We start from the raw sequence: 1094155 nt of genomic DNA on the forward strand, positions 1-1094155 counted from the left end.
TATTTAGGACTTCCGGTTGCGGCTATGCGGAGCTAAGCCGCATGATCCGGCAGCTCCCGCTATCACAGACGTTCGGGCTCTTTAGAGGAGCCCCAACGGAAATATTGTTGAAGACAACCCGTGGGGAAAGGAAGAGAGAGGTCCCCCTTCAACATTTATGGACCGGACCAGAAGTGAAACGGCCAAAAAAGCGGCATTGGAGCAGCGGGAGAAGCGAGGGAAGAAAAGCAAAATGGTGGCGGCCGGAGACAAAGCGGAGTGCGGGCCGGACCTGCAGGAGTTCATCAAGCGCTGCTTCGAGGAGCTGCGCAAGGAGATGCTGGCGCCTATGTTGTCGGCAATTGAAGGACTAGGGATGACCCAGAAGGCCCACGAGGTAAAGATCCAGGAGGTACAGAAAAGAGTCAGTGAGAATGAGGACGAGCTCTTGGGCCTGGCGGTGAGAGTGGAGCAGCACGAGGCACTGCACAAGAGGTGGGCGGGAAGACTCGAAGACCCGGAGAACAGGTCGAGGAGAAACAACCTGCGGATCCTGGGACTCCCTGAAGGAATGGAGGGGGCCGATGCCGGGGCATACGCGAGCACAATGCTCGGGGCGATGATGGGCGCGGAGGCCCTTTCGAGGCCGCTGGAGCTGGATGGGGCACACGGGGTGCTGGCAAGGAGGCCCAAGGCAAACGAGCCGCCAAGGGCGATGGTGGTGAGATTTCACCAGTTCACGGACAGAGAGAGGGTCCTGAAATGGGCCAAGAAGGAGCGGAGCAGCAAGTGGGACAATGCAGAGATCCGAATATACCCCGACTGGAGCACGGAGGTTGCAAAGAGGAGAGCGGGTTTCAACCAGGCCAAGGCGGTGTTGCACCGGAAAGGAGTGAGATTCGGAATGCTGCAGCCAGCACGACTGTGGGTCACACACAAGGATCAACACTATTATTTTGAAACGCCTGAAGAGGCGTGGACCTTCATACAAACCGAAAAGTTGGACTCAAACTGAGGGTTTGTGAGGGTGGGGGGGATGTTTGATGTGTGATGGTTGTTGTACATAGGGGGTCAATCACGCGCAGGGAATGTAATATGGGCTGGGGGAGAGAGACAAGGCCGCGACAGGAGCTGCGCCAGAGGGGGCGGGTAGGCTTTGGAAAGCGCGGGGTTTTTCCCGCGCTAGGGAAGAAACATGGGAAGGGGAATGGAGGAACGCGCACTGATTGGGACACTCCCACACGGGGAGGTCAATGGGACGGCGGGGGAAGCCTGGGTCAGCAGGTGTCAGCTGACTTACGGGAGTGATATGGGGGAGCAATAAAGCTAGACAGGGGTCTAGCGGGGGGGAGGGGAGGGGGGGGGGGGAGAGAGAGAGAGAGAGAAAGCCCCTCCAATCCGGCTGATAACGTGGAACGTGAGGGGCCTGAACGGGCCGGTGAAGAGTACCCGAGTGTTCGCGCACTTAAAGGGACTGAAGGCAGACGTGGTCGTGCTCCAAGAGACACATCTGAAGGTGGCGGACCAGGTCAGGTTAAGAAAGGGATGGGTAGGACAGGTATTCCATTCGGGGCTGGACACGAAGAACAGAGGGGTGGCAATATTGGTGGGGAAGCGTGTGTCATTTGAGGCCAAGACTATCGTAGTGGATAACGGAGGGCGACATGTGATGGTGAGCGGTAAGTTGCAGGGGACGTGGGTGGTGTTGGTAAATGTATACGCCCCAAACTGGGATGATGCTGGATTCATGAAGCGCATGTTGGGGCACATTCTGGACCTGGAGGTAGGAGGCCTGATAATGGGTGGGAGACTTCAATACGGTGTTGGACCCAGCACTGGACCGCTCCAGATCAAGGACTGGAAAGAGGCCGGCGGCGGCCAGGGTGCTTAGGGGGTTTATGGATCAGATGAGGGGAGTGGACCCATGGAGGTTTGCTAGCCGCAGGCCAGGGAATTTTCTTTTTTCTCCCACGTGCACAAAGCCGACTCCCGAATAGATTTCTTTGTCCTGGGCAGGGCGCTCATCCCGAGGGTGGAGGGAACGGAGTATTCGGCCATAGCCGTTTCGGAACACGCCCCGCACTGGGTGGAACTGGAGCTGGGAGAGGAGAGGGACCAACGCCCGCTGTGCCATCTGGATGTGGGACTGCTGGCAGAGGAGGTGGTGTGTGGGAAGGTGAGGGGGTGCATCGATAGGTACTTGGAGGCCAACGACAACGGGGAGGTGCTGGTGGGGGTGGTATGGGAGGTGTTGAAGGCGGTGATCAGGGGAGAGCTAATCTCCATCAGGGCTCATAGGGAGAAGACAGAGGGCATGGAAAGGGAGAAGTTAGTGGGGGACATTTTGAGAGTGGACAGGAGATACGCAGAGGCCCCTGAGGAGAGATAACTTGGGGAAAGACGGCGTCTCCAGGCGGAGTTTGATCTGTTGACCACAGGGAAGGCAGAGGCACAGTGGAGGAAGGCGCAGGGGGCGACCGACGAGTATGGGGAAAAGGCGAGTCGGATGCTGGCACACCAGCTCCGTAAGAGGATGGCAGCGAGGGAAATAGGGGGAGTCAAGGGTGGAAGGGGAGCCACGGTGCGGAGTGCGCCGAAAATAAACGAGGTATTCAAGGCCTTCTATGAGGAGCTGTACAGATCCCAGCCCCCAGCGGGGGAAAAGGGGATGAGACGATTCCTAGACCAACTGAGATTCCCGAGGGTGGAGGAACAAGAGGTGGCTGGTTTGGGGGCACCAATTGGGTTGGAGGAGCTGAGCAAGGGTTTGGGGAGCATGCAGGCGGGGAAGGCCCTGGGACCGGACGGGTTCCCGGTGGAGTTCTACAGGAAGTACGTAGACCTGTTGGCCCCGCTACTAGTGAGGACCTTTAATGAGGCAAGAGAGGAGGGGACCCTGCCCCCGACAATGTCGGAGGCGACGATTTCTTTGATCCTAAAGTGGGACAAGGACCCACTGCAATGTGGATCGTACAGACCCATCTCGCTCTTCAACGTGGATGCTAAGTTGCTGGCAAAAGTGCTGGCTACGAGGATCGAGGACTGTGTCCCGGGGGTGATCCACGAGGACCAGACGGGATTTGTAAAGGGCAGGCAACTAAACACCAATGTATCTGTTAAACGTGATAATGATGCCATCAGAGGAGGGAGAGACGGAGATAGTGGGCAGCTATGGACGCGGAGAAGGCCTTTGACCGAGTACAGTGGGAGTACCTCTGGGAAGTGCTGCGTAGGTTTGGGTTCGGGGGAGGGTTTATTAGTTGGGTTAAGCTCCTTTGCAGAGCCCCGGTGGCGAGTGTAGTGACGAACCGGCGGAGGTCGGAGTACTTTCGGCTGTACCGAGGTATGAGGCAGGGGTGCCCCCTTGTTTGCATTGGCGATCAAACCCTTGGCCATGTCATTGAAGGAGTCTAGGAAATGGAGGGGGGTGGTCCGAGGGTGAGAAGAGCATCGGGTGTCGCTTTATGCGGATGACCTGTTGCTGTATGTGGCGGATCCAATGGAGGGGATGGTGGAGGTCATGCAGACTCTAAGGGAGTTTGGGGAGTTTTCGGGCTATAAGCTCAATGTAGGGAACAGTGAGCTTTTTGTAGTACAGGCAGGGGACCAAGAAAGGGGGATAGGGGATCTACCGCTGAGGAGGGCGGAGGGGAGCTTTCGGTACCTGGGGATCCAGATAGCCAGGAGTTGGGGGGCCCTACACAAACGGAATCTGACGAGGTTGGTGGAGCAAATGGAGGAGGACTTCAAAAGATGGGACATGTTACCGCTCTCGCTAGCGGGTAGAGTGCAGTCGGTCAAAATGGTGGTCCTTCCGAGGTTTCTTTTTGTGTTTCAGTGCCTTCCCATCGTGATCACCAAGGCCTTTTTTAAGAGAGTAGGTAGGAGTATTATGGGGTTTGTGTGGGCGAATAGGACCCCGAGGGTAAGGAGAGGGTTTCTGGAACGCAGTAGGGACCAAGGAGGGTTGGCGATGCCAAACCTAGGGAGCTACTACTGGGCAGCAAATGTGGCGATGAATTGCAAGTGGGTGATGGAGGGAGAGGGGGCGGCATGGAAGAGGGTGGAGATGGCGTCCTGTAAAGGAACGAGCCTGGGGGCGTTGGTGACGGCACCGCTGCCGCTCTCGCCGTCAAAGTATACCACGAGCCCGGTGGTGGCAGCAATGCTAAGGATTTGGGGCCAGTGGAGACGGCACAGGGGTGCAATGGGGGCCTCGGTGTGGTCCCCGATCAGGGGTAACCACCGGTTTGTCCCGGTGAGGATGGACGGGGGGTTTCAGAGCTGGCATCGGGCGGGGATTAGAAGAACGGGGGACCTGTTCATTGACGGGACGTTTGCGAGCCTAGGGTCACTGGAGGAGAAGTTTGAGATACCCCCGGGAAATGCTCTTAGATATGTGCAGGTGAGGGCGTTTGTGAGGCGACAGGTGAGGGAATTCCCGTTGCTCCCGGCACAAGAAATTCAAGACATGGTGATCTCGGGTGTATGGGTCGGGGAGGGCAAGGTGTCGGCAATATACCAGGAGATGAAAGAAGAGGGGGAAGCGCTGGTAGAAGAGCTGAAGGGTAAATGGGAGGAGGAGCTGGGGGAGGAGATTGAGGAAGGTCTGTGGGCTGACGCCCTGGGTAGGGTTAATTCCTCCTCCTCGTGTGCCAGGCTCAGCCTGATACAATTTAAGGTGGTTCACAGAGCGCACTTGACGGGGGCGAGGTTGAGTAGGTTCTTTGGGGTAGAGGACAGATGTGGAAGGTGCTCACGGAGCCCGGCGAACCATGTCCATATATTTTGGTCATGCCCGGCACTGGAGGGGTTCTGGAGAGGAGTGGCGGGAGCAATATCTCAGGTGGTGAAAGCCCGGGTCAAGCCAAGCTGGGGGCTAGCAATATTTGGAGTAGTGGACGAACCGGGAGCGTAGGAGGTGAAAGAGGCCGGCATTCTGGCCTTTGCGTCCCTAGTAGCCCGGCGAAGGATCTTGCTAATGTGGAAGGAGGCGAAGCCCCCCAGCGTGGAGGCCTGGATAAACGACATGGCTGGGTTCATAAAGCTGGAGAGGGTTAAGTTTGCCTTGAGAGGGTCTGCGCAGGGGTTCTACAGGCGGTGGCAACCGTTCCTAGACTATCTCGCGGAGCGTTAGAGGAAGGTCGGTCAGCAGCAGCAGCAACCCAGCGGGGTGGGGGGGACGTCCCGTGGAGGTGGGGGGGGAATGGGGGATTGCCTGGGGGGGGGTGGATGAGCAAGAGATAACATGAAGGATCTGGGAAACTGGCACATGCGGGAGAGAGCCTGTGTACAAAGCTGTGTAATATCATTTTACCAGGTATATATCTTGCTTTGTGCGATTTCTTGTTATTTTGTTACGAGGCGGGGGGTTATTGTTTGTAAGGGTGAAAGATTGTGTTAAAAACTTTAATAAATATATTAAAAAAAAAAAGATATTTAAGCCTCAGAGAAGTTCTGTGGCGGCGATTTGTGGTGTTGGATTGTAAATATGTAAGTAGTTCTGTGTGAAATAATGGGCTGTGTGGATGGTTAAAGGTTGCTTTGTCTTGCAGAGACCTTGTTTGAGGGAGGGGTGGGCTTTGAATTTAGTTCTACTTTTCGGGTGACTATTTTTCTAAAGTGTTTGTTTCTTCAGTTTTTTTTCCTGTTGTTTGTTTACTTGGAAATGTGATGCTGTTAAAATGTTTATTCATGTGGGGGGAGAGAGGAGTGAACAATAGGGAGACAGACTGCTTGGTGCCAGGGGTGGGAGCTATCGAGTCAGCATGGGTCAGCTGACTCTCGGAAGCGCAGTGGGGGTGGACAGGTGTTAAGCTGGAGCTTGACTTGGGGTATTGGGCTTTTTGTGTTGTTGCTGGGGGGGGGGGGGGGCGGGGGGGGGGGGGGGGAAGAAGGGGGGTGGAAGCTGCTTTGCTGACAGGGGAGAAACTGTTATTAGGGGACAAATTGGAGGTCGGGAACGGCGACAGCCCGAGGGGGGACTTGAGGAAGCGGGAGGCGCTAGTTCAAGGCTGGCCTTAAAAGGGTGATGGCTAGTCGGCAGGGGGGACCCCCCCCCCCCCGGTCCAGGCTGATCACATGGAACGTGAGAGGACTGAATGGGCCGGTCAAGAGGATTCGCATGTTCACGCATTTGAGGGAACTGAAAGCGGACGCGGCAATGCTACAAGAGACACATCTAAAGGTTACAGACCAGACGAGAATGAGGAAGGCGTGGGTTAGCCAAGTGTTCCACTCTGGACTGGACTCAAAGACCAGGGAGGTAGCGATTTTGATCAGCAAACAGGTGGCATTCGAGGCTGGGAGAATCGTGTTAGACAAGGGGGGTAGGTACATAATGGTGAGTGGGGAGCTGGAGGGAGTGCGAGTGGTACTTGTGAACATATATGCTCCAAATTAGGACGACGTGGAATTTATGAGGTAGGTGTTAGGTAAGATCCCAGATGTAGAGTCACATAACCTGATCATGGGAGGGGACTTCAACAGTCATTGATCCGGAATTGGACAGGTCAATATCCAGGACAGGGAGGAGGCGGGCTGTGGCAAAGGAATTGAAGGGTTTTATTGAACAGATGGGGGTGTAGACCCATGGAGGTTTGCATGGCCGAGGACGAAGGAGTTTTCCTTTTTTTCTCATGTCCACAAGGTGTACTCTCGCATCAACTTTTTTGTTCTGAGCAGGGCGCTAATACCGAAGGTGGTGGATACTGAGTATTCGGCTTTTGCAGTGTCGGATCACGCCTCGCACTGGGTGGATCTACAGGTTAGTGTGGAGCGAGGGCAACGCCCGCTATGGAGACTGGATGTGGGGTTGCTCGCGGACAAGGCGGTTTGTGGGCGGGTTAACAAGTCCATCCAGAACTACCTGGAAACAAACGATATGGGGGAGGTCTCTGCAGCGACGGTCTGGGAAGCTTTGATGGCAGTAGTCAGAGGGGAATTCATCTTGATACGGGCCCACAGAGAAAAGATGGAAAGGGCTGAGAGGGATAGGTTAATGGAGGAGATACTCCAAGTGGACAGGAGATACTCGGAGACCCCGGATGCGGGGCTCCTGAGGGAGCGGCGGAGGTTACAGGTAGAGTTTGGACTGTTGACCACAGGGAAAGCAGTGGAACAGTTGAGGAAAGCAAGTGGGGCGATCTAGGAGTACGGGGAAAAGGCAAGCAGAATGTTGGCGCACCAGCTCAGGAAAAGAGAGGCGGCCAGGGAGATAGGTAGAGTAAAGAGTAGAGATGGTAATACGGTCCTGGACCCAGCGGGGGTGAATGAGGTGTTTAAGGATTTTTATAATAAATTGCATGAGTCAGAACCCCCGGCTGGAGTGGAGGGGATGAGGCAATTTCTGGATCAGTTGAGGTTCCCGAGGGTGGAGGAGGACCTGGTGGAGGGGCTGGGGGCCTCAATTGAGATTGAAGAAATAATCAAGGGGCTGGAGGGCATGCAGTCGGGCAAGGCCCCAGGGCCTGACGGCTATCCGATGGAATTCTAGAAGAAGTTTTCAGAGATTTTGAGTCCACTGCTGGTGAGGACATTTACTGAAGCAAGAGAGAAGGGAGTCCTCCCCCAACAATGTCGCAACCCTCGATTTCATTGATCCTAAAACGGGAGAAAGATCCGGAGCAATGCGGGTCACACAGGCAGATTTCTCTACTGAATATGGATGCTAAACTGCTGGCTAAGATACTGGCCACAAGGATAGAGGACTGTGTCCCAGGGTTGATAGGGGAAGACCAGACGGGATTTGTTAAGGGCAGGCAACTAAAGGCCAATGTTCAAAGGCTTCTAAATGTTTTTACGATGCCCTCAGAAGGAGGGGAGGCGGAGGTGGTGGTAGCGATGGATGCGGAGAAGGCTTTTGGGAAGTGGGCAGAGGGGGAGGGGTCGGCATGGGAGTGGTCGGCATGGGAGCGGATGGAGGCGGCGTCATGTAAAGACACCAGTCTGGGAGCATTGGTAACGGCACCTCTGCCGTTCTCCCCGGCCCGATACTCCACAAGTCCGGTGGTAGTGGCGGCTCTGAGGATCGGGGGCAATGGAGGAGATACAAGAGAGTGGAGGGAGCGTCGATTTGGACCCTGATTTATAACAACCACAGGTTTTTACCGGGTAGGCTAGATGGCGGGTTCCGGAGGTGGCAGGGGGCAGGAATCAGAAGGATGGGGGATCTATTTATAGATGGGAGCTTTCCCAGCTTGAAAGCTTTGGAGGATAAATTTAAATTGCCACCAGGGAATGGTTTTAGGTATTTGCAGGTGCGAGACTTCCTGAGAAGGCAGATGCCGGCCTTTCTGCTGCCGCCACGGGGGATACAGGATAGAGTAGTTTCCAGTACCTGGGTGGGGGTGGGGAAGGTATCGGATATTTACCAGGAGCTTTCGGAGGCGGAGGAAACTCCGGTGGAGGAGCTTAAGGGCAAGTGGGAGGACGAGCTAGGAGGAGAGATGGAGGCGGGTCTATGGGCGGATGCCCTCAGCAGGGTTAATACCTCCTCATCGTGCGCCAGGCTTAGCCTGATACAATTTAAGCTAGTCCACCGGGCACACATGACAGTGGCTAGGATGAGCATGTTTTTCGGGGTAGAGGATAGGTGTGCGAGGTGCGCGGGAAGCTCAGCAAATCATGTCCACATGTTTTGGGCATTCCTGAAGCTTCGAGGGTTTTGCTAAGGCAATGTCCACAGTACTAAAAACACAGGTGGTGCTGAGTCCGGAGGTAGCGATCTTTGGAGTGTTGGAAGATCCGGGAGTTGAGGGTGCGAAAGAGGCCGACGTTCTGGCCTTTGCCTCCCTGGTAGCCCGGAGACGGATCTTATTAATGTGGAGGGACTCAAAACCCCCAAGTGTAGAGACCTGGGTTAGTGACATGGCTGGGTTTCTCAGTCTCGAGAAAATAAAGTTTGCCTTAAGAGGGTTAATGTTAGGGTTCTCCTGGAGGTGGCAGCCGTTCGTCGACTTTCTCGTGAAAAATTAAAATGTCAGCAGATGCAGTATTCCAAGGAGGGGGGCAGGCGGATTGTTGTTGTTTGGTTGAGGTGTGTAAAGATTGGGCGGGGGTGGTGGGGGGAAATGTTCATTTTGCCATGTGGATGTTATTGTTTTTGTTAATGTTATAAACATTTTCAAATACCTCAATAAAAATATTGTTACAAATTTCTTTTATAGGTTTAAGTTAAAGCTATTTTGTGGTCTTTGTGAACACTACACCAACCATCCTGAAATAAGTAACACAAAGAATACCACATCAACCAGAGGCTCCGAGCTCTTAACACTACTGCTCTGTCCTGCTCTGGAATCTCCTGTGCAGCTCGCTCCAGTAGATTCTGTTGCGAGATCCTCTCCAATAGGTAAACTGCCTATTTGAGTCATTGGCCATCTCATACGTCTAAAAAAAATTGATCTTCACTGTTCACTTGCCTTGCATGCCAGCAGCTGCAAAATTGAAGCAACTCTGCTCCCTGCTTTGGCGCCAAAAGCAGGCCCCTGGACGGTGTTTCACATCAATTCTACGTGACCTATTACTCTCTGCTGCTGCATCTGGCTGGAAAACTCCACACAGTGTAATCTGTAACTCCATTTAAAGGCGATTCTCCTTGTAAAAGCCCGTAGCGGCCGTTCAGTGCTTCTCCCGCAATCGGGATCACCGCGAGAACGGCAAGACCGATTGTAGTGATCTGTACATCTGTACATACATCTGCACATACATCTGTGCTGCAGTCCCTGGTGTAACAGTCACAGCACCACTAGAGGGCAGCATCAGAGACGGGTATAAAGGGTCGAGCCCAAGGTAGGATCCGCCTCTTTGAGAAGCACAGAGCTAGGGAGCAGCAGCACACAGAGACAGCTCAGCATAGGCAGTTTACCTCAGTTTCACTGGTCATACCTCTTAACTGTTTTACATCTAGTTGAGCTCCGGAAGCAGAACAAACCCTTTGAATAAAGAGCTTGTGATAACTGTAAGTCTTCAGTCTTCAATCAGACTTAGAGAATAACATATCGTACCAGGTGTGATTTCAGCAAGCTAGCTAGACAACAGCAAGAGAAGAGGACTTAAACCAGACATTCGACCATGGAAGGCCTCGCAGCATTCGGACCCTTCAGATACCAATCGGCACGATGGACCCAATCCAACCTCCACGCCTGCTCCAGACCACTGGTAATATGCATTCCAATTGGAAATTTTTTATACAACAGTTCAAAATATATCTAGAAGCTAAGGATCTAACCTCAGCGTCTGATGCCAGGAAGATAGCCTTGCTCTTATCCCTGGCTGGGCCGCAGGCACTAGAAATATATAATTCCTTTACCTACCTGGCAGGGGAGGACAAGGGCAAGCTGGAAATAATAATCAAAAAATTTGAAACTCACTGTCAATCTGAAGTCAATGAGATATTTGAAAGATTCAAGTCCACCAGGCGTTTGCAAAAACCGGGAGAATCTTTCAGCAGGTTTGTAACTGATTTAAAATTACTAGCTCAACCCTGCAACTTTGAAAACCTCCGTGACTCCCTCATCAGAGACCAGATAGTCAATGGTATATCTGATGAGGGACTTAGAAAATCCTTACTTAAATGGAAAGACCTAACCCTAGAAACAGCCATGCAAAGATGCTCTACTTGATGAAAAATGTAAAGAAGAATACGAGGAGTTTACTTATCGGGACCAAGGCCTTCACCACGAGGTCGAACCCGTCAAAATGGTGGCCCAAGCGTCCAGAAGGCGCTCCTCTAACGGCAATCCCGCGCGCGCGAACCTGGATGCAGGCCACACGCATGCGCAGTTCTCCCGAAGATTTGACGCAGAAGAAAGGCCTACTGCACATGCGCGAGCGTGGAGGGACAGCGTCCCCTCTGTGGACACGCCCAATGGCAATGTCCAGCTTCTGAAAAACAATGTTTAAAGTGTGGCAAATACAATCACTTTGCCTCACAGTGCAGAGCTGCACTGCTAATGAAGACAACTGGACAGAAACACATGAACTTCAATGTAAAAAGCATAGATTCAACGGAGCACAAAAAACCCAATGATGAGTATTCCTCAGGAGAGGTCAACCTCGCCTGCGACAACTCGCTTGTTGTGGACACAATCGAGGAACATGACGCAACAATCGCCACGCCTCACCCGGTCAACAGCATTGATTCCAGCAGTGAGTGGACTGCGACTGTGCAAGTCAATGACTTTCCATTAGTCTTCAAGCTTGACACTGGGGCCTCAGCTAATCTCCTCACTAGCAAGGATCTCCATTCGATTCCAGGAGACCATTAAATAATACCCGCTGCATGTCGGCTGAAGGGCAACGGCAATCAGATCGCCTCAAAGGGATTGTGCCATCTCCAGGTGGACAGCAAGACGATACGCAAGCAACTACGCTTCGAGATTGTAGATGACAACAAATCATCACTGTTAGGCGTTCAGGCCTGCAAAGACCTGCGGCTGGTGCAATGCATTTACATGCACACCCAGGATCCATCAAGCCTGGAAGCTAAAATCCACAGCATGCTACAAGAATACCCCGACATATTCAAAGGCATGGGCACCTTACCCTGCCAATACAAAATCATGCTGAAGACAGATGCCAAACCCGTCATTCAGCCGCCCAGGAGGGTTCCAACTCCACTGCGGGAGAAGTTGAAAGCGGAACTCAACAGACGGCAGTCATAAGGCGTCATATCGCGAGTCACACAGCCGACTGACTGGGTTAGCTCCATTGTCTGTGTTAAGAAACCTTCTGGAGATCTTCGCATATGCATAGCCCCGAAGGACCTGAACCAGAACATTCGCCGGGAACACTACCCCATCCCCAAGCGTGAAGAGATCACGTCTGAGATGGCGAATGCTTGTATCTTCACCAAGCTCGATGCCTCGCAGGGGTTTTGGCAGATACAACTCAATGATTCGAGCAGATTACTGTGCATGTTCAACACGTCATTTTGACGTTTCTGCTTCAATCGCATGCCCTTTGGCATTATCTCTGCGGCAGAGATTTTCCACAGGATAATGGAGCAAATGACCGAGGGCATCGAGGGTGTCAGAGTCTATGTGAATGACATCATCGTATGGTCCACCACTGAAGAAGAACACTTCTGTCGTCTAAAGAAGGTGTTTCAGAGGATTCATAAATATGGTTTGAAACTGAATCAGGCAAAATGCACATTTGCGAAGGAGTCTCTAACCATTTTGGGTGATACCATATCATCTCGGGGTGTCAGCCTTGATGAGACGAAAATTGCTGCAATCGGGACCATGAAGAAGCCATATGACAAGAAGGCGGTGCTACAATTTCTGGGCTTCGTAAACTTCCTCGGCAGGTTCATCCCAAACCTGTCCGCACGGACGGCAGCTTTACGCAATCTCCTACGAAAGACCACTGCGTTTGAGTGGACACAACGTCACCAAAATGAATGGGTGGATCTCAAACAGCAACTAACGAGGGCACTTGACCCTTGCTTTCTTTGACGCAACCAGACACACCAAGATCTCCACTGACACCAGCCAGGACGGGATTGGCGCCGTTCTCCGCCAACAGGACGACCAGTCTGACTGGGTCCCAGTGGCATACGCGTCCAGGGCCATGGCCCCAACTGAGTGCAGATATGCACAGATCGAAAAAGAATGTCTCGGACTCCTCACTGGGATTCTGAAGTTCCATGACTATGTGTACCCGCCTGCCTACGTTCATAGTGGAAACCGACCACAGACCGTTGGTCCATATCATAGACAAGGATCTAAATGACATGACATCTCGTCTGCAGCGCATCATGATGAAGCTGCGAAGATATGATTTTGTCCTAATATACACCCCGGGACGAGACCTTGCCATTGCCAATGCACTGCCCCGATCCATTGGCACTGACAACGCACCGTCAGCCCCTATCAGAGAAATCGAGGCTCAAACACAGTTATGCATGGAGAATTTGCCTGCTTCGGATGAGAAGCTTTGCCTAATCCGACAGGAGACGCAGAAAGACGCAATCTCACGGAGGGTGCTGTACCTACTCCAGCACGGTTGGACAAGGGGACAATGTCCACAATTTCAGAATGTCAAGTCAGAACTGATTGAAGTTGAAGGCCTGCTGCTACGCAATGCGCAGGTTGTGATTCCGGCCACACTCCGCGCCGAGATGCTACGCAAGATTCATGAAGGCCACCTAGGCATTGAGAAATGCAAAAGGCGAATACGACAGGCTGTGTACTGGCCCGGCATGAATCAAGACATAACAGACATGGTCATGACATGTGACACCTGTCAAAGATACCACTCAATCAACCTGCACAGTGTGAAGAACCACTGCAGCAATACAAACTCACAATGGCGCCGTGGACAAAAGTGGGCATTGACCTATTTCATGCCACAGTGTGTGATTACGTCTTGATCATGGACTATTACTCAAACTATCCGGAGGTAATGAAACTCCATGATCTCATGTCGTCATGTCATCAAGGCATGACATGCCAGGAGACATTCGCGCGACATGGAATCCCGCGTGAGGTAATGTCAGATAATGGTCCCTGCTTCGCGAGCTGGGAGTGGAAAGAGTTCTCAGACTGATACACATTTCGGCATGTAACGTCCAGTCCCCGCTACCCACAGTCAAATGGGAAAGTGGAAAAGGGTGTCCACATTGTTAAACGGCTTATTAGCAAGGCAACAGATTTACGCTCTGACATCAACCTAGCACAGTTATCCTACCGAGCAACCCCATTGAGCTCAGGACTGTCGCCAGCGCAGATGCTCTTTGGCAGGAACATCCGGACAACCCTACCAGTGATTCAATTCCGAGACCCCGATAACGCTCTGGTACTTGACAAAATGCGGGTACTACGGTCCAAACAAAAACAATACTACAATCAACATGCGATCCCACTCAAGCCACTGAACATGGGCGACATTGTCAGGATCAGGGACCCAGAAGGCGGATGGTCTGAAACAGCCTCGGTCATCAGGCAGGAGGCACTCCTACATTGTCAAGTCGTCGGTAGGAGTACTCTTCACCGCAACCGCCGGGATCTGTTAATGCTTCGGCCTACGACGCCGGTGTTTCCCACACTGGACTTGACCAAGTCCATTAGTCCACAGGACGTTCCTCGCCACACAACGCCAGACAGTACATGACATCAAACCGCCATCCCCACCTCCACAGTTACGACGCTCCAGCAGAACAAAGAACAAAGAAATGCACAGCACAGGAACAGGCCCTTCGGCCCTCCAAGCCCGTGCCGACCATGCTGCCCGACTAAACTACAATCTTCTACACTTCCTGGGTCCGTATCCCTCTATTCCCATCCTATTCATGTATTTGTCAAGATGCCCCTTAAATGTCACTATCGTCCCTGCTTCCACCACCTCCTCCGGTAGCGAGTTCCAGGCACCCACTACCCTCTGCGTAAAAAACTTGCCTCGTACATCTACTCCAAACCTTGCCCCTCTCACCTTAAACCTATGCCCCCTAGTAATTGACCCCTCTACCCTGGGGGGCACCCGACCGGCTGCATTTGTAACAACACTTCAACACACCCACAAGACAAATATGAACATTTCGAATGATGGACTCATAATACTGTTAATTGTTTCTGTATTACTTTTTCATTTTCACAATGTGCAGATTTGCTTATTCTCACCACTTGTTCTGTACAGTTTTCTTGCGGTCAGTTTAGGAAACATATCAGCTCAAAAGGGGGGTGGATGTAGTGATCTGTACATCTGTACATACATCTGCACATACACCAGGGACTGCAGCACAGATGTGACAGCCACAGCATCACTAGAGGGAGCATCAGAGACGGGTATAAAGGGTCGAGCCCAAGGCAAGATCCGCCTCTTTGAGAAGCACAGAGCTAGGGAGCAGCAGCACAGAGACAGCTCAGCAGAGGCAGTTTACCTCAGTTTCACTGGTCATACCTCTGGACTGTTTTACATCTAGTTGAGCTCTGGAAGCAGAACAAACCCTTTGAATAAAGAGTTTGTGATAACTAAGTCTTCAGTCTTCAATCAGACTTAGAGAATAACATACCGATCACTCCGCGACACCCGCTCGCAGGTCACTACCCTGACTTTGAAAAATCCTGATCTATATGAAACAGAAAATGCTGGAAATATGCGGTTTTCACAACCACACCTCCTGCCTTCGCAACTGTCTCCAGCTCAGACTTATTCGCCTGAGGATGGAGGGGGGGGATAGAGGTGGCTGGTAAGACGCCGCCCTGGGGGGGGGGGGGGCGGTTGGAGAAGGCGCCGCCCCGGTCCCCGGGCAGTGGGCTGAATGGCAGGAAGCGGAGACGCTGCAAAGACTCCCCTGCGCCGCCGCGCGGACTGAGTCATCCGTGCACGGGATGATTTTGACGTCGCGGTTACGCAGTGGAATATGGCGGTTCCGTTGAGCGGTTGGTGATGCGGAGATCAGTGCTCCTCACTGCGGGTGAGTGAGGGCTGGGAATAATCAGTTGAGCTGTCGCTAGGTCCGTCGAGACCACCCCTTAATCATCTTTCCCTGGTCCTGGGCGAGCCGTGTCCCCCCCCCCCCCCCCTCCCCCCCCATGTCACACGGGGAGCCCAACCGCCGCCGCTCGCGCCAGGCTGGGAGGAGGAGGTTGCAGCGCAGCTCGAGCCCCAGAGACCGAGCTCGAGCCCCCGGACCTGCGCCCTGGGGGGGGGGGGAAACAATCAGCCTCGCGCCCCCGGCCGGCTCACCTGTCGCCTCCTTGACTCCAGCGGACCTTCAGCCAACAGCAACTGGATGGTGGGATTCCAGGGGCTCTCCTGACGGGAGTGTGGGGTGGTGGGGGTGGTAGTATTTATGTAAATTGTTTTTCACTCGCTGATTTGTAATGATTTTGCTCGAATAATTCATATTCCGAGCAATGAAATTGTTTTTTTTGACCTGAACCCTTCACCTGTTGACAGACATTTGCAGAGTATCCATTGCTCCATAGATTCGGATTCTGAGATAATGAATGTGATTGAGTACATTTCAAAAAAAAAATAGAAATTTAAATGGATATGCAAGTATCCCTTGTATCTTCTGCACAGCAAGTGATATTTACTTTGTACATCTTCGTTATTTTTTCGAGTAAACCATGTAAATAATTTGAGTGGAAATTATTTGACCTATTTTCCAAATCCACACTCCAAACCTCAGCGCTCTTAATCCATTGAAGTTGTGGATTGAATTAATATACTTTCTAACCTTCGTTTATGCAGTGCCCAGCTTTATTTTGGTCTCTTGTAGATGTGTCATGAAATTAACACCTCAGGGATACATATGGTTAGAATTTTAGATTGGATACTGATTGTCATATTTTAGAATAATTAAAGAAAATGACCTCATAGCAGTTTTACAGGGAAGACCGTCACGGTGGTGCAGTGGTTAGCATTGCTGCCTCACAGTGTCAGGGACCCAGGTTCAATTCTGGCCTCCTTTGACTGTGTGGAGTTTGCAATTTCTTCCCATGTTAGTGTGGGTTTCCTCTGGGTTCCCTGGTTTCCTCCCACAGTCCAAAGATGTGCAGGTTAGGTGGATTGGCCATGATAAATAGCCCTTTAGTTCCAAAGGTTAGGTGGAGTTACAGGGATAAAGTGAGGGATTGAGCCTAGGTAGGGTGCTCTTTTGAAGGGTTGGTGCAGACTTGATGGGCCCAATGGCCTCCTGCACGGTCGGAATTCTATGACTTGATATCCTTTGATTAGCTGTCAAGTGGACTCAAAGGTATATTAGGACATCACGACTCTTCAATGTGGACTGATTAAGATTGGTTCTTTTCTTTTAGTAACTAATTTTCTCCCCATCATTTGTATTTTTTTGTTGTTGCATAGACATCATACAAACTACAATTTAATTCAGAATTACAGATGACGTGCTTATAAATTATTCTACTCTTATTCCCAGCCATCGTAATGGCCTACTTCTATTTCTGTATTCATCTCACTTGATCTGACCAATAGACATCTTTGGCCTGAAAAAATAAATGCTCAAAATACTTAGGTCAGGGTCATGTATGGGGAGAGAAACAAGAGTTACTGTTTCAGGGTCAAGGGCTTTCAGATAGATCTTTGACAGTGTCTCATGTGATTTGTTCCATTGCATAAGAAATAGGAGCCAAGTGTAGGCCATTAGACCCCTCGAGCCTGCTCTGCCATTCAATAGGATGATAACTCAGCACGGTAGCATTGTGGATAGCACAACTGCTTCACAGCTCCAGGGTCCCAGGTTCGATTCCGGCTTGGGTCACTGTCTGTGCGGATTCTGCACATCCTCCCCGCGTGGGTTTCCTCCGGGTGCTCCAGTTTCCTCCCACTGTCCAAAGATGTGCAGGTTAGGTGGATTGGCCATGATAAATTGCCCTTAGTGTCCAAAATCGCCCTTAGTGTTGGGTGGGGTTACGGGGATAGGGTGGAGGTGTTGACCTTGGGTAGGGTGCTCTTTCCAAGAGCCGGTGCAGACTCGATGGGCCGAATGGCCTCCTGTACTGTAAATTCTATGATAACTCCAATTTCTTGCCTGCTCCCCACACTTGACGTACTTGTAGATCAAAAATCTAAACTTAGCCTTGAATATATTCAATGACCCAGTTTCCTCTGCTTTCTGTGGAAGAGAATTCCAAACCAACTGAGAGAAGAAATTCCTCCTCAGCTCCATTTTAAATGGGAGACCACCTTATTTTGAAACTGTGCCCCACAGTACTAGATTTCCCATGAGAGGAAATATCCTCCGAACATCTACCCTGTCAAGTCCCCTCAGAATCTTATGTTTTGATAAGATTAGCTCTCATTCTTCTAAACATCAGTAAATGCAGACCCAACCTGTTTAACCTTTCCTCGTAAGCCAACCCTTTCATCCCAGGAATCATAAGAACATAAGAACTAGGAACAGGAGTAGGCCATCTGACCCCTCGAGCCTGCTCCGCCATTTAATGAGATCATGGCTGATCTTTGTGGACTCAGCTCCACTCTCCGGCCCGTACACCATATCCCCGAATCCCTTTATTCTTTAGAAAGGTATCTATCTTTTTCTTAAAAACGTTTAAAGAAGGAGCCTCAACTGCTTCACTGGGCAAGGAATTCCAGAGATTCACAACCCTTTGGGTGAAGAAGTTCCTCCTACTCTCCGTCCTAAATCTACTTCCCCTTATTTTGAGGCTATGTCCCCTAGTTCTGCTCTCCCCGACCAGTGGAAACAACCTGCCCACATCTATCCTATCTATTCCCTTCATAATTTTATATGTTTCAATAAGATCCCCCCGCATCCTTCTAAACTCCAATGAGTACAGTCCCAGTCTACTCAACCTCTCGTCATAATCTAATCCCCTCAACTCTGGGATCAACCTAGTGAATCTCCTCTGGACTCCCTCCAGTGCCAATATGTCCTTTCTCAGGTAAGGAGACCAAAACTGAACACAATACTCCAGATGCGGCCTCACCAACACCCTATACAATTGCAGCATAACCTCCCTAGTCTTGAACTCCATCCCTCTAGCAACGAAAGACAAAACTCGATTAGCCTACTTAATCACCTGTTGCTCCTGCACACCAACTTTTTGCGACTCGTGCACCAGCACACCAAGGTCCCTCTGCACAGCAGCATGTTTTAACATCTTACCGTTTAAATAATAATCCATTCTGCTGTTATTCCTCCTAAAATGGGTAGCCTCACACTTGGCAACATTGAATTCCATCTGCCAGACCCTAGCCCATTCACCTAACCTATCCAAATCCTTCTGCAGACTTCCGGTATCCTCTGCACTTTTTGCTTTACCACTCATCTTCGTGTCGTCTGCAAACTTTGACACATTGCACTTGGTCCCCAACTCCAAATCGTCTATGTAAATTGTGAACAATTGTGGGTTCAACACTGATCCTTGAGGGACCCCACTAGTTACAGGTTGCCAACCAGAGAAACACCCATTTATCCTCACTCTCTGCTTTCTGTTAGTTAACCAATCCTCTACCCATGCTACCACTTTACCCTCAATGCCACGCATCTTTAGTTTATGCAGCAACCTTTTGTGTGGCACCTTGTCAAAAGCTTTCTGGAAATCCAGATATACCACATCCATTGGCTCCCCGTTATCTACTGCACTGGTAACGTCCTCAAAAAATTCTACCAAATTAGTCAGACACGACCTACCCTTTGTGAACCCATGCTGCGTCTGCCCAATGGGACAATTTCCCTCCAGGTTCCCCGCTATTTCCTCCTTAATGATAGATTCCAGCATTTTTCCTACAACCGAAGTTAAGCTTACCGGCCTATAATTACCCGCTTTCTGCCGACCTCCTTTTTTAAACAGTGGTGTCACGTTTGCTACTTTCCAATCCTCTGAGACCACCCCAGAGTCTAGTGAATTTTGATAAATTATCACTAGTGCGTTTACAATTTCCCTAACCATCTCTTTTAACACTCTGGGATGCATCCCATCAGGGCCAGGAGACTTGTCTACCTTTAGCCCCATTAGCTTGCCCAATACTGCCTCCTTATTGGTTACAATCATCTCCAGGTTCTCACCTATCATATCTTTATTTCCATCAGTCACTGGTATGTTATTTGTGTCCTCCACTGTGAAGACTGACCCAAAAAACCTGTTCAGCTCCTCAGCCATTTCCCCGTCTCCTATTATTAAATCTCCCTTCTCATCTTCTAAAGGACCAATATTTACCTTAGCCACTCTTTTTTGTCTTATATATTTGTAGAATCAGCCGAGTAAACCTTCTCTGAGCTACTTCCAATGCAAGTATATTCATCCTTGAGTAAGGAGACCAAAACTGTGCACAGTGTGGTCTCACCAATGCCCTGTACAGCTATAATAAGATGTTCATACTTTTATACTGCTGCACCTGCTAACTGTTTATGATTCATGGACAAGGACACCCAGAGACCTCTACCACAGCATTCTGCAGTCTCTGTTTAAATTATATTCTGCTTTTCCATGCTTCCTGCCAAAGTGGACAACCTCACATTTTCCCACATTCCACACCATCAGCCATTTATTTGCCCACATATGAAACTTATCTATATCGCTTTGCGGACTCTATATCTTCCTCATAACTTGCTTTCCTGCCTATCTTTGCGTCACCAGCAATTTTGGTCCCTTCACACAGGTCATTAATATGTCATAAGTAGTTGAGGCCCAACATTGACCCTTGTCGTACGCCACTAGTGACGGTTTTCCAACCTGAAAGTGTCCCATCTATGTCAACTCTCTTCACTATTAGTTAACCATGCTATTGTATCACCCCCAAAACCATGAGCTCTTATCGTGTGTAATAACCTTTTAAAATAATCTTTATTGTTGTCACAAGTAGGCTGACATTAACACTGCAATGAAGTTAAGTCGCCACATTCCGGCGCCTGTTCGGGTACACTGAGTGAAAATTCAGAATGTCCAAATTACCTAACAACACGTCTTTTGGGATTTATGTGGCGCTCTATCGAAAGCCTTTTGGAAATCCAAAATCAATTGATGCTCCTGTTTGTTACATCGTCAAAGAACTCTAATAAATTTGTTAAAGATGATTTCCCTTTCACAAAATCAGTGTTTATGTTACCTGAAAGTATTCTGATTTTTTAAATGTCCTGCTACTATCTCCTGAATACCCATTAAAACAATCCAGAGTTTTAGATGGAAGTAGAAACTTCAACAAAAACGTAACATACAGAATGCTGAAATTGCGCTGCAGTTGGAAAGAAAAATGCTTATCTGTCAGTAATTGTGTGACAAAGCCACAATTATTAGTTCATGTGGTATATGGTATGACAAAGAGGAACAGCTGAAAGATGGGATTGGAGGGAATCAGTGGTGAAGCCTGAGCAGACCCATGCTGCAAATGCATTTGGAAAAATATTACTCCGTTTCAATGTCTTGGTTAGAAAATAAAATCTAGCCATTTTGAAATAAAAATTAAGCCATTAGTAGTGTTCACTCATTTTTGTACCCCACCCTGCCTTAAATACTGCAGTTTGAAAATCTAAATATGTGCTAGTTGGGCAAATTCCAACAACGTACACGTGACCGTTGAATGCATTACTTATTGTTTAAAAAAAATATTTTTATTAAGGCATTTTGTACATACATTAAACATAGAGTAAGAACAAACCGAAAACCTCATAACAAATAAATAACTACCCAGCTGCCCCAACCTCCCTGCCGTTCCCCTCCTCCCATCCTGCCTTCCCCATTTTAACCCCTTTAACCCCCCCACCCCGACACCTTAATTTACCTTGAAGAAATCAAAAAACGGTTTCCATCTCCAGGCAAACCCATCCACTGTGACCCTCCTAAGGTGAACTTAATTTTTTCCAGCCTAAGGAACTCCGCCAGGTCGCGCGCTTGCAGCCCCAGCTTCGGCGGCTCCGAGTCCCTCCACTCCAACAAAATCCTTCTCCGTCACACCAAATATCGCCACTTCTGGATTCGGGGCCAACTTCAGCACCTCTGACATTGCGCCTTCGAACCCCTTCAGCTTTGGACAGCCCAAAACATGTGGACATGGTTCGGGGGCCTCCCTGCGCACCACCTACACCTATCCTCCAGCCCCTCAAAGAACCGGCTCGTCCTAGCCCCTGTCATATGCGCCCGATGCACTACCTTGAATTGAATAAGGCTAAGCCTAGCACACAACAACGATACATTCACCCTCCTCAAAACCTCTCGCAGAACCCAGCCTCCATTCTCTCTCTCTCTCTCTCTCTCTCTCTCTCTCCCCCCCCCCCCCCCCCCCCCCCCCCCCCCCCCCCAAACTCTTCCTCCCACTTCCGTTTTTGACTTCTCCTTTTGCGGCTCCCTCCCAGTCCATTAACTCCTTGTAGATCTCGGATACCTTACTCTCACCCACTCCTGCTTTTGATACCACTTTATCCTGTAGCCCCGGGTGCAGCAGATTGGGAAAGGATGGCACCTGCTTCCTCACATAATCCTGCACCTGTAAGTACCCGAACCCATTCCTGCTGGGCAGCTCATCCTCTTCCTGCTCCAGTTCCTCTAAACTCGGAAAGTTGCCCCCCACAAACAGGTCTCCAAACCGCTCGATCCCTGCCCGTCGCCACCACCGAAACCTTGCGTCCAGCCCCCCCCAGATGCAAATCTATGATTCCTGCAAATAGGTGCTCAGATGGAGGCACTTTCCTGCCTCCGGAGCTGCTGCCACTTTATAATAATAATCTTAATTATTGTCGCAAGTAGGCTCACATTAATACTGCAATGGAGTTACTGCGAAAAGTTACTGTTCCCATACCCGCAGGGCTGCCGCTGTCACCGGGCCTGTGGAGTTCTTGGCCGGCGAGAACGGCAAAGGTGCCGTCAACAATGCCCATAAGCTCGTGTCCTTGCAAGAGGCTGCCTCCATCTGCTCCCAAGCCGACTCCTCCCCCACCACCCACTTCCTAACCATAGCTATATTCGTTGTCCAATAATAATTCATTATATTTGGCAAGGCCAGCCCCCTTCCCCTCCCCCACCCCACGTGTTCCAACAGCACCACCGATATCCTTTTCCCAACCTACACAAATCCTAAAATCAGAGCATTAGTTTTCTTGAAAAAAGATTTTGGATCTGGAAACAGACAAGAGTCTCTGGAGCACCGTCATTTTCACTCTCTGCACCCGCCCCGCCAGTGAATACTGGAGCACGTCCCACCTCTTAAAATCCCCCCTCATCTGTTGCACCAACCATGCCATATTCAATTTATGTAGTTGTCCCCAACCCTGCACCACTGGATGCCCAAATACCTAAAGCTCGCCCTCACCAACTTAAACAGCAGCTTGTCCAACCTCCTTTCCTGCCCCCTTGTCTCGATTGGGAACACCGCACTCTTCCCCATGTTTAATTTTTATACCCGGAAAACAGGTTAAACTCCTCTAAAATGTTCATAATTCCTCCAACATCTCTCAGTGGATCTGATATATAAAGCAGCAGATGGTCCACATATAACGAGAGCTTGTGCTCCAACATTCCCCCCGCCCCACACACACACACATACACTATCCTTCTCCAGCTCCTTGACGCTCTAAGCGCCATTGCCAGTTGCTCTGTTGCCAAGGCAAAGAGCAACGGGTCGAGTGAGCACCCCTGCCTTGTCCACGGTGTAGTCCTTGGTACTAATTTGTCCGTATGCTAACTCCCAGCGCCCAAAACAACAACCGGGACCAATCCACAAGCTCCTGCCTGAAAGGTCCCAGCACTTCCCACAGGTACTCCCACTCCACCCGATCAAACGCCTTCTCTGCATCCATAGCGACCGCCACCTCCACATCCTGCCCTTCCAGAAGCATCATTATCATGTTTAATAATCGCCTAACTAGTTGTGGCAAAGACATTGGCCGAGGTGAGAGAGCAGGGTGAGAAGTTGAAGGACGTGGAGGAGGCGGTGTTGCAGCTCAGCGACCAGTTCACCCGATGGGGGACGAGCTGCGGAGGGTGGTGGACGTCAACAGAGGACTCCGAGCAAAGCCCGAGGACTTGGAGAACCGCTTGAGGCGGCACAATCTGAGAATTGTGGGCTTGCCCGAAGGGACAGAGGGCTCAAGGCCAACAGAATACCAGCAAAAAGTGCTTCTGGAATGGCTGGAGGACCTGGACAACAGATCTCGCCGGCAGAACGTGAGAATCGTGCGCCTCCTGGAGGGGGCAGAGGGGCTGGACGCTGCCGCGTATGTGGAAGGTATGTTTCCGAAGTTGCTGCGGAACGAGGTGTTCCCGCGCCCGCCGGTGGTGGACGGGGTACACAGTGCAGGTGAGGCAGCCGCGGCGAGGGGGTCCCCCACGAGCGATGGTGGTACGCTTTCACAGGTACCTGGACAAGGAATGGGTGCTGCAATGGGCAAAGAGCACACAAAGCTGTACTTGGGACAATACCACCCTGCGTGTTGACCAAAATTTGAGCGCTGAGGTGGCCAGGAGGAGTGGAGACGACAGGCAGGTGAAGGAGATACTGTGTAAAAACAAGGTGAAAGTCGGGCTGCATTTTCCGGCGCGACTGTGGGTTACGTATGAGGGTCAGCACCACTATTTCGAGGAACCCGAAGAGGCGATGGACTTCGTTAAGAAGCAAGGGCTGGCCCTGAGCTGAGGGCGTTTGGACTCCTGCCAGAACTTTTAAGTTTCTGTGGTGTCTCTCCCGTTTTGACAAGTGCCTGCATGTTTGGGTCCGTTTCTGTCGTTTCTTTTTTCAACCTTTTTAGGGTGTTGGAAGGTGGTAAGAATGTGTTTTTTTTGCGCGCTTTTTGCATGGTTTTCCTGAATGTTTCCTTTTTGGGCTCTTTGTTTAGTTGGAGTTTGGCTGGGGGGAAAATAATAAAGAAATCAGTTAAAAGGGTTGGGTTAAGATGGATGCTTCAGGGGAACTTTGCGCAATCTTTTTCTGTGTGTATGGGAAGGACTGAGAGTGCCTGTTATTTCTTATCTCTTTTTTTTCTTGTTTAACTTGAATTGTGCTATTGTGGCGGTTGTTTATGACTTGCATAGAGTGTTTGCTTAAGTAGGGCTGATCTGGGGAAGTGGTATGGATGGGTCGGGGGAGGGGTGACTGGGAACAATGGGTGGGAGACGCGCTGGCGCCGAGGCTGGGCACCCCAGGCTAGCTGAGTGGGGCTAGTCAACGGAAGCCGAGGTGGGGGTGTGTGCATCTAGTTAGATTAGAACAGGGGTTAGGTGATAGGATGGTGTTGCTAGGGTGGGTGGGGAAGGGGAGTTGTTCTGCTGACGGGGATGGAAACTGGGCATGGCAACAGTGGAGGTCATGGGTGGAGCCGGCCAACAGAGTACTTAGCTAAGAAGTTAGCGGAGTTGATGGGGGAGGGTGAGAACCCCTCCCAGAACGAGGCTGAAGTCCAAAGTGAATGAGCCGCCAAGAGCAGTAATTATCTGCTTCCATAAGTACTGGATGAAGGAGAAGGTGTTGGGCTGGGCGAAGCAGAAGCGCGAGGTGCAGTGGGATGGTGCTGGAGCTCGGATCTACCAGGATTTGACGGTGGAGTTGGCAAAAAGACGAGCGGCGTTCGGGCGAGTGAAGGCGGCACTGTAAAAAAAGGGGGTGCGATTTGGTATGGTATACCCGGCGAAACTGAGGGTGACATATGATGCCAAAGATTTTTATTTCGAGACAGCGGTGGCGGCTGAGGCGTTCGTGAGGGCAGAAGGCTTGGGACAAACGTGAGGAGTGGAGCTGGAAGAGAGACTGTGGACTGTGATTGGGGAGCTGGAAAATGTATAAATGCTATAACTTTCTTTTTCCTGATGTGCATTGTAATTGACTTCTCTTCACATTGTTACAGTCCAAGTTATTGGTTGGGTTGATTGGCATTTTATGTTGCGACAGTTATATCTTCTTTTCGTGAATTGTATGGATTGGATTGTTGTTTTTGTTTTTTCTTTCTCTGGGACTGGGTGGGAGGAAATTATATATGGGACTTTTGGGGGACCAAGAGTTCTATGACAAAATTGAAAAGGTAATTGAGGAATATGTAGGTTTCAACTGTACGGGTGAGGTGTCGAAGGCAGTTGTCTGGGAGGCTCTAAAGGCAGTGGTGAGGGGTGAGGTGATTTTGTTTCAGGCCAGGGTGGACAAAGAGGAGAGGTTGGAGCGGCAGAGGGTAATAGATGAGACGTTGGAGGTAGATAGGAGTTATGCAGAAGATGGGGACGCAGCGAAGCTGGAAAAGAGGAAGGAACTACAGGCGAGCTTTACCGACTATCTACCAGGAAGGTGGTGCGCCAACTGAGATGAGCAAGGGGTGCAGTTTACGAACATGGAGATAAGGCATGGAGTATGTTAGCAGGTCAGCTCCAGAGGGAGGCAGTGGTAAGGGAAATTGTTCAGGCGAGGGATAGGGCAGGGAAGTTGGTGGTGGCTCCGGACCTGATTAACAAGGTTTTTGAGGAATTTTATGAGAAGTTATTCAGGTCAGAGCCACCTGGGGAGATCGGGTGATGCAGGAATTTCTAGATGGGTTGGAGTACCCGAGGTTAGGGGAAGGGGACAGGGCTACATTAGAAGGAGCGATAGTAGAGCAGGAGATAAATGATGCGATTGGGAGGATGCTGTCGGGGAAGGTGGCAGGGCCGGATACGTTTCCGGTGGAATATTATAAAAAATTCAAGGATAAGCTGGCACCCCTGATGGTGGGGATGTTTGACGAGGCAATAAGGAAAGGGGTGTTGCCACAAACTTTGGGGGCAGGCATCAATTTCCCTGTTGCTAAAAAAAGATAAGGATCCCACGGAGTGTGGGCCGTATAGGCCCATCTTACTTCTGAATGCGGACGCAAAAGTATTGGCGAAGGTACTGGCGGGTAGGCTGGAGGAGTGCCTCGCGAAGGTGATAGGTGAAGATCAGACCCTCAGACTGGGTTTGTGAGAGGGAGGCAGCTCTTTTCAAATGTTAGAAGGGTATTGAACGTCGTTATGGCACCGCCAGAGGGGAAGGAAACAGATTTGGTTGTGACATTGGACGCTGAGAAGGCGTTTGACCGGGTAGAATGGGGGTACTTGATGGCAGTTTTGGAGCGGTTTGGGATTGAACCAAGATTTGTGAACTGGGCAAAGCTACTATATAAGGAGCCGAGGGCGAGTGTCCGCACAAACAACATCAGTTCGAGATACTTTTCTCTCCATTGTGGGACTAGGCAAGGATGTCCTATGTCCCCTCCTGCTGTTTGCACTCGCGATTGAACCGTTGGCCATCGCATTAAGAGGTTTGGGGGCATGGAAAGGAATAGTGCAGGGGGAGTTAGAACATGGGGTGTCCATATATGCCGATGACTTGCTGTTATATGTGTCAGAACCGAGTGTGTCGATATGGGGAATATTGGAGCTGCTTCGAGTGTTTGGGTCTTCCTCTGGGTACAAACTAAATCGAGACGAGTGAGTATTTTGTGGTGTCTCGGCCAGGGGTGGGGGCAGGGGTGGGGGGGGGGGCTGCCATTCCGTAGGGCAGGGACTCACTTTAGGTACCTGGGGGTGCAGGTTGCCGGGAGTGGGGGGGGCTCCGCAGGTACAACATTTCTAGTTTGGTGGGCATTGTGAAAGCTGATCTGACAAAGTGGGATTGTCTCCCTCTGTCACTGGCAGGTTGGGTACGGGCGGTTAAAATGAACTTGTTGCCGCGATTTCTGTTTATTTTTCAATGGCTGCCAATTTTCCTGCCAAAGGCTTTTTGAGAGAGATTGAGGGAAGGATTACTTTGTTCATATGGGGAGGGAAGGTGGTCAGAGTTAGAAAGGTGCTGCGACAGAGGGGAAGGCAGGCAGGGGGTTTGGGTCTTTCGAACCTTATGTATTACTACTGGGTGGCGAATGTGGAGAAGGTGCGGAGCTGGGTCAGAATGGAGGAGAGTTTGTGCAGGGGGTCGGGATTGAAAGCACGAGCAACAGCACCGCTCCCGATAGCCCCAGGGAAATACTCAGGGAGTCCGGTAATAATAGCTTAATTGAGAATTTGGAGGCAGTTTCAGCAACACTCCGGGTTGGGGGCAGGGTCAAGGGAAATGCCGATTCGGGGGAACCACAGATTTGAGCCAGGGAGGTGGGATGGAAATTTCCGGAAATGGGAGGAGAAGGGGATTAAGACACTAAAAGATTTGTTTCTTAGGGGTCGGTTTGCAGGATTGAAGGAGCTGGAAGCGAAGTATGGGATGTAGCAGGGGGAAATGTTTCGATACAAGCAGGTTCGAAATTTTGCCTGAAAGGAGATACAGAGTTTCCTGGTGGAGCCGGCCTCCACATTGCTGGAGAAGGTGCTGACAACGGGGGGACTGGAGAAGGTGGTAGTGTCAGCGGTTTACGGAGCTATTTTGGAACAGGAGAAGGCACCACTGGAAGGGATCAACGCAAAGTGTGAGGGAGAGTTGGGAGAGGATATGGAGGAGGGGTTCTGGTGTGAGGTGGTCCGGAGAGTGAATGCCTCCACCTCGTGCGCAAGATTGGGGCTGATAGAGCTGAAGGTGGTATACAGAGCACACCTCATGAGGGCGAAGATGAGCCGATTCTTTGAGGGAGTAGAAGATTATCATAGAATTTACAGTGCAGAAGATGTGTGTGAACATTGCGGGGGAGGGCCCCGCTAATCACGTTCATATGTTTTGGTCCTGTCCAAAGCTAGAGGATTACTGAAAGGAGGTTTTTAGGGTAATTTCTAAAGTGGTGCACGTGAAATTGGACCCCTGTCCCCAGGAGCCCATATTCGGGGTGTCGGACCAGCCAGGGTTGGAAACGGGTGCGGAGGCAGATGTTGTAGCCTTCGCCTCGTTGATCGCCGAAGGCGGATTCTGATAGGTTGGAGAGCAACCTCTCCACCCTGTGCCCTGGCATGGCGGGGAGACCTGTTGGAATTCTTGACTCTTGGGAAGGTTAAGTTTGAACTGAGGGGGACTCCCGGTGCTGGCTGAGGGAGTAGGTCGCACATTTGGTGACTCCCGTTTCGGTCGGACTTTTGGACCTTTTTCCCTGACTTTTTTGTGCTTTTGAGCGCGGAACTGGAAAGCAATAGTACTCAGGCACAGGACCCATACAGAATTGTATGGACCTAAGAAGCCGGAGGGACCGTAAACAGCAGAAGAAGTGGTTGAGTACGGGCACAGTGGAGGCTGTGAGAAGGACCAGCATGGCTGGTGTTCAGAGCAAGTTGCTGACAGCCCAGCCCACAATGGAAAAGCTGCTGCAGACTATGCAGGAGGGCTTTTTGCCTCTGAAGCGTGACAACTTGGAGCCGCTACAGAAGTCGATTGACCGGATGGAAAAAAGGCTGGATGATCAGGCTGAGGAGCTCCAGCGGTTGGAGAAGTCAGTGGAGGAGCAGGCTGACTTTCAAAAGGTGGTGGATGTGGAGATTCGGAGGTTGAGGGACCAGCAAAAAGTGCTTCTGGAAAGGCTGATGACCTGGACAACAGATCTCGCCGGCAGAACGTGAGAATCGTGGGCCTCCCGGAGGGGGCAGAGGGGCTGGACGCTGCCGCGTATGTGGAGGGAATGTTTCAGAAGTTGCTGGGGAACGAGGTGTTCCCACGCCCGCCGGTGGTGGACAGGGCACACAGAGTGCAGGTGAGGCAGCCGCGGCGAGGGGGTCCCCCACGAGCGATGGTGGTACGCTTTCACAGGTACCTGGACAAGGAATGGGTGCTGCAATGGGCAAAGAGCACACAAAGCTGTACTTGGGACAATACTACCCTGCGTGTTTACCAAAATTTGAGCGCTGAGGTGGCCAGGAGGAGTGGAGGCTACAGGCAGGTGAAGGAGATACTGTATAAAAACAAGGTGAAATTTGGGTTGCTTTTTCCGGCGCGACTGTGGGTTACGTATGAGGGTCAGCACCACTATTTTGAGGAACCCGAAGAGGCGATGGACTTCATTAAGAAGCAAGGGCTGGCCCTGAGCTGAGGACGTTTGGACTCATGTTAGAACTTTTAAGTTTCTGTGGTGTCTCTCCCGTTTTGAAAATTGCCTGTATGTTTGGGTCTGTTTTTGGGGGTTGGAAGGTGGTAGGGATGTGTTTTTTTGCGTGCTTTTTGCATGGTTTCCTGAATATTTACTTTTTGGGCTCTTTGATTAGTTGGAGTTTGGCTGGGGGGAAAATAATAAAGAAAACAGTTAAAAGGGTTGGGTTAAGATGGGTGCTTCAGGGGAACTTTGTGTCTGTATGGGAAGGACTGAGAGTGCCTGTTAATTCTTATCTCTTTTTTTCTTGTTTAACTTGAATTGTGCTATTGTGGCGGTTGTTTATGACTTGCATAGAGTGTTTGCTTAAGTAGGGCTGATCTGGGGAAGTGGTATGGATGGGTCGGGGGGCGGGGGGGGGAGCTGGCGCCGAGGCTGGGAGCCCTAGACTAGCTGAGTGGGGCTAGTCAACGGAAGCCGAGGTGGGGGTGTGTGCATATAGTTAGATTAGAGCAGGGGTTAGATGATAGGATGGTGATGCTAGAGGGAGGGGGAGAATTGTTCTGCTGACGGGGATGGAAACTGGGCATGGCAACAGTGAGGAGGTCATGGGTGGAGCCGGTCAGGAGGCGGGCCAGAGGGACACATGGCTGGGGGGCTGGCCAAGGGAAGGGGATGGCTGATCGGCCGGGGGGGGGGGGGGGGGGGGGCGGAGTGCCCCCCCAACCAGGCTGTTTATCTGGAATGTTATTAAATGGGCCAGTGAAGAGGGCACGTGTGTTTGCACATCTGCGTGTTCTGAAGGCGGACATAGTCATGCTGCAGGAGACGCACCTGAAAGTGGCAGACCAGGTTAGGTTAAGGAAGGGCTGGGTCAGTCAGGTCCTTCATTCGGGGTTTGATTCTAAGACGAGGGGGGTTGCGATCCTGATTAATAAAAGGATTCAATTTGAGGCGGAGGGCACAGTCGTGGATGTGGGTGGCAGGTTCGTTATGGTGAGGGGTAAGCTCAAAGGGGTGAGAGTAGTCTTGGTTAGTGTGTATGCCCCTAATTGGGACAATGTGGATTTTATTAGGAGGATGCTGGGGAAGATCCCCGACTTGGACTCGCGTAAGCTGATCATGGGCGGGGACTTTAAAACAGTCCTGGACCCGAGCCTGGACCGGTCATGCTCAAGAACAGGCAGGTTGCCAGCGATGGCAAAGGAACTGAGAGGGTTCATGGAGCAAACTGGGGGAGCAGATCCGTGGAGATTTAGCCGGCCGACGGCGAGGGTGTTCTCGTACTACTCCCACGTCCACAAGGTGTATTCCCGAATTGACTACTTTGTTGTGAGTAGGGACCTGCTGGCCGGAATGGTGGGGGCAGAATATTCGGCAATTGCCATATTGGACCATGCTCCGCACTGGGTAGACCTGCAGTTTTGTAAGGACAGCTTTCAGCGCCCACCATGGAGGCTGGAAGTTGGATTACTCGCGGACAAGGCGGTGTGCGAGAGGCTGAGGAAATGCATGCAGAATTATCTGCAGGTAAATGATACCGGAGAAGTCTCGGCAGCGGTGCTCTGGGAGGCACTGAAGGCAGTGGTGAGAGGGGAGCTGATTTCAATCCGGGTGTACAGGGACAGGACAGACAGGGCAGAGACGGACCGACTGATTAAGGAAATTCTACGGACGGACAGGAGTTATGCGGAATCCCCGAGGCCAGTGTTACTCGGGAAACGACAGAGGCTGCAGGCCGAATTTGGGGTGCTGACTACAGGCAAGGCTGTAGAGCAGCTTAGAAAGGTAAAAGGTGCGATTTATGAGCATGGGGAGAAGGCCAGTAGAATGCTCGCACAACAGCTAAGGAAGAGGGAAGCGGCAAGGGAAATAGGGAGGGTAGTGGATGGGGAGGATAATCCAGTGGGTGACCCGGCAGGGCGGAACAAGGTCTTTAGGGACTTTTATAGGAAGCTGTACACTTCGGAACCCTCCTTTGGGGGGGGGGGGTGAGGCGATTCCTGGACGGACTGACCTTCCCAAGAGTGGTGAGGGGGTTGGTGGATGGACTGGGGGCCCTGGATCGAAGAGGTATTGGGGGGCCTGAAGGTCATGCAGTCAGGTAAAGCCTCGGGGCAGGATGGGTATCCGGTGGAGTTTTACAAAAAATTTGCCGGGATCGTGGGGCCGGTGCTGGTCAGGGTCTTTAACGAGGCAAGAGACAGAGGGAGTTTACCCCCAACGATGTCGCAGGCCACCATCTCGCTTATTCTGAAACGGGATAAGGACCCGGAGGCTTGTGGGTCATACAGGCCGATCTCTTTGATCAACGTAGACGCCAAGTTACTGGCCAGGATCTTGGCGACCAGAATTGAGGACTGTGTACCTGATGTAATTGTGGAGGACCAAACCGGGTTTGTAAAGGGGAGGAAGCTGGTGGCCAACCTCACAAGGCTGCTTAACGTGATTATGATGCCCTCGGAGAGTAGGGAGGTAGAGATAGTGGTAGCCATGGATGCTGAAAAGGCTTCGACCGGGTCGAGTGGGATTATCTGTGGGAGGTGCTAGGACGGTTCGGGTTCGGGGCGGGGTTCATCGACTGGGTTAGGCTATTATATCAGGCCCTGGAGGCGCGTGTAAGGACGAACAGGACGACATCGGACTACTTTAGACTGCACCATGGGTCAAGACAGGGCTGCCCTCTCTCCCCACTGCTGTTTGCGCTGGCCATAGAGCCGCTGGCAATTGCACTGAGAGCTTCTAGGGGCTGAAAAGGGCTGGTCCGGGGGGGAGGGGGGGGGGTAGTGGAATATAGAGTCTCGTTATACGCAGACAATCTGTTGTTATATGTATCGGACCCAATGGTGGGGATGGACGGTATTATGGCAACCCTGAGGGAATTTGACCGGTTCTCCGGATACAAACTGAACATGGCTAAGAGCGAGTTGTTTGTAATTCAGGCGAGGGGACAGGAGGGTAGGCTGAAGGGGTTGCCGTTCAGGCTAGTGGGGGAGAGTTTCCGATATTTGGGGATTCAGGTGGCACGGGACTGGGGCAAGTTGCATAAGCTCAACCTGTCCCGACTGGTGGAACGAGTGAGGGAGGAGGTCTGGAGGTGGGATGTGCTCCCGCTGTCTTTGGCGGGGAGGGTGCAGACTGTTAAGATGACGATTCTCCCGCGGTTCTTGTTTGTTTTTCAGTGTCTCCCGATCTTTATCCCGCGGTCCTTCTTTAAGTGGCTGAATAACATTCTGGGATTCGTATGGGCAGGGAAGTCCCTGCGGGTGAAGAGGGTGATGCTTGAAAGGAACAGAGGAGAAGTGGGGCTGGCGTTGCCGAACTTCAACTATTACTGGGTGGCCAACATCGCGATGATAAGGAAATGGATGGTGGGTGCGGGGTGGGTTGGGAGCGGGTGGAGGCTGCTTCGTGCAGGGGCACTAGCTTAGCAGCCATGGTCACGGCGCCTCTGCCGCTTCCGCTGGCACGGTACTCCACCAGCCCGATAGTGGTGGCGGCTCTTCGGATCTGGGGCCAGTGGAGGGGAGATGGAGGACGGTATCTGGGCAGAAGCCCTGAGCAGAGTAAACACGACCGCAACATCCACCAGGCTCAGCCTGATCCAGTTTAAGGTCGTGCACCGGACCCACATGACGGTGGCCCGGATGAGGAAATTCTTCGGGCTGGAGGATAAGTGTGCTAGATGCGCCGGAGGGCCGGCTAACCATGTACACATGTTCTGGTTGTGCCCTAAACTCAGGGGGTACTGGCAGGGATTCGCAGATGTCATGTTCCGGGTATTGAAAACTGGGGTGGTAATGAGCCCTGAGGTGGCGATCTTTGGGGTTTCGGAGGACCTGGGAGTCCAGGAAGAGAGAGAGGCCGACGTTCTGGCCTTTGCTTTCTTGGTAGCCCGGCGACGAATACTGTTAGCATGGAGGGACTCAAAGCCCCCGAGGGCTGAGGTACGGCTGTCGGACATGGCGAGCTTTCTTGGCCTAGAGAAAGTTAAGTTCGCTTTGAGAGGTTCGCTATTATGGTTCGCCCGAAGGTAGCAGCCATTTATTGACTTCTTCGCAGAGGAGTAAGCGTCGGGGGTGGGGGGGGGACTAGGGTAGAGTAGAGTAGGGGGATATTGAGGCAGGTCCTTGCGTGAACAGAGTCGTGGTTTGCACTATGTTTAATTTGTGTCTTGACTTTTTTTTGTACTTTTGTCACTTTTTTTTGTCACTACAATGTCACTTTTTCTATATGCCTAAAATTCCTCAATAAAATTGTTTGTTTAAAAAAAAAAGTTTGAATTGAGGGGAAGGATGGAGGGGTTCTACAATTCATGGGCATTATTCATTATGCACTTTCAAGAACTGGATAACATCGAACATGAGTTGGGGCATGTGGGTGGGAGGGTTGGGGGGAGGGGTCTGTGTGTGTTAATGGCGACTATGGGTGATCCCTAATTCCTTTTTGTCAATTGTTTGTGTGAACATGCGGGCTAATGTTTGGGGGGAGGATGGGATCGTTGTTATTCATATGGGGACTGACATATTTGTTTTTGATTATTGTTTATTGTTGATGGGTGTAAATTTGGGAGAAAATGTGAAAAAGGAGGAGAAAAAAAAATATGAAAAAAAAATAAAATCACCTAACATTCGCTGTCAGATGCCTCCCCTTTACAAACCCCGTCTGGTCTTCTGCTATAACTCCCGGCACACACTCCTCAGTCCACGAGGCCAAAACCTTTGCCAACAGCTTGGCTCCACATTTAGCAGCGATATCGGGCAGTAAGTCCCACACTCCTCTGGGTCCTTATCCGTCTTCAGTATTAAGGATATCGAAGCCTGTGATAATGAAGGGGAAGTTCCCCCTTATCCCTCGCATCGTATGCCCTTGCCAGCAGGTTCCCCAGAAAACATGTGACAAAATTCTACAGGAAACCCATTTGGGCCCGGGGCCTTCATTGCCTGCATCGTCCCCATACTCTCAATCACCTCCACCAATCCAATGGGGGCCCTCAGCCCCTCCACCAGGTCCTCCTCCACCTTGGGGAACTCCAACCCATCGAGGATCTAATCCTCACAAACCTCATTCACCCCCACCGGGCCCAGTACCACTCTCACCTTCTGTCCTTCACCCTTCTGATCTCCATAACCACCTCCTGCTGCCTACGTTGGTGAGCCAGCATCTTGTTCACCTTCTCCCCGTACTGATATACTGCCCCTCTGGCCATCCGCAACTATCCCACTGCCTTCCCTGTGGACACTAACCCAAACTCCATCTGGAGCTTTTGCTGCTCCTTCAGCAACCCTGCCTCCAGGGCCTCCGAGAACCTCCTGTCCATCTGCAGAATCTCGTCCACCAGCCGTACCATCTCTGCTCGTTCCACCTTGTCACTATGCGCCCAGGTTCATATAAACTCCCCCCTTAAGCACCTCCCACAGCTTGGCGGCCAAGACCTTCGCCCGTACCGTTCAGCTCCAAATATCCCCAGATGATGGCCCTCACCCGCTAGCAACCCCACATCCGGTCATAATCAGCTGGTGCGAGTCCAGGTCCAGGAACGTCCCCAGCTCCTGCCTCATGAATTCAACATCGTCCCAATTTTGTGTATGAACACTGACCAAGACCACTGGCACCCCCTCCAGCTTCCCGTCACCATCACAAAACTTCCTCCCGAATCTTCCTTCCTCACCTCAAATGCTACCCCCTTGTTTATCAGCACCGCCAACCCCCACGTCTTCTTATCTAATCCTGAATGAAAGACTTGCCCTACCCATCTCTTTCTTTCGCCTAATCTAGTCCCCGATCTTCAAATGCGTTTCTTGCAGAAAGGCCACGCCCGCCTTCAAGCTCCTCCAATGCGCAAACACGTGCGACCGTTTGACTGGCTCATTCAGCCCTCTCACATTTCATGTGACCAACCTGGTCGGGGGGGGGCGCTCCGTCCAGCTCCCCTGCCGATCAACTATCTTCCTTCTTGGGCCAGCCCCTGGCCTGTGTCACGTGACTCCCCCAGGCCCACCCTGAGATGTCCACCGTCACCACCTCCTTTCTTACTGCGCCACAGCAACCTCACCTTTGTCAGCAGCCGCCCACTCCCTTAAACAAAGCAATACTCTCACCCCCCCCCTCTTGGCCAGTTCCGCTCCCAGGTCTGAGTACACCCGGAGCTCATTACCTTCCCAGGTGCACCTCCTCATCTGTCTGGCCCGCAAAACCTTCTCGTTGCCAAGGAATCTATGGAGCCTCACCTCCATCGCCCTCGGCGACTCTTTCGCCTGCGGCTTCCTCATCAGTGCCCTATGCTCCTGGTCAACCTCCAGGGGCCGGTGAAAGACCCCCTCCCCCATTAGCTGCTCCAGCATTTTGGCTACGTATGAGCCAGCCTCCGCTCCCTCAATGCACCAGCATCCCAACAATTCTTACATTTTGTCTCTGCATTCTCCAAATCCTCCACCTTCTCCTTTCACCGCTTCTGGGTCTCTCGGATTATCCCGATCATGGCCACCAACGGGGTAAGCTGCTCCTTGTGCTCCACCTCCACTTTCTGGATTGCCTGGCTCTGGGTCACCAGCATCTGCTTCATCCGATCGATCACTGCTTTTAGCGGTTCTACTACCGTAGCCTCCTGAGCTTCCTATCTCTGCTGGCGAAACTTCTCATTCATAAAGTCTACCAGCTGCTCCGTGGACCATTGGACTGGTAGGGGCTGACTGTATACCATCCGCCATCTTCACCTACCGCCATCTTCACCTATAATGCACGAAGGATCTTGCTCCAACAGCGCCTTCCTTCTCGCCCCACTTCTGGTCCGCTGATCCACCCACTGACACCACCAGTGGAGCTTTACTTTCCTCCACCACTTCTACATCTTTTTCCACCAAAGCATCTGCCCAGCAAATGGGGAAAAGGACTGAAAAAACTGCCTCGAGCGGGAGCTGCCAAATGTGCGACCACTTACTTCACGGCCGCCACTGGAAGTCGCATTATTTATTCTAAATAGTAATCTCAGATGATGAACATTCAACAGGAAACAATTCCAAATACCTAAATTTTAGTCAGTGATAAAAGGGTGGACATATTTATGAATTTATTTTTGGCTGTCAAGGATCATCATCTATACTCTTAATAGTGGTTTGAACATGTTGCCACAACTGGTTATGACTGAAATGTGAGTTGCATTTGGTTGTTCAAGGGACCTGGTGATTCTTCAGTCCTTGAAGTAGACATGAGTTCAAATAGATCTTTTTTTGGGGGGGGGGGATTCTCAAGAACAGTTGCATTTCAGCTTTCGCTAAAATATTTAGCCATTTAAAATACTTGTGTTTCAATTCAAATACTAATATTTTCATTTGGTGATAAAACTATTGAGATTATGTTGCTTTATAGTGTTTCCCCCAGTTGCGATTTTGGAAAACACCTGTATTGAATCGTCATAATGTGTGGTTTGCAAAATTTCAATTTCTCTTTCTGATCCTTTCTGTGTACTTGATATTACTGTTAAATTTATCCGATGCTTGCTTTTATCTGACCTTCTTTCCCTCATACACATCTATTTATTCAACCTCCATTGGTGCTTATTTAAGTCACATAATCCCTGAAGGCCCTGCCATGAAACTTTACAAATCATACCTTCTACCGTGAGAGTAGAAATGCACCTAGTTTTTAAAAAACTAAAACTTCTTGCATTTATATCGCAGCAGTAATGCAGTAAAACATCTTGAGTGCTTTAGAGCTACAAAATCAGGCAAAAATTGAGATTGAACCAAAGGAGATATTAGGAGAAGCATGGTTTTATGAAGAGTTTATGTTTGACTAATTTGCTAGTGTTCTTCGAAGATGTAGCAAGCCAAGTGGATAATAGTGAGTCTATAGATGTAGAATATCTGGACTTCTGGAAGGTGTTTCATAAGGTGCCAGACAAGGTTAGATCACGTGGGGTTAGGGGTAGGGCTTCATGGCGGCAGGGACCGGGTTCGATTCCCGGTTTGGGTCACTGTCTGTGCGGAGTCTGCACGTTCTCCCCGTCTCTACCCGGGTTTCCTCCAGGTGCTCTGGTTTCCTCCCACAAGTCCCGAAAGATGTACTTGTTAGGTAAATTGGACATTCTGAATTCTCCCTCCGTGTACCCAAACAGGTGCTGTAGTGTGGCTTCTAGGGGATTTTTAAACTAACTTTATTGTGGTGTTAATGTAAGCTTACTTGTGACACTAATAAATATTGTTGATAGAAGATTGGCTGACAGATAGAAGACAGCCGGGATAAATGGGTCTTTTTCTGGATGGCAAGATTTATCTAGCGGGGTCACAGGGTTCGGTCCTTGGGGCCCCAACTATTTACAATCTATATTAACGACTTGGATACAGGGATAGAAGGCTTTGCAGCCAAATTTGCAGATGATAAGAAAATAGCTAGGACAGTAAGTTTTAATTAGGAAATAAGAACTGTACAAATGGATATGGATAGGTTAGGTGAGTGAGCCAAAATGTGGCAGATGGAATTTAACGTGGATAAGTCTAAGGCCATCCATTTTGGTTGGCAAAATGGAAAGGCAACTTATTATCTAAATGGGGAGAGATTTCTGGGTGCTGTGGTGCAGAGGGATCTGGGTGTCCTCGTGAATGAGTCGCAGAAAACTAGCATACAGGTACAGCAGGTAATAAAGAAAGCGAATGGAATGTTGGCATTTATGGCTAAAGGAGTATAAAGGTAAGGAAGTGTTGTTGCAACTGGACAAGGCATTGGTGAGACCGCACCTGGAGTATTGTGCAGAGTTTGGTCCTCTTATTTGAGGAAAGATGTAGCGGCATTGGAGGCAGTTAGGAGGAGGCTCACTAGATTGATTCCAAAGATATGGGGTTTGTTTTATGAAGAGAGTTTAAGCAGTTTAGGCCTATACTCTGGAATTTAGAAGAATGAGGGGGAAGTCAAATTGAGGTATGCAAGATGATAAAAGGTATGGATAAAGTAGTCGTGGAGCAGATACTTCCTCTTGTGGGGCATTCTAGAATGAGAGGTCATAGTCTCAGGATAAAGGGTAGCAAATTTGAACACAAATGAGGACCCTCAAAGGGTCGTGAATTTGTGGAATTTGTTACCCCAGAGAGCGGGCAGTGAGTAATTTTACGGAGGAGTTAGACATTTGTAAATAGTAATGGGTTGAAGGTTATGGAGAACGGGCAGGTGGGTGGAGTTGAGATCAGCAATCATATTGAATGGTGGAGCAGGCTCGAGAGTCTAAATTGCCTTCTCTTGCTCCTAGTTCTTGTGTTATATTCAAAGAAAGAACTATTCTGTCTAATTCCACCTTCCAGCTCTTGGTCTGTAGCCCTGAAGGTAACAGCACCTCGAGCACAAACCTAGTGTTCTTGAGTAATAAGGGGGTCAGCGATATGGGAAGAAGGCAGGAGAAAGGGGATGAGGAACATATCAGCTGTGATCAAATGGCAGAACAGACTCCATGGACTGAATGTCCTAAATCTGCTATATCTTATGGTCTAAGGTCAAGAAGGTACGTTGTGGAGCATGTCTTGATAAAGATAAAGGAAAGGCGGATTTAGGGAGGAAATTCTGAACTCGTGGCCTAGGTGGCTGAAGGCACTGCAACTATTGGTCGGGCAACGAAAATGGAGGCTACAAGAAATCAGGAAGACTAGACCAAGTCCTCGTGAGGTTTGCAGTGATAGAGAAGTTTACAGAGATAGGGAAGGGAAAGACCGTGGAAGACCAGGAACCTGGTGGGAGGTTAAAAGACAATAACTTCTTTCTTCCCAAGATTTATTTGAATGGAATTGTGGCTCATCCAGGACAATGTTGGGTAGGTATTTTGACATGTTGGAGCAGTGGAGTTAACATGAGAGGTAGCGGTGAGGTTGAGGTGAGTGTCATCGGCATTCATGTGGAATCCGATGTTATGTTTTTGATGGATGTCTCAGAGGGGCAGCATTAAGGTGAGATCTAGGAGGGAGCCGGGGATAGGGCCTTGAGGAAAGTCCAGAGGTAAGTCTGGTGACCAGCAGATAAATCATTGCAGGATATGTGGCTACGACTGGATAGGGAAGAGTGGATTCACCTGTGGACAATGGAAAAGTGGAGTGTAATTTAAAGTCTGTAAATAAATTGAGGATGATGCGGCAAAATGCCTCATAGTCACAGTCATCTAAAACGAAAAAAAAACCTTATAACCTTTTCAGAAGATAGATAAACAAGTAGCATCAAAAGAAAGTCTCAATGATTCTTTTACAGTGTCAGATTCACACAGTTTATGAATCTGACAAAGCACCATGTGACATATATGTGCTAGTTCCAGTAGTCTCATGCACCCATTTCCTTTTGGATATCAGCAGTAATTACTTCTGCAGATAAAGTAGCAAGTTCAGTGTTGATGTTATTTTGGAGAATTAGGTTGTGATCTACTGAGGAAACAAAATAGGGCATTCAGTCCCATGAGCCTGTTCAACAGTTGCTTAGATCATGTATTGACTGTACTTCAGCTCTGCTCACCTGCCATTGCTCCATTTCACTAGCTACCCTTACCCAACAAAAATCTATTGGTCTCAGAGAAAATCTTTTGATTATTCTAGGATTGTAAGCTTTAGAGGCTATGTTATGTACAAAATTTAACAGCTGTTTTTTCAGATAAATATAAACAATTGTTTTGTAAATTCAGTAAAAAACTGATTGAGACTCTGCAGAGAATGTAACAAACCAGTGTCCATTTCAGAGCAGATGTTACATTGCCCTACTTTTTCTTAAAAATACTGCCTTCTAAATAGAATCCTTACACCATGCATTGTAGTGAGATAAAACACCACAATAAAGAGAAAATTAGAAAATTCTTTAGCCGTTGCAGTGCTCATGTAAATAACTTGGTTTGCCTGCCCCCTTGAGCAGGTAATGTTAATGATGGGGTACTTAACAGGAATCATATAAATTTTCTTTATCATAACAATGTGAGATTTTGAGTGCTGCAGCTGCAGTTGAAAATAGAATAGGGTATTATAAGGTTATTCTATCAGGAATGTGAGGTTAAATAAATCCTCTTGTGAAGATATTCTGACTTTAAACCAGTGTTTTGACAAGATTAACCTGTTTACTGGATGAAGATTTTGCTGTTTCAGAAAATGAATGCCACTCTTCAATAAAACCAGGAATATGGTAATTGATGCCAGAGGAAGATATACTGTAATAATTTACCACTTTGCAGAGTAATTGATCTATGAGGCTCTACATTTACAGTTTCATTAAGATTCCTGAAAAAAAAAAATTTATGTCGTAAATTGTGTAAAATATGTTTTGCAATTAAGTTCCAGGTTAAAAGATGACACTATTTACTGTCAGAAGGAGATTTTTCAGAGTTTTTAGTCTTCTCACTTTTTGCATCAACTTTTTTTGAACTCTCAGTTGACCTCCAACTATCTCAAGAGTTACTTTATCACTTTTGAATTGACTGGAAAGGTAGTTTTTAAAGGTTGTTTTCAGCCAATTAAAACAATTATTTCCAACCTAAAATTGATGGGACAGGACGAGTTAGATTAAATGGGATAGAAATAAAATCAAAGTTTTGATTTTGATTTGATTTATTGTCAAGTACCGAAGTACAGTGAAAAGTATTTTTCTGTGGCCGAGGGAATGTACACAGTACGTACATAGTAGACAAAAAGAATAATTAACAGAGTACATTGACAAATGGTACATCAACAAACAATGATTGGTTACAGTGCGGAACAAGGGGCCAAACAAAGCAAATACATGAGCACGAGCAACATAGGGCATTTTGACTAGTGTTCTTACACGGAACAGATCAGTCCGAGGGGGAGTCGTTGAGGAGTCTTGTAGCTGTGGGGAAGAAACTGTTTCTATGTCTGGATGTGCGGGTCTTCAGACTTCTGTACATTCTGCCTGATGGAAGGGTCGGGAAGAAGGCAATGACTGGATGGGAGGGGTCTCTGATATTGCTGGCTGCCTTCCTGAGGCAGCGGGAGGTGTATACAGAATCAATGTGAGGGTGGCAAGCTTGTGTCCTGCGTAGGGCTGAGTTCACCACACTCTGCTGTTTCTTGTGATCTAGGACTGAGCCGTTGCCATACCAAGCTGTGATACAGCCAGATAGGATGCTCTCTATGGCAAACTTCTGTAGAAGTTTGTGAGAGTCGATGCAGACATGCTGAATTTCTTTAGCCTCCATAGGAAGTAGAGACGTTGTTGGGCTTTCTTGACTGTTGCATCAACGTGAGTGGACCAGGACGGACTGTTGGTGATGGTGACCCTCAGGAACTTAAAGGTATCGACCATCTCCACTTCGGAGCCATTGATGCAGGCGGGGGAGTGTGTCGTGCTACGCTTCCTGAAGTCGATGATCAGTTCCTTGGTCTTTCCGACAGTTAGAGGTTGTTTTCGGTACACCATGCAACCAAATGATTTATCTCCCTTCTGTAGTCTGATTCATTGTTGTTTGAGATAGGGCCCACCACAGTCATATCATCCATAAACTTATAGATTGAGTTGGAGTTAAATCTTGCCACACAGTCATGTGTGTATGGGGAGTACAGTAGAAGACTGAGCACACATCCTTGCGGGGCCCGGTGTTGAGGACTATTGTGAAGGAGGTGCTGTTGCCTATCCTGACAGATTGCGGTCTGTTGGTGAGGAAGTCAAAGATCTAGCTGCAAAGGGAGGGGTCAAGTCCAAGATTGCAGAGTTTGGTTATTAGTCTTGTCGGGATAATGGTGTTGAAGGCGGAGCTGTAGTCTATGAACAGCAGTCTTACGTAGATGTCCTTGTTGTCGAGGTGTTCGAGTGTTGATTGTAGAGCCAGGGAGATAGCATCTGCTGTGGCCCGGTTGCGGTGATAGGCAAACTGCAGTGGATCGAGACCGTCTGGGAGGCTGGCATTGATCCGTCTCATGACTGGCCGTTCGTTGGAGGGTGGTACTAAAAGAAAGATAATGCGACAATTGAAGTATTGACTTTTGTTTATTTTGTAGTTTTGTTCTACTAATAATGCAATTCCTGGCTTTGATTGAAGCATGTTATTTTCAACATTGCTGGAGTATGCTGGAATCCCAATGATTTACTCAGTGAGATGGGAATTTTCCCAAACCTGCCGACGATCTAACCGTTAATTCATTATATAGATGATGTTTCTGGTAAATTGGAGGAGTGACCAAACAAAACAGTAGAGATGACAATTGATGCTCTTTTATTTTTTCATGGAATGTGGGCATCTCTGGCTAGGCCAGCGTTTGTTACCCATCGCTAATTGACCCTGAGAAGGTGGTAGGCAATGTGCTGTCGTTATCCATGTGCTGTTAGGAAGGGAGTTCCATGTTTTAGATCCAGCGACTGAAGAAATGGCAGTATAGTTGTCGGTCAGGCTGCTGTATGGCTTGGAAGAGAACTTGCAGGTGGTGGTGTTTCAATGCATCTGCTGCCATGTCCTTCTAGGTGTTTAAGGTCATTGGTCTTGAAGCTGCTGTCAAAGGAGGCTTGATGAGTTTCTGCAATGCATCTTGTATGTGATGTACACTGCTGTAATTTTCGGTGGTGAAGGGAGTGAATGTTTAAAATGGTGGATGGGGATGCTGATCAAGTGGTCTGCACTTGAAAGGAGTGTATAGAATAAATCAAGCCATTTTAAAAGTGCAAGATCATAGTTATCAACTCTTGTCAGTTAGTGGGCTAGGTACAAATTGTGTTTTCAGAAGAATGGATTTGGATCATTTCTATAACTGGGAACTTCCCAATTAAATTGTTAAAAACTGAAATAAATGTTAGTTATCATGAAATTTGCAATATTTGATTTAGCATTTAAGCATAGATCCCCCCTCTCCTGTTTCATAGCCACATTCTATTAAAGTTGTATTATTGTTTAGCTGCTAAATATCTGATGTTTAAAATCATAAGATAGAAATGGATAATCTTAAGAGTGCTGTTAGAGCAAATGTTGTTTCTGTACTTAATCGTGCAGGAAACTAAAAATGGAGAATATGCGTGTTAGCGTTTAGATCAATAAAACTGTTGTAGTCATGCCCATCAAACCTCTTGATGCTTAAACTTGGTTCAGAAAGAAATTAAGTTCCTCTGTATATTTGAAAAGGTTAAGTACAAGATGATGGGGAAAAAAATGTTTGATACCTAGCTATAAAATATTTTTAAAATTGGGTGTTTGAACCTCAATTTTCTTGTTTATTTTGTTGCGATTTCCCATTAAAATTGATTTGTATCTCAATATTTGAATGGTGAGAGGAAATCGAAAAGCCAAATAATGTTCTGTATCTATAAAATCAAATTTAAATCCTAATGAATGTGTTTTGTCAGCACAGTACATGCATAATGTGGAGAGCACCTGTCCATTGTACAATCGCTACTTGTGGTTTTTATTCCTAATGTCTGCGGATAGAAAGCAAACCTTCCAGCTGTACTTTTTCAAATACTGGATACTTTGGCTTCTGCCAGTTGCTTGTACAAATTTTGTGATGCTACATTAACCAAGTCATATGATCAAGAAATGATGGCCAGTGCAAACTGCCATCCTACTGAAATAAGTGGGAAGTTGTGAACCACATGGAAGATGTCAACACTGATGGGGCTGCTTTTGTGTAAGCAGATGTAAAAAATGTTCAGGCTGCTGATTATATGCTGTGGTATCTTGGCCGAAATACAGAACCCCATCAGATGCCTAAATTTGAGAGAATGCAAAGAACTGTATTTATCAAAATTTTACGTTTTTATAAAGTATTCCCAAAGTTATAGAACAAAAAGTACTGGACAGGAATCTGGAGGCAAATTTCCTGTTCTCTGCTGAAATAGAAGTTTCATGTGCCTCAATATGTAGAGACTTTGTTTTATAAGTACACACATCCTTATTTCCCAGTAGCAAGAGTCTCTGATGTTGGCTGTGCCACAGTGAAGGATTTTGTACTTGTCAAAAAGGTACAGTGGAAATAGGGGACAAGACTTTCTCTAATGTTCCAGTAGAAGTAATGAGAAGATTGCCTCCAGTGACGTTGCCTTTGTGACATGGGAACTATGCAATGACATGAAACCTAAAGTGAATATAATGGCAAAGAAAGGAAAACAAACTGTTAATGGCCTAGATTTTGCAGGCAGCAGCGAAGCAGGATTCTTGCAATTGACCTCAAAAGAAAGTTGCTCAGAAAGATCCAACGATCTCTGTGGCAGGAATTTCCCTTTCCCTATGAAAATTTAGATCTGGCACCAAATCAAGGACATGCCTTGGCGTGCAACTGCAGTGATGCAGGTAGATAACCAATTAAATGGAAGTGTCCACACACAGCAAATCAGAAAGTTGAAAGTACTTAAAATTGCTTTGACAAAGAATAGGTTCTGCAAATAGAATAGTGAATTTGGATAAATGTTGCATTTTATAATAAATTTTGATAATGTTTATATAGAAAGTACTTTTGAACTATATGTAGTATTTTGAAAGAGTACATATATAGTAAAACATTATAGATGAGGTAATGATGTTGGATAGCCAAATTTCCATGCTTTAGATGTATGCTTGGAATATCTTGCTATCAGCTTCTTCCTCTTGTGTTTGGTGAGAGTCCAGTTAATAATGAACAAAAGTAGTGAAATTGCAAATGAATAGATTCTGCATTTCCTACTGGAGTAGGCTCTCTGCCCTTCTGGTTTCCCTTGGAAATCCTGTGTTAGGCTAATGCTGCAGGGTCATGGATTCAATTTGACTGAAACATCATTGGTGAAGGATCATGAGGCTCTAGTGGCTAGAGGATGGACAAGTATTAATAGAAGGGTTATGATCAGATACCTATTAAATATTAACTTGACTATCTTTATGGTTTAGTGAATGATAAAAATTAAATATGTTGTGTTTTCACTGGTTACGTTTAACACATTGAGACATTCCCCATGTCAAATTATCTACATGTGCTTCACAGTCAATCCAAACTCAGTAAGTAGAAGCCCCTAGATGGATGCCACTGTATTTTCTGGCAGTAATGAAAATTCAGATGATATCATAGATTTAATGTGACTCTTTGGGGGCTAGTCAGAGAAATTTAAGTTTGTCGACCAGCATTTACAAAATTCTGGTTCCATGCCTCTTTCCATCCCACATGCCCATTTTTCCCTCCTCAAACATGCTGGAGCATGCTGTTATTATTATTATTGATACAATGTGAAAACTGTTGAATGGTGTTGGACTTGGAGGAATATCCAGTTCCTTTGGGTGAAGGATTATGTAAATTCACTTTTCTCCATTTAGTACAAATCATAAAGACTATGTCCATCTTGCACAGGAAACCCAGCTTTTGTCCAAGCTGCAGGATCTCCAGGTAACGTGATAATTTTGGCATGTATGGCATCTGGATACTGGATATTCCTCATTGTTTCATGTTACGTTTAATGCAATTTGGAATTATCTTGTCTCTCTGGAACAGGATTAGTAAATGAAGCTTATCTCTCTTCTGAGATAATGGGATTTTGTACTTGAGAACTAATTCCATAATTGGTTATTACAAACATTATTTCTTGCAGATGGGACGTCATTGTGACTAGCTTATGACAACTATGAAGAATGTTCATTTGGTTTGTTGGAACTCGTGGAATAATGGACATTGTACAATACCTGTCTGCAGCAAGTTACCGTTTAATATCCATGACGATGATGTGATTTGGGATCATAGTTGTCAGAGAAATTTGTCTTCATGAAGATTCCTGACATTGGTGATGTGATGAATAAATTTGAAGTCCTTGGAATTGTAGGTGAAGGTAAGATCAAGAGTCTTGACTGATGTCAACAAATGCATATTGACATAACATGCTCCAGGTGAACACATTTTCCTTAAAAAAATATAAACAAATTGGCTGAAAACATAATAGCAAATGTCCACATTGTTATTCATATTAAAATTAAAGTCTTTTGTATCACGGAAGAGATAAAATTAGTTGCAAATCGCCACAAATTGATGCATGATTTGCACTGCCGTATAAAATCTGGAGTTTGTCGTCCACCTCTCCATGAGCTTCACGATGTTGTTGCATTTGCATTTTTAAAACAAATTAAACTCATTGAAGAAAACTAGGGTGTGTATTTAAGGATGAGATTTATACTCCTGCGTTGACACTCAACCTCATCGGCTCAAAGAGGGAACAATGGAAAATATAATCTCATTACTGCAGGTAGCAAATTGTTCTGAGAGTTTTTCAAATTTTGCTTAAATTCTTTTCTTAACTTTTTTGTTTGTCTTTTTCCCCCTCATCCAATTTGACCTCAGCTGGAGTATTGTGTCTGGTTCTGAATGCTGCACTTTAGGAAGGATGTGTAGAAAATATTCACAAGAATAGTTCCAGGGATGAGATACTTAAGTTAGGAAGATAAATTGGGACAGTTTTCCTTGAAGAAGAGAAGGCTGAGAGAAGATTCATGAAGTATTCAAAATCATGAGGATTCTGGATAGAGTAGAAAGGGAGAAACTTTTCCCACTCGTGAAAAGAACAAAAATGACAAGGCACAGATTTAAAGTAATTTGCAAAAGAAACAAGCAATGTGTGATAAAGCTTCATGCAGTGAGTGGAATGCACTGTCTAAGAGTGTGGCGAAGGCAGGTTCAATCAAGGCATTCCAAAGGCAATTAGACTATAATTTAAAAAGAATGTGTAGGATTATGGAGAGAAAGTGAGAGGATGGCACTTTAGTGAATTGCTCATTCTGAAAGTTTGTGCAACCACAGTTGGCCGAATGGCCTCCTTCAGCACTGTAAAAATTCTGTGATTCTCTGCTTTTTTTCCCCTCGACCCTTAAATTTCAATGGTTGAGCAGATAGACTGCTGGTCCCATCATCCATTTAAGGTTCCAGATACCTCTTTGGCCTTGTTATGACATTACAAATTGCTAGAATAATGCAAGGTTTTTCCAAGGTGAAGGATGAGGGAAGAACTGTAACAAATAGAACACGCAGTGAGATGCTCTAGCCTAACAAATGCAGAGTCATTGTGTGTTCAGAATCTGTATTCGCATTTGAAATTGTTTCTATTTGTTTGATGACAAATTGATGTGATTTTGTTTTTGGAAATCTTTTTATTGGAATTTCTCCTATTTATAAACAGTTGTGTATATACATTTACATTTTTCTTGCCCACGCTAGTGATTGTTTTTTTTAATAAATGTTTTTTATTGGCTTTTTGTACAAAGTATATTTACAGTTATATACACAATAAAATATCCAACAGCAACTCTGTACAATTGGCAATATTTTTAACACATAAGTAGGCACCTGTTTGTGGGGGGGAAACTGGGGCGGTACATATACATTTGGATGCCGGAGAAACAGTTACATTGGGTATATACAATATAGAGAGGGCAATACGTGAATGGATCTGGTGTTGGTGATTGTTTTTTAACCAAAGTGATTGGGTGGCACAGTGGTTAGCACTGCTGGCTCAGCGCCAGGGACCCTGGTCCGATTCTGACCTTGGATGATTCGCTGTGTGGAGGTTGCACATTCTTGCTGTGTTCCGTGGGTTTCCTCCGGGTGCTCTGTTTTCCTCCCATAGACCAAAGATGGGCAGGTTCGGTGGATTGACCATGCTAAATTGCCCTTTAGTGTCTGTAGGAGCGTTTTCAAGGACTGAGTATTGAGCTGGCTTTTACGTGGGGTTTCTCCCTCTTAGTCAACTGAACACAAAGACCTGCATACACATCAACCAATAAGATGGTTTTATTTCCAAACTTGGTCAACGTATGAGGAAGAGTGATTTGGATTAATGCCAAAACCACTCTACTCACTCTACAGTGGTGCAGATGAGCCAATTATACAATTTTCCAAAAATCAATAGCCCACCCCAGTTGGACTTGATCCAAGCCTTGGAGCTGTCAATTTTATATTGACCAATGAAGTTTACTTTAAGCAACATGATGACTGTGATCAGCTCATGATTGAACCTCATCTTGCCACCTGTTGTTTACCAGGACACTTTATCCGTTTTGTTTTGCTGCTATTGCAATGTTACTTATATCAGCCAGTTCTTGCCCACCTCATTGTTCGTCTGGGTGCAGGATGTTGAAGTTGGTTCCTTTTACACCATGGATTGTCCTTGACAGGATGTTGGGGCCACTGATAACTGCTGACTGAGCTGACTGTGTTACTGCTGATCACACTATTTCTGCCCAATCTTGTTTGTCTAAAAAACGGGCAAATTAGCTAGCTTAAATCCCATCATGCATTGTGACCACTGCTTTTAGCAGGAGTTTAAATGCTTGCTACTGCTATGTCCTAAAAATACATGTTTAACGATTACTGGATATACTTTTTATAATTAGTCTCAATCCTCAATAAACTAACTTATGTAGAACTATTCTAGTGTTATCCTAGCTATCCGGTTTTAAGGCGTCTCATCTCAGGACGCCCCCCTTCAGTGCTAAAAGGTTAGGTGGGGTTACGGGGATAGGGTGCGGGTGTGGGTCTAGGTAGGGTGCTCTTTCAGAGGGTTGGTATAAGACCCGATGGGCTGAATGGCTTCTTTCTGCACTGTTATAGAATCATAACAGTGGTCAATATGGTCAATAATTGGTCAATATGATTCTTCTATGCTTATTCCAAATTGTTACTTAAAAAGAAATACTGGGCGCGATTTAATGGCCGCGACGCACCTGACTAGAATTTGTGCGAACCGGTTCAATCTCAGGAGCGGCCTAAATCATAAACCTTGCCAGGCGACAAAACGATCAAACCGGCTCATTCACAGCAGATTCCGGGACTCTCCGATAAGAGAACCCCCAGGGCAATACTAGCCGAGGGCCCCCCCTGGGCTGGGAGGGGAGCTCAGTGGCCGTGGGTCCCATGGTCTCTTCCCCCCCCCCCCCCCCCCTCTCCCCGCCCCCCTCTGTAAAGGTGCACACCCTGAACAGGGGCAACTATGGCTGCTGCTGCGGAATGTCCCCAGCAGGGAAGTGGGGTCCAGGGTTGGCGGGGGGCGGATATGCAGAATGGGGTCTCCCAGCACAACTGGCACGGTGGATGGCATCCAGTGCAGTTGCGGGATGCATAAATTGGGCGACACGGGGGGGGGGGGGGCGCGGTCGGCATGATTGGGGAATGTGGCACCATGTGGAGGAGCTGGACATATGTTCCCGGTGGCGGTTAAGTTCACTGCAGTCCCGAACATTTCTGCTTCGGGTCCATCCCATGAACTGAGCGGGGACTTCTGTGGCATCTCCCAAGCCACAGCCCACGGGTGCATTCATGAAGTCACGGATGCCGTATTTGACCTGGCTGCCGGCTACATAAACTTTGACCTGGACCAAGCTCAGCAAGATGCCCGGGCAGCAGGATTCTCCACCAACGCCGGGATGCCCCAGGTCCACGGGGCAATAGATGGCAAGTATGTTGTTTTGCGCGCACCGGGGCAACAGAGACAGCTAACTGGAAGGGGTTCCACTCCCTCAATGTCCAATTTGTGTGTGCCCACCACCTCTGGATCGTGCACTTCCCTGGGAGTGTGCATGACAACTACATTCAGGGTCAGTTGGAGATCCCCGGCATCTTTGAGGCCACTTCAGGATGACTGGTCGCCTCTTGGGGACAAGGGGTACCCGCTGAGGCCCTGGCTAATGACGTCAGTACGGAGACCAATGCAGAGACCCGGTATAACGAGGCCCGTGCTGCTACCTGGGCTCTCATTGAGCAGTGCATCAGACTTTTCAAAATGCGGTTCCGATGTCTGGATCCCTCTGGCGGTGCACTGCAGTACACCCCCGAAGGGTTTCCTGCTTTGTGATGGTCTGCTGTGCCCTTCACAACCAGGCACAACAGCGGGCGACGTGCGACTTAGTCTGAGGAGGATGAGCTGGAGCAGGAAGGAATGGCTGACGAGACAGCGCAGGAGCTGGGAGAGGGAGGAGAGATGGCGATGATGGTGGCGAGGGTCTGGCATGCATGGAGGGACAGGGAGACCCTCATCCTCGCACGCTTCTCAAAGTACGGGGATATGTCTGGCATCGCACCTCTTCACCCCAGCCCCAGACCAGCCTAAACCAGCCCCCCCCCCCTCGCCACATCCCCACCCTGTTCCATCTGCCAGCGTATGTGCAACATCAGTCCAGGGCAACGGGCCTCGGTCAAGGCAGGAGAACAGGTTAAGGCAGGAGAGTGATAACTCGCAGTGAGATGGGCTCTGGTGTTCCAAGGTCTGACTCCTGTCTGTCCGTTGCCGGCGCATTCACACCCATCCTCTGCGCTGGGTCCGCATTGGCGGCTTCTCAACGTGGTCCACTGCACAAGAGGCAGGGGCTTTGGGGTGGTGATGGGTAGAAAGTGGGGATGAGGTCGGCCTGCCAGAAGAAATTACAGAGGCATTGTATGTATAGTGTGTAACAAGTTTTTATTGTGAACACCGCCACCCTCATTGTCTCTAACCATCGATGGTGCCCCCCCTCCCCTTCCAGTGCCCACTCAATGATCCTTAACTCTCTTCTCCTTGCATGCCCTATTGCTCTATCTAGGTGTGACCCTAGGATGCACATCGTAAGTGGAGGCAGCCTGCTGCATTCTGCACCCTGAGGCCGTAGATGCCCTGGCGGAAGTCCCCTGGGTGTCCTGGTGCCAGAGTGCCCCTGCCGCATTGCCGGTGGCACTGACATCGCGTTGCCACCTTTATAAAAATAAAAAAAAATTTAAGTACCCAATTATTTTTTTTCCAATTAAGGGGCAATTTAGCATGGCCAATCCACCTACCTGCACATCTTTGCGTTGTTGGGTGAGACCCATGCAGACACTTGGAGAATGTGCAAACTCCACATGGACAGTGGCCTGGGGCTGGGATCGAACCCAGGTCCTCGGTGCCGTGTGGCAGCAATGCTAACCACTGCGTCACCGTGTCGTGCCACCCTGTTCTGCCCGCTGACCTTGATATGCACTGCTGGCAGGAGAGGGGGATTTGGGTGAGATGGAGATTGCCATCGTCTCCCCGGCGGAGGCTACTGGGCCAGCCTCCAGCACTGTCTCCGATACCTGTGGGACCCTGGGGATCGTCATGGGACTGATGGGTGGCTGGAGTGAGCTTCATGGCCTCTGCATCATCATGCCCGGTCAGCTTTGGTGCCTCCCTGTTGTCTGCGCCATGGTGTCGACACCCTCGGCGATGCTCCTTAGGCGACATGCTCTGTAGTGCCTGAGCAATATCCACCTGTGTCTGGGACATGGTGTGCATGGTCTGGGCGATGTCCACCTGCGACTGGGGCATGCTGTCGAGGCCCTCAGCCATGGCTGTCACTGACTGCGCCATTCCTTGGACGCCAGCACTCATGGCCCTGAAGTCATGCTGCAGGCCTTCCATTGCGGGCACCATCCTATCAGTGTTGGCCTCGGTGCCACACATTGCTAGCGGCATCTCCTGCACCCATAGCCTTTGGGACTCTTCCAATCGGCTACGCACTTGCCGGTGTGTTGCCGAAATTCTCTCCTGAATCTCACGGCCTTGTCATTGCATCTGTATCAGCCTTGGAATAACCTGGTCCTAAGGCTCAGCATCTGACTGGATTCTGCAGCGTCCTGCGGTCCAGCTGACCTCCGACTGCTGACTCCCTTGGATGCCCCTGCTTCTAACCAACATGCATCAGCAACTGAGCTGCTCATAGATCGTGCCCCAGAAGCCTGTCCACTAATGTTGCCTCCCGAGATGTGTGTCTGCGCTGTGGAGGGTGCTGATGACAGCCGTGACCCATCGATGGTGGTGACCTTGGAGCTCTACTCCAAGGTGGTTTCTTGGTGGTGGGGGGATGGACAGCCCCGGATGGCCCGGTTCCATTGGGTGGAGATCCTGCGGGAGGAAGGACATGTGGTCAGTGAGAGGGAAGGATCATTTTGTCAGATGTACGCAACTCACCTGAGACAGGGCATCTGGGTGGGTGGGGGGGAAGATGGGTGACCAAGTGGGTCCTAGATGTAGGGTGGTGTCACGGGGGACTGGTGCCAGGAGGCCAGAGTCAGCTTACCCATGTGGCCCATTGGAGGTCGTTGGTCTTTTCCCGGCACTGTACTGCGGTCCTCCTGGTCAGGATGCCCACACTGACTGCCACTGCCTCTGAAACGGCATTGACGGCCCTGTGACTGACCCTCTGCCTCCCTCGTGGTAACAGGATGTCCCGTCCCGCATCCAGCATCCTGGTCAGGTCAGCATCCCTGAAGCGCGGTGCAGTTCTCTGCGGTGGCATGGCAGCGTGCTGTCCAGAATGTGTTTGGAGCTGCGGTAATGTATGGCTCTCCCTCGTTACCGGGGGCTGCTGAGCGAGGGCCCAGGTGAATCAGCGAGCGAATAGGCCATTTCCGCTGAGAAGCTCATGGGGGACCATTTGCTGCAATAAGAGCCGTTTGATAGTAATCAGGAGCTCACCATGGCGGCCGTTGAGGAACTTGCGGGAAACCTCGCTTGCTACGGCACTGAGAACTTGTCCCGTTCAATTGCGCCCACTGTCTGCTCCCAAATCTAGTTTGTTGGGGAAGGTTTAATGATATTTAAGCTTGTATTTCATGAAAAGCTGACAAATGTATATATGTAATTGTTACTTCAGGTCATAAATTCCATATGTTATCAGGAATTCTACTCTAATTTTGTTCTCTTGATCCTTCCCAGGGGTTCCCTTGGGCTATTTCTTCAATTGTTGTTTGGTGGTCTGCTTGATTATGTCAGTGCAATTCAGGAATAGACTGAGTTCAAGGAAACAATGCAAGTTGTGATGTCTAATTCATTTATTTTTCCTTACTTCGGAAAGGTAAAGTTACGTTCAGTAACTGATTATGAATTTTTATTCTGTAATTTGGCAAGAATTGAAAAAGCAATGAAGAAACTGGTATATTTGACCCAGTTGAAGGTTTCTTTTAATATATTGATATTCCTCCCTGTTATAACCTGCCTACTGACGATTGGCTGGGGACTAATGACTATCCCACAATCCTATGGGAGTATGAACTTCCCCAATGAGGGGGGCGGAGAAACTCCTACTATAAATAAGCTGGCCAGTCCAGGAACCAGGAGGAAGGAGAAGGTAGCAAGGGAAGTTACTGCTACTGTTATGTATATATTGTTATAGTAAATAAACGTTATTATTTTGTATCCTTAAAACTCGTGCTGGATTCTTCGGGGCCCTTACAAAACTGGCGACGAAGGTAAAAGTGAATAGCTGTCTACACTGCTGAAGCCACCTCCCTGGATTTTTGTTGGATACAGGTTGGAAGTTGTTTTCTATTATACCATGCCTCTGTACGGACGTTTGGATGTTTTTGATGCTGCGCTGGAAAGCTGGAACCAGTACATACAACGGATGCATTACTATTTCCGGGCAAACAATATCACTGAAAACGAGCGCCAGGTGGTCATATTGCTCACCGCCTGCGGGCCGCATACGTTTGGGGTGATTAGGAGCCTTACGTACCCAGCTGCGCCGGACACCAAAACGTTTGACGAACTTGTGAATATAGTGGGGCAACACTTTAACCCAACCCCGTCCACGATAGTCCAGCGTTACCGGTTTAATACCGCTGAGAGGACCCCTGGAGAATCCCTTGCCGATTTTTTTATATCCAGGCTACGCGGGATTGCGGAATACTGTGACTATGGTGAGACCTTGTCAGAAATGTTACGCGACCGTTTGGTTTGCGGTATTAACAATGCTGCCACCCAGAGAAAGTTGTTAGCGGAGCCAACATTGACTTTTCAACAGGCAATACAAATAGTCTTGTCCCGAGAGAGCGCAGAGCGAGGAGTACAGGAGCTACAGGGAATGGAAGTGTATGCCTTGGAGCGCAACCCTTTCCGCCCAAAAACGTCCCCCCGCACTCCTGCGGTACCTTGGGCGAGGCAACGACCAGACCGACGCCAGTGGCCATCGGACATTCCTCCCCGAAGGGAGCCTTCTCCAGAGCCAATGGATGAGGAGCCATGTCCGTGTCAGACTTGTAGGCGCCGACCCCGTCGCGGACGGCGGTCCTGGGGACGCCAGAGGCGCCGTTGTTCCGACCGAAACTGGGACCAGCCCAGGGGCCGTAACTGGGACCAGCCCAGAGGCCGTACCTTCCATGTGGATGAACCTGCGGCGACCACTCCTGAGGACGTGGAGACGGAGGACGACTGCCTGCAGCTGCATTGTGTGGCAGCTCCCCGTGTGGCTCCCATTAAGGTGACAGTACGGGTCAATGGCCACCCGCTGGAGATGGAGTTGGATACTGGCGCAGCGGTCTCCGTGATCGCCCAGAGGACATTCGACCGCATCAAGCAGGGTATACAGACCCTTACATTAACTGACTCACAGGCCAGGTTGGCCACCTACACGGGGGAACCACTGGACATTGCAGGAACTACAATGACCCCTGTTGTCTATGGACGCCAGGAGGGGCGTTTCCCACTTATCGTAGTGCGTGGCCATGGGCCCAGCCTGCTGGGTCGGGACTGGTTGCGCCATTTGCGGTTGCAATGGCAGCACATCCTCCAAACAGTTTCTGGAGGGTTGACTGAGGTGCTAGGACGATACCCAGAGGTATTCCAGCCTGGTTTGGGGAAAATAAAAGGGGCCGTAGCCCGTATCCAAGTTGAACCAGGAGCCACGCCGCGCTATTTCCGGGCGCGCCCAGTGCCTTACGCTTTGCTCGAGAAGGTAGAAGGGGAGCTCACTCGTTTGGAGAGTTTGGGTATTATCAGGCCCGTCCGTTTTGCTGACTGGGCAGCACCAATTGTACCAGTAATGAAGCCAGATGCCACAGTTCGCTTGTGTGGCGACTATAAACTTACAGTGAATACAGTTTCCCGACTCGACCGATACCCAATGCCTCGCATAGAGGATCTCTACGCGAAACTTGCAGGCGGACTCTCATTCACAAAATTAGATATGAGTCACGCCTACCTGCAGTTGGAGCTGGACCCTGCCTCCCGACCATATGTAACAATTAACACACACCGGGGCCTGTATGAATATACACGGTTGCCCTTTGGAGTATCCTCTGCATGCGCAATTTTTCAACGTGTTATGGAGGGCATTTTGAGAGGTTTACCACGTGTGGCTGTCTACCTAGATGACGTGTTGATTACAGGGACGTCGGAGCAAGAGCATTTGGAAAATCTGGAGGCTGTCCTTAGACGCCTTTCGGAGGCTGGAGTCCGTTTACGTCACACAAAGTACGTATTTCAGGCAAAAGAAGTAGTCTACCTAGGTTATCGGGTGGACCGCGAGGGTCTGCACCCCGTCGCAGAGAATGTGCGCGCAATTCAACATGCCCCCGCCCCGACTGACACTTTGCATCTTCGCTCTTTTCTCGGTCTCGTAAACTATTACGGGAAGTTCCTCCCCAATCTGGCAACTACGCTGGCCCCCTTGCACCTGCTGCTAAAGAAAAATCACACCTGGGTTTGGGGTCAGCCGCAAGAAACCGCTTTCCGGCGGGTAAAGCAACAATTGTCGTCGTCTGGGTTACTAACCCACTATGATCCGGGAAAGCCTTTGCTCGTCACATGTGATGCATCCCCGTATGGTATTGGGGCTGTCCTGTCCCACAAGATGGAGAACGGGGCCGAGCGACCGATAGCTTTCGCCTCCCGCACATTGACTGCAGCGGAGAAAAAGTACGCGCAGATCGAGAAGGAGGGCCTGGCAGTGATTTTCGCGGTGAAACGCTTCCACCAGTATGTGTACGGCCGCCATTTCACTATCGTGACTGATCATAAGCCTCTGCTGGGACTCTTCAGAGAGGATAAGCCAATACCGCCCATTGCTTCGGCACGGATCCAGCGCTGGGCTTTGTTGCTTGCTGCATATGAGTATTCTCTGGAGCACAAACCAGGTACGCAGATAGCAAATGCCGACGCACTGAGCCGATTGCCTTTATCGACCGGCCCCATGTCGACCCCCACGACCGGTGAGGTGGTCGCAACCCTAAATTTTATGGACACCTTGCCTGTCACGGCATCACAGATCCGTGAGTGGACCCAGACGGAGCCAGTCTTGTCAAAGGTTCGGCACATAGTCCTGTATGGTGGGCAACATAGACAGCTCCCAGGCGAGTTGCGGGCATTTTCCTCCAAGCTGTCAGAGTTCAGCGTGGAAGACGGCATCCTCTTGTGGGGGACGCGTGTGATTGTCCCGGAAAAAGGCCAGGAGCTGATATTATCAGACTTGCACAATGGGCATCCGGCCGTGACCAAGATGAAAATGTTGGCCCGGAGTTATGTCTGGTGGCCAGGCCTCGACACCAACATTGAGAAGGTGGCCCAAAACTGCTCCATTTACCAGGAGCATCAGAAGCTTCCGCCGGCTGCGCCCCTACATCACTGGGAATGGCCAGGGCGGCCTTGGGCACGCTTACATGCAGATTTCGCAGGCCCTTTTCAGGGATCCATGTTCCTTCTGCTAATTGACGCCCAGTCCAAATGGCTGGAGGTGCATAAGATGCAGGGGACAACGTCCTGCGCAACAATTGAAAAAATGCGTTTATCATTTAGTACGCATGGCCTCCCCATAGGTGCTGGTCACGGATAATGGCACTCCATTCACGAGTGAGGAGTTTGCCAGGTTTACAAAGATGAACGGCATCCGCCATATCCGCACTGCCCCTTACCACCCGGCTTCAAATGGGTTGGCAGAGCGTGCAGTGCAAACATTCAAAAGAGGCCTAAAGAAGCAGTCTTCCGGATCAATGGACACGAGATTAGCTCGGTTTTTGTTTACGTACAGGACCACCCCCCATACAGTGACTGGGGTAGCTCCCGCAGAACTCCTAATGGGCTGGAGACTTCGCACCCGCCTTAGTATGGTCTTCCCGGACATTGGCGCAAAAGTACGCCGCACACAAGAACGGCAGGGACCGGGATTGTCTCGGCATCGTCTGATTCGGCAGTTTGCGCCCGGTGACCCAGTATTCGTGCGGAATTTTGCTGGTGGTGCCCAATGGGTTCCTGGTGTAATCTTTCGCCAAACGGGCCCTATATCGTACCAAGTGCAAGCCCAGGGTCGTCTCCAGCGAAAACATGTGGACCACGTCCGGTCCAGAAGATCATCCCCGCAAAAGATTCCCCGCCCCCGGAGCTCAGTTCAACAGCGGCAAAGACCAGAAACAAGGGAAAGTAGTCCTCCAAATCTTCCACTGGTGCCTCACTCGAAGCCTGCGCAGGTCGAAACGGGACCGAATGGGGATAGAGACGCTGACATGACGGAGGCAGCAGACTCTGACTCCGAGATGGAGACACAGGATGAATCAGAGGGGGAATCCTCGGGTCCACAGGCCGTGGATGTACAACCGCGCCGTTCATCACGGAAGCGCCGGTCTCCGTCTCGTTATACGTCGCCAGATCCAGCGCCGCGTGCAAATGGCGTCCGGCCTGCGGCCAAACGAGTTCGACGCCTTCCTTCGCCAGGGCCTACGGTGGATTCCTTGGACTTTGGGGGGGAGGGATGTTATAACCTGCCTACTGACGATTGGCTGGGGACTAATGACTCTCCCACAATCCTATGGGAGTATGAACTTCCCCAACGAGGGGGGCGGAGAAACTCCTACTATAAATAAGCTGGCCAGTCCAGGAACCAGGAGGAAGGAGAAGGTAACAAGGGAAGTTACTGCTGTGTGTGTGTGTGTGTGTGTGTGTGTGTGTGTGTGTGTGTGTGTGTGTGTGTGTGTGTGTGTGTGTGTGTGGAGGGTTTGGGTGAATATCAGATGAGAAGAAGATTGGGCTTGCTTCTGATGCTGCCTGAGATTGTATGACTCTATGTTAATCGGCTGTATGTATAATGTCATGTGAGCAATATACTGGAACATGGTCAGTGTCCATGGATTTGGAACCTGCCAATGAATCAATGCCTCTGGAGTAAAGAAACAAAAAGGGGGGAAAATAGACGCTTAAGATGTTTTATTTCAATAACCTAAGGCATATATTTTTTTTCTTTTACAGGAGCCTATGGGGTGGTACTAAAATGCAGGCACAAGGTTAGTAATTTATTTGGGAAAAAAAACTTATCATTAAAATGTAAAATTCACATTTCAATTGCTCTATTGATACAATCCATCCAGTAATGTAATTATGTTATATAATTATGCTTAATGTACAGAATGAGCTAGTTCTGATTAACGTTAAAGTTTATCATAGGATTCAAATTTCAGATTATCAACAACGAAATAGCATAGCAGCTACGTCGAAATGTAGGAAGTCGGAACCGATTTTCCCAGAATAACAATGTTATAAATGGGGGATTGGTTCCAGAACCTTAATTTTGCTGTAAAGTAATGTTCCCTTTCCATCAACCTGTCACCACGGAACCATGAACAGAGATATAGTCACCTCTTATTTGATGTTTTGTAGGTTTGAAGAGAAAACCAGTTATGATAAATGTTTAAAAAAAACTCGAACGTTTTGTAAACCGACATCCGACTTTCCAATTTCTACTGAATCAGTTAGTTTTAAACTGGGGATTTTGTCATGTGAAAGTTTGCAAAACCGTCTATATCTGAGAAGCAATTTATCTTTCATGAAGCTGCGAAAGGCGGAAGGTTAAGGAACATAACAGCTGGTAAAGACCAACTGTTCGCTGTTGTGGCATTATAAAGTCAAAACTGGTGTTGTAAAGCTGAAACCGGGTGTAAATTATAAATGTTGTCGGTGCTGTTTGTTGTAACTTGGACGTCATCAAGTCAAGGACTGCCTGTATTGTATTTAATTTCAGGAAAGTGAAAGTAAATATCTGTCTAATTTCCTTTTTTGGGTAGTACTGGAAATGAAGAACTTTCGTTTATAGAGGGAAGAAAATAAATTAAGAACTGAACTGCAGGACCAAGAAATCACAAATTGAAAACCTTTGCTTTGTGTTTATCTGTTAGTTTCAATACAACTTACTGCATTGACTAAATAGTTCCTGGGAAAAACACCATGGGGGTCATCTTCAACTTCAGTGGGGTCAGGTTGCCGGGGCGGAAAAATTATTTTAGCTGTTTGGTTGCTTCTATATTTATTATTCCTTTACATTGAAGTAAAATAAAATGAATAATTTCAGAAGTCAAAATTGGGGAGAGGATGTGACATTTTTTTGTGAGGTTTATCTCCGCAATGTCTCAATGAAAGATGGGTCCAAACCTGTCATAACAATAATATATTTGAGAATCGCATAGTATGACTTGCCCTCTTAATTTTAAGTCACATTTACCTGTGGCCCAGATCCTGAAACTGTGCCTACTCAAACTGTGCACTGTTCCAGGCCAACTTTGAAAATGTAGACCTGCTGTTTCATACACTCTAATGTGCAACAGCATTGACAGGATAGGGTGGGGGTCAACATGGGAATTTTATGCTGAGCCATCCTTGCTGTCACTGTACTAATGCTATGACCGTGCTTTGCATCCTGATGCAATCACATTGAACTCGCTCAATGCATATGGAAAATTATGGTATTAGATCACGAGACGCATGACAGAGAGGCTATATGCTGCTAGTGGCTGTAAAATGTTTGAATTGTTTATGATCATGAGTGTCATTGCTAGTTATGAATTATCCAACCTGCAATCAGTATTATTCTGGTAAAGTAGAGGTTTTTACTTCTGGCTTACTTGGCTCTCACTTAGTACCTACCCTTCTTCAGCAGAGCTGCAGAGATTGCCAGTTCAGTAGAGTGATGGCCATGGGCACAAAGCCAAGTCCCTCATCTTTCTATATTTTGTAGGTTTCTATGCAAAACAATATATAGTTGAAAGCATTTTCTGTTCCTCATTTTTAAGAGTCTTGACTTTGCAGTATTATAAAATTGTAGATGCTGTAAATCTGAAACACCAAGAAACAATGTTAGAAGCATTTGCGCTCGGCAGCAACCGTGGAGAACAGAACAAAGGAATTAATATTTCAGGTGCGGACCTGAGGTGGGAGATTTTGCAGATGAACATATTTATTTTGTTACTTTTTAAATAAAGTGAAGAAGCATGCATGAAAGACCGAATTAAATGTCTTCCAAATTGCTTCAGTAGAAAACAGAAATGGTTAGGTGGCAGAAATAATAGCACAAGATAACAGGAGAGAAATCAAAATAAAGTTGAGACATTTATGCGAAACAGAATTTCTGAATAGTTGAGTAGGGAGGACACTAAAGACCTTTAGAAATGGAAGCAAGAAAAACAATAGAAATAAATGTGTTGGCAGCCTGAGGTGTAGACTGCCCCACCATTGTGATCTGATGGAGCTCACCACCCTAAACACCAATCTGTGCTGCCCCACTTTCTTGTTTCCACCACCCCACTGCAAAAATGAAGAGCAAGAAGGAGCTAAACCAGGAAATGACAGAGGAGTTAAAACTAGAGAAGAAGTACTCAGAAAGCTAATGGGGCTGAAGGCTGATACATCCCCTGGGCCTGATAGGTTGAATCCTAGAATATTAAAGAAAGCAGGTACAGAGATGGTGGATACACTGGTAGCAATCTTCCAAGAACCCTTAAAGAATTCTGCAAGAGGATTAGGAAACTGCCAATGTAACACTTATTCAAGAAGAGAGGGAGACAAAAAAACAGGTAACTGTAGGCCAGTTAGCTTAACATCTGTCATTGGGAAAATGTTAAATTTCATTCTGAAGGATGTAATAACAGCATTTAGAAAAGCATAATATAATCTAGCAGAGTCAGAATGGCTTGTGAAGGTGAAATCATGCCTGGGCAATTTATTAGAATTCTTTGAGGTGGGAACACACAGGATAGATTAAGGGAGACCAATAAATATAATATACTTGGATATCCAGAAAGCATTTCATAAAGGTACCAAACAAAAGGCTACTTAATAAGATAAGAGTTCATGGTGTTGGGGGTAATATATTAACATAGATAGAGGATTGGCTAACTAATATAAGACAGAGAATTGGGGTAAGAGAGGCATCTTCAGGATGGTAACCTATAACTAGTGGAGTGCCAAAGGACTCAGTGCTGGGGCCAAAATTGTTTAAAATATATATTAATGACTTGCACAAGGGAAGTGAATGTACTATTGCCAAATTTGCAGATAACAAAGATAGCTAGGAATGCAAGTGGTGAGGATGGCACAAAATCTACAGAGGAATATAGACAGGTTAAGTGAGTGGGCACAAACTTGGCAGATGGAATATAATGTAGGAAAATATGAAGTTATGTACTTTGGTAGAAAGGAGTTGAATATTATTCAAATGGAGAAAGACCACAATCCGTAAGGATAAACAACACCACCTCCACGATAGTCCTCAATACAGGGACCCCGCAAGGCTGTGTACTTCGCCTGCTACTATACTCCCTATACACACATGTATATGTGACAGAATTTGGCTCCAACTCCATCTACGTGTTTGCTGATGACACGACCGTAGTGGGTCGGATCTCGAACAACAATGAGTCAGAGTAGAGGAGGGAGATCGAGAACCGAGTGGAGTAGTGTAATGACAACACTCTCTCCCTCAATGTCAGCAAAACCAAAGAGCTGGTCATTGACTTCAGGAAGCAAAGTATCGTACACACCTCTGTCTGCATCAATGGTGCCGAGGTGGAGATGGTTGACAGCTTCAAATTCCTAGATGTGCACATCACCAACAATCTGTCTTGTCCACCCACATCGGCGCTGCGACCAATAAAGCACAACAGGGCCTATCCTTCCTCAGGAAACAAAGGAAATTCTGCATGTCCACATTGACTCTTACCAATTTTTACAGATGCACCATAGAAAGCCTCCTATCTGGCTGCATCGCAGCCTGGTATGGCAACTGCTCGACCCAAGACCGCAAGAAACTACAGAGAGTCGTGAACACAGCCCAATCCATCACGCGGTCCCGCCTCCCATCAATTGACTTGTCCACACCTCCTGCTGCCTTGGGAAAGCGGGCAGCATAATCAAAGACCCCACCCACCCAGGTTCTAATTTCTTCCATCGAGCAGGAGATACAAAAGTCTGAGAGCACGAACTAATACGTTCAAAAATAGCTTCTTCTCCACCGTTAGACTCCTGAATGACCCTCATATGGACTGATCTGATCCTTTCAAACGTCTTCTCTCCTGAATAGTACTGTATTCCTGTATGCTTCACCCGATGCCTGTTTATAGATTTCATAGAATTTATAGTGCAGAAGGAGACCATTCGGCCCATCGAGTCTGCACCAGCTCTTTGAAAGAGCACCCTACCCAATCCCACACCTCCACCCTGTCCCCATAACCCAGTAACCCGACCCAACATGAAGGGCAATTTTGGACACTAAGGGCAATTTTAGCATGACCAATCCACCTAACCTGCACATCTTTGGACTGTGGGAGGAAACCGGAGCACCCGGAGGAAACCCACGCACACACGGGGAGAACGTGCAGACTCCGCATAGACAGTGAACCAAGCCGGGAATCGAACCTGGGACCCTGGAGCTGTGAAGCAATTGTGCTAACCACCATGCTATCGTGCTGCTTATGTATTTGCATTGTGTATTTATGTAGGTCCTATGTTTTTTTCATGCTTGGATTGATCTGTCTGGACAGTACGCAGAACATATTTTTCACTCTACCTCGGTACACGTGAGAATAAAACATCCAAATCCATCTTGTTATTGGTAAATACTGCTGCTACTGTGCGTCAATGGTGGAGGGAGTGAATGTTTGTGAAAGGGTTGCCAAGCAGCGGGTTGCCTTTTGACAACCTAGATGGCGTTGAGGTTCTTGAGTGTTGCTGGATCTGCACTCATCCAGGCAAATGGAAAGCATTATATCATATTCTTGACTTCTGCCTTGTCCATTGTGGGTTGTCTTTGGGGAGCCATGACATGAATCAGCCCCCACAGAATACTCAGCCTGTGACCTACTTCATGGCCAGAACATGTATGTAGCTGGGCTAGCTAAGCTTCTGGTTAATGGTGGGGATTCGACATTGAATGTCATAGGGAGGTAGTTAGACTCTTTCCTGTTGACTGTATGTTCTATAGTTTGTAAACATCTAATATAGAACAAAAGCTCAATTCAGAGCCTTTATTTTGGTGTTGCATTTATAATGATATGATGGGTTATTAAATTATGCATAAATATTAAAATGTTGTTAAATTTCAAGTGGTTTACTTGACAAGCATTCAAATATTTTAAATGATCAGATGAAAGAGGGATGATGTAGATGCCAGTGTAATAAAAAGGAAATACACTCATCCAGGTATTTTTGGGTATTACCTAAAATATTCAAACTATCTAGCAGAAGGAGACTTTTACTTAGTTGCAGGAGACTGATTGAATCAAAGGTCGAACTGAGGAAGTCGGCTGGGAGCTTCCATTGTTTTGCAACTATTTTGCTGCTAGCAATGTGATGCATCGTGATTAGTGTGTATTCATGGAGAAGAGGAACACTAAATAGATGCTTACATGAATAGCTTATATTTATATCATGTCTTTTTAACCTACTGAAATATTCAGGCGCTTCACAAATAGGAAAAAGGAATGAATGGTGAGCCCATAAATAAAATCTTAGAAGATATGATCAAAATGGTTTTGAAACTTTTTAAAGTTCGAGCGAGTTTTTTAGGTTTGAAATGAGGGAGTGAAGGCTCTGCTGCCAGTGGTTGGTGAAGTATAGAAATGTACAAGAGTTTGGAGTCAGTGACGGAGTGTTCAGATGGGGAAATTATGCAAGAGATCACAAAGACAAGGTGGGATGAGATTGTGGAGGGAATTTTGCTGACTTTTGTCCAAGGAGATGACTGAGGGAGTCATTTTTTTAGTTGCAAGATTGAGGGAGGAGAAAAGGAGCTTGAGTTGGTATATTGAAACTAAGCAGGATGATAGAGGGAGCTGATAGAAGACGGTACATATGTCTGGAGTGGAGCCCAATGGCACACACATGTCTAAAAATGTCCTCTTTCCTGCAGCAAAGCCTGTGCCAAATATAGTGCTTTGTATCTCTCTGGACTCCTGATTCACCTGTGGCCCTATAAATAAATGTAGACTTAAACTGTGATTGTGGGTTGGGAGGTTGTAGAAGCATGTTTATAATGTGTACCTCTGTGAGTAACTCTTTATAAAAGTGTATGAGGATTGCTGATAATTAGTTGTGTTCAGCTAAAAGCAGATCCTCCTTTGCTTTATCGGTATCATAAAGGAAAACTTGCATCTGTACAGACTGTATAGTTGATTGCTGGGAAGTATGCTTCCCGGGGTGTTTATTTGCTGTAACCTGTTTTGATACATGTAATAAAATACATTTTATTTAAAAAAAAGGATAACTTTCAGGCATCTTCATGATGCATGTTGATGACTTCTTATAGCACTTTGGAATTTGAGAAATGTGTTATTAGTAAGATTAGAGTAGAATTTAAAATTGGGTATCAGGCTTGAGGTTGTTTAATATATTAGTTTAAATATTAAGCAGAGTAAGTTTGGAATGTCATTAAATCAACAATTTTATTTGGAGGGCGTTTTTCCCATCTCAGTTAATAGTGAAGGATTCTCACAGAAAGTTGATGTTATATCTGAAGAAGAGGCAGACAAATTGTGAAACTTGACATTTTGGTACTCAGACTAGGCCAGGTGCTCGCTTTGAGATGTTGTTGTAACATATTATGATGAAGTAATCTGAAGTCAAGAATGTTTTAAGAGCAAGTAAACACTTAGAGGGTTAGGTGTCGTCGGCAGGTTTCCGTGTAAAATAAGTTTGAGTAGTCCTTATTCAGTGTTGGTAATGATGCACGGTATGAAACTGGCTGCAGTTTATCAAAAATTGACTTTGTAGTAATCCTACCACAAGAATTCTTGGAACTAAGAAGTTGAGATGTTCACATTGGTGCAGTAAGAGATGATCTGAGTTTTATTTTTGGTCAACTGGGTGTTCATAAGGGTACAGAAACCCCTGCTTTCATTTTTAAACTCCGATAACTGATCACAAAAGTAATATTGCTTGCTTCATTAAGTATACATTCTTTTCTCATATGGACCCACCCAGTCTGAGAGATTGGCATGACTCAAATCTTGGGGACACTGCAATGCATGTTTCAGACTACTGCTGGAGTATTACTGAAATAAAAGTGACATGCTGTTGAAGTTTTTCATCTTGCATTCATCTGGACAGGTGTTCGAATGCCAAATTTCATAGGGAGCATCAATTTATACTACATGAGACATAGAATCATAGAAAATAGGAGCAGGCATTCGGCTCTTTATGCCTGCTCCGCTATTGATTATGATCATGGTTGATCACCCAACTCAATAACCTGTTCCCACTTTCCCCCAATATCGTTTGACCCCTTTAGCCCCAAGAGCGATATCTAACTCCTTTTTGAAAACAGTGTTTAAAATTTTTTTATTTTTTTTTAAAGAGTACCCAATTCTTTTTATTTCCAATTAAAGGGCAATTTAACGTGGCCAATTCACCTACCCTGCACATATTTGGGTTGTGGGGGTGAGATCCACGCAGACACTGGGAGACTGTGAAAACTCCACACGGACAGTGACCCGGGGCCGGGATCGAGCCCCTCGAAAACAGTGTTTTGGCCTCAACTGCTTTTCTGTGGTAGAGAATCCCATGGGTTCATCACTCTGGGTGAAGCAAATTCTCCTCATCTCAGTCCTAAAAGGTTTACCCCGTATCCACAGACTGCGACCCCTGATTCTGAACTCCCCAGCCATCTTTTCTACCTGTCTAGTGTTGTTAGAATTTTATAGGTATCTATGAGTTCCCCACTCATTCTAAACTCAAAACGAATATAATCCTCACCGACTATCTCTCCTCCTATGTCAGTCCTGCCATCCCAGGAATCAGTCTGGTAAACCTTCGCTGCACTCTATCCATAGCAAGGATGTCCTTCATCAGATAAGGAGACCAAAACTGCACACAATATTCCAGGTGTGGCCTTACCAAGGCCTTGTATATCTTCAGCAAACCTGCTTCGGTACTGAAATCCTCTCTATGAAGGCTAACATACCATTTGCCTTTTTCACCGCCAGCATCACCTGCATGCTTAAGGGCACTGATTGGTTGACAAGTCAAGTCTGTTTCATCAAACCATTGCCATGGAGAATGCGCCAGGGTTCCTACTGCCTTCCCCAAATCTATCCTGCTCCATGTTGAATACCACTTGGAGGATACACTGAGAGTAGCAAAGGAACAGGGAATGTTATCTCAGTGGGGGGACTTCAGCATCCATCGCTAAAAATGGTGTGGCATTGACACTACTAACTGAGATATCTGAGACCTGAAGTTCATAGCTGCCAGAATAAGTTTTGGGAAGGTGCTGAGAAAAATGGTGATCAATAAAGTAATAGATAGAGAATGCTTTATGAGTATCTCTGTCCTCATTAATGGTGGAACTCGGGATACAAGCATAAAAGGCAAAGCTGAAGAATTCACAATCCACTTTCGCCAGCAATGCTGAGTGCAAGATCCTTCTCGGCCTTCTGTTGCGTAAAATGCTTCAGAGCTTAATGTGGCGACTAGGAGCTTTTCACATTGCAGTGTTTATGTAAGCTGACTTGTGACAATAAAGATTATTATTATTATAACCGTGGCCCTAGCCAAGCTGTTCTTGTATGGCTGTAACATTGGCATCTATCCAGCAATGTGGAAAAATGCCCAGGGATGTCCAGTCCATAAAATCAGGATAAATTCAATCCTGCCAACTGTTTCTCTAGATCTCCACTTGATCATAGCCAAAGTGATGGATGATGTCTTCAACAATACTATCAAGTGGCGCTTGGACAACAATAACCTGCCCAGCAATAGTTTGTTTGAATTCCATCAGGGCATTTTGGATCCCGCCTCCGTTTGAATTCCTTCGTGGATAAAAGGAGCTGACTACCCTTGACATCACAGGAGCATTTGACCGAATGTGGCATCAAGGAGCCTGAGCACAATTAAGTCCGTGGAAAACGGAGGCAAACTCTCCACTGGTTGGAATTGTACTTATTAAGATGATTATGGTTGTTGGATGCCCATCATCTCAATCCCAAGACGTCACTGTCGAAGTTCTTAAGGATGTGTCCTGGAAGCAACTGTTAGCTGCATCATCAATAACCTACTCTCCAACATAAGGTCGGAGGGAGATTGTGAGAGTGTGTGTGAGAGAGTGTGAGTGGGTCATTCACTGATGATTGTTCAGTGTTCAGTTTCTTTCGCAACACGTCCGATACTGAAGCGGTTGTGTTGTTACAGGGAAGATACAATTCCCAATTTTTATTTTTCTGGCCGGATTTAAAAAAAAAACTGGAACCCTCCTGAAGACAATGGAAACTGCCTAGACTGCTACAATAGACAGTGTGCATTCCACCAAGTTGCATGGAAAAAAGACACTCAACCCCATGGTGTGTGTGAAAGACCTATCTTCCTGTTAGCTTTACATTATCCTGAGACTTTTCAAATGTTTCTGTCATGAGACATCAAAATGTAATTATCTGTTCTGAAACAAGAACTCAGCAGACATGGACTAATAAAATCTCTCTCTGTCTGTCTCTCTCTCTGTCTCCCTCTCTCTCTCCCCTTCTGTCTCTCTCTCTCTCTCTCTCTCTGACTGTCTCTCTGTCAATCTCTCTCGCTCTCTGTCTCTCTCTCTGTTTCGGTCTTTCTGTGTCTCTTTGTGTTTCTGTCTCTCTCTCGGAAGTATTGTGCACAGATTTGAAAAGTAACCATCCTGAGAAGAGAAATTTACTGCAAACCAAGATGTTTTGGGAATAAAACATGGAACTCTGCTCCATACAACTACACCCAGGAAAATAACTCAACAAAATGGCTGCAAACATTGGATTTATTTATTGTCATGTGTACTGAAGCACAGTGAAAAGTATTGTTCTGTGTGCAGCTTAAACAGACCATTCCATACATGAAAAGAAAATACATAATAGGGCAAACATAAAATACACAGTGTAAATGCATAGACACAGGCATCGGGTGAAGCATACAGGAGTGTAGTACTACTCTGTAGAGAAGATGTGTGAAGAAATCAGATCAGTCCATAAGTCCACTAGTCCATAAGAGGGTCATTTAGGAGTCTGGTAACAGCAGAGAGAAGCTATTTGAGAACCTGTTAGTGCATGCTCTCTGACTTTTGTATCTCCTGCCCGATGGAAGAAGTTGGAAGAGTGAATAAGCCAGGTGGGAGGGGACTTTGATTATGCTGCTCGCTTTCCCAAGGCAGCGGGAGGTGTAGACAGAGTCAAAGGATGGGAGGTGGGTTTGTGTGATGGACTGGGCGGTGATCACGACACTCTGTAGTTTCTTGCGGTCTTGGGCCGAGCAGTTGCCATACCAGGCTGTGATGCAGCCAGATAGAATGCTTTCTACGGTGCACCTGTAAAAGTTGATAAGAGTCAATGTGGACATGCCGAATTTCCTTAGTTTCCTGAGGAAATGTAGGCACTGTTGTGCTTTCTTGGTCGTAGCGTCGACTTGGGTGGACCAGGACAGATTTTTGGTGATGTGTAGACCTAGGAATTTGAAGCTGTCAACCATCTCAACTTCGGCCCTGTTAATGCAGACAGGGTGTGTACAATGCTTTACTTTGTGAAGTCAATGACCAGCTCTTTAGTTTTGCTAATGTTGGGGGCGAGATTGTTGTTGTTACACCACTCTACTAGGTTCTCTATCTCCCTCCTCCTGTATTCTGACTCACCGTTATTCGAGATCTGACACTATGTGTTTTAATTTATGATGTCTCTTACGAAACAAAAAATTCCCTCCTCAAGGAAGATCTGGTGTTCGTACAATGGTGACCAGACCAAGCCCCACGAAGACAAAGGATGCAGTTGACAACAACAATCAAAAAAAAAGTGGGCAGCACGGTAGCATTGACGATAGCACAATTGCTTCACAGCTCCAGGGTCCCAGGTTCGATTCCGGCTTGGGTCACTGTCTGTGCGGAGTCTGCACATCCTCCCCGTGTGTGCGTGGGTTTCCTCCCACAGTCCAAAGATGTGCAGGTTAGGTGGATTGGCCATGATAAATTGCCCTTAGTGTCCAAAATTGCCCTTAGTGTTCGGTGGGGTTACTGGGTTGTGGGGATGGGGTGGAGGTGTTGACCTTGGGTGGGGTGCTCTTTCCAAGAGCCGGTGCAGACTCGATGGGCCGAATGGCCTCCTTCTGCACTGTAAATTCTATGATAATCTGACCCACTACGGTTGTGTCGTCAGCAAACTTGTAGGTGAAGTTGGAGCCATATTCTGCTACGCAGTTGTGTGTGTTTAAGGAGTCTAGTAGGGGGCCAAGTATGGAGCCTTGTGGGGCCCCAGTATTGAGGACTATCATGGAGGAGGCGTTGCTGTTTATTCTTACTGATTGTGGTCTATGGGTCAAGAAGTGGAGGATCCAGTTGCAGAGTGAGGAGTCAAGTCCTAGGTTTTGGAGTCTTGATATGAGCTTGGCTGGGATTATGGTGTTGAAGGCACAGCTGTAGGTCAATAAATATAAATCTGATGTAGGAGTCCTTGTTGTCGAGATGCTCCAAGGATGAGTGGAGGGCCAGGGAGATGGCGTCTGCTGTGGACCGCTTGTGGCGGTACGCGAATTGCAGTACATTTAGGCATTCTGGGAGTATGGAGTTGATGTCTCTCATGACCAATGTCTCAAAGTACTTCATTACGATCGATGTTACAGCACCGGCTGATAATCATTGAGGCAAGTTGCCTGGTTCTTCTTTGGCCCCGGTATGATGGTGGTCTTCTTGAGGCAGGTCGGGACCTCGGAACGGAGAACGGAGAGGGTGAAGATATCCACGAACACATCTGTCAGCTGGTCCGCGCAGGATCTGAGTGCATGACCAGCGACTCCGACCGGGCCCTTCGCCTTCGCTGTCAAAAAGGCTGATCTGACTACGGAGACTGTGACGGTGGCTTCTGGGGCAGTCGACAATGGTTTGATGGTTTCCTACTTGAACCTAGCATAGAATGCATTGAGTTCATCAGGGAGGGGTGCGCTGCTGCCGGAGATTCTGCTCTGCTTCGCTTCGTAGCCCTTTGTGTTGTTTTAGCCTTGCCACAACTGACGAAAGTCTGTAACGCTAGTCTGTGACTCTAGCTTGGTCTGATATTGCCTCTTGGCATCCCTTATGACTTTGTGGAGGTTGATACCTCGATTTTGTGTATAGGTCAGGGTCGCAATTACTGCATCGCGTCCAACCAAGGAACAACTAACTCTGTTTGTTTTATTCCCCCAAACTGTTGTTTGTGTATATGTATGTAACGATTTACTTTGTCTTGTTTTCTTGCACCAAATAGTTTAAGTACGCTTAAAAACCTGTCTCACTGATTCTTCACATTCTGAAAGTGTAAACTTATACATATTTGGTCAAGCACATCGCCTCTAATTTCACTAAAATAATCTGTTACGGTCAAACCTGAAATTGGAGAATCAGGGAGTAATTTCTCCCCTCCTCACGTGGCTGCAACAGTGTCCATATACAGGATGACCTAGATAACATTCTGACTTGGGTTGATAAATGGCAAGTAACATTCACACACACAAGTGCCAGACAATGACCATCTCCTTCGATATTGAATGACATTGTCATTGCTCTCCCACTATTAACATCCTGGGGATTACCATTGACCAGGAACTGAACGAGCTAAATCAATACTGTGGCTGCAAGAGCAGTTCAGAAAATTCTGAGGTGAGTAACTCACTTCCTGACTTCTGAAAGCCTTTCCACCTTTCAAAAGGCACAGGGCAGTAATGTGATGGAATACTCTCCACTTGCCTGGATGTGTGCAACTCCAAAGTCACTGAAGAAGCTTAATACAAACCATAGCGAAGCAACCTGCTTGATTGACACTCCATCCACCACCCTAAACATTCACTCTCTTCACACTGATGAATAATGGGAACAGTGTCCACAAAATACACTGCAGCAATTGACCAAAGCTCCTTTGACGGTGCCTTCCAAACCTGTGACCTTTACCATCTAGAATGACAAGGGCAGCAGGTGCATGGGAACACCACTGCCTGCAAGGTCCGTCTCCAAGCCATACACCAAACATACCCGACTTGGAACTATTTTGCTGTTCCTTTATTATCACTGGATCAAGATCTTGGAATTCCCGTCCTAATTGCAGGTGTACTTACGCCAGGTGGACTGCAGTGGTTCCAGCAGGCAATTAGGGATGAACAACAAATGCTGGCATTTCCAGAAATGCTCACATTCTACAAAATATTTTTTTAAAATCTGTATGATCTGGTAATACCCTAGCATTGATGACCTTCACTCCAGAAGTAGCTGCTCCCCAAACCCAAGTTGTTGCAGTGCAGTTACAACATTCACATCTATCTGACAAGGAAAATTAATTACAAAATATGACCACAAAAAGCAGTGCAAATCCACTCATCCAATTATCACTCCAGCTGTGATCAATAGTATTTTCCAGCAGCACATTTGGGGTTGGTCAGAATGCAGGAACATGAACTGAAATCTGAAGGCAAGGTGGGAATAATTCCCCTTGACAAAGGCAGTATCTCACGGTGTGTAGTATCCAGTCAGTAGTGAATGGAAAAACTCTCCAGTGACTAGTGTTTAACCTGGCACGATGGCAGATTGTTGTGGTTGTTGGAAGCCATTTTTTCTAGACCAAGTATATTGCTGTAGGAGTAACTCTGAAGAGTTTCCTAGGCTCAGCTACCTTCAGCTGCTTCACCAATGATTTTCTCTCCATCATAAGATGAGAAATGGGGATGTTTGCTGATGGGTTGCATAGTGTTCAGCTCTCTTTGCAATTCTTCAAATAACAAAGCAGTCCATGCCTGCAAGAGATCAGACTGGAATTAATTTTGAGGCTTGCGCTGGTAAGTGGCAAATAACATGCCTCAAATGCTGTACAAGATCGTCTCCAACAAGGGAGAGATTAACCACTTCTCCATGTCATTTAATGAGATTACTCTAGCTGAGCCAGCTACCTCCAAAATCCAGGACATTCCATTGATCAGATACTCTGAATAAGCCAAATAAATGTTCTCTCTTGGAGCTGGCGAGAGATTAGGCATTTTTCCATGAGTGGTTCACTTGACTTCCTAAAGCCCCTCATCAGCAATATGAGTCGAGTGTGGAATCGACCATTCTTCACTTGCTTGGATGGATGCAGCAGCACTCAATGAGCTTAATATCATCCAGGGTTGATTAACACTTCATCCATCAGGCTGAATATCTATGGAAGGTTAATTCCAATATGTGATACTGAACCATACAAACCACAAAATTCCGTGTTTGACCCTTGGTTTGTTCTTGTTAGATTTTATTTGGTGCATCTGTGGGAATAGTGCACATGGTCTTAGTATCATACAGGTTAATAAGAGGAAATCTAGGATCTGCCAGAGCAACATGGATCTCATATGCTCAGAAGTCATGTTGTATTATTTTCAGATAATAGTGTGGCAGTGCCAAATACCACAAGCTTGTTCACTGCACACTTAACTCTGTCAGCATTTTTCAGAGTCTGAAAATAAATGTTCTAGGTAAAACAAAAAGGAAAAACAGTTAATGTTGGACTTTACAAATAAGAAAATATTTGAATGACATAGCAGACCTGTCAGCATTTGTAGAGAGGAAAAACAGATTGGGGGCGTTTCAGCACCAATCCTTCACAAGTCATGTAATAATGGTGTGAGCAACAGTCAGATTTTTTTTAATGAATATTTTTATTAAAGTTTTCATTTGATGAAACACAAAACAAACAGATGCAAAAATCAAAATACCACTTACAAACCCCAAGCCTTGAAATAAAAAACACCCAAAACGCAACAAACCCTACTTACCCCCTCTGCCCCGAACCATTGACTGTGACCAATCCCTAAAGATAAAAGACAAAGGTCACCACCTCCGGTCGGCCCAGGTCCAGGCCCACCCAAGTTAGCCACCCACTCTATCCCTAATGCGAGGCAAAGAAAAGCCCTTAATCCCTGTCTTATCCCTGTATTCCCCATACTGTTACCTGACCCTTACCACACCCCCGACAAGCGAAGCCCAGTCCCACACATATAACAGATAACACATACAACGCATCACAAACTAACCTTTCCCAACCCTTCCCAGTCAAATCTATTTAATCAAATCCAAGTCTATGCTCCTTGACAAAAGCCTCCGCCACCTCTGATGTATTGAAAAAATATTCTTTTTCCGAAAAGTCACTCTGCCTCATCAGGTACGCAACTTTAAACCTGACTCCACTCCTGGATGGCGCGGACGTGGCCTTCTTAAAAGCCGCACGGCGCTTCGCCAACTCTGCTCCAACATTCTGGTATATCCGGATGATGTTCCTTCTCACCTTGAGTCCTGATTCACTTTGGCCCATTGTAGAACCTGCTCCTTCTCCTAGAAGCTGTGCAATCCAATAATCATTGCCCGGGGTGGCTCATTCACCTGAGGTTTCTACTGGAATACTCAATAGGCCTGATCCAACTCTGGAGGCCACCCCTCCCTCCCTCCTCTCTCTCTCTCTCTTCCCCCCCCCCCCCCCCCCCCCCCCCCCCCCCCAAAGCTTGGTGAGCACCTGAAAGTGTCAGTTGGCTTGGGGCCCTATATCCCTTCCAGCAGCCCCACGATTCTGAGGTTTTGTCTCCTGGGCCTGTTCTCCAAGTCATCCACCCTTGCCCTAAAAGTTTTGCTCCTCTCCTCCACCAGCAGCATCTCCGCTTTTAACGAGGTGATTTGATCACCATGCCGTGACAAGGCCGCCTCCACATCCTTCACTTCTCAATGCTCCTTCATGGCCTCCGGTATTTTCAGCTTCTCCCGAATCAGTCCAAGCACCCCCTCCAATTGGCTGCTTCAGTTGAAGGGTCTTCAACATCCTACCCTGCTCATCAAAATGCTTTGCAAACTGTTTTTGAAACTCCTGCGCCATCACCACAGTCACTGTTTCCACTGTGATATGAGCAGCCGCTCCCAAGGCCGGGTCCGCCACCTTCCCTCCTGCTGAACTTTAAGGGCTTTCTGGCTCCATTGAAGGATTACCCCCGTGTAATCCTATTGCCACCAACCTTCATCATAGATTTAGACATATTTTTGCTAATAAATTCCTTATCCCATACGATGGGCCGGTTCTGATAACCAAAGTCCCTGGGAACCCGGTTTTTAAAAAGTCCAAAAACAAAGACCATGTTGGGAGCTACCTTGTGTGCGACCTTCTCCCTGTTGCCACCGGAAGTCTCGCAACTGTCAAAGATGACACCATACATTAACTAGCTGAGGCTTGATTGACACATAAAACGGGCGGGAATGGAGGGATACAAATCGTTAGGACAATAAGTAGTAGGTCTAAATAAGGAATCTGGTTCGGCGCAGACCTGGTGGGCAGAAGGGCCTCATTCTGTGCTGTTCTTTGTTCCATTTGTTCTTTATGACTGAAAAAGTTGATGGAATTGTCAACTTAAAGCTTCATGCTCCTTGTTGGTAGCTTGGTTTGTGCGTCATTTAGAAATAACTGTACGTAGTGTAACTTATGATCAATCACTGGAAATGCAACATACAACATGTCTACAGTAATTGCTGGTGCAGTGCGCCATGATGTGAGAAATTCAGATTCAGAATAATAGATTGATCAAAATTGTATTGTAAAAATACACTATGAAAACTTTCAATTGAAAATATTAAACATTCTCTTCTGTTAAATGAGATGTTTAAAGTATTCAAACAATTTTGTTTGGATGCAAAGTTGTTACTTTTCCTCAAAAGGGTTACATTGCTGAGCACTTGTAATATTGCTCATCCCTCAGTTTAGATGACCTTGCTTTGCTGCACCCTTAATTGATTTTGGTGGAGAGGAATGCACTCTCGCATAGGGCTTTGGAATGCAGCAATACTTGATCTTCGAGAATCCAACTGAAACGTTATTGTGATTATTGTTCCAAGTTCACGTTTGTACTTGTGGTAGACTTTAGAAGCAAGATACACAATAACAAATATTCTGGTAAAATTGATTATTACCTTAAAACCTGATATAATATATTTTATCCTGTTTTCTTCATCCTAAGGATATTTTATTTAAAAAATTTCAAGTGCCCAATATTTTTGTTTCCAATTGAGGGGTAATTTTGTGTGGCCAATGCACCTACCCTGCACATGTGGCCAATTCACCTACCCTGCACCTCTTTGGGTTGGTGGGGTGAGACCCACGCAGGCACAGGGAGAATGTGTAAACTCCACACGGTACCGAGATCGAATCCGACTCCTCGGTGCTGTGAGGCCACCGTGCCGCCCTATCCTAAAGATATTTTCAGAAATATTTTGATGTAGTTACTGAGCCATGCAGTGTTTATACCATTATTAGTTTGTCTCCTGGTGTGTTTATCGTACACTGGCTTTGAAATGAAATCAGACAGAAACTAGATTGACAGATATAGCTTTAGTTCTGTTTAAGCAACCATATTTGGCATCAGACCACACTGTTATGTTTTACAGATAAAAACTTATTAAAAATAGTAAAATTAAAGATGCCTTAAAATAAACTCTTAATTGTGTGTATTTGGTGGAAAAATTCTAACAAATCTTGTGCACAACATAGTGCTCCTTCAAGCATCATCTGCCTTCAAGTTTGATTGCTCAAAATCCATTTGCTAAGCTGGATAGGAAATGTGTCGACCTGCTGTTTCAATCATTCCTTTTAATTCACATTGCTTTGGTTTCGAACTTTAATGAACTGCATTACTCGTGTTGGTTTGTCACTAATCAAATTTCGGAGCATTTTGCTGTCGGAGAACTTGACAAATTACTCTGGGCGGGACTCTCCATTGGCCGACATCGAAATTGGGAAAGGCGATGAGGCAGAGAATAGCTTCTGCCGCCAAAATCACGGCATGTGCCGGTTTGACGCCGAATCATGATTCCGTCAACCTGAAAATGGTGTAAATGGACAGTGCAGAGTTTAAACATCATTTGCATCTCGTTAGTGGTCCCAAATGCGATTCTCTGCCTCCGATGGGCCAAGTTCCCGACAGCGCAGTCCACGTGTGCTCTCAAAAATTGTGAACCTGGTATAGTGGCTGCTGAAAGAGAGTGAGCGAGGAGGTAGGACACAGAGAGGAGTGACCGCGGGCTGCCGGCCCAGACACTGGCCGTGCTGGCTGGAGTGGAGGGGGAGCCATGCCAGGGCCTGGGGAGGGGGAGGAGGGATGGAACTGGCTGGGGTGACCCCCTCGCGGGACTGGGGTGGTGCCCAGGCACCGACCCCATTACGGTGGCCATCTTGCTGCGCACCCACTGACTGCCCACCTTGGCCCCTGGTCCTGCATAGTGACACCGGCCGCCCCCGCACCCCACACCGCTCCAAACTCCCTGCCCAACCGGCCGCCACCCACTGGCGGACCACCCATGGCAACACCCACTGCAGCCCCCAGCGAGGGCAGTGCCAGCCAACGGTACCCTTGGCATCAGGAATGGTCGTCCGGGCCGGAGGCCCTCACAGTGCTGGCCACCGATGGGGCAGGAGTGTCTAAGGGGGGGTGGTGGTGTTGGTCGGGGGAGGGACATGTGTTGCCGGAGCCCACAGTGCCAACCGGGGCCACCGTGTTTCTCGTCAAACCTGGTTGGGCACGGGAGTACGCACCATGCTAACATGATGGCCTTTCACCCCCCTGCAGACAATGGATTTTGGAGTTTGACCAGCAATGGTGGCTGCCCTAGTGGTCGCCGCAAAGATGAGATGTCCTGCGGCCATATGAGTGGGAACCACTCGTAGAGGAGGTGGAAGCTGCAGCGACAGAGCATTCCGCAGAGGGACAAGTGGCAGCTGCCCAGGCTGGAGGGCCAGCCGCCCAACAGGCCAAGGAGGAGGAGGTGCCGCAAGAGGCCTCGTGTGTACCGGCACCACCTGACATTCGAGGACCTGCCGGACCGGGCATTGCGTTGAAGACTGGCTGAACAGAGAGACAGTGCAACATATCTGCCAGATGATGGCACACCTGGCACCTCTGGGGAATAAGGGAGGGCAGTCGCTCCCGGTGTTGCTCAAGGTGACAGTCGCCCTGAACGCCTTTGTGACAGGGTCCTTCCAGGCGCTAAGTGGGGACCTGCCCGGGGTCTCACAGACCTCCGTGCACAGATGCCATCACGAAGGCCCTATGTCCCCAGGCGGATCAATACATCCATTTCGATGTGGACTGAGCCCACCAGGATGCCCGGGCAACAGGGTTCGCTACCATCGTTGGGATGCCCAAAGTCCAGAGAGCGATCAATGGGATGCATGTCGCCCTACGTGCAGCTGTGGGGAACAGGCTGCCCTACACAAATCGAAAGGGATACCCCCACCCCCCCTTCCCGGCTGAGGGGTTGGCACCTGGGTGATGGGGGTTACCCACTGCGGCAATGGCTGATGATACCTATCTGGAGGTCACAGAGCGACATGGAGACCCACTGCAACGATGCTCATGCAATGAACAGGAGTGTGCTTCGGCCTCCTGAAGATGCGGTTCAGTTGCCTTGACTGTTCTGGAGGGGCCCTCCAGTATGATGCTAAGAGGGCCGCCCGCATCCTTCACAACATCGCACAGCAGAGGGGCGACATGCTGGAGGAGGAGGACGAAGGGCAGACCTCACCCGACGAGGAGGATGGGCAGGTCCTGGGGCTCAGGCAGACACGGGAGGCCGCACAATGTGTGTGCCAGGGCCAAAGCGCACAGGGCGCTCTGATTGCCTCCAGATTCACCAACTTGGGTGGGGGGGGGCAGAGGCACAGACACCACATCACAACCCCGCACCCCCTCCATGATACATACCTGCAGCATTGCGGGGTGGGGGCCCTGGATTGGCAGTAACAGCAGGTTGGGCCATGGGATGGAGGGTGATGCCAACCACTCTGCGATGAGCCCTGGTGCTCTGCATCGTATGACAACGTCTGACACATGCCCATGGTTGCAACGTCCACCTAGGTGATCCCTGCATGTGGGCTGGCTATTCCATCACACGGTCCCACCGAATCCCTGGGGTGGCGGTGGTGGGGGGCCGGAGAGGGGGGGTGGGGGGAGCAGGGGCCATCTATCGGGCCTGTTAACAGGTGTTTATTGTGAACAAATATTTACACATCTGTGCCCTAGCCCCTATGACTAAACTGAGGCCGTGGAATGCCCTACCTGCTACAGTAGTGAACTCGCCAACATTGAGGGCATTTAAAAGTTTATTGGATAAACATATGGATGATAATGGCATAGTGTAGGTTAGATGGCTTTTGTTTCGGTGCAACATCGTGGGCCGAAGGGCCTGTACTGCGCTGTATTGTTCTATGTTCTATGTTCTATGTACCCTGCACCCGTGACAACCTAACTGGTGTCTAACTTTCTGGCCTGACGGGCCCTAATGCTACGTTTAGGTGGTTCCCCGGACGGTACAGCAGGAGTGGAGGCGGCCTGCTGTGACTCCCGACCTGCAACGAGGATCCCCATTGGCACCTGTCTTCTGAGGCAACCGGGCTTGGATGGTACTGGCTGCTGCTCAGGTGTCCCAGGTGGCGTGGTGCCACCCTGTTCTGCCTGCTGCCACCAGACGCACCAGGTATAATGGGGGGGGGGGTGTGTGGAGGAGGGGGGAGAGAGAGAGACAGGAGCTGCTGCGGTGTTCTAGCCCCTCCCCTGTGGGAGTCACCAGCACAGGCCCCATCACCACCTCCTCCCTCGAGGTGCCCGATGGCCCCACGGCTACTCCATGGAACAGGGGTGCGAGAGGAGCCATCCCCTGAGGCACGCCGCCAACTGGCGCATCTAGTCCTGGAGGCCCGCTCTGGTCTCGACCAGGGTCTGCAAGCTCATGGCTATGGAGCACAGGGAGTGGACCATCTTCATCTGGGGCTGTGCCACATCATGCTGCGACTGCGCCACCACCTCTTGGGTCTGTGTCACATCAGCCAGTGACTGCACCATCTCCCTCTGGGACTGGGCCACCTCGCTCAGTGTCTGTGCCATGCTGGCTAGCCCCTGGGCAATGCCACCGATGTTTCCAGCCATGGCCTACTGTGACTGGGCCAGGCTGAGGAGCGCTGCTGCAATATCTGGTGGCTCTGGGACATGGCTGCAACCGGATCATCTGTGGTGCACACCAGATAGTGTCCCTGAAACCTGTTGCCCATGGCGCTGACTGCCTCTGCCACCTGCGCCCAGGCACGATGGACAGCAACACCTGGCAGCCTCCTTTCCGGCCTGAGGTACATGGTCATCCGCCGCTTCTCCACCGCGTCCAGAGGTTCTCCAGTTCTGTGTCCGTGAACTGTGGCGCCGCTCTCCTTACAGCCATCTTGTTGGCTGGGATGGAGTGTGTGGGAGGAGAATGATTTAGGTGCGCGCCTGCGGCTTGTCAGCCTCCCGAGTGTCAATCACGGACCCGGCGAATCCCGCACCATTTTTCATTAGAATTGATTATGTTCCACTTGGCGCCCGTGCTGACCCATTAGTGGTGGTGGAATCGATGCAGGTGTGGCGCAGATTTTTCTGTCGTGAAAGTCCACGGATTCTCCGTTGGCATCAACACTTAGTCTCAGGGATGGAGGATCCCGCCCTCGGTCTTTAGAGAACTGACAGAGGCACAGTGAGCTGAAGGCCTGTTGTGCTGCTCTGTGAACTTTTAGTTCATGGAATGTAATAGATGTAAAATATATAATGAGTCAAAATTAGTCAAGAAATAACAGCGGCCATTATTAATACACGAAATTGGCCAGGAACTTGTGGCACCGAATAAATGTCCTGTGAAATGTGCATCAGTACATAGATACATACAAGATAGGAGCAGCAAGAGGAGGCCTTTTGGCCCTTCGAGCCTGCTCCGCCATTTATCACGATCATGGCTGATCATCCAATTCAATAGCCTAATCCTGCTCTCTCCCCATAACCTTTGATCCCATTCACCCCAAGTGCAAAATATAGCCACCTCTTGAACATATTCAATATTTTAGCATCAACTACTTCCTGTGGTAATGAATTCCACAGGTATAACACTCGTTGGATGAAGAAATGTCTCCTCATCTCTGTCGAAATGGTTTATCTTGAATCCTCAGACTGTAACCCCTGGTTTTGGACACACCCACCATCGGGAACATCTTCCCTGTATCTACCCTGTCTAGTCCTGTTAACATTTTGTAAGTCTCTATGAGATCCCCCCCCCATATTCTTCTGAACTCCAGCGAGAAAACAATCCGAACCTAATCAATCTCTCCTCATGTGACAGTCCCACCATCCCTGAAATTAGTCTGGTAAACCTTTGCTGCACTCCCTAGTGAGCAAGAACTTCCTTCCTCAGAATAGGAGACCAAAACTGCACAGACTATTGCGGGTGTGGCCTCGACAAGGCCCTGTATAATTGCAGCAACACATCCCTGCTTCTATAATCGAACCTGTCGCAATGAAGGCCAACATACCATTTGCCTTCTTTACCGCCTCCTGCACCTGCATGCTTACTTTAAGTGACTGGTGCACAAGGACACCAAGGTCCAGCTGCACACTCCCCTCTCCCAATTTACAACCGTTCAGGTAGTAATCTGCCTTCCTGTTTTTGTTTCCAAAGTGAATAACCTCACACTTATCCAAATTATACTGCATCAGCCATTGATGTGCCCACTCGCCCAACCTGTCCAGATCATGCTCCAGAAGTTGCTCGACTATTTGTGCCATTCCACCTTTAACTTCTCGAAAACAAGGTTTTCTTATCCCTTATGATACTGTGATTTTCATGAAGTTGCTGCATTTATGTAATTCTCCCTCCTGTGTACCCGAACAGGCGCCGTAGTGTGGCGACTCGGGGATTTTCATAGTAACTTCATTGCAGTGTTAATGTAAGCCTACTTGTGAAAATAAAGTAGGCTTTATAAAGCAGCGCTCCGAAAGCTAGCGACATCGAAACAAACCTGTTGTACTTTAACCTGGTGTTGTAAGACTTCTTACTGTGAAAATAAAGATTATTATATTACCTGTGCATTAAACTTGCAACTTCAATCTAGTAATTAATGTTGTAAATACTTTTTAAATGATGTGGTAATTGTTAATGATTGCCAATCAACCCCCAGTCCAGAAAGTGAACAATTACATGTGTGGAATCTAATTTTGTGATGTACTGAATCGTTCGAGATTTCAAAATGCTAAATTTTCAATTTTCTTAATTTTCCTTTTTCTCTTGTTTTTCTCTCAAGCCAATCTTTTTCGCCCTACTCTTCATCTTTCTGTACCTGATTTGACATTGAATTCATCTGTTCTAATTCACACTTTCATTGCTCTGCTGATTTCTCAGTCCCGTTATCTCATTGGGTTAAGGCATTACACCTTTGATCCCATCTTTCACCAAGGTCCCAGAGCCCTGTTACCCTCACTGTGCTGTTAATAGCTTGCGTCGTTAACCTCTTGCACTGCAGGCAACTTGCTGGGTAAATAAAATTATCTCTGGTCTAATTGCTTTTAAAGCAGCTAAATATTTCAAGAAGCATTTCTAAAGTATGGGAAATGGGTCAACGCATTAATTTTAGATGCATTACTTCCAAGTGCAACCATATCTGACTGTGACGAAACATATACTTAGGGTGGTGTTGGTCACTTTTTTGTTACAGGAAAATTTTGTTTGGTTTCAAAATTTATATGGGGAAGTATTTTAAACAACCTGAATGATTTTTTAAAAAAAATGATTAATGGCTTGGTTACAGAGATTGATTCAGTTGTTATGACTTGAGCAATTTGTCATTGTGGCTTGGGCAATTCATTGTTTAAATTTTGTGTGATGAAGTGCTTCAGAACATATACACCTTCACCAATATAAGTATTAATTTAAATTATTTTGAGAGGAGTGTCATGTGAGAGTACCTTTAAGACGTGGATGTGTAAGCAATATACCTTTAAGAAAACAGTGATGTCAGTGAGTGGGTGGGGCTGAGGTCAGGTCAGCCATTTTGCAATTTAGTTTTGCAGTTTTGAGGAAAAGAGTTGGGTGCGTGTCTGTGTTTTGCAGTGAGCTGGATCTCTGCCATGAAAGACTACCTCTGGGTCTTTTGGGTGAATTGAACTTATAATAGTGAAGCCTTTAACCTGATGTGATTTTGTTTAAAGGTGTTAAGTCTCTTGGAAGTTTGAAGGAACATTTTCAGGAATTATTTACTGTTGCAATATTTTCTGAGTTATCTTTGAAGTAAAGGGTGTTAAGAGATCCAATGTTTATTTAAGATGTTAAGTTGAGTTCATGGAATAAACAGTGTTTTGTGTTTAAAAACCCACGTCTCCATAATTGTAATCCCACACCTCGGGAAAAAGCCGTGTGCTCGGAAAAGCAACAAATCCATTAAAGGGAGAGATTGGTTGAACTCCATAATACATTTTGGGGTTCTGAAAACGCCTCGCCCATAACAGGAGGTATATTTGATACCTTTAAGATGTTGATTTGTCCCCCAATCAATCACATGGTTTCCAATGCCAACTGTGCCTGGTACAGAGGAGTGATGGGATGAAGGCAGAGATGTGTCCTTTGATTCAAATTGCAATTGGAGAAGGTTTCATAAGATTTACTTACGAAGAATAATACAGCACAGGAACAGGACCTTCGCCCCTCCAAGCCTGTACATGATACCACCCTTGGCCAAAACCCTCAGCACTCCTAGTGCCGTATCCCTCTATACCCATCCTATCCATGTATTTGTCAAGATGCCTTTGAACACTGTTAATGTATCTGCTTCCACAACCTCCCTTGGCAGCACATTCCAGGCACTCACCACCCATTGTGTAAAAAAAACAAAACTGCCTTGCACATCTTCTCCAAATTTTGCCCCATGGACCTTAAACCTATGCCCCCCAGTGACTGCCCCTCCCACCCTGGGAAAGAGTGCCTGCTATCCACTCTATTCATGCCTCTCAAAGTCTTGTTGACATCTATCAGGTCATCCCTCCCTCAATCTGCGTTGTTCTAATGAAAACAGCCTGAGTCTATTCAGCCTCTCCACATAGTTTAAAAAAAAAAAATTTAGAGTACCCAATTCATTTTTTCTAATTAAGGGGCAATTTAGCGTGCCAATCCACCTACCCTGCACATCTTTAGGTTGTGGGGGCAAAACCCACGCAAACACTGGGAGAATGTGCAAACTCCACATGGACAGTGACCCAGAGCTGGGATCGAACCTGGGACCTCGGCGCGATGAAGCAGCAATGCTAACCACTGCACCACCGTGCTACCCTGCCTCTCCACGTAGCTAACACCCTCCAGACCAGGCAACATCCTGGTAAACCTCCTCTACACCCTCTCCACATCCAAAGCCTCCACATCCTTCTTGTAGTGTGCTGACCAGAAGTGTGCGCAATATTCCAAGTGCGGCCGTACCAAGGTTCTATACAACTGTAGCATAACTTGCCAGTTTTTATTCTTGACGACCTTGTGCACTTGTGTTGTCACTTTCAAAGATCTGTAGTCCTGTACGCCCAGATCTCTCTGACTTTCTATCTTGTTATGGGCCAGGGTTTAAAAACTCCGAAGTGTATTATGGAGTACACCTGACCTATACCTTTTTGATGAATTTGGCTAGGATGAGCACAAGAGCCTTCACTTGAGGTGTGATTCAACAATCTCCCTAGGCACTTTAATCAAAAACAAGCTTTATTCTAAGAATTTAGTTAACATTTATAGAAACACACACAGAAAGAATTTTTATCAATTACAAACATATACATAGATTACTGTAGCTGTGAAATATCTTTAACACTTAATGAATTCCCCTTTAACTGTTTCAATTCATAAACAAAATCCCATGAACCAAAGATGCCTTTTTAAGGGCGTGGCCCAGCCCTCTGCATTCTCACTTACATAAGACTGGCTTTTCCTGAGATTCTGACCCCGTCTCATCAGCAGATTTAAACCCTTCTGGAAAGCAAACTACATCTTTTAAGTTACTAAAACAGGTAACTATAATCAATGTTTTTTTTATTGGAACAGATATTTAAAATGAAAGTAGAGAGGGGCAGGTCAAAACACTTCTGTTCTCTGTCCGAGTCCACAGCCAAATGTGAAAGCAAAACCAAAAACAGCTCACAGAGCCACAAACCAGCTCCACCCACACAATGACATCACTGAGAAATGTGATAAGACAAAAACCTTTCTTAAAGGGACACTCCCATGACAATATAAGAGTTTTGCCATTTACTGTATATTTCCCCTCTGTTAGACCTACCAAAATGCATTACTTCACATTTTTCTGGATTAATCTCCACTTGCCATTTTTCTGCTCAGGTCTCCAACCTATCTATGTCCTGCTGCATCCTCTGACAATCCTCAACATTATCTGCCACTCCAACCTTGGTGCCACCCGCGAACTTAGTAATAAGACCAGCTACATTTTCCTCAATCGTTTATGTATACTACAAACAACAGAGGTGCCTGCACAGATCCCTCTGGAACACCACTGGTCAAATCCTTCCATTCAGAAAAACACCCTTCTACTGCTGCGACCTTCTGTGACTGAGCCAGTTCTGTATCCATCTTACCACCTCACCTCTGATCCCTTGTGACTTCACCTCTTATACCAGTCTGCCATGAGGCACCTTGTCAAAGGCTTTACTGAAGTCCATATAGACAACATCCACCGCCATCCCCTCATCAATCATCTTTGTCACCTCCTCAAAAAACTCGATCAAGTTAGTGAGGCACGACCTCCCCTTCACAAAACCTTTCAACCAAAGTTCTTTACTCAACAGAGGCAAAGAAATACCCCAATAAGTGCTTTATTTTCTCTCATTAGCTTAATGCAGTTAATTTCCTGTTTTATATACAGCAGTCCCTTGGTTGCTGTTCACTCATGACCCAACAATGTTTGTGCACTTGCACTACAAGTTTCAAAAAGTTTCTGCGACTGTTATTAGGCGGCAGTTGTTTACAAATTGTAAGCTCATCAAATGGATAATGAAAGGTTTAAGATACAAGAAAGTACAAAGTTTTAAAAACCTATTTTGGCAAACCTGATTAACACGCAATATCACTCCAAGGAGGTTACAGGCCAATCAGTGGCAGCTTGCCCCTCCTTTTTGGCTTACCTGTGCTTAAAATGGAAAGCACTCGTCTCACCCGACCTTCCTGACTCAGGCTGGGTGAACTGAAGAAGTGAGGTAGCAGAGGTAGCCCTTCTGGACAATTGCCCGGTAAACCCTTGCATGGGAACTTCCAAGAAGGATCCCCAGCACATTGTTTGGGTAGACCCCATGTCCGATAATGGGGAGCCAGGACCTTATGGCCCATAGTTATTATGGTGCTTTTTTGGGTGTTTATAGTTGGAATACAATATTGTGTGACGAATGGAGGATTTTAGGAATATTGGCTTCTAAATATTGGGACTATATAAGTGGTCATATTGACTACAATGGTCATGTTTTTAAAAAGGATTTTGTTTTGCAAAGGCGTGGGAGAAAGTAAAATTGACCAAAGGCATGGTTTTTAGTCTGAGGTAATGCCCTGGTTTAACTGGGGAAAGTCCCTGGGAGTTGAGGCTTTTTCAGTCTGCAGAATTAGTTTGTTTTTTTAGCTTGGGGGAGATGATGTCATTGCTGGGTGGAACCAAGGAATGTCGAGAGTCAGTTTTGGAGGAGGCTTTGGAGAGAGAGGAGGTGGAGTCTGATCTGTATGACCTAAGGGCACGATTCTCCGGAATAATTTTTAAGTGTGATAGCGAGCGGGATTTGCCATGAGCTTCCTGGCGCTCGGCCCAGCGAGACTTGCAACGCAATTCAACGTTAATTGGTCCACTTAACGATGCCTCACGGGCCTCTCGCCGCAAGTGATGGCTCGACAGCTGATTCGCCGGGACCATGCTCACCAGCACCCCGCTAACAAGGTCCAGCAGCACTTAAACTGCACTTGCTCAGCCAACCCCAGTCAGCTCGCAACAATGGCGCTGAGGAGACCAGCCCCAAGATTCGGGGATGCTGAACTGTGGAGGCTCCTGGACACTGTGCAGGCCAGGAGGGATGTCCTGTTCCCCACTTGTCCCGGAGGGTGATCTACAAGATAGCCAGTGCTGCCTGGGACGAGGTGGTGGCAGCAGTCGGCTCGTGGGAGTGTGACCATGAGGACTGTCCTCCAGTGCCGGAAGGTCTGAATAGGAGTGAATAGACACCAACACACCCCTTCTCCCAAGGGAGCATCACCCTTCCTCCATCCCCCTCCCCCTCAACCCTCCCTCCACCCACCCGTTCAACCCCCCCCCCCCAATCCTCCCTTTACACACACTTTCTTACCCCCCCCCCGCAACACAACTGTGAACCACATGTGTGGCTAACGATGCCTTCTCTGTGTCTCCTCAGGAAAAGCTCTCCCATAATCGACGGGAGAGTGCCCAGATTGGCGGTGGGATGCCAGACTTGAGGATCCTCACCTCCTTTGAGTAGCGGGCCCTGGAGATGACCAGGATGCCGAGGACAGGGTGGCCATCATGCAGAGGCTGGCGGACGCCGCAGAGGTGAGGAACCACCGGGCTCTACTCGAAGGACCTGTCAATCCGGAGTACTGATTGCTTTATTGACTGACTGACCCATCCGTCGCACTGACCACATGTACATTCTCCTGCAGGTACTCCAGCCGATGGCGCCGGCCCATCCTGGGTGGCACCCTCTTCTCACTCCGAGGAGAACACCTTGGAGGAGAGCTCAGAGGACGCAACCATTGTCGGCATGTCACAGCAGTCATCCCCATCCTCCACCAGCGCAGATACACACACCTCCGTGGGAAATGTTGGTGGACAGGCTTCTGGGGCACAATCTGGTGAGCATCACATTGCTGCTGATGCACATCTGGTGGAGGCAGGAACCCCCAAACAAGACAGCTGTCAGAGGGCTGCTGGATCCCAGGATCCAGCTGGGAACCAGCTTGATGCTGAGCCTCTTTAACAGAGTTACCCAGACCTGATGGAGACGATAGGGAGCGGCCGGGACATTCAGAGGGAGATGTCAGCGTCACTCAGCAGATCCGAAGCCGATTGGAGGAGTCCCACAGGTTATAGTGCAGGAAATGTTGCCGGCAACGAGTGGCATCGAAGCCAACACTGCTGGGGTAGGGACTGAGTGGAGAGCCTGGTTCACGACGTCACCACCATTAGTGAAGGTGTACAAGGCGTCGCTCAGTCGGTGACGGCCATGGCCGAGAGTCTCAAAGGAATGTCTGCCTCACTTGGGGATGTCACCCAGTACCAGGCTGACCTTGATGAGGTTCTGCGGGACATGTCCCACTCTCAGATGGGAATGGTGGCGGAGCTTGACCCAACCGCAGGTGGGCATTGCCAAGGCGCTGCAGAGCATATTCCAGTTACTGAGGAGCAACGCCGCTGACAACGACATCATGGTGCAGACAGTGGGGAACCGCCATGGCTGGCCGGGCTCGAACCAGATGCTCCTCTGTCCCAAGGTGGACCCCAGGGCTCTATGGGCACCAATCAGGAGGAGGGAGTGCTCGGTGCCGAACCGGACCCGTCCCATGGCGGAAACGGTGGCCACTAGCTTCCCCGAGTTGCACCCCTCTGATGAGGCCGCATCCCGGGGTCAGCACACTGGACAGGGTGGCACGGCTGTGCCTATGCCGTCGACAAGTGAGCCAGGGCCCTCTGCTCCATAGGACGCCCGCCAGGGGCATCGAAGGCCATGGGATGAGAAAAGCAGCTGGCTGCCTTCACCTCAGATGTGCATCCTGGGGAGACACCGAGGCATAGTGGTAAAACTAGGAGGGCAAAGCACATTGAGGATCACTGAGGCACCGGGGGAGGGGGGAAGGAGGTAGGTAGGGAGTGTACGGGTTGGAGGATGGGGGAAGGAGGAACCATGAGGAGAGTGGGACCCGTGAACAATAAACACCCTTGTGCACAACCAGTAGGATAGCTCTGTCACTTTCTTCCGCAATGCATCAACCCATGCAGGTCATGGGTGTAAGCGAGCACTCGGTAGACAGCCAGGTGTCAGACTATGGCATAGATTGAGGAGCACCAGCGCTCAATTCTCTGTGAGTTATCATCACTTCCTTGCCCTCGACAGTGACTCGCTAACACTGCTGACACCGTCCCAGCACCCTGGTGTGATGTGACACATATCCTGAGAGGGTGGGAAATGGGGGTGGTGGGTGGGTAAGGTAGCGATGACAGACCAGACCACGTACTAAGTGAAGCGGGCGAGTATGAGGGCCTCCCTGGCCCTCCAGGCTTGCCGGACCCTCCCTGCTGCTGCCTGTCCTGCATTCTCTGGCTAGACCTTGGGTTCCTCCCCGGCCTCGTCCTCCAGCCCCTGGTGGTCCGCCGCCACGTCATCCTCGTCCGTTCCCCCCCCGCCTCGGAGGTGGCCACATGTTCCTCATCGCCCCGCTGCTGTGTGAGGTTGTGGAGGACAGAGCAGACCTCTTCAAAGCGGGTGACCCTCCGGGCGGTGTACTGGAGTGCACCACCAGAGCGGTCTCGGCATCGGAACTGCATCTTGAGGAGTCCGATGCACCGCTCAATGACAGCCCGGGTGGCTGCATGGGCCTCGTTGTACCAGGCCTCAGGCCTCCGTACTGGCGTCATTAGCCAGGTCCTCAACGGTTACCCCTTATCTCCCAAGAGCCAGCCGCCCATCCTGGGGTGTTCCTCAAAGACTGCAGTGATGACCGACTGCCCCAGGATGTAGCTGTCGTTCACACTCCCCGGAATGCGTGCACACACGCAATATCTTGTGGTGGTCGCACACAAACTATGTTGAGGGAGTGGAACCCCTTTCTGTTAACATGGGGCACCCCCAGATGGCCCGGTGAGCACAGGGTGACATGTGTGGCATCTATTATCCCCTGGCCCTGGGCCATCCTGGCGATGGCGGAGAAACTTGCGGCCCGGGCGTCTTGCTGAGCCTGGTCCATTTCAAAGATGATGTAATCTTCCACCCTGGCATACAGGGCATTCGTGACCTGCCAGATGCACCTGGGGACTGTGGCCTGTGAGATACCACACAGGTCTCCGCTCGAGCCCTGGAATGATCCTGTCGCTTAAAGGTTCAGGGCTGCGGATATCCTCCTCCTCCATGTAGTGCCATGTCTGTGAGAACATGGCACAAGTGTCGCACTTTTTCTTGTTGCGGCGAAGCCTCCTGTGGCATGCACTGTCCGTCATTTGATCGAATGTCCAACGTCGCCTGTACACCCTGGGCCACCGTGGGACTCCTCCCCTGCGTTCCTCCTAGGTCTGATGCACGGCCAGGTCCTCTGGGTGCGGGGCGAGGTCCGGCACGTGGGCCGCTGCCATGAGCATCTACAGATGCTGCTGCTGCCGCCTTCTCAGTGGTCTGGCTGCATCGCATAGAAGAGCACTAGGGCAACCTCTGCGTCCAACATCCCTGCCATAGCGTTCAATATCTGTAAGGCATTGGGAGAGGGTGTTAGACTGGCGAACAGCGGTGGATTCCATCCCGGACCCTCCATTCCTCCACTGACCCCCCCTCCCCAACCCAGAAGGCCCTGCCCAAGCACATCTGGCCACAGCGGGCCCACCTCACTGGACCCCAGACCCTAAACCCAGGACACCCGCTCACAACGTCAACCAGACCAGGCGCTGGTCCCCTCCCCGTGGCACTCACCCAGACTCCGACCATGGCCATGTTCCCGGAGCTGTGTCCCATCCCCTGGGTGTTCGGATGTTGGCTGCTGCGTGTGTGGTGTTGCCTCCCGCAGTGTTCAGGCACATTGTCTAGGCATCGCGGTCTGATTGGAATGCTGGGCAATGACTCCCGTCATGCTACATGGCCCACCCACCATGGGAATCCGCTTGGGTCGTGTGAAGTGCTCACTTAACCACAATTGCCAATTCCCTAAGAATTATAGCCTTCAGCTCACTGCCAGAGGCCTCGACAGTCGGAGGGGGTTTTGGGTGGTCGTTGGAGCAGATAGGCAGGGACAAGGGTTGCCCCTGGAATGGGTACATCCGATCCAGGGGTTAGCATGCTGGTGCCGTGGTTGCCACCTCCCTCAGTGCCTCCCATCACCCTCCCATGGCAGCTCTCCCACAGCGGCCTACCCCTGCCAAGAGGACCCCACCGCCTGCCGAGCACAGAGCACAGAGACACCTGGGCTCTTTACCTGAGAGCAAATTGGCTACTCACTTCCCCACAGAAGCACTTCCACCAGGTTCACGTTTTTAAAAAGGAATACTTTTTAAAAAATATATATTTTATTCAAGTTTTTTGGCCAAACATAACAATGCGTATTGTTTCTTTTACACAACAATAAAGCATTATAAATAACCGTGGCCAGTTTTAAACAAATAAATAAGTAATATAAACAAAAACAAAAAACAAAACTAAATGGCAACTGCCTTGTCCAAAATAAATACTCTCCAAAAATACAATCCAACAATCCGATATACGATTACATATACCAAATACATATACATATACAATAACATCCCTGAGTGTCCGTCCGATTCCTCCTCCTCCTCTCCCCCCCCCCCCCCCCCCCCCCCCCCCCCCCCCCCCCCGGGTTGCTGCTGTTATCTACTTCTTTTCCATTCCCTCTATCTTTCTGTGAAGTAGTCGACGAACGGTTGCCACCGCCTGGTGAACCCCTGAGCCGAACCACTTAACAAGAACTTAATCCGTTCTAACTTTATGAACCCTGCCATATCGTTTATCCAGGTCTCCACACCCGGGGGCTTGGCTTCCTTCCACATTAACAATATCCTGCGCCGGGCTACAAGGGATGCAAAGGCCAACACGTCAGCCTCTCATGCCTCCTGCACTCCCGGCTCTTCTGCAACCCCAAATATAGCCAACCCCCAGCTTGGTTCGACCCAGACCCCCCACCACCTTCGAAAGCACCTTTGCCACCCCCACCCAAAACCCCTGTAGTGCCGGGCATGACCAGAACATGTGGGTGTGATTCGTTGGGCCTCTCGAGCATCTCGCACACCTATCCTTTACCCCCCAAAATTTACTAAGCCGTGCTCCAGTCATATGCGCCCTGTGTAGCACCTTAAATTGTATCAGGCTTAGCCTGGCACACGAGGACGATGAGTTTACCCTACGTAGGGCGTCGGCCCACAGCCCCTCCTCAATCTCCTCCCCCAGTTCTTCTTCCCATTTCTCTTTCAGCTCATCTACCATGATCTCCCCCTCGTCCCTCATCTCCCTGAATATGTCCGCCACCTTACCGTCCCCCACCCATGTCTCTGAGATCACTCTATCCTGCACTTCCTGCGTCGGGAGCTGCGGGAATTCCCTCACCTGTTGCCTCGCAAAAGCCCTCAATTGCATATGCCGAAATGCATTCCCTTGGGGCAACCCATATTTCTCCGTCAGCGCTCCCAGACTCGCAAACGTCCCATCTACAAATAGATCTCTTAATTGTACTACCCCAGCTCTTTGCCATGCTCCAAATCCCCCATCCATTCTCCCCGGAACGAACCTATGATTGTTTCTTATCGGGGACCGCACCGAAGCTCCCGTCCCTCCCCTATGCCGTCTCCACTGCCCCCAAATTTTCAATGTAGCCACCACCACCGGGCTTATGGTGTATTTCTTTGGTGAGAACGGCAACGCCGCCGTCACCATTGCTTGCAGGATAGTCCCCCTGCAGGACGCCCTCTCCAATCTCTTCCACGCCGCTCCCTCCCCTTCTCCCATCCACTTACACACCATTGAAACATTGGCGGACCAGTAGTACTCACTTAGGCTCGGTAGTGCCAGCCCCCCCCCCTATCCCTACTACGCTGCAAGAATCCCCGCCTCACTCTCGGGGTCTTCCCAGCCCACACAAAACTCATAAGGCTCTTCTCAATTCTTTTGAAAAAAGCCTTCGTGATCACCACCGGGAGGCACTGGAACACAAAAAGGAATCTCGGGAGGACCACCATTTTAACTGCCTGCACCCTACCTGCCAATGACAGGGACACCATGTCCCATCTCTTGAAATCCTCCTCCATCTGTTCCACCAACCGTGTTAAATTAAGCCTATGTAATGTACCCCAATTCTTGGCTATCTGGATCCCCAGGTACCGGAATTCCCTTGTTACCTTCCTCAACGGTAAATCCTCTATCTCTCTGCTCTGTTCCCCCGGATGCACCACAAATAGCTCACTTTTCCCCATGTTTAGTTTATACCCTGAAAAATCCCCAAACTCCCCAAGTATCCGCATTATCTCTGGCTTCCCCTCCGCTGGGTCCGCCACATATAGCAACAAATCATCCGCATACAGAGATACCCGGTGTTCTTCTCCCCCCCACTAAGTACTCCCCTCCACTTCCTGGAACCCCTCAGTGCCATGGCCAGGGGTTCAATCGCCAATGCAAACAATAACGGGGACAGAGGACATCCCTGTCTCGTCCCTCTATGGAGCCGAAAATAGTCAGACCCCCGTCCATTCGTGACCACGCTCTCCATCGGGGCCCTCTACAGCAACTGTACCCACCTGATATACCCGTCCCCAAAGCCAAATCTCCTCAACACCTCCCACAAATAATCCCACTCCACTCTACCAAATGCTTTCTCGGCATCCATCGCCACCACTATCTCCGCTTCCCCCTCTGGCGGGGGCATCATCATTACCCCTAGCAGCCTCCGTATATTTGTATTTAGCTGTCTCCCCTTCACAAACCCAGTTTGGTCCTCATGGACCACCCCCGGGACACAATCCTCTATCCTCATTGCCATTACCTTGGCCAGAATCTTAGCATCCACATTCAGGAGGGAAATGGGCCTGTATGACCCGCATTGCAGCGGGTCTTTTTCCTTCTTTCGGAGGAGCGATATCGTTGCCTCTGACATAGTCGGGGGCAGCTGCCCCCTTTCCCTCGCCTCATTAAAGGTTCTCATCAGTAGCGGGGCCAGCAAGTCCAAATATTTCTTATAGAATTCAACTGGGAATCCGTCTGGTCCCGGGGCCTTCCCCGCCTGCATGCTTCCAATCCCTTTCACTACTTCCTCCGTCTCAATCTGTGCTCCCAGCCCCACTCTCTCCTGTTCCTCCACCTTAGGAAATTCCAGCTGATCCAGAAAGCACATCATTCTCTCCTTCCCGTCCGGGGGCTGCGCTTCATATAATCTTTCATAAAATGCCTTGAACACTCCATTCACTCTCTCCACTCCCCGCTCCATCTCTCCCTCCTCATCTCTCACCCCCCCCCCCCTATCTCCCTTGCTGCTCCCCTTTTCCTCAGTTGGTGGGCCAACAACCTACTCGCCTTCTCCCCATATTCGTTCTGTACACCCTGTGCCTTCCTCCATTGTGCCTCTGCCTTACCCGTAGTCAACAAGTCAAATTCTACATGTAGCCTTTGCCTTTCCCTGTATAGTCCCTCCTCCGGTGCCTCCGCGTATTGTCTGTCCACCCTCAGCAGTTCTTTCAACAACCGCTCCCTTTCCCTACCCTCCTGCTTTCCTTTGTGTGCCCTAATAGATATCAGCTCCCCTCTAACCACTGCCTTCAGTGCCTCCCAGACCACTCCCACCTGTACCTCCCCATTATCATTAATTTCCAAGTACCTTTCAATACACCCCCTCACCCTTAAACACACCCCCTCATCTGCCAATAATCCCATGTCCATTCTCCAGGGTGGAAGCTGTTGTTTTTCTTCCCCTTTCTCCAGGTCCACCCAGTGTGGAGCATGATCCGAGATGGCTATAGCCGTGTACTCCGTCCCCGTCACCTTTGGGATCAGTGCCCTTCCCACAACAAAAAAATCTATTCGTAAAAATACTTTATGTACATAGGAGAAAAACGAAAACTCCTTACTCCTAGGTCTACTAGATCTCCAGGGATCTACTCCTCCCATCTGCACCATAAAATCCTTAAGCACCCTAGCTGCAGCCGGCCTCCTTCCGGTCCTGGACCTCGATCTGTCCAGCCCTGGGTCCAGCACCGTATTGAAGTCTCCACCCATTACCAACTTCCCCACTTCTAGGTCCGGGATTCGTCCTAACATACGCCTCATAAAATTGGCATCATCCCAGTTCGGGGCATACACATATACTAATACCACCGCCTCCCCTTGCAGTTTGCCACTCACCATCACGTATCTGCCCCCACTATCCGCCACTATAGTCTTTGCCTCAAACATTACCCGCTTCCCCACTAGTATGGCCACCCCCCTATTTTTTGCATCTAGCCCCGAATGAAACACCTGCCCCACCCATCCTTTGCAAAGTCTAACCTGGTCTGTCAGCTTCAGATGCGTCTCCTGAAGCATAACCACATCTGCCTTAAGTTTCTTTAGGTGTGCGAGTACCCGTGCCCTCTTAATCGGCCCGTTCAGCCCTCACATTCCACGTGATCAACCGGGTTGGGGGGCTCTTTACCCCCCCCCCGCTTGATGACTAGCCATTTCCTTTTTCAATCCAGCTCCTCACCCGGTTCCCACGTAGCTGTATCCCCCCCCAGGCGGTGCCCCCCCGCCCCGACCCCCCCCCCTCCCATACCAGCTCCCCCTTCTCCCCAGCAGCAGCAACACAGTTACCCCCCCCCCCCCCGCTAGATCCCAAACTAACGTAATTGCACCCCCCATGTTGCTCCCAGAAGTCAGCAAACTCTGGCCGACCTCGGCTTCCCCCCCGTGACCTCGGCTCACACTGCGCGAGGCCCCCTCCTTCCTGCTTCCCTGTTCCCGCCATGATTACCATAGCGCGGGAACAAAGCCCACGCTTCCCCTTTTGGGCCCGCCCCCAATGGCCGGCGCCCACAGCTCCTCATCCTCCCTCACCCCCTCCCCCTCGACATGGGGAAGAGAGAGAAGTTACAGGGTCGCAGGTTTAACAATCTGGGAAGTCCTCTCTTCCCCCTTTTCCCCCCTTCAACCCACAAATTCACCCCCCCACTTTTGTCCCAAACGTTCTTTTTCTGGCCCGCTCACTCCAGCTTCTCCTCGACAATAAATGTCCACGCCTCGTCTGCCGTTTCGAAATAGTGGTGTTTCCCTAGATGTGTGACCCACAGTCTTACCGGTTGCAACATTCCGAATTTGACCTTCCTTTTATGCAACACTGCCTTGGCCCGATTAAAGCTTGTCCTCCTTCTCGCCACCTCTGCACTCCAATCTTGATACACGCGGACCACCGCATTCTCCCACCTACTGTTCCGAGTTTTCTTGGCCCATCTGACGACCATCTCTCTGTCCTTGTATCGGAGAAATCTCACAACTATTGCTCGAGGAATTTCTCCAGCCCTCGGTCTTCGCGCCATAACCCGATATGCTCCCTCCACCTCCAGCGGACCCGTCGGGGCCCCCGATCCCATTAACGAATGCAGCATCATGCTCACATATGCCCCGACGTCCGCCCCTTCTGCTCCTTCGGGAAGACCAAGAATCCTTAAGTTCTTCCTCCTCGCATTGTTCTCCAGCACCTCCAGCCTTTCCACACATCTTTTGTGTTGTGCCTCGTGGATCTCGTGGTCGGCCAGAGTTTGCTGACTTCTGGGAGCAACCTAAAGTGAACTGTATTGCTTGCATCACCATTAAAGGTACTATCGCTAATTAAACTGTTCGGGACAATTCAGATATTCTTTGGCTCAACAGCATAACATTTATTCACTGAATCAGGTGAAGTGCACACATGTCCACAATGCAGCTCATTTTCAAAACTTAGAATGTTGAAGTTGGACAGCTTAAAAGATTGTAGCTCAATTTTGTAAAACTACAGGTGGGATTTTCACGCAACACACTCCAAAGGGCGGCCCGCCATTAGCCCGTGGCGTGAACGGCAGGAAAATTACCTTCACTATTATCTTTCGCTTTATCCTCTGAGATAAAGGCCGGAATCTTCTCACTGCCCGCCAACGGTGCACTGCTGTGAATTTCAATGGGAAACTCCATTGACAACGGCGAGGCCAGGAGATCCCACTGCTGGCCAATGGCGGGCCGCATCAACTGCCGCAAAACACACGGTGGATTGCACAGAAAATCCTGCCCGGTGGCACCCTTTTTCTCTTTTGGAGAAATTTCTGCAGTAGGAGCTTTTTGTGTGTTTGCTCATATTAAACAATCAAGTTTTAACTTGTTATTTGGCTATGGTTTTTTCAGAAAGCATGTGGAATATTTATGCAGAGGTACTGGCTGTCACCATCAATATGCAGGGCCTCACAAAGATCAGCTTATTTTCTGTCAGAGGTTCTTCTATTGGGTGTTACTTGATACCACTGCTACCCTACTCTGTTATTCCCTGTGGCATCAATGAGATGATTATTAATGATCAGATGTCAATGGTGTCCTGTAACAATAGTTTTGTTGGCACTGAAAATGACTCTTTTATGGATTAGAATAATTGAGAATGGTTCTGCTGAGGTTTGTAAGTTTTAGTGTACAAAAATAGTGATCAAAACATATTATTTATTTTTTCCAGTTAACATGGTTACATTGAAAGGCTAAAAAACAAATCATGCAAGCATTTTGTTGCTTGTCCCCGTAAGAATTTCATCAAATCACGTGGTTCTCTATCTTTCTCCATGTACAGACTCCTTGTGGTTATGCCAGTTGTCTCTTATAATTGGTTTTACTTGCTTTGCATTCCGAAGTTCAGTACAAAAATGTATGCAGTAATCTTATTGAATAGTTCAAAGTGTTGACTGGCCTTCTGCTGCTCGTATGTTGCTATTTTCCTTGCAGCTTACATTCCCTCCTACATTTATATGTTGATTTGAACCAAGTTCAGAAGCATGGATGCAAGACCACCATCAAAGTTCTCTCCAGTCAGAATATATTCTCAATTCATTTGCATAAACTTTATAGACAATTACAAGGTAGCTTGCGATTGTATTGTAATTTTTTTGGTCTTTCAAATCACGTACTGTATGTTGGCTGAAAACTGTCTACTTACCACATAAATAAAATTAATTGTAGTGTTCTATCTTCAACTGCTCAAATTGTTTTATTGCTGAATTTCTATTGTATCTTTTATATTTCTGATAACAAAGGCAGAGTGCTTGATGCAGTAATTACCAAACTTCATTAATCTTCCAAACAGCAGTGTTTAATCTTTCTTCATTGATATTATGTCATGTGATTCTTTTTCTTGTAGTTCAGACTTGTTTGTCACTTGAAATTACTCCAGAAAAGAAAAAACGTATTTATTCTTACACTTCCAAAACAAATCCATAAAGCAATACTGTAGTTGAGAATATATTTGATGAACTCATTAATAATCTCCAAAAAGCTGTTGTGCTGAAATGCATAATAAAAAAAATGAGAATGGGTTCTTTAAGGTTTATTTTGCCTCTGAGTCATTTACTGTCACTGAGGAGTTGAATCAACCATATGATTAGTTAATTGTAGTGGTTTGATTTGCATAGAGAATTCTTGCATAAGGCTTTTTAGTAAAGGTCAACGGATTTTTTTTCTGATTAAATTATTTACTTATGTAGGTATTCTCTGTTAATGAGACACTAATTTGGGTGTACGTGTTTTATCTGCAGTGGACCATAGGTCAGCAGCTGAAGCCTGCCAGTTGTAGAAGTTAGCGTTTTTTGATACTCAAATTGCCTAATCCGAGCAGTTTTTAATCAGTCCTCATTTAAACTACATTGAATTTAGTTAGTGTGACCATTTCCCCACATGAAGGAATAATTTTAACTGACTGTAATTCAGTAGAATTTAGCAACATGAACTGGAAACTGAAACTGGAAATGGGCACCTAGATGGAAAAAATAATTATTATTTTGGCATGACCTGTTGCTAACTTTTGGTTGGCTCTTAATTCGTAATTTGCTCTGTTTGTTTAACCTTTGCTCTAGAGTCGCCAGGTATCTTTATGATACCGCCACGAGGTTCAAGTTCAAGTACTGATCAATAACTCAACACACCAATTAGTAAGATTCAAATCAAAACACATTTATTATATACAGTAAGTCACTACTCATGCATAAACTCTACTTTCTAGGCTATTTCTCTATCACTAAAAGGCCTATACTTAGCTTCGGAATTGGCCCACCAGGTCAGGGAAACAAATGGCCTTTCGTTCAGGTCCTGAGTCTGCAGGATTCAAAAGCTGGTATGGACTTGTAGCTGCTATAAATGTTCCACATGCAAACCATAGAACTATTCATAAGCCAAAGTAGAACTCTTTATAGCACTTTTTTTTTACACAGTCTGATAATGTCCAGTACTTTTGAATTGAAAGTCTTTCCGAGATCTTTCACAGTCTCGTGTGTGAGCAGTGCTGTTCTTAAATTCATTTTGAAACGCAAGCATGACCCATATTGCATCATGTAACAGTGATTATATTTATCTCTTACTGGCTACAGATTAGTGTATGATATATCAAGAGAAGACTACCCATTTACTAACAGTCTTATACTTAATTACCGTAGTTGCTGAGTAATGGCAGTGACATCAACAAAAAGGCTGCCAATTCTCTGATGGTGTGTGATTCTGGTTGCATACCTGAAAAAGGAACACCTTTCAAGATACAGCTAGCTGGATTCATTTTGAATTTGCACTTAGTCTGTCCATCAAGTCCAATCACACATATGACACAAATTCCCCCTCCCCACTTGCCACAATGGTATCTTCCCTGTTGCTCCGCCTATGTGTCTATTCCAGTGCTTAAATCTTGTTACTAGCCAATCTTTATGCCAGAAACAATTTGGGTAATATGGAAAAATGTATTGAAGGTCATTTTAGAATCAGTTATGGGACTCCACTTTTTCTTTGTCCCTGTACACCCTTTTATACTTACCTCAAAATCCTGAGACCATAAGCTGCAGAAGTGGAGCACTGTGGTTGTGAAATGCACAATTTAGTAATTAACTATCTTGTCTTTACTAGCATAGATAGATAAATTGTGCTTCCACCTCCATTTCCCACAGGTTTCTGCTTAAAATAGATTCACAGTTACAATTGGGAGAGATCAGTATCCTATCATTTCTGCCCGGCACAAATCTAATGAAGTGTAAGATTAATTGTATACACATACACACACAGGTGTCAAAAGAACAAGGAGGAGTGTTTGGGAATCCAGCCAGCTGTTCGTTCCTGCTTGTCTCTTTAACCATTCTGTGTTAATAATATGGTAAAATGCCTTGTGTTAAAAGGAAATTGAACAGCAGCATTATTCTCAAATTTAACAAAAATGTTGCGTGAGCACAGTTGCGTGCCAGCAACCTTGAAAGAGCAGAGTATATTAATGAAGCCTTATTTAATGCTTGCTGGTAGATTCACTTTTGCTGTTTGATTTCTGTTAGCTGCTGGTTCCCACTGATTGAAGATGTCACTTATTAACAACCTCAATAGTACAGTATTAATGAAATTTAAGGCCACAAATTTAAATTGTTGTGAATCGGCACAACATAGGAACAGGAGTAGGCCTTTTTGCCTGTCGAGCTTGCTCTGCCATTAATAGATCATGGCTGATCATTTATGTTGATGCCATTTTCCTGCACTATCTCCATATCCTTTGGTGTCCAGAAATCTATTGGTTTCTTTCACAGCCTTCTGGGGTAGAGAAATCCAAAGATTCTCCGCCATGAGTCAATTTAAGCTACATTGTGTTTTGGAAGAAGTTTATTTGGATGATCAGGTGTTTGTACATCCCTGCCTCTTTCAGAAAATAGAAAAAAATGACTTGTATTCTCCTAGTCTTTTTTAAAAAGCAAGACACAGACATTTGTTTGTATGTAGATCATATGTGTAGATGATAAGGCGTCATAGGATAATTGAATTCTGCAAAAGTTAATTAGACAGTTTCTGATCAATGGTTTCTTCTGAATTTAAATTATTTAGGACTTCCAAACATTTCAACTTGCAGGGTAAATAAAGATTGTGCTGTGGTGATAGACCAATGTTTTACTTCTTCTGACATGCAGGTGGATGGACCAGTAATCTTAATATGAAATTAATACCTAAAATTGTATGTTGCTCTTATTTTGATAGCCACATCTTGTGGATGGGATTGCTGGTGAGGGGGTGTGTATCAGTAAACAGCATCTGTCCTGAAATAGATTGTGACATATATATACAGTTTATTATGCTTTTAATTGGTAAGGAACCAGAGGAAAGGATAGAACTGCTTTTGACAATTTCAGCACCTACTGTGCCAGTGGCCAAAGATATTGTTGGTCATATAAACATTTTGTTTTTTGCAGGAAATGATTGGGAGGGAGGGAAAGCCAGCTGTGCAAAAAAGCTGCAGGAAGAGAGCAAAGATCGGAGAAAGGGAGCAATGACAATTTAATGAATCAAGCAAAATTTTAACTCTTTCTGTCGTGAATTATTTAGGTTTTTTGACAATGAAATTTACTTGGTGACCTGTCATCTAGAGTTGTAAGCATATGCTCAACAGGATTTTGGAAAAATAAGAGGGATTTTGTTGAAACATAAGATTCTGAGGGAGCTTGACATGGTGGATGCTGAGAGGATGTTTCCCCTTGTCAGGGAATCTAGAACAAGGAGGCACAGTTTAAAAATAAGGGAGTCTCCGATTTAAGACAATGAAGAGGAATAATTTCTTACAGAGAGCAGTGGAGACTCATTGAATATATTCACGGCTGAGTTAGGTAGGTTTTATTTATTTTTAAAAAAATATATTTTATTCAGATTTTTTTGGCCAAACAAAACAATACAAAGGTTTTCCTTTTTACAACAGTAAATCAGTATAAATAACAGTGGCCTTTTTTAACAAATAAATAAATAATATATAAACTAAATGGCAACTGCCCTATCAAAAATAATAACTCTCCAAAGTAAAATCAAACAGTCCAATATACATAGCCTAGTACAAATATTTATACAAAAACACCCCTGTGGACCCACCCGGGCCCTCTTCTTTCCCCCCCCCCCCCCCGGGTTGCTGCTGTCACCTTCCCATTTCTTTTATCGTTCTGCGAGGTAGTCAATGAACGGTTGCCACCGCCTGGTGAACCCTTGAGCCGAACCCCTTAGTGCAAACTTTATCCGTTCTAGTTTTATAAACCCTGCCATGTCATTTATCCAGGTCTCCACGCCTGGGGGTTTGGCTTCCTTCCACATAAGCAATATCCTTCGCCGGGCTACTAGGAGCCTCTTTCGCCTCCTGCACTCCCGGCTCTTCTGCAACCTCGAATATAGCCAACCCCCAGCTTGGCTCGACCCAGACCCCCACCACCTTCGAAAGCACCTTTGCCACCCCCACTCAGAACCCCTGTAGTGCCGGACATGACCAAAACATGTGTGTGTGGTTTGCTGGGCTTCTCGAGCATCTCCCACACCTATCTACCCCGAAAAATTTACTGAGCCGTGCTCCGGTCATATGCGCCCTGTGTAAAACCTTGAAATGTATCAGGCTTAGCCTGGCGCACGAGGACGACGGGTTTACCCTACGTAGGGCATCAGCCCACAGCCCCTCCTCAATCTCTTCCCCCAGCTCTTCTTCCCATTTCCCCTTCAACTCACCCACCATGATCTCCCCTTCGTCCCTCATTTCCCTGTATATGTCCGACACCCTACCATCGCCCACCCATGTCCCCGAGATCACTCTATCCTGGACCTCCTGCGTCGGGAGCTGCGGGAATTCCCTCACCTGTTGCCTCGCGAAAGCCCTCGCTTGCATGTACCGAAATGCATTCCCTTGAGGCAACCCATATTTTTCCGTCAGCGCTCCCAGACTCGCAAACGTCCCGTCTACGAACAGATCTGTCAGTTGCACAACCCCAGCTCTTTGCCACGCTCCAAATCCCCCATCCATTCTCCCCGGGACAAACCTATGGTTATTTCTTATCGGGGACCGCACCGAGGCTTCCGTCCTTCCCCTATGTCGTCTCCACTGCCCCCAAATTTTTAATGTTGCCACCACCGCTGGACTTGTGGTGTATTTCTTCGGGGAGAACAGCAACGGCGCCGTCACCATTGCTTGTAGGCTGGTTCCCTTGCAGGACACCATCTCCAATCTCTTCCACGCCGCTCCCTCCCCTTCTCCCATCCACTTACACACCATTGAGATATTGGCGGCCCAGTAGTATTCACTTAGGCTCGGTAGTGCCAGCCCCCCCCTATCCCTGCTACGCTGCAAGAACCCCCTCCTCACTCTCGGGGTCTTCCCGGCCCACACAAAACTCATGACACTTTTCTCAATCCTTTTGAAAAAAGCCTTCGTGATCACCACCGGGAGGCACTGAAACACAAAGAGGAATCTCGGGAGGACTACCATTTTAACCGCCTGCACCCTACCCACCAGTGACAGGGGCACCATGTCCCATCTCTTAAAATCCTCCTCCATCTGTTCCACCAATCTTGTTAGATTAAGCCGGTGTAAGGTTCCCCAACTCCTGGCTATCTGAATCCCTAAGTACCGGAAATCTCTTGTCACCTTCCTCAGCGGTAAGTCATCTATTCCCCTGCTCTGCTCCCCCGGATGCACCACAAACAGCTCACTCTTACCCATATTCAATTTGTACCCCGAAAATTCGCCAAGCTCCCTGAGTGTCTGCATTATCTCAGGCATCCCCTCCACTGGGTCCGCAACATACAGCAATAAATCATCTGCATACAGGGATACCCGGTGTTCTTCTCCTTCCCTGAGCACTCCCCTCCACTTCCTGGAGCCCCTCAGTGCTATGGCCAGGGGCTCAATCACCAATGCAAACAGTAACGGAGACAGGGGACACCCCTGCCTCGTCCTTCTATGAAGACGGAAGTAATCAGACCTCTGTCTGTTCGTGACCACGCTCGCCACCGGGGCCCTATACAGCAGCTGTACCCATCCAATAAACCCTTCTCCAAAACCAAATCTCCTCAGCACCTCCCACAGATAATCCCACTCCACTCTGTCGAATGCTTTCTCGGCGTCCATCGCCACCACTATCTCCGCCTCCCCCTCTGGTCGGGGCATCATCATTACCCCTAGCAACCTCCGTCTGTTCGTGTTCAGCTGTCTCCCCTTAACGAACCCAGTTTGATCCTCGTGGACTACCCCGGGGACTCAGTCCTCTATCCTCGTCGCCATCACCTTGGCCAAGAGCTGAGCATCTACATTTAAAAGGGAAATGGGCCTGTAGGACCCACACTGCAGCGGGTCTTTTTCCTTCTTCAAAAGGAGCGATATCGTTGCCTCCGACATAGTCGGGGGCAGCTGCCCCTTTCCCTAGCCTCATTAAAGGTTCTCGTCAGAAGCGGGGCCAGTAAGTCCATATACTTCCTATAAAATTCCACCGGGAATCCGTCCGGTCCCGGGGCCTTCCCCGCCTGCATGCTCCCAATCCCTTTTACCACCTCCTCCATCTCAATCTGTGCTCCCAGTCCCACCCTCTCCTGCTCCTCCACCTTCGGGAATTCCAGCTGATCCAAGAAACACATCATTCCCTCCTTCCCTTCCGGGGGCTGAGCCTTATATAGCCTCTCATAAAATGCCTTGAACACCCCGTTCACTCTCTCCGCTCCCCGTTCCATCTCTCCCTCCTCATCTCTCACCCCACCTATCTCCCTCGCTGCTCCCCTCTTCCTCAATTGGTGGGTCAGTAGCCGACTCGCCTTCTCTCCATACTCATATTGTACACCCTGTGCCCTCCTCCACTGTGCCTCCGCCTTACCCGTGGTCAGCAGGTCAAACTCCACATGTAGCCTTTGTCTTTCCCTGTAAAGTCCCTCCTCCGGTGCCTCCGCATATTGCCTGTCCACCCTCAAAAGTTCTTTCAGCAATCGCTCCCTTTCTTTATCCTCTTGTTTCCCTTTATGTGCCCTTATGGATATCAGTTCCCCTCTAACCACCGCCTTCAACGCCTCCCAGACCACTCCCACCTGAACCTCTCCATTGTCATTAAGCTCCATGTACCTTTCGTGGCACCCCCTCACCCTTAAACATACCCCCTCATCCGCCACTAAGCCCATATCCATTCTCCAGAGTGGGTGCTGTTCTTTTTCCTCTCCTACCACGTGGAGCGTGGTCTGAAATAGCTATGGCTGTATATTCCGTCCCTGTCACCTTCGGAATCAGTGCCCTTCCCAAGACAAAAAAGTCTATCCGTGAATATACTTTGTGGACATGGGAGAAAAATGAGAACTCCTTACTCCTAGGCCTACTAAATCTCCAGGGGTCTACCCCTCCCATCTGCTCCATGAAGTCCTTGAGCACCCTGGCCGCTGCCGGCCTCCTCCCGGTCCTGGACCTCGATCGGTCCAGCCCTGGATCAAGCACCGTATTGAAATCTCCCCCCATTACCAACTTTCCCGCCTCCAGGTCTGGGATCCGTCCCAACATATGCCTCATAAAATTTGCATAATCCCAGTTCGGGGCATATACGTTCACCAGAACCACTGCCTCCCCTTGCAATCTGCCACTCACCATCACATATCTACCCCCACTATCCGCCACTATGGTCTTTGCCTCAAACAGTCCCCGTTTCCCCACCAAGATAGCCACCCCCCTGTTCTTCGCATCCAAACCCGAATGAAACACCTGCCCCACCCATCCTTTACGTAGTCTGACCTGGTCTATCAGTTTCAGATGCGTCTCCTGCAAGATAACCACATCTGCCCTTAATTTCTTTAGGTGTGCGAGTACCCGTGCCCTTTTAATCGGCCCGTTCAGCCCTCTCACGTTCTACGTGATCAGCCGGGTTGGGGGGCTCTTTACCCCCCCCCCCCCCCTTGTCGACTAGCCATCCCCTTTTTTAACCCAGCTCCTCACCCGGTTCCCACGTACCCGTGTATCCCCCCGACGGCGCCCTCCCGCCTCGACCACCCCATCCCATAACAGCTCCCCCTTCTCCTTAGCAGCAGCAACCCAGTTAACCCCCCCTCCCCCCCCCTCCGCTAGATCCCCCTCTAGCGTAATTGCACCCCCCATGTTGCTCCCAGAAGTCAGCGAACTCTGGCTGACCTCGGCTTCCCCCCTTGTCCTCGGCCCCCACTGTGCGAGGCCCCCTCCTTCCTGCGTCCCTGTTCCCGCCATAATTACCATAGCGCGGGAACAAAGCCCGCGTTTCTCACTTGGCCCCGCCCCTAATGACCGGCGCCCACAGTTCCTCATATTCCCCCCCCCGCCCCCCCCAATCATGGGGAAGAGAGAAAAGTTACAGGATCGCAAGATTAACAAACTGAAAAATCATCCCCCCCGCCCCCTTTTTCCTCGCCCCACATAATCACCCCACCACTTTGTCCCAAAAGTTCTTTCTCTCGCCAGACTATTCCAGCTTCTCGTCCACAATGAATGTCCACGCCTCTTCTGCCGTCTCAAAGTAGTGGTGCTTCCCTTGGTGTGTGACCCACAATCTCGCCGGCTGTAACATTCCAAACTGGATCTTCTTTTTGTGAAGCACCGCCTTAGCCCGATTAAAACTTGCCCTCCTTCTCGCCACCTCCGCACTCCAATCCTGGTATACGTGGATCACCGCGTTCTCCCACCTGCAGCTCCGAGTTTTCTTCGCCCATCTTAGGACCATCTCTGTCATTATAGCGGTGAAACCTCACCACTATGGCTCGAGGTATTTCTCCTGCCCTTGGTCTTCGCGCCATAACTCGATAAGCTCCCCCCACCTCCAAAGGGCCCGTCGGGGCCTCCGATCCCATTAGCGAGTGAAGCATTGTGCTCACATATGTCCCGACGTCCGCCCCTTCTACGCCTTCGGGAAGACCCAGAACCCTTAAATTCTTCCTCCTCGAATTATTCTCCAGTACTTCCAGCCTTTCCACACACCTTTTGTGCTGCGCCTCATGCGTCTCTGTCTTCACCACCAGGCCCTGTATTTCATCTTCGTTTTCAGCAGCCTTTGCCTTCACGACCCGAAGCTCCTGCTCTTGAGTCTTCTGCTCCTCCTTTAGCCCTTCAATCGCCTGTAATATCGGGGCCAACAACTCCTTCTTCAATTCCTTTTTCAGCTCTTCCACACAGCGCCGCAGGAACTCTTGTTGGTCTGGGCCCCATAACAAACGGCCACCTTCCGACGCCATCTTGCTTTGAGCTTGCCTTCCTTGCCGCTGCTCCAGAGGATCTTCCGCAATCCGGCTGCTATCCTCTCCTTTATCCATGCGTGTCCAGGGGGATTCCCTTCTGGTTTACCGCACAGTGTTTTTGGCCGTTTAAATTGCCGTTGGGGCTCCTATTAAGAGCCCAAAAGTCCGTTCCACCGGGAGCTGCCGAAACATGCGACTTAGCTGGCCATCGCCGCACCCGGAAGCGATCTTAGGTAGGTTTTATATTGACAAGGGAGTTCAAAGTTACTGGGGGCAGACAGGGAAATGGAGTTAAGGCCATTATTAGATCAGCCATGATCTTGATGAATGCCAGAGCAGGCTCAATGGGCTAAATGGCCTATTCGTCCTCTTTCTTACGATCTTAATAAATGCTCTAAGCAATTTCATGAGTTGATTTATGTGGGTGTGATTATTCATTGATAGTAATTTGTTCACTAGATTGATTCCAGGGACGAAGGACTTGTCTTATGAAGAGAGCAGTTTTGGCCTATACTTGCTGGAGTGTAGAAGGTTGAGCAGAAGTCTAGTTCATCTAGTTGACCACTCCCAGCCCCCTGCACACAGGAGCCTAGTGAGAGTGGCCACAGTATGGACATGGAACCAGTTCAGGCGCCATTTCAAGCTCACCGACATGTCCTTGGAGGCCCCCATCTGAAACAACCACAGGTTCACGCTGGCAAGGATTAATGCCACATTTGGGACGTGGAGGGATGACAGAGGGATGAAGGACATGTACGTGGATGATAGACTGGCAACCCCGGGGGGGAGACAACTCTTGGGGAGGCTCCAACGCCCGAAAAGGAACGAGCTCAGGTACCTGCAGCTGCACAACTTTCTCCACAAGGAGACAAATAGGTTCCCCAGAGACATCTGGACACAATGGTAGGGCTGGACTGGTTAGGGGGCAACAAATGTGGTGACATATATGGACAACTCGTAGAAAAAGCCATGACCCCATTGGGACGAGACCAGATTGAAATGGGAAGAGGAGCTGGGCATGGAGATAGGAGGAGGACTCTGGATCAAGGCTCCGCACAGGATCAACTCCACCCCTCTCGTGCCGGTCTAAGCCTGATGCAGCTCAAGGTGGTGCACAGAGTGTACCTTACCAACACACAAGCTGATTAATCCTGGAGGTGGAGGGTATGTGCCATGGGGGCCCGGCCAACCACACCCACATGTTCTGGTCCTGCCCCACACACGGGAGGTTCTTGATGATCTTTTTTTGAGGCCATGCCCAGGGTTATGGGGCCAAGATGGAGCCCGTGTTTCGTCTTTTCTGATAGTCATCCGTACAGGTCCCCACAATTCCCCCACTACACTCTTCTCTTGCCCCCCCCCCTTAAGGTTACCCACATCATGAAGTTCCTCTAACATGGGGTCCATGGGTATGTTGTTGTCTCCTTGCGGAGGAAGTTCTTAACCTGTGGGCGTCAGAGTCCGTTTCTATTGGGTAGCTGTAATCTGTCAGCTTCTCTAAGGTAGCAAGCCTGTCCTCTGTGTAGAAGTCCCTAATGGTCAGTGTCCCCCCTGTCCTGTCTCCACCTCCTAAAGGTGGTGTCTAGTATGGCTGGCGCGAATGTGTGGTTGTGGTTGCTGCAGATGGGGGCCATAGTGGATATTTTGGTTAAACCGAAGTGCTGTCTCATTGGTTCCATGTTAAGAATGTGGCTTCCACCACTGGGCTTGTTGAATATTTGGCTGGCGGGGCTGGGAGTGCTGCACGTTCATCTTGACCGTCTGTCCTTCCTGCTAGACAGAGCGGGAGTGTGTCCCATCTCTGTAGATCCTGCTTTTACTACTTTTACTACTACAGCCAGACTGGTCAGATTCTTCTTGTGGATCTGTGTCCAATTATGGGCAATCTGGATATCCAAAGCGAAATTTGCTTTTGGGCTAGTTTGAATGGCCGTCCCTCCAGCTCTACACTTCCCCTATTTGGGTTCACGGGGAAGACTTCACTCTTGCCCAGGTTGAGTTTGCTGCCCAAGAAGGCTCCAAACTCTCTCAGGAGCTTCATGATCCCTACCATGCCGTTTTGTGGGTCCGGGGTGTCGAGGAGCAGGTTATCTGCATAGAGTGAAACTCTTGTGCTCTGTGTCTCCTCTTTGGATTCTCTTCCAGCTACTTGCTGCTCTGAGGGTGATCGCCAATGACTCGATTGCCAGGGCGAATAGGAGTGGGGCGGACATGCCTGCCTTGTGCCTATGCGCAGCTGGAAGTATTCAGAGCGGTGGTGTTGGTCCGTATAGTCGCCTTGGGGGCGTTGTAAAGGAATTTCACCCATGAAGTGAACCCTGTCCCCAGCCTAAACTGCTCTAGTATCTCTTGAGGTACTTCCACTTTATCTGTCGAAGGTCTTCTCTGCATCCAGGGAGATGATCAACTCTGGTGTTCTAGAATCATAGAATCATAGAAGTTTACAGCATGGAAACAGGCCCTTCGGCCCAACCAGTCCATGCCGCCCAGTTTTTTACCATTAAGCTAGTCCCAGTTGCCCGCACTTGGCCCATAACCCTCTATACCCATCTTACCCATGTAACCATCTAAATGCTTTTTGAAAGACACAATTGTACCCGCTTCTACTACTACCTCTGGCAGCCCATTCCAGACACTCACTACCCTCTGAGTGAAGAAATTGCCCCTCTGGGCCCTTCTGAATCTCTCCCCTCTCACCTTAAACCTATCCCCGGATGGGGTCATTATCATGTTTAGCAGTCGTCTGATGTTCGCTATTAGCTGTCTACCCTTAACAAAGCCCGTCTGCTCCTCTGCGACCATCTCTGGCACGCAGTGCTCCAGCTGCTTGGGCATGATTTTTGCGAGTTTTTTTGCATCCACATTGAGCAGTGAAATGGATCTGTATGATCCAAATTCTATTGGGTCTTTGTCTTTCTTTGGTATCAGCGATATAGTGGTTTATGTTAACATTAGAGGCAGGGTGCCCCTTGCTAGTAAGCCTGGAAACATCTCGTGCAAGTGCGCAGCCAGTCCTGTCACATACTTTTTCATAGAAGTCCGCCGGGAACCCATCTGACCCCGGTGCCTTTTCCTCTTGCACGGAACTGATGCTCTCCATGACCTCTCCCAGTTATAATGATGCTTCCATCCCCCCTTCTTATCATCCCCAACAACTAGCATGTCCAGTCCATTGAGGAACAGTTTCATTCCCGAGTCCCCGTTGGGGGAGGCTCAGAGGTCTACAGCCCCCGGAAGAAGGCCTTGAAGTCTCGTTGACCTTTTTTAGTTCGGCTACCAGTTCACATCTCCTATCTTTCATCTGCGCTTTTTCCCTCTTGGCTGCCTGCTTTTCAGCTGGTGAGCCAGCAGGCGGCTAGCCTTGTCTTCGTTCGTAGAAGCTTCCCCGTGTCTGCCAGAGTTGGTGCACTTCTTTCCTGGTGGATAGCAGGTTAAAGTCCATTTGAACCTTTTTCCTTTCCACCAGAAACTCTACGGTCGGAGCCTCGGAGTATTGCCTGTCTGTCTCCAGAATAGTGTTGATCAGTTAGAACATAGAACATTACAGTACATTACGGCCCTCGATGTTGCGTCAACCTGTGAAACCACTCTAAAGCCCATCTACACTATTCCCTTATCGTCCATATGTCTATCCAATGACCATTTGAATGCCCTTGGTGTTGGCGAATCCACTACTGTTGCAGACAGGGCATTCCACGCCCTTACTACTCTGAGTAAAGAACCTACCTCTGACATCTGTCTTATATCTATCTCCCCTCAATTTAAAGCTATGTCCCCTCGTGCTAGACATCACCATCTGAGGAAGAAGGCTCTCACTGTCCACCCTATCCAATCCTCTGATCATCTTGTGTGCCTCAATTAAGTCACCTCTTAACCACCTTCTCTCTAACGAAAACAGCCTCAAGTCCCTCGGCCTTTCCTCATAAGATCTTCCCTCCATACCAGGCAACATTCTGGTAAATCTCTGCACCCTTTCCAATGCTTCCACATCCTTCCTATAATGCGGCGACCAGAATTGCACGCAATACTCCAAATGTGGCTGCACCAGAGTTTTGTACAGCTGCAACATGACCTCCTGGCTCCGAAACTCAATCCCTCTACCAATAAAAGCTAACACACCGTACGCCTTCTTAACAACCCTCTCAACCTGGGTGGCAACTTTCAGGGATCTATGTACATGGACACCGAGATCTCTCTGCTCATCCACACTGCCAAGAATCTTACCATTAGCCCAGTACTCTGTCTTCCTGTTGTTCCTTCCAAAATGAATCACCTCACACTTTTCTGCATTAAACTCCATTTGCCACCTCTCAGCCCAGCGCTGCAGCTTATCTATGTCCCTCTGTAACTTGTAACATCCTTCCACACTGTCCACAACTCCACCGACTTTAGTGTCATCTGCAAATTTACTCACCCATCCTTCTACCCCCTCCTCCAGGTCACTTATAAAAATGACAAGCAGCAGTGGCTCCAAAACAGATCCTTGTGGTATACCACTAGTAACTGGACTCCAGTCTGAACATTTCCCATGAACCACCACCCTTTGTCTTCTTCCAGCAAGCCAATTTCTGAGCCAAACTGCTAAATCACCCTCAATCCCCAGCCTCCGTAATTTCTGCAGTAGCCTACCGTGGGGAACCTTATCAAACGCTTTACTGAAATCCATATACACCACATCAACTGCTTTACCCTCATCCACCTGTTTGGTCAACTTCTCAAAGAACTCAATAAGGTTTGTGAGGCACGACCTACCCTTCACAAAACCGTGTTGACTATGTCTAATCAAATTATTCCTTTCCAGATGATTATACATCCTATCTCTTATAAACCTTTCCAAGATTTTGCCCACAACAGAAGTAAGGCTCACTGGTCTATAGTTACCGGGATTGTCTCTACTCCCCTTCTTGAACAAGGGGACAACATTTGCTATCCTCCAGTCTTCTGGCACTATTCTTGTAGACAAAGATGACTTAAAGATCAAAGCCAAAGGCTCAGCAATCTCCTCGCTAGCTTCCCAGAGAATCCTAGGATAAATCCCATCCGGCCCAGGGGGCTTGTCTATTTTCACACTTTCCAGAACTGCTAACACCTCCTCCTTATGAACCTCAAGCCCTTCTAGTCTAGTAGCCTGAATCTCAGTATTCTCCTCGACAACATTGTCTTTTTCCTGTGTGAATACTGCCAAAAAATATTCATTTAGCACCTCTCCTATCTCCCCGGACTCCAAGCACAACTTCCCACTACTGTCCTTGACTGGCCCTACTCTTACCCTAGTCATTTTTTTATTCCTGACATATCTATAGAAAGCTTTAGGGTTATCCTTGATCCTACCTGCCAAAGACTTCTCAGGTCCCTTCCTGGCTCTTCTTAGCTCTCTCTTTAGGTCCTTCCTAGCTAACTTGTAACTCTCGAGCACCCTAACTGAACCTTCATGTCTCATCTTTACATAAGCCTCCTTCTTCCTCTTGACAAGTGTTTCGACTGCTTTAGTAAACCACGCTTCCCTTGCTTGACCTCTTCCTCCCTGCCTGAGAGATACATACTTATCAAGGACACGCAGTAGCTGTTCCTTGAACAATCTCCACATTTCCATTGTGCCCATCCCCTGCAGTTTTCCTCTCCATCCGATGCATCCTAAGTCTTGCCTCATCGCATCATAATTGCCTTTCCCCCAGATATAACTCTTGCCCTGCGGTATATACCTATCCCTTTCCATCACTAAAGTAAACATAATCGAATTGTGGTCACTATCACCAAAGTGCTCACCTACCTCCAAATCCACCACCTGTCCTGGTTCATTACCCAGTACCAAATCCAATATGGCCTCTCCTCTCGTTGGCCTATCTACATACTATGTCAGGAAACCCTCTGCACACATTGGACAAAGACGGACCCATCTAAAGTACTTGAACTATCGCGTTTCCAGTCAATATTTGGAAAGTTAAAGTCCCCCATAACAACTACCCTGTTGCTTTCGCTCCTATCCAGAATCATCTTTGCAATCCTTTCCTCTACATCCTCTACATCTCTGGAAGTTGTTGCCTAGCCGCCCTCTCTTCCTTGTCCCTGCATGCCTTGTAGGCGATAATTTCTCCTCTGATCACAGCCTTCAGCGTCTCCCAGAACGAGGAGTGTGAGACCTTCCCGTTCCAGTTGTTGGTAATGTACTCACCTATAGCCTGTGATATTTTCTGGCAATAGACCTTGTCGGCCAGGAGGACCGTGTCCAACCTCCATGTAGGGCGTTGGGCATGACGTGTCTCCAATTTCATCCATGTAGTGTGGAGCGTGGTCGGCTGCTGCGATCGCAGAGGTTCCCCCCATTGTTCCCCCCTCTCCTGTTTGCCCCTCTGCTTCCACCTCCCCTTTAATGTTGTGCCCCACCCCCCTTTGCCAGGCACTACTTGGTGGGAGATGTGCCATGGCCCCTCCCTCACTCATACCTCCTGGCGCTAGCTTTCCTGCTAGTGTGGTGGCCCCCCTCCTGGGGTCGGTCTGACCCCCCCCCCCTACGCCCGCTATGTTGGTTTCCCCTCTGTCTCCTCCTCACCCTCTCCTGTGCTTTGTTGCACTCGTCCCCTCCTTTTACGAACTGGTTCCCCTGTTCATAACAAGGCGATATAATCCCGTGCAAATTGTCCATTGGTTTTTTTCTGCTTTCTTTGTGTCCACCTTATTGCTATCTCCCTTGTTGGCTGAAAAGTCCGTTTTTTTGGACGAATCCGTCCACCTCTGCAGGAGCAGTGAAATTATGTTCCCTGCCCTGGCATGTTACCCATAGCTTGGCTGGGTAGAACATACCAAATTTGATATTGTACCTATACGGGGCCAACTTCGCCCTGTTAAATTCCACCTGGCGTTTTGCCAGGTCAATCCCAATGTCTTGATATTGTGTCCTCCCAGCTGCAAGCCTTCATTTGCCCGGCCCAGCGAGTGATCCTTTCCCGGTCGTGGTATCTGTGCAGCTTGGCAATGACAGCTTTCGGCTGCTCCCCCACCTTGGATTTTGGCTGGAGCGACCTGTAGGCACTGTCGCCGTCAGGTGGCTTGGGAAGCTGTCTCTCCCCACTAGGTTACCCAGCATTTGGGCCACGTAGGTGGTCGGGTCACTGCCCTCGATTCCTTCTGGCTGGCCCACTATTCTAAAATTTTGGCATCTTGGCAGATTTTCCTGGTCTTCCACCTTCCTTTTCACGTTCCTCTGGGCCACCCGAACCTCTTCATTTCGGCCTCCAGGGTGACTATTTGGTCCATCTGCTTCGTCGAGACTTTCTCCAGCTCTTTTATTGTGCTCCGCGGGCTTCCAATCTCTTTCCCATTCTGTCGAGGGCGACTTGCACGGTGCCCAGCACCACCGCCACCTTGACCACTGCCTTTATTTTGCCTTTAATTTCTTCCCCCATCTTCAGTTGCCCAATGAGGAACACCTTCCATCCATTTCCTGCCCCCCGTTCCAAGGAGGGGGGGGGGGGGGAGTGGACTCATGGGTCTGCTGACCCGCTTGCTTGCTGCTCCTGTCCCTTGCCGCCGTTTGTGGTGTTTCTGCAGCCTCTTGAACTGCTGCTTCCTGCCATCCTTTACATACTTAGCATTGTTGAGGGTGAGGGGATGTTTTGGTCCAATTTTTGTGGACTAAATTCAGTCAAAAGTGCCTATTATCCTGTCTTTCGGAGGAGAGCCATCTGATGTGTGACTGCTCAGCACATCCCCGTCACCGGAAGTCTCCAGCTTAATTTTTTTAAACCCAAGTGCCAGTCTGTATCTTGTTCTGATATTTTTGCTCTCAGAAAATGCAGTCCTTTATACTGCTATTAACACATTCTATTATTTTGCTTTCATACCACATTGACCATTATTCTGTTATTAGCACCTACTCTGGACTAATGCTTTGTGTCTTTAATACTACCATTACCACAGTCTTTGCCATTTATTCTATGACATCTTTGTCATTTAATATCCCCTTCCCACTATCCTATCCTTGATCTTTCCTTTTGCTCCACCTGGCCCTCCCCTCTTTTCAACAGTATCAACCTTCCTACCTTTCCAGTTCCATAGAAGTGTCACATTGGACGAGAAACATTAACTCTTTTTTTCTGCACATTTGCTGCCAGCATTGCTGAGGTTTACCAGCACTTGCTGTTTATAAAACACTGCCTTTATGTTTGTTATATCTGATCCTTCTGATCCAGCTTGACAGTCAGAAAGAAAGACTTACATGGAGCTTTTCATGACTGTATGACATCCCAAAGTGCTTTCTGACAGATTAAGTAATTTTGTATTGTTATTTATGCTATTCCTTCTTGGGATGTGAACGCTTCTGGCATTTATCCCCCAGCCCTTCAGCGGTTGGTGGGTAGCTGCCTTCTTGAACCACTGTGGTCCATGTAGGCAAACTGACAGTGCTGTTTGGAAGGAATTCCAGGATTTTGACACATTGTTGACGAAGGAATGATAGTATAGCTTCAAGTCAGGACGGTGTGTGACTTTGAAGGGAACTTGCAGGTGGTGATGTTCCTGTGCATCTGCTGCCCTTGTCCTTCTATGTGAAAAAAATGAACTGAAATTAAAATTGCTTATTGTCACAAGTAGGCTTCAAATGAAGTTACTGCGAAAAGCCCCTAGTCGCCACATTCCGGCACCTGTTCGGGGAGGCTGGTACGGGAATTGAACCATGCTGCTGGCCTGCCTTGGTCTGCTTTCAAAGCCAGCGATTTAGCCCTGTGCTAAACCAGCCTTTTTCTGAGTTCATGGGTTTAGAAGATGCTGTTGAAGGAGCCTTGCTGAGTTGCAGCATGGCATCTAGAATCATGCAATCATACAGAACAGAAGCGGCCCTTCAGTCCATCAAGCCTGCACCGACAAAGAAACTATGCTAATCTACATTAATCCCACTTCCCAATACTTGGCCCATAGCCTTGAATGTTATAACATTTCAAGTGCTCATCCAAGTACTTTTTAAAGATTGTGGCTTCCTGCCTCAGCTACCCTCCTCGCCAGTGCATTCCAGATTCCCAACACCCTCTGGGTGAATTTTGTTCCCCTCAAATCCCCTCTAAACCTCCTTAAAATTATTCTTAAAATTCACCTTAAAATTATTGACCCTTTAACTCAGGGGAACTGCTGCTTTCTATCCATCCCGACGTACCCCTCATAATCTTATACACCTCAATCAGGCCCTCTCTCAGCCTTCTCTGCTCCAAAGAAAATAACCCTAGCTTATCCAGCCTAGATGGTACGCTAAGGGTGGGCAAATGTTTTGGCCAGAGGACCACATCTGGATTTTGTTAGGTTCCTGGACAAGATTCTGACTATTTACAATTTGTAAAACCGAGGAAAGATTCCTGCACCCCAAGAGTGATGACACTGACCAAAAGGTATCTTTTATGTTAAAACAAACTTGAGTTTAAACACAGAATTAACCACATTAACAGAGAAATAGCTTCACAGTTAACAATTACAACAGTTCTTAAGTGAAAGAAGAAAACTTCAACTTATTTCCTTAACCTGCCACTATATTCCAATTAAGCAAACCAATATAATTAAAATACCACTCTTGAAAAGATTTAAATGAAGCCAGAAAAATAACACTGAAGGGTACAGTCAAGCAGGTGACAGTCAAGACAGCATTTGACCTAATCAAATATTTGAATCTACATCTAATCTGAAAGATCGCTTCTCTAAAAGTGCAGCATTTCCTCAGTTCTGCCTTGGAGAATTGGCCTTGATTTTTGTACTCATCCTTGATTGGTTCTTCACGCTGGAACCATCTGACTCAGAGGCAAGAGTGCCACCAACTGAGCTGCAGCTCACAGGATTTCTCTTTTTCTATCCATTCTTAACAATGCACACTAGTGTTTAAAATGCGCATTTTGCCAGGGCCCATCCACAGAGGTGGGAGGTCTTGTGAAAGGATTACTGAGATTGCTTGTGAAGACCTTCAGTCTTACACGCCTTAGGACTTGTTGCAGTTATCGTAGCTTCCATGCTTCTGTATTTCAAACCCTTATCTACCGCAGAATTATAAACCAGGTTTTTTTCTGGCCGTACAAATCTGTTATCCTATGTTTCTTTTGCCAACTCTCTTAAATCTGTGTTTTCTGGTTGCGGACCCTCTGCTGCCAGAAACCTTTTCTCCTTATTTACCTGATCGATAGGCTTCATGATGTTTAGAACCTCAATTAAATCTACCCTAAATTGTCTTTGTTCTAAGGAGAGCAACCCAGCTTTTCTCATATTCCCACTTTAATGACGGTCTTCATCTCTGGTACTACTAAATGTGGCTATAAAAATTCATAATGTAAAAAGTAGACAGCATGTACACACAGATGTAAGATTTTAAAATGGATTATAGATATAGAAACATTCGAGTGGGTAAAGATACATTTCAGTGTATCACTCAGTCAATGCAAACCTGAAGGTCCCAGGTTCAAATCCTCTATTTCCAGCACCAGAACTCAGTGAGAAACAACACTTCAGTGAGGGAATGAGAACATGGGGAAACAAGACGATAAAAGAGTACTAATAGCTAAATGAAAACTAATTTGAAGGTTTGAACTTACAGTGCTTGTTTTTTAAAAAAATATATAGGTAGCAGGAGTACAGCTATTAGATAATCTTGAATGCACACAGCAGGAGTACAGCTATTAGATAATCTTGAATGCACACATTTGTGCTGCTGTCACCGCTGCTCCATTAGTGCTTGCCTCCTCTAATATTGGAGGTGCACTTCCCAAGAAGAGCCAGCCTTTGGCCACCAATCATTAGTCAATTGCAGCTTACTTTGAAATACCTCTGACGGCTTTGCAGAATTTCTTTTGGATTTCTTCGTACAGCCATGACTGGATCCAAAGCTCCTTTTGACTAGATTTGGACTGTCGGGCATAGTTTGGCCAGGTCTGTGATACACACTGCTGCCACTGTACTGGTGGTGTTATTGTCCCTGGACCAGTAATCCAGAGACCCTGGCTAATGCTCTGGTGACCTGGGTTCGAATCCCATTGACTTGAATTTTATTAGGACTCCTTGATGTCATGGGCGGTCTTGCCCCTTCACCTCTGCAATTCAGCTCCTTTGTTAATGTTTGTCCTAAGGTAATGAGGTCTGGACTGAATGACTCTGGTGGAACCCAAACCAAATATTGGTGGAAAAACTGTTGCTGGCAAGTGTTTGTACTGTATATGACACTTCCCATCACAATGCTGATGGCTGAGAGTAGACTGATAGGATGACAATTGGCCAGATTAGATTTCTCCTTTTTGTGGACAGGGCACACAATGTCGGATAGATGCCAGTGTTATAGCTGTACTGAGGCAGCTTGGCTGGGGATATGGCTTCTTCTAGAGTACAAATCTTTGGTATTATAGCTGGGATGTTACCAGAACCCATAACCAGTGCCTTCAACCACTTTTTGCTATGACATGGAGTGAATGGAATTGTCTGAAGACTGTCATCTGTGACGAGCTGGGATCTGCCATTACTGAGGATGGGGATGTTTGTGAAGCCTACTTCTTTGCAGACGGACCGCTTTGCAGAAACTATTATATTTGCCCAATATGGTCTCTTCCACATTGGAGAGACTAAGCACAAACTTGGTCTGTCTGCAAGCAGGACCCAGACCTTCCTGTCACTTGCCCTTTCAACTCACCGTCCTGCTCTCATGTCTGTCCTTGGCCTGCCCAGTGAATCCCAGTGCAAACCGGAGGAACTGCACCTCCTCTTCCGATTAGGCATGTTACAGCCTTCCGGACTTAACATGGAGTTCAACAACTTCAGACTGTGAACTTTCTCCTCCACCTCACTCAATTTTTATTTCTATCAATTTAATTTCATATCTTCCATTGATCAGTTTTTTTCTCACCATTGTTCCCCCCCCCCCACCCCACCCTACTTGGGCCACCTGTTCCCTTTGCCTAGCTACCCTTTGCCACACTGCTTACCTGTGTTCTGCTATTAACACATTCTAATCTCTTAATGTGCCGCTATCAGCTGCCTTCTTAGCCTTGATCACCCCCATTTACATTCCCTTTGTCTTTCTGTCCACGACATCTTTGACAACTTCCATCTATCGCTGACCCTTTATCCAGCCCCCCACACAACAGTATGAATCTGACCCTATTTTCAGTTCGTTCCAGTTTTGACCAGACTTGAAACATTATCTTCTTTTCTCTCCATAGATGGTATCAGACCTGCTGAGATTGTCCAGTATTTTCTGTTTTTGTTACTCCTCCAGTTGGTTGTTTAATTGTCAACCACTGCCCATGGGCTGCAGAGTTTTAATCTGATCCATTGTTTGTGGATTAACTCTAGTCTATAGCATGCAGCTTCTGCTGCTATGCATGCATGTAGCCCTATGTTGGAGCATCACCAGGTTGCCACCTCATTTTTTGATATGCTTTGCTACTCCTGACATGGTTTCCTATATTCTTCATTCAACCAGGTTCATCCCTGGCTTGATGGTAATGGTAGAGTGAGGGATATGTTGGGCCATGAAGTCACAAATTGTGTTTAAATCCAATTTAGTCACTCCTACTTATAATATCATGGACAGATGCATCAGCGACATGTAGATTGATGGGGGCAAGGTCAAGTAGGTTCTTGCCTCTTGTGGCAGGTGATGAGAGAACTAACAAGCCCAGCCAGGTAGATATCCCCTTTAGGGCTTGACTAGTCGTGTTAGATACATGGGAACAGGAAAAGGCCATTCAGCCCGCAGAGCCTGCTGCATCTGTTGAGTCACTTTTAGGGTGGGATTTTCTCGACCTGCCCACTGCCAAGATCTTCTGGCTCCACTGAAAGTCAATGGACTTTTGGCTGGGCCGTTGTATCCTCTGCAGCGGGTCCTGCCATGGCAAGGGCGGAAAACTGTTGACTTAATGATGGACATTGATGATTCCCAGCCAGTGTCCTTGCTACTCCACAGTACTACTGCCAAATAGTGTTCAACATGGAGGAATACCGATTCATCATTTGAGGGAGATTGAGGTGGCAATCAGCAGTAGGTTTTCTTTTCCATGTTTGACCTGATACAATGAGATGTCATGAGGTCTGGATAATGCAGGAATTGTGGCAGCTAATCTGCATGCAACAAGATTTTGGAAATGACCAGTTATCTGTTTTTGGGATGTTGATTGAGGGATAACTGATGCTGCTCTTCAAAATGTTGTCAGATCCACCTAAGAGAGCAAACAGGATATTGGTTTAACATCTCATCTGATAGTGCAGCAATCCCCAAGTGTCTACCTGGAGTGTGTGCTTAAGTCAGTGGAGTAAGGGATCTCCTAGAGACTTATAAAATTCTAACAGGACTAGATAGGGTAGATGCAGGGAAGATGTTACCAATGATGGGTGTGACCAGAACCAGGAGTCACAGTCTGAGGATTCAGGTTGAACCATTTCGGACAGATATGAGGAGACATTTCTTTACCCAAAGAGTGGTGAGCCGGTGGAATTCATTACCACAGGAAATAGTTGATGCTGAAACATTGAATATATTAAAAAGGTGGCTGGATGTAGCACTTGGGGAGAATGGGGTCAAGGTTTATGGGGAGTTGGATGATCAGCCATGATTATGATAAATGGCGGAGCAGGCTCAAAGGGCCAAAAGGCCTCCTCCTCCTATTTTCTATGTATCTATGTAACTCAACCTTCTGTGGATCTGGAGTCACATTTAGGACAAACCAGGTAAGGATGGCAGATTTCTTAAAAATGAATGACATCCGGGAACCAGATGGGTTTTTAACGATCATTTCATGGCCCCATCACTGAGACTAGCTTTCAATTCCAGATTTTTCATTGATTGGATTTGGTGAGGTTTGAACATATGTCTCCAGAACATTAGCTTGAGCCTCTAGATTACTCGTCCAGTGATAAAACCACTGTCTGCTCCCAAATGCGTAAATGGCGATCGTGGGATTTTCTTGGCTAATTTTGATTTTCATTTGTTGTAGGAAACTAATGAAATTGTGGCTATCAAGAAGTTCAAGGACAGTGAAGGTATGTACAAACTATAAGAATATTCACAAAGATCAAATTTTCATACTGTTGAGTGGTCATGTGCAGTTCTGCAGCTGGTGATTACTACAAAATAAGTTGTTTATCTTCCTTTGTAATGTGAGCAATTTTTTAGTCTTTCCTGACATACTATACCTAAACCTTTACACATACAACTTCATATTAATGATCATGTGGCAATGAAAGTCACTTCAGTAGCAATAACACTCGTTTTATGGTAACACTGCTTTATTCCCCACTACTGTGTGACTTCCCTTTTTTAACATTTCTCCCATATTCGCAAGAAGAGCCCCGGCTGAATTGGACATTCAATATGCGTTGTAATCGCTGTCCCATTTAAGGAGCATGTTTTCTCTCTGGTGGCAGCGACAGAGATGTAGAAGCAGCAAGCCTGGTCGGAATTTCAAAACAAGTGAGAATTTTAAATTTGAAGCCAATGTAGGTCTGCAGGCATGAGGGTGATGGGTGTACAGGACTTAAGAAAATGAGAAATTAAGAAATAGGAGCAGGGGTTAGACATTCGGTTCCTTAAACCTGCTCTGATTCAGTACGATCGTGGTTGGTCTTCTCAATTGCTTCTTCCCGCATGCTTCGTATGTTGCAAGTTTCCCTTAGTATCCAAAAATCTGATTGAACATATTCAAAGACTTTGAGTTAGGAGTTAGTGCAAGTTAGGATATGAGCAGTCAACTTCCGGTGATGGGGGAGTGCTGAGCAGTCACACATCAGCTGGTTCTCCTCTGAAAAACAGAATAATTGACACATTTAGCTGAATTTAGCCGGCGCAGTCGGACTAAAATATCCTCTCACCCTTAACAACAAGAAATACAGCAAGGGTGCCAGGAAGCAGCAGTTCAAGAGGCCGCAGAGATACCCAAAAAATGTGGCAAGGGACAGGAGCGGCAAGCAAGCGGATCAGCAGACCCACGAGGCATGAGATTCCTGGCCATTCCTGAGAGAGGGAGACTGGCGACCCGAGAAATGACCTCTCGCCACCGCCAGGTGATAGATGGAAGACGTTCCTCACCAGCGAACTGAAGGAGACGAGAGACGATATTAAGGACAAAATAAAGGTGGCAGTAGTGGAGGCGCTGGCCACCGTGCAGGTGGCCTTGACAGCATGAGGAGGAGACTGGAGGTCCAGGAGAGCACGATAAAAGAGCTGAAGAAAACCTCGACGGACCAGAGCGACCGAATCGTCACCTTGGAGGTCGAAATTGAGAGGTTGGTCGTGACCCAGGGGAACCTGAAAGGGAAGGTGAAGAACCAAGAAAATCGGTCGAGGCGACAGAACATTAGAATAATGGGCCTGCCAGAAGGAATCGAGGGCAGGGACCCGACTGACTACGTGGCCCAAATGCGAAGTAACCTAATGTGGAGGGACAGCTTCCCCAATCTGCTGGAGTTCGGCAGGGCTCACGGGCCATTGCAGCTGAAATGTAAGGCGGGGGAGCAGCCGATAGCGGTCTTTGCCAAGCTGCACAAATACCAGTACTGGGAAAGGATCCTTCGCTTGGCCAGATAGATGAAGACTTGCAGCTGGGAGGGACACAAAATCTTAGGCTCTATCAGGACATTGGGGCAGACCAGGCAAAGCGCAGGGCAGAATTTAATCCGGCAAAATCGACCCTGTACAAAAACAATATTAAATCCGGGATGATGCACCCTGCCAGGCTCTGGGCAACATACCAGGGCAAGGAACATTACATCACTGCCACTGAAGAAGCGGATGGGTTCGTCCAAAAGGAGAGACAGCGATCAAGAAGGCACAGAGGAGGGAGAGAAGAACCCATGGACAATTTTGCGCGGGACTGCTTTGCCTCATTATGAACAGGGGAACCAGTTTGTAGAAAGGAGGGGGCGAGTGCAGCGGAACGCAGGACATGGTGAGGAGGAGACAGAGGAGGCCATACAAAGTGGGCATAGGAGAGGGTCAGACCGACCCCACGAGGGGGGCGCACTACACTAGCGGGAAAGCTAGCGGCAGGAGATATGAGTGGGGTGGGGGCATGACGCATCTAGCAGCGAGAGAACATCTGGTTGGGGGGGGGGCACAACACCAAGGGGGGAAAGCAGAGGGGTAAACAGAAGGGGAGTACAGGGGCGGGGAATGGGGGGGCAGCGAGAGGGGAGGAACAAATCCGCAGGGGGAACAAAACGATGGGAGGGGGGGGGGGGGGAGGCAGCGGGGAGGGAGAGGGCTCCATACTGGCTTCAGCAAGTCACTCTCGGAAATGTGGAACAAGGTGACACTGCAAGTAGCCACTTTGGAGGGCCCCTAAACAAAAGGAAACCTTGGAGTGCAGGGGCTCTCCCACATGGTGTGCACACAGTTGGCGGCCATGTTGGGTGGCCCCTGGACAAAGGGAACCGGCCTCATGGTGAGTATCGTGACCGTGGCCATTTAAAAAAACCCCGGAGTGCAGGATCGCATCCGCAAGGTAAGTATGGTTGATCCCGCAGGAGGTGGGGTTCAAAATCCCCCCCCCCAGGATAGTCACCCGGAATATCAGGGGACTTAGTGGCCCAGTGAAATGATCCATAGTCTTTGTCCACCTGAAAAATATGCAAGCTGACATAGTATTCCTCCAAGACACACACCTGAGGGAGAAGGACAGACTGTGGTTAAGAAAGGGACGGGTGGGACAGGTGTACCACTCATGTTACTGGGCGAGAGTTAGGGGGATAGCCATACTGATAAGTAAGCGGACAATGTTCACTGCGACAAAGATAATTACAGACCAAGGGGGATAGTACGTCATGGTCAGGGGTGTCCTAGATGAGGCACTGGTGGTCCTAGTCAACATGTACGCTCTCAACTGGGACACGGAATTTCTTTAGAAGACCATAGCGGAAATACCGGACATAGATATGCACTAACTGATCTGGGGGGAACTGTCAACATTTATGGAACAGATGGGGGCTGTGGACCCATGGAGGTTCATGCACCCAGGTGAGAAGGAGGTTGGACACGTCCCTCTTGTCCGACAAGGTCTACCTCCAGAAAACATCACAGGCCATTGACGAGTATATTACTAACACCAGGAACGGGAAGTTCTCACCCTCATCGTTCAGGGAGGCGCTGAAGGCTGTGATTCGAAGATAAATTATTGCCTATAAGACACTAGAAGGAAGAGAGGGCGACGAGGGAGCAACTGATCGACTTCATTCTGGATGTCGACAGAAGATACTCTGAGGCTCCGACCATGGGGCTTTTGGCGGAGAGCAAAAAGCTACAAATGGACTTTAACTTGCTATCCACCAGGAAGGCAATGAACCAACTCCGCCAGACACGGGCGACCTTCTACCAACAAAGAGAAAAAGCCACTTGCCTGCTGGCTCACCAGCTGAGAAAGCAGGCAGCCAAAAGGGAGGTAGTGCAGGTGCAAGATAGCCGAGGCAGACTGGTAGCCGAACTGAAAAGGTCAACAAAGCATTTGAGGGCTTCTACCGGGGGCTGTACACCTCTGAGCCCCCTGACAGCGAATCTGGGATGAAACAGTTGGTTGATGGACGACATGCCAAGGGATAGGAGGAGGCTGCTGGAAGCACCATTAGGACTGAGAGAGGTCATGGAGAGCAATAGCTACATACAGGCGGGGATGGCGGACTTGTACAAAAAACTCACTACACCACTGGCCCCACACATGTGGGAGATGTTTGCAGACTTGATTGCGACGGCCACCATATTGCTGATGCCCAAGAAAGACCAAGACCCAACGGAATGTGGATCATACAGACCCATTTCGCTGCTCAATGTAGATAAGAAAATACTGCAAAAATCCTGGCTAAGTGGCTGGGGAGAGAACACCAGAGGTGACTGTCTCCTTGGACGCAGCGAAGAGTCGAGTGGAAGTACCTAATAGACGTACAAGAGCAGTTTGGGCTGGGGACAGGGTTAACCTCATAGAATCATAGAATCTGTACAGTGCAGAAGGAGACCATTTGGCCCATCGAGTCTGCACCTGCCCTTGAAAAGAGCACCCTAACTAGGCTCACGCCCCCACTCTTTACCCATAGCCCGGTCACTCATGGGAGAAAAACCTGTACAATGGCCCCAAGGTGAGCGTACAAAACAACAACATCAGCTCTGAATACTTCCAGCTGCACACAGGCACAAGGCACGGATGCTTGCTGGCCCCGCTGTTGTTCTCCCTGGCATTGGAGCCATTGACGATCGCCCTCAGAGCGCCGAGAAGCTGGATGGGAATCCAAAGAGGAGACAGAGAGCACAGAGCCTCACTCTATGCGGATGACCTGCTCCTCTACATCACAGACCCGCAAAGTGGCATGGAAGGATCATGAAGCTCTTGAGAGAGTTTGGAGCCTTCTTGGGATACAAACCCAACCTGGGCAAGAGTGAAGTCTTCCCTGTGAACCCAAGAGGGGGAGGAGCAAAGCTGGGGGGTCTACCATTCAAACTAGCCCAAACTAAATTTTGCTTCCTGGGGATCCAGGTTGCCCATGACTGGACATAGATCCCCAAAAGAGTCCTACGGGAACAACCCTCCAGGCCTCCCCACGGCAGCACTCCCATCCCCGCCAGCCAAACACAATCCCAGTGGTGGTAGCCACACTCCGAACCTGAAATCAAATAGGCAGCACCTCAGCTTCACCAGAATGGCCCCCTTTGCGGCAACCACAAGTTTGCACCAGCCAGGCTAGAATGCATTTTTAAGAGGTGGAGATACGATTGGGAGGACACTGGCTGTGAGGACTTTCACACAGAGGACAGGTTAGCGACCTTAAGAGGAACTGACAGCTACCTAAAGGGAACAAACTCTGCCACCTGGAGGTTAAGAATTTTTTCCTCAAGGAGTTGACAGCATACCCACAGACCTCGAGACACACAATGCTTGAGGAACTACTGGGCGTGGAAGGGGGAAAACTGCGGGAACTTGTACGGACGACTATTAGAAAGGGCACGCTCCCCACTGGATGAAACATGAAAAAAGGGATAAAGAACTAGGGATGAAAATAGTGTGGGGACTCTGGAGCGAAGCACTGAACCGAGCCAACTCCACCTCCACATGCGCGAGGCTAAGCCGCATGCAATTGAAAGTGGTGCACACCTTACAGTGGACAAGAACCCGAATGAGCAAGTTCTTCCTGGCAGCAGAGGACAAATGGAGAAGGGTGCCAGGGGAGGCCTGGCCAGCCGCACCCATATGTTCTGACTATGTCACAGATTAGTCGGGTTCTGGACAGCCTGCTTCAAGGCAATGTCCAAGGTTGTGGGGGTGAGGGTGGAGCCGTGCCCAAGAGTGGCAGTCTTCGGAATAGCCAGAACTATTCATGGGAAGGGGGCCAACACACTTGCCTGTCGAAGAATCCTGTTCGGCTGGTGATCAGCAGCACCACCCACAACTGCAAACTGGCTGGCAGAACTGTCAGAATTTCTCCACCTGGAGAAGATCAAATTCGCAATCCGAGGGTCAGAGGAGGCTTCCGCAAAATGTGGCCATTCACCAACTTGCTCCAGGACTCGTTTGAAACCAACAGCCAATAGAGCGACCAAGGGAGGGGGCACATGGAAATGAACAGGGCAGCAGGGAACAGTTAGGGTGGGGAGGAGGGCACGTAGAGAGGAGGGGGGGGGAGGTTGGAGAAGAGCCTAAATGGATAATAATGGGCCTAGACTATGGGTGTGGGGCAGGGCTAGGGAGGGGGGGCGCGAGGTTCAATGAATATTTCTTGTATATTGCACCTGATGCACATACCCTTGCATACTGTACAGTGTATAAAATGAAAAACTGCAATAAAAATATTTTTAAAAGGAGAAAAAAAGGATATGAGCAGTCAAGCTTTGTGTGAGCTTATGTTTTTGGAGGGTTGAAGATGGGTGGCTAATCAGATGAGCATTGGAATCATGAAAGCTCGAGGTTACAGTTTGAAAGCAACATGCTTCAATCAAAAACAGGTATCTTTAAGCCAATTACATTGATTTTGGGGGAAGAACTAGTTATGATTGGTTGGGCATGGTTAGGAGCATTGCCATGCTAAATTGTCCCTTAGTATCCAAAACGTTCGGTGGGGTTACGGGGATAGGGTGGAGGCGTAGACTTAAGTAGGGTGCTCTTTCCAAGAGTTGGTGCAGACTCGATGCGCTGAATGGCCTTCTGTGCTGTAAATTCTATGATAAATAGACTAAAAGGCATGGCAGTAAATAAATGGGAAACATTTGAAGAAATCATTCAAAACGTTCAACAAAAGGGCAGCACGGTGACGCAATGGTTAGCCTTGCAGCCTCACGGCGTCGAGGTCCCAGGTTCGATCCCAGCTCTGGGTTACTGTCCGTGTGGAGTTTGCACATTTTCCCCCGTGCCTGAGTGGGTCTCAGAGCTCTTCACAGGGAGAGCGGCGAACACACTTGTCTCCCTGATTGCCCGGCGGAGACTTCTGCTTGGGTGGAAGTTGGCGGCGCCACTCAGGGCCTCAGACCGGCTCTCTGACCTGCCTGAATTCTTAAAGCTGGAACAAATAAAATTCATACAAGGGGATCTGAGGAGAGATTCTACTTCATGTGGGAAAAGTTTACCAGCCTCTTCAAACAGAACCAGAGACTAGGAAGTGAGGGGGGTGGGCGGGTTAGATAGCAAGGGGGGAGGGGGGCGAGAAAAGGAACTGCCTAGGGGTGAGGGGAGGGGATGCACACAATACCGAGGAGAAAATGGAAAATAGGTCCTACACTCAGAGGGGTACGGACCCCTCCCACACATTAAAAATCGGAGAAGCGGATCAGCTTTCTCATCTTAGTAATCGTTTCGATATGACTCTCCGTTACAGTAAATAACATGTTTATTTTCCTCAGCATGCATGAGAAACTCTAATGTAAATCATAAAATGATATTACCTGGACTACTGTCACAGAAGTGGTGGCAACATCAGGCTATTTGTAAAAGCCTCAGCCTCTTACAATCCATATTCATGATTTAGATGAAGGTACCGCATGCAAGTTATCCAATTTTGCTGTCGATACCAAGCTAGGTGTGAACGGTCTGCAGATAGGTGGCACTGTGCACCAGAGACCCTGGTTCGATTCCAGCCTTGGGTGACTGACTGTGTGAAATTTGCAAGTTCTCCCCTTGTCTACGTGGGTTTCCTCCGGGTGTTCCGGTTTCTTCCTACAGTCCAAAGATGTTCAGATTGGGTCGATTAGTCATGCTAAATTGCCCCCCAAGTGCCCAAAGGGTTTACAGCGATAGGGCGGGGGACTGGACTGAGGTAGGGTGGTCTTTCTAAGGGTTGGTGTAGACTCGATGGGCCGAATGGCCCCCTTCAGCGCTGTGGGGATTCTGTGATCTATGACTTGTTTCTAAATTGCTCAGCAAATTTTGATATATGTTAAATTTCCGATAATATTTTTTTTTTAAAAAAGAAACCGTCAAGAGTGGTGAGTTGGACTCCTCGGTACGCCCTGGCGAGATTTTAAGATACGTTGGTCTTTTGCAGTCTGGTACGGTCTCTGGCCCGGATGGCTTTCCGATCGAGTTTTATAATAAATGTTTGGAACAACTCACACTTTTGCCATTAGATATGTTCAGTGACTCCCAATCCCGCAGTTCATTGCCTCCAACCCTTACTCAAGCCTCATGTCTCCTTGCTCCATAAGAAGGCAAGGACCTGACTGAGTGCGGTTTATACTGACCCATCTTGCTCTCAAATGCAGATGTTAAACTGCTTGATAAGGTTCTGGTGCTCCGGTTGGAACCTTGCCTTCCAAGCATAATTTCAGAGGACCAAACTGGCTTTGTAAAGGGCAGTCAGTTATCAGCTAATATACATCGCCTTTTGAATGTGATACTTTCTCCCTCTCCTGCACCCAAGCCAGAGGTGATAGTATCTCTAGACACAGATAAAGCATTTGACAGGGTAGAAGGGCCTATTTTGTTTGAGATTCTTGGAAGATTTGGATTCTGCCAAAAATCTGTTTTGTGGATCCGTTTGCTACACAGTGCCCCTATTGCCAGAGTTACACACAAATACTTTATATTCAGACTACTTCCCCTTGATTAGGAGCATTAGGCAGGGCTGCCCACTCTCCACTTTGATTCACCCTGGCAATAGAGCTTCTCTCTATAGCCTTGAGAGCTTCCAACCAATGGAGTGGTATTAACCGCGATGTGGAATATCAGGTATTTCTTTATGCATATGACCTACTTTTTATACATTACAGACCCAATTTCCTCCATCAGTGGAATGATGAAGACACTTAACACTTTCGGCTCCTTCTCTGGCAATAAATTAAATCTGGCTGAGAGAGAATGTTTACCGGTCAACCCCCCGGTAGACAGGCCCATTTAGGCACGTTGCCGTTTGTCTCTCCAGTACAAGTTTTAGTTACTTGGGGGTCAGGGTACCGCACAATTGGGCCGCACTCCTCAAATTGAATTATTCCAGCCTCATCAACAGTGTTAGAACGGACCTACAGAAATAGAACAATCTTCCTCTATCTTTGGCTGGCAGGATTTAAACAATAAAATGATGAACACTCCCTACATTTTTCTTTTTCTTTCAATGTCTCCCCATTTTCCTGGCCAAATTCTTTTTTTATCAAGGTGAATAAAATTGATATCCATTTTTATCTGGGCGGGTAAGAGTCCCAGAATCCGGCGTTCTACTCCAGAGGGAAAGACCAGCTCAATTTGGGGCCAAATGGAGGCTCACTTTTGCACCACACCCACTCTCCTAGACATAGTTATTGCACTATTGCCCTTACCTCCCACTAGATTTTCCTTGAACCCCGGTGGTGGTGTCCCTTCTTCTAATCTGGAAAACGTTCTGACAACTCCTGACCTATCTTTTGTTATCTTCTGGGCTGGACTCAACCTTTAACTTGCAGAAATTGAAGGGGCTCGAGCACTTTGGTAACCTGTTCATGGAGGCGAGGTTTGCCAGTTTTGGAGAAGTGGTGGACAAATTTCACTTTTTCGCGACTTTCAAGTTTGTGATTTCACCTGTACGGCTTTCCCTTCCTTTCCTCTGGCTCCACTTCCACCTTATTGGAGAGGATTCTATCCTCGGCTCAGCCAGGCATGGGATCCATGTGGTCACATTATTTCATCCGATCCCTCCCACTGCCTGCTTGATGGTGCAGTGGGAGAGTGAACTGTGGCCTACGCTCACAAGCTAGGTTTGGAGAGAGGCCTTATTCATGGTCAACTACACGTTTGGCTGAGCCTAATACAGTTCAAAGTGCTACATAGGACACACTTGACCAAAGTAAGGATGAGTAGGTTTCCCCCCGAATATTGAACAGATGTGTCTGCTGTTCGCTAGCCTCCACAGATCACATGCACATTATTTTATTTAGTTCATGGGATGTGGGCGTCGCTGGCGGAGCCATCATTTATTGCCCATCCCTGAGGGCAATTAGGAATCAAGCACATTGCTGTGGGCCTGGAGTCACATATAGGCCAGACTAGGTAAGGATGACCGATTTCCTTCCTGAATGGACATTAGTGAACCAGATGGGTTTTTACGACAATCGACAATGGTTTCATGGTCATCATTAGACTTTAATTCCAGATTTTTGTTGAATTCAAATTCCACCATCTGCCCTAGTGGGATTCGAACCCGGGTACCCAGAACATTAGCCTGGGTCTCAGGATTATGATGTCCTTTTGCATTTGGAGAAAATTAAATTTACCATCAGGTGTTCTATTGAGAGATTCTACCTCCGATGGCAACCGTTTGTCTCCTTTTTCAAAAATCTAGACAGTCAACTGTTAGGGATTTTGAATGTAGAATTTAAGCTATTTGCTTTTTCTAATATTTACATTAATTCTTCTGTTCTGTACCTGTTTTGCATTGCTTATTGCTTCCTTTGTTTTGTTATTTGTAAAACATTAAAAAATCTAATAAAATATATTTTAAAATGTTACTGTTGGTGCCTGCCAACTCATTACCCTTCAATAGGTAAATAAGGATCAACTCCATTTACTACGTCACTTTGTAAATTAACTATGTACAAATGTTCATAGAGAGATCCCATGAATACTCTGTATTAATACTTTTTCTTTCATCACACCATCTGGAACACAAATTCTACCATCAGTCACTCAGTGACGGAACTGCCCTGCCCCAGTGACTTTCAAACTTTTAATTGGTTTGCCTAGCTTTTTAAGAGGAGTAAGTGTATACTTCTCCCTTAGAGACAAAACCTCATAACCTCCAGTAACCTGACTCACTTCATCAGTATTAGGGAAGAATTCCCTAGCCTATCCCCATTCTAATAGGTTCTGAGGGAGCACTTTGCAACAATACCATTGCTCCTGTGTTAACACCCGTTTCCTCTGTTGATACTATGTTATCCGAATTTCTTTTTATTTTTCAAGTTCGAGTGTTTGTTTTTCTCTTTCTATCTCAAGCTGCTTCATCTGCAACTGAATTTTAGCCAACTAAAGCTGTGTTCAACCTAGGTCAGGTTTTGCTTCTTCCAATCCCAGATGTTGTACTATTGCTTTAATTACGCCTGCTTTTTCAGCCCCTGCTTCTAATCTAACTCCAATTTTACTGCGAATGCTATTGACCTAACCTTGGTTAATTGTTGCAAATCCCTCTGGTATGAATCTTTGCTCTTCAAAAGAGACAGCAACTGACAAAAACATCAGTGTATTTCAATAAGTATAGTCAAATTTACTGAGATCTTATCTTGTTAACCTGATCCATCTGTGGATTTGAAATTCTTTAAAGGACTCTGAACTTATGATCCAGGATGAAACACCCAAGATTTTCTTTTAGTTTTTCTTCCACAAACGTGGGCTTTGTTGGTATTTGTTGTCCATCTCTCATCACACTTATACTGAGTGGCTTGGTAGGACATTTCAGGGGGCATTTACGAGTCATTGTTGGTCTGGAGTCACATAGAGGATGGCAGGTTTCCTTCCCTGAAGAATATGAATGAACTAGATGGGCTTTTACACCAATCGATCATAGTTTCATGGTCTACTTTCTATGATTATTTTTCAGTTGCAGTTTTTGATAATTAAATTCTAATTCCAACTTGTGGGAATGTGTCCCAAGAACATTAGCCTGGCTTCTAAATTACTAGTTCAATGAAATTACCACAATGCCATTGTCTTTCCACAAATTGTTACGTTCCTAGACCAGACCCCAAATTTAGTTATGATCTGGTTAGGAAGCAGAAACCTTCTTTATTTAAAATGTAGACTATAACTATCTCTGGGTGAACGGATGTTCCCGCACTTATATCTGAGTGCCTTGTCACATGATCACTGTCACAAAACCGCATGGTGGGTCTGTACCACCACCTGCTGGTTGGAGGTCGCACCACCCGCCATCTACAATATTGCTTACTGGCATATCATCACTCAATGGATTCTCTTCACTAGAAATAACGATGTTGACACTCTCTGGTCATGATGATCCATGCGTTGGGTCATCATGGTCTTGTTCAAGAATATGTGATTGATCCATTGAACTGCATAGCGAGATTGTCATCAGCTCCTCCTCGTTCACTCTCGGAGTCGACAATCTCTTCAACTTCAGAGTTGTTATCATCGTATTCATCATCCATGTCCTCACACTCATTCTCAATATCCTCGAGGCTCAGGGAGTTGACCACCGGAATCATTTCAGAGGCCTGAAACGATTCACCAAGGACCTCTGGAGCAAGCTTCTCTAAGATTGGGACGATGTTGTCTGTTTCTAGCTAGTTCATTGGCTGGTCCTCAGTGGTATCAGCAACTTCGATCTCAGTTTTTATTTTGTTCGTTGGCTGGTCCTCCGTGGTATCAGCAACTTCGATCTCAATTTTTATTTTGGAGTGCGCCATCTCAGAGCTCCCGCTCTCCTCCATGTCCAGCACGGTCTGGGCGGCCCCTGTGACCACCTCGTCATTCCTTCCAAATCATCAGAGTAGTGCTTTTTGGGGCTTCAAATTAAGCCCGTCCTTGCTTCTGCGAAAAAGATCTACAAGCAGTTCAAAATGGTCATCATCTGTCTCACCTTCCACGCCATTACTTTCCGCATCCTGTTCGAAGACTTCAAACATATATTCGCTATACTCCTCATCGGATTCATCATAGTCTGCAATGATTTATCCTGTAAAATGCGACATTGCACACGGAATTATGTGTTCATGCAGGAGGCCGGCAATTTCAAAGTTAGCATTGAATTTGGCTGCCGAACTTCTGCTTAACATTCCACGCTGTGAAACTTCAGGAGGACTGACGAAATTGAAGAACGATTCATTTGGTACAGTTTTCATAACTGTTCTGCAAGTGCTTCAACCTTCGTTCTTCGGTTTAGTTTGAACTGTTCTGAACGTGACATTTTTGCCCTCCCTTCAGTCGATTTTACAGCCTGTGCACCCCATGATTTCTGGTTCATCAAAGAATAATTCAAGCGGCTTTGAATCCATCTGATATACTCTTGTGATCACGTCGTTTGTGAAATACTCATTGGGTTCGAACTTAAACTCCAGAGTGAAGTTCCATGGCTTCTCATGCTCTGACCGTTAAGCATTCAAATCTTGTAGATGCTTTAATACGGACTCGTCATGATCCCGTATCATGCCAATGAGCACATGCACGTTCTTTTTTTTTTATATAAATGTTTTATTGAAAATTTTTTCCCAAACAACAATTTTTCCCCTCTTACAAAGCAAACGCAACAATAACAATACAGAAATTTTAAACAATACACAAGTAACAAAACCCCTTTATTTTTGACCTAAACTAAAACCCCCCCCCCTCCCCCTGGGTTACTGCTGCTGGTCATCTGTCTTCCCTCTAATGTTCCCCTAGGTAGTCGAGAAATGGCTGCCACCGCCTGGTGAACCCTTGAGCCGATCCTCTCAGGGCAAACTTTATCTGCTCCAGTTTAATGAACCCCGCCATATCATTTACCCAGGCCTCCAGTCCGGGGGGTTTCGCCTCCTTCCACATGAGTAGGATCCTGCGCCGGGCTACTAGGGACGCAAAGGCCACAAAGTCGGCCTCTTTCGCCTCCTGCACTCCCGGCTCTTCCGCAACTCCAAATAGAGCTAACCCCCAGCCTGGTTTGACCCGGGCCTTCACCACCCGCGAAATCACTCCCGTCACTCCCTTCCAATACCCTTCCAGTGCCGGGCACGCCCAAAACATATGTGCGTGGTTTGCCGGGCTCCCGCCACACCTCCCACATTTGTCCTCCACTCCAAAGAACCTGCTCAATCTTGCTCCCGTTATGTGTGCTCTATGTAGCACCTTAAATTGAATCAGGCTAAGCCTGGCGCATGAGGAAGAGGAATTTACCCTGCTTAGGGCATCAGCCCACTTACCCTCCTCTATCTCCTCCCCTAGTTCTTCTTCCCACTTTCCTTTTAGTTCGCCCACCGACTCCTCCCCCTCTTCCCTCATCTCTCGGTAAATCTCTGACACCTTGCCCTCTCCGACCCACACCCCTGAAAGCACCCTGTCCTGTATCCCCTGTGTCGGGAGCAACGGAAATTCCCTCACCTGTTGTCTAGTAAATGCCCTCACCTGCATATATCTCAAGAAATTTCCCCGGGGCAACTTATACTTTTCCTCCAATGCTCCCAAGCTCGCAAAAGTCCCATCTATAAATAAATCTCCCACCCTCCTAATTCCCAACTGGAACCAGCTCTGAAAACCTCCATCCATTCTTCCTGGGGCGAACCTATGGTTGTTCCTGATTGGGGACCCCACCAGGGCTCCCCGCACCCCTCTCTGTCGCCTCCACTGTCCGCACATGCATGTTCTTGAAGACTGTTAACCAGAATTGCGGAATGCTCACTGGCTCTTCCGTCTCTTTGTCTGATTTGCCGTCCTCTGCCTGGATCTTTTCTGAATCCTCATCAAACATGCACAATCTGATATCTTGTAAGGATCTGTCGTATTCAGCTGGTCATCATCTTCTGGGACACACAGTCGCTCAACTAAGTTCAGGGATTCACATGAACCTGCTCCTATGATGGGCTCAATGTCCATGTCTACAATATAAAACAGTAACATGTCATCCACGGAGAGCTCAAGTTCGCATGCACCGAAAATCTCCATCGTTTTCGTTCCGTAATACATCGGGAGAGCCGGCCGATCAGCGACTTTCAGCTGCGCATTCAGCTTGTGTAAAGCAGACCAACTGAGGAGGTTGGCTCTCATTTTAATGTCAAAGTCGCATTGTAATAAAGTTATTCAGGAACACCATCGATTTCCATCTGGTTTCCGGAGAGTTCTTCCCAGCTTTGTTGTTTTTTGAAATTGTGTCTTCACCTTTTTTGTTTGGACTCTTCTGGTCCTTGGTTGCAATTAGATCGATGAAGAACTGTTTGTCGCTATTTATCTCATCAACCACATTTACTGATCTTATGGTCCGTTGTAGGACACGCAAAACACTGTTTTGCAAAATGCCCAACGCGTCCGCACCTGGAACAGGCTTTTCCAAAGGCCGGACGTTGCTGTGGGCCATGTCGAGTGGCACACTTTTGGCACATGGTGGCTCCTGGCGGCTGCTTAAAATGGCCGCCCGCACTGAGACCATGTTTCTTAATGATGTGCGTCACAGCACTAATGGTGCTGGCGTCTTCCTCTGAGTTGGCGCCAACATTTTTCGAACAGTGTGCTGATTTGCTGTGCAGCTACCTTGCTCGTCTGGCAAATTCCCGCAGCAACCTCTCACGTAGCTTAACATTTGACACACCAAAAAACAGTTTGGTCGCGGATCAGAGAAGATTTTAGGCTACTGAAGTTGCATGACTAGGCCTTCAGCCTCAAGTCAGTGACAAAACTGTTGAGACGATTCACCAGGTTACTGGGTATGCGTACGGAACATGTATCTCTCAAATGTTTCATTCTTTTTGGGAGAGCAATGTCGAATCAAAGTACCCAATGACTTCATTGTATCTCTTGCTATCCTCCTCATTGTCAAACGCAAATGTGTTGCCCAGTTCAATTGCTTGTGGACTTGCTACCATTAGCAGCAATGCTATTAATCTTTCATCAGGCTGTGCCTGTAGGTCTAGGGCCGAAACATAGAGTTTGAACTGCTGCCTGATGAGCCGCCAGTTTTCGTCTACATTTTCGGATATCTGAAGCTGTGGGGGGCTTTCAGTCCGTCCATCCCGAGCTTCAGCATTTTCTAGAGCATTGAGTCGCCACAGACTGAAATTTACCAGGTCGATCTTTCCGCCGAATTCTTAACTTTATCACTGCCGTTGTTACCTCCAAATCTTCAACACTCTGGTACCATGTTGTGTTTGGTGTTTGATGTCTAGCAAGGAATCTATCAAACGACTTGTGACTTTTCCAAACCAGGATCTTTATTAAATCACACCTTGTAATCTGTTACAGAGCAAGTTATCATGAGTTTCTTTGTACTCCCCTAGAACTACCCTAGGCACGACTGTCCTCATGTACGTCTTATAGCCATCTCTGGGTCACCGGATATGCCCGCACTTATATCTGAGTGCCTTGTCACGTGACCACTGTCTCGCGACCGCATGATGGGCCGTTACCGCCATCTGCTGGTTGGAGGTCGCACAACCAACCATCTACAATATTGCTTACTGGCATATCACCATAACGGGGTCAGTCCTGTCTATCTTATTCTCTTAACATACAGAGTTATGAGGTAACCATGAATTAACAGGCAAATTGTGGTCAAAAACACCACAAAGTGCACTTTACATGGCAGACACAAATATTTTAACAATCCACTTAGATGTCAGCAATCACTGTGAGTCACACATCCTTTAAACCCTGTCATCCGCACGTGGAACCTCAGCTCCTCTCTTTCAAGGTTATACTTTCTGATTTCTCTCAACAGCCACTTCAAATCTGCCTGCCTCAACAAGCGTTCGCTTCCCACTTGCTCAGTTTCTTCTCCTGAGACCATCACTCACTAGATTCTCAAGGCTGCAACCCAGAATCTGGTTACCAACACAATTCCAGCTCTCTAGTTAGTCTGATCAGAACACTGCTCCCAAGATTTCCCTTGCACCAATAGTCATTTTCATTTAGCTAATAGTGTCCTCTTTGTCTGAGCTTTCCTTTCCCCAGTTATGCTGAGCAAATACTCCTCCTGGGCTTCACTGAACCCCAGTCTGAGCTGCATCGAGCTAATACTGCTCCTGGGATTCCCTACACCTCAGCAGCACGGAGCTAGTGGTAGCATTTCGGCTCCAGGGAGAGACCTTCCTCTCTGTCTGCTCCTGACTGATCTTGTCTCAGACCATCTTTGCATTGTGTCCTAGCCTTGTGATGGTTTTGTATCACTCCATCATGTAGGCACTCTGCTCGATCCCTGCAGCTGCAGAGGAATGTCGGACCTTTCAAGCACAACCTGTCTCCCTGCTGCGCTCTGTGCTTGTGCTGGAACACCTGGGCATGCAGGGACTTGTGGACCTCAGCCTTTGCCTGGAATTTCTATGATAACAACCCAAGAATATAAATTCCCTCACAATGGGATGCGACTGTCTTTGGCCAGGCAGCATTTGTTATCTATTTCTAATATCCCTAGAGAAAGTAGTGATGAATTAAAGTGGGTTCAGATTGGAAATTAATTTGCAAAGTACTGCCATAATATAGTCCTTTGCTTCATATGTATATAATCCAGCACGGTCAAGTTCTGTTATTAAGATGGACTTTGTCCTGTTTTATCTGTACTAACTGCACTGAATGCTGATATGGTGAGGCTACAAATGCATTGGCCCACAGACTTGTGGCAACAACAAAGGGAAAACAAATGTAATTCCACTTTGGAAGTATTTGTATTCCACTATTGATCATAAAAAGTGCTATGATAATATGATTTCTTGTCACAAAATTTCAGACCTTTGTCTTCCACTAATTTTCAGACCATTTTATCTCTGGTCACTCACCATTGAAACTTGTAAATGTTGCTATTCAGAGAGACTTGAGTATAGTCATACAAGAAAGACAAAAAAGTAGCATTCAGGTACAACAAGCAATTAAGAAGGCAAATGGTCATTATTGCAAGAGGGTTACTACTGAGGCCCACTCCCCTATCCCTGTAACCTAACATGCATATCTTTGGGCTGTGGAAGGAAACTGGAGCACCCGGAGGAAACCTACGCCGACAGGGGGAGAACATGCAAACTCCACACAGTCCCCCAAGGCTGGAATCAAACCCAGGTCCTTGGTGCTGTGAGGCAGCAGTGCCAGCCACCCTGACAGATAGTTTATTAAGAATCCCTAAAGTGCAGAAGGAGGCCATTTGGCCCATTGAGTGTACACCAATCCTCTGAACGAGCACCCCATCTAGACCCTACTCATTGACACCTCCAGAAAAGTCCTGGTCAAATCTCCTTCAGTAAGTTCAATTTCATTTTAGACAGTGACAAAATTCTAGACCTACTGGACTCATTTCTTTTGTTACAGCTGTTGTATATTTGAGAATTTTGCACACCAAAGATCCCCAGAACTTTGATGCTTGGGGCAGGACAGGGATGCTCTACAAATAAGTAACTGATGAACATTATTCAATATGTAGTACAGATTTAGTTTTTAGGATACCTTTTGTCCAAATCAGACCAACACTTTATTTCCTTGAATTCTCAAAGTGTATATTCATCAATATGTTGCAACAAAATGTTAAAAATGTCAAAGGAATTCAATTGAGTGAACACAGGTGAATGATTTATTTTGTAGGAGAATACAGAACCAGGGGGTGTACTTAATCTTAAAATTAGGGCTAGACCATTTGAGATTGAAATCACGAAGTACCTATTTACACAAAAACTAGTGGAAATCCAGAACTCACTTTTCCAAAAGGCTACCCTGGCTGGGTCAATTGAAATTTTCAAGTTTGTGGTTGATTTCTGTTAGGCAAGAGTATCAGGAAATATGGAACTAAGATGAACAGAGTTGATGTACGGATGAGCCATGATATAACTGAATTACAGAATGGGCTCAAGGGGCTGAATGTCTTACTCTTGTTCTTTTGAGTACATTGATTCACCGAGATTGCTGGGTATGATTTTAATTTCACTAAGAACATTGTAAACGATAAAACAAGGGCAGATTGTTTGCCTTGATTTTGGGATTTGGTTATTCTTGCATGTGTCCCAACAGGTTGATGTGATGCATCTAATGTGTAGGGGAGTTAGCATGCTTTCTGCTTGTATATGCTGGTTTGCTCTTCATTTTCAGCCGACACTGCTGGCTAGCAGTAATGCAAAAAAAAAGGAGCCAAATGTGTAAGGCTCTCCCTGTCAGTGCACAGCCTCATCATTGTCAAGTCCTCAGCTGTGCTTTCTTCTGGCAACACATGGAAAATATAAATATGTCTCTCATGGCCCCATACTAAATCTTTGTGGGGGGGGGGACAGCAGCCCAGATCCCCATAAATTTTGCCTGGGCTTTTATCATTGAACGGAGAGCCCAGTTTTCCATTCAGAGCATTAACACAGCTTGAGAGACAGCAGTTACCAGTGATTAATCCAACGTGATTGTTATAGAAAACTGGTGCTCGATCTGATGGTGGGAGGGACCATCATGTCACACTGGTCAGCCATCACCTACGTAAGTCAAGCAACCCCCGAATAGTAAGGGATGATTCGCCAGATCCACTTGCTTCAATTAGTGCTTTGAACTAAGAGTTTCTGTTCAACAAATGGATGGAATCCACCACACCAGGCAAACAAACTAAACGCAAAGGAAAATTAACCATTTGCCAACTCTTTGATTGACAAGCAAGACCATGTGCATGGGATTGATAGACAACTTCGAGCTGGTCAGTGGTGTGGAACTTAATAGACTAAGCATTGACATAACTTCCTGACGAGAGACCACTGAGAACAGATCACTGAAAGTAAGATGTTAACATTCATCTGGAAGGGGAATAATTCAGAGGCTACGTGTGAGCTAGCTGTAGGCTTTGCTATAAGGAACTCGCTACTCTTCTGTAAAAAGTTGTCTGACTGATAAATCTGCATTCTTTGGGGACATATTGCTGCACACTTTAGTTTAAGTGATCCAGTAAGGTAAACAAACATTGGAGAAACTTATCTTGCTAGTCGTGCCTGATGATCACACATTTAAATTCAATTCACCGTATCACCATTAATCAAGAATCCAGCAACTTTGGCAACCTGAGGTTTCGTGTTTCTTGACTTGTGGATAAAGAAAGCATGCAAGAAAACATGTATTTGGCCCGTGTCAATCTTGTAACTCATATCATACTGACCGTACAAGAGCAAATTAAGCTTCTCCATAAAGAAGCTGAACAATTTTTTAAGGGAAGGAAGAAATTAAGAAACAAAATTTACTTTGGTTTACCTTTTTTTCAGGCAAACTCCTTTCAAACTAGAGTTATAGAGAGTCTTGGAGTTTTACGGCACAGAAAGAGGTCCTTTAGCCATTGCGCCCACACCGACCATCAAGCACCTAACTTCAAATCCCATTTTCTAGCAATAGAGTCAGAGTTTTGCATATTAATGCATTTTAATTTGCAGCTTTTAATGAAACCTTAACTTTGTTTCCTCTTCAAATATTGATGTAACATATTGCATCTAATATTTAGTTTTTTCTTTTCCAGAAAATGAAGAAGTTAAGGAGACAACATTGAGAGAGCTTAAAATGCTCCGTACTCTAAAGCAAGAAAATATCGTTGAACTTAAGGAGGCTTTTCGAAGAAGAGGAAAACTTTATTTAGTATTTGAATATGTAGAGAAGGTGAGGAATAACAGAACCGCTTGTAAGTTGGATATTTTTCTGTCTGATGTCAGTGGTGGATTCTCCTTCAATAGCAACAAGTGGGAGGTTTCTCCACTTGATTAGTGTGCAAATGCATCACATGACTTGGTACTCAGTGGTGCAGATCAGAAGGATACCACTTTCCATCTTTGATCTGCTAGGTGTAATAAATGTAGGAATTTCAGCTGTATTGTATTATAAATATTTGGAAAAGTAAGAGTTAAAATCTTGGGTTTGTGTGTTTTACTACTGAATTCATGTTTTAAAAGAAGCTTGGTTTGAAAGGCAACATAGCTTTTAGGAGTCAGGTGCAATTCAAAATACTCATGCAAATGCAATTTTGTTCTGATTAAGGGGATTCCCTGGGGAGTTAAGTAGTTTTCAATTTGGTGAGATGATGTCATTGCTTTGTGGAGCTAAGGCATCAGGCTTTTTGAGCAAGAATTTTCAATTGAGTTCTGTTCTGGATGAAGCTGGGACCGCAAGTCAAGTTTTGCACTCTGTAGTTAGTTAAAAAGTGATTAACAGTCTTTAAAGCAGTGCAGACTTGAGGACAAGGGGGAAGCTGAAACAAACCAGGTGAAACAACTTCTGAGAACTGTTATGGGCCAGGTTTTAGAGAACCCCAAAGTGTATCATGGAGTTCACCTGACCCACAACCTTTAATAGAGTGTGGTATGGGGAGCACATGGACCACTCTACAGGTGTGGTGCAGCAGAAATTGAAAAGTATTTTTTAAAACAAAACAATGTTTAATCTATGAACTCAAGTTAACTTTTTGAAACATAGTGAGCATTTTAGCAACCATCAATTCAAATACAACCCCCAAAGAATACAACACTAAGTAATCCTTAATAACTTCCCAAACAACATCCAGAAGACAGAAGAAACACCTTACAACAGAAGCACATTAGGTTTACATTCACTACTGAGAACATTTATAATTCTGAATTCACCAAATGATCAAGAGATAGTCTTTTGATGGCAGAGAGAACAGCAGTACATCTGCTTGGTCTGGCTTTAGCTCCAACACTGAAAACGAAACTAAAACACACCCTGCAGCAAACAGCCTAAAACGAAAGTAAAAAGCTGACAGACAGCCCAGCTCCACCCACACTCTGACATCACTGATAAACACCCATTTCTTAAAGGTACCTTTCTTAAACACCTATTTCTTAAAGGTACTCTCACATGACACCTCCCCCCCGCCCCCCCCAAAAAAAATAATAAACCATCAACTTCAAGATGGTTTCATTTTTTACCTTTTCACTATCCTTTAAGAAATGCACACAGACCTAAGAAAGACAAAGACCCAATGGAATGTGGGTCACACAGACCCATCTCACTTCTGAATGCAGACGCCTAAATACTGGTCAATATCCTAGCCAAAAGGCGAGAAGACTATGTACCTGAGGTGGTCGCAGAGGACCAGACGGGCTTTGTCAAAGGTAGACCGCTTACCTCGTACATCAGGCGCCTGCTGAACGTGATAATGACCCCCTCCAGGGAGAGAACACCAGAGGTGACCGTCTCCCTGGATTCAGAAAAGGCCTACGACTGAGTCGAATGGAAATACCTCATAGAGGTACTGGAGCGGTTTGGGCTTGGAACAGGATTCACCTCCTGGGTAAAGCACCTATACAATGCTCCCATGGCGAGCGTACGGACCAACCATACCAATTCCCAATACTTCCAGCTGCACAGGGGCACCAGGCAAGGATGCCCACTGTCCCCTCTGCTGTTCGCTCTAGCGATCGAACCACTAGCAATCGCGCTCAGAGCAGCAAAAAGCTGGAGGGGGATCCGAAGGGGCGACAGAGAGCACAGAGTCTCATTCTATGCAGATGACCCGCACCTCTACATTGCGGATCCACAGAGCAGCATGGACGGAATCATCGCGCTCCTGAAAGAGTTTGGCACCTTCTCGGGCTACAAACTCAACATGAGCAAAAGCGAGATCTTCCCGGTATACCCACAAGTAGGTGGAGCAAAATGTCGGACAAAGCTCCCATCTGCAACAACCATAGGTTCACACCAGCGCTGACTGACGCCACCTTCAAAGGGTGGGGGCAGGACGGAGAGACACTGACAGTCAAGGATCTAGACACGGACGGCAGCATCGCAACACTGGACGAACTGACAGAGAAATTCCAGCTAGCCAGGGGGAAAGAGCTAAGATATCTACAGCTCAAGAACTTCCTACAAAAGGAGACAAGGACGTACCCACAACCGCCACGACAGACACTACTGGAAGAACTACTGGACGCAAGCATACTAGACAAAGGAAACTGCAGTGACATGTATGACCGACTGGTAGAAAGGGCCGACACCGTACTGGACGCAACAAGAAAGAAATGGGAGGAGGATCTGAGGATTGAAATAGGGTGGGGACTCTGGAGCGAAGCACTGCATAGGGTCAACTCCACCTCCACGTGCGCAAGGCTCAGCCTGACACAGCTAAAAGTGGTACAGAGAGCCCACTTAACAAGAACCTGTATGAGTAGGTTCTTCCCGGAGGTGGAGGATAGATGTGAATGGTGCCAAGGAGGCCCGGCCAACCACGCCCACATGTTCTGGTCTTGCCCCAGACTTGCAGGGTACTGGACAGCCTTCTTCGAGGCAATGTCCAAAGTGGTGGGGGTGAGGGTGGAGCCATGCCCGAAAGTGGCGGTCTTCGGGGTGTCGGACCAGCCAGATCTATTCCTGGGGAGGAGGGCGGACGCCCTTGCCTTTGCCTCCCTGATCGGCCGCTGTAGAATCCTGTTAGGCTGGCGGTCAGCAGCACCACCCAAAGCTGCAGACTGACTGTCCGACCTCTCGGAATCCCTCCAAATGGAGAAAATCAAATTCGCGATCCGAGGGTCAGACGACAGTTTCCACAGAACGTGGGAGCCATTCATGCAATTGTTCCGGGACCTGTTTGTGGCCAACGAACAAGAGTAAGAATAGCCAGGTAGCCAAGAATCAGGGGAAAGTAGCCAAAGCATGAAAGGGAGAGATAGACCGGTAGGGGGAGGGCGGGGGGGTGGGGGTGGCGGGGACGACGACAGCTAAACCTATGAGGAAAGAAAGACGAACCACGGGAGGAGGTGAGGGAGAGGGAAGAGACCGGGAACAAGAGAGGAGAACCAGGGAGGTGGGGGGGGGGGGGGGGGGCGGGAGGAGGAAAATGAGAGCCGGAAGGAAGGCACGATATACAATAACGAACATGGCATCTCCAGGAGTAGGGAACGAGGAGAATGAAGACGAAAGACTGGAGGAACGGCAGAAGTGGCGGTGAGCGCGAGACGGCAGTGAGATCCGTCCGGGAGAAGCCAGCGACAACAACACCAAACCCATTTGAGTATTGCCCACTGTAATTGTCTCTCCGGCACCCGAATGTATATTTACCTCCCCGGCCTCCACCCCCTCCCCCCTGCAAACAATCGCCTACTTATGTGTTGTAAATAATTTTGCCAGTTGTACAGAGTTGCTGCTGTTGAGCTGGTGCACAATACCCGACCAGTTATCCTATTTTATTTTTTATTGTATTTTTTTAAAAACTATTTACTATTTTCTTTTCTTTGGTATGTTTGGGTGTGCCCTTCTCTTCTATATATGTGTTAATATGTTTCTTATCCTGTGTACGTAACGGTAAATATACTTTGTTCAAAAACCCAATGAAAAACATTTCTAAAAAAAAAAAAGAAATGCACTCAGTAAATATACTTTTTCGTTTAAAAAAACAACACACTCAAACAGGTATAATAATATAGGCCATTTTTTTTTTGTTCTTCTTCCTCCAACTGAAATCCATCTCGATTGACAGTCTCTTTGAACAAGAAGGTCGCTGCACGATCCATCCATTTCTCTATGTCTCGGCATTTCTCTTTAAAGTCAGATACTTTACAGAACGTGGGAGCCATTCACCCAATTGTTCCGAGGCCTGTTTGTGGCCAACAAACAAGCAGAAGAATAGCCAGGTAGCCAAGAAACAGGGGAGCCTAGCCAAAGCATGAGAGGGAGAGATAGACCAGGAGAGGGGGGGGGGGGGGGCACAGCTAAATCTAAGAGGAAGGAAAGCCGAGCCATTGGGGGGGGGGGGGTAGAGGGAAGAGAGAGGGAACAATAGAGGAGAGCCGGGGAGGGGGGAGGCAGGGAAACGTTAACAAACATAACGTCCACAGGAACAGAGAAAACGTGGAAGACAGGAGAACCGCAGAAGCGGAACAAGACGACAACGGCAGCGAACTCCGTCTGGGAGAAGCAACGGACGACAACACCACGAACAGATGCTTACTTATGTTGTAAATAATTTTGCCAAGTGTACAGAGCTGCTGCTGTTGAATGGGGGCATAATACCGTCCGATGGCTTCTCGGGGAAAATTAAACCGACCCATAGGGGAGTGGAGGTGAGTGCTCCGTTGGGAGGGTGTGGGAAGACTGAGGTGCGTGGGGTCACGTCTAGTCAATTGCTATTGTATATTCTCTTTTTGCACTATGTTAATGTTCACTCTATTTTGCTGTGTTAGGATTATTATTTTTTATTATGAAAAACGTTGCAAATTTTTTCTTTAATAAGTCAGATACTTTAATTCAGCTGATCACAGAGTCCCTTGTAATTCTCCAACATATGAGCATTAGTTATCACAGCTTTCAGGCCGTCAAATGCCTGTTGAAAGTCCGCTGTCCACTGAAATTTTCAACGTTTCTTCAGCAAGTCCATCAGTGGAGCAACCACGCTACAAAACTTTTGCACAAATGTTTGATCAAATCCACTCACGCCAAGAAATCGCATTATTTCCCTTTGTCTTGAGGGTATCGAAAACTCCTCGAGGAAAGTGACTTGGGCTTTTCCAAATTCACTTTTGGCTAGGTTTATCACCAAACACGCCTCCTGAAGTCTATATAATAACTCCATCAAATGTTTTAAATGTTCTTTCCATGTCTGGCTGAAAATTACCAGATCATCGATGTATACCGCACAATTGGGTAATCCTGAAATGACTTTGTTAGTTAACCGTTCAAATGTGGCTGGGGCATTTCTCATACCAAATGGCATAACTTTGAATTGGTATATACCATCTGGAGTCACAAAAGCTGAAATCTCCTTCGCCCTTTCGGATAAAGGTACCTGCCAGTAACCTTTAAGTAAATTCAGTTTGGAAATAAAAGCTGATTGTCCCACTTTCTCAATGCAATCCTCCAAACGTGGGATAGGATAAGAGTCCATTCTTGTAACTGCATTAACCTTTCTATAGTCCACACACAACCGTTGGGTACCGTCTGGTTTTGGTACCATCACTATGGGTGAGCTCCATTGGCTGCAGCCCACTTCAATTATACCATTTTTAAGCATACTCTCAATCTCTTTGTTAACCTGTACCAATTTTAAATGGTTAAGTCTGTATGGATGTTGTTTGATTGGAACAGCATTTCCCACATCTACATCATATATAGCCATTTTAGCACTTCCCAATTTATCTCTACAAACTTGCCCATGTGATACCAATAACTCTTTCAGGTCAGTTCATTTTTCCTCTGGAAGGTAACTCAACAATTTTCCCAATTTTTAAGAACATCCTCGTTTTCCAATTTAACTTGAGGTGTGTCAAATTCACAAGTCATCTGGATTTGGTTCGTCACTTTGAGTTAGAATCATTAAAACCTCCTTTTTCTTTCCTTCCCTTTCAAAGTACCTTGTAAGCATATTCACATGACACACTCGGTGAGTCTTCCTTCTATCTGGTGTTTTTATCACGTAATTCACCTCACTTAATTTCCTTTCAATCTGATAAGGTCCACAAAACATAGCTTTTAAAGGTTCACCTGACACTGGTAACAACACTAAAACTTGGTAAAACTACAAACTTTGGATTTCTTGTCCGCTACCCGTTTCATCACATTTTGTGCAACTTTTAAATGTTGTCTAGCCAATTCACCTGCTCTATTTAATCGTTCCCTAAAATTTGACACTTAATCCAATAATATAATTTCCGATTTCTCACTCACCAATTTTTCCTTAATCAATTTACGTGGTCCTCTTACCTCATGACCAAAAATTATTTCAAAAGGTCTGAATTTGGTTGACTCATTAGGTGCATCCCTAATTGTAAACAGTACGAATGGAATTCCTTTGTCCCAATCCTCTGGATAATCGTGACAATAAACCCTCAACATTGTCTTTAATGTCTGATGCCACCTTTCTAATGCTCCCTGTGATTCTGGATGGTACGCAGTTAATTTAAATTGTTTTATTCCTAAGCTATCCATAACTTTGAATAACCTTGAGGTAAAATTTGATCCTTGATCCGATTGTATTTCTGTGGGTAGTCCATATCTAGTAAAAAATTTAAGTCATTTCTCCATAATCTTTTTAGCTGTAATATTACATACTGGAATGGCCTCTGGAAACCTAGTAGACACACCCATTATCGTCAAAAGATATTGATTCCCACTTTTTGTTTTAGGAAGCGGTCCTATGCAATCAATTTAGGACCGTTGTAAAAGGTCCTCAAATGCTGGAATGGGCATTAAGGGCGCTGGTTTTATCACTGCTTGAGGTTTCCCTATCACTTGACATGTGTGACATGATTGACAAAATTTAACTACATCTTTATGTAGTCTAGGCCAATAAAAATGTTTCTGTGTTTTAGCTTGAGTTTTCCTTATTCCCAAATGACCTCCCACTGGTACCTCATGTGCAACTCGCAACACCTCCTTTCTATACCCTACCGGCAATACAACTTGATGAATTTCTGCCCACTTTTCATCCGCCTGCATATGTAAAGGTCTCCATTTTCTCATCAAGCCATCACTTTTACGGTAATAACACTCTGGTATACACTCAGATTCCTCTTCCGTATATGCTTTCTGATACACCTGTTTTATTTCTATATCTTTCTGTTGTAACTCTGCCAATTTTACTGAAGTAAAAATATCCTCCTCATCCTCCACCTGTTCTTGTTCTTTTTCAACCATCTGATCAAAAATCGATAATTGCACTTCAACGTCATCTTCACTCTTTGATTTCTCCTCTTGTCTTAACCTGTGACTTTGCGACCTTGTTACTACACAATCCGGTAAAATCCCAGGATATTCGTCCTTCAACACTTCAGTTATCTGATTTTCCACTGTTTTATCAACCACAGTAGGCATCACTCCCACCTGCGATCCAGCTATATCATTACCCAAGATAAACTGTATTCCTGGACAAGATAGTTTCTCTACTACTCCTACTACCACTTCACCACTCTTCACTGGACTTTCCAACCTTACCTTATATAATGGAACACTACTCCTCTCACCCTGAATTCCACATATTACCCACCCTTTTCTGGCAACATTCTTCCCAAACTACATAACTCCTCATCTCTTACCATTAAAGATTGACTAGCTCCCATATCTCTTAAAATTGTGACTTCTTTACCTGTTCCTCCTGATACACATGAGTAAACTTTACCCACACAAGCAAATTCTTTAAAGAGATCTGGCACCTTCTTATCAATCACCTCTTGATCAGGCTGTACAATCTTTTGCACCTCCTTCACTTCACTTGGACTTTCCTTTACCACTCTAACAAACCCCACCGTCTTATCCTGACATCACTGATAAACACCCATTTCTTAAAGGTACATTTCTTAAACACCCATTTCTTAAAGGTACTCACACATGACAGAACATACAGCTGGAATTTCTGACAGATATCAGATCTTTTTTGGAAAACAATGTCAAGAGATCTATTTTTCAGAGAATAACTCTAAAGCAAGACTTCCTCTGCACCATTGGTATTTAAGGTGGATTGAGAGCTGAGATGGTTGTTTTATTATTGTTTAAGTGGGAATAAAGATAGTAATTAAGGTATTGTATTCACTTTATTGTGTGGTAATGTTTTGGGGGTAATGTAAGCTATTTTCTGGTGTGATGTTAAAGATTTTAATCCTGTGTTAGTAATAGTTTGTTTTAATATACCATATGCTTATTTCTACTGCAATCACCCATGGAGTGAAATATCCTTTCCTCACAGTCTTACAAAATTAAAATCAAATATTTGGGTTTCTGTCCAGTATCCTAGCCACTGTTGGGTCTGGTCTGGGATTGTAATATAGGCTAGGAGGTGTCAGCACTGCTGCCTCACAGTGTCGGGGACTTGGGTTCGTTTCCGACCTGAAGTGACTGTCTTCCCCCCCCTGTGTCTGCAATGGGCTTCCTCCTCCCACAACTCCACAACTCTTCTTCTACCCCCCCCCTCTCCCCGAGTCTGCAATGGGCTTCCTCCCACAGTCCGAAGATGTGCAAGTTAGGTGAATTGGTCATGCTAAATTGCGCCCTAGTGTCCTAAGGTTAGGTGGGATTACGGGGATAAGGCAGGAGCCTCGGTAGGGTGCTCTTTCGGAGGGTCAGTGCAGATTCAATAGGCCAAATGGTGGCCTCCAGCACTGTCGGGATTCTGTGCTTCTATTCAGCCAAAGAACTGACTGAAATTGCAAGGTGGCCTCCTTTGCCTGGGCATAGGGCAAGAAAATGAACTCCGGGTTCCTGCCCTTAGTCACTACCCAGTGACCACTGCTGCAATTTGCAAAATGTGCGCAGATGAGAAGATTGGCCAGACCTTGCAAACATTCCATGGTGCTTCACAGGAGCATTATTAAACAAAGTGTGACACCAGGCCACACAAAATGTTTGGGTGGATGACCAGATGTTTGATCAAACAGAACCATCATAAAATAAGAGAGAGGTTTAGGATGCGAATTCCAGAGCTTCAGGCCTAGATAGCCGAAGGCCTACCTGCCTGCCAATGATTGAATGATTAAAATCAGGGATGCACAAGAGATCAGAATGCCACTCGGTCAATGTTTATAAACTTTTCTGTTGAGGGTAATGTGAAAAATAGCCTTTTAGCCAAACTATTGTAGAACCCCAAGCATAATCATACCTCAGCTTGACGTGCTCCCTTCAAAAAAGGAGTTGAAAAAAGTAGCTCTGATAGTGAAGGGCAAGAAATTGCACTAAATCTGAGATACTGGTTTTGAGACTTGTTGGTGTGCTTTCTAAAATAATTTTGCTTAATTTGTTCCTGGTAAAAATATGAATAACAAAGTCATTTAACTTTCCCATTAAAAAAATCATTGTGATATTATGCTCACAAATTCTTCTTAAAATCCAAGTACAGTATTTTTAAATTTAAGATTTGCTTTTCTATTTCGCTGCTGCATGTAGTAACACTTTTTATGACAGTATGGAAAGAATATGTTTGTTTTGTTTTCAGAATATGCTTGAATTACTTGAAGAGATGCCAAATGGTGTACAACCTGAAAAAGTGCGAAACTATATCTACCAACTAATCAAAGCAATTCACTGGTGCCACAAGAATGATATTGTCCATCGAGGTAACTATTATAAAAGTAATAACTTTGGAATCCTTCATTTCAGCAATGACACGTGTATCTTTATTTTCTACCTTTCTTCATCCTCATTCAATCAAATACTTAAATTTGTGGGCACAATGATTCTTCTAAACAATATTATTTCACTCCGTATTTTGCTGCACTTGTGATGGCCACATGGAAAAGTCAAATATGTTACTGTAACTGATTTTGCCAATTGCTTAGTCACTTATTTTTGTGTGTAAAAAGATTTATTTTACATGGCACACATGTTGAGGACTAGGTGTTTGGTCTAGATAGGACACATGATCGGCGAAGGCTGAGAGGGCCGAAGGGCCTTGTCCTGTGCTGTATTGTTTTTAGTTCTTTGTCCAATACACCGATAATTAGAGTGCAAGTTATTCTCATTATAACAATAATAGGATATTCCTCTTTTACTTGACGTGTGTTCAGACATGGAGTGGAATCTTGTTCTGGTCCCAGAAATGGAAAGCAAGGTGGACCGGGGAACTTAATTACGCGAGGGACCAGAAACTCGGGTATGGAGGCAGGGAGTCCCGGGCAGGAAGGGAAGGCGAGGGTGGACATGCGAAGGAAATGGCCTTGCGTCCTGGGTGTGGGAGTCATGTGAATGGGTCGGGGAGGGTTTTCCAGGCAGCAATGCTGGGAAAGAGATGATCTTAAAGTTGGGCTCGGTGCTGTCTACAGTGGTGGACTGGGGGTTGAACTGAGGTTACTGGGCAGTGGAGTAAACAGTGACCATGAGAAAAAAGGACTGAATGTGGTATGATGGCATGTCCAGGGTAATGTTTGAATAGCAGATAGTCTCATGGAGTTCATGGAAACAGAGAAAACAATTCATGTGGATAACAGGAGAGGTCAGGGGGATCATGGGAAGGGCAATGGATGTCGGTTCAGAGAAGAGAGAAGGCATGTGGAGGGTAATGTGGAGAGACGCGAGGGTAACAGACAAGAGAGAAATGATGATAGTGGGTTGGTCCAACTATAGAATCCATATAGTGCAGAAGAAGTCCATTTGGCCCATCAAGCCTGCACCATTCCTCCGAAAGAGCACCCTACCCAGGTCCACTCCCCTGCCCTATCTCGTAACTCCACTTAACCTGCACCTCTTTGGACCATGCGAGGAAAGCCTTGCAGGTATTAGGAAAATGTGCAAACTCCACACACTCGTGCAAGGCCTGAATCAAACCCGAGTTCCTTTGGGGGGGGGGGGTCGTCGGTGGAGAGATGATGGGGATGCTGTTTTAAAAAGTCTCAACTGGGAAAATGTTGTGACTGTGAAATCAGTCCCTTGAAGTGGGAGAAGGGGCTTTATGGGTTGGTGGAGGTAAGGGTGAGTCCAATTAGCCAACTGAAGGAACACTCAAATTATCGTGAGTCAACTGAAAAAAAATCATGCACAGATGTATTCTCCACCCTGTGGTTCCAAACATAGTAGCATTGATTCCTGACCATTGGGTCTCCCTTCAGCGAGTCCAGGAGCAGGAAGGGAGAATTGAGTATGAGTTTCTTCTGACCGAGGCATGGAGGAACGGAGGGAGTGTGCAGCACTTAAGGGCACTTGGGAACAGGAGGGGAGGTTTCTCAATTATGCAGAAAATCTTGTTGTCAGAAGTCTGGAGGTGCAGAATGACTGTGGAAAGAGCGAGGGACATATCATGAATGGTATTCCCAAGGTACTGAGACTCTTTGTATGGGCCAATTTGAAATGAAACGCATCCAACTTGTGCAACGTATGCTACTCAGGCAACATTGCGGCGTCAGTGCCATCTGGAGTGCAAAATTACCGGCATACTACTGCATATTCCTGTGGCTTCTGGCACCGGGAAGGAAAAGTGCTGCAGACCCTTGGCATAAGCAAGTCCATATGCATGCTACATTTAGAAGCCACATGCACTGTTAATTTAGCAGGGATACACTCGTGTCTCACCAATACCGTCTCCAAATGGTGGGAGCAATACCTTGTAGTGTCACGTGGATACAAGTTAGAAATTGAATTATTTGGATTCAGACACTGTTAAGTCAGTAGCCTCAGAGGGATTTGTAAATCGAGTGAACACAACTTGACACGTTGTAAAGGTGCGTTCCAAGGCCACAACTATAAATGATAAACAACAAACTTTACAAGGTTCAATCCTGCAAATGTAGATGTATCTACTGATAATGTGATACAATAAATAATTTATCCAAAGGCCCATATCATCTGACACTGATCTGAAACGATGGGTAATGTTTTTAAATGCATGCGATCATTGCAACAACTAACAGCATATGATCAGCTCATGATTTAGCCCCATCCTGCCACCTGTTGTTTACTAGAATCCTGTGTCCATTATAAAGTTGTTTTTGTCCATTCCCATCCTACGTGTCGCAGTCAGTTCCTGTCCACCTCATTGTTCATCCAGGGGCAGGGTGGCAAAGTTGGTTTCCTCTTTACACCATGGATTGTCTAAGACAGGATATTGGGTCACTGAAAGAACTGTTTACTGAGCTGACCGTGTTATTGCTGACCACACAATCCTGTTTGTCTCAAAAACATGGGCAAGTTAGCTCGCTTAAATCTTATCATGCATTGTGGCCACTGCTTGTAGCATGAGTTTGAATGCTTATTACTGCTATGTCTTAATAATGATTACTGGATATACTTTCTATGATTAATCTCAATCCTTAATAAACTAACCTATGCAGAACTATTCTAATATTGTTCTAGCTGTTCAGTTTTAATGGGTCTCGTCTCTGGACACCCCCTTCAGCCCCGATCTGTACTAATTATCTCTTTGTGCCTGCAGGCTTAGAATCGGCGTTTAAGACTTGGAAGGGAAAGGGTCTGGAGAGGTTTGGGAACTTGTGCAGGGGGAGAAGATTTACCAGTTTTGAGGAGCTGTTGGAAAAATTTCAACTCCCTGGGACCAATTTGTACAGATACTTCCAGATTCGTGATTTTTTGTGAAAGGCTTTTCCTTCTTTTTCCTTGGCACACCATCCTTCCTGCTGGAGAGGATTTTATCTTTGGCCGGTTCCAGTGGGAGGAGTATTTCGGATATTTTTGGCCAGATCCTGTTGGCGGAGTTGACCCCGTTGAATGAGTTGAAGATATAATGGGAGGGAGAATTGGGTATTATTTTGGGATGAGGAGATGTGGAATGAGGTTCTTTGCATGGTCAACCCCATGTCCTCCTGTGCTCTGCTTGGTTTGATCCAGTTCAAGGTGGTGCACAGGGCTTATCTGACCAAGGCAAAGATGAGTGGTATTTTTGGGGGGTATGGACGACAGGTGTGAGCTCTGTTCTCTGGGACCGGCTAATCATATTCATATGTTCTGGTTGTGTCCCAAGTTGTTAAGCTTTTGGGTCTCCTTTAACACCATGCCAAAGATCCTTAATGTCGAACTGGAGCCTTTTCCGCTGGTAGCCATTTTCAGGGTTTAAAACTCACCAGTGTTGCAGAGTGGGGTGAAGGCAGATGTCTTTGCCTCTTTAATACCCCGGAGGCGAGTTCTGCATGGGTGGCGGTCCCCTACTCCGCCCAGTGCCTCGGCTTAGTTGGGTGACCTCATGGAGTTTCTACATTTGGAGACGGTCAAGTACACCGCTAGCGGGTCGGCAGAAAGGTTCTACCTCAGGTGTTTTAAAGAGTTACCGTCAATTGTTCAGCATTTCTTTTTAAGTTTAAGGTCGGGGGGTTAGAATTCGGTAAATTCTTGATTGTTGATTGTATTTTTACATTGTAAATTGAAGCACTGTTTTATTTTATATCACTATTTTGTTCAAATGAAGAAGTTTTTAATAAAAATATTGTTCAAAAATTTAGGAGAAATTGATTTGCACCTCTTGCAAAGTTATTATATTACTGCTTCAACACACAAGCATTATGTTGGTTCTTCTTCAAAATGTAGCTTTTTTTACTGATTAATATCAAGTGTCTGGAAACCTCGACAAATACGATAAATTGTAATTGACTCTAGAAGTAAAGCCTATGCTCGTTAGTTATTCATTGTGAATTCCATTTTGTATAATGTTCCTTTCTGGAAACAAGTTAATTCTAGAAAGTTCAACCCAGTTTCGTGAGGAAGATTAATTCTTCACATCTGTCGGTCAATGAGATCCTATTTCAAGTCCTGGTTAGCTAACTGTGGTAATATGTTCTTTTTTTAGACATCAAGCCAGAAAATCTTTTAATCAGCCACAATGATATGTTAAAGTTATGCGATTTTGGTAAGTCATTCTTGAATTCTTCTTCAGACATTTTCCATATTCAATGAACATATTGGTTCTCTGATCAAAGTAGATATTCTGGATGCTAGATCCAACTAAGTAATGGTCTATTAGATGCAACTGTAAATTTTATCAAATGCTTTTGTAGACTGCAGATGGAGAGTGCGCAACTCAATTAGAATCATAGTGTAGTATGGCACGGTATTTGGCTCATCAAGTTTGAGCTACGTCTTGCAAAGACCAGTCTACTTAGTCCCTCTCCTGTTAAGTTCCAATAATTAAATGCTGAGCAAGCATGAATCCAAAGCTAGCTTGTACCTTAAACAGGTTTATTTCAAGACAGCCAACTCATTGTCTCTCAATTCTTCCTCACCTAAGGGTTCAGCTGTCCCCATTTATACTATTTTGGGGTTAAACCAATTAAACTAAATTAAGCAATCTGAAGACAATATCCATTTATAGGTGGACTAATGCCCCTCACCTATTTAACAATGTAATTGTCATTTAACCAAGTGATTGCCATTCAACTTTAACAATATGATTAATAAGACATTGACATCCTATCCACTTTCAATATTAACCTGCAATTTCCTCTCTTTCCATTATTTTTCTAATTCCTTTCTGAAGGCTACTATTGAATTTATCCACCACCTTTTTGGCATTGCTTTCTATATCTTAAGTATTTGTTTGCCAAACAAAGTTTTTTTTTCTTATGTCATCTCTGGCTCTTTTGCTCATCACCTTAATCTGTGCTATCTGCTTTTCAATCCTTCAGCTAGTGGAAACAGTTTTTCCTTTATTTACTCTGTCTAAAGCCTTTCTGATTATAAACACCACTTAAATATTTTAGCCATCTCTCTTTTGAGGAGGACAGCCTATCTGTAACTAATACCTTAATCCATGGAACTATTCTAGTAAATTTCTTCTTTACGTTGACATCCCTCCTGATGTGTGGTGCCCAGATACTCCAATTGGGCACAATACTCCATCTGGGGCTGAACTAGTATTTTAAAAATGTTTTGCATAACTTACTGGCCTTTGTATTTTATACCTCTGCTTATATGTTGCATTGACCAATTTCCTTAGACATGACTCATTACAAGGTTGGCTGAAGGAGTTGACGTGTTTTTAAATAAAAGAAAATTATCAAGGCCTTGATACATCAATGGGTCGGGAGGTGCCTTTTGCATACGGTAGCAATCCTTTCTGTGAATCACTGGTGGCAGAATTCTTTGTGTGGACACAACTTATCAAGTCTGCCTTTGAAACCACTCCAATATTTAGCAACCATAATAAGGGATTTCAATCACAGGACTTTTGGTTAGTTATGACCTTGTGCATATCTTGAAGCATGCTTGTCAAAGGAGTTCAAGATTCAGCAAGTAGGGTTGGTTGATTTTGGATGTCGAGTTATATTTATATATGACTTAAAGATATCTTTCTGCTTGAAAATGATTATCAACTTGCAAAAGCATGAAGCTGCTTCAAGGTAGTTTTCTTTAAAGGTTTGTAGCCAAGATTTTCACGTATGCACACATTTTTGTGGCAACATTAAGTAATAATTTTTTTAACTCTGAAAAACACACACTATGCTTTATTCATATAGCTCATAACTTGTTGGAAAAATGAGGGCTCATTAAGGGTACATGTTATTAGTGTATCAAAAAAAATTCAGCTACATGTGAGGAGAAAGCGACACTGCATGAGATTTGCATTGCCACAAATTACCTACATTTTGTGCTGCTCCACCGTTAGCTTCCAAACAACTCGAGCTTGCTATCAACCTCCCCATAAGTATCAAGAAATTTATTAATTTAAGCTGTTAAAACGAATAAAGCGTGCTGAAGAAAGTTAGGTCTACTATTTAATGGCTTGTTATTGAGGAATATTCTGTTTCAACAGCTGTTCACTTTAAACTAGTACGAAGTCTTACAACACCAGGTTAAAGTCCAACAGGTTTGTTTCGATGTCACTAGCTTTTGGAGCGCTGCTCCTTCACCTGAGGAAGGAGCAGCGCTCCGAAAGCTAGTGACATCGAAACAAACCTGTTGGACTTTAACCTGGTGTTGTAAGACTTCGTACTGTGCTCACCCCAGTCCAATGCCGGCATCTCCACATCATCACTTTAAACTAGTTAGCAAGGATATAATTTCTCTGCACCAGATTACAGATTAAAATATTTGGTTGAATTGTTAAATTGATTCTGGATGGGAGTCAAATTCATATCAGGTTGTTGGAATTTACAGTTCCCCAACTCCCTTTTCCCCTCAAAAATTATGAGTTAATTCATAGGTGATTAACAATTGCTGTCCTAATTTCACAAATAACACAAAAAAGCTATTTCAATCAGGATCTTTGGCAAAATGTTGCTTTTTTGATATGTGTTGTGCAAAGGCAAATTGACTTAGAGTTGCATATTCCCATGCAAATACTTTCCTGCATGTACTTTAATGATGAACTTTATTTAAATAATCCGATGTTCATTTGACATTGACATTGCTGTGCCATTACAACTTGTACTGATCGCAATTTGAGGCACACAATTAATTAGAGTTGAAAGGTGAGGACAACAAATTCCTCCTTTGAGTGCTGAATTCAAGATATTTCAGCAATTTATGGGCCATGGTTCGTTTATAGGTAGTGTGTAACTACATTTACACAAATTCTTCAAGTGTGGATATATAACAAGGTCACAACTATTCAGAGCTCAAATTTTATCTTGCAGTGTTTAATTTAGGCTCTGTTGGTGTACTGTTTCAAAACCTATAATCAACAAAAATTGTGATCCTTGAACGAAGGATATGATGAAAAGGAAAGTTAAACACTAGAGGGTCACACATTTGTATTCAAGCATAACTTCCCCAGGTTGACGAGGCACTCACCTATTCTTTGGTTGAGTAAATGATGGAACATGACACGGTATTAATCATTGCCTAGAAAGAGAAAATGTCACTGAAAACCATTAATGGCTGTGGAGAAGTGCAGAACAGACTATAGTATCCTTGGGCCTTTCAAAAGGAGTAAAGAAAACCCATTTACATGAACTGATAGGGAAACAAAGATAGTTTTAAAGGAGCTATATTTGTATTGGTAAACAGTAGAAATACGGTATAGTTTAACTGGTTTAATTTAATGTTTCTGTGAAGGAACCTGTAGTTAGATTCATGCCGGACAAAGGTGTTTTTCAAGGAGGTCACAAAGATGATTGATGCAGGCAGGGCAGTGGATGTTGCCTATATGGGCTTCAGTAAGGTCTTTGACAAGGTCCCTTATGGCAGACTGGTACAAAAGGTGAAGTCACAAAGGATCAGAGGTGAGCTGGCAAGATGGATACAGAACTGGTTAGGTCACAGAAGGCAGAGATTAGCAATGGAAGGGTGCTTTTCTGATTGGAGGGCTGTAACTAGTGGTGTTCCGCAGGGATCAGTGCTGGGACCTGGGATAGCGATGAGGACTGTCAGAGGATACAGCAGGATTTAGATCGTTTGGAGACTTGGGCGGAGAGGTGGCAGATGGAGTTTAATCCGGACAAATATGAGGTAATGCATTTTGGAAAGTTTAATACAGGTGGGGAATATCAGTGAATGGTAGAACCCTCAAGAATATTGACAGTCAGAGAGATCTAGGTGTACAGGTCCACAGGTCACTGAAAGGGGCAACACAGGTGGAGAAGGTAGTCAAGAAGGCATATGGCATGCTTGCCTTCATTGGCCGGGGCATTGAGTATAAAAATTGGAAGTCGTGTTGCAGCTGTATAGAACCTTAGTTAGGCCACACCTGGAGTATAGTGTTCAATTCTGGTCGCCACATTGCCAGAAGGATGGAAGCTTTAGAGAGGGTGCAGAAGAGATTTACCAGGATGTTGCCTGGTATGGAGGGCATTAGCTATAATAAGAGGTTGAATAAACTTGGTTTGTTTTCGCTGGAATGACGGAGGTTGAGGGGTGAACTGATAGAGGTCTAGAAAATTATGAGGGGCATAGACAGAGTGAATAGTCAGAGACTTTTTCCCAGGGTAGAGTGGTCAATTACTAGGGGGCATAGGTTTAAGGTGCGAGGGGCAAGGTTTAGAGGAGATGTACGAAGCAGGTTTTTTACACAGAAGGTAGTGGGTGCCTGGAACTCGCTGCCGGAGGAGGTGATGAAAGCAGGGGCAATAGTGACATTTAAGGGGCATCTTGACAAATACATGAATAGGATGGGAATAGAGGGATACGGACCGTGGAAGTGTAGAAGATTTTAGTTTAGATGGGCAGCATGGTCGGCACAGGCTTGGAGGGCTGAAGGGCCTGTTCCTGTGCTGTACTTTTCTTTGTTCTTTGTTTGTATAGGGGTTGGTTTCAATTCCAAATGGGATTTTTCTGTGAAAAGTCAATAGGCTAGCAGAAGCATGCAGGCATTCCTTAGCAACTAGAGGCTCAGGTTAAGGTAAAACAAAAAACTTTCCGTTGTTTTTAATTTTTTCTTAACTAAAAGCCATAGCAGAAAGAGAGCCAGAGAGGAAACATCTCTCAGCTCAGCTTGAGGCAATGGGATAATGTGCATGAAAGCAAGCTTCAGAGAAACTAAAGGATGGTTGATTCTGGAAACCTGGAAATAGACAGGATACTGTTCATGAGCACCACAGACAAAGCGAAGAAGGAATCAACTGGTGAGAAGATGGGTTTATAAAGTAATCCTCAAGTTTTCAAAAGTAATCCTAAAGGGTGGAATGTCTACGAAAGAATTTTTAAAGTAATTGGGAACACTGTATTGACTGGATATCAGAGTTTGTGTAACAATGGAAGTCAGCCAAGACCAAGGAATCCTGAAGGGTTGGTTTAAAATCCTGGAGTGGATTCACAGGTGAAAATAGAGCCAAAGCTCTGTTCACAAGAGTTTTTGGAAAACATGAACTTGATTTCGGAATGCAAACCGCTAAGGAAAAGCATGATTTTGAGACAACATTGTAAAATGTATTTTGGGGATTAGAGTTTAGAAACTCTTATATGACAATTATATTGGGGGATTCTGAGGAGGCATGCACAGACCTTCACTTTGGATCTTAGAAAGGAATGTGTATTTGACCACAGTCATCTTGGGTGCGTCAAAGGGACTTTGTGTGTCAATGAGACAATTGTAACTTCAAATGTATTTTATCATCCATGTTGATCTTAAAACCTGTGTGCATTTGTTGACATAAAGGGTGGAGTAAAGGAGTAAATGTTTAATAAATGTCTTTTTAGTTCAAATAAATTAGTGGCCCTGTGACTAAGTTCCTCCATGTTTTGATGAAAAAGGTAAAAGTTATGTTTTTTTTGAGCCAAGGTTCCGTTCTGGCATATTCCCATCCCAGTTATAATATCAACTGGGATCATAGCAAACATTTTTCATATCTTTCTGATCCTGAAAGTGCTTTATAACCAATATATTATTTTTTAAATGCAACATAAAAGCAGGTTCCACAAACAGAAAAGAGCATGCCATCCAGCCTTTCGTGCCTGTTCCACCTGTGATAAATAGAGGAATTTCAGATATATTCTATTATATGTATTTGGTGCAGTAAGGGTTATAAGCCTGGGTTAGTATGTGTATGACTGCTGCAGAAGTAGTTTAAAAAACCTGATTTGCAAGACAGACAGATGTTGTGGCTACAAGAGGTCCAATTAAAACATAGTAAAAGTTGGGCTAGTAGAATTTTGTTTAAATGAAGATGGTTCCCCGAGAAGTAGATAATTCAAAACATTGTGTTGAGCTTAGTAAAATGACGTAGTTAATTGGATGAACCAGGAGCTTAAGCAATCGGGTGTTGAGTTTGTTTGGGAGTTCAGTTTAGATCTGCTTGGGAGTTCAGTTTAGATCTGCATGTGAATAGACTAGCAGTTTCTGGAGTTCCAGTTCAGTTAAAGACTTGACTGTGGACAGACCAGCAGTTTCTCTCAAAACAGTTTAATTAAAAAGAGTTTTACCTATGAACAGAACAGCATTTTCTGAAAAGGCTGGCAGGTTAAATAGCAGTCTGACACAGACAAGAGCCTGCAAGCTGTTCCCTGAAGGATCTCTCTCAGTCTTTATCCAAGGCATCTATTAATTGCAAGTTTTCCTGGGTTGGCTAACTGCATTTAAAAGTGGATTTTGACCTGAGATGGGTTTTACTCGAATGGACGAAAGACCGCAATTAGGATTTAGTGTTTCATTGTCATAGTTGAGCGTTGTTTAACTGGTAATTGTAAGTTTGGTAACTTGAGGAAGTCAGCATGAAGAAAACAGAGCTTTATTTGACTATATACAATGTTCTGCTCAAGGCAGTAACTCGCTCCCAGTATAGTCCTTGCTGGGAGAACTAACCACACCAGGCCATGCTTTGGGCAGGTTTTAATGTTTGTTTGTAATGAATTCCAACTGGGTGGTCTCCGCTCCCTATCTGGAAGCTCGTACTCCACGGTCCTACAGGGCGATCATCAACAATTTCTCCATGGCCCTCATAGGGGTTATAACATTCCTCCGCGCACCCCTCTCCCACCAAAAGTTTGAAAGTCGCCCTTCAGCTGCCAATGGTGGGGGCCTTCTGTGCCACGTTGCCTGTGGCTGTGCTTCCGCCTGCGGAGGTCCTTGGTCGGGCGGAGTGTATTGGTTGGTCGACCGCAGCTTCCTGGCTGATCTTGGAAGAGTTATTGCCGGGACCTCAGTTCTGGACACGTTGTCACCCACTGGTATGGACACATCGGTGTCCATCTCTGACTCATACTCCCCCTGCTGGAGTGGACGCTGTGATCCAGACAGCTGGGTCCCCTAGCCGAGGGGTGGTGCCTGGGACGGAGGATGTGCCAATACTGCTGGTCGGACGCCCTAAAGCGCAAGTTCACGCTTCTTCAGGTGGTACAAGTGCTTTTGCTGAACTCTCCCCTAAACCTGGAGTTTGTACAAGACCAGACCCGTTGTCTCCAGCATGACACCTGGAAGCCAAAGTGTTCTGTCACCACAATTGCTGGCATGGTTTGCATCCCCTGAGTGAAATTTCCGCCCTCACGTCCTCAAGTTGTGATGCCTTATCTGTGTCTCCTGCTGGACCTCCGCTTTCCTGCCGAAACTCGGAAACGTGAGACTCAACTGGATTCTAAGTCATTGGCCCATCAACAGGTGTTGTAGGGTAATTAAAAAGGAACTGCACCAGCCTTGTGCCCATGGAACACGTGGATTTTTTATGCCCATTTTGAAGGTCTGGACCACTCTTTCCGCCAATCCGTTGGAGGGGGGAATGATATTAGGTCGGTTTGAATATGCTGAATGCTGTTTCACTTTGTAAACACGCCAAATTCTTCACTTGTGAATGGCGTCCCATTATCTGTTAGGGACCTGAGGGATCCCATAGGTACTAAATGCTGTTAAGGCCATTGTGTACATCTCTAGCCACCTCCAGTGGGCATCTACAGTAAAGTGGAACATGGACCCATGAATGGACCTGTGAAATCCACATGTAGACGCACCCACGACCGTCCTGGCCATTCCCAGAGGTGAAGGGTGGTTGCAGACTGGAGCTTCTGATGCTCCTGGCATGGCGGGCAGTTGCTCACAACCTTCTAGATATCCCCATTGATGCCGGACCACCAGTCCTAACTACCAGCCAACATCTTCATCTTAGAGGTGCCTGGGTGACCACCCTGAAGGTCCTGCAACAGGGTTTCCTGACCCTGTGGTGGGATGACCATGCGAGCTCCCCACAATACGATGCCATCTTCTATGCTACGTTTCGAGAACTCCTGGGCAAAAGGCTGGAGAGCTGTAAGGAAGGACCCACTTTTCACTGCCGCTCAACAGCATGAGTCAAAGTTTTGCCAGTCCCGGATCCCATTACATCGATGCGTGCACCTGAATAGCTGTTACCGACAATGTATCCATTACTTTGAGAGTTGCAACCATCTCATCCGCCACTGGTAGGGACGGGGCATTCACGGGCACCAGTAGACGGCTGAGGGTGTCGACATTGGCAATCTGCGTACCCAGTTGTGTCGAAACAAATATTCATAGGCGACAAGCAGAAGCAGCCACCGCTGAATTCTAGCTGATGCGATACGTGGGATTTCCTTATCTTCCCGAAGGAGGCCGAGCAAAGGCTTGTGGTCTGTCACTGGAGAAATGCTGTCCATAAACATGCTGGTAGAAGTTCTTGATGCCAAAAATGACCTCAAAGCCATCCTACTCGATTTGAGCATTAAACGCGCTCTCTGTCCACCAGTACCCTTGAAGCAAATGCAATGGGGTTTCCGTGCCATCATCCCATCCGTGGGCAAGCATCACCCCAATGTCGTAGGGGGAGGCATTGTATGTCAAGATTAGAGACCAAGCCGAATCATAGTGCGTGAGGAGCTGGTGGATGACAGACAACTTTTCGTCAGGCAAATGTTATATCCTGTGAAGCACCCCAGAACTACTCCTGGTCCTTCCTCAATAATATGTGGAACGGAGCCGGGCGGCACGGTACCACAGTGGTTAGCACTGTTGCACCACAGCTCCAGGGTCCCAGGTTCGATTGCCAGCTTGAGTCACTGTCTGTGTGGAGTCTGCATGTTCTACCTGTGTCTGCGTGGGTTTCCTCCGGGTGCTCTGCTTTCCTCCTATAAGCCCTGAAAGACGTGCTGTTAGGTAATTTGGACATTCTGAATTCTCCTTCTGTGTACTCGAACAGGCGCCGGAATGTGGCGACTAGGGTCTTTTCACAGTAACTTCATTGCGGTATTAATGTAAGCCTACTTGTGACAATAAAGATAATTATATTATAAAGTGGCCAGATTTGCAATGAACTTCCTATCGTAGTTAATGAGGCCTAGGAATGACCGGAGCTCCGTGGCATTCTTTGGGATCGAGGACCCTTTTATTGCCCAAACCTTATCTTCCACCGGGTGGATACGATCCCTGTCCACCCTGTAACCTAATAGATCACCGCTCTGGCTTGGAACACACACTTGCTCCTCTTTAGCAGGCCGCCTACTTGGGAAAATCACCTGAGCACTTCATGCAAGTTGTCCATGTGCTCCTTCTCTGTGATGCGCGTGATGAGCACATCATCCAGATAGACGGCCACCTTCAGCAGTCCCTGCAAGATATTCTCCATTACACTTTGGAAAATCGCCAGGGCCGATGAAACCCCAAATGGGAGATGGCTGTATTCAGATCACCCCAAATGAGCGTTTGTGGTTGCAAACTTCCTGGACTCCAGGTCTAGCTCCACCTGTAAATAAACGTGGCTCATGTCAAGCTTCCTCCAACCAGTTTTGTGTAAAATACTCCACCCTCTGCATCGGGTACCAGTCTAGTCGAAAAGTTCTGTTCACTGTGAGCTTGAAATCTCCACAGAGTCAAACAGAATTGTTTGGCTTCATTACAGGCACCACAGGTACGGCCCATTCCGCAAACTGCACCGGGCGTATGACCCCCAGATCTTGCAGGCACCGAATCTCCACGTTAACCTTGGCAAGTAATGCATAAGGAACAGCCCTCGCCCTACAATATCAGGGCTGAACATTCAGGAGGATCCACATAGATATGGGCCTTGGCACCCTTTCTCGTGCCCAGACCCTCCTGGATCATTTTGGGGTGTTTGCACAGTACATCGTATAGATTCCTGGTACCCATCTGAAAAACCTGTTGCCACTTGTAACAGAGAACTCGTAACCAGTCTCGTCCCAACAAATTTGGCCCCGATCCCTACACCACAACCAAGGGAAGATGGATCGACTGCTGCCCATGCATTACTGGAGTCACGGTGGTCCCCACGATATTCTTTATTTTGTTTTTAAAAAAAATAAATTTAAGAGTACCCAAATACCTTTTTTCCAATTAAGGGGCAATTTAGCGTGGCCAATCTACCTAACCTGCACATCTTTGCGTTGTGGGGGTGAAACCCATGCAGACACTGGGAGAGTGTGCAAACTCCACAGGGACAGTGACCCAAGGCCGGGATTTGAACCCAGGTCCTCAGCGCCATAGTCCCAGTGCTAACCACTGTGCTGTGTGCCGTCCCCACGATATTCTAAGGCTCACTGGTATAGGTTGCTAACCTCCCTTTGGTGTTGCGCAATGTCAACGGCATGATCCATGTGCGAAGTCGGCAAAATGTGTGATGGTCCACGATGGAGACAACAGCGCCAACATCCATTTCCATTATCACGGGGTAACCATTGACTTGTAACGTGACCCGGATCAGTGCTACCTTCGAGGCTGTGATGCAGTTCAGCTGCATTAAACAGTACTCCTCATCCGGGGGACTCACATGCAAGGCCGTTGTTCATGGTGATCTTGGCTGCTGTGGATGCTGTTCTCTGCACCGAAACTGGTGGCTCTGACCATCATGAGTTCTCCGACCACACATTTGACAATGTGGACAGCTCTCGCCTTCATCCTCGGGGGAGGTATACCCCTCCCCCAACTCCTCACTGTCAGCGGCAGCTCTTGCGGTCCTGGCCCAGCTGCGGAGTTGCCTCTGGGGCTGTCCTTTTGGAGGAGGTCTGGTCAGACCGGCACTGCCCTTGATGCAGAGGAGTTCGAAATGAAGGGCGAGCTAAACTATGGACCCCTGCAGTTTCTGCACTCCTTTCTCCACGTGCTCTCGGCACAGCGAAAGCTCGATGGCCTATTTCAAATCCAAGGTGGGCTCTGCCAACAACTTGCTCTGAGTAGTTGTGTTGTTTATACCGCACACTAGCCTATCCCTCAACATTTCTGGGAGGGACGGCCCAAACTCTCTCTGTTCAGCTAGATGTCTTAGGCGGGTCAAGAGGTTAGTGACTGATTCACCTGGAGACCACAACGTTATATTAAAATGATACCACTGCATAATGACGGAAGGCTTGGGGTCATTCAGAAACCAAAGTGACCAGCTCATCAAAGAATTTGGAGACCCGTGCAGACCGATAAGTCAGACTTTTTATGGTCCCAAAAGTCAGGTCCCCGCGGGCGAGCAGGAGGATGACTTTCTGAGTATCTTCCCCCAAAATCCTATTCGGCTGGAAGAAACGCCTCATCCGCTCCACATACTGGTTCTAGTCTAACAGGCTTGCATCAAAGGCTTCAAATTTGCCGAATAGCGGCATGTTGAACTATTATGACTCTACACTCTATGAAAGCAAATTAACAGGCGGTTCCACAAGCGAGTCCGGAGTTTCCTTTTTCCCTCGTCGCCAGCTTAGTAACTTGAGGAAGCCAGCGGTAAGAGAAGTGAGGTTTATCTAACTATATACAATATTCTGCTTAAGGCAGCAACTCACTTCCAGTACAGTCCTTGTTGGGAGAACTAACCACTCCAGGCCCTGCTTTGGGCCGTCTTTTATGGTCATTTGTGTCGAGCTGTGTGGCCTACACAGGAAACTCGTGTTCCAGAAGTCCAGCAGGGAGATTAATGATTTCCACGTGGTCCTCGTGGGGTTATGACAGTAAGCTATTTTCTTTATGATAAAGTTAGTAATACTGCGTTAGTAATAAAGTTTGTTTTAATACACCGTATCCCGATTTGTGTGTGGTATCACTCTGGAGCGAAGTATCCTTTCCTTACAAATTAAGTAAACATTCAGGTTTCTGTCGGGTATCCTTGCAACTGTTGGGGTCTGGTCCAGGATTGTAATACATCATTCAGTGGTATAATAGCTGTTCTGTGTCTCAGCTCCATTTAGAAGTATTGGGTCCATGTTCCCTTGTATCTTAACTGAGCAAATGATTTCAATCTTGTAATTGACATAACATCCACAGCTTTTTGGAGGCGATAGGTCCGTACAAGATCCTTGTTTGAACAATTCTCCCTGATTTCACTCCCAAATTGGCCTAGCTCTAATTTTAAGGTTATGTCTTTTTGTTCTGGATTCCCCTCGGAGGAAATATCTTTTAGACTCTACCCCATCAAATCCCTCTATCATTTGATGCAAGTCAAGTTTATGTATGTTGTATTTATAATTTAATCTTTAAGCCCAGGCATCATTCGGGGAAATCTGTGCAGTGCCTCCTCCAAGGTCAATGTAGTATTTTTTTCTCTGAGGCACTCTGATGGGGTCTGAACAAGGCTTTGTAAAAGTGAAGCATTACTTCCTCACCATTGTATTGCAATCTCCTTGAAATCAAGGCCAATGTTCCATTGGTTAATTGCTTTACAAAAAATTATGCTCTAGATTCGAAAGAATTGAATCCAAATACTTTTGTTCCTGCACAGTTCCTACTCTTTTACTATTCAGAAATTATTCTGATTTATCTTCCTTGGGCTCAAAAATAAAAATGACCTCGCGGTTCCTGTTGTGGAATTCAATCTGACAAAGTTCTGGCATCTTGTTTAATCTATGCATCCCATTGTAACATTTTTGCTCCCATCTAAATTTCTTACTCCTAATTTAGTGCTATCTCAAACTTCTTTACACATCTCTCCATTCTTTAATCCATGGCATTAATATGTATTGTGGAAAACTAAGGTCCCTATACAGATCAATGGAATAATGCCATGCTTGTAATGTGTAATTGTGTAAATAAATATAAAAGTATGTGAAGGTTATCTCCAATTCTATTCTTCAACTGGTTTTCTGGATTAGAGCATTGTTGCAGAAAGTTATTGCTTATACAAAGAACAAAGAAAAGTACAGCACAGGAACAGGCCCTTCAGCCCTCCAAGCCTGCGCCGACCATGCTGCCCGTCCAAACTAAAATCTTCTACACTTCCAGGGTCTGTATCCCTCTATTTCCATCCTATTCATGTAAACATCACTATCGTCCCTGCTTTCACCACCTCCTCCGGCAGCATGTTTCAGGCACCCACTACCTTCTGTGTAAAAAAAAAACAAAAAAAAACTTGCCTTGTACATCTCTAAACCTTGCCCCTCGCACTTTTAACCTATGTCCCCCAGTAAATGACCCTTCTACCCTGGGAAAAGTCTCTGACTATCCACTCTGTCTATGCCCCTCATAATTTTGTAGACCTCTATCAGCTCGCCCCTCAACCTCCATCGTTCCAGTCAGAACAAACCGAGTTTATCAACCTATCCTCATAGCTAATGCCCTCCATACCAGGCAACATCCTGGTAAATCTCTTCTGCACCCTCTCTAAAGCCTCCACATCCTTCTGGTAGTGTGGCGATCAGAATTGAACACTATACTCCAAGTGTGGCCTAACTAAGGTTCTATACAGCTGCAACATGACTTGCCAATTCTTATACTCAATGCCCCGGCCAATGAAGGCAAGCATGCCGTATGCCTTCTTGACTACCTTCTCCACCTGTGTTGCCCCTTTCAATGACCTGTGGACCTGTACACCTAGATCTCTCTGACTGTCAATACTCTTGAGGATTCTACCATTCACTGTATATTCTCTACCTGTATTAGACCTTCCAAAATGCATTACCTCATATTTGTCCGGATTAAACTCCATCTCCCATCTCTCCGCCCAAGTCTCCAAACAATCTAAATCCTGCTGTATCTCTGACAGTCCTCATCACTATCCGCAATTCCACCAACCTTTGTGTCGTCCGCAAACTTACTAATCAGACCAGTTACATTTTCCTCCAAATCATTTATATATACTACGAACAGCAAAGGTCCCAGCACTGATCCCTGCGGAACACCACTAGTCACAGCCCTCCAATCAGAAAAGCACCCTTCCATTGCTACTCTCTGCCTTCTATGACCTAGCCAGTTCTGTATCCATCTTGCCAGCTCACCTCTGATCCCGTGTGACTTCACCTTTTGTACCAGTCTGCCCTGAGGGACCTTGTCAAAGGCTTTACTGAAGTCCATATAGACAACATCCACTGCCCTACCTGCATCAACCATCTTTGTGACCTCCTCAAGTTAGTGAGACACGACCTCCCCTTCACAAAACTGTGCTGCCTCTCGCTAATACATCCACTTGCTTCCAAATGGGAGTAAATCCTGTCTCGAAGAATTCTCTCCAGTAATTTCCCTACCACTTATGTAAGGCTCACCGGCCTGTAGTTCCCTGGATTATCCTTGCTACCCTTCTTAAACAAAGGAACAACATTGGCTATTCTCCAGTCCTCCGGGATATTACCTGAAGACGGTGAGGATCCAAAGATTTCTGTCAAGGCCTCAGCAATTTCCTCTCTTGCCTCCTTCAGTATTCTGGGGTAGATCCCATCAGGCCCTGGGGACTTATCCACCTTAATATTTTTTTAAGACGCCCAACACCTCGTCTTTTTGGATCTCTACACACCCTTCTCCCGACTCAACATCCACCAATTCCTTCTCTTTGATGAATACTGATGCAAAGTATTCATTTAGTACCTCGCCCATTTCCTCTGGCTCCACACATAGATTCCCACCCCTGTCCTTCAGTGGGCCAACCCTTTTCCTGGCTACCCTCTTGCTTTTTATGTACGTGTTAAAAAGCCTTGGGATTTTCCTTAACCCTATTTGCCAATGACTTTTCGTGACCCTTTTTAGCCCTCCTGACTCCTTGCTTAAGTTCCTCCCTACTTTCCTTATATTTCACACAGGCTTTGTCTGTTCCCAGCCTTCTAGCCCTGACAAATGCCTCCTTTTTCTTTTTGACAAGACCTACAATATCTCTCGTTATCCAAGGTTCCCGAAATTTGCCATATTTATCCTACAGGAACATGCCGGTCCTGAGTGCCGATAGATGAATGAAATATAAACATTTTTTTTTATACAGCTGCACAATACAAGCACACACCTCCCATCCCAACAACCACCGTTTTAGTCTGTTTCTATTTATAGGGATTCAATTGAATCACCAGTTAATGCCCACCACCTGCATACAGTAACAAAACACTTGTCATATCCTGTCAATCAGAGAACATTCTCTTTAATCATATCCCCAATAGAGCATTGTGCTGCTTCTGCTCTGTACTTATTTGTTAACTGTACAGCAGTTGTTTATTTCTTTATTTTGACTGCAAACTGATTCACCATTAATACTTAATTTTGGTAAGGGGCAGCACAGTGGCGTAGTGGTTAGCACTGCTGCCTCATGGTGTCGAGGACCCGGGTTCGATCTCGGCCCGGGTCACTGTCCGTGTGGAGTTTGCACGTTCTCCCTGTGTCTACGTGGGTCTCACCCCCACAACCCAAAAATATGTGCCGGGTAGGTGAATTGGCCACGTTAAATTACCCCTTAATTGTAAAAAAAAGAATTGGATACTGTATAAATGTATTTTTTAAAATACTTAATTATGGGTATGATGGATTTAATTTGATTTCTTTCAGTTAATATTGTTTAGTTCATGGAGCCTTTTGTTAATGCCAGTATTCATTTATTTAGTTTTAAATTACTTTGTAGAGGTTTTCTGCCTTGCCTCTTATTTATTAATTCTTCCTCTAGTCTTCGCTATTCCTGGCTCAATTTGTCACTAATCCGTTCTGCTCTCCTCTCAGCACAAACTGAAAACTATGAATTATCAGGTAATCTGTTTTTAGTAAATTTAGCAGAGGGCTGAATGTTGGCTGGGTTATCTCTGGAGCTCCTTCCTCTTACTCAAATAGTACCATTGGATTGTTTATACCACCTGAGTAAAAGGACAAAACTTTAGTCTAATGTCCTGTCTAAAAAATGATACATGAGTTTATAAGATATATAGGAGAAGAATTAGGCAATTTGACCCATCGAGTCTGCTCCGCTATTCGATCATAGCTGATATGTTCCTCATCCCCATTCTCCTGCCTTATCCCCATAACCCCAGACGTTCAAGAAATCCCCTTATTGATCATGAACACCATATTTGTGCTTGTGGTGCCGTTACCTACAGTGCTACAGACCATGAGCTGGATGGTGAAATCAGCCAGAGTAGAACTTGAGGAACACATGAACTAGGAGCAGGAGTAGGTAATTCAACCTCTCAGGCCCACTCTACCATTCAATACAATCACGGTTGATCTCATCCTAGCCTTAACTCCACCGTACTGTCCATTTTCCATCACCCCTCAACTCATCACTCATTAAAAATCTGTCTAACTGCTCCTTAAAATACCTCTCACAAAGTAACAATCCCATAGTATGCAGTGGTGAAGAAGATATTTATTGCTTGTGTAGCAGGGAGAAAGATCAAGTACTTAGTTTCTTTAGTTTTTCAAAGGAACTTGGTTCTAAGCTTCACTGTTACATGTGTTCAAATTAAGCCAGTTGTATAATTACAAGAGAGTTTTGTTGTGTCTTTTAGAAGTTATGCTTTTTGTAAACTGTTAATGAAAAGTAATTTTCTGTTTGTTTAGATTCTAAAAGAGGGTGGTTATATGTGCATGAAACAGATGGTTTCAATTCTAGTCTTGTCCTTGGGTGTTTCAAGCCTCCTACTCTTTTGTAAGAGATGCTGGGTGGCAGAATATTTTTACATTGTGACATGTTGTTGCTTCATAAAAAATACTTAATTGAATGCTGAAATGACAGACCTTTATGAATTTTTATGTGTGTGTCTATTTCCCCAACCTTTCATCTTTGCATTGATTCATAATGCCAATAGGTACAACTGAGAGGGTGTGCAGAAAGTTAGATATGTAGGGAATAGATTCTATGCAGTGTTTTTAAGGCAGCAGCCAGTCAGATATTTGGTATGATTTCAACATCCTGACTATTCGATATCCATATAACTAAAGGAAGGGAGAAAAGAGGCACGATAAATGGTCATTAAATTTATTGAAAAAAATTCACAGCTACACCAGACATCACCGGAAATTCATGCAGTGCTGGAACAGAGCAGCGACCAAAGTTAATTTAGCAAGTTTCCATTTAAAACATAATTTTTCCCTGAGTACTTTCCAAAACAAATTGAATGGGGAATTCTTACTACAGCAGTTTCACTCTGATATTCTAGTCATTGTCATCAATTTTCTCTCTTCCATTCTCTTGATGGAATTTACATTTTGTCAGGTATGATTGCATGGGTACCAGGCATCCAATGCAACCACACCCAAGTGACCAGGAGTTGAACCTGAAACCTTACTGGTCTGTTTGACAGGTATTTACTTTGCTGAGACATTAGGGAAGCCCACTCCAGGTTTAAATCAAAGTGTCCTGAGCAGAGATCGATAATCATTATAATTAACTAGTTTAATATTTATGTTTACATTGGATGGATATGGAAAAGCAAATAATTTACTTTTATCTTTTCCACTTGCAATGCTATATGTTTGTTTCTATCCTGCATTCTTCTGTTGCCTGATCAATCTATGGCTCTGTGCTGTCTTTGGTATGAAGCAGTTTTTGTCACTGTTTTGTAGACTTATCCATGGCCATCATTGTTATCTGTCAAAGAGAACAATGATATGAGAACACCTTTCTTCATGTTTCTCCTACATGTGCCTTTTAATTTCCATCCAACTTGAATTTCATTGTTATGCCTTTGTGATTATATCCGTGCCTTTGATGACCCATCTGGTCTTTTAGGGAAGGAAATCTGTCATCCTACCTGGTCTGGCCTACATGTGACTCCAGACCCACAGCAATGTGGTTGACTCTTAAATGCCCACGGAAATGGCCTAGCAAGCCACTCAGTTGTATTCAATCGCTGCAAAACCACAAAAAAGGAATCAAACCGGACGCAACACCTGGCATCGAACCAAGCACTGGAAAACGGCAATGGCAAACACAACCCTGCCGACTTTGCAAAGTCCTCTAACATCTTGGGGCTTGTGCCAAAGTTGGGAGAGCTGTCTCACAGGCTAGTTAAGCAATAGCCTGACATAGTCATACTCACAAAATCATACCTTACAGACAATGTCCCAGACACCGCTATACTATTCCTGGGTATGTCCTGTCTCACTGGCAGGACAGCCCCAGCAGAGGTGGGAGTTGCCATGGGAGACCTCAACATCAACTCTGGACCCCATGAATTCTCATGGCTTCAGGTTAAACATGGGCAAGGAAATCTCCTGCTGATTGCCATGTACCAGCCACCAATCGCTGATGAATCAGTACTCCTTCATGTTGAACACCACTTGGAGGAAGCACTGAGGGCGGCAAGGGCACAGAATATGCTGAGGGTGGGGGACTTCAATGTCCATCACCAAGAGTGGCTTGGTAGTGCCACCACAGACAGAGCTGTCCGGGTCCTCAAGGACATCACTACTAGACTGGACTGCAGCAGGTGGTGAGGGATCCAACAACAGGACAAAACATACTTGACCTCCTCACCAATCTGTCTGCTGCAGATGCATCTGTCCATGACAGTATTGGTAGAAGTGACCACCGCACAGTCCTTGTGGAGATGAAGCCCCATCTTCACAATGAGTATAACCTCCATCTAGCACCGTGCTTAATAGGATAGACTTCCAACAGATCTAGCAACTCCATGAGGTGCTGTGGGCCATCTGCAGCAACAGAATTGTATTCAACCACAATCTGCATCTTCACGGTCAGGCATATCCCCCACTCTACCGTTACCACCAAACCAGGGGATCAATCCCGGTTCAATGAAGAATGCAGGAGAGCATGCCAGGAGCAACATCAGGCATACCGAAAAATGAAGTGTCAACCTGGTGAAGCGACAACACAGGGTTACTTGTGTGCCAAACAGCATAAGCAGCAAGTAGTAGACAGAGCTTAGCGAATCCACAATGAACGCATCAGCTCTAAGCTCTGGTGCTGCCACATCCAGCCGTGAATGGTGGTGGACAAGTAAAGAACTCACTGGAGGAGGAGGTTCCACGAATATCCCCATCTTCAAAGGTGGAGGAGCCCAGCACAGGTGCAAAAGACAAAACTGAGGCATTTGTAACAATCAGCCAGAAGTGGATGATCCATCTCGGTCTGCTCCAGAGGTCCCCAGTATCGCAGATGTCCGTCTTCAGCCAATACGATTCACTCCAAGTGATATCAAGAAATGGCTGAAGCATAGAATCCCTTGCCATGCAGAAGGAGGCCATTTGGCCCATCGAATCTGCACTGACCCTCTGAAAGAGCACCCCAATCCCCCACCCTATCCCTGTAACCCCATCTAAGGACAATTTAGCATATGCAATCCACCTAACTTGCACATCTTTGGACTGTGGGAGGAAACCGGAGCACCCGGAGGCAACCCACGCAGACTCGGGAAGAATGTGAAAACTTAACACAGTTGCCCGAGGTTGGAATCAAACCCGGGTCCCTGGTGCTGTGAGTCAGCAGTGCTAACCACTGTGCCGCCTCTGGATACTACAAAGGCACTGGATATTACAACGGCTAGAGGCCTTGATAATATCCTGGCAATAGTACTTCAGACTTGAGCTCCAGAACTTGACGCACCCGTTGCCAAGCTGTTCCAGTACAGTTACAACACTGGCATGTACCCTGCAATGTGGAAAGTTGCCCAAGTGTGTCCTGCACACACAAAACAGGACATGCCAGTCTACTCTCCATCATTAGCAAAGTGATGGAATCATCAACAGTGCTTTCAAGCGGCACTTACTCAGCAATAACCTGCTCACGGATGGACAGTTTGGGTTCCGCCAGGGTCACTCAGCTCCTGACCTCATTACAGCCTTGGTTCAAGCATTGACAAAAGAGCTGAACTCCAGAGTTGATGTGAGGGTGACTGCCCTTGACATCAAGGCAGAATTTGACCGAGTATGGCATCAAGGAGCCCTAGCTAAACCGGAGTCAATGGGAATCAGCGGGAAAACGCCACTGGTTGGACTCATACTTGGAACAAAGGAAGATTGTTGTGGTGGTTGGAGGTCAATCATCTCAGCTCCAAGACATCACTGCAGGTGTTCCTCAGGGTAGTGTCCTCGGCCCAACCATCTTTAACTGCTTCATCAATGACCTCTCTGACATCATAAGGTCAGAAGTGGGATTGTCTGCAGATGACTGCACAATGTTCAGCGCTATTCACAACAGGAGCTCTACGGTCTGGGCCTCGGGGAGTATCGCCGGTCTACCTCCAGTATGGAGTCGACTCGCTGTTGCCTAGCCGCCCTCTCTTCCCTGCCCCTTTGTGCTTTAAAGACAATTTCTCCCCTGATCACAGCATTCAGCACCTCCCACAAAGTGGAGGGTGAGACCTCCCCATTCTGATTGTTAGTAGTATACACGTCTATGGCCTGTGATATTTTAACACTAAAAGCCTTGTCGGCCAGGAGGGCCATGTCCACTCTCTCTCTCGCCCTCACTGGCGGGGATGTCCACCATGGTCTTTTTTTACCCCCGTGTCGTCCCGGTTGGGAGCGAACACGTTAACGAGGGCGTCTCTTGGAGGAAGACTGTCTGCTTTCATGTTTTGCATCTCTTGGAGGAAGACTATGTCGGCTTTCGTGTTTCTCAGGTGGGTGAAGATTCTGGATCTTTACACTGGGTCATTGAGTCCCCCGACATTCCAGGTGATAATCCTGGTGGGGGGTTTCTGTCACCCCCTTCCTGCGGGATCAACCATACTTACCTGATGTGCTTTCCCTTCCTTAGGGGCCGTCCAAAATGGCCGTGGTCACTGTTCTCCCCATGAGGTCGGGCCCCTGGGTTTCGTGGTTTCCCTTTGTCCACGGGGTACTTGGCCAGGTCAGCCCCAATGTCCTGATAAATCTGGATCTTGTGACCTCCCCAGCTGCAGTTTTTGAACTGCCTGGTCCAGCGCAGGATTCTTTGCTGGTCCTGGTAGCTGTGCGTTTTTGCACTTAGCCCCCTCGGCTATTCCCTGGTTTTGGGGTTTCGTCGGAGCGAATGATGCGCTCTGTCGATTTCTGGTGGGTTGTGGAAGCTGTCCCTCCCTACCAGGTTACCCAGCATTTGAATGACATATTCTGTGGGGTTCCTATCATCGATCCCCTCCGATCCGTAGATTCAGCCACCCCGACTGGTTCTCCTGGTCCTCAACCTTTCCTCTCAGGTTGCCCTGTGTCACTACCCGCCTTGCCAGCTCTTTTTCCAGGGTGATGATCCAGTCGTTCTGGTCCGTTGCAGCCCTTTCCAGGTCCTTAATCGATGCCTCTTGGGCCTCCTGTCGCCTTTCGGCTTTGCCCAGGGCCATCTGCATGTTTGCCAGCGCTTCGGCCACCGCAGCTTGTATGTCTGCTTTCGTCTCATCTCAGTGTTCCCTCAACTCTCTTGAGAAAGATGTCTTCCACCCATCCCCTGGTGAGGTGCTTCTCGTGCAGCGGGTTAGTTCCTCTCGCTCTGACAAAGTCTGCGTTTTGCCGCCTCATGTGCCGGTCTGCTCGGTCGATTGCTGTTTTTCCAGGCTCTTTATAATAATCTTTATTGTCACAAGTAGGCTTACATTAACACCGCAATGAAGTTACTGTGAAAAGCCCCTAGTCGCCACATTCCGGCACCTGCTCAGGTACACAGAGAAAATTCAGAATGTCCTAATTACCTAACAGCACATTTTTCGGGATTTGTGGGAAGAAACCGGAGCACCCGGAGAAAACACACGCAGACACGGGAAGAACATGCAGACTTCGCACAGACAGTGACCCAAGCTGGGAATCGAACCTGGCACCCTGGAGCTGTGAAGCCACAGTGCTAACTACTGTGCTATCATGCCTCCCTAACTCATCCCACTCCTGGTCTTCACTCGTCCTCTGGGTGGCCATTATTTGACATCTTCCCTTCTGACATCTTCACGGTGTGGGGATGGTTTGCCTCGTTTGCAGGCGTTTTTCGGGCAAAAAATGCCAAATCTTCAGGTTCGCGGGAGGAGAGCCACCTGATGTGCGACTTCTCAGAACATCCCCGTCATTGGATGTCAGAGGATGAGTGGGTTCTCAATGGGAGTGGAGGACAAGTGTGAGCGGTGCTTTCATGGACCCGCTAACCATATGCTCTGGTCGTGTCCAAGGATGATAAGCTTTTGGATCTCCTTCTTTAACGCCATGTCAGCGATTCTTAACACTGACCTGGAGCCTTGTTGTAGGTGCCCATTTTCAGGGTGTCAGGTTCACCAGGGCTGCAAATCAGGGTGAAGGTGGATGTTCTTGCCTTTGCCTCATTGATAGACCGCAGGTGAGTTCTGCTGGGGTGGAGATCTTCTCTGCCCAGTGCCTCGGCCTGATTGAATGACCTCATGGAATTATATATCTGGAAAAGATCAAGTACACCATTAGGGGATCAGTGGAGGGGTTCTACCTGAGGTGGCAGCCATTCATTTCCTACTTCAGAAAAATAATCACTATCAGACATTAAGGCGGTGTAGTTATTATTATTGGGGGTGGGTTATTTTAGTCCTTCTTTGGGTGGGATTTATAAGTTCGGTTGAGTGCTTTTTTTCATTTTTGTTTACTTTTGTACGATATTGCACTATTTGATATTCGTTTTCTGGGCTGTTTATAATGTGTTTATTATAAATAAAAGAAAATTTCATTAAAAATCTTTTTTTAACAAGTGAAAGTATGAAATGTTACTTACATGCAAAATGAGACTCCCAAAACACAAGAAAGCAAGACCATCTCAATGAAACTCCTCAGCTTTCCTTTCTTATACTGCTGCGTCTCCGATTTACTATCTTCCCAAAAAGGTCATTTTTTGACAAAAATGTCTAATATTCAGTGAGAGTAAATGTATAATTTTTTAAAAGAAAGCTGGCTTTTGAGAATGAACATGACTACAAATTCTCTTCAGAAAAGTTGTTGGAAATAGTTTTGTGTTTGTCAACTGTAATTATATTTTTCTGAAATCCTCATGACAACCCTAAATAGATCTTTTATATGAAGCCTTGGAATTTTTAGACATTAAATATTTCATCTTTAGCATTTGCAGACTTTGTTCATACATAACATGCTCACATTTTTGCCTTATAACAGGATTTGCTCGCAACTTGTCAGAGGGCAGCAATGCAAATTACACAGAATATGTGGCCACTAGGTGGTATCGATCACCTGAGCTACTGCTTGGGTAAGTCGTTGAGCTGCTCCACAGTTGTCAATTGAAAGATTATTGTAAATATCAAATTTCTTCAGGGGACTTGTTAAAAATGAAATGAGGACAAACTGAAATTATGTAACGTATAGGGAAATCCAGTGAGTTATCCTTAGACTCGTGACAAAGTGAATCTTTTGAGGGCTGTGGTAGACTAGGAAGCCAGTTGTTGTCGCCAGTTAATGTCAGAACTGATGTTCTTGACAAATCCAGCATTGGGAAGTGGCTAATTTGGAGGACATATTCTGTTTTGTTCCAGCAGTGCCAAACTTCTTTAAAAAACAGGAAAAAGGATGAAATAATGGGAACATTAAACATGTCTTAAAAATATATGTATCTTTTCCAATGAAACATTTCTGTAATTATGTGATGGATAACAAGTGCTATATTGTATTTCTAGCTCATTTAGCTGGAAGGCTGAGAACAGTAAACACATCAGAATTGAGATTGAAATTATATTAAGACTTAATTGATTGCACACTGCAAAGCTCATCCTCTTGGGAGAACACCACTTCACTGAACTCTAATTCTAATTCGGGATTTGCTTTGCATGTGATGGGTACATGTGAGAGAGGAAGGTCACTGATTAAGCCAATGCAGTTATACAGATTCAAGCAATGAAAATCGTCGGCTGATAACAAGAAAATAAAGGTTCAACATCAAAATAGTGTAGCTGCACCATTGTGAACAAGTGCTCAACTTCTCTGTGTGCACCAAAATTTCCACTTTATGGTGAGCTGCACCTGGCCTTCCTGTACTCCAACCAGATGGACCATACATCGGGCTCTTTGGGTAAACCTTTTATGTGTCTACAACCAATTTTGACAATAAACGGACAGTAGGGTTGCTGAGAAATTGTAGATTTGTTGGCGTCTTGCCCCTCGCCTGAGGTGTGGTGATCCTCCGGTTACATCACCACCAATCAGCTCTCCCCCTCAAAGGGGAAAACAGCCTGTGGTCATCTGGGACTACGGCAACTTTACTTTTACCTCGTGCAGTAGACGGGCAAGTTCACTTTTATGTGGGACTTAGTGGCATGTTTAGGTTACTGATTCCTGATATGTGAATGTGTGAGAGGTAGGGGGAAGGGACTAACGCAACTAAAGTCATTTCCAACATTTTCCAAACCGACGAAAACACAGTAAAAATATCATCCATCAAGTTGAATTTGAGTTGCCGTCAGCTGTGAGAGACAGAAATCTCATTAATCAGTGCCGTATCATAACACTGAACCCAATATAAAAGAAGGGGGAAGAGAACCACTGATGACCAAGCCATTTATTAACTATTTACTAACTGGGGGACATGTCCCAGACGCAGGTGGACATTGCCGAGGCAGTCCACAGCATGTCCCAGACACAGGTGGACATCATTGGGGCACTCAAGGGCGTGGCTCAGTCACTGAGGAGCATCACCAATGGCGACAACACCATGGTGCAGACAACGGGGATGCGTCAGGGCCAGCAGGGCCGGATGACGCAGAGACCTCTGGAGCTCACTCCAGCAGCCTCTCCGCCCATGGAGTCCGCAGGGCCCTACGGGCAATGTGTGGGAGGAGGGAGCACTGGAGCCCAACCTAGTGCCTTCCACAGGGACAAGGTGGCGGTTTTCATCTTGCCCGAATCCCCGCCTCCTGACACCGGCATGTCTCAAGGTCAGTGGGCAGAACAGGGTGGCACGGTGGTGCCAGTCACACCGGTAAGTTGGCTGGGGCCCTCTGGCTCCAGGGGCATTAAAGGCCACAGGGCGTGAGAAGTAGCAGGCGATCCCAACTCTGATGTACATCCTGGGGACACACCTAGTGGCAGAACACGGAAGCTGGAGAAGATAGAGGGTCACTGAGCGGGCACTGGGAGTGGGGTACCATCTGTCGCTAGGGACAGTGAGAGTTTTCAATGTTCACAAGTAAAACATGTTACACCTGTTATGGGCCAGGGCTTAGAAACTCCAAAATGTATTATGAAGCTCAACTGATCTATAACTTTTATGTAGAATTTGGCTAGGATGAGCACAAGAGCCTTCACTTCAGGTGTGATTCATCAGACTTCCAAGGCACTTTTATCAAAACAAAGTTTAATATAAGAATGTAGTTAACATATATCAAACACTTAGCAAGAATTTGTTATCAATTACAAACATGAAAAAAGCATGACAGCTACAGTGATCTATGTATATAACTCTTATTATATCCCCCTTAGCTGTTCCAATTCAATACAAAATCCAATAAAACCAAAACCCCTTTCAAGGGCATGGCCGAGCACACCCTAATCTCACTTGAATAGGGCTGGTCCTTTCCTTGAGATTCTGGTCCAGTTTTCAACCAGCAGATTCAAAACTCCTTATGGAAAGCAACTCTAGCTTTAAGGTTACCAAGGCAGTTTGCCACACCTACTGTGCTTTCAGTTCACTAGAACAGCTTTAAAATAAAACTGAGAAAACAGGGAAACTTCCTGCAGTACAAATGAACAAACCGAAAATAAAACCAAAAACTAAGCCCCCTCTCAGCTGACAGCCACAGCCCAGCTCCACCCACAAATGACATCACTGAAGCCATGCTGCAAGCCATGTGGTAAAACAAAACCTTTCTTAAAGGGTCACTCACATGACACATCTGATACATGCAAAGCCTCTGTCATGTTATTCCTCACAGCGGGCCGGCTTGCGCCCCCAGAGCTTGCCTCATAGCGGGTTATCATCACTTACCTGCCTTATATAATGGCCCACTGACAGTGCCGACACAGGCCCATCATCCTGGGGTGACGTTGCACAGATCCTGGAAGGGTGGAACAGGGTAGTGGGGGAGGGAGGTGGGGTGTGTGAGAGGGTTGGGAAGGGAAGGTAGAAATCGGTGGTGGAGGTGGTTAATGGGGGAGGGGGTGATTGGGGAGAGTTTGGGGGGGGAGGTGGGGAAGGATGATGGGGGGGGAATTGGTGGAGAGGGGTGAGCTGACAGATAAAGTCTCTTCCTATGAGAAGCAGGAAAGGATGAGGGCCCCTCATCCTCCTCTGCTGTCGCCCTCCCCCTGCTGTGCCAGGTTGTGTTGGGCAAGGCAGACCATCACAAAGCGGGAGACCCTCTGAGGGGGTGGAGGAGGGGGTTATGTACTGGAGAGCACCGCCAGAGCTGTCCAGGCATCGGAACCGCATTTTGTGCAGTCCAATGTACCGCTCAATGATAGCACAGGTGGCAGCAGGGGACTCGTTAAATTGGGGATCTGTAACGCTATCTGGCCTCCGCACTTTAGTTATCAGCCAGGACCTTGGTGGGTACCCCTTATACCACAAAAGCCAACCTGTCATCCTGGGGTGGCCCTCGAAGATGTCAAGAATCTCCCAGGATGTAGCTGTTGTGCACGCTCCCTGGGATGCATGCAAACGTGCATGATCCGGAAGTGGTGGTCGCACACGTGTTGAACATTCAGGGAGTGAAACCCCTTCCTGCTAATGAAGGGCACTCCCTGATGCACTGGTGGGTGCAAGGTGACATGTATGCCATCAATGACCCCTTGGACCTGGGGCATCCCAGCAATGGTGGAGAATCCTGTTGCCCGGGCATCTTGATGGGCTTCATCCAGCTCAAAGTTTATTTAGTCAGTTGATGGGTATACAGGGCACCCGTGACTTCATAGATGTACTTGTGGGCTTTCGCTTGTGAAATGCTGCACAAGTCCCCGCTCGAGACCTGGAATGAATCCGTTGCGTAAATGTTCAGGGCTCTGGTGGCCATCACGGTCACCGGCAGCACATGCTGTCCGTCATCTAATCGAACGGACAGCGATGCCTGTACACCTTAGGCCCCTCCCCGGCCTGATGGGGAGCCAGGTCTGCAGGGTGTGCGGCAGCCCCCTGCACATGTGGTGCTGCCTGGAGTCTGCATCATCGCTGCTGATGCTTTCTCCAGCATCTGGCTGCCTGGGCTGCCACCAGCACCACGAGGGCTGTTGCTGCGGAGTCAACAACACCATCCATATAGTATCTGTAAGGAATTGGAGCATGAGACCCTGGCAATCAGTTAGGGCTTCCACCCGGGACCTCAAATCTTTCAAGCCTGCCTCACCCATACCATATCCCACCTTCTCTGAGTGCCTTCCACTGAGCCAGTTATGCTGGGGACTGCATTCATACCTCTGCCAGGAACACCCCCGGGACCGTGCTACAGTGTTCTCCCCGATCCACTGGTTGCGGGGATATCTCCACTGCTGAAGCCCAGGTCCAGAGTATTGATTGTTGGCTGCCATCTCTGTGGTGTTGACACCTCCAAGGTTCAAGCAAAATGTCCAGGCCTCACAGTGTGATTGGAACCCTCGGCTGAGGCATGACACACAAACCCACGAGAATGCCTTGGGAGCTGGGAAGTGCTCACAAAACTAACAATGCTCATTCCTTATTGGATTTTTATAGGCTGACCTGATTAATACTACACTCCTGTATGCTTCATCCGATGCCGGTGTCTATGTATTTACATTGCGTACCTTGTGTTGCCTTATTATGTATTTTATTTTATTTTCATGTACCAAATGATCTGTTTGAGCTGCTCGCAGAAAAATACTTTTCACTGTACCTCGGTACACGTGACAATAAACAAATCCAATCCAATCCAATAGCCAATGGCTGCTCACAGTCAGAGGGAGTTAAAGTGACCGTCAGCATACAACCACAAACAGGGCTCTGTCCTGGAAGTGTTTGATGGGTCAGACAGCTGTAGTTGCCCCTGTTATGAGTATACATAAGTTGGGGATGGTCTGTCGGACCTGGAGGCGACCCCTGACCAATGGCGCCCCCCCCCCCCCCAACACTGGGGCAGCAGCACCAGTGCCTCTGGGCTGCATGCCCGAAAATTACAGTGGCTACTCACCTCCTCTGATCTCCTCAGTCGCCATTGCGTGAGGTTCCCATTTTTAAATTGGAGCCCCAAAACTGCGTCTGCGTGACTTCTCGCTGGGGAGCCAGTTAGTTCTCAGGAGGTGGTTAGATTGGGGTTTCATCTCATTAATGAGCAGGAGATTGGTCTTAATTGGTGCCTTGCCACGTCGAGGTGGGTTCCGGAACTCGCCAGCAGGAGCGGAGGCTGGTTAGATCGCAAACTGATTAGCGCCCGGCATGTTCTCTTTGGCGATTTAACTGTTGCACACGAATATCCGCCGGGCATAAGCCAAGGCCGTTAAATAGCACCCCAAATGTCAAGGGGTCAACTTCTATACAGTTAATGTTTTTGAGGTGTTTATATACATGCTTGATTTAGGTCCAAATGAAATCCAACAAAGACCATTGCAATGGAAAAAAGTAGAAACCAACAGCATTAAAAAAAAAAAAAATTTTTTTAAATATTTTAATTCAATTTTAGCAAATTTTCAACAAACCCCCCCTGTTACAGAAGAAAGAAAAGGATAAAACACATAGATCAACATAGTACACTTATATTGCGAATTCCCCCAATGTACAAACTCCCCATGAAGCAATAATAAACACATACCCAAAATCCCTCTTTCTCTTCCCCCCCCCCCCCCCTCCTAACGTTCCGCTAGAAAGTCTAGGAACAGTTGCCACCGCCTGAGGAACCCTGGCACAGATCCCCGCAGGGCAAACTTTACCCTCTCCAATTTAATGAACCCTGCCATGTCGCTGATCCAGGCTTCTACGCTTGGGGGCTTCGCATCCTTCCACTGTAGCAGAACCCTCCGCCGGGCTACCAGGGACGCAAAGGCCAGAATACCGGCCTCTTTCGCCTCCTGCACCCCCGGCTCGACTGATACCCCAAATAATGCTAACCCCCCAGCTCGGCTTGACCCGGGTGTTCACCACCTTAGACACAGTCCTCGCAAAGCCCCTCCAAAACCCATCCAGTGCCAGACACGCCCAGAACATATGTGCGTGGTTTGCTGCACTCCCCGAGCACCTCACACACTTGTCCTCTACCCCATAAACCCTACTCAACCTCGCCCCTGTCATATGCGCTCTGTGGAAATCTTAAATTGTATCAGACTAAGCCTGGCGCAAGAGAAGGAAGAATTAACCCTACCCAGGCCCACAGATCCTCATCTATCTCCTCCCCAAGCTCCTCCTCCCATTTACCCTTTAGCTCCTCCACCGAGGTCCCCTCCTCTTCCTGCATCTCCTGATAGACCGCCGAGACCTTGCCTTCTCCAGCCCACACCCCCAAGAGCACCCTATCTTGAATCTTACATGCTGAAAGCAACGGAAATTCCCTCACCTGCCGTCTCACAAACGCCCTACCTTGCATGTACCTGAAGGCGTTTCCAGGGGGCAGCCCAAATTTCTCCTCCAGCGCCCCAAGGCTCGCAAACGTCCCATCTATAAACAGGTTCCCCCATTCTTTTAATTCCTGCCCGATGCCAGCTCGGAAATCCCCCATCCATTCTCCCCGGGACGAACCGATGGTTCTCTCGGATCGGGGACCAAACCGAGGCCTCTACCTCACCCCTGTGGCCTCCACTGCCCACAAATTTTCAGAGTCGCCGCCACCTCCGGACCCGTGGTGTACCTTGTCGGCGGGAGCAGCAGCTGTGCCGTCACCAGCGCTCTCAGACTCGTGCCCACACAGGACGCCATCTCCAGCCTCTTCCACGCCGCCCCCACGCCCTCCATTACCCACTTAACGGTTCATCGCCACATTGGCAGCCCAGTAGTACCCACATAGATTGGGCAACGTTAACCCTCTGTCCCTGCTATGCTCGAGAAACACCCTTTTTACCCTCGGGGTCTTATTCGCCCATACAAATCCCATGATGCTCCTACTGACCCATTTAAAAAAAGCCTTGGGGATCAGGATGGGAAGGCACTGGAACACAAAGAGGAACCGCGGAAGGACCGTCATTTTCACCGACTGCACCCTACCCGCCAACGACAGTGGCAGCATATCCCACCTTTTAAATTCCTCCTCCATCTGCTCCACCAGCCGCATCAAATTGAGCTTGTGCAGGGCCACCCAACTCCTAGCCACCTGTATCCCCAGGTACCGAAAGCTCCTTTCCGCCCTCTTCAGCGGAAGCTCGTCTATCTCCCTTCCCTGGTCCCCTGGGTGTATCACAAAGAGCTCACTCTTCCCTACGTTAAGCTTACATCCGGAAAAGTCCCCGAACTCCCTGAGGATCCGCATAACCTCCGGCATCCCCTCCACTGGGTCCGCCACATACAATAGCAGATCAGCGGCATACAGCGACACCCGGTGTTCCTCCATTTCCTGGACTCCCTCAGTGCCATGGCCAAAGGCTCAATTGCCAATGCGAACAGCAAGGGGGATAGGGACACGCCTGCATCGTCCCCCGGTATAGCCAAAAGTATTCCGACCTCCGCCGGTTCGTGGCCACACTCGCCACCGAGGCTTCGTAAAGTAGCCTAACCCAACTGATGAACCCGTCCCCGAACCCAAACCTCCTCAGCACTTCCCAAAGATACTCCTACTCCACCCTACCGAAGGCCTTCTCCGCATCCATAGCCGCCACTACCTCCGCCTCCCCCTCCACTGCAGGCATCATAATTACATTGAGGAGCCTCCGCACATTGGTGTTCAACTGCCTACCCTTCACAAATCCCTTCTGGTCCTCGTGAATCACCCCCGGGACACAGTCCTCAATTCAGGTAGCCAGCACCTTCGCCAACAACTTTGCGTCGACGTTGAGGAGCGGGATCGGCCTGTACGACCCACACTGTAATGGGTCCTTGTACCGCTTCAGGATCAGCGAGATCAGCGCCCTGTACATTGTCAGGGGCAGGGGCCCCCCTCCCTCGCCTCATTGAAAGTCCTCACTAGTAGTGGGCCCAACAGGTCCATGTACTTCCGGTAGAATTCCACCGAGAACCCATCCGGCCCCGGGGCCTTCTCTGCCTGCATGCTCCCCAACCCCTTAACCAGCTCCTCCAGCTCAATCGGTGCCCCTAGCCCAACCACCTGCTCCTCCTCCACCCTTGGGAACCTCAGCCGATCCAAAAATCGGCACATCCCCCCCCCCTCCCCGTCGGGGGCTCAGACCTATACAGCTCCTCATAAAAGTCCTCGAATACCCCACTTATTCCCACCGCACTCCGCACCGTGTTCCCCCCTCTATCCTTAACTCCCCCAATCTTCCTTGTTGCCTCCTGTTTCCGAAGCTGACATGCCAACATCCGGCTCGCCTTCTCCCCATTTTCGTACACCGCCCCTTGCCCTTTCCTCCACTGCACCTCTGCCTTCCTGGTAGTCAACAGGTCAGTTCGGCCTGGAGGCTTCATCGCTCCTTGAGTAATCCCTCCTCGGGGACCTCTGCATACCTCCTATCCATCCTTAATATCTTCCCCACCAATCTCTCCCTCTCTCTCCTCTCCTTCCTCTCCTTATGGGCCATAGTGGAGATTAGCTCTCCCTTGACCACCGCCTTCAGCGCCTCCCAGACCACCCCCACCTGCACCTCCCCATTGTCGTTAGCCACTAAATATCTTTCAATGCACCCCCGGATCCGCTCGCTCACCTCCTCATCCGCCAACAGTCCCACATCGAGACGCCACAGCGGGCGCTGGTCCCTCTCCTCCCCCAACTCCAGCTCCACCCAATGCGGGGCATGGTCTGAGATAGCTATGGCCGAATATACCGTGCCCTCCACTCTCGGGATTAGTGCCCTACTCATAATGAAGAAATCTATCCGGGAGTAGGCTTTATGGACGTGGGAAAAAAAGGAAAATTCCCTGGCCCTCGGCCTGGCAAACCTCCATGGGTCCACTTCCCCCCCCCCCCCAATCTGGTCCATAAACCCCCCTAAGCACCTTGGCCGCCGCCGGCCTTTACCCGTCCTGGATCTGGAGCGGTCCAATGCTGGGTCCAACACCGTGTTGAAGTACCCCCCCATTATCAAGCTCCCTGTCTCCAGGTCCGGAATCCGACCCAACATGCGCCTCATGAATCCGGCATCGTCCCAATTCGGGGCGTATACATTCGCTAGTACCACCCGCACCCCCTGCAGCTTACCACTCACCATCACGTACCAACTCCATTATCTGCCATGATGTTCAGTGCCTCAAACGACACCCGCTTTCCCACCAAGATCGCCACCCCTTGATTCTTTGCGTCCAAGCCCGAGTGGAAAACCTGCCCTACCCACCCCTTTCTCAGCCTAACCTAATCTGTCACCTTCAAATGCGGCTCCTGGAGCATAACCACATCTGCCTTCAGTTCCTTCTGGTGTGGAAACACAAGGGCCCTCTTGACCGGCCCATTCAGGCCTCTCACATTCCAAGTTTCTCCCCTGCCCCCCCCCCCAGCTAGCCATCTCCCTTTCTAGGCCAGCCACACCCCCGCACCCTCCATTCCCCCAGATGGCGGACCCCCGCCCCGACTCTCTCTCCGAACTCCAGCTCCCTTTCGCCAGTGCAGCAGCAACCCAGTTCCCCCCCCCCACCCCACAGCTAGGTCCCCCCTAGCTGTATTGCCCCCCCCCCCCCCAATGGCACTCCCGTAAGTCTGCTGACCCCGGCCTCTCCTGCCACTCCGTCGACCCTCCAGTGTGAGAATCTCCTCACCCTCGTGGCAGTCAGCGTGCGCTCCTCTCCAACACCGCCCTTCCCTAGCGCGGGAAAAAGCCCGCGCTTTCCACCAAGCCGGCCCCGCCCTCTCTGGCGCAGCACCCTTTTGCGGCCTTATCTCAGCTGCCCCACCTCGGGCCTCTGCTTCCCCTTACCCCCCCGGCGGGGCCCCGTCCTTCCAACCACCGACACCCACACTCTCACATAACCCCCACTTCGAACCATTTACTCAACCCCACCCAGCACCAAAGAAAACAAAACAGTACATCTCCCAAAACACAATAATCACAATAACCCCCCTTCAACACCCCCTCCCAACAAATACTCAGTCCGTGTCCAACTTTTCCGCCTGGATAAAGGTCCACGCCTCCTCCGGCGTCTCAAAGTAATGGTGTCGGTCCTTAAACGTGACCCACAATCGCGCCGGCTGCAGCATCCCGAATTTCACCCCCTTCCGATGCAGAACCGCCTTAGCCCGGTTGTACCCGGCCCTTTTCTTGGCCACCTCCGCGCTCCAGTCCTGATATATACAAATCTCCGCGTTCTCCCACCTGCTGCTCTGCTCCTTTTTAGCCCATCTCAGGGCACACTCCCTGTCCACAAAGTGGTGGAACCGCATCATTACCGCCCGCAGCGGCTCATTGGCATTGGGCCTCCTCGCCAGGACTCGGTGAGCCCCATCCAGCTCCAGGGGCCTCAGGAAAGCTCCCGCGCCCAGCAGCGTGTTCAGCATTGTGACCACGGATGCTCTAGCATCCGACCCCTCCACTCCCTCCGGGGGACCCAGAATCCAAAGGTTCTTCCTCCTAGACCGATTCTCCATGTCTTCAAACTTTTCTTGCCACTTCTTGTGCAGCGCCTCCACCTTCACCGCCAGGCCTCGTTCTCCAAGGCCTTTTGCCACACCTCCCGGATCGCCGCCCCTTGGGCCTTCTGGGTCTCGACCAGCTTATCGATCGATGCCTGCATCGGCTCCAGCAGCTCTGCCTTCAGGTCCGCAAAACAGCACTTGAGGAACTCCTGCTGCTCTTGCGACCATTGCGCCCACGCTGCCTGGTCTCCACCCGCCGCCATCTTGGTTCTCCTCCCTCGCACTTTTCGCTGCACCAAAATCACTTTTTTCACCGCTCCACTCCTGGTCCAATCCATACAGTGCCGGGGGAATCGTACTGTCGCCTTCCCACACTGGGAACCGTCGAACAAATGCCGCTGGGGCCCCTAAAAAAAGCCCAAAAGTCCGTTTCTGACGGGAGCTGCCGAACGTGCGACTTAGCTCAGCATAGCCGCAACCGGAAATCACATTTACTTATTTTTATAACATTACAGCCGTATGCATTTCATCCATATGTATTATTGAACATTATTTATTTCACAACATTAGAAACAACATGTGTTTCATCTAATGCAATTAGCCAACACAGCGTTGAAGTCCCTTGAAATCACTGATTTGAATCTGAATCACCGAACAATTCAGACGAGTAGCCTCGTTGTATAACAACATTATATGGATCTTCGTGATCTTTAGCGTCATCCTAGTACCAGTAACTTCAGAATCATCATTCCACAAATAATTGTTCTTGGTAACATTGAGCACATTGGACATGCCACATTTTAGATACTTTTTGACAATGTTGCCATTCAGTTCATTCTAGCGTCTACAGACCATTTACTTGCCTCACTAGCGAGGATGTACTCATAATTCAGCCCTTTAGTGAGTGTTTTTTCACCTTCCAACATCCAATTGTTCCGCATCTTTTGAATGCTGCCCTTGAGAGGTTTATTTATACACACATCCAAGGGTTGAACAACACATTTAAGATCACTGGGAGCAACTGCCATGTCAGTGTTGGTCGATCTCTCATCAGTGACTAGATTGTCAACAAGGTGGGATTTAAACATGTCCCAGGTGTACAAGCCTCTATCTTTGTGTAGTCCTCTTGGTCTACAATTTCACACATGTTTGATCTATTTCTTGCAATCATCTTGATCCGTTCAGCCTTCCTCATGAGCATGGACAAACCGTCTTTCTGAAATTTCTCTTGGGGGGAGTGTTGCGCTGAAATATACCATTGGCTTTAATTTTGTGCCAAGTACCATAGGCGATGGAACTATTCTAAACTGTGTCTTCTTGAGACGAGTTGGCTTCCTAAGGACATTCTTTTCGCCCGTCTTAATAACAGTGTTGTTTGCTGGTGAAGGACTCGGACTTTAGGTTTCCTCCATTTTGGACTGGCCAGAACAGAACAGACTGAGGATCTGTTAATTTAGCAGGACTCCATCTTGGACCATACATGAATACCAGACATAACCTAAGGAGATTTGCCTCTTATCTGCGATGCTCACTCCCAGGAATAACTCATGGCATCTGACGTTAATTCATGCTTGTTAACATTTATTCAATTTGCCTCCCGAAATAACTCCTGTCCTTTTGACAGAAACTTAATTAATTTCTGCTTCAATAGTAAGAGCGAGGTGTTCGCGATCCAGGCATGGGGGCAGGAGAGGAGACTGAGGGAATTACCGTTCAAAGTGATGGGTAGGAGTTTTAGGTACCTGGGGATTCAGGTGGCTAGGGACTGGGATCAGCTCCATAAGTTAAATCTGGGTGGGCAGCATGATGGCGCAGTGGGTTAGCCCTGCTGCCTCACGGCGCCGAGGTCCCAGGTTCGATCCCGGCTCTGGGTCACTGTCTGTGTGGAGTTTGCACATTCTCCCCGTGTTTGCGTGGGTTTCGACAAAACCACAACCCAAAAGATGTGCAGGTTAGGTGGATTGAACATGCTAAATTGCCCCTTAATTGGAAAAAAAATAATTGGATACTCTAAATTTTATTTTATTTTTTAAAGTTAAATCTGGGCAGTGCGGTTGAGCATATCAATAAAGACTTCCGCAGGTGGGACATACTCCTGCTGTCAATGGCGGGGAGGGTGCAGACTGTGAAGATGACAGTCCTCCCGAGGTTGCTGTTCGTTTTTCATTGTATTCCAATTTTTATCCCCAAGTTTTTTTTCAGGAATATGAACACCGCAATCTCGGGATTTGTATGGGCTGGTAAGACCCCAAGGGTGAAGAAGGTACTTTTGGAACGGGGGCGCGGGGAGGGGGGCTTAGCCCTTCCGAATTTTATGAACTATTACTGGGCGGCCAACATATCGATGGTTTGGAAGTGGGTAGTGGGGGAGGGGTCGGTGTGGGAGCGAGTAGAGGCAGCACCGTGTAAGGGTACGAGTTTGGAGGCTTTGCTAACGGCGCCCCTGCCGTTCTCGCTGGCTCGGTACTCCACAAACCCAGCGGTAGTGGCAGCCCTGAGGGTGTGGAGACAATGGAGACAGACATGAGATTGGAGGGGGCGTCAGTGTGGTCACCGATCTGTGATAGTCACCGGTTTGTTCCGTGGGGGGCTGGATGGGGGCTTTAGGAGGTGGCAGTGGGCAGGGATTGAGAGATTTGGGGACCTCTTCATTGAGGAGGGCTTTCCGAGCCTGGAGGCATTAGAGGAGGAGTTTGAGTTGCCGGGTCGGAACGGGTTTCGGTACCGACATGTACGGGACTTTGTCCGGAGGCAGGTTCCAAGCTTTACTCGTCTCCCCCTGAGGAGACTACAGGATAAGGTACTGTCTAAAACGGGAGCTGGGGAGGGGAGGGTCTCGGAGATGTACAAGAAATTGATGGAGTGGGAAGGGGTCCCAATCGGGGAAGTGAAGAGGAAGTGAGAGGAAGAGTTAGGAGGGGAGCTGTATGTCGGACTATGGGAAAAGGCCTTGAAGAGAGTCAATTCATCCTCGTCGTGTGCCAGGCTTGGCCTGATCCAGTACAAGGTGATTCATAGGGCCCACATGACGGTAGCCCGGATGAGTAGGTTTTGCGAGGAAGTGGAGGACAGGTGCGGGGGAAGCCTGGCGAATCATGTGCATATGTTGTGGCCGTGTCCGAAGTTGTAGGGATTCTGGCAGGGATTTGCGGACGTCATGTCAGAGGTCCTGGAAGGGAGGGTGACTCCGAGTCCAGAAATGGCAATATTTGGGGTATCGGAAGATCCGGGGACCTGGGGGGGGAAGGGAAGCCGATGTCCTGGCCTTCTCCCTGGTGGCCCGGAGACGGATTTTGCTGGGATGGAGGGACTCGGAGCCTCCAAAATCAGGAGTGTGGGTTAGCGACATGGCAGTGTTTCTCAGGCTGGAAAAGGTGAAGTTCGCCTTGAGAGGTTCAACTCAGGAGTTTGCTCGGAGGTGGCAGCCGTTCATCGACTTCTTTAAGAAAAACTGAATGTCAGCAGAAAGGGGTGGTAGGGGAAAAGGGGGTGGGGAGAAAATGGGAGGCACAGCAGTATAAAATAAGGACAGGGAATCTAATATACGGGTAGTTAGGCGCTAGGGTGGGAAGGTAGTTGGGTATGTTATTGTGATGTGGTTGCGTGTGTCGGGCCGCTAGATTGTTTAGAATGTTAAATTTGTTAAACTGTGAAAATTACAAATGCTTCAATAAAATATTTTGTAAACAAAACTTCTGCTTCATTAGCATTTGTCCTGTTGGCCAGTGAATATAACTCGGATGGAACGGACAGGGGCCTCTGCCTGGAATAAAAGAAACTACAGGATTTGCAGGATACATGGTATCCAAATGACTTAGCTGAATTAGGCTTCCTTTAAACCAAAATGCTGGTTGTGATAATCATTGATTTAAGGCCTGAGACCAGGCTAACAAAGTACAAACAATCATCACGAGAGTGTCAATCGCCAAGGCAACTGGACCGATCCGCATTTGTTATCAGCAGGACGAGCAATTAACAGAAGACTGTGGTGCCAGGGAGGAGGAAGCATAAACACAGATGTTCAATATAATGGTCTATCTTATAAGTGTTATGAAGAAGTAATTACTTTTAACTTTGTATTAGACTAAGCGTTGTAACAGTATGTGATTAATTTGAAATAGTACTATTCTTTAAATTATTATTATTCACCACTATTAACTAAAGGTATATGGAGATTGGTGTGAAATGTCACGTTATAAACTATAGGATGAAGGAGTCTCGTGCTAGCAAATATCTAGGAATGTGACGTTGTTAATTCTAACAGTCACAGGAGACTCCTCGAACATTTGGGATAATAACGTCACCATGTAAATATTTGAGGGCCTTGAATAAACATTACTTGTTTGTAAAAGGCAAGCATACAGAATAGTGGGAGGAGTAAAGAGGAGTGATAAAGAAGGTCTGAAATGTATAATAATAATCTTTATTGTCACAAGTAGGCTTACATTGACATGACAATGAAGTAACTGTGAAAAGCCCCTAGTCGCCACATTCCGGCGCTTGTTCGGGTACACGGAGGCAGAATTCAGAATGTCCAAATTGTCTGCACGTTTTCCCTGTGGCTGCGTGGGTTTCCTCCGGGTACCCCAGTTTCCTCCCACAAATCCCAAAAGATGTCATCTCTGCTCTCGTGCTTGTAAGCGAGATGAGTTTTGACTGACTCCTTGAGCGAAGGATAGGCAGTATCTCTTCTCCTGGTCAAAAAGATCTTCAATAAAGTTTATGAATAGAACCTGCCATGCTTGATCCTAGTCTACTTTTTCAAATCTAACACTGGCATGTTCATCGGTGTTTCATCCATATTTTCAATGCCACTGTGCCTCCTGCCAATGCAAGATGGTGGTCTGCATGCACACTGGTCTGCGCATGTGCTGGGCTGCTCCCAGCTTGCCAGTATCACTCTGTGCACACGCAGATAATGTCATCACATTTCCCAGGGAGTGTGACAATATGCACAGGGCATCCTTGGAGAGTGTTGGGCAGTATCTCCACTTCTCCTCATCCCCTTTCCCCTTCAAGTATCATACTGTAAAGGGAAAGAACAAAAGGTTTTTCTGCAGACAAGGACCAAGAAGCTGATAAATAAACTGTAAATCGAGATGGGATTCCCAGGGAGTGTCTGCAGTTCAATTGTTTCCTAGGCTATGGTTTGAGACTTAAATAAACAGAGACACAGTGGGATACATAACATAGTCATATTGTTAAGTTTAGGCATGCTCTCTGTGTTATGCATTTAGAACTGCTGCGCCACCTATCACTATTAGGACAATTCTGCTCCCAGCACACGTTAACAGGATGCTTCTGCCCAGCTGTGATGATTTGAGCAATACCATCTCTGGTCCTGACCATTGCACTCTATAACATAAACTGAGTAAAGCAGTTCGAACTGTGTGTGCACAGCGTTGCCAGCAACCGCAGCCTTCTAATGCAGACCATTCTATGCACATTTTTCTGTTGGTCTTGGATGGTGGAATTTGTTGATTTTATCATCGAGTTTAGGTGGCAGTCGCTATGAATTTTCATTTTTCACAGAGTACTAAATCATGCATTTTCATAAATCTTGTACAGCATCGACTTGAATTCTGTAATACCATTTTTGTTCACTACTCTGAAAGTGTAGCATTGGATGGCATCACAGGTGGTTATTTGATCATTTTGTCAATGGTCATTAACCTAATCTGCCACTTTTTTCCAGGTGAAGCCATTTGCTTGGTCTTCCTCTGTTGCCATATTTTGAGGCATCTTTTGTAGGTTACTGACTCTCTTCTTTCCATTCTCTAAAACTATCTTGCTGCAGCATAATTATTCGTCTTCTTGGTGAATGTTACGGCTTTCATTTTAAATTGAGTTGCATACTTGTCATGCTTTTTCAAAGACGTCTTGGTGGAGCATACGTAACTTGTCAATGGTTAGGAGATTGCCACTAGAATTGACGGAGGGAAAATCTAAAGGTTTACCAGTGTGCCATTAAATTAATGAACTGTAGTAATTACTGGTAAGTAATTAACAATCACAACATGGTTTGATCCCTGAAAAAGTAAGGTATATGAAAAATTACTTTTAACCTAAAAGTTATGGGATCAAAGTTTACATGAGTATATATGATATATGGAAACATGAAAATAATGTAAGATTTTATTTCCGTTTATTTCAAATGATGGCAGGACAGGATGTCATGGGTTTGCAAGATTTAATTCCCACCTCGCATTCTTTTTATTAGATATAAGATTATTTTAATATACGGCACATAAACTTTACTCATTACATGATCGGGACCCATTTAAACACAGCCACAATGAAGTATTCATTTAAATTTGACTACCGGACAGCTGAGGTATTCATTTAAATTTGACTACCGGACAAATTAACTATTTTTCCACTAGCTTCCTGCCTGCCCCACCACCATATCACTTATCGTAAAATAGGACGAGGCTTTGCAGTGCCAGAAACTTGTTCATCATATATGGGTGAGTTGAAGCTGATGACTTGACTAATTTGAGATTTACTAATTAGTAGAAATCATTATACAGTATGGCTTAGCTGTTGTACATTTTCCTAGACTCTTAAACAGATGCATTTTAACTACATATAACTTGGGGGCTGGTAGGTGGGAGGAGTGTGGATGGTGTTCTCGAGTTACATCCCACTGTTGCATTACCACTTCACATTACTGTCAGACATGGTAATTGCCCATTATTATGTATTGACCACAGCAGATGTTAATTGCTAAGCAAACCAAACCAGTGGGATAGTTGGCTTTTTGTGTTTTGAAAATAAAAAGGGAAACATACTGATCTCAGCAGAAATATGTCCAGTGACACTTTTGAGATTTTAGAACTAAAAGTGAAGAGTTTATTAATAATAAGCACACAAGATTACAGTTACATAGTTAAAATTAGTCTTACAAAACATTTCCCCAAAAGACTCCCTACTTGGTCAGATCCAGAAGTAAACACCTCCCAAACAACACTCCCTTAACGATAAAAATCCAGTAATATTATCCAAGGCAACGTTGCTGTCACTTTAATAAGGCATACCACGCAAACCTCAGGTGGCACTGTGCCGCAGTGGTTAGCACTGCTGCTTCACAGCGCTGAGGAGCCGCGTTCCATCCCAGTTCCAGGTCACTGTCCGTGTGGAGTTTTCACATTCTCCTCGTGTCTGCGTGGGTCTCATCCCCACAACCCAAAGATGTGCAGGGTAGGAGGATTGGCCATGCTAAATTGCCCCTTAATTAGAAAAAAAAAGTCTTGGCCCCTTTAAATTTAAAAAAAATAATAAAAATACCCCACAACCCCTCAAACTCTCTTCCACTTTGCTATGGCAATCCAAGAATCATTCAGAAAGAAGACTGCTATTTGCAGCCCAAGAATTTGCTGACTTGATTGGGTGGCTGATTCAAACTGCACTTTCTCCCAGTCAAGAGTTGTTTCTAGGCGATCTTCTTCACACAACCAACCCCTAATTAATTCAACATCTCTCCTTCAATCACTTTTTTGCCTTTCATTTACAATTACATTGTCTTCAGCACTTTTTTGAACTCAACTTTTCCAAATTTTAAATATCTTTCATGTTTTCCAATGCACCACCTATGGATCTAATAAAATTTAAGAACCTTGCCTTTTTTACTTGTGAAACCGTTGCAAGTTGTAAAAGTTCTTTACTCCCCTTTGAAATTTAACCACTGAAAAAAAACATATCCCTAATACAAGCTGCTAACCTTTATGTATTTACTTATAAATAATTTGACCAAGAAAATCTCATTCAAAATCACCCATCAAAAATCTTTACTCCTTTCCCCCAACTCTTCCAGACAAATAGCTTGCATTAAACTTTCCCCAGTCTAATTTAATCACAGAAACTCAGCCTTCTTTGTATAATAATACAATATTCCCCACAAATATCTTTTAAAATAATCCATTCTCACAACTAATATAACTTAAAATGGCGTAGAAATGATTTTTCAAAAAAAGTGTGAAATATAGAAGTAAAAATAGCAATTAGTTATAAATTAAAATATTTACATGCTGAATGTACTAGCTTTCAGAATTTTAAATTTCAGCTATTTTTTGCCATGTTTACTGTATTGACACCACTCCACCCAGCCCCGCCCACCCACCCAACCTGCAAAGAGCGGGGAAAGCTCTTAATTGTAATATGATACAAAATGCATCATTCTATTTGTATTTTGTTTTCCTTCTCTCTTGCAGAGCTCCATATGGAAAGGCTGTTGACATGTGGTCTGTGGGCTGCATTCTTGGAGAACTAAGTGATGGACAACCACTTTTTCCAGGAGAGAGTGAAATAGATCAGCTTTATACAATTCAGAGAGTATTGGGACCACTTCCACCTGAGCAGATGAAGCTCTTTTATAGTAATCCTCGCTTTCACGGCCTGCGGGTATGGTGTTTAAAAATGTTGAAGTCAAATTAATAATTAGTATGCACCAGGGTTCTCTGATGCAAAGGTTGCCATAAGTATATATATATATACATATTAAGACTATAAGCTGAATTGTTCTAATCAAATACTTCAAATTCAAGAGAAAAGTTTACAAACTGCAAATTGGAGGGAGTTGGATTACGTCATTAAGCTAGTTATTTGAGTTTTGGTTTTATTTATATAATTCATTGGGTGGGATTCTCCGCCGGCCGGATGCTCCGTTTTGCTGCCACCCGGGGGGTTCCCGACTGCGTGGGGCTGCCCCACAATGGGAAACCCCATTGACCAGTTGGCATAACGGAGCTTCCCTCCGGCGTGGTGAGGCAGAAATGTGGCGCGACAGGGTGGAGCATCCCGCCCAGTGTCTACTAATGTGCTTTTTTTTAAAAATAATTCTTGAATGTGATATGGCTGTCACTGGCTGGGTCAGTATTTACTATCCATCCCTAATTGCCCTTTGAACGGAGTGGCTTGCCAGGCCATTTCAAAGTCCAATCACATTGCTGTGGATCTGGATTCCTATGTAGGCCAGACCTAATAAGGATGACCGATTTCTTTCCCCAAAGGACATCAGTGAATCACCATTGACAGTGGTTTAATTCCAGTTTTTAAAAAGTCTATTCAAATTTCACCATATAATAATAAACTTTGATTGTCGTAAAAACGCATCTGGTTCAACTAATATATAATAATCTTTATTGTCACAAGTAGGCTTACATTAACATGGCAATAAAGTTACTGTGAAAATCCCCTAGTTGCCACACTCCAGCGCCTGTTCAGGTACACGGAGGGAGAATTCAGAATGTCCAAATTACCTAACAGCACGTCTTTCGGGACTTGTGGGAGGAAATCGGAGCACCCGAACGGAATCCACGCAGACAAGGGGAGAACGTGCAGACTTCACACAGACACTTACCCAAGCTAGAATCGAATCTGGGACCCTGGCGCTGTGAAGCAACAGTGCTAACCACTGTGCTACCGTACTGTGCCATGGTGGGATTCGAATCCGGGTCCCCAGCGCATTACCCTGGGTCTCTTACCTTAGTCCACTGACAATACCATTACACTATCAAAGACCCCTTACAAAGACCAAAACAATACAATTACAGCTGTGCCTCATTTAGCACCACTCATGCGTTCCTAAAAGACTGTATGGTGAACAAAAATCACTTTCCTCTAAGAAAGCATTTAATAATGCAGGTACAGGAGGCAGTAAAGAAGGCAAATGGTATGTTGACCTTCATAGTGAGAGGATTTCAGTATAGGAATAGGCATATTTTACTGCAATTGTATAGGGCATTGGTGAGGCCACACCTGGAGTATTGTGTGCAGTTTTGGTGTCCTTATCTGAGGAAGGATGTTCTTGCTATGGAGAGAGTGCAGCGAAGGCTGATTCCTGGGATGGCGGGACTGTTATATGAGGAGAGACGAAGTCGGTTAGGATTTTATTCATTGGCGTTTAGAAGAGTGAGAGGGGATCTCATAGAAACTTACAAAATTCTAACAGGGTTAGACAGGGTAGATTCAGAAAGAATGTCCTCGATGGTGGGGTAGTCCAGAACTAGGGGTCAAAGTTTAAGGATAAGGGGTAAACCCTTTAGGATGGAAGTGAGGAGAAATTTCTTCACCCAGAGAGGGGTGAATCTGTGGAATTCACTATCATAGAAAGTAGCTGAGGCCAAAACGTTTAATTTCGAGAAGGAATTAGAGATAGCTCTTGGGGCTAAAGGGATATGGGGGGAAGGCAAGATCAGAGTATTAAACTTGATGATCAGCCATGATCATAATGAATGGCGAAGCAGGCTCGAAGGGCCGAATGGCCTCCTCCTTCTATCTTCTACGTATTTTTCTATGTAATAAGACTGAGTTACATTCCTGACCTGTAATTTTTACATTAAAAACCTATTGACTGCCATGAATATAACTGACCCAAAAATCCTCATTCTACTTACTATCTTACAACTCTTAATAAATTACTTCCCACATGTTGCTGCCTACCACCTACTCGCCGCCCCTCTTGCTTCCTTCCCCTCACCTCTTTCCTCTATTGACTCCTTCACTCCCTTATATTCGCCAGCCCTCTCACTGCCTCATTCGTTCCCCCCTCTACTACTTGGTGACGCTATTCCAAGCCCCTTGAGATGGCAAGCAGGGAAAAAAGAAAGTAGTGATGGAGTCGAGAAGGAAATGACGAGTGGAAATCAGGGAGGATGTTGAGAGAGGGAAGTGACAAGGGGGTTAAAGGTTCAGGAGAGGGAAGCATTGAGTGCGCAGAGGGCACGGGGATCGGGTGAGGGCAGTGGTGAAAGTAGGGAGCAACAGGGTTGGGAGAGGGAAGCGGGGAACGGGATGTCACAAGTGGTTAGGGAGATACAGTGAGCGGAGTTTTTTTTAAAAGCTGACTGAACAGGCCGTTCTTGGTGATGCATGCGCAGTAACTGTGCTAAACTGAAAATGGCGGCAACCTATTCAGCGAAGTTCCATTTCTCACAAACTGCACAAAAAGACTTTCAGAATGCACTTTAAGTCTGTACTGCGTCTTAAAGAATGTTGTTGCCAGTGCTCTCGCAGCTCTGCTCTATTCTGTTGAGGTTCGTAGGGCAGAGTAATTCATTCTGGCAAATACTTTCATCCTAAAATAACCATGTTTTAAATATTTTCATATTAACCTACCATTATCTGGTTCTGGAATGGACCATACTACACCTCTGGCCAAAAGTCTGGTTGGCAAATGTCTTTGTTCTTTCCGTTGTCTTTGTTACATTTGCAATGATTGAAATAGAGATGCCATTTTTTTCTGTAGCTTCCAGCCCCATGTTACGCAACTAATGAATTATGAGGCAAGTCCTATTATTTGCAGATACCATCTGACATCTCAATTACAGGTTACAAATTGTTGTTTGATAATATGTGTTGATAAATGAGAGAAAATGTGGAATTGTTTAAGGCAAATTGTGTCTATAACAAATCAAATTGAGTTCTCCATTGAAATAACAAAAAGGGTTGACAACGGTAGCCAAGTTGACGATAGTGGACTTCCGGTGACGGCTATGAAGGAGTAAGTGGCACATTTGGTGGCTCCAGCTCTGGTCGGACATTCGGACCTTTCCCCCGGATTGTTTTCCGGTTTTAAACGGTGAATTCGAAGGCTGAGGAAATTGGGCACCATTTCCACGTATCGGTGTAAGAGAAAAGAACCAGAAGTGCAAGAAAAGGCAGAAATAGGAAGATAGGCAAGAGCTGTGCTGAAGCTGCAGCAGGAGACAGCATGGCCGAGGACCGGACCCCTGGGGCGTCGGCGCAGCGATCAACGGAGCAGTTGATGCAGGTCATCCAGGACGGCTTTGCCAAGCAGAAACGGGACTGCCTGGACCCGATTAAAGAGTCGATTGATCGGCTGGAGCACAGATTGGACGCCCAGGATCGGGCGATCCAGAAGGTTGAGAAGGCGCTGGTTGAGCAGGAGGAGCATCAAACAGCGGGGGAGCTGGAGGTGGGGATGCTGCGGGACCAGCAGAAAAGGCTTCTGGAGAAGGTGGAGGACCTAGAGAATAGGTCCCGCCGGCAGAACTTAAGAATTGCCGGGCTCCCGGAGGGGGCTGAGGGAGCGGATGCTGGGGCATAAGTTGCGGTTATGTTTGAAAAGCTGCTGGGGGAGAGGGCATTCTCCCGACCCTTGGAGGAGGACAGGGCGGATAGAACGCTTGCGAGGAGGCCGCGAGCGAGGGACCCTCCGAGGGCAATGGTGGTGAGATTCCACAGGTTCCTGGACAAGGAATGTATTCTTCAGTGAACCAAGCGAATGCGGAGCTGTAAGTGGGACAACAGTATCCTGCGGGTGTACCAGGAGATGAGTGTGGAGGTGGCTAGGAAAAGGGCAGGCTACAACCAAGTTAAGTCGATCTTCTTCAAGAAACAGGTGAAGTTTGGACTGCTGTATCCGGCTCATCTTTCGGTCACATATGAGGACCAGCATCATTATTTTGAGTCGCCCGAAGATGCGCTGGACTTTGCTAAAAGAAAAGGACTGGTGGGGGGCTGAGAACTCTCGAACTTTGAGGCAACTTGTTGGCCTATATTGGGGTCCCTTTCTTTTTTAAATTTGTTTTTTCTCTTCTGTTTTTGAGTTCTGTTTAAGAAGTGGGGGGAGAAACTTTTTTCGTTTTCGGGTTTTCTTTTCGGTGGATGTTGGCAATGTCTTTTTCGTGGATGTGCACTTTTGTGGGGTGGAGACGTGCTTGTTTCGATGGGTGGTGTTTTTCTTTGCAGCTGGGTGATTGTGTGGGGATTGTTAGATGAGGGAATTTGTTTGTACGAGCGTGGGCGGGAGGGTAGAGGGGGAACAATAGGTGGGAGACTTTTTGGGGGCGGGGCCACCAAGCTAGCTGGGTGAGCTAGCTCACGGAAGTGCAATGGGGGGTGTGCATATGTTTAGTTTACTATATGGGTTAGGTTTTAGAGTAGTGTTGTTGGGGGGGAGGGGGAGTGGTTCTGCTGAAGAGGGAGGGACTTCAGTGGAGGGACAGTGAGGAGGTCGGTAGCGGGGGCCGCCGGGGGTGGGCTGGAGGAGGCGCAGCGCAGGGGCTGGAGGCGGGCCCAAGAAAGGGGATGGCTGATCGGCGGAGGGGGGGCACATTGCCCCCCAACTAGGCTGATCACCTGGAATGTTTGAGGGTTAAATGGGCCGGTTAAGAGGGCACGTGAGTTCGTGCATCTTAGGGGACTGAAGGCGGACGTGGTAATGTTGCAGGAGACGCACCTTAGAGTCGTGGACCAGGTTAGATTGAGGAAAGGCTGGGTCAGTCAGGTTTTCTGCTCGGGGCTGGGTGCAAAGACAGAGGGGTTGCGATCTTGATTAATAAGCGGGTGATATTTGAGGTGGGTAGAATAGTTTCGGATGTGGGGGGTCGATATATTATGGTTAGTGGTAAGCTGGAGGGGGTGAAGGTAGTGCTGGTTAATGTATATGCGCCAAATTGGGATGATGTGGAATTTATAAAGAGGATGTTAGGGAAGATACCGGACCTGGACTCGCCCAAACTGATCATGGGAGGGGACTTTAATACAGTTATTGATCCCGGCCTGGCTCGGTCATGCTCGAAAACAGGCAGGGTGCCAGCAATGGCAAAGGAACTGAAAGGGTTTATGGAGCAGATGGGGGGGTGGATCCATGGATATTTAGGCAGCCGAGGATGAAGGCGCTTTCCTTCTAATGCCACGTACTTAAGGTATACTCTCGGATCGATTTCTTTCTTTTGGGTAGGGCCTTGCTGGCAGGGGTTGTGGACACAGGGTATTCCGCGATTACGATCTCGGACCATGCTCCACACTGGGTTGACCTGCAGTTTAGTACAGATAGCAATCAGCAGCAGTAATGGTGATTGGATGTAGGGCTATTGGCGGATGAAGTGGTATGCGAGAGGCTGAGGAAATGCATGCTGAATTACCTGCAGGTAAATGATATGGGGGAGCGGTGGTCTGGGAAGCGCTGAAGGCAGTGGTGAGAGGAGAGCTGATCTCGATCCGGGCTCACGGGGACAGGACGGACAGGGCAGAGACGGACCGACTGGTGGTAGAGATTCTACAAGTCGACAGGAGGTACGCGGAGACTCCAGAGATATGATTTTTAAGGGAATGGCGGAGGCTCCAGGCGGAGTTTGGCTTGTTAACCAAGGGAGGGCAGTGGAACAGCTCAGAAAGGCGAGGGGGGCGATATACGAGCATGGTGAGAAAGCCAGCAGGATGCTTGCACAGCAGCTCAGAAAGAGGGAGGCAGCTAGAAAAATAGGGAAAGTTATCAACGGGGATGGGAACTTAGTTGGGGACTCGGCAGGGGTGAGTTAGGCGTTTCGGGATTTTTACAGCAGGTTGTACAGGTCGGAACCCCCTGCGGGGCCGGAGGGGATGAGGCACTTCCTGGAGGGGCTGACTTTCCCGAAGGTGGATGGGGAGCTGGTAGAAGGGCTGGGGGCCCCAGTCGGGTTGGAAGAGATAGTGGTGGGCTTGAAGGCCATGCAGTCTGGTAAGGCCCCGGGACCGGACGGGTACCCAGCCGAATTCTATAAAATGTTCTCCAGGGTATTGGGACCAGTGCTGATGATGGTGTTTAACGAGGCAAGGGAAAGGGGGTTCTGCCCTAGACGATGTCACAGGCCATGATTTCGCTTATCCTGAAGCAGGAAAAGAACCCGGAGCTATGTGGGTCTTACAGGCCGATTTCTTTGTTGAACGTAAATGCCAAACCGCTGGCCAATATTTTGTCCTCCAGGATTGAGGATTGTGTGCCGAACGTCATTGTGGAGGATCAGACGGGGTTCGTTAACGGAAGGCAGCTGGTGGCCAATGTAAGAAGGCTGTTAAACGTGATCATGATGCCCCCTGAGAGTAGGGAGGTGGAGGTAGTGGTCGCGATGGATGCGGAGAAAGCTTATGAACGGGTTGAGTGGGATTGTTTATGGGAGGTTCTGGAGTGGTTCGGATTTGAGCGGGACTTTATTGACTGGGTCAGGTTGCTGTACCAGGCTCCTGTGGCAAGTGTACGGGCGAACAGGACGATTTTGGACTATTTTAGACTGCACCAGGGGACGAGACAGGGATGCCCCCACTCCCCACTGCTGTTTGCGCTGGCGAAAGAGCCGCTGGCAATTGCTCTGAGGGCTTCAAGGGACTGGAAGGGGCTGGTCTGGGGGGGTAGTGGAGCACAGAGTCTCGCTGTATGTGGACGACCTGCTTTTGTATGTTTCGGATCCAATTGAGGGGATGGAAGAAATTATGGGAATTTTAGGGGAATTCGGCAGGTTTTCAGGGTATAAGCTTAAAATGGGGAAGAGCGAGATGTTTGTCAGGAGAGGCGACTGGGGGAACTGCCGTTCAGAGTGGTAGGGGACAGTTTCAGGTACCTGGGTATCCAAGTGGTGAGGGATTGGGACCGGCTACATGAACTGAACTTGGCCCGGCTGGTGGATCAGATGAAGGAGGATTTCTGGAGAGGGGATGCGCTCCCGTTGTCTCTGGCGGACAGAGTTCAAACGGTAAAAATTACGGTCCTCCCGAGATTCCTGTTTGTCTTTCAATGTCTCCCCATCTTCATCCCGCAGTCCTTTGTTAAGCGTGTCAATAAAGTTATAGCGGGCTTTGTATGGGGGGGGCAAGTCCCCGCGAGTGAGGAGGGTAATGCTTGAGCGGTGTCGGGGGGAGGGCGGGCTGGCACTGCCGAACTTTAGCAATTATTACTGGGCGGCTAATATAGCCATGGTTAGGAAGTGGCTGGTGGAGAGGGGGGTCGGCATGGGTGCGTATGGAGACCTCTTCTTGCAGGAGCACAAGTCTGGGGGCGCTGGTAACTGCGCCTCTGCCGTTCCCGCCAGCGCGGTACCGCAACCCCGTGGCGGTGGCGGCCTTGAGAGTCTGGGGGCAGTGGAGGAGACATGTGGGAGCAGTGGGAACATCGGTCTGGTCCCCAATCTGCGATAATCACTGGTTTGCCCCGGGGAGGATGGAGGATGGACGGGGGGTTTCGAATTTGGCGGAGAGCGGGGATTGAGAGGATGGGGGACTTGTTCATAGAGGGGAGCTTTCCGAGCATGAGGGCATTGGTGGGGGGAACGAATTTTGATATCTGCAGGTGCGGGACTTTCTGCGTAGACAGGTACCAACCTTCCCACTCCTGCCGCTAAGGGGGATTCAGCATAGGGTGGTTTCTAGAGACTGGATAGGAAAGGGGAGCGTTTCTGGCATTTATAAGGCGCTTATGGGATCAGAGGAGACGCAAACCAAGGAGCTGATGCGAAAGTGGTAGGAGGAGCTGGGGGGAGAGATTGAGGAGGGCCTTTGGGCGGACGCGTTGAGTAGAGTCAACGCAATCGCGACGTGTGCCAGGCTCAGCCTGATTCAATTCAAGGTCATGCACCAGGCTCACATGACAGTGGCCCGGATGAGCAGATTCTTTGGGGTGGAGGACAGGTGCTCAAAATGTGCGGGAGGACTGGCGAACCATGTCCACATGTTTTGGACATGTCCAAAGCTTAGGGGATTTTGGCAGGTGTTTGCGGACGTCATGTCCAAGGTATTAAATACAAGGGTGGTATTGAGTCCAGAGGTGGCGATTTTCGGGGTGTCGAAGAATCTGGGAATCCAGGAGGAGAAAGAGGCAGACGTTCTGGCCTTTGCTTCCCTGGTAGCCCGGAGGTGGATATTACTAGCATGGAGGGACTCAAAGCCCCCGAAGTCAGAGACCTGGCTTTCGGACATGGCTGGCTTTCTCTGCCTGGAGAAAATTAAGTTCGCCATGAGAGGGTCACTGTTAGGGTTCGCCCAGAGGTGGCAACCATTCATCAACTTCTTCACAGAGAATTAATCGTCAGCAGAAGGGGGGTGGTGGAGGGGGGTAGGTTAGTGTAGAGTAGAGGGTTAAGTAATGGTGGGACCTGTGGGGGAGGGAGGCGGTATTTGGACTATGTTTATATTTTTATGTACATTGTTTATATGTTACAATGCAAAAAAAAAACTCAATAAAATGTTTATTAAAAATAAAGTTGACGCTAATTACAGGAATGAGCAACAAATGCTGGTCTAGCCAGTAAAGCCCACATCCCCGAAATGAATTTTTAAAACGTGTACTTTCACAAGGCATTTATTTGATCAAGTGCCACGTAATAGACATATTAACAAAATTGAAGCTCATGCGATTAAAAGACCGTGGCAGTATGGAAACGAAGTTGGGTATGAGGCCGTAAGTAGAGAGTAGTGGACACATGGCAGATGGAATATAGTGCAGAATAGTGTGATGGGATACATTTTGGAAAGAAGAATGTGGAAAATCAGTATATGTATACATTGAAGATGGCAGAATAAGTTGCCGTGACTGTTAAAAAGCCCACAGGTTCCTGGGTTTAATAAGCACGAACGAAGAGGACAAAAACAAGGAAGTTGCATTAAACCTTTATAAATTACTGATTATCCCAGAGCTTGACTATTATGATCAATTCAAAGAATCACACTTTCGGAACAATGCCAAGATTTTGGAGAAGGTCCAGAGACAATTTAATGGAATGGTATCATAGATGAGGGACTTACATTATGTGGAGAGGCGCGTAAAATTGTGATTGTTCTTCTGAGACCAAAAAAAGATAAAGATGCGAAATTTGCTGATAACACAAAATAGACAAGGTAGTAAGATGTGAATGAGCTAAGGCCAGGCAAATGGAATACAATGTGGGAAATTGTGCAATTTGGCAGGAACAAATAAAAAACATATTATTTAGATGGTGAGAGATTGCAAAGCTCTGCTCTGCAGAGGGATCTGGGTGTCTTAGTGCATGAATCAGAAAAGGCGAGTATGCAGGTACAAGTAATTAGGAAAGCTAATAGAATTATATCATTTATTCATAGAATCATAGAGTTTACAGTGCAGAAGGAAGCTATTCAGCCCATTGAGTCCGCAACGGCCCTTGAATTGGACTTTCTGAATTCTCCCTCAGTGTACCCGAACAGGCGCCGGAATGTGGCGACTAACAGATTTTCACAGTAACTTCATTGCAGTGTTATGTAAGCCTACTTATGACAATAATAGAGATTATTATCATTATTATTGGAAAGAGCACCCTATTTAAACCCACGCCTTCACCTGCAAAGGGAATTGAATTCAAAAGTAGGGAGGTTGTGCTTCAGTTATGCGGGGCATTGGGGAGACCACAGGCAGGATTCTCCTTTCGTGGGACTAAGTTCCCACGCCGGGGGGGAAACCGGCGTCAACAGCCCCCAAAAGTGCGGAATTCTCCGCACTTTTGGGGGCTAGGTGGACGGTGGAGGAGTTGACGCCACGCCAGTCGGCGGCGAAGGGACTGTTTGAGTCCGCGCATGCGCTAAAGGGCCGGCGTGATCCCGCGCATGCGCTGAACCGCCGGTGTGGTTCCACGCATGCGCAGACTGGCCGGCGTATTCTGGTGCATGCGCAGGGGGTTGTCTTCTCCGCGCCGGCCATGGCGGAGCCCTACAGCGACCTGCGCGGAAGGAAGGTGTGCCTCCATGGCACAGGCCCGCCCGCAGATCGGTGGGCCCCGATCTCGGGCCAGGCCACCGTGCCCCCCCCCCCCGCCCGGGGTCGAATCCCCCCTGAGGACCGCCCCCGCCCACTTACCTGCCAGACCCCGCCATGTGGGACCATGTCTAACCCACAGCGGTGGGACTGGCCAAAAACGGACGGCCGCTTGGCCCATCGGGACCCGGAGAATTGCCGGGGGGCCGCTGCCAACGGCCCCTGACCGGCATGGCGTGAACCCCACCGAAAAACCGGCGCCGAAGAATACGGCAGCCGGCGGCGGGGCGGGATTCGCTCCGCCCCCCCCCCCCCCCCCCCCCCCCCCCCCCGGGGATTCTACGACCCGACGGGGGGTCGGAGAATCCCGCTGTACACCTAGAGTACTGTGTACAGTATTGGTCTTATTTAAGGAAGGATGTAAATACATTGGAAGCAGTTCAAAGGAGGTTTATTAACCAATAGTTGGATTGGATGGGTTGGCTGATGAGGAAAAGCTGGGCTGGTTAGGATTGTATCTTTCGGAGTTTAGAAGACTAAAAGACAAGTAATTGAAACATAAGATCCTGAGGGGCATCAACAGGGTCGATGTGGAGAGGATGTTTCCTCTTGTGGGAGAATCTCGTATTGGGGCCACTGTTTAAAAATAAGGGATTACCCATTTAGGACAGAGATGAGGAGAATTTTTTAGTTTTGATTCTTTGGAATTCTCTTCCTCAAAAGGCTGTGTCAGCAGTCTTTGAATATTTTTAAGGGCGAGGTAGATAGATTCTTGATAAGCGAGAAGGTGAAACGTTATCGGGGTAGTTGGGAATGTGGAATTGAGGTTACAATCCGATCAGTCATGACCTATTGAAGGGCAGGTTGGCCTACTCCTCCCCATTGGTATGTTCGTATTAAGGGGAGCTTTAATAGAGGTGTTTGAAATTGAGATATTTTAATTGAGTAGGTAGGGAAAACAGTTTTCACTATCCAAAGTGATATGAGGGAAAACAAATTTACATAGCGAGTTGCTATGATCTGGAATGCACAATATGAAAGGCTAACATGGTACACAGTGGGTGGCACTGCTGCTTCACAGCTCCAGGGTCCCAGGTTCGATTCCCGGCTTGGGTCACTGTCTGTGCGGAGTCTGCATGTTCTCCCTGTGTCTGCGTGGGTTTCCTCCGGGTGCTCTGGTTTCCTCCCATAAGTCCCAAAAGACGTGCTGTTAGGTGAATTGGACGTTCTGAATTCTCCCTGTGCACCCGAACAGGCACCGGAATGTGGTGACTAGGGGCTTTTTACGGTATCTTCATTGCAGTGTTAATGTAAGCCTACTTGTGACAATAATAAAGATTATTATTAACATAAACAGATCCACGAGTAATTTTAAGGATGGATATGTACTTGAAAAGAAACAATTTGCAGGGCTATGGGGAAAGAGCTGGGAAGTTGAATTAAATGGGGTGGTAGCAGCCTCCATCTACTTCAGCCTCATTCTTCCCATCACTGGTGTCACTGTTAACTTGGGAGAATATTGCGTGATGGAAGGTGCTTGCAGCTGACATATTCAGTATATATTTTAATACCCTAATCAATATATGATGTATTGTTGGAACACTTCTATCTTTGTCAGAATATGTGCCTGATGTGGCCCTGATTATGTTTCATCGGAAATAAACAGTTGTGCAAGTTGTTTGTGAAAAGTGATTCTGAGCATGAACTGGCATTCAAAAGTTGGATCATGTAACCCAGCTTGAGCAGCATAATCATGTCTCCCAAAAAACAAAGCAGTTTGCCAGTTTCATTAGTATGAGTTTAAAATTTACTCTCTCCATAAATTCTGCATTAATGCGTGTTTAAAAAAAAATCTTCAAAAAAATGTTAACTGATCAATTGACAGCCCTATTAGCTGTAAGATAATATGCTTTCAATAGTTGTATAATCCATTTAAGGGCATTCTCTAGTTTTTAAACAAAAAAATTAAAATGTGTGAAGAAATTTAGGTTAAATTTAAAATATATATAGATATATGATATATATTTGATTGTGTTTTATGTATTCTTTTCATATACATGATTAGTTAATGCTTCTGCTTATAGTTCCCTGCAGTAAACCACCCTCAGACTCTGGAGAGAAGATACTTGGGTGTTATTAGTGGAGTTATGCTCGACCTGATGAAGGTATGAAACTTTGATGTAGCATTTGGTTAAATATTTTGCAGTGGACATGGTTTTCGCTAATCCTGTAGCAGAAATATTCTATGGAGTGTGAAGTTTATTTTCCATTTTCTTTCCATTAATGAATACTGAGTAAGATCATCTGTTCCTACGGTCTCTTCTAAGTGGCATGTATGTTTCAATTAAAATTAAACATGGATGGCACAGTGGTTAGTACTGTTGCCTCACAGTGCCAGGTTCCTGGGTTTGATTCTGATCTTGGATGACTGTCTGTGTGGAGTTTGCATGTTCTCCCCCGTCTGTGTGGGTCTTTGCCATGTGCTCTGGTTTTGTCCCACAGTCTAACGATGTGCATACATCCACAGGTTAGAATTTACACTGCAGAAGGAGGCCATTCGGCCCATTGGGTCTGCACCGGCCCTTGGAAAGAGCACCCCACTTAAGCCCACACTTACAACCTATCCCAGTAACCCCACCCCAACCTTTTTTGGACACTAAGGGCAATTTTGCATGGCCAATCCACCTAATCTGCACATCTTTGGACTTTGGGAGGAAACCAGAGCACCCGGAGGAAACCCACGCAGACACAGGAAGAAGGTGCAGACTCCGCACAGACAGTGACCCAAGCCGGGAATCGAACCTGGGACCCTGGAGCTGTGAAGCAACTATGCTACCGTGCTGGGGTTACGGGGAAAGTGCAGGGGGATCGATGCAGACTTGATGGGTCAAATGGCCTCCTGCATTGTAGGGATTCTATGAAATGCTACTAAAACAAGTTATCTCTGCCCAATGGATAAATTTGTGTTATCTATTTTGTTTTTTTCTCTTTGAAGAACTTGCTGAAACTGAATCCATCTGAAAGATACTTCACAGAACAGTGCTTGAACCATGCTGTATTCCAGACTCAGAGACTGTTGGATAGGTCTAGCGGCACTTCCCCAACACGATTAGCTAAAAGAAAACCTCACCACATAGAAAACAGGTAAAAATAAGATATGAGTATGGAAATTCTATTGTGCCTCTGTTTAGCTACACATTACCAATGCTTTATGGACCATGTCAAATGTGATCAGACCTCTCGTCAAAACTGGCCATTACTCTACAATTACTTTGGAGAGCAAAGATAATTTTTCTCCACTATCATCTTCTGAAATCCCTTTTCCCTGTCTACTCCACCCACACCTCCAACAAGTGTGAGGAGTTCGTGGATTTCTTTGTCACAGTATTGAGATCATCTGTTCAGCTAACTCTGCTATTTATTTCCCATTCCCTTTGCGAAAAAGACTCTCCCCTGCCTTGGCTTGAACCATGGCCTTATTTATGACCTTTCCTCCAAATGACATCTCCAACTTGTCCAGAAACCCCACCTCCTGCTCTTTGACCCATTCCCACTCAAAATGTTCACACCTTAACTTCACCCTTTGGCCAGCTGATGTTGTAGTTAAGGACAAAATAAATTGGAGAAGAAGTAGACCATACGGCCCCTTAAGCCTGCTCCCTCATTCAGTATGATCACAGCTAATTTTCTGCCACAATTCTATTTTTCCACCCACTCCCCATACCCCTGAATTCTCTGAGCAACCAAAATCTGTCTTTCTCTGCCTTAAATAAATTGGATTACAAGTATCAGCAACCCTTGGATAGAGAATTCCAACGGATTTCCAATCCCCTGCAGTGAAGAAATGTCCCCTCACCTCAGTCCTAAAAGTCCCTTATCTTGCAACTGCTTCTTCCCAGTCCTTGGGGAAATAGCCTCTGTTTCAACCCTTTCATAATTTTCTAAATTCCAATGAGATCACCTCTCATTCATCTCCGCTCCAGAGGGTATAGACCCAATTTATTCAATCTCATTTTTTGGGGGTGACACAGTAGCGCAGTGGTTAGCACTGCTGCCGCACAGTGTCAGGGACCCGGGTTCAATTCCCACCTTGGGTCACTGTGTGGATGTGTGGAGTTTGTATGTTCTCCCAGTATCTGCATGGGTTTCCTCCGGGTGCTCCAGTTCCCTCCCACAGTCCAAAGATGTGCAGGTTAGGTGTGTTGGCCATGATAAATTACCACTTTGTGAAAAGGTAGGTAGGATTTTTGGGTTACTGGGATAGGGTGGATTGTGGGCGTACATAGGATGTTCTTTCAGAGAGTATCATTGCAGACTCAATGGGCCGAATGGCGTCCTTCTGCACTGTAGTGATTCTATGATCATCCTAGCCAAACCCTCTCGTCCTAGTAACCCTTCGCTGTACTGCCTTCAATGCAAGTATATTCTTCCTTCGATATGGAGATCAAAGCTACACGGAATATTCCATGTGTAGTATCACGAGAACTGTGTGCAATTGTAGCAAAACTTGTATATTCTTGTATTCCAATCCCCTTGCAATAAAGGCAATCATGCCATTTACCTTCCTGATTTCTTGCTGTATTTGCATGCTAGCTTTGTGTTCTAAGGGATGGCATGGAGGCGCAGTGGTTAGCCCTGCTGCCTACAGCACTGAGGACCTGGGTTCGATCCCAGTCCCGGGTCACTGTCGGGGTGGAGTTTGCACATTCTCCCCGTGTCTGTGTGGGTTTCATCCCCACAACCCAAAGATGTATAGGGTAGGTGGATTGGCCACACTAATTGCTCCTTAATTGGAAAAAAATAATTGGGTACTCTAAATTTTTTTATTAAAGTTTGTAAACAAGTTTGAACATAACATTTATAAGTTGTATGCCTTTTAAAAGATATTCTGCTTTTCTAATCTTCCTACCAAAGTGAATATCCTCATACCCTCCCCTCATTGTATTCCATTTGCCACCTTGATGCCAACTCGTTTAATCTGTCTTTATCCTTTTGCAGCCTCTTATTGTCCACCTCACGGTTTACTTTTCCACCACCTTTATGTTACCAGCAACCTCAGATATATTACTCTTGGTTTCGTGATCTAAGTCATTAATATAGATGATAAATAGCTGAGGCCCCAGCACTGATCCTTGTGTTATTCCACTAGTTACAGCCTGCCAACCTGATAATATCCCATTTATCCTTAATCTTTGATTATTTGAATGTTGAATGTAATCTGAAAATCTGACCACACTCAAGCAGCTTGTGCTTGCAAAACACAAAACAAAATGTCTATTATTAGATGTGATTCCCGAAAGGACATCAATTTCTGAACAATTCTGAGTGAGCAAATAGCTATACCAACGACCAATTTGAGATAGTCACTCAAGCTGGTGACATGGTTCATTTATGCTTGCTAGAAGCGGCATACATTCATATGCAGAGGCCTGTTCTCTGGAAACAAAAGGAATTTTATTCCAGCCTGGCACCATTTTGAATCACCTGGGAGCCTATAATTCCCTGTTGCTGTCTCTGAGACAATGTCTCAACCAATCAGAGTCAACTTCCAAATTAGCACCCTTTTCTCCTGTAGTACAAATTGTTGTGATCGTTTGACATTTGGCAAACTTGCATTTAGCCAGATACATGCAAGCTGAAAAACTTTGGCAGCATATCTATCTTTTCAGCAATAATCTGGATTTAAAAATCCAACCTTACTGTGGTGAACAAGTATAAATAGTTATATTGCACCTGTTTGTTTCTGTGTTGCCACAAAATGCAGGACAGGTTTTAGCAGCACAAGGTTCACAAGCAACCAATACCCATCATTTGGTTCACCAGACACATAGTCACGTTTTTAAATTCCTGTATAGCAAATTGATTTCTTGTGCATTAAACTGAATAACGAACGTGGTAAAATTTATATTTAAATCCTATGTTGAAAGCCTTTAACTACTTTTTATGAAAATATTGTCCTCCTGTTTACATATCTGGTGCTGTTTAAGATTACTTGCATTAGTATTTAATAAAGTCATAGTGAACATCTTAAGCACAATACTGTGGATGCTGGAAATTGAATACAGAAAATGTAGAAACACTCGGGTCAGGCAGCATCTCTGGAGAGGGAAACAGAGTTAATGGCCCGGACTTTGCACCTAATGCAAAGAAGCAGCATTAGCCATTCCCACACACTTGTTGCAGGCTTTTTTTTTTTTTTTTAAATTTTATTAAGGTTTTCACAGAATATCAATAACAAAATGAAAAAGGAACTCAACAGGGTTAAATACAAAACACAGTTTAAAAAAAAAAAACCTCCATCCCCCCTCCCCCCTGTACATAAATAATAAATTAACACCCCGACTTAACACAAAGCAAACATAGCAAATATATACACCCCCTCAGATCCCCCAGTGTAAATAAACAAAAATAAAAGTAACCACCCCCCCCCAGAGTTGCTGCTGCCATTGACCAATGTCTACCGTTCTGCCAGGAAGTCTAAGAACGGTTGCCACCGCCTAAAGAACCCTTGTACCAACCCTCTCAAGGCGAATTTCACCCTCTCCAACTTAATAAACCCCGCCATATCGTTAATCCAGGAGTCCACGCTTGGGGGCCTCGCATCCTTCCACTGAAGAAGAATCCTCCGCAGGGCTACCAGGGACGCAAAGGCCAGAATACCGGTCTCTTTCGCCTCCTGCAATCCCGGCTCCTCTGCCACCCCACATATTGCGAGCCCCCAGCCCGGCTTGACCCTGGAACCTACCACCCTCGATACTGTCCTCGTTACACCCCTCCAAAATTCCTCCAGCGCTGGGCATGCCCAGAACATATGGGTGTGATTCGCTGGGCTCCCCAAGCACCTAACACACCTGTCCTCACCCCCAAAGAACCTGCTCATCCTTGTCCCGATCATGTGTGCCCTGTGCAGCACCTTAAACAGTGTGAGGCTGAGCCTCGCGCACGAAGAGGAAGAGTTCACCCTCCCTAGGACATCTGCCCACGTCCCTTCATCGATCTCCTCTCCCAACTCCTCCTCCCACTTACCTTTCACCTCCACCACCGAGGCCTCCTCCTCCTCCTGCATCACCTGGTAAGTTTCCGAGATCTTCCCCACTCCCACCCCCCCCACCCCCCCGAGAGCATGCTGTCTTGTACTGTGCGTGGCAGCAGCCGCGGGAATTCAACCACCTGCCGCCTGGCAAACACCCTTACCTGTAAGTACATGAAGGTGTTCCCCGGGAGGAGCCCATACTTCTCCTCCAGCTCACCCAGGCTCGCGAACCTCCCGTCCACAAACAGGTCTCCCAACCTTTGTATCCCTGCCCTGTGCCACCCCGAAAACCCTCCATCGGTTCTCCCTGGGACGAACCGGTAGTTCCCCCGTATTGGGGTCCACACCAAGGCCCCAACTTCCCCCCCCCCCCCCCCCCCCGTGCCACCTCCACTGCCCCCAGATTTTGAGGGCAGCCGCCACTACCGGGCTCGTGTTATACCTCCTTGGAGGGAGCGGCAGTGGTGCCGTTGCCAGCGCCCCCAGACTCGTACCCACACAAGACGCCATCTCCAGCCTCTTCCATGCAGCCCCCTCCCCTCCATCACCCACTTGCGCACCATCGTCGCATTGGCGGGTCAGTAGTACCCACAGAGGTTGGGCAGCGCCAGCCTCCCCCCTATCTCTACTCCGCTCCAGGAATACCCTTCTCACCCTCGGAGTCCCTCGCGCCCACACAAACCCCATTATGCTCCCTGTTGACCCGCCTAAAAAAGGCCTTCGGGATAAACACGGGGAGGCACTGGAACAGGAACAAAAACCTTGGGAGCACCGTCATTTTGACTGACTGCACCCTACCCGCCAAAGACAGCGGCAACGCGTCCCACCTCTTGAACTCCTCCTCCATTTGCTCCACCGGCCTTGTCAAATTCAGCCTATGCAGGGCCCCCCAACTCCTGGCCACCTGGACCCCCAAATACCTGAAGCTCCTCTCCGCCCTTTTTAGTGGGAGCTCGCCAATCCCCCTCTCCTGGTCCACTGGGTGAACCACGAACAGCTCGCTCTTCCCCATGTTGAGCTTGTACCCCGAGAACCCCCCGAATTCCCTGAGGATCCTCATTACCTCCAGCATTCCCCCCACCGGGTCCACCACATATAGCAGCAAGTCGTCCGCATAGAGCGACACCCTAAGCTCCTCCCCACCCCGCACCAACCCCCTCCAGTTCCTCGACTCCATCATTGCAATAGCCAGTGGTTCAATCGCCAGTGCGAAGAGCAGGGGGGACAGGGGACACCGCTGCCTCGTCCCTCAGTGCAGCCGAAAGTACTCAGACCTCCCTGTTCGTGGCCACACTCGCCATCGGGACTTCACACAACAGCCTAACCCACCTGACAAACCCCTCCCCAAACCCAAACCTCTTTAGCACCTCCCACAGGTACCCCCACTCTACCCTATCGAAGGCTTTCTCAGCGTCCATCGCCACCACTATCTCCGCCTCCCCCTCCCTCGCCGGCATCATGATAACGTTCAGAAGCCTCCGCACATTCGTGTTCAACTGCCTCCCCTTCACGAACCCCGTCTGGTCTTCGTGGATGACCTGCGGCACACAATCCTCAATCCTCGTGGCTAAGACCTTCGCCAGCACCTTGCCATCTACGTTTAGCAACAAAATCGGCCTGTAAGACCCACACTGCAGGGGATCCTAGTCCCGCTTCAGGATCAAGGAGATCAGTTCCCGGGACATCGTCGGGGGCAAAGCCCGCTTGCCTCATTGAAGGTCCTAACTAGCAAAGGGCCCAACAGGTCCATATATTTTTTATATAATTCGACCGGGAAACCGTCCGGCCCCGGTGCCTTCCCCGCCTGCATGCTCCCTATCCCTTTGGTCAGCTCCTCCAGCCCAATCGGGGCCCCCAATCCCGCCACCAGTCCCTCCTCCACCTTCGGCAACCTCAATTGGTCCAGGAGGCAGCCCATCCCTCCCTCCTCCAGTGGGGGGCTCGGACCAATACAATTCCTCATAAAAGTCCCTGAAGACCCCATTGATGCCCACCCCACTCCGCACCACACTCCCTCCCCTGACTTGACTCCCCCGATCTCCCTAGCTGCGTCCCGCTTCCGCAGCTGATGCGCCAGCATCCGGCTTGCCTTTTCCCCGTACTCATAATTTGCCCCCTGGGCCTTCCTCCACTGCACCTCCGCGTTCCTGGTGGTCACCAGGACGAATTCGGCCTGGAGGCTGTGCCTCTTCCTCAACAATCCTTCCTCAGGCACCTCCGCATACCTCCTGTCTACCCTCACCATCTCCCCCACCAGCCTCTCCCTTTCACTCTGCTCCTCCTCTCCTTGTGGGCCCTAATGGAGATCAGCTCTCCCCTAACCACCACCTTCAGCGCCTCCAATACCATCTCCACTCGGACCTCCTCGTTATCGTTGGTCTCCAGGTACCTCGCTGTGCTTCCTCGGACCCGCTCACTCACCTCCTCGTCCGCCAACAGCCCCACCTCCAAGCGCCACAGCGGGCGCTGGTCCCTCTCCTCCCCCAGTTCTAAGTCCACCCAATGCGGAGTGTGATCCAAAATGGCTATCGCCGAGTACTCGGTATCCTCTACTCTCGCTATCAGCGCCCTGCTCAAAATAAAAAAGTTGATCCGGGAATAAGCCTTATGGACATGTGAGAAGAATGAAAATTCCCTAGCCCCCGGCCTTGCAAATCTCCAAGGGTCCACCCCTCCCATCTGGTCCATAAACCCCCCCTCAGCGCCTTAGCCGCCGCTGGCTTCCTACCCGTCCTAGACCTGGAGCGATCCAGTGCCGGATCCAACACCGTGTTAAAGTCTCCCCCCATTATCAGGCCCCCCACTTCCAAATCTGGGATCCGACCCAACATGCGCCGCATAAAACCCGCATCGTCCTAGTTCGGGACATACACATTGACCAGTACCACCTTATCTCCCTGCAGCTTACCACTTACCATTATGTACCTACCGCCATTGTCTGCCACAATGCTCGATGCCTCGAACGACACTTTCTTTCCCACCAAGATCGCCACCCCTCGATTTTTTGACATCCAGCCCCGAATGAAACACCTGACCTGCGCACCCTTTCCTCAATCTTACCTGGTCTGCCACCTTCAGGTGTGTCTCCTGGAGCATGACCACATCCGCCTTCAGCCCCTTCAGGTGCGGGAACACCCGGGCCCGCTTAACCGGCCCATTCAGTCCCCTTACATTCCAGGTTATCAGCCGGATCAGTGAGCTACCTGCCCCCCTCCCCCGCCGACTAGCCATAACTCCTCCTCGGCCAGCCACGCGCCCGCACCCCACGCCCGGCCCGTTCCCCACGGCGGCAGACCCCCGTCTCGACCCCCCCTACTCGCTCCAGCTCCCCCTTGACCATAGCAGCAGCAACTCGATTCCCCCCCCCCCCCCCCCCCCCCCCGGATAGGACCCCTCCTAGCTGCTTTACTCCCCCCATTGCACTTCCGCAAGTCGGCTGACTCCTGCTGACCCCGGCCACTCCCGCCTCTCCTTCAACTCCTCCCATTGTGTGACACACCCTCCTCTTCCATTCCCCATCCGCAGGCTCTCCACCTCCCCCTTCCATCCCAAGCGTGCGAAACAACCCTCGCTTCCTCGCCCCGGTCCCGCCCCCTCCAGTCTTCAGCGCGGGAAAAAGCCCGCGCTTTCCACCTCCCCGGCCCTGCCACCTCTGACGCAGCTCCTTTTACAGGCCCAGTCCCCTCACCCCCGACTCGGGCCTCCCCCGCGGGGTCCCATCCCACTGCCGGCCATCCACCCCTGTTTCATTTGCTTACCCCCCTCCAAGAGCCCCCCGACCAACCCAACCAAAACAGTGCCCAACCCGCCCTAACCACCCTCACCGAACCAGAAAGAAAAAAACAAGAGCAAAGGACCCCCCCCCCCCTCAAAATGTAACATATCAACCGCAATCCCCAAACGCCCATCCCGACCCTCAATTTGTGTCCAACCTCTCGGCCCGAACAAAGGCCCACACCTCCTCCGGAGACTCAAAATAATGGTGCCGGTCCTTGTAGGTGACCCACAGTTGCGCCGACTGCAACATGCCAAACTTCACCCCCTTCCTGTGCAGCACCACCTTCGCGCGATTGTACCTGGCCCCCCTCTTCGCCACCTCCGCACTCCAGTCCTGGTATATTCGAACCTCCGCATTCTCCCACCTGCTGCTCCTCTCCTTCTTGGCCCACCTGAGCACGCACTCCCGATCAGCGAACCGATGAAACCGCACCAGCACCGCCCGCGGAGGCTCGTTAGCCTTGGGTCTCCTTGCCAGCACTCTATGTGCCCCTTCCAACTCCACGCACTCCCATCAGCAAGTTCAACATGGTGACCACATAGGCCCCCACGTCCAGCCCCTCCGGGAGGCCCAGAATCCGCAAGTTCTTCCGCCTCGACCGATTCTCCATCTCCTCGAACCGCTCCTGCCATTTCTTGTGGAGCGCCCTGTGCGCCTCCACCTTTACTGCCAGGCCTAAGATCTCGTCCTCGTTGTAGGAGATCTTTTGTCAGGCCTCGCGGATCGCCACCCCCTGGGCCGTCTGTGTCTCCAGCAGCTTATCGATAGAAGCCTTCATCGGCTCAAGCAGGTCCGCTTTAATCTCCCTGAAGCAGCGCTGGATAACCTCCTGTTGCTCCTGCGCCCACTGCATCCACGCTGCCTGGTCCCCGCCCGCCGCCATTTTGCTCTTCTTCCCTCGCACCTTCTTCGGGTCCTTCACCACTTTTTTAGTCACCCCGCTCCTGGTAAAAGTCATATACTGTCCGGGGACTATTGTACTCTCCTTCCCACAGCAGGAAACGTTGTAAAAGTGCCGTTGGGGCCCCTGAAAAAAGCCCAAAAGTCAGTTTTTTGCGGGAGCTGCCGAATGTGCGACTTAGCTCCGCATAGCCACAACCGGAAGTCCCACTTGTTGCAGGCTTTGCCCAACAACTTGCTGCCATGGGACTTCTGATCCAGCACAGTGCCTTCAACAAGGGATCTGTGATGTTTATGAGCAGGCTGGTTGAAGAGTCGACCCTGAGACAAAACCAGGAAGTATGGATCTGAATATTTAATTCATTGTAAAAACAAATGCAAATAAACTGGGGGGGTGGGGGGGTGCTGGATGGAAGAGGGAGAAATGAGACAAAAAATATTTGTTGTTTTTAATATTGTTTAAAATTTAGAGTACCCAATTCATTTTTTCCAATTAAGGGGCAATTTAGCGTGGCCAATCCACCTACCCTTCACCTCTTTGGGTTGTGGGGGTGAAGCCCACGCAAACATGGGGAGAACGTGCAAACTGCACACGGACAGTGACCCAGAGACGGGATTGAACCTGAGACCTCGGCACCGTGAGGCAACAGTGCTAACCACTGTGCCACCATGCTGCCCTGACAAAAAATATTTTAAATGATTTTCAAAGTTCTAGCAGCAATTAAATTCTGAAGGAATGAGACTCCACATATGTTAAATTACACTTTCAGTGCCAAAGAGGTTGTTTGGCAGTAATTAAGATGTAGCACACCATTAAAAATCATTTGCACCTGCCTGAACTTTTTTAGTTTGGTAAGTGAATATGTGCAGCAATTTCATGCCCTTCAATGGATTTCAAAGGTTAGTCTTTTGTCACGATACCTATGTAGCACAGGTTGTGGAGGAGCAGGGCCTTCCAGATTTCTGCATTTAACTATGTAAATTGTCCAGAAATTGAAAGCTGGAAGTTGTAGCTCTGCAATTTATGCAAAACGGTATAGATGATTAAGTACTGAGACTATGACTTACTGCAAAAACAAATTCTTCATAAATTAAAGTTATTGTTTTTGTTGTTTTGCAGAAATCATGGCAGCAAAAGTACATCTCTTTCAACTCGATCAGAAAGCCGAGATCAGCAGAATCTCAGTGTCAATTTTAAGCGAGGAGATGACAATATTCCGCATGATGGTTCTTGTAATGAAAGTTCAGCTCCACTGAGCCCAAACCTCATTCCCTTGCCAGACTACCAACAGACTAAACAGAGTCTCTCTGGTGGCAAGGATTTAATCAACAGTAATTTACCACTTCTTCCCAGCCCGCGACTAACCTCCAAGGAAGTACACTCTAAAACTAAAACTGATTTTCAGGCTGATCAAAAGGTTGCAGAAGGTCCAGGTGCTAAATACTTAAAGCCCAACACAAAGTCTCAGCAGAATCGACACTCATTTGTAGAAATGCCACAAAATAAAACTGGAACTCTGCCAAGCGAAAAGCCTAACCGTCACAGTTATATAGAACCAATACAAGGTTCTGTTTCTCAGCAGTCAAAGAATACACCAGTTTTGACACCATCCAAAACGTACAGGACATTGAGTGATTCAAGGTCAGTTGGAAACCTTAGTGACATGAAAGTGCATGGGGAGGATCAGACATCCAGATATTTCCCTTCAAGCTGCTTGGAACTCAATGCTTCAAACAATATTGTGCCAACTGGACCCAATGAAATCAGGCCAGTGCAAAATCCACCTGCTGCAGTCACCTCCTTAAATAAAGGCCTGGAAACTCGCAAACCAGCCACAAGACACTCAACAAATGAAGAAGAACTAAAAGTTCCTGCTAGCCTTGAAGGGGTTCATTCACATTCAATATCTGCTCCACATGAGTCTTTTCCTTATGACTTAAATTATCCCAGTCCTTATGCCTCCAAACCACGTTCGCAGAGACACTCTATGTATATCCCAAGGAAACAAGTATCGGAAATTAACTCTGGAGGTGTGGGACAGGGAATGCCTACTAGGACAAATAGCTTGCAGATGCTATCTCCACAAATGCAACATGCTCGGACGTCTCTAACGAGAGGTTCCGTGGGCTCCTCTCGTGAGGACTGTACAGATACCCCTGGGGTCAGTGTTAACTTTGCTAGGCAACTTTTGAATTGAATAGCAATTATTTTATCTTTTTTAATTGTAAATAGTTGCATTGGAATAGCAATTGTTTTTATCTGTTTTAAGTAGAAGAACTGAAAATAATTTGGAGTAGCACACATTTTTATTTGAATTCAGCATACTGAAGCAGTTGATAACAAAATACGTGTTGCCAAGTTTTATTGGTGACGTAAAGAGTTTTATTTTAAGTGCGAACTGAATTGATATCATTGCTGCTATTCTTGGACTTGCCTTGATCACCTGTTGTGAACAGTTGAAAGAATCGGTCCCCTCCAATTCATATTTACAAAATCTTTGCCTGATTTAATAGAATGATGGGATTTGCTCATGGAATAAATACGTTGTGAAAATATTTAAATTGCAAAATAATATAGTTACGGACAGCACAATATTTTTTAGACTGAAGGAGATTGCTTGATAGCAAGTCTCCCTTCATGACAGAATAAAAGCAAAGAAACTAATTCTTGGCACCATGGTGAACTGACACTTTCGGAGCTCCACTGTGCTATGAGTCAGGAAAATGCAGCTCTGATCTTTCACTTTGCTCAATCCCTAACCTGAGCTGAGATGTGCTGAATGGGGAAATCCTGAGAACATGTTAGGGAGACCGACTGCTGAAGAGCTAATTAAGAGTGGGTAGACTAACTTTGATTTGGTAACGTTTTGGCATTTGGTCACAGGAAGCAAGAACAGGGCGGTGGGACTCGACTTCTTGGCATCAAATCCAGACAGACTATCGAAGTGGGATGTTAATCCAACTAATCAATTAAGATAAAATAAATTAATTTTTTAGAGAGAATTTTATTCGTTAAACACATTTTCAAATAAAAAATTGTACATCTTAGAAATTGTGAAAACTGAGCAGTACAGTTTATTGTGGAACTTACATTTTAGGCCATTCCGGGTACTCCTGTTTTATATTAAATGAGCAATAGGAAGGTTAGTGGGGGGGTTAGTCTTAAATGATGATGGCCATTAATTCTTAAATTATATTTTTCTGATCATGAAATTATACTGCAGTTGTAATAAGAAAAGTCAAATTTATTTATATTGTTATAATAGCATGGTTTTGATTTATACTCAGTTCAGCATGCAAATAAACCAAAGAGTTGACCTACATTTCAATACATTTTTTTCACATTTTGAAATAAATCTCAACCTTGGCACTTGAATCCTTTTTGTAATGGCCTTCTGAGAACAAAATGTCAGTGCATCTATTGCATAAATGTGCATATGTTTTAGGCCTCTGGTAATCCTCTAAAATGGCAGATCATAGTGAACTAAGTACCTAATCTGTGAATATTAATCCATAACAATTTATATAAAATTTCTAGGCAGTCAGTTGGCTGGCCAGCTGGTTCGTGGTGCAGAGTGACTCCAACAGCATGGGTTCAATTCCCCTACCCACTGAGGTTCACAAAGGGCCTGGCTTCGCAACCTTGCCCCTTGCTCGAGCTGTAGTGACCCTCAGGTTAAATCACAATCAGTCAGCTCTCAAAGAGAAGAGCAGCCTATGGTCCTCTGGGACTGTGTTGACATTTACATTTTAGATTAAATTTCCACAATGGAACTCAAAAAAAAGTAATTTATTCACTTGAAGCAGTTTTCATCAACATTTGTTTTCACTGGACGTTGATGCTATAATATCCACTATGCACAAGGCCAGCAGCAGTTTCTTTGACTTAGTGTTTATGGCTGAGCATGCTGCTTCTTCTCCGATGAGGTCAACTTCTTGGGAGTTCTACAAAGCTTTTCCAGGTCATTGGCTTTCGCTTCCTTTTTCCTTTTGGCTGCTCATTTTAGTTCTTTCTAACTATTTTGCAGTCTTAAATTCTGAACAAGTTACCTCGTGAGTTGATGGTAATTGTGTTTCCAAGTTGATTACTGGTAGGTGCCTTGTTCTTTCCTCACCTGTCTTGCTTACCTTGAATGCCCTTCACGACATTTGTTTTTGGAACCCTCAACTTCCTTCTCTGTAGTCTTTGTCATTGGCCAAGTTTAGCAGTACACAATAAAGTGGATGTGTTTTATTTGAGACATGCAGGCTACGATTTTCTGAGCCTTTTCGCTGCAGGCGCAAACCCCTTATGGCTGCTAATGCTCACAAGAGGGCCAGAACGGGTTTTGCGGCAGCAAGATCTCAGTTTGAGATCTTCCCTGCCCCCACCAGCGACGTAATGAGGTTCACACCCAGCGAGGGCATGAACTAATCACCATGAATTTTAATTCATTTTAATATACATGAGTGGCTTAACGCCGTTAAGATGCTGCAGAGAATGCACAATCAGGTGAAGTTTGGAAATGGAAAATGTCGTCAGATGCCCCATTCCCGGCTGGCATGACACAACGCAGGCGGGAAGCACACAGGTTTTCTTTTTTTTAAATAACTCTAGAGTACTCAAGTTTTTTTTCAAATTAAGGGGCAATTTAGTGTGGCCAATCCACCTAATCTGCACATCTTTGGGTTGTGGGGATGAAACCCATGCAGACACAGGGAGAATGTGCAACTCCACACAGACAGTGACCCGGGACTGGGATCGAACCTGGGTCCTCAGTGCCGTAGCCAGCAGTGCTAACCACTGGACCACCGTGCCGCCCCCGCGTGCAGGTTTTCAATCAGAACCTGACTGCCATTTTTTGGGAAAATTCTGCCTGCAATATTTTTGCAAATGTTATGCAGCCTTTAGAAGCATTGATAGCTCAAGTTGTCGAAGCCAATAGCTCTTCCAATATTAAAGTAGTTTCATATTGCACTTTGAAGAAAGGGCAAGTAACCTATTTAATATCTTCTCTGAACTTGTAAACTTTGGTAGCCTCTATTCCAACTACATAACCATCCTCATTCTTGCTACATATCATCTTCTGCTTGCTTATTTGCACTATTTTGGCAACTATGAGGCCAAATAATAGGTAACCTGTGGACACTGATTTTGTTTTCAAACTAATTTCCATTTAAATTCCAATTTCTTGCAATATTCCATTACATCACAAGTTCCTTGATGTTTCATTTCTGGTTATAACCATAAAATTTGTCACAATATAAACCTAACCAGGTTATCACATCTTCCCAAATTATCGAGTTGATAAAACTTGTTTCTTCATACTTTGCATTATCAAGTTAAGAGTTGTTTGCACTGCTGCCTCAAGCGCCAGGGACCCGGGTTTGATTCCAGCCTTGGGTGACTGGTGTTTGCACATTCTCCCAGTGTTTGCGTGGGTTTCCGCCAGGTGCTTTGGTTTCCTCTCACAATCCAAAGATGTGCAGGTTAGGTAGATTGGCCACGCTAAATTGTCCCTTAGTGTCAGAAAATGTGCAGGTTAGGTGGGGTTACAGGGATAGGCCGGGGAGTGGGCCGAGGTTGGCTTCTCTTTCAGAGGGTCGGTGGTACTCGAAGTGCCGAATGGCCTCCTTCTGCACTTAGGGAGTCTGTGCAGTACAAAGATTTGATATGTGCATGATTTTCCATTTCCAAACTTCACCTGATTGTGCATTCTCTGCAGCATTGTTCGATCACTTGTTTGATAGTGACAAAAATTCACCTATTTAAATTTTTGTCAGGATCTAGCCATTCTTAGCTTTTTCCCTTCTCTTTGGTACCTATACTAAATTTGATAAATGTATCATCACTTTTGATATGTTTTTGCTATTATTGATTATTTTTGGGGGGCTTTTCAGCTCCGGGTACCTTGTAGCTTTAAGTCCTTCATGGCTTCTTTGACTTGGCCCTTCTGTTGTTATTTCGTTTGGAATCTTCCTTTTTCATGGTCCAGGTTTGTTCAGACCATCTTGAATTTCCGTTTACTGTTTAATTTTTTTGGAGTGATTCCTGCCGCTGATGGAATTTTCAATTCCTTCATTAAAAGCCAGCCCTTTTAATTTACTGGAATCCCTAATAATAATATTTATTATTGTCACAAGTAGGCTTACATTAACACTGCAATGAAGTTACTGTGAGAATCCCCTAGTCGCCACACTCTGGCACCTATTCGGGTACACTGAGGGAGAATTCAGAATGCCCAATTCACCTAACAGGCACGTCTTTAGGGATTTGTGGGAGGAAACTGGAGCACCGGGAGGAAACCCATGCAGACACGGGGAGAATGTGCAGACTCCGCACAGACAGTGACCCAAGCCGGGAATCGAACCTGGGACCCTGGAGCTGTGAAGCAACAGTGCTAACCGCTGTGCTACCGTGCCGCCCTACCTGTCCGAAGATGTATTTTGATCTGGTGCATGTATATACAGTTGCAGAGTCTATTGTCTCACCCAGTTCCATCTGTTACCTCTTTGACTTTGCTTTGTTTCCAGTAGTTCATGTAAGTTCCTGAACTTTCTTTGTCGTCTTATTTTTGTTTTCTTAAATTTTATTTCATCCTTTTTGGATAAAAACTCTGCGATTCTATGATACCTTTCAGTTTCATTTCTCTAGCCTTCGTTCTATAGCTTCGATGCCTGTCAGTGATCGACCTTTTTTCTTGCACTGTTTTGAAACTGCTTTATCTGCATAACTGCCGTTTTTCTTGTTTTCAGTATTTTCAAGTTCAGCCAATCTTCAAAAACTATGATTCCACATCCATTCGCCTATCTCCAGAAAATTATTTCTTGTTCTGTTGTTTCTTTTTGTATATACTAAGTTTTACTTTGACTGATTTCTTCTTGAGAGATTGACTAGATTAGGATTGTTCTCGCTGGAGTTCAGAAGAATGAGGGGGGGATCTAATAGAGACTTATAAAATTCTAGCAGGACTAGACAGCGTAGATGCAGGGAAGATATTTCAAATGGTGGGTGCGTCCAGAACTAAGGGTCAGGGTAAACCATTTTGGACAGAGATGAGGAGACATTTCTTCACCCAAAGAGTGGTGAACCTGTGGAATTCATTACCATAGGATGTAGTTAATGCTAAAACATTGAATGTATTCAAGAGGCGGCTAGATATAGCACTTGGGGCAAATGGGATCAAAGATTATGGGGAGAAAGCAGGATTAGGTTATTGAGTTGGATGATCAGCCATGATCACGATAAATGGCGGAGCAGGCTCGAAGGGCCAAAAAACCTCCTCCTGCTCCTATCTTCTATGTATCAGTTTCTATAACTGCACCTTCACCACTGATCATGCTTGTTTATTAACCACCTGTTAACTAAATTGTATTTTCTTTCAATAGTTGATTGGATTGGATTAGATTGGATTTGTTTATTGTCACGTGTACCGAGGTACAGTGAAAAGTATTTTTCTGCGAGCAGCTCAACAGATCATTAAGTACATGAGAAGAAAAGGGAATAAAAGAAAATACATAATAGGGCAACACAACATATACAATGTAACTACATAAGCACTGGCATCGGATGAAGCATACAGGGTGTACTGTTAATGAGGTCAGTCCATAAGAGGGTCATTTAGGAGTCTGGTGACAGTGGGGAAGAAGCTCTTTTTGAGTCTGTTCGTGCGAGTTCTCAGACCTCTGTATCTCCTGCCCGATGGAAGAAGTTGGAAGAGTGAGTAAGCCGGGTGGGAGGGATCTTTGATTATGCTGCCCGCTTTCTCCAGGCAGCGGGAGGTGTAGATGGAGTCAATGGATGGGAGGCAGGTTCGTGTGATGGACTGGGCAGTGTTCACGACTCTCTGAAGTTTCTTGCGGTCCTGGGCCGAACAGCTGCCATACCAGGCTGTGATGCAGCCCGATAGGATGCTTTCTATGGTGCATCTGTAAAAGTTGGTAAGGGTTAATGTGGACATGCCAAATTTCCTTTGTTTCCTGAGGAAGTATAGGTGCTGTTGTGCTTTCTTGGTGGTAGCGTCGACGTGGGTGGACCAGGACAGATTTTTGTAGATGTGCACCCCTAGGAATTTGAAACTGCTAACCATCTCCACCTCGGCCCCGTTGATGCTGACAGGGGTGTGTACAGTACTTTACTTCCTGAAGTCAATTACCAGCTCTTTAGTTTTGCTGGCATTCGCCTTTTATAAAAGACACATACATTTCAACCTGTGACTCAAGATTTTCTTTGCTGCCGGCAGCATGTGATGCAGTGGTTAGCACTGCTGCCTTATGGCGCCGAGGTCCCAGGTTCGATCCTGGCCCTGGATCACTGTCCATGTGGAGTTTGCACATTCTCCTCTTGTTTGCATGGGGTTCACCCCCACAACCCAAAGATGTGCAGGGTAGGTGAATTGTCCGCACTAACTTGCCTCTTAATTGGAAAAACATGAATTGGGTACTCAAAATTGTTTTTGTTTTTTTAAGATTTTCTTTCCTGTCATGAAGTCCCTTGAACCAAGTATTATAATATGGCTTCATCTATTTGCTGTGTTCCAATGTCACATCATAAGGTCTATGTTCTTCACGTTTTATTAAACTGTAGCTGTTTTTCATAGATTAATTACTATCATTTTGATATCATTGATGATAATGCTGCTTGGATGGCTATTTTATAAATCGCAGGTGTGCCAACAAGTCTGGTCACTGTTGAGCACCCTTCCCTCTATCGATGGTAAAAATGGTATCCTATGACATTGGGGCATTCAGTTAGTTCAAGGCGCAGGATAATTGTTCTTTACAAGACTTCAATGATCTGTGCAACCAATTTTTATACCACTTTTTTCCCATAGACACTTTGTGTCTAAATGCACAAAGCATTTGGAACAAAATTAATGAGTTAATGGCGCAAGTAGTGACAAACGGGTAAGATTTGGTGGCAATTACTGAGATATGGTTACAAGAAAACCAGGTCTGGGAATTGAATAAGGGTGCTCCGTATTTCAGAAAGATAGACTGCAAGAAGGAGGTGGTGTAGACCTGCTGGTGAGGAAGGGGATCAGTGCTGTAAAGAGAAATTACAAAAGCACTGGAGATCAAGATGTGGAATCAATCCGGGTAGAAATAGGAAATAAAAAAGGGAAGAAGACCTCGATAGGAATAATCCAAAGGTCCCTAAACAGTAGTTCATTAGTGGGGCACAGTATAAACCAGGAAGTACTGGGGGCTTGTGAGAAAGTTAGGGCAATAACATGGTGATTTTAATATATACGTAGACTGGATTAATTAAATTGGCAAGGATAGCCTCGTGGGAGAGTTCATTGAATGCATTAGAGATTGTCTCTTGGAACAATATGTTGTGGAACCAACCAGGGAGCAGGCTACTCTGGATTTTGTATTGTGTAATGAGGAGGGATTAATTTATGGCCTCATTGTTAAGGTTCCTTTAGCGAATAGTGACAATAGTATGATAGAATTCAAAATTCAGTTTGGGGGTTGGGGATGAGAAAGTGGAGCCCCGCATCAGCTTTCTGCAGTTAAACAAAGGTAATTAAATGGGCATGAGTGCAGATTTGGCCCAAGTAGATTGGGCAGAAATGCTAAAAGGCAGGACAGCTGATGAGCAGTAGCAGTTGTTTAAGGAGATGCTCAATTCCTCACAACTAAAATATATTCCAGAGAGGAAGAAAGACTGTAAGAGGGGTTAAACAATAACATCCATGACTAAACAAGGAGGTTAAGGACAATATAAAGACAAAACTAAGGTATACCATGTTGCAAAGGCCAGTGGCAGGCTGGAAGATTGGGAAACTTTCAAACATAAAGGGTTACTAAAAAAGTAATAAAAAGAGCCAAGGTAAATTAGGAAAGCAAGCTACCACAAAATATCAAAAAGGATAGCAAAAGCTTCTAAAAGTACATAAAAGGGAAGAGTGTCACTAAAGTGAATGCTGGTCCCTTGGAAGGTGAAACCGGAAAGTTAATAGTGGGGAACACCGAAATGGCGGAGATGCTAAATCAATATTTTGCCTCTGTTTTCATGGTGGACGACACTAGTACCATCCATGTAGGAACGGGAAATTCAGAGGTAATAGAAAGGGTGGAACTTAGAACAATCAGCATCAATAGAGAAAGAGCACTCAACAAACTATTGGGATTGAAGGCAGACACGTTCCCACGGCCTAATGGCCTACATCCTAGGAAGTGGTAGCGGAGATAGTGGATCCAATGGTTATAATATTCCAAAATTCCCTGGACACGGGAAAGGTTCCAGTAGATTGGAAAAATGCTAATGTAATGCCCTTTTCAACAAGCGAGGGAGACAGAATATAGGAAATTACAGACCTGTTAGTTTAACATCTGTTGTTGGAAAATTGCTAGGATTCATTATTAAGGAAGTAATATCAGGACATATATAAAGTCAAAACTCAATCCATCAGAGTCAGCATTGTTTTATGAAGGGTAAATCATGTTTGATGAATTTGCTAGAGTGATCGAAGATGTAACAAGCCAAGTGGATAATGGGAGTCCTGTAGATGTAGTTAGTATATCTGGACTTCCGGAAGGCATTTGATAAGGTGCCGCACAGAAGATTAATACACAAGGTTACATCACATGGGGTATGGGGTAATTTATTAGCTTAGAAAGACAAACAGAAGACAAAGTGGGGATAGATGGGTCTTTCGGTGGATGGCACGATGTAACTGGTGGGGTGCCGTAGATTCCAGTCCTTGGACCCAACTATTTACAACCTATGTTAACGACTTGGATACAGGGATGATAGTTTGATAGCCAAATTTGCAGATGACACTAAAATGAGTTGGACAGTAAGTTGCAATGAGGATATAACCTTACAAATGGACAAAGACAGGTTAGGTGAGTGGGCCAAAATGTGGCAGATAGAGTTTAACATGGATAAGTGTGAGGTCATCCATTTTGGTCGGAAAAATGAAAAGGCAACTTATTATCTGAATGGGGAGAGACTTTGGGGTGCTCCGTTGTAGAGGATTCTGGGTGTCCTCATGCACGAGTTGCAGAAAACTAGCATGCAGGTACAGCAGGTAAAGAAAGCGTTGGCATTTATAACTAAAGGAATAGAATATGAAGGTAAGGAAGTGTTGTTGCAACTGTACAAGGCATTGGTGAGACCGCACCAGGAGTATTGTGCACAGTTTTAGTCCCCTCGTGTGAGCAAAGATGTAGTAGCACTGGAGGCAGTTCAGAGGAGGTTCACTGGATTGATTCCAGAGATGAGGAGTTGTCTTATGAAGAAAGATTCTGCAGTTTAGGCTGATACTCGCTAGAGTTTAGAAGAATGAGGGAGATCAAATTTTGGTATACAAAGTGATAAAAGGTATGGATAAAGTAGCCATGGAGTGGATGCTTCCTCTTGTGGGGCATTCGAGAATGAGAGGACATAGTCTCAGGATAAGGGGTAGCAAATTTAACACAGATGAGGGGAAACTACGTCTACTGAAGGGTCGTGAATCTGCGGAATTTGCTACCCCAGAGTCCGGTGGATGCAGGTACAGTGAGTAAATTTAATGTGGAGTTAGACAGATTTTTAAATAGTAATGGGTTGAATGGTTACGGAGAACGTGCAGGACATGAGTTGAAGCCATGATTATATTGAACGGTGGAACAGCCTCGAGAAGCTAAATTGCCTACTCTTGCTCTTAGTTCTTATATTCTTACATTCTAAGAAAGAATTATTCAGTCTAATTTCATCTTCCAGCTCTTGGTCTGTAGCTCTGTAGGTAACAGCACTTCTAGCACAAATCTGATGTTCTTGATTTTAATGGGGATTTCTTGATCAATAAGGGAATCGCGTTATGGGGAGAAGGCAGGATAATGGGGATGAGGAATATATCCGCCATGGTCAAATGTTGGAGCAGGCTCGATGGGCCGAATGGCCTAATTCTACACTTTTATCTTCTGGTCGTAGTGTTGCATTTGAAAAATGTACATATTTTCATGAAAGCCCTTTCAGGTTTTGTGACATTTTACATTGCATACAAAATTAAATATTGTCAGTGTTAGTATTGCAGACATTTCCCATTAGGTAATCGTTTAATGGATTATTAGGTTGCTAGGTGGATAGATATTGAAGAATAATTGCTCAACAATTAAGATCCCAAAAGATGGATTGTATTGGATGTATTAAAGGTGAATAATGAGAATAATATATTATTTTTGTGTTGGTGGCCACTTAATTTATTTTCGGCTTTCTACTTGTCCTCAAGTCCATGATCTAGTGGAAAATGGTTCTAAACACATCAGAAGCCCTTTGGTACATTACCCACGTTCTCTACCTTAAACCATGCACAGCATGATCGATTATCGTGCCCCCACAATCATCACAGAATGACAGAATTGATATGGAGCAAAAAGAGGCCATTTGGCCCATTTTGCCTTCACCGGCTCTCCAAACAAGCATTGTGACACAGTGCCATTCCCTTGTACCTTTGCACATTGTTTTTGAGTAATCATCTAATGCCTGATTGAATGCTTGATTGAACCTGCTTCTATCACACTTACAAGCAGTGTATTCCAGACCCAAACCACTCGTGTGAAAACAATTTTTTACTCGCATCTCATTTGTCTCTTTTGCAAATCACTCTAAATCTGTGCCCTCTTGTTCTTTATTCATTTACAAATGGAAACGGTTTCTCCCTATCTACTCTGACGAATCCCCTCATGATTTTGAGCACCTCTATCAAATCTCCTCTTCGCCTTCTCTCTGAGCAGAACAGTCCCAATCTCTCCAAACTGTCCTCATAACTGAAGTTTCTCATCCTTAGAACCATTCTTGTTAACCTCTTCTGCACTCTCTCGAATGCATTCACATCCTTCCTATGGTGTGACACTCAGAACTGTACACACTGTTCCAGCTGAGATCTAAGTAGTGCCATGCATGGGTTCAGCATATCTTCCTTATTCTTATATGCTATACCCCCATTAAGAAAGCCCAGAACACTATACGTGTTATTAACTGCTCTCTCCACCTTTAGTCATCTATGCATATTTAACCAAGGTCCCTGTGCTCCTCTGTCCCTTTAAGAATTCTACCCCTTGTTTATATTGTCCCTCCTTGTGTTTTCTATCAAAATTCATTACATTGAACTTCACTCCACCAACTTGTCTATGTTCTTTTGAAGTTCTACACTGTCGTCTTCATAGTTTGCAGTACTTCCAAATTTTATATCATCAGAAACTTTGAGATTGTCCCCTGCACACCAGGCTCTAGATCATTAATATATATCAGGAAAAGCAGGAGTCTCAATACTGACCCCTGGGGAACACCACTATAAACCTTCCTCCAGCCCAATAAATATCCATTGACCAGTACATTCTGCTTCCTGTTATTCAGCCAATTTTGAATCCATGTTGCTCCTGTCCCTTTTATTCCATGAGCTATAACTTTTCTCTCAAGTCTGTTGTGTAGCATTGTATCAAATGCCTTCAGAAAATCCTTGAACACCACATCAGCATTACCCTCACTGACCCTGCCTGTTCCCTCCCCAAAAAACTTCAGCAATTAGTTAAACATGGGTTCCCTTTTAGCAATCTATGCTGACTTCCTCATGAACCCATATTTTTCCACGTGACTACTAATTCTATCGCAAATAATTGCTTCTGAAAGCTTGTCCACCACTGATGTTAAATTGACTGGCCTGTAATTGCAAGGGCTATCCTTACAAGCTTTTTTTGAAGAATGGATGATGCTTTAAATATTTTGTTCCACATCCTTTCTCACATTTGTGCCTAAACTGATACAGTGTGAAACTTTTGTGAGAAGCCAGTGAGCCTTTATTAATAAGAAAAATACTTCAATCCCAGTGTTTGGATAAAATCTAATTTTTGACTTTAAGAGGACACTTGCCAACTAACTGAGGTATAGCCCCAGTTTTCCCACTATCCTTCTGCTCCTGTGGCTTTTTAAAGCTTGGTTATCTTCAGATTACTTGAAGCAAGATAGTATTTGATGACTTTCCAGGAAATGTGCAATTGAATAAATACGGGAATGTAGCGTATATGAAGACAGTAAGATATATCACAGGAATCTATTGGAAAGTATCAGACAAACATAAGTGGAAATATAGTTGCATCGAAAGAAAGTTGGTCTCGTGAGTTAGGACAGCTGGGTGGTGCTTAGATTGGAAGAGGATTGCATGCAGTATACCCAAGGAGTGAGTATTTGGTATTAGTTGATTTGAACTTGTTATGAAGAGCATAATATTAAAATTTGCTGATGGCATAAAAGTGAGGATATATAGCATACTCCATTGTCCTACAAATATTTTAAATGCTGGTAGGTGGAATATATAATAATCTTTTAGTGTCACAAGTAGGCTTACATTAATATTGCAATTAAGTTACTGTGAAAGTCCCCTAGTCGCTGCACTCCCTCCAGCACCTGGTCGGGTACACTGAGGGAGAATTCAGAATGTCCAATTCCCCTAATAAGCACGTCTTTCGGGACTTGTGAGAGATTAAATAATTTAAAAATGAATCTCAGCTGCACTGAGACCCCAGCTGATCTTGCATGAAATGTACTTTATGTGTCTAACACATTTGTTATTGACCCATAATTGTCTGGGCCCTATGTATATCGATAAATTCTTATTGGAATCCATTCTCAGCAGAAGAGATTGGGAAGAGTTGAGTAACATCATAATCTGCCACACTTTATAATTATTCTTGTTATATATTGCATTACCGTGCATCTTGAACCCCAGTAAAGTGACTTAATTTTTGGAACTCAAGATGGTTTTCAGAGTTTATTTTAAATCCATGCAGATGTGCAGTCTTTGCATATACCACAACAGAAGATTGACTGTATTAATTTTGATTCAAGTTTTACTTTTTAGATAATTTCTGTGTTGTGTTTGCAGATGGAGCCGTCCTTATCTGATGCAAAGCATAGCAGACCACCAATCAAAGATTCTACCAGGGATAATGCAATGTCATTCCACAGCCACCAACATCAGATTGAGGTTAGAGTTCATCTTTATTTAAATTTCCTTTACACGCAAGTTTACAGACATGCTTTTTATTGATGAACTTCAATTGTTCGCTGCCTGAGGCTTGAAAATGTTAAATTGAACCATGTTTTTTCTAGCTTTCTCAACAGCACCAGAAGAACATGTGTTCCATAGTGAAATAGTATGTCCTCAAAAAAAAAAGTATAATATCCTCTACCTTATGTGAACGATGCTGTAGGACAGCAGTTCCCAAACTGGGTTCAGCGGAATCCCAGGGTTCCGCGGGACTTCAGCGATTCCATAGTCGGTGCAGCCCTTTATAAATTTTTAAAATACCTTCCTTCCAGCTTGACTAATCAAAGGCAATTGTTTCATTTCATTGGCTACTGTTGGGCGCATTAATCAGGTGCGTTCCAGGGGGAGGACCAGGGGCCATTCTGCTCTATTCCTGACCACCCAGGGGCCTGCAGTGGCCTACGAGATCCCCCAGGTGCCGTTCTGCCTGATCCACGTTTGTGAACAGTCCGCAGCCGCCACGCCGGCTTCACGAAAACTGAGAGCACATGTGTCCCGCGCCATCGGGGAGGGCCTTCAGGTAACATGGCGTGCGGCGTACTCCTCGATGATGCCATTTTGGAGGGGGCGGAGCATCCAAAAACAGGTGTCGCCCCCGATTCGGTCGTGTGTGGGAGAGAATGTGTGTGTGTGAGAGAGAATGTGTGTGTGTGAGAGAGAATGTGTGTGTGTGAGAGAGAATGTGTGTGTGTGAGAGAGAATGTGTGTGTGTGAGAGAGAATGTGTGTGTGTGAGAGAGAATGTGTGTGTGTGAGAGAGAATGTGTGTGTGTGAGAGAGAATGTGTGTGTGTGAGAGAGAATGTGTGTGTGAGAGAGAATGTGTGTGTGTGAGAGAGAATGTGTGTGTGTGAGAGAGAATGTGTGTGTGTGAGAGAGAATGTGTGTGTGTGTAAGTGTGTGTGAGAGAATGTGTGTGTGTGTGAAAGAGAATGTGGTGTGTGAGAGAACGTGTGTGAGAGAGAGATTGCCTGTGTGTGAGAGAGATTGCGTGTGTGAGAGAGATTGCGTGTGTGAGAGAGAGAATGTATGTGTGAGAGAGAGAGAATGTGTGTGTGTGAGAGAGAATGTGTGTCTGTGGGAGCGAATGTGTGAGAGAATGTGTGTGTGTGAGAGAGAGATTGCCTGTGTGTGAGACAGATTGCGTGTGTGAGAGAGAGAGAGAATGTGTGTGTGTGAGAGAGAGATTGCCTGTGTGTGAGACAGAGATTGCGTGTGTGAGAGAGAGAGAGAATGTGTGTGTGTGAGAGAGAGATTGCCTGTGTGAGAGATTGCGTGAGTGAGAGAGAGAATGTGTGAGAGAGAGATTGCGTCTGTGTGAGAGAGAGAGATTGTGTGTGTGTGTGAGAGAGAGAGATTGTGAGCGGGATGCTCCTTTTCTGCTTCAAAGGGACAGATAGTCAAGGTGCCTGGCCGTCCCCAATTTATTGTTTTATTACCGGGCAGCTATTATTCAAAAGATATTATTGAGGATTAGTGATCCCGCTTATATTTGTGGACAAATGGAAGCTCATTCCTGCATTGCATCTACTCGTCTCGCCATAATCACTGCACCGTTGCCCTGTCCCCTGCTAGATGTTCCTCAAACCCAGTGGTGGCCTCCCTCAGGTTTGGACAGCACTTCAGGCTCATTTCCCTGTCATCATTAACTCCTTTTTGCAATAATCACCTTTTCCTACCTTCCGGTTTGGACCCAACATTTAAATCTTGGAAAGTGAAGGCTCTTGAGCTATTTGGTGACCTATTTCTGGAGGGGAGGGAATTCATGATTTTCACGTAAGGCTTCCTTTCCTTTGGTGTCAACCTCTTCCAGTGGGGGGGGGGCTAGCAGCCGTGCCACACAGCTTTACCTGCAGATACGGATGGAAAATGGCCAGGTCCGTGGCTGTGCATGCACATGGCGCTGCAGCGGCCGCGCACGGACCAGGCTTGCCAATAATGCCCCCCTGTAACCCCCCTCGCAATCCCCGGACCACCCCCCACCAGTCCCCCAGCCCCCGCCAAAGCCACCCCCCCGGCCAGCGGCATGGCCTCCTCCCGACAGTGGCATGGCCCCCCGACCGTGGCAACGCTGGACACAGTCCGCAGCCGCCACACGAGGTCCCAAAAATTGAGAGGACCAACATCGTCGGGAAGTCGCCCATTGGGGGAAGGCCTCCGGTGGCATCCTGAGGCCATCCCAATGATGTGTGGTGTACTCACCGATTATGATGTTTTGTAGGGGGAGCATCCAAAAACCGGCGCCACCCCTGATTTCGGCGTAAAAATTGATTCTCCGGCTAATAGCCAAACATAATTTTGGCGTCGGCAAGCAGAGAATCCAGCCCAATGTCTCTGGCGAGGGGGTCTATTTCGGACCTATATGGTCATATCCTTTCATCGGATTCTCCTCTGTTGAGCAGTGTGAGGGCGAAATGCGAACGTGAACTGGGCGTCATTCTTACTGGTGAGGTGTGGGGTGAGGCCCTTCACAGGGTCAACTCCACGTCTTCATGTGCTCAGCTGAGCTTCATTCAGTTTCAAGTGTTACGAGGGAGAGGATGAGTGGGTTCTTCACGAATGCTGAGGATAGGTGTCATCGCTGTTCTCTTGGATCAGCTAACCATGTTCTGGACCTGTCCCAAACTTACAGGCCTCTGAGCTTTACCTTTAATACCATGTCAGAGATATTCCATTACTCCCTGTTGTCATGTGAGAGTACATTTAAGAAATGAGTGTTTATAAATGGGATGTATATAAGTATCTGTAGTGAGAGTAACTTTGAGAAATGGGTGTTTATCAGTGATGTCGGAGTGGGTGGAGCTGGGCTGTCTGTCAGCTTTTTTACTTTTGTTTTAGGTTGTTTGCTGCAGGGTGTGTCTTAGTTTCGTTTTCAGTGTTGGAGCTGAAGCCAGACCAAGCAGGTGTACTGCTGGTCTCTCTGCCATCAAAAGTTTATCTCTTGATCATTTAGTGAATTCAGAATCATAAGTGTTTTCAGTAGTGACTTTAATCTGATGTGCTTCTGGTAAAAGGTGTTTTAAGTCGTATGGATGTTAAAATGGAAAGCTGAAGGGTTTACTTAGTGCTGTAGTCTTTGGGGGTTGTATTTGAATTTATGGTTGCTAAGATGTTCACTATGTTTTTAAAAGTTAACTTGAGTTCATAGAATAAACATTGTTTTGCTTTAAAAGATACTTTTCCATTTCTGCTGTACCACACCTGAAGAGTGTGAGATGTGCTCCCCATTCCACAATCTATTAAACGTTATGGGTCAGTGTCGTGTTAGGTACACTGGTCTAACACTGGCTGCAACTGGATGCAGTTGAAATCAGAAAGATACTCCAGACCTTGAAGTTAGTTCAATCAGATTTATTGAACTAATAGCACAGTTCTCTGTGAGTTCGACTCTCTGCTAACTTAAGTGTGGTTACTCTGCTGACTGAACCAGACTAGTTCTTAGCCACGTGGTGGGGGTGTGAGATTGTAACAACACCCTTGACTGACTCTCGAGATGTTCATCAGTGGAAAGAGGCGGAGTGTGAGTGCCTTGTGTCTTTTATAGTCAGATCCCACCCCTGACTGTCCTGCCTGCTTATTGGTCATGTCCTGTTCTCGGTGTCCATTAGCTGCTTGGCTGTATGTCATTATGTGTGTGTCCGCATATCATGACATCGCCCCTTTTTTTAAATGTTTGGATGACATATGTGAACGTATTTACAAGAGTAGGCTAATATTAACATATGTACATGCAGTGGATGTGAACATATGTACATGTGAAAACAGCTGCCTAATGCAAGAACACAGAACATAGCAAACGGAACAAATGTTCATAAGTCAAGTCTCTGTGGCTTGCGTCTGATCCTGGCCGATCGCCGGAGAGGTGGTGGGGGACGATTCTGCCTTGTTGGGCGGGATTGAAGCCTGACTGGTGGCCTCGTGAGTCGAGGTATCAGGAGGTGGCAAAACAACAGAAGGAAACGGAGAAGAATGTGGTTGCGGGCAGGCAACTTTGCGCAGTGCCCATCTGTATTGTCGCACAACAGAACCATCAGCCTGACACACAACATACGAGTGGGAGGCAGCCTGTCGAACAACGACGGCTGGAGCTGACCAGCCTCCATCAGGGATCTTGACCCGAACAGTGTCTGACGGGGATAACCCGGGCAAATCGGTGGCATGAACATCATAGCCCTGGTTTTGCCGGTCTCGGAGTTGCTGCACCTTCTGCAGCACCGGGAGGTGATCCAGGTTGGGCACTTGTATTGCTGGAAGTGTCGTTCGCAGGTCCCTGTTCATCAGGAGTTGAGCCGGCAACATGCCAGTGGACAGTGGGGTCACCCTGTACGCAAGCAGCGCAAGATGAATATCAGACGCAGAATCCGCGGCCTTGCAGATGAGCTGCTTCATGATGTGCATCCCTTTCTCAACTTTTCCGTTTGACTGCAGATAGTGTGGGCTGGAAGTGACGCGTTTGAATTGATACGACTGGGCAAACATAGACCACTCGTGGCTGCTGAAGCACGGGCCATTGTCACTCATGACAGTGAGTCGGATACCATGCCTGGAGAACATCTCCTTACAGGCCTTGATGACAGTCCGAAGTGTGAGGTCTGAGAGCTTCACGACCTCCGGGTAATTGGAAAAGTAATCAATGATTAACACGTAATCACGACCATTTGCATGAAAGAGGTCGATGCCAACCTTGGACCACGGAGAGGTTTCGTTTTCATGCTGCTGAAATGTCTCCTTACTCTGCGCTGGCTGGAAGCGGTGACAGGTCGCACAGTTAAGGACCATGTTCGCGATGTCCTGGCTGATCCCGGGCCAGTAGACAGCCTGCCTGGCTCTGCGTCTGCACTTTTCCACACCCAGGTGGCCCTCATGGATTTGACGGAGCACCAAGCTCTGGAGACTGTGTGGGATTTCAATCCGGTCCAGTTTGAGGAGGATACCATCGACCACCGTCAGGTCGTCCTTTACATTGAAAAATTGAGGGCACTGCCCTTTTTGACAGCCATTGGCTAGATGTTGCATAACACGCTGCAAGAGGGGGTCTTTGGCAGTCTCCTCACGGATACGAATCTCCTTCTCATCAGATGCCGGGAGGGTGCTAGCACACAGCAGCACCTGTGACTCAACCTGTAACTCAATTTGCCGGATGACGTTCAGTGATTCACTAGGCACGGTGATGGAGCGGGACAGTGTATCGGCAATGATGAGCTCCTTGCCAGGCGTGTAGACCAGGTCAAAGTCGTACCTTCGGAGTTTGAGGAAGATGCACTGCAACCGAGGCATCACGTCATTAAGGTCCTCGTGGATAATGTGGACCAGGGGCCTGTGATCCGTCTCAACTGTTAATGTCGGCAGGCCGTAGACATAGTCGTGAAACTTGAGAATGCCAGTGAGAAGGCCCAGGCATTCCTTCTCGATTTGTGCACACCTTTGTTCGGTGGGCGTCATAGCCCTTGATGCGTAGGCAACCGGTGCTCAGGATGAAGTGTCATCGCGTTGCAGCAGGACCGCACCGATGCCATCCTGGCTCGCATCTGTCGAGATTTTCGTTTCCCTGTCTGGTTCGAAAAATGCCAATACGGATGCAGTGGTGAGCTTGGCTTTCAGCTCCCAACCACTCTGCCTGATGGGCCGCCTTCCACGCGAAGACAGTGGACTTCTTCACTAGGTTCCGTAGGGCCGTGGTGTGTGAGGCCATGTTTGGGATGAACTTGCCCAGAAAATTGACCATGCCCAGGAAGCGCAATACTGCCTTCTTGTCTTCCGGGACCTTCATGGCTGCGATGGCTTTGACCTTGTCTGTGTTGGGGCACACGTCCTGCTGAGAGATCTGGTCTCCTAGGAACTTGAGTGTCGACATGCCAAAGCAACATTTGGCCCTGTTCAGCTTCAGGCCATTGGTGTGGACATGGCGGAATACCTGCTGGAGACGGGAAACATGCTCCTCAGGGGTCGTGGACCTTTTGATGACATCGTCCACGTACACACGAACCCCTTCGATACCCTCCATCATCTGCTCCATGATGCGATGAAATATCTCTGATGCCGAACGACATACGGTTATAGTAGTACCTGCCAAACAGTGTGTTGAAGGTGCAGAGCCTTTTGCTGGACTCATCCAGCTGGATTTGCCAGAATCCATGTGACGCATCTAACTTTGTGAAAAACTGTGCATGTGCCATCTCACTGGTGAGTTCCTCCCGCTTCGGGATGGGGTAGTGTTCACGCATTATATTCTGGTTGAGATCCTTGGGATCAATGCAGATGTGCAGGTCTCCAGAGGGTTTTTTAACCACCACCATCGAGCTGACTGAGCCAGTCGGTTTGGTTACCCTGGAAATGATCCCCTGCTGCTGCAGCTCCTTGAGCTGTTCCTTCAGGCCCTCCTTCAGCAGAGCCGGGGAGGCAAGTTTCTCATTTTCAGCCGATTTGTATTGGGAATACCGATTTTTTGCGTGCTCATGCACTGTACATGTTTCAATCGCGACTGGCAGGGTCATATGCTTGATTTTTAAGAGCTGCTCTCTCGGAGGATCAGAGTGAACTCCAAACACGATTTGGTCTCTGATCATGGAGTCAGCAATATCACCAAAGTTGCAGGACAGCGCTAGCAGGCGGAGGCTAGTTAAGAAGGCATTGAAAGATTCATCTTTCCCTTGAAGATGTTGTTTGAACATGTAGCGCTCGAAGATTTCATTGGTGTCCACTTCACAGTGACTATCGAACTTATGCAGGATGGTCTGAAACTTTGTCTTGCCCTGGCCTTCAGTGAAGTTAAACGAGTTGAAAAGTTCGATGGCTTGATCACCCGCTGTCGAGAGGAGAAACACGATCTTTCTTGCATCAGACGCACCCTCGCGGTCTGAGGCTGCGATGTACAGCAGAAACTTTTGCTTGAATGTCCGCCAGTTGGCACTGAGATTGCCGGAGGTCCTGAGCTGGTGAGGAGCCTGAATCTTCTCCATGGTGCCGGGATACATTTGCTAGTCGTCACGGAACGGACTGAGATAAGCCACCTTAAATTAGTAGTCTCCTGGTCTAACACTGGCTGCAACTGGATGCAGTTTAGATCAGAAAGATATTCCAGACCTTGAAGTTAGTTCAATCAGGTTTATTGAACTAATAGCACAGTTCGCACAGTTCTCTGTGAGTTTGACTCTCTGCTAACTTAAGTGTGGTTACTCTGTCTGACTGAACCAGACTAGCTCTTATCACGTGGTGGAGGTGTGAGATTGTAACAACACCCATGACTGACTCTCTAGATGTTCATCAGTGGAAAGAGGTGGAGTGTGAGTGCCTCATGTTTTTTATAGTCAGATCCCACCCCTGAATGTCCTGCCTGCTTATTGGTCATGTCCTGTTCTCTGTGTCCATTAGCTGCTTGTCTGTATATCATTATGTGTGCGTCCACATATCATGACAGTCAGGTTAACTCCATGATACACTTTGGGGTTCTCTAAACCCTGGCCCATAACACTATGGAGTTAGACCCATGTCCGCTGGTGGCCATATTTGGAGTGTTGGATTCACCGATGATTCAATCTAAGGTGGAGGCAGACATTGTTGCCCTTACCTCGTTGATAGCCCGGAGGCGAATGTTGCTTGCTTACATGACTTCCACTCCACCTAGTGCTTCTGCGTGGTTGGGTGACCTAATGTCATTTGCATTTGGAGTAAGTCAAGTTCGCCATCGGGGTCAGTGGAGAGGTTCTGTCTAAGATGGCAACCATTCAGTTTCTTTTTTTTTAAAAATTTTCAGAAACATTCTGCTGAGGTATTTCTTTGGCATTGTAACAGAAACAAAATCAACAATGTACATAACAAGGAAAATATTAACCTAGTGCAAATACCGCCTCCCTCTCCCACAGGTCCCATCATTACTTACCCCCCTAATCAACGCTAGCCTAACCCCCCCCCCCTTCTGCTGACGATTAATTCTCTGTGAAGAAGTTGACGAACGGTTGCCACCTCCGGGTGAACCCTAACAGAGACCCTCTCATGGCGAACCTAATTTTCTCCAGGCAGAGGAAGCCAGCCATGTCCGATAGCCAGGTCTCGGATTTCGGGGCTTCGAGTCCCTTCATGCTAGTAATATCCGCCTCCGGGCTACCAGGGTGGCAAAGGCCAGAACATCTGCCTCTTTCTCCTCCTGGATTCCCGGATCCTGCGACACCCCGAAAATCGCCACCTCTGGACTCAGTGCCACCCTTGTCTTTAATACCTTGGACATGATGTCGGCTTTGGACATGTCCAGAACATGTGGACGTGGTTCGCTGCCCCCCCGCACACTTCGCACACCCGTCCTCCACCCCAAAGAATCTGCTCATCCGGGCCACTATCATGTGAGCCCGGTGAACAACCTTATATTGGATCAGGCTGAGCCTGGCACATGTTGCGGTCGTGTTGACCCTACCCAACGCATCCGCCCAAAGGCCCTCCTCTATCTCCCCCCGGCCCAGCTCCTCCTCCCACTTTTGCTTCAGCTCCTCGGTCTGCGTCTCCTCCGAACCCATAAGTTCTTTATATATGTCCGCGATGCTTCCCTCTCCTATCCATCCTCTAGAGACCACCCTATCCTGAATCCCCCTAAGCAGCAGGAGTGGGAAGGTTGGTACCTGCCTCCGCAGAAAGTCCCGCACCTGCAGATATCGAAATTCATTTCCCCCCGCCAATGCAAACTTTTCCTCCAGCGTCCTCATACTCTGGAAGCTTCCTTCTATAAACAAGTCCCCCATCCTCTCAATCCCCACTCTCTGCCAAATTCGGAACCCCCCGTCCATCCACCCCGGGGCAAACCGGTGATTATCGCAGATTGAGGACCATACCGATGCCCCCTCTGCTCCCACATGTCTTCTCCACTGCCCCCAGACTCTCAGGGCCGTCACCACCACTGGACTGGTGGAGTATCGCGCCGGCAGAGGCGCTGTTACCAGCGCCCCCAGACTTGTGCCCTGACCAGAAGCCACCTCCATACACACCCATGCCGAGACCCCCCACCAGCCGCCACCTCATCATGGCTATATTAGCCGCCCAGTAATAATTGCTGAAATTCGGCAGCACCATCCCCCCGACACTGCTCGAGCATTGCCCTCTTCACTCGCGGGGACTTGCCCCCCCCCACACAAAGCCCATAATAATTTTTTTGATCCGCTTGAAAGACCGCGGGATGAAGATGGGAGGCATTGGAAAACAAATAGGAATCTCGGGAGGGCCGTCATTTTTACCGATTGAACTCTGCCCGCCAGAGACAACGGAAGCACATCCCATCTCCGGAAATCCTCCTTCATCTGCTCCACCAACCGGGCCAAGTTCAATTTATGTAGCCGGTCCCAATCCCACGCCACTTGGATACCTAGGTACCTGAAACTGCCCCCTACCACTCTGAATGGCAGTTCCCCCAGTCGCCTCTCCTGACCTCTTGCCTGGACCACAAACATCTTGCTCTTCCCCATATTGAGCTTATACCCCGAAAACCAGCCAAATTCCCCTAAAATTCCCATAATTTCTTCCATCCCCTCCATTGTGTCTGAGACATACAACAGTGGGTCGTCCCCATACAGCGAGACTCTGTGCCCCCCCCCCCCCCAACCAGCCCCTTGAGGCCCTCAGAGCAATTGCCAGCGGCTCTTTCACCAGCGCAAATAGCAGTGGGGAGAAGGGGCATCTCTGTCTCGTCCCCCAGTGCAGTCTGAAATCGTCCGATGTCGTCCTGTTTGTCCATACACTTGCAACTGGAGCCCGGTACAGCAACCTAACTCAGTCAATAAAACACCCTCCCAAAACCGAACCGCTCCAGCACATCCCATAAATAATCCCACTCAACCCGGTCAAAGGCTTTCTCCGCATTCATCGCGACCGCTACCTCAACCTCCCTACCTTCCGGGGGCATCATGATCACGTTTAACAGCCTTCTTACATTGGCCACCAGCTGCCTACCCCTAACGAACCCCGTCTGATCCTCCACAATAACGTCCAGTACACAGTCCTCAATCCTGGAGGACAACACTTTGGCCAGAAGTTTGGCATCTACATTCAACAAGGAAATCGGCCTGTAAGACCCACAAAGCTCCGGACCCTTGTCCCGTTTCAGGATGAGCGAGATCATGGCCTGTGACATCGTCTGGGGCAGAACCTCTCTTTCCTTAGCCTCGTTAAAGACCTTCATCAGCACCAGCCCCAATATTCTGGAGAACCTTTTATAGAACTCGACTGGGTACCCGTTCGGTCCCGGGGCCTTACTCGACTGCATGGCCTTAAAACCCTCCACTATCTCCTCCAGCCCGACCGGGGCCCCCTGCCCTTCTACCAGCTCCCCAACCACCTTTGGGAAAGTCAGCCCCTCCAAGAAGTGCCTCATCCCCTCCAGCCCCGCAGGGGGTTCCGACCTATACAACCTGCTATAAAAGTCCCGAAAGGCCTTGCTCACCACTGCCGAATCCCCAACTAAGTTCCCATCCCCGCCAATAACTTTCCCTATTTCTCTAGCTGCCTCCCTCTTTCTGAGCTGCTGTGCGAGCATCCTGCTGGCCTTCTCACCGTGCTCGTAAACCGCACCTTTTGCCTTTCTGAGCTGTTCCACTGCCCTCCCTGTGGTTAACAAATCAAATTCCGCCCGTAGCCTCTGGCGTTCCCTTAAAAGCCCTGCCTCTGGAGCCTCCGCATACCTCCTATCAACTCGTAGAATCTCTTTTACCAGTCGGTCTATTTCTGCCCTATCCGTCCTGTCCCTGTGAGCCCGGATCGAGATCAGCTCTCCTCTCACCACTGCCTTCAGCGCTTCCCAGACCACCGCTGCTGAGTTCAGTTTCTTTTTTAAGGGGTTAGTCTACGTCATTTGTTGTTCGGCGGTTTAGTTTAAGACTTTATTGGTTATTAGGTGTGTGTTTTTCCTTTTCTTTACATCTATGTTTGATTGTGATGTTTTGCATTTTTCTCTTTTTGTCCTGGTTGGTATTGATTGTTATGAAAAAAACTTAATAAACATTTGGCCTGTGGTTTCAACATCAGGTTGGATATTATTCTGCTCCAAAGAGGAACATTGTCTGATATAACACTGCAAACATTATAGAACATTGGTCATTTTACTTGTGAGCAGTACCATAAGAGATTCAATACACGCACATATATAATTCACACCAGGCTTTCATGCCATTTTGTTCTAATTCCCAGATACAGATACTGGATAGGTGCTCTTTTGCAGCAATATGTTTTAAGTTCTGGGACATGAGTGTCTCTGGCAAGCCCATTCCTAATTGCCCTTAAGAAGGTGATGGTGAGCTGCCTTCTTGAAATGCTGCTGTCCATATGGCATAGGTATGCCAAAAGTGCTGTCAGGAGGGGAGTTTCAGGTTTTTCACCCAGCACCGGTGGAAGTGCAGTGATCTGATTCCAAAATGGGTGAGTGGCTTGGAAAGGAACTCGCAGGTGGATTTTATTCCATGCAACTCCTGTCCTTGTCCTTCTAGGTGTTAGAGATTGTGCGTTTGGAAGGTGCTGTTGAAAAAGACTTGGTGAGTTTCTGCAGTGCATTGTCAGTTTAAGAGTGTTGCAAACTGTCTGATGTATTCGGGAAGAAACTAGCTTCTACATATTTCTTTCAAGCATTTAACAGTATACAGTATCAATGCATACCCAATAAGAGCAAAAGTTCCAGAACACGTGATACAGTTATAGAAACAGGGTCATGACACGTATATTGATTATTTTTGTCTATTTTCACAGTAGAGCGTAGTGTTAAAATACCTGTGTTAGAAACAAAGCTGAAAATCAAGACAAAGAACCTAGTGAGTTCCATTTTGGCTTAAAAACGGTAACAGATAAATATTGGGACATTGGATAGATACATCTTCAAGTCGTATTCATTTCCAATACATGGTGTTTGATAAAAAAAAGAGAGAAAAATGCAGAAGAGTTGGATTTAATTTTTCAAAAGTTTCATGATTTGGGAATTTTTCACTCCATTATTTAAGGTGGGAGAGAGAATTCTGGTAAGTACAGGTCTGTAGGTCTAACATCATTGGGGAAAACAACTATTATCTGTCTTTGAGGATAGACTGACTGAGCATGTGCAGTCCCGGCTTGTCAACCTTATTCTATGATCCAGAAACTTGAGGACTTTCAAAACCTGCTGCACATCTCCTAACACGCACCAAGTTATGTTCACCCTTTTGCTCACTGACCTACATTGGCCCTTAGTTGAGCAATTTCCCCGATTTTGAAATTCTCATCTTTGTTTTCAAACCCCTCCATGACCTCATTTCCCTATCTCTAGTTACCCCAACCCTCCAAATATTGGGCAGCACGGTAGCACAGTGGTTAGCAGCACGGTAGCACAGTGGTTAGCAGCACGGTAGCACAGTGGTTAGCACAGTTGCCTCACACCTCCAAGGTCCCAGGTTCGATTCCCGGCTTGGGTCACTGTCTGTGCGGAATTTGCATGTTCTCCCCGTGTCTGCGTGGGTTCCCTCCGGGTGCTCTGGTTTCCTCCCACAGTCCAAAGATGTGCAGGTCAGGTGGATTGGCCATGATAAATTGCCCTTAGAGCCCCAAAAGGTTAGTTGGGGTTACTGTGTTATGGGGATAGGTTGGAAGTGTGGGCTTAAATGGGGTGCTCTTTCCAAGAGCTGGTGCAGACTCAATGGGCCAAATGGCCCCCTTCTGCGCTGTAAATTCTATGATATCTACATTCCTCTAATTCTACCTTCTTGAGCATCCCCAATTTTAGTTGTTCCACTTTTCCTTGACACACAGGAGACTTGAGGGGTGGGGAGGTACATGATGGAGATGTATAAAATTATGAGGGACATAGATAGAGTAGACAAGAACAAACTTTTCCCTTGGTGGATGGGTCAATGACGAGGGCCTTATATTTAAGGTAAGGGGCAGGAGGTTTAGAGGGACTGTGAGGAAAAACCTTTTTACCCAGAGAATGGTAGGAGCTTAGAACCCGCTGCCTGAAAACGCGGTGGAGGCAGAGACCCTCCACAACAAATAAGAAGTATTTAGATGTTCACTTGCAATCCCAGGGCATTCAAGGCTATGGGCCAAGTGCTGGAAAATGGGATTAGAATGGTTAGGTGGTGATTTTCGACTGGCGCAAATGTGATGGGCCGAAGGGCCTTTTCTGTGCTATATGATTCTATGCTGTATGACTGTTGAAATCTACCATAGCTCTAAGCTCTGGAATTTCATCCGTTTTTGCCACTTTTTCTCTGGGCAGGATTCTCCGTGATCGGCACGATGGCCTGACGCCGGTGTCAAAAACGGCGCGATTCACTTCGGCGTCGGGCCGACCGGAAGTAGCGGAATTCTCCGCACTTCCGGGGGCTAGGCCGGCACCGGAGGGTTTGGCGTCACGCCAGACGGCGCCGAAGGGACTGCGCGAGTTAGCGCATGCGCAGAACTGCCAGCATGGTTCCACGCATGCGCAGACTGGCCGGCGTTTTCTGCCGCATGCGCAGGGGGTGTCTTCTCCGTGCCGGTAAGGAAGAAGTGTCCCCATGCTACAGCCCCGCCCACACATCGGTGGGCCCCAATCGTAGGCAGGGCCACCATGGGGGCCCCCCCATGGTTGGATCCCCCCGCGCCCGCCCCCCCCCCCCCCCCCCCCCCCCGAGGACTGTACCAGCCAACTTACCTGCCAAGTCCAATGGGACCATGTCCAATCCACGCCGGCAGGACTGGCCAAAACGGGTGGCCATTTGGCCCATCAGGGCCCGAAGAATTGCCGGGGGGGAGGGGGGGGGGGCGCTGCCAACAGCCCCCGACCGGCGTGGTGTGAATCCCGACCCCGCCCGAAAACCGGCGCCGGAGAATCCGGCGGCTGGGCGGGATTCACGCCACCCCCCTGGGGATTCTCCGACCCTGTGGGGGGTCGGAGAATCCCGCCCATCATTTTTGACCTTGAGATTACTACTTACTATCCTTTGTGTGAACCTTTAATAAAATATCTCAAAAGGCTTCACAGAAGGGTGATCCAAAAGAACTTGACACCAAACCCATATAAAGACTTAGTGAACGTACAGGATTCTCCGTGATCGGCACAATGGCCTGACGCCGGTGTCAAAAACGGCACGAATCACTTCAGCGTCGGGCCGACCGGAAGTAGCAGAATTCTCCACACATGCACTGAACCATGCCGGCGGTCCTGCACATGCGCTAACTCGCGCAGTTCCTTCGGCGCCGTCTGGCGTGGCGCCAACCCCTCCGGTGCCGGCCTAGCCCCCGGAATTCCGCTACTGAAGAGCTGTGAAGAAGGCCTATGGTGTGCTCGCGTTCATTAACAGAGGGATTGAATTTAAGAGCCGTGAGGTGATGATGCAACTGTACTAAACTTTGGTAAGGCCACATTTGGAGTACTGTGTACAGTTCTGGTCGCCTCATTTTAGGAAGGATGTGGAAGCTTTGGAAAAGGTGCAAAGAAGATTTACCAGGATGTAGCCTGGAATGGAGAGTAGGTCTTACGAGGAAAGGTTGAGGGTGCTAGGCCTTTTCTCATTAGAACGGAGAAGGATGAGGGGCGACTTGATAGAGGATTGTAAGATGATCAGGGGAATAGATGGAGTAGACAGTCTGAGACTTTTTCCCCGGGTGGAACAAACCATTACAAGGGGACATAAATTTAAGGTGAAAGGTGGAAGATATAGGAGGGATATCAGAGGTAGGTTCTTTACCCAGAGAGTAGTGGGGGCATGGAATGCACTGCCTGTGGAAGTAGTTGAGTCGGAAACATTAGGGACCTTCAAGCAGCTATTGGATAGGTACATGGATTACGGTTAAATGATATAGTGTAGATTTATTTGTTCTCAAGGGCAGTACGGTAGCATTGTGGATAGCACAATTGCTTCACAGCTCCAGGGTCCCAGGTTCGATTCCGGCTTGGGTCACTGTCTGTGCGGAGTCTGCACGTCCTCCCCGTGTCTGCGTGGGTTTCCTCCGGGTGCTCCGGTTTCCTCCCACAGTCCAAAGATGTGCAGGTTAGGTGAATTGGCCAATGATAAATTGCCCTTAATGTCCAAAATTGCCCTTGGTGTTGGGTGGAAGTGTTGAGTTTGGGTGGGGTGCTCTTTCCGGGGGCCGGTGCAGACTCAGGGGGCCGAATGGCCTCCTTCTGCACTGTAAATTCAATGATAATCTATGATTAATCTAGGACAAAGGTTCGGCACAACATCGTGGGCCGAAGGGCCTGTTCTGTGCTGTATTTTCTATGTTCTATGTTCTATGTAAGGTTATCAAAGACATGGAACTAAGGTTGGTAAATGCACTTGAAATATAGATCTCAGCCACAATCTAATTGAATGATGTAGCAAGCTCAAGCGGCTCCATGGCATTCTGTTCTTGTACTATCCAATTTGCCATCAGCAAAAGAACTGTACTTTGTTTACATTATCTTTACTGGAAGATGATTTTGTTTAATACCAATTTACCAACACCATTGATTTATGATTAGTAGTTAAATTCTATTTATAAAATTGGGTTCTGTGATTGTTTACTGGTGTTTTGAGAATCAGATACCACAATTTTGTTTCGTCTCAACTGCACATCATTTGTCATAAGTGCCTTCTTTTATGTGCATAATATGTTTATGTCAACCATGTTTTAAGTCCAGCTTATGCAGCAAAGATGGTAAGCAATTATGGAGTGACTACTGCCATATTTCACAGCACAGCCAGAACCTAGAATCCACCCCCCACAAAACTCTCAAAGGCCCATGGCTGTTTGGTAGCCTGGGCAGTGATTTGGAGGTAAAGAACTGTTGCAGAGTTGAAAATTAGCATTTGGTAGCATTTGTTGGAATGTTAGGTTTGACCTTTTGGTTTATTCCGGAGTCTGGCAATAGTGGGGGATGGGATTGATTCAAAGGGCTGGCAAAAGTAGAGTTTCTGGCTTTGGGGGAAGAAGTCTAACAGACTGGGTATTGATGGAATCTAGAGCACTGAGGTCTGCTGGGATTGTGAGGGGAATTTTTGGATATGGTAGGACTGTGAGAGGGAGGATACTAGTATCTGGGAGTTTTTGTGGACAGGAGGGGTTTTCATTTAAACAACCCAGATTTCTCTTCTCACCACCCAGCCGTAAACAAAAGGCATTCTCAATTAGCTTTCCTCTTTTTATGAGCAGTGGCCGATTTCCCGACTGCTCAGTTTCGGTGTGATCCAGTTTCTATTAATAATCCCACAACAAACTCTTGATAGGATGAACTCTGAGTTAGTTTATTTGCACACACTTAAATGCTTGAGGAGGGTAGCAATGTTGCCTGCTTTTCACACACAGTAAAAAATATGGGGATAGAGAAAGAAACATTTACATGGCAAAGACCACAGAGAAAATAATTATTGTTTTATGTGTGTCCAGAGCCCGGAGTCAAAGTCCAATGGTGTATTCACTTCAGCGTCGAGCCGACCGGAAGTAGTGGAATTCTCCGTAGGTGTATTCATCACAAGAGGTCAGCAGGTTGAGCTGATGCTGGATAATTCACTTTTCCGGTCGGGAGTTGACGTCAACGGTGAGATCGGCATGCTGAAATCAATTAGTCTTGCAGAGTATGCTACAGGAGTTGTTTGCAGTAGAGACAGTGTAGATGGGACCAGACAATTAAACCTGGACAGAGCCCCTTTTCTGTGCTGCACCTTGGTAGATAGAAAGATGGCAGACTGAGCTTTGCAACTCCACAAGGCAAACTCACCAGTTCCACCAGCTTCCGGGGCTTTGGTGGAACTGCCTTGAACTACTGCAGTCCAAGTGGTGTAATTGCATCCTCAATGCTGTTAGGGCGGTTGTTCCAGGCTTGGAGGGGACCTTCCAGGTCATGGTGTTGCCATGTATCTGCCCTTGTCCTAATAGATGGTAGCAGTGGTGAATTTGGCAGGGGCTGTCTGAGAACCGTGGTGCATTCCTGCAATTCATCTTCTCAAAGGTATACACTGCTGCCACTGTGGGCCGGTGGTAGAGGTAGTGAATGTTTGTGGATGGAGTGCCAATCAAGAAGGCTGCTTTGTTCTGAATGGTGTCGCTTCTGGGGTGTTGTTGGAGCTGGACTCCTCCAAGCAAATGGAGAGTATTCCATCACACTCCTGACTTGTACTTTGTAGATAGTGGACGGGCTTTGAGAAGTCAGGAGGTGAGTTACCTATCGCAGGATTCTGAGTCTCTGACGTGCTCTTGTAGCCATTGTATTTCAATGGTTAGTCCAGTTAAATTTCTGGTCAGTGATAACTCCCAGAATGTAGGTTCTCTCTTTTTGGAGATGGTCATGCCTCGTGCTTGTGTGGAATGAATGTTACTTGCCACTTGTCAGCCCAAGCCTGGATATTGTCCATGTCTTGCTGCATTTGGACATGCACTGCTTCACTATTTGAGGAGTCGAGAATGGTGCTGAGTGTTGTGCAATCATCAGCGAATATCCCTACATCCGACCTTAGGATGGACGAAAGATAATTATGGTAGAAATTAGCCATAATATATATCTTTATTTCATAAAAATATAGTGTGAGTTCTTAGCCCTGATGAAGTGTGTGCCTAAACTGGGAAGGAGATCCATTTTGCAGTTGATATATCCTCAAAGAAAATGCAGCTTTATAATAGGAAAGACTTCTGCTGACTCATATCCTCGAGAATTTGTTGGAGAACTTTTGGTAGATTCCAAAATAATAAAATTCCATGCTAGGGGCTTTTTGGAGAAAGTGTTTTGTGAAGACCACATAATTTTATCTGCTGATTGGATTTGTTTTATTGTCACGTGTATCGCGGTACAGCAAAAAGTATTGTTCTGCATACCACCCAGACAGATTATATCCATACATGGAAAAAAAGGACATACATGAATACACAATGTAGATACATAAACACAGGCATTGGGTGAAGCATACAGGAGTGCAGTGCTACTCAGTAGAGAAGATGTTTGAAGAGATCAGATCAGTCCATTAGAGAGTCTTTCAGAAGTCTGGTAACAGCGGGGAAGAAGCTGTTTTTGAACCTGTTCTCAGACTTTTGTATCTACTGTCCGATGGAAGAAGTTGGAAGAGTGAATAACCCAGGTGGGAGGGTCTTTGATTTTGCTACATGCTTTCCCAAGGCAGCAGGAGATGTAGACAGAGTCAGTGGATAGGAGGCGGGTTCGCGAGATGTATTGGGCTGTGTTCACAACTCTCTGTAGTTTCTTACAGTCTTGGGCCGAACAGTTGCCATACCAGGCTGTGATGCAGCTAAATGGGATACTTTCTATGGTGCATCTGTAAAAATTGGTAAGAGTCAATGGGGACATGCCGACTTCCCTTAGTTTCCTGAGGAAGTATAGGCACTTTTGTGCTTTCTTGGACGTGGCGTTGACGTGGGTGGACCCAGGACAGATTGTTGGTGATATGCACACCTAGGAATTTGAAGCTGTCAACCATCTCCACCTCGGCACCATTGATGCAGACAGGGGTGTGTATGATACTTCGCTTCCTGAAGTCAATGACCAGCTCTTTAATTTTGCTGACATTGAGGGAGAGATTGTTACACCACTCCACTAGGTTCTCTATCTCCCTCCTGTAGATTGTTGTTCGAGATCTGACCCACTACGATCGTGTCATCAGCAAACTTGTCGATGGAGTGGGAGCCAAATGTTGCCACACAGTTGTGTGTGTATAGGGAATATAGTAGTGGGCAAAGTACACAGCCTTGCGGGGCCCCGGTATTGAGGACTATTGTGGAGGAGGTGTTATTAATCCTTAGTGATTGTGGTCTATGGACCAGGAAGTTGAGGATCCAGTTGAAGAGGGAGGAGTCAAGTCCTAGTTATTGGAGCTTTGATATGAGCTTTGCTGGGATTATGGTGTTGAAGGCGGAGTTGTGGTCCATGAGTAGGAGTCTGACGAAGGAGTCCTTGTCGAGATGCTCCAAGGATGGGTGTAGGGCCAGGGAGATGGCGTCTGCTGTGGTCTGGTTGTGGCAGCAGGCGAATTGCAATGGATCAAGGCCTTCTGGGAGTATGGAGTTGATGTGTCTCATGATCAACCTCTCGAAGCACCCTTCATAATGATAGATGTCAAGGCCACCGGATGGTAGTCTTAGAGGCACGTTGCCTGGTTCTTCTTTGGTACCGGTATGATGGTGGTCTTCTTGAAGCAGGTGGGAACCTCGGAACGGAGTAGTGAGAGGTGGAAGATCTCCCCAAATTCATCTGCCAGTTGGTCCGTGCAGGATCTGAGTGCACGACCAGGGACCCCGTCGCTTTTCGATAGTTCACTTTCAAGAAGGCCATCTGACTTCAGAAGCTGTGACAGTTGTTATGGGTGTGTCCATGGCTGCTGGGACAGTTGACAACAGTTTGATGGATTCCTGCTTGAACCAAGCATAGAATGCATTGAGTTCATCGAGGAAGGGTGCGCTGCTGCCGGAGATTCTACTTGGCTTTGCTTTGTAGCCTGTTATGGTGTTCAAGCCTTGCCACAACCGACGAGAGTCAGTGACGTTAGTCTGTGACTCTAGCTTAGTCTGGCATTGGCTCTTGGCATCCCTGATGACTGCGGAGGTCGTACCTGGATTTTTTGTACTGTTCAGGTTCGTCGGTCTTGAATGCCTCAGACCTGACCTTCTGTAGGGAGTGAATTTCCCGTTTAAACCATGGTTTCAGGTTGGGGAACATATGTTCTACCTTCTTTGCCACACAGTCTTCTACACACTTGCTGATGAAGTCTGTGACCGTGGTGGTATACTCTTTTAGGTTGGTTACTGAGTTCTTGAATATGGACCAGTCCACTGGCTCCAAGCAGTCATGTAGGAGCTCTTCTGTTTCCTCGGACCAGCATTGCACGACCTTCTTAACCAAATTTTCCTGCTTGTATGCCAGGAGATGGAGCACCGTCTTATGGTCCGATTTTCCGAAGTGCAGTCGAGGTATGGATCGATAGGCGCCCTTGATGTTTCTATAGCAGTGGTCAAGAATGTTGGCCCCCCTAGTGGGACAGCAGATGAGATGCTGGAATTTTGGTTGGCCTAGTTGAAGTCACCAGCCATGATGAACAAGGCCTCCCGGTATTCTGTTTCACTGTTATTTATAGCGGTGTACAATTCATCAAGTGCCTTCTTTACTTCTGCCTGGGATGGGATGTAGATCGCTGTGATAATGGCAGAAGTGAACTCCCATACGGGTAGCACTTCACAGTCAGATATTCCAGGTCCGGGGAACAGTAGTTCGCCGACGTCGCCACGTATGAGCACCAGGAGGAATTGATGAGGAAGCAAACCCCTCCACTCTTCGCTTTACCCAATGACGCCGTGCGGTCCATCCAATGTATTGAGAACTGTCAGGTTGTATGGCACAGTCCAGTGAGGCAGGGTTGAGCCATGTCTCCTTGAAACAGAGCACACAGCAGCCTCTTACTTCCCTCTGAGTGGTAAGTTTAGCGTTAAGCTCGTCCAGCTTGTTTTCGATCGCTTGGATGTTTGCCAGGAGTATACTGGGAGAGGAGACTTGAAACAGAGTTGTTTTAGTCTCACATGCAGACCGCCGCTTTTCCCTCGTTACCTCAGTCAACTTCTGGATGGTCCTGGGATCTGATGGGAGAAGTCTGACCTTGTGGATGGTAAATGGTTGCGTTGTTTGGAGTCCGAGACACAGGTTTCGATTTCGGAGTCGCGCCTGGCAGGGTCCCGGGCGCCGGTTGCAATTTTGGGGTTGCCCGGGGGGGGGGGGGGGGGTGCCGGGCATGTTCGCGATCCAGTCGGGCCCCAGGGTTCCACGAGTACGGTCTATCTTTCGGCTCCTCGCACGGGGTCTCCGTCATTTTGCTTGTCTTTAGTCTGGGTTTGGTTGCAGGCAGAGCCTCCCTCCATCTGCCCGTAAGTCTGATTGGGTCTCTCCGGGTCGGGTCTCGCGGTCGGGCGTTCCAGCGGCTAGATCAGGTGGTCTGCGGGCTTGCATCACTTCCCAGGCCTTGTAGGGTGCTCAGAGGGCCAGGTCGGGGTCGGACTTCCGGCTCGGGCCTCAGCCACTTTCAGGTCGAGGCCAGGGTCGGTTCGTTGGAGGAGTCCATTCGGGCCGGGTCATCTGGGCCGGCCCACAGGCATCGGAGGATCTTCAGACCTGCAAGGGAACAAAAAGAGAAAGGTTAGAGATAGTATTAATGTTAGAATTAAATTTTAAAAGGTTAGTACGGTTATAAGAGATCTCTGAAGAGGATCTCTGTGAGAGAGCTTGCCACACTCCGGCGGCATCTTGGCTGCTGCAGATAGATCTTGACCTAATATTGTATGTATAACAGTATTACTGGTGCTGTGGAGTATACTGACTAGTTCTGATGCTTCATTGTTGAATTTATAAAACAAACATAGACATTTTGGTCTGTACAAGTTTGGTGTTCCAAGTGATATTTCTGCATTAAAATTACTGAGTGAATGTGGTATCAATATTATGTAAATTCCATTTTCATAATTTTTTTTTAGATTAGAGTATTTAATTTTTGTTTATTATTTGATGGAATGTGGGTATCGGTGGCTTGCCCACCATTTATTGCCCATCCCTAATTGCCCTTGAACTGCCGAGCTTGCTAGGCCATTTCAGAGGGCAGTTAAGGGTCAACCACATCTGACGTCACAAGGAGAATGGCATATTTTCTTCCCTGAAGAACATTTGTGAACCAGATGGGTTTTTACAACACTCACTGATAGTTGGTCACGGTCACCATTACTGAAACTAGCTTCCAGATTTATTAACTTAGTTTAAATTCCATCAGCTTAGAGCCCATGTCCCCAGAGCATTAGCCTGGGCCTCTGGATTACTAGTTCAGTGACATTACCACGAGACGTCCATCTCCCCCAGTGTATCCCTTGGTTTATTAATCCAGGCTACTCAGTCTAAGTGAGTAATTCCTGAAGTCTGATACAAATCTTGAATGAGAATTTGTGTTTAATAAGCCTGAAATGTAAAATTAAATGTTACATTACTTATTGTTTTCCTATTGTATTTTCAAGAGATTGCTCCATGCTGCTTGAAATTCTACTGGGCAACACAAATAGAGTCTGATCTAATACATTATCTATCAAACAGGGTATGTAAGAAGTAACGTTATTCTAATATGTTTACATTTTAGCCTGGAGGATATCATGACATACACTTAGAAGATGGCATATCCACAAAAGAAAATAAATATGTATTTTCTGATACAGTGCCCAGGGATAGACGAATACGAAGCTATTATGAAGGTAAGTGGGAGCTCGTTGATCAGTGAACATTGATTGAGTGCAATGTGGTGGTACGGGATATTTAATAATGTTATTGTTTGTACAGACTATTCTTCATTGGAAGGAACATTCAGTGAGAGAGGCCCAATTAATATGTCAATGACAAGTAACACTAAGTCAAAGCACTCCAAAAGACAAACAGCTTTTGATCTTTGGTAAGTAAGCAGTTATCTATCACTTTGTTTCTGTGTTGGCTAAAAGAATAAATGTGAAAGAAGCTTACACACTAGCAAAAATAAATGTGATATTACTCTGGAGCAGATTTGCGCAGACAATCAGAAGAAAGATTTTTATAAGTAGTCTTTAATTTAATTATGTGCTATTGTGCACTTTCATTTGTGGAATTAACATCAGGAATTAAACATTTTCCTGCACCCAACCAAGTGCTTTTTAAATGCACCATGGGATAAAGGGCTTATATTAAAATTTAATCTTGACTTTCATCTTTAAGTGCAAGTCAAAAAAGATTTTGCACAGTGAAAAATAAAATGGGCAGCTCTAATCTATTGAAAATTATGTTTGCTTTTCATTTTTTTTAAAGTTCAGTTTTGTTATAACCTGCCTAAATCCTATTGGCTGGGGACTATTGGTTATCCCATGACTCTTGTGGAGTATGAGCTCCCCTATGAGGGGGGCAGGGAAATTATTAGCATTTGCACCTATATAAATAGAGCTGACCAGTGTGGTACTGGCTAAGTGAAGGAAGCAGTGATGAACTACCACTGTGTACATTTTGCTGTAAATAAAGTTACTTTCTGTTTAACTCTACAAACTCGTGCTGGATTCTTCATGGCCCTCACAAAAAGCTTGTATTCTGAGATCACTGATGTCCATCAGTACTGTACTTGGTGATGGTAATTTGTAACATTGTTCTAATAAATTACATTTGCAACTTTTGACATGCATTCAATATTACACCAATGCGGTGTTCCTTTCGATTGATGTGTGAAGGTGTCAACTGTTCAATGAAAGGTTGATTTTATAAAATTTCTTTCCACTAACAAATTTAGAAGTACGTTTGTGAATTACTCAAAATACTGGTTTTAAAATAAAAACAATTCCACTCACTGTCGCTTTGTGCATTATATGCAAATATGATATCGATAAAGCTCCCATTCTATTATGTATTATGCAATGAAATTCTTAATGGAGTACAATTGTATAATTATTTAAGGGCAGCACGGTAGCACAAGTGGATAGCACTGTGGCTTCACAGCGCCAGGATCCCAGGTTCGATTCCCCGCTAGGTCACTGTCTGAGCGGAGTCTGCACGTTCTCCCCGTGTCTGTGTGGGTTTCCTCCGGGTGCTCCGGTTTCCTCCCACAGACCAAAGACGTGCAGGTTAGGTGGATTGGCCATGCTAAATTCACCTTAATGGTCAAAACGGTTAGGAGAAGTTATTGGGTTACGGGGATTGGGTGGAAATGAGGGCTTTAGTGGGTCGGTGCAGACTCGATGGGCCGAATGCCTCCTTCGGCACTGTTTGTTCTATGTTCTTATATTTAAAGTTTCATGAGCTATTTTATTATCTGACAGTTTTCATGTTATTTGCTTACATCTTTTAATTCTTTTTGTTATGTAACATTTTACAGCCAAGGGCATGTCCGGTGCACTCGATCCAACTCAGGAGGGAATGCAAATCCACCCTCCCCCACCATCTTCCCAAACCTCTTAGAAAGGTATTCAGTGAGAATGGACCTGCCATTCCCTCTCGCAACCCCACAATTCTGAAATTCTGCCATGATTCTCCAAATCATCCACTTTGGCCCTCAGTGCGTTATTAATGCTGGCCAACTGAAGCATCTCAGCTTCCAGAGAGGCAATCTGGTTGCTATGCCTCAAAAGTGCGGCCTCTACTCCCTTTATTGCAGCGCCATGTGCTTTTACCAATTCATTGGTATTCTCCAGTGCTGACCGGATGGGAGCCAGGGCCACTTCTATCAACTGCCTCTGCTTCTCGAATTCAGCCGCCAAGGTGCCAGTAGGCTTCATGGCCGTTAGTAGAGTGGACGGACTCGCAGCAGCAGCCTCTGCCATTTTCTCCATCAAAGAGCTCCGAGAAGCCTCCGAATCCATCAATGAATTTCTTTCTTCAATCTTCTTTGCCCTGGTATTTTTGGGCATCTTCTACCAACCAGCCAATCTTCGCAACCGACGCCAGTTATCCTTCGCGACCCACGTTCGCCAACCTTCGCGACACACCATTATTGCTTACCTTTAATACGACAGATGCGCCTGCTTGGTCCTCACAATCTCACTTGCTTTATCATTCACTGTTATATTTCTGCTAAGGTTTTCAGCTGACTATTTAGGTTCTCGCATCCTTTGAAAAAAATCAAGAGCTTTACCATCGAACTTGTGATGCTTAGTCTTCAAATGCCTTTAACGTTGTGAAACTATAATTTGCCAATACTTGCCTGCATATAACCCACATCGGCTTTGCATCCTGATTTGCATTGGCACAATTAAAGCCATACCTCAAGAAATCACCTTTATACTGCTTTGTTCCCAATTTCATTTTCTTAATAGGTTGTTCAACAGAGGCCCTGAAGCTCTGTTTCATGCTCACACCAGCACTGCTTTGTCCTGCTGAAGCTGAGAAGTGCCTCCAGCAGATTCAGTAGTGAGATCCTGGCTGGTTTGTGTCTCTGGCCCTCTCTTCCTTATTACAAAATAATCTGTGAGGGCCACGAATAATCCAGCACGAGTTTGTAGAGTTGCAAGAAATAACTTTATTTACAATTACATATATACAACAGCTTCAGTACTTCACCACTGCTCTCTCCTCTAGCTGGTTCCACACTGGCCAGCTCTATTTATGCAGGGGACTCTGCTAATGATTTCTCCGCCCTCCTCTTTGGGGGAGCTCATACTAAGGCTTGTGGGATAGGCAATAGTCCCCAGCCAGTAATAATGAACAAAAGAACATAGATCATTACAGCGCAGTACAGGCCCTTCGGCCCTCGATGTTGCGCCGACCTGTGAAACCAATCTAAAACCCATCTGCACTATTCCATTATCATCCATATGTTTATCCAATGACCATTAAAATGCCCTTAATGTTGGCGAGTCCACTACTGTTGCAGGCAGGGCATTCCATGCCCTTACTACTCTGAGTAAAGAACCTACCTCTGACATCTGTCCTATATCTATCTCCCCTCAATTTAAAGCTTTGGCCCTTTGTGCTAGCTATCACCATCCAAGGAAAAAGGCTCTCACTGTCCACCCTATCTAATCCTCTGATCATCTTGTATGCCTCAATTAAGTCACCTCCTCACCTTCTTCTCTCCAATGAAAACAGCCTCATGTCCCTCAGCCTTTCCTCATAAAATTGTCATAATTGTCAGGATATTCTGCATTACTCTGCCTGTAAAATGAGAACCTTGGTCTGATTCAATCAGGCAGGCTATAACATAGTCCATCTTCAGTTCTTCACGCAATCCTGGTGCTTGCTTGCTGGCAGCTACAAAATGGAAGAATCCTCTGTAGTTTCCCGCCCAAAGCACAGATGTATAGGGCGTGTGACATCAGCATGTGTGCTGGCCGTGTGACCTCTCTCTGCTGCCTCTTCTGGCAGGAAGACTGTCGTTTGTATATTAAAGGCTGGTCATGACCCGCATTCTCAACTTAAAAGCCGGTTGCGGCCGGCATTTTATTTTTGACGTTGAAATTTTATTTCCAATACCTGATTTTTCCAAGTTTCTGACTATTTACTACTGAAAATTGAAGCAATTCCAGTTGAACATACACATCCATACATTTACACACAAACTTTAACTTTGTTTAAATAATTCCCATTTCTTTAGAAATTTAAACAAGTGTAGAAAAAAGTAACTTAAACTATGAATTTAGACGAGATGAAGTAACTTGTTAAACACACACAATGTTACAATATTTCTTACTGGTTCCACCATTGCACTATCCAAACATCCAAGTCATGTCCTCCTCCAATCTCACTAAAACCACTTGCTTCCTGGTTTCTAGAGAGTAGTGACACAACGTGTTCCCTGTGGTTTCTTCCGATGTTGACATGTGTCAACCGTATTGACTGGCCTCATTTGATCGGTATTCCTCGCTGACAAACCTGACCTGGCTTTCCTCTCACTGTCCAATAGCTGTTACTGTCGAGCCGAGCAGCATGTAGCGGGCGAGTACCAGAGCGGAGCTCCAAGCAGGGGCCACCACTGTTAGCATCGCGCACCCACCTGGCCGCCCATCAGGCTCTGCCCCACTCCCCCCGCGTGCGGTGACCAGCACACAGCCCAGCCTCATGGGCCCCACCCCCTCAAATGCCGCAGCTAATCGGACTGCCTGCGGCTGGCACTCTTAAAAGCCGGCCGTAGCCATTGGACGCATCTTACCGCAGTCAATAGCTCCGCGATCCCCCCCCGACACCCACCCGCGGGTCACGACCCCGTATTTGAAAAACTCTGCCTTATACCATCGATCAGGTGGGATTTTAAGCAAAAGTACACCCAGGAGCTGGATGAAAAGGGTTAAAAAATACATTACCCTGGCAGGAGTCACCTTGTGTGTGTCCACCCTCTACATACCGCCACCGGAGGTCCAGACAGATTTTTGATCTCCAAGGAAGTCATAGGTTATGGGGCTTGCAGGGAATTTGTGTACGGTCACAATAAGATCAGCCATGATCTTATGGAATGGTGGAGCAGGCTCATGGGGTAGAAAGCTTCTATTTCCTTTTTGCCAGTATGATAGTACAGTCAAATATTGGGCAAATGAGCGATGAAATCAGTTGCTTGTGACATAGATACCAAACACAATTCTTTTTTTGAAATTAGTTAATTTTATTTTAGTTGTGCAGAGGCAGCAGTTTAGACAGTGTTGATATAGGCATCTTGAGCAGATGCTGGTCCAATTTCTGTCATTCTATGCATTTGCCAGTCTTAGCCACAGTTAGTAGATTTTGCAGCATGTTCCTGAAACGGGGGGAAATAGGTTGGATGACATATTCTTGATTGAATGATATCTGGCAATCCAAGGATGAATTGTTGGAGGTTTGTTAACAGGCTCTCTGTTTACTTTGGAATGTAGGTAACAGTTCAGGCAGGCTGCAAATAATATATAGGGGATGCTTTTTGAGGAAATGAGAAGCTCAGTTATTTTTTTAAACGTAGCCTCAAATTATTTGTTGAACTATGTCATATGTGCATCTCCCACATTGACAGTGAAGCATAACATTTGTACTGAGTATTTTCCTTTCCTTTAATGTTTTGTTCAAGATAATATTTGGAGAAATTAATAGTGCTTGCATGTCATTAATCTCAATATCAAGAAAAATGTAAGTAAAGGAGGCTCCTCGCACACGTGCACTAAACTGAGACGATAAGTTACAAAATATAATTATTTCAATTCATAGACGTTTACAGTGCTGAAGGAGGCCATTCGGCCCATTAAGTCCACACCAGACACCAAAGATCTGACTACACTAATCCCATTTTCCAGCACTTGACCCATAGCTCTGGAGGTTATGCCAGTGCAAATGAATACCTAAATACTTAAATGTTATGAGAGCTTCTGACTCAAATACCCTTTCAGGCAGTGAATTCCAGAACACCCCCCAACCCCCTGGATGAAAAGGCTTCTTCTCAACTCCCCTCTTAGCCTTCTAGCTCTTACCTTCAATGTATGCCCCCTTTATTGACCCCTCTATTCATGGGAAAAGTGCCTTCCTATCCACCCTATCTATGCTCCTCATAATCTTATACACCTCTATGAGATACTCTCTCAACCTTCACTGCTCAAAGCAAAACAGCCCTGGCCTATTCATTCATTCCTCATAGCTCAGACCCTCCAGCCCAGGCAGCATCCTGGTAAATCTCCTCTGCACCCTCTCCAATGCAATCATATCCTTCCTGTAATGTGGTGACCAGAACTCCGTGCAGTGCTCCAGCTGTGGCCTAACCAGCATTTTATGCAGGTCCAGCATGACCTTCCTACTCTTACCTTTTTAAGCCGAGGCATAGAATACAATTATCTTATATGCCTTCTTATCCACCTTATCTACCTGCCTTCAGGGATCTGTGAATATGTACTCCAGGGTCCCTCAGATCTTCAGTACTGTACAAGGTCCTACCATTCCTAGTGTAACCCTTTGCCAAGTTAGAGTTCTTCTAGTGCATTACCCCACACTTTTCCAGGTTGTATTCCATTTGCCGCTGCTCTGCCCACCTGACCAGTCTATTGATATCCTCCTACAGTTTACAGCTATCCTCCTCAATGTTTACCACCCTACCAATGTTTGTGTCATTCCCGAACATCTTGACCATACCTCTACATTTAAGTCCAAATCATTAGAATGGTCTCCAGCATTGAGCCCTGTGGAACTCCACTGGAAACAGACTTCCAATCACGGTAAAGGGATGTTTCAATCACCCTCTGCTTCCTACCTCGGTCAATTTTGGACCTAATGTGCCACTTTGCCTTTGATCCCATGGACCTTACTTTCTTGACTTGGCTGCCATGAGGGGCCTTGCTAAAGTCCAGATAGATCACATTAAATGCATTATCTTCACATCTTGGTTATCTCCTCAAAAAATGTGATTAAATTTGTCAAACACAACCTTCCCTTAGCAAAGAGAAAATGCTGGAAAATCTCAGCAGGTCTGGCAGCATCTGTAGGGAGAGAAAAGAATTAACGTTTCGAGTCCGATGACTCTTTGTCAAAGCTGTTGCCACATGAAGACACTCAACATCTCTCTCCAGCAGCACCATCTTACTCTCTCTCAAAGCTGTCCCTGTCCCCAGTTTAATTTCATCCTTTGCATCATTCTTGCCACCTCACTTCCCTTAGCAAATCCATGCTGACTATCAACTATCCCTGATTAATTTGTGTCTATCCAAATACAGATACGTTCTGTCTCTCAATTCTTTTGCAAAACTTGCCCACTACCACTACTCACCAATGCCTTGTACAGTTGCAACAACACTTCCTTACCTTGATGCTCTATTCCTTTCGCTATAAATGCCTGCATGCTTGTTTTCTGAGACTCGTGCACGAGGACACCCAGAACCGACTGCACCAGAACACCCCGAAGTCTCCCCCTATTTCAATAATAAGTTGCCTTTTCATTTTTCTGACTAAAATGGACCTCACACTTATATATGTTAAACTCCATCTGCCACATGTTGGCCCACTCACCTAACATATCTTTATCCATTTGTACAGTTCTTATTTCCTCATTGAAATTTACTGTCCACCTGTTTTAGTGTCATTTGCAAATTTGGCTATAAATCCTTCTATCCCTGCAGTATCCAAGTCGTTAATATAGATTGTAAATAGTCGGGGCCAAAGGAACAAAATCCCTGTGGCACCCCACTAGTTACACCCTGCCATCCCAAAAAAGGCCCATTTATCCTGATTTTGTCTTCTATCTGTCAGCCAGTCTTCTTTTCAAGCTAATAAATTACCCTTGACCTCGTGTGATCTAACATTGAGCATTAATCTTCTGTGCGGCACCTTATCAAATGTCTTCCAGAAGTCTAGATATACTACACCTACAGGATCCCCATTATCCACTTGGCTTGTTACAACTTCGAAGAACTCTACCAAATTAGTCCAACATGATTTACCTTTCATAGAGCTATGCTGACTCTGATGGATTGTATTTTGATGCAAGCAAAATTAGCCCTTCCCAGTTAAGAACTTTTATTCCCAGCCCATCCTTAACCTTTTCCTTAACTATGGCAAATCTAACTGAATTATGATCACTATCTCCAAAATATTCACCTACAGATACTTCTTCCAACTGCCCAGGTTCATTTCTAAATATTAGGTCTGGAATTACCCTTCCCTTCTTGGGCTTTCCAAGTCATGGCTAAAGTATTTCTCCAAGATGCAATTTAAGAACTTTGATCCCTTCCTCCCTCCGTCAGCCTCAAACTATCCCAATTAATATTTGTGTGGTTAAAATTCCCGATTACTGCCTTATTATTCCTACATGTTTCTAAAATTTCATTCTATATCTAATCCTCTATCTTTCCCTGACTGTTTGGAACCTCAGACCTCAGCTCGTCTGTCTTACCCCTCAGGCTGGCCCCTTGCATTGAAATATATTCCATTTAACCTTGCTCAATTCACTTCCTTATCTAACCTATGTTTCCTCTGCCTTTCAGACTCACTGGCGTTTTAACTTCTAATACCATCTCAGCTTCTCTTCCCCCTGAACTACTTGTCAGGATCCCATCCTTCTGCCAGTTTAGTTTAAATCCGCCCCAAAGGCATGAGTAATCCTCCCCGTGAGGAGGTTGGCACCGTTCCTTTTTTTAAAATAAATTTAGAGTATTCAATTCTTTTTTTTTCCCCAATTAAGGGGCAATTTAGCATGGCCAATTCACCTACCCTACACATCTTTTTGAGTTCTGGGGGTGAGACCCACGCAGACACGGGGAGAATGTTCAAACTCCACACAGACAGTGACCTGGGGCCGGGATCGAACCAGGGTTCTCAGTGGCGTGAGGCAGTGGTGCTACAATGCTAACCACTGTGCCACCATGCTGCCCTATTTGGCCCCGTTCCTGTCCAGATGTATGTAACTTGTTCAACTTGTACAGGTCCCACCTCCCCAGAAATGATCCCAAAGCCCCAGGAAACTAAAGCCCTTCCTCCTGCACACATCTCCAGCCACTGATTCATCTGCTCTATCCTTCTGTTCCTGTACTCACTATCCTTCTGTTCCTGTGCTCGCTATTGCATGGCATCAGGTGTAATCCAGAGATTACTACCTTTGAAGTCCTGTTTTCAGTTTGCTACCTAACTCCCTAAAATCTGTTTTCAGCATCTCATTTCCCTATTCATCCTATGTCATTGGTTCCAACATGGGCCATAACCTCTGGCTGTTCACCTCCCCCCTTTCCAATTGCCCTGCAGCAGTTTCATGACATCCTTGACCCTGCAGCACACCATCCTGGAGGTCACATCTTTGGCCACAGATGCACCTGTCTACTCCCCTCAATGAATCCCTTACCACTATTGTCCTTCCACACCACCTTCTCTCCTCTCTCTCTCTCTCTCTCTCTCTCGCCTCCCCCCCAAGCATCTGGACCACCCACAGTGAGTCTAGCTGGCCTCTTCCGAGGATTCGTCACACTCTCCGTTTCCCAGGGCTGAAAAATGGTTTGCAAGTGCAATGCACTTGGGTGATTCCATCACAACCCCTGGTCCATTTCCTCTGTCTGATGCTCACCCATTCTCTCTCTGCCTGAACTTCCTTAAGCTGCAGGGTGTCCATGTCCTGAAACATGCTATCCATGAACCCCTCAGCCTTTGAGTGCACCATTGTGCCCCAGTTGCTACACAAGTGCCTGAACCAAGCACTGAAGTTGCTCCAGTCAGAAGCACCTCCCCCTGCACAAGATCGTCCAGACCACTAGGTGTGCCTAGGATTTCCCACAAAGTGCAGGATTTGAAAATGGCAGGATTGAGTTCCCCAGACATAACCAAATAGAATATATAGACGAGAAGAATCGTAGTCTTCTTTATATCAGACAATCAGAACCTCTTAACACTATCAAGTGAAGAAATATAGTTTTGACGTTTTAAAATATTAACTACCTAATGTTTTTAGGCTGTACTTACAGTCTAAGCGAATATCAAAATCCAGTTATTTATTAATTCTTGTGTTTCTTTCTTAAATGTACATAGTCCCTTCATTTTTCTAATTCTTCGCTCCTTGATAACCCTCCCTCCGAGCAGTTTCTCACCAACCAATAAACTTGTGTTTTTCCTGTGATGTTTAACACTAGGTGTTGCTGACTGTCTAACCCAGTGTCGTCCTGTTGCACTCTCCTTGCGTCTAGCATCTGTTATGGGTGAGGCGTTTTCAGAACCCCAAAATGTATCATGGAGTTCAACCAACCTCTTCCTTTAATGGATTTGTTGCTTTTCCGAGCACACGGCTTTTTCCCTAGGTGTGGGATTACAATTATGGACACGTGGATTTTTAAACACAAAACACTGTTTATTCCATGAACTCAACTTAACATCTTAAATAAACATTGGATCTCTTAACACCCCTTACTTCAAAGATAACTCAGAAAATATTGCAACAGTAAATAATTCCTTAAAATGTTCCTTCAAACTTCCAAGAGACTTAACACCTTTAAATAAAGTCACATCAGGTTAAAGGCTTCACTGTTATGAGTTTAAATCGCCCAAAAGACCCAGAGATAGTCTTTCATGGCAGAGATCCAGCTCACTGCAAAACACAGACACACACCCAGCTCTTTTCCTCCAAACTGCAAAACAAAACTGCAAAATGGCTGATCTGACCTCAGCTCCACCCACTCTCTGACATCAGCTCCACCCACTCTCTGACATCACTGTTTTCTTATAGGTACATTGCTTAAACATCCATGTCTTAAAGGTACCCTCACATGACACCTCCCTCCAAGAAAAAAAAATAAACCATCAACTTCAAGATGGTTTCATTTTTCACTTTTGCACCATCCACTAAGAAATGTACACAGTAAATATACATTTTCATTTAAAGAAAATAATACACTCAAAACAGGTATAATAATATAGTCCATTTTTCTTTGTTCTTCTTCCTCCAACCAAAATCCTTCTCAATTGATCACATTCGTGACAAAGCATCGGCTATCACATTTTCCCGTCCTGCCACATGTACTATTTTTAAATGAAATGGCTGTAACAATAAACTCCAGCGAAACAGCTTTGCATTGTTATTCCGGAATCGCTCCAAAAACGTCAAAGGATTATGATCAGTATATATATAATGGTGTCAGATGGATTGCTGGTCACATAAATGTGAAAATGTTGCAAAGCCAGCACCAAACGCAAAGTCTCCTTCTCAATCGCGAATACTTTTTCTGGTAAGAATTCAATTTCTTTGAAAAATAACCAACAGGCCGCTCTAGTCCTTTGTCGTCGTCTTGTAGAAGCACCGCACCTACGCCCCCATCGCTCGCATCAACAGCCACTTTGAAGGGTTTGGTATAATCTGGGATGACTAACACAGGAGCAGTGGTTAACAGGCCGTCAAATGCCTGTTGACACTCCGCTGTCCACTGGAATTTGATACGCTTCTTGAGCAAGTCCGTCAGTGGAGCGACCACACTGCTAAAATTTGGTACATATTTCCGGTAAAATCCACTCATACCAAGAAATCGCATTATTTCCCGTCGTGTCGAGGGTATCAGAAACTCCCCAATAACTTTTGTTTTCACATCCCGTGGGACCAGTCGACCCTGTCCGATTGTATGGCCAAGGAAAGTGACTTGGGCTCTTCCAAATTCACTTTTGGCTAGGTTTATCACCAAACCCGCCTCCTGAAGTCGATCAAATAACTCCCTCAGATGTTTTAAACGTTCTTTCCATGCCTGGCTGAAAACTACCAGATCGTCGATGTATACCGCACAATTGCGTAATCCTGAAACGACTGTATTAGTTAACCGTTGAAATGTTGCTGGGGCGTTTTTCATGCCAAATGGCATAACTTTGAACTGGTATATACCATCTGGAGTCCAAAAGCTGAAATCTCCTTCGTCCTTTCAGATAAAGGTACTTGCCAATAACCTTTCAGTAAATCCAATTTGGAAATAAAAGCAGATTGTCCCACTTTCTCCATGCAATCCTCCAAACGTGCGATAGGATAAGAGTCCGCTCTTGTAACACAACCATTGGGTACTGTCTGGTTTAGGTACCATCACTATGGTTGAGCTCCATTGGCTGCAACCCACTTCAATTATGCCATTGTTCAGCATTCTCTCAATCTCTCTTTTTTTTTTTAAAGCTTTTTTTTTAATTAAATATTTTATTGAAAATTTTTGGTCAACCAACACAGTACATTGTGCATCCTTTACACAATATTATAACAACACAAATAACAATGACCTATTTTATAAACAAAAAATGAATAAATAATAAATAACAAAAATGAAAACTAGCCCTAATTGGCAACTGCCTTGTCACAAGTAACACTCTCCAAAAATATAATTTAACAGTCCAATATATAATTATCTGTAGCAACGACCTATACATACTATACAGTATATATTAAGAACCCTGAGAGTCCTTCTGGTTCCTCCCTCCCCCCCCCCCCCCCCCCCCGATCCTGGGCTGCTGCTGCTGCCTTCTTCTTCCCATTCCGTCTATCTTTCTACGAGGTATTCGACGAACGGTTGCCACCGCCTGGTGAACCCTTGAGCCGACCCCCTTAGGACGAACTTAATCTGCTCTAGCTTTATAAACCCTGCCATGTCATTTATCCAGGTCTCCACCCCCGGGGGCTTGGCTTCTTTCCACATTAGCAATATCCTGCGCCGGGCTACTAGGGACGCAAAGGCCAAAACATCGGCCTCTCTCGCCTCCTGCACTCCCGGCTCTTGTGCAACCCCAAATATAGCCAACCCCCAGCTTGGTTCGACCCGGACTCCTACTACTTTTGAAAGCACCTTTGTCACCCCCATCCAAAACCCCTGTAGTGCCGGGCATGACCAAAACATATGGGTATGATTCGCTGGGCTTCTCGAGCACCTCGCACACCTATCCTCCACCCCAAAAAATTTACTGAGCCGTGCTCCAGTCATATGTGCCCTGTGTAATACCTTAAACTGAATCAGGCTTAGCCTGGCACACGCGGACGACGAGTTTACCCTGCTTAGGGCATCTGCCCACAGCCCCTCCTCGATCTCCTCCCCCAGCTCTTCTTCCCATTTCCCTTTTAGTTCATCTACCATGATCTCCCCCTCGTCCCTCATTTCCCTGTATATGTCCGACACCCTACCACCCCCCACCCATGTCCCTGAGATCACTCTATCTTGAATCTCCTGCGTCGGGAGCTGCGGGAATTCCCTCACCTGTTGCCTCGCAAAAGCCCTCAGTTGCATATACCGAAATGCATTCCCTTGAGGCAACCCATATTTTTCCGTCAGCGCTCCCAGACTCGCAAACGTCCCGTCTACGAACAGATCTCTCAGTTGCACAACCCCAGCTCTCTGCCATGCTCCAAATCCCCCATCTATTCTCCCCGGGATAAACCTATGATTATTTCTTATCGGGGACCGCACCGAGGCTCCCGTCCTTCCCCTATGTCGTCTCCACTGCCCCCAAATTTTTAGCGTTGCCACCACCACTGGACTTGTGGTGTATTTCTTCGGGGAGAACGGCAACGGCGCCGTCACCAGTGCTTGTAGGCTGGTTCCTTTGCAGGACGCCATCTCCAATCTCTTCCACGCCGCTCCCTCCCCTTCTCCCATCCACTTACACACCGTTGAGATATTGGCGGCCCAGTAGTATTCACTTAGGCTCGGTAGTGCCAGCCCCCCCCCCCCCCCCCCCACCCCCCTATCCCTGCTACGCTGCAAGAACCCCCTCCTCACTCTCGGGGTCTTCCCAGCCCACACAAAACTCATGACACTTTTCTCAATTTTCTTGAAAAAAGCCTTCGTGACCATCACCGGAAGGCACTGAAACACAAAAAGGAATCTCGGGAGGACTACCATTTTGACCGCCTGCACCCTACCCACCAATGACAGGGGCACCATGTCCCATCTCTTAAAATCCTCCTCCATCTGTTCCACCAATCTTGTTAAATTAAGCCTATGTAAGGTTCCCCAACTCGTGGCTATCTGAATCCCTAAGTACCAGAAATCTCTTGTTACCTTCCTCAGCGGTAAATTATCTATTCCCCTGCTCTGCTCCCCCGGATGCACCACAAACAACTCACTCCTCCCCATATTCAATTTGTACCCGGAAAATTCCCCAAACTCCCTGAGTGTCTGCATTATCTCCGGCATCCCCTCCACTGGGTCCACAACATACAGCAATAAATCATCTGCATACAAAGATACCCGGTGTTCTTTTCCTCCCCTGAGTACTCCCCTCCACTTCCTGGAGCCCCTCAGTGCTATGGCCAGGGGCTCAATCGCCAATGCAAACAGTAACGGAGACGGGGGCACCCCTGCCTCGTCCCTCTATAAAGACGGAAGTAGTCAGACCTCTGCCTGTTCGTGACCACACTTGCCACCGGGGCCCTATACAGCAGCTGTACCCATCCAATAAACCCTTCTCCAAAACCAAATCTCCTCAGCACCTCCCACAGATAGTCCCACTCCACTCTGTCGAATGCTTTCTCGGCGTCCATCGCCACCACTATCTCCGCCTCCCCCTCTGGTGGGGGCATTATCATCACCCCGAGCAGCCTCCGTATGTTCGTGTTCAACTGTCTCCCCTTATCGAACCCAGTTTGATCCTCGTGGACCACCCCCGGGACACAGTCCTCTATCCTCGTCGCCATCACCTTGGCCAGGAGCTTAGCATCTACATTTAAAAGGGAAATGGGCCTGTAGGACCCACACTGCAGCGGGTCTTATTCCTTCTTCAAAAGGAGCGATATCGTCGCCTCCGACATAGTCGGGGGCAACTGCCCCCTTTCCCTGGCCTCATTAAAGGTTCTCGTCAAAAGCGGGGCCAGTAGGTCCATATATTTCCTATAAAATTCCACCGGGAATCCGTCCGGCCCCGGGGCCTTCCCCGCCTGCATGCTCCCAATCCCTTTTACCACCTCCTCCATCTCAATCTGTGCTCCCAGCCCCGCCCTCTCCTGCTCCTCCACCTTCGGGAATTCCAGCTGATCCAGGAAACACATCATTCCCTCCTTCCCTTCCGGGGGCTGAGCCTTTTCTAACCTCTCATAGAATGCCTTGAACACCCCGTTCACTCTCTCCGCTCCCCGTTCCATCTCTCCCTCCTCATCTCTCACCCCACCTATCTCCCTCGCTGCTCCCCTCTTCCTCAATTGGTAGGCCAGTAGCAGACTCGCCTTCTCTCCATACTCATACTGTACACCCTGTGCCCTCCTCCACTGTGCCTCTGCCTTACCCGTGGTCAGCAGGTCAAATTCCATATTCAACCTTTGCCTTTCCCTGTACAGTCCCTCCTCCGGTGCCTCCGCATATTGCCTGTCCACCCTCAAAAGTTCTTTCAACAATTGCTCCCTTTCTTTACCCTCTTGCTTCCCTTTATGTGCCCTTATGGATATCAGTTCCCCTCTGACTACCGCTTTCAATGCCTCCCAGACTACTCCCACCTGAACCTCTCCATTTCATTAAGCTCCAAGTACCTTTCAATACACCCCCTCACCCTTAAACATACCCCCTCATCCGCCAATAAGCCAATATCCATTCTCCAGAGAGGGTGCTGTTCTTTTTCCTCTCCTACCTCCAGGTCCACCCAATGTGGAGCGTGGTCCGAAATGGCTATGGCCGTATATTCCGTCCCTGTCACCTTCGGAATCAGTGCCCTTCCCAAGACAAAAAAGTCTATCCGTGAGTATACTTTGTGAACTTTGGAGAAAAATGAGAACTCCTTACTCCTAGGCCTACTAAATCTCCAGGGGTCTACCCCTCCCATCTGCTCCATGAGGTCCTTGAGCACCCTGGCCGCTGCCGGCCTCCTCCCCATCCTGGACCTCGACCGGTCCAGCCCTGGATCAAGCACCATATTGAAGTCTTCCCCCCATTACCAACTTTCCTGCCTCCAGGTCCGGGATGTCCCAACATACGCCTCATAAAATTTGCATCATCCCAGTTCGGGGCGTATACGTTCACCAGAACCACCGCCTCCCCTTGCAAACTGCCACTCACCATCACATATCTACCCCCACTATCCGCCACTATGGTCTTTGCCTCAAACTGTACCCGTTTCCCCACTAAGATAGCCACCCCCCTATTCTTCGCATCTAAACCAGAATGAAACACATGCCCCACCCATCCTTTACGTAGTCTGACCTGGTCTATCAGTTTCAAATGCGTCTCCTGCAACATAACCACATCTGCCTTTAATTTCTTTAGGTGTGCGAGTACCCGTGCCCTTTTAATCGGCCCGTTCAGCCCTCTCACGTTCCACGTGATCAGCCGGGTTGGGGGGCTCTTTACCCCCCCCCCCCCCCCCCCGTCGACTAGCCATCCCCTTTTTTAAACCCAGCTCCTCACCCGGTTCCCACGTACCCGTATATCCCCCCGACGGTGCCCTCCCGCCTCGACCACCCCATCCCATAACAGCTCCCCCTTCTCCTTAGCAGCAGCAACCCAGTTAACCCCCCCCCCCTCCGCTAGATGCCCCTCTAGCGTAGCTGCACCCCCCATGTTGCTCCCAGAAGTCAGCGAACTCTGGCTGACCTCGGCTTCCCCCCTTGTCCTCGGCCCCCACTGTGCGAGGCCCCCTCCTTCCTGCGTCCCTGTTCCCGCCATAATTACCGTAGCGCGGGAACAAAGCCCACGTTTCCCACTCGGCTCCGCCCTAATGGCCGGCGCCCACAGTTCCTCATACTCTTTCTCCCCCCCCCCCCACCCAACATGGGGAAGAGAGAAAAGTTACAGGATCACAAAATTAACAAATTGAAAAACCATCCCCCCCCCCTTCCCCTTCCTCGCCCCACATGATCACCCCACCACTTTGTCCCAAAAGCTCTTTTTCTCGCCAGACTATTCCAGCTTCTCGTCCACAATGAATGTCCACGCTTCTTCTGCCGTCTCAAAGTAGTGGTGCTTCCCTTGGTGTGTGACCCACAATCTCGCCGGTTGCAACATTCCAAACTGGACCTTCTTTTTGTGAAGCACCGCCTTAGCCCGATTGAAACTTGCCCTCCTTCTCGCCACCTCCACACTCCAATCCTGGTATACGCGGATCACCGCGTTCTCCCACCTACAGCTCCGAGTTTTCTTCGCCCATCTGAGGACCGTCTCTCTGTCATTGTAGCGGAGAAACCTCACCACTATAGCTTGAGGTATTTCTCCAGCCTTTGGTCTTCGCGCCAGAACTCGATAAGCTCCCTCCACCTCCAAAGGGCCCGTCGGGGCCTCCGATCCCATTAGCGAGTGAAGCATCGTGCTCACATATGTCCCGACGTCCGCCCCTTCTGCGCCTTCGGGAAGACCCAGGACTCTTAAATTCTTCCTCCTCGAATTATTCTCCAGTGCTTCCAACCTCTCCACACACCTTTTATGCTGTGCCTCGTGCGTTTCTGCCTTCACCACCAGGCCCTGTATTTCATCTTTGTTTTCTGCAGTCTTTGCCTTCACGACCCGAAGCTCCAGCTCTTGGGTCCTCTGCTCCTCCTTTAGCCCTTCAATCGCCTGTAATATCGGGGCCAACAGCTCCTTCTTCAACTCCTTCTTCAACTCTTCCACACAGCGCCGCAGGAACTCTTGTTGCTCCGGGCCCCATAACAAACGGCCACCTTCCGACGCCATCTTGCTTTGAGCTTCCCTTCCTTGCCGCTGCTCCAGAGGATCCTCCGCAATCCGGCCGCTATCCTCTCCCTTTTCCATGCGTGTCCGGGGGGATTCCCTTCTGGTTTACCGCACAGTGTTTTTGGCCGTTTAAATTGCCGTTGGGGCTCCTATTAAGAGCCCAAAAGTCCGTTCCAACGGGAGCTGCCGAAACGTGCGACCTAGCTGGTCGTCGCCGCACCCGGAAGTCAACATTGGATCTCTTAACACCCCTTACTTCAACGATAACTCAGAAAATATTGCAACAGTAAATAATTCCTTAAAATGTTCCTTCAAACTTCCAAGAGACTTAACACCTTTAAACAAAGTCACATCAGGTTAAAGGCTTCACTATTATAAGTTTAAATCACCCAAAAGACCCAGAGATAGTCTTTCATGGCAGAGATCCAGCTCACTGCAAAACACAGACACACACCCAACTCTTTTCCTCAAAACTGCAAAATGGCTGATCTGACCTCCGCTCCACCCACTCTCTGACATCACTGTTTTCTTAAAGGTACATTGCTTAAACATCCATGTCTTAAAGGTACCCTCACATGACAGATCTCATGGTTAACTACTAACAAAATATAAAAATATCACAATTTTATTATTTAAGAAAAAGAAAGTTTTTTGAGGTGAAATTTATCTATATCGCATCACAAAATATTTAATAGCGAATCAGCAGGCAAGTTCTTTACATCACACCAGTTTTTATTTTCCATGAACTTGGAAAATATTGCTGAGATTTTAAATTTCATGTAAAAGAAGCCTTGATATCAGAAAACAAGTGTCCAAAAAGAACTTTAACTATTGTTCAGAGAAAAGAGTTTGCGTGCAATGCAAAATCAGCTGCTGATTTGTTTCAAGTCTGTTTTGCACTGTTGGCGAAGACCAACTTATCCCGTCGTCCATCTGTCATCTCCTAAAGTAACATTATCCAGAGATTTATCCAATTCACATGAGCATCATTATATTTCTTGTAAGTGTGAACATGAAGATAAATATATTATTACTAATTTCAGGAAAAGCACAGAGAATCTTAACATAAACCCTCCTGAACAAACTAAGGAAAAGGGAAAAGGTTTCTTCAGAGCAATAAAAAAGAAAAAGAAGAAGTCGCAAACTGTAAGTTTTTATTGCTTTCAAATTGTAATTATAATGGATTGTGAAGTCGGGGGTGGAGGGGCCATCTATATTCCACTTCACAATACTTTTCTATTGTTTATCTTGTATGCAATAAGCTCCTGATCTGATTGCTGACTGGTAGCTCACCAAAAGAGAAATGGATAACACAAACGGCCTTCATCCAGGGCCCGCAGCGGAATTGTCTGCCTTATGAATTTCCTTGGAGCTGTTTAACATAATAGTCGAGCACATCAAATTGTAGTGTATAGTCAAAGGTATTTGATTTGTTTGAAAAAACAAATCCAAATGTATGATGGAACTTTTGTGCCAATAGTGCTAGGTGTGGGGCTATTATATTGAATTGTTTTCAGGGGTTCCTATTTTAAAAATTATATGCAGTTCTTAAAGTTAATGCCTCCAACCATACAACATTTAAAAAAGGATAAGTTGGAGAATTGGGGAGAAGAGGATAAGGCCATGTAAACATGGCAATATGATGCACACCTTTACATCCAGTAAATTCATAACTTAAGAAAAACCTTGTAGGAGCATGTCAGACATAGCAGAACCTATAAATTTGAGCTGGGGGTTCCATACTTTCCAGAATGCATCCGATTTAGAACAGAGTATGCAAGTTAAGAAGTCCATAAGGATACATTCCACAATAATTTCATGCCAATTTTAAATTGAAGGTTCTTATCTGTAATCCAGAGCAAGGATGTTCTTCTGTGCCGCAAAGTTTCGGATATTATACAAGCTTTTGCTTAAGAGCAGATATAGGTTCCATCAGTATCACTGCATCCCTAGAGTGGTTTGATTCTATAAATTGGTATTAAAATCCTTAAATGCTTTGTTGATATCCTCCGTTTTGATCAGTCTATTACCCTTGGAATCTAGCACAGAGTGAATAACCCTAGAGTCAGCTTTCTTCCTAGTCAGAAAGGTCAAGTATCTGCTCAGTTTGTTCCCAAATTCATATAACTTCAATTTAGCAGACTTTGAACTTCTCTCAGCCTGGTTAGTCAGCAAGGAGGCTGTTGCAGGGGACGACACGATGCTGCAATGGTTAGCACTGCTGCCTTACGGCGCCAAGAACCCGCATTTGATCCCGGCCCCGGGTTACTGTCCGTGTGGAGTTTGCACATTCTCCCCATGTCTGTGGGTCTCAACCCCACAACCCAAAAATGTGCAGGGTAGGCGGATTGGTCACACTAAATTGTCCTTTAATTGGAAAATTTTAAAAAAGGAGTCCCAAGTGCAGCACAAGTTGCACAAATTTCTTTCAATAACAAGCGGTTAGGTCTCCTCCAGGTGGCATGGTAGCACAGTGGTTAACACTGTTGCTTCACAGCGTCAGTGTCCCAGGTTCGATTCCCGCTTGGGTCACTGTCTGTTCGGAGTCTGCACGTCCTCCAGGTGCTCCGGTTTCCTCTCACAATTCCCGAAAGACATGTTGTCAGGTGAATTGGACGTTCTGAATTCTCCCTCAGTGTACCCGAACAGGTGCCAGAGTGTAACGACTGGGGGATTTTCACAGTAACTTCATTGCAGTGTTAATGTAAGCCTACTTGTGACACAAATAAAGACTTATTATAATTATCATACTCCCTGTCTGCTTCGGCCAATTTTGCATCTAACCGGTGCTGCTGCTCCAACATTTTACGCCTTTTGTTGGCCATGCATGAAATGATTAGCCCCTGAGCCTTACAAGTTTCCCACAGGATAGAGGGACTTGCATCAGAGAGTGAATTGACTTGAGTAGAAGAAGTCAAATTCCATCTTAAAATTGTGCTAAAAGAATTATTTCTGATCAGAGATGCATCATATTTCCATGACGTATGTCGGGATGGGACGGGGGCATCCCTCAAACAAAAATTCTAGAAACACAGGAGCATGATCGGAATTCACCAAACTGCCTATGGAGCAGGAGGCCACCAAATGCAGGATTGCTTTTTGCACAAAGAAATAGTCGGTTCTAGTATGACATTGGTGAGGAATAGAAAAACGTGAATTCCTTACCCCAGGATGAAGGGTTCTCCACACATCTAAATACCCCAGCTCCTCACAAACCGACTCTCGTTCCCTTGTTTATTGGGTGGGGGGCTTTATGATTACAGGGAGTTTGTCCATCAAGGGGTTACGGTGACAATTAAAGTCGCCACCTAAAATGGAATTAGCCGACGCCAGGACAGCAAAGTCCATGAAGCCTTCAATAACAGGATCAAGGAGGTACTTTGGAGGACCGTACACATTAATTACTGAGACAAATTCCACATATAAAAGGTCCTTGACAATCACATATCTAACTCTCCCTTGTCTATCACACCATTTTCAATTTTGAAAGGCATATTTCTGTTGAGTAACACTGCTACACCCCAACTATTTGTTGAGAAGGAAGTGAAGAAAACCTGCCAACCAGTCCATCCTCAACATTAAGTCTTCCTTGTCATCTGAATGAGTTTTGTGCAACAAAGCTATGTCAACTTTCTCCTTTTTAAGGAATGACAAAATCTTTTTTTTCTCTTAATATCATGATGTTTTCTCTGATCATTCCAGGAGTTACCATCATTGTTCAATCAGCTCAAGAAAATGTAGGATAAGATTTTCATGGCATGTTTGATCGTGCACCAAAACATACTTCCCCTATTTCTAATCATGCCAACTGCACCATTGATACTACATTACATCTTTTTCTCAGATAAGCGGCGTGCCTGTACTGTTGCAGAATCCAGTTGACAATTCTTTAATCCCAAAACAAAATAAAATACAAAACATTTGAAATTACACTAATTCTGAAGGAACATTCCTCAATGCATGTGAGGGCTTGTAGGGATATCCCTACAACCATTCCTTCATTATACTCAGGAGACCTACTCCTCAAAAAGAAGAATAAAGATGAACTGGAATGAGTACCAAATGCTCCGCCCACTTTTTGACTCCATTCATAAAGACCTAAACCACTCTCCCGCTTCCCAGAAGTAGCGCTACACAAGTATGATTAAATTAAATTAAGCATGATTAAATTAAGGAAACCGTAAAGCATAAGTTACCATCTTAAAGTATGGATAAGAAGAAAAGACAGATATCTATCACGCACCCCCGCTACCATACCACTTGCACAGCGCACCCCTTAGCTAGAAGGAGCAAGCCGAGGGGCATGTTCCATTCAAAATAAATGGAAGTCCCTGAGATTCTTGAGGATAAAATATTCAATCTAGTGCTCAACTAGTAACATATCCCTGCTAACATGGTGAATAACAATATGAGAGGGTGTTTGCAGATGACCTGCCGCTGTTGGTGTCAGACCAGTTGGAGAGTATGAGGAGAATTATGGGCTTATTAGCGAGGTTCGGGACCTTCTTGGGCTAGAAGTTGAATGTGGGAAAAAGCGAGGTGTTTCCGGTAAACGAGGCAGGCCGGGGAGCTAATTTAGGGGTGTTGCCATTTAGGGTAGCCAGGAATAGGTCCAGGTATCTGCGGATTCGGGTAACAGAGGAGTGGGCGACATTGCACAAATGGAACTGAACAAAATTGGTGGAGGAGGTAAAGGAGCACTTTAGGAGATGGGCTAAGTTACACCTGGCGTGAGAGTCCAAGTGATGAAAATGAATGTCCTGCCAAGGTCCCTATTCGTATTCCAGACCCTCCCGATCTTAATTCCGAAGGACTTTTTCCGGTAGCTGGACGCAGAGTTATGGGCAGGGAAGGTACTGAGAGTAAAGGTGGCCCTGCTACAGAGGCAGAAAGGGGTTTGGCATTACCAAATCTGTTACGCTATTATTGGGCGGTGAATGTGGAGAAAGTGAAGTGGTGGTGGGAAGGAGAGAGGTTAGAATGGGTTAGGATGGAGGAGTCGCCCTGTAGTTCCAGTGCCCACAGAACCGCTGCTCCCCCTCTTTTTTTTTGACCAGGGCATGAATAGCTGTATAAAGCTGATGTGGCTTCTCTGATAAAATACCCTTGATTTAGAACTTTTCAAGTTTTAGGATTAGTATATTGATGCAGTCTTTCTCATCAAAATCATTCTATCAGGGCAGCACGGTGGCGCAGTGGGTGCGCACTGCAGTCTCACGGCACCGAGGACCCAGGTTCGATCCCTGTTCTGGGTCACTGTCCGTGTGGAGTTTGCACATTCTCCCCGTGTTTGCGTGGGTTTCACCCCCACAACCCAAAGATGTGCAGGGTAGGTGGATTAGCCACGCTAAATTGCCCCTTAATTGGAAAAAATGAATTGGAGACTCTAAATATATAACAAAAAATAAATAAATAAATCATTCTATCAGAATGAAAATGCAACTTATGAACGGTAACTACAGTCAACAGCAAAGAGGTGTAGATCCTTTGCCAAACCAACCTTAATTAAAAATAGCGTAATGTTTGTAGCTCGGAAGGCAGAATCCTAGTCTTAAATAAAACATATCAAGTATAACTATTGGATTATATCTGAAATTCGAATGTGCGTCCCCCACTCCTGAGAACTCATTAAGTTTGATTCTGTGAGTGGTGTGGAAGGGGCCCAACTAACCATGTACATATGTTCTGACTGTGGCTTTCTGGGTCTCCTCCTTTGGCACCATGTCAGTGTTCCGACAAATTGAATTGAGCCTTGACCCCCTCGGGGCCATGTTCACAATATTGGAGCTGCAGACTTGGGCCGCGGCTGATGTTCTGGCCTTCGCCTCACTGATTGCTTGAAGGTGGGTGCAGATGGGTTGGAGGTCAGCTTCTCCACCCACCCATTCTCGGTATGGCGGGGAATCTTAAGGAGTTTATATCTGGAAAAAGTTAAGTACACCATGAGGGGTGCAAAATGAAAGGTGTTTATTTTGTATTTTAAAGAGCTGGTTGGGGTTGGTGCGGTAGGGGGAACTAGGGGGATTTTTGTTTGGTTTCAGTCTCTCAAAAACTCACAATCTCACCGAGTCAATTCACTCTATCCTGTCTGCCGTACTGAAGCTTTACAGTCACTGTATTTTATGCAGTTCTATTAGCTCAGGCTGCTTGCAAGCAGTTCTGTAGCCTCCATTGTTCGGATGGATTCAACTGCATTGGCATTCTTCCAAACAAGTTAGTATCTTTAGCCGCCAGCTATTATTTTTTTTAAATTCCATTATCAGAGTCACAAAGCCAGAGCTCAGAGTGTGGACAGGAACAAATCCCTAATCCAGCCCCTTGCCTGCTCCAAAAACCATTTCAAATTGAATCCAATTCATGATCCCACAAGAGAGACATACCAGACCCAGGCATTACACCTGACCTCACACTCATCTTAGCCAAAAGGCAGAGAAGCGATAGCCGGCACCTATTGCTAGTTGTTACTGTCTAATCTGAATTGGTCTCAACTTGTTAATTCTTGAGATCTGTTCCCTCATTTCACACATGCTTCCCCTCTGAACATAATTTGTTTCAATTTGATAGCACCATCTGGGAAAACAAAATTACTACAGAATTGTATAGTTCAGCAAGTTTTAACAGAAACCACGGTTTTCCCCAATGAATTTTCCTCAGTTTCTCAAAGGCATGATGGTAATTTGGTCAAGATAATTTGAGTAATAATTTGCTACTGAAAACTGGACTTTCTTACTAATGCCTCAGCGAGAAACGCAATGCATTTGTAGCATGAAGTTCCTTTGCTGTGCAGTCGAGTAGTTTAAGTGGTTCTGTGTTTCTGTGCTCAGTAAAAATCCTCTCCCTGATATAAACTGAGATTTTGAATGTGCATAAGTTTTATTCCTGAATGCACGCTTAAGTGAAGTAAACAGAAGATCATTTTTTCATACAGTAATTTGTAAGATTGACATTTTCCTGTCGCTTTAAGTTGATAGAAACCTAATTTCTTTGCTCGAGTTACTGGACTTTCACACACAAACCTCTGATTTCTAAGTGGAGACAGTGAAGGTGGGCTCAGATGTTATTTTCATTAGAAATTTGCATTTATAGGCTGTGATTCTGGTCTGGTGATTTTCCACATTCTTGTCTACACAAGTTCTCACCGTTCTTAACCATATGCTGCTACTGATTCATTACACTTTTGTGTATTTTTGTTGCAGTGGTTACAGAATTAGATCTCCTCTTGCTTTTAGAAAAGATTATGTAAAACTTCATATTTGCTTATTCATATGTATCACAAGTTGCAGAGAGCATTCAACAAGATATAACTGGAGCTTGAGTCAAAGGCAATGTAATAATTGTGGAGGACTTTAATCTTCATTAAAACTGGGACAATTAAATTGGCACGGGTGATCTGGAAGATTAGTTTGTAAATTGCTTTCATGACAGTTTCCTGAAGCAATATATTGTGAAACTGACTAAGGATTAAGTTATCTTCGATCTATTATAATGTAGTGAGTTAGGGTTAATTGATAATGTCATAGCAAAAGGTCCACTGGGAAATAATGATCATAATGCCTTTGAAATCCACGTTAAGTTAGGTATTTAGTTGGTTTGATTATTTGCAGCTCTCTTGGCTTGTTTTGTTTTATGGTTGTGTTTGATGTGTAAATATATAAATGCCTCAATAAAATATATTTTTAAAAACCCACGCAGACACAGGGAGAACGTGCAGACTCCGCATAGACAGTGACCCAAGCTGGGAATTGAACCCGGGCCCCTGGTGCTGTGAAGCAACAAGTGCCACCGACTGCTACCATGCCGCCCTTAAGGTGTGGCCCCACAGCAGAACACGACTACTCCAAAAAATTATCTTTGCCAAAGTGGCTCACAGTACTCTTATTTCCTTTTAGCTGACTGATTTGCAGGAAGGATTTTATTGCCCTTGATGGGTTACAAAAACTGGCAGCAAAATGATTCCAGATATCAGAAGGTGCAGAGGAAAACTGACTTGCAAAACGATTAGCAAATAACATACGGGGCTTTTATAAAGAGTAAAATGATGATCAAATTCAGGGTCAGACTGATTAAGGACAAAAAAATGAAATCTTTGTGGGAAGCAGGGAACATGACTAAAATACCACATGAGTACTTTGCATCTGTTTTATTGTGATTCCCAAAGCAAAGCTTGCTCTTAGGAAATTGACATGTCAATAAGACAGTGGTTAGACTCTGTCATTTTTGCTTTAAATTGGATCTGACTTAGCATTTGGCTTAGGAATTCTCCACAATTTTTCTTTTCATTTTCATGTTTAGGCTTTCCATATAGATGGAATGGTTGTTTTTTACTTGAACAAAACTTAAAAGCTGAATGAGGGTCAATAATTTGACAAAAAAATAACTTGTTTTATTCTCTCAGAAGAGTGGAACCATCAGGGTTATGTCAGTGCCTTTTCTCTTCTGGTCATGCCCACATCTTGATCAATGTGCAGAGCTATATATATATATATATATATATTAGAACAACTACTTCAGTTTGCTTGCTTTTGCAAAGCAAAGGATGTTTCAGTGCTCCAAGCAAGCTTGAATATGCATCTCTTGAGAGTTCTAGTGATGTTTCTTGCACAGTCTAGCATATTCTGATTGGTCAATGAATAACGAGAAATATATTGTCTAGCTTGGATGGGGCGTTTCTCATTGAGAAAATTCAAAATTTCTGTCCAACTTTTCAAAAATACAGATCCACTTTAGTTTGTGCCAGGTCACTTATGCTTAAGGTTTCAGTATTATTATAGCCAGTCAAAAAAAGATGTGCGGTTTTAGGTAAGTTACTTCACTCATTGGATTGAGGACAGTCATCTGGTCAAATTGATGTCACAAAAAGACAGTGTCCTTATTAGATTTAGAATAGATATATCTATGATTGGTAATTTAGCATTGTCACTGCAAATGTTTTTGAATGTTTCCTTTTCGGTGATTATTTTAAAAGAATCAAAACTGTACACTCAAAATGAAAGCATAGGAATATAGTTGTAGCATTGCAATACCTATGCACTTGGTATACTTGTATCTTATATTACAGACTGAAAACAGCGATGGAGCCAATCCGAGTATCAGAAAATCCCTCTTTCCTCTTTTTAGTACAAAGAATCATTTAAAACATATCTCTCCCTCAAAGGAACTGCCTGTAGTCAATCTTCCCATGGTATTCATTTTAAAATACTGTATTCCTAACACACAACTATAATGCTTCCATATTAGAGCATGCACATACTAAGTATAAATTTCTTGAAAATGGGTTTCAGCTTGGCTCTTCGTTTCTATCCTCAACTAATGTTGGGAATGCGTTCAGGATCTTAACTTTGATCATAACTATATATTCTCAATTTTGTGTCTGGGCAAAAAGGAGGTCTCTTTTTCTTACTGCTATTGAACTAACAGCATGTTCAAAAATCAGGAAGTTCCAAATTTGGAAAGCAGCAAAAAGGCACAGCGGCATGCAATCGGGAAATGCTGAGTTATGCACATAATCAAGCTATGGTGCTTTTTAGAGGAGAAAAAACATTTAAAGCATATAGTTTAAGGCCATTTTGGAGGTACCTCTAAAATTGTTAGCTGGACCACATAGACAGAGCACTGTCCTGATAAAATAGAACATCAGGCTATAGATAGAAAACAACTTGCTCTCTATGGTTAGTCAAGAGTTTGAGGTGGAATTCAAGCACATGGATGTGAAGGCATCAGAGAGAATGCAGAAATAATTTCGGGGAATGGTCCCAGGGTTGAGGAACTTCAATTATATGAATAGATTGTAGAAGGTGCAGCTGTTCTCAGAGAAGAGGAGGTTGAAAGGAAATTTGCTGAAGGTGATCAAACTGATTAGGGGTCTGGACAGAGTAGATAAGGAAAAGCTGTTTCCATTTGTCGAAGGATCAAGAATCAGAGGGCACTGATTTTCTATGATTGGTAAAAGAAACAATGGTGCCATGAGAACGTTTTTAGGTAACTAGTGGTTAGGATCTGGAATGCACTGGCTGAGAGTGCGGGAGAGGAAGACTAGAGGGACCACATAGATACGACCGGCCGAATGGCCTCGTGTGCTGAAATCATTCGGTTTCCATTGCTGCAGACTTGCGCTGCTGATGATCTTTTCCTCATGTAAGAGTTCATTTATAGCAATACCACAGAGTTTCTTGAAAGGTTTTATTTATTTCTTGCAGTAGCGTAGTTTTTGTGCAGTTACAGTTAATGCTATATTGTGATTGAGCAATTATGGCAGATAAATCTACAGTGTTGACTAGATTTGTATTTCTGATCTGGATCTAATAGAATTGGAACAGAAATTATGCATTATTTGTGTCAAAAGTACAGGGTGATCACCGAGTGGTTTAATTGGCTCCTGAACACCTGCAGCAAAATGAGACAAAACTGCCTTATTTTCTAATCACTTATCCTTAGCAACAACTTACATTTCGGCCCCTTGCAAGAATAGAGGCATACCTTTATAGCATGTAATTCCTTAGAATGTGTGATTATTGCAAGCAGCTTTTCCCCAAAATGTTGTTAGTATTATTTTGCATAAATGTTTCTGACAACTGTTCAGATTTTAAATGTGTACCTCCTCCTCTGATGGGCACCATATAGATGACGGCAATTTTTAGGGCAAAGCTACGTAATCTGTTATTTTGGCATATTATCTTGCCTACCATCTATGTATATCTGTTATATTACCCAGACTTCCACTGTCTGCGGTTGTGATCAAGCTAAATACTAAAGAATGCATGTCTTTTCTGAAACTGAAATCGGAGGGCACTGTATTATTTTGTTTCAGTTTACTTTGCTAAGTACATCTTTTGATTTTAGATGCCTAGTAGTGATGGCCATGATCGCCTGGCATTACAAAAGGCCATACAATCCAGCCAAAACAGAGGGAGAGACTGGCCTCTGGACAAGATGGCAGATGTTCAGCCTCAGGTATTTTATTTACATGATGTACCTTGTAATTCTGGGATCTGAAAAACTTTGCAATCATTCATTTCAATTAAAGTATATTCAGTTGAAAGTTCTAAAGTTTGGACGTTTTTTCTACCTAGTACCATTTTTAATTTTTTCACCTTTAGTAACTTATCTACGCACGCACCTAAAATTTGTCTATCTTTTCAGGTTGCTTACACTCCTCCTCATTCCCTTTTATATATCAATCCATCAGATCATTTTATGTGTGTAATTGTATATGTATATCATTATTTACATTATATGTAATATGTGTGTGGGTTTCAAGGGAACAATGAATCGCATCCTTCCGGTTTGTAGCCACTGCTTTGTTACCTATCCTTCAGCTAACTTCCTATCCATACTGCCACATTCTTTAATGCTGTCTCACGTGTGACACATGTATCAGTTGTCTTTTGAAAATCTTGATGCACAGCATGCTCTGCAATTTTCCGTCAATAGTCTGTTATTTTTTTAAAAGAACTCTGTTACGTTTGTTAGATATGACCTACCTTTTACAATTCCTGCTGGCAGAGTGTCTGCTTCTTCTTTGACTTCCTTCAGCATTTTGGGATGACTACCATCAGGATCGTGTGGCTCTTCCAGTTTTAATATCTACCAAGATTTTCAATTCTACTTAACTGATTTTTTTCAGCCCCTTCATTTGCACACTTTCAGTTCCACTCCTGTGACAGCTGAGGTTTGGGGTGGAATGTTCTCATTTTCTGACAGTCAGCTAAAGCGGACAAAGCGGAGGGAGACCTGCTGGCTCCACTGCCGGCTTTTCCCACCATTTGTTTGCACATCATGCTATCGGGGGAGACGTTCTTATGTGCAGGGGGATGGAGAGAGAAGAATGTTACAGCAGAGAGGCCCACTTATTAGATTCCAAATGTATTATGGTGGGGTTCTGTCATTGCATGGCAGAACCCAGTTACATCCCTGGCAGGGGTGGGGACAATCGAATGGGTAAATCCTGCCGGTGTGAAAACCATTTTGGGACTCTTCTCTCTTCTCTCCCCCCCTCAATTCTCTGTGCTCCTCCCCATTCCCACGCACCGGAAACAGGGGCAGAAAATTCCCTTCCCGGAGGGTGGGATTTTCTGGCCCATCGACCCACCTCCATGATCATCCAGTCGATGAACCTTTGACTGGCCACTGGATCTCCATGGCGGGTTCAGCTATGACGGGCCTGGAAAATCCCTGCAGTCGTGTTGATTCAACATCTGTCCTGTGTACATCTTCTGTGAGATTACCTTTTCTTTCTCTAAATCAATCTTTCTTACTACTCATTCTCTTTTAAGTGTTTAGAAAATCTGTTCCTTTCCTTTTAAGTTTGTCTTCGTCTCCCCTAGCCTTTCTAAACTTTCATTTTCTTCATCCTTCTATACTTTGATTTTTTTTTGAAATATTTTATCCTTTGTAGTACAGACATTCATGTAAATATTTGCTCCATTCTTCAAATGTGGCTGTGTAAATTGTGTTTTTTCTATTATGCAGAAGAATTTCAAACCAAAGAAAAAACTTTGTTAACTGGCTTTACTAATCTTTGAAAGAAGTTATTTTTATGTTCTGCAGAAACACCCTTTGAAATCGCTGCGAAAGTTTCTGCAGCTCCCGACTTCATTCAGTCACTCTACTTCCTCAGACGTGCGATTTCAACATTTGCCAAACCAACCAGTCAAATCTTCTCATGGTGAGGGTCAGACTCATAACAGCAATGTACGGCAAGAATCCCAGGCAAAACTCAGATCAAATTTTCAACTACCTGGGCAAATGGAGCCTATCTGGCATGTGCTACCAAGTGGCAGGACTGGAATTGACGGAACTATGATTTCTGACCAGATGATTTCCAAATCAAGTCAAAATGGTCATTCTCTGCATTTAACTAGAACAGCACGTTCCAGAATGCCAAATCTAAACGATTTAAAGGAAACAGCACTGTAGTTGTGTTTCAAACCATCATTCTATAAAATGAAGAAGCTCCAATTTCATATTAATAGCCAGGTCCCTTTAATAAGCATTACCAATGTAATGTGAGCAATTAAACTAATCTTAACAATTATGCCAGTGTTGCAATATGCAGAATTATTTTAAATTGTTTGAAAGGTTTTGCCAAACAGCACCAAGTAGCTGTGTAACAAGGCAAACATCTTAAATAATTTCTCAAAAAGCTCACAATTCACATAGTGTTGGGATTATTCTGTAGTAGTTAACCAGTTTGTAGTTATAACAAATAATATATTTGTATATTGCTGAGGAGAGCTGGAGTTTGTCCTGAGATCCATGTTTTCATAGAGCACAATGTTACAATGTACTTTATGCACAGTGTACTCACAAGCTGCTGATGCTTTTTAGCATTTCGTAAACTTTCTTCCTCATAGCTATTGTAACTTGCATTATATTTAGGCATATGAATAGTGGTATTTAAGCGAATATACCTGTACTGGTAATTATATTTGGTGTGGTCAGTAGCTTGTCAGAGTTTGATAAAAGGATTTTATTTTTGGTATGTAATATAGAATCTGTACAAAGTACTTTCTGAAAATGATATGTAAGAATAACACAAATTACAAATTGTTACAGGATTGTGACCTGTCATTAGCTGAAAATGTAAACCTCAAGTGGTTCATCAATACAAGATGTAGTGTTGGAACGCGATTGGGTCTGTTATTTTGCAGTGTATGCAACTGAGATTATATAATTTTCCTTCCTTTGGATAATGGTGGAAACTAGGCTTCAATCAAATCATATGGCTTGAATCAGGTGAATTGAACTGTATGGATATTGAATTTTAGTTTACCATGTGTTATGGTCAGTAGTGAACTGCATATATATTGTATAGAGAATAAAGATTCTAATGCACTTGAGACTCAAATTATATAAATGGCAAAAGTACAGATGGAATCAATTTTGCATCATCCAGATCTTCTAGCAGATAATTATTTTTTGTAATATCATTGCACTTTGAAAGAAGTTGATTTCTGTCTTTATTTCTGTTTTGTATCATTCATTCTGGCCTCTTGAGTTCTTCTATTTCACTGTACTAGATATGCTTTATCACCGCCCTCCCTTCAATAATTTTATGCTTGATTATATAGTGATGCATTTGTATATATTTTGTTTCCTCAGGAGGATATATTGATACTGTAGTTGTACATATTGGTATACGATTACTGCTTGAGTATCCAGGTGCTTCACTGATGGTGACAGTGGGCAATGTTGGCTGACTATGTACCAGCAAGCAAACTAGGATTGCCATTAGTTTGGTCATTTTTGCTGTGATATCTGGAGTCTAAAATGTGAAATTTCCATCTTCCCTCTGGATCAGTCTGTTCCTGCTTCATTAGGAGTTTTCTATGAAATTAGCGAGCAGGGGATCTTGCATAGGTTTCTCAAAAGGGTTCTAGACTGGCAGTTTTTCAAGTTTGTGAGGATGCTGAATATCACATGCTCCCACCATTGTGTCCTTCAAATGACCGATGTGTGTGACTGGTATAAATGCAACACTTCATCAAAGCAGGAGAATGCCATCTGCTTGAAGTTGGTGGCACATATAATTATCAAGCCCAGCAGGCAGAAGAAATGAGTCACCACCCTCAGAATTTGCCTTATGTGGCAGGAAAATTATATCACATCAAAACTGTGCTTTGGCTGGATTATTCATTGTGCTTATATTTACCTTGTAGGTTGTGTCCCCCATGTGTTAGAACATATCAGTTATTTTCTTGTAATTTTGCATTTCCAGCATCTAACACCTAGATCTTTTGCCCATGCTTTATCTTGTGCCTGTTATTTTTCATTGTTGATCTCTTGTGCAGTGATCCCATAATCAAAAATATATATATGTTTAAGAGAAAACAATGGGCAAAAGAGAAATTACAGGTTTGTGCAACGTTTTGGTTTAGCTCTGATCTTGCAAATGGAAAAGAGAACACCACTGAGCACCTTATGCAGATCGGTAACTCCTCCTATATCATGCAAACATTCTAGCAGAAATGACCAAAGTCATGGTTTGTGATTTTCATAAGGGAGTTAAGTCCAGATGCTAAGCAGAATCTAAGGATTTGCTTTTCACTTTAAATTGTCCATTTTGGAATACCCTGTTGCCTTGTTTAATTGCCAACATAGGAACAACCAACACAGCTGTACATGTCATGTTTTTTTCTTTTTGGCATCTATTTTTCCCTTGTATGTTCAATTTAGTTGAATGGCAGGAACGATGTGTGATAAATTACACTTATTCATCGAATGTTCAAATGGCATTTGCAGTAGTACAGTAAGCAATCATTTGTGAGCTTATGACTATGTTTGATTCTCATTTTGCAGGTATAGTCCTTTTTATATATCTTCATCGCAACTGCCATCGTCTATAAAATATGCCAAACATTTTGGTTTTCCAATAATGCATGAAGCCAGCTATTTAAAAAAAGTCATTGTGATTTTGATGACACCCATCTCGGAAATTTTATGATGCTGTTTTCTTATAATATATATATATTTGTATATTAACCTAATCAAAATCAAGTTTTCATCTTTATAGAAGAAGCAAGAATGCAGCATTTGTTCTTGGTATGTCATGAAGGTTTCTATTACACTAAAAGTAATGGTGACAATGTTGTGGAGAGGATCATGAATCCGAGCTTGCTGCCCTCCTGTTAGGAACAGGTTCTATTGTTTTGTAATAAGCTCTTCAAGATTATACTGAAGATTATATACTTTCTGTACTTTTCCATTGGTAAGAAGTGATGCATCAGCAACAACTAAAATTATATATCAGATTTCAAGCAAATATTATGAAAATATGGACTCTGTTTATAAATAGGTATCATCAGAACCATATGAAATGAAATGAAAATCGCTTATTGTCACAAGTAGGCTTCAAATGAAGTTACTGTGAAAAGCCCCTAGTCGCCACATTCCGGCGCCTGTGTATCTGTTAAAGAAATAGTAAAAGATGATGTTCCAGCTGAATAACAAATGGGCTTTGTATTTGAGATTTGACCTGTAATTTCATCCTGATCCTTACCATTTCACATTAATTATTTCATAACATCAAACTCATTTAAGAACCTGATCTTCAAGTTGTAATCTCAAAATAAAGACAATGGTAGAATTTTAAGCAAGCTTTAAGTGAGTTCAGTTTTTAAAGGTTTGTGTATAGGTTCCAAATGTTCCATTAGCACAAGACACTAAATGTGTGGCATGCAGAGACTTCCTGCAAAAAGCATGTTTAACCAATGACTTTCACAATATTTTTCCATGAAAATAGTGCCTTGTTCGTTTGCCGTTAAATTTGCACTATATAGCGAGATTTCTTTCAATGGTACCTTGCCTGATTTCTTTTGAGAGATTTCCGCAACTTCTGTATCAACCCTTTTTCCAGGCACGACTGTTTTGTGAATCTGGTTTGTGATTGCCGTTGAAGAAGTTGAAGTTTTTTCGTCTGGTGTACCAATACTTCACAATTTTGCTACATATTTATGTTCCTTCCTGCTACTGTCTCATATTGTTCTTCCAAGATTATTAAATGATCTGGCTAGTTACACTGCCTAGATTTCCCATTGAATTTACTTTTCACATAGTGTTCTGTATTATGTGTTCAAAATGATGCAGACTTATGTAATCATTTAAGGAACATAAATATTAAAGCAATTGATGAACATGATCTCTTTAAAGAGTTGGGATATTCAGTCCAGAGGAACGTTTTAATATTATCTTCAATAAACAGGTTACTTCTGCCATTGCCATTGATGGGAAGTTTCTATTCCTTCTGAACAAGCATTCACTCAAATTCCGATTTTGAAATGTGCTTACTCGTGTTATGAAAAGTATCAGTTATTTGATTTGTAATATTGGTGTTTTTCAAATGTCATTGCACACAACGCTCAGATGGTCAGTTTCAGTATTAGAGATCAGTTATCAATTTCAGTAGCTCCAACAGCTAAAATGTAAAACTGGCATTAATTTTGAAACCGGCTGCTCTTATATTCTGCAAAATTTTTAAGTTTCAAATTTTACTGTTGCTGTTACCTTCAGTATTACATTTTTTTTTACATCTGCACACTTTCTCATATTAAATTTTATGGAAAGGTCAGCTTTTGGAGTTAAAACTTACAGAAAAAGAGTTGTTGCACAAAACGACTAAAACGCTATGATTTTTATGCCACATTTTTAAAACAGCTTTTATACAATGGTAACTGATGGAGTGTGAACCCAGGGTCAAAATAATTCAGCAGAATATAAACCAGCAGGTGTAATTAGTGCTTATGTATATATTTGTCTAAAAGGTTGTATTTCATGCATGCAGATCGAAATACCTCACAGGTTTGTATGAGTGTAAAACAGATGTATTCTCTATTAGTTCTTAATACATATCTATTGGGGTTAGAAATTGCTATTAGGGAGCTTATAATATTAATAGGGGAAACCTAATAAACATAAATTGCTATTGAATATAGTTCTGTTAGGATAATATCCCAGATGTACAAAAACATGGAAACAAAAGTTGACTTGAGAGTATATATGTAATTCTCAGAAGTGTTTTATGCCTATAATCACAATTCAAATTAAATTTCAGGCTTTTTTTAAAAAAGAAGTGTACACCTGTTTTCAAGTATTTCTCGTTTTCCGGAATTTTTTGGCAGCGTTTGTCTTTTGTCACATAGTTGTATTTATGGTTTGTTTTCTTTAAACTATTGCAGTTTCCCCTTTTTTAATAATTGCAAGGTATAAAACATTTGTAAATTGTTTATATAACATTTATATGTTTGTATATTCAACTTTTATGGTGTGTTTTCCATCTGTATGTACAGCTATTTTGTAAATTTTAATCATACTGTTTGAGTTGTCACTGAATATTGGCATGAAATTGGTTAATTTTTACTAAGCACAATGTATTTTTGAATGGATCTTGTAAACACGTCTTTATAAAAATGCAATTTTTTTGCACTAAAATGTCGAGCATTTGTGATTTTGTTAGTATTTAGATTTAATCATGCATTGGGTGGAAGAATCTAATCACACTCGGTTGTGGGATACGTAAACAGGTTCTAGTTTATGGACAAAATAATCTCCAAGGGCATATATATGATTGATATAGATCCAACTTGTTTTTTTTCTTTAAAGTATTAAATCTTACTATCTAACTGGTTGAGGTTAAAACTGGAAAATATTGTATTGCATCTTAGCAAATATTGAACAAGTATAGACTTGTTGAATGAAATTTAATTATTAGTTCTGTTTGACATGAAGCTTCTGTTTCTAAGGCTGGAACAATGTAAATCAGAACAAAGCAGGGATTCTGCTGCATTGTCTGTAATTCTTCATCTCCACAATAGAGACAACAAGCAGGTTTGAGGACAGATGGGAGTCCGTTACAATAAAAAAAATTAAAACGCTGGAAATACTCAGCAGGTCAGGCAGCATCTGAAGATGATAAAAGGTCATCTCAACCTGCTGAGTCGGCACCTGAAAATTTAACTCATCTGCACTCTCCACAAATTATGCCTGATTCAGTATTTGCAGTTTTTTGACATCAGTGAAATGTGTCTGGGTAATTAGTGGAATAGTTGGCATAGTGGCCCTTAACTTGAACCCAGGTTGTACAGGTAAAGCTCAGATAGAGGATTAATCAGCTTTTAGTGGGCATGAATGGGGATTTCAGGGAAGGCAATTGCATAGTGGTTGTGTTATGGGACTAGTCACCCTCAGAGCCAGGATAATGCTCTGGGGACACAGGTTCGAATCCCACCATGGCACATGGTGAAATTTGAATTCTGTAAAAATCTGGAATTAAAAGTCGAATGGTGGGCAGCACGGTGGCGCTGTGGTTAGCACTGCTGCCTCACTCTACTCAGGACCCGGATTCAATCCCAGCCCTGGGTCACTGTCCATGTGGAGTTTGCACATTCTCCTCGTGCCTGCGTGGGTCTCACCCCCACAACCCAAAGATGTGCAGGGCAGGTGGTTTGGCCAGGCTAAATTGCCCCTTCATTGGGAAAAAAAGAATTTGGTACTTTAAATTTTTTTTAAAGTCTAATGGTGACTATGAATCGATTGTTGTAAAAACCTATCTGGTTCACTAAAGCCATTTAGGGAAGGAAATCTGTCATCCTTACCAGATCTGGCATATTTGTGATTCCAGATCTGGCGCAATGTGGTTGACTCTTAACTGCCCTCAGGGTTGGGCCAGATAACATACATGAATTAATATTTTTTAAATTTCAGGTGCCAGGTGGTAAAATAGTTAGGAAAGATGAGCAGGGTGGCGTAGTGGTCCCAGGTTCGATCCCGGCTCTGGGTCACTGTTGTTGTGGAGTTTGCACATTCTCCCCGTGTTTGCGTGGGTTTCGCCCCCACAACCTAAAGATGTACAGGGTAGGTGGATTGGCCATGCTAAATTGCCCCTTAATTGGAAAAAATGAATTGGGTACTCTAAACTTTAAAAAAAAGGAAAGATGAGCACAGGTGCAAGATGAAAAGATAACCCTGGGTTAACTTTGAGAGCCATAAAGATAGAATGGTGGGGACTGGGTCCCAAAAACGTGGAGCTGAAGCTTCTGTCACTAGTGAAAGAGACCAGGGGAAAATGTAAGAGAGTAACATGAAGCTTGCTCTTGAATTGAAGAAGATTTCAGGACATTACCTTCTAATGACAACAATCCTGCCCAAAGAAAAGCCATTCCCCCCTATCTCCAATATTTTATAACTAATAGACAAGTTTCAAAGAAAATGATCAAGCACTATTGTTTTAAAATGCCCAATGATTCTTTTTCCAGGATTGCTCACAGCCATGTCTGGGAATTAATTTTCAATTCCTGGCCATGCTAAGACAATCCTGGGGGTTGCCAAGCTTATCTGGGAAAGATTACAGAGGTGTGGCCGCAAAGGATTTATAGATGTTGATCAGGATTTTGAATTCAATATTTTGGAAGATGGGGAACTAATAGAGGGCAGTAAGGACAGGAATAAATGGGCATCCAGTCACTTCTGGACTGAATCAAAACTAACATTGCAGCGTTGGAAAAAGTGTGATTACTCAGTCCCTGCAGAGATTGCTTTTAACTTAATCTGCGCTACGGACTGCTTTTCAGTACAGTCAAAAAAGTAACAACTTTTCACCCCTATATTACTGGATTTAAATTGCCGAACTTGTACTGATAGTACTTTAAGACTGTTGCAGTGCGTGGACCAGACTCCAATTTATATTAGGAAACCAGACTAACCTCAACAATTTATCAATTTATAAACTGTGAGGAAAGGATACTCTGCTCCAGGAATGATTCCACTGATAAACTAGGGATCTTTGATATTTAAACAAACTTTGTTATTAACACAGGATTAACCCCATTAACATCCAAAGAAAAAACAGCTTTTTAATTAACAGTTAAACAGTTCTTAGAAAAATTAACGGTCATTGAACTTATTTTCCCATCCACTTCTAAAATTTCAATTATTCAAAATCCACACACAGGTCAAATGCCACTTTTAATAAAGTTAACACTCAGTGGCTTACAGATTTATGCACAAAGTCCTTGGGAGAGAACTTTCAGAAGTCAGTCTAAGAAACACACCTCTTTTCCTCCGAATTCAGGGCAGAACTCTAAAAATGAAACTTAAAAACAGACACAGGGCAGGGCTGAAAGCGAAACTCAAAAACAGACACCCCTCCCATAAGTGACATCACAGCCTGCCGAACTGTTAACCCCTTAATCACAGCTTTAGCTTGCATCTAATCTGGATACTTTAACCTGAGTTCTTTCAATAACATTATTGCAACAGACACATCAATATACATTTAAGAATTCCTATATCCATCACAAAACAAGTCCATATTATTTGAAACAAGATTAAATAGTCAGATCGATAATTTTGCTCAGATATATCATGAATATTGACAGAAGCTTGGATTTTTTTCCACAGGACATGCTACTTCTTCTGTGCTAACGTATAACATGTTTATGGCTGGCATTTATTCATGCATTCAAGCAGCTCCATCCTTATAGCGATCCGAACATGCCAACCTAACGGCTTAATCCTGATGTATTGAGCGACAATTGGAGGACGCAGGAAATTCTGCACAGATGATGACCTGTCTGAGTTCCCATAAAATACCTGTGGGAGGGGGAAAAAAATAATGCTGAAAAACTGATTTCAGAACATCATTTTAATCAAAGCTTTCTAACGGCAAATAATAGAGGCAAATCAAACCCTCAATTGGCAGGACTTTTATCAGCTTTTTAGTTTCACGAGTTGAATTTTATTTCCCCTCCTGCCGGTGGGATCTTCTGGTCCCGCCGAAGTCAATGGGAGTTTTGAACGCCTCGCTACATTTTCAGCAGCAGGGCCATAACATTCCACCTAATGTAAAATGTAACGTCAAATCAGGCAAGTACACGGCAAGAGAACTTCGCCACCTGGTGGCATGTATTAGTTTAGTACCCCCAACTACTAAATTCTTAGAATCTCTTAAATACTGTTATATTCAAAATCAGCTTGGAATAACACAGTTGCAGAACTAATACCAGAGTAAGTGCATTGCAGTAGCTTGGACATTTCACTACACTAAAGGTCCAATAGCAGTTCAAGTTCACACTGATCCCAGATCTTCAAGTTAATATTCTTTTTGTTGGAACATTAAGCAAATTACTAGTGCAAAGAGTGGCAACGGGTTATAATTGCTGAAGCAAAACACTCTTATAACTAACCCAGATTTTTTTTTTCAATTAAGGGGCAATTTAGCATGTCCAATCCTTGCACATCTTTTTGGGTTCTAGAGGTGAGACCCACGCAGACACTGGGGGAATGTGCAAACTCCACACGGACAGTGACCCAGGACCGGGATCTAAACCGTGTTCTCGGTGCAGTGAGGCAGCAGTGCTAACCACTGCACCACCGTGCTGCCCCTTAAATGTTTACTAAATTTACAACTTGTTCTGCTTTCACCCATTAACATGAATCCCTTAAATATGTTATTTCCCCTTATTTTTATAATTCTATGTTAATTGTCAAAAATAAACACCTTCGCACGGTCAGTCTTTTATGAAACTTTTAAATGTTTTATTCTGTATTACAATCGATTTCCTAGCCATTCACAACTATAAATCTTGGAGAAAATCATGCCACCAGAGTACAGCATAACCGAATTACTTTTTGTACATATTCAAATTGCCTTTCACTAGCAAAGACTTCTTGTATTTTGTAAGTCAGGTTTCTTTCCTCCAACACTAATTTTGATGAATTTTTAACAGTTGGACTTTTATTCTTAGAAATAGTTAATGTCCTTGAGACCTGGCTCACAGGAATGGGCTAATTGGAAACTGTCTCACCACTGCGATTTGCAGGTCACCCTATGGGTGTCGAAAAAAAGAGTTGGAGTGTGAATTCCAAGAGTCACCTCGGACAGAGAGGACCTCACTGCTGTACTTAAATCATCCTTTATCTTATTTCTAGATGGGAGCCAATACTTACTCGATTGTTTCCAGTCTGGTCTTTATAGTAAACCCAATTAAATATTTTATCAGATCTGTACTGCACGCTGTACTTTGTCATCCATTCATCAGTATCACATCGTCCTTGAGTAATGATTCCAGAAATAACTCTGATCTTCTTCAGGTCAATCTGAAGCCATTGCTGATTGTCCTGGTACCTTGAAAGCCATGCACACCTGTGATAACACAAAAGTGACATTAGTGAAACTTTGGAAGATAAATTGTTGAAATATGGATGTTAAATTTGAAAGCAGCAAAGACTATAAAGTATAGGGCGCGAACTAGCCAAATTTGTTCAGTGTTGCGAGCGGAATTCACCGGCTATTTCCCAATGGCCAACTCAGCGAGGCCATCACTGGTATCTAACGTTAATTAGGGCACTTAATAATGCTCCGCGTGTTTTACGCTACAACTAACTGTCCTGCCAGGTGATTTGCTGGGACTGCACTCAGCAGTTCCCTGCTAACAAGGGGGAGCAGCACTTCAACTGATCCCACAGAGCAACGCCTTGCAGGGATGTGACCAGGACGGCCACCACCCAATGCTGCAAGAAGCTCAACAACCTCCACTGGGCCGCACGGGTGAGTTGGCATCAGCCCCGGCACCGATCCCGCCGGCTGTCCCGTGCCTATGCACATCCTGGCATCCACCAGCACACCATACCCATGCCCGGCCGTGGTGCCCAAGTCTGTCCCCCGCCATGCTCCCCCACACTGCGAAGAATGAAGCCTTAGGCTCGCAATGTGCCCTCTGTGTCCCCGCAGGAGAAGTTGGTGCACAACCAGCAGAGAAGTGCCCAGACTGGCAGCAAGTTTCTGGACCTTGGTCTTCAGCCCCTATGAGGCACGAGCTCTGAGTGGCTGAGGACATATCACTCACCGACATTGAGTTTGGCCTATGCCGCAGAGGTTGAGTATCCACCGGCCGTCACGCAGATGACTTGACACTCGTGAGTTCATCCCAGCATGATGATCCCTCGCACTGACCACATGTCCTTTCCCCAACAATATCTCCAGCTGGCAGTGCGGGCCAATCCAGGATGCCCCTCGACCTCCAAAGAGAACACCTCAGAGGAGAGCTCCAAGGTTGCCACTGTTGAGGCACAGCTATCATCCCAAGCGCACAGCCACACACCTCGGTGGGCGAATGCAGTGGACAGACTTCTGGGGCACGGTCTGGTGAGCACCACACAGTTGCAGATGCACGTCAGGTGGAGGCAGGAATATTCAGGGGCGATGGAGATTTGCTGGATCCCAGGACCCAGCTGAGCCCAGTCAGATGCTGAGCCTCTGGACCAGGCTATCCTGGAGCTGATGCAGTGAATAGGATGCATCTGTGAGATTCAGAGAGGGATGTCAGCAACACTCCAGGTTCATAGCCAATTGGAGAGTCCCAGAGGCTATGGGCGCAGGAGATCGTGTCGGCAATGCGGGGCATCTGAGGCCAACACTGCTAGGGGGCGACAGCAGTGGAGAGCTTGGAGCATGATGTCAACATCATGAGTGGTGGTGTCCAAGCCATGGCTCAGTCAGTGACTGCCATGGCTGAGCGCCTCAACAGCATGTCCAAGTTGCTGGGAGACGTGTCCTTAACGCAGGTGGACATTGCCGGGGCGCTGTGGAGCATGACCTAGCCTCAGGTGGGTATTGCTAAGGCACTGCAGAGAATGTCCAGGTTGGTTAAAACACATTACACACGAGACATGTGAAAACCTCCGTAATGTTATTCCACACGACAAGCGTGCCATCTATTACGCCCTGGACCTGGGGTGTCCTGGTGATGACGGAGATTCCTGCTGCCCGAGCATCTTGTTGGGCTTGGTCCAGGTCAAAGTTTATGTATTTACCCAATGCCCCAGGGCTGATTGCCCGATTTTGAAGATGGCTACTCGCCTCCTATGATCCCCACAACAGCCATTCTGCTGGCTTCATGTTTTTAAATAGATGTACTGAAAGGCATTCGCCTGGCCGCTCGCTGGGGAGGCGGTTAGGTCATGGGTGACCATTTGATAGGGGGTCCTTCCCATCAATGGAATGGAGATTGAACTTAATTGGGTATTATTGATTTCTCGGCACACTGCAGAGGAATCCAGATCTCGCCAACGGGAGCGGGCTGGTTAGATCGGAAACCAATCGGTGCCCAGCATGGTTCCCGATTTTGGCCTCACCCGCAATCTAACCTGCCCACTCGTTTTCGCGCCGGGTGAAACAAGGCAGGTAGATCGTGCCCATGGTGTCCACTTGTTAGAATATGAACATTTTGTGTTCCTTTCAAATTTATTTCCTATTTTTCCATGATAGTAGTAGCGCCGTTGAAAATCTGGGGGCAGTTGCGGCAGCACTTTAGGCTGGGGGCGGGGTCAAGGGAAATGCCAATTCGGGGGAATCACAGATTTGAGCCAGGGAAGTGGGATGGGACTTTTTGGAGAAGGGAGGAGAAGGGAGTCAGGGCATGAAAGGATTTGTTTCTTGGGGGCCGGTTTGCGGGACTGAAGGAGCTGGGGGCAAAATATGGGTTGGGGCAGAGGGAAATGTTTAGGTATATGCAGGTCTGAGATTTCACTAAGAAGGAGATACAGAGCTTTCTGGTGGTGCCGGCCTCCACACTGATGGAGGAGGTGCTGACGACAGGGGGAATGGAGAAGGTGGTGGCGTCGGCGATTTATGGGGTGATTCTGGGAGAAGATAAGGTATCGCTGGAGGGGATTAAGGCAAAGTGGGAGGAAGAGTTGGGAGAGAGCCTGAAGGAAGGGTTGTGGTGTGAGGTGCTCCGGAGGGTAAATGCCTCAACTTTGTGCGCGAGGTTGGGGCTGATCCAGCTGAAGGTGGTGGATAGGACGCGCCTCACAAAGGCGAGGATGAGCTGACTCTCTGAGGGGATAGAGGATGTTTGTGAATGTTGCAGGGGGGGCCCCGCAAACCATGTTCATATGTTTTGGTCCTGTCCAAAGCTGGAGGGGTATTGGAGGGAGGTGTTCAGGGTAATTTCGAAGGTGGTACATGTGAGGCTTGAGCCGGGTCCTCCGGAGGCCATATTCGGGGTATCGGATCGGCCGGGGTTGGAAGCGGGTGTGGAGACAGATGTTTTTTTGAGTTGAGGGGAAGGGCGGAAGGGTTCTACAATTCATGGGCTTTGTTTATTATGCACTTTGAAGAATTGGGTGACATCGAACATTAGGGGCGGTGGGGGTTGGACTGTGTATGTTGTTGGTGACTATGTCTGGGGTGGATGGTGGATTCCTGAATCCTTTTCTTTCATGTTTGTATTTAAAATGTTGGGGATTGGTGGGAGGAAGGAATTGTTGGCCAGGGGATTGACATTGTATTTGTTACCGTTGATTGTTGGTAGGTGTAAATTTGGATGAAAATGTGAAAAAGGAGAATAAAAATATTTTTTTTAAATAAAAAACATTTATTCCTATTTTAATACAAAATGTTAACCCATTTATTTTAAGTCGGCTTGTAACTAAAATAGCAAATGTTATCCTGTTTAAATTGTGTTAAAAAGGATAATTCTATGATAATTCAATATTACATGGTATGTATTTGTGTGTTTGTGCTATCTTACTGATTTTTTTTAATTCAGTGGTAAATTTGGAAATCTAATTGGTGTGGGTTTGCTACAGTTCAAATAATCATTGACACTGTTAGTTTGAATAAGAGCACTGTGTTGAACATTCAACTTCGCCCTCTGTCAATCGAATCATTCAAGCTGTCGTTTTGTGAGCAAAATGTGTGTGGATGTGTGCGTGTAAGGATTGCTCATTCGAGCAACTGAGAGTATATATATGATCACTTGTTCTCAAACCAGCCGAGTAACAAGCTCTATGTAAATTGCACTTTAAGTTTGGTGCTGTGGTATGGGGAACTGACAAAGAAAATGTATTTTTTAATCCAACAGCCTCTAATTCTCAAATTTTAATCACCATGTCATTACATGGGGGGGGGGGGGGGGGGGGAGATCAAGATTTTCTGAGCAGCATTAACATGTTTACCATGATAAATAGTTAGGTGGTTTGTTTTGGCCTGGCGCAGACCCGATGGGCTGAAGGGCCTTTTCTGTGCTGTATGACTCCATGACACTATACAACAATTTTTGCTGAGAATCTGAAGGAACAAGGGAGTCTCAGTTATCACAGTTGCAGGTATTTTAAATGACCAATTATTCGGCAGTGATTTGCCTACATTTTGTTTTGGGGAATCACTTTATTTGGCAAGTATTCTGCACAAGTGATTTAGTTGGTCCAAAGGTATATCGCATTGCGACATTCCTCTGCCTTTTGAATTAGCCAGGTATAGTTGGTATCCAAAGTGTTCTCCAGGAGGCAATTTAGTGACATCGACATTAATTAGCATACCTCGGGTTTAACAGTTAGTGTGACAGAGAAAAACTGTTGTGTGGTTTTCACAAGCTGTTTAAACAGATTAAGTTGTGATCAAAATAGAAATCCCTAGCAACAGAATATTCCACAAGTATGAGAAGGCTTCATGAACTAAGAATTGCACCACATATTTCTAAGATTAAGGGCGCGATTCTCGGGGCACGTTGTGCTCTGACCGGGAGAGGCATGCAGCGTGCCGACAGACAGGCTCCGCACCTCGCGAGATTCACCCAATTCCCGCGAGACGCTGGAGTTGGATCTCCGCCCCAAATGGGCGGGATCGAATGACGCTCACGGAGTTCGGTCATAAATCTACGTACCACCCGGGATCTACTGACCTCCTTCGATTCTCCGGCCACCCCAGGGAGGCTGCAGCCGGGCGCCAATCAGTGCTGGTCCACACAAACGTGGACCAGGTGGAACGGCACCCGGGGGATCTTCCAGGCCATCGGACACCCCTGGGTGGTCAGGGCAAGTGCAGAGTGACACCCTGGCCCTCCCACTGGAACATGGGCACTTTGGCACTGCCCAACTTGCATCTTGGCACTGCCACCCTCGCAGGAGCACTGCTTGGATGGCAGTGCAAGGGTGCCCAAGTGTGGACGAGGGGGGCCAGGCCCATGAAATGAGGAGGGGGGGGGGGGTTGAAGGGTGAGGGAGTGCAGAGCATGTAAGTAGGGGTCTCAGGGAGGTTGGGGGGGGGGGGGGTCCTAGAAGGGAGGGGGTGCTGTAAGGGGGGGGGGCTGAAGAGGGGGGATCCCATAGCGGGGTGTACTCACTTGTGGGGTACATAGAACATAGAAAATACAGCACAGAACAGGCCCTTCGGCCCACGATGTTGTGCCGAACCTTTGTCCTAGATTAATCATAGATTATCATTGAATTTACAGTGCAGAAGGAGGCCATTCGGCCCCTTGAGTCTGCACCAGCTCTTGGAAAGAGCACCCTACCCAAACTCAACACCTCCACCCACCACCAAGGGCAATTTGGACATTAAGGGCAATTTATCATTGGCCAATTCACCTAACCCGCACATCTTTGGACTGTGGGAGGAAACCGGAGCACCCGGAGGAAACCCACGCAGACACGGGGAGGACGTGCAGACTCCGCACAGACAATGACCCAAGCTGGAATCGAACCTGGGACCATGGATCTGTGATGCAATTGTGCTATCCACAATGCTACCGTGCTAGTGTCCAGGTATGTGGGGGGGAGGGGTGCTGGGGGGTGACATTTCCCATGGTGTGGGGAACCTATAAGCTCACTTAGAGATCGATGCACCCTTTCAAAATGGCGGGCCGATCTCGCAGTTCAGCTCCCCAGTGCTAAAAAAAATTCTAAGTGTGGGCTGAACTGGTGAGAAACTCCCCAGGACCCAAAAAAGTGACTATGTGTCATTGAATAGCGATGGGAACTACCTGAAAAACCTGTCACAAATTAACTAAGACTTTTTGGGGAGAATTGAACCCAGCAATAAATTTTGCAGAAGTTTCACTGACACTGAAGTCAGTGGGTCAAGTTATTGATACATAAATCAGTAGAACAAATGAAATTAATTAACTTAATTACCATTTGTCATGTTTTTATGATCTGTTGCACAACTCCATCTGTTCTTGATCAAATCACAAACTAAAATTGTAATAAAATGGAGGAACTGTAATAAATTAGAATGGTATGTTGAACCATGTAATGCCTTGGTTGATGTAAGAATCTACGTGATTACCTACCCAAAACCTTGGCTGTTGATTCTTGCTTTGTTTGGCATCCATGAGGAATACCACCCTGTATATTGGTCTTCATTGGAACAACTTATCTGGTCTTCTGTAACAGCTCCAGATTCAAACCCAAGAGCTCGGTGATAAGGGCACTCTAATTCAAAAACAATTAGCAAAACTTTGATAAAGTTAAGGCTGCATTGATGTGACATTGTAATTAAATAGTCCACTTCCAACCAATCAGCCTTTCAGCAAAAAAAATCCATTAAATAGCATATTTAGCATTGGAAAATACTCAAAGGAGCTTCACAGCAGAATTATCAAACATAACTTGACCCAGATCTACATGTGGAGTCATGAGGACAGGTGACAAACCAAAAAAGAGAGGTAGTCTTAAAGGTAGAGGTTTTTTAGGGAGGGAATTCCAGAGTATGGCATAGACAGCTAATGCTGGAACAGTGAATGTGCAAGAGGCAAGAATTGAAGGAGCAAAGAGACTCGCTTGACAAAGATTTAGGAGATGGGGCAGAAAGTAAATGAGGATTAGAGTGCAGGTATTTGTGTTCTATTTTCAGGTCCGCCTACTCACAGATCTGAGTTAGTACATTGAAACTGGGCCTATCCATGAGGCTCATGATCTATTTTCAACCACAAATCCCCATTGCATCCACCTTCACCTCCCCTTTCAGTTTATAACCAGTGAAAGACCAGCTGAGCAGCACGGTCGCACAATGGTTAGCACTGTTGTTTCACAGCTCCAGGGTTCAATTCCCGGCTTGGGTCACTGTCTGTGCGGAGTCTGCACGTTCTCCCCGTGTCTGCGTGGGTTCCCTCCGGGTGCTCCGGTTTCCTCCCATATGTCCCGAAAGATCTCCTGTTAGGTAATTTGGACATTCTGAATTCACTCTCTGTGTACCCGAACAGGCGCCGGAATGTGGCAACTAGGGGCTTTTCACAGTAAATTCATTGCAGTGTTAATGTCAGCCCACTTGTGACAATAATAAAGATTATTATTAAATCAAAAAGGTAAGTCACTTGAAGGGGTATTGTCCTCTAACAGTAACTACGTTGTAGGATGGAGTATACAGGATGAAATAATTGGAGCTTGTGAGAGAGGTATGGTAATAATTATGGATGATAATTAGCCACGCAAAGGTAACCCGGTAGATGAGTTCAAAGTCTTTTAGTACAGTGTTTTACCGCAGCATGTTCTGGCACCAATCAGAGAGCAGGCTACATGAGATCTGGTAATGTGTAACAAGACAACTTTAATTAATGATTTCATAGTGAATATGCCCAAAGTAACAGTGATAACAGTGATTGAATTTCAATTCAAGAGAGAGGAGGGCATGAAGATAGAGCTGGCTGAAGATAACTGGGAAATTAGATTAAGGGATATGTCAATAGAGATGCAGTGGAAGATGTTTAGGACATACTTCACAACACTCAGCAAAGATACTTTCCAGTGGGGAAAAAACACTCTGGGAGAAGGATGCATCCCTCGTGGCTAACTAAGGAAGTTAAAGATAGTACCAGATTAAAAGAACAAGCGTACATTTCTGGAAAGATGAGTGACCGGTCTGAGGTTTGGAAAAATATAAAAACCAGCAGAAAACAAAAAAAATATGAGATGGGAGAAGGGTATGACAGAAAGGTAGACTTGTGGTGGCGGCCATGGTGTGTTGGGTCGCACACAGGGCAGCTCCAGCTTGAAGGCGTAGAAAAGAGTTATTTTTACCCGAAATCGGGTGCAACTTCGACAGAAAAGTGTAACTGAAGGTCCAAGGAGAATCCCCCCCCCCCCCCCCCCCCCCCCCCCCCCCCCCCCCCGGGAGTGATATGTCTGCTGGTTATCAAACCCAGAAGAAGGTGAAGGACTTGGCCAAGGAGTTGGAAGGGACCTGTGGCACAGCAGCCAGTGGAAGTGGTTGCTGAGGGGGAAGGGTCAGTGCAAGTGGCAAAGCCCCAGATGGAACAGTTGATGGCTTTCATCAAGGAAGAGTTCAGCAACCAGAGGAAGGAGATGCAGGAGGACAGATTGAAGGCCATCGAAGGGGCTGTCGCACCCCTGAAGGGATCGATGCAGAGGGTGGAGAAATGCTTTGAGGCGCAGGGGTCGCAGATCCGAGAAATTGAGAGGGTGATGTCATCACAGCGATGGGGTGGTGGCATTTGAGGCAGAGGTGGGGCTCTTAGGAGATCTTTGCAAGATGCTGGGAGCAAAGGTGGAGGAGCAGGAAAATAAGTCGAGAAGGCAGAATCTGCGGAGTTCCTGGAGGAGTGGAAGGTGCAAGTGCCATTAGGTACGTCTCGAGGATGCTGGCAGGGCTGGTGGCAGATGAGGTGCTGGACAAGGCCCCTGAGGTGGGCAGAGCGCACAGGTCTCTGAGGCAGAAGCCTAGAGCAAACGAGCCACCATGGGCGGTAATCGTGAGGCTCCACAGGTTCGTGGAGAAGGAGAAGATTCTGTATTGGGCCAGGGAGAAACATAGCTACGAATGGGAGGGGAACAAGGTCCGAATATGCCAGGACATTGGAGCTGAGCTGGCAAAATGGCGTGTGGGGTTCAGCAGGGCCAAGGCGGTGCTGTATCAACAGTGCATCAGGTTTGGTTCGCTCTACCCGGCGAAACTATGGGTGACCTACGAAGGCCAGGAATGTTATTTTGAGACCCCAGAAGCGGCCAATTACTTTATCAAGGAGCATAAACTGGGGGAGAACTGAACTGGACAATTTTGGAAGACGGAGATGCTGGCACTTTGAAGTAATTGAGAATACAGGGTGGGGGTTGGAAGGAGGTTTTTTTTTCTATTCCTCCGATGTGGAGGGTTTTTTCTTCTTTTTACTGTCGGGTCGACAGAGGGTGCCACGGATGTCCCCACCCCCCTCCTGCTGCCTGGGGCTGCGGTTTTCCTTTTGGTTTGTCTTTGGGGGAGGTGACCTGTGGTTCGCAATGAGTCTTTGTTTGGGTGGGGAGGGGGAGGTCAGCGGGGAGCCTTCTTCACTGAACAGCGAGGTGAGGCCGAGGGGTGGGCGGGGGGGGGTCAGTAGCAGGAGCCTTTGGGCAGGAGTTGCCATACTGGCAAGTACTGCTGGTGAACAGAACTGAGGTGGGAGAGAAGGCTGAGACACAGTTGGCCGTAGGGGGGAGGGGGCTGGGGGGGCAGGGTAATGCAATGAGGTGAGGTTGAAGAAGGGACGGAGAAAGGGGCCATCTTGGATGGGCCAGGTACAGGGTGAAATTAACGGGGTAGAGCTGTAAGGTGAGGAGGGCAGACAGAGGGGAATGGAGGTGTAAGCCCCCGGTACGGCTGATAACATGGAACGTGCGAGAGCTCAATGGACTGGTGAAGAGATCTTGTGTCTTTGCGCACCTAAGGAGTTTAGAAGCGAAGGTGGTCTTTCTGCAGGAGACGCACTTCCACGTGAAGGACCAGGTTAGGCTGAGGAAGGGATGGGTGAGTCCGGTTTTCCACTCGGGGTTTGGTTCAAAGTCGCGGGGCATGGCAATTTTGATGAGGAAGAAAACGGAGTTTGTGGGCACGAAGGAAATGAGGGGCCCGGGTGGGAGATGTGTTACTATAAGTGGGGTATTAGAAGGGACGGCGGTGGTATTGGTGAATGTGTATGCACCGAATTGGGACGATCTAGCTTTTATGAGGGAGTTGCTGGCAGCGATCCAGGACTTGGCCACGGCCCAGTTGATTATGGGAGGAGATGGACTTCCGGTTGCGACGATGCGGAGCTAAGCCGCACGTTTCGGCATCTCCCGCGATAACGGACTGTCGGGCTCTCCGGAGGAGCCCCAACGGAAGTTTTTTGATTTGATCCCGTGTGGGAAGGTGCAGTAAGGTCCCCCTTTACGGTATATGGCCGAGATCAGCGGTGGAGCGGCGTGAAAATAGGCTCTGGAGCAGCGGCAAAAACGAGGGGGAAAAAGCAAGATGGCGGAGGGCGGAGATTGAGCAGCATGGGGGCCGGGGCAGCAGGAGTTCCTTAAGCGCTGTGTGGAGGAGCTTAAAGAGGAGGTGCTGGCGCCAATGCTGTTGGCGATCGAGGGGCTGTAGGAGACCCAGAAGACCCAGGCGGTGGAGCTTCATGAGGTGAAAGATAAAATGAATGATAACGAGGACGAGATCCTGGGCCTGGCGGTAAAAATGGAGGCGCACGAGGCGGTGCACAGGAGGTGGGCCGAGAGAATCGAGGTCCTGGAGAACAGGTCGAGGAGGAAGAACCTCCGGATTCTGGGTCTTCCCGAAGGAGTGGAGGGAGCTGATGCCGGGGCGTATGTGAGTACAATGCTCCATTCGCTGATGGGAGCGGAGGCCTCTCCGACCCCCCTGGAGTTGGAAGGGGCTCACCGGGTCCTGGCGAGGAGACCCAAGGCTGATGAGCCGCCAAGGGCGATAGTGGCAAGGTTCCATCGCTTCGCGGACAAAGAAAGTGTGCTGAGATGGGCCAAGAAGGTGCGGAGCAGTAGATGGGAGAATGCGGTGATCCGAGTTTACCAGGATTGGAGCGCGGAGGTGGCAAGAAGGAGAGCTGGCTTCAACTGGGCCAAAGCGGTGCTGCATAAAAATAGAGTCAGGTTCGACATGCTGCAACCTGCGCGACTGTGGGTCACTTATCAGGACCAACACCATTATTTTGAAACGCCAGAAGAGGCTTGGACCTTTATTCAGACGGAAAAACTGGACTCGAACTGAGGGGATGTGGTTTTGGGGGGAGATGTTGGTTGTATATGGGGTTGTAAATAGGGGTAAAGAATACTTCATGGGTGGGATGATGGATGGGGATGTGGGTAGAGTTCTGGTTAAAATTCCTTTTTACTTTTCTGTAGACGAGATGATGATGATGGGGAATGTGGGCGTCGGTGCTGGAGGGAGGTGAGACTCGGGAGGGAACTGGGATAATGGCCGCAGCAGGAGCTGCGCCACAGGGGGCGGGGCTGGTTCAGGAATGCGCAGGCTTTTTCCCACGCACAAAAGGGGGGGGGGTGGAGGAAGGTAAGGAGGAGGAGAGACTCCCACACGGGGAGATCAACGGGAAGGCAGGGGAAGCCGGGGTCAGCAGAAGTCAGCTGACTCACGGAAGTAATATGGGGGGAGCAAAAGATCTAAATGTGGATCTAGCGGGGAGAGGGGAGGATTTTAGGGTTGCTGCTGCACTGTCCGAGGGGGAACTGAAAATGGAAGAGATGGTCGGGACGGGGGTTCCCCGCCTGGGGGACTGGAGGGTGCGGGAGGCGCGAGCACGGGACTGGCCTAAGATAGGAAATGGCTAGTCGGGGGAGGGGGGGGGGGGGTAACCCCCCAATCAGGCTGATCATGTGGAATGTGAGAGGCCTAAATGGGCCGGTTAAGAGGGCCTGAGTGTTCGCGCACCTAAAGGGACTGAAGGCAGACGTGGTCATGCTTCAGGAGACTCATCTGAAGGTGGCAGATCAGGTCAGGTTAAGGAAGGGATGGGTAGGACAGGTGTTCCATTCGGGGCTGGATGCGAAGAATAGAGGGGTGGCAATACTGGTGGGAAAGCGGGTGTCGTTTGAGGCCAAGAACATAGTAGCGGACAAGGGAGGCCGATACGTGATGGTGAGTGGTAGGTTGCAGGGGACGGAGGTGGTACTGGTGAATGTATATGCCCCGAACTGGGACGATGCTGGATTCATGAAACGGATGTTGGGGCGTATTCCAGACCTGGAGGTAGGGAGCTTGATAATGGGTGGGGATTTTAACACGGTGCTGGACCCAGAATTAGATCGCTCCAGATCTAGGACGGGGAAAAGGCCGGCTGCGGCCAAGGTGCTTAGGGGGTTTATGGACCAGATGGGGGGCGTAGATCCGTGGAGATTTGCCAGGCCTTTGGCCAGAGAATTTTCTTTTTTCTCCCACGTACATAAGGCCTACTCCCGGATAGATTTTTTTGTTCTGGGCAGGGCACTGATCCCAAAAGTGGAGGGAACAGAGTATTCGGCCATAGCCATTTCAGACCATGCCCTGCATTGGGTGGAGCTAGAGCTGGAGGAGGAGAGGGACCAACGCCCGTTGTGGAGGTTGGATGTGGGACTGCTGGCAGACGAGGAAGTGTGCGGGAGGGTGCTGGGGTGTATCGAAAGGTATCTGGAGGCCAACGACAACGGGGAGGTGCAGGTGGGAGTAGAATGGGAGGCGCTGAAGGCGGTGGTCAGGGGAGAGTTAATCTCCATCAGGGCTCATAGGGTGAAGAGAGAGGGCAGGGAAAGGGAGAGGTTAGTGGGGGAGATTTTAAGGGTGGACAGGAGCTATGCAGAGGCTCCTGATGAGGGACTACTCAGGGAGAGACAAAGTCTCCAGACGGAGTTCGACCTGTTGACCACAGGCAAGGCAGAGGCACAGTGGAGGAAGGCACAGGGGGCGATATATGAATATGGGGAGAAGGCGAGTCGGATGATGGCACATCAGCTCCGTAAGAGGATGGCAGCGAGGGAAATAGGCGGAGTCAAAGATGGCAGGGGAACTACGGTGCGGGGAAAGTGAATGAGGCTTTTAAGGCCTTTTACGAGGAGCTGTATAGGTCTCAGCCCCCAGGGGGAAAAGAGGGGATGCGGCGATTCTTGGACCAATTGATGTTCCCAAGGGTGGAGGAGCAGGAGGTGGCTGGTTTGGGTACGCCAATTGGGGTGGAGGAGCTGGTTAAAGGACTGGGGAGCATGCAGGCAGGGAAGGCCCCGGGGCCGGATGGGTTCCCGGTGGAGTTTTATAGGAAGTATGTAGACCTGTTAGCCCCATTGCTGGTAAGGACCTTCAATGAAGCAAGGGAGGGGGGGGGACCCTGCTCCCGACAATGTCGGAGGCGACGATCTCTTTGATCTTGAAGTGGGATCAGGACCCACTGCAATGTGGGTCGTATAGACCGATCTCGCTCCTTAACGTAGATGCTAAGTTGCTGGCAAAAATGTTGGCCACGAGGATTGAGGACTGTGTCCCGGGGGTGATTCACGAGGACCAGAAAGGGATTCGTAAATGGTAGGCAATTAAATGCTAATGTGCGAAGGCTCCTAAATGTGATAATGATGCCATCGGTAGAGGGAGAAGCGGAGATAGTGACAGCCATGGACATGGCATTGGCTGCTTGAGAGCTCAGCTGCAGGCGATCAGGCTTTATGTGGAGATCCATTGTTTAAAAAATCTTGTTCAATAAATTGATGCACCGTCAATTACCACAAGACGAGAATAGTGGAACAATCGAGGCTTTATTGAACAAGATGTTGTGCCTCCTGTAGCTGGAACCAGAATGGCTGCAGCGCAGGAGAGCACACACTTTTATACACCGCCTGCTGGGGTGAAACCAGCAGGCAGTGATTTACCCTTGTACCTCTAATATATGGGCAGTGCCGTAATACATATAATATACCATTAGTGGTGACTACCACAAATGGTTTTGAGCCGGGGGGAATAGATGGCATGTTTCAGAAGTGGAGAGAAGTGGGGCTGGTTAAGGTGAGGGATTTGTACCTGGAAGAAGGGTTTGCCGGTATGGAGGAACTGAAGGAGAGAGTAAAGGAGGAAGTGAATTTCGCGCAGAGGGTTTGGAAAGAGGCCCTCAGGTTGCTGAGGTACACCCTACTGGAGCGACTGTTGCTTCTGGAAGTGGAAGGAGAGGGCAGGATCGGAGACATATATGGGTGGCTAAGAGAGCAGGGAGGTGAGCAGGTGGTGAAGATTAAGGAGCAGTGGGAGGGGAGATAAACTGGGGAGTATGGAGTGAGGCGCTACAAAGGGTAAATGTGACCTCGTGTGCAAGAATGAGCCTTATACAGTTCAAGGTGGTACACAGGGTACACATAACTCGGGCAAGAATGAGTGGGTGCTTCCAGGGAGTGACAGACGAGGGTGAGAAGTGTGGGCGAGGACCAGCGAATCATGTTCATCTGCTCTGGGGCTGCGAAACGTTGGGGAGGTTTTGGGCAGGAGTATTGGCGGCGCTAGCAAGGATGATGGGGTGGAGGTTGAGCCGGACCCATTGGTGGCAATGTTTGAGATATCGGGGAAGCTGGAGCTGATGGAGGGGAGGAAGGCCGATGTTGTGGCCTTCGCCTCTCTGATTGCCTGACGAAGAATTCTGATGGAGTGGCAGTCAGCAACACCACCAGTGTGGCGGCCTGGCTGGGGGACTTATATGACATGGATACCTGTCTCATTGTCTCCGGCAATTCTCCCCTTACCATCGCGTCCTCAAACATTTCTACCACCAGCGGTGCCAACTGATCCTTGAATTTTTAATAAAATTCCACCGGAAACCCACCTGGTCCCAGTGCCTTGCCTGACTGCATCTTCCCTATTGCTGCCTGCACTTCCTCCACCCCCATTGATTCCTCCAATGTGACCCTTTCCTCCCCTCCCACTTCTGGACACCAGTCATTCCAGAATTTCCTCATCTCCGACTCATCCTCCAGTGGCTCAGACTTATGCAAGCCCCTATAAAAGTCCTCAAACACCTAATTCACTTGCTCCGGCACCACCACCAACCTGCCTGCTCCATCCCTAATCCACACGATCTTCCCTCGCTGCTGCTTGTGATGGAGCTGGCCTGCCAACAATCAACTGGCCTTCTCAACATAATTGTACACAACCTCCTGTGCTCGCCTGAACTGCCAAAACACCACCCCCGTGTGCAGACGATCAAACTTGACCTGCAACTCCTTTCTCCTCACAGACAGTCTGGCTCCGGGTCCACAACATGTCTTCCATCTATCTCCAAAATCTCCTCTGTCTACCTTCGGGTCCAATACCTTATTCCAATCACCCCCTATATCAACCGATGAGTATTCAAGTCCGGTATGGCCGCGAACATCTTCCTCACAAACCCAGTGCCATCCCAATTTGGGCCATATACGCTAACCAGCACCACTAGCCTCCCTTCCAACACCCCCATCACTATCACTACCTGCCCCCCGATCCAACACCACCTTCTCCATTTGGAACCTTACCCGTTTACTCACCAGTATCGCCACCCCATGGGCCCTACTGTCAAAGCCCGAATAGAACAGCTGGCTCATCCAGCCCTCCCTCGGCCTCACCTGGTCCTTTAGCCTTAAATGGGTATCCTGTAACAGCACCATGTCTGCCTTCAGGCCCTTTAAGTGCACGAAAACTCACACTCTCTTCACCGGCCCCCCAAACCCTCGCACGTTCCACATCACCACTCTGGCCGGGGGTCTCTCACGTCCCCCCACACCCTTCCTTCCCGCCATGACCATTCTCTCAGGCCCTGTCTAGCAGGCGCGACCCAGCCCTGGCCCTAGTCAGCATCACCCCCCCCCCCCCCACCCCTCCTCTCCCCCCGCCCCCCCCCCCCCACCCAATTCCCAGAAACTCCTCCACCATTTCCTCCTGAAAACACCTCACCCAGTATCGTCCCCATCCCACCACCATTCACACCTCCCAGGCTCATCAAAGCCTACCAAACAGATTCAGATTCCCTTCACCTTGCTCCTGTTCACTGGCTAACATTACGTTTGCTTGCACAGAGGCCCCTGTCAGAGCCCTTCTTCCCCACATCGAAAAAACACACCAGCTCCAAAGCCCCCCATACCCACCTCTTCCAAACTTCCAATACCCTGTGCCCCAACAAACACCAAACATGGACAACTGTAAATCCCAACCGTCTCTCCCAAACCATCCCAGCCCAAACTTCTATTACACAAAACCGTTGACCATAACATCCACAACTGGAAAGAACAACATAAAGGAAAAACCCAGTCAAAAAACATCAAAGTCCAAATTCAGTCCAGTCCCAGGCTTTCTGCCTTCACGAACACCCTCGTTGGCGTCTCAAAGTAGTAGTCTCTGCCGTTGTGCGTAATCCTCAACTTTGCCGGGTAGACCACACCAAACCGCTCATTGCTTTTATACAGTGCCGCCTTACCTCGACGGAAGGCCGCCCGTCTCCTTCCCAGCTCCGTCGTCAAGACCTGGTATATAAGTTTTCCATTTCCGTCCCACTCCATCTCCCGTTTCTGCTTTGCCCACCTCAGCACATTCTCCTTCACTTGAGAATTGTGAAAGCAGACGATCGCAGGTCTCAGCGGTTCATTCGTTCTCCGTTTCGGCCGAAGTGACCGGTGGTCCCTGTCCAATTCATACTGGGAGTCTTACTTATCAATTTCACCAGCATGTCAGCAAAGTACTCTGTAGGCCTCTGGCCCCCCACCCCCTCAGGCACACCCAGGATCCTCAGATATTGCCCTTGTGATCTGTTCTCCAGGTCTTCTACTTTGGCCGCAACAATGCTTCCACCACCCCCTTCATTTTCTCTCCTTGCTCCCGCACTGCCATCCAAGTTTTCCCCCAACTCCTCTCTCATCGGGGCAAGAGTCGTACCCACCCACTCATTCAGCGAGGTCATCATCTCTGTCCGATGCCTTTCAAAGTTTTGAGAACAACCGCTCAAATTCCTCAGCCATCACTTCAGCCATCTTTTCCACTGTGTTGGTTGTGGCCCCACCCTATGGGCTCTTTCCTGCCATCTTTATTCCCACTGCACTCCTTACCACGCTCAGCAGTGGACTTTCACTCACTCTCTTTTTCCCCGGATTCTTTTCTTGGCTTTTAACATTCCCTGGACCTGGGGCATCCATGTCCCAAACCTTCCCACAGCTTCTCATTGAAGGATTTTCCCGTTTAACCCCGTCCCCAGCAAGAGGTCACGTGGGCTATCTTCACTCACAGGCAAAGAGCCCAGGGGCATTGCAATTGCTGATCCCAAGGGGCCAACCTCCGTCAAGGAGAGTTGTCATTAGGGTGGGGCGGGGGGTTGCGGAGCGGGAGGTGTTTGTGGTGCAGGGGTGGGGGTTTGCGGAGTGGCGGGGGTTTGCAGAGCAGAGGTGGTTTGCAGAGCAAAGCTGGGCTTTGGTGGGGGGGGGGGGGGCTGCAGTGGTGAGTGTCTGTGTCCACAGATCCACCATGCCAACGCGTGGACCATGTGGTCCCATTCTGGGGGCAACCTGAGTCCACCTGCCACGGCGACCGCCCATTGACCGTGAAGGCCTCTGACAGCTGAAGGCTACTGCTAATACTGAATTGGCAATCATACTTAAGTGAGCACTTTACACATCCCAAGTGGATCCCCACGGTTGGTGTGCCATTCAGCATGTGGGGGTTATTGGCTAACATCCCAATTAGACCATGATGCCTGGACATTGTGCCTGAACACTGTGGGGGGCAACACATAAGGACTCAGTGGCCAACATCTGAACACGCAAGGGCTGTGCCCCAGCATTGGGCACATTTCCGTGACCAGAGGATAGGTGTGAGCACCAGGGAGGTGGCCAGTGCCCGGTCCAGGTAATGTCATGTTCGGTTGTCTGGGGTACAGAGTCTGGGGTCCGGTGGGCAGAGGTCTCCGTTGCGGCCAGGGGTGAGTGGGCAGTGAGTGTGGCGGGCTGGGGGGGGGGGGGGTGGGCAGAGCAATGGAGGGACTGGGAGGAAATTGCTAGTTATCAGCCTCACACCCTCTCCCAATTCCTTGCATATATTAAACAGCATGGATGACATCTTGGACCCTGCGGAAGCTGCCCTAATGGTGCTGCTGGCATGCCAGGCGGCCAAACGCCAGTGAAGGTGCCGCCAGCATTGTTGACAGAAGCTCGAGACGGCCATGTGCAGGGCCTCACCCCACACCCTGCGGACCTGGCCGCTCAACAGGGAGGGACCCAGAAGGGGTGGGGCACGACAGCCCAAAGTGCAAGACCACAGTTGCTGGTCTTTCGATCAAATGACAGATGCATGTGCCGTAGGATGCTCCATCACAACAAAGGGGAGTGGGGGGGGGGGGGGGGGGGGGGGGGCGATGTGGCACATGTGCATGCCCTTGTAGACTTGGCACCATGTGGAGAAGGAGGATACCTACTCCAAATGGCCATCAAACTCACCGCTTCTCAGGATCATTCCAGTGCTTGAGTGGGGACTTGTACGGCATCTCACAACCCACATGTGCATCCGTGGAGTCATGGATGCCCTGTTTGCTCAGGCAGCGGACTATATAAGCATTGACATGGACCAAGCCCAACACGACAGCAGGATTCTTCGCTATCGACTGGATGCCCCAGGTCCAGGGACTAATAGATGGCACGCATGTCGCCCTGTGGTCACCGGGCTGTCTGGAATGCTCATCGTCAACAGGAAGGGGTTCCACTCCCTGAACATGCAGCCCATGTGCCACCACCACATGAAGATCATGCATGTATGTGCCCGCTTCCCAGGGAGTGTGCACGACAGCTACAACTTGGGACAGTCGGACATCTGTGGCCTCTTTAAGGACCGAGCCAAGATGGACGGTTGGCTCTTGGGGATAAGGGATAACCGCTGAGGACCTGGCTAATGGCAACAGTACGGAGGCCTATGACTGATGCGGCGACCCGATACAACAAAGTCCATGTGGCCACACGGGCTGTCATTGAGTCATTGGTCCTGACGAATCAGCCGACGGGACCATTATTTGCAGCATGAAGCCCGTGGGGCTCGTTAAGTGAACCAATTGAAAGCTTTGGATGGATGCAATCCTTCACCCACACACCCTAGTGAAAGGGCTTTGGGCAAGTACGGAAGATAAAGGCCATCACTGTGTGACGCCACAAGGACTTTATTAATCCAAAGTTAAGGCGTTCGGGAGGAAGAATGTCCCCGCAACTGTTCAAAGGCTGACAAACAGAGCGATTCGAGGATGGAGTCACTGTGCTGTACACATTAATGACTGAGTGGTGTTAAGCCAGAAGTCGTAAGTGTACCTATACCACAGAAAGGAACTTTTTGACCGCTTAGATGAAGCCAATCTTGTGAGGAACTGAGTGAAAAGAGAATTTGCTAAGGTCCAAATTTTCAGACCTGTGACACATAGTGAAACATGGTCAAATGACACCACGAGATGCAAAAATACAAACTATGTTGGACTTCCTGGAATCACCACCAGAAAAGAAACGTAAAGCCTGGTACTGGCATCACAGCATTTCAAGATTTATGTTGCCATCAACTCAGCAGAGACAATCTCCAATATGGACCACAACCGTTTCAAAATATATCGAGATATTTCAAAATCGGATTATTTGATTATTCCGATGGAGTTTACTATTGCAATCATGCAACTTAAAAATCTTTCATGTGGCCAGAAGCGAAAACGTCATCGCGGGCGCTTTATCCCGAGTATAAAATAAACTTTTGGGAACAATGGAAAACTTTCTGGGGTATTTGTCTCAGTTAATGCATGCTTTTGAATTTTGTAATATTTAATAAGTTGGAACAAAAAAAACTGCTGAGAAATTAAACATCTTTAAAATAAGACGTTTCATTTTTAATAAAGGGCACGTCATGAACCTGCCTAGAGACAGCAGTAGACAGTGGGCACGATCCAACAGCCACACTGCACCCGAAAAGCAGCTCACCACAGCGCAGTTTGGCCAATAAAAGTCAGGGGACCCCGCTCCAAGGATGTACCTGGCTCGCAATGCCTTGTGAGATCTAACCCTATCTCGCAAGGCGCTGCAATGTAAATTCCACCATTGTGGGCGGAATCACTTCTTAGTAAATCTGCATATTAAAGCGAGGCAGCTAGTCTCAGTCTAACGTGCAGATTCCCAAGGTACCTGAAGCATTGGGATCTATCTCTTTTGTCTCGGACACCTTGGGTGGGGTGAGTGCTGTTCAGTACTGGTCTGCATGAACTGGGACCAGATAGAATGGCACTCGGAGTCACCCAGGGGATCGGAGCCCCTAGGTGTGCATGCCCTTTGGCAGGATGGTATCCTGGCATTGGTGGTGCCACCCAGACACTGCCAACCTGGTTCAATGGCAGTGCCAGCTAGCAGGGACACTGCCATGGTGCCTAGTTAGCACTGCCAAGCTGGCATTTTTATGTGCTAGTGATCGGTGCCCTGTGCAGGGGTTGGAGGGTGGGGCTATAGTGCATTGGGGCTTGGGGGGAGTCGGGGGATGCGCCGGGGGCCTTGGAGATCAGGACGGCATGTTAAAAATGGCAACCCATGGCGAGCGGAGCTCCTCGGTGTAGAAAACGGGGCTATGTGCAGCCTCGGCCATGCGTTCACCGCTGAGGCCCCTTATTTAACGTGAGTGGCGTGGTATAGCCATGTGTTTCTCAGTGCTGCGAGCACCGGGAAATGCACGGCTAATCGTGCTTACTATGGGGCTTTGTTCCCTTTTAGTTGAATCGTGCCCAGTATGTAAAACGATCTCAATTGGTATGCGTCTCCCGGTTAACAGGTTTAGAACGGCAGTTTGGATAATCAAGTGTGAATAGAGGAGAAACAGGTGATTGGGAAGGTCCTTGACTTACATATATGACGTATTTTGAATATAAATGATAAATAAATAATCTTTATTATTGTTCCAAGTAGGCTTACATTAATACTGCAATGAAGTTACTGTGAAAATCCCCTCTTCGATACATTCCGGCACCTCTTTGGGTACACAGAGGGAGAATTCAGAATGTCCAATTCACCTAACAAGCACGTCTTTCGATTAGAAGGGGTCTCCCAATTAAGTTGGAGATCAAGTACATTTTTTCTCTGAGTATCATTGGCCTGTGGAATTCCCTTCTCCAGAGAGCAGTGAAGGCAGGGTTATTGAATATTTCTGATGCTGAGTTAGATAGATTATTGATTGACAAGAGTGTCAAAGCGTGTAGAGATAGACAGGAAAGCAGACTTGAGTCCAAAATCATGTCAACCATGACCTTATCAAAGGACAGCAGGCTTTAAAGAGTGAATGGCCAACTCCTGCTCCTAATTCGTGTTCATAAGGGTGCCCACTTCCCGTAGTGCACTACAGCATTAGAAAGTCAACAAAATGGCCTATCAGGATATATTGATAAGGTTGTACCTAGGCAACCCTGGGTAACGTTTTATTTATTTTTTCTTCAGATGTGGGTTGCATTGCGAGGCTAACATCTCTTGCTCACCCCCCAATTGCCCTTGACCTTCAGAGGATAGTTGAGAGTCAAACACATTGCTGTGGGTCTGATGCCACATGTAAGTCAAATCATGTCAGGACGGCAGATCTCCTTCCCTAAAAAACATTAAGGAGGGGCGGCACGGTGGCACAGTGGTTAGCGCTACTGCCTACGGTGCTGACGACCCGGGTTCGATCCCGGTCCTGGGTCACTATCCGTGTGGAGTTTGCACATTCTCCCTATGTCTGCGTGGGTTTCACCCCCACAACCCAAAGATGTGCAGGGTAGGTGAATTGGTCACGCTAAAGTGCCCCTGAATTGGAAAAAAAATAATTGGGTACTCTAAATTTAAAAAAAAACATTAGAGAAGCAGATGGTTATTTACGACAATCATGTTTGCTTCATGGTCACTATTATTGAGATGAGTTTTCAATTCTAAATAATTCCTCTAATTCTGGCCTCTTGAGCATCCCTCATTTTATTTGTTCCACCAACATAATGACCTGAACCAGGATGTATTGATGCCGTGCCTTGGGCCCAGCTTCGGGAATTTCCTCCATAAACATCTCTGCCTGTCTTCCTATCTTTCCCCCTTTAAGGCATGCCTTAAAAGTTACTTTTTTGACCAAGCTTTTAGTGATATGCCTGAACATCTTTTCTTATAAGTCTCAGTGTCAGTTTTGGCTTTATAAAAACCTTGTGAAGCGCTTTGGGACATTTTATTACATGAAAAGCTTTATATACACAAGTTGTTGATGTTGGGTCTCTGAAACTTATTTATTGTGACTGGTAGTATTCCATCATGACGGGTTATACTAAAGGGTAATCCATTTAATCTTCAGAGATAGTCATTCTGAAGAGGTAAGAGGATTAATCAGTGACCTTGTGTCTTGTCTTATCACCTTTGCAATTCCAACCAGTACGAATGCCCTACATTCTCAATTCTCTGGTAGCTGCCAATATCCAGTACAATGTTACAGGTTTTACTGTCAACTAAATGGGAGGTCCCCCGCACCCCCATCCCCCAAAGTCAACATTATTGATACATTGAAGCTTTTATAAAGTAGTTGATTTTGTTTTGTTTCCAGAATAAAGTCTGGCTGGATCTTCAAGAATACCTCCTCAGAATCGAGGTTAAGTGCCTTCTTATGCCATTAAAAATTATATAATGGTCTCTCTTACCTGGCATGCATTCCAGCATCAATGGTCCTGGTGCCATTCCCCAAAATGTGTTGAGTTCTTCATTGCAATCGCATTTGCAAGTCTTGTTACATGACTGATCCAGATTTTCATCCTGTCATAAATATAGGAGTAGTAGCTGAAAGCTTATGAACCCTACAGTATGACTTGTGTGGGTACTTAGCTTTGAGGCTGATAAAAATTTGTCCTGGTAAACATTTTCTTTTTTGTTAACATGCATTGACAACATACCTTAAACTATTAACAAAACTGATCAAGAAGAATAAAGTGTTTGCATGAGAAAAAAGTGCAATCATTTATATTTTCCTTAATTCATCTCTCATAAGATAACATGTAGAGTATTAAGGGGAGGGAGATGCTTAAACCACCCTTTTTTAAAATGTTTATCTCAATCCCACAGCCCATGGAATGCTTGCCTGTTTTCGTTTATGAACTTATTGGTGGGGTAGGGATATAATGATTGCTTACAGTTACTTTTGGGGTCAGTTATCAAACAGTTGAAGTGTCTTTTAACTAAATTGCAGTAGATTTTTAAAAAAATTTATTACTACAGATACTGGAAATTTGAAATAAAATAGAAAATGCAGGAGGAAGGATCGTACACACTCAAAACGTTAACTCTGTTCCTCTCTCCAGACATGCTGCCAGACCTGCTGAGTTTTCCCATTTTATTTTTTGTTAACTAATTGGTCTGCCTATTATTTGGAAATAATGAGCAACAGTTAAACAATATTTTCTAAGAATAGCCTTTACCAACAGGCCAATATCAGCACACAAGTCAGATTGAAAGCAGCTGCACAGGTTGAACAATGCTTTACCAACATTGGCCACACTGAGCTCCATACCTCAGTAGCAGATGTCGATGGAAGAGCTTTTCCAAATGGATTGAGAAGAATTTTTAAAATATAGAGGAAAGACGAGCATTATTTTCTTGAACAGTACAAATATAATCACTTTTATTTTACATTTTTATAAAATAAATACAAATCAAGAGAACATTTAACTGCTCTATTGATTCTATTTTAATGATCTCAGTATTGGAAATTTATACACAGCTTCAGAGTTCTAGTATTCTACAATTGCTGAGGTATTATCACATTTGAAGAAACTCAAATAAGGTAAAAAGAATTTCTCACCTAATAACAAAATATATACTGAATAGGGGAATATAATTTACTGATTTCAATTTTTAAAAAAACAATATTTGGTAGAAGCTCCTTATCCCACCAGAAAATGCTCAACATACCTTCAAATAAGAACAGAATGGAAAATAGGATGTTTTCTCCCTTCATCTTTTCAAGATTATGCACTCAGCAAATTGAATAACCGCTGTAGATCCAAGAGGATTATCTTAATTCCCCACGTCAGCATATTTCATATATCTTAACCGTTACAGCCATTTTATTTAGTCATCATTTTATGAAGCAGACACAAAGGAGCTTAGTGGAGAATTAAAAAAATTAGATTGGAGTGTAAAAGAAAAAGAAAGTTCAAATTTATATCGCACCTTTCATGACTTCAGGACATCACAAAACTCTTCACAGCCAATTAAATATTTTTGAGCAGAGTCGCTGTTGTGACTGAAGAAAATACAGCTGCCCAGATGTGCTCAGTGAGGTACCTCTACCAGCGATTTGACAATGACTGGATAATACATATTTTCATATTGATTAAGGTTAGTCAAGGCACCAGGAAAAACTTTCCTGCATTTCTTTGATGTAGTGTCATGGGATCTTTTATATCCATCTGAGAGATATGGTTTTGGTTCAGCATCTCGTCTGAAAGCCAGCACCTCTGACAGTGTACAGCATTCCCTCATAACTGCAGTCAAATGTCAGCCTGGATTATGTGCTCAAGTCCCCAGAGTGGAACTGGATCCCATTGAGCCAAGGCTGAAGGCTGTATGGTTGTGCAATGTGATTGGACTCCGCTATGCCACTGTATGGTAGAATTTGATTTCAGCCAGTGAATTGCTAGAGGACACAATTTTGATTGTAATTACTTTCAGGAGACCCCAACATTCCATTCTTGATCACTGTTTTTCCTTGTCTACGTATTGTATTTTTAAGATTATTATTGTATTTTTAAGATTATTTTCCCAAAGGCACAGAGTGAGTTTTTACACATATCCAATTCTACCTCTCCACTGTACCCTCCAAGTCCACCAACACCCCTGTTTCTCTAACATGAGAGTTACTCAGGCCCAGATGCCATATAATCGTTAGTGGCTTGTTTGACCAGGGTCCTAGCTTCAAATCGCACATTGTACCCACCTCCTAGCCTGCTTACTTGCCTATACTCAACTCGGGCAACATGGTAGCATAGTGGTTAGCACAGTTGCTTCACAGCTCCAGGGTCCCAAGTTCGATGCCTGGCTTGGGTCACTGTCTGTGCGGAGTTTGCACGTTCTCCCCGTGTCTGCATGGGTTTCCTCAGGGTGCTCCGGTTTCCTCCCACAGTCCAAAGATGTGCAGGTTAGGTGGATTGGCCATGATAAATTGCCCTTAGTGTTCAAAAAGGTTGGGTGGGGTTACTGGGTTACGTGGAGGGTGGAGGTGTGGACTTGGTAGGGTGCTCTTTCCAAGGGCCAGTGCAGACTCGATTGGCCAAATAGCCTCCTTCAGCACTGTAAATTCTATGATTCAACATCTCCGCCCTGACCTCCGCCTCGGTGCTCTGATAACCTTTTATCTGGTTTTGTTGTTTACAATCTTAAACTGCACAAACCCAAACTTGTCTAAAACGCCATTGCTGGTGGTATTCTGTTCCATACTAAGTTCTGTTCATTGGCTTCCTTCCTCATAGAACTAGTTGGGAACACAGATGGCATGTATTTCATCCATCAGTACTACGTCGGCTTTTCGCCAAAGTAATCGAAAAACTAATCTGGCTGTTCTGCTGCCATCCGATAGCCCTTTCTGCCCATGTTTCAGATGTACATTCAATTAAAAGATATAATGGCCTAAGACTCAACAACTGTTTTGGCAAATCATTCCCTGCTTCCACAGCTCTCAGCTTAAATACATTTCTCTTAAAGTCTCTCCTGACTCTTGTAGTGATGATTTTAAACTCATGATCCTTTGCGTTGAGGATCAATTACAGGATTCAGTTCTATTAAATCTTCTGATTATTTATTCCAGTGAAAGTAGTCCCAGTTTCTCATGTGTCTAATAACCAAATGTTTCCATCCCTGTCATCCTCCTGGTTCATTTATGTTTACGTCCTACAGCGGTAATGTGGGTTCTGTAATTGGATAGCCAAAACTGCATACACTACTGTAAGCTTGGCCCGGCCAACATAATGTACAAACATTACAGGCGGAATTTTCCAGTTTTTTTAGCAAAGTGTCAACTAGGGCAAGGAAACTGGAGTGTTGCCCACCGTTGGCATTGGGAGGTTTTCCTGCCATATTTTTAGCCAATTAGGAAAAAAAATAATTCTCATTGTTTCATGTCGCCTCCGTGGCAGGCGAAATCGGAATCGCTCATCCTGCTGTCAGCTGAGTGCTTCAATTACTGAGGAGTTCCATTTAAATGCCTCCCCAGCACTTGTTCTAAGTCCAAAGCAAAAGATGGCTGCTAGGAAGGCCGTGCCAAAATTTGCAGAGTGAGCCCTGTCCAGAATGCTGAACATGGTGGAGGAGTGGGTCCACATCCCTCAGGGGGGAAGGAGACACTTGAGCTATATAACCAACCCAGCATGGAAGTGGTAGCAACACTGGAAAGTGCCAACTCTCTGCACAAGCGGATGGGCGTGTAGTGCAGGAAGAGAATGACTGACCCTCCCCTTAGCCAGGATAAGTCACTCTTCTCATCAGTCTCTGCTCGCCCACTCACACACCCATTGCACATCAGCTTGGGTGACTGTAGAGTCTGCACATTCTCCCTGTATCTGCATGGGTTTCCTTTGGGTTCCCTGGTTTCCTTCCACAGACCAAAGATGTGCAGGTTAGGTGGATTGGCCATGCTAAATCACCCTTTAATGTCCAACGGTTAGGTGGGGTTACAGGGATGGGGCGAGAGAGTGGGCCTGGATATGGTGCTGTTTCAGAAAGTCGGTGCAGACTCGATGGGCCAAATGACCTGCACTGTAGGTATTCTCTGATTCTATGTGTTTCTCTATCCATAGATGCTGCCAAACCTGCTGAATTTATCCAGCATTTTCTGTTTTTATTATCTTTATTATCTCATCTGGCACTCAGCATGCTAACACTCTCCCCTCCTGTTCTCTTGCAGGACAAGTTGGCTCACAATAGGCAGAAGAGAGCACAGATGGGCAGAGTAATTCCTAGGTTAAAAATCATCTCTCAATTTTAGGAGAGAGCCCTCCTGCTGGCCAGGGAGGAAGAGGACTGTTCCTGTGTGAGGAAGCGGGGGGACACACAAAATGAGTGAGAACCCACAACACCATCATCCATCTCGCCAAACTCATGTGAGCTCTATCTCTTGGATGCTTATGCTCTTTCCAGACAATAATGGTATCTCCGTTCTCTTGCAAGCACTGTAGGGGAGCAGTCAGAGCCTTCTACAAACATGGGTGAAGAGAGGTCATAGCTTTCACCTGCCCTCTCCACTAGCACAGAGAGAGGCACCACAGTAGGACCTAATAGAGAGGTCACAAACTAGTGAGCACCTCACGTTTTCTGATCAACAGCAGATAGAAGCAGGGACATCCCAGGGATTCAGCACACTTAAGGATTGCTGGCGTCCAGGACTCTGATGAGCCCCAGTTTTATGATATGCCGCTGGATTCAGTCATCTTGCAGTTGCAGGAGATCGAAAGGCAGAGTAGGGAACATCAGGAGGGGTGTCTGTATCACTCCTCGGACTGCAAGGCTGACTAGAGGACTCCCAACTCCTTCTGTCTGAGGAGATCCTGCCAACATTCCGAAGCAGCAAGGTAAATATTGCAAGGGCGGTGGCTGCAGTGGAGACCTTGGTGCAGGACTTCGGCCCTGCACTTGTAGTGGTGGGCCTTGTATAAGAGGTTAACATTGAGGGCAGCAATATTTTTCACTTAAGCATAGTTTTACAGACTTTTGGGGACTCTAATGATTAATACAGAAGAACACAACATAATAGTAGATTTAGAAATGATATGGGGGCAGCATGGTGGCACAGTGGTTAGCACTGCAGTCTTACAGCGCCGAGGTCCCAGGTTTGATCCCGGCTCTGGGTCACTGTCCATGTGGAGTTTGCACATTCTCTTCCTGTTTGCGTGGGTTTCGCCCCCACAACACACACTTGTGCAGGATAGGTGGATTGGCCATGCTAAATTGCCCCTTAATTGTAAAAAATGAATTGGGCTCTATAAATTTAAAAATAAAGAAATGATATGGCCAACATGTTTTTTTCAAGCTCCGGCACCTCAGAATTTGGCACCATATCCTGATGCCTTCCCCAGTACTTAAATTAAAATTCTCATTCTTGTCCACAAATCCTACCCCATCTGCCTGAGAGGAATATGTTAATGTTTTGGTTGGATGAAAAGGATAGGAGCTTAAATACCAATGTGGATGATGCACGATCAATTACACAAAGACGAGAGTAGGATGTAACCGAGGCTGCCTCAAACGCAATATATGGGTGGTCCGCCTTGCGGATGGGGAGCTGGTGGTAGGCAGATTTCAGGTCTACTGTTGAGAAGACCCAGTATTGTGCAATCTGATTGACCATATCAGTTATGCGTGGGAGGGGGTACGCGCCGAGCTGCGTGTACCGATTGGTGGTCAACGACCATCCTGTTTTTCTCCCCAGTTTTGACAACTACCACTTGGGCTCTCCAGAACAGCCGCTGGAATTCAGACCTGATGAAGGTCCTGTCCTGGGCGCTGTACCGTCTGCTCCTGGTGGCAACAGGTTTGCAATCCGGGGTTAGGTTTGCAAAAAGGGTCGACCTTAAGGGTCGCGAGGCCGCGCACACAGTAAGGGGTAGTAGGGGCCTGCCGAATTTCAGGGTTAGGCTTTGGAGGTTGCACTGGAAGTCGAGGCTGATTAGCAAGGCAGTGCAGAGGTTGGGGAGGACATAGAGGCGGAAGCCGCTGAACTCCACGCCCTGGACAGTGAGAGTGGCGATGCAGTACCCCCGGATCCCCATGGAGTGGGACCTGGAGGCCAGGGAGATTCTCTGGTTAGCGGGGTGTACCGCGAGGGAGCAGCGCCTTACCGTATCAGGGTGAATGAAGCTCTCAGTGCTCCCGGAGTCCAGCAGGCAGGAGATCTCGTGCCCATTGACCTTCACGTTAGTTGAAGCAGTCGCGAGGTTGTGTGGTCGAGACTGGTCAATCGTGACCAAGGCGAGACGCGGCTGGTCGTTGGTGGTTGCAGGCGATGAGCGGCCGGATGAGGTGCCCGATGGGCATGGGTCCTGAGTTGGGTAAGATGGCGGTGCCCACAGGCCGCACGTGTCGTGGGGGAAGCAAGATGGCGGCGCCCGTTGGTCCTGGGAGGAACAAGATGGCGGCGCCCACGGGCCGCACGTGTTGCGAGTCGAGCAAGATGGTGGCGTCCACTGGCCGCACGTGGTCCTAGGAGGGGAAGATGGCAGCACCCACTGGCTGCACGTGGGGGGTGCCGGGACAATAGCGGCGACTGAGCGGGCCTGGCACACTGCAGCGAAATGTCCTTCTTGCCCCAGGCCTTGCAGAGGGTGCTCCGCGCCGGGCAGCGCTGTCGGGGGTCTTTGACTGCCCACAGAAGTAGCATTTGGGCTCCCGGGGTTGGTTGGCTGCCGCACGGCACAGGCGTGGGATTGGCTGAGGGCGGTCGCTGATGGGGTCCACGATGGGGCGGCCGTCTGTGGAGTCCACGATGCACGGGGGGTGGGCCGTGCGGTCGGGGGCATAGGCCTGAATGTTGTGTGATGCGACAGTAAGTGAAAGCGCTAGTTTTTTGGTCGCTGCAAGGTCGAGCGTGGCCCCCTCTAAGAGGCGCTGGCGGATGTAGTCAGACCCTATGCGCGTAACAAATACGTCTCTCATTAACAAATTCGAGTGTTCCGTGGCCGAAACGGCCTGACAGTCACAGTCTCTAACTAGGGGGAGCAGGGTGCGCCAGAAATCTTCCACCGACTCACCGGGAAGTTGACGCCGCATGGAGAGGAGGTAGGTGCCTGGCGTAGAGTGTGTTAGTCCACTGAGCGTTATTTTCCTTCAGTAGCGCCATGGCCTCTGCGTAGGTCGGCGCATCCTGGACAAGTGGAAAGACTTTGGAGCTCAGCCGCGTGTAAAGGATCAGGAGCTTCTGTGCTTCTGGAATTTTGTCTGGCGCAGACCCGATGTGCGCTTCAAAACAGGCTAGCCAATGTTCAAAGTCCTTTTTGGGGTTGTCAGATTGCGGATGCAGCTGCAGGAGATCCGGCTTAATGTAGAGGTCCATCTTCTGACAAACTCAGTGTAATAAATTGATGCACGATCAATTACACAAAGACGAGAGTAGGATGTAATCAAGGCTTTATTACACTGAGATGTGTGGCCTCCTACAGCAGCTGACGAAATGGCTGCTGTACTGGGAGCACACATATTTATACTCCGTCTACTGGGCACAACCAGCAGGCAGGAATCTATCCCCGTACCTGTAGTACAGGGGCCTTACCGTAAAGCACCTATATCAACATCCTATATATACAATATATACATCAGTGGTGACTACCACAGTGGATCCATTGGGCTGAATGCTGTATAATGTGCTGTGAATATTGTATTGTAAGGATCTTCCTTTTTAAAACTGATTCCCCTTATTTCTTTGTTAGCCTAGCTGTTATAACCTTTGCATCTGGATGATTAGTGAACCACCCTCCCCCCGGCAGATGTGCTACTTGGTTGTCTCTGGAGACCCCCAGCATTAGTGCTATTTGGTCTGGCACAGTGGTGATGACATTCTGGAATGTTCTGCCAAACTCAGACAGTTTCTATTTGGTAGAGTGAAGCACACTTAGTCTTTTGATATAGGCTTGAAGAGGGTGGTGTCGTGATTAGCACTGCTGTCTCACAGCACCGAGGACCCGGGTTCGATCCTGGCCCTGGGTCATTGTCCGTGTGGAGTTTCCACACCCTCCCCGTGTTTGCGTGGGTCTCAGCCACACAACCCAAAGATGTGCAGGGTAGGTGGACTGGCCACGCTTAATTGCCCCTTAATTGGAAAAATTAAATTTTAAAAAATAAAAATAATTTTAAAATATTAAAAACACAGATATAGGCGCAAAGAGCCACAGTTTACCTCTCTTTCTCCTGATGAACACTCCTTTGACTAATAAACATGAAGAGGCAGTTTATCTCTCTTTTTACAGCCTGTTAAACCTGCAAGAAGATAGCCGACTCCAAAGACCTCAACATCAGCAATAAGAACATATCTCTCTGTCTCGCATATTTTAATCCCTATCATTTTACCCCTTTTCCTCCCTCTGTGTGCACCTGAATTGTGTGTGTTTGGGTTGAAGGTGGGGAGGGCAAAAGGGGGAAGTAATAGATTAGTACCTAATTTAATTATTGCATGTTTTAACTTGTAAATAAACAGTTGTGTTTTTACTTACAAATCTGATGTCTGTAAGTAATTGGAGCAGTCCAGGGTCAAAGGTCTTGACAAGTTTATAAGAATCATTGGTTAATTATGTTGTGACTCTGGGTCAAGGCGGGGCTGGAATTGACCACACCCTAGCCCAGGGTACTGTAACAGTGTAAATACCTCAACCTTCTTTGTTTGTTTGTCTGACTTCAGCCACCTGTGTATTTTACTCAACAATTGATGGGAGAGCCTTTTACTATCTCAGTATTTCTCAATTAAAATACCTACCTAACTTCACAGCATTACTACTTCACTCTTGACATGTAAAAGTCTCCTGAAAACTTTACTTTTTGATGATGCTTCCATTCATGTCTCCTGCTCAGCCATTTTTGCTTGGTCTGTTCTTTCCTAAGCTTAACACCTTGAAATGTATAAAATTTATACATATAAAAATGTTTACACTGTATGAAATTGGTTTACTTTCTGCTATAATTCAGTTTTGCACATATTTTTATCTATTTTGCTTTTACAAAATAAATTATGAATTTTAAAATATGTGTTTTTCACTGGTCCTGGGAGGATATATTACTGGTTTCAGTACTTGCTTCCCCAACCTCTGATATTTTTTTCCATTGCAATCTCTTTTGAAGGTGGTAATCCAATTTTCGTATGGCTCCATGGATACTGTCCCTCTCGAATCATACATCATGTGCAAAATTTGGCAACATGTTGACTAGCCAATTTGACCAGTTTAAAATCTGTGTCAATTAATGGCCCAGACTGTGTGATTACAAAGATTGGCAAAAGTGTCAGCATTCGCCATCAAAACGACTGCAATTTCTGGCATCTGCACATGCACAATTAAACATGGAAATCCAGAAGTTGTTATCAGTGGTTCCTTACTCTTGCACAGAGTGAACTATTTTGATCCTCGCAGATAGCAATCTTTAGGAATCACTTGAACTTACGTAAATTTCCCTTTTTACACCATCGTATAACTTTTTTTTAAGTTACACCGTTTTGAATGATGTGCATTTGGGTTTTTAATGATGTACTATGTTCATAACTACTAAAGAACAACGTCTCTGGCCCTGAAAAAATATTTGGGGGGATAATTCCATAGGTTTATAATATATTAGTTTTTAAAAGTTTGATATTTCAGCTTTTACCTTATTTCTAGGTTATGTACAAATCTTTATTTTGCTGTCTGCAAAATAGATTTAAAAAGTGAAAAATAATTGGTGTACTTTACTTCCTAGTTTGTTGTGAGAATGTTTCAATGTGGTTACTGATTAGCCTGCTTGATGATATCACTGTTGCTAAACTCCTGAAGATCCCCTTGATCATAATAATAATATTAAGATCAAGGGGATCTTCAGGAGTCCAGCAACAGTGGCCTTTGGCACCAGATTGGTGTAATCCATGCCCCATACATCACTAGATCATAGTGCACAGCTTTTTTTAAGGTCAGCAGTGAGTGCTATCATAGAAACATAAAACATAGAAAATAAGAGCAGGAGGAGGCCATTCAGCCCTTTCAGCCTGTTCCGCCATACATTATGATCATGGCTGATCATTCAACTCAGTAACCTGTTCCTGCTTTCCCCCCATATCCTTTGATCCCTCTAGCCCAAAGAGCTGTATCTAACTCCTTCTTGAAAATATACCATTGTTTTGGCCTCAACTGCTTTCTGTGCTGGAGAATTCCATAGGCTCTCTACTCTCTGGGTGAAGACATTTCTCCTCATTGCAGTTCTAAATGGTTTACCCCGTATCCTAAGACTGTGACCCCTGATTTTGGCCTCCCCACCATCGGAAATATCCTTCCTGCAGCTACCCTGTCTAGTCGTGTCAGAATTTTATACGTTTCTATGAGATCCCCCTCATTCTTCGAATACAATCCTAACTGATTCAATCTCTCCTCATACGTCAGTCCTGCCATCCCAGTAATCAATTTAGTAAATCTTTGCTGCACTCCCTCCATTCACTCTTCAAGTAAGGAGTCCAAAACTGCACACAATACCCCAGGTGTAGTCTCACGAAGGCCCTGTGTAATTGTAGAAAAGCATCCCTGCTTCTGTACTCAAATCCTCTCACTATGAAGGCCAACATACCATTTGCCTTCTTCATCCCTGCTGCACCTGCGTGCTTACTTTCAGCGACTGGTGTATGAGAACACCCAGGTCTCATTGCACATTCCCCTCTTTCAATCTATAGCCATTCAGATAATAATCTGCCTTCCTGCTTTTGCTACCTCACATTTGTTCACATTATACTGCATCTGCCATGCATATGCCCAATCACTCAACTTGTCCAAATCACAGTGAAGGATCTCTGCATCCTCCTCACAGTTCAACCTCCCAGCCAACTTTGTGTCATATGCAAATTTGGAGATATTGGGCCGGAGTTATCAGCTGTTCATGCCAGTGGGGAATTCCAGTCTCATGCTGACGCACGGGTTTTCTGGTGTCAAGGGGTGCCGTCAACAGGGTGGTTGGTAAATCCCGCCCATAACATCTAGCTCCCTCATATAAATCATCATATAAAATTGAGTATCTGGGGTCCTAGCACTGATTCCTGTCATACTCCATTAAGCACTACCTTCCACTTGGAAAAAGACCCGTTTGTTCCTCCTCTTTGTTCTCTGTCTGCCAACCAGTTTTTATTCCATCTCAAGACCCCCAATCCCATGTGCTTTTACATGCTAATCTCTTATGTGGGACCTTGTCAAAAGTCTTCTGAAAGTCCAAATAAACCACATCCACTGGCTTCCCCTCATCAACTATACTATCCTCGAAGAATTCCAGTAGATTTGTCAAACATATTTCCCTTTTGTAAACCCATGAAGTCTCTGTCTCTGTTTTCCAAGTGTTCTGCTATTAAATCTTTTATAATGGACTCTCGCATTTTCTTTCTAGGACCACTTCCTTTAGTACTCTGGGTTGGAGATTATCAGACCATGGGGATTTATCAGCATTCAATCCCATCAATTTCCCCAACACCATTTCCCTACGAATACTGATTTCTTTCAGTTCCTCCCTTTCACTGAACTCTGCGTTCCCCAACGTTCTGGTACATTATTTGTGTCCTCCTTTGTGAAGACAGAACCAAAGTATGTATTTAGTTGGCCAGCTATTTTTGTTCCCTGTTATAAATTCCCCTGTTTCTTGACTGTAAGGGATCTACATTTGTCTTCACCAATCTTTTTCTCTTCATGTACCGGTTATATCTTTGAGTTTGCTACTAGGAGAAAAGGTATGGAGGTGCCTACCCTCTGGATTCTTACAAACACTATAAAAGGTTTTACTGGAGATATCGCTCATACAATCTAAGATGGAGAACTGAAACCTGCGCAAATACTCACTGCTGACATCACTACAGATCAAGTGACCAGCAGGGATGCATTCTCGGATACAAACAATACCTACAGAAGCTTTTACAGTCAACTTTAATGTTCCTCGCAAGTGTCATAATATACACCAGTGTATCATGGTGCAGACACACACTGATGGACACACAGTGGGACCAATCAACATACACAACACCGCAGCCAATCACCAGTGAGAGCACACGCACTATTAAGACAGGGAGCATCAGAGTTGCCGCTCATTCGAGTAGCAGCTAGCTAGGAGCACAGAGCTCACAGCCTGCAACACAGACATTCACCATGTGCTGAGTGCATCAACTGGTTAGGACAAGGCAAAGGTCTTTAGTTAAAGCTAGTATCGTATTTACCCACAGTTCAAGTAGGTTTAAATAGTTAACCTTTTCATAAAATAGTGTTGCACTACTTCAAGTGTTGGTGACCTGTATGTGATCCAGAACACACAACACATCATGATACCAGGAGTGGTTGCATACTAGCACTTCTTAGACCTACCTGCAAGTGATCTGCCTCTTCCGCCAGCATTCAGTCATCCTGCAACATGGACATCAGCCCGCCGCCTCCGCATCGCTGGCAACCTCGGGGCCAACTGGAAGATTTTCAAACAACGCTTCCAGCTCTTCCTCAAAACCACGGACAGGGAGGGCGCCTCAGACACCAGAAAGATTGCTCTTCTCCTCTCCACAGCCAGGGACCATGCCATCCACATTTTCAACTCTCTCACCTTTGCAGATGATGAAGACAAGACGAAGTTCAAGACGGTTCTCCTCAAATTTGACATTCACTGCAGCGTAGAGGTGAATGAAAGTTTCGAGCGCTACGTGTTCCAGTAGCGTTTTCATAAAATAGTGTTGCACTACTTCAAGTGTTGGTGACCTGTATGTGATCCAGAACACCCAACACATCATGACACCAGGAGTGGTTGCATACTAGCACTTCTTAGACCTACCTGCAAGTGATCTGCCTCTTCCGCCAGCATTCAGTCATCCTGCAACATGGACATCAGCCCGCCGCCTCCGCCTCCTTGCTCAATCTTGCAGCTACGGGCCCACCTACGACTCCATGATACGCGAACAGATCATTTTCGGTGTTCAGTCGGACCCCCTACATCAGCAGCTCCTCAAAGTAAAGCAACTCACCCTAGCAACCGCCATCGAGACCTGTGTCCTACATGAAAATGCCACCAGTCGGTACTCCCATATACAAGCGGCTGAAACGGCGCGGCAAGGTCCCCACGAGGCGGAATTGGTCCAAGTGATTGAGCACCTCCAAGGCCTCAGCCTGGATGAGGGCGGCCATTTTGCGCGCTTTTCGCGGACTCCCGCGTTTGTACGCACCAAATGAGGGGACGGCGACGTGGAGGAACGTAATGTGCAGGCGCGCACCACGCAAGACCGCACCGCGAATGCGCGGTGGCGCAGCGAACGTGCTGACGTCACGACGTCCGGCAACTGTGGTTCCGCCCATTTAAAGTGGCAATGCCCTGCAAAATCTCGATAGTGCCTACGATGTGGAAGACTTGGCCACTATGCTGCCTGCTGTCGAGCAGCTCAGCCTTCCAATTCATATCGCTTCAGCCAGCCACGCAGGAATGTTCGGGCAATTCAACCCACGGTCACCGAGTCCGATTCCGACCTCCCACACAGCAGTGACACCGAGGACCCGAAGGCGCCTTTTCGAATCGGTGTCGTAACGAAAAACAGGCTGTCCCCGAAGCAAAGACACCAGCCGCTGTCGGTATACAGCATCGATCCTGACGGCCAACCGGTCCCAAATACGATTCCGCCTGGACACTGGTGCCTCCGCCAATCTCATGGCGTGGTCTGCTTTCCAAAGCCTTTGTGTCAAACCAACCATTCTTCCATCGGCCTGCCAGTTATTGGACTACAATGGCAACTTCATTCCTGCTACTGGCTCATGCCAACTCGAAGTGACGCACAAGTCACGAAAAGCCATCCTTCCTTTCGAGATCGTCGGCTCCTCGAAGGACTCTCTGCTTGGCGCACAGGCGTGCAAGCTGCTAAACCTCGTTCAAAGAGTTCACTCTCTCTCTCCTGATGACGAGTCTGCCTTCCAGGATGCTGACTTCAGGGCGCAACTCAACGCCATCATCGACCAGCACCGCAACATCTTCGAAGGCATGGGCACGCTCCCATATACATACAAGATCCTACTCAAACAGAACGCCACGCCTATGGTGCATGAACCTCGCAGAGACCCAGCACCCCTCAAGGGCCGCTTCAAGCAGCAGCTGCAGGACCTCCAAGACCAAGGAGTGATCTCCAGAGTTACGGAACCAACCGACTGGGCCAGTTCCATGGTGTGCGTAAAAAAGCCTTCCGGTGAGCTCAGAATCTGCATTGATCCAAAGGATCTGAATCGCAACATAATGAGGGAGCATCACCCAATCCCCAAGCGCGAAGAGATCACATGCGAGATTGCTCGCGCCAAGCTCTTCACCAAACTTGACGCCTCAAAAGGATTCTGGAAAATTCAACGAGACAGATCCAGCAGGAAACTGTGTACCTTTAACACCCCTTTGGCAGATATTGTTACAACAGGATGCCGTTTGTGATCATATCGGCGCCAGAAGTGTTCCACAGGATCATGGAACAAATGATGGAAGGCATTGAAGGTGTTCACGTCTATGTCGACGACATAATCATTTGGTCCACCACCCCGCAGGAGCATATCAGTCGCCTCCAGCGCGTGTTCAAACGCATACAGGAGCAGGGCCTACGCCTCAACAGAGCCAAATGCTCCTTTGGACAGACGGAACTCAAGTTCCTAGGGGGCCACATCTCCCAGTTGGGTGTGCGGCCGGATGCGGACAAGGTGGCTGCCATCACAGCCATGAAAAAGCCAGAGGACAAGAAGGCGGTCCTCCGATTTCTGGGCATGGTCAACTTCCTAGGGAAGTTCATCCCTAACCTCGCCTCTCATACCACAGCTCTCAGGAACCTGGTCAGGAAGACGACAGACTTCCAATGGCTTCCTGCCCACAAGCGCGAATGGACAGAACTTAAAACCAAACTTACCACGGCCCCGGTATTGGCCTTTTTTGATCCAGCGGAAGAGACAAAAATTTCGACCAATGCCAGCCAATCTGGCATTGGGGCGGTGCTCCTGCAACGCGATGAGGCCTCATCATGGGCCCCCGTTACATATGCGTCATGCGCCATGACCCCCACGGAACAGCGCTATGCGCAGATAGAAAAGGAGTGCCTGGGCGTTTTGACCGGTATCGTCAAGTTTCATGATTATGTGTACGGCCTTCCCCAATTCACCGTCGAGACCGACCATCGCCCGCTGGTCAATATAATACAAAAAGACTTGAACGACATGAAGCCTCGCCTTCAGCGCATTCTGCTCGAACTCCGGCAATACGACTTCCAGCTTGTATACACCCCGGGCAAAGACCTGATCATAGCTGACGCTCTGTCCAGGGCGATCAACACCCCATGTGACCCAGCAGGATTCGTCTGCCAGGTTGACGCCCATGTGGCCTTTGTGGCCTCCAATCTACCGGCCACAGATGAACGCCTCGTCCAAATTCGCCGCGAGACTGCGGCTGATCCCCTGCTACAGCGTGTTATGTGCCATCTAACAGACGAGTGGCTCAAGGGCCAATGCCCGCAGTTCTACAACATCAGAGACGATCTGGCGGTAGTCGATGGTGTCCTCCTGAAGCTGGACCGCATTGTTATCCCGCACAGCATGCGCCAGCTTGTCTTGGAACAGCTACACGAGGGCCATCTTGGCGTGGAGAAGTGCCGCCGACGGGCCCGAGAGGCAGTGTACTGGCCCGGCATCAATGACGACATCGCCAACACAGTGCTCAACTGCTCCACCTGTCAGCGGTTCCAGCCGGCCCAACCACGTGAGACCCTACAGCCCCATGAGTTGGTCAGGCCCCCTTGGTCCAAGGTCGGCATCGACCTGTTCCACGCGCTGGGCAGGGACTATGTTCTGATTGTAGACTATTTTTCAAACTACCCGGAGGTGGTACGTTTGCATGACATCACACCGTCTGCAGTCATCCGTGCCTGTAAGGACACCTTTGCGCATCACGGCATCCCACTCACTGTGATGTCGGACAATGGCCCCTGCTTCGCAAGTCAGGAATGGTCCAACTTTGCCAGGAGGTACAACCTTGTGCATGTGACATCCAGTCCCCTGTACCCCCAATCCAATGGCAAAGCGGAGAAAGGCGTCCACATAGTCAAACGGCTCCTCTGCAAGGCTGCCGATGCGGGATCCGACTTCTACCTCGCCCTGCTGGCCTATCGCTCGGCCCCACTGTCCACTGGCCTGTCGCCAGCCCAGCTGCTCATGGGTCGCACCCTGAGGACGACGGAGCCGTCCATTCACGTCCCAGACCTCGACCACGTTCCGGTCCTTCAACGAATGCAACTGTCTCGTGCACAGCACAAGGCGACTCATGACTCCCGTGCAGCTGATCTCCCTGCTCTGGCTCCAGATGACAACGTCCGCATCCATCTTCCGGATGGTGGCTGGTCTGCAACTGCTGTGGTTCTTCAGCAGGTGGCTCCCCGCTCGTTCCTGGTTCGTCTGCCGGATGGTTCCATTCAGTGCCGTAATCAACGTGCCCTTCATCTCGTTCCACGCTCGCTACATGATCCTCCGCCAGTGCCACGCCCTCCTGTTATCCCTGAACTGGACTATGCGGAGATTCCGGTTGCTCTGCATCCTCCTCACTCTGATGCAGTCCAGCCCGCTCCTCAGCTGGTGGCTCCTGACCCACCCTTGAGGCGGTCAACCAGAATTCGTCACCCACCTCGGAGACTTAATTTGTGAACTTTGTGCACTAATGGACCCTCTGGTCTGTTCTGTTCTTCCGTTTAATCGTTCAAGTGGTTTGTATATAGTGTTCATCTCGTTATTTGTGTGACACAGTGTTTTTTTCTCCACCAGGCACCTTCCCATGTAAATAGCTTAGTTTTATGTACATAGTCCTGTAAATATTTCACACACACATAGTCAGGAACATTCACCACACACTATTTATTGTCACGCAGGCACATTTTTTTATATAAAAGGGGGGATGTCATAATATACACAAGTATATCATGGTACAGACACACACTGATGGACACACAGTGGGACCAATCAACATACACAACACCGCAGCCAATCACCAGTGAGAGTGCACGCACTATAAAGACAGGGGGCATCAGAGTTGCCGCTCATTCGAGTAGCAGCTAGCTAGGAGCACAGAGCTCACAGCCTGCAACACAGACATTCTCCATGTGCTGAGTGCATCAACTGGTTAGGACAAGGCGAAGGTCTTTAGTTAAAGCTAGTATCGTATTTACCCACAGTTCAAGTAGGTTTAAATAGTTAACCTTTTCATAAAATAGTGTTGCACTACTTCAAGTGTTGGTGACCTGTATGTGATCCAGAACACCCAACACATCAGCAAGTTTACTTCCATTCTCTATTTTCCCCTTCTTAATCAATCCTGTAATCCACTTGCTTAATTCTAAACTGTTAACAATCCTCGGATCTGCTGGTTTTTTTTGTCCAATTTGTATGCCTTTTCCTTGGATCTAATACAAGTCTAATTTTCCTTGTATGTCATCGTTTGGCCATCTTTCCCATTCTTTATTTGCACCAGACAAGAATGAACAATTGTTACAGTTCACCCATGTTCTCTTTGAATGTGTGCCCTTGCCTATGCATCATTATCCCTTAAGTAACATCCCCCAGCCGATCATAGTCATCTCTCACCTACAGTACTGTTACGACACCCTGGGCAAGTGCGCAATTAATTCCAGCCCCACTTGACCTGGAATACCAACACGGATGCAATTAGATTTTATATTAATACCCGTGGCTCTGGTTGAGTTAAATTGACTACAGTCAACAGGTTTGTAAATCTATACACAACTAACCCTTTATTATGCCCCGCATTACAATGAAATAGGCAGAAAATACAACTGGCTATCGACTAACTGATTTCTAGTCCCTCTTTTCTAGCTATCCTCACTCTCTACATACACACATACACATACACACAATCAACACAAAGGGGAAAGGGTGGCTGAAAAGTAAAGAAAATACAAATAAAATAAAAGGATAAAGGGGGGTTGTGGGAGGATGCCCTGAGTAGAATCAACGCGTCCTTGTCATGTGCGAGGCTTAGTCTGATACAATTCAAGGTGGTCCACAGGGCGCGTATGACTATGGCCCGAATGAGCAGGTTCTTTGAAGGGATGGAGGACAGGTGTGTGGGTGGGCCCGCAAATCATGTCCATATGTTTTGGACATGTGCGAGGCTAAGGGGATTTTGGCAGGGATTTGCCGATGCCATGTCAACGGTTTTGAAGGTACAGGCGGTTCTGAGTTAGGAGGTTGTGATTTTTGGTGTGTTGGAAGACACGGGAGTCCAGGGGGCGAGAGAGGGCAAAGTCTTGGCCTCTGCCTCCCTGGCAGCCCGGAGACTGATCTTATTGGCGTGGGGGGACTCAGAGCCCCTGAAATCAGGGTATGGGTCAGTGACATGTCTGGGTTCCTCAGGCTGGAGAAGGTCAAGTTCGGGGGGGGGGGGGGGGGGGGCAGTGGGGGGTAAAAGGAAAGAGGGAGGCATGGGGGACTTGTTGAGGTGGAAAATAGTGAGTAGGAAAGGGGGATTGGGGAATTATGTATGTAAACCATGTTGGCTGGGTTTGGTGATTGGTTCGGTAGGTGTTATTTACTTTGTTTTTCCTCTTGAAAATTGTTAAAATTATATATGCCTTAATAAAATATTTTTTAAAAAGGATAAAGGATCTTTGATCAGGTGGATGTCTTCCAGTTAGTTTCTTCTTAAAGGTTAGGCCTTCAGTTGGACACTTCCTTTTCCTTCAAATTGCAATGATCTTCACTTCTGATTCACGAAGACAGCAAGCAACCGGCAGCAGAGAGAGGGAGAAAACACAACTCCTCTTCCTTTGAGCATCTAGAGGCTACTGGCAAGATTATTTACTTTTTCTGTAAATTCAGGATCATTTCAGGTTTACAGCAAAGATGTGCTAGGCACTCACTGGTTTTAGAACAGCCAGAAGGAGAGCAAGCATGTTTCTTCTCCTTCCAAGGTCAAAATAGTTCTGCAAAGCTCTCTCAGAAAACATAACGCAGGAACCAATTACTGACTGCTGTCAGGCAGACTACTGCCCCTGGCCAACCCACCAGTTGCCAGTTAATGAATCGAACCAACGTCTTCCAAAACCCGTTCTCAAGATTCACGTGGCACAGGCGAGTCTGTTTCTCCTTTTCAAAATACAAAACCTAGGAATGAATCGAACCAACGTCTTCCAAAACCCGTTCTCAAGATTCACATGGCACAGGCGAGTCTGTTTCTCCTTTTCAAAATACAAAACCTAGGAACACAATGTCCTGGCAGTCTGCTTCTGCTTTAGTCCTCTGCCTAAAGGCACATTCCACTTATGGGTCCGCAGACCAAAAATAATAAAAACAATAATGAGAACAAAGGGATTAAATAGGAAGGACTCTTAAACTATCATAGTTTCCTTTATTTAGATTCACGACCCTGTCTCTGAATCAACTACGTCACTCTCCACCTTGATGAAGAATTCTATCATATCGTGGTCGCCAATGTTTCCTTTCTCATTACACAATACCGAGTCGAGCCTGTTGGTTCTTCAATGTATTGGTCCAGAAAACTATCCGGTATGCACTCCAGGAATTCCTCCCCTATGGTATTATTAATTTGATTTGTCCAAGTCATAATCTTTATTAGTGTCACAAGTAGGCTTACTTTAACACTGCAATGAAGTTACTGTGAAAAGCCCCTTGTCGCCACACTCCGACGCCTGTTCGGGTACACAGAGGGAGAATTCAGAAACTCCCAATTCACCTAACAAGCACGTCTTTCAGGACTTGTGGGAGGAAACTGGACCATCTATATGTAGATTAAAGTCACCCATAATTACAGGTATTCCCTGACTGCATACATCTCTAATTTCCTGGTTAGACAGGCGGACGATGTTGTGGGGGTGGAGTGAGGGGTGGGGTGAGGGGCTGGGGCCAGGCAGGGGGGTCTCACTTGGTGGCACACTCCCTGATCCCGGCATGGGCAACCTCCCGGTCCTTGGGTCCGCCAGCTACGTCCAGGGCCCTCTGTAGGGGTGCATAATGAGGTTTTCCGGTTTTCTTCCACTCTCAACGGTTGTGGGAGCTCTTGTCCTGGGGGGGGGGGGGGGTGGCACAAATATCAACAATGTTAGGCGGTCCGACTCATCAGCCCAGCAGTTGTGTCTATGATGGCATAGGTGCACACGGCACACGGCCAATATGGCTGGCATGGGTGGGTGCAGCCATGTGGGTCACAGTGGGGGTTGTATCGGCCCCCTGGGGAGGGGGGGGGCTGTGTCACGTGTGGGGGTTAGGGGGGTTAGTGCCATGGGCACAGTTGCTGGGTACTCACCCTGGCTGTGCTGAATAGGTCGTTCAGCTTCCTGCGACACTGCTCACCTGTCCTGGGTGTCATCCCGACGGCGCTGACGACATCGCCCACCTCCTTCCACATATGCCGGACGATGCTGCGTGCGGTCCGGCGGCAGGGTCCGGGGTACAGAGACCCCCTCCTCTGCTCGATGGAGTCCAGGAGGGTGTCAAGGTTGGCATCCCGGAACCTTGGCACTGGGCGGCCATCTTGAAACGTTGGCTGTGTGTGGGGACTCAAGTCTATTTGAGTGCGCTGCGGCGCCATGTCATTTAGCGGCGCACATCGCTGACGCCGGTCTGGGGCCATGCCCCTGCGTTTCCCGTGGCACCCGTGCTGGTATCTTGTGGGCCGCAGAATCGCTGGGCTTTGGGGCCCATTGACACCGGCGTGATACACTCCGGTATTTACGCCAGCGTCAACACTTAGCCGATGTTTCGGAGAACCCTGCCCAGGATCTATGCACATTTGAAAGTGAATGGTCTTATTAGCGACAGACAGCTTGGTTTTGTATGAGGGAGGTCATGTCTCATTAATTTAATTAAATGTTTTGAGGCGGTGACAAAAATGATTGACGAGGGAAGGGCTGTGGATGTTGTCTACATAGACTTCACTAAAGCATTTGACAAGATCCCTCATAGCATGGTGGTGCAAAATATTAAATCACAGTGGGTCAGGGGTGAACTAGCTAGATGGATTCAGAGCTGGCTTGGCCACAGAAGACAGAGGGTAGCAGTGGAAGGGTGTTTTTCCGAATGGAGGTCTGGAACTAGTGGTGTTCCACAGGGATCAGTACTGGGACCTCTGCTGTTTGTAATACATATAAATGACTTGGAAGAAAATGTAGCTGGTCTTATTAGCAAGTTTGCGAATGATACTAAGATTTCTGGAGTTGCGGATAGTGATGAAGATTGTCAGAGAATACTGCAGGATGTAGATAGGCTGCAAAGTTGGGTGGAGAAATGGCAGATGGAATTTAACCAGGACAAATGCGAGGTGATGAAGTTTGGTAGATCCAATTCAGGTGGGAGCTATAAAATAAATGGCAGAACCATCAGGGGCATAGACATACAGAGAGATCTGGGTGTGCAGCTCTACAGATCCTTAAAAGTGGCAGCACAGGTGGAAATGGTGTAAAAAAAAGTATATGGCATGCTTGTCTTCAACAGAAGGGGCATCAAGTATAATAGCTCAAAAATTATGTTACAGTGATATAGTCTGCTGGCTAGGTCACTTTTGGAATACTGTGTCCAATTCTGGTCACCACACTACAGGACGTGAATGCTTTGGAGAGAGTACAGAAAATATTTACCTGGTTGCCTGGTATGGAGGGTATTAGCCTTGAGGAGAGAATGAATAAACTGGGATTGTTCTCCCTCGAGAGATGGAGGCTGTGAGACTGATAGAAGTTTTTGAAATTATGAGGGGTATAGATAGGGTGACTTTTTCCCAGGGTGAAGATGACAATTACAAGGGGGCACAAGTTCGAGGTGAGGGGGGATAGGTTCAGTGGAGATGTGCGGGGGAAGGTTTTTACACAGAGGGTGGTTTTTGATTTGATTTGATTTATTATTGTCACATGTATTACTATACAGTGAAAAATATTGTTTCTTGCATGCTGTACAAACAATGCATACCATACATAAGGAAGGAAGGAGAGACTACAGAATATAATGTTATAGTTATAGCAAGGTGTAGAGAAAAGATCAACTTAATACGAAGTAGGTCCATTCAAACGTCTGATGGCAGTAGTGAAGAAGCTGTTCTTGAGTTGGTTGGTACGTGACCTCAAACTTTGGTATCTTTTTCCTAACGGAAGAAGGTGGAAGAGAGAATGCCTGGGGTGCGTGGGGTCCTTAATTATGCGGGCTGCCTTTCTGAGTGGTGGCCTGGAATACACTGCCAAGTGATGTGGTTGAGGCAAATACGTTTCGCGACCTTTAAGACTTATCTAGGTAGACACATGAACAGACTGAGTATAGAAAGATACAGGTGGTTGGTCGAGATAGGACACGTGATCGGCACAGGCTTAGAGGGCTGAAGGGCCTATTCCTGTGCTGTACTGTTCTTTGTTCTATCACTAGGTATTCCCAAAAGCAGGAATAGCAGTGGCATATTATCTGCTGACCAGAGGTGAGTGACCAATTAATGTAATCAACCGGCCAATTAATTAAGTTACTGGCAGCCACTGGCATTTTACTGGCATCAGTTAGGGGTAATTTCTTAGTTTGGATAGATGACAGGCTGATGGACAGAAGATAGGGTGTCTTTTGGATGGCAAGACGTAACCAGCGGTATGCCACAGGATTCCGCCCTTGGCCCTAACTATTTACAATATGTATTAATGACTTGGACACAGGGATAAAAGGTTCTATAGACAAATTTGCAGATAACACTAAAATAGGTGGGACAGTAAGTCGCAATGAGGAAATAAAAAATGTACAAATGGATATAGATAGGTTAGGTGAGTGTACCAAAATGTGGCAGATGGAGTTTAACCTGGATAAGTGAGAGGTCATCCATCTTTGTTGGAAAAATAGAAAGGCAACTTATTATCTAAATGATGTGGCGATGCCGGCATTGGACTGGGGTGGGCACAGTAAGAGGTCTTACAAGACCAGGTTAAAGTACAACAGGTTTATTTGGAATCACTAGCTTTCAGAGCGCAGCTCCTTCATCAGGTGAGTGATGAAGGAACTGTGCTTCGAAAGCTAGTGATTCCAAATAAACCTGTTGGACTTTAACCTGGTCTTGTAAGACTTCTATTATCTAAATGGCAGGGGACTTCAGGGTGGTCTGGTGCAGAGGGACCTGGGTGTCCTCATTCACATGTCACAGAAAACTAGCATGCAAGTACAGCAGTAATAAAGAAAGTGAATGGCATGTTAGCATTTATAGCTAAAGGAATTGAGTATAAAGGAAAGGAAGTGTTGTTGCAACTGTACAAGGCATTGGTAAGACTGCACCTGGAGTATTGTGCACAGTTTTGGTCCCCTTAATTGAGGAAAGATGTAGCTGCATTGGAGGCAGTTCAGAGGAGGTTCACTAGATTGATTCCAGAGATATGGGGTTTGTCATCTGAAGAGAGATTGAGCAGTTTAGGCTGATACTCTCTGGAATTTAGAAGAATGGGGGGAAATCAAATTTAGGTATATAAGATAATAATCTTTTTATTGTCACAGTAGACCTACATTAACACTGCAATGAAGTTACTGTGAAAAACACCTGGTCACCACATTCTAGCACCTGTTCGGGTACACAGATGAAGAATTCAGAATTCTCAGCCGGTATGGGAATTGAACCGGGGCTGCAGGCCTTGTTCTGAATTACAAACCAGCTGTCTAGTCCACTGAGCTAAACCAGCCCTTTATGATAACAGGTATGGATAAAGTGGATGTGGAGCGGCTGCTTCCTCTTGTGAGGCATTCTAGAACGAGAGGTCATTGTCTCAGGAGAAGGGGTAGCAAATTTCAAATGGAGATGAGGGGAAACTACTTCTCCCAAAGGAGAATCTGTGGAATTCGCTAGCCCAGAATGCAGTGGATGCTGGGTAAATTTAAGGAGGACTTCGACAGATTTTCAATTAGTAATGGGTTGAAGGGTTACGGAGAACGGGCAGGGCAGTAAAGTTGAGGCTATGATGCGATCAGCCATGATTGTATTGAACGGTGGACCAGGCTCGAGTGGCTAAATTGCCTGCTCCTGCTCCTAGTTCTTAGAAAGAACTGTTCTGTCTAATTCCACCTTCCAGCTCTTGGTCCGTAGCCCTGTCGCTAAAACTTGTGTTCATGATTAATAAGCAGATTTCTTTATTATAAGAACATAAGAACTAGAAGCAGGAGTAGGCCATCTGCCCCTCGAGCCTGCTCCGCCATACAATGAGATCATGGCTGCTCTTTTGTGGACTCAGCTCCACTTTCCGGCCCGAACACCATAACCCTTAATCCCTTTATTCTTCAAAAAACTATCTATCTTTATCTTAAAAACATTTACTGAAGGAGCCTCTACTGCTTCACTGCGCAAGGAATTCCATAGATTCACAACCCTTTGGGTGAAGAAGTTCCTCCTAAACTCAGTCCTAAATCTACTTCCCCTTATTTTGAGGCTATGCCCCCTAGTTCTGCTTTCACCCGCCAGTGGAAACAACCTGCCCGTATCTATCCTATCTATTCCCTTCATAATTTTATATGTTTCTATAAGATCCCCTCTCATCCTTCTAAATTCCAACGAGTACAGTCCCAGTCTACTGAACCGCTGCTCGTAATCCAACCTCTTCAGCTCTGGGATTAACCTAGTGAATCTCCTCTGCACACCCTCCAGTGCCAGTATGTCCTTTCCCAAGTAAGGAGACCAAAACTGAACACAATACTCCAGGTGTGGCCTCACTAACACCTTATACAATTGCAGCATAACCTCCCTAGTCTTAAACTCCATCCCTCTAGCAATGAAGGACAAAATTCCATTTGCCTTCTTAATCACCTGTTGCACCTGTAAACCAACTTTTTGCGACTCATGCACTAGCACACCCAGGTCTCTCTGCACAGCAGCATGTTTTAATATTTTATCATTTAAATAATAATACCTTTTTCTGTTATTCCTACCAAAATAAATAATCTCACATTTGTCAACATTGTATTCCATCTGCCAGCCATCTCTTCTAGCACTCTGGGATGCATTCCATCAGGGCCAGGAGACTTGTCTACCTTTAGCCCCATTAGTTTACCCATCACTACCTCCTTAGTGATAACAATCCTCTCAAGGTCCCCACCTGTCATAGCCTCATTTCTACCAGTCACTGGCATGTTATTTGTGTCTTCCACTGCAAAGACCGACCCAAAAAACCTGTTCAGTTCCTCAGCCATTTCCTTATCTCCCATTATTAAATCTCCCTTCTCATCCTCTAAAGGATTAATATTTACCTTAGCTTTATTCAGGGGATCAGGGACTGCGGGGAGAAGGCAGGAGAATGGGGATGAGGAACATATCAGCCAGAATAAAATGGCGGAACAGCATCAATGGGACGAATGGCCTAATTCTGCTCCTGTATTTTAAGGTCTTATGGGCATCAGTCCCAGTCCTGCCCAGGTTCAATCTGTCCAGTTTGTACCGGTCCCACCTCCCCTAGAGCCGGTCCCAATGTCCCAGGAATCTGAAACCCTCCCCCTCACACAATCTCGTCAGCCACATATTCATCTGATATATTCTGCTATTTCTGCTCAGACTAGCACGAGGCATTGGTAGCAATACTGAGATCATTACCTTTGTGTTCCTAGTTATCAACTTACTTCCGAACTCCCTATAATTTGCTTTCAAGTCCTCATCCATTTTTTTTTACTTGTGTTGTTTGTGCCAATGTGTACCGGGACCATTGGCTATTCACCCTCTCCCTGCAAGATGTTCTATGGCTGCTCTGAGATAGCCTTGATAGCCCAGGGCGGCAACATATCATCCTGGAATCCCATTTGTGGGCACAGAAAGGCCAACCTAATTTAATAATAATCTTTATTGTCACAAGTAGGCTTACATTAGCATTGCAATGAAGTTACTGTGAGAAACCCCTAGTCGCCACATTCCGGCGCCTGTTCGGGTACACTGAGAGAGAATTCAGAATGTCCAAATTACCTAACAGCATGTCTTTCGGGACTTGTGGGAGGAAACCCACGCAGACACAGGGAGAACTTGCAGACTCCGCATAGACAGTGACCCAAGCCGGGAATCGAACCTGGGACCCTGGAACTTTGAAGCAACAGTGCTACTCACTGTGCTACCGTGCTACCTATTCTCCTTCAAACTGAATCCCCTATAACTATTACATTCCCATACCTTTTATTCCTCCCCGGTGCAGCAGAGCCAACTATGGTGCAATTAATGTGGCTGCTGCTGCTTTCCTCTGTGGCTATTCACCCAACAGTATCCAAAGCAGTTTTATATTTGTTTTGCATGGATATGGCCAGAAGAGATTCCTAGACTGCCTGTCTATTCCCCTTGCTCTGTTTGGTGATCACCCATTCTTTTCCTGCCTGTGGTGTCTCAGCCCGCAATGCGACCGCCTCTCTATACATGCTATCCATGATGACCTCCATCTCGCAGATGATTAACAGTGTCCCAAACCCGGGCTTATAGGAGCTGCAGCCAGAGACACTTCCTGCAAACATGGAAATGCTCCTGGTTACCCACATAAAACAGGAGGAGCTCTCCTGCTATGACTTACCCCTTTAAATGAAATCTTTTGGATTTCAATAAATCCATTACTCTTGGGCCCTTCTTCTTTGGTCCGCGTCACGACAGAATATAGCCCTTACAAACTTTAAACCACAAAATAAAGACCGTACAAAGAATAAGTGACAGATGTAGTAAATACTTACCCAACTGTACTCACCCAATCAGCTACTTCCACTTGGCCTGTGTCACTTTTGAATCCTGACGTCACCTTAGGAGCTCCAAACTCTAAGCCAGTACTCAGATTTCTCACTGCACTCTTGTGTCTTTTTTAATCTCCTCTCACACTCTCTATGTGCTGCTGACTGTCTATCCCAGTGTCCTCCTCTCACACTCTCCTCCAGATGCTGCAGAATCAAACAATGACTGAAAAATCCAGCTTTTACTGAATGTGCACATAATTTTCCACCTGGAATCACTGAATAGCAATCAAGAAAAAAATGATTTGCCCATTATCCTCTCTTCAGCCATAATTCAATTGCAGCACCCAGAACAACCTCAATTGAGATCAAAACCTTTGATCAAAATTTTCACTCTTCCTTATCTGCAAACTTGGTATCATAATTGCAAGTGCGTTAATGTTATCTGAAGACCTTCCGGGTGCGGCTATGCAGAGCTAGGTCGCATATTCGGCAGTTCCCGCTTGGAACGGACTTTTGGGCTCTTTTACAGGCCCCCCACGGCATTTGTTTGACATTTCCCGGTGTGGGAAGAAGGCTGCAGCATTCCCCTGACGGTGTCCCCCTGGAATGTTGTGTCTTTTGGCTGCCAGACCCGGCAGAAATAGTGAAGGATTTGGCTTTGGCTGCAGCAATAGACAGAGGCCTCTTCCAGCATGCAGGCGGGGGAAGGGCAAGCTTAAAGCTGCAATCTGGCTTGACTCTATCAAAGGTGAATTCTAGCAGCAGAGGGAACAACTGTGAAAGGATCTACCAAGGCCATTGAAGAGGCGGGGACGAGGCTTCTGGTGGCGGTCATGGAGGAGTAGGTCGCATATTCGGCAGCTCCCGTCTGGAACCGACTCTCAGACCTTTTTCAGGAGTTTCCATAGACTTTTTGGGGCAGACTGGTGAAGCAGACACTGCCAACTTCTATGAAACGGACCAGAAGTGTAATGGCCAAAGGAGCGGCACTGGAGCAACGGGAGAAGTGAGGGAAAGAAAACAAAATGGCGGCGGCCAGGGACAAAGGGGAGCTGCAGGAGTTCATCAAGCACTGCTTCGAGGAGCAGCGCGAGGAGATGCGCAAAGAGATGTTGGCGCCTATTCTTTCGCCAATTGAAGGACTTGGGATCACGCAGAAGGCCCACGAAGCTAAGATTCAGGAGGTACAGAAAAGAGTCAGTTAGAACGAGGATGAGCTTGTGGGCCTGGCGGTGAGAGTGGAGCAGAACGAGGTGCTACACAAGAGGTGGGCGGGAAGACTCGAAGACCTGGAGAACAGGTCGAGGAGAAAGAATCTGCGAATCCTGGGTCTCCCTGAGGGAGTGGAGGGGGCTGATGCCGGGGCATACGCGAGCACGATGCTCGAGACGATGATGGGCACGAAGGCCCCTTCGAGGCCGCTCGAGTTGGACAGGGCACATCGGGTGCTGGCGAAGAAGCCCCAGGCAAATGAGCCGCCAAGGGCGATGGTGGTGAGGTTCCACCGGTTCACGGACAGAGAGTGTGTCCTGAGATGGGCCAAGAAGGAGCGGAGCAGTAAGTGGGACAATGCAGAGATCCGAATATACCCGGACTGGAGCACGGAGGTTGCAAAGCGGAGAGCGGGTTTCAACCGGGCCAAAGCGGCGTTGTACCGGAAAGAAGTGAAATTCGGAATGCTGCAGCCAGCGCGACTGTGGGTCACATACAAGGGCCAACACTATTACTTTGAAACGCCTGAGGAGGCGTGGACCTTTGTACAAGCCGAAAAGTTGGACTCTAACTGAGGGTTTGTGAGGGTGGGGGGGATGTTTTGGGGTTTGATATGTGATGGTTGTTGTATATAGGGGGTCAATTACGCGCAGGAAACGTTACATGGGCTGGGGGAGAGAGACAAGGCCGCGACAGGAGCTGCGCCAGAGGGGGCGGAGCGGGCTTTGGAAAGCAAGGGTTTTTTTCCCGCACGCGGGAAGAAAGGCGGGAAGGGGAACGAAGGAATGCATCTGGATTGGGAGACTCCCACGCGGGGAGGTCAATGGGACGGCGGGGGAAGCCGGGGTCAGCAGGCGTCAGCTGACTTACGGGAGTGACATGGGGGGAGCAAAAAAGCGAGACGGGTCTAGCGGGGGGGGAGGGGAGGGGGGGAGGGGGGGGGGGAAAGGGTTGCTGCGGCACTGGCCGAAAGGGAATGGGACACAGAAGAGGTGGTCGGGACGGGGGTCCCCCCTCTGGGGGACTGGAGGGTGAGGGAGGCGTGGACACGGGACTGGCCCAGAAAAGGAGATGGCTAGTCGGCGGGGCATGGGGGGGGTGAGAGCCCCTCCAATCCGGCTGATAACGTGGAATGTGAGGGGCCTGAATGGGCCGGTGAAGAGGGCTCGAGTGTTCGCGCACTTAAAGGGACTGAAGGCGGACGTGGCCATGCTCCAAGAGACACATCTGAAGGTGGCGGACCAGGTCAGGTTAAGAAAGGAACGGGTAGGACAGGTATTCCACTCGGGACTGGACGCGAAGAATAGAGGGGTGGCAATATTGGTGGGAAAGCGGGTGTCATTTGAGGCCAAGACTATTGTAGCGGACAATGGAGGGCGATATGTAATGGTGAGCAGTAGGCTACAAGGGACGTGGGTGGTGTTGGTAAACGTATACGCCCCGAACTGGGATGATGCAGGATTCATGAAGCGCATGTTGGGGCGCATTCCGGACCTGGAGATAGGAGGCCTGATAATGGGAGGAGACTTCAATGCAGTGTTGGATCCAGCACTGGACCGCTCCAAATCAAGGACTGGAAAGAGGCCGGTGAGGTAGAAATCTGCGGCCAAGGTACTTAGGGGGTTTATGGATCAGATGGGGGGAGTGGACCCATTGCGGTTTGCAAGGCCGCAGGCCAGGGAATTTTCTTTCTTCTCCCATGTACACAAAGCCTACTCCCGGATAGATTTCTTTGTTCTGGGTAGGGCGTTCATCCTGAGGGTGGAGGGGACGGAGTATTCGGCTATAGCCGTTTCGGACCATGCCCCACACTGGGTGGAACTGGAGCTGGGAGAGGAGAGGGACCAACGCCCGTTGTGGCGGCTGGATGTGGGACTGCTGGCGGACGAGGTGGTGTGTGGGAAGGTGAGGGGTGTATCGAAAGGTACTTGGAGGCCAACGACAACGGGGAGGTGCGGGTGGGGGTGGTATGGGAGGCGTTGAAGGCGGTGATCAGGGGAGAGCTAATTTCCATTAGGGCTCATAGGGAGAAGACAGAGGGTATGGAAAGGGAGAGGTTAGTGGGGGAGATTTTGAGAGTGGACAGGAGATACGCAGAGGCCCCGGAGGAAAGATTACTTGGGGAAAGACGACGGCTCCAGACGGAGTTTGACCTGTTGACCACAGGGAAGGCGGAGGCACAGTGGAGGAAAGCGCAGGGGGCGACCTACGAGTATGGTGAAAAGGCTAGTCGGATGCTGGCACACCAGCTCCGTAAGAGGATGGCAGCGAGGGAAATAGGGGGAGTCAAAGATGGAAGGGGAGCCACGGTTCGGAGTGCGACGAAAATAAACGAGGTATTCAAGGCCTTTTATGAAGAGCTGTACAGATCCCAGCCCCCAGTGGGGGAAGAGGGGATGAGACGATTCCTAGATCAGCTGAGATTCCTGAGGGTGGAGGAGAAAGAGGTGGCTGGTTTGGGGGCACCAATTGGGTTGGCGGAGCTGAGCAACGGTTTGGGGAGCATGCAGGTGGGGAAGGCCCTGGGACCGGACGGATTCCCGGTGGAGTTCTACAGGAAGTACGCAGACCTGTTGGCCCCGCTACTGGTGAGGACTTTTAATGAGGCAAGAGAGGAGGGGACCCTGCCCCCGACAATGTCGGAAGCGACAATTTCTTTGATCCTAAAGCGGGACAAGGACCCACTGCAATGTGGATCGTACAGGCCGATCTCGCTCCTCAATGTGGATGCAAAGTTGCTGGCAAAAGTGCTGGCCACGTGGATCGAGGACTGTGTCCCGGGGGTAATCCACGAGGACCAGACGGGATTTGTAAAGGGCAGGCAACTAAACACCAATGTCCGGCGGCTCTTAAACGTGATAATGATGCCATCGGAGGAGGGAGAGGCGGAGATAGTGGCAGCTATGGACGCAGAGAAGCCCTTTGACCGAGTAGAGTGGGAGTACCTCTGGGAGGTGCTGCGTAGGTTTGGGTTCGGGGTAGGGTTTATCAATTGGGTTAAGCTCCTTTACAGAGCCCCGATGGTGAGTGTAGTGACGAACCGGCGGAGATCGGAGTACTTTCGACTGTACCGAGGGACGAGACAGGGGTGCCCCCTGTCCCCCCTGTTGTTCGCATTGGCGATCGAACCATTGGCCATGTCATTGAGGGAGTCTAATAAATGGAGGGGGGTGGTCCGAGGGGGAGAAGAGCATCGGGTGTCGCTATATGCGGATGACCTGTTGCTGTACGTGGCGGATCCAATGGAGGGGATGGTGGAGGTCATGCAGACTCTAAGGGAGTTTGGGGAGTTTTCGGGCTATAAGCTCAATGTAGGGAAGAGTGAGCTCTTTGTATTACAGGCGGGGGACCAAGAAAGAGGGACAGGGGACCTACCGCTGAGGAGGGCGGAGGGGAGCTTTCGGTATCTGGGGATCCAGATAGCCAGGAGTTGGGGGACCCTACATAAACTGAATCTGACGAGGTTGGTGGAGCAAATGGAGGAGGATTTCAAAAGATGGGACATGTTCCCGCTCTCGCTGGCGGGTAGAGTGCAGTCGGTCAAAATAGTGGTCCTTCCGAGGTTTCTGTTTGTGTTTCAGTGCCTTCCCATCGTGATCACTAAGGCCTTTTTTAAGAGAGTAGGCAGGAGTATTATGGGGTTTGTGTGAGCGAATAAGACCCCGAGAGTAAGGAGAGGGTTCCTGGAACGCAGCAGGGACCGAGGAGGGTTGGCGCTGCCAAACCTGGGGAGCTACTACTGGGCAGCAAATGTGGCAATGATCCGCAAGTGGGTTATGGAGAGAGAGGGGGCGGCATGGAAGAGGATGGGGATGGCGTCCTGTAAAGGAACGAGCCTGGGGGCGTTGGTGACGGCACCGCTGCCGCTCTCGCCGACAAAGTATATCACGAGCCCGGTGGTGGCGGCAACGCTAAGGATCTGGGGCCAGTGGAGACGGCACCGGGGTGCAATGGGAGCATCGGTGTGGCCCCCGATCAGGGGTAACCACCGGTTTGTCCCGGGGAAAATGGACGGGGGGTTCCAGAGCTGGCATCGGGCGGGGATTGGAAGAATGGGGGACCTGTTCATCGACGGGACGTTTGCGAGCCTAGGGGCACTGGAGGAGAAGTTTGAGTTACCCCCGGGAAATGCCTTTAGATATATGCAGGTGAGGGCTTTTGTGAGGCGACAGGTGAGGGAATTCTCGTTGCTCTCGGCACAAGAAGTTCAAGATAGGGTGATCTCGGGTGTATGGGTCGGGGAGGGCAAGGTGTCGGAAATACACCAGGAGTTGAAAGAAGAGGGGGAAGCGCTGGTAGAAGAGTTGAAGGGTAAATAGGAGGAGGAGCTGGGGGAGGAGATCGAGGAAGGTCTGTGGGCTGATGCCCTAGGTAGGGTTAATTCCTCCTCCTCATGTGCCAGGCTCAGCCTGATACAATTTAAGGTGGTCCACAGAGCGCACTTGACGGGGGCGAGGTTGAGTAGGTTCTTTGGGGTAGAGGACAGATGTGGAAGGTGCTCAGGGAGCCCGGCGAACCATGTCCATATGTTTTGGTCATGCCCGGCACTGGAGGGGTTCTGGAGAGGAGTGGCGGGAGCAATATCTCAGGTGGTGAAAGTCCGGGTCAAGCCAAGCTGGGGGCTAGCAATATTTGGAGTAGTGGACGAACCGGAAGTGCAGGAGGCGAAAGAGGCCGGCATTCTGGCCTTTGCGTCCCCAGTGCCCGGCGAAGGATCTTGCTAATGTGGAAGGAGGCGAAGCCCCCCAGCCTGGAGGCCTGGATAAATGATATGGCTGGGTTTATAAAGTTGGAGAGGATTAAGTTTGCCTTGAGAGGGTCTGCGCAGCGGTTCTACAGGCGGTGGCAACCGTTCCTAGACTATCTCGCGGAGCGTTAGAGGAAGGTCGGTCAGCAGCAGCAGCAACCTTTTGGGGGGGGGGGTTGGAGGGGACGTCCTGGGGAGGGGGGGGGGTAAGGGGGGACTGCCTGGGTGGGTGGATGAGCAAGAGATAACATGAAGGGTTGGGGAAACTGGCACGTACGGGTGAGGGCCAGTGTACAAAGCTGTGTAAATATATCATTTTGCCATGTATATATCTTGCTCTGCGCGATTTCTCGTTTTGTTTTGTTACAAGGGGGGGGGGGGGGGGGGTTATTGTTTGTAAGGGAGAAAAATTGTGTTAAAAAACTTTAATAAATATATTTTTTTTTAAATTAAAATAAATGTTATCTGAACAGGCTATTTTGAATAATGAGCACAATGCTGGAAATGTTTACCTAGTTTTGTTCCTTTCGATAGCTTTCAGTGTTTGTGAAAATTTGATGTGGTTACGGTTATAAATAATTCTGACAGGCTCAATCAAAATGATGCAATACTTAATTTCCAAATGGTAGAATAATAGTTATCATCTCCATGGGTAGGAATTGAGTGCTTTTTGTCCTTTTAGTCAGGTCCAAAACAGGTGATCACAAAGTCAAATATTGTAGTGTGCCACCCTGCCCGAATGGTACCTGTTGCAAACTGATTCAAATGTTCATTTGGTGTCCCTGGTAGCCACCTGAAACAACAAATGGTTACGTTTTTCTATTTAAATGTAAATAATGATATAAAATCACAAATTAATATAAGACTAAGGACAAACTGAATAACTTTAAAATCAAGATTGAATTGTGCACCTTGAACCAATTATCCTCTGCTGTTTAAATCTACTTCACCTTTATACTACATTTGGTTTGTTTTTTACCCAGCTTAGAGGAAGCTGAAACCAGAGCCCTGCTATCTATAAGAACCTGTGTTTGTAAGTGCTAAGTAGGCATTTCCTACTATAGCATACAGCAACCCTTGGTTGATCCAGATGGCGGGAACCCGTTAATTTGGGGTGTGAGCATTTGTCTTTGCTCTGGCTTAATTGATAATTCTGTACCCAGGCGATTGGCCATATTATCAGCTTACTAGTTTGAAACATTTTAAACTAAGCTCCACCAAGAAATTTCAAATGATTTAGTTAAAGACTTGGATAAAGGGCTCTAATGGTCCGATTTTAACTTGCCCATCAGTTAACGTTCTAACCACATAGTTTTTAACAGTAGCAGTCCTCAATGTTTGAAGAAGCTACACGCGAGTGACAGATGCTTCAACATCTTGTAACTCTCCTGCACAGTTATGTGGCTGACCTAAATCCCCAGCCCTGCTAACGTGCAAAAACCTCTTCTGCATTAGCATGTCCTTGTTGCATTGTTTACCTCTTCCTTCATCCTGCATTCAGCAAACTTCTGTAAAATGAAGTACTCACAAATACAGAAGTTGCTGTAAAACCACACTACAGACTGTCAAATGTGATAAAGCAGTAATTGCAAAACAATAAATGGCATGAATTTATTTCTCATGCAAGTGCCAACCATGGTGCTAAGAAGTGTACTAAGTCTGCTACTCCTACAATGCCTCAGTAAAGATGGCGGAACACTGCAGTTGCTCATATTGAATCCTTAAGATTCTCGTGGCCAGTGACTTCTGGATTATCCATTCCATAAAGGACCGGCAGCAGACTGCTATATCTTGCATGCTGCCTGGCAGGCTAGCTAAGCTTCCTTCTTGGCAGTTAATCATCACTGCCACAAGGCCCCATCAACCTTGGTCTTACTCCTCTCTTGACATTGTGTGCTGCTTTCTCCTGAAGTATAAGGTGAGGGTTTGTGATTGGCACTTGAAAAAAAAACGTGGAGATGTTTAGGGTTTGAACCTATTGTGTACGCGCTCTAAGCACTGCAGGAGAACTAAAGTGGAGTCACAAGTGCAGAGGTGATGATGCAAAATGAGGAAAGAGATGTGAATTACTGGTTCTACAAATATTAACATGTGAGAACAGAATGCTGTTGGTGTATGGTGTGAAAACCACAAATTAAGTGGTGAGTATATTTAAAATGAATGTGAGATGTTACTGTGTGACCTTGAAACTGGATGTTGAAAGATATCTTAGAGGGAATGGATGAAAGTAGTACTGGTGGATGTTACTGAGTGAGATACAGAGTTACAGTAACCTTTGCTATTCTGGAGGTCATTGAATTCCTCGCTATATCGAACCCAGGTCAGAAGGATGATACTGCTGGCATTGGCCCTCTGTTTCACCCTGCTGGATATTCATCCTTGGGATCTTCCAGTGAGTGCTGGAGAGCAGTATCTCTGTCCTTGGCTCCTTCTCTGAACACCTCAGGGCAGTAACACAAGAGCCTGGATTTATGTGTGTATGCGCGTGTGTGTGTGTGAGGGGGGACACTCAGCGACTAATTGCTGTTGTGAGAATTGTGTCCACAACATCGCCACAAAAGTAGGGAATGAAGACTCATTTTAAATAGACCTAGGGTAATGCACAAGAAGTCGTGCCATAAAAGTGAGCAATTTGCTAATTTCCCAACACAGTAGGGTGGTGGTCCGTTAAAATAAGGAAATGAGACCTTGAAGTTCAAATCACCGAGGCCTCTCACTGCCGAGATTGTGAAAGTGGTAGGAAAAGTGAGATATTTCCACTTGCTCTGCCCTGAATCCACCACAGGTTAAAATCTGGCCTTAAGAATTCAAACACTGATACACCATAGAAAGCATCTATCTGACTGCATCTGGCAACTGCTCAGCCCAAGACCGCAAGCAACGTCAGAGAGTCGTGAACACAGCCCAGTCCATCACAAAAACCTGCCTCCCATCCATTGATTCCATCAACACCTCCCGCAGCCTGGAGAAAGCCGGCAGCATAATCAAAGATCCCTCCCACCCGGCTTACTCAGTCTTCCAACTTCTTCCATCGGGCAGGAAATACAAAAGTCTGAGAACACGCACGAACAGTTTCAAAAACAGCTTCTTCCCAGCTGTTATCAGACTCCTAAATGACCCTCTTATGGACTGACCTGACTAATTTCTTGTAACAAATCCATTTTGAAGTTTTGACATAGACTCTATGCTCTGGTATCACAGGGTGAAATGTTGCAATGGTAGAGCCAATGGAAATCCATTGGAATCTACAGTAGGCTTTATCATGGCATTCCACTTTTGGGTTTCCCAAATGATCAGAGAGGCAAGTCGAGTGACATATGAAATCTGTCAAAAGAAGGTTTAATAAAAACACGGGGGCGTCCACACGAATAAATAAAGAAATGTGATTTATTTACAACTACGGTATATACACTTACCAGCAGATCCCCACTGGGTCTCTCTCTCTCTCTGGTCGGTCCCTTACTGGCCATTCTTTTAACAATGTCAAATGGAGTTCCCCCACCCCTTAGCGGGGAAGCTCGTACTCTGAGAGAACCATGGGGAAGATAATCATTCCCACCTCGTAAGTCCCGTGCGGGATATCACAGAAGGATTTCTAATTAAAGGAACCTTAGCAAGGCTTAGACAAGAATTGAAGTGCATAAGTTGGGAACATAGGCTGGCAGGGAAGGACACAAATGAAATGTGGAACTTGTTCAAGGAACAGGTGCTACGTGTCCTTGATATGTATGTCCCTGTCAGGCAGGGAAGAGATGGTCGAGTGAGGGAACCATGGTTGACAAGAGAGGTTGAATGTCTTGTTAAGAGGAAAAAGGTGACTTATGTAAGGCTGAGGAAACAAGGTTCAGACAGGGCATTGGAGGGATACAAGATAGCCAGGAGGGAACTGAAGAAAGGGATTAGGAGAGCTAAGAGAGGGCATGAACAATCTTTGGCGGGTAGGATCAAGGAAAACCCCAAGGCCTTTTACACATATGTGAGAAATATGAGAATGACTAGAGCGAGGGTAGGTCCGATCAAGGACAGTAGCGGGAGATTGTGTATTGAGTCTGAAGAGATAGGAGAGGTCTTGAACGAGTACTTTTCTTCTGTATTTACAAATGAGAGGGGCGATATTGTTGGAGAGGACAGTGTGAAACAGATTGGTAAGCTCGAGGAAATACTTGTTAGGAAGGAAGATGTGTTGGGCATTTTGAAAAACTTGAGGATAGACAAGTCCCCCGGGCCTGACGGGATATATCCAAGGATTCTATGGGAAGCAAGAGATGAAATTGCAGAGCCGTTGGCAATGATCTTTTCGTCCTCACTGTCAACAGGGGTGGTACCAGGGGATTGGAGAGTGGCGAATGTCGTGCCCCTGTTCAAAAAAGGGACTAGGGATAACCCTGGGAATTACAGGCCAGTTAGTCTTACTTCGGTGGTAGGCAAAGTAATGGAAAGGGTACTGAAGGATAGGATTTCTGAGCATCTGGAAAGACACTGCTTGATTAGGGATAGTCAGCACGGATTTGTGAGGGGTAGGTCTTGCCTTACAAATCTTATTGAATTCTTTGAGGAGGTGACCAAGCATGTGGATGAAGGTAAAGCAGTGGATGTAGTGTACATGGATTTTAGTAAGGCATTTGATAAAGTTCCCCATGGTAGGCTTATGCAGAAAGTAAGGAGGCATGGGGTAGTGGGAAATTTGGCCAGTTGGATAATGAACTGGCTAACCGATAGAAGTCAGAGAGTGGTGGTGGATGGCAAATATTCAGCCTGGATCCCAGTTACCAGTGGCGTACCGCAGGGATCAGTTCTGGGTCCTCTGCTGTTTGTGATTTTCATTAATGACTTGGATGAGGGAGTTGAAGGGTGGGTCAGTAAATTTGCAGATGATACGAAGATTGGTGGAGTTGTGGATAGTAAGGAGGGCTGTTGTCGGCTGCAAAGAGACATAGATAGGATGCAGAGCTGGGCTGAGAAGTGGCAGATGGAGTTTAACCCTGAAAAGTGTGAGGTTGTCCATTTTGGAAGGACAAATATGAATGCGGAATACAGGGTTAACGGTAGAGTTCTTGGCAATGTGGAGGAGCAGAGAGATCTTGGGGTCTATGTTCATACATCTTTGAAAGTTGCCACTCAAGTGGATAGAGCTGTGAAGAAGGCCTATGGTGTGCTCGCGTTCATTAACAGAGGGATTGAATTTAAGAGCCGTGAGGTGATGATGCAGCTGTACAAAACTTTGGTAAGGCCACATTTGGAGTACTGTGTACAGTTCTGGTCGCCTCATTTTAGGAAGGATGTGGAAGCTTTGGAAAAGGTGCAAAGGAGATTTACCAGGATGTTGCCTGGAATGGAGAGTAGGTCTTACGAGGAAAGGTTGAGGGTGCTAGGCCTTTTCTCATTAGAACGGAGAAGGATGAGGGGCGACTTGATAGAGGTTTATAAGATGATCAGGGGAATAGATAGGGTAGACAGTCAGAGACTTTTTCCCCGGGTGGAACAAACCATTACAAGGGGACATAAATTTAAGGTGAAAGGTGGAAGATATAGGAGGGATATCAGAGGTAGGTTCTTTACCCAGAGAGTAGTGGGGGCATGGAATGCACTGCCTGTGGAAGTAGTTGAGTCGGAAACATTAGGGACCTTCAAGCAGCTATTGGATAGGTACATGGATTACGGTTAAATGATATAGTGTAGATTTATTTGTTCTCAAGGGCAGCACGGTAGCATTGTGGATAGCACAATTGCTTCACAGCTCCAGGGTCCCAGGTTCGATTCCGGCTTGGGTCACTGACTGTGCGGAGTCTGCACGTCCTCCCCGTGTCTGCGTGGGTTTCCTCCGGGTGCTCCGGTTTCCTCCCACAATCCAAAGATGTGCAGGTTAGGTGAATTGGCCAATGATAAATTGCCCTTAATGTCCAAATTGACCTTGGTGTTGGGTGAAGGTGTTGAGTTTGGGTAGGGTGCTCTTTCCAAGAGCCGGTGCAAACTCAGGGGGCCGAATGGCCTCCTTCTGCACTGTAAATTCAATGATAATCTATGATTAATCTAGGACAAAGGTTCGGCACAACATCGTGGGCCGAAGGGCCTGTTCTGTGCTGTATTTTCTATGTTCTATGTTCTATGTTCATAGATTAGAATAACTCATGAACATGGGTTTCTGAGGCTGCAGTAACCACAGGAATGGAGAGGAGATCCGGGAAGGCCTTCAGGGTCTCCCACTCTATCAGCTGCTGCGGGATCGGAGTGATTCAAGTAAGGTGATATTTGCCAAGGACAGGAAGAAGAGGACAGCCTCTCACTCCAAGCAAGCATGTATGCAAGTGGTCAATAAATTGAGCAGTTGGAGTGTGGGTCCTCAAATCTGTAGGCATTTACCAAGAGGATCAAGGACCTTAGGAGGGTATGACAGATGAATGGAGTCACAGTACTGACGTTCACAGTGTTCTCCTGCACAGCTTTCCTCTGAACAACACATCTTGCAGCTGCTTTCATTCTTTTCTCTCCAGGGACCACCTCACGTCCTCATTTGAACAGCCAAAACTCTCCAAACATCCACCTTAATGATATTTGATAGCAATACCTCAAAGTCACCCTCTGCAAATGTTGTCCTTCCCTCGTCTCTACATAATCCATTTCTAACACTCAACTCTCTGTGTTTTCCTTGCAGGGATCAGAATGACACAACAGGGCAGCTGGCAGAGATGCAGAGGTGGCTCTCCAATAACCATCGGCTTGGTTGCCACAAGCAATGCATGTCCACCGGGTCCACTGAGATGGAAATCTTGTCCCAGGAGGTTGCAGGTATCAGCAATGATCTTCCACGACACCCTGAGCCTGCTGAGACATTTGGTGCTCACACATGTTGTGGGAGATGATCCTCTGCCTTCAGACCCTGTGTTGAGGTCTCGCCTCCTTGGAGCTGTCTCTGTCTCTGTCCATCCCCTTTGTGCTGTGTAGCAGAATATGGCTGAGGTTTAGCCAGCTGATGCTTCTCCTGGTGCTGCTCCTCCTGTTCCTCATTAAATATCAAAAAAAAATTAGGAGTAGGCTACTCCCCCCCTTGAGCCGACTCTGTGTAACAGTCCTTCCTGTTTATTTCCTTTGTTCCCATTTCTATTATTTTATTATTTTTGGTCCATGGATCCTTAATCTGAATGTGCCTTTAGCATAAGGCCCAAGCTGAAGCAGCCTTTTGTCAGGACATTATGTTCCCCGGTTTTATGTTTGGAGAGGAGAGGTCAGGCTCTCAGGCACCGAGTAAATCTTAGTGATTTAGAGGAAGTCAGTGTTTTCGCCACCTCTCTGCCAGTTGCCTGCTGTCCCCATGAGTCGGCAGTGAAGAATCTAAATTAAGACCTAATCTTGAGAAATGCATGAACTAGAAGTCATGCTAGTGCATCAAAGATCTTTTATTCTTTTATTAATATTTTATTTACTCCTCAACCACCCTTTCCCCTCTTATTTCATCTGTGTGTGTGTGTGTAGAGAGAGTGGGGGTAATTAGAAAGAGGGGGGTTGGGAAAGGGGTGTTAGGTAGTCAATTACATTTTTCTGTCAGTTTAATTATAATACTGTACATAATAAAGAGTGACTTGTGTTAAAGTCGCAAACTTTATTTTACCATTAGCCAAATATTCCGCATTCCTGTTATTCCTGCCAAAGTGAATCACCTCACACTTCTCTACATTAAACTCCATTTGCCACCTCTCAGCCCAGCTCTGCAGCTTATCTATGTCCCTCTGTAACCTGCAACATCCTTCCGCACTGTCGACAACACCACCGACTTTAGTGTCGTCTGCAAATGTACTCACCCACACTTCTGCGCCCTCCTCTAGGTCATTTATAAAAATGACAAACGGCAACGGCCCCAGAACAGATCCTTGTGGTACGCCACTTGTAACTGAACTCCATTCTGAACATTTCCCATCAACCACCACCCTCTGTCTTCTTTCAGCTAGCCAATTTCTGATCCACATCTCTAAATCACCCTCAATCCCCAGCCTCCGTATTTTCTGCAATAGCCTACCGTGGGGAACTTTATCAAACGCTTTACTGAAATCCATATAAACCACATCAACTGCTCTACCCTCGTCTACCTGTTCAGTCACCTTCTCAAAGAACTCGATAAGGTTTGTGAGGCATGACCTACCCTTCACAAAGCCATGCTGACTATCCCTAATCATATTATTCCTATCTAGATGATTATAAATCTTGTCTCTTATAATCCCCTCCAAGACTTTACCCACAACAGACGTGAGGCTCACCGGTCTATAGTTGCCGGGGTTGTCTCTACTCCCCTTCTTAAATACCATCAGGCCCCGGGGACTTATCTGTTTTCAGCCTGTCCAGAATTGCCAACACCTCTTCCCTACATACCTCAATGCCATCTATTCTAATGATGTGGAGATGCCGGCGTTGGACTGGGGTGAGCACAGTACGAAGTCTTACAACACCAGGTTAAAGTCCAACAGGTTTGTTTCGATGTCACTAGCTTTCGGAGCGCTGCTCCTCCCTCACCAGCGCTCCGAAAGCTAGTGACATCGAAACAAACCTGTTGGACTTTAACCTGGTGTTGTAAGACTTCGTACTCTAATCTATTCTAATAGCATGGGTCTCAGCATTCTCCTCCACAACATTCTCTTTTTCCTGAGTGAATACTGATGAAAAATATTCATTTAGTATCTCGCCTATCTCTTCAGACTCCACACACAACTTCCTATCCCTGTCTTTGACTGGCCCTACTCTTACCCTAGTCATTCTTTTATTCCTGACATACCTATAGAAAGCTTTTGGGTTTTCCTTGATCCTCCCTGCCAAATACTTCTCATGTCCCCTCCTTGCTCGTCTTAGCTCTCTCTTTAGATCCTTCCTCGCTACTTTGTAACTATCAAGCGCCCCAACTGAAACTTCACACCTCATCTTCACATAGGCCTCCTTCTTCCTCTTAACAAGAGATTCCACTTCTTTGGTAAACCACGGTTCCCTCGCTCGACGCCTTCCTCCCTGCCTGACCTGCCTAACCCTCCTGCACACATTGTACGTACTTATCAAGAACACGCAGTAGCTGTTCCTTGAACAAGTTCCACATATCCAGTGTGCCCAACACTTGCAGCCTACTTCTCCAACCTACCCCTCCCAAGTCATGTCTAATGGCATCATAATTGCCCTTCCCCCAGCTATAACTCTTGCCCTGCGGGGTATACTTATCCCTTTCCATCACTAACGTAAACGTCACCGAATTGTGGTCATTGTCCCCAAAGTGCTCACCTACCTCCAAATCTAACACCTGGCCTGGTTCATTACCCAAAACCAAATCCAACGTGGCCTCGCCTCTTGTTGGCCTGTCAACATATTGTGTCAGGAAACCCTCCTGCACACATTGTACAAAAAAACGACCCATCAAATGTACTCAAACTATATCTTTTCCAGTCAATATTTGGAAAGTTAAAGTCTCCCATAATAACTACCCTGTTACTTTCGCTCTTATCCAGAATCATCTTCGCCATCCTTTCCTCTACATCCCTAGAACTATTAGGAGGCCTATAGAAAACTCCCAACAGGGTGACCTCTCCTTTCCTGTTTCTAACCTCAGCCCATACTACCTCGGAAGAAGAATCCCCATCTAACATCCTCTCCGCCACCGTAATACTGTTCTTGACTAGCAGCGCCATGCCTCCCCCTCTTTTGCCTCCTTCTCTGAGCTTACTAAAACACCTAAACCCCGGAACCTGCAACAACCATTCCTGTCCCTGCTCTATCCATGTCTCCGAAATGGCCACAACATCAAAGTCCCAGGTACCAACCCATGCTGCCAGTTCCCCTACCGTATTTCGTATACTCCTGGCATTGAAGTAGACACACTTCAAACCACCTACCTGAACACTGGCCCCCTCCTGCGAAGTCAAATCTGTGCTCCTGACCTCTATACTCTCAATCTCCCGTACCCTAAAACTACAATCCAGGTTCCCATGCCCCTGCTGCATTAGTTTAAACCCCCCCAAAGAGCACTAACAAATCTCCCCCCCAGGATATTTGTGCCCGGCAGGTTCAGATGTAGACCATCCTGTCTGTAGAGGTCCCACCTTCCCCAGAAAGAGCCCCAGTTATCCAGAAATCTGAATCCCTCCCGCCTGCACCATCCCTGTAGCCACGTGTTTAATTGCTCTCTCTCCCTATTCCTCATCTCATTATCACGTGGCACGGGCAACAACCCAGAGATAACAACTCTGTTTGTTCTCGTTCTGAGCTTCCATCCTAGCTCCCTGAAAGCCTGCCTGACATCCTTGTCCCCTTTCCTACCTATGTCATTAGTGCCTGTCGTTAGCGCCAGGTATCTTTATGATACTGCCACGAGGTTCAAGTTGAAGTAATGATCAATAACTCAATACACCAATTAGTAAGATTCAAATCAAAGCACATTTATTATACACAGTAAATCGCTACCCATGCATAAATTCTACTTCTAAGCTATTTCTACAACTAACAGGCCTATACTTAGCTTCGGACTGGCCCACCAGGTCAGGGGAACAAATGGCCTTTCGTTCAGGTCCTGAGTCTGCAGGATTCAAAGCTGGTATGGACTGGTAGCTAGGAGCGCCTATCTCGTAGCGAGCGTTGACTTGAGACTTACGGTGTTTTGGCGGCAGCTGAACAGGTCACTGTCAAGGGTTGGTTCGTGTTGCTGAGTGACCCTGTCAAGAAGGCCGATTTGAACTTGGGGCTTAACTTTATAGTCCCCAGGGGCTTCCCACCTTTCGGGGCGGACCCTGTACCTGGTTCCAAGTGATTGGACTTTGTTCCAATCACTTGGTTCGATTTCTCCAATACTGGAGCGGTTCCCTGATCGATGGGTGGTCTTGAGATGTCTGTTAACCTCTTTTGTGTTGGCTCCTGCTGGCACCGAGGAGTCTGGCTTGGCCTTGTTTATCCCAAATGTTTTGAGTGTTCCCGGGGATCGCGCATTAGTATGTTGATGGCTGCTACATTATTATGCAGATGGCTGCTTGTATCGATGCTAGTTTCTGTCTGTGTTGGCTAAATTTCCCTTCAGCCTTTGCTGTTCTCCATTTTACGTCGGGAGTTGGCCAACCCAGGTGGCTACAAGATATTTTAAAATAACATCTAATTTAACTTGTGATGTGACTCCGGATCATGTGGGGCTGGAATTAACTGCGCATCAGCCCAGGGTGTCATAACATCTGCCAATCAATAAGATAATGGCTGATCTGATGTGACCTTAACATCAGTTTCCTGCCTGTCAATTATAGCCCTGGACTCCTTTTGTCAATCAAAATCTGTCCAACTCGGCCCTGAATGTACAAACACTAACGACACTAATGATCCAAGATAGAGCTGCATCAGCTTTTTCCATGTCACAGTGACGACTGACAGCAGGAAAGTGCAGCTCAAAGTGAGTGAGCAAGACAGATTAATTGGTTTCCAAGAAGTTAGATTATTAGTCAAGCAGAGAAAGCACTCTCGAAGAAGGAGTTCTGAGCAGCAGTCTCTCACCTGGCTGTGGCTGGAGTTCCTCAGTTTCACTGATTAAAGACTTCCTAGCCTGTCAGTTTTACTGTTATTTATTTCTGGTTGTCCCTGAGAAGTTGCTGACAGCTTGGGAAATAGGTGTGTTCATAGAATCATAGAATCATAGAAGTTTACAGCATGGAAACAGGCCCTTCGGCCCAACCAGTCCATGCCGCCCAGTTTTTACCATTAAGCTAGTCCCAGTTGCCCACACTTGGCCCATAACCCTCTATACCCATCTTACCCATGTAACTATCTAAATGCTTTTTAAAAGACACAATTGTACCCGCCTCTACTCCTACCTCTGGCAGCACATTCCAGACACTCACTACCCTCTGAGTGAAGAAATTGCCCCTCTGGGCCCTTCTGAATCTCTCCCCTCTCACCTTAAACCTATGCCCTCTAGTTTTAGACTCCCCTACCTTTGGGAAAAGATGTTGACTATCTACCTTATCTATGCCCCTCATTATTTTATAGACCTCTATAAGATCACCCCTAAGCCTCCTACGCTCCAGGGAAAAAAGTCCCAGTCTATCCAGCCTCTCCTTATAACTCAAACCATCAAGTCCCGGTAACATCCTAGTAAATCTTTTCTGCACTCTTTCTAGTTTAATAATGTCCTTTCTATAATAGGGTGACCAGAACTGCACACAGTATTCCAAGAGTGGCCATACCAATGTCTTGTACAACTTCAACAAGACGTCCCAACTCCTGTATTCAATGTTCTGACCAATGAAACCAAGCATGCCGAATGCCTTCTTCACCACCCTGTCCACCTGCGACTCCACCTTCAAGGAGCTATAAACCTGAACTCCTAGATCTCTTTGTTCTATAACTATCCCCAACGCCATACCATTAACTGAGTAGGTCCTGGCTTGATTCGATCTGCCAAAATGCATCACCTCACATTTATCTAAATTAAACTCCATCTGCCATTCGTCGGCCCACTGGCCTAATTGATCAAGATCCCGTTGCAATCCTAGATAACCTTCTTCACTATCCACTGTGCCACCAATCTTGCCGTCATCTGCAAATTTACTAACCATGCCTCCTAAATTCTCACCAAATCATTAATATAAATCATAAATAACAGTGGACCCAGCACCGATCCCTGAGGCACACCACTGGTCACAGGCCTCCAGTTTGAAAAACAACCCTCTACAACCACCTTCTGTCGTCCAGCCAATTTTGAATCCAATTGGCAACCTCACCCTGGATCCCGTGAGCTTTAACCTTTTGCAACAACCTACCATGCGGTACCTTGTCAAAGGCTTTGCTAAAGTCCATGTAGACAACGTCTACTGCACTGCCCTCATCTACCTTCTTGGTCACCCCCTCAAAAAACTCAATCAAATTTGTGAGACATGATTTTCCACGCACAAAGCCATGCTGACTGCCCCGAATCAGTCCTTGCCTCTCTAAATGCTTGTAGATCCTGTCTCTCAGAATACCTTCTAGCAACTTACCTACTACAGACGTTAGGCTCACCGGTCTGTAGTTCCCAGGCTTTTCCCTGCTGCCCTTCTTAAACAAGGGCACAACATTCGCTACTCTCCAATCTTCAGGCACCTCACCTGTGGCTGCCGATGATTCAAATATCTCTGTTAGGGGACCCGCAATTTCCTCCCTAGCCTCCCACAACATCCTGGGATACATTTCATCAGGTCCCGGGGATTTATCTACCTTGATGCGCTTTAAGACTTCCAGCACCTCCTCCTCTGTAATATGCACACTTCTCAAGACATCACTATTTATTTCCCTTAGTTTCCTAACATCCATGCCTTTCTCCACCGTGAATACCGATGAGAAATATTCATTCAGGATCTCACCCAACTCTTGTGGCTCTGCACATAGATGTCCTTGTTGATCCTTAATAGGCCCTACTCTGTCCCTAATTACTCTTTTTCCCTTTATGCATCTGTAGAAGCTCTTTGGATTCTCCTTTGCATTATTTGCCAAAGCAATTTCATGTCCCCTTTTTGCCTTCCTGATTTCCCTCTTAACTCTATTTCAACAATCTCTATACTCTTTAAGGGATCGACTTGATCCCAGTTGTTTATGTACGTCATATGCCTCCTTCTTCTTTTTGACCAGAGTCTCAATATCTCGAGTCATCCAGGGTTCCCTACTTCTACCAGCCTTGCCCTTCACTCTAAAGAATGTTAAAAGCCTCCCATTTACCAGCCGTCCCTTTGCCTGCCAACAGTCTCCCCCAATCTACCTCTGAAAGTTCCTGTCTGATACCATCAAAATTGGCCTTGCCCCAATTAAGAATTTTAACTCTTGGGCCAGACCTATCATTCTCCATAGCTATCTTAAAACTAATGGAGTTATGGTCACTTGTCCCAAAGTGATCCCTCATGAACACTTCTGTCACTTGACCTTCCTTATTTCCCAAGACGAGGTCAAGTTTTGCCCCCTCTCTAGTCGGTCCATCCACATACTGAATGAGAAATTTCTCCTGAATACACTCAACAAATTTCCCTCCATCCAAGCCCCTAATGCTATGGCTGTCCCAGTCAATGTTGGGAAAGTTAAAGTCCCCTACTATTACCACCCTATTTTTCTTGCAGCTATCTGTAATAACAAAGAACAAAGAACAAAGAAATGTACAGCACAGGAACAGGCCCTTCGGCCCTCCAAGCCCGTGCCGACCATACTGCCCGACTAAACTACAATCTTCTACACTTCCTGGGTCCGTATCCTTCTATTCCCATCCTATTCATATATTTGTCAAGATGCCCCTTAAATGTCCCTATCGTCCCTGCTTCCACTACCTCCTCCGGTAGTGAGTTCCAGGCACCCACTACCCTCTGCGTAAAAAGCTTGCCTCGTACATCTACTCTAAACCTTGCCCCTCTCACCTTAAACCTATGCCCCCTAGTAATTGACCCCTCTACCCTGGGGAAAAGCCTCTGACTATCCACTCTGTCTATGCCCCTCATAATTTTGTATACCTCTATCAGGTCGCCCCTCAACCTCCTTCGTTCCAGTGAGAACAAACCGAGTTTATTCAATCGCTCCTCATAGCTTATGCCCTCCATACCAGGCAACATTCTGGTAAATCTCTTCTGCACCCTCTCTAAAGCCTCCACATCCTTCTGGTAGTGTGGCAACCAGAATTGAACACTATACTCCAAGTGTGGCCTAACTAAGGTTCTATACAGCTGCAACATGACTTGCCAATTCTTATACTCAATGCCCCGGCCAATGAAGGTAAGCATGCCGTATGCCTTCTTGACTACCTTCTCCACCTGTGTTGCCCCTTTCAATGACCTGTGGACCTGTACTCCTAGATCTTTTTGACTTTCAATACTCTTGAGGGTTCTACCATTCACTGTATATTCCCTACCTGCATTAGCCCTTCCAAAATGCATTACCTCACATTTGTCCGGATTAAACTCCATCTGCCATCTCTCCGCCCAAGTCTCCAGACAATCTAAATCCTGCTGTATCCTCAGACAGTCCTCATCGCTATCCGCTATTCCACCAACCTTTGTGTCGTCTGCAAACTTACTAATCAGACCAGTTACATTTTCCTCCAAATCATTTATATATACTACAAAGAGCAAAGGTCCCAGCACTGATCCCTGTGGAACACCACTGGTCACAGCCCTCCAATTAGAAAAGCATCCCTCCATTGCTACCCTCTGCCTTCTATGGCCTAGCCAGTTCTGTATCCACCTTGCCAGTTCACCCCTGATCCCGTGTGACTTCACCTTTTGTACTAGTCTACCATGAGGGACCTTGTCAAAGGCCTTACTGAAGTCCATATGGACAACATCCACTGCCCTACCTGCATCAATCATCTTAGTGACCTCCTCGAAAAACTCTATCAAGTTAGTGAGACACGACCTCCCCTTCACAAAACCATGCTGCCTCTCACTAATACGTCCATTTGCTTCCAAATGGGAGTAGATCCTGTCTCGAAGAATTCTCTCCAGTAATTTCCCTACCACTGAAGTAAGGCTCACCGGCCTGTAGTTCCCGGGATTATCCTTGCTACCCTTCTTAAACAGAGGAACAACATTGGCTATTCTCCAGTCCTCCGGCCAATGAAGGCAAGCATGCTGTAAAATCCCCTATCTCCTGACATATTTGCTCCTCAATTTCCCGCTGACTATTTGGGGGCCTGTAGTACAGTCCTATCAAGGTGATCTCTCCCTTCTTATTTTTCAGTTCCACCGATATAGACTCAGTGGGCGAACCCTCGGATATATCTCCTCTAAGTACTGCCGTGATGTTCTCCCTAATCAAAAACGCCACTCCCCCTCCTCTCTTACCTCCTGTTCTATCCTTTCTATAGCATCTGTACCCCGGAACATTGAGCTGCCAGTCCTGCCCCTCCCTTAGCCATGTTTCAGTCATAGCTATAATATCCCAGTCCCATGTGCCCATCCATGCCCTGAGTTCATCCGCTTTGCCCGTCAGGCCCCTTGCATTGAAATAAATGCAGTTTAATGTAGACCTTCCTTGCTCTCTGCCCTGCTTTCTCTGGTCATGCTTTACACACTCTCCCTTCCTGCCTTTTGTTTCCGTCCCCACTGACTTCCTACATCGGTTCCCATCCCCCTGCCACATTAGTTTAAACCCTCCCCAACTGCACTAGCAAACACACCCCCGAGAACATTGGTTCCGGTCTCACTCAGATGCAGACCGTCCGATTTGTACAGGTCCCACCTCCCCCAGAACCGGTCCCAATGTCCCAGGAATTTGAAACCCTCCCTCTTGCACCATCTCTCAAGCCACGTATTCATCCTAGCTATCCTGTCATTCCTACTCTGACTATCACGTGGCACTGGTAGCAATCCTGAGATTACTACCTTTGAGGTCCTACTTTTTAGTTTAACTCCTAACTCCCTAAATTCAGCTTGTAGGACCTCATCCCATTTTTTACCTATATCGTTGGTGCCTATATGCACCACGACAGCTGGCTGTTCACCCTCTCCCTCCAGAATGCCCTGCAGCCGCTCCAAGACATCCTTGACCCTTGCACCAGGGAGGCAACATACCAACCTGGATTCTCGTTTGCGTCCGCAGAAACGCCTGTCTATTCCCCTTACAATTGAATCCCCTATCACTATAGCTCTGCCACTCTTTTTCCCGCCCTTCTGTGCAGCAGAGCCAGCCACGGTGCCATGACCTGGCTGCTGCCACCTTCCCCTGGTGAGCCATCTCCCCCAACAGTTTCCAAAACGGTAAATCTGTTTTGGAGGGAGATGACCGCAGGGGATCCCTGCACTGCCTTCCTACTCTTCCTCTGTCTGTTGGTCACCCATTCCTTATCTGCCTCAGTAATTTTAATCTGCTGTGTGACTAACTCACTGAATGTGCTATCCACAACTTCCTCAGCATCGCGGATGCTCCAAAGTGAGTCCATCCGCAGCTCCAGAGCCGTCAAGCGGTCTAACAGGAGCTGCAGTTGGACACACTTCTTGCAGATGAAGGAGTCAGGGACACCAGAAGGGTCCCTGAATTGCCACATCTCACAAGAGGAGCATGACTCGGGTCTGAGCTCTCCTACCATGACTTAAACCTGAAGTTAAATTTGAACTACACTACACTGCTAAGAGAAAGTCAAAGAGAGAAAAGATAAAAAAATCACTTACCAGTCACAAGCCAATCACTTACCTGCTGGCTGTGATGTAATTGCTCCCGAGACTCCCTCACAGGTCTGCTTCTCTGCACCTCCTTGAGATGAGCACCAAATTCCCTTAACCAGTTAATTAATTTACTTAATCAATTGGTTTTTTGGGGGGAAACTCAACCCCAAACACCAAACTCCAAAAAACACAGCCCTCACTCACCTCTTACCCGAACTCAGCCTTACCCAAACTCAGATACACTCCGTTTGCTTCCAGCACTCTCCGCTTCCAAAGGCACTTCAGCCACACCTTTTGTATCCTTCCTGATTTACAGTCAGCCAATAGGCCTGCTCCCGAAACTGAACTGCCGAAACTAACAGCTGACCTGCAAGGTAAGGAAGTTTTTAAACAGTACTTACCTCTCCCAGCACCACTTGCTCCCTGTGGCCGCTCCCGAAACTGAACTGCCGAAACTGTGTTGGCTGCTAAAACCAGAAAGGTTGGTTAAAACAGCAAATAGACACCTATTTACATATTACGATTATTTAGCTGACAACTCCAAAGGCATTTCCCATTCACCTGCAAATCTACCTGAGTGAAAACCAGAAGTAGGTGGAATGATATTTGGATCCTGATCAAATGTCGCTTTTATGGGATTTAACAACCCTGCACACTCAATCCCCTTGGCAGTTGAAATTCTGCCAACAGTGTTTCCACCTTGCAAACTGGTCAGTTATGTATACTAAGAATCTCACACGATTATCAGTGTTGAACCCCACTGCCAGATTATACTGTTAACACACTATTTGTATTCACCACATATCTTAAAATGTGATCTTTGTTCCCAGGGACCATGGGCTGGATTCTCCATCAAGTGAGATCCTCCATTTCGCTGGCAGCACACTCACGCCCACGGATTTCCCAGCGGTGTAGGGGTGCCCACAATGGGAAACCCCATTGGCCGACTGCCAGGATGGAGAATCCCACTGCCGGCAGAGGCGCGCTGCACCAGAAAACAGTGCCGCGGGGTGGGGAATCCCACCCCATGTATTTCTTTACATTAAATTGCTATTTGTTGTAAACATCAAAATAATTTGGTGAAAATCTGACTTATAACAGTTGGGCCTGACAAGATCGACATGAGGAAGACAATATACTGTAGCCCATTTCTGCTCATTATTCCAGAAAAATTATATGGTTCCCCACCAACTCATGCCTGTTACAGCATCTTTTTCTTTTATACAATTTATTTGCCTATCCAGAGATCTACTCCATATAGTGGCCACTTTTTTTGTGAAGTAGAACTTCTTGATATCAAACAGAAATACATTTTGCACCATTTTTGACATGTCTCCTTGTTGTGGAATTACTGTTTAACCTAAGTAGTGTTCTAAATTTGTTTATTTTTGCTGTTTCCTTGTATATTTCTCTGAGATCCCCTCTTAATCTTCTCATTTTAAGAATGAATGGTGCACATTTTTGTGATGTTCTCGATCAGTTCTCCTTTTCCCATGAGTCAGGCCGTGGCTCTTTCCATCATGTCAATGTTACCCTTTTCTTTAAAATGAGTATTTGCTAATCTAAATTTAAGCCGACTCAAGAGTAACAAAATGCCATCTTCTCTGACTGTGGTGTACAACCCATCTTCATTCTTCTACTGACACTTTGTTTGTCACTGACCATGTCATCCTTCCCCAACCATTTCACCTTTTTTGGGAGGGGGTGGTCTCAGGGGAAGTTCATACAGTTCCAAAAACAAGTAGCAGGGCAGAGAGTAAAGAAATAGTCAGGAACTCCTGGAACTGCAGCTACTGGCAAAAACTACAAATATACTGGTTAAAAGAGAAAGATAATAAACAAGCAAATAAAAATTGGCGATTCATGTTGCAGCTGTATAGAACCTTCGTTAGTCCACACTTGGAGTATAGTGTTCAATTCTGGTCGCCACACTACCAGAAGGATGTGGCGGCTTTAGAGAGGGTGCAGAAGAGATTTACCAGAATGTTGCCTGGTATGGAAGGCATTAGCTATGAGGAGCGGATGAATAAACTCGATTTGTTCTCACTGGAACGACGGAGGTTGAGGGGCAACCTGATAGAGGTCTAATTATGAGGGGCATAGACGGAGTGGATAGTCAGAGGCTTTTTCCCAGGGTAGAGGGGTCAATTACTAGGGGGCATAAGTTTAAGGTGCGAGGGGCAAGGTTTAGAGGAGATGTACGAGGCAAGTTTTTTTACACAGAGGGTAGTGGGTGCCTGGAACTCGCTGCCGGAGGAGGTGGTGGAAGCAGGGACGATAGTGAAGTTTAAGGGGCATCTTGACAAATACATGAATAGGATGGGAATAGAGGGATACGGACCCCGGAAGTGCAGCAGATTTTGGTTTTGACGGCAGCATGGTCGGTGCAGGCTTGGAGGGCCGAAGGGTCTGTTCCTGTGCTGTACTTTTCTTTGTTCTTTGATCTTTGTATCAGTGCTGAGGGACAGGTTAGGTGTGTAGCCTAATTAAGAGTTTTATATACTAATGTATGGAGTGTAAGACATAAACTAGATGAGCTGCAGGCGCAAATTCAAATTGAAGATTATGATGTAGTAGGTATTACAGAGACATGGCTGCAGGATGGTTGGGACTGGGAATTAAATATACGTAGTGATAAAATGTTTACAGGAGAGACAGGGATGATGGCAGAGGGGGTGGAGGAGTAGCCTTACAAATTACCATCTCTTCAATGGTGAGGGAGGTTATAATGAGGAGAAAGCATCCAGTGGAGACCATAGGGGTGGAACTGAGGAACAAAAAAGGATGTAAAACTGTAATGGGTGTTGTGTATCAACCGCTGGTAGCAGTTCTGAGGTGTTGGATTGTATAAAAGTCAGCAAGCGTGTAGCAAAGGCAGAGTAGTATTCATGCGACGGAGGGCAGGAAGAAGAATGGCAGGGCTACAGTGATAGGGAACTCAATCGTTAAGGGGAATAGACAGGCGGTTCTGCGGACGCAATCGAGACTCCAGGATGGTATGTTGCCTCCCTGGTGCAAGGGTCAAGGATGTCTCGGAACGGCTGCAGGACATTCTGGGGGGATAGGGTGAACAGCCAGCTGCCGTGGTGCACGTAGGCACCAACGATAAAAGGAAAAAATGGCATGAGGTCCTGCAAACTGAATTCAGGGAGTTAGGAGTTAAACTAAAACGTAGGACCTCAAAGGTAGCAATCTCAGGATTACTACCAGTGCCATGAGGTAGTCACAGTAGGAATGTCAGGATAGATAGGATGAATGCATGGCTTGAGAGATGGAGCAAGAGGGAGGGATTCAAATTCCTGGGGCAATGGAACCAGTTCTGGGGGAGGTGGGACCAGTACAAACCAGACGGTCTGCACCTGGGCAGAACTAGAACCAATATCCTAGGGGGGTGTTTGCTAGTGCTGTTGGGGAGGGTTTAAAATAATGTGGCAGGGGGATGGGAACTGATGGAGGAAGTCGGAGGGAAGTAAAACAGGGACAGAAATAAAAGGAAACAAGGGGAAAGTGTAAAGCAGAGAAGCCATATTCAAAAATCAGTAAGGACCACAGTACAGGATACAGTGACTGCGGGGAGCTCAATGAATAGGCCCAGTAATACTAAAAGGAATAAAATAGGAAGTAAAAACATAAATGGAAAGCAAAGCAACAGGTTATTACATGAAGATATGGGTTCAATGATAAGGAAAATTAGGAGAAAAGTTAAAAGGAAAAATAATTTAGGAGAGGTTACTGATAGAGGTGTTAAGATTCAAAACGGAGGTAAAAAAAAGCCAACATAAGGGTACTTTACCTAAATGCTCGTAGTATTCGGAATAAGGTAAATGAGTTGATGGCTCAAATCATCGTGAATGACTATGATTTAGTAGCCATTACTGAAACATAATTAAAGGATGGTCACAATTGGGAGTTAAATATCCAAGGGTATCAAATTATGCAGAAGGACAGAGTGGATGGTAAGGGAGGTGGTGTAGCTCTGTTATTTAAGGATGACATCCGGGCAGTAGTGAGAGATGACATTGATGCTATGGAGAATAAGGTTGAATCCATTTGCGTAGAAATCAGGACTAGTAAGGCGAAAAACTAACTGATAGGAGTAGTCTATAGGCCACCAAATAGTAACATTATGGTGGGGCAGGCAATAAACAAAGAAATAACTGATGCATGTAGAAATGGTACCACAGTTAACATGAGGGATTTTAATCTACATGTCGATTTATTTAACCAGGTCGGTCATGGCAGCCTTGAGGAGGAGTTTATAGAATGTGTCCACAATAGTTTCCTAGAACAGTATGTAATGGAACCTACGAGGGAACAAGCGATCCTAGATCTGGTCCTGTGTAATGAGACAGGATTGATTAATGATCTCATAGTTAGGAGTCTTCGGAAGGAGCGATCACAATATGTTGGAATTTAAAGTACAGATGGAGGGCTAGAAGGTAAAATCAAACACTGGTGTTTTGTGCTTAAACAAAGGAGATTACAATGGGATGAGAGAAGAGCTAGCTAAGATAGGTGGGAAGCAAAGACTTTATGGTGAAGCAGTTGAGGAACAGTGGAGAACCTTCCAAGCAATTTTTCACAGTGCAAAAGTTTATACCAACAAAAAGGAAGGAGGGAAAATCGATCGTGGATATCTAAGGAAATAAGGGAGAGTAGCAAATTGAAGGAAAAAGCATAAAAGTGGCAAAGATTATTGGGAGACTGGAGGATTGGAAAATCGTTAGGGGGCAACAGAAAGCTACTAAAAAAAGCTATAAAGAAGAGTAAGATAGATTATGAGAGTAAACTTGCTCAGAATATAAAAGCAGATGGTAAAAGTTTCTACAAATATATCAAACAAAAAAGAGTGGCGAAGGTAAATATTGGCCCTTTCGAGGAGAATGGAGATTTAATAATGGGAGATGAGGAAATGGCTGAGGAACTGAACAGGATTTTTGGGTCAGTCTTCACAGTGGAAGACACAAATAACCATGCCAGTGACTGATGGAAATGAGGCTATGACAGGTGAAGACCTTGAGACAATTGTTATCACTAAAGAGGCTAAAGGTAGACAAGTCTCCTGGCCCTGATGGAATGCATCCCAGAGTACTAAAGGAGATGGCTCGGGAAATTGCAAATGCATTTGTGATAATTTATCAAAATTCACTAGACTCTGGGGTGGTCCCGGCGGATTGGAAATTAGCAAACGTGACACCACTGTTTAAAAAAGAAGGTAGGCAGAAAGCGGGTAATTATAGGCCAGTGAGCTTAACTTTGGTAGTAGGGAAGATGCTGGAATCTATCATCAAGAAAAATAGCGAGGCATCTGGATTTAAATTGTCCCATTGGACAGACACAGCATGGGTTCATAAAGGGCAGGCAGTGCCTAACTAATTTAGTGGCATTTTTTGAGGACATTACCAGTGCGGTAGACAACGGGGAGCCAATGGATGTGGTATATCTGGATTTCCAGAAAGCTTTTGACAAGGTGCCACACAAAAGGTTGCTGCATCAGATAATGATGCATGGCATTAAGGGTAAAGTAGTAGCATGGATAGAGGATTGGATAATTAATAGAAAGCAAAGAGTGGGGATTAATGGGTGTTTCTCTGGTTGGCAATCAGTAGCTAGTGGTGTCCCTCAGGGATCAGTGTTGGGTCCACAATTGTTCACAATTTACATAGATGATTTGGAGTTGGGGACCAAGTGCAATGTGTCTAAGTTTGCAGGTGACACTAAGATGAGTGGTAAAGCAAAAAGTGAAAGGACACTGGAAGTCTGGATAGTTTAAGTGAATGGGCTAGGGTCTGGCAGATGGAATACAATGTTGACAAATGTGAGGTTATCCATTTGTGGTAGGAATAACAGCAAAAGGGATTATAATTTAAATGATAAAATATTAAAACATGCAGAGGGACCTGGGTGTCCTAGTGCATGAGTCGCAAAAAGTTGGTTTACAGGTGCAACAGTTGATTAAGAAGGCGAATGGAGTTTTAGACCGTAGAACATAGAACAATACAGCGCAGTACAGGCCCTTCGGCCCACGATGTTGCACCGACATGGGAAGTCAAAAAACAAAAGCCATCTAACCTACACTATGCCATTAGCATCCATAAGCTTATCCAATAAACTTTTAAATGCCCTCAATGTTGGCGAGTTCACTACTGTTGCAGGTAGGGCATTCCACGGCCTCACCACTCTTTGCGTAAAGAAACTACCTCTGACCTCTGTCCTATATCTATTACCCCTCAGTTTAAGGCTATGTCCCCTCATGCTAGCCATTTCCATCCGCGGGAGAAGGCTCTCACTGTCCACCCTATCTAACCCCCTGACCATTTTGTATGCCTCTATTAAGTCTCCTCTTAACCTTCTTCTCTCTAACGAAAACAACCTCAAGTCCATCAGCCTTTCCTCATAAGATTTTCCCTCCATACCAGGCAACATCCTGGTAAATCTCCTCTGCACCCGCTCCAAAGCTTCCACGTCCTTCCTATAATGAGGTGACCAGAACTGTACGCAATACTCCAAATGCGGCCGTACCAGAGTTTTGTACAGCTGCAACATGACCTCATGACTCCGGAACGCAATCCCTCTACCAATAAAGGCCAACACTCCATAGGCCTTCTTCACAACCCTATCAACCTGGGTGGCAACTTTCAGGGATCTATGTACATGGACACCGAGATCCCTCTGCTCATCCACACTTCCAAGAACTTTACCATTAGCCAAATATTCCGCATTCCTTCCACTCACACTTCTCTACATTAAACTCCATTTGCCACCTCAGCCCAGCTCTGCAACTTATCTATGTCCCTCTGTGACCTGCAACATCCTTCCGCACTGTCGACAACACCACCGACTTTAGTGTCGTCTGCAAATTTACTCACTCACCCTTCTGCACCCTCCTCTAGGTCATTTATAAAAATGACAAACAGCAACGGCCCCAGAACAGATCCTTGTGGTACGCCACTTGTAACTGAACTCCATTCTGAACATTTCCCATCAACCACCACCCTCTGTCTTCTTTCAGCTAGCCAATTTCTGATCCAAACTGCTAAATCACCCTCAATCCCCAGCCTCCGTATTTTCTGCAATAGCCTACCGTGGGGAACTTTATCAAACGCTTTACTGAAATCCATATAAACCACATCAACTGCTCTACCCTCGTCTACCTGTTCAGTCACCTTCTCAAAGAACTCGATAAGGTTTGTGAGGCATGACCTACCCTTCACAAAGCCATGCTGACTATTCCTAATCATATTATTCCTATCTAGATGATTATAAATCTTGTCTCTTATAATCCCCTCCAAGACTTTACCCACAACAGACGTGAGGCTCACCGGTCTATAGTTGCCGGGGTTGTTTCTACTCCCCTTCTTGAACAAAGGGACCATATTTGCTATCCTCCAGCCCTCTGGCACTATTCCTGTAGCCAATGATGACATAAAAATCAAGGCCAAAGGCTCAGCAATCTCTTCCCTGGCTTCCCAGAGAATCCTAGGATAAATACCATCAGGCCCCGGGGACTTATCTGTTTTCAGCCTGTCCAGAATTGCCAACACCTCTTCCCTTCGTACCTCAATGCCATCTATTCTAATAGCCTGGGTCTCAGCATTCTCCTCCACAACATTCTCTTTTTCCTGAGTGAATACTGACGAAAAATATTCATTTAGTATCTCGCCTATCTCTTCAGACTCCACACACAACTTCCCATCCCTGTCCTTGACTGGCCCTACTCTTACCCTAGTCATTCTTTTATTCCTGACATACCTATAGAAAGCTTTTGGGTTTTCCTTGATCCTCCCTGCCAAATACTTCTCATGTCCCCTCCTTGCTCGTCTTAGCTCTCTCTTTAGATCCTTCCTCGCTACCTTGTAACTATCAAGCGCCCCAACTGAAACTTCACACCTCATCTTCACATAGGCCTCCTTCTGCCTCTTAACAAGCGATTCCACTTCTTTGGTAAACCACGGTTCCCTCGCTCGATGCCTTCCTCCCTGCCTGACCGGTATGTACTTATCAAGAACACGCAGTAGCTGTTCCTTGAACAAGCTCCACATATCCAGTGTGCCCAACACTTGCAGCCTACTTCTCCAACCTATCCCCCCAAGTCATGTCTAATGGCATCATAATTGCCCTTCCCCCAGCTATAAATCTTGCCCTGCGGGGTACACTTATCCCTTTCCATCACTAACATAAACGTCACCGAATTGTGGTCACTGTCCCCAAAGTGCTCACCTACCTTCATTGCTAGAGTTTTGTCCTTCATTGCTAGAGGGATGGAGTTTAAGACTAGGGAGGTTATGCTGAAACTGTATAAGGTGTTAGTGAGGCCACACCTGGAGTATTGTGTTCAGTTTTAGTCTCCTTACCTGAGAAAGGACGTACTGGCGCTGGAGGGTATGCAGAGGAGATTCACTAGGTTAATCCCAGAGCTGAGGGGTTGGATTACAAGGAGAGGTTGAGTAGACTGGGACTGTACTCGGTGGAATTTAGAAGGATGCAGGGAGATCTTATGGAAACATATAAGATTATGAGGGGAATAGATAGGATAGATGCGGGGAGGTTGTTTCCACTGGCAGATGAAAGCAGAACTAGAGGCATAGCCTCAAAATAAGGGGAAGTAGATTTAGGACTGAGCGTAGGAGGAACTTCTTCACCCAAAGGGTTGTGAATCTATGGAATTCGCTGCCCAGTGAATTAGTTGAGGCTCCTTCATTGAATGTTTTCAAGATAAAGATAGATAGTTTTTTGAAAAATAAAGTAATAAAGGGTTATGGTGTTCGGGCGGGAAAGTGGAGCTGAGTCCACAAAAGATGAGCCATGATCTCATTGAATGGCGGAGCAGGCTCAAAGGACCAGATGGCCTACTCCTGATCCTAGTTCTTATGTTCTTTTGTACATTCTTAGCACAAAGATTGGGAGAGGCAGACAAGCACCTGTCAGAAAGGTAGTGAATTTCTGGAATATATCCGGGATAGATTCCTGCAGCAATATGCTCTAGATGCGACAAGGGTACAGGCAATATTAGATTTAGTTATGAGTAATGAGCTAAATTTAATTATTAGCTTAACTGTGTGTGAACATTTATCAAATAATGATCACAACATGATTGAATTCAGCGTAGCGCTTGAAAATGAAAAGCACAAAGCAGATACTACAATTTTAGACTTTGGTTAATGGCGTAAGACAGAGACTGCCTACCTAAACTGGAAAGATCTGTCAATGGGTCAAACGACTGAAGATCAGTGGCAAATATTTGATAATAATAATCTTTATTGTCACAAGTTGGCTTACATTAAAACTGCAATGAAGTTACTGTGAAAAGCCCCTAGTCGCCACTTTCCGGCACCTTTTTGGGTACACAGAGGGAGAATTCAGAATGTCCAATTGACCTAACAGCACATCTTTTGGGACTTGTGGGAGGAATGGAGCACCCGGAGGAAACCCACGCACACACGGGGAGAACGTGCAAACTCCACACAGACAATGATCCAAGCAGGGACCCTGGAGCTGTGAAGCAACAGTGCTACCCATAATGAATATTTAAAGAAACATTGAATGAGATACAGAGCGATACAGAGTGTGATGAAAAGGCTCCACTTCACAAAAGTAACAGCCATGGACAACTAAAGAGGTTCGGGACAACATAAAACTAAAAGAAAATGCTTACAAAAATGCAAAATATAGCACAGATCGGGGTGAATGGGATAGATACAAAGACGAGTAAAGGGTCACAAAGCAGTTTAATGGAACGACTAAAAGGGATTATGAAAGGAAACTTTCAAGGGACATCAAAATCAAGAAGAAAAAATTTTAGAGTTATATAAAGAGAAAGCGGGTGGTCAAGAGCAATGTAGACCCATGCAAAGCTGAAAATGGGGGTACTGTCAGTGATAATGGGGAAATGACAGACAAGTTGAACAATTACTTTGCCTTCGTATTTAGAGTTGAAAAGGAGGATAACTTGGTGGAAGTCCCGAAAAAAATTAACAGTCGATAGGGAACAGGGCCTTCTTACAAATAACGTTAGTACACCATCAGTAACTAGGAAATTAGTGGAACTAAAGAGTGGCAAATCGCCAGGACCAGGCGGTTTCCACCAAGGGATAAAGAAAGTAGTGGAGCACATTATAGATGCCCTAACTATAATCTTCCAGAGTTCCTTGGATTCAGGTGTAGTCCCTCTGGATTGGAAAATTGCACATGCCACTTCACTTTTTAAGAAGGGTGAAAGGGGGGAAACCAGGTAATTAAAGATAGGTTAGACAAACTTCTGCAGTGGGGAAATTGCTGGTGCCCATAATCAGGGATGGGGTAACAGAACACCTCGGACAATTTTGGTCACTCTAGGGAGAGCCATCATTGATTCGTGAAGGGAAGGTCATGCCTGACTAAACTTCTTGAATTATTTGAAGAGGTGACTAAGGTAGTGGACAGGGGAATGTTTATGGATGTTATTTATATGGATTTCCAGAAGACATTTGATAAAGTCCCACATAAGAGACTGTTAACTAAGGTGGAAGCCCACGGAGTTGAGGACAAATTATTGACATGGTTAGGAAATTGGTTGAGTGGCAGGTGACAGAGAGTGGGGATCATGGGTAATTAGTCTAATTGGCAGAAGGTGACTAGTGGTGTACCACAGGAATCTGTGTTGAGGCTTCAATTATTCACATTATTCAAGAATGACTTGGATGATGGCATAGGAAGTCATTTATCCAAATTTGCTGATGATACAAAATTAGGTGGCATTGTAGACAGCCTAGATGATAGCATAAAATTGCAAGGAGATATTGAGAGACTAGGTGTATGGGCAAAATTGGGGCAGACGGAATTCAATGTAAGCTAATGAGAGTTATCTATTTTGGAACAAAAAAAAGGATAGAGCACAGTACTTTCTCAATGGAAAGAGGTTAGGCACAGTGAATGTCCAAAAAGACTTGGGGTTCAGGTGCAGAGATCCTTAAAATGGCATGAACAAGTGCAGAATATAATCAAAAAGGCTAATGGAATGCTAGCCTTTATATCTAGAGGATTGGAATATAAAGGCACAGAAGTTATACTGCAGCGTTATAAAACCCTGGTTAGACTCGCCTTGGAGTACTGTGGGCAGTTCTGGGTACTACACCTTAGGAAAGATATTTTGGCCTTGAAGGGAGTGCAACATGGGTTTACAAAAATGATATCTGGATTACAGGGGTTAAGTTATGAGGAGAGGAGGGCAACACGGTGGCACAATGGTTAGCACTGCTGCCTCACAGCGCTGAGGACCGTGTAGAGTTTCCACATTCTCCCCATGTTTGCGTGGGCCTCACCCCCACAACCCAAAGATGTACAGGGTAGGTGGATCGGCCACGTTAAATTGCCCCTTAATTTGAAAAAAAAAATTGGGTACTCTAACTTTATTTTTTTTTAAGTTACAAGGAGAGATGATTCAAATTAGACCTGTTCTTGCTAGAATTTAGAAGATTAAGGGTGATCTGATAGGGAAAGAAAGGTAGATAAGGATAAACTATTTCCATGAGTTGGAGATTCTAAAACTAGGGGACATCGTCTAAAAGTTAGGGCCAGATCATTCGGAGAGATGTTAGGAAGAATATCTTCATGCAAATGGTGATAGAGGTTTGGAACTCTCTCTCACAAACAGCAATTGAAGCTAGGTCAGTTGTTAGTTTCATATCTGAGATAGATTTTTGTTAAGCAAAAATATAAAGCAATATGGGTCAAAGGCAGGTATATGGAGGTAAGACACAGATCGGGAAAGGACAGTGTAGTGATCTCTCTATGTGCATGTACATAAGGGGTGTAATCAGAAGCATCACATGATCACTAGAGGGCTGGACCAACAGGGGTATAAAAGAAACCACATTGGGTCTCTCTCTCTCTTGTGGGTGTACTGTGACCAGGGCAGTATCAGATTAGTTCAGATGGTTAGTGGAGTTATGTATAGTTACTGTAGTTAGATCTTGTTAACCTTATCACTGGTATCAACGTTAAAATAAAGTACTCATACAATTATTGTTATAGTTACTCAATAAACCTTTTGTTACTACTGGACGAGTTCGGATCTTCTTCATCGAGATTCAGAAGACCTCATTAGTAACCAAGGTTTGAGTAACATATATTACACGCTGTAGTATATCAGGATAATACAGGAGTGTAATAAAAGATGGTACCAGGGGAGTTGGTTTTAAAAGAAATAGTTAGATTAGGTTAGACTAAAAGAGAAGAAAATTCAAACCGGATATTCGACTGTGGAAGACTTCGCAGCAAATGGATCCTCGATGACTAACTGATTCGCTGGAACTCGTTGGGGAGTTCCATGGCAGCTGGAAACAACCGGTAATTTAAGTTATAACTGAAAAATGCTTGAACAGATGTTCCAAATATTTATCGTAGCTAATGATTTGAGCAATGCCTCTGACGCAACGAAAATAGCACTGCTACTTTCAACAGGAGGGCATGAAGCTAGAGAAAGCTATCATTGCTTTAATTACTTAGAAGGCAAAGACAACACCAAATTAGAAGTAATACTCAAAAAATTTGATGAACACTGTAAAAGTCAGTCTGGTGAGATGCTGGAAAGATCTAACTTTTGCCAGCGAAACAGAGAGCCCATCACTGATTTTATTACAGACCTCCAGTTAATAGCACAAGGTTGAAATTACGCTGATTTCAGAGACACTTCCTAACCATGGCTATCCATTCGCTACCCAATAATAATTCATTATATTTGGCAAAGCCAGCCTGACTGACACCCCCACCGCCCCCCTCCCCTGCCCCCCCCCTCGCCTGCCGATCCCCATTCCAACAGCACTTTCTTTACCTGTGGGGATTTCCCCACCCACACAAACCCCCAAATCAGAGCAGTAATTTTCCTGAAAAAAGATTTTGGAATAAAGATCGGGAGGTTCTGGAAAACAGATAAGAGCCTCAGGAGTACCACCATTTTCACCGTCTGCACCCACCCCACCAGTGACAGCAGGAGCACATCACACCTCTTAAAATCCCCCCTCATCTGTTCCACCAACTGCGCCAAATTCAATTTATGTAGTTGTTCCCAACCCCGCGCCAACTGGATGCCCAAATACCTAAAGCTCGCCCTCAGCACCTTAAACGGCAGCTCGCTCAACCTCCTTTTCTGCCCCCTTGTCTCGATTGGGAAGTTCTCACTCTTCCCCATGTTTAACCTATATCTGGAAAACCAGCCAAACTCCTATAAAATGTTCATAATTCCCTCAATACCTCCCAGTGGATCCGATATATTAAGCAGCAGATCATCCATATATAGCTCCCCCCCACACACACACGCACTATCCCTCTCCAGCTCCTTGACGCTCTAAGTGCCATTGCCAGTTGTTAAGGCAAAGAGCAATGGGGAGAGTGGGCATCCCTGCCTTGTCCCAAGGTGTGGTCCGAAGTACCCGAAACTCACCCGATTTGACCGTATGCTCACTACCAGCGCCCTATACAACAACCGGGCTCAAACCAGAAACCCCTGCCCGAACCCAAACCTTCCCAGCACTTCCCACAGGTACTCCCACTCCACCCGATCAAATGTCTTCTCTGCGTCCATAGCAACCGCCACCTCCACATCCTGTCCCTCCAGGGGCATCACTAACATGTTTAATAATCGCCTAACATTCGCCGACAGATCCCCTTTACAAACCCTGCCTTATCTTCCCCTATCAACCCTGGCACAGAGTCCTCAATCCATGAGGCCAAAATCTTTTCCAGCAGTTTGGATTCCACATTTAGCAGCGATATTGGGCGGTAGGACTCACCCTGTTGGGGTCCTTATCCTTCTTCAGTATTAAGGATATCGAAGCCTGCGATAATGTAGGGGAAAATTCCCCCTTATCCCTCACCTTATTATATGTCCTTACCAGCGGGGGCTCCAGCTCCCCAGAAAACATCTTATAAAATTCTACAGAAATCCCACCTGGGCCCGGGGCCTTCACTTCCTGCATCGCCCCCATACCCTCCATCCCCTCCACCCAGGTCCTCCTTCACCTTGGGAAACTCCAACCTGTCTAGGAATCACCGCATTCCCTTTCCCCGGTCGGGGGCTCCAATTCATAGAGCTTCTTATAAAACTTTCATTCACCCTAACCGGGTCGAGTACCACTCTTCCTCTCCCATCCTTCACCCTTCTGATCTCCCTCATCGCCTCCTGCTTCCTAAGTTGGTGAACCAGCGTCCTGCTCGCCTTCTCCCCGTACTCATATACTGACCCTCTGGCCCTCCGCAACTGCTCCACTGCCTTCCCTGTGGTCACTAACCCAAACTCCATCTGGAGCTTCTGCCGCTCCTTCAACAAACCTGCCTCTGGGGCCTCCAAATACCTCCTGTCCACCCACAGAATCTCGTCTACCAGCCTTGCCATCTCTGGTCGTTCCACCTTGTCCCTATGCGCCCGATCGATATAAACTTCCCCCTCACCACTGCCTTAATCACCTGCCCGTATCATTCAGCTCCACACTCTCCCGGATGGTGGCCCTCACCTGCTCACACACCTCCTCGTTTGCTAGCAATCCCACATCCAGTCTCCACTGCGGCCGCTACACCCCCCAGCCAGCAACCCCCCTCCCATCTTATCTAATCCTGAATGGAAGACTTGCCCTACCCACCCTTTCCTTTGTCTAATCTGGTCCCCAATCTTCAAATGCGTTTCTTGCGGAAAGGCCACGTCCGCCTTCAAGCTCCTCAAATGCTCGAACATGTGCGACCGTTTGACTGGCCCATTCAGCCCTCTCACATTTTATGTGACCAACCTGGTGAGAGGGCGCTCCGCCCACTTCCCTTGCCGATCAACCATCTTCCTTCTTGGGCCATCCCCTGGCCTGTTGCACATGACTCCCCCAGGCTCATCCTCGGATGTCCACCGTCATCATCTCCTTTCTTACTGCGCCACAGCAACCTCACCTTTGTCAGCAGGCCCCCCTCCCTTAAACAATGCAACACTTCCATCCCCCTCTATTATACTAGCCACCTGCTCACACCCAACTGCACTCTCATCTGGCCTGGCAGCCCCACCCATGGCGCCAAACCTCCAACCTCCCACTGATCCCTCCTGTCCCGCACACCTCGATAGCGCGATAACAATGAAATAAGAGAAGTGCACTCACCCTCCACTTTTCCCAAACATCCCTCTACAGCACCCCACAAAAAACATCTCCAAGAAGAGAGGTTCTCCCCTGACCAACAACCCAAAAATGATAAAGCAAAAAGGCAGAGAAAACCCACACCGTCTCTCGCTTCCTCTAGAGTTCAATGTCCTCCCTCCCCCCCGCTGTCAGTTCATTGTCTCTCAAAAACTCCATTGCTTCTTCTGGTGTCGCAAAATAGGACTCACAGCCATTGTATGTCACCCAGAGGAGGGCCAGGTAAAGCATCCCGAACTTCACCCCATTCTTAAAGAGGGCAGTCTTGACTTGGTTGAACCCGGCTCTCCTCTTGGCCAGTTCAGCTCCCATGTCTTGGTACATCCGGAGCTCATTACCTTCCCAGGTGCACCTCCTCGTCTGTCTGGCCCACTGCAAAAGCTTCTCGTTGTCAAGGAATCTATGGAGCCTCACCACCATCGCCCTCGGCGGCTCGTTCGCCTGCGATTTCCTCATCATAGCCCTATGTGCCCGGTCGATCTTCAGGGACCGGTCAAAGGCCCCTTCCCCATCAGCTGCTCCAGCATTTTGGCTACGAATGAGCAAACGACCGCTCCCTTGATACCTTCTGGCATCCCAAAAATTCTTAAATTATGTCTCCAGGAGAGTTTCTCCAAATCCTCCATCTTCTCCTTTCGCCGCATCTGGGTCTCCCGTATTATCCCGATCTCGGCCGCCAATGAGGTAAGTTGCTCCTCATGTTCCCCCACTGCTTCCTCCACCTTCTGGATCGCCTGACTCTTGAGTCTCCAACCTCTGCTCCACCCGATCGATCCCAGCTTTTAGCGGTTCTACCACCTTAGCGAGGTCCTCCTGAGCTTCCCTCCTTTGCTGGCTAAACTTCTCATTCAAGAAGTCTACCAGCTGCTCCGTAGACCACTGGACTGGTAGGGCCGACCCAATACCCTCCGCCATCTTCACCTGTGACGCACAAAGAATCTTTTGCTCCAACAGCTCCTTCCTTCTTGACCCACTTCTGGTCCGCGGATCCATCCATCGACACCACCAGTGGAGCTTTCCTTTCCTCCACCACTTCTACACCTCTTTCCACCAAAACATCCACCCAGCAAACAAGGAATAGTACCTAAAAAAACTGCCTCGAGCAGGAGCTGCCAAATGTGTGACCGCTCACACCATGGCCGCCACCGGAAGTCCTGAGGCAAGGAAATTGAGGGCAGTGATGACTTGGACACTAACAGATAATGTATGGTCACCAGTAGGGAATAGCTCTACTTTCTCAAAGGAGATTGCAAATGGAGTAATCATCTACTGTGCCAATCTGAGCCCGAAGCACTACTCCAGGTTGGTTTAGGAAGCCGACCCTCCTGTCAGTAGACTCTCTCACATGAATATGCCTCCTCTGACTTCAGCCCCATTGATGTCCTCCCTCTGATCTGCAACCCACACCTTCTGTGCAGTTCCTGCCTCTACATCCCACCCTTGTGCACCTGCTGATCCCACCGCAGCATGTCATTTTTGCTGCAAATGGTAATTTGCTTCCTCTTTTGATGTGATATCACAAACATGCAAGGCACGCCCATCCTGTTGGTGTCTATTTGATAACCTCCAAACTTCTCCAAAATCTCTCTGCTGACCAGCTCTCTACTAAAGCTTGTAAGGGAGAACTGGGTTTTTATTGAGGTTAGTGGTCCAAGTCGCCACTGCCCTCAATTTCCTTGCCTCAGTACTTCCAGTGGCGGCCATGGAGTGAGTGCTCGAGGCAGTTTTTTTGGTCCTTTTCCCTATTAGGCAATCTTAAATTCAAGACTGTGCCCAAAACTCATCTCCTTTTCACTGTCGCATTTCCTGAGACCATGGAAATCTATGGAGACATTACATTTGCAAGACTATTTGATTCAATTGACCATCCCCTCATTACCAATGTAATAATGATGTTGTTGTGTGCCATGTTAATTACTGACCCACCTGTGCTAATGATTGCGTCCAAGCAGGATATTCTCAGGCGATCAAACATGCCTCAATTAAATCCAAACGTTGGTGCATTAAAGGCGAGCTGTGGTCACACTTCAAATATCTTCAGTTTTTGTTTCCCAGCTGACCCAACACACCCACTCTTGGGTGCTAAAATTCCCCTTAGTGTAAGAGAACGTTTTGAACTATTCCAAAGAGATTTTGAATATAATATTGTGTTAAGAAGCTGAAGAACGTTTGGGATTAAAATGTAACCAAATGAAAGGAAGGAAATGACTTATTTACAATTGGGTATTTCACAATCCCAGGACGTGAAAAAGCATTTTACACCCAACGATGAAACTGTAGCGATGAACCAATGCTTGCCCACCAAAACAGGAGTGGTTTATTGCTGTTATGGCTACATTATGCCAATTGTGCTATCCGTGCCTAACTTTCCAATTTGAACTGAAATATCGATGAGAACACAAATGTAGGTTTAATACTTAATTAGCAACAACTATCCTTTCTTTTGCTGTAGTTCAGGTCTTAGCAGCTTGGACCACTAGCCATTTGTATTTTTTGGGAATAAAACAAAACTGAATTGGGCTGGATGTCTTTGTTCCCCTATCCAGCAATAAAATGTCTTAAAATCACCAGCCAAAAACGTAAGTAGTTGAACAAGTTAGTTATTGGCAGAATTGGGACAACAAAATGGGTGAATCTGAGAGGTCTAGCACGTTCCAATCAAAACATTCCACTGCTCAGAAGAATATATTTCCATTCTTAGGTGTTTAAAGTGGTATTACCAGCCCTTTCGAATCTCCACAGTGTTTTACAGAAAATCAAATTATGTTACGCATTTTGGAAAAAGTACAATTGCATGCTGCGTTTGAGTTGCAGGAAATCTAAAAGCATACCTTTAATTTAGTTAAATTGTAGTATTCTGGCATGCAGTGACCTAACCACTGATCCGAGTGAACTTTAATGGACAGGAAATTTTATTGAGGAACCATCTCTGCTCAAGGTATGATATCTGTAATATTAAACAGAAATGCTACATCTTCAAATTCTAATTTTCATAATAACATGCAAATCATAGATTTCACATTTACCAAATGAGGTCAATTCATTAATCTCTGAAAGAGCTATCCACTTAGTCTCATCCTGCTGTTTTTTCCCACTTCTATTATGAGAGATATGATGGATTCTATTTCCACCACTCTTTCTTTTTTTAAATTTAGAGTACCCAATTATTTTTTTCCAATTAATGAGTAATTTAGCGTGGCCAATCCACCTAGCCTGCACATCTTTGGGTTGGAGAGGTGAGACCCACGCAAACACAGGGAGAATGTACAAACTCCACATGGACAGTTACCCGGGGCTGGGATCGAACCCGTGTCCTCAATGCCGTGAGGTAACAGTGCTAACCACTGCACCACCATGCTGCCCTCCACCACTCTTTCTGATAGCGAATTATATATCCTATAAACCCTCTGCATTAGAAAAAACAATTCACGTAACCTCTCTTTTTGGGAGGGGATCAGGGGTTATGGGGAGAAGGCAGGATAATGGGGATGGGGATGAGAAAATATCAGCCATGATTGAATGGCGGAGCAGACTCGATGGGCCGAGTGGTCTAATTCTGCTCCTGTGTCTTATGTTCTTTCAATTATCTAGTTACCAACTCAACAATCAGTGGAAATAGCTTTTTTCTTGTTTTTTACCTTATCAAAGACCTCTTCTCATTGAACTATTGTTATTCTATTATCCTGTTTGAACTAATGAAAAAACGTCAATGCTTCTTGCTTATCATAATTTTATGGCCGTTCATTCTTGGTCTTATCGTGGTGAGTCGCTTTTCTATCCTTTTCATAACCTTGACATTCTCTCTAAAGTAAGATCCCAAAGTTATCACAATATAGCAACAAACACAACCTACAGTTAAAAGTGGCCTATGTAGAAAAAAAGTCTAATGGTCTTCACAAGAAGCGTGATGAGACAACAACTTAAGATCAAGTCAAGAAAGAAAATACTCAGAATTACCTGAAGCTTGATTAAAGAGGTGGACGTTAACAGCAACTGAACCAATAAATTGCATTGCTTTAGCATTATGTCTTCACTTTCATACTCTGTGCCCCTACTTATAAAACCTCAGCCCAATTTTAAAGATTTCCTCTAGGTCCTCCTTATTTTTCCTGGTCAATGTACCACCTCGTCGTTGTTCACATTAAATTTCAGCAGAGGTCTGTTTGCTGAACTTACTACCATGTTCATATGCTCCTGCTGCATTGAATAGCTCTATTTACAATGAATCGTGCTTCCAAGTTTTGTGCCATCTGCAAATGTTCGTTCTCAGTACATATGTATGTGATCTGAATTCAAGTGCGATGTCAACTTTTGATTAAGAGCCAGTCTTAATCCATGAGGCATCAACAGCAGTAGAATTGCAATGCAATCTATAGCCTCATGGCCCAACTACTTTAAACAAAAAATTACTGGTCTCTAACCAGATCATACCAAAATTTGGGATCTGGTCCAGGATCATAATAAAGTGTACAGCTAGAGGAAGCTAGGAACATAGTAATTAAATGTTTAGAAGTTCAAGAAAACTCATGATACATTGCATATGAGCAAGATGTTAGTCAGCGGAAAGCAGTAGAATCAACTCCCCAAGAAAGAATGTTACAACCATCTCAAAGATGAATTGCAGATGGAACAATGCACAAGAGAAAATGGGACTATTTCCCACTAAGATAGGCACGATTAAATGCCCCCAGTGCCAGGCACCAATGGGGCCAGGGATGCGGTGCGGAGGACAAAGTGTCAGGCGGAACGGCCGGGGGTAGGACTGAGAATTGGGAGGGTGTGCCGGGGTTGCAGTGCAAGCCAGGGTTACCGTGCAGCTGTTGGATCTGATTGGGCAGGGGAGTACTCACCATGCTAACATGTCTGCACTTTACCCCCAGCAGATAAGATAATTGGAATTAAACAAGGAGTGGTTGGCATCTGCATAGCCGCCGCAGCCCTCGCAGATGCAGTGAAGCTGCATGAGCAGTATGTTATTCTCTAAGTCTGAATAAAGATTGTAGACTTCCAGTTAACACAAATTTATTCAATGGATTCATTCTGTTTCCAGAGCTTAACTCGATATAATAGTCAAGAGGTATGACCAGTGAAGCTACGGTAAACTGCCTATGCTGAGCTGTCTCTGTGTGCTGCTGCTCCCTAGCCCTTTGCTTCTGAAAGAGGCGGATCCTACCTTGGGCTGGATCCTTTATACCCGTCTCTGATGCCCTCTAGTGATGCTGTGGCTGTTACATCTGTGCTGCAGTCCCTGGTGTATGTGCAGATGTGTGGACAGATGTACAGATCACTACAATCAGGAGCTGCTCCAGAGGAGCAGAAGCCAGCTGGTGAGAATGGAGAACTGGAAGCCCAAAAGGGCAAGGAAGAGGTGGGTCAGAGGCATCGCATCAGACCTTCTGTGTATCGGCAGCGCCTGTCCTTCGAGGCCCTGCCAGATTGAGCATGCTGCCGACTGCAGTTGAGCAGTGAGACTGTGAGATATCAGTGCCAGAACATGGGGGAAGGACACCCGCTCCAGGTCGCCATCAAGGTGACAGTCACCCTGAACCTTATCGCAATGGGATCCTTCCAGGAGCCGAGTGGGGACCTGTCTGGGATCTCCCAGAACTCCGTGCACAGGTGCATCCATGCCATTATGGAGGCCCTGCATGCTCAGGCGGCACAGTATATCCACATGGATATGGACCGAGCCCACCAGGTTGCCCGGGCATTGGGATTCGCCGCCATCGCCGGTTGCCCCAGGTCCAGGTGGTGATCGATGGGATGCATGTCTCCCTATGAGCAGCACCACATGAGGGGGTGCTCTTCACAAACCGAAAGGGATTCCACTGCCTCAATGTGCAGCTGGTGTGTGACCCCCAGCTGCACATCATGCACATCTGTGCCCAGTATCCAGGCATTCTGCACAATGAATTCATCTTCACATACTCGATGGTGCCCAACACTTTTGAGGTGCTCCCCCAGGTGAGGGGCTGGCTATGGGTGACAGGGGTTATCCGCTGCGGTCGTGGCTGATGGCTGTTGTCATGTGAGGGTACCTTTAAGACATGGATGTTTAAGCAATGTACCTTTAAGAAACCAGTGATGTCAGAGAGTGGGTGGGGCTGAGCTCAGGTCAGCCATTTTGCAGTTTGGTTTTGCAGTTTGAAAAGTGTCTGGCTGGTTTTGCAGTTTGAAAAGTGCCTGGCTGGTTTTGCTGAGAGTAGTTTAAAAGGAGTAAGCCAGTTTGAGACAGCAGCTTGAGAAGTTCTGTTTTTTTGTGATCTGCTTGAAGGGAGAAAGCCAGGTTTGAGAAAGCAGCTTGGGTGTGTCTGTGTGTTTCCAGAGAGTTTGCAGGAAGAAAGCAAGGTGCTGGAGCTGAAGTCAACCAAGCTAATATATATCTGCCATTCTACAGAAAATATATATATCATTTAACCTGATGTGTTACTGTTTAAAGGTGTTAAGTCTCTTGGAGGTTTGAAGGAACATTTTAAGGAATTATTTACTGTTGTAATATTTTCTGAGTTAACTTTGAAGTAAGGGGTGTTAAGAGATCCAATGTTTATTTAAGATGTCAAGTTGAGTTCATGGAATAAACAGTGTTTTGTGTTTAAAAACCCACGTGTCCATAATTGTAATCCCACACCTAGGGAAAAAGCCGTGTGCTCGGAAAAGCAACAACTCCATTAAAGGGAGAGGTTGGTTGAACTCCATGATACATTTTGGGGTTCTGAAAATGCCTCGCCCATAACACTGTCCAGAGGAGAACCCCTATAATGACACCCATGGAGCGACCGGGAGTGAGATCGAGCGGTGTATTGGTGTACTAAAGATGTGGTTCAGGTGCCTGGACCGCTTTGGAGGGGACCTCCAGTATAGCCCCAGGAGGGTTTCCCACATCATGATAGCTAGCTGTGTTCTCCACAGAGCCAGAGGGGTGACATGCTGGAGGAGGAGGAGTGGTTGGCATCTGCATAGCCGCCGCAGCCCTCGCGGGGGCTGGTTTAGCACACTGGGCTAAATCGCTGGCTTTGAAAGCAAACCAAGGCAGGCCAGCAGCACGGTTCAATTCCCGTACCAGCCTCCCCGAACAGGCGCCGGAATGTGGTGACTAGGGGCTTTTCACAGTAACTTCATTTGAAGCCTACTTGTGACAATAAGCGGTTTTCATTTCATGTCAGGCCTCGTCCAACAAGGAGGATGCAGAAGAGGGCCAGGATGGGCAGGACATGGGGTTGGGGCAGCCACAGGAGGCCGCAAAACGTGTACGCCAGGGTCGCCACGCATGCGACAATCTGATCACCTCCAGGTTCACCGACTAGGGGGCCTAGCCACGGGAAGCTCGAACGTCCTGTCCCACCCACACACACCACTCCCCCTGAAACTGCACCCCTCCATCCGTGCTTCCCACCTGCTTCAATACAGGGTGCTGGCCTTGGGTTGGCAGTATCAGCGGGTCTGGGCCATGGGATAGTGGTTGATGACGATTTGCTCTGCGATGAGCTCTGGTGCTCTGCACCGTTTGATGTGGTCTGACTCCTGGCCTCGGGAGCACCATCCCCTGCCCGCCTCTGAGGGTGACCCCGGGTGAAGGGGGACTCAGGGCAAAAGACCCTTAGATCAAAGTAGCTAGGACAGCGATTAAGACATAGATGACAGCATTAAGCAACCAGGCACATACTTAGGTTAGTTTACTAGACAAAGACTATGAAATCAACAATAGAAAATGTATTTCCTAAGCATAAACTTTTGTAGCAGTTATTAACAATTAAACATATAGGGCGGGATTCTCTGTAATCGGCACGATGTCCGCCGACCGGCGCCAAAAACGGCGCGAATCAGTCCAGCATCGCGCCGCCCCAAAGGTGGGGAATTCTCCACATCTTGAGGGGCCGAGCCCTTACCTTGAGGGGCTAGGCCCGCGCCGGAGCGGCTTCCGCTCCGCCGGCTGGCGGGAAAGGCCTTTGGTGCCCCCCCAGCCGGCGTGGAAATGACTTTGCCGGGCGGCGCATGCGCGGGAGCGTCAGCGGCCGCTCACGGCATCCCCGCGCATGCGCAGTGGAGGGGGTCTCTTCCGCCTCCGCCATAGTGGAGACCATGGCAAAGACGGAAGGAAACGAGTGCCCCCACGGCACAGGCCCGCCCGTGGATTGGTGGGCCCCGATCGCGGGCCAGGCCACCGGGCCAGATCGGCCCGCGCCCCCCCCAGGACCCCGCCCGCGCCGCCGTGTCCCGCCGTCCCAAAGGTGGTTCAATCCACGCCGGCTGGCGTGGGTTGACAGCGGCGGGACTTCGGCCCATCGCAGACCGGAGAATCGCCGGGGGATTCCCGCCGACCGGTGCGGCGCGATTCCCGCCCCCGCCAAATATACGGTGGCGGAGAATTCGCGACACGGCGGGGGCGGGATTCACACCGGCCCCCGGCAATTCTCCGAGGGGGGTCGGAGAATCGCGCCCATAATCTTAAAGCATTGTAGTAATGAAACATGTACATTTTTGTTAATAGTAAAATGCTCACAAGGCATAATGGGAACAAGCCAACTAATGTTAGCCACATTCTTCAGGGAAGAGGAATCACATATAAAACAGTCTGTTCAGCAGAAAGCATTTCTCATACGCAGCCCCAGAGAGCCCTGGTGAATAAACAATAGCTCCAGTCAGGGACCAGGATAAGATAGGAAGGATTGTATATAAAAGGAATTAAGGACAGCGGATAAGGGGTCTGGAAAATATCAGGAGACCATGAGTAAGACCCTAAAGGTCCACGAGCTGATCACACAGTCCCAAGCTGCCTAAGCAGATGTCCATTGGTCAATGTCATTATGTTTCTGGTTCGGTCGAAACAAAGAGGGGTGGTGACGTAATGATGTCCAGTTGAAAACCTTTACTCAGCCCCTTTTCAAATGTGCAGAGAATTAGCCCTTGCCTGTTAAGTAATTAACTCTTGCCTTGCTGAAGATGTATTTATATTTTTTAAGGTGGCCATCTTCTGGAGCGACCCAGGTGATGTGGTGCCCCGCGGTTCTGCTCGCTACCCATCAGATGTGCCAGGGACAGGTGCGGGGGAATTCAGAGGCGCTGAGGTGTTCTGACACCTCCCCTGTGGGAGTCACCGGCACGGGTCCCTTCACCTCCTGCTGCCGCAAGGTGCCAATGGCTCCCGGGCTACTCCTTGGGATGGAGGCGTGGCCAGAGCGAGCTCCGGGAGCTACCCGCCACCTGGAGCTGCCAGTCCTGGAGGCCTGCTCTCGTCTCGACGAAGGGCTCCATGCTCACTGCCATGGAACACAAGGACTGTGCCAGGCCCCTCTGTGATGAGCTTATGTCAGCTGGCACCAGGCCAATACTCTTGACGCCTGCAGCCGTGACCCATTGTGACTGGGCCAAGCTCTGGTGCGCCGCTGCAGTGTCCATGTGGTCCAGGTACATGACTGCCTGTGGCATGGCCGCCTTGTCCTGTGCCTCAGCCACAGTGGCCCACGTCTTGGACATCTTGAGCCATGGAAGATACTGTCCCACCCAAGGTCTCCACCACCGATGTCACCTGTGCAGTGTTGGCCTGGGTAGTACGTATTGTACGCACCACCTCTTGCCCCTGCAGGCAGGTGGATTTTTCCAACTGCACCTGCAAGTTGTGGATGGTTGATGACACCCCCTCCTGTAGTCCTTGGCTCTGCCCCTGCATCATTATAGGGGCTGGTTTAGCACACTGGGCTAAATAGCTGGCTTTTAAAGCAGACCAAGGCAGGCCAGTAGCACGGTTCAATTCCCATACCAGCCTCCACAAACAGGCACTGGAATGTGGCGACTAGGGGCTTTTCACAGTAACTTTATTGAAACCTACTTGTGCCAAAAGTGATTTTTGAGCTTTGCGCAAGTGACGGAGAAACAGCCGGAGTGAGACATATCCAGAGCGGGAATTTGGAACTTGGTAATTTGGTGCAGTGAGGTAATCAGGAAAGGTAAGTGGTAAGTCTAAATCTGCTGTTTTTCACTTAAAAGTGCAGTGTGTAGATTAGTGTCTGATTGGCTGAAGCTGCCCCCGCCCTAATTGCTGAGAGGCAGTTATCTGTCAGTCACCTGAGGCCTGTTTAGGGGCACAAAGGTGCACATTGTATTCTTCTCTTTGAAGCTTAAGTAGTGTGAGTCACCCTGGTTAGCTGAGGTCTGTATAAAAGACAGACAGAAAGCGCACTCAGTAAGCTTTGCGAAAGTGAAGGAGATAAAGCCGGAGTGAGACATATCCAGAGTGGGAATTTGGAACTTGGTAATTTGGTACAGTGAGGTAATTCGGTGCAGAGTGGGAGGAGGTGCTTTTTCCCTACTGTTTTGTTCTCTCTCTTTCTTCTGGCCTGTAACCTTTAATCTGCAGGGTGAGAACCAGAGAGCATCTGAGACCCTCGGAAGGTAAGTAAGTGATTTTTATTCATTTTTACTTTTATTGCCTTTTCAAATTTGTGTGGGGGGCTGGGGGGACGGGACTGAAGTGACATCACAGAAAAGCTGTGACCTGATTGGCTGGTTGGGAATCTACACTAAATTAAAAAAATTAAGCATTGTTAAACTAATTAAACATAATTACTTAATTATAATTTAGAGGGGTATCTAAGCCAGAGATCGGAGAGTACTGTATTTAGCTTTCACATTTACAGTAGAAATCTCGTGCTAGAAAACATATGGCTAACAGTAACTTTTTTTTTTAACTTTAAATTTAATTTACTAATTAATTGACGCAATGTCAATTGAGCAGCAGTTGGATGCACTTAGGAGCATGCAGATGGCGGAAAGCGTCATAGATAGCAGTTATATAAATGTGGTCACACCCAAGGTGCAGGCAGAGAAATGGGTGACCACCATAAAGGGCAGGCAGTCAGTGCAGGAATCTCCTGTGGTTGTCCCCCTCTCGAACAGATATACCCCTTTGGATACTGTCGGGGGGGGGGGATAGCCTATCAGGGGAAAACAGCAGCAGCCAGAGCAGTGGCACCACGGCTGGCTCTGATGTTCAGAAGGAAGGGTCAAAGCGCAGAAGAGCAATAGTCATAGGGGACTCTATAGTCAGGGGCACAGATAGGTGCTTCTGTGGACGTGAAAGAGACTCCAGGATGGTATATTGCCTCCCTGATGCCAGGGTCCAGGATGTCTCCGAACGGGTAGCAGACATCCTGAAGGGGGAGGGCAAACAGGCAGAGATCGTTGTATATATTGGTACTAACGACACAGGCAGGAAGGGGCATGAGGTCCTGCAGCAGGAGTTCAGAGAGCTAGGCAGAAAGGACCTCTAGGGTTGTAATCTCGGGATTACTCCCTGTGCCACGTGCCAGTTGTAGCCACCTAAAATGGCTGATTCCCGATTAATTCGGCCGAAACCCGATGTAAAATGGCTAACCGAAAAGGCTGATGGGAAAAGCAGCCAACAGGACACAAACGGACAGCTGCAGACAGAATAGCGTATTCGGCTCTGGGGAAGTCGGCCCAGATCGATACCTACGACCATTAGCAGCACATCAACACAGACATCTGCAGTTTAATCGGCGATCCCCGGGAACAATTGCTACAAATTAGCAATTGAAAGCCGATCCAGACCTCTCGGCGCCAGCAGTGGCCGAGACAAAGAAAGGTGAACCACCATCCCCCGATCAAGGAATCGCCCCATTATTGGAGCATATCGAACCCAGTGATTGGGAACAAGTCCAATCACTTGGGACCAGGGTCAAGGTCCGCCCCGAGAGGCGGGAGGCGCCCAGGACCTATAAAGATAGGGACCAAGTGCAGATCGACCCTTCTCTCCCTCTTCTCCTGCTCGCAACCTTCGCAAGAACCATCGACCAGCAACCGTAAGTTTGACTCCAGCGATCGCTACCCGATAGAGACTCCTAGCCATTGACCTGTATCAGCCTTTTGAATCCCGCAGGCCAGACCCAATTCGATAAGCCATTCGTTTCCCTGACCTGGTGGGCCATTCCCAAAAGTTAAGTATTGGCCAGTAGTGGTAGGTAGTGATATAGAAAGTAGGATTATTGTGTTAGTATTTATTGCTGTACATAATAAATGCCCGTTGATTTAAATCTTACTAAGCGGTGTGCTGCCTTATTAATCATAACCACAGCTTGAACCACGTGGCGGTATCAGAAAGATACCAGGCGACTCGTGACCAAAGGTGACATAATTAGAGCTAATAAAACTAAGGCTAATAAGAGCAACACAGTGAGGCTAGAAATAGGAAGATAGAGCAGCTAAACACGTGGCTAAACAGCTGGTGTAGGAGGGAGGGTTTCCGTTATCTGGACCACTGGGAGCTCTTCCGGGGCAGGTGTGGCCTGTATAAGAAGGACGGGTTGCATCTAAACTGGAGAGGCATAAATATCCTGGCCGCGAGGTTTGCTAGTGTCACACGGGAGGGTTTAAACTAATATGGCAGGGGGGTGGGCATGGGAGCAATAGATCAGAAGGTGAGAGCATTGAGGGAGAACTAGGGAATAGGGCCAGTATGGCTCTGAGGCAGAGCAGACAGGGAGAAGTTGCTGAACACAGCGGGTCTGGTGGCCTGAAGTGCATATGTTTTAATGCAAGAAGTATTATGGGTAAGACAGATGAACTTAGAGCTTGGATTAGTACTTGGAACTATGATGTTGTTGCCATTACAGAGACCTGATTGAGGGAAGGGCAGGATTGGCAGCTAAACGTTCCAGGATTTAGATGTTTCAGGCGGGATAGAGGGGGATATAAAAGGGGTGGCGGAGTTGCGCTACTGGTAAGGGAGAATATCACAGCTGTACTATGGGAGGACACCTCAGAGGGCAGTGAGGCTATATGGGTAGAGATCAGGAATAAGAAGGGTGCAGTCACAATGTTGGGGGTTTACTACAGGCCTCCGAACAGCCAGCGGGTGATAGAGGAGCAGATAGGTAGACAGATTTTGGAAAAGAGTAAAAACAACAGGGTTGTTGTGATGGGAGACTTCAACTTCCCCAATATTGACTGGGACTCACTTAGTGCCAGGGGCTTAGACAGGGCAGAGTTTGTAAGGAGCATCCAGGCGGGCTTTTAAAAATAATATGTAGACAGTCCAACTAGGGAAGGGGCTGTACTGGACCTGGTTTTGGGGAATGAGCCTGGCCAGGTGGTAGAAGTTTCAATAGAGGAGCATTTCGGGAACAGTGACCACAATTCAGTAAGTTTTAAAGTGCTGGTGGACAAGGATAAGAGTGGTCCTAGGGTGAATGTGCTAAATTAGGGGAAGGCTAATTATAACAATATTCGGCGGGAACTGAAGAACCTAGATTGGGGGCGGATGTTTGAGGGTAGATCAACATCTGACATGTGGGAGGCTTTCAAGTGTCAGTTGAAAGGAATTCAGGACCGGCATGTTCCTGTGAGGAAGAAGGATAAATACGGCAATTTTCGGGAACCTTGGATAATGAGAGATATTGTAGGCCTCGTCAAAAAGAAAAAGGAGGCATTTGTCAGGGCTAAAAGGCTGGGAACAGACGAAGCCTGTGTGGAACATAAGGAAAGTAGGAAGGAACTAAAGCAAGGAGTCAAGAGAGCTAGAAGGGGTCACGAAAAGTCATTGGCAAATTGGGTTAAGGAAAATCCCAAGGCTTTTTACACGTACATAAAAAGCAAGAGGGTAGTCAGGGAAAGGGTTGGCCCACTGAAGGATAGGCAAGGGAATCTATATGTGGAGCCAGAGGAAATGGGCGAGGTACTAAATGAATACTTTGCATCAGTATTCACCAAAGAGAAGGAATTGGTAGATGTTGAGTCTGGAGAAGGGTGTGTAGATAGCCTGGGTCACATTGAGATCCAAAAAGACGAGGTGTTGGTGTCTTGAAAAATATTAAGGTAGATAAGTCCCCAGGGCCTGATGGGATCTACCCCAGAAAACTGAAGGAGGCTAGAGAGGAAATTGCTGAGGCCTTAACAGAAATCTTTGGATCCTCACTGTCTTCAGGTGATGTCCCGGAGGACTGGAGAATGGCCAATGTTGTTCCTTTGTTTAAGAAGGGTAGCAAGGATAATCCCGGGAACTACAGGCCGGTGAGCCTTACATCAGTGGTAAGGAAATTACTGGAGAGAATTCTTCGAGACAGGATCTACTCCCATTTGCAAGCAAATGGACGTATTAGTGAGAGGCAGCATAGTTTTGTGAAGGGGAGGTCGTGTCTCACTAACTTGATAGAGTTTTCCGAAGAGGTCACAAAGGTGATTGATGCAGGTAGGGCAGTGGATGTTGTCTATATGGACTTCAGTAAGGCCTTTGACAAGGTCCCTCATGGTAGACTAGTACAAAAGGTGAAGTCACACGGGATCAGGGGTGAGCTGGCAAGGTGGATACAGAACTGGCTAGGTCATAGAAGGCAGAGAGTAGCAATGGAAGGATGCTTTTCTAATTGGAGGGCTGTGACTAGTGGTGTTCCGCAGGGATCAGTGCTGGGACCTTTGCTGTTTGTAGTATATATAAATGATTTGGAGGAAAATGTAAATGGTCTGATTAGTAAGTTTGCAGACGACACAAAGGTTGGTGGAATTGCGGATAGTGATGAGGACTGTCAGAGGATACAGCAGGTTTTAGATTGTTTGGAGACTTGGACGGAGAGATGGCAGATGGAGTTTAATCCGGACAAATGTGAGATGATGCACTTTGGAAGGTCTAATGCAGGTAGGGAATATACAGTGAATGGTAGAACCCTCAAGAGTATTGAAAGTCAGAGAGATCTAGGTGTACAGGTCCACAGGTCACTGAAAGGGGCAAGACAGGTGGAGAAGGTAGTCAAGAAGGCATACGGCATGCTTGCCTTCATTGGCCGGGGCATTGAGTATAAGAATTGGCAAGTCATGTTGCAGCTGTATAGAACCTTAGTTCGGCCACATTTGGAGTATAGTGTTCAATTCTGGTCGCCACACTACCAGAAGAATGTGCAGGCTTCAGAGAGGGTGCAGAAGAGATTTACCAGAATGTTGCCTGGTATGGAGGGCATTAGCTATGAGGAGCGGATGAATAAACTCGATTTGTTCTCACTGGAACGAAGGAGGTTGAGGGGCGACCTGATAGAGGTCTACAAAATTATGAGGGGCATAGACAGAATGGATAGTCAGAGGCTTTTCCCCAGGGTAGAGGGGTCAATTACTAGGGGGCATCGGTTTAAGGTGCGAGGGGCAAGGTTTAGAGTAGATGTACGAGGCAAGTTTTTTACACAGAGGGTAGTGGGTGCCTGGACCTCGCTGCCGGAGGAGGTGGTGGAAGCAGGGACGATAGTGACATTTAAGGGGCATCTTGACAAATACATGAATCGGATGGGAATAGAGGGATATGAACCCAGTAAGTGTAGAAGATTGTAGTTTAGTCGGGCAGCATGGTCGGCACGGGCTTGGAGGGCCGAAGGACCTGTTCCTGTGCTGTACATTTCTTTGTTCTTTGTTTGTATCTCCAAACTTGATGGGACCACCCTTTCCAGAAGCATATGACCTGTCTGGATGGCAGATAGACTCTAGAGTCAGGCCGTTCTTCGACCATCTGCCCTTTCGGGGGTTCCTACCTCCACCTGATGTACTGCTGCATGTGTCTGGTGTGCACCAAATAGTGTCCCACGAGCCTCTTCAATAAATTGCGCAGCCGAGGTGATTGTCTCTGGGATTATGGTGGGTGTCGGTGACAGCAGTAAAGAAAAGTCTGTGCCATCCCCGGATATGTGCTCCAGGGTGTCAGGAGGTTGCAGCTGGGAGTGCGGGTCACCCACAGATCCGTCCTCAGCTTCAGGTGAGCGGCTGGGTTGCAGCCGGTGGCGAGGTACCCCAGATGGACCCGCCTCATCGCCTGGTGATCCTGCAAGACAAAAGACAGGACGCATGGTTAGATCGGGGGTGGTGGTGCTGTAGGGGGGAGGGATGACACATGTGCCACAGAGACATTGAAATGAATTGGGGCTTGCTTGCATCTGTGATACCGACCTCTGATTCGGCAACTGCCCGCTCTCCAATCCCACCGACCACATCCATTGCCCTCTGCTCTGCAACGGTGAAGGGCCATAGGTCCGGTGGGCCCCCTCCGGTTTTTTCTCTCTCCCTGCCATTGTCGGCTGCCTTCGCTTGGAGGGACAGATAGTACAGTGTGAGACACTCAGATGCAGGCAGCATAGCGTTCTCCCCATATCTGCGTGGGTTTCCTCCGGGCGCTCCGGTTTCCTCCCACAAGTCCCGAAAGATGTGCTGTTCGGTAATTTGGACATTCTGAACTCTCCCTCTGCGTACCTGAACAGGCGGCGGAATGGGGCGACTAGGGGCTTTTCACAGTAACTTCATTGCTGTGTTAATGTAAGCCTACTTGTGACAATAATAAAGATTATTATTATTATTGGAGGGTCCATGGCCAGTGGCCTGTTTGTGCAGGGCACCCGGCCATAGCGGGAGGTATGAGCGTGGCATGTGGTGCGGGGTGGGGTGTATGTGGATTGGCGGCCGGGTTGGGGGGGGGTTACAGTGTGTGGGACAAGGGTTGATGCCAGGGGGACAGTGGTGGTGGTGACTCATCCCGGCAGGCCTGGGGAGGTCGCCCATTCTCACTCAGCGCTGCCTACTGGTTCGCCTGGTGGGGGGGGGGGGGGGGGGGGGGGGGGGGGGGGGCGCATGATGGGGGGGTGATGGTTGCGGTGAGTGTGGGACAGGGGTTGATGCCAGGGGCATGGTGGTGGTGGTGACTCTCCCTGGCCAACCTGAGGTGGTTGTGCAGCTTTTTTCTGCACCGCTGTCTGGTCCTGGCAGTAGGACCCATGGCGCTCATGGCATCTGCCACCTGCGCCCATGCCCAGCTGACATTGGCATGTGGCAGCCTCCTTCCCACCCCTCTACATTGCACGCATGGCAACTTCCTGTTTCATGTCATTGACCAAAAAATAAAACTGCTGTTGGGTCTTCAAGACAGCATCACATTGAGGTCAATCCACCTTGGTCCAGATGCACACACTAGAGCACTAGTCCCCAGAAATGATAGCATTTAAAGACTTATTCAACTGCAACATCATTGGGAAACTTCCTATCATATATCATATCAGGCTAGATGGCCCGTATCACCTGTGGTCTGTGATCTGAGAACAGTGCCTTGGCGATGAAGCAGATAGTAGTCAATGAGCTGGATCAGATGGCAAGATTGGGTGTCATAGCCTGAATGGGTTTCAGCAATGGTAGCTGCAATAAAGAAAGACAGCATGGTCAGGATCTGGGTCACTGTCTGTGCGGAGTCTGCACATTCTCCCCGTGTGTGCGTGGGTTTCCTCCGGGCGCTCCGGTTTCCTTCCACCATCCAAAGACGTGCAGGTTAGGTGGATTGACCATGCTAAATTGCCCTTAATGTCCAAAAGTGTTAGGAGGGGTTATTGGGTTAATAATAACCCCAATTATTATTGGGTGGAAGTGAGGGCTTAAGTGGGTCGGTGCAGACTCAATGGGCTGAATGGCTCCTTCTGCACTGTATGTTCTATGTTCTATGCATCAACCCACTTCACCTAAATAAGATGCTGCTGAGGTCTCACCATCCCATGAAGACGGTTGAACAGATTATAGCTGACATGCCCAGTGCCATTTTTGATCTTGGAATCAGAATTTGAGTTATGGCAAATCCTGCTGGATGAAGAATCCTCAAAATGCACTGCTTCAGTAGGCTGATACTGTTTCCTCTGCCCATCGTATGGGACCTCCACAGACAGTGAAGTATTTCAACAGTACATGGAGCAACTCTTTGCAGGACAGCCCAGCGATATCATCCTGGTCTGGCGTCGTGAAATGCAAGAACATAATGTAAATCTTTATTTAGTCCTCCACAGAATCAGGACCATACAGTTAAAGCCGTCTAAATGCAGATTCCGGGTCAAACTGGTTCCCTATATGAGTCACTTGCTCACAGGAATGGTGTGAGGCCAAGTGAAAAAAATCAAGAAATGACAACAGCTATACGACAGATGTCCATTCCCGAGGACAGGCGCCTCTTGCTGCGCTTCTGTGGTATGATGAATTTTCATTCCTCGCTTACAGTGAGGTAACTGGACTCCTCCTTTAGTTCCTCCATCAAGATGTTGAATGGAGTTTTTAAAAAAATGTATTTTATCACAAACATGTATCAAAACAGGTTACAGCAAATAAACACCCCGGGAAACATACTTCCCAACAATCAACTATACAGTCTGTACAGATTTTTCCCCCTTTTCACCCCCCCCCCTTCCCCCGCGACGAACAGCCCCTCAAACACGGTCACAAACATGCCCCACCTTTTCTCAAACCCCCCGAAGAGCCCCTTAACTTATACTTTATCTTCTCTAAGCGCAGGAAGTCGTACAGGTCACCCAACCAAGCCGCTACCCCCAGTGACGATGCCGACCGCCACTCCAGTAAAACTCGCCGCCATGCAATCAGAGGCGAAGGGCAGGACATCGGCCTTCCTCCTCTCCATGAGCTCCGGCTTCTCTGAAACCCCAAATATCGCCACCAAAGGATCTGGGTCCACCTCCTCTTCCACTATCCTGGCTAAGACCGCGAACACTCCCACTCAGAATCTTCCCAAGTTTTCGCAACCCCAAAACATGTGCGTGTGATTTGTTGGCCCCCGACCACACCTCTCACAATCATCTGCTACCCCCTGAAAGAACCCACTCATTCTCGCCCGAGTCATATGCACCCTGCGCACCACCTTAAACTGTATCAGGTTCATCCTTGCACAAGAGGAAGTCCCGTTTACTCTACAGTGCCTCACGCCATACTCCCCAATTGATCTCCATTCCCAACTCCGCTTCCCATTTCCCCTTGACCTTCACCACCCGCTCTCCCCCCTGCTCCCCCAGCCACTTGTATGTATCCCCAATTCGTCCCTCCCCTTCCACATACGGTAGCAGCCGTCGCTGCAGCAGGGTGTATCCCGGCAACCTAAGGAACCCCCTCCAGACCTTTTGTGCAAGTCCCTAACCTACAGATACCTGAATTCACTCTCCCTCGGCAGCTCTACCCGCTCCCTTAGCTCCTCCAGACTGGCAAACTCTTTCTCCTAATACAGAACCCTCAGCTTGACCAGCCCCACTTCCCTCCAACTCCTGTATACACTGTCCATCCCCCCCGGCTCAAACCCATGATTCTCGCACAGCGGCGTTAGCACCAACATCCTTTCCACCCTAAAATGCCTCCGCAACTGATTCAAATCTTCACTGTGGACTGCACCACCAGGCTCATTGAATACCTACTCGGAGCCATTGGCAACGCTGCTATCACCATAACCCTCAAACTAGATCCCTTACAAGATTCCTCCTCCATCCTAACCCACTCTATCCCTTCTCTTTCCCAGCACCGCCGCACCTTGTCCACATTCGCTGTCCAATAATAATGAAGCAAGTTCAGCAACGCCACCCCCCACCCCCCTGCTGCCTCTGCCTCTGTAGCAGGGTCCTCCCCACCTTCTCCGCTCATACAAAGTCAGAAATTATCGTGTCCACTTTCTGAAAACAAGGCCTTTGGTATAGAGATCGGGAGAGCTTGAAAGATAAACAAGAATTTCGGCAGAATATTCATTTTCACCACTTGGACCCTCCCCGCCACCATTAAGTGCAGTGTATCCCACCTCTTAAGATCCTCTCTAACCTCCACCACCAGCTTCGTTAAGCTCCACTTATGGAGCCCCGTCATTCCCTCGCTACCTAAATCACCAAATACCGAAACCTATCCCTCACTACCGTAAATGGCATCCTCCCTAAATTAGCCCACTGTGCCAGCTCATTCACCGGGAATACCTCGCTTTTCCCTACATTCAGCTTGTACCCTGAGAACCCTCCAAACCTCCCTAGCAGGCCCATAATCCTTCCCATCCTTTCCAATGGATCCGAAACATACAGCAAGGGGTCATGTCGAATGGTGTTGGCAGGAGCGCCATACTGTTGCATTCAACAAGCTCAATCAGGCACTCTCAGCCCCTCCAGTGCTACAATAATTAAATATTCGAACATCTGTATTCCTATCAGCAGATGCCCCCAGCATGGACTTGGCGCAGTCTGCACCCAGAATGGCAGACCTGTAGCCTAGGCATCAAAGGCCCTCACTGACAATGAAATTCTCTATGCCTAGGTTGAGAAGGAACTCCTTGCCCTAGATTTTGCTTTTCAGGAATTTCATGACTTTGCCTATGGTCGACTTGTGAGTGTTGAAATCAATCATCAACCACTTATAATTATTCTTAAAAAGTTTCTTCATACTGCAGCGACACGTCTGCAGCGCATGATGCTCAAGCTGCAAAGCTACGTCCTCAGTGTCATCTACAAATGGGGTAAAGAGCTGTACCTTGCTGGCACCCTATCAGAGCCTTCCTACCCACCACTGACTACACAGACTGTGAGGAGGACATTAACATCATGACCATTCAGGTACTTTTATATTGTTGAACTGAGTAACTCCAGGATGCCTTACAGGCAGATCCGACATGCAGGCAGCTCCACGACGTCATGATGAAAGGCTGGCCCGAGTCTTCAAAAGAGCTTCCCGACAAACTCTGCAAATTCTTCTCTGTGAGAGAACCTTACAAGACAGACTGATACTGCATAGCCAGAGATTCATCATCTGCATCTCTCTGCCGAGGTACTATACCCAGCAACTCCACCAAAGACACCCAGGGTTGGAAGCGACCAGGTACAGGCCCTCGATGTATGTGCACATAAAAGGGAAGTATCCAGGTGTGCACCATGCAACACATTCAGCTGCATCAAGCTAAATAACCACTGCAGCTACATGAGATCCCAAACCTCCCATGGTCTCACGGCAGCTGATATCTTCGAATGGAACGGTAAACAGCACTCAGTCCTTGTTGATTCGCACTCTGGTTGGTTCAAGATTGACCACCTGCCAGACAGGAAAAGCAACACAGTCAAAGGCAAGCCCAAAAGATACGTCAGCACACATGGCATTCCTCAGAGGATGACAGACAATGCTCACCAGTTTATCTTCAGGGAGTTCAAGGGCTTTGAACACACATTATGAGTAGCCCCCTTCATCCACAGTCCAACAGCTTGACAGAACGGGTGGCACGCTCTGCCAAGTACTTACTTTAGAAGTGTGCTGAGACAACACAGATTTCCATGCTTAACTCCTCAGCCTGCGAAATGTGCTAAGACAAGGCCTTCCCTCATCAACACAGCGAATGTTGTCCAGACAAACCAGGACCCCCATCTCCTTTGCCAAGGTCCTCTTGAAATCAAAAGTGGAAACCAATGTGAGTGATGCCCTCATGAAGCAGCAATGAAGGGGAAAGAGATATTACATTCGACTCTGCCCTTTAGAACCTGGTGGAAGTCAGGATCCAGACCACACAGGGACTTCCGGTGGTGGTAATGAGTTGAGCAGTCACACGAAGGGTGGCTCTCATCTAAGAACTTTGACTACGGCCTTTTAACCACAACAAATGGGCACCAAGAGTACATATAATCCCCCAATTTAACCCCCCCCCCCCATCAGCCGCTAAGCAGGATGGGAAATAGAGTAGAGACAAGGGGAGGGAAACCTCATCCCGGAAAAGGGAACCGCATGTGGAGGCACAAAACTTGCGAGGACTGACCCCGCAGAGCTCCCAGCGCAGACCCAGGTGCTGTTGGGCAAATTGACAAGCTTCATCACCTCTGAGCTTCAGAGACATAGGGAGGAGATAGGAAGAGAGGGCAGTGAAAGCCGCGACGGCCCTCATAAAGGTGGCAATGGACAATATGGAGAGGAGGCTAGAGGCCCAGGAGACAACGACAAGGGACCTCGAAAACGGCACCACGGACCAATGGGAACATTATCGTGGCACTCAAGGCCGAGATAGCAAGCCTGATCAGAACCAAGAAGGGGCTGAAGGACAAAATCGATGACCAGGAGAACGAATCGCGTTGGCAGATTCTGAGAATCGTGGGGTTGCCGGAGGGAACAGAGGTCAGAAATTCCACAGAACATGTAGCAGGGAAGCTGGGCAGCGAGCAGAGCTTCGCCAAGCCCCCGGAGGTAGACCGCACCCACAGATCACTTTTGCAGTGGCCCAGGGCTGGGGAACCACCACGGGTGATAATCATGTGGCTCCACAGTTTGCACTGAGTGCTGAATTTGGTGCTTTTTGAGTGCGATAGTGAGAGTTTGGTGACCGAGGGAGTATAAGGCTTCATTTTTATCTAAAGTTTAGTCTTTCTTTTATTTAGTTAATTAACTTAAAAGTTGCTGTTTGGTTTAGAAGAAGGTGAATTTTCAATCAGCTTTAAACAGGCTTCTACTTCTAGGCACTTGCAGCTGGAGCTTGTTAATTAGTTAATTGGATTAGGCCAGTTTTTCAGAGGCTAGATTCACAGTATAAAAGTGATCCCCTACAGTGCAGACTTTGTTTGCACTGAGTGCTGAATTTGGTGCTTTTTGAGTGCGATAGTGAGAGTTTGGTGACCGAGGGAGTGCTGAATTTGGTGCTTTTTGAGTGCGATAGTGAGAGTTTGGTGACCGAGGGAGTGCTGAATTTGGTGCTTTTTGAGTGCGATAGTGAGAGTTTGGTGACCGAGGGAGTTAGGTGAGGAGGGAGTAAGGTGCTCCTTTCATTTTGTTTCCGACATTTCCGCAAAGAGTGCGAAGAGAGCCAGGAGTTTACAGGAAGTGTAGCTGACTGGGAGCAGAGTCGGAGGGCGGAGATCTAGTTAGTCCACACAGCAGCTATATTCTTTAAGGTAAGAGGGGATGGAGGCTAGGCCAGTTACATGCTCCTCCTGTAGGATGTGGGTGGTGAGGGATACCACCGGTGTCCCCACTGACTATACCTGCGGGAAGTGCACCCAACTTCAGCTCCTCAAAGACCGTGTTAGGGAACTGGAGCTGAAGCTGGATGAACTTCGGATCATCCGGGAGGCAGAGGGGGTGATTGAGAAGAGTTACAGGGAGGTAACCACACCCAAGGTACAGGACAAGAATAGCTGGGTTACAGTCAGGGGGAAAAAAACAAACAGGCAGACAGTGCAGGGATCCCTCGTGGCCGTTCCCCTTCAAAACAAGTATACCGTTTTGGATGCTGTTGGGGGGGATGACCTACCGGGGGAAGGCCCTAGCGGCCAGGTCTCTGGCACTGAGTCTGGCTCTGGGGCTCAGAAGGGAAGGGGGGAGAATAGAAAAGCAATAGTTGTAGGAGATTCAATGGTTAGGGGAATAGATAGGAGATTCTGTGGTCGCGAGCGAGACTCCCGGAAGGTATGTTGCCTCCCGGGTGCCAGGGCCAGGGATGTCTCGGATCGTGTCTTCAGGATCCTTAAGGGGGAGGGGGAGCAGCCAGAAGTCGTGGTGCACATTGGTACCAACGACATAGGTAGGAAAAGGGGTGTGGAGGTAATAAACAAGTTTAGGGAGTTAGGCTGGAAGTTGAAAGCCAGGACAGACAGAGTTGTCATCTCTGGTTTGTTGCCGGTGCCACGTGATAGCGAGGCTAGGAATAGGGAGAGAGTGCAGTTGAACACGTGGCTGCAGGAATGGTGTAGGAGGGAGGGCTTCAGGTATTTGGATAATTGGAGCGCATTCTGGGGAAGGTGGGACCTGTACAAGCAGGATGGGTTGCATCTGAACCAGAGGGGCACCAATATCCTGGGAGGGAGGTTTGCTAGTACTCTTCGGGAGGGTTTAAACTAATTTGGCAGGGGAATGGGAACCGGATTTGTAGTCCAGCAACTAAGGTAGCCGATATTCAGGACGCCAAAGCTTGTAATGAGGCAGTGGGGAAGGGAACACTGACAAAGGAGAGTATTTGCAGGCACGGAGATGGGTTGAAGTGTGTATACTTCAATGCAAGAAGCATCAGGAATAAGGTGGGTGAACTTAAGGCATGGATCGGTACTTGGGACTACGATGTGGTGGCCATCACGGAAACTTGGATAGAAGAGGGGCAGAAATGGTTGTTGGAGGTCCCTGGTTATAGATGTTTCAATAAGATTAGGGAGGGTGGTAAAAGAGGTGGGGGGGGTGGCATTATTAATTAGAGATAGTATAACAGCTGCAGAAAGGAAGTTTGAGGAGTATCACCCTATTGAGGTAGTATGGGTTGAAGTCAGAAATAGGAAAGGAGCAGTCACCTTGTTAGGAGTTTTCTATAGGCCCCCCAATAGTAGCAGAGATGTGGAGGAACAGATTGGGAAACAGATTTTGGAAAGGTGCAGAAGTCATAGGGTAGTAGTCATGGGCGACTTTAACTTCCCAAATATTGAGTGGAAACTCTTTAGATCAAATAGTTTGGATGGGGTGGTGTTTGTGCAGTGTGTCCAGGAAGCTTTTCTAACACAGTATGTAGATTGTCCAACCAGAGGAGGGGCAATATTGGATTTAGTACTGGGTAATGAACCAGGGCAAGTGATAGATTTGTTAGTGGGGGAGCATTTTGGAGATAGTGACCACAATTCTGTGACTTTCACTTTAGTAATGGAGAGGGATAGGTACGTGCAACAGGCAAGGTTTACAATTGGGGGAAGGGTAAATACGATGTTGTCAGACAAGAATTGAAGTGCATAAGTTGGGAACATAGGCTGGCAGGGAAGGACACAAGTGAAATGTGGAACTTGTTCAAGGAACAGGTGCTACGTGTCCTTGATATGTATGTCCCTGTCAGGCAGGGAAGAGATGGTCGAGTGAGGGAACCATGGTTGACAAGAGAGGTTGAATGTCTTGTTAAGAGGAAAAAGGTGACTTATGTAAGGCTGAGGAAACAAGGTTCAGACAGGGCATTGGAGGGATACAAGATAGCCAGGAGGGAACTGAAGAAAGGGATTAGGAGAGCTAAGAGAGGGCATGAACAATCTTTGGCGGGTAGGATCAAGGAAAACCCCAAGGCCTTTTACACATATGTGAGAAATATGAGAATGACTAGAGCGAGGGTAGGTCCGATCAAGGACAGTAGCGGGAGATTGTATATTGAGTCTGAAGAGGTAGGAGAGGTCTTGAATGAGTACTTTTCTTCTGTATTTACAAATGAGAGGGGTGATATTGTTGGAGAGGACAGTGTGAAACAGATTGGTAAGCTCGAGGAAATACTTGTTAGGAAGGAAGATGTGTTGGGCATTTTGAAAAACTTGAGGATAGACAAGTCCCCCGGGCCTGACGGGATATATCCAAGGATTCTATGGGAAGCAAGAGATGAAATTGCAGAGCCGTTGGCAATTATCTTTTCGTCCTCACTGTCAACAGGGGTGGTACCAGGGGATTGGAGAGTGGCGAATGTCGTGCCCCTGTTCAAAAAAGGAACTCGGGATAACCCTGGGAATTACAGGCCAGTTAGTCTTACTTCGGTGGTAGGCAAAGTAATGGAAAGGGTACTGAAGGATAGGATTTCTGAGCATCTGGAAAGACACTGCTTGATTAGGGATAGTCAGCACGGATTTGTGAGGGGTAGATCTTGCCTTACAAATCTTATTGAATTCTTTGAGGAAGTGACCAAGCATGTGGATGAAGGTAAAGCAGTGGATGTAGTGTACATGGATTTTAGTAAGGCATTTGATAAGGTTCCCCATGGTAGGCTTATGCAGAAAGTAAGGAGGCATGGGATAGTGGGAAATTTGGCCAGTTGGATAACGAACTGGCTAACCGATAGAAGTCAGAGAGTGGTGGTGGATGGCAAATATTCAGCCTGGATCCCAGTTACCAGTGGTGTACCGCAGGGATCAGTTCTGGGTCCTCTGCTGTTTGTGATTTTCATTAATGACTTGGATGAGGGAGTTGAAGGGTGGGTCAGTAAATTTGCAGACGATACGAAGATTGGTGGAGTTGTGGATAGTAAGGAGGGCTGTTGTCGGCTGCAAAGAGACATAGATAGGATGCAGAGCTGGGCTGAGAAGTGGCAGATGGAATTTAACCCTGAAAAGTGTGAGGTTGTCCATTTTGGAAGGACAAATATGAATGCGGAATACAGGGTTAACGGTAGAGTTCTTGGCATTGTGGAGGAGCAGAGAGACCTTGGGGTCTATGTTCATACATCTTTGAAAGTTGCCACTCAAGTGGATAGAGCTGTGAAGAAGGCCTATGGTGTGCTCGCGTTCATTAACAGAGGGATTGAATTTAAGAGCCGTGAGGTGATGATGCAGCTGTACAAAACTTTGGTAAGGCCACATTTGGAGTACTGTGTACAGTTCTGGTCGCCTCATTTTAGGAAGGATGTGGAAGCTCTGGAAAAGGTGCAAAGAAGATTTACCAGGATGTTGCCTGGAATGGAGAGTAGGTCTTACGAAGAAAGGTTGAGGGTGCTAGGCCTTTTCTCATTAGAGCGGAGAAGGATGAGGGGCGACTTGATAGAGGTTTATAAGATGATCAGGGGAATAGATAGAGTAGACAGTCAGAGACTTTTTCCCCAGGTGGAACACACCATTACAAGGGGACATAAATTTAAGGTGAAAGGTGGAAGATATAGGAGGGATATCAGAGGTAGGTTCTTTACCCAGAGAGTAGTGGGGGCATGGAATGCACTGCCTGTGGAAGTAGTTGAGTCGGAAACATTAGGGACCTTCAAGCAGCTGTTGGATAGGTACATGGATTACGGGAAAATGATATAGTGTAGATTTATTTATTCCTAAGGGCAGCACGGTAGCATTGTGGATAGCACAATTGCTTCACAGATCCATGGTCCCAGGTTCGATTCCAGCTTGGGTCATTGTCTGTGCGGAGTCTGCACGTCCTCCCCGTGTCTGCGTGGGTTTCCTCCGGGTGCTCCGGTTTCCTCCCACAGTCCAAAGATGTGCGGGTTAGGTGAATTGGCCAATGATAAATTGCCCTTAATGTCCAAATTGCCCTTGGTGTTGGGTGGAGGTGTTGGGTTTGGGTGGGGTGCTCTTTCCGGGGGCTGGTGCAGGCTCGGGGGGCCGAATGGCCTCCTTCTGCACTGTAGATTCAATGATAATCTATGATTAATCTAGGACAAAGGTTCGGCACAACATCGTGGGCCGAGGGGCCTGTTCTGTGCTGTATTTTCTATGTTCTATGTTCTATGTTCCACAGGTATCAAGACAAAGAGTTCGAGAGGGTGCAAGTGGGGTGGACATTCCATTCGCTTGTACCAGGACATTGGTGCTAACCTGGCCAAGAGCTGGGCAGAATTCAAAGGTGCCAAATCTACGCTCTACAAAAGTGGGGTGCGGTTTGGCATGCTGTACCCTGCTGGACTATGGGTCACAGAGCGGGCGGGATTCTCCCAAATCCCCCGATGGCCCGACGCCGGCGTAAAAAAATGGCGTGAACCACTCCGGCGTCGGCCCAACCGGAAGTTGCGGAATCCGGAGGGGTTGGCGCTGTGCTAATCGGTGTCGAAGTTAGGGCGAGTTAGCGCATGCGCAGAACCGCCGGCATGGATCCGCGCATGCGCATGCGCAGACCGGCAAGCGTATTCTTGCGCATTTGCAGAGGGGTGTCTTCTCCGCGCCGGCCATGGCGGAGCCCAACAGAGGCCGGCGCGGAAGGAAGGAGTGCCCCCATGGCACAGGCCTGCCCGCAGATTGGTGGGCCCGATCGCGGGCCAGGCCACCGTGGGGGTCCCCCCAGGGCCGGATCCCCCCGCAACCCCTGAGGACCGCACCAGCCGCCTACCAGCCAGGTCCCGCTGTGTGAGACCATGTCCATTTCATGCCGGCAGGACTGGCCAAAAACAGACGGCCGCTCAGCCCATCGGGACCCAGAGAATTGCCAGGGGTGCTACTGCCAACGGCCCCCGACCGGCCTGGCGTGATTCCCGCCCCCGCCTGAAAACCGGCGTTGGAGAATACGGAAGCCAGCATCGGAGTGGCGGGGCGGGATTCACGCCGCCCCCCCCCCCACCCCGGGCATTCTCCGACCCGGCGGGGTGTCGGAGAATCCTGCACACTTTGACACCTCAGAGGAAGCCAACAAAGCTTTGCAGAAACATGGACTGGGCAAATAACAGTAGAGGACAGAGGCCAGACCCGGGCTCCAAGAGGTTGAGAGGGGCAAAGGCGAACACAAGCAGAGGCATGGAGAGAGTGGGGGTAGGGGAGCGAGAGGTAGTAAGGAGTTAAATAGGGGAAACCGACTATTAAGGGAGCCGCTACACTAGTGTGCACGCTGGTGTATGGGAGTACAGCGAAGGAGGAGGCCGCAGTGCGCCTCACAGGAAGGAGGCAAAGGGGAAGAGAAAAACAGAGCTTCAGGGGAAACAAAGAGTGAAAAGGGAGGGTAGGATGAGGCAGAGCAGGGGGTAAAGCCAAGGAGGGTGGAGGGGGACTTGGAAGGGGGAGCAGAAGGGTAGAGGGGTTTGGGTGAGAACGGGGGGGGGGTAGTAATAGGGGAAGGTAGAGAGAGTTAGTTGCACGTGGCCAAGGCGAAAATGAGGAAGTAGTCGGTGGCCATTTTGAATGGTCCTAAAGTGGGGCAAGGCCCTTGACAAACAGGGTCAGGCCCACAGATTGAGCATGGTTGACCCCACAAGAGGCGGAGGGGGGAGGGGGGAAAGAGCCGGGGACAACACCCACCTCCCATCCCCGGCGATCCAGATTGTAGCATTGAAAGTGAGGGACCTCAATCGGCTGGTGAAGAGATACAGAGTCCTTGCCCATCTCAAGAGTCTGTGGGTGGACGTAGCCTTGCTACAGGAGACACACTTAAGAGAGTGTGACCAACTGTGGGTAAGAAAAGGCTGGGTGGTGTGGTGATATGCATCACTGTAAATACACAAGGGGTTCCCGTACCAGCCTCCCCGAACAGGCGCCGTAATTTGGCGACTAGGGGCTTTTCACAGTAACTACATTGAAGTCTACTCGTGACAATAAGCGATTTTCATTTAATTTTATTTCATGTGAACCCACTATACCTAGCTAGACACTAGAGGGAGCACCAGAGACATCATGACACACAGACATTCAACCAATAGGTCAGTAAGATAGGACATATAAATGGGCAGTCACGACACACCCCGAGGTGACACTACCACAGGGGGGCATTACACACACCCATATAAAAGGACACAGCACATATGCTCAGTCTCTTTCCTGTGGAGACACTTAGTGAGTACAGACCGGGTTGATTGAAACACATCACACCCACCACATGGATTGTAGCAGACTGGTTAGTCAGTCTGAGTAGCTGTAGCAGGATTAACAGGAGAGTCGAATCCAAATAGGAGAATTGTTAATAGTTTAATAAATGTGTTAAAGCTATCTCCAAGTCTGAACTTTCCTTTGTCAGAGTGTACATCAAGGAAGCAGCTTATGCTACGTCAAGAGCATAACAAAACAGGTGGGACAAATGTTTCATTCATGTATCGACACCAGGATGTGGGGGTAGGCCATACTAATGAACAGGACAGTTTAATTCATGGTGATGAGCTTTTCAGGTGCAGAGCTGAGCGGATCGAGCTGAGAGCAGTCTGAGTAAGGTAGGTGAGATATAAAAACATACTTCGGGGATTGCAGCCTTCTTTTCAGGTGCGTAGTTGAGCATAGCAAGCCGACAGCAATCTGGGTAAGGTAGGTGAGATATAACGCTCAGGGACCCTCCGAGGGCTTTGGGGGGGAGGGGGGGAATGAAAAGTGACGTCGCAGGAAGGCTGTCGTCTGATTGGCTAAGAGGGAATCTGCAAAATCTGAATCTGTGTCTGTGTTCAATTTGAATCTGTGTTAAACTACTGGTTATAAATTACTGCTTAGTCATTAATTAATTAACGAATTAGAGCTAGAAATGGGGATTAGTGGGGTGCAGTGCTTCAATGGCCAGATGTGGGAGATCCGTGATGCCGCAGGCATTCTGGACAACTACATCTGCAAGAAGAAGTGCACCCAATTGCAGCTCCTCACAGACTGCAAGGATCGGTTGGAGCGGCAGTTGGATGCACTCAGAGGCATGCAGGCGGTGGTGAGCGTCATAGATAAGAGTTATAGAGATGTCGTTACACCCAAAGAGCAGGCAGATAGATGGGTTACTACTAGAAGGGGCAGGTGGTCAGTGCAGGAATCCCCTGTGGCTGAGCCCCTTTCTAACAAGTATACCGTTATTAGGGGAGCCGCTGCACTAGCGTGCAGGCTGGTGTATAGGAGTACAGTGAAGGAGGAGGCCGCAGGCAAAGGGGAAGGGAAAAACTTCAGGGGAAGCAAAGAGCGAAAAGGGAGGGTCGGGTGTGGCAGATAAGGGGTAAAGCCAAGGGGGAAGGAGGGGGACTAGGAAGGGGGAGCACAAGAAGGACGGGTTGCATCTAAACTGGAGGGGCACCAATATCCTGGCTGGGATGTTTGCTAAAGTCACTCAGGAGGATTGAAACTAGTATGGCAGGAGGGTGGGAACCAGAGGGTTAGCTTAGGAGGTGTAATAACTGAAGAGGAAATAGAGAACAAGAATAAGAGAACAACAACATCACCCTGTCTGCTCAAACGCAGTGGTCTGAAGTGTATTTGTTTCAATGTCAGAGGTATAGCAGTTAAGGCAAATGAACTTAGAGCACTGATTAGAACTATGATGTTGTGGCTGTCACAGAAATGTGGTTAAAGGAAGGGCAGGATTGGCAGCTGAATGTTGGAGGGTATTGTATTATTCCGTGTGTCTGAATAAAGCTCATCGTCTTACAGTTGAAGCAGATGCTTTATTGTATGAGTTTGTTTTCTCTCCAGCTCTTATACTATATGTTACATCTGAGCTGTCTGTCTGTGTCCTGCTCCTCACCAGCTGCCGTTCCTGTGTAGAGTGCCCCTTGACTTCCTGTTTGTCTCTTATATACATCTCTGGTGCTCCCTCTAGTGGTACTTAGTTGCGTGTATTTACATTAACCCCTTGTGTACATGTAGTGATTCATATCACTACATCCCCCTTTTTTCTTTTTACATATTTTCTGTACTTTGTTAAAGGAAATTGTACAAAACAGTAGATAATGATGTGTACAAGTTGTGATGAAATTGATGATTATACAAAGCCAATTAATATTTATGAGGCAAATCTTAATTTAAAAATTTATGAGCGTAACTTTATGAATTTAATCGGGTGGGGTTTTTTTCTTCTGTTGGTGACGTGGTGATGTTGATATTGTAATTTCTTTGTGAATGTCGTCAGTGTTCTTGTGTTTAAGTAACCAACAATTCATCATGAGGTGTTTCAATGGTCAAATCACTTTTGTTGGCTGACTTGGACTTTTTTCTGTGCTTGCAGTATTGATTCTTATGTCATCCGCCTTGTCTGACCTGGACTTTTTCCTGTGCTTGCGGTATTGTTTCTGTATGGAATCTGCCTTGGAAACTGGTTTGCTTGTTTGTTGTGGAGCAGATATGAATTTTTGAGATTCATTGTCATGCCATGTGATGTTTGTACTCTTGCTATTGTTTTTGACTGTGCTGTTACATTGTCCTTCATGTGCAGAGTTGTACCATGTTGTACAGGTCGTTGTTTCATTGTTGTTGTTTTTGTTGTATTTGAAGTTTCTGTCTTCGTTGTTTTCGTTGTTGTTCTTGTTGTTATTTTTGTAGTGCTTGTTGTTTCTGTTGACTTTTTTATGCTTCTTGTTGTTGATTTTGTTGCTCTTGTTAGTTTTGTCATTGTTCTTGTTGCACTCAATGACTGTTCCGTGTTGATAATTTGAGTCATTCTCAAAGTTATTGATATCAGTGTCCTTTGTGGTATCTGATGTTTCATTGAGCTTTTCTTCTTGAGGAGCGTGAGAATGATCTGATGGTGCATTGATCTTGGTGACATCAGTCATTTGTGGTTGATGTGATTCCTCTTTGATTCCTTGGTGCTCCTCTTCTGGGGTCATTTCTGCTTGATTTGCTTCATTGTTGGTCTCTTGGTGCTCCTCGTTTGGAGTCAACATTGTCAAGATTTCAGTTTCTTGTGGGTTGTCAAGAGTGGATGAGGTTTTAATTGATGCGGTCTCACTGGACTCAAGAGTAGTTTTACCTTGATTGTTGAGTGCTTCTGTACAGGCGAGCTGAGACCTGTCAGTCTCGCTGTGATCTTGCACATCGTGTATGCTGACTGTGATCACTGTGTCACTATTCGTACATACAGTAGTTGGACATGCATCGTTCTCTTGTTGTTCATGTGTGCTGGGTAGACTTTCATAGTCTTTTTGTTGTTCTCGTGAGCTTGGTAGACTTTCATAGTCTGCTTTTGGTTGCTCAGATAAGGTGAATAGACCTTCATGATCTTGTTCATGCATGGATTGCGCTGTGGAGTATTTATTTGCTTCTATTTTGGAGTCTGTCAACGAGCTCTCTGTGGAGGCTTGCATCGCTCTCTCTGTGGAGTCTTTCATCGCTCTCTGTGTGGAATCGTGCAGTGTTCTCTCTGTGGAGTCGATCTGTGCTCTCTCAACGGAGTCGGTCAGTACTAGCTGTGTGGCATAGTTTTCTTCTTGGGTATTTTACTGGTTGATGTCATCCAATGTATCGACGATCTGCCATTGCATCTTGGTATTGGATTCACCTACCATGAGTAGAGTCGTGTTGAGCTTTTCAACCGTGTCGCTGATGCTATGATTAGCATATCCGAATAACTCAGCCATGTCGGAGTAGTATTTTTCGATAAACAAATCATCTTTTTTTGTTTTGGATTTGTTATTGTGTTCTTCATGTTCAATGAATAAATCATCTTCTTTGTTTTCGGATTTGTTATTGTGCTCTCACTTTTGGGTGGTGCAAACTGCTTGTTCCAGGGTGCTGCGGAGGTTATTTTCAACTGCTGGTTAAAGGTCAGGTAATGTTGTGCCTTTTGAGGTTGAATTTTTTGGTTTTGTGCCTTTAAGAGTCTTGTTTGTGATTTTCGGGCATTTCCCCTTTAAGTGGGCGTGGTCTGAGTCTTCTGACGTCATGACGCTCGTGATGTAAAGTGTGGGCATATCGATTTTCCTTTACTGTGCGCTTTTACGTAAACTGCGCATGCGCGGCTTGAGCATGCGCAGATCCATCTTCGAACGGTGTTCGATCTTCGTTTGACTGCGCACATGTTTCAGGTTTCTTGAGGTTTCAATAGGGGAACATTTTGGAAGTAGTGACCACAATTCAGTAAGTTTTAGGGTATTTTTGGACAGGGATGAGGGTAACCCTCGCGTTAAGGTGCTAAACTGGGGAAAGGCAAATTAAGATAACAGTAGACAGGAATTGAAGAATTTGGATTGTGTGCGGCTGTTGGATAGTAAATCAACATCGGACATATGGGAGTCTTTCACGAGACAGTTGATTAGGATTTGGGAAAGTCACGGTCCTGAGTGAACGAAGGATAAGTATGGGAAGTTTAGGGATCCTTGGATAACGAGGGATATTATGAACCTCGTCAAAAAGAAAAAGGAGGCTTTTGTATGGTCTAGAAAGGTGGGGACAGTCAAAACTCTTGAGGAGTATAAAGAAAGTAGGAAGGTACTTACGCGGGAAATTGGGAGGGCTAGGAGGGGTCATGAAAAGTTCTTGGCAAGTAGGATTAAGGCGAATCTCAAAGCTTTTTGTTCATATGTAAAAAGCAAGATGGTGGCCAAGGGAAGGAATGGACCACTTAAGGGCAGTGGGGGGAATCTACATGTTGAGCCAGTGGAAATTGGTGAGGTACGAAATGAGTACTTTGCATCAGTGTTCATCAAAGCAAAGGACTTTGTGGAAGACGATTCTTGGGTAGGGTGTGTGGATAATCTGGGTCATGTTGACATCAAAAAGGAGGAGGTATTGGGTCTTTTAAAAGACATTAAGGTAGATAAGTCTCCTGGGACTGATGGGATTTACCCCATAATACTGAGGGAAGCAAGGGAAGAAATTGCTGGGGCGTTGACTGACATCTTTGTATCCTCATTGGCTACAGGTGAGACCCCAGAGGATGGTGGAGTATTGGAAGGCCGAAGGGCCTGTTCCTGTGCTGTATTATTCTTTGTTCTCTGACAGGAGAATAGCCAATATGGTTTGCTGTTTAAGAAAGGTAGTTAGGGATAATCCAGGAAACTATAGGCCGGTGAGCCTCACTTCAATAGTAGGTAAATTATTGGAGAGAATTCTCAGGGACCGGATTTATACATATTTGGAAACAAATGGACTCATTAGGAGCAAAGAGCACCTTGATCGAGGCCTCATTATCCGAAACCAACTCCGCTGGGCCAGCTTTGTGCTTATGATGTCAGAGTTCGACTGCCAAAGGAAATCTTTTTTGTCCAGCTCAAGGAAGGCTTCCAAACAAGAGGAGGACAAAGGAAGCGCTTCAAAAACACCCTAAAGACTTATCTCAAGAAATGCAATGTAGAGACTTCTGGTGGCGGCCAAGCAGTAGACGGCCGTGAACTTGGTGGCTCCCGCACGGAGATGTTTTTTACTTATCTAAAGTCCTGATCGGACTTCTTATTTCAATCCCGAAGTGCAAGTTTAGTATTGTGAAAGTGCAGGCAGACTTCCAGAGCGGCCCAACGGGCATTCCGCGAAAAGCAACGGGGGAAACAAAATGGGAGACAGACCGCGAGTCTCGGGAGAGCGCGGGCGAAGACTTCATAGTGGCGGGCCCGGAGCCTGTACTCCCAGCTCAGTGGTCTACGGCACAATTAGTGTATTTCTTACAAATTTCATAATTTCAGAAACAGAGGATGGAAGCTTCCGAATACCTGGTAAGGACCATTGACCCGATAAAAGCAGCAGTGGAGAGGGATGAGCAGCGGCTGGAGTCCCAGGGTGCTTTGGTTCAAAATATGGAGGAGTCTTTCGCTGAACACAAGGACCGGCTGGCTGTGATGGAAGCAGAGCTTTCCCTGATTGCCGGATGAGCTGGAGAACTGAGACCGGAGGCTGAAAGTCCTGATAGTGGGTCTCCCGGAAGAGCTGGAAGATACAGAATCTTCGGAGCATGTGGCACAGATGCTGCAGAAGCTGGTAGGGGAGGACGTTTTTAACGTCCCCCAGGGGTGGATCGCGCATACAGGCACTGAGAAGGAAACCGAAGGCAGGCGAACAACCAAGGGAGATGGTGGTATATCTGGATAGATTTCTGGACAAGGAAAAAAATCCTGAGGTGGGCCAGGCAGGCGAAGAAAAGCACATGGGAGGGTAGCGTAATCAGGACATACCCTGATTGGGGCGCAAAACTGGCTAAACGCTGTGCCGTTTTTAATAAAGTCAAGGCAGTTCTCCACAAAGAAGGTGTGAGATTTGGAATGCTGTATCTGGCCCGCTTGTGGATCACCTTCCATAAAAAGGAATACTTCTTGGACATCCTGCAGGAGGTGGATAAGTTTGTTCGAGACCAAGGGTTTGGGAACTTGTAAATATGTTAAACTGTTAAAATGTTCTTGTTCGGAGTTGTTGGGGACTGTATTGTTAGTTTGATTGTTGTGTATTCTAATACTGTAACTATGTGTAGCACCGTCAATATGACGCGAGGCAGGTTGAGGTAATGTCAATTGAAGGCTTTATTAAGCAGAACTTTATCCCCAGCAGCGTGGTTACAGAATGCAGCTGCTGAGGGAAATGGAGGGAAAACTGGGTTCTTATACCGGCATTTCTGGGTGGAGTCCAGTAGGAGGCAGATCCTATCAGGACCTGGCATCCTTCCACCAATAGCCTGTCGACACGTGGTGTACCGTATTACCCCTAATACATACCACCACATTCACCCCTTGTTGAAAAAAAACCCGGCGGGATGGTTGTTCGCATGGTGATAGGGGTTTACAGAGTCGGTACTGTGCCGTAACTTGGAACAAAACACAAAATTATCGCTTCAACTGGGCCAACGGGCCAAACAGGGTCGGCATGATGCCATAATTATAACAAGACACAATAACTGAAAACTGGACCAACGGGCCAAACAGGGTCGGCATGATGCCATAACTATAACAAGACACAATAACTGAAAACGTTGAGAGTTAAAGTGATTCGATGAGCCGGATGGGCGCCCTGGACGTCCTTTCCGATCGTCTCGGGCGTGGTGGTGATGGCGCTGGCTCGAGTCCCGTCGACTCTGGGAGCGTAGCACTGTCCCCGGTGTCCTTACTCCTGGGCGGGTCTGGGAGGAGAACCGAACCCCCCGGGAAGGGGGTGGCTGCGGGATGAACCGGCGGGAGTGAGGAGGTGGTGATTGGCATTGGGGGGGTGTGGGTAGCTCCGGCGGGCGCCAGATCTCGCAGGGAGACTGCGTCCTGTCGGCCATCGGGGTACTCCACATAGGCGTACTGCGGGTTGGCGTGGAGGAGATGCACCCGTTCCACCAACGGATCTGACTTGTGCACCCGCACATGTTTCCGGAGCAGAATGGGTCCCGGAGCTGCTAGCCAGGTCGGAAGTGGCGTGCCAGAGGAGGGCTTCCTAGGAAAGAGGAGGAGGCGCTCGTGAGCCGTTTGATTCGTGGTGGTGCACAGCAGGGACCGGATAGAGTGAAGGGCATCCGGGAGGACTTCCTGCCAGCGGGAAATTGGGAGGCTCCTAGACCGGAGGGCCAGCAGGACGGCCTTCCAGACCGTTCCATTCTCCCTTTCTACCTGCCCGTTCCCCCGGGGGTTGTAACTGGTCGTCCTGCTCGAGGCTATGCCCCTGCTGAGCAGGAATTGATGCAGTTCGTCACTCATAAAGGAGGACCCCCTGTCGCTATGGATATAGTCGGGGAAACCGAACAGTGTAAAAATGGTACCGAGGGCTTTAATGACCGTGGACGCTTTCATGTCGGGGCAGGGGATGGCGAAAGGGAAACGGGAGTATTCGTCAACGACGTTCAGGAAGTACGCGTTGCGATCGGTGGAGGGGAGGGGGCCTTTGAAATCCAAACTGAGGCGTTCAAAGGGTCGAGAGGCCTTAACCAGGTGCGCTCTATCTGGCCTGAAAGTGCAGTTTGCACTCAGCGCAGATCTGGCAGTTTCTGGTGACTGTTCGGACGTCCTCGACGGAGTAAGGGAGGTTGCGGGCCTTAAGGAAGTGGTAGAAACGAGTGACCCCCGGGTGGCAGAGGTCCTCGTGGAGGGCTTGTAGACGGTCCACTTGTACATTGGCACATGTGCCGCGAGATAGGGCATCGGATGGCTCGTTCAGCTTTCCGGGATGATACAAGATCTCATAATTGAAGGTGGAGAGTTCGATCCTCCACCGCAAGATCTTGTCGTTCTTGATCTTGCCCCGCTGTGCATTATCGAACATGAAGGCAACCGACCATTGGTCAGTGAGGAGAGTGAATCTCCTACCGGCCAGGTAATGCCTCCAGTATCGCACAGCTTCCACTATTGCTTGTGCCTCCTTTTCCACTGAGGAGTGGCGGATTTCTGAAGCGTGGAGGGTTCGGGAGAAGAAGGCCATGGGTCTGCCTGCTTGGTTGAGGGTGGCCGCCAGAGCTACATCCGATGCGTCGCTCTCGACCTGGAAGGGGAGGGACTCGTCGATGGCGCGCATCGTGGCCTTTGCGATATCCGCTTTGATGCGGCTAAAGGCCTGGCATGTCTCTGTCGTCAGGGGAAAAGTAGTGGATTGGATTAGTGCACGGGCCTTGTCTGCGTACTGGGGGACCCACTGGGCGTAATAAGAAAAGAAGCCCAGGCAACGTTTCAGGGCTTTGGCACAGTGGGGGAGAGGAAACTCCATGAGGGGGCGCATGCGTTCAGGGTCGGGGCCTATCACTCCATTACGCACTACGTAGCCCAGGATGGCTAGACGATCGGTGCGGAACACGCATTTTTCTTTGTTGTAAGTGAGGTTCAGGGCGTGAGTGGTCTGGAGGAATTTTTGGAGATTGGCGTCGTGGTCCTGCTGGTCGTGGCCGCAGATGGTGACGTTGTCGAGATACGGGAACGTGACCCGTAAACCGTGCTGGTCAACCATTCGGTCCATCTCTCGTTGGAAGACCGAGACGCTGTTCGTGACGCCGAATGGAACCCTTAAAAAATGGTATAACCGCCCGTCTGCTTCGAAGGCAGTATAGTTGCGGTCACCGGGACGGATGGGGAGCTGGTGGTAGGCGGACTTGAGGTCCACGGTGGAAAAAACCTTGTACTGTGCAATCCGATTGACCATGTCGGATATGCGGGGGAGAGGGTACGCATCTAGCTGAGTGTACCTGTTGATGGTCTGACTATAGTCGATGACCATCCTCTGTTTCTTCCCGGTCTTAACAACTACCACCTGGGGTCTCCAGGGACTGTTGCTAGCCTGGATGATGCCTTCCTTCAGCAGCCTCTGGACTTCGGACCGGATAAATGCTCGGTCCTGGGCGCTGTACCGTCTGCTCCTTGTGGCGACGGGTTTGCAATCCGGGGTGAGCTTCGCAAACAAGGAAGGCGGTTCAACCTTGAGGGTCGCGAGGCCGCAGACAGTCAGTGGGGGTATAGGGCCGCCAAATTTAAATGTTAAACTCTGGAGGTTGCATTGGAAGTCCAACCCTAGGAGTGTGGGTGCACAGAGATGGGGGAGGACATACAGCCGGTAATTTCAGAACTCCCTCCCCTGCACCGTTAGGTTAGTGATGCAGAACCCCGTGATCTGAACGGAGTGGGATCCCGCCGCCAGGAAAATTTTCTGGGTGCTTGGCCGAATTACGAGGGAACAGCGCCTTACCGTGTCTGGATGAATGAAGCTCTCCGTGCTCCCAGAGTCGATAAGACACGGCGTCTCGTAGCCATTCACTAGGACTGTAGTGGTTGCAGTCTGGAGCGTCCGGTGTCGCGACTGGTCGAGGGTCGTCGAAGCCAGACGTGGTTGTTGAAGTTGAGCATCGTAATCAGGCAGTATGTGGCCGTCTGTGTCGGGGTCCTTCAGCCAAGATGGCAACGTCCACGGATCGAGCGCGGTCGGGGGTGGACAAAATGGTGGCGCCCATCTCTCCCTCGTGGCGTCCGGGGTCCAAAATGGCGACGTCCATTGGTCACACGTGGATCGCTGGGGGGGCTGGGTCTGTGGTCCCGTTTCTTCCCCGGAGATAGCGGCGACCCCGCAGGACTTGCACACCGTCGCATAGTGGCCCTTCTTCCCGCAGCTTTTGCAGGTAGCCGCGCGGGCCGGGCAGCGCTGCCGAGGGTGTTTCGGCTGGCCGCAAAAATAGCAGCGGGGCCCCCCCGGTTGGTCCGGTGTTTTGGCCGCGCAGGTTTGCGGGGGTGGGGGGGAGTCGGAGAGTCGACCGCAGCGGGGGTCCACGGAGCCCAAGGGGCTGTAGTGCGGTCGGGGGCGTAGGCGCGGGCGTTACGCGAGGCCACATCGAGGGATGCCGCCAGGGCCCGAGCTTCTGTAAGTCCCAGAGATTCTTTCTCCAGAAGCCTCTGCCGGATCTGGGAAGAGGCCAAACCTGCCACATACGCATCGTGGACCAGGAGCTCTGTGTGTTCACTCGCTGTTACTGCCGGGCAGTTGCAGTTTTGACCCAGGATCTGCAGGGCGTTATAAAATTCGTCCAGCGATTCCCCCGGAAATTGCCATCGTGTGGCGAGCTGGTAGCGAGCAAAAACCTGGTTGGCGGGCCGGATGTAGATATCCTTCAGCGCGGCGATGGCACCGGTGAAACCGTCCTTGTCCTCGATAAGGGAGTAGACGTCAGGACTCACCCTGGAATAGAGGACCTGGTTAGCTGCTTGGGGTGCGATGCGCAGGCACTCCGGGGTGATTCGGAGCTCCATGTTCCCACGTCGTTTTCTTCAATTTAAATTCTGCTTAATAAATTGTAGCACCGTCAATATGACGCGAGGCAGGTTGAGGTAATGTCAATTGAAGGCTTTATTAAGCAGAACTTTATCCCCTGCAGCGTGGTTACAGAATGCAGCTGCTGAGGGAAATGGAGGGAAAACTGGGTTCTTATACCAGCATTTCTGGCTGGTGTCCAGTAGGTGGCAGATCCTATCAGGACCTGGCATCCCTCCACCAATAGCCTGTCGACACGTGGTGTACCGTATTACCCCTAATACATACCACCACACTATGTTCCTCTGTCCATCACTCTCCTCTTGGCTTTGTTCTTCGTTCTTTTGTGGCGGGACTGGTGCTCGTGAGTTGGGGAGATGGGGAGGAAGGGAGTTGGGTATCTGCTTACTCGGGTACTTTCCTTTTTATTTGACCGGGATTGGGTCTCGGTGATTTGGTGGGTTCAGAGTAGTTGTCGGCTTTGCATGGGGAGGCCACCGTGCTGGTGTGAAAACCAGTAAACGGAAGAGATGCGGGAACAAAATGGTGCGAGGAGGGTAGGGTTTCGTATATTTCTTTCCTTTGGTTTAACTTGAGGGTGGGATTTGGGGGAGGATAGCTGACGATATGAGTTTTATTAAGGTGCCGCGATCTGGGAGTCTATGGTAGTGGAAGCCTGGCGGTGGCCTCATTAGGTATGGCCTGTGGACCCAGGGGGGTTGGCTCAAACAAAAATATGGCTGATTGTCGAGTGGGGGAGGGGGATGCAGGTGCCTCTCACTCAATTGGTAACTTGGAATGTTCGAGGCCGAAATGATCCTGCTAAAAGGTCGCGCATATTTGCTCCTCTGAAGAACCTGGGGGCGGACTTGATGTTTCTCCAGGAGACTCATTTGAAGGTGGCAGACTAGATAAGACTGAGAAGGGGATGGGTTGGCCAGGTGTACCACTCTGGACTGGACATGAAGACGCGAGGGGTGGCTGTAGTAATAAGTAGAAGGGTGTCTTTTTCAATGAAGAGATTCATTGTTGATCCAAGTGGTAGATATGTGTTAGTGAGCGGGCGGTTGGAGGGCTCCCAATGGTACTGTGCAATATATATGCCCCAAGTTGCGACGATATGGACTTTATGAGGAGGGTTCTGTCTCTGATCCCGGACCTAGATTCGCACGGACTCATTCTGGGTGAGATTTTAATACAGTCCTGGACCCGGAGTTAGACCAATCAAGCCCTAGGCCTGGGAGGACATCGGCGATGGCTGGGGAGCTATCGAAATTCATGCAGCTCATGGTAGATCCATAGTGCTTTGGGAGGCCTAAGGCGAGGGAGTTTTCTTTCGCTTCACACCTTCACAAGTGTTATTCCTGAATAGATTTTTTTTTGGATGTTGCTGATTTCTAGAGTTGCGGGGACAGAGTACTCAGCGATTGTGGTGTCTGACCAAGCCCCTCATTTGGTAGACCTACGGGTGGAGAAACCGTCCACTTCTAGACACCAGTGGAGATTAGACGCTGGTCTCCTTGCGGATAGGGGATTATATGAGAGATTGGAAGGTGTCATTCGTAATTATATAGATCAGAACGACACTGGTGATGTCTCCGCCAGGGTGCTACGGGAGGCACTGAAGGCGGTGGTAAGGGGAGAACCTATTTCAATCCGGGCGCATAGACTAAGGGTGGAGTGAGAAGAACAATCAAGATTGGTGGAGGCGATCTTAACAGTTGACTGCAGATTCCTGGAATCATAGGATGAGGTACTGTTGAGGGGGTGTCAGAGGCAACAGATGGAGTTTAATTTGGTCCACCTCAGAGGAGGCGATGAGACAGCTGCACAGAGCCAGGGGATTCTTGTACGAACATGGGGAGAAGTCTGGTAGGATGCTCGCCCATCAGCTAAGAAAGCACATGACGGCTAGGGTTCCAGGTTGACTTAAGGATAAGGGGGAAAAGTGGTCACGGACCCTGCGGGGATTAATATAACCTTTGCGTCCTTTTATCGAAGGCTATACCAATCATTTTTTAAAAATAAATGTTTTATTAAAGTTTTTCCAAAGAGCGTTTTTACATAACAAAAGTAGAAATACAGATAATAAAAATAATAATCAACATATCCCAAAGCTTACAGTGAAACTACTTGCACAACAGAAAAGTTTTTCCTTTTTTAAAAACAGAACAAGGTGGGTTTTGTCTCCATGCCCAACTCACATTATATTAACAGTACCCCCACCTGAACCGCCCCCCCCTCCCCCCCCCCCAGGATGCTGCTGCTGCTGACACTTACTGCTCCCCTAGAAAGTCAAGGAAAGGTTGCCACCGCCGGGAGAACCCCATCAAGGACCGTCTCAAGGCGAACTTTATTCGCTCCAGGCTGAGGAACCCCTCCATGTCGCTAACCCAGGGCTCTCCACATCCGGGGGTTTTGAGTCCTTCCACATTAGCAAGATCCGTCTCCGGGTTACCAGGGAGGCAAAGGCCAGTACCTCGGCCTCTTTCGCTTCCTGCACTCCCGGATCCTCCGACACCCCAAATATCGCTACTGTTGGACTCGCCTTCACCCGAGTGTCCAAAATCCTAGACATTACCCTTGCAAACCCCTGCCAGAATTCTTTAAGCGCCAGGCATGCCCAAAACATATGGGCATGGTTCGCCGGACTCCCTGCACATCTCGAGCACCTGTCCTCCACCCCAAAAAACGTACTCATTCTTGCCGCCTTTATATGCGCCCGATGCACCACCTAAACTGAATTAAACTGAGCCTGGCACATGATGAGGAGGAGTTCACCCTGACCAGGGCGTCGGCCCACAGGCCCTCATCCAGCTCCTCACCCAGCTCCTCCTCCCACTTGCCCTTCAACTCCTCCACTGAGGCTTCCTCTACCTCCTGCAGCTCCTGATATATGTCCGACACCTTCCCCTCCCCTCCCCAGATGCCAGACACCACCCTGTCCTGGATCCTACACGGGGGCAGCAGCGGAAATGTCCCCACCAGTTTTCTAAGAAAGTCCCGAACCTGGAGGTACCTGAACGCATTCCCCGGGGGCAGGCCGAACCGAACCTCCAGCGCTTGCATGCTAGGGGAAGTCCCGTCTATAAACAGGTCCCCCATCCTCCTAATACCTGCCCTATACCAGCCTTGGTATCCCCCATCAAACCTACCCGGAGCAAATCTGTGGTTATTCCGTATCGGGGTCCACACCGAGGCCCCCTCCTCTCCCCTGTGTCTCCTCCACTGCCCCCAGATCCTCAGTGCCGACGTCACCACCAGACTAGTGGTGCATCGCGCCGGCGAGAACGGCAGCGGAGCCGTAACAAGTGCCCCTAGACTGGTGTCTCTACACGACGCCACCTCCAACCACCCCCACGCCGCCCCCTCCTCCATCATCCATTTCCTGATCATGGCCGAGCCAGTCCCCCCCCCCCACTCCCCGCTACGCTCCAAGAATACCCTTTTGACTCGCGGGGTTTTATTCGCCCACACAAATCCCGTAACAATTGTATTCACCCGCTTGAAAAAAGACTTGGGAATGAAAATGGGGAGGCACTGAAACACGAAGACGAACCTGGGGAGAACTGTCATCTTCACAGTCTGCGCCCGTCCTGCCAAGGAAAGCGGGAGCGTATCCCACCTTTTAAACTCTCCCTCCATCTGCTCCATTAGCTGGGTTAAGTTGAGCCTGTGCAGGGCATCCCAGTTCCTGGCCACTTGTATCCCCAAGTACCGAAAGCTCCTCTCCACTATCCTGAGCGCTCACTCTTCCCCACGTTCAACTTGTACCCCGAGAACCTCCCTGTAGCGCACAAAGACTCCGAGAGACGAATAGAGTGAAGTCGATGAGGCTTTATTAAGCGTGACTGTTTCCCCCACAGTTCAGTAGTAGACTGCCAGCGGGGGAGGACTCCAGGTACTTATACTCCGCCTTCAGGGCGGAGCTAGAGGTCAACGTCCAACCAGGACCCGGGATCTGTCAGCCAATGACATCATGGCTTCACAGTCCCACATGATCCCCAATGCATACTACCACATTCACCCCTTGTTAAAAATGAACCCGGCGGGGTGATGCTTCGCATGGTGGTAAGGGTTTACAAGGCTGGTCCTGGGAGGAAAACGTTCACATGTTATAACAGTATGTACAAGATTTTTTTTGTTTCAAACTATTTACAGTAATCGTCAGGAATAGACAAAATGTTCTCGTTAAAAGTCCACATTGTACTGTTAGATCGACGCCACGAGTCGGTCGGGCGGTCTGGTCGTCCGTGTCGATTGCCTCGGCCCCGGTGGTGGTGGTGGTGCTTGTTCTGGTGTTGTCTTCTCCGGGAGCCTTACGGTTTGAGCTTGGGCTTCATTCCTGGTCGGGCCTGGGAGGAGGACTGATCCTCCTGGGAGGGGGGCGGTCGCGGGGTGCGGCGGTGGCAGGAAGGGGGGGGTTGGGTGATTGGTGTCGGGGGTGTGTGTGTGTTGCCCGCGGGCGCCAGATCTCGCAGAGAGACCGTGTCCTGTCGGCCGTCGGGGTACTCCATGTAAGCGTACTGCGGGTTCGCGTGAAGGAGGTGAACCCTTTCGACCAACGGGTCCGACTTGTGCGCCCGCACGTGCTTTCGGAGCAAGATGGGTCCTGGGGCCGCCAGCCAGGTCGGCAGCGACGTTCCAGAGGAGGATTTCCTGGGGAAGACAAGGAGGCGCTCATGAAGCGTTTGGTTAGCGCTAGTACAGAGAAGTGACCGGATGGAGTGGCGGGCGTCCGGGAGGACCTCCTGCCACCGTGAAACTGGGAGGTCCCTGGACCGTAGGGCCAGTAGGACGGTCTTCCAGACCGTGCCGTTCTCCCTCTCTACTTGCCCGTTCCCCCGGGGGTTGTAGCTGGTCGTCCTGCTCGAGGCTATCCCGTTGCTGAGCAGGAACTGGCGCAGCTCGTCACTCATGAAGGAGGACCCCCTGTCGCTGTGGACGTATGCGGGGCAACCGAACAGTGTGAATATGGTGTTCAGGGCTTTAATGACTGTGGCCGCAGTCATGTCAGAACAGGGGATGGCGAATGGGAAGCGGGAGTACTCGTCCACCACATTAAGGAAGTATATGTTGCGGTCGGTGGAGGGGAGGGGTCCTTTGAAATCCAGACTAAGGCATTCAAAGGGGCGGGAAGCCTTAATCAGGTGCGCACCATCCGGCCTGAAAAAATGCGGTTTGCACTGTGCGCAAATGTGGCCGTTCCTTGTGACTGTACGGACCTCCTCTAAGGAGTATGGGAGGTTGGGGGACTTGATAAAGTGGTAAAACCGAGTGACCCCCCGGGTGGCAGAGGTCCTCGTGGAGGGTTTGGAGGCGGTTAATTTGTGCATTGGCACATGTGCCGCGGGATAGGGCATTGGACGGCTCGTTCAGCTTTGCGGGACGATACAAGATCTTGTAGTTGAAGGTGGAGAGCTCGATCCTCCACCTTAAGATCTTGTCGTTTTTGATTTTGCCCCGCTGTGCATTATCGAACATGAAGGCTACCGACCGTTGGTCCGTGAGGAGAGTGAATCTCCTGCCGGCCAGGTAATGCCTCCAATGTCGCACAGCTTCCACTATGGCTTGGGCTTCCTTTTCCACTGAGGAGTGGCGGATTTCTGAAGCGTGGAGGGTTCGGGAGAAAAAGGCCACGGGTCTGCCCGCTTGGTTAAGGGTGGCCGCTAGAGCTTCGTCGGAGGCGTCGCTCTCGACCTGGAAGGGGAGGGACTCGTCGATGGCGCGCATCGTGGCCTTTGCGATATCCGCTTTGATGCGGCTGAAGGCCTGGCAAGCCTCTGTCGACAGAGGGAAGGTCGTGGTCTGTATTAGGGGGCGGGCCTTGTCTGCGTACTGGAGGACCCACTGGGCGTAGTATGAAAAAAACCCCAGGCAGCGTTTCAGGGCTTTTGAGCAGTGCGGGAGGGGAAATTCCATGAGGGCGCGCATACGTTCGGGGTCGGGGCCTATTATCCCATTGCGCACTACGTAGCCCAGGATGGCTAGCCGGTTGGTGCTAAAAACGTACTTGTCCTTCTTGTACGTGAGGTTCAAGGCTTTAGCGGTCTGGAGGAATTTTTGGAGGTTGGCGTCGTGGTCCTGCTGATCGTGGCCGCAGATGGTTACATTGTCGAGATACGGGAGCGTGGCCCGCAACCCGTGTTGATCAACCATTCGGTCCATCTCTCGTTGGAAGACCGAGACCCCGTTTGTGATGCCAAATGGGACCCTTAGGAAATTGTATAATCGCCCATCTGCCTCGAAGGCTGTGTACTTGCGGTCACTTGGGCGGATGGGGAGCTGATGGTAGGCGGACTTGAGGTCCACGGTGGAGAAGACTTTATATTGGGCAATTCGATTGACCATGTCGGATATGCGGGGGAGAGGGTACGCGTCTAGTTGTGTGTACCTGTTGATGGTCTGGCTATAGTCTATGACCATCCTTTGCTTCTCCCCTGTCTTTACTACTACCACCTGTGCTCTCCAGGGACTATTGCTGGCCTGGATTATGCCTTCCTTTAGTAGCCGCTGGACTTCGGACCGAATGAAGGTCCGGTCCTGGGCGCTGTACCGTCTGCTCCTAGTGGCGACGGGTTTGCAATCCGGGGTGAGGTTTGCAAACAAGGACGGGGGTTGCACCTTGACGGTTGCGAGGCCGCAGATAGTGAGTGGGGGTATTGGGCCGCCGAATTTGAAGGTAAGGCTCTGTAGATTGCACTGGAAGTCTAATCCCAGTAATGTGGGGGCGCAGAGTTGGGGAAGGACGTAGAGCCTGTAGTTTTTGAACTCCCTCCCCTGCACCGTTCGGGTAACTATGCAGAAGCCTTTGATCTGTACGGAGTGGGATCCTGCAGCTAGGGAAATCTTTTGTGCGCTGGGATGGGTGGTTAAAGAACAGCGTCTTACCGTGTCGGGGTGGATAAAGCTCTCCGTGCTCCCGGAGTCAACTAGGCATGGTGTCTCGTGCCCGTTTATCAGCATCGTTGTCGTCGTCGTCTGGAGTGTCCGGGGCCGAGCTTGGTCCAGCGTTATTGAAGCGAGATGTGGTTGTAGTAGTTGAGCGTCTTCTTCAAACCCCGTGGAGCCGTCGACACTGGGGTCCGTTGTTGCCGTCCAAGATGGCGTCGGGGGTGAACAAAATGGCTGCCCCATGCATCGCACATGGCTGGGGGGTCACAAGATGGCGGCGGGGGTGGACAAAATGGCCGCCCCCATGCGTCGTACAGGTCTGGGGTGGTCCAAGGTGGCGGCGCCCTTCCTCCCCTCGTGGTGGCCAGGACCCATAATGGCTGCGCCTGCGGGTCGCACATGGGGCGCTGGGGGGGTTGGGGAGCGTTAGGAACGCGCGGGGCTCCCTCATCTCTAGGGACAGCGGTGGTCGGGACCCAAATTGGTAGCGCCGGCGGGTCATACGTGGGGCACGGGGGGGGGGTTTGGGGGGCGTTAGAGCCGCGCAGAACTCCCTCTTCTCCGGGGAGAGCGGTGGTCGGGACCCAAAGTGGTAGCGCCGGCGGGTCATACATGGGGCGCGGGGGGGGGGGCGGTTGGGGAGCGTAAGCGGCGTGCAGGGCTCCCTGTTCTCCCGGGACAGCGGCGACCTCGCGGGACCGGCACACAACCACGAAATGGCCCTTTTTTCCACAGCTCTTGCAGATCGCTGCGCGGGCCGGGCAGCGCTGCCGGGGGTGTTTCGCCTGGCCGCAGAAATAGCAGCGGGCGCCCCCGGTGCGACTTGGCGTTTGGACCGCGCAAGCCTGTGGGGTGTCCGGGGGGGGGGGGGTGGGTTTGTCGCGACGGGTAATTACGGAGCCCAATGGGCTGCTGCGCGGTCGGGGCCGTAGGCACGGGTATTTCGCGCGGCCACGTCTAGGGAGGCTGCTAGGGCCCGTGCCTCTGAGAGTCCTAGCGACTCTTTTTCTAGAAGTCTTTGGCGGATTTGGGAGGAGTTCATACCTGCCACAAAAGCATCGCGTATTGACATGTCCGTGTGTTCATTTTCGTTCACTGATGGGCAGCTGCAGGCTCGTCCCAAAATTAGTAGCCCGGCGTAGAATTCATCTATCGATTCTCCGGGACTTTGCCGTCTCGTTGCGAGTTGATAGCGAGCGTATATCTGGTTTACTGGGCGGACATAGAGACTTTTTAGTGCTGCGAACGCCGTCTGGAAATCCTCTGCGTCTTCGATGAAAGAGAAAATCTCCGTGCTTAACCTCGAGTGCAGGACCTGGAGTTTTTGGTCTTCTGTGACCCGGCTGGTGGCCGTTCTGAGGTAGGCCTCAAAACAAGTCTGCCAGTGCTTGAAAGTTGCTGCCGCGTTCACTGCGTGGGGGCTGATCCTCAGGCATTCCGGGATGATCCTGAGCTTCATAGTCCTTTTTAGTCACGCTTAATAAATTGTAGCGCACAAAGACTCCGAGAGACGAATAGAGTGAAGTCGATGAGGCTTTATTAAGCGTGACTGTTTCCCCCGCAGTTCAGTAGTAGACTGCCAGCGGGGGAGGACTCCAGGTACTTATACTCCGCCTTCAGGGCGGAGCTAGAGGTCAATGTCCAACCAGGACCCGGGATCTGTCAGCCAATGACATCATGGCTTCACAGTCCCACATGACCCCTAATGCATACTACCACACTCCCGAAGTCCCCCAGGATCCGCATGACCTCCCCCATCCTCTCTAACGGGTCCGAAACATACAACAGCAGGTCATCCGCGTAGAGAGAGACCCGGTGCTCCTCCCCTCCGCACACCAGTCCCTCCAATCCCCCGAAGTCCTGAGTGCAATGGCCAACGGCTCGATTGCCAGGGCAAACAGCAACGGGGACAGGGGACACCCCTGTCTCGTCCCCCGATGCAGCCTGAAATATCCCGACCTTAGCCGGTTTGTGGACACACTCGCTATAGGGGCCTGATACAGCAGCTTGACCCACCCTATAAATCCCTCCCCGAATCCAAACCTGCGTAGCGTCTCCCACAGATACTCCCATTCCACCCTGTCAAAGGCCTTCTCCGCGTCCATCGCAGCCACCACCTCCACCTCCCCCCCACCCCCCCCCCTCTGAGGGCATCATGATAATATTCAGGAGCCTCCTCGCATTCGCGACCAGCTGCCTGCCCTTAACAAAACCCGCCTGGTCCTCCCCAATCACTCCCGGGACACAGTCCACTATTCTGGTGGCCAGAATTTTTGCCAACAGCTTGGCATCCACGTTCAGGAGCGATATCGGCCTGTAGGACCCACACTGAAGCGGATCCTTCTTCAAGATAAGCAAAATCAATGCCTGCAACAGTGTCGGAGGGAGGGTCCCTTTCTCCTTTGCCTCATTGAAGGTTCTCATCAGGAGCGGGCTCAGCAGCTCTGAGAACTTCTTATACAATTCTACGGGGAAGCCGTCCGGGCCCGGGGCCTTGCCCGTCTACATGCCTGCCAGCCCCCTGACTACCTCCTCCAACCCAATCGGGGCCCCCAGTCCCTGCACCCACTCTGCCTCCACCCTTGGGAACCTCAACCGGTCCATGAACCGCCTCATCCCTTCCCCCTCCCCGGGGAGTTCCGACTTGTATAACCTTCAGTAGAACACCCTGAAGACTTCATCAACCCTCTCTGGGATCAGCACCATGTTGCCTTCCGTATCCCGCACTCCCCCAATCTCTCTGGCCGCCTCCCTCCTGCGCAGCTGGTGCGCCAGCATCCTACTCGCCTTCTCCCCATACTCATAAACTGCCCCCTTTGCTTTCCTCAGCTGCGCCCCCGCCTTCCCCGTGGACAGCAGGTCAAACTCCGCCTGTAATTTCCAGCGCTCGCTCAGCAGCCCCTCCTCTGGGCCTCCGCGTACCTCCTATCTACCCTGAGTATCTCTCCCACCAGTCTCTCCCTCTCCGCCCTCTCCTTCTTCTCTCTATGGGACCTAATGGAGATGAACTCTCCCCTAATGACCACCTTCAGAGCCTCCCAAACCACTGCCACTGTCACCTCTCCTGTGTCATTCGCTTCCACATAATTCTCAATACTCCTCCTTATCCACCCGCACACCTCTTCGTTCGCCAGCAGCCCCACATCCAGTCACCAGAGAGGGCGCTGACCCCATTCCGCCCCCAGTCGCAGGTCCACCCAGTGCGGGGCATGGTCCGAGACCCCAATGGCCGAGTATTCTACCTCCTCCACCCTCAGGATTAACGCCCTACTCAATGCAAAGAAGTCTATTCGCGAATAGACTCTATGGCCATGGGAGAAAAAGGAAAACTCTTTCGTCCTTGGCCGTGTAAACCTCCAGGGGTCCACTCCCCCCATCTAGCCCATGAACTCCCACAAGGCCCTGACTGCCGCCGGCCTCTTTCCCGTTCTGGACTTGGAACGATCCAAGCTCGGATCCAAGACCGTATTAAAGTCCCCTCCCATAATCAGGTGACTTATCTCCAAGTCTGGGATCCTACCCAACACGCACCTCATAAAGTCCGCATCGTCCCAGTTCGGGGCATATACATTCACTAACACCACCCGGGCCCCCTGCAGCTTGCCACTCACCATTATATACCTGCCCCTCTTGTCCGCCACGATGCTCCCCGCCTCAAATGCCACTCGTTTACTGACCAAAATAGCCACTCCTCTGATCTTTGAGTCTAACCCTGAGTGAAACACCTGTCCCACCCATCCTTTCCTTAGCCTTGTCTGGTCCGCGAGCTTTAAGTGCGTCTCTTGCAACATGGCCACGTCCGCCATCAACCCCTTTAAATGCGAGAACACGCAGGACCGCTTGACCGGCCCATTCAGGCCATGATCAACCTGCTCGGGGGGGTAACCACCCCCCCATCCCGCTGACTAGCCATCTCCCTTTTTCGGCCAGCCGCGTGCCCCCGCCTCCCTCCTCCAGCTCTGCCCCCGGCGCCCCCACCCGCCCGATTCTCCATCCATACCCCTCACCTGGCTCCCCTTCAGTCAGCAAAGCAGCCCTCCCCACCCCGCCAAGCATCCGCTTAGCTCTGGTTTCCCCCCCATTGTGCTTCTGTGAGTCAGCTCACCCATGCTGACCCCGGTCGCTCCCGCCTCTATATACCAACCCTTAACTTGTTGCCTCCTTCGGGCCGCCCTCCCCCCTCCCCCGCAGGGTACACGGGCAAGCGCCATCTGGGACCTCCCCGTGCGCAGGACCGCCTGTCCCAGGCGTTTCTCACTCCCTAGCACTGCACACCTGGAAAACAAAACACCTGGAAAACAAGCAAAACGAACAACAGAACCCCTAACCAAACTAGGGCAGACATGCCCATAAATGTATGCTTTATCCGCCGTTCTCCCCTCGATCCCTCCCCACCCACACATTTCACCCCCATACAGCAGTCCCTTAGTTCAGGTCCAGCTTCTCCTGCCTGATGAACGACCACGCCTCGTCAGGGGTATCAAAATAATGGTGCCTGTCCTGGTATGTTACCCACAGTCTCGCCGGGTGCAGGAGCCCAAACTTCACCCCTTTACCGTGGAGGACCGCCTTCGCCCAGTTAAAACCTGCATGCCTCATTGCCAGCTCAGCTCCCAGGTCCTGGTAAATTCGGATCTCGCCATTCTCCCACTTACTGCTCCGCTCTTTCTTCGCCCACCGCAGGACTCGCTCCCGGTCTGCCAAGCGCTGAAACCGTATCACCATCGCCCTCGGTGACTCGTTTACCCTCGGCTTTCTGGCGAGGACCCTGTGCGCCCCATCCAGCTCCCAGGGCCACGGGAAGGCGTCCCCAACATTGTGGCCACATATGTGCTCGCGTCCGCCCCTTCTGCTCCTTCAGGAAGGCCCAGGATCCGCAGATTGTGGCTCCGAGACCTGCACTCAAGGTCATCCAGCCTCTCCTGCCATCTCTTATGGAGCGCCTCGTGCGCCTCCACTTTCATCCCCAGGCCCAGGACCTCGTCCTCGTTCTCCACCACCTTCCTCCTCACCTCCTTGATCTCCTTCTCCTGCACCTTCTGGGTCACCACAATTCTCTCCATGGAGGCCAGCATCTCCGTTTTCAGCTCCATGAAGCAGTTTTTCAGGAGCTCCTGCTGTTCTCTGGCCCACTGGGCCCACACCTCCCGATCCTCTCCGGCCGCCATTTTGTCCTCCCGGACCTTCTCGACCTCCTTCCCCGGGGTCGCGCGTCTGCCGGCTCCGCTCCTGATCCTCTCCATCCACCAGCAGGGAGGGGGGCTCGCCCACGTCTGTTCCCACGCCGGTCCCTCCTGTTAACTGCCGCCGCCGCTCCTTTTAGCGGCCCGAAACACCGATCCCGGCGGGAGCTGCCGTTCGCGTGACCTAGCAGGTCATGGCCGCTATAGGAAGTCCCTATACCAATCATAACCGCCACCGGGGGACAAACTGAGACCTAGATGGGTTGGAGTGTCTGACGGTGGGTCATGCTCGGGTGCAAGGATTGGGGGTTCCGGAAGATCTGCAAGAGCTCCTGGGATGTATGAATTTGATGCAGTCAGAGAAGGCCCTGGGATTGGACGGATTCCCAGTTGAATTTTATAAACGTTTTGGTACGCTGCTGGGTCCGTTGATGGTACGGATGTATAATGAGGCGCAGGAGAGGGACTCGCTCCCCCCTACACTGTTGCAGGTCTCCATCTCCCTTGTCCAAAAGAAGGATAAGGATCCTGAGCAATGCAGACCTTACTGTCTGATTGCCCTCCTGAATGAGGACTCATCTACTGAGGTAGTATGGGCTGAGGTTAGAAACAGGAAAGGAGAGGTAACCCTGTTAGGGGTTTTCTATAGGCCTCCGAAAAGTTCCAGAGATGTAGAGGAAAGAATTGCAAAGATGATTCTGGATAGGAGCGAAAGCAACAGGGTAGTTGTTATGGGGGACTTAACTTGCCAAATATTGACTGGAAACGCTATAGTTCGAGTACTTTAGATGGGTCCGTTTTTGTCCAATGTGTTCAGGAGGGTTTCCTGACGCAGTATGTAGATAGGCCAAAGAGAGGCGAGGCCATTTTGGATTTGGTACTGGGTAATGAACCAGGACAGGTGTTAGATTTGGAGGTAGGTGAGCACTTTGGTGATAGTGACCACAATTCGATTACGTTTACTTTAGTGATGCAAAGGGATAGGTATATACCGTAGGGCAAGAGTTATATCTGGCGGAAAGGCAATTATGATGTGATGAGACAAGACTTAGGATCCATCGGATGGAGAGGAAAACTGCAGGGGATGGGCACAATGGAAATGTGGCGCTTGTTCAAGGAACAGCTACTGCGTGTCCTTGATAAGTATGTACCTGTCAGGCAGGAGGAAGTGGTCGAGCAAAGGAACCGTGGTTTACTAAAGCAGTCAAGAGGAAGAAGGAGGCTTATGTAAAGATGAGACATGAAGGTTCAGTTAGGGCACTCGAGAGTTACAAGTTAGCTATGAAGGACCTAAAGAGAGAGCTAAGAAGAGCCAGGAGGGGGCATGAGAAGTCTTTGGCAGGTAGGATCAAGGATAACCCTAAAGCTTTCTATAGATATGTCAGGAATAAACGAATGACTAGGGTAAGAGTAGGGCCAGTCAAGGACAGTCGTGGGAAATTGTGCTTGGAGTCCGAGGAGATAGGGGAGGTGCTATATGAATATTTTTTGTCAGTATTCTCACAGGAAAAAGACAATGTTGCCGAGGAGAATACTGAGATTCAGACTACTAGACTAGAAGAGCTTGAGGTACATAAGGAGGAGTTGTTAGCAGTTCTGGAAAGTGTGAAAATAGATAAGTCCCCTGGGCCGGATGGGATTTATCCTAGGATTCTCTGGGAAGCTAGGGAGGAGATTGCTGACCCTTTGGCTTTGACCTTTAAGTCATCTTTGTCTCCAGGAATAGTGCCAGAAGACTGGAGGATAGCAAATGTTGTCCCCTTGTTCAAGAAGGGGAGTAGAGACAGCCCCGTTAACTATGGACCAGTGAGCCTTACTTCTGTTGTGGGCAAAATCTTGGAAAAGTTTATAAGAGATAGGATGTATAATCATCTGGAAAGGAATAATTTGATGAGAGATAGTCAACACGGTTTTGTGAAGGGTAGGTCGTGCCTCACAAACCTTATTGAGTTCTTTGAGAAGGTGACCAAACAGGTGGATGAGGGTAAAGCAGTTGCTGTGGTGTATATGGATTTCAGTAAATCGTTTGATAAGGTTCCCCACGGTAGGCTATTGCAGAAAATATAGAGGCATGGGATTCAGGGTGATTTAGCAGTTTGGATCAGAAATTGGCTAGCTGGAAGAAGACTTGGTGGTTGATGGGAAATGTTCAGACTGGAGTCCAGTTACTAGTGGTGTTCCACAAGGATCTGTTTTGGGGCCACTGCTGTTTGTCATTTTTATAAATGACCTGGAGGAGGGCGTAGAAGGATGGGTGAGTAAATCTGCAGATGACACTAAAGTCGGTGGAGTTGTGGACAGTGCGGAAGGATGTTACAAGTTACAGAGGGACATAGATAAGCTGCAGCACTGGGCTGAGAGGTGGCAAATGGAGTTTAATGCAGAAAAGTGTGAGGTGATTCATTTTGGAAGGAATAACAGGAAGACAGAATACTGGGCTAATGGTAAGATTCTTGGCAGTGTGGATGAGCAGAGAGATCTCGGTGTCCATGTACATAGATCCCTAAAAGTTGCCACCCAGGTTGAGAGGGTTGTTAAGAAGGCGTACGGTGTGTTAGCTTTTATTGGTAGAGGGATTGAGTTTCGGAGCCATGATGTCATGTTGCAGCTGTACAAAACTCTGGTGCGGCCGCATTTGGAGTATTGCGTGCAATTCTGGTCGCCGCATTATAGGAAGGATGTGGAAGCATTGGAAAGGGTGCAGTGGAGATTTACCAGAATGTTGCCTGGTATGGAGGAATGATCTTATGAGGAAAGCCTGAGGGACTTGAGGCTGTTTTCGTTAGAGAGAAGAAGGTTAAGAGGTGACTTAATTGAGGCGTACAAGATGATCAGAGGATTGGATAGGGTGGACAGTGAGAGCCTTTTTCCTCGGATGGTGATGTCTAGCACGAGGGGACATAGCTTTAAGTTGAGGGGAGATAGATATAAGACAGATGTCAGAGGTAGGTTCTTTACTCAGAGAGTAGTAAGGGCGTGGAATGCCCTGCCTGCAATAGTAGTGGACTCGCCAACACTAAGGGCATTCAAATGGTCATTGGATAGACATATGGACGATAAGGGAATAGTGTAGATGGGCTTTAGTGTGTTTTCACAGGTCGATGCAACATTGAGGGCCGAAGGGCCTGTACTGCGCTGTAATGTTCTATGTTCTATGAATGTTGAAACAAGGCTTCTGGCCAAGATCTTGGCTACCCATATTGAGGGATGTGTACTGGAAGAAGTTGGAGAGGATCAAACTGGCTTTCTAAAAGGCAGAACATTGGCATCTAATATTCGGTGGCTACTTGATATTATATTGGTGCCCGCTGGAGTGCTTCAACGGATGCTGAGAATGCATTTGACCTAGTGGAAGTGGGCGTACCTTTTTGACGTTTTGGAGCGGTTTGGGTTCGGCCAGGGATTTGTGGATTGGGTTAAACTGTTATCTACAGCCCCAAAGGCAAGCATCTCTACTAACGGGGTTAATTTTGGGTATTTCACTCTGCAGCGTGGGACGAGGCAGGGGTGCCCACTCTCGTCTTTGCTATTCGCCCTTGCAGATCGAACTTTAGCAATGGCTCTTCGGACATCTGGAAAGGTATTAAGCAGGGGGGGGGGGAAGAGTGGAACATCGGCTTTCCTTGTATTCAGCTGACCTCCTACTGTATGTTTCCAACCCCTTGGAATCTATTGATAACACCCTGAGAATTCTGAATGAATTCAACTCCTTTTCTGGTTTCAAGCTTAATACGGCAAAGAGTGAGATGTTCTTGATTGGCTGCAGTGGGCAGGAGGGGTGTTTGAGCGGGCTCCCGTTTCACCTGGCTAGAAAGATCTTTTGTTATTTCGTGATTCAGGTGGCGTGGGATTGGACCCAACTTCACAAACTCAAACTGACATGCTTCGTAGAGGCGATGAAAGAGGAGTTTAAAAGGTGGTACAGCCTGCCTCTGTCTTTGTTCGGAAGAGTCCAGACAAAAAGATGGTGATCCTGGGGCTGGATTTGGAAGGAAGCGTTACATAGGGTTAATGCATCCTTGCCATGTGCTCTAGGCTCAGTCTTATACAGCTTAAGGTTGTGCACAGAGCGCATATGACACCGGCTAGGCTGAGCCGTTTCTTCCTGTAAGTGGATAGTCAATGTACACAATGTGCCGGATTGCCTGTGAACCATGTTCACATGTTCTGGTCCTGTCCAAAACCTGTGGGGTTTTAGAAGGGTGTTACGGATGTATTATCTCGGGTGGTGGGGGTGGTGGCCATGCCTTCTCCATGGGTAGCTATCTTTGGTGTGTCTGAGGATCCTGGTGTCATGGTGGGAAAGGGGACCGATATCGCAGCTTTTGCCTCCTTACTCGCACAAAGGAGAATTTTGCTTACCGCTAAGCACTGGATCATGGGTATGGGACCTTTCTGAGTTTCTTCATTTGGAGAAGATCAAATTCGCCATAAGAGGTTCGGAAGAAGGGTTCACCGTGAAGTGGAAGCTGTTCGTCGACTTTTTCAAGAACTACTAGGCTGTCAGTTGTGGGGGGTAAATAGTAATTTTGTTGACTGCTAAGGGGCTGGTGGGGGGGCGTCGTTATTTTGTTTTACTAAGAATGAAAAAAATAATGCAACATAGAAATCAATGCCTGGGAGACCGTTGCTCAGAAGAAACCTACTTGGAGGAACCTCCTGATTGAAGGGACAAAATTCTTCGAGGATACCCAACAGCAAGAGGAGGTCCAAAAAGGGAGCCTGAGAAAGGTATTAACAGCAATCCAGAATCCGGGAACCGACCCCACCGCCGGGAAGCATCTGCCAAATTTGTGGTCGAAGATGCGGCTTTAGGATCAGACTAATCAGCCGCGCAAGAACTCATGACTAGTAACACGAAGTTTCTTAGGTGGACAATCATACTCATTAGTGAGTGATCGCTGTGTCATGATTGGTAACTAACAAGTAGCAAGATCACACTGAGGTGATGACATTGTCATTGTAGTCGTGCAGTTGACAAGTCGATTTATTGATTTTCGGAGTTTGCTTCAGCTTTGAGAAGTTAAGCCTATTGAGCAAGTTTGAAGAAGTGTCAGTATCAAGTTTAAAACTGATTGGAGAATTATTAACTTGAAGTACTGTGTTCCATTCCGTATTTGTGTTGATAGAGTGAACTATCTTGAGAGGAGATGAGACTTCTGTGGTTCCATCATTCTTCTCAATGATGCCTACGAAGAACAAGTCTTCCAAAGAATAAGCATCTGAATCATTAGAAACATTTTCTTGACAACCTTCCTTCTTTTGTCCACACTTCTAACATTCATCTGTTTTGAATTTAAATTCAAAGATTTAAATTTGTGAGTGGATCTGCATTGACAGCGAAGTGGTTGTGTTTGCCACATTGTGAGCAAATCTTTCCTCGAGCTGGGCATTTTTTTTGAGGGTGGGTGTTTCCACACCTTCCACATGTCATCATGTACACGCCATCACGCACACAACTTCTTCACACATGCGCAGATCGGTCTTCGTCCGTCTCGCATATTTTTGAGAAGTGCGCATGTGTAGGTTTAGAATGTGCATGCGCAAGATGGCTGCCGTCCAAAACGCGCATTTGTTTCATCAGCGACACTGCCTTGACACATTTTACCTCGAGGTTCGTTTTCGTGCCCTTTTCTTGGAGAAAAATTTCATTAAACTGACTTTTGGATAATTGATGTAAACGGCACATTTCGATCACATTTTCAAGCTTGAGATCTTTCTGGCTCAGCAAACATTCCTGAGCTTATCATCGATTAAACCGAAGACAATTTGATTCCTGATCATTGAATCATTTAACACAGAAAAATTACAAGCTTCAGCTAACAGTTTGAGATCAATGACAAAGCAATCAATTGATTCACCTTTGTTTTACATTCTTTTTGTGAAAATAAAACGCTCAAAAGTTTCATTTGTCTGAATTTTGCAATGAAGTTCAAACTTTTCTATAACTACTTCAAATTTGGTCTTATCTTGATCCACAGCAAATTGAAATGGGTTATATAGTTCTATGGCTTGTGGGCCAGCCATTGGTAGAAACAGAACTATTTTACGTCCGTTACTCGCATTATTTAAATCTGAAGCAGCCAAATACAATTGAAACTGCTGCTTGAGAACTCTCCAGTTAACATCAAGTTTACCGGTGATCCGGAGTTGTTGTGGAGCTTGAACTTTCTCCATCAATCCTAGATTCTTCGATGTCCCGCAGTAACAGGTTGGTGCTTCGAAACTCGAGTTGCGTATTAATTTTTCTTACTAATCCTTGCTAAATTATCTAACTAGCTTCAGCAGTCACCCCACTCTTGGTATCATGTTATATTACCCTTGGTGGTAATATGTTGTGTTCTTTGTCTTTTGTTGAGCTGATGACAAAGAATCCACCAATCATTAGATTGAAACAAAACTAATTTATTGCATAACGATTAATTAAATGAAGTTCGCACACTCTACTGAGCTACAGTTAATAATAAAGTAACATTGAATCAATAATCTAAATAGTCACTAATAATAACCTTGTGTAACTCTCTCTAACCTAATCTTCTTCTAATGCTCTTCTCTTGGCTTTCTTCTTCACTCACACTCTACCCAGCATTCCCTGAGGACTGATTTATATACAAAGAAGTGGTGGTGTTCTCTAGTGTTTGAGTTACATAGCGATGTAATAATTAACCCTTCACTGCCTTGCCTCTGTCCATATCATTACATAAGAGTATCTATTTTTTTTTAAATTTAAAGTGCCCAATTCTTTTTTTTCCAACTAAGAGACAATTTAGCATGGCCAATCCGCCCATACCCTGCACATCTTTGAGATGTAGGGGTGAGACCCATGCAGACACGGGGAGAATATGCAAACTCCACACGGACAGTGACCCAGGGCCTTGAGGCAGCAGTTCTAACCACTGCTCCACCGTGCCCTTAAGCGTAACTATAATATTCACTTCAACCACTCCATGTGGTAGCAAGTTCCACATTCTCATCATTCTTTTGGTAAAGGGGTTTCTTCCGAATTCCCTATTGGATCCCTTGGTCACTATCATCTATTGATAGCAATATTTTACTAGGTTTCAAGTACCCAGTTTTCTTAGGCTTGGGAGAAAAAATGGAAAAATATTACCAAACATTATTATTGGTATTATTAGTTATTTGTATGCCCTGGTGTCCTGCAAACGTTCACAGAACTTTGCTGGCATGAGTTCAACAGTGATCTGCAAGGATGACATCAGATGAGCAGCAGTATATTTTAATATTAAAGGATATAAGAGGAACATTTTTGGAAAATTTAAATAATTTGAAAAGGAAGTACAATCATTTGCAGTATTATAGCAGAAAACAGGAGGCCACTTAGAGATGTTAGAATAAAAGGAGAAGTGTTTAAAACGTTAGATGTGAGCAGATAAAAAGAGGAAGCTAGAAACACAGTAATCAATGTTCACTTAGCAGTAGCTGTGCAATTAGAGTGCTACAGTAACAAATTAAATACAGACAAAGATGTTAGCCAAAAGAAAGTGTCATGCAAGAGTGCCTTTAAGAAATGGATGTATAAGCAATGTACCTTTAAGAAAACAGTGATGTCAGAGAGTGGGTGGGGCTGGGCTTTAGGTCAGCCATTTTGCAGGTTTTTAGTTTCAGTTTTAAAAAGCAGTGTCTGTGTGTTTCCAGAGAGCTGCAAGTTTTGCAGTTTGGTTTTGCTGAGAGCAGCTAAAAAGTGCCTGGTTGGTTTTGCTGAGAGCAGTTTAAAAGTAGAAAGCCAGTTTGCGGCAGTCTCTGCTATTCTACAGAAAAAATATATATCCTTTAACCTGATGTGATACTGTTTAAAGGTGTTAAGTCTCTTGGAAGTTTGAAGGAAAATTTTAAGGAATTATTTACTGTTGCAAACTGTTGCAATATTTTCTGAGTTATCTTTGAAGTAAGGGGTGTTAAGAGATCCAATGTTTATTTAAGATGTTAAGTTGAGTTCATGGAATAAACAGTGTTTTGTGTTTAAAAACCCACGTGTCCATAATTGTAATCCCACACCGAGGGAAAAAGCCGTGTGCTCGGAAAAGCAACAAATCCATTAAAGGGAGAGGTTGGTTGAACTCCATGATACATTTTGGGGTTCTGAAAAGCCTCGCCCATAACAAAAGGAACAGAGGTTGCCACCCAAAGAGAAAACATTACAGACAACTCTGGGATGTAACTTACACAACAATATGCAGCAGAGAAAAAGGCGACTATTTCACACGATAAGTTAAACTGCTATAACAGTGGAACATATCGTTGCGTAAGTTACATCCCAGAGTCTATTTTACTAACCTCATTCAAAATACAAGTTAAAGCAAGAAATGATTGAAGACTGATACTCTACACTATAAACTGATACACACTGGGCTGGATTCTCCGTTTCTGAGACTACAGGCTGGATTCTTCGGTCACCGACGAGTTCCCAACAGCGTGGGACACGTGTGGCTTCACCCGTCGGGAACTCAGCGTGGCAGATGCGGACTCAGTCCAGCTCCACCGCAGTCGATGGAGGGCCGATCTGCAGGCAGGGGACTTCATCAGCGGCTGGGGGCACTGTGTAGGTGTGGTCGGGGGAGCGCGAGCCAGCCGAAGGGGGGACTATTTTGCAGACAGGGTCCGCGAGCGGTCGCCGCCATGTTGCACGGCACGGCCGCTGCAGGCACTGCCATGCGCAAGCGCGGCCATGGACCCAAAATTCTCTGGGGTGTATCGGCAGCTAGAGCTGGGTGCTCTATGCTGCCGCCCTGCTAGCTCCCAGTAAAACAGGGAATCGGTGGCTGTTTTGCACCAGTTTTTCCGGCGTAAAACACTATTGTTCCCACGCCGGCGTAGGGACATAGCCCCAGAATCGGAGAACCCAGCCATATGTGTTGACGGCAACGGAGAATCCGTGGACTTTTACGACAGAAAGACTGGTGCCACACCTGGACCGATTCTGCTCTGGTGAAGTACTAGCTCCGTGGTCACATGGAACACACTTGATTCCACGAAAAAATGGTGTGAAATACGCCGGGTCCATGATCGACACTCGGGAGGCTGACAAGCTGCAACCGCACATACACATTACACTCCCCACACGTACTTATCCCAGCCTAAAAGATGATACTGGTTGTGCTGGTGCGCGCTCATACAGCTGATGGGTCAACTGGGCCAGAGGACACCCAGGGGCGTGCCCTGGGGGGACACCTATACGACCTGTGGCACCAGGTTCAAAGTGGGCTGTTAGCGGTGTGTGCAGCTGCATGGCTGCCTTGCTGGTTGCGGCAATGGTGTTACATGCCTGTCCACCCCGACCCCACAGCCCACCTCCTGGCCACCCCCCACTACTCCCCCAGCTCTGGCAGAAGCCCCTCGGCCAGTGGCACAATTGGCAGCAAACTATGACAATGTTGGACACCTTCCCTACGCCCTCTCTCTCCCTCAGCAGCTGCCACGCCGGTTTCACGATTTTTAAAAGCACAAGTGAACCCCGCCGTCGGGAACTCAGCCCATCAGCAGAGAATTGTGGAGGATCTAGAGAATACCGGGTCGGGCCCGCTAATGATATGCAAATAGTGCCTACTGTACATGCGGAGTAAAACGCAATGGCGCCATTTTCAAGGTAATGGAGAATCATAATTCGGCGTCAAATCGGCGGCTACCGCGATTTTGGTGTCGGCTAATGGAGAATCCGTCCATTAAAATCACAAAGCACCTTCTCTAATTCACAAGCTGATGGTTTTCGTATCCTACTTTGGACCTAGTGAAGGTTGCATTGTAAATCTTGAAACTAAACGCTGAATTACATCATATTAAATTGAACTGATCTGCTGCAATTACAATCGTTTTAGTATCTTTACCCTGATTTAGTAAATTAAAAGATTTATGCCCAGATGATCAGCCCTAAACAATTATGAAATGAGTATGCGGTAAAATGTCAACCATGGTTGTACCATGTTCCTCATATTGGCTGAAAACTAGCATCCTCATGTTAATTTGACATGGTTTATGTTGGGTTATTCAGAGTTGGATTAGACATCACAAAAATCAACTTTAGACACAGTCATCAATTTTTTCTATCATACACGCAATGGGTGTGATTTAATGGAAATGAAACAGAGTCCCGTTTATTTTTAATAAATTTAGCGTACTTAATTCATTTTTTCTAACTAAGGGAAATTTAGCGTGGCCAATCCACCTACCCTGCACATCTTTGGGTTGCGGGGGTGAAACCCACGCAAACACGGGGAGGATGTGCAAACTGCACACGGACTTTGACCCAGAGCCGGGATCGAACCTGGGACCTCGGCGCCATGAGCAGCACTGCTACTCACTGCGCCACCGTGCTGCCCCCCCAGAGTCCCGTTTTTGGCGCATTTAGCCAGGTGTTTCTTGGGACTTGCAGTGACAAAAACTACCCTGCTGTTAAACGGGATTCTGCTTCATGTTTATGCTTCGCCGAAGAATGCCCCGCTGAGGCTGCAATTAGGCTCATTTCCTGCACTAACGGGCTCAGTTTGCCAGAGCAGGAAGAGATCGGGGTATTCCAATCTCTGGACCCCCATTGCAGACTCCAGAACCACCTAACACCCCAATTTACACCTGAGGATGTCCTTGAACACCCAACACCCCATCTCATAAGGGCAGAGCACCCCTGAGCCTGATTCTCGGAACAGGCAATATTGCACCTGGGCACCTTGGCACAGCCTTCTTGAGCACAGAATTCCAAAGCATCAGCTCAGTTTGAAATCCTGAGACCATGGCTGGATTCTCCCAAAACGGGGCTAAGTGTTGACGCTATCGTGAAGACCGCTGAGTCTCACGACGGCGTCATTGGGCCCCCAGGTGGAGCCATTCAACGGCCCACAAGGGGCTAGCATGGGCGGACCAGCCGCCGATTCACCGGTTCCGTCATTGATGCGGCAGTTAAAAACTGATGCTCCAGTTAAAAATTCTCCCCCCCACTCCACATAGCCGTCGCAGGCAAGATGGCGGCACGCAGAGCAGTGCCGTGATTTAGGGACGGGGAGATCGAGACCCTCCTGGACGCCGTGGAGGAGAGGAGGCAGGTGTTATACCCCGGACCGAGCCGCAGAACGGCAGGCGCCATTGCTCATGGTGCATGGGCGGAGATGGCCGAGGCCATTAGCGCCGTTGGGGCGGTGGCCAGGACAGCTGACCAGTGCTGGAAAAAGCTGCACGAACTCCTCAGGGCAGCCGGGGTGCGTACCCAGTACTGTGCCCCTGCCATCAACCCCCCTACCCCCCACACACATGCGGAGGTCGGAGGCGTGCCACCAAATGAGACCCCCTGCCTGGTTACGGCTCCTCATGACACATGTGTGCCCACCCCTCACCCCATCAACCCTTCTCCCCTCACCTCACAGCCCTCCCACCTCCACCCCCCACCAACACACTAACATCCCTCGCCCCTCCACCCCACAGACCACACACCAACAGCTGTCACCACCTCACCACACACACCAACAGCCGGGTGCCTGGTCCGGTGCCCCCCAGGGACCCAAGCACGGACATCGAGAGCAGCTGGAACATCAGTCCTCTGGCCGAGACTACCTAGGACACCACGACTCAGGGGACAGACACACAGGGGACAGACACATAGCACAACATGACCCAGGGGACAAACACAGAGGACACCATGACCCAGGGGATGGAGCCGATTTCCCAATTTCAGCACCGGAGCCAATTCTCCGGCCGATCGCATTTTGCAATTTCCGCACGGTGTCTCGGAGAATCCCACCCCATTTCTCCCAAGTTCTAGCCTCTACCCTGGGAAAGCAGACTCCCAGTTTCTACCCCATCCAAGTACTCTCAAAATCATATGCTTCAATGAGATCAGCTCTCATTCTTCTAAACTCCAGGAAAAAAAGCAATTATTTATTTAGCCTCCCTCCCAAATCTGAACCACCCTCCTTCAAAAGGAACTCATGAATAGTTTTCCTGACAACATTACTAGAAAAATTATTTGTCTGATTTTAAAGTGAGCAAAGCCAATGTTCTTTGAAACTACAAGGCTTCTGCAAGTCTGAGAGCAGTTATGGCTTTGGTTAATTGTAGTTCTTTCTCAAGATGTTGTCATTTTGTTATTGATTTTAATATGTTAATTCCTTTGATTCTTGCCATCAAAAATTAATTATATCTTTTTCTTAGGGTTGCCAACTCTGGCTGGATGAATTTCTGGATGTTTTATCAGATGACCTCCTCCCTGAACTGTCTTTGGACAATCTCTTTACCCCCACTGGTCACCACATGCCCATTTGTATGCAATATCTTCCCACACCAATTGGAAGGTGAGCAGACTCTTCAGTAACAGATTGGATGATTCTTCACTGCTGATGAAACACCTTTCTCTTTCCCCAACTTCGGCAGAACAGAAATGTTGAAAGGGAATTATTTTTTTCCAATACCTCTATCATTTCTCTACCAGGTTTACCTCGGCTGTATCCTGGAGAGGAATCCTCAATTCCTGGGGCTTTGGTAATCCTAGTCGTAACTAGTTTACAATTTTGTTTAAAAATTGAAATATATGTTTAATACCTCAAGAGCTTACCCCGTAAGTCCTTTAGGTGACCGCCACTAAGTCTTGCTGAGAAATGGTGAGCTTCAGTTTTTATTTCCACCCACGGTACTTTGCAAAATATTTACTATAAAGATATTTATTTTTCCGACTATTCCAAGACTCTTGAAATGAATGAAAAAATGAAATGGAAATCGCTTATTGTCACAAGTAGGCTTCAAATGAAGTTACTGTGAAAAGCCCCTAGTCGCCACATTCCGGCGCCTGTTCGGGGAGGCTGGTACGGGAATTGAACCCGCACTGCTGGCCCGCCTTGGTCTGCTTTAAAAGGCAGCTATTTAGCCCATTGTGCTAAACCAGCCCCTGGTCTAAACCAGACTCTTTACCAAGAACCATGGTAATAGCAGCCTGCTCCATGTTCTTTGACCAAGTAGAGACGATAGGTGGCATCAATCTGACATCAATTTCAGGGGATTTAACTGCCCACATGTGCACAACCATGCATTCCCTACCTAGGAAAATTCCCTCTTTGCATCTAACTGATCTCTCCCATTCACTAACCAGAAATGTAAAACAAATACAAAGTATAAAAAGTTACAGTAATGAAAAATTACCCTTAAATTTACAAAGGTTTTAGGAGAAAGTTGGGTTAGAAAAAGCAACTTCAACTTTATTGATGTTCTCTATTGAAAATTGAAGAAGTAAAGGTGATTTTAATTCACATGCTCCCCATTTATTGGTCTGGTAATTCGATTAAATCTTATCTCTTCACCAAATTGCCACAGAATCCTGCATCTAATGACAGCTATTGTTTGTGGACCCAAAATGAACCTATTATTGTCAACCCCCCAGGTTCTACGCTGCTTATTGTCATGCAAGAGTGCCTTTAAGAACTGGATGTTTAAGCGATGTACCTTTAAGAAAACAGTGATGTCATAGAGTAGTTGGAGCTCAGCTCAGTTCAGCCATTTTGCAGTTTGGTTTTTCAGTTTGAAAAGTGCCTGGTTGGTTTTGCTGAGAGCAGTTTAAAAGTGCCTGGCTGTTTTGCTGTGAGCTGATTAAAAGGAGAAAGCCAGTTTGAGACAGAAGCTTGAGAAGTTCTGGTTTGCTGTGAGTTGCTTGAAGGGAGAAAGCCAGTTTGGAGGAAAAGAGCTGGGTGTGTGTCTGTGTTTTGCAGTGAGCTAGAATTGCTGTGACTTCTGCCATAAAAGACCATCTCTGGATCATTTGGGTGAGTTAAACTCATAATAATAAAACCTTTAACCTGATGTGATTTTGTTCAAAGGTGTTAAGTCTCTTGGAAGTTTGAAGGAACATTTTAAGGAATTATTTACTGTTGCAATATTTTCTGAGTTATCTTTGAAGTCAGGGGTGTTATGAGATCCAATGTTTATTTAAGATGTTAAGTTGAGTTCATGGAATAAGCAGTGTTTTGTATTAAAAAACCCACGTGTCCATAATTGTAATCCCACACCTAGGGAAAAAGCCGCGTGCTCGGAAAAGCAACAAATCCATTAAAAGGGGAGGTTGGTTGAACTCCATGATACATTTTGGGGCTCTGAAAAGCCTCGCCCATAACAAGTTGGGGCTCGTCCGGGATAAAAGTTGATCTATTCGGTTGGCTTTTGTGAACTTAAAGACAGTGAAAGATAGTTGCTTTTCCGGTGAGTTATTTTAATTTAAGTGGGGAGAGTGTTGTGAACAATGGCTCTTTCAGAGGCTCAGAAGTTTTTGGGGGTGGAGAATGTCGCACGTAGTACTTTACGGACAGAAACGAAAAGCAGACTGTTAGATTTGGCAAGAACATTGCAGTTAACATTACCTGATAAAATGCGAAAAGATGAGGTAATTATGGTGGTGGTTAAGCATTTAAAGTTGCCTGAGATAGAGTTTGAGTCATTGGAAATGGCAAAAATTCAGCTGCAAATTAAACAAATGGAACATGAGAAAGAATTAAAGCGGCTTGCATACGAGGGTGAGAGAGAGGAAAAAGAAAGAGAAAGTGTGAGAGAGGAAAAAGAAAGAGAAAGAGAGAGAGAGGAAAAAGAAAAGGAGAAGAAAGGAGAAAAGAAAGAATAGCCCTAGCAGAACAAAAAGAAAAAGAAAGGGAGATACAGATCAGGGAAAAAGATAAAGAGAGGGAGTTTGAACTTCAGAAAATGGCCATGAAACATGACAATCAGTTAAAATTGGCAGACGTAAAGGGAACCGTACAGTTGGATGATAGTGATGAGGATAGTGAGAAAGAGCATCATAGTCGAAGGTTTGGTGGGAATCTATTTAAATATGTCCAAGCATTGCCAAGGTTTGACAAGAAGGAAGTGGAAGCCTTTTTCATTTCATTTGAGAAGGTAGCTAAACAAATGAAATGGCCACAGGACATGTGGGTGTTACTGATTCAAACAAAGCTGGTAGGTAGAGCTAGTGAAGTGTTTGCATCACTACCGGAGGAGGTATCTGGAATGTATGAGGAGGTGAAGGAATCCATCTTAAGTGCATATGAGCTAGTGCCTGAAGCTTACAGACAAAGGTTTAGAAATTTAAGGAAAGAATTAGATCAAGCATACATGGAGTTTGAAAGGCTCAAACAGAGTAATTTTGATAGGTGGATAAGGGCTTTCAAAATAGACCAAACATATTAAGCTCTCAGAGAAATTATACTTTTGGAGGCGTTTAAAAAATTCAATTCCTGATGTAGTGAGAACTCATGTGGAAGAACAGAGGGTTAAAACTGCGAGATTAGCAGCAGAAAAGTCAGATGATTATGAATGAGTTCATAAATCAAAGATTGGTTTCCGACATCAGTTTCAGCTGGTGAGGGATAGAAACTGGGGCCATGAGAGATACTCAAGTGGTAAAGGTAAAGGTGATCTGATGGGAGACAATAAAGAGAGTGTACCTCAGATTAAAAAAGAAATAGAGGAGGGTGGAAAAGAAATTAAAAGTTTCAGATGTTTTCACTGCAATAAACTAGGCCATGTAAAGTCACAGTGTTGATGGTTGAAGAAAAGCACTGGGAAGGCTGGTGTGGTAAAACAGGATAAGACAGTGGGGTTTGTTAGAGTGGTAAAGGAAAGCCCAGGGGAATCGAAGGAGGTGCAAACGATTGTACAGCCTGTTCAAGAAGTAATTGTTAAGAAGGTGTCAGATGTATTTAAAGAATTTACTTGTGTGGGTACAGTTTACTCATGTGTATCAGGAGGAGCAGGTAAATAAGTCACAATTTTAAGAGATACAGGGGCTAGTCAATCTTTAATGGTAAGAGATAAGGAATTATGTAGTATGGGAAGAATGGTGCCAGAAAAGGTGGTGATATGTGGAATTCAGGGTGAGAGGAGTAGCGTTCCATTACATAAGATAAGGTTGGAATATCCAGTGAAGAGTGGTGAAGTGGTAGTAGGAGTAATAGATAAACTATCTTGTCCAGGAATACAGTTTATCTTGGATAATGATATAGCTGGATCGCAGGTGGGAGTGATGCCTACTGTGGTTAATAAGCCATTGGAAAACCAGTCAACCGAAGTGTTGAAAGACAAATATCCTGGAATTTTTCCGGATTGTGTAGTAACAAGATCGTAAAGTCACAGGTTAAGACAAGAGGAGAAATCAAAGAGTGAAGATGAAGTTGAAGTGCAATTATCAGAAACGATTTTTGATCAGAAGGTTGAAAAAGACCAAGAACAGGTGGAGGGTGAGGTGGATATTTTTCGTTCAGGAAAATTGGTGGAGTTACAACATAAAGATGTAGAAATAAAATGGATATATCAGAAAGCATACACGAAAGAGGAATCTGAGAGTATACCAGAGTGTTATTACTGTAAAAATGATGTCTTGATGAGAAAATGGAGACCTGTACATATGCAGGCGGATGAAAAATGGGCAGAAGTTCATCAAGTAGTATTGCCGGTCGGGTATAGAAAGGAGGTGTTGCGAGTTGCACATGAGGTACCAGTGGCAGGTCATTTGGGAATAAGGAAAACTCAAGCTAAAATCCAGAAACATTTTTATTGGCCTGGACTACATAAAGATGTAGTTGAATTTTGTCAATCATGTCACACATGTCAAGTGATAAGGAAACCTCAAGCTGTGTTAAAACCAGCGCCCTTAATACCCATTCCAGCATTTGAGGAACCTTTTGCAAGGGTCCTAATCGATTGTGTAGGACTGCTTCCTAAAACAAAAAGTGGGAATCAATATCTTTTGACTGTAATGGATGTGTCTACTAGGTTTCCAGAGGCCATTCCAGTACATAATATTACAGCTAAAAGGATTGTGGAGGAGTTAGTAAAATTCTTTACTAGATATGGACTACCCACAGAAATTCAATCGGATCAAGGAACAAATTTTACTTCAAAGTTATTCAAAGAAGTTATGATTAGCTTAGGAATAAAACAATTTAAATCAACTGTGTACCATCCAGAATAACAGGGAGTGTTAGAAAGGTGGCATCAGACATTAAAGACAATGTTGAGGGCGTATTGTCATGATTATCCAGAGGATTAGGATAAAGGAATCCCATTTGTATTGTTTGCAATTAGGGATGCACCTAATGAGTCTACCAAATTTAGTCCTTTTGAACTAATTTTTGGTCATGAGGTAAGAGGACCTCTTAAATTGATTAAGGAAAAATTGGTGGGTGAGAAATCGGAAATTACACTATTGGATTACGTGTCAAATTTTAGGGAACGATTAAATAGAGCAGGTGAATTGGCTAGACAACATTTGAAAGTTGCACAAAATGTGATGAAACAGGTAGCGGACAAGAAATCCAAAGTTTGTAGTTTTGCCAGTGGGGATAAAGTTTTAGTGTTGTTACCAGTGGTAGGGGAGCCTTTAAAAGCTAGGTTTTGTGGACTGTATCAGATTGAAAGGAAATTAAGTGAGGTGAATTATGTGGTAAAAACACCAGATAGAAGGAAGACTCACTGAGTGTGCCATGTGAATATGCTTAAAAGGTACTTTGAAAGGGAAGGAGAGAAAAAGGAGGTTTTAATGATTCTAACTCAAAGTGACGAACCAAATCCAGATGACTGTGAATTTGACATACTTCAAATTAATTTGGAAAATGAGGATGTTCTTAAAAATTGGGATGAATTGTTAAGTTACCTTCCAGAGGAAAAACAAACTGACCTGAAAGAGTTATTGATATCACATGGGCAAGTTTGTAGAGATAAATTTGGAAGTACTAAAATGGCTACACATGATGTAGATCTGGGAAATGCTGTTCCTATCAAACAACATCCATATAGACTTAATCCTTTAAAGTTGGCACAGGTTAACAGAGAGATTGAGAATATGCTGAAGAATGGCATAATTGAAGTGGGTTGCAGCCAATGGAGCTCATCCAAAGTGATGGTACCTAAACCAGATGGTACCCAACGGTTGTGTGTAGACTACAGAAAGGTGAATGCAGTTACAAGAACGGACTCTTATCCTATTCCACGTTTCAAGGATTGCATGGTGAAAGTGGGACAATCTGCTTTTATTTCCAACTTCCAGACATGGAAAGAACATTTAAACCATCGCATGGAGTTCTTCGATCGACTTCAGGTGGCAGTTTTAGTGATGAACCTAGCCGAAAGTGAATTTGGAGAAGCCCGAATCACTTCCATTGCGGAGTTTCCGATATCCTCAAGAAGAAGGGAAATAATGCGATTTCTTAGCATGAGTGAATTTGATCGAACAGTTGTGCAAAATGTTTTGTGGCGTGATTACTCCACTAATGGAATTGCTGAAGAAACGTTAAAAACTTCAATGTACAGCGGACTTTCAAAAGGGATTTGACTGCCTGAAAGCTGTGGTAACCAATGTTCCTGTATTGGAGAATTGCATGGGACTCTGTGGTCAGATTGAACTAAAGTATCTGATTCTAAAGAGAAATGCCGAGGAGTAGAGGAATGGATGGATCGTGCAGAGAATTTGTTCAAAGAGACTGTCAATCGAGAAGGATTTCGGTTGGAGGAAGAAGAACAAAGAAAAATGGACTATATTATTATACCTGTTTGAGTGTGTCGTTTTCTTTAAATGAAAATGTATATTTACTGTGTGCATTTCTTAATTGATGGTGCAAAGGTGAAAAATGAAACCATCTTGAAGTTAATGGTTTATTTTTTTTTCTTGGGAGGAGGTGTCATGCGAGAGTGCCTTTAAGAACTGGATGTTTAAGCAATGTACCTTTAAGAAAACAGTGATGTCATAGAGTGGGTGGAGCTCAGCTCAGTTCAGCCATTTTGCAGTTTGGTTTTGCAGTTTGAAAAGTGCCTGGCTGTTTTGCTGTGAGCTGATTAAAAGGTGAAAGCCAGTTTGAGACAGCAGCTCGAGAAGTTCTGGTTTGCTGTGAGATGCTTGAAGGGAGAAAGCCAGTTTGGAGGAAAAGCGCTGGGTGTGTGTCTGTGTTTTGCAGTGAGCTGGATTTGCTGTTAGCTCTGCCATAAAAGACAATCTCTGGATCATTTGGGTGATTTAAACTCATAATAGTAAAACCTTTAACCTGATGTGATTTTGTTTGAAGGTGTTAAGTCTCTTGGAAGTTTGAAGGAACATTTTAAGGAATTATTTACTGTTGCAAGATTTTCTGAGTTATCTTTGAAGTCAGGGGTGTTAAGAGATCGAATGTTTATTTAAGATGTTAAGTTGAGTTCATGGAATAAACAGTGTTTTGTGTTTAAAAACCCACATGTCCACAATTGTAATCACACACCTAGGAAGAAGCTGTGTGCTAGGAAAAGCAACAAATCCATTAAAGGGAGAGGTTGGTTGAACTCCATGATACATTTTGGGGTTCTGAAAACACCTCACCCATAACATTATGCTTATGTCAAAGAAGTACATCAAATAAAATCTCAATTATGTTATAAGGGCAAACTAGCTTTCTACATCTACACACCTCAGTGCCTCACATCTGTGCTACTGTGCATTCTTATGTTTTGTATAGATGAGCTTGTGTCAGTTTGGAAACATTGAAGCATTCCTGTCTGTGTACATTACAGTTATCAATGATTATCCACTGGTCTGTGTACATTGCAGTTAGCAGTGATTATCACTGGACTGTGTACATTACAGTTAGCAGTTATTATCCACTGGACTGTGTACATTACAGTTAGCAGTTATTATCCACTGGACTGTGTACATTACAGTTAGCAGTGATTATCCACTGGTCCAAGAGTCAAATCTATGTTGATATTTTGGTTTAAACAATACGTAACTGCAATTCTGAAAGCACTGCATTTTAGAGGATTGAAATGTATTGATTTGATTCTGGCTGTGGCCATCAGCAAGCCACTATAACATTCCAAAACCAACTTGGATTAGGGCAGAGTTTAGAAAGATGTTGAGTCAGACAACACATAAACATTCATTGCCACAGTTGCCTGCACCCTCTTGGCAATGTGATCTTTGCCCTGCTCTAAAGTTGTACTTGCTTTCCAAGCAAGTTACAGTGGTGACATATTTACTGATGCCCATTTCACATAATTCCTCACTGAAGTTCAGGTAGGAGAATTTCTCTTTGAATACCCTGGCCCTATATGGCCTACTGCTGAGTGGCTCTTTCCATATCTCCCTCCTCCTCCCACTTCCAGCAGCAAATCCCATTCTGTGTGACCACTGTTGATTGTCCAAGTTGTGCTGTACTCCAAGGGAATGTCTAGTAGTTTATTCATGGCTGGGATCAACAACTTTGTGCAGGAGCTATAACTCTTTCTGTAGGCTTTTGCAATTTGAAACAATTATAGAAAGTACCAAACATTTGTCGAATAACAACAGCAACTAATGTGTAAGTGGTCCCAATAAATAGCATTGTGGGGTCCCTTCCTGCTGCTAAATGTATGTTCAGCTGTAAAAAGTTCAGAAAAATTGTTAGATGGAACATGGAGCTCAAAGATGGCACTGGTTGTTTCATATCCTGAATGTGGACGTCGTCATGATCTACCTGTTTTATATACTTCCAGTAAAGGTTCAAGTCACTGCATGCACAATTATGCCTCTGCCAACATGGTGGGTACTGTGATTTGCCCCACAAGTGTGTTTGCACAATGCTGATGCCATTTTGGAGCTCTATGGGTATGCATAACGCCCAAAGAATGGGTGCCAACTAGTCCAATTTCTCTCTCAATGTTTTAATCAAGTTATTTGTGTGATACAAAGCTCTCATTGTCCTTTCTCCTCTCTCTTTTTTTTAGGAAACATTTTATTGAGGCATTTATAATTTTAACATTTTAACATATTAACATTCTAAATAACAGAACAGTCCGACACACGCAAAAAACCCACAGTAACATGCCCAACCTCCCCCCGTCCTAACTCTTTAGCTAACCATATATTAGATTCCCAGCCCTTATTCTCCACTTCCATGCCTCCCCGCACCACCCCCATTCTCCCCCTCCTTCTGCTGACGGTCAGTTTTCATTAAAGAAACCGATGAACGGCTGCCATCTCAGAGCGAACCCCTGTATTGAACCCCTTAAGGCAAACTTGATCTTCTCTAGCCTGAGAAACTCTGCCATGTCACTGACCCACACCCCCGACTTTGGAGGCTCTGAGTCCCTCCATCCCAGCAAAATCCGTCTCCAGGCCACCAAGGAGGCAAAGGCCAAAACGTCAGCCTTTCTCCCCCCTGGGCTCCCGGATCTTCCGACACTCCAAATATTGCCATCTCTGGACTCGGAGTCACCCTCCCTTCCAGGACCTCTGACATGGCATCGGAGAATCCCTGCCAAAATCCCCTCAGCTTCGGACGCGCCCAAAACATATGTACATGATTCGCCGGACTTCCCCCACACCTCCTACATCTGTGCTCCACCTCCTCAAAAAACCTATTTATCTGGGCCACAGTCAAATGAGCCCTGTGGACCACTTAAAACTGGATCAGGCTTAGCCTGGCACATGACGAGGATGCATTGATTCTTTTCAGGGCCTTCTCCCATAGCCCAACTTCCAAAACCCCGCAACTCATCTTCCCACTTCCTCTTCACCTCCCCAATTGGGACCCCTTCCCACTCCATCAATTCCTTATATATTTCGGAGATCCTCCCCTCCCCAACCTCTGTTTTTGACATCACCTTATTCTGTAGTCCCCTTAGAGGGAGGCAAGGGAAGCTTGGAACCTGCCTCCGGAAAAAGTCCCGTACTTGCAGGAACCGGAATCCGTTCCCACCCGGTAACTCAAACTCTTCATCTAACTCCTCCAGGCACCGGAAACCCTCCTCAATGAAAAGGTCCCCAAATCTCTCAATCCCTGCCCGCTGCCACCTCCTAAAGCCCCCTTCCAGGCCCCCGGAGCAAACCGGTGATTGTCACAGATCGGTGACCACACCGATGCCCCCTCCAGTCTCATATGTAGCCTCCATTGCCCCCACACTCTCAGGGCTGCCACTACTACTGGGCTTGTGGAATACCAAGCCGGCGAGAACTACAGAGGTGCCATGAACAGAGCCTCCAGACCCATGCCCGAACACGATGCTGCCTCTACCCGCTCCCACATCGACCTCTCCCCCACTACCCACTTCCTAACCATCTAACTATTAGCCGCCCAGTAGTAATTCATAGATTGTGGACATTTTCTCGTCCTGCCACATGTACTATTTTTAAATGAAATGGTTGTAACAATAAACTCCAGCGAAACAGCCTTGCATTGTTATTCCGGAATCGCTCCAAAAACTTCAACAGATTATGATCAGTATGTATAACGGTGTCAGGCGGATTGCTGGTCACATAAATGTGAAAATGTTGCAAAGCCAGCACCAAACTCAAAGTCTCCTTCTCAATCGTTAAATACTTTTTCTGGTGAGAATTCAATTTCTTTGAAAAATAACCAATAGGCCGCTCTAGCCCTTCATCATCGGCTTGTAGAAGCACCGCACCTACACCCACATCACTCGCATCAACCACCACATTGAATGGTTTTGTATAATTTGGGATGGCTAACACAAGAGCACTGGTTAACACAGCCTTCACGACGTCAAATGCCTGTTGACACTCCGCTGTCCACTGGAATTTGTTACGCTTCTTGAGCAAGTCCTTTAGTGGAGCAACCACCCGACAAAAGTTTTGCACAAACGTTTGATCAAATCCACTCATGCCAAGAAATCGCATTATATCCCTTCATCTTGAGGGTATCGGAATCTCCTCAATAACTGTTGGTTTCACATCCCGTGTGACCATTTGACCCTGTCCGTTTGTATGGCCAAGGAACTTGGGCTTTTTAGAATTCACTTTTGGCTAGGATTTTCATCCGCCTCCTGAAGTCGATCGAATAACTCCATCAGATGTTTTAAATGTTCTGCCCATGTCTGGCTGAAAATTACCAGATCGTCGATGTATACCGCACAATTGGGTAATCCTGAAACAAATTTGTTAGTTAACCGTTCAAATGTGGCTGGGGCGTTTTTCATGCCAAATGGCATAACTTTGAATTGGTATATACCATCTGGAGTCACAAAAGCTGAAATCTCCTTCGCCCATTCGGATAAAGGTACCTGCCAGTAACCTTTAAGTAAATCCAGTTTAGAAATAAAAGCTGATTGTCCCACTTTCCCAATGCAATCCTCCAAACGTGGGACAGGATAAGAGTCAGTTCTTGTAACTGCATTAACCTTTCTATAGTCCACATACAACCGTTGGGTACAATCTGGTTTTGGTACCATCACTATGGGTGAGCTCCATTGGCTGCAACCCACTTCAATTTTGCCATTTATAAGCATACTCTCAATCTCTTTGTTAACCTGTGCTAATTTTAAAGGGTTAAGTCTGTATGGATGTTGTTTGATTGGAACAGCATTTCCCATCTCTACATCATGTATATCCGTTTTAATACTTCCCAATTTATCTCTACAAACTTGCCCACGAGGTATCAATAACTCTTTCAGGTCAGTTTGTTTTTCCTCTGGAAGGCAATTCAACAATTTATCCCAATTTTTAAGAACATCTTCATTTTCCAATTTAATTTGAGGTATGTCAAATCCACAGTCATCTGGATTAAGTTTGTTACTTTGGGTTAGAATCATTAAAACCTCCTTTTTCTCTCCTTCCCTTTCAAAGTACCTTTTAAGCATATTCGCATGACATACTCGGTGAGTCTTCCTTCTATCTGGTGTTTTTACCACATAATTCACCTCACTTCATTTCTTTTCAATCTGATAAGGTCCACAAAACCTTGCTTTTAAAGGTTCACCTACCACTGGTAACAATACTAAAACTTTATCTCCACTGGCAAAACTACGAATTTTGGATTTCTTGTCCGCTACCCGTTTCATCACATTTTGTGCAACTTTTAAATGTTGTCTAGTCAATTCACCTGCTCTATTTAATCGTTCCCTAAAATTTGACACATAATCCAATAATGTAATTTCTGATTTCTCACTCACCAATTTTTCCTTAATCAATTTAAGAGGTCCTCTTACCTCATGACCAAAAATTAGTACAAAAGGACTAAATTTGGTTGACTCATTAGGTGCATCCCTAATTGCAAACAGTACAAATGGAATTCCTTTATCCCAATCCTCTGGATAATCGTGACAATAAGCCCTCAACATTGTCTTTAATATCTGATGCCACCTTTCTAACGCTCCCTGCGATTCTGGATGGTACGCAGTTGATTTAAATTGTTTTATTCCAAAGCTATCCAAAACTTCTTTGAATAACCTCGAGATAAAATTTGATCCTTGATCCGATTGAATTTCTGTGGGTAGTCCATATCTAGTAAAAAATTTAAGTAACTCCTCCACAATCTTTTAGCTGTAATATTACGTACTGGAATGGCCTCTGGAAACCTAGTAGACACATCCATTATCGTCAAAAGATATTGAGTCCCATGTTTCCTTTTCGGAAATGGTCCTATGCAATTAATTAGGACCCTTGTAAAAGGTTCCTCAAATGCTGGAATGGATATTAAGGGCGCTGGTTTTATCACAGCTTGAGGTTTCCCTATCACTTGACATGTGTGACATGATTGACAAAATTTAACTACATCATTATGTAGTCCAGGACAATAAAAATGTTTCTGGGTTTTAGCTTGAGTTTTCCTTATTCCCAAATGACCTCCCACTGGTACCTCATGTGCAACTCGCAACACCTCCTTTCTATACCCTACCAGCAATACTACTTGATGAACTTCTGCCCACTTTTCATCCGCCTGCATATGTACAGGTCTCCATTTTCTCATCAAGACATTACTTTTACGGTAATAACACTCTGGTATACACTCAGATTCCTCTGCCGTGTATGCTTTCTGATACATCCGTTTTATTTCTACATCTTTCTGTTGTAACTCCGCCAATTGTCCTGAACTAAAAATATCCGCCTCATCCTCACTGTCAACAGGGGTGGTACCAGGGGATTGGAGAGTGGCGAATGTCGTGCCCCTGTTCAAAAAAGGGACTAGGGATAACCCTGGGAATTACAGGCTAGTTAGTCTTACTTGGGTGGTAGGCAAAGTAATGGAAAGGGTACTGAAGGATAGGATTTCTGAGCATCTGGAAAGTCACTGCTTGATTAGGGATAGTCAGCACGGATTTGTGAGGGGTAGGTCTTGCCTTCCAAGTCTTATTGAATTCTTTGAGGAGGTGACCAAGCATGTGGATGAAGGTAAAGCAGTGGATGTAGTGTACATGGATTTTAGTAAGGCATTTGATAAGGTTCCCCATGGTAGGCTTATGCAGAAAGTAAGGAGGCATGGGATAGTGGGAAATTTGGCCAGTTGGATAACGAACTGGCTAACCGATAGAAGTCAGAGAGTGGTGGTGGATGGCAAATATTCAGCCTGGACCCAGTTACCAGTGGCGTACCGCAGGGATCAGTTCTGGGTCCTCTGCTGTTTGTGATTTTCATTAATGACTTGGATGAGGGAGTTGAAGGGTGGGTCAGTAAATTTGCAGACGATACGAAGATTGGTGGAGTTGTGGATAGTAACGAGGGCTGTTGTCGGCTGCAAAGAGACATAGATAGGATGCAGAGCTGGGCTGAGAAGTGGCAGATGGAGTTTAACCCTGAAAAGTGTGAGGTTGTCCATTTTGGTAGGACAAATATGAATGCGGAATACAGGGTTAACGGTAGAGTTCTTGACAATGTGGAGGAGCAGAGAGATCTTGGGGTCTATGTTCATACATCTTTGAAAGTTGCCACTCAAGTGGATAGAGCTGTGAAGAAGGCCTATGGTGTGCTCACGTTCATTAACAGAGGGATTGAATTTAAGAGCCGTGAGGTGATGATGCAGCTGTACAAAACTTTGGTAAGGCCACATTTGGAGTACTGTGTACAGTTCTGGTCGCCTCATTTTAGGAAGGATGCGGAAGCTTTGGAAAAGGTGCAAAGGAGATTTACCAGGATGTTGCCTGGAATGGAGAGTAGGTCTTACGAGGAAAGGTTGAGGGTGCTAGGCCTTTTCTTATTAGAACGGAGAAGGATGAGGGGCGACTTGATAGAGGTTTATAAGATGATCAGGGGAATAGATAGTCAGAGACTTTTTCCCCGGGTGGAACAAACCATTACAAGGGGACATAAATTTAAGGTGAATGGTGGAAGACATAAGGGGGATGTCAGAGGTAGGTTCTTTACCCAGAGAGTAGTGGGGGCATGGAATGCACTGCCTGTGGAAGTAGTTGAGTCGGAAACATTAGGGACCTTCAAGCAGCTATTGGATAGGTGCATGGATTACGGTAAAATGATATAGTGTAGATTTATTTGTTCTTAAGGGCAGCATGGTAGCATTGTGGATAGCACAATTGCTTCACAGCTCCAGGGTCCCAGGTTCGATTCTGGCTTGGATCACTGTCTGTGCGGAGTCTGCACATCCCCCCCGTGTCTGCGTGGGTTTCCTCCGGGTGCTGCGGTTTCCTCCCACAGTCCAAAGATGTGCAGGTTAGGTGGATTGACCATGATAAATTGCCCTTAGTGTCCAAAATTGCCCTTGGTGTTGGGTGGAGGTGTTGAGTTTGGGTAAGGTGCTCTTTCCAAGAGCCGGTGCAGACTCAAAGGGCCGAATGGCCTCCTTCTGCACTATAAATTCAATGATAATCTATGATTAATCTAGGACAAAGGTACGGCACAACATCGTGGGCTGAAGGGCCTGTTCTGTGCTGTATTTTCTATGTTCTATCCTCCACCTGTTCTTGTTCTTTTTCAACCATCTGATCAAAAATCGTTTCTGGTAATTGCACTTCAACGTCATCTTCACTCTTTGATTTCTCCTCGTCTTAACCTGTGACTGTGTGACCTTGTTACTACACAATCCGGAAAAGTCCCAGGATATTCATCCTTCAACACTTCAGTTGACTGATTTTCAAATGGCTTATTAACCACAGTAGGCATCACTCCCACCTGCGATTCAGCTATATCATTACCCAAGATAAACTGTATTCCTGGACAAGATAGTTTATCTATTACTCCTACTACCACTTCACCACTCTTCACTGGATTTTCCAATCTTACCTTATGTAATGGAACACTACTACTCTCACCCTGAAATCCACATATTACCACCTTTTCTGGCAATATTCTTCCCAAACTACATAACTCCTCATCTCTTACCATTAAACATTGACTAGCTCCAGTATCTCTTAAAATTGTGACTTCTTTACCTGCTCCTCCTGATACACATGCGTAAACTTTACCCAAACAAGTAAATTCTTTAAAGAGATCTGGCACCTTCTTATCAATCACCTCTTGATCAGGCTGTACAATCTTTTGCACCTCCTTCGCTTCACTTGGGCTTTCCTTTACCACTTTAACAAACCCCACTGTCTTATCCTATTTTACCACATCAGCTTTCCCAGTGCTTTTCTTCAACCACCAACACTGTGACTTTACATGGCCTAGTTTATTACAGTGAAAACATTTGAAACTTTTCATTTCTTTTCCACCCTCCTGGATTTATTTTTTAACCTGAGGTACACTCTCCTTACTATCTCCCATCAGATCACCTTTGCCTCTACCACTTGAGTATTTCTCATGTCCCCAGTTTCTATTCCTCGCAGGCTGAACTGATGTCAGAAACCAAGCTTTGATTTATGAACTAATTCATAATCATCTGACACTTCTGCTGCTAATCTCGCAGTTTTAACCCTCTGTTCTTCCACATGAGTTCTCACTACATCAGGAATTGAATTTTTAAACTCCTCCAAAAGTATAATTTCTCTGAGAGCTTCATACGTTTGGTCTATTTTCAAAGCCCTTATCCACCTATCAAAATTACTCTGTTTGAGCCTTTCAAACTCCATGTATGTTTGACCAAATTCTTTCCTTAAATTTCTAAACCTTTGTCTGTAGGCTCAGGCACTAGTTCATATGCACCTAAGATGGATTTTTTCACCTCCTCATATGACCCAGATACCTCCTCCGGTAATGATGCAAACACTACCGCAGCACGGTAGCACAAGTGATTAGCCAGGATCCCAGGTTCGATTCCTTGCTGGGTCACTGTCACTGCGGAGTCTGCACGTTCTCCCCGTGTCTGCGTGGGTTTCCTCCAGGTGCTCCGGTTTCCTCCCACAGTCTAAAGACGTGCAGGTTCGGTGGATTGGCCATGATAAATTGCCTTTAGTGACCCCAAAAAAAGGTTAGGAGGAGTTATTCAGTTACGGGGGTTGTGCTTAAATGGGTCAGTGCAGACTCGATGGGCCGAATGTACTCCTTCTGCACTGTATGTTCTATGTTCAACTTCACTAGCCCTACCTACCAGCTTTGTTTGAATCAGTAATACCCACATGCCCTGTGGCCATTTCATTTGTTTAGCCACCTTCTCAAATGAAATGAAAAAGGCATCAACCTCCTTCTTGTCAAACCTTGGCAATACTTGGACATATTTAAATAGATCCCCACCAAGCCTTCGACTTTGATGCTTGTTTCCCTTTATGTCTGCCAGTTTTAACTGACTGTCATGTTTCATGAGCATTTTCTGAAGTTCAAACTCTCTCTCTTTATCTTTTCCCCTGATCTGTATCTCCCTTTCTCTTTCTTTTTGTTCTGCTGGGGCTATTCTTTCTTTTCTCCTTTCTTCTCTCTCCTTTTCTTTTCCCTCTCTCTCTCTTTCTTTTTCCTCTCTCTCTCTTTCTTTTTCCTCTTTCTTGTATTCAAGCTGATTTAATTCTTTCTCATGTTCCATTTGTTTAATTTGTAACCTAATTTTTGCCTTTTCCAATGAGTCAAACTGTATCTCACGCAACTTTAACTGCTTAGCCACCGTCATAATTACCTCATCTTTTCGCATTTTGTCAGGTAATGTTAACTGCAATGTTTTTGCCAAATCTAACAGTCTGCTTTTAGTCTCTGTCCGTCAGGTACTGCTTGTGATTGCCTCCACCCCCAGAAACTTCAGAGCCTCTGAAAGAGCCATTGTCCACAACACACTCCCCACTTAAACTAGAATACCACAGCTGAAAAGCAACCACAATATGCTCACCACTCACTGTCTTTAAGTTCACTAAGCCAATCCAATAGATAGCCTTTTATCCCGGACGAGCCCCCAATTTGTTATGGGCCAGGGATTAGAGAACCCCAAAGTGTATCATGGAGTTCATCTGCCCCACAACTTTCAATAGATTGTGGTATGGGGAGCACATGGCCCACTCTACAGGTGTGGTACAGCAGAAATGGAAAAGTATTTTTTAAAGCAAAACAATGGGCGGGATTCTCCACTCCCACGCCGAAGTGCCCACGCCGTCGTGAACGCCGTCGAGGTTCACGACGGCGTGAAACGGCCCCTATCCCGACCGATTCAGGCCCCGACAATGGGCTAGGATCGGGGCCGAGTCATCTACACACGCCAGGCCTTGTCGCCGCGTAAAGGCGGCACCGCATAGTTGACACGGCCGGCGCCACATAACTGGCGTCACCCGCGCATGCGTGGTTGCCGTCCTCTCTGAGTCCGCCCCGCAAGAAGATGGCGGACGGATCTTGCGGGGCAGCGGAAGGAAGGAGGTCCTCCTTCAGAGAGGCCCGATGATCGGTGGGCACCGATCGCGGGCCATGCCACATTTGAGGTACCCCCCGGTGCAGGATGCCCCCTCTCCCCCCCCCCCCCCGCAGGCCGCCCCCCCAGCATTCCCACGCTGTTCCCGACGGCAGCGACCAAGTGTGGACGGCGCCGGGGGGAACCCGCCGTTTTGGGCTGGCCGCTCGGCCCACCCGGGCCTGAGAATAGCAGGGGTGCCGGAGAATCGCCATTTTGGGTGTCTCCGCCGATTCTCCGGCCTGCGGCCCGCGGAACTCTACGGGACCGTTCCCGCCGCTTGGGAGAATCGCGGGAGGGCGTCGGACCGGCGTCCAGGGAAATTTTGGCGGCCCAGGCGATTCTCCCAACCGGCGGGGGTGTGGAGAATCTCGCCCAATGTTTATTCTATGAACTCACGTTAACCTTTTTAAAACATACAGTGAATATCTTAGCAACCATTAATTTAAATACAACCCCCAAAGAATACAACACTAAGTAATCCTTACTAACTTCCCAAACAACATCCAGAGACAAAAGAAACACCTTTTTACAGAAGCACATTAGGTTTACATTCACTACTGAGAACATTTATAATTCTGAATTCACCAAATGATCAAGAGATAGCTTTTTCATGGCAGAGAGATCAACAGTACACCTGCTCTGTCTGGCTTCAACTCCAACACTGAAAACGAAACTAAAACACACCCTGCAAAAAAAGCCTAAAACGAAAGTAAAAAGCTGACAGACAGCCCAGCTCCACCCACACTCTGACATCACTGATAAACACCCATTTCTTAAAGGTACACTTCTTAAACACTCATTTCTCAATGGTACTCTCATATGATACAGACCGTGACCCAGTCCGGGAATCGAACCTGGGACCCTGAGAGCTGTGAAGCCACTGTGTTAACCACTGTGTAAGTGTACCATATGTAGTGATATGATGGAATGCATTTTCCAGAATTGTCTGGATTGCTCTGTGACACATATAATCCATGATGAGATTGAATTTATTCTCTGGATTATTATTCTGGTAACCGCACAGCTACACAATCTTTGTTCATTGCTTTAGAACAAGTGGCTGTGTGTCAAAAAGAGGTTTCAACTATTTTGACTTCTTAGCTGAAAACAGATACAACTCAGCCAATGCCAATTCTTACGATGACCAACAGCACGACAGGAATAAGGAAAACCAATATCATTAAAATTCAACGTAAAATTCTTTGAATGATACAAGTACAGTTTCTACACTTGGATAACTGGAACAATTGTTAAGCCTACAGAAACACAGTATTCTTAAAATGAAAGAGGAAAACAGCCTGAAAATTTATTGAAACCAACATACAAAATATTTAATTTAAAAGTTGCAGGAAATTAAATTGCTCTTTTATTCATTGATTGTTCTGGAATTAATCTTTTCACATGTAACAAGAATTGAAATTTCTTAAGCTTAGTCTACTTACTTTAAATTTTAAATTAATCATGCAGGGTTTATCCAGATAATTTTTCACCAAAGTTATGGCATATATTTACAAGGAAATTTGTCAGTATGACTTCCTTGATGTTTCAAACATAATACAAGCTAAATAATAGATATTTTAATGTGCAATGGATGTGCTTGAATTTAAACATGAATTCATTACTTATGTAGATTTTCAAAATATATATATTTTAATTAGAGTTTTTGTATTTTTACAAATAACACAAAGACCCTCAAAACTGCTACAGTACAACACAAATGCTTCAGCGAACTTGAATACAGAAAAAGACAGGCAAACACCAACACAGTTGGTTCAGCTTAATGATTAAACTTAGTGCCTTGGTCTATACCAGGGAAAATGGTGGACGGATAAGTTAGAGACTGGAGGAGAAGAGGATGAAACCATGGCAAAATGTTGAGCACCTTCAGGTGCAGCGATTGTTCATCCAGCCAAAGAAAATATAGGATAAGATTTTCACGCCCGAATCCAAAGCACAACTCCAATTATACCAGAGACACCAGAGTTATAATGTATTTTTCTTGGATATAAGACCTGCTTGTATCTCTGCAGGAGCCAATTAAGAATTCTTTCACCCCCAAATAAAGAAAACAAAATATAGAAAAAATCCTTGCGATTATACACCTCTGTGCTCACATAACATAAAGCCTTGTCAAGATAAAAGGCAATAACACATAATCAGGAGTATAATCACAAGGGAACTAAGTTCAGGATTAGTGATGAACTGCAGGATAATATAACCATCCATACTGTTTGGAAAGGTCAAAGCACAGGATCGTCGAGCAACATCCAGAATTTCACCAAAGCCCTGCACCTCCATCATGTTGTCATCTCAAAACCCCAGTAATGAGAAACCTAGGCCCCAGCGGGAGGGGAAGAAGCATTGCGTTTGGCCACCTCCAACCCTTCTCACCGAACATAGTGGACAAGACAATGTAAGACCAATGGTCTGAAGCCTCGACAGACCCCAGGCCTCAAAAACTGGATAGAATGTGCTCCATCGAACTCAAAACTCCCAGTCTTCAAACTAAGATTATGAAACTATGGCAGCCATTTCTCAAATTCAGTAGGGAATTCACCCCCAGCTCCCATCAGGAGATTGGGCATACTGAGACCAGCCTCATCTCCCAAATAAACCATGGTTTGACAAACCATGCAACAGGATTTCCAAGGACTGAAGGTGAGCCCCCATAAGGGCACTGCCCTATCGACTGATAGGATTCTCTTCTCCACTTCATCCATTCTCTTTAGGATATCTTGCAATTCATCAATGTGAGCACCAATAATCTGTGTCAGGGAGCTAAGACTGTCGTCCACAACTTCACTCACAATGGCAGCCATCATCTCGATGCCAACGGCACCACCAAGCGTAGGCCTGCTCACCAGTCAAACTGCCACTGCGAGATGGGCCTCACCCCCATCGCCTCCAACCGCCTCAATCAAACAAAGATTTTCTTGACTTAACCCGGCTTCCCATCGCCAAAATTAGAAGGGCTCTTCCAGGAACATAGCACAAATCATTCACACCAAGATCAAATAATTATGGATTGTGCATCAGGTTTAGGGTTTGTGCCAGAGCTACAATAATGCAACTGTTCCCGCGCTTATATCATGTGATCCTAGATTTTTTTAAAAGCAAAGTAGTTGTATTCATTCACTTGAAAATTTGCCTGGTGCAAATTTGGTTTCAAAACATTAAACTGGTTAATTTCAAAAGGAAAAATATGCGATTGTGTGATTTTCTAAATGATCCAGCCTTGGCAATGCATATCTGCAGAGAATTAACTATGTAATTGACTTTCTGATGGAGAGTGAATAGGTATTTCAAAAAGCAAAAAGTAATGCAGATGGATTTAAAGGATCCAATATGCCCAGCCTCCTTACAATATTGAGCGTGTCATGAGGCTATGCCCCATTATTTTTATGGGCGGGATTCTCCGGTCGCTGACGCCAAACTCACGTCGGTGATCGGCCAGAGAATCCCCGTTTCCTCCGAAATCGGGGCTGCGCCACTTTCGCGATCCTCTGCCCCTTCCAAAGGAGTACGCCGCATCGACGACCTCAGGACTCTGCCTGAGGCCCACCCCCCCGATGCTTCGCCCCTGACCGGCCGAGTTCCTGACGGCATGGGTCTCTCATGGTATTACCTATCGGAACTCGGTGTGGCGGCTGCGGACTCAGTCCCGCGCTGCCACTGTCGGGGAGAGCCGATCCGTGGGCCGGACGGACTTTGGCAGGGGCTGGGGGCACTGTTGGAGGGTGCTCTGGGGCTCGCGAGCCGGCCAAAGGGGGAGCACTATTTTGCAGACCAGGTCCACGCGCGGCCAGCACCATGTTGCACTGCGCGGCCGCTGCAGGCTAACACTGTGTGCATGCGCGGCCACGGACCGGGAAATTTTCTGGGCCGTATCAGCAGCTAGAGCCGGATGCTCTACATTGCCTTCCTGCTAGCTATCAGCCAAACGGAGGATCGGTGGCCGTTTGCGCCGAATTTTCGGTCGTAAAAGAGAGAGCGTTGTCGTCATCTGACACACTGCCTATGGAACAGTGGATGGACTTCATAAAGGGGGACTTTCAGCAACAGTGAAAAGAGATGCAGGAGGACTGGTCCACGGAGATAGAGGGGGTAGTAGCCCCTCTTTGAGGGACTCTGGATCGGGTGGAGAAGCGCTAAGAGTCGCAAGGTGCGATAATCCGAGAGGTGGAAAGGGCAGTTAGTTACCGGAACATAATTACCGGATTGTGCCATTGGAAGCAGAGATAGTGATGCTGGGGGAGGTATTGCAAGGTGCTGGGGGTGAAGCTGGATGATCAGGTGAATTGGACCAGGCGGCAAAATCTGCGGATTGTCGGCCTACCGGAGGGTGTGGAGGAAACGAGTGCCATGGGCTACATTTCAAAGTTGCTCACGAAGCTGGGTCGAAGAGGGCATATTTGAGAAGGCCCCAGAGGTGGATCGTGCCCATCAGTCACTACAACAGAGGCCCAGAACTGGGGAGCTGCGCAGGTGGTGATTGTGTGTATGCACAAGTTCCAGGAGAAGGAGAAGATTCTGAAGTTGGCAAAGGCAACTTGAGACTGTAGCTGGGATGGGAATCGGACCCGGATTTACCAGGACATTGGAGTCGACCTGATCAAACGGCGGGCAGGGTTTAATAGGGCTAAGGCGGCGCTCTTTTGGAGAAAGGCCGGTTTGGGGTGTTGTGTCTAGTCAAATCTTGGGTGACTTTCAAGGGCAGTGAACATTACTTTACGATGCCAGAGGTGGAGGACAACTTCATCAAAGAGCATGAGTTGGGGAAGGGCTAAAATTCGGAATTTTTCTTTTGAAAATGAAAATCGCTTAGTGTCACAAGTAGGCTTCAAATGAAGTTACTGTGAAAAGCCCCTAGTCGCCACATTCCAGCGCCTGTTCGGGGAGGCTGGTACGGGCTCTATATGTATATATATGTCTATATGTATATGGCTTTATATGTATATACAAGTTTTGTAACTGATATGTTGTTTTTTCTTGTTTGCACATGTTGGTTTTGTACTGGGATGGGTCGATCTGGGGGGTGGTTCTGAGTTTTAGATCAATTTTGGGTCTCTTGGTGGGAACGTTCCTGTTTTTTCTTTTATGAAGTGATATGTATATGCATATGTAAGTGTTAGGTTGTCTTTTGCATGTGTTGGTCTCGCATCGGTTTGGGTCGATGAGGAGATGGTACAGAGTTTTGGGTTCCATGCTACTGCTGAATTAAGGGTGGGAGGAGGCTCTGGTAGGGAGGGCCTGGTGAGGGATATTTTGAAGGAGTAAGGAGGTGGAAGCAGACTGGGGGAGGGGTAGTTTGGGTGGGGTCCTTTGTATTGATCTCCAAGTGGGAGTCACCATGCTAGCAGGGAATGCTAGGAAACGGTAGCAGTATGTGGGAAGGGGCTGTGGTGGGTAGCCAGAGAGGGGAGGGGGTAATGGTTAGGGGGGGTAGGGGGGTTGGGGTTAGGACACAGGGAGGAGGGAAGGATGCTGGTGACGCAGATGACTTCCTAGTTGGGTTTAGGAGAGGATGGAGGGGACAGCCGTTTTAAGTGGGCCCAGGCTGGAAGGGAGCCGTATGATTGGGCGTGATCTGTGCTAGTTGGGGATGGCAGACCTTAGTAGAGGGGGGTTTCGGAAACCCCCGGTGAAGCTAGTAACATGGGACGCTAGAGGTCTGAATGAGCGGCTAAACGGCCTTGGATGTTCGTGCACCTATAAAAACGTTGCTTTCCTTTAGAAGACACACATGTGGGTGAAGAACCAGACTTGATTAAGGAAGGGGTGGGTGGGGCAGACGTTCCATTCGGGGTTTGACTCTAAGTTGAGGAGGTTACAATCCTGTTGAGCAAAAAGGTGGCATTTGAAGTGCGGGACCCAGCGGGTGGTTCGTGACGGTGAGTGGGATCCTGGTTGATTCAGTTAATGTATGTGGCCAAACTGGGACAAACCCGACTGGAAGGGAAAATTCCTGCCTGGCGATTGTCGCCCGATGTCCGTTCATCCGTTGTCCTTCCAACCGGAGAACACTTCAGCAGTCAAGGGCATTCAGCCTCTGATCTTCGGGTAAGCGTTCTCCAAGGCGGTCTTCAGGACTCGCAACAACGCAGAATCGCCGAGCAGAAACTTATAGCCAAGTTCCGCACTCATGAGTACGGCCTCAACCGGGACCTTAGATTCATGTCGCTTTACATTCACCCCCCCACCATCTGGCCTGGGCTGGCGAAATCCTACCAACTGTCCTGGCTTGAGACAATTCACATCTCTTTAACCTGTGATTATCCCTCTCTCTGGATCTGTAAAGACTTAATTACCTACAAAGGCTCGCATTCAAAGTATCGTCTTGCATCTTGGACTTTGTCTGTATATATGTTTCTGGAACCCACCTCTTCATTCATCTGAGGAAGGAGCAGTGCTCCGAAAGCTAGTGATTCGAAACAAACCTGTTGGACTTTAACCTGGTGTTGTAAGATTTCTTACGGTGCTCACCCCAGTCCAATGCCAGCATCTCCACATCATGCATGGAACTTGACACTGAGGCAGCAGTGTCAGTAGTCAGTTGCCATACTTTTGACCGTATTTGGTCTGGCCTTCAATCGCTGACCCTGTTGGACATCAACGCGAGGCTGGCCACTTATACGGGGGAACGACTGGCAATAGCAGGCACTTCAACTGTTACGGTCGATTATGGTCAACAATGTGCAAACCTTCCTCTGGTTGTGGTCCACGGGATTGGTCCGAGCTTTTGGTTGTGATTGGTTATGCCCCCTACAGTTAGATTAACAGCTGCGTCCACCCACATGGCCTTGAAGGGGTACTGACAAGGATTCTATCGGTGTCCCAGGATGGCTTGGGCACAACAAAAGGGGCTGTGGCCTGGATATCCTGATCATGAGCTCATTCAGCCAGAAGCACTTACAAAATCTGGCTAAGGTGCAAAGGCGTTTTGAGGAAGCCAGTGTCTGACTCCGGTGGGAGAAATGTGTCTTCAACGCCGCTCAAGTAACGTACCTCAGCTACCGCATAGACCGCCATGGCTTGCGCCCAGTGGAAGAAAAGATACAGGCAATTTGGCAGGCTCCAGTACCAGGTGGCCCAACAGAACTCTGATCATTCCTGGGCCTGGTAAATTACTATGGCAAGTTCCTCACAAACCTGACCCACCACCTTAGCCCCCGCCGCCATCTGTTAAATAAAGGGCAACACTGGGAGTGCGCCCCGAGAACATCAGGTTGCTTTCACCAAGGTGAAAAAACAGCTCTCCTCATCAAGACCTCTAATGCACTTTGACCCATCCTGACCACTCCTGTTGACCTGCAATGCTTCTCTGTACAGCGTCGGCACCGAGTTGGCCCAAACTGTGGATGATGTATCTGAATGTCCCATCGCCTATGCCTCAAGAACATTGACTGACACAGAGAAGCTATATGCTCAGATCGAGAAGGAGGGTTTGGCTGTCGTGTTCGCGGTCAAGAAATTTCAGCAATATGTCTCCGGGCAACGCTTCACCATTCTCATGGACCATAAGTCCCTCCGAGGGCTCTTCAAGAAAGATCGAGGGATTCCCTCCATTGCTTCTGCCCGCATCCAGTGATGGGCATTGCTACTCGCAGCATATGACGATGTTTTGGTGAACACCGCTCTGGGGTCAAGTTTCTCCACTTTGACATGTTAAGCCTCTGCCCCTACCGACTAGGTCGCCTACACCAGCGGCGGCTGGTAAGGTCATTGTCTCCCTCCATTTTATGGACTCACTACCGGTCACGGCATCCCGCATCCATGGGTAGACCCAGACTGACCCTCAGCTATACTTGGTCTGCCACATGGTGCAGCATGGGGCTCAGCACAGGGCTTTACTGCAGGAACTGAAGGCTGACACCTTGTCGATGCAGGAGCTTAGCATAGAGGACAGTGTGCTCCTATGGGGGGAGCCCGCATGGTAGTCCCCGAACATGGATCCAGCCCAATCCTGATGGACCTCCATAATGGACACCCAGTTCTGTCCAGGATGAAAATGTTAGCTCGCGGCTACGTTTGGTGGCCCGGCATCGACACAGGCATCGAGCAGGTGACCCAGCTCTGTGTCCAGTGTCAGGCACACCAGGTTACGCTCCACCCATGGGAATGGCCAGGTGGTTTGTGGTCTCGCATCCATGTAGACTTTGCAAGTCCCTTTCAGGATGCAATGTTCCTCGTCTTTGTCGATGCCCATTCCAAGTGGATGGAGGTCCTCAAGTTACAGGCGATGATGGCCCGGGCCACCATATAGTAACTCCGGCACATTTTCAGCACACATGGCATACTGAAGGTGCTAGTATCAGACAATGGTATAGCGCTTATGAGTGCGGAATTTGTGGCATTTCTGTCGGCCAATGGGATCACGTGAGGACCACCCCACCCCATACCAACCATCTTCAAACGGGTTGGCCGAGCGGGCAGTGCAAACGTTTAAGCTTGGAATGAAAAAGCAGACATCGGGTTCCAGGGAGACCGGCTTAGCCAGGTTCGTTTTCTGCTACCGGACAACCCCACATGTCATGACGGGCATCGCGCCAGCCGAGATGTTGATGGATCGTTGCCTCAGCACCCAATTGAGTCTCGTCTTTCCAGATATTGGCGGGAAAGTCAACCGCGCTCAGACCAAACTGAAGCAGAGGCCATTGCGTGAGTGGGGATACAGTATACATTCGGAATTTCGGCAACATGGCCACTTGGACCCCGAGCGTCTTGATGGCAAAAACGTGTCTGGTTCCCTACCAAACACGAACACAGGGCCACGGGTCTAATCACTAAATGGACAACCTCTGAAGCCGTGTGCTGGATACTCCAGCTGTACCGGCCATTGATTTGGACGTCCCAGTTCCGCTGTCTTCACTGCTGCCCCTGCTGTCGCTGCCAACCTGGCTCCACCGGTTGCAGAGGATCCAGTGGTCATTCTTGAGGACACCGAGATGCCGGATGAAGACCCACCTAGCTCCGACTCGGAAACTAAGATGGACGTTCTGCTACTGCCGTTGGCGCCCTTGCCGGCTCTTGTAGCCGCATATATGCCCTTTCCGAATCCAAATGTAATGTATTAACAATTTAAGCTGTGAATAATAAAGAGCCAATTAAACAAGATTTTCTTGAGTCAAAGAAAGCAAATTTATTAACCAGCTGCCGGGTTAACTTGTATTTTGCCCGCGGATCCTTTTATGGTGCTAGGCCGGGCTGAAAGGCTTCTGGTACTCGATGAGCACCCCACACAGCCCACCGGACCCCACCTGCAGGATGTGCTGCCAGTCCAAGCACAAATGGTGCAATGAATCACGTCCCAGCAGTTGGTCGGTCCCCGTGACCAACAATAAGGGAGAGATGAGATGACTGATGGCCATAAACAACTGGGGTCAATGTTGTTCTACGATCTGCAGTTGCTTCCCAGTGTACATGGCCAAATGAGCCATCGTGCCAGTCAAGGTTGAACTTTCTTTGTCCTGGCTGATGCGGTCAAATGGGCTCCGAGCCACCATGGAGGCTGCTTCTTCTGTGTCCAATTCCATGTTCAATATGTGCCCATTCACCTGCACCGTGATCGGAATGGGGGCTACGTGGGGCACCGCTAGACAATGTAACTGCATCGCGGCCTCTTCTTCCGACTCATCCAAGTGAAAATTCTGGCCCTGAGGCAGACTTTACTCCTGACGGGACGACTGGACCGTTGGGATCCCTGCTACCTGCGGCCATGCATGGGCTGGCATCTAGCACGGAGGCGAATCGTTCTCGGCAGGTTCCGGGGATGATTCCTGCCGTAGCTGTCGGGCCTGAGACCAAATGTCGGGGTCCTGTTGTCTGTCAGACCAGGAGGGGGAACTCCCTAGGGCGGGACTGTAAATTCTATGATTCTAAATTCTATAATTCGATGACTGTATCCCTGGGCATTGAACTCCATGCCCTGTATCTCCTGAACATTGTGCTCCCTTGCTCTCAGGGGACAAAGGTATCTGCAGTGCCTGTTGGAGGTTCAGGGAAGGCTCGGCTAGGAGCTGTTTCTGTGTCTCCGCGTTTTTGATGCCATAGACTAGGTGATTGCGCAACATCTCCGACAGCGCAGCCACATATTCGCAAAACCTTGTGATTTTCCATAGCGGGACACATATCATCCTGAGGAGAAGTACCTAGAGATATTTTTTTCTATATTAAAGAAGCTACATAAATGCAAGTTGTTGTTGCTGTCTCCCCAAGGCATGATGGAGGAGGAAAATAATCCAATGTATATTCTCCACCAAGCTAGCCCCCAGAGGACAGTAGAGGCGAAATAGTCCATTGAATCTTTTTTCTTGGCTGCAAGGGGTGTATGACCTCATGAAAGTGTGCATCCACGACACAAGCATACGCCTGATTCGTGCACTCCCAGACTGCATAAAGGTCACATATAATGCAATATCGGAGTTGATAGTATATCTGGGAAGCAAAAGCACTTTAGATTTGAATTTTTAAATGATTTTTTAATCTATTCTAATCTTAAATAGATAGCAAGTGGTTGGGGGTTTAAAATGTATTAAGTGACAATGACATTTTTTTTCAAAAAATGAGAAACAAAGATTGCAACAATGGAAAACCATTAATACCTTAAAATGACAAAATGTATGGAGAAATAAGCAGGCCATTTAAATTGGCATAAGTGTGCAGAAAAATGGATTATAGTACAAAATGAACAAGGCAGTGTAGACATCAATGCAAGGGATGTGTGGAGCATTGACACAACTCTGGTTTGCAACAGTGCTCAATGACCAGAGCACAATAGTTTACGAGCTATCCCAGATTTTCTCTGCAGAGTAATTGTGTAATACTTTCACACAGAATATTAGATAGCTGCATAGAGGTAAAGCATAACCATAGTCAGTTGGCATATGTGACATTAGAAAAAAATCTATCTTGCCTCTCCTTAATCCATCATTACTAAATCATAGATTATCATAGAATTTACAGTGCAGAAGGAGGCCATTCGGCCCATCGAGTCTGCACCGGCTCTTGGAAAGAGCACCCTACCCAAGGTCAACACCTCCACCCTATCCCTATAACCCAGTAATCCCTACCCAACACAAAGGGCAATTTTGGACACTAAGGGCAATTTATCATGGCCAATCCACCTAACCTGCACATCTTTGGACTGTGGGAGGAAACCGGAGCACCCGGAGGAACCCCACACACACGCGGGGAGAACGTGCAGACTCCGCACAGGCAGTGACCCAAGTGGGAATTGAACCTGGGACCCTGGCGCTGTGAAGTCATTGTGCTAACCACTATGCTACCGTGCTACCCCTCCCCACCCCGCAAGTCCCATGTGGATGCACGTTGTGACAGCCTTATAGTGTCTTATAATCCTTGTGATTGAAGGAAGAAGTGTGCGGTGGTATGTATTAGGGGTCATGTGGGACCTGTGAAGCCGAGATGCTATTGGCTGACAGATCCCGGGTCCTGGTTAGATCTGCCGACTTCTGGCCCCGCCCTGAAGGCGGCGTATAAGAACCCGAGCTTCTCCCCGCAGCTTCATTCTGTTGCTGAGCTGCTGAGGACAAGCATCGCTTAATAAAGCCTGGATCGACTTCATCACTTCTCGTCTCTCGTAAGTCATTGTGCGCTACAAGGTGTTCTTCGTTATCACCCTCTTTCTCGTTTAATAGGAAGGTGAGTAGAACCGGAGCGGGGAGGGGGGTGGAAGGTTGGGGTAGGTCGGGTTAGTCCATCCTCACTGTGGTTGAGGACATCTCCCCCGGTTGCAACGAATCCGTTTTGGGTTTTTCTTTTAAATTTGAATTTAAGCTTGTCTGTTATTAGAGTAGGCTGAAGTGGAATTGTTATCCGTGGCTGATGATTGAGGATGAGCGTGGCCCTGGGTATCCTATACAAGATGGTGGTTGTCGCGAGTTGAATAGGTGTCCCATCCCTGGGGATTTATTTTTTTCATCTGGGAGAGCATTGTGCTGGTCCTTATTCTGCTGGCGTGGGTGGAGGATATTGGGTGGCGGGGGAAGGAGGGCCGGCCCTCCCTCCAAGGATACCCTATTGTTGGGTGTCTTGACAGTTCTTCTTCTCCATGACTGGGATCCCCTCCTGGCTAGGGTTGGAGTGATTATCCTTTCCCAGATCAAAAACATAGCTATGATTTATTTTCTGGCATTGCACTTAACACAATTTCCTGTTTGACTCTTTAAAATCCAAACAATAAAATATTACTAGTTACTTTCCAATGCAAGAAGAAAATCAATCGCTTCTTGAATCAGTAATACAACTGAGTTTATTTTTCATGTTTTAATTTCTATTCGGATTGGATTGGATTTGTTTATTGTCACGTGTACCGAGGTACAGTGAAAAGTATTTTTCTGCGAGCAGCTCAACAGATCATTAAGTACATGAGAAGAAAAGGGAATAAAAGAAAATACATAATAGGGCAACACAACATATACAATGTAACTACATAATCACTGGCATCGGATGAAGCATACAGGGTGTAGTGTTAATGAAGTCAGTCCATAAGAGGGTCATTTAGGAGTCTGGTGACAGTGGAGAAGAAGCTGTTTTTGAGTCTGTTCGTGCGTGTTCTCAGACTTCTGTATCTCCTGCCCGATGGAAGAAGTTGGAAGAGTGATTTTGTAAGGGCCACGAAGAATCCAGCACGAGTTTTAAGGATACAAAGTAATAACATTTATTTACTATAACATATATACATAACAGTAGCAGTAACTTCCCTTGCTACATACTCCTTCCTGCTGGTTCCTGAACTGGCCAGCTTTATTTATACTAGGAGTTTACTAGTGGTTTCTCCGCCCCAATCATTGGGGAAGCTCATACTCCCACAGGATTGTGGGATAGTCATTAATCCCCAGCCAATGGTAAGTAGGCAGGTTATAACATCCCTCCCCCACCAAAGTCCAAGGAATCCACCGAAGACCCTGGCGAAGGAGGGCGTCGGACTCGTTTGGCCGCAGGCCGGACACCATTTGCACGCGGCGCTGGATCAGGCGGCGTGTAACGAGACGGGGACCGGCGCTTCCGTGATGAACGGCACAATGGTTGTACATCCACGGCCCGTGGACCCGAGGATTCCCCCTCTGATGCATCCTGTGTCTCCATCTCGGAGTCAGAGTCTGCTGCCTCCGTCATGTCAGCGTCTCTATCTCCATTCGGTCCCGTAACGACCTGCGCAGGCTTCGAGTGAGGCACCAGTGGAAGATTGTGAGGACTACCTACCCTTGTCTCTGGTCTCTGAGGCTGTTGAAATGAGCTCCGGGGGCGGGGAATCTTTTGAGGGGATGGTCTTCTGGACCGAACGTGGTCTACATGTTTTCGCTGGAGACGACCCTGGGCTTGCACTTGGTAAGATATAGGGCCCGTTTGGCGAAAGATTACACCAGGAACCCATTGGGCACCACCAGCAAAATTCCGAACGAACACTGGGTCACCGGGCGCAAACTGCCGAATCGGCCGATGCCGAGAAGATCCCTGTCCCTGCCGTTCTTGTGTGCGCCGTACTTTTGCGCCAATGTCCGGGAAAACCATACTAAGGTGGGTGCAAAGTCTCCGGCCCATTAGGAGTTCTGCGGGAGCTACCACAGCCACTGCATGGGGGGTGGTCCTGTACGTAAACAAAAAGCGAGCCAGTCTCTTTTGAATGTCTGCACTGCGCGCTCTGCCAACCCATTTGAAGCCAGGTGGTAAGGGGCAGTGCGGATATGGCGGATGCCGTTCATCTTCGTGAACCTCGCAAATTCCTCACTCATGAATGGAGTGCTGTTATCCGTGACCAGCACCTCGGGGAGGCCATGTGTACTAAACGATAAACGCATCTTTTCAATTGTTGCGCAGGACGTTGTCCCCTGCATCTTACGCACCTCTAGCCATTTGGACTGGGCGTCAATTAGTAGAAGGAACATGGATCCTGGTCACGCCTGGATGCCCATTGTGCAAGTCTGTTAGTATCAGCTCCTGGCCTTTTTCCGGGACAATCACACGCGTCCCCCACAAGAGGACGCCGTCTTCCACGCTGAATTCTGACAGCTTGGAGGAAAATGCCCGCAACTCGCCTGGGAGCTGTCTATGCTGCCCACCATACAGGACTATGTGCCAAACCTTTGACAGGACTGGCTCCGTCTGAGTCCACTCACGGATCTGTGATGCCGTGACAGGCAAGGTGTCCATAAAATTTAGGGTTGCAACCACCTCACCGGTCGTGGGGGTCGACATGGAGCCGGTCGATAAAGGCAACCGGCTCAGTGCGTCGGCATTTGCTATCTGCGTACCTGGTTTGTGCTCCAGAGAATACTCGTATGCAGCAAGCAACAAAGCCCAGCGCTGGATCCGTGCAGAAGCAATGGGCGGTATTGGCTTATCCTCTCTGAAAAGTCCCAGCAGGGGCTTATGATCAGTCACGATAGTGAAATGGCGGCCGTACACGTACTGGTGGAAGCGTTTCACCGCAAAAACCACTGCCAGGCCCTCCTTCTCGATCTGCGCGTACTTTTTCTCCGCTGCAGTCAATGTGCGGGAGGCGAAACCTATCGGTCGTTCGGCCCCGTTCTCCATCTTGTGGGACAGGACGGCCCCAATACCATACGGGGATGCATCACATGTGACGAGCAAAGGCTTTCCAGGATCATAGTGGGTTAGTAACCCAGACGACGACAATTGTTGCTTTACCCGCCGGAAAGCGGTTTCTTGCGGCTGACCCCAAACCCAGGTGTGATTTTTCTTTAGCAGAAGGTGCAAAGGGGCCAGCGTAGTTGCCAGATTGGGGAGGAACTTCCCGTAATAGTTTGCGAGACCGAGAAAAGAACGAAGATGCGAAGTGTCAGTCGGGGCGGGGCATGTTGAATTGCACGCACCTTCTCTGCGACGGGGTGCAGACCTTCGCGGTCCACCCGATAACCTAGGTAGACTACTTCCTTTGCCTGAAATACACACTTTGTGCGACGTAAACAGACTCCAGCCTCCGAAAGGCGTCTAAGGACAGCCTCCAGATTTTCCAAATGTTCCTGCTCCGACGTCCCTGTAATCAAAACGTCATCTAGGTAGACAGCCACACGTGGTAATCCTCTCAAAATGCCCTCCATAACACGTTGAAAAATTACGCAGGCAGAGGATACTCCAAAGGGCAACCGTGTATATTCATACAGGCCCCGGTGTGTATTAATCGTTACATATGGTCGGGAGGCAGGGTCCAGCTCCAACTGCAGGTAGGCGTGACTCATATCTAATTTTGTGAACGAGAGTCCACCTGCAAGTTTCGCGTAGAGATCCTCTATGCGAGGCATTGGATATCGGTCGAGTCGGGAATCCGTATTCACTGTAGGTTTATAGTCGCCACACAAGCGAACTGTGGCATCTGGCTTCATTACAGGTACCATTGGTGCTGCCCAGTCAGCAAAACGGACGGGCCTGATAATACCCAAACTCTCCAAACGAGTGAGCTCCCCTTCTACCTTATCGAACAAGGCGTAAGGCACTGGGCGCGCCCGGAAATAGCGCGGCGTGGCTCCTGGTTCAACTTGGATACGGGCTACGGCCCCTTTTATTTTCCCCAAACCAGGCTGGAATACATCTGGGTATCGTCCTAGCACCTCAGTCAACCCTTCAGAAACTGTTTGGAGGATGTGCTGCCATTGCAACCGCAAATGGCGCAACCAGTCCCGACCCAACAGACTGGGCCCATGGCCGCGCACCACGATAAGTGGGAAACGCCCCTCCTGGCGTCCATAGACAACAGGGGTCATTGTAGTTCCTGCAATGTCCAGTGGTTCCCCCGTGTAGGTGGCCAACCTGGCCTGTGAGTCGGTTAATGTAAGGGTCTGTATAACCTGTTTGATGTGGTCGAATGTCCTCTGGCCGATCACGGAGACCGCTGCGCCAGTATCCAACTCCATCTCAAGCGGGTGGCCATTGACCCGTACTGTCACCTTAATGGGGGCCACACAGGGAGCTGCCACACAATGCAGCTGCAGGCAGTCGTCCTCCGTCTCCACGTCCTCAGGAGTAGTCGCCGCAGGTTCATCCACATGGAAGGTACGGCCTCTGGGCTGGTCCCAGTTACGGCCCCTGGGCTGGTCCCAGTTTCGGTCGGAACGACGGCGCCTCTGGCGCCCCCAGGACCGCCGTCCGCGACGGGGTCAGCGCCTCCAAGTCTGACACGGACATGGCTCCTCATCCATTGGCTCTGGAGAAGGCTCCCTTCGGGGAGGAATGTCCGACGGCCACTGGCGTCGGTCCAGATGTTGCCTCGCCCAAGGTACCGCAGGAGTGCGGGGGGACATTTTCGGACAGAAGGGGTTGCACCCCAAGGTATGCACTTGCATTCCCTGTAGCTCCTGTACTCCTCGCTCTGCGCTCTCTCGGGACAATACTATTTGAATGGCCTGTTGAAAAGTCAATGTTGGCTCCGCTAACAACTTTCTCTGGGTGGCCGCATTGTTAATACCGCAAACCAAACGGTCGCGTAACATTTCTGACAAGGTCTCACCATAATCACAGTACTCCACAATCCTGCGTAGCCTGGATAGAAAATCGGCAAGGGATTCTCCAGGGGTCCTCTCAGCGGTATTAAACCGGTAACGCTGGACTATCGTGGACGGGGTTGGGTTAAAATGTTGCCCCACTATATTCACAAGTTTATCAAACGTTCTGGTGTCCGGCGCAGCTGGGTACGTAAGGCTCCTAATCACCCCAAATGTATGCGGGCCGCAGGCGGTGAGCAATATGACCACCTGCCGCTCATTTTCGGTGATATTGTTTGCCCGGAAATAGTAACGCATCCGTTGTGTGTACTGGTTCCAGCTTTCCAGCGCAGTATCAAAAACATCCAAACGTCCGTACAGAGGCATGGTATAATAGAAAACAACTTCCAACCTGTATCCAACAAAAATCCAGGGAGGTGGCTTCAGCAGTGTAGACAGCTATTCACTTTAACCTTCGTCGCCAGTTTTGTAAGGGCCACGAAGAATCCAGCACGAGTTTTAAGGATACAAAGTAATAACATTTATTTACTATAACATATATACATAACAGTAGCAGTAACTTCCCTTGCTACATACGCCTTCCTGCTGGTTCCTGAACTGGCCAGCTTTATTTATACTAGGAGTTTACTAGTGGTTTCTCCGCCCCCCTCATTGAGGAAGCTCATACTCCCACAGGATTGTGGGATAGTCATTAGTCCCCAGCCAATGGTAAGTAGGCAGGTTATAACAAGTGAGTAAGCCGGGTGGGAGGGATCTTTGATTATACTGCCCGCTTTCCTGCCCAATGGATGGGAGGCAGGTTCGTGTGATGGACTGGGCGGTGTTCACGACTCTCTGAAGTTTCTTGCCTTCCTGGGCCGAGCAGTTGCCATACCAGGTTGTGATGCAGCCTGATAGGATGCTTTCTATGGTGCATCTGTAAAAGTTGGTAAGAGTCAATGTGGACATGCCGAATTTCCTTAGTCAAATCATTATTTGCATTGCATGAACGAACACTTACACATTAAGTAAAATCATATTTTTTGGATGTTCTCCTCTCCCACCTGGATCTGCCTGCCATCACAGGAATTCTGGTTACTGTACCTGGAATTGAGGGTATTAGCTTCCTTTAAGCAGCAATCATTTGTGCCTCTGAACTGCAAGCTGTCAGCCTGCTGTCTGTCAGGAACTCTGGAGTCTCCAACACTTGGTGCGGGTGCCTCAGTGGTCCCAGATGCCATCTGAGTCTCTATTTGCTGTTCTAGAATAATAATAATCTTTATTATTGTCACAAGTAGGCTTACATTAGCACTACAATGAAGCTACTGGAAAATCCCCTAGTCGCCACACTCCGGTGCCTGTTCGTGTACACTGAGGGAGAATTCAGAATGTCCCATTGACCAATAAGCATGTCTTTCAGGACTTGTGGGAGGAAACCGGAGGACCCGGAGGAAACCCACGCAGACACAGGGAGGCCATGCAGACTCCGCACAGACAGTGACCCAAGTGGGAATCAAACCCGGGACCCTGGCGCTGTGAAGCAACAGTGCTAACCACTGTGCTACCGTGCTGCCCACAACAGTACTGCCTGTTCATCCTGATCTGGGACCAGATTTAGCTCAGACTCTGGTTCTACAACACAAAACTACTGTAATACTGGTATTTCTTGACAATGATGTGATTTCAGTCTTGAAAATAATAGTGTATGGTTCTGGATGAAAGGATGTGACCATCTCTCTTCAAACCTACACTTCATCACCTGGCTGTGAAGTAAACTGCCCTTTTGTCCAAATATAACTTGGACAAACATCTCAAACATGCCTTGCAAACATCTCAGTCAATGGTATCACTGCTGTTGTACACTTCTACATTCTCCATGCTTTGCGGGGAGGCGGTGGTATTGTTACTGGGCTAGTAATCCAGACTCCCAGGGCAATGTCCTGGAGACCCAAGTTCGAATCCCACCAAGGCAGATGGTGAAATTTAAATTCAATAAAAAATCTGGAATTAACATTCTAATGATGACCACAAAATCATTGTCGATTGTCATAAAAACCGATCTGGTTCGCTCATGTACTTTAGGGAAGGAAATCTGCTGTCTTTGTCTGGCCTACATGTGACTCTAGATCCACAGCAATGTGGTTGACTCTTAAAACGTCACTCAGTTCGAGGGCAATCCGACCAAGCCTAATCCGCCGCCCATATCCCCATAACGCCACCAATATGGGCAATATTAGCATGGCCAATCCACCTAACCTGCACATCTTTGGACTGTGGGAGGAAACGGAGCATGCAGAGGAAACCCACACAGACACGGAGAGAACGTGCAAACTCAACACAGTCACCTAAGATCAGAATCGAACCCGGGTCGCTGGCACTATGAGGCAGCAGTGCTAACCACTGTGCCACCATGCCGGTTCTCAGGTTCTGCTTTGTACTGTCCACTCCTAAATGGATCAGCAATGTTTGTCTTTCCAGCAATGTGAACAGCCTTGTACTTGGACAGCATATGGTTTGAACTGTGGAGTGTATATAGTCTCCATTGGTTTATGGTTTAGAAATAACTTAAATTATTTTTTTTTTTGGAGATTTTATTTGGAAATTTTCATAAAAAAACAAACCGAAGCAGAAGTAAAAGTACACAAAATTATAAATAAACATGCCCCCTCCTCCCATTGCCATTTTAACCCCCTTATCAACCCCCCTCCCCTTTTGCTGACATCTCAATCCTCGCTAAAGAAGTCAATGAACGGCTGCCACCTCCGAATGGACCCATCAACCGACCCCTTCAAGACATAATTGACCTTCTCCAGCCTCAGGAATGCTGCCAGGAATCACTCACTTACACGCCCGCTTTTGGCAGCTCCGAGTCCCTCCATCCAAGTAAGATCCGTCTCCAGTTTATCAGGGAGGCAAAGGCAAAGATATCGCCCTCTCTCACCCCCTGGACTCCCGGATCTTCCGACAGCCCGAATATCGCTACCTCTGGATTCGGGGCCACCTTTACCCTCAACACCTTGGACACTATGTCCGCAAACCCCTGCCAGAACCCTTTTAGCTTAGGACATGCCCAAAACATGTGGACATGATTTGCGGGCCACCGCCCACACCTATCCTCTACCCCCAAAAAGATCTACCTCGTGCTACCGTCATATGTGCCCTGTGAATTACTTTAAACTGAATAAGGCTTAGCCTCGCGCACGACAAGGACACATTCACCCTCCGCAGTGCCTCCTCCCACATCCCGGCCCCCAATTCCTCACCCAGCTCCTCCTCCCACTTCCGCTTTATATCCCCACCCAATGCCCCTCCCAATCCATCAGCTCCTTATAGATATCAGACAACTTCCCCTCCCCTATCTCCCCCTTTGACAGCACCTTGTCTTGCAACCCCAAGTGCGGCAACTCGGGAAAGGGCGGCACCTCTCTCTTCACAAACTCCCGAACCTGCAAGTACCTGAAACCATTCCCCCTGGGTAGCTCATACTCTTCCTCCAGGTGCTCTAATTTTGCAAAACTGTCCCCTACAAACAGGTCCCCGATCAAAGGCCCCCTCCCCTATCAACGTCTCCAGTATTTTGGCCACATAAGTACCGGCCTCCGCACCTACAATGCCTTCGGGCATCCCCACAATCCTCAAATTTTACCTTCTGGAGCGATTCTCCAGATCCTCCATTTTCTCCTTCATCCTCTCCTGGGTCTCCCGCATCACCCCCACCTCGGCCGCCAATGAGGCCAGCTGCTCCTTGTGCTCCCCCACTGCCTCCTCCACTTTCTGGATTGCCCGGCCCTGGGACTCCAGCCTCTGCTCCACTCTCTCAATACATGCTTTAACCGGCTGCACCACCTTGGCCAGGGCCTCCTGGGTATCCTTCCTCTACTGGCTGAACTTAGATTTTAAAAATTCCACCAGCTTCTCTATTGACCACCGGTCTGGCAGAACTGGCCTTTTCCCCTCGCCACCTTAGTCTGTGGTACACCACAAAGACTCTTCTGCTCCAACAGCTCCTTTCTTTGCGACCTACTCCTAGTTTGTGGATCCATCCACCAGCCACACCAGAGGACTTACATCTTCTCCTGGCACTCCTACACCTCTTTCCATCCAGAAACTCTTCCATCTTCACTCCATCAATCAGCGGTGAAACCTTTTCTTGTTTCCCATCATTAATTGTAAACATATATTCTTCATCACATTCAGCATCATTCTTATCACCATCTCTGCTCATTGTACATTTCTGCCTCATTCATTCCTCTGTCCTCTGTTTTGTTTTTCTCTTCACTTTCCTCTTTTCAGTTTTGCTTCTGCACTTCCTGGCAAAGTGACCCTTTCCTTGGCATTTTCTGCAGGTCTTCCCGTTAGCAGGGCAGCAGCAATCTGCCCATAAATGTAACAGATTTGCATATTTGATCAACCTTTCTCAGTTTTACTTAGGCTATTCTATCTAAGTTTGTTCGCTTGGCTCGAGTTTGATCCAATGCATCTTTGAAGATGAACTGTCTGGATCCAATTTCATTGACTGGAATTGAACCTCCACAGCTTCAAATTAAGCCTCCAACTTCAATCTTTCTGCCAAGATTAACATACCTCCTTTTTCATGCAACTTGTACTTCAAGTTGTTTGACAGGAAACTTAGTATAACTGATTAGCTGATTATCCAAAGCATCTCTCTAATTAACAGGCTAGTGGTTGTGAGTTGATGATAGTACAGCAATAATTTGCATTTTGTAGGACTTTTAATGCAGGTCACAAGAGCATAACGGGCAAAAATGGATACCCAGCCAGGAAAGGGCAAGGCAAGTAGGACAAGTAGCCAAATGTTGCTCAGAGAGATTATTTTAAGGAGCATCTTAAAGTAAGAAGAGGTAGAAGGATGGAAAAGTTTAGACATGGAATTCCAGAGCTTAGGGCATAGACTGTTGAAAACATGACAATGGAAATAAGCAGCCTTAGTTTGAAAAGAATATGGGTCGGAAGTTCAATTCAGGATCAAATATGATATTGAGTTTGCAAGCAGTCTGGTTCAGGCTGAGACGGTGGCCAGGGAAGAGAATCGGATGTGAGTGTGTGGCAGGAGCTGAAGACAATGGTTTCTCCAATATTTAACAGGCAGAAATTTCAACTCATCCAAGACTGGATGTCAGATAAGCAGTCTGACAATTTAAAGACAGTGAAGAGGTTTAGAAAGGTTTGCAGTAAGCTCGAGCTCATCAGCATACATATGGGACCTCGCATTGGGCTTCTGGATGATCTTGTTGAGGGGCATAATGTACATGGGGAATAGGAAGTCATTGAATTTACAGTGCAGAAGGAGGCCATTTGGCCCATTAAGTCTGCACTAGCCCTTGGAAAGAGCACCCTACTCAAGCCATCACTATCCCCGTATGGCTAAGGCTAGCTTCTTAATGCCACATTAAGAAGGGATGGAAAGAGAAGCTATATGCAACTATTAGACTAATTGATTTTAGATATAGAAGACAAGGTTGGAGGTGTGGGGTGGTGGCTGCTGGGGAGATAACAATTATATAGTAGATACTGAGCCTAGTTAGACCACACCTGAAGTAGTGTGTTCAATTTTGGACACTACATTCAGAAGGATATATTGGCTTTGGATTATGTGGACCCCAATGGTTAACGTACAAAGAGAGATTATACAAAGAGGGAGGCAGTGGTGTAGTGGTATTGTCATTGGATAAATAAACCAGAGACCTGAGGTAACGAACCTGGGTTCAGATCCCACCATGGCAAGTGGTGAAATTTGGATTCACTAAAATAAAAAAATCTGGAATTAAAAAGTTTATGAATTCATCTAGCTAATGTTCTGTAGGGAAGGATTTCTGCCTTCCTTACCTGGTCTTGGCCTACATGGGAGTCCAAATCCACAGCAATGTGGTTGACTCTTAAAATGCCCTCTGAAACGACCTAGCAAGCCACTCAGTTCCAGGGCAATTTAGGGATAGGCAATAAATGCTGGGCCAGACAGTGACGTCCATATCCATGAAAGAATTAAAAAAAAACTAAGTATGATTGTATTCCTGGAATTAGAATGATAAGGGATGATGTGACTGAAGTTTTCAAGATATTAAGGGGCACTGATAAGGTAGATAGAGAGTAACTATTTCTGCTGGTTGAGGAAGCCTAGCATTCCAGTCAGATTGTTAGGAAATTTATGCACATGCAAAGGATGGTCCAAGTTTGTAACTATCTTCTGCAATGGTAATTGATGCTAGATCATTGGTTAATCTTAAATCTGAGATTTTCTTTTGTTAACCAAATAGAGATATGGCGCTGGGCAGTTAAATCACAGAGATACTCAATTGCCTAATCCCGATCCCCTTTTCCTCGTGGTGAAGATTGGAATCTGTGTAGTACCTCACTGCCATTTCAACTAGGACCGGCTAACGAAGCCCTGGCACCGACCAATTTTCTGATCTTGGACTGGAGGTGCATATCCTTTTTTTTTGGGTGGGGGGGGGGGGGGGGGGGGGGGATAATGTCAGATTTCCTCCTTGCCCCAATGTTGCTATTTCTATGAGCTGTAAACACCAGCTCTGATTGCACCAAACCATTCTCCCCACCCCATGTCGTCGTGGCAGGCTTGTCAGCTTCATTCACCATCTGAGCTGTCACCGGGAACCAACATGGCGCGCGCGCGCTCGCCCCAGCTCGTGCCCGAGTCAAAATCTGGTCGCTATGGGTTCACCCCCCCCCCCGCCCCCCCGAGTGAAGGAGGGAGTTATCGCGATATCTGCTTCAGTCCCCGCCCCCTCGCCCTCCATCCCCGACCGGTAACCTAATTCTATCCGCCAGTGAGTGAAAGCAGAGTCTGAGGCAACGGAAAAGCTCGGGGTGGGGGGGGAAAGAAGGGGAGGTCAACGTAGACTAACTGACTGGCGAACAAAGATGTCCAGGGCCGCTTGAGTGAGTGAGTGAGTGTGAGGTGGCAGGAGACCAGGCGAGGGAGAGGGGGGAGCGCTCGAGCTCTCTCTTCATCTTCAAACTCTTCGAAGCGAGTTCGAGGGTGGCTAGCTGGAGTCGACATAAATGGGTGAGTGCGGCATCCGGAGAGTTAACCGGCCGGGACGGGGCTGGCTGCGATCTCCCAATTCCGCCGGGCTCCCACTCGACTCCCTCCCTCGGCGTTAAAGCGGTCCAGTCCAGTCCAGTGGCGCCTGCTCGGGTCCTGTCAGCAGCAGCGCCCGTGCCTCCCTCGACACGTTTACAGTGGCTGAGAGAGAGAGATCTCCTGCACAGCCGCAGCTGATGGGAACTGTATCCTCCGCGCTCAACGTATTGGGTATCGGGGAAGGAGCAGACCGAGGCGTCTCCCTCCCCTCTTCCCCCAGTCGGGGGATGTGTGAGGGTCACTTTAATCCCCCCCCCCCCCCCCCCCCCGCCAATTGAGACGGGCTTGGATATGTGTGTCCCATTAAAGGTTGCAGGCACGGCGGCTTTCGAGTTCCCAGGCTTTGGTGCAGCCTGTACACCCACGGTTAAATACATCTGTACAACTAAGAAACTGTTTTCCGGTTTAAATGTATTTTGTACGATCCCCCACCTCTCCATAATATCTTCAATTGTACACTGTTACTCTCTTGTTACTCTCCTTCCTTTCTACCCGTTTCCCCTCGCTGGATTAATGTTTTTCTTTTTGCATGGTGAACGTTTTCCCCATGCAATCTGGAGGAAGCCTTGTACCGTTATAACTGTCGGGTGATGTCTCTGGTGCCAGACCGTGCCTTGGTACTGGCACGGAGTGGCGTTGAAGAATAAATGAGATCAAGATTGATTTAGCCTCTTAACCCTCGAACGTCCAGTGCCAAATTAAATAACCTCAAAAGAGGAAACAATATTGGTGTTTTAAAAAAAAAAATAGCTCGACGCCTACCCACTGCTCATATTTATAAAATGTATTAGGTTCAGGGGGGGAATTAAGAAGCAAATAAGCAAAGGGAGAGACTGGTAACTAACATAAAAAAGATAATCCAGATGTTTTCTTATAGGCATGTTAAATAGTAAAAGAGGGTGGAGCTCGGGATCAAAGGTAGGGGGCATTACTGAGATAGTAAATTAATACTTTGCATATGTAGGTAAGAGGAGGTAATTCAGACACTTGAAGTGTTAGAAATTGATAAGGGGGTATTGGATAGGTTACCTTTATTTAAAACTGATAAGGTGTCATGAGATACATCCAAGGATGCTGGAAGAAGTGAGAGTGGAAATTAAGGAAGCACTGGCTATAAGTTTTCAAACTTCCTTAGGCTTCAGTCTTGCCAGAGGACTGGAGAACTGCAAATATTACACCCTTGTTCAAGAATCTATACAAGGGTAAGCCCAGCAGCTACAGGCTAGTCAGTTAAACCTTGATGCTGGTAAAACCTTTAGAAACAATAATTATGGATCAAATTAATAATCACCTGGACAAATGTTGATTAATTAAGGAACGCCAGTGCAAATCTAAGGGTGAATTGTGTTTAATTAACTTGCTTGACTGTTTATGAAAAGATAAGTTGATGCGGGCAATACTGTTGGTGTCTTCCAAAAGACATTTGCTAAAGTGCTGCACAACAAACGTGCAAACAAAGTTAGTTGAGTGGCAGGAAACAGAGTAGTGCTGAAGTTGTAATGGACTGGAGGGAAGTTTATGGTGGAATTTCCCAGAGATAGGGATAGGACCCCTGCTCCTCCTGATGCATATTAATAACCTAGACCTTTGTGTACAGGTCACAATTTTAAAATTTGGGTATGAAACTTGGAGGTATTGCAAACAGTGAGGAAGATAGTGCAGAACATTAAAAGGACATAGAATGGTGGGTTGGCATCTCAGGCGGTAGACTAAATTAAATGCTGAATAGTGTGAAGTGATTCAGTTTGGTCGGAAGAATGCAGAATGATAATATAGAAACACAGAAAATAGGAACAGGAGGAGGCCATTCAGCCCTTTGAGACTGCTCCACCATTCATTATGATTATGACTGATTGTTCAACTCAATAGCCTAATCCCGCTTTCCCCCATATCTATTTGTCCTCAGTGCTATATCTAACTGCTTCTTGCAAACATACAATGTTTTGTCATCAACGACTTCCTTTGCTAACAAATTCCACAGGTCAACCACTATCTGGGTGAAGAAATTTTTTCTTAACTCTGTCTTAAATGGTCAACCCCATATACTCAGACTGTGATATCTGGTTCTGAACACCCTGCATCTCGTCCTGTTAGAATTTTATAGGATTCTATGAGGTCCCCCCATATTCTTCTGAACTCCAGCGAGTACAATCCTAAACAATTCAATCTCTCTTCATACGTCAGTCTTGGCATCCCTCCAGTGCAACATGGCGGAGCCCTACAGGGGTCTGGCATGGAGGAACATAGGCCCACCCTGGAATGAGTGTGCCTCCGATCGTGGGCTTGGCCACCGTGGAGGTGTTTCCCCCCCCCCCCCCCCCCCCCCCCACAGGGACGGTCCCCGCAGCCAGAATGCCGAGGTCCTGCCAGGTAGGACCATACGCGAACGACGCCAGCGAGCACTCGGCCTGTCGAGCGGGCAGAATAGTCACGGGCCGCTTTCAATGGCTCCTGACTGGCGCCGCGGCGACCGCGCCATTGGTGGCGATTCTCCGGTCGCCAGAGAATCGGTGGCCTGGCGTCGGAGTGACGTGGCGGGATTCACGTGCCCCCCCCCCCCCCCCCCCCCCCGGCGATTCTCTGGCCTGGCGCGGGCTCGGAGAATCCCGCCCCAGGTTTTAGGAAGGATGTCGAGGCATTTAGAGAGGGTTTACAGAAGATTCACAAGAATAGTTCCAAAGGATGTGAAATTTCAATTAAATAGATAGATTTGGGACTGTTTTCCTTGGGGAAGAGAACGTTGAGCGAAGATTTGATAAAGGTATTAAAAACCATTAGAGTCTGGACAGAGTCAATAAGGAAAAAATTGCACTGGCAGGAGGATCTAAACTGGGAGGGCACAGATTTAAGATAATTGGCAAAAGAGGCAATGGTTAACATGAGGAAAAACCTTTTAATGCAAAAAAAGGTTAGGATCTGGAATGTACTGCCTGAGAAGTGCGGTGGCGCTAGGGTCAGATGAGGTATGCAGAAGGGAATTGGGTCATCTGAAAAGGAAAAGTGGCAGGGCTTTGGAGCAAAGGCAGGGGAATAGCACTAGGTGAATTGCTCCTTCAGAGGGCCAGCACAGATGCATTGAATGGCTTCCTTCTGCTATAACTGTTCTGTGATTCTAGGATATACTGACAGAAGCAGGTTGCTGAGCCAACCTGTTCACGCCAGTATTCATGCTTAACCTGATCCTCTTCCCATCTTCTCTCATCTAAATTTATCATTATAACCACCTACTATAGTCCCTCACCCTCGTATATGCTTGTCCACTTTCCCTTTAAATGCATGAATATTATTTGCTTCCACCATTCTTTGTGTAATTGAGTTCCATATTTGCATCACTCTTTGGGTGAATTCCCTATTGCATTTCTTGGTGACTGACTTATATTCATGACCTTTAGTTATGTTTTACCCTGCTAACCTCTCTGTATCTGTACTTGTGAAATTGACCAGCACTCTATGCTACTTGAGTATTACTGAAATAAAAATGGCAATTCAAAGCTTTTTGTCTTGCTCTTCGGCATGTCGCTTTTGTGTTAAACAGCTGATTGGAATGAAAATACAAAAGGTTTTACACTCCTACTCCTACTGTGTCTGCATGGGTTTCCTCAGTGTGCTCCAGTTTCTTTGCACAATCCAAATATGTGCAGGTTAGGTGGATTGGCTGTGCCAAATGACCCCATAGTGTCCAAAGATGTGCAGGTTAGGTGGGGTTACGGGGATAGGGTAGGTGAAGTGGACCTGGGTGGGTGCTCTTTCAGAGGATAGGTACAGACCCGAAGAGCCGAATGGCCTCCTTCTGCCTGTTGGAAAATGTTTGTTTGCTTTCCAGCTTAGATTTAATTACTGTAATTTTATTAAAAAAAAGAAGAGATTTTGACTTATTGATATTTCCTAAACTCGAGTATGTCCTTTTACTGAAATTAAATGACTCCCGCAAGAGCTGCTGATAGCTCTCTTGCACTTCAGCATTTTGCATCACTACATTTGTTCGACCAGGTATTCCATATTCTTTCCAATTTCTTATTCTTGGTGTTGAGCCAAATGCAAAATTTGCATCACTGTATTAAAGGAATTTTAATTATCGGAAGGAAAGATCCCACAAATTAGTTAAGGGGAAAACAATATCTCTTGGTGTTCCGTCTGTGTCATACCTTCTAGCTTCAAAAATAGGTAAGAGTATAAAAGATATATGAATGCTTAAGTGAATTGCTTTTTTCCTGATGGCATTCACTGGCCTTGATTAAAATTATCGGCTTCTTTCCTTTGATCAGTTCCTGCTTGTTAGCCAAATTTATTTCTCTAATCACATTTTTGTTTTATCAGGTCAATAATCGAATACAATGGCATTGTGACTGGGTTTTATTCTGCTTGCTTATTTTTAAAAAGTTATTTTTCCAAATTTACTTATACATTCGTCTATAAATATATCAACTGCACTGTTTTCATAATGGAGCACATAGCCATTTCCGCAATAAATTCACTTTCTTGGCCTCAGCCACACATTTGATCTTTGATCACTTCATTCCAGTTGTTGATCGCTTTCTGAAGTGGTACTTTTTTATGCCCCTTCTGGACGACCAAGAGCCTATGCTTTCTTGTTTTGATATCCAGAACATTTGGAAGTATTGTTTATAGATCAAGATTAACAAGCTGTTAATCCAAGAAAATCATTCTGAAAGTGGCAGGGGAAAGCCCCGAGAAAATTTCAACAATCCGAACAATGACCTAGTCTAGGATTATTGTCAAAGTAGTGCTGGTTTTGGAATTTTTATGCGCAATAGATGTATCTAGCAATTTGTAATTTTAAAATCTTACTTCATGCACTGGATTGTTACTAGTTTCATTTAATTTAAATATTGATTAGTAGATTTTCTTTTTAACCTACATTCTGGAGCAATTCTATGGCTTACATGTTCAAGCTTTGAAGTTTGATTATTAATAGATGGGATAATGAGAATTAAATGCAGCATTCCAATTTCTCTGCCATGTATGTCAAATGTTTCTAAATTTCGTTAATTATTGCAGTCTTTTTGAATAATCTTGTACATTCTTTTCACTTTACTATTAAGGTGCATTTTCTTTGGTAAAAGGGAACTTGAGGGGCACTAGAATGTGTAACAACTGTAAAATAGTAAAATGCAGCTGGAGCAAGAATAAAGATCAGAGTGACTGAATTAAAGATCTTGGTGGAAATTTAATCCAGTGTGTTATACTATTGGTGCTCTTTTCATATCATTAGAGTTTAGCAGATAAATTTGTGAACACTTTTATTTTACTGACGGGCATGTTGATCAGCCTGCATTTTTGCAATGGTTTGACCCACAATATACTGCCTACCAATGCATCATAAAGGAAACTGTGATAACTGTCACATTTGCAAAGTAGCTGGCTAACCTCAGGCTGCACCACTTAACAGAAATGTGAACGTCAAGCTATATGATGCAGGATTGTGTTTTAAATGTTTTTTTCATAGTTTGCTAATGGTAATATGTTTACAAAGGTCTGTAGCAAGTATTACGCAGCTTTTCTAATACGTGGTTTGTGACTGGTATGTGTGAAGTAAGGGAGCAATAGAACTAGAACCTCTTGCCTTCCTGTCCCTGGCCTATTTCTGCAGAATTATACTTTTTACCCTGTTGCACAATTGTATCTATTTCCCATATACAGCTTAGCACTCCTGTTACATTTTTATCCACTTTGCTTGATCATTCAGCTTCATAGCTTGGGTGAAATTATGAATTCAGTACAACATTGTTAGATGTGTGGCAATGCTCGATTGCTTTGCAAGTTTAAATCTGCAACCAGCTCTGGACAAGACTGGTGAAAAATGGTATGAGATGCCTTGGAGGAAATATATTGCATTATTTTGGTTTTGACATCACAGGAGATACAAATATAATATAGTGTTGGGTTTTGCCAGTTTTGTTTGGATATATTCTGGGAAATCTGATCACGTGCACAGCCACCTCTCCCGTCCCTTCACTCATGCCACAGGTAGCCCAACCTGCCCACCCTTGTGAAGGATTGCTTACATTCCAGAATTGGAAAATGAACTGATTCTATGTTGCCTGATTGATTAACAGTTAAGAATAATCCAAATGTTTTTCCCCATCTCCAATGTTGGTTTTTCTAATAAACAAAAGTGTTCAAAGTAAATTTTGAAAAACATTTTTTAAAGCCCCATGGCTTTCTTTCTCTCGGGCTGCTTGTAGATGTTTCCATACCTGGAAACCTTTCGAAAAGCTCAATCTTACAAAGAGTTTAGAAGGCCACCTGATGGAACTGGGTACATTTTAACCCACCTAGGATTAATTTTAAAAAAAAATTTAAAGTACCCAATTCATTTTTTTTTCCAATTAAGGGGCAATTTAGCGTGGCCAATCCACCTACCCTGCACATCTTTGGCTTGTGGGGGTGAGACCCACACAGACACGGGGAGAATGTGCAAACTCCACACTGACAGTGACCACCCGGTGCTGGGATGGAACCTGGGTCCTCGGCACTGTGAGTTACAGTGCTAACCACCGTGCCACCCAATCTGGGATTAATTTAAATGTTTATGGAGTGTGTATCTCCCTGGCTAGTTTCCCATTCTGCAAATTTACGTTTTAATCACTTGGGAAAGAGCTTTGAGTGATGCATTTGAACCAGGCTTTGTAAGTGGGATGCTGTCTTATTGGAAACAATACCGCAGCTATGAGTCTTGACACAATGGCTGCAGCATGAGACCCATCAGTCTGGGCAAGATTCAAACCTGGGACAAGATATTTCAAATTGTTGCTTTCCCAATTGTGTTCTAGGATGAGAGGGGAATTGATACTTTCTTTAAAGAAAAGTATTTATTTTGATGTGAGGCTGCTTATTCACCAACGTTTATGTGAGATCTGATAAGTCAGTTGCACATACAACAACAAAGTATGAATATTGATTAACGTTAGGTTGATTGGATTGGATTATTGTCACGTGTACTGAGGTACAGTGAAAAGTATTTTTCTGCGAGCAGCGCAACAGATCATTAAATACATGGGAAGAAAAGGGAATAAAAGAAAATACATAATAGGGCAACACAACATATACAATGTAACTACATAAGCACTGGCATCGGATGAAGCATACAGGGTGTAGTGTTAATGAGGTCAGTCCATAATGAATGCTGTACAAAAAACTCCTTCACTGGATTAGCCTATATCTAGTTTACTATATGCTGTATAGCTTTTCTGTAAAATAACATTGCCATGTTTTAAAGTCCTTGTTTTGTAGAGAATGGATCGATTATATAGACACCGTGCTAATGGAATGAATATCTAGCTGTTAGAACAGTTTTTGTTAAGGCAGAATGCAACAGGTTACTTTCTTCATGGATAGTTGTGGAACTGTGTGTTGCAATACATTAGTTTTTAGCTTTTGGCTTGAATTCAGCCTAGATTGCTTGTAAGTTCCAAAGTGAAGTAGTTTTGAAATTAAATTATATCCTGTTGTTGTTGAATGCTAAATTAAGTCATTCTCTGTCTCTCGACTATGTGAGAAATGGAAATGAAGTTAGCCAAGCAAAAAAGCTTTATTGTTTCTAACCCTGAAGCTAACTGAAGTCCTGGAGTGAAATGGTTTCCCTTTTCCTCTGTAAACACACACATTGAACATGGGGGTCCGATCAATTAATTTGACAATCTAAACTGCCTCATTGGAGCTGTGAATTAAGGGTGGCACAGTGGTTAGCACTGCTGCCTCAGCGCCAGGGACCCGGGTTTGATTCCAACCTTGGGTGACTGTGTGGAGTTTGTACTTTCTCCCTGTGTCTGCGTAGATTTCCTCCGGGTGCTCAGGTTTCCTCCCACAGTCCAAAGATGTGCAGGTTGGGTGGATTGGCCATGCTAAATTGCCCATAGGTTGGGTGAGGTTTCAGGGATGGGGCATGGGAATGGGCTGAGTCTGGGTGCTCATTTAGAGGGTCAGTGCAGACTCGATGGGCTGAATGGCCTCCTTCTGCATTGTAGGGATTCTTTGATTCTATGAAGGGAAAATGGATATCCATGTGAAGAAGTCTGGGTGGCAGCAGAATATGGGTTATCTAACTTTATGGGATGAATATTGCAAGGAGATTTGAAGGGTTGAGGGATGTGTCGATAAAAGGGTTTGCAAAGAACGCCTGCAATTTTGATTTCGTCAGATGTGCCAAAATAGGTACGGATCTTTTTGGAATGGAAATTGGCGTGCTGTTCAGATCACTAACTGACCATTTTGTGGCATGGTAAATAGTGTGAAATTCTTTGGAGAATATCTTGTAAAATGTTTTTAAAATTATTTATATGAAATGAATAAATGAAAATCGCTTATTGTCACAAGTAGGCTTCAAATGAAGTTACTGTGAAAAGCCCCTAGTCGCCACATTCCGGCGCCTGTTCGGGGAGGCTGGTACGCTAATTGAACCGTGCTGCTGGCCTGCCTTGGTCTGCTTTCAAAGCCAGCGATTTAGCCCTGTGCTAAACAGCCCCAGTGCCATTTGGATGTTTGGCAGATGGAGTAATTTGCTGTATGCTGTAAGTTTCTTTATTTTCTTTCCAGTGGAAGCGATTGTTGAGTTTCCTTATGAAGCTCAACATGAAGATGAGCTGACCATTTCTGTAGGAGATATTGTATCTAATATCAAGAAAGAAGATGGAGGATGGTGGGAAGGTGAACTCGGTGGCAGAAGAGGTTTGTTCCCTGACAACTTTGTAAGAGTGAGTATAATATGGTTTCAGCTACTATCATTTTGCAATATTTGGTATTGGCAGGCATCTACAGCGGAGGTTTTCTTGTAGGGAACGCTTGTGTGTTTACAGAAGTATTTTGGCAAAGGATATTTCAGCAACCCGATCCAGATCTAGTGTCCAAGCAAGTCTTCCATCCCCATAGATTTGCATTTGCATTTGCTGTTCCTTTTTTAAACCAAGTGTACTGCTTGTACTGCTAACAGATGTTTCTAAATTATTCAATAATATGTTCCATCAGTTGTTAACACTTCCTCATCCAGAAGTTTCAAGAATCTCCCAATTCTTAAAGTAATCTGAACTGGACAAGGTTAAGATTTTTGCATCTTGATTTTACTGCTCATTTAGTTACTTAATAAAGCATTATAGAAGAGTAGTTTGATTTTTGAACAGCATTAAGTTGTTAACCAAAATGGATTTTTGTTATGCAGCATGTTTGTCAACTCTTCTGGAGGATGCAGTTTAAATCTGATGAGGGGAAATCTCACTGTCATTCTGACTTACCACTTCCTCCCTTCCAAGTTGCAAAAATACAATGTTTTGAAAATCCCAAGTTTTCCGAGTATAACTTGAGTCAATTGCACAAAACTATAACCACATTCATAGTGCTGTTTTTTTTTTAAAGAGCAAAATTATGTTATTTCAAGTTTGCAGTTCGAAAGTTATGTATGTTCCTATATATGTTGATAGCTTGTATGACTTTTCGGCGTTACCAGTTGCACCAGGAAGATGTACTTCAGTAACACTTTCTACCTCTGAGCAGCAGCTAACTGCCAACATGTGCACTGCTGAAGAAAGCAGGAAGCTGTGGTAAATAATTATTTGCTTGGCTGATTTCATCTTATTTTAAATAAAATAAGTTGGTAGTATAGAAATAAAGCATCCCTTTTGTAACATTCTATCTCAGCAAGCTACTTTCATCAAGCATATGTCAGGTTGTCATTATTGTGGATTAGCAAAACATCATTTTGTGAATCTTCAAAGTAAATATTTTTTGAAAAATATTTTTATTCCGCATTTTCAATATTTTAACATTTTTACACAAACAGTGCCCAATGCCCCCACCCCTTGGCAGCAACCAGGTCTCCAAAGTGCAAAATTAACGACCCCTATCTTGTGGAACCCCTCATCTGCTCCTCTCAGAGCAGATTTTACCTTTTCCGAGGCCAAAAACTCCAACAGATCCCCCAGCCATGTCAAAGGTACTAGGGGGAGAAGCTGACCTTCATCCCAACAGGACCTGCCTGCGAGTGATCAACAAGGTGAAGGCCAAGATGTCTGCCTGCGCTCCTGTCTGCAACTCTAGCAGGTCCGACACCCCGAATATGGCCTCTAGGGGACTTGATTCCAATTCCACATGCAGAACCTCGGACGTGCTAAAAAACAACCACCAATTTTTCTCCAACTTCGGGCAGGACCAGAACATATGGCTGGGCCCCTCCCACACTGCTCACAACTATCCTCCACCCCCTCAAACAGCTGGCTCATCCTCACCTTTGTTAAGTGCACCCATACACCACTTTTAACTGAATCAACCCCAGCCTTGCATACAAGGTTATGGCATTGACCCTTCGCCCCATAAACCTTCCTCCAGCACCATCCCAGCTCTTCCTCCCACTTGGCCTTAATCCCTTCCATAGTCTCCTTATCCTCCTCCATAATCCTATCATAAATCGCTGAGACAATCCCACTACCTCCAGCCCTGTATTCACCGCCCAGTAATAGTGCAACAGATTCGGAAGAGTAAAGCCCCCCCCGACTGCCTTTGGAGCACTGCCTTCCTTATCCTTGCCACCTTCCCTGCCCCCACAAATGAGGAGGCCAGCCTATCCACCCCTTGAAAAAATATCTTTGGCGAAAAGACCCGTAGACACTGGAACAGGTACAGAAAACCATGGCAAAATATTCATTTTGACTGCCTGCACCTGGCCAACCAACAGCGAAGGGCGAGTATCCCACCTCCTAGATCCTCCTTCACCTTCCCTATCAGACCTTCAAAAGTAAATATACAAGCTTATTGTTACAATACATAGAAAAATACTTCCTGCTTGTTGATCTAAAATAGGTTTTTAAAAATGCACCATTAAGCAATAAAAGGAGCAAAGCTGGCACAGGGCAGGCATTAGAAAGATGGGAGACCTGTTCATAGATGGGACTTTCCCTAGCTTGAAGGCGCTGGAGGAGAAATTCAGCCTGCCACCTGGAAATGCCTTCAGACACCTCCCAAGTCCGCGACTTTCTCAAAAAACAGGTGGGGACATTTCCATTGCTACCCCTTCGTAGGATACAGGACAGGGTGGTGTCTGGCATCTGGGTAGGAGAGGGGAAGGTGTCAGACATCTACCAAGAACTGCAGGAGGCAGAGGAAGCCCCAGTGGAGGACTGAAGGGCAAGTGGGAGGAGGAGTTGGGTGAGGAGCTAGATGAGGGCCTGTGGGCTGATGCCCTAGGCAGGGTAAATTCCTCCTCATCATGTGCCAGGCTCAGCTTAATTCAGTTTAAGGTGGTACATCGGGCACACGTGACGACAGCGAGAATGAGCAAGTTCTTTGGGGTGGAGGACAGCTGTGTGAGATGTTCAGGGAGTCCAACGAACCATGTCCATATGTTCTGGGCATGCCCTTCGTGTAAAGAACTCTGGCAGGGCTTTGCGAGGGCTATGTCCAGGATTTTGGACACGCGGGTGAAGCTGAGTCCAGAAATAGCGATCTTTGGGGTGTCAGAGGATCCGGGAGTGCAGGAAGCGAAAGAGGCCGAGGTTTTGGCCTTTGCCTCCCTGGTAGCCCGGAGACGGATCTTGTTAATGTGGAGAGACTCGAAATCCCCGAGTGTGGAGACCTGGGTTAGTGACATGGCTGGGTTTCTCAGCCTGGAGCGAATAAAGTTTGCCTTGAGAGGGTCCTTGCTGGGGTTCTCCCGGCGGTTGCAACCGTTCCTTGACTTTCTAGGAGAGCGTTAAAATGTCAGCAGCAACAGCAATCTGAGGGGGGGGGCTTAGGTGGGGGACTGTTCATTTAATGTATATTCTCTTTTTGTATAATGATAACAGCCACCTAGTTTTGTTAAATATTTTCCTTTTATTTTTCTGTTATTGGTTCTGTAAAAGTTCTGTTTGAAAAAAGCTTTAATAAAAACAAATTTTTTAAAAAATCTATAAAAGGAGCTTGTTTTAATTATTGGTGTATGCTAAATCAGCTGATCTTAAATTGGGTGAGCGATGGGCATGCTGAAGTTGGTTTCCATGTTCTGGGAGAGTGCAAGTCCTTGCTGCCAGGGTTTTGTTCTTAATAAGCTATTCTGTGTCCTATGCTTAAAAACCACATGTAGCAGTTGATGGACTGTTTCCTCCCCACCTCTCGGTATGTAGGAGGCATGAAATGATATGAGGTATGGTTACATTGGAATACTTGGCATGAAATGTTGAGTCACTGTACTCTTCACTATCGGTTGCATCATTTTTTATGATGCTACTTCTCAACGAAACCTTTCAATGATCAGCACAGATGGAAAAAGGAAATTCTGGTTTTGGAGGTAATTAGCCTAGTTGAGCCTATCCTCTGAAGATAACATTGGGTTGGGTGCAGTTGGGACTATTTTCAAAATTCTTCTTCAGTTGTTTTACGAAATATGTTGACAACAGCCAGAAAATCAAACAAAATAAAAAATAATGTAACTTTGAACCCTTGCTGTAGTGTTCTGATAAATACAACTCATTTATTGTGGATAGCACAATTGCTTCACAGCTCCAGGGTCCCAGGTTCGATTCCGGCTTGGGTCACTGTCTGTGCGGAGTCTGCACATCCTCCCCGTGTGTGCGTGGGTTTCCTCCGGGTGCTCCAGTTTCCTCCCACAGTCCAAAGATGTGCAGGTTAGGTGGATTGGCCATGATAAATTGCCCTTAGTGTCCAAAATTGCCCTTTGTGTTGGGTGGGGTTACTGGGTTATAGGGATAGGGTGGAGGTGTTGACCTTGGGTAGGGTGCTCTTTCCAAGAGCTGGTGCAGACTCGATGGGCCGAATGGCCTCCTTCTGCACTGTAAATTCTATGATAATCTATGATTTAGTAATGATGGATTAAGGAGAGGCAAGATAAATTGTAAACAGTCATGATCATACATATGTTCTGCTTCTGAGGGCGTGGGCAAGAGTATTGCAGGGTTGACAGCTGCCGCTCGCTTGTAGGTAAAGTTGGTTTTAGAGAGGATTACTCCGTACCCAGTGTGTCAAGCCGCAGTAAAATGCGACGTTGCAGATGAATTAAGGAGCAGCAAAACTGATTTCTTTCTACTATGGCTGCTGTGGCTGCTACTGCTCTTAAGCAATTTGGCGTACCCTTTACCACAGCACATAGGGCCACCGAGTAATAGGCAAGGGGTCTTTTCCCTCCTCAATGCTCTTGCACCAGGACCCCTGTTGCAAATCCCCCTGCTTCATTCACATAAAGAATAAAGGGCATGCTGAAATTAGGAAGCCCCAAGACAGGGGCGCTAATCATGGCTTGTTTCAAATTACAAAATGCCTGCTCCTCTCTGGGATCCAGGTAACAACAGAAGGGGCATCCTGTAGGGTAGCTTTGTGCAACACTGCGTCCATCTCTCTAGTCCGGTATCCACTGCCTGAAATAGTCCACCATTCTGAGGAAGGTAAAGGTTTCCTTTTTTGTGCATGGAGTTGGAACCCTTGCTAACGCTTTCAGACCCAAGTCTCCGCTGTCCTTGCTGCAGCTGGAATCCCAAATACTGAACTGTCTTCTGACAGAATTGCAGCTTGTCCATTGAGATCCTATGTCCTCTTTCTGCCAGGTGTGATGATAACAAAAGGGTATTCTGTTGACAAACTAGCCCTCCCTCTGAGGCAATCAATAAATTGTTGTCCTATTGAGGGAATGTTGAGCCTGCAGACAACTGGCACTCGTCCAAGTCTCTTTTAATACTGTTAATTCCGATATGTAAAGCAAATAGATGTTGACTTTCCGGGTGCAATGGTATGGAGAAAAAGGCTGAGAAAGTATCCGTTGTTGGTGGTATAGAAGACAAAATGCCATTTTGTGTCCGGCACCAATGGAGCAATAGTGATAACAATTTTATTGATGGCTCTAAGATCTTGCACAAACCACAACTCGGTGGGTTTTCCTACCTTTGGAATGGGGAGTATAGGGGTGTTACAGGGGCTTTGTGTTCACTTCAGCACCCCTTGCTGTAATAGTGCATTGATCGCTCCCTCTATCCCTTTTTCTGCTTCCGGTGCCAACCTGTATAGTTTTAAGCAGGGCAGGGCAATGTTCTTCTGTAGCTGCAACCTATGCGCTGGGGCAGAATGTACTTTTCCAACATGAGTTTTATGTTGGGCCCATTGATGTGCCAGTACCTGGGCCAGGATTGAAGGGAGTAAATGCTGGCTCTCTCGGGGAGGTTGTTGTCTTTCAAATGTAGCGGGCCATTGCTCCTCTTTCCAGGTCACTTTGCCCTCCTGTTTGCCATAAAATTCTATCAGGCAATTTCGTCCGTCCATTTCAATATAAATCCCATGTATTACTTTTTTCGTTTGGCCTCTTTGATCACTTCTCCTATTTGCTTGCCTTAGCGGGATGTCTTACGGCCAATGTTAAATGGGGTTCTGCAGTTAAACCCATCCTAAAAAGGTCCCTCTGACTATGGGTCAACTGTACTAACATTCCTAATCCCACAACACCGAAAAATAAAAAGGAGTGACATGCAATGATGTCTGCTGTCCTCAGTGACTTTGCGTTTATAAATTGTATGCGTGTTCATCCTCACAAGCATATCAAGCCGTGTAATGGGTCACTATATTCTCTCATCTGGACTCTTATCAGGTGTTTTAATAGCTGTGCCCAAGGGTCATTAATCTTTTGTAAGACTTCCTGCAGTTTAAAAAAAAAAAAAAATTTTAAACCGTGGTACTGTAAGGGTTAAAGTTCAGCTGACAGCATAGGACACCGACACGGAGCGATTGGGCGCAGGCTCAGAAGTTATTACATTTTGCAGCTGGTGAGCTCGTATTTGAGACAGTTCTTTTTTTAAAAATATGTTTTATTGAAATTCTTTTCCCAAACAACAATTTTTCCCCTCTTACAAAGCAAACGCAACAATAACAATACAGATTTTTAACAATACACAAGTAACAAAACCCCTTTATCTTTGACCTAAACTAAACTAAACCCCCCCCCCCTTCCCCCTGGGTTGCTGCTGCTGGTCATCTGTCTTCCCTCTAACGTTCCCCTAGGTAGTCGAGAAATGGCTGCCACCGCCTGGTGAACCCTTGAGCCGATCCTCTCAGGGCAAACTTTATCTGCTCCAGTTTAATGAACCCCGCCATATCGTTTACCCAGGCCTCCAGTCCGGGGGGTTTCGCCTCCTTCCACATGAGTAGGATCCTGCGCCGGGCTACTAGGGACGCAAAGGCCACAACGTCGGCCTCTTTCGCCTCCTGCACTCCCGGCTCTTCCGCAACTCCAAATAGAGCTAACCCCCAGCCTGGTTTGACCCGGGCCTTCACCACCCGCGAAATCACTCCCGTCACTCCCTTCCAATACCCTTCCAGTGCCGGGCACGCCCAAAACATATGTGCGTGGTTTGCCGGGCTCCCGCCACACCTCCCACATTTGTCCTCCACTCCAAAGAACCTGCTCAATCTTGCTCCGGTTATGTGTGCTCTATGTAGCACCTTAAATTGAATCAGGCTAAGTCTGGCGCATGAGGAAGAGGAATTTATCCTGCTTAGGGCATCAGCCCACATACCCTCCTCTATCTCCTCCCCTAGTTCTTCTTCCCACTTTCCTTTTAGTTCGCCCACCGACTCCTCCCCCTCTTCCCTCATCTCTCGGTAAATCTCTGACACCTTGCCCTCTCCGACCCACACCCCTGAAAGCACCCTGTCCTGTATCCCCTGTGTCGGGAGCAACGGAAATTCCCTCACCTGTTGTCTAGTAAACGCCCTCACCTGCATATATCTCAAGAAATTTCCCTGGGGCAACTTATACTTTTCCTCCAGTGCTCCCAAGCTCGCAAAAGTCCCATCTATAAATAAATCTCCCACCCTCCTAATTCCCAACTGGTACCAGCTCTGAAATCCTCCATCCATTCTTCCTGGGGCGAACCTATGGTTGTTCCTGATTGGGGACCCCACCAGGGCTCCCCGCACCCCTCTCTGTCGCCTCCACTGTCCCCAGATATTCAATGTTGCCGCCACCACCGGGTTCGTGGTAAACTTTTTAGGTGAGATCGATAGCGGCGCCGTCACCAGCGCCTCTAAACTCGTCCCTTTACAGGACTTTCTCTCCAGTCTTTCCCACGCTGCTCCCTCACCCTCCATCATCCATTTACGTATCATTGCCACATTGGCGGCCCAATAGTAATCGCCCAAGTTCGGTAGTGCCAATCCTCCTCTGTCCCTACTACGCTGAAGGAACCCCCTCCTTACTCTCGGAACCCTCCCTGCCCACACGATGCTCCTGTCTATTTTATTAAAAAAGGTCTTGGTGATTAGTATAGGGAGACATTGAAATACAAATAAGAACCTCGGGAGGACCATCATCTTAATTGCTTGCACCCTGCCCACCAGCGATAGAGGCTGCATGTCCCACCTCTTGAAGTCCTCCTCCATTTGTTCTACCAACCGTGTCAGATTAAGTCTGTGCAAGGTTCCCCAGCTCCTAGCGATCTGAATCCCCAGGTATCGGAAGTTTCTTTCCACTTTCCTTAGCGGCAAGCCTTCTATCTCTCTACTCTGGTCCCCTGGATGTATCACAAATAATTCACTCTTCCCCATGTTTAGCCTATACCCCGAGAAATCCCCGAACCCCCTCAAAATTCGCATAACCTCTATCATCCCCCCCCGCTGGGTCCGACACGTACAACAATAGGTCATCCGCGTATAACGAGACTCGGTGTTCTTCTCCCCCTCTAATCACCCCTCTCCGTTTCCTGGAGTCTCTCAACGCCATGGCCAGAGGTTCAATTGCCAACGCGAACAAAAATGGAGACAGCGGGCATCCCTGTCTTATTCCCCTATATAGTCGGAAATACCCCGATCTATGTCGACCTGTAACTACGCTTGCCGTTGGAGCCCCATAAAGAAGTCTAACTCAGCTAATAAACCCGTTCCCAAACCCAAACCTCCTTAACACTTCCCATAAATACTCCCACTCCACCCTATCAAATGCCTTCTCTGCGTCCATTGCTGCCACTATCTCTGCCTCCCCCTCCACTGGGGGCATCATTATCACCCCTAATAGTCGTCGCACGTTAACATTCAGTTGTCTCCCTTTTACGAACCCTGTCTGGTCTTCGTGCACCACCCCCGGGACACAGTCCTCGATCCTCGATGCCAGTACCTTTGCCAACAATTTGGCGTCCACGTTCAATAATGAAATGGGTCTATAGGACCCGCACTGCAACGGATCTTTATCCCTCTTCAAAATTAACGATATCGTCGCCTCCGACATCGTCGGGGGCAGAGTCCCCCCTTTCCTGGCCTCATTGAACGTCCTCACCATCAACGGGGCCAACAAGTCCACATATTTTCTGTAATACTCCACCGGGAACCCGTCTGGTCCAGGGGCCTTCCCTGCTTGCATGCTTCCCAGTCCCTTAATAACCTCGTCCACCCCAATCGGTGCCCCCAGGCCTACCACCCCCCGCTCCTCCACTTTCGGGAACCTCAATTGGTCCAGGAACTGCCGCATCCCCTCCTCTCCCTCTGGGGGTTGAGACCTATACAGTTCCTCATAGAAGGTCTTGAACACCTCATTTATCTTTCCTGCCCTTCGCACCGTGTCTCCCCTTTTGTCTCTAATTCCTCCTATCTCCCTCGCTGCTGTCCTCTTTCGCAATTGATGAGCCAACAGGCGACTAGCCTTTTCCCCATATTCATACCTCCTCCCCTGTGCCTTCCTCCACAGTACCTCCGCCTTTCTGGTGGTCAGAAGGTCAAATTCCGTCTGGAGTCGTCTCCTCTCCCTGTACAATTCCTCCTCCGGGGTCTCTGCAAATTCCCTATCCACCCTTAAAATCTCCCCCAGTAATCTTTCCCTTTCCTTGGCCTCTGTTTTCCTTTTGTGGGCCCCAATGGAGATCAGCTCTCCCCTGACCACCGCTTTTAGTGCTTCCCATACCACTCCCACAGGGACCTCGCCGTCGTCATTGACCTCCAGGTATCTCTCAATACACCCCCGCACTCTTGCACACACTCCCTCATCCGCCATCAGTCCCACATCTAATCGCCAGAGTGTTCTCTGCTCCCTTTCCTCTCCTAATTCCAGGTCCACCCAATGTGGGGCATGATCCGAAACCGCTATGGCTGAGTACTCAGCTTCTTCCACCCTAGAGATCAACGACCTTCCCAAAACAAAAAAAATCTATCCGGGAGTACACTTTATGGACATGGGAGAAGAGGGAAAACTCCCTAGCCCTAGGTCTAAGAAATCGCCATGGATCCACTCCCCCCATTTGGTCCATAAACCCCTTAAGTACCTTGGCCGCTGCCGGCCTTCTTCCGGTCCTTGAGCTGGATCTATCTAGCCCCGGGTCCAGCACCGTATTAAAGTCCCCTCCTAAAATCAAGTTTCCTACCTCCAGGTCCGGTATACGCCCCAGCATCCGTCTCATAAATCCCGCATCGTCCCAGTTTGGGGCATACACATTAACCAACACGACATACATTCCCTCCAGCCTGCCACTCACCATTACATATCTACCTCCGCTATCTGCTACGATGTTCTTTGCTTCAAATGCTACCCGTTTCCCCACCAAAATGGCCACCCCTCTATTCTTTGCGTCCAGTCCTGAGTGGAACACCTGTCCCACCCATCCTTTCCTTAGCCTAACTTGGTCCGCCACCTTTAGGTGCGTCTCTTGGAGCATAACCACGTCTGCCCTTAGTCCTTTCAAATGCGCGAGCACTCGGGCCCTTTTTATCGGTCCGTTCAGGCCTCTCACATTCCACGTGATCAGCCTCACTAGGGGGCTACCTGCCCCCCTCCCGTGTCGACTAGCCATTACCTTCTCTAGGCCAGTCCCATATCCCGCCTCCGCGCTCCCGCTCGCTCCCCCAGCATCGCACACCATCCCCGCCCACCCACTCTTTAGCCATTTCCTTTTGGATTTCCGCAGCAGCAACCCAGTTGTCTCTCTTCCCCCCCCCCCCCCCCCCGCTAGATCTCTTTCTAGCATGATTGCTCCCCCCATATTACTTCCGTAAGTCAGCTGACTTCAACTGACCCCGGCTACTCCTGCTCACTCCTCGACCCCCCCCATGTGGGGAACTCCCATCCGCCTTGCGCCTGTCTTCCCGCCTTATTCTTTCTGGCGCGGGAACATCCCTTTACCTGACCCGCCTCTTATGGCGCAGCTCCCTTTCCCCTCCCCCTCCCCTTCCCCATTCTCCAACTATGTCCCGTCTTTCCCCCCTCACCGGCGCCCACATTTCCCCAATGTCTCCCCTCTTCCCAATTTACTTCTCAATTAACTTCAACCATAACATTAACAATAACATTTCCTGCAGCATCAGTCCCTCAGTTCCGATCCAATTTCTCTTCTTTGATGAAGGTCCATGCTTCCTCCGCCGTCTCGAAATAATGATGTCTCTCCTGATACGTGACCCATAGTCTTGCCGGCTGCAGCATCCCGAACTTCACCTTCCTTTTATGCAACACCTCTTTGGCTCGGTTGAAGCTCGCCCTCCTTCTCGCCACCTCTGCACTCCAATCCTGGTATACCCGTACCACTGCATTCTCCCATCTGCTACTCCGCACCTTTTTAGCCCATCTCAGGACCTCTTCTCTATCCTTAAGGCGGTAAAATCGCACGATTATCGCCCTGGGTGGTTCTCCCGCTTTTGGTCTTCTCTCCGGAATCCGATTTGCCCACTCCACCTCCAAGGGGCCCGTAGGGGCCTCAGCACCCATCAGTGAGCTCAGCATCGTACTTGCGTACGCTCCACAGTCCACTCCTTCCACACCCTCAGGGAGACCCAGTATCCGAAGGTTCTTCCTTCGCGCTCCATTTTCTAGGGCTTCGATCCTTTCAGTACATTTTTTATGAAGTGCCTCGTGCGTCTGTGTCTTAACCGCCAGGCCCAGGATCTCATCCTCAATATCTGTCACCTTCTGCTCCACCACGCGGAGCTCTGTCTCCTGGGTCTTTAATGTCTCCTTGAGCCCCTCAATTGCCTGTAGCAACGGGGTCAGCACCTCCCTCTTCAGCTCCACGCACCGTCTCACAATTTCATCCTGCTCAGGCCCCCATGTCGCCTGCGCTTTCTCCGCCGCCATCTTGTACTTCTCTCTTTCTGACCCTTTGGTCGACGATTCCTCGCACTGCAGCCGCCGCCGCCGGTTTTTTCCTCCTTCGTTTGGGGGGGACTCCCTTCTCACACACCCCACACCAGGTTGCGTCGTCGAAAAATTTCCCGTTGGGGCTCTTAAAAGAGCCCGAAGGTCCGTCTGAGCTGGAGCCGCCGAAGCGTGCGGCTAGCTAGGCATCACCGCAACCGGAAGTCCCTTCAGTGGCCTTGATGAGGTCTTTTCACAGTTGTTCCCTCTGCTGCTAGAATTCACCTTTGATACAGGCCCTCAGGTCAGCTTGCAGCTTTAAGCTTGCCCTTCCCCCGCCTGCATGCTGGAAGAGGCCCTGTTTATCCTGCAGTTGCAGCCAAATCTTTTACTGTTTCTGTCGTGTCTGGCAACCCAGAAACATACCCTTCCTGGGGGACACTGTCGGGGGAATATTGCAGCCTTCTTCCCACACCGGGAAATGTCAAACAAATGCCGTGGGGGCCATGTAAAAGAGCCCAAAAGTCCGTTCCAAGCAGGAGCTGCCGAATATGCGACCTCGCTCTGCATAGCCACACTCGGAAGTCATTTGAGACAGTTCTATAAACATTCCATTATCAATGCAATGTATTACCGCTCCTAATTTGCAGAGTGTCTGTCTGCCTAATAGGGTCAGGTGTCGCGAGTTGTGGTACATCCTTCCTGGGGGGTTAAATGCTTCTTGGCCCCTTGCATGATAGCCTCTTTCCCTCTATTTGCCAGTGTTCGAGGGACTCATTTCCTTCATTCAAATGATTATCATTATTGGGAACCCAGCCCCCATTTATGCCGGGTGGGACTGCAATCCATACTTCAAAGCTGACCAAGATGCACCATAAGAGTATTTTAGAAGCAGCAAAACATCCCCTGGGATGGGGCTATAAATAGCACACATTTAAGTCAATTTCCAATGATTGATTTTATAGGCATTAGCTATTAGAGACGTGTATTGTTCTTTGTCAATTCAGAAAAGGTCAACTGTCTGCTGAAATGGTTAATGTTTCCTGCAGAATCTAAGGGGCGGAGAACTTGGCATGATACCATTTACGTTTTTTCACGTAATCTAAAAACTTATTCATATTCAATTACTTTTATTCATAAAGGTACTTTCTTTTAAACTGATCGTAATTTCCAATGTTTCCGTTCATTAGAGAAATCTCAACAAAAATCACTCAAGTTATAATCTCGGACTCACAATGAAGATGATAAAAAATACAACCCACTTAGCACTTCATGCTTTGACTAAAATTAGTTGGTTAAACAAAACACATAGATTCTCACAGCTCACAAATATCACAGTTAACGTTAGTCTTATCTCACGGCTACAAAAAATTCCCTTTCTCTACAGCAACTCATCTGTTATGCTTTTATGTTAATCTTCTATTTACTTGTACTCCTCTGTTTTTTTTTTTCCCCGCGAGGGGGTCCTCTTTAAGGGGTTCACCTTCTTTCTCGCTCCGGATGTCTTTACCGAGCCTTCGGGACGACTGTGAGGGGGCGTCGAGTTTATTGCTCATTGTTCAGTCTGAAAGATACTTTAGAACATATATATAACAATAACAACGACCGCGGAAATCATTTACAAATACTACAGGGAGCGCACACCGGTGTTTATCCTTTCGCAAACCTCGAAGTCTTTTTTTTTAAATTTTGGTCTCTAAGGCACCTTTTTCTTCCCATGCAGCTATCATTAATTAATTAATTAAGATAACTCTCCTAGCATGAGTCACTGGCCAGTAATTAATGTTGCCGAGCCGCAGACCCCCCTTTCAGCTGGGGTCACGTTATGGCTCTCTCCCTTTCAGCTGAGAGAGTCCTGTTTAGAGATTCGTTTCGGGGTTCACTTCCCGTTAAATTAGGCAAACTGCAACGACTACGCCAATTTGTCGTGGAAATCAGAATACTGACAAATTCCTCGAGGTTCGATTTAAGGAAATTTATTTACACAAATATATTTGCGGAGAGAGAGTGTTCTAGCTGCAAAGCCAGGGCACCGCACTCGGAGTTTCGATTTAAGACAGCATGTTTTTATAATCTGAAGTAAACAGGCATGTTTATATTAAATAGACCTTGGAAAGTACGTACGATGAAATACGTAGTACGTATGTTCTTGCCCTTGGCTTTGTTATCTTTGAGGACAATGTGTTTTCATAATAAGGCCGAAACCAGAATATTTCAGCAGTATTTAATTTATGTTAATTTCCCTTCCACACTATCTTAGGTAGAACCTCTTCACTGACCCTCGGATGTTGAATTTGACTTTCTCCAAGTGTAGGTATGACATTAAGTCACCCAACCAAGCAGAGGCAATGAGCGGAGTGTGAGACCTCCAACCAAGCAATATTTACTTTCGGGCTATCAGCGAGGCAAAGGCGACAATATCCGCCTCTACCCCAGACTGAATCACTGGTGAATGCGATACCCCAAAAATGGCCACCAATGGATATGGGTCTAAATCCACACAGAGTATCTCCGACATGGTATTAAAGAATGAAGACCAGAAGCCTGCAAGTTTGGGGCAGGGCCAGAACGTATCTGTGTGGCTAGCCAGTGCCATGAGAACAGCAATCACACCTATCCTCAACATTTGGGAAAAACCCATTCACCAATTCCCTAGTCAAGTGCGTCCTGTGTAACACCTTAAACTGAATTAGGCTGAACCGAGCACCTGAGGATGTGGAGTTGACCCTATGAAGGGCCTCACTCCGAACCTCATCAGTAAGAATAAGGCCTAATTCACTTTCCTATTTTGCCTTAACGGAGCAGAAACCAAGCAGAAAATCTGGCCATTTAGATCTGAAATAGACTCCTTGTCAGGGACAGAATCCCTGACGATATTTGGCAATAGTACTGAAGACTTGCGCTCCAGAACTTGCCACATCTCTGCCAAGTTGTTCCGGTACAGCTACAGCACCAGCATCTACCCGACAATGTGGAAAATTGCCCAGTTATATCCTGTACATAAAAAGCAGGGCAAATCCAACCCTGCCAATCAATCTGCTCTCAATCATCAGTTAAGTGATGGATGGGGTCATGAACAGTGCTATTAAGTGGCACTTAATTAGCAATAACCTGCTCTCTCCTCAGTTTGGGCTCCACCAGGGCCACTCAGCTCCTGACATAATTACAGCCTCAGTTCAAGCATCGACTAAAGAACTGAATTCGAAAGGTGAGGTGAGAGTGAATGTCCTTGTCACCCATGCAGCATTTGATAGAGTATGGCATCAAGGAGCCCCAGCAAAACTGGAGTAAATGGGAATCCGGGGAAAAACACTCCATGGTTGGAGTCATACAGAGCACAAAGGAAAATGGTTGTGGTTGTTGGTCAGTCATCTCAATCCTCGGCCCAACTATCTTCAGCTGCTTGATCAATGACCTTCCTTCCAACATAAGGTCAGCTGTGAGAATGTTCGCTGATGGGATGGCTGGACAATATTCACCATTCGCGACTCCTCAGACACTGAAGTTGTCCACGTTCAAGTATAGCAAGATCTCTGTTGTTACTAGGGAGGGGGGGGGAAAAGTGTTCTGCTGACGAGGGAGGGACTTGGGCCAAGGGACAGAGAGGAGATTGGGGGTGGAGGCTGCTTGGGGGCGGGCCAGTGGAGTGCGGAGTATGGGCTGGAGGCGGACCCAAAAAAGGGGATGGCTGATCGGCCAGGGGGGTGCAGGGGGGCAAAGAGCCCCCCAACTAGGCTGATCACCTGGAATGTTCGAGGGTTAAATGGGCCGGTCAAGAGGGCACGTGTGTTCATGCATCTTGGGGGACTGAAGGCGGACGTGGTAATGCTGCAGGAAACGCACCTTAGAGTAACTGACCAGATTAGGTTGAGGACAGGCTGGGTCAGTCAGGTCTTTCACTCGGGACTGGATTCGAAGACCAGAGGGGTTGCGATCCTGATCAATAAGCGGGTGGTGTTTGAGGCGGGTAGAATAGTTTTGCATGTGGGAGGTCGGTACATTATGGTCAGTGGGAAACTGGAGGGGGTGCAGGTGGTATTAGTAAATGTGTATGCGCCAAATTGGGATGGTGTGGAAGATACCGGACCTGGACTCGCACAGGGTCATGGGAGGGGACGTCAACACAGTTTTTGACCCTGGCTTGGACCGGTCAAGCTCGAAGACGGGCAGGGTGCCAGCAATGGCAAAGGAACTAAAAGGGTTCATGGAGTAGATGGGGGGTGGGGGGGTCCATGGAGATTTGGGCAGTCGAGGTGAAGGAGTTCTTCTACTCACACGTGCATAAAGTGTACTCCCGGATCGATTTCTTCATTTTGAGCAGGGCCTTACTGGCAGGGGTGGTGGACACTGGGTACTCTGCGATCACAATCTCAGACCATGCTCCGCACTGGGTTGACCTGCAGATTAGTAAAGACAGTAACCAGTGCCCGCACTGGAGGCTAGATGTGGGACTATTGGCTGATGAAGGGGTGTGCGAGTGGCTGAGGAAATGTATTCAGAACTACCTGCAGGTCAATGACACGGGGGAAATTTCAGCAGCGATGGTCTGGGAAGCACTGAAGGCGATGGTCAGAGGGGAGCTGATCTCGATACGGGCCCATAGGGAGAAGGTAGACAGGGCAGAGACGGACCGACTGGTTAAGGAGATACTACAGATCGATAGGAGGTATGCGGAGACCCCAGAGGCAGGGCTTTTAAGGGCGTGGCGGAGGCTACAGGAGGAGTTCGGCTTGTTAACCACAGGGGGTCAGTGGAGCAGCTGAGAAAGGCGAGGGGGGCGATCTATGAGCATGGAGAGGCCAGCAGAATGCTTGCACAGCAGCTTAGAAAAAGGGAGACAGCCAGGGAGATGAGGAAAGTTAGTGATTGAGATGGGAAACTGGTTGGAGATTCAGCAAGGGTGAATAAGGCGTTTAGGGATTTCTACAGTAGGCTGTAGAGGTGAGAACCCCCTCTGGGGCCGGAGGGGATGAGGCGCTTCTTTGGGAGCTGAATTTCCCAAAGGTGGACGGGGAGTTGTTGGAAGAGATAGTGGAGGGTCTGAAGGCCATGCAGGCGGGTAAAGCCCCGGGGCCGGATGGGTACCCAGTGGAGTTTTATAAGAAGTTCTCTGGGATATTGGGGCCGGTGTTGATGAGGATGTTCAATGAGGCAAGGGAAAGAGGGGTGCTGCCCCGACGATGTCGCAGGCATCGATTTCGCTGATTCTGAAGCGGGACAAAAACCTGAGCTGTGTGAGTCCTACAGACCGATATCCTGTTGAATGTGGACGCCAAACTGCTGGCCAAAATGTTGTCCTCCAGGATTGAGGATTGTGTTCCAGACATTATTGGGGAGGACCAGATGGGGTTTGTTAAGGGTAGGCAGTTGGTGGCCAATGTAAGAAGGTTGTTAAGCATAAGCATGATCATGATGCCCCCGGAAGGTAGGGAGGTGGACGTAGTGATCGCAATGGATGCAGAAAAGGCTTTTGATCAGGTGGAATGGGATTATCTGTGGGAGGTACTGGGAGGGTTTGGATTTGGGCGGGGCTTTATTGACTGGGTCAGGTTGCTGTATCAGACTCCTGTGGCAAGTGTACGGACGAATAGGACAACATCGGACTACTTTAGACTGCACTGGGGGAAGAGACAGGGATGCCCCCTCGCCCCACTGTTGTTCGCGCTAGCTATAGAGCCGTTGGCAATTGCTCTGAGAGCCTCAAGGGGCTGGCCGGGGTAGGGGTGGGGGGGTGGAGCACAGAGTCTCGCTCTATGCAGGTGACCTGCTTCTGTATGTATCGGACCCATTAGACGGGATGGAAGAAATCATGAGGATTCTCGGGGAATTTGGCCAGTTTTCGGGGTATAAACTAAATATGGGGAAAAGTGAGATGTTTGGGGTCTAGGCGAGGGGACAGGAGAGGCGATTGGGGGAGCTGCCATTTAAGTTAGTAGGGGGAAGCTTTAGGAACCTAGGCATTTAAGTGGCATAGGAATGGGATTGGCTGCAGAAATGGGGCAGCACGGTAGCATAGTGGTTAGCACAATTGCTTCACAGCTCCAGGGTCCCAGGTTCGATTCCTGGCTTGGGTCACTGTCTGTGCGGAGTCTGCACATCCTCCCTGTGTGTGCGTAGGTTTCCTCCGGGTGCTCCGGTTTCCTCCCACAGTTCAAAGATGTGCAGGTTAGGTGGATTGGCCATGATAAATTGCTCATAGTGCCCCAAATTGCCCTTCGTGTTGGGTGGGGTTACTGGGTTATGGGGATAGGGTGGAGGTGTTGACCTTGGGTAGGGTGCTCTTTCCAAGAGCCGGTGCAGACTCGATGGGCTGAATGGCCTCCTTCTGCACTGTAAATGTTATGATTCTATGAAATTAAATCTGGCCCGGTTAGTAGACAAAATGAAGGACGATGTTTGCAGATGGGATGTGCTCCCGTTGTCATTAGCTGGGAGGGTGCAGACGGTGAAGATGACGGTCCTCCTGAGATTCCTGTTCGTGTTTCAATGTCTCCCCATCTTTATTCCGCGGTCCTTTTTTAAACGAGTCAACAAAGTGATCTCTGGCTTTGTTTGGGCGGGCAAGACCCCGCGGGTAAGGAAGGTAATGCTTGAGCGGAGTTGGGGAGAGGGTGGGCTGGCGCTGCCAAATTTTAGTAACTATTACTGGGTGGCGAATATAGCCATGATCTGGAAGTGGGTGGTGGGAGAAGGGTCGGCATGGGAGCGTATGGAGGCGGCTTCATGCAAGGGCACCAGGTTGGGGGCGTTGGTAACTGCGCCTCTGACGTTCCTGCCGGCACGGTACTCCACCCCCGTGGTGGTGGCAGCCCTGAGAGACTGGGGGCAATGGAGGAGACATGTGGGAGTAGAGGGAGCATCGGTCTGGTCCCCACCGTTCCTGCCGACACGGTAATCCACCAGCCCCGTGATGGGGATGGCCCTGAGAGTCTGGGGGCAATGGAGGAGACGTGTGGGAGTAGAGGGAGCATCGGTCTGGTCCCCACCGTTCCTGCCGACACGGTAATCCACCAGCCCCGTGATGGGGATGGCCCTGAGAGTCTGGGGGCAATGGAGGAGACGTGTGGGAGCAGAGGGTGCATCGGTCTGGTCCCCAGTCTGTAATAATCACCGGTTTGCCCCGGGAAGTATGGATGGGGGGGTTCCAGATATGGTGGAGAGCAGGAATTGAGAGGATGGGGGATATGTTTATCGAGGGGCGCTTTCCAAGTATGGCTGGAGGAGAAGTTTGAGTTGGCGAGGGGAAACAAATTCGGGTACCTGCAGGTGTGGGACTTCCTACATAAACAGGTGTCAACTTTCCCGCTCCTACCGCTAAGGGGGATTCAGGACAGGGTAGTTTCCAGAGGGTGGGTAGGAGAAGGGAGCGTCTCGGACATTTACAAGGAACTTATGGGGTCAGAGGAGACGCCGACCGAGGAGCTGAAGCGCAAGTGGGAGGAGGAGCTGGGAGGAGAGATAGCGGATGGTCTATGGGCAGACACGTTGTGTAGAGTCAATGCGTCCGTAACATGTGCCAGGCTCAGCCTGATACAATTTAAGGTCGTTCAACTGGCTCACGTGACAGTGGCCCGGATGAGCAGATTCTTTGGGGTGGAAGACAGGTGTACAAAATGTGCGGGAGGACCAGCGAACCATGTCCGCATGTCTGAAGCTTGGGGGATTCTGGCAGGGGTTTGCAGATGTCATGTCCACGGTGTTAAAAACAAGGGTGGCGCTGAGTCCAGAGGTTGTGATTTTCGGGGTGTCGGAAGACCCGGGAATCCAGGAGGAGAAAGAGGCAGACGTTCTGGCCTTTGCTTCCCTGGTAGCCCGGAGGCGGATACTATTAGCTTGGAGGGACTCGAAGCCCCCGAAGTCGGAGACCTGGCTATCGGACATGGCTAGCTTTCTCTGTTTGGAGAAAATCAAGTTCGCCTTGAGAGGGTCACTGTTGGGGGTCGTCCGGAGGTGGCAACCATTCGTCGACCTCTTCGTGGAAAATTAATCATCAGCAGAAGGCGGGGGGGGGGGTCGTTTAGCTTAGAGTAGGGGGTTAATAAAGGTGGGACCTGTAAGGGAGGGTGACGGCTTTTGCACTATGTTTATAGTTTGATATACATTGTTTAATGTGTTGTTATAATACCAAAAAATACCTCCATAAAATGTTTATTAAAAAAAAAAGTGTAGCAAGACCTGGACAATCTTCAGGCTTGGGCTGACACACAGTGCCAGGCAATGACCATCTCCAAAACGAGAGAATCAAACCATTGCCCTTTGACTCCACAACTGACGCACGGTAGTAGCAATGTGTACCATCTACAAGATGAACTGCAGGAACTCAAAGTTCTTTAGGCAGCACCTTCTAAACCCATGACCATGCGGCGGACAAGAGTGGTAGATACATGGGAACACCAACACCTGGACTCTCCCCACTCAACATCCTGACATGGGAATATAATGTTGTTCCTTCACTGTTGCTGGGTGACAATCCAGGCCATCGCTCCCTTATAGCACAGTGGGTGTACCTACATCACATGGACTGCAATGGTCCAAGAAGGCAACTCACCACCACCTTCGCAATAGCAATTAGAAATGGGCAACAAATGCTGGCCTCATCAGCGAAGCTCCGATCCCGTAAAAATGAATTTTTAAAATATTAATCAATTGAGTGTTAGTTGGCACTGAGTCCTCAATGGGAAAGATGAGAGAATGGTGCTAATCAATAAATATTGCTTGATCTTTTTTTTTTAAAAAGCCGAACACTTTCAATCATCTATATGCATACCCTTGCACTTCCTACCATTGATCCGTAAAGCATCTTGTGATTTCACCAGTGGCAAGCTGATCAGAACCATGGGCGAGATTTTCCGACCCCCCCGCTGGGTCGGAGAATCGCCGGGGGCTGGCGTGAATCCCGCCCCCGCCGGTTGCCAAATTCTCCGGCACCGGAGATTTGGTGGGGGCGGGAATCGCGCCGCGCCGGTTGGGACCCCCCCCCCCCCTGGCGATTCTCCGGCCTGGATGGGCCGAAGTCCCGCTGCTAGAATGCCTGTCCCGCCGGCGTGGATTAAACCACCTCTTTTACCGGCGGGACAAGGCGGCGTGGGCGGGCTCCGGGGTCCTGGGGGGGGGGGGGGCGCGGGCGATCTGGCCCCGGGGGGGTGCCCCCACGGTGGCCTGGCCCGCGAGCGGGGCCCACCGTTCCGCGGGCGGGCCTGTACCGTGGGGGCACTCTTTTCCTTCTGCCTTCGCCACTGTCTCCACCATGGCGGAGGCGGAAGCGACTCCCTCCACTGCGCATGTGCGGAGATGCCGTGAGCGGCCGCTGACGCTCCCGCGCATGCGCTGCCCGGCAATGTCATTTCCGCGCCAGCTGGTGGGGCACCAAAGGCCTTTCCTGCCAGCTGGCGTGGCGGAAATCAGTCCGGCGCGGGCCTAGCCCCTCAAGGCTAGGGTTCGGCCGGTCAAGATGCGGAGGATTCCGCACCTTTGGGGCGGCGCGATGCTGGACTGATTTGCGCCGTGTTTGGCGCCGGTCGGCGGACATCACGCCGATTACGGAGAATTTCGCCCCATGCCTTGAATGCAGAGATATTTTCCACCTACAACCTTTGGGTGTTGAGCATGTCTGCTACTGGCTGATGTGTGAAAAGTGCAAAAGCATTGAGTTGTGCTCTCACTTCCATATCCTCTTTCAGTGCAAAGGTATATAAATGGGGTAAGTGAGTGAGCAAGAAGATAACGGCATTTTAATGTAGGGAAGTGTGACGTTTTTCATTTTGATTTAGAGAATACAAGTATTGCATTTTTAAAAGGTGACAAAATTGTGAATATTCAAAGAGACTTGAGTGTGTTTGTATTATGGATGGCACGGCTAGCGGTTTGGTTAGGTGACCTGTACGACTTCCTGTGGTTGGAGAAGATAAAGTATGAGTTAAGGGACTTCGCAGAGGTGTTCGAGAAAAAGTGGGGGATGTTTGTGACCATGTTTGAGGGGCTGTTCGTCGCGGGGGCGGGAGAAGTTTGTACAGACCGTATAGTTGATTGCTGGGAAGTATGTTTCCCGGGGTGTTTATGGGCTGTAACCTGTTTTGATACATGTCTGTAATAAAATACATTTTAGACCATAAGACGTAGGAGCAGAATTAGGCCACTTGGCCCATCGAGTCTGCTCCACCATTCAATCATGGCTAATATTTTTCTCATTCCCATTCTCCTGCATTCTACCCATAGCCCCTGATCCCCTTATTAATCAAGAACCTATCTATCTCTGTCTTAAAGCCACTCCGTGACTTGGCCTCCACAGCCTTCTGCGGCAAAGAGTTCCACAGATTCACCACCCTCTGGCTGAAGAAATTCCTCCTCATCTCTGTCTAAAAGGATCGTCCCTTTAGTCTGAGATTGTGTTCTCTAGTTCTAGTTTTTCCTACAAGTGGAAACATCCTCTCCACGTCCACTCTATCCAGGCCTTGCAGTATCATGTAAGTTTCAATAAGATCCCCCCCATCTCCTTCTTAACTTCCAATGAGTACAGACCCAGAGTCCTCAACTGTTCCTCATACGACAAGCTCTTCATTCCAGGGATCATTCCTATGAACCTCCTCTGGACCCTTTCCAAGGCCAGCACATGCTTCCTTAATACTGGGCCTCAAACTGCTCACAATACTCCAAATTATTAAAGAATGGGTTAAGAAACATTCCAGTTAGATGTCTCATTGATGTTAAGTATCCAATAATTGACACTGATGTGTAACGAGGCTGCAGGTGGCCTTTGAAGCATGTGATGTGATAGAGTTTTGGTGGTGTGTTCAAGGAAAGTAAAGGTGTTTGTGAAAAGGAGCAGAACTCTTGACTCTTTACTCAACAGCAGGCAAAGGCTAACACAAATGGGGCCTGACCAGAGCCTTTTAGAGCCTCAGAAGTACATTCCTGGTCATGAATTATAGCCGTCTCGACATGAATGCTAACATTGCATTTGCCTTCCTAACTGCTGACTGAACCTGCACGTTAATTTTAAGAGAATCGTGAACAAGGACTCCCAAGTCCCTTTGTGCTTCTGATTTCCTAAGCATTTCCCCATTTAGAAAATAGTCTATGCCACCATTCCTCCTTCCAAAGTACATAACCTCACTCTTTTCCACGTTGTATTCCATCTGCCACTTCTTTGCCCACTCTCCTAGCCTGTCCAAATCCTTCTCCAGCCCCCCTGCTTTCTCAATGCTACTTGTCCCTCTACAAATCTTTGTATTATCTGAAAACTTAGCAACAGTGCCTTCAGTTCCTTCTTTCAGATCATTAATGTATATTGTGAAAAGTTGTGGTCCCAGCACAGACCCCTGAGGCATGCCACTAGTCATCGGCTGCCATCTTGAAAAAGACCCCTTTATCCCCACTCTCTGCCAGTCAGTCAATCCTCTATCCATGCCAGGATCTTACCCTTAATTAACACCATGGGCTCTTAACTTATTTAACAGTCCCCTATGCGGCACCTTGTCAAAGGCCTTCTGGAAATCTAAATAAATCACGTCCACTGGTTCTCCTTTATCTAACTTCCTTGTTACCTCCTCAAAGAACTCTAACAGATATGTCAGTCATGACCTCCCTTTGACAAAACTGTGCTGACTCAGTCCTATTTTATCATGCACTTCCAAGTACTCCGCAATATCATCTTTAATAATAGACTCTAATATCTTACCAATGACCGAAGTCAGGTTAACCGGCCTATAATTTCCTGTCTTCTGCCTCCCTCCCTTCCTCCTTGAACTGTGGTGTTACATTAGCCACTTTCCAATCCTCTGGGACCCTTCCTACCTCAGTGATTCCTGAAAGATCACCACCAATGGCTCCACAATATCCTCAGCTATCTCTTATAGAACCTCGGGGTGTTGTCCATCCGGTCCAGGTGACTTATCCACCTTCAGACGTTTCAGTTCCCCCAGAAACCTCTCCTTAGTGATGGCCGTTGCACTCATTTTCCAGTGTCCCAATGTCTACTTTTGCCTCTCTTACCTTTTATATATTGTGAAAAATTCTTCCTATCTTTTTTATTACTAGCTAGCTTGCACCTCATATTTCATCTTCTCCCCCCTTATTGCTTTTTTAGTTGTCCTCTGCTCGCTTTTAAAGGCTCCCCAATCCTATGGCTTGCCACTAATGCTCGCCACTTTGTATGCTTTTTCTTTTGCTTTTATGCTGTCCTTGACTCCCCTCGTCAACCATGGATGCCTTGTCATCCCCTTAGCATGTTTCCTCCTCCTTGGGATGAATTTCTGTTGTGCCTCCTGAATAACCCCCAAAAAGCCCTGCCATTGTGTTCCACTGTCTTCCCTGCTAGGCTCCTTTTCCAATCAACTCTGCCCAGCTACTCCCTCATACCTTTGTAGTTACCCTTATTTAATTGTAATACCATTACATCTGGGGCTGGATTCTCTGCAGCCCTGCGGCAAAATCGCATTTGGCGTGGGGGCGGAAAATCCACTTTTACGTGGGAATCGGGCCCGGCGCCGCTCCCATGATTCTCCGATCCCGGAGAATCGCTCGCGCGCAATTTACGTGGCGTGGCTGGGGGGCTATTGCCAGATGCCCTCCCAGCAATACTCCGGTCCCGATGATCCGATTCCTGACTGCCGTGGTTCGAACCACGTTAGCCGGTCGGGACTCTCGCGTGGTGGCTACGGACTCAGTTCGCGGCCGCCCTGGTGGGGAGGGGGGATCAAGTACCAGGGGGGCCTTATGGGCAACCGGGGTGGCGATCGGGCGGGTTCGATGGAGCGGCGCGGAGCAGATCGTTGGGACCTTGTTTGTTGGTCCAGGTCCACCGGCTGAGTCCGCTATCGCGTTCGGCTCAGCTGCTGGGGGCCGCCGCCATGCGCATGCTAAAGCTGCAAGAAGCACTCCGGGGCCCTGCCAGCCCCCTGCAGGTAGGTGAATAGCTCTTAATTTTTTAACGGAAAATCTGGCGGGAAACACAAGCTTTTTTACGCCGGCGTGGGGACATAGCCCCGTTTTTGGAGAATCCAGCCCCTGGTTCCAGCTTCTCCCTCTCAAACTGCAGGGTAAATTCTCATTTTTGGAGAATCCAGCCCCTGGTTCCAGCTTCTCCCCCTCAAACTGCAGGGTAAATTCTATCATATTGTGGTCACTGCTCTTTAAGGGTTCTTTCACCTTAAGTTCCCTAACCAAGTCTGCCTCATTACCCACCACCAAATCCAGAATTGCCGGTTTCCCAGTGGGCTCTGTCACAAGCTGCTCCAAAAAAACATCTTTTAGACATTCCACAAATTCCTTTTCTTGGGATCCACTACCAACCTGATTTTACCCAGTCCACCTGCATATTGAAGTCCCCCATGATTATTGTGATATTGCTTTTTTTACATGCTTTCTCTTCTATCTCCTGATTTATTTTCTGCCCCACATCCTGACTACTGCTAGGGGGCCTGTACATAACTCCCATCAGGGTCTTTTTACCTTTTGCAATTCCTCAACTCTACTCACAGCGATTCTGTGCTTTCTGATCCTATATCGCTCCTTGCTATTGATTTAACTTCATTAATTACTAACAATGCAACCCCGCCCAGTTTGCCCATCTGCCTGTCCTTTCAATAAATATTCATTTATGGGTGGCCCGCTAACACCGTGGTTAGCACTGTTGCTTAACAGTGCCAGGTACCCAGGTTTGATTCCCGGATTGGGTCACTGTCTGTGCGGCGTTTGCGCGCTCTCCCCATGTCTGCATGGGTTTCCTCTAGGTGCTCCGGTTTCCTCACACAAGTCCTGAAAAACGTGCTTGTTAGATGAATTGGACATTCTGAAATCTGAACAGGTGCTGGAGTGTGGCGACTAGGGAATTTTCACAGTAACTTCATTGCAGTGTTAATGTAAGCCTACTTGTGACACTAATAAAGATTATTATTATATAAGGGTTGCAATGAGTCAACTTTCAGGAATGGCGAGCAATTAGGAAACCAAATGGCATAAGTGGTTTTATTTCCAGGGGCTTGGAGTGTAGGAATAAATAAGTCTTGCTAGATTTATACAGCGTTCTGATGAGATCATATCTGGAGTAGTGTGTGCAATTTTGGTCTCCACCTTGAAGAAAATATATACTTGTGTTGGAACTGGTACAACATAAGTTCACTAAATCGGCTCCCAGGATGAGGAGTTTGTTCTATAATGAAAGGCTGAGCAAATTGGGTCTATTTTCTTTGGACTTCAGAAGAATGAGAGGCGATCTCATTGAAACATCAAGATTCTGAAGGGTCTTGATAGGGTTGACATTGAGACATTATTTCTGCTTGTTGGGGAATCAAACCTGGACATATAGACTCAGGATAATGGGTTGTCATTTAAGACTGAGATGAGGGAAAAATCACTTCACTCAAGGGGTGTGAACCTTTGAAATTCTCTGCCCCAGACGGTTACGGATGCTTCATCATTGAATGTATTTAAGGTTGAGATCGACCGATTGCTGGTCTCGGAATCAAAGGGTATGGGGAACGTTTATAAAAAATAAATGTCCCCAACTTTTCTTTCCAATGAAGGGGCAATTTAGCATGACTAATTAATTCACCTACATATTTTTGGGTTGTGGAGGTGAGACCCACGCAGACACGGGGCAAATGTGCAAACTCCACACGGATAGTGACCTGAGTTCGATCCTCGGTGCGGTGAGGCAACAGTGCTAACCACTGTGCCACCATGCTGCCCAACAGGAAAGTGGAGTTGAAGCTATCTTGAGCAAAGGTAATATTTTATGACTGAGCAGGCCACTCTTTCACACCAGCATGTTGAAGATAATTAAATCATTTTAGAAGGTATCTGACATCCTGATTATGGAGGCAGCTGTTGCTCTGCTGTGGTCATGGACTGCATGACTCATTTGAAAGCTGTCCTTGAAGTTCCATGGAAGTACCCACTGTCTCTATTATCTCCATATTACCTCCATATCGCTGATCCAGGATTCCACGCTTGGGGGCCTCGCATCCTTCCACTGAAGGAGAATCCTTCGCCGGGCTACCAGGGATGCAAAGGCCAGAATACCGGCCTCTTTCGCCTCCTGCACTCCCGGCTCCTCTGCCACTCCAAATATTGCGAGCCCCCAGCCTGACTTGAGCTTGGAACCTACCACCCTCGACACCGTCCTCGCTACACCCTTCCAAAAGTCCTCCAGCGCTGGGCAGGCCCAGAACATGTGGGTGTGATTTGCTGGGCTCCCTGACCACCTAACACACCTGTCCTCGCACCCAAAGAATCGGCTTATCCTTGCCCCGGTCATGTGAGCCCTATGCAGCACCTTAAATTGTATGAGGCTAAGCCTCGCGCAAGAGGAGGAAGAGTTCACCCTCCCCAGGGCATCCGCCCACGTCCCCTCGTCAATCTCCTCACCTAACTCCTCCTCCCACTTACCGTTTAGCTCCTCCACCGAGGTCTCCTCCTCCTCCTGCATCACCTGATACGTTGCCGAGATCCTTCCCTCTCCAACCCACACCCCCGACAGCACCCTGTCCTGGACCCCGCGTGGCGGCAGCAGTGGGAACTCCCACCACCTGCCGCCGAACAAACGCCCTTACCTGCATATATCTGAAGGTGTACCCTGGGGGTAGCCCAAATTTCTCCACCAGCTCACCCAGGCTCGCGAACTTCCCGTCCACAAATAGGTCCCCCATCCTTCTAATACCTACCCTGTGCCAGCTCCAAAACCCTCCATCCATCCTCCCCGGGACAAACCGGTGGTTCCCCTGAATCAGGGACCACACCGAGGCCCCCACCTCCACCCTGTGACGTCTCCATTGCCCCCAAATTTTGAGGGTAGCCGCCACCACCGGGCTCGTGTACCTCGTTGGAGGAAGCGGCAGCGGCGCTGTCGCCAGCGCCTCCAAGCTCGTCCTCACACAGGACGCCATCTCCAGCCTCTTCCATGCCGCCTCATCCCCCTCCATCACCCACTTACGCACCATTGCCACGTTGGCGGCCCAATAATACCCACAGAGGTTAGGCAGCGCCCCCCCCCCCCATCCCTGCACCGCTCCAGGAACACCCTTCTCACCCTCGGGGTCTTCTACGCCCATACAAACCCCATAACGCTCCTGTTAACCCGCCTGAAGAAGGCCCTAGGGATCAGGATGGGGAGGTATTGGAACAGGAACAAAAGCCTCGGGAGCACCATCATTTTAACTGACTGCACTCGACCCGCCAAGTAGAGTGGCAGCACATCACACCTCTTAAACTCCTCCTCCATCTGCTCCACCAGCCTCGTGAGGTTAAGCTTATGCAGGGCCCCTCAGCTCCTAGCCACCGGGACCCCCAGGTACCTGAATCTCCTCTCCGCCCTTTTTGGCGGGAGCTCACCAATCCCCCTCTTCTGGTTCCCCAGGTGCACTACGAACAACTCACTCTTCCCCATATTAAGCTTGTACCCAGAGAAATCTCCAAACTCCCTAAGGATCCTCCTCACCTCCGGCATTCCCCCCACTGGGTCCGCCACATATAGCAGCAAATCATCCGCATAGAGTGACACCCGATGCTCCTCCCCACCCCGCACCAGCCCCCTCCAGTTCTTCGACTCCCTCAACGCCATGGCCAGGGGTTCAATCGCCAGTGCAAAGAACAGGGGAGACGGGGGACACCCCTGCCTCGCCCCCCGTTGTATCCGGAAATACTCTGACCTCCTTCTGTTCGTGGCCACACTCGCCACCGGGGCCTCATACAGCAGCCTCACCCACCTGACGAACCCCTCCCCGAATCCGAACCTTTCCAGCACCTCCCACAGGTACCTCCACTCCACCCTATCAAAGGCCTTCTCCGCATCCCTCGCCGCCACTATCTCCGCCTCCCCTTCCATCGCCGGCATCATGAGAACATTCAAGAGCCTCCGTACATTGGCATTCAACTGCCTCCCTTTCACGAACCCCGTCTGATCCTTGTGTATGACCTGCGGCACACAGTCCTCTATCCTCATGGCCAAAATCTTTGCCAGCAACTTTGCGTCTACATTTAAGAGTGAGGTCGGCCTGTATGACCCACACTGTAGGAGATCCTTGTCCCGCTTCAGGATCAGGGAAATCAGCGCTCTAGACATCGTCGGGGGCGGACCCCCCTTCCCTTGCCTCGTTGAAGGTCCTTACCAACAGCGGGCCCAGCAGGTCCGCATACTTCTTGTAAAATTCAACCGGGAACCCATCCGGCCCCGGTGCCTTTCCCGCCTGCATGTTCCCTATCCCTTTGACCAACTCCTTCAACCCAACACGCGCCCCCAACCCCGCTACCTGCCCCTCCTCCACCCTCGGAAACCCCAGCTGTCCAGGAAGCGACCCATCCCTCCCTCTTCCAGTGGGGGCTCAGACCGGTACAGTTCCTCGTAGAAGTCCCTGAAGACCACATTGATACCCACCGCACTTCGCACCGTGTTCCCTCCTCCATCCCTAACTCCCCCGATCTCCCTAGCTTCCTCTCGCTTCCGAAGCTGGTGCACCAGCATACGGCTCGCCTTTTCTCCGTATTCATACACCGCCCCCTACGCCTTCCTGGTGGTCAACAAATCAAACACAGCCTGGAGGCTACGCCGCTCCCTAAGCAATCCCTCCTCCGGGGCCTCTGCATACCTCCTATCCACCCTCACCATCTCCCCCACCAACCTCTCCCTCTCTTTCCTCTCCCCCCTCTCCTTGTGTGCTCTAATGGAGATCAGCTCTCCTCTGACCACTGCCACCCCTGAAGGCAGTGGTCAGAGGCCACCCCTACTTGCACCTCCCCATTGTCATTAGCCTCCAGGTACCTCTATGCGCTTCTGGACCTGCCCGCACACCTCCTTATCCGCCAGCAACCCCACCTCTAGGCGCCACAGCGGGCGCTGGTCCCTCTCCTCCCCCAACTCGAGGTCCACCCAGAGCGGAGCATGAACAGAAATGGCTATCGCCGAGTACTCCGTATCCTCCACCCTCGGAATCATCACCCTGCTCATGACAAAAAAGTCAATCCAGGAGTAGGCCTTGTGAACATGGGAGACGAATGAAAATTCCCTGGCCCCCTGCCTCGCAAACCTCCATGGATCCACCCCTCCCATCTGGTCCATAAACCCCCTCAGCACCTTGGCCGCCACCGACCTCCTGCCTGTCCTAGACCTAGAGCGATCCAATGTCGGATCCAGCACCGTGTTGAAATCCCCCCACCCATTATCAGGCCCCCTGTCTCCAGGTCCGGAATCCGGCCCAGCATACGCCGCATGAACCCTGCATCGTCCCAATCCGGGGCATATACATTGACCAACACCACCCGCTCCCCCTGCAGCTTGCCACTTACCATCACATACCTACCGTCACTGTCTGCCACAATGCTCGACGCCTCGAACAACACTCTCTTCCCCACCAAGATCGCCACCCCCCCCCCCCCCGGGTTTTTACATCCAAACCGAATGAAACACCTGCCCTACCCACCCCTTTCTCAACCTTACCTGATCCGCCACTCTCAGGTGCGTCTCCTGAAGCATGGCCACATCCGCCTTCAGCCCCTTCAGGTGCGCGAACACCCGGGCCCGCTTGACCGGCCCATTCAGTCCCCTTACATTCCAGGTTATCAGCCGGATCAGGGGGCCACTCCCCCCCCCCCCCCCCCCAGCCAACTAGCCATATCCCTTCCTAGGCCAGCGACGTGCCCGTGCTGCCCGCACGGCCCGTTCCCCACAGCGGCAGACCCCGCCCCGACCTCCTCTACCAACTCCAGCTCCCCCTTGGCCATTCCAGCAGCAAACCGGTCCCGCCCCCCGCTCCAGCTCCGTCCTCCCCTAGCTGCATTGCTCTCCCCATTGCACTCCCGTAAGTCAGCTGATCTGATTGGGGTAGCTATTATCCCCGGGAAAGTTTTATGCTGTTGCTCAGAAGGGAAGGGGGGAGAGGAGTAGAGCATTAGTCATTGGAGACTCCATAGTTAGGGGGGTTGATAGGAGATTCTGTGGGAACGAGAGAGACTCGCGGTTGGTGTGTTGCCTCCCAGGTGCCAGGGTGCGTGATGTCTCGGATCGTATTTTCGGGATCCTTAAGGGGGAAGGGGAGCAGCCCCAAGTCGTGGTCCACATAGGTACCAACGACATAGGTAGGAAAAGGGATAGGGATGTAAGGCAGGAATTCAGGGAGCTTGGGTGGAAACTTAGATCTAGGACAAACAGAGTTATTATCTCTGGGTTGTTACCCATGCCACGTGATAGTGGAGCTACAATTCAGGTTCCCATGCCACGTGATAGCGAGACGAGGAATAGGGAGAGAGAGGAGTTGAACACGTGGCTATAGGGATGGTGCAGGCGGAGGATTTCAGATTTCTGGATAATTGGGGCTCATTCTGGGATCGGTGGGACTTCTACAAACGGGATGGTCTACACCTGGACCAGAGGGGTACCAATATCATAGGGGGGAAATTTGCTAATGCTCTTCGGGAGGGTTTAAACTAGTTCCGCAGGGGCTTGGGAACCTGAATTGTAGCTCCAGTATACAGGAGGTTGAGAGTAGTGAGGTCATGAGTAAGGTTTCAAAGTTGCAGGGGTGTACCGGCAGGCAGGAAGGTGGTTTAAAGTGTGTCTTCTTCAATGCCAGGAGCATCCGGAATAAGGTGGGTGAACTTGCAGCATGGGTTGGTACCTGGGACTTCGATGTTGTGGCCATTTCGGAGACATGGATAGAGCAGGGACAGGAATGGTAGTTGCAGGTGCCGTGGTTTAGATATTTCAGTAAGCTCAGGGAAGGTGCTAAAAGAGGGGGAGGGGTGGCATTGTTAGTCAAGGACAGTATTACGGTGGCAGAAAGGACGTTTGATGAGGACTCGTCTACTGAGGTAGTATGGGCTGAGGTTAGAAACAGGAAGGGAGAGGTCACCTTGTTAGGGGTTTTCTATAGGCCTCCGAAAAGTTCCAGAGATGTAGAGGAAAGGATTGCAAAGATGATTCTGGATAGGAGCGAAAGCAACAGGGTAGTTGTTATGGGGGGGACTTTAACTTTCCAAATATTGACTGGAAACGCGATAGTTCGAGTACTTTAGATGGGTCCGTTTTTGTCCAATGTGTGCAGGAGGGTTTCCTGACACAGTATGTAGATAGGCCAACGAGAGGCGAGGCCATATTGGATTTGGTACTGGGTAATGAATCAGGACAGGTGTTAGATTTGGAGGTAGGTGAGCACTTTGGTGATAGTGACCACAATTCGATTACGTTTTCTTTAGTGATGGAAAGGGATAGGTATATACCGCAGGGCAAGAGTTATATCTGGGGGAAAGGCAATTATGATGCGATGAGGCATGCCTTAGGATGCATCGTATCGAGAGGAAAACTGCAGGGGATGGGCACAATGGAAATGTGGAGCTTGTTCAAGGAACAGCTACTGTGTGTCCTTGATAAGTATGTACCTGTCAGGCAGGGAGGAAGTGGTCGAGCGAGGAAACCGTGGTTTACTAAAGCAGTCGAAACACTTGTCAAGCAGAAGAAGGAGGCTTATGTAAAGATTAGACATGAAGGTTCAGTTAGGGCGCTCGAGAGTTACAAGTTAGCTAGGAAGGACCTAAAGAGAGAGCTAAGAAGAGCCAGGAGGGGACATGAGAAGTCTTTGACGGGTAGGATCAAGGATAACCCTAAAGCTTTCTATAGATATATCAGGAATAAACGAATGACTAGGGTAAGAGTAGGGCCAGTCAAGGACAGTAGTGGGAAGTTGTGCTTGGAGTCCGAGGAGATAGGAGAGGTGCTAAATGAATATTTTTCATCAGTATTCACACAGGAAAAAGACAATGTTGTCGAGGAGAATACTGAGATTCAGGCTACTAGACTAGAAGGGCTTGAGGTTCATAAGGAGGAGGTGTTAGCAATTCTGGAAAGTGTGAAAATAGATAAGTCCCCTGGGCCAGATGGGATTTATCCTAGGATTCTCTGGGAAGCTAGCGAGGAGATTGCTGAGCCTTTGGCTTTGATCTTTAAGTCATCTTTGTCTACATGAATAGTGCCAGAAGACTGGAGGATAGCAAATGTTGTCCCCACGTTCAAGAAGGGGAGTAGAGACAACCCCGGTAACTATAGACCAATGAGCCTTACTTCTGTTGTGGGAAAAATCTTGGAAAGGTTTATAAGAGATGGGATGTATAATCATCTGGAAAGGAATAATTTGATTAGAGATAGTCAACACGGTTTTGTGAAGGGTAGGTCGTACCTCACAAACCTTATTGAGTTCTTTGAGAAGGTGACCAAACAGGTGGATGAGGGTAAAGCAGTTGATGTGGTGTATATGGATTTCAGTAAAGCGTTTGATAAGGTTCCCCATGGTAGGCTACTGCAGAAAATACGGAGGCATGGGATTGAGGGTGATTTAGCAGTTTGGATCAGAAATTGACTAGCTGGAAGAAGACAAAGGGTGGTGGATGATGGGAAATGTTCAGACTGGAGTCCAGTTACTAGTGGTGTACCACAAGGATCCACAAGGATCTGTTTTGGGGCCATTGCTGTTTGTCATTTTTATAAATGACCTGGAGGAGGGCGTAGAAGGATGGGTGAGTAAATCTGCAGATGACACTAAAGTCGGTGGAGTCGTGAACAGTGGGGAAGGATGTTACAAGTTACAGAGAGACATAGATAAGCTGCAGCACTGGGCTGAGAGGTGGCAAATGGAGTTTAATGCAGAAAAGTGTGAGGTGATTCATTTTGGAAGGAATAACAGGAAGACAGAATACTGGGCTAATGGTAAGATTCTTGGCAGTGTGGATGAGCAGAGAGATCTCGGTGTCCATGTACATAGATCCCTGAAAGTTGCCACCCAGGTTGAGAGGGTTGTTAAGGCGGCGTACGGTGTGTTAGCGTTTATTGGTAGAGGGATTGAGTTTCGGAGCCATTAGGTCATGTTGCAGCTGTACAAAACTCTGGTGCGGCCGCATTTGGAGTATTGCGTGCAATTCTGGTCGCCGCATTATAGGAAGGATGTGGAAGCATTGGAAAGGGTGCAGTGGAGATTTACCAGAATGTTGCCTGGTATGGAGGGAAAATCTTATGGGGAAAGGCTGAGGGACTTGAGGCTGTTTTCGTTAGAGAGAAGAAGGTGAAGAGGTGACTTAATTGAGGCATACAAAGTGATCAGAGGATTGGATAGGGTGGACAGTGAGAGCCTTTTTCCTCGGATGGTGATGTCTAGCACGAGGGGACATAGCTTTAAATTGAGGGGAGATAGATATAAGACAGATGTCAGAGGTAGGTTCTTTACTCAGAGAGTAGTAAAGGCGTGGAATGTCCTGCCTGCAACAGTAGTGGCCTCGCTAACACTAAGGGCATTCAAATGGTCATTGGATAGACATATGGACGATAAGGGAATAGTGTAGATGGGCTTTAGAGTGGTTTCACAGGTCGGCGCAACATCGAGGGCCGAAGGGCCTGTACTGTGCTGGTATGTTCTATGATTCGTGGGCCTCCCCGTGCACCGCCCAAACAATGGTGTCGACATTCAACAGTGATATTGGACGGTACGATCCACACTGCTCCGGATCCTTGTCCTTTTTCAAAATCAGGGAGATTGATTCCTACGATAGTGTTGGTGAGGGTTTGCCTCTCTCCCTAGCCTCATTGTATGCCCTCACCCGCAGCCGCCCTCGGCCCCTTCCAAAACCTTTTATAAAAGTCCACCGGGATCCCATTCGGTCCTGGGGCCTTCCCTGCCTGCATCGCCCCCTTACCCTCCATTAGCTCCCTCACCCTGATAGGGGTACCAAATCCCTGCATCACCTCCACGTCTTGAGTGCCTCTCACTGCGTGGCAGCCGTGACCTCCCCCATGTCATCGAGCTCCACATACCCCAGATGGCGGCTCTCACCTGCTCACACAATGGAGTTACCGTAGTAACTCTTTTATTAAAAGTAAATTTAAAGTACCCAATTCATTTTTCCAATTAAGGGGCAATTTAGCATAACCAATCTACCTACCCTGCACATCTTTGGGTTGTGGGGGCGAAACCCACACAAACACTGGGAGAATGTGCAAACTCCACACGTACAGTGACCCAGAGCTGGGATCGAACCTGGGACCTCGGCATCATGAGGCAGCAGTGCTAAGCACTGCGCCACCATGCTGCCATAACACAAGTGAACTGAGGACCTAGTCCAGAAACTGCAGTATATATCCATTGAGAGCTAACCATTTGTCACTGTTGTTTGCTCAGGTGGAGGAGTGCCTATCTTGTGCTATTTCCGATGGCTACGTTGAGGTTACAAAGATTGATTGTGGGCGACACGGTGGTGGAGTGGTTAGCATTGCTGCCGCATGGCACTGAGGACCCGGGTTCGATCCCGGCCCTGGGTCACTGCCCGTGTGGAGTTTGCACATTCTCCCCGTGAGTATGTGGGTGTCACCCCCACAACGCAAAAATATGTGCAATTGACCACACTAAATTGCCTCTTAATTGGATGCTCTAAATTTATATTTTTTTAAAATTGTTTCTCCGGTAGCTCACTATTCCATGCAAGGTTAAGTTTGCTTCATAGGAATTGCATGGAAGCTGACTTTTGTATTGAGCAGGAAGCCTGGATTTTTTTCTTGGCATATTGCATGTACTGAACAGAAAGACAGCAATGTAAATTTTTGATTCTTTGACCACAGTTTTGTAATGCATCCTGGATTTGGACTGTATTAGTATGCCAATTGTATATATAGGAATGCCAAGATACCATGTAACGCAAGTGGGTGTTAAATTGAGTCTTTGAGCACTTGTTAGAATTACTGCTTTGCTGATATCTTTCCCTTCACTTAATTTGTGGCAGATGAGTTGGAAAGAAATGTGTTTTTTGAATTGGGGACTGAATTTAATCCAAACTAAATTTAGCACTTAAAATTAAAAAAAGGCTCCCCTCAAAGTCCATGTAACAACTTCTAGATTCCTCTCATCTCCAAATGGACAAGGAACTTCTGAAACTGCAAATATAATGTGGTTAAAAGCAGAAAGCTCCATCCATTTTTGTGGGTTAAACTAGCACATTCCTATGTCCTTGACTAGACTAAAATTATTGCTACCTGTAACTGACCTAAGTATCTTTATAAAAATGCTATCATTTATGAAGCACCTTTACTATTGTTATGGGCCAGGGGGTTTAGAGAACCCCAAAGTGTATCATGGAGTTCACCTGACCCACAAATTTTAATAGATTGTGGTAGGGGGAGTACACGGCCCACTCTACAGGGGAGGGACAGCAGAAATGGAAAAGTATTTTTTAAAGCAAAACAATGTTTATTCTATGAACTTGCGTTAACCTTTTTAAAACATACAGTGAACATCTTAGCAACCATTAATTCAAATACAACCCCCAAAGAATACAACACTAAGTAATCCTTACTAAATTCCCAAACAACATCCAGAAGACAAAAGAAACACCTTTTAACAGAAGCACATTAGGTTTTCATTCACTACTGAGAACAAAGAATTGTACAGCACAGGAACAGGCCCTCCAAGCCCGTGCCGACCATGCTGCCCGACTAAACTACAATCTTCTACACTTCCCTGGTCCGTATCCCTCTATTCCCAGCCTATTCATGTATTTGTCAAGATGCCCCTTAAATGTCTCTATCGTCCCTGCTTCCACCACCTCCTCCGGTAGCGAGTTCCAGGCACGCACTACCCTCTGTGTTAAAAAAATTTGCCTCGTACATCTACTCTAAACCTTGCCCCTCTCACCTTAAACCTATGCCCCCTAGTAATTGACCCCTCTACCCTGGGGAAAAGCCTCTGACTATCCACTCTGTCTATGCCCCTCATAATTTTGTAGACCTCTATCAGGTTGCCCCTCAACCTCCGTTGTTCCAGTGAGAACAAACCGAGTTTATTCAACAGCTCCTCATAGCTAATGCCCTCCATACCAGGCAACATTCTGGTAAATCTCTTCTGCACCCTCTCTAAAGCCTCCACATCCTTCTGGTAGTGTGGCGACCAGAATTGAACACTATACTCCAAGTGTGGCCTAACTAAGGTTCTATACAGCTGCAACATAACTTGCCAATTCTTATACTCAATGCCCCGGCCAATGAAGGCAAGCATGCCTTCTTGACTACCTTCTCCACGTGTGTTGCCCCTTTCAGTGACCTGTGGACCTGTACACCTAGATCTCTCTGACTTTCAATACTCTTGAGGGTTCTACCATTCACTGTATATTCCTTACCTGCATTAGACCTTCCAAAATGCATTACCTCACATTTGTCCGGATTAAACTCCATCTGCCATCTCTCTGCCCAAGTCTCCAAACAATCTAAATCCTGCTGTATCCGCTGACAGTCCTCATTGCTATCCGCAATTCCACTAACCTTTGTGTCATCTGCAAACTTACTAATCAGACATTTATAATTCTGAATTCACCAAATGATCAAGAGATAGTCTTTTCATGGCAGCGAGATCAACAATACACCTGCTCTGTCTGGCTTCAGCTCCAACATTGAAAACGAAACTAAAACACACCCTGCAGCAAACAGCCTAAAACGAAAGTAAAAAGCTGACACAGCCCAGCTCCACCCACACTCTGACATCACTGATAAACACCCATTTCTTCAAGGTACATTTCTTAAACACCCATTTCTTAAAGGTACTCTCACATGACACCATAGAAAGATACTTTAAAGTATCCCAATTGACTTGAGGTGTAATTAGAAGATGAGATGTGAGTCAAGTGGGGGGCGGCGGCGGAATTAGGATTTGGGGTTGGAATAGATTACAGAGACGGTGGGGGGGGGTGCAGTGGCGAGACACTGTCATGAAGGGATTTAAACATGAGGAAGAGCAGGGGTGATTGGTGAGTGTGATTTGAAGGCGTTGAAGTTTAGGGAGGTTGGAGGATGAACACGATTTGCATTTATATTGCACTTTTAACATAGGATAATGTTCAAAGGCTCTTCAAAACAACATGATAAAACAATTTGACACAGTCAGATGAGATATTGGTGGTAAGAGGACATTCTTTCTTGTATTCTATTTAGTGCTTGAACTTTCTAGCTCTAAACAAATTAATGATGCCTTAGATAGTCTTGTGCCTTTGAAATACTGAGAAAAGACACATTTGACAAAGTGGAGACTGCTATAGCAATGGAAGAAATGGGCATGTTCTATCTGAGTTCAGTCTTTGTCCTCTCTATGACAATATTTTCTTAAAATTTAATCAGAAGTCAAAAATCGGGTGAAGGAATTTACTCATTCATTAACGAGTTGTACCATCTAGCCAAATATTGAGTATGGAACACTAAAGACGGCTTGATCGGAAATAGAATTAGCATTTTAGATGCAAATCTGTCTAACTTCTTACAATCTTGGGAAGATTTAAATTTAAGCCAAACTATACAATTGGCCAGTCAGGTTGAAGAGTGGAGGAAGGAATAAGGCTTCGTTAGAGATGCAACTGCAATTTCCCAAGCGCAGTCTGATGAATTCAGGCTGCTTAGTTTTTTTTTTTAAATGTTGTTCTCCTCATTTACCACTTTTTCATCAAATATACAACCAACAATAACATATACAACAGCAATCCCCCAACCATCATCCCCTTCAACATACAAACCCAAACATTACCCCTACATCCCAAATACAAAACAAGAAAGAGCAAAAGAGAATCCATGGTCATCCCATACATTGTAAACAATATTCTCAATCATCCCTCCCCCCCCCCCCCCCCCCCCCCCCCCCATGTTTGATGGCATCCAATTTTAGGAAGTGCAGGATAAACAATGCCCATGAATTGTAGATTCTTTCCATCCTCCCCCTCAACTCAAACTTCACCACCTTGAGTGTCAAAAATTCCGGCAGGACCTCCGCCCAGCCAAGGCACAGGGCGGAGAAGCTGACCTCCACCCCAACAGGATCCGCCTTCGGGCAATCAGCAAGGCAAAGATTAGGACATCTGCCCCTGCAACTGTCTGCAGCCCGGGCTGGTTACAACACCCTGAAAATGGCTTCTAGCTGTCCTGGTTCGAACTTCCCATGCATCACCCCCAAGATAACTTTAAAATCCTCCCTCCAACACCCCTCCAGTTTCGGACAGCATGGAAACATGTGAACATGATTTGCGGGTTCCTCCCTCAGCGCTCACATACATCCTCCATCCCCTCAAAGAATTGGCTCATCCTCACCCTCGTGAGGTGCGCCCTTTATACACCTTCAACTATATCAACCCCAATATCGCGCACGAGGTTGTGGCGTTTACCCTCCGGAGTACCTCACACCACAGCCCGTCCTCCATACCCTCCCCCAACTCGTCCTCCCACATAGCTTTAATCCCCTCCAATGATACCTTGTCCTCCCCCAGAATCTTCCCATAAATCGCCAATACCACCCACTTCTCCATTTCCCCTGTCGTCAATACCTCTTCCAGCAATGTGGAGGCCGGCGCTATCGGGGAAACTCTGAACCTCCTTCCTGGCAAAATCCTGAATTTGCAGATATCTAAATACCTCCCCCTGCCCCAGTCCATATTTCTCCCCCAACTCCTCCAGCCTCTCAAAACGGCCTCCCAGAAAGAAGTCCTTTAATACCCTAACTGCCCTCTCCTCCCATCTCAGAAACCTCCCATCCCACTTCCCTGGCTCAAACCTATGGTTCCCCCTAATCGGCATCTCTCTTGACCCACCCACAACTCAAAGTGCTGCCTCAACTGCCTCCAAATCTTCAGCGTTCCCATCACCACCGGACTCCCTGACCAGTTACTCGGGACCGGCGCTGTTGCTAACGCCCTAAGCCCAACCGCCTGCACTCCTGCCTCCAATCCAACTCCTCTCATGTTTTCAGCATTCGCCGCCGAGTAATAGTTCAGTAGATTCGGGAGGCCCAACCCCCCCCACCCTGCCTGCCGTTCTCTCTGCAGAAGTACCTTCCTGATCCTAGCCACCTTACTCTTTTTCTCTCTCTCTCTCTCTCTCTCTTCTCCCCCCCCCCCCCCCCCCCCCCCCACCCCCCCTGTTGCATCTGACTGCTCCCTTTTATTGCCAGATTTCTTGGGATTCCTTGGCATTTTCTCTCCAACACTTCTGGGGACATACTACAGAGTATTAACTCCTGGATTAGGCAAGCATATGCTGTGCAACCAGAATAAAAGAAGGATTACAAAGAGTGGTGCCAGAGCCTGCAGCAACGCTGCTTTACCTGTGCCCTGCATCACATGGTCCCCTTAATTTGATTTTTAACTTTTGTTTGATTAGGCTTCTCCATAATGTCTTGGGGAATTCCTTTGTTAAAGATGTTAATACAAGTTGTTACTAAAAAAGTATCCCCCAAGGAAATAAGTGAAGAAATCCATGGTGTCCATACTTTTTTTGCAACATTTTTTCCTGCTCACTCTTCATGAACAGATTATTAATTTGCATTGGTTTGGATCTCCACATGTTCTTAAACCAAATTGACTTGCACTGCTGACTTGGGGGGGAAAAAATCTTGTACATCTTTTGAGACGTATTTTCAGTCTGTTTTCCTGTATAAATGATCTGCCTTCATTTTGATTGTCAAGACTTCCCTTGTTCTTTATCATGGAACTTTTTTGCTGTATGCCTGCCTTTCTCTATCAAAAATGTATTGCCAGTTAACGCTTGTTTCTAGATTGTCACTAAATATTTAGAGATATGGACCCATTGTAGGAAGCATGACCGTACCACTCCACACCTCCACATACATAAATTGAAATAAGTACCATGGTTGTTCAATTATTTGTGCTTAAAAGGTTTCCCATTGCTGTCATTTGATTAGGGCAAAGTTGGAATTTTGTGCTTCCCAAATTGAATTGTTGGTAATTTGAATAAAGTAATAATTAAGAACAGTATACTATGCTTGGTGTGCTGTTGATCATGAATTTAATCTTCATTTTAGGCCCTGGTCATTTGTCGTTTAACTTGTGTATTCAATAGGTCAAAATCAAATCTTATTTTATTTATGAGTGTCAAAGGTGCTTTTAATTTCCTAAAAATAATTTTGCTATCTTGGTTAACTTGTACATAAGATAGCTAGGTTTACTTTTATAAGGTGATTCTTGGCTGCTGATCTTGGTGGCCCTGACAAGTTTGCAGGTGTTGGCAGATGTGGGTGGTTCATCTGTAAAGAGCCATGGCTCTAACACAGCACATAGTACAACCAGAGCTGCTTTTGTATTGTTCCATGTCAGTGGTACTAGGCAATTTTTGGCTGTGGGTCACAGTTTTAAGCTTGAAAGTTGTGCCAGTGTAATTGGTAGAATGTCAATCAAGCCAGAGGCTATCTCCGCCTGGATGAGTGTCATAAGCAGCAGGCTTGAAAGTTGCGCCAGTGTAATTGATAGAATGTCAATCAAGCCAGAGGCTATCTCCGCCTGGATGAGTGTCATAAGCAGCAATGTGCAACAATCAGTTCTTCGATAAAATATTTCCCGTCTCATTGTTCTATTATCTTCTGTTTAATTGTGGCTCAGTGGTTATAAATGAAGACTCATAAAGTCATAACAGCGTAGAAGGCCATTTGCCCATCAAGTCCATGCTGGCTCTCTATAGAGCAATCTGATCAATCCTGTTTCTCTGCTAAATGCCCATAACCCTGCAAACATCTGTTTGCAGTGTTGCTGAACTCCTCAACATATCAAAGGCACAAGTTCCATGAATACAACCCTGTCTTAATTTAATTTAATTTTCCCACAGTTTTAAAAATATATCACCAGCAGAAAATATTAAATTTGTTGGATTTCCCTGATATTTTCAGATCGCCAATATTTTCCTGACACCCTTATCAGTAGCCTTGTACTCTCCTCTAGTTTAAAGGTTGTGGGTTTAAGCTGCACTCAAAGACATGTGCATGAAATTGAAGTTGGCAGTTTAGCAGAGTATTGAAAGAGTGTTAAACCGTGGGAGGTGTTGTCTTTCAGATGAGATATTAAACCGTTGTCTTTCTGATGAGATGTTAAACCAAGGCCCCGTCTGCCTGACACATGGATGTAAAAAAGAGCAAGGAAATTTTTCTTCTGTGTGCTGGCCAATATTTATCCCTCAACCAACATCATTATAAATAGATCACTTGGTTATTATTACTGATGGTTGTGGAACCTTGGTGTGCTCAGATTTTCTCTATTACAAGTGAGTATATATCAAAAGCATTTTGTTGACTATAAAGCTCTTTGGACATCCTGACTTGCTAAAAGGTGCTATAGAAATGTAAGTCTTTTCCGTTTTCTTCACTTGCCTCTAAACCAAGGATCACCATTTAATTTAGCTCTTTGCTTTCCTGAAATATTTCTGCAAAAAATCATCTACACAGTGCATCCTTTGTTGATGTCGAGGGTAAGGACAAGTAGACACATACCTCTCTCCCACAGCAATTTATAGCACAAAGCTGGCCATGGTGCCTGAGCCTTCCTTTCCTTCATGCAAATAGACTTGCATGCTGTATGCATTTCTGGATTTTTCTAGATATGTGAACTGCCTGTTTTTGCACTGGCCGTTGGATTTCTTTACCATGAGGGGGAGGAGAGAGGATAGCTAACATCGGCCACATTTTCTATTTTCATTCAAGACTGTTAAAATTGGGGGCGGAACGGTGGTGCAGTGGTTAGCATTGCTGCCTCACGGTGCTGAGTATCCAAGTTCGATCCTGACCCCGGGTCACTGACCGTGTGGAGTATGCAAGGGTCTCGCCCTCACAATCCAAAGATGTGCAGGCTAGGTGGATTGGCCATGCTAAATTTCCCCTTAATTGGAAAAAAAAGAATTGGGTACTCAAAATTAATATTTTTAAAAAGACCATTAAAATTGCAGCTGAATTGCCATAATCTAACTGAATAGCAGAGGTGCTAAATGGTCCTTTCTTGTTTCTTTCTTCTTATTTCTCATTTATTTCCCCCCACTACTACCTGCTGCACAGCACAAAAATAAATGATAATCAAGTCTGTCTTTGCTTTTTATTTAAAAGAACCTAGTGTTTATAAGGTAACAAAAGAGAATAAGAGATGAATCATGACTCCCTCTAATACTCAGGAAAACGTATCTTCACCGAATCACAAAATTGTTTCAGCTTAGGCTATTTGGCCCAAAGTGTCTGCCTTGGCTCTCTGTGTAATCCATTGACAGCCATTCTCCCAGCAACTCCAATCTCTTTCCCCCTCAATGTTTGCAGTGCCTGTCAAAACTTCCATCACACATCGTTATATTTACAGTCGCTTGGTAGCACAGAACGTGAATATTGCTGAAAAGAGACCTATTGCTGAAGCTTTTCATCTTGCACTGTATGCTCAGCCAGCTTGTGCTTTTAAAATCCAAAACAAAACCTCTACTGTTAGATGTGATTCCACGATTGGATAATATTTGCTGAACAATACTGAATGCACTACTATTTGCACTAACTAATTTAAGATCATCAGTTGAGCTCGCAACATGGCTCCTTTACGCTTGCTAGAAGTGACATACATTCATTTCAAGGGATCCGTTCTCTGTAAACAAAAGTCTTGCATTTTTTTGAACTACCTGGGGGCTTAGAAAGCCTTTGCTTCCCTGTTGCTTTCTCAATGGCAACGCCGTGGCCAATTGGCTATCTTGTCAACTAATGAGCACCCTTTTCTCCTAAATTGTTGTGATCGTTGGCAATTTGGCATTCTTGTGTTTGTCCTAACGAGTGCAAGACTAAAAGTTTGGGCAATTTGTCTCCCTTTTCAGCAATTTTTATATTTGCACAGCTTAAATCTATCCCAGTTACATCTGCTTGTCAGCTAACACGACTTTCTAGTAATTAGTCAAGAAAGCAAAGGGGAGTGAGAAGCAGGGGCTGAGAACTGAGACAACCTTTCATTTTAGGGAGCCCTCAAAGAAATGCTTCTTTTCATTCAAACCCAGTTGTGCTTCATCTCTATTTTTGTGTTTGTGGGTATTTACTTACAGGAATAGTGAGTTTTATACTTCATCTGTATCCCGTGTCTACTTGAAATCCACTGTTTAGTCAGTGATTGCTATTGCACATGGCTGCCTTTTTAATTGGAAGTTCCTGTGGCAAACATCTGGATGTAGGTTGTACACATTGTTCTGGGCTTTGTCATTGGTTAATAGTTCCATTGGCTCCTAGATCAGTTTAATGTTCAATTACTACTGTGCCTACATGAACTTGGCTGCATAAATCCCTGCAAGAGGGATAAATCTGCTGACTTCTTTTCAGTCACCGAGTCTAAAATTTAATATCTGAGTCCAAACTCTCCTTTGGATCAGGCCAGCAGATTGTTGCAAAGAGAAATTACTTTGAAAGCAACTGATAGAGCTACTACTTCCCTGTTGATCTCGGACACCAGTGCACAATTGAGTACAGGTACCTCCTATCCATGACCGCTACCATGTTTGGCAGTAGAAAGCATCACTGCAAATTTAATTTTTTCCAAATTCCAAGCACAGCAGCAGTCAAAGTGGATTTTTTTAAAGCAAGATCACATATTGGTGATGTAATAATCTGAATGTAAAAGTTACAGACAAGTACATGGTAGCTTAATTGGCATATCTTTCAATAGCTTTACATGTTTCAGGATAAGTCCTGAGCCTAATGTTTCTTCTACTCTGCTTTGAACACTGATTGGGTGACATACTGGTGCAGTCTGAAGTCACAAGTCAACTTGGTCTCGATATCTCTAATTCCATTTGGTAAACAAAGATTTATCAATTTCAGCGTTAAAATTAACAATTGATCTGCTTTCAACTGTTTGCAGAGGAGAGTTGCAAACATCTCCCATCCTTTATGTGTACAAGTGGGCAGCCTGGTAGCATAGTGGTTAGCATATGACTTCACAGTGCCAGGCTCCCAGGTTCGATTCCCGGTTTGGGTCACTGTCTGTGCGGAGTCTACACATTCTCCCCGTGTCTGCGTGGGTTTCGTCCGGGTGCTCCGGTTTCCTCCCACAAGTCCCGAAAGACGTGCTATTAGGTCATTTGGACATTCTGAACGCCGGAATGTGGTGACTAAGGGCTTTTCACAGTAACTTCATTGCAGTGTTAATGTAAGCCTACTTGTGACAATAACAATTTTTAAAAAGTGTTTTCTAATTTCACTCCGGCATGGTGAAACTCTAGTATTTATGCTATGACCCTAGCCCTAGATTTTCCAATTTGCAGGAATAGTGTTTACCTATGTTGTCTGATCAATTATCTCTAATCTTCCAAATTCCAGGCAATATAACCCTCTTTTATGTTAGTCTCCTCCTAATTTAATCTTTGGAGCCCAGTATCATCCTGGTAAATCTACACTGCACTATCACCTAAGCCAAAATATCCTTCCTAAGATGACCAGAACTGCTCATTGTTCTCCAGGTGTGGTCTAACTAGGTCTCATCTTGATGCTGTTGTTTCTCATTGGCTTCAGGTGTGCATTTCAAAAACTAAATGAGCTCTTTAGTTGTAAGCAAGTATTTGCTGGAACCAACCTTTTCTTGTTAATCATTGGTCGTGTTTATTTTGACTTTCCTTCTCCATCCCACATTATTTTGCCAACGTAGTGAGTCACTAGGAAAAACTGAGCAGCAAAACAGAATTTAATACTTTCCCAGCGAGTACAGTTGTTCATAATAGAAGGAGGACATCAAACATCAGTGCAATTTCGGCATGTGAAATCACTAATAAAATATCTGTTTCTGTTTGTCTTGATTTCTGCTTCAGTGCATTTTCTCCCTGCCATGGGCTGCTAGCCATGTGGCACCAAGGTACTGCAAGTTGTCTGCCAAATGCATGTTCAAGAAATTTTACAAATAATCAGCCAGTTGAAATCCTATGGTAATATCTTGGCGATGCTGTTTCCAAGCCTCTATTTGATTTGTACTTTTAGCTTTAATATTCATTTAATAATAATAATTGCTTATTGTCACAAATAGGCTTCAATGAAGTTACTGTGAAAAGCCCTCAGTCGCCACATTCCGGCGCCTGTTCGGGGAGGCCGGTACGGGAATTGAACCCGCGCTGTTGGCCTTGTTCTGCATTACAAGTCATCTGTTTAGCCCACTGTGCTAAACCAGCCCCAGATTAGATATGATATGACCAACTAGTTTGTGTATGGAAACAGTTGTACATAATGCAATGTATGGAACAGAAATTATTGCTCTATTGGTAGTGATCGTGATTGCGCAAGTGGGTTTGGAGAAAGTACTGTTAACTGAAGGAAGATTTGCAGGATATGTGTGATATTTGTGGGATATGTGTGGGCACACATATAACCTTAAAACTATCAGCATTATGAAACTGATGTTGAAATGCCGTGCTGGTTTGGTGTAAAATGGAGTTTACAAAGACTGCAGTTTAAACGCTCAAACTTTGGTTTCTTTAAAGCCTTTTTTTAAAGAAAGGAAGAAGAGCTCTAAGTTTGTACTATGTCAACAAGGATCCACTTTTCAGAGAATCAAAGGTGACAGTAGAACTTGGGATTTAAAGCAGAACACTCCTCATTGATAGAGTGTCAGTTGTAGCCAGTCTTGAGCTGCAGTACAACTTCAAGTGTTAGTAATTGTTGCACTTTGCCAGTCTTGGGCTTATTGTAGAATATGAATGATTGAGTTGTTTATCTCAAGTTAAATATATGGATTACGGTTTTTAAGTCATTTGTCAATTTAAATAATCACTTTGAAGGACTCCTGTAATTTTTAACGGAACAATGCTAGGTGCGTTTAAAAACAAACTTCTATCTTGCTTTAACCAAAATAAAGACTAATTTTGCCATATGCAGAATGTTTCTTCCCCAAAATACTCGCCTGTGAGTGTTATGAAAAACCAGCGGACCCGGGTCACTGTCCGTGTGGAGTTTACATGTTCTCCCTGTGTCTGCGTGGGTTTCACCCCCACAACCCAAAAGATGTGCAGCGTAGGTAGATTGGGCATGCTAAATTGCCCCTTAATTGTAAAAAAAAAAAAAGGATTGGGTACTCTCAATAAAAAAAAGTGAAGAACCACCGGAGACATTTTTAGATGGCGTGTAAAGCATCCACTTCTCTAATTCTGCTGGTGAATGCCTGGAGTATCCAGCTCCGGTTTGATGTAATCCCAATCCCTTTCATGGATGGTTGCTCAGTATTGGACACTAACATGTGTAATTGTATTGGGAAGAGGATGGAAGATTTTAGGTGTACTAATATTGGGAGAAGGGCGAGCAAAGAAAAATGAATTCTGCTGTGTACTGCTGAACAAGACTTGACCAGGATGCACTGAATGCTGACAATGAATGACCAAGCTTTTTCTAAAGCCACAGACTCAACTTGGTCACCTTGCTCACTGCACATAATTGCCAAATGAAATGGGATGCAGGTGCCTATTCATTTCAGTTTTCCCTCATGTACTGGGAAGCATGGTTAGTGTTTTTCATTCAAGGGATGTGGGTTTCACTGGCGAGGCCAACATTTATTGCTCATTCCAAATTGCCAATGAGAAGGTTGTGGTGAGCTGGTCTCTTGAACTGCTGCAGTCCATGTGGTGTAGGTACATCCACAATGCTGTTGAAGAGATAGTTCCAGGGTTTTGATCCAGCAATCGTGAAAGAACAGAGATATATCTTCAAGTCAGGTGGTGATGTTTCCTTTTGTCTGCTGTCCTTCTAGAATGGTAAAGTTGTGGATTTGGTAGTTACTGCTAAGGAGTCTTGGTGAGCTTCTGCAGTACATCTTGTTGACAATACACACTGTTGTGTGTTAGTGGTGGAAGGTGTGAATGTTTGTGGATGGGATGCCAATCAAATGAGCTGCTTTGTCTTGGATGGTGTCAAGCTTCTTGAGTGTTGTTGGGGCTGCACTCATCCAGGCAATGGAAGAGTATTCTGGATTACCACCACCATCTCGAGGGCAATTGAGAATGGCAATAAGTATTGCCCTAGCCAGTGATGCCCACACCATGTGAAAAAATAATTTTAAAACACCTTGTTTTTGATAGGGATCCTATGGGTGGGTTTGAGCCATGTTTTTATTGGGCTTTCTTTGTTACTGTGGATGCAGGGGTATCCTCATTGCTGCCCTTTCACTCATGTTTTCCTTGAGATCGAAGTTTTGAAAACTAGGATAACAGAACTTGCAGCTGCAGCCAGATAAGTTGTAGTGGAGAGCGAAAGACCTTCAGTGCTAGTGATATTTAACAGTTTGAAAGAGGTGATGCTTCCCTTTTAAGATCTGAGTGATTGTATGTCAGGCAACAGTTTGTTTTAGATTTTATAGTTTATTTATTGTTAGTTTTGCACACTTGCTTTTACATTAAACTTGATGCCCATTGTTCTCATCTTGGTGTGAGTCAGCTTCTTAAAAGAGTTATCAGATTAGATTAGGTTACTGATAAATATCTAACTGAAGGTTGTACAACAACTTTTAAACAAAATAAATTTTGAGTACCCAATTCTTTTTTTTTTCCCAATTAAGGGACAATTTAGCGTGGCCAATCCACCTACCCTGCACATCTTTTTTAGTTTTGGGGTGAGATCCACATAGACACGGGGAAAATGTGCGAACTCCACACGAACAGTGTGCCGGGATCGAACCTGGGTCCTCAGCGCCGTGAGGCAGCAGCGCTAACCACTACGCCACCGTGCCGGCTTACAACAAAACAGCTAAATTGAAGTTCCAATCTGATTTCTTTTAATTCACGTTGGTGTTGAATGTTATCTGATAACTTGCATTTACATATGGTTAATAATCAAAAATCTTATTGCCCAGGTTGTGCTTTTATTGTGAATTTCTCCAATTAGACCTATGGTATTGACTTGCTGCTGTTTCATTTTTACATTGTTTGTAATGAAGGATGCATGGGAGAGGAAAAAAAAAATAAAGGGGACACCTGACCCAGAGTAATCGCCATCCAGTGTGCCAATACTGGTGACAGGTTAATTGTATTTAAGTAGCACCAAGGTTGTACAATGACAGTTCTATAGAAGTCTGTATTGAATGGAATGTTCACTGTTTGGAGTGAGGCTGGGTGCAGAGACACTTGATGAATGTGAGTTTCATATGTAAATTTGCTACAAAACCTGTTGCTTGCAGTGTAATAATAATACTCGCCTATTGTCACATGTGGTCTTCAATGAAGTTACTGTGAAAAGCCCCTACTCGCCACATTCCGCCGCCTGTTCGGAAAGGCCGGTATGGGAATTGAACCCGTGCTGCTGGCCTTGTTCTGCATTACAAGCCAGCTGTTTAGCCCACTGTGCTAAACCTGCCCCTAGTGTACAACTTCTTGCAAGGGGATACATAATAGCAGACAAAAGTGCACACTACAAGCAAATGTGCACTTTACTAAATGTGGAGATGCCGGTGTTGGACTGGGGTGGACCTGATGAAGGAGCAACGTTCCGAAAGCTAGTGATTCCAAACAAACCTGTTGGACTTTAATCTGGTGTTGTAAGACTTCTTACTTTGCTAAATGGTGTACACAGCTCTAAATCCTGATATCGATAGTTACATTTTGCAAGAGTGTGTGTTTGGGTTTGAAGGCGGGTGTGATGGCTGAGATGCTGCTGTACAGTGGTGGAATTCTCCACTTTTGCACCAGATTGATTGAGATAATCTGAAGGTTCAAATCCTCAAAATTCCATCTGAACTTTTGCTCTGTGAAGTATAGCGACGACCATCAATACATGATTTATGTATCAATTAGAGCAACCAACCAACAAATATTTTTTGTGGAATCTGCAGTGTTAATTACAGGGAGGCAATGAGTATTCTAAATAAACATGGAGGTAAAATGATGCCAAATGGAATTGATTTGTTTCATTTTGCAAGTGAGATGTATTTGCACTAACTAGTTGGTATTCAAACTTCACCAGACTAACACACTGCGATGTAACAGCACTGATTGCAATGATGAGTATGCTTTGCGATTTCATCTGTCTGCACTATTTATTTCCTGTTTTCATATTGACTCGTACAAGGATTTGTCTGGGGTTGTCGCTTTCTGACTTGCACTTAGATGCAGCACGCTTCTTGAGCACGATTGCAACTGTGCAGCATGCACAAAGTAAATAGAAGAATAACATCCATTGTCAATTTTGATTGAGTGTCTGGAATCTGTGTCAGTAGTGCCATTCCATTTGTGACTGCCGAGTGTAGGCTGTGGTGCATATGCATACCTGTGTATGTGATGTTGGTAAGCATGTGAGTTGTCATGTGAGAGTACCTTTAAGAAATGGGTGTTTATAAATGGGTGAGTATATAAATATCTGTAGTGAGAGTACCTGTAAGAAATGGGTGTCTACTACCGCAGTGATGTCAGAGAGTGGGTGGAGCTGGGCTGTCTGTCAGCTTTTTACTTTCGTTTTAGGCTGTTTGCTGCAGGGTGTGTTTTAGTTTAGTTTTCAGAGCTGGATAGCTGCAGTCACAGCCAGAAGATGTATGAATTTATCTCTGTAATCTAAAGACTGTAAATCGATCCTGGTGATTTAAAACTAATAACAGTAGTGACTTTAACCTGATGTGCTTCTGATAAAGGCTTTGTTTTTAAGTCGTATGGATGTTAAAAAGGAAAGCTTAAAGGTTTACTTCGTGTTGTAGTCTTTGTGGGTTGTATTTGAATTATTGGTTGCTAAGTTGTTCACTATGTTTTAAAAAGGTTAACTTGAGTTCATAGAATAAACATTATTTTGCTTTAAAAAATACTTTTCCATTTCTGCTGTACCACACCTGTAGAGTGGGTTGTGTGCTCCCCATACCACAATCTATTGAAAGTTGTGAGTCAGGTGAACTCCAAAATACACTTTGAAGTTCTCTAAACCCTGGCCCATAACAGAGTGCAATGAGCTTTAATTAGATAACCAATATTTAGATATCAGAAACAATGGCAGTTGTCAACTACTTGAATAGTATTGCACTAAGATCTGGACTTTGCATTAGTTCGTAAAATTTAGTTCTTAAAAGTAGCAACAACTTTAATACCCTTTGACTGAACATAATCTCTCCCATGCAAGCGACAATACAGTTCTAACTTTATAAGAACAGGTGATGCCATGTAAAATTTGAGCATTAGGAAAAGGGACGCGTTGTAAAAACTGAAGCCAGATGTTCCTCTGACGATCTTGAGAATCACATCTAGTTAGAGGTGATGTATGTGTTGCCAACAATTTGATCTGAAAGAACAGGACTTGTGTTTTGAGCATGCCATTACTGGCCTTGATATTCAGTCACCGAATATGGGGCAAAATTCTCCTACCCGCCCCACCACATTTCTGCCCCGACCGGCCGGCGGGAGTCTCCGTAACACCGGCCGGTGAATGGGGTTTCCCATTGTGGGGCAGCCCCACGCCGTCGGGAAACCCCCCGGCGCCGGCAAAACGGAGACTCCCGCCGGCGGAGAATGACGCCCCTGATATCTCATGACACAAAGGCCAGCTGTTAATTAGTTTGCATTGATGCAAACGCATTTGGATATCAGTGCAACATTAATTTCAGTGCTTTAAAATGTCCAAGATAAAGTTTAATTTTAGTTATTAGCTCAGATGGCTGCACAGCTGGTTTGTGAAGCAGAGCAAGGCCAAATGTGTGGGTTCAATTCCTGTACTGGCTAGGTTATTCATGAAGGCGCCCCGCATCCTCAACCTTCCCTTCGCCTGAGATGTAGTGATCCTCGGGTTAAATCACCACCAGCCAGCTCTCCTCCTCAAAAGGGAACGCAGCCTATGGTCATCTGGGACTATGGCGACGTTTACATTGCTGATTTAATTAATGGAACTCAAATGATTCAGAAATCACTTTTTAAAAAAACAAAAACTGTGATGAAAGCTGCGTATTTAAGTGCTAACTGTGGCTTAGTCGTGAGCACATTTCTGAGCCAGAAGACTTTTGTAACAGTTGTTTTATTCTAGACATTTTCAGTTTTATACAGGGGGAAAAAAAGACAACATCAGAAAACAACCTTCACAAATCACACTCCAAACACCGGAACCCCTCCGTCCCAGCCTCTGCCCCGTTTCCCAACTATAATAACAAAAGAACCCCCCCCCGACGTTACACCACTCTTTAAAGAAGTCAATGAACAACCTCCATTTCGAGAAGAACCGCTCATCTGCATTTCTGATCGCAAACTTCATCTTTCCAGGTGCCGAAACTCTGCCAAGTTGTTCAGCCACATTGTTGTTTTAGATGGCTCCGAGTCCCGCTATCCTAACGGTATCTGCTTGGGGCTATCAGGGAGGCAAAGGCTAACAAGTCAGTCTCTCTCCCACCTGCACTCCTGGATCTTTCGAAACTCCAACTATTGCCACCACAGGCTCGGAGCCACCATCGCCCCAGCACCTTCGACATACTTCCTGTAAAGGCCTCCCAAAACTCCTCCAACTTCGGACATGCCCAGCACATGAGGACATGATTTGCCGATCCCCCTGCGCATCGCCTGCATCAATTCTCTACTCCTGGAAAGAACCGACTCATCCTTGTCACCATAATGTCCATCCTGTGCACAACCTTGAATTGAATGAAACTCAATCTCGCGCATGAAGAGGATGCGTTTACCCTCCGCCGGGCTTCACTCCATAGCCCGGTCCCTACAACTCCTCCTCTCTTTCCCCCCCCCCCCCCCCCCCCCACCCCCAGCTCCTCTCGCCATTTCTGTTTTATTTCGTCCACTGAAGACTACCTTCTCTCCATCAGCATCCGATTATATGTCCGAGATCCTACCCTCCCCCAATCTTATCCTTGGATAAAATTTTATCTTGTAGTGCCAGGGGTGGTAACTTTGGAAATGTAACCAGTTCCTTCCTAACAAAGCGTCTAACGTGCAGATATTGAAACCCATCCAGCCATCCACTCACCTTCCCCCTGTAGTTGGAACTCCTCCCCTAGCTCTCCCAATGTTTTTCTCAACATTCGCTGCCCAGTAAACATTCAGCAGGTTTGGCAGCGTACATGCGCCACTTTGTCTGCCCCTCCCCAAAAACGCCCTCCTGATCCAGGGTACCTTACCCGCTCATACAAACTCCGAGATCATCTTATTGACACTACTGAAAAAAAATTTGGCACGCAAATAGGGAGATTTTGGAACACAAACACAAACTTCGGCAGCACTGTCACCTTAATTGTCTGGACCTTTCCAGTCAGTGACAGTGGCAAAACATCCCATCTCTTAAAATCCTCCTTCACCCCCTCCACTAGATTCACCAAATTTAATTTGTGCAACTCGGTCCATCTATGTGCCAATCGTATCCCCAGGTATCAGAAATTAGTTCCGACCAACCGAAACGGCAACTTCCCCAAACCCCTCCCCCTCACCAGCACATTGACTGGGATAACCTCTTTTTCCCATGTTGAGTTTATACCCTGAGAATGAGCCAACCTCCCCCAATAACCCCAGGATATTATCAAAGCTCTCCACTGGATTCAGAAAATGTAGGAAAAGGTTATCTGCATATAGGGAGACCTGGTGCTCCATCCCACCCCCCCAGAAGAAGTGCCATTAGCAGAGGCTTGATCGCCAAAGCAAAAAACCAACGGAGACAGCGGACACCCTCGTTCCCAATGCAGACCATAATACCCAAGCTCACATTGTTCATAAGAACACTCCCCATGGGGGTCCTATACAGCAACTTAACCTGATCTACCCGCTCTCCTCTACCCTCTGCAGCTCCTCTCTCATTGACATGAGCTAGTCGCTGTGCTAATACAATGCCTCCTTCCCCCCCGTCAACACCGCTCCTTGCTCCTGCACTGCTGTCGACATCTCTCCAAGAGCCTGCTTTATTGGGGCCAGCCTGTCATCCACCAACTATTTGAGCGAGGCCATCACCTTCCATGCCACTCAAAATGTTTGGCGAACTGCCGCCCCAAACTCCACCGCCATCACCCTGACCAGCTTGTCCACCGTAATGGACGCATCCCCACCCGGCAAGCTTGCTCCCTCACCTTTCCACCAACAGAGATCCGCACCGAACGTGAGCACTCGGGCAGTATATCGCTTGCTCCTTTTCGTCTCATATTTTTCTGTTGGGTTTTCAAAGATGGTTCATTCACGAAGATGTTTCACTGAAGACCTGTGCCCCCCCCCCCCCCAAGCACCCCACGTCGGGTGTCCCGAGTAGATCCTCTGCTCGATGCCAGTAAGGAGCTGAGGGGCACCCTCTTCCCTAATATGGGCTGCAGACCCGCGGCTGCCTCCCTGAACACTCCTGCTCAACCCCAAACCATCCCAACACCTCAAACAAATATGCCCATTCCACCCGGTTGAACGCCTTGTCCGCATCCATAGACACTAACACTTCCGTTTGCTGGCCTTCGGGGGGCATCGTGGTCACATTCAATAGTCATCTAATATTCGCCAACAACTGCTACCTTTTCACGAACCCCGTTTGGTCCTTCCCTACCACCCCCCGGCACACAGTCCTCTCAACCAGTTTTTCAAACTTTTTTTCTGGGGACACATTTTTACCAACTGGCCAACCTTCGGGACCCAACCCGGCCAACCTTTGCGTCCCACTCTGGGCGACCCACGCCCACCGACCTGTGTGACCTACCATTTTCTCTTACCTTTTTTGCTGCTGACAAAAATGGAGGAAATGGTTTTGGGTCCCTTTGGCCCTTGTACACGCTTCTCCAATGGAACATGTTGGATTAAGGTGAAGCCTTCCGGTGTCGGAAAGTATGGAGTTTCCACCTGTCCAAAGTTCTGCATTTTTCTCCTGTAAAATTTTATCAAATAAAACCCCCCTGAACTTGTAAAAAAAAATTTTTTTTTAAAATGAATAAAATAAATGAATAAAATGAATAACCCCCCCCCCGAACTTGTAAAACAAAAAGCTGCGACCATTAAAAAAAAAATAGCGGCCGCACTGCGCATGCGTGCCCGATCATCGGTGCGCATAGTTTTTTTTTTACTTCAGATCTTTATTGAAAATTTTCTCTACCAGTGTACAAATCTTTCTAGAAACAGGGTTGTGCACAAGCTGCAACTAAAGTAAACATACAGCACCTCATTGCTTCAATGAGGTAGGTGTACATCAGTATCAAAGAACAGGCAATTTACAAAGTGAGAGTAAGGAAAGTTGGCACAGATTTTAAAAGGCTTTTAAAAACAGATCCAACATCGCTTGTCCATTGGTCCGAAGGCCATAGAGAATCAGGATTAGTGTAAACATCTTCATTGTTTTCAGAACATGTACCGGGGTGAATTTCCCACTTAAGACCCAGAAACCAAAAGAAAACACAAACTCATTTCAGTTACAATAGGAAACCGGGTTTAGCTGGCCTGAAAGCGTTAGTATTCAGATGTATTCCCATCAGCAAAGGGTCATGTTGAGCGTTCTGCAGGCAAAACTACTTCAAATCTGTTGCAGCTGGAGACACCTTCAGCCTCTTAATGTCCAGCTCACAGTGCAGTTGCTGCACCATCTTCCTGGAGGCGCACAGATTGGCGGTGATTGACACCACAGCCCGGAGCGAGGCTGGGGGTCCAGGTGGGGTGGGGCAGGGCTGGGGGTCCTGGCGGGGTGGGGCTCGGGGTTCGGGAGCGGTGCTCTCTCAGGCGGACTCCGGGCGTTTTCCGCTTTCACTCCCCGCACGCGCATAGCTTTGCACATGCGCGCCGATGATCGTGCGCGCACGATCAATGTGGCCGAATTTTATTTTACATGTTCGTGGCCATTTTGAAGGCCGCTTGCAGCCAGCGTTATTAAAAGCCGGCTGCTGCGTGGGGATTTGCGTGATCGGAAGTGCCGCGGAGGACCGCTCAGCGACCCTCCCGACACCCGCGGGTCACGTCCCCGAGTTTGAAGAACACTGCTCTATACACGTTGTCAGCACCGTCACCAACAGCTTCACCCACATTTAGTAATGATATCGGGCGCTACACGCCACACTCCTCTGGGTCCTTATCATTTAAAAAAAGTAAGTGAAATTGAAACCTGAGATAATGTGGGCAGCAGCCCCCCACCCACCCACCAACCAACCCATTATACATCCCTACTAGCAGGGGTCCCAATTCTATTGGGATAGTCAGAAGCTTTTCCCCAGGGTAGAGGGGTCAATTACTAGGGGGCATAGGTTTAAGGTGCGAGGGGCAAGGTTTAGAGTAGATGTACGATGCAAGTTTTTTACACACAGAGGGTAGTGGGTGCCTGGAACTCGCTTCCGGAGGAGGTGGTGGAAGCAGGGACGATAGTGACATTTAAGCGGCATCTTGACAAATATATGAATAGGCTGGGAATAGAGGGATACGGACCAGGGAAGTGTAGAAGATTGTAGTTTAGTCAGGCAGCATGGTCGGCATTGGCTTGGAGGGCTGAAGGGCCTGTTCCTGTGCTGTACTTTTCTTTGTTCTTTGTTCTATGCCAAACCTTTTATAAAGCTCTGCCGGGAGCCTGTCCAGACCCAAGTCTTTCCTGGACTGCATCGACCCCACACACCCCATTACTTCCCCCAGCTCGATCGGGGCATCCAACCCTTGCACTTTCCCTTCCTCAACTACCGGGATCTCTAATACATCCAAAAACCTCCTCATAGGTCGGCACAGAGGCACTGATGCCTCATGGCGCGAAGGACCCAGGTTCGAACCCAGCCCCGAGTCAATGTGGAGTTTGCACATTCTTCCCGTGTCTGCATGGGTCTCACCCCCACAACCCAAAGATGCCGGTTCCTTTGTGCTGTCTTCATCTTTGTGAGGATGGAAAATCCAACCTTGCACACTTGGGTCATTGTGAAGAGCAAAAGCAACAAAATGCTTGTTTTACTCTGCACCGGATACTCCGCGGAGATGCTACTCAAGAATGCTCACAGCCTCATTGACTTGTGCCGTGTTTTTAATGCGCTGTCACAGGTGAGGCGCAGAAGTTCAGTCTCTTCGTTTGGAGCCAGCTGAAAGTTAATAATGGACTCTGGGGTCTCAAAAACCCACCTCTTCTCTTTGAAAATCTGAAACTTCTCTGGAAAGTAGCAACAAAAATTTTGATCAGCACAGCCAGATGCGACAAAGTGCTTGCCAGTCTATTGACTTTTTCCATGCTAACACTATTTTCTATGAGTTTTAGCAACGTGGGAACAGGTATTACTTTTGCCTTTGTACTCTCACTTACCAAACTTTCAATTACTTTTGGAAAGCATCTATTTCTTCAGAGTGCTGAAAGCAATCACCATCCTTCCCTTGCAACTTGAGGTTCAATTTGTTTAGAATTGGAAAGATGTCTGCAAGGTAAGACATAGTTAGCATCCAAGTTACATCACCAAATGAATCAGCCAGTCGAGACAATTTCTCAGGAGGAAAACGTGGATTTCAGACCGCCGTTTCTAAACTCTGACAAGCATCCAACCCCATGACAGCCAATGTAACTGGGTGGAACAATAAATGTGTGTGCTTGGCCCCTATATTGGAACACAGAGCCTCAAAAAGCCGAGCGCACTGTGGTTTAATGAAATTTGCAACTTTAACAATTCCTGTCAACACCACTTCCAAGAGCGGACGGAATTCCTTTCGATGCCAAGCCTCAACGGTAAATAAAACAATTATTCCAAACCATGTTCTTAACCAGCTGCCTCCTTAATCCTTATTATAACTTTGCTGTTTTTCCCAGTCATGTTGTCTGTCCCATCACTTGTGATTCCTCTGCAATTAGCCCAGTTCAGGTGGCACTTTCCAACCAGGTAACTATTCAATGCTTCAAAAATCTCTGTACCAGTTGTGCTGGTTGGTAATGTCAGGCAGCGAATTCTCAACAAATTCATTGTGCCAAACATACCTGACGTAAACTAGCAAGGTTGCACAATCTGAAATGTTTGTACTTTCATGTATTGAGAACACCTGTGCTGACTTTAAACAAGAAATAAGCTGGGCTTCTAAATCCTCAGCAATATCACAAATTCGTCGAGTCACTGTGTTCTCACCAAGTGGGATGCATTTCAGTTTTTCAACTGACCTCTCAGGACTGTATGAGCCATGTCTAATGCTGCAGGGATAATTAATCTCTCTGCTACAGTGTGGCACATTTTCTCTTTAGCTACACGGTAAGCTACCATGTAAGAGGCTAATTATGGACTTCTGGTGAAGTCATGTGAGCGGAGGTCACGCGTGGGGAAGCTCCTATCCAAAGTTTTAGTTTTTCGACGTTGATATACCGTTCCCAGGGGCGTTTTTTGTATTAATCGGTTTCCGAAGACTGTACATAGGGGTGCGATGTCCAAGGCCCAGAAGAAGAATGGCGGTGAGGAGGGACCGATAACTTGTTGCCGAGTGAGTTGATGCTTCAGGCAGAAAAAAAGATGGCGGGGAAGGAGCACAACGTGGCTCCGCTCCCCTCACGGCGGATCCTTTGATTGAAGTGATGGCTGGTGAATTTGAAAGGCTGTTCACCAGACATCTGGAGGTTCTGCAAAGAGAATTGATGGCTGTGATGAGAACATTGGTGGAGGAGGCAATGGCTCCGGTAAAGGCAGCTGTATCAGAAAGTGCGGCCGAAGTGAGCAAGGAGATATGTCGCAGCACAGCGACTAGATTACTTCGATGAGCGAGGAGTTGTGGAGTGGCGGAGGCGAATAAAGGACTTAAAGCTAAGGTGTGGAGAACATGTCAAGGAGGCAAAACCTTCGGATTGTGAGTCTGCAGGAGGGGTGGAGGGCCCGAGGCCAATTGAATACTTCGCAAAGATGTTGACTGAGTTGATGGAGGAAGGAGAAGAACCTTCCCGTTATGAACTTGACAGGGCACAGAGCTCCTATGTGACTGGTTAGCACAATTGCTCCACAGCTCCAGGGTCCCAGGTTCGATTCCTGGCTTGGGTCACTGTCTGTGTGGAGTCTGCACATCCTCCCCATGTGTGCGTGGGTTTCCTCCGGGTGCTCCGGTTTCCTCCCACAGTCCAAAGATGTGCCGGTTAGGTGGATTGGCCATGCTAAATTGCCCCTTAGTGTCCAAAAATTGCCCTTGGTGTTGGGTGGGGTTACTGATACTGGGTTGTGGGGATGAGGTGGTGCTCTTTCCAAGAGCCGGTGCAGACTTGATGGGCCGAATGGCCTCCTTCTGCAGTGTAAATTCTATGATTCTATGACTGCTTCGAGTCAGTGGACTGGTCCATATTTAAGAATTCAGCGACCAACCTAAACGAGTATGCCACCTCCATCGCAGACTCCATCAGCAAATGTGTGAATGACTGCTTGCCGAAGAAAGTAGTGCATACGTTCCCCAACCGGAAACCGTGGCTTAATTGGGAGATTGACTCCCTATGGAAGGCCAGGTCTGAGGCATTCCAGTCAAGCAACTCTGACTTATACAAGAAATCCAGGTACGACCTCCGCAAAGTCATCTGGGATGCCAAGAGACCATATCAGACCAAGCTAGAGTCACAGACTAGCATTACAGACTCTCGTTGGTTGTGGCAAGGCATAATGGGCTACAAAGCAAAGCCAAGCAGACTCTCCGGCAGCAGTGCACCCCTCCTCGATAAACTCATGCATTCTATGCTCGGTTCGAGCAAGAAACCATCACACCTCTGTCGACTGCCACAGCAGCCCCGGACACACCCATCCTCCCTATCACAGCTTCCAAAGTCAGATGGGCCTTCCTGAAAGTGAGCCCTCTGAAGGCGACGGGTCCAGACGGGGTCCCTGGTTACGTGCTCAGATTCTGCGCAGACCAGCTGGCAGATGTGTTCGCAGACACCTTGAACCTCTCCCTACTCCATTCCGAAGTCCCCATCTGCTTCACAAGACCACTATCATACCGAGGCCAAAGAAGAACCAGGAAATGGGCCTCAATGACCATTGTCCGGTGCCTTGACATCGATCGTAAAAAAAGTGTTTCGAGAAGTTGGTCATGAGGCACATCAACGTCATATTCCCAGAATGCCTAGATCCACTGCATTTCGCATACCGCCACAACCGATCCACCGCAGACGCCATCTCCCTGACCCTACACTCATCCCTGGAACATCTCGACAACAAGGACTCCTACATCAGACTCCTATTTATTGACCACCATGATCCCAGCCAAGGTCATATCAAAGCTCGAAAACCTCGGACTTGGCTCCTTACTCTGCAACTGGATCCTCGCCTTTCTGACCCATAGACCATAATCAGTACGAATAATCCTCCATGATAGTCCTCAATACCGGGGCCCCGCAAGGCTGCGTACTAAGCCCGACTATACTTGCTATACACGCCTGACTGATGGTAAAACTCTGGCTCCAACTCTATCTACAAGTTTGCTGATGATACGCTCGTAGTGGGTTGGATCTCGAACGACAACACTCTCCATCAATACCAGCAAAACTAAAGAGCTGGTCATTGACTTCAGTGTACACACCCCTGTCTGCATCTACGGGAGCGAGGTGAAGATGGTTGACCGCTTCAAATTCCTAGGAGTGCACATCACTAAAAATCTGTCCTGGTCCACCCAGGTTAATGCTACCACCAAGAAAGCATAACAATGCCAATACTTCCTCAGGAAACCTTAAAGAAATTTGGCATGTCCACATTGACTCCCAACTTTTACAGGTGCACCTTTGTCATTGGCAGGCTGGGTACAGGCTTAGCAAGGTGATATTCCAGAGGGAAAGATGAAAGGAGGCACTAGGCCTCCCGAACTTGCTTTACTATTATTGGGCAGCAAATGCTGAGAAGGTGAGAGGATGGTGTAAGGAGGAGAAGACTCTGTGGGTAAGGATGGAGGCGGGCTCTTTTAGGGGTTTGGGTTGCAGGAGTTGGCAACGGCACCTCTCCCGATGGCCCCAGGAAAGTATTCGGGGTCAGGTTTTGGTGGCCACACTGCGGATTTGAAGACCGTTTAGGTGACATTTTTAAATTGAGGGCTGGGCAGTGGGGATGCAGACTAGGGTGAATCACGTGTTCAGACAGGAAGGATGGATGTGAGGTTTGGAGGTTGGGAAGAGAAGAGTATTAGTGTAATGTAGGATATGTTTCTTGAGGGATGATTTGCGAGTCTAGAAGAGTTGGGAGAAAATATGGATTGGCACAGAGAGAAGGGTTTGGGTATGTGCAGGTATGGAACTTCACAAGGAAAGTGTTCCCGACCTTCCCGGTAGTGCTGGCTCCTTCATTGTTGGAGGAAATGTTGTCAGCATGGGGACTGGAGAAGGGAATCGTCACTGAGATTTGCGGGAGGATCCTGGAGGAGGATGAGGTATCCATGAGGGGATTAAGATGAAATGGGAAGAGGAGTTGGGAATGGTGCTTCAAGAGGGACTGAGGTGTGAGGTGCTACGGAGGGTGAATGCCGTGACTTGTGCGAGGCTGGGGCTGATGCAGCTGAAGGTAGGGCTCACCTCACTAAATCAAGAATGAGCATGCTGTTAGTCGGGGTGGAGGATACCTGTGAGCGATGTGGGAGGGGCCACGCAAATCATGTTCACATATTTTGGACCTGTCCGAAACTAGAAAGTTTCGGAGGTCAGTATTCAGGGCAGTTTCAGGGGTCCTGCATGTGGTTGTGAAACCTGGTCCCATTGAAGCCATATTCGGGGTTTTGGACCAGCCCGAGCTGCAGGCGAGTGATGTCTTAGCCTTCGCCTCGTTGACCGCTCAAATCTGGTTTTGTTGGGGTGGAGGTCAGCCTCTCCACCCTGCGCCTCACTGTGGCGGGGGGAGTTACTGGAGTTTTTGACCCTAGAGAAGGTAAAATTCGAATTGAGACGGATGAAGGAGGGGTTCTACAATTGCTGGGGTTTGTTTATTACGCCTTTTCAGGAATTGGTTACCTTTTGATTGTTGAGGGATGAGTGGAGGAGATAGTCTTGTTTATTTGGGGGGTTGCTTGGGGCTGTTTGGGTGTTGTATTGTGAAAATGTTGAGAATTAGTTGAATAAAAATACTTTTTTTTTTTAAAAAAAGGCTAATTGTGCTTTGTAATTCAGTGTTACATTTCTGCTAAGGACTAAAACTGATGATTTAAGTTCTTGCTGCATCCTTTGAGAAAAATGTTCTCTAACTTGCCATGCGTCTTCAAATTCAAATGCCTTTGATGTTTTGAGGGTTTTAAACACTCATTTGCCAGTACTTCCCTGCATATAATCCGCATAGGCTTTGCATCTTGATTTGCATTGGCGCAATTAACAAAGCCATACCTCAAATCATTTTTATATTGCTTTGTTCCAGATTGAGTTTTTTCTTAGTACAGTGTTCACCAGAGGCGCTGGAGCTTTATGTCCAGCTCACATTAGCACTGCGTTGTCCCACCATGGACTCCATGAGCAGCTCTCTCCAGCAAATTCAGTCGAGATTCTGGCCTGTTTGTGCCCCTGGCCCTCTCTTTATTAAAAATTATCCATCTTCAGTTCTTCTCAGTCCTGTTGCTTAGCTTGCTCACAGCTAGAAAATGTTGGAACTTCGCCATGATTTTGCGGCAAAAGGCCTGTGACCTGCTCTCTGCCACCGCTTCTGACCGGAAGACTGCATCATCCCATTTAAATGCCGGTCATGGCCGGCATTCTGCGTTTAAAAGCCAGTCGCGGCCATTGGATGCTTCTCCTGAAATCGGAAATGCTGCGACCGATCACTCAGTCACCGTTCTGTGACCCACCTGCGAGGTTGCTCCCGCAGTGTGAAAAACCCTGCCACATTAATTTGTAGAGACTTACTTCAAGGAGGGTGTCTCTGTTAGGGAGGAAAACAACTCCAAGTTCCCGTTCTGATGGTTGAGAGTCTACTGAAAGTGTTTGTGCACGAGACTGCACTTCTCGGTGTTGATTTCATTGGTGAATTAGCCTGGTGGTACCCATGCCTATAAAAGTGCCAGGTTAATGAATGGAGGATGTTCAGTCTTTTATCTTTGGTTTCCTTTTCTATTAAAACAAAGTTGTGGGAATGGTAGAATGCTGGTTTTGTTCTGAACTAATAAATGCTGGCTATGCCACATCGCGTGAATGAGTAAATACAACACTAAATCATTCTCCTTTTGCTTTGGTTTCATTTTCTGCTCTGTTTACATTTGAGCTGAGCAGCAAACCAAAATGGTGGCTAATATGGCTACAGGAAAAATGGTACCATGTCATTGCCCTTGTGATACTTGCCTTTGTTTCAGGATGCTCAACGTGTAGTCTATCCTGGATGAGCTCCAGATTTTTAAAAATTAATTTAAGGGATGTGGGTGTCGCTGGTTAGGCCAGCATTTATTGCCCATCCCTAGTTGCCCTTCAGAAGGTGGTGGTAAGTTGCTTTCTTGAGCCACTGAAGTCCCTGAGGTGCAGGCACACCCAGTGTGCTGTTAGGGAGGGAGTTCTAGGATTTTGTCTCAGTGACCGTGAAGGAATGGCTATATATTTCCAAGTCAGGATGGTGAGTGACTTGGAGGGGAAACTCCAGGTGGTGGGGTTCCCAGGTATCTGCTGATCTTGTCCTTCTAGATGGTAGTGGTCGTGGGTTTGGAAGGTGCTGTCGAAGGAACATTGGTAAGTTACTGCAGTGCATCTTCTAGATGGTACACAAGGCTGCCACTATTCGTCGGTGATGGAGGGTTTGAATGTTTGTGGAAGGGGGAGCAATCAAGTGGGTTGCTTTGTCCTGGATGGTGTCGAGCTTCTTGTGTTGTTGGAGCTGCACTCATCTGGGCAAGTGGAGAGTATTCCGTTATACTCCTGACTTGTGCCTTGTAGATGGTAGACAGGATTTGGGGGGATGAGTTACTTGCCATAGGATTCCTAGCCTTTGCCCTGCCCTGGTAGCCACAGTATTAATATGGCTAGTTCTGTTCAGTTTCTGATCAGTGGTAACCCCCAGAATGTTGATTGTGGGGACTTTGTGATGGTAATGCCATTGAATGTCAAAGGTCGATGGTTAGATCCTCTGCTGCAGGAGATGGTCATTGTGTGGCATTTGTGTGGTGTGATTGTAGCTTTCCACTTGTCAGCCCAAGCCTGGGTATTGTGTAGGTCTTGCTGCATTTGGACATGGACTGCTTCATTAACTGAGAAGTCCCGAATAGTGCTGAACATTGTGCAGTCATCCGCACAATGATGGAAGGGAGGTCATTTATGAAGCAACTGAAGATGGTTGGACCTAGGACACTACCTTGAGGAACTCATGCAGTGACGTCCAGGAGCTGAGATGATTAACCACGACCATTTTCATTTGTGCTAGGTATGATTCCAACCAGCGGAGAGTTTTCCCCCTGATTCCCCTTGACACCAGTTTAGCTAGGTCTTTCCACATTGCCTGGTAGATGCCACTGTTGTAGCTGTACTAGGACAACTTGGCTAGGGGTGCGGCAAGTTCTGGAACACACTGTACTATTGCCGGGATATTGTCAGAGTGCATAGCCTTTGCAGTATCCAGTGCCTTCAGTGGTTTCTTGATATTGTATTGGCTGAAGACTGACATCTGAGATGTTGGGGGAGACCAAGATGGATCATCCACTCTGTACTTCTGGCTGAAGATTGTTGCGAATGCCTCAGCCTTGTCTTTTGCACATCATCGAGGATGGGGATTTTTGTGGAGCCTCCTCCTCCAGTGAGTTGTTTAATTGTCTACCACCATTCACGACTGGAATATGGCAGGACTGCAGAGCTTAAATTTGATGCATTCATTGTGGAATCACTGTCTATTACTTGTTGCTTATGCTGTTTGGCACACAAGTAGTCCTGTTGTAGCTTTACCGGGTTGACTTCTCATTTTTCAGTATGCATATTTTTCTGGCATGCTCTTCAGCACTCTTTATTGAATCATGGTTGATCCCCTGGGTTGGTGGTAATGGTAGAGTGGGGGATATACCAGGCCATGAGGGTTGCAGATTGTGGTTGAATACAATTCTGCTGCTGCTGATGGCCCACAGCGCCTCATGGACACCTAGTCTGGAGTTGCTAGATCTGTTAGAAGTCTATCCCATTTAGCATGGTGGTAGTGCCACACAACACGATGGAGAGTATCCACAATTTGAAGACGTGACTTTTTCTCCACAAGGACTGTGCGGTAGTCACTTCTGCTGATATTGTTATGGACAGATTTATCTGCGGCAGACAGATGTATTTGCGGCAGGCAGATTGGTGAGGATGAGGTCAAGTATGTTTCTCCCCCCCCCCCCTCCTTGGTTCCCTCACCTGCTGCAGTCCCAGTATAGCAGCTATGTCCTTTAGGACCTGGCTAGCTCAGTCTGTGGTGGTACGACCAAGGCACGCTTGGTGATGGACATTGAAGCCCTTGCCACCCTCCGTGCTTCCTCCAACTGCTGTTCAACATGGGAGAACTGATTCATCAGCTGAAAGAGGACTTTGCAGGGTTGCTAGGGTTTCCTGGTGTTAATTCCGGTGCCTGGTTCGATGCTGAGTGGTCTGTACATTTGAGTGGTCTGTACATTTTCATTTTTTTGTGTTTTTATAGCCGGTGAATATAACTGAGTGGCTTGCTAGGCCATTTCAGAGGGCATTTAAGAGTGAACGACATTACTGTGGGTCTTTGGCAGATTTCCTTCCCAGATGGATTTTTACGACAATCGATAATGGTTTTCATGGTCATCATTAGACTTTTAATTCCAGATATTAAGTTTAAATTCCACCACCTGCGTGGTGGGATTTGAATCCAGGTCAATACTACTACCCCACTGCCCCCCCCTTAGGTTTACATTTCCAATTACAAATTAGTTTCCTCGGGGGTTACGTGCCGTCTCCACATCAAATTTGCTGGTTAATCTATTAGAGTTTAGCGCATACAAACAGGAATTGAACCCAACAGGTCTGCAATGGTGTTCATCCTCCCCTCAAACTTTCTGCTACTCTAATTACCCCTTCTCACCCTTCTTCCTCAACCTCCCCTGAAGTGAATTTTTAAAAAACATGTATAATGTACTTTATTACCAACATGTATCAAAACAAGTTACAACACATAGACACCCTGGGAAACATACTTCCCAACAATCAACAATACAGTCTGTACAAATGTTTCTCACCCCCTGTGACGAATAGCTCCTCAAACACGGTCACAAACATTCCCACCTTTTCTCAAACCCCTCTACAGAGCCCCATAACTCATATTGTATCTTCTCCAACGAAGTTGTACAGGTCACCCAACCAAGCCGCTACCCTCGGTGGCGATGCCGACCGCCACTCCAGCAAAATTTGCCACCGTGCAATCGGAGAGGTGAAAGCCACATCTGCCTTCCTCCTCTCCATAAGCTCCGACTTCTCTGAAACCCCAAATATCGCTACCAAAACGTCCAGCTCCATCTTCTCCTCTTCTATCCTGGCTAAAAGGCGAAGCTCCCATCCAGAATCTTCCCCAAACCTGTGCGCATGATTCGCTGGCCCCGCCCACATCTCTCCCACTTATCTGCTACCCCCTAGAAGAACCCACTCGTTCTCGCCCGAGTCCGATACACCCTGTGCACCACCTTAAACTATATCAAGCTCATCCTCGCACAGGAGGAGGTCCCGTTTACCCTACGCAGTGCCTCACTCCATACTCCCCAATTGATCTCCCTTCCCAACTCCCCTTCCCATTTCTCCTTGATCTTCACCACCCGCTCGCCTCCCTGCTCCCCCAGCCACTTGTATGTATCCCTAATTCTTCCCTCCCCTTCCACATCCGGAAGCAGCAGTCGCTTCAGCAGGGTGTATCCCGGCAACCTAAGGAACCCCCTCCAGACCTTGCGCGCAAAGTCCCTAACCTGCAGATACTTGAACTCACTCCCACTTGGCAGCTCCACCCTCTCCCTTAGCTCCGCCAGACTGGTGAACCCTTCCTCCAAATACAAATCCCTCCCTTGGCCGGCCCCACTTCCTTCCACCTCCTGAATACAATATCCATCCCCCCCGTCTCAAGCCCATGATTCTCGCACAGAAGCGTTAACACCAACATCCCTTCCACCCTAAAATGCCTCCTCAACTTATTCCATATCTTCACCGTTGACTGCAGCACCAGGCTCCCTGAATACCTACTTTGAGCCATTGGGAACACTGCCGTCACCATAGCCCTCAAACTAGACCCCTTACAAGCTTCCTCCTCCATCCTAACCCACTCTACCCCTTCTCCTTCCCACCGCCGCCGCACCTTATCCACATTCTCCGCCCAATAATAATGAAGCTGGTTCGGCAATGCCAACCCCTCTGCTACCTCTACCTCTGTAACAGAGTCCTCCCGACCCTCGGCACCTTCCCCATCCATACAAAATCAGAAACGATCGTGTCCAATTTCTGAATAAAGGCCTTTGCTATAAAGATTAGGAGAGCCTGAAAAATAAACAATAACCTCGGCAGAATATTCATTTTCACCACTTGGACCCTCCCCGCCAACGTCAACTGCAGTGCATCCTACCTCCTGAGATCTTCCCTGGCTTCCTCCACCAGCTTCGTTAAGTTCCACTTATGGAGCCCCGTCAATTATCTCCCCAATACCTAAACCTATCCCTCGCTACCGTAAATACATCCTCCCTAAATTTGCCCGCGGTCCCAACTCATTCACCAGAAAAACCTCGCTTTTCCCTACATTCAGCTTATACCCCAAGAATCCTCCAAACCTCCCCAACAGGCCCATAATCCTTCCTATATTCTCCAGCGGATCCGAAACATACAGCAACAGGTCATCGGCATAGAGCGACACTCGATGCTCCCTCTGTCTCCTCATATACCCCTTCCACTTCGTCGATCCCCTGAGAGCCATCGCCAACGGTCTATGGCCAGGGCAAACAGTAACAGCAACAGCCTCGCACCCCTGTGTAAGTCAAAGCTCCACAAACTCGTATGATTCTTCCTCACACTCATCTTTGGTGCCAAGTACAGCAACCGCACCCATGCCACAAATCTCGGCCCAAATTTTCCCAAAACCTCAAACAAGTACCACTACTCCACCGATCAAATGCCTTCTCCGAGTCCATGGACACCACCACCTCCAATACCAGAGCTCCCGACGGATTGAACACTACATTCAACAGCCATCTTGTATTACTTGTGAGCTGCCTGCCCTTCATGAAGCCTGGTTTGATCTTCTGCAACCACCCCAGCACACACACCTCCATCCTCCCGCCAACATCTTAGCCAATACTTTCACACCCGTGTTCAATAATGATATGGGCCTATACGACCCACATTCCACTGGGTCCTTCCCCTTTTTCGGGATTAACGTGATTACTGCCTGCACCTTCGTCTCCTGCAGCTCCCCCTTCTCCAGTGCTTCATTAAACATCCCCAACAGATGTGGTGCCAGGTCCGTTGCAAATTCCGTATAAAATTCCGCTGGGTATCCATCCGACCTTGAGGTCTCGCCCGACTTCATACCCCTGATACTATCCAGCACCTCCCTCAAACCCAGGGGCTCCTCCAGTGCCTGCCTCTTTACTTCCTCCACCTGGGGAAATTCCAGCTCGTCCAGAAACTGCCCCATATCCACCTCCTCTCACCCCAGTCTGCCTCTTACAGTCCCTAGTAGTACTTCCTAAACGCTTCATTTATCTTCCCCGGCTCCGACACCACATCCCCTGCCCCAGTCCGTATCTGCAATATTTCTCTGGACGCGGCCTGCCTCCGCATCTGGTGCGTCAGCATGCGGTTTGCCTTCTCCCTATACTCATGGTGCACCCCCTACGCACATACCCTGCTGACCTGCCTGTTGTGAACCTGTCAAACTGCTCCTGCAACGTTTTCCTCCTCGCCAAACGCTCTGCGTTGGGCACCCTCGAATACTCCCTGTCCATCTCCACCATCTATCTCGCTCACTGGATGGTCATGTTCCTCCTTCCTTTTCCTCTCCGCACGAGCCTTAAACAAAATAATTTCCCCCTGGACCACTGCCTTCAGTGCTTCCCAACACCTCCCCATTCTGATTCAACTTCACATACTCATGAGACGCCACCCGCACCTTATCACAAAAACATCCATCTGCCAACGACCCCGAATTAAACCTCCAGCCTCTGCTCTCGTCCTGATCTAAACCGAATCTCCAGCCAGTGGGGTACATGGTCTGCGATAACTATCCCCGCATACTCTGTCCCCTCCATCCCAACCAAAATCTCCCGACTCATAGAAAGTGTATTCAATCCTCGAATACACCTTCCAGATGCCCTGAAGTGAATTAGTCCGATCTGCTTCAACCTTCCAATGTTGCAGTGAGTTCCACATTTACATCATTTCTGTGCAAAGAAATGCGTCTTAAATTCTTTGTTTAATCTTGTGACAATTGGAAGATATTAGGAAAATTGAATCATAAATATAGTGGGCTATTTAACAGTTAGAATGTGTTTGTTTAAAAGGGATTTTGTTTTGCTTCTAGGAAACAGTAGGTGAAATTGACAGTGTGTTTATTAATCTGGGTTAATGCGTAGTGGTTTGCCTGGGCAAGCCCCTAGGTGTTAATGTGCTTTTGCAACCTGCAGATATAGGCGGGATTCTCCGTCAGCTGATGCCGGAATCAGGAAACTTGATTGGGCCAAGACTGTTTGACGCTGAATTTGTGGCGGACGCCAGTACCATGCCAAATCACATTTCTCTGGTGCCTCGACAGCGTTGTCAATGCATTCCACTCCACACGTACAGTAAACACCGTTGGCACATCGTTAGCGGACCTGACGAATGACGAGCCGCATTCGTCCTGTATTCATGCATGCCATCGAAGACTCCGGCTGAGCAGGGGGACAGTGCAACATATCTGCCAGATCATGGTGCACCTGGCATCGCATGGGAATGGGGGAGGACACCTGCTCCCGGTGGAGTCAAGGTGATGGTCTCCCTGAACTTATACGTCACTGGGTCCTTCCAGGCATCGAGTGGGGACCTGTCCGGGATCTCTGAGCTTGGTGCACAGGTGCATCTGCGCCCTCACAGAGGCCTTGTATGCCCTGTCGACACAATACATCCAATTCGTTGAGCCCACCAGGATGCCAGGGCTGTGAAGTTCGCGCCATCGCTGAGATGCCCCGGGTCCAGGGGTGATCGCCCTCTGAGGACCTGCAGATGACAGGCCACTACACAAACCTAAAGGGGTTCCACTCAATGAATGTGCTGCTGGTGTGTGACCATGAGATGCACATCATCCATCATGGGAGTGGGTTACCAGGCTGGTGAGCGATGGCCGAACTGCGGTCCCTGAGCTAAGCCCGCTGCCAACGTCCACCCAGTCGTCCTCCTCTCCAATCTGCGGCCAGCCCAGCCCATCCCTCACACCCGCCTGACCGAGCACCAAGGCAGATTGTAACCTTGTACCCAGGAATTTAATGTTAAGTCATATATACAAATTCGTGCCCTAGTCCCTATCACTAAACGGCACCCATGGCAACTTAGCTGGTGTCTACTTTTCTGGACTTACCGGCCCTATCGCTACATCTAGGTGGATCCCCAGACAGTACATCAGGAGTGTTGGCGACTTGCTGTGATCCATGACATGGGTCCCCTTTGACGGACGTCTTCTGCGGCAACCGGGCCTGGATGGACCTAGTTGGTGCTTGGGTGTCCCAGATGGTGTGTTGCCGCCCCGTTCTGCCCACCAGATGCGGCAGGGACAGGGGTGGGGGAGGGGGAGTCCAAGGTGCTATGGTATTCCGGCACCTCCGCTGCGGGAGTCACCAGCACGAGGCCCATCATCAACACCTCCCTCGGGGTTACTGATGGCCCCCGGGCTACTCCCAGTGATGGGGGTGCGAGCGGCACTATCCCCTGAGGCTCCCCCGCCACCTGGCGCTGCCAGTCCTGGAAGCCTGCTCTCATCTCGGCCAGAGTGGACCACCTCCGTCTGAGACTGCGCCATCTCCCTCTGGGTCTGTGCTATGTCGGCCAGTGCCTGGGCCATTCCACCGACGCTCTGAGCCATGGCTCGCTGTGACTGGGTCATGCTCAGGAGTGCCACTGCAATGTCCAGGTGGCTCTGGCACACGGCTGCCTGTGAGCAGGCAGCCCTGTCCTGGGCCTCGACCACAGCCTGCACAGATTGCCCCAGGCCTTGGGCATGCTGATCCATTGCCAAAACCCTTGCCCCCAAGGCCTCCATCGTGGATGCCACCCTTGCGGTGTTGACCTGGGTGGCACCACCTTCTGCTCCTGCATGCGGTTGGACTCCTCCACCTGTGCCTGCAGGTTCTGGATGCTCGCCAACAACCCCATATGCAGTCCCTGGCTCTGCGCCTGCATCTCCACGATCGATGGGACTGTCCATTCCAGAAGCCTGAACCCCGTCGGGACGGCAGCTAGTCCCTAGGGTAGGCCTGCCCTCCGAATGTCGCTTCCTCGCAAGTTCCTCCCTCCACCTGCTGTACCAGAGCATGTGTGTGGTGTGCATGAGATAGTGCCCCACGAACCTCTTCACTAAAGTGAGGTGAGTATCTCTGGGATGGTGTAGGGTGTTGGAGACAGCTGTGATGGGAAGTCAGTGTCATCATTGGACTCTAACTCGGGGGTGGCCTGGGCTTCGGGTTGATGGCTCTTGTCTGTGTAAATATTATCCTCGGCACTGCTCAGAACCTGGGGAGATTGGGCAAACTGGGCCTGTATTCTCTCGAATTTCGAAGAAACCTACAAAATAGTTCAAGGAATAGACGGTGTTGATGCAGATTGGAGAGCCTAGAACCAGGGGGTACAGTTGCAAAATAAGGGGAATGCCTTTGGACAGAGATGAGGAGAAATTTCTTTACACAGGTGATTGTAAATCTTTGGAATTCTCTACCCCAGAGGGTTGTGGTAGTTCAGTAGTATGTTTAAGGTAGAGATGCATGGTTTCTGATTAACAATAACATAAAGGGTTATGAGGATAAGAGTGTGTAAAAGGCATGGAGCAAACTCAATGGGCTGAATGGTCTACTCCTGTTCTTATGAATTATTCAAGTGTAGAATGGCAGTCATAACAAAATTAGGCTTTTGTTTTGTGCATAATCTTAAAATTAGAGTTGGACCTCTTGGCACAGAAATTAGAAGCAGTTTTTAATTCAGTGGATAGTAGAAATCTGTAACCTCACACCCAAAATGTTGCGAATGCAGCAACAGTTAGAACCTTTGAGACTGAGGCTACTTTTTTTTCTAAATTCATTTAGGGGATGTTGGTGTCGCTGGTATCATAGAATATCATAGAATTTACAGTGCAGAAGGAGGCCATTCGGCGCATCGAGTCTGCACCGGCTCTTGGAAAGAGCACTCTACCCAAGGTCAACGCCTCCACCCTATCCCATAACCCAGTAACCCCATCCAACACTAAGGGCAATTTTGGACACTAAGAGCAATTTATCATGGCCTAGGCTAGTATTTATTTCCCATTCTTAGTTGCACTTCAGAAGGTGGTGATTGTTGCCTTCTTGAGCCGCTGCAGCCCTTCAGGTGTAGGCACACCCACTGTGCTGTTGGGGAGCTCCAGGATTTTGCCCCAACGACAGTGAAGGAACGGCAATATATTTCCAAATCGGGGTGGTGAGTGACTTCGAGGGGAACCTCCAGGTGGTGGGGTTCCCAGGTATCTGCTTCTCTTGTCCTTCTGGATGGTAGCGGTCGTGGGTTTGGAAGGTGCTGTCTAAGGTACCTTGATGAGTTACTGCAGGCATCTTGTAAATGGTACACAAGGCTGCCACTGTACGTCGGTACCGGGTGGAGGGTTTGAACTGAGGGATGCAAAATCCAGGAAGGTAAATGGAATTGACCTGAACGGCTTACTCCTATTCTGTAGAGATAACTGTGCTCCTGCATTAGGCAGAAAAAAATCATTCAATAAAGGAAATGTGATGAGTGCAAGACGGATTGATTTGAAGGAAATTATTCATTGGTCCAAAGACCACTTGGCTCCAGGTTAGAAAGTTCCTCTTGCAACATTTTTTGTTAACTGCATCAACCAAAAACATATGTGGAACGTGTGGTGAATATTCTGTGTTTGTCAGCTGGTGTATTGTTTATGGCTTTATTTTAAATAATAGCAGACCCTTGACTTGTCAGCTCTGAGCTTACTGTTATGAAAAGAACTATTTAAAGATAAATTGGTTGGAACTTGTAAAGCTAGAAAAATGACAGAACATGTGAATTGATTAACACATTGCGCATGTCATATAAATTGTAGCTCTCATTACTTCAGAGCTAGGTAGTCACTTCAGCAGGGCAAAGTACTTATTGGGCTGTTTTTAATACATGTAGTATGAACAGCAGTCGGTCTGGTTTATGGGACACGAGAACAGATTTGTCAGTGGTCCAGCTTCTCATTTTTAAGAAATTCATTGTTGGTATGTGGGTGTCACTAGCAAGGCTGGCATTTGTTTTTCCATAATTGCCCTGAGAAGTTGGTGATGATCCTTCTGGAACTATTGCAACAATTTGATACAACTGAGTGTCTTGTTAGGTTACTTCAGAGAACACTCAGCTATGAGTGTGTAATCACACACAGGCCAGACTAGATAAGGACAGCAGGTTTCCTTCACTTAAGGACTTTAGCAAAGCAGTTTACTTTTTGTGGCAATTTGATAGCTTCATGATCTCTTCCAGATTCTCATGATTTGTTTTGGAGGTGGAGTTTTTTTTGTGGGGAGAGATTGCTTCCTGCTGAAAGCTTCTTGCAGAGAGAATGTTTTAGCAAATAATTTAAAGTTGATGTTGCTTTAACAAAATGCCCGAATGAATGTTCGGGTTTTTCCACACCCAAGCAGGAGGAACCAAGCAATGGGCATTCTTGTTAGAAGTCCAACATGAAGATTTTGCTTATATTAGGTACATTTGCCAGCAGCATTCTAAAGGTTAATTACTTAGTTAACTGTAAGCTGCATTGCATTTGAACTGCTGATGTGCAGACATGAAAGATGAATCCTGATTGTGAGATCAGTTTAAAAACAAATTTCCAGCAATACTTTCCCACTGTAGCCACCTGCAGTGACCACATGCACAATCGTAAAGTTTACTGTTAATTTTTTTTGAAAATTATTAAACTAAACTTTTTAATCTGAAGAGTTTACTCCAGCATCCATGCAATTTTGTTTACTTCTGAAAAGCTACAGCAGATGGTGTACATTCTTCTTAAATTTAAAAGCTGGGAAGCATCTTATTTGCCAGTGAAGCATGTGCTTTAATCAAGAAAACTTGCATAGCTTAGCTGAGACATCATCTGAAAAGCTAACCAGTGGTCCTTGCAGTGGATGCTAACTGCTCAAAATATCGCGAGAAGCCCTAATACTTGCTAGATTCAACTGCAATGTTTTCGAGCTCACTGGGGTTAATTTATAGATAGAACCCAGAAATCTGCTGTTGGAATATTGAATATGTACAAAAAAATCTTATTCTTTATCTTTAGCAGTTTGAAGGTGAGCCTGTGTTCTTGGTACTGTATTCCAGTGACCTTTGACATTTTACTCAAATGATCACAAGTATTTTGTACTTGATACTATTGATGTCAAACCCATGATCATAGCTCAGGCCAATGATGTGAGGTGTCATAACTGTTGTGTTCTGTAACCTTGTCTTTGCAATGATTCATACAGAACTGCTGGTGACTTAACTGGAATTATGATTTATTGATGTACACATGGTAAGGTAACAATCAGAATGCTGCACAGACTAAGTTACTGATTGAGTTACATAGACTCTCCTGGAACTACCCTTATGTGCGACTGTCCTGGTGTACGCCTTACAACCTTCTGGTAAGAGCCAGATATCTTTAGTGGAAGCAGGGACGATAGGGACATTTAAGGGGCATCTTGACAAATATATGAATAGGATGGGAATAGAAGGATACGGACCCAGGAAGTGTAGAAGATTGTAGTTTAGTCGGGCAGTATGGTCGGCACGGGCTTGGAGGGCCGAAGGGCCTGTTCCTGTGCTGTACATTTCTTTGTTCTTTGTTGTTCTTTGTCACATGACTGATTTCTGATGCCACCTGCTGGTGGGAGGTCATATTGCTGAGTGTATACAATATTATTCACCGGCATATCACCACAATAACAGGCAAATTTCTACTTTTCTATCAGATTATGGGATATACAATTTTGAGGGAAGAACAAAACCAGCACCCTTGGATGTGACCTATAAACAAGCAGCTACAGATTAAAAGTTAAAACAGAAAATTTTGAAAAGACTGAGCATGCTTAGCAGCATTTAGTCATAGTCATAGTCATAGAATTTACAGTGCAGAAGGAGGCCATTTGGCCCATCGAGTCTGCACCGGCTCTTGTAAAGAGCACCCCACCCAAGGTCAACACCTCCACCCCATCCCCACAACCCAGTAACCCCACCCAACACTAAGGGCAATTTTGGACTCCAAGGGAAATTTATCATGGCCAATCCACCTAACCTGCACATCTTTGGACTGTGGGAGGAAACCGGAGCACCCGGAGGAAACCCACGCACACACTGGGAGGATGTGCAGACAGACTGACCCAAGCCGGAATCGAACCTGGGACCCTGGAGCTGTGAAGCAGTTGTGCTATCCACAATGCTACCGTGCTGGAGAAAGAAACAGTCATGTTTTGTGTCTGTGTGACTCCTTTTCAAAGAATTAATTTGCAGGTTATACATTGCTTATATTTCTGGAAAAACATAAATATGTTTTTTGGAGTGGAGAGTTTAGAAGTGGGGAGGCTGAGAGTTCTGAAAATAGGAAATTTAGATATTTTAATGTGGTTTTTGGTACTTGTTCAGCATATTGGAATCTGGTGCAATTCTGCCTTTGAACCCAAAAATAATGTAATCCAGAAAAGTTAAATATTTTAAATCTGAAAGCTGTTGTTATAATTGACTTCTTTGGAAGTTATTACACAATGAGCATAATGCATTAGGCTTACTTCTGAGCATGTACCATGGAAAAATGATTTAATGTAAACAAAAAGCGCTTCTGAATTTCATACGTGGGAGTAAATTCTTTCATTGCTGCCTTGGAGTAATGAAGCATGCAGAAGCTTAAAACAAATGCGTTTCCTCCGGGTGCTCCGATTTCCTCCCATAGTCCAAAGATGGACAGGTTAGGTGGATTGGTCTTGATAAATTGCCCCTTAGTGTCCAAAAGATTAAGTGGGGTTACTGGGTTACAAGGTAAGGTGGGGGAGTGCGTCTAGATAGGGTGCTCTTCCAGAGAGTTGGTGCATACTTGATGGGCTGAATGGCCTCCTTCTGCACTGTAGGGATTCTATGATTCTAAAACTTGTATGCCATATTGGATCCTTTCCATCACTAAAGAGCGACCAAGCCAAAATGGCTTTTTATGGCCTCTTTGTAAGATTCTGTAGGACTATATCTAGGCCGAGCATAGAAAAACTGATAAGTATCAAATAATGAAAGAATAATGTACATTTGTAGCAGAGCAGGGTGGTACAGTGGCACAGTGGTTAGCACTGCTGCCTCATGGCGCTGAGGACCTGGCTTGATCCCGGGTCACCTCGTGTGGAGATTGCACGTTTTCCCCGTGCCTACGTGGGTTTCCTCTGGGTGTTCCGGTTTCCTCCCACAGTCCAAAGATGTGCAGGTTAGGTGGATGCTAAATTGCGTTTTGTGTCCAAAAAGGGTAGGTGGGGTTACTGGGTTACGGGTGTGGGCTTATGTGGGGTGCTATTTCCAAGGGCCTGTGCAGACTTGATGGGCCGAATGGCCTCCTGCACTGTAAATTCTATGCGCATGGTAGGTGGATTGCCCCTTAATTGGGAAAAAGAATTGGCTACTTTCAAATTTAAAAAAAAACATTTGTACCGGAACATCATAATGAAATACTTTTGAAGGGCGGCACGGGGTTAGCACTGCTGCCTCACAGCGCCAAGGACCCGGGTTCAATTCCAGCCGTGGGCGATTGTCTGTCTGTGTGGAATTTATATGTTCTCCACGTGTCTGCATCTAGGTGATAGAAATTTTGGGTCTGGAAGGTGCTGTTGACGAAGGTGTAGCAAATTGCTCCAATGCGCCTCGTGTAGGGTACACATTGCTGCCAGTGTAGTTTAAGGTGGTTGGGTTCCTATCAAATGAGCTGATTTGTCCAGGATAATGCCAAGCTTCTTGTGTTGTTGGAGCTGCACTCATTTGGGCATGTGGTAAGTATTTCATCATGCTCCTGACTGGTGCCTTCTAAATGGTGGACAGACTTTAGGAAGACCGGAGGTGAGTTACAGAATTCCTAGCCTCTGATGTGCTTTTGTAGCCGCAGTATTTATGTGGCTGGTTCAGTTCAGTTTCTGTAACTCCCTGGGATTTTGATAGTGAGGTTTCAGCTATGATAATGCCATTGAATGTCAAAGGGAGATGGTTATCAAAAGAACGCAAGAAATTGGGGCAGGCGTGGACCATTTGGCTTGTCGAGCGTGCTCATCATTCAGTATGTTCATGTCTGATCTTGTGCTTCGGCTCCATTTCCTGCCGATTTCCCCATATTCCTAAATTCCCTGCGAGACTAAAAATCTATCTATTCCAGCCTTAAGTGTATTAAACGATGGAGCATCTTCAACCCTCTTGGGCAAAGAATTCCAAAGATTCACAACACTTTTAAAGTAAAATGATTTCTCTTTCTTTCAGTCTTAAATGATTGGCCTTTGCATCCTGAGACTGGCCCTGTGTTTTGTGGAAATAATCTCTCCGCAGCTGCCCTATCAAATCCCCTCAGAATTTGCATCTTATTCATCTAAACTCCAGAGAATATAAGCCCAATTTTCATCATAGGCCATTGGGAAGAGGGTGTTGTCCTATCTAACAAACCTTTGCTAAATTGGACGGTTGGTACCCTGAGTAACCCCTTCAGCAATGTTTGGGAACTGAGATGTCTTCAATAACCACAATCATCTTCCTTTTATGCTCGGTATGTGGACAGCCAGTGGGGAGTTTTCCCACCAATTTCCATTTGCTTCAATTTTGCAAGGGCACCTTGGTGTCACATGATCAAATGCCACCTTGATATCAATTAAAGTGAATCCAATTTATTGAAGACTATCATCTGTGATGCAGGGCACCTCAAGAAGGGCCTGAGGTGGGTCATCAACGTGGCATTTCTGGCTGAAAATAGTTGCAGATGCTTCAGCCTTGTTTTTTGCATTGATGTGCTGAGCTCCACTGTGTAGTCTGATGGGTATTCGTAAAGACATCAGCAAAGAGAAGATGCCAGCAAAGCCTGATGATTAAAAGAGCTAACTGTATCATGCTAAGATCCATGGAACAGCAAGGCTGAGGGGCCTGTGAAGAACAGGCACAGGAGCTGATTGGACAGTGGCTGTTGCTATGCTTTGAACAGACAGTGATTGAACACATACCAACACTATGCCGTGCCCCTGAGAGAAGTACCATCCCTGAGAGAGTCACGACTCCTTGAGCATTCGTGACCAAAATGACAGTGATTGATTTGTTCTGGTCCTATGCTGTACTTTTCTTTGTTCCTTTCTTTGTTCTTTGTAACTGGAAGCATGAGCAAGATCTGTACGAGAAAGAGAGGCAAAGGAGCTTCTGGAATGAGTGATAACCTGTAGAAATGACTATTGTAAGAAGCAGCGTCCTGGGTCCAGGACTCGTAATGATATTGGAATACACCAAGAGGGTGTCTGAGCACCTCGCCTCTTAATGGATATTTAGATCCAAGCCGTAAGTTTGAACAGAGTTCTGATACTTTGTGCAATTGAGATTTTGATCCCTTTTATAGTGGAGTTTAGATACTTTTGTGGTCGCTTGATAAGGTGCAACAAAGGAGATTGTTGTACGATAATTTGAGAGTTTTTGACTGTTTTGTCCATAACGCTAGTTGATCTAAGGTGCAACACGTGTCATTGAGGGTGGGGATATTTATGGTCCCACCTTCTCCGGTTGTTTAATTGTCTACCACCATTCATGACTGGATGTGGCAGGACTGCAGAGGTTAGATCTGATTCATTGGTTATGGGATTGTGGGAGGCAGTGATAGTGTCACTGAACTAGTAACCCTTAGTAATGGTGTGGGGTCCCAGGTTTGAATCCCACCGAAGCAAATCTGGAATTATAAGTCTAATGATAATCATGAAACCATTGTTGATTGTCGTAAAAATGCATCTGGTTCAACTAATGAAGGAAAGTTGCCCCGCTTACCTGGTCTGGCCTACATGTGACTCCAGACCCACCGCAATGTGATCAACTCTCTTTAATGCCCTCTGAAAATGGCCTAGCAAACCATTCAGTTCGAGAGCAATTGGGGATGAGCAATATATGCTGCCCGGCCAGTGACACATCCACTGAATGAATTTAAAAAGATACTTAGAACTGTGGTTTTCAACCTGTTTTTGGATAAGAAATTCCATAATGTGTCATGAAATTCTTTTTAAAAAAAAAAATATTTATTAAAGTTTTTTAACACAATTTTTCTCCCTTACAAACAATAACCCCCCCCCCCCGTAACAAAAAAAACAAACGAGAAATCGCGCAGAGCAAGATATATACATGGCAAAATGATATATTTACACAACTTTGTACACTGGCCCTCTACCGTACGTGCCACTTTCCCCCACCCTTCGTGTTATCTCTTGCTCATCCACCCTCCCAGGCAGTCGTCCCCCCCCCCCCCCCAGGACATCGTTCCCCCCCAAGGTTGCTGCTGCTGCTGACCGACCTTCTTCTAACGCTCCGCGAGGTAATCTAGGAACGGTTGCCACCGCCTGTAGAACCCCTGCGCAGACCCTCTCAAGGCAAACTTAATCCTCCAACTTTATAAACCCAGCCATATCATTTATCCAGGCTGGGGGGCTTCGCCTCCTTCCACATTAGCAAGATCCTTCGCTGGGCTACTAAGGACGCAAAGGCCAGAATGCCGACCTCTTTTGCCTCCTGCACTCCCGGTTCGTCCACTACTCCAAATATTGCTAGCCCCCAGCGTGGCTTGACCCGGACTTTCACCACCTGAGATATCGCTCCCGCCACTCCTCTCCAGAACCCCTCCAGTGCCGGGCATGACCAAAACATATGGACATGGTTCGCCGGGCTCCCTGAGCACCTTCCACATCTGTCCTCCACCCCAAAGAACCTACTCAACCTTTTGTGCTCAAATGCGCTCTGTGGACCACCTTAAATTGTATCAGGCTGAGCCTGGCACACGAGGAGGAGGAGGAATTAACCCTACCTAGGGCATCAGCCCACAGACCTTCCTCGATCTCCTCCCCCAGCTCCTCCTCCCATTTACCCTTCAACTCTTCTACCAGCGCTTCCCCCTCTTCTTTCAACTCCTGGTGTATTTCCGACTCATTGCCCTCCCCGACCCATACCCCCGAGATCACCCTATCTTGAACTTCTTGTGCCGGGAGCAACGGGAATGACCTCACCTGTCGCCTCACAAAAGCCCTCACCTGCATATATCTAAAGGCATTTCCCGGGGGTAACTCGAACTTCTCCTCCAGTGCCCCTAGGCTCGCAAACGTCCCGTCGATGAACAGGTCTCCCATTCTTCCAATCCCCGCCCAATGCCAGCTCCGGAACCCCCCGTCCATCTTCCCCGGGACAAACCGGTGGTTATCCCTGATCGGGGACCACACCGATGCTCCCATTGCACCCCGTGCCGTCTCCACTGGCCCCAGATCCTTAGCGTTGCCGCCACCACCGGGCTCGTGGTATACTTTGTCGGCGAGAGCGGCAGCGGTGCCGTCACCAACGCCCCCAGGCTCGTTCCTTTACAGGACGCCATCTCCATCCTCTTCCATGCCGCCCCCTCTCCCTGTAGTAGCTCCCCAGGTTTGGCAGCGCCAATCCTCCTCGGTCCCTACTGCGTTCCAGGAACCCTCTCCTTACTCTCGGGGCCTTATTCGCCCACACAAACCCCATAATACTCCTGCCTACTCTCTTAAAAAAGGCCTTAGTGATCACGATGGGAAGGCACTGAAGCACAAACAGAAACCTCGGAAGGACCACCATTTTGACCGACTGCACTCTACCCGCCAGCGAGAGCGGTAGCATGTCCCATCTTTTGAAATCCTCCTCCATTTGCTCCACCAACCTCGTCAGATTCAGTTTATGTAGGGTCCCCCAACTCCTGGCTATCTGGATCCCCAGATACCGAAAGCTCCCCTTCGCCCTCCTCAGCGGTAGGTCCCCTATCCCTCTTTCTTGGTCCCCCGCCTGTAATACAAAGAGCTCACTCTTCCCTACATTGAGCTTATAGCCCGAAAACTCCCCAAACTCCCTTAGAGTCTGCATGACCTCCACCATCCCCTCCATTGGATCCGCCACGTACAGCAACAGGTCATCCGCATATAGCGACACCCGATGCTCTTCTCCCCCTCGGACCACCCCCCTCCATTTATTAGACTCCCTCAATGACATGGCCAATGGTTCGATTGCCAATGCGAACAACAGGGGGGACAGGGGGCACCCCTGCCTCGTCCCTCGGTACAGTCGAAAGTACTCCGACCTCCGCCGGTTTGTTATGAAATTCTGAGGAACCCCAAACCCCTTTTTCCCTACTCTACTCCAGACCCCTTTCCCTCCTTCCCATAGTGGAAACAGATTAAAATACTATTGAATGAATGGAAATGCAAAAATGTTCAATTATTTTTAATTGGATGCATTTTGCTCCCTGGACATTTGAGTTTGTATATGTTGTGTTCTGCCTTTAATGGAATTTTGTGCCAGCTGACAGCAGCTTACTTTAATGGATTCACTGGAAGTTGCAACCATATCACTGACACTGAGCTGAAGCCTGGAAAGTTGATGCAGCATTTGAGAAGTTTGCAAGTTGTGAAGAGGTTAAGGATTAATGTGTTCCGACTGTCTGGGAATTGTCCCATTTATTGGTGGTTCTTAACCTCCTGGGGGAAAATGTAGAAAACCAAAGACTGCGATGGTGAGCAAGAGAATGAGACACCTGAAATTGCACGGAACGTTAGGGATGCTCATGTAACTCTTGGGCTTTGCGGACCCCCGTTGAAGAACACTGATCTAAACACATGCTACATCTACTGTTTGGCATTCAAGTACTCCTGGTGTTGTAACTTCATCAGGTTGATATCTTGTTTTTAGCTGTGCCTGGTGATGCTCTCCCGTACTACTCATTGAACCAGATTTGATCCCTTGTTTTAATGGAGGGAGTGTTTTGTCAGCCATGAGGTCACAGATTATAGTTGAATACACTTCTGCTGCTGCTTATGGCTGACTGTGCCTCATGAATGCTCAATTTTGAGTTGCTAGATCTGTCCTGAATCTAGCCTATTCAGCATGGCAGTCATGCCACAACATGATGTAGGGCACCCCTACTGTGAAGAGGCATTTTATCAATTCTATTGCTAGTGGTGTATGTTCTTCATGGTTTGGCTAATATACTTTAGAGCAGAGGAATGGCAAAGATGTTGACTTATCATCGGCTTCTCCAATCTGGTTTCAATCTGTAATTATTGCTCAGTTCTCCTCTGCACATCTTAACGTGGTCGACAAAGCCCTATCTGCGCAGTTACCAATCACAAAGTAGCTAGACCCTGCTGTTATGATTCATGATGTATTATCGCAAAAACATTTCTTTAAATTCATTTTTAGCTCTATGGAAGCATGTTCTCCCCACAGCAGCAATAAATGTTTGGAAATATGCATTCAACATTATTGCAATTTTATCTGTAAAATGGGAAAGATTTGAAGTGGCTTGAATGTACAGTTATCTTAACTTCAAGGGTTAAATAATTCCTGCTGATGCAGATTTGACTGAGTAAGACTGGTTGGGATATTAGTTAATCCTATTGAAAGTTGTTTGATTTCCTTTGGCATTACTCAGACAAGAATATAGTTTTTGTCTGTCCACTTAACTGTGCTACTTAAATTTTCTCTAATTCTTGTATGCCCACTTGCCTTTCTTTTTCTTCTCATTATGTAATTCTTTGATACACGGGGACAGATTTGCCTTTACTGGCCATCTTGAATCACTTACCCACAGCGCATTAATGAAAATTGGGGAGGAGCCAACATTTCCAAGAGAAACTGTATAATTCTTCTGGTAAGTGCTGTTATGGGAATGCCCTACTCCTGTCTTGGAAAGTTGGGGTGGGTGCAGGGAGAGACTGAATCAGAAAAATTGGCATAAACAAAGGGAGAACTGTAGATGCACAAAAGAGAAAAATAACTTCCTGACACAGTAAGAAAGCCACCATATCTCAAACTTGTATGTAACTTTTCAAAATGTCTAATGCACAATTTGGATTTCCTGTAGTGTTGCATATCCTGTAACACTTCCTCCATTGTGCTTTGTCAATTAAACTCTTGTTGTAAAGTGTCCTTCCATTCATCTTTTTGTTCCACATTGCTCCTTTGTTTCCCTTTCATTTTTTTTTTTGAGGGGATGTTTGAGTCAGCCAGAACAGAGAAGCTCATTAGTGCAGGATAAGGCTAAATGGGTGTGGGGGGGAGCAGTTTTAACGTGAACAATACATCAATGGTTTGAAAAATAGAAATTAAAAAATGTAACTTCAAATGAAATAAAGCTTGTAAATGATTATAGGAAAGGTAAGCAGAAAGGTCAAATTAAAGTCTCCGTTGTGTGTTTTTGTGAAATTTATTGGGATCCTTATGTCTATGGTCTCGGTCTCTGAGCTGCTTCCATGCACTTTTTCTGAGTTGTGCCAAAAAGGCCTTTGTTTTATGTCTCATCTGAAAGACTGACAGGGCAGTAGTACCTCAGTATTTCTCAGTAGCGTCAGCTTCGCTTTTGTATCAAGTCTCTGGAATGGAACTGTAGTGACATGTACAAACGACCGCTGGAGACGGCCGACACCGAGCTGGATGTGACGAGGAGGAAATGGGAGGAAGACTTAGGGTTCGAAATAGGGTGGGGATTCTGGAACGAAGCACTGCACAGGGTCAACTTTACCTCCACATGCGCGAAGCTCAACCTAACGCAGCTAAATGTGGTCCACAAAGCCCACTTGGTTCTTCTTGGAGGTGGAGAATAGATGTGAACAGTGCCAGGGAGGCCCGGCCAACCATGCCCACATGTTCTGGTCTTGCCCCAGACATTGAGGCGATGTCCAAAGTGGTGGGGATGAGGGTGGAGCCATGCCCGAAAAGTGGCGGTTTTCGGGGTATCAGACCAGCCATATCTCTTCATGGGGAGGAGGGCGGACACCCATGTCATTGCGTCCCCTGATCGCCCGGCATAGAATTCTGCTCGGCTGGCGGTCAGCAGCACCACTTAAAGCTGCAGACTGGCTGTCCTTCTGACCTATCGGAATTTCTCCAAATGGAGAAAATCAAATTTGCCATCTGTGGGTCATAAGAGGGCTTCCACAAAATATGGGAGCCATTTACCCGACAGTTCCGAGACCTGTTTCCGGCCAACACGTAAATAAATAAGTAGTCAGGACAAGACAAAGTGGAAAAAGTGAGGGAGGACCCGGGAGTGGGGGGGTGGGGTGGGGGAAGCAAGGTGAGGTAGCAAGACCCAGCAAGAAAGAATGATGGGCAGCAGTGGGGAAGGAGGGTGGGACGGGAAGGGGAAAGGGGGGAGAACAAAAAAGGTTGAGCCAGAAGGGGGAACAGGTAAGAGAGCAAAAACGGGGCGGGGTGGGGGGGTGGAGAAGAGAGCACAGGGGAAGACAACAGTGGCAGCAACCACAGCATGGCGAGAGAACGTGAAGGAAACCGGGAAGGGGAAACGAGCAATGGCTGATGCCGAGGAAACTTCACAAAAGAATGTAAAAAGCATTATGCCCCCTCCACCCCAGTTAGATGATCGTTAAGAAGGAAAGATTAGAAGAGAGGGGAGGAAAGACCCCTCCAGTCAGGTTATATTTCCTACAGCCTATGTAAAATGAAAAATCTTCATCAGAAGTTAACCAAATGTTAAACAATGAAAAGGGGAAGAGTGCTTTGCAAAGAGACTTAAAATTTTTCCTCTTTCAGCTGAACTTAATTGTATAAAACTTAATTTGTAGTCAGTTGATTCCTGTTTTTAAAAATATTTATTTATTTATCTCCAACTTCCCGTCCATGTGGTGTGGAGCATGGTCGGAAATAACGATCGTGGAGAATTCTGCTCCCGTGATCTCTGGAAGCACCGCTTTCCCTACTGCAAAGAAGTCGATATGGGTGTGCACTTGTGAAAAGTATGAAAATTATTTTCCTCCTGGGTATAGGAACCTCCATGGGTCCACCGCTCCCATCTGCTCCATAAGTGCTCCCAGTTCCCTAGCCACGCCAGTCTTTCTACCTATTCTGGAGTTCGATCGGTCGGTCAGTGGGTCCTGCACGCAGTTAAAGTTGCCCCCATAATCAGTCGGTGTGTGTCAATGTCAGGGATTTCCGCCATGGTCTTCTTTATGAATTCTGTGTCGTCCCAGTTGGAGCGTACACATTTACCAGTACCGCTGACCATGACGTACCGTCCCCCTGGGTCCATAACTGTCTTGGTTTCTAGAAATCTCGTCCTCTTGTTAATCAGTATGGCTACTCCCCTAGCCCCCATCTCGTAACATGAATGGTACATCTGTCCCACCCAGCCCAACCTTACCTGCAGTCAGTCCTTCTCCCTCAGGTGCGTCTCTTACAGGTAGATTATGTCGGCCTTTCGGCTTCTTAAGTGGGCGAAGACTCTGGATCTTTTCACTGGGCCATTAAGTCCCCTTGCGTTCCAGGTAACAATCCAGGTGGGGGGGGGGGGGGGGGGTTCTGACCCCTCCCCCCCCCCCGGTCCTGCAGGGTCAACCATACTTAGCTGTTGACGAGCCCCTGCACTCCGGGGTTTCCCTTTGTTAGGGGGCCGGCCAAAATGGCCACGGTCGCTGCTCTCACCATGAGGTCGGGCCCTTGCGCTCCGGGGTTTCCCTTTGTCCAGCAGGCACCCAACATGGCTGCCAACTATGTGTATGCCAAGTGGATGCGCCCCTGCCCTCCGGGGGTCTCCCTTTGCCCAGGGGCCTTCCCGAGTGGTTACTTGCAGCGCCATCATGGTTCCTCGCCCTGCGCCAAGCCTGCCGAGGCCTGCGCCTGTTCTGTTTCTTGTCCTTATCCTTCCCTTTGTTCCTTTTCTGTCCTGCACTTCTCCCTCCTATCTTCCCCGCTCCCCCCCCCCTCCCCATTTTTGGCCAGGCGCTCCTTCTCCCCTGCAAGTCGCGCCGCGGCCCCCTTGCTTTCTGCCTTCCTGTGTTAGCCCTCCTCGCTAGTGCGGTGGCTCCCCTAACTGTGCTTGTCTAGCTCTGGCCCTGTTTTACTCATCCCCCTGCCCTGCTTCCCCGCATCACATTGAGGAGAGAGACGAGCCCGAAATGAGTCAGTACAGTCCCGCGTAAAAAACATATGCACATAGTTTGTATTATTATTGTCTCCGTTTGTGGTCTGTCCTCCGCGCTCAGTTTCTTTCCTCTTCTGCCCTTGCAGCTTTCATCGCTACTGCGATTGCTCTCCATCTAGGTTTTTTTAAAAAGAACTCATCCGCCTCGCTGGGATGTTGAAGTAAAGTTCTTTGCCCTTAAATGTCACCCAGAGTCTGGCCGGGAATAGCATTCCAAATCGTACCCCACTTTAATAGAGCGGCGATTTTGATCTGTTAAACTAGGCCCTCTTTTTCTGCCAGGTCCACCCCAATGTCTTGGTACACCCTTATTCTATGTCCTTCACACGAGCATGATTTCGTCTGGTGAGCCCTCCTTCAGATCTTTTCTTGGTCTTGGAACCGGTGCAGCTTTGCAATTTTCGCCCTTGGCTGCTCCCCAGTTTTGGGCCTGGGCCAAAGCTACCTGTGTGCCCTGTCCATTTCTAGGGGGTTTGGAAAGTCCTCCCTCCCCAACTAGCTTGCTCAGCATTTGGGCAATGTAGCGTGTTGGATCTCTTCCCTCTATCCCCTCTGGCAGTCTCACTATTCGGATGTTTTCCTGTCTGGACCTGTTTACCTGGTCCTCCACTTTACTTTTTAGGCTCCCCTGGGCCGCCACCAATCTTCTCACTTCGGTTTCCAGAGCTACAATCCTGCCGCTCTGGTCCGTAGCTGCTTTCTCCAGGTCCAGGATCATTCTTTCCGGTGCCTCCACCTTCCGTCCCAGGCCTTCTGTAGTGCGCTGCATGGTGTTTGTCGTCACCGACATCACCTCCTCCATCACCATGTGGAGTTCCATCCTGATCGCTTCTTTCATGGCATTCAGCTCCTTTTTTTTTTTAGCACATTCGTCCCTCGGGGGGGGGGGGGGGGGGTGCGCGCGCGCGAGAGAGAGAGAAGTAGATCGTCGTCTCCTGCTCCGCTGTTCTGTTCGTCAACCTGGTTCGCCTGAGTCTCCGCCTTGCCTCATGGAGCCGCCTGTTTGCTCGCCCGCTGTTCCAGCCCCTTTCCTTCGCTGCTGCTCCTGATGTCTCGCTGTCCGCTCGCCATATTGTTGCCAGGCATGTTCTTCTCCAGTGTCCTTTGTATTCGGGTGGGATTTGGTGGTTTGTTTAGGCCGAAATTTCCAATAAATTACCTATGTTGGGTCTGATTGGGAGGAGAGCCACCTGATGTGCGTCTGCGCAGCACACCGCCGCCACCAGAAGTTGCAGACGGTAACGATGACGGTTCTCCCGAGGTTTTTGTTTGTATTCCAGTACCTGCCTATTTTTATCCCGAAGGCTTTTTTTTAAGAGGGTGAACACGGTGATCTCTGGGTTCATACCCAAAAAAAAACACTTCTAAAGATTTACCTTGAGGATGAAATAAATGAGAACAGCTTGCTTCTTGACAGTTGCTCCATGTAGATCTGACTTCCATTGAGACCTCTCATTATGGAAGAATCTCTGATTGACCATTCAGTGCAATGCTGTTGGATGAACTTGACTTAATTGGTGTGGTGCTATGAACGCCTGGTCAGCTCTCAACGGTGGCTAAGAGACTGGACCAGAGCCATAACTTTTTAAAGTTTTAACACTGTGCGGAAAGATCGATTTGTTCCAGTGGTGATAATATAAGACATAGGGCTTGGTTACTTTATAAACAAACTTTATTAAAACAAAGCAGTAACATTCCATGTAGTTTCTTAACTTTAACACACTAGTTCCCATTAAACAGCATTTTAACAGAACATGCAGCTCTCATGCCTCTTATACACGTGGACAAAGGCAATATTTGTATTGATGAAGCATTTTTTCTTCTGTTAGAGACATTCGTTCAGAACCCTTTTCCAGAGCCTTTTGAAATCTACCTCTCCGGGTCGATTTCCAAAGCCTTCTCCTCCACTTGTTCAAAATGGGATTCTTTTTCTCTCTCTCTAAGCTCCACCCAGCCGCTCAAAGGTTCTCTGGGGTTTCCAGACTGTTTGATTGCCCACTCCCGTTTATGCAAAAGAACCGAGCCATGCTATTGATGGAACTAACTTCCCATTGGGGCCATCAGATCCGTAAAGGGCTAATAGGCAGTCAGATAGGAGTATCCTGAAGAACAATGGATCTGGGGCATCCTGTGTATTCACACTTAAGAGTATATGTCTGAGGCAGCACAGTGGCGCAGTGGGTAGCCCTGCAGCCTCACGGCGCCGAGGTTCCAGGTTCGATCCTGACTCTGGGTCACTGTCCATGTGGAGTTTGCACACTCTCCCCGTGTTTATGTGGGTTTCGCCCCCACAACCCAAAGATGTGCAGGCTAGGTGAATTGGCCACGCTAAATTGCCCCTTAATTGGAAAAAATGAATTGGGTACACTAAATATCCGCTCCAAAAGCTTGAACGTATAATCCTTCAACTTCAGTTCTATAGTTTGAAGGGTGCGGTCTTTCAGATGTGGTATAAATTGAGGCTGCTGCTGCCCTCCCAGCTGGGTGCATAAGAATCCACAATCCTATGAAAAAGAAATACTGGTTAAATGTGTCCTGTCAAACATCAGGGTTGACATTCACAAAGAATTTAACGTGGAAATGCCGGCGTTGGACTGGTGTGAGCACAGTAAGAAGTCTTACAACACCAGGTTAAAGTCCAACAGGTTTGTTTCGATGTCACTAGCTTTCGGAGCGCTGCTCCTTCCTCAGGTGAATGAAGAGGTATGTTCCAGAAACATATATATAGACAGATTCAAAGATGTCAGACAATGCTTGGAATGCGAGCATTAGCAGGTGATTAAATCTTTACAGATCCAGAGATGGGGTAACCCCAGGTTAAAGAGGTGTGAATTGTGTCAAGCCAGGATAGTTGGTAAGATTTCGCAGGCCAGATGGTGGGGGATGAATGTAATGCGACATGAATCCCAGGTCCCGGTTGAGGCCGCACTCATGTGTGCGGAACTTGGCTATAAGCTTCTGCTCGGCGATTCTGCGTTGCTGCACGTCCTGAAGGCCGCCTTGGAGAACGCTTACCCGGAGATCAGAGGCTGAATGCCCTTGAATGTTGAAGTGTTCCCCGACTGGAAGAGAACATTCCTGCCTGGTGATTGTCGCGCGATGTCCATTCATTCGTTGTCGCAGCGTCTGCATGGTCTCGCCAATGTACCACGCTTTGGGAATCCTTTCCTGCAGCGTATGAGGTAGACAACGTTGGCCGAGTCGCACGAGTATGTACCGCGTACCTGGTGGCTGGTGTTCTCACGTGTAATGGTGGTATCCATGTCGATGATCTGGCACGTCTTGCAGAGATTGCCATGGCAGGGTTGTGTGGTGTCGTGGTCACTGTTCTGAAGGCTGGGTAGTTTGCTGCAAACAATGGTTTGTTTGAGGTTGCGAGGTTGTTTGAAGACCCTTCATCGTCCAGTACTTTCCCGGAGGGTAGAAACTACAACATCTTCTTCACAGCCTTCAACATGTCATCGATGAAGATGAATATCTTGCCAAGGTCATCCCCACACCCTTACTACTTGCCTTCAAACAACCGCGAAAGCTAGTGACATCAAAACAAACCTGTTGGATTTTAGCCTGGTGTTGTAAGACTTCTTAAAGAATTTGACAGTTCAGATGATCTCAAGAAATTGATTTTGTGCAAGCATGAGAGGATAGTGGTGAAGAATATCACTTTTTACCCAAGGCCTGGGCTAACATATTCAAATGATCACCGTTTAATCTACAAAATCTAGTCTAAAATGACCTTTGTTACACTGAGACTTGGCAGAGCTATTGCAAAGCAATTAGAGGTTGAATGATTTTACTTCCTGCCCTTCCCAGGTAAGCATATCCACTGAAAGGTAGACCCCAAATATTCCAACTGAGAAATCATGAACTTAGCAAGAACGGTCTTGTTCAGGTGCCCATGCCAAAGAACGTTTGGGCATTCCCCCCCATGTCTGCGTGGGTCTCACCCCACAACCCAAAAAGATGTGCCGGACAGATGGATTGGCCACGCTAAATTGCCCCTTAATTGGGGAAATAATAATTGGTGCTCTAAATTTATTTTAAAAAATTAATCGGGCACGGTAACAGTGGTTAGTACTGTTGCTTCACAGCGCCAGGGACCCGGGTTTGATTCCCGGCTGGGGTCACTGTCTGTGCTGAGTCTGCATGTTCCCCTAGTGTCTGCGTGGGTTTCCTCCGGGTGCTCCAGTTTCCTCCCACAGTCCAAAAATGTGCGGGTTAGGTGGATTGGTCACACTAAATTTCTCTGTAGTGTCCAAAAAGTTATGTGGGGTTCCTGGGTTACAGGGATAGGGTGGAGATGTGGACTCGGGTAGGCTTCCTTCTGCACTAAATTCAATGAAAAATGATACTCTGTTCCCGAAGTCCAGTTGGTGAAGAATAAAACTGGAACCAAACATTATCTGAAGTTGTTTAGAGTTAGACATAATAATAATCACTTACTGTCACAAGTGGGCCTCAATGAAGTTACTGTGAAAAGCTCCGAGTTGCCACATTCCGGCGCCTGTTCGGGGAGGCCGGTACGGGAGTTGAACTCTCGCTGCTGGCCTTGATCTACATTACACTACTTAGCCCACTGTGCTAAACGCATATGCCTCCGAAACAACAATTTTAGTCTGTGCCTATTAATTTTTTATTTTTTAAAGAAAATATTTTATTGAGGCATTTGTAATTTTCACAGTTTAACACATTAACATTTCTTAAACAACCGCGTGGGCCGACACACTCAAAGCACCTAAAAGAACAAAAAACAGAAACAACGTACCCTGAATTGATCCTCTTTTGGCGAACTTGATTTTTTCCAGACTGATAAACCCTGCCATATCGCTGACCCACACTCCTGACTTTGGGGGCTCTGAGTCCCTCCATCCCAGCATAATCCGTCTCCGGGCCACCAGGGAGGAGAAGGCCATGACATCGGCCTCCCTCCCTCCCCCCCATTGGCCCCCGGATCTTCCGATTCCCCAAATAATACCAGTTCTGGACTCTGGGTTACCCTCCCTTCCAGGACTTCTGACATAACGTCCGCAAATCCCTGCCAGAATCCCCTCAATTTCGGACATGCCCAAAACATATATACATGGTTCGCCAGGCTACCCCCACACCGCCCACATCTGTCCTCCACCTCCTCAAAGAACCTGCTCATCCGTGCCGCCATCATGTGGGCCCTGTGGACCATCTTGAACTGGATCAAGCTAAGTCTGGCGCACACAGAGGATGAATTGACTCGCTTTTTCCCACAGTTCAATTTCCAGCTCTCCTCCCCATTCCTCTTCCCACTTCCTCTTCACCTCTCTGGTAGGGACCCTTTCCCACTCCATCAACTCCTTGTATATATCCAAAACCCTCCCCTCTCCAACCCCTGTTTTTTACATCACCTTGTCCTGTAGTCCCCTCAGGGAGGCGAGGAAAGCTTGGAACCTGCCTCCGTACAAAGTTCCGCACCTGAAGGTACCGAAACCCGTTTACACCCGGCAACTCAAACTCCTCCTCTAGAGCCTCCAAGGTCGGAATGCCCTGCTGGATGCATATAGGTCCCCAAATCTCTCAATCCCTGCCCGCTGCCATCTCTTAAAGCCCCCCCCCCCCGTGGCACACTGGTGATTGTCACAAATCGGTGACCACACTGTCGCCCCTTCCAATCGCATGTGCTGCCTCCATTGCCCCCATACCCTTAGGACTGCCACCACCACAGGGCTTGTAGAGTACCGAGCCGGCGAGAACGGCAGAGGTGCCGTTAGTAAAGCCTCCAAACTCGTACACTTGCAGGATGCCGCTTCCACTCGCTCCCAAACCGACCCCTCCCCCACTATCTACTTCCTGACCATCGATATGTTGGCCACCCAGTAATAGTTCAAGCTCGGGAGTGCTCCGTGACCCCGTTCCAGAAGTGCCTTATTTACTCAGGGTTTTACCCGCCCACACACAAACCTGATTATCACTGTGTTCATTTTCCTGAAAAAATCCTTTGGGACAAAAATCGGAAGACATTGAAAAAAGAAGAGCAGTCTCGGAAGGCCTGCCATCTTCACCGACTGGACCCTCCCCGCCAGTGTCGGCAGGTGCATGTCCCATCTGCAGAAGTCCCTTTTCATTTGATCGACCGCTTTGCCCAGATTTAAGTTCTGAAGGTGCCCCCAATCCTTAGCCACTTGAATTCCCAGATATCTAAAACGCCTCTCAGCCACTTTAAACGGTAACTCCTTCAATCTCCTTTCCTGCCCCCGTGCCTGGATCACGAATATCTTGCTCTTTCCTATATTTAACTTGTAGCCTGAAAATCGCCCAAATTCTCCTAGTGTCTCCATGATTTTGGCCATCCCCCCCACCGGGTCTGTGACATAGAGCAGTAAGTCGTCCGCATAGAGAGAGAGACCCTGTGCTCCACACCCCCCCCACCCCCGCCCCCCTCCCCCAGCTCACTATCCCCTGCCAGGCATTCGATGATCTAAGGGCCGTTGCTGAGGACTCGATGGCCAGGGCAAACAGTAATGGGGAGAGTGGGCATCCCTGCCTTGAGACAAAAGTATTCTGACCAGACTTGGTTGGTTCTTACATTTGCCACCGGAGCCTGATATAACAGCCGGATCCAATCCACAAATCCCTGCCTGAACCCAAACCTACCTAAAATATCCCATAGGTACTTCTACTCCACCTGGTCGAAAGCCTTCTCCACGTCCATGGCTATTGCCACCTCAACATCGCGTCCCTCTGCTGGTATCATTATAACATTAAGAAGCCGTCTAATATTGGACGTCAGGTGCCTGCTCTTCACAAATCCCGTCTGATCCTCCCTTTTTTTAAATTAAATATTTTATCGAAAATTTTTGGTCAACCAACACAGTACATTGTGCATCCTTTACACAATATTATAACAACACAAATAACAATGACCTATTTTATAAACAAAAAATGAATAAATAATAAATAACAAAAATGAAAACTAGCCCTAATTGGCAACTGCCTTGTCACAAATAACACTCTCCAAAACAGTCCAATATATAATTATCTGTAGCAACGACCTATACATACTATACAGTATATATTAACAACCCTGAGAGTCCTTCTGGTTCCTCCACGCCCCCCCCCCCCCCCCCGATCCTGGGCTGCTGCTGCTGCCTTCTTTTTCCCATTCCGTCTATCTTTCTGCGAGGTATTCGACGAACGGTTGCCACCGCCTGGTGAACCCTTGAGCCGACCCCCTTAGGACGAACTTAATCCGCTCTAGCTTTATAAACCCCGCCATGTCATTTATCCAGGTCTCCACCCCCGGGGGCTTGGCTTCTTTCCACATTAGCAATATCCTGCGCCGGGCTACTAGGGACGCAAAGGCCAAAACATCGGCCTCTCTCGCCTCCTGCACTCCCGGCTCTTGTGCAACCCCAAATATAGCCAACCCCCAGCTTGGTTCGACCCGGACTCCTACTACTTTTGAAAGCACCTTTGTCACCCCCATCCAAAACCCCTGTAGTGCCGGGCATGACCAAAACATATGGGTATGATTCGCTGGGCTTCTCGAGCACCTCGCACACCTATCCTCCACCCCAAAAAATTTACTGAGCCGTGCTCCAGTCATATGTGCCCTGTGTAATACCTTAAACTGAATCAGGCTTAGCCTGGCACACGAGGACGACGAGTTTACCCTGCTTAGGGCATCTGCCCACAGCCCCTCCTCGATCTCCTCCCCCAGCTCTTCTTCCCATTTCCCTTTTAGTTCATCTACCATAGTCTCCCCTTCGTCCCTCATTTCCCTATATATATCTGACACCTTACCATCCCCCACCCATGTCTTTGAGATCACTCTGTCCTGCACCTCTTGTGTCGGGAGCTGCGGGAATTCCCTCACCTGTTGCCTCGCAAAAGCCCTCAGTTGCATATACCTGAATGCATTCCCTTGGGGCAACCCATATTTCTCGGTCAGCGCTCCCAGACTCGCGAACTTCCCATCCACAAACAGATCTTTCAGTTGCGTTATTCCTGCTCTTTGCCACATTCCATATCCCCCATCCATTCCCCCCGGGGCAAACCTATGGTTGTTTCTTATCGGGGACCCCCCCAAGGCTCCAGTCTTTCCCCTATGCCGTCTCCACTGTCCCCAAATCTTCAATGTAGCCACCACCACCGGGCTTGTGGTGTAGTTCCTCGGTGAGAACGGCAATGGGGCTGTCACCATAGCCTGTAGGCTAGTCCCCCTACAGGACGCCCTCTCTAATCTCTTCCACGCCGCTCCCTCCTCCTCTCCCATCCACTTACTCACCATTGAAATATTAGCGGCCCAATAATACTCACTTAGGCTCGGTAGTGCCAGCCCCCCCCCTATCCCTGCTACGCTGTAAGAATCCCTTCCTCACTCTCGGGGTCTTCCCGGCCCACACAAAACCCATGATGCTCTTTTCAATCCTTTTAAAAAAAGCCTTCGTGATCATCACCGGGAGGCACTGAAACACAAAGAGGAATCTCGGGAGGACCACCATCTTAACCGCCTGCACCCTCCCTGCCATTGACAGGGATACCATATCCCATCTCTTGAAATCCTCCTCCATCTGTTCCACCAACCGCGTTAAATTTAACCTATGCAATGTGCCCCAATTCTTAGCTATCTGGATCCCCAGGTAACGAAAGTCCCTTGTCACCTTCCTCAACGGTAGGTCCTCTATTTCTCTACTCTGCTCCCCTGGATGCACCACAAACAACTCACTTTTCCCCATGTTCAATTTATACCCTGAAAAATCCCCAAACTCCCCAAGTATCCGCATTATTTCTGGCATCCCCTCCGCCGGGTCCGCCACGTATAGTAGCAAATCGTCCGCATACAAAGATACCCGGTGCTCTTCTCCTCCCCTAAGTACTCCCCTCCACTTCTTGGAACCCCTCAACGCTATCGCCAGGGGCTCAATTGCCAGTGCAAACAATAATGGGGACAGAGGGCATCCCTGCCTTGTCCCTCTATGGAGCCGAAAATATGCAGATCCCCGTCCATTCGTGACCACGCTCGCCACTGGGGCCCTATACAACAGCTGCACCCATCTAACATACCCCTCTCCAAAACCAAATCTCCTCAACACCTCCCACAAATAATCCCACTCCACTCTATCAAATGCTTTCTCGGCATCCATCGCCACTACTATCTCCGTTTCTCCCTCTGGTGGGGCCATCATCATTACCCCTAACAACCTCCGTATATTCGTGTTCAGCTGTCTCCCCTTCACAAACCCAGTTTGGTCCTCGTGGACCACCCCCGGGACACATTCCTCTATTCTCATTGCCATTACCTTGGCCAGGACCTTGGCATCTACATTTAGGAGGGAAATAGGTCTATAGGACCCGCATTGTTGCGGGTCCTTTTCCTTCTTTAAGAGAAGCGATATCGTTGCTTCAGACATAGTCGGGGGCAGTTGTCCCCTTTCCTTTGCCTCATTAAAGGTCCTCGTCAGTACCGGGGCGAGCAAGTCCACATATTTTCTATAGAATTCGACTGGGAATCCATCCGGTCCCGGGGCCTTTCCCGCCTGCATGCTCCTAATTCCTTTCACCACTTCTTCTACCTCGATCTGTGCTCCCAGTCCCACCCTTTCCTGCTCTTCCACCTTGGGAAATTCCAGCCGATCCAAGAAGCCCATCATTCTCTCCCTCCCATCCGGGGGTTGAGCTTCATATAATTTTTTATAAAATGTCTTGAACACTCCATTCACTCTCTCCGCTCCCCGCTCCATCTCTCCTTCCTCATCCCTCACTCCCCCTATTTCCCTCGCTGCTCCCCTTTTCCTCAATTGGTGTGCCAGCAACCTGCTCGCCTTCTCCCCATATTCGTACTGTACACCCTGTGCCTTCCTCCATTGTGCCTCTGCAGTGCCTGTAGTCAGCAAGTCAAATTCTACATGTAGCCTTTGCCTTTCCCTGTCCAGTCCCTCCTCCGGTGCTTCCGCATATTGTCTGTCCACCCTCAAAAGTTCTTGCAGCAACTGCTCCCGTTCCTTACTCTCCTGCTTCCCTTTATGTGCCCTTATTGATATCAGCTCCCCTCTAACCACCGCCTTCAGCGCCTCCCAGACCACTCCCACCTGGACCTCCCCATTATCATTGAGTTCCAAGTACTTTTCAATGCACCCCCTCACCCTTAGACACACCCCCTCATCTGCCATTAGTCCCATGTCCATTCTCCAGGGTGGGCGCCCTCCTGTTTCCTCCCCTATCTCCAAGTCCACCCAGTGTGGAGCGTGATCCGAAATGGCTATAGCCGTATACTCCGTTCCCCTCACCTTCGGGATCAATGCCCTACCCAGCACAAAAAAGTCTATTCGCGAGTAGACTTTATGGACATAGGAGAAAAACGAGAACTCCTTACTCCTAGGTCTGCTAAATTTCCACGGGTCTACACCTCCCATCTGCTCCATAAAATCTTTAAGTACCTTGGCTGCTGCCGGCCTCCTTCCAGTCCTGGACTTCGACCTATCCAGCCCTGGTTCCAACACCGTATTAAAATCTCCCCCCATTATCAGCTTTCCCATCTCTAGGTCCGGAATGCGTCCTAGCATCCGCCTCATAAAATTGGCATCATCCCAGTTCGGGGCATATACGTTTACCAAAACCACCGTCTCCCCCTGTAGTTTGCCACTCACCATCACGTATCTGCCCCCGTTATCCGCCACTATAGTCTTTGCCTCGAACATTACCCGCTTCCCCACTAATATAGCCACCCCCCTGTTTTTCGCATCTAGCCCCGAATGGAACACCTGCCCCACCCATCCTTTGCGTAGCCTAACCTGGTCTATCAGTTTCAGGTGCGTTTCCTGTAACATAACCACATCTGCCTTAAGTTTCTTAAGGTGTGCGAGTATCCGTGCCCTCTTTATCGGCCCGTTCAGCCCTCTCACGTTCCACGTGATCAGCCGAGTTGGGGGGCTTCCTACCCCCCCCCCCCCCCTTGTCGATTAGCCATCACCTTTTTCCAGCTCCTCACCCGGTTCCCACGCAGCTGTATCTCCCCCAGGCGGTGCCCCCCCGTCCATCCTCTCCCATACCAGCTCCCCCCTCTCCCCAGCAGCAGCAACCCAGTAATTCCCCCCTCCCACCCCCCCCGCTAGATCCCCCGCTAGCGTAATTACTCCCCCCATGTTGCTCCCAGAAGTCAGCAAACTCTGGCTGACCTCTGCTTCCCCCCCGTGACCTCGGCTCGCACCGTGCGACGCCCCCTCCTTCCTGCTTCTCTATTCCCGCCATGATTATCATAGCGCGGGAACCAAGCCCGCGCTTCTCCCTTGGCCCCGCCCCCAATGGCCAACGCCCCATCTCCTCCACCTCCCCTCCTCCCCCCATCACCACCTGTGGGAGAGAGAAAAGTTACCACATCGCAGGATTAGTACATAAAACCCCTCTTTGCCCCCCACATTCGCCCCACCACTTTGTTCAAACGTTCTTTTTAATAACCCGCTCATTCCAGTTTTTCTTCCACAGTAAAAGTCCATGCTTCATCCGCCGTCTCAAAGTAGTGGTGCCTCCCTCGATATGTGACCCACAGTCTTGCCGGTTGCAGCATTCCAAATTTTATCATCTTTTTATGAAGCACCGCCTTGGCCCGATTAAAGCTCGCCCTCCTTCTCGCCACCTCCGCACTCCAGTCTTGATAAACGCGGATCACCGCGTTCTCCCATTTACTGCTCCGAGTTTTCTTCGCCCATCTAAGGACCATTTCTCTATCCTTAAAACGGAGGAATCTCACCACTATGGCTCTGGGAATTTCTCCTGCTCTCGGTCCTCGCGCCATCACTCGGTATGCTCCCTCCACCTCCAACGGACCCGCCGGGGCCTCCGCTCCCATTAACGAGTGCAGCATCGTGCTCACATATGCCCCGACGTCCGCTCCCTCCACACCGTCAGGAAGACCAAGAATCCTCAGGTTGTTCCTCCTTGCGTTGTTTTCCAGTGCCTCCAACCTTTCCACACATCGTTTCTGATGTGCCTCCTGCGTCTCCGTCTTCACCACCAGGCCCTGTATGTCGTCCTCATTCTCGGCTGCCTTTGCCTTCACGACCCGAAGCTCCCGCTCCTGGGTCTTTTGTTCCTCCTTTAGCCCTTCGATCGCCTGTAGTATCGGGGCCAACAGCTCTTTCTTCATTTCCTTTTTGATCTCTTCCACACAGCATTTCAAGAACTCTTGTTGTTCAGGGCCCCATGTTAAACTGCCACCTTCCGACGCCATCTTAGTTTTTGCTTGCCTTCCTTGCCGCTGTTCTAAAGGATCCACTGCAATCTGGCCACTCTCTCCTCCTTTTTCCATCCGTATCCAGGGGGGATTCCCTTCTGGTTTACCGCACAGTGGTTTTAGCCGTCAAAATTGCCGTTGGGGCTCCTATCAAGAGCCCAAAAGTCCGTTTCACAGGGAGCGGCCAAAACATGCGACTCAGCTGGTCATCGCCGCACCCGGAAGTCCCCGTCTGATCCTCCCTGATTACCTCCGGGACACAATCATCTATTCGGGTGGCCAAGATCTTTGCCAGCAATTTAGCATCTACATTCAAAAGGGAAATTGGCCTGTACAATCCACAGGTCTCCGGGTCCTCGTCTCGCTTCAGGATGAGAGAGAATAATGCCCGTGATAGCGTTGGGGGAAGCACTCCCAACTCCTTGGACTCGTTAAAAGTCTTAACCAGAAGTGGCCCAGTAGCACAGAAAACATTTTATAAAATTCCACTGGGAATCCATCAGGTCCTGGGGCCTTACCCGATTGCATCGCCCCCAATCCGTCTATCACCTCCCCGAGCCTAAATGGACTCCTCAGGACTTCCACCAGCTCTTCACCTACCTTCAGAAACTCTAGCCTCTCCAGGTATTGATTCATACCCTCCTCCCCGACCGGGGTTCCGTCTCTCATAGTCGACTATAGAATTCACGGAACACGTTGTTAACCGTCCCCGGGTCCATCCACTACCTTCCCCCTCATATCCTTTATTTTCGCTATTTCTCTCGCCTTCCTCAGCTGATGTGCCAGCATCCTGTTAGTTTTCTCCCCATATTCATATGTTGCCCCTTTTATCCTCCTCAGCTGTCCCTCCGCCTTACCTGTGAAAAGGAGCCCAAATTCCATTTGGAGTCTCTGACGTTTCTTCAGGAGCTCCTCATTCGGAGACTCCACATATCTCCTGATCCACCTATAAGATTTCTCCTACCAACCTGTCCACCTCCGCCTGTTCGGTCTTCTCCCTATAGGCCCAAATCGAAATACATTCCCATCTAATAACTGCCTTCAACGCCTCCCGCACCACCCCAGCCGCAGTCTCTTCCGTGTCGTTCTTTATATACCCCTGAATGACCTCCCTCACTCGCTCACAGATCCCGTCGTCCACTAACAGTCCTACATCTAATCTCCACTGCGGGCGCTGGGACTTTCCGAGCTTGCCCGCGATCTATCCAATGTTGCACGTGGTCTGACACCACACTTGCTGAGTACTCCGTGTCCTCCACCCCTGCTAACAGTATTTTATCCAGTACAAAGAAAGTTATCCTGGAGTATGCCTTGTGCACATGACAGTAGAATGAATATTCCTTGCTCCTTGGCCTCTTGAATCTCCACGGATCCACCCCTCCCATGCGCTCCATAAACCCCCACAGTTCTTTCACCATTGCTGATACTTTCCTTGACCTAGAACTCGACCGGTCCGTTCTCGGATCTAGGACCGTGTTGAAGTCACCGCCCATAACTAACCGGTGCGAGTCAAGGTCCGGTATCTTTCCCAGCACCTTCCTGACAAACGTAACATCATCCCAGTTTAGGGCATATATATTTACCAACACCACTGCCATTCCCTGCAGTTTCCCACTAACCATAATAAATCTGCCTCCCGGGTCTGCCTCTATCTTCCCCTCCTCAAATGCCACCCTTTTGTTAATCAGAATGGCCACCACCCTTGTTTTAAAGTCCAGTCCCGAATGGAATACCAGTCTGGTCGGGGGCCTCTTGCCCCCCTCCCCTGTCACTCAGCCATGATCCTTCCTAGGCCAGCCCTTAGCCCAAGCCCCGCACCTCCCCTGGCCCGCCCCTCGGCAGCTACCGCCATCTGGTCTCCATCTCCAACCTCCTAAAAGTCCCCTAGTCATCAACAGTCCCTTCCCACATCCCCTCCCCCCCCCCTACTCTATCTCTCTTCAGCTCGCCCCACTTTGCTCCCGTGAACCAGCTCACCCAGCTAGCCTTGCAGCTCTCGCCCTGGCGCTGAGTATCCTACCATCTGGTGGATCCTCTCTCCTCCTCTCCCCCCCAAACAAAGTTCTCAAAATAATAGCAAGGAACACAGACAGCAAACAAACAATATCCCAATGTCCGGGAGCAGAGGCCCACCCCTCCTCCCTTTACAACATCTTATCAGTCCCATCACCTTCAAACAGCCAAAAACAGTAGAAGAAAAATCAAACAGGTGAAGAAAAAAAGTTTTAACGCAAACATCCCCCCCCCCCCCCACCCACTCAGACCACTACCATCTAGATTTTAAAGTCATTGTGTCTCTACCAGATTATTATCCTTCGTGAACACCGCCACTTCTTCCGGCGAGCCAAAATATAGTTCCCGGTTCTTGTAGGGCACCCAAAGACGGGCTGGGTAGAGCAGTCAAAATTGTATTCCCTTCGCATACAGGACAGCCTTAACCTTATTAAAACTCGCCCTCCTCTTTGCGAGTTCTGCTCCCAAGTCTTGATACAGCCTGATCTCAGCCTCTTCCCACATGAACTGTTTCGTCTGTCTGGCCCACCTCATAATGCGTTGCGTGTCCAGGAACCGATGCAGCCTCACCACCATCGCCCTCGGGGGCTCACGACCCTGGGGCTTACGCATGAGCACCTTGTGAGCCCTGTCGACCTCTAACGGCCTGTCGAACGCATCTTCCCCGGGCATCTTCTCGAGCATCTTCCCCACATATGCACCAGCACCCGATCCCTCTGGCAGACCGGCGATCCGGATATTCTGCCTGCGATAACGATTCTCCAGTTCCTCCACCTTCTCCAACAGCCGTTTCTGCCGATCCTGTAAGATATTAATTTCCATTGCCATCGCAGTGCTCCTCTTGTTCCGCCGCCAGCTCCTGCAACTTTTGGATCACTTGTCCCTGGGTCGTCACTTTCTCCTCCACCCGGTCGACAACCTCCTTAATCAAGGCCACCGCCGGGATCAGGTTCTCCGCACACTCCTTATGATGCCGGGCAAACTTCTCATCCAAGTATTTAACCCACTAACCCATCGTCCATTGAGCTGGCGCAGTCGAACTTTGCTTCTCTGCCAGTGCATCCACCAAACTAAGCTTCACTTCCAACAAACTTTTGATTTCTTCTTTTATGATTGTTTCTTGGGTGCAGTTCCATAAACTAGGGGTCGCCGCCTTCTCTCACTTTTATCCACTTATGTTGAAAAATTCCCACGGAAATCCAGCTTAAAAGCTGTTAAAAGACCACTAAGAGTGGGAGCTGCTAAATGTGTGACCGTTCACTCCAAGGTCGCCGCCGGAAATCTCGTCTGTGCCTATTAATAAGGGCTTATGTTAATGCCTACGATCTCCTTACAATTAAGCAAAACTAATATAGAATTGATAATGCATTAGTTTTGAATAACAAAACGATGTCGCTGATTCTACATTTTAATAGGCTGGTTTTTGTTTTCTGGTTTTGTTTGAGTCAACAAATGGTCCCATCATTTTATCCACTGACGCAAACTGATTCATAGATTATGGGATAATTTAATAAGTCTTGACAACTATTTATTTCTAATGGTGCAATAACACATGAAAATAGTAACTGAAGAGCAAGTATTCTAACTGAAGGATTGATGCATCTTGCAGTGCTGTTAACTTGTGAAGAAATAAGCTCTGGATAGTCCACCGGTGCTTCCTGGTTACTGCTCTTCTGCGGAGCTCCTAATGTACATGAAGAATTCTCAAGTTTAATAAACGCTCCATGTAACTGCAGTGCACAAATCCTTGGCAAATCAATCCTGACAAATAGCACTATGGTATTTATGAACCATCGCCTGTATTTTTTTTTTGAAGCTTTGATATATTTCTACAATGAAGGGAAGATACAGGAAAACGTTTACTTGATAGGATTATCTTGATTATCAAAACCATGATCACATCCATCCATTCCAGCAAAATGTATATTTTATAAATTGTTAAGTTGGTAGCTGAACTTCAGATCAAAAGCAATCAGCATAAAGGTGCAGATCTTATGGGGGGTGGAGGGAGGGGGTGTGGTTGGGGAGGAGTTTATATGACACAAGTAGGAAACCATATATATGCAGCAAAGTTTACTTGCAAGGACGCTGTTCATTTACAGCAAATGCCATGATATTTTGAATTTGCACACTCCGCTCATGATCACCTCTAGAGCCTGTGGGGATGGACTATACTTGTCATTGGAGGTTGAAAATCATTTAAAAGAAAATTAGAATCACCCAGGTATATAATATATAAATCCCAAACTATTCATGAGAGGGTGGTCAGAGCCACCTTCTTGAACCTCTGCAGTTAATGAAATGTAGATACACTCTCAGTGCTGTTAAGGAGGGAGTTCCAGGATTTTGACCCAGTATCAATGAAGGAAACTGCGATTATAGCTCAAGTCAGGTGTGTGGGAATTCCATGTGGTACTGTTCCCATGCATCGTCTGCTCCTGTCCTTCTAGGCGGTTCTGGTGGCAGGTCTGGAAAGTACTGTTGAAAGAGTCTTGGTAGGTTGCTGCAGTACATCTGGTAGATGGCACACACTGCTGCCAATGTGTACCAATGGTGGAAGGAGTCAATGTTTACGGTAGTGATGAGGTAGTGATCAAGCAGGCTGCTTTGTCCTGAATGTTGAGCTTCTCAAGTGTTGTTGAAGTTGTTTCAGCTAGAAAAGTGGGGAGTTTTCCAACATATTCCTGACTTGGGCCTTGTCGGTGGCGGACAGGTTTAAGGGAGTCAATTTAAAGTGGAATTGTTATTATGAAGTTGAGAAATTTGAATAATATTTTCAGAATTGTTCTATTCAATTTTTATGAGCAGCCTCCACTCCAGGTGTTTGGAAATAGCAAATACATTGTTTTTCAAATTGGGGTGAACTTGTTGTAAGCTGGTCTTCCAACCCCCACAGAGGTCACAGGGTGTGGATCATCCTGTGACCTGCCCTGAGTACAAAATTTCCCCGGTAACGGGGCAGGGCTTCCCCTTTAACGAGGGCAGCCCTCATAATATTAAAACCCCCGACCTGGGTGCAGGTCGATGAGGGAGACCGTTTGGCAAGTAGAGAGTATAGAGAATAAACCAGTATTGTTGCATCTGACCTACTGTTCCATGTGTGTTCACTCTGTGCGGAATCTGCAGCTAGGAAACAAATTGACTAATTTCTTCAGCCAAATCCCTGTGAGTAAAAGCGTTAATTGCTTAAGGAGTGTTTGTTTAGAGGAGTATTCAAGTTATTATTGTTACAGATATTTTCAAATGTAAATAAATGACGTTCTTTGTTGTTCATTCTAGGAAATAAAGAAGGATGCAAAGAAAGAAAGCCAACCAGTAAAACCTACAGAGATGCTTGGAGATGACTTCTCCAATGGCAGCCTGCTATCTTCAAGTGATACGACTCTTCAAAATCCTAGAAAAGGTGAATCTGCAATTAAGCACAACTACATTCCACCGTGACTAGGGAATTAAATTAAAGGAAAAAATACTATAAGTTTAATAAACAAAAACTCAATCCTACAAAGTGTTTTAACATCAATAGTTGCTGCAGGACACTCTGAACCGTGTTGGCATTGAGGATGGCAACATGTCCTTTAGTCTGTCTCATTTAATTCAAAGCCTTTTCTCATCCATGAATAAGAGAAAAATGTGAACATTTGAAATCTAAAATAAAACTAGAACATATTAGAAATGCAGAATGGAAAGAGTCTTGCTTCCCTGGTTAAATACATTTCAGCAATTCTGTTTTATTTTTCGGATTATATCCTAATCCTGTGAGTCACTCTTCATCCGTTTTTGCTCCATGGAGTTTGTGCACAGATGTAGCTGCAGCGGTAACAGTTACACTTAGTGATGTCATATTTCTATTGTTTCCAAATTAAGTACAGATGATATTTAAATATATTGAAATCAAACATCATAGCATTGAAGTGTGAAATAATCTGTTGCACATATGATATTTTAATTTCTTGAAAGAGGTTTTCTACATGGATCATTTGAGGTGCTTCAAAAGGATATAACAGACATTTCAAAATTGTCATTCCAAAAGGTGTAATGAAATTGTCTACACAGATCATGTTGCACTCTGAGATGCTTCAATATAATTGTGATTCATATTATATTCACCCTTTCCATTCAATGCGAGCCATACAACCGGAGGGTTTCTATAGAAATTCCAACCCTTCGGTGAGTTGGCTGAAAGGTCTTGAACAACGACCGTTACCCATTGCGCCTCTGGAGTGGCTGCCCCAGCTTATTTTCTTATGATTGCTGCAAGCTTGTGCTGGCTAACATTCCACAACCTTATAGGCTTGCCTATCTCGTACCATATCCTTGAATCATAACCACCTTAAGAAAAAAAACCTTACAATCACCTACAAAGTTGATAAAAAAGGAAATGTTTGCAAGTTAAAACATGCCCACAAACGACCAAATATCAAGGGAGTCAGGAAGACATAGAATGTCTAGACCAGTTAAGTTACAAAGGGAGTTTGTCAAGATTGGTTTGTATTTATTCTAATGCAAGGAGTCTGACTAACAAGACAGATGAATTGAGGGCACAAATTAAAACTTGGAGGTATGATATTGCTATCACTGAGACGTGATTGAGAGAGGGGCAGCTCAATATTCCATGATACAGGATCTTCAGGCAAGGTAGGGAAGGAGGTAAAAGAGGAGGGGGTGTCACAATTTGATCAAGGAATCAATCACAGCAGTAAGGAGGGACAACATCATTGAAGGCTCTTCAACTCAAGCCATATGGATAGAGCTTAAAAACCAAAAAGGAGCAATCACATTGCTGGGAGTGTCCTATAGGTCCCCTAACAGTCCGCGAGAAATAGAAGAGCACATATGTAGGCAAATTTCAGAGAAGTGTAAAAGTAATAGGGTCGTGAAAGTGGGAGATTTCAACTTCCCCGATATTATCTGAGTAGCCATAATGTGAAAGGTTGGGAGGGAGTGGAATTCTTAAAATGCATCCAGGAGAACTTTTTTTTTTTTTTTTAAAGTGTTTTTTATTGAGTTTTTGGTGTACAAAACAAAGCAAATATAAATCTGAACAGTGGAAATTAAACAGAAGAATATATACGAAGTAAAACTAGAACTATTTACACGATGATTGGTTTTGATTATTTGCATAAATACATCACCGTTTCCCCTTCCTTTTCTTTTATTCCTTCTTTGCAGTGTTTGCTGTGGTAATTATAGTCCCCTGCGTTACGCTCCCCACCAGCTTTCCCTTCGCTTTTCTTCCTTTTGGTTCAGGTTCCTTTGTTGGGCTTGGCTGAGTTCCTTGTTCCCCTGACCCCCCACCCCCTTCCTTACTGTGTTGTGGCTACCCCCTCCTGATCTTTGGCTTTCTAGTTGTTGGCTACAAACAGGTCTTGGAACAACCGAGTGAATGGCTTGCGAAAACCTTCTTCCGACCCTCGGATGGCAAATTTAATTTCCTCCGTTTGGAGAAATTCCGACAGGTCAGACAGCCAGTCTGCAGCTTTGAGTAGTGCTACTGGCTGCCTGCCAAACCGGATGCTCCGGCGGGCGATTAGCGAGGCAAGGGCAAGGGCGTCAGCCCTCCTCCCCATGAAGAGATCTGGCTGTTCTGATACCCTGAAGACTGCCACTCTCGGGCATGGCTCCACCCTCATCCCCACCACGTTGGGCATTGCCTCAAAGAAGGCTGTCCAGTACCTAGCAAGTCTGGGGCAAGACCAGAACATGTGAGCGTGGTTGGCCGGGCCTCTTTGGCACCTTTCGCATCTGTCCTCCACCTCAGGAAAGAACCTGCTCATTCAGGTTATGGTTAAGTGGGCTCTGTGTTCCACTTTTAGCTGTATTAGGCTTAGTCTTGCGCATGTGGAGGTAGAGTTGATCCTGTGCAGTGCTTCGCTTCAGAGTCCCCACCCTATTTCAAACTCCAAGTCTTCCTCCCCAGGAGAACCTTTTAAGCCAGTACATAGAAGGACCAACAAGAGTGGAGGCAGTCCTGGACTTAATTTTCTGTGATGTGGAGATGCCGTTGGACTGGGGTGAGCACAGTAAGAAGTCTTACAACAACAGGTTAAAGTCCAACAGGTTTGTTTCAAACACTAGCTTTTGGAGCACTGCTCCTTCCTCAGGCGAATGAAGAGATATGTTCCAGAAACATATATATATAGACAAATTCAAAGATGCAAGACAATGCTTAGAATGCAACCATTTGCAGGTAATTAAGTCTTTACAGATCCAATGATAGGGGTAACCCCAGGTTAAAGAGGTGTGAATTGTCTCAAGCCAGGACAGTTGGTAGGATTTGCAAGCCCAGGCCAGATGGTGGGGGATGAATGTAATGCGACATGAATCCCAGGTCCCGGTTGAGGCCGCACTCGTGTGCGGAACTTGGCTATAGGTTTCTGCTCGGCGATTCTGCATTGTCGCGCGTCCTGAAGGCCGCCTTGGTGAACGCTTACCCGGAGATCAGAGGCTGAATGCCCTTGACCGCTGAAGTGTTCCCGGACTAAAGGGAACATTCCTGCCTGGTGATTGTTGCGCGATGTCCGTTCATTCATTGTCGCAGCGTCTGCATGGTCTCGCCAATGTACCACACTTCGGGACATCCTTTCCTGCAGTGTATGAGGTAAACAACGTTGGCCGAGTCGCATGAGTATGTACCGCGTACCTGGTGGGTGGTGTTCTCACATGTAATGGTGGTATCCATGTCGATGATCTGGCACGTCTTGCAGAGATTGGCATGGCAGGGTTGTGTGGTGTTGTGGTCGCTGTTCTGAAGGCTGGGTAGTTTGCTGCAAACAATGGTTTGTTTGAGGTTGCGCGGTTGTTTGAAGGCAAGTAGTGGGGGTGTGGGGATAACCTTGGCAAGATGTTCATCTTCATCGATGATGTGTTGAAGGCTGCGAAGAAGATGTCGTAGTTTCTCCGCTCGGTGTGTCTTCTGAGGAGGTCGGTGCGGTTTTTTGCTGTGGCCGTTGGAACTGTCGATTGATGAGTCGAGCGCCATATCCCGGTCGTACGAGGGCATCTTTCAGCGTCTTGATGTCTGTTACGCTCCTCCTCGTCTGAGCAGATTCTGTGTATACGGAGGGCTTGTCCATAGGGGATGGCTTCTTTAACGTGTTTAATTTTCTGTAACAAAGCTGGGAAAGAGGTTGAAGTGTCAGTGAGTGAGCATTTTGAAGATAGACCATAACTCCGTTAGATTCAAGATTGTTATGGAAATGGACAAGATGGGCCAGAGATCAAAATTCTAAACTGGGGGAAGGCCTGTTTTTAATATGAGTGGACTGAGAGCAGACACTTGGGTAAATCTTTTGCAGAACAGTGGGACACATTCAAGAAGGAAATAGGGAGAGTGCAGGGCCAACATGCCCCTGTGAAGAAAAAGAGTGTGATCAACAATATCAGTGATCCAGCGAGGGATATACAGCATTGGATAAGGAGAAAAAGGGAGGCTTATGGCAAATATTGTGGGCTCAAAACAGCAGAAGCCCCAGAGGCGTATAGCGTGTACAGGAGGGAACTTAAAAAGGAAATTAGAAGACCAAAAAAGGGAACATGAAAGGATGCTGGCATGTAAAATAAAGGAAAATCCTAAGTTGCTTTACAAGTACATAAAGGGTAAAAGGTAGCCAGCGAAAGAGTAGGGCCCATTAAGGACCACAATGGTAATTTGTGTATTTTTAAAAAATATATATATTTTATTCAAATTTTTCGGCCAAACAAAACAATACAAAGGTTTTCCTTTTTACAACAATAAAACAATATAAATAACAGTGACCGTTTTAACAAATAAATAATATATAAATGGCAACTGCCATAACAAAAATAATAACTCTCCAGAAATAAAATCAAACAATCCAATATACATAACCAAGTACAAATATCTATACAAAACACCCCTGAGGACCCCCCCGAGCCCCCCCCCCTGGGTTGCTGCTGTTACCTTCCCATTTCCTTTATCGTTCTGCGAGGTAGTCAATGAACGGTTGCCACCGCCTGGTGAACCCTTGAGCCGAACCCCTTAGTGCGAACTTTATCCGTTCTAGTTTTATAAACCCTGCCATGTCATTTATCCAGGTCTCCACGCCTGGGGGTTTGGCTTCCTTCCACATAAGCAATATCCTTCGCCGGGCTACTAGGGACGCAAAGGCCAAGACATCAGCCTCTTTCGCTTCCTGCACTCCCGGCTCTTCTGCAACCCCGAATATAGCCAACCCCCAGCCTGGCTCGACCCGGACCCCCACCACCTTCGAAAGCACCTTTGCCACCCCCACCCAGAACCCCCGCAATGCCGGGCATGACCAAAACATGTGGGTGTGGTTTGCTGGGCTTCTCGAGCATCTCCCACACCTATCCTCTACCCCAAAAAATTTACTGAGCCTTGCTCCGGTCATATGCGCCCTGTGCAAAACCTTGAATTGTATCAGGCTTAGCCTGGCGCACGAGGACGACGAGTTTACCCTACGTAGGGCATCAGCCCACAGCCCCTCTTCAATCTCTTCCCCCAGCTCTTCTTCCCATTTCCCCTTCAGCTCATCCACCATGATCTTCCCCTCGTCCCTCATTTCCCTGTATATATCCGACACCCTACCATCCCCCACCCATGTCCCTGAGATCACTCTATCTTGAATCTCCTGCGTCGGGAGCTGCGGGAATTCCCTCACCTGTTGCCTCGCAAAAGCCCTCAGTTGCATGTACCGAAATGCATTCCCTTGGGGCAACCCATATTTTTCCGTCAGCGCTCCCAGACTCGCAAACTTCCCGTCTACGAACAGATCTCTCAGTTGCACAACCCCAGCTCTCTGCCATGCTCCAAATCCCCCTATTCTCCCCGGGACAAACCTATGATTATTTCTTATCGGGGACCGCACCGAGGCTCCTGTCCTTCCCCTATGTCGTCTCCACTACCCCCAAATTTTTAGCGTTGCCACCACCACTGGACTTGTGGTGTATTTCTTCGGGGAGAACGGCAACGGCGCCGTCACCAGTGCTTGTAGGCTGGTTCCTTTGCAGGACGCCATCTCCAATCTCTTCCACGCTGCTCCCTCCCCTTCTCCCATCCACTTACACACCATTGAGATATTGGCGGCCCAGTAGTATTCACTTAGGCTCGGTAGTGCCATCCCCCCCTATCCCTGCTACGCTGCAAGAACCCCTTCCTCACTCTCGGGGTCTTCCCGGCCCACACAAAACTCGACACTTTTCTCAATTTTCTTGAAAAAAGCCTTCGTGACCATCACCGGAAGGCACTGAAACACAAAAAGGAATCTCGGGAGGACCACCATTTTGACCGCCTGCACCCTACCCACCAGTGACAGGGGCACCATGTCCCATCTCTTAAAATCCTCCTCCATCTGTTCCACCAATCTTGTTAAATTAAGCCTATGTAAGGTTCCCCAACTCCTGGCTATCTGAATCCCTAAGTACCGGGTAATTTGTGTATTGAGTCAGAGGATGTAGATAAAGTTCTAAATGAATAATTTGTGTCAGTGTTCACTCATGAGAGGGACAGTATGGGTAAAGAAATCAGGGATAAGGACTAATAAAATTAAAGATATTAACATAGACAGAAAGGAGGTTCTGAGTGGTCTGGCAGGCTTAAAAGTAGACAAATATCCAGGGCCAGATGAAATGCATCCCACGATGTTGACTGAGACAAGGGAGGAAATAGGGGTTCTGGCAATAGTTTTCAATTCCTCTCTGACCACAGGAAATAAGGGGCAGGAGGTTTAGAGGGGATGTGAGGAAAAATGTTTTTATCCAGAGGGTGGTGGGAGTTTCAAACTCTCTGCCTGAAAGGGTGTTGGAGGCAGAGACCCTCATAACAATTAAGAAGTATTTAGAAGGGGCAGCACGATGGCACAGCGGTTAGCCCTGCTGCCTCACGGCAGCGAGGTCCCAGGTTCGATCGCAGCTCTGGGTCACTGTCCATGTGGAGTTTGCACATTCTACCTGTGTTTCTGTGGGTTTCGCCCCCACAACCCAAAGATGTGCAGGATAGATGGATTGGCCACGCTAAATTGCCCCTTAATTGGAAAAAATGAATTGGGTACTCTAAATTTTTTTTAAAAATAAGTATTTAGATGTGCACTTGTGATCCCAAGGCATACAAGGCTGGATTGGATTTGTATTTATATTGGATTTGTTTATTGTCACGTGTACCGAGGTACAGTGAAAAGTATTTTTCTGTGAGCAGCTCAAACAGATCATTTAGTACATGAAAAGAAAATACATAATAGGACAACACAAGGTACACAATGTAAATACATAGATACTGGCATTGGGTGATGCATACACCCGCTATGGGCCAAGTGCTGGGAAATGGGATTAGAATAGTTAGGTGGTTTTTTTTTTTGACCGGTGCAGACTCAATGGGCCAAAGGGCCTTTACTGTGCTCTATGACTCTGACCAGAAAAAGGTCCTAAGTGCGTAATATGTGTACGAATAGACCTGCATGCAAAGCAACACAAAATTACTGAATCTGTGATTTGGGGGCTGGTAACTAATCATACTTGTGAAGTCCACTCTAGAATTAGAAGTGCCAGTCCTGTGGATGACGTAAGCATTTGTTTCCAATGGATGTTTTAAAGCTTAAATGCTGCTGGCATTTCCAGTTGGAAAATTATGTAAAGATTACATTACAGAGCATGTAGCCATCTTGTGCAATCCTCTAGAATTCTTTTCCTTAATGCCACTACTATTTCACTTGCTACTTATGAAAAATGTTCTTGAAACCCATTTATTTGATCAAGCTTTCAGTTACCCCAGATAATTATTTCCTCTACAGCTGGGTATCCATTTCCATTCTGCGCCTGTTTCCTTTTTTTCCACTGCTACTTGTAAAGTGCCAAGGGATGCTTTCTATACGGGACTACAATTGTTGCTTACATACGCTAAATACAGTTTGTTTAAATTCAATGTAGTTTGGTTTTAATCAACTGGGCGATATTACTTTTAGCTTCTAACCACACCATTATCTTGCCTTTTAATTTTGTTTACCGAAATCTAATTGAAGGAAATATAAATACAGTCTGCCCTATGATCAGCGATGATAAAATTCAGAATTGAGAAGTCAAACATGTCATCTGATTTGCCATCATAATAAAAAAAATTAAAAATGTTTTTTATGTGGCACGACAATAGCTGATTCTTTAAAAAAAAAGTTACCCATTTTAATTGGAGTCCGATTGATTCAAAATTATTAATTCCGCAATGATTTTTGTGGAGCCGAGAGAAACAAAACTCTTTCCTTATTCAAATTTGTTGATATATTGATATATAAAGATGGACACTTTTTTGAGGGAAATGGATGGAAAGGGCGCACACGAAAGAAACAGTGGGAATCAAGTACATTTTGCTGTTAACCTTTTGAGAGATGGTGGCTAAATGTTTAAGGTGGAGATAAAAGGAAAGAAAACAAAAATGAGAGAAGCAAGATGAAAAGTTGAGGAAAGAGAAGATAAGGAAGTGAGACAGAGAAAAGTAACAACACAAGATTGAAGAGAAATGGACATCAGGTGGGGTCTGTGAGCAGAGCGGTCACACGGAGGGCGGCTCCCACCTATAGACTTCCTTTTGGACCCTAGGAACGGGCACTGAACCGGTTTAAAAAAGAAAAACCCCAGAGCACGAGGCAGCCGGAGCGACGGTGCTGAGCCCAGAGCACGAAGCGGCCAGAACGTTGGTGCTGAGCCCAGAGCACGAGGCAGCCGGAGCAGCAGTGCTGAGCCCAGACACGAGGCAGCCGGAGCGGCGGCACTGAGCCCAGAGCACAAGGCGGCCGGAGCGATGGGGCTGAGCCCAGAGCACGGAGCGGCGGGGCTGAGTCCGGAGCACAAGGCAGCTGGAGCAGTGGTGCTGAACCCAGAGTGCGAGGCAGCCGGAGCGGCGGGGCTGAGCCCGGAGCACGAAGTGGCCGGAGCGGCAGTGCTGAGCCCAGAGCACGAGGTGGCCGGAGCGGCAGTGCTGAGCCCAGAGCGCGAAGCGGCCAGAGAGGCAGTGCTGAGCCCAGAGCGCAAAGTGGCCAGAACGTTGGTGCTGAGCCCAGAGCACGAGGCAGCCGGAGCAGCGGTGCTGAGCACAGACACGAGGCAGCCGGAGCGGCAGCACTGAGCCCAGAGCACAAGGCGGCCGGAGCGGTGGTGCTGAGCCCAGAGCACGAGGCAGCCGGAGCGGCGGGGCTGAGTCCGGAGCACGAAGCAGCCGGATCGGCGGGGCTGAGTCCGGAGCACAAGGCAACCTGAGTGGCGGTGCTGTGTCCAGAGCACGACGTGGCTGGAACGGTGGTGCTGAGCCTAGAGCACGAGGCAGCCGGAGCAGCAGTGCTGAGCCCAGAGCACGAGGCAGCCGGAGCAGCGGTGCTGAGCCCAGAGCACGAGGCTGCCGGAGTTGTGGGGCTGAGTCCGGAGCGGCGGTGCTGAGCCCAGAGCACGAGGACGCCGGAGTGGCGGGGCTGAGCCCAGAGCATGAGGTAGCCAGCGCGGTGGTGCTGAGCCCAGAGCATGAGGCAGCCGGAGCTGTAGTGCTGAGCCCAGACACAAGGCAGCCGGAGCGGCAGTGCTGAGTCCAGAGCACGAGGCGGCCGGAGCGGCGGGGCTGAGCCCAGAGCATGAGGTAGCCGGAGCTGCGGTGCTGAGCCCAGACACAAGGCAGCCGGAGCGGCGGTGCTGAGTCCAGAGCACGAGGCAGCCGGAGCTGCGGTGCTGAGCCCAGACACAAGGCAGCCAGAGCGGCGGTGCTGAGTCCAGAGCACGAGGCAGCCGGAGCGGCGGTGCTGAGTCCAGAGCAAGAGGCAGCCGGAGCGGCGGTGCTGAGCCCAGACACAAGGCAGCCGGAGCGGCGGTGCTGAGTCCAGAGCAAGAGGCAGCCGGAGCGGCGGTGCTGAGCCCAGAGCACAGGTGCCCAGAGCACGAGGCAGTCCTAGTAAAGAGCGCAATGTAGCTGAATCGAGTGTGAGGGAGCAGTAAGGAACAAGGCAGAAACATACAACTGTCACTCACTGGCATGTGTCAGCCACCCACTGCGATTTCAAACACTGGGAGTGGGATTCTCTGACCCCTGGCCGGTTCGGAGAATCTCCGGGGGTGCGCGATTCAAGCGACGCCGGTCCGCTGATTCTCCAGTAACCGGAGAATCGGCGGACAGGCGTCGCTTGAATCGCGCACCCCCGGAGATTCTCCGAACCAGGAATCTCCGCGCGGGATGTGTCGAGTGGTCCTCGAGATAGGCTGAGTCCTGCCGGTGCCGTTCACATGTGGTCCTACCCAGCGGGACTTCGGTGTCCATCCTGTGGGCGGGAGGGGTGATCTGACCCCGGGGGGGCCTGCACTGTGATCGGGGCCTACCGATCGGTGGGCCGACTTCTCCTGGTGGAGGCCTCTTTTACTTCGCGCCAGAGTGGCTCTACGCCTTGTTGCGCGGAGAAGGAAATTAGCTCACGTGCGTGAGTTTGCGCCCGTCGCAGCGCAAATTCGTGACGGTCGCAGCACGCATGCACAGATCCGCGGTGGCCGTTTGACGCCGGTATCTGCAGCTGGAGCTGCGTGAGTCGCCCCAGTGCCGTGCTGGCCCCCTGTAGGGCGCAGGATCACTGATCCTGGGGGCCTGCTAATGCTGTCGTGTGAGAGTACCTTTAAGAAATGGATGTTTAAGCAATGTACCTTTACGAAATGGAGCTGATAATATTACTGAAGTGATGTCAGAGGGTGGGGGGAGCTGAGCTTACTTCTGCTTTTTTGAGTTTCAGTTTGAGAAGGCAGCTGGGAGTGTCTGTGTGTTTTGCTGAGAGCTGCAGGAAGACACAGAGCTGGTCTGTTGATGTCTGCAATCCAAAGAGTATAAATATATTGAATGTAACCTCATGTCTGTTTTTGAAGGTTTGAAGTCTTTTGGATGTTTAAAGGAACAGTTTGAAGGATTATTTAGTGTTGTAGTCTTTTGGGGTTATCTTTGAAGTAATGGGTGTTAAGATATTCAATGTTTGTTTTTAAAAGGTTAACTTGAGTTCATAGAATAAACATTGTTTTGGTTTAAAAACCATTTGTCCATAGTTGCTGTATCACACCTGGAGAGCACGCCGTGTGCTTCTATTAAAAGTTGTGGGTCGGTTGAATTCCATGAAACACTTTGGGGCTCTGTAAACCCGGACCCATAACAATGCCGTCGTAAAACGAGCTGCAGAGGATGGCTGAAGCCAATAAGGGACTGCGAGCAAGGTTGGAGGACTTGGAGAACCACTCGAGACGGCAAAATTTGAGGATTGTGGGCCTGCCTGATGGGGTGGAGGGCCCGAGGCCGACGGAGTACTTTGCCAAGATGTTGGCAGAACTGATGGGGGTTGGAGAGAAACCCTCTCCGTATGAACTGGACCGAGCTCACCGGTCACTGAGGCCGAAGTTGAACGAGCCGCCAAGGGAAGTGATCATCTGTTTTCACATATGAAGTAGAAGGTCTTGAAGTGGGCAAAATGAAGCGGGAGGTGCAGTGGGCTGGTGCTTGTGTTCGCATTTATCAGGACCTGACGGTGGAATTGGCAAAGAGGTGAGAGGCCTTCGGCCGAGTGAAGACAGCATTGTACAACAGTGGGGTGTGGTTTGGAATGGTGTATCCAGCGAAGCTGAGTGTGACCTACAACTCCAGAGACTTTTATTTTGAGATGGTGGAGGCAGTGGAGACGTTTGTGAAGGAAAAGGCTTGGGACAGAAGTGAAGAATGGAACTGAAGAGGTGTTGTGGACTGTGGAAGGGGAGTTGGGAGAGTGTATATATGTAGTTTTGACTTATGTTGTTACTTCATGCTATTTTCGAGGTTACGTTTTTTTTTGTAGTGACGTTTTTTTCTGAGTTATGTATGTTTGATTGTTTTTCCTGGGACTGGGCGGGAGGGGAGGGAAGGCCTAGACATAGGCCCCCACACTAGCAGACTTAAGTCGGCTAGTGACCAAAGGTGTTGTAGGGGGAGGGGCTGTGGACATTGAAGCCTGACGAGTGAGTTTCAATGGGCCTAGGAGGTGTGAAAAGTGGGGAGAGGGGATCGATACTAGGTGAGGCTTTCTCGAGAGGAAGTGCGGGGGGGGATTCTGGGAGGGGGGAACGGAGTTCGATGTCAACAATGGATAGGGGCGGGTCAAGCTCATGGGGCAGGGCCTGGAGTGATGATAATGGTAGATAGGAAGGGAGGGGAGGTGCGACACCCCCGGTTAAAATAGTTATATGGGACGTGAGGGGGTTGGGAGTGAAGATGTCGAGGGTGCTATCGCACCTGAAAAGTTTGACGGCTGAAGTGGCGATGCTGCAGTTGAGGGTGAAGGATCAGGTGAGGCTTAGGAAAGGCTGGATTAGTCAGGTGTTTCACTCTGGTTTTGATTGCAGGGCACGGGGAGTTGCGGTCCTGGTTAGTAAAAGAGAGGCTCCAAATGGAGAAAATGGTGACAGATCAGGGTGGTAGGTATGTGATAGTGGCAGGGGAATTGGAGAGGAGGTTGTTAAGTATGTATGGTCCCAACTGGGATGGTGTAGGGTTTGTAAAGAAGGTGTGGGGCCATTCCAGATTTGGATTCACATGAATTGATAGTGGGTGGAGACTGGAACTTGGTGCAGGAACCAAGTTTGGATAGGTCGCGACCAAGGTTGCTTGCCCAGTCAGGGTGGGCAAAGGCGTTGGCTGGACTAATGATGGAAATGGGGGGATTGGACCCTTGGAGGTTTGTGCACCTGGGGAGAGGGAGTATTTGTTTTTCTCTTTGGTTCATAATGTTTTTTCGCGGATATATATTTTTGAGGTGGGGATGGTGCTGTTGGTCGGGGTCAAGGGGTCGGCATATTCGGCAGTTGCGGTATCTGATCATGCGTCACATTAGGGGGACATGTTATTGGTGAAGGGAGCAGTGCAGAGCCGGGGGTGGAGATTAGATTTGGGGTTGTTAGGGGACCGAGGGTTTTATGATAAGATCGAGAAAGTAATTGACGATTACGTGGGGTTTAATTGTACGGGGGAGGTTTCGCAGGCAATGGTATGGGAAGCTTTGAAAGCAGTGGTGAGGGGGAGGTGATATTGTTTAAGGCAAATGTGGATAAGGAGGGTGGAACAGCAAAGGTTAATAGACAAGATGTTGGAGGTAAACCGGAAGTATGCAGAATGTGTGGTTCCAGCACTGTTAGAAAAGAGGAAGGAGTTGCAGGTGAGCTTTGATAGGGGGATGCAGGAATTCCTGGATGGCTTAGAATATCTGAGGCTGCGGGAGGAGGATAGGGCCACATTGGAGGGGGCGATAGGGGAGCAACAGATGCGATTGGGAGGTTGCAGTTGGGGAAGTTAGCAGGGCCAGATGGGTTTCCGGTGGAGTACTGTAAGAAATTAGGGATACGTTGGCGCCGCCGGTGGTGGGGATGTTTAAGGATGATGAAGGGAGTAGAGGAGGCCATGTCTCAGCACAGCGATCAGCTCGCCTCGATGGGGGATGAGCTGCGGAGGCGGTGTTGCCACAGACTTTGAGGCAGGCACGATCTCCTTGTTGCTCAAGAAGGATAAAGACCCGACAGAGTGTGGGTCGTATAGGCCCCATATCACTCTTGAATGAAGATGAAAAGGTGTTGGCGAAGTTATTGTCGGGTAGCTTGGGGGAATCCTTCCAAAGGTTATAGGGGGTTTGTGAAAGGGAGACAGCTTTTTTTGAACATTAGGAAGGTACAGAATGTAGTTATGGCATTGGCGGAGGGGATAGAGAAAGAGGTGGTGGTGGTGTTAGGCGCCGAGAAGGTGTTTGACCGGGTAGAGTGGGGGTATTTCATGGTGGTTTTGGGCTTGGGATTGGGCTGCCATTTGTGGAGTGGGTAAGATTACTATACAGGGAGCCAAGGCCGAGTGTCCACATGAATAGTATGAATTTGGGGTATTTTGCTCTGCACCGAGGCAGGGATGTCCGATGCCCCCCCCCCCCCATTGTTTGCCCTTGCGATTGAGTCTTTGGCCACAGCGTTGAGGAGTTTGGGGTGTGTCGAAGGGGATAGGGCGGGGGTGGAGCATAGGGTATCTTTGTACGCAGACGACTTGTGTCTGAACCACTGCTTCGAGTGTTTGGGTCTTTTTCGGGATATAGGCTGAATTTGGACAGAAACAAATATTTTGTGGTGTCCCGGCAGGGGTGGGGGTGGCTGCCATTCCGTAAGGAGACGACGCACTTTAGATACCTGGGAGTGCAGGTGGCATGGGATTTGGAGGGGCTCTGTAGGCATAATGCTAGTTTGGTGTGGAGGGTGAAAGCGGACCTGGCAAGGTGGGATGGTCTTCCTCTGTTGCTGGCAGGTTGGGTACAGGCAATTAAGATGAATGTGTTGCCGTGGTTTTTGTTAATTTTTCAGTGCCTGCCGATCTTTTTGCCAAAGACGTTTTTTAAGGAAGTAGAAAAGATGATTACCTTGTTTATTTGGGGGGTGGGTGGAATGTGGCTAGGATTAGGAATGTGCTGCTGCAGAGGACGGCAGTCGAATTTACTGTATTATTACTGGGCGGCGAATGCTGAGAAGGTGAGGAGCTGGGTGAGAGCGGGGGACTCCCAGTGGGTTAGAAGGAGGAGAGTCTGTGTAGGGGGTCAGGGTTGAGGGTGTTGGCAACAGCGGCGCTGCTCCCGATGGCCCCGGGGAAATATTCCGGGGAGTCTGGTGGTAGTGACGACATTGAAGATCTGGTGGCAGTTGCGTCAGCACTTTAGGTTGTGGGTGGCGTCAAGGGAAATGCTGATTCGGGGGATCATGGATTCGAGCCAGGAAAGTGGGATGGGAGTTTTCGGAGATGGGAGAAGAGGGGAGTTAGGGAGTTAAAGGATGTGTTTCTGGGAGGCTGGTTTGCGAGGCTGGAGGAACTGGGGGAGAAATATGGGTTGGAGCAGGGGGAGGTGTTTAGATATATGCAGGTCCGAGATTTTGTTAGGAAGGAGGTACAGAGCTCCCCGGTGGCACTGGCCCCCACACTGTTGGAAGAGGTGCTGACGACTGGGGGAATGGAGAAGGGGGTGGTGTCGGCGATTTATGGGGTGATTCTGGGAGAAGATAATTCTGGGAGAAGATAAAGTATCGTTGGCGGGGATTACGGTGAAGTGGGAAGAGTAATTCGGGGAGGGTATGGAGGAGGGATTGTGGTGCGAGGTACTTTGGAGGGTAGAGGATGTTTGTGGACACTGTGGGGGAGTCCCCGCAAATTGCGTTCATATATTTTGGTTGTGTCCAAACCTGGAGGAGAATTGGAGGGCGATTTCTAGGGTAATCTCGAAGGTGATGCACATGAGACTCAAACCGGGCCCCCTAGAAGTCTGATTGGCCGGGGTTGGAAGCGGGTGCGGCGGTAGATATCTTTGCCTTTGCCTCGCTGATCGCCCGAAGGAGGGTCCTGTTGGGGTGGAGGTCAGCTTCTCCACCCTGTGTCTCGGTGTGGCGGGGGACCTGCTGGAGTTCTTAACGCTTAAAAAAGTGAAGTTCGAATTGAGGGAAAGGATGGAACGGTTCTACAATTCATGGGATTTGTTTATCATGCATTTTGAAGAATTCAATGACATCGAACACGGGGATGGGGGGTGGGGTGGGGAGGATTGGAATGCCTAAGCTATTGATGATTATGTATGTGTTGATGGTGGATTCCTGATTCTTTTTCATGTGTGTTTTGAATTTAAAATGTTGAGGGCTGTTTGGGGGTGGGTGGGATTAAGGGGATTGTTGGCCAGGGGATTGCTGGTTGATATTGTTGATTATTTGTTGGTGGGTGTAAATTTGGTGAAAATGTGCAAAAGGAGGAGAATAAAAATATTTTAAAGAAAAGATTGAATAGAGATGCAAGAGAGAACATATTATCCAGGGATCAGTGCTCACCTTCAGATGGCAAAATGGTGCAGAGTCTCCTATCCATTACAGAGCTTATTTGATTTATGTTTCCTTTGGCTATAATGCAAGCAAAGGTTTGAACCGTTTCTGGAACAGTTGGTGAAAGTGAAAATCACCTCTACTGTACTCAGAATCTACCCTAATCATGTGCAATAGCCTCAACTTGAGCATCCATTGAAGTATCCTGTGGCATTATTGAAATGCTTTCTGGAAGAATGTGTTGGTTGAGTCTACTAAAATGACATCACATCGGAGGGTGCTTGCACTCAGCAAGGATGAGATACTCTTGATCCTCCAGATTTAAACTCAAGAGGTTAAAAATGGTCTAATCCACTCTGTACCCATGGTAAATAAGTTCGTAATTAGAAGCAAGAGTAGGTAATTTGGCCCATCAAGCTGGCCCACCATTCCCATGACTGATCGAATTGTGGTCTGAACCCCATTTTTCCTGTCTTTTACACATAATATTCAACTCTCTTGTCGATCAAAAATCAGTCTACCTCAGCCTTGAATATATTCCATGATCCAGGCTCCGTTGCTCTCTGTGGAAGTAAATTTCAAAGACTAATGATTCTCTGAGAGACAACATTTCTCCTCATCTTTGTCTTTATTGGAGACCTCTTATTTTAAAAACTATGCCTGCTGCTTCTAGATTCCCCACCGGGTGGAAGCGTCCTCCCAGCATCTATGTTGTGAAGTCCCTTCAGGTTCTTGTATGTTTCAGCAAGTTCACCTCTCATCGTAACACCAATGAGTATAGACCCAACCTGCTGAACATTCCCTCATAAGACAATGTCTTCATCCCAAAAATCAGCCTGGTGAACCTTTTTTGAACTGCTTCCAATGCAAGATTCTCCCTTTGAGGAAGGAGACCGAAGCTGTACACAGCGTTGCAGAAATAGCGGGAAGAGCATGACTGGTACTTTACTGTATGTTGAGAGCCATCCAATAGGGTTATTTATTCTGCTTCTCTGGCCGTAATACTCATGCAAGAACAGTTTGTTTTGGCCTGCAAGGAAACATCTGCACATTTTGCCCTTTGCTTTGGCTCCACACAAATGAATCCAGGGGATGTTTTGACCTCGAGGGAAGGATTTTATGTTCCCCCTGTGGCTTGTCTCTTTTCTCCCCCCCCCCCCCCCCCCCCCAAAGTGGTAGTGAAATGCATTTACCTTCTACAGAATTTGAAATTGTTGCACTTTGAAATGCAATCTCTGGTTCTCCAGGCAGGGATCTTGTGGAAATATTTGAAGACTGTTTTGCTTCTGCTTAAAGAATCAAAAATAAGAGTAGTAAAAGATTGGAGAAAACTTGACTATTAGGTACCAACCATACTGACAAACTGAAATGGACACAATCTTATTTTAAACAGTGGCAAAGGGGTCAAACAGGTTATAACATGATCAACTCAAATAGCCAATTTAATTTTGTACACTGAAGGGAAAAAATGGAAATAAGGAAATTGGAAGTAAAAGATAATTGAATCTTTCTGCCCCATTATAGAAAACATAGTATCAGAGAGTAGTTATGGCATGGAAGGAGCCATGTGGCTGTCTGCCAGAGCAACTCAGTGAATGTCTCTCTCTCTCTCTCTCTCTCTCCTCTCTTCCTCAGGTGCTTATTCAGTTCCCTTTGAAAGCAACACTCAATTTGTCTCCTCCACACTTTCGGGCATTGTGTTCTTGATCCTAACCACTCGCTGTGTTTAAAAAATATATCTTTGTCACTGTTGGTTCTTTGGCCATTCGCCTTCAATCATTGTCCTCCAGTTCTTGATTCTTATGCCAATGGGAATAGTTTCTCAGTATCTGTGGGTGGCACGGGAGCACAGTGGTTAGCACTGTTGCTTCACTGATTCCTGTCTGCATGTTCTCCCCGTGTCTGCATGGGTTTCCTCTGGGTGCTCCGGTTTCCTCCCACATATCCCGATAGACATGCTTGTTAGGTGAATTGGACATTTTGAATTCTCTGTGTACCCGAATTAGGCGATGTAATGTGGCGCTGGGGGATTTTCACAGTAATTTAATTGCGGTGTTAATGTAAGCCTACTTGTGACATTAATAAATATTAACTCTACCTACATACAAACCAGTGCTCATGTTTAATAAGAAGAGTGATTTCTTAATTGGGAAATAAAATGGCACAGGATTTGGATTAGTTGCTGACCAGGCAGGAGGTTTGTTTTGTGGTGAAAATTATTCACGGTTTAATAATTTAATAAATGTAATAAATTGCTACTTGCCTTGATTCTTCAAAATAATCAGAAATATAAATCTTTTGTAGTTAATTGAGCAATAGTTTCTATATTTGTTTTCCAGTGTGAGAAGCTACAAATGCGCTCAATGGCATATTGGCTTATGGTAACATAAGATTTTGGTTCAAATTCCAATCTGGGGTTTCAACATATGTTCTAGGCTAAAACATCCATGGAGTGCTGCATTGTTTGGGATATCCCTTTGGATATCCATCCACCTGGTCCCATCTGCCTATTTTGGTGATTATAAAATATACCATGGCACCATTTAAAGAGATGGTATCCTGATCAGTAATAACCACTCAACAAAGACTAAATCTGAATATCTGGTTATTTTTTTGAATGTTGCAGTTTGTGGGACCTTGACTCTGTGCTGCTGACTTCAGCTGCAAAACAGCAATGACTAGACTTCAAAAGTAATTCCTTAGTTCTGCAATACCTCCGGATGTTCTGTAGAACTGAAAGGAGAACGGCAGCACGGTGGCGCAATGGTTAGCATGCTGCCTCACGGCGCTGAGGAGTCAGGTTCGATCCCGGCCCCGGGTCACTGTCCGTGTGGCGTTTGCACATTCTCCCCTTGTTTGCGTGGGTCTCACCCCCACAACCCAAAGATGTGCAGGCTAAGAGGATTGTCCATGCTAAATTGCTCCTTAATTGGGAAAAAAATAATTGGATATTCTAAATTTATATTTAACAAAGAACTGAAAGAAGTTACATAAATGCAAGTTTGTTCTTTGTAGTTATAATTTTTCTTTTTTTGTATGTACCAGTACCCCTCTGTATTGATATGCATGATCATTTTGATAGAATTCTGTCATTGCATGGAGTGTACTATGTCTCTGGAGATTTTATGGGTTTTATTTCTGAAGTAAGGAAAGATTCCCAATTTTTCAAAATAAAATTGCTTAAAAGAAGTTGAGATTATTTGCAGCAATTGGTGTTAGATATGAGTTGGGAAACTCTCAGCAGCTGGTTTTCTACAGTAAATCTGCATTTTATTCTTGAACTGAGTTGGAGATTTTGTCAACTTTTAGCTTGAATCTTTTATGGATTGTTTGGCTACGAACACTGTTCATAGTTTTGTGATACAGTGGTACTGCCATGGTTTTATCAACGTACAGTGGTGAAGCTACGAAAATTAAAATCTTCCAAGATGCTGAGTGGGATTCTTCGGCCGCGCCCGCCCGCCGATCGGAAATTCAGTGGACCTTTACATCGTCGGTGTCCCGTCCTTGGCGATGTTGCGGTGGGCACGGACGAAGAATCCAGCCCGCTGTCTCGTATTGATTTGCCTTTTCACAAAATGCTTTCTTTTTCCCGGCTTCGTCAGTATGTAACTTCAACTCACAAGGTTACTTTTTTTTTTTTACTCCCCTCGCATCATTTGCGCTATTAATTCAAGGTGTTTGACATTTGGGTGGAATTGTGAAATAAAATAAACTTGTTGAGTCTTCTGTGCAGGGTGCTGTTGAAGGAGAGGAATGATTTCAAACTTTTAAAATCTGCAACACTCTTAGCAATCCTTATATTGAATCACAGTACGTAGTTCTTGAATCATACTGATGATAATGACTATAGATTTTGGTGTTATTCAAACTGTTTGGTGTTATTGAAAATAGGAGAACTTGACATATGAAATTTATTCATGACTGCTTTTAGTGCCACCTATGGGTGTGTTAAAATATAAGACAGTATGGTAATTCAGATGGAAACATACTTTGAATCAATTGAGCAGAAATACACTGCTTTGTGAGGGCAGGGTAGAGAAAACATTTTTTTAAAAAGGAGAATGCTTGCATCTCCCTCCTTAATGCTGTCTCTGGTTATCTGATCAGTCCAGTCAGACATTAAGGATAGTGAAGCAGAGGAATTTGTCTTTGTTTCACATGTTTATCAGTAAGAGAAAAACTTAACCTGGATCAGTGCTAGAAGTAATCAATGAGCTGGTAAAATGCTACAGTCTAGCAATCTGATGAGGTTTTTTAAAGGTATTGGTTGGTTATATCATTGCTTAAAGCCTTTGCATCTGTTTCAAGGAGTGCAAGCTTTGATTGTGTGCAGGCTTCTTTATCTGAAAGGTGAGATTAGATATATTTAACTGTTTTGCTTTCACTTTTTGTTAGTTCATGGTTTTTCTTTCCACCTTTGGCACTGTTTGTGGCATTTTTAAAACTAATCTTGATGTATTGCATTTTATTTCTATCTCTTAATCTGCATAGATTAATTAGATTAGGAATGAAGCGAGAAAGGAATTTATTTTCTTTTATACATGTAAGCAATCTGCATAGTGACCTGACCATGGAGCATCCACACTCCTTTGGCTTGTAACAAAGTTCCTTTTAAGTCTGACTTCTTGTGACTAATAATAAATCTGTTGAGTGATACATCGGATAACCCTTGTCATTATTCAGAAACACTGCCAAAACATATGACTGCCAAAACTACAAGAACAAGGATAGCAGGAAATGCTATCTCTTTCGCAGGAAATCAAATTACACCATCCTGACTTGGAGCACGCATTGCCAGTTCAAAATCCTGGAACTCCCTGCCTATAACCTTGTTGAGATTCCCTTGTCCATATAGAGTGCAGTGGTTCAAGAAGAAAGCCAGCTGTCACCTTTTTAAGGGGAATTGGGGTTGGTCAATAAATGCTGCCCTTGTCAATCCTATAAATTGAAGGCTGCGGGAGGGCTGAGAGTATGATTTTTAAATGCAGTGCAAATTAATTTTTAAAATAGAATGTCTTGCATTAAATGTAGCTGTAGCATGAAAATATATCCCTGATGCTTCTCTGATTTGGCTCAAACAACTAACTTGATAGATGTTATCAAATTTAGTTAAGTGCTGAACAAAATAAATAGCAGGAGTAATCCTGCCCTTGAAACCTGCATTCAATATGACCAAGACCAATCTTGGGCTTCAGCTGCACTTTCCTGTTGCCATATCCCTGGATTTCCTGAGAGATCAAAAATCTGTATATCCCAGCCTTCAATGTATTCAATGGTGGAGCATCTGCAAACTTTCAGAGTAGAGAATTCCAAAGATTCACAACCCTTTGAGTGAAATAATTTCTCCCTATCTCAGAATCTTTTAAATTTCAATGAGATCGCCTCTTATTCTACTGAGTGTAGGCTCAATTTACTCAGCCTCTCACCTTAGGACCCCTCCCTCATCCGTGGTCCAATTTAATGAACCTGCAATGCAAGCATATACTTTCTTAAATGTGGAAACTAATAACCGCACACAGTATTCCAGATGTGGTCTCACCAAAGTTCTGTACCATTGTAGCAAGATTTCTTCCTGTAATCTAATCCTCTTGCAATAAAAGCCAACATGCCATTTGTATTTCAATTTATTTGCTCTACTTGCATGTTAACTTTGTGTTTCTTATACAAGCAACCTAAATCCCTTTGAACACCAACATTTAAGTTTCGCAACTTATAAAAAATATTCTGTTTTTCTATTGTTACGACCAAAGTGAATAACTTCACCCTTTCCACATTATAATTCTACCTGCCAATTTGTTGCCCTCTGTGTCCTCTCCACAGCTTTCCTTTCCACCTAGCTTTGTATCAACAGCAAACTTGGATACACTATTTCTCTCTGGCTCTTCATCTAAGTCATTAATATAGATAATGAATAGCTGAGGCTCCAGAACTGATCCTTGCAGCGCTCCATTAGACTCCGCCTGCCAATTTAAAAATACCGTGTTTATGCTCACTCTGCCTCCTGTCTGTTAACCGATCCTCCATTAATACTAATTTATGGCCCTTATTTTGCCGATTAACCTTTTGTGTGGCATCTTCTCAAATGCCTTTTGGAAATCTAAGTACGCGCTACATTCACTGCTTTCTCTTTATCCACCCAATATTACATTCTCAAAACTTGACAAACAGAACTTCCCTTTTGGAAAATCATACCGACTTTGCCTGATCGTAGTATGATTTCCTAAGTTCTTTGTTAAAACTCCCTTCATAGATTTCACTATTTTCCCAATGACTGATGTTAGGCTATCAGACTTGTTGTTCCCTGTTTTCTCCCTACCTTCTTTCTTGAAAAGAGGTGTTACATTTGCCAACTTCCAATCTGATGAGACCATTCTCATATCTGAGGAATTTTGAACGATTGTAGCTAACGCATCCACTATCTCTGCAACTAGCTCTTTTAGAACCCTATGATGTAGGCCATCAGGTCCTGGAGATTTGTTGGATTTCAGTTCCTTTTAGTCCCTTTAGTTTCTTCTCCAAAACTTGTTCTGCTGATATTAATTACCTCACTCTTATTAGTCTCGAGGTTATATATTTGCGGTATATAACTTGTGTCTTCTACTTGTGTCTTCGACAGACACAAAATATTTGTTAAATATCCCTGTCATTTCCTAATTCCCCATGATATTTGTCCTGTCTCTGCTTCTAAAAGACCAAACATTTATTTTGGCTAATCTCTTTTTCCATTTTTATCAACCTTTTAGTGGCTCTTTCCTGGTTTCTAAACCACTCCCAATTCTCATACTTGCTATTGCTCTTTCAACCTTTTCTTTTAACCTGATACCATTCTCGAGTGAGCCACGGATGGGTCATTCTTCCTGAGCTTTTGTTTTTCAATGGAATGTATTTTTGTTTGAATTGTTTCTTTTAAGTGTACTGTACCTTTTAGTCTATTTTCCCAATCAACTGTAGCCAGTTCTCTTCGTTTATACCTGATGCAATCAGCTTTGTTTAAGATTCTTGGGCGCGATCTAACGGTCATGCCATGGCATGTCATGCCAGGCGCGAATCCGAACAAGCTGGTTAGATTGCGGAGAGTCCGAAATCGGGAACCGTCCTGCTTCATCTTTTTAACAATAAATTTAGAGTACCCAATTCTTTTTTTATTCCAATTCAACTACCCTGCACATCTTTATTTGGGTTGTAGGGGTGAGACCCACGCGGACACTGGGAGAATGTGCAAACTCCACACGGACAGTGACCCGGGGCCGGCTTTGAACCTGGGTCCTTGACGCGATGAGGCAGCAACGCTAACCACTGCGCCATCGTGCCGCCCCCAGGCTCTGCTTCATCTTGTCATGTAATGTCATCTTTCTGTGATGGTCTTAAACAATTAAATGACATGGGAGTAACACTCTCCAAATAGGATTGTTGATTTTAAAGCTATTCAAAACTACTTTGCTTCATATCAAAATAAGTATATTTTAATACCTCCCAAGCCTAGCTCCCAATTTTAAATTTTCCTCTAATCTTAAATTACCCCATAAACCATCAGAATGCACCACAAAATCTACTTTTAGTTCAAAACAACCTATTTTCAACAGCACCGATTTCACTGAAAAATACATCAACCCGAAAGTGTCATTCAGGCCATAAATATATTTGTTCAGTTTCCATAGTTTTCTTCCTACATGTGATACCTCTTTGGGTATTCACAAACACTTGTCTTTTAAAAGTATGATCATACAGAAATGTGCTTTTTTTATGTTGATTGGCCTACACTCCTATAGATTTGTGGCCAAAGCAACTAAAAATATTTTCAAGATCACTTTTCTGGTTGTCGGAGAGACCATGCTAGCATCTGTGTCACTCAGTTACTCTTTAAACACCCCCCCCCCCCAAACTATTACCCTCACTTTAGCCTTGCAAGTCCCATGTGTATGAATGTTTTTGTACAAATCTACCTTTCTGACTAGGTTTGTAGCCCCTTAATTGCAAACTCAGACTAAGCTCCAAATCATCCCCAATTATCTAACTCCTTTTATTTTGCCCTGTGGTAGTATGAATTAGGGGTCATGTGGGACTGGAAGCCCTAATGTCATTGGCTGACAGATCCCGGGTCTTGGTTGGCCGTTGACCTCTAGCTCCGCCCTGAAGGCGGAGTATAAGAAGCCGGAGTCCTCCCCCGCAGGCCATTCTACTATCGAGCTGCGGGGGAACAGACACGCTTAATAAAGCCTCATCGACTTCACTCTATTCGTCTCACGGAGTCTTTGTGCGCTACAATTTATTAAGCGTGCCTAAAAAGGACTATGGAGCTCAGGATCATTCCGGAATCCCTGAGGATCAGCCCCCACGCAGTGAATGCGGCAGCAGCCTTCAAGCACTGGCAGACTTGTTTCGAGGCCTACCTCAGAACGGCCACCGGCCGGGTCACAGAAGACCAAAAACTACAGGTCCTGCACTCGAGGGTAAGGACGGAGATCTTCTCCCTCATCGAAGACTCGGAGGATTTCCAGACGGCGTTCGCAGCACTGAAAAGTCTCTATGTCCGCCCAGTTAACCAAATCTACGCTCGCTACCAGCTCGCGACGAGACGGCAAGGTCCCGGAGAATCGATGGACGAATTCTACGCCGCGCTGCTGATTTTGGGACGAGCCTGCAGCTGCCCTTCAGTGAACGCAAATGAACACACGGACATGTTAATGCGCGATGCTTTTGTGGCAGGTATGAATTCCTCCCAAATCCGCCAAAGACTTCTAGAAAGAGAGTCGCTAGGACTCTCAGAGGCCCGGGCCCTAGCAGCCTCCCTAGACGTGGCCGCGCATAATACCCGCGCCTATGGCCCCGACCGCGCGGCAGCCCATTGGGCTCCGGACGTACCCGTCGCGACAAACCCCCCCCCCGGACACCCCACAGGCTTGCGCGGTCCAAACGCCAAGTCGCACCGGGGGCGCCCGCTGCTATTTCTGCGGCCAGGCGAAACACCCCCGACAGCGCTGCCCGGCCCGCGCAGCGATCTGCAAGAGCTGCGGGAAAAAGGGCCATTTCGCGGTTGTGTGCCGGTCCCGCGAGGTCGCCGCTGTCCCGGGGGAACAGGGAGCCCTGCAAGCCGTTTACGCTCCCCAACCCCCCCCAGCGCATCATGTACGACCCGCAGGCGCAGCCGCTCTGGGTCCCGACCACCGCGGTCCCGGGAGAACAGGGAGCCCTGCACGCCGCTTACGCTCCCCGCCCCCCCCCCCCGCACCCCATGTATGACCCGCCGGCGCTACCACTTTGGGTCCCGACCACCACTCCCCACGGAGAAGAGGGAGTTCTGGGCGTCTCTAACGCCCCCCTAACCCCCCCGCGCCCCATGTCTGACCCGCCGGCGCTACCAACTTGGGTCCCGACCACAGCTGTCCCCGGAGATGAGGGAGCCCCGCGCGGTCCTAACGCTCCCCAACCCCCCCAGCGCCCCATGTGCGACCTGCAGACACCGCCATTTTGGGTCCCGGCCACCACGAGGGGAGGAAGGGCGCCGCCATCTTGGACCACCCCAAACCTGTACGACGCGTGGGGGCGGCCATTTTGTCCACCCCCGCCGCCATCTTGTGACCCCCCCCAGCCATGTGCGATGTATGGGAGCAGCCATCTTGTTCATTCCCGACGCCATCTTGGACGGCAACAACGGACCCCACTCCGCTACTACAACCACGTCTCGCTTCAATTACACTCGATCAAGCTCGGCCCCGGATACTCCAGACGACGACGACAACGGTGCTAATAAACGGCCACGAGACACCATGCCTAGTCGACTCCGGGAGCACGGAGAGCTTTATCCACCCCGACACGGTAAGACGCTGTTCCTTGACCACCTATCCCAGCGCACAAAAGATTTCCCTAGCTGCAGGATCCCACTCCGTACAGATCCAAGGATTCTGCATAGTTACCCTAACGATGCAGGGGAGGGAGTTCAAAAACTACAAACTAAACGTCCTTCCCCAACTCTGCGCCCCCACCTTACTGGGATTAGATTTCCAATGCAATCTACAGAGCCTTACGTTCAAATTCGGCGGCCCAATACCCCCACTCACTATCTGCGGCCTCGCAACCCTCAAGGTGCAACCCCCGTCCTTGTTTGCGAACCTCACCCCGGATTGCAAACCCGTCGCCACTAGGAGCAGACGGTACAGCGCCCAGGACCGGACCTGCATTCGGTCCGAAGTCCAGCGGCTACTAAAGGAAGGCATAATCCAGGCCAGCAATAGTCCCTGGAGAGCGCAAGTGGTAGTAGTGAAGACGGGAGAAACAAAGGATGGTCATAGACTATCGCCAGACCATCAACAGGTACACACAACTAGACGCGTACCCTCTCCCCCGCATATCCGACATGGTCAATCGGATTGCCCAATATAAGGTCTTCTCCACCGTGGACCTCAAGTCCGCCTACCATCAGCTCCCCATCCGCCCAAGTGACCGCAAGTACACAGCCTTCGAGGCAGACGGGCGATTATACCATTTCCTAAGGGTCCCATTTGGCGTCACAAACGGGGTCTCGGTCTTCCAACGGGAGATGGACCGAATGGTTGATCAACATGGGTTGCGGGCCACGTTCCCGTATCTCGGCAATGTAACCATCTGCGGCCACGACCAGCAGGACCACGACGCCAACCTCCAAAAATTCCTCCAGACTGCCAAAGCCTTGAACCTCACGTACAACGAGCACATGTGCGTTTTTAGCACCAATCGGCTAGCCATTCTGGGCTACGTAGTGCGCAATGGGATAATAGGCCCCGACCCCGAACGTATGCGCGCCCTCATGGAATTTCCCCTCCCGCACTGCTCAAAAGCCCTGAAACGCTGCCTGGGTTTTTTTTCATACTACGCCCAGTGGGTCCCCCAGTACGCAGACAAGGCCCGGCCCCTAATACAGACCACGACCTTCCCTCTGTCGACAGAGGCTTGCCAGGCCTTCAGCCGCATCAAAGCGGATATCGCAAAGGCCACGATGCGCGCCATCGACGAGTCCCTCCCCTTCCAGGTCGAGAGTGACGCCTCCGACGTAGCTCTAGCGGCCACCCTTAACCAAGCGGGCAGACCCGTGGCCTTTTTCTCCCGGACCCTCCACGCCTCAGAAATCCGCCACTCCTCAGTGGAAAAGGAAGCCCAAGCCATAGTGGAAGCTGTGCGACATTGGAGGCATTACCTGGCCTGCAGGAGATTCACTCTCCTCACTGACTAACGGTCGGGAGCCTTCATGTTCGATAATGCACTGCGGGGCAAAATCAAAAACGACAAGATCTTAAGGTGGAGGATCGAGCTCTCCACCTTCAACTACGAGATTTTGTATCGTCCCGGAAAGCTGAACGAGCCGTCCGATGCCCTATCCCGTGGCACATGTGCCAACGCACAAATTAACCGCCTCCAAACCCTCCACGAGGACCTCTGCCACCCGGGGGTCACTCGGTTTTTCCACTTTATCAAGTCCCGCAACCTCCCATACTCTTTAGAGGAGGTCCGTACAGTCACAAGGGACTGCCACATCTGCGCGGAATGCAAACCGCATTTTTTCAGGCCGGATGGTGCACACCTGATTAAGGCTTCCCGCCCCTTTGAACGCCTTAGTCTGGATTTCAAAGGGCCCCTCCCCTCCACCGACCGCAACACATACTTTCTTAATGTGGTGGACGAATACTCCCGCTTCCCATTCGCCATTCCCTGCTCTGACATGACCGCGGCCACAGTCCTTAAAGCCCTGAACACCATCTTCACACTGTTCGGTTGCCCCGCATACGTCCACAGCGACAGGGGGTCCTCTTTCATGAGTGACGAGCTGCACCAGTTCCTGCTCAGCAAGGACATAGCCTCGAGCAGGACGACCAGCTACAACCCCCGGGGGAACGGGCAAGTAGAGAGGGAGAACGGCACGGTCTGGAAGACCGCCCTACTGGCCCTACGGTCCAGGGACCTCCCAGTTTCACGGTGGCAGGAGGTCCTCCCGGACGCTCTCCACTCCATCCGGTCGCTATTATGTACGAGCACTAATCAAACGCCTCTTGAGCGTCTCCTTGTCTTCCCTAGGAGGTCCTCCTCTGGAACGTCGCTACCGACCTGGCTGGCGGCCCCAGGACCCATCTTGCTCCGAAAGCATGTGCGGGCACATAAGGCGGACCCATTGGTCGAAAGGGTTCACCTCCTCCACGCGAACCCGCAGTACGCTTACGTGGAGTACCCCGACGGCCGACAGGACACAGTCTCCCTGCGGGATCTGCCGCCCGCCGGCAACACACACACCCCCCCGACACCATTCACCCAACCCCCCCCCCTTCCTGCCACCGCCGCACCCCGCGACCGCCCCCTTCCCAGGAGGATCGGTTCCCCTCCCCTCAGGCCCGACCAAGAATAAAGCCCAAGCGGAAACCGTAAGGCTCCCGGAGACGACAACACCGGTACAAGCACCACCACCACCACCACCGGGGCCGAGGCGATCGACACGGACGACCAGACCGCCCGACCGACCCGTGGCGTCGATCTAAATCAATATATGGACTTTTCACAAGAACATTTTGCTTTTCTCCCGATACCTTCTGTAAATAGTTTAAACAGGACAAAATTGTACAATACTGTATTGCCATGTGAATGTTTTTTCCTCCCAGGACCAGCCCTGTAAACCCTTACCACCATACGAAGCATCACCCCGCCGGGTTCATTTTTGACAAGGGGTGAATGTGGTAGTATGTATTAGGGGTCATGTGGGACTGGAAGCCCTAATGTCATTGGCTGACAGATCCCGAGTCCTGGTTGGTCGTTGACCTCTAGCTCCACCCTGAAGGCGGAGTATAAGAAGCCAGAGTCCTCCCCCGCAGGCCATTCTACTATCGAGCTGCGGGGGAACAGACACGCTTAATAAAGCCTCATCGACTTCACTCTATTCGTCTCACGGAGTCTTTGTGCGCTACATGCCCCTCAATAGTTTATCCTGAAGTTTATTAACAGCCACCAAAACTGTTATCTTGAGGACTTCTCATTCTTTTCCAAGACCATTCTGTGGCCTTCATTTTATTATCTGGAATCTGTTCAAGTTCTTTCCTCTACTTACACTTTTATGTCTATTGGGACTACTGTGTGATCTCTCTTGGACTAACAAAAGTTTTCTCTCCGGTGCGTGATTGTTTCCTGATGTGAGAGTCACTTCCGGATTCACTCAGTACTTGCTCCACGCTTTCTTACTTTCCACCTTTACACCCCATTCTGCTTCCCCGTGAAATTTGCGTCTTGGCCATAATCCTGAATATTCAGCCAATATTTTAACTAGTCTTTCGTTTAAGGCTCGTGCGGAGAGGGAAAGGGGGGAGGAACATGACCGTCTCGTGAGCAAGATAGTGGAGGTGGACAGGGAATATTCGAGGGTGCCCACCGTGGAGGAATTGGCGAGGAGGAAAAAGTTGCAGGGGCAGTTTTTTTCAGGCTGACAACAGGGAGGGCGGTATGGCAACTGTGTAGGGCAAGAGGGGTGCAATAAGAGGATGGGGAGAAGGAGAGCCGCATGCTGGCACACCAGCTGTGGAGGCCGGCTGCATCCAGGGAAATATTGAAGATACGGGCTGGGGATGTGGTGTCAGAGCCAGGAAAGATAAATGAGGCATTTACAGAGTACTGCCAGGGACTTTATGAGGCAGATCCGGAAGGAATGGAAGGGGCATGGGGCAGTTTCTGGACAAGCAGGAATTTCCCCAGATAGAGGAAGCAAAGAGGCAGGCGTTGGAGGAGCTCTTGGGGCTGAGGGAGGTGCTGGATAGTATCAGGGGTATGGTCAGGGAAGGCCCCTGGGCCGGATGAGTAAGCGGCGGAATTTTAGAAGTAATTTGCGACGGACATGGCACCACATCTGTTGGGAGCATTTAATGAAGCACTGGAGAAGGGAGAGTTGCCGCAGGCAGTAATCACACTAATCCTGAAAAAGGGGAAGGACCCGGTGCAATGTGGGTCGTATAGGCCCATATCACTATTGAACACAAGTGAAAGTATTGGTTATGTTGTTGGCGGGAAGGATGGAGGAGTGTGTCCCTGTCATGAGAATGTTGCTTTAAGAAATGGTTAGCTGCTCATGTTACTGCAGTAATGTCAGAGTGTGGGTGGAGCTGATCTCTGGTTCTGCTTTTGAGTTTCACTTTTGAGAAAAGCTTGGGTGTGTCTGTCTTTTTGGTTTCGTTTTTCAGTGTGTTGCAGCTGAAGTCAGCCAAAGCAGCTGTACTGTTGCTCTCTCTGCCGTGAAGGACTATCTCTTAATCATTTGGTGAATTCAGAAATTTTAATGTTTTCAGTATTGAATATAAATCCTGATGTGCTTCTGTTTAAAAGTTGTTAAGTCTTTTGGATGTTAAAAGGACAGTTTAAGGATTACTTAGTGTTGTATTCTTTGGGGATTATTTTTGAATTAATGGTTGCTAAGATATTCATTGTTTGTTTTAAAAAGGTTAACTTGAGTTCATAGAATAAACATTGTTTTGTTTTAAAAAATACTTTTCCATTTCTGCTGTACCACACCTCAAGAGTGGGCCGTGTGCTCCCCATACCACAATCTATTAAAAGTTGTGGGTCAGTTGAACTCGATGATACGCTTTGGGGTTCTCTAAACTCTGGCCCATAACAACAGTCCCCGAGGTGGTGGCAGAAGATCAAACAGGCTTCGTGAAGGGCAGGTAGCCCGCGAGTAATATAAGACGGCTGTTGAATGTGGTGATGAATCTGTCGGGGGCTCTGCTACTGGAGGTGGTGGTGTCCATGGATGCGGAGAAGGCATTTGATCGGGTGGAGTGCCGTTACTTGTTCGAGGTTTTGGGAAGGTTTGGGCTTGGCCGAGATTTGTGGCATGGGTACGGTTGCAGTATGTGGCACCAAGGGCGAGGGTGAGCATGAATGATATGAGCTCACAAAGCTTTGACTTACACAGGGGTATGAGGCAGAGGTACCCGCTGCCACCGCTGCTGTTTGCGCTGGCCATAGAGCCATTGGTGATGGCTTTCGGGGGGGGTTGATTTCGGCCAATAAAGGGGCGGGTGCCTTGGTGGCTGGGCGGGTCCTTAGCGGTCATTGACCTTGGCAGTTGTGCTTTCTGAGTAAGGGGAGTGGCACCGATCAGTCTGTGGCTGTACCTGTTGCTTGATTGGAGTTCTATTGTTCTGGGAAAATGGGCCATTAAAATGCAAACGAGCGGGGGTTTTGATCAGGTCTTGTTACCTGTGTTTCAGATACACATAGTCTCTATCTGTCTGAGTCCTGGGTTGGCCATAATTCCATTGGTCCTTTGTAGGTGGCCATTTAGATGGCTACAGTATCCATTGAAGAATCCATAGAATCCCTACAGTGCAGAAGGAGGCTATTCAGCCCATCAAGTCTACACTGACCCTCCAAAAGAGCACTCTACCTAGGCCTACTCCCCCACCCTATTCCCATAACCCCCATTGATTGTTTATGGTCAATCCATCTACCTTGCACTTATCTGGACTATGGGAGAGAAACCGCGGGACCTGAAGGAAACCCATGCAGACATTGGGAGAACGTGTAAACTCTACACTGACAGTCATCCAAGGTCTGAATCGAACCCGGGTCCCTGAAAATGGCCAGGATTGGACATCAAGTATCTCTGACATGGTGTTGAAGAAAAAGCTTACTAACTTGGGACAAGACCAGATCATATATGAGAGTGTTAGTCGGCCCCCGAGAACAACGCTCACGTCTGTCTTCCACCCCAGAGAAAAATCCGCTCATCCCCGCCTTGGGCAGATGAGCCCTGTGCACCGTCTTGAATTGCATCAGACTAAGCCGAACAAAAGAGGATGTGGAGTTGACCCTGTGAAGAGCCTTGTTCTTTACCTCATCATTCAGAATTGGACCAAATTCACCCTCCCATTTCACCTTTGGGGGTCCAGGTGGCCAGGAGCTGGGGGGCCCTGCATAGGCTTAACTTTACAAGGCTGGTGGAGCAAATGGAGGAGGAGTTCAAGAGGTGGGACGCGTTGCCGCTGTCCCTGGCGGGTAGAGTGCAGTCGGTCAAAATGGTGGTCCTCCCGAGGTTTCTTTTTGCGTTTCAGTGCCTTCCCATCGTGATCACCAAGGCCTTTTTTAAGAGGGTAGGCAGGAGCATTATGGGGTTTGTGTGGCGATTAAGACCCCGAGGGTAAGGAGAGGGTTTCTGGAGCGCAGTAGGGACCGAGGAGGGTTGGCGCTGCCGAATCTGGGGGGCTACTACTGGGCAGCAAATGTGGCGATGATCTGTAAGTGGGTGATGGAGGGAGAGGGGGCGGCAAGGAAGAGGTTGGAGATGGCGTCCTGCAAAGGAACGAGCCTGGGGGCGCTGGTGACGGCACCGCTGCCGCTCTCGCTGACAAGGTACACCACGAGTCCGGTGGTGGCGGCAACGCTAAAGATATGGGGCCAGTGGAGACGGCACAGAGGTGCAATGGGAGCCTCGGTGTGGTCCCCAATCAGGGGTAACCATCGGTTTGTCCCGGGGAGGATGGACGGGGGGTTTCAGAGCTGGCATCGGGCGGGGATTAGAAGAATAGGGGACCTGTTCATTGATGGGATGTTTGCGAGCCTAGGGGCACTAGAGGAGAAGTTTGAGCTACCCCCGGGAAATGCTTTCAGGTACATGCAGGTGAGGGCGTTTGTGAGGCGGCAGGTGAGGGAATTCCCGTTGTTCCCGGCACAGGAAATTCAAGACAGGGTGATCTTGGGCGTATGGGTTGGAGAGGGCAAGGTGTCGCCGATACACCAGGAGATGAAAGAAGAGGGGGAGGCGTTGGTAGAGGAGCTGAAGGGCAAATGGGAGGAGGAGCTGGGGGAGGAGATTGAGGAGGGGCTATGGGCTGATGCCCTAGGTAGGGTTAATTCTTCTTCCTCGTGTGCCAGGCTTAGCCTGATACAATTTATGGTGGTTCACAGAGCGCACATGACTGGGGCGAGGCTGAGTAGGTTCTTTGGGGTAGAGGACAGATGTGGGAGGTGCTCAGGAAGTCTGGCGAACCATGTCCATATGTTTTGGTCATGCCCGGCACTGGAGGGGTTCTGGAGGGGATTGGCGGGAACAATATCTAAGGTGGTGAAAGCCCGGGTCAAGCCAAGCTGGGGGTTAGCAATATTTGGAGTAGTGGACGAGCCGGGAGTGCAGGAGGCGAAAGAGGCCGGCATTCTGAGCCCGGCGAAGGATCTTGCTAATGTGGAAGGAGGCGAAGCCCCCCAGCGTGGAGGCCTGGATAAATGATATGGCAGGGTTTATCAAGCTAGAGAGGATAAAGGTTGCCTTGAGAGGGTCTGTGCAGGGGTTCTACAGGCGGTGGCAACCGTTCCTAGGCTATCTCGCGGAGTGTTAGATGAAGGTCGGTCAGCAGCAGCAACCCGGGGGGGGGGGGGGGGGGATGTCTTGCGGAGGGAGGGGAGGGGGGCAGAGGGAGGGGAGGGGAGGGGGGGGGGGGAGGGGATGTCTTGCGAAGGGGGAGGGGGGGAGGGGATGTCTTGTGAAGTGGGGGGGGGGGATGTCTTGGGGAGGGGGGGGAGCAGATGTCTTGGGGAGGGGGGGGAGCGGATGTCTTGTGGGGGGGGGGGAGCGGATGTCTTGCGAAGGGGGGGGAGGGGATGTCTTGCAAGGGGGGGAGGAGGGGAGGGGGGGAGGGGATGTCTTGCGAAGGGGGGGAGGGAGGGGAGGGGATGTCTTGCGAAGGGGGGGGAGGGAGGGAGGGGGAAGGGGGGTCTGTCTGGGGGGTATTTGAGCAAGATAATACATGAAGGATCTGGAAAACTGGCATGTATGGGAGGAATCCAATGTACAAAGTTCTGTAACATATCGTTTTACCATGTTTATGTCTTGCTATGTGTGTTTTCTTTCTATTTGTTACGAGGGGGGGGGTTTGTTTGTAAGGGTGAAACATTGTGTAAAAAATTTAATAAATATATAGATTTTTAAAAACAACAATGTCAGATACTGTAACTGAATGCTTATCAAACGTTTTCCTGATGTGACCCCATTTTAATGCCTCAAACTTTGCCTGACCCCAGACTGAAAATTAGGATGGGGGGGGGGGGGGGGGGGGGGGTTGATGGTTGGCGAGTTATTGAAAGCATGAGGTGGTTTTAAAGCTGATAAGAAAAGCAAAGAACCACCTTTTTACAGACAATTGTAGTGGCAAACGGGCCTCTGGGAGTAGACACCATGCCCACCAATGGAAACGAAACATAACCACTTAAAGGAACTTCACAGCTCTCAAAACTCAATCCAAGCACCACGGCCGCCATTGTTGCCTCAGAGCTCACAACCCCAAAACTTTGTCATTCTGGGAGTCACAATTTATAGTTTGGGAACCCTCTTCTAATCTTTGGCATTTACTCATCATCAAGATTTTGAGCGAACCCAGATGCCCATCAGCAAAATAAAAAATATTTTATTAAGTCCTATATAATTTTTAACAACCATTTTCAAGAGGAAAAATAACAACAGAACAAATAACACCCACCCAACCACAACCAAATGATTGATGAGTTGAGGCAGGAGGATATTGATGGTGTTGATAACCATTTTGGGTAACTATGCTGGATGTTAGGGAAATTATTGAGCCTACATAGGAAGCTTGATTACCTCACCATGAGTGGGGAGGCAATAGCTGCCTTCCCTATAAAGAGGATGTTGCTGAACAGTGATTATCATTTCATCTGAAAGACAGCTGCTCTAAAAGTGCAGCATTCCCTCAAATGTGCTGAAGTGTCAGTCTGGATTATGTGGGGTGGGATTTGAAACCTCAGCTTTCTTACAGCGAGATCAAGGTGCTACCACTGAGCCAAGGCTCAGATGGTCATAAATTGTAGGAAAAATTCTAGACATATTATGGAATCATCCTCACCATTGTAAACAGTTTGGCAATGGAAACAGCAAGTAGACACTTAGCATTAAATATAATTCATGAACGGAGTGCTGAAATGGGTGTATTGGGGGGGGAGGGGGGGGGAGGGGTTGCTTCAGCATTATTACCTTGTGATATTTTAAATATCAGGAGAGGAATAATACAGCAAAATGATTTGATAAAATAAAAGGTCACTGTGATTTAGTGACATTAGTCATTTAGAAAGTTGAATGGAATTCTAATCTTTATTATTGTCCCATGTGGCTTACATTAACACCGCAATGACGTTACCGTGAAAATCCCCTAGTCGCCACACTCTGGCGCCTGCTCGGGTTCACAGGGAGAATTCAATATGCCCAATTCACCGAACACCGTGTCTTTCGGGATTTGTGCGTGGAAACCAGAGCACTTGGAGGAAACCCATGCAGACACAGGGAGAACGTGAGGACTCTGCACACAGTGACCCAAGCGGGAATCAAACCTGGGATCATATTGTACACAGTTGATATGCTGGTAGAGGAAAGAACTTTAACAAATTTTCATCTCCATGCATAGAAAAAACATGTTACAAATATCTGTTATTAGGTGCAGTTGCAGTTTGCTTGCATGTTTCTACCAAAGAAACATGAAAGGATTGAAAGGGAGTAAAATGCTGAAGCATTGTATCTTTACAGAGAAAACTCGTATTGTGTGTCTACAGCCTGTAGTGAAAATGGTTGTGCAAGGATTCACATAGAGCAGAAGGAAAAAGAAGAGGTATTTGACAAGGAACAGAGGAGAAATTTGCAAAATCCTCAAGTTGGAGTCTTTGTGTTGCTACATAAATTGATATTTAACCAACCAATAATGCATGTGCTGAATTTCCTTTTCAGTTTACACAAATCAATCTTCTTTATTAATTTATGGGATGTGTGCGCCACTGATTTGGCCAGTGTCCCGAACTGTGGCACCGCCCACTTAAAGCGGCAATGCCCTGCAAAAGGCAGGCGATGTTTAAATTGTGGGAAGCCTGGACATTATGCAGCCTTGCAGGTCTGCACCACCAGTCAAGGGCCAATGACCCCACTCCTGGTACCATGTTGTGTTAATCACCCTGGGGTAACACAGACTGCAACTGGATGCAGTTGTACTTGAAAGTAGACTCCAAACTTTGATGTTAGTTCAATACGCTTTATTGAACTTGTCAAGCAGTGCGCACAGTTCGCTGTGGGTTTGGCACTCTACCAATCTAAGCGTGCTTGCTATAATTATCTAGCTCTGAGCCACGTGTAGAAGGTGCTAACTGATATATACACCCTGACTGTCATTACAGTTGTCACCAGTAGAAAGAGGCAGCGTGTTGATGCCTTGTGTGTATTATAGTGGGAGACCACCTTCTAGTGTTCTGCCTGGTGATTGGTTGTGTTCTGTCCTGTGTGTTGATTGGCTGTACTGGGTGTCTGTCACTGCCTGTCTGAATCTCATTATGTGCATGAGTGCATATCATGACAGCCAGCATTTATTGCCCATCCTTAATTGCCCGTGAGAAGGTGTTGGTGAGCTTTCATCTTGAATTGCTGCAGGCCATGTGGCGTAGTTACATCCACATTGCTGTTAGGGTGGGAGTTACAAGATTTTGACTCAGGGTGGTGAGTGATTTGGAGTGGAACTTCCAACGGTGGTGTTCCCGTGTGTATGCTGCCCTTGACCATCCAAACGGTGGCAGTCATTGGTTTGGAAGGTACTGCCGAAGGAGCCTTGGTGAGTTCCTGCAGTGTTGGTACATTCTGCTGCCACTGTTGGTGGGTAATGCAGGGAGTGAATTTTTGTAGAAGGGGTACCAATCCAGCAGGCTGCTTTGTCTTGGATGGTGTCAAGCTTCTTGAGTGTTGGAGCTGCACTCATTCTGGCTAGGGGAGAGTATTCCATCACACTCCTGACTTGTGCCTTGTAGATGGTCGACAGGCTTTGGGGAGTTAGGAAGTGAGTTACTTGCTGCAGGATTCCTATCCTCTGACCTGCTCTTGTAGCTACAGTATTTATATAGCTAGTCCAGTTCATCTACAACAGAAAAATATTATCTATTAATTAGAGACTTATCCAAACTTTTTTCCCAGGGGGCACATTTGCATATTCTTTCACTCAAGGTGCCACTGAGTAAATTTTGTAAAGAAAAGATTTTGCACAACAATAAACCGAATTTCAAAAAATGTTTTGAGATTTCAGGGAAAGAAACAATTGCTGAGCAAAAGTACAGCAATGTTTTAGAAATAAACTGTTAAGTTAAATAAAGAGTAAGTAATAAAAATGACCAAAATGTGAGGTGGCCAGTGTATGTGGGTGGGTGAGTTTGAGTGGGTGCGTGTGTATGTTTTGGTGTGTGGTAGTGACAGTGAGTGAAAGAAAACTGACATTGGGTGTAAGGCAGACTCTCACTTGCCCCCACACCCTCCCTCAGTGTCTCGCACACTCCTCCATACATTCACTCCATCATTCATGGTCTCTCACAAACCCAGCCTCTCACTCGCACAGCCACACACACAGCAGCACAGCCACTTAATTTCGCTCCTCCATGCACACACACACACTCTCGTTCGCGCACACACGCACTCGCTCACCCCTGCATACAAGCAGAGACTGGCTCTCCCCCACATTCGTTACTGATTGGCTCACTGGTTGGTTCTACCAACAGTAAATGTGGGAGAGGAATGGCTTATCTTTAATTTTTGACATATTTATCAGTTGAAGGAATTGGCAATTTCTGAGGTTAAATTTTGATCAGTCTAATATAGAATCACTATCCTGTTCATTGAACAGGAAGGTGCAAGGTTTTTTTTTCAAATGGCTGATCTGAGCAAGGTTATCAGGGTTCATTTAAAACTGACTTCCTGTGTCCTGCTGCCAGAAAGGAAATAAATGTGTTTGGATTCTTGTTCCACCTTACTATCTAAAGACTTCTGTTGGAAAGTTCATATGTTTTAAAGCTGGCAGTGCATGACTATTTGGTTTGATTGTGTCACCAAATCTCATTAAAGCTGTCTCCATCAGAAGGGATTACAATTCATAATGTCGAAGATCTAGCCCTTAAAGTTGCTCTGACCAGGGCTGCATCAATGACTGCTCACCTCCCAGCAGATCTTTTCTCCAGAGACTGTTCCCATTTATTCCTGAATCTGCACACCAACCTTTAATTACTGGCGCAATTTCAGTTCTCAGGGCTTCTCACGAGCCCTCTTTACCTGGATCTTTCCAATTCCTCTGAGCTAACAACAGCACTTCAGCTAAGCTGTATGGAGCAAGCCACCTTCTTTTTCGACTACTCTGGACTAAAATCAACTCACCCTTGAACTACTCTTCACTGCCCCTTGAATTTATTTAGATAATCTTTATTGTCACAAGTAGGCTTACATTACACTGCAATGAAATTACTCTGAAAAGCCCCTAGTCGCCACATTCCGGTGCCTGTTCGGGTGCACAGAGAGAATTCAGAATGTCCAAATTACCTATCAGCATGTCTTTCTGGACTTGTGGGAGGAAACCAGAGCACCCGGAGGAAACCCACACAGATGCAGGGAGAACATGCAGACTTTGCACAGACAGTGACTCAAACCGGGATTCGAACCTAGGACCCTGGTACTGTGAAGCCATAGTGCTAACCAGTATGCTACTGTGCTGCCCGATAAGTAACCTATTAAAATGTTCCAAGTGGGTTCTGCTCTTGTTACTAGGAGACAAATGTAATGGGCATTGGAACATCCTGTACTTTAAGTGTTACAATCTCTTATACAGCACCCATAGGACGTAGGAGCAGAAGTAGGCCACTCGGCCAATCAAGTCCGCTCTGCCATTCAATGAGGTCATGACTAATCTGATATAATCCTCAACTCCACTTTCCCACCTTATCTCCATAACCCTTGATTCTCTTAATGATATAAAATCTGTTTTATCTCAGCTTTGAACATACCTAACAACTCGGCCTCCACAGCCCAGCGGTAAAGAATTCCACAGATTCACTATCCTCTGAGAGAAGAAATTCCTTTTCATCTCCATCTTAAATGGGCAACTCCCATCTCTTTGGTCATGCCCTCTAATCATAGACTCTCGCACAAGAGGAAACATCCTCTCAGCATCTACCCTGTCAAGCACCCTGAGAATCATACATGTCTCAAGGTCATTTATCATTCCTCTAAACTCCAATGAGTAATAATAATAACCTTTTATTGTCACAGGTATGAAGTTACTGTGAAAAGCCCCTAGTCGCCACATTCTGGCACCTGTTTGGGGAAGCTGGAGCCTGTTCGGGTAAGCTGGTACAGGAATTGAAGCCGCGCCAGCTTACCCGAACAGGTGCCGGAATGTGGCGACTAGGGGCTTTTCACAGTAACTTCATATTTGTGACAATAAAAGGTTATTATTATTACTCATTGGTACAGGTCCAATCTATTCAACCGCTCCTCATAAGAAAATCCCTCCATATCTAGGATCAACCTACTGAACCTTCTCTGGACTGGCTCCAATGCCAGTATATCTTTCCTTGGATAAGGGGACCAAAACTGTTCACCGTATTCCAAGTTAGACCTTCCAAGTGAGGTCTAACTAATGCCTTTTATAGTTTTAGCATGATTCCCCTATTTTTATATTTCATTCTCTTTGAAATGAAGGCCAACATTCCATTTGCCTTCCCTATTACCTGCTAGCTTTTTGTGATTTATGCGAGAGGGCCTCCACATCCCTCTGAGCTGCAGTTTTCTGCAGTCTTTCTCCATTTAAATAGTATTCAATTACTTTATTCTTCCGACCAAAGTGCATAACTTCCTATATTTTCCTACATTATTTTCCATCCACCCAAGATTTTTCCCACTCGCCTAACAGTCTATATCCCTCTGTAGACTCTGTGAGGTCCTCACCACTTGCCTTCCCACCTATTTTTGTGTCATCCGCAAACTTGGCAATAGTGCATTCACTTCCCTTGTTCAAGTCATTCATATATATTGTGAGTAATTATGGCCCAAGTGCCCTGTGGCACTGCACTAGTTACAGTTTGCCATCCTGAAAATGATCCTCTTATTCTAACTCTATCAGTTAGCCAATCCTCTATCCATGCTAATATTCTACCCACAACACCATGAGCTCTTAAACTCAAGTAGCCTTTTGTGTGGTACTTTATTGAATGCTTTTTTTGGGAAATCCAAGTATATTACGTCTACTGGTTCCCTTTCATCTACCATGCTTGTTATCACCTCATAAATTTGTCACGCCTGATTATCCCTTCATGGAGCCATGCTGACTCTGCTTGATTATACTATGCATTTCTAAATGCTCTTTTACGTCCCTTAAATTGGATTCAAAGCTAACTGGCGTATAGTTACTTGTATTTTTTTGTCTCCCTTCTTTTTTGAATAAAGGGGTTATTTATTCTCTTCCTAGAATCCTTCTTCCTCAGTGGGTATATTTTTTGTTGTGAATCATGAACTATTTCAGAAACTTCCATCATTGCTGATCAACCGTCTTTCCTGCTAAACCCCTTTCCCGGTCCACTCCAGCCAACTCTGTCTTCATTCCTTTATATTCCATTATTTAAGTGCAGCACAGTTGTTTCTGACCCAAGTTTCGCACTCTCAAACTGAATACTAAATTCTGCTATGTTATGCTCACTGCTTCCTAAGGATCTTTTACTCTGAGATTGTTAACTAAATGTGACTCATTACACATTACCAGATCCAAAATAACCTGATCCCTGGTTGGATCCACAATGTGCTATTCGGGGAAACTGTCCCTAATACACTCTGAATTCTTCCTCATAGATACCTCTGCCAATTTGATTTCCCCAATCTACAGGAAGATTAAAGTCCCCCATTTTGAAGTACTGCCTTTTTTACATGCCTTTATTATCTCCTGGTTTATTCTTCGTCCTATAGTATAGCTACTGTTTGGGGGCCAATAGACTACTCCCACCAGTGTTTTCTTCCTCTTGTTATTTGTTACCTCCTCCCATATGGATTCTACATCTTTCGATCTATTTCTTGCTGCTGTGCTTATTCCATCTCATACTAACAAAGCTATCCCACCACACTCTATTTCCTGCCTGTCATAACGAAAAGTCACATACCCGGAATATATAATTTGTAATTTTGATCTTCCTGTAACCTCGTCTTTGTAATAGCTATAAAACCATAACCTTAATTTAGGTTAAAGCCCTCTCTACTTCCCTAGTTACGTGATTTGGAAGAACACAGATCCCAGCACAGTTCTGATGTAGGCCGTTCCAACAGTTCAGCTCCCGCTTTCGCTAGTACTGATGCCAGTGCCCCATGAACTGAAACCCACTTCTCCCACACCAGACTTTAGGCCACATATTCATCTCTCTAATTTTATGTGCCCTATGCCAATTTGCACGTGGCTCAGGTGTTAATCCAGAGATTATTACCTTTGAGGTTCTGCTGTTTAATTTCGTGCCAAGCTCTCTCTGCAGAACCTCTTACCCCGTTCTACCTATATCATTGGTACCTACATAGACCACAACAATGGGATACTCCCCCTCCCACTGCAAGTTGTTCTCCAACCCAGAGCAGATGTCCGTAGAACCATAGAATAGAATTCCTACAATGCAGAAGGAGGCCATTCAGTCTGCACTGATCCTCTGAAAAAGCAGCATGCCTAGGTCCACACCTCCTCCCTAACCCCACCTAAACTACGCATCCTCTGGAAATTAACTACACATCCTCTGGCAATTTAGGATGGCCAATCCACCTAACCTACACTTCTTTGGACTATGGGAGAAAATCGGACCATCCGGAGGAAACCCACGCAGACACTGGGAGAAAGTGCAAGCTCCATACAGTTACCCAAGGCTGGAATTGAATCCAGGTTCCTGACACTGTGAGATAGCAGTGCTACCATGTGCCACCATGCCGCCCATGTCCCGAACCCTGGCACTGGGCAGGCAACACAGCCATCGGGAATCTCAATTTTGGCTACAGAAAACAGTGTCTATTCCCCTACTATACAATCCTCGACTACGACTACATTTCTCCCTTCACCCCCCACTTGAATGGCTCCCTGTGCCATGGTGGTGTTGCTAACTTTTGGTTAGTTCAATTGGCTCTGTTTTATAACCTTTGCTCTAGAGTCGCCGGGTATCTTTATGATACCGCCACGAGGTTCATGTTCACGTAATGATCAATAACTCAATACACCAATTAGTAAGATTCAAAGCACATTTATTATACACAGTAAATCGCTACTCATGCATAAACTCTACTTTCTAGGCTATTTCTATAACTAACAGGCCTATACTTAGCTTCGGACTGGCCCACCAGGTCAGGGGAACAAATGGCCTTTCGTTCGGGTTCTGAGTCTGCGGGATTCAAAAGCTGGTATGGACTGGTTGCTAGGAGCGCCTATCTTGTAGCGAGCGTTGACTTGAGGCTTACGTTCTTGGAGGCAGCTGGACAGGTCACTGTCAAGGGTTGCTTTGCGTTGCTGAGTGACCCTGTCAAGAAGGACGATTTGAACTTGGCGACTTTACTTTATAGTCCCCAATCGCTTGGTTTGATTTCTCCAATACTGGAGCTGTTCCCTGATCGTTGGGCGGTCTTTAAGTGTCCGTTAACCTCTTTTGTGTTGGCATCTGCTGGCGCCGAGGAGTCTGGCTTGGCTTTGTTTACCTCAAAATGTTTCGATTGTTCCCGGGGATCACTTATTGCTATGTAGATGGCTGCTACATTACTATGCAGATGGCTGCTTGTATCGATGCTGTCTAGGTTTTTGCAGAGTCTAATACACAGTAACTTGCGCCTGCTAGTTTTCGCCTGTGTTGGCTGAATTTCCCTTCAGCCTTTGCGGTTCTCCATTTTCAGTTGGGAAGTGGCCAACTCAGGTGGCTACACTCCCTCCTTGTGATCCTAACGCGAAGCGGGAAGGATCACATAACTGCGTTGTCTTCATTCCCTCACCTGGCGAGCACTCCTCTATGGCCTCTACACTGACCATAACTATGCAGGAAAATTTTAACTGACAATTCTAAGTGGCGCTATGTCAAAACAGGAACATGCATTACAAAACAAGAAAAACGGTACCTCTAACTGTCCTTAATAAACTACACTCACTCAAATATTCAATCATACTAACTAACTTAATGATACACACAAAATCATAGCAGCATTATTCACATTTTTTCCTGGCTTGACCGTCAAGCTCAGGATTGTACAATCGCTCATGAAACACAGTTCTTTATTCACAAAAGAAAAGAACGCAAATGAATGTTCTTTATTATAGATCGCCGGTGTCTGGTCATAACCGAAAATAGGGGATCTTCTATATACCGGGGTGCGAGCGCGGTCGGCTCTCCTTCTCCATTTTCTCAGACGAATAGTCTGCACGATGCAGCAGAGTATCGCCAATACTAGTAGGGATTCTATTAAGTAGGACAGGGAGTACCAGGTTATAAACCTGTCACACCAAGATGGTGTGGTGTCGCTTGTAACTGGGCTCTGGGTACTATGGGGAAGTGAGTCATTAGCAGCTGGGGGGGGGGGGGGGGGGGGTTTGGGGTCAGGGGCTTCGCGTTTGCGCGCAACCAAATGTTCATTAGGGTGATGAGCAACACGGAGGATGTCCTCAGGGTTCTTCTTCTTTCTCTTCTCTTTGTTTTGTCTTTTTTCCTGGAGCTTCTGGGGTTCTGTGGGATCAAGCATAGTGTCTGTTACTATCTTGGTTTAATATCTCGTCTGTTAGTATGTCTGTCCTTCAGTGCCAATTCTCCCTTTACAATTTGTCACCATGTGTGACTCCCTCATTTTTTTTTTAAACCGAATATTCCGGACAAGACACTTTTTTTTTTTAAATACGTTTTATTGAAATTTTTTTCCCAAACAACAATTTTTCCCCTCTTACAAAGCAAACGCAACAATAACAATACAGAAAATGTTAACAATACACAAGTAACAAAACCCCTTTATCTTTGACCTAAACTAAACTAACCCCCCCCCCCATCCCCCTGGGTTGCTGCTGCTGGTCATCTGTCTTCCCTCTAACGTTCCCCTAGGTAGTCGAGAAATGACTGCCACCGCCTGGTGAACCCTTGAGCCGATCCTCTCAGGGCAAACTTTATCTGCTCCAGTTTAATGAACCCCGCCATATCATTTACCCAGGCCTCCAGTCCGGGGGGTTTCACCTCCTTCCACATGAGTAGGATCCTGCGCCGGGCTGCTAGGGACGCAAAGGCCACAACGTCGGCCTCTTTCGCCTCCTGCACTCCCGGCTCTTCCGCAACTCCAAATAGAGCTAACCCCCAGCCTGGTTTGACCCGGGCCTTCACCACCCGCGAAATCACTCCCGTCACTCCCTTCCAATACCCTTCCAGTGCCGGGCACGCCCAAAACATATGTGCGTGGTTTGCCGGGCTCCCGCCACACCTCCCACATTTGTCCTCCACTCCAAAGAACCTGCTCAATCTTGCTCCCGTTATGTGTGCTCTATGTAGCACCTTAAATTGAATCAGGCTAAGCCTGGCGCATGAGGAAGAGGAATTTACCCTGCTTAGGGTATCAGCCCACATACCCTCCTCTATCTCCTCCCCTAGTTCTTCTTCCCACTTTCCTTTTAGTTCGCCCACCGACTCCTCCCCCTCTTCCCTCATCTCTCGGTAAATCTCTGACACCTTGCCCTCTCCGACCCACACCCCTGAAAGCACCCTGTCCTGTATCCCCTGTGTCGGGAGCAACGGAAATTCCCTCACCTGTTGTCTAGTAAACACCCTCACCTGCATATATCTCAAGAAATTCCCCCGGGGTAACTTATACTTTTCCTCCAGTGCTCCCAAGCTCGCAAAAGTCCCATCTATAAATAAATCTCCCACCCTCCTAATTCCCAACTGGTACCAGCTCTGAAATCCTCCATCCATTCTTCCTGGGACGAACCTATGGTTGTTCCTGATTGGGGACCCCACCAGGGCTCCCCGCACCCTTCTCTGTCGCCTCCACTGTCCCCAGATATTGAATGTTGCCGCCACCACCGGGTTCGTGGTAAACCTTTTAGGTGAGATCGGTAGCGGCGCCGTCACCAGCGCCTCTAAACTCGTCCCTTTACAGGACTTTCTCTCCACCCGGACAAGACACTTAACAAATACTGAAACAGTGCGAGCCGTCTCACAGGCTGTGCGATATACCATCCAAATGTTTGAGGATGTAAATAGCATAGGGTTGGCAACCTAAGGGGTGCCTGAAACAAAACAAACTTTTTGAACCAAAAGTTGCCGAAATGAGATGCGTATGGTCCGCGACAGGTAAGAGTTGGATGGAATTCCCGGGTAGGACGGCGACCAATGCCGTGTGTGCTCTACCCGGGCGTAGCTGACCAGAGGGGGGTCCTCAGGCAGGGTGGGTCCCAATGCCGGTACTCCAATGCCTGAGCAACCGACAAGAACGGGCAAGAAATGTAGTCATCGAGGGGGGTTGCCGTATTGGTTCTTCCTTCGAACCAGAAGGGCAGTTACGAATGGGGGTCTGTGTTTCTGTCGACAGACGAGTTCCTCTGAACTGGTGTCTGGGACATTAACAAGTCTCTGTGGACAAACTAGTTCCTCTGAACTAGCTTCCGGGCCAAACTAGTTTCTCTGACTGCCAGTGGGCGTCAGAAGGGTGGTGGCGTGGGGCCGTGGGAAAAAAAAAACATTCCGATCTTACAAACAACATTAAACAATACCACGACAAACAACATAAAACACGCTGCAGGTTCCATCAGAAAGGACACCGTTTTCTCCCAAGCGGTTCCTTTTTAAAACATCATCTGGACACCTCAGTTATCGGTTGCGAACAGGGTCGCAAAGGGGTTCTCGTTTTGGGAGTCAGACTCAAAGTCGTCATCTTCTCCCGGATGCCAAACTCTCGAGTGTATCAGGGCGGATAGGGCTGCATGGTGTGATTTGGGATCCCTCTCGTCGTTCTGGACGAGTCTGAATGAATTGTTGTGGTGCCAGAAAGTTGTATCTAATTCTGTCGGAACGGAGTCGGGGTCGTCGTTGTAGGTGGGTGGTCGGTGGTGGGGTTGTTTGGGAAAGTGATGATGAAGGGATCACTCGAATCGTGCTCAGATTCGCTGGGTGTGAGGCCTGTTGCATGGGGATAGTAGGGTGGCGTGCTGTGGCTTTTGTCTGTGTTACAGTCACTGTTGCTGCTGTCAGTGGGCGTTCCGAGGCGGAGTGTATATTTTGGGGGTAGAATCGAGGTTGTGTCCGTGGCTGGGCTGGACGTGTTGGGGGAGGGTAGGGTTACGTTGGCTGTGGGCGGGGCGTGGTCTGCTGCGTCGAGCATGACGTGGTGTGTGTGGTTAGACTGTGTTCCATATGCCTTAAGCTGGTTGATATGGAACCACGCAGTCATTCCATTGGGGTACTTTATTTTGTAGACGGAAGGGCTTACTTTGTCCGCAATGGAGTACGGACCCGAATATTTAGGTGGCAGGAATGTGCTGGGGTTGTATACGGAGAGCATGACTTGCTGTCCTACACTGAACTCAGTCGCATGCACTGTCTTATCGAAACAGGCCCTGCTCTGTTTCTTATGCCCAATTTCACTGCGGCTGCTAGCTGAGCCGTTTTAACATTCTCCACTAATTGTTCTACTGCTTTCTCGTGTGTGAGGGCCATCACTTTGGGGCTGGTCAAATCTAATCCTAATAAAAATTCTGTGCCTTTCATGGGACGTCCGGTCATGAGAGTGTGTGGGGTGTAACCTGTGGATGTAGAAACCGTATTTCTCAAAAACATCAGCGCAAAGGGGAGGACTGAATTCCAAGTGGTGTTATTTTGCTGGACCATTTTCCTAAGGGTAGCTTTTAGGGTCTGATTCTGCTGCTAGGTTCTGCTGCCTGCGCGCCTAAGTGTCCTGGAAGTTTTATTGCTTTTCTTCTGGGGCGCGTCCCTGCGTGCCCTCGACGTAAATGCCGCATCCTGTTATGCGCTTCCCTTCTAATACTGTGGAAGAACCATCCACATCTATCCTAATGGGTTCGCACATGTCTGTGTGCTTGAGGCTCTGGGTTGAACTACCTACCTTTCTGGGGGGTGTTTCAGCAATAAAGGGTGCGGTGAGATAATGTCACATTCATGGGGGGTTCCGGGGTACTGTAGGTTATCGGCTAAAAAAGTGTGGGTCTTTGTCCTTTTAACAGTGATGTCCCGTCCCTGCAAAAGAAGGGTCCATCTAGCTGCTCTTATTTGACTGACGGTACCGTCCTTAAGTCGTCCGTCCAGTAAAAGTTGGGTGGGTGTGTGTTCCGTCAGGATTGTGATGGGGTTTAGTCCGGTTATGTATGAAAAATATTGTACTGCCCAGAATACTGCGAGCAGGTGCCTTTCACAGGCTGAAAATCCCTGCTCCACAGCATCTAAAACTCTGGAGGCGTAAGCCACGGGCCTTAACTGTTTGTGCCGTTCCTGGAGGAGCACGGCCGAAAGGGTGCGGTCTGTGCTTGCTACCTCTATAGCAAAGGGTGAAAGCGGTTCTGGAACTTGTAGTGCGGGGGCTGCAATGAGTGCTCTTTTCAACGAGTCCACAGCATCCGTATGCTGCGGAAGCCATTCCCAGGGGGCTCCTTTCTTTAGGAGGTCTGAGAGGGATGCTGCCTTGCTGGTGTCAATGTGGTTTCGGCAATAGCCAACCAGTCCTAAAAACGACCGGAGGGCTGAAACGTTCTGGGGAAGCGGCAATTTGACAATCGAGTCAATCCTTTTATGCTCGATCTCACGTTTACCATGTGTGATAATTGTACCCAAATATATCACCTTGTTTTCCAAAATCTGGGCCTTTTTGGGGTTTACTTTACATCCAATTGTTTGTAGGAGTTCCAGGAGTTCGGCCAGAAGCTCGATGTGCTCTGCCTTGGTGTCTGTCTGCAGTAATAGGTCGTCCACATACTGGACATTCGGGGCGAGAAAATTTTGATAATCCAGTTGCCAGCTGTCGGTGGAAAATGGAGGGGGAGTTGTGGAATCCTTGTGGAAGGCATGTCCACGTGTACTGCTGTCCTTTAAAGGTGAAGGCAAATTTGTACTGGCACGCCTTTGCCAATGGAATGGACCAGAATCCATTACTGATATCCAAAACCGTAAAGTATCGGGAATTGAGTCCCTGTTTGAGCTTGGTCTCGGGACTTGTGGCTACTGTGGGGGCTGCTGCAGGGTGATTTTGTTGAGTTCCCGGTAATCGATGGTCAGTCGCCATGATCCATCGGGCTTTCTCACTGGCCAAATCGGGGCATTATTAGTGGAGGCTACAGATCTAAGTACGCCCTGCTCTAATAAGTTGTCGATTATTTTTGAGATTTCTCCCTCTGCCTCTTGGGGAAATCCATACTGTTTTTGGGGTCTAGGGTCAGGTCCTCTGATTTGTACTGAACCAGTCATCCGGCCACAGTCTTGTTTGAAGGTCGCGAATGCTGTCCTATTCTTTTGTAAAACTGCCCTAACCTGCTTGTCTGTGCTAATTGTGGTCGGGTCAAACTAAAATTTGCCTACTGCGCTAATTTTGTTTGCGTATTCTCCTATGGTGAGCGTTGCGGGGCTCTTGCAGATTTTGCCATTCTCCAAACACATTGGTTGACTGGATCAAAGGACAGATTGTGGGAATTCATAAAATCTATGCCTAAAATGTGTTCTGCTGTGTGGGGTAGATCGACTAAAACTATGGGGTGCTTGGTGATGTTGCCGATTTGAATGGGTACAGGGGCTGTGATGTGTCCCTGTTGTGAGTGGCCTGTAAAGCCGCTGAGGGTGATGGTGGCTGTAGTGGGCCACTTGTCCTTTTGAAACATGGTGGAGGAATTGATTGTGGTGCGGGACCCTCCAGTGTCCCAGAGAAACCCGATGGGCTGTCCCCGTATTTTTGCTGCAACTACTGGTCGGCCGGACCTATCCCAAAGGGTGTCGCAGGCCCAACTGGGGGAGCCCGAACACAGTCAGTCCGTTCCGTTCAGGTCCGCCTGACCTGAACGGGTGCGAACGCTATGTATTGACTTTGTCCTGTTCTTATTTAGAGTGCCTGTCTGCTGGGCTCTCTGTTGCTTTTGTGGAACATTGCATTCTCTTGCAAAGTGTCCCAACTGTCCACAGTTGTAACACTCGTGTGACTTTTGTGGGGGGGCTGTTCTTCCCTTCATTTACCCATGTGGGGTTCTGGTGTGCCTTAACTGCATGTGTGTCTGCTTCTGCCTGCTGTTCCTCGGGATTTTTGTTCATGGGTTTGTTTTGAACAGATTGCTCCCAGGTGCGGGACAATCTTTTTACAACCCATTTCTCATTATGAGCCTCCTCTGAGGGATCATAATTCGTACAGACTTTTTGTCCTGTTTCTGTGGCATGGGAGATATGGGTGCGGGTCCATTTGGCCATGTTGTCTGGGGACAAATGGGCACGGTCTAAGTCTCCGAAAACTGCTGCGAAATGGATCCACAGGAGTCCAGCAAACGCTGTGGGGTGCTCTGTTTTCTTTTGTCTGCATTTATTGAGGCCATCTACGGGGTCACCCCTGTTATACCCGATCGCGCCTAGGATAGCGGTATGCATTTCTGCAAGGGTGCCTCCTCCTACATTCTGTGGGTCGGGAAGGGCTGCTACGACCGAAGGGTCTAAACTCAAAACTGTGAGCTTTACTTGCTCTCGCTCATCCAGGCCGTACATGGTCGCCTGCTGCTTTACTCTGGCAAAGAAGTGGTGGGGGTCTGAGGTGGGGAGGAACGGTTTGATTTTCTCGCATGTGTCCCATAATTGGGTCACTGTTAAGGAGGTGGTGTACAGAAATTCTGTGTCGTCCGATGTGGCTGTGCAGTGGGTGGTGACTGGGTTCATTGGAGCCTGAACTATCTGCGATGTGGGGGGTTGGGGTGCTTTCCTCTTCTGTGGCTTTCCCTGCGCACATGTTCCCTGAACATATCTCTGCGCTGTCTCACTCAATTCTTCCCAATCAGGGCTGTCTTCCTCATCTAAATTTGATCCAAAGGTTTCCTGAAATCCTTTTTGAACTAAAAGCAGAGATTGCAGTTCTGCAATCTGCTTCCGGCACTTTGCATGATCTAATGAGCTTTGTCTTTGCTCCGTGGTGGCAGCATGGAATGCTCTTGACACTGCCTTCAGGTCACTACACTGCCTCTACAATGCCTCTACCTACTTCTCTGTTTCCTTCATTCCAGGACTGCATGTTGCGTGTCCTGATTGGCCTTTTTGGACTGGGATTGGAAGCTGCTTAAGTGCGCCAGACAAGACTGGTGTGCCCACTTGACATCATCCACCTCTCCGTCCTTTGCTGCTAACTTCCTCCTTAATTCTGCGTTCTCTTTCTCTACCTCGCTGACATCGACCTTGCTCATTCGATGTATGCCTTCTATCTCTTTCCGGAGCGTCCTAACGACCTCCTCTGTGCCTTGCAATTGTGCCAAACAGGACACGATTGCCATCGGCTTGCAAGCTTTTCCTAAGCTCTTCTTGTGAATCTCGCTCAGGTTCTCCTACCAAGTATGTCCTATACTCCCGGGACCTGTTTCCTCATTTTCACAGAATTCGCTCCAAAGGGGCCATCCTTTCCTTTTGAGGTACTTTCTGATTTCCTCTTCCCAAACGGGACTGCTGCTGGTCGCTGCGACCGCAAATTCTTCGGGGTTCATGAGGCGTTGCATTGCCTGCATTGCCATCTTTCCTCTCTGAATGCTTTCTTAAATTTGGAACGAAGGGTACTAAGGCGGTGCTGTAATTACGTGTATGGCTTTCACTATTTTCCGAAATACAAACTCCCGACAGTTTTGTCGCAATAAAAAATCTATCAGTTTACCTTATAGCCCTGTTAGTTACGCATGCATTAACACACTTCCGAATTATGAGGATTGATCAGAACTGCTTGAACACTTGTGGTTTTTCTGTTCTCAGTTGGATTTCTAATTCAAATTTTTGGGTTCTCCCGGAGTGGTTAAGCCACTTCTAGATCGGATCCCACCAGAGTTGCCAGTAATATGTTGCTAACTTTTGGTTGGTTCAATTGGCTCTGTTTGATAGCCTTTGCTCTAGAGTCGCCAGGTATCTTTATGATACCGCTACGAGGTTCAAGTTCAAGTAATGATCAATAACTCAATACACCAATTAGTAAGATTCAAATCAAAGCACATTTATTATACACAGTAAATCGCTACTCATGCATAAACTCTACTTTTTAGGCTATTTCGATAACTGACAGGCCTATACTTAGCTTCGGACTGGCCCACCAGGTCAGGGGAACAAATGGCCTTTCGTTCGGGTTCTGAGTCTGCGGGATTCAAAAGCTGGTTTGGACTGGTAGCTAGGAGCGCCTATCTCGTAGCGAACGTTGACTTGAGACTTGCGTTCTTTGGCGGCAGCTGGACAGGTCACTGTCAAGGGTTGCTTTGCGTTGCTGAGTGACCCTGTCAAGAAGGACGATTTGAACTTGGGGGGGCTTTACTTTATAGTCCCCAGGGGCTTCCCGCCTTTCGGGGCGGACCCCATACCTGGTTTTAAGTGATTGGACTTCGTTCCAATCGCTTGGTTTGATTTCTCCAATACTGGAGCTGTTCCCTGATCGTTGGGTGGTCTTTAAGTGTCCGTTAACCTCTTTTGTGTTGGCATCTGCTGGCGCCGAGGAGTCTGGCTTGGCATTGTTTACCTCAAAATGTTTCGATTGTTCCCTGGGATCACTTATTACTATGTAGATGGCTGCTACATTACTATGCAGATGGCTGCTTGTATCGATGCTGTCTGGGTTTTTGCAGAGTCTAATACACAGTAACTTGCACCGTCTAGTTTTTGCCTGTGTTGGCTGAATTTCCCTTCAGCCTTTGCGGTTCTCCATTTTAAGTCGGGAAGTGGCCAACTCGGGTGGCTACAGTGGTATGGTCTGTTTGCTCATCCGCCCTTCAGTCCCTGCTCTTGTCCACACGAAGCAGCAATCTCAGAGCTATTGGACAAGGGTAGGGGCTGAAGCTCCTGCAGTGCTACCTCTTGGAACCCTCTACCTGCCTCACTTATAGTCGCACCCTCCTGTCCCTGACAACGGGCTGAATTCAATGTAGTTAATCTAATAGAACATAGAACATAGAACATAGAACAATACAGCGCAGTACAGGCCCTTCGGCCCACGATGTTGCACCGAAACAAAAGCCATCTAACCTACACTATACCATTATCATCCATATGTTTATCCAATAAACTTTTAAATGCCCTTAATGTTGGCGAGTTCACTACTGTAGCAGGTAGGGCATTCCACGGCCTCACTACTCTTTGCGTAAAGAACCTACCCCTGACCTCTGTCCTATATCTATTACCCCTCAGTTTAAGGCTATGTCCCCTCGTGCTAGCCATTTCCATCCGCGGGAGAAGGCTCTCACTGTCCACCCTATCTAACCCTCTGATCATTTTGTATGCCTCTATTAAGTCTCCTCTTAACCTTCTTCTCTCTAACGAAAACAACCTCAAGTCCATCAGCCTTTCCTCATAAGATTTTCCCTCCATACCAGGCAACATCCTGGTAAATCTCCTCTGCACCCGTTCCAAAGCCTCCACGTCCTTCCTATAATGCGGTGACCAGAACTGTACGCAATACTCCAAATGCGGCCGTACCAGAGTTCTGTACAGCTGCAACATGACCTCCTGACTCCGGAACTCAATCCCTCTACCAATAAAGGCCAACACTCCATAGGCCTTCTTCACCACCCTATCAACCTGGGTGGCAACTTTCAGGGATCTATGTACATGGACACCTAGATCCCTCTGCTCATCCACACTTTCAAGAACTTTTCCATTAGCCACATATTCCACATTCCTGTTTTTCCTTCCAAAGTGAATCACCTCACACTTCTCTACATTAAACTCCATTTGCCACCTCTCAGCCCAGCACTGCAGCTTATCTATATCCCTCTGTAACCTGCTACTTCCTTCCTCACTATCGACAACACCACCGACTTTAGTATCGTCTGCAAATTTACTCACCCACCCTTCTGCGCCTTCCTCTAGGTCATTGATAAAAATGACAAACAGCAACGGCCCCAGAACAGATCCTTGTGGTACTCCACTTGTGACAGAACTCCATTCTGAACATTTCCCATCAACCACCACCCTCTGTCTTCTTTCAGCTAGCCAATTTCTGATCCACGTCTCTAAATCACCCTCAATCCCCAGCCTCCGTATTTTCTGCAATAGCCTACCGTGGGGAACCTTATCAAACGCTTTGCTGAAATCCATATACACCACATCAACTGCTCTACCCTCGTCTACCTGTTCAGTCACCTTCTCAAAGAACTCGATAAGGTTTGTGAGGCATGACCTACCCTTCACAAAGCCATGCTGACTATCCCTGATCATATTGTTCCTATCTAGATGATTATAAATCTTGTCTCTTATAATGCCCTCCAAGACTTTACCCACTACAGACGTGAGGCTCACCGGTCTATAGTTGCCGGGGTTGTCTCTGCTCCCCTTTTTGAACAATGGGTGTGACTGCTTCCTGGAACACAGCATCCAGGTAACTCTCCCCTTCCTGATGTGTCATAGTGTCTGAATAAACCCCAGCTCATTAACTCTCAATCAAAGTTCCTCGAGCAACCTACTTTTGCTGTCGTGGTCGCTATGAACTACAATGTGGTCCACCATCTCCCACATGCTGCAACTACAACACATCGCCTGGCCCTCCATCCCTAGTTTATTTAATTAGATTTTCAATTTGTTTTTAATTTTACGAAAGATTTTTGCTTTTCATGCTAACCGTTTCAACCTAATCTTCAATTTCAATGCAAGTCTGAAAAGGTAGAAGAGAGGAATACACACTTGCCAAACACTTTGGATTTGGATTTGTTTATTGTCATGTGTACCGAGGTACAGTGAAAAGTATTTTTCTGCGAGCACCCCAAAAATTGAGTGAGTACATGAAAAGAAAAGAAAATTAAAATAAAATACATAATAGGGCAACACAAGGCCCACAATGTAAATACACAGACACCGGCATTGGGTGACACATACAGGAGTGTAGTATTAATCAGTTCAGTCCATATGAGGGTCATTTAGGAGTCTGGTAACAGCAGGGAAGAAGCTATTTTTAAATCTGTTTCTGCATGTTCTCAAACTTTTGTAAGCTGGGTGGGAGTGGTCTTTGATTATGCTGCCCGCTTTCTCCAGACAGCAGGAGGACTAGATAGAGTCAATGGATGGGAGGCAGGTTTGTGTGATGGACTGGGTGTGTTCACGACTTTCTGAAGTTTCTTGCGGTGTTGGGCCGAGCAATTGCCATATCAGGCTCTGATGCAGCCAGATAGGATGCTTTCTATGGTGCATCTGTAGAAGTGATATCACTTACCTGTGATATTACATGGGGCGTGTTCTTTCAACGTTGTACGGCTACTGCAACTTATCTTCCAGCTCTTCCGGCCTTGGTCTGCTACTGCCCCCATTGACCTGTGGGCATACTAAGGGTAACCAGACACAGCAATACCTCCCTCCCCACTTCCCTAAACTCCCACACTTTTCTCTCAATTCCAGAGTCTCTCACTGCAGCTAGCACCCATGGACAGAAAAATGCATTTTGACACAAATAACAGAATAATTTGGCCCATGTAACTTGTGCTTGCACTGGCTCCATATTCAAGTTATCCAGGCTGTAATCCCTTTTCCATAATATTGCTCAAATCTAATTCCTCCGCTTGCATATCGTGGATGACTCTGATTAAAATTTGTTGCAGCAATACATTTCATATTCTACATGATTTTCCACTGATAAACAACTTTGTCGCACAGCCTATTTTGCATCTTGTATCCTCGGCAATTGAGTACTCCTTTGCCTGATCTTTCAGCAAATTTATTCAGGAACTTGGGCCCTCTACAAGAAGGAACCACAACCAGTGTATCCTATTGTGGTTGTGGCCGCACTAATCTAGATATAAAGTAGGAAGAGATTTGTTTAATTGCCATTGATAAGGGAGAGGCTGGTCAAGATAGGATTTTCTTTAGAGTTGAAAAAATTCAGAAGAAATTTGATGAGGTGTTTATAATCACCAAGGCTTTGATTGACTAAATAAAGGGGAACTGATTTCAGCAGCAGGAGAAAACCAGAGGATACAGATGTCAGGTAATGGACAAAAGGACCAGAGGCAACATGAGGAAGAAAACAATCACTAATTGGCTGGTAACTTCCACTCCTTATTTGGGATGATGTGGAAATGCCGGCGTTGGACTGGGGTGAGCACAGTAAGAAGTCTTAGAACACCAGGTTAAAGTCCAACAGGTTTGTTTCAAATCACTAGCTTTTGGCGCACTGCTCCTTCCTCAGGTGAATGAAGAGGTATGTTCCAAATGTCCTGGCTTGAGACAATTCACACCTCTTTAACTTGGGGTTACCCCATCTCTGAATCTGTAAAGACTTAATTACCTGCAAATGCTCGCATTTAAAGCATTGTCTTGCATCTTTGACTTTGTCTATATATATATATATATTATACATGTTTCTGGAACATACCTCTTCATTCACCTGAGGAAGGAGCAGTGCTCCAAAAACTAGTGATTTGAAACAAACCTGTTGGACTTTAACCTGGTGTTGGAAGACTTCTTACCATCCTTATTAGGGGTTATGGAGATTCTCTGCTGCACATATGCGTCGCGACGATGCAGAAGTCCCTTCACGCGGACATGCGAGTGATGCTTAAACTATGTTTTTTTTTTTAAAAACCTGTTTCATTCCCCCCCCCTGCACTGAACTGGCTGAATAAAAATCAAAGAGACAGTGCTAATCCGGTCAGCTTGCCTCGATGTTAGGTACTATTTTAACGTTTTTTATTTGCTCTTATTTATGGGGCCAGAATCATCAAGCAGAGGCAGGAGACATCTGAGACCAGCTTTTGATGGGTTAATGTCCGAAATTCCAAAATCTGCACTTTTATTTTGAGCGCCGACATGATGTCATGAGTGGGAAATCCCACAAGGCTCCCGGGTGATGCACAGTTTCCAACATGCAGTATATTCCGAAATCCGAAAAATTCCGAAATCCGATACACACTTGGCCCCAAGCATTTCAGATAAGGGATTTTCAACCTGTATCAGTGTTTAATGTTTATAAATATGTTTAAAATGCACATAAAATGAAAGAAAGATAGAATTTTATTTTAAAATTTTGGTTTGTTATGGGGTTGTTAATTCCATTTAAAAATACTTTAATGTATAAAGTGAGTTTGGAGTCACAAAGTGAAAAATATTTTTTTTTAACTTTGGTTTGTCATGAGGATGTGAATTCTATGAAAGGAAATAATGGTTAGAATTGGTTTGGAGTAAGGGTGGCACGGTGGCCGCAGTAGTTCCACAGCTGCCCCATGGCGCTGAGGACCCAGGTTCGATCCCGGCCCTGGGTCACTGTCCGTGTGGAGTTTGCACATTCTCCCCGTGTTTGCAAGGGTCTCACCCCCACAACCCAAAAATGTGCAGGGTAGTTAAATTGGTCATGCTAAATTGCCCCTTAATTGGAAAAAAAAGAATTGCATACTCTAAATTTTAAAAAAGAATAGGTTTGGAGTGCATGTAATCTTCGACGATCACTCGCTCGCATGTATGATTGTCTACCTAAGAGGCTCCGTGTTACTGGTCATGGGTTCTGTGGATCCTTGTGTGGTTGATGAGCCCAATCCTAGAGCTGCCTCTCCGACTGTATGCTTGGTAGTTGTTTCCAGAAGATGGGATCAGTTTTTGGACTATAGATCCAAGGTATTCCTTTCCCTGGACCCTTTTCAGGACCTCCTCTTGCTTCCGGGTGTTGTGTCCTTTCAATCGGAAGGTTCCTCCAAGTAGGTGTCTTCTGAGCAAGGGTCTCCCTGGCGTTGATGTCTATTTTGCATTTTCTGAAGTAAACCTTCAGGGTGTCTTTGAAACACTTGCCTTGTCCTCCTCTTGTTTGGGATCCTTCCTTGAGCTGGGCGGAGAACATTTGCTTTGGCAGTCGGGAATCTGACATCGTAATGGACATGACCGGCCCAGCGGAGTTGGTTTCGGATGATCGTGGCCTTGATACTGGTGCTCTTCACTCTTTCAAGGACACTAATGTTAGTGCGCCTGTCCTCTCAGCTAATGCAGAGCCAAAGTACATTTGTATTTTGCAATGTATTTTAAGCTATGTTTTTAAGAGTCTTCCTGATGAAATATTGATCTTTCCAAGCCCCAGTGATTACTTCAAATGCTTTAGCAAAGTTTAACGCTTAGTTGGCGCATGCAAGCCTCCTGTAAGCTAATGTGAACTATCTCTCTGACCGGTACTGAAGAATCCAGTGCAGATTTAAAATCTGGAGTCAGGTTATATATCTGACTGGTGCGGAAATGAATCAATTAACCACCCCTTAAAGTGGACAGGTAAAGTACATCAAATGAAATTATGACAGAGGAGATGTGTGCCTAGTGATTGTGCTTCAGCAAGGAAGCAATGGGACAATTTTGTGAAATGTTGAAGGAACGCCTGCAGCTGAACTCTTAACAGTGAAGATGAAACTCAGACAGTTGTAGTGTTTTATGCATAACTTTCCTTTCAACATGCACTGAGCATTCACCCAGAAGATGACTTGCCACCAGAAATGGAGGAGTCGGAGGAGAGCAATATGGAGCCTAATGCAGGCATACTTCCTGGTGCAGGTGTGCAAGCCCAGGCTCTAGGTGACGCAAAGGCAGTGTAGAAGATAGCAGTTTGGCTTCGTTATAACACAGAATTAAAGGATCTACATGTACTTTTGTATGAGATTAGGGGCAGCACGGTAGCCTTGTGGATAGCACAATTGCTTCACAGCTCCAGGGTCCCAGGTTCGATTCCAGCTTGGGTCACTGTCTGTGCGGAGTCTGCACATCCTCCCCGTGTGTGCGTGGGTTTCCTCCGGGTGCTCCGGTTTCCTCCAACAGTCCAAAGATGTGCAGGTTAGGTGGATTGGCCATGATAAATTGCCCTTAGTGTCCAAAATTGCCCTTAGTGTTGGGTGGGGTTGCTGGGTTATGGGGATAGGGTGGCAGTGTTGACCTTGGGTAGGGTGCTCTTTCCAGGAGCCGGTGCAGACTCGATGGGCCGAATGGCCTCCTTCTGCACTGTAAATTCTATGAAATTCTATGAAATTTAACTTCTGTTGGTGGATGATTAGTTTTGGAACTATCCAATCCTTTTGACTTTAATCACTGACTGTACCAAACTTAACTGAATGTAAGAATATTTTACCCAGCCCAAGTTTTAAATGCTCATGATTGTAAACCAGTTATGTTACACGCACTTTGTATAGGCTTTTACGTGTTACTCACTGCATAATCCTCTGTGTTAGGTTGATATTATTTTGTTTAAAATTATAAATAGCTTTGCAATATGTCTGAAAAGTAAAATAGCCACTCCTAAACGCAACAGCCATGGTAAAATATGAAAACTCCCTTCTTCCACCCACCCACCCCAAATCTCCCCTCTCCTCCCTCCCCTATTTACAGAAGGATAACAGAACCGTTTCATTTTTGCGTTCCAGTAAAAAATATATATTTGATTGATCGTCGTGTTAAAATGAAAAGATACATTTATTGCAAAGAATTTGGAAAAGCTGAAGTAGTTATTAAATGAAATGTCAAACAGTGGCTGCTAATTTTAAACATTAAGTTAAAAGTTAATATGGTATCAAAGTTCTGTATTCATAACAATTTTTGTTGATAAATATTTTCTATTAAACACTACAAACTTCTGCAAACGTCTTATTGAAACATCAAAGCACAACATTTAATTATGAGATTATAAATGAATGGTGGCACGATAGAACAGTGGTTAGCACTGTGGCTCCACAGCTCCAGGGTCCCAGTTTCGATTCCTGGCTTGGGTCACTGACTGTGCGGAGTCTTCACGTTCTCCCCGTGACTGCGTGGGTTTCCTCCGGGTGCTCCGCTTTTCCTCCCACAGTCCAAAGATGTGCAGGTTAGGTGGATTGGCCATGCTAAATTGTTCTTGGTTTCCAAGAAGGTTAGGAGGGGTTACTGGTTACGGGGATAGGGTGGAAGTGTGGACTTAAGTGGGGTGCTCTGGGGGCCGACGCAGACTCTATGGGCCAAATGGCCTCCTTCTGCACTGTAAATTCTATGTTCTTTGTGTTCTATGATAATTGAAGTAAACAAGACAGAAATAATAATGGTGAACACAAATTTGAGAGCCTGATTATGCACTCAGATCCTGCATGGACTAACTGTTCAAGGGCATCTCCGACCTCTTCCTACTCGGTTCCGAGGTTCTCACCTGCTTCAAGAAGACCACCATCATACTGGTGCCAAAGAAGAACAAGGCGATGTGCCTCAACGCCTACCATCTCATGACACCTATCATTATGAATTGCTTTGAGAGGTTAGTCATGTGACACATCAACTCCATACTTCCAGAATGCCTTGATCCACCGCCACAACCGGTCCACAGCAGACACCATCTCCCTGGCCGTACACTAATCCCTGGAGCATCGCGACAATAAGAACTCCTACGTCAGACTCCTATTCATTGACTACAGCTCCGCCTTCAACACCACAATCCCAGCCAAGCTCATATCAAAACTCCAAAACCTAGAACTTGGCTCCTCCCTCTGCAACTGCATCCTCAATTTCCTGACCATTAGAGCAGAATCAGTAAGGATAAACAACAGCATCTCCTCCACGATAGTCCTCAATATCTGGGCCCCACAAGGCTGCGTACTATTATACTCACTATACACACGATGGCAAAATCTGGCTCCAACTCCATATACAAGTTTGCTGATGACATGACCATAGTTGGTCGGATCTCGAACAACGATGAGTCAGAGTACAGGAGGAAGATAAAGAACATAGTGGCGTGCTATAACGACAACAACCTCTCTCTCAACGTCAGCAAAACTAAGGAGCTAGTCATTGATTTTGGGAAGCGAAATAATCTTTGTTGTCACAAGTAGACTTACATTAACACTGCAACGAAGTTACTGTGAAAAGCCCCTAGTCTCCACATTCCGGCGCCTGTTCGGTTACACGGAGAATTCAGAATGTCCAAATTACCTAACAGCACACCTTTCAGGGCTTTTGGCAGGAAACCGGAGCATCTGGAGGAAACTCACGCAGACACTGGGAGAACGTCAGACTCCACACAGAGTGACCCAAGCCGGGAATCGAACCTGGGACTCTGGAGCTGTGAAGCAATAGTGCTAACCACTGTGCTACCGTGCCGCCCACAGTATCGTGCACACTCTGTCTGCATAATGGTGCCGAGGTGGAGATGATTGACAGCTTCAGATCCCTAGGTATGTTCATTCACCAACAATCTGTCCTGGTCCACGCACATCAATGCTACAGCCAAGAAAGCACATCAGCACCTATACCTCAGGAAACGAAGGAAATTCGGCATGCCCACATTTACTCTTACCAATTTTTACAGATGCACCATCGAAAACATCTTATCTGGCTGGATTACAGCCTGGTATGGCAACTGCTCGGCCCAAGACCGTAAGAAACTGTAGCGTGTCGTAAACACAGCCCAGTACATCACACTAAACCTTAGCCTCCCTTCCATTGACTCAATCTACACTCCCACTGCCTTGGGAAAGTGGGCAGCATAATCAAAGACCCCTCTCACCCGGGTTATTCTCTCTTCCAACCTCTTCCATCGGGCAGGAGATACAAAAGTCTGAGAACACACATTAACAGATTCAAAAACAGCTTCTTTCCCGCTGCTACCAGACTCCTGAATGACCCTTTTTTAAAAAAAAAAATAAAAAATTTGTGTACCCAGTTTATTTTTATCCAATTAAGGGGCAATTTAGCGTGCTCAATCCACCTACCTTGCACATCTTTGGGTTGTGGGGGCGAGACCCACGCAAACACGGGGAGAATGTGCAAACTCCACACCGACAGTGATCCAGAGCCGGGATCGAACCTGGGACCTCGGCGCCATGAGGCAGCTGGGCTAACCCACTGCGTCACCGTGCTGCCCCTGAATGACCCTCTTATGAACTGAATTGAACTGATCTCTTCATAGATCTTCTCTACTGAGTAGTGTCATGTGAGAGTACCTTTAAGAAATGGGTGTTTTTATAGAATAACTGTAGTGGGTGTACCTTTAAGAAATGGGTGTTTATTACTGCAGTGATGTCAGAGTGGGTGGAGCTGGGCTGTCTGTCAGCTTTTTTATTTTTTATTTAGGCTTTTTGCTGCAGGGTGGGTTTGGTTTCATTTTAGTTTTAGAGAAGCTGCAATCACAGCAGGATGTGTATGAATCTCTGCAAGCTTATGAGTTTCCATTTTCTGATTTCAACGTAGTAACTGTTCTCAGTAATGAAGTTAAGCCTGATGTCTTTTTGTAAAACAATATATTTAAGTCTTATGGATGTTAAAAGGAAAACTTAAAGGATTACTTAGGGTTGTAGTCTTTGGGGGTTGTATTTGAATTAATGGTTGCTAAGATGTTCACTATGTTTTAAAAAGGTTAACTTGAGTTCATAGAATAAACATTGTTTTGCTTCAAAAAAAAGTTTTCCATTTCTGCTGTACCACACCTGTAGAGTGGGCCGTGTGCTCCCACAGTGTGTTCCCACAATCTATTAAAAGTTGTGGATCAGGTGAACTCCATGATACACTTTGGCGTTCTCTAAACCCTGGCCCATAACAGTAGTACTACACTCCGTATGCTTCACCCAATGTCTGAGTCTATGTATTTACATTGTGTATTTATCGTATGTCCTATGTTTTTTCATGTATTGAATGACCTGGACTGTACGGAGAACAATACTTTTCACTACATTGTGACAATAAATCCAATCCAAATCAAACAATAAAAGTCACATGTTAGAAGGACAGTGACAGCTAAAAGCAAAAAGCTCTGGGAGGTACTTTTTAATCCTATCACCAGATCCGAAACATCTTGTAACAGCATTTTATACCCCTTCTATAGGTCTGTAAAGCGATAGATGGTGTTATTTACATTTTGTCTTGCTTCAAGAATCTCCATTGTTTGTGGTCCTGGTAGTTCTGATGTTTCCTCTTCTCAACTAAATTTTCAGTTGACATAATGTAAATTAAAACATACAAACACTTTATCTTCTGAACCTGATGTATTACTACTGGGTGGCGAATGTGGAGAAGGTGCGGAGCTGGGTCAGAGGGGTTGATTCCCAGTGGGTCAGAATGGAGGAGAGTTTGTGCAGGGGGTTGGGATTGAAAGCATTAGCAAAAGCGCCACTCTTGATGGCTCTGGGGAAATACTCAGGGAGTCCGGTAATAATAGCTTCATTGAGAATTTGGAGGCAGTTTCGCCAACACCTCGGGTTGGGGGCAGGGTCAAGGTAAATGACGATTCGGGGGAACCACAGATTTGAGCCAGGGAAGTGGGATGGAAATTTTCGGAAATGGGAGGAGAAGGGGATTAAGACACAAAGATTTGTTTCTTGAGGGTCGGTTTGCAGGGCTGAAGGTGCTGGAAGCGAAGTATGGGCTGGAGCAGGGGGAAATGTTTAGATACATGAAGGTTCAAGACTTTGCCAGAAAGGAGATACAGAGCTTCCTGGTGGAGCCGGCCTCCACATTGCTGGAGGAGGTGCTGACGACAGGGGGACTGGAGAAGGGGGTAGTGACGGTGGTTTACGGAGCTATTTTGGAAGAGGAGAAGGCACCACTGGAAGGGATCAAAGCGAAGTGGGAGGAAGAGTTTGGAGAGGATATGGAGGAGGGGTTCTGGTGTGAGGTGCTCCGGAAAGTGAATGCCTCCACCTCATGTGCAAGGTTGGGGCTGATACAGCTGAAGGTGGTATACAGAGCACAGCTCGCGAGGGCGAGGGTGAGCCGATTCTTTGAAGGAGTAGAAGGTGTGTGTGAACGTTGCCGGGGGGGGTGGGGGGGCTAATCACGTTCATATGTTTTGGTCCTGTCCAAAGCTGGAGCATTACTGGAAGGAGGTTTTTAGGGTAATTTCTAAAGTGGTGCTCGTGAAACTGGACCCGGACACCGGGAGGCCATATTCGGGGTGTCGGACCAGCCAGGGTTGGAAACTGGTGCAGAGGCAGATGTTGTAGCCTTCGCCTCGTTGATCACCCGAAGGCGGATCCTGATGGGTTGGAGAGCAACCTCTCCACCATGTGCCCTGGTGTGGCGGGGGGGACCTGTTGGAATTCTTGACTCTTGAGAAGGTTAAGTTTGAACTGAGGGGAAGGATGGAGGGGTTCTACAATTCATGGGTGTTATTCATTATGCACTTTCAAGAACTGCATAACATCGAACATTAGTTGGGGGGTGGGTGGGGGGGGGGGGGGGGGGCGTTGGTGGGAGGGGGGCTGTGTGTGTTAATGGTGACTATGGGCGATTCCTGATTCCTCTTTGTCATTTGTTTATGTGAACATGCGGGCTAATGTTTGGGGTTTGATGGGAGGATGGCATCGTTGTTATGGGGATTGACATATATGTTACTGATTATTGTTTATTGTTGGTGGGTGTAAATTTGTGAGAAAATGTGATGGAGGAGGAGAATAAAAATATTTGGGAAAAAAAAACATACGAACACTTTTAAACATGCCACACAAAGTTATATAATAATATAGTGCAGATTTAAATAGTTTCACAGATTTGAAACAAATAACAAAACCGATGTTCACTTATAAATATTAAATGATAATCACATTTAATCATAAAATTAATCAATAACCATAGCATTGCCTATATAAACGAAAGAGCAAACAAAACTAAAAAAGAAAGCTTCAACACACCTTTAAAACAGCTGTAAAACTTGTTGCTTGTTGCCTTCAATACAAATTAGCAGTTTAAATGCCTGACCTCAATGGGCATTCCTGTAGCTGCTGTGTCACAAGGGGGCATGGCTACATTTGAACTGCACCGCGCTGGGGCCTGCACAGTGTCCCGCTGGAGGCCTGAGGCTGCCGTTGGAGCAGGAAAGTTTGCCGCGCTTTTTGAGTGCAGGTAAGTGCGCACTTTTCTCTCCGTATCAGCGGGCCATGATTCCTGCCGATACTCAGAAGGTACAGGCCAACATTGATGCAGTGAGGTGTTCTGATCTGGAAAGATAATTTTCATGAAAGATCATTGACCTGAAACGTTAACTCTGCCTCTCTTTGTAGATACTGCCTGACCTCGAGTGCTCAGAACTTTTTGTTTCCCTTGTGACATTTCTTAAATGAGGCCATTGTTTTAACAATTTGAAATACAGGCTGAATTATGAAATCCTTCAGCTAACTTGAATACACATTCTTCAAAGCTTGTGGCCTTTGTAAACCTGTGAAACTGCTGCCCTTTGTCCCAAAATCTTTTCTGTGGAAAACAAAGATTAAAAAATCTGTCAACATTATTGAGGATATGGAGGTTGTTGAACAGTGAACCGTATGTGCTCACTATATTAATTGAGAAAAAAAGCCAGACTTGCATTTATATAAAGCTTTTTAAGGCTTCAGAATGACCCAAAACTTCACAGCCAGTGCACTACTTTGTGGTCACTGTTGTAATGTAGCAGCCAAGGAGAACACAACAAATTTCCATAAACAGCAATGTGATAATGACCAGATCATCTGATTTTAATTGTGTTGGTTTGTTAAGGAGGTAAATTGTTGACTGGGGAATACACTTTTCTTTAAATAATGCTTTGCATACATTTGAGAAGGCAGATGTGCCTAGGCTTTAAGTCTCGTACAAAAGACGGAACCTCTGACAGTGCAGCACCCCCTCAGACTTTGTGCTCTGGAGTGGGACTTGAACCCATAACCTTCTGACTCAAGTGAGGATACTACTAACTGAACCATGGCTGACATTGTAACAAAGCAAAATGCTATATAATCCTTTGTCACGACACCCTGGGCTATTGCACAGTCAATTCCAGCCCCTCTTGACCCTGAGTTGCAACATCGGTGAAATAAGATTTTATTTAAAATACCTGAGGTCCTTGGTTGAGCCCAAACATTGCAGTCACCAAGGTTGTAACTTTAAAACACAAGTAACCTTATTATGTACAGTATTATTAATGTCCAAAGGTTAGGTGGGATTAGGGGAATAGGGTGGGGGATTGGGCCTAGGTAGGGTGCTTTTTCAGAGGGTCAGTGTGGTCTTGATGGGCCGAATGGCCTCCTCTTGCACTGTATGGGTTCTATGAGAACACTGTCCCTGGCCAGCCTACTGGCTGCCGAAGCATCTGGCGAAAAACAAAACCTGGGAACACAGTGCCTGACAAGCAGGCTGTCTCAACTAAGTCTTCTGCTTAAAGGCGCATTACAATTATGGGGCCACGGACAAAAATAATAAAATAGAACCATAGAATTTCTGCAGTGCAGAAGGAGGCCATCAGCCCATCGGGTCTGCACTGATCCTCTGAAAGAGCACCCTATCTAGGCCCACTCCCCCACTCTATCCCTGTAACCCCACCTAACCTGCGTATCTTTGGACAGTAAGGGGCAATTTAGCATCTTCAATCTACCTAACCACATCTTTGGACTGTTGGAGGAAACTGGAGCACAGGAGGAAACACATGGATGGGGGGAGAAAGCGCAAACTCCACACCGTCACCCAAAGTCGGAATTGAACCCCGATCCCTGGTGCTATAAGGCAACAGTGCTACCCACCGTGAAGTCCCAACAAAGGAAATAAGCAGGAAAGACTCTCAAAACCGCCTGGAGCATCTGGACATGCAATTGTATAGGACGTTTGTGAGGTCACACCTGGAGTATTGTGTGCAGGTTTTGTGTCCTTATCTGAGGAAGGATGTTCTTGGTGTGGAGGAAGTGAAGCAAAGGTTTACCAGGTTGTTTTCTGGGATTGTCGGAGTGTCATGAGGAGTGTCTAAATCGGTTAGGATTATATTCATTGGAGTTTAGAAAAGTGAGCGGGGTCTCATAGAAACGTACAAAATTCTAACAGGATTAATACAGAGTAGATTAAGAAGGAATGTTCCCGATGGTGGGTGTTGTGTTATGCTTCTTCATGTAGCATAAGCTGCTTCCTTGATGTATGCTCTGACAAAGGAAGGTTCAGACTTGGAGATAGGTTTAACACATTTATTGAACAGTTAACAATTCTCCTACTTGAGTTTGACTCTCGTGCTAATCTTGCTATAGTAACTCAGTCTAACGAACCAATCTGCTCTAAGCCATGCAGTGGGTGTGATGCTTCTGATCTGCCCCTGTGCTTCTCTCTAAGTGTCGCCTGTGGAAAGAGAAAGAGCATGTGTGCCCTGTCCTTTTAAATGGGTTGCCCCCTTGTGGTAGTGTCACCTCTGGGTGTCTTGACTGCCTATTGGTCGTGTCCTATTCTATGTGTTCATTGGCTGTATGTCTGCGAGTCATGATGTCTCTGGTGCTCCCTCTAGTGTTTACTTAGTCTTAGTGTATTTACATTAACCCCTTGTGTATTTACAGTGATGCATATCACGACAGTGGGCAGCACGGTAGCACAGTGGTTAGCGCAGTTGCTTCACAGCTCCAGGGTCTCAGGTTTGGTTCCCGGCTTGGGTCACTATCTGCGTGGAGTCTGCACGTTCTCTCCGTGTGTGCGTGGGTTTCCTCCGGGTGCTCTGGTTTCCTCCCACAGTCCAAAGACGTGCAGGTTAGGTGGATTGGCCATGATAAATTGCCCTTACTGTCCAAAAAAGGTTAGGTTAGGCTGTGTTACTAGGTTACAGTGAAAGGGTGGAGACATGGGCTTAAGTGGGGTGCTCTTTCTAAGGGCCGGTGCAGACTCGATGGGCTCAATGGCCTCCTTCTGTACCGTAAATTCTATGATGGTGGGCGTGTCCAGAACTAGGGGTCATAGTTTGAGGATAAGGGGTAAATGTAGGACTGAGGTGAGGGGAAAGTTCTTCACCCAGAGTGGTGAATCTGTAGAATTTGCTACCACAGAAAGTAGTTGAGGCCAAAACGTTGTGCAATTTCAAGAAGGAATTATATACAGCTCTTGGGGCTAAAGGGATCAAAGGATATGGGGAAAGGCGGGATCAGGGTACTGAACTTGATGATTAGCCATGATCATAATGAATGGCAGAACAGGCTCAAAGGGCCGAATGGCCACCTCTGCTTCTATTTTCTATGTTTCTGTGTCAATTAGATGGTGAGGACAAGATTCTAACATCTGTCATATGACTAGTTATAATTGACCCACTGCAAAATGTGTAAAATGAAGCTGTAGATTAAGTTTTCCAATCCTTCAATATTTGTGCTTGTATATTCATAAATTAAAGATTAAAGTCCCATTCACTACTGTGAACAACAAGGAAGGAGAATTATAAGGGCATTTTGTCCCTATTTTCTCTGAACATTTTTGTTCGCTGCATATTAAAACATGTGAAATGGGTTAGGGGCCGGTTGTTGGAGAGAAGGTTGTTCAACTAGCAATCATGAATCACCCATTCAAGTTACAAAGTTTCTGTTCACTTTTTCATTGGTGTGGAAAGGTTGCGAGGATGGACATGTTGGATGATTGATGGTAGGAATATGAAGACAGGAGAACACATGATGAAACCTCTAGTAATACGTAGTTGATGACCCTACTGTACATGCATGTGCAAAAGGACATTTGTTGCTTTTGCATTTGATGTGCTGTTAAAGACACAGGAACATCCAAAAGAATAATAAATTCTGCTAAGTTTGAATCACAAAGTTCAACTCCATTTTGTGCTGGTCATTACTAATAGTTCAAGAACCGGAGACAAATATCACAGTATAATTGTTTTTCATGATTGAGGACAATGTTTGTTGTTTTATTCTGATGCAGGCAGCACTATCAAAACTAAACAATTACGGGGTTGGCAATTTGAATCACATTTATGACCAAAGAAAATCAACCTTGTACTGCACGAGTTTTAGTGCAAAGGGAAGACTTCTCTGGAAGGACTATTCGCGACAGGAACTTTCCAGATTTATTCATTTTAATAGCACTGTACGTTTTCTAATATTTTGTAAGTATTTCTAAAATCTGTTTTAACTTTTTCTTTTGCATGATGCGAATGTTTCAATGAGATACTTAGATAATTAATTGCACTGGCAGTCTTGTTATGCTGGCATGATGCCCTACTATTCCAGTCTGCAAACTTCTCAGTGTGATGAATATAGGAATCTCGGGTATATTGTATTATAGGTATTTGGTTAGGTAAGGGTTAAAAGTCTGGATTAGACTTTTTGACTGCTGAAGTCATGTTTTAAAAGATTCTTGGGTTGAAAGATGACAAAGCTTTTGGGAGCCAGAGGCGCAATTAATCATCAAAAAATGCTTGGGCTAATGCAGTTTTTGTTTGATAAGAGGACTCCATGCGGAGTTAATTAACTTTCAGCTTGGTGAGATGATGTCATTGCTAAGGCATCATGCATTTTGAGAAAGCATTTTCAGTTCTGTTCTGATCTGGCTGATTTGGAAGTAAGGCAGTTTGTTCTCACTGTAGGTTAGTTAAGAGATCAACAGTATTTAAAGCAGTGCAGACTGGTCTGCGGACAAGGGGGAGCTGAAACAAGCTAGTTGAAACAGCCTTTAATGACATACAGCCAGAGTTTCTTCGTGGGTCTGACTGGAGTTAAATCTTTTCTGTAAAGCAGTGACAAGAGATCTCTTTCTCAAAGAATAACTGTAAAACAAGTATTCCTCTGTGCCATTGGTATTTAAAGTGGAGTGAGAGCCGAGATGTTTATTTTGTTGTTTAAGTGAAGATAAAGATAGCAATTGAGGGTATTGTATTCACTGTGTTGAGTGATTGTAAGCTGTTTTCTGGGGTAATGTTCAAGATTTTAATACCGTGTTAGTAATAAAGTTGGTTGTAATATGCCATATCCCTGTTTCTTCGTGCAATCACTCCTAGAGTGAAGTATCCTTTCCTCAGTCTTACAAAATTAAAATAAAGCATTGGTGTTTCTGTCCAGTATCCTAGCAACTGTTGGGGTCCAGCCTGGGATTGTAATAACAGGGTGACTTCTACTTTGTTGTATCTGGTACTGTAGTAGTAGAGATTCCTGTTCAAAATTTTTCAAAATAGCAAGAAGTAGTATAACATCCCAAGGAAAATTAAACAATCTTTCAATTCATTTCCGACTATAAATGAGAATCTCCTTAAACTTATCTTTTTTGACTCCCTAACAATTAGTATGAATTTGGAATAAAATTGAATCGTCGCCTGCAAACTGTGCATACTATACGTACCCACTTTGTCAGAAAATATTTGTTTTACATGTGTTAAAAATGGCCCCATTACTGTACAGGAGTACTTAAAATGTTATTTGTATTTTCTCAGCTGAAAAAATTAGATCAAGAAGATGCCAAGTGGCGTTTAGTTATGCTCCTCAGAATGAAGATGAGCTGGAGCTGAAAATTGGCGAAATCATTGAAGTGCTTGGTGAAGTATGTATGAAAATATTGGTACATGAATAATGGTGTAATATGACTTTTTTTTTTTTTTATAAATGTTTTATTGAAAATTTTTTCCCAAACAACAATTTTTCCCCTCTTACAAAGCAAACGCAACAATAACAATACAGAAATTTTAAACAATACACAAGTAACAAAACCCCTTTATCTTTGACCTAAACTAACCCCCCCCCCTCCCCCCCCCCCCCCCCTGGGTTGTTGCTGCTGGTCATCTGTCTTCCCTCTAACGTTCCCCTAGGTAGTCGAGAAATGGCTGCCACCGCCTGGTGAACCCTTGAGCCGATCCTCTCAGGGCAAACTTTATCTGCTCCAGTTTAATGAACCCCGCCATATCATTTACCCAGGCCTCCAGTCCGGGGGGTTTCGCCTCCTTCCACATGAGTAGGATCCTGCGCCGGGCTACTAGGGACGCAAAGGCCACAACGTCGGCCTCTTTCGCCTCCTGCACTCCCGGCTCTTCCGCAACTCCAAATAGAGCTAACCCCCAGCCTGGTTTGACCCGGGCCTTCACCACCCGCGAAATCACTCCCGTCACTCCCTTCCAATACCCTTCCAGTGCCGGGCATGCCCAAAACATATGTGCGTGGTTTGCCGGGCTCCCGCCACACCTCCCACATTTGTCCTCCACTCCAAAGAACCTGCTCAATCTTGCTCCCGTTATGTGTGCTCTATGTAGCACCTTAAATTGAATCAGGCTAAGCCTGGCGCATGAGGAAGAGGAATTTACCCTGCTTAGGGCATCAGCCCACATACCCTCCTCTATCTCCTCCCCTAGTTCTTCTTCCCACTTTCCTTTTAGTTCGCCCACCGACTCCTCCCCCTCTTCCCTCATCTCTCGGTAAATCTCTGACACCTTGCCCTCTCCGACCCACACCCCTGAAAGCACCCTGTCCTGTATCCCCTGTGTCGGGAGCAACGGAAATTCCCTCACCTGTTGTCTAGTAAATGCCCTCACCTGCATATATCTCAAGAAATTTCCCCGGGGCAACTTATACTTTTCCTCCAATGCTCCCAAGCTCGCAAAAGTGCCATCTATAAATAAATCTCCCACCCTCCTAATTCCCAACTGGAACCAGCTCTGAAATCCTCCATCCATTCTTCCTGGGGCGAACCTCTGGTTGTTCCTGATTGGGGACCCCACCAGGGCTCCCCGCACCCCTCTCTGTCGCCTCCACTGTCCCCAGATATTCAATGTTGCCGCCACCACCGGGTTCGTGGTAAACTTTTTAGGTGAGAGCGGTAGCGGCGCCGTCACCAGCGCCTCTAAACTCGTCCCTTTACAGGACTTTCTCTCCAGTCTTTCCCACGCCGCTCCCTCACCCTCCATCATCCATTTATGTATCATTGCCACATTGGCGGCCCAATAGTAATCGCCCAAGTTCGGTAGTGCCAATCCTCCTCTGTCCCTACTACGCTGAAGGAACCCCCTCCTTACTCTCAGAACTTTCCCTGCCCACACGAAGCTCGTGATGATCCTGTCTATTTTATTAAAAAAGGTCTTAGTGATTAGTATAGGGAGACATTGAAATACAAATAAGAACCTCGGGAGGACCATCATCTTAATTGCTTGCACCCTGCCCGCCAGCGATAGAGGCTGCATGTCCCACCTCTTGAAGTCCTCCTCCATTTGTTCTACCAACCGTGTCAGATTAAGTCTGTGCAAGGTTCCCCAGCTCCTAGCGATCTGAATCCCCAGGTATCGGAAGTTTCTTTCCACTTTCCTTAGAGGCAAGCCTTCTATCTCTCTACTCTGGTCCCCTGGATGTATCACAAATAATTCACTCTTCCCCATGTTTAGCCTATACCCCGAGAAATCCCCGAACCCCCTCAAAATTCGCATAACCTCTATCATTCCCCCCGCTGGGTCCGACACGTATAACAATAGGTCATCCGCATATAACGAGACTCGGTGTTCTTCTCCCCCTCTAATCACCCCTCTCCATTTCCTGGAGTCTCTCAACGCCATGGCCAGAGGTTCAGTTGCCAACGCGAACAACAATGGAGACAGCGGGCATCCCTGTCTTGTTCCCCTATATAGTCGGAAATACTCCGATCTATGTCGACCTGTAACTACGCTTGCCGTTGGAGCCCCATAAAGAAGTCTAACCCAGCTAATAAACCCGTTCCCAAACCCAAACCTCCTTAACACTTCCCATAAATACTCCCACTCCACCCTATCAAATGCCTTCTCTGCGTCCATTGCCGCCACTATCTCTGCCTCCCCCTCCACTGGGGGCATCATTATCACCCTTAATAGTCGTCGCACGTTAACATTCAGTTGTCTCCCTTTTACGAACCCTGTCTGGTCTTCGTGCACCACCCCCGGGACACAGTCCTCTATCCTCGATGCCAGTACCTTTGCCAACAATTTGGCGTCCACGTTCAACAATGAAATGGGTCTATAGGACCCGCACTGCAACGGATCTTTATCCCTCTTCAAAATTAACGATATCGTCGCCTCCGACATCGTCGGGGGTAGAGTCCCCCCTTTCCTGGCCTCATTGAACGTCCTCACCATCAACGGGGCCAACAAGTCCACATATTTTCTGTAATACTCCACCGGGAACCCGTCTGGTCCTGGGGCCTTCCCTGCTTGCATGCTTCCCAGTCCCTTAATAACCTCGTCCACCCCAATTGGTGCCCCCAGGCCTACCACCCCCCGCTCCTCCACTTTCGGGAACCTTAATTGGTCCAGGAACTGCCGCATCCCCTCCTCTCCCTCTGGGGGTTGAGACCTATACAGTTCCTCATAGAAGGTCTTGAACACCTCATTTATCTTTCCTGCCCTTCGCACCGTGTCTCCCCTTTCGTCTCTAATTCCTCCTATCTCGCTCGCTGCTGCCCACTTTCGCAATTGATGAGCCAACAGGCGACTCGCCTTTTCCCCATATTCATACCTCCTCCCCTGTGCCTTCCTCCACAGTACCTCCGCCTTTCTGGTGGTCAGAAGGTCAAATTCCGTCTGGAGTCGTCTCCTCTCCCTGTACAATTCCTCCTCCGGGGTCTCTGCAAATTCCCTATCCACCCTTAAAATCTCCCCCAGTAACCTTTCCCTTTCCTTGGCCTCTGTTTTCCTTTTGTGGGCCCCAATGGAGATCAGCTCTCCTCTGACCACCGCTTTTAGTGCTTCCCATACCACTCCCACAGGGACCTCGCCGTCGTCATTGACCTCCAGATATCTCTCAATACACCCCCGCACTCTTGCACACACTCCCTCATCCGCCATCAGTCCCACATCTAATCGCCAGAGTGTTCTCTGCTCCCTTTCCTCTCCTAATTCCAGGTCCACCCAATGTGGGGCATGATCCGAAACCGCTATGGCTGAGTACTCAGCTTCTTCCACCCTAGAGATCAACGACCTTCCCAAAACAAAAAAATCTATCCGGGAGTACACTTTATGGACATGGGAGAAAAAGGAAAACTCCCTAGCCCTAGGTCTAAGAAATCGCCATGGATCCACTCCCCCCATTTGGTCCATAAACCCCTTAAGTACCTTGGCCGCTGCCGGCCTTCTTCCGGTCCTTGAGCTGGATCTATCTAGCCCCGGGTCCAGCACCGTATTAAAGTCCCCTCCTAAAATCAAGTTTCCTACCTCCAGGTCCGGTATACGCCCCAGCATCCGTCTCATAAATCCCGCATCGTCCCAGTTTGGGGCATACACGTTAACCAACACGACCTCCATTCCCTCCAGCCTGCCACTCACCATTACATATCTACCTCCGCTATCTGCTACGATGTTCTTTGCTTCAAATGCGACCTGTTTCCCCACCAAAATGGCCACCCCTCTATTCTTTGCGTCCAGTCCTGAGTGGAACACCTGTCCCACCCATCCTTTCCTTAGCCTAACTTGGTCCGCCACCTTTAGGTGCGTCTCTTGGAGCATAACCACGTCTGCCCTTAGTCCTTTCAAATGCGCGAGCACTCTGGCCCTTTTTATCGGTCCGTTCAGGCCTCTCACGTTCCACGTGATCAGCCTCACTAGGGGGCTACCTGCCCCCCTCCCGTGTCGACTAGCCATTACCTTCTCTAGGCCAGTCCCATATCCCGCCTCCGCGCTCCCGCTCGCTCCCCCAGCGTCGCACACCATCCCCGCCCACCCACTCTTTAGCCATTTCCTTTTGGATTTCCGCAGCAGCAACCCAGTTGTCCTCCCTCCCCCCTCCCCGCTAGATCTCTTTCTAGCATGATTGCTCCCCCCATATTACTTCCGTAAGTCAGCTGACTTCAACTGACCCCGGCTACTCCTGCTCACTCCTCGACCCCCCCCATGTGGGGAACTCCCATCCGCCTTGCGCCTGTCTTCCCGCCTTATTCTTTCTGGTGCGGGAACATCCCTTTACCTGACCCGCCTCTTATGGCGCAGCTCCATTTCCCCTCCCCCTCCCCTTCCCCATTCTCCAACTATGTCCCGTCTTTCCCCCCTCACCGGCGCCCACATTTCCCCAATGTCTCCCCCCTTCTCTGTTTACTTCTCAATTAACTTCCACCGTAACATTAACAATAACATTTCCTGCAGCATCAGTCCCTCAGTTCCGATCCAATTTCTCTTCTTTGATGAAGGTCCATGCTTCCTCCGCCGTCTCGAAATAATGGTGTCTCTCCTGATACGTGACCCATAGTCTTGCCGGCTGCAGCATCCCGAACTTCACCTTCCTTTTATGCAACACCTCTTTGGCTCGGTTGAAGCTCGCCCTCCTTCTCGCCACCTCCGCACTCCAATCCTGGTATACCCGTACCACTGCATTCTCCCATCTGCTACTCCGCACCTTTTTAGCCCATCTCAGGACCTCTTCTCTATCCTTAAGGCGGTAAAATCGCACGGTTATCGCCCTGGGTGGTTCTCCCGCTTTTGGTCTTCTCGCCGGAATCCGATTTGCCCACTCCACCTCCAAGGGGCCCGTAGGGGCCTCAGCACCCATCAGTGAGCTCAGCATCGTACTTGCATACGCTCCACAGTCCACTCCTTCCACACCCTCAGGGAGACCCAGTATCCGAAGGTTCTTCCTTCGCGCTCCATTTTCTAGGGCTTCGATCCTTTCAGTACACTTTTTATGAAGTGTCTCGTGCGTCTGTGTCTTAACCGCCAGGCCCAGGATCTCGTCCTCAATATCTGTCACCTTCTGCTCCACCACACGGAGCTCTGTCTCCTGGGTCTTTAATGTCTCCTTGAGCCCCTCAATTGCCTGTAGCAACGGGGTCAGCACCTCCCTCTTCAGCAGCTCCACGCACCGTCTCACAATTTCATGCTCAGGCCCCCATGTCGCCTGCGCTTTCTCCGCCGCCATCTTGTACTTCTCCCTTTCTGACCCTTTGGTCGACGATTCCTCGCGCTGCAGCCGCCGCCGCCAGTTTTTTCCTCCTTCGTTTGGGGGGGACTCCCTTCTCACACGCCCCACACCGGGTTGCGTTGTCGAAAAATTCCCCGTTGGGGCTCTTAAAAGAGCCCGAAGGTCCGTCGGAGCTGGAGCCGCCGAAGCGTGCGGCTAGCTAGGCATCACCGCAACCGGAAGTCCCTTCAGTGGCCTTGATGAGGTCTTTTCACAGTTGTTCCCTCTGCTGCTAGAATTCACTTTTGATACAGGCCCTCAGGTCAGCTTGCAGCTTTAAGCTTGCCCTTCCCCCGCCTGCATGCTGGAAGAGGCCCTGTTTATCCTGCAGTTGCAGCCAAATCTTTTACTGTTTCTGCGTGTGTCTGGCAACCAAGAGACATACCCTTCCTGGGGGACACTGTCGGGGGAATATTGCAGCCTTCTTCCCACACCGGGAAATGTCAAATAAATGCCGTGGGGGCCCTGTAAAAGAGCCCAAAAGTCCGTTCCAAGCAGGAGCTGCCGAATATGCGACCTAGCTCTGCATAGCCGCACCCGGAAGTCCGGTGTAATATGACTTGAATTACAAACATTTTAGAATTATTTTAAATGGTTATAGAGCCATCAACTTTGGACTTGAGCAGAACCTCTGATCTAGCTTTCTTAATGGTCAGAAGCTAGGAACTGAAGCTGAGAGATTTATGAGTCCAGTTGCAGAAATCGCTAAAATCTGGTGAACAGGTCTGTTAAAAAATAATAAAAGACTAATGAAATATTCGCATTTATCTCAAGGGGCTAAGGTTTATTGGAGTAGAAGCTATGCTACAGTTGTACGACATGTTGGTTTGACTGCATCGGGAGTATTGTGTTCAGATCTGCATACTGCAGCTCGGAGACGGTACAGTACAGATTTACCAGAATGATTCCACAGAGAGTTAAACTGGGTCAGTTTCTCTGGACTACACTTATTCCTTCAAAGGCAGAAGATTCATTGGTAGATCAAATTAAGATGATTTAAAGATTAAAAACAAGAAATGCTGGAAACGCTGTCGGGCAGCATCTGTGGAATAAAAAGTGAAATTAACGCTCGGCAAAGTTAGACAATTGATTTTAAACAGGTAAAATCGGTGAGGGTCGCTAAAGAACAATAGGGAAGGACAATGATGGGACATGTTAAATTAGATTACAGGACGATATTGACGGGCTGGTTAGATGGGCAGAAGAGTGGCAAATGGAATTTAACCATGAAAAGTGTGAGGTAATGCATTTTAGGAGGACTAACAAGGCAAGGGGATATACAATGAATAGTCGTACAGAGGATCAAGGGGACCTTGATGTCAGGTTCGCAGATCTCTGAAGACAGCAGGACAGATAGATAAGTGGTTAAGTAGGCCTGTGAGATTCTTGCCTATGTTTTCTTTTATAAATTTAGAGTACCCAATTATTTTTAATTCCAATTAAGGGACAATTTAGCGTGGTCAATCCACCTAACCTGCACTTCTTTGGGTTGTGGGGGTGAAATCCACACAGACAACTGGGAGAATGTGCCAACTCCACATGGACAGTGACCCAGGGCCAGGATTCGAACTTAGGTCCTCCGCTATGGTCCCAGTGCTAACCACTGCGCCATATGCCACCCTGATTCTTGCCTATGTTAACAGAGACATTGAATATAAGAGCAGGGAGGTTATGCTGGAGCTGTATAAAATGCTGGTTTTACTGTGTACAGTTCCAGCCACCACACTATTAGAAAGGAAGTAATTGCACTGGATAGGGTGCAGAGGAGATGTACCAGGATATTGCCTGGGCTAGATCATTTCAGCTATCAAGAGAGACTGAATAGACCACGGTTGTTTCCCTGGAGCAGAGAAAGCTCAGGGGGGACCTGATTGAAGTATACAAAATTGAGGGACATAGATAGAGTGGATGGGAAGGTATTTTTCCCCTTAGTGGAGGGGTCAATAACGAGAGGGTATAGATTTAAGGTAATGGGTAGGAGGTTGAGAGGAGATGTGAGGAAAATCCTTTTCACCCCGAGGGTGGTTGGAATATGGAACTTGTTGCCTGAAAGGGTGGTAGAGATGGGAACCCTCACAAAGTTTAAGAAGTATTTAGATGAACACTTGAAATGCCATTGCATACAAGGCTACGGACCAAGTGCTGGAAAATAGGGTTAGAATAGTTAGTGCTTGATGGTCGGTGTGGACACGATGGGCCGAAGGGCCTCTCTCCGTACTGTAAAACCATGATTCTGTGACATCAGAGTTGGTGGTGCAGAGCTAAATGGTGAGATAATGGAATAAGTAAAGAAATAAAAGATGCATCCAACGGATGTGTGAATGGCATAGTACTGAACAGATACTGTTTGTAAGTAAAAACTGGAGGAAGAAAAAATTTCAGATTGAAACATGTCAAGTAAAATAAATAAAATTGAAACCGAGATTATGGTCTGAAGTTGTTTAACTCCAACTTGAGAAAACGGTCAAGTGCCTAATTGAAAGGTGGGGTGCTGTTCCTTGAGTTTGCATGGAGTTTCAGTGGAACACTGCACTCGGCCGACCAGAAGGAAAGATCAGTAAAGCATGGAAATGACTGGTACGGGCCTGAACTGGAGTTCTGTTTTAAGTATGCAAGACCAGTTTGGGCCAGTACGAATCATTTAAAAGTTGGACTAGTTTTTCCTTCTGGGCGAAACGTATTAGTGCAAAATGGAGAATTAAAATGGCAGGCCTCCAGAAGCTTGGGGGTCATGCTTGTGGACTGAGCAGAGGTGTCCTGTAGAGTGGTGTTGGGGGTGATTGAGGAGTGGAGCTGGGTGTTGTAAGGGAACGGTACTTTTGGAATGCTGGGAGGGCAAGTTATGTTTGGTGATTGCATCATGAATGAGATGGTGGAAATGGAAGAGGATGATCTGTTGAATATGGAGTCTCATGTGGTGAAAGATTAGGGGAAGGGGAGCCTTATAGGGGTTCTAAGCAGGAGAGAAATGAGTGAGAGCAGAAGTGCAGTAAAAGGGAAGGACCTTGTCAGCTACAATCATGTGGGGGGTGTTGGTGTAGGCGGTGGGCAATTGAGGACAAAGACTTATTAGAGGTGCTGGTTTGCAAGGTTCCACCATCAGAACAAATGTGATGTAAATCCAGAAACTGGGAGAATGGAACCGTGTCCTTGCAGTCAATTCTGGCTGTACGGAAGTGTAGTTCAGGTCGCTGTGGTAGTCGGTGGGTTTATAGACGTACAAAGAAAAATACAGCTCAGGAACAGGCCCTTCGGACCTCCAAGCCTGCGCCGACCATGTTGCCCGTCTAAACTAAAATCTTCTGCACTTCCGGGGTCCGTATCCCTCTATTCCCATCCTATTCATGTATTTGTCAAGATGCCCCTTAAACGTCACTATCGTCCCTGCTTCCACCACCACCTCCGGCAGCGAGTTCCAGGCACTCGCTACCCTCTGTGTAAAAAAAAAAAAAAAAAACTTGCCTCGTACATCTCCTCTAAACCTTGCTCCTCGCACCTTAAACCTATGCCCCCTAATAATTGACCCCTCTACCCTGGGAAAAAGTCTCTGACTATCCACTCTGGCATGCTCCTCATAATTTTGTAAACCTTTATCAGGTCGCCACTCAACCTTCTTGGAAGAATATTTGTTAGCTTGTCATCTAAAATGGAGATGAAGAGATCAAAGAAGGGAAGTGAGGAATTGGAGATGTAACAAGTGAAGGTGAGGGATGGAGATTGGAAGCAAAGTTTCAGTTGTTTTCCAGTTTAGGGCAGCAAACTGCACTGAAAATGGTAATTGGTTAACCAGAGAGACCGAGATCCTGAGTAGGACTGGATCAAGAACAGACATAACAAGGAGCCATGTGGGTTCCCACAACAACACCTTTATTTGGAGGAAGTGAGATGACTTAAAGAGAAGGTGGTCAATGTGAGAGCAAGTTCCGCTAGTTGGAGAAGGGTGGTGGTGGATGGAAACTGGTTGGGCCTACGTTCAAGAATGAACCAGAGAGCGCTCAGCTCATCCTGGAGGGGTTGGAGGTGTAAAGGGATTGGGTGTTTGCGGTAATTTCCATTTTTATTCCATCCACAGATGCTGAGTATTTCCTTCCACTTTGTTTTGTTTTAGATACCCAGCACCCTCAGTAGTTTGCTTTTGAGATTCTTAAAGAATTTGGTCAGTTGTGTAGAAAGATTTATTTTCGTTGGGAAATCCTGATCAAGTGGGCGTAACAACCTTAAAATTAGAACTAATGGCTCACACAAGAAATTTGGGGTTGGGGGAGGTGGGGGTGTAAAGATGCTGGTGTAGTGGTATTGTCACTGGATTTATAATCCAGAGATCCAGCTCTGGGTGCATGGTTTCAAATCCCACCGTGGCAGCTGGTGGATTTTAAATTGAATGAATAAAATCTGTACTTGAAAGTTAGTCTCAGGTCTGCAGCTGTACAGGTCTGGTAGTAGAGTGCCTATGTATGCTCAGAATGTAGAGGGCATCTGTTCAAATCAGCTGTTGCCTCTGAGTCAGAAGGTTGTGGTTTCAAGTTCCATTTTAAAATTTGAACACAAAATCATGGTCGACACTCCAGTGCAGCCCTGAAGGAGGGCTGCATTGTTGGAGGTGGTGCGTTTTGCATGGGAAGTTAAACCTAGGCCCTGTTTACTCTCTCAAATGAATATATAAGATCCCATAGCACTAGGCCAATGTTTATCCCTCAATATCATCATAAAAACAGATTATTGAGTTGTTATAACATTGCTGTTTGTTGGAGGTTATAATTTGGCTGCTGTGTTTCCTGCAGTGTAACAGTGATTATACGCCAAACAAAAAGATACCTCTTTGGTTGTAAAACACTTTGGGACGCCTGATGGTTGTGCAGGGTGCTATATAAATGCAATCTATTTTTTTTTTAAATCAAGTCTCACCATGGTTGTTTACGAATTTGAATTCCCAATGGGGGGAGCAATGCAGCTAGGGGGGGACCTAGCCGGGGGGGGGACCGGCGACAGGGACGGGGGGACGGGGGACGGACCAGGTTGCTGCTGGAATGGCCAAGGGGGAGCTGGGGTTGGCAGAGGAGGTCGGGGCAGGGGTCTGCCACTGTGGGGAACGGGTCATGTGGGGGGCAGAGGCACGTGGCTGGCCTAGGAAGGGCTATGGCTAGTTGGCGGGGGAGGGGGGTGAGTAGCCCCCTGATCCGGCTGATAACCTGGAATGTAAGGGGACTGAATGGGCCGGTCAAGCGTGCCCGGGTGTTGGCGCACCTGAAGGGGCTGAAGGCGGATGTGGCCATGCTTCAGGAGACGCACCTGAGGGTGGCGGATCAGGTAAGGTTGAGAAAGGGGTGGGTAGGGCAGGTGTTTCATTCAGGTTTGGATGCAAAAAATCGGGGGGTGGCGATCTTGGTGGGGAAGAGAGTGTCGTTCGAGGTGTCGAGCATTGTGGCAGACAATGGCGGTAGGTATGTGATGATAAGTGGCAAGCTGCAGGGGGAGCGGGTGGTGTTGGTCAACGTATATGCCCCGAATTGGGACGATGCGGGGTTCATGCGGCGTATGCTGGGTCGGATTCTGGACCTGGAGACAGGGGGCCTGATAATGGGGGGGGGGGAGATTTCAACACGGTGCTGGACCCGGCACTGGATTGCTCTAGGTCTAGGACGGGCAGGAGGCCGGCGGAGGCCAAATGATGAGGGGGTTCATGGAACAGATGGGAAGGGTGGATCCATGGAGGTTTGCGAGGCTGGGGGCCAGGGAATTTTCATTCTTCTCCCATGTCCACAAGGCCTACTCCCGGATTGACTTTTTTGTCATGAGCCGGGCGCTGATTCTGAGGGTGGAGGATACGGAGTGCTCGGCGATAGCCATTTCTGATCATGCTCTGCACTGGGTGGACCTCGAGTTGGGGAGGAGAGGGACCAGCACCCGCTGGTGGGGTTGCTGGCGGACAAGGAGGTGAGCGGGTGGTTCCGGGAGTGTATGGAGAGGTACCTGGAGGCTAATGACAATGGGGAGGTGCAAGTAGGGGTGGTCTGGGAGGCGCTGAAGGCGGTGGTCAGAGGAGAGCTTATCTCCATTATGGCACACAAGGGGAGGGGGGAAGAGGAGAGAGAGGGAGAGGTTGGTGGGGGAGATGGTGAGGGTGGATAGGAGGTACGGGGAGACCCCGGAGGAGGGATTGCTTAGGGAGCGGCGTAGCCTCCAGGCTGAGTTCTATTTGTTGACCACCAGGAAGGCGGAGGCGGAGGAAGGCGCAAGGAGCGGTATATGAATACGGAGAAAAGGCGAGCCGTATGCTGGCACACCAGCTTCGGAAGCGAGAGGCAGCTAGGGAGATCAGGGGAGTTCGAGATGGAGGAGGGAGCACGGTGCGAAGTGCGGTGGGTATCAATGGGGTCTTCAGGGACTTCTACGAGGAACTGTACTGGTCTGAGCCCCCACTGGAGGAGGGAGGGATTTGTCGCTTCCTGGACCAGCTGAGGTTTCCGAAGGTGGAGGAGGGGCATGTGGCAGGGTTGGGGGCACCGGTTGGGTTGGAGGAGTTGGTCAAAGGGATAGGGAACATGCAGGTGGGGAAGGCACCGGGGCCGGATGGGTTCCCGGTTGAATTTTACAAGAAGTATTCAGACCTGCTGGGCCTGCGGTTGGTAAGGACCTTCAACTAGGCAAGGGAAGGGGAGGCTCTGCCCCCGACGATGTCTAGAGCGCTGATTTCCATGATCCTGAAGCGGGGCAAGGATCCCCTACAGTGTGGGTCATATAGGCCGATCTCACTCTTAAATGTAGATGCAAAGGTTTTGGCCATGAGGATAGAGGACTGTGTGCCGCAGGTCATACACGAGGATCAGACTGGGTTCGTGAAAGGGAGGCAGTTGAATACTAATGTATGGAGGCTCTTGAATATTATAATGATGCCGGCGATGGAAGGGGAGGCGGAAATAGTGGCGGCGATGGATGCAGAGAAGGCCTTTGATAGGGTGGACTGGGGGTACCTGTGGGAGGTGTTGAAAAGGTTCGGGGAGGGGTTTGTCAGGTGGGTGAGGCTGCTGTTTGAGGCCCCGGTGGCGAGTGTGGCCACGAACAGAAGGAGGTCAGAGTATTTCCGGCTACACCGGGGGACGAGGCAGGAGTGTCATCTGTGCCCCCTGCTCTTTGCGCTGGCGATTGAACCCCTGGCCAGGGCATTGAGGGAGTCGAGGAACTGGAGGGGGCTGGCGTGGGGTGGGGAGGAGCATCGGGTGTCGCTCTATGCGGATGATTTGCTGCTATATGTGGCGGACCCGGTGGGGGGAATGCCGGAGGTGATGAGGATCCTTAGGGAGTTTGGAGATTTCTCCGGGTAAATGCGTAAGTGGGTGATGGAGGGGGATGAGGCGGCATGGAAGAGGCTGGAGGTGGCGTCTTGTGTGGGCGCGAGCCTGGAGGCGTTGGTGAAGGCGCCGCTGCCGCTTCCTCCAGCAAAGTATAGCACGAGCCCGGTGGTGGCGGCTACCCTCAGAATTTGGGGACAATGGAGACGTCACAGGGGGGAGGTGGGGGCCTCGTTGTGGTCCCCGATTCGGGTGAACCACCGGTTTGTCCCGGGGAGGATGGACGGCGGGTTCCTGAGCTGGCACAGGGTAGGTATTAGAAGGATGGGGGACCTGTTTGTGGACGGGAAGTTCGCGAGCCTGGGTGAGCTGGAGGAGAAGTTTGGGCTCCCCCCGGGGAACACCTTCAGATAAATGCAGGTAAGGGCGTCTGTTCGGCGGCAGGTGGTGGATTTCCCACTTTTGCCGCCACGCAGGGTCCAGGACAGGGTACTGTCGGGGGTGTGGGTTGGAGAGGGGAGGATCTCGGCAACGTGTCAGGTGATGCAGGAGGAGGAGGAGGCCTCGGTGGAGGAGCTTTAGGGTAAGTGGGAGGAGGAGATTGACGAGGGGAATGTGGGTGGATGCCCTGGGGAGGGTGAACTCTTCCTCCTCTTCCGCGAGGCTCAGCCTCATACAATTTAACGTGCTGCATAAGGGTCACGTGACCGGGACAAGGATAAGCTGGTTCTTTGGGGGCGAGGACAGATGTTTTAGGTGCTCAGGGAGCCCAGCAAACCACACCCACCTGTTCTGGGCTTGCCCAGCGCTTGCAGGACTTTTGGAAGGGTGTAGCGAGGGTGGTAGGTTCCAGGGTCACGCCGGCTGGGGGCTCGCAATATTTGGGGTGGCAGAGGAGCCGGGAGTGCAGGAGGCGAAAGAGGCCGGTATTCTGGCCTTTGCGTCCCTGGTAGGCCGGTGAAGGATTCTTCTTCAGTGGAAGGATGCGAGGCCCCCAAGCGTGGAATCCTGGATCAGCAATATGGCGGGGTTTATTAAATTGGAAAGGGTGAAATTTGCCTTAAGGGGATCGGTGCAAGGGTTCTTCAGGCGGTGGCAACCGTTCCTAGACTTCCTGGCAGAACGTTAGAAGATGATAGCCTATCAGGGGAAAACAGCAGCAGCCAGAGCAGTGGCACCACGGCTGGCTCTGATGTTCAGAAGGGAGGGTCAAAGCGCAGAAGAGCAATAGTAATCGGGGACTCTATAGTCAGGGGCACAGATAGGCGCTTCTGTGGACGTGAAAGAGACTCCAGGATGGTATGTTGCCTCCCTGGTGCCAGGGTCCAGGATGTCTCCGAACGGGTAAAGGGCATCCTGAAGGGGGAGGACAAACAGGCAGAGGTCGTTGTACATATTGGTACTAACGACATAGGCAGGAAGGGGCATGAGGTCCTGCAGCAGGAGTTCAGGGAGCTAGGCAGAAAGTTAAAAGACGACCTCTAGGGTTGTAATCTCGGGATTACTCCCTGTGCCACGTGCCAGTGAGGCTAGAAATAGGAAGGTAGAGCAGCTAAACACGTGGCTAAACAGCTGGTGTAGGAGGGAGGGTTTCCGTTATCTGGACCACTGGGAGCTCTTCCGGGGCAGGTGTGACCTATATAAGTTGCATCTAAACTGGAGAGGCATAAATATCCTGGCCGCGAGATTTGCTAGAGTCACACGGGAGGGTTTAAACTAGTATGGCAGGGGGGTGGGCATGGGAGCAATAGGTCAGAAGGTGAGAGCATTGAGGGAGAACTAGGGAATAGGGACAGTGTGGCTCTGAGGCAGAGCAGACAGGGAGAAGTTGCTGAACCCAGCGGGTCTGGTGGCCTGAAGTGCATATGTTTTAATGCAAGAAGTATTACGGGTAAGGCAGATGAACTTCGTTCCAAGTACTAATCCAAGCTCTATGATGTTGTTGCCATTACAGAGACCTGGTTGAGGGAAGGGCAGGATTGGCAGCTAAACGTTCCAGGATTTAGATGTTTCAGGCGGGATAGAGGGGGATGTAAAAGGGGTGGCGGAGTTGCGCTATTTGTTAGGGAGGATATACGGTATTAGGCGGGAACTGAAGAACCTAGATTGGGGGCGGATGTTTGAGGGTAAATCAACATTAGACATGTGGGAGGCTTTCAAGTGTCAGTTGAAAGGAATTCAGGACCGGCATGTTCCTGTGAGGAAGAAGGATAAATACGGCAATTTTCGGGAACCTTGAATAACGAGAGATATTGTAGGCCTCGTCAAAAAGAAAAAGGAGGCATTTGTCAGGGCTAAAAGGCTGGGAACAGACAAAGCCTGTGTGGCATATAAGGAAAGTAGGAAGGAACTTAAGCAAGGAGTCAGGAGGGCTAGAAGGGGTCACGAAAAGTCATTGGCAAATTGGGTTAAGGAAAATCCCAAGGCTTTTTACATGTACATAAAAAACAAGAGGGTAGCTAGGGAAATGGTTGGCCCACTGAAGGATAGGCGAGGAAATGGGCGAGGTACTAAATGAATAATTTGCATCAGTAGACACCAAAGAGAAGGAATTGGTAGATGTTGAGTCTGGAGAAGGGTGTGTAGATAGCCTGGGTCACATTGAGATCCAAAAAGACGAGGTGTTGGGTGTCTTAAAAAATATTACGGTAGATAAGTCCCCAGGGCCTGATGGGATCTACCCCAGAATACTGAAGGAGGCTGGAGAGGAAATTGCCGAGGCCTTGACAGAAACCTTTGGATCCTCACTGTGTTCAGGTGATGTCCCGGAGGACTGGAGAATAGCCAATGTTGTTCCTCTGTTTAAGAAAGGTAGCAAGGGTAATCCAGGGAACTACAGGCCGGTGAGCCTTACTTCAGTGGTAGGGAAATTACTGGAGAGAATTCTTCGAGACAGGATCTACTCTCATTTGGAAGCAAATGGACGTATGAGTGAGAGGCAGCATGGTTTTGTGAAGGGGAGGTCGTGTCTCACTAACTTGATAGAGTTTTTCGAGGAGGTGACAAAGATGATTGATGCAGGTAGGGCAGTGGATGTTGTCTATCTGGACTTCAGTAAGGCCGTTGACAAGGTCCCTAATGGTAGACTAGTATAAAAGGTGAAGTCACACGGGATCAAGGGTGAGCTGGCAAGGTGGATACAGAGCTGGCTAGGTCCTAGAAGGCAGAGAGTAGCAATGGAAGGATGCTTTTCTAATTGGAGGGCTGTGACCAGTGGTGTTCCGCAGGGATCAGTGCTGGGTCCTTTGCTGTTTGTAGTATATATAAATTATTTGGAGGAAAATGTAACTGGTCTGATTAGTAAGTTTGCAGACGACACAAAGGTTAGTGGAATTGCGGATAGCGATGAGGACTGTCAGAGGATACAGCAGGATTTAGATTGTTTGGAGACTTGGGCGGATAGATGGCAGATGGAGTTTAATCCGGACAAGTGTGAAGTAATGCATTTTGGAAGGTCTAATGCAGGTAGGGAATATACAGTGAATGGTAGAACCCTCAAAAGTATTGAAAGTCAGAGAGATCTAGGTGTACAGGTCCACAGGTCACTGAAAGGGGCAACACAGGTGGAGAAGGTAGTCAAGAAGGCATACGGCATGCTTGCCTTCATTGGCCGGGGCATTGAGTATAAGAATTGGCAAGTCATGTTGCAGCTGTATAGAACCTTAGTTAGGCCACACTTGGAGTATAGTGTTCAATTCTGGTCGCCGCACTACCAGAAGGATGTGGAGGCTTTAGAGAGGGTGCAGAAGAGATTTACCAGAATGTTGCCTGGTATGGAGGGTATTAGTTATGAGGAGAGGTTGAATAAACTCGGTTTGTTCTCACTGGAACGACGGAGGTTGAGGGGCGACCTGATAGAGGTCTCATTATGAGGGGCATAGACAGAGTGGATAGTCAGAGGCTTTTCCCCAGGGTAGAGGGGGTCAATTACTTGGGGGCATAGGTTTAAGGTGAGAGGGGCAAGGTTTAGAGTAGATGTACGAGGCAAGTTTTTTTACACAGAGGGCAGTGGATGCCTGGAACTCGCTACCGGAGGAGGTGGTGGAAGCAGGGACGATAGTGACATTTAAGGGGAATCTTGACAAATACATGAATAGGATGGGAATAGAGGGATACGGACCCAGGAAGTGTAGAAGATTAGTTTAGTCGGGCAGAATGGTCGGCATGGGCTTGGAGGGCCGAAGGGCCTGTTCCTGTGCTGTACATTTCTTTGTTCTTTGTTTGTATGGTCAGCAGCAGCAGCAATCCGGGGGAGGAGGGGGGGTGGGGGGGGGGGGGTGTTGGTTCGTTTTTTCTTGAGTGGGCGTGTATATTTGCCTTTGTGTTGATGAAGGCTGTTAATTTATTATTTAGGTATATGGGGAAGCGGCTTGTTCTTTTCTTTCTGTATTTTGTTGTTGATATTTTGTGAAAATTTGAATAAAAATTATTTAAAAAAACAAAAAAGAATTTGAATTCTATTTAAGATATCGAGAAATTACAAATCCTGTATCAGTGATGCTGAAGCTGTTGAACTATTATTAAAATCCAAAGCTGGTTCATTAATACGCTCCAGGGAAGCAAGCCTGCTGTCCTTCCCTGGTCTGGTCTATATGTGACTCCAGTCCTAGAGCAATGTTGAGTAATATATACCTGCCCTCTGAAATGGCTGCACATGGCACTCCATTGTGTTAAGCTGGTGTTGCCTGCGGCCTGTGAATGAATGAAAAAATAATGTAACAACAATTATTGGCTCTGAATCTCTTATTAATTTCCTCTTCCTGTTCTTGTTAGACTAATGTAATTAGAGCAGAATTGATAGCTCACTTTCTATGTTATGGCTTGTGGTCCCCCACAGTGCACACTTGCTAGTAGAGCTCATCCATCAGTATCAGTTTGCAAGTTGGCGGAAAAAATACAATGTTTTGGTTTTCAACATTCAGATCATAAATGCTTGAAATAGACTGAGCTTCATTAGTTCAAACCCAAAAGTTGCCATTTTCACAATAATTGTTTTAACAACCAGGTAGAAAAAGTATTCTAATTTCCTGCAAATTCACAATGTAATGTATGTTGTTTCACCATATTTTCAGGCAATTTCTCTCCAATTTTTGGAAGGGCTGTTTCTGTAGGCTTAATCATTGTTCAGTCATTCAACTGTAAAAATTGTACATGTACATTTTGAGGAATTTTATATTAGAATGCAGTTTTAGTAATGTCCACTTGCACAGAAGGAAGGCACGTAAAAGATCTGGGCTGGGATTCTCCCCTATCCGGCGGGGCGGGGGGTCCCGACGGGATGGAGTGGCGGGAAACTCTCCGGCGCTGGGCCGCCCCAAACTTGCGGATTTCTCCGTACCTTTAGGGGCCAAGCCCTCATCGTGAGGGGCTAGGCCCGCGCCGGAGTGGTTTCCGCTCCACCGGCTGGCGTGGAAGGCCTTTGGCGCCACGCCAGCCGGGGCCGAAAGGACTTCGCCAGTCGGCGGAAGTCCGCGCATGCGCGGGAGTGTCAGCGACTGCTGACGTCATCCCCGCGCATGCGCAGGGGGGGTCTCTTCCGCGTCGGCCATGGTGAAGGCTATGGCCGAGGCAGAGGGAAAAGAGTGCCCCCACGGCACAGGCCCGCCCGCGGATCGGTGGGCCCCGATCGCTGGCCAGGCCACCGTGGGGCATCCCCCAGGGGCAGATCGCCCCGTGCTCCCCCCCCCCAGGGCCCCGGAGCCCCACCTACGCTGCCAGTCCCGCCGGTAAGGTAGGTGGTTTGATTCACGCTGGCGGGACGGGCATGCCGGCGGGACTGGCATGACGGCAGCGGGACTTCGGCCCATCGCAGGCTAGAGAATCGCCAGGGGGGCCCCGCCGACTGGCACGTCGCGATTCCCGCCCCCGCCAACTATCCGGTGCCGGAGAATTTGGCGGCCGGCGGGGGCGGGATTCACGCCAGCCCCCCGGCGATTCTCCAACCCGGCGGGGGGGGGGGGTCGGAGAGTCCCGCCCCTGTTCTCTATCGCAAGTGTTGGCCATGGCTCAGTGATATCAATTTTCAGCTAGCAATCAAAACATTTGAAACCACCTTTGATTATAAGATCATCAGAAATAGGAGCAGGAGTAGCCTATATCGCCCATTGATTGCCTCGCCATTCAATAAAATGGTGGCCTTATCTCAATTTTCATCCCTGTCTACCAACCCTCAACTCTCTTGCAGAATAAAATTCTGCCTGACTCGGCATTGAATATATTCCATGACCAAGCCTCCATTGCTCATTAGGGAGAGAATTCCAAACACTAATGATCCTCTGAGAGAAGAAATTCCTCTTCAATCCATATTAAATGGGAGACCCCTTATTTTCAAACAGTGCACCAAGGTGATACAACATCTCAGCATCTACCATCAAGCCCCCTCAGAATTGTTTGTTTCAGTCAGATCACCTCTCATTCTCCGAAACCTCAATGAGTATTATAATATAATCTTTATTGTCACAAGTAGGCTTACATTAACACTGCAATGAAGTTAATGTGAAAAGCCCCTAGTCGCCACATTCTGGCGCCTGTTCGGTTACACAGAGGGAGAATTCAGAATGTCCAATTCACCTAACATACATGTCTTTTGGGACTTGTGGGAGGAAGTTGGAGCAAGCGGTGGAAACCCACGCAGACACTGGGAGAACGTGCAGATTCCACATAGATAGTGACCCAAGCCGGGAATCGAACCTGGGACCCTGGCGCTGTGAAGCCACAATGCTAACCACTCTGCTACCGTACAGCCCACTATAGTATAGACCCAATTTGCTCAACCTTTCCATGTAGGACAACCCCTTCGTCACAGGAATCAGCCTAGTGAACTGCCAAGAAAGCATCCCAGATCCCTCTGTACTTCAGCATTCTACAGTCTCTCTATTTAAATAATGTCCTGTTTTCTATTATTCCTGCCAAAGTAGACAACCTCACATTTGCCCACATTATATTCTATCAGCCTCATTTGTGACATGTGCTACCTTATTACAAAACAGCCACTCATCTTGGAATGAAGAATAGGATAACATATTAGCTATGTGAAGTATTGGATTATTGTGAGCAGTTTTGGGCCCCGTATCTAAGGAAGGATGTGCTGTCCTTAGAAAGGGTCCAGAGGACTTCCGAGGTGCGGCGATGACCAGCTGAGTCTCATGTTTCGGCAGCTCCCGGTGAAACGGGCTTTTGGGCTCTTGATAGGAGCCCCAACGGCAATTTTGACGGCTAAAAACACTGTGCGGTAAACCAGAAGGGAATCCCCCCTGGATACGGATGAAAAAAGGAGGAGAAAGTGGCCGGATTGCAGTGGATCCTTTAGAACAGCGGCAAGGAAGGCAAGCAAAAACCAAGATGGCGTCGGAAGGTGGCAGTTTAACATGGGGCCCTGAACAACAAGAGTTCTTGAAATGCTGTGTGGAAGAGCTCAAAAAGGAAATGAAGAAAGAGCTGTTGGCCCCGATACTACAGGCGATCGAAGGGCTAAAGGAGGAACAAAAGACCCAGGAGCGGGAGCTTCGGGTCGTGAAGGCAAAGTCAGCCGAGAATGAGGACGACATACAGGGCCTGGTGGTGAAGACGGAGATGCATGAGGCACATCAGAAAAGATGTGTGGAAAGGTTGGAGGCACTGGAGAACAACGCAAGGAGGAACAACTTGAGGATTCTTGGTCTTCCTGAAGGTGCGGAGGGAGCGGACGTCGGGGCATATGTGAGCACGATGCTGCACTCGTTAATGGGAGCGGAGGCCCCGGCGGGTCCGTTGGAGGTGGAGGGAGCATACCGAGTGATGGCGCGAGGACCGAGAGCAGGAGAAATTCCCAGAGCCATAGTGGTGAGATTCCCCCGTTTTAAGGATAGAGAAATGGTCCTTAGATGGGCAAAGAAAACTCGGAGCAGTAAATGGGAGAATGCGGTGATCCGCGTTTATCAAGACTGGAGTGCGGAGGTGGCGAGAAAGAGGACGAGCTTTAATCGGGCCAAGGCGGTGCTTCATAAAAAGAAGATAAAATTTGGAATGCTGCAACCGGCAAGACTGTGGGTCACATATCGAGGGAGGCACCACTACTTTGAGACGGCGGATGAAGCGTGGACTTTTATTGTGGAAGAAAAACTGGAATGAGTGGGTTATTAAAAAGAACGTTTGAACAAAGTGGTGGGGCGAATGTGGGGGGCGAAGAGGGGGGTTAAAAAGGGGGGAAAGAGGAGTTTTATGTACTAATCCTGCGATGTGGTAACTTTTCTCTCTTCCACAGGTGGTGATGGGGGGAGGAGGGGAGGTGGATGAGATGGGGTGTTGGCCATTGGGGGCGGGGCCAAGGGAGAAGCGCGGGCTTGGTTCCCGCGCTATGATAATCATGGCGGGAATAGAGAAGCAGGAAGGAGGGGGCGTCGCACGGTGTGAGCCGAGGTCGGCCAGAGTTTGCTGACTTCTGGGAGCAACATGGGGGGAGTAATTACGCTAGCGGGGGGATCTAGCGGGGGGGGTGGGAGGGGGGAATTACTGGGTTGCTGCTGCTGGGGGGAGCTGGGATGGGAGGGGATGGGCGGGGGGGCACCGCCTGGGGGAGATACAGCTGCGTGGGAACCGGGTGAGGAGCTGGAAAAAGGGATGGCTAATCGACAAGTGGGGGGGTGGGGGGTGGGAAGCCCCCCAACCCGGCTGATCACGTGGAACGTGAGAGGGCTGAACGGGCCGATAAAAAGGGCAAGGGTACTCGCACACCTTAAGAAACTTAAGGCAGATGTGGTTATGTTACAGGAAACGCACCTGAAACTGATAGACCAGGTTAGGCTATGCAAAGGATGGGTGGGGCAGGTGTTCCATTCGGGGCTAGATGCGAAAAACAGGGGGGTGGCTATATTAGTGGGGAAGCGGGTAATGTTCGAGGCAAAGACTATAGTGGCGGATAACGGGGGCAGATACGTGATGGTGAGTGGCAAACTACAGGGGGAGACGGTGGTTTTGGTAAACGTATATGCCCCGAACTGGGATGATGCCAATTTTATGAGGCGGATGCTAGAACGCATTCCGGATCTAGAGATGGGAAAGCTGACAATGGGGGGAGATTTTAATACGGTGTTGGAACCAGGGCTGGATAGGTCGAAGTCCAGGACTGGAAGGAGGCCGGCAGCAGCCAAGGTACTTAAAGATTTTATGGAGCAGATGGGAGGTGTAGACCCGTGGAGATTTAGCAGACCTAGGAGTAAGGAGTTCTCGTTTTTCTCCTATGTCCATAAAGTCTACTCGCGAATAGACTTTTTTGTGCTGGGAAGGGCGTTGATCCCGAAGGTGAGGGGAACGGAGTATACGGCTATAGCCATTTCGGATCACGCTCCACACTGGGTAGACTTGGAGATAGGGGAGGAAACAGGAGGGCGCCCACCCTGGAGAATGGACATGGGACTAATGGCAGATGAGGGGGGGTGTCGAAGGGTGAGAGGGTGCATTGAAAAGTACTTGGAACTCAATGATAATGGGGAGGTCCAGGTGGGAGTGGTCTGGGAGGCGCTGAAGGCGGTGGTTAGAGGGGAGCTGATATCAATAAGGGCACATAAAGGGAAGCAGGAGAGTAAGGAACGGGAGCGGTTGCTGCAAGAACTTTTGAGGGTGGACAGACAATATGCGGAAGCACCGGAGGAGGGACTGTACAGGGAAAGGCAAAGGCTACATGTAGAATTTGACTTGCTAACTACGGGCACTGCAGAGGCACAATGGAGGAAGGCACAGGGTGTACAGTACGAATATGGGGAGAAGGCGAGCAGGTTGCTGGCACACCAATTGAGGAAAAGGGGAGCAGCGAGGGAAATAGGGGGAGTGAGGGATGAGGAAGGAGAGATGGAGCGGGGAGCGGAGAGAGTGAATGGAGTGTTCAAGACATTTTATAAAAAATTATATGAAGCTCAACCCCCGGATGGGAGGGAGAGAATGATGGGCTTTTTGGATCGGCTGGAATTTCCCAAGGTGGAAGAGCAGGAAAGTGTGGGACTGGGAGCACAGATCGAGGTAGAAGAAGTGGTGAAAGGAATTAGGAGCATGTAGGCGGGAAAGGCCCCGGGACCGGATGGATTCCCAGTCGAATTCTATAGAAAATATGTGGACTTGCTCGCCCCGGTATTGACGAGGACCTTTAATGAGGCAAAGGAAAGGGGACAACTGCCCCCGACTATGTCTGAAGCAACGATATCGCTTCTCTTAAAGAAGGAAAAGGAGCCGCTACAATGCGGGTCCTATAGACCTATTTCTCTCCTAAATGTAGATGCCAAGATTCTGGCCAAGGTAATGGCAATGAGAATAGAGGAATGTGTCCCGGGGGTGGTCCACGAGGACCAAACTGGGTTTGTGAAGGGGAGACAGCTGAACACGAATATACGGAGGCTGTTAGGGGTAATGATGATGCCCCCACCAGAGGGGGAAACGGAGATAGTAGTGGCGATGGATGCCGAGAAAGCATTTGATAGAGTGGAGTGGGATTATTTGTGGGAGGTGTTGAGGAGATTTGGTTTTGGAGAGGGGTATGTTAGATGGGTGCAGCTGTTGTATAGGCCGCGATGGCGAGCGTGGTCACGAATGGACGGGGATCTGCATATTTTCGGCTCCATAGAGGGACAAGGCAGGGATGCCCTCTGTCCCCATTATTGTTTGCACTGGCGATTGAGCCCCTGGCGATAGCGTTGAGGGGTTCCAAGAAGTGGAGGGGAGTACTTAGAGGAGGAGAAGAACACCGGGTATCTTTGTATGCGGACGATTTGTTACTATATGTGGCAGACCCGGCGGAGGGGATGCCAGAAATAATGCGGATACTTGGGGAGTTTGGGGATTTTTCAGGGTATAAATTGAACATTGGGAAAAGTGAGTTGTTTGTGGTGCATCCAGGGGAGCAGAATAGAGAAATAGAGGACCTACCGTTGAGGAAGGTAACAAGGGACTTTCGTTACCTGGGGATCCAGATAGCCAAGAATTGGGGCACATTGCATAGGTTAAATTTAACGCGGTTGGTGGAACAAATGGAGGAGTATTTCAAGAGATGGGATATGGTATCCCTGTCACTGGCAGGGAGGGTGCAGGCGGTTAAGATGGTGGTCCTCCCGAGATTCCTCTTTGTGTTTCAGTGGTGATCACGAAGGCTTTTTTTAAAAGGATTGAAAAGAGCATCATGGGTTTTGTGTGGGCCGGGAAGACCCCGAGAGTGAGGAAGGGATTCTTACAGCGTAGCAGGGATAGGGGGGCGCTGGCACTACCGAGCCTAAGTGAGTATTATTGGGCCGCTAATATTTCAATGGTGAGTAAGTGGATGGGAGAGGAGGAGGGAGCGGCGTGGAAGAGATTGGAGAGGGCGTCCTGTAGGGGGACTAGCCTACAGGCTATGGTGACAGCCCCATTGCCGTTCTCACCGAGGAACTACACCACAAGCCCGGTGGTGGTGGCTACACTGAAGATTTGGGGACAGTGGAGACGGCATAGGGGAAAGACTGGAGCCTTGGGTGGGGTCCCCGATAAGAAACATCCATAGGTTTGCCCCGTGGGGAATGGATGGGGGATACGGAATGTGGCAAAGAGCAGGAATAACGCAACTGAAAGATCTGTTTGTGGATGGGATGTTCGTGAGTCTGGGAGCACTGACCGAGAAATATGGGTTGCCCCAAGGGAATGCATTCAGGTATATGCAACTGAGGGCTTTTGCGAGGCAACAGGTGAGGGAATTCCCGCAGCTCCCGACACGAGGTGCAGGACAGAGTCATCTCAAAGACATGGGTGGGGGATGGTAAGGTGTCAGATATATATAGGGAAATGAGGGACAAAGGGGAGACTATGGTAGATGAACTAAAAGGGAAATGGGAAGAAGAGCTGGGGGAGGAGATCGAGGAGGGGCTGTGGGCAGATGCCCTAAGCCGGGTAAACTCGTCGTCCTCGTGTGCTAGGCTAAACCTGATTCAGTTTAAGGTATTACACAGGGCGCATATGACTGGAGCACGGCTCTGCAAATTTTTTGGGGTGGAGGATAGGTGTGCGAGGTGCTCGAGAAGCCCAGCAAATCATACCCATATGTTTTGGTCATGCCCGGCACTACAGGGGTTTTGGATGGGGGTGACAAAGGTGCTTTCAAAAGTAGTGGGGGTCCGGGCCGAACCAAGCTGGGGGTTGGCTATATTTGGGGTTGCACAAGAGCCGGGAGTGCAGGAGGCGAGAGAGGCCGATGTTTTGGCCTTTGCGTCCCTAGTAGCCCGGCGCAGGATATTGCTAATGTGGAAAGAAGCCAAGCCCCCGGGGGTGGAGACCTGGATAAATGACATGGCAGGGTTTATAAAGCTAGAGCGGATTAAGTTTGTTCTAAGGGGGTCGGCTCAAGGGTTCACCAGGCGGTGGCAACCGTTCGTCGAATACCTCGCAGAAAGATAGATGGAATGGAAAAAAGAAGGCAGCAGCAGCAGCCCAGGATCGGAGGGGGGGGGGGGGGCGGGGGTGGAGGAGGAACCAGAAGGACTCTCAGGGTTGTTAATATATACTGTATAATATGTATAGGTCGTTGCTACAGATAATTATATATTGGACTGTTAAATTATATTTTTGGAGAGTGTTACTTGTGATAAGGCAGTTGCCAATTAGGGTTAGTTTTCATTTTTGTTATTTATTATTCATTCATTTTCTGTTTATAAAATAGTTCATTGTTATTTGTGTTGTTATAATATTGTGTAAAGGATGCACAATGTACTGTGTTGGTTGACCAAAAATTTTCAATAAAATATTTTATTTTTAAAAAAAAGAAAGGGTCCAGAGGAGGTTCACAAGAATGATCCCTGGAATGAAGAGCTTGTTGTATGAGGAACGGTCGAGGACTCTGGGTCTGTACTCATTGGAGTTTAGAAGGATGAGGCGTGATCCTATTTTAAAAAATATATATATATTTATTAATGTTTTTTAACACTATTTCTCTCCCTTACAAACAATAACCCCCCCCCCTTGTAACAAAACAAAAAGAAATCGAGCAGAGCAAGATATATACATGGCAAAATGATATATTTACACAGCTTTGTACACTGGCCCTCGCACGTACGTGCCAGTTTCCCCAACCCTTCATGTTATCCCTTGCTCATCCACCCTCCCAGGCAGTCCCCCCCAAGGTTGCTGCTGCTGCTGACCGACCTTCCTCTAACGCACCGCGAGATAGTCTAGGAACGGTTGCCACCGCCTGTCGAACCCCTGCGCAGACCCTCTCAAGGCGAACTTAATCCTCTCCAACTTTATGAACCCAGCCATATCATTTATCCAGGCCTCCAGGCTGGGGGGCTTCGCCTCCTTCCACATTAGCAAGATCCTTCGCCGGGCTACTAGGAACGCAAAGGTCAGAATGCCGGCCTCTTTCGCCTCCTGCACTCCCGGTTCGTCCACTACTCCAAATATTGCTAGCCCCCAGCTTGGCTTGACCCGGACTTTCACCACCTGAGATATTGCTCCCGCCACTCCTCTCCAGAACCCCTCCAGTGCCGGGCATGACCAAAACATGTGGACATGGTTCGCCGGGCTCCCTGAGCACCTTCCACATCTGTCCTCTACCCCAAAGAACCTACTCAACCTCGCCCCTGTCAGGTGGAGGGGTGATCATATTGAAGCTTACAGGATACTGCGAGGCCCAGATAGAGTGGACGTGGAGAGGATGTTTCCACTTGTAGGAAAAACTAGACGCAGGGAACACAATCTCAGACTAAAGGGACGGTCCTTTTAGACAGAGATGAGGGGGAATATAAATTTTGAATGGATTGTCATTTGTCAATAAGCACCACTGAGGAGATTATTGGGTTAACCTGGCCAAATTTATATATTTTTTAAAAATAAATTTAATTTTTTCCAATTAAGGGTGATTTAGCTTGGCCAATCCACCTACCCTGCATATCTTTGGGTTGTGGGGGCAAAACCCACACAAACACGGGGAGAATATGCAAATTCCACACGGACAGTGACCCAGAGCCGGGATCGAACCTGGGACCTCGGCACCGTGAGGCAGCAGTGCTAACCACTGTGCTGTCATGCTGCCTTGGCAAAATTTATATCATGCAAAAGTATGCTTTATCATTTGTTCTCTGGATGGTTGATGCTGTCAAGGCTCCAGGTTTTCTGTCCTTAGTTGCCCAAATATTTAATAAGTGTAATTATCTTGCTAGCATATTTCAAAGGGTGTGAAGAGCCATTCGCATAATTCCCCCCCAGCTGACATTACATCACATCGGCAACGTTTCCGACAGGCCTGGACCAATGTGAACCAGGTGAAGAGAACCTGCTGGGCGCACAGGTAAGTGCAGCCCCTAAGTGGTGAGGGACATACCTGAACAATGCTAGGCACTGCCCACTGGCAATAAGGGGTCAGTGCTGGGGGAGTTCTCAGTGTCAAGATGGGGGATATTTGTTTTTATTTTTTGTTCTGCTGGATCGGGTGGCGGGGGTACGGCTTCAGAATTTGACACTTGAGCCATCTAAGGGGGGGAAGGGGCAGAGAAGTTCATCAAGGGAATTCAGAATTTATGCTATGGCTTCCAATGATGATTAAAATCAAGGATATTCAGAAGACCAGAATTGGAGTAACATTACTATCTCTAAGGGTTTGGGGTTTGAAAGAGATTAGAGAAGGGGGGGGGGGGAATCCATGAAGGGTTTTGAAAACTAGGATGAGAATTTGAACATCGAGACCTTGCTTACCCGGCAGCCACTTTAGGTCAGTGAGCACAGGGCTTAGAGGTGAAAGGGAATTCTTGTGAGTTAGGACATGGCACCAGAGTTTTGGATGGCCACCAATTTATGGAGGGTAGAGCTTGGGAGGCCAGATGCAAGTGTGGTGGTTTGTCATGGTGCATTGGCTAATTGTTATGCAAGGTCAGAGCTAGATATGGTGGGCGAATGAAATGCTGAAGCTATTCGACGGGTAGAATATTGGCGGACACTGATGGAGATAAGAGTTATTTCTATGACAATGAAGATCTAGGACGTGTGGAGAATCTTTTGTGGGTGCCAGAAGGAAACCTGGATTTGGAGGTCACTAATATCCAGGAGTGGCGGATAAATATACTTGGTCGAGTGAACCTTTGACCAGGAACGTGGAGCTGATAAACTAGAAGGAAGTAACAGGTTAAACATGGAAAAGAGGCGGTGGAAGACAGGGCTGTAAGACGATCCAAATTATTTTTAAAAATTAAGCAACTGAGCGGCACGTCAAACAGAAGCTGAATTTCATTGTATAGTTTGATGCAGAAATTAAATCTTGATAATGCAGTGTGGGGAGGGAGATAGAGAACCTAGTGGCATGATGCAACAACAACAATCTCTCCCTCAATGTCAGCAAAACTAAGGAGCTGGTCATCAACTTCAGGAAACAAAGAGTCATATACGCCTCTGTCTGCATCAATGGTGCCAAGGTGGAGATGGTTGACAGCTTCAAATTCCATCACAATCTTTCCTGGTCCACCCAGGTGGACATTACGATTGAGAAAGCACCACAATGCCTATACTTTCTCAGGAAACTAAGGAAATTCGGCATATCCCCATTGACTCCTGCCAACTTTTACAGATGCACCATATAAAGCATCCTATCTGGCTGCATCCCAACTTGGTATGGCAACTGCTCGGCCCAAGACCGTAACAAACCACAGAGAGTCATGAACACAGTCTCACACAAACCCGCTTCCCATCCATTGACTCAGTCTATATCTCCCGCTGCCTCGGGAAAGTGGGCAGCATAATCAAAGACCCTTGTCTTTCAACCTCTTGTCTGAGAGCATGCACTAACAGATTCAAAAACAGCTTCTTCCCCATTGCTCCCAGACTCCTGAATGACCTTTGTTGCTAATTTTCTCCTTGGTTCAATTGCTCTGTTTTATTACCTTTGCTCTCGAGTCGCCAGGTATCTTTATGATACCACCACGAGGTTCAAGGCCGAGTAATGATCAATAATCCAATACACCGATTAGTAAGATTTAAATCAAAGCACATTCATTATACACAGTAATCGCTACTCATGCACAAATTCAACGTCTAAGCTACTTCTACAACTAACAGGCCTATACATAACTTTGAACTGGCCCACCAGGTCAGGGGAACAAATGGCCTTTTGTTCGGGTTCTGAGTCTGCGGGATTCGCAGTTGGTACGGATTGGTAGCTAGGAGCGCCTATCTCGTAGCGAGCGTTGAATTAAGACTTACGAGTTTGATGATCACTGGAGTCACTGCACCGGTCACGGTCAATGTTGGTTTGTTGTTGCTGGGTGACCTGGGCAGGAAGAAGAGCGTGAAGAGAGCGAAGAGGTGAAGAAGAGCGATTTGAACTTGGGGCTCAACTCTTATAGTCCCCAGGGGCTTCCCGCCTTTCGGGGCGGACCCTGTACCTGGTCCCAAGTGATTGGACTTTGTCCCAATCGCTTGGTTCGATTTTCTCCAATACTGGAGCGGTTCCCTGATCGATGGGCGGTCTTGAGGTGCTCGTTCACCTCCTTTGTTTTGGCTCCTGCTGGCGCCAAGGAGTCTGGCTTTGCTTTGTGTGTCAAAATGTTACTTATTGTTCCCGGGGATTGCTCATCAGTATGCAGATGGCTGTTCACTTTGTTATGCTGATAGCCGCTGGTATCGATGTTGTCTGGTTTTTGCAGAGGTAAATACACAGCAAACCTGCAGCTGCGGGTTTTTGTCTTGTTGACTGACTTTCCTATCAGCCTTTGCTGTTCGCCATTTTAAATCGGGAGTTGGCCAATTTAAGTGGCTACACCTTCTTATGGAGTGAACTGATCTCTCCACGCATCTTCTCTACTGTGTCTAGGAGCGTTTCCAAGGACTGCGTATTGAGCTATCTTTTACGTCGGGTTCCTCCCTCTTAGTTACAGCTCAGCTGAACACACAGACCGGCAGACACATCAACTCTGGTTAAGAAGGCTTTATTTTTCCAAGCTTGGTCCACGTATGTGGGAGAATGATTTGGATAAATGCCAAAACAAGTCTGCTTTACACTGGTGCAGACGCCCCAATTTTACAATTATCAAAAAATCAATAGCCCACCCCAATTGGACTTGACCCGATCCTTGGAGCAGTCAATTTGATAGTGACCACTGAAGAGTACTTTAAGCAACATGATGACTGTGATTAACTCAATGATTTAACCCCATTCTACCACCTGTTGTTTACCAGGCTACGTTATCCATTATAAAGTTGTTTTTCTTCTATTCCCATGTTATTTATGCAGCCAATTCTGCCCACCTCATTATTCATCTAGGCGCAGGATGCTGAAGTTGGTTCCTCTTTACACCATGGATTGTCTGAGTCAGGATGTTGGGCGCACTGATAAGAACTGTTTACTGAGCTGACCGTGTTATTGCTGAGCACGCTATTTCTGTCTAATCGATTTTGCCTTAAAAACATGGGCAAGTAGCTAGCTTGAATCCCATCATGCATTGTGGCTACAGCTTTTAGCAAGATTTTGAAAGCTTATTACTACTATGTCCTAAAAATACATATTTAATGGTTAATAATGATTACTGGGTATGCTTTCTATGATTAGTCTTGATCCTTAATAAATTAGCTTATGCAGAACTACTCAAGTGTTATCCTAGCTATCTGGTTTTAAGGGGTCTCATCTCAGGACACTGTGCAGCACTACACTCCGTATGCTTCACCCAATTTCTACCTATGTATTTACATTGTAGATATATGTTTTTCATTTATGATCAGATCTGATTGGAGTGTAAGCAGAACAATACTTTTCATTGCACATCGGTACACGTGACAATAAGTCTAAATCTACAGGAATTTGGAAAGCAGATCTGAAAAGATCCAATGCTCACCAAGAAAGGCAAATAGTAGGTGTGATTGGACATTTGTGGTTTAAACTAGCAGTTTCCTTATAGTTATGACTAAAATGTATCCAAAAGAATAACTTAAACAGTGGAAGACAGGAGACTGGAGAGAAAGAGCAGCGGATGACCAAGAATAAATTTGTGCAGTCAGGAGCTTCTTGTGGAGCTGACTACCCAGAAATATCTCGAAAGCCTTAATCATCATAGGGCATCAGGGTAAAGGTGACGAGTTTCATTCCCTGAAGGATATTATTGAACTATTTTGGTTATGAATACAACTTAAAGTTGCGTAATTTTTGACTCTAGTGCCAAGCCATAGACCGAAAGATTTATTGAGTTCAGTTTCACAAGTTGTTGTGGTGGGATTTAAACTTGCAATGTATGGGTTGCCAGTCCAGTACCTTAACCAGTAAACCACTACATTAATTCAAATGAATGTGCACGTTGTACAGATTTACTTGTTGCTGCATACTATTCTGTCTCTGACACTCATCTTCATGGGCCACTCCTACCAGTTGTGGCAATAGACCAGCATGATGCTGAAGATACACAGATTCACATTGTAGCCCTGGCTGCTCCAGTATTGGCTGTGTGCAAATTGGCTGCTACTTATCCCAACATTACTGCAGTAAGTACACTTTGAAAAGTACTCAATTGACTGTAAGTGGCTTTGGGATGTCCCAAAGTCATGAAAAGTACTACGTAAATTCAGTGTGCAAGTTTTTAAATATGTTTCTTCCTTCTTTTGTCCCCGTTTCAATATGGAGTGAATCCTTAGCTGCAAGTTGATGTTGTAAATGAATCTCTATGGTCCAATGTTTAGTAAAATATAATCTTAAACCAACTAAGATTTTAAAAATAAATAAATGTAGAGTACCCAATTCATTTTTTCCAATTAAGGGGCAAATATAGCGTGGCCAATCCACCTATCTTGCACATTTTTTTTTGGGTTGTGGGGGTGAAACCCACGCAAACATGGGGAGAATGTGCAAACTCCACATGGAGTATGCAAACTCCACACGGATGGTGACCCAGAGCCGGGATCGAATCTGGGACCCCGGCGCCGTGAGGTCGCAGTGCTAACCCACTGTGCCACCGTGCTGCCCTACGCTAAGATTTTTTTAGGGACTGATCTTGATTAGATGAATTGTACATAATGTAAACTTCAATTCAATGTCTTAAAGATGATTTTAAACTTAATCTTGAGCTGGCTTTTGAATCGTCCATAATAACCATAAGCAGTCATTTTTTCGCCCATGAAATTTACACAGAACTGCAATTATAATTTGGCGTAATGTTTTTTTTTTTAGTTTTCTATTTTCAGCACCCTTAATGTCTCTGTTAAAATGCCACATAAAGGTCCTCAAAAAAATTGTTCTGCTTTTTATTCGGGGAGGGTGAGAGTTGATTTATTTTTGACTCAACAACATCATGTGAAAGCAAAGCAAGAGGTTGAAGTTGCTTTGGGTGGTGCTGCAAAATGTGTGGTATTGCTTTGGCAGCTCATTATGTGCCTCACCTGATGTTCAATTTCATTGATTTTAGTAAAGAGGTCTTGTGGCACAGTGGTTGCACCCCTATCTCTGGAATGGAAGTTCTAGGTTCAAGTCCAACACCAGGACTTGCTGGCCGTGGAATGAGCCTTCATAACACGGTTCAACGAGCTGAGAAACAGATCCAGATTCTCTCCTCCACTATTCCCCAAAGGGAAAAGCAAAGATGTGCTTTAAAAAACTTACTTCAGTATTGGACGAATTGTGTATAACAGAGCAGATGAACCACCCAAGGTTAATTTCTAATTGTGTCCTGCCATGGCCAGTATTTTGTATTGTCAAAATCCTAATATTGTACAGTCAACTTTAATATTGTACAGTTTCTTGAGAGATATCGCATTCCATGATAAACTTATTAGGATAAATAGAAATTATTTTTTAAACTTCAACCCATACAATATTTTGTAGATCATTTAAATAATTGACTTTAATTATTCAAACAGCTTGTTATTGTTAATACAGAGGTATTGAGCATCAACACGAAAAATACAGATTTACAGAAGCTGTGATGATATTGCCACCATCAAAGTACCAAAATAGAAAAAAAGACAGTCCTTACAGTACACCAATAATTGTACTAAGAAGTATTTAGGTGGCTGTGGACTACTGTATTCTTCTGCCTACTTTGAAAGATGGAACAGCACCAGTCTGCTTGACTATTTCTCAGGCTGAAATTAATAGCTAAATGTGTTTATGAAAAGTGGCATTAGAATCCTCACAGCTATAATAAGAGTACTTAAATTATCTGCAAAATAAGATTAAAAATCTTCCTTTCCAAGATCTACAAACAGAGTAAATGTGGCAAATATTTCCTGAGTACCATACAATTTTTTTTGTGCAAGTATGTAGTCAGGGAACAAATTCCCCAGACTGCTGTCTCAATGTAGATATTTTTCCTTCAATTAATGGTGGGCTATTTGGGAGAAAGTTGAAGGAGGTTATTGGAAAATGAAATTATCAGCACAGGACAGAGACACTGAGAAGACTGAGCCAAGGGCCTGTCTTCAGGCAGAGCACGCATGCTGAAGATGACTTAAGAAACATAGTCATATAATCAAAAATCAATTGTTAATATCACTCTCGTACATGATCAGGTTGAACTGCAGTTTTTAAAAATTGTTTTGAGTTATTTGCTTGGAGCCAGAATGAGTAATGGTATTTTGACTGGTGTGGAATCTTTTAGTAGGTCAGCAAAGGCATTTGTCCTAGTTTATAAAAAAAAAATAAAAAAAATTTAGAGTACCCAATTCTTTTCTTTCCAGTTCAGGGACAATTTAATGTGGCCAATTCACCTACCCTGCACATTTTTGGGTTGTGGTGTTGGCACCCACGCAGATAGAGGGAGAATGTGCAAACTCCATATGGACAGTGACCCAAGGCCGTGAGGCAGCAGTGCTAACCACTGTGCCGCCCAGGCTTTTGTCTTTGCATCGCATTGGCAGCTTTGCACAAATTTGCAATTGAAGGATATTACTTCTGGTACCAAGAATATATGATTTCTGAGGAGCAGCTAGGTTAGATATTCCTGCTCCTCCAATCAAGATGGGTATGTCTCTGGGCAGCGTTTTGTTGCCATAGATATCTAGACAAATAGCTTTAAACACAAGTACCCGAAGCCCATTATTGTAAGTCACATTGATAAAAGTAGCAGACGTTGTTGTTCCTCGAGGTTTGAATTAACTTAAAGTTAGAGCTGGATTTTCTGGCTTTTATGAAAACTAGTTTCTTTGTATTGAACAATAATGCACTTGGATTTTTTTTCCTTGTGCAAAATATTCTTTACTATTGAATTTTCATCATAATTCTGTCAACGTTTTCTCATTTTAAATTCCCATGTTTGCCTTCATGATGCCTATTTACATTGGTTACATTATAATGGCACTCTCCTGCTGGTGGTGAAGTTGTACTACAAAGAAACTTTGATGCTCTGAGAGCTCTTTTTCCCAAATTGCTACATGTTTTGCTATTAAAATATAGATAGTACTTATTCATAAGCAACTATGCACTGTGCAAAATGCAAGTTGCCTATAAAATTAAGAGAAAATGTGTAACTTTAAAACGGGACAACAGTCCGTGTGGAGTTTGCACATTCTCCCTGTGTCTGCATGGGTCTCACCCCCCACAACCCAAAGATGTGCAGGTAGGTGGATTGGTCATGCTAAATTGCCCCTTAATTGGGGGGGGGGGGGGGGGGGGGGGGGGGGAGAGGGGGGGGGAATTGGGCACTTTAAATTTATATTAAAAAATAAATAAAATAGGACTGCAATATATCTGCACTTGTTTATCTAATTATCCCTTCTTTTTGTTCCCACTTTATCTGAAGACTACACTTGATCATGACTGTTCACGTGAAGAGCCACAGATTAGTTTAGTTTTAACAATTTGGTGATAAAAACACTATCTTTAGTGTAATAAGCATAAGTATAATTTACGTTTAAGAATTTTCGACCAACTGGTCAATTGCACATTCTCCCAGAAAGCCACTTGATCTGTGTAACAAGGTTCTCAGTTCTACACATCAGCTTAAAGTTACACCAGTAGCTCCATTAATGTTTGAGGCGTTCAGCTGAGTAACAAATCAGCGTAAAGAAATGATAACAAAAATCTAAAAAATGAGTTTTCTGTAAGTACAATATCAATTTTTGTATTATTGGACTCTAGACCTTGATGCCCTGGTAGCAGAAGGTATTTTTCTGACAAAGGACCATTGATTGACTCCATATCCTCTTTGACCTGCCCCCACATTATTCCTTCCACCTTTCTCCCCTTTGGAGCGAAGACAGTTTCATACTTCCCTTTCAGGCAAAAGAACATCTATTCATGAAGAAGTACTAACCATTTTGAATGCACTTGGCACAGGCTGATTTTCTTGAATCATAATTTTTGGAAATTTGAATCGAAACTGATGATTAAGAAAGGCAGATTGTTCACTTTCTTCTCATTGTCACTCCCTGCCCAAGTTTTAATTTTAAATTGGTTACATAAATAATACAGGAACTTCCAGGTGAAGGGCAGTTGGTGCTTAAATGCCAGTATCCATAAATTGTTGCCTGGGCTGCTCAGCGTTTCACTGTTTTCCTGACCATTGACATGCATTAAATGTCATGAAGTTACTATATTTGCATGGCAGATTGGAACAGAAAGGATGTTAATTGCTAATTAACCAGCCCAGCGCTGCAAATAAACTTTTTTATATATAATATATATAGTCTTATTTCTTCCGGTTTTCATCGTAAAAGGTCAATGCATTTTTAAAAAACACTTTTTCTTTTGCACGGTGGCACCGTGGTTAGCACTGCTGCCTCACAGCTTCAGGGTCCTGGGTTCAATTCTGGCCTCGGCTGACTGTGTAGAGCTTGCACTTTCCCCCCGTGTCTGCGTGGGTTTCTTCGGGGTGCTCCGGTTTTCTCCCACAGTCCAAAGATTTGCAGGTGGATTGGCCATGCTAAATTACCCCTTAGTTTCCAAAAGGTTAGGTGGGGTTACTGGATTATGGGGATAGGGTGGAGACGTGGGCTTAAGTAGGGTGCTCTTTCCAAGGGCTGGTGCAGACTCGATGGGCCTAATGTCCTCCTGCACTGTAAATTGTATGATTCTATGATCTCAGTTACATAGGAGGATTGTAGGTTGGGGCTGTTCTTCTTAGAGAAGAGTTGAAAGGAGATTTGATACAGACATTCAAAATCGTGGGGGGGAGGGGGGGCGCAGTGCGGTGGCCCTGGACAGAGTAGATGGGGAGAAACTGTTCCCATTGGTGGAAGGATTGAGGACCAAAGGGAACAGATTTAAGATACAGTAGTTGGCCAAAGAAGCAATAGTGACTTGAGGAAAAACTACTTCATGCAGCAAGCAGTTAGCATCTTGAATGCACTGCCTTAGAGTGGTGTGAGCAGATTCAATTGAAAATTGAAATGAAAATCGCTTATTGTCACAAGTAGGCTTCAATGAAGTTACTGTGAAAAGCCCCATAGTCGCCACATTCCAGCGCTTGTTCGGGGAGGCTGGTACGGGAATTGAACCGTGCTGCTGGCCTGCTTGGTCTGCTTTAAAAGTCAGCGATTTAGCCCAGTGTGCTAAACCATTCAGAAGGAAATTGTATCGATATGTGAAAGGAAAAAAATTGCAGCACCGTGGGAAAATTACCAAGTAGTGATACTGGATGAATTGCACCTTCAGAGGACCTGCAGGTTAATGGTGGGTTAAATGGCCTCCTGCGCTGTAACCATTCTATAAATTCTGTGCTTCAATCTCTGTTTCGCTATCCATTTCTCATTTTGTACCTGATTTGATGTTGCATTCACCCACTCTAATTTACACTCCCTCTGCTGTTTATTTCTCAATCCTTCCACCTGATTTGTTAAGGAGGTACACAGTTGTTTGACCTCATTTGAGTTCCAGATTGCTCTATTTTCCTTGCTGCGCCATCAGTTTCACCAAATTAGTGGACAAAAATGTTTTGAATTGAAAGATGCAGAGGCATATCAGACCCTTGGCAGATCTCATTAGGTGCCATGCTACTGGAGAATCTGGCCTATTATCTTTACCAGTAATCTTCGCAGTATCTATGAAGTAACTTGCCAATTTAATTTGTCCTTGCCCTTTAGTGCAGTGAGCTCATGTCCATTTGGTGCTTAAGATCGTTCCATCTGTTTTTCATCATTATCTTATTTTAGCATTGTTTTGGATTTTTGTCAAGATATACTGTTGCCAAAATTAAGCTTTAGTTTTAAAGGGCAAGCTGGATGTGAGGTTTGGCTTCCATTGACCCAGAGAGCGATTCTGCAGGAGAACGGAGTGGTGACCTTTTTCATGCAACTCATTAACGGATTTTCAACTGACAACTGTGTTGGGTAAAATGCATGCTGTCAGGAAGCAAATAAACCTCATGCAAAAGAAAACGGGAAAAAACCTTCGACTGAGATTTAACAGCATTTGCAAAAATAATTCAAAAACAGCTGCTTAATAACTGGATTTAAAGAACCTGGTAGCTAATTTTGAAAAAATACTTGCACAATGTTCCTCTTTTAACAAGCTTTTCAATTCTATTTGTGTACACAACTTCTTGCATATTTAAGGGTACCCAAACCAATGCAGTAAACACTATTTTTTTTTTTTAATGTATTCAAAATTTTTCAATTTTTACAAACCACTACAAAAAGAAAAACAACGAAAAGAAAACATAGCAATAAAACAGAAAACAACTTACCCCACCTTGTTTTGTTAAATTGTTAAATGGTTATCTGCCCTTTACAAACAAAATCCATCCACTGCCCAAACCCCCCCCCCCCCCCCCCAACCCTTCCCCTCTTTCCCCCTCCCCCTCTGGTTTGTTGCTGCTGCTGACCTCCACCTGACATTCCGCGAGAAAGTTAAGGAACGGTTGCCACTGCCTGCAAGGACCCTCGCAAGGCAGACTTTATCCTCTCCAACTTGAGAAATCCAGCCATGTCACTGACCCAAACACTTGGGGGGCTTCGCATCCCTCCACTTTAACAAGAGCCTTCTCCGGGCTACCAAGGAGGCAAAGGCCAGAACTCCGGCCTCTTTCGACTCCTGCACTCCCGGATCGTCTGATACCCCAAATATCGCTATTCCCCCAGCTCGGTTTTACCAGAGTTTCCAAGACCTTGGACATAGCCTTTGCGAAGCCTTTCCAAAATCCTGTAAATGCCGGGCATGTCCAGAACATATGGACATGATTTGCTGGGCTCCCTGAGCAGCTCACACACCTGTCCTCCACCCCAAAGAACTTACTCATTCTCGCCGCTGTCATATGCGCCCGGTGAACCACCTTAAACTGAATCAGGCTAAGCTTGACGCAAGATGAGGAGGAATTGACCCTGCCCAGGGCGTCAGCCCACAGGACCTCATCCAGCTCCTCCTCCCACTTGCCCTTCAGCTCCTCCACCGAGGCCTCCGAGGTCTCCTGCAGCTCCTGCTATATTTCCGATATCTTGCCATCCCCTACCCACACGCCCAAGACCACCTAGTCCTGTATCCTCCGGCAGGCAGCAGCGGGAATTCCCCCACCTGCTTTTTCACGAACGCCCGAACCTGCATGTACCTAAAGGTATTCCCCGGGGATAGCCCAAATTTCTCCTCCAGCGCCCTCAGACTAGCAAATGTCCCATCAATGACCAAGTCCCCCATTCTTTTGATACCCGCCCTGTGCCAACTTAGGAACCCCCCGTCTATTCTATCCATATCGCGGCCCAGACTGAAGCCCTTGCCTCCCCCTGTGCCGTCTCCACTGCCGCCAGATCCTCAATGTCGCTGCCACCACCGGGCTCGTGGCATACTGCACCGGTGGAAGTGGCAACGGCGCCGTTATCAGTGCCCCCAAGCTAGTATCTTTACAAGACGCCGCTTCCAACCGTTTCCACGCTGCCCCCTCTCCCTCCATTACCCACTTCCAAATCATGGATATATTCGCTGCCCAGTAATAGCTGCAAAGGTTCGGCAACCCCCCCCCCCCCCCCCCCCACCAGACTGCACTCCAAGAACAGTCTCTTAACACGCGGGGTCCTGTTTGCCCACACAAATCCTGTAATAATCCTATTTACCCGCTTGAAAAAGGACTTGGGGATGAGAATGGGAAGGCACTGGAAGATGAACAAGAACCTGGGGAGGACCGCCATCTTTACGGACTGCACCCTGCCCGCCAGGGAAAGCGGCAACATGTCCCACCTCTTAAAGTCCTCCTCCATCTGATCCACCAGCCGCGCTAAATTGAGCTTGTGCAGGACCCCCCAGCTCTTAGCCACCTGAATGCCCAAGTAGCGAAAGCTCCTCTCCACCATCTTAAGAAGTAGCTCTCCCAGTGTCTTTTCCTGGCCCCTCGCATGTATCACAAAAAGCTCGCTTTTTCCAACATTCAGCTTGTACCCCGAAAAGTCTCCAAAATCCCTAAGAATCTGCATGACCTCCCCCATCCCCTCCACAGGATCCGCAATGTACAGGAGCAGGATACAGTGAAACACGATCCCCCCCCCCCCCTCGCCCCAACCAACCCCCTCCAGTTTCTGGACTCCCTCAACGCCATGGCCAGCGGCTCGATCGCCAGGGCAAACAGCAGGGGGGACAGGGGGCACCCCTGCCTCGTCCCTCGATGTAATCTAAAGTATCCCAACCACAGCCGGTTCGTCGACACACTCGCTACCGGGGCCTGAAAGAACAATTTGACCCACCCTATAAATTCCTCTCCAAACCCAAATCTGCCTAACACTTCCCACAGGTACTTCCACTCCACCCGATCGAAGGCTTTCTCCGCGTCCATTGCCGCTACCACTTTTGCATCCCCCCCTTCCGAGGGCATCATGATCACATTCAGGAGCCTCCACACATTCGTATTCAACTGCCTGCCCTTCACAAACCCCTTCTGATCCTCATTGATCACTCCCGGAACACAGTCCTCAATCCTAGTGGCCCAAATCTTGGCCAACAGCTTGGCATCCACATTAAGGAGCGAAATCGGCCTATAGGAGCCACATTGCAACGGGTCCTTATCTCGCTTGAGGATAAGCGAGATCTGAGCCTGCGACATCGTCGGGGGAAGGGTTCCCTTTTCCTTAGCCTCATTGAAAGTCCTCAACAACAGCGGACCCAGCAGCTCCGAGAATTTCCTATAAAACTCTACGGGATACCCACCCGGTCCTGGGGCCTTGCCCGCCTGCATACCCCTTAACCAGTTCCTCCATCTCAGTTGGGGCCCCCAATCCCTCTACCCGCCCCTCCTCCACCTGTGGAAACCTCAGTTGGTCCAGGAACTACTTCATCACCCCCACCCCCCACCCCCCCGCCCCCCGGTGGGTTCTGACTCGTACAATTTGCCATAAGAGTTCTTGAAGACCTCGTTAATCCTTGCCGAGCTCAGCATCATGTTACCCCCCCCAATCTCCCTTGCTGCCTCTCTCTTCCGCAGCTGATGCGCCAGCATCCTACTTGCCTTCTCCCCACACTCGTACACTGCTCCCTGTACCTTCCTCAACTGAGCCTCAGCCTTCCCCGCGGTAAGCAAGTCAAACTCCACCTGCAGGCTCCGGCGCTCCTTCAACAACCCCTCCTCGGGGGATTCCGCATACCTCCTGTCCACCCTAAGTATCTCCCCCACCAATCTCTCCCTCTCCATCCTATCCCTCTTCTCTCTGTGGGCCCTGACTGAAATTAGCTCCCCTCTGTCAACTGCCTTCAGCGCCTCCCAGACCACACTCACCGAAACCTCCCCATTATCATTGGTCTCCACATAGTTTTGGATACACCTCCGAACCAGCCCACAGACCTTCTCGTCCGCCAGTAGTCCCACATCCATTCTCCACAGGGGACGTTGGCCTCTCTCCTCCCCCAGCCCCAACTCCACCCAGTGCAGGACATGGTCCGGGATCGCAATGGCCGAATACTCCACCCCCTCCACTCTCTAGATTAGCGCCCTACTTACCACGAAAAAAATCAGTCCGCGAGTACGGCCCTGTGCACATGGGAGAAGAAGGAAAACTCCTTTGCCCTTGGCCTGGCAAATCTCCACGGATCCACTCCCCCCATCTGGTCCATGAACCCCCTCAGGACCTTGGCCTCTGCCAGCCTCTTACCCGATCTCGACCTAGACCGATCCAGTGCCGGGTCCAGGACCATGTTAAAGTCCCCCCCCCCCCCCAATTACCAATCTGCATGACTCCAGATCCGGAATCCTACTCAACATTCACTTCATGAACCCTGCATCGTCCCAGTTCGGAGCATACACATTCACCAGCACCACCCAGGCCCCCTGCAGCCTGCCACTCACCATAACATATTTATCCGCCACAATACCCACCGCCTCAAATGCCACCCGCTTGCTCACCAAAATTGCGACCCCCCCCCCACCTGTGCTTCGCATCCAGCCCCGAGTGGAAAATCTGCCCCACTCATCCTTTCCTTAGCCTGGTTTGATCCGCGATCTTCCGGTGCGTTTTTTGTAGCATGGCTACGTCTGCCTTTAGCCCCTTTAAGTGGGAAAACACACGGGCCCTCTTGACCGGCCCATTCAGGCCTCTCACGTTCCATGTGATCAGCCTGGTCGGGGGGGGCTACCCACCCCCTCCCCTGCCGACTAGCCATCTCCTTTTTTAGGCCAGCCACGTGCCCGCACCTCCAGACCCCCAGGCGGAGGCTCCCTGTCCCGACTCTCCCCTTTAACATCGATTCCCCCTCAGTCAGCACAGCAGCATCCCCCCCCCGCCCAGTCAAGCATCCGCTTAACCCCCGACCCCGCCCCCCCCACCCCCCCATTGTGCAGTAAACATTATTGATGATTTACGCTGCCATAGCTAAATTTGAAAACACTATTTGTGTGGCAAAATAAATGTATTCTTCATCAATACTCATGCCTTTTTATACATTTTTAGGAAGTTCTTTTTTTTTGAAAAATATCTTTACTAGCATCTTGCACTTAATATCAAAACTTTGCAGAACAATTCAGAAACAAGAACAACCTTCCAAACGGGGCATCTGGTGGCAACATGTAGGTGGAGGTCACGCGTTTGGTGGCTCCTGCTAGAGCTTCTGGTTTTTGGCCCTTTATATCCAGTTTTTTGGGGACAATTTGGGGTGATTAGGTGAAGTCGTTGAATGTCAAAGTTGCAGAAGAAGAATCTGTGGAAGGGGGGCGGGGAAAGTCCAGTTGAGTCCAGCAGCAGGAAAGATGGCGGATACAAGCTTGCCAAGCGGAGCGGCGCCTATTACGGTGGATAAGTTGGCTGAAGTGATGGCAGGGGAGTTTGAGCGGCTGTTCTCCAAGCATTTAGATAGCACGGCAGCACGGTAGCTTTGTGGATAGCACAATTGCTTCACAGCTCCAGGGTCCCAGGTTCGATTCCGGCTTGGGTCACTGTCTGTGCGGAGTCTGCACATCCTCCCCGTGTGTGCGTGGGTTTCCTCCGGGTGCTCCGGTTTCCTCCCACAGTCCAAAGATGTGCAGGTTAGGTGAATTGGCCATGATAAATTGCCCTTAGTGTCCAAAATTGCCCTTAGTGTTGGGTGGGGTTACTGGGTGTTGGGTGGGGTTACTGGGTTATGGGGATAGGGTGGCGGTGTTGACCTTGGGTAGGGTGCTCTTTCCAAGTGATTGGAAGTGATAGGGAGTGATTGGGCGAGACTCTTGCCCCAGTAAAGGAGGCCTTGTCTAAGATATCGGCTGCGGTATGGGAGCAACAAGAGGCATTGAAGGGGGTGGAGGAGACATTATTGCAGCACAGTGACTAGTTCAACTCGATGGGTGAGGAGCTGCGGAGGGTAGTGGAGAGCAATAAAGGGCTGAGAGCCAAAGTAGAGAACCTGGAGAACAGGTCATGAAGGCAGAAACTACGGATTGTGGGGTAGCCTGAGGTGGTGGAGGGCCTGAGGCCGATGGAGTACTTTGTGGAGATGTTCGCTAAGTTGATGGGGGAGGAGGAGGACACATCTCCCTCTACGAGTTAGACAGGGCCCACTGGTCGCTCTGGCCGAAGCCAAGGATGAATGAGCTTCATTTATGAAAGGGATGGGTGGAGGTTTTTGCACCCGCCGGATAGGGCGTATTTGATTTTTTTTCACCAGAACACCATGTGCATTCGAGGATTGATTTTTTTTTTGTGAGGGGGGAACGTGCTGTTAGCCGGGGTGAGGAAGGCAAAATATTCTGCGATCATTATTTTGGAGTATGCTCCACACTGGGTGGACGTGGTCATGGAGAAGGGGTCAGCTCGGAGGCCGGCATGGAGGTTTGATGTGGGACTGTTAGTGGACCCAAGCTTTTGTATCAAAGTGGGGAAGGTGATTGAGGGTTACATCGGGTTCAATAGGAATGGGGATGTCTCACTGTCAGTGGTATGGGAAGTGTTGAAGGCGGTAGTTAGGTGTGAAGTCATCTTGTTTAAGGTACAGGTGGACAGGGAGGCAAGGGAGGAATGGCAGCAGTTGATGGAGGAGATTTTGGAAGTAGATGGAAGGTATGTGGAGGATCTGACACCAGGATTTGTAAGGAGGAAGGATCTACAGGCAAAGTTTGATCTTCTGTCCACAGGAAAGGCGGTTCGGCAGCTGATGTATGGGGAGAAGGCCTGCCGCTCTGGTGGGCCAGCTCTGCCAGCAGGTGGCTGTGAAGGAGATTATTTGGGTCAGGGACGGGACTGGAGAGCTGGTGGCGGCACTGGAGCAGGTGAACAAAGTTTTTGAAGCGTTCTACAGGGATTTGTATAAGGCAGAGCCTCTGGAGCATGAGTTAGGTATTGGAGCAATTGGAGTGTCCGGAAGTAGGGGAGGAGAGGGCAGGATTGGAGGAGCCAGTGGGGGTGGAAGAAGTGCAGGAGGTGCTTGTGATGATATGCATAAGCAATCCTCTATGTCATATTGTACATACCAGGTGGCAGTGTAAACCTACCATGGGATTCTGAGCCTCAAGGAGTGGGGAGAAACCCGTGTTGGTGGATAGAAGTATTTTGCAGTAGCTCGAGATTGGTTAGTGTTAGCAGTTAGTTATATATTTATTCCAGTATGTTTGCCACGCAGTTGTTTCATAATAAATTATTTTAACTAGTCAAGAACTGGATGTTCTGTAGTGCATCATTCACATCGGCCAGTCTACAGAACATGACATGGTACCAGGATTGATGATCATGACGAACAAGAAGGTTCTGCAAAGATCCGAACAATTAAAGATAACTCCGAAGAAGAAGAAAGAAAACACATTTTTTTCTACTAACCTCGTAAGTTACTGGCATCTAGTGCTCAAGACTTCGAAGTCCAGGATGGAAGGTATCAAGACACCTCAACCGCTTTGGGTTGCCGGTAACATAGATGGGAATTGGTGGGTGTTCAAACAGCAGTTCAAACTCTATGTTGCTGCCCTGGGTCTGCAGGCACAGCCTGACGAGAGACGTATCACGTTGCTGCTCACTTTAGCAGGTCCCCAAGCAATTGGAATTTTCAACACGTTTGTCTTCGAAGACGAGGCAGATAGCAGGAACTTGGAGTAAGTTCTCAAGCAATTTGATCGGCATTGCTCTCCTTAAAAAAAAAAAAAAAAAAATGAAACGTTCAAGCGCTATATATTTTGCCTGCGCACCCAGAATGCAGGAGAGTCATTTGATAGTTTCTTAACTGACTTGTTGAAGGCGCAGTCGTGTAATTTTAGTACCCTCCAGTCATTAATGAACTGCGATCAGATCGTGTTCGGGATCTCCAATGATAAGGTACGCGACAGGCGTCTAAGAGAAATTGAGCTTCAACTTGATAAAGCTATCAAAATATGTCACGCTGGTGAGCTTGCAGCAAAGCAGATCAGCACATTGAATCTCCTGCATTTTGGCGCAAAGGTAGAAGAGGCAGCTGACGCTATTAGTGTGGTGGCATACTTTAATAAAATCTGTGCTCCCAGTTCAGGCAGCCATTGTGAGTGGCCAACCCGATCCTCCATTTCATGCCCGCGATGCGGCAAACGACATTTGCCACGACAATGTCCAGCGTTTGGAAAGATATGCTCCAACTGTAACAGCAGAAATCATTTTGTGACACAATGCTTTTCCAGGAAAAAAGCGGAACGCACAAAAGTTATCAACACAGTAGATGAAGTGTGCCTCGAAGACACATTTTTTTCCCGACATGATTTCTAGTGAAGCCGAGGATAGTCACGTCATGCCAAACGACAATGCATTCTTGAAAATTTGAGGCAATAGTGAATTAAATGCTGAGCTAGAAAGGATGACAGCTTTAGGTGTAATTAAGCGCATAGAAGAATCTGCAAACTGGGTAAACTCTATGGTTTGTGTCAAGAAGTGTAATGGAGACCTATGAAAATGTATGGACCGTAAAGACCTGAATCTCAACATTAAAAGAGAACATTTTCTGATGTCAAAAAGGGAGGAAATAACATGTGAGATGGCAGGAGCAACATGTTTCCGTAAGTTAGACGTGTCACAAGGCTTCTGGCAACTTAAATTAGACAAAGAAAGCACAAACTATGTACGTTCAACAAACCCTTCGGAAGATGTTGCTTCTTAAGGATGCCATTTGGCATAGTTTCTGCTTCAGAAATTTTCATCTTTTATGGAGCACATAGTGGAAACGAATCAGTGAGTCTGAGTTTATGTGGATGACATAATCATCTGGGGATCAATACTGAAAGAATATGATGAAAGGCTTCTCAGGGTCCTGAAGAGCATTAAAAAGAATGGCTTGAAGTTGAACAGGGCGAAATGTCAAATCGATGTGGACAGCATCCGCTTCCTGGGAGCTGAGCTGCCTGCACAAGGCATTCAGCCTGATTAAGATAAAATAAAGGCAATCTTGCAGATGCCACGTCCCAATGATAAAAAAGGTATACTAAGAATTTTAGGGATGATAAATTTTGTGGGCAAATTCATTCCCAATCAAGCAACCAAAACTGCACAAAGAAAGACGCAATATTCCAATGATCTACTAGACATGAACAGGAATGGCATGCATTGCAAGTATCATTGACAACAGGGCCAGTCCTGACGTTTTTTGACCTAGCGAAAATGACAAAATTTGTGACTGACGTATCAAAGGACGGTTTGGGAGCGGTCCTACTGCAACAATAAGAAGTCTTCCAACACCGGGTTAAAGTTCAACAGGTTTGTTTTGAATCACTAGCTTTCGGAGCACTGCTCCTTCCTCGGGTGAATGAAGAGGTGGTTTCCAGAAACATATATATAGACCAAGTCAAAGATGCAAGACGATACTTTGAATGTGAGTCTTTGCAGGTAATTAAGTCTACACGTCCAGACGGAGCAACTGGAGAGAGGGATAATCACAGGTTAAAGAGGTGTGAATTGTCTCAAGCCAGGACAGTTGGTAGGGTTTTGCAAGCCCAGGCCAGATGGTGCGGGGGGGGGCACTCATGTGTGCGGAACTTGGCTATATGTTTCTGCTTGGTGATTCTGCGTTGTCACGCGTCCTGAGGGCCACCTTGGAGAACGCTTACCCGAAGATCAGAGGCTGAATGCCCTGACTGCTGAAGTGTTCCCCGACTGGAAGGGAACATTCCTGCCTGGCAATTGTCGCGCAATGTCCGTTCATCTGTTGTCGCAGCGCCTGCATGCATGCCTTGGATTCACCTGAGGAAGGAGCAGTGCTCTGAAAGCTAGTGATTCGAAACAAACCTGTTGGATGTTAACCTGGTTAAGACTTCTTACTGTGCTCACCCCAGTCCAACGCCGACATCTCCACATCATGGCTACTGCAACAAGATCTGGAAGAAAACTTGCTTTCTGTAACACATGCATCCAGATCAATGTCTGAAACGGAACGCAGGTATGTGCAAATTGAAAAGGAATGCCTCGGGTTGATTAATGGGCTTACTAAGTTCCATGACTATGTATACGGTCTTCCAAAGTTTGTAGTGGAAACTGACCACAGACACTGGATGCAATAATTAAGAACAATCTTAATGAGATGTCCCCTAGGATTCAGCGAATGATCTTGAAGCTACAACGCTATGAATTTGATCTGATTTACACACCGGACAAGTATTTAATTCTTGCTGATACACTATCTAGAGCCACAGGCATAGAAGAAACACACCAGTTGGATGCAGATGTTCAAGTCCATGTGAACCTTGTCACGGAGTCTTTGCCGGTATCTGATAACACGTCAAAATTAATAAAGGAAGAAACCACCAAAGACAGAGTCTTGCAAAAGGTGAGAACATATCTCCACGAGGGATGGCCTAAAGGTTCCTGCTCAAGGATATTATGATAGATCAGTGAGAAGACTTCAACCATTGCAGCCAGATGACACGGTCAGACTGGAAGATTCCAAAGGGAATGGATGGTCAAAATATGCGAAGGTACTGCGACAAGCAGGTCCAAATTCGTATCTCACCATCACAGATGAAGGTGTTGCCTGAAGGAGAAACACAAGAGCTCTGCTGAAGGTTCGGCAACCTTTTCTGATGCACCCCAAGAAGAAGTGGTTAGTAGTCCTAAGACAGCTGCAGAAGATAGTCCAACATTCAGAGCCACAGCAACAAGATAGCATCCACAATTTCAAAAGGAAGAGCCACTCAGAAGATCAACAAGGCTAAGTCGTAAATCTGAGAAACTGAATTTGTGACGGACTGTAAATAGTTTAAAAGATGTAAATATTTATGCATATCATTTGACCTGCAAAAATGATCTAATGAATGTAAATAACTACTTTTCCAAAGGAAAGGGGATGTGATGGTATGCAGAAGCAATCCTGTATATAATATTGCACATGACCTCGGACCACCAGGTGGCATTGTAAACCTACTGTGGGACTCTGTGCCTCAAGGAGTGGGGAGTAAGTTGTGTTGGTGGATAGACGTAGCTCTAGAATAGTTAGTGTTAGTTATATATTTATTCCAGTTATGTTTACCACACAGTTGTTTCATAATAAATTATTTTAACTAGTCAAGAACTAGATGTTCACATCGGCCAGTCTACAGAACATGACGGTGATGGGGAGAATGCAGACTGGTAAGGCACCAGGGCAAGGCCGGATGGTTTCCCGGTGGAGTTTTCTAAAAAGCTTAAGGAAAAGATGGCGCCGCTGTTGGTGGAAATGTTTGAGGATGCAATGGTCAGAGGAGCATTGCCAGAGACGATGGGTCAGCCATCCATTTCATTGCTGCTTAAAAAGGACGAGGATTTGGTGGCGTGTAGATCGTACAGGCACATAACTCTGTTGAATGCGAATGGCAAGATTTTGGCAAAGGTACTGCCACTCATTTTGGCGGTGTGCCTTCCTCGGGTGATAGGGGAGGATCAGACTGGGTTCATAAAGGGCAGGCAGGTGATGTCAAATGTGCGGTGGCTGTCGAATGTGGTGCTTTCTCCAGCAGAAAGGAGGGAGTTGGAGATGGTGCTGGCGCTGGATGTGGAGAAGGCGTTTGATCAAGTGGAGTGGAACTATCTGCAGTGTTGGAGAGGTTTGGGATTGGGCCTAAGTTTGTGGCATGGGTGAAATTGTTGTATAAGGATCCGACGGCGTGTGTGCGAACAAATGAGCTGAATTGAGGGTACTTTCCGTTGCATAGGGGAACGAGGCAGGGGTGCTCTATGACCCTCCTTCTGTTTGCACTGGCAGCAGAGCCCTTGGCTATGGCGCTGAGGTGCTCGGATAAATCAAGGGGAGTAGTGTGTGGGGGAGGGAGGTCGGTGGAGCATGGAATCCCTGTATGCTGCTGATCTGTTGTATATTTCGGACTCTGGCTCTTCTGTGGGGGAAATAACAGGACTCCTTAGAAGATTTGAGGCATTTTCAGGCTACAAGCTGAACTTTTTTGGTGTCTTCTCCAGGGGCGGCAGCTGGAGTGGGCGGGTTGCCATTTCGGGTGGCAATGACACACTTAAGGCATTTGGGAGCACAGTTGGCCTGGAATTGAGCCCGGCTTCATAAATTGAATGTTGAGTCTGATAGGTAGGGTTGAGGTGGATCTACTGAGGGGGGATAGTCTTTCCCTGTCGTTGGGTGCAGGCGGTGAAGATGAATATTTTGCTGTGGTTTTTATTTTTATTTCAGTTTTTTTTTTTTGCTGAAGTCATTCTTTCAGGGGGTGGATAGACTGGTTTTGTCGTTTGTCGGGCAGGTGGCTAGGATGAGGGAGACTACTTCAGAGAGATTGGCGGGGGGGCCTTCTGAACTTGTACTATTACTGGGCGTCAAATGCAGAGAAGGTGCGGTGTTGGAGTAAGGAGACAAAGGCTTTGTGGGTGAGGAAGGACGTAGGTTCTTGTAGGGGGTCAGGAGTGCGAGTGCTGGCAACGACACAGCTCCCATTTACCCCAGGTATGTATTCGGAGAGTCCTGTGGTGATAGCCATGGTGAAAATATAGAGGTAATTTCAGCAACGCTTTAGGTCGGGGCGGGATCGAGGTTGGTGCAGATCCGAGGGAACCATAGGTTTGAGCCTGGGAGGATGGATGCGAGGTTTCAGGGATGGGAGAAAAGAGGGATGATGGAGATGAAGGACTTGTTTTTGGCAAGGTGGTTCGTAAGCTTGGGGGAGTTGGGGGTGAAGTTTGGGTTCTGTATGTGGAGGATTTTGAATATGTGCAGGTGTGGGACTTTGCGAGAAAGGTGTTTCTGACCTTTCCGGTAGCACCTTCCTCTTTGTTGCTGGCAGAGGTGTTGTCGGTAATGGGGTTGGAGGGTGGGGTTGTCTCGGCGATTTATAGGAATATTTTTAAGTAAGAAATAGTGTTTCTGGAGACGGCTAATGTCAAGTGGGAGGAGGTGCTGGGGGTAGTGCTAGAGGTGCTGCAGAGGGTGAATGCCTCAACCTTGTGTGTGAGCCTGGGGTTGGTACAGCTAAAGGTGGTACACAGGGTGCACCTGATGAAGTTGAGGATAATCTGGCTGTTTTGAGGGGGTAGCGGATATTTGTGAATGGTGTGGGAGGGGCCCAGCTAATCATTTACATAGTTCTAGTCTGGCCTGAAGTTGGAGAAATTTTGGAGGTTGTTTTTCAGCACTGTGTCGGCGATCTTGGATGCGGGCCTGGAGTCTAGTCCCCTGGGGGTCATATTCGAGATGTCAGACCTGCCAGAGTTGCAGATGGGAGCAAGGGCAGATGTTTCAGCCTTCGCCTTGCTGATAGCTCGCAGGCGGGTTTTGTTGGGGTGCAGGTAGCTTCTCCAGCCTGTGCCTCGGTGTGCCTGTTCCTGCATTTACAGAAGGTAAAATTTGCCCAAGGGGGGTGAATGTGGGATTCCACAAGAGATGGGGTCAGTTTACTCTGCATTTTGAACAACTGTGTGTGTGTGTGGGGGGGGGGGTTAATGTTGTCTTTCAAATGTAAAAAATTTGACTTTTTTAAAAAAACCATTCCAAACCCACGACCACTACCATCTAGAAGGACAAGAGTAGCAGATAGCTGGGAACCCCAACACCAGGAGGTTCCCCTCCAAGGCACTCACCACCCTGACTTGGAAATACATCACTGTTCCTTCACTGTCACTGGGACAAAATCCTGGAACTCCCTCCCTACCAGCACAGTGGGTGTACATACATCTTCAGGACTACAGAGGTGCGTTCTATGCACCACCTTGAGCTGCATCAGGCTTAGTCCGGCACAGAAAGAGTTCATCCTGTGCAGCGTCTTGATCCATAGTCCTCCCCCATTCGGTCCTAGTTCGCCTCCGCTTCCCTCAGCCAGCTCCTCACCCTCTCCGCGTTTGCCGCACAGTGGCAGAATAGAAGGTTCAGTAGGATCAGGCCTCCCACATGCTGCCTCACTGTAAGATGGTGTTGCGTACCCTCGGGTCTCCTCTCTCTCGCTCTCTATCTCTCTTTCCCCCACACCCATCATTTACAAACAAGTTTGTGTCTTATTTACAACGTTTTTTTACATGAGATGCCCCCCCCCCCCCCCCCTCACTTCCCCTTCGTTGGTAGCTTAGTTCCCCTCTTAGTGTTGCCATCCGCCCTGGACGCCACTTATCATGCTCCGCTTCTTTCCCTGGAGCTTTTAGTTTTGTGCTTCACTTGGATTTAATTTGGAGGTGCCTGAGCTCCTGTCCCGTCGGCAGGTCCAAGTCCTCCGTCAGTTAGTCCAAGGTCATGAGTCTGTCCCCTATGTAAAGGTCCCTAACCGCTAGTGTCCTCCCATCCAGTCTCCATTTTTTAAAGGTGGCTTCAGGCATGGCTGGCGGGAATTTGTAGTTACTGCAGTTGCGAGCCATGGAGGACATCTCTGTTAGACCGAAATGCTACCTCATTTGGTTTCATGTTTTCAGTGGGGCTACCATCACTGGGCTTGGTGTGTGCTTTGATGGGGTGGATGGGAGTACTGCCATGGTGAGGGCTCGGAGGGTCGATTCCTTGCAGGAGGACTCCTCCAGCCTCACCCATTCCATGTTTGGTTCTCGTATCCATCCCCTCAACCTTTCGGCTGTGGCCCCCCAGTGGTCGTAGGCAGCACATTCATTTTGACCGTCAGTATCCTTCCCACGAGCGACAGAGGGAGTGAGTCCCATCTTTCCAGTTCCCTCTTCACTTCCTCCACCAAGCTGGAGAGGTTCCATTTGTGGAGCCTCGTCCTGCTATGGGCCATTTGGATCCCTTGGTACCTGAACTTGGTTTGGGTCACTTTAAATGGTAGTTCTTCGGGAGCTCACCGGGAAGATTTTGCTCTTTCCCAAGTTGAGTTTGTAACCTGAGAAGGTGCCGAACTCCCTGAGGAGTCCTGTTATCTTTCCCATGCTGGCGAGGGGGTTCGACAGGAGGAGCAGGTCATCCACACAGATGTTCTCTGCCCCTCTTCGAATGCCCGTCCACCACTCCGCCGATCTAATGGTGACGGCCAGTGGTTCAATTGCCAGTTCAAATAGGAGCGGGAAATAGCAGACATCCCTGCCCTGTTCCCCAGTGCAGCCGAAAGTATTCGGTGCTTGAGCTGTTCGTCCCTTCGCTTGCCGTGAGACCGCTGTACAGGAGCTTCACCCACACAATGAACCCTGCTCCAAACCCAAACCGTTCAAGTACCTCCATTCGACTCGATCAAAGGCTCCAAGTTGCCCTCCGGGGGTTCGGAGGTATAAGTTTGCAATGGCCTTGTTAACCTCATTTGGGTCTGCTACCATTTTTGTCCCTAACTTGCGCTATCACTTTCGCAGCTGCCTATTTTCTCAACTGAACATAGAACTTTCAGTGCAGAAGGAGGCCATTCGGCCATCGAATCTGCACCGACCCACATTAAGCCCTCACTTCCACCCTGTCCCCGTAACCCAATAACTCCTAACCTTTTTGGACACTAAGGGCAATTTAGCATGGCCAATCCACCGAACCTGCACGTCTTTGGACTGTGGGAGGAAACTGGAGCACCCGGATGAAACCCACACAGACACGAGGAGAACGTGCAGACTCCGCATTGACAGTGACCCTGGGGAATCGAACCTGGGACCCTGGCGCTGTGAAGCCACAGTGCTGTCCACTTGTGCTACCTTACTATGCCAGCATGCAGCTGGTCTTGTCTCTGTGTTCGTAGAAGGCCCCCTGTGCCTGGTGGAGCTGGTGGGGGTTGGGGGTGGGGGGGGGGATTAGGGGTGGGGGGGAGTTGGGGGTGGGGTGAGTGGGGGATTGGGGGAGGGGGCATTGGGGGTTGGGATGGGGCATTGTGTCCGGCCTTCCTTGTGGAGAGCAGATCAAATCCACCTGCAGCTATTTCCTCCCCGCCAGCAGTCCATGGTTGGAGTCATAGAACATAGAACATTACAGCGCAGTACAGGCCCTTCGGCCCTCGATGTTGCGCCGACCTGTGAAACCACTCTAAAGCCCATCTACACTATTCCCTTATCGTCCATATGTCTATCCAATGACCATTTGAATGCCGTTAGTGTTGGCGAGTCCACTACTGTTGCAGGCAGGGCATTCCACGCCCTTACTACTCTCTGAGTAAAGAACTTACCTCTGTCCTATATCTATCTCCCCCCAATTTAAAGCTGTGTCCCCTCGTGCTAGACATCACCATCCGAGGAAAAAGGCTCTCACTGTCCACCCTATCCAATCCTCTGATCATCTTGTATGACTCAATTAAGTCACCTCTTAACCTTCTCTCTAATGAAAACAGCCTCAAGTCCCTCAGCCTTTCCTCATAAGATCTTCCCTCCATACCAGGCAACATTCTGGTAAATCTCCTCTGCACCCTTTCCAATGCTTCCACATCCTTCCTATAATGCGGCGACCAGAATTGCACGCAATACTCCAAATGCTGCTGCACCAGAGTTTTGTACAGCTGCAACATGACCTCATGGCTCCGACCGTACGCCTTCTTAACAATCCTCTCAACCTGGGGGGCAACTTTCAGGGATCTATGTACATGGACACCGAGATCTCTCTGCTCATCCACACTGCCAAGAATCTTACCATTAGCACAATACTCTGTCTTCCTGTTATTCCTTCCAAAATGAATCACCTCACACTTTTCTGCATTAAACTCCATTTGCCACCTCTCAGCCCAGCGCTGCAGCTTGTCTATGACCCTCTGTAATTTGTAACATCCTTCCGCACTGTCCACAACTCCACCGACTTTAGTGTCATCTGCAAATTTACTCACCCATCCTTCTACGCCCTCCTCCAGGTCATTTATAAAAATGGCAAACAGCAGTGGCCCCAAAACAGATCCTTGTGGTACACCACTAGTAACTGGACTCCAGTCTGAACATTTCCCATCAACCACCACCCTTTGTCTTCTTCCAGCTAGCCAATTTCTGATCCAAACTGCTAAATCATCCTGAATCCCATGCCTCTGTATTTTCTGCAGTAGCCTACCGTGGGGAACCTTATCAAATGCTTTACTGAAATCCATATACACCACATCAACTGCTTTACCCTCATCCACCTGTTTGGTCACTGTGAAGTACCGCCGATCCACCTCTAGTATGGAGTTGATCAGCCGCTACTTGTCTGCCTTCCTGTCCCTAAGGGCTCCATAAACTATGATGTTGCCCCTAATCATTGCCTTAAGTGCCTTCCAGAACATGGAGGGAGAGAGTTCCCCATTCTGGTTGCAGGTTACATAATAATTGATGGCTTGTTATGGCTTAAGGAGGAGCGGGGGGGGGGGGGGGGGGGGTGTTGGGGGAGGGGGCATTGGGGGTTGGGATGGGGCATTGTGCCCGGCCTTTCTCCAGCCTCGAGTCCATGTAATGTGGAGGGTGGTAGCAGATTCCAATCATGGAGTATTCCGCCTTTGTTACCTCTGGAAGCATCTTTTTCCTGACGACACAAGTCTATGTGTGAGTAGGCGTGGGAGAAGTAGGAGAATTATTTTTCTCTCAGGTGATTGAACCTCAAAGCTGTCGAGGACAGAAGAGAAAAGAAATGTAAATGGAGATGATTAAGGCTAAGAAGGGTGCTGATAGTTGTATGTAAAGACATTAAAATGTGTGAATGGCAGAACAAAGGTCAGCAGTGTGTTAGAGGGGCACTAGGAACCGTTGGACCAAGTGAAGTGTGGGAAGGGGGGAACAATGGTGAGGGAAAAACAGATCAATGGAAGAAATAAAAATAAATGGATAGAAAAATAAAAATTAGGTGAAGATGGAGGAGAGTGTTCACAGTCTGAAGTTGTTGAACTCAGTGTTAAGTCCGGAAGGTTGTAACGCGTCTAGTTTGAAGATGAGGTGCTGTTCCTCCAGTTTGCGCTCGGCTTAACTGAAACATTGCAACAGGGCAAGGGCGGACATGTGGACGTGAGAGCAGGACGGTGAGTTGAAATGGCAAGCGACAGGAAGGTCTGGGTCCTGCTTGCAGACAGACCGGAGATGTTCTGCGAAGTGGTTGCCCAGTCTGCGTTAGTCTCTCCAATGTAGAGTAGACCGCACTGGGAGCAGCAAATGCAATAAACCAGATTGAAGATGGTGCACGTGAAGCACTGCCTCACTTGAAAAGAGTGTTTAGACCTTGAGATGGTGAGCAGGGAGAAGGTAAAGGGGCAGGTGATTGCATGGGAAGTTGCCATGGGAAGAGGGTGAGGGTATGGTGTTAGGGGTGATGGAGGAGTGGACAGGGTATCCCAGAGGGAACGGTCCCTGCTAACGGGGAGATGAGGGGGAGCACAGTGGTTAGCACTGTTGCTTCACAGCTCCAGGGTCCCAGGTTCAATTCCCAGCTTGGGCCACTGTCTGTGCGGAATTTGCACGTTCTCCCTGTGTCTGCGTGGGTTTCCTCCGGGTGCTCCAGTTTCCTCCCACAGTCCAAAGATGTGCAGGTTAGGTGGATTGGCCATGCTAAATTGCCCTTAGTGTCCAAAAAAAAAGGTGTCCAAAAAAAAAGGTTAGCTGGGGTTACTGGGTTACGGGGATAGGCTGGCGGCGAGGGCTTGAGTAGGGTGCTCTTTCCAAGGGGCGGTGCAGACTCGATGGGCCAAATGGCCTCCTTCTGCACTATAAATTCTATGATTCTATGTGTTTGGTGGTAGAATCATGCTGGAATTGGCGGAGGATGGTTCTTTGAATAGGGAGGCTGGTGGGATGAAAAGTGAAGACAAGGGGGACTCTATTCTGGTTCTAGGACGGAGGAGAGGGGGTGAGGGTAGAAATGTGGGAGATGGGTCGGACACTGTTGAGAGCCCTGTCGACCACAGTGGGTGGGAAACCACGATTAAGGAAGAATGAAGACATGTCAGTAGCACCATTTTGGAAAGTGGCATCGTCAGAACAGATGTGACAGAGGTGAAGGAACAGGAAGGTGCTGAGGTGGGCCAAGCAGACACGAGAGGTGAGGTGAGAAGGAGCTGTGATTCGGGATCCCATGGTGGATTTGGCGAGGAGGCGGGCGGCCTTTAACAAGGTGAAGGCTGCACTGTACAAGAGTGGAGTGCACTTCGGAGTGCTTTACCTGGTGAAGCAAAGAGTTGCTCAAAATTCAGGGGCTAATTTATTGAAGGAGACGGAGACGTTTGTGAAGGCTGAAGGACTGGGAATTGATTGAGCATGGTGGAAAAGAGACTTTGTTGCTTTTGGCGGTTTGGGGTTGGTTGGGGACAAATGTAACGAAAAAGTTACATGTTTCTGTTCATCAGGGTATTTTGATTTTGGTGCACTTGCAAGTCTTTTAATGTATGTAGCTGTTGGGGTGAAAGAAGGTGGGGATTTGGCTTTTGATGGGAAATTTTGATGGGGAGCTGGGTGGGGCTGGAGAGGTTTTGATCTTGTTTGTTTGTTGGTTGGAAGTGCGGGGGGGGGGCGAGCGGAAGGGGCTCTGGTGGAGGGGCTGCCTCGCTAGTAAGCTGCAGTTCACTAATGAACGGGAATGAAGGTCGGGGAGGGGCTGCGGTGCACTGAACTTGTTTTGGCAGTTTTGGTGTGCCTAGGAGGTGTGAATACTTGGGGGGAGGGATAGGATGGTGGGGAATGAGGCAGTTTCAAGAGGGAGTGGTTGGGGGTTTCTGGGAAGGGGGGAGGGGAGGGTTGGCGGATGGTTGGTGACATGGAATGTTTGAGGGTAGGGAGGCCTGACAAGAGTTTTTGTGCACTTGAGGACCGATGTGGTGCTGTTGCAGGAGACTCATTTGCAAATGAAGGACCAGGTAAATCTCCGTAAACATTGGGTAAGTCAGGTATCCCACTCGAGCTTTGATAGCAGGCCCGGGGGGGGGGGTGACAGTCTTGATTAATAAGAGGATTTGGATCCAGATGTAGAAGATGGCATCGGACCTTGTTGGGGGGGGGCGGGGAGGTGGTATTCAGCGATCGTGATTTCCGACCACGCTCCACATCTCGTGGTTTTGGAGAGGGGGCCGGCCAGGGCTCTGGCGTGAGTTTGGACATTGTGCTGCTCGGGGATCTGGGTTTCTGTGTGAGGATGGCCAAGATGTTGGACGAATACGTAGAATTTAATAAGAATGGGGAGGTCTCGCCCTCGGTGCTATGGGATGCTCTGAAGGGGGTGGTTGGAGAGGGGGTGGGGGGTGATTTCTTACAAAGTGCAGGTGGATAGGGAAGCAAGAGAGGAGTGCCAGAGGCTAGTGAATGTGGTTTGGAGGTGGACGGGCAATATTTGGAGAACCCGACTCGGGAGCTTTTGGCCAGCAGGAAGCTGCTGCTGGGACAGTTTGATCTGGTGTCCATGGATAAAGCGGTGCAGCAATTGAGATGGACAAAGAGGGTAAGATTGGTAGTATGCTAACGGGGAAGTAACTGTGGCCGGATTGCTTCCCGATGAAGTTTTATAATAAGTTTGCAGATCGGGTGGTGGCGTTATTGGTGGAAGCATTTGAGGATTTGGTGGCCCGAGGGTTACCCCCGAAGATGATGAGTCAGGCATCCAGCTTGCTCCTATTGAAATAGGACAAGGACCCGTGTAGTTTGCGTCATACCGATCAATGTCATTGTTGAATGTTGATGCAAAAACTTTGGCAATGGTGCAGGTGCTCAGGTTGAAGGTGTGTCTCCCGCAAGTTGTTGGGGAGGATCAAACTGGTTTTGTTAAGGGTAGGCGATTGTCTTCCAATGTGCGGTGCCTACTGAATGTGATATTGTCCTGGGGGGGGGTTGGCTACAAGCGAATAGTGGCTTTAGATGCGGTGAAGGCCTTCAATAGGGTAGAGTGGTTGTACCTGTTTGCAGTGTTGGAGCGGTTCGGGATTGGACCCAAGTTTGTGTCATGGATTAAGTTGTTGTACACTGGACCAAACACCAGAGTACAGACGAACAATGTAAGCCCTGGTTATTTTCGGTTCTTCCGGGGAACGAGGCAAGGCTGCCCTATGTCTCCCCTCTCCAAATGCATTGGCGATTGAGCCAGTGACCATTACCTTGAGGAAGCCAGTTAAATGGAGGGGGAGCATAGGGTATCGTTCGTTATATGCTGACGACCTGTTGCTGTATGTCACGGACCTGGTTCCGATGATGGGGGACATAATGGGGCTGTTAAATTGGTTTGCGACTTTCTCCGGGTACAACTTGAATTTGGAAAAAAAGTGAATGTTTTCCGGTCATTCCACTGGGGAAGGGAGCTGACTTAAGGGTGTTGCCATTCCGCCTGACGAGTTCTCATTTTAGATATTTGGGGGTACAGGTGGCCCGGGACTGTTGAGAAAGGTTAAGGCGGACCTGCAGAGGTGGGAAAGTCTGCCTCTGTTTCTGACCGGGCTAGTGCAGTTGGTAAAGATGAATATCCTACCAAGATTTTGTTTTTATTTCAATGCCTTCCTGTGTTCCTGCCGAAGGTGTTCTTTGTTGGGGTGCAACGGCTTATTTTGCTGTTCCCTTGGGCAGGTAAGGTGGTAAGGATTCGGAGAGTGGTCCTGCAGAGGGACCAGCAATCAGGGGATTGTTGAACCTGAATTATTACTGGATGGCGAACGTAGAGAAGGTATTGAGGAGCTAATGGAGAAGTATGTTTTGTGCAGTCCGAAACGTTTAGATACTTGCAGGTTAGGGATTTTTCTAAGAGGGTTTTTCCGATCTTTCCGGTGATGCCACCATCATTGTGGTTGGAGAGGGTCCTGTCATGGGGGAGGGGAGTATTTCAGGAATTTACGGGAGGATTCTGGCGGAATTAAGGTCAAATGGAGGAAGAGTTGGAAGGGGAGGAAAATGTAGCCGGGCTGATTGGTAAGTTCGCGGATGACACCAAGGTTGGTGGAGTGGCAGATTGTGTTGAGAATTGTCAGAAGATACAGCAGGACATAGATAGGTTGGAGACTTGGGCAGAGAAATGGAAAATGGAGTTTAATCCGGACAAATGTGAGGTAATGTATTTTGGTAGGTCTAACATTGAGGGGAAATATACCGTAAATGGCAAAACACAGGAATATAGAAAGTCAGAGATATCTGGGCGTGTATGCCCACAGATATTTGAAGGTGGCAACACAAGTGGACAAGGTAGTCAAGAAAGCATACGGAATGCTTGCCTTCATTGGATGGGGCATAGAGTAGAAAAACTGGCAAGTCATGCTATAGTTGTATAGAACCTTGGTAAGGCCGCACTTGAATATTGCGCTCAATTCTGGTCGACACACTACCAGAGGGATGTGGAGGCTTTGGAGAGTGTGCAGAGAAGGCTTACCAGGATGTTGCCTGGTCTGGAAGGTGTTCGCTATGCGGAGAGGCTGAATAGACTCTGACTGTTTTCATTAGAAAGACTGCGGGTGAGGGGTGACCTGACAGAGGTCTACAAGATTATGAGGGGCATGGATGGGCAGGCACTCTTTCCCAGGGTGGAGGAGTCAGTCACCAGGGCGCTTAGGTTAAAGGTCCGTGGGGCAAAGTTTAGAGGCGATGTGCGAGGCAGGTTTTTTATGCAGGGGGTGGAACGCGTTGCCACGGGAGGTTGTGGAAGAAGAAACATTAACGGCATAGAAAATGGCATTTTGACAAACACATGGATAGGATCGATATAGAGGGATACGACACAAGGAAATGTTGAGGGTTTTTGGCAAAGGTTGGTTTCATGACCGGTACAGGCTTGGAGGGCCAAAGGGCCTGTTCCTCTGCTGTATTGTTCTTTGTTCCCTTTGTTCTTTGGGAGGAGGAGGAAGGGGGGTGGTGTGAAACCTGAGGGAGAGCCTCATCTAGTGTAAGACTCGGGCTCATACAATTAAAAGTGATTCATCGGGCACACTTAACAAGGTCCAGAATGAGTGCTCCTTCTTCAGCACCATGCCAACAATCTTACAAATGGAATTAGAGCTTGGCCCCCTCAAGGCCATTTTGGGGTGTCGGACATGCTGGAGCTGCAGATGGGGATGGGAGAAGATGTCTTAGCCTTCGTGTCACTGATTTCTCACAGTCAAGTTCTGTTGGAGTGGAGGTCACCTCCACCCAGTGCCTCAACGTGGCAGTTTCTGTACTATGAGAACATTACGCTGAGGCTCGATTGGGAGGTTTTATATGAGATGGCAGCCATGCATTTCAAGGAACTGGTCACCGTTAGATGGTAGGAGGGGTGGGGTGGAGGGGGCGAGGGTTGGGGACTTTCGGGGTATTTATTTGTTTTATGTATACATAAAAAATGTTCAATAAAAATATATTTTTTAAATAACTTAATTTACGGGACGCGGGCGTCACTGGTTAGGCCAGCATTTATTGCCCATCCCTAGTTGCCCTTCAGAAGATGGTGGTGAATTGCCTTCTTGAACCGCTGCAGTCTCTGTGCTGTTAGGGAGAGAGTTCCAGGATTTTGACCCTGCGACAGTGAAGAAACGGCGATTATATTTCCAAGTTGAGGTAGTGAGTGACTTGCAGGGGAAACTAGGTGCTGGTGTTTCCAGGTCTCTGTTGCTCTTGTCCTTCTAGGTGGTCGTGGTTGTGGGTTGGACGAGTTCCTGCAGTGCATCTTGTAGATGGTACACATGGCTGCCACTGATGGTGGATGAATTGAATGTTTGTGGAAGAGGTAGCAATCATGCGGGCTGCTTTATCCTAGATTGTGATGAGCTTCTTGAGTGTTTTGGCGCTACACTCATCCAGGCAAGTGGAGAGTACTCTTGGCTTGTGTAGACGGGCTTTGGGGGGGTCAGGAGATGAGTTACCTGCCCTATGATACCTAGCCTTTGACCTGCCCTGCTAGCCACAGTATTAATGTGGCTAGTTCAGTTCAGTTTCTGATCAATGGTAACCCCAGAATATTGATTGTGGGGGATTCAGTGATGGTAATGCTATTGAATGTTATGGGGCGATGGTTAGATCCTCTCTTGTAAGAGATGGTCATTGTCTAGCACTTGTGCGGTGGCACTCGTCAGCCCAAGCCTGGATATTGTCCAGGTTTTGCTGCATTTGTGCATGGACTGCTTCATTATCTGAAGAGTCGTGAATGGTGCTGAACACTGTGCAGTCATCTACGAGCATTCCCATTTCTGACCTTGTGATGGAAGGGAGGTCATTGATGAAGCAGTTGAAGATGGTTGGGCCTAGGACACTACGCAAAGGAACTCATGCAGTGATGTTCTGGAGCTGAGATGGTTGACCTCCAACCACCACAATCATCTTCCTTTGTGCCAGGTATGACTCCAACTAGTGGAGAATTTTCTCCCTGATTCCATTTGACTCCAGTTTTGCTAGGGATCTTTGATGCCATACTCAATCAAATGCTGCCTTGAGGGCAGTGACTCCCACCTCACCTCTGCATTCAGCTCTTTGGTCCATGTTTGAACCAAGGCTGTAATGAGGTCAGTTGCTGAGTGACCCTGGCAGAACCCAAACTCCGTGTCCGTGAGCAGGTTATTGCTGGGTAAGTGTGCTTGATAGCACTGTTGATGACTCCTTCCATCACTTTGCTGATGATTGAGAGTAGACTGATAGAGTGATAATTAGCTGGGTTGGATTTGTCCTATTTCTTGTGTACAGGACACATTGGGCAATTTTTCACATTGCCGGGTAGATGCCAGTGTTGTAGCTGTACTGGAACAACTTGGCTAGAGGTGCAGCAAGTTCTGGAGCTCAAGCTTTCAGTACTGTTGCCGGAATAGTGTCAAGGCCCATAAACTTTGCAGTTTCAATGCCTTAAGCCGTTTCTTGATATCACTTGGAGTGAATCGTATTGGCTGAAGACTGACATCTTTGATGCTGGGGACCTCCGGAGGAGACCCAAGATGGATCATCCACTCGGCACTTCTGGCTGAAGGTTGTTGCGAATGCTTCAGCCTTGTCTTTTGCACAGGTGTGCTGGGCTCCTCCATCATTGAGAATGGGGATATTTGTGGAGCCTCCTCCTCCAAATGCGTTGTTTAATTGTTCACCACCATTCACAGCAGGATGTGGCAGGACTGCATCGCTATGATTTGATGTGATTGTTGTGGAATTGCTTAGCTCTATTACTTGCTGCTTATACTGTTTGGCACAAGATGTCTTGTGTTCATCAGGTTGACACCTCTTTTTTAGGTATGCTTGTGCCTGGTATTGCTCCTGGCATGCTCTCCTGCACTCTTCATTGAACCAGGGTTGATCTCCTGGCTGGTGGAAATGGTAGACTGGCGGATATGCCGGTCCATGAGGTTGCAGATTGTGGCTGAATACAATTCTGCTGTTGCTGATGGCCCACAGCCCTTAATGGATGCCCAGTCTTGAGTTGTGAGATCTGTTCAAAGTCTATCCCATTTAGCATGGTGTTAGCACCATAGAACATGATGGAGGGTATTTTCAATGTGAAGACTGGACTTTGTCTCCACAAGTGGGTGGGGTTGCTGGGTTGTGGGGATGGGGTGGAGGTGTGGACCTTGGGTAGGGTGCTCTTTCCAAGAGCCGGTGCAGACTCGATGGGCCGAATGGCCTCCTTCTGCACTGTAAATTCTATGATGATCTATGATAATCTATGATATAGCCTTTAGGACCCGGCCAGCTCGGTCTGTGGTGGTTCTACTGAGCCACTCTTATTGATGGGCATTGAAGTCCCCCACCCACAGAGTATGCTCTGTGTCCTTGTCACCCTCAGGGCTTCCTCCAAGTGGTGTTCAACATGGAGGAGTACTGATTCATGGCGGACGTTACATAGTAATCAGTAGGAGGTTTCCATGCCCATGTTTAACCTGAAACCATGAGACTTCATGGGGTCCAGAGTCGACGCTGAAGACTCCAGGGCAACTCCCTCCTGACTGTTTACCACTATGCCCCACCTCTGCTGGGCCTATCCTGTTGTTGAGACAGGACATACCCAGGAATGATGATAGTGGTGTCTGGGGCATTGTAAGTTATGATTTCGTGACTATGACTATGTCAGGCTTTTGCTTGACTAGTCTGTGAGACAGCTGTCCCAATATGGCACAAGCCCCCAGATGTTAATCAGAAGGACTTTGCAGGGTCGACAAGGCTGGGTTTGCCGTTGTCGTTTCTGGTGCCTGGGTCGATGCTGGATGGTCTGGCCAGTTTCATTCCTTTTTGGTGTAATATATGTAACACTTCTATGATTTAGAGAAGAATAGCTTTCGACTATGATGCGACCATCAATTCACACGAGACAGAGAGTTGAAGTGAACAGTGGCTTTAATCAACTAGAACAGTGTCTGCCTGCGACTGCTCTGCACTGAGAGCCGCCTACAGGACAGCTGCTCTATATACCGCCCCTCAAGGGGGTGGAGCCAGGGGTGGAGCCCACAAGTGAACCAACATGATACAAGCGGTGTAATACAGTACAATGGTCCATAGGTGGAGCCCTAATGGGCAACAGCATAGTACAATGTAATACAGTGGTGAATGGTTACCATAATACGTTCACCACAGACTAATTATTTGTACTAAAGAATTGTTAAGGAGGACTTTAATTTTCACCTCCTAAGGAATTTAATTTTCACCCCCTCTTAATTTCCAAAGTACAAGTAACTAAATTGTACAGATTTAGCTCGATCCCAGAGTTGATCTATTTTGAAAATGTTTATTGAGGCATGGCTGCTGGCGAGGGCATCTGCTTTACAAGATCGAGTGGACTTTTTTCACATGAGCAATAGCCACTAGGGCACATCATAATGGGTTGACTGGTGCTTGTGAAACCACCACAGTACACGCAGTGATTTCAGGACCGGAGGAGGAAAATGCAGCTGTGTATCTAATATCCTTTTAGGGACTAGCATTTAACTGTCAGATTTCAATGTGTCACACCATAACAACTTCATAAATTGCAAAACATGGTCTCGTAATTGCGAATTGACTAATTTAGGGCACTCTCCAGAATTACATTTTACGATGACTTTAGATTTGAGAGCAGGGATGCAACGCGCGGAAGGCAGGTTTCAAAGCAGTATTTTTGTTGATGTTTTAGAATAGAAACTATTATGGATCAAATAGTGAAGTCATTGAAGTATGCATACAACTACTTATCTAGATATGAGGACTCACAACTCCAGGAGCCTGGGTTCAATTCCGGTCTCGGGTCACTGTCTGTGTGGAGTTTGCACTTTCTCTCCGTGTCTGCGTGGGTTTCCTCTGGTGCTCCGGTTTCCTTCCCAGTCCAAAGATGGTGAATTGGCCATGATAAATTGCCTCCAAGTGTCAAAAAGGTTCAGTGGGGTTACGGAGATAGGGTGGAGGCATGGGCTTAAGTAGGGTGCCCTTTCCAGGGTTCGGTGCAGACTTGATGGGCTGAATGACCTCCTTCTGCACTGTAAATTCTATGATACTCTGCCTAGCTTGTTCATCTCATAATTGTACATATTTATGCCAAAGACTCTAAATATAAACCAAATACAATTTTGGCTTAAACTACAAGTGCACAACTGATCGAAATAAAATTTACAGCCCAGTTTATGGGAGGAGTTGATAGTAACAGAGTATTGCAGCTGCCAGAGCTGAAATCATCTTACAAGCTCATGTTTATGGTGTGCCTCCAAGCGAGTATGGGGTGCTTTAAGACCACTCTAATAGTGAATGCCTGACTCTCTGATTTTCAATCTGATTGAATTAATAAAGCAAAATGCCCATTTCACAACATGTGAGGTCTTCTGTTACACTGGAGAGCTTGTTAAGTACCTTGAAAGGAGTCTTGTTAAGAAATATGTGGAGCTTAATCAGAGCGGGTAGGTTTTCTTCTCCACGTTCTGCGAGGCATTGAAGGCGGTGGTCCGGGGAAGGTTATATTTTATAAGGCCCACGGACAAGATTGAGAGGGAGGAGAGGCAGAGGGCAGAGGTAATAATAATAATCTTTATTATTGTCACAAGTAGGCTTACATTAACACTGCAATGAAGTTACTGTGAAAAGCCCCTAGTCGCCACATTCCGGCGCCTGTTCGGGTACAGAGGGAAAATTCAGTACGTCCAATTCACTTAACAGCATGTCTTTCGGGACTTGTGGGAGGAAACCGGAGCATCCGGAGGAAACCCACACAGACATGGGCAGAATGTCTCCCCACACAGACAGTGACCCAAGCCAGGAATCAAACCTGGGAATCTGGCACTGTGAAGCACTATGCTACCGTGGTTGGTAGATGTGATTGTAGCGGTGGATCGGTGGTACCCGGTGGCCCCGACTAGGGAGCTGCTGGCTGAACGGAAGAAACTGCAGGGGCAATTTGACCCAGTGACAACTGGAACGGTGGTACGTCAGGTTCGCCATGTGAGGGGGTTCAGTATGAGTATGGGGAGAAGGCTAGCCGGCTGCTCGCCCATCAGTTGAGGCGGCAGGCGGCTGCACGGGAGATTGCGCAGATTAGGGAGGCGGGTTGGTGACAATACCGGAAAACAATCAATGAGGCGTTTGAGGCCTTCTACTGGGGGTTGTATAGGTCTGAGCCCTGGGGCGGGGGGGAGGATGCAGAGATGGGGCATTTTCTAGATGGGTTGGTGTTTCCGGAGGTGGAGATTGGGAAGCGACAAGGTTTGCAGGCACCATTGGGGTTGCAGGAGATAATGTAGTGTGTAGGGTTGATACAATCGTGCAACATTCCGGCGCCAGATGGCTTTTCGGTAGAATTTTACAAATAGTTTTTGACAGAGTTGGTGCCCCATCTCTAGGTGGGGGAGTTGCTGGCCACACTTCCCCAAGCTTCTATTATCTTGATCCCAAAGAAGGATTAGGACCTGACAGAGTGCGGGTCTTACAGGCCCATCTCCTTGCTGAATACAGATGTGAAGGTGTATTGTCCAAGGTGTTGGCGAGGCAGTTGGCAGGGTGTGTGCCAGAAGTGGTCTTGGAGGACCAGACGGGGTATGTTAAGGGGTGGCAGTTGTCAAGCTGTTGTCGAATGTGTTAATGACCCCGTCAAAGGGGCTATTTTCGTATCAATGGATGCAGAGAAGGCCTTTGATCAGGTAGAATGGAGGTACCTGTTTGAGATCCTGATGAGGTTTAGATCGACATTTGTTTCGTAGCAGTTGCTCTGTGCATCCCCCACGGCGAGTGTGAGGACGAACGTAATGAATTTGAGATATATTAGCAGGTTGCCCGCTTGTCCCCATTGTTGTTGAGCCCTTGGCCATTGCGCTGTGGGCTTCAAGAGTGGGAAGGCATTGTAAGGGCAGGTAGGGAGCATTGGGTATCACGGTATGCTGATGATTTATTGCTATATGTTTCAAACCCGCTGGAGTACATGGGGAAAATAATGGATCTACTTGGGAAGTTTGGTGCATTTTCTGGGTAAAAACAGAACGTGCCAAAAAGTGAGGTATTTTAGGTGAATGCCCAGGGACGAAGTGCCAATCTGGGAGCCTGCCATTCAACGGGCCTGGATATGGTTTCGCTATCTGGGTATTCAATTGGCCCATGACTGGAAAGGGTACAGATGAATGTTTTGCCGAGGTTTTTGTCTAATTTTCAGTCAAAGAGCAAAGAAACGGTCAGCACAGGAACAGGCCCCTTCGGTCCTCCAAGCTTGTACCAACCATGCTGTTCATCTAACCTAAAACCTTCTGCACTTCTGGGGTCCATATCCCTCTATTCCCATCCTATTCACGTATTTGTCAAGACGCCCCTTAAAAGTCTCTATCTTGCCGCTTCCACCACCTCCTCCGGCAGCGAGTTCCAGGCACCCACTACCCTCTGTGTAAAAAAAAATCCCTTCCAATGTTCCTTCCTGAGGCATTTTCCCAGAGGGTGGATAAATAAACTTTGGAATTTGTTTGGGCAGGCAAGATGCTTTGGATTTGGAGGACCTTTTTGCAGAGAGGGGGGCAGGAGGGGCGGTTGCTACTTCCAAACCTGTTGTATTATTATTGGGTGGCAAATGTGAAGGTTGTGGAGGCGGGTTAAAATGCGTGCAGGTGGAAGAGGCCTCATGTGGGGTCGAGCTTGAGGGCCCTGACGACAGCTCCGCTCCCGCTTTCCCCGGGCAGGCACACTAGCAGGTCCGTCGTTGTGTCATCTCTCAAAATATGGCACCAGTTGAGGCGGCACTTTGGTGTAGGGAGTATGTTGGTGATGGGCCCAATATTTAAGAACCATATGTTTATACCAGGATGTGGAGATGCCGGCGTTGGACTGGGGTGAGCACAGTACGAAGTCTTACAACACCAGGTTAAAGTCCAACAGGTTTGTTTCAATGTCATTAGCTTTCGGAGCGCTGCTCCTTCCTCAGGTGAATGAAGAGGTATGTTCCAGAAACACATATATAGCCAGATTCAAAGATGCCAAACAATGCTTGGAATGCGACCAGTAGCAGGTGATTAAATCTTTACAGATCCAGAGATGGGGTAACCCAGGTTAAAGAGGTGTGAATTGTGTCAAGCCAGGACAGTTGGTAGGATTTCGCAGGCCAGATGGTGGGGGATGAATGTAATGCGACATGAATCCCAGGTCCCGGTTGAGGCCGCACTCATGTGTGCGGAACTTGGCTATAAGCTTCTGCTCGGCGATTCTGCGTTGTCGCGCGTCCTGAAGGCCGCCTTGGAGAACGCTTACCCGGAGATCAGAGGTTGAATGCCCTTGACTGCTGAAGTGTTCCCCGACTGGAAGGGAACATTCCTGCCTGGTGATTGTTGCGCGATGTCCGTTCATTTGTTGTCGCAGCGTCTGCATGGTCTCGCCAATGTACCACGCTTCGGGACATCCTTTCCTGCAGCGTATGAGGTAGACAACGTTGGCCGAGTCGCACGAGTATGTACCGCGTACCTGGTGGGTGGTGTTCTCATGTGTAATAGTGGTATCCATGTCGATGATCTGGCACATCTTGCAGAGATTGCCATGGCGGTGTTGTGGTCACTGTTCTGAAGACTGGGTAGTTTGCTGCAAACAATGGTTTGTTTGAGGTTGCGCGGTTGTTTGAAGGCAAGTAGTGGGGGTGTGGGGATGACCTTGGCAAGATGTTCATCGTCATCAATGATGTGTTGAAGGCTGTGAAGAAGATGACGTAGTTTCTCCGCTCCGGGGAAGTACTGGACGACGAAGGGTATTCTGTCGGTTGTGTCCCATGTTTGTCTTCTGAGGAGGTTGGTGCGGTTTTTCGCTGTGGCGCGTTGGAACTGTCGATCGATGAGTCGAGTGTCATATCCCGTTCGTACGAGGGCATCTTTCAACGTCTGTAGATGTCTATTGCACTCCTCCTCGTCTGAGCAGATCCTGTGTATACGGAGCGCTTGTCCATAGGGGATGGCTTCTTTAATGTGTTTAGGGTGGAAGCTGGAGAAGTGGAGCATCGTGAGGTTATCCGTGGGTTTGCGGTAAAGCGAAGTGCTGAGGTGACCGTCCTTGATGGAGACGAGTGTGTCCAAGAATGCAACTGATTTTGGAGAGTAGTCCATGGTAAGTCTGATGGTTGGATGGAACTTATTAATCCCCCAGGAGGGATGGATGTGATGTACAGGAGTTGGTATAAGGAAAGGATAGAGCGGGTTAGGGACCTGCTTGTAGAGGTGAGGTTCGTGAGGCTGGAGGAATTGTAGGAGACGTTTGAGTTGCTGAGGGGGAGCGAATCTAGATATTTTGCTCATAAGGAGCTGCCTTCGTTCATCATCCTGTGCTTGGATGAGCCTTATACAGTTTAAGGTGGTGCATAAGGCCTATATAACTCGGGCTTGTGTGAATGTTTTTTTTCCCCGGAGGTGGAGGATGTATGTGAGAGATGTGGGAGTGGGCCGGCGAATCATGCTCATGTTTTGGGACTGCACAAAGTTGGGGGGTTCCTGGGCTGCAGTATTTGAGACTCCAAAATAGTGGGGGTGAGGGCGTCACTGTGCCCTTTGGTGGCGATTTTTGGTGTTTCGGACTTGCTGGAGGGGAGGGGGATTGATGCCTTGCCACACTGATTGCCCAGCGGCAAATCTTACAGTGTTGGTCAGCAGTGCCACTGGGGGTTTCGGCTAAGGTGGAGTGGGGAGGGGAAGGGGTGGTTGTTGGGGTACTTTAGGGGAGAAAAAGGGGGAAATTGTTTACATTTGGTTGCTGTTTGTGTATGTTATTGACTGTGTTTGGAATAAAATATATATATTTTTTAAGTACCTTTTAAAGCAAGGTGGTAGATTTTTTTCTTAAGTTGTTGCTTTCCTAGATCAAAAAGCTTAACATACTGCTAACAACGATTCAAAACTCTGATTTAGAATTATTGGCTGGAAAAAGTAACAATCTTTTCAGCTAGCCATGGTAATATTGGATGGAACAACACAAGTAGATGTCTGCCTACTAACTGTGTAAGTTTTCTAACTTTTCTTTTTAAAATAAATTTAAAGTATCCAATTATTTCTTTTTTCAATTAAGGGGCAATTTAGCATGGCCAATCCACCTAACCTGCACATCTTTTGGGTTGTGGGGGTGAGACCCACTCGAACACGGGAAGAATGTGCAAACTCCACACGGACAGTGACCCGGGGCAGGGATCAAACTGAAGTGCCAAACGCTGCGCCACCGTGCCACCCTAAGTTTTCAGGTTTTTTAGAACTGACTTAACAGCCCCAAAAAACATTTCCAAATATAGGCCATGTCAACTGTGAAGTTCAGAAGTTACATTAAAAGTACATTGCAACATGGTTAGGCATAAACTGTAAATGTCTGTAACATTATTGCTGGTGGACAAAATTAGGTTACACAAAAGAACTTGTATTAATATATTGCCTGATCATGCCCTCACAAAGCTTTGAAATGTTTTATAAGCATTTATAAGCAATAATATATTGAAGTGCAATCACTATCATCCAATACAACAGCCAACCTGCACCTAGCCAAGGCCCACAAACAGTAAACAAGCAGAATGAGGATATCTGTATTTGATGCTTGAGTTAGGAATGGAGTTGCTGGGACATGAAGAGTGCCTTGCATTCCTGATCTCATCCAAAAGACGGCAGCATTGACAGTTCATTTCCCTCTCCATATTCTGCTGAAAAATGTCATTCTAGACCACGTGCTCAAGAGCATATGCAAAATTAGTACAAACCACATTTTCCTGATATTTGGGGTTTAGAAATGAATTCTGGTCATTTGAGTGCCCAGGACACACATCTATAGTTTTTGCTGAAGGGAGGGGGGCCCTCGCATGCTTTCCTCCTTCTTTCTCCCTCTCTCTTCTGCCTGAGCATGGGCGCTCTCATCCCTGTGTGCCTGAGTGCGCTCCTCCCCTCCCATGCCCTCGGGCTCTCCTCCCCACCCCTCCCGGGCCCTCCTCCTGACCCCTTCCGGGCTCTGGCACACTCCTCCCGTCCCCTCCCCTCCCGAGCCCTGGCGCTCTCCGCTCCTTTCGGGACCTTGCTCTCTCCTCCCCTCCCAGGCTCTCGTGCTCTCCTCCCCTCCCGGGACTTTGCGCTCTCCTCCCCTCCTGGGACTTCGCGCTCCACTCCCTTCTTGGGGCCTTGTGCTCTCTTCACCTCCCCTCTTCTCCTGGGACCACGGGTTCTCTTCCTCTCTCTTCTCCTCATGGGACCTCGTGTGCTCTCCCAATTCACACGAGTCGAGTTGTGGAAGAGAACAGTTGTTTTAATAAGTTAAGAAGTATGCCAGCCTGCTGCTGCTCCCGCGCTGAGAGCTGGCCACAGGTCTGCCAATTATATACCTCTCCTGAGGGGCGGAGCCACAGGCAGAGCCAACAGAAACATCAACATAACAACAGTAAGTAACAGACAATAAGAACAACTGAACATATATACAGTGGTGGATAACAGTAGGACGAATAACGGTAAATATACATATAGTAGGAATACGTGGTTCACCACATTCACCCCCAGTTTAAAAAAAAAAAAAGAAGTCCAGCGGGGGTGAAGTGGACTCGCAGGTTGAGTCTGACGGGAGCCTTGCTTTCCGCCGTGATCGCCTCAGCCCCGGCTGCGGTGTGGGCATGGGTGTCGGGACCTTCGATTCCGGGAGCATGTCGTCTGCAGCTTCATCGCGATGTGTTGACGGAGAGGGAGACGGTGTAGGGGCTTGGGCGGTGGTAACGGCCCCAGGGAGGGTTGCCGGTGCCAAGTCCCGCCACATTCGAGTGATGGTGATAGGCGGTGTAGGGGTGGGCACGTTGGTGATGGTTGCTGGGGAACCTGCGGGTGCCAAATCCCGGAGGGAGACTGTCCTGCCGTCCGTCATGGTGTGCCACGTATGCATACTGAGAGTTTGCATGGAGGAGCTGGACCCTCTCGACCAGGGGGTCGGACTTATGGCTCCTCACATGCTTCTTGAGGAGGACAGGCCCTGGTGTTGCCAGCCAGGATGGAAGCGAGACCCCGGAGATGGACTTCCTGGGGAAGACAAACAAACGTGCGTAAGAGGTCTCGTTAGTGGCAATGCAGAGAAGCGACCGGATGGAGTGGAGCGCATCGGGAAGGACCTCCTGCCAGCGGGAGACTGGGAGACTTCTAGACCGTGGGGCAAGAAGGACGGCCTTCCAGACCGTCGCATTCTCCCTCTCCACCTGCCCATTTCCCCGGGGGTTATAGCTGGTAGTCCTGCTTGAGGCGATGCCCTTACTAAGCAAGAACTGACGCAGCTCTTTGCTCATAAAAGAGGAGCCCCAATCACTGTGGGTGCAGGTGGGGAAACCGAACAAGGTGAAGATGCTGTGTAGGGCCTTGATGGCAGTGGCCGATGTCATGTCAGGGCATGGGATGGCAAAGGGAAAACGGGAGTACTCATCAACGATGTAGAGGAAGTACACATTACGGTCAGTGGAGGGGAGGGGCCCTTTGAAATCGACGCTGAGGCGTTCAAAGGGGCGGGAGGCCTTCACCAGGTGAGCCCTGTCTGGCTGATAGAAGTGCGGCTTGCACTCCATGCAGACTTGGCAGTCCCTGGTCATGGTCCTTATCTCCTCGGTGGAGTAGGGCAGGTTGCGGGCCTTGATGAAGTGGAGAAGCCGGGTGACCCCCGGATGACAAAGGTCATTGTGAATGGCCCAAAGTCGGTCTTCTTGCACGCTGTCGCATGTACCGCGGGGACAGGGCATCTGGGGGCTCATTGAGCTTCCCAGGACTATACAAGATAAAGTAGTTATAGGTGGAGAGTTCGATCCTCCACCTCCAGATCTTGTCGTTCTTGGTCTTGCCCCGCTGTGTGTTATTGAACATGAAGGCAACCGACCGTTGGTCAGTGAGGTGAGTGAATGTCCTGCCGACCAGGTAATGCCTCCAATGCCGCACAGCTTCCACAATGGCTTGAGCTTCCTTCTCGATAGAGGACTGTCGAATCTCGGAGGCATGGAGGGTACGGGAAAAGAAAGCCATGGGCCTTCCTGCCTGGTTGAAAGTCCGACGCATCGCTCTCCACCTGGAACAGAATGGACTCGTCCACAGCGTGCATCGTGGCCTTGGCAATGTCTGTCTTGATGCGGTCGAAGGCCAGGCTGGCCTCAGCCGTCAGGGGAAAAATGGTGGATTTGATAAGTGGGCGGGCCTTGTCCGCATAATTGGGGACCCACTGGGCATAGTAGGAAAAGAACCCCAGGCATCTCTTCAGGGCCTTGGGGCAGTGGGGGAGGGGAAGTTGCAGGAGGACCACATGCGATCAGGGTTGGGCCCTAAGACTCCGTTTTCCACGATATAGCCAAGGATGCTAGTTGGGTTGTGCAGAAAACACATCTCTCCTTGTTATAGGTCAGATTAAGGAGTTGGGCGGTGTGGAGGAATTTCTTAAGGTTAACATCGTGGTCCTGCTGATCATGCAGATGGTGACATTATCCAAATACGGGAACGTGGCCCGCAGCCCGTACTGGTCAACCATTCGGCCCATCATTCGTTGGAAGACCGAGACCCCATTGGTGACGCCGAAGGGGACCCTGAGGAAGTGTTAGAGGCGGCCGTCTGCTTCGAAGGCAGTGTAGTGGCGGTCCTCCGGGCGGATAGGGAGCTGGTGGTACGCGGACTTCAACTCAACTGTGGAGAAGACTCGATACTGCGCAATCTGATTGACCATGTCAGATATGCGGGGGAGGGCGTACGCATCGAGCTGTGTGTACTGGTTGATCGTCTGACTGTAGTAGATGACCATCCGGCTCTTCTCCCCGGTCCTGACGACCACCACTTGGGCTCTCCAGGGGCTGTTACTGGCCTCAATGATCTCTTCCCGCAAGCGTTGCTGGACCTCCGACCTGATAAAGGCCTTGTCCTGAGCACTGTATCGTCTGCTCCTGGTGGCGACGGGCTGACAGTCGGGGGTGAGGTTCGCAAAAAGCGAGGGAGGGGCGACCTTAAGGGTCGTGAGGCTACAGACGGTGAGAGGGGGCAGGGGTCCACCGAACTTCAGGGTCAGGCTTTGGAAGTTACACTGGAAATCCAGTCCTAATAAGAGGGGAGCGCAGAGATGGGGGAGGACGTAAAGTTTAAAGTTGGAGTACTCGACGCCCTGTATCACAAGGTTTGCGACACAGTACCCCCGGATGTGCATGGAATATGATCCGGAAGCAAGGGAGATTGTTTGGGACATGGGGAAAATCCGGAGGGAGCAGCGCCTTACCGTATCCGGATGGACAAAGCTATCCGTGCTCCCGGAGTCAAAGAGGCAGGACGTCTCATGCCCATTGACCCGGACGGCCATCATAGAGTTCTTGAGGTGATGGGGCCAGGACTGGTCGAGTGTAACAGAGCCGAGCTGCGGGTGACTGGTCCGGTAGGCTGGTAGCCAGGTGGTACCAAAATGGTGGCCTCTATGAGTCGCACTTGATGGGCGGCTTCGAAGATGGCGGCCAAGATGGTGGACCCACGGGTCGCATGTGGCGGGCGTCGTTAAAGATGGTGGACAAAATGGCAGCTCCCACAGACCGCACGAGGTGGGTGACGCGTCAGAAGGGGGCGGTACCGGCAGGCATGATGCCACACTGCGGGATCTGTGAGCTTCAGGTCGGGCCTGGCAGGCTTTCGATTTGGGAACTTTAGGTCGGGCCAGCCAGACAAAAGGCCCCTTCTTACTGCACTCGTTGCAGGTCGCGTTCCGAGCTGGACAACGCTGCCTGGGGTGCAGGCCCTGGCCACAGAAGTAGCAGAATGGCCCCCCGGAGTTGGTGGGCAGCCGTGCGGCACAGGCATGGTACTCGCCCAGGTCGGGTGATGGCCGCGCCTCCGACGTCCATGAGGATGCCGCGTGGTCAGGCGTGAAGGCATCCAAACTCTGGAATGCTACCTCTAACAAGGTATATAGTTGTACTGTGTCCTTTAGGTCAAGGGCACCCCTTTCGAGCAGTCGTTGTCGGATATAACTGGACCGGACTCCAGCCACATAGGTGTCCCGGATCATGAGTTCCGTGTGTTGCACTGCCGTAACTGCCTGGCAGTTACAATTCCTGGCGAGTACCCTTAGGTCACGCAGGAATTCTGCCAGCGATTCACCAGGGCATTGACGCCACGTGGTAAGAAGATGTCAAGCGAACACCTCATTCACCGGCCTCACAAACTGTCCTTTCAACAGTGCAACCGCCTCTTCGTACGAGGCCGCGTCTCTGACTAATAGGAGAATTTTATGGCTCACCCGAGCGTTGAGACGCAGCTTGTGCGCCCCGGAGACGTCGCCGGTCGAGGAGTCGAGGTAGGCCTCGAAACAACTTAGCCAATGCTCAAAGATTGCAGTGGCTTCACCTGCCTGAGGGTCGAGTTCAAGTCGGTCAGGCTTAAGAGCAGCGTCCATTGTGATATCTTAGCTTATTAAATTGATGGACCATCAATTCACACGAGTCGAGTTGTAGAAGAGAACAGTGGTTTTAATAAGCTAAGAAGTATGCCAGCCTGCTGCTGCTCCCGCCAATTATATACCTCCCCCGAGGGGCGGAGCCACAGGCGGAGCCAACAGAAGCATCAACACAACAATATTAAGTAACAGTGAATAAGAACAACAGTGAACATGTATACAGTGGTGGATAACAGTAGGACGAATAACGGTAAATATATAAATATAGTAGCAATACGTGGTTCACCACACTCCCTCCCGCTTCGCTCCACTCCGCTCCCCTTCCTTCACGTGCCCTTGTGCTCCTCTCCCCGGCCCTAAGGAGTGTAAAAATTCATATGTTGGGGTACAGCAGCATATGGTGTATGGCTTTTTTGTCTGGTGAATGGAATATGTGATTGTTCCTTGACGGCCGAGTTCTAAATAGACTGGCTTTGTGGATTTGGAAGGTGGGAAAGGAGAGCATTTTTGAGAAGGTTAATACAAATTGGGGTTTTAATGGAGATTAGGAAAGTACCAGTGGTGGAAGAAAGTGATTTATGGCAAAATATCAGACCTAAGGAAGGAGATTCAGCCAGAGATCAAATATTGCTGAAGTGGCAGTGGGAAAAGTTAGTGCAGATTAGGCTGAGGGAGGTTTATGCTTGGGTAAACTGAAGAGGAGAGCTTTGGTTCTAACTAAGGTTTATTTGCAGAAACATGTTTTGCTATTTAGCACTTGATATTCACGAGTGTGTAGCAATTATGGAATGCAGGTTGTTGAGGTTAAGTTTGGTGTTGTTGGCATACATGACGAATGTGATCCTGTACTTGCAGGTGAAATAATATAAGGAGAGCAGCAAGGATTGTGCCCAGATGTGATTGTGTAAACACAGATAAAAAATAATAATAATCTTTATTAATGTCACAAGTAGGCATTACATTAACACTGCAATTATGTTACTGTGAAAATAAACCTAATGGTCAATCCATAATATCCAGTTGATCTGCTAAGACAGATCGATAGTCAATAGATCCCTGGAGTACTGCAATCAGCATTGCTCAATTATTAGTTTACCACATCTGCAACAGAACACTAACATCTTCCCAATTTTCTTAAGTCAGGCATATGATCTTCCAACCAGTTTGATCCCAAAGAGATCCAGTTTAATTCTAGTTTTGCCCTGACAAAGAGGATATGATATCTAAATCTCCATTCTACATTAAAACACTAATTTTAACACCAATGCAAAAAAAATCTCAAAACTAAGAGCTCCAGTGTAACTTCATAAAATCCAGTTTCCATGCTTATCTCCATGTTCCCTTGGGCGAAGGGAAAAAAAGATCAGTTTATTGTTTGCATCTGTGGATTTGGCGTGCATGTACGCTCCAACCTTTTCCTCTTCCACTTCCGCCTTAGCATTTTTCTGAATGTTAGCTGTTTACATGAGCCATGGATAGTATATTATAAAATGAAAATGTTTTCATCCTTTCTGAACAAAAGCAATCATCTACATGCAGAATAAAGTATTAATCTTGTCTGGCCATGAACTGCAGCTGGAATGCTGATGTTTGCTACACTATAATTCCAACAGTTCATTCATGTAAACTGTTGTAGTGAAGTTTAAAGATCTTGTTGATGTTATGGCTGGATTCCAACCCTTGTACTTCTGCTGAAGTCACTCTGCAAAGTTAACTCCCCAAGGATGAATTCTTCATACATAATTAACCATCTGTTCCAAGGCGAACTGACTTAATTTTTCTTTGCTTGTTAATGTAAAAAATTAGATTTGATGGTAGAATGTGTCTCTTATGTGTCTTGTGACTTTAATTTAAGGTTGAAGAAGGCTGGTGGGAAGGTGTCCTCAATGGTAAAAGTGGAATGTTTCCCTCAAATTTCATTAAAGAGCTTCCTAACGAACAAGAGGAAACAGCCATCACTCAAGAAGATACCACGTCAAAAACATGTAGGTTCAGAAAATATGTTTCCGAAAAGTTCATTTTGTGTATCCCCTAGCTACTTTTACGGTTAGAAAGAGCAAAATATACAAGTACCTGCATGCTCTAGTGTTGTGGTCTACCAATGCTGTCCTTCTGTAATCTAAGTTCATTGCTTCAGAAAAGATTATTGTTAGTTTCTGCAATTCTATTACCAGAAATTTTTATCAAAATATATTTTGTTCTCCAAGGATAGGGAAGTGAAGATGGAAAGTGTTTTTCTTCTGTGCAATTGATGCCTGGGTCATAAGTCTGACCCTCTGGTAGAGAAGTCAAATGATTTGGTAGCTGAGAAAATTTATTTATGAAATTTCATCACAAAATTTATGAAATTCAGTTTTAATCCATGACTAACCTCAATCTGTTCCAACCAACTCCACTTTTGCTCCATTTCAGAAGTTTTTACAAGTAACTATACATGAAAACATTTGCTCTACTGCATAAAGAGCAGGTGAACTTTATATTGCTGACTGGTCAATCTTATTTTGTGTTTCGTAGAAACATAGAAAATAGGAGCAAGAGGAGGTCATTCGGCCCTTCGGGCTGTTATGCCATTCATTATGATCATGACTGATCATCCAACTCAATAGTCTAATCTCGCTTTCCCCCATATCCTTTGATTCACTTCACCCTAAGTACTATATCTAACTGCTTCTTGAAAACCTACAATGTTTTGGCCTCAACTACTTCCTGCGGTAATGAATTCCTCAGACCGTCCACTCTGGGTGAAGACATTTCTAATTTCTAATTTCTGTCCTACCCTGTATCCTCAGACTGTGACCTCTGGTTCTGGACACACCCACCATCAGGAACACCCTTCCAGCATCTACCCTGTTTAGTCCTGTTAGAATTTGTAAAAAATATTTTAATTTAAATTTTCAACATTTTAACATTGTTTACAACAGTCCACAATCTCTCTCGTCTTCTCCCCCCCCCCCCACCCCACCCCACCCCCAATCCCTTGACAGCAACCAGGTCTCCAAAATGTAAAACAAACATGCCCCACCTCTGGTGGAACCCCACATCCACCTCTCTCACAGTAACTTTCACGTTCTCCAAATACAGGAACCCCATTAAATCCCCCAGACACATCGAAGTACTGGGGGGAGAAGCTGACCTCCACTCCAACAGAACCCACCTACGAACAATCAATGAGGCAAAGGACAAAACATCTGCCCACGCTCCTGTCTGCAGCTCCAGCAGGTCTGACACCCTGACTATGGCCTCCAGGGTACCCGACTCCAATTCCACATGCAGAACCTTAGACATGGTGCTGAAAAACGACCGCCAATGTTTCTCCAACTTCGGGCAGGACCAGACATGATTGGTGGGCCCCTCCCACGCTGCTCGCAACTGTCCTCCACCCCCTCAAACAGCCAGCTCATCTTTGCCTTCGTTAAGTGCGCCCTATAAACCACTTTGTTACCATAAATCCCAAACCACCCCGGCCCAAACCTCTATTACACAAAAAAGGTAACCGTAACACCCATAAAAGAAAAGAACAACGGAAAAACTCAGTCAAAAACCGCCAAAGTCCAAATTTAGTCCGGTCCTAGGCCTTCTGCCTTCACAAATGCCACCGTCACAAACTAATAGACCCTGCCATTGTACATGACCTGCAGCTTCACACATTGCGCTTGAACAACACCGACTTGGCTTGACCGAAGGCCACCCGTCTCCTTGCCAGCTCCGTCGTCCAGTCCTGGTATATGCGTATACCATTGCCGTTCCACCCCACTTCCTGTTTCTGCTTTGCCCACCTCAGCACCTCCTTCACTTGAAAATTGTGAAAATAGACGACCACAGCTCTTGGTGGTTCATTCATTCTTGGTTTTGGCTGGTGCGACCGGTGGGCCCTGTCCAATTCATACTCCCCCAGTGAGGTAAAGTAATATTTCCTGTAAAGGGCTGCATTAGTTTTGTTGAATTCCGCTCAGCACTTGGCTAGGTCTGCCCCAATCCTGATACACCTGGATCAAGTGACCCTCCTACTTTCAGGACCTTGTCTGTTAGCCCAGTTCAAGATTGTTTCCCGGTCTTGGTACCGGTGCAGCTTTGTGATGATGGCCCTTGGGTGTTCCATGGCCTTGGGCTTTGGCTGGAGTGACTTGTGGGCACTGTCTACTTCCAGGGGCTTGGGGAAGCTTTCCCTTCCCACCAGGATACTCAACATCTGGGCCACATACTCCGTGGGGTTCCTGCCCTGGGTTTCCTCCGGTAGACCCACTATGTGGAGGTTCTGGCATCGCAACCGATTTTCCTGATCCTCGACTTTCCCTTGCATCGCCACCAACCTTGCCATTTCTATCTCTGGTGTGGCAATCTGGTCGCTCTGGTCACTCGAGGCCTTCTCTAGTTCCCTGATCGTTGCGTATTAAGTCTCCAGCAACCTTCCTGCCGTTTCTAGTGATTCCTGTAGGGGTGACAGCGCCTCCTCCACTGCAACTTTGATCGTTGCCCTCATCATCATCTTAATGGCCTCCTTGAGTGCCTGGAGTTCCTGTGTAAGGAGCTCCCTCCATCCGTTCATAGGGGTAGAGAGTCCTGCATATGGCCTGGCGGTCCTTCTCGTTCAGGTGTGGCCGGGGCCTTGCCACCCCACAAGTTTGCCATCTCCTTGTTCCTTCTTTCAAGGCTTTTGCTGCCTTTGTCATCTTTTCGGCCCCTGAGCTGCTGCCCCTTGGCATGTCTTTTTCCCCGCACCATTGATCATGGCCAACCCACCTAACCTGCATATCTTTGGACTACTTCAAGAGGAAACGGAGCACCTGGTCGGAAACCCATGCAGACAGCGGGAGAGCGTGCAAACTCCACACACATGCTAAACGAAAGCCGGGATTAAGCCCAGGTCCCTGGCGCTGTAAAGCAGCAGTGGTAACCATTGTGCCGCCGTGACACCTTAAGAGAATGTTTTTAGAGTTGTTCAAAATTGCAAACCGTTTTGATCGAGGAAATATAGATAAATTGTTCCTGTGACAGAAGGTTGGTAGACAGTGGACAGATTTAAGGTTATAGGCAAAGAAACCGATGACATTGGAAATATTTTTCTTACACAGAAATTGTCATGATCTGAAATACTCTGCCAGGAAGAATGGTGGTAGCAGATTCAATATAACTTTGGATGGGAATTAGATATATACTTTAAGGAAAAACATTTGCAGGGTTACTGGAAAAGAGGAATGTACTTAATTGGGTAGCTCTTTCAAAGGTGCAATGGAAACCTGATGAGTCGAAAAGCCCCTATCTGTTCAGCATCATTATTTGATTCTATATTGTTTAATTAAAATTGTGTGTGGTTTTTGGTATGATTAAGCATGTTCTAGTTCCTTAATTTTGTCTATTACCATGTAGTTTTCCTTGCATCGTTGTCAATAATCTACGGTATACGCCTTGAACATGTAGAAATCCTTTTTTATACACTGGATTATAAATTAAGATATTTATTAACATTGTTACTTCCATATAGCTAGATCCAACCTCACCAATTGTTTAAGCTGCTGGTAGTTGAAAGTTAGTACTCGTCAAAGGCAAGAGGGGGAAGGGTGAAGGAGACCATTCGGCTCATCCTTCTGTAAAAACGTGATTTTCCTCTTCGCAGCAATTAAACTGCCCCGTCTCGGAGACCATTGTATTTGATCACTTTTTGCATGAAGAAATGTTTCTAGAGATCAGAACTGAAGAAATATTTTACTACTTTCTCCCTATGCCATATTGAAACATACCAGTAAGAGTATATAATTCACCCCTCAAGAATGTTTCACTGTACCATGGGTCCAATTGCCTGACTTTACTTCATATCCCTTGATAGCCTTATCCAACAAAAATATATTTATCTCGGTCTTGAAAATTTAAATTGCCGAAGCCATTCCAAGCTACTGGGGAAAGTTTGTTTCCACTGTTTCTTGTGCAGAAACTATCTTCTGAACTCCTAAATTACTTAGCTCAGATTTTAAGATTATGCCCTTTTGTTTTGGATTCTCCCCACTAGTGGAAAGTTTCTCTGTATCTATCCTTCTGTAACTTTCCTCACAATTTAACCCTTTTAGCCCTGATAGTCTGGTGAAATCTGGTGAAATTGCATAATGTATTTCCAAGGTGAAATTTCTCATGATATGCAGACATACAGATAATATACAGACAGGCAGTGAATGAACACAGAGAACAGGACATGACCAGTGAGCAGGCAGGACACTCAGGGGTGGTATCTCACTATAAAAGGCACTCGGCACTCACACTCCACCTCTTTCCACTGATGAACATCTACAGAGTGAGTCAGGGTGTATGTACAGTATCACACCTCCAGCACGTGGCTAAGAGCTAGTCTGGTTCAGTCAGACAGGGTAACCACACTTAGGTTAGCAGGGAGTCGAACTCATAGAGAACTGTGCTAACTGTGCTAGTGGTCCAATAAATCAGATTGAACTAACTTCAAGGTCTGGAGTATTTTTTGGTTAAAGCTGCATCCAGTTGCAGCCTGTGTTATCCCAGAGTACATAACACAACATGCTACCAGGAGACTGCTTAATCTAGGTGGTTTACCTCAGTCCGTTCCGTGACAACCAGCGAATGTATCCCGGCACCATGGAGAAGATTCAGGCTCATCACCAGCTCAGGACCCCCAGCAATCTCAGTACCAACTGGCGGACATTCAAGCAAAAGTTTCTGCTGTACATCGAAGTTTCAGACCCCGTGGGTGTGTCTGATGCAAGGAAGATTGCGCTTCTCCTCTCAACAGCGGGTGATCAAGCCATCGAACTCTTCAACTCTTTTCACTTCACCGAAGGCCAGGACAAGACAAAGCTTCAGACCATCCTGGACAAGTTTGACAGTCACTGTGAAGTGGACACCAATGAAATCTTCGAGCGCTACATATTCAAACAGCGTCTACAAGGTAAAGATGAATCTTTCAACTCTTTCTTAACTAACCTCCGCCTGCTAGCGCTGTCCTGCAACTTTGGTGATATTGCTGACTCCATGATCAGAGACCAAATCGTTTTTGGAGCACACTCTGATCCTCCGAGAGAGCAGCTCTTAAAAATCAAGCATATGACCCTACCAGTTACGATTGAAACATGCACAGTGCATGAGCACATCAATAATCGCTATGCCCAGTGCAAATCGGCTGAAAATGAGAAACTTGCCTCCCACGAAGCAGAGTGTGTGCAGGTCATCTCCCGGATGCAGCGCCTCAGCTTGATGAAAGCGGCCATTTCGCGTGCTTTTCCTGGAACCCCACGCATGTGCGATGCGAACGGGATAACAAAGCAGACGACACCCGCACTGCGCATGTGCGACGTCGCGCAGAGCGTCAGGACGCCAACATCATGACGTGCTCGAACTGCGGTAATGCCCACTTAAAGAAACACTGCCCTGCAAGAGGCAGGCGGAGTTTAAACTGCGGGAAGCCTGGACCCTATGCAGCCTTGTGCAGGTCTGCACCACGAGTCAGGGGCCAGTGCTCCCAATTCCGACGACGGCGCGTTCAGAGTGTGCAACAACGATTACAGGATTCTGATCCTGGCAGCATAATGGATCCAGAGGAAGAATGCCTCGACTCTGCCGATTGTGGACATCAATACCAAATGTGAATATGCCACATCCAACTCCTCACAAATTCAATCCATCCTCGCTGTGGATTCAGCAGACGAATGGCGTGCGGTGATGCAGGTCAACCACTGCTCCATCCAGTTTAAGCTGGACACAGGTGCTTCTGCCAACCTCCTTTCATAGTCAGATTTCAAACGCAGCAAGAAGCCCCCCAAGGTCTTTCCAGCAGCCTGCAGGCTCCTAAACTACAACGGAAATGCCATCACGGCACTGGGAGCCTGCCATCAATTCGTCTCCAACCGGAGCACCCATGCATGGTTACGTTTTGAAATTGTCAAGCCAGACAGGGCATCCCTACTTGGCGCGCAGGTCTGCAAGCAGCTGAACCTCGTGCAGCAGGTTTACACAACGACATCCTTCAATGTGGATCTTCAGGCCGGCATTGACGACATTCTCGCTCAGTATCTGGATGTGTTTGACGGGATGGGAACGCTGCCATATCGATACAAGATTCTGCTACGACTTGATGCCAAGCCAGTGGTCCACTCACCACGCCGGGTCCCGGCTCCACTGAGGGAGCGCCTGGAGGCACAGCTCAAAGATCATCAGCAACAGGGCATAATTTCCAAGGTAACCGAACCGACTGACTGGGTCAGCTCGATGGTATGTGTTAGAAAGCCTTCGGGAGACCTGCGCACTTGCGTTGATCCCAAGGATCTCAATACGAATATAATGCGTGATCACTACCCCACCCTGAAGCAGGAGGAACTCACCAGTGAGATGGCACCCACTCGTTTTTTCACCAAGTTAGATGCGACACATGGATTTTGGCAAATCCAGCTGGATGAGTACAGCAGAAGGCTCTGCACCTTTGATACACCGTTTGGCAGATACTGCTGTAATCCCATGCCGTTTGGCATTGTTTCGGCATCGGAGATCTTCCATCGCATCATGGAGCAGATGATAGAGGGCATTGAAGGGGTTCGTGTGTACATGGACGACATCATCATATGGTCCACGAACCTTGGAGAGCATATTTCCCGTCTCCAGCAGGTATTCCGCCGTGTCCCATGCCAATGGCCTGAAGCTGAAAAGGTCCAAATGTTGCTTTGGCATGTCGACACTCAAGTTCCTAGGTGACCAGATCTCTCAGCAGGGCGTGCGCCCGGACACAGACAAGGTCAAGGTCATCAAAGCCATGAAAGTCTCTGAAGACAAGAAGGTGGTGCTGCACTTCCTGGGCATGGTCAATTTTCTGGGCAAGTTCATCCCGAACCTAGCTTCACACACCACAGCCCTACGAAACCTAGTAAAAAAAGTCCACTGCCTTTGAGTAGAAGGCAGCACATCAGGCAGAGTGGTTGGAGCTGAAGGCCAAGCTCACCACTACACCCGTCTTGGCATTTTTTGACCCAGGCAGGGAGACGAAGATCTCGACAGATGCGAGCCAAGATGGCATTGGTGCGGTGCTGCTTCAACGCGATGACACTTCATCCTGGGCAACGGGAGCCAACGCATTGAGGGGCATGACGCCCACCGAAACAAGATATGTGCAAATAGAGAAGGAATGCCTGGGTCTTCTCACTGGCATTCTCAAATTTCATGACTATGTCTACGGCCTGCCGACATTCATTGTCGAGACGGATCATAGGCCTCTGGTCCACATTATCCACACGGACCTGAACGACATGATGCCTCGGTTGCAGCGTATCCTCCTCAAACTCAGAAGGTACGACTTTGACTTTGTGTACACACCTGGCAAGGAGCTCATCATCGCTGTGCATTGTCCCGCTCCATTACATTGCCTAGTGAACCGCTGGAAATCAACCGGCAGATTGAATCACAGGTGCAGCTGTGTGCTATCACCCTCCCGGCGTCTGATGAGAAGGTGGTTCGTATCCGCGAGGAGACCGCCAAAGACCCCCTCTTCAGCGTGTCATGAACCACCTCACCAATGGCTGGCAGAAAGGGCAGTGCCCACAATTTTACAATGCAAAGGACGACCTGATGGTGATTGATGGTATCCTCCTCAAGCTGGACCAGATTGTCATTCCACTCTGTCTCCAGAGCTTGATGCTCCGCCAATTCCATGAGGGACACCTGGGCGTCGAAATGCAGATGCAGAGCCAGGCAGGCTATCTACTGGCCCGGTATTAGCCAGGACATCTCGAACATGGTCCTCAACGCGACCTGTCAACGCTTCCAGCCAGCGCAGAGCAAGGAGATGCTCCAGCAGCATGAAATCGAGACCTCCCTGTGGTCCAAGTTTGGCATCGACCTCTTTTGTGCGAATAGTCGTGACTACGTGTTGATTATTGACTATTTCTCCAATTACCCTGAAGTTGTGAAGCTCTCAGACCTCACATCTCGGACCGTCATCAAGACCTGTAAGGAGATGTTCTCCAGGCATGGTATCCCACTCACTGTCATGAGTGGCAATGGCCCGTGCTTCAACAGCCACGAGTGGTCTATGTTTGCCAAGTCATACCATTTCAAACATGTCACTTCCAGCCCACACTATCCACAGTCCAATGGGGAGGTTGGAAAAGGGGTGCACATTGTGAAACAGCTCATCTGCAAGGCCGCAGGTTCTGTGTCTGACATTCACCTTGCGCTGCTTGCATACAGGGCGACCCCACTGTCCACTGGCACATCGCCGGCTCAACCCCTGATGAACAGGGACCTGCGTACGACACTTCCAGCCATACACGTGCCCAACTTGGATCACCTCCTGGTGCTGCAGAAGGTGCAGCAGCTCCAAAACCAGCAAGAGCAGGGCTATGATGCTCATGCCACCGATTTGCCCGTGTTATCCCCAGCAGACACTGTCAGGATCAAGATGCCGGATGGTGGCTGGTCTGCTCCAGCTGACGTTGTTTGACAGGCTGCGCCCCACTCATATGTTGTACGTATGGCCGATGGTTTTGTTGTGCGACAAAACAGACCGGCACTGCGCAAAGTTGCCTGCCCGCAACCGCTTTTTTTCTCCGTTTCCGTCAGTTGTTTTGCCACCTCCTGATACCTCAAACTACGAGGCCACCAGTCAGGCTTCCATCCCACCTGTAAAGGTGCCGTCGTCCCCACCGCCACCTCTCCTGCGATCGACAAGGATCAGACGCAAGCCCCGGAGACTGGCCTTATGAACATTTGTTTTGTTTGCTATGTTCTGTTTACTCACATTAGACCGTTGTCTTCACATGTAAATACGTTCACATATGCCACCGCTTGTAAATATGTTAATATATGCCACCACATGTAAGTATGTTCCCATGTGCCAACAAAACATTAAGAAAAAAGGGGGAGATGTCATGATATGCAGATAATGATATACAGACAGGCAGCTAATGAACACAGAGAACAGGACATGACCAATGAGCAGACAGGACACTCTGGGTGTATCTCACTATAAAAGGCACTCGGCACTCACACTTCACCTCTTTCCACTGATGAACATCTACAGAGTGAGTCAGGGTGTATGTACAGTATCACACCTCCAGCACGTGGCTAAGATCTTGTCTGGTTCAGTCAGACAGAGTAACCACACTTAGGTTAGCAGAGAGTCGAACTCATAGAGAACTGTGCTAACTGCAACTGGTTCAGTAAATCAGATTGAACAACTTTAAGGTCTGGAGTATCTTTTGGTTAAAGCTGCATCCAGTTGCAGCCTGTGTTATCTCAGAGTATATAACACGACAAAGTTCTTTGGAATTGTAGAAAGCTGGGCTCCTCTTTTCTGATGCTTCAACAAAGCATCACGGATTTGAGGTTTATTGGCCAAAACTGATTGCAGTATTCCAGATGGGGCCCATTGAAGACTGTATATGGCTGAAAATTACTTGCTTATTTTTGAATGGTAACTGCGTTGAGAGAAAGCCAATCTTCCTTTATCCACCTTGATTTCATTCTGTACCCATGACATAGCTTTTAGTGAATGATATACTTAGACGCTTAAATCTCTGCTCTTTCGCAACTCCTAGATTCTTGACACCCAGAAAATAATACAATTCGTCTTTCTTAAATCCAGTGTAAGTGACCCCACACATTACCAGATTGAACTCCTAGTTTTTTCAACTCATTTAGTCTGTCCATCACTTATAAATCCTGCTCCCAATCACTCAGCTGTGTGCCTCCTAACAAAGTGACAATTGCAAACTTGAATGTGTAATTCTACAACTCTCTTGTCCAAGTCATCTATAAATGGTGAAAAGCGAGGCTCCAGTGTGCCAGGCATGCCAGGAATGGTCTGATTGTGAGATCAAACTGTCACCCTGGCTGATGTAACTCGTGATTTCAAAGCATGAGGTGTTGCATATTAGTCACACTCAACTGAACGTACTGTGACTTGTTTTTGGAGGGCTTTGTTGAGTTTGTGCAATCATTCAGGGAGGACATCAAGGGCATGATATAATGGAGCGTTTTCGAAGTGTGGTAGCAAGCGGGAACTGACATGAGCTTCCCCCGATTCTTGAGCTGTTGAGGCTGTCTCCGTTGTTAAATGTTAATTGCTCCACTTAACGAGGCGCCATGGACTTCATGCTGCAAATGATGATTCGCCGGGCCCATGCCCGCCAGCTTCCCACCAACAACGGGGAGCTGCACTTAAACGGATCCTGCAGAGCAAACCCGACTCAGCTTGCAGCCAAGCCACCGAGGAGACCAGCCCCACAATTCGGGATGCCTATCTGGCCAGGCCTGGGCATGGTTGAGACCAGATGGGATGGCCTGTTCCCACGCGAGGCTTGGTGGGTCAGCCACAGGGCAGCCAGTGTTGCCTGGGAGGAAGTGGCAGTGGCCGTCAGCTTGGAAGGTGTCACCAGGAGGACCAGCGTTGAGTGCCGTAAGAAGATCAACGACCTCCACTGGGCCACACAGGTGGGTTGGCACAGCCCCCCCCCCCCCCTGCCCCTCCAGGCACACCATGTGCAGGTGATGGGTATGCGCGAGCACTCAGCAGACAGGCAGGAGTCAGACTATGGCATAGATTGAGGAGCACCAGTGCTCCACTCACAGCGGTTTATCATCACTCCCCTGCCATTGACAGTGACCCGTGGACAGCCCCGGAACAGTCCCATAACCCTCGAGTGAGGGGGTACGGGGGCGGAAGGGAGCAAAATAGCAGGGTGGGGGGGGGGGAGGAGGAAGGGGGGGGGGAGGAGGAATGAGGGGAGAGGGGGGGAAATGAGATTAAGCCATGTTCTATGTGAAGCGGGCGAGGATGAGGGCCTCCCGAGCATGCTGTACTGTTGGTACTTCTGCCTGTCTGTCCTCCATTCTCAGGTTAGTCCTGCGGGTCCTCCCTGGGCTGGTCCTCCAGCCGCTCCTGGTCCGGCGCCTCCTTGTCCTGCTTCTCGGAGGTGGCTGCATGTTCCTCCACCTCCAGTATGTCGCCCTGTTGCGGTGCCAGGTTGAGGAGGGCACAGCAGACCACCACAATGCTGGCGGTCCTCTGGAGGGTGTACTGCAGTGCACTACAAGAGCGGTCGAGGCATTGGAACCGCACTTTGAGCAGTCTGATGCATAGTTCAATGACAGCCAGGTGGCCGCATGGGCCTTGTTGTATCGGGTCTCCACATTGGTCACTGACGTCTGTACTGGCATCATTAGCCAGGTCCTCAGCGGATATCCTGTTGGGCTTGTCCATGTCAAAGTTTATATAGTTTGCTGCCCAGGCAAATAGGGTATCCGTGAACTCTCGGATGAATTTATGGGCTGTATCTTGTGAGATGCCGCACAAGTTCCTGCTCGAGCCCTGGAATGATCCGGAGGCGAAGAAGTTCAGGGCCTTAGTTACCTTGACAGCCACCGGGAGCGGGTATCCTCCTCCACGTGGTGCCAAATCCATGAGGACATGATCCAGATGCCTCACCGTTCACTTGTTGAGGTGGAGCACATACTGTCCGTCATCTGTTTGAAAGACCAGTGACGCCTGTATACCTTGGGCCATTGACGTTCTTCTCCTTTGGGTCCCTCCCTGGCCTGATGGGCAGCTGGGTCCTCAGGGTGTGGGACAGGGCCCTGCACATGGGCCGCCGCCTCAACTCTCTACTGATGCTGCTGCTTCCACCTGGCCTGCCAGCAGCACTGTGAGGGCAGCTTCCGCGGGGCCCACGATATCATCCAGCTTGTGTAATATCTGTAAGGAATTGAAGAGATTGAGTGGTGTCTTCCACCCCGAGGCCGACCAGTCCCTTATTGCTCCTCATCCCCACCCCCCCCCCAATATTCCCTCCCATCTGACAGGCCCTTTCCACGCACCCCGGCCGCAGCGAGGTCACCTGGTCACCGGACCCCAGACGCTGTATCCCAGACACCCGCACATAACATTACCTGGAGTGAGCGCTGGTCCCCTCCCCGATGCACTCACCCACCCTCTGGTCACGGAATGTCCCCGGTGCTGGGGCCCAGCCCCTGGGTGTTCGATGTTGGTTGCGTTCATGTTGTTGCTTCCTGCAGTGTTCAGGCACAGTGTCCAGGCATCACTGATTGGGATGCTAGGCAATAACTTCCACATGCTACATGGCACACCTACCCAGTGTTACCCCTGTGCCTCTTTGAAGGCTGCTGACTTTCACAGGGAGAGAAAGCGAGACTCCAGATGCCCTTAAGAGGCTGCAAGCCTGGAAGACCTGGCCACGGGCTTCATCTTAACATGGGCAGCAGCAACCTGGGTTGGCTAGCGAGCAATGGTACTGGCAGCGTATTGTGATGGGAGCAAGAATGTTATCTTCCTTCAAGGATAGCAAGTTTGTGCTGCCAAGTGCCACTGCCACTCTCTTCACTGACACCGCATCAATCCTAGCAATCTCTTGAAACACAAATTAATGCCACGCGAAGTCTGCATTCCCCTGAGATCTGCGACCATGATGACAAAGGTCTGAGCCTGCATGGCAGCAAGCACTGATCTCATAACCTCAGTTTGTGCTTCCTCTGCACGCCTGAGAATTCGACCATCAGATGCTACATTAAAGCTGGCAAGTGCTGTCGTGGAGTTGGCCATCACTGCCATACTGAAAGGAGAGGCTTCAAGTTCTGCATGATGCCCTTTGCCATGTTGGAACCACATCCTCTGTGCTTCTTGACAGTAGCGGGGTTGGCTGGCAGACCTCCCAATGCACCAAGCATCTTGATGTGCATCCTCATTAGTGTTCTTTTTGTTGTCTGATCAATGTCCTAATTTAAGACCTATGTGGCAACACTTGTTTGCAATTTTGCCCTTTAGTGAAACAGCTCTTGTGCTATTCTTTCTCCTGGCCTGGCTGAAGCCTATTTATGCCCAGCGACATACTATGTGATGACCCCAACTATATATTCACCTCTAAAGTTTGCACATTAACTGAACTGGTGGCTGTGTACATCAGATCAATTGTCTCTTAAGTGGTGTTACTGCTTTCTCTGATCTAAGACTATTGTGGCAGTAGTTCCTTGAATATCTGAAAATAGGAAGGTTGGGTTCAAAGCAAGCAAAAGGTCCCAGATCACACTATCTACAGCTTGCACTACCAGCTTGTAGGGTGAGGGTAAAATGGGAGTTGAGAAGAAGCATAAGGCAGTAACATAATTTCATCCTCAATGTTATTGAGGACATCAGATGCACTAGGATCTGTCTCAGCTAGACCCATGTTGGGCAGCACCAACTTCACAGGGCTTAGGAGATGCGGTTTAGCCTGTTCTCTACTGCTTCTGCTCAGCTCCCTTCTATTTCATGTCACCTTGTCCTGCAAGAAAGAAGGAAGAATGACAGTGATTGTATTGTGATGTGTTTGGGTGACGTGCCTTCCACAGCTGAATAGCTGGGGGTATGTGGAGTCGGTGAGAGGCTGTTATCGGTGGAAGATGGGTGGGCTGAAGTATCTGAATGCAAGGCCTGAGCCCTGATTGCTAGGCACTGCTGGTGGGTGAGTGACGTGGTTGGTGGTGCACTTAGCAGCATGAAAGGTTGATTTGGTGGGTTAGAATAACATGTGAAGATGCATTCACTGACCTTGACATATGAGGTAATAGATTTTTTTCTGCCACTGTTGCTGTGTCCTTGCCGCCAGATTCCTTGTATTTACCTTCCTAAACACTTGCTGCCATTCCCTTTGGAGGATGTTCCTTAATGTCTCTCCTGGCCTCCCCGGGGAAACGTACCTTCCATGATTAAGGCCTCCACTACTGAATTCATAAACGTGGCAGCCTTCTCTCTGTACTGGTACTCTTTTTCCTTTGTTTCAAATTATGGTACTAGCATTGTGCGGCAACTTCCTTCCTGCCAATGTAGTTTCTCTTCAAGAGGAATGCGCTGTCTTTAAGAGCTAGAGATGAGCTGGAACATGTGCTAGCTTTGTAAATTGGTTAGGTTCCTTGTTGATCATACAGCTAGTCAGCAGTGTGAGTTGTGCTTAGCTACAGGCTACAAACCAGCAAATAACGTATCCTCAAGGGGACCAGGCATGAGTGGATTGTGAATCTCAGCCGCCGCACCTGAAAACTGGTGCAGAACAATTTTCATCTCTGCTGTATACTACTTCTAATCCTATGTCCGAAAGTTGCCTCCAAACCCATCTATCCACTTTTGTGCAATAAAATCTCCTGCAGAACCTTCTTGGGTGCCTTTTGGTTTCCACTAAAATAGCATAAATGGACACTCCCCTACATTCCATTCTGGTGATCTGGTCTAAATAGTTGGTCATCCATGCTGACTCTCGGGCAGCATGGCGGCGCAGTGGTTAGCACTACTGCCTCACGGCGCCGAGGTCCCAGGTTCGATCCCGCCTCTGGGTCATTGTCCGTGTGGAGTTTGCACATTCTCCCTGTGTTTGCGTGGGTTTCTCCCCCACAACCCAAAGATGTGCAGGGTAGGTGGATTGGTCACTCGAAATTGCCCCTTAATTGGAAAAAATGAAATGGGTACTCTAAATTTATGGGGGGGGAAAATCCATGCTGATACGTTTCGATCAGCCCATGCTTGTTCAAGTGCTCAATTGCTGTCTTTAATGGATTCTAGTCATTTCTCCACAACCGGCATTAAATTGAGAAGTCTAGTTTTATTTGTTTTTCCCCTCTTTCCCTCCCTCTCTTAAACAGTGAAGTGAAATTTACAGTTTCCCAAACCAACGGCACAATTCCTAAATTTGGAGGGCTTTGTAAAATTCTGGTCAATGCAACTGAGTTTCTCATCACTTTCTTTCATACTTTTGAGGACAAATCATCAGATCCTGAAAGTTTGTCCGTCTTAAGTCAGGTTGTTTTCTCCATTAATATTTTGCCAAACTTTAATTAAATCCCCTATGTTCCTCACCTTGACTGAAAAGGTCTGTCTCTACCTTATTAACCATTTTTTGACCACACTCTCTTAAGATGCTTATGTCCTGTAGTCATATTTCAATTTGATACAATCTTCAGGATTGACCTGTTCTTTTCCATTTAGTATGTTGAACATCTCTATATAAAGGTCCTCTCATTCGGCTCCTTGAAGTCAAATCTTTTCTCACCATCTCTCATTCAGTTTTTTCACATTAGGAGTCAGTCAGAGGTCCTTCTCTGTGCCACCTGCAAGACTTAATTGTTTCTCTAGCACTGTGATTAGGACCAAAAATATGGTCACTGCGCTGGCAGGATGCTCCGTTATGCCGGCTGGTCAATGGGGTTTCTCATTGGGGGGCAGCCCCACGCCGTCGGGGCTGTCGGCAAAACGGAGCATCCCGCCGGCAGCGAATCCAGCCCATGGTAACTCTGCAAGATGTCACCTGCTCAGAGCACTCTCTAGCTTCAGTGTGATGGTGACTTGCAATATACAGACTTGTTAACAAGCTTAAGAATCTGTTTGCTTTGCTTTGTAGATTGCTGCCTTTTAGTGAATGGTAATAGTCTGCATTGCATCTATTTTCACTCTCAAAATCTTCAGCATAATTCGCTTAGTTCCACATGATTTAATCAATAAGTTTAACCTGTCCCCTGGCCGCCACCATCGCACCTGTATTTTGTTGCAATATAGAATCATAGATTTCCTACAGTACAGAAGGAGGCCATTTGGCCCATCAAGCCTCCTCCCCCCTCCCCCTCCCACCAGTATGAGCTGCAGGTCAGCCTACTAGTAAGGTTGCTGCAATTGGTCTTGCCATCCTGGGATAGGGAGGAGAAAATTATGTTCCTGTTCCCTGGGCAACATGCATAAGGAGTGAAAGCGTGATTAGATTCAGCACTGATACCTTTATCCTTATGATGAAATTGGCTAGCAGTATTCTTTTCCCTTTATTGAAACTGTTTAATGCTTTTCTAGGCGTTAAGGACCAAGAAAGCCCTGAACAAGATGCTCCAAATGGGATTGGCGTAAAGTTGGCATCAGATGGATCAAATAGTGCAACGGCAGTAGAAATTCAGCCAAAAAAGATTAAAGGTTTTGGCTTTGGAGACATTTTTAAAGATAAACCTATCAAACTGAGACCAAGATCAATGGAAATAGAACTTGAGAACAGTACTATTAATAAGGTAAATGCTCTTAATTATATAATTTTTTAATATATATATATATATGTAATAGATTTTAAAAGAACATGTACTGTAATTGAATTCAATGTTGTTCGATTAATATCAGGTACTGTTCGGCGCTGGGTTGTGTATCCTTGCCTACAGAAAAATTGATAAGCAATAGCTGACTTGTTATGAATATGTGTATCTGTTTGCATCGTAAAGGAAGAGGACAATAGGCTAGGCGTACAAGGCAACCTTAAAAATTGGTATGGACAAGAGAGTTGAATTCCAGATATAAAGTGAGAGTGACTGCCTTGGTATCAAGCCAGCAGTTGACCAAGGTTGGCATTGATGATCCCCAGCAGAATTACCGACGAATAATTAAAACTGAAAATACACAGCAGGTCAGTTAGTATTATCTCCACAAGAGAAAAATAGGCTTTGCATTTCACAGTAGACTGTTTGTCAGATCTGATGGAGGGTTTCCCCGTAAACTATATTTTTCTCTTTCAGATGCTGACTACTAGTCTGTGCATGTTCATTGTTTACATTTTTCTGACAAATATTCTGCATTTGTCATTTTCTTTTTAATCTGTAATGGAAATTGAAGGCGGGATTTACCAACCACCCCGCCGGGTGTTTTTCGGCGGTGGAGGCGGCCCGCCAGCAGGTTCTACCGATCTCGTCGTCAAAGGGATTTCCCGGTGACAGCACCCTCGTCGCCGGGAAACCCGTGCGTCGGTGTGTGAAGCAAACATATTTTATGTGGTCAGATTTAATTTATGATTGATGAACATGAAAATAGGCAGACAAATTTGAAAATTTGATCATATAAAATATGCATTTGTAATTTTGTATTTTTTTCCTGAAGGATGGAGGTTCAATTAGCTACATTACTAGAATACACATATGTAGAATCCAATCCAACAACAAGGTATGAGCATTGTGTGGACTTTGAATAATTAAATCTTTGAAGGAAAATTTCATCTATTTCTGGAAATGAACCCATTGTGGATGTGCAGCATCTTGGAACATCCTGAGGTCATGCAAGGTACTTTATAAGTGCAAGACCTTTCTTTCTTAACTTGGTCACTATTCCTTTTTCTTGGAGGAAGTGTTGTTCTTAAAATTTCTTCTCTGGATGTGGATAATGCTGGCCTGGCCCATCCCTAGAATGCCCTGCGAAGGTGGTTCACAATTGTCTTGAACTGCTGCAGTGGTCTCGTGATGGTTTTAGGTAGGGAATTCCAGCAACAATGAAGGATGTACAAGTCAAAATAGTGTGTAATTTAAAGGGAAGGCCAGGAGTAAATTTGCAACCAGAAAGGTCCAATAAACAGCGATGGGATAGCAGGGGGGGTCTTGAACCTGCTTCATTATTATTGGGTGGCGAATGTGGATTAGGTGCGGCGGTGGTGGGAAGAAGAACGGGTAGAGTGAGTTCGGATGGAGGAGGAATCTTGCAAGGGGTCTAGTTTGAGGGCTACCGTGATGGCAGCATTGCCAATGGCTCCAAGTAGGTATTCAGAGAGCCCGGTGGTGCAGTCCACGGTGAATATATGGAATCAGTTGAGGAAGCAACTTGGGGCGGAAGGGATGTCGGTGTTAATGCCGCTGTGCGAGAATCATGGGTTTGAGCCCAGAGGTGGATAGTGTATACAGGAGGTGGAGGGAAATGGGGCTGGCCAAGGTGAAGGATCTGTATTTGGAGGAAGGGTTGGCCAGTCTGAAGGAGCTAAGGGAGAGGGTAGAGCTGCTGAGGGGGAGTGAGTTCAAATATCTGCAGGTTAGGGACTTTGCGCGAAAGGTCTGGAGGGGGTTCCCTAAGTTGCCAGGATACACTCCGCTGGAGCGACTGCTGCTTCCGGAAGGATTGGTGATATATACAAAGGCTGGGGGGTGCAGGGAGGTGAGCAGGTGGTGGAGATCAAAGAGAAATGGGTAGGGGAGTTGGGAGGGGAGATCAATTGGGGAGTATGGAGTGAGGCACTGCGAAGGTAAACGGGACCTCCTGTGCAAGGATGAGTCTCATACAGTTTAAGGTGGTGCACAGGGTGCATCAGACTCGGGCAAGAATGAGTGGTTTCTTCCAGGGGGTAGCAGATGAGTGTGAGAGGTGTGGGCAGGGGCTGACGAATCACATGCATATGTTTTGGGGTTGCGAAAAAGTGGGATGATTCTGGGCAGGGTGTTGGCGTTCTTAGCCAAGATAATGGAGGAGGAGGTGGACCAGGACTCTTTGGTGGCGATATTTGGGGTTTCAGAGAAGCCGGAGCTCATGGAGAGGAGGAAGGCCGATGTTGTGGCCTTCGCTTCTCAGGTTGCATGCCGGCAAGTTTTACTGGAGTGGCTGTCAGCATCGCCACTGGGGAGATAGCAGCTTAGTTGGGTGACCTGTATGACTTCCTGCAGATGGAGAAGATAAAATACGAGTTATGGGACTCTGCAGAGGGGTTGAGAAAAGGTGGGGGATGTTTGTGACGGTATTTGAGGAGCTGTTCGTCGCAGGGGGAGGGGGGTGAAAAAGGGGAGGAATTTGTAGACTGTATAGTTGAGTGCTAGGAAGTATGTTTCCCGGGGTGTTTGTGTTGTAACCAGTTTTGATTCATGTTTGTAATAAAATACATTTTTTTTTAAAAACAGCGATGGGATGAATGTTTCATTTTTTTGAGGGGATAAATATTGACCAGGACAATAAGAAAATTTGTGAAACCCACGCAGACACGGGGAGAATGTGCAAACTCCGCACGGACAGTGGGCCGGGATCGAACCCGGGTCCTCAGCGCCGTGAGGCAGCAGTACTAACCACTGCGCCATCGTGCTGCCCTAGCTGGACCGGTCTTAGTAAAAGTACGGATTTTATCTATTTGATGTATTGCAAGCAGTCTGGTTCAGTCTCAAACAGTTGGCAGGAAGATGAATGAAGTTGGTAGATGCGGAGTGGAGTTTGCAACAGGGTTTTTCCCAATTTTTAATTGGAGGAATTTCTGCTCATCCATCATTGAATGTCGGACATGAAGTTTGATTTAGTAACAGGTGGTTTGTCGAGAGAGGTAGTAACCAGGTAGAGCTGGTGTTGTCCTTGTACATGTGAAATTTTGCACTGTATTTTTGGTTGTAAACATTGCTATCTAACCCCTTCCACTTCAGAGAACGTTTGAAACTCATGTGGTTTTGCATATGACTCACTACAGTCATGCTTCTGAAGCCGTACACTCTAGCAATTTATGAGCTAGGAATTCAGTTTATCTCCCCGTCGTTCGCAGGAACGAATATTGCCACAATGAAGGTAATCTTAATACATTTCTAATGATTTAATTATCTGTTCTGTCTTCTTGGAGAGGTTTGTACAATCGAGAATTTAGTTCTCAAAACTCTGGTCAGGACAATGTAAGGAATGAGGAAGTTAATCGGAGACAGAATTTTGTAAATAAAGTTGTCCAGTTATATTTGGTTCCAGAACCAAACAAACATACTAGTATCATTAATGTTTTTAAATCCACCACACTCTTGATGTGTGCATATTTTATAAAAGAAAACTGTTTATTACTTAAATTTCTGTTGAATATTGTAAGCTTTGGTTAATGTAAGCCTTTTGATTATACATGCAGTTATCAGCTAATTATGATCCACTTGAATTTATTGGACTTCAGTTTTACAGAATTCAGTTAAACTACTGCAAATTTAATAAGTGAATATAATGTAGACTCTTCCAACCCCTCATTCTTTCCCATCCTCCGTCCCAACTAATCCATCCACCCATCACATACCAATAGAAGTGAAGGGAAGTATTTCATAATGGAATCAAAACTGCATTTGAGGGTTTAAAATGCAAACCTAATTCCTCATAGGATTTTCAGATGAAAATTGTTTTGTGGATTTAGATAAAAAGAATCGACACTGAAATTATCTGTAATCTTTCCCCCCCATTTTTGCTAAACTTTGGGTTTTCTTTGACTTGCCGATTACTTCTTTAAATCTGCAAATTTCTCCAGATACTGCATGGGAATAAAATGCTTGGTCAGATTTTCAGCAAATGAATAACTGACTTCCTATTGTCAAACTCTAGATTTGTTTTATAAATGGATATTCTGCAAGCCATCTGCCTGCTTCAAGATACTTGAACGATTATTGAACTGTTGTAAAAGCAGAAAATGCTGGAAATACACAGCAGATCAGGCAACCTCTGTGGAAAGAGAAACAGAATTTAAATTTCTGTTCAATGACTTTTCATCAGAATTTTGATTTTACTTTTGTATTAAATTGTGTTGTGTTGAAAAAAAAGTACATAATTGTACCCACTCTTGGCTATTCAGATGACATTTTTAAATTAAAAAAATAATAGGCAATTTAAAAACAAAACTCTTGGAGGATGATCCTCAGTTTGCTAACATTGAGAGCATATATGGTGTGCCACAGCTTTCTTGACACTTTTAAGGGAATCCATTTTACTTCACAGTATTTTAAAAGTACACAGTTGGAGGTACAATGCTGTTAATAGATTAGTACAGCTTGTTTTCATCTTTTATAGCAGTATCCTTGGGGGATTTCCTCACTACTATGGGTACAGAATTATTAAAAAATTGCACAAATTCCAACGAGGAAATCTCCCCTTTATTGATAAACTGCTGTCAGGTTTTGCATTTGAATTCTGTTGAAGTAGTCGAAAGTTTGTTTTTGAGCCCTCCTCCAATTGCGACAGATCTGAATTGCGTTAAGTTTAAGTTCACAAGACAAATGTTATTTGACTTTGAAGGTTTGAAATGGAAGTGTTGTCCATTATAGGCTAAAATCGTGAAAGACGACATACTTCTGTAATTATAATAATCAGTAACTGATGCTTACAGGGCAAGAAGCTCTCAGAATAGAGCATTGACGTGTAGTGGAGTTATGGAAAGGATGCTAAAGTTTATCTCCCCATGCCTGGGTTAAGAAAGAGAAAATTGACTAGGGTTCTTGCTCCTTATGCAAAGCCAAATACTGCAGATGTTGGAATTGTGAAATTAAAAACAGATAATTCTGGAAATACTCAGTAGATCTCACAGCATCTGTGGAGAAAGGAACAGGTGACATCCCAGCTCTGTCACTTTTCATCAGGACTTGAATAAGTTAAAGATGTAACCATTTTAATAATAATAATCTTTATTGTCACAAGTAGGCTTACATTGCAATGACGTTATTGTGAAAAGCCCCTAGTCGCCACATTCCGGTGCCTGTTCGGGTACACTGAGAGTGAATTCAGAATATCCAAATTTCCTAAGCAAGTACAGAGTTAGGAAACGGGATGGGAAAGATTCATGATAAATGGAGGGCAAAAGTGGGTGGTAATAGGTCAAATAAGGAAACAAAAGATGAATCCAGGGCTAAATGGTTACAGAACAATCATTACCAGCGCCTATTGTCTAAGAAAATGGAAGTGGTGACTATGACATTGAATCTTTAATAAATATAAAGTGCCTAATTGAAAGCTGGCGTGCCGATCCTATAGGTTGCGTTAGTCTTCTTTTGTACAGTACAAGTTTCAGTACAGAGGAGTGGGAGTGATTTTCAAGAATTAAAGTGGCAAACAGCCAAAGGCTTTGGTACACTTGTATACTGAACAGACATGCTTAGCAAGGAGATCACTCGATTTGCATTGGTTTTCTCCATGCAGAGTCCGTCTCCTGAGCAGCAAATATTATATACAAAGTTGGAAGAAAATGTAGGAAAATGGGTGTCAAGCCAAATAGGTAAGATGTGACCAAAAACTAGATCAAAAGAGTGGTTTTAAACAAGCAGACGAGAGAGATAGAGGAATTTAAGGAGGGAATTCCAGGGGGTGGGCAGTTGAAAGCACAGCTGCTCATGGAAAGAAAAATTGAGTGGGTGAAAACACAAGAGATGAGAAGTATGAGGACTGAGATTTCATGGAGGGGATAGTAGGGCTTGGATAAGGTTGCACCATTAATGAGGAACAACACCAATGAGGGAGTTAAAGACTAGACTAGAATTCCAAAAGCAAGACATGTGGATTGAGTGCAAATGTATGTAAGTGAGAGCAGATAATGGGTCAGCAGGCCTAGTGGTAGGATAGGAAATGGGCAGCATTATTTTGGACGAGCTGAAGTCTCTGGAAGGTAGAGCGAGTGGCTGGTCAGGACAGAATTGGAGTGATAGAGCTTGCAGGTGATAGAGGCATGTAGAAGGATTCCAGCAAGAGAATGGGCTAGGTGGTGTGAAAAAATAAAAGAAAGACTTGCCGTTCTACAGCACTTTTCACGACCACTGGATGTCTCACAGCACTTGAAGCCAATGAAGTACTTTGAAGCATAGCCATTGTTGCAGTATTGGGATGCCTGCGGCCAATTTGGGCACAGCAAACCTCCTCAAATAGCAGTGATATTGACCAGGTAATCTTTTTTAATGTTGAGTGAGAGTCAAATTTTGGCTTGGATGTCAGGGATTAAACTGCTCTTCTTGGAGATAGACAATATGACAGTCGGTTTTGCATGCCACCTGCTCCCCCGAGTTCCACCCCGCTGAAGACGCCGTGTCTCGCAGTCAGCACCCGGAACAGGGTGGCATGACTGCATCTGCAGCAAAGTGCACTGGGGCCCTCTGGCCAAAAAATGCTCGCCAGGGCCATTGAAGGCCACGGGATGTGGCAAGCAGCAGGCTGCCTCCACCTCTGCTGTGCATAGTGGTAGAGCAAGGAAGGCTAAGCACGTTGATGATCACAGAGGGCACTGGGAAAGGAAGGGTGGTAGATAGAGGGTGGTGGAGGGAGGTGGGAGTGTGTATTTGGGGGTGGTGGGGAGAGTGGGGCAGTAGTGGACAATTACGTGTGACACAATAAAACATGGGGGTCCTGGACACCCCCAATCAGCAGACAGGAAGGTGTCAGACTATGTCATAGATTGAGGATTTCCAGCGCTCAGCTGTCAGCGGGCTAACTTCAGCCCTGCCCTTGACAGTGACCCTCTGACAGTACCGACACATTCCCAGCATCCTGGATTGATATAATGCAGACCCTGGGAGGGTGGGAAATGGGGGGGAGAGGAATGGGGGGGGGGGGGGGGGCGGGCGTGAGGGTGTCGATGATGGACTGGGCCATGTCCTACTTGAAGCTGGTGATGATGAGGGCCTCCCTGGCCCACCGGGCTTGATGGATCCTCACCGCTGCCTCCTGTCCTCCAGCCTCCGGCTGGTCCTCTGGTTCTTCCCTGGGATCACCTCCAGCCCCTGCTGATCTGGCGCCACCTCGCCATCCTCATCCTTCTCGGAGGTGGCCACATGTTCCTCTCCCTCAACCGCCGGCACATTGCCCCGCTGCTTGCCAGGTTGTGGAGGGCATACCAGACCACCACAAAGCGGGCGACCCTCCGGTGGGTGTACTGCAGGGCACCACCGGCACCTCAAGAGATTGGAACTGCATTTTGAGCAGATCAATGCATCGCTCAATGACAGATTGCGTGGCCGCATGGGCCTCATTGTACCGGGTCTCCGCACCGGTCACTGGCCTCCGTACTAGCATCATTAGCCACATCCTAAGCGGGTACCCCTTATCCCCCAAGAGCCATCCGGCCATCCTGTGGTGTTTCTCGAAGGGGCCGGGGATGTCTGACTGCCCCAGGATGTAGCTGACGTGCACACTCCCTGGAAAGCGTATATACACATACATGATCTTAAGGTGGTGGTTGCACATGAGCTCGATGTTCAGGGAGTGGAACCCCTTTCAGTTGACATAGGGCTCTCCCAAATGGCCCGGTGAGTGCAAGGCGGCATGCGTGCTGTCTATCAGCCACCGAACCTGGGGCCTCCTGGTGGAGAATCCTGCTGCTGGGCTTGGTCCGTGTCAAAGTTTATGTAATTTACTGCCTGGGCAAGCAGGGCATCCGTGTGCTGTCGGATCCAACTGTGGGCACCGAGAGCAGGTGTCATCCTCCTCCATGTGGTGTCAAGTCTGCAAGGGCATGGCACAGGTGCCGCACTGTCTGCTTGTTGAGGCGGAGTCTCCTGCGGCATGTGCTGTCTGTCATTTGCTTGAAAGACCAGCGACGCTTGTACGCCCTGGGCCATCGCGGACCTCCCACTCTGGGTCTCACCCTGGTCTGATAGACTGCTGTGTCCTCAGGGTGTGGAGCCCCGCATATGGGCCGCCGCCTCGAGTCTCTGTCAACGCTGCTGCTGCCAATGTCTCCGGTGCTTGGCCGCCTGGCCTGCCAGCAGCACCACTTGGACAAGTTCCGCAGGTCAAAAATATCGTCCATACCGTTCAAGATCGGTACCACCGGAACGTTCGGGAAGACCTTTCGTGCAAAATTCCGTACCTGCATATGCCTGGAGCCCAAACATCACCCCAAACCCTTCCAAGCTTGCGAACCGTCCCTCCAAAAACAGATCCTTCATCTCTTTCACCATCCCGGGATCCTCGCATCCTGGCTCAAACCCATGTTCTATCTTATCGGCGTCACCCTCGAGCCTGCCCTCAACTTAAAAGTGCTGACGGAGTTGCCCCCAGATCTTCAGCTACCACCACAGGACTACCTGTGTATTGTTTTAACATTATTAATAACCTTAATATTTCTTGGCCTTTGAGCACGCTCCAACCCAAATGTACTGTTTTAAATGTAAAAATTAAATATGATTTTCCTTTTCCCTGGGAATTTTGCTGGATTGTTTGAAGGAACATACCAGAAAAAAATGTCTTTATTAGTTGTTGCTACAGTTTGTTGTCTAGACACATTGTCACCCCTCCCGTCCCCTTCCTGCCCCAGCAAGAGCTCAACTGAATCATCGAGTTGTCTGCTGCCAAAGGCAAAGATTCAGTGTTGAAATGACATGTTTCACTTCCTCTGTTCTTGGACGTGTTCTGTGCACTGTGGCTCTGGCCGGTCAGAACATATGAGTGGAATTTTTTGTCTTGGCAATCCCCACCCTATTTCTCCCTGTCCTACAGAACAAGTTTAGACTTAAAGACCCCAGTCTGGCTGCTTTTTGGCTCCAAGATACTGGTGCCTTAAAAGGCGAGTGCCTAACAGTGCCATGAATAATGTAGGTGCTTGCCCCTTTTATGCAAATGAGACCATCCTAAGAATTGGGGCAGAATTACTGTTATGGTAGACTGATAGTGGTCCCACCATACTGTATGTATACAGTGATGCACCAGCCCAACTTGAATTTTTGCTCTCCTTTCTTCAAAACAAAACCAACCGACAACTATGGTTCTGATACCAAAGCTAGAAATATTGGGAAATTGAGCATGCTGTTTTATTTACATTCATGATTTTTCATTTTAAAAATTCTTTAACATAGTTATGAGTAGACAGTCAAAGTCCTTTTACGGAATTTACTGTCGTCTAGCTCAGTTGGGACTGCACTCACCCGATTTGATTCTTATTTATCTAATTGTTGATAATCACCTATTCTGGTTTCTCTTGTTGCCCCCACACAGTTACCTTTGATGTCCCCTGAGGATCTATCCTTGATCCCTCTTATTCCCATTGCCCCTCGTGAGCATCATCCAAAAACGCAGCTTCAGTTCACACATGCATGTGGATGACAGCCAGCTCTACCTCTTTACCATCTCACTTGTCTTTTCCACTGTCTCTTAGTTGTCAAACTGCTTGTCTGACATTCAGTACTTGATGAGCAGAAAGTTTCTTTAATTAAATATTAGAAGACCAAAATCGTTGTCTTCAGACCCTACAACAAACTCTGTTCCATCCCACTCCCTGGCTACCCTAGATTGTTTATAGTCTTTGTCTGAGCTTCTAAAGACATGCTTCTGCCATCACCAAGATCACCTATTTCAACTTCGATAATATTGCCCACCTCTAGCTTGCCTCGGCTCATCATCTGCTGAAACCCTCATCCATGCATTTGATATCTTTAATGCACTCCTCGCTGGCCTCCCACGTTTCAAAAACGTGAGGTTATCCACAACTCTGCCTGTACCTTAGCCTGCACCAAAGACTGTTCACCCATTGCCCTTGTGCGTGCTGACCAACACTGTCTCTTGTTTAAGTAATACCTCAATTCTAAAATTCTCACCCTTGTTTTCAATGGCCTTCCTATCTTGGTAATCTCCTCCAGCCCCACGTCTCTCTGATGTCTCTGGCCTCTTAAGGATCTCCCAACTATTAATCACTCCACCATTGGTGGCCATTCCTTTGGCTCTCGAATTCACTCCATAAATTTCTTCTACCCCTTTCCTTCTTTAAGATCTTCCTTAAAACCTACCTCTTTGACCAAGGTTTTGGATGCCTTAATTAACTCTTTATGTGGCTCACTGTCTTATTTTGTTTTGTAATGCCCTATGAAGCAACTTGGTTTAACTAAAAATGCTAATATGAATATGCTATTGTGTCACAGCCCTCTGGGCGAGCGCGCAGTCAATTCTAGGCCCATTTGATCAGGAGTTGCAGCACAAGTGAAATTACATGTTATTTTAAATTACCTGAGGAGCTTTGCTGAGCCGAATAAACTGCAGTCACCAAGTTTGTAAATTTAACACGAATAACCATTTATTATTTAACAATAATACAATTAAACAGACAAAAAATGTAACTGACTACCTAATACCCCTTGTCCAACCATCCCTTTCCAACTCGCGCCCCCCCCCTCTTCCCCCCACCCCCATCTCTTTCCCCCCCCCCTTCCCCCCACACACACACATGCACGCATGTGCACACAGACAACATGGAGGGAAAGGATGGTGGAGAGGGAAGAAAAATTATAAAAGTTTAAAAGATCTCTGATGCACTATGATGTTTTTCAGTTGAAATCTTTCAGGGTGTTCAAGTTTTCACATTGATGCTTCTTCCAAGTTTGAGAAGGTTTTCTCTGGCAAGGCTGTCTACTTTCTTTGTAGATTCAAGATCATTTCAACTATATAGTGAAGCTGTGCCAGGCACTCACTGGTTTTAGAACAATAAAGCAGTCCTTTATTTCAGCGAGAGTGAGAGAATTCCTTCTTTGTTCAAAGTCTAATCACTTCTTTTTTTCAAATTTAGAATACCCAATTATTTTTTTTCCAATTAAGGGGCAATTTAGCATGGCTAATCCACCTAACCAGCGCATCTTTGGGTTGTGGGGGTGAAATCCACACAGACACGGGCAGAATGTGCAAACTCCACATGGACAGTGTCCCAGGACCGGGATTCGAACCCGGGTCCTCAGCGCCGTAGTCCCAGTGCGAACCACTGCGCCACCGTGCTGCCCCCAAAGTCAAATCACTTCTGACCAGCCCTCTCAGAAGCATTCTGCAGGAACAATCACTGACTGTTGTAAGTCAGAGCACTGTTCCTGGCCAACCCACAGGTTACTTAAAAATACAGATGATCATTTTGTTCCTTGAGAAACCTACTCTTTTTCTCAATTGAAAATTGCAATTTCTAGCTCTTAAACCCTGCAGATGTTTCAGAAGGAGGAGCTAAGTTGATGTAGTATTGCTGTGTAAAGCTTGAAAATATAGTTTTAATGACATGTACCATTGTTATTGTTCTTTCATTGCTTCTGATGGTGTCCAAAGTTTCTCCTGGTAATTCTTTGGTGATGTGATGATACTGACATGTGTACACAGCTCCTGCCAGATCAGAGGTGGCAGGCTGTAACACCCCTTCTAATTTTTTTGTAGCGTGCAACCAATTAATTTAGGTTCACGGTACCTACAAATTCTTTGTGTGGCCATGCACGCATAGTATCCTAAATGAGACAGCTTGTGCACAGTAACCTTTGGGTTGCTGTGTGGCCGCACACCCTAGAGGGAACATTGGCAGGATTGTAGCAACTTAATCCACCCTGTTGGCAATAGAGTGTAGACATTGGAACACTGTAATAGCAATTGATCATTAAGCTATTTGAGCCTGCTGTGCCATTTAATTATATCATGACTGATGTGTGTGTCAACTCCCTTTACCTGCCTGGAATTTTCATCAGGCCTTGCTTCACCGGTTTTATGCACCAGTTATTATGCAAACTAGCTTCTTGGTTTGATTTTTAAAAAATCAGAAACATTAATTTTACTTATTATCATTGTAAACTAGCAGGTTTTACAGCAATTAAAGTTAATGCTGGTGCTTCATGATTTAGTTGTCAGCTGAGTCCGAGATAATGCAATCTGATAAGGTTATGAGACAGCTGAGCACATCAAAGTTATAGCTTTCAGGGAATTGTGCTGTGTATTGCGAATATCTAATTAATTGTTTAGAATATGACTCTTAGTTTTAGGAATTTAAATTTTAACTTTAGAGAATGGGGTGAATCTAATTCAAACAAAGCTTGGAGTTTATTACACTTAACAGTTTTTGGACATGTTGACTCAAGATTAGTAGAAAGGTAAAATTTTAAAACAGCAAGTGAGTTACTTAGCTGAGGGACTGGAGACACAATGCATGCAATCATTTCAATAAAGGCAGTCCAGAGAGATATTTTTGTCTTGCGATTGGATTGGATTTGTTTATTGTCATATGCACTGAGGTACAGTGAAAAGTATTTTTCTGCGTGCAACTCACACAGACCTAAATTTAGATTTAGATCTAAATTAGTGGAAAAGCATTTGGTAAACCATGAAGTGTTATACAATCCATTTATTTTTTTCAGACCAAAGAAGGAATTTTAAATGAGAGACGTAAGTAAACCTTAAACTCTGTTTGAGGATATCACAGAGCATGGCACGTCATCATGGAGATTGGTGGAGCATAGGAAGATTCTCTGGTTTCAATTTATCTGGGTGTTTGCTGAGAGTTTACTTGCAATTTGGATCTGATGTGGCAGTTTGCAGCTCACTCAGAGAAAATAGCCAAAGCAAATGACAGTTAGACCTCCAATGTAAGCAGAGAAAATGCTAATTTCATTCACCACGTGGAAGGCAAGTGAGGCTTAATTTCAGTTTGGATTTCATGAGGGGAACAAATGCTGGAAGAATGCCTAGTTCGAAGCTAGTGGAAAGATTTACAGTGGTCCTCAGAGTCTTGAACGTAAGCAGGCAACCAGTAGATTAGTATGGAAGTATTGAGAAAGTAACCAGAACAAGGGACTGAGATGTCCACAGTTGGATGGTAAATGGAATTTTTACCTCATGGAATAACTGAAACTGAAGAGAATTAGTTTCCAGAGAACTGTGGCACACTTATGGCTGGTCCCTAGAGAAGTAAATAACTTTTGATGTCATAAAGTTTAAGAAAATTCTTGAAGTAAGTGAAACTGTGCATAACCTATACAGGTTACTAAGTTTTGCTTTGTTTATTTACAACAACGCTTGTTTTGTTTAAAATAAAAGTAAAATATTGTGAATATTCTATTTGTTAAAACATGGTGTTCAGACTTCTCTTCAAATGTTAACGGTCCCCGTCAGGCTTATAACAAGTGTTTGAAAGATTTACTGTTCCAACTGACTTTTTGCTCTTGCTCTTTTCAAACACTGTTTAATAAAAAGCGTTTGGTTCAAAAAATAATAATGTTTCTCTACCGCGTAGAGCAAATGTACCTTGGAACAGATGTATATTGATATTTGTACTCTTGATGAATCAGGTATTCCCTCCTCCCACCCTGCCAGGCCTTTTACAAGTCTGTGAGCTGTCATTATGTTATGTAAGCATTGTAGTTAATGCAAAAGAAGGGAGACTTCAGTTTTCATATTGACTGTTCAGATCAAATGGAAGGATAAGTTCATGGAATGCATTTGAGATGATTTTTGAGAAAAATATTTTATGAAACCCAACACCAAACTCGTTATTTTAGATTTTGGGTGGAATTCCCCCAAACCGGTCATGGAAGGTTTGGTGCCAGGCAGGCTAGAGGAGACAAAAAGTTGGAAACCTGCGGGCATAAAATTACGTTGCAATTCTCCCATTGGTGGGTTAATGGCACGTCTCTTTCCTGCTGGCAGGTGGTGCAAACACCATTTGCATCTCATGAATTCTCATTAAAACAGCTGGCCGCCGGAATCTTGTCAGGTCCTCCAATCTTGCGTCACACCAGCGGGAAATCACATCGGCGCCAAACCCAATTGGTAAAGGCTGGTGTGCACAAGATGGCCCTCGAGGTAAGTACAACATGCAAAGCCGACCTGCCATAGTACTGCACTGCTCCTGATTAACTGTACTCAGCCTGCCCATCATCTCCATGGACAACACCTTGCTGCTGGACCCATGATCCCTCCTGTGTCACCAACTCTGATCAGTACCGTACCTGGGGTTGGGGAGTACAGGGGCCTCCTTCCCTTTGGTTCCGCAGACCAGTCCCTATCTGGATCGCACTGTGCTGCGGGAGTCGTGTAGCCACCGCAGCAAAGGTCTAAAGTTTGATCGGGGGATGCGAGGGCAGAGGGAAGACTGAGCAGAGGGAAGCTGGACCCGAACAAGGCTGCATGACATGCACAGAAACAAGGGGGTCTGAAAGGCAAGCACATATATTACTGAAACGGTATGAATACAGATGGCAGATTATGGGGTGTTAGTGTGGCACATTAGGAATGGTTCGCAAGAACAATGAGCAGATTGGGGCTGCAGTGCTTTGCGAAGGTCACTGTTTGTCGTAATCCTCTTTGGAAATGGGAACTATGTCAAGTCTCCAATTTTTGAAATACAGAGCTGGCAGACGGGAGTTCGAGTGCAGAATTCCTGTTGCGAAATAGAAAGAAGTCAGAGGTTGGGTGAAATGCACATCCCCTGTGTGATGTGCCACACCCAGAATGGATAGAGATTGGAGTTACATAGAACAGCACAGAACAGGCCCTTCGGCCCTTGATGTTGTGCCGAGCATTGTCCGAAACCAAGATCAAGCTATCCCACTCCCTGTCATTCTGGTGTGCTCCATGTGCCTATCCAATAACCGCTTGAAAGTTCCTAAAGTGTCCGACTCCACTATCACAGCAGACAGTCCATTCCACACCCTAACCACTCTCTGAGTAAAGAACCTACCACGGACATCCCTCCTATATCTCCCACCCTGAATCTTATAGTTATGCCCCCTTGTAACAGCTACATCCACCCGAGGAAATAGTCTCTGAACGTCCACTCTATCTATCCCCCTCATTATCTTATAAACCTTATTAAGTCACCTCTCATCCTCCTCCGCTCCAAAGAGAAAAGCCCTAGCTCCCTCAACCTTTCCTCATAAAACCTATCCTGCAAACCAGGCAGCATCCTGGTAAATCTCCTTTGCACCCTTTCCAATGCTTCCACATCCTTCCTATAATGAGGTGACCAGAACTGCACACAATACTCCAAATGTGATCTCACCAGGGTCATGTACAGTTGCAGCATAACCCCGCGGCTCTTAAACTCAAGCCCCCTGTTAATAAACGCTAACACACGATAGGCCGCCTTCGCGGCTCTATCCACTTGAGTGGCAACCTACAGAGATCTGGTGACATGAACCCCAAGATCTCTCTGTTCCTCCACATTCCTCAGAACCCTGCTGTTGACCCTGTAACCTGCATTCAAATTTTTTCTACCAAACCTCGCACTTATCAGGGTTAAACTCCATCTGCCATTTTTCGACCCAGCTCTGCATCCTATCAATGTCTCTTTGCAACCTACAACAGCCCTCCACCTCATCCACTACTCCACCAATCTTGGTGTCATCAGCAAATTTACTGACCCACCCTTCAGCCCCCTCCTCCAAGTCATTGATAAAAATCACAAATAGCAGAGGACCCAGCAGTGATCCCTGTGGTACACCGCTGGTAACTGGTCTCCAGTCTGAACATTTTCCATCCACCACCACCCCATGTCTTCTATGTGATAGCCAGTTACTTAACCAATTGGCCAAATTTCCTTCTATCTCACACACCCTTACTTTCTTCATAAGCCGACCATGGGGAACCTTTTCAAACGCCTTACTAAAATCCATGTATACGACATCAGCTGCTCTACCTTCATCTACACACTTAGTTACCTCCTCAAAGAATTCAATCAAATTTGTGAGGCAAGACTTACCCTTCACAATGTATCCTACATCGACTAGTTACTTTTGTTAGAGCAACAAGACAGATGGGATGGTAGTGTTGTGAAAATCTTGTTGAGAGAGTGTGTTGATATGTGTCAGAGCCTTGAAGAGAGGGTACATGATGGCATTCTGAGAGTTTGATAGTGGAGGAAGCTGAGAGGGCATTTACCCAGATAGAGCAGATTAGATCATTCATATGCTTCCTGCACTGGATGGTGCTTTGAGGGCAGTTGACAGCCACACTCACCTCCTGGGCAAAGGCCTCCCAGGTTGGTGTGCTATTTTGAGCCATCCCTGGGGTGGAGGACATGCCGGTGGACCCGCGCACGCCAAATAAGCGCCTTGAGTGTTCTGCCACTGAAAGCCAGTGCTACCTTCTTGCAGCTGTTAGCTTCTTCCCTCTGGGTTCTGGACATGTTGGAGGTCTGGTCAAGACAGGTGGGTTGGAGAGCATATGGGTGTGTGCTGGACTAGTATTTAAATATGGCATTTGGATGTTTGAACTCATCAGTTGAGGATGGACGGATGAATCAGCTGCTGGTCTGCCAGGAGAGTTGGAGGGGAACCTGTCTGTACATAATTAATGAGGTTCCAAACACTGAATCTGTGTCAGGATCCTGCCATTCTGGCCAGCGGGAGAGCCTGCCGTTGCACTTCTCTCATGCTTTGTTTTGTGTAATGAGGCAAAATTAATTAGTAATCACATAGTAAACAATCTTTGGGGGGGGGGGGGGGAAGGAAAGGGTTAATAAAATGATTGAAGGAAGAGGGTTCACAATGGGCGTGATTCTCCGGCTGCGTTTCGCTCAAACGAGAGCACAATATAACCGGAGAATGCCGGGAGAGGCCAGTAGCGAGCCTCCTCAAGTCACACGAGACGTCAGAATTGGAACTCCGCCCCAAATGGGCGGGACCAAATGGCACTCACAGAAGTAGGTCTTAAACCTTCTTACGACCTACCTGCGTGGGATCACCGCCCCCCCTCGACTCTTCGGCCTCCCCAGGGAAGTTGCAGCCGGGCGCCAATCAGTGCTGGTCCACACAAACGTGGACCAGGCGGAACGGCACCCGGAGTGTCTCCCGGGCCATCATAGACCCCTGGGTGGTGAGGGTGGCTTCCTGCCCCCCCCCCCTGGAATGTGTGCATCATGGCATTGCCTAGCTGCCACCTTGGCACTGCTAAGGTGCCTGGATGGCACTGCCAAGCTGGCTGGAACACTGCATGGGTGCCAGAGCGGCAGTGCAGGGTGGCACTGTCAGGGGGCAAGGGGGTCTATGCCCATGAAATGAAGGTGGAGGGTGGATTGAAGGGTGGGGGGGGGGGAGAGTGTAGGGCAGGTAAGTAGGGGCCTCTGGGAGGTTGGAGGGGTGATGGGTGGGGTCCTAGAAGGGAGGGGGTGCTGTAAGGGGGCTTGGGGGGAGGGGGGGCTGAAGTGTAGATCCCCAAATTTCTTTCTCTGTCAGTCTGGCCTCAATAAAAGTTGAGATGGATTCGCACGTAAAAAGAAGTTATTTATTTAGCTTGCAAGCTTGATTCATTTCATAGAAATATAAGAGACATCCAGTTTCCTATATCCCAGAAAGCGAATGAACAAAGAAACAAAGGGATCTCTGCAAATCAATTCAAATGGTATCAAGTTTCACATACTCGACGGACATAGGTCAGCCTATGTCCCTCCTGACCTGTTCGATCTATTCTGATTGGCTCACTTCCAATCCCTTTCTCTGGCCCCTATCAATGCAGCATCACTCTCATAGACACACCTCTTCCTGCTTTTTCCATGCGGTCTCAAACCCCTTTGTCCCTAACTGCCAGAATCAAAGTGGCTTATTTCTACATTACATTAACTAGTATCTCTAAAGTAACTATTTTATATCACATTCGTCAGAAGAGGGGGGACCCTCAGGGACCCCAAAGCAGGATGTCCTCACTTGGGGGGTGGGGTAGTGTCTATTTGTTTGGGGGGTGACATTGCCCATGGGTAGTGGGTGTGGGGGACCCATAAGCTCACTTGGAGATCGGGGCACCCTTTCAAAATGGCAGCCCAATCTCTGAGCTCAGCTCCCCAGTGCTAAAAATAATTCTGAGTGTGGGCTAAACCGTGAGAAACTCCCCAGGGCCCCAAAAAGTGACTAAGTGTCATTGAATAGCAGTGGGGAACTCACTGGCAAGAGCCGGCGGAAAACCCCCTGAGAAACCCGCCACAAATCTTTGGGGAGAATCGCGCCCAATATGACAGAATTGAACTTTGAGTTTGAGAGTGACATACTTAAGTCTGAAGCTAGAGCGTTAAATGTGGCCATTTGCAGAGGTAAGAGGGGCAAGCTGGATAAAATACATTGGGAAATCAGATTTAGAGTTATGATGGTTGGAAAGCATTGGAAGACATTTAAGTATTTCATAAATCTCAATGAATCTACATTTAGTTGAGAAATAAAATCTCCATGGGAAACTGTGGGTCTAACTGAGGTACTAAGGACTAACCTAAGAGTAATATTAGATTAAAAGAAGAAACTTAAAACTTTGCGAAAAAGGGTATAAACAAGAAACTGAAGAGAATTTTAGAAGTCGGTAAAGAATGACCAGAAATTTGAACAGGGAAAAAACAGAAAATGGGAGTAAACTAGTAATAACTATAAACACAGAATATAAAGGCTCCCATAAGTGTTTAAGAAGGAAGAGGTTGCGAGAGTAAATGTGGATTGTTTGAGAAAGTTGCCAGCAATGTGGATAATGGGAACGTGTGGGTGTGCTGTACTTAGGTTTCCATAAGACATTTTACATGGTGCCAAATCAAAGATTACTATGCAAAATAAGGCCTCGTGGTGTAGGGGGTAACATATTAGCGTGGATTTGAGGATTGGTTAGCTAACAGGAAACAGGTCATTTTCGGATTGACAAGATGTGACGAGTGGAGTTCCACAGAGATCAATGCTGGGGCCTCAACTATTAATGATATATGTCAATGACTTAGATGAGGAAACCAAGCGTGTGGTTACTAAATTTGCAGATGACACTAGGACAGATAGGAAAGTAAGTTCTCAAGAGGACAAAGGAGTCTGCAAGGTGACATAGGTTAAACGAGTGGGTAGAAATTTGACAGATGGGGTATAATGTAGGAAAATGTGAACTTGTCCACTTTGGCAGGAAGAATAGAAAAGTAGCATGTTATTTAAATAAAGAGAGATTGCAAAACTCTTGAGATGCAGAGCTGCCTTGGAACATGAATCACAAGAAGCTAGTAGGCAAGTACAGCAAGTTATTATATTCAAAGACAAATGGAATGTTGTTTAGTGCAATGAGAATGGACTATGAACATGGGTATGTTTTGCTGCAGTAGTAGAGTATTGGTGAGGCCACATCTGGTACCATGCACAATTTTGGTCTCCTTTATTTAGAAAGGATATAGAACATGGAACATAGAACAGTACAGCACAGTACAGGCCCTTCGGCCCACGATGTTGTGCCGACCATTTATCCTAATCAAAGATCAACCTAACCTACACCCCTTCAATTTCATGCTGTTCATGTGCCTGTCCAAGAGTTGCTTAAATGTCCCTAATGACTCTGACTCCAGCCCTCTGCTGGCAGTGCATTCCACGCACCCATCACTCGCTGTGTAAAGAACCGAACTCTGACATCTCCCCTATACCTTCCTCCAATCACCTTAAAATGATGTCCCCTCGTGACAGTCGTTTCCGCCCTGGGGAAAAGTCTCTGGCTATCCACTCTATCCATGCTTCTCATCACCTTGTACACCTCTCTCAAGTCACCTCTCTCCCTTCTTCACTCCAGTGAGAAAAGCCCAGCTCACTCAAACTTTCTTCATAAGACATGCCCTCCAATGCAGGTAGCATCCTGGTAAATCTCCTCTGCACCCTCTCCAAAGCATCCACATCCTTCCTATAATGAGGGGACCAGAACTGGACACAATATTCCAAGTGTGGTCTAACCAGGGTTTTATAAAGCTGCAGCAAAGCTTTGGGGCTCTTAAACTCAATCCCCCTGTTAATGAAAGCCAACACACCATACGCCTTCTTAACAACCCTATCAACCTGGGTGGCAACTTTGAGGGATCTAAGTGCGTGGATCCCAAGACCCCTCTGTTCCTCCGCACTTCCAAGAATTCTGCCTTTAACCCTGTATTCAGCATTCAAATTCGACCTTCCAAAATTAATCACTTCACATTTATCTAGTTGAACTCCATCTGCCACTTCTCAACCCAGCTCTGCATCCTGTCAATGTCCTGTTGTAACCTGCAACAGCCCTCGACACTATCTACAAGTCCACCAACCTTCGTGTCATCGGCAAACTTGCTAACCCACCCTTCCACTTCCTCATCCATGTCATTTATAAAAACCACAAAGAGCAGAGGTCCCAGAACAGATCCCTGCGGGACAACACCGGTTATCGACCTTGAAGCGGAATACTTTCCATCCACTACCACTCGCTGTCTTCTTTTGGCCAGCCAATTCTGTATCTGGACAGCCAAATTTCCCTGTATCCCATGCCCCCTGACTTTCTGAATGAGCCTACCATGGGGAACCTTATCAAATGCCTTACTGAAATCCATATACGCCACATCCACTGCCCGACCATCAGTGTGTCTCGTCACATCTCAAAGAAGTCAATGAGGCTTGTGAGGCATGACTTGCCCCTCACAAAGCCATGCTTACTATCTTTAATCAAACTATGTTTTTCGAAATAATCATAAATCCTATCTCTCCAAGTCCTTTCCAATATTTTGCTCACCACAGACAAAAGACTGCTCTGTAATTCCTAGGGATTTCCCTATTCCCTTTCTTGAACAAGGGAACAACATTCGCCTCCCTCCAATCATCCGGTACTACTCCAGTGGAGAGTGAGGACGCAAAGATCATCGCCAACGGCGCAGCAATCTCCTCCCTCGCTTCCTGTAGTAACCTTGGGTATATCCCGTCAGGCCCAGGGGACTTATTTATCCTGATGTTTTTCAAAATTTCCAGCACATCCTCCTTCCTAATATCAACCTCTTCGAGTCTATTAACCTGGTTCACGCTGTTCTCATGAGGATACAAGTGTGTTAAAGCGGTTCAGAGAACATTTACTCGACTGATATCAAGGATAAGGAAAGGTTAGACAGGTTGGTCCTGTATCCACTGGAATTTAGAAGATTGAGAGGTGATCTCATTGAAACAACATCCTGATGGGACTTGATACGCTGGATGCTGAAAGGATGATTCCCCTTTTGAGAGAGACTGGAACTAGGGGGGCCATGTTAAAGGAGTCTCCCATTTAAGACCGGGATGAGAAGAAATGTTTTCTTGTAGAGCGTCATGAATCCTTGGAACTCTTCATAGGAGAGTGGTAGAGGCAGGGTCATTTAATTTGTTTCAGGCAGAGGTAGATGGAGAGTCTATGGATATTGGGGGCAGCCTGAATGTGGAGTTGAGGTCACAATCCAATGAGCAATTGATCTTATTGAATGGTGAAGCCAGCTCGAGGGGCCAAATGCCCCACTCTTAATTTGTATGTTCACATATATGTAAAGTAGGTGACTGCAGAGATAATGCATGTATTGTGTATTAGTAGTGATTTTCCAAAATGCCCTTGATTTGGAATGGTTACACTGGGTTTGAAGATAGCAAATTTAGCACCACTATTCAAACAGAAAATGGAGGAAGAGAGAAAACTGAGAACCATAGACCAGTTAGCCTGACATTAGTCAAAGAGAATGTGTTGGAATCCACTATTAAGGAAGCTCTACAGGGCACTTAGAAAATGATAATACGGTTGAATTTCCGGTGGTGGCCATGAAGTAAGTGGTTGCACATTAAGTGGCTCCTGCCTGATGTTGGATTCTTTGGTCCTTTTCGCTCGAGTTCAATAGGGCCATGGGAGCCCTATTCAGGAATAAACTGCGATTTGGGGTGCTGTATCTTGCTCGATTGTGGGTCGCGTATGAAGGGCAGAAACACTATTTTGATATGCCGGAGGGGGCTCGTAAGTTCCTAAGAGACCATGGACTGAGGGACTTTTGAGAACATTGGAACTCTGGTGGATTCAACTGTGAAATGGACTGGAGGTGCTGAGCTCGGGGGGGGGGGGGGGGGACGTTTTGGTTTGTGCTGGGTTATTATGTTTGGCTTTGTTTATATTACCTACTGGGTTTAGATAGTTATCTGCATTAAGGCAGAATTGTTGTAACTTCCTATCCTCGCAGTGTTGGATCTATATATACTAAAATGTGGGGTCTTTGGGCAGTGCATCGGGGAGGGAATGAAGGAGTTTGGGAGGGCACAGAGAGGAGAGATGTTTTGGGAGGGAAGAAGCTGTTGCCTCGTGTGGGGGTCACCCTGCTAGCAGGTAAAGCTAGTTAACTGGAGTGAAGCGGGAGACAGAATGGAGGCGGGAGAAGGGGGTACACTAGGGGAGGGGGTAGAGTGGTGAAGGAAGAGTGGGAGTGGTGGGGAAGGTGGAGGTAGTGGTGGGAGGAGGGGAGTAGAGTGGTTGGGGGGGGAGAGGGGTAGAGTGGTGAAGTGGGAGTGGCAGAGTGGTGGGGGGGGAGGAGAGTAGAGTGGTGGGGGAAGGGGGGTAGAGTGGTGGGGGCGAGGAGGGTAGAGTGGTGGGGGCAAGGAGGATAGAGTGGTGGGGAGAGGGGTAGAGTGGTGGGAGGGCAAGGGGTAGAGTGGTGGGAGGGCAAGGGATAGAGTGGTGGGAGGGCAAGGGGTAGAGTGGTGGGAGGGCAAGGGGTAGAGTGGTGGGAGGGCAAGGGGTAGAGTGGTGGGAGGGCAAGGGGTAGAGTGGTGGGAGGGCAAGGGGTAGAGTGGTGGGAGGGGAAGGGGTAGAGTGGTGAGAGGGGAAGGGGTAGAGTGGTGGGAGGGGAAGGGGTAGAGTGGTGGGAGGGGAAGGGGTAGAGTGGTGGGAGGGGAATGGGTAGAGTGGTGGGAGGGGAAGGGGTAGAGTGGTGGGAGGGGAAGGGGTAGAGTGGTGGGAGAGGAAGGGGTAGAGTGATGGGGGAGGAGGGTAGAGTGGTGGGAGGTGGGGGTTAGTGGTGGGAGGTGGGGGTTAGTGGTGGGAGGGAAGGGGTTAGTGGTGGGAGGGGAGGGGTTTAGTGGTTGGAGGGGAGGGGTGGTGAGAGGGGAGGGGTGTAGTAGTGGGAGGGGAGGGGTGTAGTGGTGGGAGTGGAGGGGTGTAGTGGTGGGAGGGGAGGGGGTAGTGGTGGGAGGGGAGGGGGTAGTGGTGGGAGGGGAGGGGGTAGTGGTGGGAGGGGAGGGGGTAGTGGCGGGAGGGGAGGGGGTAGTGGCGGGAGGGGAGGGGGTAGTGGCGGGAGGGGAGGGGGTAGTGGCGGGAGGGGAGGGGGTAGTGGCGGGAGGGGAGGGGGTAGAGTGGCGGGAGGGGAGGGGGTAGAGTGGTGGGAGGGGAGGGGGTAGAGTGGCAGGAGGGGAGGGGGGTAGAGTGGCAGGAGGGGAGGGGGTAGTGGCGGGAGGTGAGGGGGTAATGGCGGGAGGGGAGGGTGTAGAGTGTTGGGTGGGGACGGGGGTAGAGTGGTGGGAGGGGAGGGGGGTAGACTGGTGGGAGGAGAGGGGGGTTGGGTGGGGACGGGTGTAGAGTGGTGGGAGGGCAGGGGGTAGACTGGTGGGAGGAGAGGGGGGTAGAGTGGTGGGACGGGAGGTGGTAGTGATATGGGGGGAGGGTGTAGAGTGGTGGGAGGGGAGGGGGTAGAGTAGTCAAAGGGGAGGGGAGAGCACAGGCGAGGGGGTAGAGGGGAGGGAGGGGAGGGGGTAGAGGGGAGGGAGGGGAGGGGGTAGAGGGGAGGGAGGGGAGGGGGTAGAGTGGTGGGAGAGGAGGGGGTAGAGGGGTGGAGAGTAGAGTGGGTAGATGGGTGGAGAGTAGAGTGATGGGAGGGGAGAGGGTAGCGTGGTGGGAGGGGAGGGTAGTAGAGTGGTGGGAGGGGAGGGTAGTAGAGTGGTGTGAGGGGAGGGTAGTATAGTGGTGGGAGTGGGGTAGAGTGGTGGGAGGGCAGGGGGTAGACTGGTGGGAGGAGAGGGGGGTAGAGTGGTGGGACGGGAGGTGGTAGTGATGTGGGGGGAGGGTGTAGAGTGGTGGGAGGGGAGGGGGTAGAGTAGTCAAAGGGGAGGGGAGAGCACAGGCGAGGGGGTAGAGGGGAGGGAGGGGAGGGGGTAGAGGGGAGGGAGGGGAGGGGGTAGAGGGGAGGGAGGGGAGGGGGTAGAGTGGTGGGAGAGGAGGGGGTAGAGGGGTGGAGAGTAGAGTGGGTAGATGGGTGGAGAGTAGAGTGATGGGAGGGGAGAGGGTAGCGTGGTGGGAGGGGAGGGTAGTAGAGTGGTGGGAGGGGAGGGTAGTAGAGTGGTGTGAGGGGAGGGTAGTATAGTGGTGGGAGTGGGGTAGAGTGGTGGGAGGGGAGGGGGTAGAGTGGTGGGAGGGGAGGGGGTAGAGTGGTGGGAGGGGAGGGGGTAGAGTGGTGGGAGAGGAGGGGGTAGAGTGGTGGGTGGGGTGGGGAGTAGAGTGGAGGGAGTAGAGTGGTGGGAGGGGAGGAGGTAGAGTGGTGAGAGGGGAGGGGGGCAGAGGTGGTAGGGGAAGAGGGGGTAGAGTGGTGATAAGGGAGGGGGTAGAGTGGTGGTTTGGGAGGGGGTAGAGTGGTGGTTTGGGAGGGGGTAGAGTGGTGGTTTGGGAGGGGGTAGAGTGGTGGTTTGGGAGGGGGTAGAGTGGTGGGAGGAGAGGGGGTAGAGTGGTGGGAGGAGAGGGGGTAGAGTGGTGGGAGGAGAGGGAGTAGAGTGGTGGGAGGAGAGGGGGTAGAGTGGTGGGAGGAGAGGGGGTAGAGTGGTGGGAGGAGAGGGGGTAGAGTGGTGGGAGGAGAGGGGGTAGAGTGGTGGGAGGAGAGGGGGTAGAGTGGTGGGAGGAGAGGGGGTAGAGTGGTGGGAGGAGAGGGGGTAGAGTGGTGGGAGGAGAGGGGGTAGAGTGGTGGGAGGAGAGGGGGGTAGAGTGGTGGGAGGAGAGGGGGTAGAGTGGTGGGAGGAGAGGGGGTAGAGTGGTGGGAGGAGAGGGGGTAGAGTGGTGGGAGGAGAGGGGGTAGAGTGGTGGGAGGAGAGGGGGGTAGAGTGGTGGGAGGAGAGGGGGTAGAGTGGTGGGAGGAGAGGGGGTAGAGTGGTGGGAGGAGAGGGGGTAGAGTGGTGGGAGGAGAGGGGGTAGAGTGGTGGGAGGAGAGGGGGTAGAGTGGTGGGAGGGGAGGGGGTAGAGTGGTGGGAGGGGAGGGGGTAGAGTGGTGGGAGGGGAGGGGGTAGAGTGGTGGGAGGGGAGGGGGTAGAGTGGTGGGAGGGGAGGGGGTAGAGTGGTGGGAGGGGAGGGGGTAGAGTGGTGGTTGGGGTGGGGAGTAGAGTGGAGGGAGTAGAGTGGTGGTAGGGGAAGAGGGGGTAGAGTGGTGGTAAGGGAGGGGGTAGAGTGGTGGTTGGGGAGGGGGTAGAGTGGTGTGAGGAGAGGGGGTAGAGTGGTGTGAGGGGAGGGGGTAGAGTGGTGGGAGGGGAGGGGGTAGAGTGGTGGGAGGGGAGGGGGTAGAGTGGTGGGAGGGGAGGGGGGTAGAGTGGTGGGAGGGGAGGGGGTAGAGTGGTGGGAGGGGAGGGGGTAGAGTGGTGGGAGGGGAGGGGGTAGAGTGGTGGGAGGGGAGGGGGTAGAGTGGTGGGAGGGGAGGGTGTAGAGTGGTGGGAGGGGGTAGAGTGGTGGGAGGGGAGGGGGTATAGTTTTGGGAGGGGAGGTGGTGGAGGGGAGGGGGTAGAGTGGTGGGCGGGAGGGGGTATAGTTTTGGGAGGGGAGTGGATAGAGTGGTGGGCGGGAGGGGGTATAGTTTTGGGAGGGGAGGGGGTGGAGGGGAGGGGGTAGAGTGGTGGGAGGCGAAGGTTAGGGGGGTGGGAGGTGAGCTGCTAGGAGGGGAGGGGTGTTAGACGGATGGGAGGAGAGGGGGATAGAAGAGAGGGGGTGGAGAGAGGGAGCTGGAGGGGAGGGGTGTTGAGGGGAAGGGATGTAGAGGCGGGTAGAGGGGAAGGGGTAGGAGGGGAGGAGTTTAGACGGGTTGGAGGCGAGGGGATAGAGGGGAAGGGGTAGATGAGAGTGGATAGAGGGGAGGGGTTGGAGGGGAGTGGTTAGAGGGGAGGGGGTTAGAGGGGTGGGGAGCGAGGGTTAGAGGGGAGGGGGTGGTGGGGAGGGGGTTGGAGGGGTCATGGGGAAGGGGGTGGAGGGGAAGGGGGTAGAGAGGAGGGGGGATAGAGGAGAGTGGGGTAGAGTGGAGGGGGGTTAGAGGGGGGGGGTCGAGGGGTGGTGGGATAGAGGGAGAGGGGTAGAGCGATGGGAGGAGAGGTTTTAGGAGGGGAGAGGGTTAGACAGGTGGGAGGTGAGGGGAGGGGGTAGAGTGGTGGGAGGGTGATATACCAGCAATGACTACGAGACAAATGGTGAACTATTGTGGCTTTATTGTGCCAAATGTAAAGCCTCCTGTAGCTGGACCCAAGAATGGGGGCAATGCAGGAGAGCGTACACTTTTATACAGAGCCTGCTGGGTGGAGCCAGCAGGCTGGGATTTACCGTAATAACTGTAGTACAATGGCAATGCACCATAATACATGTAATGTATGTTCAGTGGTTTACCACATTCACCCCCTGTTTAAAAAACAGAGTCCAGCGGGGATGAAGCGAAGTTACAGGTCGAGTCTGTCGGGGGTTTTGACCTTCCGCCTCGATCGCCTTAGCCCCAGCTGTGGTGTGGGTGCCGATGTGAGTACCTGCGACTCCGGGGGCGTGTTGTCCTCTCCTTCACCCAGTAGATGAGCCGGTGGGGGGGGGGGCGGGTGCTGCCAGGGTGGGGCTGGCGGTGATAGTCGCTGGTGGGGGGGGAAATGACGCAGGCGTGGGGGTGGCAGTGGTCGTCAGCGGGGAGCAGGGGAGACGGTACCAGGTCGGGGGCGGTGGTGATGGTGGATGGGGAACCAGCGGGTGCCAGGTCCCGGAGGGAGACTGTATCCTGCCGCCCGTCATGGTGTGCCACGTAGGCGTACTGTGGGTTTGCATGGAGGAGGAGGACTTTTTCGACGAGGGGGTCTGACTTATGGGACCTCGCATGCTTCCGGAGGAGGACGGGCCCAGGAACTGTCAGCCAGGTCGGGAGCGAGGCCCCGGAGGTGGACTTCCTGGGGAAGGCAAACACACGTTCATGAGGGGTCTCATTGGTAGCAGTGCACAGGAGCGACTGGATGGAGTGGAGCACATCGGGGAGGACCTCCTGCCAGCGGGAGACTGGGAGACTCCGAGACCAAAGGGCCAGCAGGACGGCCTTCCAGACCATCGCGTACTCCCTCTCCACCTGTCCGTTTCCCCGGGGGTTGTAGCTGGTAGTCCTGCTCGAGGCGATGCCTTTGCTGAGCAGGAATTGACGCAGCTCATCGCTCATGAACGAGCCCCGATCACTGTGGGTGTAGGTGGGGAAACCGAACAAGGTGAAGAGACTGTGTAGGGCCTTGATGACAGTGGCAGAAGTCATGTCAGATATGGGATGGCGAAAGGGAAACGGGAGTACTCATCAATGATGTTGAGGAAGTTCACGTTGCGGTCAGTGGAGGGGAGGGGGAAGTCCATGCTGAGGTGCTCAAGGGGCGGGGAGCCTTCACCCTGTGCGCTCTGTCCGGCCGGTAGAAGTGCGGTTTGCACTCCACACAGACCTGGCGGTCCTTGGTCACGGTCCTGAACGCCTCGATGGAGTAAGGCAGGTTGCGGGCCTTGATAAAGTGGAGGAACTGGGTGACCCCCGGGTGACAGAGGTCATTGTGGAGGCCCCCAAGTTGGTCTACTTGTGCGCTGGCACATGTACCACGGGACAGGTCATCTGGGGGCTCATTGAGCTTCCCAGGACGATACAAGATCTCATAGTTATAGGTAAGAGTTCGATCCTCCACCTCAAGATCTTGTTGTTCTTAATCTTGCCCCGGTGTATGTTGCTGAACATGAAGGCAACCGACCATTGGTCAGTGAGGAGAGTGAATCGCCTGCCGGCCAGGTAATGTCTCCAATGTCGCACAGCTTCCACAATGGCTTGGGCATCCTTTTCGACAGAGGAGTGCCGAATTTCGGAGGCATGGAGGGTACGGGAGAAGAAAGCCACGGGTCTGCCCGCCTCGTTGAGGGTGGCGGCCAGAGCCACGTCCGATGCGTCCACCTGAAATGGGAGGGACTCGTTGACTGCGTGCATCGTGGCTTTGGCAATGTCTGCCTTGATGTGGTTGAAGGCCCGGCGGGCCTCAGCAGTCAGAGGGAAAATGGTGGACTTGATGATTGGGCGGGCCTTGTCCACATAATTAGGGACCCACTGGGCGTAATATGAGAAGAATCCCAGGCATCGCTTCAGGGCCTTTGGACAATGAGGGAGGGAGAGTTCCAGGAGGGGGTGCATGCGGTTGGGGTCGGGCCCTGGGACTCCATTTTCCACAACGTAGCCAAGGATGGCTAGGCGGGTTGTGCGGAAAACTCATTTCTCCTTATTATAGGTAAGGTTAATCAGTTTTGCGGTGTGGAGGAATTTCTGGAGATTCGCATCGTGGTCCTGCTGGTCGTGGCCGCAGATGGTGCCGTTATCCAGATACGGGAACGTGGCCCGCAGCCCGTACTGGTCAACCATTCGGTCCATCTCTCGCTGGAAGACCGAAACCCCATTGGTGACGCCGAAGGGAACCTTAAGGAAATGGTAGAGGCGGCCATCTGCTTCGAATGCCGTGTATTGGCGGTCCTCCGGGCGGATGGGGAGCTGGTGGTACGCGGATTTCAAGTCAACGGTGGAGAAGGCTCGATACTGCGCAATCTGGTTGACCATGTCACATATGCGGGGAAGGGGGTACGCATCGAGCTGCGTGTACCGGTTTATCGCCTGACTGTAGTCGATAACCATCCGGTGCTTCTCTCCAGTTTTCTCGACCACCACTTGAGCTCTCCAGGGGCTGTTACTGGCCTCAATGACCCCCTCCCGCAGAAGTCATTGGACCTCTGACCTGATAAAGGTCCTGTCCTGGGCACTGTACCGTCTGCTCCTCGTGGCGACGGGCTTACAGTCCGGAGTGAGATTCGCGAAGAGCGAGGGTGGATAGACCATTAGGGTCGTGAAGCCACAGACGGTGAGGGGGGGGGGCAGGGGTCCACCAAACTTTAGGGTGAGTCTCTGGAGGTGGCACTAGAAATCGAGGCCCAGTATCAAGGCAGCGCAGAGATGGGGGAGGACGTAAAGTCTGAAGTTACTGTACTCTACGCCCTGTACCGAGAAGGTCGTGACGCAGTACTCCCGGATCTGTATGGAATGGGATCTGGAGGCCAGGGAGATTTTCTGGGTCACGGGGAGAACCGGGAGGGAGCAGCGCCTTACCGTAGCTGGGTGTATGAAACTCTCCGTGCTCCCGGAATCGAAGAGACAGGTCGTCTCGTACGGTCGTTGTAGCGGTCGCGAGGTTGCAGGGCCAAGACTGGTCGAGGGTGATGGAGGCGAGCTGCAGAAGGTGGTGGGAGGGCTGGTCGGCGGTGGCGTTGGTATCGGCGGCCAGCATACGGCCAGGCAAGCAGGGGTCCTGGGGTGCGTCCCAAGATGGCACCGCCCACGGGGCGCACATGGCGGGCGACATCCTAGATGGCGGCGCCCATGGGCCACACGTGGCGGGCGACGGTGAAGATGGCGGTGCCCCTGGATCGCACATGGGGGATATTGCGGTAGTGATGTTGGTCCTAGGAACTGCAGCGACCGATCGGGCCTGGCAAACGGTGACAAAGTGGCCCTTCTTGCGCCACACGTTGCAGGTCGCGCTCCGTGCTGGACAGCGTTGTCTGGGGTGTTTGTTCTGGCCGCAAAAGTTGCATTTGGGGCCTCCAGAGTTAGTTGGCTGCCGCACGGCACAGGCATGCGGTGCACCCGGGTCGGATGATGGCGGGGCCCATGGCGCCCACGAGGGTGTCGCGCGGTCGGGGGTGTAGGACTCCAAGTTGCGGGAGGTTTCTTCTAAGGAGTTCGCGAGCTGTACTGTCTCTGTGAGGCCGAGTGTACCCCCTTCTAATGAGCGCTGGCGGATGTAGTTGGACTTAATGCCCGTGACATATGCGTCCCTGATCAGCAGCTCCATGTGTTGGACTGCTGACACCGCCTGGCAACTACAGTTTCTGCCAAGTAGCCGCAAGGCACGCAGGAAATCGTCCTGAGACTCCGCCGGGAGTTGCCGTCTCGTGGCCAGGAGGTGCCTGGCAAACACCTGATTTACAGTCCTGATATACTGTCCTTTCAGTAGTTCTATCGCCTCCGTGTAGGTCGGAGCGTCCAGAATGAGGAGGAAGACTTGTGGGCTCACCCGTGCGTAGAGTAGTTGGAGCTTCTGTAGGTCTGAGATGACTTTGGTGGATTCTCCGAGATAGCCTTCAAAGCAGGCTAACCAGTGCTCGAAAGTCGCTGTGGCGTCGGCTGCGTGTGGGTTCAGCTCCAGGCGATCCGGCTTGAGTAAGATGTTCATCTTCAAAATTCTAACACAATAAATTGATATACCATCAATGACCACGAGACGAATGGTGAACTATTGTGGCTTTATTGTGCGAGATTTAAAGCCTCCTGTAGCTGGACCCAAGAATGGGGGCAGTGCAGGAGAGCGTACACTTTTATACAGAGCCTGCTGGGTGGAGCCAGCAGGCTGGGATTTACCATAATAACTGTAGTACAATGGCAGTGTACCATAATACATGTTATGTATGTTCAGTGGTTTACCACAGAGGGGAGGGGTTAGAGTGGTGGGAGGGGAGGGGGTTAGAGTGGTGGGAGGGGAGGGGGTTAGAGTGGTGGGAGGAGAGCTGGTAGGAGGGGAGGGGGGTTAGATGAGTGGGATAAGAGGGGGAGGGAGGTGGATAGAGGAGAGAGGGTGGAGGGGAGGTGGTGAAGGGAATGGGGTAGAGCAGTAGGGACGTAGGGGGAAGGGGGGTAGAGGAGGTGGGTAGAGGGGTGGGAGGAGAGGGGAGGGGTTTAGATGTGGGGGTTGTGGAGGGGATGGGCTAGAGGGGCTGGGGTGGAGGGGAGAGGCTAGAGGGGAAGGGAGGAGGTGGAGGGGAGGGGTTAGAAGGGAGGGGGGTGGAGGGGAGAGGGGAGGAGGTTCAGGGGAAGGGAGGGGGCGTAGAGGGGAGTGGGTTAGAGAGATGGGAGGAGAGGTGTAGGAGGTTTGATAAAAGGCAGCCAGTGGATGTAGCATATTTGGATTTGGAAAATGCATTTGATAAAGTGCCATGCAATAGGTTGATACATCGGTTGATAGGGGCTCTCGGGGTTGAGATAATATATTTGCAAGGAGATTGGTTAAAGGACAGACAACGGAGGAGGAAGAGATTAATCATTTTCAGGTGGGCAAGTTGTTGCTACTGGCGCTGGAAGAATCAGTTCTTGGGCTTCAACTTTTTGCAATCTATATTCATGCCAAATGAATCCAAAGTAATGTATCCAAGTTAGCTGACACAACAAAGTGAGGTAAGAAAGTAAATTGTGCGAATGTCACGAGGGGCCTGCAAAGGAAAATAAACAGGTTGAGCGAATGGGCAAGAAGGTGGCAGCTGGAGTATAATGTGTAATGATGCAATTTGGAGGAAGAATAGAAAAACAATACTTTACAAATGATGATAAACTATTAAACATGGGTGTTCAGAGGCACTTTTGAGTGCCCTTGTATGCAAAATATGCAAGTGACAGCTAGCAATTACAATCAATAGTTTGTTGACCTTTATTGTGAGGGGGCTGGAGAACAAGTGAAAGTCAAAACAAAGTGGGTCTGACAGCAACTGTGGAGAGAGAAACATTTATGTTTCAGGTCAGTGACCTTACATCAGAAATGCTGCATCAAATGTTAAAATATCAAAACAGAACTTCACTGTGGAGCCCTGTTGCTCCTTTAGAAATGGTGTACTGTAGATTTCACAATTGGAAGTTCCTTTTACATGTTTGACTCCTGCTGTTTAGTCTTGGGGCAAAAGAACAAAGAGGAAACGAGAATTTATTTGCTTAGTGAGTTCTGATGAACTGGAATGCATTGCCTCACATTGTGAAGGAAGTAGTAACTTTCAACAATGCATTGGATAAATATATTTGATGAGAAAAATGTGCAGGGTTATGAAGATAAAGCAGGGGAATGGGTCTAATAATAATCTTTATTGTCACACATAGGCTTACACTGCAATTAAGTTACCGTGAAAAGCCCCTAGTCGCCACACTCTCGTCTGTTTGGGTACATTTTGCTGTAATGTCATTGACCTGAAACATAACCATGATGTGGAGATGCTGCCGTTGGACTGAGGTGGCACAGTAAGAAGTCTTACAACACCTGGTTAAAGCCCAACAGGTTTGTTTCAAAACACTAGCTTTCGGAGCGCAGCTCCTTCCTCAGGTGAATCACCTGAGGAAGGAGCTGCGCTCCGAAAGCTAGTGATTCGAAACAAACCTGTTGGACTTTAACCTGGTGTTGAAAGACTTCTTACTGAAACATAACTGTTTCTCTCCACAGTTGCTGTAGGGATACTGCAAAGATAGGGAAGTGCAAATTTTGCTAACCGTGTTATTTATTGCACTGTTTATTTTAGCCTTCCGGAAAAAAGTTAGCTTCAGCTGTGACTACTCAGGAGCCAATAAAGTCTGAACCAGACAACAGGCCTAAGGGTGAGTGTAATAGTGGATTAACATGCTGTTTTTTGTGTTCCTAACATTAAATGCAAAAGAAAGGTTTAGTTAAAGAATCTCTTAATATTACATTTTGGTAATGGCTTCTTCGTATTGAAATGCTGTCGGAAGTCCTAAAAATTTCAGTAAATCTACTTTTATTTCTACTTTTAAAGACATTTTTGGATCTTTGACTTTCTCTTGTGATCATCATTAACAGTTGGTCGTATTATATTTGACTTCTTGATTTTCTCTAATAATGTAATCTTTTAGATGTTCTTCCTATATCTGATTGATCATCTTCTGACAGGTGAATTGAAGAGTGCTTTTATATTTTGGTGCAATGTTCTACCTTGAAAGTGCCACTACAGCTAGAGTATAAATACAGCTTGAATCTGGAGTTGGGGCACCAGTATAACACTGGAGAAAGTAGAGTGAGGCTCCTGGAGTTGTTGATCTCTCACTGCTCTTCATTTTAGAGTCAAATTAGGACTTAACACCCAAATTACACTCTATAAACTTAACTTCAGTGAAAAGCCAAAACAGCTTGCGTAAGTATTCCAGTATTCCTAACCGTTCCTCCTTTTCCAAAATCTGGCAGAATCAAACTTCCAATAGTGTGGGCTTTTTTAATATATCTCTGGATAGGCTAATTATTATGTTCAACCAAGGCAGCTTTGAACATACAATTTTTTATAGAAGTCTGCCGGGATCCCGTCCGGTCCCTGTGCCTTCCCTGCCTGCATAATGATAATAATAATCTTTATTGTCACAAGTAGGCTTACATTAACACTGCAATGAAGTTACTGTGAAAAGCCCCTAGTCGTCACATTCTGGCGCCTGTTCGGGTACACAGAGGGAGAATTCAGAATGTCCAAATGACCTAACAGCACGTCTTTCAGGACTTGTGGGGGGAAACTGGAGCACCTGGAGGAAACCCACGCAGACACGGGGAGAACGTGCAGACTCCGCACAGACAGTGACCCAAACCGGGAATCGAATCTGGGACCCTGGCACTGTGAAGCAACACTGTGCTACTGTGCTGCCCCTGATGCTCTCCATGATTTCTCCTAGATCTATTGGTGCTTCCAGTTCCCCCCGCCTGTCCTCCCCCACAACTGGCATGTCCAGTCCATCGAGGAGCTGTTTCATCCATGAGCTCCCTTTGGGGGCTCGGAGGTGTACAGCCCTTGGTAGAAGGTCGGAGATGCCCAGTTGACCTCCTTAGGTTCAGTTACCAGTCTGCCTCTGCTATTTTGTACCTGCGCTATTACCTTCGTGGCTACCTGCTTTCAGCTGGTGAGCCAGTAGACGGCTAGCCTTTTCTCCGTGTTCATAAAAGGGCCCCCGTTTCTGGCGGAGTTGGTGTACTGCTTTCCTGGTGGATAGCAGGTTGAAGTCCATTTGTAGATTTTTCCTCTCCGCCACGCGCTCTACGATCGGGGAGCACCGCACTGAGCAGGGCCAATTTCACCTCCTCCTGCTCAAGGCTCAGCCTCACGCAGTTTAAAGTGGTACATGGAGCACCCCTAACCAGAACCCGAATGAACAGGTTCTTCTCGGAGGTGGAAGATAAATGTGAACGGTGCCAGGGAGGCCCGACCAACCACGCCCATGTTTTGGGCTTGCCGCAGACTTATACGGTTCTGGACAGCCTTCTTCGAGTTCTGGACAGCCTTCTTCGAGGCAATGTCCAAGGTTGTGGGGGTGAGGGTGGAGCTGTGCCCGTTTGTGTGGCAGTCTTCGGGGAATCAGACCAGCCAAAATTACACATGGGGAAGTGGGCCAACGCCCTTGCTTTCGCTTCCCTAATCGCATGCCGGAGAATCCTGCTCAGCTGGCGATCAGGAGAAAACACCTAGGGGGCAGAAGAGGGGGATGCCAAGGAGGGGATGGGGGGGGGGGGGGGGGGGAGGAGAAGAGATATCAAGAAAAGATGTCTGTACATATTGTAAATATTGGACATAAAAGTTTCACTATATAAAATTGAAAATGCCAATAAAAACATTTTTAAAAAAGAAAAAGTTTGCATTGATGATTTTTAAATCTCCTGCATCAACGTTTGCTGTGAAGTACAAGTTACCCTTCTTAAAGGCAGGTACTTAAAGCAGTTTACTGTCGTATACATTTTCACCAATTTTAATAGTGGTAATGTGAAATTATAATTGTGTGGAGGTAAAAAAAATTGCTTATTTACAAAGTGAAGTAAAATTAAATCTACTTGTTAGTGCTAAATAGATATCTTTACATACCAGATCCCAATTTACTTCTCCCCAAGCTGTCATCATTGATCCAAGATTGGGTAGATAAGTCAATTTTCTGTCTCGGCTAAAAAGGCTGTATAAATACTGAGAATATTGAATTCCATGCATAAATTGCAGCTGGCTGTAAAATTCATAAAGTTTCAATAATATTTCCTGGGTAACCATTCGGCTTATTGCCCTCACTGGGTGTTTTACATTTTTCAACTTGGTATCAGAAGACCCGGGAGTTCAGGGAGTGAAAGAGGCCGACGTTTTGGCCTTTGCCTCCCTGGTAGCCCGGAGACGGATCCTTTTAATGTGGAGGGACTCAAAGCCCCCGAGTGTGGAGACTTGGGTCAGTGACATGGCTGGGTTTCTCAAGCTGGAGAAAATAAAGTTTGCCTTGAGGGGGTCAATGCTGGGGTTCTCTCCGAGGTGGCAGCCGTTCGTCGACTTTCTCGGGGCAAATTAAAATGTCAGCAGAAGCAACATTCTGAAGGTTTTTGGGGGGGGGGGGGGGGGTTAGGGGCAATATGGTTAAGGGATGTACAGAAGGGGTTGGGTGGGAAATGTCTAGTTTACCATGTTGATGTTTATGTCATTATTGTTTTGTTTGTTATTGTTATAAAAATTTTGCAAATGCTTTAATAAAAAAAATTTTTTTTAAAAATTTCTTTTAAATTCAACTTGACCAAAAATGTATGTGAGCTCACTTCCATAACTTATTGTGATGAATTGTTTCTGGTGATGTGAAATGTCACGCAAGTTGAACAAACAATTTCATTTGGAACTGCATAACCATTTTGGCTTCCTCAGTCTAGAGCTGGAAAAGGGACTCGGCCATTGTCATCAATAATACATGTGCAACTGGAATGAAATATTAAAATGTGAAAATGTATAAATTGAGAAGTTATTTAGTTCAGCTGACCAGGGTGCTGATTGTTTAATGATTTACTGCCTGCTTGGTTTAAGGCAAGGAATATTGCAAAGTAATATTTCCATATGAAGCACAGAATGAAGATGAGCTGACAATCCGAGAAGGAGAGATCGTAATTATTGTAAATAAGGTATGAAGATTATTTATTACTTAATTACTACATGAATGTTACTTTATAAAATTATTCTTTCCAGTTATACTTACTTTAGTAATATAAGTAAGTGAATTGCTACAAGGATAGGTGCATAATTTCCTCATCTTCAAAGCATGCTATTGAATAAAAGTGGTAGACAACAGTGATTTATTGAAAAATGATCTATTGAGCATCCTGAACATTTAGCCTAATTTTAATGGGCTAAAGAAAAAGTAATATTACCTAGCTCAATAATATATTGTTAATTTAATAACTTCTCATTTCAGTAAATAGCTACATGCTATTTCGGTTTTTCATGCTAGCTTGATTTGGGAATCAAAGCACTTAAAATGAGTACATTTAAAGTATTTTCACAGAATTTATTGCCCATTTCTGAATGCCCTTGAGATGATGGTGGTGAACCGCCTTCTTGAACCACTGCAGTCCATCAATGTAGGTACACCCACAGTGATGGAAGGAAGAGAGTTGCAGGATTTTGACCCAGCTACAGTGAAGGGATGGCGATGTAGTTCCAGGTCAGGAATATGTCTGGCTTGGAGGGGAACTTTCAGGTGATGGTGGTCACATTAACCTGCTGCCCTTGACCTTGGTAGAAGTTGCAGGTTTGAAAGGTGCTATCAGGATTAGGTGCTAATCAGGTAGGCTGATTTGTTCTGCATGGTGTCAAGCTGCTTGAGTGCATTTGGAGCTGCAGACATTTAGGCAAGTGAAGAGTATTCCATCACACTCCTGACTTATGCCTTGTAGATCGTGGTCAGACTTTGGGAGTCAGGAGCTGAGTTACTTGCCACACAATTCCCAGCCTCTGACCTGTTTTGTAGTCACAGCATTTATAACGCTGGCCCAGTTCAGGTCCTGGTCAATGTGACCACCAGGATGTTGATTTTGGAGAAAGGGGCCCGAATTCAGCAATGGCAATGCCACTGAATGTCATGGGGAGATGGTTAGATTCAATCATGTTGAAGATGGTCATTGCATGTTACTTAAGTGGCAAGTAACATTCGTGCCACACGTCAACCCAAGCCTGAATGTTGTCCAGGTCTTGTTGCAAATGGACATGGACTGCTTCAGTATCTGAGGAATTGTGAATTGTGCTGATCAGTACGCAATCATCAGCTGGCATCCCACTTCTGACCTTATGATGGAAGGAAGGTCACTGAGGAAGCAGCTGAAGATGGTTGGGCTTAAGACACTGAGGAGCTCCTGGAGCTGAGAAGATTGACATCCGACCACCAAACTATTCCCCTTTGTGCCAGGTATGACTCCAGCCAGTGGGGCTTCCGGTTGCGGCAATGCCTAGCTAAGTCGCATGTTTGGCAGCTCCCGCCGGGAACGGAACGGACTTTTGGGCTCTCCAGAGGGGCCCCAACGGCAATTGTTCGACGGCTTCCAGTGTGGGAAGGTGACAGCAGGGTCCCCCTGGCATTATATGGATTGGACCAGGAGTGGAGCGGTGAAAAAAGTGATCTTGGGGCAGCGAAAAGTGCGAGGGAGGAAAAGCAAGATGGCGACGGGTGGAGACCAAGCAGCATGGGCGCAGTGGTCGCAGGAGCAGCAGGAGTTTCTTAAACGCTGCTTTGAGGAGCTGAAGACAGAAATGCTGGCACCAATGAAGGCGGCGATTGAGAAGCTTGTGGAGACCCAGAAGGCCCAAGGGGCGGCGATCCGGGAGGTGCGGCAAAAAGCCTCGGAAAACGAGGATGAGATCTTGGGCCTGGCGGTGAAGGTGGAGGCGCACGAGGCGCTGCACACTAGGTGGGCGGAAAAATTTGAGGACCTGGAGAATAGGTCGAGGAGGAAGAATCTTAAGATTCTGGGTCTCCCTGAAGGAGTGGAGGGGCCCGATGCCGGGGCATATATGAGCACGATGCTCAATTCGCTGATGGGCGCGGGAGCTTTCCCGAGGCCCCTGGAGCTGGATGGGGCTCATCGGGCCCTGGCAAGGAGACCCAAAGCCAACGAGCCGCCAAGGGCTGTAGTGGTGAGGTTCCACCACTTTATGGACAGAGAGTGTGTCCTGAGATGGGCCAAAAAAGAGCGGAGCAGCAGGTGGGAGAACACGGAGATCCGAATTTACCAGGACTGGAGTGCGGAGGTGGCTAAGAAGAGAGCTGGTTTCAATCGGGCTAAGGCGGTGCTCCATCGGAAGGGGGTGAAGTTCGGTATGCTGCAGCCAGCGCGATTGTGGGTCCCGTTCCAAGATCGGCACCACTATTTTGAAACGCCCGATGAGGCATGGAACTTTATACAGACTGAAAAGTTGGACTCAAATTGAGGGTTTGTCGTGGGGGGGATGTTTACTGTGTTCACTGTGTTTATTACGTTTGGGGAATGTTCTTTGGGTTTGAGTGCTGGGTGGGGATGGGTGAATGGATTTGATGTGGGGGCTGTGGGAGAGTGTGGGCGTCGGTGTTGGAGGGGCAGGCCCCTACAGAGGAAGAGGGGGAGGCCCCCACAGAGGAAGAGGGGGAGAGGAGGCCCGGGGATGGGGAGTTGGGGTAAATCCGCAAAAAGGAGCTGCGCCAGGGGGGACGGGGCCGGCTCAGGAAAGCGCGGGCTTTTTCCCGCGTTAGGGAAGGATTGGGGGGGGGGCGGTGCTGGAGAGGAGCGCGCACTGACTGCCAAGGGGAGGGGGGATTCTCACACTGGGGGATCGATGGAATGGGGGAGAGGCCGGGGTCAGCAAGAGTCAGCTGACTTACGGGAGTGTCATGGGGGGAGCAAAATGGCTAGATGTGGATCTAGAGGGGGGAGTGGGGGGGAACAGGGTTACTGCTGCATTGGCCAAAGGGGAGCTGGAAGTAGGAGAGGTAGTCGGGGCGGGGGTCCGCCGCCCGGGGGACTGGAGGGTGCGGAAGGCGCGGGCACGTGGCTGGCCTAGAAAAGGAAGTGACTAGTCGGCAGGGGGGGACCCGGATCTGGAGGTAGGAAGGAGGAAGCTTGATAATGGGGGGGGGGGGGGGGTCTTCAACACGGTGCTGGACACAGCACTGGACCGCTCTAGGTCCAGGATGGGTAAGAGGCCGGCTGTGGCCAAGGTGCTCAGGGGGTTTATGGACCAGATGGGGGGAGTGGATCCATGGAGGTTTGTCAGGCCGCTGGCCAGGGAATTTCCCTTCTTTTCCCACGTCCATAGAGCCTACTCCCGGATAGATTTTTTCATTTTGAGTAGGGCGCTAATCCCGAAAGTGGAAGGAACGGAATATTTGGCCATAGCCATCTCGGACCACGCCCCGCATTGGGTGGAGCTGGAGTTGGGGGAGGAGAGGGACCAGCGCCCGCTGTGGCGCCTTGATGTGGGACTATTGGCGGATGAGGAGGTGTGCGGGCAGGTGCGGGGGTGCATTGAAAGAAATTTGGAGGCCAACGAAAACGGGGAGGTGCAGGTGGGGGTAGTCTGGGAGGCGCTGAAGGTGGTGGTCAGGGGAGAGCTAAACTCCATTAGGGCCCACAGGGTGAAGAGAGAGGCGAGGGAGAGGTTGGTGGGGGAGATTTTAAGGGTGGACAGGAGGTATGCAGAGGCCCCCGAGGAGGGGCTACTCCGGGAGCGACGGAACCTCCAGACGGAGTTCGCCCTGTTGACCACAGGGAAAGCAGAGGCACAGTGGAGGAAAGCGCAGGGGGCGACGTATGAGTATGGGGAGAAGGCGAGTCGGATGCTGGCACACCAGCTTCGTAAGAGGGAGGCAGCGAGGGAGATTGGTGGAGTTAAGGATAGAGGGGGGAATACGGTGCGGAGTGCGGTGAGAATAAACAAGGTATTTAGGGACTTCTAAGGGGATCTGTACAGGTCTGAGCCCCCAGCGGGGGAGGAGGGGATGCGACGATTCTTAGATCAGCTGAGGTTCCCGAGGATGGAGGAGGAGGAGGTGGCTGGTTTGGGGGGGGGCAATTGGGCTGGAGGAGCTGGTTAAAGGATTGGGGAGCATGCAGGCTTGGAAGGCCCCGGGGCCGGATGGGTTCCCGGTTGAATTCTACAGGAAATACGTGGACCTGCTGGGCCCGTTGCTAGTGAGGACTTTCACTAAGGCGAAGGAGCGGGGGACCTTGCCCCCAACAATGTCTAGGGTGCTGATTTCTTTGATCCTGAAGCGGGACAAGGATCCACTGCAATGTGGGTCATATAGACCGATCCCGCTCCTCAATGTTGATGCTAAGTTGCTGGCAAAGGTGCTGGCTCCGAGAATTGAGGACTGTGTCCCGGGGGTGATTCATGAGGACCAGACGGGATTTGTGAAGGGTAGGCAATTAAATACAAATGTGCGGAGGCTCCTCAATGTGATTATGATGCCCCCGGTGGAGGGGGGAAGCGGAGGTAGTGGCAGCTATGGACGCAGAGAAGGCCTTTGACCGGGTGGAGTGGGAGTATCTTTGGGAAGTGTTGCGGAGGTTTGGGTTCGGGGAGGGGTTCATCAGCTGGGTCAGGCTGCTTTATAGAGCCCCGGTGGCGAGTGTGGCTACGAATCGGCGGAGGTCGGAGTACTTTCGGCTGTACCGGGGGACGAGGCAGGGGTGCCCCTGTTGTTTGCACTGGCAATTGAGCCTCTGGCCATGGCACTAAGGGAGTCCAGGAAATGGAGGGGACTGGTGCGGGGGGGAGAGGAACACCGGGTGTCGTCGTATGCTGACGACCTGTTGCTGTACGTGGCAGATCCAGTGGAGGGGATGGCGGAGGTCATGCGGATCCTAAGGGAGTTTGGGGACTTTTCGGGGTATAACCTCAACGTGGGGAAGAGCGAGCTCTTTGTGGTGCATTCAGGGGACCCGGGAAGGAGGATAGACGAGCTACCGCTGAGGAGGGTGGAAAGGAGCTTTCGGTACTTAGGGATCCAAGTAGCTAGGAGTTGGGGGGCCCTGCGCAAGCTCAATTTGACGCTGTTGGAGGAGGATTTTAAAAGATGAGATATGCTGCTACTCTCACTAGCGGGTAGGGTGCAGTCGGTCAAGATAACAGTCCTCCCGAGGTTTCTCTTTGTGTTCCAGTGCCTTCCCATTATGATCCCCAAGGCCTTTTTCAAAGGGGTAAACAGGAGTATCATGGGATTTGTGTTGGTGAATAAGATGCCGAGGGTGAAGAGAGTGTTTCTGGAGCGTAGCAGGGACAGGGGGGGGGCTGGCGCTGCCGAATTTGTGCGGCTATTATTGGGCAGCCAATGTGGCGATGATCCATAAGTGGGTAATGGAGGAAGAGGGGGCGGCGTGGAAGAGGTTAGAGATGGCGTCCTGTGTGGGCACGAGCCTGAGGGCGCTGGCGACGGCACCGCTGCTGCTCTCGCCGACAACGTACACCACAAGTCCGGTGGTGGGGGCAACGTTGAAGATCTGGAGGCAGTGGGGGCGAGGTGGGAGCCTCTGTTTGGTTCCCGATTCGGGAGAATCATCGGTTTGTCCCGGGAAGGATGGATGGGGGGTTTCGGAGCTGGCATCGGGCAGGGATTAGAAGAATGGGGACCTGTTCATCGATGGGACGTTTGCGAGCCTAGGGGTGCTGGAGGAGAAGTTTGGGTCACCCCTGGGAAATGCTTTCAGGTACATGCAAGAGAGGGCGTTTGTGAGGTGGCAGGTGAGGGAATTCCCGCTGCTCCCGGCACACGGGATTCAGGACAGGGTGATTTCGGGTGTATGGGTTGGAGAAGGCAAAGTTTCGGCGATTTACCAGGAGCTGAAGGAAGAGGAGGAGGCCTCGGTGGAGGAGTTAAAGGGCAAGTGGGAGGAGGAGCTTGGGGAGGAGATAGATGAGGGTCTGTGGGCTGATGCCCCGAGTAGGGTTAATTCTTCCTCCTCTTGCGCCAGGCTCAGCCTAATACAGTTCAAAGTTACTCACAGAGCGCATATGACAGGGGCGAGGTTGAGTAGGTTCTTTGGGGTGGAGGACAGATGTGGGAGGTGCTCGGGAAGCCCGGCAAATCACGTCCATATGTTCTGGTCGTGCCCGGCACTGGATGGGTTTTGGAGGGGTTTTGCGAGGACTATGTCCAAGGTGGTGAAAGCCCGGGTCAAGCCGAGCTGGGGGATGGCATTATTTGGGGTAATGGACGAGCCGGGAGTGCAGGAGGCGAAAGAGGCCGGTATGCTGGCCTTTGCATCCCTGGTAGCCCGGCAGAGGATTTTGCTATTATGGAAAGATGCGACGCCCCCTAGTGTGGAAGCTTGGATCAATGACATGGCAGGGTTCATCAAGCTGGAGAGGATAAAGTTTGCCTTGCGAGGGTCTGTGCAGGGGTTCCTCAGGCGGTGGCAACCGTTCCTAGACTATCTCGCGGAGCGTTAGGAGGAGGTCAGCAGCAGCCCAGGGGCGGCGGGGGGGCTCTTTTGGGTGGGTGTGGGGGGGGGGCTTCCCTATTGGTGCTTTTAAATGTCATATGGGGGTTATTGTATATGGGGGAAATCCAATGAATAATTTTTGATTGTTGTGTTCTTGTTTCTTTCCTTTTGTTGGGGGGGGGGGGGGGGAGGGGTCTGTTGAAAATCTGTTAAAATTTGAATAAATATATTGTTTTTTTAAAAATGACTCCAGCCAGTGGAGATTCTCTTCCCCCCCCCCCCCCCCCAATTCTCTTGACTTTACTTTTGCTAGGTTTCTTTGATGCCTCACTCTGTCAAATGCTGCCTTGTTATCAAGGACACTTGCATCACTTCTCAAGTTCAGCTCTTTTGTCAGTGTTTGGACCAAGGCTGCAATGTGATCAGGATCTGAGTAGTCAAACTTTGAGTGTCAGTGAGCAGTTGATGCCTAAGAAATGATTTTGACAAGTCTAATTTTGAGGCAAGGAAATATTTGCCAAGATTCAGTAACCCCCAAATTTAATTGCACGTGCACACTTCAGCAACTGCAATGTAGAATATCATTTTTACTTCAGCACTCCCCTATAAGATGAGGTTCTGGCAAACATCTTTTTCAGCTTTTGCGATGAATGCAATCTTTAACAATAGGTTGTATATTTAAAATGATTAGAATTTCACCTTAATAAATGGTTGAATAAAATCTGAGATTCCAATTAGTTGCACTAAAAGACATTTCACTAAAATACTGAGGGACTACTTGAGGTCATAAATGTAAGGTCATCAACAAGAAATCAACTAGGAAATTGAGAAGAAACCTGTTTACCCAGAGAGTGGTGAGCAGGTGGAATTCCGTGTCACAAGGAATGGTTGAAGTGTATATTATCAATGTATTCAAGGGACTTCCGGGTGCGGCGATGACCAGCTAAGTCGCACGTTTCAGCAGCTCCCGGTGGAACGGACTTTTGGGCTCTTAATAGGAGCCCCAACGGCAATTTTAATGGCTAAAAACACTGTGCGGTAAACCAGAAGGGAATCCCCCCTGGACACGGATGGAAAAAGGAGAGGAAAGTGGCCGGATTGCGGTGGATCCTCTAGAGCAGCGGCCAGGAAGGCAAGCACAAAGCAAGATGGCGTCGGAAGGTGGCAGTTTAATATGGGGCCCTGACCAACAAGAGTTCCTGCAGCGCTGCGTGGAAGAACTTAAAAAGGAGATGAAGAAGGAGCTGTTGGCCCCGATATTACAGGCGATTGAAGGGCTAAAGGAGGAGCAAAAGACCCAGGAGCAGGAGCTTCGGGTCGTGAAGGCAAAGGCTGCCGAGAATGAGGACGAAATACAGGGCCTGGTGGTGAAGACAGGGATGCACGAGGCACAACACAAAAGGTGTGTGGAAAGGCTGGAAGTGCTGGAGAATAATGCGAGGAGGAAGAATTTAAGGATTCTTGGTCTTCCCGAAGGTGCAGAAGGGGCGGACGTCGGGGCATATGTGAGCACAATGCTTCACTCGTTAATGGGATCGGAGGCCCCGACGGGCCCGTTGGAGGTGGAGGGAGCTTATCGAGTTATGGCGCGAAGACCGAGGGCTGGAGAAATTCCTCGAGCCATAGTGGTGAGATTTCTCCGCTATAAGGACAGAGAGATGGTCCTCAGATGGGCAAAGAAAACCCGGAGCAGTAGGTGGGAGAACGCGGTGATCCGCGTATATCAAGATTGGAGTGCGGAGGTGGCGAGAAGGAGGGCAAGCTTGAATCGGGCCAAGGCGGTGCTGCACAAAAGGAAGGTTAAATTTGGAATGCTACAGCCGGCAAGACTGTGGGTCACACATCAAGGGAAACACCACTACTTTGAAACGGCAGAAGAGGCATGGACATTTATTGTCGAGGAGAAACTGGAATAAGTGGGCTAGAAAAAGAACGTTTGGGACAAAGTGGTGGGGTGATTACGTGGGGTTAAGGGGGGGGGGAAATGGGGGAAGAGATGATTTCCCAAGTTGTTAATCCTGCAACCCTGTAACTTTTCTCTCTTCCCCATGTCGTGGGGGAGGGAGGATGGGGAGCTGGGGGCGCCGGCCATTGGGGGCGGGGCCAAATGGGAAGCGCGGGCTTTGTTCCCGCGCTATGGTAATCATGGCGGGAACAGGGAAGCAGGAAGGAGGGGGCCTCGCACAGTGGGGGCCGAGGTCACGGGGGGGAAGCCGAGGTCGGCCAGAGTTTGCTGACTTCTGGGAGCAACATGGGGGGTGCAATTACGCTAGAAAGTGATCTAGCGGCCCGGGGGGGGGGGGGGGGGGGGGGTTAACTGGGTTGCTGCTGCTGGGGAGAAGGGGGAGCTGGTATGGGGTGGGGTGGTCGGGGCGGGAGGGCGCCGTTGGGGGGAGATACGGCTACGTGGGAACCGGGAGAGGAGCTGGATTGAAAAGGGAGATGGCTAGTCGACAAGGGGGGGGGGTAAAGAGCCCCCCAACCCGGCTGATCGCGTGGAATGTGAGAGGGCTGAACGGGCCGATTAAGAGGGCACGGGTACTCGCACACCTAAAAAAACTTACGGCAGATGTGGTTATGCTGCAGGAGACGCATCTGAAACTGATAGACCAGGTCAGACTTCGCAAAGGATGGGTGGGGCAGGTGTTTCATTCGGGGCTAGACGCAAAAAACAGGGGGGTGGCTATATTAGTGGGGAAGCAGGTAATGTTTGAGGCAAAGACCATAGTGGCGGATAGTGGGGGCAGATACGTGATGGTGAGTGGCAGATTGCAAGGGGAGGCGGTGGTTTTAGTGAACGTATATGCCCCGAACTGGGATGATGCCAATTTTATGAGGCGTATGTTGGGACGCATCCCGGACCTAGAGGCGGGAAAGTTGGTAATGGGTGGAGATTTTAATACGGTGCTGGACCCAGGGCTGGACAGATCAAGGTCCAGGACCGGAAGGAGGCCGGCTGCAGCTAGGGTGCTCAAGGACTTTATGGAGCAGATGGGAGGAGTAGACCCCTGGAGATTTAGTAGACCTGGGAGTAAGGAGTTTTCGTTTTTCTCCTATGTCCACAAAGTCTATTCATGGATAGACTTTTTTGTTTTGGGAAGGGCACTGATCCCGAAGGTGACGGGGACGGAGTACACGGCTATAGCTATTTCGGACCACGCTGCACATTGGGTGGACCTGGAGATAGGGGAGGAAAAAGAACAGCACCCACCCTGGAGAATGGACATGGGATTATTGGCAGATGAAGGGGTGTGCTTAAGGGTGAGGGGGTGTATTGAAAGGCACTTGGAACTCAATGACAATGGGGAGGTTCAGGTGGGAGTGGTCTGGGAGGCGTTGAAGGCTGTGGTTAGAGGGGAGCTGATATCTATCAGGGCACATAAAGGAAAGCAGGAGGGTAGGGAAAGGGAGCAGTTGTTGAAAGAACTTTTGAGGGTGGACAGACAATATGTGGAGGCACCGGAGGAGGGACTGTACAGGGAAAGGCAAAGGCTACACGTAGATTTTGATTTGTTGACTACGGGTAATGCAGAGGCACAATGGAGGAAGGCACAGGGTGTACAGTACGAATATGGGGAGAAGGCGAGCAGGTTGCTGGCCCACCAACTGAGGAAAAGGGGAGCAGCGAGGGAGATAGGGGGGGTGAGAGATGAGGAGGGAGAGATGGAGCGGGGAGCGGAGGGAGTGAATGGAGTGTTCAAGGCATTTTATGAAAGATTATATGTAGCTCAGCCCCCGGAAGGGAAGTAGAGAATGATGTGCTTTCTGGATCAGCTGGAATTTCCTAAGGTGGAGGAGCAGGAGGGGGCGGGACTGGGAGCACAGATTGAGACGGAGGAAGTAATGAAAGAGATTGGAAGCATGCAGGAGGGGAAGGCCCCGGGACCAGACAGATTCCCAGTGGAATTCTATAGGAAATATATGGACTTGCTGGCCCCGCTACTGATGAGAACCTTTAATGAGGCTAGGGAAAGGGGCAGCTGCCCCCGACTATATCAGAGGCAAAGATATCGCTCCTCCTAAAGCAGGAAAAAGACCCGCTGCAATGTGGGTCCTATAGGCCCATTTCCCTCCTGAATGTGGATGCTAAGATTCTGGCTAAGGTAATGGCAACGAGGATAGAGGATTGTGTCCCGGGGGTGGTTCATGAGGACCAACCTGGGTTTGTGAAGGGGAGACAGCTGAACACAAATATACGGAGGCTGCTGGGGGTAATGATGATGCCCCCACCAGAGGGGGAAGCGGAGATAGTGGTGGCGATGGATGCCGAGAAAGCATTTGATAGAGTGGAGTGGGATTATTTGTGGGAGGTGCTGAGGAGATTTGGCTTTGGAGATGGGTATATCAGATGGGTACAGTTGCTGTATAGGGCCCCGATGGCGAGTGTGGTCACGAATGGACGGGGGTCTGATTATTTTCGGCTCCATAGAGGGACGAGGCAGGGATGTCCTCTGTCCCCGTTATTGTTTGCATTGGCGATTGAGCCCCTGGCCATAGCATTGAGGGATTCCAGGAAGTGGAGGGGAGTACTCGGGAGGAGAAGAACACCGGGTATCTCTGTATGCGGATGATTTGTTGTTGTATGTGGCGGACCCGGCGGAGGGGATGCCAGAGATAATGCAGATACTTAGGGAGTTTGGGGATTTTTCAGGGTATAAATTGAACATGGGGAAAAGTGAGTTGTTCGTGGTGCATCCAGGGGAGCAGAGCAGGGAAATAGAGGATTTACCGTTGAGGAAGGTAACAAGGGACTTCCGGTACTTGGGGATCCAGATAGCCAAGAATTGGGGTACATTACACAGGCTTAATTTAACGCGGTTGATGGAACAGATGGAGGAGGACTTTAAGAGATGGGACATGGTGTCCCTGTCACTGGCAGGTAGGATGCAGGCGGTTAAAATGGTGGTCCTCCCGAGATTCCTTTTTGTGTTTCAGTGCCTCCCGGTGGTGGTCACGAAGGCTTTTTTCAAGAGAATTGAGAAGAGTATTATGAGTTTTGTGTGGGCCGGGAAGACCCCGAGAGTGAGAAGGGGATTGTTGCAGCATAGTAGGGACAGGGGGTGGTTGGCACTACCGAGCCTAAACGACTATTACTGGGCCGCCAATGTTTCAATGGTGTGTAAGTGGATGGGAGAAGGGGAGGGAGCGGCGTGGAAGAGATTGGAGAGGGCGTCCTGCAGGGGGACTAGCCTACAAGCAATGGTGACGGCGCCGTTGCCGTTCTCACCGAAGAAATACACCACAAGCCCGGTGGTGGTGGCTACATTGAAAATTTGGGGGCAGTGGAGACGGCATAGGGGAAAGACGGGAGCCTCGGTGCGGTCCCCGATAAGAAATAACCATAGGTTTGTTCCGGGGAGAATGGATGGGGGATTTGGAGCATGGCAAAGAGCTGGGGTAGTACAATTGAGAGATCTGTTCGTAGATGGGACGTTTGCGAGTCTGGGTGCGCTGACGGAAAAATATGGGTTGCCCCAAGGGAATGCATTTCGGTAAATGCAACTGAGGGCTTTCGCGAGGCAACAGGTGAGGGAATTCCCGCAGCTCCCGACGCAGGAGGTGCAGGATAGAGTGATCTCAGAGATATGGGTGGGGGATGGTAAGGTGTCGGACATATATAGGGAAATGAGGGACGAGGGGGAGATCATGGTAGATGAGCTGAAAGGGAAATGGGAAGAAGAGCTGGGGGAGGAGATTGAGGAGGGGCTGTGGGCTGACGCCCTACGTAGGGTAAACTCATCGTCCTCATGTGCCAGGCTAAGCCTGATACAATTCAAGGTTCTACACAGGGCACATATGACTGGAGCACGGCTCAGTAAATTTTTTGGGGTAGAGGATAGGTGTGGGAGATGCTCGAGAAGCCCAGCGAATCACACCCACATGTTCTGGTCATGCCCGGCACTACAGGGGTTCTGGGCGGGGTGGCAAAGGTGCTTTCGAAGGTGGTGGGGGTCCGGGTCGAACCAAGCTGGGGGTTGGCTATATTCGGGGTTGCAGAAGAGCCGGGAGTGCAGGAGGCGAGAGAGGCTGATGTTTTGGCCTTTGCGTCCCTAGTAGCCCGGCGCAGGATATTGCTTATGTGGAAGGAAGCCAAGCCCCCGGGTGTGGAGACCTGGATAAATGACATGGCAGGGTTTATAAAGTTAGAACGGGTCAAGTTCGTATTAAGGGGTTCGGCTCAAGGGTTCACCAGGCGGTGGCAACCGTTCGTAGACTACCTCACAGAAAGATAGAGGGAATGGAAAAGAAGAAGACAACAGCAGCAACCCAGGGCGGGCGGGGGACCGGACCGGACGGACTCTCAGGGATGTCATTGTATATGTATAGACACTTGTTATAGGTAATGTATATTGGATTGTTGGATTGTATCTTTGGAGAGTAACTATTTTTGACAAGGCAGTTGCCACTCAGTTTTGTTTTTGTTTATATATTATTTATTTATTTGTTTAAAATTGGCCACAGTTATTTACATTGCTTTGTTGTTGTTCAAAAGAAAAACTATGTACTGTTATGTTTGGCCACAAAACTTTGAATAAAATATATATTTTTTTTTAAATAAAAAAATCAATGTATTCAAGGGAGGCCAAATAGGTTCGAGGGAGAAGGGAGCAGAGAGTTATGCTGATAGTTAGATGAGGAAAAATGGGAGGAGGCTCGAATGCAGAATAAATCCAGCATGGACTGGTTAGGCTTTTTTCTGTCCTGTATAACCTATGTAAAGGTGATGTCTTTCTGATAAGACATTATACTGTTACCTCATCTTCCCCCTCATGTGAATGTAAGATATCCCATGGGAATGTTCCTGCCATAATGTCTATGCCAACAAAGAATCATGGAATTTACAGTGCAGAAGGAGGCCCCTCGGCCCGTCGAGTCTACACCGGTCCCTGGCAAGAGCACCCCACTTAAGCCCGCACCTCTATCCCATCCTCCTTCTGCAATGTAAATTCTATGATTCTATGATCCCCGTAACCCAGTAACCCCACCCAACCTTTTGGACATTAAGGGCAATTTACCATGGCCAATCCACATCTTTTGAACACCTGGAGGAAATCCACACAGACACGGAGAAGGTGCAGACTCCACTTAGACAGTGACCCAAGCCGGGAATCGAACCTGGGACCTTGGAGCTGTGAAGCAACAGTGCTAACCACTGTGCTACCATGCCGCAAGGTGGAACTGCTCTCGGATGCTCAAACTTGTATGTTTGAGCCAGTTCTGTTTCAATGGGGAGTCAAGTTGCTTCGGTTGGCCCCATTTTATACCTAACGTTTATGAGTAGATCTTCAGCTGAATTTCGTTGCAAAAGAATCCCATGCCATTTCTTGAATAATTAGAATTCTAACAGTTAGAAGGCTTAGATTTCAAGATGATGCATTGTTAACATTCTTTGACTTCTAAGTTTTTTTTTGAACCTTGTGAAGAGGTTTTATGCTAATTGAGGAATAGCTATGGATAAACAGTATCTCTGTATAACAACTTTAATAAATCACTTACTACTCTAGATTTGTTTAAGTCTAATTTTATCATCTGGTTTAATGCCAGATCGATATGTAGCACTGCAGAAAATAAATTTTCTTGACGTGCAAGCTCTGTCCCTCCCCCATGCGGGTTCACAGGGAAGATCTCACTTTTGCTCAGGTTAAATTTGTAACCCGAGATGGCTCCGATCTCCTTTAGGAATTTCATTATTTCTTCCATGCTGGCCTGGGGGTTGAGATACAGAGGAATAAATCATCCACGCAAAATGAAACTCTATGCTCTCTGTCCCACTTTTGGATACCTCTCCACCCCTTTGCCGTTCTGAGGGTGGTTGCCAGAGCAAACAGCAAGGATAGTGTGTATCCCTGCCTCTGTGCAGCTGGAAGTATTCAGAGCTGGTGGTGTTTGTCCATACGCTTTACCATGGGAGTACTGTACAGTAGTTTCACCCAGGAGACAAACCCAAACCGTTCACCTTTATGAGGTACTTCCACTTGACTCTGTCGAAAGCCTTTTCTGCGTCCAGGGAGATGATCACTTCTGGTGTTCTTTCCCTGGACGGGTCATCATCATGTTCAGCAGGCATCTGATGTTCGATGTTTGCTTCGTGCCCTTGACAAAGCCCATCTGATTCTCCGAGACTACCTCTGGCACACAGCTCTCCAGCCGCTTTGCCTGGGCCTTTGCCAGGATCTTTGCATCTGCGTTGAGCAGAGAGATGGGCCTGTAGGACTCGCATTCTGTTGGATCTTTGTCCTTTTTCGGTGTCAGCGATATTGAGGCTTGTGCCAGTGTCGGTAGCTGTGTGCTCTAACTAGTGAGTCTGCGAATATATCCCCCTGGTGTGGGGCCAATGCGAGCGCAGATTTTATGTAGAAGTCCGCCGGGAATGCATCTGGCCCCGACACCTCCGCCTGAATGGAGTGGATGTTCTCCATGACTTCTCCCAGTTCTAACGTGCTTCAAGGCCCCGACACTTCTCTTCCCCCACAACTGGCATGTCCAGTCCGTCGGGGAACTGCTTCATCTCCAGTGGGGGGAGGGCCTTGGTGGTCACAAAGGCCTTGTTGTCCCTTTCCAGCACTGATGTCCCTAAACTGGGCTACGCCCCTTGTGGCTACCTGCTTTCTCAACTGGTGGGCCAGCAGGTGGCTGGCTTTGTCTCTGTGTTCATAGACTGTCCCCCGTGTATGGCGGATCTGGTGCACTGCTTTCCCCGTGGTGAGCAGGTCAAAGTCCATTTGTAGCTTCTTCCTCTCCGCCAGTAGTTTTACGGTCAGGGCCAAGGAGTACCGCTGATCCACCTTCTGCCCCCCAATGATGATGAATCAGTGTGTCTCTATATTGGGGATTTCTGCCATGGGTTTCTTCATGAGCCCCAGCCCTCATTCTGTAGTGTGAATGGTATGTCTGTCCCACCCAGCTTTCCGTAGTCAGTCCTTCTCCCTCAGCCTTCCTCCAGGAGACCCACCTATGTTGACTTTCATACAAGGGGTAGGGGGAGCAGCCAGAAGTCGTGGTGCACATTGGTACCAACGACGTAGGTAGGAAAAGGGTTGTTGAGGTAATAAATGAGTTTAGGGAGTTAGGCTGGAAGTTAAAAGTCAGGGCAGACAGAGTTGTCATCTCTGGTTTGTTGCCGGTGCCACGTGATAGCGAGGCTAGGAATAGGGAGAGAGTGCAGCTAAACACGTGGCTGCAGGAATGGTGTAGGAGGGAGGGCTTCAGGTATTTGGATAATTGGAGCGCATTCTGGGGAAGGTGGGACCTGTACAAGCAGGACGGGTTGCATCTGAACCAGAGGGGCACCAATATCCTGGGAGGGAGGTTTTCTAGTACTCTTCGGGAGGGTTTAAACTAATTTGGCAGGGGAATGGGAACCGGATTTGTAGCCCAGCAACTAAGGTGGCCGATATTCAGGACGCCAAAGCGTGTAATGAGGCAGTGGGGAAGGGAACACTGCCAAAGGAGAGTACTTGCAGGCACGGAGATGGGTTGAAGTGTGTATACTTCAACGCAAGAAGTATCAGGAATAAGGTGGGTGAACTTAAGGCATGGATCGGTACTTGGGACTACGATGTGGTGGCCATCACGGAAACTTGGATAGAAGAGGGGCAGGAATGGTTGTTGGAGGTCCCTGGTTATAGATGTTTCAATAAGATTAGGGAGGGTGGTAAAAGAGGTGTGGGGGTGGCATTGTTAATTAGAGATAGTATAACAGCTGCAGAAAGGCAGTTCGAGGAGTATCAGCCTACTGAGGTACCATGGGTTGAAGTCAGAAATAGGAAAGGAGCAGTCACCTTGTTAGGAGTTTTCTATAGGCCCCCCAATAGTAGCAGAGATGTGGAGGAACAGATTGGGAAACAGATTTTGGAAAGGTGCAGAAGTCACAGGGTAGTAGTCATGGGTGACTTTAACTTCCCAAACATTGAGTGGAAACTCTTTAGATCAAATAGTTTGGATGGGGTGATGTTTGTGCAGTGTGTCCCAGGAAGCTTTTCTAACACAGTATGTAGATTGTCCGACCAGTGGAGGGGCAATATTGGATTTAGTACTTGGTAATGAACCAGGGCAAGTGATAGATTTGTTAGTGGGGGAGCATTTTGGAGATAATGACCACAATTCTGTGACTTTCACTTTAGTAATGGAGAGGGATAGGTGCGTGCAACAGGGTAAGGTTTACAATTGGGAGAAGGGTAAATACGATGTTGTCAGATAAGAATTGAAGTTCATAAGTTGGGAACATAGGCTGTCAGGGAAGGACACAAGTGAAATGTGGAACTTGTTCAAGGAACAGGTACTACGTGTCCTTGATATGTATGTCCCTGTCAGGCAGGGAAGAGATGGCCGAGTGAGGGAACCATGGTTGACAAGAGAGGTTGAATGTCTTGTTAATGAAAATGAAAAAAAATGAAATGAAATAAATCGCTTATTGTCACAAGTAGGCTTCAAATGAAGTTACTGTGAAAAGCCCCTAGTCGCCACATTCCGGCGCCTGTTCGGGGAGGCTGTTACGGGAGCTGTTAAGAGGAAAAAGGAGACTTATGTAAGGCTGAGGAAACAAGGTTCAGACAGGGCGTTGGAAGGATACAAGATAGCCAGGAGGGAACTGAAGAAAGGGATTAGGCGAGCTAAGAGAGGGCATGAACAATCTTTGGCGGGTAGGATCAAGGAAACCCCCAAGGCCTTTTACACATATGTGAAAAATATGAGAATGACTAGAGCGAGGGTAGGTCCGATCAAGGACAGTAGCGGGAGATTGTGTATTGAGTCTGAAGAGATGGGAGAGGTCTTGAACGAGTACTTATCTTCTGTATTTACAAATGAGAGGGGCCATATTGTTGGAGAGGACAGTGTGAAACAGACTGGTAAGCTCGAGAAAATACTTGTTAGGAAGGAAGATGTGTTGGGCATTTTGAAAAACTTGAGGATAGACAAGTCCCCCGGGCCTGGCGGGATATATCCAAGGATTCTATGGGAAGCAAGAGATGAAATTGCAGAGCCGTTGGCAATTATCTTTTCGTCCTCACTGTCAACAGGGGTGGTACCAGGGGATTGGAGAGTGGAGAATGTCGTGCCCCTGTTCAAAAAAGGGAATAGGGATAACCCTGGGAATTACAGGCCAGTTAGTCTTACTTCGGTGGTAGGCAAAGTAATGGAAAGGGTACTGAGGGATAGGATTTCTGAGCATCTGGAAAGACACTGCTTGATTAGGGATAGTCAGCACGGATTTGTGAGGGGTAGGTCTTGCCTTACAAGTCTTATTGAATTATTTGAGGAGGTGACCAAGCATGTGGATGAAGGTAAAGCAGTGGCTGTAGTGTACATGGATTTTAGTAAGGCGTTTGATAAGGTTCCCATGGTAGGCTTCTGCAGAAAGTAAGGAGGCATGGGATAGTGGTAAATTTGGCCAGTTGGATAACGAACTGGCTAACCGATAGAAGTCAGAGAGTGATGGTGGATGGCAAATATTCAGCCTGGATCCCAGTTACCAGTGGCGGACCGCAAGGATCAGTTCTGGGTCCTCTGCTGTTTGTGATTTTCATTAATGACTTGGATGAGGGAGTTGAAGGGTGGGTCAGTAAATTTGCAGACGATATGAAGATTGGTGGAGTTGTGGATAGTGAGGAGGGCTATTGTCGGCTGCAAAGAGACATAGATAGGATGCAGAGCTGGGCTGAGAAGTCGCAGATGGAGTTTAACCCTGAAAAGTGTGAGGTGGTCCATTTTGGAAGGACAAATATGAATGCGGAATACAGGGTTAACGGTAGAGTTCTTGGCAATGTGGAGGAGCAGAGAGATCTTGGGGTCTATGTTCATACATCTTTGAAAGTTGCCACTCAAGTGGATGGAGCTGTGAAGAAGGCCTATGGTGTGCTAGCGTTCATTAACAGAGAGATTGAATTTAAGAGCCGTGAGGTGATGATGCAGCTGTACAAAACTTTGGTAAGGCCACATTTGGAGTACTGTGTACAGTTCTGGTCACCTCATTTTAGGAAGGATGTGGAAGCTTTGGAAAAGGTGCAAAGGAGATTTACCAGGATGTTGCCTGGAATGGAGAGTAGGTCTTACGAGGAAAGGTTGCGGGTGCTAGGCCTTTTCTCATTAGAACGGAGAAGGATGAGGGGCGACTTGATAGAGGTTTATAAGATGATCAGGGGAATAGATAGAGTAGACAGTCAGAGACTTTTTCCTCTGGTGGAACAAACCATTACAATGGGACATAAATTTAAGGTGAACGGTGGAAGATATAGGTAGGTTCTTTACCCGGAGAGTAGTGGGGGGCATGGAATGCACTGCCTGTGGAAGTAGTTGAGTCAGAAACATTAGGGACCTTCAAGCAGCTATTGGATAGGTACATGGATTACGGTAAAATGATATAGTGTAGATTTATTTGTTCTTCAGGGCAGCACGGTAGCATTGTGGATAGCACAATTGCTTCACAGCTCCAGGGTCCCAGGTTCGATTCCGGCTTGGGTCACTGTCTGTGCGGAGTCTGCACATCCTCCCTGTGTCTGCGTGGGTTTCCTCCGGGTGCTCCGGTTTCCTCCCACAGTCCAAAGATGTGCAGGTTAGGTGGATTGGCCATGATATATTGCCCTTAGTGTCCAAAATTGCCCTTAGTGTTGGGTGGAGGTGTTGACTTTGGATGGGGTGCTCTTTCCAAGAGCCGGTGCAGACTCAATGGGCCGAATGGCCTCCTTCTGCACTGTAAATCCAATGATAATCTATGATTAATCTAGGACAAAGGTTTGGCACAACATCATGGGCCGAAGGGCCTGTTCTGTGCTGTATTTTTCTATGTTCTATGTGGGCAAAGACTCTGGATCTTTTCACTGGGCCATTGAGTCCCCTGATGCTCTGGGTGACTATTCTGATCGGGGGTTTCTACCCCTGCCCCTCCCCCCCCACAATATTACCTTGTGGATGCGCCCCTGCACGCCGGGGTTTCCCTTTGTTATGGGAATCAAGGTGGCCGCGGTCACTGTACTCACCATGAGGCCGGGCTCCTATGCTCCGGGGTTTCCCTTTGTCCAGGGACCACCCAGGATGGCCGCCATCTATGTGTACACTATGTGGATGAGCCCATGTACTCCGCAGATTCCCTTTGAGGGCTCTCCAAATTGCCTATTTGCAATGCCTTTGTTTTCCTTGCCGCCATGTGCGATTTGTCATTGCCAGCCTAGTGTCCCCTCCCCCGTCCCTACGAGTTTCCCTCTCTGTTTATCCTTACCCCCCTCCCAATCTTGAGTATTCTTTCCCCCTGTCGCCAGTCACCCTTGCCCCGTCAGGAGCTGTGCCGCAGCACCTCCCACGCTCGTACGTCCTTGCATTAGCTCACCCACTAATGTCGTGCCCCCCCCCCTAACCCCTGGGGTCGTTCTATACCTTCCCCCGACCGATGCGTGTCTCTTCCTTTCCTTTCCTCCTCCTCAACCCCCCTCTTACTGCTCTCACCCCACCTTTCTGAGACTCAAACGTCAGATTTAAAGACGAGGTGGTTCAGTCCAGCGCAAATAGTCTCTACAATATCTGATGACCGATACGATTAAGTGTTTGGTTCACTGCTGGTTTTGTTGCCATCCCAGCCCATGTTAATGCATAAATTCTTCTTCTTCCGAAGGTGGGGACTTCTTGTCCTGGAAAGCTATCTAGAGCTTGACCAGGTACAGCATTCTGAACTGCACATTGTTCTTATAAAGGGCCGCCTTGGCTTTGTTAAATTCTGCCCGGTGCTTGGCCAGGTCTTCCCCAATGTTTTGGTATACCTGAATCGAGTGTCCCTCCCGATTACAGGACCTTGTGTGTCTTGCCCAGTTCAGGATCTTTTCCAGGTCTTGGTACCGCCGCAGTCTCGCAATGACGGCCCACAGCTGCTCCCTGCCTTGGGTTTGGCCAGAGTGACCTGTGGACTCTGTCCACTTCTGGGGGCTTAGGGAAGCTTTCCCCTCCAACCAGTTTGCCCAGCATCTGGGCCCCATACTCTGTATTGTTCCTGCCCTTAGTGCCCTCTGGTAGGCCCACAATACAGAGGTTTTGGCAGCGCAATCTATTTTCTTAGTCCTTGACTTTCCCCCTTTGTGTCCATTGCGTCACCACCAACTTGCCATCTCTGTCTCCAGTGATCGCTCTGGTCAGTCGCGGCCTTCTCTAGCTCCCTAATTGTTGCTTTCTGCATCTCTAGCTGCTGTTCTGTCTTTTCCAGAGCTGCTTGCAGGGTGATCAGTGCCTCCGCTATCACCACATTCACCGTCGCCTTCATTTCACGTTTGATGGCATCTTTGAGCTCTTGGAGTTCCTGTGTTAGGAATTCCCTCCATTCATTCATTGAATGTTAGCCCGGCATATGTTCTGGCAGTCCATCACATTCGGGTGTGGCCGGGACCTCGTCTTCCCCCCCCCGTGTTTGGCATCACCTCAGTCTTTCTCTCCTGGCTTTTACTGCCTCTGCTGTCTCTTCAGCTCCTCGGGTTGTTGGTGCTTGGCATGTTTCTTTCATTGTGGTGGAGTTAGAGGAGGATGGATTTTTTCCCCCCGTGTTTAGCCATCTATTTTGGGTTAAAAGTGCTTAAATTCGAGTTTCCAGGAGGGAGAGCCACCATTTGCACTACGCTCAGCATGTCCCGTCATTGAAAGTCACGATTTATTTTAAGTACAAAATGAACAAAATGAAATTAGTTCAGAGAAAGTGGAAAAATCGATTTGGCATTGTCAACGTGTAGACAATGCAGCAAAGGAATTTTAAAAACAAATAGAATGATGGGATATGTAACCAAGATGGTACAATTCGAGAGATTTTGCGGAGACTGTACAGTATGTGCTTAGGGCAGACATGGAATACTGTGCACTTCTGATTGCCATGCTGCAAATGAAACATGGATGATTGGTATAGATGTAGATAAGAGGTTGACTTCAACCTTTACAGGTTTAGTAAGAAGGTATAACATCTCATCTGAAAGACAGCGGGCTGGATTCTCCGATATGAAGAGTAAGTGCTGACGCCGGTGTGGGAACAGTGGCGTTTTATGCCAGAAAAAACGGTGTAAAGCTGCACCGATCCTCCATCTGGTGGGGGGCTAGCAGGCACACAGCGTAAAACCCCCAGTCGGAGCCAAGGAGTACAGCCGATCCACCTCCAGTATAGGGTTGACCAGCTCTTGCCTAGCCGTCCACTCCTACCTATTTTTGCGCATCTTGTACACAAATGATTTATCCCCATATCACAGCTTTCAGTACCTCCCAGAACATGGGGGATGAGACCTCTCCATTCTGGTTGTTGATAATGTAATAGTCTATGGCCTGTGATATCCATTCGCAGAGTGCGTTACCGGCCCGGAGGGCCATGTCCAGCCTCCATAGGGGGCGTTGTGCCCGGCCCATATCCACCCTCATGTCCACGTAGTGTGGAGCGTGGTCGGAGATTACTATCGCGGAGTACTCCGTTCCCACCCCAGCCTAAAGAAGTCAATCCTAGTATACCTCGAAGAAAAAGGAGAACACCTTCTCCCCTGGGTTTGTGAACCTCCATTGTTCCATCTGTCCCCATCTGTTCCATGAACACACCCAGTTCCTTCGCCATGTTTGACATTTTCCCCAATTTGGGGTTTGATTTGTCTGTTTGTGGATCCTGTACGCAGTTAAAGTCTCCTGTTTTTTCTGCCATGGTTTTCTTCATGAATTCCGCGACATCGTGCAACATGGTGCCGGCCACCAGCAGACCGGCCTGCCACATAACTGTCCCCCAGTAACCCCCCTCGCCACCCCCAGACCACCCCCCACCAGTGCCCCAGCTCCCACCAATGCTCCCCCTGCCGCGGAACGGCTCCCCTCCGACTGTGGCGGTACAGGACTCAGTCTGCAGTCGCCACGCTGGATTCACAGAAAAAAATAGCATGAGTGACCGACGCCGTTGGGAACCTGACCCATTGGGAGCAGAACGTCAGGGGACGGCCTCAGGTGACATCCGGAGGCTGCCCATACAGCGTGCAACTGAGCATCGCAAAAGCACCGCTGCCCCTGATTTCAGCGTCGCCGATCGTAGAATCCTGCCCAGCATCTCTGACAGTTCAGGACTCCCTCAGTACTGCACTGGAGTGTCAACCTTGGTTTTTGTGCTGAAGTCCTGGAATGGGACTTATACCCACAGCTTCGGAAAATGCCACTGACTGAGCCATAGGTGACATGTGATACCATACACAATTCCAGAACCAAAGTCTTAAGTGTGAAGGGCACTCACAGGAGATGAAATCATAGTCAACTGAAGATGAAATTTAGATTAGGTACAGAAAAGACTACATTTTTTTGCAAATTGTGCTGAAGTCAGTGTTGTTAGGAAGGGAATTCCAGGATTTTGACCCAGCAACGGTGAAGGAATGGCGATAGAGTTCCAAGTCCGAATGCTGTGTGGCTTTGAGGAGAACTTGCAGGTGGGGGTGATCCCATGCAATTGCAGTCCTAGCCCTTGGTGGTAGAAGTTGCAGGTTTGGAAGGTGTTTTTTGAGGAGGTAACAAAAAGCGTCAATGAGGGTAATGCTCCTCAAGTAGTGTAAATGGACTTTCAGAAGACATTCAATACAGTGCCACACAATAGACTTGTGAGAAAAGTTATAGTTTATGGACTATAAGGACAGCAGCAATGTGGTTACAAAATTGGCTGAATAATAGGAAGCAGATACTTGAGTAATAGTCGATGGGCATTTTTTGGACTGGAGGAAAGTTTCTAGTGGTATGCCCCAAGCGTCGGCATTGAAATATTTGCATTTCCTGATGTATATTAATGATCTAGACCTTGGTGTGCAGAGGACAATTTTAAAGTTTGCGGATGGCAAAAATTTGGAATTATTGTAAATTGTAAAGATGACAGTGTAGGATTTCAAAAAGACATAGGTAAGTTGATAGAGTGGGTAGATATGTGGCAGATGAGGTACATTGCGGAGAAGTTTGAGGTGATGCATTTTGGTAGGAAGAACATGGAGACTCAATATAAAATAAGGGGTAAAACTCTTAAAGGAGTGGAGGATCAGAAGGACCTGGGTGTATATACGCATAGATGATTGAAGGTGGCCAGACAGAGCAGTTTTTCAAACTTGATTTATGGCATGTGGGAGTTGCTGGCTAGACCAGCATTTATTTCCCATCCCTAGTTGTCCTTGAGAAGTGTTGGTGAGCTGGCTTATTTTTTTAAATTTCTAAAAATAGATTTAGAGCACCCAATCTTTTATTCCAAGGGGCAATTTAGCATGGCAAATTTACCTACCCTGTACATCTTTTTGGTTGTGGGGTGAGACCCGCACAGACACTGGGAGAATGGGCAAACTCCACACAGCTAGTGACCCGGGGCAGGGATTGAACCCGGATCCTTGGCGCCGTAGGTAGCAGTGCTGACCACTGCGTCACTGTGCCACCCGCGAGTTGGCTTCTTGAACCGCTGCAGTAGAACCATAGAAATTGTGCAGCTCAAAAGGGAGTCATTCGGCCCATCTTGTCCATGCCAACCCAAAGACAACCAGGTGCCCTTTCTAATCCCATTTTCTTGCACACGACCCGTAGCCCTGCAACTTATAGCACTTAAGGTGCAGATCATGTCCCCTGTGATACGTCTGCCACTTAGCTTGAAACTATGACCCCTGTTTTTTTAACTCTCTGCCAAGGGAAACCAATTCCTCCTGTCTACTCTGTCTCTACCCACTCACCATTTTGTATATCTCAATCTTGGGGTGGCACGGTAGCACAGTGGTTAGCACTGTTGCTTCACAGCGCCAGGGACCCACATTCGATTCCCGGCTTGGGTCACTGTCTGTCGGTGTCTACGTGGGTTTCCTCCGGGTGCTCCAGTTTCGTCCCACTGTCCAAATGATGTGCAGGTTAGGTGAATTGGTCACGCTAAATTGCCCCGTGGTGTCCAAATGTGAGGTGCGGTTGCTGGGTCACAGGGATAGAGTGGAGGTGTGGGCTTCGGTAGGGTGCTCTTTCAGGGGAACAAATGGCCCCCTTTTAAACTGTAAATTCTATGATTTTATGTAATCTCTCAGCCTTCTCTGTTACAAGGAAAACAACGGCAATCACTCCTCATAGCTACAATTCTCCAGCCCTGGCAACATTCAAGTAAATCCTCTTTACACTTTCTCTAGAGCAATTACCATAGAATCCCTATAGTGCAGAAGGAGGCTATTCAGCCCATCAAGTCTGCACCGACCCTAGGCCAATTCCCCATCGTATCCATGTAACCTCACTTAAACTGCACATCCCTGTATACTAAGGGGCAATTTTATCATGGCCAATCCACCTAACCTGCACAACTTTGGAGAGTGGGAGGAAACCGGAGCACCTGGAAGAAACACACGCAGACACAGGGAGAACATGCAATCTCCACAGACAGTGACCCAAGGCCGGAATTGAACCCAGGACCCTAGTACTGTGAGGCAGCAGTGCTAGCCACTGTGCCCCCCAGATTACATTCTTCCTGTAATGTGGTGACCAGAACGGCACACAATACTCCAGTTGTGGCCTCACCAGTGGTCTTGTACAGCTCCATCATCATATCCTTACATTTGTAATCTAAACCTCTGCCAATGAAGGATAGCATTCCATATGCTTCCATTACAACCTTATCTACCTGCACTGCTACCTTTCGGGACCTGTGCACTTGGACGTCAAGATCTCTCACTTCACCTACCACTTCCAGTATATTGCCGTTTAATGTGTATTCCCTTTTCCTGTTTGACTTCTCTAAATGTATTATCTTACACTTATCAGAGTTGAATTCCATTTGCCACTTCCCTGCCATCTCCACCAACCCATCTATATAATTTTGGAGCTTGCAGCTATCCTCTACACACTGCAAATTTCCCAATCATGTCCCCCATGAATTCAAGTTCAAATCACTAATATATAAAACAAACAGCAGGGGTCCCAACACCGAGTCTTGTGGAACACCATTTGAAACAGCTTTCCATTCTCAAAGGCAGCCACCGACCATTACCCTTTGTTTCTTTTTGCTAAGTCAACTTTGGATCCAATTCGACACATTACCCTGTATTTCATGGACTTGTACTTTTTTGACCAGTCTGTCGTGTGGGACCTTGTCAATGCCTTACTAAAATCCATGTAGACAACATCCGTTGGGCAACACGGTAGCACAGTGGTTAGCACAGTTGCTTCACATCTCCAGGGTCCCAGGTTCGATTCCCGGCTTGGGTCACTGACTGTGCAGAGTCTGCACGTTCTCCCCGTGTGTGCGTGAGTTTCCTCCGGGTGCTCCGGTTTCCTCCCACACTCCAAAAATGTGCAGGTTAGGTGGATTGGCCATGATAAATTGTCCTTAGTGCCCAAAAAGGTTAGGTGGGGTTAGTGGGTTACGGGGATAGGAGTGGGCTTAAGTGGGGTGCTCTTTCCAGGAGCTGGTGCAGACTCGATGGGCTGAATGGCCTCCTTCTGCACTGTAATTCTATGATCTTCTGTGATCCACTGCACTACTCGCATTGATCATCCTTGAATTCAGATTTGTGACCATCCCTTAACAAAGCCATGCTGACTTACCCTGACCAGTCCATGCCTTTCTAAGTGACCGTTTATCTCAGGATTGTTTCTAACAATTTGTCCACCACTGAAGTAAGACTCACCAACCTGTAATTGTTTAGCATTTCCTTTTTTTTATTTTTTAAAAATAAATTTAGAGTACCCAATTATTTATTTTTTCTTAATATACTTCTTAAGCAATTGAACCACATTTGCATTCCTCAAGTTCTCTGGCACCCCCCTTGCGTCTAGTGAAGCTTGGAAAATAATCCTCAGAATATTTGCAATTTCCTCACTGATCTCCTTCAGCATCCTAGGAAACAATACATCTGGCCCTGGCGACTTATCCACTTTCAAGAATTCCAACATCTTGAACACTTCCTCTCTCGTTATGATTATTTTATCCAATATTTTACACTGCTCCTCTTGGATTACTATATCCACATCATCACTTTCCTTTGTGAATACGGAGACAAAATGTTTTATAAAACTCTTCCCATATACTCTGCATCTTCACATAAGTTCCCTTCTTCATCTCTGACAAGTCCCACTTTTTCCTTAACTATCCATTTGCTCTTTATATACTGGTAAAACATCTTTGGGTTTTCCTTAATCTTGCTTCCTAATATTTTTTCATGCTATATCTCTGATTTCCTTATTTCTTTTTTTTACTTGATCCCTGTACTTTCTACAGTGCTGTTAGGGAGAGAGTTCCAGGATTTTGACTCCGCAACAGTGAAGGAATGGTGATATATTTCCAAGCCAGGATGGTGAGTGACTTGGAAGGGATCCTTCAGGTGGTGGTGTTCCAGGGATCTGGTGCTCTTGTCATTCTAAATGACCCTGGCAGAGCCCACACTGAGCCTCCATGATTGACCTCCAACAACCACAGCCATTTTCCGTTTTGTCAGATATGACTTTAATCAATGGAGTTTTCCACCCAATTCCTATGGAGTTCAGTGTTCAGACCAAGGCTGTCGTGAGATCATGAGCTGAGTGGCCCTGGCAGAACCCAAACTTAGGACCGTTGAGCATGTTATTGCTTAGTAACTGCTGCCTGATAGAATTGCTGACAACCGCTTCTATCACTCTGCTGATAATTTAAAATATGAATCTCAAAAAAATTGTTTAATCGCAATAGTTAAATACAAATAATTGATGGCCTTAATTTCCCCTCGATAATTATTGCATTGGGTGCAGTTGAGATTATGACTGTTATTGTCTCTGGCACGGGAAGGCTGATTGAATGTATTTAATTTATTTCCGCAGAAGTATAGATCTTATTGTAGAGTTGCCAATTTTGGTTGGAGGCATTTCTGGAAATTTGAACACATGGCACTGGGATGTAATTCTCTCAAATCCCTGCCGGCGGGTTTGATCGTGGGCGTGGGGAGCATATGGCTGGAGGCCCAGGAATCAGTTTCACGCCTGCGTGAATTTACAATGGGACCTTCTGCTGGTGCCCACCATCACGAATCAGAAAACCCACCTGAGGTTGGCGTGAACCTCATTTGCATCCCATTAATAGGATGCAGATGAAGGCCCTGACCGGCCTCTCCATGACGCTGGTGAGAATCATTTTTGGAACAGTGTGGCGTGCAGATCTCCGTATTCCCTTGAACAACCCCTGGATCTGCCGGTGGAGCTCATGATTGAGGCAGCCTGCAACCCTGGACCCTGGAACACCAGAGCAGTGGGTCAGGGGTGCGTCTAGAGGTGGCCTTTCTGATTCTGTGTCCTGGAGGGTGTCCATATTCCAGCCTTAGAATGTCGCTGGAGATCCATCTTCGTTCTCCGGAGGTCCATATTCTTTAACAGTGGGTCAGTGATGTTGGGTGCAATTTCAATGCGGCACCCAGACTTGATTGCAAACTATGCATAATCCAGGCCTGCCCTGCCAGTGAATATGTCGTAAATCACCCGGGTGGGTAATTAATGAAGATGGGGTCAGAAGGTTTGGCGTGTTTTCCCTGCCAGCCTCCAGAGCGGGAAACACTCCATATTCCTGTGCCCACCTCGGCATTTTGTCTCAAAATGGGAGAATTCCGCCCTGTGATGTCTGATCACATGACATTTGATTCCATGACTTCTGCAAATGTTATTGTATTTACCTTAATGGTGGGTCTAATGTGGGTAAGCATGTTTTTGTACAGGTTCTAAAAATGGGAGGATATTCTTTCGCAGGCTAAGAGGATGGGAATAGGGAAACCCGAAAGTCAGGATGTGTCCAGAGACTGAAGAAACGTTTGATCCCATCATTAACTAATGGTTATCAATGCAATTTCAGTGAGTTACCAATAATAATAGTGACAACACTCCTATTCCCTTCTTATCCATCTGTACTAAATAACTCACTGATGGGTCTCTATGTAACTGGTAGTAAGTAATAGGTGCAATGCTATGATATCCTACTTATCTGCCACAGCCTATGTCACTTTTAACAGACCTGATCTCCGTATCTCCTTGGACTCTGGCTTTGATTCTGGTTACATGTGAAGGTGGCACCTCTGGACTGGGAATTTCGGTGATCTGTACTTGAATTTCATGGGTCAAAGCCAGGCGGCACAGACCTGAACACAACCAAGCGATCAGATAGAGGGCCATAAGCTCAGTATATGGGGCAATTCTCACAGGGCAAAGCATCCAAAATCAACTCAGCACCAGTCCTCTGAGCTCAGACTTTAAAAAGCAATGTTTTCATGGACTTATAGAAATTACAGCAAAGGAGGAAGCCATTTATCCCCTAGTGCTTGCAGCATCTTCTATAACTCAATCTCTCTCTTTCTCCACTCCCCCCAACCCCAAACTCCACCAACAATTATTATAATCCATCCCCAAATATATGTTCCATGCTGTTTGAAGTTAACTGTTAATATCTATTATGTGGTGATGTATAACATGGTCTAATAACCTTCAGTTGGGAAACTTTCCTCTTCCTTTGCCCAGTAAAAATCCTTTGTTTCTGTTGCCCATTCTCCGACCATTGGAAGGAATTGTTCACTATTTACCCGAAGATCCTCCGGTTTCACTATCCCTTAACCGGCTATTTTTCTTCCAGTGCCACTCCCACATGCTACTTACAACTCTTGCTCTTGGCTCTGTGAAAAATGCTAGCAGGCGAGCGAGGGTCACTGCAACTGGAAATTTAAATGGTTGATCTCTCAGGCTATCGGGTGGTATCTGATTTTGGTGAAACTCCATTCACTCTGGGATGTTTGGGAATTCTATATTATAATTATGGATAACAGTTGAATCTTTAGATCTAGTTCTAGTTGTTAATTTCTTCTCTGTAGGAATGTGCAGATGCTGGATGGTGGGAAGGTGAAATCAATAGTAAACGGGGAGTTTTTCCAGATAACTTTGTTAAACTTCTGCCACCTGACTTTGAAAAAGAGGTAAGTGCCTTTCTGCCACCTTGTAACTTGTTCTTGTACAACATAAGCAACTGTTCTTCCGCTTTTTAAAGAAGTGAGATAGGTTTATGAAAACGTGCAACTTAATTTATACCCAAAGGACCACAACATGTTGAATTAATTACTGCAGTGTAGAGCACCATCTGTTCTCTTCCATCTGCTGAGACTGTACTTGGAAAGTGTTATTTTCTTGGCGTGAAATTGAGCCTTAAAAATATTAGCAGTTCTTGAAGCAGGGGGTTCAGAGGAGGGGCAGAAATGCCATGAAAATGTCTCCAACCAGTTTGCTATTTTTATTCATTTGACTGTATTTTTCCCTACGCATTAAGAAAAGCTAAATATTGGATTATTTTTAATATTCCACAACGTCTTACTTTGGAGTAAACATGGACTTAAATTTATATTATTACTTGGGTAGTTTATTGTTGTTAGGGACCTTGACCACGGGAATTTCAAAGGCACTAATGGTAGTGACCCCAAAGATGCAACGATTTGGCTAAGACCGAGAATACTTGGTGACTAGAGGGTTGGTTGCTAAAAGAAGAAAAGAATAATCGCTCAAAGTCAGCTTTCTGTACAACAAAATGATTTTCAAAATTCAAGGAAAACCATGAACGTGAGGACTAGACATAAATAGGAAGGACATGGAAATAGTATCTGAATGTATGCACCAGGGAAATTGTATGTTTGGCAAAGGAGGATGCAAGAAAGAGCTAATTGGAAGGATTATTCCAGCTGAACTGTTTTTCATGAGCTGTGGGAACTACTCTGTTGGAGAAACATAATGGGCTGTGAAAAATGATATGTGCCAGCGTGTACATTCTATACTTTCTATTATTAATCAATACATAGAATGTAGGGGAGGGGTGTTTATGCTAGAACTGTATAAAACAAGAGCTAGAGTACTGCTTGCAGTTCTGGTCACATTACAGGAAGAATGTAATCACACTAGAGAAGGTACAGAGAAAGGTTTCAAGGATGTTGCAAGGAATGCAGAATGTTGGCTTTGAGGACAGATTGGAGAGGCTAGGGTTTATTCCCTTTGGAACAGATGAGGCTGAGTGGAGATTGAAGTGATAGAATGTGTATGAAGGGCCTATTCCCCTTGTCAGAGAGACCATTACTCATGAATCCGAGCTTTAAAGTAATTAATTGAAGGATTAGAAAGGAGGTGAGCAGAACACTTTTTTGACCCAGGTGATTCTTCTGGAACCCTGCCTGAAAGAGTGTTGGAGAAAGAAATGCACATTGCATTTTAAAGGAAATGCAATATGCATGTACAGTGTCATAACCTACAGGAAAATGGGATTGAGATGGATAGCTCTTTTGTGGCCTGCAGACACAGTCCGACAAATGTCTTCCTCTATGCTGTCATGTTTTATATCTCTGTGATTCTAATAATGGCCAGGATTCTCTGCCCCCCCCCGGGTCAGAGAATCCCCGGGGTAGGCGCGAATCCCGCTCCCGACGCCAGCTGCTCTATTCTCCGGCGCCGTTTTTCGGGCAGCGGTGGGATTCCCTCCACGCTGGTCGGGGGCCGTGATAGTGCCCCCCCCCCAGCGATTCTCCGGGCCCCGATGGGCCAAGCGGCCATCCAGTTTTGGCCAGTCCCACCGGCGTGAATTACTCACCTCACGCATGGTGGGACCTGGTAGGTACGTGTGCGGGGGCAGTCCTCGGGGGGGGGGGGGGGGGGGGCACACGGTGGCCTGGCCCGCGATTGGGGCCTACTGATCTGCGGGCGGACTTGTTCCGTGGGGGACTTCTTTCCTCCGCACCGGGCCCCTATAGGGCTCCACCATATTGCCCGGGGGCTGACGCGGAGAAGAGACACCCCGCGCATGCGCAGAAATATGCCAGCCGGTCTGCGAATGCGCTGAAATACGCCAGCCATTCCGCGCATGCGCGAGATCATGCCAGCCGTTCTGTGCATGCGTGAACTCGCGCCGGCCCTTCGACAGCAGCTGGAGCGGCGCCAACCCCTCCAGTGTCCACCTAGCCCCCGAAAATTCAGAGAATTACTCACTTTCGAGGGCAGTTGACGCCGGAGTGGTTGGTGCCTTTTTTCCTGCCGGCGTGGGGACTTAGTCCCCAGAAGGGAGAATCCCGCCCAATGTTTCTATGGTTCGGTATGATCCTGAGATCTGGTGCTGACAAAGGCACAGGAAAAGAAACCAGCTGCTTTTGAAACATGATCAGCAAGGGTTCCTGCTGTTGGGAATGGCATGAAGGGCTGCCCATCATTATGGAGTTGATACCCTCAGGAGCAACAGAGTGTGGGGGAAAACAGAAGAAGACAAAAGAATAACGTCTCTCAAACCAGGGCTGTACAACTCATCACCTGAAGTTCAAACCTTTATCGGGGGTGGTTCCTTTTCTTCAGCCCCAAGCCTTTACACGTTCCCTAAATCGTTGTTCAACAGAAAGTCGATTTTAATTTTGGGTTTCCACGTTACTGTAAAATTCCTGGTCCTGGAGGACTGGTAAAGGATGTTTGGTGGATTAGACAGCAACTCTTTTTGGACTAATCAGGAACCTATTGGTGTCAGAATTCCAAGCCTGAGAAGTTTTAACACTGGAGGCTAAATGTTGTGTGGGCTGTCATTTGGGGAGAAAGATGGGTTATGGGGGCAGACAGCGGTAAGGGAAAATGGATATGAACATTTTGTGTGGGGGGCTGGCTCGCATGTAGATGATTTTTGTTTGTATGTGGAGGTGTTTGGATTTATTTTTTTGTATACAGCTTTCCATTTTGGGGGAACAATTGGCTCAACATTTTGTACTATTCACTCATCTCCCTTTTGAGTAAGTGATCAGTTTAGAAGTAGCCTAATCTAACTTAAATTGGCAGTCAGCTGAGAGTGGAGATTTTAATCTCATCGATCTAGGATAAATTTCGATGTTGCTCCCAGAGCTGAAAAGAAAATGCGCATTTTCACACTGGTTGTCTAAAGGTTGAAGACGAGCATGATTTTTCTGGCTAGGATCAGTTAGCCAGCGAACAAATGTCGGATATTATTGGCTCAGTTATTCATTGAAGGCACATTCAATGAAATAGAGTTGTTTCCTGTACCTGAAGAATTGTATCATAAGATGATCTGTATGCAATTTGAGCATAAAAGTTAACCCTCAACTACATACTGAGCACTGTCATTCTGCATTGTTATTGTTTGTATATTGCATTCGTAAAATGCAAGATGAATCCTATGCTTCAGAATTCTAACTCTTTTCCCCAAGTTAAAACCATTTTGTACGGAAGGAAGATTGAACTTTTCTGTGCCATCTGTGAAGTTGAGCTTTTTTTAAACATTCACGCTAGCCTAGACAGGATGTTACACCATCAGTGTTAGGACACTATAGTTCCACTAAGTTATTGGCTACTGATTTTGGACACAGTATATATTGTAGTTCTGAAATGGATGTGTGCCCTTCAATATTAACTTGCTTATTTTATTCTTTAGCGACCTAAGAAGCCTCCACCTCCTTCAGCTCCAGCTGTCAAACCATTATCAGGTAATATTTATTAGTTCTAAATTACCTTCTATTGCACAAAATTCTTGATCAAAAGTACTGAAAAGTTCAGATCTGCAAAAGTTGTTTGAAAGAATAATTTCATCATAGAACACCTACACTGTATAAGGAGGCAATTTGGCCCATCGCGTCTGCATTGGTCTCATGAAAGAGCATTCCACCTTGGCCCACTCCCCCACCCTATTCACTTAATTCCACCTAACCTGCACATCTTTGGACGCTAAGGGGCAAATTAGCATGGCCAATCCACCTAACCTGCACATCTTTGCACTGCGGGAGGAAACCGAGTCACCCGGAGGAAACCCATGCCAACACTGGGAGAACGTGCAAACTCCACACAGACACCTAAGGTCAGAATCTAAACCGGGTCCCTGCCACTGTTGGGCAGCAGGGCTAACCACTGGACCGCTTGTTTTCAAATTTGGACAATTTTGTTAAATGTCACCTGAAGATAGCAAGTGTAAACCATACATAATATTCTCTATTTGTGGTAGATTGAACTGTTTAATGGTTGAATAAATGTGTTTTGATACAAAAGATTTGCAAATTATCTTTTCCATTAATTAAAAAAAGATGAAGCTTATAATTTTTAGTAAACAGATCTGCGTGTTAGAAATTAATCCGTGTACAGTGGGAATGCCTAATCCCATCGTCTCTCTTGCGCCAGCAACTGAATCCTATTTGTGCTTTTATTTTTGATTTGCTGTTTTCTCGTCTTTTGATTTTGTGTGCCGAGAGAACACCCAAACTTGGAAGTTGTAAATTAAAACACAATGTAAGGAGATAAACCCAAGGCAGAAGATGATATAATTTTTGCTCTACACTATAATAGATTTGTTGATTTTGTGATTTAATTGCTCCTGATTATGTCTGGCCACAAATTGGGGAAATCGTTTGTTGAGCTTTGGTGGTGTGCCATCTAGTGGGCATTCTTCATTACTAATGATGAGCTCTTCTATATGAATGAACCTCAGCAGGTAAAAGTTGGGTGTAATTTCTCTTGAGAATTATTGAGAGTGCTGTCGTATCTCTACTTTATGGACTGGTGAGATGAGGAAGATTTTCAAAGAACTTTACATATATTTATGTGCACTCATTCTTTCTCTCCATGCTTGTCTCCCTCGTTCCCCTCTCCACTGCCTCACTCTTTAGCTTCCATCATATTGCAAAACTACATTGTAGGAAACTGGATTGGGCTGAGTTCTCCACTGATTTTAGCCTCCTATAGGGAATATATCCAGTCTGCTTACTATCTTGCCTGAATATAATTTGGAAATATCCCTGTTTGTAATTTTCCATCACACCCCTGCGGTTTGGTGTATACATCCAAAACCATTGCCTTCTTTGTGTGTTTAAGCATTTGAAAATTAGGTCAAAAGTTGTGATTAACGAGGATGAAAGATTTACTTCTTTGCCTTATTTTCAAAATGTACATTTTTAAACTGTTTTCAGCAAAAAAAAAAGCAAATATTTGGATAAAAATATGGCCCATTTAAATGTTTGCAGAAATACTGCAACTTTTCATTGTGCAATCCTCAGGCAAATACCAATTTATTATGAAGGACCACCTTCTCAATCTTGCCCCTCGCCTGAAGTGTGGTGATCCTCAGGTTAAATCATCACCAGTCAGCTCTCCCCCTCAAAGGGGAAAGCAGCCTGTGATCATCTGGGACTATGGTAACTTTACTTACTTTTACTTTACCAAATTCAGACATAATCAATGAGATCACCTGATGATCTAATCCTGTCTACATTACTTGTAGTCTGTTCTCGTCACTGAGGGTAATTTAAACACCTACCAGTTTGATTCTGTCACGTGAAATAATTTTGGTAGACACTTTTCTGCTTTTTCAAAAAATCATAGAATGTTTCCAGTAAAGAAGGAGGCCTATCCAGTCTGCACTGGCTCTACAAGAACAATGTAGGAAATCCCATTCCGTGGATCTCTCGCTGTCACCCTGTATTTTCTTTTTCTTTAGTTCCCTTTTGAAAAGCACAGACAAATCTTCCTCTTTCAGGCACAATGCGGATGTGTAAAAATGCTTTTCCTCAAGTCATCTTTAGCTTTTTTGCAGTCACTTTAAATTTGTGTGTTCTGGTTCTTTGGTCCTTCTACTAATGGGAATCTCAATATATACAAAATATATCTGTTTCTAGAGCACTCATAGTTTTAAACACTTCTATCAACCTCTTCTCAGTCTCCTCCAAGAAGAACAGCCCCAGTTTCTCCAGTCGATAACTGAAGTTTCTCCGTCGAACATACAAAATAGGTGCCTCTTGAGACTGCCCTGCATTTGTTAAGATCATGGCTGATCTGTTTTGTGTTTCAATTTCCACATTCCCATCTACCCCCAATAACCTTAGATTCTTGTTAGGTAAGCGAACCAATCTGTCTCCGCCTTAAAATATTCAATGACCCCGCCTCCACCACCTTTTGAGGCAGAGAGTTCCAAAGATGCACAACCCTCTTAGAGAAAAGATACTTCTCATCTCTGTCCTGAAAGGGGGCGGCACGGTGGACCAATGGTTAGCACTGCTTCCTCACGGCGCCGAGAACCCGGGGTCGATCCCTGCCCCGGGTCACTGTCCGTGTGGATATGCACGTTCACCCTGTTTCTGAGTGAGTCTAGCCCCCCACAACCCAAAGATGCGCAGGGTAGGTGGATTGGCCACACTAAATTGGCACTTAATTAGAGGGGGGGGGGGGGGGGGGGGGGGGGGAGATAAATCTCTCTTAAAAGGGCAACCCCTCATTTTAAAACAGTTTCCCCTAGTTTTGGACTCCCCCATAAGAGAAAACTTCCTTTCAAGACCATTCAGGATCGTATATACTTCAATCAAGTCACCCCTCACTATTCTAAACTCTATTGGAAATAAGCCCAGTCTGTCTAACCTTTCCTCATAAGACAACCTGCTCATTCCAGGGATCATTCTAATAAACCTCCTCTGAACTGCATCCAATGCCTTTATATTCGTTGTTAAATAAGGAGACAAAAACTGGATACTACATTCAAGATGCGGTTCCCACCAGTGCCCTGTATAACTGGAACATAACATCCTTACTTTTACGTTCAATTCCTCTCGGAACATGGATAGCATTCCATTAGCCTTCTTAATTACTTGCTATACCTGCATATGAACTTTTTGTGACTCCTGCACGATAACACCTAGATCCCTCTGTACCTCGGAATTCTGCAGCAATTCTCCATTTAAGTAATAATCTGCTTTTTTATTCTTCCTTCCAAAGTGAATAACTTTGCATTTTCCCACATTGTACTCCATCTGGCAGTTTTTGCCCACTCGCTCAATCTATCTATATCCATCTGCAATCTCCTAATGGCCTCTTGCCTACCTATCTTTGTGTCATCTGCAAATTTGGCTACCATGCCTTCACTACCCTCCTCTATTGATATAAATTACAAAAAGGGGAGGCCCCAGAACAGACCCCTGCGGGTCTCCACTCGTCACATACTGCTAATCAGTATATGATGATCACAATAATGCTTATTCTGTTTTCTGCAACCCAGCCAATCTTCTATCCATGTTAATAAGTTTTTTCTTTGAAAGATAATTTATTGAAGGTATATCCAAAGCATATCGAGAATACAAAAACTGGAACAGTTCATAACACTAACAACAACGAACACCACGTAACATATTAACAATACATATAACACTATAACAATAAATTTTATATATATATATATATATATATATATATATATATATACACACATACACGTATGAAACCAATGCCCTCAACAAAAAGAGAATTTCTTTTTATTCTTTAATAAAACAAAATAATGTACCCACTCCCTCGCTCCCCCCCCCCCCCCCTCTCTGATAGTCTAGTAGTTCTTGAAAAGGTTGATGAACAGGTTCTATCTCACCGAGAACCTCTAATGGCAAACTTGATTCTCTCCAAATGAAGAAACCCAGCAAGGTCCCGTTCCCATGACCCAGTGCTTGGCAGTTCTGTGGCATGCGAATTCAGCAAAATTTTCCTTTAAGCTCATAAGGAGGTGAAAGCCACGACATCGGCCCCCATAAGTCTACCTATTACCCTAGCAGCCAACCGCATCCATAGTTGATGGGCGAGCATCCTACCAGATCTCTCCCCATGTTCGTACATGAACCCCTGACTCTGTGCAGCTGTCTCACCGCCTCCTCTGAGGTGACCAAAATAAACTCCATCTGGAGCCTCTGACGCTTCCTCAACAGTACTTCACCTTATGTTTCCAGGTAACTGCGATCAACTGCTAAGATCGCCTGTACCAATCGCGATTGCTCTTCTCGTTCCACCCTTAGCCTATGCGCCCGGATCAAAATAAGTTCTCCCCGAACCACTGCCTTCAGTGCCTCCCATAACACCCCTGCGGAGACCTCACCAGTGTCGTTCTGATCCATATAATTATGAATGACCCCTTCTAACCGCTCACATATTCCCTTATCTGCAAGAAGACCAACGTCCAATCTCCACTGGGGTCTGCAAGGGGACGGTCTTTCCGCCCGCGGGTCCACCCAATGCAGGGTGTGGTCAGACACCACGATCGCAGAATATTCTGTCCCCGCAACTCTAGAAATCAGTGACTTGTCTGGAAATTTTTTTTTATTCAGGAATAGCACTTGAAAACATGTGAAAAGAAAGGAAACTCCCTTGCCTTAGGCCTCCTAAAGCACGACAGATCCCCCCCCCCCCCCCCCCCCCCACATGAGCTGCATGAATTATGACAGCTCCCCAGCCATCGCCAGCATCCTCCCAGACCTAGGGCTTGATTAGTCTAGCTTCGGATCCAAGACTGTATTAAAGTCTCCTCCTAGAATGTGTTTGTGTGAATCTAGGCCCGGGATCAGGGACAGAACCCTCCTCATAAAGTCCACATCGTCCCAATTTGGGGCATATATATTGCACAGTACCATTGGGTAGTCCTCGAACCGCCTGCTCACCAACCACTCGGATCAACAATGAATCTCTTCATTGAAAATGACACCCTCCTACTTATTACTACAGCCACCCCTTGCGCCTTCATATCCAGTCCAGAGTGGTACACCTGGCCAACCCATCCCATCCTCGGTCTTATCTGGTCTGCCACCTTCAAATGAGTCTCCTGGAGAAACATCAAGTCCGCCCCCAGGCTCTTCAGAGGAGCAAATATGAGCGACCTTTTAGCAGAACCATTCAGGCCTCGAACATTCCAAGTTGCCAAACAAATGAGGGGGACAGCTGCCTCTTCTCCCCCCCCCCCCCCCCCCCCAGCAATCGGCCATATTTTTGCTTGAGCCAAACCCCCCAGGTCCTCAAGCCGCACCTTATGGGGCCACGACTAGGCTTCCACTGCCATCGACTTCCACATCACAGCTCCTTAGCAAAACTCAGACCGTGTGCTATCCCATCTCCCCCTCCCCACCCTCAAGTTAAACCAAAAGAAATAAATATACAAAACCTTACCCTCCTCACACCATTTTGTCCCCCTATTTACTGGTATTTACACCAATGTGGGCCTTCCCTCCCGCAACGAGGCCCGCAACTACCCTGAACCCGCCAAAACACCTATATCCGATCCGAAACAAATAAAAAGGAAAGTGCCCGAGCAAGCAGATACCCAACTCCCTTCCTCCCCATCCCCCAGCTCATGAGTGCCAGACCCACCTCATTAGAACGAAGAAGGAAACCGAAAAGGGAGTGATGCATAGAGGAACATAGTAACAGGATTAGAATACAGGGCAATCAAATTAACAACACAATCCCCAGCAACTCAGAACAAGACCATTTTCATAATTTAACGTATTTACAAATTCCCTATCCCTTGGTCTCGAAGAAACTTATCCGTTTCCTCAGGGGTGTCCAAGAAGTATTCCTATTTACGGAAGGTGATCAACAGATGGGCTGGATACAGCATTCCAAATCTCTCACCTTCTTTGTGGAGAACTGTTTTGACTTTATTAAAACCATGATGTGGAGATGCTGGCATTGGACTGGGGTGAGCACAGTAAGAAGTCTTACAACATCAGGTTAAAGTCCAACAGGTTTCTTTCGAATCACTAGCTTTCAGAGCACAGCTCCTTCATCAGAAATTGCATTATCGCTTTTTTCAATGAACAATTAAAGCAGGTGCTACAATTAAGGGGATTTTATCTTCGGATTTAGTGATAGCACCCTCGCCTCAGAATCAGATAGGTTGTAGATTCAAAGCCCTACTGGAGAGACTTGTGTGATCAATGTAGGAATTTCAGATGTGTTGTAATATATGTATATCGTGCAGTAAGCGTTAAAAGCCTGGGTTAGTGTGGGTATGACTGCTGCAGTAGTGTTTTAAAAAAAACTGAAGGTTTTTGCAACCAGAGGTGCAATTAATGTATCATAAAGGTTTGGGCTAATGGTCATTTATTAATATTAAGAGGGTTCCCTGGTGAGTAGTTAATTAGTGACATTGTGTTCAGTTTAGTGAGATGATGTAGCTAATAGCAGGAGCCAAGGGTTGAAGCAGTCAGGTGTTGGCATTTTCAGGGTTCGTTTTTGGCTGGAAGGTGTCTGAAGAAATGCAGCCAGAGATTTTGCATTATTCTGACAGGGTGTCAGGTCTCTTACTTTTAAGCAGTTGTAGCGCATAATGACTTACACAAGTCGAGAAGCGATGAAGTCTATCGAGGCTTTCTTAAGCAAGACTTGTTCCCCAGCAGCTCAGTTACAGAATGCGGCTGCTGGGAGAACTCGAGCTCTTATACTCCGCCTTCAGGGCGGAGCCAGAAGTCTGCAGATCCAACCAGGACCCGGGACCTGTCAGCCAATAGCCTCTCGGCTTCACAGGTACCATATTACCCCTAATACATACCACCACATTCACCCCTTGTTAAAAAGGAACCCGGCGGGGTGGTGGTTCGCATGGTGGTAGGGGTTTACAAGGCTGGTCCTGGAACAAATTTCGAACAGTGGCTATGCATTTTTAGCCCAACATTTAGCTATGTACAAGTTTGTGTCAGAATTATTTACAACAAAATTATTTGCAACAGAATTCTTGTTTTCTTGGTGTCACGCGGATTCCACGAGTCGAGCGGGTGCCCTGGTCCTCCTTGTCGATCGCCTCAGCCCCGGTGGTGGTGCAGGTGATGGCTCGGGCACTGTCGTCTCCGGGAGCCTTGCGCTGTTCGTTCCTGTTTCTTTCCTCCTGGGCGGGCACGGGAGGAGGACCGATCCACCCGGGAAGGGGGCGGTCGTGGGTGCGCCGGTGTCAGGGAGGGGCTGATCGGTGTTGGGGGTGTGTGTGTGTTGCCGGCGGGCGCCAGGTCTCGCAGGGAGACCGTGTCCTGTCGGCTGTCGGGGTACGCCACGTAGGCGTACTGAGGGTTTGCGTGGAGAAGGTGAACCCTCTCGACCCAACTGGTCCGATTTGTACGCCCGCACATGTTTCCGGAGCAAGATGGGTCCTGGGGCTGCCAGCCAGGTCGGCAGTGACGTTCCGGAGGAGGACTTCCTAGGGAAGACGAGGAGGCGCTCGTGAGGCATTTGGTTAGTGGTGGTACACAGCAGCGACCGGATGGAGTGGAGAGCATCCGGGAGGACTTCCTGCCACCGGGAAACTGGGAGATCTCTGGACCGTAGGGCCAGTGGGACGGTCTTCCAGACCGTACCGTTCTCCCTCTCTACCTGCCCGTTCCCCCGGGGGTTGTAGCTGGTCGCGTTGCGGTCGGTGGAGGGGAGGGGGCCTTTGAAATCCAAACTGAGGCGTTCAATGGGGTGGGAAGCCTTTATCAGGTGCGCTCTATCTGGCCTGAAAAAGTGCGGTTTGCACTCTGCGCAGATTTGGCAGTTCCTGGTGACTGTACGGACCTCCTCCACAGAGTAGGGGAGGTTGCGGGACTTTACGAAATGGTAGAATCGAGTGACCCCCGGGTGGCAGAGGTCCTCATGGAGAGCTTGGAGGCGGTCTATTTGTGCGTTGGCACATGTGCCGCGGGATAGGGCATCGGACGACTCGTTCAGCTTTCCGGGACGATACAAGATCTCATAGTTATAGGTGGAGAGCTCAATCCTCCACCTCAAGATCTTGTCATTCTTAATTTTGCCCCGCTGTGCATTATTGAACATAAAGGCTACCGACCTGTGGTCAGTGAGGAGAGTGAATCTCCTGCCGGCCAGGTAATGCCGCCAATGTCGCACAGCTTCCACTATGGCTTGGGCTTCCTTTTCCACTGAGGAGTGGCGGATTTCTGGGGCGTGGAGGGTCCGGGAGAAAAAGGCCACGGGTCTGTCCGCTTGGTTGAGGGTGGCCGCCAGAGCTACATCGGATGCGTCGCTCTCGACCTGGAAGGGGAGGGACTCGTCGATCGCGTGCATCGTGGCCTTTGCGATATCCGCTTTGATGCAGCTGAAGGCCTGGCGGGCCTCTGTCGACAGGGGGAATGTAGTGGAATGTATTAACGGGCAGGCCTTGTCTGCGTATGGGGAACCCACTGGGCGTAATATGAAAAGAAGCCCAGGGACTTCCGGGTGCGGCGATGACCAGCTGAGTCGCACGTTTTGGCAGTTCCCGGTGAAACGGACTTTGGGGCTCTTGATAGGAGCCCCAACGGCAATTTTGACGGCTAAAAACACTGAGCGGTAAACCAGAAGGGAATCCCCCCTGGATACGGATGGAAAAAGGAGGAGAAAGTGGCCGGATTGCAGTGGATCCTTTAGAACAGCGGCAAGGAAGGCAAGCAAAAACCAAGATGGCGTCGGAAGGTGGCAGTTTAACATGGGGCCCTGAACAACAAGAGTTCTTGAAATGCTGTGTGGAAGAGCTCAAAAAGGAGATGAAGAAAGAGCTGTTGGCCCCGATACTACAGGCGATCGAAGGGCTAAAGGAGGAACAAAAGACTCAGGAGCGGGAGCTTCGGGTCGTGAAGGCAAAGGCAGCCGAGAATGAGGACGACATACAGGGCCTGGTGGTGAAGACGGAGACGCATGAGGCACATCAGAAACGATGTGTGGAAAGGTTGGAGGCACTGGAGAACAATGCAAGGAGGAACAACCTGAGGATTCTTGGTCTTCCTGAAGGTGCGGAGGGAGCGGACGCCGGGGCATATGTGAGCACGATGCTGCACTCGTTAATGGGAGCGGAGGCCCCGGCGGGTCCGTTGGAGGTGGAGGGAGCATACCGAGTGATGGCGCGAGGACCGAGAGCAGGAGAAATTCCCAGAGCCATAGTGGTGAAATTCCTCCGTTTTAAGGATAGAGAAATGGTCCTTAGATGGGCAAAGAAAACTCGGAGCAGTAAATGGGAGAACGCGGTGATCCGCGTTTATCAAGACTGGAGTACGGAGGTGGCGAGAAGGAGGGCGAGCTTTAATCGGGCCAAGGCGGTGCTTCATAAAAAGAAGATAAAATTTGGAATGCTGCAACCGGCAAGACTGTGGGTCACATATCGAGGGAGGCACCACTACTTTGAGACGGCGGATGAAGCGTGGACTTTTATTGTGGAAGAGAAACTGGAATGAGCGGGTTATTAAAAAGAACGTTTGAACAAAGTGGTGGGGCGAATGTGGGGGGCGAAGAGGGGGGTTAAAAAGGGGGGAAAGAGGAGTTTTATGTACTAATCCTGCGATGTGGTAACTTTTCTCTCTTCCACAGGTGGTGATGGGGGGAGGAAGGGAGGTGGAGGAGATGGGGCGTTGGCCATTGGGGGCGGGGCCAAGGGAGAAGCGCGGGCTTGGTTCCCGCGCTATGATAATCATGGCGGGAATAGAGAAGCAGGAAGGAGGGGGCGTCGCACGGTGCGAGCCGAGGTCACGGGGGGAAGCCGAGGTCGGCCAGAGTTTGCTGACTTCTGGGAGCAACATGGGGGGAGTAATTACGCTAGCGGGGGAGGGGGGAATTACTGGGTTGCTGCTGCTGGGGAGAGGGGGGAGCTGGTATGGGAGGGGATGGGCGGGGGGACACCGCCTGGGGGAGATACAGCTGCGTGGGAACCGGGTGAGGAGCTGGAAAAAGGGGATGGCTAATCGACAAGGGGGGGGGGGTAGGAAGCCCCCCAACCCAGCTGATCACGTGGAACGTGAGAGGGCTGAACGGGCCGATAAAGAGGGCACGGGTACTCGCACACCTTAACCACATCTGCCTTAAGTTTCTTATGTTACAGGAAACGCACCTGAAACTGATAGACCAGGTTAGGCTACGCAAAGGATGGGTGGGGCAGGTGTTCCATTCTGGGCTAGATGCGAAAAACAGGGGGGTGGCTATATTAGTGGGGAAGCGGGTAATGTTCGAGGCAAAGACTATAGTGGCGGATAACGGGGGCAGATACGTGATGGTGAGTGGCAAACTACAGGGGGAGACGGTGGTTTTGGTAAACGTATATGCCCCGAACTAGGATGATGCCAATTTTATGAGGCGGATGCTAGGACGCATTCCGGACCTAGAGATGGGAAAGCTGATAATGGGGGGAGATTGTAATACGGTGTTGGAACCAGGGCTGGATAGGTCGAAGTCCAGGACTGGAAGGAGGCCGGCAGCAGCCAAGGTACTTAAAGATTTTATGGAGCAGATGGGAGGTATAGACCCGTGGAGATTTAGCAGACCTAGGAGTAAGGAGTTCTCGTTTTTCTCCTATGTCCATAAAGTCTACTCGCGAATAGACTTTTTTGTGCTGGGAAGGGCGTTGATCCCGAAGGTGAGGGGAACGGAGTATACGGCTATAGCCATTTCGGATCACGCTCCACACTGGGTAGACTTGGAGATAGGGGAGGAAACAGGAGGGCGCCCACCCTGGAGAATGGACATGGGACTAATGGCAGATGAGGGGGGGGTGTCGAAGGGTGAGGGGGTGCATTGAAAAGTACTTGGAACTCAATGATAATGGGGAGGTCCAGGTGGGAGTGGTCTGGGAGGCGCTGGAGGCGGTGGTTAGAGGGGAGCTGAAATCAATAAGGGCACATAAAGGGAAGCAGGCGAGTAAGGAACGGGAGCGGTTGCTGCAAGAACTTTTGAGGGTGGACAGACAATATGCGGAAGCACCGGACGAGGGACTGTACAGGGAAAGGCAAAGGCTACATGTAGAATTGGACTTGCTGACTACGGGCAATGCAGAGGCACAATGGTGGAAGGCACAGGGTGTACAGTACGAATAGGGGGAGAAGGCGAGCAGGTTGCTGGCACACCAATTGAGGAAAAGGGGAGCAGCGAGGGAAATAGGGGGAGTGAGGGATGAGGAAGGAGAGATGGAGCAGGGAGCGGAGAGAGTGAATGGAGTGTTCAAGACATTTTATAAAAAATTATATGAAGCTCAACCCCCGGATGGGAGGGAGAGAATGATGGGCTTTTTGGATCGGCTGGAATTTCCCACGGTGGAAGAACGGGAAAGGGTGGGACTGGGAGCACAGATCGAGGTGGAAGAAGTGGTGAAAGGAATTAGGAGCATGCAGGCGGGAAAGGCCCCGGGACCGGATGGATTCCCAGTCGAATTCTATAGAAAATATGTGGACTTGCTCGCCCCGGTATTGACGAGGACCTTTAATGAGGCAAAGGAAAGGGGACAACTGCCCCCGACTATGTCTGAAGCAACGATATCGCTTCTCTTAAAGAAGGAAAAGGACCCGCTACAATGCGGATCCTATAGACCTATTTCCCTCCTAAATGTAGATGCCAAGATCCTGGCCAAGGTAATGGCAATGAGAATAGAGGAATGTGTCCCGGGAGTGGTCCACGAGGACCAAACTGGGTTTGTGAAGGGGAGACAGCTGAACACGAATATACGGAGGCTGTTAGGGGTAATGATGATGCCCCCACCAGAGGGGGAAACGGAGATAGTAGTGGCGATGGATGCTGAGAAAGCATTTGATAGAGTGGAGTGGGATTATTTGTGGGAGGTGTTGAGGAGATTTGGTTTTGGAGAGGGGTATGTTAGATGGGTGCAGCTGTTGCATAGGGCCCCGATGGCGAGCGTGGTCATGAATGGACGGGGATCTGCATATTTTCGGCTCCATAGAGGGACACGGCAGGGATGCCCTCTGTCCCCATTATTGTTTGCACTGGCAATTGAGCCCCTGGCGATAGCGTTGAGGGGTTCAATGAAGTGGAGGGGAGTACTTGGAGGAGGAGAAGAACACCGGGTATCTTTGTATGCGGACGATTTGTTACTATATGTGGCAGACCCGGCGGAGGGGATGCCAGAAATAATGCGGATACTTGGGGAGTTTGGGGAGTTTTCAGGGTATAAATTGAACATGGGGAAAAGTGAGTTGTTTGTGGTGCATCCAGGGGAGCAGAGTAGAGAAATAGAGGACCTACCGTTGAGGAAGGTAACAAGGGACTTTCGTTACCTGGGGATCCAGATAGCCAAGAATTGGGGCACATTGCATAGGTTAAATTTAACGCGGTTGGTGGAACAAATGGAGGAGTATTTCAAGAGATGGTATATGGTATCCCTGTCACTGGCAGGGAGGGTGCAGGCGGTTAAGATGGTGGTCCTCCCGAGATTCCTCTTTGTGTTTCAGTGCCTCCCGGTGGTGATCACGAAGGCTTTTTTAAAAAGGATTGAAAAGAGCATCATGGGTTTTGTGTGGGCCGGGAAGACCCCGAGAGTGAGGAAGGGATTCTTACAGCGTAGCAGGGACAGCGGGGGGGCTGGCACTACCGAGCCTAAGTGAGTATTATTGGGCCGCTAATATTTCAATGGTGAGTAAGTGGATGGGAGAGGAGGAGGGAGCGGCGTGGAAGAGATTAGAGAGGGCGTCCTGTAGGGGGGCTAGCCTACAGGCTATGGTGACAGCCCCATTGCCGTTCTCACCGAGGAACTACACCACAAGCCCGGTGGTGGTGGCCACACTGAAGATTTGGGGACAGTGGAGACGGCATAGGGGAAAGACTGGAGCCTTGGGGGGGGTCCCCGATAAGAAACAACCATAGGTTTGCCCCGGGGGGAATGGATGGGGGATATGGAATGTGGCAAAGAGCAGGAATAACGCAACTGAAAGATCTGTTTGTGGATGGGAAGTTCGCGAGTCTGGGAGCGCTGACCGAGAAATATGGGTTGCCCCAAGGGAATGCATTCAGGTATATGCAACTGAGGGCTTTTGCGAGGCAACAGGTGAGGGAATTCCCGCAGCTCCCGACACAAGAGGTGCAGGACAGAGTGATCTCAAAGACATGGGTGGGGGATGGTAAGGTGTCAGATATATATAGGGAAATGAGGGACGAAGGGGAGACTATGGTAGATGAACTAAAAGGGAAATGGGAAGAAGAGCTGGGGGAGGAGATCGAGGAGGGGCTGTGGGCAGATGCCCTAAGCAGGGTAAACTCGTCGTCCTCGTGTGCCAGGCTAAGCCTGATTCAGTTTAAGGTATTACACAGGGCGCATATGACTGGAGCACGGCTCAGTAAATTTTTTGGGGTGGAGGATAGGTGTGCGAGGTGCTCGAAAAGCCCAGCGAATCATACCCATATGTTTTGGTCATGCCCGGCACTACAGGGGTTTTGGATGGGGGTGACAAAGGTGCTTTCAAAAGTAGTGGGGGTCCGGGTCGAACCAAGCTAGGGGTTGGCTATATTTGGGGTTGCACAGGAGCCGGGAGTGCAGGAGGCGGGAGAGGCCGATGTTTTGGCCTTTGCGTCCCTAGTAGCCCGGCGCAGGATATTGCTAATGTGGAAAGAAGCCAAGCCCCCGGGGGTGGAGACCTGGATAAATGACATGGCAGGGTTTATAAAGCTAGAGCGGATTAAGTTCGTTCTAAGGGGGTCGGCTCAAGGGTTCACCAGGCGGTGGCAACCGTTCGTCGAATACCTCGCAGAAAGATAGATGGAAGGGAAAAAAGAAGGCAGCAGCAGCAGCCCAGGATTGTTATTTATTATTTAATCATTTTCTGTTTATAAAATAGGTCATTGTTATTTGTGTTGTTATAATATTGTGTAAAGGATGCACAATGTACTGTGTTGGTTGACCAAAAATTTTCAATAAAATATTTTTTTAAAAAGAAAAGAAGCCCAGACAGCGTTTCAGGGCTTTGGAGCAGTGGGGGAGGGGAAATTCCATAAGGGGGCGCATGCGTTCGGGGTCGGGGCCTATCACTCCATTGCGCACTACATATCCCAGGATGGCCAGACGGTTGGTGCTAAAAATGCATTTTTCCTCGTTATATGTGAGGTTCAGGGCGTTAGCGATCTGGTGGAATTTTTGGAGGTTGGCGTCGTGGTCCTGCTGATCGTGGCCGCAGATGGTTACGTTGTCGAGATACGGGAACGTGGCCTGCAACCCGTGTTGATCAACCATTCGGTCCATCTCCCGTTGGAAGGCCGAGACTCCGTTCGTGACGCCAAATGGGACCCTTAGGAAATGGTAGAGCCGCCCGTCTGCCTCGAAGGCTGTGTACTTGCGGTCACCTGGGCAGATGGGGAGCTGGTGGTATGTGGACTTGAGGTCTACGGTGGAAAAGACCTTGTACTGTGCAATCCGATCGACCATGTCAGATATGCGGGGGAGAGCATACGCATCTAGCTGTGTGTACCTGTTGATGGTCTGGCTATAGTCTATGACCATCCTCTGCTTCTCCCCGGTCTTCACGACTACCACCTGGGCTCTCCAGGGACTATTGCTGGCCTGGATTATGCCTTCCTTCAGCAACCGCTGGACTTCAGACCGGATAAACGTCTGGTCCTGGGCGTTGTACCGTCTGCTCCTGGTGGCGACGGGTTTGCAATCCGGGGTGAGGTTCGTAAACAAGGAAGGCGGTTCAACCTTGAGGGTTGCTAGGCCACAGATAGTGAGTGGGGGTATTGGGCCGCCGAATTGGAATGTTAGACTCTGGAGGTTACACTGGAAATCTAATCCCAGTAATGTGGGCGTGCAGAGTTGGGGAAGGACGTAGAGCCTATAGTTCTTAAACTCCCTCCCTTGCACCGTTAGGTTCGCGATGCAGAACCCTTTGATCTCTACTGAATGGGATCCTGCAGCTAGGGAAATCTTTTGAGCGCTTGGATGAATGGACAGAAAACAGCGTCTTACCGTATCTGGGTGAATAAAACTTTCCGTGCTCCCGGAGTCAATCAAGCATGGCGTCTCGTATCCGTTGACCAGCACCGTTATTGTCGTCGTTTGGAGCGTCCGGAACTGCGATTGGTCCAGGGTCACCGAAGCCAGTCGTGTTAGTAGCGTTGCGGCGTTTTCTTCGGACCCCGTGGAGCCATCTATGCTGGGGTCCTTTGTTGTCAGCCAAGATGGCGGCGTCCATGGATCGCACGCGGTCGGGGGGTGAACAAAATGGCCGCCCCATGAATCGCACGTGGCCGGGGGGTCACAAGATGGCGGCGCCCATCCTCTCCTCGTGATGTCCGGGACCCAAAATGGCGGCACCCGCGGGTCGCGCATGGATCGTTTGGGGGGGGGGGGTTGGAATCTGCTGTCCTCGTTCTTCCCCGGGGATTGCGGCGACCCCCCGGGACCGGCACACTGCCACGTAATGGCCCTTTTTGCCGCAGCTTTTACAAATAGCTGCGCGGGCCGGGCAGCGCTGCCGGGGGTGTTTCGCCTGCCCGCAAAGGTAGCAGCGGGCCACACCGGGATGGTCTGACGTTCTAGCCGCGCAAGCTTGCGGGAGGGCGGGGGGGTGCCGGGGAGTCGGTCGCAACGGGGGTTCACGGAGCCCAAAGGCGCTGCCGCGCGGTCAGGGCCGTAGGCGCGGGCGTTTTGAGAGGCCACATCAAGGGAGGCTGCAAGGGCCCGTGCTTCAGAGCCCTAGCGACTCTCTTTCTAAATGTCTCTGACGAATTTGGGGAGAAGTCATACCTGCCACTAATGCGTCTCGGATTAGCAGGTCCGTGTGCTCGATCACGCTCACCGACGGTCAGTTGCAGTTTCGCCCCAAAATCAGCAGCGTGCTGTAGAATTCGGCGAGTGATTCTCCGGGAATTTGCTGTCTCGTCGCGAGTTGGTGGCGTGCGTAGACCTGGTTTACGGACCGAATGTAGACGCCTTTCAGCAACGTGTGCGCTGTCGGAAAATCCTCCGCGTCTTCGATAAGCGTGTAGATCTCCGGGCTCACCCTGGAATGCAGGACCTGCATTTTCTGCTCCTCCGTGGTCCGGCCGGGGGCCGTTCGAAGGTAGCCTTCGTAGCATGCTAGCCAGTGTTTAAACACGGCCGCCGAGTTTGCTGCATGGAGGCTGATCCGCAGGCACTCCTGGGCGATCCGGAGCTCCATCGTCTTTTAAGCTTGCTTAATAAATTGTAGCGCACAATGACTTACACAAGTCGAGAAGTGATGAAGTCTATCGAGGCTTTATTAAGCAAGACTTGTTCCCCAGCAGCTCAGTTACAGAATGCGGCTGCTGGGAGAACTCGAGCTCTTATACTCTGCCTTCAGGGCGGAGCCAGAAGTCGGCAGATCCAACCAGGACCCGGGACCTGTCAGCCAATAGCCTCTCGGCTTCACAGGTACCATATTACCCCTAATACATACCACCACGGCAGTCTCAAAAGATCTCTTCCCAATGTGGAGTATCCAAGACAGTAAGTATTCCTGAGTGCTAATTGTACTTAAAATTATATTGGGATCTGAGATGGTTTTGTAGTTCCAGTGGCAATAAAGATAACAGTTGAGGGCTATTGTGTCACTATTGGTTAGCATTGTTTCAGGGGTAATTGTAAGCTTTTTTTGAGTGATATTAAAGATATTTTAATACTGTGTTAGTAATAAAGTTTGTTTTAATATACTATATGCCCATTCTGCATGAAATCACTCCTGGAGCGAGGTATCCTTTCCTCAGTCTTACAAAACTAAAACAAAATATTGGGGAGATTTTGTCCAGTATCCCAGCCTCTGGAGTCTGGTCCAGGATCACAATACTTGAACACAAAAACTCCAGTGCAATACTGAAGAATGTCGGGCGGGATTCTCCAACGCTCCGCCGGGTGGGAGAATCGCCGCGCGAATCACGCCACGCCGATACCGGGACGCGATTCTCCCACCCCTGTGAAATTGGCTGCGCGCGAATGGCGCCAGGCCGCACGGAGAATCGTCTCAAACGGCCGTAGCGGCGATTCTCCGGTGGGTCAGCGATTCTCCGGGACGGGTGGGCCGAAGTCTCGCCGGCGCGACTGGATGTCACGCCGGTGCCGTTCCAACATGCTATAAAACAGCATCAGCCAGTTGTGCTGGAGGGGGGGTGGGGGGGTTTGGGTTGGTTGGGGGGATTGTGGGGGGGGGGTGCGGGGATTGTGGGGGGGGTTGGGGGGCGGGGCGGGGATTGTTGGGCGGGGATTGGGGGGGATTGTGGGGGTGGGTTGGGGGGGTGGAGGGGTGGGGGTGTTTGGGGGGGGGTGGGGGTGTTTGGGGGGGCGTGGAGGGGTGGGGGTGTTTGGGGGGGGAGATGGCGGTGGGGGTGGGCCCACACATCCGCTGCCAGGTGGAGGGTGGGGGAGGTGGGGTGGGGATGGCCCCACACATCCGCTTCCGGGGGTGGGGGAGGTGGGGGGGGGGGGCGCACGGAAGGCCACGGCCCGCCATGACGGTGGACACGCGGTTGTCCACCCAGCCCGTCCGCCTTCGCGGCCTACGGAGCCCAGCCGTCCTGACGTGTTCCAGACCCCCCCTCCCCACCAGACTGGCGGGCACATCGGCGGGTGGCTCCAGGGCAGCACACACGGCAGCCCCCCCCGTGAGGGCAGGGGTGGGGTGCGTGCTGGCAACCGGGTCTGCCAAGCAGCCCGTGGCACCTGGACGTGGAGGGGGGTATACCAATGATGAAACCCTGTCTACTCCCACCCCCCCACAGATCGTACAATGTTCAGCCATCCTCCAGCCTTGTTGGCCGCCGTGGCGGGGGCTGCTGCCCTGCATGAGGCCCAGTGGGAGCTGGAGCACGGGCCTGAGAGGGAGGTGGTGGAGCCAGCAGTACAGCAACGGGCTGCAGTGGGGCACGTGCAAGGCTCCCAGGCCGCAGTGCCGCACGCCAGAGAGGCGCAGGCTGGGCGGGCACCACACTGTGTGGGAGCCACAGCACGGGGATGCCGAGAAGGAGGAGGGTGTGCCACGGCCACGGAGGCGTCTGACGTGACCCCGTGTGTACCGGCCCCACATTTCCTTCGAGGACCTCCCGTCAGGGCGTGCAGGAGGAGACTGCCGATGAGCTGCGAGACCGTGGCCCACATCTGCCACCTGATGGCACACCTGGCACCACGAGGGTCTGGGGGTGGACATGCAATCCCGGTGGCCGTCAAGGTGACGGTTGCCCTCAACTTATTCGCGACAGGGTCGTTCCAGTCACCGAGTGGGGACCTGTCTGGCATCTCCCAGCCATCGGTGCACAGGTGCATCCGGGCCGTCACCGACGTGCTGTACGACATTGCGGACGGATACATACAGTTCCCTGCGAACTGCGCCCACCAGGATGCCCGCGCATGCGGGTTCGCCCCTGGTGCCCATGGTGCAGGGGGCGATCGATGGAGTGTACATCGCCATGCGGCCCACCTCGGAGGAAAGGACCATGTGCCTAAACAGGAAGGGTACACATTCAATGAACGTGCAGGTGGTCTGTGACCACAGGATGACAATCCTGCACGTCTGTGCCAGGTACCCGGGCAGTGTGCATGGCTCCTTTATACTGGCCCAATCGTTCATCCCTGCCATGTTCGAGGGGACCCCCCCCCGCCCCTGGCTGCAGGGCGGGCTGGTTGCTGGGCGACAGGGGTTACCCGTTGTGGTCGTGTCTGATGACGCCTATACGGAAGCCACAGACCGACGCGGAGTAACGCTACAATGATGCCCATGCAGTGACCAGGGGTGTGGTCGAGAGGTGCTTTGGGCTGCTTAAGATGTGTTTCAGATGCCTGGACCGCTCTGGAGGGGCCCTCCAGTACCCGTCGGAGAGGCTCGGCCACATCATCATGGTCTGCTGCGTCCTGCACAACATAGCCCGGCAGAGTGGCGATGCGCTGGAGGAGGAGGAGGACGGTCCGGATGAGGAGAACTCCTCCCCAGATAAGGGGGATGGCGAGGTGGGAGCCAATGCATGGGACATGGGGGATGGACGGGAACACAAGGCTGCCCGGTGCCGCCAGCTGGGCCAGGAGGCACGGGAGGCACTGGTAGCTGCCCATTTCGGCGATCACGGTGGGCAGCAATAGTGATGGGTATGGGCACAGGCAGCGGGTTCGGCACCTCCCCAACGGACGACCACCCTCACCTCCCTCACCTCCCCCAGCCCCACCACCACCACCACAACACCCTCACCTCCCCAACCCCCCCACTACCACAACACCCACATGCACACCACCCCTCCACGACACATCCACCTGCGGCACAACGGGATGGGGGCACGGTCAATGGTGTATGCGGGTCTGCTACAAGGCATGGAGGACGATGACAGCCTGCTCTGCGATGGACTCCGAGCCATACCTCGTTCGACAATGTCTGACTCATGGCCACATCATGACCCTCCACCTGGGTGGACTCTGCACGCAGCCCTGACACTGCATCTCATGGCCCTGTCATATGGCCGGGGGCAGGCTGGTGTCGGGGAACCATGGGGGTGGGGGCGCAGGCCACACGCACCGGAGCCCAATCTCTATCGCAGCACCCCTCACACTCACTGGCACACAGTCCCCACCCCACCCCCATCGGACAGAGTACAGAGGCAGTTCGCATAGGTATGGAATGTGTTTAATAACAGACGTCCTGTACATGTGCCCTAGCTCATCTAACTAATCTGTGCCCTGCACCAGTGTCAACTCACTCATCCATGTCTACCTTTCTGGCCTTACGGGCCCTATGACTACGTCTAGGTGTTTCCCCAGACGGTACAGCAGAACTGGAGGCGGACTCATGTGATTCCTGCCCTGTGACTGGGGTCCCCGTCGGCAGCCGCTTCCTGGGGCGGCCCGGCCTGGATGGGCCAGGCCGCACCTCGGGCAATTGGGAAGGTGTGGTGCCACCCTGTTCTGCCCACTGCCCACGCGAGTCCGGATAGCCCCAGGCCTTGCAGGCTCAGACCCATGCCCGACACCGTCGCCACCATTGTCTCCACTGCGGATGCCACCCGTGCGGTGTTGGCCTGTGTGGCACTCATGACCTGCACAATTTCCTGCTCCTGGACGCAGATGCACTCCTGCATTTAAAAGACCAACTTAAATGAGTATGTCACCACCGTCACAGACTTCATCAGCAAATGTGTGGACGACTGCGTGCCAAAGAAAGCAGTACGTGCGTTCCCCAACCGGAAACCATGGCTCAATCGCGAGATTGACTCCCGACTGAAGGACAGATCTGAGGCGTTCAAGGCAGACGACCCTGACCTATACAAGAAATCCAGATACGACCTCCCCAAGGCATCAGAGATGCCAACAGAGAATATCAAACCAAGCTAGAGTCACAGACAGACTCTCGGCGGTTGTGGCAAGGACTAAACAGCTTCACAGGCTACGAAGCGAAGCCGAACAGTATCTCTGGCAGCAGCGCACCCCTCCCCGATGAACTCAATGCATTCTATGCTCGGTTCGAGCAGGTAACCAACAATCTGCTGTCGAGTGCCCCAGCAGCCCATAATTCACCCATACCCACCATCACAGCTTCCGAAGTCAGATTGGCCTTCCTGAAAGTGAACCCTTGGAAGGCAATGGACCCGGACGGGATCCCTGGTCATGCACTCCGAGCCTGCGCGGACCAGTTGGCAGGGATATTCGCGGACATCTTTAATCTGTCCCTACTCTACTCCGAGGTCCCCACCTGCTTCAAGAAGACCACCATCATACGGTACCAAAGAAGAACCAGGCAACGTGCCTCAATGACTACCGACCAGTGGCCCTGACTTCAGTCGTAATGAAGTGCTTCGAGAGGTTGATCATGAAGCGCATCACCTCCATACTCCCAGAGCGCCTTGATCCACTGCAATTCGCATACCGCTGCAACCGGTCCACATCAGCCACCATTTCCCTGGCCCTACACTCATCTCTAGAGCATCTCGAAAACAAGGACTCCTACATCAGACTCCTATTTATTGACTACAGCTCCGCCTTCAACACCATAATCCCAGCCAAGCTCATATCAAAGCTCCAAAACCTAGGACTTGGCTCCCCAATCTGCAACTGGATCCTCGATTTTCTGACCAACAGACCACAATCAGTAAGAATGAACGACAACATCTCCTCCACAATAGTCCTCAACATCGGCGCCCCGCAAGGCTGCGTACTTAGCCCCCTACTCTACTCCCTGTGCACACACGACTGCATGGCAAAACTTGGTTCCAACTCCATCTACAAGTTTGCTGACGATACGACCAGAGTGGGCCGGATCTCGAATAACGACGAGTCCGAATACAGGAGGGAGATAGAGAATCTAGTGGAGTGGTGTAGTGACAACAATCTCTCCCTCAATGCCAGCAAAACTAAAGAGCTGGTAATTGACTTCAGGAAGCAAAGTACTGTACACACCCCTGTCAGCATCAACGGGGCCGAGGTGGAGATGGTTAGCAGTTTCAAATTCCTAGGGGTGCACATCTCCAAAAGTCTGTCCTGGTCCACCCACATCTACGCTACCACCAAGAAAGAACCTATACTTCCTCGGGAAACTAAGGAAATTCGGCATGTCCACATTAACCCTTACCAACTTTTACAGATGCACCATAGAAAGCATCCTATCGGGCTGCATCACAGACTGGTATGGCAACTGCTCGGCCCAGGACCGTAAGAAACTTGAGAGAGTCGTGAACACCGCCCAGTCCATCACACGAACCTGCCTCCCATCCATTGACTCCATCTACACCTCCCGCTGCCTGGGGAAAGCGGGCAGCATAATCTTTCTTTTTAATAATATTTTCCACCATACAAACAACCCCCCCCCCCCGCCCGTAACAAAGAAAAGAAAGAAAGCTCGCGTGGCGAGACATGAACATGGCAAGTCAATAAGATACAGAACTTTGTACATTGGATTCTTCCCGTACATGTCAGTTTCCGGATCATTCATGTGTTTTCTTGCTCAAATGCCCGCCAGAGAAACCCCCCTTCCCCCTCCCTCCCTCCTCTTCTCTTCCCCACCTCCCCCCACGAACGATGTCTCTCCCCCCCCCCCCCCCCCCCCCCCCCCCCCTGGTTGCTGTTACTGCTGTCCGACCGTCATCTAACGCTCCGCGAGATGGTCTAGGAACGGTTGCCACCACCTGTAAAACCCCTGCACAGACCCTCTCAAGGCAAACTTTATCCTTTCCAACTTGATAAACCCTGCCATATCATTTATCCAGGCCTCCACGCTGGGGGGCTTCGCCTCTTTCCACATTTACAAGATCCTTCGCCGGGCTACTAGGGACACAAAGGCCAGAATGCCGGCCTCTTTCGCCTCCTGCACTCCCGGCTCGTCCACTACTCCAAATAGTGCTAGCCCCCAGCTTGGCTTGACCCGGACTTTCACCACCTTAGATACTGTTCCCGCAACTCCCCTCCAGAACCCCTCCTGTGCCGAGCATGACCAAAACATATGGACATGGGTCGCCGGGCTTCCTGAGCACCTCCCACATCTGTCCTCCACCCCAAAGAACCTACTCCGCCTCACCCCCGTCATATGCACTCTATGAACCACCTTAAATTGTATCAGGCTAAGCCTGGCACACGAGGAAGAGGAATTAACCCTACTTAGGGCATCAGCCCATAGCCCCTCCTCAATCCCCTCCCCCAACTCCTCTTCCCATTTACCCTTCAGCTCCTCTACCAGAGCCTCCCCCTCTTCTTTCATCTCCTGGTATATCGCCGACACCTTGCCCTCTCCGACCCATACGCCCGAAATCACCCTGTCTTGAATCCCCTGTGCTGGGAGCAGCGGGAATTCCCTCACCTGCCGCCTCACAAACGCCTTCACTTGCATGTACCTGAAAGCGTTTCCCGGGGGTAGCCCAAACTTCTCCTCCAGCGCCCCTAAGCTCGCAAATGTCCCGTCAATGAACAGGTCCCCCATTCTTCTAATCCCTGCCCGATGCCAGCTCTGAAACCCCCCCCCCGTCCATCCTTCCTGGGACAAACCGATGGTTGTCTATGATCGGGGACCACACCGAGGATCCCGTCCGTCCCCCCCCCTGTGCCGTCTCCACTGCCCCCAGATCTTTAGCGTTGCCGCCACCACCTGGCTCGTGGTGTACCTTGTCGGAGAGAGTGGCAGCGGTGCCGTCACTAGCGCCCCCAGGCTCGTTCCTTTGCAGGACGCCATCTCCAACCTCTTCCACGCCGCCCCCTCTCCCTCCATCACCCACTTACGGATCATCGCCACGTTGGCTGCCCAGTAGTAACCACCCAAATTCGGCAACGCCAACCCTCCTCTATCTCTGCTATGCTCCAGGAACCCCCTCCTTACCCTCGGGGTCTTGCTCGCCCACACAAATCCCATAATGCTCCTGCTTACCCTCTTAAAGAAGGCCTTAGTAATCACAATTGGGAGGCATTGGAATACAAAAAGAAACCTTGGGAGGACCACCATTTTAATCGACTGTACCCTGCCCACCAGCGAGAGTGGCAACATGTCCCACCTTTTAGAATCCTCCTCCATCTGTTCCACCAGCCGCGTCAAATTAAGTTTGTGCAGTGCCCCCCAGCTCCTAGCTACCTGAATCCCCAAGTATCGAAAGCTCCTTTCCGCCCTCCTCAACGGTAGGTCATCTATCCCTCTTCCCTGGTCCCCCGGATGTATCACAAAGAGCTCACTCTTTCCCACATTGAGCTTATAGCCCGAAAAGTCTCCAAACTCCCGTAGGCTCTGCATTACCTCAACCATCCCCTCCACTGGATCCGCCACATACAGCAACTGGTCGTCTGCGTACAGCGACACTCGATGTTCCTCTCCCCCTCGAACCACCCCCTTCCATTTCCCCGACTCCCTTAACGCCATGGCCAAAGGTTCAATTGCTAATGCGAACAGAAGAGGGGACAGGAGGCACCCCTGTCTCGTCCCTCGATGCAGCCGGGAATACTCCGACCTCCACCGGTTCGTGACCACACTCTCCACCGGGGCTCTATACAGGAGCTTAACCCAACTAAAAAACCCTCCCCTGAACCCAAACCTCCTCAACACTTCCCAGAGATACTCCCACTCTACCCGGTCAAAGGCCTTCTCCGCGTCCATGGCTGCCACTATCTCCGCTTCTCCCTCGACCGATGGCATCATTATCACATTTAGGAGCCTTCGCACATTAGTATTTAACTGCCTACCCTTTACGAATCCCGTCTGGTTCTCGTGAATCACCCCTGGGACACAGTCCTCAATCCTCGTAGCCAACATTTTTGCCAGCAACTTAGCATCTACGTTAAGGAGCGAGATCGGTCTATACGACCCACATTGCAGTGGGTCCTTATCCCGCTTCAAGATCAAAGAGATCGTCACCTCCGACATTGTCGGGGGCAGGGTCCCCCCCTCCCTTACTTCATTGAAGGTTCTTACCAGCAACGGGGCTAACAGGTCTACATACTTCCTATGAAACTCCACCGGGAACCCATCCGGCCCCGGGGCCTTCCCTGCCTGCATGCTCCCCAGTCCTTTAACCAGCTCCTCCACCCCAATTGGTGCCCCCAAACCAGCCACTTCCTGTTCCTCCACCCTTGGGAACCTCAATTGGTCCAAGAATCGCCGCATCCCCTCTTTTCCCCCTGGGGGCTGGGACCTATACAGCTCCTCGTAAAAGGCCTTAAAAGCCTCATTCGCTTTCCCCGCACTCCGCACCGTAGTTCCCCTGCCATCCTTGACTCCGCCTATTTCCCTCGCTGCCATCCTCTTACGGAGCTGATGTGCCAGCATCCGACTCGCCTTCTCCCTATATTCATATATCGCCCCCTGTGCCTTCCTCCACTGTGCCTCTGCCTTCCCTGTGGTCAACAGGTCGAACTCCGTCTGGAGACTTCGTCTCTCCCTGAGTAGTCCCTCATCAGGAGCCTCTGCATAGCTCCTGTCCACCCTTAAAATCTCCCCCACTAACCCCTCCCTTTCCCTGCACACTCTCTTCACCCTATGAGCCCTGATGGAGATTAACTCTCCCCTGACTATCGCTTTCAGCGCCTCCCATACTACTCCCACCAGCACCTCCCCGTTGTCGTTGGCCTCCAGATACCTTTCGATACACCCCCGCACACTTCCTCGTCTGCCAGCAGTCCCACATCCAACCTCCACAACGGGCGTTGGTCCCTCTCCTCCCCCAGCTCTAGCACCACCCAATGCGGGGCATGGTCTGAAATGGCTATGGCCGAATACTCCGTTCCCTCCACTTTCGGGATCAATGCCCTGCCCAGAACAAAAAAATCTATCCGGGAGTCGGCCTTATGTACGTGGGAGAAAAAAGAAAATTCTCTGGCCAAAGGCCTGGCAAATCTCCACGGATCTACTCCCCCCATCTGATCCATAAACCACCTAAGCACCTTGGCCGCTGCCGGCCTCTTCCCCGTCCTAGATCTGGAGCGATCTAGTGCTGGGTCCAGCACCGTGTTAAAATCCCCACCCATTTTCAAGCTCCCTACCTCCAGGTCTGGAATGCGCCCCACCATCCGTTTCATGAATCCAGCATCGTCCCAGTTCGGGGCATATACATTCAACAGTACCACCTCCATCCCCTGCAACCTACCACTCACCATCACGTATCGGCCTCCCTTGTCCGCTACTATGTTCTTGGCCTCAAACGCCACCCGCTTCCCCACCAGTATTGCCACCCATCTATTCTTCGCATCCAGCCCCGAATGGAACACCTGTCCTACCCATCCCTTCCTTAACCTGACCTGATCTGCCACCTTCAGATGTGTCTCCTGAATCATGACCACGTCTGCCTTCAGTCCGTTTAGGTGCGCGAACACTCGGGCCCTTTTAACCGGCCCATTTAGGCCTCTCACATTCCATGTGATCAGCCGGATTGGAGGGCTTACCCCCCCCCCCCCCCCCCCCCCCCCCTGCCGACTAGCCATCTCCTATCTTAGGCCAGTCCCGTGCTCGCGCCTCCCGCACCCTCCAGTCCCCCAGGCGGGGAACCCCCGCCCCGACCACCTCTTCCATTTTCAGTTCCCCCTCGGACAGTGCAGCAGCAACCCTAATGTCCCCCCCTTCCGTTTCCCCCCCCCCCCCCCCTCCCCGCTAGATCCGCATCTAGCTCTTTTGCTCTCCCCATATTACTTCCGTGAGTCAGCTGACTTCTGCTGACCCCGGCTTCCCCCGCCATCCCGTTGATCTCCCCGTGTGGGAGTCTCTCCTCCTCCTTACCTTCCTCCATCTCTCTTCTCTCCCCCCCCCCCTTTTGGCGCAGGAAAAAGCCCGCGCTTTCCTGAACCAGCCGCGCCCCCTGTGGCGCAGTTCCTGTTGCGGCCATTATCCCAGTTCCCTCATCCCCGAGTCTCACCTCCCTCCAGCACCGACGCCCACATTCCCCATCATCTCGTCTACAGAAAAGAAAAAAGGACTTTTAACCAGAACTCTACCCACATCCCCATCCATCATCCCACCCATGAAGTATTCTTTACCCATATTTACAACCCCATATACAACCAACATCTCCCCCCACAACCACATCCCCTCAGTTCGAGTCCAGTTTTTCCGTCTGAATAAAGGTCCAAGCCTCTTCTGGCGTTTCAAAATAATGGTGTCGGTCCTGATAAGTGACCCACAGTCGCGCAGGTTGCAGCATGCCGAACCTGACTCTTTTTTTTATGCAGCACCGCCTTGGCCTGGTTGAAGCCAGCTCTCCTCCTTGCCACCTCCGCGCTCCAATCCTGGTAAACTCGGATCACCGCATTCTCCCATCTACTGCTCCGCACCTTCTTGGCCCATCTCAGCACACTTTCTTTGTCCGCGAAGCGATGGAACCTTGCCACTATCGCCCTTGGCGGCTTATCAGCCTTGGGTCTCCTCGCCATGACCCGGTGAGCCCCTTCCAGCTCCAGGGGGGTCGGAGAGGCCTCCGCACCCATCAGCGAATGGAGCATCGTACTCATATACGCCCCGGCATCAGCTCCCTGCACTCCTTCGGGAAGACCCAGAATCCGGAGGTTCTTCCTCCTCGACCTGTTCTCCAGGACCTCTATTCTCTCTGCCCACCTCCTGTGCACCGCCTCGTGCGCCTCCATTTTTACCGCCAGGCCCAGGATCTCGTCCTCGTTATCATTCGTTTTATCTCTCACCTCACGAAGCTCCACGACCTGGGCCTTCTGGGTCTCCTTCAGCTCCTCGATCGCCAACAGCATTGGCGCCAGCACCTCCTTTTTAAGCTCCTCCACACAGCGCTTAAGGAACTCCTGCTGGTCCGGCCCCCATGATGCTCGATCTCCGCCCTCCGCCATCTTGCTTTTTCCCCCTCGGTTTTGCCGCTGATCCAGAGCCTCTTTTCTCGCCGCTCCACCGCTGATCTCGGCCATATATAACGTAAGGGGGGACCTTACTACACCTTCCCACACAGGATCAAATCAAAAAAGCTCCGTTGGGGCTCCTCTGGAGAGCCCAAAAATCCGTTATCGCGGGAGCTGCCGAAACGTGCCGCATAGCTCCGCATCGCCGCAACCGGAATTCCAGCGGGCAGCATAATCAAAGATCCCTCCCACCCGGCTTACTCACTCTTCCAACTTCTTCCATCGGGCAGGAGATACAGAAGTCTGAGAACACGCACGAACAGACTCAAAAACAGCTTCTTCCCCACTGTCACCAGACTCCTAAATGACCCTTTTATGACTGACCTCATTAACACTACACCCCTGTATGCTTCATCCGATGCCAGTGCTTATGTAGTTACATTGTATCTGTTGTGTTGCCATATTATGTATTTTCTTTTATTCCCTTTTCTTCTTATGTACTTAATGATCTGTTGAGCTGCTCGCAGAAAAATACTTTTCACTGTACCTCGGTACACGTGACAATAAACAGATCCAATCCAATCCAATCCACTTGCGTCTGCAGGTGCTGGAAGCTGGCCGTCACCTTCTCACGCCTCTGGGTCCCCGACTGCATCAGGTCTATGGGTGGGCGGGGGAATCCCTGGGACCCGTCTGAGCGGCAGGTGTTTGCCGGGGCTGGGCTGCCCTCCCACCATCCGGCCCCTTCGGCTGCTCCTACCTCCACCTGCCATACCGGAGCGGCAGTGCGGTGCGCACCAGTTAGTGTCCCAGAAGCCTCACCACTAACATGGCCAACCGAGGTGAGTGTCTCTGCGATGGTGGGGGGTGAAGGAGATAGCTGTGACGAAACGTCAGTGTCTTCATCGGACCTGTGGTCAGGGGTCCCCTGGGGTGTCGTGTCCTGTCTGTCCGTCCCCTCCGTGTTGGTGTCGTGTTGTGTCCTTTCATGTCTGTCTGTCCTATGTGTGCTTGTGTCCTGGGTTGTTGTGTCGTCACTGGACTGGGCAGGAGGGCTGTTGTTGGAGCTGCCCTTCCCATCGCTGCTAGAGTCCCTGTGGGCTGGCTGCCCGGGTGCTGGCCGGGGGCGGTGTAAGCCTGTAAGCCCGGTTGGTCCGCGTCAGCTGGCTGTTCAGGCGCTGGATGCGGGCGGTGTCTGCCAGGTGCGCCCTGTTGGTCTGTTGTTGAAATGATGAGACAAAAAGCAGAATGCAAGAGTTCTTTGATCATTCAGAGTGCTTTACTTGGTTACTGAATGATGGTAGATATTTAAGCAAATATATGCACATTAAATGCATCTACCTGTATTGTGTGTACGTGAGATCGTCTATTAAAATTATTGCATGTAGCTAAACTAGTCCTGCTATATCCTGCAGACCTGTAGCTTGTCAGTGATTGCTGTTGAGCTAGATCTTTTCCTCTGGGATCTGAAAATGAATGCAACATGGGCTGATGGGATAAAAGTTTCCTCTTTCTTCTAACCCTTTTTGAATTAAATTTAGCAGTTTAAGTACAATTCCTGGCGAGTCCACACATGAAACTCTGTTCATTTCATAGACTTCCTCAAGGATGATAAATATGAGAAATGGAATAATGGAATGGAATTTCTTTTAAAAACTGTTAAAGTTGGGAAGGGATGGGGGAAAAATGAGAGGCAGAAGGATGGAAAGATTAAACAATGAAGAAGAAGGTGAGCACTGTAAGAAGTCTTACAACACCAGGTTAAAGTTCAACAGGTTTATTTCGAATCACAAGCTTTCGGAGCATTGCTCCTGCACCTGAGGAAGGAGCAGTGCTCCGAAAGCTAGTAATTCGAAACAAACCTGTTGGCCTTTAACCTGGTGTTGTAAGACTTGCAGTGAAGAAGAAAATTAAAGTAAATAAACAAAAACAAACTTGAAAGCTGTGAGGGTAAACTTTAAGTCTTTCCATGGTATTGGGAAGTGGACATTTCTGGTTTCTTATTCACTCTGAAAAGGTGTTTTGTGGACAGTCTGACAGCTACATGGTAGCTTTCACTGATACTTTATCTGAGCTTGAGCTTTTTATTTCATTTCTTTTAAATTGGATTATTAGTCCAGATTTCTGCTTCAAGAACTTAACCACCACACTATAGTTACTACTACTGGGTATGTAAAAATGAAACCATAATATGTACTTTTGTTTCCAGACTAAATTTAATTAAAATTTCATGACCTATGTACATTCTTCAAAATGGAATTGAATAATTGTCTGAACAGAAACATAATTGCAGAGCTGTGAGGGAAAGGCAGATGAGTGGGAAAGACAGATGAGTGGGACTGGCTGAATTGCTCTTGCAGAGCAGGCATGGATATGACAGACCGAATCTTGTCCTCCTGTGCTTCATGACATTCCATTCTCTGGACAAACCCCCTGGAGAAGACAACTTTGACTTTATTTCTCATGACGCTTTCATCAGGACAGTCAGTGAGCAATATTTTATAGGACTTGAATTTGAGCACCACTGGAACACCAGTTAGGGACACTCTTGTTGGATGAATGAAGTAACATTTCATGTCATCCAGAGCTATATAGATTTGCTACTTGTTCATCCTCATAATTGTCAGAAATGATTATATGTCTGACTGTTTGCACTGAAATCAGGAAGGCACTGTTGACTCATCAGAAAAATCAAGCATCTTGGTCTCAAGCCCTGAAGAGAGTAGCAGCAAAGCAGGGAGTAAACTAAATGGTTTGGGGGGCATGGTAGCACAGTAGTTAGCACAGTTGCTTCACAGCTGCGGGGTCTCTGGTTCGATTCCCAGCTTTGGTCACTGCGTGCGCGGAGTCTGCACATTCTCCCCGTGTCTGCGTGGGTTTCCTCCGGGTGCTCCGGTTTCCTCCCACAGTCCAAAGATGTGCAGGTTAGGTGGATTGGCCATACTAAATTGCCCTTAGGTTAGGTGGGGTTACTAGTTTATGGGGATAGGGTGGAGGTGTGGGCTTAAGTGGGGTGCTCTTTCCACGAACCGATGCAGACCCGATGGGCCGAATGGCCTCCTTCTGCACTGTAAATTCTATGATTATGTTAAGAGGAAAGGCCAATAATGAACGGCAGGGACACATCCCAGTTTCACTCACTTATTTGCATTGGCATTTCCTGCTCAGTTTAAAATTATCTTTGAGATTGATGGATTTTATGGAGTCTATGGTTTTGTGGATTCTGTGGAGCGGTGTGGGGGAGTTAGGTTCAGTTATGGGTCTAATATTTAAATGAAGTCTCTGATCATTTAGGAATGAAAATTACGGGGCAGGATTCTCCCGTACCCGGCAGGGCGGGGGGTCCCGGCGGGACGGAGTGGCATGAATCACTCCGGCGTCGGGCCGCCCCAAAGGTGCGGAATCCTCCGCACCTTCAGGGGCTAGGCCCGTCCCGGAGTGCTTGTCGCCCCGCCTGCCGGCGGGATAAGGGCCTGGCGCTACGCCAACCGGTGGCGAAGGGCCTCCGCCGGCCGGCGCGAGTCGCGCATACACGGGAGCGCCAGCGCATACTGCCGTCATCCCCACGCATGTGCACATGGAGTCACTTCCACATCGGGAATGGCGGATGACCACGGCCTCCGGTGCGGAAGGAATAGAGTGCCCCCATGGCACAGGCCCGGCCCACGGATCGGTGGGTCCAGACCGCGGGCCAGGCCACCGTGGGGGCACCTCCCGGGGCCAGATCCCCTGCAACCCCCCCATGAACCCCAGAGCCTGCCCGCACCGCCAGGTCCCGCCGGTAAGGGACCAACTCTAATTTACGCCGGCGGACCGGCATAGAACGTGCGGGACTTCAGCCCATCGCGGGCCAGAGAATCCGGACAGCCCCGGGACCCATTGAGTCGCGGACACCGCCATTCTCCAAGGCGGGTGGCACCACTCACGCCACGCCGGTTTTTGGGGGGGCGGGAGAATTGGGAGGACGGCGGGGAAGGGATTCACTCCGACACCCGGCGATTCTCCCACCCTGCAGGGAGTCGGAGAATCCCGCCCATGGTCATTTTCCCCTCAATTGAATGGTAGAACACAGCTTAGCCCAGTTAATGATGCAAGCATCCATGGGAAGGGCAGTTGTGATGAAGCAAGGCAGAAAATTACTGCCATCCCCTTCCCAGAACTGAACACTTCACTCATGATATTCTTCACCTTTAAGTTTGGTAAAGAATTAATGAGAAACTTGTTTATTCTGACAATCGTTCAGTAAGTTACTGATATTTCTGCAAGTTTACCACACCACCAATCACTGTCCTTGCATTTTCCAGGTTCTTTTAACACTGGCTTCTGTAATAAAGCATAAGTCTCTTTTGATTTTCTAGGATCCAAATTTGATGGTTCGCATGTGGACAGAAAGAATGAAGCAAAAAAGATGCCTCCAGAAAGACCAGACTCCCTACCAACAAGGATGGAGGACAAAGGTATGACATATGCTATCTGTTTTCACATTGGGGTGGTTTAACCCTTAAGTAGCTGCCTGACAGGTGTAACACACCTGAGATGCATGAGCATATGAGGGAGCAACTGCACATCATTTTCTTGTCCTACCACCATGTTACTTGAACTGGGCTAACTAGGAGTAGGTCCAAGGTGTATTGGTTACATTACAAAATTAGTTAGCCTGAACTAGAGCCATTCATCAAGAGTGCATGAGTTCAAATCTTGTCATTGCAGTTGGAGATATTTGGTTTCCAAAAATATTGGAAGTAATAAACAAATTTTAAAAAGTCAAGTAATTGGATTGTTATAAACATTTGAAGTGGTTCAAAGCACCTAGACTTGATAATGTCTGACGGACTGCTTGTGACACAGAAGTGATAAAATAACTTTTGTATACTGTAATACATGTGTAGTTTTGTCTCTCTGCTAAAGTTGTCTTGAGCTTCATTTGGCACCACTGCATTGTCACATTTTAGGTTCTCTAGGAGTGGTGGGGGAAGCAATGTTCATGTGATTCACCCTTATTTTTATTTTTCACCCAGCTATGCAATTGAAGTCAGAAACTGCATGTGCATTTTCTTTAATAAATAACATGGCTAGCAGAGTAAATTCTCCGTTGTTTGAGGAGTCACCTGATGGTGACTGAGGAGGAATCAGTTTTGCGCTTCAGTTCTGAAAATCTAAATTTTGTAGCATTTTCATGTAGAATTCAAGCCACGCCCATCTTGTGTAAATTACTGGAGTTATATCATTTTATTGAACACCGTTTTTTGGATATACTGTTTAGAGCACAAAAGCCCAGCCTTCTGTTGAACACGGAGCAGCTGAGAATCTCAGAAATGTTTTTGTGATATCAGTCACGTTTTTTTCGGTCCTTGACTTGGCATCAATAGTGTCACCTCCCAGTGTCCAACAGTCTGAGGGTCATTGTAAGTGAATATTACTTTGAACAGCTGTAAGTTTATTTGGGAAACTGTCATGAAGAAGATATGGTTGCAGAAACAATTCTGATCATACCTGTCTAATTTGCTTCATTAAAAGCAGTATTTATCCACTTGTATACATGAGGAAATTATTCAAAATTGTTTGTGGACTGTTGGGAAGAATGGACGCTAATGTTTGTTTGCTTATTTTTAGAAGAAAAGTCAGAAAGAGATCAGAAATCTTTAGAACTGTCTAAACCTTCAGTACCTGCAATACCGCCGAAGAAACCTATGCCTCCCAAGACCAATTCTTTGAACAGACCAAATACATTGCCTCCTAAAAGGCCAGAGAGACCAGCAGCACCCACAGCTCATGCCAGGTATGTTTGCATTTTGTATTTAATTTTCTTTAGTTATTCCAATTTCCTAAAGTTTAAAATGTCATTTAAAGTCCCAGGCAAGCGACCACTCAGAAATGATGACTGTAAGCAAACCCCAATTTATTATACCTACTATATTACACCTCTTACTTCCCAAAGGGTCCCCTGCACCCAGTCCACACTTGGGCCAGGGGTTTTATGTCCCAGAGGCCCCTGGCTCAAGGGGATGGCTCCGCCCCCTTCATCTAGGGAGCTCGTACCCAGGTGAGGCCACAGGGATTCTGAGGTTACAGAGCCCTTGATCACCGGCTGGGTTATAATACCCCCCACACACCCCAGTCCGATACATCGTCCATCTCGATGGCAGGAGGTTGAGATCCTTTGCCTGCTTCACTTGAGGCTGTCTCTCGAATGACAACTGTTCTGGGCCCATAGTGGTCTAATGAATCGGGGAACGCCATTTGTGAGACGAGGGCCTAGGTGGTTCCACTGTGCTAACCTCGGCAGTTGCTACTTGGACCCCATTCGACTGATGTAGGTAAAGTCTCTATGTCAGACTCTGGGTCGGATGAGTCTACCTTCTGCATCGAGGGGCTCATCTACCTCACTGGGTAACACAAGTGGCTGCTCTGCAGGAAATGGCACCACCGGTCGTGGGGCTTTGATCTGTCCTTGAGGATCTATACGGCTCGGCTGCAGAGGTGGTCCACATGCCGGTTTGATTCTTTACCTTGTACTTGTACGGAGTATGAGACCGTCCCTGATTGCTTTACTACCGTCCCTGAGATCCACAACGCACCGTCGACGAAAGACAGCGCTGCTACAAATTCCCTGATGGGTCTGGTTCATCGTGTCTCAACGTGGTTTTTCAACTAAGGTGTTAAGGTCCAGGGTTTAGAGAACCCCAAAGTGTATCATGGAGTTCACCTGATCCTTAACTTTGAATTTATTGTGGTTTTGAGGAGCACATGGGCCTGCCTTTCAGGGGTTATTCAACAGAGAGTTACAGTACTTTTAAATTAAAACAATGTTTATTTATGAAACCAGTTAACACTTTATAAACACACAGTAAACATCTTAACAACTATCAACACCAATAAATCCCCAAAGAAGACAGATAACCCTTGATAAATTCCCAAATACCATCCGGAAGACAAAAAACCCTTTTTAACACCAAGATCAGGTTTAAATTCACTATTGAGAACAGTCATTCCTTTGAAATCACCCAAATGAACACTCATTAGCTTGTAGAGAGATCCATGCACATCTGCTGGCTTTCACTGCAGCTCTTCTCTCTGAAAACAAAACTAAAAACTCACTCTGTAGCAGCCTGCTCAAAAATGAAAGTAAAGCAGACAGACAGCGCATCTCTACCCACACTCTGACATCACTAATAAACACCCATTTCTTAAAGAACCATTTCTTAAAGGTACTCTCAAATGACAAAGGGGCAATTTTGCGTGGCCAATCCACCTACCCTGCACATTATCTCAACGTGTTATTGCTGATCGCGGGATCTTTTCCCCAATGTCTGACAAGATGAGGCTGAACCACGTGCGCAGCTGACATACCATTAACAGTTCTAAGGACACCACTCTGGTGTTGGCGTGTGGTGTGGTCCTGTCGTAGAAAAGGAAATGGGTGAGGTGGGTCTCTGGGGAACCGGAGGGCTGTTTCCGAATGCTGAGCCTAAATGTCTGCACTGCCCGTTCGGCCAACCTGATGGGTGGTAAGGTGCAGTCCATACCTTATGGACCCCATTTTGCTTTAGAAAGTTGGTGAATTCCGTACTTGTAAAAGTGGTGCCGTTGTCCGATACCAAAACCTCGCAAAGTCCCTGGATACTAAAGATTTGTCTGAGCCGCTCAGTGGTGGCTCACGATGTCGTCGTGGTCATGCGGTCGACGTCCATCCATTTTGAATGTGCGTTCACGATAATTAGATACATCGGTTCTTGAAATGATTCAGTGAACTCTACGTGGAGGTGGGACCATGGTCTGCCTGGACACTCCCATGGGTGGAGTGGAGCTGCCGAGGGCAGCTTCTGGAGTATTTGGCACCGTGTACATTGTTTAGCTAAAGACTCGATATCTGTGTCCTTTCCGGGCCACCACACGCAGCATCTTCATTTTGGAGATTCCCAGGCGTCCACTGTAGAGTTCTTGCAGGATTGCTCTTTGACTGAGCTCGGGGATTTCCACCCGGGAGCCCCACAGCAGGATGCGATCCACCACACTGAGTTTAGCCACCTTTGTGGTGAAGGCGCATAAATCCTGCGGCAGAGCATGGTGCTGGGCCCTGTACAGTGGACCCTAGCCAACAATGGATCTATTTGCGTCCATGCCTTTACCTGGGCTGCTGTAACTGGCAAGGAGTCCATAAAATGCAAGGCTGCAATTACCTCGCTTGACGCTGAAGGCGTCGGCATGCTGGTTCGCAATCGGAGTCGGCGGTGGGCACCCACCTGCAGAATCTTTGTTTCCAGAAGATGTTTCAACATGTATTCATATGCAGCCAGGAGCAGAGCTTGGTGTTATACTTCTTTCTTGTAATGCTCCTGTGTAGTGCCTTGCAATGTTCAATTATGTTAAAGCCACTGTATAAGTTGTCATTGTCTCATTGATGCCCAGATATGTGATTGGAAGCTTATTTCAGCACCAGATATGACACCAAGGTTATGAACAGTCTGGTTCAGCCGCAGGCAGTTGCCAGGGAGAGGCATGGTGTTGGCCATTAGTTAATGAAATTTGTGGCATTCACATTGGCTTCTCATTTTTTGGTTCGAGGAATGAATGAAATGAATGAAAATCGCTTATTGTCACAAGTAGGCTTCAAATGAAGTTACTGTGAAAAGCCCCTAGTCGCCACATTCCGGCGCCTGTTCGGGAAGGCTGGTACGGGAAGTGTTAGCAAGTGATAGATATCCAAGTGAAATCTATAAACTATTAAAAATCTTGCATCTGTGCACAGTTCCTGCCTACAAACTTTATTTCCTGTTGTGTTTTTCATACATGTGCATCACCTTTTACTCTATTTATAAATTCCAATTCCTGCACACAATGCAAGTTGCGTATGTAAACTTGCAGAAGGTGCGAAGATTGGCAGGGTGGTTAATAGTGAGGAAGGAGTCTTAGGTTGCAGGAGGATGGTCAGATGGGAAAATCAGTAGTAGATGGATGGCATGGCGGCACAGTGGTTAGCACTGCTGCCTCATAGCACCAGGGACCCGGGTTCAATTCCGGCCTTGGATCACTCTGTGGAGTTTGCACGTTCTACCCATGTCTGCGTGGGTTTCCTCCGGGTGCTTCGGTTTCCTCCCACGGTCTAAAGATGTGCAGGGTACTGAGGAAGCGAGGGACGAAATAGCTGGGGCCTTAACAGATATCTTTGCAGCATCGTTGAGCACGGGTGAGGTCCCGGAGGACTGGAGAATTGCTAATGTTGTCCCTTTGTTTAAGAAGGGTAGCAGGGATACTCCAGGGAATTATAGACCTGTGAGCTTGACATCAGTGGTAGGCAAACTGTTGGAGAAGATACTGAGGGATAGGATCTATTCACATTTGGAAGAAAATAGACTTATCTGTGATAGGTAGCATGGTTTTGTGCAGGGAAGGTCATGTCTTACAAAGCTAATAGAATTCTTTGAGGAAGTGACAAAGTTAATTGATGAGGGAAGGGCTGTAGATGTCATATACATGGACTTCAGTAAGGCGTTTGATAAAGTTTCCCATGGCAGGTTGATGGAAAAAGTGAAGTTGTATGGGTTTCAGGGTGTACTAGCTAGATGGATAAAGAACTGGCTTGGCAATAGGAGACAGAGAGTAGTGGTGGAAGGGAGTGTCTCAAAATGGTGAAAGGTGACTAGTGGTGTTCCACAGGGATCCGTGATCGGACCACTGTTGTTTGTGATATACATAAATGAACTGGACGAAGGGAGAGGTGGTCTGATTAGCAAGTTTGCAGATGATACTAAGATTGGTGGAGTTGCAGATAGCGAGGAGGACTGTCAGAGAATACAGCAAAATATAGATAGATTGGAGAGTTGGCAGATGGAGTTCAATCCAGGCAAATGCGAGGTGATGCATTTTGGAAGATCTAATTCAAAAACGGACTATACGGTCAATGGAAGAGTCTTGGGGAAAATTGATGTACAGAGAGATCTGGGAGTTCATGTCCATTGTACCCTGAAGGTGGCAACGCAGGTCGATAGAGTGGTCAAGAAGGCATACAGCATGCTTGCCTTCATCGGACGAGGTATTGAGTACAAGAGTCGGCAGGTCATGTTACAGTTGTATAGGACTTTGGTTAGGCCACATTTGGAATACTGCGTGCAGTTTTGGTTGCCACATTACCAGAAGGATGTGGATGCTTTAGAGACGGTGCAGAGGAGGTTCACCAGGATGTTGCCTGGTATGGAGGGTGCTAGCTATGAAGAAAGGTTGAGTAGATTAGGATTGTTTTCGCTGGAAAGACGGAGGTTGAGCGGGGAACCTGATTGAGGTCTACAAAATTATGAGGTATGGACAGGGTGGATAGCAACAAGCTTTTTCCAAGAGCGGGGGTGTCAATTACAAGGGGTCACGATTTCAAGGTGAGAGGGGGAAAGTTTAAGGGAGATGGGCATGGAAAGTTTTTTACGCAGAGGGTGGTGGGTGACTGGAACGCTTTGCCAGCGGAGATGGTAGAGGCGGCACGATAGCATTATTTAAGATGCATATAGACAGATGTATGAACGGGCGGGGAACAGAGGAAAGTAGATCCTTGGAAAATAGGCGACAGGTTTAAATAAAGGATCTGGATCGGCGCAGGCTGGGAGGGCTGAAAGGCCTGTTCCTGTGCTGTAATTTTCTTTGTTCTTTGTTCAGGTGGATTGGTCATGATAAATTTTCCCATGGTGTCCAAAAAAGATGTGTAAGTTAGGTTGAGGGTTATTGGGACAGGGCTGGGGAGTGAGCTTGGGTGGAGTAGTCTTTCAGAGAGTCGGGGCAAACTCGATGGGCCGAATGGTCTCCTGCACTGTAGGGATTCTATGAAACCCTGAGAAGTGCGAGGTGCTGCAATTTGGAATAAAAAGACAAAGGGAGTACTTAATGAATGTCAGGACATTAGGAAGCTCAGAGGAATAGAGGGATCTTGCAGTGCTTGTTCACATATCCATGAAAGTGGCAGGACAGGTAATTGGGTAGTTAAGTAGGCCTATGGGACAATTGCCTTTATCAGTCGTGGCATAGATTATAAGAGTAGGAAGGTTATAGTGAAGTTGTACAAAACTTTGGTTAGGCCACAACTGGAATACTGCATGCAGTTCTGGTCGCCTCACTATAGGAAGGAGGTGTTTGGATGAGAGAAGGAGGAGAGGAGATTCACCAGAATCTTGCCTGGGATGGAGCATTTGAGCTATGAAGGGAAGCTGGATAGGCTGGGTTGTTTTGTATACCCGAACAGGTGCCGGAGTATGGCGATTAGGGGCTTTTCACAGTAACTTCATTGCAGTGCAGTGTTAATGTAAGCCTACTTGTGATAATAGCGATTATTATTATTATTATTATTATTATTATTATTATTATTATTATTATTATTATTATTATTAATTATTATTTGTTTAAAGCAGAAAAGGCTGCGGCGGGATCGGATTGAGGGGTATAAGATTATGTGGGGTTTGGACAAGGTTGATAAGAAGCAGCTGTTCCACTTGGTTGAAGAGTCAATAACAATTGGGCATAACTTTAAGGTGAAGGGTAGAAGATATAGAGAGGATTTGAGCAAACATTTTTTGCATTCAGAAGATGGTGGGAGTCAGGAATGCACTGCCTGGGAGGGTAGTAGGAGCGGGAAACTTCACAACTTTAAAAAGTATGTGGATGAGCACTTGAAATGACATAAAATTTAAGGCAATGAACCAAGTGCTGGAAAGTGGGATTAGTGTAGATTTAGTGTAGTTGGCAGTACAGACTTGGTGGGCCTAAGGGCCTTTTCTGCACTGTATGTATGACTATGGTCATGCTTTATTTATACCCTCAGTCTTGATTTCCCAGTTCTCCATCCACTGTTGCAGTGAAACTCCTGTCCTGCAACAAAGTGTACTTTCCAACGAGTTTGCTGCTTGACTATAAATTATATCAAATCAAAATATAATGCATAAAATATAGCTTTTGCATCCTGTTGCGATTATTTCTGTGTTCTAATAGTGGTTCACTCAGAGATTAAATTTGGATTTAACTCCTTTTGTGACATTAGCTCTTGTTTTTTTTAACCTACTTAATTTATGCTTGTGAGGAAAAAGAAAGAAGAAATCCCTCATTAAGAGTCTTCATAATTCCGTGATTGGAATCATAGAATGATACAGCAAAGAAGAAGGCCATTCTGTCAATCGAGTCTGAGCCGACTCTTTTAAAGAAACAATGCAGTTACTCCCGCTCTTCCGTTCTTTCTCGATATTCCTGCATTTTTTCCTCCTTCAAGTATTTAGCCAATTCTTTTTGCACTGTATATATCTATTAATAAAGTCAAGGACCTTGTATGTTCTTTTAAAAGATTTACCAACTTCCATCTTTAAAAATCTGAATACATGTACCTTCAAATCTGTCACTATAGTCACTTTAAAATTTATTAATTTCTTTTATATTGCCTTTTTTCATTCTACCTCGCAAAATGTATCAATACATACTTCTGTATTAAATCTGATTTCCATGCGTCTGCCCATTTCACCAGTCTGTCTGTTACTTTCCTTGTTTTTATGGAGCTTCTATGTTTCTTGAGTTTTCTATCATCTGTGAACGTTGTAATTACACCAAGTGCAGATCATTAATAGAAATTGAAGAGAGCTATGGTCCCTTTACATGAATTCCCTGAATACTTTTCTCCAGTCTGAAAGAGGACCATCCACCACAACCCCCACCATGGACTTTATCTTTGCTCACATTTGTCAATAAACTTTTGAAAGTCGATGCACACATCAACTGTGGTGCCCTTGTCAGACCTCTGTTATCTCATCCAAAAACTTAATTAGGTTAATCTGACAAATCAATGCTGACTTTAATTTATAAGCCCATACTTTTGTAAATGCCAATTAATTTTGTCCTGGGCTGTTGTCTCAATGTTTCCCTGCCATTGATGGGTTAACTGGCCTATAGTTCCTTTTTTTAATGCAAAATGCATTCCTCCAGTTCTCTGATACAATACCCATTCTGAATTAGAATTGAAAGAGAGCCTCTGCAGTTGTATCCCTTATTTCCTTCAGTATTCTAGGATACATCCATAACCGGTAACTTTTCTATTTTGATCTCTGCCAACCTTTTCATTTCCTAATGTTAATTTTATCCTGTCCATTATCACTACTGGCTCATTTTACTGCTGCATTCTCTTCTCCAGTGAAGACAGATGCAAAGTATTCATTTAGTCATACCTTTTACCTCCGCAAGAACATCTCATTTTGGTCCCTAATTGACTACTTTTTTATTATTGATGTATTTGCACAAGACTTGCTGTATCCTTTTATTTTAACTTAATCTATTCTCAGAGACCCCTGTCTATACCTCCGTTGATTAGGTCCCAAAAACAACTAAACTTGTCCACCTTGCTTGCAATCATTTGTCCCACAGTACTGAGGATGTGCTCTCCCACAAGGTGTTGTCACCCTCACCAGTTTGAGAGTGTCACACACTGAGAATTCCTGCACTGCCGCTTGCTCCTTCTTAACCTACTGGATAACCATCCACTTACTGTACTTGTGAATTCTCTGTACCACCATAAACATAGACATAATAATTATACTTGACCTTAATTTTAAAGCACTAATCAATCCAAGGGCTTCAGATGTTAATCAATTAATGGGTTATTTATGTGCAGCATGGTAGCACTGTGGCTTCACAGCACCAGGGTCCCAGGTTCGATTCCCCGCTGGGTCACTGTCTGTGCGGAGTCTGCACGTTCTCCCAGTGTCTGCGTGGGTTTCCCTCGGGTGCTCCGGTTTCCTCTCACAGTCCAAAAACGTGCAGGTTTGGTGGATTGGCCATTATAAAATTGCCCTTAATGACCAAAAGGATAGGAGAGGTTATTGGGTTACGGGGATTGGGTGGAAGTGAGGGCTTCAGTGGGTCGGTGCAGACTCGATGGGCCAAATGCTCCTTCTGCACTGTATGTTCTATGTTCTTATATTTAAAGTTTCATGAGCTATTTTATTATCTGACAGTTTTCATGTTATTTGCTTATATCATTTAATTCTTTTTGTTATGTACCATTTTACAGCCAAAGGCAATGCATATAAATGATAATCTGCATCCTTTGCAGAACAATAGGAACATAATCTAACTTGATGGGTTGTTAACATGCCATGACGTTTTTACAGATAGACAATGCTACATGGCGGCACGATGGCACAGTGGTTAGCACTGTTGCTTCACAGCACCAGGGACCTGGGTTTGATTCCCGGCTTGGGTCACTGTCTGTGCAGTGTCAGCACGTTCTCCCCGTGTCTGAGTGGGTTTCCTCCGCGTGCTCCAGTTTCCTCCCACAAGTCCCGAAAGACGTGCTTGTTAGGTGAATTGGACATTCTGAATTCTCCCACAGTGTACCCGAAAAGGCACCATAGTGTGGCGACTAGGGTATTTTCACAGTAACTTCATTGCAGTGTTAATGTTAGCCTAATTGTGACACTAATAAAGATTATTATTATTTGTGGTCTCCTACAGCTTTGCAATTCAATTAGCACCTTGACAACAAAAATTCAATGGAACATCTGCAAAGTCTCTAAATGAATAGTTTTAGTTACTCAGACAGTGGACAGCATTTTGCTTCTCCAGCTGTGCCTAGGTTTATGCATTTATTTTTCAGGAAACAAAGGTATCTAAAATGATTGCTGAATTCCCCCCCCAAAAGAACATACCAGATTGTCCTTTCCAGGACAAACCTATCAAAAGAAAAACTATGCTCTTGAAGTTGGATGGTCGCACCCATAACCCATGATCATTGAACAGCCGTATAAGAAGAAAATAAAAGTGGAAAAATCCAAGTATAGGAGTAAATTTACCTACTTTGGGCAAATGCAAAAATTAGAATACATCACTCCTGTGGTTGTACAGTATAGCCTTTTTCACTGATCCATGTAACATATTGCTTGCATTAAAAACATGCTAAGTGCCACTGTAATAAAAATGAAAAATGCTGGAAACACTCAGCAGGTGTGTAGAGAGAAATAGTTAACGCTTCAGGTGGATATTTCATCAAAACACTCACTGGGCCAGCATTCCACATCAACATGTGCCAAAAGCTTGAATTCTGTGAAAAATGCAATAGGCCATTCACTGTTGCAGATTGCTGTAATCAGTGCCTAAATGTGATACCACTTTTGACTTTTGTCGATAAGAAGTTACATAAATAATTTATACATCATTCCATTTTTCCTACAGTTAATCAGTAAGTTACATTGACTGCGGAAATGGCTGAGGCTGTAGAGAGAAAAATGGATGACTGGGAGTGTTGCAAGGCTGCAATACGCTTGAGGAGTCCAGAGAACATCACAAACAGTGAGAGCAGGTAGCGTAGTTTAGCTTGATCTAGCTAAGGAGGCACAAATATGTGCAGGGTTTCTGAACTCAATGTAAATTCAAAAGTAATCTAGCAGTATTGTACTGCTTCGGTACTATAATTTCTCTGAGAACAGTTGTATCTTGGACTTGGGGGCTAAGTGTTGTGCTGACATGCCCATAGAAGTGAAGGACATTCTTATTAAGAAATAGACCATGGTGGTGCAGTGCTTAGCACTGCTGACTCACGGCGCCGAGGACCTGGGTTCGATCCCGGTCCTGGCTCACTGTCTGTGTGGAATTTGCACATTCTCCCCGTGTCTGCGTGGGTCTCACCCCCACCACCCAAAGATGTCAGGATAGGTGGATTGGCCATGCTAAATTGCCCCTTAATTGGGGGAAAAAAATAATTGGATACTTTGAATTTATTTTATAAAGGAAATAGACCATATTTTCACTTGGATCCTGTATATGAGCTTCAAGCAGTCATGAGCTATGCACACCATCACACATTAACTCTTGTTAGTTCAAAGTTGTTTTTCTCAAAATTGTAATATAACCACATTGAAATTGTGGAAAAGCAGTTTTATTCATATTCAACAACTTTTGAGTTGAGAATGGATAGCACAAGTAAGATGAAGAAAAGCTACCTCTCTAAGGACCAACTCCAACTTCTGAGCAGTCCAAAAATGTGCAGGTTAGGTAGATTGACCATGCTAAATTGCCCCTTAGTGCCCAAATGTTTTGTTGGGGTTATGGGGATAGGGCGGGGGCCTAGGTGGCGTGCTGCTGCGGATGTTGGTGCAGACTCGATAGACCGAATGGCCTCCTTCTGCACTTCACAGATTCCATGTCCAGATAAAGCAGTGTAGGCTACAACAGCCTTCTTGTTGAGGGGTATACCTTTTTATTTTTCTCCTTTCAGTTACTTGTATGTTACCCATTATTTGGAGAACTTAGCAATGTGATATTTGACTTCCTTATTGCAATAAGGTTGGTATATTATTGCATATAATTTATATATAGCAGTGCACACACATACATTAAACCTAAAATTGTCCTGAAATCTAATTCTAGGTAATTTAACATTTTTCTTCCCAAATTTGATTCATAGTTTTTCATATTTGAGTGTGAAACTAATTTGTTGTTATCAAACACATTAGCCAACGACCCTATGTGGCTAATTGGGTACCCAGAAGTAACCAGTTGTATTTCTCTCTTCTGGGGCATGAGATCTAAATTCTCATATTTGCAGAGTATATGCACATCATTCCTGCTTGTTGGTCAAATGGTGAGACAAAACGCAGTGTGTGTATGTTATTGATAGTTATCCATACATTTCCTGCTTGGCCACTGGTGGTAAATGTATAAATAAATATACACATGAGAAGTACATTCGCCTGTATTATGTGAGGGTAAAATGTTTTGACTTGGATCATGTGGCTAAAATAATGGGCTGGATTCTCCCGTTCCCCAGCCGCATATTTCTCGGTGGCACGCCATTCGCGAGCGGCGTGATTTTGTCTTCCTGTCGCTTGTCAATGGGATTTCCCATTGAAGCCACCCCATGCCACCGGGAAACCCACGGGTGGAGGTGCGCTGCGGCAGGAAAAGAGAATGCCAATGGGCGGAGAGTTCTGGCCAATGACAGAGTAGCCATTGTGGCTGGTCAGTGATTTATGTTGAACAACAGTGAGTTAAAGGTGCATTTATGTATTTTTTATGAAGTGATGATATCAATGTGATTTTGGGAGAATTAACAGTGGTATAACTTGCACATGCTTTCTGCTCTTTGTGATCTGTACACAGGCCGGTGACTTTCAGAAGAATGCATAGCATGTGACCATCAGTCAAGCACATGTTGAGCAGAGGGAACGATCTGGACCTCTTAATATGGGCAATTAGGCAAAGTTAGTACAGTTGGGCAGAGAATTAGACCATTCCACTGACTGGTGGTAATGTTTAGGTGTTCTAATTGAATTATATTCCTTCAGACATGCACTGTTAATAGCAACCAAATATTACTCTGTAATTCAAAATCTATATTACTACCTCATATTTTTCATCACTGTAAGCAGGTTTTAGAAAGGCTTAACTGTTTAAATTCAAGCACTATCATTTTCTGTGATCCTATTCTGTAATCTGAAGATGAATGCTGACATGGCCAGCTTTATTTTTTTGGGCAGGTCTGACAGTGATCCAAAGTCTGAATTAGGAATTCCTGTTGTATTTCTCAACACATCAGAGAGAGAGACCTTGGAAAAGACCAATGACATTGGTAAGAAGTCACTGCCTCATTCAGCTGCTGTTCCTAATCGCCTATAAATAGCTGCATTATGGTAACGTTGCATACTGCATTAAAGCACACACCAACGTATTGATCTGTAAGAAGGACCCATTACACAGTACGTGGTTTGATCACTGACCTTCTCTCCAAATGGATGAATGAAGTGTAATTACATACTATAACAAAAGTTAAAGTTGGAAAGCTTATTTATTAAGGCAGATTGGTTCCGCAGTGAAGAATGGCTTGTGACAGCCAACCTCTTCTGAAAAGCAAGTAGCTCAAGTTTGCATTTCACTTGTATCAACATAATCACTTGGACTTTAACTTTGTGTGCGTGTGTGTGTGAGAGGGAGAGATTGGCAGATTTACTGACCACGGAATTATTTTACACACGCAAACCTAAATTCACATCTGTAAAATGGCTGGTAACAACGAGTGCAGTATGCAGTGTTCTGGAATGTGCATAAACCATCGAGTGTAGGAGAAGCTGTAGACTCTGGAGTTACTAGAATATCACACTGGTGATGGTGAGGTCAAGGAACTCTTATAATATGACATTTGATACTAGTGATAATTTCACCTTTCCGCACCAGTGTGAGATTCTTTATAAATCTTTTGGGTTGAATTTTGTTTGAATTTTAGACATTCTGTGCATACATTTTTAATGTTAAAGGTATGAGGTCAGAGCTCACTTTTTAAAAATTTGCATTCGAATTTGATAATTTCAGCATAATGCAATTTTTCATTGTAATTGTACTTATAAAAGTAATGTTGGGTGGCACAGTGGTTAGCACTGCTGCCTCACCGTGCTGAGGACCCGAGTTCGATCCGGCCCCGGGTCATTGACCGTGTGGAGTTTACACATTCTCCCCATGTTTGCGTGGGTCTCACTCTCAAAACCCAAAGATGTGCAGGGTAGTTGGATTGGCCATGCTAAATTTCCCCTTAATTGGAAAAAAAACAGAATTGGGTACTCTATATTTAGTTTTAAAAATAAGGTATAAATGTCATCAAAACAATATTTACAACTGGGTTGGTTAATACGACTATTAAAATCTTAGTTTATAAATGCCCAAGTTTTATTGCTATGTTCTTAACGTAGATTAGTTGCATTCTTTGCTGCATGAAAGCAGTATGAGGATACATCAGTTTAAGTACAACAAACAGTGAGTAAAATTAATAGTTTGCCTAATTTGTATATAACATTAGGTTGTACTTGAAGTGGATACTGTTTTAATCTGTGTGAGCTACAGAGAAATAAATGCAATAATTTCACAAAATGGTAAGGACTCTATAGTTCAGGATAAAACTTGCATGCACAGTGCTACTCATTCAGTTCTCAGTAAGGAGAAGAATGAGTTAACTTGAAATATACAATTACTTGTTCTCTAAATGGGATGTGGGACTTTGTGCAAATGTTTTATTTCAGTATAGTATATAAAACGCATACAAGGGGCGTCATTCTCCGACCCCCCGCCGGGTCGGAGAATGGCCGTTGGCCGCCGTGAATCCCGCCCCCGCCCCCGCCGAAGTCTCCGCTCCCGGAGATTGGGCGGGGGCGGGAATCGGGCCGCGCCGGTTGGCGGGACCCCCCGCTGGATTCTCCGGCCCGGATGGGCCGAAGTCCCGCCCAGAAACTGCCTGTCCCGCCGACGTAAATCAAACCTGGTATTTACCGGCGGGACCAGGCAGCGTGGGCGGGCTCCGGGGTCCTGGGGGGGGGCGCGGGGCGATCTGACCCCGGGGGGTGCCCCCACAGTGGCCTGGCCCGCGATCGGGGCCCACCGATCCGCGGGCGGGCCTGTGCCGTGGGGGCACTCTTTCCCTTCCGCCTCCGCTACGGCCTCCACCATGGCGGAGGCGGAAGAGACTCTCCCCACTGCGCATGCGCGGGAAACTTTCGGCGGCCGCTGACGCTCGCGCGCATGCGCGGGGAAACTGACAGCGGCCGCTGACGCTCCCGCGCATGCGCCGCATTTCCGCGCCAGCTGGCGGGGCAACAAACGCCATTTCCGCCAGCTGGCGGGGCGGAAATCCCTCCGGCGTCGGCCTAGCCCCTCAATGTTGGGGCTAGGCCGCCAAAGATGCGGAGACTTCCGCACCTTTTTGCCGGCGCGATGCCCGTCTGATTTGCGCCAGCTTTGGCGCCAGTCGGCGGGCATCCCGCCGTTGGGGGAGAATTTCGCCCAAGGTCTATTATAGCAATATATTACTACAGTGGACCAATGATGGTAGGCTTCGAATTAACTCTTTAAGGAACATACTGTGCAAACATATTGTGTGTTTCAGTATTTCAAAGGTACTTTTTGTTAAAACCTTTTAGCATGTTTAGGAACACAGCATAGAATCCTTTTTTTTTTAAATGTATTTTATTTCAAATGTGTAAAAAACAGTAACACATAGAACACACTCCACAACTTCACAGTCAACAGTTTGTACAATTTTTCCCCCTTTACCCCTATCCTCCCCTTCTTCCCTCCCCCAGTGGCGAACAGTTCTTCAAACATTTTCATGAGCAACCCCCATCATGTTTCGATGCCCTCCGCTTACCCGTTCAATTCAAATTTGATCTTTTCCAACCGAAGAAAGTCATGCAGGTCCTCCAGCCAGGCCGCCACCCTTGGTGGCGTATTTTACCTCCAATTCAGCAAGATCCTTCATCGGGCAATTAGAGAGGCGAAGGCTACAACATCAGCCCCCTTCCCCTCCAGCAGCTCCGGCATTTCTGATACCCCAAAGATCACCACCATTTGGTCCAACCTGACCACCACCCCCACAATTTTAGATAATGTCCCAAACACCGCCTCCCAGTAACTCTCCAGCTTCTCGCAACCCCAGAACATGTGCGCATGATTTGCCGGCCTTCGCCACACTTCTCGCACTCATCGGCCACCCCTTGAAAGAACCCATTCCTCCTCACCCAGGCCATATGTGCTCTGTCCCCGCCTTGAACTGAATCAAGCTCATCTTCGTGCAGGAGGAGGTGGAATTCACCCTACGCATCATCTCGCACCACAGTCCAAAGCCTATTTCCCCCATCAACTTCTCCTCCCATTTGTTCTTAAACCTCACCACTTGCACCCCTTCCCCGCTCCCCCAACCATCCATATGTGTCTCCTATTCTACCTCTCATCCGGGAGCAGCAGTTGCTCCAATAGGGTGTAACCCGACAACCTGGGAAACATCCTCCACTCATTTCAAGCAAAGTCCCTCGCCCACATATATCTAAATTCACTCCCCCTCGGCAATTCAAACCTCTGCTGCAACTCATCCAGACCTGCAAACTACCCTTCCAGATACAAGTGCCTCACCCTCACCAGTACCATCTCCCTCCACTTCCCATTCATCCATCCATCTCCCCCGGCTTAAACCTGTGGTTCCCACACAGTGGTGTCAACATCGACATCCCCTCCAACTTAGTGTCGCCGCAGCTGATTTCGCACCCTAATCGTCAACTGTACCACTGGGCTCCCCGTATAAGACCATAAAAATATAGGAGCAGAATTAGGCCATTCGGCCCATCGGGTCAGCTCCGCAATTTGATCATGGTTGATATTTTTCTCATCCCCATTCTCCTGCCTTCTCCCCATAACCCCTGATCCCCTTATTAATCAAGTCTCGATTGTCTCAAAGACACTCAACGACTTGGCCTCCACAACCTTCTGTGGCAATGAGTTCCGCAGATTCCCCACCTTCTGGTTGAAGAAATACTTTTGCGGAGCTAGTGGCAGTGGAGCTGTCACCAGATCTCAGACTGGATTAACTACAGGACCCTTCTTCCAACTTGACCCACTCTGTCTCCCCCCCCCCCCCTCCCCTCCCCAACCATCGCTTCACATTCGCTGCCCAATAGTCGTGCAGCAGGTTCGGGAGCGTCAACCTCCCTTTCTGCCTCTGTAACAGGGCCCTCTTTACCCTCGGCACCTTCCCTGCCCATATAAACTCCGAAATCACAGTCTCCAATTTCCAGAAGTAGGCTGTCGGGATGAAAATTGGGAGAGTCTGGGAAACGAACAGGAACCTTCAGCACGTTCATTTTTACAACCTGCACCCACCCTGCCAGTGTCAGGTGTAATGTGTCCCATCTCTTAAAATCCCCCCCTAATCTCTTCCGCCAACATTGTCAAATTCCGCCTGTGCATCATAGGCCATTCCCTCGTCACCTGAATCCGCAAGTACCTGAACCTTTCCCCAGCTATCTTAAATGAACAACATTCCCAAGCGCGCCTCCTGCCCCGCCACATTCACTGGAAAGACACCTTGCTCTTCCCGACATTTAACTTTTACCCAGAGGAGGCCCCAAACCTCTCCAATATTCCCATGATCCTACCCGTACTCTCCAGCAGGTTTGAAACAAACAACAACAGGTCGTCCACCTACAATGACGCCCGTGCTTCTTGCTCCGCCTCACGATCCCTTGCCATTCCACAGACCCCTAAGGGCCACTGCCAAGGGCTCAATCACCAGCGCAAACAACAACGGCGACAGCGTACACCCCTGACCCGTTCCCCTATGCAGCCCAAAATGCCATGAACTCATACCATTTGTATATACGCTTGCCACCAGGGCTACATACAAGTGCACCATGCCACAAACTTCGGACCAAACCCAACCCTACCCAAGATCGCAAATAAATACCTCCACTCCACCCGACCAAAAGCCTTCTCTGCATCCATAGAAACATTGACCTCAGGCACCTACCCCAATGACGGAGCCATAACCGCAATCTATAGCCTCCTAATATTATTGGAGAGCTGCTTACCCTTTACGAAACCCGTTTGATCCTCAGCAACCACCCTGGCATGCATCCCTCCATCCTCTCCGCCACAAACTTAGCCAGCACTTTCATGTCTCTGTTCAACAAAGAAATGGGCCTATACGACCCACACTCCCAACGGATCCATCCCCTTCTTCCGGATTAGCGTGATCGAAACCTTTGTCAGTGTCTCTGGTAGCTCCAACTTCTCCAACACCTCACTAAACATTCCCAACAAATGTGGTGCCACCTCTGTCGCGAATGCCTTATAAAGCTCCGCCGAATAGTCGTCCAGCCCTGGAGCCCTTCCCGGCTTCATCCCTCTAATGCTGTCAATCATCTCCCTCAGCTTCAGCGGCTCTTTCAATGTCTGCCTCCTCTCTTCCTCCAACCTTGGAAACTCCATCTAGGAACCGTCTCATATCCCCTTCCTCTCCACCTGGCTCCACCCTGTACAGCTTCTCGTAGTACCCCCTGAACACTTCATTTATCTTCGCTGGCTCCGACACTACCTCCCCCTTCTCTGTTTGCACCTTTAAAATTCCCCTGGACGCAGCCTGCCTCCTCAACTGGTGGGCCAGCATACAGCCCGCCTTCTCCCCATATTCATTTTGTACCACCCTTGCCCTCCGTAGCTGCCCCACCGCCCTTCCCGTCATCAACCTATCGAATTGCTCCTGCAACCTCTTGATCTCCACAAACAACTCTGTAGTGGGGGCCTCCATGTATCTCCTGTCCACCTCATCTCTCAGCCAACAACCGTCCACATTCCTCCTCCTATCCCTGTGCGCTTTGAATGAGATAATCTCCTCTCAGACCACTGCCTTCAACGCCTCCCAGAACGTGGCCCCTCACACATCCCCGTTCTGATTAATCTCCACGTACTCCCCGATCGCCAACCTTACCCTTTCACAAAACCCCTTATCCACCAACAGACCCGAATCTAGCCTCCATCCTGGCCTCTGCGCCTGCCCCGCACTTAGGCCTCACCACCAGCCAATGCAGTGCATGATCAGATATCACAATCCCTGCATACACTCCCCCCACCAGCCTCAACAACACCGCTCGGCTCACCACAAAGAAATCAATTCTCGAGTACATCTTATACATGTGTGAGAAGGAGGAGTACTCCCTCCACCCGGGTTCCTAAACCTCCACGGATCAACTATTCCCATCCGTTCCATAAGCCCTCCTAACTCCTTCGCCGTCCTTACCCTTCCCATTGACTTGGGGCTCGACCAGTCCAACCTCGGCTCCATCACACAGTTAAAATCTCCACCTATGATCAATTGGTGCGTATCCAGGTCTGGTTTCGCTCCCAACAAATGCCTCACAAACCCCACATCATCCCAATTTGGCACATATACGTTGACTAGCACCACTGGCGCCCCCTCAATCACCCCACTCACTATCACATAACTTCCCCCTGGGTCTCGCGCTTCCCTGGCCCCCACAAACCCCGTTCTTTTGTTCAACAAAATGCTTCCCCCCCCCCCCCCCCCCCGCGACTTTGAGTCAAACCCCGAGTGAAATACTTGTCCCACCCATCCCTTCCTCAACCTAACCTGGTCCTTCACCCAGAGGTGTAACTCCTGTAAAAAGATCACCTCCACCTTCAAACTCTCAGGTGTGCAAAAAACCCGTGACCTCTTAATCGGCCCATTAACCCCCAGACGTCCCACGTTACAATTCTTACCAGAGGCTTATGTCTCTGTCCCCCTCCGGCCTTGCCTCCTCTAATATCACCCTAAATCGGGCCCATCCAAGATGGCCCCTCTCTCCGTCCATGACCACGCTCGGTCCCCAACTCTCTCAGAATAGAATCCGAGCATCTTACAGCACAGATGAAGGCCAATTGTCCCATTGTGCCTTTACCTACTCTTTGAAAGAGCTATCTAATTAATCTCACTCTCCTGTTATTTCCCCATAAAACTACAAATTGGTCCTTTTCAAGGAAATTATTCCTTTTGAAGGTTACTATTGAATCTCCTTCCATCATCCTTTCAGATGATACACATGAGATCATAACAATTCACTGCATAAGATAATTTATCTTCATTTTCCCTTTGACCCTCTTGCCAATTATTTAAATCTGTGTCCTTTGGTTACTGACCCTCATGCCAGTGGAAACAGTTTCTATGCAAATCCTTCATAATGTTGAATACCTCTATATTGAATCCCTCCTTAAATCTTCCATGCTTCAAAGAAAACAATTGAAGCTTCTCTGGTCTCTGTGTGGACCTAAGTAGAAGGAAATTGAGTCTTCTCTCCAGTTGCCAGTTTCTACTTTCAAGTTTTAATTTCAACGAGACAATCTCAAATTAAAAGAAAATTTGGAGATAATCTTGACCAGCTTGTGCACAGTTTTGTGCTTGGCTTGCAAATCTGAACCGTTGAACATGTTACTTGCATGATTTGCAGAGTTGGTGAATGGTGGGCATCTAAGGAAGGGAGTTAGAATAGACTTTATTGTGGAGGTGGGGGTGGGGGGGGGTTTAGGAATTATATAAATTCAAAGCTCTGGGAATGCATTCCTCATCTCTCCTTATAAAGGAAAATGTTAAAACTGGGACAAATTAATATCAGTTTTATTTCATCAAATCTTTCTTGGGACATGCAGGGCCAGGAGGTTGGATTAGTAACCACATTCAGAACAATTGTAATATAATCCATTAAATATTGTCTTCATGCTACAGTTTTATAACATTAAATTTTAAGATTTCAATTTCTTGGCTGATGTTTGAAAATTTGTGATTCCACAGTTGTAAGTCAACATATAGCACATGTACACCTATAAGAGGACACTTTGTTCATTATGGCTCAAATGGGATGCGAGTCCGCACAACCAAACCACCATGTACAAACTTGATTTTTAAAAAATATAACTGGGCATATTGATGGTTACAGACACCTGTCCACTTTGTTCTGTAAATAGTTTTGAGTTATTAAATTATTATGCTTAATAATGTAAGTATAGTTTTTTAATGATTTAGCAAAAACAATAAAATGTGAAAACTGCTTCAGTAACTTTCTGTTCTGTTCTCATTATTTTCAGACATTCCTTTCTTGTGATGACTTTCTTTTCCTTTCCCATCACTCCTTGTAAAGCCTTTTAACTCTCACTTCTATTTACCATGGGTAACTCCACTTCCATGCCCTTTGAGGGTAAGACTGACTTTCTCTTGACAGTCACTAGAGCTCTGAGTTATCTCTGCTCCTTGCTTTTCATTTATTGCAGTTAGATTATGCAATAAGCAAAGTACAACTTCTAAGCAGATCTCAGTACACATTTTGTGTCAAATTAAGAATCGGTCTAAAAAGTGCAGTTATGCCACTTACAGATGTTTGAAATTGGAATAAACAAGTATGATTGACTATTTTCTCTCACAATGGGACTAAATCTTTTTATTGTCTATTTTCTTTAGTTTGAATAATCATGCCATTTTCTTCCCTTACCTTGTGGAAAGAAAGACTTTCATTTATATTGCGCTTTTCACGACAGCAGGCTATCAGAAAGCACCAAAAGGCCAATTAAGTTAATGTTATAATGTAAAAAGCGCAGCAGCTACTTTTCACAGCAACATTCCCCCAAACAGCAATGTGATGACATCCAAACAATTTGTTTTAGTGACATTGGTTGAGGGATAAATATCTGTCAGGACTGCATTCTCCAACTGGAAGAAGGTGCCATTGTTCCTTCTGCATTCACTTGAGGGCGCCCGTGGGGCCAGTGCTTAATCTTCCACCTGAAAGACATTGGCGCTATTCTCTTGCTGTGTTGCGCTCAAACGAAAGCATAACAAGGCCGGAATATCCTGGGAGAGCCCTCCAGTCGGCCTCTCGGCAGCCTCCGTGCCTCATGGGATTTACCCAAGTCCCACCAGACGTCGGAGTCAGAAGCCACCCAAATGGGGCGGGACCAAACGGTGATCCCGGAAGTAGGTGTTAAACCTACCAAAACCTACCTGCTCGATATCCACCAGCCTCCCTCGATTGTCTGACCTCCCCAGGGAGGCTGCAGCCGGGTGCTGTTCAGCACTGGTCCACCCAAACGTGGACCAGGCAGAACGGCACCTGGGGGGTCTCCTGGGCCATCGGTGGTCAGGGTCAGTTCAGGATGGCTCCCTGGCCCACCCCAGGAATCTGGACACCTTGACACTGCCACCCTGGCACTACTAAGGTGCCTGCGTGGCACTGCCAAGCTGGCCGGAGCACTGCCTGGTGCCAGTGCCAGGATGCCCGGTGCCATTGTGGCACTGCCCAGGGTCAGGGCCTGAAGGGGGCCATGCCCATGAAAGGAGGGTGGAGGGTGGGTTTGAAGGGTGGGGGTGTGCAGGGCAGGTACGTAGGGCCCTCCAGGAAGTTGGGGGTGATGGTTGGGGAAGCGAGAGGGGTGCTGGAAGGGGGCTTGGGGGAGGCCTGAAGAGGGGGGGCCCGCAGGGACCCCATAGCAGGCTGTCCTCACTTTGGGGGGGGGGGGAAGTGTCCGTGTGTGTGGGGGGGTGATATTCCCCATGGGTGGGGATGTGCGAGGGACCCAGGGCAGCACGGTGCAGTGGTTAGCACTGCTGCCTCATGGCACCGAGAACCCGGGTTCGATCAAGGCCCCAGGTCACTGTCCGTGTGGAGTTTGCACATTCTCCCCGTGTCTGTATGGGTCTCGCACCCACATCCCAAAAAGATGTGCAGGTAGGTGAATTGGCCACGCTAAATTGCCCCTTAATTGGGGAAAAAAAAGAATTGGATTCTCTAAATTAAAAAAAAAGAAATCGGGGTACCCATTCAAAATGGCTGCCTGATCTCTGTGTTCATTCGAAGTATGGGCTAAACTGGTGAGAAACTCCCCAGGGCCCAAAAAAGTGACCAAGTGTCAATGAATAGCAGTAGGGAACTCGCCGGTCCCTGAAAAACCTGCCACAAATGAACTTAGAAATTTTTTGTGAGAATCACACCCATTAACCTCAACAGTGCAGCACTTCATTATTATTAGGAATGTCAGCATAGATTTTGTGCCCAAGCCTCGTGAGTGGGGCTTGATTGCACAACTTAAGTGAGAGTAATTTGTAATGCTTTCCCCAATGACTTGTGCAAGTTCACCAAGTTCTACCATACAGGTCAGGATGATATCAGATTCCATATTCATTCCATGATGAGTTACCTGCCCTCAGCTGGAGCAGTGGGAAAACACTACAATTACTTTCAGGTCTTCGGTTGGGGTTGAAAAAAGGAACTCGACCAACATTTCTGCTCTTAATCTCTGTTCAGCGAGTGGACATCCATTGAGAGTGGCAAGAGTTAAAAAATGATGCTTTCCTATGGTCCAAATTCCTGATTATCAATTCTTAATAATAATAATCTTTGTTGTCAAAGTAAGATTACATTAACACTGAAATGAAGTTACTGTGAAAATCCCCTAGTCGCCACATTCGGCGTCTGTTTGGGTACACGGAGGGAGAATTCAGAATGTCCAAATTATCTAACAGCTCGTCTTTCGGGACTTGTGGAAGGAAACCGGAGCACCCGGAGGAGACACCCACAGACACTGGGAGAAGATGCAGACTCCGGACACAGACAATGACCCAAGCTGGGAATCGAATCTGGGACCCTTGCGTTGTGAAGCAACAGTGCTAACCACTGTGCTACCGTGCGCCCTATTCCACTGAATAACAGCAGCTCTGGGAGATATGAGTGGTGGGTGCAGAGCCCGTGGCTCTGTGTCAAAGCAAGGGGTTGATTTTTTTGGGGGGAAAGGAAAATTGGTGAGGGAATAAAATAGATTTGTTTTGATATTCAAAGAAAATGTGCAAAACACAAATGAAATATCTAAGTAAAGCTTATTTTAAATGTGTACATGATCTGCCAATAATTGCTTATTGCCATAGTCTTGTGTGGGCTGAATCACCTCTCTACTGCTTTATAATCTTTCCAGTAGAACCTGACCCCAGCTTTTCTTGCCCCCTCTACCATACTGCTTGCTTGTTGGTGTATTCTAGTTGAGTGTTGATCTGCTCTGGTTTTCTTCTGCGATATAACCTTTCCATATAATCTCTTGGTTAAGTAAAATACAACTATTTTACAGTCATTAATCAGCTACAATCCATATTTCAAGCAACATTAGAGATATTTGGAAAATGCAGTATAATATATTTTGTGAAATTATGTGTAAGCAAGTATGAATTTAAATCTGTCTTGTTCCCTGTCACCCATATTGTCAACCAAATACTCATCTTTGTTTCTAAAAGTTATAATATATTCAAGCCATTACAGTTAACCATAGAAACCCTACAGTGCAGAAGGAGGCTATTCGACCCATCGCGTCTGCACCGACCCTCTGAAAGAACACCCTACCTAGGCCCCACTCCCCGTAAACCCATAACCCCAACCAACCTGCACATCTTTGTGACACGAAGGGGCAATTTAGCATGACCAATCCACTTGACCTGTACTTCTTTGGACTGTGGCAGGACGCCGGAGTACCCAGAGGAAACCCACGCAGACACGGAGAGAAAGTGCAAATTTCCACAAAGACAGTGACCCAAGGCCGGAATTGAATCTGGGTCCCTGGTGCTGTCAGGCAGAAGTGCTAATCACTGTGACACCATACCGCTCCTATTGTCCACCAAGCATTGAATAAACAGCTAAACAGATTTTTGTTTACATGCAATCTCCGGTTAATTCTGAAGATGACTATTTGGTATATTGTTTTTCTAGTGAATTTGTTCAGTATGCCAACATACTGCAGCAATCTCCAAGTGTGTGTGCTTTCCATCAAAAGTACATTTGTTGAATGCTTGCTAAATCAGTAGGTAATCTATGTTACGAACGCAACTGTTGTTAATGCTGAGCAAGCCAGGTCTCGGATGGAAATCTGTCTCGGCTGATCGTAATCTGTTTTTTGTATTATAGAAGCGTGGAGGGACAGCTACTGAACTCAAATGCACAGAACTTCCGTGATAACTTCTAAAATTTGAAAAAATCAAAATGTTTATTTTTAAAAAAAAGATAAAACATAAACACACAAGATAAAAAGTACACAGTTAGAAAAGATCTTACAAGATAACCCCCAAAAATGCCTTACCAAAAGGTACACAATGGAACAAACTTTTTGGCAACAGCCCTTGTAGATTCTTAATTGAAAAATGCAGGAAATGTTACCAAATCAAGCCTTCCACTGCAAACGGAACTACATTTTCCGGCTTCCCAGATCCAAACAGATTCAAACAAACTGCTTCACAAGTTGCTTTCTCAATTCACAAATTTTCAGTATACTCCACTGCTACAGTTGAAAACAGGTTTTCTTTTCGCCCTTTCATGTTTGTGTTCCATTGCCTTCACAAATCCCTTTAAATTTAGGTTCCCCAAATAGTAAGATCTTTCTCTATCACCTCTATTTTAGATTAATGAATTTAAAATGTATGTCCCTTTTTGCTCATGACCCTCCTGTAAGATGCAAATATCCAAAGATGTGCAGGTTGGGTGGATTGGTCATGCTAAATTACTCTGTAGTGACCAGAAGGTCAGGTGGGATTGCTGGATTACAGGGATAGGGTTGAGGTGTGGGCTTAGGTAGGGTGCTCTTTCAGGGGCTGGTGTAGGCTCGATGGGCTGAATGGTCTCTTGCACTGTAAATTCTAGGAAATTATGAAATCTATGAAATGTTCCTTGTCACCTTTTGAACCACTTTTGAAATGTTTTTAAATTTTTTTTAATATAAGTTTAGAGTACCCAATTATTTTTTTCCAATTAGGTGGCCAATTCACCTAACCTTCACATCTTTGGTTTGTGGGGGCGAAACCCACGCAAACACAGGGAGAATGCGCAAACTCCACACGGACGAGCCGGGATCGAACCTGGGACCTCGGCGCCGTGAGGCAGCAATGCTAATCACTGCGCCACTGTGCTGCCCCTCTTTTGAAATGTAATAATTACCCAGCAATTTCAACACTTAATGCCAAATTTAAATTTCAAATCTACTCTCTTTACCTGTAAACTAAAACCCACCAGGTAAGGCCTCATTACACATGCAAAGAGGTAACAGCTTTTTACTCTTTCGTCCTTTATACTCCACAATTTGAGTCCAAAAACCTCCTTTGATTAGTCCTGGGCACACTCAATAGCTTTCCTTACCTAAGACAGAATAGATAAGATAACACACACACAAATGTAAAATGTACATATATCACATCTACAAAAGTAATGTGTTTTAAACATTTTACATGCAGAGGCTTTCCAGTTTTAAATTTATGCAGACAACTTGCATGGATTAACTTGTTTGAATATTAAGGCTATCATTGTCTTTGCATTGCCATTGGTGTACTATGGGCATGATTTACCTGCTGTGTCCCACCTCTCCCGGGATTCCCGACGATCATTACGGCTTTGTGAGAACGTGGGCAGGAACCAGTCTCGCAGAGTTAAGTGACTTTGAAAATTCACTTAATCTGCCTTTGCTAGATTGAACCGGTTCTCGGGATCTACCCGCCTTGCCAGGTAGATCCCAGCCGGGCGCCAATTAGTACTGGTGCGCACAAACCGGGGCCAGGTGTACTGTCACTTGGTGGGGAGGGCGGTCTCTCAGGCGATCAGGCACCCCTGGGTGGCTGGTATCTGGGCCAAGTGGCACTCTGACACTGTTGATGCCACCTGGGCACCATGGCACTGCCAGCCTGGCACCCTGGCTGGCAATCCCATGGGATCGGGCCCTCGCTGGGGATCAGACACGGGGGTGCCCTGCCCGTGTGAGGTGGCATGCAGGGGGCTCGAGGACCTCCCAGCAGATGAGTTGGGAGGTCCAGGGATCACATAGGGGAGGGGGGAGTCAAGGGATCTCTTCCTGCACTGAGGATCTCTGCTCGTCGGAGGCCCGAAATAAAACAGTGGCGTTGGTAGTGGGGTCGTTCCCGGCACTGCCTTGATTCCCGCCCAGAACGGACTCTTTTTAATGCCCCATGACAGGATAATAGTATTGTAACATTTGGGGAAAAGAACTTCCTTTAGCTTATAAAGCCCACCAAAATGTCAACATGAATCAGAATTTTAACTGCATCAAAGGAGGTCATTCTACCTACCATGCCTCTGCTTGCTTTTTGAAATAACTGTCTAATTTAGTCCCACAACCTTGTTTTTCTCCCATCACCCTGAAAATTAATCCTTTTCAAATACCTATTCAGTTGTTTATTGGAAGTTCCTATGGAATCTGCTTCCACCATTCTTTCAGGTTTATTGAACTTCTCAATTTTGTGAGTTCAATGGGGTTGGGAGGGGTGGAGGGGTGGTGTTCGGGGCGGAATCTCAATTCACCTCTACTGCATATTTTAAAGCTGCGACCTTCAGTTACTGACCTCCTTGTCAGGGGAAAAGTTTATCTTTATTTGTTCTATCAAGGTCCCTCATAACTTTTAATACTTCTTGTCTGATCTCCTTGTAACCTTTCTGCTAGAAGAATGATCTTAGCTTTTCTAATTGCTCCAAATCACTGAAAGGCAGGTTCTAAAGTAGTGTATTGTTTTATTGTTCGAATTTATCCAAATGGTCACATCAGTCTTTGCAGGTTTGATCTTTGTCAGATAAAATATTCTGCAAAAATAGTTGTTCCAATCACATTATACTTATCAAAAGTATACCTTGATGTACGAGATCAGTTCTAGTTCGAATCCGATGCTATAATGCCGAGAGTAATGTGCAGTTATTTTTGTGGATATTTTGATCTTTTAGGCATTATTTCACCTTTGTTTCTTTTGATATTTAAAAGGAAAATCAATTATTTTTCTAACCTTCTCTGAAGTTTGGTTGCTTTTTTTTTTCATTTATTTCAAATTCTTTAGTTAAAGGCCAATACAATTGAAGAGCGAGTGTACTTTTAAACTAAACTGTGCGTTCCCCATTGGCAGAAATACCAAGAAAAAATTGAAAGTAACAGAAGGATTCTCCATTTTGCAGACTCCGAGACCCATGAGTCATGTACCGCAAGAAGGGTGACGTAGTAATTGTATCTCAGTCCATGGCAACCATCAGCATTCTCCCAGTACTGAATGTCAATCTCCGTTCCAGTGCAATTCAAAAGACTAATCTTGGTTACTGTGTTTTTTAATTACAATTTTAAAAAATATATATATTTCATTCAAATTTTAACATTTTAACAATTAAACAGATAACATTTACAAAATAATACCAACCCCAAAACAATCCCGGACATCCCCCTCCTCCCACCCCTCTCCCTAGCAGTTGGCGGAAACCAGCTCCCCGAAATACAATACAAACAGATCCATGTCTCTTGTTCAACTCCTCAGACATCTCCACTCTCAGCAAATTTCACCTTTTCCATATACAAGAATTCCATTAGATCCCCCATCCATGCTGAGGCACAGGGTGGAGAAGCTGACCTCCACCCCAACAGGACCCATTTGTGAGTGATCAATGAGGCGAAGGCTAAAGCATCTGCCTCCGCTCCCGTCTGCAACTCTGGCAAGTTGAATTGCAATTTTGAATGCTGGGATCAAAACTCATACCAAAAAGGGTGCTGATCCTTATTAGCTCAGTGGTGCTATGTGGGGTCAGACCACATGCATGTGGTTATTACTAAACAGGAAACCTGTGTTTCACCTGATGAGATAAAATATTTCCCCTCAAGGATATATTTTCCAGCTTTTTGTTGCCCCCCCCACCCCCCGGTTCTCTGCACCGCCTCTCTCTGGAAAGTATTGATTCCTTGCTGGGGAATAATTAACCAAACACTAGATGCCACCCTTGCTTAAATTGATCTTCGTATGTGACTATTAGCAGATTATTGGCTATGGCGGGCTGGAGGCAAATTGGCAGCCAAATAACACTCCTTAACTTGAGTCTTAGCACCCGTTTCCCTGCTGTGATGAAGAAATTTATAACTGAGATGTCAGATCATATTAAACATGTGAAATATGTTCTTAAACTGCACATTATGAACCTTTCTATCATTTGACGAAGGATAAATTTTCCTATCAACGTATATTTAAGTTAAATAAAGTTAATCTCAAAACAAATATAAATTAGTTACTGAAATAGGAGGAGAATTTAAACTTTGAATGCAAAACAGGTAATATCAGATCAGCTGCCGTGATGTACATCGCTGGAAAATTGTCAGAATGGTGAACCACTGTGGCTTGAGGCCTGGCGCAGGAGAAAGGGCTTCAATGATTAAGAGTTATGGGACCGAGACTTCCGGTTGCGGCGATGACCAGCTAAGCCGCACGTTTCGGCGGCTCCAGCTTTGACGGACCTTCGGGCTCTTTTAAGAGCCCCAACGGGAAATTTTTGCGCCGAAACCCGGTGTGGGGGTGAAGCAACAGGGAGTCCCCCCCCAGTGTGAAAGAAAAAGATCGGCGGCGGCGGCCAGATCACGGAGGATCCTCGAGGGCAGCGGCAGAGGAAAGAAAGGAACAAGGTGGCGTCGCAGGGAGCCCAGGCGACATGGGGACTGGACCAGGATGAATTTTTAAGACGGTGTGTGGAGCTGCTAAAAAAGGAGGTGCTGGCCCCGATGTTACAGGCAATTGAGGGGCTTAAAGAAACACAAAAGGCCCAGGAGATAGAGCTCCGTGTGGTGGAGCAGAAGGTAACTGACAACGAGGACGAGATCCTGGGCCTAGCGGTCAAAATGCAGACGCACGAGGCGCTTCATAAGAAGTGCATCGAAAGAATTGAAGTCCTGGAAAATAGATCAAGGAGAAAGAACCTCCCCGAGGGAGTGGAAGGAGCTGACGACGGGGCTTATGCGAGCACAATGCTACGTTCGCTAATGGGAGCTGAGGCCCCCTCGGGCCCCTTGGAAGTGGAAGGGGCCCACCGGGTCCCTGCGAGGAGACCAAGCACTGGAGAACCACCTAGGGCGATGGTCGTGCGATTTCACCGCTTCAACGACAGAGAGGTTGTTTTGAGCTGGGCCAAGAAGGTACGAAGTAGCAGATGGGAGAATGCGGTGATACGAGTGTATCAGGTCTGGAGTGCGGAGGTGGCGAGAAGGAGGGCGAGTTTCAATCGAGCCAAGGAGGTGCTGCAGAAGAAGAAAGTAAAGTTCGGGATGTTGCAGCCGGCGCGATTATGGGTCACGCACCAGGATAGACATTACTATTTTGAAACGTCGGAAGAAGCACGGGCCTCCATTCAAAAAGAGAAACTGGACCAGAACTGAGGGACTGATGTTGGAGGGGAAACGACAATGCTGATGTATAGAGGTGTAAATTGGGGAGGGGGGCACACTGAGAAATGTGGGCACCGGTGGGGGGGAAAAAGAGACACCGGCGGGGGATGGGGAATGGGAACGGGGCTGTAGGGGGAGCTGCGCCATAGGGACGGGATGGTTCTAGAAAGCGCGGGGTTTCTTCTTTTTTTTCCCCGCGCCAGAGAGATGATGGCGGGAAGATGGGCGCAAGGAGGATGGGAGTTCCTCACACGGGGGGTGGGGGAGGGGGTGGGGGGGGGGGGGTCAAGGAGAGAGCGGGAGAAGCCGGGGTCAGTTGAAGTCAGCTGACTTTCGGAAGCAATATGGGGGGAGTAACCATGCTAGATGGGGATCTAGCAGGGGGGACAACTGCGTTGCTGCTGCTGAGATCGAAAGGGAGCTGGTAAGAGAAAAGGTGGTCGAGGCGGGAATGCGCTGCCTGGGGGACGGGTGGGTGCGCGGGACCGGGACGTGGGACTGGCCCGGAGAGGGTGATGGCTAGTCGACAGGGGAGGGGGGTGGGCCGGCCCCCAGTCCGGCTGATCACGTGGAACGTGAGAGGCCTAAATGGGCCGATTAAGAGTGCCCGAGTGTTCGCGCACTTAAAAGGACTGAAGGCAGACGTGGCCATGCTTCAAGAGACGCATCTGAAGGTGGCGGACCAGGTTAGGTTAAGGAAAGGATGGGTGGGACAGGTGTTCCACTCAGGTCTGGATGCAAAGAATAGAGGGGTGGCCATGTTGGTGGGGAAACGGGTGTCATTCGAGGCTAGGGACATTGTAGCGGACAGCGGGGGCAGGTATGTGATGGTGAGTGGCAGACTGCAGGGAATGGAGGTCGTGCTGGTCAACGTATATGCCCCGAACTGGGATGATGCGGGATTTATGAAGCGGATGCTGGGACGTATCCCGGACCTGGAGGTCGGAAACCTGGTAATGGGGGGGGGGGGGGGGGGCGACTTCAGCACCGTGCTAGACCCAGGGTTAGATAGATCTAGATCCAGGACCGGAAGAAGGCCGGCAGCGGCCAAGGTGCTTAGGGGGTTTATGGACCAAATGGGGGGAGTGGATCCGTGGAGATTTGCCAGGCCGCTGGCCAAAGAGTTCTCCTTTTTCTCCCATGTCCATAAGGTATACTCCCGGATAGATTTCTTTGTTCTGGGAAGGTCACTGATTTCGAGGGTGGAAGGAACGGAGTACTCGGCCATCGCTGTTTCAGACCATGCCCCACATTGGGTGGATCTGGAACTAGGAGAGGAGAGGGAACAGCGCCCACTCTGGCGACTGGATGTGGGATTATTGGCGGATGAGGGAGTCTGCGGAAGGGTGCGGGGATGTATCGAAAGGTACCTGGAGGCCAATGATGATGGGGAGATCCGAGTGGGGGTAGTATGGGAAGCGCTGAAGGCGGTGGTCAGGGGAGAGTTGATCTCCATCAGGGCTCACAAGGGGAAAACAGAGGCCAAAGAGAGGGAAAGATGACTGGGGAAGATCTTGAGTGTGGATAAAAGATATGCGGAGGCCCCGGATGAAGGACTATATAGGGAGAGGCGAAGACTCCAGGTGAAGTTTGACCTGCTGACCACAGGGAAGGCAGAGGCACAGTGGAGGAAGGCACAGGGGATGAGATATGAATATGGGGAAAAGGCGAGTCGCCTGTTGGCCCACCAGCTTCGTAAGAGGACAGCGGCGAGGGAAATGGGGGGAGTTAGGGATGAAACGGGAACTACGATGCGGAGAGCAGGGAAGGTAAATGAGGTGTTTAAGACCTTTTATGAGAGGTTATATAGGTCCCAACCCCCGGAGGGAAAAGAGGGGATGCAGCAGTTTTTGGACCAACTAAGGTTCCCGAGGGTGGAGGAGCAGGAGGTGGCAGGCCTGGGGGCGCCAATTGGGGTGGACGAGGTGACCAAAGGGCTGGGGAACATGCAGGCAGGGAAGGCCCTGGGACCTGACGGGTTCCCGGTGGAATTTTACAGGAAATACGTGGACCTGTTGGCCCCGCTGCTGGTAAGAACCTTTAACGAGGCCAGAGAAGGGGGGACTCTACCCCCGACAATGTCGGAGGCGACGATATCACTAATCCTGAAGCGAGATAAAGACCCGCTGCAATGCGGGTCTTATAGGCCTATCTCGCTCCTGAATGTGGACGCCAAGTTGTTGGCAAAAGTGCTGACAAGGAGGATAGAGGATTGTGTCCCAGGGGTGGTGCACGAAGATCAGACAGGGTTCGTAAAGGGGAGACAATTGAATGTCAACGTGCGACGGCTATTGGGGGTAATAATGATGCCCCCATCAGAGGGGGAGGCAGAGATAGTGGCGGCAATGGATGCAGAGAAGGCATTCGATAGGGTAGAGTGGGAGTATCTATGGGAGGTGCTGAGGGGGTTCGGGGAGGGGTTTGTCAGCTGGGTTAAACTCCTCTATGGGGCCCCAATGGCAAGTGTAGTCACAAATCGGCAAAGATCGGGGTATTTTCGACTACATAGGGGAACAAGACAGGGATGCCCTCTGTCCCCATTACTGTTCGCGCTGGCAATTCAACCACTGGCCATAGCGCTGAGAGACTCCAGGAAATGGAGCGGGGTGGTTAGAGGGGGAGAGGAACACCGAGTGTCACTCTACGCAGATGACCTACTGCTGTATGTGGAGGATCCAGTGGGGGGGATGACAGAGGTTATGCAGATATTGAGGGGGTTTGGAGATTTCTCGGGATATAGGCTTAACATGGGAAAGAGTGATACACCCTGGGGACCAGAGTAGAGGGATAGAAGGCCTGCCGCTAAGGAGAGTGGAAAGAAACTTCCGATACCTGGGGATTCAGATAGCCAGGAGCTGGGGAACCTTACACACTCAATCTGACTCGGCTGGTGGAGCAAATGGAAGAGGATTTCAAAAGGTGGGATATGCAGCTGCTGTCACTGGCGGGCAGAGTGCAGGCGATTAAGATGATGGTCCTCCCGAGGTTCCTATTTGTGTTTCAATGTCTCCCTATATTGATCACTAAGGCCTTTTTCAAGAAAATAGATAGGAGCATCCTGAGCTTCGTGTGGGCCGGGAAGGCCCCGAGGGTAAGGAGGGGGTTCCTGTAACGTAGCAGGGACAGAGGGGGACTGGCGTTGCAGAATTTGGGCGACTATTACTGGGCCGCCAATGTGGCGATGATCTGTAAGTGGATGATAGAGGGAGAGGGGCCGGCGTGGAAAAGGCTGGAGATGGCGTCCTGTAAAGGAACAAGCTTAAAAGCGCTGGTGACGGTGCCACTACCGCTCTCCACGAAAAGGTTTGCCACGAACCCAGTGGTGGCGGCAACATTAAGTATCTGGGGGCAATGGAGGCGACAGAGGGGTGTGCTGGGAGCCTCGGTGTGGTCCCCGATCAGGAACAACCATAGGTTTGCCCCAGGGAGGTTGGACGGAGGGTTCCAGAGCTGGCACCGGGCAGGAATTAGGAGAGTGGGAGACTTATTTATAGATGGGACGTTTGGGAGCACTAGAGGAAAAGTATGAGCTGCCTCCGGGAAATATCTTTAGGTATATGCAGGTGAGGGCGTTCACGAGACAACAGGTGAGGGAATTTCCGCTGCTCCCGACACGGGGGATCCAGGATAGAGTGCTTTCGGGGGGGTGGGTCGGGGAGGGCAAAGTGTCCGAAATATACTGGGAGATGAGAGAAGAGGGGGAGGAGCTGGTAGAACTGAAGGGAAAATGGGAAGAAGAGCTCAGGGAAGAGATTGAGGAGGGTTTGTGGGCTAATGCCCTAAGTAGGGTAAATTCCTCTTCCTCGTGTGCCAGGCTTAGCCTGGTCCAATTTAAGGTGCTACATAGAGCACACATAACGGGAGCGAGGTTGAGCAGGTTCTTCGGAGTGGAGGACAAGTGCGGGAGGTGCGGGGGAAGCCCGGCGAACCACACACATATGTTTTGGTCGTGTCCGGCACTGGAGGGGTATTGGAGGGGAGTGGCGGGAGTGATCTCGAAGGTGGTGAAGGTCCGGGTCAAGCCAAGCTGGGGGTTAGCTATATTTGGGGTAGCGGATGAGCCGGGAGTGCAGGAGGCGAAAGAGGCCGATATTGTGGCCTTTGCGTCCCTAGTAGCCCGGCGAAGGATTTTATTCATGTGGAAGGAAGCGAAACCCCCCCGGCGTGGAGGCCTGGATAAATTACATGGCAGGGTTCATAAAACTGGAGCGGATGAAGTTTGCGCTGAGAGGATCGGCTCAGGGGTTCTCCAGGCGGTGGCAACCGTTCCTCGACTATCTAGCGGAACGTTAGGGGGAAAATAGATAGCAGCAGCAGGCCGGGGGGGGGGGGGGGGGAGGGAAGGGGGGGTAAATTGTTTTTGTTCTCGAGGGGGTGAAGGGGCGGGGGGGGGGAGAACTATTTCGTGTTATTTTGTTAGTTCACTATTTTATTTAAACAATGTTATCTATCAGTTATGTTACCGTTTTTGTTGATTTGTAAGGGGGGAAAATTGTGTTTGAAAACTTTAATAAAATATATATATTTATTTAAAAAAGAGTTATGGGACCAGTTCTGAGGCAGGAGGCACCTATTCAAAATGGACAGGGTGCACCTCAGCACGATTGCGACCAATGTTCTTGCAGGGAGATTTACTGGTATTGTTGGAGAGAGTTTAAACTAAATTGGCAGGATGGGTATAAGAATGTTTAAATAGAAAAGAGAAATAAGTTGCATAAAGTGAGTATGTTGGACTGAGTATTCGATAGGCCTGAGAATAACTACAGACATTACAAAAATAGGTTGGGATAACATGTATGCAAACTCACAATGTGGGGTGAATGCAGTTAGTGAGCCACAAGCACAAATAGTCGTGTAAAAATATGATGTTGTGGCAATAACAAAAACTTTGTTTAAAAATGGTGAGAACGGAACACTTAATATTCAAGGATATAAAGTGTTTCAGAAAAGATAGGGAAGGAAAACGGGACGTGAGGCGGCAGTACTGATTGTACTGCAATGTTTCCAACATTGTAGTGTTGGAAAGAGAGGATGTCCTTGAAGGGCAACAAAGAAAATCTATTTGGTTAGAATTGAGAAGCAAAGCGGATTTGATCAAGCTATTTAGGGACTGAATTTTACAGGGTGCCATGGTCAAACCCCCACCCCACAAACCAATTGGATGGCCGTCAGCGGCAGCCAGCGGTGGTGGCAACTGCTGGAACTAAAGGCAATCCCATCCCAATGAAGAGCCTAGCTGAGTCCGGCGTCTCACCGATGGGTATTGGAGGTTATGTTCAAGAGGCTGGGGAGGAATTTGGTGTGGGGGGTGTCTTCAGTGGGCCCTGGGAACCAACAAAGGGGGTTTCCCCCATTGCCCATCACCAGCCCACACAGTTAAAACTGTCAGGCTTCCTGCATGATGTGTGCCTTCCCTTGTGATGTATAATACTGGCAGCAGCACAGCCCCTGTCAAACCCACCAGTGACAGAGAATAAAATCCAGCCCGCGGGTATTTTATAGGCCTACAAATTGTGGAGAGAGAGCTTGAAGAAAATCTGCAGCGAAATCACAGATATGCAAGGACTATAGAGTGGTGATATTGGAGGAGTTAACGCAAATATCGATTTGAATAGTGTTAAAATAAAGCGTAATGAGGAGGAGGAAATTTATGGAATATTTTCAGGAAATCTGCACACTACTCATGAGACTTGCTGTCTCACTTTAATATGCAGGTTTGCTAAAAAGTGATCCCACCCACAACTGACGGGATTTACATCGCAACATCTTGTGAGATCGCATTCGATCTCGCGAGATGTTACGAACCGGGTAGATCCCGGGAGCAGGGTCTCCCGGCTTCTGTCGGCCACGTTGTGCCGTGGTGAGCTGCTTTCTGAGCGCACCATGGCCGTTTAATCACGCCCAATTTATGACTTGGATATTGAAATACTGAGTAAAATTTCAAAATGTGCTGATGATACAAAATTTGGAAAAGTGGCAAACAGTGGGGAAGATACAAATTGTGTGCATAGATGGACTAGCAGAATGGATAAACCAGTGACATGTGGGACATCTGCAGTGTGAGGTGTTGCATTTGACAGAGGGGGAGAGGCAAATAAAGATTTAATGGCACAATTCTAAAGAGCGCGCAGGGACAGATGGACCTGGGGAGTCTTTGAAAGTGGAAGCACATAATGATCTATAAGGGATCTTGTGCTTTATAAATAAATATATTGAGAACAAAAGCAGGAAATGTGAAACCTTTATAAAGCTCTGCATAAGTCACAGTCAGCCAGAGTATTACATTCAGTTCTGGTTACCACGCTTCAGGAAGGTAGCGCGGGCCATTGAGAGAGTGCAGTGAAGATTTACCAGAATGGTTCCAGGGAAGGGTAATTTTAGCTGCAAGGTTGGGTTGGAGAAGCTGGGGTTGTTCTCGTTGGAGCATTGGAGAATGAGGGGAAATTTGACCGAGGTGTCCCGGATTATGACAGGTTTGAATGAGGTAAACTGTTTCCATTAGCTAATGGTACAAGAACTGTGAGGTGCAGATTTAAGGTTTTGGGCAAGAGATGTAAGGAGGATGTGAAAAAGATCATCTTTACACAAGAATGTTAATAAACTGGAACTCTCAAAAACAAATTTGAGGGCCACTTGAGGGAAATAAACTTGCAGGGCTGCCGGGATAGAGCAGAGGAATGGAATTGATTTGGTTTGCTCTACGTAGTACTGGCATGGACTTGATGGGCCGAAAGGCCTCCTTCTCTGCTAAGATATGTTCCAAGACTCTATGGTGTAATAGGGGGTCATCCACTATCAGTCACTTATATGAGGTTATATTCACAGATCCTTTAGCTGCTTAATTTGTAAATGATGTTGGCATTCACAAATGCAGATTCTGAACAGAGATGGCATATTGCTACCTGATTGGCTAATTAATATGTTAACTCATTTTGATTCCATTCCAACAGAGAAACTGTTTTCCTTTTGGAGGGGCGTGCGTGTAAGGAGAATTAGTTTATGTCGAGCAATAACTGCATTTGAATTCCTTTAGATGTGTTGTTTGTACCATATATGATTTTTTTTTAAATACATTTCGAAGTCAAATATTGGTCTGTGACTTGAGCATTTTATTAAGGCCTTGATTTCTGATGGCTGTTTTGATGTTCTTCAGTGGTAGTGAAAATTATTCTGAGTTAGTCAAAATATTTATTTCTAACCTATTACAAATTGTTCTCTTTTTGCCTTCTTATAGATGTAGCAAATTTTGATAGTGTAGTCTCTTCCACTGAGAAGCTCAACCATCCCACAACTTCCAGGCCCAAAGCCAGTGGAAGGCGACCTCCATCTCAAGTTTTTACATCTGTAAGTGGTTGAAGAATGTATTGGATTACATAGATTTTACAGTGCAGTAACAGGCCATTTGGACCAGTAGAGCTATGCCAATGTTTATGCTGCACCCGAGCCTCCTCCCACCTTACTTTATATCAGCCTATCCACGTTCTCGTTGATTATATCAAGTCAGGCCTTCGGTAGCGCATTCCAGATTCTGACCTCTCTCCGAGTAAAGAAGTATATTTTCCCAAAGTAAACACTTTTTCTGAATTCTTTACTGGATTTATCAGCAACTATCTTTTGTTTTGTTTTAGTCCTAATTTTGGACTTCACACAAATTGAACCATCTACACGATGTCTGCTCTTGTAAATCACGTCACAATTTTAAAAACCTCTATCAGGTCACCTCTCAGTCTTTTCTGGAGAAAAGAGCTGCAACCGGTTTGTCCCGATTGTGGTAACCTCTAATTTCTAGTATTGCCCTTGTGACCTGTGCATAGTACTCCAAGAATGGTCTAACCAGGGTTCTGTGTAAGGTTGAATTTACTTTTAATTTGAATTGCACTACCCCCTAAATGAACCCAATGCTTTGTTTAAATTTGTATGGTTTTAAGACCATAAGACATAGGAGCAGAATTGGGCCACTCGGTCCAGCTAGTCCGCTCTGCCATTCAATCATAGCTGATATTTTCCCATCCCCATTCTACTGCCTTTTCCCCATAACCCCTGATCCCCTTATTAATCAAGAACCTATCTATCTCTGTCTTAAAGACACTCGGTGATTTGGCCTCCACAACCTTCTGCGGCAAAGACTTCCGCAGATTCACCACTCTCTGGCTGAAGAAATTCCTCCTCAACTCTGTTTTAAAGGATCATCCCTTTAGTCTGAGATTGTGCCCTCCGGTTCTTTGTTAACTAAGTAATGATTTGTGAATCTGCACCTCCTGATCTCTTTGCACGTCTGATCTGATTTAGACTTTTCTAAGGAGCCTCCTTATTCCTCCTCCTGTTTGCCTTGTTTTGATTTTGTGGTGACCACGCTGCATTTAAAAAAAAATAAACTTGAGAGTACCCAATTCTTTTTTTTACTTAAGGGGCAATTTAACGTGGCCAATCCACCTACCCTACACATCTTTGGGTTGTGGGGGTGAGACCCACGCAGACACGGGAAGAATGTGCAAACTCCACACAGCCAGTGACCCGTGGCCGGGATTGAACCCGGGCCTCAGAGCTGAGACAACAGTGCTAACCGCTGCGCCACCATGCTGCTCACACTTCTTTTGTGTGGGTTTTTTTTCATGATATAAGTTTCGAGACATGTAAGCTGCTGCTTCAGAATAGGAGTCCTTGAATAAAATTCAGCAGGAGGCCTGAAAATCGGTATTATGCCGGCGTGAAGTTTCCATAGGATGTTCCGCTGGTGCCTGCTAAAACTGATGTGCATCCCGTTAGTTGGATGTAGGTGAAGGCCTGACTGGAATCTTCTCCTCTCCCCCCCCCCGCCCCGGTCCGGTTCTCCGCAATACCAGCCTGAAAACATGCGGGTCCAGAACACATTTGGAACAATGTGGCATGCAGAAGTCGAGACTAGCCTGAAGAATGCCTGGGGCTGCATCCAAAGTTCGGGATGGAGGCCGGCAGCGTCCCTGGAACACCACAGAAGTGGGTGGGGGAAGAATCGATGAGGGGAGAATCTATCAGGTGGTCCTTCAAACTTCAGTGTCATCGGGATCCATCTTCCAGCCTCGGGGTGTTCCTGGAGGTCCATTTTTCTTTTCAGCAGGTCTATTTTCTTAACCGACACGCAATTATCAAAGCCACTTTGGTCAAGAAGGTGCCCTCTGTATTTTTCTCAGGACAACTGTTGGTGGGCTTTAAATGCTAGATTCAGAGGGGGGAAAGCAGAACTGGAAACGGAAGGCAGAAAATTAACGAGAGTTTGAGAGCAAAGAAAGGTTGGAAAATAATTTTTGTTAAATAACCACTTAATGTCACAAGTAGGCTTCAATTAAGTTACTGTGAAAAGCCCCTAGTCACCACATTCCGGCGCCTATTTGGGGAGGCCATACGGGAATTTAACCCGTGCTGCTGGGCTTGCTCTGCATTACAAGCCAGCTGTTTAGCCCACTGTGCTAAACCAGACACAAAGGAATCCACCTGTGCATAATTGTGTATACCTAAATGTAGGGAACATAGTGAATAAGGCTGAGTACAGTGAATAGCAAGCTGAGGGCAAGATTAATGTGGACATTTTTTTTGTACCTGTTGCAAAAACATGACTTAGAGTGTGGTAGGAATGTTGGCTTAATGATCCGAGTTAGAGTTTTCAGGCAATATGAAGAGCGGACCAAAAAAGAAGGGGTCACAAATTTTATTACATTTTACTGCTGTGAGAAGGAATAATATGTTAGAGAGACCATCAAATTTGATTATATGGGTTGAACTAAAAAACTAAAAAGGGATAATCACACTGCTATGAGTGTGCTATAGATAGAGTCATAGATGTTTACAGCATGGAAACATGCCCTTCAGCCCAGCTTGTCCATGCCGCCAAGTTTCTATCACTAAGCTTGCCTACATTTGGCCCATATCCCTCTATACCCACCCTGCCCATGTAACTGTCTAACTGCTTTTTAAAAGACAAAATCATACCCGCCTCTACCACTGCCTCTGGCAGCTCATTCCAGATGCTCACCACCCTCTGTGTGAAGAAATTTCCCCTCTGATCTCTTTTGTATCTCTCCCCTCTCACATTAAACCTATGCCCTCTAGTTCTATTCTCCTCTACCTTTGGGAAAAGATTTGACTATCTACCTTATCTATGCTCCTCATTATTTTATAGACCTCTATAAGATCACCCCTAAGCCTCCTACGCGCCAGGGAAAAAAGTCCCAGCCTATCCAGCCTCTCCTAACTCAGACCATCAGGTCCTGGTAGCATCCTCGTAAATCTCTTCTGCACTCTTTCTCAGGTGATCCTGAGGATTCATCTGAGGAAGGAGCAGTGCTCCGAAAGCTAGTGATTCGAAACAAACCTGTTGGACTTTAACCTGGTGTTGTAAGACTTCTTACTGTGCCCAACCCAGTCCAACGCCGGCATCTCCACATCATGGCACTCTTTCTAGTTTAACAATATCCTCCCTATAATAGGGTGACCAGAACTGAACACAGTATTCCATGTGTGGTCTTACTAATGTCTTGTACAACTTCAACAAGACGTCCCAACTCCTGTATTCAATATTTTGACCAATAAAACTTAGCACGCTGAATGCCTTCTTCACCACCCTGTCCACCTGCGACTCTACCTTCAAGGAGCTATGAACCTGTACTCCTAGATCTCTTTGTTCTGTAACTCTCCATCATTAACTGAGTAGGTCCTGCCCTGATTTGATCTACTAAAATGCATCACCTCACATTTATCCAAATTAAACTCCATCTGCCATTCATTGGCCCACTGGCCCAATTGGTCAAAATCCTGTTGCAATCTTGTATAACCTTCACTATCCACTATGCCACCAATCTTACTAACCATGCCTCCTACATTGTCATCCAAATCATATATGGTCACATGCCTTCAGTTTGAAAAATAACCCTCCACAATCACCCTTCGACTTCGGTCGCCAGGCCAATTTTGCATCCAATTGGCTACCTCACCCTGCTTTCCGTGAGATTTAAACAGTTACCTGAATATAACTCCCATCAGGATCTTTTTTTCCTGTGTGATTCCTCAACTTTACCGACACAGATTATATGCCTTCTGACCTGATATCGCTTTGTGCTATCGATTTAAGTTCATTTCTTACGAACAATGCAACCCCGACCCCTCTGCCCATCTGCCTGTCCTTTCGATAGGACACATATTCTTGGATATTTAGATCACAGCCCTGATCCCCTTGCAGCCACGTCTCTGTGATACCTACAACATTGTACCCGACAATTTCAATGTGCACAACAGTTCATTTACGTTGTTTCGTATGCTGCACGCATTTTAGGTACAACACCGTCAGTCCTGCATTGACCTTGAACCTATGTTATCCTCTTTTTTTGTTGTGCCCTAAGTTGTATTCCTCTTTGCTCTATAATGTTTCTGGAAACTTTACTAACCTCTCCTGAATCCTCAGCCCCTTTAACTCGTTTAAGTCGTCATCATTAACCCGCACTTTCATCTTCTTCTTTAACTTTGGTTTTCTAATTTTCCATACAACTGAACCCTCCCCCTACTATTAATTTAAAGCCCTATGTACAGCCCTAGTTAAGCAATTTGTCAGGACTCTGGTCCCAGCTTGATTAAGGTAAAGACCATCCCATCGGAATAGCTCCCTCCTTCCCCAGTGCTGGTGACAATGTCCCATGAATTCAATCTATTTCTCCCACACCAAACTTTGAGCCACGCATTTACCTCTTTAATCTTTTGACCTTGTGCCAATTAGCTCATGGCTCAGGTAGTAATCCAGAGATTATTACCTTCTTGGTTCTGCTTTTTACTTTAGTTCCTAGCTGCTCATATTTCTTCAGCAGAACGCTTATTCTTGTTCTACCTATGTCATTGGTACCTATGTGGACCATGACAACTGGATCTTTACCCTCCCACTCCAAGTTCCTCTGTAGTCCAGATGAGATATCCTGAACCTGAGCACCAGGCAGCCAACACAACCTGCAGGGCTCTCGATCCTGGTCACAGGACAGTAGTCTATGCTCCTAACTATACTATGCCCAATAATAACTACATTTCTCCCCCTCCCCTCCCCCCACTTGAATGGCTGCCTGTACCATGGTGTTGTGGTCTGTGTGCTCATCCTCCCTGCAGTCTCTATTCCTGTCCACACACGGAGCAAGAATCTCAAACCTGACAGACAAGATCAAGGGCTCAGGCTCCTGCAACCCTACCTCCTGGATCTCTCTACCTGCCTCACTCGCAACCACACCCTCCTCTCCCTGCACAGGGGTTGAATGTTTGTCGAAGTACCTGCAGCATATGTGGTAGAAGTTTATCTTTTTGGGGAACACTGCATTTTAATCTGTTTTCTAATCTATTACTGTAATGCTTCTTACATTCAGAAAATGCATTGAACGGAATGTACGAATTATGAAAAACACTAAATAATCCACATTGAATTTTAACCCTTGCAAGCTGCAGATCACTTATCCAAGCCACCTCATCTGGTGAGAGGATGGCCAGTAGAAAGAGATACTTGGTAGAGGCCGTTTCAAACCTTGAATTTCAATGTTAACAAACCTTCTTGTTTTCTTTCTGCAGCCATCGCTTTCTAGTCCTGATTACTTGGACTCACCAATTTCACAGGAAGAGGATAGAGAGGAGCAAGAGAGAGTAGAACTTGATTCTAATACAGCAAAAGTAAAGGAAATTGTAAAGAAAGCTCCAAGACCTATCCCAGTATTACCAGTGAGTTGTCACCACTTTGTATTTTTGAAGTCGTACTTGAGGTAATATTGAAACATATGGACTGAGCCAACTTTGTTTCATTATAATAATAATAATATTTATTAATGTCACTATAATTAGGCTTACATGAACACTGCAATGAAGTTACTGTGAAAATCTCCTTGTCGCCACACTCCGGCGACTGTTCGGGCACTGAGGGAGAATTCAGAATGTTCAATTCACATAACAAGCACGTCTTTCGGAACTTGTGGGAGGGAACCGGAACACCTGGAGGAAACCCATGCAGACAGTGACCAAGCCAAGAATCGAGCCTGGGACCCTGGCGCTGTGAAGCAACAGTGCTAACCAATTCATCTTCCCTGCACATCTTTGGGTTGTTGGGCTGAGACCCACACAGACACAGGGAGAATGTGCCAATGCCACACGGACAGTGACCCAGGGCTGGGTTCGAACCCAGGTCCTCGGCGCCGTGAGACAGCAGTACCAGCTCACAATTTCACAGTAAAAAGTATTAGGAACGTATGTAGGTTTTATAGAAACAATAAATTGACACGGCAATGCATTTCTTGCACACATGCCCAGCTGGGCACTGACAAACCAACAGGAAAGGACAAGCAGAAGCTTATAATGAAAAATGAGACTTGTGTAATAAAACATTCCAATTTTAAAAATGATGAAAAGCATGTAAACACAGTGAATGCTCTCAGGATATTCAGATTCTGATCCTTTACAAGTGTGCAATGATTGCAAAAGTGTTGCATGAGGTGTAATAATTTGGTGGATAAGAAAAACATCCAACCACACACAAGTGTGGCACAGTGGCTAGTACTGCTGCCTCACAGCACCATGGACCTGGGTTCAATTCCAGCCTTGGGTCACTGTCTGTGTGCAGTTTGTATGTTCTTCCCCTGTCCACATGGGTTTTCTCTGGGTGTTCCGGTTTCTTTCCACAGTCCGAAGGTGTGCAGGTTAGATGGATTGGCCGTGATAAAAAAAAATTGCCGTTTGGTGTCAAAAAGGTTATGGGGTTACGGGGATAGGGTGGGGGCCTGTGTCTAGATAGGGTGCTCTTTCAGAGGGTCGGTGCAGACTCGATGGGTTGAATGGCCTCCTTTTGCACTGTTGGGATTTTATAATTCGCACACAAGTCATACAAAACAGCAAATTGAATAAAATGCATCAGTCCAATACCATTATACTTACTGTGCTCTGAACAGGATTTTTCAAAGAATGAAGCTGGTGCATGTTTACAAGACTCTGTGCTGGATCTCTTATGTCTTGGCTTTGGAATATCACAGATGACCACCGAAGAATATCTGCCACCTGGAAATGAGACTGGAGGGGAGGTTACTTCACCTTCCAGTCACCTGGATTTATTGATCCAAGTAGGATCATAGAATCTCTACAGTGCAAAGGGAGACCATTAGGCCCATCGAGTCTGCACCAACCCTCTGAAAGAGCACCCTACCGAGATCCACTCCCCCACCCTATCCCCTTAACCCTACCTAACCACATCTTTGGACACTAAGGGGCACTTTAGCATGGCCAATCCACCTAACTTGCACGTCTTTGGACTGTGGAAGGAAATCAGAGCACCCAGAGTAAATACATACAGACATGGGGAGAACATGCAAACTCCACACAGTGACCCAAGGCCCCTGGCACTGTGAGGCAGCAGTGCTAACCACTGTGCCGCTCCATGGATGGATTATATCAATGGGGCATTGGCCATCCCATGTAATAGATGATTTTAACCCAGGGGCGCAGTGGTTAGCACTGCTGCCTCACGGAGCTGAGGACCCCAGTTCGATCCCAGCCCCGTGTCACTGTCCGTGTGGAGTTTGCACATTCTCCCCGTGTTTGCGTGGGTCTCACTCCCACAACCCAAACATGTGCAGGGTAGGTGGATTGGTCATGCAACATTGCCCTTAATTGGAAAAAAAAATGGGGGAAAAAAATTTATATTCAAAAAATAGATTATTTTAACCCAACCACTAACAGTTGTAACGCGGCTACTAGCAATGGTAGCAACTCTCCCACCTGCTCCTTCCCACCCAGCAACAGTTGCACCATCTTTGCCGCACCACATTATTGCTGCGCTCTTCTGTACCAGTTTTGTAATCTGAATGATTGGCAACATGACCTTGCTGAGCAATACTATAAGTTACATCTGCTTCCCTCTTTAGCCCTCATACCTGCCTTATCTCTCCTACAAAATTAACAGCCGCATCAGTCTCACTCCTGATCTATTCTCTTGTTCCTTGCTCAAACTTCAAATTGCATTCTCTGTTCTTTGTCTGCCCTCTTTCATTCTGGTGCTTGCTGTTCACATTTTCTATGATGCAATCTTGCAGCCTTTCCAACTTGGACTCTGCTATGTAAGACCTCTCACTTCCCAGTCAATCATTTTAACACTTCACATTCACCAGCAGTTGTATTTCATCTAAAGTGCCTGGACATGGTTACCATTAACAAAGCACACGTGTATGAATCTTCTCTCATTCAGGTCACCATAGTCCTGAGATTCTCTTTCCATTTTAATCTGTCAGGTGGGCTCTAGATTGATCTGGTCCAATCTACAGACCTTTTCCCTTCCTGTCTTCTGCTCTTTCCAACTGTAACAGATTATCTGCTGTATTTTCAGAGACCACGATCTATTCGAAAACCGCCAACAGAGAATTGTTCCAGAGTTCCAGAGAGAATCTTGCTTGTTTCCTCTTTGCACAAATTCTTGGTTCTGAACTGCTAAACAGAAAACACAGCTGACCCAGCCCCACTGCAATTAGATTTACTTTTACCCTTTGCTTCTTAACTGTTTATCCCATGGCAACCTCCAGTCACGTGGGTATTTCTTAGAACCTAATGATGTCATGGGCAAGAAACCAATTAAGCCTCTTTCAGAATACACCCCACCCCCACTATATGACCGTAAGACAAAGGAGAATAATTAGGCCACTCGGCCCATCGAGTCTGCTCCGCCATTCAATCATGGCTGATATTTTCTCACCCCCTTTCTCCTGCCTTCTCCCCATAACCCCTGATCCCCTGTGGTTTTAAAGCACAAACATATGTCACCAAAGCATGTGTCATCACAATATCTGTACAAGTATTTGTAATTAATCTGCACATAGGCTCAAAAATTCAAGGAAACTTTCAAAAATAAATATATCCCATTGTAATTTCTGCACTTTAACTTGGAGAAATGTTTTATGGCTCTTTGTTGCAGGAGGTGTTATTTCTTCCCCTTCCCTCCTCCGTATTACGGTATGGAGTAGAAGTCAGTAGCCTATTATTACTGGACTGCTGGTCTTGCATCAATACTAGAAGATGAGAGATATGTGTGTATATATATTTTGAATGAGTACTGCTTGGCAACTTCTACATTAAACAGAAGGAATGAATTATGATGTGGTTTTAATGCTATATTTTCAAATCGTTTGCAGGATTGATCTGGATCGCTTCCACACCTGTGGGAATATCACTGAATTTTGTTGCTGCTGCTTCCTTGTACTCATTGTGTTCTTCGAAAGCGCTTGACAGCATAGTTTTTATTTGTCTTTCTACACTTGAATTGTCTTAGGTATCGGATAAAACATTGCCACCAAAACCAGGAGCGCCAAATTTACCATCTGGAAGCAATTCACATGCATCAGCCGTCTATGCATTCCACCATGGCATCACTTCTGCAGCTGGGCAGAGACCAAACTCACCATCACAGTACAATACTGATCTCAAGCCAAAGAGTGACAAGACTCACGATCCAATTGAGGAATTGAGAGCACAAATGAAGGAATTGAGAAGTTTCATTGAAATGATGAAGTCTCAGCACAAGTGAGTTGACATTCTGTTACCTACAAGCTAGATATGGAGAGTACAGTACAAAAGCTGAATATTATTATCTATCAAGCTGAGCCGTTGACCTTTTCAGTTATTTAATATCTTAATTATTTTTGAATAGTGTCTCGTTTTACATTATTGAGTATAATAATAATCTTTATTGTCACAATTAGGCTTTCATTAACACTGCAATGAAGTTACTGTGAAAAGCCCCTGTGGGTTTTCCTAACTAAATGTAGCATAACCTAATCTTCTAGGCATCTTTTTCTTCCCTGTAGGCATCCCAACTCTAGATCATATAAGAAATCTGTTAAGGGAGCCCTTTCTGTAGGGCAGTTGAGAAGGGTGAGAGGGGCAGTATACGAGAATGGGGAGAAAGCAAACAGGATGTTAGCTCACCAGTTGAGGAAGCAAGAGTTGGCGAAAGAGATTGGGAAAGTGAAGGACACAGGTGGGAATACAATCCTGGACCCGGCGGGGGTCAATGGGGGGTTTAGGAACTTTTATAGTAAATTGTATGAGTCGGAACCCCCAGATGTGGAAGAGGGGATGAGGCGGTTTCTGGGAGGATTGGATTTCCCGAAGGTTGATGAGGAGCTGGTGGAGGGCCTGAGGTCCCCAATTGGGCTTGTAGAAGTAGTAGAGGGGTTGGAGGTGATGCAACCGGGTAAGGCCTCTGGACCGGACGGGTACCCAGTGGAATTTTGCAAGAAGTTCTCAGGGGTGTTGTGACTGCTGTTGGTAAGGGTTTTCAATGAGGCAAAGGAGTTGGGAGTGCTCCCCCAGATGTTGTCACAGGTGTCGATCTCCCTCAGTTTAAAGCGAGATAAGGACCCGGAAAACTGTGGGTCATATAGACCGATCTCCCTGTTAAATGTAGATGCCAAACTACTGACGAAGATCCTGGCCACGAGGAGCGAAGACTGCTTCCCAGGGGTAATAGGGGCGTACCAGACTGGGTTCGTTAAGGGGAAGCATTTGGCGACCAACATTAGGAGGTTACTTAATGTGATTATGAAGCCTCCAGAGGGATGTGAGGTTGAGGTGGTGGTGACCATGGACGCAGAGAAGGCCTTTGATCGGGTGGAGTGGGAATACTTATGGGAGGTCCTGGGGCGGTTTGGGTTTGGGCAGGGCTTTGTGGACTGGGTCCAGTTGCTATACCAGGCACTGGTGGCGAGTATGCGGACAAATCGGGTGAGATCAGATTACTTCAGGATGCACCGGGGCATGAAGCAGGGGCGCCCACTTTACTCACTGTATTTTGCCTTAGCTAGAGAACAGTTGTCAATGGCATTAAGAACATCGAGGGTCTGGCAGGGGATAGCACGAGATGGAGGGGGGAGCACAGGGTCTCACTTTACGCGGACGATATATTCTGTACATATCGGACCCGCCTGGGGGAGGTTGGAGGGATTATGGGGATATTGGAGCAATTCGTCCGATTTCATCGTACAAATTGAATATGGGTAAGAGTGAGGTCTTTGTGATCCAGGCGAGGGGGCAGGAGAAGAGCCTGGGGGAGGTGCCATTCAAGGTGGTGGGGGGAGAGCTTTCAGTATTTATCTATCCAGGTGGCACGGGAGTGGGAGCGGCTGTATAAGCTGAATTTGGGTCGGTTGGTAAACCAGATGAGGGGGGACTTTCGGAGGTGGGATGCGCTCCTGTTATCATTGGTCGGGTGGGTACAGACAGTTAAGATGACAGTCCTCCCGAGGTTTTTGTTTGTTTTCCAGAGCCTTCCAATTTTTATTCCCAAGGCGTTTTAAAAAAAAGTGAGTGCAGTGATCTCGGGATTTGTTTGGGCGTGCAAAACCCCATGGGTGAAGAAGATGCTACTGGAGCGGGGGCGTTGGGGTGGGGGGCTGGCTCTTCTGAATTTTATTAATTACTATTGGGCAGCGAATAATGTGATGGTCAGGAAGTGGGTAGTGGGGGAGGGTTCAGTTTGGGAACGGGTGGAGGCAGCCCATGTCGAGGAACGGGTTTAGGGTCACTGTTAACGGCACCTCTGCCATTCTCGCTGGCAAGGTACTCCACAAGCCCAGTAGTAATGGCAGCCCTGAGGGTGTGGGACAGTGGAGGCAGCACATGGGGTTGGTGGGAGCGTCGGTATGAGTGCTGGTATGTAATAATCATCGGTTTGTTGGGGGTGTGGGGGCTGGAGGTGGCAGCAGGCAGGGATCGAGAGATTTGGAGAACTGTTTATTGATGAGGGTTTCCTGAGCTTGGAGGAGTTGGAGGAGGAGTTTCAGTTGCCAGGTGGGAATGGGTTCCGGTATTTACAAGTGAGGGAGTTTGTGCGGAGGCAGGTTTCGACCTTTCCGCACTTGCCGCACCGGGGACTGCAGGATAAGGTGGTGTCGAGAACAGGAGTAGGAGAGGGAGCCCGATAGTGGAGGTGAAGAGAAAGTGGGAAGAAGAGCTGGGTGGGGATTGGAGACTGGATTATGGGAGGAGGCCCTGAGGCGAATCAATGCATCCTCGTTGTGCGCGAGGCTCAGCCTGATGCAATTTAAGGTGGGTCTACAGGGCACATGTGGCCCGGATGAGCGGGCTCGTTGAGGGGCTGGAGGATAGGCGTGGTCACTACGGGGGATCCTGCGAACCATGTCCATATGTTTTGGGCATGTCTGAGGCTGAGGGGTTTCTGGCGGGGGTTTGCTGATGTCATGTCAGAGGTGTTAAAAGTAAGGGTGGTGCCGTGTCCAGAGGTGGCGATTTTCAGTGTGTCGGAAGACCCAGGAGCCCACTGGGTGAGAGAAGCCGACGTCTTGGCCTTTGCCTCCCTGGTGACCCGGAGACTGATCTTACTAGGTTGGAGGGACTGGAGCTGCCTAAGTCGGGGGTGTAGATTAGCGACATGGCGGGGTTTCTCAGACTCGAGAAAATTTAATTCGCCTTGAGGGGTTTGTTGCAGGGCTTTGCTCGGAGGTGCGGGGGGGGAGGCATTGGCGAGACGAGTAAGGGCAGGGGAACCAACGGAGCGGGGGGGGGGGGCTGCTGGGGAAGGTGGCATTTATTGCAGGCCAGGGTTTAGAGAACTCCAAAGTGTATCATGGAGTTCACCTGACCGATAACTTTTAATAGATTTTGATTATGGAGAGCACAAGGGCCCACAGGTGTGATGCACCAGGGATCTAAAGTACTTTTAAAACAAAACCATGTTTATTATATGAATCCAGTTAACATTTTATAAACACACAGTAAACATCTTAGCAACTATCAACTCAAATACTTCCCCCAAAGAATACAGTACTCTATAAGTAACCCTTAATCTTTCCTAGCAACATCCATCAGACAAATACCCTCTTTAACAAAGGCATCAGGTTTAAATTCTCTACTGAGAGCAGTTATCACTTTTAAGTTAGCAAGTGCTCTTAAGACATTCTTTTTTGTACAGAGAGAGAGATCAAAATTACACCTTGTTTGGCTGGATGAAGCTCCAACTCTGAAAACTAAACTAAACACACACTGTAGCTGCCAGCTCAAAAACGAAAGTAAAAACAGACAGCCAGCCCAGCTCACCCACACTCTGACATCACTGCAGCTGTTTGATAAACACCCATTTCTTAAAGGTATATCCACTACAGCTATTTGATAAACATCCATTTCTTAAGGGTACTCTCACATGATGCATTGTTTGTGTAAGCCATGTTAGCTGGGGTTTGTTCTCAGGGGGCTGGCAGGGGGGGGGGGGGGGGGGTTGTTGGTTATATTGTTGTGTTTCTGTTTTTGTTGAAATTTGATGGTTAAAATTAAAAATGCCTCAATAACATTTTCTTTAAAAAAAAAAAAAGGAGCCCTTTCTGCTGCTGTTGGTAAACAGTTAATATATCATCATTGTGCCATCAACGAACCTGCCCTGCATTTAACACCTAGGACAGTGATTGGCAAGCAAGGCTAGTGAGTAGGTCGCATGAATGACCCTCCTTCATCTCAATGGGCCTCAAGATTGAAATTCGGATTGTTCACTAATTATTTTAAAAAATAAATTTAGAGTATCCAATTATTTTTTTTTCCAATTAAGGGGCAATTTAGCAAGGGCAATCCACCTACCCTGCACATCTTTTGGGTTGTGGGACCTTGACGCCATGAGGCAGCAGTGCAAACCACTGCGCCGCCCGTTCACTAATCATGACTGCAAGAACTGGTAAGTTCTGTCGATGAATTTTTATGAATCACCAGCAACTGAGCTCTTCACATGACTCCATGAATAAAATTAAATACATTTAATACATGCCAAATATTTCATAACGAGTTATAGAAAATGCTTAATTACTCATACATCAAAACTAAAATCAACTTAATGGTTAAAAAAATATGTAGGGGTGGCACAGTGGTTAGCACTGCTGCCTCATGGCGCTGAGGATCCTGGTTCGATCCCACCCTGGGTCACTGTCCATGTGGAGTTTGCACATTCTCCCCGTGTCTGCGTGGGTCTCACCCCCACAACCCAAAGATTTGCGGGGTAGGTGGACTGGCCATGCAAAACTGCCCCTTAATTGGAAAAAAATAAGTGGGTACTCTAAATTTTAAAAACAATATTTACACTTTGGATGCGGAGGCAGCGCACAGCTCTCGCAGTCAATGTTGTGTGCATTCAGCATGTACCACTTGTCCTTGATTTCCTTCACTTGTCCTTGATTTCCGTGCGTATAACATCAGTCATACTGGTAGGAAAAAAAACTACATGGATGGAAATCAGCGAAATGTGGCAACCCTGCGCAAGGACAATGGTCAACAAAATGTTTTGTGGGCCATACTCAGAACCCAGATGGGCTGCACTCCCCCTCCATTTCCACCCCGGGCTGCAAGTTGCCCATCATTGATCTAGGAACAAAGTGGTATGTCGGATGATATTCAGCTTTTATTGATGACATGTCTGCTGCTCATGGCACTTGCAAGACTTGATGGCTTCATGTTGACTTGCAAAGTCTGATTTGCCCATAGGCTAAGCAGGATTGGAGAGCTCAGTTTCTAGTGATTCATAAAGATTCATTGACCGAACTCATCAGTTATTGCACAAAGGAAAAGAAATAACTGTAAAATGTAACCTTTTTTCTACAAGACAGTAGTTTTTCTAATTCTGTTTTTGATTATTTGATAAACAATGAATAGTAAACACAGTGGTTGGCAGTGATCGCGATACTGATTTGCAAAATGTCTTCTCATGAACCTTGTGCATGAGTTAATAAAAAGGTAGCCATGATCAACATTGGTACTTTAGTACCTTGGTTACTGAATAGTGGTAAATGTTAATGGTGTAAATAGATGCATATATGAAGTACATTTACCTGTATTATGTGACTGTGTGTAGGAGCTTTTCTACTCAAATTAATGAATGTTGCTAAAACACCGTCACTCCAGCCACACTTGTGGCTAGTCGGTGATTTAAATTAGAATAGAATAGAATCCCTACAGTGCAGAAGGAAGCCATTCGGCCCTTCGAGTCTGCAGCAACCCTCTGAAGGAGCACCCTACCTAGGGTCAGACCCCACCCTATCTCCGTAACCCAGTAACCCCACCTAACCTTTTGACACTAAGGGGCAATTTAATAGTGCCAATCCACCTAACCTGCACATCTTTGGAATGTGGGAGGAAACCAGAGCACCCGGAGAAAATCCATGCAGACACTGGGAGAAAGTGCAAACTCCACACAGGCAGTCACCTGAAGCCGGAATTGAACCCAGGTCCCTGGCACTGTGAGGCAGCAGTGCTGACTACTGTGCAACCGTACTACTCCTAATTACTCAAAACCGATACGTAGACTGGGACACTTACTCTTCTTGCATCCCCACCAACACATCCTTCTCATTTATACATTTTGATTTAAAACTATTTTGAGGAAATGGGAAAAGGGTTTGGGTAATTAGAATTAAAAATAGAAAATGCTAGATAAACTTAGTAGATCTGGCAGCAACAATTAACGTTGAGTCCATATGACCCATCCACAGAATTGTAGTTTCTCTCTCCACGGATGCTGTGGATGGATCATATGGACTCAACATTAACTGTTGCTGCCAGACCTGCTGAGTTTATCCAGCATTTTCTGGTTTTATTTTGGTAATTCGATCAAGTTCTAACTTATTCAAGCCTACAAAAACATCAACTTGCATTTATATGAGGCCTTTACCATCGTAAAGAATATAAAAAGTTGAAATGTTGCTACTTTATTTTGGCAGAAAAGAGATCACACAGTTGATGAATGAGTTGGATGAAGAAAAGAAGATTCGTATATCATTGCAAGTGAGTCGTATTTTAATGATGTAAAACTCCATTCAGACAACTGTTACCACATTGCCAGACAGCAGGCAATCGCTGGTTCAGGAATGGGTTCTATATAGTGTCAACAGTGTGCTTTCAAAGGAATAATTTATCTGGATTTAATATCGATTGGATTATTACTTCAATATCCCAACACCTTACTTGCTTTATTTAAAATGGGTTTTAAGCGTCTGCAATATAATCTCTTCACAAACTCATTGATATTGCAGGGACTACACATCAGAATCCATTTAGCATTGGGTGCTATGTTCTAATTTTTCTTGACTTGACTAAATACAAATATAACCTCACTATACCAGATTTAGTTATTTGACTATTTTCATGCAAGGTCTACTGGTTTAATTATGTGTGACTTCCGGTGTCCCTGGCTCCTTTACGTGCAAGAAGTATGTCCAACTTTAGCTCCTGTTAGACCGCTTGATGGCTCTTGAGCTGCGGGTGGACTCACTTTGGAGTATCCACGATGCTGAGGAAGTCGTGGATAGCACGTTCAGTGAGTTAGTCACACCGCAGTTAAAAATTACTGAGGGAGTTAGGAAATGGGTGACCACCAGACAAAGGAAGAGTAGGAAGGCAATGCAGGGGTCCCTTGTGGCCATCTTCCTCCAAAACAGATATACCGTTTTGGATACTGTTACCAGAGATGCCTCACCAGAGGAAGATGGCAGCAGCCAGCTTCAAGGCACCGTGGCTGGCTCTGCTGTGCAGGAGGGCAGGAAAGAGAGTGGCAGAGCTATAGTGATAGGGGACTCAGTGGTCAGAGGAATAAAGGGACATTTCTGCGGACGCAAACGAGACTCCAGGATGGTATGTTGCCTCCCTGGTGCAAAGGTCAAGGATATCTCAGAGCGGCTGCAGGACATTCTGGAGGGGGAGGGTGAAAAGCCAGCTGCATATATGCATCAGCGATATAGGTAAAAAACATGATGAGGTCCTACAAGCTGCATTTAGGGGGTTAGGAGTTAAACTATAAAGTGGGACCTCAAAGGTAGTAATCTCCAGATTGCTACCAGTGCTACGTGCGAGTCAGAGTAGGAATGTCAGGATAGATATGACTTGAGAGATGGTGCAAGAGGGAGGGATTCAAATTCCTGGAACATTGGAACCGGTTCTGGGGGAGGTGGGACCAGTACAAACCGGACGGTCTGCACTTGGGCATGACTGGAATCAATGTCCTAAGGGGAGTGTTTGCTCGTGCTGTTGGGGAGGGTTTAAACAAATGTGGCCGGGGGATGGGGACCCATGCAGGAGGTCGGAGGGAAGTAAAGTGGGGACAGAAACAGAAGGCAGTAAGGGAGAAAGTGAAAGGCAGAGAAACCAAAGTCAAAAATCAAAAAGGGCCAATACAGAGACTGTGGAGAACTCAGTGAATGGGTCCAGTAAGGCTAAGAGAAATAAATCACAGGGAGAATGTACAAAACATGACCAAACAGATGGTCTGAGAAAGCAGGGCAGAGAGCAAGGGAAGTCGAGATTAAACCGCATTTATTTCAATGCAAGAGGCCTGACGGGCAAGGCAGATGAACTTAGGGCATGGATGGGTACATGAGACTGGGATTTTATAGTTATTACTAAGGGAGGGGCAGGTACTAAGGGTGGGGCAGGACTGTCAGCTCAATGTTCCAGGGTACAGATGTTTTGGAAAGATAGTGTTTGGGCAGCACAGTAGCATAGTGGTTAGCATTATGGCTTCACAGCTCCAGGGTCCCAGGTTCGATTCCTGGCTTGGGTCACTGCCTGTGCGGAGTCTGCACATTTTCCCTGTGTCTGCGTGGGTTTCCTCCGGGTGCTCCGGTTTCCTCCCACAGTCCAAAGATGTACAGGCTAGGTGGATTGGCCATGATAAATTGCCCTTAGGTTAGATGTGGTTACTGGGTTACAGGGATAGGGTAGAGGTGTGGGCTTAAGTGGGGTGCTTTTTCCAAGAGCCGGTGCAGACTCGATGGGCCGAATGGCCTCCTTCTGCACTGTAAATTCTATGATATCTATGAGGAGGTAAGAGAGGAGGGGGAGTTGCGTTTTTGATTAGGGAGAATATCACGGCAGTACTGAGAGGAGATATATCCAAGGGTTTGCCCACTAGGTCTATATGGGTAGAACTGACAGATAAGGTACAGATCAGTTTGATAGGATTGTACTACAGGCCCCCAAATAGTCAGCGGGAAATTGAGGAGCAAATATGTAAGGAGATTACAGATAGCTGCAAGGAAAATAGGGTGGTAATCGTTGGGGACTTTAACTTTCCCAACATTGACTGGGACGGTCATAACATTAGGGGCTTGGATGGAGAGAAATGTATTGAGTGTACTCAGGAGGAATTTCTCATTCACTATGTGGATGGCCCGACTAGAGAGGTGGCAAAACTTGACCTCCTCTTGGGAAGTAAGGAAGGACAGGTGACAGAAGTGTTAGCGAATTATCACTTTGGGACCAGTGACCATAATTCCATTAGTTTTAAGATGGCTATGGAGAATGATAGGTCCGTGGCCATGTTACAGGAAACGCACCTGAAACTGATAGATCAGGTTAGGTTGCGCAAAGGATGGGTAGGGCAGGTGTTCCATTCGGGGCTGGATGTGAAAAACAGGGGGGTGGCTATATTAGTGGGGAAGCGGGTAATGTTCGAGGCAAAGACTATAGTGGCGGATAACGGGGGCAGATACGTGATGGTGAGTGGCAAATTACAGGGAGAGATGGTGGTGTTGGTAAACGTGTATGCCCCGAATTGGGACGATGCCAATTTTATGAGGCGAATGCTAGGACGCATCCCAGACCTAGAGACCGGAAAGCTGATAATGGGGGGAGACTTTAACACGGTGTTGGAACCAAGGCTGGATAGGTCGAAGTCCAGGACTGGTAGGAGGCCGGCAGCAGCCAAGGTGCTTAAGGATTTTATGGAGCAGATGGGAGGGGTGGACCCGTGGACATTCAGTAGACCTAGGAGTAAGGAGTTCTCGTTTTTCTCCTATGTCCATAAAGTCTATTCACGCATAGACTTTTTTGTGTTGGGTAGGGCATTGATCCCGAGGGTGAGGGGAACGGAATATACGGCTATAGCCATTTCGGATCATGCCCCACACTGGGTAGACTTGGAGATAGGGGAGGAAACAAGAGGGCGTCCACCCTGGAGAATGGACATGGGACTAATGGCGGATGAGGGGGTGTGCTTAAGGGTGAGGGGATGCATTGAAAAGTACTTGGAACTCAATGACAATGGGGAGGTTCAGGTGGGAGTGGTCTGGGAGGCGTTGAAGGCGGTGGTTAGGGGGGAGCTGATATCAATAAGGACACATAAAGGGAAGCAGGAAAGTAAGGAACGGGAGCGGTTGTTGCAAGAACTTTTGAGGGTGGACAGACAGTATGCGGAAGCACCGGAGGAGGGACTGTATAGGGAAAGGCAAAGGCTGCATGTGGAATTTGACTTGCTGACCACAGGCACTGCAGAGGCACAATGGAGGAAGGCGCAGGGCGTACAGTATGAATATGGAGAGAAGGCGAGCAGATTGCTGGCACACCAATTGAGGAAAAGGGGAGCAGCGAGGGAAATAGGGGGGGTGAGAGACGAAGATGGAGAGACGGAGCGGGAAGCGGAGAGAGTGAATGAAGTGTTTAAGACATTTTATAAAAAATTGTATGAAGCTCAACCCCCGGATGGGAGGGAGAGAATGATGGAGTTTTTGGATCGGCTGGAAATTCCCAAGGTGGAAGAGCAGGAAAGGATGGGATTGGGAGCACAGATCACGGTAGAAGAAGTGGTGAAAGGAATTAGGAACATGCAGACGGGAAAGGCCCCGGGACCGGACGGATTCCCAGTTGAATTTTACAGAAAATATTTGGACTTGCTCGCCCCGCTACTGACGAGGACCTTTAACGAGGCAAAGGAAAGGGGACAACTGCCCCCGCCCGACTATGTCAGAAGCAACGATATCGCTTCTTTTAAAGAAGGAAAAGGATCCGCTACAATGCGGGTCCTACAGACCAATCTCCCTCCTCAATGTAGATGCCAAGGTCTTGGCCAAGGTAATGGCAATGAGAATAGAGGAATGTGTCCCGGGGGTGGTTCATGAGGACCAAACTGGGTTTGTGAAGGGGAGACAGCTGAACACGAACATACGGAGGTTGTTAGGGGTAATGATGATGGCCCCACCAGAGGGTGAAACGGAGATAGTAGTGGCGATGGATGCCGAGAAAGCATTTGATAGAGTGGAGTGGGATTATCTGTGGGAGGTGTTGAGGAGATTTGGGTTCGGAGAGGGGTATGTTAGATGGGTGCAGCTGTTGTATAGGGCCCCAGTGGCGAGTGTGGTCACGAATGGACGGGGATCGGCATATTTTCGGCTCCATAGAGGGACAAGGCAGGGATGTCCTCTGTCCCCATTACTGTTTGCACTGGCGATTGAGCCCCTGGCGATAGCGCTGAGAGGTTCCAAGGGATGGAGGGGAATACTTAGGGGAGGAGAAGAACACCGGGTATCTTTATATGCGGATGATCTGCTACTATATGTGGCGGATCCAGCGGAGGGGATGCCAGAAATAATGCGGATACTTGGGGAGTTTGGGGATTTTTCAGGGTATAAATTGAACATGGGGAAGAGTGAGCTGTTTGTGGTGCATCCAGGGGAGCAGAGTAGAGAAATAGAAGACCTACCGTTGAGGAAGGTAACAAGAGACTTTCGTTACCTGGGGATCCAGATAGCTAAGAATTGGGGCACATTGCACAGGCTAAATTTGACGCGGTTGGTGGAACAGATGGAGGAAGATTTCAAGAGATGGGATATGGTAGCATTGTCAATGGCAGGGAGGGTGCAGGCAGTTAAGATGGTGGTCCTCCCGAGATTCCTCTTTGTGTTTCAGTGTCTCCCGGTGGTGATCACGAAGGCTTTTTTCAAAAGGATAGAAAAGAGTATCATGGGTTTTGTTTGGGCCGGGAAGACTCCGAGAGTGAGGAAGGGATTCTTACAGCGTAGTAGGGATAGGGGGGGGCTGGCACTACCGAGCCTAAGGGAGTATTATTGGGCCGCTAATATTTCAATGGTGAGTAAGTGGATGGGAGAGGAGGAAGGAGCGGCGTGGAAGAGATTAGAGAGGGCGTCCTGTAGGGGGACCAGCCTGCAGGCTATGGTGACAGCCTCATTGCCGTTCTCACCAAGGAACTATACCACGAGTCCGGTGGTGGTAGCTACACTGAAGATTTGGGGACAGTGGAGACGACATAGGGGAAAGACCGGAGCACTGGGGGGGTCCCCGATAAGAAACAACCATAGGTTTGCCCCGGGGGGAATGGATGGGGGATATGGAATGTGGCAAAGAGCAGGTATAACGCAATTGAAAGATCTATTTGTGGATGGGAAGTTTGCGAGTCTGGGAGCGCTGACCGAGAAATATGGGTTGCCCCAAGGGAATGCATTCAGGTACATGCAATTGAGGGCTTTTGCGAGGCAACAGGTGAGGGAATTCCCGCAGCTCCCGACACAAGAGGTGCAGGACAGAGTCATCTCAAAGAAATGGGTGGGGGACGGTAAGGTGTCGGATATATATAGGGAAATGAGAGACGAAGGGGAGACTATGATGGACGAACTAAAAGGGAAATGGGAAGAAGAGCTAGGGGAGGAGATTGAGGAGGGGATGTGGGCAGATGCCCTAAACAGGGTAAACTCGTCGTCCTCGTGCGCCAGGCTAAGCCTGATTCAGTTTAAGGTATTACACAGGGCACATATGACTGGAACACGGCTCAGTAAATTTTTTGGGGTGGAGGATAGGTGTGCGAGGTGCTCGAGAAGCCCAGCGAATCATACCCATATGTTTTGGTCATGCCCGGCACTACAGGGGTTTTGGATGGGGGTGACAAAGGTGCTTTCGAAAGTAGTAGGAGTCCGGGTCGAACCAAGCTGGGGGTTGGCTATATTTGGGGTTGCACAAGAGCCGGGAGTGCAGGAGGCGAAAGAGGCCGATGTTTTGGCCTTTGCGTCCCTAGTAGCCCGGCGCAGAATATTGCTAATGTGGAAAGAAGCCAAGCCCCCGGGGGTGGAGACCTGGATAAATGATATGGCGGGGTTCATAAAGTTAGAGCGGATTAAGTTTGTCCTAAGGGGGTCGGCTCAAGGGTTTACTAGGCGGTGGCAACCGTTCGTCGAATATCTTGCGGAAAGATAGATAGGGGAGAACAAAGAAGGCAGCAGCAGCGGCCCAGGACTTGGCGGGGGGGGGGGAGGGATGGGGGGGGGGATGGGGGTGGTGGTGTGTGGCCTGAGACAAGGCAGTTGCCAATTAGGGCTAGTTTTTATTTTTTGTTATTTAATATTTATTTATTTGTTGTTTTTGTTTAAATTTAAAAAGGTCATTATTATCTGTATTGTTACAATGTTGTGTAAAGGATGCACAATGTACTGTGTTGGTTGACCAAAAATTTTCAATAAAATATTATTTAAAAAAAAAAGAGAATGATAGGTCCGGCCCAAAAGTTAAAATTCTAAATTGGAATAAGGCCAATTTGATGGTGTTAAACAGGTACTTCAAAAGTTGAGTGGGGATTTGTTGGCAGGCAAAGCGACTGCTGGTAAGTGGGAGGCTTTCAAAAGTGTGTCAACTAAGGTTCAGGGTGAGCACATTCGTTTTTGAGTGAAGGGCAAGGCTGGTAGAAGTAGGGAACCCTGGATGACTTGGGATATTGAGGCCATGGTCAAAAAGAAGAAGGAGGCATATGACATGCATAGGCAGCTGGGATCAAGTGGATCCCTTGAAGAGTATAAAGGTTGTCAGAGTAGAGTTAAGAGAGAAATCAGGAGGGCAAGAAAGGGATATGAGATTGCTTTGGCAGATAAGGCAAAGGAGAATCCAAAGAGCTTCCAGATATACATAAAGGGTAAAAGATTAACTAGGGAGAGAGTAGGGCCTCTTAAGGATCTATATGGTCATCTATATGCGGATCCACAAGAGATGGGTGAGATCCTAAATGAATATTTCTCTTTGATGTTTACTGTTGAGAAAGGCATGGATGTTAGGGAACCTGGGGAAATGTTCCCTTCCAGTCGGGGAACACTTCAGCAGTCACGGGCATTCAGCCTCTGACCTTCGGGTAAGCGTTCCCCAAGGCGGCCTTCAGGACACGCGACAACGCAGAATCACCGAGCAGAACTTATAGCCATGTTCCGCACACATGAGTACGGCCTCAACCGGAAACTTGGATTCATGTCGCATTACATTCACCCCCCACCATCTGGCCTGGGCTTGCGAAATCCGACCAACTGTCCTAGCTTGAGACAATTCACGCTTCTTTAACCTGTGATTATCCCTCTCTCCAATTGCTCTGTCTGGACCTGTAAAACTTAATTACCTGCAAAGACTCGCATTCAAAGTATCGTATTGCATCTTTGACTTTGTCTATATATATGTTTCTGGAACCCACCTCTTCATTCACCTGAGGAAGGAGCAGTTCTGGTCACCCTATTATAGAAAGGACATTATTAAACTAGAAAGAGTGCAGAAAATATTTATATGAATGGTACCGAGACTTAATAGTTTGAGTTATAAGGAGAGGCTGGATAGACTGGGATTTTTTTCCCTGGAGCGTAGGAGGCTTAGGGGTGATCTTATCGAGGTCTATAAAATAATGAGGGGCATAGATAAGGTAGATAGTCAACATATTTTCCCAAAGGTAGGGGAATCTAAAACTAGAGGGCATAGGTTTAAGGTGAGAGGGGAGAGATTCAAAAGGATCCAGAACGGCAGTTTTTCACACACAGGGTGGCGAGTGTGTGGAACGAGCTGTCAGAGGCAGTAGTAGAGGCGGGTACAGTTCTGCCTTTTAAAAAGCATTTAGACAGTTATATCGGTAAGATCGGTATAGAGGGATATGGGCCAAATGCGGGCAATAGTGGTAAAAACTGGGCGGCATGGACAAGTTAGGCTGAAGGGCCTGTTTCCATGCTGTAAACCTTTATGAACGTCTATGAACCCAAAGATGTGCAGGGTTGGTGGATTGGCCACGATAGATTGACCCTTAATTGGAAAACAAAATGCCCGTAAAATGGTGGCGAGCTGCCACCTTAACCGCAGTACTCTGTGGTGTAGGTACACCCACAGTTCTGTTAGTGAGGGAGTCCCAAGTTTCTGACCTGGCAACAGTGAAGGAATGGTAATGTAATTCCAAATTAGGATGTATGACTTGGAGTGGAACTTGCAAGGTGGAGTTGTCCCATGTGTATGCTACCCTCGTCCATCTGGGTGATAGAGGCTGGGGGTTTGGAAGATGCTGTTTCAGGAGCCTTAGCGAGTTGCGACAATGCATTGATAGATGGCACACACTACTGCCCACTGTCAGTCAGTGATTGAGGAGTGAATGTTTAAGTTGGTGGATGGGGTACTGATCAAGTGAGCTGCCATGTCCTGGTTGGTGTTGAGTTTCTTAAGTGTTCTCAGAGCTGCACACACCCAGGCAACTGGAGAGCATTCCATCACACTCCTGACTTGTAGGTGATGGACAGCTTTGGGAAGCTGCAGAATTCCCAGCCTCTACATTCTCTTCCAGCCTCAGTATTTATATGGCTGGTTCAGTACTTTCTGATTAGTTGGCAACCCACAGGATGCCAATTATGGGGTTTCAGTGATGGTGATACCACTGAATATCAAGGGAGATGGTCATTGCCTTGCACATGTATGGATGAATGTTACTTACCAATTATCAGTCCAAGCCTGAATGTTGTCCAGGTCTTGCTGCATGCAGATATGGACTGCTTCCTTGTGTGAAGTATGATTCCAATGATTCCTATTGACTTCAGCTTTGGTCAGGCAACCAACTCGTCATTATCGTATTGCCATATGTGGGACCTTGGCTGCTGCAGTTCAATACTGATGACACAACATTGGCTATCAAAGACTGAAACAACTTCCAGTGGCGGCCATGAGCGGAGCGATTGCACAAATGGTGGCTCTCGTCTAGAAATCTAGGTTAAGGCCCTTTAACCCCAACAAATGAGCACCAAAAGAGCGAAAAATCCCCCAAATAAACCTCCCATCGACCGTAATGCCGCCCCAAACGGCGAGGAACCAGCAATCCAGCCGAAAAACTTCTAGAGAGGAGGAGAGGGAAACCTCAGCTTCTGACAGGGGAGCCCACGTGGCGGCAAGGAACTGACAACAAACGGTCCCACAGACTTTCCAGCACAGTCCCTGGCTTTGATGGAGAACATGGTGGGTTTCATCAACTCCGAGCTCCAGAAGCTTAGCGGCCGTGGGGGCGGCAGTTGAAGCTGCGATGGCTCCCATGAAGGAGGCCATGAGCAAATTGGAGCGGAAGCTGAGGACCAAGAGGCAACAACATGGGACCTCGACAAAGCCGCCATGGACCAAGGCGGTCGGATGACAGCCATCAGAGCCGAGGTGGCGAGGCTGGTCAAGGTACAGAATGGGCTGAAGGAGTAAATCGATGACCAGGAGAACCAATCACGTCGGCAAAACTTGCGGATCGTGGGGCTGCTAGGAGGTACGGAGGGGAGGAGCCCCACGGAATACGTGGCAGCGATGCTCGTGCAGCTGGTCAGTGAGGAGGACTTTGCCAAACACCAGGAGGTAGATCGTGCCCACAGGTCACATTAGCAGCAGTCCAAGGCGGGGGAGCCACCACGGGCGATGATTGTGAGGCTCCACCAGTACCAGAATAAAGAACAGATCCTGAGGTGGGCGAAAAGTATGAAGGCATGCAAGTGGGAAACATATTACATCCACTTGTACCAGGACATTAGAACAAACCTGGCCAAGCACCGGGCAGAATTTAATGGGGCTAAATCCACACTGTACAAAAGCAAAATGCAATTTGGCTTGCTCTACCCCACCAAACTTTGGGTCACCTTTCAGGGCAAGGAGGAGACCATCAGGTTGTGCAGAGACACAACCTGAGAAATAGGAATAGAGGGCAGTAAATGCAGCATGGGCCTTGGGGATCCAAGAGGGGCAGAAGTGAACACACATGGCAGGCAGTGGATGGGGGGTGGGGACAGGGGAGAGAAGTATACTATTTGGGGAATCCAACCATTGAGGGGAGCTGCTGCAGTAGCAAATGGGCTGGCGTACGGAGGTGTAGTGACGGAGGAGGCCGTGGCACACCTCTCCGGGAGGGAGGAAGCGCCTGGCAGGAGGGAAGAGGAAAACAGAAGTTCAGGGAGGGAGAGATCACATGGGTAGGGGGGCTGGGGTGATGCAGGTGGCGGGGGGAGAGGGAAGAGGGTAGATGACTGGCTGCAACATGTCGTAATGGTGACAATGAAAACGAGGAAGCAGACAGTGGCCATCTTGAATGGCCCGAGCGGTGGGCAAGCTCTAACAAACAGGGCCAGATTCACAGGATGAGTATGGTTGACCCCACAGGGGCAGGGAAGCAGAGCCGCCCCCTAACAGAATACCTACATGGAGCATGAGACGCCTCCAGAGGCCGGGGAAAGATCCAGAGTCCTCTCCCATCTCAAAAGCCTGAGGGTAGACTGAGCCTTCCTACAGGAGATCCATCTAAGAAAGAGGGACCGACTGCGGGTAAGGAAGGGCTGGGTGGGACAAATGTTTCATGTGTGTTTAGACACCTGGGCAAGGGTGGTGGCCGTAATAGTCAGCAGGATAGTAGCGTTCACGGCGACAAATACAATGATGGATCCAGTGGGCCGATTCGTTATGGTCAGCGGGACCCTGGCGTGCGGCCCGTGGTATTGGTAAATATACATGCCCTCAACTGGGATGAAGCAGAGTTTGTCAAGAAAACTAAGGCCGGAATCCCTGACCTAGACACCCACTGACGTATCATGGGGGGTGACTATAATTGTGTGCAAGACCTGAAAATGGCAGAGTCAATCCCAGAGAGAGCCATAATAGGAATGGCTTGAGGGCTAAACACCTTTATGGAGCAGATGGGGGGCGTAGACTCGTGGAGGTTCAACCACCTGAGAGAAAGAGTTCTCCTTTTCCCACTCATGTACAGGTTGAAAATCCCTTATCCAAAATGCTTGGGACCAAGTGTGTATCGGATTTTCAGAATATACTGCGCATGTTCGGCCAGCATTGGGAACTGAGTATATGTAGCGTGGATTGGGAATTACGCATATCCCGGGAGCCTTGTGGGATTTCCCACTTGTGACTCCACATCGGCGCTGAAAAAAAAGTGCAAATTTAGGAATTCTTCGGAATTTCAGATAAGGGATGCTCAACATGTATAGACTTTTTAAACATAGGGAAAATGGTACTACCAGGGGTAGTGAAGGCAGAATACTCCACGATCGTAATCTCCGACCATGCGCTTCATTATATGGACGGAAAGTTGGAGAAGCCCAACATCTCCCCCCCCCCCCCCCCCCCCATGGAGGCTGGCTACAACTCTCCTGGCCAATAGGGATTCCTGCACAAAAATATCTCCAAGCCATTGACAGTTATGTAACATGAAACCAGAACGGGGAGGTCTTGCCCTCCACGTTTTTAGGAGGCACTGAAGGTGGAGATCAGGGGAAATCATAGCTTATAGGGCCCTTAGGAAGAGAGAAAGGGCAGCCAAGCAGCAGCAGATCAACTCCATACAGGAGGTGGATGGGCGGTACTTCTCGGCCCCAATCATGGAACTGCTGGGAAGAGGAAAAAAGCTGCAGATGGAATTTGATCGGCTCTCCACGAGGAAAACAGTCCACCAGCTCCATCAGTCACTGGGAGCCTTCTACGAACATGGAGACAAAGCCAGCCGCATGCTGGTGCATCAACTAAGAAAGCAAGCTGCCGCAAAGGAAGTAGTGCAACTTAAGGACAGGAATGGTAGAATAGTGGAGAAACCCCAAACAAGGTTAACGAGGCCATTGCAAACTTTTACCGGGGACTGTACACCTCCAAGTCCTCAGAAGGAGAGTCAGAGATTAAACTGTTCCTGGAAATGCTGGTGGTAGAGGAGGAAAAGAGACCAGGAAGCACCGCCCGGGCTGGATGAGATCATGGAATGCAATTCCATGCAGTCTGAGGAGGCACCGGGACCAGACGGGTTTCCGATAGACTTTTACAAAACATTTGCACATCCCGCACTTGCAGGAAATGTTCAACGATTCGTTGTCGAAGGGGGCCCTACCACCCATGCTGGCACAGATCTCGATCTCATTGATTCCCAAAAAGGGCAAAGACCCGACAGATGGTGGATAATACAGACCCATATGTCTCTTAAATGCTGATGCGAGCAGAGAAGATCGAGGAGTACAAGATTATGAGCGGCATGGACAGGGTGGATAGGGAGCAGATGTTCCACTTAGTTGAAGGGTCACTTACAAGTAGACACCAGTTCAAGGTCGGGGGCAGGAGATTATGGGGTGATAGGGGGGATTTGAGGAAAAGCCTTTTTACCCAGAGGGTGATGACGGTCTGGAACGCACTGCCTGGGAGGGTGGTAGAGGCGGGTTGCTTCACATCCTTTAAAAAGTACCTGGATGAGCACTTGGCATGTCATAACATTCAAGACTATGGGCCAAGTGCTGGCAAATGGTATTTGAGTAGACAGGTCAGGTGTTTTTCATGTGTCGATATAGACACGATGGATGAAGGGCCTCTTCTGTCCTTTATTATTCTGTGATCCTAGCGAAAGCACTGGCGAGACGCCTGGAGAGTTGCCTGCCAGAAGTAATCACGGAAGATCAGACCGGGTTTGTGAAGAGCAGACAACTAACAACGAACACACGATGCCTGCTGAATGTAATAATGACCCCACCTGGGGAGGAGGCACCCAAATTGATCATCTCCCTGGACGCTGAGAGAGCCTTCAATCAAGTAGAATCGAAGTCCCTCATGGAGGTATTTGAAAGGTTTGGGTTTGGATGAGGGTTCACCACGTCGGTGAAACTTCTGTACAGCGCTCCCATGGTGAGTGTGCAGACGAACGCCACCAGCTCCAAGTACTTTCGGCTGCATAGGGAAATGAGGAAGGGGTGCCCGTTGTCCCTGCTTCTGTTTGCACTGGAAATTCAGCCACTGGTCATCGCTCTTAGATCATCAGAGTGGTGGACAGGCATTTGAAGAGGGGGCAGGGAGCGTAAGAGTTTCATTCTAGACCGATGATCTGCTCCTCTACATGTCGAAATGCCTGGCCAGTATGGGAAAGATAACGGAACTCCTTAAAGAGTTAGGTGCATTCTCAGGTACAAGCTCAACCTGGGGAAGAGCAAAATCGTCCCGGTGAATTCCCTAGGGGGAGGAGACGGGCTGAAGGAGTTACGTTCTCACTAGCGGGAAGGGTATAGTGATCAAAATGAACGTTCTACCTGGATTCCTCTTCATATTTAGATCGCTCCCGATCTTCATCTCCAAATCCTTCTTCACCAGGTTTGATAAGCTAATCATGACCTTTGCCTGGAGGGGAAAGGTTCCAAGGATAGGAAAAGCCATCTTGCAGAGAGTGGCACGTGGGAGGCCTGGCCCTGCATCACCTTCCTATTCTACCACTGGGTGGCGAACGCAGAGGGAGTGAAGGGGTGGCTGAAGGAGCCGGAGGCAAAATGGGTCCAAATGGAGGAGGCCTCCTGCCCAGGGACGTTTTTCCGGGCACGACCCACCATTGCACTCCTGCTGCTGCCCCCCCCCCCCCTTTTCCAGGCTCGAAGAGCCCAGTGATAGCCACATTAAAGACCTGGAACCAGTTCAAGCGCCACTTCAAACTTGGTATCTCTATGGAGGCCCCCATCTGCAACAACCATAAGTTCGCTCTGGTGAAGATGCCACATTTTGGGCTTGGAAGGACAGAGGGACCTCGAGGGTGAAGGACATGTACATGGACGGTACAGTAGCGACCCTGGGAGAAGTGTCTGAGAAGCTCCAACTCCTGAAAGGGAAGGAGTTTGGTACTTGCAGCTGTGCGACTTTCTCCACAAGGAGGCCAAGACCTTTCCCCAGTTACCCGGACACACGCTTTTGGACAAATTGGTAGCCATAGCTGAATGGAGACAAATGTGGTGACATATACAGACGACTCATAGAAGAGACCAGGTTAAAACGTGATGGAAATGTGGGGAGGAACTGGATGTGGAGACAGGTGAAACTCTGGATCGAGGTGCCGCACAGGGTCAACTGCACCTCCTCGTGCTCAGGGCAAAAACCTGGTCCAGGAAGGTGGTATACAGTACGCACCTAACCTGATTACGCATGAGCGGATTCTTCCCGGAGGCGGGGGACAAGTGTGAGTGGTTACAGTGGTGTCCAGCCAATCTGGTCCTGCCCCAGGCCTCCTTCCAGGCCATGTCCAGGGTTGTGGGGAGCCATGCCCATTTGTGGCGGTCTTTGGGATGTTAGAGCGTCCAGAGCTCTTCACCGGGAAGGCGGCAGACACCCTGGATTTTACCTGATCGCCCAGCTTAGACTTCTGCTGGGGTGGACGTTAGCAGAGCCTCGGAGTGGATCTCAGACCTGACTGAATTCCTAAAGCTTGAAAAGATAAAATTCTCAATCAGGGGTCGGAGGAGATTCCACAACATGTGGAGAACATTTTCCAACCTCTTTGAGGACCTGTTCATAGCCAGCAACTGGGGAGGTGGTGGACACAGGATGGGAGCGCAAGTAATGGTGTGGGGGAGGAGAGCCGCTGAGAAAAAGGGAATTTGCACTCGACACGGGGGGTAATGGGTGGAGGGTCTTATGGGGAGGGGTGCAGGCCTCTCGCACGTAAGAAACTGGGGAAGCAGTAAAATCTATTCACCCTCGCAAATGGAGGATTCAACATGACTCTCCCTATCACTATAAGTATGAATACAATTCTCGAAGTATACCATTGAAAATAAGGAACCGTGACTAGGATCACCAACGTGACAACCTGTAAATAATATGCCATTTCGATTGTTTTCTTTCTTCTCTGCTTGTTCTGTCTTGTGTAAAGTTTGATATTGTGTTGCAACTCCAATAAAAATATATTTTTTTAAACACTGGAACATCTTAATGTTATAAATGGGGCTCTTCTCCATTTTCTATTTCTCTCAGTGGTGGCGCTTTTGATGCCCCCAGTGAACGTGAACAAGAACATAATCCCGGTTTAATTTCCAGTCTCGACTGAGGGAGTGCTACTGTCAGTGGTGCCTCCTTTCACATAACCGGCTAAGCAGAGGTCTGTGTTCTGGTTTGTCCCTAAATTATGAAAGTGGCTATATGTTTCAAGTTTGTTTTATTCAATCTTCGTCAAACATTCTCTTGTTGCAAAACACTCAGACTGCTCTTCTTGTCCCCAGTTATATGGGCCGTGAGCAACGGATGATAAATTTTGAACGCGATCTTTAAAAATATTTTGACTCTTAATTTTAAGCTCCTAAGAGGCTTAGAAGGCTGTCTAAACGCATTTTGTTAATGCACCGTGTTTGACACCTCTGTATAATTCGGTAGAACCGCCAAACAAATAATTTCCTAATTACAGCCATTCAATACCTCTGCAATGCCAAGGTTTGACTGCACTTTGACTAGCGTTGGAACAGTAGAAAAACAGGCTGGCAGTCCAGCCATGGAGCTTTTACACTTGTGTTTAATGATAATCTGCATACCAGCTAGAATTGACAATCGCATATTTTAAGGACTGCTACAATTAAATCTCAAATAATGCCCACTGCAGAATATATTTTCTCTTTACACTTAGCAATTTTCTCCACACCCTACTGGTTGCCACAACTTGCACAACCAGAACTGCATGCTGTTGTACACATCATCACATTGCTTCCTTCTATATCCAGCAAAATGGAGGAACTGTATTAATAGCAATGTTTGGACAGAGTACCAGAAGAGTGCTCTGTGGTTTTGGGGAGATGGAAAGTACAGGCTGGATGCTTCTCCATGGCAGTTCCTTGTAACTGAGAATTCAACAATGGAGAATTGTATCAGCTGGGAGTGCATCAGGTCATCCTTACTAAACAACTCATGTTCTGCCATATTCAGCTAAATGTTAAATCGGAGGATGAAAAACTGCTAATGTGTGACTAGATGGGCATGTTAATCAATGATTGTGGCATTCTTGAATATGATTGGTTTTCACTACCTATCCCAGTGTGCTTGATCAATTTGATACAGGTGCCATGTCCACGCGGTTCATTAAGATCCTCAAGAAACTCATCAATTTTTTTCTTTACAGCTGGAAGTGGAAGGAATTAAGAAAACACTTCAATCAAAGTGATAGTTCCCCAAATTGAATGCTGCAGTGACACTTCTGATTGCTTCAGGACTTAAGTTGCAATGCAGCCAAATTTAGTTTTGTGCCAAATTCATTTTGTAAAAGTTTATCCCCATGCATATTTTCTAAACAGATTCTCAAGTTTTGTAATGCAAAATAGTCTTGGTCACATAATTGCAGTAATTTTACTATGGCCCCTGTACTAAATGCACTGATGTCCAAATGGCTAAAGCTGGAGGTTTAATGCATATATTTTTGTGTATGTATATAAAATATATATACACAATGAATTAATTCAGGCACATAGCCCATACTGGTACAATGATATTTTGCAATAAAGTAATGTTTGGGTGCCAGTTTATATATGCCTGACTTTTTTTGTTGTCCATTTATTTTTTCTGCATTGACGTTTGTTCATTTTCTCTGATGCAGTATCACATCCATTAAATATTGTTTTCATCTGTTGTCAAATGTTCTTTTTGGGTGCTTTGTAACTTGAAATTATCCCTCAAAGTACAGCAATGAGTTTAGTGACAACCACATTCATGTATGAAATGGTGCCTGAGCAAATTCCTTATTAAAGAATGTTGGCACAGTGTGCCCAAATAAATGTACTTCCATTGGAATTATTTCAGAGATTAGAACTGCATTTCAGGTTGATTTATTAAATACATCATTGCTATTTTCAAAAAGATTGCCTGGATATTTCCTTTAATGGTGCAAGAAAAATTAAACAGTGCTAGAAAATTAGTTGGAACATGAATAAGATTTATTACACTTTGTTCCAGTGTGAACCCACCCTGGTCATCTCCCACTCACTGCACAACACAGAAACCAGATCTCAGGTTTAACATTTTATTGTAAAAGGGTGCACTTCCTCCCAAACTCATGCCATATCCTTTTGTATTCTCATGACTAAAGAATATATAAATACACAAAGATTTGTAAAATTAAAAAAAAGTTACAGAATGGATTTTTCTTAAAATCAACTTGTCATGCTCATGTAAAATCCAAAAAGAAAATTCAATTCGAAGCTTGGTACAGGGTGAAATCCAAATTCAATCCCACTTTAGATCTGTAAGAAAACATTAGAAAAATATAAAAATCTAAATGCTGGCAATAAAGGGATTTCAGGTTAATCATAGCAGTGGAGATAAATATCAGCAAGAAAAGATACTCCACTCTTAAACATTAGGCTGAGCAGACACAATATTGGTGCAATCCAAGTGAATCAACAGGCAGTGTGCCATTCATTTAGATCATTGTTGATCTCTGTATTAGCCCACCTTAATACTTTGAAATTTCCATCAGTCCTTTTAAATTTGTTCATGAGATGTGGATGTCACTGGCTGGGCCAGCATTTATTGCCCATTCCTAATTGCCCTTGAACACCATGGGACATTTAAGAATCAAAACACATTGCTGTGGATCTGGAGTCACATAGGTCAGACTAGTATCATCTATTTGGAGAATAAACGTATCCAGGGAATTTGATCCCAGCCATCTTGCCATGATTGGTAGGAAATGATAGAATAGAACATCTAGAAGTGAAATATGTTTAATGAATAGGCAACATGGATTTTAGAAGGGAAAATCTCACCAACCTTGGTAAGAGTAAACAATAGACTACTGAATAAGGTCAGAATGCAGTCAGTTGTCAAATGTGGTACTGGATTGCTCATACTTCAAGGCAGACAGAGTGGAAGTAAAACAGTTAGTTATTCAGAGGCTGGGGCCATTAGTTTTCAGGGACAGTCAATCTTAAGGACATTAATAAATTTACAGAATAGGTAAATAATTAACAAATGAAGTTCAACACAGGTTGCCAGTCTAGTTATGGTAAAAGAACAGAGATCCCAGAGTACAAATTCATCAATCACAGTTGCACCACAGGTTGACAAGGCCATATATAAAGTACAATGGAGGGACAGAATTGAAAAGTAGGGAAATTATGCTAAACCTGCATCAAACCCTGGTTAGATTGCAAGAGTACTTGTGTTCTGGTTACCGTATTGGAAAGAGACACTGGAGAGGGTGCAGAGATGATTTTCAGGCTAGGTCTCTTCTCTTGCAAAAGAGGTCTTTAAAATTGCAAAAGGTTTTGAGAATGGGTAAAGTGAGAATGTTTCCAGTTGTGGGACAACAGTATGACTATAGGTCAACAATATCAGTTCAGTCAGCAAGAAATCAACTAAGAATCAAAAAAGCTTCTTTGCCCAAGGTGGTGAGAATGTGAATCTTGCTAGCACCAAGTGGTTGAAGCAAATGGCAAAGATGTATTAGAGAGGCTGGACCAGTACAAGGTATTATAGATGGATCTGAAATACAGCTCAGGTGGAACACCATAGACAGGATATAGAACATCCAATCACTGGACAACTTCCATCCCTTGCCTTTCCTGTGGCCTTTATTTTTTTGGACCTGCTGCCCTTGCGATCATAATTGAAACCTACAAAGTTATTTTAGATCAGATATTGAGGTTTGAGGCAGGGTTCATTAGTAATCTCACAGCAAAAGGGCTGTGGAAAATGTTGAATTCCATATTAAATTTGCGAACGATATTTTGAATTCCCAAGCTTAACAAGCTAATTAGATAAGTATGAGGGAAAGAGTTGGCTATGGTAGTTCAGTTAAATGGATTAAAAAAGGTCTTGCATTAATCACAGGGCAACATTTCAAAATATTCAACATAATACATCAAAACTCAGCAAGAAAGATCCAACAGTGGTTTCCAGCATTTTAGAAATGCAAAAGTAGATTTTTAAAAACTAGCAAGGAATATAAAAACAGATCGCAAGAACTTTGACAAATATAAGATTAACTCAGTCCATTCAAGGCAGGGACAGGAGAAATAACACTGACCAAATAATATGTCTGTCGTCACAACAGGAGACAAAATTTCTAAGAGTGAGAAACTTAAAGTAATAATAGCAAACCCCCAGGATTTGATGGCCTATATCAAAGGGACCCAGAACAGGTAACTGCAGAGATAGTAGCTGTACTGTTACTTTCCAAAATTCCCCCGGATTGAAATTTAGTGCAACAATCTTTTTCAACAGATGAAAAACATTTGTAGACCACTCGGCTCCTCCAGCCTGCTCTGCCATTCAATCGGATCATGGCAGATCAGATCATCAGATTGTAACGTCATCTCTGCCTGCTCCTGATATCCATTAATCAAGAATCTATCTAGCTCTACTTAAAAAATCCTCTGCTTCACATCCCTCCACATTAGTAGGACCCTCCGCCGGGCTACCAGGGACGCAAAGGCCAGAACACCGGCCTCTCCTGGCTCCTGCATTCCCGGCTCGTCCGCTACCCCAAATAATGCTATTCCCCGGCTCAGCTTGACCCGGGTGTTCACCACTTTGGACATAGTCCTCGCAAAGACCCTCCAGCGCCAGGCATGTCCAGAACATGTGGGCGTGATTTGCTGGCTCCCCGAGCACCTCACACCTGTCCACCCCAAAAAACCTACTCATCCTCGCCCCTGTCATATGCGCCCTATGGACAACCTTGAACTGTATTAGGCTGAGCCTGGCACAAGAGGAGGCAGAATTAACCCTACTCAGGACATCAGCCCACAGATCTTCATCCAGCTCCTCCCCCACTTACCCTTTAACTCCTCCACCGAGGCCTCCTCCGCCGCTTGCAGTTCCTGATAGATCGCCGAGACTTTGCCTTCTCCAACCCATACACCTGAAATCACCCTGACCTGAATCCCTCGTGCTGGGAGCAGCGGAAATTCCCTCACATGCCATCTCACAAACGCCCTCACTTGCATGTCCCTCGAAGCATTCCTGGGAGGTAACCCAAATTTCTCTAGCGCTCCATGGCTCGCAAAAGTCCCGTCGATGAATAGGTCCCCCATTCTTTTAATCCCAGCCCGATACTCGCTCAGAAACCCCCCATCCATCCTAACCGGAACAAACCGGTGGTTCTCTCGTATCGGGGACCAGACCGAGGCCCCCACCTCGCCCCTATGTCGCCTCCACTGCCCCCAGATCTTCAGAGTCGCCGCCACCACCGTGGTGTACCTTGTCAGCGAAAGCGGCAACAGTGCCATTACCAGCGCCCCCACTCATACCCACACAAGACGCCACCTCTAGCCTCTTCCACGCTGCCTCCTCTCCCTCCATTACCCACTTACGGATCATAATTAGCTGCCCAATAATAGCCACATAGATTCGGAAGCGCCAGCCGCCCCCCCCTGTCCCTGCTATGCTCCAAAAACACCCTCTTCACCCTCGGGGTCTTATTCGCCCATACGAATCCCATAATACTCCTGCTTACCCGTTTAAAAAAAGCCTTGGGGATTAGAATGGGCTGGCACTGGAACACAAACAGGAACCTCGGGAGGACCGTCATCTTGACCGACTGCACCCTACCCGCCAGGGAGAGTGGCAGCATATCCCATCTCTTGAAGTTCTCCTCCATCTGTTGCACCAACCGTGTCAAATTGAGCTTGTGCAGGGCCCCGCAGCTCCTTGCTACCTGGATCCCCAGGTATCGGAAGCTCCTCTCCGCCCTCTTCAGCGGTAGCTCGTCTATCCCCCTTCCCTGGTCCCCCGCATGCACCACAAAGAGCTCACTCTTCCCCACGTTGAGCTTATAGCCCAAGAAGTCCCCAAACTCCCCAAGGATCCCCATAACCTCCGCCATCCCCTCCACTGGGTCTGCAACATATAACAACAGGTCATCAGCATATAACGACACCCGGTGTTCCCCCCTCGGACCAATCCCCTCCAGTTCCTAGGCTCCCTCAGTGCCATGGCCAGCGGCTCAATTGCCAATGCAAACAAACAAGGGAGATAAGGGACACCCCTGCCTCGTCCCGCGGTACAATCTAAAGTACTCCGACCTCCGCCGGTTCGTAGCCACACTCGCCACTGGGGCCCTATATAACTGCCTGACCCATCTTACGAACCCTTCCCCGAACCCAAACTTCCCAGAGATACTCCCAAAGGCCTTCTCCGCGTCCATAGCCGCCACTACCTCCACTTCCCCCTCCACCGAGGGCATCATGGATCACATTTAAGAGCCTCTGCACATTCGTGTTTAATTGCCTGCCCTTCACAAACCCCGTCTGGTCCTCATGGATCACCCCCAGGACAGTCCTCAATCCTCGTAGCCAGCACCTTCGCCAACAACCAAGCGTCTACATTGAGGCGTGAAATCGGCCTATACGATCCACATTGCAATGGATCCTTATCCCGCTTCAAAATCAACGAGATCAGCGCCAGGGACATTGCCGGGGGCAGGGTCCCCTCCTCCCTCGCCTCATTAAAAGCTCTCACCAGCAACGGGCCTAGCAGGTCCACATAATTTCTGTAAAATTCAACCGGGATCCCGTCCGGTCCCGGGGCCTTCCCCGCCTGCATGCTCCCCAATCCTTTAACCAGCTCCTCCAGCCCAATCGGCACCCCCAAACCAGCCACCTGCTCCTCCCCCACCCTCGGGAACTTCAGTTGGTCCAAGAATCGCCGCATCCCCCCCCCTCCCCCTCGGGAACGTCAGTTGGTCCAAGAATCGCCGCATTCCCCCCCCCCCGGGGGCTCAGACCTTTACAGATCCCCATCTACCTCATTTATTCTCACCGCACTACGCACCGTATTCCCCCCCTCCATCTCTAATTCCACCAATCTCCCTCGCTGCCTCCCTCTTACGAGGCTGATGTGCCAGCATCCGGCTCGCCTTCGCCCCATACTCATACCGCCCCCTGCGCCTCTGCTTTTCCCGTGGTCAATAGGTCAAATTCCAGTGGGAGGTTTCATCGCTCCCCAAGCAGCCCCTCCTCAGGGGCCTCTGCATAGCTCCTGTCCACCCTTAATATGTCACAAACCAATCTCTCCCTATGGCCCCTAATGGAAATTAGCTCTCCCCGAACCACTACCTTCAGAGCCTGCCAGACTACCCCCACCTGCACTTCCCCATTGTCGTTGGCCTCCATGTATCTTTGAATACACCCCCGGATCCGCCCGCACACCCCCTCATCCGCCAACAGTCCCACATCAAGGCGCCACAGCGGGCGCTGGTCCCTCTCCTCCCCCAACTCCAGCTCCAGCCAATGCAGGGCGTGATCAGAGATGGCTATAGCCGAATATTCCGTTCCCTCCACTTTTGGGATTAGTGCCCTACTCATTATTTAAAAATCTATCCAGGAATAGGCTTTATGGACGTGGGAGAAAAAAGAAAATTCTCTGGCCACCGGCCTGGCAAACTTCCATGGATCCACTCCCCCCACCTGGTCCATAAACCCCGAGCACCTTGGCTGCAGCCGGCCTCTTACCAGTCCTGGACCTGGAACAGTCTAGTGCTGGGTCCAGCACCGTGTTGAAGTCCCCCCCCCCCCCCCGTCCCCCCATTATCAAGCACCTCGCTGGAAGTGGAGTTGCTGAAGGTGGAGAACAGAAACAAGTGCTCGAGGGCCAAGGTTGAGGACCTTGACAAAAGGTTGCAACAGCAGAACCTCAGGATCGTGGGGCTGACTGAAGGTGTGGAGGGCCCACGGTCGACGAAGATGTCTGCAAAGCTGTTGCAGGTGGAGGAAGTTAGATAGGGCCCACTGGTCGCTCCAGCCAAAGCTACAGATGAACAAGCCGAGAGCTGTGATTGTCTTTCATAGCTACCAGAGGAAGGAGCAGGCATTGAGATGGACAAAGCAGAATTGGAAGACAAAGTGGGAAGACAGTGGTATTCATATATTCCAAGAAGTCAGTGGAGCATGTGAGAAGGTGTGCAGCCTTTAACAGGGCAAAAGCAGCACTGTTCAAGAGTGGAGAGTGCTTCATGATGGTCTACCCGCCGAGGCGGAGATTCACACACAATTCCAGGGACATTATTTAGAGATGGCGGACGAGGCATTCATGAAGGTGGAAACATTGGGCTGAACAGAGATGGACACTGGGACTTTGGTGTTGTGGGTGGGATATGTTTTTGTGGTTGGGGCCTGTTTATTTCTTTGTACATTAGTTACTGTTAAGTTTAAGGCTGTTTGTGGTGTGAGCTGCCTTTCGCCTTTCCAGGAGTTGTTTTGGAGAAGGTATGCATGTGAGAAGCAGTTTCAGGAACAGTTAGGGGGTGGGAATAACAAATTCCATTGTTATGGATGCGGGGGCCATTGCACTAGCAAACTAGAGTTGGCTAGTGAACAGGAGCGTTGGGTGGGGGCTGTGGTCAGCCAAATCTGGACAGTGAGGTTTCAGCTTACCTAGAAGGTGTGAATGAGGGGAGGGGGAAGTGACGAGAGGAGTTGTTGCGAGAGGGCATGGTTGTGAGACTTCTGGGATTGGTTTTTTGGGGGGGGGGGGGGGGTAGCTTGGTCCCAGTCGTGGGGCAGGGTGAGGAAGGAGATCAGATTATCCCTCACCAGTAGACATGAGGCCGCAGTTTGGTTGGTAATGTGGCATGTGCGAGGATTAGGAGGGCTGGCAAAGTGGGCGAATGTTTTCGCCCATTTGAAGGGCTTTGAGGGTCAATGTGGAGCTGCTGCAGGAGACCCATTTGTGGGTGAAAGACCAGGTAAGGCTTCATGAAGGCTGGGTTGGTCATGATTTCTGATCATAGAATTTACAGTGCAGAAGGAGGCCATTTGGCCCATCGAGTCTGCACCGGCTCTTAGAATGAACACCCTACCCAAGCCCACATCTCCACCCAATCCCTGCAACCCAGTAACCCCACCCAACCTTTTTGGACACCAAGAGCAATTTAGCATGGCAATCCACCTAACCTGCACATCTTTGGATTGTGGGAGGAAACCGGAGCACCCGGAGGAAACACACACAGACATGGGGAGAACGTGCAGACTCCGCACAGACAGTGACCCAAGCCAAGAATCGAAACTGGGACTCTGGAGCTGTGATGCAACAGTGCTAACCACTGTGCTGCCGTGATCATGCCACACACCTGGCAGTATTGGAGGAGCAGCCGGGGCAGAGTTTGAATGTGGGGTTGCTAGCGGACGTGGGGTTCTGCATGAAGATGGCGAGGGGGATAGAGGAGTATGGAGTTTAATAAAAATGGGGAGGTTGCACCATTGGTGCTGTGGGAGATATTGAAAGAGGTGGAGGGGGGAGATAATCTCACAAAAGTGCAAGTTAGGATGGAGGCGAGGGAGGAGCACCAGAGTGAAAAATGAAATTTTGGAGATTAATTGCAAATATTCGAAAGATCCCATCCCAGAGCATTTGGCCAGAGAAAGGTACTGCAGGCACAGTTTGATCTGTTGTCCACAAGCAAAGTGGTGAGCCAGTTGAAGCAGGCAAAAGGAGCAATGTACAAATATGGGGAAAAGGCCAGCCATTTGTTGGCTGGCCAGCTACGACGGTGCCCTGGGAGATTGTTCAGATAAGAGGGGAGTGGGGATTGGTGTCTTCTCCAGAGAAGCTGTACAGGCCGAAATTGGTAGAGCGACAGACAGGTATGGGGAGTCTGGAGAGGGAGTGCGCTCCCATGGGGAACATTAGGAGTGAGTGGGAGAAGTTGAGAAGGGCATCTGAGTGCAGAGGGAAGCCTTACGGAGGGTGAATGTGCCCTCGTCGTGTGCAAGGCTAAGTAATCAGTTTAAGGTGATGCATAGGGCCTACATGATGGTATCGACGGTCCTTCTCAAGAGTGGATTTCAGAGGGTGGAGCGGTTGATTACGTTGTATATCTGGTCAGACAAGGTAGCTAGAATTTGGATGGGTCTGGAGGGGGTTAAGGCTAAGTGGGAGTATGGTTGCAAAAAGCACTGTATGAAGTGCTGCACAGGGTGAATGCCACGACTGTGCGCGCGAGATTAGGGTTGATTCAATTAAAGGTGGTGCATAGGGCACATTCAACGAGGTTGAGCCAGTTGTTTGAGGGAGTGGAGGACAAGTGTGAGCGGTATGGGAGGGGCCCAGCCAATCGTGTTCACATGTTCTGGTTTTGGCCCGAGGTGGGGAGGTTTTGGGGTTTGTTTTTCAGCACCATGTCGGCAATCTTGCAAATGAATTTGGAGCTCAATCCCTTAGGGGTCACATTTGTGGTGTTGGACCTGCCAGAGCTGCAGACAGAGGTGGATGTTTTAGCCTTCATCTAGCAGACTGATTGCAAGTGGGTCCCGTTACGATGGAGGTCAGCTTCTCTGTCCAGTGTCTCAGTATGGCTGGGGGACTTAAAAGTTAAGGTAACCTTGAGAGCTGCGATCGATGAGCTTTATAAAAGATGGTGCCAATTCATTTTGTATTTTAAGGAGTTGGTCACCATCAACTGCTAAGGTGGTTGTTTCTTTTATATAAAATTTTAAATATTCAATAAAAATATTGAGAAAAAAAACAATGCGCTTAGGATTATCGAGGGGAAATTGGGATTGGCAAATTTATTAGGGTTTTTTGACACCAAAGGAGGTCAATCGGGCAGTTGAGACCTTCTCCCGAGGACTGTACAGCTGAGAGCCCCCCAATGGGGACGAAACAGATGATCTGGAACTGCCAGTTGTGGGGGAAGACAGCTGGGTGGGGGCTGGAAGCACCAATAGATCTGGGAGAAATCATGGAGAGCATCAGCTCCATGCAGGCGGGGAAGGCACCGGGACTCGACGGGTTCCCGGCGGACTTCTACAAAACATTTGCACCAGTCCTGGCCTCACACCCAAGGGACATGTTCACAGACTCACTGGCAAGGGGCACCCTGTCCCCCACACAAGCGCAGGCCACAATATCACGGATACCCAAAAAAGATAAATACCTGATGGAATGTGGATCATACAGACCCATTTCATTGCTGAACCTGGATGCGAAAATACTCGCAACAGTCCTGGCCAAAAGGTTTGAGGGCTGTGTACCAGAGGTGGTCGTAGAGGGCCAAACAGGCTTTGTCAAGGGTAGCAGCTCACAGCAAACATCAGGCGGCTGCTGAACGTAATAATGACCCCCCCCCCCCACCACCACCACCACCCCGGGGAGAGAACACCAGAGGAGATAGTCTCCCTAGATGCAGAAAAAGCCTTCAACAGAGTCAATTGGAACTACCTCCGAGGTACTGGAACGGTTTGGGCTAGGAGCAGGGTTCACTGCCTAGGTGAGGCTCCTGTACAACGTTCCCAAAGCGAGTGTCCGAGCTAACACCACCATCTCTGAATACTTCCAGCTACAGAGAGGAACAAAACAGGGTTGCCCCCTGTCCCCACTCTTCACGCTAGCGATCAAATCCCTGACGATAGCCCTGCAGGATCCGAAAAGCTGGAAGGGAATCTGGAGAGGAGACAGAGTACAGAGTTTCACTCTATGCAGATGACCTGCTCCTCTATGTCTCGAAGCCACAGGAGGGACTGAAGGCAATACTGCAAATTCTGAAAGAGTTTGGAATCTTCTCGGGCTACAAACCTAACCTGGTCAAAAGCAAGACATTCCCAGTGAACCCAAACGGGGCAGGGGACAGAGCTGGAGGGGCTCCAGTTTAAAATGGTCCAGAACAGATTCCGTTACCTGGGGATCCAGATAGCCAGATACTGTACACAGATCCACAAGTGGAACCTGACCAGCTTGGTGGAGGAAGTAAGAAAAGACCTTCAAAGTTGGGGCTCACTCTCACTCTGCAGGAGAGTGCAGACGACCAAGATGAACGTACTGCCAAGGTTCCTCTTCCTGTTTAGATCCATACCGATCTTCATCCTAAAGGCATGTTTCCAAAACTTAAGACAGTCTAATCATGGCGTTTGTGTGGGAGGGATAAGAACCTGAGAATTCCCAAACCAACACTGCAAAGGAGGAAAATCAAAGGGGGCTTGGCCTTACCAAACCTACAATACTATCTCTGGGCAGCAATGGCAGAAGGAGTGAGGGGATGGGTACCAGAATCCAGCACAGATTGGGTACAAATGGAGGCATCCTATAAAGGAACGACCCTCCAGGCCTTGGCTACAGCAGCACCCCCACCCTCCTCAACAAGATACACAACGAGCCCAGTGGTAGCGGCTACGCTGAGAACGTGGACCCAGCTGAGACAACACTTCAGGATAACTAAAATGTCCCCATGGCCCCCATCTGCGGCAATCACAGATTCCCCCCAGCCATGCTGGATACCACCTTCAAAAGATGGAGGCAAGGAGGGGGCACACTGGCGACACTGGACGAACTAACAAGGAACTGGAAATTAGCAAAAGGACAGGAAATGAGACACCTCCAAATAAAACACTTCCTCCGCAAACAGACAGTAGGGTACCCTGGGACCCTAGAAGCCACACTACTAGAGGACCTGATGTGGCTATGTGGGAAAATATACAGACAGCTACTGGACAGAGCTCAGATACCACTGGGCGAGTTCAGACAAAAATGGGAGGACGAACTGCGGACAGAGGTAGGGTGGGGACTCTGGAACGAAGCACTGAGCAGGGCTAACTCCACCTCCTCCTGCGCAAGGCTTAGCCTAATACAGCTCACAGTGGTGCACAGAGCACACCTGACCAGAACCCGAACGAGCAGGTTCTTCCCAGAGGTGTAGGATGAACGTGAACGGTGCCAGATGGGCCCGGCAAACCACACCCACATGTTTTGGACTTGTCCCAAACTTGCTGGGTTCTGGACAGCCTTCTCCGATGCAATGTCCAAGGTTGTGGGGGTGAGGGTGAAGCCATGCCCGATAGTGGCAATCTTCAGGGTATCGGAGCAGCCAGAGCTACACATGGGGAAGGGGGCCAACACCCTTGCTTTTGTTTCCCTAATCGCATGCCGGAGAATCCTGCTCAGCTGGTGATCGGCAGCACCACCCACCTGGAGAAGATTAAGTACGCCATCAGAGGGTCGGAGGCACCAAAAGAATAAGTTTTCACATAAAAAAGGTTAATATGCCAGATTTTGTTTTATTAGTGTCACAAGTAGGCTTACATTAACACTGCAATGAAGTTACTGTGAAAATCCCCTAGTCACCACCCTCCGGCACCTGCTCAGGTACACAGGGGGAGAATTCAGAATGTCCAAATTATCTAACAGCACAATGAATGGAGGATAACATTAGCATGGATGGAGGATTGGTTAACAGACAGGAATCCAGAGAGCAAGGATAAATGACCATTTTAAGTTGGCTAGCTGTAATTAGCAGAGTGCCACAAGAATAAGCACTGGAGCTCAAGTTATTTACAATCGTTATAATAATATTCAGCTTTTGTCTGGATTGCTTGGATTAGCCAGTTTAAGGAACATGCCTGTTGGTGGGTTTATTTGGTAGAATGCCTGGTGCACATGGGGCATGTGGTGTCGCAGAGGACTGATATGTGATGCATGTGCAGCAGCCATCAGTTGGTGGCAGCAGTGATAGAGAACAAAAACAGCAGAAGGGCAGCTCAAAAACAAAGTTACCTTGGATGGCGAATATTTCTATGTGGGATGGTTAAGTATGGCAAAATGGCAGGGACAATTATTTGATCCAACTGATTCAAAAATTCTATGTCAGAAATGAACTTTTATTAGATTTGAATGTTGTTTTGGAAAAGCGGTCAGGTGTATTATTCTATAAATGAGCATGCCACGACATTAATTTAGATTCAAGGAAAGAAGTTATAATTTAGATTCAAGGAAAGAACAGTGATAAATGCTTTATTATGGGAGGTATGGTGGTTCAGTGGTTAGCACTGCTGTTCGATCCCAGCTCTGGGACACTGTCCGTTTGGAGTTTGCATAGTCTTCCCGTGTCTGCGTGGGTTTCATCTCCACAACCCAAAGATGGGCAGATTAGATGGATTGGTCACGCTAAATTGCCCCTTAATTGGAAAAAAATAATTGGGTAGTCTAAATTTATTTTAAAAATAAATGTTTTGCTACAAACCTGAACCATTAACAAGAACTTTAAGGTGGTAGTTGGGAAGCTGTTTTGTTGTCGATGGATGTTAAAACTATAGCATGCAGATTTCAAGGAAATAGTATGTTTATTTCTTGAAGAATATTCAGCCTATCAGATATAAATTTGTGTTTTCCACTCGGAGATAAAACTGTTCTCAATTAGACTTCCATATTCAATGACTAAACAATTCAGAGATTCAGATGCTTGACAAGATTTGTATTTATAATCCTAGGCCTGATTTTACACACAGATAATTTTATGTAGCTTTTTCCAGAGTGAGAAATTTTGATTTGGTTAGTCTTTGATGAAATAATAGAATTCATGTATTTAAAGAAATACAATGAAGATATTTAATTTGATTGCAAATGTTTTACAGTTATATTAGTCTGTATAATGAGTTAGTCAAGGGGGCAGGTTTAGCATGGTGGGCTAAACAACTGGCTTGAAAGGCAGCACGTGGTGCAGTGGTTAGCACTGCTGCCTACGGCGCAGAGGACCCGGGTTCAAATCCCAGCCCTGGGTCACTGTCCGTGTGGAGTTTGCACATTCTCCCTGTGTCTGCGTGGGTTTCAGCCCCACAACCCAAAGATGCGCAGAGTAGGTGGATTGGCCACGCTAAATTGTCCCTTAATTGGAAGAAAATTATTGGGTACTTGAATTTTTTTTTTTTTTAATTATTTAAATTTTTTAAAAAAAGAATAGCTGGCTTGCAATGCAGAACAATGCCAGCAGCGTGGGTTCAATTCCCGTAATGGCCTCCCCGAACAGGCGACGGAATGTGGCGACGAGGGGCTTTTCACAGTAACTTCATTGAAGCCTACTTGTGACAATAAGCGATTATTATCATTACTACAAGGAAACCCAGAAAAATGTATCCAAGTTTTTAGACAATAAAGTACAAGAACAAATAAGCCTTGCCCTAATAGTGCAGGGTTTTAGCAAGAGCACCCCTGGAGTACTGTTTGCAATTTTGGTCTCCATATCCAAGGAAGGCAGTACAGCAAAGGTTCACCAGATTGGTTCCTAGAACAAGAATAAATTCGGCATACTTTCGAGTCGAGGACGAGAGTAAATTTGGCATACTCTCTGGAGGCTAGAAGAATGAGAAATGATCTCATTGAAACACACAATTCTGAAGGGGCTTCATAGAATAGACACAGAAATTGTTACCCATGGTAAGGTCTAGAACTAGTCATAACTTCAGGATCAGGAGTCGATTTCTTGGAGGAGAATATTTTTTCACTCATGTATTATGAATCTTGGAATTCTCTAGCCCAAGGGGTTGCAGATGCTTCATCATTAAATATATTCAAGGTTGTGATAGACAGATTTTTAGTCAGTCATGGAATCAAGAGATATGGGGAGTCAGTGGTAAAGTGAAGTCCAGGCAAAAGGTTAGCAATGATTGTACTGAATGAGTGTAGGATCAAGGGATTGTAGGCTCCACACATGCTCTTATAGCTAAAGTTAAATTAATTACTTACTTATTATTTCTGGGGAGGCCCAATCTCAAGAAACATCTGTGCAGTTCGGAATAGACCAGGCCAGCATTTAGCTGCAATTTCGTTGAGATTTCAAAACTCCAGTTGCCATTTCATAGCACACCCAGAAAAAAAGCAAAGAGCAATATCCCAGTCTCAGAGCCCATGTTTAACTAAATTGGGCTGTTGTTCATAAGTATCCAGCTACTGTGGAATGAGAATCTCTACCGAGACAGAGAGCAAGGCCTGGGGAACCAGTCACCCACCCCAGCAAATTATGACTTTTATGTAGTAAAATCTTATACTTACATCATCAATGTCCTCATCATCATCCCCAATATCGTCGAACTGTATTTCATCATCATCGCCAGGTCCAAAGGTATCTGTTTCATTGATTTTGGCTGCAGGTGCAGAGAGGGAAGAGGAGAAGAACTGGTTAAAAAAAAACAAAAAACTTTTACAAAGCGGAGACAAATAAAGGGGAACAATGGAGCCCATACCATGCTCTGGAAGTTCACCGTAGGCTTTCAAACTTCTTGCCTCATCCGCATTGTATTTCAGGATGACATCAGCCTTATTATCCTTTCAAAGAGAAAAGAAATAGGTTAACATGAAATTTTAGTTTGAATAAATAGCTAGGTAAAGATAGGCATCACAGACATTTGAACAACACAATTAAAATCAAGAATTTCAGATAAACATTAAGTGAACAATCCAATAGCAATAGCATCTTAACATCTTTTCATATCACAAAGGCATTTCGGACCACAAGAAACAAAGTCAGGGTTGAGGAATAAAACAGAATTTCTTTGGAGAGGCGTGAAGTAACGGACAGGACAATATGTATTGATGTTATTTATATGGACTTTCAGAAAGCAGCTAATAAAATTGCTTTTGGAACAGTTAGTTAATTGTTAAATGACCTATGCCTTTTCCTAGGGATGCTCAACGCGAGATATAATACAGAATAACATTACCATCAATCCCATTCCACATGGTAGTAGGGTGAATCCCATATGGCCATCACAGCACTCCCCATTGACGCCACTGCAGCAAAGGCCTACCAACTGGTCGGTGGGATCGTGATTCAGTACCACTACCTTTTGCTGATCAGCAAAACTAAGAGAACATTACTGGAAGGCATGAAACTCTTGCAAAGAGCAGTGAAACCAAGACAAGCATAGCTATAAATCTAAAGCACTTCTTCTGCTATGAAGTATCATAGACTGCAAACCAAGAGGTTATAAAAATCATCGCAGATGAAACTTAAAATTAACAAAGTTCTGTTTCTTTTTATATTTCCAACAACAAGTTAACTGAACCTCAAATAGTTGTACTGTGCTTAGGCTGTGAGGTCCTCCCACCTAAAAAATACCTTCACTCACAACAGTTGGTCATCTTTCACTTCACCCATTGGCAAAAACATGGCTTTTCAAGCATACCAAGTGTGCATAAGACCCATAGTATTGACCAAAATTTCACTTAATCGGAGTCCCTGGGCGGGATTCACCATCTTCTGACACCGAAATCGCGAGACACGATTGGGCGGAGAATTGCCTCCGATGCCAAAGAGGCAGTAGGTGCTGGTTGACAAATTGGGATCCTTCGGCACCCTGTAAATAGCCTAAATGCATCGCTCGCGGCGCAGCATTTATATACCGTTGGCAGATCATTAGTGGGCCTGACCCTCTATTCTCCGGGGCCTCCGCGGTTCACGTCGCCAATGGGCTGAATTCCCGACAACACGGTTCACTTGTAGTCAGTGGTCGGGAACCCAGCATGGCAGCTGCGGACTGTGTCCAGTGCCGCCAGTTAGCTGAGAGTCATGCTGCTGGGGAGGGGGGGGGGGGGGGGGGGGGGGGGGGGGGGGGGGGGGCTTCTGCAAGGGTTTGGCGTGGCCAGGCACCATGTTTTATGTTTTACAGCGCGACCGCTGCAGGTCGTCGCTGTGCACAAGCGCGGCCATGGACACGGCCAGTCTCCAGGCGTTTATATCATGGAAGCCGGGAGTTTTACACAGTTCCCGCACCGGCGTCGGCTCATAGCCTCCAAAACAGTGAATCCAGCCCCTTAGTTAAGTTAAACTTCAGATGATGTTCATATATTAAAAACATTTACATATTGTACAGAATACAAATACAAGTCTGAGAAAGGATATGTGCAGAAGAACAAAAACCTTACCTGATAATCTCTCAACCCAACCAATATAATGTCTGATGTGTTTATCCAAACCTGTAACATACAAGAGTGGCCTGTCACTCCTGGATCTGGTTAATATTTTACAAACAAAATCCACACACACCAGTTCCATCTCAACATGCAAAGCTTGTCAAACAAGCACTTGGAATCATCCAATTGTCCAGATTGTGAATATAAACTACACATTTCTCCTTTGTCCACTCCTCCATTGCCCCAACAACTCACCCTCTTCTGACACCATCTTCCCATGCAATCGCAGGTGTAAGGCTTACCTCTTTTACCTCCCACTGCTCAGGCCCTGAAAGCACACTTTCCAAGTGAGGCAGCGCTTCATGTGCACCTCCTTCACCCTAGTCTGCTGCATTTGCTGTTCCCAATGTGGTCTACTCTACATTGGAGAGACTAAATGCAGGCTGGATGACTGCTTTGCAGAACATCTCCAGTCCGTCCGCAAGCCGGACCCAGAGCTTCCCGTGATTTGCCATTTCAACTCCCCATTCTGCTCCCATGTCCACACTTTCGTTCTTGGCCTGCTGCAATATTCATGTGAAGCGGAGTGCAAACTAGAGGAACAGCACCTCATCTTCAAATTAAGCATAGACAGCCTTCCAGATTTAACATTTGAGTTCAACAACTTCAGACTGCGAACTCTCTCCTCCACCATCACCCCATTTTTATTTCTACCATTGATCTCTTATCCCCTCGCCATTGTTTTCTCTTCTTTCCCCCCCCATTTGCCCCACACTTGGGCCAACAGTTCCTAGTTGTCATTTGACATACTTTGTTCTGCCATTCACACATTCAAATCTCTTTATGTGCGACTATCAGCATCCTTCTTTGCCTTAATCACCCGTTTACATTCCTTTTGACAGGTCTTCAACATCTTTGTCAATCTCCACCTACCGCTGGTCCCCTATCCAGCCTCACCGCTCCACGCGCACGCCCCCCCCCCCCCCCCGATCCCATTTCCAGTTCTCTCTAGCTTTGATAAAGTCATCCAGACTCAAAACGTTAGCTCCCATCTCTCTCCACAGATGCTGTCATGACTTGCTGAGGCAGTCCAGTGTTTTCTGTTCACATTTCTAAAGTTAGCTTTGTCTTCAACAGATACATTTTGCATCACTGCTGAAAGGATTAGCATGTCAGTCAAGAAAGTTTGTAGGGCAGCACAGTGGCGCAGTGGATTAGCCCTGCTGCCTCACAGCGCCGAGGTCCCAGGTTTGATCCCGACTCTGGGTCACTGTCCGTGTGGAGTTTGCACATTCACCCCACAACCCAAAGGTGTGCAGGGTAGGTGGATTGGCCACGCTAAATTGCCCCTTAATTGGAAAAAATGAATTGGGTACTCCAAATTATTATTTTTTTTTTTAAATGAGTAAAAGGTTGCAAGAAGCGTTTTCTCATGGAATACATCTTAAAATCACTGGAGGAAAAGACTCCGATCAGCGGTATCTTGACTGCTGCCACTAAATATGCAGAGAGGATAGATCAGGCAGGTCGGAAATGAAAGAATTGGGACTCCAATACACCGAAACAGAAATCAGTATACATATCTCATACGTCACTGACTGGCATATGAATCAGTTCCAGGCATCAAATGCCAAGTACAATAATGAAATTTCATCTTTGGCCAACAGGTCACGCAGATTTTCCAAACTATCCAACATTAGTCCAAGTTATGATTTAGAAGAGTCCGTTGGAATTTTCATGAGCGCGCTCCTGGTTAGAAAGTTGCTTTGTATAGAAAACGGGGAGGAAAAACTTCAATTTTGAAATTTCTGTACTGTGTTTGATGGTAGCAACATAGTGTAAAAAAGACAGAGGGATTAGCAGTTGGAATTTAAGGAATTATCCATGTGTGGCACTTTCGAGCAAGTATAGAATCATAGGATCACAGAATTTACAGTGCAGAATGAGGCCGTTTGGCCCATCGGGTCTGCACCGGCCCTTGGAAACAGCACCCTACTAAAGTCCACACCTCCACTCTATCCCCATAACCTAGTAACCCCATCTAATGTTTTTTTTGGACACAAAGGGCAATTTAATATGGCCAATCCACCTAATCAGCACATCTTTGGATCGTGGGAGGAAACCGGAGCACCTGGAGGAAACCCACACAGACACGGGGAGAAAACGCAAACTCCACAGACAGTGACCCAAGCCGGGAATCGAACTTGGGACCCTGGAGCTGTGATGCAGCTGTGCTAACCACTGTGCTGCCTAATTGAAAGCACGATCTGACTGGGGATGTGGAACGTGAACCCAAGGCAAACTGCGAACAGGAAAACAGTTCTCACCTTCTTTCTCAGCTTCCCTCGAATATGGCAAAGCCTCTTCACACCATCAAAACACATGGCTTCCAAACGCCCATTTCCCAGCATCTTAATCACCTGGGCATATTCTACAGACAAAAATAACTGGAGTTATCTTTGAACAAATTGCATAATCATTGCAATGGAAATTTGGAGATAAATAAATTAGTCTTAGCGATTGAAATTTCAATGTTACATTTTCAGGTAATCCCCGAAAAGTTTAACAAGAACCACCAAACAGGATTCCAAGATGTTTACTCAGCAGACAGAACTATCAGACCAGTGAGTGGCACAATAGGCGTGTTTGCATTCATTTTAAAATAAATTTAGAGTACCTAATTATTTTTTTTCAAATAAAAGGGGCAATTTAGAATGGCCAATCCACCTACCCTGCACATCTTTGGATTGAGAGGGTGAGACCCACGCAGACACAGGAAAAATGTGCAAACTCCACACAACCCGGATCGAAGTCGGGTCCTCGGCACTGTGATGCAGTAGTGTAAACCACTGCGTCACCGTGACGCCCCTGGTTTGCATTCATATAGCAACTTACATGATCTCAGGATATCCTAAAATGCTTTTGAGGTACTTTGAAGTGCTAGAACTTTGCACATAGCGAGATCACACAAATAGTTAAATTAATGACCATAGTCTTATTTTAGTGATCTTGGTGCAGGTACAAATAGTACCTACTTGGCTCTTCATCAAATAGTTTCATGGGATACTTTGCATCCACCTGAGAGATTAGCTGGGGCCCTGGTTTAATGCCTTATACAAAAGATGACTTTAAGTGCTCAATCTCTGGTGTGGGACTCGAGCGCACAACCCAATTCACAATTGACCGACAGCTAACAACAAGTGTTTCATCGATCTGTGGCTTGTCTATGGTTTAAAATAGATGCTCCAAAAGCTAGTGTTTGAAACAAACCTGTTGGACTTTAACCTGGTGTTGTAAGACCTCTTACTGTGCTCACCCCAGTCCAACGCCGGCACCTCCACATCTTAAAATAGATGGGTAGAGAAACTGGCACAACTCAATCTCATAGCAACACAGCTAAAGGACTTGGATTAAACGACTACAGTCGGAGTTAAATGGTACAGGCAGTAGAAGTAGGTATTTCTTTAAAGTCAAAAGGATGCAGGCATAGTAATGTTTATTGGACTGTATACTGGACAGCTGGAGTAATAACAGTGTATAAACTCATAATCCACTGTGGCAGTGAGAATCCGAATTCCAATTTTTCTTAAATCTGAAACTCAATGGGATCACAAAGCTGCTGAATTGTAAAATCCCAACTGGTTCACTGATCTCCTAAAGGTTCTAACTAGTCCCACACCACATTGCTATGCCAAGTCACTCAGTTCTACTAAGCTTCTTTAGCTGAAGAACAACCGCCACCATGCTTTTGAGTAAAGGTTAACCAAGGATAGGCAATAAATGAGTTCAAGCTAAATAAGAATCCGAGATGAAAGCGGCAGCGATGTACAAAATCTCAGCTATCAGGGTTCCAAGAAGTTGTTTCAACTGGTGACTCAAGTTAAATTAATTTTGGTACCAAATCAAATCAGTTTCTTTCTCCAACCATATGCCCATATTTATTGGAGAGCTGTTTTTGATTTATTCCACCATGAACGAGGAAAGTTATTTTTAAACATGGGAACATTTTCAAGGGTAAACATGGCCTGACTACATGGAGCTTGTGTTTGGTTTTGCAATGTTATGCTGTGTATTTGACAAAAATCTTACTAAATATTGTGGGTTTAATGTCTTTCTTCACAACTGCAGAACAGGTATATTGCCTGGAGCATTGAGGATATGGAGCTGGAATTGTATAACTAAAATGTACATCTCACTTACCCTGACCATCTTCTTTAAACACCAACTCACGTTTCTCGGACTCATTCTCATTCTTACCACGTCGCCTGTTTTTACCTCCCTTACCTGGATGTAAAAATACAAAATTAGCCAGCACACAAAACTGTTGATTCTCAGCTAACCAAGCACTCTTGGATTTTGAGGCATACATATCAACTGTTCTCCAAAAATTTCCGGTTGAAGAATTCCACCCCTCCCAAAATGGATTGATCACAAGCCTTCAATATTAACGTACAGTCCAAAGATGTGCAGGTTAGGTGGATTGGCCATGCTAAATTGCCCTTAATGTCCATAAAGGTGAGATGGGATTACTGGGATAGGGTGGAGGTGTGGGCTTAAGTAGAGCGCTCTTTCCAAGGGCGGTGCAGACTCGATGGGCCGAATGGCCTCCTTCTGCACTGTAACTTCTATGATTAATATTATATTGTACAAGTGCTGAATGCAAATTGTTTTCTTAAAAGTAGCAGACCAGCATTTACAGAGATAATTAAAGAGCTGTGCATGTTTTCTCATTGCAGACCCTATATCAACCCTTGGTCTGATGTGTGACAATGACACTTATAATCTTTATTAGTGTTACAAGTAAGCTTACATTAACACTGCAATAAAGTTACTGTGAAAATCCCCTAGTTGCCACATTCCGGTGCTTGTTCGGGTACACGGAGGAAGAATTCAGAATGTCCAATTCACCTAACAACCACAATCACATCTTTCGAGACTTGTAGAACAAAACCGGACCACCCGGAGGAAACCCACACAGACACAGGGTGAACGTGCAGCCTCCGCAGATTGTGGCCCAAGCCGGGAATCAAACCAAGATTCCTGATGCTGTGAAACAATAGTGCTAACCACTGTGCTACCATGCCACCCGACTACAGTTGGGACCTGTACAGCAGAAAAAGATAATTCATTAATACATGTTATTAGGTCAGACAGCAACGCCTTCATGGTTTCTTTTATACAAATTCTGGCTACTTGCAGCAACAAATGCCCCAAACCAAAAAGGTGTTTTGTTCCTGAAACATCATTCTCAATGAGCAAGCATATAGGACGGTTCCACCAATATGTTTTTCCGTTTAGGCAACAAGATGACATAGCAAATTATGAAAATAGACCCCAAACCCAAGCACTGGCGTTTACATTTCCAACATAAAACACTGGAGATACAGTGATCATGTTTCCATTCAGAAACTCTTGTCAGCAGTGGAAATCTATCTGAAACTCTTTGCTCAGCTTCAAAATCTCAATCTTCTTCCCAAATGCTGCAATCGAGTACTCATTACATGGCTGGATTGCCAGTGTATATTGATAGATTCCACACAACATTTTAAATTTTTTAGTAAGTTTCAGTATCCATAATTGGTCAGAGACGTTTTCAGCTAATGCAGTTTTGTGCTCAAACGAAAACCAGTGACTATCAGGGCAGCACGGTGCACAGTGGTTAGCACTGCTGTCTCACAGCACTGAGGACCCGGGTCTGATCCTAGCCCCAGGTCACGGTCAGTGTGGAGTACCACCCAAAGATCTGCAGGGTAGGTGGATTGGCCACACTATATTGCCCTTTAATTGTAAAAAAAAAAAAGTGGCCCAATGAAGTCAAAAACACTTCCTAGGATTCTGCCACGAGGTCACCAAATTCTTCAGTATGAAGCAATAAGTTTTGAAATTACGATTTTGTAAAGGGATGTTTGTCAAGGTTTAACTAAACTCAGTTGAATTTAGCACTGCATCTAATCTGGGTTCCACCCCTGCTCCTAATTTCATAGAATTTACAGTGCAGAAGGAGCCATTCGGCCCATCGTGTCTGCACCAGCTCTTGGAAAGAGCAACCCACCCAAGGTCCACACCTCCACCCTATCCCCACAACCCAGCAACCCCACCCAACACTATGGGCAATTTTGGACAATTCTCATGTTCAGATGTTCATATGTAGATTATTTCATCTGAAATCATTGGTGGGGTAGATGGGTCCACAAACCAAATGTTTGAGATCGTTCCAAAGCACCATAAAGGCTACTCTCAATTAAAATAGTCAAAATGTTATTTTTCAGCTTCAGAATTCACCTCAAATGGAAGTAAAATGGCACAGTTGACAAGCTAAACGTCCTGTGTGTTAACTCCAAATTATTGCATTTTAATTTTTGAAGCAGCAAGAGAATGCTCTATTCGAAGTCTCGTAGTTTATTGACCAATTTGTAAATTGTACAGATTTCAAATTGTGTCGGTCTTAAATCCCCAAAAGTTTCAATCTGCCTTGGAACATTTCTTTATACAGGTCAGGAAAAGAAAACACAAAAATATTGAAGCAAACTTTGTTACTCGTTAATAATTATATGGAGTTGGAAATGTTTTCTGTGATTCGCAAACGGGGGTCCGTGGCCCCCAATAGTTGAGCAACACAAAAACGAGCAATGACCAAAGGTTGGCTCGGTGGGAATCTGCAATGGAATGCAGCTACTGCATGTGTCTGGTAGATCACCAGGCAGACCCAGTTACCAAGGCTGATGCAAAGGTGGGTGCTGGATTAGCTCAAACAGTCTGGAGTTTAAAAAAAAATTATTCATGTACTTAAAGGGTGCCAAAATGCCAGTTAATCCAGAACAACATTTTCATCAAGGACATTCCTGTTGCTAAGCACAACTGTAAAGCAGACATATTAGTTAGTCAATGATGTGTGAATAAATTGTTTTAATGGGTAAATATTTGAAACAACTTCATACAGTCACTGCAAGTACACCAGCTGAAGCTATGGACAGCACCGAGTCCAGTAGCAAGAAACAAACAAAGAACAGAAAGTGGGAGAGCAATATAGAATTCAGATTTATGGGCTGAATGATGAAAGCCTGCAATGAGTTTACAAATTTTATCCAATGAAGCTCTAAAATTCCAAAAACCAAAGCAACAGCACCCAGAATGAAAAAACAATGCAGGCGCCAGAGAAAAAGATAAATATAACAAGACCTGAGAATGCCTCATCCTTACAGCTTTTCAGGTTGCTAAAAGCAAGAGAAGCTCAATCAACCTTTCCTCACAAGATAACCCCATCATCAGTTGGGTGAACCTTCTCTCAACTACTAATTCAATTATATCCTTCCTTAAATAAGGAGACCAAAACTGTACACCGTACTCCAGTACTCTCATCCATGTCCCGTACAACTGTAGCAAAGCATTCACAGAATCCCTAGTGGAGAAAGAGGCCATTCAGCCCATCATGTCTGCACCAACCCTCCGAGCACACTACCTAGGCCAAATGCCCATAATTCCACTGTGATCATGTCCGATCCACCTAACCTACACATCTTTGGACGGTGGAAGGAAACTGGAGCACCTGGAGGAAACCCGGAATTGAACCCGGGTCCCTGGTGCTGTGAGGCAGCAGTACTAACCACTATGCCGCCTCTTTTAGGCAGTGGGCTCCAGATCCCCACCAGCCTCTGGTTAAGAATGTTTTTTCTCAAACCGCCTCTAAATCTCCTGGTTATTGAGCCGTATATTAAATGGGAAAAAATCCTTCCCATCTAGATCCTTCATAATTTTGTTGGCGGGCGGGTGGAGAAAGGAACTCCCACCCATTCAGCCTTAACCTCACAATAAATCTTCAACCAACGTTATCAATGACATTTTTTTCCTTTAGACCCACGGCAAAGAATCACTGAAACTACACAATGACATCAATAAGTTCTTACCACCATCAGGCTCACCATGGACTGCTTCGGTTGTATTCTTGGACACACATCTCCATCAAGGACGGTCGCCTCAGCACTCCGCTTTACCGCAAGCCCACGGATAACCTCACAATGCTCCACTTCTCCGGCTTCCACCCTAAACGCATTAAAGAAGCCATCCCCTATGGACAAGCCCTCCGTATACACAGGATCTGTTCAGACGAGGAGCAGCGTAACAGACATCATACAGACGCTGAAAGATGCCCTCGTACGAACGGGATATGGCGCTCAACTCATCGATCGACAGTTCCAACGTGCCACAGCAAAAAACCGCACCAACCTCCTCAGAAGGCAAACATGGGACACAACCGACAAAGATTGGGTGGGGGGGGGGGGGGGGGAGAAGGTCAGGGAACCAAGAGGTGAAGTAATCAGTGGGAAGCGTAGCTGCTTAGGAATACAAAAAAGCACGAAAAGACATAACTCAGGAGAGGTTACAATAGTCCCCATCCCACAAAATATGACAGTGTATGGAAAGGCTCAGTAAACCAAGGTCCACCACACTAAGAAAACAAAAAGGGACGGTCAATAGAGAATTAAAGGTGTTATATTTAAATGCGCGCAGTGTACGGAACAAGGTAGATGAGCTTGTGGTCCAGATTGTGACTGTATGGTATGATGTGGTAGGCAACACAGAGGCATGGTTGCAGGGGGTTCAGGACTGGCATTTAAACATCCAGGGATTCACAACCTATCGAAAAGACAGAGAGGTGGGCAGAGTTGTCTTGTTAATTAGGAATGAAATTAAATCAATAGCACTAAACGACATGGGGTCGGATGATGTGGAGTCTGTGTGGGTAGAGTTGAGGAACCACAAAGGCAAAAAAACCATAATGGGAGTTATGTACAGGCCTCCTAACAGTGGTCAGGACCAGGGGCACAAGATGCACCACGAAATAGAAAGTGCATGTCAGAAAGGCAAGGTCACAGCGATCATGGGGGACTTTAATATGCAGGTGGACTGGGTAAATAATACTGCCAGTGGACCCAAGGAAAGGGAATTCATTGAATGTTTACAGGAGGGCTTTTTGGAACAGCTTGTGATGGAGCCCACGAGGGAACAGGCCATTCTGGACTTAGTGTTCTGTAATGAGCCAGACTTGATTAAAGATCTTAAAGTAAGGGAGCACTTAGGAGGCAGTGATCATAATATGGTCGAATTCAATCGCCAATTTGAAAGAAAGAAGGTAGAATCAGATGAAAAGGTGTTACAGTTAAATAAAGGTAACTACAGGGGCATGAGGGAGGAACTGATGAAAATCGACTGGGAGCAGACCCTAGTGGGAAAGACAGTAGAACAGCAATGGCAGGAGTTTCTGGGAGTAATTGAGGACACAGTACAGAGGTTCATTCCAAAGAAAAGAAAGGTTATCAGAGGGGGGATTAGGCAGCCATGGCTGACAAAGGAAGTTAGGGAATGCATCAAAGCAAAAGAGAAAGCCTATAATGTGGCAAAGAGTAGTGGGAAGTCAGAAGATTGGAAAGGCTAAAAAAACAAAGAGGATAACAAAGAGAGAGATAAGGAAAGAGAGGATCAAATATGAAGGTAGGCTAGCCAGTAACATTAGGAATGATAGTAAAAGTTTCTTTAAATACATTAAAAACAAACAGGAGGCAAAAGTTGACATTGGGCCGCTCCAAAATGACGCTGGTAATTTTGTGATGGGAGACAAGGAAATAGCCGAGGAACTGAATAAGTACTTTGCGTCAGTCTTCACAGTAGAAGACATGAGTAATATCCCAACAATTCCGGAGAGTCAGGGGTCAGAGTTGAATATGGTAGCCATCACAAAGGAGAATGTGCTAGAGAAACTAAGAGGTCTAAAAATTGACAAATCTCCGGGCCCAGATGGGCTACATCCTAGAGTTCTAAAGGAGATAGCTGAAGAAATAGTGGAGGCGTTGGTGATGATGTTTCAACAGTCACTGGAGTCAGGGAAAGTACCAGAGGATTGGAAAATCGCTGTTGTAACCCCCCTGTTCAAGAAGGGAACAAGGAAAAAGATGGAAAATTATAGGCCAATTAGCCTAACCTCGGTTGTTGGCAAGATTCTAGAATCCATTGTTAAGGATGAGATTTCTAAATTCTTGGAAGTGCAGGGTCGGATTAGGACAAGTCAGCATGGATTTAGTAAGGGGAGGCCGTGCCTGACAAACCTGTTAGAGTTCTTTGAAGAGATAACAAATAGGTTAGACCAAGGAGAGCCAATGGATGTTATCTATCTTGACTTCCAAAAGGCCTTTGATAAGGTGCCTCACGGGAGACTGCTGAGTAAAATAAGGGCCCATGGTATTCGAGGCAAGGTACTAACATGGATTGACGATTGGCTGTCAGGCAGAAGGCAGAGAGTTGGGATAAAAGGTTCTTTTTCGGAATGGCAACCGGTGACGAGTGGTGTCCCGCAGGGTTCAGTGTTGGGGCCACCGCTGTTCTCTTTATATATTAACGATCTAGATGACGGGACTGAGGGCATTCTGGCTAAGTTTGCCGATGATACGAAGATAGGTGGAGGGGCAGGTAGTATGGAGGAGGTGGGGAGGCTTCAGAAAGATTTAGACAGTTTAGGAGAGTGGTCCAAGAAATGGCTGATTAAATTCAACGTGGGCAAGTGCGAGGTCTTGCACTTTGGAAAAAAGAATAGAGGCGTGGACTATTTTCTAAACGGTGACAAAATTCATAATGCTGAAGTGCAAAGGGACTTGGGAGTCCTAGTCCAGGATTCTCTAAAGGTAAACTTGCAGGTTGAGTCCGTAATTAAGAAAGCAAATGCAATGTTGCCATTCATCTCAAGAGGCTTGGAATATAAAAGCAGGGATGTACTTCTGAAGCTTTATAAAGCATTAGTTAGGCCCCATTTAGAATACTGTGAGCAATTTTGGGCCCCACACCTCAGGAAGGACATACTGGCACTGGAGCGGGTCCAGCAGAGATTCACACGGATGATCCCAGGAATGGTAGGCCTAACATACGATGAACGTCTGAGGATCCTGGGATTATATTCATTGGAGTTTAGGAGGTTGAGGGGAGATCTAATAGAAACTTACAAGGTAATGAATGGCTTAGATAGGGTGGATGTAGGGAAGTTGTTTCCATTAACAGGGGAAACTAGGACCCAGGGGCACAGCCTTAGAATAAAAGGGAGTCACTTTAGAACAGAGATGAGGAGAAATTTCTTCAGCCAGAGAGTGGTGGGTCTGTGGAATTCATTGCCACAGAGGGTGGTGGAGGCCGGGACGTTGAGTGTCTTTAAGACAGAAGTTGATAAATTCTTGATTTCTCGAACAGGAATTATGGAGAGCGGGTAAATGGAGTTGAAATCAGCCATGATTGAATGGTGGAGTGGACTCGATGGGCCGAATGGCCTTACTTCCACTCCTATGTCTTATGGTCTTATAGTACCGCCGTCCAGTATTTTCCCAGAGCGGATAAACTACGGCATCTTCTTCACAGCCTTCAACACATTATCGATGAAGACGAACATCTTGCCAAGGTCATCCCCACACCCCCACTACTTGCCTTCAAACAACCGCGGAACCTCAAACAAACCATTGTTTGCAGCAAACTACCCAGCCTTCAGAACAGCGACCATGACACCACACAACCTTGCCATAGCAATCTCTGCAAGACGTGCCAGATCGACATGGGTACCACCATTACACGCAAGAACACCATCCACCAGGTTCTTGGTACATTCTCGTGTGACTTGGCCAACGTTGTCTACCTCATACGCAGCAAGAAAGGATGTCCCGAAGCGTGGTACATTGGCGAGACCATGCAGACGCTGTGACAACGAATGAACGGACATCGTGCGACAATCGCCAGGCAAGAATGTTCCCTTCCAGTCGGGGAACACTTCAGCAGTCAAGGGCATTCAGCCTCTGATCTTCGAGTAAGCGTTCTCCAAGGCGGCCTTCAGGACGCACGACAACGCAGAATCGCCGGGCAGAAACGTTTTGCTAAGTTCCGCACACATGAATACGGCCTCAACCGGGACCTTGAATTCATGTCGCATTACATTCACCTCCCACCATCTGGCCTGGGCTTGCGAAATCCTACCAACTGCCCTGGCTTGAGACAATTCACACCTCTTTAACCTATAATTATCCCTCTCTCCAGTTGCTCCATTTGGATCTGCAAAGACTTGATTACCTGCAAAGACTTGATTACCTGCAAAGACTTGATTACCTGCAAAGACTTGATTACCTGCAAAGACTTGATTACCTGCAAAGACTTGATTACCTGCAAAGACTTGATTACCTGCAAAGACTTGATTACCTGCAAAGACTTGATTACCTGCAAAGACTTGATTACCTGCAAAGACTTGATTACCTGCAAAGACTTGATTACCTGCAAAGACTTGATTACCTGCAAAGACTTGATTACCTGCAAAGACTTGATTACCTGCAAAGACTTGATTACCTGCAAAGACTTGATTACCTGCAAAGACTTGATTACCTGCAAAGACTTGATTACCTGCAAAGACTTGATTACCTGCAAAGACTAGCGTTCAAAGTATTGTCTTGCATCTTTGACTTTGTTCATTATATATGTTTCTGGAATGTACCTCTTCATTCACCTGAGGAAGGAGCAGTGCTCCGAAAGCTAGCCATTCGAAACAAACCTGTTGGACTTCAATCTGGTGTTGTAAGATTTCTTACTGTGCTCACAATAAAAGGTTACTTATCGCTCCAAGATCCTCAGAATCAAGGTCACATGACTACAGTTCTTCACCTGGTCAAAAGCCTAACTATAATGAATAAAACACATGAATACATCTTTTTCAGCTCTAGACTTTCTGAAAGCATGCTGTCATCATAAAGACAGCATTTCCCATTCCTCTCGCTTCTACAAAACAACTTGAAGGACGATCTTAGTAATAAAATTCATCAAATATGCGAGTCAGTTTGTCTATTCCAAAGTCTTGTGAACTTCTTTTTTTATAAACAATTTTAATGAGGTATTTTTGGCATTACAAACAGCAACAGTATAAAACAATGTACAAAGAACAATAAACAGTGCAATCACCGACTCCCATCCCACCAAGACCCGCCTAATTGACCCCCTGTTCTATGCTACCCTAAACCACCCTCCCACCCCACCCCACCCCACCCCTCTGCTGACGATTAATTCTCCACGAACACCCTCTCAAGGCGAACTTAATCTTCTCTCGGCCTAGAAAGTTCGCCATGTCAGTTAGCCAGGTCTCCGACTTTGGGAGCTTGGAGTCCCTCCAAGCTAGCAGTATCCGTCTCCGGGCTACCAGGAGGTCAAAGGTCAAAACATCCGCCTCTTTCTCCTCCTGGACTCCCGGGTCCTCTGAAACCCCAAAAATCACCACCCTTGTTTTCAATACCCTGGACATGATGTCCGCAAACCCCTGCCAATATCCCCCAAGTTTTGGACACGCCCAGAACATGCGAACATGGTTCACTGGTCCTCCTGCACATTTTGCACACCTGTCCTCTACCCCAAAAAATCTACTCATCCAGGCCACTGTCATGTGGGCCGTGGACCACCTTGAATTGGATCAGGCTGAGCCTGGCGCATGTTGCGGTCACGTTGACTCTGCTCAATGCGTCCGCCCATAAGCCATCCTCCATCTCACCCCCAAGCTCCTCCTCCCACTTGCGCTTCAGCTCCTCTGTCTGCGTCTCCTCCACCCCCCATGAGTTCTTTGTAGATGTCCGAGACGCTCCCCCTCCCCCACCCATCCTCTAGACACTACCCTATCCTGGATCCCCCTTCGTGACAGGAGTGGGAAGGACGATACCTGCCTACGCAGGAAGTCCCGCACCTGTAAATATCTAAAGTTGTTCCCCCTTGCCAACCCAAACTTCTCCTCCATTGCCCTCAAGCTAGGGAAGCTCCCCTCTAGAAACAAGTCCCCCATCTTCTCAATTCCCACCCTTTGCCATACTCGGAAGCCCCTATCCAAGCTCCCCAGGGCAAACCGGTGATTGTCACATATTGGGGACCAGACCGATGCTCCTACTGCTCCAGCGTACCTCCTCCACGGACCCGATTCTCAGGGCCGCCACCACTACGGGGCTGGAGTACCTCACCAGCAGGAATGGCAGAGGTGCAGTTACCAACGCCCCCAGACTGGTGCCCCTATACAAAGTTGCCTCCATCCACTCCCAAACCGCCCCCACCACCCACTTCCTTATCATGGCTATGTTACTGCCCAGTAATAATGGCTAAAATTCGGCATCGCAAGCCCCCCCCCCCGGTTCCGCTCAAGCATCACCTTCTTCACTCGCCCACACAAAGCCCAGGATGATTTTATTGACTGTCTTAAAAAAGGACCGCGGAATGAAAATTGGGAGACACTGAAATACGAACAACAATCTCGGTAGGACCATCATTTTGACGGTCTGCACTATCCCAGCTAATGACAGCGGGAGCGCATCCATCTCCGAAACTCGCACCTCATCTGTTCAACCAATCAGGACGAGTTCAACTTGTGTAACCGGCCCCAGCCACGCGCCACTGGTATCCCCAAGTACCTGAAACTGTCCACTACTAACCTAAACGGCAGCTCCCTCAGCCGACCCTCCTGACCCCTCGCCTGAACTACAAACATTTCACTCTTTGCCATATTCAGTTTATACCCCGAAAACCGGCCAAATTTCCACCCATCCCTGCCCCTGGATCCGATACGTATAATAGCAGGTCGTCCGCGTACAGCGAGACACTACGTTCCACCCCCCCCCCCCCCCCCCCCCCCCCCCGCAAACCAGCCCCTTGAAGCTCTCCGAGCAATTGCCAGCAGCTCTATAGCTAACGTGAACAACAGTGGGGAGAGGGGGCATCCCGGTCTTGTCCCCCGGTACAGTCCAAAATAGTCAGAGGTCATCCTATTAGTCCTTACACTAGCCTCTGGGGCCTGGTACAACAGCCTGACCAGTCGATAAAGCCCTTACCGAACCCAAATCGTCCCAGCACCTCCCATAAATAGTTCCACTCCACTCGGTCGAACACCTTTTCCACATCCATTGCCACAACGACCTAAACCTCCCAACTCTCCGGGGGCATCATGATCACATTGAGCAGCCTTCTCATATTGGCCACCAACTGCCTGCCCTTGACAAACCTGGTTTGATCCTCCATAATCACATCCGGTACACAATCTTCAATCCTGGAGGCCTAAAGTTTGGCCAGCAACTTGGCATCCACATTAAGCAGGGAGATCGGCCTATATGACCCGCATAGCTCCGGGTTCTTGTGCCGCTTCAATATCAACGAAATAGTGGCTTGTGACATCGTCGGGGGCAGCACCCATGTCCTTTGCCTCATTGAAAATCTTGACCAGCACTGGCCCTAATATCCCTGAGAACATTTTATAAAACTCCACCGGGTACCCGTCTGGCCCCGGGGCTTTACCCGACTGCATTGCCTTCAAGCCCTCAAATATTTCTTCGGCCCTAATCGGGGCCCCAAGCCCATCAACCAGCTCCCTACCCACTCTTGGGAAGGTCAGTCCATCCGAAAAGCATCACATCCCCTCCGGCCCCATATAGAGCCCACTGTAAAAGTCCCTGAACGCCCTGTTTAGCCCTGCCAAGTTCCCATCCCCATCAGCCATCTTCCCTATTTCTCTGGTCGCTTCCCTCTTCCTAAGCTGCTGCACAAGCATTCTGCTGGCCTTCTCCCCATGTTCATAAAACGTACCCCTCGCCTTTCCAAGCTGCTCCACTGTCTTACCTGTGGACAACACCCCAAACTCCGCCTGCAGTCTCCAACATTCGCTTAAGAGCTCCACCCCTGGGGTCACCGCATACCTATCTGCAAGATCCCCTTTACCAGTCGGCCCGTTTCTGCCCTATCCGCCCTGTCCCTATGAGCCCAGATCGAGATCAGCTCCCCCTCACCACTGCCTTCAGCGCCTCCCAGACCACCGCTGCTGAGACTTCCCCCGTGTCATTAACCTGCAGGTAATTCTGCATACACTTCCTCAGCCTCTCACACACCGCCTCGTCCGCCAACAACCCCACCTCTAACCTCCATTGCGGGCACTGGAAGCTCTCCTCGCTAACCTGCAGTTCCACTCAGCGTGGGGCATGATCCAAAATAGCGATGGCCGAATACCCAGCGTCCACCACCCCCGCCAGTAAATCCCTGCTCAAAATGAAAAAGTCTATCTGGGAATAAACCTTGTGAACGTGCGAATAAAAAGAAAACTCCTTCCCCGTCGGCAGCCTAAACCTCCATGGGTCGACCCCCCCCCCATCTGCTCCATGAACCCGATCAGTTCCTTTGCCATTGCTGGCACCCTACCCGTTTTTGAACATGACCGGTCCAGGCCGGGATCGATGACTGTATTAAAATCCCCTCCCATAACCAACTTGTGCGAGTCCAGGTATCTTCCCCAGCAACCTCTTTATAAATTCCACGTCATCCCAATTTGGCACGTACACATTAACCAAGATTACCTTCCTCCCCTCCAGCTTACTGCTAACCATGACATAACTGCCCCCCCCCGAGACTATACTGCCCACCTCAAATTGCACCCACATGTTGATCAAAATCACAACCCCTCTGGTCTTGCTGTCCAGTCCCGAATGAAAGACCTGACCGACCCAACCCTTCCACAGCCTGACTTGATCCACCACTTTCAGGTGTGTCTCCTGCAACATTACCACGGCCGCCTTCAGATGCACGAACACACGTGCCCTCTTGACCGGCCCGTTCAACCCTCTAACATTCCAGGTGACCAGCCTAGTTGGGAGGCACCGTGCCCCCCCTCCCCCACCGATCAACCATCCCTTTTCCTGGGCCGGCCACCAGCCCATCCGCCATGTCTCCAACGGCCCGTCTCCTGGCAGCCCGCACCCCCTCTCTGTCCTGAAACCCAAGTCCCTCCCTCGTCAGCAGAGTAACTCTCTTTTCCCCCCCCACCAACAACACTTTGTAACCTAACCCCTGCCATAGACTAATCATATGGTCTTGTGAACTTATACTTTGTCTAGTGACTTTCATCTGGGCCTTTGGTTTTATTGTTTTTAGTCTTACTTATTGCCATTCTTATTATTTCTTTCATGATCTTTTGGCCACCCATACTTTTCTTAACTATTGGCTTTTCTGGGTGGTGTTCTCAATAGACGGTAACGTCCATTTATAATAAACGGTAACGTCTATAATAGCACTGTTGCCTCACAGCGCCAGGGTCCCAGGTTTGATTCCCAGCTTGGGTCACTGTGTGCGGAGTCTGCATGTTCTCCCTGTGTCTGTGCGGGTTTTCTCTGGGTGTTCCGGTTTCCTCCCACAAGTCCCGAAAGACGTGCTGTTAGGTAATTTGGACATTCTGAATTCTCCCTCGTGTACTCAAACAGGCACCGGAATGTGGCGACGAGGGGATTTTCACAGTAACTTCACTGCAGTGTTAATGAAAGCCTACTTGTGACAATAAAGATTATTAAAAAGTCCACAATGAAATGAATGAAAATCCCTTATTGTCTTCAAAGTAGGCTTCAAATGAAGTTACTGTGAAAAGCCCCTAGTCGCCACATTCTGGCGCCTGTTCGGGGAGGCTGTTACGGGAATTGAACCGTGCTGCTGGCCTGCCTTGGTCTGCTTTCAAAGCCAGCGATTTAGCCCTGTGCTCAACAGCCCCTATATTCCCCATATTCCCCTTCGATGCATCCATCAAATGGCCACCCAACTGTACACTTGATGAGGTCTTACCAAATCCCTGTACAACTGTAGCAAATATTCCCACTTAAAACCAGCATTGGGTGCTTTCAGGGGTGTGGGTCGGAGAGGGCAAGGTGTCAGAGATTTACCGAGAGATGAGGGAAGAGGGGGAGGAGTCGGTGGGCGAACTAAAAGGAAAGTGGGAAGAAGAACTAGGGGAGGAGATAGAGGAGGGTATGTGGGCTGATGCCCTAAGCAGGGTAAATTCCTCTTCCTCATGCGCCAGGCTTAGCCTGATTCAATTTAAGGTGCTACATAGAGCACACATAACGGGAGCAAGATTGAGCAGGTTCTTTTTAGTGGAGGACAAATGTGGGAGGTGTGGCAGGAGCCCAGCAAACCACGCACATATGTTTTGGGCGTGCCCAGCACTGGAAGGGTATTGGAAGGGAGTGACTTCGCGGGTGGTGAAGGCCCGGGTCAAACCAGGCTGGGGGTTAGCTCTATTTGGAGTTGCGGAAGAGCCGGGAGTGCAGGAGGCGAAAGAGGCCGACGTTGTGGCCTTTGCGTCCCTAGTAGCCCGGCGCAGGATCCTACTCATGTGGAAGGAGGCGAAACCCCCCGGACTGGAGGCCTGGGTAAATGATATGGCGGGGTTCATTAAACTGGAGCAGATAAAGTTTGCCCTGAGAGGATCGGCTCAAGGGTTCACCAGGCGGTGGCAGCCATTTCTCGACTACCTAGGGGAACGTTAGAGGGAAGACAGATGACCAGCAGCAGCAACCCAGGGGGAAAGGGGGGGGGGGGGGTTAGTTTAGGTCAAAGATAAAGGGGTTTTGTTACTTGTGTATTGTTAAAAATTTCTGTATTGTTATTGTTGCGTTTGCTTTGTAAGAGGGGAAAAATTGTTGTTTGGGAAAAAAATTTCAATAAAACATATTTTTTATTTTAAAAAAACCAGCATTGATTGTTGTAAAAACCCATCTGGTTCACTGAAGGAACCAGTGATCTGAACCTTTACGTGATCTGATCTATGTGACTCCAGATCCACAATGTGGGTAACTCAACTGTCCAAGAAAGACACTCAGTTGCATTAACTTGCTTCAAAGTCTACAAAAAAGAACGAAATTGACCGGATCACCTGGCATTGACCGATGCATCTGGAACAACAACAGTTGTTGCAGTCCTGTCGACCCTGCAAACTCCACCGTACCAACACCTGGGGGCTTTGCTGAAATTCGGAGAGCTGCCCCAGGCGAGTCAAGCAACAGCCCAACATAGTCATACTCATGGAGTGTTACCTTACAGGCAATATCCCAGGCATCACCACCCCTAGTTAGGTCCTGTCTCGCTGACAGGAGAAACCCAGAGATTGTGGCACAGCGGTATACAACAAGGAGGCAGTTCTCATTATCGTATCTGGACTATGTCTCATGGCATCAGGTCAAATATGGTACAAAAATAAAACAGGGAAGGTGGCCAAATTATGGCTTACAAGGGAAATTAGAGCGAGAGATAGGAAATCAGTATAGTAGGGAAGTGGTGTTGGGGAAATGGATGGGATTGAAGGCTGATAGAGTCCCCAGAGCCTGATAATCTACATCCCAGAGTACTTGAGGTGGCCCTAGAAATAGCTGATGCATTGGTGGTCATCTTCCCAAGATTCTATAGACTCTATAGGAACAGTTCATACAGATTGGAAGGCAGCTAATGTAACTCCACTATTTAAAAATGGAGGTAAATAAAAAACAGGGACTTAACGACCAGTCAGCCCAATATCAGTAGTGGGGAAACTTCTAAAGTCTATTATCAAAGGTTTTTAGAGCACTTGGAATTTTGTGGGAGATCAATATCCTGGGAGTTACCAATGAGCAGAAACTGAACTGATCCTGCAATATAAATACTGTGGCTACAAGAACAGGTTTAAAAACTAGGAATTCCAGGTGGCATGCAGCGCTGAGGACCCGGGTTCGAATCCCGGCCCTGGGTCACTGTCCGTGTGGAGTTTGCATTCTCCCCATGTCTGCGTGGGTTTCACCCACACAACCCAAAAATGTGCAGGTTAGGTGCATTGGCCACACTAAATTGCCCCTAGGACAGACGTACAGGAACACCATCACCTGCAAGCTCTCCTCCAAGCCACACAGCATCCGGACTTGTAATTATATCACCATTTCTTCAGTCTCAGTCCGTCAAAATCCTGGAACACCCTCTCTACACCATATGGACTGCAGCTAAAAGGCAGCTCAGAGGGCGGCTCGTGGCACAGTGGTTAGCACTGGGACTGCAGCGCTGAGGACCCGGGTTCGAAACCCGGCACTGTCCGTGTGGAGTTTGCACATTCTCCCCATGTCTGCATGGGTTCCACTCTCAACCCAAAGATGTGCAGGCTAGGTGGATTGGCCACACTAAATTGCCCCTTAATTGAAAAAAAAATAATTGGGTACTCTTTAATTTAAAAAGAAAAGGCAGCAGTTCAGCATTCACCTCCTCCAGGGCAGAAATGTGCAATTAATGCAGTGCTGACCAGCCAGCAATGTCCACACCCCAAAGAAGATGAAAAACCCTTCATGTTACCTTTTCATTAGATACCAGGACACCCAGATCCCTCTGAAGCTGGAGGGTTCTGCAATCTTCCTCCATTTAAATAATATGCTGCTTTTTTTTGGGCTTCCGGGTGCGGCGATGACCAGCTAAGTCGCACGTTTCGGCAGCTCCCGGTGGAACGGACTTTTGGGCTCTTGATAGGAGCCCCAACGGCAATTTTAACGGCTAAAAACACCGTGCGGTAAACCAGAAGGGAATTCCCCCTGGACACGGATGGAAAAAGGAGAGGAAAGTGGCCGGATTGCAGCGGATCCTTTGGAACAGCGGCAAGGAAGGCAAGCAAAAACCAAGATGGCGTCGGAAGGTGGCAGTTTCACATGGGGCCCTGAACAACAAGAGTTCTTGAAATGCTGCGTGGAAGAGATAAAAAAGGAAATGAAGAAAGAGCTGTTGGCCCCGATACTACAGGCGATCGAAGGGCTAAAGGAGGAACAAAAGACCCAGGAGCAGGAGCTTCGGGTCGTGAAGGCGAAGGCAGCCGAGAATGAGGACGATATACAGGGCCTGGTGGTGAAGACGGAGATACAGGAGGCACATCAGAAATGATGTGTGGAGAGGTTGGAGGCACTGGAAAACAACGCAAGGAGGAACAACCTGAGGATTCTTGGTCTTCCTGAAGGTGTGGAGGGAGCGGACGTCGGGGCATATGTGAGCACGATGCTGCACTCGTTAATGGGAGCGGAGGCCCCGGCGGGTCCGTTGGAGGTGGAGGGAGCATACCGAGTTATGGCGCGAGGACCGAGAGCAGGAGAAACTCCCAGAGCCATAGTGGTGAGATTCCTCCGTTTTAAGGATAGAGAAATGGTCCTTAGATGGGCGAAGAAAACTCGGAGCAGTAAATGGGAGAACGCGGTGATCCGCGTTTATCAAGACTGGAGTGCGGAGGTGGCGAGAAGGAGGGCGAGCTTTAATCGGGCCAAGGCGGTGCTTCATAAAAGGAAGATAAAATTTGGAATGCTGCAACCGGCAAGACTGTGGGTCACATATCAAGGGAGGCACCACTACTTTGAGACGGCGGATGAAGCGTGGACTTTTATTGTGGAAGAAAAACTGGAATGAGTGGATTATTAAAAAGAACGTTTGGACAAAGTGGTGGGGCGAATGTGGGGGGCGAAGAGGGGTTTTATGTTCTAATCCTGCGGTGTGGTAACTTTTCTCTCTCCCACAGGTGGTGATGGGGGGAGGTGGGGAGGGAGAGGAGATGGGGCGTTGGCCATGGGGGGCGGGGCCAAGGGAGAAGCGCGGGCTTGGCTCCCGCGCTATGATAATTATGGCGGGAATAGAGAAGTAGGAAGGAGGGGGCGTCGCACGGTGCGAGCCGTGGTCACGGGGGGAAGCAGAGGTCAGCCAGAGTTTGCTGACTTCTGGGAGCAACATGGGGGGAGTAATTACGCTAGCGGGGGGTCTAGCGGGGGGGTGGTAGGGTGGAATTACTGGGTTGCTGCTGCTGGGGAAAGCGGGGAGCGGGTACGGGAGGATGGGCGGGGGGCACCGCCTGGGGGAGATACAGCTGCGTGGGAACTGGGTGAGAAGCTGGAAAAAGATGATGGCTAATCGGCAAGGGGGGGGGGGGTGGGAAGCCCCCCAACTCGGCTCATCATGTGGAACGTGAGAGGGCTCAACGGGCCGATAAAGAGGGCACGGGTACTCGCACACCTTAAGAAACTTAAAGCAGATGTGGTTATGTTACAGGAAACGCACCTGAAACTGATAGACCAGGTTAGGCTGCGCAAAGGATGGGTGGGGCAGGTGTTCCATTCGGGGCTAGATGCGAAAAACAGGGGGGTGGCTATATTAGTGGGGAAGCGGGTAATGTTCGAGGCAAAGACTATAGTGGCGGATAACGGGGGCAGATACGTGATGGTGAGTGGCAAACTACAGGGAGAGACGGTGGTTTTGGTAAACGTGTATGCCCCGAACTGGGATGATGCCAATTTTATGAGGCGGATGCTAGGACGCATTCCGGACCTAGAGACGGGAAAGCTGATAATGGGGGGAGACTTTAACACGGTGTTGGAACCAGGGCTGGATAGGTCGAAGTCCAGGACTGGAAGGAGGCCGGCAGCAGCCAAGGTGCTTAAAGATTTTATGGAGCAGATGGGAGGTGTGGACCCGTGGAGATTCAGTAGACCTAGGAGTAAGGAGTTCTCGTTTTTCTCCTATGTCCATAAAGTCTATTCGCGCATAGACTTTTTTGTGCTGGGTAGGGCATTGATCCCGAAGGTGAGGGGAACGGAGTATACGGCTATAGCCATTTCGGATCACGCCCCACACTGGGTGGACTTGGAGATAGGGGAGGAAACAGGAGGGCGCCCACCCTGGAGAATGGACATGGGACTAATGGCGGATGAGGGGGTGTGTCTAAGGGTGAGGGGATGTATTGAAAAGTACTTGGAACTCAATGACAATGGGGAGGTCCAGGTGGGAGTGGTCTGGGAGGCGTTGAAGGCGGTGGTTAGGGGGGAGCTGATATCAATAAGGGCACATAAAGGGAAGCAGGAAAGTAAGGAACGGGAGCGGTTGCTGCAAGAACTTTTGAGGGTGGACAGACAATATGCGGAAGCACCGAGGAGGGATTGTACAGGGAAAGGCAAAGGCTGCATGTGGAATTTGACTTGCTGACTACAGGCACTGCAGAGGCACAATGGAGGAAGGCGCAGGGTGTACAGTATGAATATGGGGAGAAGGCGAGCAGATTGCTGGCACACCAATTGAGGAAAAGGGGAGCAGCGAGGGAAATAGGGGGAGTGAGGGACGAGGAAGGAGAGATGGAGCGGGGAGCGGAGAGAGTGAATGAAGTGTTCAAGACATTTTATAAAAAATTATATGAAGCTCAACCCCCGGATGGGAGGGAGAGAATGATGGACTTTTTGGATCGGCTGGAAATTCCCAAGGTGAAAGAGCAGGAAAGGGTGGGACTGGGAGCACAGATCGAGGTAGAAGAAGTGGTGAAAGGAATTAGGAGCATGCAGACGGGAAAGGCCCCGGGACCGGACGGATTCCCAGTCGAATTCTATAGAAAATATTTGGACTTGCTCGCCCCGGTACTGACGAGGACCTTTAAATGAGGCAAAGGAAAGGGGACAACTGCCCCCGACTATGTCTGAAGCAACGATATCGCTTCGCTTAAAGAAGGAAAAGGACCCGCTACAATGCGGGTCCTACAGACCAATTTCCCTCCTAAATGTGGATGCCAAGGTCCTGGCCAAGGTAATGGCAATGAGAATAGAGGAATGTGTCCCGGGGGTGGTTCACGAGGACCAAACTGGGTTTGTGAAGGGGAGACAGCTGAACACGAATATACGGAGGCTGTTAGGGGTAATGATGATGGCCCCACCAGAGGGTGAAACGGAGATAGTAGTGGCGATGGATGCCGAGAAAGCATTTGATAGAGTGGAATGGGATTATTTGTGGGAGGTGTTGAGGAGATTTGGTTTTGGAGAGGGGTATGTTAGATGGGTGCAGCTATTGTATAGGGCCCCAGTGGCAAGTGTGGTCACGAATGGACGGGGATCGGCATATTTTCGGCTCCATAGAGGGACAAGGCAGGGATGCCCTCTGTCCCCATTACTGTTTGCACTGGCGATTGAGCCCCTGGCGATAGCGCTGAGGGGTTCCAAGAAGTGGAGGGGAGTACTTAGGGGAGGAGAAGAACACCGGGTATCTTTGTATGCGGACGATTTGCTACTGTATGTGGCGGATCCGGCGGAGGGGATGCCAGAAATAATGCGGATACTTGGGGAGTTTGGGGATTTTTCAGGGTATAAATTGAACATGGGGAAGAGTGAGCTGTTTGTGGTGCATCCAGGGGAGCAGAGTAGAGAAATAGGGGACCTACCGTTGAGGAAGGTAACAAGGGACTTTCGTTACCTGGGGATCCAGATAGCTAAGAATTGGGGCACATTGCACAGGTTAAATTTAACGCGGCTGGTGGAACAGATGGAGGAAGATTTAAAGAGATGGGATATGGTAGCCCTGTCAATGGCAGGGAGGGTGCAGGCGGTTAAGATGGTGGTCCTCCCGAGATTCCTCTTTGTGTTTCAGTGCCTCCCGGTGGTGATCACGAAGGCTTTTTTTAAAAGGATTGAAAAGAACATCATGGGTTTTGTTTGGGCCGGGAAGACTCCGAGAGTGAGGAAGGGATTCTTACAGCTTAGTAGGGATAGGGGGGGGCTGGCACTACCGAGCCTAAGTGAGTACTATTGGGCCGCTAATATTTCAATGGTGAGTAAGTGGATGGGAGAGGAGGAGGGAGCGGCGTGGAAGAGATTAGAGAGGGCGTCCTGTAGGGGGACTAGCCTGCAGGCTATGGTGACAGCCCCATTGCCGTTCTCACGAGGAACTACACCACAAGCCCGGTGGTGGTAGCTACACTGAAGATTTGGGGACAGTGGAGACGGCATAGGGGAAGTTCGCGAGTCTGGGAGCGCTGACCAAGAAATATGGGTTGCCCCAAGGGAATGCATTCAGGTATATGCAACTGAGGGCTTTTGCGAGGCAACAGGTGAGGGAATTTCCGCAGCTCCCGACACAAGAGGTGCAGGACAGAGTGATCTCAAAGACATGGGTGGGGGATGGTAAGGTGTCAGATATATATAGGGAAATGAGGGACGAAGGGGAGACTATGGTAGATGAACTAAAAGGGAAATGGGAAGAAGAGCTGGGGGAGGAGATCGAGGAGGGGCTGTGGGCGGATGCCCTAAGTAGGGTAAACTCGTCGTCCTCGTGTGCCAGGCTAAGCCTGATCCAGTTTAAGGTATTACACAGGGCGCATATGACTGGAGCACGGCTCAGTAAATTTTTTGGGGTGGAGGATAGGTGTGCGAGGTGCTCGAGAAGCCCAGCGAATCATACCCATATGTTTTGGGCATGCCCGGCACTACGGGGGTTTTGGATGGGGGTGACAAAGGTGCTTTCAAAAGTAGTGGGGGTCCGGGTCGAACCAAGCTGGGGTTGGCTATATTTGGGGTTGCACAAGAGCCGGGAGTGCAGGAGGCGAGAGAGGCCGATGTTTTGGCCTTTGCGTCCCTAGTAGCCCGGCGCAGGATATTGCTAATGTGGAAAGAAGCCAAGCCCCCGGGGGTGGAGACCTGGATAAATGACATGGCGGGGTTTATAAAGCTAGAGCGGATTAAGTTCGTCCTAAGGGGGTCGGCTCAAGGGTTCACCAGGCGGTGGCAACCGTTCGTCGAATACCTTGCGGATAGATAGATGGGGGGAAAAAGAAGGCAGCAGCAGCAGCCCAGGATTTGGGGGGGGGGGGCAGGTGTAACTTGTGACAAGGCAGTTGCCAATTAGGGCTAGTTTTCATTTTTGTTATTTAATATTTATTCATTTTTTGTTTTTTGTTTATATAAAATAGGTCATTGTTATTTGTGCTGTTATAATATTGTGTAAAGGATGCACAATGTACTGTGTTGGTTGACCAAAAATTTTCAATAAAATATTTATTAAAAAAAAAAATATGCTGCTTTTCGATTCTTCCTACTGAAGTGGACAACTTCACATTTTCCCACATTATGCTCCATCCGCCAATTTTTGTCAACTCATTAAATCTATCTATATCTCTTTGCAGGCATCTTACATTTGGTCCCTTCATCCCAGACTTTGATAAAATCGTAAATTGGTGTGGCTGCAGCACTGATCCCTCTGAAAACCCACCGGTTACCTCTTGCCAACACGATGATTTCCATAATCCATTTCCTGTTAGCTAACAAATCCTCCATCCATGCATATACGCCACCCTATACATACACCATGAGATCTCACATTGTGACAAGCTTTGACGTGGTACCTTATCAAAAGCTTTCTGAGAATCTAAGCATATCACATTCACAGGTTCCCGTCATAGTCAAGGAAACCAAAACATTCTATAGTTTAACATACATTTGGGGGTGATGAGAGGCAAAGACTGAAAGATTTGAGTTGTGTGACTGATGAGGGATCCAGAAACACATGTAGCAGTCAATTAAACCAGGGTTTATCAAACCCAGGGTCGCAACCCGCGGGCAGGTATCGCAGCAATTGGTCGTTGCTCTGCCAATCACGGGAGGAGCACCCAAGTTGGGACCGGTTTTTAGGTTGAGAATGCCGCCCGCGTCTGCCAGCAGCATTCTGCCTTGCTCCACCCGATTGCCACCCAGATTATCCAATGGGTGATTAGCTTTCCTAACATCACACCCAACATCTACTTGTTCCAATGACCAATAGGAGGCGGTACTTCCAGCAATGGGACTGTTGGAGCTCTGGGCCTGTGAAGGACACGGGAGAGAGGCCGAGTGAAGTTTGTGAGAGGGATGTGAATGGCGGTTACAATGCTGGCAGTCAGCACCAGTTCATTGGCTTCCACAAGTACATCACAGGGAGGAGGAATTAATGATAGCTACATAAACATTGTAGGGGATTGCAGTAATTTGTTTGTTCTTCAAACGGAGATCCCAAGAAGAAGGCGCCAGCAGCAATCAAAAAAAAGAAATTGTGTTTCTCCTCTGGGGCAGGGCAAGTGGAATTTTAGCACCAGCATGTGAAATCTATCAATGTTTGAAGCCTCTGCAATGGTGTCACTATAATGGCTTATTATTAGTTAGCAATCTTCACAAATAAAATTCATGGGACATCATGCGCTGTTTAAAAAAAAATACTGTTAACGTGCATGCCCCCTCAGGCAGTGCACAGACTTGGCGTCCAATGGGGCAGAATGCCACTTCCTGACGCCAGCGCACTATCCCAGTGCCATCCCATCCACACATCAGCACACTGTCCTAGTACTGCCTTCTCCTGACATCAGCGTGCTGTCCCAGGACCAAATTTCCTATTAAAAAACACAGATCCTTTGCACCAGAAGTGGTGAGAGCATGGCACATGCCCGGCATGTACACGGATGTCAAGCAATCAGTGCTTTGGCCACAAAATTCTGAAGGAGCGATTCCTCCATGTTGTAGCTGCCAGCAAGCAAGCAACAGGAGTATGAAAATAATTGAAGATGGATCAGTTTGCAGTAAGGAAGAGAGGGTCAGACGCAAACAGGCCAAACAGCTTCTCAGTCGACTCCACAGCAGGACAAAGCAGTGCTGGTGTGAGCCCCACAGCCTCTGATGAACAACCCATTAAGAAGCTGAAATCAGAAATAAAGATGATTTCTTGAGGTATGGCTTTATTAATTGTGCCAATGCAAATCAGATTGCAATGCCCATGTACATTATGTGCAGGGAAGTACTGGCAAATGAAAGATTAAGCCTTCAAAAGCAATTCAAGACTAAGCATGGAGAATTTAAGGACAAACCTCTTGATTTTTTTTCAAAGGATGCAGCAAAAACATAAATAATTAGCTGACGCCCTTAGCAGAAATGTAACATTGAATGACAAAGCAAGTGAGATCTGGAGGACAAAGCAAGCTCACCCGTCACATTAAAGGCAAAAAGGTCAGTCACGAAGTTCGGTCACCGCGGATCACAAAGGTTGTCCGGTGTGGGTCGTGAAGATCGGCCGGTTGGTAAATATGGTTCCCGGGCAAAAAAGTTTGAACGCCACCAAATTAAACCATAGCACACTTCAAATGTGTCCAGGAATTCTCTTGCTTTTCGCATAAACTTTGGGCCACTAGCATTAAGCCTCAACGTTAAACCAATGTTTCCATTAACTGATGCATATCTCCAAGTTACAAAACAGCAGATCTATGCAATCATATAGGGTATCTCAAAAATTTCAGTAACAGGGAAAGAGAGCAATCGAAGACCACTATTATGTAATAACAACAGTGGTGTTCTGGGTGGGGGTGGCAAAGGTGCTTTCGAAGGTGGTGGGGGTCCGGGTCGAGCCAGGCTGGGGGTTGGCTATATTTGGGGTTGCAGAAGAGCCGAGAGTGCAGGAGGCGAGAGAGGCTGATGTTTTGGTCTTTGCGTCTCTAGTAGCCCGGCGAAGGATATTGCTTATGTGGAAGGAAGCCAAACCCCCGGGCGTGGAGACCTGGATAAACGACATGGCAGGGTTTATAAAACTAGAACGGATAAAGTTCACGCTACGGGGTTCAGCTCAAGGGTTAACCAGGCGGTGGCAACCGTTCATTGACTACCTCACAGAACGATAAAGGAAATGGGAAGGTAACAGCAGCAACCCAGGGGGGGGGTTCTCAGGGGTGTTTTTTTGTACAGATTTTGTACTTGGTTATGTATATTGGATAGTTTGATTTTATTATCTGGAGAGTTATTATTTTTGTTATGGCAGCTGTCATTTAGTTTATATATTATTTATTTACTTGTTAAAATGGTCACTGTTATTTATATTGTTTTATTGTTGTAAAAAGGGAAAACCTTTGTATTGTTTTGCCTGGCCGAAAAATTTGAATAAAATATATTTTTTGAAAAAGAATTCATAGAATCCACAGTACAGGAGACCATTCAGTCCATCAGTTCTGCACTGAACCTCTCAAACAGCACCCTTCCTAGGTCCACCTCCCTGCCCTATCCCATAACCCAGCCTAACCTTTGGACACCAACGACCAGAAGGTTTAGGAGGGGTTATTGGGTTACAGGGATAGGGTGGAAGGGAGTGCTTAAGTGGGTAGGTGCAGATTTGATGGGCCAAATGGCCTCCTTCTGCACTGTATGTTCTCTCACTCCAGTCCTACATCAATATGGTCAACACTAAACTGACCTCTACTATTGCCCAGCAAACCAAACTGCCACCAGTGGGCAGCCTACCACCACCTTCTCAAAGGGATAGGAAATAAATGCTGGCTTTGCCAGTGAAACCTAGATTCCAAGAATTAATTAATGTCAATGGATCTTCATGTAGCATTTGTGGAATACTGTGCACAGGTTACAGAAAATATTGCAGTCATTCGCAAGCTGCATTGTAGATTTAGGTCCCCATCAGGATTCAAGGATCTTCCAAAAAAAAAGCAATAATAACTCTTGTTCTAACAACCAGCCTCAATCTTTTGCCTAATTTGCACCGTCTGGGTTTGATGTGGCCAACCTGGTCGTTCGGTTTATTTAGTATTTTAGATAGGTACGTGTAAAGCCAGTCAATCAGCACAAAAGTTACAGGTAAATGGGCTCAGACATGGCTGACAGGATGATGGAAGGTGTCATGAGCAACAAGACAGCAGTTTATCAATTAATTTCAGTAAGAAAAAAAGAGATAAATCATTAAAAAAACAGCTGTAACTATAGTCACCAAGGAGAGCTTCCTCATTGCAGCCGCTCCAAGCTACGCTTGGATTTGGTTCAGGTCACATCCTGAGTTAGTCTGTCTCTTCCATCTAACATCCAGTTATCATTAAAAAGAGGGTGCAGTTAATAGAAATCATCCGTGAAAATCTTCTGGTCGTAATAGGTAAACACAAATATATGTTTAGCTGGACAACTACATACAGGGGAAAAAATGATGACAAGGGAATTTTTAACATGGATGGCGGCCGCAGAAACAAAACTGCCGCATCCCCAGTGCGGATAACGGATGACGTGCGTGTGCTGGCCTTGAAAAAACTAGATGAATAAAAATGAACATTTCCATTGGTAAGGAACACCAAACAACACCGGCCCCGCCGTTTAGCTGATGTACAACCCCACATCACCACCTCCCTTAGCTCCACCTGCTACCATATTCTTTTTAATAACCTCAAGTGTGACCAGTCTTGAAAAGTCGCAGCAGCCCCGGCATATCCCACATTTTCTCTGTGGAAAGGGCCGAGCTCGCAACTGGATCAGAAATTCCCCATAGCGGAGAGGAGCGACGAACACCTCCGCCTTCCGCCCCTGCACGAGCCTGGCTGCGGGCCCGGCGGCGGAGAGGGGGAGCCTGGCTGCGGGCCGGCGGCGGAGAGAGGAGGCCCGGCGGCGGAGAGAGGAGGCCCGGCGGCGGAGAGAGGAGGCCCGGCGGCGGAGAGAGGAGGCCGCGGCTCCCGCACGTGTTGGCGGCCAGCTCCGTCACAGAAGGCCCATCCTGCAGCCTCTGCACTCCCTGCGGGGCGAACTCGATCCTGGCGGCTCGGTTCAGCCCCGCTCCTTCTCGTAAGCTGCTCCGTTCTCACCTTTATTCTTGGGCATGGCTCTCCGTGTGTCGGCAGTGTTCTCCGGCTCCCTGCACTGCGCACGCGCCGTCTGCCCCAACTTTATTTAAAAAAGGAACCGGCGGACAGTGCGGGCACGTGACCAGGCTGGTGACGTCTGGACAGTGGCACGTGACCAGGCTGGTTGCGTCAACCGCCCTGCGCCAACCCCCACAGGCGGTGACCCGCCCCCCCCAGCTCACGTGACCAAACGGCGTGAGCCGGCCTTCCGAGGTGAGGCTGATGGTACATGCAACAACAACAATTTGCAGTTGTGTAGCGCCTTTAACGGGATGAAAACATTCCATTAGCGCTTCACTCAAACGCAGCGCGATATTATCAAGTCACAAAATACAAACAGAAAGTACTGGAAAACCTAAGCAAGTCTTGATGTGTTGGGTGCTCTGGATCCGTGGAACACATACAGGCCACCAACACTTAAAATAGTGCAACACTATTTTATTAAGCTAGAAACTGTTGAACATACTTTCACTGTGGGTTAACACGATGTTAGATTAAACTAGAGCCCTATGCCTGTCCGAACCAGTCTGTGCACTGATGCACTAAGCGTCAAGAACCACAAAGACATGTGAGACTTTAACCAAGGCTTTAATACACTACATAGGAAGCTTACCCGACACAGACGACCCCAGACAAAATGGGTCAGGTCTCAGAAGCTGGGTCTTATACTTAACTCCCGGGGGAGTGGCCAAGGCGGAGCTCTCCGTGGCCAGGTCAGGTTACATACAGGTAACCGAACCTCGACAGAGCTACAGTACAATACACAGGATTACAGGGCCACGTTACACACAACTATTATATAACTATGTACAATGCTAGGGAAGTACAGTGGTGTATCACCACATGCACTCAGCACATGGTGAAGATCTGTGCTGTAAGCTCTGTCCTAGGAGGCTGCATCCTGAATGAGCGGGAGCTCTAATGCCCCCTGCCTATATAGTGAATGTGCTCTAACTGGTGATTGGCTGCGGTGTTGTGTGTGTTGATTGGTCCTGCTGTGTGTTCATCAGTGTGTGTGTATCTGCACCATGATATACTGGTGTATATTATGACAAGTCTGGCAACATCCGCGTAGAGAGAAACAGAGTTAACGTTTCCGAGTCCAATATGACTCTCAGAACTCAGGGAGGTAGGTCTGAAAGGAGGCAAGTCAGGTGGAGAGGTATACCTTGGAGCGTAGGCCTAGGCAATGGAAGGCACAGCCGCCACAGTAACCAACTGTCCCCTGTTTTGGGAGATGTGTCTTATTTTGATTGTCATGTTTCCCCCAAGGATAATTTTTTGTCTCTTATTTCTAGAACAGCCTGTGGCAGATTGAACCAAATCTTTGCCCTCCCCAGTATTCCACCCCCCCTAGTTGAAGTGTCCCTTGTTTTGCTTCATAAGAGTTGGTCACTCTGTCAATAGTGCAGCATTTAAAATTGGGGTTTCACAAGAGGCCAGAGTTGGAGGAATGCAGTTACCATGGAAGGTTATGGAATAGACTCATACAGCATTTTAAAATTTGTTCATGAGATGCTAGCATCGTTGGCTGGGCCAGCATTTATTGCGCAACCCCAAGGGCATTTAATAGGCAATCACATTGCTGTGGATCTGGAATCACATATAGGCCAGACCTGTTAAGGATGACAGGTTTCATACCCTAAATTACATTAGTGAATCAGATGAGTTTTTATGACAATCGATTCATTGTAGAAAGCCATTTAGCACATTGTGTCTTTGTCGTAGTCCCACTCCTCTGCCTTTTCCCCATAGCCCTGCAAATCTTTTCTTCAGATAATTATCCAATTCTCTTTGAATACCTCTATTGAAACTGTCTCCACCAGACTCTCAGGCAGTACATTCCAATCGTAACCACACACTGCACAAAATGCTTTTCCCCATGTCACTTGCTTCTTGTGCCAACCTTTTTTAATCGGTGATTTGTGGTTCACAATCCTTCAGGCAATGTTAAAAATGCTTCTCATTTTTGGGCGGCATGGTGGCTCACTGGTTAGCACTGCTGCTTCATGGCACCGAGGACCCGGGTTCGATCCCGGCCCCGGGTCGATGCCTGTGTAGAGTTTGCTCAATCTCCTCGTGTCTGCGTGGGTCTCACCCCCACAACCCAAAAGGATGTGCAGAATAGGTGAATTGGCTACTCTTTTGAGGCTCACCAACAAAAGAGAAGAAAGGAAACAAACTTAGGGACAAAGCCACTCCTGTTAGGGGCACTGCCCGAGCGCAACAAAGATTAACGGAAATGTAAAAACATCAAATGACAATGCAGTTAAAAGGGTCAATAGAGCACCCCAAGCCTTACAGTGCCCGCCGGGCACAGAAGGCCTCGATGGTGCCCATGGACACCACATGCCCTCTTTCGAGGGACACCTGGCTGCGAATGTAGCCGCGGAAAAGGGGCAGGCAGTCAAGTCGGATGACCCCCCTCGGTCGCCCACTGCCTGGACCTATAAATGGCATGCTTCACCAGGAGCAGGTTCACAAGGAGGTCCCCCGCCTTCCCTGCCCCTCTCCACACCGAGTGACCGTAGATCAGGATCGTGGCGCTGAAGTGCAAACAAAACTTAAACAAAAGATTTGACAAAAAAATAAAAAGGGAGTGCAGCCTACAGACATAACATAGGCGTGGTCCAGGGACTCCACAAGGTCCAAAAATGGCAGGCTTCTTGTGAGTCCGTGAACCGGTGCAACCCATGATCGTATGGCAGTGCTGCATGCAACACCCTCCACCCCAGGTCCCCAAAGATGGAGGGGGAGGACTCCTCCATAGAGGGACCTCCAGTGGGGACCTCCGCCGCCGGAAGGCAGCAAGGCACATCATGGTGTGCCTTGGCGATGGGCGAGGGTAAGGAGGTGAAGGGTGTGCAGCAGCAGCCAGTACAGGAAAGCCCTCCGTGCAGTGGGAACAGGCATGGAGGGCATTTCCACGAGGCGGCTAAGTTTGTGGGGCACCAGCCCCCGAGGGAGTTTGCGGGGCCTGGGGCCAATGTGGAATTCTATCCTGGCAGGGGTTCACCCAGACACGGTACTGCCGCACACCTGTGCATCCTCCAGACTGCGAGTGGAATCGGGTCCGAGCACGACCGTTTTGAGGTCTCGGTTAGCATTGGCTGCAAGCCAGACGTCCACCGCCGCACTTGTGCTAACTTGTGGGATGTCATCCGCCACCCAGCACATCCCCGATCCTGGTCACCCCGGCAGCCACAGCTTGCTCCTCTGCCAGCCGCTCAAAATGGTATTGGTGGAGGTGTGGATTCCTGAGTAGCTGCTCTCTGATGATAGCCACCACTCCTGACCGAGTGGGGTGGGGGTTTAGCTACGGCACGAGGCAATATGTTCAAGACTTTGAGCAGGTCCTGGTAAAAGATGGGCAGCGCATGCAGAGGGTAACGAAGATCCTGCAGATCTATGATCAGGAGCTGCAGGCCATAATTCAGGCCATGCACCTGGCGGAAGAAATGCATCGCCAGGGCACACCATCATGGAGGGGGCTTAACATAAAGGTATCGCTGCAGAGTCTGAAAGTCGCCATCTGGGTGTGAAGGCACACCAGCGCCTGGTCGCCCTCCCTAAGCGGGAGACTCAGAACCTCAGCAGCGACCCAGTGCAGTCTCTTGTCCCAGAAGAATTCTACAAGCATTCTCTGGATCTTTGTGTCAAAGTCATGGGGAGGGGTCAACTATCAGCTGGTTTATGACGAGAACCCGACCCTGTAAGACAGCACTCAGAGCAGTCTTGTCCAGCATCTCAAGCAAGCGGGTGACCTTGGCCTCCAGCTCCTGCCAGTTAGCTGGCCAGGATTCCTCAGCCGGGCAAAGATTGGCTCCCAAGTAGAGGAAGCTGGTCCTGCTCCAGGTGAAAGGCCTGAGCTCCTCTGGGAGGGGTTCCACCTGTCACAGACCGACCAAGAGTACGGATTTAGTTACTCAGCCATTTCTTTGTTCCCTGTTATGAATTCACCCATTTCTGATTGTAAGGGGCCTACATTAGTTTTTATTAATCTTTTTCTCTTTACAACCTATAAAAACCTTTACCGTCAGTTTTGATGTTCTTTAATCAAAATCAATTCTTTACGAGCTAGCAAATTTCTAAATAAATAACCCACAACATGAAGTGTACCTTTCAATCCAACAGACTTTATGACTTTACAATTTCCAGTGGTGATTGAACCCTGAAAGCGTAACCCTCATGCTTTGGTTCAAGCAGCCTATTCTTCAGTTAAAACATAGCTAGCAAAAGGATGGTGGGGGCTGTTCCCCAAGGCCTTACTTTTTATTTTTTAGTAAATGTCATGTCAAGCCATGAGACTTTATTGTTATTATTACACTAGGTTAGCACTGCTGACTCACAGCGCCAGGGACCCGGGCTCAATTCCGGCCTCGGGTGACTGTATGCAGTCTGTACATCCTCCCCGTGTGTGCGTGGGTTTCCTCCGGGTGCTTCGGTTTCCTCCCACCATCCAAAGATGTGCAGGTTAGGTGGATTGGCCATGATAAATTGCCCTTAGTGTCCAAAAGTTAGGTTGGGTTACGGGGGGAGGGTGGGGGCGTGGGCCTAGGTAGGGTGCTCTTTCAGAGGGATGGTGCAGACTCGATGGGCTGAATGGCCTTCTGCACTGGAGGGAATCTATGTAATCTCAGTCATAAAGTCAAGATAAACCTTAGTCTGATGGGACAGTTTTCTGGAAGGCAATGGCCCCAAATCCACTAATTTTGATCAGATTATAAACACTGAGCACTCAAGATAGAATCTTGGCATCTTGAATGGATCATCACTTATCAAGTGTTCCCTTTAGCTGAAACCCCTCATGTTAACGGAATATCGGACTTCCGGTGGCGGCGATGTGCTGAGCAGACGTACATCAGGTGGCTCTCTTCCCAGTTGGACCCAACACAATGAACTTATTTGTTTTTTGCCCCTAAAAGCCACCTAAAACCCAATAAATACAAAAGGCACCAACAACACGAGGGAAAAAAAGAGGATGCCCGCGAACAGCAGCTCGAGGGGACGGCGAGAAGTCAGAAGCAGAAGTGGAGGAAAGGGGCAGGAGCAACGGGCGAGCGAACCAGCAGTCCCATGAGGCGAGGCGGAGGCCCAGGCGAACCAGGAGGGGGAAAGATCGGCGACCCGTTCAGTGGAACAGGAGCAGACGACATCTCCACCACGCACCCCCCCCCCCCCCCCCCCCTCGCCCACACACACACACGGGGACGAATGGAGGAACGTTTTGAAAAAGGAACTGACCGCTATGAAGGAAGCAATCAGGATGGAGCTCCAGGTGATGATGAAGGAGGTGGTGACGGAAGTTTAGCCACCCTTCAGCGCACGATAGAAGGCCTGGGGGGGAAGGTGGAGGCCCAGGAGAAGACGATCCTGGACCTGGAGAAGGCATCAACAGACCAGAGCGACAGGATTGTGGCTCTGGAGGCCAGGGTGAAGAGGTTAGTGGCGGAACAGGGGAACCTAAAAGGACCAGGAAAATAGGTCCAGGCGGCAAAACGTCTACATCGTGGGCCTGCCAGAGGGGATTGAGGGATGAGACCCAACGGGCAACATCGCCCAAATGCTGGGCAAACTAGTTATGAGAGAAAGCTTTCCAAACCCCCCAGAGATGGACAGGGCATGCAGGTCGCTCCGGCCTCAACCCAAAACTGGGGAGCAGCCGAGGGCAATAATTGCAAAGCTGCACTGATTCCAGGACCGGGAAAAAATCCTGAGGTGGGCCTGACGGACGAACTCATGCTCGTGGAAAGGTCACAGAATCAGAGGCTGGGATTCTCCGAAATGTGGGGCTACGGCCGCCGGAGAACGGGCGCGATTCTCTGGTTTTAAGAGGGATAGCAGGGCCCCGGCGTGCGCCCTGCTGCTCCTGCTGCCGATACGGTGCCCTGCACTTCCAGCCGCGGGTCTGCGCATGGCCGTTTTCTCGCCGGTCCTCGCACAACATGGCGGAGCCACACAGCGGGTCAGCATGGAAGAAAATAAGCCCCCCCCCCAGATCGCACGCGGGCGCCAATTGGTAGCCCCCCGATCGTGGGCCTGGCCGTCGTGGAGGCCGCCCCCCCTGAGTCTGATCCCCCTCCCCCCAGGACGGCCAGTGCCGCCGCTAGTCTGAGCTCCCGCCAGGTGGAACCAGGTTGGAACCACGCCGGCGGAACTCGTCGGGAACTTGACCGGTCGATCGCGGAGAATCGCCGCGGGTGCCGCTTTCAATGGCCCCCGACCGGCGTTGTGTCGACTGCGCGCACGCGGCAGGCGGCGATTCTTCAGTCCGTGGAGAATCGCGTCCCGGGGCTGCGGGTCTGAGACCCCATTCTCCGCCCCCGCGCCGAGCGCGATTTCGACGCGGAGACTCGGAGAATCCCGGCCAGAGTCTACCAAGACATTAGGGTGGACCTGGCAAAAAAAGAGGGCCGAATTCAGCAGGGCAAAATGGGCAGCCTACAAAAACGCGGCATGCAATTCCCGGTCAGACTCTGGGTGACATACCAGAGGAAGGAACACCCCGCCGGAGGTCGATGAGTTCATAAAAACGAACAACCTGGAGGGAGAGCAGACGCGGCAGCAGTGAAAGTGGCAGGGACAGAGGAGGAAAGGGAATGAGAGTGGAAGACGGACCGAAAACAAGGACTATAATATGGACCATGTTTTTGCACGGGACTGTGCTGCCTCGTTTTTGTGTTAGTCTCTTTTCTCAGTTTGAAGAGGGGAAATAGGGCAAGAGGAGCGCGAACAGGGGAAGCAGGCAAGGGGGTGAGACAGGGGCTGGAGATAGGTAGGTAAAACAGGACCACGGCTAGACCAGCACTGGGAGGGGAGCCAACGTACTAGCGAAGAGGGATAGCATGGGAAGGCAGGCAGTAAGGGAGGCCGCGGCGTGCACCTCTCAGAGGAGAGGGAGGGTCTGGCCAAAAGGGGGGATGGGCAGGGCAGAAGGGGGGGCGGATAATACAAGGCGGGGATGGGGGAATGGCGGGAATAGGGAAAGGGGGGAAACAGAGATGGGGAGGACGCGCAGAACAGAAAGGGAACAAAAAGACAGATAAGGCTGGGCAACGAGACAGACATAGGCCTCGGCAGGCATGGAAGCAGGGCGAAGAACAAAGTGGCAAGCAGCCACTCGGTAGGGCCCCTGGGCAATGGGAGACTCCAGAGTGCAGCGGCACATCCACGTGGCATACACATTGTTGGCGGCCATGTTGGCTGCCCCCTGGACAAAGGGAAATCCCGGAGTGCAGGTACCCAACCTCATGGTGTGATACACCATCAATAACAGGCGACGTGTGATAAACGTAAATGAGGCTTTAATACACGAAACAGCAAGCCTCCTGCCTCTGGACCCGAACTGGGTCCGGAGGCGGAGACTTGCCACTTTGATACAGAAGCCTGAGGGGAGGAGCCACAAGCGGAGCCAGCCTGGACAAGCCCAGTCATGTACAATACAGCACAGTGAATATAAGAATATAAGAGGTTTACCACATTCACCCCCTGTTTAAAAAAAGTCTGGCGGGGTTGAAGTGGTCTTACAGGTCAAGTCTGTCGGGGGCCTTGACCTTCCGCTGTGACCACCTCAGTCCCGGCTGTGGTGTGGGCGCCGGCGTCGAGACCTGCGCGTCCGGGGGCTTGTTGACTTCTTCTTCATCCAGATGTTGAGTCGGCGAAGAGGGGGGTGGTGTATGGGCGGAGGTGGTGGTGCTTGTGCTCGGTGGGCCTGCGGGTGTCAGTTCGTGAGGGAGGTGGGCGGAGGTGGGGGAAGACAGTGTAGGGTGGGGTGTGGTGGTGATGGTCACTGGGAAGCCTGCGGGAGCCAGATCCCAAAGGGAGACCGTGTCCTGCAGCCCGTCCTATAAGAGCATGAGACCATAAGACATAGGAGCGGAAGTAAGGCCATTCGGCCCATCGAGTCCACTCCGCCATTCAATCATGGCTGATTTCAACTCCATTTACCCGCTCTCTCTCCATAGCCCTTAATTCCTCGAGAAATCAAGAATTTATCAACTTCTGTCTTAAAGACACTCAACGTCCCGGCCTCCACCGCCCTCTGTGGCAATGAATTCCACAGACCCACCACTCTCTGGCTGAAGAAATTTCTCCTCATCTCTGTTCTAAAGTGACTCCCTTTTATTCTAAGGCTGTGCCCCCGGGTCCTAGTCTCCCCTGCTAATGGAAACAACTTCCCTACATCCACCCTATCTAAGCCATTCATTATCTTGTAAGTTTCTATTAGATCTCCCCTCAACCTCCTAAACTCCAATGAATATAATCCCAGGATCCTCAGACGTTCATCGTATGTTAGGCCTACCATTCCTGGGATCATCCGTGTGAATCTCCGCTGGACCCGCTCCAGTGCCAGTATGTCCTTCCTGAGGTGTGGGGCCCAAAATTGCTCACAGTATTCTAAATGGGGCCTAACTAATGCATTATAAAGCTTCAGAAGTACATCCCTGCTTTTATATTCCAAGCCTCTTGAGATGAATGACAACATTGCATTTGCTTTCTTAATTACGGACTCAACCTGCAAGTTTACCTTTAGAGAATCCTGGACTAGGACTCCCAAGTCCCTTTGCACTTCAGCATTATGAATGTTGTCACCGTTTAGAAAATAGTCCATGCCTCTATTCTTTTTTCCAAAGTGCAAGACCTCGCACTTGCCCACGTTGAATTTCATCAGCCATTTCTTGGACCACTCTCCTAAACTGTCTAAATCTTTCTGCAGCCTCCCCACCTCCTCCATACTACCTGCCCCTCCACCTATCATTGTATCATCGGCAAACTTAGCCAGAATGCCCCCAGTCCCGTCATCTAGATCGTTAATATATAAAGAGAACAGCTGTGGCCCCAACACTGAACCCTGCGGGACACCACTCGTCACCGGTTGCCATTCCGGAAAAGAACCTTTTATCCCAACTCTCTGCCTTCTGCCTGACAGCCAATCGTCAATCCATGTTAGTACCTTGCCTCGAATACCATGGGCCCTTATTTTACTCAGCAGTCTCCCGTGAGGCACCTTATCAAAGGCCTTTTGGAAGTCAAGATAGATAACATCCATTGGCTCTCCTTGGTCTAACCTATTTGTTATCTCTTCAAAGAACTCTAACAGGTTTGTCAGGCACGGCCTCCCCTTACTAAATCCATGCTGACTTGTCCTAATCCGACCCTGCACTTCCAAGAATTTAGAAATCTCATCCTTAACAATGGATTCTAGAATCTTGCCAACAACCGAGGTTAGGCTAATTGGCCTATAATTTTCCATCTTTTTCCTTGTTCCCTTCTTGAACAGGGGGGTTACAACAACGATTTTCCAATCCTCTGGGACTTTCCCGGACTCCAGTGACTTTTGAAAGATCATAACTAACGCCTCCACTATTTCTTCAGCTATCTCCTTTAGAACTCTAGGATGTAGCCCACCTGGGCCCGGAGATTTGTCAATTTTTAGACCTCTTAGTTTCTCTAGCACATTCTCCTTTGTGATGGCTACCATATTCAACTCTGTCCCCTGACTCTCCGGAATTGTTGGGATATTACTCATGTCTTCTACTGTGAAGACTGACGCAAAGTACTTATTCAGTTCCTCGGTATTTCCTTGTCTCCCATCACAAAATTACCAGCGTCATTTTGGAGTGGCCCAATGTCAACTTTTGCCTCCCGTTTGTTTTTAATGTATTTAAAGAAACTTTTACTATCATTCCTAATGTTACTGGCTAGCCTACCTTCATATTTGATCCTCTCTTTCCTTATTTCTCTCTTTGTTATCCTCTGTTTGTTTTTGTAGCCTTCCCAATCTTCGGAATTCCCACTACTCTTTGCCACATTATAGGCTTTCTCTTTTGCTTTGATGCATTCCCTAACTTCCTTTGTCAGCCATGGCTGCCTAATCCCCCCTCTGATAACCTTTCTTTTCTTTGGAATGAACCTCTGTACTGTGTCCTCAATTACTCCCAGAAACTCCTGCCATTGCTGTTCTACTGTCTTTCCCACTAGGGTCTGCTCCCAGTCGATTTTCATCAGTTCCTCCCTCATGCCCCTGTAGTTACCTTTATTTAACTGTAACACCTTTACATCTGATTCTACCTTCTTTCTTTCAAATTGGCGATTGAATTCGACCATATTATGATCACTGCCTCCTAAGTGCTCCCTTACTTTAAGATCTTTAATCAAGTCTGGCTCATTACATAACACTAAGTCCAGAATGGCCTGTTCCCTCGTGGGCTCCATCACAAGCTGTTCCAAAAAGCCCTCCTGTAAACATTCAATGAATTCCCTTTCCTTGGGTCCACTGGCAGCATTATTTACCCAGTCCACCTGCATATTGAAGTCCCCCATGATCACTGTGACCTTGCCTTTCTGACATGCACTTTCTATTTCGTGGTGCATTTTGTGCCCCCGGTCCTGACCACTGTTAGGAGGCCTGTACATAACTCCCATTATGTTTTTTTTGCCTTTGTGGTTCCTCAACTCTACCCACACAGACGACCCTATGTCATTTAGTGCTATTGATTTAATTTCATTCCTAATTAACAAGGCAACCCCGCCCCCTCTGCCCACCTCCCTGTCTTTTCGATAGGTTGTGAATCCCTGGATGTTTAAATGCCAGTCCTGAACCCCCTGCAACCATGTCTCTGTGATGCCTACCACATCATACCTGCCAGTCACAATCTGGGCCACAAGCTCATCTACCTTGTTCCGTACACTGCGCGCATTTAAATATAGCACCTTTAATTCTCTATTGACCGTCCCTTTTTGTTTTCTTAGTGTGGTGGACCTTGGTTTACTGAGCCTTTCCATACACTGTGTCATATTTTGTGGGATGGGGACTATCGTAACCTCTCCTGAGTTTTGTCTTTTCGTGCTTTTTTGTATTCCTAAGCAGCTACGCTTCCCACTGATTACTTCACCTCTTGGTTCCCTGACTTTCCCTTCCCCCCCAATCTTTAGTTTAAAGTCCTATTGACCACCCTATTTATTCTTTTAGCCAGAACACTGGTCCCAGCTCGGTTCAGGTGGAGACCATCCCAACGGTATAGGTCCCCCCTGTCCCAAAACTGATGCCAGTGTCCCATGAAAAGGAACCCCTCTTTCCCACACCACTCTTTCAGCCACGTGTTAACTTCCCTTATTCTTGCCTCCCTATGCCAATTTGCACGTGGCTTGGGCAGTAATCCGGAGATTATGACCCTTGAGGACCTGTTTTTTAATTTGAATCCTAGCTCTTTATAATCTCTAAACAGGTCCTCTTTCCTAGACTTGCCTATGTTGTTGGTACCGACATGGACCACAGCAACTGGATCCTCCCCCTCCCTCTCCAGTATCCTTTCAAGCCGGTCAGAGATGTCCCGCACCCTAGCACCGGGCAGGCAACATACCATGCGGGACTCTTTATCCTGCTCACAAAGGATACTATCTATCCCCCTGATAATAGAATCCCCTACAACTACAACTTGCCTATTTACTCCCTCCCCTTGAATGGCCTGCTGATCCATGGTGCCTTGGTCAGCTGACTCATCCTTCCTGCAGCCCTGTTCGCCATCCACACAGGGAGCAAGTGCCTCGTACCTGTTGGACAGAGTCAAGGGCTGAGGCTCCTGAGTTCCTGACTGCTGGTTCCCTTTACCTGCCTGACTTGCAGTCACACCCTGCTGTCCCTGGCCACTGGCAGGATTTAAACTACTTACTCTGACAGGTGTGACTGCCTCCTGAAACACAGTGTCCAGGTAAGTCTCCCCCTCCCGGATGTGCCTCAGTGTTTGAAGCTCAGACTCCAGCTCATCAACTCTGAGCCGGAGCTCTTCGAGCAGCCAACACTTACTGCAGATGTGGTCGCTGCAGCTCGCAATGGGATCTGCCAGCTCCCACATCAAGCAGCTCAAGCACATCACCTGACCAGCCATCACTAATTAATTAATTAGTTTAATTTAAGTTTATGAGTTTAGCTGTGTTTTTTTTAAAATTTGGGGCAGATTTGCTATCAACCAATCAGATCACAGCTTCCCTCTGACGTCACTTTTGGGGAAAAAACTGTAAAACAGGAAGTTTCCGTTAGGTTTTTATACTCACAGAGACTGCTCCTCCTCCTCCGAACGGCTCCCGAAATTAGGCCCGAAGAAAGAGAGAGAACAAAACAGTCGGGAAAAAGCACCTTCTCCCACTCTTCACCGAATGACCTCACTGCACCAAATTACCAAATTCTCACTCGGTCTGTATCTCTCTCACTCAGGCTGTGTGTCCTTGACCTGCGCAATGCTTACTAATGTGCGCTTTCTGCCTGTCTTTTATACAGACTTTAGGATGACTCACACTAAAACTTCAAAGAGAAGAAAACAATGTGTACCTTTGTGCCCCTTAACAGGCCTCAGGTGACTGCCAGATAACTGCCTCTCAGCAATTAGGGTGGGGGCAGCTTCAGCCAATCAGACACTAATCTGCACTGCACTTTTAACTGAAAAACAGCAAAATTAGATGAACCACTTACCTTTCCTGGTTACCTCACTGCACCAAATTACCAAATTCTCACTCTGTCTGTATCTCTCTCACTCAGGCTGTGTGTCCTTGACCTGCGCAATGCTTACTAATGTGCGCTTTCTGCCTGTCTTTTATACAGACTTTAGGATGACTGGTCCTGGTGTGTCACGTAGGCATATTGAGGGTTTGCATGGAGCAGCAGGACCTTCTCGACGAGGGTGTCGGTTTTATGGCTCCTCGCATGCTTGCGGAGAAGGACAGGCCCCGGGACTGTCAGCCAGGACGGAAGCGAGACCCCGGAGGTGGACTTCGGGGGAAGGCAAACATACGCTCATGAGGAGTCTCGTTAGTGGCTGTACATAGAAGCGACTGGATGGAGTGGAGCGCATCGGGGAGGACCTCCTGCCAGCGGGAGACTTTTCGACCGTAGGGCCAGGAGGACGGCCTTTCAGACCGTCGCGTTCTCCCTCTGCACCTGTCCGTTTCCCCGGGGGTTATAGCTGGTCGTCCTGCTGGAGGCGATGCCTTTGCTGAGCAGGAACTGACGCAACTCGTCACTCATAAAGGAGGAGCCCCGATCACTGTGGATGTAGGCGGAGAACCCGAACAGGGTGAAAAGGCTGTGCAGGGCCTTGATAACGGAGGCAGAGGTCATGTCAGAGCAGGGGATGACGAAGGGGAAATCTGGAGAACTCGTCAACGATGTTGAGGAAGTACACGTTACGGTCAATGGTGGGGAGGGACCCTTTGAAGTCCATGCTGAGGCGCTCAAAGGGGCGGGAGGCCTTTACCAGGTGCGCTCTGCCTGGCCCATAGAAGTGCGGTTTGCACTCCGCGTGACCTGGCAATCCCTGGTCACGGACCTGACCTCCTCGATGGAGTAGGGCAGGTTGCGAACCTTGATAAAGTGGAAAAAGCGGGTGATCCCCGGGTGACAGAGGTCGTTGTGGAGGGCCCAGAGTCAGTCTACCTGTACACTGGCACATGTACCACAGGAGAGGGCATCTGGGGGCTCATTGAGCTTCCCAGGTCGATACAAGATATCAGAGTTTTAGGCGGAGAGCTCGATCCACCACCTCAGAATCTTGTCATTCTTAATCTTGACCCGCTGTGTGTTATTGAACATGAAGGCAACCGACCGTTGGTCAGTGAGGAGAGTGAATCGCCTGCCGGCCAGGTAATGCCTCCAATGTCTCACAGCTTCTACTCTGGCTTTGGCCTCCTTTTCCACGGAGGAGTGTCAAATATCGGAGGCATGGAGGGTTCGGGAGAAGAAAGCCACGGGCCTGCCCGCCTGGTTGAGTGTCGCGGCCAGCGCAAAGTCCAACGCATCGCTCTCCACTTGGAAAGGGATGGACTCATCCACAGCGTGCATCGTGGCTTTGGCGATGTCTGCTTTGATGCGATCGAAAGCAGTCGGGCCTCAGTCGTTAGGGGAAACGTGGTGGATTTGATCAGTGGGCAGGCCTTTTCCGCATAGTTGGGGACTCACTGGGCATAGTAAGAAAAGAACACCAGGCACCTCTTCAGGGCCTTGGGGCAGTGGGGAAGGGGGAGTTCCATGAGGGGGCGCATGGGGTCAGGCCCTAGGACTCCGAGATCCACGACGTAGCCAAGGATGGCCAGGCGGGTTGTGCGAAAGACGCATTTCTCTCTATTATAAGTAAGGATCAGGGGCGAGATTCTCCGACCCCCCGCCGGGACGGAGAATCGCCGGGGGCTGGCGTGAATCCCGCCCCAGCCGGTTGCCGAATTCTCCGGCACCGGATATTCGGCGGGGGCGGGAATCGCGCCACGCCGATTGGCGGGCCACCCCCGCGATTCTCCGGCCCGGATGGGCCGAAGTCCCGCCGCTAAAATGCCTGTCCCGCCGGCGTAGATTAAACCACCTACCTTACCGGCGGGACAAGGCGGCACGGGCGGGCTCCGGGGTCCTGGGGGGGGCGCGGGGCAATCTGGCCCCGAGGGGTGCCCCCACGGTGGCCTGGCCCGCGATCAGGGCCCACCGATCCGCGGGCGGGCCTGTGCCGTGGGGCACTCTTTCCCTTCCGCCTCCGCCACGGTCTCCACCATGGCGGAGGCGGAAGAGACTCCCTCCACTGCACATGCGCGGGAATGCCGTCAGCGGCCGCTAACGCTCCCGCGCATGCGCCGCCCCGGGGATGTCATTTCCGCGCCAGCTGGCGGGGCACCAAAGGCCTTTTCCGCCAGCTGGCGGGGCGGAAATTCGTCCGGCGCGGGCCTAGCCCCTTAAGGTTGGAGCTCGGCCCCCAAAGATGCGGAGCATTCCGCACCTTTGGAGCGGCGCGATGCCCGACTGATTTGCGCCGTTTTGGGCGCCAGTCGGCGGACATCGCGCCGATACCGGAGAATTTCGCCCCAGGAGTTTTGCGGTGTGGAGGAAGCGTCGGAGGTTCTTGTTATGGTCATGCTGGTCACGGCCGCAGTTGTCTAAGTACGGGAACGTGGCCCACAGCCCGTACTTGTCAACCATTCGGTCCATTTCCCTTTGGAAGACCGAGACCCCATTGGTGACGCCGAAGGGAACCCTGAGGAAGTGATAGAGGCGGCCGTCTGCCTCGATGGCAGTGTATTGACAGTCCTCCAGGTGGATAGGGAGCTGGTGGTACGCAGACTTCAAGTCGACTGTAGAGAAGACTCGATACTGCGCAATCTGATTGGCCATGTCAGATATGCGTGGGAGGGGGTACGCATCGAGCTGCATGCACCGGTTGATGGTCTGGCTGTAATCGATGACCATCTGGTGCTTCTCCCTGGTCTTGACGACCACCACTTGGGCTCTCCAGGGGCTGTTACTAGCCTCAATGATCCCCTCTCGCAGGAGTCCCTGGACCTCTGACCTAATGAAGGCCCTGTCCTGGGCACTGTACCGTCTGCTTTTGGTAGCGACGGGCTTACAGTCCGGGGTGAGGTTTGCGAAGAGAGAGGGTGGGGCGACCTTAAGGGTCGCGAGGCTACAGATGGTGAGGGGGGGCAGGGGCCCATTGAATTTTCGGGTAAGGCTCTGGAGATGGCACTGGAAGTCGAGCTCCAGTAATAGGGCAGCGCAGAGATGGGGGAGGACGTAGACCCTAAAGTTGGTGTACTCTACGCCTTGCACAGTGAGGGTCGCGACACAGTACCCCTGGATTTCCACTGCATGGGATCCGGAAGCCAGGGAGATTTTCTGGGTCGCGGGTAGGACGGGGAGGGAGCAGCGCCTTACCATTTCTGGGTGCATGAAGCTGTCTGTGCTCCCGGAGTCGAAGAGGCAGGTCATCTCGTGCCCGTTGCTCCGGACGGTCATCGTGGACTTCGCGAGGTGATGCGGCTGGGACTGGTCCAGTGTGACGGAGGCGAGTGTCGGAACACGGTCGGTAGGTCGGTCGGAGGTGGTGGCAGCCAGCGTACGGTCGGGTGAGCAGGGCTCCCGGGAGGCTGCGGAGTGGTCCCAAGATGGCGTCCAAGATGGCTGCCCTCGTCGGACGCCATCTTGTCGGACATGAGGTTGCAGATTGTGGTTCAGAACAATTCTGCTGCTGCTGATGGCCCACAGTGCCCCATGGATGCCCAATCTTGAGTTGCTCAATCTGTTCGAAGTGTCATGCGCGAGTGGCTTTAAGAAATTGATGTGTAAGCAATGTACCTTTAAGAAAACAGTGATGTCAGAGAGTGGGTGGAGTTCAGCTGGGGTCAGCCATTTTGGAAGTTTTGGTTTTGCAGTTTGAAAAGTGCCTGGCTGGTTTTGCTGAGAGCAGCTAAAAAGTGCCTGGCTGGTTTTGCTGAGAGCAGTTTAAAAGTGGAAAGCCAGTTTGAGACAGCAGCTTGAGAAGTTCTGTTTTGCTGTGATCTGTTTGAAGGGAGAAAGCCAGGTTTGAGAAAGCAGCGTGGGTGTGTCTGTGTGTTTCCAGAGAGCTGCATGAAGAAAGCAAAGTGCTGGAGCTGAAGTCACCAAAGCTAATATATCTCTGCCATTCTACAGAATATATATATATATCCTTTAACCTGATGTGATACTGTTTAAAGGTGTTAAGTCTCTTGGATGCTTGAAGGAACATTTTAAGGAGTTATTTACTGTTGCAATATTTTCTGAGTTATCTTTGAAGTAAGGGGTGTTAAGTGATCCAATGTTTATTTAAGATGTTAAGTTGAGTTCATGGAATAAACAGTGTTTTGTGTTTAAAAACCCACTTGTCCATAATTGTAATCCCACACCGAGGGAAAAAGCCGCGCGCTCGGAAAAGCAACAAATCCATTAAGGGAGAGGTTGGTTGAACTCCATGATACATTTTTCGGTTCTGAAAATGCCTCGCCCATAACCGAAGTCTATCCCGTTTAGCACAGTGTTAGTGCCACACAACACGATGGAGGTGTTGTGCCTAAACCCCAGTGTGTCTTTAACCCATATACAATGGACAAATGACCACAAGTTGTTTCATACAATAATACGATTTATGTACTTACACACAAATGTTAAGGTTATTTCAATCACACACACATAAGTTGAACTACAAAGCTATTACATGCAAGATCTTAACTTACCTTTCAAGTGACTGGCGTGCCAGGCAGATATGGCCTTTATCCGGAGTCCGCAGTCATACAGTTTTGATGGTCAGTTGTTGGCCGTCGTTGGCCTTGGCTCTGGTCCTTCTATCAGTAGTGTGGATGATCATCCTCTTCTTCAGCCGGTGAAGTGTCACCGTTGTTGGTTGCTGTCGAGACAGCGGGTGAGAGGTTGCGCAGCACCTTTAATCCCCGGGGGTTTCCCGCCCTTTTGGGTGGTCAAAGGTGAACTTCCAATCAATCGATCAGGGCTTGATCACCCTGATCGATTAGGTCCAATCAAGACCCGCTACCTTGATGGCAGGACATGTTCTTACCGGCCATGTCCGTTGGTGTCCCAGGCACATAGGCCTTTCCTAATAAGGAAATAGATGCCAGTACATCTGGTACCTTATACTGATTTGCATTTTAAGCCATTGTCCCGGGATGGCCTCTTGATGGCCATTTTCCTGTGTTATTTGCAAAGTCTGGGCTGCAGCCTTTTGTTTATTTGGATCTGCAGCCTGTTTGTCCGTGAGCTTGACTGGTTTTCCTAGCGCCCTCTGCCGGACGCCAATTTAGGTGACAACAGAGGTTATCCTCAATGTGAAGACGGGACTTTGTCTCCAGAATGATTTGGGGGTGGTCACTTCTACCGATACTGACATGGACAGATGCATCTGCAGCAGGCAGGTTGGTGAGGATGAGGTCAAATATGTTTTTCCTTCTTGTTGGTTCCCTCACCTACTGCAGTCCCAGTCTAGCTGCTATGTCTTTTAGGACCTGGCCAGGTTGAAGGTTTCAGCTGCAGATGGGCCGAGGCAGGGGCAAAGTTGGGTAATGTATGGGGGGGGGGGGGGGGGGGGGGGGTGGTAGACATAGGTGGTCTTAGTGATGGTGCTAATATATGGTTGGAAGCTCATCTTTGGGTCAAATTTGAAACCATGGTTGTGAACAGTCTGATTCGACCTCAACCAATTACTAGTGAGAGGGATGGAGTCACTGAATAGGGAATGTAGCTTTGGCAAAAACCAAAGACAATGATTTGGGTCTTTTCAATATTGGCTGGAGGAAATTCCTGCCCATCCAGTACTGGATGTTAAACAAGCAGTCTGACAATGTTTTTTTTAAAAATATGTTTTTATTAAGAATTTTTCAATAACAATATTTTCCACCTTACAAACAAACCCCCCACCCCCCGTAACAAGAAAAGAAAAGGAACTCGCGTGGCAAGACATGAACATGGCAAGTCAATAAGATACAAAACTTTGTACATTGGATTCTTCCCGTACATGTCAGTTTCCGGATCATTCATGTGTTTTCTTGCTCAAATGCCCCCCAGAGAAACCCCCCTTCCTCCCCTCCCTCCCTCCCTCCCCTCCCCCCACCACGAACGATGCCGCCCCCCCGGGTTGCTGTTGCTGCTGTCCGACCTTCATCTAACACTCGGCGAGATGGTCTAGGAACGGTTCCCACCGCCTGTAGAACCCCTGCGCAGATCCTCGCAAGGCAAACTTTATCCTTTCCAACTTGATAAACCCTGCCATATCATTTATCCAGGCCTCCACGCTGGGGGGCTTCGCCTCCTTCCACATTAGCAAGCTCCTTCGCCGGGCTACTAGGGACACAAAGGCCAGAATGCCGACCTCTTTCGCCTTCTGCACTCCCGGCTCGTCCACTACTCCAAATAGTGCTAGCCCCCAGTTTGGCTTGACCCGGACTTTCACTACCTTAGATACTGTTCCCGCCACTCCCCTCCAGAATCCCTCCAGTGCCGGGCATGACCAAAACATATGGACATGGTTCGTCGGACTTCCTGAGCACCTCCCACATCTGTCCTCCACCCCAAAGAACCTGCTCAGTCTCGCCCCCGTCATGTGCGCTCTATGAACCACCTTAAATTGTATCAGGCTAAGCCTGGCACACGAGGAAGAGGAATTAACCCTACTTAGGGCGTCAGCCCATAGCCCCTTCTCAATCTCCTCCCCCAACTCCTCCTCCCATTTACCCTTCTGCTCCTCTACCAAAGCCTCCCACTCTTCTTTCATCTCCTGGTATATCGCCGACACCTTGCCCTCCCCGACCCATACGCCCGAAATCACTCTATCTTGAATCCCCTGTGCCGGGAGTAGGGGGCGCCTGAGCACCTGCCGCCTCACAAACGCCCTCACTTGCATGTACCTGAAAGCGTTTCCCGGGCGTAGCCCAAACGTCTCCTCCAGCGCCCCTAAGCTCGCAAATGTCCCGTCGATGAACAGGTCCCCCATTCTTCTAATCCCTACCCGATGCCAGCTCTGAAATCCCCCGTCCATCCTTCCTGGGACAAACCGATGGTTGTCTCTGATCGGGGACCACACCGAGGCTCCCGTCGCACCCCTGTGCCGTCTCCACTGCCCCCAGATCTTTAGCGTTGCCGCCACCACCGGGCTCGTGGTATACCTTGTCGGCGAGAGCGGCAGCGGTGCCGTCACCAGCGCCCCCAGGCTCATTCCTTTGCAGGACGCCATCTCCAACCTCTTCCATGCCGCCCCCTCTCCCTCCATCACCCACTACGAATCATTGCCACGTTGGCTGCCCAATAATAACCATCCAGATTCGGCAATGCCAACCCTCCTCTATCTCTGCTACGCTCCAAGAACCCCCTCCTTACCCGCGGGGTCTTGCTTGCCCACACAAATCCCGTAATGCTCCTGCTTACCTTCTTAAAAAAGGCCTTAGTGATCACAATTGGGAGGCATTGGAATACAAAAAGAAATCTCGGAAGGACCACCATTTTAACCGACTGTACCCTACCCGCCAGCGAGAGTGGCAACATGTCCCACCTTTTAAAATCCATCTGTTACACCAACCGCGACAAATTAAGTTTGTGCAGTGCCCCCCAGCTCCTAGCTACCTGAATCCCCAAGTATTGAAAGCTCCTTTCCGCCCTGCTCAACGGTAGGTCGTCTATCCCTCTTCCCTGGTCCCCCGGATGGATCACAAAGAGCTCACTCTTTCCCACATTGAGCATATAGCCCAAAAAGTCTCCAAACTCCCATAGGATCTACATTAGCTCAACCATCCCCTCCACTGGATCCGTCACATATAGCAACAGGTCGTCTGCGTACAGCAACACTCGATGTTCCTCTCCCCCTCAAACCACCCCCTTCCATTTCCCCGACTCCCTTAACGCCATGGCCAAAGGTTCAATTGCTAATGCGAACAGCAGAGGGGACAGGGGGCACCCCTACCTCGTCCCTCGATACAGCCGGAAATACTCCGACCTCCACCGGTTCGTGACCACACTCGCCACTGGGGCTTTATACAGGAGCTTAACCCAACTGATAAACCCTCCCCCAAACCCAAACCTCCTCAACACTTCCCAGAGATACTCCCACTCTCCCCGATCGAAGGCCTTCTCCCCGTCCATGGCTGTCACTATCTCCGCTTCTCCCTCCACCGATGGCATCATTATCACATTTAGGAGCCTTCGCACATTAGTATTTAACTGCCTACCCTTTACGAATCCCGTCTGGTCCTTGCGAATCACCCCCGGGACACAGTCCTCAATCCTCATGGCCAACATTTTTGCCAGCAACTTAGCATCTACATTAAGGAGCGAGATCGGTCTATACGACCCACATTGCAGTGGGTCCTTATCCCGCTTCAAGATCAAAGAGATCGTCGCCTCCGACATTGTCGGGGGCAGGGTCCCCCCCTCCCTTTGATTCATTGAAGGTCCTTACCAGCAACGGGGCTAACAGGTCTACATACTTCCTGTAGAACTCCACCGGGAACCCATCCGGCCCCGGGGCCTTCCCTGCCTGCATGCTCCCCAGTCCTTTAACCAGCTCCTCCACCCCAATTGGCGCCCCCAAACCAGCCACCTCCTGCACCTCCACCCTTGGGAACCTCAACTGATCCAAGAATCGCCGCATCCCCTCTTTTCCCCCTGGGGGCTGGGACCTATACAGTTCCTCGTAAAAGGCCTTAAAAGCCTCATTCACTTTCCCTGCACTCTGCACCATAGTTCCCCTGCCATCTTTGACGCCACCTATTTCCCTCACTGCCATCCTCTTACGGAGCTGGTATGCCAGCATCCGGCTCGCCTTCTCCCCATATTCATATATCGCCCCCTGTGCCTTCCTCCACTGTGCCTCTGCCTTCCCTGTGGTCAACAGGTCGAACTCCGTCTGGAGCCTTCGTCTCTCCCTGAGTAGTCCCTCATCAGGAGCCTCTGCATAGCTCCTGTCCACCCTTAAAATCCCCCACCACTAACCTCTCCCTTTCCCTGCCCTCTCTCTTCACCCTGTGAGCCCTGATGGAGATGAACTCTCCCCTGACCACTGCCTCCCATACTACTCCCACCTGCACCTCCCCGTTGTCGTTAGCCTCCAGATACCTTTCAATACATCCCCGCACCCTCCTGCACACTTCCTCGTCTGCCAGCAGTCCCACATCCAACCTCCACAACAGGCGTTGGTCCCTCTCCTCCCCCAGCTCCAGCTCCACCCAGTGCGGGGCATGGTCTGAAATGGCTACGGCCGAATACTCCGTTCCCTCCACTTTCGGGATCAATGCCCTGCCCAGAACAAAAAAATCTATCCGGGAGTAGGCCTTATGCACGTGGGAGAAAAAAAAAAAATTCTCTGGCCAAAGGCCTGGCAAATCTCCAAGGATCTACTCCCCCCATCTGATCCATAAACCCCCTAAGCACCTTGGCCGCAGCTGGCCTCTTCCACGTCCTAGATCTGGAACGATCTAATGCTGGGTCCAGCACCGTGTTAAAATCCCAACCCATTATCAAACTCCCTACCTCCAGGTCCGGAATGCGCCCCAACATCCGTTTCATGAATCCAGCATCGTCCCTGTTTGGGGCATATACATTCACCAGTACCACCTCCAACCCCTGCAACCTACCACTCACCATCACGTATCGGCCTCCCTTGTCCGCTACTATGTTCTTGGCCTCAAACTACACCCCCCTTCCCACCAGTATTGCCACCCCTCTATTCTTCGCATCCAGCCCCGAATGGAACACCTGTCCCACCCATCCCTTCCTTAACCTGACCTGATCTGCCACCTTCAGATGTGTCTCCTGAAGCATGACCATGTCTGCCTTCAGTCCCTTTAGGTGCGACGAACACTTGGGCCCTCTTAACCGGCCCATTTAGGCCTCTCACATTCCACGTGATCAGCCGGATTGGGGGGTTACCTACCCCCCCCCTCCCCACAGCACCATCCGCCGACTAGCCATCTCCTATCTTAGGCCAGTCCCGTGCTCACGCCTCCCGCACCCTCCGGTCCCCCAGGCGGGGAACACCCGCCCCGACCACCTCTTCCATTTTCAGCTCCCCCTCGGACAGTGCAGCAGGAACCCTAGAATCCCCCCCCCCCCCCCCCCGCTAGATCCACATCTAGCTCTTTTGCTCCCCCCATATTACTTCCGTGAGTCAGCTGACTTCTGCTGACCCCGGCTTCCCCCGCCTTCCCGTTGATCTCCCCGTGTGGGAGTCTCTCCTCCTCCTTACCTTCCTCCATCCCCCCCCCCCCCCTTTTGGCACGGGAAAAAGCCCGCGTTTTCCTGAACCAGCCCCGCCCCCCATGGCGCAGCTCCTGTTGTGGCCATTATCCCAGTTCCCTCATCCCCGAGTCTCACCTCCCTCCAGCACCGACGCCCACATTCCCCATCATCATCATCTTGTCTACAGAAAAGAAAAAAGGAAATTTTAGGAATTTTAACCAGAACTCTACCCACATCCCCATCCATTATCCCACCCATGAAATATTCTTTACCCATATTTACAACCCCATATACAACCACATTCCCTCAGTTCGAGTCCAGTTTTTCCGTCTGAATAAAGGTCCAAGCCTCTTCTGGCGTTTCAAAATAATGGTGTCGGTCCTGATAAGTGACCCACAGTCGCGCAGGCTGCAGCATGCCGAACCTGACTCTATTTTTATGCAGCACCGCCTTGGCCCGGTTGAAGCCAGCTCTCCTCTTTGCCACCTCCGCGCTCCAATCCTGGTATACTCGGATCACCGCGTTCTCCCATCTACTGATCCGCACCTTCTTGGCTCATCTCAGCACACTTTCTTTGTCCGCGAAGCGATGGAACCTTGCCACTATCGCCCTTGGCGGCTCATCGGCCCTGGGTCTCCTCACCAGGACCCGGTGAGCCCCTTCCAGCTCCAGGGGGGTCGGAGAGGCCTCCGCACCCATCAGCGAATGGAGCATCGTACTCACGTACGCCCCGGCATCAGCTCCCTCCACTCCTTCGGGAAGACCCAGAATCCGGAGGTTCTTCCTCCTCGACCTGTTCTCCAGGACCTCAATTCTCTCGGCCCACCTCCTGTGCACAGCCTCGTGCGCCTCCATTTTTATCGCCAGGCCCAGGATCGCGTCCTCATTGGTATTCACTTTATCATTCACCTCACGAAGCTCCACCGCCTGGGTCTTCTGGGTCTCCTTCAGCCCCTCGATCGCCAACAGCATTGGCGCCAGCACCTCCTTTTTCAGCTCCTCCACACATCGCTTGAGGAACTCCTGCTGGTCCAGCCCCCATGCTGCTCGCTCTCCGCCCTCCTGTCTTTTTCCCCTCGTTTTGGTCTCTGCTCCAGGGCCTCTTTCCTCGTCGTTCCACCGCTGATCTCTGCCATATATTGTGAGGGGGGACCTCACTGCACCTTCCCACACGGGATCCGATCAAAAAAGCTCCGTTGGGGCTCCTCTAGTGAGCCCGAAAGTCCGTTGTCGCGGGAGCTGCCGAAACGTGCGGCTTAGCTCAGCATCGCCGCAACCGGAAGTTACAATGTTATGGTTAAGAGAGGTGGTGGTGAGGTAGCGTTGGATATCATCAGCATACAATTGGGAACATATGGCATATTTTGTCCAGTTTTGATCTTCTTACAGAAGGAAAGATATACTTGCCTTTGTGGATGTGCAACATGGATTTGGTAGAATGATTCCTGGCATGAGGGGAATGCCTTAAGAAGAGAAATTGTGTATACTAGGCCTGTAATCTCTGAAGTTTAGAAGACTGAGAGGTGTTCTCAACTGTCTTTCAGTTCACAAAAGCCAATCCAATAGATAGACTTTTATCCCCCTCAAGCCCCCAATTGTTATGGGCGAGGTGTTTTCAGAACCCCAAAATGTATCATGGAGTTCAACCAACCTCTCCCTTTAATGGATTTGTTGCTTTTCCGAGCACGCGGCTTTTTCCCTAGGAGTGGGATTACAATTATGGACACGTGGGTTTTTAAACACAAAACACTGTTTATTCCATGAACTCAACTTAACATCTTAAATAAACATTGGATCTCTGAACACCCCTTACTTCAAAGATAACTCAGAAAATATTGCAACAGTAAATAACTCCTTAAAATGTTCCTTCAAGCTTCCAAGAGACTTAACACCTTTAAACAGTATCACATCAGGTTAAAGGATATACATTTTTTCTGTAGAATGGCAGGGACATATTAGCTTGGGTGACTTCAGCTCCAGCACCTTGCTTTCTTCATGCAGCTCTCTGGAAACACACAGACACACACACTGCTTTTTAAACTGAAACTAAAAACCTGAAAAATGGCTGACCTGAGCTCAGCCCCACTCTCTGACATCACTGTTTTCTTAAAGGTACATTGTTTAAACATCCATGTCTTAAAGGTACCTTCACATGACAATATAAAATTATTAAAGGCTTGAAAGGGTACACGCTGGGAGGACGTTCCACTGGCTTGGTGGTCTAGAACTGGGGTCATAAGCCTTGGAATAAAGTATTGGCTGTAATTTTTTGGAAATATGTTTATTAAAAGTTTAACAATTTTTATACAAAATTTTCAAAAAAAAGCAAACAATAACACATTACTAGCAGGAATAATCCCCCCACCTGCCCCTCCCCCACAATAATATAATCAAATCCCCCCCCCCCCACCCACTCTATCCCACCCCCCAACAGCTAACAGTGACCAAATTTTTATTTTTTGTTACACAATTCTTTTTCCAATTAAGGAGCAATTTAGCGTGGCCAATCCACCAACCTCGCACATCTTTTGGGTTGTGGGGGTGAGACCCACGCAGACACGGGGAGAATGTGCAAACTCCACATGGACAGTGACCCGAGGCCAGGATTGAACCCGGGTCCTCGGCGCCATGAGGCAGCAATGCTAACCACTGTACCACTGTGCTGCTCTAGTGACCAACTCTTTAAAGTACATTATCGACGGCTGCCATCTATAGTAAAACCCATCCACTGACCCTCTAACGGTGCATTTGACCTTCTCGAGTTGCACAAACTCCATCAGGTCATCAAAATTTAGAGTACCCAATTCTTTTTTTCCAATTAAGGGGCAATTCAGCGTGGCCAATCCACCTACCTTGCACATCTTTGGGTTGTTGGGATGAGACCCACACAGACACGGGGAGAATATGCAAACTCCACATGGACAGTGACCCTTGGCCGGGATCGATTCTGGGTCCTCGGTGCTGTGAGCAGCAGTGCTAACCACCTCGGTGCCACCCGGGCTGCCTCCAAATTTTTAACATGGCTGTTACCACTTAGTTAATCGAGTATTTCTTTGGCACCAACGAGAGGGAGCCGTTACCAACGTCCCCAGGCTTGCCCCCTCGCAGACTCTACTTCCACCCGGAGCCACAGCACCTCTGAGTCCCCGAACACACCAGCACTTCTTCAGCACTAGCCACCCAATTGTAATATTGAAAGTTTGGCAAGGCCAAGTCCCCTTTTTGTCTCTCCTTCTGCAGCAAAATCATAGAATCCCTACAGTGCAAAAGGCCATTCGGCCCATTGAGTTTCACCAACCCTTTGAAAGAGCACCCTACCCATGTCCACACCCCCATCCATCCCAGTCTATCTCCGTAACCCCATAACCGCCACATCCCTGCACACTATGGGACAATTTATCATGGCCAATCCACCCAACCCGCACATCTTTGGACTGTGGGAGGACCGGAGCGCCCAGAGGAAACCCATTCAGACACGGGGAGAACGTACGACTTCCGCACTGACAGTGACTCAAGGGCAGAATTGAACCCGGGACCCTAGCGCTGTGAGGCAGCAGTGCTAACCACTCTGCCACCGTGCCGCCCCAGCATCACCCTCTTGATCTTTGGGCCACTCCCTGCCCAAATAAACCCAGTCAGAAGCTCGTCAATCTCTCTGAAAACACCTTGAACAGGAACACTGGGAGGCACTGGAACAGAAATAAAATCAAGGCAAGATATTCATCTTAACCAATTGTACTCAGCCCGTCAGGGATAGTGGGAGAACATCCCATCGTTGCAGGTCCGCCTTGACCTTCCCATCAGATTTGTACAGTTCAACCTTCAGAGATTCCCCAGTCCCTTGCTATCTGGACCCCCAGATACCGAAAATGACTTCCTGCTAACCGGAACGGTAACCCCCTCTAAGGCCCCCATGTCCGCCAAGTGCCACAACCACAAAGTACTCAGTCTTTCCAATATTTAACTTACAGCCAGAAAAGATACCAAAACATATGACATGCCTTCTCTCCATTTGTTTTTATTCGTTCAGGGATTTGGACTTTGAATGCCCGTCCCTGAGATCATTTAAAAGTCAACCACATTGCTGTGGGTCTGGAGTCACATGTAGGCCAGATGTAGGACCGCAGATTTCCTTCCCCAAAGGACATTGGTGAACCAGATGGGTTTTGACAACAATCAACAATGGTTTCATGGTCGCCATTAGACTTTTTTATTGAATTCAAATTCCACCATCTGCCGTGGTGGGATTCACAATTGCCCTGGGTGTCTGGATTACTAGTCCAGTGACAATACCACTACGCCACTGTACACCAGCCATACTCTCCACACTCATACTACATCGCCCTCGCCCTCCACAGCTGCCCCACCACCTTGCTCGTCATCAACCTGACACTAATAAAGATTATTATTATCTCCTACCCACCTCGACTATCTTGTCTAACAGCTGATTGTGCTTTTCCCCCCTCCTCCTATCGCTAATCTCACCTCGAATCACCGCCTTCAAAGCTTCCCAAAACGTGGCTGTCGACACCTCCCCCTTCTGATTAAGCTACACATAATTCCTAATTGCCACTTTCACCTTCTCACAAAATGCCTTAACCGCCATAACACCCGAAGGCTTCTGCACCTTCCCTGAACTACGCCCAACATCTAGCCATTGTGGCGCATAGTCTGAAATCGCAATTTCCACATATCCTGCTCCTACCACCTTCATCAGTGCTGTCGGACACACCATGAAAAAAATCAATTCTAGAGTACACCTTGTAGACATGCGAGCGGAAGGAATACTCCCTCCCGGTTTCCTAAACCTCCACGGATCCACCATCCCCATGCTCTCCCAGCTCCTTCACCATCCTGGACCTTCCCATCTAATTGGGGCTCGATCTGTCCACCTTTGGCTCCATTACAAAGTTAAAATACCCTCCCATGATCAGCTGGTGCATATCCAAGTCCGGAATCACTCCTAGCAACCTCTTTGCAAACCCCGCATCATCCCAGTAAGGCGCGTATACGTTGATTAACACTACCGGCGTCCCCTCTAACACACCACTCACTATCACAAACCTCCCTGGCTCCCCCAAACCGTGTATTCTTGCTCAACAAAATGGCCACCCCCTTAACTTCGAATCTAACTCTGAGTGAAATCCTTGCCCCACCCATCCCTTCCTCAGCCGGACCTGATCCTTCACCTGGAGATGTGTCTCCTGTAAGAAAATCCCCTCTGCTCTCAAACGTCTCAGGTGTGCCTCTCTTGACCGGTCTATTTAGCCCGCGGATGTTCCAAGTCACAACACTTATCGGAGGCTTGCGTCTCCGTCCCCCTCTATCGTCCACCATTGTCCCCCTTTGGTTCTATCTCGCCTAATCCCCTCCCCTCTGTCCCTGGCCCATCCAAGATGGCCCACCCCTCTCAGCCCATGACCATGCTCATCCTCCAAACCTGCCACGTTGCATTCCCCCATCCCCACCCCTCCTCACCTGGCCATCTCTCGTGAGGGATGATTTTCTGTTGTGCCTCCCGAATAATCCCCGAAAACCCTGGCCATTACCGTTCCACTGTCTTCACTGCTAGGCTCCCTTTCCGCTCAACTTTGGCCAGCTCCTCCCTCATGTCTTTGTAGTTACCCTTATTTAATTGTAATACCGTTACATCTGATTGCAGCTTCTCCCTCTTAAATTGCAGAGTGAATTCTATTATATTGTGGTCACTGCTCCCTAAGGGTTCATTCACCTTAAGTTCCCTAATGAAATCTGCCTCATACATCAAATCCAGAATCGAGTGTTCCCTAGTAGGCTCTACCACAAGCTGCTCCAAAAAACATCTCTTTGCCATTCCACAAATTCCTTTCCTTGGAATCCATTACCAACCTGATTTTCCCAGTCCATTGCATATTTAAGTCCCCCATGATTACTGTAATATTGCCTTTCTTAGATGCTTTTTCTATCTCATAATTTATTTTCTGCCTCACATCCTGACTACTGCTAGGGGACCTGTACATAACTACCATCAGGGTCATTTTTCATTTGCGATTCCTCAACTCTACCCATACAGATTCCACACCTTCCGACCCGATATCGCTTCTTGCTCTCAATTTAAGTTAATTTCTTTTTCCTTTTTTAAAAACTTATTTTATTCCAAACATATGTAACAACAGCAGAATACAAAATACACAGTCCATGAAATCACAGTCCACAGTTTGTACAATTTTTCCCATTTTACTCCCTCCCCCACAATGACAAAATCTTCAAATAGCAACATGAACAGCCCCCACCGCAGCTCGAAGCTGTCCTCTGACCCCTTCAACTCAAACTTAATCTTCTCCAACCGGAGAAAATCGTACAAATCTCCCAGCCAAGCCGCCACCCCTGGCGGCGTCTCTGACCTCTAATTTAGCAAGACCCTTCGCCGAGCAATTAGAAAGACAAAGGTCACAACATTGGTCCCCTTCCCTTCCAGAAGTTCCGGCCCTTTCGATACCCCAAAAATCGCCATCATTGGGTCTGACTTGACCTCCACCCCCACTTATCTTAGATAGCCTCCCACTAAGGGCAGCAGGGTAGCATTGTGGATAGCACAATTGCTTCACAGCTCCAGGGTCCCAGGTTCGATTCCGGCTTGGGTCACTGTCTGTGCGGAGTCTGCACATCCTCCCCGTGTGTGCGTGGGTTTCGTCCGGGTGCTCCGGTTTCCTCCCACAGTCCAAAGATGTGCAGGTTAGGTGGATTGGCCATGATAAATTGCCCTTAGTGTCCAAAATTGCCCTTAGTGTTGGGTGGAGTTACTGGGTTATGGGGATAGGGTGGAGGTGTTGACCTTGGGTACGGTGCTCTTTCCAAGAGCCAGTGCAGACTCGATGGGCCAAATGGCCTCCTTCTGCACTGTAAATTCTATGATAATCTATGATAATCTCTCCAGCATCTCACAGTTCCAAAACATATGTGCATGATTTGCTGGCCCCCGCCCACAATTGTCACACCCAGCGGCCACCCCCTGGAAGAACCCACTCATCCTCGCCCAGGTCATGGGCATCCTATGCACCACCTTGAACTGGATCAAGGCCATTTTTGTGCAGAGGAGGTGGAGTTCACCCGCCGCATCGCCTCACACACGAGCCCCCAATCTAGTCCCTCCCCAGCTCCTCCTCCCATTTACTCTTGATCCTCACCACATGCCCTGCTCCTCAACCACCCGTTTCTATCTCCAATCCTGCCCTCCCCCAAATCATCTGTGAGCAGCAGTTGCTCCAACAGCGTGTACTCTGGTAGCTTGGGGAATGCCCTCCACTCTCTTTGCGCAAAGTCCCGCACCTGCATATACCTAAACTCACTGACCCTCGGCAGCTCAAACCTCTCCCGCAGCTCACCCTGTCCTGCAAACGTCCCTTCCAAGAACGAGTCCCTAACCCGCTGCAGCCCCGCCTCCCACCATTTCCCATACATCCCATCCATCTCCCCTGGCTTGAACCTGTGGTTCCCACACAGTGGCGTCAGCAAGAACATCCTTTCCAACTTCACATGCCTCCTCAACTGGTTCCACACTCTGACCGTTGATTGCACCACCGGGCACCCTATACGTCTCCGGAGCTAACGGGAGCGGAGCCGTCACCATGGCCCTCAGACTGGATCCCCTTTACGACTCCTCTTCCAACCCCCTCCCAATAGTAATGCTGCCCAATAATAATGCCGCCCAATAATAATGCAGCAGGTTCGGGAGCGCCAACCTCCTTTTCTGTCTCTCTCTCTGCCTCTGCAACAGAGCCCTCTTCACCCTTGTCACCTCCAACATTGAGGGCATTTAAAAGTTTATTGGATAAACATATGGATGATAATGGCATAGTGTAGGTTAGATGGCTTTTGTTTCGGTGCAACATCGTGGGCCGAAGGGCCTGTACTGCACTGTATTGTTCTATGTTCCCCGCCCATATGAATTCCAAAATTAGTGCCTCTATGTTCCGGAAGAAGGCCTTAGGGAGAAGGGTGTGAAAGACAAACAGGAACTTTTGCAGCATATTCATCTTCACCACCTGCACCCTCCCTGCCAGCGTCAAGTGTAAACTGTCCCACCTCTTAAAATACCCCTTAGTCTCCTCTACTAACACTGTCAAATTCCACCTGTGCATCATGGCCCACTCTCCCGTCACCTGAATCCCCAAGTACCTAAACCTCTCTCCAGCTACCTCAAATTGGCCTCCCACCCCACCACATTCACTGGAAACACCTCACACTTCTCAGCATTCAACGTCTACCCAGAGAAGGCTCCAAACCTCTCTAACAGTCCCATGATCCTGCCCATACTCTCCAGTGGGTCCGACACAACCAACAACAGGCCATCCATGTACACCAACACCCGGTGCTCCCTGTCCCCCTCACAATCTCTCGCCATTCAGCAGACCCCTGAAGAATCATCACCAGGGGTTCAATTGCCACTACGAATAACAGTGGCTCCCTTCCCCTGTGCCATCCAAAGCCTGGTGAACTCATCTCGATCGTGCGCACTGGGGACGCAACAGACGCACCCACGCCACAAACTTCGGGCCAAACCCAAAACTTCCCAGAATTTCAAACAAGTACCTTCACTCCCCCCCCCCGTCAAAGGCCTTCTCCACAATCATCAAAACAATAATCTCTGGCAACTGCCCCCCTAACAGAGTCATAATTTAACAGCCTCTTTTTTAAAAAAATATATTTTATTGAAAATTTTTGGTCAACCATCACAGTACATTGTGTATCCTTTACACAATAATATAACAGTATAAATAACAATGACCTGTTTTATAAACAAAGAATAAATAATATATAACAAAAACTAAAACTAAAACTAAATGGCAACTGCCTTATCTCAGATAAACACTCTCCAAAAATATGATTTAACAGTCCAATATACAATTATTCATAGCAACGACCTATACATATATATTAACAACCCTGAGAGTCCTTCTGGTTCCTCCCCCCCCCCTCCACCCCCCCCCCCCCTCCACCCCCCCCCCCCCCCCCCCCCCTGGGCTGCCCTTCTTCGTTTCCATTCCCTCTATCTTTCTGTGAGGTATTCGACGAACGGTTGCCACCGCCTGGTGAACCCTTGAGCCGATCCCCTTAGGACGATCTTAATCCGTTCCAGTTTTATAAACCCTGCCATGTCATTTATCCAGGTCTCCACCCCCGGGGGCTTGGCTTCCTTCCACATCAACAGTATCCTGCGCCGGGCTACTAGGGACGCAAAGGCCAAAACATCGGCCTCTCTCGCCTCCTGCACTCCCGGCTCTTGTGCAACCCCAAATATAGCCAACCCCCAGCTTGGTTCGACCTGGACCCCCACCACCTTCGAAAGCACCTTTGCCACCCCCACCCAGAACCCCTGTAGTGCCGGACATGACCAGAACATGTGGGTGTCATTCGCTGGGCTTCTCGAGCATCTCGCACACCTATCCTCTACCCCAAAAAATTTACTGAGCCGTGCTCCAGTCATATGCGCCCTGTGTAACACCTTAAATTGAATCAGGCTTAGCCTGGCACACGAGGACGATGAGTTTACCCTACTTAGGGCATCCGCCCACAGCCCCTCCTCAATCTCCTCCCCCAGCTCTTCTTCCCATTTCCCTTTCAGCTCATCTACCATAATCTCCTCCTCGTCCCTCATTTCCCTATATATATCTGACACCTTACCGTCCCCCACCCATGTCTTTGAGATCACTCTGTCCTGCACCTCATGCGTCGGGAGCTGCGGGAATTCCCTCACCTGTTGCCTCGCAAAAGCCCTCAGTTGCATATACCGGAATGCATTCCCTTGGGGCAACCCATATTTCTCGGTCAGCGCTCCCAGACTTGCGAACTTCCCATCCACAAACAGATCTTTCAGTTGCGTTACTCCTGCTCTTTGCCATATTCCAAATCCCCCATCCATTCTCCCCGGGGCAAACCTATGGTTATTTCTTATCGGGGACCCCACCAAGGCTCCCGTCTTTCCCCTATGCCGTCTCCACTGTCCCCAAATTTTCAAAGTCGCCACTACCACCGGGCTTGTGGTGTATTTCTTTGGTGAGAACGGCAATGGGGCTGTCACCATAGCTTGTAGGCTAGTCCCCCTACATGACGCCCTCTCCAATCTCTTCCACGCCGCTCCCTCCTCTTCTCCCATCCACTTACTCACCATTGAGATATTGGCGGCCCAGTAGTATTCAGTTAGGCTCGGTAGTGCCAGCCCCCCCCCTATCCCTACTAAGCTGTAAGAATCCCTTCCTCACTCTCGGGGTCTTCCCGGCCCACACAAAACTCATGATACTCTTTTCGATCCTTTTGAAAAAAGCCTTCGTGATCACCATCGGGAGGCACTGAAACACAAAGAGGAATCGCGGGAGGACTACCATTTTAACCGCCTGCACCCTCCCTGCCAGTGACAGGGATACCATGTCCCATCTCTTGAAGTCCTCCTCCATTTGTTCCACCAATCGCGTTAAATTTAACCTATGCAATGTACCCCAATTCTTGGCTATCTGGATCCCCAAGTACCGAAAGTCCCTTGTTACCTTCCTCAGCGGAAAGTCCTTTATTTCTCTGCTCTGCTCCCCTGGATGCACCACAAACAACTCACTTTTCCCCATGTTCAGTTTATATCCTGAGAATTCTCCAAACTCCCGAAGTGTCCGCATTATCTCTGGCATCCCCTCCGCCGGGTCCGCTACATATAACAACAAATCATCCGCATACAGAGATACCCGGTGTTCCTCTCCTCCCCTGAGTACTCCCCTCCACTTCCTGGAACCCCTCAATGCTATTGCCAGGGGCTCAATCGCCAGTGCAAACAATAATGGGGACAGAGGGCATCCCTGCCTTGTCCCTCTATGGAGCCGAAAGTATGCAGATCCCCGTCCATTCGTGATCACACTCGCCACTGGGGCCCTATACAACAGCTGTACCCATCTAATATACTCATCTCCAAAGCCAAATCTCCTCAACACCTCCCACAAATAATCCCACTCCACTCTATCAAATGTTTTCTCGGCATCCATCGCCACCACTATCTCCGCTTCCCCCTCTGGTGGGGGCATCATCATTAGCCCTAGCAGCCTCCGTATATTCGTATTCAGCTGTCTCCCCTTCACAAACCCAGTTTGGTCCTCATGGACCACCCTCGGGACACAATCCTCTATCCTCAGTGCCATTACCTTGGCCAGAATCTTAGCGTCTACATTTAGGAGGGAAATAGGTCTATAGGACCCGCATTGCAGCGGGTCCTTTTCCTTCTTTAGGAGAAGCGATATCGTTGCCTCACACATAGTCGGGGGCAGCTGTCCCCTTTCCTTTGCCTCATTAAAGGTCCTCATCAGTAACGGGGCGAGCAAGTCCACATATTTCCTGTAAAATTCAACTGGGAATCCATCCGGTCCCGGAGCCTTCCCCGTCTGCATGCTCCTAATTCCTTTCACTACTTCCTCTATTTCAATCTGTGCTCCCAGTCCCACCCTTTCCTGCTCCTCCACCTTGGGAAATTCCAGCCGGTCCAGAAAGCCCATCATTCTCTCCCTCCCATCCGGGGGTTGAGCTTCGTATAATTTTTTATAAAATGCCTTGAACACTCCATTCACTCTCTCCGCTCCCCGCTCCATCTCTCCTTCCTCATCCCTCACTCCCCTAATTCCCTCGCTGCTCCCCTTTTCCTCAATTGGTGGGCCAGCAACCTGCTCGCCTTCTCCCCATATTCGTACTGTACACCCTGTGCCTTCCTCCACTGTGCCTCTGCAGCATCCGTTGTCAGCAAGTCAAATTCTACGTGTAGCCTTTGCCTTTCCCTGTACAGTCCCTCCTCCGGTGCCTCCGCATATTGCCTGTCCACCCTCAGAAGTTCTTGCAGCAACCGCTCCCGTTCCCTACTCTCCTGCTTTCCTTTATGTGCCCTTATTGATATCAGCTCCCCTCTAACCACTGCCTTCAGCGCCTCCCAGACCACTCCCACTTGGACCTCCCCATTATCATTGAGTTCCAAGTACTTTTCAATGCACCCCCTCACCCTTAGACACACCCCCTCATCTGCCATTAGTCCCATGTCCATTCTCCAGGGTGGGCGCCCTTCTGTTTCCTCCCCTATCTCCAAGTCCACCCAATGTGGAGCGTGATCCGAAATGGCTATAGCCGTGTACTCCGTTCCCCTCACCTTCGGGATCAACGCCCTTCCCAAAACAAAAAAGTCTATTCGCGAATAGACTTTGTGGACATAGGTGAAAAACGAAAACTCCTTACTCCTAGGTCTGCTAAATCTCCACGGGTCTATTCCTCCCATCTGCTCCTTAAAATCTTTAAGCACCTTGGCTGCTGCCGGCCTCCTTACAGTCCTGGACCTCGACCTGTCCAGCCCTGGTTCCAACACCGTATTGAAATCTCCCCCCATTACCAACTTTCCCACCTCTAGGTCCGGGATGCGTCCTAGCACACGCCTCATAAAATTGGCATCATCCCAGTTCGGGGCATATACGTTTACCAAAACCACCGTCTCCCCCTGTAGTTTGCCACTCACCATCACGTATCTGACCCCGCTATCCGCCACTATAGTCTTTGCCTCAAACATTACCCGCTTCCCCACTAATATAGCCACCCCCCTGTTTTTCGTATCTAGACCCGAATGGAACACCTGCCCCACCAACCTTTGCGTAGTCTCACCTGGTCTATCAGTTTCAAGTGCGTTTCCTGTAACATAACCACGTCTGCCTTAAGTTTCTTAAGGTGTGCGAGTACCCGTGCCCTCTTTATCGGCCCGTTCAGCCCTCTCACGTTCCACGTGATCAGCCGGGTTGGGGGGCTTTTTACCCCCCCCCCTTGTCGATTAGCCATCCCCTTTTTCCAGCTCCTCACCCGGTTACCACGCAGCTGTGTCCCCCCCCAGGCGGTGCCCCCCCGCCCATCCCACCCCATACCAGCTCCCCCCTCTCCCCAGCAGCAGCAGCCCAATAATTCCCCCCTCCCACCCCCCCCGCTAGATCCCCCACTAGCGTAGTTACACCCCCCATGTTGCTCCCAGAAGTCAGCAAACTCTGGCCGACCTCGGCTTATCCCCGTGACCTCGGCTCGCACCGTGCGACGCCCCCTCCTTCCTGCTTCCCTATTCCCGCCATGATTATCATAGCGCGGGAACCGAGCCCGCGCTTCCCCCTTGGCCCCGCCCCCAATGGCCAACGCCCCATCTCTTCCACCTCCTTTCCCCCCCCCACCACCTCCTGTGGAAGAGAGAAAAGTTACCACATCGCAGGATTAATAACATAAAACTCCTCTTTCCCCCCTTTTTACCCCCCTCTTTGCCCCCCATACTCGCCCCACCACTTTGTTTCAAACGTTCTTTTTTTAATAACCCGCTCATTCCAATTTTTCTTCCACGATAAAAGTCCACGCCTCATCCGCCGTTTCAAAGTAGTGGTGCCTCCCTTGATATGTGACCCACAGTCTTGCCGGTTGCAGCATTCCAAATTTTATCTTCTTTTTGTGAAGCACCGCCTTGGCCAGATTAAAGCTTGCCCTCCTTCTCGCCACCTCCGCACTCCAGTCTTGGTATACGCGGATCACTGCGTTCTCCCATTTACTGCTCCGAGTTTTCTTTGCCCATCTAAGGACCATCTCTCTATCCTTAAAACGGAGGAATCTCACCACTCTGGCTCTCGGAATTTCTCCTGCTCTCGGTCCTCGCGCCATCACTCGGTATGCTCCCTCCACCTCCAACGGACCCGCCGGGGCCTCCGCTCCCATTAACGAGTGCAGCATCGTGCTCACATATGCCCTGACGTCCGCTCCCTCCGCACCTTCAGGAAGACCAAGAATCCTTAGGTTGTTCCTCCTCGCGTTGTTCTCCAGCGCCTCCAGCCTTTCCACACATCGTTTATGGTGTGCCTCGTGCATCTCCGTCTTCACCACCAGGCCCTGTATGTCGTCCTCATTCTCGGCAGCCTTTGCCTTCACGACCCGAAGCTCCCGCTCCTGGGTCTTTTGCTCCTCCTTTAGCCCTTCGATCGCCTGTAATATCGGGGCCAACAGCTCCTTCTTCATTTCCTTTTTGAGTTCTTCCACGCAGCGTTTCAAAAACTCGTGTTGTTCAGGGCCCCATGTTAAACTGCCACCTTCCGACGCCATCTTGGTTTTTGCTTGCCTTCCTTGCCACTGCTCTAAAGGATCCACCGCAATCCGGCCACCTTCCTCTCCTTTTTCCATCCGTATCCAGGGGGGATTCCCTTCTGGTTCACCGCACAGTACTTTTAGCCGTTAAAATTGCCGTTGGGGCTCTTATTAAGAGCCCAAAAGTCCGTTCCACCGGGAGCAGCCGAAACGTGCGACTCAGCTGGTCATCGCCGCACCCGGAAGTCTCATTTAACAGCCTCTTGATGTTACTCGAGAATTGTATGCCCTTCACAAAACCTGTTTGTGGTAAACCACTGTTGTACCTATATTAGAGGCTGTATGGTAGAACCTGCACTACAGGTTCGCCTGTGGCCCCTGCCTGATGGCTCCGCCCAGGAGGTGGGGTATAAATATGCGTGTCCTCCTGCTCGCAGCCATTTCGCCAGCTGCTGTGGGAGGCCACACATCTGATAGCAATAAAGCCTCAGTTTGGATTCAACTTTCGTCTTTAGTCAAATTGATCGTGCCTCACTGTTTGATCCTCAGAAACCACCCCAGGCACACACCCATCCTTCGCCAAGACTTTCACGTCCACATTCCACAGCGAGAAAGGCCTGTATGAAACCACACTCCAGCAGACCCTTCCCCTTCTTTGGGATCAGTGTAATCGTCGCCTGCACAATGTCACTGGCAACTCCCCCTATCCACCGCCTCACTAAACATCCCCAGCAAGTGAGGGACCAACTCTGTCGCAAACAGTTTATAAAACTCTGCCGGGAAGCCGTCTGGCCTCGGGGCCTTCCCTGACTGCATTCCCCTGATACTGCCTACCACCTCCGTCATCCAGCAGTTGCTCCTCCAATGCCTGCTTCTTCTCCTCCTCCAGCTCTGGGAACTTTATAACTCATCCGCGAATCGTCCCTTTTCCCCCTGGCTCTGCCTCATACAACTTCTCATAATACTCCCTGAACACCTTGTTTATCCTCCCTGGCTCAGATACCACCTCTGCCCGCACCCTTAGAATTTTACTAGACGCTGCCTGCCACCACAGCTGGTGGGCCAACATGGGGCTTGCCTTCTCTCCGTATTCATACTGTACCCCCCTTGCCCTCCGCAGCTGCCCTACCACTTTTCCCGTCAATCTGTCAAACTGCCCCTGCAGCCTCTTCCTCTCCCCCAACAACTCCATAGTGGGGCCCCTGAGTATCCCCGATCCACCTCAACTATCTCGTTCAGCTGTGCTCCTCACTCCTTCACCTATCTCTGCGAGCCTTGAATGAAATAATCTCCCTTCGAACCAACGCCTTCAACTCCTCCCAGAATGTGGCAGCTAACACCTCCCTGTTATGGTTAAGCTCACAAAACACCTTGGGCGGGTTTCTCTGTTTCTGAGACTAAGTGTTGACGCCAACGCAGGATTTGTGGACTTTTGTGACAGAAAATCTGACGCCACACCTTGACGGATTCCGCTAGTATTAAGGGGCTAGCACCGATGCTGCATGGAACACAATCGATTCAATGAAAAACGGTGTGGAATTCACTGGGTCCGTGATTGACACCTGGGAGGCTGACAAGCTGCAGCCGCACATACACATTACACTCCCCACACACAATATCCCAGCCAACAAGATGGCACTGGTTGGGCTGGAGCGCGCCCATACAGCTGATGGGTTGGCTGGGGTCAGAGGGCACCCAGGAGGTTGTCCTGGGGGGACACCTATACAACCTGTGGCTCTAGGTTCAAAGTGGGCTGTTAGCGGTGTGCGCAGCTGCATGGCTGCCTTGTCGGTTGCGACAATGGTGTTCTATGCCCGTCCATCCTGACCCCCCCCCCTCTACTCCCCCCAGCCCTGGCAGAAGCCCCCTGGCCAGCGGCACAACTGTCAGCAAACTATGGTGATGTTGGACACTTCCCGTACCCGCTCTCTCTCCCTTAGCAGTTGCCGTGCGGGTTTCATGATTTTTTTTTTAATAAACATTTTATTGCTGTAATTTTTGGTTTTACAGCGACAACAAAATAAACAATGTACATGAATCTATAAACATAGTGCAAAAGCCGTCTCCCTCCCTTACAGGTCCCACCGTTATTAACCCCCTACTCTAAGCTTAACTTACCCTCTGAAATACCCCGTCCATCCTTCACGGGGCAAACCGGTGATTATTACAAATTGGAGACCAAACCGACGCTCCCTCTGCTCCCACATGCCTCCTCCATCGCCCCCAGACTATCAGGGCCGCCACCACCACGGGGCTGGTGGTTCATAATTTTAAAAGCACAAGTGAACCGCGCCGTCTGGAACTCAGCCCATCGGAGGCGGAGAATTGGGGAGGCCCCGGAGAATACTGAGTCGGGCCCGCTAATGATATACAAATGGTGTCTACTGTACGTGCATTGGCGCCGCTGTCAAGGTGCTAGAGCATTGTGATTTGGTATCAAATCGGGGCCTGCAACGATTTTGGCATCGGAATCAATTCTCTGCCAATCGCTTTTCCAGATTTTGACATTGGCTAAGATTCTTGCCCCTTATCCGCCAAGAGACCCAAGTCTAACCTCCACCATGGCCTCTGCAGCTGCTCCGAGCTGAGCCTCGCTCCAGCCAATGTGGCGCATGATCCAAAATCACAATTCCCGCATCCTCTCCCCCACCTTCCCCATCAGCACCACTCGACTCACCACAAAGATACCTATTCTAGAATACACCTTATACACGTATGCGAAGAATGAGTACTCCCTCCCTCCCGGGTTCCTGATCCTCCACGGATCTACCATCCCCATACCCTCCATAAACCCTCCCAGCTCCTTCGCCATCCTCGACCTTCCCATTGACTTGGGGCTCGACCTGACAACTTTCAGCTCCATAGCAGTTAAAATCTCCACCCATAATCACCCCCGGCCGTTGAATGTATCCCAACGTCTCGCCGGGTGCAGCCTTATTTTCCATTGGTACAACACAGCCTTGGCCTTGTTAAACCCCGCGCGCCTCTTCGCCAGCTCAGTGCCGATGTCCTGGTATATCGGAACTCGATTATCCACCCATTCACAGACTCGCTTCGCCTTGGCACACCTCAGAACCTTCTAATGTCCACAAACGTGTGCAACTATACAATCACCGCCCACAGTGGCTCGCCCGCTCTTGGCTTCTGCCTCAATGATCTGTGGGCCCGATCCACTTTGTCCAGCACCTTCTCCTCCACCAGCCCGCTAACATCATCGAAACGTACCTCATGGCGCTCGTTCATTCCACACCCTCTGGCAGACCCACAATCCACAAGTTCTGCCACCTGGACCTGTTCTCCTGCTCCTCCACCATCACCCGCAAAGATTTGCATATATCCCCCAGGATCCCCACCTCCGCCTCCAATCCGATCGCTCTGGTCGGACACCACCTTCTCCTCCTCGAGGCACTTTTCCACCCAGTCCAATGACCCTCACAGAAATGCAACTGTTCCCTCAATTGCCTTCGACGAGTTGTTGTGCATCTTTGCTGGCGAAATTCCTCCTCGATGAAGCTCATCAACTGATCCATCTGAGCTTTCCCACCGAAGGCCACCCTTCCCCATCCACCATTCTCAAAATTGATGCTGTGCAACAGGTTTACTCCAACCCCTTAGCCAGGACCTTAACTGTCTTCTGCCGGGTCTGATAGCCTGTAGACGTGCCAATTATTCCTGGGGGGGAACCTCTTCTCCTACTCCTTCAGCACCAATTTTCTGCCGAACTGCCCCACTAATGGGTAAATGTGCCCAAACCAATGCCTTCGTGCCAGATCTGCCCTGTGTGCGACCACTCAATTCATGGCTGCCACCGGAAGTCAAGTTCATTTCTTCCTGACAATGCAACCCCGTCGTCCCCTCTGCCCATCTGCCTGTCCTTTCGATAGGGCACATATCCGTGGATATTTAGATCCCAGATCTGATCCCCTTGCATTCATGTCTCTGTGATGCCCACAGTATCGTATTCACCAATTTCAATGTGCGCAACAAGCTAATTTACCTAGTTTCATATACTGCACGCATTTAGGTACAACACCCTCAATCTTGCATTGACCGCCCCCTTCTCATGGCCCCCTTTTTCTCTGTGCCTGAAGTTGGATTTCTGCCGCTTTCTATACTCTGCTCTATCATCATTAACCTGCACTCTCACCTTTTCCTTTAACTTTGATTTTTTAATTTTCCATGCAACGGAACCAACCGTGTCAATATTTAGGCCCTAGTTATGCGATTCGCCAGGATTCTGGTCCCAGCTTGATTCAGGTGAAGACCCTCCCATCAGAAAGCTCCCTCCTTCTTCAGTACTGGAGCAAATGTCTCATGTATTCAAATTGTCATGTGAGAGTACCTTTAAGAAATGGGTGTTTATAAATGGGTGTGTATATAAATATCTGTAGTGAGAGTACCTTTAAGAAATGGGTGTTTACTGCTGCAGTGATGTCAGAGAGTGGGTGGAACTGGGCTGTCTGTCAGCTTTTTACTTTTGTTTTTGAGCAGGCTGCAGGGTGTGTTTTAGTTTTGTTTTCAGTGTTGGAGCTGACTCCAGACACAGCAGGTGTACTGCTGTTCTCTCTGCCAAGAAAAGACTATCTCTTGATCATTTGGTGAATTTAGAATGATAAATGTTTTCAGTAGTGACTTTAACCTGATGTGCTTCTGAGAAAGGTTTTGTTTTTAATTCGTATGGATGTTAAAAAGGAAAGCTTAAAGGATTACTTAGTGTTTAGTCTTTGGGGGTTGTATTTGAATTGATGGTTGCTAAGATGTTCACTGTATGGTTCAAAAAGGTTAACTTGAGTTCATACAATAAACATTGTTTTGCTTTAAAAAATACTTTTCCATTTCTGCTGTACCACACCTGTAGAGTGGGCCGTGTGCTCCCCATACCACAATCTATTAAAAGGTGTGGGTCAGGTGAACTCCATGATACACTTTGGGGTTCTCTAAACCCTGGCCCGTAACAAAATCCGTTTCTCCCACATAAAGCTTTGAGCTATGCATTTACCTCTTTAATCTTATTGACCCTGTGCCAATTAGCTCGTGGCTCAGGAAGTAACCCAGAGATTATTACCTTTTGTTCTGTTTTTGAATTGAGCCCCTAGCAGCTCATATTCCTTCAACAAAACCTCTATTCTTGTTCTACCTATGTTGTCTTCCTGTAACGTCACTTTTCAGTTTATTTTCCCCAATTGGAGCACTCAGTGTTTCACTCACCTTCCCAGGACCCTCTCTGGTTTTCTCCCATTCAGCTCAGCTCCCCATGTGAAGTCTGCAGATCCCTGAGGTAAGTTTTTTATCTCACTAACCTTCCCAGGCTGCCCTCTGGTTTTCTCTCGCACAGCTCAGCTCCGATGTGAACCCTTAATTCCCTTACTGATTAAAAATCTGCCCATCTCAGCCTTGAATATACTTAACGACCCAGCCTCTACAGCTCTGTGGTAAAGAATTCCGCAGATTCACTCTGAGAGAAGAAATTCCTCCTCATCTCTGTCTTGAGTTATATCCAATACTAATTGATAAATTCTGGGATACTAAGGAAATCAAGGGAGATGGAGATAGTGTGGGAAGGTGAAGTTGAAGCACAAGGTCTGTCCTAATCTTATTGAGTGGTGGAGTAGGCCATGAGGCCTTTAGGTCTACTCCTGCACCTGTTACCATTCTTATGTATGTTACACTGTTTTTGAATGATATCACTGACTGGCAGCATGTGCATGAGAACTAGGTGGGATCCCTTGCGGATCTCCAGGGGTAATGGTGTGAGAGCTTGAAGAGAAACTATTGCATGTGGTCCTCTGGCTATGATAGATGGATAAGAATGGAAGCAAGCAAGGGCTGTTCTATCCCTAGATGACAGAGAAGAGGCATGGGAGGAGTTGGTGTGGTGAACTGTGTTTAAGACTGCAAATAGGTCAAGAAGGAGAAGGTGTAGTTTATCATTGTCACAGTCACAAAGAATGTAATTATTGACTTTGATAAGAAACCTTTCAGTACTGTGGTGGGTACAGAAACGTTTAGAGGGATCCAACATGCAATTGCGAAGATAGGTATAGATTTATGATTTATGTTCAAGGACTTCTAAGAGGAAAGGAATGTTGATGCTCGGATAGTAGTTTGCATGGAGAGAGGTGCCATCAGTATGTTTATTGAGGAGGAAGTGATGATGGCAAATTTGAAGGAGAGGAAACCATAATATCACAAAGACTCACTGCCCCTACCCCACAAATGTCACTGTCCGGGAGCAGGCAGCAGAGCTGCCCAGTAGGAACTTGATCTACTAGAATTGTCACTCAGCAGGAAATTAACTCATCTCAACCTTCTTCTTGAACCACAGGATCAACAAGCCCCTGTTGGGGAGAGATGGAAGGCTCATGAATATATTTAACACTAGCTCCTATGAGGCAATTGATATCTTGATGCAACTTGAAACAGTGCAACAAGGGTTTTAAATAGCTCGGGACGATCTCCAGGGTAATCCTGACAGAATTGGTGGCAACTTGTCAGTGAGGTGTAAATAAAGGATGTGTGATCTGCCGACGGTTGCACTACTAATAGGTGCTATCTGAAATCACCGGAGGCTATAATTTAATGAAAATATTGTTGTGGATTATTGTCTCGATACATTGTTGGAAAACTAAAGTGTTGATTCTGGATGCTGCTCTAGACAGACTCTGTTAACCTGAAGAGAAGGGAGAGCACCCCAGCAGCAAAGGCAAGAAGATGAAGAAGGGGTTGCTGGTGGGCAGCAGAAAAGGCAGCAATAGAAAAGGTATGTCAGTTTCAGGATAGACTTCCTGTTTGTGTCCCGAGCATTCAAGGTCAGATTGACCAATGGTGTTTTTCTCTAACTATTACCTCCTACTGGCCGACTGTCACTTACAGGAAGACCAAAGGGTTGTCAGGGGACATGGAAGCTGAAAGTTAAACTATTGGCCCCAGAGGTACTCAAAGGTAGGAGAACAACGAAACCCCCCTTTGAGTCTGTGTCGCACTGGTGGGAAGTGATCGAGGAGAATATCAAGTGGTTTTCATCCTCAAAAGTGTTGAGAAGGTGAGAGAGAGAAACGGGAAATGTACCGACTCCAGAAAAGCATGCAAAATCTGTTGCAGCTGCAGTCGACGGGGGCCGATGTCAATGAGGATCTCCAGGAGGTGAAGGGCCAGCAACACTCACTCTTTGCTCTTTTTAAAATTTTGGAATCCTTAATAAGAATCTTTATTATTGTCACAAGTAGGCTGACATTGTCATGTGAGTGTCCCTTTAAGAAAGGTTTGGTCTTGCCACATTACCTGTAGCACGGCTTCAGTGATTTCATTTGTGGGTGGAGCTGGGCTGTGGCTGTCAGGTGAGAGGGGGTTTAGGTTTTTGAATTTCAGTTTTGGTTTGTTGCTTTGGACTGCAGAAGAAAAAAGCAACGAGTCTGCATTTCTTCTTATGATATGCATACTGAGCTCTGTGGTCAGCAGCCTGAAGGAAGAAGACTGCTCAGTAAAGTCATTGCAGTCTGATGCTTTGAAGATCAGTAAATTATTTTATGCCGGATTGTATGACATGAAGCCCACAGGAAGTATGGCCTTCCAGTCCTTCCTATCCTCTACCAAGGAGGTCTTAGACAACAGCGAGCTGGAAAACCTGAACAAATCATTAACTCTTGATAAGTCGACTAAGAGTCTTGGGTCCTTCAAGAAGAATAAAACCCCAGGAGGTGACAGCTTACCGGCTGAGTTATACACGGCTCTGTGGGACTTGATCAACCGAAACTTGCTGGAAGCATACAAGAGACAGCGGCATGGTGGGGCAGTTGTTAGCACTGCTGCTTCACAGCACTGAGGACTCGGATTGTATCCCAGCCCCAGGTCATTGCCCATGTGGATTTGCACATTCGCCCCGTGTCTGCATAGATTTCACCCTCACAACCCAAAGATGTGCAGGGTAGATGGATTGGCCATGCTAAATTGTCCCTTAATTGGAATTTTTTTTAAAAAAGGAAGTATACAAGAGCATGCTTCTGGTGGGCAGCATGTCAGAATCGAAGGGCGTCATTACCCTCGTCTACAAGTTGTCGGGGGAAGGCATGAAATTAGAAATTGGTGATCCATTTCACTGTTGAATGAGGACTATAAAATTCTGTCCAAGGTCAATCAGCAATCGACGCAGATCAGCTCTGGATAAGATGATCCGCCCTGACCAGATCTGGGCCATACCCAGCACGAAGATCTCTGATACAATTCTCTATATATGGGGTAGAGGTGTGGACACCTACCTCATCAGCCTGGACCAGGAAGAGACAATTGACAGAATATTGCACACCTACATGATGAACGAGCTCCAAAAAGGGGTTTGAAGAGAGAATCTGCAATTGGATCTAACTGATCTACACAAACTTCAAAGGTGCAGTTTCAATCAACAGGTGAGAATCAGAAATCTTTCCAATTAAATCTGGAGTCACTTCTCTCTTCTGTCCTGTTTGTATGTTGCTGAGTCCACCAGGAAGGATTCGGATATGAGAGGACACAAGAGGTTTCCCACCACAAATCCCAAAAGACGTGCTTGTTAGGTCATTTGGACATTCTGAATTCTCCCACCGTATACTTCAACAGGTGCCGGAATGTGGCGACTAGGGACTTTTCACAGTAACTTAATTGCAGTGTTAATGTAAGCCTACATGTGACAATAAAGATTATTTTAAAAAATAAAATTAAAAAATAAGTGGAGTGACCATCCTAAGCAGTGGGAGCCACATTCCATCTCCATTGCAGGTAAGAGGTATTCTTGGTGTGTACCAAGAGTATAGGTCTGATCCATTCTTCACTCCTGTGCTGTGGTGATCACCCAAGCCATCTTCCACTTTTATTTAGAGGTCATAAATGGACCGAGTTGACAGGGACATGCTGTGCAAACCTTTAATAAAGTGGGAGAAAGCGTGCCCAACATCGTCCTATTCCTGATGGCTATCTTTGTATGTGGTTGCATCAAACTGTGCGTAGACCCTTGGTATATTAATACTAAGTGTCATTACGTGCTGAGGTTCCACGTATCTCCGGTGTTGCGAAGGACACTCCAAGTAGTTGGACAGTGCCATTGAAGTGTTCAGAAGGTGAAAGAGACAGGCGAAATGTACCAGGAAATGGTCCTCTGGACCACCAGAGAAGCACCTTTGACCACAAGCCCATTTCATGAGACATCCTGGAGGCCCTGCAGAAAAAGGAGATGGTCGATCCTGTCGAATGGTTCCCTGAACAGACTGTCACAAGTTATTTGGCAGAATGCCTCATTGCCAGAACTTTCAAACAAGCACCAAGGCATAGCTTAGCCAGTAGGAAGAAAGTCTTTCCCCATCCGATCCTTCCTACATGCCTAAGTCTCACCGTATCCGCACATTGTCCTCAAGGTGGCTGTGGTGGGGAAGAGATTGTTGTCCACCGCCTCGTGGAATGTGTCTTTGTGAAGAAAGTCTGGACAGTGATGAGGTCTTTGTCGAGGTTCATGCGAAGCAGCTCCATGGCGCAGGACTCTGTGGTCCACTGGTTGTTCCCAGGAATGCACACTGAGACGAACACGACCTGCTACTGGTGGAACATCAACTTGATGAAAGATGCTCTTTGGTCTCCCCAAAACCTGTTGGTCTTCCAGTACAAGGAGTTGCCCTTGACTGAGTGTTGCAGACTGGTACATTCCAAAACCCAAGACTATGTGCTGAGGGACGCACTAAAGCTTGGGTAAGCCGCCTCAGAGGTGCAATGGGGAAAGGCCGCTGTCTAAGACCATTCCGCCATAGTGCAGCAACGGACTGGAAATTGTGTAGAATCCCTCGGGCTGTATGACTCCCATTGAATGTATACAGTGAATATTATTTGTATCACAATTGTATTGAAGCACCTTAGAGTGCAACCTGATCTATGTGGTTGGATATTTTGTAATGATCATTTTGAAATGTCTGTAATGTTCGTTTGATAGTATTGAAGCACCTCGGAGTGCAACATGATCAATGCAGAAAACATGAATATCATTGCACTTTCAGTGATAGCCATTTTGAAATGTTTGTCATGTTCTTTCATATATTTTTGCAAAAAAAAGCAGAAGGGGTATGTGCTCAGAAGGCCTTACTAAACTTCACAAGGCATACAAACAAAGTCTTAGTTTCTTTGATCTTCCTGAAGGGCAGTGCTGAAGGAGGCTCTGCCTGTCAGTGGCACTGCTTGTGACCATCTGCCTCAGCTTCTATACTTCCTGGGTCCTTCTGTTATGGGCCAGGGCTTAGAAACTCCAAAATGTATTATGAAGCTCACCTGATCTATAAATTTTATGTTGAATTTGGCTAGGATGAGCACAAGAGCCTTCACTTCAGGTGTGATTCATCAGACTTCCTAGGCGCTTTTATCAGAATAAAGTTTATTATACAAATGTAGTTAACATATATAAAACACAGCAAGAATTTGTTATCAATTACAAACACAAAGAAAACAAAACAGCTACAGTAATTTATGTATATAACTCTTAATGAATCCCCCTTAGTAGCTGTTCCAATACAATACAAAATCCAATAAACCAAAACCTCTTTCAAGGGCGTGGCCCAGCACTCTGTAATCTCACTTGAATGGGACTGGTCCTTTCCCTGAGATTCTGATCCAGCCTTCAACCAGCAGATTCAAAACTCCTTCTGGAAAGCAACCCTATCTTTAAAGTTACCAAGGCAGTTTGCTTTCAGTTCCCTGGAACAGCTTTAAAATGAAAACAGGGAAACACTGCTTCTCTTCTGCAGTCTAAAGCAACAAACCGAGACTGAAACCCAAACACTAAAACCCCCTCTCACCTGACAGCCAAAGCCCAGCTCCATCCACAGATGACATCACTGAAGCCGTGCAATGTCATGTGGTAAGACCAAACTTTTCTTAAAGGGACACTCACATGACACTTCCAAGCTACCACAGGGGACATATCAAGGTTGGTGCAACCAGTCACCCATAAATGTATCTCGTCAATGACCAATGCACTAGATACAGGTTTTATCTTCCCAGCTGATAATACTGGACAAGTGAGATCCCAGAGAGAATCCTGGCCCGATAGATCTTAACTTGTATATTTTACAAACTGTAGAGGAAAGTTCCTGAACACATTCACAGGAGTCTTCTGGTGAGTATTTAACACACAGAATAAAACATTTATTAAATAAGAAAATGAACTATATTACACAAGACAAAAAAGGCTGGAAAGATCTGAATTCAAACACAAGAAAATTATTCAAATGTTCACTATTCCCCCACCCTAGTTATCTTTACAGATACATACCAATTCAGAAAGATGAAACAATTTACAATAATCTAACTTGCACGCTAATATTCAGGGTAAGTATGTGAAGCAACTGGCAAACTGTGGTCAGACACACCACACTCCAAAGTAAATGACAGATGTGACCAAAGCAGATTCTATGGATCTCTCGACACCCACCAAGATGCTTGTCTCATTGTGAGCCAACCAGTCTCACTGAAGCTCAGACTTTCTCGCAAGGGTTTGTGATCTCCACATTTGAAGAATATTCTCTATAGGTCACTCCCACTCAAATAGTTTCAAGTTGAATCGACCTTCAGGACTTCAATCTGACAATCCAAGATTTATTTTACTTGGATTGCCGAGTACACTCCCCCATGTCCTCTCCATGTGTCCTGTTCCCAGGGACACCTTCTGTCGAATGGTGCACCTGTTCTATCACCTGAACTCTAGTTTCACTTGTTTTCTTCTGTACATGGCGCAGGACTCGTTCCCAACTTGAAGAAGGAATAGCTGCTGACTGTGCATGTGAGCAGGGCCATTTCCCAAACTAATGACGTGAGTTAGATGGAGTGTGTGTTGATGTTTATAGGTCTGGGTAGTTTTCCACCAGTGCTGGATGCCATAGGTTGGACACACACATGGATGTCGGGGCACTCCACAGCCAGCCTTTGCTAGCCACAAGGGTTTGCACTCAATTACTGTTCAGTTAATCTCCAAACACAAAGGAGATCCATGTAGTTACTGCCCCATAGCCAGCAGCTACCAAGCTGCAAAAGCCTAATCCACCGTTGGACCAACAATTTGGATTTCTAACACTCCTTTACTGTCATAAAAGCACCACAAGGAATCTTACCAAAATGTTATCAAACAAAAATCAACACATTAGGACAGGTAACGAAAAGGTGGTTCAGGAACTTTCCAGGCGCATCTTAAAGGAGAAGATTGGAGATAGAGAAACTTAAAGATATAATTCCAGAGCTTATGGCTTAGTCAGCTGAAGCCAGAGATGCAATTGATGGTGCAACTAAAGTCTGGGCTATGCAAGAGGCCAGAGTTAGAAGAGCACAGCTATCTTACAGGTTTTTAGGGCTGAAAGGAGTAATAGAGCTAGGATGAGCGAAGCCATGAAGAGATTTGAAAGCAAGATTGAAAACTTTAAAATCGAGGCATTGCTGGACTGGGAGCTAATGTGAGTCATTGTATACAGGGGTGATAGGTAAATGGTACTTGGTGCGAGTTAGTATATGGGCAGCACGTTGGTGCAGTGGTTAGCACTGCTGTCTCACTGCGCCAAGTCGCTGTGGACCCGGGTCCAATCCCTGCCCTGGGTCACTCTTGTGTGGAATTTGCTCATTCTCCCCGTGTCTTTGTGGGTCTCACCCCCACAATCCAAAAACATGTACAGCGTAGGTGAATTGGCAATGCTAAATTGCCTCTCAATTGAAAAAAATAGAACTGGGTTTTGTAAATTTATAAAAAAGGATATGGGCAGCAGAATTTTGGATAATCAAGGTTATAAGGGGAGACCATGAGAGACCAGTCAGGAGTGCGTTTGAATAGTTAAGTCTGGAGATATGGTGAGCTGAGGTAAGAATGGATGATCTGGAGAGGTGGAAATACGTGGCCTGAGTGATGGTGGGAATATCGGGCATAGAGACAAATGAGGTGTTATAGTTGGTTTTGGTAATGGTGCAGATTTAGGGTATGTGGCATATCTCTGGGACAACTCCAATTCCAATTCTCCCGCTCTTACCACCAGCCATTTGCAAGGTGGAAGGATTTGCTGGTTGACACTCAACCTGTTTGGCCATGTTGTCAACACACCTTCCTTGGCCATTATATGGGACTTGAACCCGGAGATTTTGACTCAGAGGTAAGGCCGCTACTCACTGCACCACAAGACCTCCATTTGGGGTCAAGCAGAATGCCAATATTGCAAATAGTTTGGTTCAGCGTCAGACCATGGCCAGGAAGAAGGATTATCTCATTGGCTAGGGAATGACATTTATGACGGGGAGTGAAGACAATGACTATTTTTCCAATATTTAGTTTGAAGGAATTTCTGCTCATCCTGGAAGTGGAGGGTTTGAAAGAGGTGGTAGTGATAGAGCTGTAATTTTGGATGGTGCTGTCAAGGGGCAGCATGCCCCAACAGTCTTGGAGCAGAATTGGAAGCCTTTGCAGTTGATTCCAAAGCTACGGCTGGATACAATGGAATGGTGCAAGGGTGGTCCCACCCACTTGTAAGCCAGAAGAGAGTATGGTGTGGTCAATTGTGTGATAAGAAATCCAGACACGTTGAAAACAATGAGGAGGGAGAGTTCACCATTACCAAACGATTGTTGTTTGGCTACGATGGATAGCCCCTCCTACCTTGCCTCGTGCGATCTCTTCAAATGGTAGCACAGTGGTTAGCACTGTTGCTTCACAGCGCTAGGGACCTGGGTTTTAATTCCCGGTTTGGGTCACTGTCTGTGCGGAGTCTGCACGCTCCCCCCGTCAGCAGAAGAGGGGTGGGGGGGAGGGGGGGTAAGGGAGGCATGGCATTGTAGAATAAGGATAGGGATTCTAATATACGGGCAGTCAGGAGGTAGGGTGGAGGGGGGGGGGGCAGTAGTTGGGTATGTTATTGTGATGTTGTTGCATGTGTCGGACCGCTCTTTTTTAGAATGTTTAAATGTTAAAATTATAAATGCTTCAATAAAATATTTTCTAAAAAAAAAAGTTTAATTGTCTTCACAACTCTGGAGGCTTTCTACAATACTTCCAAGCTTGAATTTGCAGAATGGTTGTGATATGGTACATCTGCAAACACCATTCAGCAAAGAGGACTGGAGGTTCTAGAGAAGGAATTATTTCAGGACATATCATCTGATGAGGAAGAGAATGATGAAGAGGTAGATGGTGGACTGAAGACACAACATGCAAATCATTATGCAGCCCTCATAGCTTAATATTTCATTTAGACCTCTGTAACCTGGGCCACCTTTATACAAACATATACCCTTGTACAGTCATTCAATCCTTAACTCATGGCCTTGACATCCTTCAAATTGTCAGCTTGGAAACATTCCTCCAATTCCCACACCTATGCCATTAAAAAGCATACACTGAAATTGCCTTCAAGTTATAGAGAACACAAGAATAGTGGAATGCTTCACCTTTCATATCTTAGAAAACTAATACTGAAGCACCTAAGTGTTGATCCTCAGTGACCTATTAAACCACACATTTCTTACTTTTACCACTTCTACAAGGTGCTAGTCAGAGATGAGTCAGGATGTTGTGCCTTTTATTCTTACAAGATGTCGACAGCCAATGAAGTCAGGGTGGTGATGCCTAGGAGGGGACCAACTGTTCCTGTGGACTTCTGCAGGTGAAGTCTGAGGTGGCTGGACTGGAGGCACTGGGTCAAATATTGGCTCGGGAGTGACAATGAAGGAGACTTGGCAGTATTCTGTGAAAGGTCTACATGTGCTATGCCTGTTCAGCCATTCTATCTCCCTGGGACAGCAGCACATTAATCCTGCTGATCTAAACAAGAGTAAATTGGAGCAATTAGGTGATCTTCTTGAAGCCACAGTCTTCACTGTGCCAACTTATCTAAACTGGCTTCCATTGTTACAATGAGCTTGTAGGATATTTACAACAGCAGATAACAGTGAACTATTGGCTGTAATTTTCAAGGAGGTGACCACACATTCTGCAATACATTATTGAGTTTAAAACCCTTGCGACATCACCTCCCAAGGAATGGTGGATGGGAACACCAGTATCTTCTATTCGATAATAGGCAGATTGCCTAACAAGAGTGCCAATACTTCATGCAATTGTTCCTGTAACTCCAGCATTCTCTTTTTCATTGCTGGCCCTTTGTGGCTCAACATCCCTGTGCTATTGAGCAAAGCTTGGAGTAAATGTGCCGCACAGCTCTCCTTGAGTGCCGCGCTCATTGTTCAGAGACTCACCGGACAGTGACTAACATCTCCAATGTATCTGTGTTCTTGCTAGAAATGCCTGTGAGATGGTACATCATTGGGAGTGACGATATACTCCAAGGAGTCTGTTCACTGTGGGCAAAAGCTGATGTCCTTGCAAAGACTCAAAAAGAAACGTACATAAGCAACTGGGATGACGTACATAAGCAACTGGGATCAAGTGGATCCCTTGAAGAGTATAGAGATTGTCGAAATAGAGTTAAGAGGGAAATCAGGAGGGCAAAAAGGGGACATGAAATTGCTTTGGCAAATAATGCAAGGGAGAATCCAAAGAGATTCTACAAATACATAAAGGGGAAAAGAGTAACTAGGGACAGAGTAGGGCCTCTTAAGGATCAACAAGGGCATCTATGTGCAGAGCCACAAGAGTTGGGTGAGATCCTGAATGAATATTTCTCATCGGTATTCACGGTGGAGAAAGGCATGGATGTTAGGAAACTAAGGGAAATAAATAGTGATGTCTTGAGAAGTGTGCATATTACAGAGGAGGAGGTGCTGGAAGTCTTAAAGCGCATCAAGGTAGATAAATCCCCGGGACCTGATGAAATGTATCCCAGGGTGTTGTGGGAGGCTAGGGAGGAAATTGCGGGTCCCCTAACAGAGATATTTGAATCATCGGCAGCCACAGGTGAGGTGCCTGAAGATTGGAGAGTGGCGAATGTTGTGCCCTTGTTTAAGAAGGGCAGCAGGGAAAAGCCTGGGAACTACAGACCGGTGAGCCTAACGTCTGTAGTAGGTAAGTTGCTAGAAGGTATTCTGAGAGACAGGATCTACAAGCATTTAGAGAGGCAAGGACTGATTCGGGGCAGTCAGCATGGCTTTGTGCGTGGAAAATCATGTCTCACAAATTTGATTGAGTTTTTTGAGGGGGTGACCAAGAAGGTAGATGAGGGCAGTGCAGTAGACGTTGTCTACATGGACTTTAGCAAAGCCTTTGACAAGGTACCGCATGGTAGGTTGTTGCAGAAGGTTAAGGCTCACGGGATCCAGGGTGAGGTTGCCAATTGGATTCAAAATTGGCTGGACAACAGAAGGCAGAGGGTGGTTGTAGAGGGTTGTTTTTCAAACTGGAGGCCTGTGACCAGTGGTGTGCCTCAGGGATCGGTGCTGGGTCCACTGTTATTTGTGATTTATATTAATGATTTGGATGAGAATTTAGGAGGCATGGTTAGTAAGTTTGCAGATGACACCAAGATTGGTGGCACAGTGGATAGTGAAGAAGGTTATCTAGGATTGCAAAGGGATCTTGATCAATTAGGCCAGTGGGCCGACGAATGGCAGATGGAGTTTAATTTAGATAAATGTGAGGTGATGCATTTTGGCAGATCGAATCAGGCCAGGACCTACTCAGTTAATGGTATGGCATTGGGGAGAGTTATAGAACAGAGATCTAGGAGTACAGGTTCATAGCTCCTTGAAGGTGGAGTCGCAGGTGGACAGGGTGGTGAAGAAGGCATTCGGCATGCTTGGTTTCATTGGTCAGAACATTGAATACAGGAGTTGGGACATCTTGTTGAAGTTGTACAAGACATTAGTATGGCCACACTTGGAATACTGTGCGCAGTTCTGGTCACCCTATTATAGGAAGGATATTATTAAACTGGAAAGAGTGCAGAAAAGATTTACTAGGATGTTGCCGGGACTTGATGGTTTGAGTTATAAGGAGAGGCTGGATAGACTGGGACTTTTTTGCTTGGAGCGTAGGAGGCTTAGGGGTGATCTTATAGAGGTCTATAAAATAATGAGGGGCATAGATAAGGTAGATAGTCAGCATCTTTTCCCAAAGGTAGGGGAGTCTAAAACTAGAGGGCATAGGTTTAAGGTGAGAGGGGAGAGATTCAGAAGGGCCCAGAGGGGCAATTTCTTCACTCCGAGGGTAGTGAGTGTCTGGAATGGGCTGCCAGAGGTAGTAGTAGAGGCGGGTACAATTGTGTCTTTTAAAAAACATTTAGATAGTTACATGGGTAAGATGGGTATAGAGGGTTATGGGCCAAGTGCGGGCAACTGGGACTAGCTTAATGGTAAAAACTGGGCGGCATGGACTGGTTGGGCCGAAGGGCCTGTTTCCATGCTGTAAACTTCTATGATTCTACTAAGGGTGAAGCTTTAGAAGTGGTATTTCAAGATCGCAACATGAAGACAAAGCACTTAACCATACTGTTTGATGTGAAACCAGCTGAAGGAGAAATTTTGGTTATAGGATACATGTGGTTTGAAGTTAAATACATTGCTGTGATCTGCCAACCTCACCTTCATCAGTACTGTGTGCCTGATGCGGCATTTATCTCCATTGCCTGCTCCTTCCTAGGACTCAATTCCGATATGCCCTTGGTCCTGGTCCTCTTCCTGGCGTTCTGTACTCATGTCTTGCAAAAGGCAGTGTGGGGAGGACAAGCCAACAAGTGTAGAGCAAGGAGATATGCTTCCACTGGATGTTATGCATTGTAAGAACCAAACAGAGAATGGAGATGTGTATTTGCAGAGATTGGCTACAATGGCAGTACAGTCGCACTGTAGTAATGACAGAGCTCTGCGGTCCAGGGAAAACATTCCCAACTTCTCACATCCATTCTCATAGCTACAGTTCTTTATTCCTGAATCCTCTCTCCAATACCTTCACATCCTCCTTCAAGTATGGCACCAGAACTGGATGCAGTCCTCCAGATAAGGCCAACTAATATCTTATGCATGTTCAATATGACCTTATTCTTGTTCCTATTAATAAAATATATAGGCCGGGATTCTTCGAGCCTCCGCTCCAAAATCGCGATCGGCACTGGGGCGGATGATGGGCATTGATGCCCAAAACCGGCGCGACACCGCTCCCGCGATTCTCCAGTCCCCGCGGTCTACACGGCGCAAGTAGGGGACCTTTGACAGAGCGCCCCCCCCGCGATTCGCTGAAGAAAACTGGCCGAGTTCCTGACGGTGATTCCGCGGCCGCCCTGGTGGGGATGGGGGGTTCCTTCACCAGGAGGGGGCCTCAGGGATGGCCAGGCGTGCGCGATCTCGGGGAGGGCCGATATTGTTGGGGCTGCTCCGCATTGTGAGGACACCGAGTCGCACAGGGCGGCCGCTGAAGGCTGACGGCGTGCGCATGTGCGGACTCCCGACCGGACGTGCAGGGCGTCGGATCGGCAGGCAGAGCTGCGTGGAGTACTCCGGGGCCCTGTTAGCCCCCTTCAGGTCGGAGAATCACTCTGGACTTTCTTCAAGAAAGTGCAGAGTGAAACTCCTGCGTTTTGCCGCTGGAGTGGGGACATAGTCCCATTGGAGAATCTCGCCCATAGTATCTTGGGCTTTATTAACGACTCTCAACATGTGCTATCATCTTCAGTGACTTATGTACATATACAGAGGTCCTTATGACACAGGTTTAACAAGTCATGCAGTCCCGTGGGTTCATTTATTAATACATTCATGGTACATGCTTGTCTTTAGGTTAATATCAGGGCCAAAAAATGTTCCTTGTGAAATGCTGACATAAATGACTTAAACAGCTACCTTTAGAAGCTGGTGATTTCACTTACAAATCTCATATCAATGGCCAGTTCAAAAGCTCTCAGATACAGCTGCAACAGGGCAACTTTGAAATGGGCATACTGCTCACATTTGTGCTTTTTGAAACTTTGTGTTGTACCTTGGATCACTAGTAGATGGCAGTGCTCAACTATTAAAGCTATAAGTCCTAGTACTTGCAGAAACAATGACGGCATATACATTCACCCAAATCACAGAACTGGTTGTTGCTTCTCATTAGGTTTATTTTAAAAAGGGGCAGATAAATCATTTTTAGCGTAGACATTTCTAACACTATATTTGCTCTTAATTAATCAAGTAATGTCCTTTGTCCTTAAATCTCAGTTTATTTCTCTGTGTCACGAAGCTCAACTCTATTTCAGCTCATTCTGAATTCTCATCAGGCTGGATCTATTATTATTTCACACCTTTCCTAAACTGGGCAGGGTTCTATGAACTTCATTGCATGTTATTTTGTAATTGTAATGAATGTAAAATTTCTAATGGGCGGCACGGTAGCCCAAGTGGCTAGCACAGTGGATTCACAGCACCAGGTTCCCAGGTTCGATTCCCCACTAGGTCACAGTCTGTGCGGAGTCTGCATGTTCTCACCCTGTCTGCGTGGGTTTCCTCCGGGTGCTCCGGTTTCCTCCCACAGTCCAAAGGCATGCAGGTTAGGTGGATTGGCTATGCTAAATTGCCCTTAGTGTCCATAAAGGTTAGGCAGGGTTATTGGGTTATGGGAATAGGGTGGAAGTGAGGGCTTAAATGGGTCGGTGCAGACTCAATGGGCCAAATGGCCTCCTTCTGCACTGTATGTTCTATGTTCTATTGTATGTATTTGATGCAATAAGGGTTAAACGCCTGGGTTAGTGCATGTATGACTACTGCAGTAGTGTTTTTACAAATCCTGATTTGTAAGGCAACTGTATTTTTGGGAGTCAGAGGTGCAATTAAAGCATTGTAAAAGCTTGGGCTAATAGATGTGTTTGGATTAAGAAGGGTTCCCTGTGAAGTAGTTAATTAGATACATTGGGCACGATCTATCGGCCATGTTTCGCTCGAGTGAGCGCGCAATGTGGCCGATAGATCCTGGGAGAGGCCTCCCGCAGTCTTCCTGGCAGCCTTTACATCTTGAAGATATACCAAAGTCCCGAGAGGCATCGGAATCAGAATCCCATCCAAATGGGCTGTGACCAAACAGCACGCGCCTAAGTAGGTTTTAAACCAACTTAGGCAACCGTATCCAGTATCTACCAGCTTCCCCAGGGAGACCGCAGCTGTGGGTCATTCAATACTGGGCCACACAAACATAGACGAGGCGGAACGGCACCCAGGAAGGGGGGGTGCGGTCTCTGGTCTCTCGGAGGCCCCTGGGAGGCCAGTGATGGTGCAGGGTGGCCCTTTGGCCCTCCCCTGGAACTCGGGCACCTTGGCCCTGCCACCCTGGTGCTGCTAAGGTGCCCAGCTGGCACTGCCAAGCTGGTAGCAGTGCCAGGGTGCCACTGCCAAAGGTCACAGCCCAAGGGGGGGCCATGCCCATGAAAGAAGGGTGGGGGGGGCGCAGGGAAGGTAAGTAGGGGCCTGTAACGGGGTTTGGGGAGGCTGAAAAGGGGGTCCCCCAAGGTCGCCATGGCGGAGTGTCCTCACTTGGGGGTGGCGAGGGGTAATGCTCACGTGTGTGAAGGGTGACATTGCCTATGGGTGGGAGTGACCCATAAGCTTACTTAGAGATCAGGGCACCCTTTCAAAATGGCGGCCCGATCACCAAGTTCCACTCCCCTGTGCTGAAAAAAATTCTAAGCATGGGCTAAACCAGTAAGAAACTCCCCCGGGCCCAAAAAACTACGTGTCGTTCGATAGCAGTGGGGAACTCATCGGTAGAGCCAGCGGGAAACCCCCTGCAAAAACCAGCCACAAATGAACTTAGAAATGCCACCGTTAAATTCCGCCCATTGTGTTTAGTTGGTAAGATGTAACTAATGGGTGGAGCTAGAGATCCTGCATTATTCTGACAGGATTCAGGTCTATCTCTTAAAACAATCGCAAAGAATGTCTCTTAAGCAAGTATGCCTGGGTCTGCTAACTGTATTTAAAATTGGATTGAGAGCAGATGGTTTTGTTGTTTGAGTGAAAATAAAGATAGCAGTTAAGGGTATTGTGACAATTGTATTGATTAGAATTGTTCAAGGGGTAATTGTGAGCTATTTACTTGTGTGATGTTAAAGATATTTTAATATTGTGTTAGTAACAAAGTTGTTTCAATATACCATATCCCTATTTTGCATGAAACCACTCCTGGAGTGAGGTAGCCTTTCCTCAGTCTTACAAAATTAAACCAAAATATATGGGTTTCTGTCCAGTATCCTAGTCACTATTGGAGTCTGGTCTGGGATCATAACAGTAATAAGCTGTTTTGACTTCCGGTGGCAGCCATGGTGAGTGGTCGCACATTTGGTGGCTCCCGCTCATGGTGGACGTTTTGGACCTTTTCTCCGGCTACCGGCGGTGCTGAGAGATTGTAAAAGGTGCAGGAGGGGTGGAAGGAGAGAGTGTCCCACCGGTGTATGGATTTGTGGACCAGAAGTGGTTGAAAAAGGAGGGAACAGTCGTCAAAAGCTGGTGTGGAGCCTGCGACACAGGGGTAGATGGCAGAGGGTCAGGGTCTGGTCCTGCCCCCCCCCCCCCCCCCCCCCCCCCCCATGGTTTGCGGAGCAGCTCGTGGGCTTCCTCCATGAGAAATGTTCCCAGCAGAGGAAGGAGAACTTGGAGGACCTGGCCAGGGTGGTGGACCCGATAAAGGCGGGGATCGACTGCATGGAGACATGGAGATGAGGTTAAAGACCAAGGGCCAGGCGATCCAGAAGGTGGAGGAGGTGGTGGGGGAGCACGAGGAGCAACTTGCCACGATGGCTGCAGAGATGGGGTTGATGCGAGATCAGCAAAGGAGGCTGCAGGAGAATGTGGAGGATTTGGAGAATAGATTGCGCAGGCAGAATGTAAGGATTGTGGGCCTGCCAGAGAGCAATGAGGGAGTGGACACCAGCTTATATGTGGCACGGATGCTTGAGAAGCTGCTGGGTGAAGGGGCATTTGCTTGGCCCCTGGAGGTGGACCGGCGCACAGGACGTTAATGAGGAAGCTGCAGGGGATAAAGAACGGATTTTGAGGTGGGCCAGGCAGATGAGGCGCTGCACTTGGGAAGGTAGTGAGCTGCCCATTTATCAGAACCTGGGTGCAGAGCTAGCCAAAAGGAGGGCGCGCTCCAATAAGGTGAATGTGGCCCTCTTTAAGAAGGGGGTGAAGTTTGGTATGCTATACCCAGCATGCCTGTGGGTAACATACAAAGGCCGGGAACTCTACTTTGGGTCGCCAGAAGAGGCGATGGAGTTTGTCAGAGACAATTGACTGGCAGGAGAAGGAGGACATTGAACTCTGGAGAAATGTTCCTGTTTGTATTTTTGTGCTTTGTCTGGATCACTTTTGCACTGTGTTAGGGGCCATTGTTTTATTTTGCGTTTGTTTTGTTCTTGAAGGGGAATGATGGGTTGCTCTTTTCTTGGTGTTTTGTGGGGATTGTAAAGTTTTCACTTGGAGGATGTTTGGGGGGGGGGGGGGGGGGGGTGGAAATCAGTGGGGGGATAGGACGCTGGGCGTCATGGGCACGGGGCTACCAGGCTAGCTGGGCGGGCTAGTTCACGGAGGCACAGTGGGGGGGGGAGGGGAGCAGGTGGTTAGTGTGTTGATGGGGGTTGGGGTTGCTATTTTGTGCGGGGGGGGGGGGGGGGAGAGACTACTGACAGGGGAGGGGTTGTTAAAATGTGACATGGGGAGGGTTAATGACGGTGGGCGCCCGAGGGCGACCTGAGGTGGTGCTGGGGGCTGGCCCAGGAAGGGTTATGGTTGACTGTCAAGCAGGCAAGGGTGGGTGGCCCCCGACCAGGCTGATCACATGGAACATGAGAGGATAGAATGGGCTGGTCAAGAGGGCCCATGTGTTCGCTCATTTAAAAAGCTTAAAGGCGGACGTGGCAATGATACAGGAGACACATCGGAGGGTGGTAGATCAGACTAGGCCGAGGAAGGGGTGAGTTTGGCAGGTATTCCATTCGGGGCTAGATTCCAAAACAAAGGGTGTGCGATTTTGATTAACAAGTGGGTGGCGTTTGAAGTGGGAAGTATAGTGGTGGACTCAGGGTAGATATGTTATGGTGAATGGGAAGCTGGATGGATGGCGGTGGTGATGGTGAACATCTATGCTCCAGGGGGAGGGGGGGCAAGAAAGGAACTTTAATATGGTTATAATTCCAAGGCTGGATCGGTCGAGCTTGAGGTCAGGGAGGGTGTCGGCGGCAGCGCAGGAGCTAAAGGGGTTATGGAACACATGGGGTTTGGGCGGCCGAGAGCAAAAGAGTACTTATTCTTCTCCCATGTACACAAAGTGTACTCCCGAATCGACTTCTTTATTATGGCTAAGACATTGCTGGCAGGGTGGTGGACATTGAGTAATCGTCGATTGTGGTGTCTGATCACGCCCTGCACTGGGTGGACTTGCAGGTGAGTAAGGGGGGGGGGGGGGGGTGGAAGGTGGGCAGCGTCTGCAATGGAGGTTAGATGTGGGGCTGTTAGCAGAGGAAGAGGTGTGTGAGCGGGTGAGGGAGGCCATTCGGAAGTATGTGGAGATAAACAATACGGGGGAGGTTTTGGCAGCTACAGGATGGGAGGCATTGAAGGCAGTGGGGAGTTTATATGATACGGACACACAGGGAGAAGGCGGAGCGGATGGAGATGGTTAGGTTAGTGGAGGAGATTCTCCAGGTGGACAGGAGGTATTCAGAAGACCCGGAGGCAGGGCTGTTGAAGGAGCGGCAGAAGCTGCAGATGGAGTTTGGATTGCTATCTACAAGGAAGGTGGTGGGGCAGTTGAGAAGGGCGGTGTACAAATATGGGGAGAAGACTAGCAGAATGCTAGCTGAGGAAGCAGGAGGCGGTGAGGTAGATTGGGAAAATAAAGGGCAAAGGGGGGAATACGGTCTTGAGCCTGGTGGGGGGTGAACAGGATGTTCAGGGACTTTTACTGCAGATATGAGTCGGAACCACCAGCCAGGGTGGAGGGGTGAGGCGGTTTTTGGAGGGACTGGAGTTTCCAAGGGTGGAAGAAGAGCTAGTGGAGGGCCCCAATTGGGCTAGTTGAAGTGGTGGAGGGAATGGGGGCGATGCAGTCGGGCAAGGTCCTGGGGCCGGACGAGTACCCAGTGGAGTTCTATAAAAAGTTCTCGGGAGCGCTGGGGTTCTTGTTGGTAAGGGAGTTTAATGAGGCTAGGGAGCAAGTGGCGCTCCCCCCAACAATGTCACTGGCTTCGATCTCTCTCATCCTGAAGTGGGAAATGCGGGTCATACAGGCCAATCTCCCTACTAAATGTCGATGCCAAGATCTAGGCCTCGAGAACATTGTGTGCCAGGGTGATAGGGTTAGAAGGCTGCTGAATGTAATAATGATGCCCTCCGAGGGAAGAGAGGTGGAGGTGGCCATGGATGCAGAAAGGTCCTTTGATTTGATGGAGTGGAAGCACCTGTGGGAGGTCCTGGGGCGGTTTGGGTTTGGGCAGGGTTTTGTCGACTGGGTCCGGTTGCTGTACCAGGCACCGGTGGTGAGTGTGCGGATGAACCGAGTGAACTCGGATTATTTTAGGTTACACCAGGGGGACGAGGCAGGGGTGTCCACTCTCCTCACTGCTGTCTAACTTGGCTGTAGAGCCACTGGCACAAAGAGCATCGAAGGACTAGTGGGAATAGAAGATGGGGAGGGGGGTCGGAGCACAGGGTCGTGCTATACATGGACGACCTGCTTTTGAATATATCTGACCCGCTGGGGGGGATTGGAGAGATTATGCGGATCCTAGAGGAATTCGGCCGGTTTTTGGGGTATAAATTGAATATGGGTAAAAGTGAGGCCTTTCCGATTCAAACAAGGGGACAGGAGAGGTGATTGGGGGAGATGCGTTCAAGGTGGTGGAAGGGAGCTTTCGATATTTGGGCATCCAGGTGGTGCGGGAGTGGGAGCAGCTGCACAAACTGAATTTGGCTCGGTTAGTGGAGCAGATGAAGGTGGACTTCAGAAGGTGGGATATGCTCCCGTTGTCACTGGCAGGGAGAATGCAGACAGTAAAGGTGACGGTTCTCCTAAGGTTTTTGTTTGTATTTCAGTGCCTGCCTATTTTTATCCCCAAGGCTTTTTTTAAAGAGGGTGAATGCAGTGATCTCAGGGTTTGTGTGGGTGGGTGCTGCTGGAGCGGTGTCGAGGGGAGTGGGGGCTGGCCCGACACAACTTTCGAAACTACTATTGGGCAGCGAACATAGCAATGATCAGGGAGTGGATAGTGGGGTAGGAGTCTGTATGGGAGCGGGTGGAGGCAACCTCATGTAATGGCACAAGTTTAGGGACACTGTTAACGGCAACCCTGCTGTTCTCGCCGGCTCGGTACTCCACAAGCCCGGTAGTAGTGGCTGCCCGGAGGGTATGGGGACAGTGACGGAAGCATATGGGAGTGGAGGGGGCGTCAGTATGGGCACCAATTTGGGGCAACCACAGGTTTGCACCGGGGGAGGGGGGCCGGATTTTTGGGGGGGGGGTGGCAGCGAGCTGGGATCGAGCAGTTTGTTTATCAATGGGGGCTTTCCGTGTTTGGAGGAGTTTGAGCTGCCTAGTGGGAATGGGTTCCTCTACTTGCATGCAAAGGACTTTGTGCAGAGGCAGGTTTCGACGTTTCCGCACCTGCCGCCCTAGAGGATACAGGACAAGGTAGTATCAAAAACAGGAGTGGGGTGGGGAAGGTATCGGAAATTTATAAAGAGCTCGTGGAATGGGAGGGAACCCCGATAAGGTGAAGCAAATGTGGGAGGAAGAACTGGGCAGGGAGTTAGAGGTCCCGAGTAGAGTCAATTAGTCCTCGCCGTGTGCCAGGCTTAGCCTGACACGTTTCAAGATGGTCCACAGGGTACATATGACTGTGGCTCAAATGAGCAAGTTCATTGAAGGGGTGGAGGATAGGTGTGGACAGTGCAGGTGGGCCTGTGAATCATGCCCAAATGGTTTGGGCATGTTCAAAGCTTAGGAGACTTTGGCAGGGATTTGTCGATGTCATGTCAACGGTATTGTAGTGGTTCCAAGTCCAGACACCATTACTTTCCTTTAATTTGAAGCAATTTAGGCTGCAGTCACATTATACTGTGGCAGTCATGGTCAACCTGAGACCCGTCAGGGCTAGTGTGGCCCATTTATTCTATTCCGGGTCCAGGGTTGCACTGCCACAAGTCGAGGCCAGGACACGCTGCTACAGTTCCCGCTGTTTAAACAGCATGCCAGTGCATTCTGGGTATGCAAGTGCAGTGAAACCATTGTGTGTGGTGCCAAGCATGACACCTTCCTATTAATCTTTTGGCAGTTATACACTTTTCTCCTGCCAAATGGATAGTTTTACGTTGGAAATGGATGGTGAGGAAGGAGAATCTAGTGCAAAATAAAAATATGTAGCGGAAGTAGGAGCAAAATGAAAAAACAATCAGTGATGAGGGCAGAATGGTAAATAGAGTTGGGTGCTGGATTACTTTGTTACTCAAAAAAGGATATAGTTCCCCAAAAAATACAATGCAAGTTGATGACAGTATTAATATGAATTTTATTTAAGCATCTTCTGTAACTGGTTATGAAATATTTGACATGTATTAAATGTATTCAATCTTATTCTTGCCCAATTTCACTCATGTGGCACATGGACATTGAGGACCATGGACATTGAGGGCCGCATCACTAGTCTAGGTTGCCTATTACTGCTAATGTGATCTAACAATTTCCTAGAAAACAGTCTTAACTCAAAAGAAATCAAGTCTTCCGCAACATTTTAACTAATGCATAATGTACTTTTCCTCAACTATCTACGACATACCATTCAAAATGTGTTAGACATCTGCAAGAGCGGGAATAAAACCATGACAAGAAAATAATAAGATTACAGGGTGGAGCCTCACGAATGCCTGATTCCTGCACTAAATAGCCGCAAAGGGCCATTTTTGCCTAAATTGGGGGGAGGGGGGAGACAGCAGGGGAGCCAGACAGACTCAAAACAGCTTAAAGATTTGTTGATGGATCCTCCATGATGGAGGACGGAAACAGGAAAACGGGATGCGGCATCTATGTGGAAGACCATGAAGGCAAGCCCGAGGAAGATAGCCCTAAAACTTCCTGCACACGAGCGCCCAGGCTGCAGAGCTAGCAGCAATAGCTTACTTAGTCAGCCGCCCCGACCTGTTTCCCACGCTAGTAGACACACATTCAGATAATATGTATGTCTGCAACAGTTTAACGGATTTTATGGCCCTAGGGGCAGCAAGGGGATTTATCTCGGCGGATGGAAAGTCTCTGCCATCAGCCCCGCTATTGAGATTCATTTTCCAGACCATCCAAGGCAGAAAGTATGGAATAATAAAAGTCAAGGCCCACCTCCGCACCTGGGAATGGAAGAGCAGATGGATTAGCCAAACAAGGTGCCCGGGAGGGAGAACTTTGGCAACCACCAGTCACTGAATGCATTGAAGCGGTTAGTGTCAGTCAGACCAAGGTCGAAGACCTGAAACAGGCCCAAAGCAGCGGCCAGGCCCCCAAATACACTGGACCCCATCCGGTGACAGTGAAGGCCAGCCCCTCTGTATACAAGGTGTTGGTGGGCCCCAAGAAAGCCGGATGGTATCATATCAACCAGATGAAGGCATTTGTCTCACAGCAGAACTTCCACCAATGCCACATCACACTAGCAGGGATCTTCAAGCCCCCAGTACCACTTAACCCACACCCTGTACTCTAGGCTGCAAACCTCTACCCTATACCTCCGGAATCGATTCCTGCCCACCCAGTCCCAGCTCCGATTCACTAGACGTCAGGAAGGCGGCGCCGCCCGAGGGGACCAGAAAAGGTCACCTGCTACAGCGTCACTGGTACTGAGACCCACAGAACCACCTGACCCGGCACTCACTACCAGAGGTGGTAACGTAGCTGGTACCCGACAGCCAAAGCTGTCATAGGTTCCCTCTGCTGAGAAGGAATCAGGACATCACAGTCCAAATTGTAAATAGCTTTATCCATCCACTCCACACATCACCCAATTGGAAAGGGCTTTTATCCACCCACACTGTATTGTTTCCATGATCTCCCGACATACCAGTTTGGTTGAGGCGTGAAAAAAATGTAATATTACTGATTGCTGACCAACCTTTCGTATGACTACTGGGCCTTTATTATTCATTTACTTATTTCTTTGGTTATTTTTTTATTTTTTTGTAAAACACAAAAGGGTCATACGACATTCTAGTAAATAAATGGGAAAAGAGAATCAGAATTTAATAAGAATTAACAGGCGTTACCTTGATTTCCCCAGAACCGCATTCTGTCACACCGAGACATTACAGGACTACTCGACAATCAAGAACCTTGATTTCCGGGTGCGGCGATGACCAGCTGAGTCGCACGTTTCGGCAGCTCCCTGTGAAACGGACTTTTGGGCTCTTGATAGGAGCCCCAACGGCAATTTTGACTGCTAAAAACACTGTGCGGTAAACCAGAAGGGAATCCCCCCTGGATACGGATGGAAAAAGGAGGAGAAAGTGGCCAGATTGCAGTGGAACCTTTAGAACAGCGGCAAGGAAGGCAAGCAAAAACCAAGATGGCGTCGGAAGGTGGCAGTTTAACATGGGGCCCTGAACAACAAGAGTTCTTGAAATGCTGTGTGGAAGAGATCAAAAAGGAAATGAAGAAAGAGCTGTTGGCCCCGATACTACAGGCGATCGAAGGGCTAAAGGAGGAACAAAAGACCCAGGAGCGGGAGCTTCGGGTCGTGAAGGCAAAGGCAACCGAGAATGAGGACGACATACAGGGCCTGGTGGTGAAGACGGAGACGCAGGAGGCACATCAGAAACGATGTGTGGAAAGGTTGGAGGCACTGGAAAACAACGCAAGGAGGAACAACCTGAGGATTCTTGGTCTTCCTGAAGGTGTGGAGGGAGCGGACGTCGGGGCATATGTGAGCACGATGCTGCACTCGTTAACGGGAGCGGAGGCCCCGGCGGGTCCGTTGGAGGTGGAGGGAGCATACCGAGTGATGGTGCGAGGACCGAGAGCAGCTGTTGTCTAGGGCCCCAGTGGCGAGCGTGGTCACGAATGGACGGGGATCTGCATATTTTCGGCTCCATAGAGGGACAAGGCAGGGATGCCCTCTGTCCCCATTATTGTTTGCACTGGCGATTGAGCCCCTGGCGATAGCGTTGAGGGGTTCCAAGAAGTGGAGGGGAGTACTTAGGGGAGGAGAAGAACACCGGGTATCTTTGTATGCGGACGATTTGCTACTATACGGGGCGGACCCGGCGGAGGGGATGCCAGAAATAATGCGGAGTTTGGGGATTTTTCAGGGTATAAATTGAACATGGGGAAAAGTGAGTTGTTTGTGGTGCATCCAGGGGAGCAGAGTAGAGAAATAGAGGACCTACCGTTGAGGAAGGTAACAAGGGACTTTCGTTACCTGGGGATCCAGATAGCTAAGAATTGGGGCACATTGCATAGGTTAAATTTAACGCGGTTGGTGGAACAGATGGAGGAGGATTTCAAGAGATGGGATATGGTATCCCTGTCACTGGCAGGGAGGGTGCAGGCGGTTAAGATGGTGGTCCTCCCGAGATTCCTCTTTGTGTTTCAGTGCCTCCCGGTGGTGATCACGAAGGCTTTTTTTAAAAGGATTGAAAAGAGCATCATGGGTTTTGTGTGGGCCGGGAAGACCCCGAGAGTGAGGAAGGGATTCTTACAGCGTAGCAGGGATAGGGGGGGGCTGGCACTACCGAGCCTAAGTGAGTATTATTGGGCCGCTAATATTTCAATGGTGAGTAAGTGGATGGGAGAGGAGGAGGGAGCGGAGTGGAAGAGATTAGAGAGGGCATCCTGTAGGGGGACTAGCCTACAGGCTATGGTGACAGCCCCATTGCCGTTCTCACCGAGGAACTACACCACAAGCCCGGTGGTGGTGGCTACACTGAAGATTTGGGGACAGTGGAGACGGCATAGGGGAAAGACTGGAGCCTTGGGGGGGTCCCCGATAAGAAACAATCATAGGTTTGCCCCGGGGGGAATGGATGGGGGATATGGAATGTGGCAAAGAGCAGGAATAACGCAACTGAAAGATCTGTTTGTGGATGGGAAGTTCGCGAGTCTGGGAGCACTGACCGAGAAATATGGGTTGCCCCAAGGGAATGCATTCAGCTATATGCAACTGAGGGCTTTTGCGAGGCAACAGGTGAGGGAATTCCCGCAGCTCCCGACACAAGAGGTGCAGGACAGAGTGATCTCAAAGACATGGGTGGGGAATGGTAAGGTGTCAGATATATATAGGGAAATGAGGGACGAAGGGGAGACTATGGTAGATGAACTAAAAGGGAAATGGGAAGAAGAGCTGGGGGAGGAGATCGAGGAGGGGCTGTGGGCAGATGCCCTAAGCAGGGTAAACTCGTCGTCCTCGTGTGCCAGGCTAAGCCTGATTCAGTTTAAGGTATTACACAGGGCACATATGACTGGAGCACGGCTCAGTAAATTTTTTGGGGTGGAGGATAGGTGTGCGAGGTGCCCGAGAAGCCCAGCGAATCATACCCATATGTTTTGGTCATGCCCGGCACTACAGGGGTTTTGGATGGGGGTGACAAAGGTGCTTTCAAAAGTAGTAGGAGTCCGGGTCGAACCAAGCTGGGGGTTGGCTATATTTGGGGTTGCACAAGAGCCGGGAGTGCAGGAGGCAAGAGAGGCCGATGTTTTGGCCTTTGCGTCCCTAGTAGCCCGGCGCAGGATATTGCTAATGTGGAAAGAAGCCAAGCCCCCGGGGGTAGAGACCTGGATAAATGACATGGCGGGGTTTATAAAGCTAGAGCGGATTAAGTTCGTCCTAAGGGGGTCGGCTCAAGGGTTCACCAGGCGGTGGCAACCGTTCGTCGAATACCTCGCAAATAGACGGAATGGGAAAAAGAAGGCAGCAGCAGCAGCCCAGGATCGGCGGGGGGGTGCGAGGAGGAACCAGAAGGACTCTCAGGGTTGTTAATATATACTGTATAGTATGTATAGGTCGTTGCTACAGATAATTATATATTGGACTGTTAAATTATATTTTTGGAGAGTGTTACTTGTGACAAGGCAGTTGCCAATCAGGGCTAGTTTTCATTTTTGTTATTTATTATTTATTCATTTTTTGTTTATAAAATAGGTCATTGTTATTTGTGTTGTTATAATATTGTGTAAAGGATGCACAATGTACTGTGTTGGTTGACCAAAAATTTTCAATAAAATATTTAATTTAAAAAAAAGAACCTTGATGTATTGTTTCTTCATTGTTTTTTTTCCAATTTGTTATTATTGTGGGTTAGGGGTGATACTTTAAAACCCGGATTCGGGGTACTTGCTCGTTGAGATGGTTTGGTAAGGATTGTGAGATCTGTTTCACTGGCACTCACTGGATCAAGAGGAGGGTATGTGGTCATTTTGAAATCATACTGCAGTCAAACTTCGTAGCCCAGATCGAGTCAGACTTTCCGTCACCGAGTATCTACTGTTCCCTTATATGGGAACAGGTCATGTGCAGCCCCCACCATCAGAGGTGGGACACCTGGGGCGGTCTCGGTGGCCTGTCAAACAGTCATCATTGGCTGCTGGGACCCCCCTCCTGAGACCTCATTGGCTGGAAGTCAGAAGTTTCTGGAAAAGCGAGCGGAGGGGGTATAAAAGTAGGCATCTCAGAGACCACAGGGCAGAAGGAGCAGAGCAAGCGGAAGAAGCAAAGGAGCAAGTAAAAGAGGCAGAAGAGCGAAAGACAAGCAAAGACTTGGTGTGTGAGGTGACCCTGACCAGACCAGAAGGAAGCAAGCAAGCAACAGCCAGTGAGAATCACCTTTGCAAAGAAGAAGCAGAGGGACCAGGTGGGTGTTTCTTGTATGTTTAGTGGGTAATTTACGGGTTAACTATATTTAAAAAAAGTGTGTTGCATTATATCCATGTCCGTAGTTTGTTCTACTCATAAATAAAGACGTCTGGGTAAACTTTAATTAAGGAGCTGGTTGAAGTATCTGAATTGGACAGATACAACAAAATCTTCAGCAACATTTTAACCCTAATGCACAATGTACTGTTCCTCAACTATCTACGATATATCATTCAAAATGTGATGAGATTTGCAAGAGTGGGAATAAAACCATGAAAATAAGAAACCGCATCAAGAAGCTGAGGTTGCAAGTAAAATGACAGCACAATCTTAAGATTGAAATTTTATTTTGTATAAATTTCAGTTTTTCCTCATGATTACAAAATAAATCGCCAGCCCACAAAGAGCAACAATAAGTACTAATAGATTTGATTCCACTCCAAGATGGATCTGGGAATAGGCTAGGGTAACATTAAATTTCATTTGAAAACATTCTGACTTAGTACCAGAATGAGGCACAATTAAGTCAATCTTTTGCAGCACTGACTATTCCAATCATTCACTTAACTGGCAGCATCGGCCAGCAAGTGTCAGCTGAATCCAACTTCAGACTGCTACCAAATTCATACTTTGGTAAAGACAGTATAAAAAAAAGTCCTTGTACATCCACTTAGTGCCATGCTATGCGGTGGAGTCTGGTATAAAGTTTGATTTTATAGAAGTGTAGAAAAATATTACATCTGTGAAACGGCTTCATTTTAAAAACTCACCAAGTAGATTTTGAATTTCAAAATAATTACATCCCTCATCTTTACACTGTCCCTTAGAGCTACAATAACTGAATGGCGACATTTAATGTGTATTTGAATCATTGCAATCACATCCCATCAATGATAACGAATCTATTAAAGCTGCAATATCTTTAAACAATGATCTTTAAGAATATTAAAACTGAAGACATGATGGATACACAGCAAGTGATTTTCAATTGATTTCTAATTCTTTTCATAGAATCAGTGTAACTCAAATGCCAAAGTGAATCCATCCAAGTAATTCAATATTTTGTTCAATGCCACAATGAGTGGCAAAAATATGACCATCACCCTCACCGTATCATGCTAAGGTATATGTAATGGAAGCTTATAAACATTCTGTCTCACACAAAAGTAAAGTCTTACAAATACATGCTATAGTAGGTAGGCTACCTTCTCAAAGATTTGTAGATTACAGTAGATTTAGTAGTTGTTTAGCAATTGACTCCAAATGCAGGCAAGGAGATAAAGCATTCCTGGGCTGCTTAACAGTACCCAACAGGACTTTCAACCATGGAATACTGATCAGGTAAGTGAGAAAATAGCCATTGATACAGATAGATGAGTGGAGGACAATGCTGGGAGGAAAAGCAATGAGTCAGTGCCTCTGCAAAGTCATGGTATTAAAAAATAGCACAAGGTTTACAGTGATAACACATACAGGATGTACTTTAACTCAAGTGCTAAACTTTAGGAAAAAAAAGGATCTCTAATTACAAAAACAATCCAGATGGACTTATACATTCCCAGTAGAAATTCACTGTTTGAGTGCTTTTTCTATTGCTAATTTACAAATACAGGTAATACAGTGATCATTGTAATGCCAAGTTTCTATGCTTTTACCCAAATAACCTTTGTTCCCAAGTATTCTGCTTCACATTCCATCCAAAGATTACATTCCCAATATCCTGATATCCAATTGTTCAAAGCAGGACTAGCAGAAGACAAAAAGCAGCATATAAAGATTACTGGGATGGTATGCTCTCTGTTCTCTGACATACATGTGAATGTCTAAGGCTGCTGTGAATCCAGTTTTCAGCAGAGGTCACTTTAAAGAGCAGTTGAGGTAAGTTTCTTTGCACCCCTTCTCTGGGCCAGATTTGAGCAGCCGACTGGTTCTAGAACAGGCTGTAACGGTGTGCGGTTCAACGCAGAGTAAGTAGCAGCCATGGCCCCCTAGAAAAACATGGCACAACGATAAAATACAAGTTTACCAAGAGGCACAACAACATCTGCAGAAACTCCCACTAAGATGAAAGGGTCATTATTTATCTCCTTGCTGCCTTTTTACCGTATGCAGATAGGCCTGCAGGTATATGGGTGGGGGTGGAGTGCCAGAGTGCTGCGGGGGGGGGGGGGGGGGGGGGGGGGAGAAGAGAGAGAGAGGAGGAAAAGTGCTTAAGTACAGTTTTTACCTTTACTAGATGAGGTGTATCTTGACGGTTTAAGTGAAATTGTGGCAGTTTATCCCGATGTACAATCCAGTGGTGTCGGAGGACTTGGGTGGTAGACAATCTTTGCTGTGGATCTACATGAAGCATCTTTGATACAAGATCCTGTTGGATCAAAATTGAATTTATTATACGTTTCCAACGTTTATAGGCAAGTGAACGCATTGCTTCAATGACTCAATTATGCAAAAAATTAAATCCAATCGTGACCAAATAAAAGGTTGTAGGACTAATTAATTCCCAAAAAAAATTTGAGTACCCAATTCATTTTTTCCAATTAAGGGGCAATTTAGCGTGGCCAATCCACTTATCCGCACATCTTTGGGTTGTAGAGGCGAAACCCATGCATATACTGGGAGAATGTGCAAACTCCACATGGTCAGTAACCCAGAGCCGGGATTGAGTCTGGGACCTTGGCGCCGTGAGGCAGCAATGCTAACCACTGTGCCACCATGCTCGGCACCTCCAACTACATACTGACACTAACCAATGACGAATACCAGAAAAAATAAAATTGCATTTTTAGAACACTTTCACAACCTCAGGACATTCCAAAGCTTTCCAACCAATGAAGCCACCGTTTTAATGTGGAAAATACTGCAGCCAAAGTGCACTCGGCAAGCTTCCACAAACAGCAAATGTGACAATGGGTAGATAATCTTTGTTTTAGTGATTATTAAGAGATAAAACTTGGCCAGGGGGTGATGAAACACTTTTGGAGGCAACACAGATCCGACTGGCTGACTAGAAACAATAGCCAATCTGATTTGCAACACTGGATATTTGTAAGCGACAAAAACTCTGTAAACCCTACAGCATTTTATAAATATCAGTTCTTGGGTAATCTTTTTTGTAAGTATGAAACAAGCAAACTGACAAAATATTTGCTGCTTTGCATACACACTAATGCCATTGATGTTAGAAAAACAAAGCTGTAATTCCATATAACTAAGTTGGACATGCTACCAAGATAGCCAAACGTGTTAGCTGAAAATTGCAAGATTTTGTTGCATTCTGGCCATTTACCCATCAATTAGCACAAAGATAGGGTGCTCTTTCAGAGGGTCGGTGTAGGCTCAATGGGCCAAATGGCCTCCTCCTGCGATGCAGGGATTCTATGAATAACTTTAAAAGTGCTGTAATAATGCCCTGGGCTTAGGAAAGGTAGCATAAAATTGCAAGTTCATCCGTCCATATGGGACAGAACCGCAAGTCCTTATTTACTGGGATTGGATGGAGGAAAGAGGAATGGAGAATATGGGCGACACGGTAGCACAGTGGTTAGCACTGTTGCTTCACAGAGTCAGGGTCCCAGGTTCGACTCCTGCTTGGGTCACTGTTTGTGCGGAGTCTGCACATTCACTAAATGTCTACGTGGGTTTCCTCCGGGTGCTCCGGTTTCCTCCCACAAGCCCGAAAGACGTGCTTTTTAGGTGAATTGGACATTGAGTTCTCCCTCAGTGTACCCGAACAGGTGCTGGAGAGTGGCAACTCGGGGATTTTCACAGTGGCTTCATTGCAGTGTTAATGTAAGCCTACTTGTGACAATAATAAAGATGATTTTGAAAAAATAAACTCTTCACTACATTGGATTCTGGGATATTTGGGAATAAGAAGAGGTATAGAGTTGTTTGATCCTCCTCATTTTCCTACAAAAATGGAATATTCAACTGGATCACTTGGAGCAGATAAATAATGTCAATTTCAGTTCTGGAACATTGTACATGGTATCACATTTCAGTATCAAAACTAAATTGCCTCAATGCATCAATATTTATTAAACTCATTCTGCTCCAAATGATCTCTTCGATTCACATGTGAATCTAGTACTGGGTTTTTACTACAGCCTTGGACACAGTACAGATTTAATCAGCAGGCTTGCAAGCTTTTCATCCAACCAAATGTTAACCATAGTTATCTCAGCTATAAAAGGGCTTAAGAGTGGAAAGACATGTTGGTAACCAACTGGAGTTCTTTGAAGTAGTAACACGTGCTGTGGGATAAAGTCATAATGGATGCACTATTTAGATTTACAGAAGGCATTTGATAGGATGCCACATAAAAGATTATGGAAAATAAAAAACTCATGATATGGGGGTAACATATCGTCATGGATAGAAGATTGTCTGGCTAGTTACCAGGAGAAAGAGGGTAACCATAAATGAGTATTTTTCTGGTTGGCAAGATGTAAAGAGCGATGTGCCACAGGGATTGCTACTGGGGTTTCAACTTCTTACAACTTATAAAAATGAATTGGATGACGGTATAATTGCTAAATTTACAGATGACACAAAAATGGGTAGGAAAGTAAGTTGTGAAGAGGAATAAGGAGACTACAAAGGGATATAGATAGTCAGTGAGCAAAGATCTGACAAATGGAGTATAATGTGAGAAAATGTGAAATTGTCCATTTTAGCAGGAAGAATAAAAAAATAGTTCATTATCTAAATGGAGAGATATTGCAGAGCTAATAGAATGTTATTGTATATTTTGAGGGACATTGAATACAAGAGTAGGGAGGTTATGCTTCAGTTCTACAGGGCAGCGGTGAGACCACAACTGAAGTACTGGTACAGTATTTAAGGATGTAAATGCATTGGAAGCAGTTCAGAGAAGCTTTACTAAACTAATAACTAGAATGGGAGGGTTGTCTTAATGAGGAAAGATTGGACAAACTGGGCTTGTATCTGCTAGAGTTTTGAAGAGTAAGAGGTTACTTCACTGAAACATATGGACCTGGAGAGGTCTTGACAGGGTGGAGGTGGAGAAGATGGTTCCTCTTGTGGGATAATGCACAACAGGAGTTACTGTTTAAAAATAAGGGTTCGGAAATTTAAGATAGGAGAAGAATCTTTTTCTCTTGGAGGGTTGAGTTTTTGGACGTTAGCTTCCACTGCATTTTGAAGAGGAGAGACTTTGAATGTTTTCAAGGCAGAATATGTTTTCAGGTGGGAATGTGGAGTTGCAGCTAACATCAGTTCAGCCGTAATCTTATTGAATGGTGGAGCAGGCTCAAGGGCTCAAATGACCTATTCGCCTTCCTAATTCGTAAGTTAATATGTTCATATAAACAATTTGCCTTGTTCAATTACCTTAGCAGCATCAGAAACCGTATCCCAATAACCTCCAGTTAGGCTGAACTTTCCACTACCTATTCTTGCCAATATTTCTTCAGGAGTATCATCAGGTCCATTAGCAAAGGGTGTGTAACTGTGAAACAAAATTAAAGTTCAGGTGATTAAGCCACAAAAATTGAAATTTCAAGATGGACAATCAGGAGCCACTGAAATGATGCAACACTGATGAATAACTGGGACACAGGTTTTGTTGAAAGCAGGGGATGGGGAAATAGGAAAATAGCCATCATACAAAATATGGTTGCTGAGTGGCGGTGGATGAGTAAATATACACACATGAAGTACACTTACCTGTATGATCCAAATGTACACAAACGTTTTCTACATAGAGAATATGTCTCAAATGATGTTCCCATAGCTACATCTATGGCTGGTCTCAGATTTCGACTGGACAATACTAGACTTGTAACTATTTGAAATGAGACGTGCTTATATTAAGAATGAATCAAATTAAGACAGAAGGAACTCATTCTATTACAAAGTGCTCCAATCGGATTTTTAATCCCAAAGAAACCCTACAATGCTTAAGGAGGCCTTTCGGTCCATTGGTTCTGCACCAACCTCTTAAGAGCACCCTACCCAGGCCCACCTAATCTGCACATTTCTGGACACTAAGGGCAATCTACTTAACCTGCACATATTTGGACTGTGGGAGGAAACCAGAGGACCCAGAGAAACCCCATGCAGACACAGGAAGAAAGTACAAACTCCACACAGTCACCCGAGGCTGGAGTGGAACCTGGGTCCCTGGCGTTGTGAGGCGTCAGTGCTAACCATTGTGCTACCGTGCCATCCTAATTGGCATTCTCATTTTAGATAACCAAAGCATGATTCACCACCTTTAAGGGAAGCATGGTGGAAGAATGTACAATAGAAAATCTGTTTGGTATTTTTAGTACTTTGATCAATGATATCCTAGGTAGTACACACACACATACCCTGTAAGCATAGTGTAAAGGAGAACACCAAGACTCCAGATATCACAAGCTGCATCATATCCTTGGCGCTTTAAGACCTATGAAGTACAACACATGGAAATAATTAAATTAGCTTTACAATTCCTCTTACACATAAAACCGTAAGTGTGGTACGTGCAGTTTTGGACTTCACACAGTAAGAAAAATATTGAGGAATTAGAGGGTACAACACAGATGAACTAGGATACAGCTTGGTATGAGGAGTTTGGCAGGGGTGGTTAGTTGGTGGATTCTAGAATGAGGGCCCACAGATACAAAATTAAACAGATTTAGAACAGAGCTTTCTTTACAGTTGTAAAGCTATGAAATGCACTTTGGGGCTGAGTGGCTAACACAATCTACATTACCATTCAAGATCAGATTGGGTTGGTTGATGAAGCAGGAGAGATTGAAGGGATATGAAAACAGGGCAGACAAATACAAATATTTTGTAAGCACTGACACGAATTTGAGCCAAAACGAAATACATGTGACTAGGCTATATAATTTAGCAAAAACTAGTTAAATGGTCACAAAATGCACGTGATTATAATTCTAGTGAACTGTAATTCAGCAGTTACAACACAGTACAAGGGTCAAATTGCCAGAATAGAATTAGTGCGCTGTTTTTTTTTTTAACAGGGCAAATTATTTTTCAGCCTCATCTCCTAACTTCAATCCCTAATCAATTTAAGGTTACCAAATAAATGTATTACTTTCGTTAACAACCAATTAACTATTCTGACTTGGTATTAATTTGATAAAAATTCACCAAAAAAAACAATCAGCAAAAGAGCAAATTAATTAGAATGATAGCTCTATTGATAAGCCAACATCAACATGCTACTGCTCAGATTTTATGATCCACATTTTAATTAGAGTATTTATCGAAATGGCATCGTAATGTCAGTTAGGCCCTCACCCTATTGCCAAATTACCTACAGCATATCTACACATAAAAGTCTATTTCCAAGAGGCTCTCAATGCTGTGAACATTTACTATACAAGGATATGCTGGGTTAAGTGTAAAGAGATGCAATAGCTTCACATAGTTTGTGGAACTATTTCCTGAGTCAATATGATGGATGTTCATCCCATACTTCAGAATTTAAGCACAATGCCGGCACTTTAATTTTGATTACACCTTTCAACTACTTGGGTCTATTTTTCTACTTTAAAAGGAGCTATATGAAGGCATGTTGTTTCAATATTAAAGTAGTATCGCTCATTACAAGTTTGTCCTTCAGGCAAGAGGTTACCCAAGGCTTCATCTGGATGTCAAAGATTTCATGGCAATATCCCTGCCACATTTGTAAACAAGCCAGTTTAGCCCCTTGCCCGAGATGACATGCCTAGCATCCCTATGGGAAATGTTTGTTTTCAATGAGAAGCCCGATAATAAGCACACGTGAAGTTGGTAGTTCATCATGAGGGGAAGGAGAGACATAAACCTGCACCTGCTTACTGCGCCAGCCCAATCACCAGCGCTCAGCTTTAAAAGTTTCACTGTTTCAAGGGGAAAATAAATTAACTGTGGTAATGTTTCAGCAAAAGACAGAAATAAATTAATACATCATACCTCAGGAGCAACAAAATTAGCTGTATAACACGGAGTCATGAGAAGGCCATTATCAGCACGCAGCTGCTTGGCAAACCCAAAGTCACAGATACGAATCGATTCTGGGTTGCCTGACTCATCCACGTACAAGATGTTACTCGGTTTCAGGTCTCTGTGCACCACCTAAATGCATTTAAATACATTAATATATCAGCAAATTTTTCAACTGCTTTTACTATTGATGCACTTTAAATGAAATGCTTCCAGAGGATTATTTTGATGCATTGCCAATATCCACATCAAAACTCCAAATATAAAAGATCATATGGCATGGTGCCCTGAAGTCAGTAAATCTATTTTGCAGTTTATTGCTTGTTCTGTGCAGACTCAACTGACAACTGCTGAAACAATAGTGGAAGCACTTGTAACTGCCCTCAATGTCTGCAGGTTAGAGAATGAAACACGACCTAGAGAGAAATGGTCAGCGTGCCCAATCATCTGATGGCTAATTAACAAAAAGTACATGCATGTGTCATTTAAGTGACACAGAATCATCTCAAGGTTGAATTGGATTTTGACACTTACTGTCCAATGTATGCTAAGGATAACCACATAATTGAGGAACTATACCCAAGTATAGAAATGCCAAGATATGGGACAAACTGAAGATAAAGAAATCAAAATGTGATTGTACACAGATCCCATTAGTTTTTCATGTGCTTTTTGTATTAATTTGAAATTAATTTTGCAATTCAACAGAAGCTAATAATCAACATTGGGCTATTAGATTTCTTCAAAACATTAATTGTAGATAAATGGTGATAGCTTTCATCTTGGAACTAGAGTTTTGAGCCTAGACTAATTAAATGAAACTCCTTTCTATGTTAGCACTAAAGGGAAGAAGTGAATGTCAAGCAAATTGTCAAGATAATGAGAGTCCATATCACAATGTTGTTCCTGGTTCAGCATTGTCTGTCACACCAAGTCAAATGGGAACTGTAGAGAAAGTAAACATTGCATCTGTGCAATTGAGTGATGGCCGCTTCCCAATTGAAGGATGAAAACACATTAGTAGGGGAAATATTGCAGTTTTAATATGCACCTACCTGTGCTATACCTGACCTCAATGCTTGATACTGACACAATGTTACATTCCTCAAACATTCCTGTCCTTGAGAAAAACAAAAAAACTACAACTTATTGACCTAACAAAAAAATTGATATCCTAAATCCCTGATTTAAATCAGCTGATTTAACTTTCAATATGGGGCGTGATCAAACCAAAAAAATTAGAGTCCATTCTGGGCAGGATTAGCAGGGTCTGCGATTTAACAGCACTCTGTTGCTATTTCGGGCCCAAGTGGAGAACGTCCCCTCGCCACACTCAACATCATTTCCTGCACTTGGAGCTCCAACAAGCGAAGCTCCTGTATGCAGGAAGAGATCGTGATGCCTTTTAAAAAAAATGGTGCCCCAATTTCTCGACACCCCCGCACCCCAACTCACCTGTAAGGGGGTCCCCTGCCAGGAGGCCGAGCCCCCACCCAAGTGAGGACTAGTACTGAACGGCACCCAGCCATGGTCTCCTCGGCGAGGTTGGTAGATATCGGGTGGCCATTCAATCCGGCATCAGAGTTAATTGGGTTTCTAAACTCGCTTAACTTTGCAAGTCTGAGTCCCACCCATTGTGGGTGGAATCCAGATCACGAACTCTTGCGAGGTGTAATGACCGTTAGGAATCCGGGAGAAAGATCTCGCTGGATCATTGGGAATCCTGGGATCTATCAGCCACATCCCACCCCAATTCTGGTGGGATGTGGCCGGTAAATGGCGCCCATAGTGTCTTCATTTGCAGAATGCCGCTTTTTGTTTTTAAAGAGCCTCTTTTGTTTTAAACTTTAGCTCTCTCGCTTAAGTATGCCTATTCTCTGGACATTGACTGGCTGGGAGTACGAGCTGTAAATGTTGTTTAGGCTTCAGCTTCCTTCACCACTTGTCTGACCCTCAGCTTTTTTTCTCTATATTTGTGCACAAGTGCTTGGCCTCGGCAGTGGTCAGCTCATTACACGTACAAACTCGCTTCCCCATTTGTACTATTTACATCAGTAGGACTGGGATGTATCGGAGTGAATAAATCAAAGTATATAAGCGTAGCTCAGTTATTTCCATCTACAAATGACATGCTACCTTTACCTATGAGGTAACCCGTCGAAGGGCAATACTATTTAAACCCAAAAATGTGAGCCAGAATAGCAGAACAGGTACAAAGTCAGAAAATAATGGTAAATCACTCCCAATTTGCAGGGGGGGGGCGGGCGGAGTTTGACGTTTCACCATGGTGAGCATCAATTTTCGTTACAGCTAAAGATCGGTGTTGTTTTGGTGGTTAATAGGTGATAACATTTGATTAATTTGAACATGCAGTATTTTAATTTGAACGATCTTCCAAAGAATCTGAGGGGCAAACTGACAAGTACCAGAAGCTACTGCTCGATGGATTGCATTATTAAAGAGCATACATGAAAAAGAGCTAGTTACTGTGATCTCCAGCTGTAGCCCCAATATACTTCATGCAGTTGAGTTCTCCAATTACTTCACTGACTGAATGTAGTTGAACCACAGTATGTCAGGAGATACTTGGAATAAGTTGTTGGTTTCCACACAGACTCTCCAATCTGTGGCAGATAGATTATGTTCCAGGATTTACATCATAACAGAGCAAGATATGTGACGTCCAAGATTCACAGTTGTTATACAACAAATGTATTATAGATTATCTTGCACACAACTCAAATACACCATCCGATGTCAAATACACCATCACTGAAGTCCTTCTCTTAAATGATTGGATGTCAATGAACTGAATTCAACCAGGCACAACACTGATGTAACTCAACAAATTAGCAAGGCCACTGGTGCAGCAATGGTACTTTGCATCTGAACCCAAGCTGGAAGTGCTTCATGTTGGGTGACAAAATGACAAGTGCTATCTTTGCATCTCAGAAGATGCAAGAAAAGCCCAAAATAAGACCAGGTGGTGAAGTGCCCCAGGGACATTAGCTCCATGTTTGGCTTCAATTACTCTAATTCTTTGCTCCATTCTTAAAGTTACAAAGCCAATGCGAAGGGTGGACAGGGCAAACCCTTAATCCATCTCATTCCTTGTTGCAAAAAACAATTTAAATTGTATCCAATTCATGGTCTCAATAAGAGAGACATACAAGATCCAAGAAATAGCAGGTTGGGTCAGAACCTGCGCTTCGAGACAGGATTGCATAGAGTACGAAGTTGTATTGAAAATGCAGGGTGAGGAAAGGTGGGTCGAAGGGATGATCCCAGCCCTAAACCTACAGGCTAGGCTTGAGGATGGGCCAAAAAAAAGTTAGTTGTCTTGATCAGTCCTCATCTGACAGCACAGGCAATGCTTTCTAATAGCATGCAAGCAGAAGCTCAAATCCCACACACCTCGTAGAAAGTCAAGAAAAACCCTTTGACTGTGAGCACATATATAACATGCTTTGATTGGGAAACTACAACAAGCAAAATGAATAGAGCATTCTAACTTACCTAGTTAAATGTTGCTTAGCAATTTGTTGGCAAAGAAAACAAATGTATCCGACCGCAGTTTTAAGGAAAAGCACGGAGGATGTATTTTCTATTTTGCCAGAGGCAGCTTTTGGTAGATCTCTAGCATAATGTGAGAAAATAAATTTACGAACAATTCTAAAGAAAGTGATTATATAGTGTGATTTTAGAGCAGTCCATTGAAGGCTAAGAATAGGAAACTCACCAGATTGAACATGAAGTACAGCATTAAAGATCGCAGAAAACAATCTGTTGAAAAGTAACAAATCTCTATCAGGTATTCTTAGACATGCAATCATTTAATCTCGTGTTACCTTTTAGGACTTGATTCGGATTCACTATCACAATAACCTGCACTACATAAGAGCACAAGTCTTTTGTCTTGGATGGTAGTTTTGAGATACCTCACCTAAACAGGGAACAGCATAGAGGAACCTGCACCTGGAGAAATGAAAAAAAGTTTCCCCACAGCCATTCAATCTCTCCATAACCCACCAGGACTTGATGTGGAGATGTCGGCGTTGGACTGGGGTGAGCACAGTAAGAAGTCTTACAACACCCGAGGAAGGAGCAGTGCTCCGAAAACTAGCATTTAAAACAAACCTATTGGACTTTAACCTGGTGTTGTAAGACTTCTTACTGTGCTCACCAGGACTTGGTTAGGGTTTAGAAATCAACCCACGGTCTCCCAATCCTCAGTAACCATGAGACATCAAAACCTGAAAAATTGGCTAGTCCACCAAATAGTGGAAAAAAATCCTACGTGGAGTGGAAACGAGTATTCAGTTAAAAGGTTACTCCCCAATTCAGTTTACCAAGCAGCGAGAATAAGGCTCTTTTCTGAGTTACTTAGATGCTCTTTAATCATTTTTAAATTAACATATCACTTTCAATGAACTGTCTCATGTAAACTAACGGCCATAGATGTCTCATCAGATGCATAATAGGTGAAGGCTTTCAGTATGATTTGAATCTCCATTCTGTTATTGCAAAGATATAAATCACATGCACTAATCATGTGCACAGCAGCCCAGTCATATAGAGAGAAAGATCTTGCATGATCAATGAAGGTTACTTATTATCAGTCCAAGCTGAATGTTGTCAAGTTTTGCTGCACATGGGCAAAGACCATTTGATCAACACCTCATCCACCACTAAACATTTACTTGCTTCACCACTGGGACAGCACAGTGATTGCAGTGCACACCGATTGCAGTGCACACCATTTACAAAATGCACTACAGCAACTTTCCAAGGCTTCTGCAACAGCACCTCCCAAATCCACGATCTCTATCCCTGGAAGGATAAGGGAAGCAGGCATATGGGAACACCACCCTTCCTTCTAAGTCATTTAAATCTTTACTCTCAAATATTGCCATTCCTTCATAATCACTGGGTCAAAGTACTGGAAATTCCTACCTAATGGCACCGGAGTAAAGCCTGAAGTGTTTCAAGACAACTCACCATCCCTACATCATGGGCAATTACAGATAGGTGATAAATGCTGACTTTGCCAGTGATGCCCACCAATCTATCCTCCAAGCTGGTGTTTTTCAAACTGTTTTTCCCATTTTGCCCAACGGCTGACCTTCACAACTACACGCCACATTTGGGGGTGGCGTCGGATGGTTGCAGAGCGATCGGTCACACCATTCCCACGGTGTTTCCGATTGCAGGAGAAGCGCCCGATGACCGCTGCTGGCTTTTATATCGAGAATGGCGGCCGCTTCCGCCTTTTAAATGAAAAGAAATGAGGCTGTGTGCAGTCTTCCGGCCAGAAATGGCAACAGTGAGTAGGTCATGTCCCCTGCATGTACACTTGACATCAAGCACCCTCCATGTATGTGGAGCCAAATCATGGAGCAGAGCTGCTTCCATTTTCCTGCTGCTGGCAAGAAGACTGTGAATATGTATCACTTTCTCAAATGTAAGAGACAGTCAGGGACTCAAATATGCAGTGCATCTACTTGACAGATTCTGGAAAGAGCTGCGCAGGAGAGTCCAGGGCGGGACATAACAGTGTTAGTATTCAGGGTCTCAATTAACAGCCTACAAGGAAGAAACTTAACTTGGGAACAAAGCAGTATATAAAGATGATTTCTTGAGATAAGTTTTGTCAATTGTGCCAATGCAAATAAGGATGCAAAGCCCATGTGCGTTTTATGCAGGGAAGTACTGGCAAATGAGAGGAGTCAGGGCAGCACGGTGGCGCAGTGGGTTAGCCCTGTTGCCTCATGGCGCCAAGGTCCCAGGTTTGATCCCGGCTCTGGATCACTGTCCGTGTGGAGTTTGCACATTCGCCCCGTGTCTGCGTGGGTTTCGCCCCCACAACCCAAAGATGTGCAGAATAGGTGGATTGGCCACGCTAAATTGTCCCCTTAATTGGAAAAAATTAATTGGGTACTCTAATTTTAAAAAAGAAATGAGAGAAGTTTCAGATTTCGAAAGAAAAGTGGCGAGTGAAAAATTCCTTTTGAGGTTGAGACCTTGGAGTCAGTTATTAACTTACACCTGACTCCAAATTAAAAGACTATGTTGCTGTAGCAGATGTGATACCACATGAAACACGGCAAAAGCCCATGAGGCTGTCAGCATTCTGGTGCAGCATTTTCAGGAGTATCCAGTGCTGAGAAAAAAAACATTTTCACGACGGCCGACATGTGCAAGGCTGGATTTTCCGTTTTCATAAAGATGAAGATGGCACAAAGGAACTGGCTAAACTTGTAAATTTAAATTACGAACTGTAATGTGTAACTAAGAATGTGAAAACCAATAAAAACATTTAAAAACAACAAAGGAACTGGCTTAAGTCTGCACAGGACATGTGTATTGCCCTCTCCTCCTTTGAACCCGATTCCAGTGAGATATTGAGGACCAAGCAGGTTCCTCTTTCACATTAAAGGTAAGCGAATGTGGCATGTCGCAGAGGCCGGCCGGTTGGCAAAATTAGGTCCCAAGAAATAAAAAGTTTGAAAAACACCAAGATGCACTGCAGCAACTCACCAAGGTTCCTCTAAAAGTACCATCCAAACCCACAACCTCTAACTACCTAGGAGGGAGCAGGTGCATGGGAACACAACCACCTGCAAGTTCCCCACCAAGCCACACAACATCCTGGTCATACAGTTTGTCAAACCAAAGACAGAGATTCTCCGTTTCTGAGACCCAAGTGTTGATGCCGACGCAGAATTCGCAGACTTCCACGACAGCAAAACTGTCGCCGTACCTGGACTGATTCAGCGACTACTGAGGGGTTAGCACTAGGCGCCACGTGGAACACAATCGATTACAATGAGAAACAGTGCGGGATGCGCCGGTTTCCCGATTGACACTCAGGAAGCTGACAAGCTGCAACTGCGCATGCACACTGCACAGCTCACACGCACCATCCCAACCAACAAGATGGCAGCAAGAAGCCCTGTAAGCTTATTTTGTTTTATGGTTGCGTTTGATGTGTAAATATATAAATGGCTCAATAAAATATATATTTTTTAAAATGGCAGCAAGTCGTGTGGCACCACGTTTCGTGGATGCAGGGTTCAAGACCCTCCAGGACGTGGTGGAGGAGAGGCAGATGACCCTGTACCCCAGCCCAGGAAGGAGGCTGCAGCCGGCGCAATTCGCCGTGCCTGGGCGCAGCTGGCAGGAACAGTCAGCAGTCCAGACCGGCCAGGGCGAGTAGGCAGCACTGTGCCCCTGACACCAGCCCATGTCCCACACACTCTTAACCGCCGCCCCCCCCCCCCCTCCCCCCACCTCCCAAAGGGCGACCAAACCCCATCCCATACCGGCCACCATGGCCGCTGAGGCCACCTGCTACCCACCCAGTGCTGCATGCGTCAGGCTGTCTATCACTGTCGTTTTCTGTGTCCTGCTCCCAAACCCCGCCCCCCCGAGAAGGCTGCCCACAACCACCGAAAGGGATAGACGACAAAGAACAATACAGCACAGGTACAGGCCCTCCAAACCTGTACCGGTCATACCACCCGTGGCCAAAATCCTCAGCACTTCCTCGTGCCGTATCCCTCTAAACCCATCCTATCTATGTATTTGTAGAGGTGCCTTTTGAACACTTTTAATGTATCTGCTTCCACAACCTCCCCTGGCAGCACGTTCCAGGCACGCACCTCCCTCGTGTAAAAAAACCTGACTCGCACATCTCCTCTAAACGTTGCCTTACTGACCTTAAACCTATGCTTCCTAATGACTGACCCCTCTACCCTGGGCAAGAATGCCTGCCTATCCACTCTATCCATGCCCCTCATAATCTTGTAGACCTCTAGAACGATGGAAGTTGAGGGGTGATCTGATAATGAAAACAGTTCTGAGTCTATTCAGCCTCTCCGCATAGCTAACATCCTTCAGACTAGGCAACATCCTGGTAAACCTCCTCTGCAGCCTTTTCAAAGCCTCCACATCCTTCTGGTAGCGTGCCGACCAGAATTGTGCGCGATATTCCAAGTGCGGCCGTACTAACGTTCTATACAACTGTAGCATGACTTGCCAGATTTTATACTTGATGCCCCGTCCAATGAAAGCAAGCACTCCGTATGCTTCCTTGACTACATTGTCCACTTGTGTTGCCACTTTCAAAGATCTGTGAACATGTACACCCAGATCTCGGAGTATATTCCTAAACGTTTTGCCATTTATTGTAGATTTCCCCTCTTGTTAGACCTACCAAAATGCATTACTTCACGTTTATCTGGATTAAACTCCATTTGCTATTTCTCTGCCCAAGTCTCCAACCTATCCATAAGAAAGGAGGGTGACCGCCGGATCTACAGCCCCTAACCATGGCAGAACAGAGGTCCGCAATGGCACCCCCGTAGGGGCTGCAATGGGTGTTGCTCTAGGTGGGTTGCCTGATGCCCCGCCGGCGGCCGGGGAGTATGGCAGAGGGTGGGGTGCAGGGGTGGTGGCACTCATATGGCTGGTGTCACTCTGCAAAACAAGGACCAAGGTGGGTGGTCAGTGGGGTGCGCAGCAAGATAGCTGCCTTACAGGCTGCGGTAATGGCGGACCGTGACTAGACACTACCCCAGTCCCGTGGGGGGGGGGTCACCCCGGCCACTCGGCCCGTTTTCCCAACACCGCCCCCTTCCCCCCCACCCCATTCCAGCCAGTGACCAGCCTGGCAGCCCACAGTTGCACCTCTCCAAGTCCTACCTCCTCACTCTCCCTCAGCAGCCACAATACCGGTTTCACGATTTTTAAAAGTACGAGTGAACCGAGCAGTCGGGAAGTTGGCCCATCGGAGGTGGAAAATCGCAGAGACCCTGGAGAATAGAGCCATGCTCACTAATGCCATGCAAACGGTGTTTACTGTACACTGCGTTCCTTAACGCATTGGTGCCGGTGTTGAGGCAATGAGAATTGCGATTTGGCGTCAAAACGGTGCCCGCTGCGATTTTGCCGCCAGAACAGATTCTCCACCCAATTGCGTTTCGCAATTTCAGTGTCAGCCAACGGAGAATCCCGCCCAGTGTCTTTCACTGCAGAGAGTTTGTCTTAAACTCAACACTCCTTCATCTTACAAGTATCCCAGTTATTACCGTTTATAGATGTACAAATGCACATCGGTTTAACAATGCAATTAAACAGTGAGCGTAATTGTCATTAAACATTAATGCAATTGCCAACATTGACATATAGCCCTCTAAATTAGAATATCTTAAAAATGGAAACAAGCCATCTTTCAAACTAATCGAAAAGAAACTAAATGATATATATTATTTTCACCTTCTATGTCCCACATTATAATACAACCAAACATTAACGAATCCCACATTTCCCCTTTTTAAACAAAACTTTCTTATTCACCATGTATTAATAATTCCACAGCAATCAAAAAAATATTGGTTTTCCACATCCTCATTATATCATAAGTGTCCTTCTTCCAGTATATCTAATAACTTGGATCAAGCACCTCTTTTCGTAAAATAGTTTGACAATTGGTGACCTGCATTCACCCATTTTGGAAATCTTTCATCTTTCCAACATTTCCTTTATGCTAGCCAGGTCTATCCTCAATCTTTTTTCAGTGACACCCTTGGTCGAATGAACATTGTCCCAAAGAGAGGTGTTATCCACATAGCATTCTATGGGCAAATCTCATCTTGCCCCTCGTAAAGAATGCCCCCATATCTATTATTTCTACTATCACCAGGTTTTCAGCAGCTAAAGTGCTTTTTACTATCCTTATTTTCTTTGCTTCCCAGGCCAACAGATAACATTTATTATTCTTTCCCACCGAGAATATGATAAACCCTGCTGTGCTAAAATATCCATCTGGTAGATTGGCATGTGAAGCATTGCTAAAAATTATTAACTTCATATCTTCTGGATCGCCCAAGGCTGCAAATTTAATGCACTTTAATGTTTTATTTGCTCTCAGAACTTAACTGTAGCATGTTTCATCATAGTATTCAGCTCCAATATGTTATAACTGGTATCAGGTCTAGTCTAAGTGCACAACCAGTTCAACTGTCCAATTAAACTTAATTGGTCTGTTTCTTCCTTGGACGCAAGATCCTCGTTCTGTGAGAACCAAGCCCAATGTATTGTGATGCGATTGACAATTGACAATTCCTAAGAAAGATTGTAAAAGCCTCCCAAGGCTGACATCCAACCTTAAATTCTTTCTTTATTTTATCTATTACTCTTTGCTCAAATTCCATAGAACCTCCCCACAGAAAATCAACATGCATTGTAAATATGGCTGTAATTTTCTCCTCGTGACACTAATAGAACATTGCTGGATCTGCCTTTAGCTGTACACAACCCATTTTCAGCAGGGTGGAGCTAACGGAGAAATACCACAACATTCAACCCAAAGACACACACTTGTTTAATTTCCAGTTATTTCTGTATCACCAGCTTCTTTAGGTTGTTTCAAAAACATCTCCCCTTGAAATTTCTCATCCTGCAAAAACGCAGCTTTCATATCTATCGATTTACATTCCCAGGAATATGTTGCCAAAAAGCTTCAAGTTCGCTTTTCCTGCAGTATGGAGTCCACTCTTGATATCTTAATCATCAAGTCTTTCTTCAAAACGCCAAACTACTAGTCTAGCTTTGGCCTTATACGTGACATCAGGAAGTACCTTTTCTGTGCATATCCATCTGTGTGTTAAGACTGGCTGTCCCTGCCTGGTATTTCAGTGTATACACCAAATGCTTTCCAACTCTTTGGCATCCTTTATTAACTCACCTTCTAATTTGTTAGTAGTCACTAAAACTTCTCAATCATAAGGGATTCTACTTCTAGTGGGATTCCTAGCCTGTTCTACAGTCCTGGTTCTTCAAACAATGACCTCTTCTCGCCGTCCGCTCTCTCGACTACTGTTTTACAATTGCTCCCTCCTATATCAGAGTCCCTTTCTTAAGTTCATGATAGAACATAGAACAATACAGCGCAGTACAGGCCCTTCGGCCCACGATGTTGCACCGAAACAAAAGCCATCTAACCTACACTATGCCATTATCATCCATATGTTTATCCAATAAACTTTTAAATGCCCTCAATGTTGGCGAGTTCACTACTGTAGCAGGTAGGGCATTCCACGGCCTCACTACTCTTTGCGTAAAGAACCTACCTCTGACCTCTGTCCTATATCTATTACCCCTCAGTTTAAAGTTATGTCCCCTCGTGCCAGCCATTTCCATCCGCGGGAGAAGGCTCTCACTGTCCACCCTATCCAACCCCCTGATCATTTTGTATGCCTCTATTAAGTCTCCTCTTAACCTTCTTCTCTCCAACGAAAACAACCTCAAGTCCATCAGCCTTTCCTCATAAGATTTTCCCTCCATACCAGGCAACATCCTGGTAAATCTCCTCTGCACCCGCTCCAAAGCCTCCACGTCCTTCCTATAATGCGGTGACCAGAACTGTACGCAATACTCCAAATGCAGCCGTACCAGAGTTCTGTACAGCTGCAACATGACCTCCCGACTCCGGAACTCAATCCCTCTACCAATAAAGGCCAACACTCCATAGGCCTTCTTCACAACCCTATCAACCTGGGTGGCAACTTTCAGGGATTTATGTACATGGACACCTAGATCCCTCTGCTCATCCACACTTAAGAACTTTACCATTAGCCAAATATTCCGCATTCCTGTTATTCCTTCCAAAGTGAATCACCTCACACTTCTCTACATTAAACTCCATTTGCCACCTCTCAGCCCAGCTCTGCAGCTTATCTATATCCCTCTGTAACCTGCTACATCCTTCCACACTATCGACAACACCACCGACTTTAGTATCGTCTGCAAATTTACTCACCCACCCTTCTACGCCTTCCTCTAGGTCATTGATAAAAATGACAAACAGCAACGGCCCCAGAACAGATCCTTGTGGTACTCCACTTGTGACTGTACTCCATTCTGAACATTTCCCATCAACCACCACCCTGTCTTCTTTCAGCTAGCCAATTTCTGATCCACATCTCTAAATCACCCTCAAACCCCAGCCTCCGTATTTTCTGCAATAGCCTACCGTGGGAAACCTTATCAAACGCTTTGCTGAAATCCATATACACCACATCAACTGCTCTACCCTCATCTACCTGTTCAGTCACCTTCTCAAAGAACTCAATAAGGTTTGTGAGGCATGACCTACCCTTCACAAAGCCATGCTGACTATCCCTGATCATATTATTCCTATCTAGATGATTATAAATCTTGTCTCTTATAATCCCCTCCAAGACTTTACCCACTACAGACGTGAGGCTCACCGGTCTATAGTTGCCGGGGTTGTCTCTGCTCCCCTTTTTGAACAAAGGGACCACATTTGCTGTCCTCCAGTCCTCTGGCACTATTCCTGTAGCCAATGATGACATAAAAATCAAAGCCAAAGGTCCAGCAATCTCTTCCCTGGCCTCCCAGAGAATCCTAGGATAAATCCCATCAGGTCCCGGGGACTTATCTATTTTAAGCCTGTCCAGAATTCCCAACACCTCTTCCCTACGTACCTCAATGCCATCTATTCTATTAGCCTGGGGCTCAGCATTCTCCTCCACAACATTATCTTTTTCCTGAGTGAATACTGACGAAAAATATTCATTTAGTATCTCGCCTATCTCTTCAGACTCCACACACAATTTCCCATCCCTGTCCTTGACTGGTCCTACTCTTTCCCTAGTCATTCGCTTATCCCTGACATACCTATAGAAAGCTTTTGGGTTTTCCTTGATCCTTCCTGCCAAATACTTCTCATGTCTCCTCCTTGCTCGTCTTAGCTCTCTCTTTAGATCCTTCCTCGCTACCTTGTAACTATCCATCGCCCCAACTGAAACTTCACACCTCATCTTCACATAGGCCTCCTTCTTCCTCTTAACAAGAGATTCCACTTCCTTGGCAAACCACGGTTCCCTCGCTCGACGCCTTCCTCCCTGCCTGACCGGTACATACTTATCAAGAACACGCAGTAGCTGATCCTTGAACAAGCCCCACTTATCCAGTGTGCCCAACACTTGCAGCCTACTTCTCCACCTTATCCCCCCCAAGTTACGTCTAATGGCATCATAATTACCCTTCCCCCAGCTATAACTCTTGCCCTGCGGTGTATACTTATCCCTTTCCATCATTAACGTAAACGTCACCGAATTGTGGTCACTGTCCCCAAAGTGCTCTCCTACCTCCAAATCCAACACCTGGCCTGGTTCATTACCCAAAACCAAATCCAACGTGGCCTCGCCTCTTGTTGGCCTGTCAACATATTGTTTCAGGAAACCCTCCTGCACACACTGTACAAAAAATGACCCATCTATTGCACTCGAACTGTATCTTTACCTAATGCCGTGATCACTTCCTGGTGCCCTTTCAGAACTTTAAAAAAAAAATGTAGAGTACCCAATTATTTTTTTCTCAATTAAGAGGCAATTTAGCATGGCCAATTCACCTACCCTGCACATCTTTTTGGATTGTGGGGTAAGACCCACGCAGGCAGGGGAGAATGTGCAAACTCCACAAGGTAGTGACCCGGGGTCAGGACTGAACCTGGGTCTTCTGCACTGTGAGGCAGCAGTGCTAACCACTGTGCCATCCTGCCCTTTCAGAACTCACTGCATTTTCTGGCCTTCCACGTCTTTACCTCTTTTTGTCAATCTTTGGGACCTCCTGTCCCTTATCTTGCACATTCAACCAATGATTCTATTTATCAGTGACTTTTTCTGCTCTATAAAGATGGCATCCTTCCATACACTGGACCCTACTAGCATATATATCACTTTAGTGCCAACTTGGGGTGGTTGCCCTTTGGTGAAAACAGTCTTATCCTACACTTCTGCATCACTTTCTTCATATTCAGTTATCTCTATCTGTCATAATCTGCACCTAATTGTCCAACATCTGCCTGGTGCCTCTCCATTCTATATTCTCTGTTGGGATTTTGTAAATGTATAATCAGCGCCAATTTGCCTCGAGAAATGTACCCTAACAGTTTGATTGCCATGTTGCAAAATTGTCTATAACCTTACCCATGCTTTTCCAATCTTTCTGCCCTTCTCTTTTGTAATATACCATCCCCTGAATTTAAAATTATTTCTTAGGGCCACAAAGCTCACAGAATTTTCTGTGAAACCTCAGCCTTAATGAATATCTTTCTCCCTGCTAGCAGAGCATTCAAATGATCAGAAAAAATTGAACTAAACGCAGTCCCTTACAAGGCCAAGCGGTGATGCCACATCACAAAGCATTTTGGGATTTCTCCATTAACCTAATAGATAGGCACTGTAGCCCTGAACCATTTGAAGTGAATTGGACTGTCCACGTAAGGGCTAATTGGCAGATTAAAACTTGGTGGGTCAACAATGATTTTGTGAAGCATATCAATTACAGTGTGATTTATATCACAAATCCCATTACCAAAGGAACCTTCTACTGCTGTGTTCACTACTGCTCATGCATACTTTAAATTCATTTGAAATTTCCCCTCCATTGTCAGTTAGGAATTTAGCCAGTGCTCCCACTCAGGTTCCTGTCCATTTTTTCATTATCTTGTCCACAATTACCTTTTTGTCTCAACTATATATCACTGCTGACAAACTGAATCTAGTTGCCATGTCTTTGAGGTGTAACAGAAAAATGTTTTTGTCCTCATCCCATACATTCTTGCTAATGGGAAACTTACTGCAGGACGTGATGGTGTCTTTTTATAAAAAATAAATAAATCACATTTCTCACTGATCTCTTGTATAAGTTGAGTATACTTATCATCCATTAGTAGAATTTTAACCAATAACAAGATAGATGGGCAAACTGCAACGTAGTTTTAAAACAATTTAAACTCCTGTCGCCCTGATATCATCAACACCTTAACAGTGATTAGATCGATTAAGGGAATATAATGGGTCACTGTGTGCGGAGTCTGCACATTCTGCCCATGTCTGCGTGGGTTTCCTCCAGGTGCTCCGGTTTCCTCTCACAAGTCCTGGATGACATGCTGTTAGGTGAATTGGACATTCTGAATTCTCCCTCAGTGTACCTGAACAGGCGCCAGAGTGTGGCGACTAGGGGATTTTCACAGTAACTTAATTGCAGTGTTAATGTAAGCCTACTTGTGGCAATAATAAAGATTATATTGTCCCTATAATGCAAACTCTAAATTTACATATTTCCCCAAAACAACTGCCTTGTGTTCCATATCCAATTTCATTTGCAAGGGGCTGTTTAGCACAGGGCTAAATCGCTGGCTTTGAAAGCAGACCAAGGAAGGCCAGCAGCACTGTTCGATTCCCGTAACAGCCTCCCCGAACAGGCGCTGGAATGTGGCGACTAGGGGCTTTTCACAGTAACTTCATTTGAAGCCTACTTGTGACAATAAGCGATTTTCATTTCATTTTCATTTGAGCCTTTTTTATATAAACGGCTTACGCAATACAAGGGCATTTCATTGGATACCACAACTGTGCCGATATAATAGTTTACACTTGGCTATTTTACATGGAATTACCACTCTCTTTAGGTGATTTAAGTGTTATTATCCCTGAACCTGAATCAACTTGAACTTTCATGTTTCTTTACTTTACATTGGTCTTAACTATTCAGAGAATTCAGGTAACACTTTAACCAATCCACTCCACAGACTGTAGACATGCACCCACTGTCTAACACAGCACAATCCGCTACTAGAACACACATTACTGGGCTAAAAGTTCTGGTGACCAGGACATTTCCTTCTGACTGACCAGTACTGTCACCTTCCCCTTCTGATCCTTCCTTATCATATGTCATTTCAAAGATCCTGTTATTCCATTTCGGACAATTCATCGTACAATTAGTCACATCTGAAACACTTGTTCACCATTCCTCAATTATCACTGGGGGGAGTGGGGGGGGGGGGGGGGGGGGGGGGAGGTATCATTCTCCTGCCACAGTTACCCAATTCCTGTTGTCTGATAGAGCTATCAAAAGGATCTTGATCCTCATTTTTTATGCTTGCTTTTCTTCTTTTAGTCTTGAAATGTTGCCAGGGTGGAATCCTCCAACTTGTGTTACTGCTGAATGTCCCAGTGGTGCCATAAAAGTGGCTGGAAATGAATGCCAGAATTATTCCCCCCCAAGGTATCTGTTCCAAAAAGCAGATGGCTTTCAGAATTTAACTCCAATCAAACCCAAGAGCAGATCTATGCAGATCTATGTTCGATACATAGCGTAATCCAAAAATTTGAAAGCAAGCACTGAATTGGGAATCTCAAAATCTGTTATATAACCTGTCAAACTGCATAATATATTCTGCTATGGAGTAACCATCTATCCGTCTAAATTTATCAAAGTCTGACCATGCCACAGAAGCATTTAACAGAGCACCTTTCTTATAAATTGTGTCTATAAATGTTGAAATTTGCCAAACTTTCCTCAGTGTCCAAATGATGAACCTCTAGCTCTGAAAATACTTTGTGCCTGATCATGCTTCAGGTGGGAAGTGAAAGTGCCAAGGTCTTACCTAGCTTTCTTTGGCATGGACATATCCTAGGTCTATATATTCATTTCAAATCTTCCATTGGTCATAAGATTCAGCTTCACAGAGCATTTATAGAAATTGATATCTTGATACTTTACACTTGGTTTCAGCCATTCTTCTCAAAATCAAGTCTGGTTATAGAATCCCTCCAGTGCTGGAGGTGGTATTTTGGCCCATCAAAACTGCAACAACCCTCGGAAAGAGCACTCCACCCAGGTCCACTCCCTGCCCACCCCACCCTATCCCCATAACATAACCTGCACATCCCTGGATACTAATGGGCAATTTATCATGGCCATCCACCTAACCTGCACATCTTTGGACTGTGGGAGGAAACCGGAGAACCCAAAGGAAACCCACGCACACACTGGGAGAATGTCAGTCACTCAAAGGTGGAATTGGAACCCGGGTCCCTGGCACTGAGGGGCAACTGATGCCTCCAATATACTGGTAATAATATGGTCTCTCGTGCCAATTACAATCTTCTACCTGGAAAAAAGAACTCCAGTCTTCACCTCTAAGCAACCATTCCCTGCTACCACGTTGTACGGTGAAGTCCTAACTAACTGTCTATCCGTGCAGAGAGTGTTTAACTGAGTGCAGAGTCAACACTCCTCCACCCTGTCAGTGTCCCAGTTATCCCTATTTACAGGTGTACAAATACTCATCACCTATTTAACAATTAAATTGCCATTAGAACATAATATTGCATTTTGTAATTAAACCATAACAATGCATTTACCATTGTAACAATATCTTAATGTAATTGCCAGTAATATTGACAATGCTGACCAGGAACAACATCGCCATTCCTTCAGTCACTGGGTCTAAATTCCAGAACTCACTTTTGCACTGTGGGTGTACCTACACCACATGGACTGCAGTGGTTCAAGAAGGTAGCTCACAACCACCAGATCAAAACCCTGTATTGGGAGGGGAATGGAGACTGCCATTTGAAGTTTTGCAAAAAACGAGGAACACACAGACCGCAAAAGTAGCTCCACTTTATTCTATAACTTTGGAGACTTTGTTAATTCTGTACCACTGTGGCCATCCCAGACAGACCAGTCAATAATTTCCAATGGTGAGGTTTAAATCAATATTTAAAAAAAAAAAAAATTAAATCGATGACTGGGCCAGCATTTATTACTCACCCCTAGTTTCCCTTGAACAGAGTTGACTAGGCCATCCCAGATGGCATTGAAGAGTCAATCATATTGCTGTGGATCTGGAATTACATGTAGGCCAGACCAGGTAAGGACAGATTTCCTTTGCTAAAAGACATTAGTGAACCAGATGAGTTTTTACGAAAATCAACAATGGTTTCGTGGTCATTAGACTTTTAATTCCGGGTTTTTATTGGTGTGGAATTTGAACCCAGTTTGTCAGAGCATCATCCTGAATCATTAGTCATGTGACTATACCACACCACTGCCTCCCCAGAAGTTATATTTGTGTTGAGTTCTTGTGCTTCTGCACTAGATTCTGCTCAAACTACAGTGGCACAAGTAACACTGGAGTTTTAGGACAAGAGCCAGGGCAGATGGAGAACAACACCCAAAAGCCAGGAATCACACATTGAATTTTAAAATAGCCAGACATCTAAAGTAAACGGAATGGGGTAGGTTTGTCAAAGACACCAACAGAGAACAAATGGAACTTAAAAGGAATAACACAGCAATTACTAAAATTGACTCACACTAAGTAAATGTGGTACTAAATTAATTAACATGTAACATGGAAGAGATACAAATGGAATGTCTTTATTATGGTGGATTTTAAATATACAGAACAATGACTGTGAGGACCAAGGGCATAAAAGAGATAGGAGTGGTTCAAGGAGTAGAAAATCTCAGTACTACAGTGAGAGACAGGAGAGGTGAAAACCTAAACAGGTACAGGCAAGCTTGAAAGGGAGAATGAGTACAAACTAGTAAACATGATTACTTCTTCTTCGTGTGGGATCCACATTTTGCAATTCCCACCCATTGCCAATGACTCTCCTTTAAGATTTGGCTTTAATCATGTTTTTGACCAAGGTTTCCAATATTTCCCCCTTTGGCTTGCAATCTTTGTATAATTACATCCTGTGACATGCGCTAGAATGCATTTGATATGTTAAAAGCACTATACAAGGTTCAGTTGCTCTGACTGTATTCGTAACAGAAGACTTGAGCAACACGATGTCACCAAACCTTGTTGATCCAAGTAAAACCATGGATTTCAACATTAACAAGATGAAAGCCTAAAGAGGCTCAAAATGAAAATCTCCAGGGAATAATTTATACGTGCCCCACTTAGCCGTACATAGAACATACAGTGCAGGAGGCCGCCATTCGGCCCATCGAGTCTGCACTGACCCACTTAAGCCCTCACTTCCACCCTATCCCCGTAACCCAATAACCCCTCCTAACCTTTTTGGTCACCAAGGACAATTTATCATGGCCAATTCACCTAATCTGCACGTCTTTTGACTGTGGGAGGAAACCGGAGCACCCGGAGGAAACCCACGCAGACACGGGGAGAACGTGCAGACTCCGCACAGACGGTGACCCAGCGGGGAATCGAACCTGGGGCCCTGGCGCTGTGACGCCATAGTGCTATCCACTTATGCTACGGTGCTGCCCATACTCATCAAGAATTGTCGTTACTCTAATATCCTCTCCTAAGAGTTTTGAGTTAATGCAAATCATTTGCCCCATCCCTAGGAACTACACAGAATCCAAATGTTCTCTGCATGGAGTTTCAAATGATGACATTTAATTTTCAAAGACAAATTTCCAGCAAGTTAATTTGGAATGGATTTGCAGCTCTAAAAAACAAACAACATTGGGATATAGTCATTCATGGATCTAGACGATGGCATCAACTGAGGTCAACATTGAATTAAATTAATGATCTGACCAACAGGGCACGACCAGCTGATTTTACTTACTGACCAAGACAGTGCAAACCCAGAAAACAATAATGCAAGAGTCCTTCCTGTTTATTTCGTTTGTTCTCATTTCTTTTAGTTTTTATTATTTTGGTCCATGGACCCTTAATCAGGTTGTGCCTTTAAGTAGAAGATTCAAAGTTGAAGCAGTCTGCTTGCCAGGACCCAGTGTTCCCGGTTATGTATTTTGAAGAGGAGAAACCACACTCCTTGGCACTGAATGGATCTTAGAAATAGCTCTGGAGGGACTCGGTCTGATTGGTTAATTGGCAACCAATGTGTTGGCCAGGGGCAGTGTTCTGTCTGACAAAGTCAGTGATTGGTTCCTGCGTGATGCATTCGGAAAGAACTTAGCTTTTAGCAGAAGTGTTTAGACCTTGGAAGTAAAAGGAACACTCTCTCACTCTCTTTCCTGCTTAAAGTGAAAAAACATCTCTATTGTTCGGAAAGCAATGAATGCCTGGCACATCCTTTGCTGTGAATCTGAAATGATACTGAGTCTTCAAAAAAAGGTAGACTGCCTTGCCAGAGAAAATAATCAAGTCCAGAAGTACCACCAAACCAAAAGCCTGAAATTCAGAAAGATATTAACTGGAAGTCATCCCAGTGCATCAAATATCAATACACTTTTAGTTTATTAACTCTTTCCCTTTCCACCATCCTTTGCCCTCTGTTGTGTGTGTGTATGTGTATAGAGGGTTGGGAGAGTTAGAAGGGGAGGGGCGGTTGGGAACGGGGTAGTGGACAGCTTAATTATAGTACATAATAAAGAGATTACTTGTGTTTTAAAGTTACAAACCTGGTGACTGTAGTTTATTGGGATCAACCAAGGATCTCGGGCATTTTAAATAAAATCTAAATTTCACCCGTGTTGTGAATCCGGGTCACGTGGGGCTGGCATTGACCACGCACTAGCCCAGGGTGTGGTGACAACAATATAATATTCTTTTTAAAAAATATTTTAATTACGGCATTTCGTATATACATTGAACACAGCCAAGACCAGAATGGGAACAAACGGGAAACCTCAAATAAACAAACAACACCTAACCACCCCACCCCTCCCACGTTCCCTTCTAACCATCATGCCTCACTCATTTTAACCCGTTTATTCCCCCCCCCCCCCCACGGTCGAAGAAGTCTCTAAACGGTTTCCACCACTGACCCTCTTGAAGGAAAGTTAATTTTTTCCAGCCGAAGGAAATCCGCCAGGTCGCTCACCCACATCCCCGGCTTTAGTGCCTTCAAGTTCCTCTATCCAACAAGATCAGTCTCCGGGTTACCAGGGAGGTAAAGGCCAAGACGTCGGCCTCCCTCGTCCCCAAGACTCGCGGGTCTTCGGATACTCCGAATATCACCACTTCTGGGCTCGGAGCATCCTTCACCTTCAGAAGCTCGGAGATTACGTCCGTGAACCCCTGCCAGAGCCCCTTCAGCTTTGGACATGTCTAAAACATGTGAACATGGTGGTGCTCCCTGTGCACCATCCACATCTGTCCTCCAACCCCTCAAAGAACCAGCTCACCCTGGCCACCATCATTGTGCACCCTATGCACTACCTAGAATTGAATAAGGCTAAGCCTAGCACATGACGACAATGCGCTCACCTTCCTCAAAGCCTCCTCCCACAGTCCAGTCTCAATCCCCCCCCCCATTCCCCCAAACGTCCTCCCACTTCCATTTAACTTCTCCTATCGGAGCTCCCTCCCAGTCTATTAACTCCTTGTATATCTCAGATACCTTACCCTCAGCCACTCCGGTTTTCAATATTACCTTGTCCTGCAGCCCCGGGGACGGCAGTTCGGGAAAGGATGATACCTGCTTCACATAATCCTGCACCTGTAAGTACTGGAACCCGTTTCCACTGGGCAACTCATACTCCTCCAATTCGTCTCAACTCAAAAAGCTGCCCCGCCACAAAAAGGTCCCCATACCGCTAGATCCCCACCTGCCACCACCCTCAAAACCCTGCATCTAAGCCCCCCCGGTGCAAATCTGTGAATCCCGCAGGTCGGTCCCACACAGGCACCCTCCAACCTCAGATGCTACCGCCACTGCCCCCACACCTTCAGGGCCACCACCGCCACGAGGCTCGTGGAGTATATGGCCGGCGAGAATGGCAGAGGCGCCGTCAACAATGCCCCCTTACAAGAAGCTGCCTCCATTCGCTCCCATGCCAAGCCCTCCGCCACCACCCACTTCCTAACCATGGCTATATTTACTGCCCAGTAGTAGTTAATTATATTTGGCAAGGCCAGCCCACCCACCCCAAGCCCCCTCTCCAGTAATACCTTCTTTACCCATGGAGATTTCCCACCCCACAAACCCCAAAATCAGAGCATCAAGTTTCCTGAAGAAAGACTTTGGAATAAAGATCAGGAGGTTCTGGAAAACAAATAAGAGCCTCGGGTTTACCATCATTTTCACCGTCTGCACCTGCCCCGATAGAGGAAGCATGTCCCACCTCTTGAAGCCCCCTCACATCTGCTCCACTAACCGTGCCAAATTCAATTTATGTAGTTGTTCCCATCCGTGCCACCTGGATGCCCAGACACCTAAAGCCCGACCCACCACTTTAAACGGCACCTCACCCAACCTCCACCCTGCCCCCTTGCCTGGATCGGGAAGACCTCACTCTACCATGTTTAATTTATATCCGGGATCGGCCAAATTCCTCCAAAATATTCATAATACTCCCAATGCCTCCCAGTGGATCTGATATGTAAAGCAGCAGATCGTCCGCATATAGCGGGACCGTATGTTCCACTGCCCCCAAGCACTATCCATCTCCAACTCCCAGATGCTCTAAGCACCATTGCCAGTGGCTCTATCACCAACGGGGAGAGTGGGCACCCCCTGCCTTGTCCCACGGTGCAGTCCAAAGTACCCCAAACTCACCGATTCGTCCTTTTACATGCTACCGTCGCCCTGTATAGCAATCGGACCCTGTCCACAAACACCTGCCCAAACCATCCCAGCACTTGCCACAAATACTACCATTCCACCTGGTTGAACGCCTTCTCCGCGTCCATAGTGACCGCCTACTCCTGTCCCTCTGGGGCCATCATTATCACGTTTAAAAACCGCCTAACGTCAGCCGACAGATGCCTCCCCTTTACAAACCCCATCTGGTCTTCCCCTAGCATTTAGCTCCTCCTCCATTCCACAAGATCATGGCTGCTCTGATTGTGGCCTCACCACTTGTCTACCTCCAATAGATTCTTAAAAAGGAATCAATCTGTTAAGAATCTATTTGTCTTAAAAAATATTCAATGACTGCCTCTACCGCTCTAAGGAAGTGATCCAAACTCTCAAACCTCAAAAAGAATTTCTCCTCACCTCTATCTTAAATGGTAGACCTCTTAACCTTAAACTCTCTCTGCTAGTTCTGGTCAAACTCCAGTGGATTTAGGCCCAATCTTTCCTCAAGATAACCCTTTCATCCCAGGTATTAGTCAAGTAAACTACCTCTGAACTGCTGCTAATGTAATATCATTTTTAAAGTAAGGTCACCAAAACTGTACACAGTACTCCCATATGTGGTTTCACCAGTCCTCTGTACAACTGTAGCAAAATACAACTCTAGCACGCGAAGGCTCATCACCCGATTCGTCAGGGCAGTGCTCGCCAGTCTCTCTCTCTCTCTCCCCTCCTCCTCCTGCCCCACCCCCCAAAAAAATAAATCAAAAAACAAGGTTGATAAGCACGTAAAAAGAACTAGCACAGCCAACCCCACTCAGCTCACAGCCATGGTGCCGAGTAGACTGGCCGCCTGGGCGCAGTGGCAGCAGCCATAAGCTCGGGAAGCATTACCAGGACTGGCCTCTACTGCCGCAAGAACGTCAACTAACTACACCGGGCAGCACGGGCGAGTTGACACCAACGCCCCCCCCCCCCCCCCCGGAGACCTTTGTGCCCCCACGCGAGCATTGACCCCCTCCCCCCAACCCACCATGTGGCTCCCCAACCCTCCCTTCACCTCTCCCCTCAACCACCGTCCCCTGCCCCCAACCCAACATGTGGCCCCCAACCCTCCCTTCACCTCTCCCCTCAACCATTGCCCCGCTCGCCCCCCCCCACAACCACTGTGAACCACGTGTACGGTTAACAATGCCCTCTGTTTCTCCACAGGAGAAGCTCTCCCACAATCACCAGCAGAGGCTGGGTGGAGGGGTGCGGACATAAGAACCCTCCTTATCTTCGAGGAACAGGCCCTGGAGGTGACCAACAGAGCGGTCACCAATCAGGAGGTTGCCGCATGCCGCAGAGGTGCAGATCCACAGGAAAACTTGTCAAACTGGAGTTGTTAATGCCATACACACTGACCTAACTCTCCCACTGACCCATCCCTCACACTGACCATATGTCCATTCTCCCAAAGGCCCTCCAGCCGGCGCCGCCAGCCTATCCGTGGTGGCCCCCTTCCCTGCCTCCCATGAGACCTCTTCAGAGTAGAGCTCCAAGGATTCCACGATCGACGCGTCACAGCTGTCATCCCCACCCTCCACCAGCGCAGATACACGCACCTTGGTGGGAAACGTTGGTAGGCTTCTGGGGCACAATCGGCTGAGCACCACACAGTTGCAGATGCACATCAGGTGGAGGCAGTAATGCCCAAGCGAGACAACAGTCCGAAGTCTGGTGAATCCCAGGACCCAGTTGGGTCCCAGCCAGATACTGAGCATATGGAACATACTGTCCCAGAGTTGATGGAGACATTAGGGTGTGGCCGGGACATTGAGGGAGATGTCAGCGACACTCCAGCAGGTCCATAGCTGATTGGATGAGTCCCAGAGGCTACATGCGCAGGTGATGCCGCTGGCAATGTGTGGCACCGAGGCCAACACTGCTAGAGTGGCGACTGCAGTGGAGAGACTGGTACACTACATCGGCAGAATGAGTGACAGTGTCCAAGGCGTGGCGCAGTCAGTGACGGCCATGGCGGAGGGCCTTGGTAGACTGCCCGAATCGCTGGGGAATGTGACCCAGTACCAGGCTGACCTTGACAAGGTGCTGCGGGACATATTCCACTTTCAGATGGGAATGACCAAGGCGCTGTCAACACAATGGTGCAGACATGGGGGAGCCGCCAGGGCTGGCAGTGCCAGATGATGCAGAGGCAGTACCAATCAGGAGAGTGGGGCATTGTTGCACACCTGTGTTACCCTTCACCACAACCAGTATGACATCTTTGTCACATTCTTCTGTAACGCAGGCCGACCTACGAATCCTTGGCCCATTTCTCCAGGCATGCCTCCTCCCTTCCCTAAGCATACCATGTGCAGGTGATGGGTGTGAGCAAGCACCCAGCAGACAGGCAGGAGTCTGGCGCTCAGCTCTCTGCAGGTTATCACCCCCTGCCCTTGACAGTGACCTACTGATGGTACCGAGATCCCAGCACCCTGGAGTTATGTTACACATACCCTGGGAGGGTGGGAAATGTGGGGTGGGGGGGGGGGGGGGGGGGGGGTGAGAGAGTAAGGAGAGAGATAGCAATGAAGGACCAGGCCACATCCTCTGAAGTAGATGAGTACGAGGGCCTCCATAGTCCTCCGGGCTGCCGCCCTCGCCGCTGCCGCCTATGGCCTGTGAGATGCTACACGGATCCAGCTTGAGCCCTGGAAGGATCCCAAGGAGTAAATGTTCAGGGCTGCAGTGACCTTGACGGCCACCGGGAGCCCCTGCAGAAGCCCTTCTGCCAGGATCGTGCTTTTAAAAAGAGTACTAATCACCACCAGTGTGACCACTTGCTGGTGAGGCCATTGGATTCACTCCTGTTAATTGTATTGTGGTGATAATTGGTTTCTCTCCCACACCAAGGCAAGATCCCGATTTCACCTATGGGAGCAGGCCGTTTTTGGTCTCTCTCCACTATTCACCTGCCTCGTTCCGCTCGAGTGAGCGAAACGAGGCCGGAGAATCACGGCCATAGTCAGTCATTCAATCACATCTTCAGGAAGAAACATTTAAATATTAAAAATCAAAATCCAAATCACGAAGCAGCACTATTCAATCGCACAGGAAAGACATACCAGGCACTGGCTTTTAACTTAGTCAGTATATAGGCTATGCTCCGAAATATCTAAGCCTTTGTTTTAAAAACTGTCAATGTTTAACTTCAGAAAGGAATCAAGTTGGTTCAGAACTATTTCTTGAATTATATTTAACTTAAAAATGAATATCTTTCAAAAACAAGAGTCTGCCCATGATATTACAGCAAAGGAACAGCATTTTTCTCTATTGCTGCTAAAAATAAAAATGTTGGAAATGTATTAAATTATATTTACCCCCTGCGCATGCAGATAGTCCATAGTGTTTGTTATGGTGTACAGTACAGCACTGGCTTCACGTTCGGAGAAAAACTTTTGCCTGAGAATCTTGTCCAGCAATTCTCCCCCTTTCATGAGTTCTGTCACTAGATACACATATTTACCATCATGATAAACCTGCAAAAATGACAGCAAAATCATGAGATCTATAATTAACGCAGAGCTATTGCCATTTACAGAAACACTTTTGAGCAATAGTGTTAGATGTGGAAAAATTGTGTTTTATTCATCATTAATATACGGTACTACAGTGCATTACAGTACTGCAAATAGCAGGTTTGTACAAGGGTAACCTACCAAATTAAGAGAAGGCAGTGTGGCTAAACTTACTTACATCTTTCAAGGTAATAATATTGGGATGTTGCCCATATCGAAGTAGAATGTCAATCTCCTCAGAAGGATCTCTTTTGCTTTTATCAATTATCTAAAAAAACATAATTACTGTTGTGTGCAGGAATACAGCTATATTAAAGAACAATTAACAGCATCAACAAACCAGGTTTCCCCTTTACTATAAACATGACAATTCCTACAATTTTAAGTATTCTTAAAAGGAAGAGGTATGTAATATCACCAGTGAGAATCTACAATAAAGGAATGTAAAAATTAGCTCATTCTTTTAATGTCCGGCTTTCTAGAGATTTTCTTTGTTCTATTGCATAGAATCACGTAGACGTTTTGACTGTCACTACGGAGTCAAAACATTGAAATATCCATCACCCAACGTGCATAATCACCACACGAATCTTCTAAAGGAAATTAGGGACTGTGAATAAATGTCACCAAATCTTCATGAAAAGGAGGAAAGTTTAATGCTAGACATTCTTCAGAAAAATTTCAGGGCACACTTTTGGACAGATATGCAAATTTATTTAATTATTTCACAGGATGTGGGGACTTCCGGTGGCGGCATTAGGTGGAAGTCGCACTTTGGGTGGCTCCAGTTCCAGGCTTGGTTTTTTGGAATTTAATGCCCGGTCTCAGGGGCAGTTTTTGGATGAACAGGTGCAGGAAGACATAAGGAAGTGGGGGTGGGGGGGATGTCAAAGAATCAGAAAAATGCCGTCGGGATGAAGGGGGCAAGCGAAGGTTCACCGCCGAGCGAACTGGTCAGCCCAATGGCAGGAAAGATGGCGGAGGCTGGGTCGCTGGGTGGGGCCACGCCCTTCAGAGTAGAGAAGATGACCGAGGTGATGGCCGGGGAGTTTGAAAAGCAGTTTGAGCACATGGAGGTGATGGGGAAAGAAATGATAGCAGTGATGAAGGTATTGGTGGAGGAGGCAATAGCCCTGGTTGAGGATATTGGCCGAGGTGCAGGAGTAGGAGAGAAGTAAAAGGGGGTGTAGGAGGCTCTGTCGCAAATTAGCGACCAGTTCACCTCGATAGGCGAGGAGCTGCGGAGGGTGGTGGAGGCCAACAAAGGATTGAGAGTTAAGGTGGAGGATCTGGAGAAAACAGGTCAAGGCGGCAGAATTTAAGAATTGTGGGCTTGCCCGAGGGGGTGGAGTGCCAGAGACTGATTGTGCACTTTGCCAAGATGTTGGCGGAGTTGCGGGGGGAGGCGGAGGAACCCTCTCGGTATGAACTGGATAGGCCGCTGATGGTGGGGATGATTGAGGTGGTGATAGGTAGGGAGGTAGTAACACAACACTGGGACAGGCTTTGATTTCCCTGCTGTTAAAAAAGACAAGAACCCGACGGAATGAGTGTCGTACAGGTCCATATCTTTATTGAATCTGAATGCCAAGATATTGGCAAAGGTGCTGCCGGCAAGGTTGGAGGGGTGCCTCCCGAAGGTTATAGAAGATCAGGCAGGGTTTGTGAAGGGCAGACAGCTGTTCTCGAATGTTGGACGGTTGCTAAATGTGATCATGACATCGACAGAGGGAAAGGAGTCCGAGGTGCTGTTGGCGCTAGATGCGAAAAAGCCGTTCAAACGGGTAGAATGGGGGTATCTGATGGCGGTCCTAGAGAGATTTGGGATTGGGCTGATGTTTACAGGTGTGGGTACAGCTGCTCTATATGGAACCGATGGCGAGTGTTCAGATAAACAACATGAGTTTGGGGTACTTTGCTCTGCGCCGGGGTATCCTATGTCACCCCTGCTATTTACATTTGCGATCGAGCCATTAGCCATTGCTTTAAGGAGTTTGTGGAAGGGGATAGTTAAGGGGAGGGGGGGGGGGGGGAAAGAGAGAAGAGAAATGGAACATAAGGCATGCGGATGATTTACTGCTGTATATTTCAGAGCCGAGTACTTCGGTGGGGGAATATAATGCGGTTGCTCCAAAGATTTGGGTTGTTCATGGGGTATAAATTAAATTTAAAGAGTGAGTATTTCATGGTGTCCCAACCAAGGGTGAGGGCGGGAGCAGCCATTTCACAGGGCGGCAACCCACTTCAGGTATTTGGGAGTGCAGGGGGCGCGTGACTTTGGGGGGGGGGGGGGGCACTCCGTAGGCATAATTTTACTAGTTTGGTGGGGAGGGTGAAGGCCGAATTGGCAAGGTGGGACAACCTCCCTTTTGTCGTTGGCGGGCCAGTTATAGGCGGTTAAAATGAATGTGCTACCACGATTTTTGTTTCAGTGCCTGCCGGTCTTTTTACCCAGGTCTTTTTTAGGGGGATGCAGGCTAGCCAGGGTTAGGAAGGTGCTCCTGCAGAGAGGGCGACAAGCGGGGGGGGCTGGGCCTCCCAAACGTATTACTGGGCAGTGAATGCGGAGAAGGTGCAGGATTGGGGTAGATTTTAGAGGATAGGGTGTCCATGCAGGGGATCAAGGCCAAATAGGAGGAAGAGTTGGGGAGGTTTGGAAGAAAAGTTGGAAGAAGGTTTGTGGTGCGAAGTGTGAATGCCTCAACCTCATGCACGAGGTTGGGGCTGATACAATTGAAGGTCTGACATAGGGCGCACTTCACAAAAGCGAGGATGAGCCGGCTCTTTGAGGGGGTGGAGGATGTCTGCAAGCGGTGTGGGAGGGGCCCCACAAACCATGTACATATGGATCGGTCCTGCCCAAAGTTGCAAAGTATTGGAGGGAGGTTTTCAACACCATCCCGGGGGTAGTACGTGTGGACTTGGAGCCGGGTTCCCTAGAGGCCATTTTCGGGGTACTGGACTGGCCTGAGCTACAGGCGGGCGTGGGGCAAATTTTTTAGCCTTCACCGCACTGATTGCTCGTAGGCGGGACCTTCTGGGGTGGAGGTCAGCCTCTCCACTCTGTGCCTCGGCATGGCGGTGGGGAACCTGTCGGAATTCCTGACCTGGAGAAGATGAAATTTGAGCTTGGGGGTGGGGGGGCATGAAGGAGGGGTTCTACAATTCATAGGGTTTGTTTATCATGCACTTTCGGGAACTTGTTACCATTGCACACTAAGTGGTTTGGTTTGGTTTTTCTGTTTTTTTAAAAACTTATTTTTTAGCATTTACGAGTAGATGTTTCAGGCTGTATAATGATGGGGTAATTTTTGCTGTTGTTTTTGTTTTTCTTTTGTTATTTGTATGATGAAACTGGCGAATAAAATGATTATTTCACAAGATGTGGGAGTTAACGGCAGGCTGGGCCCGCATTTGTTGCTCCTCACTAATTTCCTTGAAGCTGGTGGTTAGCCACCTTCTTGAACCGCTGCAGTCCATGTGGTATAGGTACACCCACAGTGCTGTTAGGAAGGAAGTTCAGGATTACAACCCAGCAACAGTGGAAGAATAGTGATTTAGTTCCAAGTCAGGATGGTGCGTGGTGAATTTGCAGGCAGTGTTTCTCCACGCTCCTGCTATGAAGGAAGTTTGATGAGTTGCGACAGTGCATCTCAAATACAGTACACAATGTTGCTACTGTACATCAATGGAGGAAGTGAATGTTGAACGTAGTGGATGAGGTGCCAATTTAGCAGGTTGCTTTGTCCTGGATGGTACAGAGCTTCTTGCATGTTGTTGGAGCTGTACTCATCCAGGTAAGGAGAGTATTCCATCACACTGCTGATGTTTGCCTTGTAGATGGTGGACAGGCTTTGTAGAGTATGGGGCGATTATTTGCCACAGAATTCCGGAACTCCAGGATATTGATAGTAGGGGATTCCGGGATGGTAATGCCATTGAATGTCATGGAAAGATGGTTTAATTCTCTTGTTGGATATGGGTTTTGCCTGGCACTTCTGACATCCAAATATTACATTATTTAAAAACAATGGCCAGGGGGAAAGTTAAGAATTTATAAAATGAAAACGGGTGTAAAATATGAACAAAGCTGTAAAACACAAGTCAGAAATTATTTCAATACAACAGTAAATGGGCAGTCACTATGCAGTCTATATCTCTTTGTCACGGATTTCATTCTAACCACCCCCCATTATTTTAGGCTGAACCAGTAGGTTTATAACCTCAACATCCTGTTTGATTGCGACCAGAGTTTCTGACTCTGCATCATGAGGTCCATCTACTCCCACCTCTGACCCAATCTCAGTTCAGTTGCTGCTAAAACCTTAATCACGGTCAGTTCTGATTTGACTATTCCAGTGCTCTCCTGGCTGAAATTGAAAACCTCCAGTCTTGATAAACTTCAACATATCTAAAACTTTACACTCTGCAGGTGATAGATGTGAAGATAGAAAAGCAGCAAAATTCAGAAACAGGCAACTAACACAAGGTTTACTTGAAAGATGTTCTTCAGTCTAGAGTAGTCATTGAAATCATCCTAAATTGCACATGGTTTGTACTGCAAAAATAGTATGCACATACCTTGACAGCATAATCCATGTTAGTAGATTTGTTTACACATAGCTTGCAGATGGAGTAAGAACCCACACCAATGTCCTCTTTCAGGTCATAATTGTCTATAAACTGAATACTGGTTCTGTGCAACTGCAAAGGAATTGTGAGGCCAGTTACCAAAACAAGTGCTGCTTTCAGAATCGTGGAGTAAAATGCTCATGGAAGTTCAGAACAATCAGTTAATATTAACAATGGTTGGAAATACAACACCATCTCTTTATCTTCACGGCATCTTGGCGAGACTATCGCATGAGGATAACTAAATTGCCTAGGATTAGTCATTGGAGTTTAGAAGAGTGAGAGGGAATCTCATAGAAACTCAAATTTCTAACAGGATTAGACAGGGTAGATTCAGAAAGAATGTTCCCAATGGTGGGGGAGTCCAGAATTAGGGATCATAGTTTGAGGATAAGGGGTAAACCTTTTACGACTGAGGAGGTGAAATTTCTTCACTCAGGAGTGGTAAATCTGTGGAATTCACTACCACAAAAAGTAGTTGAGGTCAAAAGGTATAATTTGAAGGAAGAGTTACATATAGCTCTTTTGGCTAAAATGATGAAGGGATGTGGGGGGGGGGGGGGTTAGAGAAAAGAGAGGCAGGATCAGGATATTGAACTTTATGATCAGCCATGATCATAATGAATAGTGGAGCAGGCTAGAAGGGCCGATTGGCCTCCTCTTTTCTATGTTTATTTCTATTTTCTATGTATATTTCTATGTCCATGTATCTTCCACATATTCTGTTCCACTGCCTCTGGCCCGCGGGAACCAGTTTTCCTTACTTACTTTCAATTATCAAAAGAAAGGAATATTCTGTATAAATGTGGGTTGCTGGGAGAAGCAAATGAAAATAAAAATGGGAGAAGAGGACTCAAACAGTCCAGAGAACACAGGAACTGGAGTCGGTCAAACAGCATCTCAAGCCTATTGAGCCATTCGGTTAGTCACGACCAATCTGAATCTCAGCTCCATCTGCCTACCTTGGCTCTGAAATCCATAATACCCTTGAATAAAAAACTTTAATCAATGTCAGAGCTGAAAATTGTGATTGACCCAACCTCATCAGGGTTTTTGGCTGGGGAAGAGTTTCAGATTCCCACTACCCTTTCCTGGCATTGGAACTGAATGGTCTAGTTCTAATTTTAAGATTATGCCCTTAATATTGTACTTGGATAGATTGGCAGGTCAGGCAGAAACAGGTGCTATGGCCGACAGTCTAATCAGATCATCGGGATTATCTTGATAAAGAGGTTTAGAACAGCTTAACCATCAGGAATAGGAGTGGAGATCAACAGATGATAAACATAGGAGGAGGAGGCGGCCATTCGGCCCTTTGAGCATGCTCCACCATTCATTACCATGGCTGATCCAACTCAATAGCCTGATCCCACCTTCCTCCCATATTCTTTGATCCCCTTTGCCCCAAGTGTTATATCTAACTGCTTCTTGAAAACATACAATGTCTTGGCCTCAACTATTTTCTGTGGTAGCGAATTCCACAGGCAGACCACTCTCTGGGTGAAGAAATTTCTCCTCATCTCGGTCCTAAACAGTCTACCCCGTATTCTCAGACTGATCCCGACCCGGGAAAAAGAGATCATGGTCATAGAGTCATAGAATCATACAGCACAGAAAAGGCCCTTCAGCCCATCGCGCCTGCGCCAGTCAAAACTAACCACCTAACCATTCTTTTTTTAAATAAATTTAGAGTACCCAATTAATTTTTCCAATTAAGGGGCAATTTAGCGTGGCCAATCCACCTACCGTGCACATCTTTGCGTTGTGGGGGTGAAACCCACGCAAACACGGGGATAATGTGCAAACTCCACAGGGACAGTGACCCAGAGCCGGAATCGAACCTGGGACATTGGCGCCTTGATACAGCAATGCTAACCATTGCACCACCGTGTTGCCCTACTGCCTAACCATTCTAATCCCATTTTGCAGCACTTGGCCCATAGCCTGATATGCCCTGGGATTGCAAGTGCACATCTAAATACTTCTGAAATGTTAGGAGTCTCTGCCTCAACCACCCTTTCAGGCAGCGAACTCCAAATTCACACTACTCTCTGGGTACAAAGGTTTTCCTCACATCTCCTCTAAACCTTCTGCCCCATACCTTAAATCTGTGATCCCTGGTCACTGATCCCTCCACCAAAGGAGAAATGTTTGTTCCTATCTACTCTATGCCCATCAAAATTTTAACAGCTCAATCATGTCCCCCCTCAGTCTCCTCTGCTCAATCTCTCCATAACTAACACTCTCCAGCCCAGGCAACATCCTGGTAAATCTCCTCTGCACCCTTTCCAGTGCTATTACATCCCTCCTGGAATGTGGATTCCAGAACTGCACACAATTCTCCAGCTGTGGTCTAACCAACGTTTTATACAGTTCCAGCATAACCTCACTGCTCTTCAACGCTATGCCTCGGCTAAGAATGGCAAGTATACCATATGCCTTCTTAACCACTGTATCCACCTGCTCTGCTACCTTAAGGGACCAGTGTACATGCACACCAAGATCCCCCTGATCCTTGGTGCTTCCAGGGTCTTACCGTGACACTTGGAACACTTTTCAGAGCATCTGGTTGCCAGCCAAAGATTTGAGCAAGACTCCGAGCTAACCATTCAGCAGTTCTCAATAGACCAGGATTTAACCTGAAGCCCAGAAAGAGACACAGCAACTAAATATCACACCCTCAGTTGGCATGGCCCACCACAGTCAGGTAAACGTCACAGACTGCAATGAAGTTGACCAAAAAGATTTCAACAAGCACCATGACAGGCAGGTTTATGATGCAGATTTGCAGATTGGGTTCTTGATTATATATTTTGCCAACAAAAGCATTAAGTAACACATACACAGCAGTCTGGAAACTGCAGGTTAACTAAAGCTGTCTAAATTAATAGATAATGCAAGAGACACCACATTGAGGGCATCTTATTTTCCTGTTGGATTTTAAAATTGTTTATTATTTAAACCCAGCTGTGCTCACCCCCACTGCTCCTTTCACACTTCATCTACTCTCCTAGCGCCATGTGTCATAGTGGGTGACATGGTGACAGTGATTAGCACTACTGTCTCAGTGCAGAAGACCTGGGTTCAATTCCAGCCTTGGGTGACTGTCTGTGTGGAGTTTGTATATTCTCTCCATGCCTGCGTGGGTTTCCTCCGGGTGCTCCAGTTTTCTCCTACAGTCTGAAGATGTGCAGGTTAGGTGGATTGGCCGTGCTCATTAGTATCCAAAAGGTTATGTGGGGTTACTGGGTGAGGATGTGTGCCTAGATCGGGTGCTCTTTCTGAGGGTCAGTGCAGACCTGATGAGCCGAATGGCCTCCTTCTGCACCGTAGGGATGCTATGATTCTAAGTGTAAACTCTTGTATCAGGAGACGGGTTAACATTCTGGATATGTGACGTGCGAGGACAGATACAAACGGGTCAGAGGTCGTGGGACGGTGGAGCAGTGGTTAACACTTCTGCCTCGGCTAGAGGTCGGTCTGCTGGCAGATGAGGGCGGTGTGTGAGAGGGTGTGTGAGAGGGTGAGGAACTGTATGCAAAATTACCTGCAGGTCAATGACACAGGGGAAGTCTCAGCTGCGGTGCTCTGGGAGGCGCTGAAGGCAGTGGTGAGAGGGGAGCTGATCTCGATTCGAGCACATAGGGTCAGGGCAGACAGGGCAGAAACGGGCCGACTGGTGAAGGAGATTTTAGATAGACAGGAGATACACGGAGACCCCGAGGGCAGAGCTTTTAAGGGGGGTGTTGTCCACAGGTAAGGCGGTAGAGCAGCTTAGGATGGCAAGGGGTGCGATCGACAAGCATGGGGAGAAAGCCAGTAGAATGCTGGCACAGCAACTGAGGATGAGGGAGGCGGCCAGGGAAATAGGGAAGGTGGGGGGGGGGGGGGGGGGGGGGGGGGGGGAGAAGAGAAAGAGAAAGAGAGACTTGGTAGGAGATCCGGCAGGGCTGAACAAGGTGTTCAAGGACTTCTCTAGTAAGCTTTATACCTCGGAACCCCCCCGCGGGGCCGGAGGGAATGAGGAGTTTTCTAGATGGACTGACATTCCCAAAAGTGGGTAGGGGGGTTGGTAGACGGGCTTGGGGCCCCGATTAGGACTGAAGAAATATTGGTGGGCTTGAGGGCCATGCAATCGGGTAAAGCCCCGTGGCCAGGTGGGTATCCGGTGGAGTTCTATGAAAAGTTCTCTGGGATAGTGGGGCCAGTGCTGGTTAGGGCTTTTAATGAGGCACGAGACAGAGGGGTTCTGCCCCCGACGATGTCACAGGCCACCATCTCCCCTGATATTGAAACGGGACAAAGACCCGGAAGCATGTGGGTCCTACAGGCCGATCTCTCTGCTCAATGTAGATGCAAAATTACTGGCCAAGCTCTTGGCTGCTAGGATTGAGTACTGCGTGCCGGACATTATTATGGAAGATCAAACTGGGTTTGTTAAGGGCAATCTAAGAAGGCTGCGAAATGTGATCATGATGCCCCCGGAGAGTAGGGAGGTAGAGGTAGTTGTGGCAATGGATGCCGAAAAGACTTTCGACCGGGTGGAGTGGGACTATTTGTGGGAGGTGCTGGGACGATTTGGGTTCGGGGAGGCTTCATCGACTGGGTTAGGCTGCTGTTCCAGGCTCTGGTGACTAGTGTAAGGACGAATAGGACGACATCTGACTATTTCAGACTGTACCAAGGGACAAGGCAGGGGTGCCCCCTCTCCCCACTGCTGTTTGTGCTAGCAATAGAGCCGCTGGCAATTGCCCCGAGAGCTTCTATACATCATGGATCCAGTGGCTGGGATGGACAAAATCATGGGAAACCGGAGGGAATTCGGCCGGTTCTCACGGTATAAACTGAACACGGCAAAAAGTGAGTTGTTTGTAGTCCAGGCAAGGGGCCAGGAGGGCCGGCTGAGGGGGCTGCCGTTTTGGTTAGTAGGGGACAGTTTTAGATACTTAGGGATACAGGTGGCACGGGACTGGGGTCGGTTGCACAAGTTGAACCTATCTCGGTTGATGGAGCAAATGAGGGTTGAGTTCCGGAGGTGGAATTCGCTCCCACTGACACTAGCGGGGAGTGTGCAGATGGTTAAAATGACGATCCTCCAGAGATTCCTGCTCGTATTCCAGTGTCTCCCCCATTTTCATTCCGCGATCCTTTTTTAAGGTCAATAGAATTATTATGGGATTTGTGGGGGCAGGAAGGTCCCCGCGGGTGAGGACATTGATGCTCGAGAGGAACCGAGGGGAGGGGGGCTGGCACTGCCAAACGTTAGTAATTACTACTGGGTGGCCAAGCAAATGGATGGTTGGTGCGGGTGTCGGTTTGGGAGCGGATGGAGGCCGCATCGTGCAGCAGTTTGGCAGCCCTGGTTACGGCACGGTACTCCACCAGCCCAATAGTGGTGGTGACTTTGCGGATCTGGGGCCAATGGAGAAGGCACGTGGGGGAAGAGGGACCATCAGTTTGGTCCCCTATTTGCGACAATCACCGGCTTGCCCCGGGGAATATGGACAATGGGTTCAGAGCATGGAGGGGGGGCTGGGATTGAGAGGATGGGGGATCTGTTCTTAGACGGGAGCTTCCTGAGCACGAGGGCGCTGGAGGAGAAATTTGGGCTGGCGAGAGGGAATGATTTCAGGTACTTGCAGGTGCGGGACTTTCTACGCAGACAGATTCCATCCTTCCCACGCTTGCCACTTAGGGGGATCCAGGACAGGATAGTGTCCAGAGGATGGGTAGGGGAAGGGAGGGTCCTCGGATATATATAAAGAACTTAAGGGGCCTGAGGAGACGCAGACCGAGGAGCTGAAGCTTAAGTGGGAAGAGGAGCTCGGAGGTTAGATAGAAGAGGGCATATGGGCGGAGGCATTGAGCAGGGTAAACGTGACCGCAACATGTGCTAGGCTCAGCCTGATCCAATTCAAGATCGTCCACCGGGCCCACATGACAGTGGCCCAGATGAGTAAATTCTTTGGACTGGAGGACAGGTGCGCCAGATGTGCAGGAGGACCAGCGAACCATGTCCACATGTTCTGGGCATGTCCAAAACTCAGGGGGGTACTGGCAGGGATTCGTGGAGTTATGGCCCGGGGTACTGAAAACCAGGATGGCGATGAGTCCAGAGGTGGCAATTTTTGGGGTTTTGGAGGAACCGGGAGTCCAGGAGGAGAGAGAGGCCGACGTTTTGGCTTTTGCTTCCCTGGTAGCCCGGCGACGAATTCTGCTGGCGTGGAGGGACTCAAAGCCCCCGAAGTCGGAGGCTTGGCTATCGGACATGGCGAGCCTCCTCGGGATGGAGAACATCAAGTTCGCTCTGAGGGGGTCATGTCAGGGTTCGCCCGGCGATGGCAACCATTTATCGACTTCTTCGCGGAAAATTAATCGTCAGCAGGGGGGGGCGGGGTTTAGGGTATCGTAGATTAGGGGGTTAGTTAGGCGGGTCCTTGTGGGACGAGAGCTGGTTTTTTGCACTATGTTGATTGTTCTTTGCATACTGTTTTGTATTGTTGTTGTTTGTTATGCCAAAATGCCTCAATAAAATGGTTTATCATGAAAAAAACAACACACTGCTGCCTCACGGGGCTGAGGACCCAGGTTCGATTCTGGCCGTGGGTCACTGCCCATGTGGAGTTTGCACATTCTCCCAGTGTTTGCGTGGGTCTCACCCCACAACCCAAAGATGTGCAGACTAGACGGATTAGCCACGCTAAATTACCACTTAATTGGAAAAAAAAATTGGGCATTATTTTGAACGGATCATAAAGGGGCAAAAGGACCAGTTACAAGAGAGGTGGATTTCGATGTGACAGGAGAATGGAACATGTGTGAAGACAGAAGAGAAGTGGGTTGGAACGTGGGTGAGCAGAGTACGATATAACCGGTTAGGCTAGAGATGGATTGCGACCAGTGGAATAATGGAATGGGAACTTAGAGGCTGAATCAGAGCAGTGGGAGGAGAGAAAATGTTCCTTCTAAGGTGCATGCATGTGGCCATGTTGCAACCTGGAATGTACTGCACATTGAAATAAAGAGGTCATTCACAACTTGATGGATGTTCAGTAGCTTTATTTGTAAAGCTCTCTAACAGGATGCAGGTGCTGCTGGCTATGTCAGCATTAATGGTCCACGAATGGAGGTGGTGGTGGTGGGGGTGACCTGCTTTCATGAACTGCAGCAGGGAAGGTAGCTCCAAAATTTTTACCCAGTGACAAATGAAGGAAGGAGATCTAGTTCCAACTCAAAAGTGTGTGTGGGTTGGAGGAGAACTTGCATGTATGTAGTGGTGTTCCCATGCATCTGCAGCCTTCGCCATTCTAGGTGGTAGCAGTCATTGGTTTGGAAGGTGCTGTTGAAGGAATCTTGGTGAGTTGCTGCAGTGCATTTTGTAGATGGCATACCCTGCTGCCACTGTGCGTCAGTGATGGAGAGAGAGGATTTTGAAGGTGGAGTGCCAATCATGTAGGTTACTTTCTCCTGGGTAGTGTTGTGCTTTGTGTGTCAGTGCTGCACTCATCCAGGTAAATGGAGACCATCACACTCCTGACTTTGCCTTGTAGATGGTGGACAGTCTTTAGGGAGTCAGGGGGCGGGTTCCTCTCCACAGAATTCTCTGCTTCTGTAGATTTTAAAATGTAAACTGCCCACGGGCAATAAAGTAATGCTCAGGAGGTTATGTACCCATCCACTATGAAAAGAATTGAGGGAAAACTGGTCAATTTAAAAAAGAGAATATTTACATTTACAAGTAACTTGCACATCAGGATATACAAGAAATTGGTCTGTATATTGTGTTGAAATTGGAATCCAATCAAGTTTAATGGTATTGGGTAAATGACAAATCATAATTCGTCTAGAGTACTGCCTGCAGCCACTTGAAAGTTAAATAATTGCGTAAAGAACTTCCAGACACGTGCTACAGTGATGTAAAAACATTGTACTATTAGAGTATTAACAAATGCAGCTTCTCTGGTTTTAGAAATGGGCGTTATGCTTTCATTTTAAAAAAAAGTAGGTATTTTAGTTGGGCACAGTGTGAGGGCTCAGACAAACTCTGCTTTCAATGCCCAATATCTGGATTTATTTAATCAAGACATGAAAGTGAACGATCATGTTTTTTTGCCTTCCAGGATGTATTCTATGTTCTCATGATCATCCTTAAAGATGGTAGAATCAATACAGCAGTTGTCATGAGAATATCGCTTTAAGAAATGGTTAGTTGCTCATGTTACTGCAGTGATATCAGAGTGTGGGTGGAGCTGAGCTCTGGCTCGGCTTTTTAGTTTCACTTTGAGAAAAGCTTGGGTGTGTCTGGGGTTTCCAGTGAGCTGCAGCTGAAGTTAAACAAAGCTGTCCTGTTGATCTCTGCCATCCAAAGACTATCTCTGGATCATTTGGTGAATTCAGAATTATAAATGTTCTCAATAGTGAATGTAAACCCTGATGTGCTTCTGTTTAAAGGTTTGTTAAGTCTTTTGGATGTTAAAAGGATAGCTTAAAGGATTACTTTGTGTTGTATTCTTTGGGGGTTATCTTTGAATTAATGGTTGCTAAGATATTCACTGTTTGTTTTAAAAAGGTTAACTTGAGTTCATAGAATAAACATCTTTTTGTTTTTAAAAAATACAGTCTGTACCATGCCTGTAGAGTGAGCTGTGCTATTAAAAGTTGTGGGTCAGGTGATGCACTTTGGGATTCTCTAAACCCTGACCCATAACACAGTAGATTGTGACTTGCGTGATAAAAACAGATTAAATGGTCAATGGATAAGTGAGGGGAAGGCACAGAGCAGATTTACAATAGTTAAGCATTTCCCGATTAACCTTTATGTTTAGTTGCAAAGACTTACACAAGGTTACTCTCATGGCTTCAGAGCAAATAACTCTTCTTTTTTTTTTTTTTAAGCAAAGCGAAGAATTAATTTTAAAATGACAAAAATAAATTTTTTAAAGTGTCAAATACAAGTTGCTGCCAATGAAACATACATACATCGGCTACCCAATGGTGTTTATATCCTGCAGCCAATATATCCAAAATTGCTGATTATCTGTGACTGAACTGTTTTTTGTCACTGCACTTGCTCCATGATGCAGTGAAGCTAATAACACAATACATGATAAAACAATGTATCACAAAATAATTTTCTATCACAAAATAATTTTCAAAAGAATTAGATGTGAAGCAACAATTAGGGCTAGAATGGGATTTGTGGTCTAATTTGCCAACATTCATGCAAACGTGACTGCAACTTAATGTGTCTGAGTCAGAATATTAGCGTGTCTAAGTCAGGATATTAGCTTTGAATGAACCACTAGATGAACATTTTAATTTAAACATGTATTGACTGTTTTTTTTTACCTGTATAACTGGATGTACAGCTGTTTGCATGGGCTGGGGTTCTTCCTCTGAGGTAATAGCCACAAAACTGAATCCACGAAAGAGCTGATGAGCATTGGCACTGGGTGGAATACCAGGGGAATCTAAATAACATAATAGACAGTAAACTTCATTTGGGCCGGTTTCACACAAATGCTAAAATTGCATTTAAATCAAAACGCGACACGTTGCATCTATTTATATTACATATTGAGTGATCTTAGAAAGGTGGGGATCTTCAATTGAAGAAAATGGTCACCAATTGCTGGTTGATGAACCCTCCTGTAACTGCACCCACCACTACTCTAATAAGGCGCACCCACCACTACTCTAATAAGGCCCCCCCCCCCCACACCCTCCGCCACATGAAAATCAAAACATCTATAGGACAAAAAGTAAGTAGGTTTTTGCATGCAGTATGGAGTGTAATGCACTACTGTCTTGAAGCATAAGTTGAACGGAGAGCCAAACATTAAGGGTTATGTACTAAAGATTTATAATTAATTATCAACATGTTTACCTTTTGGTGTTTTTGCTGTAAAACTCTGGATCAAAATAGAAAGTATCCTCTGGTCTACCAATTGCAGGTTTGAAAGGTGGTTGTATTTCTCTTCTGCACAATTTTCTGAAATAAGCAATATGTTCATATGTATATGTTAATTTGAAATGTCTAAGTAATATTTTTGCATAAGAATGGAACTAAAGACTTCCGGGTGCGGCGATGACCAGCTAAGTCGCACGTTTCGGCAGCTCTCGGTGGAACAGACTTTTGGGCTCTTGATAAGAGCCCCAACGGCAATTTAAACAGCCAAAAACACCGTGCGGTAAACCAGAAGGGAATCTCCCCAGACACGCATGGATAAGGGAGAGGATAGCGGCCGGATTGCGGAGGATCCCTCTGGAGCAGCGGCAAGGAAGGCAAGCTCAAAGCAAGATGGCGTCGGGAAGGTGGCCGTTTGTTATGGGGCCCCGGACCAACAAGAGTTCCTGCAGCGCTGTGTGGAAGAGCTGAAAAAGGAGTTGAAGAAGGAGCTGTTGGCCCAGATATTACAGGCGATTGAAGGGCTAAAGGAGGAGCAGAAGACCCAAGAGCAGGAGCTTCGGGTCGTGAAGGCAAAGGCTGCTGAAAATGAAGACAGAGACGCACGAGGCACAGCATAAAAGGTGTGTGGAAAGGCTGGAAGTACTGGAGAATAATTCGAGGAGGAAGAATTTAAGGGTTCTGGGTCTTCCCGAAGGGCGCAGAAGGGGCGGACGTCGGGACATATGTGAGCACGATGCTTCACTCGCTAATGGGATCGAAGGCCCCAACGGGCCCTTTGGAGGTGGAGGGAGCTTATCGAGTTTTGGCGCGAAGACCAAGGGCTGGAGAAATACCTCTAGCTATAGTGGTGAGGTTCCTCCGCTATAATGACAGAGAGACGGTCCTCAGATGGGCAAAGAAAACTCGGAACTGTAGGTGGGAGAACGCGGTGATCCGCGTATACCAGGATTGGAGTGCGGAGGTGGCAAGAAGGAGGGCAAGTTTGAATCGGGCTAAGGCGATGCTTCACAAAAAGAAGATCCAGTTTGGAATGTTTACAACCGGCGAGATTGTGGGTCACACACCAAGGGAAGCACCCACTACTTTGAGACGGCAGAAGAGGCGCGGACATTCATTGTGGACGAGAAACTGGAATAGTCTGGCGAGAGAAAGAACTTTTGGGACAAAGTGGTGGGGTGATTATGTGGGGCAAGGAAAAGGGGGGGGGGGGGGTTAGGGAGATGATTTTTCAATTTGTTAATCTTGTGATCCTGTAACTTTTCGCTCTTTCCCCCCCCCCCCCCCCGCCCCCATTAGGGGCGGGGCCGAGTGGGAAACGCGGGCTTTGTTCCCGCGCTATGGTAATTATGGCGGGAACAGGGACGCAGGAAGGAGGGGGGCCTCGCACAGTGGGGGCCGAGGACAAGGGGGGGAAGCCGAGGTCAGCCAGAGTTCGCTGACTTCTGGGAGCAACATGGGGGTGCAACTACGCTAGAAAGGGATCTAGCGGAGGGGGGGGGGGGGGAAAGAGAGGGGGGGGTTAACTGTATTGCTGCTGCTAAGGAGAAGGGGGAGCTGTTATGGGATGGGGTGGTCGAGGTGAGAGGGCCCCATCGGGGGGGGGATACACGGGTACGTGGGAAACCGGGTGAGGAGCTTGGTTAAAAAAGGGGATGGCTAGTCGACAAGGGGGGGGGGGGGGGGGCGTAAAGAGACCCCCAACCCGGCTGATTACGTGGAACGTGAGAGGGCTGAACAGGCCGATCAAAAGGGCACGGGTACTCGCACACCTAAAGAAATTAAAGGCAGATGTGGTTATGTTGCAGGAGACGCATCTGAAACTGATAGGACCAGGTCAGGCTACGTAAAGGATGGGTGGGGCAGGTGTTTCATTCGGGTTTGGATGCGAAGAACAGGGGGGTGGCTATCTTAGTGGGGGAAACGGGTACTGTTTGAGGCAAAGACCATAGTGGCGGATAGTGGGGGTAGATATGTGATGGTGAGTGGCAGATTGCAAGGGGAGGCAGTGGTTCTCATGAACGTATATGCCCCAAACTGGGATGATGCAAATTTTATGAGGCGTATATGTTGGGACGTATCCCGGACCTGGAGGCGGGAAAGTTGGTAATGGGGGGGGGGGGGGGGGGGGGGGGGGGGGGACTTCAATACGGTGCTTGATCCAGGGCTGGACCGGATTAAGGTCCAGGACCGGGAGGAGGCCGGCAGTGGCCAGGGTGCTCAAGGACTTCATGGAGCAGATGGGAGGGGTAGATCCCTGGAGATTTAGTAGGCCTAGGAGTAAGGAGTTCTCATTTTTCTCCCATGTCCACAAAGTATACTCACGGATAGACTTTTTTGTCTTGGGAAGGGGCACTGATTCCGAAGGTGACAGGGACGGAATATACGGCCATAGCTATTTCGGACCACGCTCCACATTGGGTAGACCTGGAGGTAGGAGAGGAAAAAGAACAGCACCCACTCTGGAGAATGGATATGGGCTTATTGGCGGATGAGGGGGTATGTTTAAGGGTGAGGGGGTGCATCGAAAGGTACTTGGAGCTTAATGACAATGGAGAGGTTCAGGTGGGAGTGGTCTGGGAGGCGTTGAAGGCGGGTGGTTAGAGGGGAACTGATATCCATAAGGGCACATAAAGGGAAGCAAGAGGGTAAAAGAAAGGGAGCGGTTGCTGCAAGAACTTTTGAGGGTGGACAGGCAATATGCGGAGGCACCGGAGGGGGGACTGTACAGGGAAAGACAAAGGCTGCATGTGGAATTTGACCTGCTGACCATGCGTAAGGCAGAGGCACAGTGGAGGGCGGCACAGGGGTATACAGTATGAGTATGGAGAGAAGGCGAGTCGGCTACTGGCCCACCAATTGAGGAAGAGGGGAGCAGCGAGGGAGATAGGTGGGGTGAGAGGTGAGGAGGGAGAGGTGGACCGGGGAGCGGAGAGAGTGAACGGGGGTGTTCAAGGCATTTTATGAGGGGCTATATAAGGCTCAGCCCCCGGAAGGGAAGGAGGGAATGATGTGTTTCTTGGATCAGCTGGAATTCCCCAAGGTGGAGGAGCAGGAGAGGGCGGGACTGGGAGCACAGATTGGGATGGAGGAGGTGGTAAAAGGGATTGGGAGCATGCAGACGGGGAAGGCCCCGGACCGGACGGATTCCCGGTGGAATTTTATAGGAATTATGGACTTACTGGCCCCGCTTTTGACGAGAACCTTTAATGAGGCTAGGGAAAGGGGGGCAGCTGCCCCCGACTATGTCGGAGGCAACTATATCACTCCTTTTGAAGAAGGAAAAAGAACCCGCTGCAGTGTGGGTCCTACAGGCCCATTTCCCTTTTAAATGTAGATGCTAAGCTCCTGGCCAAGGTGATGGCGACGAGGATAGAGGAATGTGTTCCGGGGGTGGTCCACGAGGATCAAACTGGGTTCGTTAAGGGGAGACAGCTGAACACGAACATACGGAGGTTTCTAGGGGTAATGATGATGCCCCCACCAGAGGAGGGAGGCGGAGATAGTGGTGGCGATGGACGCCGAGAAAGCATTCGACAGAGTGGAGTGGGATTATCTGTGGGAGGTGCTGAGGAGATTTGGTTTTGGAGAAGGGTATATTGGATGGGTACAGCTGCTGTATAGGGCCCCAGTGGCGAGCGTGGCCACAAACAGACAGAGGTCTGATTACTTCAGTCTTCATAGTGGGACGAGGCAGGGGTGTCCCCTGTCTCCGTTACTGTTTGCACTGGCGATTGAGCCCCTGGCCATAG

General features: G+C 47.5%; 4 protein-coding genes and 1 pseudogene across 6 annotated transcripts; 2 read left to right on the forward strand and 3 right to left on the reverse strand.

Moving 5' to 3' along the window:
• The first annotated feature begins 15291 nt into the window (after nucleotides 1-15291).
• cdkl5 (cyclin dependent kinase like 5) lies at nucleotides 15292-289029 on the forward strand. 2 transcript variants are annotated; one of them, XM_072514173.1, is made up of 19 exons: nucleotides 15292-15397; nucleotides 45839-46072; nucleotides 58232-58266; nucleotides 119974-120019; nucleotides 139559-139695; nucleotides 148964-149084; nucleotides 153257-153316; nucleotides 176006-176096; nucleotides 194655-194844; nucleotides 207007-207087; nucleotides 207918-208066; nucleotides 217754-218795; nucleotides 231489-231590; nucleotides 253719-253830; nucleotides 253916-254024; nucleotides 272148-272250; nucleotides 280163-280285; nucleotides 281944-282054; nucleotides 283651-289029. In XM_072514173.1, the coding sequence occupies exons 2-19, from the start codon at nucleotides 46009-46011 to the stop codon at nucleotides 284017-284019; spliced, it is 3045 nt and encodes a 1014-aa protein (XP_072370274.1). In that variant the 5' UTR covers nucleotides 15292-15397; nucleotides 45839-46008; the 3' UTR covers nucleotides 284020-289029. The 2 variants fall into 2 exon arrangements, with proteins under 2 accessions (XP_072370274.1, XP_072370275.1); XM_072514174.1 differs by lacking the exon at nucleotides 280163-280285.
• A 2519-nt stretch (nucleotides 289030-291548) lies between these two features.
• Nucleotides 291549-317107, reverse strand: rs1a (retinoschisin 1a). Its single transcript, XM_072515466.1, has 6 exons — nucleotides 317047-317107; nucleotides 316646-316671; nucleotides 315783-315894; nucleotides 299673-299814; nucleotides 293545-293740; nucleotides 291549-292188 (listed from the first exon to the last, which is right to left on the reverse strand). The coding sequence occupies exons 1-6, from the start codon at nucleotides 317090-317092 to the stop codon at nucleotides 292033-292035; spliced, it is 678 nt and encodes a 225-aa protein (XP_072371567.1). The 5' UTR covers nucleotides 317093-317107; the 3' UTR covers nucleotides 291549-292032.
• Nucleotides 317108-485015: 167908 nt separating this feature from the next.
• Nucleotides 485016-927508, forward strand: sh3kbp1 (SH3-domain kinase binding protein 1). 2 transcript variants are annotated; one of them, XM_072514175.1, is made up of 18 exons: nucleotides 485016-485296; nucleotides 493931-494088; nucleotides 596818-596941; nucleotides 665447-665553; nucleotides 741312-741441; nucleotides 757281-757489; nucleotides 790020-790095; nucleotides 793311-793405; nucleotides 822487-822588; nucleotides 826068-826119; nucleotides 857753-857851; nucleotides 859008-859173; nucleotides 870884-870975; nucleotides 895150-895259; nucleotides 900486-900632; nucleotides 904213-904463; nucleotides 910655-910718; nucleotides 926860-927508. In XM_072514175.1, exons 1-18 carry the CDS (start codon nucleotides 485293-485295, stop codon nucleotides 926899-926901), a joined length of 2028 nt encoding a protein of 675 aa, XP_072370276.1. In that variant the 5' UTR covers nucleotides 485016-485292; the 3' UTR covers nucleotides 926902-927508. The 2 variants fall into 2 exon arrangements, with proteins under 2 accessions (XP_072370276.1, XP_072370277.1); XM_072514176.1 differs by lacking the exon at nucleotides 822487-822588.
• A 231-nt stretch (nucleotides 927509-927739) lies between these two features.
• Nucleotides 927740-973710, reverse strand: LOC140428109 (eukaryotic translation initiation factor 1A, X-chromosomal). The gene is made up of 7 exons (XM_072514178.1): nucleotides 973567-973710; nucleotides 947550-947633; nucleotides 945677-945780; nucleotides 943362-943412; nucleotides 941681-941762; nucleotides 941490-941581; nucleotides 927740-927973 (listed from the first exon to the last, which is right to left on the reverse strand). Exons 1-7 carry the CDS (start codon nucleotides 973580-973582, stop codon nucleotides 927968-927970), a joined length of 435 nt encoding a protein of 144 aa, XP_072370279.1. The 5' UTR covers nucleotides 973583-973710; the 3' UTR covers nucleotides 927740-927967.
• A 68598-nt stretch (nucleotides 973711-1042308) lies between these two features.
• The window catches only part of LOC140428110 (ribosomal protein S6 kinase alpha-3-like), a 191393-nt pseudogene continuing 139546 nt past the window's right edge, over nucleotides 1042309-1094155 (reverse strand).

The sequence above is a fragment of the Scyliorhinus torazame genome, chromosome 8 (genome assembly GCF_047496885.1).
Source record: "Scyliorhinus torazame isolate Kashiwa2021f chromosome 8, sScyTor2.1, whole genome shotgun sequence".
Lineage (NCBI taxonomy): Eukaryota > Metazoa > Chordata > Chondrichthyes > Carcharhiniformes > Scyliorhinidae > Scyliorhinus > Scyliorhinus torazame.

What these genes read in the sequence shown, in the direction of transcription:
- sh3kbp1 (XM_072514175.1), top strand. An exon ending in AACAAGGATGGAGGACAAAG is followed by an intron (nt 857,852 to 859,007) that starts GTATGACATATG and finishes GCTTATTTTTAG; the next exon opens with AAGAAAAGTCAGAAAGAGAT. An exon ending in GACCTATCCCAGTATTACCA is followed by an intron (nt 900,633 to 904,212) that starts GTGAGTTGTCAC and finishes GAATTGTCTTAG; the next exon opens with GTATCGGATAAAACATTGCC.
- cdkl5 (XM_072514173.1), top strand. Translation starts at nt 46,009, where the DNA reads ATGAAGATTCCTGACATTGGTGATGTGATGAATAAATTTGAAGTCCTT. An exon ending in TCACCTGAGCTACTGCTTGG is followed by an intron (nt 176,097 to 194,654) that starts GTAAGTCGTTGA and finishes TCTCTCTTGCAG; the next exon opens with AGCTCCATATGGAAAGGCTG. An exon ending in CAAACAGCTTTTGATCTTTG is followed by an intron (nt 254,025 to 272,147) that starts GTAAGTAAGCAG and finishes TACTAATTTCAG; the next exon opens with GAAAAGCACAGAGAATCTTA.
- rs1a (XM_072515466.1), bottom strand. Translation starts at nt 317,092, where the DNA reads ATGAAGGGAGAAAACATCCTATTTTCCATTCTGTTCTTATTTGAAG. An exon ending in GATGCTGGAATGCATGCCAG is followed by an intron (nt 299,815 to 315,782) that starts GTAAGAGAGACC and finishes TTTTTGAATTAG; the next exon opens with AGTGCCCTTATCACCGAGCT. An exon ending in ACCAGACTGGAAACAATCGA is followed by an intron (nt 292,189 to 293,544) that starts GTAAGTATTGGC and finishes CCCCTCCCACAG; the next exon opens with GTATTTTATGGGAACTCAGA.
- LOC140428109 (XM_072514178.1), bottom strand. An exon ending in GTTTAAAGAAGATGGTCAGG is followed by an intron (nt 945,781 to 947,549) that starts GTAAGTGAGATG and finishes TTTTGTCTGTAG; the next exon opens with AATATGCCCAGGTGATTAAG. An exon ending in GAGGGAAGCTGAGAAAGAAG is followed by an intron (nt 943,413 to 945,676) that starts GTGAGAACTGTT and finishes TGTATGTTACAG; the next exon opens with GTTTGGATAAACACATCAGA.